At 40.1% G+C, this 818,910-nt stretch overlaps 7 protein-coding genes, 1 long non-coding RNA gene and 1 pseudogene across 23 annotated transcripts in view; 5 read left to right on the top strand and 4 right to left on the bottom strand.

Moving 5' to 3' along the window:
• Positions 1-51,342, top strand: part of LOC149311721 (voltage-dependent L-type calcium channel subunit alpha-1C-like) — a 52,593-nt gene extending 1,251 nt beyond the window's left edge. Inside the window, exon 2 of the mRNA XM_089526600.1 lies at positions 51,002-51,342. Within this exon, the coding sequence (XP_089382726.1) occupies positions 51,002-51,342 (341 nt within the window). The remainder of the gene's footprint in view (positions 1-51,001) is intronic.
• A 5,053-nt stretch (positions 51,343-56,395) lies between these two features.
• On the top strand, positions 56,396-544,228 carry LOC149311719 (voltage-dependent L-type calcium channel subunit alpha-1C-like). Of its 6 annotated transcripts, none has more exons than XM_089527751.1 (48): positions 56,396-56,501; positions 294,549-294,688; positions 301,177-301,316; positions 321,450-321,608; positions 326,939-327,135; positions 346,221-346,324; positions 348,644-348,816; positions 371,438-371,528; positions 382,443-382,469; positions 384,685-384,845; positions 386,416-386,641; positions 393,125-393,332; positions 394,673-394,793; positions 395,888-396,002; positions 397,324-397,444; positions 397,547-397,619; positions 405,566-405,698; positions 407,492-407,621; positions 414,056-414,115; positions 414,258-414,317; positions 420,152-420,258; positions 422,184-422,271; positions 423,579-423,686; positions 425,178-425,230; positions 425,319-425,465; positions 425,945-426,146; positions 427,645-427,803; positions 429,924-430,034; positions 447,513-447,596; positions 448,146-448,229; positions 473,642-473,674; positions 478,072-478,200; positions 480,624-480,689; positions 490,581-490,672; positions 491,833-492,001; positions 494,148-494,275; positions 498,652-498,748; positions 502,507-502,609; positions 507,535-507,636; positions 508,112-508,239; positions 511,039-511,173; positions 512,107-512,459; positions 515,091-515,117; positions 517,029-517,163; positions 521,397-521,506; positions 525,610-525,713; positions 527,946-528,266; positions 530,925-544,228. In XM_089527751.1, exons 4-48 carry the CDS (start codon positions 321,485-321,487, stop codon positions 531,213-531,215), a joined length of 5,790 nt encoding a protein of 1,929 aa, XP_089383877.1. In that variant the 5' UTR covers positions 56,396-56,501; positions 294,549-294,688; positions 301,177-301,316; positions 321,450-321,484; the 3' UTR covers positions 531,216-544,228. The 6 variants fall into 6 exon arrangements, with proteins under 6 accessions (XP_089383877.1, XP_089383874.1, XP_089383876.1 ...); XM_089527748.1 differs by lacking the exons at positions 346,221-346,324; positions 414,056-414,115 and adding exons at positions 345,746-345,849; positions 366,354-366,428; XM_089527750.1 differs by lacking the exons at positions 346,221-346,324; positions 414,056-414,115; positions 447,513-447,596; positions 515,091-515,117 and adding an exon at positions 345,746-345,849.
• LOC149311718 (uncharacterized) lies at positions 443,086-550,427 on the bottom strand. Of its 10 annotated transcripts, XR_016281479.1 has the most exons (9): positions 550,153-550,337; positions 549,389-549,467; positions 547,570-547,623; positions 546,767-546,811; positions 525,575-525,638; positions 473,905-473,992; positions 450,591-450,655; positions 448,641-448,752; positions 443,086-445,246 (listed from the first exon to the last, which is right to left on the bottom strand). It is a non-coding gene; the product is annotated as an uncharacterized LOC149311718 (long non-coding RNA). The 10 variants fall into 10 exon arrangements; XR_016281483.1 differs by lacking the exons at positions 443,086-445,246; positions 550,153-550,337 and adding an exon at positions 550,344-550,427 and having other exon boundaries at positions 448,081-448,752; XR_016281478.1 differs by lacking the exon at positions 443,086-445,246 and having other exon boundaries at positions 448,081-448,752.
• LOC149311720 (U6 spliceosomal RNA) lies at positions 467,280-467,378 on the top strand (annotated as a pseudogene).
• Positions 550,428-550,541: 114 nt separating the features above from the next.
• On the top strand, positions 550,542-577,866 carry IL17RA (interleukin 17 receptor A). The gene is made up of 12 exons (XM_089527745.1): positions 550,542-550,693; positions 558,083-558,107; positions 559,245-559,391; positions 561,345-561,472; positions 562,354-562,480; positions 564,570-564,617; positions 564,700-564,857; positions 565,563-565,640; positions 567,160-567,259; positions 568,797-568,898; positions 570,255-570,296; positions 571,222-577,866. The coding sequence occupies exons 1-12, from the start codon at positions 550,583-550,585 to the stop codon at positions 572,652-572,654; spliced, it is 2,499 nt and encodes an 832-aa protein (XP_089383871.1). The 5' UTR covers positions 550,542-550,582; the 3' UTR covers positions 572,655-577,866.
• Positions 577,867-584,348: 6,482 nt separating this feature from the next.
• On the bottom strand, positions 584,349-596,072 carry TMEM121B (transmembrane protein 121B). The gene is made up of 2 exons (XM_089526599.1): positions 596,031-596,072; positions 584,349-587,830 (listed from the first exon to the last, which is right to left on the bottom strand). Exons 1-2 carry the CDS (start codon positions 596,070-596,072, stop codon positions 586,298-586,300), a joined length of 1,575 nt encoding a protein of 524 aa, XP_089382725.1. The 3' UTR covers positions 584,349-586,297.
• On the bottom strand, positions 595,785-612,802 carry HDHD5 (haloacid dehalogenase like hydrolase domain containing 5). The gene is made up of 8 exons (XM_089527744.1): positions 612,638-612,802; positions 608,650-608,856; positions 606,352-606,464; positions 605,274-605,367; positions 604,774-604,807; positions 602,292-602,466; positions 599,773-599,961; positions 595,785-598,294 (listed from the first exon to the last, which is right to left on the bottom strand). The coding sequence occupies exons 1-8, from the start codon at positions 612,800-612,802 to the stop codon at positions 597,934-597,936; spliced, it is 1,338 nt and encodes a 445-aa protein (XP_089383870.1). The 3' UTR covers positions 595,785-597,933.
• Positions 612,803-625,291: 12,489 nt separating this feature from the next.
• On the bottom strand, positions 625,292-661,074 carry LOC149311714 (adenosine deaminase 2-like). Its single transcript, XM_089527753.1, has 10 exons — positions 661,058-661,074; positions 648,895-649,222; positions 647,017-647,242; positions 636,115-636,325; positions 633,580-633,707; positions 631,624-631,714; positions 629,503-629,611; positions 628,497-628,654; positions 626,958-627,160; positions 625,292-625,627 (listed from the first exon to the last, which is right to left on the bottom strand). Exons 2-10 carry the CDS (start codon positions 649,205-649,207, stop codon positions 625,483-625,485), a joined length of 1,584 nt encoding a protein of 527 aa, XP_089383879.1. The 5' UTR covers positions 649,208-649,222; positions 661,058-661,074; the 3' UTR covers positions 625,292-625,482.
• A 28,927-nt stretch (positions 661,075-690,001) lies between these two features.
• On the top strand, positions 690,002-817,031 carry CECR2 (CECR2 histone acetyl-lysine reader). Of its 2 annotated transcripts, XM_089527743.1 has the most exons (20): positions 690,002-690,121; positions 760,035-760,129; positions 774,176-774,359; positions 777,532-777,665; positions 778,264-778,368; positions 784,785-784,834; positions 785,399-785,568; positions 786,526-786,603; positions 794,956-795,112; positions 796,283-796,412; positions 796,658-796,695; positions 796,800-796,891; positions 797,061-797,187; positions 800,460-800,881; positions 802,662-802,790; positions 804,554-805,376; positions 806,152-807,556; positions 808,196-808,301; positions 809,024-809,338; positions 816,370-817,031. In XM_089527743.1, the coding sequence occupies exons 4-19, from the start codon at positions 777,616-777,618 to the stop codon at positions 809,027-809,029; spliced, it is 3,888 nt and encodes a 1,295-aa protein (XP_089383869.1). In that variant the 5' UTR covers positions 690,002-690,121; positions 760,035-760,129; positions 774,176-774,359; positions 777,532-777,615; the 3' UTR covers positions 809,030-809,338; positions 816,370-817,031. The 2 variants fall into 2 exon arrangements, with proteins under 2 accessions (XP_089383869.1, XP_089383868.1); XM_089527742.1 differs by lacking the exons at positions 690,002-690,121; positions 760,035-760,129; positions 774,176-774,359 and having other exon boundaries at positions 777,542-777,665; positions 816,405-817,031.
• Positions 817,032-818,910: the final 1,879 nt, after the last annotated feature.

Raw genomic sequence — 818,910 nt, 5'->3', positions numbered from 1 at the left:
ACTAGATTATTTCTGCAGTGAGGATGCAGTCCTTGCACTGTTAGTGCAAGTGACAAAAATAGGATGCTTCAGACAGTCGCTCCTTGTTGTTTCGACTATGGACCTACAAAGCCAGCCCCATTAAATACACATAGGGAAAAAAAGTGTGCACGCACACAGACACACACGCACCTTGTCCCTTTCATCACAAGATCTCCAAATACCTTGGTAAGGGAGAGACGGACTGAGAGAGAAGGGAGCAAGTGGCAGGCTTGTTTGGATGCTATACTAAATATCCACCTACCTTGGGAATAGACCCCACTGAAACTAAGAGGTTTACTTCTAAGGAGGCACCTATAGAATGACCCTTGTAAAGCCCCCTTATTTCCCCCCACCCTGGCTGAGTCTTGACATCCCTGTCACTTCAGGGGTAGAAGTGTGATGCTGAAGACAGACAAAATACAAAAGACAACCCTGAAGGTGAGTATAAATTTCAATCACCCAAATCTGAGAGTCCCCATGGGTGACAGATGCGGCTTAAAAGGAGAATCCACAGATCCTGGTTTCAGAGGTCTTTCCAAATCATGTATTATTGGAAGTGCATCTCTGAGCAGCCTGTGGTGTCATGGATACATAGACATACATCTACATATACACACACTGGGTTTTGGGGTTTTTTTTGCCATGAGCCCTCCAAATGCTCCTCCTCTCTGGCAATTCCCACGAATCAGGCCAACCTTTGAACCTTCTTGCTAAGATGGATGGATGTGCCTGAGAGAGACTCAACCAGGTTGGCCTTGGCTTGGAGTCACTGGAGAGAGAAAAGTCCCTAGGCCTCACCTGGTGTTTTCTCGAGGTGGCCACCATTTGATTTAGGACCCAAACTCTTCTTCATCTTCAACAGTCTTCCTTACACTGGACAGCCTTGTCATGCTTATACTTGGGGGTTAGCAGGTAACCAGTTTGTCTGTCCCTTTCCAGGTGCTTCTGAAGCCTTAACAATATGGAAGATCTGAGGTTGGGGGGTCCTGTGTGCCATAGGGCGACAAGCAACCCATTGAGTATTCAGCTTGTGCCCTCTATTGTTCAGGTTTCATCCTTAGCGTATCTGATTTCCCTTGTTGTGTTTTCCAAGAAACAGAATGGTAGGTTCTTAGATTGGGACAAGGTTACAAGGGCCATTGAGTCCAACCCCTTGCCATGCAGGAATACACAACAAAAGCACTCCTGAAAGATGCTCATCCAAAGATGGAGGGTCCACCACCTTCTAAGGCAATCTACTCTACTTTTAAACAGCTCTTACAGTTGTTTTTTTTAAAGGAAAGTTCTTCCTCATGTTTAGGTGGTCTCTCTTTTCTTGTAATTTGAAACCTTTGATTCCTGTTCTAGTATATATAAATAATACATAAGGTTATTATGTATTATTTATAAATACTATAACTATGGGGAGGATGACCTCAGCTTGACACCTTAGAGCTATGTTATTCAAAGTGGGGGCCTATGGACTGATGCCAGTCTCTGAACCAAAGGCTGTTGATCCCTGCAGAGTTTCCAGGAAGGAAACCAGTTACAGCCAATAGGAACGAACATGGTGTTGGCACACTGGGGGAAGCTAACTGCTGATCCCTGACTTCAGATAGCCTGAGAAGCACTGCCCTAGAAAACAGTTACACATCAGAGTTGATAGCAGTGGGCTGAGGGATGTGTAGTCAGAGATCTTCTCAGGATGCTTCAGAATGGAAAGAAATGCTGCTTGATTTCATGCCCTCTTTTTGCCCCTACTGGAGAAGAACATTTAATGCATGGATTATGGCTCTCATAGGTGGGATGATGATGCTCATCACCATTGCCATCACCATCAATAAGCTCACATGGCCAAAAACCTTCCTGCAAGGCACAGAAGTGAAACACAATATTAATAGCAATAGCAGTCATCCTCCCATGCAAACAGGTACCAAAGGAAGGGTGGTATATTTCCTTTATGTTGCCTTCTTAGTCGTGCACATCTGTCAGAGGGGTGTGTGTGTGTGTGTGTTTCTCCTTCACTGCTGCCAGTGCACCTGGTAAGTGGACCAAACCTTGGCCCCACAGACATATGCCCAACACTATGGCAACCCAAATCCAGCTCAGTTCTTTCACCAGATGCAGTGATTACATAATATATAAGGAGCAGGTTTGCCATCTCCTTCCCTCTCCCTGCAGATTATTTTTTTTTTATTGCTCCAAAGGAAATGGGCAATAATTCTAAAGCAGGAAATGGAGAAGGAAAGCTAGCATTATTTTCTCCTGTGCATCAAGAGGGGGCTAAATCTGAAAATGGTTACAAACAAGGGGCGTAGAACATGTCATTTTTATGAGAAGAGACACTCTTTTAAAAGTCCCTCCATTTTCACTTGCCTCACGTTGCACCATTTTAAGTAATACCCAACTTTGTCACTACTTTTCTTATTATTATTATACAGTACTTCAATCCCTGCAATTTGTAGGGACAGTCCCCTAGATTTTCTAACCAAAACTGATATTGATTTGTGGTTATGGTGGCAAAGAGCAGAACTTTAAACAAATCCTAGGATATATTGCTGTAATTAGAGCAAATGTGTAGCAAAGAAGGAATTAGAAAGATTAGAATAAAGGAAGAACACAGCTGCCTATCTTTGCACTAGGAAAGTCTAATTTGTGAGAATTAGAATATCTCAAGTTACACTTTTTAGCAGTTTTCAAGAGAGAAATTATTCCTTGTGTGGTAAATTTGTATTAGATGTAAAGTAGGCCTGTCCTTGATTTCTATTCTCAGTTTTATAAGCATTCAATTAGCTAATTAACTGATTTTATAGACTAATATTTAGGGAGCCAAGAAGTCACATGGCTAGCAACAAAAACTATAGTATAAATCAGAGCCTTTTGTTGTGAACCATCCATACTACTTCTTTTCTTACTTACCAATATATGTCCTTTCTCCATTGGATTTATCTGGCTTCCGTACAATTTGCATCCCTTTTTATATTACATAGAGTAAAGAGCTAAGAGAAGTTCCTTAAAACAATAGTACTTTTGTAGCACTTATGTTCTTTTTAGTGTTGAATCATTTCACATAAATAATTATTTCTCCAGATATGTTTTTAACGTAATTCTATTTAGTGTGTGCAGGCATGTGTACATATATGCGTATAGGGAATAACACAAAAAGCACAAGAAAAAGCTTTTAAAACCATCACAGAATATTTGAATTGTGTGTGTGTGTGTGTGTGTGAGAGAGAGAGAGAGAGAGAGAGAGGATTCAGAGGTAGGGACATCTAATGTATCTTACTGTAGTGTTGTTAACATTTTGCACAGGTAAAGTTCTTCAGATGATCATTCAGGGATAATAAATAGGGAGAGGGAGTTTAATCTGCTGTTCTTTCACTGTTATAATGGTTGTCTGCTGCTAAGTCGTCCCATTTGGATTGTGGAGTATTCATTTCAGGTGTGATTTAATGCTTGCTTTTACACAGCTCTGACTGTATATTGTGTTGGTAGAAAGAGGGGTAGTTGTCTGGCAGAACATATTTGCCAAAGTAGGGAAGCATCAAACCTTTCATTGATTGCATAGCAGATTTAAAGGACTATGAAGGGGGACATGATAATGCATGGTGGGCTCTGCCTCTGTCAGAAGGCAGTGATAAAGAGCTGTGTGGTCCAGAAGTTATCAGAATAATTGGAAAACTGATAGCCCAGCTATATTATCAGACTGAAATGAACTAATTGTCATCCCTTGTCCTCCAGGGAATTGGTTAGAATAGTTCTGTATCTTCGGGGACTCTAACAGGATTCTCAACAACATTATCAGCCTATAGTTCCAAAGAATCTTTAGGTATGGTGGCGGAGGCATGTTAATTCAAGCATGTACAATAGATATGCTCTAATTGGTAAAAGAAGGCACTGAAGATTTACAACTCTACCCTCTTCTTTCAAGCTGAGAGATCTGTGTTTCCACATATAATTAAAGATATCAAGATCCTAATCCTAAACCCATCCTAGATTAATAATTATTGACACAAAAGGACCCTTGCAGTGAGGCCATCTATTCCTCATACAGTAGCCCTGTTTCTCTAAGGGTTGCACTGATTAATAATAATATATCTAAACCACTTTCTAATCATCTTTGGGCTTTCTTTGTGTTGTATCTGGCAGGTTCTTGCCAGTTCTTCATGCGGTCAAAACTCAGTCCTCACTGGCCTCTTTTTTCTCCTTTAAATTGTTGTTTTTTCAGACTTTTTTTGTATTCCCAAGTAAACTTCTTAGCTATGTAACATGTTATGTAAGGGAATTTAACCACTGCCCTACAGGTCAGGGTGAGGGTCAGTTTACACTCCCTTCTTTTTGGAGGTTTATGGAATCAAGTGATACATTCCAGGAAATAAAAGCCAGTTATCAGTTCATATGTATATATTCCAATGCACATTTTGAAATTCGTATTGTGTGGATGACCTGTTTTAGTCTGTGTCTCAGCACAAGCTCACTAGAAATAAATTTCTTTATTAATTCCCAGCTCTGTTTTCAACTTTTAATTTGACTGATTGATGCCTGACATTTTTACAACCCAGAGTTTTACCATCATGTAAATGTAGAGCACAGTTGCAGCTGCATCATCATTATGACATCATATAAAGTGTTGTGCCAGTGTCCAAATGACAGTATGACACTCTTGCAGTCTTATGCACCGGTACAGATATCTAGTGCTCAGAAATGTCCTATTGTGTTGAGAATTTCTCATATTACCACTTTTATTTTTGCATTTCTGTAATACTAATTGTGCTTGATAATATAAATTCTTTTTGCCCTTATATCTGAACATTTAATAGTCTGAAGTCAGTGCTCATGTTCTCAAACTAGACAGTGTGCGTGCATTTAATTTGGCAAATACACAACTGAAGGGCTGTTTTGTGTTCTCGGCTACAATCCGCTACACAGGTGCCCAGAACAGAACCCAGCTTGATTTACTTCTGAGTAAATAAACATAGGATTGTACTGCACATCCAAGTACTTTGGGCATAGTTATTTAGGAAGGGTGGTCTCTCTTCCTGTGTTTCTCATATTCTTTAGCCACGCATACCCTTCAGCATTTCACAGATGAAATCTGGGGCATGTGTGAACATGCAAGAGCAGAGTGTGGTTGAGATGGCAATAATAATAATAATAATGATAATGAAGAGCACAAGCTTGGAGAGGTTGTAGCCATTTGTCTTTGCCTAATCCTTCTGGGAAGGGCACAATTCTGTCTCTTCTCCTCACCTTACTGCTGAATCAACTATTTTTTTTTACTTTGAACTCAGTTTGCAGCAATCGAAGTAAGCTGAGAAGAAAGGGGGAAAGTGAGGAGGAGAGAAAAATTGGGACATTTTAAAAACAGGTGAAAAAGTGGGCTGGCAGGGGATTAACTGGGACTGTTCTTGCTGAACTAGGACAGCTGGGGGAAATGAAAGTGGCCTATATATCCAGTTATAATGAGTTATTAGAAATAAGAACAAGTCTTTCTGGAAAGTACTTTTCCTTTGCAGTTAATCTCAAATATATCAACACACAGGCCTTTGAACCTTACTTGCTACTTATGCTCAGGGCTATTGGTATACAAGTACAAGTTATTTAGATGGTGTTCTTGTAGTATAAATGTATAATTGACAGTTATTTAGTTTAGCAGACTAAAACGGTGGCATTTGGGTGTTTAAAAACAATATAATGCTTAGGACTTCTTTGAACGTGGCCAGGGCAGGGGACAGAGATATACAACCAATGAAAAGGAAAGGACAAAAGGGGCCGGATATACCGGATATTGTATTGATCTTTGGATGATGGAGGTCATCAACAGGAATGGGTTAATACAGTACACATTCTGGTTCTCATGTAAGAGTAGTAGAATGAGTTATGTCTCTACTCTGTACATTGGCATAAGAACCACTATTGTTGTATTTTCCTCTTCTTCCTTGCAGAACTTGGGGGTGATGGGGAGTTTTAAACAATATCAATTATAGCTTTGGAGCATAAAGAAGTGACAAATCTGCGCCCACACAAAAAATACACTATATAAACAGCTTTAAAAGCCACACCAAAGTGAAAATGCAATTGTCTTCCTGTGCTTATTCTGATCCTTTCAGAATCATGGATGTTACATTAATGCAGGCATAACTTGAAGGCAGTAAACACTCCAAGGAGGTATTCAGGGATATTCTTCTGTCAACTAACCTTAAAAGGAATTTTTGAAAAGATTGCCAGCGTGGAAATAGAATCTTTATTTAGGTTAGGCAAATGTCTAAGGGATTCTTCTAATTGGTTGTAGCAGAGTTTCTCCTCTATTGACCATGCCATCTAAGTCCCTTAAGGGCCTAATGAAGAGCTCTGTGAGGCTAAAAAAATTGCATGTAGATAGATTGCTCCACAGAAGGTTATTACCTTTTGTCCTTTATCTTCAAACTGCAAAAGCCTTTATTTTATTGAAGAATGGCCACCTGAACTATCTGTTAGCACTGCAGGAGCATGAACAAAGCTTTTCTGTAAAACAGCCTGTGGTCCTGTTTTCTCCTCACTGCTTATTCCTTGTTTAAAGTTTCTGAATTCATGTAGTTTGGGGGCAGGGGGAGAACACATAATATAGTCGTCCCAGGGATACACTATTTTAGAATATCCAGAGCCAGAAAGACCATTGTGGCTCCTTTAAGGCTAAGAGAGTCATTATAGCATGATATTTTGTGGAGTATAACACATGCATCTGAGGAATTGGGCTACAGTCCATGAAAGCTTATTGTGCAATAAATCTGTCAGTTTTAAAGGTGCCACAGGAATCTCTGTTGTTTCAGCTATTTCATAATGTAAGTGAGGGATGGCATATCTATACAGATATTTTTAAAGTCCTTGTGTTTTTAAATTCTGCCAAGTTTATTTTAATATTGTTATGGTACGGACTGCTATTTTAATGTGTATCTGTTATTTTATTACTTAATTTCTTGAGGACCACCCTGTAATCTATAAAACAGATACTTTTCTACATCTGCTTCTTTCTGCATTTAGTGAGCTAGCAGCTCACTCAGGAAGTATCTATTTGAGCGTTATCCCTGAAACTCTAGCCTTTCATCTTCAGGCAAGTGACACCGCACAGAATTAAGCCAATAATTTTCCCTGTCCCTGGATTCTGAAGTAGTGCATTCCCATGACATTTCACATTTCAGCTGGCTCAGTAGAGGAACTAATTTCAGTTAAAGGTTTGCTGTTTGAACCCTGGTCTCCAAAGTTGTAGTCTAACACCCAAACCACTATCCCACACTGGCTCTTGTATACATATGTGCTTGGGGTGGGGAGTTATTTCTAACCCATTGTTAATCATTACATATATAGAATGTTATGGGCATTTCGAATTAATCCTCACACACCAAGAGGCATTGTGGAATATTTCCTGATGCCAATTCCAATGTCTTCCTCCAATCCAAGATTGGGCAAAATGTGGCCCTGGGCTTGCATGTGCCCATCATTGTTTTTGAGGCATATGATCCCTCCAAATTTACTATATCACTGCTTTTCTGGCCAAAAGAGGGGCATTTTCTTGTCTTGGGTGCTTTTAGGAATAACAAGTAACCTTTTAACTTCCACCACTTCTGGTATGGTATTTTTGTTCATTTCGGGCAGTCTATATGGCCTCACCAAAGAGTCCCAGGGGAAGAAAATAGGCCCCCAGGCCTGCTGCATGTGACCACCAAAGGATACCTCTTTTGCTTCACTGAATCCTAGGTCCAAAAAAACAGTGCAGAAATAATCCCGTTTGAGACACTACTTTAACTGCCCTGGCCTGGAAACTGCTGTTTGCTGTGGCACCACAGCTGTCTCTGACAGAGAAGGCTAAATGCCTCAAACAGCTACAGTTCACAGTATTCCCTAGCATTGAGCCAGGGCAGTTAAAGAAGTCTCAAACTGGATTAATTCTGCAATGTGTTTTGGACCATAGTTTGCAAAAAACAACAATGATGGGCTCCTCTTCCTCCCCAGTACCAGTAGGCTGGTAGAAAAAGTATTCCACTGGTAAAAATGAATAGATTTTTTGGAACATTTTTGACAATGTTTTTTTTCTTTGTAGAAAAAGAGTATGCATGTGGAAACGGCTGAAATTTGAGTGGTATTGTTTATAATTGCACATGTGGCAATGGAGGAGGATGCCTGCACTGTAGGTCTGTAAGATAATTTGACTCTGGGGAACTAAAATGTTCTGTCCAGCTCATGAGAATTAACTTGGTTATCACAATGTGATGAAATAATGTACTTTTATTCTGCACCCCTAAGAATACTTGCTAATTAATAAACCTCCTTCATTATAATGGGACAGGGGTTGCTGGTGGCTCCCATATCACTGAGATAGTGAATACACTCCAGGATTTACTCTGAACTTGCTAACCAAGTTCCTATTTTAGGGATGGGAGCCAACTGCCATCAGTGGGGACTTGTGTCTGACAACGCATTTAGTCGATTATTCGTCAGTAGGATTGATCCTGTGAATGATCTGGCAATGCTTGGTTTTGCAGAATTGTTGGAGCAAAGCAGGGATGAGTCTGATCACCATCAGTAACATAGTTGGGAAACTACCTTAGAGTCCCATGTGAGGGTGTTACATAATATGAAAGGCTTTTCCAAGGACTTGTAGTGTTTTTGTTTTCCTCTGTCCATCTGTGTGATTCACAAAAAAGGTCATTTAGAGATTACCTACATTAGTGCTGCTCTCCTCAGTCAACAGGTACAGCCCATAATGTTGATAATATTTATAACATTTCTAAAACACTGTCTAGATTCTTCTTACTTACTTTGGTATAATGTGATTTAACATTTACACTGAATCATTTATAAAGTACTATTTCAAAAATTTAAAGTAACACATATATGCATTATTTGTATACTGTGGAGTTGCAATCTCATGCCAAAGAGCAGGGTCAGGGCATAATTTTTGTTAGAAAACCAGCACAGTTGGAAGGAATTAATTTTTTTTCCTCCCTGAGTTAAAGGTGGGTAAAGTTTCCAACTAGACAAAGAGACTAAAGCAAAGAGTTACAAGGTTTGGGACCCAAATATATGGCTGGGAGCACAATATGAACTACAAAATATTTTGATTGAAGTTCAATAGTCTAAGCACTATATTTTATATAGTGTTGAAGTCCAATATTCTAAGCATTATACAGGGTATAATTTATTGGCATTAATAATTATTTCTCAAATGAGGATCAGCAAGTGAAGTGCTCCTGAATCAAATCTGGTTTCTGGATGCCTGACCACTGTTAAATAAATAGAAGTGAAAGAGGCTGTAGAAGGAGTATCTGCTGCAGCAGTAGGGGTTCATGTCACATCACTTTACAAGTGGGAACTCCGCTCATCATCATGTTCAAAAATCCTTGTTCTACTTATCAGATTGGTTGCTGATTAGGATTCTGACCATGTAGTCCTATGCGTGTTTACCCAGAAGTAATACTCACTGTGTTCAACTAAGGTTACTCTCTGATCAGTGTACTGCAGTGTAAAACATGCTGAGAAACAGATCTATAAATTGTTTTGTTCCCCATACGCAATGTCCGCCTTTGGGTGTTTTGGAAAAGAAAACCACCCAAAACACTGAACATGACACCATAATTATAAAGTAAATGGGGTTTAATAAAGTTATTAGGCCAACATGTTTTCCTGTTGGCACTGCAGGAAGCAGGCTGCCCTCATGTTGCTGATCAAATTTCAGACTGTTTATTCAAGAGAAGAAAAAGAGAGGGGGAAAGATACTTGTATTTCTCAAATGGATATAAAGGGGCATTTGCCAAGGCTATGTTTTTAACATATGATGCTTTATTGGTGCACGTATTCTGTTCTCTCCTGCAAATTCATGTCCAATTGTGTCAGACAAAATAAGCTTTTAAGAGTTAAGGTGCATGAAGTAACTACTGGAAAATTAGTCTCTGCGAGGCTAATTTTGATTTGATAAATCATATGGAGTCTGTATTCTCTCTCCTTTGTGTATTATTGACCACAGTACTAATTCTGAAATTGTAACCTGTCTTATATTATCTTGTTACAAGCACCATAGTTCTTACTTTGTAGATAAAAAGGAGACAGAAATGATTTGAATACCTGACCTCATGTGACTTTGTATGAGGTTTCATACAATACCGCAGGAGACTCTGCGATACATGCTTTAAGTACATGAAACAGTAAAGTGAGCTGCATTGTGGGACTGGCACTTCTGTGGCTATTGTTCATGCATTCAAATTCCAGGCCCATATATGGACGCAACTTGAAGCTCATAAATGATCCTCAGTGCAAGAGATTTCTGTTCCATAGACAGAAGGAGTAAGTAGAAGAGAATGTTCAAGAGTTCAGCTGGGGAGGGATGAAAAGAGGAGGTATAGCAGCTAATGTAAGTGATGGCACAGGAAATAAGAGGCTGCTATTGGAGAGGGACCAGTAAAAGTGAATATTTTCCTTGCTGTTTCTGACTACCATGCCAGCCTCTCTTCAGTCCCTCCGTATCCCACATTTCATCTGCATCTTTCTCACTTTTTTTCGCAATACCTGTCTGCTTTTGATTAACAACTTTGTCAATTCTTTCGTTTTCAATCCTGCAGTTTTTTCTCATTCTTACTGTCCCATTTTATTGTACATGTCTTTCCCCACTTTTTAACCTTTTTTCTCTGTTTCTTTCCCCACCCTTCTTTGCTTTCAGTTTTTAATCAGGTTTCATTCAAGCTATTTAAAAATAATAATAAGATCAGTAAACTAGGAACTATTAAAACATATTTTTATTCTGTTAAATGTACTGAATTTTGTACCCAGATTATGATTTAATCCAGATCAGCCTTACTCCTAACTCTTGAGTGAATGCCCATCCTGTGAATCTTGTGGAACTCTGTGAAGATGTAATAGTATGTAAATAGCTTTCTCCTTGATTTGCATTTTGGATGGACAATTGATGAGTATGAGGATACATACAAATATTTGAAATTTGAGAATGGAGCAGATGTGAAAAAAATAACATTATCAGAAAAAGTCACTATGCCATTTTAGTGTACTGTTTTGTTATCTGCACATATCAGCCTGAAAAAAGGTGATGCTATCATGAGGTTTTCTTGGCAAGATTTGTTCAGAGGAGGTTTGACATTGCCTTCCCCTGAGGCTGAGAGTGTGTCACTTGCCCTGGCTCACCAAGTGGATTTCATGGCCAAGAGGAGAACCGAATCCTACTTTCCAGAGTTGCAATCCAGCACTCAAACCACCACACTACATCTACCCTTTACAAATTTAAAGCCACTTTGTCACATTAAGAACTTAAAGGCATTATATGTAACTTGGGTTGTCATAAAATGATCATGAACCCATGGGGGATATTTATTTTCCATTTTTTCTGAACCCCCCCTCCCCCCAGACATTTTCTGAAAAAATGAGAAATACAATATTAAACCCCTATTAAAGGTTGAAAGGTGTTTTGTTACTTTAAACATTTTGTAAGATGTAGGCATTTTGTAACTTTGTTTGGTATGAAATTATCATTATGTTTGATCTTGTAAAAGTACAGTTTATTCTCATTAAAATGACAAATTGAACATACACTTAAAATATTATGTTTTGTTACAAATGGAAGGGCAAGATCCTGAAATGTAAGGAATCTTTCTAGTTTTGACCGGTGGAAGAAGAAGGAGTTAAAAAGCTTAAAAGAGAAAAAGATAGAGAGGGAGAGAGAGAAGAATGTATCAACACTAATAAAACAGAGGAAATTACTTTATCTTCACTATTCTACTATAGTGTCAAACAGAAATAATGCACTTATTCTCATAAAAATCTGAGAAAAGTAAACTCACATACTTTATTGCACTGGAAAAAAATAAGAAGTGCTCATGATACTATGGCTGCATCCACACTGCAGAAAGAGTCCTGTCTGATACCACTTTAACTGCCATGGATCAATGCTGAATGAATCCCATTTTTGGGAGAAAGTGGGATATAAATCCAGCAAACAAACCAATAAACTTCAGTGATGGTATTTACCTCTTCTCCCATCCTTGTGCAACAACATTCTCTAATGCTTCATTTAGTAATGGAGAATGTTCTCTCTGAAGGCTAAGCTTGGCCCACTGTATTACAATAAATCTTGTTATCTCTTGTGTACAGCGCCTTTAAGAGGCAAGCCCAGGCGACCTAGTACTAAGGGCCACCAGACTGTAAGGTGGACCCAGTTTGGTATAGTGGGTTGAGTCTTGGACAGCATCTCTGGAGACCAGGGTTCAAATTTCAGCTTGGCCATGGAAATTCATTAGGTAACCTTGGGAAAGTCACATACTCTCAGCTTCAGAGGAGGCAAAAGCAAACTCCCTCAGAACCAGTCTTGCCAAGAAACCTCTTAGGGTCTCCATCAGAAACAACTTGAAGGAACACAACAGCAATTACAATAATCTGGAGACTTTGGCCTAAATTCTATTTAGTCCTGACTAGTGTACACCCATTGAATCAATTACTTTAGTTCACCCAGCATCCAACCATTGATTGAATGAGTCTACTATAGCCAGAAGAATGCCAGCCGTTGTTTGTAGTGTTGTTTTCCATATTCCAGATAGTCTTACAAAATAAAAAAATAACACACAATCTGTGTGCAATATTTTGTATTACTTTCAATAAAACATGCTACGGTACTAATATTGGATGGGGACTAGCATGAGTATTGTGGTAAATGTGAGAACTGTGTCCACCAGGTACTGCATCCAAAAATGTGGGTTTATATCCATGAAAGCTCATACAAAAATAAAAGTTAAAGGTGCTGCCACTTTTCTTGCCCCACTTCTTTTTATGCTGCAAGAAATTAACACAGCTACACCTTTGAAAACATTATTAGGAAGGGTGATGATACTCTCAGTGTATTAGATTGTTCATGTGGCATTTTGAATATAATACCCTTTATGCGTTATTTTGTGAACTCATGCAACATCCCTTTAAGGTAGGCCACTATTATCTCCTCATTACAAAATGGAATTGTAGAATAGAGGTCTCAGACATAGTAGTTCAAGGGCATTCAGTGAGTTTATGCATGTAACATTGGCTTTGTCAGAACATTCTTGTTCTGTGCCATAGCACCGATAATTACTATAGCTGATAAGGATGCTAAGCATTATCTATTAAGAACCTACTCTTTGATAATATAATATTTCAGTATCCTCTATCTGAAAGAACAAGCTCAAAATCCATTTGCGTAGCTCTTGCTTCCCTATACAATAGGCATTTCAAAAGATTTTAAGTGCCACAAGTGATCCCAGCAATATGTTGGTCTCTTAAAGTTGATATTAATACTGGAGGGGATGGGAATTATTATTATTATTATTATTATTATTATTATTAAGCTTTATTTATATAGCGCTGTAAATTTACACAGCACTGTACATACAATCTTTTAATTAGACAGAAGGCAGGTTACAATGGGATTTGGTTAGCGAAAGCAGAAACATGATATATGGAACCTTGGATCTTGCCAAATAAATGTGATTTAAGGCTGTATGCGTATATTTTTAAAAGCATCAGTTTATTAAAGTAGCGGAATCTGAATAGAAAGTGATCCCTTGGTCTTTGTGTATATGCAGCAGTTATAAAACAGGAGTGCTCTTGTGTGGGATGCAGTTTTCATATGCATCTGGTTGTGTTCGATAGCTATAAATTATCGTTCCCACTACAATACTGGCGGAGACATGAGGCATGGCAATACCACTATGGGGGAGGGCAGCTGGCAGGGTGATGTGTGTGTGCGTGCTGTAATGATCAATAAATCTGCTTTTGTATAAACAGGAATTTATATTTTTAGAAAGGATCTATAAAGCCTGTCCCGTGCCTTACTGTTCACCCAGTGCAGGAAAGGTCACAGAGAAATTGCTTAAATAGTTATGTTTGCATAGCTTCCTCATGACATGTTTCAAGATTCACAGACATATTTCAAGATTAGCTCCCAAGCAGACGCAAGCCAGGCACAGGCTGTTCGACTCATAACAATGCTCCTAAAGAACCCCATCGCTTAACCATTTCCTCCTCCTTTTTCATTACCCTTGGATGTGCAAGGTAGCAATGTCACTCTGACATTTTTTCTTGTCATTTACTTTATTTTATTTCTATTTATTTATTTAAAATACTATTTTGCTTTTGAAGACGATGTCTCTTCATGTTAGTTTTAAAGGTAAGATTTTAAAACAATAAAATATAAAATGCAATTAACTAAAACGTAACTCATCAGAAATAACAGCAACAACAAGAAGTCCAATTTATAGATCAATTTTAGCATCCATTCATTTAGAAACATACTGAAAATATTGGATAGCACTGTTATGTTGTTGACTGTTAAGTTGGTGTTATTTTCCATTATCTCAGGTTTTTACCATGCTAAATAATTGGGTGTCGTTAGCAGCCATGGCCAAATTATTCTTCCCCTTCTTCCAGGTTATTTCGGAGCAAATTAAATAGGGCCAGTGTCAGTACAATGCCCTTGGAGGGAACTGAATTCTACATTTGACTGTAGGAAGTACTTGTTTGATCAATTACTAATCTCAGGACTAAGTGCATAAGCAATGAAGCAGAGAGAAGTAGTTAAAAGTTCTCACAATGGAGGGAAATAAGAAGTGGGGTCTCCTAATAGTATGCATCCTGTCAGTGCCCCCAACATCTACCGTTAATTGCACAAGCCATCAAATGTGTTATGTGTACTGATATTCAGTGTGTCTTGCATCCTAATAGAGTACCTTAAATTGACCTGATTTTCAGACAATACTGGGCTTTAAAAATAAGCCTCCCTCATGCTGATGAGCATACATAATCGTTAGTTGCCTCTGGGAAAATTTAAAATCAATCCATCACTCATTCATGATCATCTTACTTGCTAAACCTGACGGCAAGTTCTGGCTCCTTTACTGCCGGTGCTTTAATGCTAAAAGCAGAGAATTGTACATTAAGTATAAACACAAGTGGAATTAGCTAATGTAAGCTACTGTTGTCAGGGAACCATATGTTCTTGACTTAGTTTCCATGAAGATTTCCATAGCTGTTCCTGAAAACCTATCTGCATTTTGCATCTCTTTCCAAGGCTATGTGGCACTGCAGTGCTGATTTCAAGATATGATGGGGCAGAGGGCTTCAAGCAAATTTTCTTTAATGGGTGTATCAACAAATAAGTCCTTCACAGACTTCTGACCTTCTTGGGGGTTCAGAGAAAGCAAATATGGTAGTACTATTGGTGAGTTATTTAGATTAGAGATAAAGAGTCTCTTTTGGGCTGAGAGCTGAATCCCAATTTGGCCAAGATCCAGAGGGAGATACACTGTAACAGGGGCATGGGATGGGAACAAAGCAAAGTGAGTGGAACAGATGTAATTCTAACCTAGTTTAGACATTGGCTCACCATACATGCAAAACTGCTGAGTGCTTTATGTGTAAGCCCCAGAGCAGCAATTCCCAAAGATGCAATACACAGCTCCAGTCCATGCAACAATTGCCAGGCTGCAAACCAGAATTCAGCTCTACGCAACTGGTTCGATTGGATGAAGCAGGTTGCAAGGTTGCAAGGTAGAGCTTAGTGCCATGTAACAAGTTCTCAGTTTCTTATCTCAGATCACTGATCCAAGGTAACAGCAACTGAAGCTTCCAGGTTGGTTGGGGACCCCTTGGGTCAGTAAGAGGATCCTCACACCTGCTTTAGATGGTGCCAGGTCTTGGAATCCTAGCAAAATTATTGGCAACTCTTGAAATAAAAGCTGATATAGGGCAAGTCTCCATAATTACTCTCTTAGACACTCATGAAAAAACTTTGGTTTTTGGAGTATTTTGTATTTCAGAATTCCGGAGAAGGGAGCTGAACTGTAGCATCATCCTACCCTAGCACATGTTTATTTATGGCTTAAAGCTGTTGTATGTGCTGACAAGTCCCCAACACCCAAAAATACCACACATATATCATGCCAGGTCACCAGGGATCAGAAAAAAAATCCTGACTGCAGCCAATGCCACAGTTAGACAATAGGAAACTCATATGCTGAACAGATCATAAAGTTAGCAAAGCTATAGACTTTAGGTCAAGTTTTTATATTCACTGTATGGTCAAAGAATTAAGCATGGAGTGGGAAATACACAGCTTCATTGAGGAGGCATGTAGGAAACCTAAACCCATGTCTTTCAATGGGCTCACAAAGACACTGGAGAGAGGCAAGCCAGGCCCAGGCTATGCTTTAGATTTCTACACAAGCATGCATGCACTAGAAGACAAGGCTGTGATCTGGAGCATGTTTTGTTTTTTGCTGGCTTTTCTCTCCCTCCTTCTCCATGTCAGTTGTTCATCCAGCAGCACTCCTACCACTGTCACCTCTGCTTTTCTTTGACAGATGAGTAGGCAGATATTTACTCCGCTGGTGATAGCTTCACTCTACATAGGTGCAAACCTATGCTGGTGCTGGTAATTAAGATGACCATTGGAGGAAGGTGTCCTCTTTTTCCTGGCCCTATTCTCCTGTGAGACACAGCTATTGCTTGCTGGCCCTTGCTGCCTGCCACCTCTGGGGCAAATCCTGAACTGATACTGCCTCTTTTGCTGCACCATGTGATTGGCTGGTCACAGGAGGAAAGCAAGAGATGGAAAAGCCTGCCTGAGTCAACACAAGTGGAGGCAGCTGCTCTCAATATCTACCCATCCCGGCAACCATTTGCTTGCTATCTCTGATCCTTTCAGCAGTACCAAAAAGATGGCATTTTGTGGCTGTGAATTACATCTACCCTGTTTTCCTGAAAATAAGACATACCCATAAAATAAGCCATAACAGGATTCTAAGCATTTGCACAATATAAGCCATACTCCGAAAAGAAGACATAGTGATAGGCCCAGTGTGGAACAGAAAGGAGCGGGAAGGTAGCGGAAAGATTGGGTCCAATGGTTCTAAAGGAAATGGAGTCGCAAGAAATTCAGGATGGAATTCGGGTTTTGGAGACTTATGGCGATGTTCCAGAAGAAGACGGCTTAACTATATTTGAATAAATGTAGATTTTTGTACCATACTTAATAAAAATAAGACATCCCCTGAAAATAAGCCATAGTGTGTCTTCTTGAGGAAAAATAAATATAAGACAGTTTCTTATTTTTGCAGAAACATGGTATGGATTACAACTTCTGCTAAGTGACCCAGTCACCTAAGTGACACACATAAAGGAAAATAAGAGCTGAACTCCCCCTCATAGAAATCCCATGATGCTTGCTTTATATGAGTGTAAGGTCACCTTTTTATAATAAGAAAAACATACACTGTATGTTGCCTTGTTGATGGTTTTTGGAAGGAATTTTGGGACTGTTACCTTCAGTGGTTTGTGATTAGAATGTACTATTCTAGTTCATCTGAGTTGGATGTGTGAGAAATCTAATCAGATTTAGAGAAGTCTGAGAAGTCCCCCCACTCTTTTTTTTGGTCTGACTGTTACATCAACTTTGTTCACATGAATCTGACCCTTTGTTCTGGGAGAATGGGCCTCATGTACTTGACCTCTTCAACTACAAACTATATTTTGTCGTGACTGAATTTAATATTTTTTGCCAGAGTGAGCTCTGCAACATTCTTCAGGATCTCATCCATATCCATTTGACTGGAAGTAGCTATGAATGTGCTCTTAAGTGCCCTGTTAAGCTTTCCAGTGTCTCACTACATTTGTTGTTGAAATCATAGAATCTTAGAATTGGAAGAGACCACAAGGGCCATCCAGTCCAACCCCCCTGTCATGCAGGAAATACTTCATTAATTAAATCCAGTAAGTTAGATGAAGAATGTTCCCATCTCTCTCTCTCTCTCTCCCTCTCCCTCCCTCTCTCTCTCATATAGAGATAGTATACTGAAGGTCAGCAGCTTCCTTGTGAAGTCTCAGTACCAACATTCATCTCTCTGATCTGAAATACTAAAAGACAATTTATCAGTCAGTGGGCACCAAGCATCTGTTGAAAAGCACTATTAAAATGTAGTCTTATGAAGTGCTGTGGGATCTATGCTTTGCCATTTTTCTTCTCAATGACAGCCAGGTTTCTAATCAAAAGTGTCAGTTAACTAAAATCCTTAAGTTACTATACAGCTGTATCTCTCACTAAAAATGGTATTTGGCAGCATCCTTTTTATTACAGGTGTGACTGCTGGTGCTGTGAATATGTGATATGCTCCTCAACGGTATTAATCCCTTGGAAACCTCAGGATATTGGGCAGCCAGTTCTTCTTTCGTTTAGAGTGCTTCAATATGCTTTCCATTGTGCTTTACACTGTGGTATTTTTCACTTTCCATTGTGGTAGATTTCCCACTCCTTTCCTTCTTTTTATTCTACAAGATACTAACATGGATTTGAAAACTGCCACAGTTGAAAGCTCCAGATTTAGCCAAAATAGAGTGGAAGTCCATCAGTCTCTTCAAAAGACTTACCTAGACATGAATGGGCATCATCTTTCTGAATAAATGCAAAGAGCAAGACATTATTCCTAAAGGAAGCATTAGAACCTGTACTGTTGGGATATCTGGATATGTAGTTTTACTTCTTGGGCCATATGCCATCAACACTGGGAGGGAAAAGGCTACACCATGTGATGGTGGCCATAGTTTGAAATCTCTGCTAATGATTGGCACTCTGTGGAAGTGAGTACATTGCGGAGTAATGCATCCGGTGTAAATATAATTTACACAGTACAAGTAAAGCATAGCATATTGGCTATAATATTCTATATGTACATAGCATCTTAGCCATAATATTCCGAAGGGAAGGGAATTATTGTGCTAATGTATTTTGCTGGGTGAATGTATCTGTAGAAATAATTTTTACAAAAGTATCCTCCAGAGTTTTAGCTTTGCTTCTAATGCCTGCACTCTTCTGTGTTATAGCCTGCACAAACCTGTTGTCACCATGTGACCAAGCCATACGCTCAATTTGTGCTTATGTGACTTCAGAGGCACTGCAGATGTCTATTGCCTTTTGTAAACTTGGTCCCAGTTCCCTTAGCAATTGCTCCTTTAGTATTTTATCAGTCACACTGAACACAATTTTGTCCTGGAGCATGTAATCTTTAGTGTCCCCCAATTCCCAATTTCTTACATTCTCCCTCAGCAATGAATTATATTTGTGGATCGAGTTTCTGCTAAATGAGAATAAGATGAGAACTGATATCTCTCACAAACATCATTCTTCTGAGGATTATAATTCCTAAGTGCTAGTAAACATCATTCTTTCCAGGTGCCTATCTATTGGGCTGGGGTGCAGTAAATGTCTAAATCCAAGACTTCTCCCATCATGTGAACATAAAATTACAACCTTTATAGTCCCCCCCATCTCTCCTGTACAGTATAGCTTGTTATATGTAACTTTTTTTTGCTTGTTTGTTTTGGAGAAGTTACTGTGAAGGTAATGTCAAGTCTCCCCTAACCTTCCACCTCTCTGACTGTTAATAGGTATCTCAAGCTTTTGAATGAATGGTATATAAACAGTTGTCTCCCCGCTCCAAGTAATACTATGTGTGTGTGTGTGTGTTCTTACTTTCTTGTCAGCCTTACCTCTGCTAGATTAAATTGAAGCTGGTATTTTATGTTGTTTTATTTCATTTTTTTAAAATATATGCAAAATACAAATTAAAATATGCCTTGCTTTACCCAAGATTATCAGAGACGATGCTTTCTACATTTCATTATTATTCCACCCCCTTCTCCCATTTATATATTGTCATGGAAAGCTTAGATGACACACTAGTCAGGAAGCTAGATGAGAACGTCTTGTCTTTTAAATAAGACAGCAACAGGAAATTCCTGACGCCTTCCAGACTTCTTCCAGATACAGTTAAGTCCAGTGCCACCTTATTGCTATATGATGGAACTATCCATTAGCAGAACGCTTTGTGGTTCTGATGAGGTAGACTCTAGTCCATGAAAGCTTGTGCTGTAAATAAAAAAAATTGGCCTGAAGTGTCTCAGAAATTCTTCCTTTTATTCTGACAGATTAATTCATATACCCCTCTGGAAGTTATTATTCTTTACTTTGTCATACATGGAAAATTTAGTCACTGGCAGCGGTGGTAGATGGCAAATATAATGGGCCTTGGATTTTGGTTCCAGGACCCCTCGTGGATACCAAAATCCATGGATACTCAAGTCCCATTAAATACAGTGGCACAGTAAGATTGTGTCCCTTGTATAAAATGGCAAAATCAAAGTTTGCTTTTGGGAATTTATATATTTTTAATTTTTTTCATACCATGGATGCTTGAATCTATGGATAAAAAGTCAGTGGATATGGATGGCTGACTGTAAAAAGTTCCTTCATACAACAGAGCCACAAACTATATACAGTTTTATGTATGCAAGGAGTCTATGGAGATTATCCCATGAGTCCTTTTCGCAACAAGATCACATTCATGAAAAGAACTGGATACATGCTGAGTTGGGAGCAGTGCTTATCGTATGTGACTCATAGGACTGGGGCTGTTGCTGCAATCGATGGTCTTTACTCACTTTCCCAGGTTGCTCCTTAATCCTACCTCTTTGCTCTATTACTCTACCCAGCATGCCTTTTATTTTTAAATTTTTATTTCTCCTTTTAACACAATTTAGCAACTATGGCTACTATTCTGCTTCGATTAAACTTTTCAAGGCTCATGTAATAATCTCCTTCTTATGTGAACAGGAGAGTATAGGAGTGGGGAATTTGCATGAGAGAATCATTTCTCTTTCATCAATTTAGCTGTGATTTCCCTTTTTTGGAAAATGAGTCATACTCTCATTTATGCTTATGTGAGCTGATCATTTACATGATAATTATTTTGCATGTAACAACATATGCATTGCTTGCTCAAAAACCTAAATGTTCAAAAACCTAAAAGTCAGATCTGGATATGGTGACACATGCCTTGAATGTACAGTGGACCCTTGTTATATGCTGGGGTTTGGTTCCAAGATCCCCCAGGGATAACAAAATCCATGGATGCTCAAGGCCCATTAAATATAATGACATAGCAAAATGTTGTCTCTTATAAAAAATGGAAAATCAAGGTTTGATATTTGAAATTTATATATTTTTTGAACATTTTCAAACCATGGATGCTTGAATCTGTGTAAAAAAAAATCCATGTATAAGAAGGGCCGACTGTATTGAGTTTGGACTACTGTAAAACACTCAGCGTGGGGCTACCTTTGGAAACTGTTCGGAAACTTCAGTGGGTCCAAAATGCTGTAGCCAGAATGCTAACGGGGCCAGTTATAGGTATTATATAAATCCCTTATTAAAATGGTTTCACTGGCTACTGGTTGATTTTTGGGCACAATTCAAAGTGCTGGTCATGACCTATGAAGCCTTATACAGTGTAGGTCCAGAGTGCGGACTATCTGAAAGAGCTGCGCTCTAGTCCTTAGGACTGAAGCATGGCTTTGGTGTGGCTTCCGGCCTCTTAAGATGCATGCAACATTTAAACAGCATTCCTCCAAAGTGACCCGAAGCAACTTTATTTTGGCCTGCCTGTTCAGGCCCTTACATTTAGTTGCTAATCCCAGCTAAAATATAGCCACTGAATCAAAGAAACACCCATATGCATTGAGTTAGGTTGCTGCCACACTGCAGAATTAATGTAGTTTGAGACAGTTTTAACTTTCATGGCTTTCATGGCTCCACCATGGAATCCTGGGGTTTGTAGTTTGTTTTGGCACCATAACTCTCTTGACAGAGAAGGCTACAAAGCCCAGAATTCCATAGCATTGAGCCATGGCAGTTAAAGTTGCATCAAACTGCATTAATTTTGCAGTGTAAAAGCATCCTTAATGTAGTTCCTTTGGATTCAGTGAATCTATTCTATCTAGGACTAGCAATTAAATTTAAATTTAGTATTTACAATCAGTTGTTGGATACTATTTGGTTTGCCTTTTGCAATATTCCAATATTCAATACAACAGGATCAGGTTGAGGAACTCATTAGTCCTCAGGCATGTTTGCTAATCATTGCCTTCAATGTGGTTCCATACATTTGGAATGTTCAGCGGAGACATTTTTATATATGCACTTGTTGACTGCAGCGTAATTGCATGCTTTTTTCACAGTCTAGGCCAAAAAGGTAAGGAAGCACACACTCCCTGAGGCATTTGTACTGTTTTCAGTGGATGTTAGAAAGAAAGAGAAATCCAGCCAGCCCATTAGTTTTGGAGGGGAACATTGATTTTTGTCTTAGGACTGGCTGCTTTCCTAACTTTCAGTCCTCAGCTTGGAAGTGGTAAACAGATTTTAACTCAAGTCTGCAATGTTCACTGTCTAGAAAGCAAACTGACCCTGCAGAAGTTGCCCTGAGGTTTACACTGTGTGCAGAGGAAAGAACAAAACATTATTACCATATAAAATAAAATAGCATTCCTAGAATTGAATGTAGCTACATTGCCACTGGGAATTACAATTGAATCTGCGAATCACATGCAACTGTATAATGTTCCACTCGCCACTCATTCTAGAGGCAAGAATATTCAAAACAGCTCAGTGGCCTGGAATCATATTACAACTGTATCTCAACATTTCACATGCAAAAATTGGGACATATGTGGCCAACCAGCATCAGAGTGTGGCAAAATGTCTCCCCCCTCAGGGCCATTTTGAACAAAAAATGTTTTTATTTTGGGGGGGGGGGGTGATGTGGGGTTGTGAGTACAGGTCTTCAAGGCTCCCTGAGGTACCAGTATAGCATTTGTTGCTGCTGCTATTGTGTGCCTTTAAGAAGTCATTTTCCACTTATGGAAAGACATACTGTCAGTTGGACAGTATGCAGTTAATTTTTTCACCAACCTGGTGCTCTCTAAAAGAGCAGTTTTCAACCTGTGGGTTGCGACCCCTTTGGGGGTCGAACAAACCTTTCACAGTGGTCGCCTATGACCATCGGAAAACACATATTTCCGATGGTCTTAGGAACGGAGACAAAAATAATGTTATGGTTGGGGGTCACCACAATATGAGGAACTGTATTAAAGGGTCACAGCATTAAGAAGGTTGAGAACAACTGCTCTAGAATATATTTTGAGCTACCAGTCCCATAAGGTTTAGCTAGGTTTGCCAATGATTAGGCAGTAAGGGATCTGCAGCTCACAATACTTAGAAGACATCAGTCTGAGAATGTTATTCTACTCACTATTGGCTCCCATGCAACTGTGTGATTGTGTGAAAGGGAAATTAGCATTAATAAAAGAATAAATAGTTGTTGGACAGCAGGTGTTGAAGATATCATAGTTCCTTGACTTCACTCCTTATTCCTGTCACTGTGCACAGACTGCCTCTGCTGCTGCAGAAGCAATGGAATAGTATAAGATTATAAATACAATATTTAATGGCATTTTTTTTAAAAAAAAGCTGCCATCTCATTGAGTTGCTTTGGAAATGTATTTAAATGGAAAAGGATGAAATGAATATTTGAAACACACAAATAGTAGGATTGCACTTTCTAGGAGGTAGGGAAACACAGAGTTTGAAATTAAAATCTCTAGAATAATTTAATGCACTGTTGCAGTTGGCAAGTTGTATGAAAAGTTGGTATTCATTTAACTTGCTTTGGATTCTCTTTTTTGTAAAGCCAAATATGAGGTGGTTAGTAGGATCACAGGAAGCTGTCTTAAACTGAGTCAGAGCAGCTAGTTCATAGTTTCAGTTACAATTATTGGCAGCCATTCTCTAGAGTTTCATACACTATTCTTTCCTTGCTGTGTCTAGTAAAGGTGGGGATTGAAACTAGGTCCTTGTGCAAAGAATGTTCTGTTTCTCACCTGATGATGGTTCAGAGTTATCTTTTTATGGGGGAAGTATATTAGCCACATGCCTAGCAGCCTATTTCAAGTTCTTCTTTTTGTCCTCTGTGCCATCTTACAACATCTAATGTAGGCAGCAATAGCTTCCAAGGACTTCCATAAACTCTTTTCAGCACTCTTAGGAAAATACACTCCTGCTCCTGCAATAGCAAGTGCTGGCTTTATTTTTTAAAACTATTTTTTCTGAGACAGGAATTTCTCCATATAGGTTTGCTGTTACTATGTGCCTTCAAGTCATTTCTGACTTATAGTGATCCTAAGGTGGACCCATCACAGGATTTTCTTGGCAAGATTTGTTTAGAGGGGATTTGCCTTTGCCTTCCTCTGAGGCTGAGAGAGTGTGAGTTGCCTAAGGTCACACTGTAAGTTTCCATGACTGAGGGAATTCAAACCCTGTTCTCAACAATTATAGTCCAACACTCAGACCACTACACCACACTGGCTCTCTGCTTATAAGTCAAAGAACAGAAAGTTGTACAATAAATTGCATAAATATATCAAGGCAGAATAAGTAGCGTTGTGGGCTAGCAGCATCACTTTCTTGTCTTCTCTGGGGACAAGTGAGATATCTTAAATCAAAAGGTGGACAGACTTTCCTGTACTCTCAGAACCATTTATTCACCAGCCAGTGAATTGGCTAGGGGAGAGGAGAACGAGTACTTTCAAAGGTTGTCTAACTATTTCCATCTGTCTCTGCCAGGATGGGGGTGTAGTAGAGGAAGGGTGAGGGAGAGATATCAAATTATCACTTCACCTACTTTGTGTGTGTGATCCTATGGGATTAGCATAACAATTAACCTCTGAATCAGATAATTTTTCTGATGAGTCCTCCAGAGATACTCTTTTTCCTAATAAGTGCTGCAAATAAAATACTGGTCAAGTTCACAAAGTACTTTTCTCTAATGCATGGGTGGTCTCCCTTTGCATGCTACTGTCCTAGTATACCCACTTATGCTGAGATGCATCATGTGAAAAATACAAGCAGCCAGAATTTCTATGATTCACTTTGCTGAATCCACTGCTACCAAGGGCATTTCTGTCAGATGCTATTTGCTTCTATAATCTCACATGTTAACTTCCCTCCTACAGGACTGTTTGTAGGAGAAAATTATACAGTGTGAATTGGCTTACCTTTCCAATATTTTCATTATGGGGACTTGCCAGTAATGAAACATAGGCAGCCAAGCACATACTGAAGTCTTGTTAAGTTTAGGAATGATGCTGGATAGAGTACTCAGCCACATGCACAGCGGGGTGAATTGCCAGCTAATATCTGTACTGATGTTCCACCAGTCCACATGTGATTGTGATGAAGTCAGAGTAAGAATACATAGAGGAAGCAGGAAAGGCAAGCTGATAAGGACGTTTGGTTGGAACAAAATGTAGACTAGCAAAATATGACAGAGGGGTAGGGTATGGGGTGGTGTGGGATGGTCAGATCTTGGCATACTGACATATGTATGGCCTAGGCTTGGTCAAGAGTAGAGGATATGGGGTGATTCTTGCTGGAGAACAATTCTGCCCAGCTTTCTTCTCACCACAAGAGATAGCCTAGGACTGTGGGGAGAGTAGTTGTTTTCACTTACTGTGCTTGTACCTTATTTTGTTGTTTTACATAGTGATGTATATATTGTATACTGCTTATGTATTTAAGAGATTCCCAGGGAAGTGGGAAGGTCCTATTTGTGTAATCTTTGGCAGAGAGAGGTATAGTATTGTTCACTGGATGTAACAAATAAGGAAAAGACAGAATAAATATCTGAATCATGTTTGGGCTGCTGCTGCTGCTGAATACCAGGTTGGTCCACACACAACCCTTCTCCCCCTCAAAAACCCCTAATGACCAACTACATCTTGGTTGTGTATTACTGAGGTCCAGATGGTTGAGCTTGGTGGATTGGGTATGTCACAACTTTGTGCACTTGGGTATGCTGTGCAGTTCCAACCTAGATTATAGGTTGCTCTTTTTTTATATAAGAATTCCATCTCTCACAAGGAAGCCCATTAGCTCTGTTACCATTTTTGTGGGTTTGTGGATTTGTAGCTTGTTCGGAGCCAAAGAGACGGTACAGGTATATTGCTGATACACCCAACCCAATGCCAAGCAGTTTTCCTACTGAGGTAGACAAGGTGGTCTCAGAAGTGCTGCTGAAGAACTTTAGAACATTCATTGTAGGGAAATTCAATAACCAGACTAAGCCTACCTTAACAGGGCTACCATGACAATTTGCTGCTGTCTCAGTATATTGTTGTTCCAACTCATGTGGCAGGCTATACTCTTGATCTAGGCTTTGCTGCTGAGAGGATCAAGGATGATCTGATTGGACTTCAATCACCTTTTTGTCATGGTCAGATAATTTCCTTGTGAAGTTTGGTTCAGTGTGGGGCTAATTAAAATGGTCTAGTCCAAAAGACTTAGGAAATCTGAAGGATTCCTGGATCATTTGGGAAATTTTCCAGCTGGTGATTTGGTCAAGGCCTCGATTTTCCAATGGAATGTTGATAGAAAGCACCATTGATACATTTGTTCCAAAACGCTTAATCCAGTGCTGTTGAGCCCATAAATCACTATGGTTTACAGAAGATGTACAGGCACTGAAATAGAATGGATAACAGTGCAAGTGTAGGTAATGCAGGTGTCAAGGTGAACATAATTGAACATTGGTGCAGATGCTCCATTGTGCCTACAAATGACAGTGAATTTAGGGGAAAATCCTTTTTTGCATATGCCATTTTATCTCCAACTTGTTGACCAGCAGATTTACTCTAAGCAGTGTGGACTGTTGGGAATAGGCACAGAAAAAGTAGTAGTGAAACCCTTGGTCACATGTTATAGCACACATTGTTAGGTACTTCAAGGTGAAAGTCTATTGTATTTTTTTCAGGGTTGATGCCAGAGTTATTGCTGAGTCTGGGGTGGTAGTATGTCATCTACTGTTTTCTTGAATCAATTTAGTTGTTGTGGTCTGATTTTATGGACAGGAATTAGGCTCTCTCCCCACATGTAAACATGACCCTTGGCCATTTTATCTGAGGAGATCTAGCAAAGGTGAATTGATTTGATGGGTTCAGAGGGTGACAGAAAAGTCTCTCTATCAGGGCATGGTGCCTGTTGCTTTGAAGAAGGCTATGGTCCATCCTCTCCTGAAGGGGACCAGAGGTGTGAGACAAGTACCATCCTCTGCTCATATTCCTGTTTAGGCCAAGGTGCTTGAGCTTGTGGTGGCTCTGCAGTTTCAGAAATTCTTAGATAAGAAATTAAATAGATCATTTTAAGTCTGGTTTCATGTCAGAGTGTTGAAACAGCCTTAATTGCCCTAAATTGATTGATGACCTAACTCTGGATGAAAGGCAGAGGTCTTCTATCTTGGTGATCCTCTTGAATCTCTTAGTGGCTTTTGATACCATTGATCATGCTATTTTACTGGGCATATTTTTTTAAAAATCCCTCTTCCTGTCAATTAAGTAATGCTGAAACTGAAGTTACTAGTTTGGCCATGCAGCATGCAAACCCCTCATGTGTGGTGATGGTGAGGACTTAAAATATTATATTTTTTAATCTGTACTGAAATCTAGAATATATATTTGATAGTTGCTTTTATATATGTAACATTTTCTACAGCAATATTCAAGACAGTTGCAAATTAGATTAATTTTGCATTTCAGGGTGAAACCTCTGTGGCTAACAGTTTTGTAGCAAGAAGGCCTGTATACAATTGATCTTGACAGTGCTAAGCTGAAATCAATGTCACTATATCTTTTTAGTCTTTTTCTTTCAAAACACTCTTCAGATTTGAACTTAGTCTTTTAATTATTGTTTTTGAAGCCATTTTGGTTTGTATGTTGCTTTAAAAAAAGACATCAGCCTAAATTACATATTCCAAATTTATTGGAGAAAATTAAATAATTGTTCCTTTTGATAGCAACAAAATCCAAAATCCACAAGCAGCAATAACTTTTTTGGGTCAGCTCCAAAGCATAAAATACATTATGGAAGTCTTCAAAACTTCATTGGCTTCTTCATCAGGCAAAGATGTTAAAAACTATATGGGAGAAAAATGGTGATGATGTCAGAGTCACAGGCCTACCTTCTGTCTGAGATATTGTCAGTTAAGATGGTGTTGAGGGATTTCAGTGCTGGCAGAGGCTACTTCCAGGGACGTAGCCAAGGGGGGTTTCTTGGGGTCCGGACCCCCCTTCCATTAGAAAAATGAATGGTGTGTGCTGCTGCGCCGCCGCGCCCAAGCCCCATTATAATGGTGGCACTTATTCTGGACCCCCCCTTCCTAAAATCCTGGCTACATCCCTGCTACTTCTATTATTGGCCATGTGAGACAAACAGCAATTTTAAAAAAGGTAATAGAACTTCAACACCCACTAGCAACAGAAAAGTAACTTCTCTTGAGATCCAGATGTCCCTCAGTTTCTCCAGAAATCTCTGTACTTTTACATCTGGAAAAAGTCCCAGTCCTTTATTTCCTTCTTGGTTAGGATTCCTCTATTGCAGTAAAATTTGGTATCTTGAAATCGTGGGTGGGGGTGGGTAGCCATGATTTGAAATGTATCATAAATAGCTTTGTGTGCATGTATGTGCCTTCAAGTTATCTGTCAATTTATGGCGCCCCATGATTGCGCGAGACACAAGACAGAACCAGGAAAAATGTATGGGGGGCATGGAAAGGACAAAGTGTGAATGTGTGTGTGTGTGTGTGTGTGTGAGAGAGAGAGAGAGAGAGAGAGAGAGAGAGAGAGCAAGCGCTGCCGTATATCTTAGATTTAAGGAAAGAAGAAAGAAACTTGGTGATGTAGGTTAGGATGGTAATGTACATGTGCCTCTATTGCTTGCTCCGTCCCTACTCAGCAGTCTTGTGTATATAGCAATAATGAATGTACTGTATACCCAAAACTGGAGGGAGTAGGTTAGCTTTATGCAGCTCCAAACAACCCACATTAACACACAAACTCTATACACACACACATTCAATTTTGATAGTCTCTAGTAGCTTGTCCTCAGCTGGGAATTTCAGAGGATAGGATTAAGTCCATAAATGCACCAATAAAATATATCAAACCTAAAACCACCACAAAATAAAACCAAGATAAGAGCAACAATGACAGATAACAGCAATGCATGTATCTAACAATACATTTTTAAAATCAGAAGACATTTTAATAAGGCAGCTCCCCAAAGCAAGAACAGAAATGAAATCAGAGTCATGACTTTCCAAAACAGTAAACCAAAAGAAACAAAACGTGCCTTGCCAAGATGAGACAGTGGAAGCTTATAGCAGTGAGGTTTTGTTGGACAGTATACAATTACCTTTAAATAAATTAACTGACTAAACATCAAATATTTAATTAATAAACTTTCATCAAATAAAATCTGTGTAAATTTCACATTTGGAGGCAACAATGAATAAGTTTGCTGCTTTAATGCCTACTGCAAGACAGTCATCAAAATTTGCAGTACTGAGAAGTATTTACAGTTTCATAAAAATGCATGAGGGTTTTTTCCTCCACATGAAAATGGCAGAAATATTCTTTTCTGAATAGAAAACTATGTTTTCTGTTAAGGAAACCTGCTGTGTTGAAAATGATATTTTCTATGCAAAAAGTTTGATTTTGTGTGTGTGTGTGAAAAATAAGTTGTTAACTGAAGATTCTCATTCTTTCAATATTCTTGTCCGGGTTTCCAGACACTCAGGAAACTCTTTTTTCACCTGTCCCTCAAATATTTTAAAATGTTATTTCCATCATTAGTGAAAATTCAAAACATAAAGATGGTTTCCCAAGAAATACAGGGAATGGTGGTGGTGTCTAAAAGATGAGCTAGAACATTTTTAGCTCTGTTGCTTGACATTTTAATAGCTGTGCTAGGCACACGCACACCCATTGTGTCTGTAAATCTGTTGAATTCCACAGAGTTAGTCAAAAGAGTTTAAACTGTACAAGTTTATCTGAGGGGATTCTGTAGTCTAAATATTTGCAGAAAAAAACCATTTGAAGGTGGCAATAAAATATTGTGCTGAACATAACTTTTCAACAGAACTACATGTTTAACAGAAGTTGCATGCACACATACAAATTATTTGCTACTATAATTTGTAAAGATACTAAACAAATACAAGTCTTACTTCCAGTAGAATGCTCTCCCCTGTCCTGCTTGGGAAAAATTCAGAAGAGCCTATTGAGACAGAGAAGTATTTAATTTAAGGAGGAAATACACTTTACATATGAGTAGACTGTGCAGCTGCATGTAGAAGATTATGACATCAAGCATATGTGCATACATCTGTACATGTGTGTTTCATATTTTAGGAATCCATGTTTTTGTTTATATGCATTAAATGTCCTGACACAGACATAGCAAGTACGTGTAGGGGTAAAGTCAGAAAAGCTAAAGTGCAGAATAAACTCAGACTTGCTAGAGAGGTTAAGAACAACAAAAAGGGATTTTTTGGGTATGTCTGCAGCAAAAGGAAGAAGAAGGAAATGGTAGGGCCACTGCGTGCAGAAGATGGCAAAATGCTAACAGGGGACAGAGAAAAGGCAGAATTACTCAACACCTTCTTTGCCTCAGTCTTCTCAGAAAAGGAAGAGGGTGCTCAACCTGAAGATAATGGAGCAGAGGACAGAATAGGGGAATTTCAGCACAGAATAAGTAAAGAGATAGTACAGGAATACCATGTTAATCTAAATAAATTTAAGTCTCCAGGACCAGACGAACTACATCCAAGGGTATTCAAAGAATAGGCAAATGTAATATCGGAGCCATTGGCAATAATCTTTGAAAACTCCTGGAAAACAGGAGAAATCCCAGCAGACTGGAGGAGGGCAAACGTTGTCCCCATCTTCAAAAAGGGAAAAAAGAGGATCCCAACAATTATCGTCCAGTTAGTTTGACATGTATACCAGGAAAGATTCTGGAGCAGATCATTAAACAGAGAGTCTGTGAACATCTAGAAGGCAATTCCATAATCACAAAAAGTCAACATGGGTTTCAGAGAAAGAAGTCATGCCAGACAAACCTGATCTTTTTTTTATATATATATAAACTTACCAACTTGTTAGATGAAGGGAATGCTGTGGATATAGTATATCTTGATTTCAGTAAGGCCTTTGACAAAATTCCCCATGACATTCTTGCAAACAAGCTTGTAAAATGTGGGCTAGACAAGGTAACTGTTACATGGATTGGTAATTGGTTGACTGACCGAAGCCAAAGGGAGTTCAACAATGGCTCCTTTTCATCCTGGAGAGAAGTGACCAGTGGGGTCCCACAGGGCTCTGTCCTGGGCCCAGTGCTGTTCAACATCTTCATCAATGACTTGGATGACAGAATTGGGGGCATACTTATCAAATTTGCAGATGACACCAAACTAGGAGGAGTGGCTAATATTCCAGAGGACAGGATCAAAATTCAAAATGACCTGAATAGATTAGAAAGCTGGGCCAAAGCTAACAAAATGAATTTCAACACGGAGAAATGTAAGGTACTGCACTTAGAGCAGAAAAATGAAATGCACAGATATAGGATGGGAGACACCTGGCTGAATGAAACTACATGCGAACAGGATCTAGGAGTTCAAGTAGACCACAAATTAAACATGAGTCAACAGTGTGATGCAGCAGCTAAAAAGGCCAATGCAATTTAGGCTGCATCAATCAAAGTATAGTGTCTAGATTAAGGGAAGTAATAATGCCACTATATTCTGCTCTGGTCAGACCCCACCTGGAATATTGTGTCCAGTTCTGGGGACCACAATTTAAAAAGGATGTTGAGAAACTGGAGCATGTCCAAAGGAGAGCGACTAAAATGGTGAAGGGTCTGGAAAACATGTCCTATGAGGAACGACTTAGGGAGCTGGGGATGTTTAGCCTGGAGAAGAGAAGGTTAAGAGGTGATATGATAGCCGTGTTTAAATATTTGAAGGGATGTCATATTGATGAGAGAGCAAGCTTGTTTTCTGCAGCTCCAGAGACTAAGACCCGGAACAATTGGATGCAAGCTCCAGGAAAAGAGATTCCACCTCAACATTAGGAAAAACCACCAGACAGTAAGAGCTGTTCGACAGTGGAACAAAATCCCTTGGAGTGTAGTGGACTCTTCTTCCTTGGAGGTCTTTAAACAGAGGCTGGATGGCCATCTGTTGGGAATGCTTTGATTTAGATTTCCTGCATGGCAGGAAGTTGGACTGGATGGCCCTTGTGGTCTCTTCCAACTCTATTATTCTATGATTCTATGGTTATATCCTACATATGATAGTGAAGTACATGTGAGCCCAGGATGTGCTCTCATATCTGACTACATATAGATCTGATATCCTGGAAGGCTTGGGTGAAATGATCCAGAGAGAGCTCTATATGCCAGATGGTAGTAAGATATAACTGAATAGAACTGATGCATATCGAGCTTTTAATGGGCATTCCCAGATAAAGGAAGGAGTCCTGCAGCATATAAAGGAAAGAATTTCCAAAGCAACATAGAGCCTATGGTGGTTGTGTCTTTATAGACCATAACTAAGCTTGAATTGTGCATGGGAACACACTGGGTGCCTGTGTACTTAATCAAGAACAAGTCCTGGACAGTTTTGAGTGGGACAGTCACATTGTCTATTGAACCAAAAATAACAAAGAGTGATATGGCACCTTAAGTAATGACAATTTTTTATGGCATAAGTTCTCATGAACTGAAGTTCAAACCATTAGATGAAATACTATCCCGAGTTATTAATGTGATTGTATGTAAAAGACAGTAAGGTCAGGAAAAAATGGAATGCAGAAAAGTGATAACAATTTTACAACACTGGTTAGCTCATTCTATCTTTCTTTTTTGGATGTTTACAACAAAATATAGAGAATAGTAGTTCAATCTGTGTGGTAAGCTGTTACACCAAGTGGCTCATCGTATAAGCTAGTTCCCCCCCCCCCCCCACTTGCTGTGCATAACATACTGTTCATGCTTAAAACAAATAATTGTATTACAGACAATATATCTTTATTTGGATTGCCCCCGCTTGACAGTCCCCCCCCCCAAACAAGTATGTTAGCAAAATACCATTTATTTTGCAGAAGATGTACCAACTGACATGGGCATCTGGTGCTACCATTCTGCCATGCATGCCTGTTGAGCCACCAAACTTGACTTTTATGTTGGTTGTGATCAAAACGAAGGTGACACCTTTTTTATGACAGGTACATTGATTCAGCATACAGGCTGCTAAGAGAAGTCCCCTGTTTGCATTTGTTTCTTTGCTTTTTGTAGCCCTATTGTGAAAGCCCTGCTTTCCTCCCACAGATATAACTTTCTGAGACAAGGTATTTGCTATGTTTTAAATCAGACAGAACAAGCTAACAGATTAATTACAGACTGGGAAGGCCTGTATTTTTTTTTAAAAAAAATGTGATGATAACAGATGAAAGAGCTCTAGAGTAAGGGGAAATCCTGGATAGTGATTGGCCACTAATCTGCCTATCAAAGCCAGTGAGGAGGGGGATCACAGCACCTGCGATGTTGCAGCTTGAGCTGCAGAAAGCTAAATTAGCCGGTAAGTGAGAATATTATTTGCCTTTAGAACCACTACAGCATCAAAGATCGTGCTCACTGAATAATTAAATCTATATTTTTTTCCTGGTAATTGGGGGGTGGGATGTATATTTTTGCAATAGACAAGCTGTTTTCCAGAGCCATCTCATCTGACAGAGACAACAGAAAAGAAATCTCGGGTCTGTTACAGCATCTTCTTCCCACTGTGACATGCCTGACTCGTTTGCAAGAACAGATTGCCCCATATATATATATATATATATATATATATATATATATATATGAGAGAGAAGAAATGTGTTGATAACAAGAGAGGTATTAAATGCAGCACTGGATCATCATGCATTGTATAAGAAACTAGGGATGCAACATCTTGGTGATGCTAATCTTTGTGGTTATTTATTTTAATAATTAAATACTAACAGAAATCCTTGCACTATGGCTTTTAAAGATATGAAGAAAAATGATTGAAAAGGAGCACTAAAATGCTCCTTTATTACCATTACAAATTACATTATCTGTGTTGCATGTTAAGATTAGTTGCTCTTATTTGTGCTCCTTTTCCATCTATAAAAAGGTATTGTGCATGTTTTTCTTTTCTTGCAATTTATCTAACTATTCATCCACAATCCATGATAGTGTTGTGCAGCATTATGTTGTTTCAGTGGGTTTCATACAAGGGATTGTCCTAGTGGATTGGAACCATATGTAATCTACCATCCTAAAACGTTGTGCACAAGTACCAACTCTCCAAACCAATCTAAAGCACCAGGGAGGGTTCTTTCATCACCTTGATGAAGGCATGAATACTAAAAATACATAATACAAATGCATGTGATACACACATGTGATCAGATAAAATAAGGCATACTTTATGAATATTCACAATGGAGCTATGCATCTTTTGCTATTTTTTTTTAAAAATGGCTGAGGATCTAAAAGCCTCTGCTAGTCACAAGTAGTATGTTGCTGCTGTTATTGTTGTTGGTGGTGTGTGCCTTCAATCACGTCTGATGTATGGCGACCCTGTCTTGGGGTTTTCTTGAGAAGATTTGTTCAGAGGGAGTTTGTCTTTGCCTTCCTTTGTGGCTAAGGAAGTGTAAATCATCTAAGGTCACATAGTGGGTTTCTATGGCCAAACAGAGATTTGACTGTGGTCATCAGAACCGTAGTCCAACACTCAAACCACTACACCATTCTGGCTCTCCCCAAGTAGAGCAGACACACTGATTCAGTGGAATTTCATAAATGGTGTACCATATTTCTATACAGATCTACTGTCATTGCAGCTGATGATTGAAATGAAGCCCAATACCCATCTTCTGCTGATAATCATTCATCAGGAAACATATCAAACTGAATGGCTTTGGAAAGGGTTTGCATCTATTTTTAAGAGGGATAGATCTACCTACTAATGACTTTTAGCCAAAATATCTAAATTAAACGCCAGCTCCAAAGGAGGTGTATGATTGAATGAATGTCAGATACTTGGAAAAGTAAATAGATTTGGGTTATAGCTTTCATGATCTTCTTGTAAACTTTCCCAAGAGATCTGGCTAGCCTATTTTGCAAACAGGGGATGAGATAAACTAGAGTACTGGAATATGGTGAGCCCATTGTATTGGTGGGCTAGCCATCTGTGGATTGGAGCTCTCGTCACCCTGCCCCAAACTAGCAATGATGTAGGCTCGAGTCGATTAACTTGGATTCAAGTTGCTTCAATGACTCAACTTGGGCTCAACTCAACAATAAATTATGTACTGATTCAACTCGACTCATGACTTGTATATTTTTAGCAACTGACGTCATTCCCAAATGCTACAGAATGGAACACAGTTTTTCTTCCTTTGAACAATGCTTCCATCTCACTGCTTTTTGTCTACCAGTCACTTGATAGAAGCAATACTTTTTTTTTTTTTTGCCATACATGAAGCACCTGCGTCCTGTAGGCCCTTGCCTCAAAACAACTGCTGAACACATTTGCTCTTTCTTTCCAAGAAACATGTCTGCACTCTGGGCTTGATGTGGGGGTTGAGATCTACTCAGCAACCTGTCCCCAATGCACATGGGATTTTTCATGTGCCATTTAGAACTTTTGAAAAGCTTTAGAAAGATCCTTCTGCATCTAATCCATTGCCTAACACATTTGCATCCTGCACTGAGGGGACAAGTCTTGTCTACTGTTCCTACAGAAAGTTTTAGAAGGCTCCTCAGATGTGCAGTGAGGGCAGGCTGCAGAGTATACCTCACTTCATTAAAATGCAGTCTTGATAAATTGCCTATGATAATTTAACTTTGTGCACGCCTTCTTGATTATCTAGTTATTGAAACACCACCTCCCTCCTACCAGGTACGTAGCCAAGGGGGGGTCCTTGGGGTCCGGACCCCCCCTTCCATTAGAAAAATGAATGGTGTGTGCTTCTGCGCTGCCTCGCCCAAGCCCCATTATAATGGTGGCACTTAGTCTGGACTTCCCCCTTCCTAAAATCCTGGCTACATCCCTGCTCCTATCCCACCTCCTCTTTTCTGTTAAAGTTGACTCCCAGACTTGAGACTTGACTTAAAAGTGTCTTGCAAGGACTTGAAACACAGAGTAAAAGACTTGGAGACATCACTGTATATTAGCCAATGGTGCTACATGCCCGCAGGTGCACTGATGCAGGCGTGCACAAATCACCACTCATTAACTAATATGAGCTTGCGCTCCCATGTTTTTTTTTCCCCTCCATAGGGAACCAAACCCCTGTACATGGGAAGAGCCCAATGAACTATTTTGACCCAGCTTTGTTGTGCTATGTTTGAAACCTAACAAGTGACCCTATAGACAAGATTTCTACGATCAGTGTGCTCTTATTTTCCCATTCGCCTCTGTCTCAGCTTCTTTGGGGTCTGACTGGTGCCAACTAGCAAAAGTATGTGCCATGTTATAGTTAAGCCAAGTGATATCAGTGAATGGTGAAAATGCTACCCTGACACAGATTTCTCTATTCCCCAGATGTTTCTCAATGTTGAGGACATGTGTCAAACATTTTTCTGCACATCGTCCTCAATTCCCTTGCTTAATTTCTCGACAATACAATATTCTGTTTCTTTGTTTACATAGAAAAGCAATTGGTCCAGATGCAAATAGCTGTAGTGGTGGTCTTCGTCTTGATCTGAGCCTTCCTTGTTTTTATTGAACTGAGGATTAATTAATTTATTAGGTAAATTTGAAAGGGAGACAGATAACAAGTATTTCAAAATCAAGTTCCAGATAGCCACTGCTGGTTTCTGAGGTACACTTGCTGTTTTCAGCTAAGCTCATAGAATCACAGAATCATAGAATTGGAAAGGGCCATCAATCCCAACTCCCTGCTCAATGCACAATAATTTAGTCATTCCAAACACTTGTAGTAGAAGCAAGGTGAGGCATTAAAGGAAACAGCCATTACAGAATTTTATGACTATTTTTTATTAAAAATATTTTTGGACTCAGTTACCCCCCCCCCCCCCCCCCACACACACACATTTTCTTCCCTCTAATTGAAATGCCTAACTATCAAGGCTCTATTGTGTTTTTTGTGTATAAGTGGAAAATTCCTCATCTTTTTGTAGAAATCATTTCCTAAAATTATTTTCCTGAGAGACCTGACTGAGATACAAATTTATCTTGTGTCTACCAACCTACAATACATCTACTTTGTAATTTTTTTTACAATTTAACCCCCAATTTTCTGATTTGAGCATTGGACTATGACTCTAGAGACCAAGGTTTGATTCCCAGCTCGGCCATGAAACCCACTGAGTGACCCTGGGCAAATGACATACTCTCAGCCTCAGGGGAAAGCAATGGAAAACCTCCTCTGAACAAATCTTGTCAAGAAAACCCCATGATAGGTTCACCATAGAGTTGCCATAAGTTGGAAATGACTTGAAGGCACGCAACAGCAACAAAAATCTGTCGTATAATATTCTACTTCAGCTACCATTATTTTGGAGCTAAATCTCTTGATTTCGTGAAATTTTCAGATTGTATCTGACTTTGTAAGTAATGTTATTATAGGTTCAAGATTTATTTGGGAGTTGTACTTGAGATTTCAGTCTACTTCCCTCCCCCTCCCCCCGATGCAACATTTGTAAGTTGTGAACCAAACTTTCTGTAGTTAAATGTTCCTTAGACCTATTACCAGTAGTAAGTTTTTAAAAATCAAGAATGAAGGGAAAATATGTTGAAGCTTTGTATTTTCAAGACATGGTTTTGGGTGCTGGATGAGGACCCTGGAGACCAGGGTTCAAATCCCTACTCAGCCATGGAGACTTACTGGCTGATCTTAGGCAAGTCACATTCTCTCAGCCTAAGAGGAAGGCAAAGGCAAACCTTCCACTGAAGGCAAAGGCAAACCCTTCCTCTTGCCAAGAAAACCCTTAGGGTCGCCATAAGTTGAAAATGGCTTGAAGACACACAACAATAACATCAAGCAACAAATACCATAGGTTTTATGTTCTCTGTCTTTAAAAGTCAACTAAATGCAAATTGTTGGGGCACTAGAGAACATTTTATATTTTAAATTGCAAATAATGAAATAAAGTCAGGATATATTTTTAAAAATACAGTTCTCATGGTAGCATTGGTTTGCAGTGGTTGAACTTATAGTTTTAACTGCTATAATGTTGAATTTAATATAATTAATGTGTAATATGTCATATGCTACATTAATTATTTGTTTTAAAAGCTATTGTAAAGGTTTTATAGCTGGCATATACATTCTTTTGGCTGTAAAATGTATACTGTAATAAGGAGTTTCTGCTGTGTAGCTAAATTTCTTTTAGAAGCAGCTGAGCTTTTATATTTTCTGACATTTTGTTTTAACTGTGAAAATGCTTCCAGTATGTCCTGTTTCACAAAATACTGTGAGTTTTTACAACATTGTCCATAGATATAAATCTTTTTTTCCAGGGAGACTACAATTTAACATCTGGATTCATGATACAGTTAAGATGAAGGCCAACAACTGAATTTAATCCAACTGGCATCTCAGTACTGTAATCCTCCACTGGCCCACCAAGCTACAAAAATGTATTCACTTCCCTGTAGTGTACTGTGGTTTGAGACACAGTTGTAGTTGGTATGCCCCATAAGAGTTGATATTAGTACATTATCATCCTCTATTTGTACAATGTACATGGCCCTTTCCAAGTAAAAAAATAAATAAATCAAAAAGTGGGCCCTGCCAAAGGTATACTGAACAGGTGTGTAGACACACACATACACACATTTATTGATTAACATGTTTATTGTAAAAATATTTCTATTTTAGGCTGAATTGATGGCAGACTAGGGTGACTTCTGTATAGACAACTCCTCCTAGTCTCTTAATCCTAAAACATTGTGCAGCTGTTGTGTCTTTTCCTTCTTTTCAGTTTGGGGGCTTTCCTCCAGTGTAGCTCACTGCAGATGTAAGAAAGGGTTGAAGAATTTTGGCTAGGAACCAGGGTCCTAAACAAACTGCAGAAATAATCCAGTTTGAGACTGCTTTCACTGCCCTGCTTCAGTGCTAGGGAATCCTGGGAATTGTACTGTATTGTGGCACCAGAGCTCTCTGACATAGAAGGCTAAATGTCTCAATACTACAGCTCCCAGAATTTTGTAGCATTGAGCTAGAACAGTTAAAGCAGTCTCACACTGGATTTTTTATGCAGTGCATTTTGCGCCCAAGAGAAGATGATGATGATGTCTGGATCTCTCTTTTGGGGGGGGGGGGGGGATGAGATAGGGTAGTTGCACATTAAAAGAAACATCTAGGTTTATTCTAAAGGCATTATGTGTGTGTTCTTAGATTTAATCAGGAAAATGCTAGGAAACATATGTAGTAGTACAGTGGTCATAAAAATGAGTGCCAGGTTCTATGTTCCTTTTCAGTGACAATTTTGCCATCTTTAATTCTCTTATTTATGCTCTGACTTAAATCTATCCAAAAAGGTGGTGACTTTAGTTTCCTCCTTCTTTTCATTTCTTGGAATACGTATGTATACCTTACCTCAGATGCCTGCCTTCCACCACTCTTCCCTTTCAGTTCTTTCTGCTTAGTGCCTGTAGCCATAATGGAGAAAATCCTCCATTGTTAATTCATATGGAAACATACCTCCTGAGAATGATTCTTTTCATAACCAGCAGAGATTTTTAGTGAAGGGTCTTGGCTCAAACAGTTCACAGCCAGTAGCACGGAAAGGTTGCAGAGAGCTGTAGGACTTGAAATACAAATGATCCCATGAATCACATGCCAGCCTCTTCCCATACTCAGGTTTTTCTGATATTTTTAGACTTTTCTGACACATTCATGCCATACATTACAACCATCCCATGTTAATCTAATTCAGTCTAATTAATCTAATCTGAATAATCAAATCAAGCTATTTTACTGCTTTTATTAATATATGATCAGGGTCCCCCATGCCATGCATATAACAGGGAACGCTTACTTTTATACAGAATAGGAATGAACTGAGTGATTGCCTTTCCCCCCTTCTTTTTCTTGAGACTGCATCTAGTCATGCTGCTATCAGTTTGGAAGATCAATCCTCTTAAGCACCTTGTTGGGTGACCCAAAGTGCTGCAGTCGGAAGGACTCTACAGAAAAGTCTGGTGTATGTTGGCACTTTTCACATGGCCTTTTTAAACTTGGTTTGATGACATCTCAAGAATTTAAATTATTTTCTAGACTAAACTGTTATGCAACTATAAATATATTCATTAATATTTGATATAATTAAATTTTAATGGCTCTTATTTGAAATCTCATGGAGAGATCACATAGTTATGAATGCTTCAAATGCAAAATGAAAATGAAACAAACAGCAATGGCTAAAAAAAGGCTGGTGTTAGGACTGACTCCACCTGTTACTCCCAATCAGAGTTGAGTAGAACAGAGTTAAATCAATGGTCCAATCCACACTGCAGAAATAATCCAGTGTGACACTGCTTTAACTGCCCAGGCTAAGTGATAGGGAATCCTGGGAATTGTAGCTTGTTGTGGCACTAGATCTCTCCAACAGAGAAGGCTAAATAGCTCACAAAACTACAGTTCCCACAATTCCCTAGTGTTGAGCCAGGGCAGTTAAAGCATTGTCAAACTGGATTATTTCTGCAGTGCAGATTGGCACAATAAAATTTTGTTAAGTCAACACTCATGTTAAATTGCATTAGGTCTAGTCTAGTTAGGATTAACAATTAGATTTAGGACTTAGTCCAGCATCTGGTGTGGCCATCCGGATGTTGCTAGGAAATAACTCCTACCAACCCTAGCTAGCATAGCCAATGTTACAGACAGTTACAACCTTGGATAGGTTTCTGAAGATCAGTAGGGATAGGGTTTGCTCTATGGTGGCCCACACATTAAGAGCTTCCTCCCTCCACAGGGTGATACAGCTGGTCCAACACTGGTAGCTTACAAAAATCATTTTATTATATAATCATCAGCAGCTTGTGTGTATTTTCATATATGTGTTCACACACATATGTGTATACATTTAATTGTAATTACACTTGTCCCTCCCATGTGCGGCTTTGACTTTTGTGGATTTGATTATTCATGAATTTGATTAATATATTCTCTCTAGTAATCTCTAGGTTCTCCAGAGAAATTCTGCTGGACGTTGACCATAGGGTTGGAGTGGAGGAGCTAAAGATTCCAAGAGAAAACACCTTTCTAGGCATTTGTAGGTCCTGAAACATGATTTTATAGTCAAATTCAGGCAGATGTTGACCACAGAGTTCTGCTGAGGACCTAGAAATTCCTAGAGAGGTATTCTCTCAGGTTTATTTGTGGAATTTTTTCACTTTCATGGGGGTCCTGTGCCCCTAACCCCAGCAAATGGGACAAGTGTATTACATGAATGCAACACTGGGTAGGACTAGGAGGCGTGACAGGTTTTCTCTGGCTTTTGCTCTCTGGGGACACCACTTGGCTATGGTTAAATGATGTGAAATAATATGCTACATTCCAGACTCCATCATGGGTCTTCTACGATCCTTCTCTGTTATTTCATTTTGTTTATATGATAGCATTAAATATCTTCATTACCTTTTGTTTCCTGGAAACAACAATAAGCCTCTCTTGGGTAAAATTCCAAATGTGTCCATTCAAATATTCTTTAGCTATTTTACCAGTTTTGTACAAGCTGTTTCGTGTAGAATCAGCCGGTTTCCTTCCAATTTCAGAAGAGCCCTAGTGTTTCTAATTGAATCTGTTTCTATAAACTGTCTGAAGATCAAGCCATTTGTTACTGCCTATAATTATTTAGTATAGCGAATGTCTGCAGACTTAGAGTCTCATAAAAGAGACAGGTCCTTATCAGGAATCAATATTTGCAATATTTGTTCATATAAATCTGCCATTAGTGACTGATCATTTGAAATTAATTCAAGATAAAAGGCTCCATTATCGTCCATCCTATTTTAGTAGAAACAAGCCTAATACAGCTTGTGTTCTGAAGTATCAAGCAATATATAAGGAATATTGTTTTTCTCCCCAGAAAAGTGCTGCTCTTATTTGCATAGTTTTTGCTCATGAAAGTTACAGCAAAAGCATATCTCTAGTCCACGTAGCAAAAGGGAGCTTTGCCTCCTGGGAATAATCTTGCATGAAGTGACCTCCTCTTGTATCTAGAGGCATGCATTACACTTAAAGAAAGTAAACAACATGAACCCTGAACAGAAGGAACGGGCAAGCAAAACACAGTGAAGCACTGGCTTATAGTTATAGGTACATTCAGAGTCATTTAAAAGGTTGCAACAACACATTTTGCAGTGAAATTTACAGTAATGATGCCAGCACAACCACATATCAGCATTATAAGTAAAGTGGAAATTTCTATTTGGTAGCAATTAAATTTAGTGGCTTGTGCAGGAAAATAGTGATTCTGCCCATATCAGAAGTATTTGTTGAGACAATTGTGTCCAAATAAATTAGTGGTAAGTTTTCAGTTATGAAGGTGCAGTGCCCATGGGCTCCATGCCCACTCCTGCCCTTGTTCAACGTAACTAGTAAGCAATAAAAATCAAAAGAAAAATCTTCAGATTTGCAGACCATTTATGAAAAGTAGAATAACACAGCTGCTTACTGTGCAACAACCAAGTCCTAGCCCAGCATGCTAGGAACACAGTAATTACTACTGTACTGTGTGAACATCTTCATTTTGAAGAATCCTGATAACTGCATATTCAAATCAGGAATTCATCAAATTGCCTTTGTAGATTTTCTGGTTAATTTTGTAATACAGCAGAGAAGGTGTTCTTGCTCATTCATTACATGTAGTACACAAATATTTCCTTAAGGAAATGCATCTGTTCCAGAAGTACTCCATATCCTAGCTCAAACAATATATTGTAGTTGAGAGAAATGTTTCATTGCATATTTGGAAATAGGATATTTTGTATGAGGACACAGTGGTGGGTGGTTCACTATTGTCCAAAACAAACAAACATAAAATGTTTGTTAAATTCAAACTGGGTAACAGGCATGTTTGTTTGTTTATTGCATTTGGGCTATCACATATCCATTCCACCTGATCTATCAGGGTGAGTCCCAGTTAATATGAATTCAAAGTGTAGAGGTAGTTTGACTTCAATTAATTAAGCAGGATAAAATACAAGAGATGATGAAACCTTGCCATTCCTTAATGTCTGCACAGGATTTGAATGTTTTGCATTTCAAGTGCACTAAGCTGCTGAATTTCTGTTATATACTCCCCTGATCATATCTGAGAAAAATGTTGTTGTTTTTTGAGAAGCAAAAATTGGAATTGAAATAGAATTCTTCTTAATAATAATAATAATAATAATAATAATAATTTTCTAGTGATAGTCTAAGAAATATTGGTATTAAAAATACTGGTTTGAGCCTGATAAAACCTTGGTGAAAGCTAGAAGAAAGATTATCAAACAATTTTATTCAGCCCATCCTGTGATTTGTCCATTTTTATTTCCTGGCAGCCTCTATCAAAAAAGCCTGAAAGTTTCTTTTTAGTCTTATTGATCCAAGTGACTTAATGTGCTGGGTAGCATGGAAAGGCAATTACATGCGATGGAAATTAAAACCTGAGACCTTAGTTGAATCGACAACAAATTAGATTTTAAGGTTTTGAAAAGCAAGGATTTAAAAGTTAATGTGATTATATTTATGGGAATTTTTTATAAACCATTTTAGTAGCTAAATGCAAAACAGAATATAGAAACAACATAGAAAATGGATGCAAACATGCCCTCCAACTATGCTAGTGTGGCACAGATGGTTTGATTAATCCTTTGTCATCCTACTTTTTCAGCAGTTTTTAAAATGTCCTAGTTTCTCTCTCCTCTTCCTTCTTTCCTACTTTCCCTTGGCTTACTTCAGTTGCTGCAGACGTAGGGCCAGCCACCCCTTTTCACCCTGGATGGAGGCTGTGGCAACCGCATGCCATGGCCTCTGGAAGGAGCAAAAAGAAGCATTCCAGAAGGGGTGCCATAGGTGTGCTCACATGCCATGATGTGTGCAGCGCCATTTAGATGGGTGTGCCATGTAGACAGGTGTGCGCCAATATGACAGCTGATTTTGAAGGACAATTTTGAACCTTTCTTCAAAATCGGCTACAATGGAACAGCTTGGGGACTCCTGGTGGCATTGGCGGCATTCTTCTGTGCGGTAACACACGTTTCCCCCATTCTGTTCTGTTCCATTCCCGTTCCTCCAAGTGCTGTGCAATAAGCTTATGAGTTTAAACTGGATCAGGCCTAAGATGTTTGTGGCTTGCTTCTGGACAATATATGGTTCCCTATTAAAACTATTCCAAGGAAGCAAGCTGTCATATTGGATACTATGTTAACAAATTTTCTGAATTCCTTTAGACACTGAGCTCTCTGATTTACTTCTAGAAAAACAATATCAACACTCCTCTGGAAAGAAATAGGCTACATTTGTTTTCCTTCAATGCATATTAATCTCCTCTCAAGTTGCTTCCCTGGCTTTGGTCTCTTTCTCTTTGTATATTAACTCACAGTACTGCAATTAATCTGCCTGCATAAAATGACTTTACTGTGTTTGGCTGGTAATCCCTTTGAAAATCGGGGCACAATCTGTGCAAAACTGCAAGTGGGTTTTTCCATGAGGGGTGACAGATCCTCTGTCTTCTATGCAGGAGCTTCCTCCCACTTTACCTTTTCTTTTGAAAATATGAGGCACAACAACACCTTTTCTGAGGTGAAAGGAACAGCAGTCTCCCAAGGGCAGCTAGTGCTCAGACAAATGGAATACATTTCTTATGTGCAGTAAGGAATAATTACAGTTTGCTCATATCTACACAACTTCAGGCAATCTAACCTCCTAACATAATTATGACTAATACACCACAACAGGGGCCACAGGCTATTTGTCAGATAACGAAAACATCTACTAGAATTTAAGGATTCTGTATTCTGACATAGGAACTCTGAAGTTGGTTGGTTGTTTTCTCAGCTAGTGGCTGATTGGTATAACTTTAGGTAGGCCTTGTAATTTGAAAATTGTGCGTTTCAAGTACATTGTCTATCCCCCACTGTGAAAAGTGTTTGCTAACACAGCTGAGGTCATCTTGTATGGCCTCTAGAATATCTTTCACTGCTCTCTAGTCTGTGTAGTCTGAGTGTGAACTTTAAATGGCCTTTTTATTGATTACAAGGTCTCAGTGGTAGCACCAGAAAAAACACTGGAGCAATGGAAGGGCCAAGGTAAAGCCAAAGGTGGGCAAGCTGTGTCCCACATTGGTGGCAGACTGCGTGTCAATTAAAAATTAAACTACAGGCTACAAAAAGGGGGTTGGAGGACACATGCAGCTCACAGGCTCTATTGTACCCATCCCTGCCTAATCCAGAGGATAATACATGAATGCATTGTGTTTGTGAGAAATGTCTTTCCTTTAAGTAATGATAGAAATCCAGAAATAGGGGACAATGGAAGACTGAGGTTCTGTCAAGGGGTTCTTGTCCTCTCTTCCTATGTTCTGGAGCCACCCCTGCAAGGTTTGATTAGGTTTGTTAGAAAACTAACCCTGGGACAGTTTATTATTTTTTGAATGTGAAATTTGAATTGATCATGTTTTGCATACTGTATATATTCATGTATAAGTCTAGAAATTTAGGTCAAAAAATTGACCTGAAAAATCTGAGTCGACTTATCCATGGATCAATGTAAGTACTGTATTTTAACTCTCATTAAAAAGAAAGAAACGTCCCCTGGTGAAAGGGAAGAGTATAATGTGTCTTGGAAGCACTCTACTGTCTCATCCATCCAGCCTTAAGGGTGAGCACAAAGAGCTATGTCTGCTGGAATTTTGTGAGTTTTTAACATTGTTTTGCTTTGCTTCATTCTTTGCTAAATGCTCCTAAGTTTTACCCTTGATTTATCCATGAGTCATATCAAAATCCATAATTTTGGCTCCAAAATCTGCCCTTGACTTATACATGGGGTCAACTTATAGTTGAGTATATATGGTACATGCACATACATATACACTGCCCTCATAGAATTGCTAGTCAAATAAAGGACATGACTCCTGTCCTTTAATGGTTGTGTAGAAGAAGGAACTCCATCAGGTGTTGAATTCCTGCTGAAATTTACTCTATGACATAACCATTAAAGGGATAGGAGTCCTGTCGTTTATTTCACCTGGCAAATCTACTCCTCAATAACAAATATAATAAAGGAAACATAGAAAGTTATAACACATCACCAGGCATCATCCTCCACACAATCTTGAACTTTTGCAGGAAGAGAGCACATCTATGTGTTCTGAGGGAGAGGGAGATATCTGGGGTGTTTGTTTTGCTTGTGTAGGCTTCTCTTGTGATTTAGCATTCTGAACTAACTGATGTTTCCCTAACAAATGGGCGGAAGGGAATGAAAATTCTGGTATGGAGCTAGTAAATGTTAGATCAGAAAGACTGCTTACTCATATATGAAACTGTCCGGTTATTGAGATCCAGTCCAGTTAGTGCCCATACCCTCTGAGTTGGTTAGGGGTGAACGCTTTGGACTACCCACAAGAGCTTCATTGCCCTTACCAGCAGCAAAAATATACCTATATAGAGTAGTTAAAATTAAAGAGAGAAATCACCATTGCAGTAATCATTATGAACCACCTAAAGGTATTTCAGAACATTTTTTTCCATCTCAAATCACCCACAATCTCCCACTGAAATCTAAGACAAAAATATGTTGGGTTTTTTTTTCTGTTTTAACATCTTGTTGTGAGCTGATTTTAAAATATTTTATTGACAGATTATTTTAAAATGTTTTGAATAAAATGAAGAACCGATGTTTGAAGAAGAGTGTTTGGACCTGGGTTTGTCTGTAAGAAGACATAGAAGGAGAAAAAGTGGTATCTGAAAGACACTGAAAATCCACAGATGATTTTTTTGTTTTTGGAGCAAAGTTTCCACATCAGATGCCTTAGGTTTTGGAAAGTCTTTAGCTCATCAGTTTCTCAAAGTCAAATACTGATTGTTGAGTTCCTGATCGTGGAAAATAGCCTTTATTAGTGTTGTCACAGGGCTCTTTTGTTTTTTATTTATTTATTTTTTTTTATTATTATACAGACATATGACATACAAACATACAGGTAACACAAATTAATTACAGACATTATTGTGTCACAGGGCTCTTTTGGATGGTTCTCTCTCCCACCCCCAAAAAGAATTCTGTAGAAATTTCAGATGAAATGAAAATAATGTTAATGAAGAGGTATGTGGGTGGAATTTTAACACACTAAATTGCCACCAGATTTGAACCAAAGCAAAATTAGCTCTGAAATAACTGAAAGATGTGGAAGGGACAATTAAAAGAACCTAAATGAGATATAACAAAAATTTCTCAGGACAAGATTGCATGTCAGTGCAGGCTAGTTGTAAGCCATCTGAATTATGAATACTTGCAAGATAAGGGTATATAAATATTTTAAGTAACTTTTACAAGTGATGTGAACATTCTGATTCTTCCACCAGTGTTTTTCCATGTCAGAGTACAAAACCACTTAGAAAGATCTGATCTTTATAAAGCCAATTTTATGCTGAGAGTAGAAATCTAGTTTTGAAGCAGAGAAAAATATCATAAAATAAAATATCATTGTACTGGGATGTTCAGGCAACAGGTATATACCCTTTTTGTCAGCTGTTAGTCAAAACTGAATGTGTAGACTGCCTTTGTTGGCAGACAATTAATTTGGGGTTCATGAGCAATTCACTTCTTATGATATGAAAACTCTCTGTGAAGTATGAGCTGTTATATCTGATTAACATATAGGTCAGGATATCATGAGATTTAGCAGTCAACACATATATGCCATCACCTTTGAACTGTATTGTGCAAAGTTGTGTTTTTATGGGCCGATACACACCAGCGGCGGAACGCCGCCCCTCTATGTTGCACAGCATTGCGGCAACTAAACCCCTAGAGCGGCTTCTTTTTTGTGGCGTTGCAAGCAGGAAGGAGCACCGCCATGATGCCACTTCCTGCCAGTGATGTCTAGTTGCTGTACAGCAGCGGCAGCATCATGGCGGCCCCCGTATGGATGGGAGGCCATCATGATACCAGCATCTGTAGCTATTAGGGTTCGGAAACGTGTGGTTGCTGAGCACTCCCAAACCCTAAAATCGCCACCGCTACGCCACAAAGCTCCCGTGTGTACCGGGCCTTCACCATCTTTATTAAGATTATGTTATGAGAGAAGTAGCTCCAAGTTCACTAATCTGGAATTACGGGAGTGTAATGTAATGGATACATTTAAATGAACTGACCATAGTTTCAACCTCCTTACTGCTGACTAGCCTTTTATTCCATTTTTTTCCCTGGCGGGTTTCTTTTCTTTTCTTTTCTTTTCTTTTTTGATACACTTTTTGGGAAGAATGATTTCACATCAGTCTTGCCAAGGGGGCAGTACTCGAATGTATCCAAACAAGAAGTCATTTGGTTCCTTTTCACTAGATTGGATGTGGGGAATAAGAGACTGGTGACAAATTTGTTTCCAGATCCACATATCCTTAAAATCACATGTGTTGCTAGGACTGTAATAAGTCCTGTACATTCTTCTTGTACTTCTCAGTTTCAAACATGACTGATGTAAGTAATTGGTGGGTCTGTTTATCATGGGGCCTGAAACAGATGGGCCAAATCGCACAGTTTTCTGCAGCATTCAGAGCATAACATTTAGATGATGCACACCCCAAACACGGTGGGAAGCTGCACTGTACCCACATCATCTGAAAAGAATTGGGCCCAAAGGAGGGGTAAAATACAGCTCCTTTTGCTGGCCCAGTTCAAAACTCTGGTGGCAGCCCAGATCGGGGCTGGGCACATGTGGTTGCTGTGGCCTCGGTATGCCATGTTTTTTTTTTAACCCATCTGTTTTGACTCAGGTTAAATTTGTTTGAGGGCAGACTTATGTTGTTCAGGCACTGCTTCAGATCTGATGAAAATCTGAATTATTTATGTACAATCATTTTTAATAACTCTTAACAACTCTGTTATTAAGGACTCTGTTATTAACTCTTGTCATTAATAACTTTATTATTGAGATATTATTTTTTAAGCATTCTGAAATCTAATTAAAACAACGAACTTTGGCTCATTGTAGAAATTAGTAAATGGATATAGTCATATGTTTCACAAATTGAATTTGTGAAATTACGAGGACTTATTTCCAACTAGTTGATACATTTGCACTTTTCACTTTAACTTGAACATTTATGCAAGATTTGCAGTTAGTAGGTTTGAACTGGATTCATTGGCAATGTCATGTAATTTGGTTTTCATTAACTGAATTATAATATTAGTAAATGTAATTTTTCTTTGGTGTATTATCTTGTGGTATGTTGATAGGATTACAAAAGGACTGCATGCTTTTTAGGCATTATTGTGCATGATGTTTGGCTTCGTCCACGAACCCTTTTTTTTAAGTTGCAGATTTATTTAAAGTTGCAGATAGTGATGGATGATCCCATTTGAGTGGGATGGTGAATCCACTTTGGGTTTTGGTCTGAATTTTAAAGGAGTTATCTAAGATGCTAAACCATATGTGTAAAATCAGTTCAGGATTTATGTTTATGGAATAGCTCCTTCGAAGGTCAGTCTAAAATCTGAAGCAGATCCACTTCTTCACTGACATGCGAGCTACAAGCCAGCTCCACCTGATTTGTGTATTTACTTTTCCAGATTGTTTGGCTTCTTTTAATATTATTTGAAGTTTCCATTTTGCTATGGCATTGATGCTTTTAGAAATCTTAAATAGATATAAGTTTAGATGCAAATAAAATTTGATAAGTATTATTTTTTATTATTCTTTGCAAATATTGTATAACAAAGAGAGATAGAGAGAGAGTAGGAAGGCTAAGAAAGAAAGAAAGTCAACTGATGAGGATCAATATATATTAATATATATTGGTCAGACCTCCCCTGGAATATTGTGTCCAGTTGTGGTGCAACAACAGAGTACAGCTTTCTGAGATACATCATGAGGATACATCATGGGTCTCCCTCTTTGGTAAGTCCCATACAGCTTTGTCAAGGCTGCGAGCCTTTCAGGATCTGACTCCGCATTTGAGGAACAGTCTTCTTTTGCACCTTTGACTGGAAGAGCATCGTATCTGCTTTTGCAAAGGATTGAAGACATTTCTCTTTGATTAGCCGGATTTCTGAGTTGCTGAGTGTGCCTAAGGTTGTCAGCATGGGTCGTGGCTGATAATGAGTTGTTTTACTATAGTAGTATGTTTTTCTAGCATTTTAACCTTTTTTATTATCTGTGTTTTATTGTCTGTTTTTGCTTACATGTTATAAATTATTATTATTATTATTATTATTATTATTATTATTATTATTATTAGCAGAGCATGGATGGCCATCTGTCAGGAGTGCTTTGGATTGTGTCTCCCTGCATGGCCCTTGAGATCTCTTCCAAGTCTATGGTTCCATTCACACTATGAAAATAACCCAGTGTGAAACCAGATTATTTTCATGGTGTCCACATTTGCCCTGACTGCACTCAGTGCAGTTTGCAATGGGGCTACCAGAAAACCACTCAGGCCCACTTAACCCAGTATATTTGATACTGGGTTTTCCCCCGCATCTTTTTTAAGAGCCACAATGATCCACATCTTCAGTAGTGTGAGTATGCTACCGAATCGATTCAGATTTCACTGCATCGTTCCCAGAAATGGAGGCACCTCCATTTTAAATCGCTCTGATGGCAAGCATGAATGGCAACAGGATTAAAATGCCACAGAGGGATTTAGGAACAGAAAACATAGAGGGAACACCAATCTGGTATTGCATCACTGCAGAGATCCAGATGTCCTCGGGACAAAACAGTAAGTGTAAATGCCCCCAATAGAGGATTCTGTGATTCTATGGTATAAAGCAGGTTTGTTTTAGTCATGTTCCTATTTTCAGTGTTGGAGGGTGTGTTTCTCATTATGATCCCACAGCTTGACTATGTTTTGTATGTCATATTAGACTGTGTCTGAACATCAGGAACTGGCTTTAGTATAAGTATATATATATATATATATGAGCCTTCTAATTTGCCTATTAGATTTAGATTTTTTTCAAACTATTTTTGCCAAATATATTCTATTTGTAATCTCTTCCCCCTTCCTTTTTCTAGGTTCCAATTATGTGAGTCCCCGTCCAGCTCATGCCAACATGAACGCCAATGCAGCTGCAGGGCTTGCGCCTGAGCATATCCCTACTCCAGGTGCAGCCCTCTCTTGGCAGGCTGCCATCGATGCTGCCAGGCAGGCCAAATTGATGGGAGCTGCTGGCAATGCAACAATATCCACCGCTAGCTCCACGCAGAGGAAGCGGCAGCAGTATGGGAAACAGAAAAAACAGGGTACCACTACAGCTACACGTCCTCCCCGGGCATTGCTATGTTTAACACTGAAAAATCCCATTCGGAGGGCATGCATCAGTATTGTTGAATGGAAATATCCTTTTTTGATGTAGTCTCATAGACCAGCAAGTTGTCAATATGCATCAGGTTTAATTTACAAATATGAATGAACACATGTATTAGGCTAAACTGAAGCACTAGGATGAATCACTTTAAACAAGCTACATATGATTGGTCTCTATCTAGACTATTAAAGCACAAGGCAGGCTTACTTATGGTAACACAGCTCCTAAGGGCACACTTCTTGACCTTCTCATGCTGAAATATTGTGTAACAGAAATGTCAGGAAACTTAAATTTCTAGGATTGGCAGAGCAATAGGATTGGCAAGAGGACCTAGTAATTGAAAATCCATAAGTTTATTTCCAGTTGTCGACAAAGGAAAACAATGAACTCAGTGGAATTCAAGTTCCAAAAGCTGAGACCCCGAACAAGACAAAATGGCTCTTTTTATATTATTCAAGACAAAGAAGCTTCTTCAATACACCTGATTGGCTAATTACAATTTAAACATACAGAATTCTTACAATCAGAACAGAAATACATGCATACATTAAAACTGCATCATCACTCCTTACCCCCTCCTGTAGGAATTCAGTGGCTTTCCTCCTAACCTTGCTTCTGAATGTCCTTATCTCAGTAGTTTATGTTATGTCTTTTTACTGGTGCCAGCTTTCATCCAGGTCAAGATGCACTCGTTATTCCTTTGCTCTAGTTTTTCTAAACTCCAAGCCTTTATTTCAGAAACCATCTCTCTGGCTGACAAAGGTGACTCCATCTTTCTATAGTTTTTTATTTCAACAAGGAATATTTCCACCACAATTGTGTGTATTTTGATAGGAAACAAGAAACTGTCTACCTTCCAAACTTCCAAATCTTCATAACAGGGATGGTGGTTAGGCTAGGAGGAAAATATAAAAATGGGCCTGTAAATAAAAGTTTCACTGATATCCTCCAGCATCCCCTTTTTTGTGGTGCTGATTTTTAATCATTTCAATTATTTTTCTTTCTTACCTTATCTTCCTCACAAGAGCTCAGAATTTTGGCATACTGTGATGGATAGCTAACTTTTTTTTTTTTTTGGGGGGGGGGGTCCAAAATAAGTAAACCAGTATGACTTCTTTTATATTTCAACAACCATGTATCTTCAGGTAGAGCACACAAGTAAAGGCCTTATACATATATAAGACTAGTGATGGCTGAGCAGATTGATGTGTGTAAAATGGAGGGATGCACTGATGAAATCTGGAGATAACAGAACAATGCAGTCAAGTTTGTCTCTAAGGGAGGATAGTCTCAAAACCATACAACAAAAATAGCTGACATTCTTCAGTGAGTCTTTCAGATACCAGAATACTAAGCCAGAGCACATATTTATGTTTGTTATGAGTTTTCTGCTGAGAAATGATATCCCTTTGGTAGGTTCACTACCATCCTGCTACACTGGCTATCATGATAACTAAGAATGATGTCTCCTCTCCATGTTCAGAGTAGTGTCCTAGGGCTGACGCACAACATTTTTCTGCTTGAGGAACTCTTCAAGAGCGCTACTAACTAATGACATGGTAAAACTACCAATATCTGACCAGTGGTAGGATAATGTACTGCGTCCCATTTGTGGATAGCTTCAACATATCATTATATTCAGTTGTATGAAAAGGAACTTTCCTTTCTCTGTTGAGGCAAAGTACAAGAATGCTCCCCTGCCTCTGTCACTCCATTTACGAAAGCCATCCAGATTGGTAACTGAATTATTACTCCAAAACTGGTGCCAAGATGCATCCTCTACTATATCTGAGATCATCAGTGAGCTTTCCTAAAGAGAAAAGAACCATCAAGTGATATGGCTTACTGTTCTGTCTTTTAATGCTTCACCAGTCAGTATCCATATCTGCTGCTTCAGGCAGCCAGCTCCGCACTGGTAGGATCAACTCTGCAGTGCACCTTTGATTGTCAGATCATGGAAAACCATTGGGTGCATTTATCACTATTTCTGCTTGTGAACTTCTAAGAAGATGTCTGGTTGGCCCCATTTGGTGACAGAGGGGTAGCTTGTGGTCTGAGAAAAGAGATTCCTTATGATGAAATTATGAGGGTTCCCCAGCTTGGACCACAAGCTACTAGTGGACAGTTTTGAAACCCACAGTTTATGGATCTAATCCAGCCAGTCTAGTTTTATGTTCACTTAAAATTGCTTAATGTAATTAAATAATGTAAGTAAGCACTACAATTCAATTTAATTTAAGGGAGACCCTTAGCAAAAGAGAAAAAAACCTACTTTGTTACAATGGTGCTGCATAGTGAATATAATTGCTGATTTCTGCTGCATATCAAATAAAATCTGAATGTTAGAAATACCATGGTAGACTGGACCAGGAATCCATCAAGGAGATGGAGCCCTTTCTTCCCTTAGTGGACAGTGAGATATTTTTTGGCAGCACAGAGGCAGGCACTGTTGCAGCTCGGTATATGACCTGGAAGTACATTGTACTACTGAAATAAAACTTACATGTGTCTGTACTAGCAAGCTTTATAACTAGATATAAATATAGGTGTATAACATTGTAACAATTCTCAAGTTTAGTCATAATGAAACCATCTCTCTCAGCTTCACCATTCACCATCTCACCTCTTGGACTTTGTACTAAAAAAAAAAAATAAATCTAAGAATTCCTTTAAAAGTTGTTCCTGTGAGAAATTAAAACTTTATCCACTTTAGTAAGAAGGATGGTGGGTTGAGCAGAAATTTTGATTTACTTCTGCCATTGCAACAGATTGTGCAGGTCACGATAAAATTGTGAATAGGGCACTAGCTGTCTGAAACAATTGGGACAAAATGTGCATCTTTAACCAGATGCTAATTACTTCTTTATAGTTCATATTGACCTACTTTTCCATGTTTCAATCTTATAATGAACTATCCTTCAGAAACTAAAACTTGCATAGTCATAGACAAGCAGTAATATATTTTACATTTCTTATTCTCTGTAGGCAATAATTGCATCTATTAAACTTAACACCAAACTTACAGTGTTCCTAAGGCTCAGTTTATGTGAAGAAACAGGCATGGAAACAAAATATCATGGGGGCAACTCCACATGCAATATATTGTTTAATATGTTGTAACACTAATACCTTCTACAGGCTTTCATCATTTTTCATCAATTCAGCATTGTTTATTTGCTGTTTATGTTGATATGGTGAAGATGTGCAGGTATTTTAATAGAGTAGGGTAGGATAGGGAGGTGCTTTATTTTATATATTTCCAGAGATTCCCACACTCCTCCTTGCATTTCTGAATTGAGTGATACACTATGTTAAGCAATGCTATGTTATACTATGCTGTACTGTACTGTACTGTGATATATTATATTATATAATGTTGTTGTTGTTGCTGTTGTTGTTTTGTGCCTTCAAGTCATTTACAACTTTGGGCAACCCTAAGGTGAATGTATCATAGAGTTTTCTTGGTAATGTTGATTTAGAGGGGGTTTACTAATGCCTTCCTCTGAAGCTGAGAGTCTGACTTGCTTAAGGTCCCCCAAAAGAATTCCATGGCATTTGAACTCTGATCTCCTGGAGTCCTATTTCAACACTAAAACTATTACATTGCACTAGCTCTCTATGCTCTGATCTACTTTTCTCCACTCTATTATAGTGCTGAAAATTGTATTTGAATCTCTACAGTGACAATCACATCTGGCTTCATGGCAAATGGCAAAGGTGCTCTGATGTGCATTTTAGTGACTTTCTAGAATTTGGGTATGTCATAAATAGCTGACATTGTACACCTATCCTGTAAAAACCCTACTCTGTCTTATATGCTGCCATTATGTGACTCCGTCTTGCCTGATAAGCAGGGTACTCTGTGAGAAATGCCTTTGCAATCTGCAGTGAAAGAGAGAAACTCAGAAATGAGGATGCAGCCATATTGGATCTCAGAGTTGTATACCAGCTTAAATAAGGATTTTATCACATAGTTTAAAAACTGAATTGCCGTTGTCAAATTCAATTCAAATTTGGGATACATCCTGATTTTATCACATAGATATTAGGTGCCGCTGCCACCAGGCAGGTGCTTGTTGTACACCGCCCTGATTTCTAGAAGGGTGGTATACAAATAAAATTTTATTATTATTATTATTATTCTGGGTGACGTCCGGCTAGAATCTGAGTTCAGCTGGCCAATTTGCAAAGCTGGTTGCTCCTGGCTTTGCAAATCAGCTGAACTTGTATTATAGCCAAATGTTACCTGGGACGCCCAGTGGTGGTGGCAGCAAAAACACGTGATAAAATCCAGATGTATCCCAAATTTGAATTGAATTTGGCAGCATTAATTCAGTTTTTTAAACTATGCAATAAAACCCAAAGTCTGTCTATCTGTGTATAACAAGAGCTGGAGTCCATATTACAGCAAGTGTGCATTTACTTACACTTGTTTGTGTTACTATCTTTCTACCCTATCACAGTGCAAAAAAAAAATGTCTGTAGGGACTTTGATGTTCTTCTGGAAACTCTGAAAATAGCATTTTGGGAAATGCAAGGAGTGAAACAAATCTGCTCTGTGCCAACGCATATAATTTTAAATAGAACTCCTGGTAGGAATGTTTCTGGTGTTACACAAAGTAACAAAAGAAGGTTGAAAAATGGTTAACAATTGTATAGAAGGATTTGGGATATATATATATATATATATATATATATATATATATATATATTATATATAGGAATAGCAGCAGTTTGAAACTATAATGAAAATGCAATAAGAAAGCAAGGAAACTTGTTTGAGGTGCATAGTCTAATAAATAACAGCCCAACCCAAGAGATTCTAAATAAATAAATAAATTCTAAGTAAAGAAAAGAAAACTTTTAAAGAAACCTGTGTTTATTCTGGCACGCGACTAGCTTACTGTGCTTTTGACATATTAGGAAGAAACTTGGCTGGGAGGGTTGGAAAGCACTTTAAAAGGCACATGTTTCTTTTCAAAATACAAGGGATTATGAACGTCTTCTTTAAACAAAATTCTTTTAAATCTTTTCTCCTGTTTCAGTGCAGTTGTTGAATGTTATTTTTTTTTAAAAAGGCTTCCTTAACTCCATTCCTCAGACCATTTGAAATTATTATTTTACTGACTATTTTTGCCAATTGTGTGGCCTTAGCGATCTATATCCCTTTTCCAGAAGATGACTCCAATGCTACTAATTCCAATCTGGTAAGTCCTTGTTTTCACTAATTATTTTATTGTTACCTATTATATGTTTGTTGCCACTTGTATGCCTTGTTCAAACTCAGCACAGAGACTTGAGGAGCCACAGGTTTACATCATCAAAATGTTTGGATTTCAGATTAAAGGAATGTTGGATTGTGTATGATTTAAAATAGCGCCTCTTTCATTGCTTTTGCTTTGACACATGCACCTTTCTAGACTATACATTTGGAAGTACGTTGTACATTTGTATCAACTTTATTACCATGAAAGTCTTAGAAAAGTTAGCTTGCTGAATGATGCTTTTTTTTTGTTAGAAATCCCTGCAATGACAATTCTCAGACTTCCCCTATAAAATGGCAAAACTGGTTGGTCTGTAGTGTACGTATGCCTTCTTGGAGTCAAGAAGTTTTGGTTTTGTCTTGTTTTTAGTAACAAAATGTCTGAATATGTCGTGAAGGCATTTTCTGCAATTTGTTTTTAATGGCAGCTTCTCCATGCATGGCATATTTCTGTTCTGTTTCATGTAACAATATTGTTTAATTTTTTGGCTTTCCTCATAGGTTATGAGAAGTGTCAGGACCAAGTTTTAGGAAAACCTAGCATGCATTCCCATTACACATTGACTCTTCGCTGCATTTGAAAAGATAGTGGCTCTCCCCCCTTCTTGCCTAGAATGAGTTCTGTAAATGCAAAGGATAATGGTAGTATTTCAGCCAGGAAGTCAGCATAGACTTGTTTGCTGAGAGAGGGAGAAAACATAGAAATCTATTTACATTTGGTATATTATGAAGATATGGTAAATATGTGAAAGAAACTTAAAACTCAACATTGTACAATGTAATCCCTAACATCAGGATAAAATATTTCCTCTGCTCCTTCACAATAGAGGATGCACATGCTCAAAACCCCTAGTGCTATGAATGGGAAATAGCAAAATCTTGATTTTGTTCTAAATGTATAAGTGTTGTGTTTTGTTTTGTTTTTTGTGAAAGAGAGAGTGACCAGAGAAGAAAAATGCAGCAAAGGAAAGGCACAAGGGTGAATTGAATCAGGATGGGTGTGTATTAAAATTTTTCTAGAGGAATGGGACTGGAAAATAATGGTTGCATTTTCAAAACAGAGGCAGCAGAGCATGCATGCCTGTTCTTTGGGGTTTGGTTACTGTGCCAGAGTACCTTTCATGAAGCTGTTTCTAGTGAGTAGAAAGAAAAACAAAGGGTTCAGAACGTAGCTTGAAAATAAGTCTTAGGTATGAAGTTTCAAGCTTTTGTTGTTTTTCTTTGGAAAATGGGAAAAGGTGGGGAATGACTGATGCACTGTAGGTCTTTCAAAGAAGATTTATAGGATTTAACCATCACTTGAATTGTATGTAGCAAAGAACTACTGTTTTCTGATTATTTGCTTTAAAGCTGGTACTGGAGCCCAGACTGAAGCATTGTCAGTACAGATATTTGAGTCTTATCATAGCACACACATTCACATCTGGAATTCATTCATGCAAGTACTAGTAAATCAACAATAACCTGGGATGCATGATTTTTGATCTCTAAAATTAAAACATACCAGGGAAACTGGTAAAAGTAAGTAAGATTTATAAGTAGCTGGTAAAATATATCGGCACTTTGGATATATAGCATACCATGTTGTGATGCAGAGTTTGTCATGGGAAATATTTTTCTAGGACCTTGTAATTTGATTTTGCAGCTATCATGTGGAAACTGTGATGGAATGAAAGTATGAATGTAAAGGATGCTTCCCATATTTTACAGTGGCAAATTGACTGCAACCAGTTCTGCTGCCTGTTGATTGTCATCATGTAAGAAGATCCAGAGTAAATGACTTATTTCTTCCTATGCACTAACCCTGCAGTTGCTGGTTCAGCCACAGAATGACGTTGGCATATCCATGCAATAGGGTTTTTTTTTGTGTGTATTTTTGTACACTATCTCACAAGTAAACCTAAGACACACCAGGGGATGAGTAAAGTGTTGCTTTGCCTATAGAAGGTTCAATGTTCAGATATCTCTAGTAGAGCAGTGAAGGACTTCTGTGTAACAGACAAGAAAACTTTTTCTAGTTGTTTTAGACCAAGAATGAGAAACTACCAATGGTTAGTTTCCCCTGTCTCTTATATATTTTTTCTACTTAAAAAAAGCTAAAAATATCCACAGATAACTAGGGGCTTGTCTACACAAGGGGAAAAAAACCATACTCCCACAGAATCTAGTATAATAAGGCTAAATAATGTGTGGCATTATCCACACTAAACCACTTTTACCTGGTTTTAAAAAAACACTGTTGCAGGAAGGTTTTTCCCATGGCACCACTACTGGCGCGCAGTCACTTTTGCTGAGGTCACAGTGGTGCCAAGGAGGGAAAAACAGGGATAAGTTGCTTTATTTTTGGAAGTGATAAACTCCTGTGTAATCTGACAAAGATGGTTAAAGAAAAATATCTTCCCACTTTGACTACAAATAACAAAAATAAGTACACATTAACAAAGAAGCTTGTAACAATTTTGCACAGGCCAGTAACTTTTCGCTACCATAATTTGACAGGCTGATTAAATTGAACTAAATGTAGCAAGGGAACATATTAGTTATCTTTCTGGGTACATTTTCCAAACTTGAAAACTGCTGTGTGTCTGTATGTGCACAGAGGTTAAGATGAGTGTTTTAAATCTCAGTGGGCTATTTTGTTTAGTTGGTATGTTCATTGTGGTTTCATAGTATTCACCTTGTTATAAATTATATTTCTTCTGAGACTAATCCATTCATGCATTCCATATTTTTACAGGAGGGGGAAGCTACAGTTGTTTTCTGGTAAAGTCTCAAAATGGATTTCAACAGGGAGAAATGTAAGGTTCTATATTTAGGGAGGGGAAAAATGAAATATAAGATATAGGATGGGGACACCTGGCTTGACAACAGTATTGTATATGTGAAAAGGAACTAGGCATGTTAGTAGACCACAAGTTGAATATGAGTCAACAGTGTGATGCAGCAACTTAAAAAGCCAATGTGATTCTAGGCTGCATCAATAGGAATATAATATCTAGATTGAGATAAGTTAATAGTGTCATTCTATTCTGCTTTTGGTCAGGCCTTACCTGGAACACTATGTCCATTTCTGGGCACCACAATTCAAGCTTGATTGTTTCCAGAGAGGGGCAGCAAAAATGATGAAAAGTCTAGGGACTAAGTGAATGGGGATGATTTAGGGAGCTGAGTATGTTTAACTTGGAGAAGACTGAGAGGTGACATGATAGCCATGCTTAAATATTTGGAAGGATGTCATATTGAGGATGGAGCAAGCTGCTTTTCCAGAAACACATACAAAGAGCAATGGATTCAATTTAAATATTAGGAAGAATGTCCTGATGGTAAGAGCTGTTTGACGATGGAATATGCTGCTTCAGAGCATGGTGGAGTCTCCTTCTTTGGAGGATTTTAACAGGGTTTTATTTTTATACAGGGGTTGCATTGTGTATTCCTGCATAACATGGGTTGGATTGGATGACTCTTGTGGTCTCTTCCAACTTTATGATTCTATATCTATTGATGCATTTAAACAGAGGTAAGAATTGATGAATCCATTAGTTCATCTGTCTGATGAAATAGTCATTGAAACAAAGACTAAGTTGAAAACCATCCATGTACAAGCCATCAAACATGTCAGAAGATCTTTTCTCCAAATAAGTTTTGTTTTATTTGAACAGGACAAATTCTTCAGTACCTTAAAATCTTCAAAATAAAGGAACATATGAAGGTGCCTTATGCTGAATCAAACAGTGCCCTGTCTTGTAAAGTATTGCCTTCTGTGACTGACAGCAGCTTTGAAAAATCTTAGGCAATGGTCTTTCCCATCAGTTATAACCTGATTCTTTAACTGAAGATGAACATGGGATCTTCTGCTATGTAATGCATATGCTCTAATCAAAGACCGGGGGATTATCTTTTCCCATGCTATAGCTGTACTGCTTAGTTAACATGGTGCCTATATTAGAACTGTTACTTTTATATCACTAAGAAACTGAATTCGGTAATCTATTCAGTTCCAATATAGCAAGACAGCTAAAATAGTTTTGCAGTCCAGTATGAAACTTTGCTCCATGCAAACTGAAAAATTACAAGATCATGTCAATTTATTGGTTCTTGGCTTAGAACATAGGGTAAGAGCCTAGGTTAAGATTACAAGGTTAAGTAGAACTGTGATGACCCTTGGACACTCTGATTTAGTTTGAGGTCTGAGACTGTAGAAATCTGCTTAAAAGATGGCTGATGCAGTAGTGGGGGAAGAAAGTTGCTAAACTTAAACTTGGGGCCAAAAGGAGAAAGGAGATTAGTAATTGAGAGAAAGCAGAAAGCACAGTGGTGGTAAAAGACAGAAAAGTCAAGGATTAACAGATGAATCTTTGCTCTAAAAGGAAATGTGCTTCATGGAATGCTTTGTCTGCATACACACACAAGCAAAAAATAAAAACCCGCTTTCATATTTCTAAGGGCTCCCTTTGGAAAGGAGAATTTATTATGAAGCCAGGCTGTACTCTGGACAATATTTTTAGTGCAAATAGCTTGTGCTCCCTGTATAGTTATGGCAGAAGATGCAGAGAAACAAAGATACCTTACCTCTGAGTTTCAAAAAAATCCACATTTATTTTCATCAGCCAAACAGGGAATGTGGATTTCCACTTTCCTTCCAGTTATTATTTCCACACTGTTATGAAAATGTGATATGTATTGAAGTTACATTTGTTTCAGTGCCATTGATACTGAGCTACAAGCCTTTCTTATGCTGACTACACCATTAACTCTGTATCTTTAATAGTTAGAGATTGAAGTTTTATCACAGTGTCATTAAAGTGGTATGACTCATCTAACATTCCTTCTTCCTCTAAAGAAAACAGCTTACTGCTAAAATCAGTAAAATCTTATATCCCTTCAGATGCTGCAACACCCAGCAGCCTTAGCCAACATAGCCAATGATGAGGAATGCTGGGAGTTGCAGTTCAGCAACATCTGGAAGATAGCATGTTTCTCACCACTGCTGTACTTAGCCTCATTGAAGTAAACCCATTATTTTACTGGAACTTATATTATGCATTGACAGCTTGGACAGACTGGTGAGAAAGGCTGGCACGACTCCCGCCTCAACTCTGCCCCCATGCCGGTATGACGCTGCATGCCCCACCACATGGCGACTGGCATTATGGCACTCCTCTGGCACTGCATCTAGATAATGCAGCACCAAAGGAACACCAAAAAGCTGCAGCACTGGTAGCTATGGTGCCCTTTCTGCCACTTTTTGCAGCTCCTTTTTGCGCCACGGAAAGGCCAGATCGAGGCCGTGGCATGTAGTTGCTGAGGCTCCAATCTGGTGCTAAAAGGGGCAGCTGAAGGCCGTCCCTTGGGAGCAGTCTGTTGAGACCCTGAGTAACCAGGTATCCATTGTAGAGATACTCAGGCTGTGACTGAGTTTAGGTTAGCATCTCCAGCTGTACAAATAGACTAGGGTTTTGAGTTTGGTGTCTGGAGATATGATTTATATGCTCTGATGCCCTTATTTGGTGGGAGATGGAAAGACTCACTTTTTTGTTGTAGTGGAATCAATGTTTCCTCAGAATGCTGTGCTGGCATGTATTCATATACGTGGATGAACCTTTCAGCATACTGAATGGTCCCTAGTTCCTGTAGATGGACTCTGGAAGAAAGTGGACTTAGGAGGCAAAATTTCATCTTGCTTTCACTCAGTGGGCCCTTAAGAATACCCACAAGGGTTTAAGCCACTTTGTTTGTAGCCAGGTTCTCCACCCTTTGTTTCTCCCCTCCTCTGTCTTTGGTTGCTTTAGACTGCTATTGGCTGCCAGTTGATAAACCTAGGAGGGAGTTTCACCTACTCAGTAATTGAACCTGCACAGCAGAATTTTTGTCTTTCTCATGACAACTAGCAATGATATTGTACATGTTGTACATTTCATATCAGCAACCTAATATGAACAATCTAAGATATGAAGATGACACCATACTACTAGCAGACAATGTCAGAGACTTGGAATAAAACATCCAAGTTATGTTGGAAGCCATGCCATGTGCATAGGTCTGATCCAGCCATATCTGCTGCCTGAGAATTACTAAAATGGTAATGATAATGCCATTTGCTTGAGGTTGATGGAAGATATAATACAATAGATGGGGGAGAGGAGATTGATCTAGTCCTGATGCAGAACTCCAACAAACCTACCACTTTCCTCTAGAGTAACTTTTCAAAATAACACTTTGGCAGTTAAATGGAATGGAGTTTTTAACCTAACTGGATAAAATTATTTATTTATTTTTATTCTATTTTGAATCTCTTTTTGCTTTAATAGCATTTGTATTGTTTGATTTTATCATAATTAGCCACCTTGTGTGCCATTCTTTGAAAGAAAAACAGTGTATAAATCTAAAGAAACAGAATTTTCTGTCTAATTTGCTTGCAGCAGCTCTCTGTGATTTCAGACAGGAGTCTTTCCTGTTCAGAACTAGAGATGCTTGGGGCTGCATGTGGAACTCTTTGAGTGTAAAGCATGCACATTGTTACTGAGCTTCAGCTCCTGTAACTCTGATATGACAATTATAAAAGAAAATAAAAGAAAATTTTGATAGTAATGTACAGACCTATATCATATTTATCTACTGTCTTAATATGCATGTGATGGGTTTGTACCAGAATGCTGATGCTAGAGGTCAATGTTTCAGTTTCTAAGCCACTGCACTTCTTGATCACAGGCTAGGTAGCAACCATGAAAACTGCAAGCTGAATGTACATAAACTCTAAAGTCCTGTTAATTAGTTTGGTAAATAGATTCTAGAGTATCTGTAGAAACTTGAACATTTGATTTTGTAAAGTTTTATATTTTGTACCATGTACCTATTTTGTTTATTTCATTTTTTTATTTATGTACATTGTACTTTGTATGAGGCACTTCATTTACACCTATGGGAATTCCATAGGGAATGATCAGTTGTCAAGAAACTAAATCATCTCATTGTGTCATTGACTCTTCATTTTGCCCATTATGTCCAGAGTAAGATTCACTATTAATAGATCAGTCATATGAGCCTTCTTGTAGAATCCACAAGACAAAGAGTTTACACATTCAACCAGAAATCATAAAGTGTTGAGTAATCAAGTGAAGTCTCTATGTCAAAGAGAACTTTAAAAATTTCTGTTACATTTCTTAAAATCCTTAATTGGAGGACTTCTGATGACTTTGATGATGCAACTGGAATTACTCTGAAGTGACTTAAATGTGGTTTGCAGGGTTTTTTTGGTACCATGTAATAGCTGTGCAATTCTCTCTTATTTCAAAACTTGAATTTAAAATCTCTTCTGCAATCACGTTTGTACATCTTTACAGGTAGATGAAAGTTACTTGCTTAGAACCGAACTGTGGCTTCTGAAGCAGGGAGGATAGAATTGTTATATCTCTGTGAAAGCCTGCTTACTCTCTCTTGATGCCTACGAGAGAAAGAGAACACATAACTGTGCATCTGGCTTGATAACTGGTGATTACTTTTGTAGACAGCTGAGGAGATATCTGATCTGTACTGGCAATGAAGGAGTGTTGATAGGCCTTTGATATTAGACAAGTGCTGTGGATGCATATATACTAAAATTTATGAGCTGGCAAGGACATTGCATTTAATTCGGAAATTAAAGCAAAAATGATTACATTACCATGTTAAGCAGTGTTTCATTCCATCTCTCCATCTTCTTCGCCACTACTTTTATAAACTATCTTTTGTAAATTATGTTTGGAACAAATGCAGTAGATTTACAGAAGTGAATAGGGATGGGTGATTCAGAGGGACTATTATGGATGACTGGAATTTAATATAGTCTTTATGATTGCCTAACTAATTTTAGTTAGACCAACAATTATGCCACATGCATGTGTAAAAGCAGTCCACAGTTTATTGGCCAGGACTGAGGAATTGCTCAGCAGAGTAATATGTGAACAGTGTCTTTGTTCTTTCGTCCTTGGCCACTATGGATATCTTAGGATATCTTTGCTTATTTCATTGTCATATGCAAACATGAACAATTTCAAACATTCTCCCTTTTTACAGGAATGTTACATGTTTTGTGGCATTTCAGGGCTTTTTTGAGGTGGTGGTCAAAACATCATTTTCACAAAAATACTGCTTTTTTGTGTGAAAATCAAAATTTTGCATAGAAATCGGTGAGTTTTGGATAATAAATGTTGTTTCTTGCACATTTTTAAGAAATGAAAATTTCAGAAAACAAAATAAAAAACTCACTGCAGTTGATTATTTTTATTGGGGTGTCTCAATGTGTACATCCCTTTCCTCTGATAAGTAGAAATTTTGTGCATGTTCTTTATGTTCTGATTGTGCAGTTATGAATAACTGGTTTGCCTACAAATTTGTTATCAACATTATTATACCATAATAAGACCTGAGAAACACCTATGCACTGTGAGCTTCTAACAGATGATCTTCAGTGCCTTACAATATTTGGATGGTTCTCTTGATACCATGATAGACTGTATTCCATGTGGTTGATATTTCCGTTTTGTCTTTCTTTTCTGAATGTTTTTTGTTTCTACTACCTAAATGAAGAATAAGTGATAATGTAGCTGCAACTGGGCCTCGGTTTATTTTATTCCTCCTCTTTGGGAACATGAGGAAAGAATGTAAAAGGGAGAAAAAATAGTGATTATGAAATATCCTAAAAAGATAGGACAGGATTACCACTTAGTGGTCTAATTCCTGTCTTTGGGAGATGGAAATTTGATGTGCATTCCCATCACTGTATCTTTAAAAATGGCAAGTATAAGCAGAAATTACATAAATGAGCAAAAGCAAGGAGACACTAAACACAACAGCCCATTAATGGCCTCAGAGCTGTTGTTTTGTTGTTTTTGTATATTGTATATTTTGTATATTGTATATTGGTCTGTCATTTTATTCATGAAACCATCTAATAAGAGCAGTGGACAAAAGTAATAGACATCTACCTTCCATTCTGATATTGGCTTGATCTGGCAGAGATAATTAAAATTATAATCTGCATGAAATTGTAAGGGAATCACTGGCTGCCTTTCTCTGTTAGAGGTTTCACACCATTTGTGTTTGCCAATATCTCTCTGTTTCCAGATGTTTAGTTTATGTACATATACCTGCTGAGCCTGTACAGCTTTGGACCTGACCCCACTCAGCAAGTATATAACTTGAATGTTATATTTGGGCCACCTCTTGTGGTTGCTAAACTCAGTGCTTCTCATCATAGCGCTCTGTTCCCTCCAACTGTGATGTCAACACCTTTTGCCACATGGACTATATTTGGCATTAGTGAGGTCCAGATGCCAGATTCCTGCAGTATGTGCTTTTCAGCGACAACATTTCTGCAATTCCCCACTTAGCTGTGTTGGCAGTTATGCAGCTGCTTTTTGGTTTGCCTTGTTAAATTTGCATTGATGGAAAATGTTGGGATTTTGGAAGGATTCCTGCCTGTCTGCCACTAGCTCAGTGGCTTCAAAGCTTGTGTGCAGAAGGGTGGAGGGAACTGAAGAGGAGACCATCTGTGAGTGATTGTCTTTATCTAGCTTGCCAAAATTGCAAACCTGGTTTTTTTTAACTGTTAGTCTCCCTAATGAAAGCTTAATGGATAAGGGTAATTAAAGTTCTTTCGAACTGAAAATAATGAGACATGAATTTTAATTTAATTTTTGTAGTCATAATCTGTGAATCCAGGTCATTTTAAAAGAACTAGGTTTGTTAAATATTATGTGTGAAAATTTTCCACTATTATGGTAACAAGTAATAATTCATTACAATTTGTTTGAAATAAATCTCATTGTGTAAAACTACCTATGAAAGGTACAACATTTTCTTTTATATAGCAGTTCCATTTGATTATTGTCATTATGTCCTGGTGATCATCTGTATAGTCGTAGGTTTTGAAAAATCATTGGGTGAGATTCCCACAACGGTCCATTTTTCCTTAAAGAGTCTACGTTCTCAATGCTAGTTTCTCCTCCCTTCTTTTAATGCCACCTGGTACCTTGCTAGGTAGAGTTGCAGTGAGCATGCAGGCAGTGGTATATACTGCTTTTCCTTCACAACACAACCATTGTCTGGGCCAAAGCAAGGGTAAGGTGACCACAGAGGTTACAGTGATGAAAACTAAGTGCAGACCTTTGGCAAGGCCAGCCACATGAAAGTTCTGTCTAGAATTCCCTTGTTAAAATTAATCTAGATGATTAATCTCCATTTAAATTAGAGAGGGGTTTGAAATATGGATTTCTTCTGAAATTTACTGTCTCTGAGAGATAAAATTTCTAGAAGTTCTGACTCCATAGGAGGGGGAAAGCACATTCTTTCTAGACTGTACCTGTGCAGTGTACTATTTGGAAACTTCCAGAATCTCGTAGTAGTATTTTGGTTGTAGTCACATCCACCTCCAGCAACCCTATATTAGAGGATTGCTAGTGAAACCGCCACTTCCTTTTCATCCACTACTACTGCAGCATCATGAAGTGAGCTGCTGAACTACTTTTGCTTTTGATTATGGCCTTTGGCTGCTTCAAACATGGCTTCTCTGGCTTCTTTGGAGTGTCTTGCATTTGGCAGTCAAAATCATGCTCTCATCATTCTTGTCTTACGGGGTCTACATCTGACTTCCAAGCAGATCGGACCTTCTCACCCTGTATTGAGGGCAGATCAGACACCTGGACCTTGACACCCTTAGCCTTCTGGCATGAAGGATTGTTCACTAGCTTTCTTGCCTGTTGTTGTCAGGGGCATTATGGGTCATTGACCTCATTGACCTCCCATCAGATGCTTGTACATTTATGAGTGAGAAAGTTTGAAGCAGGCAGTGGTATATACTGCATCCCTTTCATATTCCTCCTTCCAAAGCCAATACCAGACATGTTCTGGGTTTCCTGCTCATGTTACCTTCCACGTGCTTGCCTCTTTTGTCTATCTTGTGTTATGTCACTGCAATTTCTGCAAACTTTCAGCTGCTCAGGAAGTCTTCCTGCTTTCTCAATCCTCTTGTTAAGACGTTCTTGAAAGTATATAAGAACCTCTACCCTCCAGTGTTGGGCCAATGTCAGGGTGAAGCTTGGAGCTCATCTTGCTGCAGCTTTGTGGGAAGCTTTTTAAACCTTCCACCCCAATCGCGCTATCTAGAGACCTGACATTACCATTTTGCTAAGGTAGTGCCTGTTTTCCATGTTTTCTATTTTATCCACCCCGATATGTGCCCTGCCTTTTATGCAGAATCCCACTTTATAATAGAATAATAATAATAATAATAATAATAATAATAATAATAATAATAAAATTTTATTTGTATCCCGCCCCTCTGAGAACAATCAGGGCGGCTAACAAAGTTAAAAATACAGCACATATAAAATCCCTCCCCTCCTTAAAAAAGTATTAAATCCAATGCAGAATTTAAAAACAAACAAATAAACAAAACATACAAGTTAAAAACTGACCAGAAGGTCAACAACATCACTCAGCAAACAGTCAATGGGAGCGGCAGTATCTTATTCCCAGATGTTTTTCTGAGGCCGGGTTCTCTACTGGGAAGGCTTGCCGGAAGAGATCCATCTTAACAGCCTTTTTAAAGCTGTCTAAGGATGTAAGTAGACAAATCTCATCCGGCAGGCCGTTCCACAGTCTGAGGGCAACATTCAAGAGGACATTTGACTTTGACATTCAAGAGGAAGTTGTGTTTTATAGACGTGCAGAGGGCTTTAGCCTGTTATGTCAAGAGGACTTCGGCCTTTTAAATATCACATGGGCGTGTTACAGACCTCCCAAAATGGGCGGTCTCGCACTGCTGCCGGTTGCTCCGCGAGGGAGCCGCAGCAGCCAAACCGCATGGCTCCCTCACAGAGCAAAAAGAAGCCCCAAAATGGCGCTTCTTCCTGCGTCCCGGAAGAGGCGCTGCAAGGCACGAGGCGCGCACTCGCGGCGCCACTTCCGGTGCACAATGTCTGGACGCTGCGCATCCACAACATCAAAATGGTGGCGCCCATCTGTATGCGGTGCTGCCATTTTGACGTAGTCGTTACGCACGAGGGGCAAGATGCGTCAGGAAGCACCGCCCCTTGCGTGTAACGACGGCGCCCCATAGGGCCTGTCCGGACTCTTTATGTGCTGCTTTTCAGTGAAGGAAGCACTGCCTCTTTTGTCACAGCACTTCTCAAAGTGGGTAATATCAGCTATCCATCTTGGCTTGAATTTTAGCCCATTCCACATAGGCTTTTGCTAAGTCTTCTGCTTTCTTGGCTGGTATACTGCTTGAGGACATTTGTCGGGCAACTACATGGTCACAGCCAATGACTTTTATAACCTATTGCAGAGTGGACTTGAGGTCTCGAGTAAATATGGACTTTGGGAGAACTGTACTTTATCTTTCCATTTCTTGACTGTATTATTGATGTTTCAGGACAATTTTCTATCTTTTGAAACTTGTGTATTGATGCTGAATTGTGTATTGATGTTTCAGATTAATTCTTTCTTCTGGAATTTGTTCCGGATTTATATTACATCATATGAGTTTAGCAAACTTTTCATTTATTCGCAATGACACTCCCATCTCCAGTTATGTAGTTGCTAATCTCCCATTTGTGTGAACCATAGTGATCACAAAGAAGGATAGGTTGCATACCTGTAACTGTGGTTCTTTGAATAGTCATCTGTGAGCTTAGTCACACAACTCCACCCATCATCCTCTCATTGTGTCCTGACTGTCATTTGGATTGCTGCACTGGCATCCATGGAACTGGTTGTTTTGGCAAGAAGGCCCCGATATAGGGGTACTGGTGGTGCGTGGGTCTACCACCAAAATGCTTATGTAATGCTCTAGAAGGTTCCAAAAGATGCACTGAGCAGACACAGGATAATCCATTTGTGTGAATTCACAGATGACCACTCAAAAAAACACAGTTACAGGTATGCAACCTGCTCACTCACATCTTCCATGTCAGAGTCAAAAACTCAGCTCATTATAGCATAATGGAGATCAATTATGTGGTTTTTAAAAACACCTGCTCTGGACTATCTCCAGTCTTATCAGTGGAGATCTTTAAAAAGAGAGAGAGAGAGAGAGAGAGAGGAAGAGAGAGAACATGAAAACTTGGAGACAAATCAAATTATTATCACAGACACAAATTTTCATAGAGAATCATATACTCCATTTGATAGAGACAACTTTATTGTCATATTTCCTGTTACTATAGTGACCTCTTATGAAGATTGCCATCATACTTGGAAAAGAAGATTAGAAATGGAAAGAGTGGACATATGCAGAAAAACCTAGAAAACAATTGTGCCAAAGAAGAATCTCAGTGGATGCATTCTGAATGAGCTTGAGACCAGAGCCAGCTGACCAAAAGTTGGTCCTAGCCACATGGCAAGTTCAATGTGCATTAGAGCCTTCTACATGATGAAACAGTCATCTGATGATCTTGTCACATTGCCAGATTGATTTTCAGCACACAATGAAATAGTCTACTCATGGTCTGAAAATCAATTTGGATGTATGGTGTGCAAAACAGGCAACTGTTTGGTTGTGTGATGAGAGACAGCTCATATTAAACTTTGAGGCATGTGAACTGATTGCTATATTCAGAAAAGACTTCTGTTTTGCCACAGTGTGGCTAGTGACCTACAATAATTCAGCTACCAAAGCCAAAGAGCTGGAAAGGGACAGTGGCAAATCAGTCCAGTATCACCCACGCTAGAACTGAGATGTCTTTGCCAAGCAACAAAATGGGGGGAGGGGGAGTAAAGGAGGAAAAACTGTATTCATTAGGTACCAGTCTTGAATCCATTCTGTATTAATTAGGTAATCGTTTTTAGCACATTTCAGTGGAGAAAATTTATTTACTGCCCATACAGGAGATTATTTAAAAGATTGGTTAATTTATAATGTCTTTTCACCACTGTTTTATGCTTTCAAAGGATGGAATTTCTGTATCTTTATATGAATGTTTAGAGGTGAAATAGCAATTAGCTGCAAGTAATTTGCCTTAGAGGTTGTAAGATCAAAAGCAGAAGGAAGTAACTTTTCTATTCAGTAGCACTGAATATAATTTTGTGAATCTGAGTATGGTATTCCTGAGTGTTTTCACCCGTATTCCAACTCTGGAGTAGCTAGACTATTTAAATAAATGTAAAGATGTAATTAGAGAACTAATAGGAATATGGTAAATTCAGTATTAGCGTTTTCTCAATTGTATTTGTATTATTGTATTATTTTATTGATGTAATCCCACCTCGATCCTTGGGAGAGGTGGAAAATATAAATAAACTTTATTATTATTATTATTATTATTATTATTATTATTATTAAAGAATGGAGCAGCTACATTCTTTACATAACTTTGGAGTAGCTACTTTCTTTACATAAGATTTCCACCTTTACTCCAACTTTGGAGTAGCTACATTCTTTTTATAAGATGTGGGATTTTTTGGAGGGGAGGGGGGTTGAAACCTCATTCTGAAAGAACTTCCCAGCCTAATAAATTCTCTAATGCAGGAGAGTATTCTAATTTTAAATTAGAATAAGATGTTTATACTGGGTCAGCTGTAAAGGTTAAAGTTCTGGTCTGGGACTTGACAGATTTTAGTCCCCCCACTGATCCATGCAAAAAGCTGGGTGACTCTCACAGTCACTTTCAGTGGTTGCTATGAGGATACAGGGTGTAGCCACATTACAGAATTAAAGCAGAGTGAAGACACTTTAACTGCCATGATGCTATCCTACAGAATCCTAGGATTTGTAGTTTGATGAGTATTCACCAAAATGATGCCTCACCAAACTACAAATTCCAAGATTCTGTAAGATAGATTCCTGGCAGTTAAAGTGGTCTCAGACTGCTTTAATTCTGCAGTGTGGCAACACCATAAAAGTGGGCAGGAGGTGAGTTATATATGCCTATTTGAGCTCATTAGGGCATGGTATTAATATAATTACATAATACATAATCATAATACATATCTTTGTTGTTGTTGCTGTGAGCCTTCAAGCTGTAACCAATTTATGGTGACCCTAAGGCAAACCTACCATAGGTTTTTCTTGGCAAGATTTATTTTGAGGAGGTTTGCCATTGCCTTCCTCTGAGGCTGATGAGTGTGACCTGCCCAAGGGCACCAAGGGGTTTCACGGCCAAGCTGGGAATTGAACCCTGGCTTCCAGAGTCGTAGTCCAACACTCAAACCACTACACCATGCTCAGTGCTATTTACTCTGACTTGCAGCCATTTTTCTGAATTTCAAGTAGGAATTTTTCCATAGTCTTACCTGCAGATTCCAGGCAATAAATCTGTGCACAAAGCTTGTGCTGAGTTTTTATAAGCCTTCTGCAACTTAAATAATAAATTTGTAAAACATCAAATACCTTATTTATGTTAAACAGTAGATAAAAAGTAAATCTTTGGAGACATGAAATCATTTATGGTAGAATAGCCCTTGATAGTTATGGTAAAAGAGCAGCAGATTTGCTGGGGTAAATTTCAGTGTTCACTGACAATTCATTTTTGAAGTGTTTACCTTTGCTTGCACATGAAAAGAGTGCCTTGAAAAGGGATACAACAGAGATATTGTACCAGCTAACATGGAAACTGAACCCGCTATTTGTATTCAGGCTGCCATGCCTCAAAAGCAAGCCATGTTCCTTTTTCTTCTTTATTCATCTGTTACTTGAACCATTTTTGAAACCAGGTGGAGATGACATTGTCAAACCTTGGTGTGAATTTGGAAGAGCATGTTTCAATCAGTGGGTGGGTTTTATTGTGGCTGATACCCTACATGTGCTCAAACCTGAGCTAAGATGGTTTTCTGACAGCGACTTATTATGTGCAGGATACAAAGAGGGGCTTTGTTGAACAAATCTTGCAATATATGAAACTGGATCTTAAATGAATACCTGGATTTTTATGGAATAGCCATCCAGGAAGGGATACAGGATTACATGATATTTCCAATAATTGGTTTTCTGCACCATAGCAGTTGAGCTAGGTAATTTTAGACCTTGGATTTAATGCAACTAGAAGAAGCTCCTTATATGGCCATGTTCATTGTTTAGTTGTGAAGTACACAACTAATATTTCTCTTCCACCGCCCCCAGCTTACTGCTATGACTTCTGTGCTTACTGCTGCTTCTATATATTATGTCAGAGCAAAAAGAAGAACCCTCGACTTATCCATGGGTCATATCAAAATCCATAATTTTGGTCCCAAAACCTGTTCTTGACTTATACATGAGGTTGCCTTATAGTCGAATATATGTGATACATCAAAAATACATACATCAAAAATTATCACTGATTGAAAGGCTGAATAATATATTTCTGTTGATGATAACACGTTGCCTCCAAGCAGTTTCTGGGATTTTTTTATTTGCTGCCAGTGGTCACAGTGTCTCTCTATGTCTCTCCATATAAAGGTCTTTTCATGCAATATAATCTCCCTTCTATAGCAGGACAACAGATTTGAAGTGGATGGATAAATTCCAGCTCAGGACAGTAACACTTGTCACAAAAGGACTCTAAAAATTGGGATGGATGCCAGGCACTCAGAGAGTTTTGCACTGAGATCCTCCTCAAGATTTATGGCTGTCATTGCTTTCATCCTAATTACTGATGAGATATAAAAACAGAAAAGAAAAACGAAATGAGATATCCTTATAGGGTCATCTGAGCAAAACGAAAATAAAATAAAAGAAATCTGTCCACTATTATACATATGTGTATGTAGGGAGGGTAGGTCCTCCCATACCACTTGCTTATAATGATTGAATGACTGGATAAATAAATAAATAAATAGAGACTTTATCCTTGTCTGATAAATCTTGTTTCTGTGTGAAAGAGGTAGTTCTGATATGAGAGATTTTAATTTTTTTTATCTTGTTCTTCTTTCAAGGAGTCCAAGAGTGACACTGTTGTTGCTGTTGTTGTTGTTGTTGTTGTTGTTGTTGTTGTTTGCCTTCAGATCATTTCCAGCTTATGATGAACCTAAGATGAATCTGTCACAAGGTTTTCCTGGCAAGATTTGTTCAGAGGGGGGTTACCTTTTTCTTCCTCTGAGGTTGAGAGAGTGTGGCTTGCCAAAGCTCATCCAATGGGTTTACATGACCATGGACGGATTCAAACCCTGGTCTCCAGTACAATGCTGAAACCACTACACCATGCTAGCTCTCACAGCAATAGTTTAGCCTGACATTGCAATAGAGGTAAAGAGAAGTCGAAGGCTTTCATGGCCGGCATCCATCGTTTTTTTGTGGGTTTTTTGGGCTCTGTGGCCATGTTCTAGAAGAGTTTCTTCCTGATGTTTCACCAGCATCTGTGGCTGGCATCTTCAGAGAATGTTTGCCTGGAAAGGAGTTGGGTATACATATTGTATGACCTGGGAAGGTAGGAATGATTTACATGTGTATGCTCTGTTGCTAATGGCAGGCCTCAGCGTGGGAGGGTCAGCAAAAGAGGATTAGTGTCTGCTTGATAGTGCTCATTGTCTGTTGGGAGATTTCTCATTTGCATTTGTTGAGTCTTTATCTTGCTATTCTTCAGGACTGGTAGCCAAACCTTGATTAATTTCCTCTTTCCTGTTGAAATTGTCCAGGTGTTTGTGGATTTCAGTGGCTTCCCTGTGCATCCTGACATGGTAGTGGTTGGCCTGGTCCAGAACTTCAGTGTTTTCAAACAGTATTTTATGCTCAGGATGGTTTGTGGCATGTTCTGCTACTGCTGATTTTTCTGGCTGACCCAGTCTGCAGTTCTTCTCGTGTTCCTTGATTCTGGTTTGTACACCGCATTTGCTGGTCCCTATGTAGACTTGTCCGCAGCTGCATGGTATGTGCTAAACTCCTGCAGCTGTGAGAGGGTCTCTCTGGTCCTTGGCTGAGCGAAGCATTTGCTGGATTTTCTTCGCCGGTTTGTAAACCATTTGAAGGTTGTGTTTCCTGACCACTTTGCCTATTCTGTCTGTGACTCTTTTGATGTACAGTATGGTAAAAATACCTTCCCTTTGAGTGGCTGCTTGTCTTCACTCCTCTGGGTTTTTTTTGGCCTGGCAGCCCTTCTGATGTCTGAGCTGGAACAACTATTAGCCTGTGGAGCCCGGCCCAGGTGCTTCAGTTCATCTTCCAAAAAGCGGGGTTCGCAGATGCGTTTTGCCCGGTCTACCAATGTTTTGATTGTGCTTCTTTTTCATCCTGGGTGATGGTTGGAGTTCTTGTGCAGGTATCTGTCTGTATGTATAGGTTTTCTGTATATTGTGTGACCCAAATGTTGGTTCAGTTTGCAAATGACTAGGACATCCAAGAATGGCAGTGTTCCTTCCTTTTCTTTTTACATAGTGAATTGGATGTTGGGGTGGATGTTGTTCAGATGGTTCAGGAACAAAACCAGATCTTCTTCTCCATGGCTCCAAATGGTGAAAGTGTCATCCATGTATCCGAACCAAGTTGTCGGCTTTTTCGGTGCTGTTTACAGGGCTTTCTTTTCCAAGTGTTCCGTGTAAAAGTTTGCTACCACAGGGCTTAGAGGGCTTCCCATTGCTACCCTATCTCTCTGTTCATAGAATCCATTGTCATGGATTCCTCATCTTGCATTGTTCAGGAGTTTCCATCTATACATTACTTTTAAGTACAACCTTCAAATTCAAGACATTACCACAATATGTGAAATGGCCACTGCTGAGCCTCCTCATATTTTTTGCTCTTTACTAGATGATAGTGATAGCTTTTCAAAATTTATAAAGCTGAAGAGTTGAGATTATTGGCAAAAAAGGTCAGGGTGGATAACCACGTCGTCTATCTGCAGTAATATTCAAGAGCCACTATTATAGGCTTGGAATGAATGTTTCCAGAAAAAAACAAACCTTTTCTGGGACAGAGAAGACGTTTGATGCTGAATTTTGGAACTGGAAAAGTGCCCTATATGTTGTATTGCATTACTTTTTGAGATACATCTAAAGTTCTTCAGAATTACAGTTCAGTGATTAGTCAAAAGATTAGAGCTGTCATGAAATGGCAGCTTCCCAACAGTTCTTGTTGCATAATGCAACACTTTGTTAAAAGTGGAGAAAGCACTACCACATGCAAGAGGTCCAAAGGAGTTCAGTGGATTTTGATCCCAGCAACATCTGTCATTTTGACTCGGTAACCTGTGCTGACCTCACTAATCACTCAGTCAATCATTTCAGATGCTTCCCCCCAAATGCGTCAGTCTGCTGGCATTCTGAGTGTTTTTACAGCTACGAATATAGCCAATATGGCTACATTTGTTTGTAAAAAGTACTCAGAATCAGACAGCTGATCACCAGCAAGAAAGACATCACAGGCACTGATACCCATTCTGATTATAAGTAACCTAGCTTTCTGGAACTAACGTATGAGAAAGAGTTACTGTTTTACTAAAAGACTGCAGCAGTAATTTCTTTAATGAAATTCCTGTTACTGTGGCTTGTTACAGACTGCCAAAATAAAGCTGCTTCGGGTCTTTTTGGAGATATGCTGTTTAAATGATGCATGGGTCCTAAGAATCCGGAAGCTGCACCAAAGCTGCACTCCAGTGCTTAGGAATGGAGTGTGGCTTTGGTGTGACCTCCCGACTCTTAGGACCCATGCATCATTTAAATAGCATATCTCCAAAGAGACCCGAAGCAGCTTTATTTTGGCAATCTGTAACAGGCCAGCATTTCTCTTTCCTATAATCTGTTGATGAATCCTATGATGTCAGATACACTCTTGAACTACTGGGGTTCACTACAACCTATGCATATTTCCACATTAGTTTTATATTGTGGGATTGCATTATGCATCATTTCTTTCCAATAATTCACAATTTTACAGGGGTTCCAGATGATCCAGTCTTCCATTTGTAACCCTGCCATGTTTTCTCACTGCTCTTTTTGTCTTTTTCCTTACCACAGAAATTCTAGTAAGGAAGGAATAACTGCACAATGATTTTGCTAAGGAGTGTAAAGAACCATCTGTCTGGAATCAGTTTGTTTTGAGCATACTGAATCAAAGGGCCTATCCAAAGTTCCCCATCTGAAGCCCTATGTAGAAGTATTTGGGACAGGAACTTCACATGTTATTATCTGTGTGTTTGCCACTAAAGCTGGATGAGAAGAAAAAGAACAAAGTAGCAGCACTTAAAAAAAATGATTGCCTGAAATTGATGCTTTATGGGAGAGCATTCCAGTGATGAAAAGCAGCCTGCGAGATTGAATGAGTGGCTTGAGATGGAGTAAAAGATCATGGCTTCGCTGGGATGGTAGGCGGAGGAAATTATATTAGAAAAACAGAAGATAGGTTCATCATTGGATGAGAATAAAGATGCTCTTAAAGGGTAGCAGAAAAAGTTGAATGGAACAGAAAGGAAGGTTCTGAAGCAATGATCAAGAGAAAATGTTGTTATGCTGTAGTGTTCTCAGTGTGTTTTTAAAAATCTTGTGCTGCCTTTTGGATGCTTATGGAAAGAAATGCATCGGAGGAAGGAGACTGAAGTCTGCAAAAGCTCATGATGCCAATTTCTTTCTTTCAGTTAGTCTCAAAGGTGCTACAAGATCTCTCTATGTGAAGAAGGGTAATGAAACAAATTTGATTAAACTAGAGAAGCAAAACCTTTGGTCTTTCAGATGTTGTTGGATCACAACTTACATTATCTCTGACCAACAGCTTCTAGAGGTATGTAGGTTCACCGCTTCAAGATTAAATAAATAAACAGGAGAAGATAGTGGAATTTCAGAGTAGAAGAATTCAGGTGGATGACTCAATTTAGAACACAGGACACAGCAGGGCTGACTCTGCACTGAAAGTCAGGCAAATTAAGTTGAGCGTGATTTCAGAATGCACAATCTGGATTTCCTTTTGTTGGTACCTGTGGACAAAAGTTGTGAAATACGGCCCCTGAAATAGCAACACAAACTAAAGTGACTCAAGATTGTAGGCAGTACTACAAACATGATTCCTAAGGCTAGTCCTAGTTTGAGAATACATTTTGTACCAAAAGCCAGTGACTAGCAGCATTCAGATTTTAAAGTAACAGCTAGTTATTTTGAGAAAAAGAGAGACACCAGTAACTACTTACTTGGGGAAGACTTAGAACTATAAGTGATACTAATTATTTCTTCAGTGCAACTTTCCAAACTTGGGCAGAAGGAACTGGTAGCCTAATTGGAGCGAAGGAATACTAGTTCACCAGTCCTGCCATTTTGTGAATTAATTCTGATTTGTACACCATATTAGCCCACAGAAGCAGCAGTTCGATAGGTTGGTGCAGTGCTTCCTGATGGGCATATAATTGGAGGGAAAGGGGAGAAAATTATATTTTCCTTAGCAATGGTCTGAATATCTCCCTGGATAGCCAGTCTCACACTTGGAAAATTGTTGGTTTATTATAATAAGACAGTAGCTAATGCTTAACCATTAATTCTCATCACATAAGCAGCTTTATTTACATAATTCTGTTACAAAATGCAGTGGTTTACACTTGATTTATTTGTTTCAGCAGTAGGCAGGACAGATCTATTGAATAACACACCAGAAACCTACAACTCCAGGGAGTCAATCAATGTTTTCATGAGTCTCTTTCAGTCCCATAAATTATGAAAGATTATTAAAACACTGTCAAGTGTCTAATTAGTACCTTTAGTGTTCTTATTAGAACTCAATAGCTTTTCTTCAAACCATTACACAGATTATTAAAATGATAGAGGCATTATTATAAACCATAAATGAATACTTTACAATTTGGTAAATATGAAAACAGAAAAGTTCCCCTTTTACAGATCTGCTTTCCCATGATTTGTCATAGGTTCATCTCTCTGATTGCAGCAGCCTCCACTTGTGCAAATCTAACTACTAAATAAGGGATGGCATGTTTAATGAGTTTAGCCCATCCCAACGACTGGAACACAGACAAACAACAGGAAAGATTTTGTGTTCATCTTACTATGATTTATGACTACACAATGATTTTTCTTGCTTTCCAATTATGTCTCAATATATATTTCCCATCCCCATGAATTGAAATTGCCTGTTCATAACTCCAAGAAATTAAAAAAAATAAAAAAGTGAATTCTTCTAGTTGGGACAGATTAATTATTCTGGTTGGGACAAGTTATTCTCTTCCCTTGTATTCTTGTCATTTACTTAAGCATCCACAAAAGCATATGAGGGTTCAGCATGAGGTACATCATGAATGGGAATGTGAACCCTTCAACCAGGCTGCTAGGAAACAAGAATCTTTTAAACTATGGGGAACACTGACATTTTCCCTTCTCAATCTGCTTTTGCTTCTGTTTCCCCTTCTCTTTCTGCTGTTTTCTTCCATTACTTATGCCTCATTACTCAGACATATTTTTAAAACAAAAGGCTTTTAAACAATGGTCTAGGATGTGCTATGTTTTAACTGAACTGTTTTTAAGCATTTTTAATCTTTTTCATTGGGGTGGAGTTGTTTTAATACTGCAGATACTTTAATTCTATTTTAATGTTAACTATCTGTATGTTTTTAATTGTATAATTCTTTTAAAATGTGAGTAAATTTGAGTCCCAATTTTGGGGTAAAAACCAGGACACAACTAAATACAAACAACAATAATTATGCCTATAGTAGACAAGGGGGTTGTGTGCACTAGCAAAATAAAGCGACTACAAACTGACTTGAAACCTACCAGTCCAGATGACGATGTGAAGCTGAGTAGGAACCAACACAAAACCCCATTTAACACAAAAAAAGTTCATAATTGCACATGCGTATAAACAGCATGTCATGAGTGTGGGAATGTGGGAAATTGAGGCAACATATAGAAGTGGTATGGAGCAAATGCCTTGGGGCTGCTGAGACGCAGCCCCCAGCGTCATTGCTTGCCATATATTTTTTTCCTTTGAGCTTATAGGTACACGAGTGGCCAGCTGGACCCTCTACCTATTGCACTATTGACTTGTCACACACCCCAGGATGTGAAAGTACAACAAACACAGCAGGTTGCCAAAAATGGAATGGATATAATTAAAATATACACAAACCATACAGTCCAGTGTGGGGAGGGGGAGAGATAACACGGGGGGCCTCCATGATTGTGCTTTACCAATGTGTCACTAGGCACACCAATGCACTGTATGGGTGGTGTATCAATGGTGTGAATATGTGGCTGATCATATGGGGCATCCAAGGGGATGGCAGCAGGGTGGGGAAAGGGAGGTAATTCCAGGTGGTGTGTTCTTGTGATGGTGCACATGCATGGAGGAGGGGAGAGGTGAATTGGGGGGAAAGCCCAAGAGGTGCAGCTTGACACTGCATGGTATGGACTGCTCATGGATGTCCAGCCAGCCTTCGGAGTGGGTCATGTGGACAGTGGGGTTTCCAACTGGTTTGGGAAACCAGGATCAGACCACTTTTCCCAGTCAGTTTGCTCAGTCCCAAAATGAAAATTTAATAGGTAGGCATTAGAAGTCCATTACCAAGTGAGACATATACATCTAGATAGGAAAACACAATGGTTATAGTGAGACAAAGCACACAAAACTTTTACAGAATCTAAGAAATTGTTAATGGGGCAAAGTAACTGGCAACAAGTATTATTCTAATTCATCTACTGCTATCTCCCAACTCCACCATTGCATAAAGAATTAGTGTTAAATGCAAATTAGGCACAAGCCATAAAGTTGCTGTCCTGAGCACACTGACTGGGGAAGAGGAACACCTTCCATTTATTTTAATGGAACGTATTTCTTAATAAACCTGTTTTCTTAATAAACCTGCACCATAAACAGTTTGTCTCTGCTCATATTTTCCTACATTGAAATCAAGAAAAAAATGAAATAGGAATGGGTGAAGCAATACATTATTGATTGATACAATATTAATTTAATTACATTGTTCAAGGCAGGCTTGTTTACATTTTCCACAGACTTGGATTGTTCACACATAAGCTAATTCTTGCAAGTGATTAATACAACCAAATAGCAAATGGGCAAATTCTGTAGTTAAATATTGATTTTAAGGCTATTGGTTCCCACTGATGTAATTAGGAGGAAATATGCCCTTAGTACTCCAAGCATTTAAGAATAGATTAAAGTAATATGCTCTTAAAGCAAGATTCAAGGAATAACAAGGAGATGTAAACAGGCTTTTGATTTCCTGTAACTTGCAAAATCATTAGTGAATTGTGAATAACTCCTTCGTCTTCATGGAAGCGATGAACAATAATAAAAAGAAAGCGAAAAGAAAAGAGCTTGATGATAAAGTAGTTTTATCTCAGTTTTTAAAAAATTTCACAGGAGGAAGAGTTTTGCAAGGCACACGCTTCTGTGTTTGCAAGGTGAAAGGCTATATGTGTTTACAACATGCCATGTGGTTTGTCTGCTTTATCTCACTGCAAAACAAAACAAAACAAAACAACTTTTCATAAGTGCTGATTACCATCCACTGCCATCAGAGAATTTTCCGGCTTTCAGTAAAGAATAGGATGTGAAGACATCATAAAATACATGTTATAATCATAGTCATTTAGAACTTCTAGATCCAAAGACAGAAGTGGCCTTTTCCTTTTCCTTAAAGATAAAATTCTGATATCTGTGGATCAGAAGGAAGAGTGTGCATAGGGTAAATTCCAATGGTAAATGTTCTTCTATGGTGCATTACTACTGCTGTGTTTGTCTCCTGATACCACGTCAGACATCCCCATGTTATACCAACAAGCAAAAATAAAGCTAACATACGTATATGTTAATTGTGTCAAATATACATAGCAAAATTCTAGATGAAAGAAAATCCATAAATATATGGCATGTGACATAACAGTGATAACTAAGGAAAATAAGTCTGCCTACAGTCTTCCAATCTAGAGAATCAAGAGGGAGAACTCAACGGCAAGAGAATACCTCTGGAAATGAATTAACTGTGATATCTTAAATGCCTTAAAGGTACCAGATCCTGTCTGATCTTGATCCCTCAGACCAAGAAATCAAGTAGAAGAGCAACTTACTGAATTTTGTGAGGTCAACAGTTTGTTTATTGCAAAGACCTTCAGTTAGCCCAAGAAGCTGATATATACATGGACATCACCAGATAGCCAATATAGAAATCACGTAGTCTATATAATTGGAAGCAGAAGATGGAGAAACCCCATTCTCCCTGCAAAAATAAGACCAGGAGCAGACCATGAACTGCTAGTATCAAAAATTAGAATAAAGATAAAGAAGTATACTAAGTTCATCATCACATCATAATTCAACCTGAAGTACATCCTTGTAGAATTTAAAGACCATGAAAAAATAGTTTTGCAATGTTAATCCTAATTGATAGTGAACTGGAAGAACTCTGGACCAAAACCAGGGATGTTGTCAAGGATGAATACAAAAAGACACTATTTGTAGGTAAAAAGAAAGAAAAGACTCATTGGATGACAAATGAAACTGTTCAAACTGTTAAGAACAGATGAGAAGCATAAGGAAAAGGTGGCAAAAACAGGGTGAAAATCGTGAACTGTTCAATACAAGAACAGAGAGCCTACATAACCAACAGGGACAACACATGATGTGATCAAAATATAGTACGTTGATGGAAGCAATACACTGAGGAACTTTGTAAAAGACATGAAATGATAAACCATTTCAACATGAACCCACAATTTTAGAAAGCTAAGTGGAACAGGTTCTCAAAGCAATTGGAAGAAATAAATCACAAGGAACAGAAGACATTCCAATAGAGCTGTTTCAAAATGGAGTCCATTAAAATTCTAAACCATTTGTGCCAATTACCATGTAATTTATTATTAACACAGTTAAATTAACATTAAATGTACATTAATTAAAAAAAATTAACAAAAATCTGCTGACAAATAGGAAAAACCAAACAATGGCTGACAGATGGGAAATATTTTATATACAGTCTGCCCTTGTCTTACCCCCCTGACATAAGACAAATTCAGTGTATGGTTGAGCCCCATTGAAACTAATGGGGCTTGGGCACAGTGGCACGGCAGCATGCATGCGCCACGGACATGTGCACCATTTCCTGATTATCATGCGTCTTTTTGATTGACTGAGTTCAGTCATCATTTCTAATAAGGACTGTGATAAGGCAGTGTACCAGTAAGCAAAGATGGGAGATGTGGAAACAACAAAATGACTGAGAAATTACCATGGATATTATTCAAGTATACCTTGAACTCAGCTCTTGCCCAATGAAGTTAGATACTATTCAACTTCCAAAGCTGAATAAATGAAACAAGCAGAGTCCTTGATTTCAGAAGAAATCCCCTGGATCTGAGCCTGAAATGTGCTAATATTTCTCTAGAAATGGGAAGGTGAAAATTACAGTACATAAAACAGAATGCTGTTGCTTAATTTGCATTACAAAATGTTGATGTAAAAGAAGGGAAGAAAAGCCAGGATGAGAAGCCTCAGATAGCCAGAAAAATGATTTTAAAAAAGATTTTTAAAACCATAAAACAATAATTCACCTCCTAACACTGTGTGAGTCACTGTCCCAAAGACTTTCTGTTCCATCAGAGTAGAGGATCAGGGCAGAGACTCCTTTATCTTTTCTTCATGTACAAGAAGTCACCTGGAAGAGCTGTGTAACTGACAAAAGGAGGGGCATGAGCACATCTTTCTCCTTGGAAGATCTGGCACACTTCCACCAACACTAGGTAAAATTAATTGGCTGGATGCAGACAGCTTGTAGTTGATGCCAACATGAGAAGGAACACCTTTTGCATGATTTAGCTGCTTGATACTCTCTGTACTGCAGTCTTTGGGATCAATAGTGGAAGCATTTAACTGTGATAAGGACAAAATAGCATTGCTGACATTATAAATGCTTATTTGTAAACCTCCAGAGTATAGCTTTACATGAAATAGAGACAAATGTTTCATTTGGTTGATAAGCCCATCAAACAGAGGACTCCCAAATTCAGAGGACTTGTAGCTGTTAATGAATGGCTCAGAACATGCAGAAACACTTTTATTGCATCTTTTTTAGCCAGGAAGACAAAACAGCTCATGGAGTATGGGTAGAAGGATGCCAGAATAGCTGTGGTGGTGGTAGTCACATGTGTTCTCAGGTCTGTACTTACCACCTAATTTATAACCTGGTGAAAAGTTCTCCAGTGGTCTGTACTCATATTTGGAGAACGTTTTTTTAATATTGTAAAAGTCTGTTTCAGGATGAGTATGTGAGCACAGGGATAGCCAAATTCTGTATTTGGTGGTAGTGGTGGTGGTTATTCTCTCTTCCCATATAGATGAAGAGACTTGATTTGTGCAGCATGTCACTCCAAAACTAGGCGAGTAGCCATTGCAATGTATCTGTTGTTGTTTCCAATTTATAGCACCTTTATGGTGACCCTAACATAAGGTTTTCTTGGTAAAATTTGTTCAGAGCGGGTTTGTCTTTGCCTTCCTTTCAAGTTGAAAGAGAATTATTTCCCTAGGGTCACACAATGGGTTTCTATGGCTGAGCAGAGATTTGAACCTTGGTCTTCAGAGTCACATAGGAGATATTTTCACATGGGCAAAAGTGACAGGAGCATCCTTCTATGCTCCTGACACTAGTGCACAGTTGCATGAATATTATCAGACGACATCATGTTGCTATAATTGAGTCATTATCCTGTGAATAAAGTGGAATTCTAGAGTCATTTTTTATTCACAGGAAAGTCCTGTGAATAAAAAGCAATGGGAGAATTCCTCTTTATTCACGGGATTATTGTGACATCAGGCGAAGTCATCTGATAATATTTGCACAATTGTGCAATAATGACAGGAGCATCCTGCTGTGCTCCTGTCACTTTTGCCTATGTGAAAATCTCCATAATCCAACACTCAAACCACTATGCCACACTGGCTCTGCAATGCATCTACTGTCCTTACTAAGAGGGTTGCCAGCTAATAACCTATAAATGCCTTGTGCCTTTTAGTGGTGATCTGCAGAATGATCAGACAATGATGTTTCCTTCCATGATGTAAAATGTTGATTTCTGCCTGTAGTTCTGGAACATACTAGGCTGGACTGGTTAATGTGTCCATGTTTCCTGTCATACAATTTGGGGATAAGAGGTACCAAAGCTTATTTTTTGGGGGAAGCACCTAGAAACTTGCCTTCAAAAGTGCCCTTTTGTGCTGCTGCTTATTGCCCTCCTAAAATTTGGTGCAAGCAGGAGAGGAATGGGAATGTGGTGGCTCAAGCGGTTAAGACAGTGACTCTGTTGATTGCAAGATTGGCAGGTTGGCAGTTTGAGGCCCAAGTACTGCATTATGGGGTGAACTCCCATCACTAGTCCCAGCTTCTGCCAACCTAGCAGTTCGAAAGCATGCAAATGCAAGGAGATAAATGGGTACCACTTAGATGGGAAGGTACACAGCATGCTGTGCATTCATGCTGGCCACATGACCCACAAAGTCGTCTTTGACAACACTGGCTCTTCGGCTTAGTTATTTAGATGAGCACCACCCCCTGCAGTCGAACACAACTTGACAACCTTGTCAAAGGGGAATACCTTTACCTGTAGAGGAGGAATATAAAATTTGCATTGCACTTCAGCATGTTTGACCAAACCATCCTAATACTTCAACATGTCTCTTGATTTGAAGGAACTTCTATGTTTATTAGGACAAATATCTGCATTTCTCTTGCAGCCTGGCTCATCACAGGCCTTTGGTGCCTAGCAACAGTGAGCAGAGTCCACTGTTTATATCCCTCTTTAGCTTCAGCCAATTGTTTAAAGCTTCTTTTCATCAGCATATGAAACAAAAAATGCTGTAAGCCAGCAAACCACTGTATAAAATAGTGGGTAGTTTTTACTTACTTCAGGAGAAGCCCAACTTAGCAGGAGGCTCTTAAAAAGTGTTTGCTATGATTCTAATATTATGATTTCAAATCCTTTAATTTAATATCCTTAGGAAACTTTACCATGTGTCTGATAGTATTTCTGTTTTATAACTCAACTTACACACACAAATCATATGCTATTTTCAAGGTAGAGTAAAATATGATAAATATTAAAAGACCCTTTAATCTCTAAATTGAATTGTATGATACCATCAAAGAATATGGCTTACTTGTCACAAAGCTTTTGAACAGAGTGTGCTTCTTCAAATGCTGGTCTTTAGAGTATTCATGCTAGTTAAATGTGTCACCAAGTTTCTAATTTCTTGGCTTGGAATTTAAATTCCCATAGCTTATAATGCTCTCCTCAAAAAGGATATGGTCCTGAAAGTTTTTGAGCCCAGAATAGAAAATTAATTTCTCTGTGTGTGCAGACAGTCATTTTAATTTTTTTGTCCAAATCCTGGATATCAATCAGTACTGACTCAGAACTATGGAACACCCTCTATTTGTTTCTTTTGTTTTTGATTTTGGGTATTTGACAATTGTGTGCATACAATCTCTATTCTGTCTATTCTGTCTCTATTTGGTCAAATCCTTTTCGCTTGATGCAAAAAAATAAGTTGGGCAAGGGTTAAGAGTACCTCTCCATGCACTTTGTTTGTGTCCTCAGACCATAAAAACAGAAAGTGACCCCATAAAAACAAACAAGTTAGTGGTTTGAATACCTCCTCTGGAAGGGTGTCAGATAATTGATTTGAACAACTTTATCATTGAAATGCCTATTAAAATTTTCATAGTAGGATTTAAAGGCTTCTATCATAGAATCATAGAATCATAGAGTTGGAAGAGACCGCAAGGGCCATCCAGTCCAACCCCCTGCCATGCAGGAAATCCAAATTAAAGCATCCCTGACAGATGGCCATCTAGCCTCTGCTTAAAGATCTCCAAGGAAGAAGACTCCACTACACTCCGAGAGAGTGTGTTCCACTGTCGAACAGCCCTTACCGTCAGGAAGTTTCTCCTGATGTTGAAATGGAATCTCTTTTCATGAAGCTTGCATCCATTGCTCCGGGTCTTAGTCTCTGGAGCAGCAGAAAACAAGCTTGCTGCCTCCTCAATATGACATCCCTTCAAATATTTAAACAGGGCTATCATATCACCTCTTAACCTTCTCTTCTCCAGGCTAAACATCCCCAGCTCCCTAAGTCGTTCCTCATAAGGCATGGTTTCCAGACCTTTCACCATTTTAGTCGCCCTCCTTTGGACACGCGCCAGTTTCTCAATGTCCTTTTTAAATTGTGGTGCCCAGAACTGGACACACTATTCCAGGTGGGGCCTGACCAGAGCACAATAGAGTGGCACTATTACTTCCCTTGATCTAGACACTATACTTCGATTGATGCAGCCTAAAATCGCATTGGCCTTGTTAGCTACCACATCGCACTGTTGACTCATGTTCAACTTGTGGTCTACTTGGACTCCAAGATCCCTTTCACATGTAGTTTCATTCAGCCAGGTGTCCCCCATCCTATATCTGTGCATTTCATTTTTCCGCCCTAAGTGCAGTGCCTTACATTTCTCCGTGTTGAATTTCATTTTGGTAGCTTTGGCCCAGTTTTCTAGTCTGTTGAAGTCATTTTGAGTATTGATCCTGTCCTCTGGGTTATTAGCTACTCCTCCTAATTTGGTGTCATCTGCAAATTTGATAAGTATACCCCCAATTTTGTCCTCCAAGTCATTGATAAAGATGTTGAATAGAACTGGGCCCAGGACAGAGCCCTGTGGGACCCCACTGGTCACTTCTCTCCAGGATGAAAAGGAGCCATTGTTGAGCACCCTTTGGTTTTGGCCGGTCAACCAATTACAAATCCATATCCTTCAAGGGGTCCAGATTCAACACACTCTTTAATACTCAAAAAACTTTGATGGACTGAGTGATCGTATCCTTAGTTCTGAGTCTTGTAGGTGTTCTTTACAATACACTCTGAATTCCTCTTTTTAAACCTAGCCTTCCATAGTTTTCCTTCGCATTTGTTTTTAATTTCCTGGGCACAATTTAAGCTGCTGTTTTTCGTGCATGTCATTCTATCAGCTCCTGTTTAGGTGCAGTAAAGACAGCTGACATAAGGAAAGACAGGTTGGACACTACATTCCCATTTGTGGGGGGGGGGGGGAAGCTGATGAAGTTTGGAAGAGCAGAGGGGGGATATATTTTTCTCCATCTCCACTGCCATCCCAACCCTTCAGAGCTTCTGTTCATTGTTGTAGGTTTTCATGTTTCCATTCTTCTGCCTTGGTTTGTGCCACTCAAAAGACTACATATTATTTCAAGCAGTGCATATCTTTGTATAAGACAGAGAAGTTACATTCTCTTCAAAAGTATAATATTCTCTATTTGTCTGCATTTTAGGTGTTTTTTAAAATCCATGGAAATTACTAAGGAGACTGTATTAAGCAGATCTCTCATCTTTCCATCTCAGCAGTTCATACACCGCTCAAAGCTGGAGCTGAGTTTGTTGTCCTTATCATGGATGCCTGCTTATTTATATATTTATTTTTTCTGCGTGCATAAGCCATAGCAGCCTGTTGTGAGACAACACATGAAAGCATTAAATGTATTATCATTACCCTAAATGGACAACTGAGATATTTTTATTTCTTTTCTTTCCTGCACTAGTTTCCCCCTTCCTGCCTGTCAAGTAGTCTTGGCACTTACTCTGTTTTTTAAATGCATATTAAAATTCAAATTATAATGCCAAGAAAACCTGCAATGTTTGTTTGGGCATCATTGATATTACTGGAATTACTGTGGTATGTCCCTTCTTTGTTTTGTTTTTTTAATGGAAAATGTTTGTGGTTTTCTTTGCTGTAAAAAAAAACAACAGCACAATTTTCCAGTGTACAAGAACTGATGGAATATTGCCTCCTGCTTTACATGTCAGCCAGCCTTTATTCTCTCTCCAGCCTTTTAACTTCAGGGGTGCGGGAGAAAAGAACACTGGATTCAGTGAACTCCACCTCTGTTTCTTATTGCAGGCCTCTGTTTTTGAAGAGGAGAATAAAGATGGGAGTGAATGTTCAGTTTGTTTAAGACAAGAGGTCAGGGGTCCCTTTATGGAATGGCAATTGTACAGTAGAAGAAACAGTCCAGTGATAAAGATGGCAGCATCCAGCTTGCACAGAGAGGGTTATCTAATTGTCCATTTGATTGTTTTTGTATTTGTCTAGACCAGCTACAAGTCTCTGTTGGCCTGTATTCATACACAGAATTAAATTTGTTTTATTAATGCATAGCCAGAAGCTGCTTCTAATATAACAAATGTTAGCATTACCTTTAGGAATGTAAATCTTCATTCATCCATTCTCTCATGTGAGAATGAATAATTTTGAAAGCCTTCTCCTGCTGGGTAACATTTTTAGTGTTGTGCACTTCTAATGATTTTTTATACCACAGGACTTACTTAGTGCAAAAAAAAAATTGAAGTTTTGTACAGAAAACTGTACTTTGCATGAAATATGTTGTATTCCACACACACTCAAAAAGTTGATCATGGCCTGAAACACAAGGACAAAATGATGCAGCTTCAGGCTGCATTGGGGATGTGGGGTTTGGATGGCACATGCTCTAAACGTGGCCTGAAGCCATACCAATACCATGCCATTGCAGAAGAACTGGACCAAGAAAGAGCAGGTAGAATCTGCTCCTTCTGGTGGTCCAGTTCAGGACCATGACAGCAGCCTGGATTGGGACCAGGCATGTACAGTTGTGAGGCTGTTTCATCTGGGCCATCTGTTTTGGGCCCATGTGGCAGTTGGACATTTCCTCAACAGCTTGTCTTGATTTATCAGGACACCTTTTCTCAATGAGGACAAGGAAGTTTCAGAATGCTCTTTACATTCCTTCTTACCATGCAGTTACATTAAGGGCATAAAATTGCAGTTAATTACTCCTAGGGTTTTCTAATATTGTCCAGATGATCTATTTCAGAAATTGTGCAAAAGAGGTGAACTGCCACAACAGTTAGTCTGCCACTGTTCTCCATTCCTGGTTTTCCATGGAAATCTTGCACCTCAGTTGAAGAATTGTAAACTTTTATATGTTTCACTTGAAATTCTAACATGTCTCTTTTCTTGGCCAATGTCCAAAGCTAGATTTCACAGCAGATGACCCAGGAAGATGAAGATGTAGATAATACTAAGCCCATGGACTTATTTTTTTAAGGCACTTCCCTCTGTTCAAAGGCTGAAACATTGCTAGGTATTTAGCCTCAGGATTCACTGTGATTTTTTGTTCTTTCTGACACTGACAATTACGGATAGAGGTGTATTAAAGTGCAGTGTGGCGAGTGTATATAATATGAGATGGCTAAGAACCCAGGATCCTAAATCTATAGCCAGGGATTCATCCCCTTCTCTCTATATATACATGGCAAGGCATGTTTTATTGAAGACAATATTCTCCAAAGAAGCTTCACATCTAATTCCACCTCTGAGTGCTACGATTGGTTCCTATAAATGGTTTGTAGCCAGCTTTGCCTTAGCAACATAGCACTGTAAGCAGAACTTGAAGCTTCTTATGTGCATATCGGGGGCTTTAATGATTGAGAAATCTAGAGAAAATACACAATTCTTTCACAGACTAAACCATTGATCCTTCTTGACCTGGCTTTCTCAGTTTGCTGCTTTGATTATAACCTGGGCTTATTTATCTGCTCTTCACATGTATGTTGCTTCCCTGAACCCTAAATCCAGGATGAATTTGACCCTAGGCAGTTAAGACAATTGTTTTGGCATGATGCTTAGCTTTCTGGTAAACTGCTTACAATTTTTGAGTAGGGAACAGACTTACTAAAATTCCACCCCACATCTCTTTCCACACTCAGTGCTATCACTCAGGTATTCCTTGCTGCTTGTCAGCCTGTCTTACATATTTATATTTATTTCAAATTGTAGTATCCACAGTAGAAATCGAATGAAGAATGTGTGACAATTAAAAATATATTGTTTTTTGAAATGCTGCCCTAAACGGGAAGAGAGTACTTATCAGATCTCTCTGGTGAGTTCATAACCTAGATGTCACAACTGAGAGGTCTCAGGTTGCTCACCAATAGGATATTTATCAGTAAAGAGCCAGAGAGGAGGGGCTTCAGTGGATTTGGACAGTTCCTTATAGAATGGCTGAAGGTGATCCTTAAGAAAGGTAGCCATCCTATATCACCCTGGTTCTTTCTGAATTGGTTTTTTGACATCCTGGATTCAGATGGCATCTAGCTTAACCCCTTCATCAGTTGATGCATACAAATGATTCTTGGAGCTTTTGCCTGTTTGTTGGTACCAACAATTTTACAAAATTCATTACTGATACATATACCACTGCCACTTCAAATAATGAAGAAGATGATACTTTAGTGTTGTTCATAGAGAAAGCATGTTGGGATATGCATAAACCACATGTTCACAAGGCATAAAAACCTGACACTATCTTACCATGATACAGCTGAAGCCCTGTGAATGTAGGTTGTCAAGGGAAACAAAAAGCTAACTTTTGAAATAGGAAGGGATGAGCAGAGGGTTAAGATGACTTTGAATTCTAATTAAGTTGCACTGCCAGTGGAAGCACTACATATAGCTGATTCCCAGTACTTGATGGATTTTGTGTAACCTCTTTTTATTTTAGCAGATGGAAGGCAAACTGAAAGAGCAGGTCACTAGGGAGGACACATCTAAGGAATGAGTCACTGCAAAAGGACTGGATGGAGTTGTGAAGATTTTCCACTCTTCTGCTATTTTATATCTGTTATTATGTTGCTGAAGGTGGGGAAATGGAGCCTTTTCTGTGTGAGGAGACTGTTACTTTGTGAACAGTGATACCACCAAGGTGACTGAACACAGTAAGATGAAGTTCTTAATGAATGAGAGGTGACAAACCTGTTATGAAGGAACCTTTGGCTTTCTTAGGAAATAATTGCTCTGTATTTCTGCATCTCACCTGTGCATTTTTTCACAGGGTAGAAGCAGAACTCCCTTCAGATTTTTCTTTCTAAAAAATGTATGAGATGGCAGTGTGTGTGTGTGTGTGTGTGTGTGTGTGTGTGTGTGTGTGTGTATACATACACACCTGCTTTCATTTCTCTTCTTTAAGATGTAGGAGCTTAGAATCACTGCAGTGCTGTCTTTTTTGTACATACAAATTGAGTCTCTCTTATCTGGAACCCCAAAATTCAAAATATTCTAAAATCCAAAATTGTCCATATGGGCGGTTAAGATAGTGACACCTGTGCTTTCTGGTGGTTCAGTGTACACAAATTTTGTGTATAAAATTATCTCCAGGATATGTGTATAAAGTGTGTACAAAACATAAACGAATTTCATGTGTAGATGTGGGTCTCATCTCCAAGATATCACATTATGTATATGCAAATATTCCAAAAAAAATATTAAAAATTGAAATCCAAAACACTTCTGGTCCCAAGCATTTTGGGTAATGAAGACTCAATCTGCACTGCATTTCTGATTGTAGAAAATATTAGAGAGAAGTAATGAAGAGCATCACAGAGGTTAGAGCCCTCAACAATTCTAGAAACCAAGATAGCTCCCCCTTTGAAAAATGTTCACACCTTCCCCAAATAGTTTACATTTCTTTTGAATTCCCCCAATCCTCAGTGTCCACTGGGTGCAAATGTCCCTATAAGTGTGTGATTTTTCAGACAGCTGTAGTTCAGAATAAGTGACCACTAACTGAACACCAAATCACTTCAAATCGGCATGGCTATTTGCAACCAGAAATGCTTGACACACAAAACATTGCAGTCTGGTTTCCTGTGCATGTAAAATCTGTTATGAATTACATCCAGGTCTGCAAGAAAGATGGACAGTATATACTGGCTGAAAAGATTTCCAGTTTGTTCTAATTGGCTGTGTTCCATTTTAGAGGCATGTTTCAATCTCTACTGTCCTCCTAGGGTCTTAATATTGTATGTCACGAAAGACAGCTAGATGTCCAGGTTCATAGCACATAGATGAAACAGCCTAAATGGAAGATTGTGTTCATTCATTAATACGATCATTATTACTACATCTGCTTTGCTTTTTGCAGTTATTTAGCATCGTTTACATACATGGCTTTTTAGAAAGATGGCAGATCCTCCTCCCAGCAGGCCTTCAATTAATATAGATACTAATAAACAATAGACAAAATGGTAAAATGGAAACATAAGCAAGTGTACCATAGTGTCTTGTAAAATAATGGGGGGGGGGGGGGGGAGGCAGGCATCTGTCTTAAGGAGATGACAGTCTAATTATATATGACAGGTAAGAAGTCAGTGATCAAACATTTTCTGTTTTCTTTTTAATATATGCTTTTTAATTGTTCTGTTCTTTTTATTTTTATTTGTTTTTGTTTACTGTTTGTTTTTATTGTTTTTTATTGATGCCAAATTAATGCCAGGCACAACATTAATTAAATTGCACAAACAATCATCTGCATTAACAATGCTAAGGTATCAAAAATGTGTTAGCCAGTCCCAACATATCTAATTTTCATGCTGTTTGATATGAGTTCAGAAAGAAAATCCCCTACCTTGCATTGTTTCACACTCTGTTTTTGCAACTATTCACAACCGTTATTCCCCATATCTGCCGCTTTAGCACCATTATTTTAAATGTGAAAGTGCTTCTTCACAAGATAATCACTGCCAGTCATGTTGTGAATGCAATGCCTTTGTGGAACCATATAGCCAGCCAGTTTTATGGAGATATTGAGGGAGTGCTCAGACAAGAAGTGCAGGTCAAAGGCATAGAAGTAAATATAAATGGCAATATGAGATAAATCAGAACAGATAAATGTGGATTTTTAAAGATATCCATACTTATAATGCATGATATACTTCATTATATGATTCATTGTGTCTGATGAAGTGGATTACAGTCTTAACATTCATGTTAGAATCACAGATGCCATCAACTTTTAAAAACTTCACGTTTTCCCCCTTCTCTCTCCTTTTTATACTGAAACAGACGAACACTGCTTTTTTTTTTTTAAACTGTCCTTTTAACTGTTTTAACTGTTTTCTTTCTGTTTTGTTTTTACTTTTCTTGATGTGAAAGTTGCTTGGCATGAAGAAATGAGATATTTATGATGTTTGATAATGTACCATATATACTCATGTATAAACTGGAAAAATTATGACAAAAAAAATTGACCAAAAGGCCTGGGTTAACTTATTCATGGGTAAACGCTGGAACCAAATCACACCAACACTGGCTGGATGAGCTCTGTACTCCTTGTCATTTTGGGCACATGAGGTGGAGTGGAGCAGCAGCACCCATTTTTAATAAGGCTTACTGTATGGGTCTTGCAAAACTTCACAGTCTCTCTGCAGGTCTTATGAGGTAAACCTTTATTAAAAAATGGCTGCCATGAATGCGAGGTGAAGCTTATACTGTAAACCCAGATTGGCTGGTGCAGTGCATGCTTCAGGCTCCATGTTACTGCTGAACACAGCTCAGGCCAAAAAAGAAGGTGTGGAAGGAGAGAAGAATGGAGGGCTGTCTTTCTTTCTCCAGTTTGGGCAAGAGAGGAATAATAGGGTGGGAGTGCTGCTTCCACATCCCTCTGCCTCTTGTCACTGCCTTTGTGCTGAGTCCCTAATAGTGGCAGGTTGCTTTCCTTGCTCTCCCCACCGTTTTTCCCCAGGCTGCATTCTCATTCCAATTCCCCGTTAATATTCCTTTCTCTGTTTGTATAGATGTAGACATTTTAAGATCAGCAATGCAATTTACAACCCTCAAACAGATCTTCTTCTTTTTAGCTCTTCCTGAGTATGTTCCCTTATGCATTTTTAAAAGGAGAGGAAAGTATTTGTTTATTACATGCCCCTAAGTTTTACCCCTGACTTCTCCACGGGTCATAGCAAAATCCGTAATTTTGGCTCCTAACCTTCCCTTGACTTATACATAAGGTTGACTTATATATGTGTATGATTTTTAAAAACTAGACAAAGAAACAAAAGTTAAGGTTAGTAATGGCTACTAATCAAGGTGACTAAATATTAACTCCACTGTCACAGGCAGTATACCTCTTGATTAGTAGGGGATACCAATGGGATAAAATCAATGCCTCCATGTTCTTCTAATGAGCTTTCAAGAAGCATCTGTTTGGCCACTGTGGGAAAAAGGATGCCAGATGAGGTAGATCTCATGCAACCCAGTTCTTCTTGTATTCCTATGCAAGAAAAAGTCTAAAGCTTTGTCTTCTTTTTGAGGGCTGGCACTGTGTGACCCCCCCCCCCCCCGAAACTAGAGATGTCCTTTCTTAAGGCGCAGGTTTCAATTGACACTCCCTTCCTGTGGGACTGTAATTTTAATTGCCTGGTTTGTAATGCTCTACTTATCTTGGCAAGATCAGTTTCACTCTGGAAACTTGTTCTTTGTACCCACAACTTTTTTATGTAACATGTTTTCAAAATTAGGCATTCCTTGGTGGAAACAGTTCTTGTCTTTATGTGAAATTTATAAACCCATTACTGATTTTACACTCAAACATGCCTTTGTAATGGTGAAAATAGCAGGAGACATGCATCTTTTGCAATTGATAGTGCACAGTATCCCAGCTTGTAGCTTTTAATAGTTTGTATCAGCCACAGGCAGTGCACAATTTAGTATACTGGATGTAGGTCTGTGTCATGAAGATATGTGGGAGATCTAGGAAATTCTGTGTTGTTCACATTGAGTAACTCTTCAAATATAAACATTTGTTCAGAGGGACTTGCCCAACGCCATGCAGTGAGGTTCCATGGCTGAATAGGGATTTGAATCCTGATCTCCAGAGTTGTAGTTCAGTGCTCAAACCACTACACCACATTGCAGCACATTACAGTAGCCAGCCAGTCACTTTACAACTTGGCAAAAGCAAAGACATTTTACTTTGAAGATTATTTTCATGTGCTATGAATGAAGGGATGCCATGCTGGACATTCAACAAAATCCAAAGTTCCTATTGGGCCAGTACTTTTATTAGGCCAACCAAAGATGCATACAAATCAGTCACACATTTTTGTTAGTTAATGTGATCCAGTCACTTGGTTTGGAAGTGGATTTGAATTTCTGCTCAGGCAAAGGCTTTGGGCAATCCTTTTCCTTTAGCTTTAGTGCTTGTCTACACTGCAGATGGAGAACTCACTTCAAAATTATTTTTTTGTCATGCGTTTGTCATACGAACATAGGAAGGGTGTAACTGGAAGGCCATCTGTTCTAACATCCTGCTGGCCATAGGATGCCTATGAGCATATACTTCATGCTATTATCTCCAAACAATCCATGTCCAGTGGCATATTTCATCTAAAACAAATCCTGGCAAAGTTACTTTTTAGACTCAGCTCTCAAAATCCCTTGGGTGCAGGTGGATTCCTGGGAGCAGTTGTCATAAAAGTAACTTATCCACACACTCTTTTCTAAACATAACACTTACTATAGCTCCAACAGCCAACAGTTTAGTTTTTCAACTATGTAGAGGTAGCATATAGGATATCCTGTTGGATATGGGTATTGTTACTGTAGTAAAAATGGCAGAGAAGGCTCATGCTACAAGCGAGGTATAAACTGCTTCTTTCAGCCATGGTTATTGTGATAAAATGCAGAAATGCTGGGACAGAAAATGTTGTTTTAATATTAACTTATCAGATATACACAATTAGAAGGACCAAATTAGAAGGACCAAAGGTCCTCCATTCATCTGAACATTCCTCTAGTTCAAAAGGTGCTCTCCATTTAGATCCAGGAATAAAATGCTGAGAGAAATGTGTGTGCTCTTCTTTCACTTATTCTCTTAACTTCTTACAGCACTCAACCTGCTTTCTGTATGCAGTCTCCATCCTGCCTCCCCCCCCCCCATGTATGTGCATCTGTTTATTTTTTTAAAAAAAAACCTTTTTTTTTAGCTCTCTTCACTTTTTTGTTTCACCATTCGGTATGCATTTTGCTGCTCATCCAAGTTTCTAACCATTTGTCTGCCCCTCTAAGCCAACCTCATGAGAGGGCATGGATGGCCAAGATTGTGGCAGTCTTGATGGAAGGGAAGATAGTGTTAGGATAAAAAAAAGTGTCAAAGAAGAAGAAAGAATAGTTAACGTTCGTGGAGTAAAGCTGTTGCTTTTTGCAATAGTATTTTTTAAAAAACAACAGCAACAAAGAGAGACATTAATAGCCTGGGCAGGTAGGTATACATGCCACCTGGTCTGGTCACAATTTTCCATGCTATGATGATTTTGGTTACATTTACCCTTAAATTATGCTAATTGTATCCAATTACACCTATATTTGCATACATTAAATTAGTGTATGCAAATGATGCCCTCCTGGTTTGGTGATGCTGCTCTTATTTTTTGGCAGTGGATCAGTGGCTACTTTAGTGAGCTGTCCTCAGGCCATTTTCTGCTGAAAAACATTGAAATTAATCGCATAGTTCCAGAAATAATTGTTTGAAAGCTGCAGGTCTTAACTGTTATTCAAAACAAAACTGCAGCCAGTGCTGGGAATGCAAGTTTGCTTTAGGCTGTGAGACTGATCACTACATTTTTTTAAAAAAGTGAAGGTTAACTGAAGCTAGGCCAATCATCTTTGTCCTGTTATGTTATCTACCATTTATTCATGAAATGGCACATAATGCTAACATAAATAAAAAAAAGATTTTAAGTGTCATCCAGTTGATCGAGGGTGACAAAACAGAAAATAATTGTGGATTCATTCATGGAGGAAAGATATATGCCTGGAATTCAGCCAGTTGTCCTCTTTGTTGTGGGATGGTGTCTGAAGGCTCCACGTACAATGAGTTTTGGTCACTTTTTATTCATGCAATCCTATGATTAATCATGATATTATAGAAAAGACATGGTTTAGACCAATGGTACATGGACATTTTATCTAGGGAGGTATGAAACTTCCTGAGAAACTTCATTAGTTTTAACTTTTTCAAAAATTCTCCCCAGCTAGAACTTTTACATCTGACTTGAAATTTGGCTTTACATTTTCATGTATTTATTTATTTTTGGCTGCTATAATCTATTAAACACCAGCCTCCTTGTGTGGAGATTCTTCAGTCTCATAAACTCCAAAGAGAAGATTTGGTGCTGGTGGGACCTCCATGCTTAGAAATGGTGTACCTCTGAACCCCAGTTGATAGAGGTGAAAAATAATGAAGGGCCCTGCAGCATATTAAAGACCCAGATGTTAACTAGATTAGATCAAATAAATTGATGGAAACTTGGGCGGGATACAGACGGGCAAAAAGGGGTGTGTTCATGATGTCATGAAGGTATAGCCTTCAGACGGCCCTTACCTGAATGCCGCCATGAACACGCCGCCCGCACGCCCCACGCAGGAAGAAGCGGCATTAAAAAGGTGCTGCTTTTCCCCGCTTCTTTTCTATATACTGCGCAGCTGCGCATCTCCGTCTGTAAGCTGCTGCACCGGTATGCCAGAATTGTTACGCCGCTAATTTAAGTTGCCCATTTAAAAGCTCCATGTCTGCTGCGTCACATAATGAGTCGGGGTCCTGGAACATGCGCAGTTTGCACCGAGGCTCTAATTAGAGTGTCAGATGCCATGCAGATGTGGAAGCTGCAGCACAGCTGCACTCTATTTTAATGCTCGTAACCCTAACCCTAACCCTAACCCTAACCCTAGAGCAACATGTACACATGCGCTGCTAGAATTGGGGAAAGTTTGGAATTTAAAGTGAACCCCTACACACATTCCTGTGCCATTTTCACCAAACAATAAAAAACCCCTAAAACTTTAAATATTTACATATGTACAAGGGAGGTGATGGGGGATGGCAGGGGGACAGCGGTGGCAGCGGCGACAGCTGTGGCTGTGCATTGCAGATTCAGCAAGAGCGTGGGGACCAAAGGAGAGGAGGCATCCATGATGCTGGTGACACTACCAACATGCAAGCGGACAAGGATGCCAACACCAGCTGATCACCAACTGGCAGGACACCACCATTGTTCTTGGGCAGGGCGAGGGAAAAAGTTTAAAGGGGCCTGGGCGCTTTAAATGTGCACATAGGCTTTCTGCCGCCGGTGCTGAGGGCCGCAGCTGCACAGCTGCGCATCCGCCAGCCGGCAAAAGAAAAAAAAAGCCCCGTTTTTGGCCGCCCGTGCAGAAGCTGCCTCTCTCTTAGCAGCGTCCTCCGAGGCGGCGGTATGGAAACTGCGGGTCAGAAACGGCCCCAGGTGAGGCGTCTTCACTGCCCCCCATGTGGAAGCCCCATAAACCTGAGCCACGCCCCCGGGGCGGGCGGTCTGGAGGCTCCGTATTCAGCAGAATACACCTCCAAGACATCTTCCCCTGCCCGTCTGTACCCCGCCTTGGTAACACCTGCAAAACTTTTATTGGTTCATTAAGTTAAATCTAGTTGGGGCTAACAAATGTAACAAATTTATTAGAACAGAATACAGTGAGCCCTTCCCTTATTTGGGGGATCCATTCTGGACCCCACCCCACCTCGCATAAGGAAAATAGACGGGCCTTTGCCTCTTCCGGTGCAGTGCTTTCAGCATAAGTTGAAAGTTGCATATGGCACATCTGTGTATGGTGTGAGCACACTGTATAGACAAACAGAATGGTTCCCAATTGGCAAAGGGATCAGGTAAAGCTGCATGCTATTGCCCTACTTATTCAGCTTGTATGTAGAAAATATCATATGAAGAACAGATTTAGACTTAGAAGAAGGAAGAGTAAAGATAGGAGGAACATCAACAATTTAAGATATGTGGATGACACCATACTACTAGCAAAAAACATCATAGACTTGGAATAGTTACTAAGGCAAGTTAAAGAAGAAAGTGCAAAGGCAGTTTTACTGCTGAACATGAAAACAAAAATAATGATCATGGGAGATTTGCATACATTCAACCTAGATAACGAGGAAATTGAAATAGTTAAAGATTTCACATACTGCAGATCCAACATTGATCAAAACAGAGCCTGCAGTCAAGAAATCAGAAGAAGACTAGGAATGGGAAGAGCAGCTTTGAAAGAACTAGACAAGATCTTAAAATATAAAGTTATACAAATGAATGCTAAAGTTAGCATCATCCAAATCATTGTATTCCCCATTACCATGTACTGATGTGAGAGCTGGGCAGTGAAAAAAGTGGATAGAAAGAAAATTAACTCCTTTGAGATGTCATGCTGGAGAAGAGTGCTGAGAATACCATGGACATCCAAAAAGATAGATCAAGCCTGAACTGTCCCTGGAAGCCAAGGCTGAAAGTGAGACTGTCATATTTTGGTCACATCATGTGAAGGCCTGACTCATTAGAAAAGACAATAATGCTAAGAAAGGAAGAGAGCAGTAGAAAGAGAGGATGGCTAGACTCAATTGGGAAGGTTACAGACTTCAGTCCGAAGGCCTGAGAAGAAAGGTTGAAAATAGGAGGTCTTGGATATGTCTCATTCACAGGGTTGCCATGAATAAAGATTGATTTGAAGGCAGATAACAACAAATTGTGGACACAAAATTTATTTTCTTTGTGCCCTTACATGGCCTTACGGGTTTCCAGGAAGCAGCTGGCTATGCTAGACTAGGTAAATTGTTGTATTGATCCAGCAGACTGTTTCTCTAAGGCACCTGTTGTTACAGCTTGATTAACAGCCTTAACGATAGCTTCTGTGGGTGACAGAGACAGATAGGCAGTTGTCATCATATGTGTGTAGGGTTGCCATAAATAATAAATAAAACTTTTATTTGTATCCCGCTTTTCTGTGACGAGATAATCAAAGCGGCTCACAACACATTCAAATCCACATTCACAACATTGTGCCCCAAATCCCCCCCCCCAAAAAAAAACAGGATTTAACGTTACAATTAAAATATCTGTTAAAACAGAATTTAAAATATATACAACGACGACAGAGCGGTGGGCTAATACATGATGTGAGGGGCAGTCATTCTGTGGCTGGGCACTTTTATTCAGAAAAGGCCTGCAGGAAGAGATCCATCTTGACAGCTTTTTTAAAGCTGTCTAAGCTGGCAATTTGACGGATCTCTTCTGGAAGACCGTTCCATAGTTTGGGAGCAATTGCAGAGAAGGCCCTCTGGGAGGTAGCAGTTAGTCTGGTTTTTAAAGGCTGCAATAGATTCCTCCCAGAGGACCTGAGGGTGCAGGGCGGATTATATGGGAACAGGCAATCCCTCAAATAGGTTGGACCCAAACCATGTAGGACTTTAAAGGTTATAACCAACACCTTGTCCTGTGCCCGGAAACTAATAGGCAGCCAGTGAAGAGATTTTAGGACGGGTGTTATTCGGTCACTCCTAGTTTTTCCGGTCACCAGCCTGGCTGCCATATTTTGCACTAGTTGAAGTTTCCAGACTAGGCACACGGGTAGCCCCATGTAGAGCGCATTACAGAAATCAAGTTGTGCCAGGGGGTATCTTCTCATTTGCTATAGAACTTCAACTTCAGAACAGGGATCCATGTTTTTATCTTGCTTCTTTCCACCTTTTCCTCACTTTACATACGGAATCCTGCTCGTTATGGTTGGCTGGGGGGAGAAGTGAAAAGAACCGTTAGGCAGTGGTATCTTGGATAAAAAATAATTGTCAGTAATGATAATATACAAACCAGCTCTGTTAATTGTGTGTCTGTACTCTATCCTTTTCTGTTTTCAGTTTGTGCCCTGTATAGATAAATCTCTGTCTGGGTAGCACAGAAGAATCTGCAACAGGAAACTCATTCAGAAGAATCATTTCCTTCTAACTAGTCATATTTTATGAAGACAAATGGATTCTCATGCATGGCACAAAGAACAGAATGTCTTTATAAAGGCATTCCATTTTACTTTTTGCACATCTTTATGGGAGTTGCTAACTGGCACCACCATATATGCAGTTATTTGGCTGGAGCTGAACAGACCCTAATTATGTTTTAGAAATAAAATTTGGAAAGTGCAGTCTAAAATAGCCCTCTTTAAACTTCAGCAAACATTGTATCTCTGGAAACCATCTACTTGATGGGTATTTCTGTTTCCCAAGAGGATTCAACAAGGGGAAAGAGAACATCAGGTATTTTTAGAGTTTGAGGCTATAGCTTCTTTTAAGGTTATCATTGTTATTTCTAAATACTCCCTCTATCTTCGTCTATCCCCAAGAAAGACAATTATTTTAAGTAGTGTTTGTTTTTTTAAAAAATGAGTGCATACAGCTGAGTTTTTTTCCAAAGTTCCTTATCTTATATTTAAAGAGGCATGCTGTGCCATAACCTCATTGACCATGGTGCACTAGAAGGTTTCATTATAAGCCCCTGCCTCCCAGGAAAACGAAACATCATGGAAAGGGGAAGACTAGCCTGGCTTAGAGAAGGACCAGTTGCAAGGAGCTTCCCTCCTTGCAAGCAGAAAGAACAGCTTTAGCCAATGACCAGTTGCCTTGGAATCAAAGGCGGGTTACAGACCACTGAAAAGCGGCGGTCTGCTGCCGCCACCGGTTACATCATCCGGGAACCGCCGCAGCCAAATGGCTGCAAAGAAGGAGCGTGAAACTCGCGCTCCTTCCTGCGCCCCGGAAGAGACGTCGCAAGTGCCGAAGCGCACACTCGTGGTGTCATTTCTGGGGTGCGACGTGCGGATGCAGTGCGTCCGCTACGTCGAGATGGTGGTGACCGTGTGGAATGGCCACCGCCATTTTGTACGGACTCAGTCTGTACTAGGGTTAGGGGCGTCTGGAAGAGAGACGCCCCTTTCTAACCCTAGTACGGACTTAGTCCGTGCTAGGGTGCCCGTTTGTAATGGGCCATAGAACAGAAGAGAAGCAAGTTCTGGCTTTATCCATCAGAGTGGCAATTGTAGTGTTATGACCAATTGCTGGCATCCCACCTGAAAAATATATAATTGAGAGGTGGCATTTGAGACTGGTAAATAAATACAGTACATCTGTGGCAGGGGAGATTATAAAAAATTCAATGATACATTCCAGAAAGTGGGGCAGGAGGAGTTTTCCATGAAAAGGTTTGTTTTTGGTTTTAAGCTGTTTCTTAAATCAAAAGGAACATTAAGCATTTTATGGTGATGATGAGTTCTAGAGCAATCTTCATTTTAATTTGATCCCCTCCTAACTAGCAAACTTTTACATGGAACATTTTGAAAAGCAAGCCCTGGAAACAGCACCGAAAAACCCCACAACTTGGTTCTGATATGTGGATGACACTTTCACCATTTGGAGCCATGGAGAAGAAGATCTGGCTGTGTTCCTGAACCATCTGAACAACATCCACCCCAACATCCAATTCACTATGGAAAAAGAAAAGGAAGGAACACTGCCATTTTTTGGATGTCCTAGTCATCCGCAAACCGAACCAATGTTTGCGTCACACAGTATAGAGAAAACCCATACACAGAGACCAATACCTGTACAAGAACTCCAACCATCACCCAGGACAAAAAAGAAGCACAATCAAAACACTGGTAGACCGAGCAAAAAGCATCTGCGAACCCCGCTTCTTGGAAGATGAACTGAAGCACCTAAACCGGGCTCTACAGGCCAATGGTTATTCCAGCTCAGACATCAGAAGGGCTGTGAAGCCCAGAAAAACCCAGAGGAGTGAAGACATGCAGCCACCCAAAGGGAAGGTATTTTTACCATACATCAAAGGAGTCACTGACAGAATAGGCAAAGTGGTGAGGAAGCACAACCTGCAAATGGTTTACAAACCAACAAAGAAAATCCAGCAAATGCTTTGCTCAGCCAAGGACCAGAGAGACCCTCTCACAGCCGCAGGAGTTTAGCACATACCATGCAGCTGCGGACAAGTCTACATAGGGACCACCAAATGCGGTGTATAAACCAGAATCAAGGAACACAAGAGACACTGCAGACTGGGTCAGCCAGAAAAATCAGCAGTAGCAGAACATGCCACAAACCATCCTGGGCATAAAATACTGTTTGAAAACACTGAAATTCTGGACCATGCCAGGATGCACAGGGAAGCCATTGAAATCCACAAACACCTGGACAATTTCAACAGGAAAGAGGAATCCCTTAAAGTAAACAAAGTTTGGCTACCAGTCCTGAAAGACAGCAAGATAAAGACAAATGCAAATGAGAAATCGCCCAGGGTCAGGGGTTTCCCAGCAGACAATGAGCACTAATCAAGCAGACATTAGTCCTCTTGTGCAGACCCTCACACCCTGAGGACTGCCATTAGCAACCAACAATACACATGCAAATCACTCCTGCCTTTCCAGATCACACAATATATATAGCCAAGTCCTTTCCAGACAAACATTCTCTGAAGATGCCAGCCACAGATGCTGGCGAAACGTCAGGAAGAAACTCTTCTAGAACATGGCCACAGAGCCCAAAAAACCCACAAAAAAACGATGGATGCCGGCCATCTTAATACAGCCTGTCTCAATCTATTTTGAAGAAATTATACCCTAAACAGAAGCCCAGTAATCTGATTGAACAGGTATTGATTTAGGGATATACATCCTTGGAAACAAGAACAGAATTTTCAATGTTTTCCACTTTATCATGGCATAAATTAAGGTTTTATCATAATGTTTGTCTTTCTAAAGTATGTTAGTTTCCATGGGTGCCCATGAAATGCCATGGAGAATGATGGACACTTTGAGACATTTTCTATATTTGCAGTGTATATGCAGGGACAAGAGAGTCAGCATAGTGTAGCGGTTTGAGCATTGGACTACAGCTCTGGAGATAAAGGTTAGATTCCCCCTTTGGCCATGGAAGCCCACTGAGTGACCTTGAGGAAGTAACACACTCTCACCCCAGAAAACCATGCAATGCGTTTGCCTTGGGGTCACCATAAGTAAGTAATGACTTGAAGGCACATAACAGCAACAACAGTACAGGGACAGAAAACAGAGCAGAAATAATCTTTTCAAAATATCAACAAGGCAAGGGCCAAGTTGAATTCAAGCACAACTGACACCTGAAAACTACATACAGAACAGAAGCCAACATCCATTGTGCCTATTGATATATATCATCACTTGGTTCATCCCATGGCATTTAAGAAGCAACAGTTAATGGAAATTCACAAGCTGCAGAGTGGGGGGAGGCAAGGAATATGAAGTCTGAGATCTGGGGCACAAGGCAAGGGGGTATTTGTCACATCCTGTTATATTTCAGAAAACAAGGTTCCCAGCAGTGCTACTCAAAGATGGCAGGAAATATTTTTTACTTTCTTCCCAATGAGTCTGGTACAAGAAAATATACTCTGAGAGAGGTCACTGAAATGAAGTAAGATATGTCCTTAGGTGTGATAGCAGATGATGGTAGCAAGCAAGGAGTTCCATATGTGGCTGTATGAATGAAACAGTTTGCAAGAGCATTAAATAAAAACCTAATGCAACAGCCATATTCAGCTAAAGTTCTTTTCTTTGTTTTAGACCTATTTTTGCATCATGTATAAAGTTTGCATAGTTTGTTTACTGTATTTAGATTTAGGCCACTTTTCAGTCACAAGAGCCCTCAAAGGTAATCACAATAAAACAGCATAAATCATAATTACTTAAGCCTTGTTCTCAGGGATCAGATTCAAAGAACACTATGGCCCTTTACGGACTGGCGCTTTGTGCCAGTCTGGGGCCGAAATAAGGGTTTTATAGGGCTGGGCATCCACACATGCCCAGCCCTACAATCAGCACGTGGGTGCCATGATTGCAGACGCCCGTCCATACAGGGCACACAGTGATGACATCCGTGTGGCACAGCACCCAAACAGCGTCATGCCACATGGACATCATAATTGTGTGTGAGGACGCCAATGGTGACCAGTGCACAACACAAAAAGAATCCACTGGGAGCAGGTTATTTTTAGACCTTGCAAAGGCCACAGTGTTTGTTTGCTGTGGCCTCCATCCAGGGCAGTAAGAGGCAGCATCTTGCCGCCCCTTTCTGCCCAACTATATCCCCCCTATCTTCTCTGAGAACCCAAGCAATTTCTCAAAAACATATTCTTTTGTACTTGATAAATGATGCTCACCATATTCCACTGACACTTTATTTTTGTCTCCTTGAAAAGCTTAAGTTATATTAAGGATATCCTGAGGGTGATAGGAAAGGGGGCTTGAAAGACTTATATGGATATAAGTTGCATTCATGCATGTTGTGGCAAGGCAAGGAGGGGAGAGCAGTTAGTGGATAGACACCCAACATTACCCCTAGGGTATATCATCAGTACTTAATTATATCACTTTTATACCTCTTTAACTGCCCTGGCTCTGTCCAGCGGAACATTGGAATTTGTGGTTTGTTGAGACACTTCAAATTCTCTGCTGTAGAGTTCTAAGGTGCATCTACACAGTAGAGATAATATTGGCTGACACCACTTTAACTGTCATGGCTACATCCTATAGAATTCTGAGATTTGTAGATTTGTGGGGCACCAGTGCTCTTTGGCAGGGAAGGCTAAAGACACTGTAAAACTACAAATCCCAATTAAATTTGTGTCAAACTGCATTATTTCTACAGTGTAGATGGACTCTTAGTGCTATAGTTAAGGGGACTGTACTAGAGGGCTCTGTTCAGACAATGGTTGTCACATTTCAGACATACTGGTCTTCATACTGCATATTTTGACATAAAAAGCAAAACTTTTTAAAAAAAATTATTTAGTCTGCATATAATTTGAGTGAAGTCCAAACCAGTAATCTGAATTTACTCCAGAAAGTTAGATTGTATCGTACACTAAGGATGTAAATCCTCAGTTGTCTTATTCCTGCATGCAAAAACAAGATGGTGAGATATTTTCTGTCAGTCTTGAGTGATATCACATTTGCAAAAATGATTTTCATGCAAATTGCTCAAATTGAGTTAATTGTGCAAATTTCATAGCTAAGTAATGACAGTTGCTGCAGTGTTGCTGGCACTTCTAAAAATTAAATGCATTAAATGAGTTTGTTTATTTATTTATTTATTTAGGTATTTATATCCCGCCCTTCAGCCCTAATGGCTCTCAGGGTGGCTTGAGAGTTTGTATCATTTGGGTCAATTAATCAAAGATCTATTGTTTTGTACAGCGATAGTTTGCACAAATTAAAGAAACTTTGTTTTTTAAAAAGTGTTTGTTGTCTCATTCTTGTGCTGGTAGAAAAAATCTTGTGGGGAACAATGAACTCTTGACCGTTCATCTCTATGGAGGGAAACAACCTGTCTCACTGAGAATGCGTAATTTAGAAAAATTTCTCTACATCCTTCATCCATATCAGACTTTATGTGATGTTCTGTTCATCAAACTACAATTCTCTGGATTCTTTGAAGAAAACCATGACATTTTCAGTGACATGAAACTGATCTAGTTCTCTAGTTGTGTAGGTCTATCCTCAACCTGCGATTTCTGGTTTTATAAAATTCATGGGAATTTCTAGATGGTGTCTATAATCTAACCACAGTATTACACAGAGAGTAAAATAGGCTGCTTGTACTTTCACCCCACTTATCATATTGTTGTTGGAACACAAACTCCTTGATTAACTCCATCTTTTATGTTTGTTCATACTCATTGCTGTTTCATTCTGGAGATAACTTGAGTGGAGTTTTCCAATTCTAGAATTGGTCTGCCTAGATTAAGATCATAGATCTTGATTATTAAGATTATTATTGATTATTATGAATACCTCTAAAGAAGAGCTTTTCATTTCTACTCAAAATGTGCCTGGATGATGATTTATAACAAACTTTGTCTAGTACAGTTTTTCTGGTTTGCTAACCTTCTCATTTCTCATGTTTGTTTGTTTTTAAATTAAGCAACCATGTTCTTTTTTCGCATCATCTATCTACTTCTATGGTGTAAATGTCATGTGTGGAGCTGCAGGCCTATATAAAGACGAGGGTGGGCACCATAGAAAATAAAAATAATAATAATAAATAATAACACTTTTATTTATACCCTGCTTTTTGTTAAAACAAAGTGGCTTACAATAGTTAAAATAGTACATCCATACATACAAACTATCCCCTCCCTTTAAAATTTTTTAAACAATATAAGATTTAAAATTACATAACTATTAAAAACCAACAACACTGGCAGAGTCATCACATATATGTGGGGGAATCACCACATGGCTGAGTAGTTTATTCTGGAAAAACCTGCTGGAAAAGAATCGTTTTGACAGCTTTCTTGAAACTAGGTTGGTAATTTGACAGATCTCATCCGCAGGTGATTCCACACACTGGGAGCGGTTGCAGAAAAGGTTCTCTGGAAGTCCCAGTCAGTCTGGCTTTTATAGGTTGCAATAAATTCTTCCCAGAGGACCTGAGTGTACAGGGCAGATTATATGGAAGTAGGCAATCCCTTAGATAAATTGGACTCAAGCCACATAGGGCTTTAAAGGTGATAACCAACACCTTGAATTGTGCCCCAAAACTAATAGGCAGCCAGTGGAGTGACTTTAGTATTGGTGTTATATGGTCACTCCTGGATGTTGCAGTAATCAACCTGGCCGTCATATTCTGTACCAGTTGAAGTTTTCGGACTAGGCACAAGGGTAGCCTCCTGTAGAGCGCATTGCAAAAATCAAGTCTTGAAGTTACCAGTGCATGTACTATAGTTTCGAGGTTCCCCGTTTCCAGGAAAAGGTGCAGCAGGCATACCAGCCAAAGCTGATAACAGGCACTCTTGACTGTCGAATTCACTTGATTTCTCATGTGACGCAATGGATCAAGAAGCACCCCCAGACTGCGAACATAGTCCTTTGAGGAAAGCGTGAACCCCTCTAGGACTGGAGGTTGCAACCCAATACCTGGTTTGAGGGCCCTGACTGTGAGTACCTCTGTTTTGTCTGGATTCAGGTTGAGCTTGTTTTCCCTCATCCAGTCCATTATTGCCTCAAGACACTGATTGAGGGGAGAAATGCCATCTGTTTTCACTGATGCCCAAGACACAGAGAAATATATTTGGGTGTCATCAGCATACTGATCACACCCTGCCCCATGAGAGGAGAGCTTGTGAGAAATACTCCTGACATTTGCCTTCAGATTGTGTGGAGTCAAAACAGCACAATCTCCTCCTCAAATTCCCACAAATGCTCTAGTCTGGGGCCCTGGTAGCAATCCAAAAATTGGTATTTCCATATCAGAAAGCTTGCTGTTTGTTTACCTTCAGCCACACAAGAGTCCCTGTGGTGTATTTGGAGTGAAGGGAGTTGAGCCTTGTCTCTATCCCTCTCTCACCACTTCCTTCTGTCTAAATTTGTCATCTTGAACTCAGGGAGAAAATGTTCTTGCTGTAGTCAGTCCCTGAGCACAGGATCAGCACAGAGGCCTCAAGTATCTATGGGCAAGATCAACAAAAAATCATAATAATAGAATCTTAGAAGGTGCCACAAGGGGCATCTAGTCCAGGAATGCACAACTACGGTACACCTGAAAGATGCTGATCCAACTACGGTAAACCTGAAAGATGCTGATCTAACTACTGTTTAAAGATCTCCAAAGAGGGATAGTCCCCGCTGCTTTCCAGAACAATCTATTCCACTGTCAAACAATTTTTATAGTAAATAAGTTCTTCCTAATGTTTATGTAGAAGTTATTTTCTTGTAATTTGACTCCATTTGGTTCATGTTCTAGTCTCCGGAGCAGCAGAAAACAAGCTCCTTTCATCTTCTACATGACATTCCTTCAACTATTTATAGATATTGCGAGGGCCAGATAGGAAAACTTGTAGAAAATCCAGCATTTTAAAGACTCAGTGGTGATTTTAAAGACCCAGGGGGATGTAGTGTTATAAAATTAAGAGTGATCTTCCTTGCTTGTTTGCAAGAACCTGACAGTCAGAGGAGTTATAAGAAGGTCAAATGCCCTGTCCTAGCACCTTTGCAATTGTAGACCTTTGCATAATTCTGTCAACTTGCAGATGAAGCAATGGTGTGTATATCAGGAACAGGGGGTTTGTTCCTACCTTTCCAACTCCTGGAAGTTCCTTATGTCTCTTCTAACATTTCTTAATTTCTAGGAGGACTATATCTTCCTTTTATGTTGGAGCAATGGTATAAAAATGAGCACGGGGAGGGGGAACAAAAGAGAGGGAAGAATTTTTGCTGTTGTTCTTACATACAGGGACATGTATATGGGTGGTGTTTTTTTTTTTTTTTAAGCTGGTGATTTTATTTTTAGGCTTTGCTAATTCTCACTCATCTCATAGTTCCTGGCTACCTGGCAACAGCTTACTGTCATGGCAACACAAATTTTAATGAGTGAAGCGCTCGGTGTGTCTGTTTTATCTGGTTCTTTGTGATATAGATACAAAGCAGCTGTGTATCTTCGCAGCCATCACAGGCCATAAGCACATTTGAGTTTCTCAGTGGAGATACATAGGTATAACTTTGAGGCTGAGGTAGGGAATGAGCTCCTAAGGAAATGTGATTAATAGTCACACTGGATGTGTGTTGTGCGATGGGGGGAACATGGAGAAAGATATTGTAAATGTTGTAATTCTGCACAGTTGTTCGTCATTGCATTTGAAAGCTGCTTTTCAGGTGCTGATCCTTTGTGCAGTTTTGTAACCCTGTTCTGTTTAATCTAAAGCAATCTTTCTCAGCCAGGCATCCTCCAGATTATGTGGTCTATAATTCCTTGTTAATTTACCATCCTGGTTGTTGGGAGCTTTACTCCCAAACAGTGCTTCTAATACTATCCAATGTGGGAACTAGCATCTTTTCCCCCCGCCTAATATGGCAGGAACCACTACCACTTTTGTCCCTATTGGCTACAACTGTATCTTTCTTTCCTGAAAACTCTCCATGGACTGGAAGCTGATAGTTTGTGGACTGGCACTGGACCATGGACCATCATTTCGAGTGCCAATGCTCTAAAACACCAACAGGGATCCCACTAAGCTTGACTACACAGTTGCTGCCGAAAATTAGAAGACAATGTGTAATTTTTTTTCACACACAAGGACATTTTTGGGGGAAGAAAATTATACAAAATTGTAGGACTTGTACAAAGATTCACAGAAAATGGTAATTTGTTTTTGCAAAAACTGCACTTTTCCATACAAAAAGAATGTTGGGGTTGCAAAAAGATATGATTTGCAAGTATTATTTGCCCCCTAATGGTGAGACATTATGAGAGTTGCAAGACAAAAGCAGAAGGAGCAGGGTGAGGCAGCTCCGATTAGCCAGTCTTTCTGTTAGATTCAAATGTATGGAGGTGGGAACCATCTTGACATTTTGATTTGCATTCCTGCATCAATTGTTTATGTTAACATACTTAGTCTGTGTTCAAAATGTATTGAGAAACCTATAACAGTTGGCCGGTTATGTTGCCTCAGTTTGGAAATCTACAAATATTCTCATTTTAAGTGAACTTTTTCAATGTATATCCATTTTTGAAATGGTTCAAGGTGTGAGATTTACTTTCAAATCCCTAAATGTCTTAGGATCCGGTTACATAGAGGTGCCTATACTTTCATATAAACTTGCCCATTCCATCAGGTCTTGTTTTGAGCCACCTGACTTGGATGACAAAATTTGGGGCATACTTATCAAATTTGCAGATGACACCAAATTAGGAGGAGTAGCTAATACCCAGAGGACAAGATTAAAATTCAAAATGACTTGAATAGACTAGAAAGCTGGGCCAAAGCTAACAAAATGAAATTCAACATGGAGAAATGTAAGGTATTGCACTTAGGGTGGAAAAATGAAATGCACAGATATAGGATGGGGGACACCTGTTTGAATGAGACTATATTTGAAAGGAATCTAGGAATCCTGGTAGACCACAAGTTGAACATGAGTCAACAGTGCGATGCAGTAGCTAATTTTAGGCTGCATCAATAAAAGTATAGTGTCTAGATCAAGGAAAGTAATAGTGCCACTCTATTCTGCTTTGGTCAGGCCCCACCTAGAATACTGTGTCCAGTTCTGGGCACCACAATTTAAAAAGGATGCTGAGAAACGAGCATGTCCAAAGAAGGGCAACTAAAATGGTGAAGGGTCTGGAAACAATGCCCTATGAGGAACGACTTAGGAAGCTGGGGATGTTTAGTCTCTGGAAAAGAGAAGGTTAAGAGGTGATATGATAGCCCTTCTTTAAATACAGTGCACCCTCCCCTTATGCGGGGATCCGTTCCAGATCCCTCAACGTAAGGGGAATTCTGTGTGTGCTGGAGCCCCATTGGAAGTAATGGGGCTCACGCCCGTGGCCCTCAATGCACAGCAGCACAGCAGCACACACATGCCATGGGCATGCACCCCATTAATTCTTCCGGGGTGCGCAACGGGCTCTTCCAGCGCAGCTTTCAGTGCACTGTATTTGAAGGGATGTCACAGTGAGGAGGGAGCAAACTTGTTTTCTGCTGCTCCAGAGAATAGGACCCAGAACAACTTTAAAGCCCTAAATGGCTTGGGTCCAAACTATCTTCGGGACCGCTTTCTCCCCTATAATCCTCCCCGCGCACTCCACTCCTCTGGGAGAGTCCTACTTCAGCCACAAAAATCTAGGCTTTCGACTACCTCCCAGAGGGCATTTTTTATCGTCGCCCCCAGACTGTGGAATGGCCTGCCGGATGAGATCCGTCTACTTACATCCTTAGACAGCTTTAAAAAGGCTGTTAAGACGGATCTCTTCCAGCAGGCCTTCCCAGAATAGAGAACCCGGCCTTAGAAGAATGTCTGGGAAAGATACTGCTGCTCCCACTGATTGTTTGCGGGTGTGATGCTGCTGATTTTTTGGTCAGTTTTTAACTTGTATGTTCGTTTGTGTATTTTTTGTTTTGTGCTTTTTTAATACTGTATTGGATTTAATACTTTTTTAAGGAGGGGAGGGTAGTAGGGATTTTATATGTTCTGTATTTTTAACTTTGTTAGCTGCCCCGATTGTTCTCAGAGGGGTGGGATACAAATAAATTATTATTATTATTATTATTATTATTATTATTATTATTATTATTATGCAAGCTACAGGAAAAGAGATTCCACCTCAACATTCAGAGGAACTTCCTTACAGTAAGGGCTGTTCAACAGTGAAACATACTCCCTTGGAGTGAAGTGGCGTATCCCTCCTTGGAGGTCTTTAAACAGAGGCTGGATGGCCATCTGTTGGGGGATGCTTTCACGGTGAGTTCCTGCATGACAGGGAGTTGGACTGGATGGCCTTTGTGGTCTCTTCCAACTCTATGATTCTATGAATCAAAGAATTCTGGGACCAAACATTTATTTTCAGTACCAAACATCTCATTCTTTTCCAACAGAAGTCCATTCTTGGTCATCTTCTCTCTCAGTTTTATACACTTCAGTAATTTAAGATATGTGGGAGGGGTGGGAGGTAGTGTTGTTCATTGTGGTCATGGCTGTGAAGGAGATGGCATGCCAAACATAGGGATGAAGAAAAATATGTATTGACAAAACCACTTTTTTCCAGGTCTAATAGCAGTTTAAATGTCACATGTTGTAATCTCTAGGTTCACAAGGCAACAGGTCTCTCTGGATATAAAAAGGCATGAAAATGATGGAAGAAATAGGAGAAACTTTGAGCCTGTAATCATGTGTTGTTTGGTCTTAAAGGGAAGAAAAGTACTAGGAAGAAGGATCTTGAAGACTGAGCAGATAATCAGATAATCAGTTGAATCCCAGCTGGCAGTTGGAGTGCTATGCAGCAGAAAGTCTGCATGTGCTGGATCTCATGATCAAACACAGAGCAGTTGGTCTCAAAACCAGTTAGACTAGTTCAGTGAAAGACCATAACAGGGAAAAGGATTTAGGGAGATGGGCAGTTCATAGAGTACACAGAGGTATCACTCTAGAGAATGAATAGGAGCATCCAGATATTTTTATTTTATTTTATTGAATAAATCAAAGCCAGGATGTGCCTCCAAGAGACAACTGGGTCGAAGGTTGTTAAACAAGATAAACCATGTCGGGTACCATGTGGTACTCTAACATGCTGACCTATCCTGAAATGAATAAAACTCAAAAGTTTTAAATGGGTCAGTTTTTAACCCTGACCAAAGTGGTAAACAGGAAACAAATTGCCTTTGTATGGACTTTTTACAGACTGCAGAAAGGAAACTTCACTCAGAGAACATAACTTTCAGTTACATACACCAGGATCCTTTTGTTGCTATGGGTCAATTGCTCAGGCAATCTTTTCCTGAATGAATGACATATTATAAATACCAAACAGGGTGTCAAGGTGATGCTAACAAAATATAAAACACAAATTACATATGTACAAACCATCATGGCTGAGTGACTCAGTAACAGTGGTGCTACATACTGGGTAAACAGCTGCCACTATTGGTATTGCTACTGACAATTAATAAGCTAATTCACTCAGGCAATTGCATTGTATTATTTCACTTGAAGGCAGTGAATATTTGGAAAAAAATATTTGGAAAATACCGTATATACTTGACCATAAGTCAACCTCATGTATAAATCGAGGACAGATTTTTGGGGCCAAAATTATGACTTTTGATATGACTCATGGATAAGTCAAGGGTAAAATTTAGGGGCATATAACAAAGGGTGTAAAGAATGGAGCAGAGGAAAATGATGCCAAACAACTTTAAACATTCAAGCAGATATCGCTGTTTGTGATCACACTAAAGGTTGAATGGATGCGAGAATAGAGGGGAATCAGTGCTTCCAAGATGGATTAAGCTCTTGCCTTTCATCAGAAGCTGGTTCCTTTCTTCTTCTTCTTCTTCTTTTTAGAGCTAGAGTATGGGACTTACATTGACCCATGGATAAATAGACTCAGGTTTTGGGGGTCAATTTTTTGACTAAAATTTCTAGACTTATACATGAGTATATAAATAAATGGAGAAAATAGATCTATATACTACTTTTTTGCCAGATGGATTTATGATGGTTATATCAAAAATGTGTTTCCTCTTTGACAATGTGCTCTGCTCCATTCAGATGTCACTGGTAAAAATAATCTAATAACGTTACTCTTTCAGTTTAGAAATTGTACAGATTTTCCTCCTTGGGCACCTAATAAAATCTATCTGTTTGGATGGGCCTTAATATTCTGTTGCATCCATCCTACTCCCTTCGGACGAACAAATTGCTAAATAAATAAATTGCATACAGTACATAAATTACATCCATAAAGGTTAGTCATCTAACTCAGTTGAAAGACCAGTGATGGGTAGATTTACAGATCAGGTGCTAAACCTGATTTCCTTGGATATAAATCTCATTAAATGTTTATAGGATTGCAATAAAATGACTCGTATCAGAAGACCTCCAATTCTGATGGAGGACCAGTCCATACAGTCCAATAATCACATGGTAAAATTGTACTACTCACGCTGCAGGAACAGAACTGCTGAGCTGAATGCTTCATTATACAGAAATTTAATTTAATTGCTAATTATCCTTGCTTTTCGAATGCTGAGGGTATTTCACTACCAAGGGGAAATGAGATAAACAAAGGTTTTGAGGGACAGGAAAAGGTGGCCAGTAGCTCTTATCTTCCTTTCAGTTCCCCTTGTGTGATTTAATATAGCCTCCCTGTATGTGCCTCCCTGCTTGCCTTGAGGGGATCTTTATGATTTTTACCATTCAGAGCTTTCTTGTGATCACTTCTAATGAGACAAATATAAGATGTAGTCACTAGCTAGCCTGAAACATCAGTATTCTGAGTTCCTGCTCATATGGATTGTGGCCTGTATTACATTTTTATACCCTGCATACTGTTAGTTTCCTCAAGGCCTTGAGTTTGGTATATAAACAGTCTTATTGGCCTCCAAAATATAACTTACTTACATTGGCCCAAAAAATATAAAAGGTGAGATGAAATATTTTATATGTGATCAAAACTAGTAGGATGCTCCGTCTTCTCTTTAATGCTGCCCCACCTGGTCTCTGTTTCTAACAGAAATATGTGCAGTCATAAAAATAATAATTGAAAAGGATAGCTGTGAGGTATGTGTGCGCTTACAGTGTTTGAACTTTCCTTGAATATTTTACCATAAATTGATGGGATATAAAAATGTCCATACAGAACTATTAAGTGTTTGTGGTTTTGTAATTTCACCCAAATATTGTATGTACTGCTAAATACAGAGTGTTACAATAACTGTCCACACACAGTACTGCAGCTAAAATTTTCCTTCAAAAGGTTATCTAATAGGACTGAAGCAAAAGCATTGACTTTGCAGGACTTTTTTTTCATTGTCCAAAAGTCCCTCACCCCACCTTTGTGGCTTTTCAGCCATTACTCTCCAACCATTTTCCTGTTTATTTACATCGTCCTCTTTTGATCTCTTTTAATTTTCTTATTTGTTGTCAGAAATATTGCTTAGCCAGACTTGATTGGGTGTGCAGTGCCATTATGTCATCACGTTCTACTATGTGATCCCTCATTAGATGGTATTTTGTAAGTAATGCAGAAAGAAAAAAAAGAATTAAAAAAAGAAGGCAAAATGAAGCAGAACCAGTGAAAGAGAACAATGTCACAACACATGCTGGAAAAAAGAAGACGATGGAGAAGAAGAAGCAGCAGCAAACATTCTAATTCTTTGGGGGATAATCTGTTTTCTCACATCACAGTTTTGGGCCCTGAATGGGAGAATATTCCACACAATGCTCCCTCCCTTCTTCTCTCTTTTGCTCTCTGTTAGCTAGTTTTCCACATCTGATGTGCTAGTGCGACAGAGAAATAAAAAATCAGAATGAGCTATGCAGATATTAGCAGATTTGACTCTCAGTACGTCAGCTCAATAAGTAGCAGCATTGCCCAGATCGTCCATTTTATGCAGAAAAGGAGGATGAGCTTTCTGTCACTCAAATAGTCAAACAGTTATCCAAAACATGGGGGAGGAGGAAGAAGTGGTGGTAATAGCAACAGCAGCAGCAGTAATCACTGCTACTAAGGTTTTTAAATACTAGAAAGCAGTGGTGGCTATGAACAAGGTGGCCAGCAGAAAGTGAAGTGAAAATCGACATCAGTTGAGTCAACTAATTCTGCTTTTGTCTTCTTCCTCATCTCTTGTAATGACACTGCAGTACAATTCTTTTACATGTAAATCCAACTGAACAGAACAGTAGTCTCTTATGTTGCTTTAGTTGGCTTCCACATGATCATACTTGAATCTCTGCTAGGGACTAAAATGTGACTTCTATAATCCGTTTAAGCTACTCTGATTGTCCTTTTAAGCAATTATTGCCCATTGAAGTAGGCAACAAAATTGAAAAGTTGACTAAGAGTATAGCTTAAAGTTAATGCCACCCCATGGATCGGCAATATGTAAGAAGACGGGAAGCGTGGGCTAGCTGGGCATAGCCTGAAACAGGCAATGAGTGCCCCATTTGTCCTAATGGTCTACTTTTCCTTGTTGGAAAAGAAGAAGAAATATACACTGCAGAAATAATCCAGTTTGATAGTCCCTGACTCAGTGCTAGGTAGAGTTGCCGTAAGTCAGGACCTTCAAACCGGGACAAATGTAGAACAACATTTTCAAATGTAGGATACTTTTTTTAAAAAAATGGAGGACATTAAAAAAAATTTGATGATTTTTTAAAAATGTAAATATAAATGCATGTTTCTTAGGCATGATCAAAATGGAGGACATTTTGGCATTATTCCTAGACAGATGGCAGAAATGTACTTCCCTTTCTGGCCAACCCCCACCACCACCATTCCTTCATCATCGCTATCATTTTTAAAACAAGGCAGACCTGTTAGCATTAAAAGCATCAAAAATACACAAAAAAGGCACTTTGGGGGGAAAAAACTTTGGAAATGGGCACCCACTTCCTCCTCCTCTTCCTCCTCTTCTTCCTCTTACTTCTTCCCCCTCCTCCTCTTCTTCCCCCTCCTCCTCCTCTTCTTCCTCCTCCTCCTCTTCCCCCTCCTTTTACTCATCCACCTCTTCTTCCTCTTACTTCTTCCCCTCCTCTTCTTCATCCTCCTCCTCCATTTCTTCTTCCTCCTCCCTTGGTGCCATGTGCCAAGAAAGGGTGCTTTTCCCTCCCCCTGGCTGCCAGCCCAGAGGCTCACTCCTCCTCCTCCTCCTCCTCCTCAGAGGCTCCACCTCCCTCTTGAGGCTGGCCAATGGAGAGCTGGGGCTGAAAACAGCCTCGCCCCTGCTCTTCTGCCATTGGCCAGCGAGCCTCAAGGGGACGAGCACTCACTATTTGGTCTTGTGTGCGCGCGTGTGCACGAGCGGAGCAAGCGCGAGCTGGCACCGGCTGCAGCCCAGGGAAGTGCTGCGAGCGGCATGGCTGCGCAGACAAGGAGGAAGAGGAGGAGGAAGGCGGGTTGAGCGCCATACGCACGCAGAGCAAAAAGGGGAGGAGGAAGAGGGTGGGCTGCACGGCCGCACAAAAAACAGGGAACTGGGGGAGAAGGAGGTGGGTGGCCACTGCGGGAGCGTGCGGAGGCGGCAGAGGAGGAGGAGGAGCGCTGCCTGGCCCGCAGTGGCCAAATCTGGGCCCCAACCCCTGAATTGGCGGAACCGCACTGGGACCAGGCCGATTCCGCCAAAACCGGGACAGTCCCGCCTGCAGGCAGGTTATGGCAACCCTAGTGCTAGGGAATTCTGGGAACTGTAGTTTTGCAAGATATTTAGCCTTCCCTGTCAGAGAGCTCTGATGCCATAACAAACTACAATTCCCAAGATCCCCTAGCATGAGCCAGGTTAGTTAAAGCAGTCTTAAACTGGATTATTTGTGCATTGTGTTTTGGAACACATAAAATGTGCTGGAGCAAATCAACAGTACTGGAAGACCAAAATGCATTATTCTAAGTAACTCCCCCTTTCCCAATAATATTCCAGATAAAGATTTCACTGTCTGCAATAATTGTCACTCCTAAATTCAGTGAACTAAGATGATTAAATGATAAAGTCATTCCAAAAGGAGGCACCAGTGCCCTTTTAATTATTTCATCTGTACAGAATGAAATGTGAGATGCCACTTTGTGGAATAAGTAAATGAGAAATCAGTTTACTGGGGATTTAAAATATTTAACTGAATAAACAATGCAGTGAATATCAGTGAAAAGGAAGCTTAGGACTTCAGTAGGAATTTCAGATTATTATGATCATTTTTAGCTACATATATATTTTATGGTTATGTATTTAGTATATTCCCTTGAAATATGAGTAAAATGGCAACCCTGTGTACATGTTCTTGAGAATAGGATTATCACCTTTTCAACTGACTTGCAGCTATACACAGCAACTTCATCTACAGCAAATAGCAGGTGATAACTTTCTCTCTGTGGTGTAAAAGGGTTCTGGGTTTTTCTTCTTCTTTCTGACTGTTAAGCCTCTATTGAAGAACCCAAATGAATAGTTGACAAGGCAACTCTATCTAGAGGTCAGTTCCAATGAAATTAGTGCCACAAGTTTCCAGGTAAACATGAATAATACTGCATATTGACTATTTGGAGTGTTTCAACAGAAAGATGTGATACTTTGAGAAAAGTAAACAGGAATAGGGTATTCATTGTCTGTGTTCTCTCAGTAAAAGTGCACCACGTTGTTCTGGTTATTTGGAATGAGCATGAGGGAACCTGGTGTTGTCCTGTTGTTGATACATGGATGTACAGGACAAGACCTTCCACCTATTGTATGCAAAGAAATTCCTGTACAGTAGTTACTTGTGAGGATATTTGATCTTCTACAAATCATTGTCCTTGCAACTGAGAGACAAGGCCTTTGAAATAAAGATACAAGGCCTATGTGGCAAGTATAAGCATTGTAGAATGTAGGCCTGTTATAAATAATAGATGATTATGGTGGATTGACCTCAATTCTGGCTGGCCTAGAGCCATGTCTCTGATATATAATTTTGAAAAACTAAGACGAGTAATGATGATTTAAACTCTATGCTATATGTATCGTAGCTATGTAAAAATTTTAAGAAGATTTTATACTTTCTAACATTTCACAGATCCAAATTGGGACACATGTGGCCAAGCATCATCAGAATGTGGCCAAGATGGCAAACGTTATTAATGAAGAAGAACATAGAGGCTAAGAGAGACTGCTGCAGTTTACTTTTGTCTAAGGAGATTATCTCATTCAATTTAAAGTGACTTATCCCTGACGGGATAAAGTTATGTTTAAATTTAAGGGGGGATGTTATCACACACAGTCATGGCTGGATGAGTGCAACCCAGCTGCAGCTCGAATCCCAGCTGTACTTATCCCACAGCATTTCAAAAATGGGAGCTTGCCTTTTTTGAAAAGCCATTGGCTGGGATCTGGACTGCAGACGGGTTTCACTCACCCAGCCACAGCTAAGTACGCTAACATGCACTTTTAAAATTAAACGTGATTTATCTCGTTGGGGATAAGTTGCTTTAAATTGAATGTGATAATCTCCTAAATCTGCAGGGAGGGGCAAGACTCTGCACTGCACTCTCCTCTTCTTTCCTCACAATGGGTTAATTGAAAGCAAACAACTTTTTTCATTTTGAAAACAGTTTGCAGCAACTGAAATAAGCTGAAGGTGGTGGGGTGGGAAAAGGAGCTGAAAAAGTATGATGGTAATGAATTAATCTGGCAGTCAAATAGGGACAGTTGGAGGATATGCTTAATAGATTGGTCCAGAGGCCTCTTTGGTCTAGGAATTTGTCCCCGTTTTGCCCCACCAGATGACTCTGGGAAACTCACAGGTAGCACTTTCCTGCCTGTATTATCAAACGTTCAGCATGTTGCAACCGATCTACATATACTGTTAGTGGCATTTAACCATAATGTCTAGTCTAGCAGCTGTTGTGAAACTGTATCTTTTTCAGAATGCAGGTTTAATATGCTCTAAGTCAGTGGAAGGCAAAGGCAAAGTGCAGTCCTCTAGGTATTGTTGGTCAGCAGCTTCCATTAAGCTTATAGCCAGTAGTGAGGAGCAACAGGAACTGCAGTCCATCAGCTTTGGGACTACCATAAACTTCTGACTGAAACCTCTGATTTCAGTTGTAGTGGGAGAGTTCTAGTGTTTAATAGTAAGAGTATTCATGCATGAGTCCCTTCTTGAACTTTGAAATGGTTTAGATGAGAAAGATAAGGAGGGAAAGTTCACATTTTCCCTCCTAGTTCTAGATTCATATTGTATCAATTTTGAAAATTATGTTGTACTAGTTGTTTTATTAGTTTGATGTAATAGTGTCTAATTCTTCATAGACATATTCTGCCTTTCATTAAACTGATATTCTCTATTGGAACTTGATTTTCACCATTAATGAGTGAAAAGAAAGATTAAACAATGAATTACAGGGCCAAATGTTTTCAAGAAACTTACCCATAGATTAACTAAGAGTTACATAATACTTGGTTGGATATACTTCCTGATGGGGTTTGTAACCTGTATGCAACCTATCAATAGCTTTCAGTAGTTTGGGAATTCTGTTACAAATCATTCAGAGATCAGTTGCTGAGTTTTAACAGATTATGTTATTACATATGAATATTAAACTACGTGTGATATATATATATGCAGAAAGAATCTCTAGCCTTGTAAAACAAACCATTTTCCTTGTACTGTACTTAGATAAGTGTTCAAAGCTGTGTACTGAAATCAGAGAGCAACCTGATCTTACATAAAGATTAGATATTCATAGTAAACTGATACCATCTGGTATTAGAAGTGCTTTTTCATTCATGGGAAACTGTAAAAGAAATGTCCTCTCATTATCAGTGAAGATGGCTGCTGTTAGTCTCTGATATATTGTCAAGCTGAACTATTACATAAATCCATGAGAAATGAACCTAGCAAAAGCTTGCATGGTGAATGCTTCCAATGGAGAAGAGGACCTATGAGAGGTTTTGTGACAGAAGTGCACAAGATGTTTTTGTTGTTAAAAAAAAAATAGGCTAAAGGACTTTGGTTCTGAACTGCAACCATATTTGATGCACAGTCAAATAAAATTGCCAAACAGATGGACAAAATATCACAAGTAATTTTAAGGCTGAAATCTGATGGCAATTGAAAATAAGTAGCATGCTAATGGGATAATATTTTCTCTAATTTTACCATGTCTTTATGTCTAACCTGATTTTACCCTCTATATTTTCAGTTTATAAAATGGAACAGGAATCTGTCATAGTGGGGATTATTATGCTGCCAGATTGCAGTGGGGAAGTAATGATTCTTCATTAGTTGCTGGGTACTAAACCTAGAATGTTGCTTTGCAGTGTTGTAGTCGAATGGACAAGACAATAAGGAAGAGAACTTGAAGGAAAACATATCTTTTTTGCCAGGGATATTAAAGGTGTAGTGTCTGGGTTACAGTTTAACAGACCCAAAAGAGTTGATACTTACACAGTATTTATAAAGGGTGTCATTGAAAATGTACTGTGAGTTGAAGAACCTCAGTTTCCATATTTGAATAAAATGGAAAGGTCATTAACATATCAAGAGGTATGCCATAATTCCTCCCTTAATGAGTTCTTTAGCTAGCTGGAATCTTCTGCTTAGTGAAAAAAAGAACACTAATCATAACTTTAAAATAACAGTAATAAATTACTTTTCAGATTGATCAGTAAATGTGTCTTATTAGTTAGGCATGGCTATAGGAGGGCTCTCATTCCACTTTTAATAATTCTAAATGAGTTTCTGCCTCAAACTGATATTCTGTATAATGATGACCTTCCACACATGCTTTCAGGAGGGAAAAATCACAATAGTGGAAAGCACTAAAGCACTGGGAACCCCCTTTTAAAGTCAGTGCTGATGTCTCTGTAATGTCAGAATTAGACTGCAGAAATGAAGCAGTTTGACACTGCTCTAACTGGTATGGTTCAATGCTATGGAATTCTGGATTTTGTAGTTTTATGAGATATTTAACTTTGTCAGAGAGCTCTGGTGCCATAGCAAACTACAAATCCCAGGATTCCATAGCATGGAGCCATGGTAATTAAAGCGTGTCAAACTACATTTTTTCCTGCAGTGCAGAAAAGCCTTAGAGACTTTTTAAACTAAGGAAAATTTCCTACAGGGTTCTTAAGTCTCTTGGGCTATATATTTGCCAGAACAGTGATATATATAAGGTTCTTATAATGGTTTATTTTCTTTGTCTTTTATGACTTTCCTCAAAGATGTCATGAAGTTTGGATTCACCACAGCTATTTGAGAGCTATAAAAGTTTAAGGCAGCTTCCTTCAGAGTAATACTCCTGTTTTCATCAGTAACTCTCAAATAAAGCTTTGCTTCTTACAACTGGGGAAAAGTATTCCTGCACCACTAGAACAGCTTGGATGTTGGACAATTGCTACAGTTAGGCTATAGAACAACAGGAATTTGAGGATTGCTTTGACACAGAAGACAGTAGAGCTGTGCAAAGCATAGCCTTTGGGGCAGATATATTGATGTGATCTTTCTGCAGCTCTGTTGGCTTATCCACATATTTAAAATGCAGGAAAAGAAAGCACATTGATTAATGAAACAGTGGTGTTGCGCATGAGCATAGTGGACTGGCATGCTGCCATTTTCAGACAATGCTGTAATTAGTCAGGGTCTGCTAAAAGAGCCGTATGTGGCATCCCTTTAAATCAATACTAAGGCCTGTTACAGACAGCCAAAATAAAGCTGCTTCGAGTCACAGTGGAGGTATGGTGTTTCAATGATGCATGCGTCCTAAGAGTCCAGAAGCCGCACCACAGCCACGCTCCAGTCCTTAGGGATGGAGCGTGGCTTTGGGTGCGACTTCTGGACTCTTAGGATGCATGCATCATTGAAACACCATACCTCCACTGTGACTCGAAGCAGCTTTATTTTGGCTGTCTGTAACAGGCCTAAATCTCTCTCTTCTGGAATGGCAGGTGGCAGCAAAGAGCATGAATGAAAAGTGTCAGTTGCCTGGTTACTGTAAGCAAATCCAGATGTGTGCATGTTCATGCTTTCCTGTCTAATCCCTCTGTGTCATGTGCATCTTCATGCAACCATGGCTTCATATTAGTCTTTATTTCCCCTCAAATGGTGTTTACCAGAGCAAATACTGATGTAGGCATTCCTGTATTTAAACTTGCATAGAACAGATAGATTTTTAAATTGATAGGTCAGTGTAATACATGTTTCTTTCTTGTTTAGCCAATTGTTATTGACATTGGTGAGTAGCAAGTAGTGGCTTCTAACCCAATGTCATATTCAGCTACTTTAAACTGTGTTTATATAAATAAAAGCAAATTCAACAAGGTGATGTCTTTTATCAAAACAACTTCCATCCCAAAAAACCTGCAAATATTTTGAACAACACAGAATCAATACCACATTAATGAGTATTGCAGCCGTTTACTTCTACCATACTTGTTTTGTGTCTTTGTTTCAAACAGGACATATACATAGTCCACTAAAATTACTGTAAAAGTCAACAGCTATTCTTGTATTATAATAGGCAGCTTTGTGGTTGGAAAACTATTTTCAAGTTTAATTGCACTGCACAAAAGTCACCAGGTGAATCTGTAAATGCTGAGAGAGATTGAGAAAGCTGCAAAAGCGAATTTCAAAATCACATAAATGATCTCTTACAGATCTTTGATGTCTTGTGGTCTAACTTACTCTACAGTTATCCACAACTAAAGTTTTTCTAGCACTGTCAAGATCATGTATTTCTGCCTCTTAATGACTTCAGGGATATACCCCTGCCTTAGCATGGTCTAGAAAATGTACTGTTCTTTGACAGTAAAAAATGGATGGAGGACCCAAAAGTCCCTATGCCTGTCTACTTAGATGTAAATACCATTGTTCAGTGGAGCTTCCTTTTAGATGTAGAAAGATGACAGCTTTATATTTGAAACATTTGGCTGATTAAGGGGAACACTTGAGAAATGTCTTCCGTGCTTGTTATTTAATAATATTTAGACAACAAGACCACCTTGGTTATAGGGACATAGTTACAGTAGACTTATGATCCAGAAGGCTGTTACTTCACAGCATATAGCCCAATATTGCCTGATGACTTTTCTCCCAGTGCCATCTGTTTCCTTTCACCTGCTTCCTTTAATCCTTATAATCAAGCACAATCTGTGTTTCTGTGATCTATGTATTTTAAAGGGAAGAAGCGGTGTTTAATTCCAGGAATAGACACGGTGTGGGCAGCAGGCTACATAGGCCCTCCCAGGCCACTTCTACAGCCAACATATCCCTTGACCTTGGGCAAGTCACATGCTCTCAGCCTCAGGGGATGGTAATGGCAAACCTCCTCTGAGTAAATCTTGTCAGGAAAACAACATGATAGGTTCGCTTTATGGTTGCTGATGACACCCAAATATACTTCTCCATGTCTTGGTCATCAGCAATCACGACAGATGGCATTTCTCCCCTCAATCAATGTCTTGCAGCAGTAATGGACTGGATGAGGGAAAACAAGCTCAAGCTGAATCCAGACAAAACGGATGTACTTACGGTAGGGGCCCCCAAATCAAGTATCGGGCCACAACCTACAGTCCTAGAGGGGTTCACACTCCCCTCAAAGGACTGTGTTCGCAGCTTAGGAGTGCTTCTCAACTCGTCGCTTCAGATGAGAAATCAGGTGAATGCAACGGTCAAGAGTGCCTGTTATCAGCTCCGGCTGATACGTCAGCTGCGCCCTTTCCTGGAGCCAGGTGACCTCGAAACTGTAATACATGCACTGGTAACCTCAAGACTTGACTTTTGCAATGTACTCTACATGGGGCTACCCTTGTGCCTAGTCCAGAAACTTCAACTGGTACAGAATATGGCAGCCAGATTGATTACAGGAACAACTAGGAGTGACCATATTACACCTATATTGAAATCACTCCACTGGCTGCCTATTCGTTTCTGGGCACAGTACAAGGTGTTGGTCATTACCTTTAAAGCCCTCCATGGCTTGGGCCCAACCTACTTAAGGGATTGTCTCCTTCCATATAATCCGCCCCGTACTCTCAGATCCTCTGGGAGGAATTTGTTGCAGTCCACAAAGACCAGATTGACAGCAACCTCACAGAGAATTTTTTTCCACGGTCGCTCCCACTTTATGGAATGGTCTACCGGACGAGATCCGTCAAATTACCAACCTAGAGGGCTTCAAGAAAGCTGTAAAGACAGATCTTGCTTCTGGCAGGCCTTCCCGGAATAGAACCCGGCCATGTAACGCTCCCCCCACAGACATATATAAGCGAAGATTCTGCCCACCGTTATTTTATTATTTTATTATTGTTTTTAGATTTTATTGATTGTAATTTTAATGGATAGAATTGTTTAATCCTTTTTTAAGGGGAAGGAATTGTATATATTGTATTTTTTAAAGGTTGTATGCCGTTTTGATTGTGGTAACAAAAAGCGGGATATAAATTAAAGTTTTATATTTATTTGCCATAAGTCGGAAATGACTTGAAGCCACACAACAACAATAGCAAAAACAAAAAATTCCCATTCCTGGAATTTCCTGGTAAAATGCTTTTAGATAAAAGTCTATATGAAATTTGACATGAAATCTCAAAAGATATACTGATACTGATCTGGCCAGTTTGGTTCTGGATGATGTTTATTAGTTTTTGAACTATAGTGAGTTTAATTTTAATTTTTTTAAAAAAACTCATATGCTCTGCCATTTGAACAGTTAGTCAAAGTGTGCTTTGGCAGAGATAATCTGTGAAATGTGGCTCCAAGATTGCCTCCCTTTTTCATTCTGAAGTGGTGCAGACATGCATTTTAGAGATAATGTGTAACATGCTAAAAGGTAAAGGTAAAGGTAGTCCCTTGACATGAATGTCTAGTCATAACCGACTGTAGGGAGCTGTGCTCATCTCTGTTACTAAGCTGAAGAACCAGTGTTTTCTGAAGATGACTCTGGTGGCTATGTGGCCAACATGATCACACTGAATGCTGTTACCTTCCTACTAAAATGGTACATGTTTATCTACTTGCATTTGCATGTTTTTGAACTGCTAGGTTGGCAGTAGCTCGGACTAGTGACGGCAGCTCATCCCATCATGCAGCACTCGGGCCTTGAACTGCCAACCTTTCAATTGTCAGAATTGGCATCCTAACCACTAAGCCACCACATCCCTGTTACATGCTATTTCTCCACATTTTAAACATTGCTTTTTACAGCTACTTAATTTTCATTGAGGATGCCCAAGTGATACTGGTTTTAATGTATTGGAAGATCAATTACTTTATGTTTATTCTTTTGAGAAACAGCCATTCTGCATAGATGCTTATGGCAACCCCACCCCCTTTTATCCATCTTAATGGCAGTAATCATACTGGTCAGGGTAGGATGGATTGGGTTGGTGGCAATGCATTCAGATCACTCTTTCCAAAAGCTTTGACAGCAAAGCTGACTAAATGTTAACGTGGATAGCAGGTAGATATGATTGCAGTGGAAGTGCAGTGCATTGCAGTGGAAGTAGATGTGTATTTTTAAAAAATGAGGCATAGTTAAGAGGGCATGGGGTACTGAATCTGATAGCAAGCCTAAGATGGATAAACATACCGCTTTCCACAAATAAAAGACTATCCAGAAATTCTTCTTAAAATAAATGATTACTCCTGAAAAGATGGTATGCTGCAAAGATAAGCAGCTCCCATTGCCGTTTGAATCCTAGATGATGCATCCTTTTACAGGTTTGGATAAAAATCTGCTAGAAAGGTGTATCAAGCCTAGACTTTTTGGAGATTTGAGACATCAATATGTCTTATATTCCTTGGTGATGTGTGCTATCCACACAGGCAGTACACAGGGAGGTAGCCAGGATTTTAGGAAGGGGGGGGGGTCCAGACTAAGTGCCATCATTATAATGGGGCTTGGGTGCGGCGGCACAGCAGCACACACCATTCATTTTTCTATTGGAAGGAGGGGGGTCCGGATCCCAAGACCCCCCCCCCCCCTTGGCTACATCTCTGCAGTACATTTGTTGAGAGATGATGAGGGAAGAAAATTGAGTTACAGTTAGCTTCATGATGGTATTGTAATATCTGTAATGTAGACATTACAGATGGGGCAAATAGCTGGACTGTACCACTCCAAATTCTAGTTATGTTCTTGCAGAATTATCATTGTTTAGTACAAAAATCTCTCTACATAGAAAATTTATAGCTAAGAAGAAGGTTTATAGTCTAGTTATCTCTCAACATATCAGGAGGCAGCAAAATGTCTTGGCCAGACAAGGCATGAGAAGAGTTTCCAAAGCACTTTATGCAATTACATGGGAGACTGCTATTCAAAGACAGAAAGGGAGGGAGAATCAGAATCTCATAGACACACCCAAAGTAGCTCTTTGGATTCCAGCCAGTATTGCTGGAACAACCTCATTATTTATACTGCAGGACTGAACTGACAGTGTCAATTATAGTGTGAAAGGGAGATCCTTACCTTATTTCCAGTTCTTAGCAGTTACATTATATATTTTTATAATTAAAAAAAATTGGCATGATTTTATATGTTTTATACTGTAGACTTGATCCAGCAAAGGAACATTTTGTGTATGTGTGTGTGTGTGAAGAGATTGTGGCCATTGTATGTACAACAGACTGCTAGGACAGTGCATTGTCCTGTATATAGGTTCAATTCCCAAGATCCTAGCATATTTATGTCTGGATATTGGTTGCTGTACTCATGAAACCTACAGTCATGAAATCAGAAGATTAGGACTTGGAATGGCAGCTATGAAAGAACTAGTCAAGATTCTGAAAGATTATTATTATTATTATTATTATTAAACTTTATTTCTAAAGCACTGTAATTATATACAGCACTGTACAAAGTCAGTAAAATTAATGAATATATAAAAGCCTGCCCGAGGCATACACTCTAAAAGTAATAACAATTGGATAGAGGAATAGATAATAGATATATAGATATATCACTGAATACTTTTTTTAAAATACTAAAATGGTATAAGCCCTCATATTTCCCATCTCTATGTATGAGTGTGAAGGCTGGACAGTGAAGAAAACCGATAGGAAGAAAATCAATTCGTTGAGAAGTTCTGTGGATATGGTGGACTGCTAAAAAGACAAATGAGTCCCAAAACAAATCAAACCTGAATTCTTCCTAGATAAGCCAGGATGACCAAACTGAGGCTGTCATACTTTGGCCAAATAATGAGAAGACAAAACACAGTAGAAAAGGTGATAATGCTTGGCAAGGTGGAGGGCAGTAGGAAGAGAGGAAGACCAGACTTTAAGTAGATAGAGAGAAAGCTAACCACACTTTACACAGAATGGAATCTCACAGCTGTACAGCAACCACAGAGAAAGTTTTTTTCCCCATGTTCCACACCATTATGCCTTCATTAACTTTGGAACATGGATGAGAGCCTCTCCTGCGGACTGTAGAAGTGGGAGGGGATGGTTCTGTAAATATCCTGGGCCAAACGTTTTGAGGTTTTAAAGGTAAACTATCTGACTTATAACACAGCTTCATGCACATATCTCAAATAGCAGCCTAGATAGCTAGCAGCAAATAGTACCATGGATTAAATCTGTTTTATACATTTAAAACTTTGTATTAAATTCTGCAAATGCTCAGTTTAGGATATCTTTTAAAATATGTGGTTATTTTTGCACGGAGACAAGTGTAACAAGATCCGAGGCCCATAATACAGCATTCTTTTTTGTTGAACAATAGCCTAGCAGTATTAACTGCACTGAATAAAAGAATGCTTCAATCCTCCAGGCCCCAATTTAGTTAATAGTAAAGCCACGTTTTTAAAGCATTCCACTTAATGGGTGGAAAAGAACACTCCTGGTAATGTTTTCAATTTATTTCTAATATTCAAGAACACAGTCTGGTGAGTCCTTAGCACCCTCAATTTCCATTGATTTAAGTGGCAATCAGCACCCTACTGGAAGGACTAGTAGAGAATAGTACAGACAGCTGGAGCAGAGATCTGTAATCATAAGGTTGACGAAAGCGATAGGTGGCTTCCTAAGAAGTATGGTTTATTTTCTTGAGTTTGGCCTCAGTCTCTGAGCTTAGCCTTGGAATGCAAAAGGGATATATTAAGACTTAAAGGGCTTGAGTGAGTTACTGTGGCTGGCATTTCAGGGTCAGGGTTAAGCCAGCAGTGTGTGCACGCACGCCCACAGGCATGAGGGATTTAAAATAATGAATTTTATACTGATGAAAGTTTATTCTCTTTTGTTCTGTTTTAAAGTAATTCTTAGGACTATTCAATACTCAAGTCTTTGTGTGAGAGAGAGAGAGAGAGAAAGAGAGAGAGAGAGAGCAAGATCTTTATTTGTATCTCTTGGAAATGTGTTTGTGCTGTAGAAGGATGTTGAATAGAATATTTAGTATTGGAACTTTCTATGAAAATGAAACTATTAATGTGGGATATAGGATATAGACTAAGAACCACTTTGTGTGGATATATGTATATTTATATACTGGTCAGGTGGCCAGTTTTACTAAAACTGTATTTACAATATAATATATTATAAAATAATATAATAAAATGTATAACAAAAAGACAATAAAGAATATAACACAAACAATAATAAAATTTATATCTGTGTTTAAATATTATGATATAAAAACAGAATTGACAATAAATCAATGAAATATTAAATCTTTGATGGAAGAGAAAGATCTTAGGCATGCATCTAAATGTGTATAATGAAGACATTGCAGTATTTCTCTAGGGAGGATATTTCACAGGCAGGCGCTAAAGTGAAGGTTCTTTCACTGGTAATTGCCAGTTGTACCATTATGCATGCTGGCATCCAAAGAAGAACCTCAGAGGATGATCCTAAGAACAGGAACGTATGAGAGAAGGCACTCCTTCAGGTTGTATGGTTCTAAATTAGTTAAGATTTAGAAGGCAAGCACAAGGACTTTGGCTTGGGCCTAGAAATTGACTGACAACACAGTTCAAATAGTTCACCCAGTAGAGGAGTGATATATTCAAAATAAGTAGTCCTAGTGAGTTCTCTTGATGCTGTGTTCTGCATTATGTGAAATTACCTGTCTTCAAAGGTAGCCTCTGTATATATTTTAGTGCAATAACCCAGGAGGAAGATTACATGGATAACAGGAGCCAGATTACCTCTGTCCAAGTAAGGTCAATATGTCAGCCAGAGCCACTGAAACCACCTAGGATTTACATAAGCCACACCTATGAGCCAACCCTCCTCTCCTCATAGATTAACAGTGCTCCTTTCAGAGGTATGCAGCTCCACATAAAACAAGTCGAACACAATATAACCAGAAAGATTATCTACTGTCTATTGGGACAGGGAGCCTTTAGCTTTCTGAGTGTTTTTTACTTCACTTTCCACAAACTTTAAACATTTGTCATGGGTGGAATGGCTGATACAAGCTGAAGTCCAAACAGGCTAAAGCAGTGGTTCTCAGACTGTGGAGTGGGACCCCCTGGGGGGTACAATAGTTGCTCAAGGTGAGTCCAATGGAAATCAGCCTGCACATGTAGCAAATGTGAAAAAGAAGAAAAAGCCTCTGTGTTGTGTGTGTGTGTGTGCATGCGTGCGTGCAAATGCAATGTTGAGGATTGACTGGTCCCTGAAAAAACAATGCTAAGTGTCTTCCCCCATAAGCTTTCCTCCACGGCTTATAGGGATGAAGGTTGTTGAAAGATCCAGGGGTATCAGTCTCATCTCTGAAACAGATCTAAAACCCAACTGAAATGCCACTGATGGGAGAAGGGCGAGATAAGCACAGACACGATAAGGATGGGGTAAGGATGGGAGCAATCCCTCCTTACCTCGTGTGATAATCTCCTTAGATATACACTGCGAATGCAACAGATGTGTTCTTGCAAGCATGAATGCTAAAGGGGAGTTAACAGGTTGATGCTGTGGCTTTCTGTTCACTTTACAAATGGGCATACTTGTGCTTGGCAAGGTATATATCTATCCTTGGGGAATGCACAGAAGATGTGTAACAGGTATCTTCTTCCACTTTCCTGCAAAGCCCCAAGTTTTCATACTGTAGTGGAAATGGGGATGAATATCAAAACACTATGTTCTTTTTCTTGCTTTTTCCTTCAACAAAACCTACTCACAACACATAAAAATAATAAAAATAATAAACTTATCATTTATATTGCACTTTTAAGTATTCATGGTGCTTCATATTTATGTATTCCAAATACCCTGGCTAGTTTTAAATATCTTGTAGATATCTTTTACCATTGACTTGTAGATATCTTCTACCAATGATATAGCACTCCATCAAAATGTTTCATGTAGTTTTCTGGAGACCTCAATCATTTGTGGGTGACTAGACGAGCAAATACACAATTTAATTCAATTTAGTTCTTTATCCATCCCTTGCGCTCTTTCTGAATCAGCTTTATCACTTCCTTTTACACCATTTCATGTATGACAGAAATACTACAGTGCTTAGGTGTTGGCAGCATCATCTGTAATTATATGATTATGTAATACCAAATTTATCAAATGGCTAGGAAAGAAAGAACATCTTAATTCTTTTTCTTTATAAATTGTTCTACCCTAGAGATCTTTTAATTAAATGACCTAGATATTTTAATAATATCAATTAACAGTAAATTGGCAAGATGTAATTCTGCATTTAAATTCCAATTAAGGGGTTCATTTCAGTTTCTATGGAGAGAAAAATCCTCTCCCTAACCCCTGCATACAACATTTTATCCCCCTCTTAGCACTTCTTTTTATACATTCCAAATCTGAGATTACAAATTGACTGGTTTTTAAATAGGGAAGTAATTCTTCATTATTTCATTCTCGATAGAAGTAACAGTTTCAGGGGATGTGGCCAAGATGGCGGATGTCTAAAGCTCAAGTGGGAAACAATCTCAACAAATACAGTAGATTTGGAGGAGATACTAACAGAAAAATTATGATCCGCTACCTTCCCTAATGCAAGGACTGAAACAGCTTGTGGATCAGTAAATTTTAGGTTTCTGTCCACCGGTGAAGGAGCTGAAAGCCTAGATGGATGAGACAAGACGAACTGATGACACAAATATGGTGTACAGTTAGAATAAAGGTGGGAAAGGGGGCCAGCAGCCAATAACAAACATATCATTATCAGAGCTACTAGAAAAATTGTGTGAGAACATAGTGAAAGAACTTCAAAAAGACTGGGCTTTAACCCTTGAGCCTGTGGACTCAAAACTCTCAGTGGTCATCAGGTGCATCCATGATACAGAAGGCACTGCAAATGTTGCCCTCCTGCAAGGGGCATAAGCCTTTAATGATGCTCTAACAGTAGGTGGAAATGAAATACTAATGGGTTTTTCCTTTAAGCTACTTATTACTTGAAGGGAGATTGTCATGAATGTTATGACCAAGTTGCATGTGCTCAACATCTGTGAAGCCCTAGACATTCAAGTTCCTCAAGGGTTGCAGGAAAAGGCAATGAAAGATAGCGCACTTTTTCCCCTGAAAGGAGATGACTAAGGGAACACTGGCTGGAAAGGAGAAGAAGGAGAAGAAATGGGAAAACTGAGATGTATGGAACACTAAAACTCTGAGACAATGCAGTATCTATAATGACAATGTACACTGATCAGGGTTGAGACACATGAACAGAAAGGTTTGATCTTGATTCATGGATTTCTGCTTTCTAGTTTGTCATCTTTTTGCCCCTAGACTGGATGAGATATGTCACCATACTGGCAATCCTCTTCTGTTTTTGCTTTCCCAGTATAACTCAAATGCTTATTGCACACCATTTTCTTACTCACTGGGCACCAGCAGAAGTTCAAATGTACATTTGACTATTACAGTATAAACCCCTCTTATTCCCCTCTCTCTAATTTTTATCATGTATCACAAACTCTAAACTTTCTTTGAAAAGCATTTGAGATTTATGCACACACAGCACTATTTTATCCCAACCTGCCAAGTACTTTGCTTCATGCTAGGGACCCATCTGTGTCCCTAGCCTCAGCTTTCTGAGTTTTGGATCTATGTAACAGAGGTATTCACATATAGAAAACTGATATTCTGAATCGGAAAATAATATTTCATTCATACCCTTTTTACCTGGGTATGGAAGTGTGCAAACACGCATACTGGAGCATTTGACTCCAGTTAATGTATTATACAGCAGACAATTGGGAATTTAAACACTATATTCTGTGGTATGATGAAATTCTAAAATATAGAGCACAGGGAAGATGGGTTGTTAAGACATATGTCCAGTTTTATAAATTCCTTCTGCACTTCTGAGCAGGACTGCCTTACTATCTGTAATTTTCAAGGATGACTAGTGATGCCAGTGATAAGAGAACATTGTTAAAAATAAATTACTGGAAGCTTTTTCTTCTTCTTTCAAAACTCTTGTATTACTCTAAGGAACTGTCTCAATCAACAGTGAGAACGAAATTACTGGATCAGTAGGAAAAATATTGTTGCAGCTAAAGAATCAATGCAAACTGGATCTTCAGATAATATTACACACAAGCACAAAAAACTAAGAATGATCACGCTTTTCTTGGCTTGAGCCAAAAAAATGGATACATCCAACAGTCACAAATTATTATTTGTCTATAAGGATCCTCACTGTACCAGTAATTGCCTCTTTTTCTCCCTGTTCCCAGGTAAATTGAAGTGCTGAGACATGAGATGCCCCCTAGCTGCTGTGTGACTTCTACTCCAGTATACTTTGCATTAAAGATGGTGGGAATTGTTGTTCACCACCATACCTTTGAAAAACTGAAAATCAAAGGATTAGAATACTACTCTACACCTTCATAAGTACAGCCCCCAGCTTGTAACCAATTAGTATGGATGTTCCACACACAGCACCACTTAAATGGAGGCTCCACACAGGACCTATGTAGGAAGCAGCAGATTTGAGTTAGAATGAGCAGAGTGACAGCAACTTGCACAAGGTCACTCAGTGAACTGCATGGTTGAAGGTGGATTTGAACCTAGATTTTCTTGATCTCAGCCTGCATCTGCACTGCAGAAATAATCTGGTTTGACACCACTTAAAAGCTCCGATGCCACAACAAACTACACTTTCCAGAAGTCCATAGCATTGAGCCATGACAGTTAAAGTGGTGTCAAACCAGATTATTTCTGCAGCACAGATGCAGCCCCAGTCTGATTTTCCAGTCAATACACCCCTCTGGGTAAACATTCACTAGTTGAAATAAGTTCTGTTTCTATGCCATTTTCACTGGGGAAACTCAGAACAGTTTAGGAACACTTAAATCAGACAATTAATCATTTTGCTCATATTTCTTTACAGTGATTGGCAGAAGCTTTTGCAGCACTACCATGTGATCCCAGGAACTGAACTTGGAGTTTTTGCCTGCAAATTCTGTACTGTATCAATGAATTACATCTTTTTTGAGACAGTTGCCAGTCAGTTCACTGTAATGCTTGCTAAGTATTAAAAAGGTAACAACAGCATCATATGGTGCTCATGCTACAAGGGAGTCATGTTTTTGCCAGTTATCCTTTTCACTTCTCATGTGGGAAATTTTCAAAGAGTTTTCCTACAGGAAAACTAAGATAGTACACACTCATGAACCTACATCACTTCTTGATGCAGAATTGAATGTGTTGTCACACAAAAGTGATAGCATTGGGAGCACCCTTATTTTTATACATATATTATTTCCAGCTATATTGCACACAAAAATAATCCTTTTCAGACAGGGAGACTCCAGACTGATAGATGTAAGACTGAGAAATCATGTATTCCCAGGCTTTCAACCTTTGCAGCAATCTTCATGTTTTAGGAAAGGCAGGAGAAAAGTGAATACTGCATCCTCAGTGTATACATAAGTACAGGATAAACCAGTTTTAGTTTCAGAATGGTGATCCAGGGCTTGTTAACAGGTATGTTTCAGTTGTTTCAGTATGTTCTCAGTTCCATTTACCATATATATAGAAATTCCTAATCACTTAACCACAACACTTAACCTCTTTCAAAGTAAATGTGCAGGAAGAAAATCTTTTATTTTGTTTTTATTTTTTTTACTATAAGAAAAAGAAGAGCAGATGAAAGTCCCTTCCTCTATCCCAACTGCCACTGCCTGGCCACAAAGAGAGAGAAGAAGAGGTAGCATCTGATGGATTTAATCCACCCCCATATTGCTATCCCCTTTTCCTTTTGAGTCATGCCTTGCATTTAATAAGCATTTGACCCCAGGTTTTACAAATCTTCATTCTCTCCCATTTTGTGAAACATTCCTTATCTGCAAATCACTGGGTACCTTCCAGATGTTCACCTTCCCCCTCCTGGATGGTTAATTGTCTGGAAAGCATCAGGCCTCAACCCATCTGATGAAGTGTGCTTTATGCAGTCAGCCCTTCTTATACACTGATTATTTTATACACGGATTCAACCATCCGTGGATTGAAAATGTTCAAAAAAATATAAATTTCAACTATCAAACCTTGATTTTCTATTTTTTTTATAAGGGACACCATTTTACTATGTCATTATATTTAATGGGACTTGAGCATCCACTGATTTTGTTATCCACGGGAGGGGGGGTGTCTTGGAACCAAACCGCAGCGGATAACAAGGGTCCAATGTGTTACAAAACCTCATGCCACATACCTGTGCTAGCTTACACTACAATCTATGTATAAGTAAGTAACTCAGCTTTTGGTAAGACTTTCTGCCAGCAAAGTGTGTATGTGAAAACAGCTGAAAAGAGTTGTTGTTATATTAATGTGTATCTTGCCTTTTCCCCAGAATGGGACTCAAAGTGACTTGGGTCCAAAACACACTGCAGAAATAATCCAGTTCGAGACCACTTTAACTGCCCTGGTTCAATGCTAGGGAATCTTGGAAATTGCAGCTTATTGTGGCACCAGAGCTCTGTAACAGAAAAGGCTAAATGTCTCACAAAATTACAATTCCCAGAATTCCCTAGCACTGAACCAGAGCAGTTAAAGCAGTCTCAAACTGGATTATTTTTGCACTGTGTTTTGGACCTTACAATGATTTTTAAAATGTTTAAAATCCATAAGAAACAAAAGTTAAAACGCTGCCCCAAAACAGACACAGTTTCCTACTTCGTTTCAGATATAGCATTTAGATAACGCACACCCTGAACGTGTCGGAAAACCGCACCGATGTCGCATCTCCAGAATAAAACTGGGCCAAAAAGGAGTGGAACAAATTAAATCTGCTCCTTTGTGGCAGCTTGGTTCAGGATCATAGCAGCATGAATTGGGGCCAAGCGTGTGCATGAACAGCGCCAGCTTGGCCCTGGTACAGGTTTTTTTGTCTCATCTATTTCGAGCCACAATTAAACAATCAGAAAAAATTGAATAAGGTTAAAACATATCATTAAAGCATACACACACACACACACACACACACACACCAGCACAATTAGCAGTACCCAGCATATTGTGTAAGATGGGCCTTATACAGGGTGATTAATCACCCTCAAATACCTTTGCTTGTCTGCCAAAATTCAGTAGGGAAGGTGCATTCTAACATCTTTGGGAAGGGAGTTTCAAAGCCTGGTGGTAGCCATTCCCATCTACTTCCAAGAGAGGTGGGACAGGGAAAAGGACCTGCCCAGCAGATCTCAGAGCATGGGCTGGCTCCTAAGGGAGAATATTGTCTTTCAAATAACCTGGATGTAATGTAAATTAAACTTCAGGGATTTCTACAAGATCAAAGTCCCCTCTGTGGATTTTTACCCCAATACTGTTTGATTCATATTGTCCATAATTAAATGAGTTAGGATTGTTTTGTAGTATGGTAGTATGGTCCATAACCTAAAGTAGAAGGTAGAGTGGACCATTAGTATCTGCTGGGGTTTGGTTCCATGGGTGGTCAAGTCCTGTTCAGTACAATGGCACTGTGAAATGTCCCTGCTTTGCAACTGTTAATATGAAACAGAGTCCTTTTGATCAGTCACTTCTGGGGAAATGTTCTTTCTCTTTCATTTTTCCTTCTTTCCCTCCACACTGGTACAACTATAAATTATAAAATATGTTTAACATATATTTTAATATATTTAAACAGCACCAGCACATGTTACACAGAGTTTTGTAATATAAGGAAAAGATAGAGCCTAATGTCAATGAGATTTTAATCTATTTTTGATGGGTGGAAAAGAATACAAAAACGAATGAAACAACTGAAATGCATATTAGACCTGCTTAGACTTAGCTGGAGTTAGAAGTAAAGATAAAGAATGGCAAGTTAAATGCAATCTTCCACAGAACAGGTGGATTTAGATAAGGAATTTGGAAAGGAGAGGGTTGTTGTCATGTGGGAGTTATAAGAGAAAATTCCTGGCATAAATAATAATTTCTGATGTCACCAAACCATAGGAGGATCCAGAGAAAACACAGTGACCTCAATAGCTACATGTTCCCTGTGTCAGAAATTATCTCATTTCTGCTGCAAGCAGTGGCATGATTACATTACAGACTGACTGTTGATCTTTTCGGTACTTATCCCACATAATAAAATATATCACCCCACTTCACAGTGCAAAGAAAAGCACTGCTGAATTGTTAGATTCACCCCAGCCCAGCCTACCCCAATTATCTATCTCCCCTTCTCTTCCCTCTCTCTTTAAAAGGAAGCTCATTGTGTATCATGACATCACCTTGCAACCAAGGTGACTCCTTTCTGCACCAGTAGAAGGTTTAAAGATGTTTGGGCAAGTGTGTGTGTGTGTGTGTGTGTGTGTGTGTGTGTGTGTGTGTGGTAATGCATATGATCAATTGTTGAGTTGCATGAAACCTAAAAAATAGGTCAGAGGAATGACAGAGCCCACTGCCTGTTTTTAATTCTAAAGTTCGTTCAGTGCATTAAGGAGATTAATGAATGAAAAGGCTAGGAGCCAACAAGGGACTGGAGAGCACCTTCTGAGGCTGAAGCATTAATGCAATTTCATGGGCAGAACAACACAGCAATATAACTACTTTCCTCTCTTCCTTTCCTTTCACTATACTATTTTGTATGCACAATGCTACCCCTTGCCACAACCTTTCTGGACTGTTTGTCTGCATGGCCAATGCATCAGCTGGGAAATTTGTAAAGTGACTTTTCTTCTTCCTGTCCTTCTTATGTTTCTGCTTCCACATCAATGCACCAAATGAGTGGTTGCCAAATACATTATGGCACTGTGGATGCTCATCAAAATGGGCTATGGAGGATGTGATGTACAGGGGAAAGAGACAGAGACATTATGCAGTGACAAGACCACGGAACAGGTCTGCAAGGCATCACTGGATTATATCCTTGAAATTCCTCATGCCTTTCCTCTCTATAATCAAGCAAATGTAAATAAAATGTCCTGGCTGGTGCTACTCTAGGGCAAAGCAAAGCAAAGCAGCTGTATAATGTGGAAACAGTTACTTGTGTTCCAGCAATAGTAATGGATAAAATACTATATAAACAAGAACTGAATTGGCCGAGACAAACATTAAGTAAGATACCACATTTGAAAACTGTTATAGCCTTGTATGACTTAGCAAGGCAGTTGTCAATATGTTGTGCTTTTAATCTCAGTAAATTTAAAAGACTAAGTGATTAACAATCAGACTCAGTCTTGTTGCAATATTAGTCTTAACTATTGGGCTTTGTGACTGCATAAAGCATTTCAAAAGTCAAAAGGACAACCAGCATAGACAATACCAAAACCATAATGTAAGTGAGAGTAAGTGAACATGCAAGCATAGCATCCAGGTTGTTGACTAAGGGCCAGAGCAGATAAGCGTGAAAGTGTGGCCCGAGTCCTCTTTGGCTGCAAGCGGACTGGGTCCATGCTCACAGCAGAACCTGAGAGGTGGGTGGGTCGAATGTAGATACTGGGGCATTATAGGTTGCAGATCTGTTAAGGGTAAACTGCCACCCTGATGTAATTGACCTGGATTTGAGGGTAGTCAGCCAAGATTTATGTAGTCATGTGAGTTACATCTGCCTTCATAGACAACTACTGACCTGTTCCGCCATGCTCTGACCACTAAGTCTTTCAACTTTCAAGTTGCCTTAAGGTTGTGTTGCCTTGCCTCCAGATAGCCTGGTTTTAATCAGACTCTAAGCATGCATCCCAGTGGCCATTTGGACCATTATTTGGCCCAGTTTCCAAATTTCATTGTTTAAAAAGTAAGCCTCTAGCTCTTGTAGAAGCAGAGATATGCAGCAAAACATGGAGGCATTCTTTAATATATTTTTTTTCTGCAGGAAATAAGTCCATCCAGCCTTGAATCCCATTTTGGGAAAATACCCAGATATAAATCCCATAAATTAATGAATTAATGGTAGTAGTAGTAAGATTTATTCGGTCGTTGACCAGTATACAAAATAACTTGATAAAATAATAATTGCAAAATACGATTATTAATAATTGTTAAAAACAATTTCAGATACAAATTCAAGGTCATGTTATACACATATCAGTTTTCACCAACCAATTGGGAGCATATTGTACATATGATGTAACAAAATTTTGCTACATTGTGAACAACATCACTTGGTTTCTGATTGTCCAGAAGATAATGTAAATAGAATAGAATTAATGGTAATGGAAGGGGAGCAGGAGGAGAGATTGGAGAATGAGTGGCAAGAGAAAAGGGCAGATAAGCTTACTAAGGTAGATGCTTGATATGAATCTTCAGAATTTTGGGGGAAAGTGTCCACAAATGACAAAGAAAATATGAAGTCTTTTTTGATGGGCTAACTCCAGATTTGTTTGGTTTGGGAGTATGCTCTGGGCATTTTAACTGTCAGACTAAGTTAAATATGCATAAGAGAGGAAACACATTTATCTCTACAAAACAGCAGCTACAGTGTTGAAGATGTGAAAAAGGATTTATGTCAAGGACAAATAACATAAATGGGGTTTGGGGCAGAGGAACACATCTGCCACAGTGGACTGCCACTTATTTGGAAAAATAATTTCGTATAGCAAAGAAAATATCTCAAAGCTTTAATGTCTTTTACACCCAAATCAATAAAATAGTATCTGCCCTTATCTGTAGAAAACTAACTATGCGTAAAGACTAAACAGGTTTTATTTGCATAGGCTTTTGTGGCTAGAAACCCATTAGAGGCATGAAGAGTTGCCTACACTGAGAGATATTTTATATATATTTGATGGAAGGATATAATTAAGTTAGAGGGGATGGAATTGTAAAATATGCAAACATTTCTGATTACCTTAATTGGCTTTAACAAACAATTGGGTGGGAGAACATACATTTAAACAACTTAGCGTGTACATTTTGATGAGAAATCTCTCTGAGGCTGAGAGAATGTGACTGGACCAAGGTCACCCAGTGAGTTTCCATGGCTGAGTGGGAGTTCAAGTGCTGGTCTCCCAGTGTCCTAGTGCAACACTCAAACCACCACACTACACTGGCTCTCTGGTATTGGATAAGCCTTGAAGTCTTTTGGTTTTTAGAGCGTTTGTGCAATGATTTGGGTAATCAGTATCTTGTCTGGAATGGTCTGATTTTCTGCTCCAGGCAGCAAATTATCTTGAGATGGGACTTATCTTAAAAAACAAAAACAAAAAACCCTTCCATCCAAATGTGTGGGAAGCTAAAGGCCTTAAACTAAGAAAATAAATTTCAGTAATTTATTTCCTGGTATTGCAACACAAGAAGCGATAGTCCATGAATGCACCAATCTCATCCCTGTAATAGTCTCATCCCTGAAAAATTTACATTTTATCATTTGGGATTATCTCTCTCTGTGTTCAGTGAGTATATTTCAACTGCACTTTGTTTATTAGCCCATATTTTTAACATCCAATCTTTAGTTTTGTTGAGTACAAACCATGTCACAACATGTGATTTCCCTAACAGAGGAACCCTTCAGTGCTCCAGAGGAAGAATGAAATATACAAGGATACTCTAGAAAAGCAAATAGTTACTTCAAATGAGAATTACTTTATAATGAGACCAATAAAACTAGTGCTAAATGGCTGAAATTAAAAACATTTACCAATGGACTCTGTGAATAGTCATTTACTATTGTCAGACTTTTGCTAGATCCCCTAGCGATCCTTTTAGTATTGTGTACACTGCCTTGCCCTAGCAGGCGAGCTGCTGTTTGTCATTGGATTTTTCTCCAAACAAGTACATTTACTAAAGCTGGGAGAGCTGTGTCAATTATAGCCATACTACTGCTATGAACCTCTGTTGGTTAGTAATTGCACAACCAAATGCAATATTCTCCCTTGATGTTATTTTAAATATTTTATTAAAAAATTAAAAATGATTTTAAAATCTTTCTACTCTGGGTATCTTGGCTTCTTTGAAGCAAATCTTGGAAAACAACAACAGTTACAACCGCTATTAGTAGAAGTTGTAGTGCTATTCTTAGAAGTCCCCTCCTCCTCTGCAGTCATCATTTCCATAATCGTCTTTTGTTTCTATGTGAATTCCCTTGAGTTAATATCTTCTTAATCTATATCTTCACACAGAAGAAAGAGAGAGAGAGAAACACCCAAGCTTTCTGATTGATTTTAATAGCCTTTTTCATCTCTCAGGGGACTTCTTTTATTATTTAGCAGGAATTTTGAATAATTTGATCAGTTGCAGTTTAGAACGATGGAAAACATTATGGAAACTGGTGTAGTCTGAGGGAAATGGACTTAATTCCATTAACAGTTTGTGACATTGCTGCAGCCAAACATATTTCTAGATAGAAAAGTCCTTGTTTTCTGGAAATGTCTAAAAGGAAATGCCTGTGCGTAGGCAAATCTTGTTGAGTAACCAGGAGACCTCTCAGTAACCTGAATGACTCAAACATTCCACTCAAGTAAACCAGAAAAAATGTTATTCTCTGGGACAGTGGTGTTGCATTCTCTCTGCTGCCAAAGTGATGTCTTTGGGAAGTAAAATCTGTGCAAAATGTGGCTTCCTATATGGATTATATGTCAATGATAGATAGTGATGCTAATGTATAGCAAAGCTTTCAAATATATAAGAAAATGTATTGTCACAGATAATCATATATCCTACCCTTCAAACTTTTTCCAGACACAGGGTCTCCAGAGGTGTGCGGCATGTAAACACTGTGCTGCTGGAGCATCATGAAGCCCGGCAGCTTGAAGGTGGCTTCTGGGCAGCTTGGGAGTATGCAGCATGTAAATGCTGCTCTCCCAAGCCACCCGGAAGACAGATCAACGTGCTAGTCTGTTCCAGCTCTAGGTTTGCTGCACTGTCTCAGTCCTACCATAAGCATAATGTTTCCTCACACTGGCTATTTTTAATGCTTTTTTTTTTTTTTGCATTATCAAGCAAAGGATCCAGCAAAGGTGCAAGAATAATGAGGTCTCTGATTATTCTGAGGCTCTTTTTATTGCTTCAGGGAGGCAGACTTTATCCCAGGAATTGTACTTTGATGACACAGAATGAAGATCTGATGGTTTCCTGGGGGAAATGGTAGAACTGGGAGATTTATATCAATTATTGGTATCATATCAGTCATTTTATATGCTCAGATAATATTAAGCTAGGAGGATCACTTACTCTGTGTGTGTGATAAGAATGTTGCTACTAAAATATGTAATACCCTACTCTACCTAACAAGCAGAATAATGTAAATGAGGCAGGAGACAATATTTGACCTGATATGGCTCTCAGTTAAAAACTGGTGGAATTTGACAAATTTTAACCTGCTTTAGATATTTATCAGTGCTTATACTGTACAATGAAGGACTGAGCAACACTAATGATTTCAGACTAAGGTCTTTATCACATGAGACAGGTAAATTGCAATAATACCAGGATAATGGCATCTTCAATTGTGGTTTACCACATTCCTCTTCTATTGTTGCCCCATGAGAGACCATTTAGAAATCCTTTCTTTCTCACTTCTGTTCCACTAGAATTTCCAGTGTGATTAGGGTTGTCATATCCCGCCGGTAGGCGGGACATGCACGGTTTTGGCAGTACCGGTACGGCCACATCTCGGTTCCCTCCAAATCCTGCCTCCGGAGCCGGCTCTGGGGCCTGGCCCGCCGATGCAGCCATTGCCCCAGCCGGCGGCCACTAATGTGGCCGGCCGGCCAGCCACCCACCTCCTCCTCCTCCGCGCTCCACCTCCTGGGTGGGCCGCGGTGGCGGCTGCACCACCCAAGGCAGCTGTGAGGGCTGCGGATGGCTGCGGCTTGTGTGCGCCATGCGTTAGCATGCACACACGCACCGTGCTAGTTTGCACAGCGCCTGCTAGCCAGCCACCCACCTCCTCCTCCTCTGCCTCCTCCATCGGCTGCAGTTGCCCGGGCCAGTTTTCCCAGGTTCTTTTTCCTCTGGAGGGAAGCTGCATGGTTTGGCGGCTGTGGCTTCGCTCTAAAGGAAATTAGGCTGCTGACAGGCCGTCCTTTTCGGGCAGTCTGTACCACGCCAAAAATTGCAGTTCTGGAAAGGACTGCAATAGGAAAGAGAGCAATCCCAATTCCACAGCATTTTTACGAACAACACTATTTTAGAACAGCCTCATGTGATAAAGCTTAAAATGAGTATGTTGAAAAGTTTAGGTAAAATGTAATATTTGTTGTGTGCATCTGTCACACTAAGGCTTTTCCCTCAAAAAGGCTCTGCTCTCAGCGTATTTCATAATAGAATGATAGGCTCTGCGTTGAGTGTCACATTCCTTGTTGCCTTTTGTTACCATATGATATTTTAATGTTAGAAAGTAGATGTAATCTTACTAACTTTTCCTACCAACCTAAGGTTTTTGAGCTGTTTGCATGGTACAGAATTTCCCCACAATATTCTCATATGGGCTTCCCTTGGTCATGGTCAGACTATTTGTCCAGCTAGCTCAGTATTGCCTTATTGAATTAGGCAGAGGTCTTTTATAAATAAATAATAAATGATTTATTTATATCCTGCCCAATCACAAGGAATCCAGGAGGGTAACAACAATAAAAAGATGCATGTCCACTACCTTTTTGTTCTAATTATGTAAGTATTAGATATGTCAAGGATTCAATTTAGGTCGTTTTGCGTGTGAAGTATGTGTTCTGCCAATCAGCTCTGGTCTCCCATTCAATCTTTCTATAACAAGAAGCTAGAAAGTGAGAATTTAACTCTTTGCACGCTTTTCTGGAAGTGAAGCTGATTCTCTGACCCCATCCCCCCTTTTCATGTTCCTGATTCTCTGCCAGCTCCATGGCATGTTTCCTTAGTAGAAATGACAAACCAAGCTTATGCCCTCACCTCCACCCATTGATCAATCCTATGCAGGAGAAAGAAAGAAAAAACAAGACTGGTTTTACTGCTGGGAGTAGAATGCCTGGAATCCTTCTGATGCATTTCCAAGAAACATTTCCTCACAATAAGTTACAAAGAATTTTCTCCCACTGCATTTCATATCTGAGGTCCACCTCAAGTCCCATGAGGCTTAGTAAACCAAACCTAAAAATAGGGCATCAATAGAATCAAATAGGCCATCAGCAGAATCAAATCCCTGAGGCTGGGATTTGTATTTGAGTTTATACTAAAATAGGATGGTGAACATAAACCCAGATCACTCAAAGTAAACATCCATGCAGCCTCCAGAATGTGATTGTCACATTTAAGTCCCTAACCCCATGACTTGAAGCTGAATACTTGCTGTCTTATCTTAATTATTTACTACCTTTATAGGCCACCCTTAAGAGTACTGATCCTTCAGGCAATTAATACACAATAAAAGAGATGAAATGTTTAAAGTATAAAGCATTTAGTATCTTAGCTTAATTAGTATTTGTAGCCTTAGCAAGAAAACGATTACTATTGTTATCAGCACTACCACTGTCACTGCCAGCAGCTTGTAATGTAATGCTTCATAAAAGTGCTTAGATTTCATCTTATAGTCTGGATGCTGATGGGATACAAGAAGAAACCTGGCAAAGAGGGGGGAAAGGAAGATTATTAGTTGTTTTGAGTTTCTTTTAAAAATCTCTCTCAGTGATGTATCTACATTTTCAGTAGATATACTACAATGGGAAGGAGATAGTATTGGATGAATACTGAGTAATATTGCTCATCATAATCTGTTCTCACCTATATAATCTTTTTATATATGCTCATTCTGATGAGAGTTACCATTTGATATCTTAACAATCAGTAAACATTGAATTCCGTGACAAAGGCTAAGAAGAAGATGTAAAGTCCCACATGTAGTAACACAAAAGAAACTTGGTAAATCAGTTTGAAGCTTCATTTTGCTCAGCATATAGTTTATAATATATTGGTGGCCCAGGTCCCATCATGAACTCCAGAAATGTAGCAAGAATGCAATAAGTCTTACTACTTGTTTATCCCCCAGAGTTATTTAGACAAGTATACTGCCTCTGAATATGGAGGTTCCATTGAGCTACTAAGGTCAATAGCTGCTTTGCAAGTTAGAATGTATTTTCCATAGACCTCAAAACTATAGCATATTACTGAACATGTTTGCCTGTCGATTTCTATTTGCACCTTCTTCAGTGCCCAGAAATTGTAGCCTTGCCTCCAGTTTGTGCCCACTTTGAGGGATCTCTTTTATTTTTATTTGCTTCATCTCTGTCAGACAGGATTAATTGGTCTCTAGCACAAATGCTACAAGACAGAGGTTTCCCTGTAAGACTCATGCTGGCCAGTAGCACACACAGGTGCACTAGAGAGTTGCTTGAGACTTTACACAGCCATTGTTTTTCTCATGGCTATAACTGTATTGTCTATATAGTTATTATGTGTAAAGGGTGTGTGTTGATAAAAATAGATACATATCCCCAATGGGATGGTGTGTTGGGGAGTCACAGCCACATTGCATGCTTAGCAACATATAGCTGCTCCTGTAGTAAACATGATTGCCATGTAGTATATGAATAAATTCTTTGAGTACTTGCAGGCCAGAGGATAGGGGAATCAGTATGTCTTTGGTACTTCCAATAAACGAAGGTTTAATTCTGAGCAGAAAATGGGCAACAAGAAGTATATGATACTTGGTCATGATGTCGAGTATTTCTTTTCTTTCTCTTAACATAAGGCAAACAACATCTTACATTAAATGCATGATCACTTTTTATAACCATTGTGTTTTTGTTGTTAAATAGCAGCAGAGGTTGGCAAGATCAAGAATGAAACTGTGATACACTCTTTTATTTACTCACCACAGTCTTAATTAAGTTGCTATTTGCTGCAGGAGAGAAGCTCCTCTTGATAGCAATGTGTGGCTTGGTCCATAATGCAATGGCAAATGTTAGCAGCAGTCAGCTAGCAGCTTCAGAACTCTATTAAGAGAGTAATGTCATAAATGTTAGCGTCTTCATGTTTTTATATGAATGAATTTTTCCTATGAGGAATAAAACAAAACCAAAGCAAAAATATAAAATTTGCATAGAACGTAATGCAACTAGGTTCAATCAAACTGAAATATAGGAATTGTAAAAGCAAACAAAAACAAATAGAGATTCTTCTGTTCTTCATGGTGGTATTAGTCAAACCTCTGCCTGCCCTCTGAGATAATTTGCAGCTAGCCTTAAACCCTGGCATGAACCATTTGCTTGGCAAAACTACAAAGGATGACTGTGACAATTCAGAAAAATTAAGAGACCACTTTGTCCCCATGTCTTTTGCTAGGTAATTCTTATTGCATTGCAATGAATGAAACTAAGCAATTTCCCCTGTCAGTTTAAGCATTGTTCTTTTTTCCAGTCAGAGTTGTATGAATTGAGTCAGCACAGCTACTGCAACTGTTATAGTTATAACTTTTGCTGTACATAATTAGCGTTTATGGCTAAAGAGTGATATTTATACTAATGCATTACTGAGTCATGAGTAATAGTTAAAACACTTGTTTTCAATGAGTAAATATCCAAGTATGAAATAAGCCTGTACCACAAATACAAGTCCTCTAATTCATTTAGACTGACAGCATCCAAGGCCAATTCACTTAAACAGAGGTTGGGTGGCCATCTATCAGAAGTGCTTTGATTGAAAATAACTACACAGCAGAGGGTTGGACTGGATGGTCCTTGGGATCTCTTCCAACTCTTTGAGTCTATGATTCTGTGACATTCTCTTTTTTAAAATGCCAGATCTAAACTATGAATTTAGCAAACTATGACTACGAAGGGATTTTTTTCTGATTAGTATATGTAATATTCAACAGATAAGACCACCTACAAGCTGCACTATATGTGTTCAGCTAACATAGGTTTAAGCCTACATGCATTATAGAAATTCCCATACTTCAGTGGTAGAAAACAGTGATTCAGATGGAGAAGACTCTGGGTTCAGGTGCAAAGGCTGCATAAAGATATTTTCCTGAGAGCTGTTGCCACAGTAGATGGCAATGAGTTAGAGGAACCATTCCCCCAATTAAGTATGGCAGCTGTACCAAGACCACATTCAAGAAACTCCTCTCAGCATTGTAGAGTTCTGACTCAAAGCCAGTGGTGTAATAGTTATCTCTCATCATGATAGTGTGTACATACTCATTATAAAACAGTAATCCCCAATTTACTAAGATCAACATTGCAGTGGTCCCAAGCATAGCCCCAGCCTGGGAGAAAGCTTAATTGAATTCATTATTTCTTATTGCATAGGTTCAAACTCTAAAACACGATGAGCTTTAACTGAGGAATTTCAGCTAGCTGAACTACAACCTTTAATTTTGAAGTATTGCAGATGCCAGAATTCTGAATAAGGGATATTCAACCTGTCATATTTGAAAGGAGGGCCTGTCAATTAGGCTGGTATTTGAACAGATAACATTTCTACTTCTGTTCTGAAAAAAGTATTCAAGCTGTCTTCCTACCATTACATTACTGCTCAAACACAAATGCTGAACAACATACTTCAGCCTTTTCTGTCATCATGACATCCCTCGATTTAAATAGCACAACCTTTGTCTGTACAGTTGTGTGTAGACACATCCAAGTGTTATTGCAGCAAATCCAGATACTCTCAGCAGAGAGTATCTGCTGGGTGGACTTCAGCATGCCATCAATGAGAACTTTACAGATGCAGCTAGGAGAGACCCACAGAAGACTTTGATTTATTTCCCCAAGGCATGAAGCATGTGAACCAAAGTGGGAATTTTCACTGGAAAGGAGCCTCTTATTGAGCAATGTGATTGTACAAATGTGGTGCCAACCATACATATGCTGCAACTATGCTAACATTATAAACAATATATTTTCGTTTTGATTAGTCAAACCTTTCCTTGTCAAACCTTTCCTTTTCTTGTTGATCTCTTACATTTTGCACCTTAGTAGGTGATTTATTATTTCATCTCTCCAACAAGCTATTTTCTTTGGTCCGAGCTAGACATAGTAAAAAAGGAAATGGAACACATAAATGAGCAAGCTAAAATGGACAGGAATCAATCATTTTGACTCAGACAACTATACAGTTTTCTACTCAGAAAATGAAAAGACATAAAGAAATGGGGGTGGCTTTTATACCTAAGGAGATATGTAGTGAAAACAGTCAAAGGATACAATGCAAAAGCAGTCCAAATCATCAGGCAAAACCTATCATTATTATCATAATCCAAATATATGCCCCAACCAAAGAGGCAGAGGAAAAAGATATCAAGAGATTTTATGGTGGAGTCCAGCAAAAAACTGACAACACATCAGCATAGGATCTCAAGCTAATCCTAGGCAACTGGAATGCTATAGCTGGTAACAAAAAAGAATTAAAAAAAGTAGGAAGATTAGGACTAGGAAGTTTTGGACTAGGTACAACAACTGAAGCAGGAAAAGAATTTGGGAGGCCAACCATCTATTCATTGAAGATATCTTCATACAAGCAGAGAGGTGACTGTAGACATGGACATCAACAGGTAGTCAATACAAAAGTCAGGCCCAAAGCAGATGGGCCAAAAGGTTCATGCTGGGACTACACCAGCCCTGATTGTGCTGGGACTGCAGCAACCACATTGGCCTACTTCTGAAGTGGACGGATGCCACAATCCTGAAGCGAGCTGCTTTCAGAAGTGGCTTTTCACTGCTCCTTTTTGTGCCAGCTTTTCCTGGTTGGAGTGCTCCCCATGTGCTCTATGCATGGCTTCTGGCCATTTTCGGGGCATGCATCATATAAATGCCCCTCCCCCAAAACTGCCAGAAGCCACTCTTTCCTGCCTGTCTGTTTCAGGTCTCAGATAGACCATATAATTGGAAGCAGAAGATGGAGAGGCTCTATTGTGGTGAAAACTAGACCAGGTGTTGACTGTGGAACAGATCCACTACAATTGTATCACCATACCTCCAAAGTGACCCAAAGCAGCTTTATTTTGGCCTGTCTGTACAGGCTCTTGGACTTGAAAAGTGTGAAAAAATAGGACTGATTGACTGGAAAGGAAGTACTGATTATACTGGGACAGAGTAAGTATCAGAGCCATTGTACTGTAGTGGTTTGAGTGTTGGTCTAGGGCTCCAAGGGGCCAGGATTCCAATCCCTGTTCAATAGTAGAAACCCAACAGTGACCCTGGGCAAGTCACACTCTCACCCTCAGGAGAAGACAGTGGCAAATCCCCACTGAACAAATCTTGGCAAGAAATAGATGTGACAGGGGCTTTCCCTAAGTCACACAATGCACTACAACAAGAGCATTGTCAGATAATGGGAAGTGATTATATTCTGTTCTTTGTTTCTCTCAGTCCACTACAATTTGCTGGGATGTGAGTAGGCGGCTAAGGTATAGTCACCAGATTCTTTCCAGTTTTCCCTTCTGGAAAAAAAAATGCAAAGAAGACCATAGATTTTGACTATATGATATTAATAGATGAGTAGTGGTAACACTGCTCCTTGCACTTTTCTTCTTATGAGAGTTAAAGGAGTTAAATTTCTGCTTAACCTAGGATTATTTTTTTGCAGAAATTGTTTTGTGTTTTTGAATATAAGAAACAGGTTGTTGTCATCCATTTTCAGCTGGGATGCTGAACCAGATGGCTTTATTTTCCTGGTGTGCTGTACAAGGTGTGCTTTTCTCAATGGATGAATGTGTTTGTGTGAAAATCTTATGAAACATTTGCTCATTCTTAAAACTCTTTGGTCTCATAACATGAGTTAAGTGGCCAAACAAAATAGGAATTTTCCCTCAGTGTCGTTTTTAAGTTGAAGAATGTCAGAAGACACTGAGGAGCCGAGAAATCATTTTAGATATTTAATGGATAACTGGAAACATTCATTTCTTATAATTGAATAGGTAGGCTGAAATTTGAACTAGTTTTGAATATCTCCTGAAAGGGAATTTTGGGAAGGTTATTTGGTTTCTTAGGCATTACATCTGCCATGTATGACTCATATAAGCATTTCTATTCTTTTATTTGCCAAGCTCCTCCAAAATGGGGTTTGGACAGACCTACAACTTTACAGGAAAAGAGATAAAAGGATGAAGGAAGCTAGGGCTTGGAGTAGGGAAAATTATAGGTTTGGGGTAATTTTTCTAAAAAATAAAACAGAGGAATCATATATTTTGACAGCAGGTGTTTTAATTGTCAATCCTGCCAAGGAGATGGTTGCCACCTGGTATTTATTACAAAAGACTGAAGAGAATAAAGTATGCAATAAAGAAAATGATAAAATTACAGATTATTTTAATAGTTTGGGAGGCAGAATAATTAAGATTAAGATTGCTGTCTTTCTATGTATGTATTGTTTAAACTGATCAGCAAGTTAAACTCCAGGGTTTCAAATGCAAGAATTAAATCTAGAACCTTTTGCATTTACAGAAGTGCTCAAACAGATAATTATATTTTTCCCAAATTAGCACACACACACACACACACACACACACACACACACACACTTTGTGCTTCAAATGCCATAAAGCTTCATAAAAACCATTTGGCTTCCCTTGGTATTTCTCAGAAACTTTGCTTGAGGAGGGATGTCGTACTTGTTTGGAGTCTGACTATGTATGAGACCCTGTTGCAAGACTCCCAATTTCATGGAATTTCATGGAGATGGAATTCTGATGGCAATTCTACCCCAAAGTAACATAGTAGTAGCTGCACTAAGGCCTGCTCTGAAAGAATTGAGTCATCTTCAATATGCACTGATTAAGTGTATACTTGGCTTTAGCACTTAACTGATACCCAAGATTTCCTGTTACTGAAAGTCTAATATAGCCTGTTCAGAAAGTGTCAGGTAGTGGCGCTCTAGCACTGGGTGTCACCTGGTGTGGGAGGGACTTCTAAGGGCAGGACCTCCGGTGCGGGACCTCTGGAGGGGCATCCAGCGCTGCAGGCTGCATGGGAGCGTGCGGGCTGCACAGAAGTGCATGCAGGGGCGGAGATGAACATGCGTGGGCCAGAGCTCCCCATGCACAGGCCAGAGCTCCCCACATGCAGGATGAGTGGATTGGCATATGTATGCACCCAAACAACGAGGGGACGGGGGGCATGCACATAGTGCTGCACATGCACACAGACATGGAGCAGTGTGCACAGATGGCCTGGGGAGAAGTGCAGGGGGGCTGACTGGGTGCCACACCCTCTTCTAGGGTGTCACCCCCCTGCTAGAATCAAGGGATTTCTTAGAGTTTTCAGTCTTAGAAACACCATCCAAGGCCAGGCATGATAATTCCTTTACTTGCAACAATATTTTTTGAAAGCATTATGAGATTGCTTAGTTTTCTGTCATGTAGAGATGCACGTTTTAGTGCCACTGACTGGTAAAGACATTTACTGCACACAGGAAAAATTGTCTCTAATCAAATGCTCATTTGCTGTCACAACAGTGACAGTTACAAAATGCTTCAGCTACTACTCATTGAAGACCAAGGAAGTAGTGAGGAAAATGACATCAACATACGTAAGAAAATTCTGATTTCTCTGAGGAAGTGCTTGGAGAGGCAGAATAATAGGATTAATTGTTGATTTATGGTGTGAGTACATGTTCTTCTTAATTGTCTCTGTACCTTACACAAATGGGTTATCCTGCACCTGTGCAAAGCACCATTTGGAACATTCTAGAATGATATGCAAGCATTTTCTTGGTAGCCCCATACACATATATGGGGCTTCCCACTGAAACCACCAGTTCCATGGATGCCAATGCAGCCATCCATAGGACCAGCAGCATGACACAATAAAGTGAGGATGTTGCGGAGTTGCATGAGTGCACAGATGAACACCCAGAGAACTACAGATACATGTATGCAACCTGTTCCTACCAACTATGCTAAACTTTTTTGTTTGACCAGATACATTTAGGAAACTGGAAAAAAACTTAGTCTGGTTTTTGTTGGGTTTCACAATTTCACACAGCCATTTAAAATATGAAATGCACATTGCCCTACAGTTCCAGTACATACATACAAACATAAATAAATAAATAAATCCTGTATTCAGTCCCATATGGTGAGAAAAGCAGAATATTAAATAAATAAATCTTATAAGTACTACCAAAGAAGGAGAATCAAATGTATTTTGCTAAATAAATTTATTTATTTAGTCAACATATTGGAGAGAAGCAACTTTCAGATACAAAATAACTCGGTGATGTTTAACGTGATATTATTAACTGAGTATAAATAGATTTCTTTCCAATAGTGTCTTCTGCTTCAGATGCTGTATTTATTCTTCTAGACTTTTACTAGAGAAAACCACATATACATAATAATCCCCAAACCAATAGCAGTTTTGGATGGGAAAATAACATATATAGATGTGTCTTCATACATACACATCTATATATATCTATAGATATATATATTCTCTCTTTCTCTCCACACACACACACACACACACACACACACATTCTTGTATATATATATATACACACATCACCACAATTTATAGATGGTGCATAACCCCCAACATTTCACAAATGGAAACCGGAACGTGTGGTCAAGCAACATTGGAGGTCAGTTAAGATAGTAGACATTGAGCCCGTACAGACAGGCCAAAATAAAGCTGCTTCAGGTCACTTTGGAGGTATGCTGTTTAAATGATGCATGCGTCCTAAGAGGCCAGAAACTATGCCAAAGCCATGCTCCAGACCTAAGGATGGAAGCGCAGCTTTGGTGCAGCTTCTGGCCTCTTAAGATGCATGTGTCATTTAAACAGCATACCTCCAAAGTGACCCGAAGCAGCTTTATTTTGGCCTGTCTGTACAGGCTCATTATTAATGAGGAAGAACATTATTAACGAGGAGAGTCTACTAGGAAGGACAAGATGCTGCCCCTCCTCTCCTCTCTATTTTGCAGTTAACTGAGTGCAAACTACTTTTGCAAGTTGAGCTCACTTTGCAGCATTTGAGGTTATTGAGAACAAAGAGGGAAAGTGTGGAGACGTGAGAGAAACCAGGACATTTTGAAAACAGTTGAAAAAGTCGGACCACAGAGGATTAATTGCAATTGTCAGTGCAGAACTGAGAGAGTTGAGGGGTGTGATGTTGACTCTGGAGACCATAATGTTTCATGTAGCAATATTTTTGCAATAACTTTCTACTCTTTCTACTCAAAACAGGATCGTCTAAATTTTGAGGATTACACTCTGTTTCTATATTTCCTAGACAATACACACAGAGAAAGTGATATGAACAGAAATATAAGCTTGCATAAGAGCTAACAAAGTCAGTGAATATTAAGTGTTTCAGCTGTGCTTGAGAACCCAGTCTACTTCTCTGTTGTGTTCACAGGCACTTGATTCTCTCATGAAAATGGGAATTGTGGAAATGCCATGTTTAGCCCTTTATGTGCATTCCAATTCCAAACTGTCTGTAGAAAATTGTCACCAACTACATGTTGTAGTAATCATGCTGGTATGACATCAATACTACCAGTCCTCTGCTGTACATTGTAGTTCTAAAACCAGGTAGGAAACAAGAAGAGAATCTGTAATTCAACTGTATTTCTGTCTTTGGCCCCATTTCCAGGACAAATATACTGTGATAAGATTGTGGGGGGAAAAGACAAAAAATCTCCATCCTGAGCCTTGTTTAGCCATCCTGTTGCATTCTGTGATTGAACTACACTGTGAACCTACAATATCTGCCAGCCAAAGAAGTATGTTACCTCAATTACCTGTAGAGATATGGGATTGTTGCCACGGATAACAATCTTTTTGTTTTCCAGTTAAAGTAATTCCAAATAGCACCTCTTTTATGTTTTGTTGTTGACAGATTCCTATCTTTCTTGAAAGATAAATTTGTCATAATTCCAAAATCTAACTTCATAATGAAAGCCAAAACAAGCGTTTTGTGTTCAGATACTCTTCCTCACAGAGTTTATTTAATTTAAACCAGTCTTTATCAAACTTTTTACTCTGGAAGAATCCATGAAATACTTTTCAAGTATCTACAGCTAAAAAGAAGGGTTTTTTCCCCCCTGAACCAGAATCTCTCATAGAACCCCTAGCAACCTCTTGCGGAACCCTACCACCAGGGAACCCTGGTTGAGAAAACCTGGTCCAAACTGAAGGGAATGGGGGACTGGTTATAGATGATCAAACATGGAGAGTCTACTATATGTCTCTGCGAGGCACTTGCCCTTCTCCTCTTCCACAAGGCTGACAAGAGCTGGGGAAGAGGTTACAGTTTCCAGGGTCCAACTGTCCAGACTGCCTTCCAATTTGAGATGAGTTGGAGAGCCTCCCGTTTTCCACCATCTGCCACACATTGCCTCCATGCTGGGGACTCGGAGTACACCCCCTAGGAGCCTCCCCAGGCAGCAAGCCTTTTCCTGGCCCTCAGGAAGGGAGTTTGTGAGCTGAATGGAAGAAGATTCCCTTCCTCAGATGCCTCTCTTTCATGCATACTTGAGAGCCCTTTTCCCACCCACTTTGGTGAAATATAATTTGAATGTTGAACTACAACTCTGGAGACCAGGGTTCAATTCCCAGCTCAGCCATGAAACTCACTGGGTGACCTTGGGCAAGTCACACACTCTCAGCTTCAGGGGAAGGCAATGGCAAACCTCCTCTGAACAAATCTTGCCAAGGAAGCCCATAAGTTGGAAATTACTTGAAGACATGCAAGAACACATTTTTTCCATGCAACAGAACAATGTGCTCTTCCCCTGGAAAACTCCTATGGCCACCTTGGCTTTCTTACACTGTCTCTCCCACCTGTGCCAGTGAAACAGGCTGGGGAAAGAATAAAGACTTGTATATGTGATAATATCTAGTATTAGTAACAATATCCAGTAGGTTGAAAAAGATGTGAAATTAGAAGTAAACTGGAAATAACATTAATCATATCATCACTCAAAGTGAACTGAACTGAGAATTCTACTTTCAGCTCCACCTACAAGGCTGGGTATAAGTATCTTCCTGGTTTTACAGCATTCTCCATCATCACCACATTAAAATTCCCCCATTATCATTGTATTCAGTGAAAGATTTTGCGTGAGATTCCCAAATGCATTTGTTTTGTTAGCTTGAGTTCTCCTCTGTGGCATATTAATGTTTTAATTACAAAAAATAACACATTACCTCAGCACTGAAACAAAGACAGAACCATGTGTATTTATGTGCACACAACTGACTGCATCTTCTACTTTTAATTTGTTGACAACATTATTACTTAAAACATTATTATAGCTCATACTATCCTTTTGCTGTGATCTATATAAAAATGAATGTACTGAAGGTGGCTAGCATGATTAGATAGGGGGGATAAAAAAAATAAGAGACAAAAACAAGCTTTATTTGGAGATCTTTCCATGATTAAGACTTGAAGCCTGATATGGTTTGTGTCCTTTTTACAAAAAGGTAATGAAAATAGACTCTAAGTTGAACTTAGCCCAAGGAAAACAATTTTGCAAGCAGAGTTTTAATCATCCAGAAAATTTCTCATGGCTCCAAAGAGCAGCTTTAAATAGGAACTGTTTGGGGGCCATTAGATGCTTCTGTACAACAATACCACTAAATAGAACAAATAGAGATGACATGGCATGCAAACCAAGACTAGGGGGAAATTCTGGATATTTAAATATGAAACAAATACTGCATTTGTTGTAGTTAACTTCTATGAACATTAATGGGCCAGGTGTTGATTATCTGAAGCAACAAAAATTTCACAATGGAAGTCAATATTATTGAGGGAGAAACCTGTATGTCTGTTGTGTTCTCATAAAGAAATACAGTATCTGAGAATCCATAGCCTTTATGGATGCAGAGGACAATGTGAATACCTTTGGGTACATTTTATTAAATATGTATGATTTTTTCATATAATGTTTGTTGTGTTTGGCAGTCAGTTTCCAGATACAAACTATACATAAACAGCATCTTTTATGAATAGTGCACATGTATATCAATTGCACCTAACAGCAAAATACTTGCAAGTTGTAGTCTGACTGCAGACTAAATCAGCCGGAAAAAACAGCAGTAGCAGAACATGTTATAAACCATCCTGGGCATAAAATGCTGTTTGATAACACATAAATTCTGGACCATGCCAACAACTATGAGGTCAGAATGCACAGGGAAGCCATTGAAATCCATAAACATCTGGATAATTTCAACCAGAAAGAAGAAACCCTTAAAGTGAACAAAGTTTGGCTACCAATCCTGAAGAATACCAAATGAGGACTCAGCAAATGCAAATGAGAAACCATCCAGAGTCAGGGGCTTTCCCAGCAGATAATGATCCCCAATTAGCAGACACTAATCCTTTTTGCATATCCTCCCACCCTGAGGCCCTGCCATCAACAACAGAACAATACACAGATTAACATGGCATTTCCCCCACACACCAAGTGTGTGTGTGTGTGTGTGTGTATACACACACACACACACACACACACACACACACACACACACTCTATGCCAACATTCTCTGAAAGTGCCAGCCACAGATGCTGGCGAAACGTCAGGAATAAACTCTTCTGGAACATGGCCACATAGCCCAAAAAACCCACAAAAACTACGATAGTCTGATCTTTCCCAAGACAGTGCTTGTGTGCTTGTAACTGACAAAGGGCTAGATATTTATGCACTTGTACACCATTGGTTTATGATGATAATCCTTTTAAAATAGTCTTCCAAACAGGTTGGATGAATGCATAGAAGAAGAACTGAAGCTTACGATTTACTCTGTACATTCACTGTCCTTGCGTACAGAGAATTTGCATGTGTATAACAAGTATATACCTAGGACCTCTCCACACAGCTAGAAACTAAAAAGCAACATTATTTGTTGTGGGGAGTGCAAGGGAAACAATGGAATTGCAGTTCATCTCCCTTTCATGTGTTTATGGACTATAAGAACTGTTTGCAGTTTACATCAGTGTGAAATGCAGATCAAACAGAAGCTCTGCAGGGGCTTGGGAAAAGCATCCAGTATACATGGACCAGATCTGCCCTTGAACCCTCCCCCACATCTTTTTTGTTTTTGCTTTTACATATTACTTGTTTGTAATGATTTATGAAATTCTCTAATAATTTGATGAGCAAATTTAGTCTTTAGTCTTCTTGCAAAATCATTTTGCAACCAAAATTGTTGTGTAGATCTGATCATTTATCTTGCCAAACATCATCTGTTCAGTTACACAGTATCATTTATATGCATTTTACTATAAAATTTTTGCCACCGTTCTTTTGATATGGAGTGATGTTTGACTAGATAAGTAATCAGATTTCTTGGATACTATGAAAAATTAATACAAGAATTTAACATGTTTATTTCTCTACCTATTGTGCTATATCCTTCAAAGTCACCAAGCTTGGTGTGTTATATAACAAGACTGTAGTAATTTTTTGGACCTGATCAATGAACTACTTTGAGTACTTTTCAAGGAAGCATGAAGTCAAGGGCTTTCATGGCTGGCATCCATAGTTTTTGTGGGTTTTTCAGGCTATGTGGCTGTGTTTTTGAAGCGTTTATTCCTGATGTTTATTCCTGATGTTTCGCTGGCATCTGTGGCTGGCATCTTCAGAGAATGCTGGCATGGAAGTGAGCAGGGTGTATATATACAGTGTGACTCTGCTCCCAACCTAAAGCCTGAAAAACCCACAAAAAAACTTATTATGAACTGATTTTGGAAAAATCTGATAAGATGGTATCTCCATATCTTTTTGAGCTTCAATGGCAACCCTAACCCTTTTATTTTCAACAGAAAATTGCTGTGTCAGGTCCATTTTGTAAGGAACCTTGCATGAAACACATTCTAAGGACTGTATGTGTGAAAAGGCCATTTTTTGTTTTGTTTTTAAATAATAAAGTAGAATAATTAACATCAAGCTAGGCAATGATGCATACATTTCTCATCTAGCATAAGTTAGGGCTAGCTTTCTTGATTGTTGCATGTCCATGCTAGAAAAGACAGCACACATATTACATATTGGTAATTTTTTGTTGATTTATATTTAATGCATGAATAGGACTGTGTGTAGAGATATTGTATTAGAGTGGTTTGAAAGTTTGGTCTATGGATCCCAGCTCGGCCATGAAAATATACTGGATGACCATGGGCAAGTCACTCTCTCTCCTCCCTAGAGAAAGGCCATCCACTCTGAATAAATCCTGCAAACACACACACACACGCACGCACGCCTCTTAGGGTTACCATAAGTCAGAAATGTCTTGAAAAACACAACAAAAGCTGTTTGCAGCCAGCCAGGGTTGCACAACAACCTGAATCAAGCACAGCTGAGAAATGATGCAGCCCAACATCTGTAGAGTCTCAAATTCCCTGATTTAATGAGTCTTCACTCCTCTTTGGTTACAGCAGTAAAACTAAGTAAAATGCATCTGGATGTCTAGCAATAATTTATACAGAAGAAACAGCACCTTTAATCAAATGCAAATAAGCTCAATTCAAGTATCCCAGTCCATCTAAGGAAATCTGCATGCTAACATATATTTCCATGTCGTATCACTTAGTGGATCAAGAACATAGATAATATGGGCGCTTATCTCTATTTGTACTGCATTCATTTCAGTTGAATATGTGTCTTCATTCCTATTCTACTATAGCTATTTCCACTAAATAACTTAAATATGCAAATAGTGATGGATCTGCTAGATCGATGGGATAGTTTTAAAGTCTGAACACCTGCAGTGATGTTGTCAATAGATTTTTGTAGATAATTTTAATGGCTAGTAACTCTTAGGAATACTCTCTTTCCACAAGTGCTTGAAGACACTATTTGTGTTATTCATTCATTAATGGTTCTGAATTATTTAATCTTCAATTGTGATTGTTTAAAGGTAGACATAAACTTCATGTCCTAAATACTGAATAAGAAAACTAACAAGAATATCTATTAAACTATTGAGTCCCAATAATGATTGTGTATTTCCCCTGCCAGAGCACATGCTACTTGCTTTATTGTATGTTTTGGAATATTTCAGCTGAGTCTAATGACAGCCTTTGGTTAATGCTTAATCTGTATTGCACACATTTCTTAACATTGTGGATGAGGTTATTTGTTACTATTTCATTAAATTGGGAAGTATATGGGATATACCTACTTTAGGGATTACTCAAGTGGAAAAGTGAAATCTATGGGCTATTTTCTAGTTCCTTTTGTTTTGAATTCAACTTTACATTTGATTAATGTAGTGAAGGCTGAATTCCATTTGGTTTAGTTAGGCAGGCTGTGGGACTCGGGTGGGGATATAAATTTTCCAACTAATTCCTGCAGTTTCCCCCCTGCTGCAGAAAAAATGAATATTTCTGTACAGTCCTTGCCTAGTATTCACACATTCTAAGGTTACTGTTGGCAAGCTTTTTGGTATTTTATGCAATAAAACAGTATCCTTGCACTAAAAGGCCATGAGGCTATATTCCTCTGCCCACACACCATTTGTGGAAGGCATTTAAAACTCAACCATAATAACAAAATAATAGCTACTTTATTGTTTTTTTATATTCAAAGTTGCTGGTATTTTATGTAACAAAAAAGCAATCATGCACAAAGAACTCTTGCACAAAAGTGGTTTTGCACAAAAAACCACAACTGTTGCAGAAAGAACCCACATGTACAGAATAATTTTCTGAAAGACTTTGGACAGGTTAATGCCACGATGAGATAGACTATGGAAATTCACATTTTGAATGAGACAATTAAAACTATCAGTGATATTGCCAGACCAAAAGTGTAGCCAAGTGCAACAGCTTGACAATTACTTGGCTGGATGACCATGGGCAAGTCATTCTCTCCCCTCCCTATCTTTACAGTCCCAGATAGGCAACACATGGCTGCTCTTTGGGTTGTGCAAAAAGTGTGTGTGAAACAATCCTGTACTTGAACCAGACTTAGCTTTAGACTTAACAAGTGGTTACCCTTATTCATTTAAATCATGGAGAAATGCCAACCCACTGACTTTGAATTTCATTTTAAAAGTAAAAAGAAGACTGGTAATCTTATAATACAACTAAATTTAAGCCTGCCACATATTCTTTAAAAGGGTCAGAGTAACACCTGATAATTGAATTGAAAGGATGGCTTCAAGCTTTCTTCAGAACAGTATTTTCTTGAAATAATTTGTCCTATCTACTTTTAGCCCTGATGGGTTCTGTAGCTTGTTTGTGTATGAAATTACTAGTTGACAAAGTCTATAATATTTAAATAAGTAAAAAGTTTCTTGAAAATTCATCTCAATAGCAAGAACAAAACATGTGATGAGGCAGATGAAATTAAGAGCTTTTAAAATGTCATTTTAACCAAACAAAATGAAAGATTGATGACAGCTATTTGTCTATTTTAAATTTGCCTGGCTGATGTTTTGTGTTGACTTTTGGTAGTATATATGTAAAGGGCAGAATATCGCAATTCCTCTAGAACAATTCAGTCATCTGACTCAATAATGGATAATGGTTCAGGGGAGACAAAATAAAGTAATTACACTTGTCCCTCCAAATTCACTGGGTTTAGGACCCCTGTGAATATGGAAAAACCTCAAATAACAAAACCACCATGTTTTTACCTGAGAGAACACATCTCTAGTAATCTCTAGGTTCTCCAGTGCAACTCTGTGGTCAACATCTGCCAGACATTGACCACAGAGTTGTGCTGAAGGAGCTACAAATGCCTAGTGGAGTGTTCTCTCTAGGAATCTCTAGGTCCTTCAGTGCGACCTTTAGTTAAAGTTGACCACAGAGTTGCACTGAAAGACCTAGCTCAACATGTCCAAGACAGAGCTTCTTGTCTTTCCCCCTAAGCCCACCCTTCAACACTCTTTTTCTGTCTCTGTGGACAACATTTCTATTCAACCAGTCCAGCAAGCCCGCAGTCTTGGTTTTATCTTTGACTCTTCTCTGTCATGTATCCCTCAGATCCAGACCACAGCCAAGGCTTGTAGATTCTTTCTGTACAATATTGCCAAAATCCGACCTTATCTCTCCGCCTCTACTGCCAAGATCCTGGTCCATGCCCTAGTGATCTCACGACTTGATTACTGTAATGTCCTCCTGGCTGGGCTTCCTCTTTCTCACCTCCGTCCTTTAATCTCTGTTCAGCATTCAGCTGCACGCATTATCACTTCCACCCACCGCTCTGACCACATCTCTCCTGTGTTGGCATCCCTTCACTGGCTCCCCCTCCCTTTCCGCATTCAGTATAAGCTCCTGCTGTCGACATTTAAAGCCCTCCATGGACTGGCCCCTCTTTACTAATCAGACCTTCTTTCTCCTCACCTTCCCACCAGGGCCCTCCGTTCTGGTAGTCAAGGTCTGCTGTCCCAGCCCAGGATTTCCTCTGCCCAATCCCGGATTCGCCCCTTTTCACTTGCTGCCCCTCACTCCTGGAACCTTCTTCCCCCACAAGCAAGAGCCATCACTTCTTTAACTAGCTTCAAAACGGAGTTGAAAACCATCCTGTTCAGAGAAGCCTTCCCAGGCATTGCATAATTGTCGCTTACCATCTGATGTTCTTTTAGTGCCTGTTTATCAAACCATTTCCTGTATTGCTATGTATTGTATTTGTATTATCCTACTTGAGAGTATATATTTTCCCTGGATGAAGATTAACCTTCCATTTTGAAGCCAAGCCCTCCCTCCAGTCCATCTGCCTTGGTCCAGGCCTCGGAGGTAGAGAGGAACTGCTGGACCTCTTACCCTTTCCCTCCACCACTCCCTTCTCCTTCTGTGTCATGTCTTTTTAGATTGTAAGCCCGAGGGCAGGGAACCATCTAACTAAAAAGATTGCATGTACAGCACTGTGTAAATTTACAGCGCTTCATAAATAAAGGTTAATAATAATAATAATAATAATAATAATATTCCTAGAGAGAACATATTAATAGAATAATCAAATCCACAATAGTCAATGCTGCAAATGTGGAGGGATGAGTGTATTTACACTATATGCAGTTTATGGTATACAGAGCCATAAGAGATGGTGATGGTCACTAACCTAGATGTCTTTCAAACAGGGATAGGAAATTGGCTCCCCAAGACATTGGTGTTTATCACACTATACTCTTATAGTGCTACTATTCCACTTTAACTGCTCTAGCTGCCTCCTGTTGCATTCTGGTATTGGCAGTTTTAAGGAGGGGTATTTAGAATTCTCAGGCAGACTCTGCCTGAGAATTCTAAATACCCCTCCTTAAAACTGCAAATCCCAGAATGCAACAGGAGGCAGCTAGAGCAGTTAAAGTGGAATAGTAGCACTATAAGAGTATAGTGTGATAAACTCCATAGATTGAAGCCTAGTTTAAAGCTAGTTGATCTCAGCTCATGGATGGCAGTCCACATTGCAGACTCTGTCCACATTTGCCTCTGGCTCTAATTCCAAACACTGCCAACACACACTCCAGTGGAAATGTAGCTCCTAACACAAAAGGGGCACACCTTCCTTTAAAAGAAGATAAACCATGGCTATCCCTGAATGAGATGGCTCCTTTGGCAGAAAATGGGGGAGGTGGAGGAAGAAAGACAGTCAAATTGTTGGTGGCCTACAGTGATATCCCCAGGGATGGGAAAAGGTGCATGTAGGATTTTCTGTTATACGTGTTAAAATAATGTGGCCTGCTTTGGGTTCTATGCCATTTTCACTTGGAGAATGGGCTACTGTTTGTTGCTTTCCCTCAGGTAGCAAGATGTCTTTGGCTATCTCTGGACAAAATCATACAGTATAGTTGACCAATAGCTGTTACTCATGACATTTTGTCAAACTTCCATGATCAGACACAGTATACAAGTTGCCTGGAAGCAAAAGTGAATGAGGTCTAGTCACTTCATGTGTGTGTGAGGATGCCAGAGACATCTGGCTGGCCTCTTTTGAAATTAAAATGCTGTGCTATGTAACAACACTCCAATAGTGGATCATTAAACTGTAATTATTTAAACAAAATATATACATCTTTTCCCATAACTATATGGAAATGAATATTGGTGAAATAGAAGAATGAACTATTGCTTGTTCTGATTCTGGAATGCTGTTTGCTGAGTATGATTGTACAACAGGAATCTAAGAAGGAAGGGTGAAAGTATTTCTTAATGAGAATTTTTCATCTTAACAATGTAATTTTCAGCTCCATGCTGTATTTGAACATAGCGCAACATGGTGCTGACCCAGTCTTACAGAAACAGATAAGGGTTGTTTTATGTTATTAAATCCTCCAGGTCTGGCAAAAATGGTGCTAACAATAATGAACTACAAATCAGGGAAAACTCAGTTTAAAAACATGGAAACCAATGGAATTAAAACACAATTGGACAGTTACAATAGTATTAGCAAATCACATATGTTTATTTCATCTAGCTGTGTTACAATACAATAAAACAAAAAATGAAAAGCCAATTTCTTCAGTCATTGAGGCCTGTTAAACTGAAATTTGGATTGCCAAATATTAATGTAATGAGTGAATTATTGTAAGATATCTTTAGGCATAAGCATAACAATCTAATCTAGTCATTGAAAAAAGTGTGACTGGACTCTTACTTTCATTCACAATAATCTGTTTTCTGCTGTTAAGGAAAACAAAGATATACACTTAGCCAGGGGAGTTCCAAAATGAATTTTAAAATTTAATTCTTTGGCGGGTTACATACCGCCGAGAAGCAGCGCTGTCCTGCCGCCACCGCCACTTGCGGTGTCCGGGAGCCACAGCTGCCACACCGCGGGGCTCCCGGACGCTCAGAGGAAGGAGCACGGAAATCGCGCTCCTTCTCGGGCCCTGGAAGAGGCGCTGCAAGTGCCAAAGGGCGCACTCGCGGCGTCATTTCCGGTGCACCACGTGCAGACGCAGAGCGTCCGTTACGTCAATATGGCAGCGGCTGTGTGGAACGGCCACCGCCATATTGTACGTATTGAATATGTATTAGGGTTAGGGGTGTGTGGAAGCACCGCCCCTTCCTAACCCTAATACGTATTCAATACGTATTTTTTGGCGGTCTATAACCCGCCCATATGTATTTGAGATTATTTGTAAGAATCCTATACAGTTACTATACAGATGTATACAGTGATTGTGAGAATTTCATGAAAGGTCCCACACTGTGAATCTCAAACATGTGTTTTTTGCATGTTTTCTTGAATGTATGTTGTCTGTTGTTAAGGAAGCTTATGTACTGTTGTGTCAAATGTGTAAAATGTCTGTACTGTTGTTGCTGTCTAGCCACAGTCATATTAAAATCCCTTTAATATGAACAAGTGCTCTCTGCAAAGTACTGTATGCAAAACCACTCATATGATGCTCATGTGGAAAATCACAAGCTCTTCTAGGATGGCTATCAGGCTAGTCTCATGTGCACTACTTGCATGAAGATATAGAAGCACAATTTTAAATGGGAGCCAAGTGGCAGCTGGGTCATCTTACCATTTGTGCAGTAGTTGTATTTCAATAATACAAGAATCTCCTGGACACATCTGTGATGAGACTGAAGATCCCAATGTCCACTTCTGCCTGTTGCTCTTCAATTTTGATTAGCATATTTAAAAGGTTAAGTGGTGTTAAGTGACAAAAGAAATCTTATTATCATGTTTTGCTGTTTTGTAGTGGAAGTGGGGATGTGATTCTCGCACCTTCTACTTCTCAATAATGATTTAATAGTGGAACACTACGGTGAATTCTAATATTACAAGGACTTCATTAAATTTCTGAAAGGTGCTTAGAAACTCTTATTAATACATTCCGAGGTGTTATGAATAACTAACATTGATATCTACTTATCAAACAAATGAACAGAGGAACACTCTCTGAGACATTGTTTTGCTTTCATTCCACATTGTTGCTTGTTCACTTATTTGTAGCTTTAGAATACACCATCATTTAAGACCAAGGGTTTGTCTACATGGGCCAAATGAAATGGTCTCACCTGATTTTCACTGTGAGCAGTCAAGATGACATACAGGAGGATTTGGGCTGAATATGGGCATTTTCAAGTGTCTCAGGGCTTTTAATCTGGAGGAAAATGATGATTTACTCAGGATTTGAGTAGAAAATATAGCTATTTTTATGTGTGTGCACTCTGCACACTGTAGCAGCATCAATATGGGACTGGGAGTGGGAGCAGGGACGTAGCCAAGAAGGGGGGTCCTTGGGGTCCAGACCTCCTTTCCATTAGATAAAATGAATGGTGCGTGCTGCCATGCCACCGCACCCAAACCCCATTATAATGGTGGCACATAGACTGGACCCCCCCCTTCCCAAAATCCTGGTTACGTCCCTGGTGGGAGGAGTGTTTGGTGGGTGGGACTCATTGGATTTGGCAAACCTGGTCTGTGTCACCATGTTTTTCTACTTCAGTGTATGTCCAGCCATGAGATCGGTGGTGAGGGGTTAGATTGAGCTACCCCCTCCCTCTTCCCCTCTGCCCAAGTGCCATCCCTTGTTATCCACTGGGGTTTGGTTCCAGGACACTCCAGGGATTATAAAATCCATGGATGCTCAAGTCCCATTATATACACTGGCATAGCAAAGTGGTGCCCCTTATATAAAGTGGCAAAATCAAGATTTGCTATTTTGAATTTATATATTTTTAAAATATATTTCAAACCATGGATGCTTGAATCTGTGGATTAAAAAATCCACACATAAGGAGGGCGGACTATACTTTTCCCCCCTCTTTGTACTCTTTCCCCCCTCTGCTCATCCCTTTCAGTGATGTGTCTTTTTTTTTTTACTCTTCTTCCACTGTTTCCCCACCCAATCAGCACTGTGTTGTCTTTGTTTTGACTTCATTGACTTGAGCACATGCATTTCCTCTTTCCTCTCCCCATCATATACTGGCTCCTGCAGAAATCTGCAATGTTTATATGGGAGTGATGAGGGGGAAGGAGTTGTGCAATCTCCACATAAGGGAATGAGTGAATGACTGTGGGAAGGGGGGGGGGAAGAAATGTGTGCACTTTCATCACTGAAGTCAAAACGAAGATGACACAATGGTGATGGGAGGAGAAGAATAGAAAGATTAAAAACAAATGCAACACTTGTGGGGTGGGAAGGGTAGTTCAATCTAATCCCTCACCACTGAACATTTTTGTAAATAAAATATAAATAAAATGCATTTTTATTTTTTCTTTCTCCATTATTTGTAATACCTTCACTCACTCACTGGGGCAGCAAATGGGGGGTTGGAATGGGGATTGGATGGAGAGGCGTACAGTCAGAGTGCATAGTGGTCATTAGATTGACAAGCAAACAATAAGGGCTATTGGCTAAGAGGCTGATGCATGCTGGGAAGGGGAAAAACAATGAACTTGCCAAGGGGAAATGTGTGGCCAGTTGTAGCGATGTCACTCTGAAGCGCTTAGAGTGTGTGGACTTAATGGGATTATTGCAGGGACCAGAAAAATGCAAAGTGGGTCTGACTTTTATTTTATTTTTGTCATTGTAGAAGCACCCTGATATTAAGGGACAAATCTTAATTTAATCCAAAGAGTAAGGATTATGAGAGATAAAGTTCTGCTGAACATAATTAGTTTTACATTATTGCCAAGAAGGCAGCTCAGCGTGAGGGCATTATTTCCTGTCCAAACTCTGAATTGTCCTTTTAATATTATTATGTACTCAAATCTGATTGGCACATAATAAGATACAGATAGGTTAAGGATGCATGTCATAGTGAGTATGTAGGAGTAACTTCAGTAATTGCAGTCAAATGCCATCCTGGTTTCTTCTGGAAGAAGCTAAATGTTTTTTTCAAAATACAGAAATAGGATCAAAATTGTAGATTGGACATTGGGAACATTAGGAAAACCATAGACTTTCCATCATTGCAGTTTTTTAAACAGAGATTGTTTGCAAGTATGTTTTAGGTGTGGACTTACAGCATGAGTGCGGGTTGGACTAGGTGACATTTGAAGTCTATTCTACCTCTCCTATTCTATGATTCTATGAAAACAGCTGTGAATAGGCAGAGAACAGGATATTGAAAAGCTAACATCTTGCAGATATTTTTGAAATTTAGGCTCCTGTAATGTCTCCTTTTGCTCTGAATATATTTGTAGTCATATGTGGGAGGAACAGCATCAAATTTTGGTAACCAACTTATTCTAACTGTCCTGCACTGCATGACAGTATTTTTAACTAATGCAATAGTATTATTCCTAATTTATCCAATTCCTAATTGTATCTTATTGTTTCATTGCTTTTTTATTGTAAAGCTAGGAAGCCACCTTACTCCTGAGTGGTTATAAAAAGATTGGTCCAAGCCACTTATGGCTTTGGTTAACATGAAGCAGGGTGGATAAAATGATGAAAGGGATGGGAAAACTGAATACGTTACATTTTATTCTGAGCTGTCAAAAACTTATGCAAAGTATGCAGTTCTCATTCTTAAATAATGTTTTACAGCGAGAATACTTTTCTCAATTGTTAAAGATGGAAGAAGAAGCAATGAATTATGTTAGAAGGTCAGGAGTACACCTTTTTAATGTAGTTAATCCAAACAGATGAATAGTAAAACAAAGACTGATTATTAATTTTAGTGCACCTAGAAGAAACTGTCATTGTATGCATGTATTCAGCTCATTGCTGAACATTTTGCTGCAAAATTGTGCTGGGACATTCAATCTGAACACTGCTAAATATTAGATATTTGGTACACTAAAGGTACAAAACATCCCTGTATATAAAGACTGCAAAAGGAAAAAGATGGTTTAGTTAAAAGAACTGATACATTCAAAACATCTGGGTTCCATTTGATTCAGCAATGGAACCAATTGCCTAGAGAGGTAGTGGGGTCTCCTTTTCTGCATGTCTTTGAAAAGGAGCTAGAGCAACCTGCTGGGGTTGCTTTAACTGGAAATCCTTCATTGAGAAGGGGGTTGGTTCTGCTGCGCCCATAGGGCATCTTGCAGCTCCATGATTCAATATTTGTATAAAATCATTTCCAAGGGCAGGTCTTTCATTCAGCAGCAACAGCTGCTCTATCTTCTAACATCACATGGTCATTCTCCCCTAAAGGACCATCTGCTTTGATTCCAGTGACCAACACCCTTTTGTTAGTATCAAATTCAGGATTGCTGACCCGCTTGTTTCTTCCTCCACCTTTTGAAAGAGGAAAAGATCTGTAAGGTTGGAGAGTCTATACTTATCAGAGAGAATTTCCCAGAAGATATTGGAATAATTTAATAATTGAAGGATAACTGCTGGTTCTTCCTTCTTGCAGATTTCTGAGATTTATTACAGAAATGCATCACACGCTACCTCATCTTTGTTTGGTGGCCTGTAGTAAACTCCTACCACAATGTTGTTTTTATTTCTCTATATATTTATGTTTATCCAAATGCACTCCACTGGTCCAGTTTGATTACTTGAGTGAGCTGTACTGTACAGAAGTGGATCCCAAACTTTGGTTCTCCAGATGTTTTGGATTTCAGCTCCCAGAACTGTTGACCAAGCTGCCTAGGACTTCTGGAAGCTGAAGTTCAAAACACCTGGAGGACCAAAGTTTGGGAATCACTACTGTACAGCAAATACTTTTTAATATCATGTGATTCATGATTATTACATTTTAGTTTTAGGTTTTTTCCAGAGGTGTAAAGTCACTAAAGATGACTATTGCCTGGAATCTGAACTTAAATTATAGGGAATGTATTATACTAAACAATTTCAATCCTTTTTCAGTACTAATATTTTAAATAATAGTAGAGTAGTGTTTTCAGGTGAAACAAGCTGAATATTCTTTCAAAAATATGGTATATAATAACAGTAAGCAAGAAGATATATACAATATAATGTGTGCCCTATGTGTCTCAAATCTTTTCTGTTTAAAGGATCTCCTTGGTAACTCTTCCTCTTGAATAGCTTTCACAGTGAGTGTTAGCTGTCCTATTTTGTGAAATGTATTTCTGCTTTTATGCATTTGGTTCTTCTGTATGGCAAAATTTAAGAAAAAACTATGTTTAAAAGAAATTTGAGCCCAGGTGTCCTATGGATAATCCATTTTACATAACATTTTATTTACTAAATAAATTAAGCACTGACGATCAGGCATTTGCCTTAACACTTTTGCAAATACGGGTAAATGAACTGTGCTCAGGTAGCCCAATCTGTGAAGTGAACCATTGATTATGAACATAATCTGTGGTGATGGATGCCAAATGAACAATTTAAACTTTAAAGTCACCTTGATGAAGTATCTATAATTTTGCACATGTCTTGAGGTAGTTTATTATATATATTTATACAGACAGTATGTATGAAGTCGTGAAAAGATTGCAAAATAATAATATATTTTTAAAAAGAGCAAGAATCTTTGGATATATGTTTCTTGAGGGCTTCTTTACAGTATTATATAGTTTTTACACATAAGGAATTCATGAAAATTTGATGTAGATGGCCAGCATGCACATGCATTTGATTATGAGTTGCAGCTTGTGAAAACCTCCCATATATAATTGTTGTTGTGTGCCTTCAAGTAATTTCCAACTTATGTTTACTCTAAGGTGAACCTATCATGGGGCTTTCTGGGGCTGAGAGAGTTTGACTCACCCAAGCTCACCCAGTGGGTTTCCATGGCCAAACACAATATAGAACTCTGATTTCCATTTGTAGTCTAACATTCAAACCACTACACCATACAAAGTGAACCATACTGCATACTAAAATTAATATGTGAACTTTCTTGATATATAGAAGGAATTGTCTTCCATGTACAAGTTTTGCAATTGGTGAAGTCTCTCCCAATGAAGTGGCTTGAATGTGAAGTCAGGTCAAATTAGGAGAGGCTACTTTTGATTTAAAAAAATGCTGCTTCTTTCACCCCTGATAATTGGTAAGCAGAAATGTTGTGGTATATTGAGTGTGGACCTAAAAAAAACTTGGCAGATCTATACTGGAGCTACAATAAGTTTTGATAAGAGACAGAATCAAATCAGAAACTCATTAGACACTGTAGAACCTGACAGTCTTTCTCAGTAGTGCCTGCGATAGGCAATGCAGTAGCAGGCATAGGGAAACATAAATTTGTATCAAAACTTAGTAATATTTGGAGAAAAACCTTTGAAATCAGCAGGTTGAAAGTTTATCTCAGTGGTTCCCAAACTTTGATCCTCCAGATATTTTGGACTTCAGGCTTCAGATCTTAGAATTCTTGGCTGTTGGCCAAGCTGCCTGGTACTTCTGGAAGTTGAAGTTCAAAACACCCGGAGGACCAGAGTTTGGGAATCACTGGTTAGCTCTAGCCACTTTGGGTCTGATATGATATGATATGATATGACAACTCTATGATAGGACTGATAACACATGATTCCATGTGCAGCTGCTCATATGTTGGTCAACCACTGGAACTGCAGTTCAAAAGCTTTTCCTCTGTAATAAACTATTATTAGGCTCTGTTATGGTTCAGCCAGAGTGGACATTCGAGAACTTGAAAAAGTTATTTTTTGTACTAGAGTTCACAAAATATTAACTGAAGATATAGTGCAAAAATAACTTGTCCAGGATCTGGGATATTGTATTCTTTGTGGGGAAGAAACATGATTAAAGGCTTCCTTTGGGGGGCTTGGACTTATTTATTTATTCAATGTTTACCCTGCCTTTCTCCTGTCAAGGCAGCTTTACCTGACTAACAGTACTGTTTCTGGGCTTTTTGTGTCTGAATATATTCTTCAGCTTAGTCCATCAGTTCTAACTTTCTAGTTAATAACGCTAGTCTAACAGGTGCTTTGCCTTGGCAATGACACTATATAGAAAGAAAAGGAGCAAGTTAAGACAGGGCTGTCATTTTCGGTGGCCACACTATGTGTCTTTTAAAGTAGTATTCTGTTCTAACACTCCAGCCATTAGTGATACATAAAATCATACTCTTTGAAAAATTCAGGGGGAGAAATGTGCCTGTTGTATGAAGCTAGCCTCATCCTCAGTTGGGATTAGCCTCTTCAAGCTGTTTGTAACTCAAAATGCAGCTCACGCTGCATGTCTTCTACTCTCCTGTCCTCCCTGCCACTTCCTCACCAAGTAAAAAAGCCCATACCTTGGGGCAGGAGTAAATGGTAACAGGTGGTGGAGTGCTCCATCTGACATTTGGGGGCCTTGTGGCAAGCCTTACGCCTCATGCTTTCCAGAAAAGAACCTCCCCTGTTTGGAATGTGCAGGAAGTCCTCTAACTCCTGTCCCTGCTTTAGCAAGGTAAGGGATCTTTTTTGGCATGAGGTAGTGGGAGGACTGGCAGGAAAGGAAGAAATAGTAATTGGGTCTCTTGAGTGTTATTACTGAACACTTGAAAACCCTCTCAAAGTTTGTGAGTGTTCAACTGGAGCACTTGAAATGCCCAATTAATGTTCAGGATGAGGAGATGTAGGTTTGTACATCCCCCCACTTTACTAATGGGATGAGCAATGTTTTGGGTTTCTCCTTCTCCATTTGGATACATGAGAGTGCATTTCATATTGATTGTGAGAAGACATTGTGCTATGTACGTTTACAGTGCCAATCTTTGTTAAATCTTATTTTTCTGTTCCTGGTAAAACAAGGTATACTTTGCACTCCAGATCTTATGGAGCATGGTCTGCATGGATTGGCACGCTTTCTCTTTCTCCCTCCATATATATATATATATATATATATATAGAGAGAGAGAGAGAGAGAGAGAGTGAGTGAGTAAAGGATGACACAGGACCACCCACAGGATTTACAGCCCTCAGGGCAAATATTAACCTAGAGGCCTTGGTATTGTCCCAAACTTCCCATGCATGGGCAAAAGATGCTGTTGAACAAGGTCAGGGCAGGGATCAATAATAAATAAGGAACTGAGGAGGAGTCCTTTGCTTTGTAGGGTTCGAGAACAAATCAGTTCAGTTCTCTTCAGCCTCTGGACAGCCCTGGAATGACACAGCTTCTCTGACAATGGAAAGTATCAGATCAGGGACAGGACAGGGTTGGGAGTGAAGCGGATTGCTCTCCTGTCCTTCTCTCAACTGCATGAAAGCATTTCAGAGACGTTGTGCTTATCCTGTCATTGAAGCAGAATTGTATTAACGCAAACTCCTGCTAATACAAAGTGCCAGGACAATTCACTTCAATGATGGGACAATGCCTGGATAAGTGCGATGTCATGTGAAAGTCCTTCCCACAATCTTGTAGGAAGGATGGGACAAGGACAGGACATCCCCTGTCAATCTCCAATGTTTTGTAGTCTTTGGACATCATTTAATTGCATAGCCAAAGGTGAGGAGAAACCTCTGTTGTACACAAAGTAAAACATCCTGAGAAAAAGTAATATGGTTTAGAAAAAGGATTTGGCATGGCCTTGTACCAGTCTCACAGTACAGCAGCATGTCTGATGCTAAAAAGAGAATGTTGCTTAATTGGTTTAAGCCTCAGTGCTATTAAGTAAGAATGTGTTGCACTCGTATTTAAGATATCTCAGGAGGTATATTAGAAGTATATAGTATTATTAGCTACATATAATGTCATTAAACCACGGTGTTTACATAACAGACCTAATTTCTCAGCCACATTTGCTGGCATTGTAACAAAACACCTTGGACTTTTCTTTCCCCATATTCCACAAGATATTTGGGGAGGCAACAGTATTGCATGAGGTGGGATGGATGCTGTGTGTGCTTATTATCTCTCCCATATGTAAGAAAGAACTGTTGGATTGCAGCCCATTGTCCTTAAAAATGTATTGTTCATTTGTCTGATGTTACTTGAGTGCTGCTTCAAAATTTCAAGGTTGTTTTTGCATTCATACTATGTATTTCTCCTGGAACTGTTGAATCTAAACATAAGAGAAAGAAAAGAAAGAGAGTAGAAGCACTTAATAAGTGTCATAAGAATGGATGGCTTGCTCCATACATCTTAAAGCAAGCATGAGAAATATAGGTAGAAATGCCTGAAGAAAAAGACATACAAAAAAGACTTGGAGAACCAAGGCTATCATCTTTGCTATCTGGTGTGACAAACTTTCACAACTTGGCTGTAAGGGGAGATGCAATTGTTAAATGGATCTATATTTTGATGGCGCTCAAAATCTGAGTGTGGTCAGAAATAAAAGAACATGAAACTTTACTAAGTTAAAAACAGTATGGGTAGTTTACTCAAGAAACATATAATAGCTTTGTTGTTCTGTTTCTTAATATATCAACTGCTTTTTTCAGAAAAGATCTCACATCTTTTCTACTTCACTGCTAAAGGGGTAGGACAGCACCAAAGGTTTGGTTACAAAATATGGCTGCTAAGGATAAGCAGCCACAGTGGAATGAGGAGCTTTTGTACTGAGAAAACTAAGGGTAGTCTGCACAGATACTTGTTTGTGAAACTGTTGCCCTGTATGCCACTTTTTTCATTTACAAAGTGATGGTATAGGGAAATTAACACATCTGTCAGCTCAACAGACTGCATTATTTACAAGAAATATTTACCAGGTTCATTTAAGGTTTCATTCAAATATGCTGGCTGTGTTTTGCAAAAATAACTGAATTTTCCAAATAAATTAGAGACTGACAAATGTGACATTCACATCAGAACACAGTGATAAAAATAAGGGCAGCCAAGATGGCATGGAACAATGCTTGCAGACCATCTATCCAGAGGTGTGTTTTTTTTTGGGGGGGGGGGGGGCAAGGGAAAGGATTGCAATTCCCAGAATGCCCTAGTCAGTTTAGCCAATGGTCAAGCAGGTTCAGCTGTTCTGGAAAGCTGTACCCCCAAAGTAAGTTTTCCATGCTCTTGTTGCTGTGTGTGCCTTCAAGTCGTTCTTGACTTATAGCAACCCTAAGTCGACTCTATCATGGGGCTTTCTTGGCAAGATTTATTCACAGGAGGTTTGCCACCACCTTTCCCTGAGGCCGAGAGCATGTGACTTGCCCAAGGACACCCAGTGGCTTCATGGCCAAGCTGAGAATTGAACCCTGCTCTCCAGAGTCGTAGTTCAACACTTGGACGACTACATCACACTGGCTCTATTTTCCAAGCTCTACAGATGCTAATATAATGCTTTTGAGAACTGGGGGCTACCATGATATTAAGTAATTTTTGTTTTTACTGATGTCATAGGGAATGTGGAGTCTTCAGTTGTCAACACTTTTTTTCCAAGAAATGAGAAATGTAATCAAGAAATCACCAACACAGTTTAGGGTGACAAGTGACTAAACTACAGCTTTGGGCAATGAAACCCACAAATAGTCAATTGGGAATCTGTGCACCAGGCTAAGAAATGTCTTCTACTGCAGCCCCAACTCCAGGCAAGGATGTCTTTTCAAGATGAGGACTGACAGAATTGGAGTGACAACATCCAGCAGAGAACCAGGAGAGGCCCACTAACCATTTTATCTATAACCAAAAAAGGGGCCAGTTCTGGAATACCTCACTGCATCTGGGCCCCAGGTCCTACAACCACTGGCCAATCTGAGGGCCCTGTTCCAGGGACAATATACTGATATCAGAGGCTGAAGTGAATGAAATAAAGTCAATAACACTCCAGGGGGACAAACTTGGTTACCTCTGTAAAGCTTAGCAAAGAAGCTGTTAGCCATGTTGGAGGTGGACTGATTCATTGTTGTTGTTGTTTTTAACTGCCCTCAAGTCGATCTCGACTCAAGGCAACCCTATGGATGAGACATGTCCAAGACCCCCGTCCTCCACTGCTCCGCCCCTCCTTCCTTTAGGTTCTTCACTTTTTTCTCGGTGGTTGGAGGAGGGCAGAGATGGCTGGTTGTCTTCTTCCTTCCCTGCCTGATCTTCCAGTGGCATTCTGTTATCTGGTTCAACTGGGGACGGAGACTAGACTCAGTTGGTGTTTAGCCCTGGTCTCTTTGCCTCTCTGATGATCCTCTTGGTGTTGCTGCTCAGCTGAGACTGATTCATGCTAGAAGTCAATTACAGTTAGCACATCCACAGCAAAGAAGAAGCCCCACTGACATTCGTATTGGATGGGATACATGTGAAAATACCAAATGTTGTACTTGATAGGACCACGATAAAAAGGAACCCTTAATACCTCTTTGTAGTATGCCATCCTATAAACTAGTCAGCATTTTGTTACATATTACAGTTATGTGATATTATGTCTGTGCCTTCAAGTTGCCTGACAATGTATGGCAATCCTATAAATTTCACACAATGTTTTCTTAGGCAAGGAATACTCAAAGGTTGTTTTTTTTTTTGGGGGGGGGGGCATTCCCTCCTGGAATATAGCCTACAACGCTTGGTATTAATTAGCAACTTCCATCCAAGTACTAACCAGAGCTGACCCTGCTTAGCTTCCAAGATCAGACAGGATCTAGTGCCATTAGGTTGTTTTTTTAAATTGGGTATTACCTGGTAGGGGCAAATTACATGTAAATTTGAAAAGAACATTATCATATTTGGATTGGCATTGTTGTTGTTGTTGTTAATTGCCATGAAATCATCTTTGACTTCTCTCAACCCTATGAATAAGAGACTTCAAGTCACTCTGCCTCTACTGCTCTGCTCAGGTCTTGCAGACTCAGGACAGGAACATGGCTTCCTTCATTAAGTCAGGAATGCAGTCTTTCTCTTTTCCTACTGCCCCCATTTTACTAAGCATTATCATCTTTTCTAGCGAGTCATGTCTTCTCATGTTATGGCCAAAGTACGACAGCCATAATTTCGTCATCTTGGCTTCTGATTTGCTCTAGGGCTCATTCATTTGTCTTTTCAGCAGTCCACAGTATCTGCAAAACTCTTTCCCAGCATCTCAGCTCAAATGACTTGATTTTTCCCCCATCAGCTTTCTTCACTGTCCAGTTTTCACAACCATACATAAAAATAGGGAATACGATGTCATGGATCAATGGCTGTGGTACCTCCATACATTCTCTACCATGCAACAAAGAGGAAAAGAGGAGGAACACAGTGGCAGTGGCAATTCTAACATTCTTTCAATGCTGCAGCCTCCCCTTTTAAAAGCAGAATTTATCTTTTTAATGAAACAGTAAGACCTCTGTTGCCATTGTAATGTTCTTCTCTTCCTCCTTGCATAGTTGGAAGGGAACAGAGGTGATACTGCTATTGGATTCCTCCTCAGACTACTGAGGAGCTTGAGTGTCTTTGGTCCAAAACAAACTGCTCAGTGCTAGGGAACCCTGTGAAATGTTGTTTATTGTGGCACCAGAGCTCTCTGACACAGGCTAAATATCTCACAAAACTACAGTTCCCAGAATTCCCTAGCATTGAGCTAGGGCAGTTAAAGCAGTCTCAAACTGGATGATTTCTGCAGTGTGTTTGGGACCTTGGTTCAATATCAATAGCAAGGTGGGGAAAGGAGTAGTACATTTACCTCCCCATTTACTCTGCTGTCTGAGATAACTGTATTACTGTGCCTCATGGTACTGCTGGTCCTGTCTGTGATTTAAAATGTGCAGCAATTGCTGCTTTCCCAAGACAATTATTCAAGGAACAATGTCAGGTATTATAACACCGACAGCAGGTTTGACCTGCCTTAAATTGTTTCAGTTCATCAGGGAACATCATAGAGATTTAGGAAGCACAAGAGGCAAGCAAAACAGGGTCTTCACTCAAGAGCAGGGGTCGGCAACCTCCGGCCCGCGGGCCGGATGCGGCCCGCGGAGGCCTGGCGGCCGGCCCCTGCCTCCCCTTGCCGCCGCCGCCGCCGCCGCGGCGGCCGCCCGTCGCGGCGTTTCGCCGCTCTGGGCGCCGCCATTTTGGGCGGCAAAATGGCAGCGAAGTCTCGCGCGACCTCCCTCGAGGTCGCGCGAGACTTCGGGGCCATTTTAGCTGAAAAAATGGCGGCGCCCAGAGCGGCCTCTGGGGCTATGGGCGCCGCCATTTTGGGCGGCAAAATGGCGGCGAAATCTCGCGCGACCTTGGGGGAGGTCGCGCGAGACTTCGCCGCCATTTTGCCGCCCAAAATGGCGGCGCCCAGAGCGGCGAAAAGCCGCGATGGGCAGCCGCGGCGGCAGCGGCGGCGGCCCTTTCAGAGGCCCGCTGCCGTCCCTGGGGCCCTCCAGCAGGGCTCCGAAGGCGGCAGTGGGACTCTGGGAGGCCCGCTGCCGTCCCTGGGGCCCTCCAGGAGGGCTCCGAGGGCGGCAGGGGGCCTCTGGGTGGCCCGCTGCCGTCCCTGGGGCCCTCCAGGAGGGCTCCGAGGGCGGCAGGGGGCCTCTGGGTGGCCCGCTGCCGTCCCTGGGGCCCTCCAGGAGGGCTCCGAGGGCGGCAGGGGGCCTCTGGGTGGCCCGCTGCCGTCCCTGGGGCCCTCCAGGAGGGCTCCGAGGGCGGCAGGGGGCCTCTGGGTGGCCCGCTGCCGTCCCTGGGGCCCTCCAGGAGGGCTCCGAGGGCGGCAGGGGGCCTCTGGGTGGCCCGCTGCCGTCCCTGGGGCCCTCCAGGAGGGCTCCGAGGGCGGCAGGGGGCCTCTGGGGGGCCCTTTGCCGTCCCTGGGGCCCTCCAGGAGGGCTCCGAGGGCGGCAGGGGGCCTCTGGGGGCCCTTTGCCGTCCCTGGGGCCCTCCAGGAGGGCTCCGAGGGTGGCAGGGGGCCTCTGGGGGCCCTTTGCCGTCCCTGGGGCCCTCCAGGAGGGCTCCGAGGGCGGCAGGGGGCCTCTGGGGGGCCCTTTGCCGTCCTTGGGGCCCTCCAGGAGGGCTCCGAGGGCGGCAGGGGGCCTCTGGGGGGCCCTTTGCCGTCCCTGGGGCCCTCCAGGAGGGCTCCGAGGGCGGCAGGGGGCCTGCTGCCGTCCCTGGGGCCCTCCAGGAGGGCTCCGAGGGCGGCAGGGGGCCTCTGGGGGGCCCTTTGCCGTCCCTGGGGCCCTCCAGGAGGGCTCCGAGGGCGGCAGGGGGCCTGCTGCCGTCCCTGGGGCCCTCCAGGAGGGCTCCGAGGGCGGCAGGGGGCCTCTGGGGGACCCTTTTCTGTCCCTGGGGCCCTCCAGGAGGGCTCCGAGGGCGGCAGGTGGCCTCTGGGGGACCCTTTGCCGTCCTTGGGGCCCTCTAGGAGGGCTCCGAGGGCGGCAGGGGGCCTGCTGCCGTCCCTGGGGCCCTCCAGGAGGGCTCCGAGGGCAGCAGGGGGTCTCTGGGGGACCCTTTGCAGTCCCTGGGGCCCTCCAGGAGGGCTCCGAGGGCGGCAGGGGGCCTGCTGCCATCCCTGGGGCCCTCCAGGAGGGCTCCGAGGGCGGCAGGGGGCCTCTGGGGGGCCCGCTGCCGTCCCTGGGGCCCTCCAGGAGGGCTCTGAGGGCGGCAGGGGGCCTCTGGGGGACCCTTTGCTGTCCCTGGGGCCCTCCAGGAGGGCTCCGAGGGCGGCAGGGGGCCTCTGGGGGACCCTTTGCCGTCCTTGGGGCCCTCCAGTAGGGCTCCGAGGGCGGCAAGTCGCCTCTGGGGGGCCCTTTGCCATCCCTGGGGCCCTCCAGGAGGGCTCTGAGGGACGGCAGGGGGCCTCTGGGAGGCCCGGTGCTGTTGCTGGGGCCCTCCAGGGGGCCCTCCAGCGCTGGTGGCGCCCACCAGCTTTTTTGCCGGTCGCTGACGGGGCCTGGGGCCCCGTCAGGGGCCAGCAAAGGTGGGGAGGCCTGGCCCCCGGAGGGTGGAAGCTCCGCCCCCGGTACGCAGCCCCGCCCCGGAGGGTGGAAGCTCCGCCCCCGGCACACGGCCCCGCCCCCGGAGGGTGGAAGCTCCACCCCCCACACGTGGCCCCGCCCCGGAGGGTTGAAGCTCCACCCCCGGCTTCGGCCCCCCAGTCGCCTGAGGGACACCAACCCGGCCCCCGGCTCAAAAAGGTTGCCTACCCCTGCTCAAGAGGTTGACCTCAAAGAAATGAGTGGGAACATGTAATTTGCAATGCATGTTATTCTTAATGTGTGTGTAATGGACATATTATTTTAAATAAGTAAATGCAAGTTTAGCAAGGGACACAAGGGGGAAAAGCATGTTGGCATTATAGAACTACACCACTACACTTAGAGATTCTCAGGAAAACAAGTGGAAACAACTGTCTAGGAAAAATTTATATTTTATTTCAAGGATTTATATCCTGCCTTTCTCACAATGGGATTCAATTGCAACCTTCCTAAAGGGCCAAGAAAACACCATGAAATTCAGGCAGTAGAAAAGGGTTTGCTTAATGTCAATATTTGGGGAGGGGTCCTAGTTCATTGTTAGTGAAGTTTTTTTTTTTCTCATTACATGAAATCTCCAGTTCTTCTAAAGGACTGGATAGCTTGAATGAGGGAAGGATGTTTCCTGAGACCTCCAGTGATAAGGACATGGCCAGAGATAGGGAAATATTTATCCTGATATAAGGCAGGGTTTTCCTATAAGGGTTTTAGGGAATGATGTATCTGTCAGAACAGCGTCCCACTCAATGCTGGAGACTTGCTTTCAAGTCTTTTCTTCCTGTACCAAATGTATTCCTGGTCAAAGAGTTCAAGTTGAAGCACTATAATCACAGCACTTAAAGCTCTTTAACAAATCAGGTAAGACCAGGCCATCAGACTCAAACCATTCGGGCTAATAAAATAGAGCAGCAAATTCAAACCCTTCCTCCCCACTCTCACCCCTGTCAAACTGCATAGTATCTAAATGCATCCATTTCATCCTGTCTGCTAGGTCTAGGTTGCCATAATTGTCCACTATTACCAGGGACAAAATGTGGAACAAATTCGAGACCAAACTGTAGGACAACTGCAGGACAAAACTCAGCCCAAAATGTAGGACATTTAAGAAAAAGGGAAGACCTTGGTAATAGTGGGCAATTATGGCAACCCTAGTTAGGTCTAACCCTATTCCAAGTGGCCTACTATCTTTCCTCCAGCTATTTGTCAGATCTTTCATCTGATTGCCTCACAGACTTTTTGTTTTTTCAGATCAGTATCACAGTAGGAAATATATACTAATGGATGTCTTTGCATAGCCATACTCAATGTGCTATGGGGAAGCATTTTTTGAAATTAGTTCTCTGAAAGCTTTAACTGTACAAGATTGTGAATCCATTTTGTGGTTCTTTCACAAGTAATTTAGAGCAACAATTTTTTGCACTGTTTCGGAAATCAAGAAGGAAAACAGTTTTAAAAATCTGTTTTAGAAGATTGTTTTGTGATCCAGAGCATTTGCAGCTGGGAACAGCCCTCCCACCTGCATTTTGGGAAATGGCAATTAAGAGCAATTAAAATAATAAAAGCAATAGAGGATTTGGCTGAGGAATTGCGGAGTGTCATATATGGAGAGCAGAGCTTCTAACCACCTTTTAACCTACTTAGAAATGCCTGAAATAAGAAGACAAAGGGAATGAGCATTAACAATTAGTATGAAATGAGGTTGAAGGTTGGCATTTTTAAAGTGTTCTCACAAAGCTAACTATTCTAATTGTTCCATTGAGCATTTCAGATACAAAAGGCCAGGATGGTTTGTCAACATTTGGGCTAGAAAATCTTCAGGAGGCAGTCTAGATTATTCTGGGTTTTATTTTCATATTGGAACGGGAAATATACTGAGGTCAGTTTCAGAAAAATGCCTGATAATGTATAAGGCTGCCAAACGTATGATTCTATCACTCAGCCTAAACTCTTAGGATGTAATATGCACCCTTCCTCTCGGCTGTACAACCCTAGACAGCTGGCTGCATCAATGAGCTCTTACCTGTTCTGCTTCCAATTCCCCTGCTGAGATTTTAAAAAACAGAGAAGGAATGGGGGGAATATAACAATGTTTCCTGCCTGTATTGTATTGGGCTCAGAGAGCATAGTGAAAGTCTATAGCAGCTATTTGCATTGTTCTGTCCTCTCACAGGCTTCTTCTTCAAGCATACAGATTCATTATAAATCTACATTTCTTCCATTCCCTATATATACACACAGAGAGAGACGCTTCTGCTTCTAGAAGCTATGCTTTGCTAAAAGGAATTAGACTGAGCAAAACTCTTTTCTTTGCCACCTAAAATTGCTCACTCTTCCTGAGTGTTGTAGTTTTATAGAGTGGCAGCTGCTTAGTCAACAGACAGCACTCAAATTAACCAGCAAAGCAGACATGCTCTCAAAATTGAAATGAGCTTAGGAATTGGATCACTGATGCTGTAGATAAGAGTACAGAAGGCAGGACAAGTCAGAGCCATGTTGGTTTGTGCGTCATCAGGGATGCAGGGAGTCAATCAATATCTGCCAAATGGAACAGAAAACACTGGGCAGGAATGAAAAGTGTCTTTTATGCATCACAGGGAGGAAGCAAGTGAAAGATTACAAATTCATATTGCTTAACACAGTAGGTAGGATAATATAAATAAATGGCTTAGTCTGTGCATGATGTTGATCTCAAAAGAATGCTTCCAGGATGCATCCCTCCGAACAACTATGGCAGTGATTGTAACATCAAATGGAAAATGAAGGAAGATATACCTTTGAAGGATAGGTACTTACCAGCTCAGAGGTTTTGAAATTATGGTCACTGCTTCCTTGCTATAATCTGCTGGTTGTTTAAACCATCTGTTGAGTTTAAGTGTTCTAGCTTAACCTGTGTGACACATGCTTGGTCCTTGGTCTGAAAGTGCTTCATAGCTTGGGAGGTATTAATGCAAAGTATTGGAGGTACTGATCTTGATTTTTGACTCTGTTGTACTGTATAGAACACTGTGCTGACACTCCCAGAACTTTATCTGTAGCAAACATAAGGTTCACATACCCATGGTGCAGAGACTACACAAAGAAGCAGCCATGCAATAGCTGACAGTGACTTTCTGGATGGGAATGATTGCTGAATGAAGAGCTGAAGTCTACCACATCCTATAGGAGAGCTGAAATCTATCACATCCTATTCTATAGCTAGGGACAGTTTTAGAAATGCCCCCAAACACTCACAGCAATGTTGGCAGTTATTGCGTAGCAACTGGGATGTAAAATTATCAACATCTGGGTTTATTTGACATTGGTTAAGGTATAATTGCATAGACTGGTATGACTATAATGACTAGGAACTTGCTTCATAAAAGAAAATAGATTTTCACAATGCTGAATTGAAAGCATTTGCCATTCTGTAACCAGCATCAGATACTGCAGGTTTGTTTGTTTGTTGCTTTTTCATGGAATGCATATGGCTCTGAATATGTGATTCACCATTCATACAATCTGTGCAAATCTACAGTGCTATATAAATAAAGCATAATAATAATAATAATAATAATAATAATAATAATACTACAATGAGTGGCATACAAAGGTAAGTCTAAGTGACATGTCTGATGCCACTCTCCGACAATTTATCCCTCATTTAGACAAGTTTTAAAAAGTGCCATTGAATCTGGGATCCTAAAAATTGCCATAATCTGGGAAATCTTCTGATCCCAGTAAGAATTCCAATGATGTGAGGGTATGAAAATGCTCAATGTCCACAGGAGTGTATATCGGTGGAGAATCAAGGATATTCAGCAAACTCATATACTCAAACAACAAGAGACAGAAATGGTAAGCAAAAACAACCCAACAACCCAAAAAACAAAATCATTTAACCTGCATGAATGAGATTGTTTGATGGGATATTTTTGTTTCAACTGTTTGTAAAAAATTAAACTCCCAACTGTACAGCAGGTTGCTGAAACTTGAGGACATAGACCAAAACAGACAGGCTGAAAAGAGTGGTGCACGGCCCCTCTAGTGCTGTTCGCACCAGGACCATGGCAAGCACACATGCCCAGTCCCAATCTGGGGTGCCCCCACAGTCCTGAACTCGCTGCCAGAAAGTCAGAAATCCACTCCTTCTTGACCCTGTTATTTAAGGATGACATGGCATCAGCCAGAAGCTGCATCATTTGGTCCATCTGTTTTGGGCCCTAGTTTACATTTCTTCAGATGGCAGCTTGATAAACTGTCTAACCTGTTGGCATAATTCCATGTGAATTTTGCAATAAAAATTTATCTGAGGAATTAAAATTTCCCATCTGCCTCTGTGAGGGTAAATTGAAGCAATCAGCATTTCCAGTATCCCCCCCCCCCCCCGGAAGAATTTATCCAGTAGTGTCAACAGCTATTTTCCTCCATACACAAATGCATGCTTCATCAATTACATGCAGTGTATATGTTCATATCGTACAACGAATTAAATAACAAGTCTCAAAACAGGCTTACCAAATGTGTTCTGTTCAGTTTTATTTTTAGAAGCTTGAACATGTTGGCTCTTACATAAGATTTGTTCACTATATATAGACTATTCAGTAAATAGTCCCACATATGAAGAAATTATATTAGTTAAATTTACTTTGCTTTTGTCTTGCACATTCAAAAATAAGCAATTGGGATAGATAGATAAATAGATAGATTAGATAGATGATAGATAGATAGATAGATAGATAGATAGATAGATAGATAGATAGATAGAATGGATGTTTGATGAGTGATAGATATGACTTATCTTGCTTCAATTTAGCTTGAAAAATCTCTGCAAAGATTGATAAACTTGCACAGTAGTTCAACTGAAGTCACAATATACAGGAGTCACAATAAACACATATGCACACTAACATACAAAAGACTTCCTTGTTATTTTGAGGCTAGTACCATAGTGGTTTGAGTGTTGGACTATGACTCTGGAAACCAGGGTTTGATTCCCGCTCAGCTATGTAAACCCACTGGATAAGCTTGAGCAAATCACACGTAGAAGATTATCACACCAGGCAGAAGCGCTGGTAAATCGTCTCTCAAACTTTGAGGAAGCACGCGTGAAAGCCTGGCACGCTTCCTCAATGTCAAGGAATCGTTGGCTCCCTCTAATGCTACTGTATTGTTTCGGGAGAGGGAATTTCCTCTGAATGCAAAGTTTCCATTCAGTGGAAATTCCCTTTCCCTGAACCCTGAAGGGATTCAGCAAAAGATGGGTATCAAAATGATTTAGGGGTGGACCACTTGAATAAAAGAAAATACTTTTGTGTGTGGGCTATTTAGTTTACGAGTCAAAGACAACTAAGGCCGTATGTACATGGGCCAAATGAAATGATCTCACGTCATTTTCACAGGGAGCAGTCCAGACAATGCCTGGGAACAAACACACAGCCCCAATCCACCCTGAACCTGGCCCAAATAGGAGTGGAAAAGGTATTTGGGCTGGGAAATGGCCACCTTTTCTGCCTTGCCACAGCCCATGATAGTTTATAGGTGCTCAGGTGGCATGCAGTGTGTAAATGCTGTGCTGCCGGAGAATCTTGAGGCCGCCCACATCTGGGAAGCCAGCTGACTTCCGGGCAGCTTTCAGGTGGCTTTGAAGCATGCAGTATGTAAACGCCACACTCCCAAGACATCCAGAAGCTAGCTTTGACAGGGCATTTGTTTAGGCCCATACTGTATATACTCATTTATAAGTCTAGAAATTTTAGTCCAAAAATTTGTCCCAAAAAATCAGAGTTGACATCCATGGTTCAATGTAAGATCTGTGCTTTAACTTTTATTTTACAAAAGGAACCATCCACTGGCAAAAGCAAGAGTGCAATCTGTCCTGGAAGCACTGGCCCCTTTGCACTCTCTCATCCATCCAGCCTTTAGCATGAACACAAACAGTTATGCAAACTGGAATGTTGTAAGTTCTTTGACATTATTTTTATTGTTTTAAACTTTAGATCCTTTGTGACATGCAGCTAGGTTTTACTTATCTACAGGTCATATCAAAATCCATAATTTTGCCCCCCAAACCTGCTTTCAACTTATACATGAGGTCAATTTATAATTGACTATATGCTGTTATCTTGACACATTTTTATTGTGCTGTTTGGCTCTCTTGGTTCATTCTGATTATGTATTTAATTTTGTTTCATGAAGAGGGCATGAAGAAGGCATTTTATTTCATGAAAAAGGCAGTCCCTTCATGACTGATGACAAACTGCTCTTGCAACTGATTCTGAAAAGCTGTTGGTATGATGGTATGGAGACATGCTAATTAAAAAGGGAGGAAGTTAAAATTTTCACTGCTGCTTTCAACATTGTTTTGACTCATAAGCTGCAAGGCTTCAGACAGTCTAAGGAAAAAGGTGCAAGAAAAAAGTGTACATGGTTACTAAGCAACCATAACACTAGACCTAGAAGGAGGTAAGCATCCAACATGAGGTTGCTCACTGGCACAATAAATCCATGTTTTTTAATTCATTTATTCATCGAAATACTTATATCCCACCCTTTATTGTTGGATTCCAAGGTGGTGTACAGCAATGCAGTAGTGTAAACAGAAAATAACACATTAAACATGAAAAGTTTACAAAGGCAATTAAAACCATGTTCATGTACAATGAAATACATTAAGCCTCTGAGGTTTTAAGAAAAATCTATATCTTGACATGGCATGCTCACATTGTTTTGACTTGCTTCCAGTAAGGAGCTCACTTCTGATATTGGAGCCTGCCATCAACACAAACAGCCCTGATGAAGACCAAGTGTGTGGTAGCGGTCTGAGTGCTGGACTAAGACTCTGGAAGTGTTGCTTGCACAACTATGGGCCTGAGCAGATGGGCAGGAAAAAGCGGCTTGATCCTCCTCTTTCCCAAAGTGGGTTGAAACTCCACTGCCTGCACAGCCTGTTCCCAAGGTGGGCCAAATGCGCATGGCCTGACCACATGATTCAGTTTCAAGCTGTGCTGCTTGGCAATTCTTATGTTGCCTCTCCACCATACATGAACATTGTCACATAAATACACTGCCAGCAACACCCAGCTATTCCACTAGGTTTTTTGTTTCTCATGTCTTTTGTTTTATTTTATGCAAAATGACTGATTAATCACACATCTAATTCAGGTTTATAATATGCATTGCATGATATTGATTCTTACCTGAAAGGGACTTGTCTGTGAGAGGATGGTAAGAAGGGGAAATCTTATGCTGGAGATAGCTGGAGAGGTGAGGTGATTCATAAATGAAATGCTGTAAAAATGTTTTGGAACACACAAAAGGAGCAAGAGGAGGAGGGATGCTTATGATAGAATGAAAGGTGGAGAGCTGAAAAAGGAAGGGAAGGTCTTTAAAAGATGTGTATGTGCACATACTATCATCCTTTTCAGTTCTGGATAAGCAGCATTCCAAGCAACTTAGAGGACACTCTGAAATGAAGGACAACTTTCTCAAATGCCATTGAATGGCTAGCCATCTTAGGTCTTGGCAAGGCAACTGAAATTACACACTAGCCAGAAAAACCTACCACCTCGAATCAAAAATCAGAGTTAGACAGTCATGTTACATTGTGCTTCTTTTTAAGGCATAGGTTGGGCTGAAGTGGAGTTAGAAATGACTATTCTAACACCAGAAAAGGAATACTGCTTAAGTATTGCATATATATGGAGTGATACATATATAAATGTAAATTATATGCTTTTTGCACATGTACTATTGCATCTTTATCTTTGCTATATATGAACTGATCCAGCAGCACTCTGGTGCATGAAATTAAATGTGTCTGTCCCTTGGAGGGGAAACCAAATTCAAGGTCAATTAAGTACACAGAACAAAGCTTTCTTTGCAAGTGGCTGATAACAAAAAAGAATGAGTGGGGCAAATTTGTATATTAACATCATGATCACTTATTAAATTTTACAGCTATTTTGAACACAGGTTAAATCAAAGCCTGCTAAACAATGCTACACTATCTTATCTTTAGTTTGATTAAAGTGATATGGCCACAATCCTTGTTATTTTGCTATTTTGAGGTAGAGCAAACAGTCATCTACACATACACAAAATTGGATTCTTTAGCTGTTTGTAACCTACTAATACAGTAAATCAGGTTATGCTGAGATGGAGGAGGCATTTATTGCCAGTCTGACTAGACATTTAAATTGTTCTGTACTGAGACAACTGTAAAATCTTCAAGCACTGTATTGAAGTTTAGCATCAAATATTTATTTAAGATTACTTTAATCTGTAAATAAGTTTACATTTCAAGGCACTAGAAGAATTTAGTTAGATGACAAGTGAGCTTTCTTTCAGTATTTTGTGTTTATAACTAAAACAAATTATGTACTTCTCTGTCAGCTCTGTAAAACTGCTACTAAGATGGCACTTTGCAATATAAAAACAGCACCATATCTTTTGCTACATGAAATATGTTTATGTCTTGATATATTAATAATGTTGCAGTTCTATCCCAGTTGAGGTCACTATGTATTATTCAAATCTCCACACACGGCCCATTTGGAAAAGCATAAGGCTTTTATATAATAACCATGAATCAGTCATGAATACACCACTTTCCTGCAGAGCTGTGCTACAAACAGATTGGTATTTCAGATATGAACCGAAGTCACACATACTCAGTTGTTCATTCACAGGCCTTTATTTCTTATAGGTTTAATTTATTACTGTGGGTTGTTTTTAAAAAAATAATTTCATGAGCTAATTTCTAAGCACTTGGGAAACCTCCAAGGTAGGAAGCATCAGCTTGGTGATTCAAACTTAACTGCAATTCTTTGGGAATCGTGAGTAGATATTCTGTAATATTTTAAATTACTCAGAAAACAATAAAATAATAGATTCTCTGACCATCATTATGATGAATGCAACAATATTCTCAGTAGAACACTATGGTGGGATACAAACCGCCATATAGTACGTCTTCTATACGTACTAGGGTTAGGAAGGGCTGGTGCTTCCGCACCCCCCTAACCCTAGTACGTATAGAATACGTACAACATGGCGGCGCCCCTTCCACATGGGGGGCGCCATGTTTACGTACTGGACACATAGCGTCCAGACGTGTCGCGGCGCCTATGACGTCGCGAATGCGCCAGCGGTGCCTCGCGACATCATAAAGGTGCTGCAAAAAGAAGCTCCGAAATGGAGCTTCTTTTTTGCTCCGCGCGGGAGCCGCGCGGTTTGGCTGCTGCAGCTCCCGCGCGGAGCAAATGGCGCCGGCAGGAGACCGCTGCAAAGCGGCGGTCTGTATCCCGCCTATGATATTGAGTACTGTTTAGGCTGCTTAATCACACTGGGCCCTCCTTTCCCAGTTTGCGATTTTTAAAATGAAAGCATCTTTGAAGGACTACTCTGAGGGCTAATCCCAAATTCTGCTTCTCAGGCCTCTGAAGAGAACCCTCGTGTTTCTGTGCAGTTTACATTCTGACACTCAGTCTTTTTCCTGGATGAGCAATCTGTTCCCCCTCCCCAATGTATTGCATTGAAGTATATATACCTTGCTTTCATGTGACACAAACATAGGAAGCTGCTTTATACATTAGTTTGTTCATGTAACCCAATATTGTTTATTCGGAAAGGGAGCAGCACTTAGGATCTCTCTGTCATCAGCTGATACTTTTTTAAACTAAAAATGTGGGAAACTGAATCTGTTATTGAGTTATAAGCCTTTCTTTAGCACATGGCACAGGTGCTTGTTGCTCATAAAACTGTCTATCCTATTCTTGTCCAAGGCCTTTCATATTCTTAAGGAAAAAGAAATAACAATGGCAATTTACATTTTTCTTTGTTAATTCAAAAATTTTCATGAATAATAATATATCCTTTTATTTATAGGATCATTTTCTGGTTTGATTGCTTTCACTATGCACATAAATATATGAATGCACATGTATAGTTAATGGATCACCAGTTCTGCTTCTATTATTCCTGATACTAGGAATGGGTTCTATTGCCTTAATTTAGGGGAGTCACTGCCAGTCATTTTCAGCAGTACTGGGCTAAATGGGCTGTTAGGCTAACTCACTATAACACACCTTCCTATGCCCTATGTTTCACTTCACTTTTCATTCATTTTGAGCATGTTATGAATTCTAGCCACATTTGGGTAGCAGTCATTTTTACTGTAACAGTAACATATATGAGAAATTAAAGGTTATGCATTAGCAGAGCCATAGTGATTTCCCATAGCAGGTTAATCTCATGGTACCTGCAGTTACCTCTTCATGATCAGAAGCTAAACCTAATGCAGCAGCAAGAATATTTTCTCTTCTTTCATCACAATCCCCCTCTTTTTTGTTTTTTAACTTTCCTCAGCCAGCTGAATAAAGACATCTGCAGCAATTTGTTTCTGAATATGTATAAACCATTTGCAGAACTCAGGTGGTCAGACCTCTCTTGGCTTCAGTGGGAAGTGGTTGTTATGTTGAGTATCACACCTTTAATTTAGAGCAATGAAGCACTGTAAATATGTGATTAGACTCTAATCATTAAGGCTGCAAAATCAGGTGTTTCCAATATCTTAAATGCCTATTTACTGGAGTCCTTTATATCTCCATTGCCTCTTTTCACATTATCAGAAATGGAAACATTTCAAAAGCGATATGCAAAAAGCTCAAGTAGCTGCTGTCTTGTTCCTGAACAACTGTGGCATTCTCTTTCTAGGACTTTTACGTAGTGAAATGGCCACAGCCTCATTTTTTCCTTTGGAAATGTTTCTCAGCACAAAAAAGGGGGCATTTTTACATCTGTAGTTCAAAGAAGTCACCTGTTAAGATGGTGTATAGTCTGTAACAGGCCCACTGTATGATTAGATACATTGGACTTTCGGGTGGAATTCATCCTACTTTGTTCTCCTCAAGTCACAAACACAACCAAAGGAACTGCAGTCCTTTTCTGTGCTCTCTAAATCTCATTCTATTTGCAAAGACATTTAATTGTACAGGCATTAAGCTGTGGGTTGCATGATTTTCAGGGCAATCGCTTGTCACCACTGTGACCAGAACACCTCCCTTAATGAGGCAGTTTTAGGATCCCTGCAGAGGCAAACAGAAACTTTAATGAGCACAACACCAGAAGGAGCACAGACTGTGAAACTTTCCCCTACACTAGACATACCCTATTATAGACAACATTGAGACTACATGGACAATGCTTTGTATATCTTTTACTTATTGAGGAATACTGATTTTATTTATCTTCTCTGGAGAGAAGAAAATTTTGTTTGAAAGGTGCCCTACTTTCTTGTAGGCAACTACAAAAGACTTTATTCAGATCTTCTTAATTAGTGAGATTGGAAGACGGACAACCTCTTAAAGAAGATCTTATAACATCTAGATGATCTCGAGGGATTTCCATGCTTAAATTGCCTTTTGGGGGGTGCAACTTCCAAGTATAGGAATAAATTGTGTGTTTTGGTGTTGTATGCCTTCAGGTTGTTTGCAAATTATAGCAACCCTATGGTGAAGCTAACACAGAGTTTTCTTGGCTAGTTTCTTTAGAGGGGATTTGCCATTGCCATCCTCTGAGGACAAGAGTCTGTGACTTGCCCATGGTCACCCTGTGGGTTTTCATGGTCGAGTGGGAATTTGAGCCCTGGTCTCCAGAATCAGTCCAGCACTCAAACCACTACACCATGCTGACTCTCCATAGGATAAATGCTTGCTTAAAAACAGATTGTGGGTTTGTTTGTTTTTGTTTTTGCATTCTAATTCAATACAAGCAAAGCCTTCAAAGATATTTGGCATTCTCTGGCAAAGAAAAATATTTAGGCATGTGAAGGAAAAGCCAGAAGCTGTGGAAACTGGTTCTGTGAGACTGGAGTCCCCAGAGACCCCATCAGGAAAGTGCCAAGGGACTTCTTATTCTCCCACAAGTGATTTTGGGATTGGTAAACCTATTAATGGTTTGATTAAAATATTCTAGTTGTCAGATTTTTGCAGAACATCATAACTGAGAACTGCATCAGGAGACATATGGCTGACACATAACTATGCCTCTGTACCTACTATGTCTCCTGATGCTACCCCTAAAACTTTTTAAGTGATGCAGCCCTCCAGTACAGCTGTTTCCATGTCACAAGAATAGGAAAATCATTAGAGACATATCTAGCTATTTTCCTGTAGTTGGATATGCTCCAACATGCATCCAGAGGGACCTCTGAAGTTCATTAAAAGGTCCCTGCAGATGATGTTCTTGCAGTGCACCCATTTATAGGAAATTCACTAAACACTCCTCCTTCTGCTCTCCAATGACATGAAAATGGCTGTGGTGGGAGGACTTAAAAAGTAGGTTAAGGTAATTCTGGTCATTGGGTGGTCAGTGAGGAATTCTGACCTCAACAACAATAACAGCAACAAAACCTAGGCAGCAGGAATATAATGTGTATTTATACCATTATAACTAACAGAATGCCAGTCTCTTTTTCTCCAAAAATTTCAGAAATGCAACCTGATTCTGTGATAATAAATCAAAACTTCATTTTTTTAGCCAAGTGCTGTGGCCATCTAAAGAATTTGCAGAATAGGCTAGGAATTAAATACACAATGGAGCCACCCTAAAAATATTTTAAAAGTCAGTCTTTACCTGTACAATCAGCAGTATTATGTTTTAACAACTCTGAATCTAATTTGAGCTGCTGCTACAATAGACATGGTTTTATGACACAACAATTTGTGCAACAGAAATGAAAGCATGTTCACAGTGTATTATTCTGCCAGCATGTTACTGTTGACTTATAATTATCTAGTATCTAGCATTATGTTGACAATAGATTTAAATAATGTAAACACATGTAATGGTAGCAAACCCAAAATGACATTTAATGTATTACTTTCCTATATTGTTCAGTTCTGAAGATGATTGGAATGTTAAAATCTTTACAAAATGGTTGAGCACAACAATCAGTTCACAGTATGAGTAAAAATGTAACTTGTTTCTCTGAAATGAAAGCACAGAGCTGGCCCCTTTTGGGGGTAATCTAGTTCACAAATCCTTAGACAGCACTGCTGAAACTGAACCCCGTCTGTGCTACTTCTAATTGTGGGTTCTCAACCTAATGCCAATAACCTGTTCCACAGATATGCATAGAGACGCTCATGTACTATTGAATGCAGCCTCCTGCTTCTGTGTTCAGTAACAAATGGGTTAAAGTGCTAGTGCACCACTAGCATTAGAAGAAGAATAGAAAGTGAGATTTCTTTGGAATAAAGTGACATTTCTTCCTCTATTTCTTTCATACCACATCAGATTGAGATCCCTGGATAATTGGGATACTTTTTCAGACAGTCAATAGAAATTGAATAAAACTTATCAACTGTCTGAAATCAATTTTTCAGATTTACACAATCTTTAGAACAGTAATTGAGGCAAGCCAGACAATTCAAATGCGAGTGCAGAAGGCAGCAACTGCTGAAAGAAAGTCTTCTCACCCAGTTTTAATCAAACAAATTCATATGATTAAATCAGCTTCCCAAATGTATTTGATTCTATCTTCATCAGTGACAATATTACAATATTCAATACTACATTTAGCTCATCTCCAGTAGTATATATTCTTAAAGCAGTATATATTTGTAGCTTCGTCACCACAAAGGAAGAAAGCTTGTTCCAAGAACCTCTAAAGGGCTAATGGTTTCAAGTTAAAGAATATTATCAAAAATAATAAATATATTTGTCCTATGTTTCTGCCAGTTGCCCAAGAAAAATCTGTATATGAAGCAAAACTAAAAAGCAAGACTAAAAAGCAAAGAAACCTTTCTAAATAGATGATTCCATTTTAAGCCACATGTCCCCCTGATCACAAGGAGTACTATTTATTCATTTTCATTAAAGGGGATACAATTGTTATTTTTAGAACCATGCAGTATTCCTAATCTGAAACTTTGTCTAGTGAGTCAGAAGGTCTGACTGCCCAGAGACTCATGAGTCAGAGAGGCAGGAATAGTCTGTTCTTCAAAGTACCAAGGGATACAAAAATTTAAGAGGCTTGATGCTCAGCAAGGTGTACAAAGGAAACCATCAATACAGATCTTTATAACATTTAAGAAGATTTTTGTCATAGCTATTGTTTTTGGAAACTCATCTTCATGTTTATGTGACAAAGACATACACATCAGCCATCCCTGATTGTTCTTATTCCCTTGCTGTTAGGTAGAGTTAGACCCATCAAACCAGACTGAATGGGTGTCCCAAACTGTCTCAAACATATCTTAAATTGCTCTGCCAAAAGCAAGGTTCTAACCCTGTGTTTCAGTAAGGGCCATAAAGTTGTGCATCTGTTACAACATGTCTTCTAATGTTTGAGAAGGCAGCATCCACAAAACAGCAAAGACCCAGTGGCAGAAAGATTCCTGGAATCAACAGAGGTTTGTATTTCTGAGCATATTTTCAAAATCAACTCTGATTCATTCAGTTCCCTCTGTATGCAGCTTAAGACTGCACAGTAGCAGCAGGAGCAGGGACAGAGAACTGTGTGTTGCATTGCTAACTACGTTGCAAACAAAAAGCACCAGTTGCCAGGTCTGTCCCTCAAACTGGGACAGTGCCAGCTATTGGTATACAGAAGCAGAAGGAAATACCATCCACAACTCCTATCACAGTATACTGATGTTAAAGAAATCCTTTAACTTTTATCATAGCTGCAAAAATGAAGGAGGGGGAGTTAAGCTATGAATGGCAATTCTGGTTTACTTGCCTAGCATAGAATGTCCTTTTGATCTGTTTCAGAATAGGCAGCGCTTTGCAGTGAAAGATCTGGAGCCCTTGACAGGTAACATCTTATTTGTTGTTTGTATTTGAACAACAGAATCTGTTTCATCTGTTCTCATTCCTTTAGCCTGAGAACACAGTGTTCCTTCTGAACATGTCCCTTACTTAGACGTTTTGCTCCTATCAGTCTCATTTCTGAATCTGATTATCATGTATTCAAAATATACTCCAGATATATGAAAATCAATAATGCCACAGAAAAAAAGAAGTGGCCAGATGACATAGGCAGAGGAAACATGTGTACACACACACATTGGTTGCACTATATCTACAATATACAATATATCTACAAGCCAACTGGCCACAATATGGCTTGTCATCAGAATGTTCAAAATCAAGCTACCAGTTCATTCAGTGTGGCACATTATACAAAATGAGTTCATCTGTCGCATTCTGACATAGACACAGTTGAGAGAATTGGGTTTAATTCATGGGTCAAGCGCATCAAGGAATTCATAGAAAGAGCAGGTGAATGATATCTTTTTCTTCACAGGCGCCTCTAGAAACTACTGGATTTTTACTTTCTAGCTTATTTGAGGAAAGAAAATAACTTAGTGACATATAAAGGAACTCAAAAACTTCAGCATTCCATCACCTCTAGTTACAGCAGATGTGCTTGAACTGTAACTCCCAGCAACCTTAGTCAATATAGGTAAGGGGGTAAAGGTACAACAGTTGTACCAACTAATAGATAAGTAATCTGCACTGAGATAAATACACTACATAACTCAGTAAACTTCCTTATCATTAAGAGATTGCTGGGAGGATATCACCTTGTGTCAGAACTGTAATTCAGTTATTGGACTGATAATCCTAAATAATAATAATAATAATAATAATACATTATTATTATTATTATTATTATTATTATATTTCTTACCCACCTCTCCCCATGGTTCAAGGTGGGATACAGCAACAACAATGAGCAGATGAACAACACTGGTTAAAATACACATCACCTTAAAATGACAAATATACACATATTAAAACGATCAACACTTAAAATTCATCATTGAAAATTCACAATTTAAAAAACATCTGGATACGCCTGCTGGAAGAGACTGGTCTTCAGTGCTGTTTTAAATTCAGACAGTGTGTTAAGCTGTCAAATCTCTTCAGGAAGGTCATTCCACAGTCTCTAGGGGCAGCTGAAGAAAAAGTTCCCTGGCTGACAATTCCCAACCTGGTCTTGGCTGACTGGAGTAAACCAGAGGACCTGAGCTTACTGGGTGGAGTGTATGGGGGAGATGATAGGTAACCTGGACCCAAACCATGTAGGGCTTTAAAGGTAATAACCAACACTTTGTACCTTGTCCAGAAACTAACTGGCAGCCAGTGGAGTGATTTTAATGCTCATAATATGATCCATGCTTTCTGTTGCCCCCAAAGCAATCCAAGGACACCATTCTTGCTCTGTCTCCCTTCCCTACTGGCCACTATTTAGAAAAATGGAGTTTCAAGAGACCATGAGATGTTCATTGGCTGGCAATGAGAGGTGGTCTACATTTCTGCTTCTTAACATATTTGATCAGCAGGGTTGTTTTTTTTTTTTAATGTCCAAGGAACCAGTACTATATTTGTGCCTCCTGACGACAGTTGTTTCTTTCTCTCCTGGTAATTCTACATGAACCAGCATCTGATGCTTTATGGATTAGCACTAGTCCAAGGATCAAGATTTTGAGCAGCACCAGTCTTAACTTGCCTCCTTTCCCTCTGAAGGTTCTCTCCAGTCCTGACTGATTGAACCTATTCCCACTCTGTTTGTGTTACCTGGCAATTGGGGACAAAAGGGAAAATTTCAGTCCATTGAATTAAGAACTACATCATTCAAGGCTATAGAGGTATGAGTAGAACAGTTCACATGACTGTGGCATATAAATGTAAGAATAAATAAATAAATCCACATTGTGCCTTAGTTATTACAAATACTTGTTCATACATATCATGCATTATTCATTAGGAGAGGTAGTAATCTGGTGGGAAGTGGATAATGCTTAAGATACAGTTCTGGTCGGTTCTTAAATCAGAAGGGCTTGCCATTTATACAATTTGTACTGAGTATGTTTGAATCTGTGCAAAGAAATTAACGACTAAAGCATGTTTGTTTGTAGCTAAAAAGTAGCTATGAATTGCTTTTCTGCCTGCAAATGTCCCCAAAGCAAAGTCCAATCAGGGATGTAGCCAGGATTTTAGGAAGGGGGGGTCCAGACTAAGTGCCACCATTATAATGCGGCTTGGATGTGGTGGCACAGCAGCACACACCATTCATTTTTCTAATGGAAGGGGGGGGGGGGTCTGGACCCCAAGATCCCCCCCCCCTTGGCTACGTCCCTGGTCCAATAAAAGTGCAATATAAAAAGAGGACAGAAAGAAAACACTCTTTCATACCAGATTAAAGCAATTTTTAGAAGCCAAAGCATTGGCAAAATAATACCATTTTGGCTGCCTGTCAGAAGCTCAATAAAGACAGAGCCATCCAGACTTCCCTTGGGAAAGCGTCCAACAGTTGAGGTGCTACTACAGAAAAAGCTCCATGGCTAGCATCAGAACTTATGCTATTGTTAGTCAAATCTTATTTCTCATCATATAGCAAAAGGTTGAATACATGGACTTTGGATATAATTTAGTGAAATATTCTCTTCTCTTCCTCCAAACATGTATGTGTACAGTGTATGCATTTTTAAAACTGTTTGCCAGTTGTCCACTGAGGGGATTTGGACTAGCCTGACCAGTATTATCACTTAAGGTATAACGGAGGAATGTAAAGACTACTTGTATTATTGGCAGATTTATTTATTTATTTATTTATTTAAAGAAGAAACTATAAATAATTGAAAATAAGAGTGAGCTTTACAGAGACCCCGAACAATTAATTTATTGAACTGAGGAAATCCATTTCTCATCTAGATAAAAAGATACTTGTTGCTCCTTATGGTGGTAGGAGCATATAACAGAATTATGAAGGAATGGGGATAGCTTGCACCTGTGGTTGAAGACAGCATCATTAATCCTCACCCATTTCGCCCCTGCTCCATTGATAATAAACAAACCAGGACATTGTACAGACACAGTTCTGGCAAAAGGATTGCAAAGTATTACCTTCCTCAATTGATCAATGTCATTGGGGTCTCCCTGGACATAAAATTCTTTGGCAAGAAATCTAATCCCATAAACAAATATCAAGTTTGGGGCAGACTATGTCTGTAAAAGTTTGTTTTGCAAGCCTCCATAATCCAAGATGCAAACTCTTATTCTGCAACACTAAGAGTTAGTGATTAGAGAAACCCATGTTTTTCTTCTCGTTAACTGAGAGCTTGAGGAGAACTTTTAAAAAAAATATTCGTTCCACAAATCCCTCTTTCAAAGGGTGATTTCTTCTCTCCCTTTCAGCAACTAGCGAAATATTTTTCACAGATTTCTCTGAATGACAATAAAAGACAAGGCGAATAATTACGCTAATTACTTTGCATTTCAAACTCAATTACCATCTCAAAAGGAAGTTTGGCAGAGGTTTAAAGAACATTCCTATGCTTAAAATACACACAAAACGGAAAAATAAACAGTCCCAACAAGAAATGCTAGAGTTGAGGGGACCCTCAAGGACTATCCAGTCCAACCCCCTTCTGCTATGAAGTAATACATAGGAATACATGGCATACTAGAGGACATGTATTATTATTATTATTATTATTATTATTATTATTATTATTATTATTAACCTTTATTTATAAAGCACTGCAAATTTACACAGTGCAGTACATACAATCTTTTTAATCGGACGGTTCCCTGCCCTCAGGCTTACAATCTAACAAGACACAACACAAAAGGAGAAGGGAGTAGTGGTGAGGAAAGGACCTCTCTAGTAGCATGTCCTAGAGGACATGTAGTCTGACCCCTGTTCAACATCAGGATGTCACTGGAAGATGGGACAAACTGAGGGTTTTCTTGGCATAAAGAGGAGTTTTGCCATGGGATGCCCCTCAAGCTGAGACAGTGTGACCCACCAGGGACGTAGCCAGGATTTTGGGAAGGGGAGGTCAAGACTAAGTGCCACCATTTTGAGAGGCTAAGAGCCCCTCCCCCAAGACACAAAAAGAGGGTCGAGTGTTTACCCTCGACACCTCAATGGCACCACTTTAACTTCCGTTATGGCTTCATGCTATGGAATCTTGGGATCTGTAGTTTTGAGGACCTGTTGAGTCATCTGTCAGGTTCCACAACAAACTACAAATCCCAGCATTTCACAACATGGAGCCAAGGGCAGTTAAAGTGGCCAGCTGGATTATTTTTTCAGTGCAGATGCAAACTGAGTCCTTCCTCTGAAGGTGTTTACATCAGATAAATTCATCTCGATCAAGCAAAGTGCAGCTGCTCGAGCAATGAGCAGCAGCCACTCTGTTCATGCTCAGAGGCACTCTGCTCATGCTTTGAGACACTGTATTCCAACTTCTGAGCTGAGTTAAGAACCCAGGCTGCATCCACACATTTCATTCCCACTTCCAAGAGGGATTTTTAATTTTAAGACACACACACACACACACACACACACACACTTTTTAATTCCAAGACCTACCTATCTATCTATCTATCTATCTATCTATCTATCTATCTATCTACCATAATTTTTAATTCCAAGCCATTATACGTTCCTTTCTTTTTATAATAAACAAACCCCTTTAAAAGAATCCTATTTTGGGAGAAAGGCAGGGTATAAAATCAATCAATAAAAAAATATAGTGCAATAGTCCATCAGTGCATGGCTTGCATTATAAGACTTTATACCTTTATACATTTAAAAACAATTAAAATCACAGTAGGCTCAGAGTGCTATAGAATCATGGAATCATAGAGTTGGAAGAGACCCCAAGAATGGCCATCCAGTCCAACCCCATTCTGCCATGCAGGAACTCCCAGTCAAAGCATCCTCAACAAATTATGTAATGGAGGTGTCCATCTACATTGTAGAAAGATATACTATAGCCTTATTAGACTGCAGTTCCCAGCAGTCTGTGGTGCTCCTCTTTTTTGTTGTTGCAAAAATCCAGAAATGACTGTTTTTGAAAACATGAGTCCATTCTCAGGAGAAATGTCCAGAGTAGAGTCTGAGTCTCCTTTCTCTGGACTTCTGAAACCTAAATTATTAGCTCAGTGTGCAGAAGCACAACATTATTTTAAAAATATTGTGCATTAAATTACCTTCAGTCTATGTCTATGAGATGCATATGAGACATACATGGATCCCATCTCCCATTATATCCCATTAGACATACTGTATAAAAATATACCAAACTCTGAAAAACTCCAAAATACATCTAGTCCTCAGCATTTTGGGTAAGGGATATTATTATTATTATTATTATTATTATTATTATTATTATTATTGCATGACCTTAGCATCACCATGAGAGAGGTGCAGAGAGAGAGAGTTGGTCATGTCTTGCCTCTGAGGCTGAGAGGATGTGACCCTCACAAAAGAGAATGTGGGAGAATGAGGATCTGCTGAACTTTTCCCCTGCCATTCGCTTCTCCTTTTGTCTCTTGTCCCTTTAGATTGCAAGCCTGAGGGCAGGGAAATATCTAGTAATTTGTAAGCTGCTCTGATAGCCTTTTGACTGAAGAGCTGGGCATAAATAATTATTATTATTATTATTATTATTATTATTATTATTATTATTAGAATCATAGAATCGTAGAGTTGGAAGAGACCACTAGGGCCATCCAGTCCAACCCCCTGCCATGCAGGAAATCCAAATCAAAGCATCCCTGACAGATGGCCATCCAGCCTCTGTTTAAAGACCTCCAAGGAAGGAGACTCCATCACCCTCCGAGGGAGTGCATTCCACTGCCGAACAGCCCTTACTGTCAGGAAGTTCCTCCTAATGTTCAGGTGGAATCTCTTTTCCTGTAGCTTGCATCCATTGTTCCGGGTCCTGTTCTCTGGAGCAGCAGAGAACAAGCTTGCTCCCTCCTCAATATGACATCCTTTCAAATATTTAAACAGGGCTATCATATCACCTCTTAACCTTCTTTTCTCCAGGCTAAACATCCTCAGCTCCCTAAGTCGTTCCTCATAGGGCATGGTCTCCAGACCCTTCACCATTTTTGTCGCCCTCCTTTGGACACGCTCCAGTTTCTCAATGTCCTTTTTGAATTGTGGCGCCCAGAACTGGACACAATATTCTAGGTATTATTATTATTATTATTATTATTATTATTATTGGCAAGGAGAGTGCAGAATTTCCAGGAATGAGAGAGTGTGACTTACCCAATGTCACCCTGTGGATTTACATGGCTGAGCTGGGATCCTCCCAGTTCACCATAGAAATTCACTGGCTGACCTTGGGCAAGTCACATCCTCTCAGCTTCAACTCCAACTCCTAGGTATTCCTTCATGGTAGGTTTTATTCATGGCAGAATTCTTGCCATCACACCCTACTCTGCTCCTAATTGAGGATTCCTGCTTGGCAGAAGAGCATTGCCACTTGGCACCCGACCCCTCCCCTTCTCATCTGTGAGGGTCACACTATCTCAGCTTCAGGGGCATCCCATGACAAAACCCCTCTTTATGCCAATAAAACCCTTGGTTTGTCCCATCTTCCAGTGTCATCCTGATGAGACAGTGTGACCCACTTGGCTGTTGATATTTGTTGCCTTCTGGTGGGCACTCTCAGTGCTTTGGGAGGACCCTGGCAAAACGGGGCAAGAAGGGGGGGGTTGTGGGTTTTGTGTGTGTTTAGAGGGCTCTTGCAATGAGGACATGCCAGTGTCTTCCTCTGAGACCCAGAGAGTGTGACTTGCCCAAGGCCTCCCAGAGGGCTCCTATGGCCATCCAAGCCCTGAGCTCCCTTTCCCCATGACCTCTTGGAAACATGGCTGTTGTCGTGTGTTGTGACTTTTAGGACTCTCCTGGCATGCAAGGCTTGTTGGGGGAGGGCAGTGCCTCCCTTTCAGGCTGAGAGTCTGTGCCAGGGATATAAGAAAACAACAACAACAACAATATCTGGATATTGTAGTTTTGTGAGACATTTAGCCTTCTTTGTCAGAGAGCTCTGGTGGCACAACATACTACAAATCCCAGGAGTTTCCATAGCATTAAAGTATTGTCGAACTGGATTATTTCTGCAGTGTGCAGCCTTATTAGACTGCAGTTCCCAGCAGTCTGTGGTGCTATCAGAGCAGCTTACAAATTGTTAGACATTTCCCTGCCCTCTCTCTCTGCACCTCTCCCATGGTGATGCTAAGAGGTCATGCAATAATAATAATAATAATAATTGGCACATTCTCTCAGCCTCAGAGGCAGGAGGACATGACAAACCTCTCTCTCCAGCTCTCTCAAGGTGATGCTAAGGCAAACCTACGTTTATTTTGCATTGTGTGTGTGTGTGTGTGTGCTTGAATTTCTTGGCCTTGGAGAACCCAAATCAATGTCTCCACTGCAAGGTAGTCTCCAGATCACAGTGATGTAACTGTATTTCATCAAAGTGATTAGTCATTTTTTTATCATCAAAATACCTGTCTTAATCCAAAAAACTGTGGCCAAGACCTTTCCTACTAAGTTTTGAGATTTCAAGTTCTTCTCTTCTGTGAGAATTTGAATGTCAGAGCATGGCATAAAGGGCAGAAGCCTCACCTTTTGTTATCTTTTGTTTTTCAAAGCAAAGCTGTGATTAAGCAAAGTTGGAGCAAATCACCCTAACAAAGGAAATAGCCTCCAGGATGAATGGTAGCTTTTCTTACACAAAATATGCAAATAGTGGCCATCGAGAGTCAGATGAAGGATTCTTCTCTCCCCCTCATTTCGAAATGACTAACCATCAAAATTCTTACTCATTGATCGAGAACTGCTCAGAATTTTTCTCTCTAAAATGTTATAGAAATTGTCGAATTAGGCATATTTCTCCTAATTTTCGAATTTTGGAGAATATTCTTTACATCCCTAGAGTTAAGAAATAATCTTATGTTTTCTAGAATTTTACATTCTCTGTGTTTCATTTTTTAAAAACAAACAAACCCTAAACTACAATCTAACAAGACGATGTTAACAGTGCTTGAAAATATGCTTATCAATTTTCCTGGAGTTCCCTGTGGCACAGGCCATTTTCATTTTATTTATTTATCTTTAGGGCATTTATCAATGGCGTCTCAGACCATCGGGGCTCCTGAAGTAATGCCCAATGGATAAAAACATTTTTAAAATTGCATAGATAATGTTTTTTTAAAAAAAAAACCTGAAAATCATCCTTAGAAATAATTTAAAACCAAACAATTAATCCTGCCAGAGCAGTTTCAAACACCATAGACCATGTGGAACAACATGGTTTAAGATGCCTGCTGGAGGTTCAGAAGTGATGAAGCCAGCCTTATTTCCCTTGGGAGGGAGTCCCACAATTGGGGTGCAGCTACAAAGAAAGCCTGTCGCACATACACACCAATCTAGCCTCATGATGTTCTGCAGCATGCAAGAAGCCCTTCTCTCTGAGAAGGCTCATATGGTCTTTCTGAAATCCTGACCATGAGCTCTTTTATGGGGTTTTGTAAGTCAAACCCAGCTGCTTGAAATGATATTGGAAGGAAATGGAAAGCCAAGTTATTGCAGTTATTATATTATATGGCCTCTAAGACACACATTCTATAACAGTCCAACTGCCACATTTTGCACTATCTGAAGCTTCCAACTCTTCAAGGAGAGTCCCAGTTGAAGTACATTACAAAATCTGGGAGGTACTTTAGTCATAAACCATTGTGGCTAGACCTGCCTTATCAGGAAGGGGCACAACTTATGCATTGGCTAAAGCTGGACAAAGGCACACCTGTGCATCACAAGTGCTAGGCCTTCCAGGAGCCATTCTAGATCCAAGAGCACCCCCAAACTATGAACTTGATCTTTCAGAGGGAGTGCAACCCCATTGAGGACAGGTTGTGATCCCAATCCAGGTTAGCTTTCCAACAACACTTCTGTCTTGTCTGGACTGTGCGTCAGTTTGTTTCTCTATCCACTCTTTCACTGCATGAGGACAATGATTGTGAAAAAGAGATAGAGCAAGGTATCATCAGCATACTGATAATGCCCAGCCCCAAACTCTGGAGGATCTTGCCCAGAGGCTTCATGTAGATGTTAAAAAGCATAGAAACAGTATTGAGCCCTAGGGGACTCACATGTTAATGGCAAAGAGGCTGAACAAGAATTTCTCAACACTACCTCCTGGGAAAGCTGAACCACAGAAAGCCCCAAAATCACTGCAGACTTGAGCATTGCCCCCAGGTCCCATATCAACCAACTCAGGAAGGAAACCATGATCATTGGGATAGAATAAGGAGAGAGGAAGGAATGAAGCATTCAGACTCCTGAATAAAAGCACTCCACACTGCAACATTATGTTGAATACACTAACAGAAAACTCAGTCACTGACTTAAGATGACTATGAAGCCAAAATGGGGCCCCTGCATAATGCCTGGGAGGGATCTAAGTTTGCAGACACTGATACAATAGTTTGAAGTGGGGACCTAAAGGGTAATACCACCTCCCAAGCTCAGTGGCCACAGAATGTATGGAACCGTGTATGGAATGGAGAAAAGATGGTAAACTGGGACAAATAGGGAATGAAATGAAATATGCCAAAAGAGTCCGACAGATTGGGCTGGGACACTGAGTAGAAACACTCAACCACTGCAACATGTTATTTCAGTCCTACAGTCAAGTTGAAAACAAATCAGGCTCCAATCATATTTTAATTCCTTAAAATGCTGGTTTCCCCTTGCAACTGCACACAAGGAATCAGCTTTACAGTCAATGTTTGGGAGAGCTAGGCATCAAATATGAGGGTCTCAGAATAGGTTCTGCCATGTTCACCATCTTTGAAATGTCAGATACATGGAATATCCCTTTGTGTTAGAAATTATGTTACATTTCTTGCCTTTAGTCCATCAAGCTGACAGTTTGCAACTTAAAGTAGTTGTTAAATCTGATTCACAGTGCTTGTCTAACCTTTCAAGTGATATCACATTTAAGCTTAACTATCTAAAATGATTGTTTAGGAGGGGTAGTGTTCCAAGTAAACTAGATTTCTAGGATTTGTTCTTGTCCTTATACTGCAAGACTGAGTAGTAGGAGACATAGGCCTGTTACAGACTGCCAAAATAAAGCTGCTTCGGGTCTCTTTGGAGGTATGCTATTTAAATGATGCATGGGTCCCAAGAGTCCGGAGGTCGCGCCAAAGCCACACTCCGTTCCTAAGCACTGGAGGGCAGCTTTGCTGCAGCTTCCGGATTCTTAGGATGCATGCATCATTTAAACAGCGTATCTCCAAAGAGACCCGAAGCAGCTTTATTTTGGCAGTCTGTAACAGGCCATAGTCATTTTGTACACAAATTATCTTAAATATGCTGTCCAGGTTTTTTTTAATAGTTTGGGTAGGCTGTCCAAATAAGGAAATGTATATCTTTTAATAGCTCTAAAGTGCCATTTTATTTTTTAAATTAGTCATCTGTTAACTTTCCATAATTTCTAGAATTGAACTACACATCAGAAAAAATCATAGAATCATAGAGTTGGAAGGTACACCAAGGGTCATCCAGTCCAACCCCCTGCCATGCAGAAACTCACAATCAAAGCAACCAGGACAGATGGCCATCCAGCCTCTGTTTAAAGACCTCCAAAGAAGGAGACTCCACCACTATCCAAGGGAGTGTGTTCCGCTTTCAAAGTGGGGCTCCCCTTGAAGAGCCCTTACTGTCAGAAAGTTCCTTAGTCACTGCTTCAGTCCGAGACATAGAGAAGTATATTTGGGTGTCATCAGCGTACTGATAACACCCTGCCCCATGTCTCCGGATGATCTCTCCCAGAGGCATCATGTAAATGTTGAATAGCATTGGGGACAGAATCGCACCTTGAGGGACCCCTGATTTGAGCTCCCTCTTGGCCGAACAGCTGTCCCCAAGCGACACCATCTGGAACCTGCCCGAGAGGTAGGATCGGAACCACTGCAATGCAGTGCCTCCAATACCCAACTCTCTCAGGCGTTCTAGAAGGATACTGTGGTCAATGGTATCGAAAGCCGCTGAGATGTCCAAGAGCACCAGCAGGGTCACACTTCCCCTGTCGATGCCCAGATGGAGATCATCGACTAAGGCGACCATGGCAGTCTCAACTCCGTATCCCATCCTGAATCCGGTTTGAAATGGATCCAGAAAATCCGTTTCATCCAAGACTGCTTGTAGTTGATTGGCGACGGCTCTCTTGATCACCTTGCTCAAAAATGGTAGTAATGAGACTGGTCTGTAGTTATTTCTATCCAGGGGGTCCAGGGAGGGCTTTTTTAAGAGTGGTCTAACTACTGCCTCCTAATGAATATACTAAAACATATTTTGGGGACAAACTCTTCTCAATCTTTATAAATGATATTCCATCATCTTTAAACATACCAATGCTTCTAGAGACAAAAGAAAACAAGCTCTCTTATTTCCTTTTCTCCATGCTGCTCTTCAAAACAAATCCCTCAATATCAGAAAATGCACCCCTTTTCCTTTCTTATAGAATCATAGAGTTGGAAGAGACCCCAAGGGCCATCCAATCCAACCCCCTACCATGCAGGAAATCTCAATCAAAGCATACCCAACAGATGGCCATCCAGCCTCTGTTTAAAGACCCTTGGCTTCTTCATGATGCTTTACTGGCAAAATATCTTAGACAAAAATGTTTAAAATAACATAAAAAACAATTTTAAAGCTAAACAATATATGAGCAACAACAACAACAATAAAAACCAAAGAGCAACCAAACTGAATGCAACCAAGAGGAAAAAAAGATCAACAAGTAGTTCTGTCAGGATTAAATTTTAAGCAATGTTGATGATCTAAAACAGAGGCAGGGCAACCTGTGTCCCCTACACAAATTTCATGCATTTTGCGTGTGGGGACAGAAATAGAGAACTGGAGGATAAAATGGGAAGAAGGAATCTGAAACAGATGGAATGATGAACAGCCATGTACAAGCTATCAGTGCAAGAACTCTCCTCCTCTCTGGCAGCCTGAAAGGGGAGAAGATGTGATGGCAGAATGAGACATGTAGGTGGACAGAAAGAGAGAGAACAACAGGGTCACTCTACTCGCTTTTTGTTCTTTCTCCCCTTACTACTGGTTTCAGACCTGCCCACCTCTGACATTATAAGAAAATAACCTTCTGACTTGCAAAGGTTGCATAGCTCTTTGGACAGAATGTGCATGCTCTAAAAGAACTGCAGTGTTATACACAAGGCTCAGTTTAGATGCAGACCTTGCTCGATGAAGTGCTGGGCACAATGGTTAATCCATATTTGGATGTTGTATGTCACCAGTAGATATTGCTATCTCTCTTGCCTCTAGAACTTATAACTATGGTTAGAATGAATTTGAATTGCTGCTTGTGGCTTTGTAATTTTTGTTTTGGTTCTTGTAGATATTTTTGCAAATGTACTCAGATAGTATATTGATAGAAATGATGATTAAAATTTATTCAACTGTGAAGTGACCTGGAGAGACCAGAGTGAAGGCTGCAGGCAATCAGGAAAGGCTTAATATTAATAAAGTCCCACTCCTAGGGAGAAAAAATGAAAGAGACTCATGTTCCTAAAAGGTGAGGCAAAGTCATAGGAAATGTGACATTTATGCAACACAAATTGATGTGACTACCTCTACTGTGTTGGAAAGCTGAAGGATGGAATTCAATCGCCTTGTCATTTCTTTAATCCCTTAGATATAAGGTAAAATAACTTGCAAATTTAATAGTAAATCTGTGGCTGTGTTGCTTCATTAAAGATCAGCATCTGCTATCTGTTTTGGTTGTTAAAGTAACATCACTTTACTCTGACTACTGAATAACTATGAAAATTGTTCGCAGGTGGGTTGAAAACCCTGCCAACATAAGTGGCAGGGTTTTTTAAATAGATAATGAAAAGAGAGAGGACACTTATTCTTCTGCCATTACAGATTGGACAAAACCCAAATGTCTAAATGGTTGCTAAGTGAACAGGTAACAGGTAGTCTGGCTGTTAGTATGGACCACTGGGCCAGTTTATCAAGATTTTCATTGAGTTCCTGAATTAGCTGAATCTTGGAGGGCAAAGAATTTTAAACAAAATCAAAGAAAGTCAAACAAAGTCAAGATTATTATGCTAGAATCTACTCTGTTATTTTCATAGCTAAGTCCAACTTCTAACAAAAGTAAATGAATGCAGTCTTCCATTTTTTAGATTAGAGGGCACATGTTTGAAACCAGCATTTGTTGCTGGTTTATGACTGCCATGTTAGAAGAGCAAAAAGCCAACTGTCCAGTTCCAAATGCACCAGGTTTGGATGTTACACTAAACAAATCAGGCTTTGTCATACTTTGCATCTCCCATGACAGGAGAAGCCAAGTGGGAATGACTGAGCAGCATGTACCAACATATTTGCTCACTCACAGTAATTAAAAATGGCAAAGAATCTCAACTGTACATTTAAGAATCAATAATTAAATTCAAAGATACCTCTATTAATATATTCCATCAGGAGACTTATCTTACTGTTTGTAAAAGCTTGTCTGAGTTCAAAAAGCAGACTGATTTTTGGCACAAGTAGTAACTATATTGAAGCTAATTCTGGAACATATCATGTAGTATAGTAGTGAACATCCTTTACTCTAAAAGCATAATCCATTTTGTAAAATCACTTGGAGGCTACATGCCAGCTGTGGGTACAGCCGTATCTAAACCCAGGTGAGGCTACCCCAGTGCTAATATGCAGACCCTGGATGAGAGAATAGAGGTGGGTCACTTTTTCCAGGACAGACAACAGTCTTGTCTTTCACCAGGGAGTGGTTCCTTTTTTATATAGGAATCAAAATACACTACTTACATTGCCCTGTGCATAAATTAACTCAGTTTTTTGGCTTCCAATTTGTTTTTACTAAAATTTCTAGACTTATACCTGAGTATATACAGTAACTCAGCAGAAGATGGGCATAAACCTGCATTTCTAAGTAGACTCTGGCAAAAGCAAACATTCATCCTTTCCTAGAATAGACCATGACTCCACACTGCAACAATCGAGTTTCTTCTCCATAGCTCTTTTGCCAAACTTTGGCGGGATACAGACGGGCAAAAAGGGGTGTGTTCATGACATCATGAAGGTATAGCCTTCAGACTGCCCTTACCTGAATGCTGCCATGAACACGCCGCCCGCACGCCCCAAGCGGGAAGAAGCGGCATTAAAAAGTTGCTGCTTTTCCCCGCTTCTTTTCTATATACTGCGCAGCTGCGCATCTCCGTCTGTAAGCAGCTGCACTGGTACGCCAGAATTGTTACGCCGCTAATTTAAGTTACCCATTTAAAAGCTCCGAGTCAGCTGCATCGCATAATGAGTCGGGGTCCTGGAACATGCGCAGTTTGCACCGAGGCTCTAATTAGAGCGTCAGATGCCATGCAGATGTGGAAGCTGCAGCACAGCTGCACTCTATTTTAATGCTCGTAACCCTAACCCTAACCCTAACCCTAACCCTAACCCTAGAGCAACATGTACACATGCACTGCTAGAATTGGGGAAAGTTTGGAATTTAAAGTGAACCCCTACACACATTACTGTGCCATTTTCACCTAACAATAAAAAACCCCTAAAACTTTACATATTTACATATGTACAAGGGAGGTGATGGGGGATGGCAGGGGGACAGCGATGGCAGCGGTGGCAGTTGTGGCTGTGCATTGCAGATTCAGCAAGAGCGTGGGGACCAAAGGAGAGGAGGCATCCATGATGCTGGTGACACTACCAACGTGCAAGCGGACAAGGATGCCAACACCAGCTGATCACCAGCTGGCAGGAGACCACCATTGTTCTTGGGCAGGGCGAGGGAAAAAGTTTAAAGGGGCCTGGGCGCTTTAAATGTGCACATAGGCTTTCTGCCGCCGGTGCTGAGTGCCGCAGCTGCGCAGCTGCGCATCCGCCAGCCGGCAAAAGAAAAAAAAAGGCCCATTTTTGGCCGCCCGTGCAGAAGCTGCCTCTCTCTTTGCAGCGTCCTCTGAGGCGGCGGTATGGAAACTGCGGGTCAGAAACGGCCCCAGGTGAGGCGTCTTCACTGCCCCCTATGTGGAAGCCCCATACACCTGAGCCACGCCCCCGGGGTGGGCAGTCTGGAGGCTTCGTATTCAGCAGAATACACCTCCAAGACGTCTTCCCCTGCCCATCTGTACCCCGCCTTTAAGATGTTTTCTCTGTCTCAATAGTGTCCTTTTCTTTCCTATCAGCACTCAAATGTCTTGTTCCAAGAGATGGATTTCTCAGTGAGCTTTCCATTTATTTCTCCCAGACTAGGAAGCTTTCAGAAATAGACATCACTTGCCTTTCAAATTCTTCATAGGGAGCAGAGATTCATAGTAGTTAAACTAAAGACTTCAGTCTCATACACAAGCTTCTTAAATCCCAGGGACTTCAATAGTATTTAATTAGCCTAAGTGAGTGCAGGATTGCTGCCAAACAAAACTAAGCAATAATAATAGGCTAATCTTTCAGTAGACAGTGGAATTATTTATATATGATTTACCTGTGGTTCTACTATATATCAATGTGATATTTATCAATGCTATTTTAGTGATATACCACAATTGTAAAACTGCTTGGGATTTCCTATTACAATAAACAGGTAGAATGTAAAGGAAAATTGGCTGCAATTCAGCTAAAGTAAATCAAAAATATATCCAGTTACAAGCATCAGGCAGTGGTCTTGTGGTAAATACTGAAGTGCTGGTCTCATCAAGACGGAGCATAGAGATGCATACCTACACTTCTTTTCCATACCAGATACTGAACATGCTGGACATGACTGTAGTCCTGTAAGTAATTTTCAAAGAGACAGTGGAATTAGCTAGCGAAAAGAGCTTGGAAGTAACAGAGCAGAGCAGTTGCACTTCAGACAGTGAATTAGGGGATTGTGCCGAACTAGATCACAAGCACTGGGCACAAACACCCTACAGTGCCAGTGGCCAAAGGTTCTCCTCTACCTCTTCCTTCCTTCCCTCTTATTGTCAGAATGGTCAAGAAGGTGAGGGAAGAGAGGGCACAAATGGTACTCACTGCTCCTACTGGTGCAGGAGACCTTGGTTCTCAAATCTCATGAACATGTCCCCAACAGATCCACTTTGACCAGACTTGCTAACTCAGGGTCATCTTCAGCACCCAGATGTGCCATGGCTCCATCTAGCCACATGGAGGTTGAACAGAAAGCTCTGAAGAAATGTCTTTGACACATCTGTCCTCTTGTACGCAATCCACAACAAGGATTTAAGAAGCCACGTGAAACATTTTTACTGGTGGTACAAAGCCAGTTCCATTCAGTATATCAGGTCATTGGCCTCACACCTCCTGGACTTCCTGCAGAGAAAATACTGAAGCCTAATAGCTTGAAGAGGTAGGCAATTTCACTGTCTTTTCCACTCATACACATGTACAAAGGTTTCATAGGGGCATGATCATCATATCTCCTCCAGTCAGGCACTGTTTCCCATCTTGGAACCTGCCCTTAGTTTTAAAGCACTTCAGGAAGCATCCACTTGAGCCTGTTAGGAAAGTTCCCCTGAGGCTTCTCTCCTTAAAGGTAGTCCTTTTGGTAGCTATAATGTCTATTCACCATGTATCAGAGCTCCCTTTTTGATTAGGGAACACCTCTGCACCTTTAATGAGGACTACATTTCTCTCCATCTTGATCTTTCCTTTGTGCCTAAAGTACTTTCTACCTTACACCTGTCCCAAGAACACATCCTGTCTACCTCACCCTTCTCATCCACAGGAGAAGTTTGGATGTGCTCAGAGTGCTACAAATTTACATTCAGAGAACCAACCCCTTTTGTTTCTGTCTAACACATAAAAGAGGCTATATTAAGTACTTGGCTATGTACTTAATGACAAGCTGCCTTCCATTATTTACAAGAGTGATTTCCATGTCGGGGGGGGGGGGGGGGGACAAATCCATTCCAAGTTTTAATTTAAACTTTTAAGGAGTGATCCAAAGTTCTGGACCTATTTGGTAGGGTTGAGTATATTAGATTGTTCCTTTAAAGTTCAGACTAAAAGCCAGAGCAGGTTCCCCAATTCATACTCATAATAATTATCCATAGGGTTATATATCCCCCAGATCCATTTAATGGCTTACTAATATTCATAGAGTGAGGGATACACTTTTTAACTGTAGCAGGATTGTGTGTGTAGTTTATAGCTTACTTGGTAGACCACAACTAGCTAATTCTAGAAATCCTAGGAAGTAGTACTAAATTCTTTTGCATTTGCTAATTCCAGAAAAAACGTTTTGAAAAATGAAATGAATAGTAAATGTCAGGTTAAGGAGAACTGAAACTTAAGGGATAAATGCACAGGTCTTTATTTTGGCTTCTCTTCTTCCCCAAAAATGCAAGCTAGCAAATGTTTACACAGGGCAATATGCTGATCACACAACTATCTGAAAACTCCCATTGCTCCATGCTGCTACATTTCCCCAGTGTTTTGTGTTATAATTCTGTAGTCTTCTTTTCAGGACTGTACAACAGAGTAAGAGAGGAAGCGGGAGAGTTTGAGAACAATGCAACACAAAGTGTATTCTGCTCTTCCATTATATTATTTATGGGGTTTCAAGCTCTTTCAATAAATTCTGTTTTTGATCTTAGGAAAAAGAGCCCTTCTGTTAGCTGCAACTATTTCTGGAGCTTACAACCATTCCTGGAGAAAGAATAATTAGGTAGTACTTAATTAATAGTAGGAAACGGTTCCAGAAGATCCAGGTTTAGAAGACCCGATGCATATGATTGATTGCGTGATGAACTTTCTTCTTGTTTGGTGGATACCACCAATTAAAAACCATCTCTACAGCAGAGTCACTACAGAAAAAAATAAAAACCTCTCAAATCTTCCCAAATCTGAAAAACCTTCCCAAATCTGAAACTACTACTTTCCAAAGGATCATAAAAACAGATGATGTTGGATGAGACAGATAGCATTTCTTTTTGAAGAAGCACAGCAATAGATGAACATAGAGCTTTTTAACTCTTGAAATTGGTTTTTCATATATGCTTTTTCTAATAGTGCCAACTATGTAGTTTTTCTACCATTCAAAGTAGTTTTTTGTGCAATTATAATAAAACAGCCCTTTCTATCATTTTTTTTCTGTCTGGTTCTCTCTACAGTAAAATTCAGGGCATTATGAATATTTAATCTTGATTTGTAGGTACTTGGTGTACTGGTACTTTGAAGGAAAAACTAGTGAACATTTTGAAATCATTATGAACTTCACTGAATGTTCAAGAAAATAGTATGATATAAGTTCTGAAAGATAGCAACTTAATTGTTTTCATTCTGCTTATAGATTCTAAAATTCAGTCTTCAAGGCTGTACCTGCACTGCAGAAATAATGTAGTTTGGCCTCACTTTAACTGCCATGGCTCAATGCTGTGAAATCCTAGGATTTCTAGTTTATTTTGCCACTAGAACTCTCTGACAGAGATCCCAGAATTCCATAGCATTGATCTGTGACAGTTAAAATGGTGCCAAATTGCATACATGGGAATTATATATGTGTGTGTGTTTGAATCACACTTCTGCTTAATAAGTATTTGAGACAAGTTACAACAACATAATTAAAAAAACTATTAATTACAATTAGGAACATTAAAACAAAAGTGTTGTAATAAATTATTGAATTATAATAAAGCAGAGAAACACTTCAACACCAAAAATGGCATTAATTACAAAAGTTTTAACTGGACATCTAAAGGCCAATAACAAAAGAGTCCGAACCTTGAATTGCCATCAAAAACACTCTCTATTGGGATGGAAAGAATATTCAATAAAAGGCTGGAAAGTGTTTTTTGAGCATCAGGAAACCCTGATGAGGAGAATGCTAAACCAACAAGAATCTTCACAGTTTGGGACTTATTCTGGACAAAAATCACACACGATTCTTTTGAGCATAAAACAGTATTTTCTGCACAGGTAACAGCATTTTCTATGCAGGAAGCATCATTTCTGCACAGAAAATGTTCTTACTAGAACAGAAAATGCTGTTATCTGTGCAAAAATATCATATGTGAATATTGTGCACCATATGCGTTGCAAATGGTCTTCGAAATTGCAATTTTCAAAGACTTTCTTGCAGCAGGAAGAAAATTGCTAAAATTACTTGCTTCCTCTGAAAATAAAATTAGCAAAGAACTATACGTCTACTTCTCTAGAAGTTGAGACACATCATAGTGTTTCAGATAGTGGATCAGATGGCAATGTATGTAGTTAGCACACAGCCTAAGAGAGGTCTATGTGTATTCTTGGGAAATAGGAATGTAGAATGTCAGGTCCTGTGTCTGTTCAATAAGTAGATTCAAACCTTCCTGCCTGCATCACCCAAACTCCTTAGTCCAGCTCAGATCCCTAGGTGCACAGGAAGGACCCTGAATTGGACTACTTTTCTTTAACCATTTAGCCATTTAAATAAAGCTTATTATTGGATATTTGTAATGCATAGGGGTTTTTTTTTAAGCCTCTTTAATCTCTTCCATCAAAGAGATTGTGGCTAACAGATCAACTTCAATAATGTTCAAGTTATTCTGAAGATTTTTCAGAAGTGCACACAGAACTCTCTAATAAGATAAAGACGAAGGAGGATTTATATTCAAGGACAGGGAAATTTCATCTGTCACTGTCTGTTACATTAATTCTACATTTTGAGAAATATTATCCCCAGCATAAAATGAGACTTGGTTTTCATAGATTCATTAGTGAAACAAAGATCCATTCTGCTGGCTGATATTTCAATCTGTATTTCTGTCTGATGCATACTTTAATCTCTTATTAGTCATTTGGCTTAACGATTTGATTAAAGGTGATTTTTTTTTAGAAGTATGGGGAAGATAACATTTTAATTAATGGTACTGGCTGGCTGTAGCCATCTGCCTCCTTTCATATCTTCTAAGTGATCATCAACAGTATATCCCCATGCTATGTTTGCATTCAGATAATTTTTAAAATCACTGCCAGATGTTTGAAGCCACCACCAAAAAGGGGCACACCAATTTCTAAAGATGGGGTGATCATTGATCAGTTTATAGGTAGCTTAGGAACCTGTTTTATGTGCACACTGAGGCATGAGTTTTCTGCCCAAGTTGGGACAATGAGCATATTTACCTGCATTACATCACATCCAGAATAATGCACAATGTTGGTGCCAAGTGCATGACATATCATAGGCACAGTACAGACCACCAAAAAATGACAGTCTGCCAGCGCCTGTTTTCCTCTGCAGGGAAGCCACAGCCGCCAAACCACATGGCTTCCCTGCGGAGGAAAAAACCCGCAAAAAGCGGGCTCTTTTAAAGCTGCAGGGGTGGCATAACCAGTGCGCCACTGATGCACTGGTTATATAAGTGCTGTGAGGCAACATGAGGATGCCATGAAGCGCTCACGTAACAATGGTGGCACCCATGTATACAGGGTGCCGCCATTGTTAGAGTGCCACGCCATAAGGCTTAGGGATCGTGCGGTTGCTGCACGGTCCCTTAACCCTAGTACAGTGCCAGCACAGCACTTTAGCACTGTGTGTACTGCGCCATACATAATATTTGTGTGGATGTCCCCTCTACCAGGTGTGATACATTTTGCAAGCACTGTTGGCTATAGGAGAGGAGGTTATTTCACTCTGAAAGGGTTTAAACTAATCATAGGTGTGGAGGCAAGAAGGAAGAAGAGAAGAAAAAATATTTCCCCCCGAACAACTTGACCTTTGTTTTGGGAACTTCAGTGCCTTTATAATCACAGGATATCTCAGAAACTTTACAATCACTTGAGTATGCATTGTGTTTATTATATATGCACCTTCAAGTTGCCTGTCAATTTATGATGACCGCCACTATAAATGTTGTGTACCAGTCTGCTGTTGATCAATAGACTTGTTGTGACTCCATGAATTTTATAGAATTTTCTTAGGCAAGGAATACTCAATGGTGGTTTTGCCAATTCCTTCCTCTGAAATCTAGCTTATAACCCCTAATATGCATTGGTGGTATCCCATCTAAGTATCAACCAGGACTGACCCTACTTAGCTACTAAGAGCAGATGAGATCTGGTGCCTTTAAGCCCAGTTTTTATTAAAATTCTTTCCTGTGATAATTCTGGAAATTTTACTATGCAAGCAAATAATGCAAAGGACACTCAACTTTTTGTAGCCATCCCACCCCAGGATCCTTTTGTCTCCTATGTGGCACATTGGTATTACCCCCCCCCCTTCTGTTCCTCAGTCCTCATGACTAACTAGCTGCCTTGCCATCTCATACTCTTGTGAGTATTTTTAGTATCTCTTGAAAAACTATGAAATGGATTCTTGCACCGGATCACCTGACACTTCATTCTCCAGTAGCTAGCATCCAAATTTCATTTCTCCCCCCTTCTCACATCTCTTCAGTTCAGATTTCTCTTGTTTTCATATGTTGCCTGAAGTATTCCAAATAAAATACCTGCTGGAGATGTAGTCAACAATAGATTTGTTTTCTTTTGCTGTTTGAAGCAAAAGTCCACAAATTCTAGATTCAGTAGCAGACCCGTTGTTACAAAAGGCTCTTGATCTGCTATTTTAAAATACATACCCAAAAACTTTCCATATGTTGCTATAGTGACAGCAGGGTGTTTAGTGTGGGCTCTGTCTTGGGTTTTCTGTAAGCTAGAGTCATCATTCTCCTTTGCCTGTCCTCCAGTGTTATTAAATTAATTCTGACAGGGAAAAAAAGATGTCTGTGTATTCAGTGCAAGGCAATACTTTTTTCAAATTCTGGGAAGCTAAACAACTACAATACATATGAGTGCATGTGAGAAAGAGAGATATTGCTTTTTGAATAAGAACAGGCTGCAGGGTGTGTTATTATTTTAGACCAGCACTTATCCTACTGGAGTAAATGCCTTATTTAGAAACCCACCTTGCTATCTTCCCTTTCCAGAATTTCTTCTCAGTTTTCAGAAGGATTCTGCTAACAGTATTATGTTTCATAGTCTCATTCCCCCACCCCAGTCTTTCTCACTTCAGTAACATTTACCAGGATAAGGATTAGGATGGGTGTCCAACTCTTAAATTTTAAGTTATTTTTCTACTACATCCTTCTGAAATTTTATCCAGGAATAAACTTTAACGGACACTATTGAAAGAGAGAAAAAGAGAAACCTCAAATGACAAAGGGCCCGAACAGATAGGCCAAAATAAAGCTGCTTCAGGTCATTTTTGGAGGTATGCTGTTTAAATGACACACTTATCTTAAGAGGCCAGAAGCTGCGCCAAAGCTGTGCTCCACTCCTTAGGACTGGAGCGTGGCTTTGGCATGGCTTCCAGCCTCTTAGGACGCATGCATCATTTAAAGCAGCATACCTCCAAAGTGACCTGAAGCAGCTTTATTTTGACCTGTCTGTTCAGGCCCTAATTTACTATTTGTCGCAGAGCCTTTTGAAGGCATTCCAACCAGGGATATGAACATATTAAGTATTAAGTATTTTCAATTTATTGTTAATTTTTGGTGTAATTAACTAAATTTTGTAAAGTTTGCATAATAAGAAAAGTGTGGTAAGGGTGCCTGTTTCAGCTACTGAGGGAAGTATGAATATTTCCTGCTTAATAAAGGCTACTATTGATTCTTAGAATGTTTGTCATGCTGAATCATGTGGATTTACCACACAGGTCCCTTGAAATATAGGCTTAAACTTAGATCCAGGAATTCAGATGTCTCCTTCTCTCTTCATTTGACCTAAAAGAAATCTTGCGGTGGGCATGAATTTAAAACCCTGCCAGAGAACTACATAAACCCATGTTAATAAACTGGTTTGGCCACATAAAAGCTATGTGGACCAACGTGGACCAGTTTCCAAAACCAAATTTCAAAAGAATTGCTATATTTGATATTTTGACTCCCTGTCATACTAATACATCAGAACCAAACTATCCTCCAAGAGTACTACATCCTGTCAGTATTTTTTGGATAAGAATAATGTTTAATAATTTTTCCTGTTTACATCTATGAAACATGGGTGAATATGTACAAAATACCCTCCATGTATGAAATGTGACCTTAATATTCCAAAACCTTTCATTAAAATTTGTTCCCATTGATTGGTCATCATTGATTAAATCACCTAACATGGTTTTAACCTGATGCTTTTAACCAATTAAAACTTGCAGCTGCCAACTTATTTTCCAATTTTCACAGTTTAGAAGAAGTTATTAAAAAAAATCCACTGAGTACCATATTATTTTGTTCAAAGTACACACTCAAGAGGGTGAAGTTATACAGTTGGATGATGTATGGCCAGGCCCTTCTTTTGCTGGCTGTTTTGAACCAAGCTCCTGATGAACTAGTCCTCACATGCACAAACTGCAGTTTTACATGCTTACTGCTCAACCAGGCTTGGAAGTCTTGCTGTGAAGCATGATTAATATTTGATATTGGGCTCATGACAAATAATTAAGACAATCTATTCATTATATGTGCAATGTAATCCCACCAGGAGGGGGAAAGTATTAACTGCCATGTGTAGACAGTTCTGTTACCTGTCTAAATTTAAAGAACTCATGTACAAGTAATGCAAAATTTAGCATTATATCCACAAATATCTGTGATACTACCTATGAAACACATGATCTTGTTTCAGTTTGAGACCATTGTATTTGAGTAGAGGGAGACTGGACATTTCTCTTCAGCCAGTAATCTTATGTCTAACAAATTTATATATAACAAATTTTATGTTCCAAAAGTAACAAAATGACTTTCAATGTGCAAATGGGGCTATTACTGCATTTTTCAATATTTTTGTTGTCAGGGAACTTTTTGACTCCATAGCTTCAAAATCTCTGGAAATTTTACATGTGGCAGCAACACCATTATCCTTTGCAGTAGTTTTGAGCCTTTTTTTTTTCAAATAAACACACCCATTTTTAAAATAGATATATTATTGGGACTCTGAAACTTTTCAGTCAGTGTGTCTGGACAAGTAGGACTGGGCTACAGAGCTGAGCTGAAATGGGAAGTATGTTTTTCTATTATATTCACCCAGTGAAACGTGCTCCAACTATTGCGGGTGATAAATAGGGCAAAATGCTTGCAGTGCAGCTTCCTCTGTGATAACAATTAATTATGAGAGCAAATTTTACTCTTAATATCTAGATCCGCAAACACACATCTCCTCAAAAAAAAAAATTTTGCAGACAGATGCTCACCACTGCTCTAGCTGTATGTCTGTTATGGCAAACAACAAGTGGAAATGGTTTTCTGAACAGAGTGTCAAAATACCAAGAGAGGACAAGAATTATGAGTGGCCTTAGGCAGCGACTACATGAAATATTTTAAATTAAAGCAGAAGTGGTGGTGATTTAGCCTATGGCTAGGGTTATACACTCAATTAGGTTATACACTGGCAAAAGCCTGGTGGACTGTAGGGCTGGATGTGAGTAGAATGCTGCTAACCTTCCATCTCATAGCAAATGCTAAGCCTGCTGCTGGCAGAAGGAAGGATGTTGCCTAGTAGTTCTAAGCACCCTTCCTTCTACATTGCCCCTAAAAGATGCAAACTTTAAAAGATTCTATGGTCTCTATCTTTACTGATTCTTCTATTTATATAAATGATGGGTTAAAACCTTTGACTTATCTTAGATATAAATGGATTGAAATTTTACCTTTAAGAGTGCCTTAATACACTCAGCCAAATGTCACTACTAGAGAACTTTAAGGTTTTTAAGCCATGGATGATATTTAGTCTCTTCTGTATTCTTCCTCCTTTCTTTGTCCTTGAGTACCATGAGTCTGGTTGTATATAGTTATGTTTGCAGCAGCTTTCAGGACAAATCTCATGTGACCACTTCAAGTGGTAATTCCTGGGTAAAAAGCTTATCAAGTCCCACTTTATTTCCCATTGATAAATACTGCATTCATTGGACAAAAATGGTTCTGTGCATGGGAGTTTATCTACAACAGCTGCTTTACACTCACTGAGTTATCACATATCACTTGCAAAGCAGCCCACAATTAGCCAACTTAAATTAGTTTGGTAGAATCATAGACTCATAGAAGGGCCATGCAAGAATTTACAGTCAATGCACTCCTCTGTTTAAAAACATCCATTGAAGGAGACTCCACTACACTCCAAGCCAGCCTGTTCCACTGTCAAACAGCTCTTATTGTCAGGAAGTTTTTCCTTAAGATTAGATGGAATCCTTTTTCCTCCACCTTGAATTCATTGCTCCATGTCCATTTCTTTCTTTAAGGAGCAGCAAACAAGCTTGCTCCATATTTAATATGCAACATTGCAAGTCAGCAATGACAAATGTTGCTTGACTGATTTACACAGTCGTTCCCCACATTCTGTTTTATTTCATTGGGATATGTTGTAAGGATAAAAACATAATTGCATGCCATTAGGATTGTGACGTAGCCAGAAAAAAAATCTGGCATGGCTGGACTTGTTTCCTCCTGTTAAACAAATTAGCAGGAAGAGTGAAGGGAGCATCAGTTCCTTTACATACACACACAAACATATACATCTCTTCATTGCTACCTTTGTAGGCTACAATTTGTGTCTTTCTTGGTTGCACTGTTGAGTTTTATAATGTTACTGTGAATCCAACTATAGCTGCTCACAATCTGTATATCTGGCTCTGATAAAAGAGAGATTATGGGTAAATCATTTTAGAACATCACATATCTCAACCACCAAAATCAGTATGTTTTCTTTTAAATAAAGTGATAGGACATGGAAGAATTCTATAACAGCTAACATGCAGACTTGTCTTTACTGCTTCCAACATACTTGTCCTGCTGGTGCAGATGGAAGGTGGAAGGTGAAGTCTGAAGAGAGGTACAGACACCAACAGAAAGAATTGTTCCCTTAGAAATAATTCCTACAATGCAGAACCTTCAGCCTCAACCATAGATGATCATGGAAAAGACCTCATAGGATGCATATGCATAAAGCATTCAGTCATACCACTGTACAGAAATGGAAATACCATATGTACTTGTGTATAAGTCAATCTCTGTACAAGTCAAGAGCAAGTTTTGGGGGCAAAATTAGAGGTTTTGATGTGTGTGAGAGACAGCCAGGCACAAGTGGGGCTAGGAAAACACACACATGTCAAAAAGCATGTAAAGGGAAAAGTTACGGTACAGTATTAACTCTTCTCAAAAAAAGGAACCACCCCCTTCTCTGAGCAGAGTGGGGAAAGGGGAGAACTTAGACCATCCCAGGTGAAACTAAAAGATGTACCTACCTCTTTTGGCTCTCCTTTGAGGAAAGCACCAAAGAGCCACCACTACTGCCATTTCCATACCTGGGCATTAAAAAGGCCCAGAAGAGGTGCTGCAGGGGAGAGAATAGATGGGATGGTGTTTCTTTTAGCTTCTCCCAGGATGAACTAAGCTTTCACGTTTCATCAGAGAAGGAGATGGTTCCCTTTTTTTTATAAGAGTTAAGATACAGTACTTACATTGACCCATAGATAAGCTGACTCAAGTGTTTTGGGTTGATTTTTTGACTAAAATGTCTACTATATACAGTAGTATAGAAATAGCATGTACATGTTAATGTTGTATTAGACTAGAATGCGGATTTCCAAATGCTTACCAGTATGCACGATGACAAAAATATTTGGTCAGGAAAGAGTATTGCTGTGTCATTGCTATGTCAGATGTCATATAAACCTAGGCTATTTTCCATGCCTTTAAAAATTTCTTCTCCCTGAATCTCATTAGAGATGCATAGTATTTTGACAACATAAGATTTTTTTAAAAAAACAACGAACTGCCCACTATTTAATCATAAAACTAGGTCTGAAGTGCCATCTGCAGGTAGATGGGTAATTTCTGCAGTTAACATTTAAGATAATTTTTAAAAAGTTCACTTCCTACTATTATTATTATTTTTTGCTTAGTTAATGTAAAAGACTGCACATTTCTGAGAAAGAAGGCACAACATGAATTATTATTATTATTATTATTATTATTAACTTTATTTATAAAGCGCTGTAAATCTACACGGCGCTGTACAAAACCAAGTAAAATCAAGAATATAAAAGCCTGCCTATGGCGTACAATCTAAATGAAGAAAGGCTGTATGCACACTGCAGACAAAACCCAGTTTGACATTACTTTTACTGTCATGGCTCAATGCTATGTAATTTTAGAAATTGTCATTTGTTGTGGCACCAGTGCTCTCTGACAAAGAAGGCTATATGTCACACAGTACTGAAGTTCCCAGAATTCCATAGCATTGAGCCATGGCAGACAAAGTGGAGTCAAATTGGATTATTTCTGCAGTGCAGATATAGCCTTAGTAACCAAACTCCCATTTGGTAAGAATCTATTTTGTCTACAAATTTAGAATTGCACCCAAAATTAATCATGCTAAGAACAGACTAGTTGAAAGCAAGAGGAGTGAGATTACTTATGATTAACTTATCTCACTGATTTCCATAGCTATTTTATAGGTACTACTCAACATATGTCAAATGGAGGGGTACTTGTTTGTTATTTATTGTCTCTTAGCATGGGGCATCCCAAGTGCATGAAGTATAAGAACGTGTCTCTTAGGAAAAGTATTTCACAAACTAAACCATAGAATTTCTCATATTAGAGTTGTCAGTCAGTGTAGTACAGTAGTTTGAGCATTGGACCATGACTCTGGAGATCAGAGTTCAGTTCCCTGTTCACCGATGGAAACCCACTGGGTCATACACTCTCAGTCCCAGGAAACCGTGTGATAGATTCACCTTAGGGTTGCCATAAGACAGAAACAACTTAAAGGCACACAACTCCAACAAATTATTATTAGCATTTATTTATATAGTGCCTTCAGGGTACATTGCACTTTACACGAACAATTTACAATTGTTAATTTGACAGTTCCTTGCCTCAGGCCCACAGGCAAGAAAAGGAGGATGACAATGCGGGAGGGAATGCATTCCAGCAGTTGTTTCCTCCTATTTTCTGAGGCCATAGAAAATAGAGCCTTATATCAGTTGTTGAGCCAAGGCATGGTAGATACCAAAGTCCATATCTGTAAAGAGTGATATTGACTCTTTAACTGTAGGATAGAAGTCTGTGGTGGAATGATCTATGAATCTCTTAATCCCCGCATTAAAACATGTATATTTCAGCCTTGATTTTTAGATTTTTCCATGCCAATTGTTTGATTATTCAAGAGGCTTTCACTAGGTTGTTTTCTATGTGTCCACCATGTTTAGTGATCAGCCATGCCCTTCCGCATACTGTACCTTTTCTGTATCTCCCAGGAGCCTTTCCCTTTCCTTGCTTTTCCATCTTAAAAAAACATTAAGTTCATAAGCTTCCTATTTAATTTCAACAGCAATTTTTCTTTTCCTCTTTTTCTGAGTAGATTGCATTGGTTGTTATTTAGGAATTGGGCCTGAGTAGCTGAAACATCTTGAGATTCTTGTGGAAGCAATGTTTTGTATAGAAATACTATACAAGAATATGAATAATTGATTATATTTTATCTCAGAAAATGCTAAGATGGAACTTCAAATGACCCCAGAATAAAAGTGTGGAGTGGGAGGAAAATATCTGTGATTCTGTCCTGATGGTGCCTCTGTTTGAACAGAAACAATTTTAAATAGATTCTGGATTAATTGGTTTAAAAAAACAAGACCGAGCAGAATACAGGAACCCTCCACTGTCGGGTGTGCAAGCGGTTTTTCATAGAACATGCTAGAGTTAGTTACCATGGCATTGCAAAAGGAAAAGGAGAAGGAGAAGAAAAAAAGACAGTCTCTATAGCAACATTGGGTTGACTTGTCACACCTTAAATCTTATGCAGACAGAAAATACCAGCTCCTTTTTATCTTGTGTTGTTATGAATACTGACAGATATGTTTACTCCTAATCACCTTAAATAAAATATTCATTTTTAATTATTAGAAATTATGTTAATAGCATGAAAGCTGGTAGTAAGGAATAAAGCACAACTGTTTAAGATACCCCTTTTGAAGTAACTGGAGAGAATGCAGTTTATAAAAGGTTGCTTCTTTGACACTTTTGTGTTTAAATTCCTTTTTGTTAGTCTATATATATCTTCTGTTGTGCAGTGTGCATTGTCATCATACTTAACAATGATTCCCGAGAGGCCTAACATTCAAGGCCAGCCTCTACCCTCCCAAAATTCAGGAACAGATTCCAACCATACATTATCGGATTAATTACTGCTGCTGTCCCTACAAAATAAGTCAGTTTTATTGTTCCATAGTCTGTCACATTAGTATTACACCTCACCTAAGAGGAACAAGTATTGCATACATAAGTCTATATCATTTTATCTTCAGAACAGTCCTGGAAAGCAGGTAGAAAACAGAGGTGGCTGGGCAACAAATGGGCAACAACCTGGCAAAGGTTGCCCATACACAAATAACAGTTGTCTGTCATCTAACCAGACTGGTATGTGCTTAGATCACAGCAGTATAACCTCTTTGGGTCACTTCAGTTTTCTTTTTACTCATTTCAATTCTAATGAGTTTGAAGTTGGCTGAAATCAAAGATTTTGACTAGACAAACACTCTAATTCAAAAGCAGCAACAATGAAATGTACTAACAATCAGGAGATGCAATCTACTAATCAAAGCCAAAGTGAAAAGGGTGCATTCTTGCTGCCACCTGAACAGTGAAGGATAGAATACTGGTCAGTTCTCCAATGTTCAGGCTGCAGATTTCAAAGAATAGGGGCCAGCACAGTAAAATCCCTGTTACCTTTTTAGAGTGCAGATGATTGTGGAAAAGCAGCATATAAATAAATAAAACCAAACCATGTTGAGGAAAAGGGACCAAGGTTCATGGTACCCAGAACCTGGCTTCACTGGACGTATTAATGCTGGAAATAGCTGTTAGTTATACTTTGTAATTACATTTTGTATTCTAAAGTGTTTCTTGTTATGTTTTTCAACAAGGATAGATTAATAAATATCTATAAACAGAAGCTTGCACTCTTAATAACCACTTTAAATCGATTAGTTCAACTTGTTATAACCCAGGTTAGCTATATTAATTTCTCTTCTGTTAATGTCTCTCTTATTCAGATCATAAAGTGCTGGCAATAGTGAATAGTAAAAGCATTTTTCTTGCTTCTGATTAACACAGATCAGTACAGTACATTAATTGAATTAAGTTTTAATGGTTATTTTGTTGCCTTTCAAGTTGTCCAGCCCTTAAGGTGACCTATGGCAAACTTAAAATAAAACTTGTAAAACTTAAAACAACAACAACTAAATGCTACAGAAAAGCAAACAAACCTTAGAAAAAAATCTGCCAAGAGTGGTAGGGCACTGTGGGCAATTATAATGTTAGCCATACTGGGCACTCATTGTAACACAAGAAAGGCAGCAAAATATTTTATCAAGTCGAGAGAATTTTTATCAGGTTCACAGATGACACAAAACTGGGAGGGGTGGATAAAACATTCAAAGATAGAAACAAACTTCAAAACTAGATAAACTAGAAAACTGGATAGAAATTAATACAGTGCGCCCGCGTCATACAGTTCAGAGAAGGCAATAATATTTATTTATAATGCCCTTTTCACCAAAGGACAGTACATTCAAACATATATAATCAGAAACAAACAAAACACAAAATTATAAAATACTAAAATAATATACGAATATAGTAAAAAAACAAAAAAAAACCTCGTCAGTCACTATTAGACAACAAGGATGATAAGAGATATGGAGAACAAAACATATATAAAGAGAGGCTGAAGGAACTGGGCATATTCAGCTAGGTGAAAGGGAGACTGAAGGTTGGCATGATTGCACTCTATAAATACTTTAAGGGCAGTTCTCTGCTGTCCCAGAGCTTAAGGTTTTTAAATTACAGGAGATTAGATTTCAGTTGAACATTAGAAAGAATTTATGGACAGTAAGTGTGGATTGGCTAGAGAAGTACTGAGATCTTCTTCTCTAGGTGTCTTCAAAAAGAGGCTGGACAGCTAATGTCAGCTCTGCTAATAGGCAAGGCCAACGGGCATTTTATGTGGATGTTTATTGAGCAATTTTTGGCCAGTCAATCAATTACAAATCCACCTAACAGTTGCATTGTCTAGCTTGTTTGCAAGAATAACATGGGGGACCTTGTTGTAGCCCTTACTGAAATCAAGATTTGCTATGTCCAAAGCATTCCCTCCATCTACCAATCTGGTAATTTTATCAAGAAGGGAGATAAGATTAGTCTGGCATGACTTGTTTTTGAGAAATCCAGCATGTGATTATGGCATTCCTTTCTAAATGCTTACAGGCTCTCTGTTTAATGAGCCGCTATAGAATCTTTTCTGGTACTGATGTCAGGCTGAGAGGGTGATAATTGTTTGGGTCCTCTTTTTTCCTCTTCTTGAAGATGGGGATAACGCTTGCCCTCCTCCAGTCCACTGGGACTTCTCCTGTTCTCCAGGAATTCTCAAACATTATTGCCAGTGGCTCTGAGATTACTTCTGCCAATTCTTTTAATATCCTTGGGTGTAGTCTGTCAGGCGCTACAGACTTCCAGTTCTATGATTCTATGACTCTGTGGCTGTATGATGAAAGATATACAGCTGGCCCTCCTTATACACGGATTTTTTATACACGGATTTAAGCATACACGGTTTGAAAATGTTCCAAAAAAGTATAAATTTACCTTGATGTTCCATTTTTTATTAGGGACACCATTTTGCTGTGTCATTATACTTAATGGGACTTGAGCATACACGGATTTTGTTATACACGGGGGATCTTGGAACCAAACCCCAGCGTATAACAAGGATCCACTGTATTACAATGAGACAAATCTAATAGGAGCATGAGAAAATTCATGATACAGAATGAACATAACAAAATGAAATTCAACACAGAGAAATGTAAGGTACTGCATTTAGGGCAGAAAAATGAAATGCACAGATATAGGATGGGAGACACATTGCTGAATGAAAGTACATGTGAAAGAGATCTAGGAGTCCAAGTAGACCATAAGTTGAACATGAGTCAACAGTGTGATGCGGCAGCTAAAAAGGCCAATGCAATTCTAGGCTGCATCAATAAAAGTATAGTGTCTAGATCAAGAGAAGTAATAGTGCCACTGTATTCTGCTCTGGTCAGGCCCCACCTGGAATATTGTGTCCAGTTCTGGGCACCACAATTAAAAAAGGGCATTGAGAAACTGGAGCATGTCCAGAGGAGGGCGACTAAAATGGTGAAAGGTCTGGAAACCTTGCCCTATGAGGAACGACTCAGGGAGCTGGGGATGTTTAGCCTGGAGAAGAGAAGGTTAAGAGGTGATATGATAGCCCTGTTTAAATATTTCAAAGGATGTCACATTGAGGAGGGAGCAAGCTTATTTTCTGCTGCTCCAGAGAACAGGACCCGGAACAACGGATGCAAGCTACAGGAAAAGAGATTCCACCTCAACATTAGGAAGAACTTCCTGACAGTAAGGGCTGTTCGACAGTGGAACAAACTCCCCCTGAGTGTAGTGGAGTCTCCTTCCTTAGAGGTCTTTAAGCAGAGGCTAGATGGTCATCTGTTGGGGATGCTTTGATTTGGATTTCCTGCATGGCAGGGGGTTGGACTGGATGGCCCTTGTGGTCTCTTCCAATTCTATGATTCTATGATTCTATGATTCTAATTTTGTGGAATGCAAAACAAAGCTTCACCAGTAGCCCTCCCTCTACTGATGCTTTCTGTTTAGCCCCACTAGATGTAAGGAACAGCCATGGCCTGGTGGAGAAGGTGCAGAGAAGCACAACAGTGGAAGTCATGATCTTCCAGTTGGTAGTATGTGATTCCTGGTTTAAATGTTCATAATGCATTAGAATGTTAGGGCATTTGTGGGCAATTGTAGTGTTGTCCACATGTGATACTCATGGTTATACTGTAAAGGAAACACTGAGCATCAGGAGTAGTTGGGTCCAAGAATTTTACCTGGTAATCTGAGCCTTAGATAAAATCTAGATAATTTTAGTAAGCAAAAGCTTCCATTTTTCACAAAAGTGTAAAACAGAGATTACCTGCTTGCCAATGACTGCCAAAGGTCAATTCATCTCCATGTATGGCATTATTTGTCCATGAAACTGATTGAAGGGAAAAGAGAATCCATCAAAGTGACAAAAATTGATACTATACCAATATGAAGCATGTTTGTTTGTTTGTGGTGTATGGTAGCATGTGAAGAGGGGGTTTCTTGGTGGAAACAGGAGGTAGCAGGTAGTTGGATTTGTATCTAGAATTGGCTGTGTAATGGCCTCCAGGGCACTGGCACATAAAAGTGCACTGATCATTGTGTCAGTGTGGTCTCTACAAACTATGGAGCTGAACTGACTTTTTAATAGCTTGAAAATTCCTCCCTCCCTCTCTGTCTCTCTCTCTCATCACAACCACACACAGAAAATCTATTGTGATACCCCAGGATTATCTGCCTCTCATGCTTACATACTATAACAAGTCTTATAAACTAACCTAAGATAAATCTAACTGTGTTTTTCTGTGCCTTTGATGAATCCTGATTCTTTAGTAAAGCTATTGAAGCAAATGCCCTATGCTCCTTCAAAAACATTTTCCTGTAAAGTGTTTTGTAGATCTGCTTGAAGATAGCTGCTTTAAAAGGCTAGCTTCCTTATTTGATTGGAGATGACAGCCTTAACTAGCAAAAAAAGGACTTCACACAGCCATACATCTTGGTACACATCATATTCAGAGATGTGTGTGCAGCAGCAGCTTCTAAGGAAAGGGAGTGAGCAAAGATGGAACATGCTTGGTTTTCTGCTTGAACTGAGATGGATGACAGTAATTACAGAGACAGTACGTTGGCCTTTTCGGCTGTGCCCACCTACTGATGATGCTGCCATGTTCTGCACTAGGTTGCCATCCCCCTTGACAGAGGAGCCTCCATTTTGGCATTGCTCAGAATAATTAGGGGTGGCATAACTTCACAGCTGTATTGGTGTTAAAGGGGTGTGTGGGTGGCTGCAGGCAGAAGGGGGAGGAAGAACTGAAACAAAGCCAAACAAAAGCAGGAATTAAATATGCTGTCATTAAAGACAACAGTTATTGTTTTCAATCCCAGCACTAGTAAAGGATATGAAACAGAAAACATGCCTGCAAAATTGGTTCATTATTAAGGGATGTAGGAAGAATAGCCATTAAATAGAGCCAAATGGTCATTGGCAGAATAATTCATACTGGATGTTAAAGTGGAGGGGTGAGATTTTAAAACTTCCATATTATTAAAAAAAAAAAAAAACCTGCCAAACAAACCAGAAAGATCCTACCACTGTGTAGTGCAGATACAGAAGGTTATACTTTTCCATTACAGGGTAAATCTTTCATAACGACTACTCAAAACAAAATTGATGGGGTGTCCAGATGTTCCATAGATCAACTGACTTAATTGAGAATTGTCATGTCAGGGTCAAATATCAAGGCTACAACCATTAAGCATGGGCCTTTGGGAAAGAGGTGATCCACCACATATCAGCAGCAAGTCATTGCATGGAAAATAAACCGAGTCCTGGCTGGCGCAGCTTGGGACCATAGGTGGCAACCCACTTTGGGAGTGGGCTGTGTGATCACCACTCTCCCAACCAGATCATGGTTGGAGTGGCCAGAGGCCATTCCTTCCCAGCCAACTGCTTTGCCCCTAGGTTCTCCAGGGAACCCTGGGAGAAGTTTCCTCCCCTCCAGAGGATCTGATCTAACATCTGTCAATAATGTTAGGAAAATATTTTTTCCAGTGTTTTTGTCACTTGCAGCCATAGTAGACATGAGAGAGGGAAAAGAAATGCTTCCCTCCATTCCTCTCACCTGCTGTCCTGCCATCATCACCAAAAGAGCAGGCCAGGTAAATGTGTGAGAGAATCAGCAGGCTAGGTGGCAGGGATAAATGTTTGTTGTTGTTGTTGTTGTTGTTAGTATTATTTCTTACCTGCCTCTCCCTATGGATCGAGGCAGGGAGCAACAACAGTTAACAGACTAACAACATCAGTTAAAAAGACATCAGTTAAAACACTCATCCATTTAAAAAGACAAACAAGATGTACACATATTAAAACAATCCACATTTAAAATTCACAATTTAAAACTCATATGGATAATCCTGCCAGAAGAGACTGGTTTTTAATGCTCTTTTAAATTCAGACAGCATATTCAGCTGTTGAATCTCTTCTGGCAGGTCATTCCACAGTCTAGAGGCAGCTGGAAAAAAGCTTGGTGAGGGACTGAATCCTTTTATACTTCTGGCAACATCTAATGTAGAAGGCACTTTCCAGAATAACATAAGCAAAGTCTCTACTTAAAGGAGCTTACACCCAGATTAAAAGTGCTGGGTGTAGGTGAGACAACAAATAGAAGGAAGGAAAGAAAAATAAGGCTTACTCAAATTGTTATTCAATTTGCATTTGCAAAGTAAAAGTTTGCCATTTCCACATTGAAAAGTAAAACATGATCTATTATGTCTAAATGCCTTACAAGAACTGTAAGAGACTAAGTATCACACCCCCTGAATCCATAATGCAGCACTTTGCATATAACAGCACTGGCAGATCTTCCAAACTCATATGTCATTGCTTATCACAATTTATTGTTCTTTGAACAGGAGTGATGTAATGTAGGAAACCCCATATGAGCATCACTGGCAGGTCTTGGCACGTACTCTGCTTTGAATCCCAGTCTATGGTATCTTCCATCTGGACAGGGCAGGATACAAACAGAAAGATTGCACAAGCTTCAGAGCAGATCTGAAGTAAAGTTGATGTGCTGACTTCAGTTTCTGAGAAATTACTTCAGCCAGCGATTATCCCTGATACATGTCAGAAAGTAACCAGAGGAGCACAATGTTGGCTGAAGTTGATGAAGATAGAGGGAGAAATGAATCCTTGTCCCCTATTGTGAATAGAGCCTTTTAGGTATATGTGCACAGATAAAATGTTTTAATTGTAAAAGTGATGAAAGAGCAAAAGTGCTTTATGTTTGCTTGTAAATGGGAGGATCCCAACAGTTATCGTCCAGTTAGTCTGACATCGATACCAGGAAAGATTCTAGAGCAGATAATTAAACAAAGAGTCTGTGAACATCTAGAAAGCAATGCCATAATCACAAAAAGGCAACATGGGTTTCAGAGAAAGAAGTCATGCCAGACAAACCTGATCTCTTTTTTTGATAAAATTACCAGCTTGTTAGATGAAGGGAATGCTGTGGATATAGTATATCTTGATTTCAGTAAGGCCTTTGACAAAGTTCCCCATGATATTCTTGCAAACATGCTTGCAAAATGTGGGCTAGACAAGGCAACTGTTACATGGATTTGTAACTGGTTAACCGGCCAAAGCCAAAGGGTGCTCAACAATGGCTCCTTTTCATCCTGGAGAGAAGTGACCAGTGGGGTCCCACAGGGCTCTGTCCTGGGCCCAGTGCTATTCAACATCTTTATCAATGACTTGGATGACAGAATTGGGGGCATACTCATCAAATTTGCAGATGACACCAAATTAGGGGGAGTAGCTAATACCCCAGAGGACAGGATCAAGATTCAAAATGACCTGAACAGACTAGAAAACTGGGCCAAAGCTAACAAAATGAAATTCAACACAGAGAAATGTAAGGTACTGCACATAGGGCAGAAAAACGAAAAGCACAGCTATAGGATGGAGGACACCTGGCTGAATGAAACTACGTGTGAAAGGGATCTAGGAGTCCAAGTAGACCACAAGTTGAACATGAGTCAACAATGAGATGCGGCAGCTAACAAGGCCAATGCAATTTTAGGCTGCATCAATAGAAGTATAGTGTCTAAGTCAAGGGAAGTCATAGTGCCACCATATTCTGCTCTGGTCAGGCCCCACCTGGAATATTGTGTCCAGTTCTGGGCACCACAATTTAAAAAGGACATTGAGAAACTGGAGCGTGTCCAAAAGAGAGTAACTAAAATGGTGAAAGGTCTGGAAACCATGCCCTACAAGGAATGACTTAGGTTGCTGGGGATGTTTAGCCTGGAGAAGAGAAGGTTAAGAGGTGATATGATAGCCCTGTTTAAATATTTGAAGGGATGTCATATTGAGGAGGGAGCAAGCTTGTTTTCTGCTGCTCCAGAGTCTAGGACCTGGAGCAATGGATGCAAACTGCAGGAAAAGAGATTCCACCTCAACATTAGGAGGAACTTCCTGATAGTAAGGGCTGTTCGACAGTGGAACAAACTCCCCCGGAGTGTAGTGGAGTCTCCTTCCTTGGAGGTCTTCAAGCAGAGGCTGGATGGCCACCTGTCGGGGATGCTTTGATTATGATTTCCTGCATGGCAGGGGGTTGGACTGGATGGCCCTTGTGGTCTCTTCCAACTCTACGATTCTATGATTCTATGATCATACAGGTGTATTTAAAAACAAATGACAGCTCTATAACAGTGGATTCTCAGTGGGAGATCAGGGTTTTCCTGCAGGATATGATTAATGAAGGTGGAATGATTAACTCTGTCATGTGCCCTAGTGCTTTTCTGTTTGATTGTGTTACAACATGATATTATTAAACTGTATTTGCTCAGAAATAGTGATGGGGCAGAACCTGAAAAAGCATTAATAATCTGTCTACGCAGGGCAATCCAATTAAGATTGGACCAAGGACCTTATCGCACTCACAATTTTCAACTTTTTGGGGACAGAAGGAGGATGTTCGTGTGTGCACGCATCCTGCAAAAAACGGAGTTTATCACACACGAAGACATCCTCCAAGAGGCCCCGTTCCACCCCCCGGCGAGCATCCGTTCGTGTCCAGTCCTGACTGGCGCCATTTTTTGCTGACAGAAGGTAATCCGTCGGGCAAAAATCACGCCCGTCAGGCCTGGACGCGAACGGGTGTGCGCCGGGGGCGGAACAGGGCCTCTTGGAGGACGTCTTTGTGTGCGATAAACTCCGTTTTTTGCAGGACGCGCGCACACACGAGCGTCCTCCTTCCTTCCCCGAAACGTTGAAAATTGTGTGTGTGATAAGGTCCCAAGGCTGCTTCAGATCCTAACTGATTCCTATTTCAGCATGCCTATATCACCTTGGAAAGTATGCTCCATCTGTGCAGTACTAAGAAATGTTGGCTCTGAGGCCACCGCTATTGCCTGTGAAAGATCCTCTGCCCGTGTCACCTTCCACTACTGCTGCTACCCATTAGTTGTGTGGCACATTTAGCCAAGGTACTCAGTAAACCATGTCTAATGTGGGAGACCTTTCTAGCAGCAGTGCTACTTTCAGCATAGATTGTCTTGCACACAATCCTACTGCCACAGAAAGTTAGTGCCTTGGTAGGTTGGAAAGCATAGCAAGGATTAATATCACCTTGGAAAGTATAGCAAGGGTTAATATCACAAAACTGTGTTAAAATTAATTTTTCAGCCCTTGAAAATCATTTGTTCTTGGTTCATAGTATTCCCAGGCAGTTGAGCAAATGAAAATTGTTATGAAGGAAAAATGAAAGTTATACCATTTGGATACCCCCCTCCCAGATGATTATCCTGTTGGTCTTATACTGGCAGGCATGCCTGCTGCTTAACAGAAGGTGAATTATGCCTTCATCAGAGACGCTACAAATCTATCAGTTCAAATATGACATTTTGGCGGCACACATTAATCCAAACTACAGACTGAGCAACTTTAAACAACAATGATAAATGTCAAAAATTATTTATGTCTGACAATTGCCTGCACACAACTATATTATCCATGCTGTTTCCTTTTGTTAATTACCTGTCATGCACCCACTGTAACAACTTGCCACTTTATAGCACATTAATGCCTACTGTAAAAGCTCAGGAGCACCTTGGGCAGAAATATGTTAGCATATCATATTATTTGTGAACATTATCAGAAGCTGGAAGATAGATAGGGGGAGGGCTTGTGTGGCAATCTCCACTGCCTCCTTTAACATATGGATCCTGGCAGACTATATAGGAAATCACATCCAGCAAGTCTAAAACAAGTTCTTTTCTCCTAGCTAGAAAAGGCACCATGTGGGGTAGCAGTTGTGAGGCAGTGGTCAGGGTAGAAGAAGCAACAGAGCCAGCCCTACTATCAGGTAGAGTGGAGTAGTCAAAGTGTGGGTCATGAGCTTCTTGTGGCTCCAGCTCCTTTTATGCTCTCTTGTATGTTCCCCATGATCCACTCTATAGAATTATAATCACTATAGAATTGCTCACATAACACGAATAAATATGTCTTTTGCCTTTACCTGCCATAACCTCACCAGTACTCATTCAGCTTCTCCAATTAGAAAGATTCATACCAAATGGACCTTCATATCTAGTGTGCCTTTAGTGTTACAAAACTGGATGGATTGTGACTTTAATATACATTACTGTTTGTGCAGATTTACCGCCAACTGATCTTTTAAATTTATTCATAATACACACACACACACACTTACAGATATATTTTACTTAATCATCCCATGACTCTTGATTTGTTAATTATCAGTGGCTACTATTCTTGATGACTGTATATTACTGCCAGTACTGGTGGTACTACTGTTACCTCTCCATACCAGCAGCTGGAAAAATATATGGGAGGGTGCTGTTGCACTCATGTTCAGATAGATGCGTCTTTGGTCTGATCCAGCGAGACGCTTTTTATGCTCACAATAAATTCCTTCATTTTTAATTGATACTTTTGCTTCAACAGACTAACACAGCTATGTCCATTGTGATTTTCCTCAATGCTTTTAAAAATAAAATCCAGGGTGACAAAAATGTTTGAGGACTTGAAGTGTGCCATGCAAACCTTCCAGCAAGAAAGCAGACTTTCAGACAGATGCAGAGTCATTCGCTGACACTTTTTAAACAATCACTTAATGGAACTCTGATTCTCCTTTGAGAGAATCTGTGCTTTATGTCTGGCCTTGAATTTAATATGCCATGAAACCACTGTAACATTTTTACTGCTTTGAAGCTTCTGCTGCAGCAGTCTTTTCCACAAGACTGCTGAAGCTAATGAGGAACAGGTCCCTTTCTTTCCAAGTAGAATATCTTCCAGCAGATTGTATTGTCACAAATGGAGCAAAAAGAAAAAGTAAATCCACTGGTAAGCGAACTTCCTTTAATGTTTGTTCTCCTGTGATAGCTAGTTCCTAAGGTGCAGCTTCTTATATTTCAGAAGAAGCTCCCATCACTTTTAATAGAGAAACTGGATATTTAGGCTGTAACTCATTTACCCATTCGGGAACCCTTGGATTATTTTGCATAGATATGCATAGGATGGCATGATTAGTTACTCTCTAGTGCTCTGTGAATCTCAAATATATGGTTTCCATTACTATGCTTTCTTGTTCTTTTTATCGTTATTTGATTTATTTGTACTGCACTGGTTAATGGAGCATACCAAGGAATTCCCAAAAAAATCAGCATGTGATTTATAGGCTATAGCAAAGCATTTGACTGCATAGACTATGAAAAGCTATGGTTGGCTCATAAAGACATGGGAGTGCCACTACATCTGACAGTCTTGATAAGAAATCAAGAGGCTACTGTCAGAACAGAATATGGAGAAACAGAATGGGTCCCATTTGGCAAAGGGGTTGGACAAGGCTTCATTCTGTCACTCTATTTGTTCAACTTGTATGCAGATAATATCATACAAAGAGCATGTTTAGACTTAGAAGAAGGAGGAGTGAAGACAGAAAAAAACATCAACAATCTAAGGACCTTATTGCACGCACTTTTGCTCCCAATCTGGGCACGGGCAGGGGACATGCAAGGCCGAGTGAAAACACATTTTATCACATGCTGCACTATCCCCAAGATGGCCCCATGCCATCGCCCAGTGCTAAGCCATCCCTGATCAGGGCTCAACCGTGTGATTTTACTCTGCCGGAAAGCTTCCGCCTTTCAAAATTCATGCACTTGAGCCCTGATTGGGGATGGCTTAGCACCAGGCAGTGGCATGGGGCCACCTTGAGGACAGTGCAGCATGTGATAAAATGTGTTTTCACTTGTTTATGCGCATCCCCTGCCCATGCCCAGATCGGGAGCAAAAGTGCATGCGATAAGGTCCTAAGATATACAGGTGACATCATACTACTAGCAGAAGACATCGCAGACTTGGAACAGTTAAATAATAAATAATAAATAAAATTTTTATTTATACCCCGCCCTTCCAAACGATCAGGGCGGCTTACAAGAGCAGCAAAGTGCAAACATCATACAAAGTTAAAAACAGCCAAGACCATAAACATAATAACAATCCTTAAAAACAATAAAAAGCCCCTTAGCCCAACCTCTCGGCCACGAGAGAGGAGGGAGGCCCGTAGGATATTTAGTCGGGGAATGCCTGATTAAATAGGAAGGTTTTAAGACCCTTCCTGAATTGGGCCAGGGTGGTAGATGAGCGGAGCTCCATGGGCAGCGTATTCCAAAGGGCTGGGGCAGCTGTGGAAAAGGATCTTCTGGCAGTAACAGCCAACCTGGCCCCAGGCACCTTCAGGAGTTGCTGCCCAGATGTTCTGAGGGTGCGAGGCGGAATGTACGGGGAGAGGCGGTCCTTCAGTTACTAAGGAAAGTTAAAGGAGAATGTGCAAAAACTGCTGAACCTAAAGAAATCAAGAATAATGACCATGAAAGATTACATAAATTCAGCCTAGACAATGAGGGAGTTGAAATAGTACTTAAAGAGTTCGTGTACCTTGGATCAAACACTGGCAGGTGAATGTTTGCTGTCAGAAAGTTGACAGCGGTCAAGAAATCAGAAGCTGACTAGGAATGGGAAAGGCAGCTATGAAAGAACTAGACAAGATTTTAAAGTGTAAAGATATACAGTTGAGCTCAATATGCTCTAGATATATTCTACACATACTCTAAAGTTGCAGTAGTCCAATTGATTGTATGCCCCATCACCATGTATGGATGCAAGAGCTGTAGTGAAGAAAGCAGATGGGAAGAAAATTAACTCATTTGCTGAAAAAGAGTGCTGAGGATACCATGGACAGCCAAAAAGAGAAACAAAGGGATCCTTGAACAAATCAAACCTAAAATCTCCCTGGAAGCCAAGATAAACTGAGTTTTGTACTTTGGCCAGATCATGAGAAGGCACAATTCATTATAAAAGAAAATAATTCTAGGAAAGATAGAGGGTAGTAGAAAGAGAGGAGGAGAACAAGGTAGATGGATAGACTCAAACAGGGAAGTCATGTGTCTGACAGGACCTAAGCAGAACAGTGGAGGACAAGGCGGTCTTGGAAATGTTTCATCCACAGTGTCTACTCAAGGGCAGTTAACAACAACTATTTGATGGATGGTTCACTGGCATTTTGTTTAGTATTTAGTTTAAAATTTATATGAAAATACATATTTTATTAAATAAAACAATCATATATGTGTGTGTGTGTATCTCATATATATATATATATATATATATATATATATATGAGAGATTCCAATGCCAATCTGAAGAATTCACTTGTCCCCTATATCTGTTTTGTCCTCTTTAGGACATGTGTGAAGGTTCTGGCCATGCTATTAGCCAGGCTTCATGGCCATAGCAGAACAAACATGGGGCCATGGCTATTTTGTGTTAAATAAACAAAACTTTAAAATTTTGTGATTTATAACTTATTTATTTAAGTATTTATATCCCACTATTCAACCACAATAGTGCACAGGGTAGCTTCCAATTAGATAGTTTGACGGTACCTAGCCCTCAGTCTTACAATCTAAATAAGACACACAAGGGAAAGGGGATGATTGGGTGGGAATTGAACTAAACAATTTCTGGCTGCTCTCTTTCCCTTTCAGAGGCCACAGCAGCGGCTATTGCAATGGCGCAAGGAGGTCTCAACAGCTGTTTGGGTCCAGGCATGATGAATTTGTGCTGGTTATACTTGTTCTCCTTTAGTGGTCACAGTAGTGGCAGTTGGAATGGACAGCTAGGCATAGATTTTTGGCCCCAGTGCAAGTAAGAGCCGCCCTTACTCGCACTGGGGCAAAAAATCTATGCCTAGCTGCTCTTCTTGTGGAACAAATTTAAAATTAAAACCACAGGGATTAAGACAAAAAAAATCAGCATCAAGATTATGATTTGTGTTATGATTTCATACAATTTAAGAACACTAAACAAAGAAAGAAAGAAATGCCCATTTTGCACAGTTATTTTCCTATTTAGTCTTATTTAGGGTGCATCTACACTGCAGAAATAATGCAGTTGGCACAACTTTATCTGCCATGGCTCCATCCTACAAAATCCTGGGATTTGTAGTTTTGTGAGGCACCTTTGGCAGAGAATGTTAAACACCTTTTAAAACTACAAATCTGAGGATTCCACAGGATGGAATTACAGCATTTAAAGTGCTGTCAGACTGCATTATTTCTACAGTATAGATGGACCCTTAGTCTGTAGCTTCTGATGAGATTAATGTCTCAGTATGCATTGTTTACACTCATGTAAATTGATATTTCTCAAATAGAAATACACTTTTTCTTTGATGAAAACAACAACATTAAAACCTACATTTTGGAGATGATACTTATATACACAACCCTGTCTTGTACTCTCATTTTGCTGTCTGGTGCAGTACAGGCAATGCCATATGCATGCATGATGTGTTTGTACGCTATATACTACAGTTTGTATTGCCTCTGGAGGCTCTAGTGTCATTCTGCCAAAACTCGACTATGCTTGCCAAGAAATTAAAATAAATATGATCATGGAAGTCTGGTACATAACAACAGAGTGGAATTTTTTTAAAAAAAAGAGAGAGAGAGAGAAGTGCAGCAATTATTTCCACAGCTTGGAGTTTGAGTTTATTCCTACTTGATTCTCATTTCATTAGACTTTGCCAAATCTTTCGCTCCCTCCCTTCTTTCTCTTGCATGCTCTCACTCTCTCACTCACTCACACACAGAGGAAATTTACATCTACTAATCTCATTAGAAATGCTGTCCACCTCCTCCAACTCTTATAACACTTTCCCTTCTTCACTCAGCTACTACATCCCCCTGAATTGCTTGAACCCCTGCATGACCTCTGTAGCCTTTTGTTCTGCTACCTGTACTAGTTTGGGGCTTTGGAAGTTATGGGAAAGCCCATTATTAGTATGATGCATAAAACTGGTTGTACTCTTCCCACTTTCTCATATCAGCCTCCAGATTCCGAAGCATTGCATTTACACAGCTCTGTGAACTTCTCAGGAGTTGATTCTGCCTTTTCACTATTGTAACTATTGCTGAAGTGGCACCCTGTGTTTCTAACTGCTGTGTGGGAAAGCTTTGCATTTAGATCTAAATCTGATACACAGCTTTAATAGCAATAGAACATTTGTGCATTTGCATGTGGTATATTGTTTCCAGAATTTAATGAACAATGTTGACTTTTGACAATGTTCTCTGATCAGTGTTTTCATCCAATTAAGTGTAAATATTTTGGTGGGCTCTGATTTCTGCCAGTATTTATTATACAAAAATGTATTTGTTCTTTGATTAATTGAAAACCAGTTTGCATGCATGTTACCTAAACATGATGCTCCTTTGGAACACAATGTAAGTGACAGATATATCAGAAAGTTATAATAATGGCTGGTTGCTAAGGGAGATGTGAAGCTCTCCTTGTCCCATCCCACTCTAATAGGTATTTTGATAAAGCTGGGAGAGGAGTTATTCAGTCACTGCTGGAGACTTTTTCTTTGAGCATGTAGTTCTGGCGAAAATCTTGCAGTATGAATGGCTTGACATCTGGGTCAGGGACAGGAATAAAAGCTATACCGTGATAGCAGTACAACCTAAAAAGTATGTACAGTTCATACATAGGTTGTACATTGGAGTGCAGATTTGAAAACAATGGATCAGCATCAGATGTCAGAACTAGCCATGATGGGTGGGGGATTCTACATAGTAGAAACATAACTAGTCTGATTTCTTATCAGGTTTGTTGTGTTATTGTGTGCCTATAACTTATTTCTGACCTATTGTGACTCAAATGTGACCTGATCATGGGCTTTTCTTGACAAGGTTTGTTCAGAGGTACAATGTCTAAGGCTGAGAAAGTGTGCTGTGCCCAAGGTCATCCAGTGGGTCTCCATGGCCAAGTGGAGATTTGAACCCTGGTCTCCAGAATCATAGTCCAACTCTCAAACACTACACCAGACTGGCTCTTATCAGGGTGTATATATGTGTATGTATATATATATATATATATATATATATATATATATATTCAAATAACAGTTTGTGTGTTCCCACCCCCATAGAAGGATGGGATGACAGCTGTAGAAATAAAATTATATGTTAGAACTCGGGAGAGGGAAAAAAACTCTTAACTTGTTAATCCATTCATGTATATCATTTGATCTGTCACTGCTTGATTACTCAACACTGAACATTCAGCAAAACACATGGACTGTTGCCACTGAAGAATACTGTGTTTGTCTATTGTGTTCCAATGCCCATTTCTAGGTACTCTGTCATGTTAACTCCAACTTCAATAGCTCAAGGGCATTTTCAATAATGGATCATTGAGACAGGAGTCTAACTCTGTTTTTGTACAGTCCATACAGCAGTCCATTAGTTTCCCTGACTCAACTGGAATGGATGAGCTGAAGGCAGTGATCACTTCCCATTGAATAGTTATCTTGAGAGACTTCGGCTTTCATGTCATCTCAGCTCAGGATTTCATGGTGTTCAGGACAACTAGGGCCTGTTTCAGTTGATAACTTATTCCGCTCATATTGTGGGGCTTTGGTCTTTGTTGGTCAGGGTGATGATGATCTTGGGGTGGGAAGTTGCCATTATCTCTGTCATATTGATAGGGCCCAGATTTATTAGAACTCCTTATATCTATAGGGACAGAAGATACACAGACAGTATTCAGATACTGAATGATCCAGGTACATTTTTGACTCTTGGTTTCCTTCTGCCACACCTTGTACACGTGGAAGCCCTGGTAGATCTTTAGAATGAAATATGACTTGAGTGGTTCACATGTGACTGGTATGGTGCACACCCTCTTCTGTGATTATGACCTCAAGCTCAGAACCAGAAAAGGATGGATGAAAAAGCACTCATCCAGTAAAGGTTTGGGTCCTTTAAAGAGTGGACCCAAACTTTTGACGGGAGGATGGAACTTAGGTAGGAGTAGAGTCAGTGGAGGGACCCAAAAGGCCTCTGTTTGCCTCCAGCATTTGTTAGATCAAGTTGAAGCCTTTGTAAGAGCTTTCCTTTCTTTTTCTTTGGTGCTGCTTTCTTTCTCCTTGTGCTACTAATTGTATGGGGGCTAAAAAGTGAAGGAGAAAGATAGGTGGAGGGGGGATAATGCAGACACAGAGTTCAGCAGGGTGATGTGTTGGAAGTGTCTCCTTACCTCAAAGTTCATAGATCTTTCCTTCATCAGTGATTAGTAAAGAACAAATAGCAGATGTCATGTTATTAGTTATTGGTAATAACTCAGGAAGCAGAGAGCAGATAACATATTTTTCATGGGCTGTTTGGCTCCAGTGAACAGTTTCTGTGTAGAAGATTTGCTGGTGATGTGGCTATATGACACATACTAGAGGAAACAAGGAGGGAAGGTAATTTATTTAACCCCATGGGAAGAAATATTTGCTTGACAGGGTTAGAGAAAGCTGTAATACTGTAGGCCCTTGGTTTGGTTCCAGCCCCCCCCCCCCCATTGATACTGAAATCAGTGGGTGCTTAAGTTCCACTAGATACAATGGTATAGTAAAATGGTGCCCCTTATATAAAATGGCAAAATCAAGGTTTGATGCCCCTGCTTTCCTCCTTGTTGCACTGGGTCCCTTGGAGAAGGAAGCCAGGGCAGTGGAAAAGCTGGCAGGGTTATGCATTCATGTGTTCATGCCTCTCTCACCCTCACCACCTTCCCTGCTGCCCTGGCTCCCTTGGTGAAGGCAGCCATGCCAGCAAGGAGGCCAGCAACAACATACATCCATTGACTCATGGCAGGAACTCCTCATACACACCTTCACAGTGGATGGAGAGCCAGTGTCACCCTTCTCTGGGGTTCACCTTGTGTGGCCTGCATCCCCCACACTCGCCTGATGACACCACTGCATCTGGCTACAGCTTGGCTTGGAATTGTGTGGCCCTCCAGATATTGTTGGACTGCAAATCCCAGTAGCCTTAGTCAGCATAGTCAAGCATAAGGAATTCTGGGAGTTACAGTGCAACATCTCCATGGTCATATGTTTCTCACTCCATGCTACAGAATCGAGTAATTGTAAGGCTTCAAATGACATATAAGATTACAATAGACTTGTCCTATAGGATTTTGCTTTGCATTTTCCATGACTAAAATATTGCTGAGTCATGAAACAATGATGTATTCTTGCTGACACAATCCTGCTCTCTCATCTCCATGAGCTGACATAGGTCGTTATCACACGGGGGAAACTGGGAGAAATCAGAAGGTCAATGCAGTGTGATCCCGGATGCAATCATGCAGATTCGCGTTATTATGCGAGAGGTTATCACATGTAATTGAAGTCAATGCTAGGTCAATTCGAACCCAATCCAGGGTCAACCGAGAGATGTGTAAATTCAGGGAAATACAGAATTTACAAATCCTGTTCCATTCCAAAGTTGCATTCAATTCGAATTTGGCAGCTTTGGAACACATATCTTGGTCATCCTTGGATTGCCTTTGAATCAGACTACAATTCCCAAGCTCCTTTGCTGGCTTCAATTTTCCCTCCTTCCCTCCCTCCCGGTGTGGGGGGCTTTTCTCTTAGCCTTTCAGAGTACTTCTGGAGCTGTTTTGGGGATGAAGCAGCCCTCCCCCCAGGGACACATACATACTGCCTCCCTCCCACCCTCCCTCAACCCTTTCTGGCTCTTTCCCTTTGCAAAACTCATCCTCTCCAACTGGAGGGAAGGGATTGGCTCTCTCTTTCTCTCTCACGACCCTGTCACAGGGTTTTCTTGGCAGATTTATTCAGATGGTGTTTGCCATTGCCATTTTCTGAGGAGGCTGAGAGAGTGTGACTTGCACTAGGTCACCCAATGGGATTCCATCCCTGCCTTCTAGAGTCATAGTCCAATGCTCAAACCAAGTACAAGGTTGCTTTGGACTGATTTTGAATTGGTGAATTGCCTGAATCACGTGAAATAAGGGGTAATGAATGCACAAATAAAGTGAATTGCATAAATAATGTGAAATAAAGGGTAATGAATGAACAAACAAGGGAAAACTATGGGAACTGGAAGCAAGCCCTGCCGGAAGTGTAAAAAGGTCACAATCCGATTCTGCCTTCACTGCACATGTGCAGGGATGCTAATTCAAATTCTAGACTATGAAGGGTACGTACTCATTTGATAATTTCTTTTGCATCCACACTAATTTGGCTTTGGGATGGGTGTTGTGTTCTTCTGTGTGTTTGATAACCATCCGCGTAATAACATTCATTTTCAAATTGGCCCCACTTTCTTTTCTCTCGAAATTGAGAGACTTTCCTCCCATGTGATAATGTCCTTTATGACCAAGTGCTGAGATGTAACAGAATTATAAAGTCTAGGACAGAGGCTCAGTTAACAACATGGCAATGACCATCCCCTGAGACTGGCTGTTTTGAGCTAGCTTGCTTGCTTGCTTGCTTGCTTATTTATTTATTTATTTATTTATTTATTTTACTCATTTATTTCTTGCAATAGACTATTTTTCCTCCCAAAGTATACTTGTGTATCCTTGTATATAGGTATATGGGAAATGGTTTTCAATGAAAAACAAATGTTGACACCTATTTTCTATTACTGCTGGCAAAACTTTCTTTTTATTCCTGAATTTTGTATACACTCTAGGAAGAGATGTCAATCTTGCATATGACTAGAATGATATTGCATGAATCACATGGGAACTGGTAATGCACAATGAAAAATGCTCTAGATATTTTTAATTTTTCACAGATGCAATGTCCTGTTTTCCAACAACTACTTTCTCATCTTAAATTTTGATAACAGTATATTATAGAATCTTATAGATAGGTGAGAAAGTGCATTAGTTTTCTAGCTTGTATAAAATATTTTATTATCTATCATCCCTGCTTCACAAGCTCTAAGGGATTATTCTTATGCATAGACTATATAACTCTCCAAAAGAAAAAACTGAAACCATTTTCTACAAATGCTTTTGGTTGTTGTTATTGTTGTTGTTGTTGATTTGTATAGCACCATACGTTTAAATATAATCAATTCAAAACATTAAATCCTGCCAGAGGTGTGCAATCTAAGGAATAATAAATTTTAAAACTATACAGTAATTATAACAAATTATGCAGGTAAAGTACATTACTATAAAAGCAACTAATACATGTAATCAAATATAAAATTATAAAACAGTATTAAAATAAATTTCCAATTGCTTTAGAAAACAAGAAAGTCTTCTATTCAGATTTAAAACTAACAAGAGAAGACAGTCCACAGATATTGAGGGAGGTAATTTCAGTAAAGTGCAGCAAGTAAAAAAAGGACAAAGCCCAGCTAAGGAAGAGAAAACCCTTGGCTGGGTCAGAAGCCCAGAACTCCTGAAACGTAGATCATGAACAGGCTGGTGTAAGGAAATAAGGGCTGAAAGTTAAAAGAAGAAGCTTATACAGAATCCTAAAAGAAATGGGTAGTCAGTGAAGAGATACCAGAAGTGGGGTAACATGATCATAACAGTGAGCCAAAAAGATAATCTTAGCAGCAGGATGTTGAATGGAAACCAGAGGACTAAGGTGAGACGGTGGGAACCCCGTCAAAGAAGATTGTGATAATCAAGATAGGAAATAACCAAAGTATGAACTAAGGTCTTAGCAGAGGAAGCAGAAATAAAAGGTCTAATTTTGGCAATGTTATAAAGAAAAAATTGACATGACTTTGCTACAGCCTGAATCTGGGGAGCAAAGGACAAATAAGAGTAAAAAATAAAGCTAAGACTAGTGCTTCCTTCACATGATGAATGGGAACATTATTTAGCATGATGCTGTATGTATATCGTGAAGGAAGTTTGGGAGTAAAGATAAGTAGGTCTGTCTTTGCCATGTTGAGCTTCAGTTGCCCATGAAGCATCCATGATGAGATAGCTGAAAGACATGCAGTGACACAATGTTCAATGTCAGAAGAGAGTTCTGGAGTTGAAAAATACAATTGAGTATCATTGGCATAAAGATGATATTGAAAACCATACAAGCTGATAAGATTACCTAACGATAATGTGCACAGGGAAAATAACAATGGGCCCAAGACAAAACCTTGCAGAACCCCCACTAAAAAGGAGAAAAGAAGAAGATACATGACCTCCGGCTACCACAGTAAATGATCGATTTGAGAGATGTGAGAGAGATATGATATAAACCAGCAGAGGATTGAATCAGTAAATCCTAGGTTATAAAGTGAATCCAACAAAAGATCGTGGTCAATTGTGTCAAAGGCTGCAGAGAGATCAAGGAGAAAAAGGACTGAGTATAGACCATTTGACTTGGCCTAAAGAAGATCATCTGCGATTTTTGTAAGAGCTGTCTCCGTAGAGTGCAAAGGATGAAGTCCAGATTGAAAGGGATTTTGTCCTCTCTACCAAGAACCAAGAGAAAGGTTCATTACACCTATAATAGAAACTAGCCCCAGTCAGAACCCACAGGATATGATATTTCACCTTCTACTGGACCTGAATAAATATGTAACCTGGAAAGTAGCTTTGTTTGCCTTAGCAGCTAAAAAAAATCAGGAACAAGTATATAACAGGGATAGCCATAAACTGTAAAGGCGATGACTATATTTGACAAAATTTTTAATGGGCATAATGACAATTGCTTGTTTGTTTAAAAATCCTGTACTAGATATAAGGTACCCACATTGTAGATATAATTTACATGTATTGTTATACTGTTATATTATTATATTGTTATATGTATTGTATTGTTGTGAGGTGCAATGACCTTTGGTCAAAAGCAATAAAATTTGATTTGATTTGATTTAAAGGGATGCATTATAAAATTATAAGAAAGAAACTAGAGGCAACTTATATAAACAGCACATTCAAAAACTTTTGAGAAGAAAGGCAACAATGAAATAAGATGGTAGTTAGAAAGAGAAAATGGATCAAGTGAGAATTTCTTAAGAACTGGAGAGAGAGTAGCATGTTTAAACTCAGAAGGAAATAAACCAGCAGAAAGATAGATATTAATAGTATGGAGAAAAGAAGGAAGTATGGCAGGGGCAATAGTAATTAAGAAGCAAGAAGAAACAGGATCAAGAGAGCAGGTTGAAGGATTTAAACGCATCAACAACTTGGATAGTTCATCTAACAAGACAGGAGGAAAAGTAGAAAATGTAGAAGGTACAGACATTTACTGTGTCAGTACTGAGAAAGGGGTCAGGAACAGTAAGATCAGAATGGATGGTTTCAATTTTAGTATTAAAGAAGGTTGCAAAATCATTGGCAGAGAATGATGGAGGAAAAGGTAGAGAAGAGGGGTTTAAAAGAGAATTAAAGGTAGAAAAGAGACTCTGGGGATATTGTGCATTAACATTATTCAATGAAGTATAGTATTTCAGTTTGGCCAAAGAAATAGCACAAGAGAAAGAAGAAAGAAAGAACTTATAATGAATGTAGTCTGCCCATTCCCTAGTCTTCCTCATTCAGCTGCACAAGAGCAGAAACAAAGGTACCAAATAAAAGGAGTAAGCCAAGGCTGAAGTTTGGTAGAAGGGATCATAGATGTTGCCGGGGGGGGGGGGGGGGGAATTATCAAGAGTTGAGGACAGAGTTGAATTGAGTAAAGAAACAGCTGAGTCCAAAGAACCAACAGAGTTTAAGGAAGACAAAGAAGAGACCAGTATTTGTGAAAACCCTCAGGTTTGACAGAATGGAGTTCTCAAAATGAGCGAGCAACAGAAGGAGTATTGTAAGATGTGAATAATGAATAAGTGCAAAAGGAAGAAGATGATGATCAGACAAAATTCAGTAACTGCAAAGCAAGAAATATCACACTTCTTAATAAGAACTAGATCAAGACCATGGGCAAAGGAGTGTGTAAGCAAATCAGAGCAGAGCTTCAGTCCAAAATAAGACAATAGGAAGCAAAATCGTAAAACGGCAGGTTCTTTGGAATCATCCACATGAATATTAAAGTCCCCCAAAATAAGAGTAGGAATATCATCCGAAAGGAAGAATGTCAATCAAGAATTAAAATCAGAAATAAAAGTTGAAAATGGGCCAGGTGGACGATAATTGACTATAATCCGTAGATGCAAGGCAAAAAAAGTCTTACAGCATGGATCTCAAAAGAAGAGAAACAATCTGTTGGTGGAAAAGACAAAAGCTGAAACTGACACAGAGTGAGATAATAAAAGACCCACCTCTACCCTCCTGGTGACTGCGTGAGTAAAGGAAAGGCCTCCAAAAGAGAGGGCAGCTGAGGTCGCAGTATCATGGGCAGGGAGCCAAGTTTCAGTAAGACCAAGAAGGTGAAGAGATTTAGAAAGAAATAGATCATGAACAGCAGCAGGAATTTCTGGTACAGGACTGGCTTCAGTGTTGATATATGGCTGTAAATGAAAGTGAAAGGGTTTTAAAATCTAGCTTTGGAGAATTGGCAGTTGTATTATGCTAGGGGTTATGGCAATGAATGAAACTTGTCCGTTGATCCAATTATCCAAGTAGTGCACTGGGCTTTTTTAAAATGTGTCATATATTTAAACAAAAAAAGGGGGTAAGGATGACAGAGTGAAGAATAACAACCCTCAGCTGTGCATACCTGAATGGAGGTTAAATTTCAACATTTTAAAAATAGAGAGGCAGCAGTATCTTTAACGAGAGAGTTTAAAGAAATGGGCATATCACTCTTTATTTTTATTTTTAAAAACCATTTGTTGCTGTTCTTTGGACTAGAATCAGCCTGCATCATTATATGACAAACTACTGTCTTCAGCCCATTGAAGATACTAAATATAATGAATACATCATCTTTTTTACAACACTTTAAATATCTGAATATCTCAGAGCCCTTTGGAATGGATTTAGGAGTTTAAAACCAGAGATAATTTTTGTAATCAGCCTCCAGCATGAAGACCATAATGTGGTCGAATGGAGCACTTGTTTAACAGTGCAGAACACTGTGACTCTAGAAGTCAAGATGACTTAATGGAGGCTGTTGTTCTTTGGTCACATCATGAGAAACAATAAATCATTAAAAAAGATAATGATGCTAAAAAAGACAATGATGCTAAAAAGATGGAAGGCAGTAGAAAGAGATGAGGGCCAGATGGTTAGACTCAATCAAGGATGACCTGGACCTGGACCTGCAGGACCTGAGCAGAGAGGATGAAGACAGAGTCAAAAGTGGCTCAAGGGCAGTTAACAACAACAACAAAGTAAGGAAAAAAGTAGAAACTTGAATCGACCTGAAAACTGGGCTGGGGGGCAGCGGGTGGTTGTTTTTTTTTTCCAATCACTATCTCTTGCAGAACCCCTTGTGACCCCTTGTGGAACCCTAGAATTACAAGGAACGCTGGTTGAGAAACCCTGCTCTAAGGTCTCCAACAAGAGTCTCAAACAACTTAGTCCCAGTTCTGTGGAGCCGCTGTGGGTTGAACATGTGACCTCCTTTAAAGAGAGCATGTGTACTCCTTTTTCTTTTGTTTCTTCTCTGATTCATTATATCCTGAAGGCTACTGCTTGGAATTCATTTTGATTAGGAGAATTTTAAAAATTAGTTGCAAAATTGGAACATGAACAATTATTCAATGGAACATTGTGCTCTTTTAGAAAATTTGCAACTGTTCAATTTATTTGCATCTGTTATGCTTCTATATTACTAATGTGCATGTAAAGATTGATAAAGCAGGCCAGAAAAGGAAATGTGATATGATTGTTTGTATGACTGCTTCATTGTTATGTATGTTGCAGTATCTTATCCATGTGTTTGGGCGCATGGGCAATGCAAGCATGGGTTGGAGATAGCATTAAAGAACCAAAAGATCTGACAAATTTGGCATGTATGGTGCCTCTGCAAAACATGCAGATTTAAAAAGACTTTTTAAAAAGCAGCAGTGGAGAATGACTATTCCTTTAATTCAGCTTCACAAATAAGATGAAGCAATTTGTAATTTAAAAATCTAGGGAATAACTGAGATAAAAAGGTATTTGGAAGCATATATTGCCAGTCTAATAGAATGTCCAATGCATTTGTAAGCACAAGGAAAGCAAGCTTGAATCTTCAGTGTACCATTATTTTGCAAATTTTGAAATTTTTATGCAGAGAGAAAATGTCTGGAGTCAAAAAGCCTTTGAATGATTCTTTTCTACTTGAAGGCAACATGAATGGAATGGCTCATACCAATCCAACAGATTCCAAACTGGTACATCTTGTTAATTATAAAAGGCAAACTACATTTTTATTTAATACACTGGATGCATTCAATTCAGATTATGGAAAAAAATACAGCAATTGTCTCTAGAAGACTTTACCCTTTTCTGTTTAATAGATGTCACCTCTGTTCTTTTTGCACCCTAATTTGCCAAGTCTGCAGACATACAACTGCACAAAATGTTTCACACAGGTAGCACCAAGAGAATTCCTGTTGAGCAACACAATTATCACTGTTTTTAAAACATAACTGCACAGTCCAGAAGAACAATAGCTTCCTTCTTGGCATTCTCATTAACACCAGCCAATTCTTGTTGGTGTGAAATGTGTCATATATATAAATAACATTGCCTTGTCTCTGATCAGTTACAGCTAAGGAACACCTTTCTTGTTAAGTGCGAGCTGCATCACACTGCTATGAGGAGTTTCTGAGAAGTTAATTTACAAATCATGTGCAACACAGGAATCACATCACTGGATGTGAACTTACCGCTTGTCTTCCCTTGCTTTTCAGTGGTAATAGAAAGAATGCAGCATTTGTGTGCATGAAGACACAGAGAAGCTATTTCTCACAGTGGAGTTCAGTACATTGCAAATTCACAGCAGAATTCATTTTCAAAGCTGTCACATTCCCTTTCAGAAGGGACTATAGTTCAGTAGTAGAGCACATGTTTTGCATGTACACGGTGCAGTGCTTTGTAACTCCACTTAAGAAAGATCTCCAGTAGCAGAGTTGGCACAGACCTCTGTCTAAGACCATGGAGACCTGTTAGACAGGGCAAGCTAGGGGTGGATGAATCTGTCAGTTTCAGTGGGGGTTTCAGTTCACTGTTGTTCCCAGTCTGTTTTCACATAAGTTTGCAAAAGTTTGAATGAAAATTAATATGGACTTTTATAAACAGTTCTCATAATATTTGCACTTTGGGTGCATTTCTGCCAAACATACACATTTTTGCCAGCAAGTTCTACTAATAAAATTTATTTATATACATTTATTACTAATACACATGTCCCCAATAAAGACATTTTTTTTTTATTTTAATGTGATAATGTTAGCAAAGGAGGAACACTGATCAATATCTGTGTTTTGGTTTGTGTATTAGTTTCAGTGAAAAATTGGAATTTACATTAGTTGCACATTTTTCCTCAATTTGTAATGCTACCTTGTCATGTGCCTTCAAGTCTTTTCCAACTTATGGAGACCCTATCATGGGAATTTGTTCAGAGGAGGTTTGCCTTTGCCCTTGTCTTCCCCTGAGGCTGAGAGAATGTGACTTGTCCAAGGTCACCCACTGTGTTTCGATGGCCAAGTAGAGAATCGAACCCTGGTCTCCAGAGTCAGAGTGCAACACTCAAACTATGCCATGCTGGCTCCCTAGTACTACCTTAGATGACCAAAATAACTGGATTTATTTAATATAATTTATCTCTTTATTCAATCTATCATAAACAAACTTTCAGTAGCACGACTTTCATGGTAGTATATAATTTAACAAGAAAGATATAATAATTAAAAGAAACAGATTCACAGGACAAGCTACAGGAAAAATCCTTTGAAATCAAGCAAAGGTATAAGGCAAGGCTAAAACCAGGATTAAAACATACTGAAATTTATGGCAATTAAAAAAAATCCTCTAGGACCAAAAGGTTATCAAAGCAGTCAAGCTAGCTTTTCTGAGGATATTATTATTATTATTATTATTATTATTATTATTATTATTATTAACCTTTATTTTTAAAGTGCTGTAAATAGAGGTCAGAATCCTGAAAGACCTGGGGAAAAGCATCAGAGATGAATGTTCACATGTTATTTTGTGTTAGATGTTACTCTCTATATTATTTTGCAGTTTCCCCATCCCATTTACATGTTATGCGTTTATAAATAAATAAATACATGTATAGTCCTTCCATTGTTCTCGCAGTCTTCAGACTCTCGTCCCTCACTTATGCACAAGAGACGAATGGAGGGGGAATGAATGGGGCATGTGGCCGCACCTATATTCAAGCCAATGGGACTTGAATATACATGAAATTCCATTTTTGTGAGGGGGTCCGGAACAGAGGGGCGACTGTATTATTTTGCTCAAAGGGGTATAACTCTAGAAATTTAGATATAAATTAAATATTTTCAAGCCGTGGAATCTTAAATGCATGGATGAAGAATCTGTGGATGCAAAGGGCCAACTGTAACTGTAACTAATTTTCTGCCTTCCCCAGTGCTTCAAATATTTGATAGCTTTAGTAATATTGAGGGATTGAAATTTTGTCTCTTTTGTAGGAAGTGTATACTTTTTGTGCATTCTCTAATTTCAAGTAACTAATACATCATATTAAGATTAACTAATACACTAGTTGCCTTATCTTTAATAAATAGTACAGGTATAGTGGTCCTGACTTCTCCATTCATAAATCCAAATCATCAAATTGTTTTGCTGATCATGAAAAGCCTGCTCCGGGAACCGGCATCGCAGGCGATTATTCCATCTGACCAGCCTATGACACAACAATTTCGGCCTGTGATTCTGTGTTCCCGCTGCGTTAATGGCTTGAGAGGATTAAGCTGAGCTCTTTGGATTGGTTTGTAAACATAACTTCTGTTTCTCTTTAGACAGCTCCCCTATTGAGTATGAGGGCTGAAGGGGCGAAACAGACATCATAGGTGGTTTAAAACAGTCCAAGGTCATAAGCAAAGAATTGCTGAGCACCAATCTGTGCTTCTGAGCAGAGTATAAACTCCACTTCAATATAGGTGAAGTTGCAGAGGAATTATGTATTTTCCTACAGTTTTGTTATCACTGTACAAGGATATCAGTATATGTTTTAATAATCTTATCATCTCATGGAATTCATGTCTGCTTTACATAATAATGTTCATGCTAGAAAGAATTGTAGGTTGCTGCCATATTTTCCCCATCCCACTGTAACCACTGGGGCATATGTATATCTAAGCAATATTGAGGCAAAACATACTTTTTAAAAAATTGAAAATGCTTTCATAGAAAGCGGATGCTTGTAAAATGTCCAGGTTTCTCTCTCCTCCTCCCACTTTTCCCTTCATCTTACTTCAATTGTTGCAAACGGAGTTCAAAGTTCAAAAAGTCAGTTAAGTAAGGCTGTAACCACACTGCAGAAATAATCCAGTTTTACACCATTTTAACTACCATAGGATTTGTAGTTTGTTGTTGAACCAGAGCTCTCTGACAGAGATGGCTAAATATAGCACAAAATTCCAATTCCCAGAACACCATAGCATTGAGCTGCGGAAGATAAAGTGGTATCAAAATGGATTATTTCTGCAGTGCAGATACAGCATAAGTGGAGGAAGAGGAAAGGGGCAGAATCTTGCCTTTCCCAGTAGAGCCACTGAAAGCAAACTTCCGCAGCCTCTCCTAGCTTGTCTGTTCTTCCTCACTTTTGCCATCTTGGCCACAATCTGATGGTGTTGCTTGACCACACGCTTTAATCTGAAAGATATGAAATGATGTATTACTCTAAACATTCCAACCACAATTTCTTTAAACTAATATTCACAGACTCCTTATGTAGCCACAGACAAGGCATAAACAGGTGCCAAATATATATCCCTTTGCTGTCTCTTCTTGGAAGCACTAAAGGAAGACGAAATGTGTTTGGAATACTAAATCAAGAAGTGTTGTGTGAACAAAACCAAAGTTTTTATGTGTATTGTTTTAAAAAATGCCTGCTCAACATGACAGAAATCATTTCCTTAAATACCTTTAAAGCACCTTTCATGTAGACCTGTACTATCATAGGTGCTACTTCACCTTACATAGTGATATGATTAATATGTATGCCATGGAGGTCTGTTGATTTGAGTGCTCCTGGACATCTTGAATTCCTGTGTATTACAGGTGGAATTACCAGTAAATATAATTGTGCTTGATAAGCAGTCCTTGCCTTTTTCTTGATACCCCCAACTTAATAAAGATCACATGTTGCTACTGTTACATGCTGTCAAGTCAGCTTTGACTTAATGACAACGTTATGAATAAGATTTCACCAAGGGACCTTGTTATTAACAGCACACTTCTCAGGTCTTGAGAACTCTGTGCTGTAGCTTCCTTGTTTGAATCAATTGACTTGTACTGAGGTCTTCTGCTGTTCGTACTGCTGCAGACATTTCACAGCATGAAAACCCATGTTGTTCTTTTCCACAATGTTTCCATGCCATGTTGTCTCATGGTATGTCCAAAGTACTATAGCCTCAGTTTAGTCATTTTTGTTTCTAATGAGGAAATATAAGCAAAAGAAATGATGATAGGCTCCATTCAAATTGCATTCCGCTTATTTTTTATCCTATTCCTCCCAGACAGTGTGTGTGTGTGTGTGTGTGTGTGTGTGTGTAGAAATCTGTTACAGTTTTATTGTGTTTCTCTAAATGCCAACTGCATTTTCTTCTCATTCTTAGTCTGTTATGATTTACACAGTTCGGGCATTTTTTTCACATGAAAATTCATGTGCATTTTGTATGAGGTTTTCCTTATGTATACCCCTTTCAATGCATTCTTCTTACTGTACTCCCATTTTGTATGCATTTCAGCATTAGCCAAAACATATTGCTAGGCATTTTTGTTTTCAAAGAGTTTTTGCATTGTGTGCATTTATTCTTGTACAATTTATAAAGAGAGGAAAAGTGAATCTGCCATTCATGGTTTCTCCTTGATGATATGAAGGGGAAAGTTTTGTCCATGTTTTCATTAAATAGTCTTGCAGACCACCAAAAGCATGACTTAAGAAAATAAAAGAAAGAAGAACAAAAGATAATACTTTTTTTTCCAATCCTAGACAGGAGCTACAACTAATTGGTCTCAACCAGATACCATACTCCTTCACAATCCCTGCTGTTGTAGACCTGGTACTACTGGAGGTGAATATAAAAGGATAGTAGGCCTTCCCCATCCCTAGTTGGATCATTCATGTGTCCTTCCCTTTTAAGTGGCATTTCCACTAGTGCTGGTGCACTAGAATTGCCAGGTAAAACACATATCAGGGCTGTGGTATTCTCCAATGGTATAGTTTGGTGAGAATGCATTACAATTCCGAGCAGTCAGGAATTTGTTTTAATTCTGCAGTTGCACGTTTTCAATTGATTTACCTCCATTTAATGCTGGCACCAATTATTTAAGTTCAATGAATAATTATAGGCATTTCTGAAAGCGAGAAGTTGCTCCCAGCCAGGTGCTAATAGGACAGTGGAAACTCCCCTCACCGCTTCCCACACTCCTGAGAAAACAATGCTGTACCCACGCCCTGAAAGGCATTTTCATACAGATAGCTGTATTTCTATCAGCAGATTAAAAGAATTTACTGATTGTAAAAATTTGTAATCATATTTTTAAAAATCATGACAGCAAATAACTGTGTGTATGCACAGTGTGCTCCTTAAAAGGAAGACAGAATGCAAATTTGGAAAATATATTAAATATTTGTGCATATTATAATTTCAACAGATATTCATTATAGTGACCCTCTTCGGTTATTAAGAAAGTGTGTTAACTGGGTCAGGAAACCTATTGGCTCTGCCTGTTGAGTAAATAAAGAAAGTGGTACTGGAAGCGGGAATAGGCTGGATAGGTTCCAGAAGCAAGGAAAGGAATAAAAAGGGGATAGAAGCAGCAGTGTAAACCTGCTGACTCCATGTTGCCTGTTTCCCAGATGCCATACTTTGAGGGAAGGCGGGGGGCCTTGGAGTCACAGCAGTCTGAGAAGGATGGCATAAACATTTGCCTCTCCTGTGACACAGATAGCTGTCTAAGCCATGCTTCCCACAGCACCTTGCCTCAAAGGAACCTTTCCGCAAAGCCCGTCTTTTCTAGATGCCATCATTACTGACTCTTTCTGCAAGCACTGAGAAAGCACAACGACATGTACAATAGATTGTAACATATGCAGTATGCACCAGCAGGATTCTGGCTGAACATGTGGGTCAAAGATCCCAGTCGTGTCCACTGTCATATCTTGTTTGTTCCTTTGTGAATACATGGATTGAGAGGGCTGGGCATGTGTGGGATACACATCTGCCATTTTCCAAAACTAAAAGTGCTGCTCCAGTTACTTGTGGTCCTTTTGGGGGTCAGTTTTTCATCTGTTTAAAGGTGATTTCACCCCTTATGACACCAAGAAAATATATATATATATATATATATATATATATATATATATATGGCTGAAAATTCCTTCCTTTATTTGTCTGATTTTTTTCCCCTAAAGAAAGTAAGAGTAGGATCTCCATGGATTCTGAGGGCTACATGGGGCCTTCCTCAGACCATCCCTCTGGAATAGAACACATTTGATAGATTGTATACAGTAAATGCACTAATGCCCCTAGTATACAGTGCAAATCCAAGATGGGGAAATGTGTGGCCCCTCTTGATATTGTTGAATTAAATCCTAGCCAGCAAGGGCATTAATTTACCTTCATGAAATACTGACAACTATTATTGAACATTTGAGCTGTGAAATTGCCACTATAATTCAGTGCAATGTTCATACGTTGCACATTTTAATCAATGGTACAAGAGGGATACCTTGGTTATGGTGCTGAGTGGGCCAGCTATCGTCTGGTCTGTTTACACCATAACTTTGGTTTGGGCCATGGGCCATCCAATTTCCCATCTGAGAGGACCAGGGGAGCAGTTTTATTTGGCCCTTACAGACAGGGCCTATGTCTGTTTTAGAAGCAGGGTTTCAAGTGGGATAATTTATGGTGCTGGAAATCCTCTGAGGCCCTTTCCCATACTTTTCCCAGAGAGTGAATCATACTTTTAACTGTCCCAGTTTGTCAAGGACAGTCATAATTAATCTTTTGTTGTCCCATTTTTTTAGCTCCTTTTAAAGTGTTTCTCTTTCTCTCTCCTTTTCCCACTTTCCCCCTTTGTCCCTGCCAAACTTCAGTTGCTGCAAAAATGGCTTGTGCTTAACACAGCAGGGTGAGAGGAGAAGAAGGGAAGAATCATTCCCTTCCCTGTAGATTCAGACAAAAGCAAGGGTGTGCTCATCTCAACCACACTCTAATGTTGCAAAACCACATGTGTCCTTGTTTTCATCTGTGAAAACTGAGATGGTAAATGTGATGCTTAAAAAACAGGGCTACCAGTGATGCCACATAAAAGGAGGCACAAAAGACTGCAGCAACTAGGGACCATAGCAACATCATGCTAAAAAAATCTGCAACATAGACTCCAGTCATACACAGAAAGAGAAATCCCAGAGGTTCAAGTGAGTTTGAAGAAAGGAAGAGACACTAGGGGCCACATTGAAAACAAACCATGGCTACTGGAGTGTACAAAGGGATTCCAGAAAAGAATCAGCATGTAGACTATAGCAAAGCTTTTGACTGCATAGATCATAAAAAGCTATGGTTGGCTCTTAAAAACTTGGTAGTGCCACTACATCTGATATTCCTGATGAGAAATCTATACACAGGACAAGAGGCTACTGTGATAACAAAATATGGAGAAACAGAATGGTTCACAGGTGGCAAAGGGACCAGGCAAGGCTGCATTCTGTCACCCTATTTGTTCAACTTGTATGCAGAAAATATATGAAAAGCAGGTTTAGCCTCAAAAGGATGTGGAAGAAAATAGGAGGAGGTAACATTTGCACTCTAATATATGCAGATAACACTATACTAGCAGAAAACATCTTAAGATGCTATCACACGGGAAACTTCTGTTATTACCCAAAGATGTGTCCATTACAGTTTATACATGGGATACGAATGGGAGAAGCATGTGGGAGTATGATAATCTTCCCCCCTGATCACACTATTACCACATTTTAATCACGTTTTCAAGTCTATGGACGCAATCCTCCATGTGATTGCATCTATAGGCATGGAAAAATTACTAAGGAAAGTCAAACAAGAAAGTGCAAAGGCAAGTTTAATACTGAATATATATAAAGAAACCCCAAAATTAATTACCGTTGAGGATCTACATAGGTTCAACCTAGACAATGAGGAAATCAAAATAGTTGGTTAGAAAGGAAACTGCAGTCAAGAAATCAGAAGACTAGGAATGGGAAGGGCAGCACTGAAAGAACTAGACAATGTCCTAAAGAGTAAAGATATACAACGGAGCACAAAAGTTTGAATTGTCCAAGCCATTGTATTCCCCATCACCTTGTACAGATGTGATTGCTGGACAATGAAGAAAGTAGATAAAAAGAAAATCAAAGAATTTCAAATGTTATGCTGGAGAAGAGCACTGAGGATACCATGGGCATCCAAAAAAACAAACAAATGGGACCTTGAGCAGATTGGGCCTGAAATCTCCCTGGAAGCCAGTATGAGATTGAGACTGTTGTACTTTGTCCACATCATGAGAAGACACAAATTATTATAAAAGACAATAATGCCAGTAAAGCTAGAGGGTAGTAGAAAGAGAGGCAAATCACACACCAGATGGATAGACGCAATCAGGGAGGCCATGGGCCTGAACCTACAGGAACTAAGCAGAGCAGTGAAGGACAAGAGTCTTGGAGAAGTCTCATCCACAGGGTCACCATGAGTTGGGGTCGACTGAACAATAACAACAAACAACAACAGGATAGAGGTAAAGAGGAGGGAATGTAAGAGGATCAGGGCAGAGAGGAAGAAGATGTAGCCTGTGAGATAGTTGACAATGGCACAGGATTGCTGGGTTGAATACAAGACAGAAGGGAAAAGTTCAACAGGTCTTTCTTGTCAGGTGCATGACAAGCAACAGCTACTGAAAATCCTTCTTCTTTCCTGTATTTCTCATGACACTCCTACTATAGAATGAACCAGAGTATTGCCGGGAAATGTTAGAAATTCAGTCTTGGTATACTGTGTCATGCCTCTAACAAAATTATGAATTCAGTTTTGCTGGGTAAAATCAGTGAACATATGAATGCAGTTCAGCCTCAATTTCTTGACATCCAAGTGATCTGGATTTAATATCAGTTCACAACCATCAGACAAGGAATGTCAAATTCACATTTGATAAATGAGCTTTTCCCCTTCCCTCAGCCCCCAAGTGGACTGGCATGCAAACAAGGTGCTGGCTTATAGAGTCTATGCTTTTGTTATATTAGTTCCCAGAATTTACTTTTGAGAGGGATCTACTGTGTGTGTACTGGATGCAATTAAAAGCTAAGACAAGGCTAAGCAGAATTGATATCACACGGCTAATGCTTTACAATGTGCAAATGAACCAAGGTGAATTTATTTTGGACCTAATTCATTTTTGAATCTCATTTGTACTTTCCATGCTCTAAGGGACATGATCTGTCCCCTCTGCCCCACTCTTGACTTACACAATCTGCGATACCATATGCTATTTTAGTAGTTCTTGTCTTCTACAAAGAACTGGACTCTGAAACAGAAATACTGAATTGGTAACTGCAGAGGTATGCTATTTGCAAGATATATGAGTATGTCTTTTTTATGCCAGTAGGATATTTTATTTTTAGGGCTATTTTTCTCTACTATTATAAATTAAATAAAAGATAAAAAAATGGCCTACCTAAAAGCTTTGTAAGCTATTCAGGAAGAAGAACCATATTATGAGTATATTTTGTCCCTTTATCTCTTGAAGTCAAATTCTGTGGGTTGTGCAGTTCAGTCCTTGGTGTATGTGTGCATCTATATGACCATACATCCAGCATTAATTCCCACTGAACCCCACAGGAGTGTATAAAGGATCATATATGCTTTATTTTGAATTATGGTCTGTAGTTTTATAAAAAGAGGACTTATACAGTGTATTAAAGGGGTGGTAAGTTAGTGTATATGTGTGTGTTTAAAGTGCTGTGTGTTGTTATTTTTTATCCTAGGCCTGAGTGCAGTACAAGATTATAATAACCATGAAACATGAGTAACTTCATATATGCCAACTGTCCCTATTTATCAAAACAACCCTCCAGTTTTCTTACATGCTTCTTATAAATAGCTGTCCCTGTTTTTTTTCCTGTGATTTCCCCAATCCCTTTGGGGAGTTCTTGATAAAATTTTGCTACGGTGTATTGCAAGAGTTGTCATTCTTTATTATTTAACTCACTTTTAAAAATCTCTAGGAATTACATTTATTAAGGATTCCCCCTTGTCTGGATTCATCTTAATGCCATACTTGTAGGGCATGTATCCATGCATTTGTACCCTGGAGGTAGGTCCACACCTAGAGTCAGAACAAAAATTTCACTGCTTATAAATCACCAGTAGAGAGGTTATTGTAAAATACAGAAATGCAGCAAAAAAAAGTGCAAAATCAGGCAACAAATCTCACTATGAAAGCAGGAGTATTGTAAACATATCATAGGTTTTCATCTGTGAAATAACAGAAAGTTTAGTGACAAAGAGGTGCAAGTTCTATATTCAATAGAATTTTTCTCTGTTGTGCAGCCCAACTTGAAAATATGTTTCCTTTAGTTCAGCAGAGCTTAGTACTGAGTAAGCAACTACATGATCATAGCCTTATTGTGAAATCCCCATATGCATATTCAGAAGTAAGCACCGCTGTTTTCAGTGGCTTCCTAGCTAGTAAACAGGCATAGGGCTACAACATCCAGAAGTAAGCAAGTTCCATTTAACAGTGAAATTTCCAAGTAAAATATGTGGGGCTGCCCTCACTCATTTTGACTCACTTGGTGGATGAATGGATCATAACATCCCAAATGTAAAGGTGGCAGCCTTAGGTTATTTGTCACAGGAGTTTACCATATACCATGCAGCTGCAGACAAGTCTACATAGGGACCACCCAATGCAGTGTTCAAACATGAATCAAGGAACACAAGAGACACTGCAGACTGGGTCAGTGAGAACAATCAGCAGTAGCAGAACACATTGTAAACCATCCTAGGCATAAAATGCTGTTGGAAAACACCTGACATTCTGGACCATACCAACAACTATCAGGTCAGAATGCACAGGGAAGCCATTGAAATCCATAAACACCAGGAGAACTTCAACAGGTAAGAAGTAAACAAAGTCTGGCCACCAGTCCTGAAAAACACAAAAATCAAGACCCAGCAAATGCAAACGAAGACCATGCAGGGTGAGAGGGATTTCTCAGCAGACAATGGATCATTAATTAAATAGACACCCTGAGGCCTTGCCATTCAACAGCAGAACAATACACAATTTAATATGTAAATCACTTCCTCTCAACCAACAGTAGAGTGGACCCTTGTTATACGCTGGGGTTTGGTTCCAAGATCCCCCATGGATAACAAAATCCGTGGATGATCAAGTCCCATTAAATATAATGACATAGCAAAATTTTGTCCCTTATAAAAAATGGAAAATCAAGGTTTGATATTTGAAATTTATACTCTTTTTTAACATTTTCAAACTGTGGATGCTTGAATCTGTGTATAAAACAATCCATGTATAAGTAGGGCCGTGTGTGTGTGTGTGTGTGTGTGTGTGTGTGTGTGTGTGTGTACATACTCACTTCCATGCCAGCATTCTCTGAAGATGCCAGCCACAGCTGCTGGCAAAACATCAGGAATAAACTCTTCTAGAACACAGCCACATAGCCCAAAAAACCCACAAAAAACTATGGATGCCGGCCGTGAAAGCCTTAGACTTCAGGTTAGGTTATTTGATTTAAATAATTCATTTAAGATACAGAAAAATGATCTGGTGAATGTTGAAGGTAGATTTGAGATGCCCTAGATGTGTTTCCTCACTATGAAGGCTGTTAGAATTGATTCTCAGGTAAAAAAATTTACAAATTCTCTAGAACTTAAAGCAAAATTTGAACAAATTGTTATTAATTACAAAGTTCCAGTCAAACAACAACAACAAAACCCTGATGCAAGCGGACAAATATACTGAAGTTGGCTTAAAACTTTTCCAAGAGGCTTTTAGAAACTGACTACAAAGGGCATTTAATAGTATGCTGTCTTGTTGATTTGTAAACATATGTATTTAATTGTATTTATTAATTGCATTTGAATATATCTTTTATATAAGTTACTGACATTTTGTATGTATTTTTATCTGTATTTTTGCTGCCTTGAGTCCCAGTACTGGGGGAAAGGTGGAATATTGGAGGGTGGGAACTGAAATAATTCCAACTTTGCAGCATGGTACTATTTCTGCTGAGTTCAATGGCAATTCCTAATATGTATGCATAACCAAAACAAGAGTATTGGATAAATTTTCTTCCTCATATACCAGCATATCTAAGAAATGTTCTTGTTTCCAATTCACTTTTGTAATACTTTCTGAAATGAAGGGTAAGACCAAAAATGCTATTTAGTGGACCTGCTGGAGCTGCTTTCGCTGCACATGCTCTTTCCTTTTTCTCCTCATGCCACCCCACCCAATTTCGCATAGCTGTCACTGTTAATACATGTGAGAGATTAAGTCTTGATAAAATCTGTAGCTCTCAAGACCCAATTCTAATGACTGATATAAACACGAGGAAGCATAAGAGGCATCTCCAGCCCATTCATTAGCTGGCACAAAAAGCTATTTTAATGAAACTGAGGCATTTTATTAATGCTTCCAAGTTTCTCTCTTTCTCTATGCACTTCACATTCCAGTTTCTGTGCTAGATGCCTGTGTTGTTCAAATGCTCCTTAAGGAGTAAAATTTCAGAAGATTTTGTTTTGTACGAATTAACACTGTGGATTTTATTTCATATATCTGATTATCCATCTAAAAAATATAAAGTTTACTAAAATCAGAATATCTTTATCACAGCAAAATACCATTGGGTTGGCTTCTCTGTAAGAACAGGAGCAATAAAGAACAGAGCACACAAACTCTTTGTCTCTGATCAGCACTTGTTTCAGCTCACCCACTTTTCCATTGAAGAGATGGCATTTGAGACACCCATTAGATCACTTAAGTTTCATAGTGTGGTGGTTAGAGCATTGGGGTGGGGTAAAAACTACACAGCAGCATATCCTGAGTCTGTCTTGAATCTGCTTCAGATTATTTTTGATCCAGGTCAACCCCTAGCATACCACACTAGTACTTTTTGTATGACTCTGAAGTAGTCTTATGAGCCACGTGAAAGGGTATAATTGGAGTGTGAGGGCATACCAGAAGTGTGCATGTGGGTCTTCCATTAGCGAGAAAACCACTATTGTCTTAGCTTAGCTAGTATTGTCTTAACAGATCAGGAGGAGGAGCAATGTCAGGGATTTTTTTTTAACTCCCAAGCATATGCACAAATGCATTTTTCCAGAATGTATACTGTATGTATGTATGTATATATATGTGTATGCATATAGACACACACTTAGATATGTGTATATGCGCAGAATCAGTCCTGTAAAATCATGCATTTGTAAAGTGTTTATTTGCATTTTAAACACCACCTTATCTCTGCCTTGGACATGAGAAATTTTGAGTCACTCACTATCTTACCCTAACCTATCTCACATAGAGCCACTGTGGTGTAGTGATTTTAGCATTGGACTATGATTCTGGGGATTCAAATGCCATCTCAGTCCTAGAAACCTACCAGATGATCTTGGGCGAGCCACATGGTTTCAGCCTCAGTAGAAGTTAAAGGCAAACCTCCGCTGAACATATCTTGCAAAAAAAAAACAAAAACATGATAGATTTGCTTTAGAGTCACCATAAGTCAGAAGTGACTTGAAGACACACAACAGCAACTAAACTCACAGGCTTCTTGTAACAATGAAAATAGGGCACAAACCTATGTATACTGCCTTGGAGGAAAGTTGGAATGTAAAATTAACAAAAATATGATTAACTGAGACCATGAATGTATGAGAAGATAGTTCCAAAGATTCTGTTTGTTGACTTTATTTGACTTGCATCTTGCTTGACAATAACAAACAACCACAGTGAACTTTCTATAGTGCTGACTAGCTATAGACCATCCTGATTGCTGTCACTTGGCCTGTATATCTCTGCTGGTGTCAACATGGAACAGTGCAATGTCATAATTTTACCTCCTCTTACACCAATATCTTTTGCAGTTCTTGACTATCTATTAGTTTTGGACAATAGGCTGATTCAAAGATGGAAGTGAGTATGCAGGGTCCTGGATGGAAGTCCAAAGAACTCTTAATTCCCACTGTAGATGATCTTGGGCTGTCATCCTCACCTACCTCTTTAAGATGCTGAAATATAAAATTGCAGCTATCAAGGATGGAAGCAGAAAGACTAGGATGCAAATATAATAAACAAATAGCTTCCTATTTTATTTTTTTGACTATCTTCAGCAGTTACAGGGGAGATCACTGGAACTGAAAAGAAGGTCAAAGGTGGAAAAGATCTGCTATCAAGAAGGCAAGATAAATTCTTTTTATAGAAATAAATAAAATTTACAGGTCAGCACTGATATACAGGGAATGGGAATCCAAATTAATTCTTACTACTATCTGAAAACTGATGCTCCTTTATTGGGAATACCCAAAATATTCACTAAAATGTTTCTCTTGATTATCACAACACAGTCAAAGTGGGGTTTTTCATTTCTTGTGTGAGTTCAAAGTGATGGTTTTCCTCCTCTCTGCCTTGTTAAGCAAAATATAGACTGTAGAGCAAGCCCAGCAGTATGATTATTGATCAGAAAGTTGCAAATGATCCTTTCAAATGCTTATTCCTTTTGAAAGTCAATTTCACAAAATTCACTTCCCAAACATTTACAGAAACACTTTACAGAAAGGTACAAAAACCTCTTGTCATCTCACCGAACAGGGAGAGATATCTTTTAGTTTCCTCATGATTCAATGAGTTACGTGAGTATTTAAATCCCTATTCTATATGTTTTAACTACTTACTCTGCCAAAAAGAAGTCTTTGTTTGACAAAATTATGCTAAGTGGACTCAAATCCAGGCATGAGGTTTGCAGTTTATATTAGCTGATGGAAACATACAGAATAGGTGCCAAAATCTGGAAATTATTCTTAAGTTTAGGAATAGACATTTGGAAACTTTCCTTAGGAAAATGCAACTAGGTGGAGGGAATAATGTGCCCCCAAGTTTCACCTACAGTGCGCCCTCCCCTTACATGGGGATCCCTAATTCCCACTGTGTGCTGTGTGTGTGTTGTGCATGTGCTGGAGCCCCATTAGAAGTAATGGGGCTTGCGCCCGTGGTGCTTACCCCATTACTTCTTCCAGGGCGTGCGAGGGGCTTTTCCGGCACGGCTTTCAGCATATGCTGAAAGCCACATATGCCGCGACCGCATAAAATGTGAGTGCACTGCAATTTTAAACAGTTTGGATCACATCAACCTGGTATCTCACCACATTTCTCCTAGTTTAAGAATGGGAACATACCAGTTTGGCATCATTTGTTATCACATTTTCCCCCAAAATAGCACTTTGGCATGATCTGTTTTCCGCACTGCCAAATGCCTCCTTCTGGAAAGAGTGGGGAATAAGCAGTTGGCAACCAACTAATTTAAGAGTGGAAGCATAGTGGTTTGGCAACATTTATGTCACCTTTCCCCACAATAACTCTTTGGCAGTCCATGGTTGCATGATCTGTTTTCCACACTGCCAAAAATCACTTTCCAGGAGGAAGAAAAGGGATAAACGATCCCAGCAACCAACACCTTGCCAAAGGTGGCTGCTTGGCTACACAATTACACAATGCTTTGGAAAGGTACTGGCAGCCACAATTGCTGTGAGGCAGAGGGCAAGAACAGAAAAGCAGCAGAATCATGTCCACTGGCACCAAATGACTGCCTGAGAAGTGGAACTGCAGTGGAAGGGACTTAGCCTACCAAGGCAGAAATGGAATAGCAGCAAGATTGAGAGCCCATTGAAGGGTTTTGCCTGTCAATGAAAAGGTGTGCAATAGTAACAAATGGAATTAAAGGCATCAGAACAATGTTGTGTGATTAGTGCCAGTCAAAAACATTTGTATGCTGTTAAAATTCCACTTTTAAGCCTAGTGTGATAAAGTCCTAAGTTTCTTCAAGACTGGGAATTGTTGTGACATAAACAGTAAGTAGCAAAGCTTCCCTTGTGAGTGATACCCTCTTCTGTATGCCCATGTCTTTCCTTTTTGATGTTGGATTACCTCACTTGGTATCTGCTCTCTAATTTTAATAGTTTATTCCCATTAAATGATATTAAGATTGGGTCATTTTATAAGAGTAATAGAGGAAGTGAAGCTTTCTCTGGCTATTTCTAAATAGTTCTGTGAGATTACTGTTCTATCCATAACAGTGCTTGGCCAGCATTGATGTAATGCGCAGAGTCTCCTTATGATGCCAGTAAAATGCCACAGATAGTTACATTTCACTGCTTCAGGACTTGTTACACTTCATTCTGAGTACTAATTTGCCAGTGCAGCAGCCCGTTAAATGCCTGACTAAAATTAAACCTTTTTTTTCTATAAAGAGTGGGGGTACTTTTTGTGTTACTGTTACAAGGCATGACAAAACACTGTGAATTAGTTTGGTATTGATTATGTATAATGCATGTCTATTTATAGAAGTATTTGATGGCAATGTTTCTTTTTCCATTCAACAATACCTTCTTATTTTGCATAAATATATATGTAGATAAGTACTTCTGGTTCTTACTATGGATAATAGCTGTATCAGTGGTTATCAGCCATAATCACAAAAATGTAATCTTTGTATTCAGATGCTGTATAATCTGAGAAGTTCATATTTCTAAACCCTGCAATGAGATCTGAACTTGGAGTGGCTCATTCTGTTAATTACTTCTCATCTTCCTTGAACCCTTTGGACACTTTGATTATCAGGTTATGAAAACTAATGCCAGGCAATGGATAACTATCATGCACCTCTTGTGCACTTCCCAAGAGCTTCTGGCCAACTCCTGACATAGGGGTAGATCAGATATGGAAGAGGAATCTGTAAGTTGGCACATGTTGCTGGACTAGAATTCCCATTTTTCTAGATGACTGACTCATCTTTCTAGATGACTGACCATGCTGGCAGGGGCTGATGGGAACTGGATTTCAACAATACATGACAGAATGTAGGTTTGGTCTGTTGCAGTAAGGAATGTCTCACATTCTCATCCAGTACATAAACAATTGATTCCACAATTCAGTACTCAGATTTCCTGAACTCGTACTTCTCCTCCGATTTACTTATGTTACCATAAAATACCTTGTTCTGAACAATCCTAAATGACCAATGTCTATAACACCTAATGACCTGAGGATGAAAAGTCTCATCTGTTGATCTATCCTTGTTGCATTGATTTAAGCTAATACTACTGTTTGAAATCTATTTCATTTTCATCATTTGCTTCAAGCACTTTCTCATGTGCTTTTAAATCAGGGGTGGACAACTACGGCAGGGTTGTGGGCCACATTCAGAGTTATGGGACTACTTGGGGGTGCACTTTTTAAAAAAAATACTTTTAAAATTATATATTATCTTTTCAGGAAGGAGAGGTGGAAAATGTTGAAGAGGGTTGAGGAAAGAGGATGAAAAGTAGGGATATGTTGATGCATTTAATGCATAGATTTGTTTAAGGGGGGGCAGAGAGCAAATAGGATTTAAAAGGAGACATCTGTTGAAGACAGTGGAGCAATGAGTATTTAAAACAGGGCATCAAGCCAGATAAGAAGGAAGGGGAGGTGGAATGTTTGGAGGGACTGGCAAAATTGCTGCTGGGAACTGACAGGAAAGAAGGAAGCTAAGCAGGAACTACAGAGAAGGGATGAAAGGAGAGAATGAAAAGGCATTGGATCATCTTGGTTGCTGCAGCAAACAGAGAAATGTGTACATCAAAGTGCGGCAAGTGATACTGGCTATTGAAAGTAGTGTCTCAGCTTTTTCAGGGCAGTCTCCAGAGGCTTGGGGGTCCTCACTTTTAGGATTCATAGAATCATAGAGTTGGAAGAGACCACAAGGGCCATCCAGTCCAATCTCCTACCATGCAGGAATACACAGTCAAAGCACTCCTGACTGATGGCCATCCAGCCTCTGCTTAAAAAACCTCCAAAGGAGACTCCACCATACTCCAAGGGACTATGTTCCACTGTCAAAGAGCTCGTATTGTCAGGAAGGTCTTGCACATGTTGCAGAACTGGTCTTCCATATACCCTGCAGGTCACACTTTGCCCGCTCTTGCTGTAAGCACAGACATATTGCTTTTTCAATGTTAGATATATTACCATCTATTTTTCTCTGTTTTAAACTACTTTATTTGTTTTGTCTTGGTGTCAGATTGTTTATTGCCATATCCATATTTATATCTTTCTTGTTAATGTCAATTATTTTCTTTCTTAGCAAGTTTTTACTTTCAGCCTGAATCACATTGTTTCATTTGAGGCTTTGATTTATGAAAATAAAACCTTTCAGGAGGAAATGTGGTTTTCTCGTTTTCTTTTTTTAATATTCACTTAGTCTGTGCTTTTAAAAAAAAGTTTATCAAGGTACTCATGGGTAACGCAAAGTCTACACAAATTTAAATGAACATTTGCCAAATTGTCATTCTCTTCTTTTCAATTATGTAAAGGGGTTTTGAAACTGCATTTTAGGGATTGTCTGCATGGCCCCACCCTGTTTTGAAACCTATTTGTTCAGATGACACATGTGAATGAAACAGGCTGATAATCCATGGTTCTTCACAACAGTGTCACCAGGTAACAGCCTAAGGTTGGGTGATGCCACTGCTCCCCAGACATGTGCCTTTTGGCAGAAACAGGCTGTGGCATTTGCCTATCTCCCTTTAAAACACTGAAGAGATTGTGTGAGTGGGGTGAGGATCAGTGGGAGAAGATAGGAAAACCATGGATTTTAAAAATAATTTAATTTTAAAAATTTAAAATAAAAAATAACTTTTTATTCTTTTTAAATTTTCTTTAAAAACATCACATCTTACCAAATTTTCACTTTAATCACATTAAACTATGTACATATAAATACACATGTGCATTTACATGTAACATGTAAATATCAGGCTGTGCGTATGATACTGTAATTTGTGGGTTTTTCAGGCTATGTGGCCATGTTCTAGAAGAGTTTCTTCCTGATGTTTCACCAGCATCTGTGGCTGGCATCTTCAGAGAATGCTTGCCTGGAAAGGAGTATATATATACTATGTGAACATGGGAAGGCAGGAGTGATTTGCATGTGTATTGTTCTGTTGCTAATGGCAGGCCTCAGGCTGGGAGGGTCTGCAAAAGAGGATTAGTGTCTGCTCAATTAGTGCTCATTGTCTGCTGGGAAACCCTTGACCCTAGGAGATTTCTCATTTGCATTTGCTGAGTCTTGATCTTGCTATTTTTCAGGACTGGTAGCCAAACCTTGTTTACTTTAAGGGTTTCCTCTTTCCTGTTGAAATTGTCCAGGTGTTTGTGGATTATTTCAGTGGCTTCCCTGTTTTGCTAGTTGTTTAGGTCACAATCATTGCCATTACATTCGGTGATATATGGGAATTACAATTTACAAGTAACATTAGTACAAAAAACTTTACTAAGTATTCTGTATGGTGCATTATGGGAGGAGGTTAGGGTGGGGCAGGGTGATACCATGAGTTACTACAACAGATGACACCAACCCTAGTGATGCTACTGGTTCTCCAAATGTTGATTAAGTCCAATTCCCAGAAGTTGTAACTAGCTTGACTAATTGTAATGTATGATGGGTTCAGAGGTTCATCAACATCTGTGGGGGTCCAATTTTATGGAGAACATAAATGTATAGGGAAAGCTGTCATATTCATAGTCATCATTCTCCATGTAAGGAGAGTGGAACTGGAAACAAAGGGTCTAGGGTTAGCATATTGATTCAACATGCTTACATCACAAGTAAGTTTTTTTTTTTAATATATTATAGTACTGTTCTTGAAGCACTTTAGCTAAACTGTAAACTAACTACAGCATTAAAGCTAAATTGGGAAATATTTGTTTCTATTGTGTGCTATAAAAGGCCAATGATTATTTCCAATATGCTACTGAGAAAAATAATATATTCGTACTTTTTTTAAAAAATGAAGCAAAACACAGCCCACTTAATTACCAGCAGATAAACATAGCAATTCTTTTACCTTGGAAAACCTGAACACATTCATAGTTAGCTAATTAAGCTACCACATCAATGATCGTTCAGAATAAAGAGATTGAGGGATGGGAGGGAAGCAAAAGAAATGAATTATTATATGCACAGACGCCACTTTCGTAGGTAATGAACCATTCCAAAAGAAACAACTTGTGGGAAATTATAAGGAAAAGAACAGTGATTAGCTCAGTAATGTCTGCTACACCAAACCCACCTCCTTTGTGTAGATATCAGGAGGCTGTTATATGTGAAGGAGAATGTTGTTTCTCAGACTACCACAGATGGTATCAGCATCTTTATTTTCTAATGGCTAGAGTAACAGTGAGGTGCTTAGGGCTTAGCACATTTAAATGTGACATGCAATTTGAAAGAGCTTCAAAACATTGCTTTTGGGGGCTGTAACTCCCAGAATCCCTTGGTCAACATTGGCAGGTTTAGACCATGAAAATATCTTTTCTAAGCTGAATACACTGTCCCCATTTTCTGACCCTATCTCGGGTAAAATACTGTTGCTGTTTTGTCCCCATTTTTACTTTTGGGAGGGACACCTTATTAAAATATTGCTGGAATGGATTGCTACACTTGTAATTCTTCTGTTCTCTAAATGTGTTACATCAGTACACCTGTGCATACAGTACACATGCTAAGACCTTATTTATGTACAATTACAGAGCCTATCACTTCATAGTTTGGTTAGTTTTAACACTGTGGTAATGTGTGTGGAATGACAATGGTTTTGTTAGTGTATCTTAAATCCACTAACCTTCAGCTTCTACATTGTTGCAGGAAATGGTATTGTATTGTAAAGAAATATGCAGGTGATTGAGCAGAATCTTCAGCAATATGCTGTGGTGAGGAGGAGAACAATAAATCTGTGCATAGGAATTAGGGATGCTAAAATTATGTCCTATTTTTTCTTTTGAAATGTTGGAGAATGTATAGCAATAGCAATATATCTTAGGCCCCATTCCCACTGGCTTATAATGCAGATCAGGACGCGAATCATGGGTGCATCGTTCCCATTTGAGCGTGCATTCAATCCGCATTGCTCCGATATCGTTTTCGTTGGAATTCGAGTCTGAATCCCATGTGATTGAATTATCCTGAAAAAATCAGTGGTTGATAAAGCGGTTTAATTTAACAGCGCATTTTAGCGAGTTTTCCTGTGCCGCCCAAGTCTGATTTGGGGCAAATGAATGGGAACGAAAGGGTTCTGATTTGGGAACTTGGGGATGGGAGGAGCAGTGCTCAAGGGATTGGCCTGGGGGTGTCACCCGATTGTTCTCTTTCCTGCATTGCCGGCGCCATTTTCTCCCATTCACATAGTCTTTCCCCCGGTGGAGTGGGAAGCAGGGTAAGAAGATCGAGCTACATTGACCTCCAAACACAGTAAATACATTACGCCCCCTGCAACCTCCCCCCTGCTCCACATTCATAGACCGACGTGTGAGGAGACCCATTGAACACCATTTTTAACTATTCTTTTTTTTCTTTTTTTTCTTTTTTGCCTCTGCCTGAGCGCCTGAAAAGCAGATTGGCTTTGCATTACATGCCTGCTTGATCGGCCCCCAAACAGCCCAAGGAGCAATGGGGAAGGCAAAGGGATTTGGGGTAAATAGAGGCTCCTTCTCTCTTCCAGAGGAACTATGGGAAGACACAGAAAAGCCTTGGATGCAAAGGGATTTGGGGTAAATAGAGGCTCCTTCTCTCTTCCAGGGATTTGGGGTAAATAGAGGCGCCTTCTCTCACACAAAGGAACTATGGGAAGACACAGAAAAGCCTCAGATGCAAAGGGATTAGGGGTAAATAGAAGCTCCTTCTCTCTTCCAGGGATTTGGGGTAAACAGAGGTGCCTTCTCTCACACAAAGGAACTATGGGAAGACACAGAAGAGCCTCGGATGCAAAGGAGTTTAGGACGAATAGAGTCTCCTTCTCTCTTCCAGAGAATAGATTTGAGGGGAATAGAGGCTCTCTCTCCTTCCCCAGAGGAGAAAAGCACCTAAGCAGCTGATTGGCTGTGACGTCATGTGCTTAAGCACTTGATTGACAACTGCTTTAAAAAAAAGAGGTCCCGGAAGAGCAATGGGAACGGGGAGCAAAATAACCCGCTTCAAATTACCACAGGGAAAATACCAATGGGAACGAAAACAGAGGTAAAAAAAAACCCAGGTCTGTTTGTACCCATTTTTAACGGGAACAATGGGTCAGATTTGATTACGACTCAGGAAAAAAAATCGCAGTCAGAAAAGTCAGAATCGCAGCAATATATGTCGCGTTATATGCCCAGTGAGAATGGCCCCTTACATTTCTCTACCACTTTATAGTGCTAAGCACTCCCTAAGTGGTTTACAATGTCTTAGTCAATTGCTTCCAACAAACAGGGTGTTCATTTTACTGATTTTGTATGGCACGTTTAGCTAAGACTAGGACTCTGAAGACCAGGGTTCAATTCCCAGCTCAGCCATGAAACTCACTGGGTGAGCTTGGTCAAGTCACACTCTCTCAGCCTCAGGGAAAGACAATGGCAAACCACCTTTGAACAAATCTTGTCAAGAAAACCCCATGATAGGGTTACCTTAGGGTCGCCATAAGTAGGAAATGACTTGAAGGCACACAACACACAACCCACACAAGCACAAGCAACTAAGCCCAATGAAAGGACACTTTAGGAAAAGGGAACTTAAAGCAGAGAAGTGTCAGAGAGGCAGGTGTTAAGCTTTCCTAATAGATGTGATAGCATCATACCTCCATTTGCAGTAAAGCTTTTAGGAAACAAAGGAGAAGGAGGACGTTATGGCTGGCATTCACTTTATTTTACAATATGTGTATGGTATGATTTATCTTTCCTGAATGATTATCCAATGTTACTAAAATATTGCTACCATGTATAGTTCTAATTTCAAGATAAAAGAGGATCCACAGAAGAACTCTCAACTTGCTTGCTCTCAACTGTTCCTTAGCTTTGAGATTTCTCAGACCAATATGCTGTTACTGAGAGGGGAAGGAATGGGGGGGGGGGGGAGACACTCAGGGAATGTGGAGGAAGAAGGACTATTTTTATACTCCCTTCTGTCATCTAGCTAGTTATAGTGTCACAACAGCATGTGCTTCTCATCAATTAAGCCATGACAGTGTTCTCCTTTTCTTTTCCAGTATACCAAAAAAACAGAACTGAGGTTTTGCTTGATTCTGATGGTTGTGCCTGATGTTGGAAAGTGTCCTTCCCCATCCTAGCAAACTTGATCTTGTTGATAACAAACTGCTGCTCAGAATCTAGTGATTACAAGGCTGAAAAGAACTTTGAGGCTTTCAGATTCAAACTACATCACATTCATTGAGGCAGAGTTGTTGATGTCCTAATATTCCTAATGGGCTGAAAACTTGTCCACATTTCTATGTGGTTCAGTATGTAGCTGGAAGCACTAGGCAAAACCATTCATCTTCTCAGTACACAGAAACCATACAGGTTTAGTTAGAGAGAGAAGATTGGGGGTGGATGCAGGTGAGATGGAGCCCTGCAAAGGCTGCCATTGAACAGCTCTTGACTAGGTTAGATAGATGTTTATAGTGAAGAAATAAAGGGCATGCAGGGCAGGCAAAAGGATCTAAACGATTGGCAACTTTTTTCAAAGCCAGTCTTTCTTGTTTATGTTTGTGATTTGACAGGCCACACATTGCACAAATTTAGCCTTTTTCATCTGTCTCCCAAAAGCTCAGGTTCAACCACAAAGTAGTGCATGCATATGATTATTATTTATTTATTTATACCCTGCCTTTTTCCCATTGTAGGGACTCCAGGTGGCTACTGATAAATTAAAAACAATATGAAAGCATTTTAAAGTACAAACACAAGTTTAAAAAACAATTAAACAATTTAAAAACTTTAAAATGTTACCTATTAAAATATTAAAATGTATTAATAACTTTATGTGAACCTTAACATCTAAATTGCACAGCATTTAAAAGCCCAGTCCTCATTAGTCTGAAAAAGCCTGACAGCATAAAAGGAGAGCAGGGATGGGTTATCCTAGCCTTTCTAGGAAGGGAGTTCCAGAGTCTGTGAGCAGCCCACTCTCTTGTTCCCACCAAATGAGCCTGAGAGGGTGGTGGGATAGAGAGCAGGGCCTCTCCAGATGTTCTTAACACTCTAACGGACTTATCAAGGGAGATACGGTCCTTCAAATAACCTGGACTCAAGCCGAACAGGACTTTATAGCTCAAAATCAGCACTTTGAATTGTGCCAGGAAACAGACTAGCAGCCAGTTGGAGCTGTTGCAACAAGGGAGTTGTGTGCTGCCTGTAGTGAACCTGGCTGCAGTTCTTTGGGCCAACTGCAGTTTCTGAGCACTTTTCAAAGGCAGCCTCACATAGAGGTACCATGGTGCCAGTATAACTGAACAGATTAACTATCTGTTGTCCTCTGAAATTCACTCAGTAATCCAGAGTCAACAATTTTTCCTCTCTTCCTTTGGAGTACAAGGAACTGTTATAGGAACCCACAGAAGAACTTTCAGCTGTTATAATAGCCATGCAAGGGAACTGTATATATAGTTTTTTGTGGGTTTTTCAGGCTATGTGGCCATGTTCTAGAAGAGTTTGTTCCTGAAGTTTCGCCAGCATCTGTGGCTGGCATCTTCAGAGAATGATGCTGGCAAAACATCAGGAATAAACTCTTCTAGAATATAGCCACATAACCTGGAAAACCCAAAAACAACTATGGATGCTGGCCATGAAAGCCTTCAACTTCGAACTACTGTATATATAACTGTTAATTAGAACGTTGTGTTAGTAATAATGTCTGTATACCCTCTAAATGAGTAGTCAAGATTTAACAGATTACAGTGGACACATATTGTGAGCATTGCCTAACAAAATTTCACTGTTAGAACACTAGAAAACCTACACTGGAAGGGGAGGGGTGTAATTGCCACAGATTCATTGCACAGATTTCATGACATGGAATTCAAAAGAAAGAGCAGCTATCAAAGTTCATGGCTGGGGATATTCAACTCTGAACAAGTTGTCCACTCCTGTAAACAGCAGGGAACCAGATTTCTTCTCCTTCTGTCTAGCAGCCTATGAGTCTTTTAATGCTACTTAAGTCAGACTGACCTATTTTTAAAAAATTGCAGTTGTGAGAAAATCTTGGAATTGCCTTTGCTTGATGGCTTAAGAATACAGGAGGATATGTGAGGGTACTGCAGAATGGCACCGAGGGCCTGACTCTCAACTAAGCTAGGATGGTTTGCAGTAAAGCATGCAGCAGCTTTTCTATATCTAGGGCGCCTTATAATAATAATAATTATTATTATTATTATTATTATTATTATTATTATTTGTATACCGCCCTATGGGAAACCAATCCGGGCGGTTGACAACAGTAAAATATAAAATACAACAATTAAAAACACTTTATCCCTCCCCCCCTTAAGACAGTATTAAACAGTATAACATATTAAAAACACAATATCAAGCATAAAAACAACAATTAAAAACTAAAACCCTTGATATCCCTCTGTTGATCCTCAACCATCACTAAGATGGGGCCACGGGAGGAATGAGGGAATCAGGGAACCTGGGCCGGGATGGTTAATCTGGAAAGGCCTGCCGGAAGAGATCCGTCTTGACAGCTTTTTTAAAGCTGTCTAATGATGTCAGTTGACGGATCTCATCTGACAGGTCATTCCAGAGTTTGGGGGCGACAGCTTACAGATGAGCCTAAGCAGCACCGTCACTGCGCCAGGAATACGCGTGAGGGGCGGCGCTTCCGGACGCACCTTGCCCCTCGCGCGTATTCCGTACGGCAAGATGGCGGCGCCCTATACAGATGGGCACGGCCATCTTGACGTAACGGACGCACAGCGTCCGGACGTCTAAACCCGGAAGAGACGTCGCGAGTGCACGCTTTGGCACTTGCGACGTCTCTTCCGGGTTGCCGGAAGGAGCACGATTTTCGTGCTCCTTTTTTACAGCGCGGGGGAGTCGCGCGGTTTGGCTGCAGCGGCTTCTCCGCGCTGCAACCGGCAGCGGCCCAAGACCGCCCCTTTTGGGCGGTCTGTAACGGGCCTAGGTCAGGATTTATAAATGCAGCATTTGTAATGTAGTGGCTATGCATCCAGTTCCTCCCCACACCTTCTTTTTCTTATACAGATAGAATGTGTATTTAGATCTGTATGTACAAAAAATTGCAGCAGTCAAATGCTTGTACCTATCCAAGCTTAGCAATCTGTAATTGAAGCCAATCATCTGCATTTAGAAAGAACAATACTGTAGTGGTCAGACCAATGATCTGTACATTTCTAGCTTAATGTAGAAACTGTTAGTGTTAGGGTGCTTCCAGATAAACAGGCCCTAGTGCTATGAGTCAAAAGAAGTTGGTACAGCTACTCCATCTTTTCTTCCTCAATGATATGTGGTAAGGAAATGGACAGAAAAAGTCAGGTGGGGGTGAGTTAAATGAAGATGACATCTGAAACTTACTGTAAAATTCTGTGAATGCGGCAGGTTGATTGCAAAATAAAAGTCTCTTCTTGAACCATTCATAGTGGTTTTGGTAGTTCTTGAAGTCCTGTAGTTTACTTGTTGCAGTGGTGCATAGACAGAGTTTATTCTAGACTGAATTATACAGTTGGCCCTCCTTATCTACGGATTTTTTATATACGGATTCAAGCATCTAAGGCTTGAAAATATTCAAAAAAAAAGTATAAATTTGAAGTATCAAACCTTGATTTTTCCATTTTATATACAGAACATCATTTTGCTATGCCATTATATTTTGTTATTCACAGGGGTTCCTGGAACTAAACCCCAGCGGATGACACAGGCCAACTGTATAACAATTAATGACAGCTGTGCCTGAAAGGCCTTCTTGAGCCTTACGTGTTTTCTTTCCACCTACCCCAGTACAACACAAGCATCTGTGCAGCCCTTTCTTGGGAATTTGCATCATGAATTGCCATATATATTGGATTGGAAGGGTAGAGAAAGAGTATCTCTGACACCCATTATTCAAAACTTAGCAAAAAGAGCACCTCAATCACTCTTTCTTAGAATACATGCAACTATGGCATTATAGGGAGTCAAATGGTTTCCTTATGGGATAGGAATTTATGAGCTGTGATTAATTTTATTATGTTGAGAACATCCAGGACAACTCAAGAGCACAAGCAACCCTAAAATTTGTTGGAGGAGTAAGTTGGGAAGTACTGAAATTGCAAGTAAACAATTGGCACAAGCCCAAATCTGAGGAGTCAGAGAGGTTGCTGCAAGAATTTTATGCTATGCCTTGCAAAATCCTGTATAAACACAAATCCATTGGAAGCTGTCCACTTTACCACCACCACCATCATCACCATCCTCATCATCTACGAAAAAGCCCTGCTTCTCATCCATTCTCTCCTAATTACAGCTACTGGAATGAATGCAGATCACAATGAAGGAACATGATAGAGGTTAGTTTTTGTGGGCCTGGTGGCATCGCCTTTTTCTCTGAGTCATTTCCTTCTTTTGCATCTTACTGTCTATGTTGTGGTTAACTGCCATCCATTGATCTCGACCACTGGCAACCCTATGGATGAGACATCTCCACCCCCACCCTCCCGTCCTCTACTGCTCTGCCCAGCTCCTACAAACTCATATTTGTGGTCCATCCATCTAGCATGGGGCCTTCCTCTCTTTCTATTTCCCTCCACCTTTCTTAACATTATTGTCTTTTCCAACTATTCATGCCTTCTCATGATGTTTGCAAAGTATGACAGTCTAAGTCTTATCAGCTTGGCTTCTAGGGATATTTCTGGCTTGATCAGCTCTAGGACCCATTTGTTTGTTTTTGTTTTTGTTTTGGCTGTCTGTGGGATCCTCAGCACTCTTTTCCAGCACCACATCTTAAACGAGTTGATTTTCCTCCTATCTTCTTGCTTGACTGTCCAGCTCTCACATCCATACATGTTAATAGGGAACACAATGGCTTGTATGATTCTGACTTTTGTGCTGAGTTGTATATCTTCGCATTTTCTAGTTCTTTCATAGCCACCCTCCCCATTCTTAATCTTCTTCTGATTTCCTGGCTGCAGTACCCATTCCAATCAATGTTTGATTCCAGATATGAGAACTCTTTTATTATTTCTATTTCATCATTGTCTAGTTTGAATGTAAGTTCTCTGTGGTCATTATTTTTGTATTATGTTCAATGGTAAGCCTGCCTTTGCACTTTCATCTTTGATCTTCCTTAGTAGCTGTTCCAGGTCTGTGAGGTTCTCTGTTAGTATTATGGTGTCAACATATCTCAGATTGTTGATATTCTTCCTCCTATTTTCACTCCTCCCGCTTCCATGTCCAAGCCTGCTTTCCTTACAATACGTTCTGCATATAAGTTGAATAGGTAGGGTGATAGGCAGCCTTGTCTGACTCCTTTGCCAATTGGGAACCATTCTGTTTCTCGGTGTTCTGTTCTGATAGTAACCTCTTGTCCTGAATACAGATTCCTCATTAGGACTATCAGATGTGTTGGCACTCCCCATATCTTTAAGGGTATTCCATAGCCTTCCATGATCTATGCAGTCAAAGGCTTTGCTATAGTCTATAAATCACATGCTGACTTCCTTTTGGAACTCTCTGCTACACTCCATTAGCCATCATTTATTTGCAGTGTGATTCCTAGTGCCTCTTCCTTTCCTGAACCCTGCTTGGACCTCTGGGATTTCTCTCCATGTTTGGTTTGAGCATGATTTTGCTTGCATGAAAGATTAGTACTACGGTTCTGAAGTTGCTGCAGTCTCTTGTGTCTCCTTTTTTGGGGGTGAGGATGTATATTGATCGCTTCCAATCTGTAGACAATCATTTTGTTTTCCATATCTGTTCACACATGTTGGTTAGCACTAGAGTTGACTCTGTCAATATGGATTGCAACAGTTTTATGGGAATATCATCTGTTCCTGGAGTCTTGTTTTTTGCCATTTCCATTATTGCAGCTTCCATCTCAGTTTTTAGAATTTGGGGTTCATCTTCATATGGCTCTCCGTTCCATGTGTTCTTCATGTTGTCATCTCTTTTATATAACTCTTCTGTGTATTGCATCCATCGTGTTTTTAATCCTTCCTGGTCTTTTATTGCTTCCTGGTGCGTGTATATACTGATTCATTAAAGGAGAAATTCAGTGTAGGAGGAAAAGGAAGTAGATTTTTTTCACCACATATTACTACTTTTTCTGAATTTAGAGACTACATTGAGATAATGCATTGTTTTATTACTCATTATTGAATACACAGGAATTATAAAAATGCAATAACAGTGTAAAGTTCATTTTCTTCAGTTTGTAGTGGTTTTTACTTTAGTATTAAAATGACACTATGTTTATCCTTGGGTTTATTCCAGCGTTTTGTGCTTTGCTGTTGGTTTTAGGAATTATGTGATTGCCTGTGAATATTAGGTTCACTTTGGTAGATGCCTCCCCCTGTTGTTTTGTTCTCTTAACTATGCAGTCTAGGGTCCTTGCAATAAACAATAGTAGTTTATTCTGAACATGAACTTATTTAAAAGGTTGTATAGGTCTGTATCCACATGCAGAAATAATTCAGTTTGATACCACTTTAACTGCCATGGCTCAGTGCTGTGGAATTTTGGTAATTGTAGTTTTGTGAGATTTAGCCTTCTCTGTCAGGAAGCTCTGGTACCACAACAAACTGCAATTCCCACAATGCTATAGCCTTGAGCCATGGCAGTTAAAGTGGTGTCAAACTGGTTTATTTCTGCAGTGCGGATGCAACTGAGATTAGCTTCTGATTTTGCATCATTTGGGCAATCCAGAAGATACTACTTAAAACAACATCAGGACAAGGGATGAGATATTCCAGATGACAACTGTATACTCATCTGCATCTGGAATAAATTTACTCTGTGTGGTCATTAATGTAAAATACCTTTGTTTTCCATTTTCCATTATAGGTCTTTTTTCTTTTTTTCCTTTTTACAAAGTTACACACTCATCTGAAAACTGTTGTCAAAAAACAACAGATATATAATAGCTAGAAAGAGTATAGGTAGCATTTTCTATGTAATAAAATATACAACTCCATCTATTTCCACTGTCTAGATCTATTTATGATCTGTTTCCCTTTCCATATGACAGCTCTGGCTAAACTGAGTGTCTAATACAACAGAGCTAATGGCATCCATTACTTGTAATTGAACTTTTTATTAAAGGAATGATTGCAGAAATAAAACTAATTAGAATTAAAGAAATTTGTCTGATTGCTCTCTTTTATGATCTTGTTGTTGAAGGCCAATTGAATGACAGTCTAAATTGTTTATCATGCGTCAGCATCTCATCACTGAACAGGAAGGCAGGAATGAGCATGGGAGAGCAGAAGAGTCCAAAACTGTGGCAAACAGGAGCAACAGAACAATATATCTTGTGCGTTAGGTAGTACCTTTAAAAAAGAGGATAACTTTTAAAAGGAGGGTTTATGACAATTAGTACTGTTGTTATTGTTGTTGTTGTTGTTGTTGTTGTGTGCTTATGGCAACCTTAAAAAGACCCTATCAAGAGGGTTTTCTTGAAAAGATTTGGTCAGAGGGAGTTTGCCTTTGCCTTCTTTTGAGGCTGAAAGAATATGACTTGCCCAAGACCACTCAATGGGTTTTTATGGCTAAGTGAGTATTGGAACCCTGATCTCCAGAGTTGTAGTCCAATACTCAAGCCACTACTTCACACTGGCTGTCACTACTACTATTATTATGTACTATTATTTTGTCCTTGTAAGAACTATAAAGTATATTAGGTTAAGTGACATTTGTGGCCCAATGTTTACCCCTCTCCATATTCAATGCATAAAAACATAACACATGCTGATGAGACTGGAAAGAAAACAGAGATCAGTGATCAAATCAGTTGAAGATATTATACAGTAAGATTCCATGCTTTTGGACAACTGACAATTTCAGGTATGCTGGGCATGCTGACTCTGACCATTCCCAGGCAACAATCCTATTATGTATTTGTAGTCTATGTAGGGAAATTTTCAGACTGAAGAAGGAAACTTTAAAAGGACAAAAAGAGATCCTTTGAAAGAGCCAATAACAAAACTTGCTTTTTGTCAACAGTGACAGCCTCCATGTTGTTCTGTAAATCTCATGGTCTGAACTGATGCTAACTGATGAATTCATGACAAATGATAAATGGCATTATTTCCATTATTGATGTTTATGCTGATGGACTTATAAATTAATATATATAAACTTAATGCGTCATACTCTATTTAGTTCATAATTTACTTACACCATAAATTTCAGGAGGGCAATGTAGTATTTTATTAATTACTGAACAACATTTGGCTTGAACATCTTGTATAAGTTTACCTTTAGTTGCTTTAATGTGCTCTTAGAAAATGCAGTAGTTTGGTTTGAATAATGAATTTCTTAATACATATGTATAATTATAATGAATGTTCATTTGAATCATGCATCGTTTCCTCTTAGTATACATGTGTGTGCGCACACATTTGTGTGCATCTGGCTATTTCTCTTCCTTTAACTGGTATGTAGCATGGAAATATCTAGCAAGTGCATCCATTTTCATTGTTCCAATGTAATAGTGACAGGAGATGTCATCCACCTTGTCACACAGTTATTAAAGGCACAGAGACAAAATGTGTAGCAAACGAAATGTCATGTTACACTTGATGTTTGGCCATTTTTATCTAGAAAAAAATGTAGTTCAGATTACTCTTCCAGAAATTTGCTCAAAATCAGTTATTCTGAGAGAATAACCTCTTCTGAACTGGGTTCAACCTCTAGTTTCTTTACTTGTTCAAGTGGTGAATGAGAGGATGGAGTGACAGAAATCACTTGAAGATCAGGGCTCTTCATTTGCTTTTCTTTTATAATTGACACAAGCAAGCAAGTGAACAGTGCTCACTTGCTTAATCTGATGTGGAGTGAGCAGCTCTTTAGCAAAATATTGTGACCTGGAAATAGATAAATAAATAAATAAATAAATAAATAAATAAATAATAAAATCTTTATTTCTATACTGCTTTTCCAATGAGATCAAAGTGGTTCACAAATTCGAGGAAAAAGTATACAACACATCATATTACGATACAGTTACAATCACAAATATATTTCCATAAAACATCGAGTAAAAACAGTTTAAAAATCACAATCGCAGGTTAAACATCTTGAGGCACAATTCAATTAGGGGATAACTTTCTCTATAACGAGTCAGGAGGGTATGCTAGATGGAAAACGCCTTCTTGAAGCATCCAGAGAGGAACTGAGTCGAATCTTATCAGGGAATTTATTCCAACACATTGGAGCTATTGCTGTGAATGCTCATTGGTGAGTTACAGCCAATCTCACCCTCGAGTACTCAAGTAAATACTTTCCTGTTGTTCTGAGAGTGCAGAGCGGATTGTGTAAGGAGAGGCGTTCCCTCAAGTAACTTGGGCCCAAGCCATATAGGGCTTTATAGGTGATAACCAACACTTTGTATTGAGCCGGGAAGCTAATTGGAAGCCAGTGAAGAGATCTTAATACAGGTGTTATATGGTCTGACCTTTGAGTTCCAGTGACCAATCTGGCTGCAGCGTTTTGAACTATTTGAAGCTTCCGAACCTGATACAGAGGTAGCCCCATGTAGGAGCCCTGGTGGCGCAGTGGTTAAATGCCTGTACTGCAGCCATTTACTCAAAACCACAAGGTTGTGAGTTCAAGACCAGCAAAAGGGCCCAAGCTCGACTCAGGCTTGCATCCTTCCGAGGTCGCTAAAATGAGTACCCAGACTGTTGGGGGCAAATTAGCTTACTTGCTAATTAGCTTACTTGCTGTTCACCGCTATGATCTTTGGAATAGCGGTATATAAATAAAACAAATTATTAATTATTATTATTAGAGCGCATTACAGAAATCCAAACGGGAGGTTACCAGTGCATGTACTACTGTTTCAAGGTCCTTTTGGTCCAGACAGGGACGCAGCTGGCGTATCAGCCGAAGCTGGTACCAAGCACTCCTGGCCATCCCATCCACTTGGAATGATAACTGTAGGGATGAGTCCAGGAGCACTCCCAAACTACAAACTTTGTCCTTTAGGGGAAGTGTGACCCCATCCAGGACTGGATGACAAATTTCTCTGTCTGGATGTTCCTTGCCCACAAGGAAATGTGAAGTATCCTGGAATCTGTCACTCCTTTGCATTAAGCACATTAAGCACATTATCTGTAACCCATGCACTAAGAGACCAACCAATATTTTGCTGTGCCAGCTGTATTCTGTCAACAATTTGGATGGTTGAACAGTAGTGACTGGTCACAAAACAGCTTCAGCACCTTGGGTATCTCATTTAAATTTTAGATTAAAACCCAGAGCAAATTTCTTGCCCCGCTGTCTTGGAACCACTAATTCAGGTGTGAGAATCATGTGGCCCCGTAAATATTATTGGACTGCAACTCCAAATACTGTTCATCATTGGCTGTGGTGGCTAGGGCTACCAGGACCTAAAGGGATCTCGATGATTGCATGATTCTTTCCCTGAATTAAAGATTACTGGTTTCTTTCCTAGCTTTAGTTCATTGCAAATGTTGCCCATATCACACCAGATTCTGTCAGTTTTGGCAGAGGAGCGTTTCTGGGTCCTGGTTGCTCTTTGCCTCACTGAGAGTAGTGAGTTCTTGGTATCCACTGGGGTTTGGTTCCAGGATCCCCTGTTGATACCAAAATCTATGGATGTTCAAGTCCTATTAAATACATAGTGAATGGCATAGTAAATGTCCCATATATAAAATGGCAACATCAAGGTTTGCATTTGAAATTTATTTAATTTTTGAATATTTTCAACCCATAGATGTTTGAATCAGTGCATAAGAAATCTACAAATACAGGGCCAACAGTACCACTTTTGACATAACTTTCTGCATGGGGCTACCCTGCTGTGGGTTGTGACTGGTTGGTCCCCCAAGCTAGGGATGAGCTTCCACACACACACACACACACACACACACCCCTGTGGTCACAAATAATGATGATATTTTGAAGATCTGACTGTTCTGGACTCAATGGATCAACAGCCTGATGGATCAGTATAATTGTATAATAGTATCAGTCCATTCTACTTTGGTCAAACCTCACCCAGAACACTACATCCAATTCTGGGCACCACATTTTCAGAGGGTAAACTACCATAGACTGTGTCCAGAATAGGTCGACAAATGTGGTAAAAGGTCTGGAAATCAGGTCCTATGAGGAATCCGTTTGGGTAACTGAATATGTTTTGCCTAGAGAAGACTGAGTGATATGCTAGCTTTCTTTAATTGTATGAAAGACTATTATAGCTTGTTTTCTGATGTTCCATAGAGTAAGCCCTGAAGCAGTAGATTCAAATGACAAGAAAAAAGAGCTTCATAATGGTACAAAATGTTCAACAGTGGAGTGGCCTATCCCAGAGAGTAGTGGACTCTCCCTCATTGGAGTTCATTAAACAGTTATTGGATGGCTGCTTTAGTAGTGGATTGCTGCATTTCCAACGGTGGGACCAGATAACTCTTGCACTCCTTTTAAACTGTCTGATTAAATCTCCTTGTCCCATTCCTTATTCATGTGAAATGAATCTGTTCTGCTTTGAGCTTTACCAGCTGTGTGACAGAGGAGGTCAGGAGTAAGCCTAATCACAGATATAGCATCCTATCTTCAACAAGTGGTTTTAAGGTACTTGAAATAACATAATTTTGCCAAAGCTTTCTCAGCCTGGAGCTCATATTTGTTTGTTATAAAGACAATCTGCCGACATTCTTATCGAAAGTGACCTTTTCACCCTCAAATGTAATTGTTGGGTGCCTGCAATTTTAAAAATTAATATAGATTATTTAGGGTCTGCAGATTACCTCTGAATCTAATTTGTAATATCTCATAGCTTACACAATAGAAAGGAAACATTACTAAGGCTATATGTGGGTGGGGAAGGAAATCAGCCAGAATGATTTAATTTGATAATTTGGAAATCATTTAAGGAAATGTTGTATGTCTGCTTACTAACCTCTTAAAGCCACGTCCTTTGGTTTCTGATTTAATTTTTCAAAGAGATAAAACTAAAACACTTGTAATATATAGTAAAAACTAAAACTTTACATTAATCTGTTATATCAAAAAGCTAATTACATTAATTAATGTTGAGTCTTGCAATTAATTTTTTTGTTTTCTTTTGTTTTCTTTTTTGTTCTATTTATATCGCCACTCTTTCACAAAATTCCCAGGAAAGTAACAAAAATGTTAAAACAAATTAACGAAATTCCCATTAAACAAAAATAAAACAAAATTCCTATTAAACCATTAAAAAATATCCATAGGCTCTTTCTGCATGGCCCAAAAGGCCTGTTTCCCCTCTTCCCTGTTCTGGTACCATCCTGTTCAGACAATGTGCATCCCAACACTCAGTTCTGGTGTGAACAGTACAGACAATGTCTGGCACATTCCATACCTAACTTGAGTATGACAGCCTAAAAAGAGATTTTAAAAATATACCTCTTGCTCCAGATCTTCCCACAAGTGTCTACATGAGCATCCCACTGAATTGCCTGGCACATTTGCCACTACTGCAGGTCACTCACTCCATGGTCAAAATTGTGTTGTGAGGATAGAATGGGGAAGAGTATGCTACCCTAATCTCTATAGTGGAAAGGTGGACTATGCACGGCAGGGGATTGGACTGGATGGCCCTTGTGGTCTCTTCCAATTCCATGATTCTATGAGTCTATATAATTGTATGAAATAAATAATCCAATTTAAAATAACTGTATTTTGAATCACGTTATTTCCTGATTGAACTATGACGCCATGTTTTTTTTTCTTATTGTTTATGGTTCTCTCTAGATTACAGTTTATATGCTCAGGAGGTTCGGTATTTAGGTGGTCCTTTTTTCCTCCTGTACCTCAGCACAGTGTTTTTCTGTTGTTTTTTCTCGTATCCTGGCAGGTGGGGTATTATAACCAGTACTAAGCAGATTATTAAGTAGAATCTATCTTGTGCGCGATAGACTGGTGCTAAGGATGTAATGGTGAATCTGTGAGAACTTATTTTTCATACTCTAGCTCTGTTTTTTCTTTTGTCTGCAAGGAACAGTGTGGACAGAATGTTAAATATGTCCTTATATTACTCATGGAATGAAAAGGTCATTGGAACGAAGGAAAAAAAGACCCACAACCCAAATACATAGTGAATGAATGAAGCTTCTTAGGGGTCTAAAATAACACAGAGATTTCAGGAAGAGGAAGATTACAAAGAAATATAAATTAAATTTCATTTTTAAATACCCCCTTCCCTCCAGTCTAGACATTTGTTCAACTGTACAGAAGCAAATGCTGGGGGAAATTCTCTACAGATTAAAAACTATATAATATAAAATGCAATAACAAGAGAAATAAAACTGCCTTGAAATGCATGGATTGAGTTGCATGTGCAATACAGTTGTGCCATTTAACAAGAAATATTCAAATCAATTTCACACATGCAACTTAAAAGCCTCTCTCCCAGCATTGTGGTGCATGTGTGAACCAGAGAGAAGGAGTTTCAGTGGTGCATGGAGCAGATTTTTCAGTTTGTTCAAGCCCATGCATTACAACCTTGCTATACTTGTGCTACCTGTTAAGAGTTGTGTTCTCTTCAAGGTACATTATAGCAAAAGTGCATTTAATTCTAGACAGACATGTCCCTTAGGTCATATATTTTGCATCATATTTTAAAAGTATGATAAATGAGGGTGTTTCATGATGTTTTAATTTATGCTTCTAATCTGTAGAAACTTGCTATTCCAAAAGTAGCTGTGTGTAGTAGAACAATGTTTTCACAGCTAGTTATTAATAAATAAAATTCTTATGCACCACTTCTTTAACAAGCAAGCTGAGATGATGATAGTTCTCCTCAAAAAGAAAAGGTATTCAGTTCAGATCTGAACCTTGAAGGAGCAGTTTATCTCAAAATCTCTAGGTCAGTGAAGGCGAACCTTTTAGAGACCAAGTGCCCAACTCAATGGCATTCCTGCACTGGGTCTCATCCAGTGCAGGGAAGGGGGACTTCTGGGGGCAGGACTTCCCCAGAGACAGAGACTTCCTCCACCCTCCTGTGCCTTCAACTCTCTCTGCAAGCCCTCAGAAATGGCTTTGTGTGCCAGAGAGGGCATGTGTGGCATAGGTTCACCACCACGACTCTAGGTTATTTTGCTGTTCTTTAGGGGGAAGACAGACATACTTTCTTCCTACAATTAGTATAGGCAGTTGTATGATGAACTGCCTATACTAGTTGTCTGAGACAACTAGTATAGGCAGACAGGCAGAAAAAGAAAAGGCACAGGAGATTACTTTGAACTGTTGTTTAAAAGTTTAATTAATAAAAATGATGAGCCACAATGTTTCATGAGTCACATCCTTATCTTATTTGGCTGCATCAGTGAACCCAAATACCTGAGCATGAGGAACAGCTAACTCATTTAGACAATGAAACATGATCTATTAGATGTAGCTGTCTTGCTAAAGCAGATTTGATTTAAATGAATTCCCCTGTTATTTTGTGCCATAAACAATGATACATCTGGCAAAAGATTTCAGAGGATCTGAAAATGGTTCTAATTTTGACAAATTCTTGCAGAGCTTTAATGACGGTTCTTAATTAGACCTTTATGAGTCGATATCTTACCTTTGATATTGGGTTGGCTTATTAAAATAAGAAATGGAAACATGGATGTATGCTTAACCATATCATAGAATCATAGAGTTGGAAGAAACCGCACGGGCCATCCAGTCCAACCCCCCACAGATATATGCTATCTGTGGCCCATTTATGAAAAACACTTGTTACTCAGAAAGCTGTCTCCTGGTGAGATGCATCAGCTAAGGGCCAAATTGTATGTTATGTCACAGCTTGGATCAGTTACATCAGAGCTTTTAAAAGTGACCATGCTCTCTCAGGAATTCTGGAGGTTGTTATCCAAACAAATAAATTTTACAAGCTCCATGTTAAATGTAGTTGTATGCCACTTTCTGCTGTCCTTTTTCCCCCAAGAAGAAAGCTGACATATCAGGTCTTTTGCTTTCTAGGGTTCTCATTCTTGTTCTGTTTATAATACGGTGTGTTTTATATACATCAGAAGCTGCCTTGTATTCCAACTCCGAGAGAAAGTGGAATGTGGATCAACAAATAAATTCTGCTAATCAGTAATATTTATGATGGCTCATGATAGCTCAAAAAATTAGTTCCTGAAGCTACATTTCCAGTCTCTGAGAGTCTAATTTTAGCTAATGCCACCAACATTTGCAAAGCACACAGATAGTATGGAACTATAACATTTTCTTAAAGAGAAACAGGTATGCCACTTCTATAATAAGCAGGCAAGGGTTTTCTATTATGGTAGAGAGCAATCATATTTATGCTTTCAGGAGCGATTCATTCCTGAGATACTTTTCTACATGTCATCTCTCCTGTAACAAATTCTGTAGGCTGATCTAAAGTGAAGAAAGGAGACAAGAGAGACATAAGCAGCCCCAGTAATGTACAGGTGCTTACTAGACAGGCATATACTGTTCTCAGAGTCCAGGAAGTTCAGGTTCAATAGGCTACAGCAATAAATCCAAGGCATCAATCCAAGGCAACATTCAGTAGCATGGTCATCTTACAAGGCCAATGTTCTTTGGAAACACAAGGCAGGTATTAAGAGACAAAGGTGTTGCTTCCTCCAGAATGTTTGGTTTTGAGCAACAACTTCCCAAGGGAGTTGCTGGAAAATTTATGGCCTGACCACCTCCTGCAGTTGTTGCCTAATTTATGAGCATTTCTTGTTTAAACACCCTGAGTGTCACAGTTGTCTGCATTTGGCTGCAGTAAGTACTACTGAGTCCATGTCTGTGTGCTGTCGCTGCTGGGGAATGTCACTGTCTGTCTCAAGCACTGACACATCCTCTTGTCCTTATGTTTCATTGCATGTGTTATAGTCTGAACCAGGATCCCAGGAAATAGGCATGACATCCTGTTTTTCTGCCTCACTGTCCATGTTACAGTCTGAATTTGGGTCATTAGAACAAGGCATTACAGACAGGTTGATGAAGGACAGCTGGAGAATGGAAATGCTAAGAAAAGTGGAGGCTGTTGTAAAAAAGAAAATAATAATTCTGGAATGCATTTTGGAAAATGCTTTCAAGTGGCCTCTAGAAGATTCATTATTTTTTTGTTTACTTATGCAAGACTTACCTGACTTGGTTCATTTCTCATGTGCATATTGGTCCAAAACGCACTACAGAAATAATCCAGTTTGAGACCACTTTAACTGCCCTGGCTCAATGCTAGGAAATTCTAGGAGCTGTAGTTTTGTGAGACATTTAGCCGCCTCTGTCAGAGAATTCTATTGCCACAATAAATTACAATTCCCTGGATTCCCTAGTAGTGAGTCAATGCAGTTAAAGAGGTCTCAAACTGGATTATTTCTGCAGTGTTTTAGACCAGTATTAGTTTTGAATAAAAGGTTTGGTGAAATTTATTGAACTTATTCCTATTGTTTCCATGTTATTTCTACCTCTGGTACCAAAGTTTCTATAAAGAATTAAACCTTAAGAATACAACTACTTTGTTAACTGAGGTATAGCTGTACACTGATTTCATGGAATCAGCTGTGAAAGCAGTTTACCTCAATGTCAATGAGAGAGAGAGAAATGACAGGTAATGAGGAATCTTTCATTATTATTATTATTATTATTATTATTTGCACTTCAAATTAGGGCATTAAAATGTCATGTTGCCTGACACAAATACGATGAAAAGAACTTATAGGACTAAATTTGCCAAATATTTGTCAGTGCTATATCAGGTAAAGCAGCTTCTAGATATTTAATGGTGATATTCCTCCTGCTCTTCCTCCTTTTAAAAAATTCTTCCATATGAAAAGTAAATGGTAAGGAGAAAGATTCTCTTGGAGCCTTTCCCCTGCGGAGAGATTTTTTTTGTGTGTGTGTGTGTGTGTGTGTGTGTGTGAAGGTGCATTCAGTGTGTGAATGCTCACCTGCGACCTAATGTTTTACATGCTAGACACGGATTTTGATATTTAGATAATGTGTATTAGGAGTTTATCACATGAAGGAGATCAGGAGTTTATCCCATAAATATCCTGGAAAAATCTCGTAATTACGTGAAACGATTTCACACGACGTCACACAAAACCCGTCATTAGAGTAGTCACAAAGAAGCATTAACATGCATCTTTTTACTTTTTGGATTTCAGCGACAATTTTTGCTTTATTTGTGGGGTGCTTTAAATGCGCTTTAAATGCGCTTTAAATACGCTTTAATCTCTCTTTAATGCCAAAATTAGCCCCAGTGTGACAAACTCCTTAGTGTGTGTTGTTTTATAGTCTGTTCTTTTAGAGTTATTGTAATGATAAATTGTATTTTGCTGCTTTTGATTTTAGATTGTATGCCGTAGGCTGGTTTTTATCTGTATTTTGTTATGACTTTGTAAAGCACCATGTAAAATTTACAGGGCAATAATAATAATAATAATCATAATCATTATTATTATTATTATTCACTCCATCACTGAAAGGTGAGCCATAGTTTTGACAAAAGACTTTCCATCTCATGAGACCATAATCAGCGTGCCTTTTATTGATTCAGGGAACTAGGATTTCCTACCTAGTACAGCAAATAACTTATCATTAAAAATTTCAATGCATCATCTCTGTATTCACCTGAGGTATGTAGCTAAGTATAATTTATGTGTTCATCATTTTGCTGCCTAATTAGCAAATACTTTGCAGGGGGGGGGGGCTTAGCCTTATTTTTCATTTCAGATCCCTAGTTCCTGGCTTTTTGTTGTTGCTGCTATTACATGTTTCTTTCTATTGCACATGCACGCACATTCACACACAGAGAGAGAAACAATGTTCTAGACTGTTCTTGGTGAAAAAAAGAAAAGTCCTCCATGTTAGTGCAGTGGCAGTGGGTTGTGTTTTTTTTTTAAATGTGCTAAATCCTTTTAAAAAAATGCCTCATGTTGCTGTATGCTGAAGTGAAAATGTCTCCTTAGCAACAAAGTGTGTTTTGGAAGCAACCCAATATCAACAAATCTGTCTCAACATCTGCTTTATAAAGTTGATCCCCTAAGTATGCATTTCTGGCTCTGTGGTGCTAAAGGTCAATGTTATTAATACTAACTGCAGCCTTGGCTTAACATATTCACACTGCAAGGATATCCATGACCAGGATCTGTTCATAACCTACAATCCAGAAACCCAGAGTCTTTCACAGTTACATTTTTCCCCCAAGTCACCTCTGTCACCTTTTCTTCCTTTTACAGATTGCTTCTTTTTGATTATTGATGCCTGTCATGTGGTTCTTAAAAAGAAATCTGGAGAACGACTGATACAATTGCTGTTGGGTTGTATAACTAAAAAAATAATTTGTAATATTTGTTCTGAGTATTTTGTAAAGTACTTGCAAAGAGCACAGATATTTTGATAAGCTAGAACTTGTGTTTTGTTTGAAGACCATAGGTTATCTTTCAGGTTACATATTATAATTAGCATTTAGCTGTTGCAGGAAACATGGAGCTGTAATTGAGAGAGGAGTGATTAGGCAATAGTGTACACTTAATTAACGAGAACACTCTTGATTAAGAGACATACGAATCTCATGTTAACCAAACATTGACCCAAAACACGAGAGAAGTACGCTCAGTTAATGATACAGACTGAGTTTCCCTTAGCTTTTTTCTTTTCTTTTAATTTTTTTTATTAAGCATAAACACAATCATATACACTTTTAAAACATACATCTAAAAACAACATGCATTTCCAACAAAAACATAAGCCCAGCTAAACTAAAGAACAAAAAGAAACAGTACTAACACTACTGACTTCCCACCTTCAAACTGGTGGCTATATTCCACTATTACTAAATTTCCTTTATATGATATTATATTTATGCCTCTACTACATATAAACAATGCTTAATTTACAAAGCCTGAAAAAAGATGTGTAGTCCCAGCAGGACTGCAAAAATGAAAGAATTCCCAATTGCTCTTAAAAATTTTCAACCAAAATAGTGAAAGGTCTGGAAACCATGTTCTGTGAGGAGTGGCTTAGGGAGCTTGGTATGCTTAGCCTTCTGAAGAGAAGGTTAAGAGGTGATATTTGACATCCCTCCAAATATTTAAACATATCACACTGAGGATGGAGCAAACTTGAGTACCCCTTACAATAAAACAAGATCCTGCTAGTTTTACCAGGGAAATAGATTATACTGAGATTTATAAAATTATTGTAATTCAGATTGATGTTACCATCTTCTTTTTGTCACGTAACTCAAGGAATTCTCCAGCAACTTCTTCCTAGATTCATTGTAGTAATACAATACAGTATCATCAGATATATTTCAGTTGTTTGGACAGTAGATAATAAAATACAACAATTGCACAGTGAACAAGCAAGAAAAAAAGCCTAATAGAAATTTAAAAATGGACAACAGCAGTAGGCAAGGGGAGCAATTTTCACCCGCATACTTTCCCAGTGGGCTACACATCCCTGAGAATCAACTATTTAATATTCAAAGCCAAACCCTCAAAAACAGAAGAAATTTCTGGTTTCTATTTTTGGTCCTTTACAGCAGGGCACATGGCATGGGGAGAGATGTTTTCACAGTATTTTCTAGTTCTGGGAGTCTCCTGGAGTGATTTTGGACATTCTTGCTTGTTCTATGGAAACTGAACAATTCTCACTCCATTTATTTGGAGGGGGTGTCAATAAAAGCAGAAAAGCCCATAAGAAATTAAAAAAACAATGTTTAGCAAATCACAAACAGCAATAAATAATGGTAGCTGCAAGCTTACTTTTCACTCAGTTCAACATCATCACAGCTAAGTGTAATCAAGTGAAATTTTGTTGCTGCCTTCAGTTTGGCATCAAATGGTTTTCAGTCATGGACAATAAAGTGATAAGCTAGTAGCCAGCTGTTTCTTCCATAAGAGTGAATGTAGCTTCTGAATTCTCTTGTTAAATATCTTCCCAATTCTAACTGAGTTGTCAGGATCCTAAATATAAAATTACTGAGATAATGCCTTTGTCTGCATGGGTGAAAACCCCCATGATCACCGTGACACTGTGATGACTGTTTGCACAGTGCACAGGGGTTGTCCACTGGGCTAAAAGAAGCAGTCCCAACCCATTTCAAAACCTGCCTGCTCAGACAATGCATGTGGCCAAAATGGGAGGAAAACAGATCCAATCCATATTCCAAGGTTTAACATTGGAGCAAAAAACATTGTTTGGTGCCAAACCAGAAACTGTGAGCTATTGCACTGGCATGTGGACTGCACACCAGTCAGGAGCAGGTGCCATGGGCCGGAAAAGCAGCCAGCACCATTGCTGGCTATATCTATAGATATAGATGTAGATGTAGATATAGATATATATTTGTCACCCATCTGCAAATTGATCGTACAGGTGCATGAGTGGGCAACTGTACCATTGACACATTGCACAACCCATGGACGCTAATGGTGACAAAAACAGCAGGTTACCGACAATACAATGGATTTAATAATAACATTAACAAATCGACTGATCCAATAGGGGGGAAAGGAAAGAAGGATATAATGTACTGTGGGGGCACCATGATTGTACTGTGCCAGTGCTTCACTGAGCACATTGATGCACTGTGTGGGCAGTACATTGATTGTGCCATTGAGCCACTGGTCTTGCAGGGCATCCAGTGGGCCAGTGGCTGGGCAGGAAGAGGATATGATTGGGAGCTGCTGATGGAGCATCTGTGTGCTCATGCACATTCATTTGTGATAGAACAGGGGGAAATGGTATGACACAGCTTGTAGACATGAATGCTCTGTTTTGACAAGTGTTTCTTCACAGTAGGAGGGGTGTTGTGGACTGCCTGTCAGTTGTCAGGGCACTGTGGGAGCCAGGGGCGTAGTCAGTGGGATCTCCCTGCAATTCATGAAAGATGGCTTTTCCTCTCCATCTGCTGCCAGCAACAGTGACCTCTGAGAAAAAAGTGCAGGTTTCCTGGGTTAACCTGACTCTACTCCAGAGTTAGCTAAGTCATGGGCAGCCTCAATGTTTCCCCCCAAAAAACCAAAATGGAGTTTTGTGACATGCAAGTAGTGTGCCCAGTTTGGTGTGTGTGGCCGCCATCTTGGCCAGTCTCCATTATACTCTGAACTGGCCCAAGACTTACTAGCCAGTGCAGACAAGGCCTAAGAGTGTATGCACAATGGCTGCTTCTTTTGTGATTGCATTATGTGCAAACAAGACGCCCATAAAAAGAACTGTTGGCAACATGTTGTAAAGGTTTTTGTTTTGTTTTTTGCCATACCTACTGTGTCAACTGTGCAGCCTACTAGTCCTGTCTGGATGAGTAAAGTCTCTTATTTGGGTTGTGAGCATTAGGTATGTTTATGGACACAGCCTTAAGCCATTATTTCTGTCTGGACTTTCTTCTTCATTCCAAATCAGTACTTCCACTGCAAATATCATTTCAGGTAATTTCAAAGGGATGCTTTGTCTCCTGCTGGATTTGCACAGGTACTAAATTGGTTAAAAACATGGGCAGCAAAAAGGGTTTGGATATGTATTAGAAATCTATTACTGTTTCAGATATTAATGAGTAATACCACAATACGTTTTTTAGTGTTCTGTTTCCTTTACATGTATTAGCTGAGTACTATTTCATCTGTATTTCTTGTCTAATCATTTCTCAACTTCATGTACAGTGCTGAATCTTAACTTTAAACCCTGATCTGGGACCAGGAGAGTTTAAAGACTAGTACCTTAAACATATCTGACTCCTCAAAGTACTGTATACCAAATGGAAGAGCAATTATACAAAAGTGTAAAACTTGATGATACATTTTTTTCTGTATAACTGACCTCAAATTGGATATATTTACAATTCAGTCACTATTTATTTTGCAACATCCATGCATGCTCAGGTCAACATGTTCCTTCATTATTGCATGTTCCTTCACAATGTGATGTTTTGAGGATTAGTAGGTGAAATGAGGTCTTTTTCATTAGGGACCTCTGCACTGTGAGTAGCTCACCTGACAGTTTAATTGGTTAGTAAGGGCTTTGGGAAGAAGGTTGATTATTAGATGGCCGTACTCCTGATTTCTCTGTGGTGGATTATTGTACTTTTGTTTTAATGCTTTGTCTTAGCACTTTAGAAAGATTTAACTTAAGTTTTGTTACTTGTTTTGAATTTCATTTAGGAAAGAAATTATAGTAAACAAACTTGGCAACAGTATTATGTGGTTGATTGTGTTACTATTGCCATAGTTTGCAGATACTCAGTGGGCACTAAATCAAAGAGTTGATACTATCACCATAGTTGACAGATGGGGGCACTAAGTCAAAGAGAGTGGATTACTTAGGGACACCAGGGAATTCATAAGTGTAGTTAAACTTGGAGATATCCTGATTCACATTTCAAGTCTTTCACCAATATGCTATGTGATTTCTATCAATGAAATAATGGAGACAGTGTCAGAAAATTGCTTCCAGAGTATTCTGGACTCAGAGCTGAACCTGTTACCTTCGCACTCCATAGCAATGCATGATGGCTGGTCTATACATGCATCCAGCTGTGCCATTTGCCACTGCTGCTGAAAGTTGCTCCCTCTGAGGTCAGAAACAAGGTGCTTAGCCTTAATCACATGATGAGGTACTTTGTTGTGACCTCAGACAGAACAATCTGTTGCACAGTGGTGGGTGGCACAGTAGGATGCATGTGTAAACTGTCACCATGCATCACTATGGATTGCTTCAGATTCTCCTGCAAAACCAGAGCAAAGGGTGAGGTTTTTTTTAAAAGGTTTAGGTAGGAATAAAATGGATTCGATGTGGAATTGGCCTTTCCTTGTATAGATGGTCCAACTTCGAATCAGGGATGTGGCCCTGTATCATGTAGTTAAGTTGTGGTGAAACTGGTTTAAATGGCCCATGTAGGCAATCCCTTAGAGAGGGCTGTTGGCTGGCAGCCTCTGGCACCAGGTTGACTGTGATGCTGTTTCACTGTCTCCTGGACCAGGAATTGTGGCTCTCTGGATGACATCAGACTACAGCTTTCATCAGCCCTAACTGTCACAACCATAGGGAATGGTGGGCATTACAGTGTAGCAACATCTGGAGTACTACATGATTCCTTTCACTGCTGTAGCTGGAAGAAGACAAACTAAGGATTTTCCAGTGCAGGAGTTATTTGGTTTGGGGTAATGAAAGACACATTAAATCATATGGCTGTCTATGAATAAGATGGTCACCATAATCCCTTCCTTTCCTAAAGTATAAAATGATGCATTACTGAAGTTTTCCCATTACATAGAATTAACAATGCTGTTTTATTTATTTCTTTTCTTTTCTCTCCTTTGCAGGAACGAGTGGAATATCTCTTTCTCATAATTTTTACAGTGGAAGCATTTTTAAAAGTAATAGCATATGGACTTCTCTTTCACCCTAACGCTTACCTCCGCAATGGCTGGAATTTACTAGATTTTATAATTGTGGTAGTAGGGTGAGTATCTGTGTCTCTGTTATGTCTGTGTTCTCTCTCCTTAAACATTTAAGGAATGAAATTTTATCAGTATGATTTCTTAAATCTCTTACTTTTTCCTGGTAGAATTTCTGCAACTTTTACATTCAGAAATATACCAGAAAAAAATTTCCCAACTCACTGCACTCAGAATCTGGATTTTAGTTCCCGGTAGTATCAAAGTCCCATATGTGTTATCCTCTTTATGAATAAATATAAACGTTTTTGGTCCAAACTATATATGATGAGGGGGGAAAACAGTGATTGGATTTCCTTGGTATCTTCTCCATTGTTTTAAAGTCGCTATGGGGGAGAATATTTGAGTAGTGTTGTTGTTCTTGGAAAATATTTCAGGTTTTCCTCAGTATACCTCCCCAAGCCGAGAAGGCACTCCTCCCAACAAAACATGTACAATACGGACACCTTTCCCCACCACCATGGCTATTGGAAGTGAGCTTAGCCCTTCCTATTCCAGCATTGTAATCATCATTCAATTTGCTTTCTCCCTAACAGCTACTTTTAGGTAAAGGAAAAGGCAATAGATCTTCACTGTCACCAGCTAGGTGGGCCGTACAGAGTGCCCTCGGCTTACATGGGGGATCCGTTCTGGACACACACACATACACCCCGCGTAAGCCTAATTCTGCGCATGCTCAAGCCCCATTGGAATGAATGGGGCTCATGTATGTGGCGGTGCGGCGACGCAGCAGCGTGCGCACACCATGGGCACGTGCCCCATTCATTCCAATAGGACGCACCACCCCTTGTGTCCCATGCACTCCCACACGGGGTGCCCACATAGGCTTAAATCCATGTATAGCACGCCTGCATATGACGCGGGCGCACTGTACTCAGTTAGCCATGATTACTATCAAGAAACATAGAGAACCCATTGATTTTAGATTGCCTTTTATACCTGGGTACCCATTTGGTTGTCTTTGTGAAATTCCCTACTTGTTTGCCTTCGTACAACAGTATCTGGGAGAATAGCAATAGCAATAGCAAGTACATTTCTATACTGCTTATCAGTGAACTAGCACTCCATAAGTGGTTTGCAGTCTGTAAGCTGGGTACTCATTTTACTGAGCTATGAAAGGATGGAAGGCAGAGTCAACCTGGGGAGCCCTTCAGGGTCTATTGTACAACGACAGTTAACCACTGCGTCACCAGGGCTCCTATCACTTCTGTACATGATTCACTTGAAGAGGACTCTCCAATTTTCTTCACCGAGGTGACATCTATTGTGGAAACCTCCCCGCACTTTGTGGACTACAGTTGAAATGCCCCAAGTTCACTGTGAATTAATTTTAGGTGAAATTCTGGTGGCAGTTGCACATAGATGTATTTGATCAAAATTACTGCTGCAAAATTACTGCTGAAACTACGGAGATTATCCCATGAGGCTTTAAATCTGCTAGAGAACAGAGCCCTTGGCAACACTTTTCACATAACATTGTCGACATATCACCACTGCTTTGCTATGAGGCATTGTTAGCATGTCCCTTTTCATTGATGAAGAAATCCTCTAAATAAGCTTCCAAATACAGTGCTATAGCATTTGTCCTCAGGTGCAATAAATTCCTTGTGTGGCAGTTCTGGTATTGGACACTCATGTGGTGTCAGTGAACTTTATCACACAGGCCCTAGAAAGGGCCTTTCGCGTTCTGAAAGGGAATGCTGTTTACCCCACAGCGAGAATGCTGCCACCACTGCCGATCATCTCCATCCCGAATGCATCCCAGAGGGGGTGATTTTCAGAGACACTTGAGCAGCGTTCCTGAAAATCGGCCCCTGGGGAACACATCTGGAACGGGATGGGGATGATTGGTGCTGGTGGCGGCAGTGTTCTCGCTGTGCAGTAAACAGCATTCTTTGCCGCCTCCTGTCCCCATCACGTTCCCTTTCAGAATGCAACAGGCCATTCCAGGGCCTGCACGATAAAGTTCAGTGTCTGCTCCTCATCCCCTCACCTCTTCCCCCTCACTATTCCAGAGCAGGATGTTGTATTTTTTACTTTCAGGATATTTGTGGAAACGTATTTCCTTATAGCTTCTGTCCAAATCTAGAGATTTTTCTAGAGTCATTCAGAAACAATCTCAAGTAAAATTCTGAACTGCTTACCTGTTCTCTAGAACTAGGACTGTTAGGACTGGATGACAGAGAGATTTATTTTCTTCCGTTGCACTATTTGTACATAATCCAAAGCAGATGACTAATAATTGGCAGACCACTCACATATGCTAAAAGTTGGGGGGGGGGGGGGTAGTTTTTCCTGACCCATGCCCTCCAACTGTCCCAGTTTGGCAGGGACAGTTCCAATTAATTCTCTTTTGTTCCACTTTTTTCCCCAGCTGCTTTAAAAATGTGCCACTTTCCCCCTTTGTCCTCAGTTTATTTCCCTTGGTGCAAACTAGGTTCAATGTACAAAAGTAGTTTGTACTCAATTAACTTAGCTAGGGTAGGGGTGGGCAGAGCCAAAAATACACCTTCTCCTGGCTTGTCTGTTCTTCCTTATTGTGCCACCTTGACCACACTCTGATGTTGCTTGACTATATGTCCCCATTTTCATCTGTGAAATGCTGGAGAATATACTAATGTTGCCACAATATTATGTACAAATAACAAACTATATATGGGAAAGGAGGAGACAGGAATGATTTGGCAAATCAACCTTCTTTTCTGCCATAGATTTCCTTTTTGTTTCTTTAGGGAGCCCTGGTGGCACATTTTTTAAATGCTGGTCCCGCAGCCGCAAGGTTGTGAGTTCAATCCCAGGGCCTCCAAGGTTGACTCAGCCATCCTTTTGTAGTTCGCTAAAATGGATACCCAGCTTGTTGGGAGCAATTAGCTTACAGATTGTAAACTGCTTAGAGAGTGCTGAGTTCACTGATAAGTGGTATAGAAATGTACAGGCTGTTTATACCTTTGCTTCTACAAAACTGGAATAGGAATGAACTAGTTAAAATAAATTATCAGTTAACTTAATTGATGAATTAAGTTATCAAGGAGCAGTGCCTGTCAGTCTGTTTACAGGCATAATTCAGCCTGTCATGAAGCAGAAAACTTTGGTTTGCCCTAATCAAAATTCTATATTACTTCCCTTTCTGTAGTTTTTCCTTATTGGAAAACATTTCTTCCATTTTAAAGCATTGGCTTTAAGGACCTCATGAGGATTTGATCTAGTTGAAGGAGAACAGCCTATTAATATTGGTTGCAAGGATATTTTTCCTAACATGGACAATATTACTGTAATACTTTTGAGAAAATGAACTTTTTACTAAATAACTACTAAATAAATTATGACTAAATAGGCACAACTTTAGTTATGAAAAAAGAAAGAAGATTCACTCCCCATCTCAAATCTTAGGACAGACTTGTCTGTCAAGACTGATATACAGTGCGCCCGCGTTATACACAGGCACATTTTACACGGCTTACAGCATACACTGGAAGCCACACCGGAAGGAAGGGACACGCGCGCTGGAAGAAAACAATGGCATGCGCTCCCATGGCATGTGCCCTGTACACCGCCACCACGCCACCCCAGGCATGAGCCCCATTCATTTGAAAGGGGCTTGAGAATCCGTGTTTTTCCCTTACGTGGGGGGGGGGGGCGTCTGGAACGAATCCCCCACGTAAGGGAAGGGACAACTGTATAAGCACACTTTAAAAATGCTATGAAGAATGTAAGTAAAAGGTCTGCCTAACTCAGCCATGTATCCCTGATAGTAGCTACCCAAAAGTCCCAGGCAAGAGAGATCAGGAGACTTTTACAGAAGAAGAGGAGCAAGGTGAAAAAGCAGTTACCTAGTTCTGCTTCTGTTGCTCATTTTCTATCGTCCAGTTGCTACTAGGTCCTCTCCTTCAGATTCCAGCTCATTGTCTGAATATGGCACAAAGAGCAAAAAAGAGAATGTTCCATTTTTGTTTTGACAGCTAGGACAGAGAAATCCAAGAGATTCAAGTGGGATTCAGGAAAGGCACTAGGGACCACATTGCAAACATATGATGGCTAATGGAGCACACCATGAAATTCTAGGGAAAATATCAGCATGTGCTTTACAGACTATGGCCAAGCATTTGTGTATGGATCACCAAAAGCTATGGAACACTCTCAAAGACATGGGTGCCACCACATTTGATGAGAAATCTGTACAAAGGACAAGAGGCTACTGTCAGCACAGAATATGAAGAAACAATGATTTCCAATAGGCAAAGGGTTCAGGAAAGACTCTATCACCCTATTTGTTCAACTTGTATGCAGAAAACACCATAAGAAACGCAGGGTTAGATTCAGAAGATGGAGGAGTGAAAAGAAGAGGAAGGAACATCAACCATCTTAAGATACATGGTTGACACCATAATACTGGTGGAAGATATCACAGACTTGGAACAGTTACTAAGGCAGGTCAAAGATGAAAGTACAAAGGCAGGCTTACTGTTGAACATGAAGAAAACAAAAATAATTACCACAGAAGAAGTACATAAATTCAAACTAGACAATGAATTAATCAAAATAGTTAAAGAATTTCATACCTAGGATCAAACATTGATAAGAATGGTGACCGCAGTCAAAAAAGAAGAAGAAGATTAGGAATAGGAGGGGCAGCTATGAAAGAGCTAGACAAGATCCTAATGTAGAATTTTGATAATATTTTTGTCTAGTGGATTCTTGTTTCGGTGTCATTTTATTAAAACTGTAAAATACTATCAGAGAAAACACTTGTAGTAAACTCAGCTTTTTAGGCTCCCAGAAGGCTGTGATATTTTTGCAGACACATCACTCATCACCTGGTGAATGGTTTATCTTCAGTAGAAAAACAGAAATCTAGGAAGAGGAAGCAGAATATGCTTCCTAAGACTGTTCACTGGACCACAAGAAACATGTGGAGCCAGATTTCGTGTCTGCTACCTTTATGAGTATCATCTAATTTCAGTGGACTATGAGAAACATGCAGCAATAATCATGTGCAACATTTCTCTAATAATTTGTTAATGTGATTTATGTTATTAGTGTTAAAGGCATTTTATATTTATATAAATATTTTATATTTTGTTTGCCTTTAATAAGAACCCTGAGAGAGATGATGATGATGATGATGATGATGATGATGATGATGATGATGATGATTGAGGTTCCATTTTGAGATTTCAGCCTAAGCCTGTGCAAACTGAGGGAGCTGGGCATGTTCAGCTGGGGAAGAGAAAAGGTCTAAGTCAGTGCTTTTCAAACTCCCCCCCCCCCCTGCAAATACAATCAGCCCTCCATATACACAGATTTTTTTATTCGTGGATTCAAGCATTCACAGTGTGAAAATAATTTTAAAATGTATAAATTCCAAAAAGCAAACCTTCATTATTCCATTTTATATAAGGGACACCATTTTACTACACCATTGTATTTAATGGGACTTGAGCATTCACGGATTCTGTTATCCCAGAGGGATCCTGGAACCAAACCCCAGCGAATATCAAGGGCCCACTGTATCTTGAAAAATGCTGGGATCTTATACTTCATACACATAAACATAACTAATATTTTAACAACATTTTTCATCCCTCTTATACAAGCAAATCTATCACAGTATTATGATAATCGTGGATCCTAAATCAAGCCACAAAGAAAAACCCTGTTAATTGATATATATTTGAGGAGGGGGTGGATTTTTGAAGATCCTGTTAGGAAAATCACTGACCCTGTGCTAGGGACTTCTTAGCTGTTTGATTATCTTATCATAGGAAAATTTACCTTGATCTCCTTTGGCAGAAGACAAAACAAGAGTAACTACAAATATTTTTGATGGTTCTGTATCCTTTAAACAGACCAGTCCATCAATCACAGTTTGAAAATTTTTGCTACACTGTCCATGCTCTTGTAGTTCTGCAGTGTCCTACATGATGCACATTTGCCTGTGTGTGTTCACAGAAGAAGACATGAAATCTCTGTGCAATCAGGGAGGTTTGGATCAACATGCTTTGCAGCTGTAGAACTTCATTCTTTAAGTTCTTCTGCTATGACCCTGCTGTCCATTTTTGCAGGACTGCCGCCAAAATTAGTTTTATTGATCTTTCTGTTTGTAAAATCAGATACTATTAGTCTTTGTGCTGATGGCTATGAAACTATGGTATTAAAAAACTCCAAAGCTTGTGAAGCAATTACAGTGTTGTCATTTTAAGATTCATTACCTAATTTGTATCTCTAGATATATGCATTCAAAGGTACATGTATAATTAGTTAAGTATTCCTCTATTTAATTTTACTTATAAATAATCTGAAATATGAAAGATGAGGATACTTTAAGATAATTAAAAACATGTGGCAGAAGTTAAAATTGGTTGTATATATCAATCGGAATGTCATAGATGGATACCAAAATTCTTCCATTTTCCTGTATAGTGGCTACAGTCTTTCATTTTGTTTCACACTGTGTACTAACAGTTCATTTCCTTTTTCCATCCTCACCACCCAGGCTTTTTAGTGCAATTTTAGAACAAGCAACCAAAGCAGATGGGGTAAATTCAATAGGAGGCAAAGGCGCAGGATTTGATGTTAAAGCACTTCGGGCTTTCCGAGTATTACGCCCCTTGCGGCTGGTATCTGGAGTACCTAGTAAGTAACCAAGTTTTTATTTCTCTCTCATTATTGCTGTTGTTTCTAATCACAGCATATATTGTGACAGAAAGATGCAGAAAGAGATGTATAGTCAGATGTTCAATCCCTGACATGATGATGGATTTCAGGTGTTCAGCAGGAATAAGAAAGATGTTGTTGTCGTTATAGTTTCTATCAAGCACTTAAAAAGAATAGAGTCCAAAGCAAGATGCATGGAGAGAAAGCAAGAGACTGAGAGATTTTTTTTAATAAAGTAGAGTTATTACACCAACTGTGTTTGATAGCACAATTTCAAAATGATGTGAGATAATAGATCAGTTTAAAACAACATGAAATGAATACGTAATCACTATAATGAATCTAACATGAATTAAATCAACGCAGCCATTGAGTTCCTGGCTCTGAAGTTGCTCTCTGTTATTACTCTCACATATGGCTAGTTTACTGACAGACCTCCTCCCTGCGTGTGTGTTCTCTTGAATGACAGCTCTTTTTCCCTCTTGTTTCTGGAAAGGTTGGGCCTCTGATAGACTGGAAAATAATTTGTAGTGAAATTCTATGATGGAGCATTTATCTAATTTTTTTTTCTGAGTATCACCCTGGGTCAAATAGATATTTCAGGATTCTGTGGTGCTACAAAAGTCCATAAAACCGTATGAAGTGAAATGATAGTGGGATGAATATGTACACCATGAGAAATAATGTCTCCATTCCTGGAGGTGGTGATTGTGGCATGTAGTGGTAGTAGTATTAGCAGTATTAGCAGTATCTTTAAACTTCCAATATTTAATAGAACCCCTCTTTTTCTACCTTGAAATTTATGAAATTTATCAGAATATCAAACTTTTAAAAATTGTTCAAGTTGAGGCCCAAAGAAAAGTTCAGAAATTCTTTAACAACAGGAGAGTATGGTTTATCAGCCCTCCCCATTGATGACTAGAATGGTCAGTCTGATAGACCCATTGCAATTTCATATATTAGAATTACTCAAGTCATAACACCTCAGGTATAAAATAAAACTTATCTTTCCTGACCTAATGTTAAATGTTTTCATTTTTTGAATGAGCATTATTTTGTCCTAGAAAATGATTTTAAAAACTCAAAGTAAAACTCATATCATGAGCATCTATAACACTGTACATGTCCAACCACCTACCTAAAATGATTTTAAAATTAAGAAGAAAGCAAAGGCACTTTGGCAAACATGACAGTCCATGGGCTGACACCAGACCTGTTTACCACTGTCTCCATTACCAACTGGTGTTTTGGTGATCATTCGTTTCCACAGCCTGTGAGAAGTCCAGCCCTGAGGTTCAGCCATAGCTGCCTTATTGGCAGGACAGTACTATCATGTGGCCTAGTGACACATTTGTCTAAGGTGGCACTGAACATATAGGCTTGTAGGGTAATTAAAGTTTCCCAAGGCTTCGGCCTTTCTTAAGGAAACAAAAAAATATATATATTAAAAATATCAAAGCCAAGCCTGTTAGGGTCTAGCTTTAAATTAGCAGAGTAGCAGAAGTGTGTTCCTGTCTAGCTCTACTTCCCCCTATGAACTGAGGCTGACTCCAAAAACAACACAAGTAACTTGTAGTTCAAACAAAAGTTTACTAAAAGCTGTATCCTAATCTAGCTAGTGAATAGTTCAGCTAAAAAGAAATATTTCTCACCATCTTTCCAAGGAAAGTTGAGAGAGGGGGAAAATAGAAAATATGCATTTCCATTGAAAATCTTTAGTGTGAATGTGTGTTAGTTCGGGGGGGGGGGGCTAAATCACATTGGTTAGTTTGAATGAGAGAGGGGGGGAGTTTGCATGCAAGAATTCCCTGTCTCTCTAAGGAGGAGCAGAGAGAATGCAAATATCTTCCAACATTACTGAATGTACTTCTCTCTCTCTCTCTCTCTCTCTCACACACACACACACACACACACACACACACACACACACACAGCCACAACTCCAGAAGGTCCTATTCTACAAAATTCTCAACAGGTTCCCTGCTGTGCCAAAGGGGAGAGTAAGCAGAGGTGTCACCTCTGTATGTTCCCCACCATGCAAGGAAAATGAGGAGAAACACTGGTGACAGAAGTGGTTCGAATATTCCCCCCATAATGCCAAAAGAAATGGAGCCAGTTCTGCTACTGCCCTGTTCCTGGTCCTTCCCTCCTCTTGCATCTGTGTCAGGAGGATGAGGATTCTGCTTCCATTGGTCCCCAGCTCCTCCTCTGGTGGGAAGGACAGTTTGGCTGGCTGTGCTATGATGGGCAATGGCATTAGCAGTTGGAGCCTGACCATGCATGCTGTGAGGAATGGTTCTTCACTTGCCACCTCAAGCAGGAGGAGAGCTTGGTTAGACTCAGTGCCTTTCTGATTAATGTCTCTTTGTCTTGACTGTGTAGGAAGAAAGCCCACTGAGGAAATACAATTTTCCCATCATTTCCTTGTCCACAGTGGTGTTTGCTTGCTACACTGTGCTTCTAGGGATATTGTTGAGCAGCATGAGGGAAATGTGTAAGTGTAATTTATGGCAGCAAATAATTTATGAGGGCCAACTTCCAAACCTACACTGCCTTAAGCACATGGAGGCTCCTGGCATGTCTCTATGCAGGAAACCTGCTGTACTGATATAAGGTGCGATACTTTCACAGATGTCACCATTTCAACTCTTCCACAGCAAATCTTGAATTCTTGCTCTACCCACACAACAGTTGATGGCTTGTGCAGGGGAGAAAACCCCAAAATAAACATAAACAACTTATATAAGTACACGATAGCAACCCAGAAGCAAAGCCTATGTATTGTAGGAATGAGTCAGCACAAAGGTTTACAAATGGAATGAGCTTTACTAGAATCTTGTCATTGTTTCCATTTAAGATTTTTGTAAGTGAATAGTGTTTCTGTGGCGGGTTACAAACCGCCACTTGGGATGTCCTCAGGACGTCCCAGTTTAAAAAAGGGGCGTCTCTTCCAGATGCCCCTATTCCTGTAACAGACTCTGTCCATAACAAATGGCGGCGGCCATTCCACACGGCCGCCGCCATCTTGACGTAACGGACGCTGTGCGTCCACACGTCGCGTGGCACTAATGACGTCACAAGTGCACCATTGGTGCCTCGTGGCGTCATTAGCACGCTGCCAGAAGAAGCTGGAGCTTCTTTTTTGCTCCGTAAGGGAGCCGCACAGTTTGGCTGTGGCGGCTCCCTCACGGAGCAAACAGCAGCGCCGGTTTGTAACGCCTCTGTGTAAACATTTTATAACTGCATGTTTATGAATGGTTCATAAAACTGACCGGGGGGGGGGTGGGTGGGGGTGGGGGTTGAATTGTGTCTGTCCGCTTCCATATATCTCTGTGTTAGGAGTAGGCAACTATGTGGGAGGCAGGGGCCAATTTCTTCTTCTCACAATCTCCGTAGGCAGCACTCACATACACACTCCACAGCAAGCCTCAATGTCTCACTTTTCCTCTGCAGTCATTCTCATTACATCACTTTCTGTTGCCATTTTGAAAAGGACTGCAGTAGAAAATTGAGGTATTAGAGGATAGTGGGGCTTGTGTGGGTGGATTGGTAGTTTTCATACATTGGCAGACTTTTTAACAAGTTTTAAGGCAAAATTCACCAGAAAACCATGCTGGCATTTTTGAAAAATGTATTTTGGAGAGTTGTCAGGGGCTATAAGACACTTCTGGGGAAGTACTTACTCCCAATTCCCAAAGCTGGAGACTCTTGTATGGCCATTGACACAAAGGCTTCCAATTTAAGTTTCAGTTAGCATTTACACATATGGAGCTGATGAAGAGGGCTTTTTCTTCCTATACCTTTATAAAAAAAATAAATACCATAAGAAGCTGAATGCTTTTCCAGATTGAAGACTTTATCTTGCATCAGTTGATCCTGATTTTTTAAAAAAAACAATGTGCCTCCAAACAAGCTCAAGAATTGTACTATGCATTTGCTGTGCATAAAATATTTGTTGTAATAAGGTTTGTTCATCTTATTATTCAATTGCTTTTTAATTCCATTACTGGTCTATTTATTTAGAGTTACAACATATACATTTGAAATAACCACTAGTATATTAATTATAAACATTTTGCTAGTATGAAGGGTATATTTTATGGAAATGGGCTGCAATGTACAATAATTTAACACAGTGTGCAAGTAAAAACAACAACTAGGGAACCACTGTGAGTGAGTTCCATTGAATACTAGGGATGGCAAGAATTGCCACTATTATTCATTTCTTGGCCAAAACAAATGAATTTTCCAACAATCAGAAATCATAATACAACTGTGGGAATTTAGTACAGTTTCCCTCAGTATCTGTACATCCTGAAGTGTATCGGTTTGTGGTAAACAACAATCTTGCGCCAGCAATCTTGTATAACAAAAATCTTGCATAAAACGGTTGAAATAAAAAGCCACACCAAAAAACAGGAATCATGCACCAAAAAAGTACACACCTTTTTTTACAAGACTGTTTTCTGTGCAAGTTTTTGCTGTGTTAAATTTTTGTTGTGCAAGATTTTTTGCATAGAAAACAGCAGTCATGCACCACCCCCCCCCCAAAAAAAAAAAAAAAAACCCTACATGGCTGCCTGGAAACAGTGGAGATATGCCCAAACCCTCACAATTCTTTCACAAAAATCCACATGTCATTTCTGTGCAAAATAATTTCCCCAAACACTTTGGGATATTTGAATATTGGGCAAGCACTGTGTTTTATCCACAACAGAGTTGGAAATGAAATTATCAGTTCTTCTTCATTTGCAAGAATGAAATTGTTGAATATAGATTTAGTGTCCCATATCAGAAATGCTTGGGTCTAGAAATGTTTTGGATTTTGGATTTTGTCAAATTTTGGAATATTTCCATATACATAATGAGAAAAGTGCACATAATGCAAATGTGCACTTTATACACATAAGATAATTTTATACACAATATTTTAAATAATTTTGCATATGAAACAAAGGCCCTATACAGACAGGCCAAAATAAAGCTGCTTCAGGTCACTTTGGAGGTATGGTGTTACAATGATGCATGTGTCCTAAGAGTCTGGAAGCTGCACCAAAGCTGCACTCCAGTCCTTAGGCTTCTGGACTCTTAGGATGCATGTATTATTTAAACAGCATACTTCCAAAGTGACTCAAAGCAGCTTTATTTTGGTCTGTCTGTATCAGGCCAAAGTTTCTATACACTGAAAATATCAGAAAGCCAAAGTGCCACTATCTCAGCCACCTGTGGACAATTTTGGATTATGGAGTATTTTGGATAATAGAATTCCACATAAGGGATATTCAACCTGTATTAAGACCAAGAAAAAAATCTGCCAAATTGCACTGCTCATCTTCTGTTGAAAAGCGTAAGATGCAAAAGTGTTTACCTTAGGCTGAATTGTTCCCCTTATTAGCTGCTTGAGGAACGATGTACAGTATTTAGTAAAGATATGATTTTATATGAGAAGAGCTAGGAATTAGGTAATTGTGGAAAAGTCTTTGAGCCAGTTTGTTCTTTCATTTATTTTAAGTTGTCTGTGTAGGTGGCATAGATATACTCATGGCAAACCGATTTTTCCTTTGTTTTCTTGAGCTTATATTCTTCCATGAATTCATGTTCTATGATTTTGAAGTGAAGTGAAGCTTGCCTATAAAATATATTTTGGAACTTAGCCAGTACTTTATTATAGCATTTTGTGTGAAGGGAAGCAAAACATGGCTGCAACTGATGTGGTGTCTTTGGTGCTAGGCCCATAGTTTATAATCTCAAGAGTCTCTTAGAAAGATCTATTTCTGTATTTTGCTAAAGCATGTCACTAATAAATCTTGCAGTCTTTTGTCAGAAAATAAAGCTTGCCATGATATACTGATCCCAAGATGCGCTTTTAAACTTGCAAGATCACTGTCTGAATTTGTCATCCTTTTATGTGTTGTAAATCTGTAAGCAACTGACAAGCTGAAGGGCTTCAAAGGGGTAGTGTTGTTCCTGAAAGAAAAAAAAGGAGATGAAGTCATTTCAACATTAGTTGCCCCAAAGTTATCTGCTCTGAGGATCCAGAACACAGTCAAGGAATCATATAACTCTTTGTCACTTGGTTGTGATCATGCTCCCCTAGTTAGCTATTGCTGTGCTTTCCTATAGGGTAAAAATCTCAAGAAGAAACTGAGAACATAAGCACTTGTACTTAAATTTGGACTTGGTGGGTATTCTCTCTGAAGTCAGAGCCCGGAGTTCCAGCAGGAAAAGATTAAATGGCGGCTAGTGGCTTCCATGTCAAAGGGACAATGACATTGCTTCAGGTTTTAGTTTGAACTTTAAAGCAAATGTCTTTTACTAGATAGGTCCCTTATTGGTCAGACTCAACTGGACCAAATTCACTCCCCCACTGATGTGGAAGCCACAAGTTGTTATTGCATGCTCTCAAATTGTTTCCTAACATTAACGTATCACAGGCTTTTTTTTTTTTTTTTTTTTTTTTTTTTGGGCAAGATTTGTTGAGAAGGGGGTTTGCCTTTTCCTTCCTCTGAGGCTGAGAGAGTGTGACTTTCACAAGATAACCCTATGCTTTGCTGAGAAGGGATTCAGACCCTCATCTTCAGAATTGTAGTCCAGTGCTCAAACCACTATACAAAACTGGCTGTCTTCACAAACTAACATTGCTAAGCTGGAAGTCAGATAGCAAATTGTAACATTTAGGCATTACTGTACTGTACTGTACTGACTAGCCAAGACTGGGAGACCAGTTTCCAGGTGTTTACATGATACCTGTCTAGTTTAGAGCTTTCCTATTGCCTTCCAGTTACCGATAAAAAATTTTGGTACATGTCTTCTATGTACTATTCCTCTCTTTCCCAGAGGAATTCTCTAAGGCCCAAGCATATACAGTCTAAAGTGTCACAATATGTGTTTGGCCCAGCTTTTTTGCTAAATGTTTGGGTAGGTAGGGGTAAGAATAAACATCCAGTTGTCAAGGGAATGAGAATACAACTTGCTAGGGTGGTGATAGTATTATAATCCTTTCCTTGAGTGGTGGAGGGTGACTGATAGCAAACTGCTTTTCTCTCCACCCAACAAGTACAACTCCCTAGGTTATGAGTGGAAGACATGTTGGATTTAAACTCCCATGAACCCTTGCCAGAATAGCCAGTTGTATTCCAGTAACCTTGGGAGGTACCATATTTTGTGGCATATAAGACAACCCCCAAATTTTCCAATGAAAATATAGAGTTTGGGATATACTTGCTGTATAAGACTACTCCTCTTCCAACGCACACCAAATAAAAATTAAAAAAACATCAGATTTGATTTCAATATGGTAATTTTAATTCAAATGCTTAAGACATGCAGGTACTTAGCAGGAAAACTTGTTGTATACAAAGCCTGTTTGGATTGGTCAGCTCTCGTTGCCTGCCCAGCACTCCCTGTCTCCAAGACTATCAGAGAGGTAGTGCAAACACGGTTCTTTTTTCCATACCCCGGGTGTCCCAGACGCCTGCAGCTTGCTCTGGCCTTCACTTACACCTTCCCGGTGAGGCGCCCCCTCGCCTCGTCATCGGGACTGCATTAAGTCACTTCTTTCCATGAATCCTGGTGAATGGATTTTCTTCTACTGTACTTGTACAGTGCCGCCCTTGCTGCTTTCATACAGTCTCCACAAACGGCAGGGATGCGGCCATGGCCGTTTTTGAGCTCCCCCCACCATATATGGTGACTGCAGTTCTCCAGTCCGGCTCAGAAGTTTCAGCACCCAGTGTATAAGACGACACCTGGCGTATAAGATGACACCCAACTTTTGAGAAGATTTTCCTGGGTTAAAAAGTAGTCTTATACACCAGAAAATACAGTACACACGTTGACCACCCCTGCTCTATATTTTATCTGGCTTATCTCCCAACACCCTATAGATCTGAGTAGTAACTTAGCACATTGAACAAGAATGCATTGGTACTGAAGGGATCTCGTAGTCCCTTTGAAACTGAGGGTGGATCTACACCAGACAAAATAATCCAGGCTGCTTCCAGAATATCCTGGTCATAAAGTTACTCTGAATTTGTCCCCTGTTGCCTCCACATTTCAGAATGACATGTATTCCACTTCGCCATCAGGCACTGCTGGTACAAGTTGCTCCCTCTGAGGTTGAAAACAAGGCATCCAGTGTTGATCCCATGGCAGGATGCTTCATTGTGAACTGAGAGGGAGCGACTCACACCAGCAGCTGTGGAGCCTGGTGACACAGCAGGACACTGTGTAAATAGTTGCCCTGCATTGCTCTGGAGTGCTTGGATTTTCCTAGAAAACCTGGAGCAAAAGGTAAGTCTTTTTAATGTGGTGAAGGCAGGGATGGCCTGGACTCAATGCAAACTAGCCTCACATTGTAAAGACAGTCGGCAGTTGAACTGAGGCTTTGCCCTGCCTTGTGAAGACAGGTCATGGTGTGGGCAGAGGGAAACATGTTCCTTTGGCCCATGTAGACATGCCCTGTAAGAAAGAAGTTGTTGGCATAAGCTTTCAGAGACTTGCATGTATGAAGGCTTATGCTAACAACTTCTTTCTTTTTTCCCCAGTTAGTCTCAAAGGTGCTACAAGATCCCTTTGCATACTGATCCAGACTGACATGGCCATAACTTTGAACTGCATCCTGAGTCTTCTTTGAAAAATACAGAGGCCAAATAAACAGCAAGTGTTTTGCAACCCCTCTCCACAAACAAAAAGTTTGAAGAAAATAAAACAAACTTAAATGAGATAAATGTGGAGAATACAATGGAGCGATCACTTGTCATGTTACAAAGGAAGAAAACAGAGATGAGCAGAGTTTGATGTACTGGGCTTAGTGACTTTTATGATGACTACTTGACTATATGCAAGTTAATTAGATCCTCTGTTGATTTCCTGTCAGAATGTCATCAGTCCTCTGCCCATAAAGTTGTTGTATGTCTTGATTTTCTCCAGTAAAGGAAGCAGTTGAACAGAACCTGTTGTCCATTTTCCTGGCATCTAAAATTCACTACCTCTAACCCAGTAGGTCCTAAGCCATGTGTTTCACAGTGCTCAACTTTCTTTTTAAAATACCACCTCCTCTAAGCCACAATAGAAGCTATTTTTGATACCTTGCCATGTGTCAAAATTGGCTTGTTGGGTAGCAGAGAAAGGCAACTCTGTTTAAAGAAGAAAGTATTGTGCTCTGAACTGTGGACAAATATTGCCTTCAGTCAACTTTGAATTGGAGTCAATATCTGTCCTCTTAGTTCTTATGAAAGTTCTGTCATAATGGCGGGTTACAAACCGCCATTAGGGACGTCCTGAGGACGTCCCAGTTTGGAAAAGGGGCGTCTCTTCTAGACGCCCCTTGCCCTATCACGGACTCAGTCCATACAAAATGGCAGCGCCCTGTTCATACGGGCGCCGCCATTTTGACGTAACAGATGCTCTGCGTCCACACGTGGCGCCCCGGAAGTGACGCCGTGAGTGTGCCCTTTGGCACTCGCGGCGCCTCTTCCAGGGCCTGAGAAGGAGCATGATTTCTGCGCTCCTTCTCTGCAGCATCCGGGAGCCGCGCCGTTTAAAGGCTGCGGCTCCCCGACGCTGCAAGCGGCAGCAGAGGAAGAGTGCTGCAACCCGGCGGTTTGTAACCCGCCAATAATAGCTACATTAATAATCTGGACTTTCCCCAAATCCATTGTTAAAAACACAACTAAATTCCTTTACTTTTTCTGCACATTCTTAGTATCTTGCATTATTAGTTATACACCAAAAGTAGAAATTTATGTAGAAATTCAATATTAATCCAGATTTTATAGCTGGCTCACATGTTATATCTTTGTTAGAGTATAATCTCAAGATCATAATACATAAAGAAGAAACAAAATATACTTTGAAATATGTGTTCATCGCTGATAAAGAATAGACCGATGAACCTATGAAATGCAGCTGGCTGAGATACGGTATTGTTGCATGCATATATCTTTGCACACATTTCTACTAGCATTTTTGCCTTATAATATTTCAGGCAGCTCTGGATATAAGGTATCTGTGGTGCTGGAAGCCAAAGAGAAGTCCCTGTGGGCCCAAGAGAATGAGCTGTTTTGGTTTCCCTTCTTTGGGTTTAAACCACATTATGCCTCTAAACCATGTAAGGAAGGGTCACAAAAATCCCAGTGCTTCCACAAAGTAAATATTTTATATGTGTTATCAATGTAAATACATACTATAGCCTGTGAACCTTGTGAAGGCAGTTAACACATTTTCCTTACTGAAACATTCATGGAGTCAGTTTCAGCCAACAGAAGGCAGCCACAGCTATTTTCTTTTTCTTTTAAGGTATAGTGATATGCTTTTTAAATAAATGGTGCAAATTGTTTAAGGCCCTAAATTATTAATAGTACAAAAGGGTAAACTGCAGGATTGTAAATAATGCTTCCTGATGGCTCCGTTTCCATCCACGTGTCCAGCTTGGATCATCTTCACATTGGCTGTATTCACATATGCAATATTCAGGAATTTCAAATCTGATTCTTCCTTCGTTTATTCATGTCAGGAATATTATTGGTTCAAATGATGACATGAAGAAGAAATAATTTTCCATTCTTCTGCTGATTTTCTGCTTTATCTGCCTGTTATTTCATGCTGTGTTGTGCTTTAATAGATGTTTCATGTAGTTGCCCATAATGACAGAGAAATTGCCCATGTTAATCTATTGTAAAACAACACCAACAAGACTTTTGGGACCTTATGGTAGCATTATATTTCATGGACTAGTATCTACTTGATCAGATGCACCAAAACATAAGAACAGGGGCCTGTTTAATCCAATATTCTTTTCACACAATAGTTAACTAGATGCCTGTGAGAAGCCAACCAGCAAGATATGAGGGCAATAGTACTGTAACACGTGTTGTTCAGAAATTGGTATTCAGAAGCATGTTGCCTTTTAAATAAAAGGTAGTGTGTAGCCACTGATAGCATTATTCCCCATAAATGTACCTCATTCTATTTTAAAGCTGCCTGGTTGGTGATATCATTACATTCTCTGAAAGCAAATTCCATAATATCTAATCTGTTACATGAAGAAACAATTCCTTTAATCTGCCTTGAATCTTCCATGATTCAGCTTCGCTGATTGACCCCAAGTTACTGTATTGTGAAAGAGGGAGAAAAATATCTTCCCACTGACTTTCTCTACACCAAACAGAATTCTATAAACATTTACAATGTTCCCTCTTCATTCTTTTTTGTTTGTTATCTTTCAAAAATTGTAGTCTTTCCTTATATGAGAGATTCTCTGGTCCCTAGGTCCTTTTTGGTTGCTTTTTTCTACATGTTTTCTACAGTAATGCCAGTATTGAACTTGCCTTTTTCACAGCTACCACACATGTGTAGACATTTTTATTTAACTGTCTGCCAAACTCCAATCTCTTTTCTAATCAGTCACCAAAAGCTCAGACCCTGTCAGCCTATAAACAAAGTTGGGACCTGCCAATCCCTTCATGTGCGTCATACTGCACTTGCTTTATAATGAACTGCAATCACCATGTTGATGTCTGTTTCCTCCACTTCAAAGAGATTCATTTTGGAGCTTGTCACCAACCCTTTTTGTACTAATCCCCCTAAAAAATGTTGTTATCAACTAGTTTGGTGCTCGGATTAGTACTCTGGTAATGAACCCTAAAAGATTTGTGAGCCAGGAATTAAGCTTTGCAGAAGCCATATTGTTTCTTCTTTATTACAAGTTCTCCTTCCATATGCTTGATAATCTTATCTTGTCAACATTTTCCACCAAATTACCTGGAACAGATATTAAGCATGAAGTGTTGTAGTAATGTAGAGAAAAGCATTGTAAACAGTGTAGTCAAATAGCAATTAAATGCAAAAAGTTCTGTCTGTGACAATTCTATTAAAATTAAAATATATTCAAAGCAGCACAGCACTTATTCACAACACCAGTAAGTGGTGATAATAGCAAATATTATTAGGAATATTAGAATAGTTATTTTTATATTTCAGCTACAATAAAAGAACAGTCTTTGCACTCACAATTGTACTCACCATTTGTAACGTTTGCAATTTCTTGCCCTTTTTGCATTTTCCTTTCAAATGGGACAGAATTATACACTTTTATGGATTGGAATTCTGCTTTGCCGGTGTACAAATATCCCCCCCCCCCCCGCCAATGTAAGGATTCAGCCTAGAAATAAAACATATATGCCTTGCAGTAGACTACCTGAAATCTAAATATAGTATTATAACAAAAATGCGACAGAAGTGGTGAATTTTTTCCTCTCTTACAAAAATGATACATATTTGCTGCACTGGAGCTCCTTATGTAGAAGTATGCACATTTTAAAATTTGGCTGAATAGGTATGTGGATAGTAATTGCTCACTGAACTCACTATATAATGTAATTATTTAGGTATGAAAACAGTCTATGCTAATGGGTCGGTAAAGCACGCATATTCATGGCACTGTACCATGCATTGGGCCTGTACAGACAGGCCAAAATATAGCTGCTTCGGGTTACTTTGAAGGTATGCTGTTTCAATGATGCATGCGTCCTAAGAGGCCAGAAGCCATGCCAAAGCCATCTCCAGTCTTAAGGATTGGAGCGCAGCTTTGGTGCAACTTCTGGCCTCTTAGGACACATGCATCATTGAAACAGCATACCTTCAAAGTGACCTGAAGCAGCTTTATTTTGGCCTGTCTGTATGGGCCCTTTACACAATTATCTGTTTTCTTAAAGGTGGCTTATTATTTTAGGGAAGGGCTTCTAATTAACCTTTCAGTAGCTTCCCCATGAATTATATGCTGCAGTTACATGCAGCTCTTTTATTGTAATGATATCTCCATTTACAATTAAAGTTTTCATAGAATCATAGATTCCTAGAGTTGGAAGAGATCACATCCAGTCCAACTCCCTGCTATGCAGGAACTCTCAATCAAAGCACTCCAGACAAATGGCCATCCAACCTCTGTTTAAATATTTTCAAAGAGGGAGACTCCCCCACTCTCCAAGGCAGCGTGTTCTGCTGTCAAACTGCTCTTTCTGTCAATTCTTCCTAATGCTGAGGTGGAATGTCTTTTCCTATAATTTAATTCCATTGCTGTACTTCAAATCTCTGAAGCAGCAGAAAACAAGCTTGCTCCAGCCTCAATATGACATCCCTTCAAATGTTTAAACATGGCTATCATGTCACTTCTTTGGATGTAAACAGCCATATATTTATATGCCCTTGGGATTAGGGATGTGAGCTTCCATTGTCTGTTTGAGTCTCTAGTACATTTGAACACTTTAATGGAGCAGCTAATAATGGACATACATGTGAGCATCTGGAGAAGCAAAGTATTTTTCCATTCCATAATACCCTCTTAAATGTTGTGAAAGAGCTGGTCGTAAATACTATTATCAATTAATCATGAATAAAAACCCTTGAAGTACTTGCTTTCTGTGATATGACTGCATTTTAAAATTGATGCATTCTCTAAAACACTCCATTGAAGGCGTTCTTGGTTCATTACTAGCATCTAACACAAAATGCCTCCTAATTGTTCCTAACAAAATACATGCTTTGGACTCCACTTTAAAGTCTTAAAACCTGTCAGATCATAGTTTTAAGTAATTTGAAGTGAGATCCTCATTGTGTAAAGCCTAGAGAGGCACCATGTTATGTGTTTCCAAGGTCCTCCTCAAGTAAATATATTGAAGAAATATTGGGTCCCTGGTGGGTAGTATTATGCCAAAAATTTCCAGTGTCAAAATATATACTATTGCACATGTTTAATTCTCATCATTTTCTTGATGGGATACACACATGTTTAACTTCAGAGATGGGTCTTACTGCATTTTCCTGTATGTAGCCCAAACGCAGCCTGTATGCAACCCAGGCTTATCCCATGGCTTTTCAAGGATGGGATTTGCTTGTCCTTGAAAAGCTGTGGGATAAACCCAGGTTGCATAAGGGCTGCATATGGACTGCTTACAGGATAATGCAGTAAAACCCATCTTTGAAGTTAAACATGTGTGTATCCTGGGAATTAAATGTATGCAACAATCTCTTATGAGTTTAATATTATTGCCTGATTAATGCCATTGTATTTTCTGCAACTCAAGCTCCAGTCACTTAACCTTCAGGGAAACATAGGGGATTATCACACAGGAGGCTTGCAGTCAGTAAAACATTTCTGAAGTGCGAAGGTGTGATAGCTGGTCATGCTTCTAAATCATCATTGAGGTATCCCCGCTCCTCTCCCTATCTCCCATCCTCAAAGCATTTCTGGAGCATCCATTTCTTCAATAACGGGAACTTCCATTATGAAGAAATGTGTCCAGGAATGCTGCCAACACACACTCACACGGCTGAGAAGAGCCTACTCATCAAAAGGAAAACACGCCGAGCTGCTAAGAAGCAGCTCCTCCAGCAACAATGCCAAACGAAGTTCAAAGAGAGTATGCCACAAGCCAGTCCAAAGTTCAAGCAATACTACCAGTCCAGTCCGAGGTCAAGAATACCAGAGGGTTGGTCAGCGAGTCCGGTCCAAGGTCAAGAATTCAAAGGCAGTCAAATGTCTAAGAGGCAAGGAGTCAGATCCAGCAGTGTTTGCTTAATGAGAACAAATAGTTTCTGACAAGAGAGCTCAGCGTCTGCCAGATGTCTTATATCTAGCTCCCTTATCACAGCTGCTGAGTGGCTAATGAACGTTTCTCAGCAAGTCTCTTGGAACGCTGAAGGCATGCCCTTTCTGATCTCCTCTGGCTAAAGGTAGGCACCTCAATGCTCTGCTGCTCTATGTCTCCCACGTCTGGCACTTCTACTGGGGCAAGGCTGGGCTGCTGAGCCCCAGGCTCCACTGGAGAAGACCCCACAGAGCTAGGGTCTAGCTGAGCCAAATCCACTGGGGCTGGGAGAGCAGAGCTGGGACCTGGTAGGGCAGAACTGAGGCCTGACACAGCCTCAGGTTCCTCCTGCACCTGAGGAGCCAAGTCCTCCTCATTGTCCTCCGAGTCTTCCTCATGGCTGGCCATGACAAAATGGCTGCTCTGCGAACATTTTGAGGATGGGAGAGGTGCAGGGACACCTCAATGATGATTTAGAAGCACTACTGGCTATCACACATTTGTGCTTCAGGAATGGTTTTCCGGTGTTTAAGCCATAGTAAGCCTCTCATGTGGTAATCCCCATAGATTGATATAGGACCACCAAGCCCCTGGAAACCCTGCAGCTACCCTGTTTAGTCCACATACTCAAAACACTTCTAAGCGATAGTCCAGCCATGAGAGCAGTGGGGAGAGATTAGCGTGGATTGCTCCTCTCTTCACACGAGTTTCTCCTTTGTTTAACTGTTTGTACTGTTTTCCCTTTTGTTCTCTCTTCACCCAATCAGCGTTGTTGTGGCAAGTCACTAGATGGAGGAAATTTCCCTAACAACCAATCCTACTTTAGGCTGGCTGTAAAGGAGGGGCTGCTGCAGGAGGAGTGACTTTATAAGAGAGTGTGTCAGTTTAAGAGTCAGTTCAGAGCTGTTCTGTTCTGCAAGTTGTCAGTGAGGATTCAGGCCAGTGTACCTGAGTACAAAGTGGATTGCTCCCATCCTTATCCCATCCTATTCGTGCTATCAGGGGAAAGATTATCACACACTATGTCAGGGATGTAGCCAGGGGGGTCTTGGGGTCCGGACTCCCCCTTCCATTAGAAAAATGAATGGTGTGTGCTTCTGCGCCGCTGCACCCAAGCCCCATTATAATGGTGGCACTTAGTCTGGACCCCCCCCCTTCCTAAAATCCTAGCTACGTCCCTGCGCATCTCCCATTCTTCTCCTATCCGTTAACCGTCATAGACCCATCATTTGGTATTAATGGGAGTTTCTGTTAATACCAAATAATGGATCCATAACAGTTCACGAACAGAAGAAAAGGATAAGTGAGTGGTGTGTGATAATCTCTCCCTCGATCACGTGAATAGGACAGGAGCAATCTATTTTGTTCCCATCTTTATCCTCCGTGTGATAATCTCCATAATTCTGTTAAAGGTTAAGCAGTTTAGAAGTATAATAGACTACTAGGTTGAAAGAAAGCAAGAAAGAGTTCAGTGAGGGAACTGAATAGGAAATAACTTGTAACTATTAAAGTACTGTAACTACTGTAACTATCCAATCTGTGAAACAATCTAGAAGAAGATAGAATCTTAACACCTGGTTGTAAATAAAGTTAATGTTTATTTGTTACCAGAGGAATATTGCTCTGAGTGAATTTATAACAATAATTTCACAGACACCATGCTACCAAAGATAAAACATTTGTCACCCTACACCTCAGATGGGCCCTTCAGAGTCAGGATTTGTGCTCAGTGTGCCAGGGTCCCAAAGAGAGAGAGAGATTCTTTTTGGCACTTTATTAAATCTTGCAAGACTGAATACACACACAGACATTGCTATGGAGCATAGTATACACACACACACACACACACACACACACACACATATCCAGATTTTCCACTCAAAACCAGAGTAAATTTTTCCCCCTCTGGATTAAATCCCTGGGTGCTGAAAAGGCCCAGATTTGACCAAATCATCATGTAGTTGTCAGGACTGCTTGCAATGAAGACAAGTTGAGACTGTTTCATTTGGCCCGTGTAGACAATGTGTAAGTCAGGCATGCACAACGTATGGCCCCGGGGCCCGCATATGCCCCTCAAAGGATGTTGGGTGGCCCATGAGGATGTGGAATGACTTGAAGGCTCCTCCGCTGCTTGGCCTTCTCTTGAGAAGGCCAGGCAGCAGAAAAGGGGGATGGGCAAATGCTTGCCAAGCAAGACTCCTTCACCATCTGGCTATCTCCTGAGGAGGAGGATGGGTGGCAGAAGAGGAAGATGGGCAAATACTTGCCCTACAAAGGTCCTCCACTGCTAGGTTTTCTCCTTAGGAGAAGGCTGGGTGGAGGATGAGGATGGGTGATGCAATGCTCCTCTGCTGTTCGGCTTTCTCTTAAGGAAAAAGCCAGGCAGAGCAGGAGGAGGACAAAATTAGTATTAATAATGTTAACTATTATTAATTAATAATTATTAATTAATATTGAATTAAAACCTATCTGTGGCCCAAAAAAGTTAACCTAGTTTAATTTTGGCCCCTTCCTACTGTCAAGTTGTGCAGGTCTGCTCTAAGTGAATGAAAGAAAGAAAGAAGTTGGTAGCATTAGCTTTCATAGACTTGAATCTACATCTGAGTTTAGCCAAGCCAATTATGTTAAATGACAAGAAACATTTCCTGACTCAAAGGGATTTTTTGTGAGAAAGGAAGGTGCTGCCTTAGAATGTAGGACGCATCCTCTTGAGTCACATCGAAGACCTTTCTAGTCCAGCATCCACAGCAGCCAACTAGATGCTACTGTGGGAAACCCACAAGCACAATATGCAGGCAGTTGCCCTCTCCCACTGCTGGTCCAGGGAACTGGTATTCAGAGGCATGTTGTTTTTCACCATGGGGGCAGTTTATGGACATTAGGATCAGTAATTCCTAATAGCCTTATCCTATGGGTCTCTTAAAAGAGCCCTGATGGCGCAGTGGTTAAATGCCTGTACTGCAGCAACTCACTCAAAACCATAAGGTTGCGAGTTCAAGTCCAGCAAAAGAGCTCAAGCTCGACTCAGGCTTGCATCCTTCCGAGGTTGCTAAAATGAGTACCCAGATTGTTGGGGCAAATTAGCTTACAGTTGTAAACTGCTTAGGCAGTATAAAGCAGTATATAAATGAAGCTTGTTTGTTTTGTTTGTTTTGTTTCTGTTCAATCGCCTAAAAGATTTATGGAGTCTAAGCACTTCCAGAAATATTCAAGGAAACACTTCTGTGTGACCATTAAATATGTTAACAACATTGATTGTGAACTATAAAAATTGTGTAGTGAACAAAGCAAAAACATGGGGAAAACATATGGCTAACTGGAGCTGTTTGATTGTATGGAAAAACCCTAGTGAATTCATTAGCCTGACATTGTTAATACTGAGTTTAGCATCTTAATGTTGGCTGAGTTTAGCATCTTAATGTTGGCTTGTATCTGTGAAATCATCTGTTAAAACATCAGTACCATACCTGGGGACAGCTTTGTCAAAACCAGCCAATTTTGTACTGAGTACAGCATGTCTCAGTTAATTGTTCACTTAACAGCAAACCAGATGACAGTAATCAGTTTGAAATGCCATATGGTAATATTTCAAGGAATCAAATAATTCAGTGGATGCATTCTGCTGTTACTGCTCATGAAACACCATCAGTGTACATAATGCTTATAGTGTGAAATCCTAATCTCAGGTGTTTATAGTCAAATAAAGCAAGATGGCAAGAACAAGGAGAGGGAAAAGAAATGTATCACACAGAAAGCAGGGAAATACATTTATTCATGAGCTATGATACAACATACTTTGTTGCTTTATAGTGCTAAGGTTACAATTGCAGGTGAAACAGATTCATTGTAATTACCGAAACATAATATATTGTTTAATTTTAAATAGTTGGTTTTTAAAATATTATACATCACATGTTCTGTGGATAGTTTAAGAACTATGAATTTCTGATTGGATTTGGTCTGCATTTGCATGACAACACAAGGCCTGCAAAAGTAACAGTTTTGTAGATTCAGGGTCCTTAACTTGTTTCTCTGCTCACCTAGCAGGTGGCTCCAGTATCCTGATGGATGCACTAAATAGATCCACCTTGGTTTCATACAAGTGGCACCACAAGAGGGAAGTGATACTGTCTGTTCTGCCAGTAAGGCCATGCATTGTTAAACCTATTTGTCAGAGAGCCAATGAACAGTACTTTGGTATTGTTTCAGAGAGAGGAGACGGGGATGTATTCCTCTACAACTGGTCCCACATCCTCCTCTATGCCTTCATGCCATTCCCATTCATTTCCTGCAGCATAGTGAAGCTGTACCTCAGCCTGGTTTGACCCTCTCCTGAATCTAGCCGAGCATAGTTATGTTCTATAAACTTCAGGTGAACAAAGGATATCAATGCCAGAAGAAGAAAAAAGATCCAGTATAGACAACCCATCAAGTTTTATATAAACAAAATGTTGGTGTGTATAGTTTTGTTTCTAAACTCACATTGCATCTTGAGTCTTCGGATTGGATGTCAGTTGACATGAGTTTCACAGAGTTTCAGCAAAAACAACTGCAAAGTTTTAAAGAAAACTAAAGGAATTTGTAATTTCTGGCCACTTCTGAAGCTTAGATCAATCCCCTTCTTAGCACTCTCTACACTAATGGCATAGTAATAGAATAACATTTATTGAAATAACACTCTCATCAGTGTATCTCTAAAACCTTTAAAAACATGAGTGCATTTACAGTAACGCTGCTGTAAAATACATTTGTAAAGTACATTTATCCTCCAAAGTGTACTTTAGAGCTAGTTTTCTGGAACCAGCTAAAGCAGTATCTTTATCTGTTGCATTCCAGAAAAGAAGGTGTTTCAAGAAACCAATGATGTAGAGCCTTGGGTACTGTCCTTATCATGTTATGCAAAAACTCACTTCACAAAACTCAAATATGTACTGTCATTAACAATCTGTCAAAGCTGTTTGCCTTAAATTGGGGGCAAAGCTAAGCAGGTATAGGCATTATGTAGCCAAGAAGAGTAGTTTTTCTTAAGATGAGCAGTCAAGCCTCACACTTACTTTTTCAGAGACCTGGAAGTATAATTTCAAATATTTTAGTCTTTTGGTTCAGGAAATCTTCTATTGGTACTGAAACTGATTGCCATACAGTTTCTACTTCTGTCCAGATGTGAATGATGGTGTGTGTGCTGAATTCCTACCTAACATCTCTCCGAGTCATCACTTCAAACCCCACTGTTGCAATTAAAGTACATAGTAAAGCAAAACAGATGCAGAAATCATGACAGGGTTGAATTTGTGTTTGAGATTCTTCTGCTGAACCCATGTGAGTGTGACACTGAATTCATTTAAGCACCATTTGTTGAAGAAGATATGCAACATGCTAGTTCCGGTCTATAATCAGATTAACAAATGTCAAGAAAATATCAACAGTTTGCATTAAATGACATAGTTATTTGCATATATACACTTGTCTTCAGTAGCTAATTCTATGTTGATTTATTGTTACCATTCTATCTTTCTCATTGCAGGCCTCCAAGTGGTTTTAAATTCCATTATCAAGGCCATGGTCCCTTTGCTGCACATTGCCCTGCTGGTGCTGTTTGTCATAATTATCTATGCTATCATCGGACTGGAGCTTTTCATGGGAAAAATGCACAAGACTTGTTATGTAACAGGGGTCATAACAGGTAAAGGATATGCTACATAAGCCAACATTTTGTCTTAACATTTAATATCAGTGCAAAGTGATTGTGATGTGTTTGACTTAACAGTACTTTGTAAGTGTCACAGTTCTATTGACATCAGTTCCACTTCCTCTGATGGCTGTTTGAGACTATTAGCCAGAAGTCCTAAAGCTAGAAGGAAACAAAACAAGCCCTATACTACATCTAAACCATAAGTGGTATAACACAGAGTGGAGTTAAATGTTATATGTACTGTTTATTTTTACTTCTAGTCAAAGAGCACATAGAGGTAAGAGGAGAATGAGAAGCCATTCATTCAGCCCTGTGCACCTAAACCATAGGGAGGTAAGGAGAGATGAGTTCTCACAAATAAGAGGAAGCCAAACCATGAAGGACTTTAAAGGTCAGGAGAATATTTTTATATCAGATTCTGAAAGGAATGGGGAGCCAATGGAGGGATAACAACAAGGGGGTAACATGATCAAAGCGACAGGTGGTGGTGATGATCCTGGCCGCTGAGCGTTGCACAGAGATTAGGGGGCTAAGGTGGGAAATAGGAAAACCCACTAGCAATGAGTTGTCAAGCTTTCCCTCCTACAAGTCCTAGCACCACCTTCTATGCTGCTCCAAGGGTTCCCAACCCTCCAGAGCAATTTTTAAAAGAGGCCACAAAAAATCCGGTTGCAATGAGTTGCAATAATCCAGGCATGATATCACCAATGCATGCTGTCAAAACAGAAAGAAATGGTCAAATTCTGATGAGATTATAAAGAAAGAATCTGCATGACTTGTCTGTAGCCTGGATTGGTGAAGTGAATGATAACAAAGAATCAAATAGGAAGCCAAGGTTACTGGCCTCATTGACAGATTGAACAGAAATGTCATTCACAGTGGTTGACAAAGAACTTTGCAAAGATGGCTTGGGTGGGAAGACAAGTAGCTCAGTTTTGACCATGTTGAGCTTCTGACACCAGTAAATTATCCACTCAGAGACAGCAGAAAGACATGATGATAATTGCTGCTCAACACCCAGAGAAATCTCAGGGGTAGAGAAATGCAGCTGGGTGTCATTGGCGTACAACGATATTGAAAGCCATAGGAGCTAAAAAGATTTCCCAGGGACAGGGTATAAAGGGAGAACAGTAAAGGACCCAAGACAGAACCCTGAGGGACTCCAACAGCTAATGAGACAGAGGCAAAAACCTGATCTCCTGTAGCCACCGCAAAAGATCTATTTGATAGGTAGGATTAAAACCAATTTAAAACTGATCCTGCAAAACCAGGTCTTGGAGTAAATCCACCAAGAGACCATGATCAGCAGTGTCAAATGCAGCACAGAGATCCAGGAGGACTCGAATAGAATAAAGACCTTTAGATTTAGCCAGTAAAAGATCATCAGTGGTCTTAGTAAGAGCAGTCTCAGTCAAATGCAGTAAGCGAAAGCCGGACTGAAAAGGATCAAGAATAGAATTAGCAGTAAGAAACTCCAGGCAGAGGAAATAAACAACATGTTCTGAAACCTTAAATAGAAGAGGAAGAAGTGAGATAGGCTGATAGCTCCAGAGAGAAAATGGATCAAGAGCAAGCTTTTTCAAGATTGGCAAAACTAGAGCATGCTTAAAGGCAGAAGGGAAGGAGCCATTAGAGACAAAGAAGAGAAGGTAAAATAGAGGAGGCAACAGAAATCAAAAGATGAGAAGGAAGCGGATCAAGAGGGCAGGTTGTCGATTTAGAAGAATTCAAGAGTTTAGATAATTCACCTAAAGAAACAGACAAAAAAGCAGAGAATGTTCCAGTTGCTGGCGTAAAAGAAGAATGCAGAGAATCAAAGTTGGAATGGATTGTTTCAATCTTAGTATTAAAATAATAGGCGAAATCAGTGGGTGAAAATGAGTGCAGAACCAACAGAAAAGAAGGTTTTAGTAGAGAATAAGATATGGAGAAAAGACACTGTGGCCACCGGTCATTACCTTCAATCACAGATGTATAATAATTCTGTTTTGCCAAGGAGAATACATTTATAATTGTGTGCTTCCCCTTCACACTGATCATGTGTCACATTCAGTCTCATTCAACATTTCAGAAATTAATTTTCACCATTTTCCTGCAGTGTGGGGATGCAATCTTTCATGCCTGAGCTACTGATCAGGACAGGGCTTTGGCACTCCAGCTAAATTGGATTTGTGATTTTATTGTTTTTAAGGACTACTAGCAGTGCTCTCTAACAGATAATTAAGCATTAGAATAATTTTGTTTTAGTGCTCTCATCCCTCTTTCCCTTGATTTATCTCACTGAATCTGTATCCTGGAAACAATAGTGTGTTTACTAATGGAAACCATCTTAGCTAGTTCCAAGAATGTAGATATACATAAGGCAAATAGAGATATATTTTATTTTGGAAAATACTGGGTTAATTTGAACTGACCTGGAGAATAGGAGTGAAAAGTTCTTGGTAATGCTGGAAGTTCCCAGGAAGTACTTTAGGATGAAACAGGGTAGCTATCTGTGGATATGAGTGTCTGCTGATCACCACACTCCATTTTATTCAGGGGCAGTGCATGCACACTGGATGCACTGGTATTACCATGTGTACATTGCAGCCATTTAATAAAATGGGGCATTACCATCTGCATTTTTCCCATCTGCAACAGGGCCCAGAACCAAATCCCTATGGATGGGAACAGATTATTGTAAGTGGATTTCCAAAATATAATTGGAAAAGCAGATGCAAAATCCAGAACGTCCTGTGTTTGTTTTTTTAAAATTCCTTTGGAGATGGACTCAGTCACTAATAGTTATTTGTTTCCTTATAAACATTTATGGCATGCCGATTCTGTATGCTATCTGATTGCTTGGACAGATCAGCACATCTCTCTTGGATTTAAAGCAGTAGGTATCTTATTTCATTCCCTAACCTAGTTCAGACAAGACTATTGGAAAAGGCTGTCATTCTTACATGCACCATTCTGCAATATAACAAGGAAAGATGGTGTTCTACAATCTTAAGAACACTGCATAAACTCATGCCAGACTCGGGGACTGGGCTCTGCATCATCCAGTCTTCCCACCAAGAGGATGGTAGGAGACCAGTTTATTTGGCCCATGCAGACAGGGCCTCATTCACCACCTTTCAACACAATTGTTTGTTTATTCATGGCCTTTTATGGCTGATATAATATTTATTATTTTATTATTATTTTATTTTCTTACATCCTGCCTTTCTCTTAACATAGGGACTCAAGGTGGCTAACTTTTTTAAAAAAAACAATACAATATCTCTTCCAAGTTCTCAGTCTTCAAATTGTCAATGAGAGGGGGGAAATGTTAAGGAAATTGTTAAGGAAAGAAAAAGCAACAAAATGGAATTAAACATTCTGAGTTGAGCTCTGCTACTGGCTATATATAGGATGCAAGCTGTAGCATTGTTTAAGTATCTTTTTGCAGCTTTGTGAGAAAATGTATGGATGAACATCAGCAGGATCATGAAGGAGAGAGCAAGCAGAATGTTCCAGTAGAAGAGAATTAAAGATGCTCTCTGGCATGAGTTAAGTGGAAAGATGTATGCAGCATACAAAATTTTTTAGAAGAGGTTATTTCAGCTAAAAAAATGTTTACATTTTTGACATAATTCTGAAATAGCAGCATTTAAAAAAAACAGTGATGAGTAGTATACCATGTTTATCTATTTATTAACATATCATTATGTACTGTCCTTCATCAAGTTGAGATTGCAATGTAAAATTAATACAATAAAAAGTAATGGTAACCAAGATGAGATCCTTAAGAGTGGGCTGAGATTTGCAGATTAAAATATTTGGGTAAAATAAAAATGCTTTTGCATGGTGATGAAAAGATTGCAGTGATGGTGTCCAATGAACTCTGCTGTGAAGGGGAATTCCACATCTGGGCTGGCATTGAAGGAAAGTCCTCTCCCTTGTAACTAAATAATGTATCTCAGACAGATGAAGCACATAGAAAAGGGCCATGCTGAAGGTGTTGCAAGCTGGTATAGGAACAGGTACTTATTCAGATATCTGGAACTGAACAGTTGGGGGCTTTCAGGGATAGGCAGCGTCTTGAAATGGACCTGGAAACAAACAGGCATCCAATGAATTAAAATTATTATATAATTGATAAACTCTTCTTGTCGTAAGGGGCTTCCTGGCTATGCCTTGAGGTTGCCTTTTATTTCAGAAATATTTGAAGACCACTTGCACCTGCCCAGCATCCATCCTTCATGCACATTCCCTAAAGGTATAAGAGCTAGAGTCCCAGTATCTTCCTCTCATAGGTTTTATATCTTTGGCCGTGTGTTTGATGTGTCTATTGGATGTGAATTCACTCAGGCAGAGGCTACTCTTCTAACAAACAAACCTTAGCTTTATTTAATAACATGTAGCAAGAAGGTAGTTTCTGTGGAATAGTTTCACAGGTGGTATGGTTACAATAATTCAGCAGTTGCAGCCAATTCCCCACTCAATTTCTCTTCCCTGAACTTCCCTGAACAGATCCCTGACAACTCATCTGCCTGATTTTTAAATTATGAGTTTCTAAATAATGAATTGACTGTTTTTAATATTTTTTTAAAAAAACTGATGTTATGCTCTTTAACTGATTGTTTATTTTAATTTGCTTTTAACTGTGTTGTGTATTTATTTGTTGCTGAATTTTAATTTGTTGTTCCCTGCCTTGCTCTATAGGGAGTGGCGAGTAAGAATTATTGTTTATTATTATTATTATTACCATTTCCCCCTGTGATTTATCAGCAACAAATTACAGAGTAGGCTGACAGAGGAACCTGTGGGTAATAATATTTCACAGACCCCTGCCTTCTCGCACAAGGTCTGTGTTTCCTGGTGAGTAACACCAAGAAAGAGGTATCTCCCTGAAGTGACTCAAACAGCTGGGTAAACTTTATACACACTCTCCATCCAGGAAGGTGAAAGCCTAGGATGGGAGGAACAGCCTCGTCTGATCAGCAGCATAATGTTAATGCAGCAGCCAGCAAAATCCCAGTCCAGTGGTAAAAACAACAGCTGTGTGGTAGTAGAAGCCAGATGCAAGGGCCTTTCTTCACTCTTGCTAGCCTGGCTGCAAACATCCATTGTGAGTAGGTTGTTCTTGGTTTGGTGTCATGAGCCACAACAGTTATCTCTAACAACTAAAACGTATCTCTAACAACTAAAATAAAATATGGTAAATTACCATTAAGACTGTCTCACCATTGAAAGAAAACAACTCTTTATCTCTTTGAACACTGGGAAATGAAAACAAGCTCAGCTGAAGTGGTTTAATAATTTTGTCTCTTTTTTTTCTATCCCTGCTCTTTAAGATGCACCTGCAGAGGAGGAACCGTCTCCTTGTGCACCTATATTTGCACATGGGCGACAATGTGAGAATGGCACTGAGTGCAGACCAGGATGGGAAGGGCCAAAACATGGCATTACCAACTTTGACAACTTTGCCTTTGCCATGTTAACTGTATTTCAGTGCATCACCATGGAGGGCTGGACAGATGTACTGTACTGGGTATGTATGCAAAATAAATCTATGGCAATAAGAGTGCTTACTATTTAATCATGCTTGGAACATGTGGCTGACATTTCTATGTTGCTATGCTCTTCACTGACTGTGCATTGCAAATGCCTGATTACTATAATATTCACTCAAATTAATATAGTGCATTAACAGGATTAAATAATAGACTTTTATTTTTGTGTGCTTTCGTTCCAGTATTAGGCTTCTTTCCATATTTCTTTATTGAATGTGATATCTGTAGGTGAACTGAATTATATTCAAGATTGTGCTATGATTTTATTTATCGGTTTATCATCAAATGGAGGTGGTGTTCTTCTTACATGTCAAGTATTCTATACAACTCCAGCATAATCTTTAATAAACACTTGCATTTTCTTTAATCAATTATTACCAGTAGCATTAGTCACTTGTTGATGAAAATATCCAAATTCGTGAGTTTCCCCCAACACAGAAAATTAAAATGTAGTACAGTGAGTCCTTGTTATTTGCTGGGGTTTGGTTCCAGGACTCCCCCTGGATACCAAAATCTATAGATGCTCAAGTTCCATTATATACAGTGGCAAAATGGTGTCCCTTATATAAAATGGCAAAATCCAGATTTACCCTTTGGATTCCCCCCAACCCCCTTTGGAATATTTAAAGCTGTGGATGGTGAAATCCATGGATGCAGAATCCATGGGTATGAATGGCCAACTGTATATCATTGTCAGACACTCTAATTACATTTTAAAATCTAAGAACATGATATTACTAATTTCACTCCTTCAAAACTAGACCATATAATCTTTCTCAAAGCAGTGACGAGCACATCAGCACAATACAAGCAACGTATTTATGTCTGAGGAATTCTTGTCCTCACAGGTTTTCCCAATCACTTCAAGGTGAACCTCTGCACATGAATCATTTTGTGGTTTTCACATTTCTTACTACATTGAAGTAAAAGAGGGATAAACTAGTTCAGAAGTATGGACTATCCTTCCTTGGGGGGGTTTAAACAAGGGTTCAATGACCATCAATCCAGAATGTTTTTGCTGTGGATTCCTGCGTGTGGAGAATTAGATAAGATAGTCCTTGTAGTCCTTTCTGGTTCTGTGATTCTATGATTCTGTGTAGGCAATGGAGCTACATGTATGATGCAGATCCCCTGTGGAAAGAAGAAATTACTGTACTGGAACACAGACTGATACCTTTTTTAAAATCCATGCTCATCTCCGTATAGCAACACTACAATGATACACAAGTTTCTGAATCAGTGCATTAAACATATATAAGGGGCAAAATGGTATTTTTATTGGATCATAATAAACATACAAAGAAAGAGCCAAAACCATAAAGCTAACATTATTTTCACCAGGGATAGTACTCGGAGCAGCAAATCAAAATAAATTTTTAAAAATTAATGATATTTTTCTAATTCCATCTCTCCTCTTTTCTGTGACTTAGCCTGAGGTACAATTTAGAAATAGCAATCATAACCAGTAAAAACTGCAGTTAAAAATGACTGGCATTGCATAAAAAACTTAATTCTAGCCACCAAAATCTGACCCGAATGAAACCGCATTCAAGCCTCCTCCTGCCTCCCTCCCACTACCAAGGCTTTGAAAAGTTTCCAGAGAAATGGAATTCTACTTTCAGATTTTACGCAGCTCCTAAGAGCATGACGTTGGGAGCATGCTCCTCATCTGGTGCCCTATCCACTGGTATTGCTGTCTAAAGCATTTCCTTGGCTTGTTAAATGATACATTTGGGCTGGCTCTGTTGTTGAGTGGGCAATAACAGCCCATGGGAATCAAGCAGCAAAGCTGCAGACCTGATGTAGCAGGTTTAAAAGTGTTGACCTGTAAAACTCCCTTCCATCTGCCAACATCTCTGAAATTACACTCTTGAGCTTCCATGAAAAAGCTTGAAACTGAAGCACACAGTTGCCCTGGAAATTCCTGTCATGAAATCGAATTGTAGGAAGAAACCAGGCAACAGATATAATATACTTTGCTGACAGCCTTGACATGTTTTGTGAGCTTCTCTATCCCTCTGGAAGCCCATTGAGGGAGATGTGATGAGAAACACAGTGATACGCCACAAAGGTGCAAAAATGTTATAAGCAAAACCATCACCCCACAATTTTCACCAGCTGTGTTTGTGCTTTCTCACCCTTTATATTTAAGAGTACACAGGCTTGAATTAGCATGGCCTTTTCCACATGAGGAATAATCTGTTTGCAAAATGAATGGCTCTGCATGCTTCCTGTACTTATTTTTTTTTCCTGACCAAGAAGTGATGGTTTGTTTAAGGTTGGTTTGCTTAAAAGAGGAAAAAGATAATGGTAATGACAGCAGATTTTGAAAGGGTTGTAAAATAACAAAGACTAAGGCCTGTTACAGACAGGCCAAAATAAAGCTGCTTCGAGTCACTTTGGAGGTATGGTATTTCAATGATGCATGCGTCCTAAGAGTCCAAAAGCCACACCAAAGCTGCACTCCAGTCCTTAGGAGTGGAGCATGGCTTTGGTGTGGCTTTTGGACTCTTAGGGCACATGCATCATTGAAATACCATACCTCCAAAGTGACTCAAAGCAGCTTTATTTTGGCCTGTCTGTAACAGGCCTAAGTCAAGGAAAAGAGAAAAAAGGCAGTAAGCTCTAATCAATTCCAGGTATCTATCTGCCAAAAAAAGATGTCACATCTTGGGTGGGCATGTTTTGTGCCAGTGAGAAGCCATAATGCCAAGACAATTGCTGTCATTTCCAGACTATATTTAAAATCTGTTGTTCATTTATATATGCTGTTTCATTTTAATTTATTCAAATTTCTACATATTAATTGAGTCTAAGTTTTCAAAATTGACCTATATTAAATCTGGACAACTTAGTATTAACCATGCTACCAAGCTTTTCATTTAGATATATATTTTATTACATGATCTATAATATAAGAGAGATATGAATTGGTTGTTGGTGGCCCCAGCAGTTAAGATCCTGTTCTTGAATGGAAAAGGCACATGCTTCTCACAGCCTTATTATGATCATGCGACCCATATTGTGTGGAAGAGTTTTGATAATGTATAGTTTGTACTTGCCCTCCACATCAGAACTATAACCAGATTTTCATCCGATTTGGAGCTCTTTGTCCAGTGTCCTGCTTGGGAAGGATGTTTTTAACATTTCTGCTTTTCTCTTTGCCTTTCAATCCCATTCTTCATTATTTTTCTCTTTTTCCATTCTTTTCTTAACTGATACTTTCCACATTACCAAGAGCTGTTCTTCAAACAGTTGTTTTAAATACAGAAAGCAAAGATTTAATAACAGTGGTAGTCTTTTGAATAAATGTTCACTGGCAAAGGAAAGAAGTCATAGCCATTTCCTTGTAGAAAAGCCCATGTTGACTTCTCATCATCTCTTGCTACAAGGATCACTTAGCAAGGGGTGGGAAATATGTAGTAAAGATTCAGAGCCTGGGACTCTGTTTAGATGCTGCTGTATGAAACTTTTCATATTTTATAGAATCATTGGATGTGATTGATGGTTATCATTTTTGCTTGGAAAGTACAAATGTTGAGGCTTATAAATGAAGAGTGACATAACAGTGTGCTATTAATCAAGATAAGTGTTTTGCATATCCCTACAATGTAATTTTCTAAGTTCAGAGCAAGCAAACTACTACTGCGCTTCTGCATGGAGCAATCTGTCTGTAGTAGAATTCGGAAAGTTAGAGGGAGAAAGAGATGAATGCATTTGGATGATCATTAATAAACCTTAAAAAATCTAATTCAGTTACATTTACATTGAAAGGAGAGAAGATAATTACTATTTTATGATAAACTGCCATGTAAATTTAAGTTAGATGCTTACTCTAAAAGTCTTTCCAAATTGAAGCTGACAAAAATCTCATCCTTTATTTTATTTTCTTGATCCTGTCCTTTTTTTTCTTTTTTGCTTTCACAAAGAACAAAACAGCTGCATGGATTTTTTTAAAAGCCATGTCTCATCTGCCCCACCAAAAATTATCTGTTGCTTTCCCCTTCTCCTTTCTTATAATGTAATCTCCCTATCGTCCACATTTCTGACATTATCCTGATTTTTAACAGACTTTTATAGAAAAAGAAATGAATAATTTTTATTGGGTAATAAAAAGAAATGTCTAGTGTCAATGAAACATTTGTTGTTGTGTGACTTACAGCAACCATAAGTGCACCAACAAGAGATCCTGACTAAAGGGTAAAGACACCAATGGCTAAAAAAACAAAAACAAAAGTAAAGGCTTTATTTTAGAAACTCCATTCTAAGTTAGAAAAGATACTGAGGGAGCTATTCTAATCTAACTGCATTCTAGGGAAATACAATAACACCCAAAATCCACAAAACAATGATACCTTTATGAAGCCAACCAAAATGCACAAATATATGTTGCAAGCTTTCAAAGCTCTACTTGCTTCTTCATCAGGCAAAGATGTTAAAAATCATACAGGAGAGAAAAAAAATTAAGACAATGTTAGTCCCAAGCCTGAATTTTAACAAGATGTGGCTGTTCTCAGTTCAGATGGTACAGGAGGGACATTCATGCAGGCAGGCCTCTCCTCCTCCTGGCCGTGTGATTAAAAAATTAAGTTCCATTAGCAAGATAAAAAGAGATGCTCCTCTTGTGATCCAAGTTGCCTCTGTCCTTTGTGAAGCTAATCCTCCCCCTCCCGATTGCGCTATTACCATGTTTTAATCACATTTTCATGATGCTTGCCTCCCGTATGATAGAGACCATGATTATGAGCAATTTGTATTTTACATGTACATTTCTTCTAATCTTTATGTTTATTAATAATGTAAATCAACACACTATATATTTTTTGTGCTGTGACACACACAACATGTCAACACTGGTGAAAAATGCTGCATTCACCCTGAAGCCAGTGCTGGCAGTCCTCACCATATATGTCTACTTGAAGAGAAATACCACAGTTTTTGGTCCTTATCCCTACTTTGCCCCAAACTAAGTGAAGTCAGGAAAAAATCAGATGTTTCCCAGAAACCCCAGAGTTATCTTGGTTTCATTGTGCATGTGGACAGCTGGACTGGGTCTGACACAGTTTGATCCAGTTTTCCACATGCCAAGAGTTGTTCCATCTCCTTTATCCACACTGAGCAGTGCAAGGAAAGGGGATGGTCTGGTGTTCAGAGCTGCTGCCACCACTTCCTCAGAAAGAGATGATTTGTGTAAAGCCTGCCCAGCCTGCCCAGCACCACTGATCAGACAGTGGGGATCCCTGTTCTGACCTTAGCAGAAGCGATGGTGACAGCCAGGTTCTTAAAAGGAGCTGCTTGGCCAGAGAAGCTACAGTGACAGTGGTAGTGGTGCACTGAGGGGATAGGGCAGCAGGGCTGATGCAGTGTCAGCCCAGCTATCCCATGTGACATGTCATTGCACTGGATTTGGCCTGATGTGTGTGATCACCATCATGAGTCCAGAGTCAGTCCAAAGCATAATGCTGTGGACTGACCCCGGATTAAGCATCCAGGTGGCCATGAAACTTACTGGCTGACTGTGGGCAAGTCACCTGCTCTCAGCCTCAGGGGAAGATAAGGGCAAACCTCTTCTGAACAATTCTTGCCAAGAAAACCCCATGATAGGGTCTCCATATGTTGGAAATGACTTGAAGGTATACAACAACAACAACAACAGATTGCACCCACAGACACAGATACACACATATACCCCCCCCCCCCAACACACACTTCTTTTAATATTGGGAAATGTAAGGGAGGAATATCAGCATATTACATCTTTCCCTTTGTATATTGCAAGTACAGCTTCCTGTTGAAAACCAACCTCTAAAATGAAGTCTAGAACTAAAAATATGAACTGTCATTTAAAAAAAAAAATTCTGTTGAGCTTTTAAGCCCAGTATGTATATCTACAGTATTAAAGAGCAATCACTCAGTCACCCCAGGAATACCTGGAATTATATTTCCATGGCAAATGAGTAAGGATTTCTGGGTATAATATAGGTATCTCTAATACAAAATCCTCAGCATCCTCATAAAAATAAAATTCTCAACTAAAGGTACAGTTGGTAATTGATATACAGCTTCTACACTACACTGTACCCATGCGCACAGCCACACACACCCTTCAGTATATATTGGATGGAATTTTATGTGCTTTAATTATTTTGGAGCCTTTCGGTTGTCTTAACTTACTGTATTTTCAGTCAACCACTGTGTAAAAACTTGAAATACGGTGCATTTTATAAGAATGCTTTGTGAGTTTTATGATCACATTCTGAGGAGAAAAATAAATAAAATGTGCATTCAAATGCCAGCAGGTCAAAAACTTCAGTGGGATATAATGGAGTGACGTTTGAATGAAATTGGATTGTAACTTAAATGCCAGCAGAGCATATATTTTTACAACATGTTAGTTTCATTCACAGTTAAGTATGACAATAAACCATATGCCTCAGGAGCAAACTGACTATATCTCTGACAAGAGTAGAAGATTACAGTAACAGCTGAAATCACCACTGTCTTCACATAACTGACATTCTCTCATTGATACGACTGTGTCTATAATGCTCTCTATCCATAGGCAAGGACTGTATGGTTGACCCAGAGGAAATGAAGTGTATGACTTTTATGTATGAGTTTTTACCACTAAGTTTCAATCAATCCATTCCCCCCATACACAATCCATCCCCCCATATCTATGGATATCAATAAGACATCTCTAGCACCTTCAGTCCTACTTCCACCAGCCAACTACCAAGCTACCCTTTAGACACAGAGGGCCCAAACAGACAGACCAAAATAAAGCTGTTTTGGGTCACTTTGGAGGTATGCTGTTTAAATGATGCATGCGTCTTAAGAGGCCGGAAGTCACACCAAAATCATGCTTTGGTGCGGCTTCTGGCTTCTCAAGATGCATGTGTCATTTAAACAGCATATCTCCAATGTGACCTGAAGCAGCTTTATTTTGGCTTGTCTGTTCGGGCTCTCGGGGTCTTCTTAGTAATTCATAGGCACAGTAGTTGCGGTTATGGGTTCCATTTGGCATTCATAGCTTAGGTACTTAGATCTCTTGACAACTATGTCCGAATAATAAGAACCTGTTATTCTTCATATTTGGTAGCCTTTTCACACGACCTTACTAGCTTGTGATTTTATATAATGGTACTGCAAACACCATTCAGTTGTGCCAACACATGTACATGAAGCTCCAAACTCAGGTCATTTTCATTATTATTTTTTTAATGTTAGCTCCCTGGCTTAGCCAACTAAGTCAATAATTTCAACATTAATTTTGTGTGACCTTGTTAAAATTCCCTAAGGGTCCTTCAAAATGTCTTTGGCCATATTGTATTTGCTTTGAGGGTCACCTTGGCCAGCATTTACAAGATTTTTTTAAAAGGCAAAAGATCGCTTCTCTCTTTAAATTGATTTTAAAAAAAATACCCACATGAATCAAAGACTGTTTGCACAGGAGGGTTGATTATTCTTTTATTGCCAGCTTTACAGCATTACCAAGTCTCTGTCTCTGGTGCCTGCAACCTAGTTATTTAAAAATCTTTTCAACCTTTGAAGACATTGGGAATTCATCCTAAAAAGGATAAAATATTGCTAGAAAACATGAAAATATCTCCAAATGTAATAAGGTGATGTTAATTCAAAATCCAGGGACCTTCTGTTTTTGTTAATTTTGCATTTACACTTACAAGGCTGATAACTGAGGCAGAGGATTACTGACTGGTTTACAGTAATTTATCAGATCTCTATACATAGAATTCCCCATTCTGTTAATACAATCATCTGAATTACTGGGATAAAGAAGCAACAAGAAGATGCTAAGAACATTATTTTGGTGAGAGGAGGCTTCAGGCTAGCTCAAGTTAGGTGCATGGGAGAAAATGTAAGCAAGGAAAGGAAGAAGGAAAAAATGATGACCTTCTCATCAAAAGACTTTATGCATTTACAAGAGAGGAGGCTCTCTAAAAGAAATCAGCCTAGACTTCTATGTGTACTGCACATATTAAAACAAAACCTTCCCTCCTAGTATTTCATGGAAGTGGTAAATTTATGTCTAGGCTGCACCACTTCAGAATTGCAAATGAGAACTTCATAGCTTAATGTCTCCATTAAATTTGAAAGAACAACCAGAAGAACAGCAAAAACAATCAGAAGAAAACTAGAATAGCAGGGAGATGTTCTAGCCTAACATTCTCCTTGACATGCTATCTTACTACACAGATGGATTTGTATCTTGCATGGAGGCGCGCTCTGTGATGTGACTTAATGCTAGACGTATAAAATGGTCCAGCCCAGACTGAGGTTTAATGTAGCTTAATGAAATGGGGATACAAGGATAGTTACAATCAGTCCTAACCAGATTAACAAATTTACCTGTTCTGCCAAATCAGATCTTTTTCATGAAGTTTATTTTTTGTAGTTGTGCATGGAGCCTTTGTATTTGTACTTAGAAATGCCCCACCACCGCCGTTGCAGGGAAAGCATTATGAGCATCTGGCTTGACTGCAGTAGATGAAAGAGCATCAACTCAAGAGCACTGACTCTTGTTTTATGGTTTGAGGTCTGGTGAATTACTCCAAACAAAAAAAGGGACTAGGCACTTTTAATACTGGAAGTTCAGTAATGTGTTCTCCTTCTGTTGAATATTACAGGCCTGCGTTGAGTTTTTTGTTTTAATATAGGGAAAGGTATATGAAATCTGCCTTTTTATTTCATGGTGAGCTCTGCTTTTCCACCCATGGTCTTGGATATAAAGCAGCTCTTAAGATCACTTGACTGGCTGCCCATTAGTTTCTGGGCCCAGTACAAGGTGTTGGTTATCACCTTTAAAGCCCTAAATGGCTTGGGTCCAACCTATCTTCGGGACCGTCTCCTTCCATATATTCCTCCCCGCACACTTAGATCCTCAGGGAGAAATTTGCTACAGCCTTATAAAACAAGGCTGTCCATGACCTCCCGAATAGTTTCTCCAGCCATCAGAAGAACTCTAAGAACTCCGACCGCACTTTAGTCACAGTCAATAGCTTGCTGTATAATTTATTTTTTTAATTTATTTTATTTTTATGTACGTTTTAATTCTTACATCATTTAATTGTATTTTAGGAGGGGGGAATGAGGGTTTTGGAATATGTTTTTTAATCTTTGTAAGCCGCCTCGATTGCATCTTGTAGAGGGGCGGGATATAAATAAATTTTATTATTTATTATTATTATATGGAAGCTCTGTAGTGTCCTGGATACTCTTGCTGTGGGAACACTGCATAAAAACCAAATCAATATCCATAGGCATACCCAGATGTGGATGCTATCCATTGCTTTTAATATGATACTCATTTGGATGAGCATCTCTTTCTTAAACCTCTTTCTTTTCTTTGCAGAACCTTACTACAAAGATATGTATCAGATCAGTAATGAATTCAGAGAAAACTAGAGTTCCTAATAAGCCAGATCTTTAATTTCTGTTCCAATTACTGTGCATTTTTAAATTATTTTTTAAAGTTAAAGAATACAGATTAAGTATTACTATCTGAAAGTTTGTTAGATATTATTATTTGAAGGCTGGTTTAAGCAAGTGGGCTAGTCAGTGATAAAGTTTGACACTGTCTTAGTCATGCCACAAATTATATAATCTCACTGTCCAAGCAACAAAAAGCAAAGAAAAAAAGCTAACTCACAAAGGGGTAAATCTACTGTCAGCTGTTTGATACAGACAGGAAATCCCAAAGAGAGAAGGGAATGTCAGAGCCGCTTATCATGGCAAGCTTTTTGCTTACCTTAACTGCAACTGAGAGCATCCCAAGCATGGTCTGCATGCTTTATGGAAGGAAAGATTTGGAAAGATTTTGCTGGAGCAAATTAATCAGTAGCAGAACTAAACTGTATAGTATATCTCAAAACAGATACAAATTTTCTTGCTATGGGTAATTAATGCAAGGATTTGGGCAACATGGACATGGAAATTTTATTATATTTGCAAAGAGCTTTCACAGCCTTGTAAATAATACAGCCTAGTGTGAGAGCTCTTCCAGAGAAAGTTGACTGGAAGCAGAGTTTTGGGGCTTCTTCATTGCCAATGGTCTGATCTGAACTAGATATTATTATTATTATTATTATTATTATTATTAAACTTTATTTCTGAAGCGCTGTAATTATACACAGCGCTGTACAAAGTCGGTAAAATTAAAAAGTATATAAAAGCCTGCCCAAGGCGTACATTCTAAGACAACAATAAAAGAGGAATAGATAAAATTACCATATAGAAAAGAAAAAACAAATTAAAAACATGAAATATAAAACTTTCCCATATTGAGAATATGTTTCTCATACAGTAAATCTTTTCATCTTTGCAAAACACTAGGTTAGCACTAATTTATCTAGCACAAAGTTAAAATAGGTAATTCTTTAAAAATGCTTGCATATCAGCTCTATAAAACATAGTAGGCTGTACTTCAAATAGAATGGTTGGGCCACACAGGCTGATCATGGATTTACTTAATTTATATCCTACACTCCTTCCATTGGCCTGCATAGGTTTCCCAGCTATCTTGACCCAAACCTGCTTAATTTCAGCATAGTAGCAGCATGACCTGGGCCTAAAACAATTGCTTGTCTAGAGTTTTGCTACAGAAGAGATGGCTCAAAATGTCAGAAGTGGTAGTGGATGGAGTGGTTGGGAAGGAGTATGCACTGATATCACATCCTCCTCCTGCCCTGCATTGCCATGGCTCTGACCTCAAGTTTTGATCATCCATCAAGGTCTGGGACCTGGATTTCCTGAAGAGGAAGGCTCTGATAATAAAAGCCAGAGATGACATGGGTGAGATTAAGAGGTGGCTGGAAGTGGTATTGGATGGGTCAATCCTGTTTTCCTGACTGGTATGGAGAGGAGAAAAAGACCCTCATTGTCTTTGTAGGTCACATAGAAAGGTTAACTGGGATATGAGAAATGCTGTGGCTGGGGGCTGGTATTTTCTTGGCACATCCTGGCATCAACTGTATAGAAGTGATAGGATTTACATGTCCAATGTGGATGAGAATATGCTCCTTAGGGACCTGTAGTACAGCCCTCAGGTCATTTTACACAGCCTAGTAGAGCCCGGGAGCATAGAAATAGCTTTAATAATAATAATAGCTTTACACCTGTGGTCATGGTTAGGGAAGACATAAAGAAAAGGAAATGGGGTTTGGTGGCATCCATTGGGTACCTTTGCTAAAAGAGGTTTCCATGACTTGTCCCTAAGGTAATATAGGATCTAGTGTGGGAAGGGAATAATCTGGGGAACCAGTCCAGGGCAGACTCTCTGCAAAATTGTGAGGCCAGGGGAGGGTTTGGCTTGGGAGGATCTTCCTGGTCAGGAACTGCTGGTTGATGCCAATCTTTTGAGATGCAGAATGGCCCTGCGGCTCACCCTTGTTGAGAGGAAAGTTCTAGATTTCACCTGGCCTCAGCTGAATTCCACACTTAGCAACTTGATCGCAGGTCAGAGGGATTTAAATAGTTAAATAAAGCTATCCTAGTGTAACCCATCACATCTGTCAAAAAATAAAAGCAGACACAACTACAGTAGCAATTTTATGGGTATGACTTCAGTAAGAAGCTGCAGGTCATTAAATATTGCTGTTTTCTTGTAAGGAGAATTTGTCTGCAAGGTTTCATCAGTTCAGTACAAGTTACTTTATCAACACAGAGAACCTTGGTTCTATGTTTGGTACAAAGCATTTTTTTTCTTGGCAGTTCATGAAAGCACAGGGAGCATGCTGCCATTGCTAACAACCCTGAATCCTCGACAAACGTGTTTGTTTCTGTCTAGTGTTTCCTAAACTTGCACAGAGTGACTATAAACATATTTAAATACTGGACCCTTAAATCTGCCAGAATGTTTTTTTCATTGTTCATTTTTAAATGCATGCAAACTCTCACTAAAACAGTCGTGACAGTTCCTAGTTTAAAAAAAAAACTATTTGTACCTAACAGCTGTGGAGGAAATTTAGCCTTATGGGATTTTTCTAATTTATGATTTGCATGAAATGCACTGGGAAATTATGTTCATCTAATAGTTCTACAGTTCCATAATGAGATCATTCACATTATGTAGACTGAAGAAGTGTATTAGGTGAAGCTGAATGTTGTCAATAATGTCAAAAGTTCAATGTACAAATTTCATAATTTCAAATGGAGGTCAGCCAAAACAAGCGTGCTAATATGGTGTAGATTCTGGGGAAGTGAAACCAGGGCTTCAGGCAGAAAAGTCTCCTTGTACCACCAGGACAGTTCTTCTGCTGGGGACATTACTGTCCCCATCTTTGGTATGCTGCGGCGTCACATACATTGTGGCCCAGCTGGAAGTGCAAAAAATGAAAAATAGATACAAAGCTCTTATTGCAAAACTTGTTCATGTTTCAATTGTTTAGTCTATTCTTTATTTCTTTCACAATGAGGTGGTTGACCTTTGCAGCATGACAATAATGAATACAAGTATAATGAGCAACCCAGTGCTATTACCCAAGCCTTTCCAGGCAAGCATTTTCTGAAGATGCCAGCCACAGATGCTGGCAAAACGTCAGGAAGAAACTTTTCTAGAACATGGCCACATAGTCTGAAAAACTCACAAAAAACTATGGATGCCGGCCATGAAAGCCTTCGACTTCACCAGTGCTATTAATTGAGACCCATTAAAGTGGAAGATTGCTGTCAATTAAACCCCCTGGTAGAATTCACATGTAAAAAATGGACATATGTATGAAAATGTTGGTACTGATATGCTAGCTATCCTTATGGAAATACTGGCCAATAAATAGTGTCATGTATGCAATCCTCTTTATTTGGATAGGAAAACCAATGTACAGACTTCTCTGTGACATCAACAATAAAACCCAAGGAGTAACCTAACCAAAGAGCCATTTTGACAAAAAGCTTTTTGCCAGGTATAGCTGTTGAGTAGGGAGGCATCTCTCTTTACAGCCAACAGAGCTACTTCCACTGCCAAATAATAATAATAATAATAATAATAATAATAATAATAAATTTTATTTGTGTTTCCCTGCCTCTCCCATTGGATCGAAGGGGGGTTACAGACTAATTAAAAACCATTACACAATCTCATAAAAACCAGATAAATAAATGCCAATATAAAATTCTACAAACTCTATAGACAACATACAGTAGGGTAAGGCAGGGAATCAATCGCATCGGACTACTATTCATTCTTCAGAGGGGAAGGCTTGGGAAAAGAGAAAGGTTTTAAGTCTCTTTTTGAATGATTCCAGGGGGTTACAAGACGGAGCTCCTTGGGAAGACTATTCCAGATCCGCGGGGCTGCTACGGAAAAAGCCCTCTGGGAAGAGGAGACATATCTGGAAGATGGTATTTCCAACAGGTTCTTCTTGGATGTTCTAAGTGTGCGGGGCGGATTATATGGGGAGATGCGGTCCCTCAAGTAACTCGGGCCCAAGCCATGTAGGGCTTTATAGGTGATAACCAACACCTTGTATTGCGCTCGGAAGCAAATGGGCAGCCAGTGGAGATCTTTCAAAATAGGTGTTATATGGTGAAACCTGGATGCACCAGTGACCAATCTGGCTGGCATGTTTTGTACTAACTGAAGCTTCCGGGCTTGGTACAAGAGTAGCCCCATGTAGAGCGCATTACAGAAATCTAAGCGAGAGGTTACCAGAGCATGTACCACAGTTTCAAGGTCCCTTTGGCCCAGGTAAGGTTGCAGCTGGCGTATCAACCGAAGCTGAGAGCAAGCACTTCTGACCGTCACATCTACTTGACATGTCAACTTCAGGGACAAGTCCAGAAGTACTCCTAAGCTGCGTACTTCATCCTTCAGGGGAAGTGTGACCCCATTCAGGACAAGTGGAAAAATTTCCTTCACTGGGCCTGGGGAACCTATCACCAGTACTTCCGTTTTCTCTGGATTCAGACTGAGTTTTTCCCCCTCATCCAGCCCATTATCGACTCTAGGCAAGCATTCAGTGCAACAGACCAAGACAGCAAAGCACTCACTCAGTTACAGATAGCCATCCCATTTATAGAACTAAATGGGAGGATATAAAACTATAAGTCTTCCACCCTGATTACTTTAGTGGTCTCTAGCTCACCCTTTACAGTATTTCTCTCCTTACTACAGGCTGTGAAGGTGTGGGATCTCCCACACATGGAGCATTTGTGTTTATATCAACAGGCCTGATTGACAGTTATCACCAGGGGTCACATTGGTGACCACTGGGCTGAACTCCTCCCCAGCCCAATCATGGACCCAAGCTAGGCTGCAAACCCACTGTTCCAACACCAACCACTGCCCCGATCTTTCAGAACAGTTGCAGTTCACCACAATGAGGCCAACCCAAGAAGCAAGCTATGAAGGCCTTGCACTGCTGCCAATGCCTCCTGCAGGGTCTTTACTTTCAGTGCAAGGCTACTCACACACCCATCTACTGTGCAGAAGCTCCACTCTCTTCTCACTCTCACTGTTGTCATTACATGTCTTTCCTCCACTGCCTCCTCTTCCTCTGTTGCCATGCCTGGCCCCCTCTCACCAAGCACTGAAAAACCAAGAAGCCAGATCCAAGGAGAGGAAGCATATAAGCCCTTCAGCTCACCCACTCTCCAGTATCTGCTGAGTTGCAATGCCCAACATTGTAAAATCCAGTGTATTTTCCTGCAGGAGGAGAGCAACCCACCCACCCCATTCACCACCACAGCCATGAAACGTGTTGCAGAAGAAAAGCACAGGTTCTGTTATATCTCATAACTGCCCCTTCCTTTCTTACAGCACACTAAAGACAATGTTTGTATTTGTAAAAATATAGATATGTAAAGTCAGTATTGTTGGCACAATATAAGCATTAAGCTTCTGCAACCAGTTATTTCTATGGAGGACTTGAAAGTATTTCCCATTTGCTACTACCACAGCAATTGCGCTGCAGCAGCTTCTGTAGCTTGTTAATTATACAGAGAAGGATGTGCCTACAGGATAAAATCCTGTTTTCTTTGTGTTGCTACCTGCAGCTGCTTTTCATAGTTTCATACACGTCCCTTAAGTAAATGGCCAAATCCTCCCATGTAATCCAACCTGTCCACTAAGAGCAAGCTCTCACCATTGTCATCGCCGTCATCATCTTTATTTACATCTCGCCTTTCCCCAAAAACTGAGACTTGAGTTGGTCGCAAATTAAAATGTGCACAATATAGCTAAAACATACAAAAGTACAACATTAAAATGGAATTACATTATTAACATTTATGAAACAATTTAAAACATACAATTACAAATAATGAAAAGCAGATAACAGTATAATTAATACAGCACATAACTCTTTCTTTTCATACCTTCAGTTCTAAAAGCCTGTTGGGATAAAAAAGGAGCCTGCTTACCAATGAAAGGGCAGCAAGGAGGAAGCCATTCTGACCTCCAGGGGAAGGGAATTCCAGAGCCTGGGGCAGCCACTGAGAAGACTTTATCTTGCATCCCCAACAGCCATGAGGGAAGGGGCTATTTATGTTAGTTCCAGGATTAACATAACTGATAGGCCCACTAAAATTTACCAACAGGTACCTCTCCTTCCCCCTTCCCATGTCCTGCCCTTCTTGCCCCTAGAGTGCCTGGTCAGGGCTTTCTGTAAATTTCACCAACTTTCTGCCAGACCTTGTGATGGAGGCCTCCAAATAGTTCCCCCTCTCTAATGAGAAAGGCTGAGGGAAAAGCATAAATGTGCCACAGCAACTTACATCCAAACGTCAATATTGGGGATGATATCTGTGGCAGCTCAAAGTGGTGATCTACAGGCGGATGTCAATCCACAAGCTATTGGCTGCTGTCTTTCACTCTGACAACATTTTCCTGCACTTTTTTCAAAATGCACACTTATTTTTAAAATTACACACTTAACTGGATACTTTCAAAATGCCTGCATTTTCAAGCTTTTTTGTCACTTAATTTTTCAGACTACATGCATTTTTCCTGATCACTTATTTTCAAATGTATGCAGTTTTAATGCTTTTCTTTTAAAAAAAATGCAAAAAGTATATCAAAGTACAGATTTTGAGGTCTAAATGTTCTCATTTAGGTCTGAGTAATGCCAATTTGATACGTCTGCTGTGAAATACAAAAAGGAATACATTTCTCACTCATTCCTAGGCTGCATCTACAGTGCAGACTTAATGCAGTTTGGCACCACTTTAACTGCCATGGCTCAGTGCAATGGAATTCTGAGATATGTAGTTTTGTGAGATATTTTGCCTTCTCTTTCAGAGAGCTCTGGTACTACAACAAACTAAAAATCCCAGGATTCCATAGGATGGACCCAGGATAGTTAAAGTGGTGTGAACCTGCATAAATTCCGTAGTGCAGCAGCAGCCCTTGTTTGCTGATTTTTTTTACAGTGGTTATTAACAAGGTACAATATAATTAAAATACCAATGACAACAACATCTTGGCTTTTTCAATGCCTACTTGCTCATCCTTCCACCTTTACTGTCAGCTTCTTTCCCAATATCTGTGCTACAGGTTTCAGTTAAACACTTTGTCAGTCCTTGGGCTACCAACAGTATACACGTAAGGATCAAACCTTATGTATTTCACTCATGTCCAGTAAGTGTCTCATTTTAATTTAGATACAGTGCATACAGATGATGAAAACCAGAAACAAATCTTCATTGGAGTAGTAAGCAGTAGTGGTAGGGGAGACTGAGGCAAGCCAAACTGAACCTGGAAGGGGCTGTTGTTGCTTAGAATTGGCAGGATACATGGAGTTTCTGAAAATGGGAAGATCTCAGGATTTTCTATAAAGCCTTTTTTATCAATTAATAATTACATACCACTTCAATATTAGGCTTGAAACCAGAATAAATACATTGAATCTATTGTTGAATGACCATTACATACATTCAGCACATATGTAAATTCAATTGATTCAGTGGGTCTATTCTAGATTGGGCTACCAACAGGATTTAGGTTTTGGAGTGCACTTCTGAACAATAATAGGAAACATGTGGTCTGCCAGATATTGTTGGAGTGCAACTCCCATGGTGAGGAATGCTGGGATGAATATTGCAGTTCAACACCATCTGGAGGGTTGCATGCTTCCCATTCACTGCTATTGAAGGGAAATTTCTTCTGTGATATTTACCAAGAATCAAGAAAATCATAAAGGGATCATTAGTGCAATACAATAGGAAATGTCTTTATGATACAAAAGTTTCAAAGATTCACTTGTATATAGTATACAGTGCACAATAATGATGTTCTTCCTTTCTCTTTCTTTCTGGTACCAATAACCTTGGATGATAGGAATTTTGTTTTTGGATCTGCTGCTTTCTGTGGTGTTATTTGAACTTGCAGGTCCAAACAGTTCCATTGTGCTTTGGTCAGTCCAAGCTCATTTGTCATGATGTTTTATTAAAAAGTGTCAAACATGGACATTTTTACACTTAGAATGAAATGGTTCAATTGTATAATTGCTTGTTTCCTTGCTCATTTCTTTTAAAGAATTGGAGACAGAGGTTTGAGACAAGTGCTCCTTTAGGAATGTGCAGCCTGAAGCCTTTGCTTCATATTTCCTGGGAATGGTAATATATGGAAATCAAGAGCATGCATTATATTTTTGCTGTCTGAGGAGTGTAAGCTTCCCAAATATAAATTTCTGGGAATAACAAATTTGATTTCTGCAATTAAACTGAAGCATGTTAGTAATACGTGCATATATAGGTTCATTACCTAATCACAAAAGATACAATGCTAAACACTTAACTTATAAATATTGAAATGTGTGCATAAAGTATATTCAATAACATATTTTAATCATTATCTCCAAGCTTTTTATTCTGTTTCCTTCTAATCAGAGAGGAATAAATGTGGGGTAATTAATATGGTAATGTAGGTCACATATCCTTAATCCATATCTTGTAGAGTAAAGCTCTGATGAACTAAAATTCAGCTGGCTTCACTAGACAGTAACGTTTTATTCAATCATTCATTTATGTCATTCAACATATAAAAAATAAGAAAGTAAGCAGAAAAGAGAGGAGGTCTTAATTCAGTTACAGAAATGTATCAGCAACATATTTTTGAACAATTAATTCAAATATATATATATATATATATATATATATATATATATACACACACACACACACACACACACACACACACACATATTAAAAATCTTCTGTTCCTCTCATTTCCTCAATGTGTAGCACTGAAGAAGCAGATGTCCCACTGAAAACAGTTTTGCTTTGGTGATGCATCATTCATCAGCAACCAGCTAGTTTTCTTTTACTAATCTAAAATATATTTTTATTACATATGGAATAAGCACCTCCATTAATTCAATAGCAAAAAAACAAGTCTGCAAATAGTCTCTGAGGCTTCTGACTTGATTAAGTTTTAGCTTTCACATATACATTTTGTTTTCACAGGGTATTTTAATTTGTTGGCCCTTTAAAACAGTAAAAATTAGGTAACTCCAAAAATGTGTCCAACAATCTAAATCAATCCACAAGCCTTATTTGCAAATCCTTCTGCCTTCTTTACCTAATCAGTTCTCCTTTCTGTCTCTGTCCTCTAACTATCCTCCATCTTTCCAGATGCAGGACGCTATGGGCTATGAGTTACCCTGGGTGTACTTTGTCAGTCTGGTCATCTTTGGATCCTTTTTCGTTCTAAATCTGGTTCTTGGTGTGTTGAGCGGGTAAGCTGTTGGTTTTGGTGTTCTTTCCCCCCCTCATGCTGCAGCATGGCAAGATTCCAATGTCAGGGTTCTTCCATATCACTAGAATTTCTTACTTATCACAAACAAAACCAAGGTATATGTCAATTCTTGGGTCAATGTTATCTGCAACAGACCTGTCACATTCGAATATAACAATATGAAGAAGAAATACATGTGTGAAGCTGATTAAGTATTTGATTACACCCAGACTGGGAAAGTTTTGCTTCATGATTGACTAAACCAAACAACTGAACCAAATTCAGCACTGGTGACCAAAGTTCCCTTCAGCTGGAGCCTTGCAATGCTCAGGAACTGAACCTTCCTCACTAATTATCCTTCCGCTCTTCTAGGTCAATGATGCCATAGGAGGGGAGTGGCCCTGGATCTATTTTGTTACTCTAATCATCATAGGGTCATTTTTTGTACTTAACTTGGTTCTCGGTGTACTTAGCGGGTAAGCAGTACCAGGAAAAATGTTTTTAAATTGTTATTTCTATGGGCTTCTGAATTGATGTTTCCGTTCATTTTCTGGGAGTGTATGTATGGGGCCTGATCCAAAATCTTCCAAGTGTTACCTGCTAATGTTAAACTCTTTAGGGATGAAGCAGTAGGCAAGATAAATTAAATTGAGTGAGGAATCACTATCAAAAGCCTGCAGTGCTAAACTCTGAAAGATATTTTCCTTGAAGTGGAAGTTGAAACTTATTCCAGGCATGCTGTCTCACCCCTAGTAGAAGGAATTAATATCGTAATTGAGCATTAGAGGTTTGCAACACTGAGTCTTTTATGAGTACTTCCTATGAGGACTGAGGGGAGGTATAGCCATTTTCATTGTTGGCTTCTCTGACATCACAGAGGTAGTGGCAACTTTGGGTCATCCAGCTGAGGGCTAGAACAAATAGGAAATATTATTATTTGTCTTCTATGATCTCTGAATAATGTTTGTTCAAATTAAACCATATGTTACCTATCGACTTTTAAAAGTCATCTTATTATTCCAATTTGGTTGAGCAGTTTGAGACCCTTTGAATGAAACACAGGTCTGAGGGAGAGAAAATACTAAAAACGAATAAGTATAATATCATGATTGAAAATAACTACAATTAAAAATAAACAGAAGAGTGTGAGCACATTGTAACCTACTGATATATTTCTTTGTCTGTTCCTTCTAATCTGAAAACTTCCCCAATAAAGCCTGATTTAACTGTGGAAGGAAAAGGTTGTGATTTTTCCTCTTGTAACTAATCTTTTATAAGAAGCTAGAGACAGGAACAAACAAACATCTTGCTAAAACAAGAAAAGATAAGACTCCCATATTTACTATTTGTCAGTTATAAGATACAGGTTGTTTATTGATTGTCTCAGAATTCCTTTGGAAACCCAATCAGCAGGTTTCAGAGCTGCTCCGAGAAAATAGTCCATGTGAATGAAAGAATGACTCAGTCAACAAGTCTATTGATCATTTGGGGTTCTTTGATGAAACAGCTAAGAAACATAAATAGTAGGTAGTGATTGTAACTTTGTGTGGAAATGAACTTGCAATCATTTCATAAAATGATACCTCATGGATATGATTTGAAGGTGATTTTTGGCTACATGTTAGTATGTAAGTACCCATTGGTGGGATTTTTCTAGATTTTCATTAGATATATCCAGAGAGTCTGCAATATGAGATGTCTGCTTAATTTAGAATCACTATTCTACCTTGTAGAATCACTATCAGGTAGGGTATATAACATTGGGTAAGATGGATTGATGTTTGATGATATTAGGAAGTTTCAAAATACTTTTAAAGCCATCTCCTAGTGTTAGGTAGAAATTCTCCTTTATGGCTTGGATATTTAGACTAAAGGACATTTCTAGGGTCCTGTAAGACCTATGATTTAGGTCCTATTTTTCCAGTTGATACTCTGAAAGCAGTAAATACCCATCAGCATTATGAAAAATGAGACTAACAAATCTAGATATGAAACATAAACGAGACACTAAATCATTATGTTGCTTGTTGGTTCTCCATTGATATAACTATATTTGGTCAAACTTCTATGCACAGTAATGTTTATACAGCATTTAGAAGAAGAAAGGCATTATTACCTTACCCAAAACCATTGAGTGGATTTCTTACTGTCCATCTTTTGTTTCTATTTCCATGTCACAAAGATGTGGTTTCAGTACAATTTTTCTCCACATATCTGTGATACATCTATATAACTTCACAACAAAGCTCTCTGCTAGAACTGATTTACTGAGCTGCTTTTGATCCTGAGGGTTAAGTGGAGCTTTTTGCAATCCTCCATTTTAAAGTCTTTATTATCAGATTCCTAAGAGAAACTGGAGCAAAAAAACCTGGCAATGTGACCGATGAGACTGATATCTTGGCACATACAGTAGGTCTAAGTATTTGCCTTCAGCAGAGAAAATAAAACACCTCACCCAGCAACTGGGTTCATTCAAGAGCTATTGGAGTCGTTATTTCCCATTAAATGCTGGCCAGCTTGAAACATTTATAAGAAATAATAATCTCTATAACACCTTGAGCTTCCAAAGTGAAATTGAAGTACAACACAGAGAACTGTCATAAGCAACTTAAAGATATATCAGTGTATCTCAAACAAAGGAATCACATTGTATCAACGATATGATTTGAATTTAATGTGGACAGGTGAGTTAGTATGGTGGGAAACTTAATATTTTCAGTACAATTTGTGTTAATTCTTTTATCTTTGTTTTTCTTTCTCCCGTTCTCATCTTTTTATCCCCTCCCTCTTGACAGGGAGTTTTCTAAAGAAAGAGAGAAGGCAAAAGCTCGGGGTGATTTTCAGAAGTTGAGAGAGAAACAGCAGTTAGAGGAGGACTTGAAAGGCTATCTGGATTGGATAACTCAAGCAGAAGATATAGACCCAGAAAACGAAGATGAAGGCATGGATGAGGAAAAGCCTCGAAACAGTAAGCAACTTTCTTTTGTTTCACTTTGGGCTTCTAACTGGGGTAAGTGTTCAAGAAGGGTTGTACTGTACATACAGCATTAATCACATATATACACAGGAACTAAGAAGGTGACCCAATATCTTGCCATTCACCCTGCGTCATCTATATTTACTATATAACAATTAGGGCAAATAGATAACACAGTTAGTACTAACTTTGAAAGATCTTGTATTCCTCTGATATTATTTGTTAGGCCTAACATAAGAAATTAAATACTGACCTGTAATTTTTGCTAGAGGGCTTCCGCACAGATGTTTTAAAACGTGCTTTTACAACAGTTTACAGGTGATCTATTGAATTACAATTTTCCATTTTAACTTTTGTTAATTATTTTGAATGTTGTGAGCCAAGTCAGACTTTAGCAACTAGTATACAGATCAATGTAGCATTGGTGCTGCTTCCTTTTGTTTGAGTGGAACATATCTATACCACCTTTCCACCAAAATGTTTTGGATAAAATATAAAAACAGTAAAATCGGTATAATGCTCAGTAAATCTACAGTTATGGCACTGACATCAGATTTATAATCTCTAGCAGCACTCTGTTATTATAGGAGATATGCCCCACTATAAACATTGCTTTGCTAGTGCTGAAAGGTGTCATGGTTTCTTTCTTTTTTGTTCTAATGAACAAAGTTATCACTGTGTGTTCTAGAACTGAATTGAACTTCAAGAGGCTTTCCCTACTTATTTTTATTTGTTCTCTGAATTCTAAACTTCACATAGAGTATAGCAGGAAAGAGGCAGATTAATTATGGGGTGAAACAGAAGGCTGGGAAGGAATGGCCTGAGGGAACTCTGGCCGTGATCAGGCCTGGACCACAGCAACTGTTACCCGCTCCCAAAGTGGGCCTCCACTGTAGGTCTCAAGCTTTGCTGCCAGGAGTCAGTTTAAACCCACTCCTTTTTGCTCTGGTCCAAAGGACTCAAGCACAGCATCAGAGTAGCTTTGGTCCACATTGGGGGCATGCATCATCTAAAAGCCATGCCCCCAAAGCAGCTGGATGCCACTTATTTTGGCCCGCATGTTTCAGGCCAATGTGAGACAGGCAGCAATTAATGAAATGCACTCGTCCCTCTACATTCATTGGGATTAGGGACAAAAGACCCCCGTGAATGTTGAAAACCCACAAGTAACAAAAACACTATGTTTTTACCTGAGATAATACCTCTCTAGGAATCTCTAGATTCTCCAGTGCAACTCTGTGGTCAACATCTGCCAAACACTGATGATAAAATTGCGCTGGAGGAGCTATAAATGCCTAGTGGAGTATTCTCTTTAGAAATCTCTAGGTCCTTCAGTGTAACTTTTGGTTAAAGTGGACCATAGAGTTGTGCTGGATGACCTAAATACTCCTAGAGAGAACATATTAATAAAATCTGTGAATAACCAAATCCGCGAGTCAAATCCACAAATTTCAAGAGATGAGTGTATGTCTAATTTCAAGTTAATATTCCTTTGATGATCTTTTAAATTTGATTTCATTACCAGAATTTCTCTGAAGTCACTGTTCTGTTGATCTGCATTGATTCCCTCTCCATCATGGTGCAGCTTATTATGGCTGAGGCCAGAAATAATAAGCTTTATCTTTCATTCCCCTTTCTTACAAAGAAAACATTGCATTTTGTATAAATTTGTATACACTGTGAAAAACAGTGGTTTTGAATTTTAAAAAGACAATGATTTTTGTGCAAAAATCATGGAAATGAAAAGGGGGAAAGTGCTTATCTTTTCACTCATGAGAGTTTACAGCTTTTCAGAGGTGTCTCAGTTTGTCAATATACTTTTCAAGGATGAAAGCATTTGTGACTATTCATTTCTTACTGACACTGATCAGTGTCAGAACATTAGTTAGAATACTACTAGGATTTTCTCCCTCTGTATGTCTTGTGAATTTAGAAGTGCCATTTTAATTTGTTTTCTATCACTCTTCTGTCTTGAAGGTTGAAATGATCACTGGTATTTGTTACCATGGATTCTTGTCATAACATACATTGTTTTATCTGCACATTAGTAATATCACACTTGGGCTGCTTAACATAGTATATGGGTATATTATTCCCTTTGTAAAAACACATTTTGAAGATTTAAGAAATAGTTCACGTCGGAGATAATTTTAGATGGGGTACTGGGGTGAATGGAAGTAAACAGAAACCAAAATGAGTACTTTCAGTAGCATTTGAGAATAAATTGCCAACTTCAAGTAGTATAAAATTTCCCACTGTTGAATAGCTAATTGCGGTATTCTCCATGGCAGACTGTTAATGCAATTGTGGACATAACTGAATGCTCAAAAAGGAACAAAAAACCTGCAATGCTTTTACATGCCCTTTCATGTACATGGCTTGACTGAAAAGAATATGTGACCCCTATGGAAGATAGAAAAGTGCAGCAGGAACAAACTGTGCATACATCAGTCCCCAAATGAGTTAGATAAAGTGTTTGTCAAAATTAAGATGTTTAGAGAACACCGCACATGAATGTATATCTATTTAATAGACTTCAACCATCTGTTTCTTTTGCAATTTTCAGAATACTCTAATCCTCATATTGTGAGACAGTAAATAGATTTTCCCATTAGCTACCCCTGGATCAATTAAATAGGTTATTATGTGCACAGAGGAAAACATCCAGCTGACAAGAGGGTAGACCATTGTACTTGGAAACACTAATACTGTCCTCACTTAAAATATTACTGTAGCATATGATCCCATGCACTATGCAGAACCACACTGGTACTGTTTTATCTTCCTTCCAAATAATGGTGGCCATTTTGGTACTTTACAGAATAAAATTGCACTCTCTGCATGTAAAATTAATTTTGCAATCAATTCCAGAATGTTACTCAAATCCTGTAAGGTTTATTATACAAAGATGTTGTATATTGGGAAATGAATACTATATTAATAGAAGAAGGTTATTGGACAGCAGACCATTTTTGTGACTGTTGGAGACAGACCATCAGATTATATACCCATTTATGTAGATCTGCCATAGCAAGTCAGGATAGATCCTCAGTTATTGAAAGCACCTCTGAAAGCAGCAAACAAAATCTGATGGGTTTGGAGGTTATTTTAAATGTTTTTCTATTAGTAATGCTGAATGGAGTTTCAGACTTCAGGTTTCATGATACATGAACCTAAATGCCAAATAGATTCCTGTTTCCCTTTCCAAATAATTGTTCAGTACAGACTCTTTGACATAATTGTTCCTAGTACTGATAACTGGGGCAGCTGCCATTAACTCATATCCCTCTGAAGAACAACAGTGTTTTGAGTATTTGTTTTCTCTCACAAGTGCTTTTAATTCCATGATCAGATTGAAACTGAAAGCCAGGAATTGATATACTTAATACTGTAAGCCAAAAAGAAGCTCTTGCTGACATAAACCATATCAGGAAGATAAAGAGAAGTGGAGTGTTGGCTGTATAATTTGCTATTGGAACCTGGCTGTGTTGATTCAGCCGGCAGAAACTGATTAAGATATTTCATAAAGGACAAAGTACGAAGGTTAACCTTATTTATGTTAGCAAACAGTGCGGCTAAGGATTTTTAAATGTGCACAAGTACTCTAAATCTCCCTTCTGTTTGTTAACAATCATATCGAAATATTTCTAAATAAATCAAAGGCAATACTGGAACCAAGACCCGAAATAATACTGATAATGCCAATTTGGCAATGCCAGTTTGGAAGCTTACCATTTGTTTCTAAGATCCAATATCAGAGTGGTTTTAGTTCTCACATTCCAGGTGTGATCTTCACATGCAGTGTTTTGGAGTACATTCCACCTATCATCCTTGAAGAATACATAAAATACTTTAGACTGAGCAAATATATTTCTGTGCACCGGATGCTTTCTCCATTTTCACCTTTGTACCTAATGCCTCCCTGTTTCCCACTCCATTAGACCATAGCTTGCATATAAAGCAGAATATAGTAGTGATTAGGTGGCCATTGTTTTCTTTATAACAATCCTGGAAGGTAAGTTGGCCTGAGAAGGAGACCAATGTCACCCAGTGTGTTTCACTTCTAAGTGAAGATTTGAATTAGGGGTCCTTCCATCCCATATCCTACACTTTTAACTAATACATTTCAATGGGTTAGGTTGCAGAGGATGAGTTCTTTTAATGTTTGGGAGAACAGGAAAATGCCCCCTTCACCTGAAGTCAGAATTCTTCCATTTAGTCCTATTCAATGTACAGCTAAAACTCATAACTGAAATGCTGCAGGCTTTGTTGAAGTAATGACTCAGTATATGAGATGACAGCAGGAGAGCATCCATGGTTGGATATAACTGCAACCTGCAAAATTCTCTCCCTCCTCTCTGAATTTTTATTTCACCCTTGAGAAGCATTTTTGGATGAGGGACATGAATATCCCTGGCTCAAAGTTGTTGTAAACTAACAGTGTATTGGGACTGAAGTCTAGAATCCGTTAGAGTCAGAGCCTCATGTAGCCGAGCTGGAAAAAATGATAGAAAGCTATGTAACTGCTATCATAACTATGCAGAAGAGGCTAAAATAGCATGTGAAGTGATGACTACTATAAGGTATTGGGCTGCATGTCAGGGTTTGTATCATGTAAAAAAGCCTACATTAAAAAAAACTGAGAGAGATTAGAAAAATAGTCAGAGCCATCTCATGTGGGAACTGGAAAGGAGTCCGTAGTTCAGGTTTTTACATTTAAAAATGTATTCACAGTTAACACTAAATAGGATGGCAGAATCTTACAGAACATTGGAGTAATCTTAACTCAAATCTAGATTTCTTTCCATTTTCATAGATTATCCATAGGTTTTTCCAGCTATGACTGGAAAACATAACTGGATTAAAATCAAGCAGTCAATATAGTTGTTATAGGTGGGTTACAGACCGCCAAAAAATATGTAGTGACTACGTATTAGGGTTAGGAAGGTGCGGTGCTTCCGCACCCCCTAACCCTAATACGTAGTCACTACATATTTTTTGGCAACGGCCGTTCCAAAATAGCGTCCAGACGTGTCACAGCGCCTATGACGTTGCGAGTTCGCCAGCGGCGCCTTGCGGCGTCATAGCTGTGCCGCGGAAAGAACCTCCATTTTGGACCTTCTTTTTTGCTCCGTAACGGAGCTGCGTGGTTTGGCTGCAGCGGCTCCCTCACGGAGCAAACAGCGGCGGTGGCAGACCACTGCAAAGTGGCGGTTTATAACCCGCCTCAGTCATGCGTTAAAACTGGTGAGACCTAGGCTCAAACCTCTGTCAGTTATTAAGTTTGCAGAGTGTTTAGTCAGTCACTTTCAGCCTAATTTACCACATAAGGTTATGGTGAACATAAAAAAGGGGGAGATGGCAATGTATGCCACCTTTTTACCTTTTTGATAAAAGGAAGGATGTGTTTTAGGCCCAAAACACACTGCAGTAATAGTCCAGTTTGAAACGCCTTTAGCTGCCCTGGCTCAGTTCTAGGGAATCCTGGGAACAGTAGTTTATTATGGCACCAGAGCTCTCTGACAGAGAAGGCTAAATGTTTTACAAAACTGTAGTTTCAAGAATTCCCTAGCATTGAGCCAGGGCAGTTAAAGCAGTCTCAAGTGGATTATTTCTGCAGTGTGTTTTGGACCTCAGAAACAGGCCTAGCTATCTGTCAGAAAGAAAGTAAAGAGTGGTGAAAGAGTTCATATTAAACTATATTTTTGGAAGCATTATTGTTTTTCATGAATTGTGCAATAGGTTCTTATTAATGTGGTAAATAATATTTACTCAAAATGGACTGGGGGGGGTGTTATAAAGCATCCACAGGCTTTTCCAGCTGTGCTATTCTTTTTTTTAACTTGTACTTAATTTTAAGGAGCCGCCTTTTAGAAATCAGAAATCTTCAGTAGGTTTAGCAAGAAGGACTATAGAAAAGAAAAGCTGTACTTTTCTTTTACACATGCCAGATGGGCAACATCACAGTTTAATTTTAAGTGTCATTTTCTTCATGTATATTTATATTTTATCATTTTTAGTCAAAAAATGGTGATGCCCAGTTCAATAGTATTGTTTTTGAATGCATAGCAGTTTTACTTTTCTGTTTGCTTTAGTGTGCTAATAGAGGCTTTGCTTTAGTGTGCCAACAGACATTCTTAAGTGTCCCTGGAAAATTTAGGCGGGATACAGACGGGCAAAAAGGGGTGTATTCATGACGTCATGAAGGCAGAGCCTTCAGACGGGCCTTACCTGAATGCCGCCATGAACACGCCCCCCGCACGCCCCAAGCGGGAAGAAGCGGCATTAAAAAGGTGCTGCTTTTCTCTGCTTCTTTTCCATTTGATGCGCAGCTGCGCAGCTCTGTCTGTAAGCTGCTGCACCGGTACGCCAGAATTGCTACGCCGCTAATTTAAGTTGCCCATTTAAAAGCTCCGTGTCTGCTGCGTCACATAATGAGTCGGGGTCCTGGAACATGCGCAGTTTGCAGTCAGGCTTTAATTGCAGCGTCAGCTGCCATGCAGGTGTGGAAGCTGCAGCACAGCTGCAGCGCATTTTAAGACTCGTAACCCTAACCCTAACCCTAACCCTAGAGCAACATGTACGCATGTGCTGCTTGGAAAGTTTGGACTTTAAAGTGAACCCCTACACACATTCCTGTGCCATTTTCACCTAACAATAAAAAATGCTAAAACTGTAAATATTTACATATATACAAGGGAGGTGATGGGGGATGGCAGGGGGACAGCGGTGGCAGCGGAGACAGCTGTAGCTGTGCATTGCAGATTCAGCAGGAGCGCGGGGACCAAAGGAGAGGAGGCATCTATGATGCTGGTGACACTGGCAAAGTGCAAGCGGACAAGGATGCCAACACCAGCTGATCACCAGCTGGCAGGAGACCACCATTGTTCTTGGGCAGAGCGGGGGAAAAAGTTTTAAAGGGGCTTGGGCACTTTAAATGTGCCCATAGGCTTTCTGCCGCCGTTGCTTAGCGCTGCAGCTGCGCAGCTGCGCATCCGCCAGCCGGCAAAAGAAAAAAAAAGCCCCGTTTTTGGCCGCCCGTGCAGAAGCTGCCTCTCTCTTAGCAGCGTCCTTCGAGGCGGCGGTATGGAAACTGCGGGTCAGAAACGGCCCCAGGTGAGGCGTCTTCACTGCCCCCCATGTGGAAGCCCCATCTCCTGAGCCACGCCCCCGGGGCAGGCAGTCTGGAGGCTCCGTATTCAGCAGAATACACCTCCAAGACGTCTTCCCCTGCCCGTCTGTATCCAGCCTTAGTTTCCTTTTAGAATAGAAGTTTATGTTTTAAATTTTGCAAACATGCTACATTTTCTCCCAGTTCTTCAGTTTCCAAACATCTAGATGGATGTAAAGTGAGTTTGATATTTTGAGAGCTGTATTACTTGTTGCATTTAATATAGAAAATTTTATAGCCAAGATACACAAACAGAAGCAATAAAATTGAATAGCACACACATAATATTCCACCAAAAGAAGAGTAAGTATAGAGAAGGCAATACCTATTGAAAGGAGTTTCAGTTTGCCAGGACACCTCTAAAGCATCTTTTATCCTCCCCAGATGGAAGATAAAGCCACTCCTGTCTGGGAGAAGATCCAGCTCTCCCCTAGCTATGGCTGGCCCTCTGCTTGTCTGGCCCTCTTGAAGCCAGTAAAAAGCATGTGTGCTTCCAAGAGAAAACTGGCGTGCAGGGAGGAAAGGATGACGTCTCCCTACCATACTGCTCCATGTCTCTGCAAACCACTGTTTTTGTGAGTCTAGGGCCACAATTTATAGATTCATTTCAGCTCACTAATTTAATACCTGGAGAATAGTACAGTACTGTAAAGACTACAGTTGGCCTTCCACATTTGTGGATTTGACTTTTGCAGATTTGATTATTTGCGTTTTTGATTAATAGGTTCTCTCTAGGAATCTCTAGGTCCTGCAGCGCAATTCTTCTGGAAGTTGACCATAGAGCTGAGCTGGAGAACCTAGACATCCCTAAAGAAAACACTTCTCTAGGCATTTGTAAGTCCTTCAGAATGATTCTATGATCAACTCCTGGCAGATGTTGACCATAGAGTTACACTGGAGGACCTGGAAATTCCTAGAGAGGTGTTCCCTTAGGTAAAAAGAATAGAGTTTTTTCCACATTCCCGGGGGTCATTCACCCCTTAACCCCAGCGAATGTGGAGGGCCCACTGTAGTTTGTTTTTGTTCCTCAAACATAATTACCACAAAATAAGACAGTGTCATGGAATGATTTGTTATCTGTCAAAAATTGATCCCAAGAGGTGAGGTTGAGGAAGGGTGCAGTAGTGTCTACTTCTGTCTTCCTCCACTGAACTGAAAAATAAAGATCTTGTAAGTAAGGAAGGTGCGAATTCTAAAAAAACTGTGTATTCCACAAGATAGCATGACTGAAGCATCTCTGAAACTACAATTACTATAATAGTAGAATTTACTCTGTGTGTGTGTGTGCGCGCGTGTGCACGCGTACTTATGTCTATGTTGGAGACGAGAAAAGATTCAATGACATGCAAACACCAAACCAAAAATCTAAAGCAGCAACATTTCTTTTTTAAAAAAGCAATATTACCTGCCATTTCATTCTCCCTCATACTTAACTGGAAAGGGAAGGTAAATTCAGCCTAGCAAAAGGTAAACTAGCGCATCTGGTATTTATCATGACAGAGAGGGCAAAAGGAGAAGGGCGAGATGCCATACTTATGGGCTTAAGAATGACCTTCAAATATGTTAAGGATGAAAGTAAAACAAAGTTACAAGAGTCTATAAAGATTCTAAAAAATAAAGGTTTATTGTAATGTGTAGCCTCAATAAAATTATAAAAGATTCTACAACATCTCAATACACACACATATACCAGTTGTCCGTGAGCAGGACATGAAGAAATACTGCTCCTATTTTTGAATTTAAGAGTGAAAATTATATGGTGGTGAGTCCTGGTTTCTTCTGGGGTTAGAGATAACAGTAGGACTCTCTTACATGCAGACTGACTTTTTAATTGGAAAAATATGCTTAGGGAGACACAGAGTTTCAAAGAGCAGGAGGGACATCCTTGGGTTCTTTGCAGTCCAGAGTCTTCACAGGTTGGATTAAACCAGTGGTTTCCTTCCTGTGAGTTAGAGGAAAATACCTTCGAAGTAGTAGGAATAGAAGAAAAGAAAATGAGCATTTGAAAAGATAGACTGGTCAAGAAAAAGGAAGGGAAAATGAACAGAGAAAAGCCTGAGAGTTGGAGAAAAAGCACGGAGAATGAACAGAAAGCAGAAGTGGATTTATCCAGGAGGAGCAGAGTTGAAAAGGGCTATAATTTATGTGTTTGGCTTGAAATATGTAGGCAGCTCTTGGGCTGCAGGATTCTAGGGCAATTCTTTTTTCCTCTGTCAACTTTTTAAATGCAAAGACATTCTTCTTCTCCTCTAAGAATCTGTCCAGATGAAATAAACAGCTATGGGGTGAAAACATTTGAAGAACTTAAATGAGAATAGCAGGGGATATTTAAGGTTAGAAATTAGTTTACTGTGACAGCTGTGTGAAGGAAGCTTGCATAACACCTGCCCACACAGGGCCTAATTCAAGGTAATGCTATCAGTTCACCACTTGTATGAATGTTTCAAAAAGTATTCACAAAGTACAAAAAGCAGCCACTGAAAATCCAGTAAACAGGGCTGTTTTTAAAAAAAAATTAAGTTTGATATGTTTTATCTCTTTTCAGTGTCTCTTGAAAGATGTGCAAGAAGTATGCACATAAAAGGCTTACTGTATCTACGGTACTGTATAAGTATAGAAATTTTAGTCAAAAACCTAACCCAAAAAACCTGGGTTAACTTATCCACAGCTCCATGTAAGTGCTGTACCTTGTTGCTGTGTGCCTTCGAGGCATTTCCAATTTGTGGCGACCCAAAGTAGTTTTCTTGGCAAGTTTCTTCAGAAGGGTTTTGCCGTTGCCATCCTCTTAATCTGAGAGAGTGTGATTTGCTCAAGGTCACCAATGAGTTTACATAGCGAAGCTGGGATTTCAATCTTGGTCTCCAGAGTCGTAGTCCAATGCTCAAACCACTACAGTACACTGGATCTTAATTCTTATAAAAAAAAACTAACCATCCCCTTCTCTGGTAAAGTGGTGAAAAGCAAGAGTTTAGTCCTCCCCAGGAAGACCTTTAAAAAGCACCAAGCCTCTCTCCACTGTGGCACCACTTCTGGTGTTTTGTTTTTCCTTATGATTTTACAATAATGTAATATAACCAATATGAGCTTTCCCATTATGTTAGCAAAACTGCCTAAAGGAACATTTCTGTGGGGAGCTGTGTCGAAAATGACAATATATTTAGAAGACAGTACAGTGTGATGGCTAGTAGTTAAGAATACTGGAAGATATTTTATACAGAACTGATTTCAGACTAGGAGCAGGGAGCTTACATAGCAGTTTAGACATGAAGACTTAATACAAAAAAAAAATGATTGAAATACTGTTGCAATTATTAAAACTCTGGGAACCTGGTTTGGGCGAGTGAATACATTCAGCACAGTATCCTGGTAATTTTTTTTTGCTATTTATTACTATTTCAGCCTGCAGGTAGGGCACTGAATGATTCAATAAACTTTATCAAAAAATAACATACAAAACATTAGCTTGCAATTTAGGTTCAGTTATAGCTTGGTTATTTTTCTTGGGCAGGGTGATTTGGCATTGCTTTGTTTTTAGAAGAAAAGAAAATTCTGAGGTTAGACTTCATACAGTCCAAGAACAGCTCTAGCTCTTTTAAGACTAACTAGTTTTTTATTTTTGCATAAACTTTTGTGGATTTTAACCCACTACTTTGGATGTGGTACTGAGTGAGATTAAGTCCTCAGGATTAAAAAAAATTGATACAGAGTACATTTCTTCCCCATCCTCCCTTTTTATTTCTTTTTTCTCTTCCTTCCTTCCTTCCTTCCTTCCTTCCTTTCTTTCTTTTTTGTGCTGCAAAAGGCCAATGCAGCTACTCTTTGAAAGCTTTAGTACTTGATTCTGCTGAATATAAGCTCTGCAGTGTTTGTAACTGGATTTTTGTAACAAATGTTTGTAACTGGATTTTTGAGGGGGAAAACCTCCACCCTCTTCATTTTTCTTAAGAAGAGGTCAGACACTGCTGGGTTCAGAAAAGGCTTGGGGACAGTGATATGCACCAACAAATATTTACTATTACACAGTGTATGAGCTTGGATCTAAGAATAAGTCATGACTCAAACTGAAGGGCAAAACAGACCAGCAGTAAGCACCAACTTGGGGACATGGCATTTAGATGAGGCATGCCCCAACAATGCCCCCAAGTCGACATCACACCACCCACCCAACCAGATAGCGGGCAGCATTGTAGCGTTCTAGCGGCATGGCATTCAGATGCTGCACACTGCAGGAGCGAAGAAGAGTGAAATGAGAATAAACACAGAGATAAAAATTGTCTGTGGGTCTGCCATTGACTTTCCCAGGGTCTGGTTCCTGTGTCTGCCTTTCCATGAAGTGGTCTTTTGCTGTTGACATGTTGCATTTTAGGATGCATGCCTGTCTGTAAGCTAGTACTGGCTTCCCAAGTGAAATCTAGAAGAATGAAGTGTTGTTATCCTGGATAGGCTATAGATTATTGATTATATTATAAAGTGGCTTCATCAGGGAACTATAAGTGACTAGTGTTGGGATACGTAAGAGATTTCCCCTCAATGTGGGGGGAAATGCCTTTGGAAACTGTTTGGAAATTCAGTGCATGCAAAATGCCACAGTGAGAATGCTGGCTGGGGCCAGTTATAGGGAGCATATAACTCCCCTGTTGAAACAGCTTCACTGGCTACCCGTTTGTTTCCAGGCACAGTTCAAAATGTTGGTTATAACCTACATGGCTTAGGTCCAGCCTATTTGAGAAACTATGGCGCAGTACAGACTACCAAAAAATGGCGGCCTGCCGGTGCCTGTTTTTCCTCTGGAGGGAAGCCACAGCCACCAAATCATGCAGCTTCCCTCCGGCGGAAAAACAACCTGTGAAAAACGGGTTCTTTTAAAGCCGCAGTGTAACGAGTGCAGCACTTACATAACAATGGTGGCTACCATGTATTATTATTATGCCGCCACCACATACTAGGTTTGCCAAGTGTGCAGTCGCTCCACCCCCGCACAACCATAGTATGTGGCCAGGCTGGTCTGAACCATGCCTTAATCTCCCCATATAAACCTACCAGAGCCCTAAGATCTTTCGGGGAAGACTTTCTCTAGGTCCCACCACCATTGCAGGCTTGCCTGGTGAGGACATGAGAGAGAGCCTTCTCAGTGACTGCTCCCACCCTCTGTAACACCCTAGGCTGGCCCCTTCCCTCTTTGCCGTTCCAAGTTCTTAAAGTCTGCCAATATTATGGAGTCATACACATATCTTAAGTTGTTACTGTTTCTTCCTCCTTAGGAACAAACCAAATATAGCCTAGAAAAGAAATCAGTAAAACGAGCAATTGGAAAAATGAGTAAAACAGGCAATTAGAAACAAGAAATCAGTAAAATGGGCAATTAAAAACCAAAAAAGTGTCAAGAGAATGAGGGCCAAAGAGCAAAGGTTGTCTTGGACATAGAGAGAAAAAGAACAATAGTCAGAGCTATAGCCTAAAGATTAATGCCACATATTCTCTGGATCTCCTCATTGATGGAAGGAGATAATACCTTTATAAAGATCTCCTTGCACCAGAAAGACAATTATACACAGGCAGCCAGTGAGTTACACACTGGTGTAGCTTGTTTGTTTTTGTTGTTTGCCTTCAAAGCATTTCCGACCTCTAGCAGCCCTAAGGTGAACATATCATGGGGGTTTGTTGGCAAGTTTCTTCAGAGGGGGTTTCCCATTGCCATCCTCTGAGACTGAGAGTGTGTGACTTGCTCAAGGTCACCCAGTCACTTTCCATGGCCCAGCCAGGATTCAAATCCTGGCCTCCAGAGTCATAGTCCAATGCTCAAACCACTACTCCATGCTGGCTTGGCTTGCTGCATACTCCTTACAAGCAACAATAGCAATAGCAAGTACATTTCTGTACCACTTATCTGTGAATGCTCCCTAAGCATTCAGTGTGTAAACTAATTGGCCCCAACAAGCTGGGTAGTCATTTTAATGACCTACATAAGGATGCAAGGCTGAGTGGACCTTGGAGCCCCTGGGATTGAACTCACAACCTTGTGGCTGAAGCACAGGCATGTAACCACTGCGCACCCAGGGCTCCCTGTGCCATCAGGGCTCCCTCAAGATAACTGATTCCCTGAAATGCACTATATCACTTGACTACTAGGTGGAGAAAAATGAAATTATTATTTCAGCTGAATTTCCTTGTGAGCTAAATGAGGACACCATCTCCCCAAAACAAAGATGAAAATTGGGAATCTTTTAAATAATGATTAAACTGATTAAAAATCACTGTAAAAAGATGAGACAATTGATATTTGGAAAATTATTCAGAAATTCATGAAATTATGAACCTGAGATGAAATAGATATTTTCTGATGATGAAGAAGATCACAAAGTGGGATTTGATTTAAGGAGGTTGCTTGGCAACTGATGATAAAAACTTGGTTCTGTGTTATTGTTGATTTGGAAAATGAGTATATTTTCTTGCTGGAAGATATCCAGATCTCCTGCTTTGTTGTATGATCATTTATATCTAAAGAGCAGCAGTGGTGGCAACACCATTATCATCTTGCTTGATCTGGAAATAGCATTCCCTGAGGCCTGTTACAGACAGCCAAAATAAAGCTGCTTCGAGTCACAGTGGAGGTATGGTGTTTCAATGATGCATGCATCCTAAGAGTTCAGAAATCGCACCAAAGCCATGCTCCAGGCTGGAGCGTGGCTTTGCTGCGACTTCTGGACTCTTAGGATGCATGCATCATTGAAACACCATACCTCCACTGTGACTCGAAGCAGCTTTATTTTGGCTGTCTGTAACAGGCCTGAGTGACATTGCAACATCTTTTGAGAATCAGGTATTGGACTAGTGCTGCTGCGTGTAAATGAGGTACCATCAGTTGTGGACAAGTTGTAAAGCAAGGCAGGTTAGATAAAATCAAAGAGAAGTCTATGTTCCAAAGAATTTGTGTGAAAGTGACAGAATTACCATTATAAGATTTTGTCTGGCATATCAAAGACTAGCTCCAGTTTACACTTTCAAGGATTTAGTAATCCTAAAAAAATGTTCTGATAGTAATGATGCAGTCATACTGCTGGATCTAAATAGATACAGGCCCGGTACAGATTGGGGCTATGCACCGGCCTGGGGCCAACATTAAGGCTCAGGAGAGCAGAGCCTCTGCACGCTCCCAAGCCCTACCGTGCTGTCCAGGTGCCATCTTGGCACATGTGCCGATGATGTGCCTCGTGCACCAGGTCCAAATGGCATGGCACATGAGGGACGTCACCATGGCATGCAAGCATGCCAATGGTGCCTGTTCTGTGGCGTAGCCTGTGTGGTTGCCACGTGGTTGCTGCAGCCTGCTTCTGGGGCATTGTTATGGTAAAATTGCCTGGCTAGCAGACCTCTTGGGAATCATGGGAACTGTTCTGAGCTCATTGCAGATGGATGGAATGGAGTGCAAGTGCAGGAAATATTTTTAAAAGGGTCTGGCTGTGTGATGGGTTATAATACAACTTATTGTGCATACATTTTAAAGATGAGATGTGAAGATCCCATTAAATTTTTATTCAGAAATTACAGAGACATGGTGTGTATTATACCTGACACAGACAAGAGATTAGGGTTGAAAACTGAATGGAATATCTTTGATAACTAACTGGCACATTATCTGGAATACAACAATATATTTAACTATGAGAGTGCAGCTTCCACCAACTTTTAAAAGGATTTCCACTCATTTGTCAGTGACTACTGGCATATGTTTAAAGACTGGATATTGTTTAATATTGGATAATGGAATGACTTTCTCAGGCTCCTGAATTTCTTGTGAGATTTCCTTCAACTGGTAAGCTACTTAAGCAAAATTTTCAAGCATGACAAGATTCTGATGATCAACTGAAACAGCTACACAGTATTCATGCCAAGAAGAAAGAAGGTACTGACGTCTCAGTACTAGTGTGTGAGATACAAACACAACAGGAAATGAAATACATTTGCAGGAAAGCAACAATATTTTAGGACTACTATGATTTTAAGTGTTGTGTCCAAGGAAGAAAATAATACCCAGCGTGCTTTCTTCCTCTCTTGAACATAATGGGCTGCTGTGAGCTTTCCCTCACTCTTTGTGAAGAGAAGAGTCAATGTATGAATGTCACAGGTACCCACTGTTTGGTCTGCTTCAAGCTCCATTCTGTACTACATCAGGTCCAGCAAATGTCATATTTTAGGAACAGTGTTTGTGCTTGCACAACTAAAAACCTTTATAATATATTTGCTAGTGATGATGTCATAGGACTGAGGTGCAAGGTGAGAGCATTCCTCAGTAATCTATTTTTTAAGGTGAAGGTTTTCTTATTTGTACTGTATTTTATTTTCTAAAAAAAGAAATATCTGGTGCCAGTTGAGCATTAAAATGGCATCTCTGATGAAATGTATGTATCAGGAGTTTGCTTATTTATATGTTTATATTCCACTGCCTGCAAATTGCTTCAGGCATCTCACAATATAAAAACATAAAGAATTAAAAAAAATCCCCAACTAAGCATGAATTTTAAAATGAAACAAAACTTGAAATTGTACAGCAGTAGCAGCAGCAACAACAACTCAACAAAATATCTAAATGAACAGTTATATTTGATTGACTTGATTTTACTCATGAATCAGAGAGGGACACATTCTGAGCTGCTGTTAGTGCCCTCAACTCTTCCAGACACACCAGACTGCCCTTTCTCTGGCCCCAAAGGAAAGTGGATTTCCTCTCCTTGAGGTTTTAGGGCTTAGCTGTTGCATTGGTTTCTATTTTCACTTTTCTGTTCTTCTACTCTTGCCATGAAGACCGCCTAGGAGTAAATCTGTAAACCTTTGCCTAGACTGGTGTGATGATTAAATGGAGGAGGGGGTATAAGCTTCACTTGCTTCATGAAAGATCACATTGACAACTACAACAATGACAACAACAGTGTAAAGATTTCATTTTAGCTCTGTACGAAAGGGAAAGGGCATGTCTACATAGGCCATGTAACCTGGTGTCCCCCTGTCCCAGAGGTACCCTGTCCACACAACACAGAGCCAAAGCCCTGATTTGAGCACGGATTGTCTTCATAATGTGAGACCAGTTCTGCACCAATTCTGGGCCATCCTTCCCTTACACTTCCTTTAAATCAGTTTAAAATAACTTACCTTTTGCTCCAGATTTTCCAACAATATCCAGAGCACTCCAGAGCAATGTAGGCTAGATGTTTCCATGCATGTCCTGCTGTGCTGGCTAGTGTTCCTGCCACTGGTGCAAGTTTGCTCCCTCTGAGGTCACAATGAAGTGTCCAGCCATGTGATCAACACTGGGGACCTTGTTTTCAACCTCAAAGGGAGTGGCACTAACAGGTGATGTAGCAGGACACATGTGTGGATAGTCACCTGGTGTCACTCGGATGTGCCCAGGTAATAGGTGGAATTGGGGTCATCTTTGGGGTCAGAATACTCCAAGTGCAGTTTGGTCAGTGTAGACCTACCCAAAGTTTTTTTTAAGAGATAATTCATGTCATCCTCCACAAAGTATACCAGAGAGAGAGAGAGGAGCCAATTTGCTGTAGAATACAAACATGTTTAATCTTTGAAAGTTAATATTTGAAAGACAACATTCTCTCATACAAGCCTGCTTAGGCTTTAGGATCTTTGAGGGAGGTCCTTCTTTTGGTCCCCCATCCTTACTGAAGGCATAAGAAAGGGTTGGTTGGTTTAATATTTCTTTCACGTTACAGATTCCATACTAAAGAACTTTCTACTTTATCCCACTGGCCTTTTGGAAAGCAGGCAATTATATTTGGTTGTTGTGGAAGAGACTTTTAAATTGCTGGATGTTTATTCTTTTACTGACCTGTTTTTACTTCTGTTTTTTATCTATTTTGTTTTTTCATTGTATTTGTTTGGTTTGATTTTAACATAATTGGCCACCTTGAATTCCATTCTTTAAGGCAAACATAAAGTATAAAACTAATAAACAGATTACTAAGTAAAAGAAAGAGTGAAATATGTAAGCTTTATTAGGGTGCCATATGCCAGCTTTATTTGGAAATCCTTCCTGAGTAAGAAGTTAGACTCTCAAGGATATGTTCTATAGGTATATTTATGGCTTTAGTTCAACAGCTTAGTGTATTGAACAGGAGAACACTGAAGGAGAACATCTGATGTGAACAGCCCCCTCTGTTGTAATGTTTTACTTTTCCATACACTTTTGTTTTCATTTTTCATTCTTAATCCCCATGATCAAAGATGGAGGTGGCTGTCCTATATGTAAGCTGAGTTCCTTGTTTCTTTTTCTTTTGACTGTCCTTGGCTGCATGTTCTCTGTTGATGTCTTGTTCCTGGTACTTGACCATCTTGTCTGTGAAAGGAAACGCTCCAGCTCGCTTGCCTGATAAGAAGAAAGGAAAGTTTGCTTGGTTTAGTCACTCCACAGAAACTCATGGTAATGTTCTAACGTTCTCTGTATCCACCTTCTGTGTGTACTTGTACGTTTCTGTGTACTGTGGTACTTGTGTAATCTGTTGGTGCATGTGTTTGTCTCTTTCTGTTGTTTCTGCAGCATCCTGTACTTGTGCATGAGATGGCAATTCCCATTTACAATTAACCTCTTGTAAAAATTTTCAGAATTGTATCTCATGCTATTCAAAAATGTCTCCAAGATGTTCCATTATGTCCCTAAATAATTATACTTAATGTCTTTTAAGCAGCCACTTGGTCAAATTCTGATCGTAGGATAATTATGGCTGTTTCCTGTACATCAAACAAGTATATCTTTGTTTCTTAGATGACTATTGTGGAGAGAGTTGTCATATAAACATATTTTGTGTTACTGAAAATGGATATAGTAGCCAAGTACAGTAACTGATGCCCAGTGGGGCTGATTGGGTGAAGGGCAAGATAGCTACTTGCAAGTAGATTGAAGAGTAGATGAAGGCAGTCTTCACAATTCATAGAGTCAGTGGCAAATAGAGCTAGGGACAAAACAATGTAACCTCAAGAGGCATGTAATTTCAAGATCATGTGTGCAAACCAAAACGTTGAGGAAGTGATGTTTAACTCATATAACAACACAAAAGCACTCAGGTTATCCCATAGTTTTCTGCTTCTTCATAGAGTAACAGAATCACAGAGTTGGAAAGAAACTTGTAGGCTATCTAAACCAACACCCTGCTCAATGCAGGATCTTCAGCTAAAGCATTCCCAGCATGTAATTGCCCACTTCTGCTTTCTTATCAGAGTTATAAATACTAAGCCTAAGCTACTACAAACTCTCCAATGCTTCATTTCTAAAGTAAACTAATTTTCAAAATCTGCAAGTGTTACCTTCTGTCCCGTTTCTTAGAAACTGTAAAAAAATGTTCTTGATCTTTTATAAAGCTGCCTGTTGATTGTTTCCCCAACAACATAGACAGTTTGTCCATTTCTGCCAACTTAAACATCTTTAATAGCCAGTCTTCAGTCTTTGGAATCTCCATATTTCTCCACATTGAAGCATATAATATATATAATAGTCTTGCTGCTGTGATCATATATATATATATATATATATATATATATATATATATATATATTTAAATCATACTGACATTTTACCTAGAAGTAGAAACAGTTCTGGTTCAAAAGAAATTTTGGCCTTAAGTCTTTTCTTAATCATCCCATACATTAGTTTCCAAAAAATTCTTGTCTTGTCACACATCTGCCAGAGATAGTAAAATGTTCCTTCCTGATACTTGCATTTCCAGCACACATTTTTAAAACCTTTATATATTTTAAGTAATTTTACTAGAGTTAAATACCATCTGTACATTGTTATATAAAAATTCTCTTTTGAGTAATAATGTAAGGTAAACTACAATAGTTTTTCCCATATTGTTCTAATTCAATGTTATAACCAAAGTTTTGAGCCAGTTTTACTGTGCAATCTTTAATTTGTTCACCTTCCATTTCTATTTTTAATAAGAATCTGTTCAGTTTACTAATCAGCTGAATATCATCTGTACATAGATGCAGTTCAAATTCTGTTGTTGTTTTGTTTTTAAAAAAACATATAATATTTTGCCCATTTTATATCTTTTCCTTAGTTGTTTGCAGTAAGGCAGTTGAAAATGATATCTCTTTGTAAATAAATCTTTGTCTTCAATATGAATTGACCATTCTCTGACAGTAACCAATCATTATATATTACCGGTTTTTCACTTCCACTTTTGTCTGTTTTTTTGTTGTTTTTGTTTTTTGAAATGTGCAATTATCTTGTCTATTGAACTGCACACAAAAAGCCAACTGCGGGACACAACTTCAACATCAGGATTACAAAGCAGAGGAGGAAAAAATATCCAGCAAATACATGAATTCCTGCAAGGAGAAACTCATAGATCATAATGGAGTTAAAACTCACAAAGGAACATACATTAAGCAATATAATTATCTTTTGCTGCATCCCTGCTATGTAGGCTCTTTGTAACATCACAGTTTGTTACTATTCAACATATATTATCTGTCCCCATCCCAAACAGCTCCGAATGAAATTCAGACTAGTTTCACAGCAACAGCACTCCGTTTTCTGACATATAGATACAGATAAACTGAACACCTGTGCACATACTGGGAACAAAGGTTTTTTATATGGATAACGTAATCCTTTTCTCTATTGGAACAAGGGCTTATAGCACATTAGTCAAATAGAACATTATTTAATTTTTATAATCAAGATAATCAAAGCATTTGTGTATCATTGTTGAATAAATCACATGACTTAATGACTTCAAGTAAAACAGTAGACAGTAATGGAAGGCCTCAAATCACTCCCATTTTCTCTTGCTTCTGAAACTCTTCTACAAAAGTAGTAGATACGTATACTTGAAAATGTTTTCAATATGGTTGGCATTTAACAAAACATAGGTGTTTAGCGAAAAATGTTTCTTCTTTATGGTCTCAGTGAATCACACAATTGGGTTTTACTGCACGCTTCTAGAATAGCTAGGCAAGATTTTTGGTGGTTGCTCTGCCTATCCTATATTTATCCAAGATCCCCAGTCATTTACCTCAGTTCCTTTTCATCCATTGCCTTAGCAGCATGATGTAACTTTCTATTATATCATACATACTTTGATGTCGACTTTGGCTCACTCCTTTGACTACTCTATAATCTGTTCCTTGGAGTCTAGTTTTTTAAAGAATTAGGTTTGTTGGGCCTTTCAAAACTTGGAAACAGAAAGAAAAGTCACTGACTCTACTTTCCTCCATGTTGTAATGGAAAGAGATTGTGTGAATCCATCCATAACAATCCATAGCAACAAGCTAGTTAAGAATGTATAGCCTTCTGGAACAGAATGACATGCTTAACCACATGCCAGCAATTAGGGTGAGGCTGGATGCGTATCAGGTAGGAATGGTTGGAATCTGAACAACTCGTGCTACAGTACAAATTAGATTTAATGACCTATATAGTCTTGAGAGCTCTGTTCTATTTCCTATCACATAAAATTGTATTGTTGACATTCCTTAATAGATCCCCAAAAGTTGATGAAGTCTTATAACAGGACTTGGAATCAGCTCTTCCTTTTTGCTTGGCTTTAGGTCCTTTTCTCCAATACATCATCTTCATGGTCCCAAAAGAAGGACAAATTAACAAACCAAGCCCTTTTGTCATGTATATTTACTTCCCTCCTGTTGTTGTGTTTGTTTAGCTCTTGCATAGCCGGATTGTAACCTGTTTGACTGCGGAGATTAATGAATAAGATTTTAGGCTTCTTCAAGCACAGTACAACATTTTGATTAAACTTCTTAACTACCAATGTCATTATCAATATACATATTTGCCAGGTGTCTGCCACAACAGTTCTGAATTGCCTAGGATTTTGAGATTAATCTGCATAATAGCAATAGTAACCAAATGTGGCATGTTTACAATCTGAGTGTCACACTGACATTTTACAGCATTTTGTCAGCATTTAATTTTTAACAGGGTCCATACTGAACTGAACTGGATGGGCAACAATATGATTTCTACCTACCAACTCATTTCAGCACAAGTTGAAACATGGGCAAAGGGCTCCTTATTCCCACCCTTCTTAATGTGAGTTACAGCAGACACTGGAAAAGTTACATCTCCCAGAATCCCCTCCAGCCAGCATGGCTATGATGGCTGAGGAATTCTGGATGTCATAGTAAAAAAATCCTTTCCAAGCTCTTGCTTTGCCTTGTGTTTCATATGGGGAAACTGGCTGAGGTGCATCATGGGATGAGATATTTCTGGAGCCTTGGAAAGCCTTAGAGCCACAAGTTGTCTATTCTAAGTACACGTTGATAGTGTTAAATGTTTGAGACTTTCAAACAGGTTAAACAAGCAACTTCAAATAAATCATGGATAAATAAGATGTGTTAAGCATCACAAACTCCTGATAAGCTCATGATTCAGTGAGATGAGCTAAAATTAATGGAGTGTAATAATGCCTTGATATGCAAGAATGTAAGCTGCTGATTAAGCACTACTTCTTTCCTTTATAATCTTTATTATATATCCTTTATGATTCAGAGAAAATCAGTAATTGATTTTACTTGGATGTCGCCAAGATTCTGCAAATACAGTTTAACCATGTTGAAGTATGTAGCCACTAGTTCAGGGCTGGGCAACTGTGAGAGGCTAGGGGCTGCATTAGCCCCCTAGGAGACTTAGGGGGCTGCACCTCCACATCAAACACCACCACCGCTACTCACCCCACTGGAAATAAAATATTTTTGCCCCAGTTGCCCCCGCATATGGACCTGGGTCCATATGCAACCTGCAGGACATATTTTTGTCCATTCCTGCTCCAGTTTTTCTTCCTTATGATGTCTTTGATAGTCTTTTTAGCAAGTAATAAGGAGTACATTGTGACTCATTTATAGATGGCCCTACTGGGACTCTATCGTGGATTCTTCATCTTACATTACTAGTCCTCTGAATTTTTCATAATATCAAAGAGAAAGGTTGCAAGGTAATGTTGACAGTTCAAATCTATGGTCTCTGGAGTCCACTGGACTGAGTATCAGATGAACATTCAAATGGAGCGAATTCCCCTTCATGCTGCTAACACCAAGAAGTCTGTATCCTAGGTACACCCACCTTATCTTGGGAGGTGGGGAGATCCAGAGGCACGCCTCTAGTAAAGATTGTGACAATAGGTAAGAGGCATTATTTGTTTAACCGTCCAGATCTCAGAGTATTTAAAGATATATAGAGGCTATTAGATGCAAATTATTGTTGTACTATCTATACAGTGAAACTGATAGTGGGAATTTATCAAAATAGTTCCCTTGAGAACCCATCCACTTGGTCATCCTCCTTCTTCTTTATAACTAACAGTAGCTGTGCCCTTTTGCTAAGCCAGTGCCTCCACCATCAGTAGCTCCTAATTTATGAATGCACATAAATTACTGACCATTTACTATTTTTCCCCTTAATCCTTGCAGTGAGCATGCCTACCAGTGAGACAGAATCTGTGAACACAGACAACGTAGCTGGAGGTGATATTGAAGGAGAAAACTGTGGTGCACGGCTGGCGTAAGTTCAACTGCATTTATGCTTGTCTCCTTCTTGTTCCATCATTGAGCTTGGTTGATCTTGGTTGATCTTAAAGTCTAAACTAGAAAGCCTTATTTCAGAGTTAGGTTTGTCAGAAACATCTAAAGAATGAGATAATTACCTAGAATAAAACATTCTTTTTTCCATAGCGTCAGAGTTTCTCATAGAACGAATAAATGAAAAAATGACCTCTGTTGCTCTCCACACAGTTCACCTTCTCACTTTCATTGCCCATATTTCTTAACTGCCATCAGAAGCCCAGACACACCACAAACTAAATTAAAAGGGCACTGATGGCCTTCACACTTTTCTTTCCCATGTACAATGGTATCATGCTGAGAACAACATGCAGTGTTGCACTAGGAAAATACCACATAGGCAAAATATAGGGGGAGAAAGCTTTGTGCCACATGTTACAAATTGAAAAGAAATAATGATATATCTTCATGAGAGCGCTCCCATCCTTTATGTATCGAAGATGCAAGCTACAGCTCTTAAATGCTTGCTCTGGCGGGATACAGACTGCCCAAAAGGGTGGTCTGCCGCCGCCCTAGTTTGCTACGCGAGGGAGCTGCAGCGGACAAACCGCACGGCTCCCTTGTGCAGCAAAAAGAACCCACAAAAAGCGGGTTCTTTTTGTGACACAGTTGTGACACCACAAGGTGCCAATGGCACACTTGCAGTGTCACAACCGCACCGAGACGTGTGGACGCTAGGCGTCCGTCACATCAAAATGATGGCGCCCATATGTACAGAGTGCCACCATTTAGACGCCCTTGTCACATGCGAGGGGCGTCTGAAAGCGCCACCCTCGCATATGACGACGGCGCCCCATAGCACCTCTGTTTCCCCTCTGGTACCTAGATGTAGTGATGCATTTAGAAGTCTGCACCACATTTTCCATTAGATCTAAAATAACAGAATCTATAGCATTTCCAATACAGGTTTCATCCTATCTGTTTACATCCTGTCTTTCTGATTCAAATGGGTCTCAAGGTGGCTTAATATTTAATTGCTGTAGTAATGCTTTATATTTAATTACTGAAATAAAACAGCACAAATACAGTGAAAATATAATGTGGGTCAAAGCATAAAAGCCACTTCTTTCCTGAGGTTTGACCTGGCCATGAAATTTCTGGTAGTGGATGCCACAGATACCAGGAAGCTTCAGATAACTCCTCTTCCACATATTAAAGACTACAACCTCATCTGCAATACAGAAATAATACAGTTTGACATCACTTTAACTATCATGGGTCCATCCTATGGAATCCTGGGATTTTCTAGTTTGTTGTGGCACCAGAGCTCTCTGATAGAAAAGGCTAAATATCTCACAAAACTACAAATCCCAGAATTCCATAACATTGAGATATGGCAATTAAAGCAGGGTCAAATTCCATTATTTCTACAGTATGGATGAAGACTATGGCCTGTTACAGACTGCCAAAATAAAGCTGCTTCGAGTCTCTTTGAAGGTATGCTGTTTAAATGATGCATGCATCCTAAGAATCCAGAAGCTGCACCAAAGCTGCACTCCAGTGCTTAGGAATGGAGTGTGGCTTTGGTGCGACCTCCGGACTCTTAGGACCCATGCATCATTTAAATAGCATACCTCCAAAGAGACCCGAAGCAGCTTTATTTTGGCAGTCTGTAACAGGCCTTAGTCAGGGAATCATATCAGCTCTAGACCTGCTCCCTTCCCGTAACAGCACAAGAATACTTCTTCTAATAGTACCCTCACTGGAAACACTCTTTTTTAACACTGATTTTCTACAATATTCTGCTTTTGTGCTTTTGATACTAATCTATAATCATAATAAAGTTGGTTGGTTGGTTGGTTGGTTGGTTGGTTGGTTGGTTGGTTGGTTGGTTGGTTGAAACATTTACCTGTTGTCTATGCATTCGTACTACAGGGGACCCTTGATATCTGCAAAGGTTTGGTTTCAAGCCCTCACCCTACATGGATACCAAAATCCATGGATGCCCAAGTCCCATTTAACACAGTGACACAGTAATAAAATGGTATCTCTTATACAAAATGGCAAAAGTAACTTTTATTTCTTGGAAGAGTGTGTGTGTGTGTGTGTTTTCAAGCTGTGGATGGTTGAATCCTTGGATTGAAAAAGTGGATACAGAGGGCCAACTATATATAGGACAGAACTTTTCATATGTGTTCACATAAATATGCAGAGTATATTCCTGATTGTATGGAAGAGCTCTGAATATATAGAGCAGTAACCAGCCCTTTTTCATGTCAGCCAAATATACAGATGGTACAGAGGTATTTCCAACATATGTTGGAATGTTATATACGCATGTGGTTTTAGCCATGGTGAAAGTCAAGAGTAGGAAGCAAGGCTAGTTCACATGGCATTATGCCCTTCTCCTTCCCCCAGTGTTATTCTGGAGGGGCAATTGTCTGAACATCTGTATTGCACTCTCCATGGAATTTCCTAGCATATGCATGTTTGCTCTGTAAATTGGCCTTCTGACATTTATCTATCTATTGATCTATGTGTCTTAATACTTTTTCTGAACTCTTAGAAAGTGAAGGCCTTTCATAATTCTTGAGGGAGCTTATTCCACTGTTATTTATCTCTGGTCAACAGAGCAACAGAACAACAGAGCCCTCAGGAGAACCATTCATGCAGGTCTCAGAAGGAGATAGTCTGTCCCTTAGAAATCCAGGAGACATCGTACCAGCAGTAGGCAGAGTAGCGTGAAGGAGAGGAAAAACCATGTTTATCTATTTTTGACACATTCCAAATGAAGACTGTAATATCCAGAAAATTCCTGCTTCCTAGAAAGGCTTACCAGCATTTGGCTTTTTCTAGCAACCTGGTCTCACTGGGCTGTCACTTGGATTGAGGGCACAAGAGAGTTGCTTTCCCCTTTGAGAGTTCCTTAGAAAGATTTTCCTCCTGGGGAAGAAAGTTCCAATCAAGTTTATGCATGGCTTGAGGCTCATATTTTAGGAGACAATTTGGTAGAATTTCTGGTTCCAAGTGGGAGAAAAATCTTTATGGAATTGCTTGCATTAAAGCCACCTAAAATTGTTTTTTTAAAAAAGTAATGTTAATATAAGTCATTCTGATTTGTCCATTGAACATTTAGTACCATTGATCAAAAGAAGAAGATGGGCCAGTTCTATTCTGAGTGCAAATTAGTGTGAAGAATAGAGGCACCAGGGACAGAACTGTCTCCATAAGACAAAAAATTAACATTTCATGAAAAATTTTATCAGGTTCCAAACTAGGAACATAGGGTCACTTCAGATTGCTGTCTGAAAAACAAAAATTTACTGTAGTTGTTGGGGTGTGCAGCAAACAACACATTGTTAATTATTAGGAAGAAATAAATATTAATGCAAAAAAAAATAAGGAAAGGTTAAGCCATGGGAAGAGGGCCAATGGCAATTATACATACAGCTACTAAAAATAACAAGGTCTGCTTTCAAGCCAAGAGCTGGCAAGCTTCTTTGCAAATGAAACTGCCTTAAATAGATAGAATCCAAAATTATGCATAATAATACCTTTTATTAGGCCAGCTGTGTTCATAGACTAGCAATAATTCTCAGTATATAGAGAAATTCTTCAGAAAAGGATTTGACATTTTTATTTAAATCTTTACAAGTTTTAGACCTGGTTCACACATTAATGTACATAATTTGATGTCTCTGCCTTACATTCATATATCCTTTGTAGCTGAATAAATGAACTGATCCACAGTATCCTAGGCAGAGGCTATGTCTCAGGCAAAATGGTAAAATTAAAATGGTGACCACCTAACACCAGTTGGAGGGATGCAAACTGGAGGAGAACTGCCATCTGCTAAACTGACTGGGAGGGTGGGAGGTGGTCCAACATTGAGGTCTCATCTAAGCTTTGAGGCAGCTCTGCACAGGTTCCTGGATTTTTTCCCCCAAAGGCTTATAATTAAGGTCAGCCTAATAGAAGTGGCCTTTGAAATGTCTATTGTCTTTTTTTAATGAATAGATGAATGCAATATATTTGCTGAACTCCCATTTAAGGAAGACACAATACAATGCTGAAGAAGTAGAGCTTCATAATATGTGACTCAGCATGGCCACCTCGAAATGGATTAGTCAGTTCTTAAGCATTTCTGCTTTGTCTGAAATCTTCCTTTGCAAAGAGGACAGTCCAATTGACTTTCATAGTGGGAGCTCAAAACAATACAATCTCAGGGTTGGGAGGAGGCTATTCAGTTGAAAATGCTACATCCTGAAAACCTTTTAAATAATGAAAATGCTCTTTCAGCAGCAGTAACATCTACCAGTCTTTCAGTCTATTTCCATGGCAGCTTATCTTGTGTTCAGCTGGTTGGTAGAACAATTTCTGCATGCCATTGAAGCACTCAGCATCCACGTTTTAAGACACAGGAAGAAGCTGATTACTGCCCTTTGTAAGATTTGCTGATACTACAATATTTGTGGGTTAATAAGCAATGGAAATCTTGAAAAGAGCACCTTATGCCAAATTTTCTTTATTTACTTGCACCGCTATATACAGTGTGAAATACATCTTGGCTCATATGGCAGACCATACCTTCTCCACTTCCCCCTACCATGAGATAATTTCAGTTATTATGCAAACTATGCAGATTTTGATCTATTCATAGTTCACATAAAAGCAGAGGACACCAACTGCAGGCATGTGGAAGAAAAGGATGTATTAAATTTAAAAAACAACTGAAAGCCCCATTAATTTAATCCCATTTCCAGCTGTTTATGAGAATGGTGACATATATTCAGTATTTGGCTTGTGATCATGAACATTCAAAATTTTCAACTGAAATAAATAAGTAAATGACAGCTTAGATGTAGCATTATCTTCTAGGTTTAAAATGATGGAATAATTTAAGTTTTATGAATTTTTCAACCTCCTGCTATTATCAGTTTCCTAAGGATTAATGCATGTTTCTGATATATGCATCTGACCTGAGAAAAGTCACTGATGGTCTCTGTTTTCACTTTTGTCTTCAAGGCAGGACTTTGGGGCAGAAGACGAGAATTCCTCTCAGAATAAACATTAGGAGGTTCCCAAATGCAGAAGAACTAATTTTCCACATTTTACTAGTTGTGGTAGGGTGATTAAGTCCAGAGTCAAAAATAGCATTTAAACCGTGAGATATCTCTCCAATATTATTCAGCACACCCTTATAAAAATAAAAGTAGATAAAACAGCGGCTTATAGTTATACCACAAAAGGAGTTAAGTTACCCTTTGTTAAATTACAACCATAATATAAGTATATCTTCGTATTTGGAAAAGGAAACTGATTCTGATTAACTACAGTATGTATTTGTAATTAGTTACTTTCAAGGTTTGCAAGAGATACTGGTAGGATAGCAACAACAGCCCCTCAGGTGTTCCCTTTATACCTTCTAGCCATTCCCCTGCTGTTGTACAAAGCCGTATGTTGGCAATACAGACTGTTCTATTCCCTTACTATGACCTGCTGCCCACTACTGTGCAAATGAATGCTATTGCATTCTCAGTATTCAGCAGGCAGCCCAGTTTGTATGTGGAGTAGGGAAAAGTGGCATAGCAAAATATCTTCATCCCTGCTATGAAAAACTGGTAATCAGAGATGTAGTACTTCTGAACTTTTAAATTGTATGTAAGCATTATGTTTTATGTATATAATGAGCAGGCATGGTGTAGTGGTTTGAGTGTTGGACTACAACTCTGGAGACCAGGGTTCAATTTCCCCCCTTGGTCATGGAAACACACACCTTGAGAGAGTCACACACTTTGAGCCCCAGAAATCCCCATGATAGGTTTGCCTTAGGGTGACCATATGTTGGAAATGACTAGAAGACACATAACAATCTCAACAAGCATTACAACTAACATGCATGGATATCTTCTATTAATTTTTCTAATCTCTGTGAAGTCTTATAGACCAGTAGCCATCACCATATGTTGTAGCAGCAAATTCACTGAATGGTGTGCTGTGTAAAGAAGTACTTTCCAAGTGGATCAGTAGGATTGTTGGCAGGAGTAGAATGTGGATCTTGCAAGGTGCAGGTTCTGAAGACCACCACCACCCCTCCAAAAAGGGACTATGCTATTGCTGCTATATCCAATAGTTTTGTCAAGTAATTTCTTCCATAAAAGATGTGAAGTAGAAAAGAGGACAGGATGTTATTAGGTAATATGTTAGAGTTTTAGAAATGTTTTGCTGCAACTTCAAAAGCACCAGAGATAAAATTATTACATGCTTGAGGAGTGGAACAACTGCCACATCTGTTAGCTTAATTAAATAAAGCATTCTTCAAAATGCCACTCAGACACTTTGGTAAAAGGCAAATAAATAATGCTTAATTTATCCACTGGCATTACAAGCCAGTGGAGAAATTTGCTGGATCAGTTTGCTGTTTCGAGGTCTTCTGAAATGCTGATGGTTTTGATGATCCTTTTAAAGTTCAGTGATCTGTTGTCTACTTTGGGCAAGAAAAAAAATGGAGCCAACTTTTTTTTTATCAGTGGTAGAATCATAGAATTATAGAGTTGGAAGAGACTGCAAGGGCCATCCAGTCCAACCCCCTGCCCTGCAGGAACTCTCAATCAAAGCATCCCCAACAGATGGCCATCCAGCCTCTGCTTAAAGACCTCCAAGGAAGGAGACTGCACTACACTCCGAGGAAGGAGTGTGCTCCACTGTCCAACAGCCCTTACTGTCAGGAAGTTCCTCCTAATGTTGAGGTGGAATCTCTTTTCCTGTAGCTTGCACCCATTGCTCCGGGTCCTTGTCTCTGGAGCAGCTGAAAACAAGCTTGTTCCCTCCTCAGTATGACATCCCTTCAAATATTTAAACAGGGCTATCATATCACCTCTTAACCTTCTCTTCTCCAGGCTAAACATCCCCAGCTCTCTAAGTTGTTCCTCATAGGACATGGCTTCCAGACTTTTCACCATTTTATTCGCCCTCCTTTGGACACATTCTAGTTTTTCAACATCCTTTTTAAATTGTGGTGCCCAGAACTGGGCACAATATTCCAGGTGGGGCCTGACCAAAGCAGAATCACTTCCCTTGATCTAGATACTATACTTTTACTGATGCAGCCTAAAATCGCATTGACCTTATTAGCTGCCACATCGCACTGTTGACTCATGTTCAACTTATGGTCTACTTGGACTCCCAGATCCCTTTCACACGTAGTTTCATTCAGCCAGGTGTCCCCCATTCTATATCTGTTCATTTCATTTTTCTGCCCTAAGTTCAGTACCTTACATTTCTCCCTGTTGAAGTTCATTTTGTTAGCTGTGGCCCAACCTTCTAGTTCATTCGAGTCATTTTGAATTTTGATCCTGTCCTCTGGGGTATTAGCTACTCCTCCTAATTTGGTGTCATCTGCAAATTTGATAAGTATGCCCCCAATTCTGTCATCCAAATCATTGATAAAGATGTTGAATAACATGGCCCCAGGACAGAATCCTGTGGGACCCCACTGATTACTTCTCTCCAGGATGAAAAAGAGCCATTGTTGAGCACCCTTTGGGTTCGGCCAGTCAACCAATTACAAATCCATGTAACAGTTGCCTTGTCTAGCCCACATTTCACTAGCTTGTTTGCAAGAATGTCATAGGGAACCATGTCAAAAGCCTTACTGAAATCAATATCTACTATATCCACAGCATTCCCTTCATCTACCAAAGTGGTAATTTTATCAAAAAAAGAGATCAGATTTGTCTGGCATGACTTCTTTCTCTGCTCCCATGACAGTGGGGTAATGAATCTGTTCTAGATGTTAGTTTGAATGCTGAAAATAGGTTCAGCATCTTGGATAGTTCCATTAAAGTCCAAATTAAAACCTATAATAAATTCACTGTCCCACTGACACTGGAACCACTAGTGGTTTTAGTTCTCTTCTGCATAGCTCAATAGTTATTGAGGCCCTTTCCCGCTTTCTCCATGGGTATGAGTATATCATTTACAAATCTGAGTAATTGTATTCAAAGACTTAAATCCTGATTAGAGTAGAGCCATTAAATCAATTGTATTTACCTGTCTGTTTAGTCCGATTCAACAGTTGATTGAATGGGTCTACTCTAACCAACACAATTCCAGTCAGTATGTGACAGAATTAACTGAACCACACTAAAATGCTGTTAAATACATTGTGTTGGGTTTTTTTTTTCATTGTCAATGTATTTCACTTACTCTGTTCTAAAACACTTTCTGATTAAAGGGTAGACAATTTTATACAGAGTTTCCTAATATTAAATGAGCAGATTAATGCAATGGTGCTCCAGATTTTTACCCTTGTGATAAAAATTTTACATCTGCATGCAGACATTACACACCCCGACTCGACATAGAATATGAATAAAAATATTTTGTTTATTTAGTATTTTCATTCACACATTCATGTATATCCATATTTTAACATTTTATAAGGAAATAACATCATTCAAATTAGAACAGTTTTATAAAAGTAAATTCAGTATTTAACTCAACACATGTATACATTTTAGGCATTAAAAAAAATTGGGAGGAGAAGGAGCAGGAGGAATTGTGACCACCAAGTCTCACACACATACCCCAAGCAACTTTTGTGCACCCTAGGTGTCCCACCCCACTGTTTGAGAACTACTGTGTTAGACCAACTATTTCTACCCCAATGTATTTTCTTTTCTTTTCTCTACATATTATTTCATTTTTTACAGATATTTATTAATGGAGAACAGATGTTCACACATTCATTAATGATGTGAATGCCTATATTGTTATTATATTGGAAGGTTTTAGACAGTTTCTTACTTTATCATGTTAGCCCCCTCAAGAGTACCAGAGGAAAAGTGAGACATAAATGTTTTAAAAATAGTAAATGACTATGTGCATCTTCATCACGGTGCTTGGCCAGATCACATGGAAGATTCATTTTGGGTCTCTGTGAATGTGGTTCTGCATCTTGAATCAGTTATTTCATGGATTACGACTGATTTGGAATCATCAGTATAATCACCTGTTGGTCCCATTCTCTTTAATTCAAGTTTTCTGTCTTAATTTAATAGTCACACTATAGGCAAGTGTTTGCCCTTGCTTATGTTTGGACCTTCTGCTTGTCGTCTCTTTCTGTCATTTGGATAGCTTCTGCATTTGCAATAGCTGAAATAATAAAGTTTGTCTGCATGAGGACAAAAACATTTACCAGTACATTTAGGGACAGTAACCCTGAAATTGCCCTCATCCTCCAATTTGGCAGAATTAAGAGGTCCCTCAGGCAAGAGATGCTAGGAACTTTCAGTAAGGTATTGTAGGAAATTGCTGAGTGTCCTGTAGTTTGCCCTATTCATCCTACCTTAGGGGGATACACGCCTGTTTTTCCCCCTCATTGGTGCCAGCCGTATGGCGCAGCACTAACACACTCCCTAAAAAGGAGCCACTCTAGGCAGCTTCTTTTTAGCAGTGTCATCATGGTGCTCACGCACCATGATGACACTGCTTCTGGTTGGGGGTGTGGCAATATGGCACACAGGCACCGAAAGTAGGGCTGGGCGCGTATGGTTGCCCAGCCCTACGGAGCCCTAATTTCAGCCCCAGGCCAATGCAAAGCGCCGGTCTGTACTGGGCCTTAGTTTGCTACCTTCAGATGCAGTGGAAAGCATGGCTGTAGTGCCAAAGTTGAAGAAAGATTCCAGCAGTAGTTGGTTTGCGTATCTAAAATGGGACAATACCATCTCGTTCTTTGCCTCAATCAATAAAATGCATTTGGGGTTGTTCTAGCTTGAGATACAGTTGGACAACTCCAGTTAGCAGCTTGACATGCCTGTGCTATGTGTATATTACTGTGTTTTAAAAGCAAATTAAATAAATTGTTGTCATGTGTTCCTCATATTTGTGAGATAGCACACTCGATCACAAGGCTAGTGACCACAAGGTACTTGTTTTGAAATTCAGTCGATACTGGTGCTTTTCCTGCTGCCAGTTAGTCACATGAAACTGTTTTCAAAGAGTTTATCCCTATGCAAACTAGCAGTTTTACATGGCTGAGCATATGTAGGAACTCTATCTATGAAGGATTATAAGCAGTTTTCAAGTGGCAGTCACTATCTTTTAAAGAAGCTAAATCTGTTCACATCAGAAATAACCTCCACTGCTCATTGTGCAGGCTTTTTGAAAACATGTGATGTTACATCCATTTGATCCCCACAATCACATATACAGAACTCTTTTTTTTTTCTTTTTTTCTTTTTTGGACAGAGGGTGAGTCCTTAGCAGTTACGTGACGCCACATTTTAGCAAATAGATATAATAATAATATTATAATATTTATTTATACCCTACGGTTTACAAATTGTTAATTAGACATTTCCCTGCCCTCAGGCTTACAATCTAAAGAGACAAGACACAAAAAGAGAAGGGGATGGCAGTGGGGAAGGGGGAAAGTCCAGCCGATCTTCTCTCCCTCTGAGGCCTGGACCATGGCAGATGGTGGTATGGTCATTATAATATGACTCCGGAGACCAGGGTTTGAATCCCAGCTTGGCCATGGAAACCCACTGGCTGACTTTGAGCAAGTCACATTCTCTCAGCCTCAGAAGAAGACCAAGGCAGACTCCCTTTAAACAAATATTACCAAGAAGACCCTGTGATAGATTCATCACTGTAAATTGGATATGACTTGAAGGCACACAACAACAACATGATCCACAAAGTAGTTACACCAAACTAATTAGATCATATGCAATTTGCTAATATATTTTGATAACAACACTGATAGCTATACTGTATATCCCTTATGAGAAAACCAGTACTTCATAGCTTTTGTCTGCGTGTGTCTAAATCTGTCTCTCCCCTGCCCTTTCACTTTGTATTGATTGTTTAAAAATTAATGGACATTGAAATAATGTATTTTCTCTTGCAGGCACCGGATATCTAAATCTAAGTTTAGGTAAGCATTATAATTTTAAAAAACCTTTTTAACTTGCTACTATTATTGGTTTAGTACAATCATGCTATCCATAGTCTTCTGGTTGTAAATGGGAAATGCTTATTTATTAGGGTGAAAAACTGGTATACTGCTGGCTAAAGGCTCAAATCTTTACTATAAACTGGAGTGGTTGACAAGATGAGGTTCCATGTGGGCTTTATCAATATATGACTACAAAAACATATAGGACAGAAAGAAAGTGATCATTATGAGTAGGAATCATCACCATAAAGAACCTGTGGGAGCCTGCCTCCTCGGGGTAATTCCAAGTCTCTATTTGAAAATGCACTCTGCACAGAACAAAGTAAATCTTTAGCTTGTGCATTTCCAAGGAATATATAAATATAAAATATGTAGCTTTATATTTTAAAATGTTATACAATTAAACTTTTATTAATATTCAATATAATTTAATAACTTCAAACACACCAAAACACCAAAGCCACCCATTGCTATATTCTGGGTTTTCTGCAATTACACTCTGCTCCTTTTGACTTTTTCACTGTAAAGTGATGGGTCTTCTTATGTGTGTGGTATATAGAGGTAACAGGTACTCCCAAGTGTACACTAATCATAAGATGTAATCACGTCAGTATAAGAAATGCAGATGACCATCAGCTGGTCAGATAAGAAGTTGCAACAAGATCATGAAAATTACATAATATTTTACTGCTTGCTGATGTTGAATGTGCTTTGTTCTTCTCAGTGGACAGAGACTGAGAGGGACAGGAATATCCAAAGCAGATCTGCATCTCACTTTGCACATGCATTGTACCAAAAAAGGAAGAAGAAAAGAAAAACAATTCCCAAGCCCATTAGACTTATTATCTAAGAGCCAAATGTTTCTTGGAAACTGGTTGCTAAGCAAGTTAAATTCTGAAGAGTGGGAGATGTGTAATTAGCTTTAAATACTCTGTTTGGTTAGTAATTACCCTCCGTAATCACTGTGACACTTGTGAGGGGCTGTATATTCCAGGAAAGCAAATCATAATGTGACATTTCCCTCACACTCTCAACAAATGCTATGTGTAGCTCTGGGTTCAAGAGAGAAAACTCCTAACATTGCTGCTGTACTTGTTGAAAATAATTTTGGACAAGGAAGTTGAACAAGGAAGTTTGGTTGGTGGAATTTGTCTGGAATCTACTGGTTCATGTCTTGTTCACTTCAGAACAGAGTAAGTCCTCTTCTGGGTCTAAAACAGCCTGGAAGTGGACAAAAATATCATAAAGTGGTGGTTTTAAAAAAAATTAAAAATAAATCAATAAAACATTTTCTTCTAAAAATGAGTTGGGGGCAGCCTTCTGGGGTCCAGTGATTTACACAAGCAGTTCTTGGGCCTCGAATATTTTCCATACCTGAGGCAGACAGAAAACTTCATCAGGAAATTCTGAATTGGGACAATTATATGTATTATAAGAACAAGAAAAGGCCAACTCATTTGACATCTGTGGACAATGGCAACATCTGTTGTTATTCAGTAATTCAGATAGTACTATTTTGGAGGAAAAGAAAGGACAAGAGGAAATTTGTGGTTACTGATAGATAGAAATATGGCTTCATACCCTCTACCAGTGACTTCCTATTTTTTAGCATAAAAGCCTATCTACAATGAATGAACAAGATAGGTTAAAAATGTGATATTTTGATCAGTACTGTAAGCTTACAGAACCACTGTTTATGTTGTAGTAGTTCTGTACAAATCCAAATTGTAAGCTTCTGCTAGTTAAAGAAAGGGACATTTGTATGTGTAGGTAGTGTGGGCATGTAGGCATAGATACACCAAACACCCTAAAAACTAATTAAAACTTCTCTTTAATATAGCTCTAAAACCAAGGGACACAATTCAGAAAACAGTCTGATCAGACACCTCTAATTTTAAGAAATTAAAAAATGAAACTGTGTTATAGAGATAGTCTTCTATAAGAGAGTCTTGTATAACTTTTCTGAACTATTGGACAACTACATTGAATTACAGTGTCTTCTTTTATCTCTTTCCTTGCACATTTAGATAAATATGGAATATGCTTGTATATGATATTGATCCAGTTTCCAGTAACTTCAAATAAATTGTTGGGGTCCTAAGTCATATCTGAGGGGTTTGGTCTATGCAGCAATAATAATAGATTGAGTCCCATTTTGCCCACTGAGGATTTCCCTTTCATTCCCTTTTTGCAGCCGTTACTGGCGCAGATGGAATCGGTTCTGCAGACGGAAATGTCGAGCTGCTGTCAAATCCAGCGTGTTCTACTGGCTTGTGATCTTCCTTGTTTTTCTCAATACCCTCACCATTGCCTCTGAACATTACAACCAACCAGACTGGCTCACTGAAGTCCAAGGTAAGATGAGACAGAAGGTTCTGTTTTTTGTTTGTTTGTTTACTTTTGTTGCCGAGTGGGTGCAGGCATTTGCAATTAATTAAAATTATTTTTATGATTGTACATAAACTATGTGTACATAAAGTAAAATCATTTGACTGTGTACATTCTAGAAATTATTAATTACAAAATGGCAAATACTTTTTCTATCATTTTACATGGAATACACATAAATCAGTGCATGTTTGTATATTGTACCATTATTGTACAATTGTACAGTTCTTTTGTTTGTTAAAGAAAGGACACTATACCATCTTAGTCTACTTTATCCTGTATGTTCTGCTAGTGTGGGAATTAAAAATATGAATAGATACTGAGACCCCAGTATTATCAGTCCAATGTTCTAACAACACAGCAACAATCCACAGTCAAAGAATCATTATTAGTTTCTTAGAATCATAGAGTTAGAAAGGGCCTCATAGGCCATTGAGTCTATGCTCTCTATGACAGGAGACTACTGGCAAAAGGCATTACATACTAAGGCTTGGTTCTTACCATCATGTAAGGTTCTCTTGCACATGTGGGTTTTAGAACAGAAATGGTCAAATATCTGAATCTGGTACATCTGATTTCACCTGACCAGATATGATGTGATTCCTTTATGTCTTCACCATGGCTAGAGAGAGTCTATTCTTGTCCCCTAACTTAACATATTGAAAAGAAAGATGCTTACAAGATAAGAAATGCATTTGGCACAATGATGCATTCTTACCTTTCATTAAAAAATTAGACATTGACATAAGGATCTAAGAGATGAAACAAAAACATCCAGGTGATCAGTCACCTGGTCTGAAAGTAGCATGGGCCTGTTTTACTTTTAGTTAAACCAACTCACATCCTTGGGTCAGGATTGAGGCTACATCTACACTGCAGAATTACACTGCAGTTTGACACCACTTTAACTGCCATGGCTCAGTGCTATGGAATTCTGGGACTCATAGTTTTGTGAGATATCTAGCCTTCTCTGACAGAAAGCTCTGGTGCCACAGCAAACTAAAAATCCCAGAATTCCATAGAGTGGAGCTATGACAGTTAAAATGGTGTCAAATTACATTAATTCTGCAGTGTGACAGCAGCCATAAAACAGCATGAAAAAAAATGGGAGAAATGGTTTCAGGTGGAAAAGCAGTGTGCCACTATACTGGTAACACTGCCCCCCATCAAACAGGAATGTGAGCGTGAAGTGTTATTCTGATTCTTATCTGAAATGTGTCTCTCACCCCAGTGATCAGAAAACAAAAGAAGTGAGTTAAAGAGCAGCTGTACATTTTTCTTAATCCAGAACAGAGTGGGTTAAATAGTGAAGAAAACCCAGAATGGAAGCCAGATGAATGCTGTGAACCCCTTTTCACAATTACTTGAGATCTAAAAAAAAAACCTAAAACCTAAAGAGAGTAGTTCCAAGGAATATAACCTAATTCAATATGTATTTATTTATTAAGATTCTTGATGTTATTCTTACAGTCTTTCTGCTGCTGTAGTCTGTCAGTGTCATAATAATGATCATTACTTGTCTCTTTATCTTTATGAGACACTGCCAATAAGGTACTGCTGGCTCTTTTCACGGCTGAGATGCTGCTGAAGATGTACAGCCTGGGTCTCCAAGCATACTTTGTGTCTCTCTTCAACCGCTTTGACTGTTTCATTGTCTGTGGTGGAATCTTGGAGACCATATTGGTGGAAACAAAGATTATGTCACCTCTGGGTATCTCAGTGCTGAGATGTGTGCGACTACTGAGAATCTTTAAAATCACAAGGTATAGTTTCCTTTTACTTTTTAATGGAGTACATTGGAGGAGAAAGATAGTTTATTTGTTCCTATACAGGATCCCCAAATAAGGGCAAATAAAGCTTTTTTGCATCCCTTTGCATAAATAATCCCTTCCTTGAATTTCATTTCTTACTACAGCGTTGGATAGATGAGAGGTATCATTGTTTGTTTATTCATATATATTTGTACAGGTCCTCTGGAGGACATTTTCTTCAGTCAGCCAAAAGTAGACTGACAACTGTTACCCAGAGGACATATTATTTGGCCACCCTTGGATTGTGGAATGTCCTGCCAGAGGAGATTTGTCAAGTGGATACATTCTCTGAATTTAAAACAGCAGTAATTCTTTTAAAACCCTAAATGGCTTGGGTCCAAGCTATCTCAGAGACCGCCTCTTCCCATACAATCCTCCCCGCGCTCTCCGGTCCTCTGGGAGGAACTTGTTGCAGCCTCAAAAATCGAGGCTTGCGGCGACCTCCCAGAGGGCTTTCTCTGTTGTCGCCCCCAGGCTCTGGAACGACCTGCCGGACGAGATCCGTCAATTAACATCTTTGGACAGCTTCAAAAAGGCTGTCAGGACGGATCTCTTCAGGCAGGCCTTCCCAGACTAAAATATCCCAGCCTCAGGATCTCAGGATCTCCCCCCTCCCCAGTAATGTCTCCAAAGCCTCCTTTTCTTTTCTTTAGAATTGAAGTTGCAGTGGTTATCGGTTGGTATTATTTTGTTTAATTTATTGTTGTTCTAACTAGTTATTGTGGTTTTAATTTAGATATGCAGTTTAATAACTTTTTAAGGGGGGAGGGAAATACATTGTTTTTATGCTGTATGTTATTTTAATGTTGTAAACCGCCCAGATTGGTTCGCCACAGGGTGTTATATAAATAAAAATTTATTATTATTATTATTATTATTATTATTTATCTATTTATTTATTTATTTCAATTCATAGGGAAAATGGTATCTGTAAGCCACCCTATAACAAAGTTCACAGGACAGCTCTCAAGCAATAAAACAATTTAAAATTCTTTGCCAGGAAAATAATTACAATATATTAAAAAAAATTATAAATGTAGAAAGAAAACATTCTTAAGAAATTAAGAGCTCATTAAAGCTGTCGTATATTCAAAGGTCTGGGGTTCTAAAAGAATCTTCATCTGGCATTGTAGTGGCACTAGTATAGCTTCCAGGAAAGCCTCAGGAAGGAGGGTTTCAACAAGCAAAGCACCACGACAGAAAAAGCCCTTTTCCTATACACCAGTCACTTCACCTTATTTGACAGGAATGATGTACAGCCTTTGAAAAAGATCTTTAGGGTATGTACATGTGGAAACAGGTTCACATCTAAGGCCCAACAACCACCTTGAACTGGAAGGTGGAATTAGGGGAAATGATGAAACACTGATGATGATGATGCACCTCTTGTCCAGTCACAATTAGTTGCCTTGTAGCTATATTTTGAACTAATTGAAGTTTACATCCAGTTTTCAATAGCAGTCCCACATACAATAATCCCATCGGGAAGTTACCATGGCATGGATAAATGAAACAAGATAGGGGTCTAGCTGACATACCAGCCTCAGGTGATCGAAGCTGCTCCAAACTATTGATATTACAGTGGGGGTCACTGTCCGGGGGCTTGCAATCTACAGATTTAAGCATCCATGTACAGCAAGCCCTGTTGTCCCCAGTGATAGTGCATGCATGTGGCCACACACATGTCACACTGCCATTAGGAACAATGGGACTTGAGGCACTGCATTTTCTCATATCCGTAGGGATAATCCCCAGTTCAGAAGGTTTGGATCCTGACCCTTTTGACAGTTGGCAAGTTGTTTAGTCAATTTCAATTGTGTGCTGAGTGAAATTGGGTTTTTATAATTTATTTAGACAATCCTTGTATGTTTTGTTTTATCTGTTAAAATAGCTACATATCTGTATGTAAGAGGGTTTTAAGCTTTGGCTAGATCTATTGGAACAGTAGCCCATTTGCTAGCAACATTATTATTATTATTATTATTATTTACCCCGCTCTTCAACCAAGGCTATCAGAGCGGGAGCCAAGTTGAAGGTTGATCTTGGCTGCTCTGCCCACCCACAAGAAATCAGTCCCATTTAGTACTAGTAGTCTTCAGTTCTGTAGCCATCGGACCTTATTAGTAGTGGTTTCACTTGTATAATCATTTGTAAATATTGCAGTCCCATAAATTCTCTGAGTAACTTACTTACCAAATACAACATTGAAATGCAATATAAAACTATTAAAAAACCACAATTAAAATTAGATTAGGAATTTAGAGGTTTGAACTATTATTTATAATATATATGTCTGAATTAATACATAAACAGAAAATGGCTACCACATTGAGTGTTACATGATCGCAAATGAGTGGGGGGGGTCAGCTGGCAAAATAGACAAATGTGTTACTAAGGACAGATATACATGGCAACAGGAATTGCTCCTCAATCATAGTGAAGAGATAGGAAAGGTGGGGGAAAGAAGCTTTCTAATGTTGAAGCCCAGATGGTAAGCCTTAACATAACCAAAGCAATAACACATGGTAGAGATGGAGCCCAGTTGTTTCTGTGTCTGTCAAGCAAAAGTCTATTAGCTCTCATTTTCATTGTGATTCACCATCTGGCTTTTTGGAATTGCTTGTGTGTATGAGCAATTGTTACAAGCACAAGGGAATAGTGCAGGTTTTCAGTCATCACTGCATTTATTGTATCCTATAGGCAACCATTGTGTGTTTGTCCATAAAGGCCTAGCATACTGTGGTTTTTTAATTTCATTTTTTAAATTTCATTTTACTTCATTGTATCCACACTGTAATCCTGCACTACACAAAACAACAGAGTCCTATAGTACCTTAAAGATTATAAATTTATTATATCATCAGAGTTGGCAAACTGAAGTTGCATGATATGCATGAATTTTTTTCTTGGAAGGAATACACACACACACACACACACACACACACACACACACACACACACACTTTGCCAGAGCAATAATGAATGCTTGCTGTACTCTACAGGATATTGTACTGAAAAGCAGGAAAGAAAAGAGTCTTTGAAGAACATCTCAGAGATCTATAGCCTAAATCCAAGTTTTAGTCCCAATTACAGTAAGGTCCATTAATCAATGGCATCTACATAAGTGTTGTCTCATCATACAGCAATTGATTGTAAGAGTATACTTTATAGGATTGTGGTCAGCAGAAAGGTGATTCAACTTATTATTTGGCACATGGACAAAGATATGCAGTTCTGTAGTGGACAAAAGTGAACCTGATCACTTCTTAGTTAAACCAGGGTGTGCAGGGTCCAGGACTGAAGCTTGTGTGTGCAGATATGTATGCCTGTGTGTATATGTATAAGTATGCATGCACACATGTATATGTTTTACTAAGTTCCCAGGTTCCACTGTGGAGCCAAGTGCTCCAAGTAGCTCAGTAAGACAAACATACTCTAAAAATAAAGGATTGTGAAGATGGTAAAGATTGGTAAATGCTCAGTTTAGGAGGGGTTGTCTCAGTCTCAGAATGGAGAGAAAGAATTGAGAGAAAGAGAGAGAATTCTGGTTGGAAATCAAACCTTTATTAAGCTACTGCATGGTACAGAGGTACCAAATTTATCCTAATCTATTTTTGGCTTATCTCTATTCTAGGTTGTTTCAAAGAGAATGATTGATTGGTTGGTTGGTTGGCTGAATGATGGATGGATTGATTGATTGATTGATTGATTACTTCATTTATTTCATTTATATGCCACCTTTCTCCCAGAAGGGACCCAAGGCAGCTCACAGATTTTAAAAAAATTTTTTTAAAAATTACAATAAAAATTAAAATCATCTAAAACAAAATAAAGTTACATAAAAATATACAAAAGTTAAAAGCTTGACTAAAACACACATACTTCAAAATCCTAAATTATTTCAAAAACCAAAAGTTTTTTCATTGTTGGCTAAGATAGTGACATCTGTGTTTTCTGATGGTTCAATGTACACAAACTTTGTTTCATGCCCAAAATTATTTAAAATATTGTATAATTTTACTGTCAGGCTATGTATATAAGGTGTAATTCATTAATGAATTTAGTATTTAGGCTTGGGTCCCATCTCCAGGGTATCTCATTGTGCAAATACAGGTATACTAATATTTTTAAAAATCCAAAACATCTCTGGTCCCAAGCAATTTGGATATGGCAGACTCAACCTGTACCACAATTTTGCAGTTCTTTGTGTGTGCTGTGAAGATTCAGGGAAGGTCTCTGAACATGGGTAAAGTTCACCTACTGTGCAGGAGTTGGAAAGAAGGGAGCATAGCCCTACACTGAAGGCTGCAAGGCAACGCCAGTCCTCTGAACAATACTTAATATAGTGCAGGAAGCATCATCCATCTATTTAGTCAACTGGCTGAAATTTCTTATCTTTGCAGCAGCTTCTGGCATAGTGCTCAAAGACAAGGAATGTTCCCTGTCCTCTTATGTAAGCCATACATGCAGCTTGAAGATAAGGGACCTGTGCATTGATTAAACAAGGTGTAACATTCCCTGTCTCCCTTAGTGGTTCATGAGCCAATAAAAAGTTATAGAGGTGTGAAGTCAAAGGCTTTCACAGCCGGCATCCATAGTTTTTTTGTGGGGCTTTTGGGCTATGTGGCCATGTTCTAGAAGAGTTTATTCCTGACATTTCACCAGCATCTGTGGGTGGCATCTTCAGAGAATGCTGACATGGAAGTGAATGGGGTGTATATACTGTGTGACCCTTGGTTGAGAAGATGTGATTTGCATGTTAATCTGTGTGTTGTTCTGTTATTGAATGACAAGGCCTCAGGGTGGAAGGATATGCAAGGAGGATTTGTGTCTATTTAATTAGTGATCCATTGTCTTCTGGGAAAACCCCTGACCCTGGGTGGTTTTCACATGCTGGGTCATTGGTGTTTTTCAGGACTGGTAGCCAAACTTTGTTTACTTTAAAGGTTTCTTCTTTCCTGTTGAAGTTGTCTGGGAGTCTACCCTTAAAGTAAACAAAGTTTACTTTACACAGCCACATAGCCTGAAAACCCCACAAAAACTATGGAACTAAGTCATAGAGGTGTTGGTTTGCTTCTGCTTTGCTTCTTCTTTCTGTGTGTAAGTAACCACAGAAGACATTAAGATTGAGATTTGAAGAGGTCCGTTTTTTATTCCACAACCATACTGCCCAATACTATCCAAAACATAGATATGGGACCACACATAAACCATTGAGAAGCTCAGTATCTTAGGTATAAAATGTGCATATCCTGGAGGAAGTAGAATCTGCTTGCTTTTCCAGTATTTTCAGAATCTCGAGTAATTTGAAGAGTTAAAAATGTTTATGCCTCTCTTAACACTGAAGACAATTTTGGTCAATTTGACAAAGGTTAATACATTTTTGTTTAACCTTGCCTTTATAATATGAACGTCTTTGTGTTGAAATCTTCTTCATTGACACAAAGAGAATGTTTGTCATCTGTACTATGAACCTAGTTGAGATTGTGGGGCAAGGCATATCATGGATGCACCAGCTTGGTCATCAGTGCTTGGGCAATAGATGATTAAAGCAGGGCCTTTTCTGGAGTCTGAAACAGGGATTCTCTGCTGGTGCTGCCCCTCTTGTGACTTAGGTACCAGAATAAAATTTTCTTTCAGAAGAATTTAAACAACCCTCAGTGATGAATATTTTGCTGCTTTCAGTTTTGGGCTGTTTGTTTTTATTGCACTATTTTATCTTAATGTAAGTAAAATTACTGTATATGTGATTGTGTTTCTCCTCTCCTCTCTTGTTATCCATCTTGCAAATTTTAATTGAATGGTAGAATAAACAGACTGCAATAGGTTTAAAAGTTTAAGAGTGTAAACATTATTAAGCAAATAAATTTGAATTAAATCTTGTGGAAATGCCTTTGAATAAAGGTAATTCTGTACCAGTTTCTCAGAAAACAAGGTGCCTGACCCTCTCCATTTAGCAATGGGCACATGCACACCAGATTTTAAACCAATCTGCTGTAGATTCCAGACTGTTCTCCCATCTGTTCTTTTTGGTTATCAATGAGCCATTCTCTGGAGAAAGGTATTCTGGCTTGCTTTGAACAGCTGTGAATGTTGTAATGGGGTTGGCTAGAATATAACTCATTGAAGCAGCATGTACTAATCACTGCATATTAAGACGTTTCTCTCAGTAATCTTCCAGGTGTGCAGGGTGCAGACATTCGGATGGAGGCAGAATATTGTGTTATATATAGGATGATCATAAAAATGCCCATTAATTTCCATAGGTCCCAGTACCATAGGGCAATATGTAGATTATTCAGGTGTAGGACAGGTGTAGGAAAAAAACATTTTTATACACATCAGGCAGTCAGCCTGTTAGTGATATCTGTTGTAGAAAAGAAGCACATGCTTTGGTCAACAGGAATGTAATTCTCTCTCTTTTTGGCTCCCCAGATACTGGAATTCCTTGAGTAACTTGGTGGCTTCCCTGCTCAACTCTGTGCGTTCCATTGCCTCCCTTCTGCTGCTCCTCTTCCTCTTCATCATCATCTTCTCCCTCCTTGGGATGCAGCTCTTTGGGGGCAAGTTTAACTTTGATGAGATGCAAACCAGGAGAAGCACATTTGATAACTTTCCCCAGTCTCTGCTTACTGTGTTTCAGGTATGACTTTATTGTATCTCATTTTATTTGAAAGAATCTAGATTCAGCAATGGCGTAACATAGTCCATAAAGCTGTTAGGTCAACTGAATGCAATACTAAGCTTAATTTTAAAAATTAACAGGCAGCTGGAGATAACTGCCCCTCCAGAAGCTTTTTCTAAAAGCAATAAGAGAGAAACACATGTGGTTCTCTTCACAGAGAGAAGGATACCAAAGGAGTCACTTTTGAGAAGACTCTATATCATAACCCACTTGCTTTTGCTTTGCCTTTACAACAATGCATTAAACAGAGTTTCCTTGTAGATCCTCATGAAAGAAAGTGTTCATAGAGGAGGGAAACCTCTTAGAATGTGCTGGTTCTAGTCACATCAGAATATATCTTCAGGTCTAAGAGACTTGAGCTTTCATTTGGGAGCCCAAATTCACTCAGTGTTTTTGCATTCAAAGTAAACATATAATTCACCAGTATTAGGGTATTTTTACAGATGATACAAAAATTGTTCTTTGAAAGACACACATGTATTTAGGAATTCCACAGACATCTACATTATAAATATTCACGCTGAAGCGTTTTCCCACTTTTCCTCACTGCCTTATTTTATACCATCCACATGAAGAAATATTTTATATTATCACCTGGTTACTCCAGTTGCAGTAATTGTGTTGCTAATGTAACTGTTCTATCACATGGGACTGAAATGTTTACCAGGCGTCAGACTTTAAATCCATTTTTCAGTTATGTCCCCATTCAAATTTAATAATCCATATTGTATGATATCTGTGTCACACAAAGTCACTAGAGGGACTACACGGTGTTACTTACTTCTCCTCAATGCATAAAGAAACCAGTGTGGTGTAGTGATTTAAGTGCTGGAGAAGAGCTCCAGGAGACCAGGGTCTGAATCCCCAGTCAGCCATCAAAACTTACTGGATGACCTTGGGCAGGTCACACACTCTCAACTTAAGACAAAAACAGTGGCAAACCTCACCTGAATACATTTTGTCAATAAAGAAAACTTTGAAACAGGATTGTCATAAGTCAAAGTTGACTTGAATGCATACAGCAACAGGGGAGGAGCATAAAGGGATGCTGTTGTACAAAACTGGTGGCCTAAAATGATACAGGAGGATGTGCTTTGCTGTCTAGTAGTCCATGACAGATGCCACCATCAACATTTTGCAGTATGAATAAAAACTGTAGCAGATGTCTTATATCTTGAATTTTTCTCCTAGACATAAAGGATGCTGTTCTTTATAGTAACAGACTTTTTTGCAGGTTTTGTGCATGCTGTCTAACACTATGTCCCCCCCCCCGACCCAATTGTTGGGAATTCGTTTAGATCCTGACTGGGGAAGACTGGAATTCGGTGATGTATGATGGGATCATGGCTTATGGAGGCCCCTCTTTTCCAGGGATGTTGGTCTGTATTTACTTCATCATCCTCTTCATCTGTGGAAACTGTATCCTTTACTCCTAGCTTTGTGTTGTTTGGTGTTTTGATTGGATTGTGTGGCTAAGAAAAAAAAATAGAGTGCTAAAGGGTATACGCAACTGAACAGAGGGACCAGTGCAAATGGAGCTATCTGGCCCACATTGCTTTTCCTTTTATGTGCCACCAGCTCCCTACTCATATATCTGTCCCTTCTTGTGGGGGTCTTGTGAGTGAGCAGGAAAGAATGGCACATACTCAGCAGCCATCTGGGTGGTAGTGGGGACTGGGTGCAACTGAACCAAGTTCATGACAGGATCCAGAAGGAAAAAGTGAGGTGAGTGTGCCCTGACAGCTCATCACAATGGGCACTTACCTGCTTTCTCAACTTGGATCATTAGTGGGTAGGCTCAGAAGTGAAAACAAAAAAGGGCCATGAGCAGTGTGTGTTTGTTTAAATAAAGCATGTCTAAATCATCCTATATTACAATTCTAAGTCATAGCCATGTTAGTCTGGAAAGTCAGTATGCAAAGGGATCTTGTAGCACCTTTGAGACTAACTGAAAATAAGAAACTGGTAGCATGAGCTTTCGTAGACTTGAGTCAGCATCTGAGGAAATAGAGTCAAGTCTACGAAAGCTTGTGCTACCAGCCTCTTTCTTTCAGTTAGTCTCAAATGTGCTACAAGATTCCTTTGCAAACTCATCCTATATTATCAGATTTTGGGACAGAGCATAATCAGTAAAATCCAACATGTAATACCCAGAAACCCTTCAGCTGGGACACTGCCAGGCTGAAAGGTAGGTTTGGGGGTGGGTTTGACATCATCAGATGTAGTTACATCTAAGACTGCAGGATCTTGACCAATCTTTCTATCAAATAAATAATGGAAGGGGATGGGGTTAGATTTAAGGATAGATCTAAGCCTTTGTCCATCTCTTTACCAAATCTTACATATGAAAATGAGAAGGCTCCAAGCAAGGTTTCCTTAGCATATGGATGGTGGGGCTGAAGAGGATTATCACAGATAAGCTTGACTCACACCACATAGTGTTGTTCCGTGTTATTCAGGGTATTGTTCCATATTATTCAGTATGTGTTTTCTTTAAAGCAATATGCAAACAGATATCTTACTGAATGTCTTTTTGGCCATTGCTGTGGACAATCTTGCTGATGCCGAGAGCTTGACATCTGCTCAGAAAGAAGAGGAAGAGGAGAAGGAAAGAAAAAAATTAGCTAGGTAAACCTTTTCTTTCCTTGAGGCTGGAGTGTGAAGATCAGAAGGACTGGAATATTCTAAATCACTTGTATTTAAGCTCTCTATGTGTGTGTTCTAAAAAGAGGTCTGGTAGCTATCTTTTTGGGGGCCAACATCTGTTGTCCTAAGAAAGTGTATACTCTCAAATTTTCCTGAACTCTCTATCAGCTAGCAAAGCATCTATTTCTATTCCTTTCTCTCAGTGTGTGTTTATACAAAGACATTCATATGCATATACAGTATATATGCATGCAGATATGGATAAAAGATGATTGAAAAGAGAAGCTTAAGAATCATCATCTTCAGCTACTATTGTATGAGGATGTAGCAACTTGAGCAGCCTTTAGTGGGGTTGGGAATACGTTATTTGGCTGAGATCTTAAGATAACTTGACAAAGAAAAGCCTTTTCTCAAAACCCCCTGAAAATCTCTCTGGAGAATCAAGGAATTTCTGAATATAATGGGAATAGTATATGGGAGGGCCAGCAGGGAGAAGATGTGATGAGAAGCTTTCCTTCCATTATCTTTCTTATGTTAACTTCATATATGTTGTTGATGTTTAATTCTCTGTTGTGTAACATAAGGCATGCCACAAGCAATATTGAGTATACAAAGGCGGGTTACAGATCGCCATAAAGTACGCGCTCCGCGCGTACTAGGGTTAGGAAGGGTCTTACCTTCCTCACGGCCCTTCTCCGTAGTACGTGCAGAGTGCGTACTTTATGGCGGTCTGTATAAATGGGCGCCGCCATTTTGATGTCTTGGATGCATAGCGTCCAGACGTGTCGCAGAGGAAGTGAAGCTGCGAGGGCGCACTTCACCCCTCGTAGTGCCACTTCCGCGTTTTGAAAAGGAGCGCCATTTTGGCGCTCCTTTTTCGCTGTGCCAGGAAGCCTCGCGGTCTGGCCGCTGGGGCTTCCCTCCGCAGCGAATGGCGGCGGCAGGAAAACGGCTGCTTGAGGGCAGTCTGTAATCCGCCTAAGGTTGTGATAGAGTTAGTATAGAGCACTGCAGAACAAAGAAAAATAATTGATTAAGGTGATGGCCTAGAAGGGGCTATAAATCCATCTTTTTATTATGTTAATAATCATCACTTCCCTTGCAAAGGCTTTTTTCTAAGTACACCCTCATGCAAATGCAATAGACATAGATTCATTGGCTTTTATGGTTTCAAGTTTGTGTGGAGAAGATAATTTTTAAAAGATGGGAGCCCTAGCCTTGTTGATATGATGGCTGTCTATAATGGAAAACATTGTTCTGTATGTCATGACACATGCATTTTCTGACTTTGCTGAACTGTTAGGACTGCTAGTCCTGAAAAGAAACCGGAGCCTGAGAAGCCAGCTGTGGAGGGGGAGACGAAGGAGGAGAAAATAGAGCTAAAATCTATCACTGCTGATGGAGAGTCTCCACCTTCTAACAAGGTTTGCTCCTTGCTACTACACACCTTGCTTTGAGGGTTTTTATGAATTCATTAATAAATGAATGAATAAAGCATGCTCTGTTTCCTCCCCTCTTTCTTCCAGAGCAATATAGATGAATATCAGCCTAATGAAAATGAAGAAAAGAATCCCTATCCTACTACTACAGAGGCACCAGGTAAATAGTTGCCCTGCTGACACAATCTTCTTTATGGCGCACAGGAAGCTTAAGCTCAAATGCATAAGGCAGTTCCAGCTGGATCACAAAGAGATACATATTACCTAATGAAAGCTCACTAACTAGCATTACTTTTGACAGACTGGAATGGTTTCTTTAGCTCTTGTGTAAATATTTCTTAGCAGTTTCTACACGAATATTGTTCTTGATACTAGAACTGTATGGATATAATATCATGCTTTACTATATTTCATACATAGTCTCAACAAATCTTACCAAGAAAGCTCCATGATAGGGTTGCTTTAGGGTCACCATAAGTCAGAAATGACTTGAAGGCACTTAACAGAACTGAACAGAAGATGTAAATATGAATCATATGAAGATTATAAATCTGTATATTAAAAGCACTACAGAAAATATGAATAGTACAAAAACATCTAAATCTGCTTCTGAATGCAAATGACTGCCTAAAGACCAAGCTAGATATTACACAGAGTTTTGTGCTTCTTACCCTTCTATGTTTTTTTTAAATTTGCTATTAACAAAAGCAGGCTGGTTGTCCAGAGAATAGCTGGGACCATGAGGTTCCTTAACCAACAGTCCCCTGGCCATTTTCAAACTGAAATTAATCCCTTAATCTGCAGATAAACCACAAGTGAAAAGGCAATGGGTAATTTAAAAATGAAAAATGACTAGCAGGGGGAAAGGTTAAACATCCAGCCTTCTACTACTTATTCTGACTTGGCTGTTTTTTGGTTAAAAAGGAATAAACAAAGGAAAGTAATATAAAATTCCATGTAATGTCAAATTTGACTCTAAAACACTTTCTTTGGTAGAGCAACATCTGAGACTTTGTCTTGCACATTTGCAACTAACCTTACCAATGACTTCTGTTTATTCCTCTTTATCAGCTTCTTAGTGATCATCAAACATGATGGGCTCCTTGTCGTTATTAGCAAACCATAGTGATCAGTGTGGATAATACATTTTTATTCAGTCCATCTGGAACAACCACTGATTTTAGACCTTTTCTGATACATACTTTCTACTTGCAGGTATTCCTGGTATACCAGCCATTTGCTAACTCAGGGTAGCTTTATTCTTCATCTTGCATCAGCTGTTCCAAAACTATTTTTGACTCAAGGCTTATTATTTTTATTGGCAAGGATTTCTGGAGGATGGGCTGACAGTATCTGGAGATGAATGTGTCAAAACCATCTTCCAGAAATCTTTCATACTGACCTCAACTCTGAAAACATTTTGCATTGTACCTGCTGTTAGAACAAAACTGATTCTCTTGTTCAGACATTTTCATCACTATGTCCAGATGAAAGAGTATTAAAATCTTACTGGAATCATGACTAGAGAAAGTTCACCTTATAAACAGCTGTCCCTACAATTGTAAGACTTACTTGGGTTTGTGTGGCCAAAGGAAATCTTTACAGATAAACACATGACCTTTTACTAGGCCTAACTTGTATTCCTTTCTATTGCATGGCTTTTCCAGGTTTCCATAATCTAATTTTAGGTTTATTATTTGATAAGATTCTTGTCTTCTAATAGTTGGATACAAGGCAGCTTCCATTGTAATTAAAGCAGCTCTCGGTAAGAATGTACTAAACTAGGCATGTTAGCATTCATGCTAAGTTAGGTATACCAATAAAACATTAATTAAAACTATTTTAAAATGTTAGATTAATAATAAATAAGCAGTAAAATATTTAAAAGTCTAGCACATCCATTTAATAATCTTCTGCCAAAGCAATCATGTGTTTGTCTGAACAGAAAGATTTTTGCCAGCTGGCAGTAGGACAACAGGGAGAGGTTAGCCTAAACTTACTTGGAAAGGAGTTTCATCATCTAGAAATCACCACAAAGAAGCCCCTGTCTTGTGCCTGCACCAAGCATACCACTGAAGGTAATGGGGGAAAGTGCCTCTCCTGTAGATATCAAAGCCTGGCCAAGTTTTGAGAGATGATAGATCTATGACTTAGCAATGGTACAGATGGGCTAAATAAAAGCAATTTCCAACAGCTTTGAAGGTGGGGCATTTAGATGATGCACGCCTCCAAAGCAGGCAGAAATCAAACTGAAGCAGTGCTCTGTGGCTAAAAACTGGAGCAAATAGAACCCGGGATAGTCCAACTCAAGGCGGAAAATGTGCCTCTTCATGGCTGCATATAAATACTCCAACATAAGTGTGAGACTGTAGCAAAGCAAAGAAATGAAATTGTGCCAACTCAAATGGATGTAATTACAATATACACAAGCCAGACAGCCCAACATAGGTGCCTGGAGTGAAGGGGGCATGTAGGGAGGCCTCCATGATTGTGTTTTGTCAGTGTATCCCTTGCATTTCCTTCTTCTGTCCCCTGCCTCTGAGGCCAAGCATCCTGAGAAGGAATCTGAAATCAGACAGTTCACAGGTTTTCCCACTTTAATACTTGGTATTCCCTTTTCTGTTATCCTGGTCCTGAAGTTAGCCCTTCCATCTACGTCTAACACTTATGATGACTTTTTTCTATAGTTTTTCCTGATCTTCGGTCAGTGTGCAACATCTGTGCGGCTTTTGGAATTACAATTAGTTTCCCACAGTACCAGAGAGCCAGTGTGGTGGTGTGGTTTGAGTATTGGACTAGGACACCGAGAGACCAGGGTCCGAATCCATATGGCCATGGAAACCTATTGGGTGACCTTGGGCAAGTAACATTCTTTCATCCTCAGAGGAAGGCAAAGGCAACCCTTCTCTGAACAAATTTTACCAAGAAATGCTTGTGATAGCTTTGCCTTAGAGCTGCCATAAGTCAGAAATGACTTGAAGGCACAAGGATGAAGCTGCTGAAAGTCCAAGCTCTGTCAGCCCGTTAACTGCTGTCTTTTGCTATGACTTTCTTTTCTACCTTAACAAACTAAGCACACTGGGAGCTGTCCATGGTGCCATTTTCTGCTACCTTCAACCTTTTAAGACTGAGTCAATAGCAGACTGACGTGCCTTAATATGTATTGACAGAGATGGAAAGAACATCAGAGCATATTTAAAGATATTTGAAAATTGGTTTATTGTTTCCAATGTAGGGAAACCCTAACAAGGAGAGTCCTAGAATAACAAGAATCTTTGCAGAATCTTTGCAGTTTGATCCATAGTGTTGGTGACATCTGGCTTCACCAATGAAGTGGATTGGACTCTCCCCCCTACCCACATTGCTTCATTTATAGAATATTCTTTCTGGAATCTGAAGTTATGTGCAACCAAAGTTGAGTTCCGCATGGTAGTTGCTACTGCACTTCCAGTATTTCATGAGGTCAAGCAGGTCCAGACTCATGTGTTCTGCTCAGTATTTTATAAACTTTCCCAAATTTCTTACTAATCCCCCTGCCACCGTCTTTGATGTTTTATCTTCAGGCTGTAGTGCAGCTTCAAGAGTCTCCCAGCGGCAGGCCCTCCAGGCACTCATTATGCAATTCTCCAACATGCCTCCTTGTCTCTTGCAACTGCAACTAGCAAGCCTTGTTCAGTGGGAGAATTGTGATGATAATGTTGTTGATACTGTATTTTTTGAGAACAGAGGGGATGCTAATTTCATAGTCTAAATTGAAAGTCAGACAAAAGAGTTAGGCTGTTTCACCAAAGCAGAAGGGGATATTACAGCATTTCTAGCTTTCAGTCTGGAAGATAATGTCAAAGCAAAATTTAGCATTTAAAACGCTCCATCAGCATTATCATCAACAACCAAATTCACTGCATTTATTTAAGTTGAAGAACATTTTATGGTTTTTACTTCATTAAGCTTTTCTAGGAAGAGCAACTGTCATCCCTATGTTATAGACAGGAATAGATTGCTGAACAAATTTAGCAGTTATGGGATTTCTAATTGTAGATGACTAACTTGTTAAAGAATACAAAGAATAGTAATAATGAGATTTCACACAATTGTGGAATGTAAACACTGGGGTTCAAGCATCTGTGTTGGGACTGGTAGTTAAGTTGTTGATGAATTATCTGTTTTAATTTGTTGTAAGTCTTTCTCATACACCCTTAAGTCTTATGTTGGGAGAAAGGTGGGATAATAAAGAAGAAGTAACACGAGTTAGCTATGGGTTCTAAGACAACCATGCTTCTTTTGAAATATGCCCCCATGGCCCTCCTAGTCTCTGTCCTGCCAGTAGACTACCAGGAAACAGCACAAAAATTGTTACTGTGGCTTTTAAGTATGTATGTATGTATGTATGTATGTCTCTCTCTCTCTCTCTCTCTCTCTATATATATATATATATATATAGTATATATATATTTTTAAAATCTCTAAATAGACAATGCTTTACATATTTAATTCCTTATAAGATATATTATCAATAAGCTAAGAGGTTGACATTAAGTGTCAGTTCCAATATTAAATTTCTTATAAAATCAATATGTTCAAATGAACCAGATTTTTAATGGTATAAGAGATGAGCAGGAATTAATTAGTGATTCTTTGCACTTCTTCACTTGGTTTTTCCTTCATTTTTGCAATTTTTTTAGTATTGTGGACTAGAAACCTACTTTTTATAATTAAAAAAGATGACATTCAGGAAAGTACAGACTCTGCACAATAGTATGTGGCCCATTTCTGCTGAGCTACTGAATTACACTGCTTCCAAACAAAGAAACTTGTTTTCAGTACTGAATGCTTGATTGCTTCAATATAACATTTTGTGCAGTTCTCATCTTTGGAAGGGCTGCAGTTCACTTTTTTGCTCCTTTTAAAGGCTTACTTTGACACACATTATGCTTTGTGCATACTTACCTGATCTTGTTCTGTCCTTGTGGCTAATGTTGTGGGTTGAGTATGGAGCTGATATGTGAAAGGACCCTGGCATAAGACAAGGAATTGGAGGAGTGACCTTCTAGTCCCTTCTGTCCATACATTTGCAGAGGTAAAGATGTAGCAGCATCATATCCATTGTATAGTAGTACTTGAAAGAATAGAGTGTTTTCAAAAGTGATGTGTTTAATCACCTTGCAAAACCCCATAAAATTAACCTGAACTAATTTTCTTGGTGAAGGGAAGTAAGAGAATAAGAATTCCAGCTCTTAGTATCAGCAGTATGCATATTAAAGGGTAGTTATCTTCTCTTGTGCATTTTCCACACAGCTAAGATTCAGGAATGTGCTGATTCATTTACGTGTATCTAATGTTCAGAAAAACATAGGCTAAAGGCAAACACTAGACATGAACACAGAATCATCATGGAATGGAATAAGAAGTCCAAGAACGTTTGCTTTGAGGGGTTTTGGCAGGACAGTAGTGTGGCTACTGCTGTGTATCATCTTGCCCCATTCCTGTAGTGCATTGTTGGAATTGCACTGGTAAATTTTCTGTGTATGGAAAGTATACTGCCATGTTGTGCCCAAGCCACATTAGACTTCAACCAGTATTTGAAATCCTCAAAGTGTTCTTTCAAACCTTCCATATATCCCCAGAGGCCACCCATGGCCACTTCTCAGCATTTTTTCCTTGGGGTTCGGCATAGATCTGCACAGTGCCTGAAGCTCTCGTTTTTAAGAACTTGGCTCAGGAGTTTTAGTCTTCAGTTCCACTTTCTGAATTTTAAACAAGCAACAATTCCATCAATTTATTTTCCTTCCTTATTAGGAAAAAGTGTCCATCTTTGGGAAAGTATTATATGCACACTTCAATGGCTTCAAGGCGTTGGTGAGGGAGAACCCTGGTCAGATGTTAGCTGCATGCAGTGTGTATAGATTCATGGAGGTGGAAGAAACCAGTGACTAACTTGGCCAAATGTTTTCCTACACAATCCATTTGAGGACATGCCATACTGAGAAAGCATATGCACTAAACCGGGGTAGGCAACCTTTTTGAGCCGGGGGCCAGGTTGCTGTCCCTCAGACAACTGGGGGGCCTTACAAAATTTTCAAATGTAGGACACATTTTTTTAAATGGAGGACATGTGGAAAAAACTGATGTTTTTTTAAAATGTTAATATAAATGCATGTTTCTTAGGCATGATCAAAATGGAGGACATTTGGCATTATTCCTAGACAGACGACAGAAATGTACTTCCCTTTCTGGCCAAACACCAGAAGAAGAGGAGAAAGAAGCAGAGGAGGAGGTAGAGGAGAAGAAGAAGAAGAGGAGGAAAAAGAGGATGGGGGAAGAGGGGAAAAGGAGGAGGAGGAAGACGAGGAAGTAGAGAGGAAGAAGAAGGGGAGGAAGAGGGGAAGAAGAGGAGGAGGAGAAGAAGAGGAGGAGGAAGAAGAAGATGAAGAAAAAGGGGAGGAAGAGGAGGAGGAGGAAGAAGAGGAAGAAGAAGAGGAAGAAGGGGAGGAAGAAGGGGAGGAAGAAGAGGAGGAGGAGGAGAGGAGGCAGAAGAAGAGGAGGAGGAGAAAGAAAAGGAAAGGCTCTTTCCCCTGCCTGGCCACCTCCATCGCCGGCGGAGGAGACCAGGCAGGGGAACGGGGCCTCGCTGAGGGGAGGCTCTTTTCCCCTGCCTGGCCGCCTCTGTCGCCGGGGGTGGCAATTGGCGGCAGGACCGGGCTGGGGCCAGTCCCAAGGCCTCACCGGGCCGGATGCGGCCCACAGGCCATAGGTTGCTGACCCCTGCACTAAACTATATACTACAGGGAAAGGCTCCAAGAATCCATAAAAAGTCTAAGAACATAAGGTTGCCTATGTTACATCATACCAAAGGTCCATCTAGTGTAGTATTTTGTCTCCAGGCATATGTTGTGGGAAGCAGAAAGATTGGTTGTGATCGAATAGCCAATGATTTGTCACTCTCCCCCCACCCCACCCCAGACATATCCAGCAATTCTGATAAAATAGACAGGGCAAACAGTGTTGGCACCAGGGACTGGCATATTTGGGCTATTGTCAAGGCCCATGCCCTAATAGAGGGCTCAATACCATTTAGTGAAGGCTTCTGGCTCTGCTGCTGTTTCTTATGCTTCTTGACTGTTCATCTGTTCTTTCTCAATGATAATTAAAGGAGTATATAGAAAGAACAGTAAACCCCATAACCTTTTCATCTCCTGGAGGCTGATCTGGGTTGGATGCAAAGGGAGAAGCATACAAGTAAACAGTGACAGCACTGGTGAGGAGAAACAGGCATAGTCATAAGGGGTTCTGCTGAGAGGATCTTGCCCATGCATCCCGCAGAACATGGTACTGGAACTTGCAGTCACATTGACTAGGAAGTAGGTGAATGGCCGCAGAAAGGGAACCTGGAACTTGGTGATTGCTGATTTACTGATAGTCCCTAGTGGTTTATAGGGCTATCCCTATCAATGATGATCATCAATGGCTTGTCAGGAAGTGCTGTCAAGTTTGAGAGGGGCAACTAAACCTTTTTCTTGCTTTTTTATTCCATGAAAAGCTCTGAGGGGAAAAGGCAGCCAGGAATCATTGCTTCCCCTCCCAATTTGTTTTCCTTTTTCCCACTACCAAAAGTCAATTGTCATACTCCCACTTTGCTGTTAAACCTCAGAACTCATTTCTTCCACACTGACAATTAATAACTTCCAATTTGCAGCCACTTCTCTTTTCCTTGCTATCATAGCATTTCTGCTTTTCCACTTTGCCCTAGGAATTGCTTTACAGTTCTCATAGATTGCTTCCTCTAGTAGCCTGCTTAGTTCCGCATTCAGTTTGCTTCATGTGAACTGCCACTGCTACCTTGCGACGAACCTTCAGTGAGAAATCATGGGAGTTGTATTGCAAGGCATTAAATTGGCAGCTAGTATTTTAAATTTATATTGTCTCCAGGGGCCTGGAGAGATGGCAAAAAAAGGGAATTGCATTATATGTGACCCATATGCTATACTTTGCCCACTCTTATTCTACAGCAGTCTTAATTCCTGATACAATTAGCCATAACTTTATGAGGCAAGTCAATAAGCAATTTCTGATTAATTATATTATTAATTTTTTTTAATTACCTTTCAGGAGAGGAAGAAGAAGAAGAGCCTGAGATGCCAGTTGGACCTCGCCCACGCCCAATGTCTGAACTGCACCTGAAGGAAAAAGCTGTACCAATGCCAGAAGCCAGTGCTTTTTTTGTATTTAGTCCCAGTAACAGGTATTTTGGAATTGTTGCTCTTTTATGACATTTAGACAGCAGGTGCAAAGTCCTGCTTCTATGGAAAAATGTATGTTGTGGCATGTCTTCCATAAAGGCCCACTTGAGAATTCCAAGCTATAGATAACATATGCTACCACTATAGGCCTCAAATACTTTTAATAAGAAACAAATTATGAAAAATTTGAGGACAAGAAAACACTACTGACGGGTTATCTGAATAAGTGGTCAGTGAGGAAAATGGACAATCATTTACATGAGTGCTTTTCTACTTGGGAGGAGGTAATGTATATTTGGCTCAGCAAAATCTCTGACCCTTCTTGGTGGAGTTGCTGAGGTTGGTGTCACCCGGTGCAGGGACAGGGGAGCGAACTACACTATATAAACAGAGTGCCATGAGGGTGAGGAGAAACTGGTTTAAATGGCCAGTATAGACAAGCCCTAGGACACAGAACAGTAGATTCAGTTCAACAGTAGAATATGCTGCATTGTGGAGTATGCTGGAGTCTCCTTTTTGGAGGTGTTTAAACAGACTGGATGGCCATATGTTGTGAGTGCTTTGTGTATTCCTGCATGGCAGAGGGTTAGACTGGATGACCCTTTTGGTCTCTTCCAACTCTATGATTCTGTTATTTCAAATTCAACACTGCCCCCCCCCCCCAAAAAAAAATAGCTGTTTACCCAAGCTTGGAGAGTTTGCAATCTAGTTTTCCATTTGTACAAATTATCAAAGCTCCAAGCAATAAAATACCAGTTGAAAACAAGAGAAAAACAACATAAATATTACAAAACTATGTCATTGAAGAGACAGAAAAAAATCAGCATGTGAAATCACCTTCTGGCAGTAATGAACCAAAATCTTGCATCTGACAAATTGCAGATTGCAGAGAATAATGGCAGTGTGATCCGAGATGCGTTGTGAGGCACTTTTGTGATTTGTTATTTATTTCTGGTGGGGTGGGAGTAGGAAATCCTTTATTGATCTGTTTGTCATGGATCAGTTACTGTCTGGTTAAGATTGGGCTTAGAACTCCATACTGGCCTGATTCCAGCCACCTGTGACTACAAACATGTTCATTTAGCTTTGGAGGTTTCTACCTAACTGAGCTCTGGAATATGGACAGTCTTAGACAGTCAGTACAATGCCTACCAATTAAAAGAAGTCAATAAAATCCAACATCACCTTTCCATCTACACAGATGCATCCCACTCAGCTTTTCTCTGTGGTTACATGTATTTTAAAATTGGGCATTTAAACAAAGTCTTCCTCATAAAGATTAGAAAAATTGAAAGCACCTTGCTATGGCCTGTTTTGTAAGGAGTTTTTATATATCAAATCACTTTCATCTTGATTCCATAATTATTTTAGAGCTGATAGCAAAGATATCCTCCTAAGAGGAACAGCTCTTAACTATTACTGTATGACTCTGTGTGCTTTATGGCTGTTAACTTTAAATATATGGACTAGTGTGGCAGCAAACCTTGGTGTGGGCTTACAAGTTCAGATTGCAAGTATAGAACCACATGATTGAATGTTTCTTTTTATTCATCCCAGATGAATGCCATGCCATGCCAATTTTAACTGTGATGAAAAGTTTCAAATTAAAGAGCATGTCATCATGTGAGGCACTCACCCTCAGTCTAAAGTGGTAGATTCCAGGCACAGATTTAAAACAAATGAGAGAACTAGAGCTATGAAATACATTCTACAGATATCAAATATTCCAGTTTTCATTTTCGTTGAAGCATGTCTGACCAATATGGTTTTGTCTCTTCCTTCTGTTTCATTGCAGATTTCGGGTCCACTGCCATCGCATCGTTAATGATAATATTTTCACCAACCTGATCCTCTTTTTCATCTTGCTCAGCAGCATCTCACTGGCGGCTGAAGACCCAGTCCGACACTACTCCGTTAGGAATCAAGTATGCTTCCCACCTTCCTTGCTTCTCTGCAACCTGTTCAAAATGAGGCTCAGTAGATAGATCCTACCCTATCCCCCACCCTGCCTATGCTAAATTCATGTATAGATAGATAGATAGATAGATAGATAGATAGATAGATAGATAGATAGATAGCACTAGTCTGCTGCTAGTCAGATTTGGTGTGAATTAATTTCATATTCTATGTTTATACTGAATTAGTTGGTGTACACAATCACATTTCGACTTTGTTTTGCTTCTGGCAAGGTTTGTATGGCCAGAAGGCACAAAGAGAATTTAATACAGAGACAAACAGCATAAAGGTAGATAGTTAGATGGACAGGTGGAGATGGAGGAAATAATACTTATGAGAGATTATAGGATACACTTCCTCAGCCTGGTGCCTTCCAGATGGTTTTGCTGGCTAAAGACAATGGAAATTGTGATGCACATATCTGGAGGGAAAGATGCTGTAGGAAGTTGTGGAAGCAACAAATATCTATATTCTGGCTGCTGAAAAACATGCTACCAGTGTTAGAGCCTTCAAAATTTGCTTGCTACCTATTTCTAAAGACATATTGAGACTAGCGTTCATAACCTGTATAACCAGTTCCTTTTTGAACCTACACACAAGGTGTTTCAGATAGAAAATGTTTTCTGCAATTTATACCTATTTCTTCTCATGTTCCCCATTGTTGCCCAGAGAAGGCAACCTGTGATCCTCCAGATATTTTTGAACTTCAGTTTTGGCTGTGCTGCCTATGAGAAGTTGTCCATCCCTGTCTTAGGCTGCATCCTGCATCCACATTGCAAAAAGAATCCAGTTTGACACCACTTTAACTGCCATGGCTCAGTGCTGTGGAATTCTGGGAACTGTAGTTTGTTGTTGCACCAGAGCTGGCTGACAGAGCAGGCTAAATGTCTCAAAGAATTACAAATCCAAAATGTCCATAGTATTGAGCCATGGCAGTTAAAGTGGTATTAACCTTGCACTGTGGGTGCAGCCTTAGATGTTTGCCAGGTGCTCCAAGTTTCTTAGACATTTGCCTAGTGCTTAAGATATGTTTCAAACGTTTTCAAGTTTCTCCTCATAGTTTTCAGTGGTGAATTTGTGTTCAAGGTACATATGTTACTAATTTGACTCAGTCACCTTGTTGATTTTCTCTATGAATTTTTCTTTTTATAAACTTTTAAAATTTGTTGTTATGGAAGCCGCCTTGGGTTCTGTCCTGGGAGAAAGGCAGCAGATAAATAAAGTATGTATGTATGTATGTATGTATGTATGTATGTATGTATAAAGAAAGAAAGAAAGAAAGAAAGAAAGAAAGAAAGGCAAATAAAGTGCAAATAAGGAATAGGAAATGCACAAAACAAGTCTTTCAATCCAGTATATTATTGTCAAGTAAATATGACAAAGGACATGGTTATAGGAAAATTGGTACATTAGAATGCAGGCACCTGCTTCAAAGGCATAATGATGTTTCCAAGAAGCTACAATAGCATCCAAAATCCACAAAACAGTGATACCTTTATTTGAACAACCAAAATGCGCAGAATACATTATATGAGCTTTTAAAGCTCCACTGGCTTCTTCATCAGACAAAGGTATTTAAAATCATACAGGAAAAAAATATATATCAAAAATGACGATGTTAGTCACAGGCTTGCATTTTGTCAAGGTATTGGTGTGTTTTTCCTGGTTGAGATAGCGTGGAGGGATATCTATGTAGGCAGGCCTCTACCTTCTGGCCCTGTGGCCCTGGGAACAAAGCTTTCCAAAGTCCAGGAGATACAATCTGAATTCCATTAGAAGGAAGAGGGCACTACCTACGTAGATATCCCTCTACACTATCTCAACACAGAACAGGACGCCAGTGACACTTTGACAAAATGCAAACTTGTGATTAACATTCTCATTCCCCCCCCCCCCTTGTATGGTTTTTAACACCTTTGCCTGATGAAAAAGCCAGTGGAGCTTTGCAAGCTTGCAACATGTATTTTGTGCATTTTGGTTGGTTGAATAAAGATATCACTGTTTTGTGGATTTTGAATGTTATTGTACTTTGCTATATGGCCAGTGCAGCTACCCCTGATATTTTTCCAAGAAATTGTTACTGTATTATGTGTTCTTTGTGTACACCGGCCTGCCTTTAAATCTCTGAACAGGAACACTTCTGCTTAGTATTCTCGTAGAAAGGTTTTCCAGTGCAAAATGACTATGACAAAAATGTACAGCTGTGAAAAATAATGAAAAAATGTGAGGCTTCTTCTTACAGTTTGGCACTATCCTTAAGCTACACAATCAGAATAAATCACATGATGTGCCTCATGGTATAAAGATTCCTGCAGATAGCAAGTAAGCATTTTGCTCGACTAGCTTGGTATTATTATTTCCTTTCTTTCTCAAGTTTTGGAACCGTCAAACATGTAACTTTTCACCATCAGTTTTAAATGAGTGGCACTGAGGTGATCTTCCAATTGTGTACTTAAGAGGCAAAATAATAGTCCATATTGCTGGTGGTGTGTGAAGTCCATTCCATATGTGGATGAAGAATTTATATGGATTCCATATATTGACCCTGCTATGTAATGACTCAGTTTGTCCATAGATAAATTTGTTCTGTAGTTCATGGATTGCCCACATTAGGGCTGCTACTAATCTCTGCAATTTAAGCAGACAGAGTGAGGTGAATCATGAAGAGAAGAATGAGTAAAGCTGCTTGTCCTAGACCTAGCTGTCACTGTGGTGGTAATTTCTAAATAGGCAGGTAAGGCTCTAGCCTGTGGGGAGATGGCTAGGCTAGAACCACTCTCCTTGATATAGTAGTTCCTTCATGGAGAAATGATTTTGTGTGGAGCATTCAGTAATGTGTCCCCCAATTCCACCAGCAGTGGCATTATCTCTTGACAAGGTTATCCTCCCAGGATGCATCTGCACTGCAGAAACAATCCAGTTTGACACACTTTAACTGCCATGGCTCAGTGCTATGGAATTCTGGGAGTTGTTGTGTTGCAAGACATTTAGCCTTCTCTACCAGAGAGCTCTGGTGCCACAACAAACTACTATTCACAGAATTCCATAGCATTGAGCCATGGCCGTTAAAGTGGTACCAGACTGCATTATTTCTGCTGTGCGGAAGCAGCCCCAGTGAGAACTCGGTCCCAGAACAGTGCTTGGACCTTTGATGTTTTTCCTGTGTCAGCACACCTGAATTACCCTCTACATATTCAATAATTTATCCAGTTTTCAAATATTCTCTTTGCTCCATCTGAACATGCCCTTTTAGTATATAGTAGGGATAGTAATTCAACTGAGTATGATTTAAATAAGAATAAGCATAGTATCTGGTTTGAACCCGCTGGTAAACAAAGTACAGTACTGGGTGCATCTGCTCTATAATCATTTCCTTTCAAAACACACTTTGGTATATACACAAGGCTTGTGCTAAGAGCTGCTTTTAACTGAAATTGCCACCCTATACAAATTGGCATTGTCTTGTCACTTTGAGGCTGGAAAACAGCTGAAAACCCAACGTGACCATCATGTTGAATTGGAGTCACTGGGATTACTGGATTTGGGTGCTACGTGTCAAATTCCTCTGTGAATGTGGCCTGCAGGTACTGCCTATGAAACAGTAAAATTCTTAACAAGCAGCCATCAAATACATTGTATGAATTAAAATGGCAATCCTGTAATAGGCAGCTGGGGAGTAAACTCTGTTAGATTCAGTGCATAGACATACATAGGTTTGCACCGTAAAGCAAAGTTATTCTAGAAGACTTCATACCATTTGAGAGCTTGATCAAATTCTCGAAATTATAAACAAGCACAAAGTTCCACTGCAGATGCCATTCCTAAACATCTTAATCTGGAGTGCCTTTGAAGCAGCACTGCCTTCATAAAAGTAATCCAGACTGCAGGATCTCTGGGTTTTAGTAATATTCTTCAACCATATTATTTTATTTAATTAACTTAAATTAAGTAAATTAGGTTGTGGTTATTTTGAGTCTGAGGGCTGCATCAAATATTGCCAGCAACATGATCACATGCACATGCATATACACATATGTGCACATTCTCCCCCCCCCCCCACATCTCACTATGCAGTTCGTTCTCACGTATGTCTAAAAATTGTTACAGAGTGATGTGAAAGTCTCTGTTACCACCTCCACTGAGATAATTGTTTTGCTAATGTTACTAATAATGTGAAAACAGCATTTGTTGAAGGATGAGTGAGAACCAGTGGTGTAATGGTTTGAATGTTGGACTATGACACTGGAAAACCAGGCTTTGAGTGCTGCTCAGCCATGGAAACCCATTGGATGTCCTTGGGCAAGTCACACAATCTCTCAGTCTCAGGGGAGAGAAGTGGCAAATCCTCTCTGTGAATTATCTTGCAGGGTAAAAAAAGATAGATTCACCTTAAGGTTGCCATAACATGGAAATGATTTGAAGGCACACACAAAAAAAGTACAATAATTGGGGTTGGGGCAGAGTGAGACATTCACCTTCTCCAGCTGTCCCCAGCACACACACACACACACACACACACACACACACACACACACAATGAATTTGCTCTGATAGTCCCCATCTTCTCTTCATTTATTTTTCCTGGCTACTAGTGTGGGGGGAAAGCAGTCGCAGTCCCTCCAACATTTCACAGATGAAAACCATGACACAAGTGAGCAAGCCACAGTAGAGTATAGTCAGGAAAGCAAAAATTATTAATGAGGGAAAACACATAACCAAGGAGAGGTTACAGCAGTTTGCTTTTGTCTGAGCCTACTGGGAATGAAAAGATTCTGCCCCCTCCTCTCACTGAGTTAATTGGATGCAAACTACTATTGTACTGTACTTTGAACTCAGTGTACACCAGTAGAAGTAAGCTGAGGACAAAGAGGGGTGGGAAGAGGGGAAAGAAACAGGATTATTTTAAAAGCAGCTGAAAAAGTTGGATGTTGGGGGATTACTTGGAACTATCCCTGCCTAATTAGGAGCTGGGATCACTATGGGGCAGGAAAGGCAAGAGCATCTCTGATTCCCCATCAGTCTCCATTATGGCTGTTTCTACACTGGTAATAGTGGCAGAAAAACACTGATCTCCATATCAGAGACTCTGGAGGTTGGGTTTGCACACCTCTGACTCCTCAGTGAGTGAAGAGATTGTTCTCCTGGCACTGCAAATAGCAGCGCAGTACAGTACAGTACAGTATTTACCCTATAAATACTAGGTTAGTGTTATGGGGAAATGGGTAGGGGCTTCTCTGGGAGTGGGCACAGAGCTCCTGCTGTGCGCTTTGGTGTAAATTATTTGCATTGACAAGCCTTTTTATCCACAGATATGCTAGCTTTTGAAACAGAGTAATTAGGAAAAACGATTCCATTGAATTCAATGAAGTAGCTTCAGAAGTGCATGAAGTTCTGCTAAACTGAATCTCAGTCCAGTCATCTTTAATTGCATTGTCATGGAATTTGGCCCATAAAGCTTAATGTTGGGAAAAATCAATTGGGTGACATAGCCTTTCTTTCTGCCTTGGTTAACGACTGGTTAACGTGATGAGGTTTATGTGCTTCCCCTAGAGACAATAACCCTGTAAGGTTTAATCAAAGTTGCTGTGGAGTTAAGCCAAGAAGAAATTGCACTTCTAACAATGTAGTTAACAACATTCAGAGGACAAAGGATTTGATCACTAACTTAAGCATATGGTTGAATACCAACCACAAAAGCTAATAGCAATAAGCTATTGCCTGTTCACTATGGTTGAAGCTAAAATGAGCTTTGTGCCCCAATGCTAATATTTCCTGCTCACAAGCAAGTTTCACTGATTTGAATGGCAACTATGCTTAAGATAAGAATATTGCTAAGTGAATGTTGCTTTCCAGCATCAGTAGCTGCTGGGCTGCTTTGTTTTTTAAAAAGTGGTTAAATATAAAGTGCATGCTGTATATGTTTTGTTCATCCTCGTAGCTACTGAAAAAAATGTCATAGCAAGTTTTGCCCAGCGGTCTGAAGGTACATTTTGTTTCCATCTGAGTATTCATTTATCAGTTACAGAATTGAAACAGAGCAAACTTGGAAAATAGTTATAGAAATAGAAATTGCTTATTTTCTCATAGAGAAGTATATTTCTGTTGGGTGGGAGGGTGTTTAATTTGGGAAATGCTGGAAATGTCTGTTTTGTCAAGAAAATGCTTTGCCATGAAAATGCCCATGACAAAATGGTGAACAAGGGAAGGTGCTGTTTAAAATTGCTGCTTTTAGCCTAACATTGCTTTCACCAATTTGTTACAAAATTATCTGTTTCATGACCCCTTTCCTACTCCCTTCGAGTTAAAACAGTTGTGCTTTTTGATTTTGTACTGTGATTTGCTTTTGCAGTGATCACTCACAGATCTTCCTTCCTCCTGCCCTCTATTCCCTTTTGTTTTACAGATCCTCTTTTATTTTGATATATTTTTTACTGTCATTTTCACCATTGAAATTGCTCTGAAGGTAAAGTCCCCATGTTCTCTTCCATTATCTTCTCAATCATGCCAACTAGTTCTCTGCTACTGCTCTTTATTGCTAACACACGCACCTGTTTGTGTCTTGGCCACGCTCAATAATCACTAACCCAACTGTGCTTATTTTTCAGATCCTAGGCAATGCAGATTATGTCTTCACTAGTATCTTTACATTAGAAATTATTCTTAAGGTAACAAATCTGAGCAATACACTTCTCTCTCTTGCTTTTGCTTTGTCTTTTGTATCGCTTTAAATCCCAAGTCTCATCTCCACGATCAGGTCATCCTTTGTAGCTTAGTAGTGACTATGTATGCTTTTAAAAATTGTTCCATCTTAATATTAAAATTCCATTGGTTTGTATAACTGTCAGTGCTTTGCCATGTATTAACCTAACGAAGTATTATATCATTGTTTAGGAAACACAGGGAAAGAAAAATGTCCTGGAACACAATGTGTTTTCAGGCAGGAGTATCTGCTCACCACATGGAATTAGACAGATTTCAATGTTTTTGTGGTGATCCTTCCCTGTTAAGAATCTGGGGAAAACAAAGTGAGGTGTGCTATGGGAGGTATACTGTGTAGACCGCAAATAGTCTCTTCTATTGCCAAAGCCTACTTGGTATGCTTACTGTTTCATATCACTTCTTCAACCACCTTATTTGGTGGCAGAGAACAGCGTTTCTACACGAGACCAGACTTGCACAATTCATGATATTCTTTGTCAGATGTTGCACAACAGCTTTGCTTGATGGTACCAGAGCTTGGAAAGTTAGGTTTGAAAAGGATTTTTTTTCCCCAGTAATTCATTATAAAAGCAGAAAGAGTGATTTGATGCTATTAATGGTGTTATTTAAAAAAAAACATAGAAGGCAAACAATTATTGCATTTCATTGCTTTAAAAACCTTTCAGCTTGTAAAGAAAATGGCATAAAATCCAAATAATCCCACTCAAGATGTCCTCTAAAAATGACTAGTAAATTCAGTTTTTCTTTGTAATTTCTACTCGATGATTTTCTATTGAAATGCAACATTTTAGGAATATTGTTACCGAAAGGATAGTGACTATGTTACTTACAAACCTTTCACTTCCAAGCTTTGGGCTTGTCAGAATGGCCAGATGTAATAAAGAAAATTATTTGTGCATATTAATTTTTTTGGCCAGTGCAAGCTCTACTTGATAAAATTCCCTCATTTGTACAGCTATTCAAGACATAGGGGCTCTGTCCTCTTTTGCATCTGGTCACAAACTGCAAATGAGGGAGAAGTGATAGTGGATATTAAGCTTCTAGCAGTGTGCAAGAAATGACTGGTGAGCACCAATTTGGCTTGAGGGGTTATATGTTGTTCAGGCCTATTAGAGAAGAACAGAGGGAAAGCCTAGAAAGAGTGACACTGAAGATCAAATTACATAGTACATGCAAATGGAGATATTAAATCTTGATTTAACCTTTCAGAGGCAGAGTGGTGAATTTCCATACAGAAGCAGCAGAAGGAGCACAGCTCTGGCAGGGGGATTTCTAAGACTGAAACACTCCTTTGTCACCAAACATTATTTTGCAGGAAACCCTTCCCTCCAAATACTGCCTTTACAGTACAGCTATCAGAGTTTAAATCTGCCCATTTCCATGTAGCCTGTAGGTTATCCCTGATTTCTGGAGCATCATAACCAACAGGAATCATAATATTTAAGAATCACTACTACAGAATATTAGGATTCACTCTAATGATTCCACGCAGATATTTCCACATAGATAGATTCACCAGAAGTAATAAAGGGAACAGTTTCCCCAAATGTGCAGGACAAAATCTTCCATTGAGGATTTCCAGTGGCCCATTTCCCATCAAGAGATTCTGAAACCTCTCTTGTTTAGAAATTCATCATTCCTGACCTAAGAGTAGAACTTTTAACACTAGAGAAAATGACATTGGGTTGCTCCTGTGTCCACTTCCTGTAGGAAACAAATCCTCTTTCAGCCTAAGCCTTGCCAGCTAGTTGAGGCCTGGAAATTTAGCTCCACATCTCACAAAAACCCAGTACTCTATGACCCCACACCCTAAATAAACTATCTGCCCCCCAAGTCTGTATTCTCTCTTTTTAGTTAACAGTTGCAATTGTGTGATTCCCTGAAGTGAATGCTATCCCCATGAGGCTATAGAATAGCACAGTGAAGCATTCAGAAATAAGGTAGATGGCAAAGAAAGTAAAAATAAGCTCTCTTCCACATTTATTTATTTTGTAAAACCAATAATATATTTTGGCTATGTGTAAGATGCTAGTATAGTTTATTTTTCTATCAAGTTTATCTTAAACTGTTATCAGGAGACAGATCCCTTTGAGGGAATATTTAAAAAACGTAATATTAGCCAGTAGTGAGGCAGTACCTAGATTGGTGCTCTTAGGTCCCTTATAGACGGCCACCCTAGGACGGACTCAGTCCGTGCTAGGGTTAGAAAGGGGCATCTCTTCCAGACGCCCCTAATCCTAGCACGGACTGAGTCCGTAACAAATGGCGATGGCCGTTCCACATGGCCGCCGCCATTTTGACGTAATGGACGCTCTGTGTCCGCACATCATGCGGCAGAAGTGACACCACGAGTGCACAACTAGCGCCTCACGGCGTGTCTTCTGGGCTGCAAGAAGGAGCGTGATTTTCGCGCTCCTTCTTTGCTGCGTCCGGGAACCGCGCCATTTGGCTGCAGCGGTTCCTGGACGCAGCAACCGGCGGCGGCAGCAGACCGCCACATTTCGGCGGTCTGTAACCTGCCTTAGTCAGTCCCAAAAATGAAGCATCTAAAGGGTGATCATAACTAAAGCATTCTGTTTTGGTATGATTCCAGCTGTCGTACTAGTCTTAGAGCTAAGACAAATGTCCATCTGGCAATGACCTATATAGCTAGTGCAAGGTTAAGGACAGAAAGGGGAAATAGGCCATGACCTGGTTGGCAAACTCTGAGCAAAACAAACTCTGTGTGGTAGTATGTCCTCCTGCTAATCAAAACTTTGATCTGCCTTGTCCATAAGAACAGTTTGTTTTCTTCTGTCCCTTTCATCTCTACAGTAACTGATAGGGAAGAAGATAATTCAGAGTTGCTATTACCTTTCAGGAGAGGTGGCAGTAGTTCAGAATGCACCCAGAACTCTCAAAATCCTTCCTCCTGACCCACTGCATTTCTACATTCCTGACATATTCTTTTCACAAATTGTGTCCTAGCACAATTGTGTCCTGGCAGATGTCAGAACTGTCATCTGCCTCAAATGTATGCTTCAAGGATAAATATCAAATGACAGGGACCCATGTGAGAAAGGAAAAGCCCAAATGTGGGACACTGGCTTTTTCCTTACAGCTTGTCTTATAAGAGTAGTAACTTGTCTAGGATGTTATTTTTGGAAGAACAGGATTAAAATTATATATGCTCACTTAACTATCATGCAGGTTTATGACATTTGCCGTCTTTAGTATATCAAATTATAATACATTGGCTGGAATCCTATTATGAAGTTATGTAATAATAAACAAACCTATGATTGTGTAAAGTTAAATTGTGCCATTGCACAATGTTTATATTCTATAGAGAGGAGTGGAGATGTAGCTATGTTACCAGGACCATTTCAGAAGTGGAGCCAGCAGTGGTTTTGCTGTGCAGCATTTCCAGTGTACAGTGTGTCCTGATGCACAACGTGTCCCTTGCTCAACAGGACATCTTGTGCAGCACCCCATTGTGCATCATCGACAAGTATATAAATGGACCTTTGAAAATCTAATCTTGTCTTAAGCCTACTAATGTCTAAACACATTTAATGCTGAATTTAGAATTACAAACATCAATAAAATAAAAAGAAAGCATATCACTGGACTTTTTCTCCATTAATTTGCGCCTAGACACTTCCAAAATATTTAATGCTTGGTTGACCCCCCATTTTCTTTTCTCACTTATCATGTACACAGACCCACTGAAGAATTTAACCATACATAAGAACACAAGAAATCTGCTAGTTACCTACCATTCCACACAATGATACATTGAGCATTAAATAATGAAGTATTATAATCTAAACATACAAATGAATTTTAAATAATTATAGTGGTATCACTGCCCTTACAGGAAAAAATGCAACCATATTATGGTAACCACTTGCTATGTCACTAAAACCCGTGGCAAGAGTGAACACGCTTTGTATGATAATGACACTTAACAGAGCTTCCTATTCTGATTTCAATGGTGTCTTCCTTCTTCCTTTAAGATTGCCATACAAAATGCAAGCCTGAAAGGCCTTTTTACTCCCTTTGTTATGGCAAGAACCCTGCCTTTCCCAACTACATCCTTTTGTATAAATTCTGCTTGAAGAGTAGAGTTTATACTTCCTTTCTGATTTCTTTCTGATAAATCAGTAGTGAGTTCTTTCTAATGTCATTTGGTTTTTGATGACTTATAAATTTAATTTATTTCCCACCCTCTTCAGCACATCTTCAATAAAGACTGGCTGGAAACTGCTAGGTTTTCTGGCCCAAGCATATCCTTGGTTGGTTGCAGAAACTCAAGAATGCAGCTGAGATGGTTGGTTCTTTGCAATCCAGAAAGTGTTGTTTGAGAATGCTATGGTCTTATGTGTATTCAAACACAGAGGTTACACTAAAGTTGCATTTTGCAGGTAATGCTTTCTTAATAGTAGTCAGGAATGACTTTTCTATCAAGAAAAAATAAACTTGCAAGACTGGCCATGCAAATTAACTGACAGGTCTTTTGAGTTTGCATTGGTAAATGCAAAACAGAACAACAACAAAAATGGGTCTGAAGTTACTTGTAATCTCCCATGTGGGTAGTATGACATGATAATTTAAGGGATATGAAAGGAATTTCAAATTGTCTACAGTAAGAGAAATGGAATTTAAAAACTCCTCAGTGGACAGAATTGTTACAAAATTCAACCCTATGCGTTTCCCTGCCTACTGAAACACGCACGAAGAATTCTATGCATTATTATCGAGATGGACTCAAAGGCAGGTAACAACAACAACAAATTATTATTATTATTAATCCACCTTTTCCCCAGACTGGGACTCAAGGTGGCTTACAGAATTGAAAAGAAACATAGGTAAAATATGCCCTACAAAAAAAGCAACCACATGTCTTTTGCTTTTTAACCCCCGTGCAGAAAGCATTGCCAGTAATAAAATGTTAGGAAAGCTCACACTGCTCTGATCTACTTAACATTTAACATTTCAAAACTTAAAAAGGTTGCAAATTTTGATTCACACCCATCTCTGTTATCACTGTTCATGATACCGAGGCTGCAGGAGCTTTATCTGGAGACAGAAGTTGTCTTATAGAACAAGTGTTAAGAGCACAAGCCTGTTTTTTTAGTGAATTGTATTGATAAAACTCTGCTGTTAAGTCAGCAGCAAGAAAATTACAATTGATTTAGTATGAATGATTAATAGTTTTCATTCATTATGAGAATCTTCCTAAAAACTGCCAGGGCCTTCATCAGGAGGGAGTCCCAAACTTACTGCACCAAAAGGGCTGTTTTTATGTTTTCATTAGTCTAAATTTCATCATAAATAGTACTGTACTTGAAAGAAGATTCAGTTATTATAGTAAATGGGAGTTTTCAAGTGGGAGAAGCCATTCTCCAAGCTAGTCTTGTCCTCATGTCCAGTTTTTTGTTTGTTTTTTTTGTTTGTTGTTGTTTTTTTGAAAAATCTATATACTGTATCTCTTTAAAAAAAATTAACACTAACTTTTCTGGAAAATTTATTTCCAAACAGAAGGAATTATTGTAGAGTACAAAATATCAGCCATTTCTTAGATGGGCCGGACATGATTTGCAATCTTTTCTTGCATATGCTTTTCTGAACAATACCTACTCCTTTCATTTTCTTTCTATAAAATCTTGGTCCAAAATGTCTGTAGCTATTCTGCAACACCATCTTGCATTATTATTCCTTCTGGTTACTCTGAGAAAAAGTTCCTGCAATGTACTAATGGCAAAGTTTCTTTGTGTCTCCATGTGATTGCCCACAGATGACTGCCTATGGGGCTTTCCTCCACAAAGGCTCCTTCTGCAGAAACTACTTCAACATCTTGGACTTGCTGGTGGTTAGCGTTTCTCTCATCTCCTTTGGGATCCAGTGAGTGAGTTTTTTTGGCTCAGAAAATCCATTGTATGTGGAGAAGGGTGGTGATGTGAAAGGAAAAGGCCATCTCTACAATACTGCTCACTTCAGTCTAGCTGCCTCCTTATTCTATTGTTAGGTTTCACTAAGAGGTTATTATGGCTAACTTTTCAGCTTCTTCCTACCTCTCTCTTTTTATTTATAAAATCTTGTGCTAGGAATCCTAGCTATGTGTTGGGTCTTTCAAGTCTTGACCTTGATCCTTTAAAATGTTATGAATTAAGACTTGCATTATTTTTATATCCAGTTTTAACAACCACTTTAAAATTGTTGGAGTAAATGCATAACTGTGTACAATGCAATTAAGAAGCCAGTTAAAGCTCACAGGCTTCATTTTTTTTAACCTAAAGGAAATGGACATTGACATAACCATCACATGCTATCAGTATAAATATAGTTAGAATGTAGAGGAACAAATTCATCCTCTGGGGAGCACAGAATCTACAATTGAAGGTAGAACAGTGAAGATTATGAAGGCAGGAACAAATAGGGGGAAATATTGATTAAGTTACTTTTTTTTTTTTTTTTTTTTTTTTTTTTGCTTAACTACAGGGACATGAAAAATATTAGCAGAGATAACATGACACAGGTAATCTGGCCAGGCAGGTAACAAAATATAAAAGTAGAGAGAAAAGCCTATGAAAGGCTTTAAAGGTAAAGCCAAGGAATTTGTGCTAGATCCAGGAAGAGACAGAAATCCACAAAGGAGAGTATCATGCATGATTTGGACAGGTGCATGATTTGGGCAGCAGAGTAGTTTTCTTTCTTTCTTTCTTTCTTTCTTTCTTTTTTTCTTCCTTCCTTCCTTTCTTTCTTGCTGAGGGGACAGAGGGTATATGGAAGTTGTGAGGGAAGAATAATAGGTAGAACCAAAGAATGTTGTGAAACATAACGTCATTATTGAGAGGGTATTATAGAACAAGTAAATAGTTTCTTCAGTGCACTGACTCAGATCTCATCAGCCTGTTGAATTCAGCTGGGACACATCTGCAGGGACTGATCAAACTCTGCATTGAGATTCTGGTTACTTGGTGCTAGGTAGATACAAACTACACATAGAGTGGTGTCTTTAAAGGCATGATTCACTGGAATTAACTGACATACTTCTTTCTTTGAATTAACTTTTTGGTGAAGTGCTTTTTTTAAAATCCTCTTGTGATTACTGCAGCTTGGCAGCATTTTTGTAATGTGTCCACCGTGCATTTGGTGGCCCATTCTGTCCAACAGAATCCTCCATTCTTTTACTCTGTCAGTACTGTATTCTGCATTTAATTCAGCTGCACGGTGACCAATAGCTCTCTTCCTTACTCATGAATGCAGTGTCACCATTAATTGACTATTCAAAGATAAAAATTAAAGTACTCTGTTAAGTGCAGAATTAAGGCATATGTTTAAAATAAAATAAATGTTAAAAAGAGAAATTGAAATATGAACAATTTTAACTCCTAAGTGCCAGTGTGGTTACAACTGCCTCACAATGAAGTAAAATTAACAATTTCTTTATCGCAAATCCTGTACCATTCATTTATAGGACATCACTCCAGATTTATGAATGATTAGATAATATAATTGTTCAAGCAAATAAATCAAAATGCTACCGGAAAATTTATATTAGCTTTTTACCAGCAGTGTCCATATGTTCTGAAAACTCTTCTCTCAAGTTGTGAGAGCTATAAAAGCAGCGGTGTAGTATGATGGTGGTGAATAGTATTTCCTTGAATGAGTTAGATCAGGGTTCAGATCCCATGAAGTAGTCCATTTCTCCACATGGCCACTTGTAATGCACAACGAATTCAGTCTTGCAGCCAAGACCAATTTCAGTCCACAAACAAGTCCAACAACAATTGTAACATCTGATTTCCTGTGCCATTCTTCTCCAGGTCTAGTGCCATCAATGTAGTGAAGATACTACGAGTCCTACGAGTGCTCAGACCACTGAGGGCCATCAACAGAGCCAAAGGCCTAAAGGTAGAAGACATTTCACAAGTATATTAGACTAGATGCAAACTTGCTCTGTGTGGTTTTACAGAGCTGGTGGGGGTGGGTAATAGATGAACCAAGTTTCCTAAACTGAGTGAGCACCGTGCATCTCTGTGTTGTCTAGTAAACCTTAAAAGAACACTTCGGCAGATCTCTGTGTTGTGCACAAAGAGACAGGGGCCAAGGGTTGATTGCCGGGAGAGAGCTGGTTGTGCCCTCCAGCGTGATATTATCTTTTCCTACATAACTGTGAATAACACCCATTTATTTTGATGTTAGAAAGTGGAGTGGCACACTCAAAGGCACTGTTAGATTAGCCATTTAAAGCTAGCTGCTGCTCCCAGTGACAAGGATTGAAATTCAGGTTTAGATTTCAACCTGTGTACTTTGTCCCAAAAAATTCAGTGGGAGCCACTTCACTCTGGTTTTATTCGTGACAATGTAATCTGATAATCAGCTTTTAATAATTTGACTAGGAAAATGCCCAGCACCTTGACATAAAGGTGTGGGGCAGATCTTTATATTTTATGCCCAAGGCATTTCTAATGTACAGTGTGGAGCCCTTCATCTTGTGATCCTGGCCATCTGGTGTGATGGGGGAGTATCACCCCCCCCCCCATCACAACACAACACTGAGCCATTCAAAATCACTTTTGAGACCCACGATAGTAAGTAAAGTACGTCTAAAGCTCCCACTACTTTAGTAGATGTGTATCAATTTGTTTAAAACCTTCTGTGCACACACAAATGTTAAATAGCCCTCCACCAGGGCTAGCCTGAAGAAGAAGAGCCCTCCCTCCAGTCCATCTGCCTTGGTCCAGGCCTCAGAGGGAGAGAAGAACCACTGGACCTCATCCCCTTCCCCACCACCATTCCCTTCTCCTTTTGTGTTGTGTCTTTTAGATTGTAAGCCTGAGAGCAGGGAACCGTATTATTAAAAATAATAATTGTAAGCCGCTCTGAGAGTCATTAGGGCTGAAGGGAGGGGTATAAATAACGTAAATAATAATAATAATAATAATAATAATAATAATAAATTTCATCAGAATTTTTGAAAAATGGAAAAGCTACCTATTGTAGCTCAGTAATATTAGTAATATTAGATAAGTTCTTATACCTAATAGTCAGTAAGAAGTCTACACACCATAGAATTTTCTTTCCCATTCCCAGACACCATGTTAATGTACAAGAAGAAAACAATATGACAAGATTACTGATTATTTCTTTACATCCAACTCTAAACCCATTTAAAATTAACTATTTAGCTTATTCTTGTTCCTGTCTTTTGTTTGCAGCATGTAGTCCAGTGCGTGTTTGTAGCCATCCGAACCATAGGGAACATTGTGATCGTCACCACATTACTACAGTTCATGTTTGCCTGCATAGGCGTTCAGTTGTTCAAGGTAAGCATCATGGACTTTGCTCTCTCTTTCTCCTCTTTGATTAGAAGGCAGAATTATTTGGAGTTTGAAAAAAGAATATGATGACATTTGTGTATGTGTCTTTTCTGGTGAGTCATGCTTTCTCATAATGTAACAAAGTATTCAGTTTTGTCATCTTGGCTTCCAGGGAGTATTCAGGTTTAATCTGATCAAGGACTCTTTTTTTTTTTTTTTTTTTTTTTGGCTTTTTGGCTTTTTGGCTTTCTGCAATATCCTCAGTGCATTTCTCCAGCACCAAATCTCAAATAGGATTACTTTTTTTTTTTCTGTCAGCTTTCTTCACTGTCCAGCTCTCACTTCTGTACATGGTAATGGGAAATTAAATAGCTTGGAAATTCTGCCCTGTTGTATATATTTACACTTTAGGATCTTATCTAGTTCTTTCATGGCTACCTTTCCCACGGCTAGTCTTCTTCTGATTTCTTGACTGCAATCTCAATTCTTATCAATCTTTGATCCCAGGTATGGGAACTCTTTAACTATTTCAGTTTCCACATGATCTAGGTTGAATTTATGTAGATCCTCCATGGCCATTATTATTTTTTCTTTATGTTCAGCAATAGGCCCGCCTTTGCACTTCCTTGGGCCTCATTCCCACTTATAAATAAACTAGTTTGTGATCTGAATCGATGGATCAATTCGACAGCAGAGCGTGGTTCACACACATTGTTCCATATTATATAAAGCTATATTATAATCAATATCAAAAAATATACCATCAAACTCAGAGCTGAAGAATTTACACTAGGAGATGTTTACTCCTAATAAGCCAGAGATGAACAAGTTAGTGCATCTCTGACCTTATAAGTCACTGCAGTAGCTTTAACAATATTCTGTTATTTTAGCCTGTAAAAAGATGTGAAGCTTCTCATATCTTCTTTCCAAAAAAAAAATTATTCATTGGAAAGCAAATTATTTAAAATTCTAACCTTTTCTCTTGATTTTATTCATAAAATAAAAATTAATTATGCAAATTTATGCTTAATTAAGAGGACACAACCTAACATACTAAACAGTCAAAAACAGGTCTTGAATTCTATAACTTAGTTTGGCATTTAATATTGAAAATAAGATCATCATAATCCACAGGCAAAAGTTTTTATGTGCATACAGTTACTAAGAATCTGCCCAGACTCTGAAAATAAATATATTACAAAATAATTATTGCTATCCACCTGAAGAATGCCCTCAGCCCCTACTGTGTTTTATTGCCCTGTTTAGGGCTTAGAGGTATGTTAGATCGATAGCAATATAAGGCAGAGTTAGGAATCATGTCCAAACAGGATGCAGTAGTATTGTGGCAGTAATTAAAATTCTTAAAAACTTTAAAATGTTGACAGAGAAATTTTTTTTTTTAAAATATAGCATTTCTTTATGAGGCACTAATTTAACCACAACTCAGTGCTCAGTAAATTAAATGATGTGTGATTTTTCTGCTTTCTCCTCCTTCAGGGCAAACTGTACAGTTGCAGTGATAGCTCCAAGCAGACTGAGTCAGATTGCAAGTGAGTTCATTATCAAGTAGATTTAAATGCTAAAAAAACTCACTATCTTCGGTGTATTTCAATACACGTCCCATTCTTTTCCTAACAGGGGAAGTTTTATCACTTACAAGGATGGAGAGGTGTCTCAACCAATAATCCAGCCTCGAAAATGGGAGAATAGTAAATTTGATTTTGACAATGTCCTCACTGCCATGATGGCCCTCTTCACCGTTTCAACCTTTGAAGGCTGGCCAGAGTGAGTATGCAGGGCAAATTCATGTAGTCTTTTGGTTTATTTTGCATGTTTAAATTTGCACCTCATCATAGTTCAACCCCATTTTTTAAATAGGAAATTACACCTTTCATAATAGTCACCTATAGAAGCATTTCTCTAGTCTGGTTCATTGTGCCAAAACATCAAAGCTTCTTAATGGCACATTCAGATGGTTGTCTTCCCATGCTTCTAGCTGACTGCTGTGGCATGCAAGTAGGAGCTCTGGACGCATCATGGAAAAAAGCAGGCAGCATTTTCTTGACCTGGGTTACTTTTCATGCTCTGTACAGCTCATAGTTCTCCCATTCTGGTTTCTGTCAGCCCTGAGAATTGGCAGAAGTCAAATGCAGACAGAACCACTCCTCCAGGCTGTCTATGCAGCCTTGTATTATAGCAACATATAGTCAGGGCCATCTGGAAATGCCCTTAGTGTCTGTCTCGGGTTCTCTCTATCCTTCTAGGCTGCTGTACCGATCCATTGATTCCCATATGGAAGATGTTGGCCCCATCTATAACCACAGGGTGGAGATCTCCATTTTCTTCATTATCTATATCATCATCATCGCTTTCTTCATGATGAACATCTTTGTTGGTTTCGTCATCGTCACTTTTCAGGAGCAAGGAGAACAAGAGTACAAGAACTGTGAACTGGACAAGAACCAGGTAATATATGAACATTGTGTGATTAATAGAGTGAAAAATATTCACTGGAACAATGGCTATCAAAAAGAAATTTTCTAATGTGTTAAATAATTTATAGTTTTGGGGATAAATGCAAAGTTCTGATGCCACATATCTATACCTAGAATAGACCTGCTATTGCCAGAATTTTCACTGAATGTTTCCCTTGAAGACTTTTTATTATTATACATTACTAGTAGTTATATACTGCCCTGTTTGCCATAAAATTATCAAGGAAATAAAACTAAGATAAGCAATAAGTCTATCACAACAAACAAACAAAAATTAGTAACTATTAAAAACAGTTTAAAGACAACACACGTAAAAGACTTGTTTAAAGAGTCAACAAACCAAGGGTGGGTGTGACCATCCCACTGTGATGATATCTCCTATCCACCACTTGCCAATCCTCCATCAAATCCCTACACTCCTCTATAATGTAATTGCTGCCACCAGAATCCAAACTGGATTAAATTGCTCTAAGTTCTGTATGAGGTGGTTCTTTGTATAATAGGTTTAATGTTACCATAATACAGGTATAATGATATGATGACAAGTACAGTTTATGTTAAACAAATAGTATAATGGTGTGTGTGTGTGTGTGTGTGTGTGTGTGTATCAAGTTGACTTATGGTGACTTCATAAAATTATTATTATTATTATTATTATTATTATTATTATTATTACTCACCATTTTCCCAAAACTGAGACTCAAATCAGCTTAATTTTTTTTTAAAAAAAAAAGTACAATTAAAAGCATACAAAAGTGCTACAATAAAATAAAATAAAATTATTCCAATATTAAAACAGATAGGGTTTTCTTAGGCAAGGAATACTCAGATGTGGCTTTGCCAGTGGTTTGGCAACCTCCCACCCAAGTACTAACCAGGACTGACTCTGCATAGCTTCCAAGATCAGATAGGACACACACACACCATTATACTATTTGTTTAACATAAACTGTGCCTTTAAGGGTATTTAGGTCTAATATTACCAAATGTTACCAAATACAAATTAATGGCTGAGATCCTTTATCAAGAGACATAACTATGACAGAATTCTCATGTAATGGCTACATTTTCCAATATGACATCTAAGAAGCCAGGCAACACCACTGACATAGAGATTTCTGAGGCACTGGGTCTTAATATCTGTATACTAAGCCATGTAGATCTGTCACCTGTTTTTTTCCTGAGATGTTCTTTATGACAGGCAGATGAAATGGTACTCTCATGCTGTGAGTACCTATGTCTGCTGAATTTGGCCAGTGCAGGTGAAGGACAATTGATCAAAATCCACAGATTTCATATTTGCAATTGAAAGAATTTGCCACTTTTAAAAAACAATTTGAAAGAAAGCTAAACTGACTGTTTTCTTCTTCCCTACCTGCAAAGTTTTTTTCACCTGCTTCAGAGGAGAGGAGCTTCTATTTTGGAATTTTCTAGTTGCATCTAAGCCTCTCTCTATTTTTTTTTAATAGCGTCAGTGTGTAGAATATGCCTTGAAAGCCCGTCCCCTTCGGAGGTACATTCCCAAAAACCAGTACCAGTATAAAGTGTGGTATGTGGTGAACTCCACCTATTTTGAATACCTGATGTTCATCCTCATCCTGCTGAACACCATCTGCCTGGCTATGCAGGTAGGTCAGAAGTCGGAAAGTACTGTGTTGTGGCTTACAGTGTTCCATTCAATTCAAAATAATGTATATGATAAGTAAGTTGCTTATGTTTCTATTAACTATTAGACATCAAGCAAATAAGAAAAAGAAAAGTAAAAATTAATCAATAGATTATAGAAGTCAGGAGGAATACTTTGCTGCAGAAGAGAACCAAAATTCTATGTCAAGACAGATCACCCCCATTCCATAAGATCAGAATAAATTGTGTCATTTTGTTCAAGTTAGAGGCAAAACAGACTGCCCCTTTGTGCTACCTTCCAAGTGGCTTGGGAGTGCAGCTTTTACACACTGCATGCCCCCAAGCTGCCCGAAAGCCACCCTCACCAACGAGACATAGCCAACTGTCCAGTACTCCAGGTGTGTGGCACTTACATGCCACAAGCCACCAGGGTGCAGGAAGCCAGCTTGAGGCTCTGGAAGAGCCGGAAGAGCCAGTTTTTGCTGGCCCAAATAGATCTTTTCTGTTCCTATTTGGGCCAGTTCTGCAGTGGATTGGCACGCAGTTGCCGCACGCAGCTCCACAGCAGCCCCAATTTGCTGTTTTTGGATGGTCCGTTTTGCTCCTTAGTTTGCACGCATTTTCATATGGTAGATATACAGTTGGCCTCTACTAGTCTCAGGACCTGGTGAAGTGAATTTTTAGCTGTAGCCTAAAATTAAAAAAAAAATGTGTGAGAGGAAATTCTGCAGGTGACATGCCACAACTGAGACAGCCATTTTATAGCACCATATTTCTACTGGAGGGATCAGAAGCAGGGTCTCCCTGGGATAATGTTAAAGCATGGGTTCATTGAACTGAGCCTAGCAGCTTACAGAGGTGCTTTAAAAGTCACTCTCATGCCATTTATTATTGCTCCACTTAACAATATGGTAGGTACAGTCTGCATCAGCTATGGCTTCCAGACAATCTACAAGGGTAGAATGGACTGTAGTAATCCAGTTGTGAGGTTATTAGAACATGCATAACAGAAGGTATACTACCATAGTCCAGGTACAGTCATAGCTAGCAGATATGTTAGAGTTCAGTATAAGCGCTCTTGGCCACTGAGATGATCTGTGCTTCTAGTGACACCTCTGAACTGAGGAGGACCCACAAACTATATACCTGGTCATTCATGGTTAGCATAGCCCTAGGCTGCCTCCCTAATTTCTTGACCTGAGAACCACCTACGAACAGTTTCATCTTGTTTGTTCTTCAGTTTGTTAGCCTTTATTTACCCCAGTGTTTCTCAAATTACCTGATGAGGTAAACTGGCAACAACAACAAAAATCCTTAGTGTACCAGTCACTAGAACCAGTTTGGTTTACAGTTGGACACCAGTCCAGAGACCACATCTAGACTGTCATTGGCTGCAGCCATTTGTCCAACAGTTGCAAAACTGCTCATTCACACAGAATGGAGAGATGGAGCCTGATGTCATAAACAACTGGCCCCTAAACCCCATATGACTGTCCCTGTTTAACAACAGGGGAGAGAGAAGTGAACCCTGTTTTGCTCTCTAGTATGAACACTGTAAGCAAGAGTGGAACCAGACCAATACAGTGTTTCCAACTCCCATCCACAGAGTTGTTCCAAGAGGACACAGTGGTCATTGATGATAAATGCTGCTGAGAGATTCAGGAGACTCAAGAGAGTGGCAATATCAAGTGCCATTTCTAACCTGGTTTTCAATCAAAGTTTTCATTTAAAGTAACCAGGGTTGTCTAGGTGTTCCAGGGCTGAAGCCATATTGAAATGAGCTGGTATATAGGACTCTTTGATGAATTAAGAACATTGTGCATTTTGTATATTTGAAACGAAGTGTGTGAATTTTGGAAGCCCCATCCAGACTGTAATAGTTAATAGTATCTCTGAATTATGATACATAGAAAACCATGTTCTCAGTATTAGTGTCATATGTATCTCACAGGTCTTTTGAATGTAATGAGACTTTTAATTTTAGAGTCAATTCATTAAACGATAAAAGAAATACAAACAAAGAAGGACGTGGGCCAAAAGAGAAAATGAGTAGAAAGGTGAATGTATATGTAATGCAAACAATTCATTTTTCAAAATGCAGAATGGTATGGCTTTTTTTCAGCACTATGGCCAGAGCTGCCTCTTCAAAGAAGCAATGAACATTCTCAACATGCTCTTCACTGGCCTCTTCACCGTTGAGATGGTTCTGAAGTTAATTGCCTTCAAACCCAAGGTAGGTATTGTTGATCAAGATTTATCTCTGGGCACCAATGGATCAAACGGAGGACAGGAGGATATAAAAATAGCTAATAAACCCAATTCTATCCCCCATTCTATTCTATCATCTATTCAGGAAGTGCACTTGAGCAGTTGTTGTCTGTAATGGAGTCTCAATCTGTGCTTGGAGGAGCCTACCACGCTTTAGTTGACCATAGAGACAGAGGCAGCGTGCCTTTGGAAATACAAAATCACAATAATTTTTCATGTTATTGATGTAAGATGTAAAGTAGTTCATTATTTTCATGCTAACGGGAAATGGACTTGAGCAGGGCTGTCCTTAAAGTGAAGAGCCACCATAAGGTGACATTTCCCATCATTAGTCACATGGCTTAATAACGGAGTAGGAAACTTATAGAGGTCTGTATCCATCCTTTTGAAGGGTCATATTACCCTCATATCCATCCTCAATTCATTAAATCTAGATGATTCATTGGACCTAGGTTTCAGATTCCCAGACAATGCAGAATGGCTAAGTGCATCCTTTAGGGGGCACAGGTAGGCATTTTATCATGTTCCTGTAGTGGCCTTTTTTCAGAACTGGAATGACGATAGTTCTGGTTTTTTTAAGCCCACCTTAGCATCTAAAACAGGTTTGTGAACTTAGAAAATATGGTAAATTGGTATGTCACAAACGGTCCAGAGGAAATTTTTGATATATACCGCCCAATTGTTGTTGTTGTTGTTGTTGTTGTTGTATGCTGAAGGAAAATGCTACCTCATGGTGATTTGTCAAATTCTGAAATATTTCTGTGAGTCAGAACCTAATTTCACTAGTATATATAACACTGGCAGTACATTGATCAGAGAGGATTATTCATTGGGCCTATAACTAAAGGCTGTCTAGAATGCTACATAGTTAGTGGAAAGGTTTTTATGTGTTGCCATTTCAGCCCAGAATTTCACAAATTTTCTTCTGTTATGCCTGCCTGGATAAATACGGGTGATTTCTCAAACTGACCTGTATTTATGCCAAGAGTAGCCTTTATTGTTTATGCTGCTCAGAAAGCTATTTTAGTACATCAATGGTATTTTATTTTATTTTATTTAGCTATGGGTCTTAGGAAAACTGGCACATACAAGCACAATGATCAAGTATTTATAGCTGGAAAATCTTTGCAGGCTCTTTGTCTACATTACTTTTACTAAATTGTAAACTGGGATTTCCCAAAGTCCTCTGATGTTCTAGGAGGCATGAGTACATACACTCCGATACACACAGTATGTCATGTAAAGTGATGCATATTGAAGCAAAGAAAGAAAGAAAGAAAGAAAGATTAACTACTTATATGTTATGATGGGGGTTCAGGAGGTGGTGAATTGTTAGAAAAGGAATGTATTGTATTGAATAGTTCAGTAAAAATACTTAGTCATCATCAGTGAAAAAAAGTGAATACCAATGTAGATGTCAGCAGATATGGTTTTATAGATAGGCTTTATACTTCTCCGGAAGCATAAGGTTTACAGTAATTCTGATGGCTGTTCCCTCCAGTTGCCTATGAATACCATTTGGTAGAAATTAATGTCTCTTATTCTTGTATTCTGTTTTGGACTATTACTGTTTCATCTGATCAAGTAGAGATTTTTGTACTGTACCTTCTGTACAGGTTTTCAAAATTATTTCCATTTCTGCCACAAAACGAGGATGCTATTTCTTAACAGAGAGGTTAAATGCAACCACATATTTAATGTAGCATGTTGCTTGGCCTTGAGCTGAAAAAAAATATACTAGTGTATCACAAGTTGATTATTTAGAATCAAATTACACATCACATTAAATCCAATGTAGCACTAATTTTTTTAAAAAAAATTTTTTTTAATAATAATAATAATAATAATAATAATATCAGAACAGTGATTGATGAACTAGAGTACTTAAATTATTACAATGGAGACACCACCAATCTCTAAGGCAGTGTATTTCACTGTTGAACAGTTCTTACCCTTAGGAAGTTTTCCCCAACATTTAGGTGGAATCTCATTTCCTGTAGCTTAAACCCATTGCTACGTGTCCTGGTTTCTGGAGCAGCAGAAAACAAGTTTGCTTCATCTTCAATATGACATCCCTTCAAATATTTAAACATGACTATCATGTCACTTCTTAACCTTCTCTTTTTCAGGCTAAACATACCCAGCTCCCTAAGCCACTCCTCACAGGGCATGATTTTCAGACATTTCACTATTTTGGTTGTCTTCTTCTGGGCATGTTCCAGCTTGTCAAGATCCCTTTTGAACTGTGGTGCCCAGAACTAGACACAATATTCTGGGTGAGGCCTGAGTAGTACTATCACTTCCTTCAAATTATTTAGAGTAACAGTTTGGAGGCACTACCTCCTTTATTCCCAGAAGATGAAATCATGATATCCCCTCCACACATTTCATTTAATAAAGATAAAATGCTTTATTAATATTTGAATACTGGACTACAATTACATCATGCTCTGTAAAACTCAAGTCCAATTTTGTGACACAGCTTCCTAGAAACTTGTTCACCCGCTGTCTATAGGTAATGGAGACAAAATTGTACACTATTCCTACAGTGCAATATTTACCATTAATGAAACAGATGCTGACTTTACCAACAAAAATTTGGGAGAAGGGGAGAAAGCAATGAGAGCTGTTATTTGCCCCAGAGGAAGAGCATATAGGTCCAAGTAGCAGCTTCCCTCCAGGGACAAAAACAGCTTTGAGAGGCCATTAAAAAAACTGTTTAGAAAGACAGAAATGCAATTATGTAAGCCTCGTCTCATCTAATTTGACCTTTATATACTACACTATAAACCAGCTGTTGCCTATTTGTCTTTGCAAACACATTTTAACTACTCAAGGTGAAGGTATCAGCAGCTGATTGCAGACAATGCAATTTCTGTTAAGAAAGGAGATGGCTATTTTGGGAAACTGTCATAGGGCCTAGGCAGAAAGAGGCAGAGAGCTGGATGACAGACTCTCTGGAAGAGCACCTAGACAGTAAAACAAGCAACTTAGTAAACTCCGTACAGAGGGAGGCATTGTTAGGTGAGACAGAGGGTGAAAGGTGATGTAATACAGAGGCAGACAGAGCTTCTGTACTTTTAATAGTTGTGTGGAAGAGAACACCAGCAGTTGTGGCTTACCAAAACATACCAAGCGGCATGGGGGGGGGGGGGGTCACTCTTTTCTTCTACTTTTGTAGAATAGGGCAAGACACAAGAGGCAAGGATTTGAGGGAAGAAAGAACTTGGAAATCTCAGGGGAAATGTACACTGAACAAGAAAGAGTGTGCAACTTTCCAGAGGATGAGCAACAGAGCTTTGAAAGATTCTGGAGCAGTGAGCTAAGGGATTAGCAGAATCCAAAGCGGTCACAAGACAATGATTGGATTGAAAATTAATCTAAATATGAGATATATTCAGCTTCAGAAGTCTGGCTTTAGTGTTATTTATACTATTTTATGTCACCCTAAGAAAATCCTATAATAGGGTCACCATAAGTCAGAGCTGATTTCAAGGAACATAACATCAACAATAATAATTTATACGTGTCAAACTGAATTCAGAATCATTAGCCCTACTTTTGTGGTTCCCAGAACACTCCCCCCGGGGGGAGAGCTCACTATGGGGCTATACAGATGGGTGGAATGCAACTGCCCTTTTTCACTCTGGATCAGTGCCATGGCAACCACACGCAGCGGCACCAATCCAGTCTCTGGAAGGAGGAAAAAGAAGCCACAAAAAGCGGCTTCCTCTTGCTCCCTGGAAGGGCAGAGCACTGTCATCTAGAAGGGTGCATGCCAAAATGGCGCCCACGCAGCATTGTTAGGGCTCGGAGTGTACGGACGCTCAGCCCTCACCGCGCCCACAGGCTGACACAAAGTGTATAGCCCCTAAGTCTCCCACCATATTGGGAGTAAATTGGGTACTTGACCCTTGTCCTTCCTGACATAAAATAAGAGCTATGGAGGCATCTAGCCAAGTGAGTAAAAATACTTTTGAACCTCACTTCGCAACAAGATGTAGTCTTACCATGTTTAGAAGTTAAAGTGGTGAGGCTCTCTTTTCCTTCTAAATCTAAGGAACCTGTGGAAGTTCTCAGCCAGTTTCTCATGTGTCTTATGGATGAGACAATGAACACAAACTGAAGCTCAATCAAGACAGGACAAGAGAGTTCCCAGTCAGCTAAAAGGCAGATCAAGGAGTAGGGATCTAACATAAAGTTGTTGTTAGCTGCCATTAGTGTCCTTTATTAGTAGAAAGGTGGAATATAAATAAATATATATTAAATAATAGTAAAAGCATTTTTGGATGGAGGATGGGTGAGTCATATATAATCATGGGTTTCTATGAATTGTTGGTTGAAGTACAACCTACACTGAGCTGGGAAGAACTTACATAAAAAGACAGGAGAAATAAACAATTAAAACAATTGCCTGAGCTGCAGATTCCAGAAAATGAGCCTAGAATTTCTCTTTATGCAATGTGCATGTGTTATATCCAATGTGCATGCAATGTGCAATGTGTTACATCCTATGATCTCTCCACAGCTGCTGGGTACGTTTTTCCTAGCACAAAGATAACATTTAAAAAATCTTTTTTGTATGTCAGATTAGTGTTAAGGGCACAGAATCAGAGCCAATGATCCAAAGCACACTGCAGAAATAATCCAGTTTGAGACCACTTTAACGGCCCTGACTCAATACTAGGGAATTCTGGGAACTGAAGTTTTGTGAGACATTTAGCCTTCTGTATCAGAGAGCTCTGGTGCCACCACAATAAACAACAGTTCCCAGGATTCCCTAGCACTGAGCCAGAGCAGTTAAAGTGGACTCAAACTGGATTGTTTCTGCAGTGTGTTTTGGATCAATATCAAAACTGTCTATCCAGTGAAATCCTGCACAGAGAAGTACAGAACAATATCTGCCTTATCCAGCCCTCCTGGAAATCCCAATCCTGTGGGTTTCCTTTGGTAGTCATACCCCTTTCCATGTGAGGTCATTGTTTTCTGTTTTCCTAGTGTTTGTATATTTAGCTTTCCTGTTCTGAAAGGTCCACACACTTCTCCTGTCACATAGGTACCAGCAGTAAGAGATGTAAACTAAAATCTGCTGGTATTTTTGTTTTCACTCTTCTGGCTTTGGCCTTACCTGCCATGGCAATGCAGCTCTAAAAAACTTGTCTAAAACTGAATTAGGGCTTTGATCTGAAAGAGGATCCCTACCCTTGGATTAGGGGGGAGATGATGATGATGATGATGATGATGATGATGATGATGATGATGATGATATTTATTTATATCCTGCCTCTCCCTACGGATCGAGGCAGGTTGCAACAACAAAATAGAAGGGACACATGTGGGAAGAGAAGAACATTTCCAAGGGGATGGAGAAATTCATATTTTAAGATCAATTCTTCTATAGTGGGAAATATCCTGTGCTAGTCATCAATAATGAGCTTTCATATGTCACATGCTGCTATTTCCAGTCGCCTTTAGGAAATGTTTGAAAATGAGCTTCCCTTTCCTGCTTTGCCTTTTTACAAATACTAATTTCTTTTAGAAAGATCGCTGTTATATGGCCAACCAGTCCATGGTAGACTGCTGAATAATCTGACAGTCAAACTACAGTACAAAATGAGAGTGGGAGCATCATGTAAGAGGGACCATTTTTCCTTGCAAAAACTATCTAAAGAATTTTTGTATTTTTACAACATTGTGACAGGTACTTCCAGACTAGTACTTGAATGTTTTAACAGTGTCATTATGAAAGATTTTTTAAATGATATGAGTGTGCACAATATAGTGATGTGGGAAGCTCTACACTAGCTATTATGCTTAATTATTTAACATAGAAAATCTGTTAAAAATTGCCCAGTGGGGCAGTGCAGTGAGGTCTCATTCTCAAGCAATAGTAACTGTCCCCAAAATGACTGTTGTTAGACAAAAGTTGGTTAACTTTTCAAAGGGGAATCCCACATATGTGTATGCCTGTCAGAAGTGTGAAAGTTCACTCAAACAGTGGTGAATAGCCATAGGTATTTCAGATTGAGGTAAATAGGTAAAGGTGAATAAACATAAAAAAAAGCATTTCACTTGTAATTATTTGTGAACATGAGCTCATTTTAACATCTTTTTAAATGGAACATCAAGGTGTGAATAAAAAAATACATAAAACGTTCATGTATAGTATTTATTGAATACAGTATTCAGCAAATATTCAGTATCTGATGGTATTTGAAATTTTATTTCAGTAATTTTCTGTGAGAAATTAAGTCACAGTTGCATTCTAACAGAATTTGATAGCTGGCATACAAAGAATTCAACATAATACAACATTTTTAAAAATATAAAATTTTATTAAAACTTAATTACTTAATTCAGGGAGGAGTGGAATTATTTTGCCTCCATTGGTTCCTCATACTGTCAAGCAGACATAGCACACCAATAAAACAGTTGAGAAAAAGAAACCAAGACCAGGAGTGCATCTACACTGTAGACATAATGCAATTTGACACCACTTTAAGTGCTGTAGCTCCATCCTATGGAATCCTGGGATTTGTAGTTTTATGTTTTAGCCTTCTTTGCCAAAAGAGTGTTGCTGCCTCACAAAACTACAAATCCCAGGATTCTATAGGATAGATAAATGGCAGATAAAGTAATGTCAAATTGCATTATTTCTACAATGTACAGTAGATGCACCCTAGGAATTGTAATGATCCAATGTTCTGTATATTCTTACATAAGTCTTCCTCTTAAATTTAGAAATAATTTTTGGGCAATCAATATATGAAAACCTTGTCTTACAAATTCATCATCCTAAAATAATATAGTTCATAATCCTATTTTTAAACTTTTTTCCTGGAAAATGTGGAGGGGGGGGGAATCTGAATTCTTCCTAAAGTTTTCATGTTCCTAGGTGAAACTAAAGTAATCATGACTGTGTAGAATTGGAGTATCTTAAATGTCAGTCCTATCTAATATTTGCTCTGTATTTGATCACCTGTTGACAATAAAATAATAAAAGGATGGTGTTAGGACAGTGGCATTCTGAGTGTTCTTCAAGAAGTCAACAGGTGATAAAATACAATTGATGAAAAACTAACATGATCAGTTCACACAGACTGGGATTCCCATCCTTCTAATATCACAGAAAATGTTGCCTAAGCTAGAGAGTCTCTTCCTATAAATATTTTGAAAACTTAAGAGGAGTGGCAGAAAATACTAATTTCCATTCCATCTTCAGTCATACTTGAATCCACTGCTGTTCTATGATCTGGGTCTTGAATAGAAGGCTCCTAATTTGTACATGTTTGGGCCTCTGCAGAGGTATAATTGTCACATTGGGAGCATAGATTCCTGATCAGTTAGGACTGGAGGTCAATCAAACTTTGCAATTTTTCCAACTGACCCACTTTTCTTGCCACAAGTAAAAGAATTAGAAGAGTTAGTCATAAAACCTATGTAATAATTCTGGGGCCTAGCATCTAAAATGTATACTGTAGTTCACTAATATAGCTCTGTATTATCTATCATCTGGTGCTAAATCAGCATGACAAAAGGAACTTGGGTTGGTCACTAAAGATGAAATATGGAAGTAGCTATGGAATAATGCTCCTGGGCGTTCTGTTGCTGCAAAGATTGAACAGCATAATATTAAATTTATATATAATTGGCATTTTACTCTAATAAAATTGACTTACATAGATAGTGGGTTGAGCACCAGGTTTTGGAGCTGTCATCTAGAACTATGGATGTGCATCATCCTGTGATGGTCTTGCCCAGTAGTTGTGGGAATATGTAATATCACCAAGCAAAATGTTGAGCTTTCTGCACGGATGGGTTTTTATCACTATGCATTGGGACCAATGAGGCACTCATTGAAGCCACAATTCATGAGACCCAGACTCATGGTTTCAATTTATTGAATATTCTAAAACTAGTAGAGCCAGCATGGTGGTGTGGTTTGAGGGTTAGACTACCACCCTGGAGACCAGGGATCAAATCCCCACTAAGCCATGAAACCCACTGAGTGACCTTGGGAAAGTTACATTCGCTCAGCCTCAGGGGATGGCAATGGCAAACCACCTCTGAAGAAATTTGCCAAGAAAACCCCATGGTAGGGGTTGCCACAGGGTCGCCATAAATCGGAAATGACTTTGAGACATGCAACAATGACAACAACAACAACAACAACAACAACAACAACAAAGTAGAACATTAGCACCAGTATTCCATAGATGTGTTGCATCCCATGCTGCAAGAAAGGTGGAATATAAATCAAATAAGTAATAAGTGAAAATAAATAAATTGTAATCTCTGGAGACATGTATTAACTCCAACAGGTCATTTTGTAGGGTGTTCTGATAGTCCTATATTGTAACATGATGTGCGTTAATCAAATTGGGGGAGAGGAGATTACAGTCATCTTTTTTCTGTTCTTGTTAATTCGGTAAAATAAATTGCTTTTTTTAAAAAGACTCAGTTACTGTTGAGAACAGCACTAAACAAGGAGTCAAGGATTGTGCAGATTGTGACTTAGTATCCTTCTGAATCACCTGACAAAGATAGGAATTGTTATCATGCCCTGGTGATTTTATTTATACCTGGTAGACCAGAAGGTGGCCCTTGGAAAGTAACATGCTACATACCGGCATGTATGTTATGGCATTTCAATGGACTCTGCTTAGTTCTCCATGCTTTTTTTTCTTTTGCTTTTTTTGGCCATTACTCTCAGTGAAACCACTGAGAGTTCCTCAAGGAATTTGGCTAAAGACCAGGCTCTCACAAAATTGCCTTTTCCCATATGAATTTGTCTGGAATTTAAGATCTTTAGCATTCCTTCCTGGGGTACATTTGCCAGATGAGGCCAGTTACTGGAGATAAGTTTGCTTGTTTGTTTTTTCATTAATGGGATTTTAGAATACCTTATGCCCATGCTTACAAGTATCAGATAGAATGGTTTTATTTGCTCATGCCCATGCCTCAGTTTTGTCTTATTTTATCAGCTCCTGTTTTTTTGAATATTTATCACTGGCTGATTACAGCTGTAATTTTCTTTAATGATAAACTGCTATTTTATCTTTTTTGGGACGTTGGCTTCTTATTTTCATTTTGTTCCAATGCTTATTGTTCTGTTGTTAGTAAATTATTATTCTGCTATTTGTAATTTGCCTTAAAATAACTGTTGGTTTAATTTTAGTGTAAGTGTTTGGAACAAACACATGAAATAAATGCAAAAGGATAGAATGATTGGGCTATTGCATGAATGACTGGATCATCACATACTTTCAGAAGCTCTCTGATTTGTGCATATGTGAAAAATTGTGTGAATCAGAAAGAGAGAGAAGATAAATCTGTTAAATATGAATGTCACTTTGAAAGGGTGGCATTGATTTCATCATAGATAAGCAAAAAGAATACTGTATTTGTTTAAGGAAAATTTGGGACAAACATCTAAGATGGGAGCTTGTCTTCTTTATCTACTAAAGATCAGATTAAATACTGGAAAGGGTGTTTCATTTCATATGGCATGAGTCATGAATATACGAAACAGTCCACCTGTAGTGACTTATTTTTTCAAAATTGCCAACCATTGAAGTAGGTAAAAAGCAGGGGGAAGTAATGTTAATATTACTGCCATGATCCCAAGACATATTGGCCCTTCGGGGTTCCTTTTGTCCTTTCTTCTGTTCAGCAATGCTGATTTCCAGGTATGTTGTTATAGCTGAGTAGTGTTGTAACATCAGTAGAAAATGTATTTTCTTCGCCTGATGTCAATTGTTTTTGATACTCAGCATAATTATGTATTTTATTTTCTAAGACTGATGAGTCAAGATTTGCTGAGACTGAAATGACAGCCTATGAGTAATTCATTTTAATTATTTTAGTTAGGAACCAAGAGTCTCTCTCTAACGTGCCACTCTGCAGTGAGGCCTTGATCACTAAAAACTCAAGAGGTTAGTCCCACACTGTAAGTAGTTTCAGAAGGCATGTCATGCTAAGATTGTGCATGTGCTGCACTAATAGGAAGCAATTCAGTCAGTACAGGTTATCCACATGGTTTGATCAGGCATCTTTTTCGTAAGCGTGAAGCCTTTCATTCTCTTAACAGCTCTTTGAAATGCTGAATGCAAGTTTACCAATTACACAGAATTATTCTTTATAAAAGGTATTCAGAGAAAAAAATAAAATACATATTACAATATTAAAAGTTATGAGGAGGTGGGCTTGGAAAGTGGTGGGGGCCTCCACTGATACAATAGGCCTAATATGATTGTTGCTTGTGACTTGGGATGTGGTGCTTATAGCTATGATTCCTAGCACAAAGTGTTTGATGTAATGAAGACTGTCAAAACATGTATTGAAAATCCCGCTTTTTATGAAGCATCAAGAAAAGGTCTTGGTAGCATAGGGATAGGGATCATGCTAATTTTTGAGCAGAAATGTATTGTTTGGTCATTTATATGTCAGTGCATTTGTAGGTTAGACCCTGATCCCCTCTAAAAAGCACCTGTTAGGACGGATAGAATATCAAGCTAGATATCTGAGCTCATAGCTTTTTTCTCTTGTGCTTTTGTGACAATGCAATTTAAAGGAAAGAAGTTGTGTATTCAAATAATATATTTAACTATTCCACTAATCACCGCTTTTTAAACATGACAGCATACCACCCATCCTGTTTTATCCTGCTAAAAGTCTCAGGTTCCAAAGTAATTATGGATGTCTTGCAGCATACTTGCAGGTGCAAACTTCAGTATGATAGTGAACCATTTTTCCCGGATCATGTTCAGAAACCTGAACTATCATGTCCTTCAGTCACACTGCAGTGCCATATTTTTTTAAAAAATAATCCTCTGCTTCACCAGCCAAAGAATAGTGAAAGGTGCTAGAATAGGTCCCCCTACATTGCACTGTTTAACCTATCCTGTCAGCGACTGATAAAAACAATAAACAAGCATTAGACAACTCACAGGAGGATTCCACTAGTAATAAGTGAGGGTCAGAATGTTTCAGAAGGCTGTAGAGGACCAGAATAATCTTTGCTGATTTTAGGATTTTCAACCTTCCCATCTGGATGTGGGTTTGAAAGACCAAGGAAAAGTGTAGATGCATGAAGGGCACACCATAAAGCATGAATAATCAAATGACATGCCAATTAAGGGACAGCCTCCTTATATTCCAATTTATTGGGTTTGTGGAGTCAGTAAGAGAGAACTTTTACTCTGGACTTAAACCAGCAGGGTTTTTTTTATAATGGAATTGGATTACCAAGACAACAGTGAGAGGTGATTCTTTTCCCCTTTTAGGAGCCTTTGTATACACATGTACATGCCTGTGTGAATATAGTCATAACAGACAGATAGGCCTGATATGCATGGAGTCTCAAAATTGTCAATAGGTGTAATGATCCATATTTCCCCTTAATCCAACATTGCTTTAATTGCCTTTTATTATTGACTTATGAAATTTTTACTAGTATTGAGCTGGTCTTGAAATTCAGGTCCTGCCCTGGTTTGAATGAATGTTTCTCCTCCATCCGTGGTCCACTGGATCTCTCTGCAGAGGGCAAATTTTAATATGCTTATTGCTACAGATCCTTAACACAATTCCCAAGTTGCTTTCCGTACAGACCTTGAAAATAGGTTCCAGTGGGTGCTTTTCCTGCTGTTAACTAAGGGGCAAAGCAGAGCGGCAGCTTGGAGGACTGCAGCAACCAGACAGCCCACTCTGAAAGCGGGCCACCACCATGGTATCAAATGACCAATGGCAGGAACGGTTTTTTACCATATCTTTTGCCGGAGGCTTCAAGTCTACTTAGACAGCATCAGAGCAGCTTCCAGCCAATCCAGGGCCATACATCATCTACATGCTATGCCTCCAAAGCAGCCAGAAGCCACTCCTTTTGGCCCCTCTGCTTTAGGCCTAGATTTGTCTGACATCATACTTGAAGTTCAGTTTCATGGGATGTGAAAGGAGTGATCTCCAGAAAATAGTGTGGCTCTATCCCTGCTTAAACAAACTCAGGTTTCTTGCTAGCTGATCTCAGCAGGCAAAGAAACCAAGAACCAACTGGCAGTTACACTGTGAACAGTTAAGAGTGGCCTGCTTTCCTTGCACAAATGAGATTCCACATCAGCCACCTACTGCATATTTATGACCAGTTCTTCCATTAACTAATTGATCATGGGGTGATTCATTCTGTCTTTTCCACTTACTGGGAAAAAGGTACTATATTGTAACAGTGGTTCAGAGATGTAATCTATAAAAAATATAATTCAGCCTCCTGTCCTCCTCTCTTAAAATATTCCAGAGTATTGTGTGCCTTAAAGAAATTCCTACTAGAATGTTGTGAATAATCTCTTGGAGATTCAGCAGAATGATGACATAATAATATCTCTAGCATGAAAATGAAGGACTGTCATTGGGTGGTGGATTTACTGTTACACATTAAATGTTTCAGTTGCAAAAATAAATATCCTTCAATTAGCTCTCAGTTCTCTCTTATTCTCCTGGGAGAATAAATTTTCTGGTGGGAAACTGCATCCTCCTTCCTCAATTAGCTTTTCCTTCCCAAGTCACAAATGTAACAACAAATGTTGCATGAGCCTAGAAAACTATTTCCAGACAGGAGTCTAGTTTCTTTTTGATCTTTGTCAGTGACTACTGATATCCATTTTCCACTTATTAATCAAAAATAAAAGAGCTCTGCAAGAAAGAATGGATTTTTAAATAAATATTTCCTTACAGGTGAGGTGCAACATTTGTAGGTATTTCTAAGATTACATGGTCACATTATTTATTTGGCCATGAACTGATAATCAAATTGTGTGTGACAGCGGCAGCGGGGTGTGTGTGTTTATTTGAAACCCTTCATTTCTCTCACCGTCAGATGAATGTGAAGTTGGAAAATATATTTAAAACCAAGAGTTCATATTAAGCTTCATTTGAAATGTTAGGTGGAAAGTTGGATAAAAATGTCAACACTGTTCAACATTTTCAGTTTACAATCAAAATATATTAAGTGGTGAAGCTTTTAATTCTTTGAGTTTATTTATGACTTATGGTTATGCACCATAGGGCAGCAGGTTATACAATGGTATTGAACCACAAAGATGAAAAATGGGGAATGCAACAAAAACAGGCCTATTTCATAACCAGTATAAACAGAGTAGCTATGAAAGTTCAGGAAGCAGTTGGAACTACCTTGGTGTAAAATACAAGAAGAACTTGATTTGAGAAGAAATCCTCCTCCTCCTCCAATGGAAACCATATTCTGCCCTGAGTTCCAAGTACAACTGAAATAAATTTCTATTTCCAGTAGTAGCCATATAATCACCATCTTCCCTTAGAGAACTATCCAGTTTTTATATCAATCATCCTTTTCAACAGAGCAGAATTTCAGATTAGTGGCTCACTGTTTTAGCTGAGACTAAAATGCAGTACATTGGTTTCGGTGTACATTTCGGTCCAAAATTAATGTCATTGGTTACATTAATCGCAAGCTTTGGTGGGTAATCTTAGTTGGCAGAGCAGGAAATCTGGCCCATGCCTTTAAGTGATCCAATCTGCTTAACTGTAAAGGTCATACAGGGCCAAAACAGACAGCAGAAATAATCCAACTTGAGACCACTTTAACTGCCATGGCTCAATGTTAGGGAATTCTGGGAACTGTAGTTTTGTGAGAAATTGAGCCTTCTCTGAGAGCGCTGGTACCATAACAAATTACAGTTCCCAAAATTCCTCGCACTGAGCCAGGACAGTTAAAGTGGTCTCAAACTGGATTATTTCTGCAGTCTGTTTTGCCCCATATTCACATTGAAAGTATGTGCCAAAGAAAGAAAGATGGGTGAAATATATCCTTGCCTACTACCAAGATGTAGAAGATACAGACTTTGGAGATTATCACACTCAGATGGGATAGGAACAGGATCATTCTTCCATCCTTATCCTGTCTGTGGTGGGAGATCGCACGAAAGCCTTTCATATTGTAGTGCTAATCCTTATCCTCTCATTGAAGCATCATTGCATTAACGCAAACTCTCATTGATGTAAAATGCCAGGGCAATGCAACTTCAGTGACAGGACAATGATAGGATCAGTACAACATTATTTGAAAGGCTTTTGCACAATCACTGTCACTTGTGCTTTCCTGATAGGACAATGTCCAGATAAGCACGGCGTCATATAAAAGTCCTTCCTGCAATTGCACAAGGAGGGACAGGACGGGACAGGAACGGGACAACGATATCCTGCCCCCCTTGCAATAATCTCCACTGTGTTGGTTGGTGAAATCCATACCTTCTACTATCACATCAGTATAAAAAATATAAAAAAAAATCTACTTTTAACAAACTGCCTTTCTGTATGTCTGAGGATGATGAATCCCAACCTTTTCCCTAAAAGTAGTTACTTCTGGTCCCTTATAAATTAATAGGCCAATGAAATTAAATAGATTGGGTTGCAAGATGTTCCTGATCCAGTAAATTTTATTACTGTTCAAGTTTTTTATTATTACTGTTGGTCTACAGTGGTGTACATGTCGCACTGCTCTTTCTCTTTCATATACATTAAATGTTAAACTGACTTTGAGGAAGTGTGGTAGCCTCTTCTACATGAGAGTCAATATTCATTAGTTGCCCTTGGCATTATATCTAACTGACTATTGTAGCAATACCAGTCATGCTTCAGGAACTTGTTATGAGTTTTATACAGCTTGGAGATATACAAAATTAGAAAATTGGTGTGGCAAGAGTCCATGGTACAACACAAGGTGAATATGTACAAACAATGACCACTCTTACAGTATCACCTCCAGGTTATAAAAAGTTAAAAGCCTGAATACAGCTTGAAAGTTACAGAAGATGTGACATCTGTCATATGGTTTGGCATTGTATGGCTAATATTTTTAAACAAATAGCCAGTGTTATTGGAAGCTTTTCGCCCATTCTGAATATAGTGTATGAGGGACAATTCCCACAGGGACTGCATCAAGTGCAAAAAAGCCCACTCTGAGCTATTCAGGTTTTTGTTGTTGCTGTAATAGTTTCCTTGCTTTAAGGCCATGCAACAAAAGCCATGCAACATCTGTTACATTTAATGTGGTCCTTAGAAGCCTTTAAAGGATGCTGGAAAGGCAAGTGGAAGACAACCATGTTGATGGTTTAGCTCCTGGTAATGTGAACAGCCACCCTGATTTTACTGAAACAGAAAACAAGTAAATTATTGAATTTCTAATTTACTCCAATGAACTTTCAAGCTGATTTGTCCAGAGATCCAGAACATATAATCGATATAGTTTTTGCATGTATCCAATATTTGTTCTATGTTATTACTCAAAATAACTGTGCCTTTTGGTTTACTTTTTCCCCTCTTTCCCTGTACTATAAATCTCTAATTGCAGTTTTATTTCAGGTCCATCTGGTTCCAAGAGATGCTGGAGATCACCATTACACTAATTTTATTTTATTCTGAAACCTTTAGGCCAGAAATTGACTGATATACAGTAGTGAAATATGTACTCTTTCATCCTCTCCCAATTAACTAGGCTCCCTATCAGTGGTATAATAAATGGAATGGTTGCCCTGTATGGTTTAAATGTCCAGTTTCCAAACAAGCCTCTGCTCCATAATGTGCATGGAAATTTCCCTTGTGTAACTCAGAAATGTATTTTATTTCCTTTCAGTTCCATACTGTGCTCCCTTCTTCCATTCTTATCAAGGCACTCTTAACAGTTCCTCCAAATTTCATGGAGCTAGAAATATTTTCAGTCCTAAGAGCTTTAGCTGGAGCACACTGCAGAGTTCGGAAGGGAACATTTGTACTGCTTGTTCAGTTGTAGGTTATAACCAATTTCTTCTAAGATTCCTAAATCTGATCTGCTTATAGCCAGTAGTAGAATCTATTGCTCTTCCATTCTGCATTTTTCTTCCATTATGTTTTCTGGGAACTCGGGATTATATTTTACCCATGACCTGCACTTCTCTGTGCTAAGAATAGCAAATACTGTGCCACTTGGGTTCAGTCTTTTCAAAACAGGCCACAGCTGAAGAAACAAGAAAGTCAAACTCGCTCAAATTCATAAAAAAGCCAAAGTCTGGATGCGTATTAGTTCTCCATATTATGAAAAGGGTGAGGAATTTTTGAGACATGCAAAAGTCATGAAAATCATTTGCAATCTTCCTACTTTTTTTTAAAAAAAAGCAATGGATGGGTTAAAATATACATTCATTATGAAACATAACAATTGCTTGTTATGTTTTCAGTGGTCCCGATTATCTTTTCAGTGGTGTTGGGCACTATAAACCTGCTAGAACTCCTGAAAGCTTGTCAGCTATTGGTGGTCCTTGTTTTGTCATTTCATCACTAGCCTCTTTACCTGGTCCACCCTGCTCTGTCTCCAGCATATCCCACAACCAAGTGAAATTAACTGAATCTGAGCACAGTCCCCAACCACTTTCAAAGCAATGTTCCCTCACACTAAGTCCCCTGGCTGATAACAAGGGATGCTAGCATTTCAGAGTTGCATGCATACACTAATGCAGAGATGGGCAAAGTATAGTCTATGGGCCACATGTGGCCCCCAGCACTTTTTGTGGGCCCCAGGAGTAAAAACTTCTCCTAAATGCCTCAAAATTTGTTCTAGAGCGTGGAAGGCATTTCCAGGGCTCTCAGGGATAAATAAAAATACATATTTTCTATTTTTTTCCAAAAAAAATCCCCAGAAACCCCTAAATGTGCTCTATGGGGCACATGGTGCATTTCCACCATAGTTTACACCACTGTCAGCCAATTGTTTCACAGGACAGGTTTAAAAAAACAGGAAATGGCTTCTGCTCACGTCTTGATGGTAAAAAAAGTCATTTCCCCAGATCTAAAATGCCCAGGAAGGCCCCAAAGCATGATGGAAATGCCATATGTCTTCTAGAAGGTGTATGGGGACAAGAATATGGGGTTGTTGCAAGAACAGGTGCAGTGGATAAGTTCAGCCCTCAAAGGTCTCCTGGGGCTAATGAGGCCTCCTATCCTTCTACAGATGCCCACCTTTGCAGTAAGGGAATGATCTATTTCCTACATTTTCTGCTCACCCTATGAAGTCCTGAGCCTACCTGTCCATGTAGAATGCATTTGCACTGCTAATGCTCATAGAATGAGCAAGTGAAGATGCAATAGGTCAAAAGAAAAGAGCTCTTTCATATCATTCAGACCCCAAGAACCATTTCATCCTACAGCTTCTACTCATGCAAGGCAGTCCTTCTATAAAAACCTGATCCCTTTGGTTTCAGTAGGGTTGCTTGTCTGAGCAATGCCAACTTGTGTGGCTATATGGAAAATCCTACTCCATGCTAGCTACTCAGAAGACCACTGAAGGGTACCAGGGCAGTAATTCTAATGCCAGTTCTGAACTGTTTTTGTCTGTCTAACATTCCTTTTTAATCCCCATCCTGCCTGCCCCTTCCTTATGTAGGGTTACTTTAGTGATCCTTGGAATGTTTTTGACTTCCTCATCGTAATTGGCAGCATTATAGACGTCATTCTCAGTGAAACTAATGTGAGTATTACTCTACCCTCCCTAGGATGCCACCAAATCCTCTTTCTCTTCTTCCTCCTTCTGTTTCTTTTCTTTCTTTCCTCTTCTGTTTTCTTCCCTCCAGTCATGCTTTTATTGAACTTGCCGTCGTCCTTCTCCCAGAGGGAAAAAAAGGAGCAGGATTGAAAGCCTCCTTCTGTTTCACTCGTCACAGCTGTGACTGGTGAAAGCGCAAAGAACTTGGGGGTGTGTGTGCTTTTTTTCCCTCCAAAAAAACCAGACATGTTTGAGTGTAACATTCTAACTAACCAGGCTTTTGTTGATACCCTCCATCATGTTACAGAGGTATGAGCAGCCAGTACTGTAGAGTGGTAAGAGACTCTTTAATATGCCCATGTAACCTCTTTCTTTTCTTATTTTTTTCTCTTCTCTCCCTCTTTCATGGTTTGTTTATTTATTTTGACTTTTCTTTATTTTTGTATATATATACTTTTTTTCTCTCTTTCTCTCCTCCTCCTCTTTGTTTGTTTCTTTCTTTCTCTTTTTCCTCGGCTTCTCTGCCACATGCAGCACTATTTCTGTGATGCATGGAATACATTTGACGCCTTGATTGTTGTGGGTAGCATTGTTGATATAGCAATCACCGAGGTGAACGTAAGTAGCTGGCGTCTGTCCATGAATGTGCCTGCTTTTAACATCCATTTGTCTCTTCCAGTTTTTTTAATCTCTTCTTTTTTATTCTCTTCCCTTCTTTCTCCCTCCCTTTTTATTTAAAGATTTTTTTAAAGGATTGCTTTTTTGTTGTTCTGAATATTTTTGGTTTTGCTTGTTTCTTTAACTTTTGAAACAACTTTGAGGACTTTCTGACTGTTGCATCATTTTCTTTCCCTCATAACCAACCTGGCATGAGTAAAAACTGTATAGTAGGAAAAACCAATGAAAACTATGTGGAGTGAATTCACAAAGAGCAGGTTTGTGTCCTAGGAAGTTGCAAAAGTAAGCCAGGTTGAGGCTTCTGGTTTCCCCAAATATGTGTTAAACTTCCCAGGGCACTGAGATACTTGCCACTTCACAGAGATCTGTAGGACAACTCTTTCGAGGTGGAACAGAGGGAACCAAGCATGGAAAGTTTTCTGTCAGGCTTCTATATCACCAAGTTTTTCCTTCAATCACAAACCTGCAAAAAACAACAACAACAACAACAACAACTTCAAAATTGTTCCCCTTTCTCCAGTATAATTTTTGTAGACTCATAAAGTCTGTCTCCCCATTATTTGTGAAAATGTTACTTTGCAGAAAAGTGTGAAGAAAATATTCTTCCTTCCAAAATGCACTGGGACCATTACATCCAGTCCATTTCTGGTTTAGGACATATTTTGGCATGACTTGTTCATTATTATATGACATTGGTTTCAGAAATGTAACCATAGGTAGAGTGAAGCCTGAATTGAAGAGGAAAAGATCACAATTACAGAAACAAGACTGATGCACTCCAGCAAAGGTGGGATGCACTCCCTGCAAATGTTATTGTACCCAAGCTTTCATAATTTCTCACCATAAATAAGGCTAGCTGTAGCTGATGAGAGCTGGAGACCAGCAACATCTGGAGGGCCACCCTGCACTACAGAAACACAGTGACACAGATGGACAATAAAGTATTATGATTGTCCTGAAAGTCATGCTCTGCATTTAGATATACGGAAAATATTTGGTACTTCAGGGGAAAAAATTCACTGAAAGACAAAGAACATGCTATAAGACACAAAGAAATTCCTATGGCAATAATCTTGTGAAATGATTATTGAGGTCACCAACTGAATACTCCAGATGAGATAACAAATTAATGCATGATGTAAAATTTCCCACCCTAAGAACCTGGTTCACACACCAAAATCCATCGATCATGTTTCTACATACATCTTCCAATCATTAGTTGGCATGGATAGTTTCCATCATATAGTTTTAGGAATAAGGATTTTCTTTCTTCTCCCAACCAACAAAGGATTAATGCACCAATAAAAAGTATAAGACAGTGCTTCAGCTTGTGTACAAGCTTAGCTTTTCATCAACTAATACAACAATGCACAAATCAGCACTATGCAAAAGTATTCCATACAGTGACATGTAAACAGATGCAAATAAATACATCGAACAAAGGAAAGTGTCTTCTAACATTGCTGTTTTGGACACACCTCCCAACTAGACTACTTTCCTAGTAAATAGGGAGAGATGAAGTGAGGAATTTGGTAAACTCATTTAGCTATTATCCAATCCAGGTGAAATACTGGTCTGGAAAGGATACCCAATAAAGATGTTTATCAGGAAAACACAGCACTGGCAGCTATATTTTAGTCTGTATTCACAAACCTAGAACACCATTATTAAGAACTAAATGAATAATGTTAAATGAGGGAGGATAGAATAGAGGTGTTACTGATGTAGGTGAAAATTTGACCAGGGCAGTCTTCCTTCCCTGTGAATAATGCTTCCAAAACTGAATAGGTGACATTGATGACGGTTCCATTAATCCCCTCTAAAGACTACCTTCCTACTATACAGACCCTACAGAATTCTGCACATGTCTTTTTATTACCTGGCATGTTTGAATTTTATATTTTGAATCCTTGCTATTATGATTCCTAACATTTGTTATTAAGAAATTATTTTGGTTTGGTTTGGTTTTCTTTTCCTTTTTGTTTTTATTTGTACAAAATCTGATGCACTGTTAATTTACATCAGTCAAGGATGGAGTCTGTTTCGAATTGTTTGAAATCCTATTGCACATACTCCTGTTGAACATGAGAATGAATTTAACTGTACTTCATTTTGTCCCATCAAAATACTCTTGATGCTTGAGGCATTTGGTATGAAACATCCCACTCAAGCCCTCCCCAGCAGACAAGCACTAGTTTGCTATGAAGCAATATAACACATTTTCCTCTATCTGGGCAACGCAAAATTATTTGCTGAGCAACTTCCTTTATACTCCACACCACAGAAGATTGCTTCACTCACCGTTCGTGAGCCTTGTCAAATCTGCCTTTCATGCCTGTATGCCATGTCATTCTGCACCATGTGACCTGGAAATAGGATGGGTGGAGGGGTATAGAAGAGGAAAATCACTTGTAACCTCTGGATGATAGTAGTTTCTGACTTGGTTCCAAATTCAAGCATCATGTGTGTAGTAGCTCTGAAGCAATAGGGTAAATTAGTTTATGGTAGACATTGAAAAGCTGCTGCATTAAAAAGGTAGCTCTCTGATTTGTTGTATATTGAAGGTGAACCTTTCTTGGCTTGAGTTAGTGTGTCATGAAAGGTGATGGATGCACTGAACAGGAACACTCTGTAAAGTCCATCTGGGACTTTGCCATGCAGATCCAATTTGACTGGGAAGCACTTAATTGCCATAGATGTAAGAGGGAAGAATAGAAAACAGAAAGATACCTTTAGGAGTGTGTGTGTGTGTGTGTGTGTGTGTGTGTGTGTGTGTGTGTATGAAAGAGAGGGAAGAAGAAGAAATGTGTGTCTGATTTCTTTTCCCATTTAACAAAAAACAGAATTAGAGAACTCAAAATCCTCCAAAAATGCAATATTTCTGCAGTTCGTCTTCATTTTCTTATGAAGCTTAGATTGTTACCCCACTGTAAGCTTAATAATATATTTCTTTACTTCTCACAAAGAAACCTTTCAGTAGCAATCTTTATTTGTGTCACTTCTGTAAGAAATTATATCAAATTCAGCTGATACAAAGCTAAGTGTAAAAACAAAAGCTAAGGAATGCAAAGGACTTTATAGTTCTCAATACTACGGTAGTTAATCCCCTCGCTGTGAGTCTCCATCAGCTTCCAATACCATTTGGAAGCTGTTTGTTTGATCAATATTTTGATGCAGATTAAAATGGAGATTGTTCTGAAATAACTAAAGCTTTTGACACTTTAGGCTAAATTTGAGAAACATAATGAGAGTTGTAATAATCCATAGGTCTGAAAACAGTTTGATGATTTTAAGAGATGTTCACCAAAGAACATTCTTTATTGATAGAAATTTAAGATGGGATGCTGTAATATAGAAAATATTCTTGGAAAACTGGATATTGATGAGTGCAAAAACAAAACAGATTAATATCCTAATTGTCCATTGCAGCAGGCATCTAGAGAATCATCTTTACTGGGTGGTCTATTTTGATCTGGAAAGGAAGTAGATCTGGCCCACATCTGGTTAAGAGACTATCTAAGATCTTCATCTACCCCTCAGATAAAGGGTTGAGCTTAAAAGTGCTCATAAAACTGACACAGTCTGTTGTAAAAGAAAATTAAATGGAAATAGCATTCCATATGAAGAACAACTCAGTTTCTCAAATAATAATACCAGCTTTTAACAAAAATTACTAGATAGCTTTGGAAGGGCCAAAGTTTTATGTGCACTTGTGACATATACTCCAAACAACATCCTCACTCTCCCATCACAGCTGACACATCCATTTTTAAACAAACAAACAAAACCCTAAATTTCCCAGCACTTTAATCTCAATTTTGAACTATTTCAAGAATGGCATTTTCTCCTTTGAGAGTGATTATTGTTCCATTATTGGATCTGCAAGGAATGTTAAAAAACGTTTCTAACACTTCATTCAGACCTGCTTCAAAATACTATGTCCCAATAACCATTATAAAGAACTTTTCTCTCTTCTATGTGTCATAGCACATGCATCCCCAAAGTACAATCTAGTGGATTAGCCGTACTCAGAGTAAAAGTCACACACTGTTCAATATGTCTTATAAATTTATTCTTTGTTAATTAGGGTATAAAATTATTCAATTTGCATTTTCCAAACTACTATGTAGCTTGGAATGCACTTTTACTTCAGGTTTCACATTTCTCTGGATTTTCTAGTCTCAAAAAGTACCAAAATACACACAAAATGCATATATAATGATACAATATGTTTACAGATGTGTACTGTGAGAAAAATAGGGTTACAAATGCATATTTAGTGAGAGAAAACATTCAAAATGTATATTTAAATGTATATTTCAATACTAATTTTCAAAAAAATTAAAATTGATTAGTGGAGAAACAATGCAGAAGTTTATAAATAGATACATATGATATTAACATTAAAAATAGACTAATCTGTCTTTTTTCTACAATCCATCTTCTATGTGGGTACAGCATATGGTACTTCTCCTCCTGGAGAAAGTACCCATAAAGCACTAGAAGATATGTGCACTTTTTAAAAGACAAAAATCTGGAAGAGCTCCAAGAACTCTTTTCCTTGAGTTTTCCTTATGAAAATAAAATATTACCAGTTACTGTAAGAACTTGGCAATTTTTATTCAGTTTAAACTCAGAAGTCTTTCAGTCCACAAACTGATGTAAAACTTTATTAGAGGATATCTAGTAATTCTGTGTATAAATGCTTTTGCAACTGGGTTTTTTTTTTAAATCATTGTTGCATATATGTTTAAAAGTAAATTTAATGTGTGCATGCAGCAAGTCAGTTTGTGTGTCACTGGTGTGTGAAAGATTTGTGTATAGTTTTAGATCATTTCTCTTCAATGTGCATTGCAGGGTATCAGAGCATACTCACCCATTTACCTGGTCACATATTCATATATGTAGGTGTGTCTCTTAGGGCTTGTGCACACTATTGCCAGAATCCAGTTGTTGCATTATGCTGGCATAACCATGCTGACACAGATGGTGGCAGCAGGAGAAAAGAAAAACAAAACAAACCATGGCTGCAGTAGCAATAAAAGAACCAAGATGTTATAGATATGGGCTTCTATGAGCCATCAGATTTTGTCTGCCTTCCTTCACCTTTTTTGCATGAGCCTGGAAAAATGCAGCACCTAGAATAGTATACCAACAGGATTCTTAACTTCGACCAAGATCCTGTATGAACTCGATGGAGCATAAAGTTCAGCCATCTACCTATGCAGCATTCCAGACTCAAGAGAGGGCTAATCTGGCAATGGTAGAAAGGAGTTTTTCTAGTTCATGTTTCATGGTCAATCAGTGGCTGTACTGGGCAAAGGAGCCATGTTGTGCCCAGGTACTGTCTGGCAGACACTGTGCTACCAATCTAATGTTTTGCATAAGGAGATACTGGATGACTCCTTATGAAACTTTGTAAAAAGTAGGTCTGCTAATGTAATCCTACAGTGTAATCCCAAAAGGATTCTGGCTATTAACTTTTACCCCTTGGTTCATGTACCAAGTGGGTAATTGTTCTGTTTACCTCTTGATAGCAGAAGGCTATCTCTAAGAAGTGCTTAGAACTAATTCACTGCAGGTAAGTGAGAACCCACTTGTGGGAACTACAGACTACATGGGCCAGGGGGCCTCCACTTTAGGTAGATAGTGTGTGCACAAGCCTTAAAATATCATTGAACTTGTGTGTAGATTGATACATCCAAGTGCCTAAATTTCTCAGCATGCATTTGCTTGCCTTGGAGTTGGGGATTCATGTGTCTGCATGCTTTCTGCATGTGCTTGTAAATTGACTTGACTGTGATTTTGTGCCTGGTAGGGTTAAGGTGTGAATACATGGGACCACTTCTAAGGCTACATTCACTTCATAGAGACCTCATAATCACAATATCTCAACAGAAAATCATGTGCTAGTTAAGATATGTCATTTTCAAGGTGTAGGTCTCTGAGTCAGATAGAAATCACTATGTCATTTTGCTTGTTTCTCTCATACTGTGATGGTACCGCCTATGCATGAATTAAACACATCTAACATCTCAGTTTAAAATCTATGACTGGATTTTGCAGAGAAAGCCATAGTATAGTTTTCACTATATTGAGTAAATCCGGCTGTTTTCAGACCTGCCTCAGTTTTTCAAGAGCTTGCATACAAGATTTACAGCCTGATTGTATCCATGTTTGCTTGGAAGTCCTGCTGAAGTCAGACTGACTTACTTTAAAATAAGGGTGCACCAGACTAAACAGATTCCTTAGCATTCTCAGAGCTGAAGCAGTTCTTGACAATTTAGCTGGTGGTCTCTTGATTTTACTTTCCTTTCCTGCATCTGATTACATCCTGCCACTTCTTCAAGTTTAAAATCAACAAGGTTTTGTACCTGCTCACTGCCTTTGAACAGTAGTATAAAAAATACAATTTTCAGGAGGGAAATGGAAAAGTTAAAATGTATATTTGAACAAAAATTTGATCCAGGAGTTATAATATTTTGCCAGAAAAATATTCACAAAAAAAGCAATGACAAAAAACCCCAACACATGTACAAACAGTATTATTTCTGAGAGACTTGTATAAGCCTGTATATACACTCATAGTTGGGAGCATTCCTGACACTAAGCATACATGAATTATAGATGTACATCTTTGGAAATTCAGTTGTAAGTTACCAGCTCCCAATTCCTTCTCAAATTTATGTGAAAACCCTTTGTCTAGTAACAGTAATAATTCCCTCTTTTTATGAGTTAACATAAAATGGCTTGGCATTATTGTGGAGAGGACTGTCATATAACTAATACTTAATAATGTACAGTGGACCCTTGTTATCCGCTGGGGTTTGGTTCTTGGGTCCCCCGTGGATAACAAAATTCGTGGATGCTCAAGTCCCATTAAATATAATGACAGAGCAAAATGGTGTCCCTTACAAAAAATGGAAAATCAAGGTTTCACATTTGAAATTTATACTTATATTTTGAATATTTTTCAAGCCGTGGATGCTTGAATCCGTGTATGAAAAATCCGTGTATAAGAAGGGCTGAGTGTACCTGACGGAAAACCATGCTAATGTGTTCCTCTTCAGTCTCCCAATTTTCATGAGAGTTTATGACAAATTAAGGAGTAAGCATTTTTACCACTAATCATTTCTAAGTAGCTGTGCTATTCAGTGAACAGTGTAGGAATGAAGTATATAGTCCTGTATAATTCCATTTCAAGATTACAAATATAACTTTTCTCTTTTAAATGCAACTATATTATAGAACTTTAAAGATGGTACTTAAGAATTTTCAAGAAAGGACCTGGTCATGTGTGTGGTGTTAACGAACAGACTAGATATCATATTGTGGTAAAACTACATCTAACATACCGATAGGGATTTAGAACAACATCCTATACTGATATGCATTTGATGGTATTTATTTCTTTAAGCCTATGATGTAACTTGATAAATTGGTACTACTTTCCCTAGGTTGAATTGTCTCATAACTCTTAAAACAAAAACGCATACAGGAGCAATTCATGGTTATGGGTACTTTCTAGCTTTATAAAACAGAAGACAGACAGCCTTCAGGAACTAACAGAATTTTTGCATGACGCAAAAAGACACTCACCAAATTCAAAGTTTAAAATCCTGTGTGGGTGTAGATGTGTGTGTAGCTGTATACATACTCTCTCACAACATACATACATGCAAGCAGGATTTTAAACTTTATATTATCTTAAGTAAACCTTTCTCCTTTTATCACTCCTCTCTCTAATGTTTGAGGGCTGTTTCTTGCATCTTAATCCTCATTCCCTGTGGATGCCAGTCTTAAAGTATGCCAATCTTTATTCATTTGATATTTGTGTAAAAACGGTGCTGTTGGTCTTAGTCTGAATACAACAGATTTTTTTTCAAGCATATAGGGTTTTTTTTAAAAAAGTCTTACAGATATTTTAGAGTTGTAGATCCTAATAAATGTGGGTATATTTTGCTGTCAAGTGGGTGCTTTTGTCCTACTGTTGCATGGCTAACAGTGTTTGCCCTTTCTATATATAACCTATCAAGTACCCTGAAAGAGGTATTTCACATGTTTGAATGTTTATGAACACATCCAAAGGCTGTTAAAATGTTGATTGTCAGGGAATTAATCTCCAGACATTGTTCATATTTTACCATGAAAGTGTTTACATGCTACAAGTGTGTTTGTGTGGTGAGCAGAATAAAGGAATGCATGCTGTCATCTACCATAAAGTTTCAGTGAAATATTTGAAATATTGTATTTCAGACCTATGCTGTAAAAAATGCCATAACATTATCAGGACATGGCCAAACTTATTTTTGCATGAATAACATATTGGAATGATTGGGGGGATAATAGAGGAGAAGGAGATATTTCCCAGATTTCCCACTGAAGCTCCTGACATGGCCATTCAGATAGGTATCACAGCCAAGGTTACTCAGGGTGTTTCCTAAGCAAAGTTTTGGTTTTTTAAAAATGTGCTGGCTTCCCTTCCTGTGCTAGGGAAAACATGGTTTTTAATGTTTTAAAAAAAAAGATGGCTTTTGAAATAATCAAGATACTTTTAAGAACCAGCAGTGGTGGTTGTGTCTCAGTGTAGTTCTCATCTCTGGAAACACATCAGTTGCAAAAGGTAATGTGTTACACTAGTCCCCCACAGCTACAGCTGCAGCTAGAGCTTCCCAACCATGATGCCTATGGTGGCAGAAGATGAAAAATTTAGCGCCAGGTGCATGGAAATAACTGCACAGAACTGTAGAATTTCATAGACTCATAGAGCCAGAAGGGGTGACAAAAGTAATTTGCGCCAACTCCCTTTCATGCAGAAGTACATAAATAAAGCACTCCTGAAATATGCTTATCTAACCTCTGTTTAAAAACCTCCAAGGATGGAAAGTCCACCACTCTCTGAGGCAATCTATTCCACTGTCAAACAACTCTTATAGTTAAAAAAAAAGTTCTTCCTAATGTTTAGGTGGAATCTCTTTTCTTGCAGTTTGAACCCAATGGTTTGTGTTCTTGTCTCTGGAGCAGCAGAAAATAAGATTTTTCTGTCTACATGATATCCCTCCAGATAGTTAAAGACAGCTGTCATGCCATCTCTTAGTCTTCTCTTCAAACTACACATACCTAGTTCTCTTAAGTTGTTCCTCAGTTGGTTTTCAGAACTTTTAATGTCTCTGCACACTTCTCTTGAATATTCCAGTTTTTCAATATCCTTCCTGAACTATGGTGCCAAGACCTGGTTGCAGTATTCCAGGAGAGGTCTGTGCAAACCATAATAGAATGGCACTACTCCTTCCCTTGATCTGGAAACCATGCTCCTAGTGATGCAGTCCAGCATTACAGTGTTTTTGACTGTTACATCACAGGAAGCTATCTGAGGTTTTCAGTATCCCAAGAAACACTTTCCCTCCAAATGTTTTGGAGGTGTCTGAACTGATTCTCAAGAGATTCTAAAGTTTAAAAAAACAGTAAGACGTAGAGGTAGGCATGTGTTTGGGGGTCTCTGTGGACAAAAGAAGGCCTGGTTAAAAATTGTTATCAACAGCAAAGAGGAAGTCTCAGTTTTTAGAAAATCTACATATTCACTCCATGCGAATAGCACATTATCTCCTATATTCTACTTTCTCTTTTACCTCAGTGTTGCACTTCCCCTTCAGCCCTATTCACTCCTTTGCTGCTTCTAACTTTGATGATCTCTCACCTTCCATCCAGGGCAAACCTTTCACAGAGACTTTTCAGCAAAGCAGAATACTGTTGTTGCCATTATACAATTCTTTGCCAAAGTGAGGCAAAGGCAGAATGTCAGTTTCAGACTGGAGGACAACCCTGTATATAGAAAAGTCAAATCTCCTTAGTGATTCTGGAGTCTGAGGATTCAGACTAAAATCCTGTTTGGAAATACCCTCTGCAATCAGTGTGTTGTACTTCCATAAAAATGCCTTTAAGTTTAAAGTGGCGGGATACAGACCTGCAGCCGCCCCTTAGCGCCACATATTGGGGCCAGGGCAGCCACAGCGGCAGCCCAAAGGCCCCAATCCGGCACTTTTCGGGACCAGGGAAAAGCAGCAAAATGCCGCTCCTCCCTGGTCCCGAAAAAAGATGTACTTGGGGCTTCATGCCCCAGGACACCCTGGGAACCGCCCGGGAACCGCTGTCAGGAGAGAAAGGGGCCACTCGGCCCCTTTCTCCCGGCTTCGTTCCCGCAGCCATTTGGTGGCTGCAGGAATGAGGCACTCCCCAAAAAGGAGCTCCCTTTTGGAGCTCCTTCCAGCGCTGCTGAAAGTGATGTCATAATGGTGGCGCCCGTGTATACATTGCACCACCATTATCACGCCGCAAGTACGTGCTAGGGTTGCGGGGCATCTGTAAAGGACGCCCCAAGGCAACCCTAGCATGTTTCGAGGCCTGCACAAAGGTCCGGTCTGGAAAGCACCAGTGTTAGATTCCTATGTTGTCTAAACTACTGCTGTAGTTGCAGTCCTTGACACACCTATCAAAGGCCCTGTCTGCATTGGCCAAATAAAACATCCTTCCCCCATCCCCACCCTCTAGGCAAGGAGTCTGGAAGATGCATGGCCCCAACCCTGGATCCAGTGTCTGGCCACTTCAGCACCAAACCTGGGGTATATCCAAATATTGTGGCCTATTAACTTGGTAGCTCATATCTAGATTTAAATATGTAATAATCAATTTTGAACTTCATTACGTTTAAATATGAGAAGATGCAAGTAAGTGATGAGAGTTTTGGGAGTTCATGTTTCTTATCTGGAAGAAATTTTATTTATTCTGAACCTCTGTTCTTCAATATGACATGACAGTTTTAGAAAGTTTATGTCCCATTAGTTATGAAAATGTGTGAACTGAAATTTCTTCATACAAAAACTCCAATTTTTTTCTTGATGTTTAACTAGATGTGATTGTTCCCTCATACAAATGACTATATCTAATATTCCACTTCATGAATCCTAGGAAACAGATTAGAATCTTCAACAGTACATCTGTATTTCCTCAATATGATATAAAATGGAGAGACAAAGGATTGTTACCGTTAAAAATCAAACATGCAAAAAACACTGGTCAGAATCATGTTGGGGATTTACAAATGCACAAGCACTGTAGTTACAGTGCTGCACAATGAATCCCATCCCAATCCCCACTTACCAGACAGTAGTCACTGGGATCAATGGGATTCTATTCCCCTGTCAATTGGAAAGTAGATAATATTACCACCACCTCCTGTGAACAATCTCCAGTGAGACAGGCCAAATCAGGGGCTCCTGTTGCAATCCCTCCTTGTAGCAGAGATTGCTCACAGGAGGAAGGTTTGTGGGAGCATAAGTGAGCTGCTTCCTGAGTGACAATGAAACTGATCCTCATCAGTATCTGAGCCATTGGCAATAATCTCTGAGAAGTCCTGGTGAACAGGAGAAGTCCCAGAAGACTGGAGGAGGGCAAACATTGTCCGCATCTTCAAAAGGTGGGGGAAAGAGGTTCCCAACAATTATCGTCCAGTTATTCCGACATCTATACCAGGAATGATTCTAGAGCAGATCATTGACAGAGAATCTATGAACATCTAGAAAGCAGTTCTATAATCACAAAAAGTCAACATGGGTTTCAGAGAAACAAGTCATGCCAGACAAATCTTATCTCTTTTTTTTTGATAAAATTACCAGCTTGGTAGATAAAGGAAATGCTGTGGATATAGTGTATCTTAATTTCAGTAAGGCCTTTGACAAGGTTCCCTGTGACATTCTTGCAAACAGGCTTGTAAAATGTGGGTTAGACAAGGTAACTGTTACATGGATTTGGTAATTGATTGACTGGCTGAACCCATTGTGGTCAACAATGGCTTCTTTTAATCTTGGAGAGAAGTGATCAGTGGGGTCCCACAGGATTCTGTCCTGGGGTCATGTTATTCAACATCTTTATCAATTATTTGGACGACAGAATTGGGGGCATACTTATCAAATTTGCAGATGACACCAAATTAGGAGGAATAGCTAATACTCCAGAGGACAGGCTCAAAATTCAAAATGACCTGAATAGACTAGAAGGCTGGGCCAAAGCTAACAAAGTGAAATTCAACACAGAGAAATGTAAGGTACTGCACTTAGGGCAGAAAAATGAAATGCACATATATAGGATGGGGGACACCTGGCTGAATGAAACTATATGTGAAAGGGATCTAGGAGTCCAGGTAGACCACAAGTTGAACATGAGTCAACAGTGTGATATGGCAGCTAAAAAGGCCAATGCAATTTTAGGCTGCATCAATAGAAGTATAGTGTCTAGATCAAGGGAAGTGATAGTCCCACTCTATTCTGCTCTGGTCAGGCCCCACCTGGAATACTGTGTCCAGTTCTGGGCACCACAATTAAAAAAGGATGTTGAGAAACTGGAGCGTGTCCAAAGGAGGGGGACTAAAATGGTGGAGGGTCTGGAAACCATGCCCTACGAGGAATGACTTAGGGAGCTGGGGATGTTTAGCCTGGAGAAGAGAAGGTTAAGAGGTGATATGATAGCCCTGTTTAAATATTTGAAGGGATGTCATATTGAGGAGGGAGCAAGCTTGTTTTCTGCTGCTCCGGAACAATGGATGCAAGCTCCAGGAAAAGAGATTCCACCTCAACAATAGGAGGAGCTTCCTGACAGTAACGGCTGTCCGACAGTGGAACACACTCCCTTGGAGTATAGTGGAGTCTTCTTCCTTGGAGGTCTTTAAGCAAAAGCTGGATGGCCATCTGTCGGGGATGCTTTGATTGTGATTTCCTGCATGGCAGGGGATTGGACTGGATGGCCCTTGTGGTCTCTTCCAACTCTATGATTCTATGATCAATTACAGTTAATGCTGCTGCCTGGTAACTGGAGACTGAGGGACTTTCATGGTCCCTGTGGTCCTGTACAAAATAAAGCTGCTTTGGGTCACTTTGGAGACATGCTGTTTAAATGATACATGCATCCTATGAGTCCAAAAGCCACACCAAAGCCATGCGCCAGTCCTAAGGAATGGAGCGTGGCTTTGATGCGGCTTCCAGACTCTTAGGATGCATTCATCATTTAAACAGCATACATCCAAAGTGACCCAAAGCAGCTTTATTTTGGCCTGTCCATACGGGCCCTATGTCTCTGAGTATTCCTTGCCTAGGAACACCCTATGATACATGGAGTCCCCATGACAGGTGATTTGAAGGCACATACACATAGACATGTAGGCCCTAAACTAGGTGCTGTGTAGGAAACATGAAGAAGTCACAAATGTGTGATTCTAGGTTGTATATCCTTAACTGCTCAACAAGATTATGGCAACTATTGAAGAATATATATTTAGTGGACTCAAACCATCCACAGGAGTTTGGTTCGGGAGGGGGGACTTTGGATAGGAAAAACAGTGAAGTCCCATATTATCCACTGTCAATAGACAGTGACATGTGTGTCTCTGCATGCATGTGCCACCATTAAATAATATGGGTGATCAAATCCACAGATCACTAGCCCACTGATATGGTGGGTTCACTGTGTGTGTGTCTGTGTCTGTGTGTCTTAGGTGGGTTTTTTGTTTGTTTGTTTTGCAGTAAAACAAGGAATATGTTGTGTCCAGTCAATTATTTAGTAATATTGCTAGAATGGTTTTAGTATTAAAGTGAACAGTTTAATGGGAGGGGGGGTGAATAATAGAAGTGAAAAGAGAAAGCTGGCAGATTTTTCATTTGTAGCAGATAGCTGAGGTTAGGCTATAACATGATGACTATAGAGCAAGGGTGGGCATGTTCCAGGGCTTGGAAGGCTGCACAAACCAGTTTTCAGCTCCCCCAAAGGGCTGCGGCACTCCATCATGTCCGACATCTGACATAACCAGAAGTGAAGTTATGTGACTCCCAGTCAACATTTGGACTATTGGAGGGAAGATTTTCTTGCTGTTTTGGGTTGCAGGACTCTCTCACTCACACACACACCACCTTTAGTGCACTCTCATTTTAGTACTCTAGCCCAAGAAATCAAGAACATAAAACAGGAACAATAAGAAATAAAATGATGATGTAGGAAAAACACAGAAGAGTTGTATAAAAGAGTTGAGGAAATGAATGACAAATGGAATGAAGAACCATATGAAGACAAATCCCAAATCCTCAAAAGCGAAGTAGAATCTGCAGTGAGAGAAATTGGGGAAAATAAATCCCCAGGAACAGATGTTATCCCAATTGAACTATTTCAGTGCACACAGACAGAAGCAACACTAGTGTTAACTAAAATATTCCAACAAATATGGAAAACAAGGAGTTGGCCAACAGACTGTAAACGATCAAAGGGATCCCTGGTGGCACAGTGGTTAAATGCCAGTACAATCCCAGGCTCCAAGGTTAACTCAGCCTTTGTCCTGGACTGCGGCCAACACACACAAACAACGCCGATAAGGATGGCTCAGCAAGGCAATTAGCAAAGCAACTGGAAACAGTCCACAAACCTTGCAAGGAGTGAGAGTTAGAGAGCAAGCTGAAAGTCAAAGCCGAAGTCAGGAAAACAGAGGTCAGAGTAGTCAGTCCAGTCCAAGGTCAGGGCAGCCAGAAGGTAGCAAGAGTCCAGTTCGTTCCAAGGTCAAGAGTCAAGGCAACAAGGAGTCAGGATACACGGAGCCAGGGCCGGCAGCAATCACAACAAAGGATCATGCAATAAACTCTGGCACTGAGTTAGCATCTCACAGGTGGTTAAGTAGGAGATTTCCTCCTCGGTGCGAGATGAGGCTTGTTTGCCAATTGTCTCTCAGCAATCCTCCTGGACCTGCGTCTGCCAGCACTCTCAGCCCTGCGTTGCCTAAAGGAGGGAACCTCCAGGACTGGTTCCTCCCCAGAGTCATCACTAGGCTGCTGTACCACCAGAGGAATCCCATCAGCACTAGGACCTGGCTGAACCTCCTCTGGGGCTGGGAGATCAGGGCTGGGCTCTGGCAGAGCAGAATTAACACCAGGTGCAGCCTCAATTGCCCCTTGCTCTGGAGTAGACCCATCCTCCTCCGAGTCCTGCTCTTGGCTGACCATGACATCCTTCCATCTTTCATAGGATGGTAAAATGAGTACCCAGCTTGCTGGGGGCAATTGGCTTACAGATTATGAACTGCTTAGAGAATGCTGAGTTCACTATTAAGCGGTATAGAAATATAAATGCTATTGTTATGAATATATATCCCAATCCATAAGAAAGGAGATACAAAAGAATGCAGTAAGTATAGGACCATAGTATTAATCTCACGTGCAAGCAAAATAGTGCTCAAAATTCAGCAGCATAGACTCCAACCATACATGGAGAGAGAAATTCCAAAGGGGCAGGTGGGATTCAGAAAAGGAACAGGCACCAGAAACCATGTCGCAAATATAAGATGACTAATTAACAGTATTATAAAACAGGCTGACCAAGAGGGAACTGTGGTCATCATGAAACAAGTCTGACTACATACAGGAGGCTGAGCAACAATAGTCCAACACCATGTTTTACAGAATCCTCTCTAAAGATCCCATAGAATTCTCCACCAATGTACAGAACCAAATTCAAATGGACATACCTAGGAGCCCAACAAGGCATCTTCTATTTAATAGCCAAAATACACAAATTTGGAAATCCAGGAAAAGTTATTGTGTCAAGCATTGGAACCCTCATGATTGGACTATCAGATATCTGGACTCAATTCTCAGACCATATGCCATCAACACTCCAAGCTAGGGTACAACTGATTTACTTAGGAAAATATAGTCCATCCACAACCTCCTGGGGAATACCATTCTGGCCACTGTGATTGTGGAATCCCTATACACTAAAATCCCAAAACAGGGTGGACTACAAGCCATCAAGTATACCATCCTGAATGAGTCTACAGAAGATCTAAATACAAAACTCTGCCACTTTGCACTCATTGACAATTACTTCACTTTTGGGAATAATATTTATCTCCACATCAGTGGCACTGCCATGGGCACCACTGTATGCAAACATCTTCATGACTGACCTGGAGCAATACATCCTCAGCACATGCACTCAAAAGCCTCTCCTTTACTTATGATGTCTTGATGACATCTTGGTAATATGGCTACGTTGAAAGCAATTACTTGAGATGTTCCACCAGGATTTTAAGCCTGGAACAATCCACACCACAAATTCACTTTCTTGACACCACTGTAAAACTGTACCATATATTTCTAAACACCACACATTATTGAAAATCCACTGATCGCTAAACATGCTTACATACCACCAGTTTCCACCCAGAACACACTACCAAATTTATTGTTTACTGCCAAGCCACCAATACAATCACATCTCCTCAGACCCACAATACAGAGACTCAAAATTCATGGATTTACAACAGGCATTTCTCAAACTACAATGCCCTCTTAAGGAGGTGAAGAAACAAATTGACATGGCAAGATTAATACCCAGAACCATCTACTACAAGACAGACCAAAACCACAAAATGATAGAGTCCCCATATTTGCTACCTACAGTCCCCAGCTGAGACCACTCAAACACATCATCAATGAGCAACAAGCAATTCTGGAAAATAACAGAGCTCTTTCACATGCTCTGGGAAGCAAGCCTTTATTCACCTACAGACAACCTGCAAACTTAAACAACTAATCACAACAAGATACCTAAAATATGGATAGTAATAGAGGGACAAAACCCTGCCAGACAAGCTGAAGATCCCAGCTCAGTCCCTACATCTATTCTGGGAGCAATATTACAGGAGGCAATAACATCACTCACAACATCAGAGGTGCATTTACCTGCTCTTCCTCCAATGTGCTATATCCCTTGTAAGCAATGCCCCTCTATGCTCTACATTGGACAAATAGGACAGTCTCTATGCAAGACAATTAATGGACACAAACTTGACATTAAAACTAGAAGTACTCAAAAACCACTTACAGAATATTTCAGCCTTCCTGGTCATAGAGTATGGGATTTAAAGGTTGTGTTCATTGAACAAGGAAATTACAAAGGAAGACTAGAAAGAGAAACTGCTTGACTGAATTATATTCACAAATTCTAATCCATTGGCTTCACAGTGAACTACATATATCAATACAAGAGTCTTTCCTACTGCACATAAAACAAAAGAAATGTTCTCAGAGAGTTTTGAAACCAAAATGGTGCCCGGACAGCACGGTAGGGCTCGGGAGGGTTTGATGCCCCACTCTCCTGAGCCCTAAAATCGGCCCCAGGCACCTCAGTTTTGCTATTTATCTGCTGTATCTCTTTCTCCTTGCCACCATAATCACCCTGATGATGTCTGTGCTAACTACCCATGTTACAAACACCATATAGTTTTGGGAATAAATGGCCTTTTTAAAAATCCTGTGAACATGCTGCTAAAAATGCCTAAATGCTCCTTCAATATAACTTTTAAAATGATTAGAATGCATTACTGATAACGCCAAAACAGGTAATGGCATTACCACATGTTATATTACTTTTGAATACTTCCATTATGCCTTCATTACTCCCCTACCCTTAATTTCTTAAAAGTAGCTGTATTTAATTTGTTACTTCCCCTCTCTGAAACTGAGTGACTAAAACAACATACAGTATTCTGAACTGGATTTAGACTAAATTTCTATAATGGTATTGTGATAATTGCTGTTTTTCTTTCTGCCCCTTTTTAAATCATTCCCAATGTTAAATTTTCTTCAAGATAGCTGCTCTGGTCAATTCTCCTCTACTGTATACTGTAATCAACTCTACTCTAGGTCTACTGTAGTTGTAACTAACATTTGGACTTAGGCCTAGCCCTTCAGATCAGTTGGAGTCACAAGCCATATAAAAGCTGTGAGCAGCAAAAACATAAGAAAAAATTTTACATAAAAAAGCTAAAACTGCAACCAACTTGCTGCAAATAGTAATATATTGGGGGGGGGGGGGGGCTGTCTGATAACATGGTTCGAACCTTTCTTTTTCCTTAAAGAGATATTAATTCAGTTATCTCACTGCATCTACTTAGCTTATTACCTCAACAAGATGAACAGAATTACAAATACATTCTGAAAATTAAGAATCATATGTATATATTTAGTTCAATTCAATTAACAGAGCTCTCAACTATACAGAATGTGAATATTTCATACTGCAGTCCATACGTAATTCTACATGGAGTCATTTGCATAAACAAATTAAAATATTTGACTTTCCATTATAATTACTTCAGCACTTGGAACTGTAAGATTATAGTCTTATTGAAATAAAGGTTGCACATATGGAAGACATTAATCAGTGCTAGAGCTTCTAGAAGTTATTAAACCTCTTTAAAATGAGGCCACAATGGCTGGCTTCATGACTCGTTGGATACATAAAACATGATGCATGGTTTATATGTTATCATTGTACTAAAAATAACATGAAATTTTAAACATGAACAGACTGTTTCTTTATGAGTATTGGATCTTTGTTCCAATCCAAGTATACATGTGAAATTCACATTGTTCTGTATGGGAAAGAACTGTGCCTGCTAGCTAGTGCTTTGATACCTATCCTATGCCATCAATGAATCCCATCACTGGTTGCTCTGTATGCATAATCCTAGTCAAAGCATCCTTGTCTATCAGAGAAATGATGTGTATAGCACTAGATTTATTTTTTCTCCTGGTTATTAGAACTACTAATATCAGGGCTTTTGCACCTATGCAGTTAGATGGGAGCCTTTCTACATAAGCAGATCTTAATGTTTATTTATTATCAGATCTGGTGCTCACTACATAGAGTGCTATAACGAAAAGTGATCCATAGTATGTTAATTAGACATTGCTGTTTCTGAAAGGAATAACATTTTGACTGCAAAAAACAAAATTCAGTTGAATCTCTTGTGCCTCAGGGTCAATTTTTTAAAATTTTTAAATTTTTATTATTAAAAAAAGAAACATACAATACATACAATACTACTTCTACAATACATATCAATTTGCATATATACATAACATACACACCAACTTCATATCTGTCTACAAATCATAACTTACAAAGCACATATACTAAAATTGGAACGATACAGAGAAGATTAGCATGGCCCCTGTGCAGGGTCAATTTAAATAACATATGTTACATATGTTTGGAAAGGTGATATATAAATAAAATTTATTGTCATTATTATTATTATTATTATTATATTGAAATACTGGTAGAGTTTGGTTTACAATACAATGGGCACATTCATTTCTTTGTGCGCTTATTCAGATGTGTTTGTGATAACTGAGATTTCTTGCCAGCTTTTCTCTCCTTTATTTCTTTGCCATATTCTACCCTTCCTCTTAACCGTCCTTCTCCCTTTCTGAAAAATAATTTACTGTATATACTCATGTATAAGTCTAGAAATTTTAGCCAAAAATTGAACCCAAAAACCTAGGTCGACTTATCCATGGGTCAATGTAAATACTATACTTTAACTCTTATTAAAAAGGGAACATCCCCTGGTGAAAGCAAGAGTACAATCTGTCCTGGAAGCACTGACCTCCCTCTACTCTCTCTTCCATCCAGCCTTTAGTGTGAGCCAAAACAGTTATGCCTGCCATAATTTTGTAGGTTCTTTGGCATTGTTTTCCTTTGCCTCATCATTTAGATCTTTTGTTGCATGTCCCTAAGTTTTACCCTTGACTTATCCAAGAGTCATAACAAAATCCATAATTTTGCCCCCAAAACCTGCCCTTGACTTATACATGAGGTCGACTTAGAGTCGAGTATATACGGTACTCCCAGTTCAGTGAGTTCGTATCTTAATAGTGCAGTGATCCAGTATTGCAAATGCATACTGTTTAGACAGTGAATGTTGATACAAGTCATTGTTCTTCTTCTATGTCTTCCTCTTGATTTTGTAGTAATGTGGTATATATGTAACTGTCAACCATGAATCCACTAGTTTTGTTTGCTTATCAAACATATAACAAGTGAATCTACAATAAAATATTGCACTGTGAATTGCTTCAGTTCAGTGCTCTGTCAGTCAAGCTTACCATGCATTCTACAGTATCCAGTTCTAGTTCTCATGCTACTTGTTCTATTTCTTTCTTCTCATAAAACCAGTCATCATTCTGTGACTTCTGTGGGTAGTACAGTCACTGTGCACACTTAACCCTAACAGGGCTGTTCTGGGTCAGCCAGTTATGGTTATTGTTTTTCAAAGAGTACAAATTTCTTTTTGTCTTTTTGCAAGTTTGAGGTTTGTCCAGTCTTGCTAATCTTTCAGTCTTATCTGTAAATGATGCAGTTGTGACTACACAAAAATCTACAATGGTCTGTTACAGACTGCCAAAATAAAGCTGCTTCAGGTCTCTTTGGAGGTATGCTGTTTAAATGATGCATGCATCCTAAGAATCCGGAAGCTGCACCAAAGCTGCCCTCCAGTGCTTAGCAATGGAGTGTGGCTTTGGCGCGACCTCCGGACTCTTAGGACCCATGCATCATTTAAATAGCATACCTCCAAAGAGACCCGAAGCAGCTTTATTTTGGCAGTCTATAACAGGCCAATGATATATGCACTTTGGAAATAACTAAGCATTAACATTTTAAATATTGTATTTGATTATCTAGAACCAGTATTTTAGGTTCTATTTATAGTGCTGACTTATATAGTACATGTAAGAAACCAATATCAGTGGCTGGGTTCAAATATAAAGTGAGACACCTGACTCCTGGCAGCATGGTTAAAAAAAAGTTAAATAGTTTTTCTAAAAGAATCAGAATTAGGCTTCATACCTGTACATATATTTAAGAGACAACAATCTGATTAAGCATTTAGATTCAAAGCATAAGGTGGTATTATTTCAGCTATTTAGCCATACAGGAAAATTATAGTGTGGGAGGAATGGACTCACTAGAGGCTCTTGTTCTGTGATTAGAGAATCACATTTTCTAGTTACTGAGTAAGAAGCAGGATCTTTTATGAGTCTCTTCCTCCCAAGCTGTTCTGCTCCGCAAAATAAAGTGTATACAAGAGTATTTGAACAGAGTGTTAGATTTATAATCAGAATTCTGGACATAGTCCTAGATTATAAAACTATGTCTCGAATTCTGATTATAAATCTAACATTCAGTCCAACGCTCTTGTACAGTATTCATTTTATTTAGGGAAGCAGCACAGGATGGGAGACCTAGTAGGCATAGATGAAACACTAGCATAAGGAAGATTAAAGAGTTTCTTACAGATTCTTGCGGAACCTATAAAAAAATCACAAAACAAGACATACTGTAGGTCTCCACAAAGACCTCTAGAGTGCAGGGGAGAAAAAATTCTGAAATCTGAACAGGAGGTAAGAGGAAGCAGAACTGAGGAACATAGTAATATTTGCTTGCAAAAGTTGATATTTTATCTCCCAACAAACCTTCTGTCTTGGAGTAATCAATAAAATAACACGATACCCTGAAATTTCCAATAGCTGAATTTTAAGTAATCACTCCTTAATTAATATAAACTAGGACATGTGCCTTAAATGGTATTTACAAGGTGGCGTGTTTTATTCTGGCCTGGAGCTGGCCTAGTATTCAGATTCACTGCCATCAGAGCAAGGTTAACAGAGCTTGCTAAAACTGCACAATTGCTATTTTAACTGAAGCCATCATTTATTTGCCACCAGTGAGACTATGGACTTTATTACATTCAGCTTTTAAACCACTATTAATGTTTCGAAATAGTGCCTTTGGCGATATCTATTACCTGAAACTGTCTCCATCTTGTCACTGCCTTGCCCTCCAAGTATGGTTAGAGTACATCTCATAACTGGCAGGAAAACCCATCAATAACCCCCCAAACATGCTGGTGTCTCATTAGTCGTCTGGTGTAATAAGTTCTTTGTGTAGCAGTTCTGGTATTGAGCAGTCAGGTAGTGTCAGTGTCTCCTCTTCCCCATTGCCCTCCCCCCACTATTCCCAAGCAGGCTTTTTTCCTTTTTAATTTTTTTATTATATTACATTTTTACTTTAAAAATCATATTAGCATTTATTTATTTATTTATTTATTATATTTTTATTATTATATGCTGTTTATTTATATCCCAACTTCCAAAATGAAGATGCAAAATAGCACTTGAAAAGATAGAAGTAGTGTAGATGGCTTTTTAAAAGGTTCAAATAAATTAACAGAATAAACCTAGCAATGGCTATCACCTGTTTCAAAAAAAAATTATGTGTTGCAGATTATGTATGATTTGGTATATTTGCCATTCCCACTACCACCTATGTCTCTGAAAATTCCAAAGATACAGCCAACAGGGACTCTTGCAATTGTCTGCCAATTTTTGTTGAAAACTGGGCCATGTAAAGTGTCTCTGGGGCATCCTGGAGGGAACTGAGCCCACCCTTGAAACAGCTGCTTGCCCCTGACTTAAATGTATGGCAGGTGTATACCTGTTTATAAGTGATATAACCAATCAGGAATGTGTTATGTCATTATATTGCTCTATTTTTAAAAGTAGAAAATACAGAATGTGGCAAGACAAGATATAAAGACTTATAAAAAATACACATGCAATCCTATACATGGCTACTCATAAGTAAGCTACGCTGAAGCTAATAAGACTGACTAGCAGGTATATATAGGATGTCAGGTAAAATTAGCTAAAACATCAGTAATTTTGAGCATCGATGTTAAAGATACATGAAATATCACATAGAGAAAAATAAAGAAAAATCATTAATATCAATGTTTTAATGATCTTGACACTAGAAAAAATCCTAACAGGCTCCTAAAAGCAGAATACAAAGATACAGGAAAGGGTTAATTGTTTGATACTTATGATAATGTAAGTACTAAACCTTGCCAAAATGCACCAATAACTTGTATGATACTTCAGTTTTGCATAGGTTGTTGTATGCTTGAGGCATCCAAAAGGACAAAGTCTATTTTAAATAACATTTAATACAAAGAAGTATAACCAGTCTGATTTTTCCACATAGCATGGCCACCTTATAAGACTAGGAAGAGGGAAATCACAAGGTCCTCCAGGTGCTGTTGAACTGGAAATGCAAGCAGTCCTAACCACTACAGCCAATAGTTAGAAATGTTATTAGTTGATTCCCACCCTTGTTCTATAAATTCAATAAGAACTTAAAAGTAGTTTAAAGCACAGTACATATGCTTGGTCTTTGTTAGAAACATATTGACTGAAAAGTTGTGATTATATGTTTTAAAACACTTGAAGTAACATCATTGCAAACAACAAGGTGCCATAGATGTCAGTCATGGTTTTCCTGTGTCCAATACTTTGTTAAAAGCAGTGAACAGATAGACTAATGATTAATAAGTAACTAAATGCAGTCATCAATTTGTTCTTTTCAACCCATTTCTGCACAGGATTAACATCCCATTCAGGATAAAACAAATGTTATATATAAATGTTTGTGCTGAATTTAGCACCGACTTAAGATAAACACAAACCTACAGACACAACAAATGAAATGTCTGTCTGCAAGTATGTGGACCAAAATAAAAGCCAATGGCATTTTAAAAAAATTTAGATTCATTTGCTATCATTTCCAGTTAAAAGATCACTGGGTACCAATATCTGAAAGAGTTGGCTAAGGCCTTCACAGGATCCTGAAAGGCAGAGTAGAGAGCTAGTGGATTAGGTCTATCTCAGGACTCCTTCAGACTGATCCTAAACAATGGGATTTGTCAGTGACCGTCAATAGTTGCACAACATTCTTCCTGTCTTGTCATTTTTTTCTCCTGAAATTCTAGCAGTACTACAACTTTTCATGCTCACTACCTTTGAGGGGTAGGGTTCATGTCTCAGGAATTTCCAATACAGCTCAGGATAAACAAACAAGTCTAACTCCATTGTCTCAGTTTCTCCAACTATATTTTTGGGCAGACTCACAGATTTGAAAGAAAGGGGGTGACTCACCACAAAGGTTTCCTGTTGACCTGCATTACTTCATTACATTACACTACCTGATCAAATCCTCCCCCATTTTATTGTTAAAATGCTAAAATGTTATAGTCTTATATCACTTTAGCACTGCAACTATGCTAAGAGTGAGTGAGTGAGTGAGTGAGTGAGTGAGTGAGTGCATTGGGAATAGAAAATAGAACTAATCTGCAAGATTCCAGATATAGATACTATGGGAAAGGTTTGTGGGGGAAGCATTGAATTCCTAATAGGGGATGGCAAGAGGAGGAAGAAGAACCACATCCATACCACAGCTTCGGGCTAGTCTATACATTTAAAATGCATTATCACACATGTGGCTGTCTGTCTGCTTCACATGGATTCAGATAGCTGTGCATTTTCAGCAGAGGGAGGGTGAATAGATGCAAATTTGCGGAGGAAAGTGAAGACAATTAATAGTCAATGCAAGTGTGCAAAAATGTACACCAATTTGCATAGTACACAATGTGCAGATTAGCCCTTAGCTACACCTCAGGAGGAGAAATGAGTATATGTGCAGATTAGGGGTAGCACTGAACTCTGCTACAACCAGCAACAAACAAGGGCGAAAAGCCAGTATACCTATGGCACAAGTTGGTGAAGAGTGGAAGCACTCTGCATTACAGTATATGAAATGTTGAAACAGAATACCCCAACATTTACTAGACCTATTGGGCAGTCTGGAGAGGCCCTTGCTTTATTACTTCACTCCTTTAATCTTTGTACACTATTCCTCCAAGTCTGCTTTCCAGTTTATACTTTTCTCTCTATATTGTGTGCTAATACACTAAGGCTGCAATCATATACACACTCGCCTGCAAAAACATTCCACTGAACTTAGTGAAGTTTACTTCTGAGTAAACATGATATGATTTCACTATTTTTGTTTTGAAAATCCCAGTCCTGAAAATGGGCCCAGAAGATTTAAAATATATATTATTGTAGCAGTGGTATACGGGAAGAGGGAAGGGGATTAGAGGAGGAGAAATCTGTTCCTGATACATTCTATATTACTCAAGAATAGTGTCATTAAATAAGACTGCTTTAAGTAAATTGTTCCAAGCGTGCAGTCTAAAAGGAGCATTTTTTAAAAAGTAGGGAAAAAACCAAACTGGCAACTGCCACATCTGTTTGCAGTAGATCATAAGCTTCTGCCTATACATCTATATGTTAATGGATAAAAAATCATCTCTGCCATAACTTTGGTTATGAATTTGCATTTTGCTGTATTCAGCAGGGGGATACCACCTTTTTGACAATTGGTAGAATTTGATCCATTACATTCTAGAGAATCAATAGGGTCTTTTTTATTGTGTAGTCTGGTTCCTGCCCCTCCCATTCCTTTCCTCCCCTGTTATAGTGTTTTGTTGTTCCTTGTGTTATCCAAAACATACCCTACTGGGCCTCTTCACTGGAGACTTATTACAGCTTATTTCTGTCTACCTTTCTTTAAAGCCAGCTGAACATACCCAATGCTCTTCCTCTATGGTAAGATCTAATAGAACCCCCTCCCAGCTTCTGTGACACAGTCCTTGATCTCCTAATACACTCCTTATTCTCTCTCAACCCTGACTACCCAGGTTTCTGTCTCCAAGCCTAGCCTAGTAATCTCTGCATGAAGCCACCATGTTGTCTATCCGTTTGTTGAGTCTGGTGTTCACATGAGCTGTTGATTATGCTGCACATGATCTGTATTTCTTGTGCATCCTTGAGCTTACCCTTAGTCAACTGTTGTCCTACCTTCTAATGAATTATTACCAAGAGAGAACTGGAATCCTTTTCAGATTTCTTGTTTCTTAATAAACTCTGAAATGAAATGAAAATAAACTTTCATTACTTAATAAACTCTGAAACTATTGGATTACCCTGCAAAATGAATTCAATCTACTAACAAGGCCCACATTCATATTTCTGTCACAAGGTCCACATTCATATGCAAACAGGTTTTAGAGACCAATCCCCACATTGCCCAGGGATGTAAAACACCCTTCAGACAGCTAATTTGTCTAAACTGATATTCTCCACAGCACCCCAGAGACTCCTATTCTAACTGAAGATTTTCCAATACCAGCTCATCCCAGGTTACAGTATCGCATCTCCTATGCACTTTGTTTGGTGCATTCTTTCAAATCTGCTACTAGAGCTGGGTGTGGCTGTGGGAATGCAGAGACACTTAGTGCAGGCCAAGTCTAAGAGAGTTGGCTCATTCTGAACCCGGCTAGAGGCTCACTCTTATTCATACTCCCATTGTGCAAGCCACCAATTCCGGACTTATGCCTGTGTGTCTGCCTACCTTCTGAGAAACATGTGCCTTCTACTTGACTATGGGCAGATGAAGCTTATTAATCATATCTGCATTTTAAGTTTCAAGAACCCTGTGCTATCATTGGCGCGTTACAGACTGCCCAAAACGGGCAGTCCTGCACCACTGCCGGTTGCTGCATCCGGGAACCGCAGCAGCCAAACCGCGCGGTTCCCGGGCGCAGCAACAAAGAAGCACCAAAATGGCGCTTCTTCCTGCGCCCTGGAAGAGGCGCCGCAAGGCATGAGGTGCGCACTCACGGTGCCACTTCCAGTGCGCGATGTGTGGACGCTGCACGTGCGCAACATCAAAATGGCGGCGCCCATCTGTATGCAGCGCCGCCATTTTGATGTAGTTGTTAAGTGCAAGGCGCGTCAGGAAGCACCACCCCTCGCGCGTAACAATGGCGCCCCATAGGGCCCATCCGGAATGCGCCATAGTTAATGGACTGGGCTGAATATTAGTAGAAAGCTTTTACATTTTCCAAAAGGAAAAGGAACTAAAGATATCCAATTAATCAAATGTGGAAAAGAGGCTATGTCATTTTCCACCTTATATTTACATTTCTCCCCACATAGCATGACCACTTTGTATGACTAGTAAGAGGGAAAGCACAAGGTCCTCCAGATGCTGTTGAACTGGGATTGTAAGCAGCCAATGGTTAGGAATACCATTTGTTGCACTCCAACAACATTCTGCTTTTGACTTCCTGCTGTATGACTGCAAATGGTAGTAATTCTCTAGACACAGCAACACAGGGACTATACAGCCTTATACATGTGGATGCGAAATAATGTTGTACTGTATGGTCTTAATCCTGAAATACTTCAGGGTTTAATAGTTTTACTATGATGTGAATATACCTGCTATTAGAGGGAGAAGTTTACTGATGCTGAAGAAAATGGAATCCACACTGCCCATTTTCTTCCCAAATTCAATGGCCTGGGCTGGGTTTTTATATTTTGCAAGTCAGGTTGAGAAAAATTAACCATCAGAATCACCTAGGGCGCTGGGCACATAACACCGGATGGATCATACAAGTCCCTTGGGATCCCAGTTTAATTATCTCCCCTTGAACAGCAAGCATTTCCTTAGCCACTGTAACACAGCAAAAGTGTATTTTGCAAAAGAACCTACAGAACATATTGAAAAGGTCAAAGCCAACCGTCAGGTTCTATAAACCTACTGTAATATAGATCTGCACTGTAATATAGATCTAACAGACCTGAAAGGGAAGCAAAAAAAAATGGATTCTAAGCATGGATGTTTGTATGAATTCTTTAAATTATATAAATAAAAATAAGGGGGAAATATATATGTTCTGTGATCTCATCTCACAAAATATGTATGAGCTGCAAATGCTAATTCTGAGCTCTTAACAGGAAATCAAAGGGTCTGTTCTCTCCTGGTATACACAGTGGTGAGTAGCTAAGATTAGTGTGTGTGTGTGCTGTGTGTCTGTCGAGTGATCTGCACTGTTTCCTGGTTGGGTACCTCTTCATTATTTAATGCCAATCTCTTAGGTTTTGCAACAATGACGAAGGAAGTGTTAATTTTCTCCCATGGCATCTAGCTATTTTTCTACAGCATATCTCATCGAACAACTGAGCAATATTTTAGGACACTAGAACTCTGGATCTTTGCTGGTCTCCCTTAGCATGATTTGACAGATTAATTTTCCTGTGGCCTGGTTCACAAGAAGTATTCTCACACAAACCAAGGCAAACTAGCTGATTCCACTCAGTTCAGGAAATGCTTGGTCTGGCATGAGTGCAGCACAAGGAATGCTCATACTAGTCACAGGTCCCATAGGGAATTTGATAGGAGACTAGGATACTAAAGGACAAAGCTGAAGTACAGCAGAAGCCAGATTGGGGGGATGGGTTCTACTTTAAACTCCAGGGAATAACTGAACAGTAGCAGGCAGGCCAAAATAACTGTTCCTTCAAGGCAATGCACAGAGTGTGGGAAGTACCCAGGGGTCATGGGAAATATAACCAAGGAGAGTTAGAATGAGTGAGCATGTAATACAAAGCTATAAAAACAGAAGAAGTGGTGAGGCTGTCAGATCCTGGATCCTTCTTGACTGGCTTTCTTCCTTTTTGTTTTATTTATTTATTTGTTTGTTTGTTTATTTGTTTATTTCAACAGTACAGGCTTTATTGAAAGTGATCCACCTTTCAAATACAAGCTCTGGAACTGCTGTCCTTCATTAGACAGTGCTGATTAATTATATCACAGATAAGCTAATGCTATTGTTACACACACGTGACTTCATGCATCTACTATCATGGGTATTAGCCATTAAGTCACCCACCTCAACTTACACTAATTGCTTATTCCTATTTTGTTATGCCATGAGCTGCCTTGGGTCCCATGTTGGAGAAAGGTGGAATACAAATTTAAAAAGTAAATAAATTGTATTCCTTACAGCTGAGGACTGATGTCTACTTTGTGGCGAGCCTTCTCTTACCACTTCTGCCATAAGTTTTCAATTACTAACAAAGTAAAATAGTTCTATATGTACTGTTTCTGCTGAACCTTAACAGCTGGGTTTCATTTAGCCGGACACTCAGCTCCAAGATCTCAAAACTTGGGACCACATAATAAAAAAAAAAAATCTTGAAATGGGGTAGTCATGAGACTCCCATTCTGGATGAGCAAGGTTTTTTTTCTCCTCACAAAGACATCTGTCTGTTGGCCAAAACTGTTTCCAAAAAAACCCCAAATAAATGGTCTTTGAATAGCCCTTATTCTTTTTCCTGGCCAAATAGTATGTTTATAAGAAGAAAAGGACATGGTTATGTATGTACCCACTGACATTAATCAGCGAGCTGAACATAGACTGTTCAGTTGATGATTTGGGACATGGATACATTCAAGTCAGTTATACATTCAAGCCAGACCATTAGGGTTGCAGATAGCTGCAATCAATCACCAGTCATTCTACTATGAGACAGTGTCTATACAGGGTCCTCCTGTGCCAGGCCATGTTTGCTATCAGAGGCTGTAACAGTGCTCTGTCCTGTCTTCCTGCTGCACAACCTGTCCAAGAGGTGACTAAGAGATGTGAGCAGCTCAGGCCAGATAAAGGGGATTTCATGTTGTAAACACTCATGCCTGTATAAAACTGACTTTACATAATTAACTTAAGTGCATTGTAGAGTAGATTTCCAAACTTAGAAATGCCAAACTAAAATAGTTTCCTTGTGCTTCACTGTCAGTTAAGACATCTCAGGTATAGGAGTAGGACAAGTAGAGTCTCACATTGCCTGCAAAATTCTCAACAAATTTCTTGATAAAGTTAGGAGCACTGAGATTTTGTGTTATGCCATTGAAGAATAAAGAACTGAGGAGAGGAATGAGGAAAGAAAAAATATCTTAACTTTGTAGTCCTAGAAGACAATCAGATAAGATCAGCATTCTTCTGTCAGAACTTCAGGGGTTAGTGGAAGAATAGATGTCTGTAAGTCACGGGAACAGTGCAGTGAGCTCTTCCTGTGAAGTAGCATTTTCTGTGGCCCAGAATCTGTGTTCTTCATCTGCTGTTGTAATTACTGCCCTCTGTGCCAATGGGTTCCAGAACGCAGAGGAAAACTCTCGCATCTCAATCACGTTTTTCCGACTCTTCCGTGTGATGCGTCTGGTGAAGCTCTTGAGCCGAGGGGAGGGCATCCGCACGCTGCTGTGGACCTTCATCAAATCTTTCCAGGTACTCCTTCATTCCTCTTTATTTGGCTTTGCCTTGGGACACTGGTGAAACTTGTGTCACCATCACTCCCTGTTTAGTATTACACATTTTTATAGGGATCAGCAGTGATCCTCAAATAGCCTCATCCTAGAGAGCTGGTTTCCATATGAGGGATAGGGTGGATGGGATGAACCCAAACTTAGATTAATGGACAGTTGGCTTTGCAAAACAGATGTTCTGATTTCTAAGATTTGTAAACTCCTCTTGATCAAGAGTTGGAAATTAGCATTGGAGATGATCTAATAAATACGTTAAAAAATAAAAATGAGTTAAAAGACATTTCATAAATAACGTTTTATATTAAAGATGATATATTTCTTTTTCTTCAGGTCAGTTTCTTGATGAACACTCTCTTATTGCACTAAGGAATTACGCACATATGGCCTAATAAAAGTTAGATTCTGTCCACAAAGGGTAAAGGTCCAACCAATCATGAATGCCTTCAGCATAAGAAGACACAGCTACTTTGCAGACACTAGCCCTAAATCCATGCAGATGGTCAAAAGACCATCTGGGATCACAGCATGACCAAAGCAGACATGCCTCATAGGTGGCAAACACACCAAAGGAAAGAGGTTCATCTGCTCTTTTTAAAGAATGCCATTTTATTTTTATTTTTTAAATAAATTTACAGCCCTCAAGGTCATGACCCCATAGTCCTGTTCTACAGCAAACTATCTTTAGCCAAATCTGACCTGTTGACCTTATCTTTTTAAAAAATATACCAAATCTAAATTTTCTCCTCTTTCCATTTTTTTTTCTTTTTGTCCTCTGGCCTCTCACTGTCATTGGCAGTTCCATCTTTCATTATTCTTTATGAAGTGTGTATATGTTTTTATGATATGTACGTACATACATACACACAGAGTCACATGCACTATCGTAAAGAAACAAAATAGCTGTAAGTGGGGAGTCAGCTGTCCAGGAGAATAGAAAATGCACCCTTAGAGGTGATTCGGACAATCATAACACAAGTCTTCATGATTTCTGTAGTCAGTAAAAATAAAACATTAGTATACCTGATTGTTTTAAAAACTGGAAATAATTTCCCATTGGCTCCATAATTCATTAGATTGCTGTAACAATACAATTCTCCTTTGTGCGATTCTGCACATATTAGTGACCCTAAATAAATAATTAACACAACATTTCTTAGTCACGTATCCTCACCAATTCATCATCACTTATTGGGTAAAGTAAGATATCCAATATAAATTCATAAGTTACATTGAAAAGAATAGGTGACCTTGTTTCAAAGTATTTTGTGTCCTTAATCCTTCACAAAATAGACTTTAAAATTGTGTATCCCTAATTTCAAAACATTTAACCCTAATATCTGCTAACAAATAAAATGTTAGGAAATATACCATGCCTCAAAGCAAATGGTAGGCAAACTTAATTTTTAAGTAGGAAAAAGCAGATAATGCTGATAAAGTTTCAATGTAACTGTTTTTGCACTCAGAAATGCTGAAATCAGAGATATAGCAAGAAGATGTATATATGTTTTCATATTAGCTAGCCAGATAAGCACATACTGGACATTTTCTAATGCTTACCTATACAGAGAAAAAGTAATTCCGTAAGATACTATCCACAGCAAGTAGCACTTCACGTATTTTCGGACAGAAATATTAGTATTAATGACAGAAAAACAAACTTGCAAAACAAGACTTAATGATGAGATAATTGGGGTAGTATGGTTTTGTGTGATAGTAGCAGGATTTATGTGGCAAAGTCAAAGATGGATAAGTAGAGGCACCTAGTGGAAAAAATAATACATTACACAAAACCTTGCTTTTTCTCATAGTGACTGCTTTGGACAAAGCATTTTTTTTAATAAAGGTGCACAAGTGCCCTCATATTTCCATTTTTGATAAGTTGTAATGTTCAAAAATAAAACTGCACACTTCTGGGGTGAAGTGAGATGTATACAGTTAATCTTCCTATGGAATTGATATGAGAAGATGGACTATTAATTACATTTTATCAATCTTCCTCTCTCCCAATTGTTCCTTAAAACAATCCTTTTAAGTATGTTATGATACAGTCAGTGGCAAACCCAAAGATACCCAATTCTCTTCATGTGTGAGTGGGGATTTGACCTTAAGTCTTCCTACGGTGAATCCAGTATTCTAAAAGCTATACCATAGTGGCTATACAAGGAAGTGCAAGATCCCTTTTTTGATATGGCAACACATGATTGAAAACTTAAGTATAAATGCATTCATGTGTTTTATTGTACAACTATATAAATAGACAAAGCTTCTCTTGCCCCCCCCCATCTCTTCCCCTCAGGTTTTTTCATTAACATAGGGACTTAGGGCAATATTCCAAATTCCTGCAAGCCAAGCTGTAATATGATCTGTCTTTCTGTTTTTCTTCAGGCTCTCCCTTATGTGGCTCTTTTGATAGTGATGCTGTTTTTTATCTACGCTGTTATTGGAATGCAGGTAGGTGTCTTCCCAAGATGAATGTTTGTTCATCCAAATGTATCTGTAACGAAACTAGTAGGAAAAATATTTTCACTTCAGGACAAGCTACACAAAAATAAAGTGTGAGTAAAGAATCCTGAGAGACTCATAAGCCAGGGAGTTGAAAAGGAGTTTCCCAGAACCACCTTTTGAATTTGCCCCTCCAGAACGGAATGGAGTCACTGCAAAACAATGCCTCCAAGGTCATCTCAGAGAGGCAGCCCAGAAGGATGCCATGGTCAATATTATCAAATGCCACTGAGAGGTCCAGCAGAACAAACAGATTTATAGCCCCCTGTCCAGTTCCTGACAAAGGTAATCCAGCAAGGTGACCAAACCTGGCTCTGTCCCGTAACTTGAAGCCAGCTTGAAATGCATCAAGATAGTTAGTCTCATCCAGAAACCTCTGGAGTTGGGAAGCCACCACATGCTCCAGTACTTTGCCCCAAAAATGGGGTATTGGAGAATAACCAATAATTATAGTTTGGAGTCCAAGGAGGACTTTTTTAACAAGGGCCTTACAACTGCCTACTTTAGACGGCATTATGGCAGGGATGCAGAAATCAGATTCGACAACCATGGATCACCAAAGCAGTGCTAAAGCATTAATGAGGAGAGCATGTGATAAAGACTGACACAAAACCAGTATGCTTCTGTTATTAAACTAGTGTGATTGTAGTGAGACAGCAAGCAAGTGTGATAAAGTCCTAATTCTCAAAGGTACTACAAGATCCATTTGCATACTAAGATGTAAAACAATGGGCCTGAACAGACAGGCCAAAATAAAGCTGCTTCAGGTCACTTTGGAGTATGCTGTTTAAATGACGCACACATCTTAAGAGGCCAGAAGCTATGCCAAAGCTGTGCTCCAGACCTTAGGACTGGAGCATGGCTTTGGCGTGGCTTCTGGCCTCTTAGGATGCATGCAGCATTTAAACAGCATACCTCCAATGTGACCCAAAGCAGCTTTATTTTGACCTGTCTGTATGGGCCCAGTAGCTATCATTAAAAATCTGAAGTATTGTCAGGTGGAAGATAAAGTGAGTTTGTTTTCTACTGCTCCAGAGGACAGAACCTGAACCAATGAATTAAAATTACAAGAAAGGAAATTTCAGCTGTAAATTAGGGTGAACCTCCAGAATGTAGGAGTGTATAACATTGCAATAGACTACCTCGAAATGTTTTAGCTATGGATTATTGCTGAGAAATACAGTTTAACTATATGGCTCTTGGGGTCACTGCCAATTCTATGAGTCAATGTTGTCTTCCCCAGACCTTAATAGGATCTATTGCTCATTTAAACCTGTTCATATTCATCAGAATGATGCTGGCATGTGAAAAAGACAGAAATTACAGAGATCCCTTTAATATATATCAGAGAGAAGTATCTGATTCATATGTAGTATACGTATAACTATCCCAGATGAGTGAACACTTTGCCTCATTCCCTACAGACAATGTTTTAACTGATTATAAAATATTAGAAAATCATGAACATTCCAAAGGTAAATACTATGTCTTTAAAAACATATTTTAATAATTTCCAAATTCTTGCCTTAATCCATATTTTCTTTTTGTCACAAACCTTATTCAAGCATTATGTTTTGTAGTTAAACATAAAGGATGTGGAGTGATTAGTCCCACACTCTTTCTTGATATTGTCCACATGTGGACCATAGTGTAAAGAAGACAATTTCTTCTGCATGTGAAGATTTTTCATATTATTGAAAATTCCTGACTTTTCAGTTTTTCCAGTCACTTGGAATCTGTCATATACATACATCATATGTTAAATTACTATATAACATAAAACCTGAGTAGGGCTATAATGAAAAAGGATTGAGGAAGTTTGGAACAACTTTGGGCCTGAACAGACAGGTCAAAATAAAGCTGCTTCAGGTCACTTTGGAGGTATGCTGTTTAAATGACACATCTGAAGAGGCCAGAAGCTGCACCAAAGCTTCACTCCAATCCTTAGGACTGGAATGTGGCTTTGGCGCAGCTTCTGTCCCCTTAGGACACATGCGTCATTTAAAAAGCATACCTTCAAAGTGACCCGAAGCAGCTTTATTTTGGCTTGTCTGTTCAGGCTCTTTGTCTCTAACAAAGTGCCATAATATTTTTATTACTATATCCGTTTTCCTCCTGCTTAGCTATATGAAGTCTCACATTCCTAGTTTCTCAAGTATGGATGGGCATGTAGGGTTTTGCCAAATTTAAGATATCCTTCACAGTGCAAGAAGTCACATGAGTTGTCTGAACTACAGGATGCAGGATGTTTTTTAAAAATATCCTTGTCAGATTTGTGTTGAGTCATTTATTTTTTATGTACTAGGACTGACAATAACATAAGAGTTTCCCATTTAAAAGAAGATGGAGAAGAATCCATCTTAACTGTCTTCTGTGATAAAAGGCATCACAGTTAAGCTTCACCAACTTATGTGACCAAGTGGAAAAAAAGAAATTGAAGATGATAGATGAAGTTGCCTGGGTAAAAGCTCAACACATGAGCTTAGAGGAGGAATCTCACATTTTCTGTATTGTAACTATTTCTATATGCTGTGATTTGCAAATCAGTAAGATACAAGTGTGGTGCAGTGGCTTGAGTGTTGAACTAGGACAACTGGGAGATCAGGGTTCAAATTCTTGCTTGGCCATGGAAACCTGCCATGTGACCTTGGGCAAGTCACACACTCTCAGAGGAAGGGAATGGCAAGCTCCCTTTGAACAGATTCTACCCCCCCCCAAAAAAAAAAAAAAGCTTAGGGTTTCTGGAAGTCAGAAATGACTTGAAGGCACGTGACAACAACAAAATGCAATGATCATTTAAACTTAACCATTGCCCATAATTTTCTCTGTTTTTTTAAAATTTAAAAGAAGTGAAATGATCTCAGGAAACAAAACTATGGTCTTCTCAAGAGTATTTAAACTGTCTTCATATAATGGTAACTCCCAGCGCATCCTTAGAGTAGATGTGACTGTTATTACTAACTAGAGGAGCATGAGTCTGGTGAATTCCAGAAAGATACTAAGGCACGTTACAGACCGCCTAAAAGCGGCGGTCTGACGGCGGTGTCGGTTGCTCCGCGAGGGAGCCGCAGTGGCCAAACCACGCGGCTCCCTCGCGGAGCAAAAAGAAGCCCCAAAATGGTGCTTTTTTGCACCCCGGATGTGACGCGCAAAGCGCTAGTCATGCACTCGCAGCATCACATCCGGGACGCGACGTGCAGATGCTATGTGTCCACTACGTCAAGATGGCGACAACCGTGTGGAACGGGCACCACCATTTTGTACGTACCCAGTACGTACTAGAGTTAAGGGCGTCAGGAAGTGATGCCCCTTCCTAACCCTAGTACATCCTGGGGACGTACTATACGCCCATCTGGAACGGGCCTTTGACAAGAAACTTTTAAGAACTTCCTTTTCAAATCCATTTTTCTGCTCTGCAGCTTTTGGTGGCCAAATGTCTAGATCTATGCTTTTTAACATGCTGGTGAGCTGCTGGTGAGGCAGGCTTATCTCCTGTCCTCTTTCCTCTCTATTTTGCTGTTCCCACTTGCTTAATTAGGGAATCTGGAGGCAGCTACTGTTCATCTTACCTCCGCATGCACAGACAGTTACAGTAGAATCAGATAGACTAGAATCCCATTCTTTCTGAACTTAAGCTTTATGACATTGTTTACTGCAGACACGCTGCTGCAACCTGACATCAAAAGTCTTTGTTTCTCCAGACTTTTTTTACATCTCTGTGCTGATGCTGCTAAAAACATTTTTTAGCTAGATAGAGGACAAGGAGGAAAAGTTGAGGGCTGGGTAGAGGTTAAAAGATTTTGTAAAATTGAGTTTCTTTGTCAGAGGCTTGGTTAACTGACATATTCCATAAAAGGGATGTAGGAGTGCCAGCTGATCTCTCATGAGAGTCTCTCCCCTCCCCCAACCCCAATACACCTGGTAACAACCAATGACTAACCTTGCACAGGAAATCAACATCTGCCTCCCCCTTTCAAATGCAATACAGGAGATTTGCACAATAAAAGGAAAGATTTGCTGCTCTCCCTAAAGAATGCAGAGGTCAGGACAGAGAAAGAATAACCAATTCCACCTGCAGCTCTATCTCAGGTAGCCAAAATTCAAAGCTTCAAATGGCTTCCTGCAGAGTTGTCCCAAGATGCGTTCCATATTCCACCTCGGCATGGGGCCCAACACCAGAGGATGGAGGATCTTGTAGCCCTTCAGGAATCTCTTCACAAGATCAAGGAAACAGGAAGGTTTTCCAAAGAGCTGGTAGTTCACAGAAATTGCAATGAGGTAATGCTGAATCAAAGACAGGGATAAGCCCTTGGTCAACAGAGGGAGCAGAAAGTCCAGCACATGGCCAATATTGGCCTCAGAAGGAGAAGACAAAGAGGCTCCAAGAAGTTTTGAAACTTCTTCCACCTATAGGAGTACAAGCACTTGTTGGAAAATTGATGAAAAGTTACAATAATATCCCTGGCATCAATGGCCAAGGAAGCTATTGAGCAATCCTGGCTAAAAACAAAATCCAGAATGCTGGCCAGAAACAAAAGGGGATACCTCCAAGTTGATACTGCAGCATTTTGAGCAATCTAGTGATTTTTTTAATGACTTGTTGCTATTGATGAAATATTGTCATATTACTAAAATCCAGAGACCAAACAACAGTCCTTGTAGGGGCAGCACTTGGGTTCTCCAAAATTGACAGGGATTTTTTGGTGAAAGTCTCGACTCAAAATGTAGAAGTAGGCACCCTTCAAGTCCAGGGTGGTGCACTAATGTTTGCCCTCTTGCATAAAAAGGAGAGTAGAGCTGAGAGTCACCATTGTGAACCATCATGGATGGATGTAGTGATTGATGTCTCTGAAGTCTAGAATGGGAAACAGATCCCAGTCCTTCTTGGTTGCAGGGACGTACAGGGAGAAGATTCCCCAATGAAACTGGGAAGGAGGAATGGGATTGATAGCATGTTTTTGCAAGAGAGTGTCCACCTCCTGTAGAAGCATGGTAGAAAGAGGTGTAGTATGAAGGATGCCTGTGGGAGGATACTTCCAGAACTCAGTGGCATAGCCTTCTTGAACAATGTTGAGAACCCAGAAGTCTGAGGTCAAGCAGGTCAAATTAGGGTGGAATTTGTCAAGTCAGTCATGAAAGAGAGGAATATGCATTGGTGACAACATCTAGGGTTCCATGAAAAGATGGCATTGGCACTGGTGGTAAAGCAGTCATTAAACTGTTGTCCTGTGGGGAGTCAAAGGCAACATTTGGAAGTATCTCCTTGATGCTTCTTGGAGTATCCAGTCTTGAACTCAGGCCCAGAAGAGGTTGATTTCTACATAGCAGAAGACAGTGAAAAGGCACATCTATGCCAAGCTCAAGATGGGGTATAGGTCCTCTTCAAGGCCTTGCCATTTCTACTCCAGGAAGATTTAGACTTCGAACTGGACTAATAATAATAATAATAATAATAATAAATAAATAAATAAATTTTATTTTTACCCCGCCTTTCCATAGTTATGATCAAGGCGGCTTACAAAATTTAAAACATTACAATACAAGATAAAAATTCAATATAAAAGTTAAAAGCATTACTACAAGGAACAGGAACAGGAAATCAATAAAATACATATGTGAAGGGCAAAGAGAAAGAGAGATTAATTTATAATGGTCCGGGGTCGAAAGGGGAGGGGGGGAAAGGCAGGAAAATAAACAATTTAACTAAGGTGGGAAGGCCAGCCGAAATAGACACGTTTTCAGATTTTTCTTGAAAATATCTAGTGAGGCGGCGGAGCGAAGCTCTACGGGGAGCTTGTTCCAAAGTGAAGGGGCAGCGATGGCAAAAGCCCTCTGTGAGGTCCGTGCAAAGTTTGACCTAGGGACCTCCAACAAATTTGTCCCGGATGTTCTGAGTGTGCGGGGCGGATTATATGGGGAGAGACGGTCCTCCAAGTACCCTGGGCCCAAGCCATTTAGGGCTTTATAGGTCAAAACCAACACCTTGTATTGAGCTCGGAAGCGAATAGGCAGCCAGTGAAGGTCTTTTAAAATAGGTGTTATATGGTCCGACCTGGAGCTACCAGCGACCAGTCTAGCTGCCATATTCTGCACCATTTGCAGCTTCCGGGTTTGGTACAAGGGTTGCCCCATGTAGAGCGCATTGCAGAAATCTAATCGAGAGGTTACCAAAGCATGTACAACAGATTCAAGGTCCCTAGACTAGACTAGATTGAATCCATACTTCTTGATGGTGGAGCACATCTTCTGCGTATGCTCCATATTCTCATCTGTTGCAGCATTGAACAGACCCCCACATAAAAGGGCAGGATTCTAATCACCAATCATGCTTGCTTTGAGAACCCTGAAGCCAGAAGCCAAGCATACTTTCAGAGGACCATGGTGCCAGCCATAGCTTTACCACCACAATCGCCTATGTGGCGAGAGGTCATTATCTGTTGTCCAGCCAATTTATGAGCTTCAGCTTGGATCAATGAAGCTACTCTTCAATCTTTGTCATCCAACCTATTGAGAAAGAGAGTTAGTTTCTTCCAAAGTAGCTGGGGGTACATAATTCAAGGTTTTGCAGGTGAGGTAATTTGAAGTGTTACAGATGAGAGCAGCAGAACTTTCTTCCCAGCAAATTCAACATATTACCCTCTTTATTGACTGGCATCAAGTACATTCTTTTAGCTGCCAAGGATTGAATTGCATCTATGATAACTGAATTCGGCTTTGGATATTGATCAAGCCAAGCTTTATCAGAGTCCTGAATCCTATACAGGGTTTCAATTTTGCTAGATGTTGAAGGTATCAAGGAATGAATTGTCCAGGATTTATGAATGACCTGGACAAGAAATGGGAGCATAGGTAATGCTGCAGATATGAGAGTCTGGATGTAATGAAAAACCAGTTTATTGATTTGCATCTATGGCTGTGCGACAAGAAGATTTAACAACTTTGCCATTCTCATCAACTGGTTGATAAAGGCTCTAACTTTATCCACAGGAGAGGAAATATCTCGTGCCCCAACAAATTGAAGGGGCACATCGTTTCCTTATTGAAATGATGACCAAATCTGAATTAGACCCAGAATCAGAAGTTATAATAACTGAGGCTAGAGGATGTAGGATCAGAGTTGTGACAGGGATGTCCATCTGAGTGGAAGCAGGAGTAGGTGAAAGTTGAGCTATTTTGACAGACTGTCTTGGAATGGCATGGCCTAGTAGGACTCGAGACAGGACAGGTTCCTGCTGTGCTCTTGATGATATTCCCTATAAGGCATGTACCGTGTGCTGAATAGCCTGCTGGGTGGAGGCATGTGGAGGAGCATTCTCAAGATTGAGAGTGTTTGTATTGCAAGAGAGCCTCATAGTGGTAAGCATAGTCCCACCAGTAATGACTATTGTAAGCTGAAGAACTGCTGTATCTGGAGTCAGAGGATTCAGCTGAAGTAGACCTTGAATGCCTTGCACTATTATGGCTGCAACACCTGTATGAACAACAGTGTCATCTGGAATGGGACCTGGAGCTTGGAGATGTGTCAGAAGCTGAACTGGATGCCAAACATTATTGAGACCTAAACCAACATGAATGGTGATGCAGCGGAGATGATACAGTGTGCAACAGCTTTGTAGCAGCCACACGTGAAGTCGATCATTGAACTGAAATGAGTGAGACTGTCATCCTCAGAATGGGGGAAGACTGTAGGATCTTGCCCTTAGAAATATTTCCTGCAGGATATTGGTGCTAGACAGTGACCATCTCCACCTCAACAGGGGGATGTTGTGAGGTGTAAAAGCCGTACAGTGAGTACAAGAGGAAGCCGCATGAGCTTCACCTAGACAACCAAGACACTTCAAGGTGTCCCAGGATTTTAGCTCCACAGGACACACATTTTTTGAAGGATGACAGTGAGGAAAGAAGCTCAGAGGGTGAGGGCAGCTTTGAGTGCCAATGCTAGACAATTTTTATCCTAAGAACACCTGGAGCTGAATCAGCCAAACAGTGCCATGACAAGCTTGAAGGTGGATTAACACAGTACCTATCGATGCTGTTGCAGTGGCAGATGAAAAGGAACCATTTAGGTGGGAAGACTCCAAAAAGGGCTGCTGGAGGTGGTAGGACTACCAACAAAACACTTATGTAACATTCTAGAACAGCGGTTCCCAACTTGTGCTCTGTGGAGACCTTAGGGCTCCACATGCACTTCCCAGGTGCTCTGCGGCTTCTCCAGGAAAATGGAGGAAATTAAAATTGAATGAAATTAAAGAATAAGAAACAAAAAATAACAATACTCCTGAATTAACTTGCAAGACATAGGGTAGGCCTCTTAGGGGCTCCACCATAGAAACTGATTCTAAAAGGGGCTCCACAAGTCAAAAACGTTGGGAACCCCTATTCTAGATGGTTCTGAAAGAACCTGTTTCTTCTGTCCATCACAGAGACCACAAAGAAAAGTTTAAAATACAGGAGTGACCAAAGAAGTAATTTACATGTTTGAAAACAGCTCCATCCCACAAACTTGCAGAACCAGTTCTAGAACAGAAAGTAGAACCTCATATCTGCTTTCAGAATGCTGGTTTCATGTATTTTGTCATAAAATTAACAGAACTAATACAGAATTATGTCTGTATGAGTTCTTAAGAAATGGTAAAATGCTTCAGAAGTTGAAATGTGGACAATTCATTTTCACTTAACAATTTTCATACATAACTCTTGAGGATCTAGACTGCCTAAGTGGTTAAAAGAAAGGATTATTTCCTAGCTTGTATAAACTCATTGAGAATGGTATATACTGAGACAGACAGAAACCCCTGCTGTTTTCTATGTGTAACATTGTCTGGTGTCCAGAAATAGTGACTATGCCTCTGTATTTTGTTATCCTCATTAAATAGTTCACTATTTTTAAAGTTAATGTTATTAACAAAGAGGGAGAACACACAGCAAACTCTGTCAATGAAGCAATACTGAATGGTCTACTACCTTTTTAGTGACCAGATAAGAAATAAGGTTAATCATGAAAAATGTTAGAGCAAACTTTAGATGTGACTTCAGCAGCTAAAGCAAATTACTATACCCTCATCTCTCCATATTTGCGGCTTTGATATTTGCAGATTTGATTAATTTGTTCTCTCTAGGAATATCTAGGTCCTCCAGTGCAACTCTATGGTCAATTTTAACTAAAAGTTACATTGAAAGACCTAGAGAGAATACTCTACTAGGCCTTGCTAGCTCCTCCAGTGCAGTTCTATGGTCAGTGTCTGTCGGACGTTGACCACACAGTTGCACCGGAGGACCTTGAGATTCCAAGAGAGGTGTCCTCTCAAGTGAAAACATGGTGTTTTTGCTATTTGCAGTTTTTCCATATTCACAGGTGTCTTGTGCCCCTAACCATAGCGAATATGCAGGGACAGGGGTGTGTGTGTGTGTGTGTATATATATACACAGAATATTTGTCAAGTGCATGCACAATACTAAGAGAAAATGTGAAACAACTGAGTTTAGGTATCTGAACTATTCATTTGTGGAAGATAGACTCTTTATTCTTTATTTATTTACTTCATTTATATGCCACCTTTCTCCTAAAATGGGACCCAAGCCAGTTTCCAAAGATAGTAAATTTAAAATGTTTCCAATAAAATAAGCTTTAAAATACTTAAAAATCCCCACATTAAACACCATAAAGTCATTTAAAAGACATACAGAAGATAAAAAAAAAACAAGTAAAGCACACAAATAAAAACCTTTCCTATTTAACCATTAAAAGCCTGCTTAAACAAAAATTACTTTGCCTGTCAGTGGAAGGAAGTCAGCATGATAGCATGAAGCATAATCTTACAAATTTCTTTTTACGGCTAGGTGTTTGGTAAAATTGCCCTGGATGATACCACAGATATCAACCGGAACAACAACTTTCAGACTTTCCCCCAGGCAGTCCTGTTGCTTTTCAGGTAGGATGCAAAGTATTCTGTCTTTCAGTTATGTTTTTTAGAATGCTGTTTACTGTTTCCTTAGTGGAAGATATATTACATCTTCCTTCTTGTGATATTTTGTCTCCAATAAGATCTGATACCTACAAAATAAACTTCTCATAGCTTCGCTATGGCTTCCTGACTCAAGAGCTGGTAACCTACATGCTTAGGTTTGCTTACAGCCCTCCACCTGAGATGCCCCTCAGCCTAACCAGGGCGCTCCATAAACAACTAGTGCAGGCCTCTGCAAGAACCATCTATTCCTTTCCTAGCAGCCTTCTAGTTTAACAGGAGGAAAGGAGGTTAAGAAGGAGACAGAGAAACAAAAAAGCTCAACTATGGCGGGTTACAGACCGCCATTTAGTACGTAATGAATACGTACTAGGGTTAGGAAGGGGTGGTGCTTCCGCACCCCCCTAACCCTAGTACGTATTCTGTACGTACAATATGGCGACGGCCGTTCTTCACGGCCGCCGCCATATTTACGTATCGGACGCTGTGCGTCCGCACGTATCGCAGCGTCTATGGCGTCGCGAGTCCGCCCCTGGCGCCTCGCGACGTCATAGAGGCGCCGCTTAAAGAAGCTCCATTTTGGAGCTTCTTTTTTGCTCCGTAACGGAGCCGCGCGGTTTGGCTGCAGCGGCTCCCTTACAGAGCAAACAGCGGCAGCGGCAGATCGCTGCAAAGCGGCGGTTTATAACCCGCCAATATTGGATTCTGTTCCTGCTTACAATTGGTTTCAGCCTTGCCCAAAGCCAGCATGTGGCCTTCAACAGATTACTCCTGGGAAAACGCTCCCACCTCTGATGAGCCAACCAAAAGGAAGGCTTGTCATCATGATCATAGAAAATTGTGCCTACTTTTAACCACAAGCTGCACTGTGCTACAGACAGCAGACAGACTCCCTGACAGACCAGGTTGAATGCCTCACCAAGCTAACAAATTCCAGCATTCTGTAGGATAAGTTATGGCAGTTAAAGTGGTGTTGATTTGCTTTAATTCTGCAGTGTGGCTCACCCTGTGATGCAACTAGCTCTTCTTAGGTGGTGAAACGGAAATTACTGAGGTTTGTTGGGAGTTTTTTAGCATTTACTGGTAATGATGAACTTACTTTCTTCCCACCAACCCCTTTTCAATAGATGTGCTACTGGTGAAGCTTGGCAGGAAATCATGTTGGCATGCCTCCCAGAGAAGAAATGTGATGATGATTCTTTTGAATCAAACAACTCTCCCGAAGGCGAACATTCCTGTGGGAGCAGTTTTGCTGTTTTTTATTTCATCAGCTTTTATATGCTTTGTGCCTTCCTAGTGAGTATCTCTTCATTTATAAGTGCTGTACTTACCTTAGAAACATAGGATGTTGCTTGATACTAGGTGATTGTATTTCTCTGTCTAGTCCAGTATTGTTAATGCTGACAGGTAGATAGTGTCAGGCCATTGCCTGCTGCCTGATCCTTTGGAAAAATAATGATGCTAGAAATTGTACTTCAGACTTTCTTCAAGCAATATAGTTGTTAATCAATAAGAATGAATAGTTGTTCATAGATACCAAAATTTATTACACACTGCCTAAAAACAATAGCCAATGATTGCCGTACTTCAAATTCAACACAGATGCTTCCTCACAAAGACTGCTGTCCTTATTGTAGCAATGATTTATGTTTGTTATTCCAAGATATTTTTTCAGTCTGTTTCCTATAGCAAATTATACCAAGGCTTTCAGCCTTGGTTGAAGCTCAGACTTTCTGGGGAATGAATAAGTGACCTCAGAAAATTCACTAGGAAAAACTGGGAACATCTGAACCTCATCTTTGTTGCTAATGTGGATATACTGGAAACTAATATACATTGCTTTTTACTAAAATGTCAAGGTGTATACCCATATGCAGTATGCTAACGTAGACATTTTGAAAGGTACTGAAGAGTTAACATTTAAAAACAGCAGTACTGGAATGCTGTTGTTTTTGTTGTTGTGTGCCTTCAAGTAATTTCCAACTTATGGCAACTCTAAGGCAAACCTATCATGGGGCTTTCTTCGACTGAAAGTGTGTGACTTGCCCAAGGTCACCCAGTGGGACTAAAGGAATATCTAATCAGTCATTCTGTTCACACAGTAGTGAACCAGTTATCTATGAAAAGTTCACAAACAAGAATTCAACAGCATCTTCCCACTCACATTCTCTGGCAACTACTCTACTGAGGAATACTGCCTCTGATACAGGAAGTAATATATGGCCATCATGACTAATAGCATCAATAGCCTTATGTTCCATTTGTTCAGCTCCCTTCATCCAACTTGGTGGCCAAAACTACACCTTATGATAACAACATCAGCAATCTAAATGTGAGCTGTGTAAAGACTTTTCCCCCTCTGTACATCCAGAATTTCCCACAATTCAATTTTAGTGATTGACCAGTTTTTAATATTATGACAGAAGAAAATTCTCCCTACCCATTCTGTCCATAACTTTCATAAATTTATACACTTCTATGAAATAAATAAATAACTCTACTTGCTTATCTTTTCCCCCCTAAGCTATAGACCCTCAAACACTATAACTTTTCCCAACAAAGGGACTGCTTCATCCCCGTAATTGTTCTGATTGCACTTTTCTGCTTTTTCTGCACCTTTTCCTGCTCTATTACATCCTTTCTGAATTGCAATGACCAGAACTATACAAAGTATTCAGATTCATACCATAAATTTTATAAAGAGCAGTATCTTATTGGCAGCTATATTTTCAGCTCATTTTATAATTACATCTCTTTCTGGATAATTACATCACCCAAGTTGTTGGGGGGCAATGAGTTTACACACTGTAAACCGCTTAAGGAGTGACAAGCAGTATAGACATGTACTTGCTATTGCTATATTGCTATTTCCTGATTAGTCACAGAGTATCACTGAAGAAGTGAAAAGGCATCACCTTTCACATGCATTCACTAAATCACACTTGGCAGAGAGACAATGTTTTTTCTTTTGGTTTGGAGATCCTTTTGGAGCTCTTCACAATCTTTCTGTTACAACCATAAATAATTCTGTACTGGCAGCAAACATGTTCATCTTACTACTAGCTCCAAATCTAGACGATTTATGAACAAGCGGTCCCTTGGGAGCCCTGCTGTTTACAGCAAGAATTATTATCATGCAGCCCTCCAGATATTGTTGCACTATAATAAAAGTGAATTGGCAGACTTTTCAAGACACAGTATTAATTTAATCTGCAATATTCATAATGCAAGGATGCAGTATAAAAACACATCCATTTGATATCGCTGATATTGTGCATATAGAGCAAAACAATCTTCTCTTCCAAGATGGTTGTGTAATATTTTTATATATAATACAGTAAAAGGAAAATGAAGCATGAATAATTCTCATATTATTAATATTAGTATACTTACACCTATGCATGCAATGCCTTCTCCCTATTTTTGTTTCTATTCTCTACAGATCATTAACCTTTTTGTAGCTGTTATCATGGATAATTTTGATTACTTGACAAGGGATTGGTCAATTCTGGGTCCTCATCATCTGGATGAATTTAAACGGATCTGGGCAGAATATGATCCTGAAGCTAAGTAAGTTGCCACCATATTTTACAGAGAAGAATTATACTAACTCTTTGTTCTCATCAAAGTTTAGCATCCTGATGCTACTGCTGTAGTATAGGTACAATTAAGAATAATACATAAATCTTTACAGTGATTTCAAGGATTCAAAACATCCCGTGGTAATTATTTAGTTGTAATATTTAGAAGAGCTCCATAAGTAAGTAAAGATTATTATTCCCCATATTACAGATGGGGCAGCTTGGTTAAAATACACTATTTTTTATGAGAATTCAAATTAAATAAATTTTGATGAATATTCTAAATCTAGGTCAAATTTATAATATAATAAATTATAGAGGTGTTTAATTTCAGCAGCATTTTAAATTAATGTCCCATTGGCCTAATAGTCCATATTTTCTTAGGTGTGTTATAGAATAACAAAATATTATATGAAAATCTTTTAGTTTACAGGGAGAACCTCTATATTCAGCACTGGAAAGCAATTATTTAAAAGTTTCATCTCATCAAAACTTTTTTTGTGGTTCATAAAAATATATTCAGATGGTTCAGTAACACAGAATTCAAGTTTCACAGGAGGTTTCATACACTTGAACAGCTGTAACCTAACGCTAGTTAATTTCTATTTTATTTAGGTTTCTTTCTTATCAGATACGTATAAAGCATGTTGTGTGAAATGTCATACTCATGCAAGTGTTCTAGACAAGATTTTACTAAACTGGAAAAAATGATCCCCAGTGTTTTTTAGAAGTAATGTTATTATCCCTTTTTCCCTAGACTAGGAAAGAACATGTTGCCTACTGGTAACCAGTGGCATCACTAGGGCTGATGTCACCATATGGTGAACTACCTAGAGCTTGTCACTAGGAAAGCAAAAATATTCACTGTCCCTATGTGCAAAGGTGATAACAAGAAGGAATGCTATCTTCCAGAAGAGCAGTTAAAACTCACAGGATGCTATCATTCAAAGGGGCATGCAAAAAGCTTAGAAAGGATCAAGGGCAGGGTCTCCATAGGCAGCAGTCCATGATTAGGTGGATGAAAGTGTATATAACCTTTCAAGAAAACTTTTAACCTTCAGGTGTGTTGACCAAGAGGGGGCATTCTGTAGCTTTGAGTGAGTGGAGATGGTTTCACCAGAAAGATCTTCAGTGCAGAGGTGTGGTCTTTAGCTCACAAAGACATAAGGAAACAAAGCTGTGAAAAGCTGTCTGATTGAAGACCCTCCATCTACAGGATGGAGACCAAGGAGCTCCACTTGGCTGCATAGGAAAGCTTTACTGACTACTTGTGAGCTGCTGACATCATGAGCTGGATGTCATCTGATAGGTCCAATATGGGCAAAGTCTCTATGTAGTTAACCTGAGAGTAGCCACATCCAGCTGGAGAATTCTTCCATGCTGCATGGAAGGGAATCCAAGCATTCCAGAAAGTAGCGAAAGTTGCCATTGGACAATCTGAGGTGTTTGGAGAATTACAGTTAGTGGGGCCACCATGGGGTGATGAAAATAACATCTGCAATATCATCCATGATCTTCATGATGACCCTCACAAGCAGCAGAAAAAGGAGAAAGTCATACAGAGAGGACCATAGCATGAGAAAAGTAGCATGCCTCCTAGAGAGCCCAAGCTTTGGTGGTCCCTGCTGCAAAAGTGAGTGCAATGGCCATTTGCCAGGGAGATGAAAAGAGCTATTTTGGGTGTCCTCCAACAAAGGAAGAGGCAACATAGTAGGGCTGGGTCCATCTTCCACTCATGGGAGAATGAGGTCATTCTTCTGAGATTGTCAGTGAGGACATAGTCAGTTCCTAGCAGATGCACCACCAGAAGAAATATGCTCCTGTATATAAACCAATCCCATTTCTAGAGGGTAAACTGAAGGAAGACGTGATAATGTATATACTCCCTTGTAAAACACTATGGTCCTGTTGTCCATAGTCTCTGGAATGTATGAAGCATTTTCTACACCACACACAGTTCAAGAACACTGATATGGCACAGCGTCTAAGTATCAGACCAGCAGCCATTAACATCAAGTCCAGGGTGTGAACACCCCAGTTTGATACAGATGCATCTATAGTAAGGACCAGAGAAGATGTAGGGTAAGCAAAATACATGCCATTCATGGAGCCGGAGAGATTGGTCCACAAGCAGAGAGTGCGAGGTACCAAGAAGAACATGCTTGGACTGTGCTGCTCAGGATTGAAGTGATCCAGAAAGCAATTCTGAAGCGGTCTCATCCAGGTGAAAGGAAGTGCCATGGTAGTTGCCATCATGAGAATGAGTAGAACCTGAATGGATATGGCCTTGGCATGATGATTTCTTAAGTGCTTTTGTACCAAGGCCTTTACTGGAAGAACTCTGTACTGCAGTAGAAATGTCTGACTCTATGGAATTGAGCACTATCCCTATAAACTGGATACAGTGTGATAAACATAGTTAAGACTTCTCCCAATTTATCAGGAAGCCCAGATACCAAAGGAAGGACACCACAAAGCAGATGATGGAAAAAAGAGAAGACTATCAGCCTGTCATCTAACTATGGGCATACAGAAACTCTTTTGACCCTTAGTCATGCCATTACCATAGCCAGACATTTCATGAAAATCCTTGGGCTGTTGCAAGGGCAAATATGCTCCAGTCTGACAGAATCAGAGGAAACATCTGCTAAAAGGGTGAATACTGATATGAAATGAAGTTTTCTGTAAGTCTATTAAGGTGAACTATTATACTTTGAGAAGGGAGGGTGAAATATTGGATAGGGTTTTAGGGAACGAAGCTACTAACTTTCCTGAGAAACAATCTCAGGTGCAAGCCCCTGTCCTGTTTGAGTATCGTGAAATAACCTGAGTAGAACCCATGAGGTGACAGAGTTGAGCAGACTCACACTATCCCACCTTTCTGTAGGAACGTAGCAATCTCTTGATCAATAGGTCCTGAAGGCTCCATGAATCAGAAGATTCTCAATGGGGGCAGTTCATGTTGAGTAATACAGAGAACTATGTATCAGTAGGAATAACTTGTCATCTTCTGAAAAAGGACACTAACTGATTGTGGAATGGAAAGTAGCATTGATAGGTGCTTAGTAAAGCGAAAAATGAGAAACAGCACGTGGAATATGAGGCAGTCACAGGAGTTTCTTTCAGAAACAACAGTCAGGTTTTGTCCTCTGAGGTCCAAAGAGGGGCAGAGGAGTCTGGCTCACTGAGCACTCCAGCTGTTTCTCCATGGCTAAAGAAAAGTGTGAGCAGATAGCCACCCAAACTGTATGAAGTGGCTTATTCTGAGTTTCAAGAGCTGCAGTTAAGAGGACCCTTCCCACTGAAAAACTTTAATATGGGAAGATCTGTTACACCTTGCTTGTCTGGCAAATTGGGTACAAGTCAACTGCATCGTTCTTGACCAAGCAGAGGAGACAATACATGTGAACATCAGAAACAGAATCTTTGCCCCACAGTTAAGACATTTCTTGGAAAAAGTAGAAGAGAAAAAGGAGACAAAGTCCCACATGCTATGTGATGATTCCAAAACTTTTATTTCTTAAAAAGCCCAATGTGTTTCAGCCTTGTCACCAATTTGCCAAAAGCATTGGGCTTTTTAAGAAATAAGTTTTTGGATCGTCACACAGCTGATGGGATTTTGTTTCCTTTTTCTCTTCTACTGTAAATACAGGTACATGCTTTCCTGGGTTTTTTTTGGGGGGGGGGTTGTTCTGTTCATTTCTTGAAAAAGGTCTTTGAGGCCATAAACCCCCAGAGAGCAAAAAGTTGAACTGGTGAACTGAAAAAACCAAACTGCTAAGACTGAGGGCTTGGATGATGCCTTCCTGGAACAGATGACCACACATTCAGAGATGTAGTATTTCAACTATCCTGATATTTGTTGGAATTCAAAACTCTTGCCAAAAATTTAAGGCCCAACAAATTCGTCACTTGCCTTGCAGATTTTAGATCTGATCCTAACCAACAGTGATGACCTGGTTAATGGGTTGAAGTGGCAGGATCCTGTTGAGGGTGCTTTGATTGTGTATTCCTGCATGGCAGGGGGTTGAACTTGATGGCCCTTGAGGTCTCTTCCAACTCTTAGGTGTCTATGATTCTAAATAAAACTATTATCAGATTTAATATTATGTTCCAAATGGAAAATATAGAGCAAGGTACATACAGGCAATACACATGTGGGACGTTGTTACAACTATCAGAAAGAAAGAAAGATTGAGAGAGAGAGAGAGAGAGAGAGAGAGACTTGGAAATTGGCATGTATTCTGAACCCTTAATAATAGAGGTATTCAGGGCTTTACTATTATGTTTTAATTCAGACAACTAAATACAATATATTAATTACTATATGTGACAGTTCTTTTTTCCTTTTCCACTTTCTTACAGGGGACGTATCAAGCATCTAGATGTGGTGACACTCTTGCGTCGGATACAACCTCCCCTGGGTTTTGGAAAACTCTGTCCTCATCGGGTAGCTTGCAAGGTATGATACTTGTTCATGTTTTATGTAATTTTTCCCAGCAGATGGTCTCCAGATCTTGTTGGATATTGACTTGCATTATTCCTGACCACTAGCCATGCTAGGTAATGCTAGGAGATGATGTCCAAAAACATCTAACATGCTTGGTTGGGAAATGCTGTGCTATGAAAAACCAGTAACTAAGATGAAATTCTCATTTAAAGACACATTTCTTGATCCAAATATGTCCTTGCTAAGTGCTCTGATTTTTTAGTTGCTTAAGACAATTGGTATTTAGAGGGTAGCATAACATTTATATTGCTGTATTCCCATTTTAATTGCAAAGTTTAGTCTGAGAGGAACTTCTGGATCATATTCCATATCTTCTACATTCTGCCCAGAAGCTACCACTTATAGAATGGGGAAGCAAACTGCAGGTACTCAGTTGGTAAAAGACACAGGCTGAAAGTTCTTCTTTACCCAAGGTGGTATTAATGGGGTTAAGTAAGTGAGCAACAAAGCCTACACTATCGATAAGGTTTCAGTCACTTAAATATTCATAATCAAGTCTGACAAAACCTCTAAAGCATGTTTACCTGGTTGCTCCTAGCATTCTGTATTTTGTCCTAGCATTCTGTATTTATTGTATTGTATTGTTTTTTGATGTGCACCGCCCTGATCTCAGGAAGGGCGGTATATAAATAAACTATTATTATTATTATTATTATTATTATTATTATTATTATTATCCATTTTTCCAGTAGGAAAAAAGTTAGCAGCTAACAAATATTCTGTTAGGAAATAACTACACAATAACAAAGTTTCCTGATATAACAGGGATAGGGAGTGTAGGACAGTAGACCTTGCCAGGTTTACCATAAAGAAGATTCAATTGTTCATAGATTTTCCCTTATATTTAATTCCTGCAGTTAATAATGGGTCAGCAGACTGAGGAAGAGCTTATAAAAAGAAATGCTCAAGTACTGTTGATTCTACAAAATAAAGCTTCAGTATCAGGTATATTATATGGCCCATCTGGCCAACATCTTTGCTGTCATCGTGAAGCAGAGTAACAAAAATAGGATTGTGCCTTCTCTTCACTGGCTAGTATAGTTCTACCTTTTATCTCTTTGGGTTGTAGTCAGATTTTTCTTATGAAACAGAAAATGGTAGCTAAGGACACAGCCAGATAACAACCTTTAGTCAATTCATTTATCATAAAGATGAAGATGTAATAGGAAAAGGCAAGTATTTCCAAAATGAACTGGAGAAGCCCTGGTAGCCCTTGACAGATGTGTGGGTCAGTATAGGACAATCACAGTCAAAAACACCTTGACCATCTGAGACAAGTGGCAATTTTACCTGGTCACATCAAAGATAGAGACATCTAATCCCACTTTGTTGTCTTGGCTAGAACAACTGCCCATTCAATCTTCTCCTCACAGAACTGTCACCCGCACTGCCACTAAGTTTTTATATTAAAATCAATACCTAGATTTATTTTCTTCCTTGTATTGTTGCTGTTGTTGCTGACTCTTGGCTCATGGTAACCCTTTGGATAAGACATCTCCAAGACTCCCTATCCTTCACTGTTATGCCCAGGTCCTGTAAATTCATACCGTGATCTCCTTCATAGAGTCCACCCATCTGGCATATGGTCTTCCTGTCTTTCTTCTGCACTCAACCTTTCCTAGCATTATTGTCTTTTCCAAGGAGTCATGCCTTCTCATGATGCAGCCAAGGTATGACAGCCTCAATTTAGTCATCTTGGCTTCCAGGGAAATTTCAGGCTTGATCTGTTCTAGGCCCCATTTGTGTATCTTTTTTGCTGTTCACAGTATCTTCAGCAACCTTCTCCAGCACCATATCTTAAAGAATTGATTTTCTCCTTATCCACTTTCTTCACTGTCCTGCTCTCGCATCCGTACATGGTAATAGGGAAATAATGGCTTGTACAATTCTGACTTTCATACTCTGTTGTATATCTTTACTCTTTAAGAGCTTTTCTAGTTATTTCATAGGACTGAAACAGACAGGCAGGAAAGAGTGACTTCCGGCTGCTTTGGAGACAGAGTATGCAGATGATGCACACCCCTGGAGGGGCTGGAAGCTGCTCCGCAGCTGCCTAAAGCAGCCTGAAGCCAGTCAAAAAAGGAACACTGAAAAGGCACTCCTTACCAGCTGCTCATTCAGGGCTGTGGTAGCAGCCAGCCCCAGGACTGTGGTGTCGAGTCACCATTATTATTATTATTAACCTTTATTTATAAAGCGCTGTAAATTTACACAGTGCTGTACATACAATCTTTTAGTTAGACGGTTCCCTGCCCTCAGGCTTACAATCTAAGAAGACATGACACAAAAGGAGAAGGGAGTGGTGATGGGGAATGGGTTCAGGTCCAGCAGTTCTCCACCTCCGAGGCCTGGACCAAGGCAGATGGACTGGAGGAAGTGCTTGGCTTCTTAATTAATGGTTAAAAGGAGGCTTCCTGGGTCAGAGAGGGGCTCACCTCTGGGAAAGCTTCTCTAAACAATATAGTCTTTAACTCAGTTTTGAAACTGGGTAGAGAAGTGATGAGGTGTGCATGTGGGGGAAGAAGGTTCCAGGAGTAAGGGGCAGCAAATGAGAAGGGACGAATACGGGAGGGAGCAGTGGTAGTCCTACACTGTGACAGGAGACCTTGACTACAAGAGCGGAGGGTGCGAGTAGGAATGTAAGGAGAAAGAAGGTCAGATAAGTAAGGAGGGGCCAATCCATGGAGGGCTTTGAAAGTCAATAATAAAAGCTTGTACCGGATGCGGAAGGGGAAGGGGAGCCAATGAAGGGAGGATAAAAGAGGTGAAACATGGTCAAAGCAGCGAGCGGATGTGACAATACGGGCAGCTGAATACTGGACAGAGATTAAAGGATGGAGGGGTGAAAGAGGAAGCCCTGTCAGAAGGAGGTTACAATAATCTAGTCGCGAAACCACTAGGGCATGGACTAGAGTCTTGGCAGTAGAGGCTGAGAGGAATGGACGGATCTTGGCAATGTTGTGGAGAAAGAATCTACAGGTGCCAGTCAGTCAGGGTTGGAGCAGCCACTAGTCTGCTTCACCCCATAGTTGCCTTCCCCATTCCTAGTCTTCTAATTTCTTGTATCAATTTATTTTCCTTGTATCCAATCCCTTTTTTCTTTTAGATAAGCCATTACTTTCATTGTAAACTGCCTTGGTTGTATTGGCAGAAAAGTAGTATATGTGTGTACGATGTGTGCAGTATGATATTAATATTCTGTTCCTACTGAAAAGCTACAAGTCATATCAATAACCATTTCTTAGTTCCTTAACTATGGTTCAGATGTATGCAATTAGGAAAATGTAGTTGCTACATTATATCATGAAGTTTAATGACAGATGAAAATGTATCAGGTTTAAAAAATGAAGAAGATCATTATTAATGGTGAATTGCCACAAAACTCGGGACACTGAATCATCAAGCCTACAAAATTTAGACTGTTGGTAGCTGGGACAATACCATTGTATCTCTAAAATACTTTAAAATTGTCACTTCTGGATACAGCATGCTAGGTTTATACAGTATTTGACTTGTCTTGGACAGTTCTGCAGTCTCCACATAAATAATAACAAAGGGAAAGAAATGAAGAATGTAGTAGTCTTTGAATTAATCCTGAAATTGACAAGCAAACCCTGTATGAAAGAACTAAGCATCATTCAGTATCAGATGATTAACTCCAGTTAATGACACATTTTCCTGCTTCTTTGTATTCTTTTCTTCTCCCATAGCGCCTTGTATCCATGAATATGCCACTCAATAGTGATGGAACAGTTATGTTTAATGCAACCTTATTTGCACTGGTCAGAACAGCACTGAGAATCAAAACAGAAGGTAAGGCATTTGGAGTCATCAGATGCAGAACCAAGTACCTCTTGTTAGTTATCCAGCCTTCTTCTCTGTAATGTCTAAGTACACTTAAGTAATGCTACACAATTAACTGAATTGAACAATAGTGTCTTACATCAGGTCAGAAAGGTTGAAAAGACCGTTATACTTGGTTCTATGGTGGAGAAATAGTAAATGGCCACCATCACAAGGATTCCCCATGATACCCCTGAAAAAAGCTAGTAAAATGTGGGCTAGGCAATGCAACTGTTAGGTGGATTTGTAATTAACTGACAAACTGAACCCAAAGGGTGTTTACCAGTGGCTCTTCTTCATCCTGGAGAGACATGACTTGCTAGATACCACAGGGTTCTGTCCTGGGCCTAGAGCTATTTAACCTCTTGATCAATGGCTTGGATGATATAAAAGAGAGCATGCTTATCAAATTTACAGATGACACCAAATTAGGAAGAGGAGTCAATACCCCAGAGGACAGGATCAAAATTCAAAATGACCTTAACAGATTAGAAAGCTGGCCCAAAACTATCAAAATGAATTTCAGCAGGGAGAAATGTAGGATACTGCACTTGGACAGTAAAAATGAAATGCAGATATAGGATGAGTGACACCTGGCTTGATGGCAGTACATGCAAAAGGGATCTAAAAGTCTTAGTGGACCATGGGCTGAACATGTGTCAGCAATGTGATGTAGCAGCTTAGAAAACCAATGCAATTCTGGGCTGCATCAATAAGAATATAGTGTAGATTGAGGGAAATAATAGTACCACTCTGTTCAGCTTTGGTCAGACCTCACCTGGAATATTGTGTCCAATTCTGGGAATCACAATTCAAGAGGAATGTGGACAGCATGTCCAGAGGAGAGCAACCAAAATGGTGAAAGGCCTGGTAACTATGCCCTATGAGGAGAGATTTAGGGTGTTGGGTAAATTTAGCCTGCAGAAGAGAAGATTAAGGGCTGACATACCGTAATAGCCATGTTAAAATATTTGAAGCAGTGTCGTATTAAGAATAGAGAAAGGTTGTTTTCCACCACTCCAGAGACCAGTGGCATCCCAACCTGTGGTGTCACCTGGTGGTGGGGAACGGCAGTTGCAAAAAGGACATGGCGTTGCAGGCCTCTACACCACAGCAAGACAGAGGGCTGGGCTCACTCTACCAGCTTTAATAATAATAATAATAATTTGTTTTATTTATATACCGCTATTCCAAAGATCATAGCGGTGAACAGCAAGTAAGCTAATTAGCAAGTAAGCTGCAGCAGTGCTGGCCTCCTCGCAAAGAAACCTCCTCGTCACGAGGCTTGTGCTGCTTAGGCAAGCTGGCATAGGGACATTCAGCCCTCCTTTGTTGCCACAGTGGTGATTTTCTTGTGAGGAGACTTGCACCACCACAGCAAGCCAGCAAAGGGTCACTCTGCCATGGTGGTGGTGGTGGTCTCCTTGAGAGACCACCTCAGCAAACTGGCAGAGGCGCACTCAGCACTCAGCTATGTTGGTGGAGGAGGCCTCCTCGTGTCACCCCTCTTCTGAGGTATCACCCACTGCGGGCCACACACCCCAAGTGACTCCACTGCCAGAGACTAGAACACTGAGCAATATATTCAAGCTACACAAAAAGAGATTCCACATAAAAATAAGAAAGACCCTCCTGATGGTAAGAGCTGTTTGACAGTAAAACATACTGCCTCAGAGAGTGATTGAGTCTCCTCCTTTGGAGGTTTTTAAACAGACGCTAGATGGGCATTTGTCAGGGGTGCTTTGATTCCTGCATGGCAGGGGGTTGGACTGGATGGCCCTTGTGGTCTCTCCCAGCTGTATAATTTGGTCACCAAAATTCAGCCTTGAAAAAAGTGATGAAATGAAAACAGAAGAAGGAAAGGGTGCTTGGAACAGCAGACATAGTTCTGTGTTGGGAGAAAGGATATCTGATTTACCTCCCCCACTGCCCACCCACAATCCATCTTCTAGTTAGACACACCATGCCTTGAACATAGAGATTTGTCTCCAAACTTTATCTTCTGAAATTAGAAAAGAAGAAAAGGAAATGTGTTAATGTATAGTAAACTCCATTGCACTGCATAGCTGTCATCATATGCTCACTTATGTGAGAGTTATCTGCAGAGAACAAAGTGAAGTTTATTTTTTGAGTGAAATGCTGAGAACTGCAGAAAAACATTTAGCAAAGAATATGATAATGCTGAGTCAACTCAGAATAGTATGTTAGGTGACCATGGTGTGTGGAAATCTAAGACTGGCATGAGACCATGGGATATGGTTTCAGTGGGAAACAATCAGAACGGAGGGATATATCCCTGGGGTACATCTTTGAGCATCAGCATCCAGCACACAATTAACCTAGCTAGACATCGAGCCCCAAATGGAATTAGTGGGGAGACAAAAATGGTTGTTGTGCTGGGGAAAAATGCAACAACCAATGTGCTGGGGAGGAAAAAGAGACAGAGAGAGAATGCAGATAACTAGAGGGGGCTTTTTGTTTTGTTCCAGGAGTATTACTTACCTGTCTGCCCTTAAAGTAAAACTACTTCTAAATGTATACAATCTAGTTGGGATACCTGGCATGGTAGGTTTGGGGAGAGGACATATAGGTAAATATATAAGACAGGAGAATACGTAGATGGAAACGAATTCAGAATGCATATTTTCCCAAATATGCAAATCCTGAACTGTAGATCCAGGTTCATTTGGAAAGTCTGGCTTTGGAAGAGTCACAATTGCATGCAAAATATAAAATCTGAACTTGATTTTTAAATAATTCAATCCACAATAAGCCACAGGTCATTTTTAATTTTAAAGGGATGAGGATTTTTGCTTATTTGATTTTCACATGAAAGAGGAAAAACATTAAAGTTTCACCCTGCTGAATGAGATGATGAGAGGTTTTGCTTTTCTTTCTTTTCTTTTCTTTTTACATCTTGGAAACTTATTTGGCAAAAAAAAATCTCCCATAGGACTTTCTGTATGCAAAAAATACTGAGTTTTGGAATAAAAAAATGTGCAAGACACAAGTGTTTTGTTATTTGCTACAGCTGCTACTGATAAAAGTATCACAGTGTGAAAAACTGTGCTGATTGACAGCTTTCTTTGAAGCAGTATTTTTGAAACTGAACAAAAATGATAAATATATTAACAAAAAAATAAATGTACTTCTCCAGAAAAGTAAGCTTTTTGTTTCTATCAAGGTGCAGCTCAGGCACTATGATGAGTCACTCATTCTCACTACGAATAAGAACATTTGTGAATATTTTTATATTCCTATTCTCAGCCAGTGGTATTTGTATTAATAATTGGACAAAAACATATCAGTTTCCATTCCTGGAAAAGGGAGCTTTTGTTTGTCACTGTAGAACCCAGGTTGACAGAGTTGTAGGACATAAGACAGGAAAACTGTAAACCGCTATCTTATACAATATATTATTTTTAAAATCCTTCTGAGATCTTTGAGGTCACCTAGTAATACATTGTAATAAACTTTTGGGAAACATGTTCAATCAGCAGGGTCATGCAAACAGGTAGACTTGGGGACCACTCCCCTATTCTTTTTATTGTGAAGATCACTGAAGCACAGACTTAAGTATTACCCAGAATACCCTATATATATCACTATCTAATGACTGGGGATAAATAAGCGTTTAATAAACTAAATAAGGCTTTAGTTACAGCCAGCATGTGGTTTGAGCACTGGAGTACAACTCTGGAGAAAGCACTGGGTGACCCTGGCAAAGTCACAGTATCTCAACCTCAGGGGAAGTTACATGATAATTGTGCCTGCTTTTACTTTTAAGGATTTTATGTTGTATCTTATCTGTTATCGTTTTAAGCCTGCATTATGAACTGATGTTTAGACATGCAGAAATAATAAAATATATTCTTCCAAAGCAAACACCATTTTTTGCAGCAGGCAGAGACTAAATCATTTTTCATTTGTCTCAATATTGACTGAAATGTTGATTCCCATACACATGTTAACATGTCAGAACGTATGGGTTGATTTTGCTTGCTTCATGCTCTTCGAATTCTCATTTTAACTTGCATTTACAAAGCTAACTAAATTCCAGGTTATGTAGTGATGTAGTATATCTGAGGCCAAAAAATGTTAAATACCTAAAAACTGTGTTTGCTATTAATTAATCATATAACTACCTCATTGTGAAGATAATGTGAATCATGATCTACACACAATATTCATGTGCTGTTACATTGTGTAACATGATAAAGCCTTCAGTTGTAGCAGTATAATAATTAGATTACACATAGAAGCTTTGCCGGGGGGGGGGGGGAGGCCACACAGACCTTCTTCCTGAGGTGTCTTGGCTGCTTTTCAAATTTCATATTGCTGATCAGATTATTTAACTCTAGACATTTTTGCACTGGGTACTCCTATATCTATCTTTATAATTGTGTTAAGGCTAGCTTCATGAACTCTGTTCTAATCACTACATTGATTCTGTGTGCCATTTAGTCATTTAGAAATACATATTTCATATTTGACTCCACCACAGCATTGTTCATTCTCAGAATCTCTAGTATCTAGATTTTTATCACACAGTGTTTTCATCTGCAGCAGAATACTCCTTAGGTATCTTTTTAAAATGCTGTTTACTCAAATGCTTATCCATACACAGAATGCATCCAAACTGCTGTTAAATGCTTTGTCTTAATCTCTCCACTATGCTTTGTCGACTGTAGGAGAGACTTATGGAGGCTTGGGATTTATTGTTCTTCCTAGACTTCCTTTTCTTTAATAGGATCAAATATATTCCTGAGGATGCTGTTTTAAAAGTCATCCTCTTTTTTTTTTTTACATGATTGCATAAAACTGGGCATATTATTGTTTTGTATTTATGGTTTACCACCCATAATTTCTTTTCTGACTACTATTTCCTCTGGTAGGTAACTTGGAGCAAGCCAATGAAGAGCTGCGTGCAATCATTAAGAAAATCTGGAAGCGTACTAGCATGAAACTGTTGGATCAGGTTGTGCCCCCAGCAGGTGGTGAGTGCAACTTTTTTTCAGCTCTGTGTTTAATATCACTGTCAATATCAAAGGAGAATATCACACGAAAGGCTTATCGTGTATAATTTGTCAGGAAAACATCAGAAATCGTGAGAAACCTGTGATCTGCATTCACACCCCCACACACCTTTCCCGTGAGTAATCATCATGGAGGTGTCAGTACTCCCTTGTCCCATCAGTAAAGCATTCTTGGAGCCGCCATTTGGCAATAATGAGATCTTTTGTTATTGCCAAATGGCAGCTCCAAGAATGCCTTACATAAACCATTGCAATCACCTTTGGACAATAGATTGGAGACTAGATTTTATGAATGTAATAGGGTCACATGCCTTACTAGGCACTATTATCAGTAAACAGCAGTTCATCAATGAATAAGAAAAGCAAAAAAATAAATCTGATCATTACTTTATTTTTACTGTTTGTTTGTTGATGTGTTTTAAAACCTTCCACCTAGATGATGAGGTAACTGTTGGGAAGTTCTATGCCACATTCCTGATTCAAGAGTATTTCCGGAAATTTAAAAAACGGAAAGAACAGGGCCTTGTTGGTAAACCTTCACAACGGAATGCTCTGTCTCTTCAGGTAAGAAATAGGCACATAGACTAAAATCTGTAGGAATTAAAACAGAAAGTAGGCTATTGGCATATTCTTTAACATTATGACACTGAAGTATCTTATCCACCAACAATTTCCATTGTCCTTCTCACCAAAATCTAAACCACACATTTTCTAACTGTAGAGGGGAAAAAACTTTCATTTAAAAAACTAATTGAGTTGCTAGTTCCCCCTTGTGCTTCCCAGTCCCAATTTAAAATACATACTGATGAGACTATGGCAGGATACAAACCGCCGCTTTGCGGTGCTTCCCCGCCGCCGCCGTTTGCTTCGCGCGGGAGCTGCAGCAGCCAAACCGCGCGGCTCCCGCGCAGAGCAAAAAAGAAGCTCCATTTCGGAGCTTCTTCTTGCGGCGCACTGATGACGTCGCGAAGCGCCGCTGGCGCATTCGCGACGTCATAGGCGCTGCGACACGTCTGGACGCTATGCATCCAGTACGTAAAGATGGCGGCGCCCATGTGGAAGGGGCGCCGCCATCTTGTACATATAGGATACGTACTAGGGTTAGGGGGGTGCGGAAGCACCGCCCCTTCCTAACCCTAGTACGTATCCTATACGTACTATATGGCGGTTTGTATCCCGCCTATGTTAGAATGCCAATTTTTCACCACAATCATAAGGGTAGGCGTTAATAACATGTATGCCATCACTTTTTTTTTTCAAGCCCCACATCATTCAAATGGCTACAGTTTTCAGGGATATGCATGAAGCTGAAGCAGGAAGAGGGAATGACCCCACCTGCTTTGGGCTGAATTCTGCAAGTAAAAGTCCAATATTGGATTTTGTCTATATTCTATTTCTATTAGAATTTCTGATTTCAAGTATCTTATTACCTTAAAGCAGTGGCATCACTGCCCAGGGTGTCACCCAGGGCGAGGGGCACAGCTTCTGACAGACAGGGCCAAAAGGGCACACTCCCTCACCTCACTGCCGCGTGCCACTCTACTCGTGAGTAAAACAGCACATGGCAGGGAGGGGCATGCACTCAGCTAGCTTTCACTCCTCTTCTGGGGTGTCACCCAGTCCAGCCTGCACCCCCTGCACTCTTCTAGTGATGCCACTGTCTTCAAGATAAAGTATTTGATTTATCTCTTTGACCATATTCTTTTTAACTTTTCTGAAGAAAATAGGCTGTGATTCAGGTTGCAATTTTATACACATACTTTGGTGGAGTAGGCACCATTTAATTTACTAGAACTTACTTCTGAATAGAACTGAATAGAACTGCATGTAAGTGTGCTGTTAGTGCACAACAGTAGCTACAGCAAGAATATTTTCATACTGTACTCAAAAAGCCTATATTCATGGCCTTAATATTTGAATACAAATAAACTGTTCCTAGATAGGGTCAGGTAATTTAACCATATGGAAGAAATGCAGAGAAAGAACAAGTTATTTGAGAGATAGAGAGGACAGTGAGGTAAAGTGAGAGTTTTTTTAAAAATATATATATTTCAATGGTTGCCAAAAATAAAGAATATAAAAGTTATGAAGAAAGAAAAAGAGTCATATATGTACTCAAAGAAAAAAATGAAGACAAAGAGTGAGGGAAACTACTCAGCAGGAGAACTGATGAAGTCAAGCTGTTCTACTGGTGGACTGAAACACAGGAAAAGTAGCTTGGTGGGCTAGGATCTGCGCAGTATGCGGGAGAGGTGTGGTATTCTTGCCAAGCTACTCAGCTCTAGAATGTTCCAAGTGGCAACTCCATATTAGGCACAGAACCCATTTGCATGAGGCACAGAGACCACAAAGAAGTTAAGTTTTGTTAAGTTCTATTGTAATCAGTGAAACTTAAGAATGTGTAAATTTTTTGGGATTCTGCTTTTGATGCTCCAGATACAGGGAAATCACTGCTTCAGAACTGCACAATGTTCAGAACTCAGAACACTATTCAGGGTAAATACTGTTTTAGGACCATATCATGGTTAAGTCAGTTTGAATTGCAAAATACTTTCAGTTCATTCCCAGTTTTAGATTTTTATGAGTGATGTGTGTTACTGGAATCCAAATAACCTGGCCCCCTGAACCAGCTCTTTTGCTATAGCATTTCATTGATGGTCAGTAACATCTAGAAACCTTCAGTGATACCTTTATTGGTCAACTGAAATGCACAATATACTTGTTGCAAGCTTTCAAAGCTCCATGGGGTTCTTTATCAGGCAAGATGTTACAAACCAAACAAGAGGGGGGGAAAACAATTGGAGATGTCAATCAGATGCCCGCATGTTATTTCAGTCCTTAGTAAAGATGTTATGATGGGGAGGATATCTTTTGCAGGCAGGCTCCTCCTCCTTCTGGCCATGCTGGCAATAGGGAGATTTTCAAAGCCCAAGAAATGTAAAGTCCATTTGCATCTCAACAGGGGCCCCTTTTTTGCAATCCAATATGTCTCCATTCCAGTGAGGTCACAGGCCTCTTTGTAGGCAGAGAACAATGGATTCCTCAAGAAGTCTCTACGTTTTCTCATGAGGAAAATATCCTCCTCATCATAACATCTTTACTAAGGACTGAAACAACATGCAGGCATCTGACTAACATTTGCAATTTTTGCTTTGTAACATCTTGCCTGATGAAGAAGCCCATGGAGCTTCAAAAGCTTGTAACAACTCTACTGTGCATTTCAATTGGACAATAAAGGTACCACTGATGGATTTTTGTTTGTATTTGTTAAATGGCCAACAAAGCTACCCCTGAATGGAATCTAGGAATCTAGTTAATTTTTTAAGAGCTACTTTTATTTCTCTTACTTATATTGTCTTTCAGGCTGGTTTGCGCACATTACATGACATTGGACCAGAGATTCGAAGGGCAATCTCTGGAGATTTAACAGCAGAGGAGGAATTAGACAAGGCCATGAAAGAAGCTGTTTCTGCTGCCTCTGAAGATGACATCTTCAGAGTAAGTGTTTTTTCTGTTGTTTCTATCAGCATGCTTGGGCACCTGTGGCCCTAGAAATGTTGCTGAACTGCATATACCCTGAGCCTGAGCCAGTACAGCAATGATGTGGGATCATGGAAGTTGTAGTCCAACAAAAGATATTTGGTTGCCAGTGCAAAAATAGTTGAACTTTCTCAGAACTTGCATAAATGTGCTCCTTAATCCAGCTAGTCATTACACAAACATGTACATGTGCCATTGGCACCTGTTAACAAGCAAGAAAGCAAGATGTTAAGCATGAGAACATGAGAATGTTTGATAGATGGGAGGCAGATTGATGTATAATGAGGAAACTATGATGATGTGAGAGATACATTGAGCTTTTAGAGACAGGTATTTGTTCTCAGAGCTTTATCCAAAAGGACTCACTGCCAAAACAAAATGACTTGGTAAATACACAGAGTTTCTTTTTGAGGATCTTGTTGCTATTGACTTCCTTTTCAAAATGATGAGGAAAGGAATGGCATACCCTTTCTTTTCTCCCTTCTGGACTTAGGTATCTTGGATGTTTCAAATTCTTTGGTAAAAATCTAAATTTCCAAGCCTCGGCTTTCTCTCTCCTTCCTTTATTAGAACTCTACTTTTATTCATCTTTTCTGGTACATAAACAGCCAGTCTGGGTTTTTTTAAAAAAAAAAAAAAAAAGAAAGAAGGAAAAAGGAAATGAAAGGAAAAAAACACTTTGGATGAGTAAATGTTTTGACAAGGTGAGGCCATGCTATACTGAACATTTGCATCAGAACCCTAGGACACCTAACATAAATAGTTGTACAAAGAGTACACACATTTTCTACAAACATTACTGTAGTCTATGCAGAAAAGAGCAACATCTGAAATAGCCCTTCAATCCACTGACTAAAATATGGATTTGTTTTATGTTTTGCTTCCTCACAGAGAGCTGGTGGCTTGTTTGGAAATCATGTTAGCTATTACCAAAGTGATGGCAGAAGTTCATTCCCTCAGACTTTCACTACTCAGCGCCCTTTGCACATCAACAAATCTGGCAACAATCAGGGGGACATAGAATCTCCATCCCATGAGAAACTTGTGGACTCTACCTTCACTCCAAGCAGCTATTCATCATCAGGTTCCAATGCTAACATCAACAATGCCAACAACACTGCCTTGAGCCGCTTTCCCAGTCCACCAGGCTACCCCAGCACTGTCAGCACTGTGGAAGGCCATAGCACCCCTTTGTCACCCACTCCACAAACTCATGAAGTTTCTTGGAAGCTTGGCTGCAGAAGGTAAAGACTACTACTAGTACTTTTGTTATTCACCATTAATATGGGACCGTAAGTGTGCATAAGTCTCTTAAGACAAGACATATAAAGTGTGCAAGAGGCAACTTGATGGTGAGGGTTTGTGGAAGCAGCAATCCAACAAGTTGCCCAACCTGATATTTTAAAGACTCGGTAACCTGGCACACGTGTCTGTATCCCAAAAGATTTTAATTTTTTTAAATTATTTATTATTCCACCTTTTTTTATCATCATCATCATCATCATCATCATCATCATCATCATCATCTATCCCATTTTTCCCCAGATCAGGACACAAAGCAGCTTACAACAATTAAAAAGACACTGTTAAAAATCTACAAGATAAAAAAGTAAAAGCAAGACTAAACAATAAAAAATTAAAACCATATTAAAATGATATGAATGGGAATAAGAATAAATTTTATTTCTTTCTCACCTTTCCTCAAGGTTTGAGGTGGGGTGCAACATGTTAAAATACAAAACACAAAGACACCTCATTAGGGATCTGGGCCAGATCTTTAAGACAAAAGTTGTTATGATATTGTTTCTATTGTTGTAACCTTTTCAATTATTTTATTCACTTTATTTTATTTACTAAGTGTACTTTAATTAAAAAGGGGGGAGGTTTAAACAATACATCATTAAAAACACACACAGCAGCACAACAATTAGCACTATTCAGTACTCACTTAAGATAGACCTTATGTAGTCACTCAAATGCCTCTCTGAACAGAAGTCTTTACTTGTTTGGTAAAAGAAAACAGGGAGGGTGCCAGTCTAACTCCTCTAGAAAGAAAGTTCCAAAACATGGGGTCAGCCACTGAGGAGGCCATCTCCTGTGTTCCCACCAGATGTACCTGTGAGGGTGGTCTTAAGGCGTGGGCTAGTTTGCAACCTGGACCTGGACCATGTAGGGATTTGAAGGTCATAACCAGTACTTTGAATTGTGCTCAGAAATGGAATGACAGGAAGTGGAGCTATGGCAAAAAGGGAGCTATATAATTCAGGTAGCCAACCCCAGTTAGCAAGCTGGCTGCAACTCTTTGAACCAGTTGAAGTTTCTAAACACTCTTCAAAGGCAGCCCCATGTAGAGCACATTACAATAATCCAACCGGGATGTAAGTAAGGCATGTGTCACTACGGCACAATAATGACTGCCCCCTCAAGTCTGATATCCCCAGTCCTCTTCAGAACACATCCTTCCTATTGCAGACTGCCTCTGTATACTTACAGATGGTAATGATGTAATGCTAAATGCTAAATAGAGAATGCACCCTCCCTCTACTTTCACGCGGTAAAAGCTCTTGTCCTTGGGTACCCCAAAGGGGCAACCCCTCCTTTGGTGTCACTCCCTTCAGCAGCAACTCCACTGGGACAGACCCATCCCCACTGGACTCTTGCTTTTATCTGCTAGCTACTTCAGCTCTATGTCTGAGGTAGGTTGAACTGGCTGGCAGAATCTGTTGAGTTATGCTGGTGGTGGGCCTGAGTCTGCAAAGAGATAAGAGAGTTAAAAGACCATTAAACAGGGACGTAGCCAAGGGGGGGGTCCAGACCCCCCCTTCCGTTAGATACAATGAATGGTGCATGCTGCTGTGCCGCCGCACCCAAGCCCCATTATAATGGTGGAACTTAGTTTGGACCCCCCCTTCCCAAAATCCTGGCTACGTCCCTGCATTAAGAGACCCTTCTGATACAATGAGTTAAAATCCATAAGCCTGCTTGAATGAAGAAGTCTTTGCCTGCTGGCAAAAAACAGAATTGGGGGACAAGGCAATTCAGTATCCTGTGGGAGCAAATTCCATGGCCCAAGAACCTGTTTTTACCAAATGTGAGTGTGGTAGGACTAAGAGAAAGACCTCCTTAGAAGATCTTAACACTTGAGCAGGCACTATGAGATAACAGTCTTCAGACAGTCTGGACCCAAGTTGTGTAGGGTATTACAGGTCATAACTAGCATTTTAAATCTCCCTGGAAACCAGCAGCCAGCATAAGGCTAGCAGCCAACATAAGAATTACTATATTTGCAGGAACGTTTACGTAACTCTACACCAATATATCTGCCAGTATGCCTGTCAGTTTTAGCAAAACATAATTATCTACTGACACTACAAAAGATAAAGTAGTTCACAGAGCGTATATTTAAACTTGGAAATACACTTTCATAAAATGTAGTAGCTACCAACTTGGACAAATTTAAAAGGATTGGATAAATACATGAAATTTGGGGTTATCAATGGTTTCTAGTTAAAAAGACTATATTACCACCACTAATATCAAAGGCAGTATGTTTTTGTCTATCATTTCTGGGGGAGGTGAAAGAGGAGCTGCAATTGCATTCCTATCTTGCTAATGGCCTTCCCATAAACAGTTGCTTGTTAGTGTGTGGACAAAATGATAGCCTTTGGTCTGATCCAGCACAGCTTTTAGATTCTTAACTTTTATTATGTTTCTGAGAACAAGTATTCAATATACTGTACAGGATCTATTTCCTTGCTTTCCACTGAAAAATCAATATATATCGTATATATAACTGAATCTATTTTCTCTCTTCCTTTCCATTTATATTCCTGATTCTGTCATCTTTTCTTTCCAATGCTTCCCTGGTGGATTAGGACACATTGTTATGAAATGGTGGGGCGGTAGGTGCTCACCTTCCTGCTTTAATATATTTGTCATAGAAGTTAATGCACAAATGGATATTGAATTTAAAACATTCATTTCAGGATTTGTTTACTGATTTATTTATTATATCATTTGTATGCTGCCTTTCTCCCAGAAGGCAACAAGACAGCTCACAGATAAAAACAAAAATTGAAAACCACTACCATGTCAGGATGCACAGGGAAGCCATTGAAATCCACAAACACCTGGACAATTTCAACCGGAAAGAAGAAACCCTTAAAGTGAACAAAATTTGGCTACCAGTCCTGAGAAATAGCAAAATAAGGACTCAGCAAATGCAAATGGGAAACCATCCAGAGTCAGGGGCTTTCCCAGCAGATAATGATCACCAATTAGCAGACATTAATCCTCGTTTGCATTAGCCTCTCAGCCTGAGGCCAGCCATCAGCACAGAACAATACACATGCAAATCACACCTGCATTCCCAGGCTCACACAATATATATACACCCAGTTTTTTCAGGCAAAACGTCAGGAAGAAACTTTTCTGGAACATGGCCACATAGCCCCAAAAAACCACAAAAAACTATGGATGCCAGCCATGAAAGCCTTCGACTTTACATTAAAAAAATTTAAAAACCATTGCAATAAAAATTTTAACAGGTCTATGAAAGATCCAGTTTTCTGAAAATGATAGCAAAATAATATAACACTGGCGCGTTACAGACCGCCCGTTTGGGGCGGCCTGTATCCAGCCCTTTCCTCACCGGATCGGGACCTCAGCTGCCACAGCAACAGCCTCTCAGGCCCCGATCTGCCGCTTTCCAGGCCGCGGGGAAGCGGCAAAAGGCCGCTTCCCCACGGCCTGCAAGGGGTGTCCTTGAGGCTTCATGCCCAAGGACACCCAATGGCAGCGGGGAGGAGGAGATCCTTCCAGGGCCACGAAAAAGGCGCCCTAGGCGCCCTCACGCAGCACGAGGACATCACGTCTGCGCTGCCCCGTTTGGAGGCGGCACATTCGTGACGTCCTAATGGCGGCGCCCATGTGTATAGGGCACCACCATTTTGTACGTACCAGGTACGTACTAGGGTTAGGGTGTCCAGAAGGGACGCCATTTCCCAACCCTAGTATGTACCTGGTACGTACTTTACACACATTTGTAACGGGCCACTATTTCATATTAATTCACAATAAAGTGTTATGAATGTATTTTCTACCAAATATTCATAACTGGTGAGTATCACCAAAACAATAAGAAAGTGTTTTAGAAATAATTGAGCTGAACTGCATTCACAAACTCATTCTCTAAACAATAGTTTCATTCACTAAATAGGAATTTTGCCCTTCAACTAAATTGTTAGCACAATAACCAAAGCAAAGCCTTACTTCCCAACACCCAGATCTCCTTTTCCTAAAAATGCTTTTAGCAGATCAGTTGCAGGCAAGCAAGATGTTTAACTTTAAAATCTTGGTGCAGCATCAACAAGGGAGAAGTAATACGTACATAATCCAGAAGCAAACCTGAGGAGATATTTTACAGATCTATTTTTGTGTCAGATCTGTTTCTCTGAGGTTCTCATGCTGAGGTCTGTTGTTAGCTTGGAGCTTTGGTTTTATGTATTTGGGAGTGTTTGAGGAAAGTGTATAAATGTGCACATTGAACAGAAGCCTAACGCACATGCTTCCTATCTCCTTTCCCCATCCCAAAATTAAGCACTGTGAGCAAGAGCTGTATTACACCTTTCTCATAATTTAAATTTTCTGTGATTTTATTCTACAGATTTGTTAGAAAATAGCACAAAGGAGTCTGTACTTCCACTGTAATGTCTGCGAACTCTTTTCACTATGTGGAAATCATTATGATTGCTTCCTTGTGTTTTGTGAACTGCTTTGGGTCCAAAATAAAATAAAGACTTCTCTGTTCATAGATCATGTTCCAGAGACAGTCAAGTTGCTATAGTGTGTGAGGAGGAAGAGGCTTCTCAGGAGGAGGGAATGTATGATAAGCAACTGAATGAAGAAGATGAGTACTGTAGCGAACCAAGTCTACTGCCTAGTGAATTGTAAGTACACTTGTCCCTATATTCGCTAGGGTTAGGTGTACAAGACCCCTGTGAATATGGAAAAACCGGAAATAACAAAAACACCATGTTTTTACCTGAGAGGACACCTCTCTAGGAATCTGTAGGTCCTCCAGGGCAACTCTGTGGTCAATGTCCAACAGACACTGACCATAGAACTGCACTGGAGGAGCTATAAATGCTTAGTAGAGTATTCTCTCTAGGTCTTTCAGTGCAACTTTTAGTTAAAGTTGAACATCAAGTTGCACTGGAGGACCTAGATATTCCTAGAGATAACGTATTAATCAAATCCGTGAATAATCAAATCCGCAAATATCAAAGCTGCAAATATGGAGGGATGAGTGTATTTCATTGTTCCAGCAAGGCAGTTTTCTGAATTTTGCTATATGACAGAGGCAGGGGGAAATGTGTTCCTCCAAATATTTTTGCATTCACATAATCCATAGCCAATGGTGAATAATGATGAGAGGTACAGTCCAGTATCTGGAATGTCACACGTTCCCCATCCTTGGTTTTGGGGGACTAGAGTTGCACAATTTCCCCACATATTGTTCCCATTTATGTCTGATATTCCTTAAATATATTCTATATACATAATATCCCATATATTCTTGGTAGATAATGAGGGTAATAGTATGTCTACACTAACTCCATATCCATTCTTCCATAGGAAGTACGATCCTAATTTCCAATCCTAATTTGAAATCATATACAAACCATTGTTTACTGGTTCAGATGTAAGAAACAGCATGCAAAAGGGAAGGATTGCTGAACAAACAAATCCAATAATTCTTGAATTTCATTCTTGTATAGCCAGGCCTTGGTTGGTTTATCATAGAATCATAGAATCGTAGTTGCAAGAGACCACAAGGGCCATCCAGTCCAACCCCCTGCCATGCAGGAAATCACAATCAAAGCATCCCCAACAGATGGCCATCCAGCCTCTGTTTAAAGACCTCTAAGGAAGGAGACTCCACTACACGCCGAGGAAGTTTGTTCCACTGTCGGACAGCTTACTATCAGGAAGTTCCTCCTAATGTTGAGGTGGAATCTCTTTTCCTGGAGCTTGCATCCATTGTTCCGTGTTCTAGTCTCTGGAACAGCAGAAAACAAACTTGCTCCCTCCTCAACATGACATCCCTTCAAATATTTAAATAGGGCTATCATATCACCTCTTAAACTTCTCTTCTCCAGGCTAAACATCCCCAACTCCCTAAGTCATTCCTCATAGGGCATGGTTTCCAGACCTTTTACTGTTTTAGTTGCCCTCCTTTGGACATGCTCCAGTTTTTCAACATCCTTTTTTAATTGTGGTGCCCAGAACTGGACACAGTATTCCAGGTGGGGCTTGACCAAAGCAGACTAGAGTGGCACTATTACTTCCCTTGATCTAGACACTATACTTCTATTGATGCAGTCTAAAATCACATTGTCCTTGTTAGCTGCCGCATCGCACTGTTGACTCATATTCAACTTATGGTCTACTTGGACTCCAAGATCCCTTTCACACATAGTTTCATTCAGCCAAGTGTCCCCCATCCTATATCTGTGCATTTCATTTTTCCGCCCTAAGTGCAGTACCTTACATTTCTCCGTGTTGAATTTTATTTTGTTAGCTTTGGGCCAGTTTTCTAGTCTGTTCAGGTCATTTTGAATCTTGATCCTGTCTCCTGGAGTATTAGCTATTCCTCCTAATTTGGTGTCATCTGCAAATTTGATAAGTATGCCCCCAATTTTGTCCTCCAAGTCATTAATAAAGATGTTGAATAGCACTGGGCCCAGGACAGAACCCTGTGGGACCCCACTGGTCACTTCTCTCCAGGATGAAAAAGAGCCATTGTTGAGCACCCTTTGGGTTCGGCCGGTCAACCAATTACAAATCCATGTAACAATTACTTTGTCAAGCCCACATTTTACAAGTTTGTTTGCAAGAATATCATGGGGAACTTTGTCAAAGGCCTTACTGAAATCAAGATATACTATATCCACAGCATTCCCTTCATGTACCAAGCTGGTAATTTTATCAAAGAAAGAGATCAGATTTGTCTGGCATGACTTCTTTCTCTGAAATCCATGTTGACTTTTTGTGATTATGGAATTGCTTTCTAGATGTTCACAGACTCTCTTTTTAATGATCTGCTCTAGAATCTTTCCTGGTATTGATGTCAGACTAACTGGACGATAATTGTTTGGATCCTCTTTTTCCCCCCTTTTTGAAGATAGGGACAACGTTTGCCCTCCTCCAGTCTGCTGGGACTTCTGTTCTCCAGGAGTTCTCAAAGATTATTGCCAATGGCTCCGATATTACATTTGCCAGTTCTTTTAATACCCTTGGATGTAGTTCATCTGGTCCTCGAGACTTATATTCGTTTAGATTAAACAAGTATTCCCATACTATTTCTTTACTTATTCTGTGCTGAAATTCCTCTTTTCTGTCCTCTGCTCCATTATCCTCAGGTTGAGCACCCTTTGCCTTTTCTGAGAACACAGAGGCAAAGAAGGTGTTGAGTAATTCTGCCTTTTCTATGTCCCCTGTTAGCATCTTCTGCACGCAGTGGCCCTACCGTTTTCTTCTTCTTCCTTTTGCTGTGGACATAGCCAAAAAAGCCTTTTTTGTTGTTCTTAACCTCTCTAGCAAGCCTGAGTTCATTCTGTGCCTTGGCTTTTCTGACTTTACCCCTACACATGCCTGCTATTTCTTTGAATTCCTCTTTGGTGATTTCCCCCTTTTTCCATTTCTTATAAACAAGACCCACCCAGTAAAGAGAAACATATTCTGAATTCTGATTAACTGTAGGCCCAAACAGACAGGCCAAAATAAAGCTGCTTCAGGTCACTTTGGAGGTATGCTGTTAAAATGATGCATGCGTCCTAAAGGCCGGAAGCCACACCAATCCACATTCCAGTCCTAAGGACTGGAGCACAGCTTTGGCACAGCTTCTGGACTCTTAAGATGCATGTGTCATTTAAACAGCATACTTCCAAAATGACCCGAAGTAGCTTTACTTTGGCCTGTCTGTTCAGGCCCTGTATCACTATGCACAACTCCTGTGCCCAAACTACATGGTACTAAAAATACATCTTAGTCCTACTTCTAACCTTTGCTTGGCACACCATATTCAGTGTCTTCTGCAGAGGCATCAGATCTTTTCATTGCTTCTTTTAACCAGAGCTTTTTAAAATAACACAGGTATTTCTTTACCTTTTTAGTGTTTTCTATCATCCAGATTGGAGTCTGGATTGATCCTCCACAGGAGATATGTCAGAGAGTAACTTTTGGGGTCATGTGGGTTTGATTACTGGCCTGGCTGTTCCCACCAGGTGGGATCAACACCTTTCCTTTTTATCCTTTTCCTCCCCAACAAATCACCACTTGCTACATTGTGGCCTGCATAAGCTACTCTGATGGCTGCCCCTCATTATTTCACCCTTTTCTGCATTCCTTCTTTGATTGTTCCCTTTTTTCCCTTCTTGCCCCTTTCTGTGTGATCTACCCCAGTCTCTTGACAGTCCAGCAGAATCTGATATCAACATACAACATGAATAGGGTGGGTGACTGAGTGCCTACATTGGGTTCCTTTCTGCTGTAGCAACAAGGCTCTGGAAATTTAAGTTTGCTTGTTCCTCCCTCCCTCTTTTCCCCTATGAAAGCCTGTTCCCTGATCAAGGGTCAGAAGAGGCTCCTGGCAATGCTGCTCTTACTAAGCATGGCAGAGCTCATAAAGTTCAAGCACTGCATTCCAGAAATTGGGATGGTAGATTTTTCTGGCCAGTATTTATTACAGCCATTTCCTTCTTTCAATTATGCCTTGATCTGCTTGTATTAATTCTGCTTATGTTAAGCCTTGAGATTTAATATTGTATATTCCATTTCCATTCACCAGAGGAAATGGATTGCACTCCATGTAACCCAAGCATAATCTACATGAAAATTAGACTACCGCACGAAGGCAGAGGGTGCACCTCTTGGAACCAAATCAGCCCAACAGAAAAGCTATATGGCTTTCAACTCCTGTACTGGAACAGAGTTTTTTAAAGGACATGTTCCCTGTAATGAGTAAAACTGGGAGTAGGGGGAAATAACTCAGGACAGTCTGAGGACAGCCTTCAGTGTAGACTGAGCGCTGATCAATTAAAGAGCCACTCTGCAAACAGTGCCTGACTCCCATCTGTAGCTTAGATATCTTGGAGAAAATTTTTCCTATTCCATTACAGGCTCTCATACCAAGACGACGAACATAGACAGCTAACTCCAACTGAAGACAACAAACGAGAAGATACTTGGCACTCTCCAAAGAGTGGGTTCCTGCATTCCTCATCACTAAGTAATAATTTTGGCATGTTTTACAATACATATGCTGTCAAATTTCATTAAATGTTGCAAGCTTTGTTTTTTCTTATTCTGCTTCTTTAGAATCACATGAAGCTAGGGCCTAAATACACTACTAGTCCCAAGTACAGTAGAATCATGTAATCAGTTACTAATGATAAGTTAACACTTATGTAAATCTCATTGATTCTATTAATCTACTTTGGTTGGGACTAGCAATTAGATTTAGATCTGTATAGAAGATTTTTAACTTCAGTGAGGTTTTTTTCAGATTTTCACTAGTGCTTTATAGTTATGTTTTGGAATATATGGGACTCTGCCAATTTGACAGCTATGTCTGAAAAATACTGTGCAGGTTGTTTAACCATGTTATTAATTTAAACCTTTCAGTCAAAGTAGGAGTCTTGATTTTCCAAAATTGCAAATTAAATTATAAACCTAGATTTTTAAAGAAATATGTCCAATATCCTGCACTGACAGATGTAGCTACAATGACTGAGCTTCCCCAAAAAACTACCTCTTAAGCCAGGCAGTATCGCAACCAAAGGGTTGCCAAGGCACTACGGATCGGGGTGCTGAAAAATGACAAATATAGTAGTCTCAAGGGCACATGGAAACAGGCAGTTGGATAGACTTCCTGCCATAGCTGCTTGTTCCAATATGCCCCACAACTGGGAGAGTACTGCAGTCATTTCCTAGTGCCCTGATCTGTAGCACTTCAGAAACACTTTAGGTGAGATGCTGCCTGGCTTAACAACCATAAATGTAAATCCTAAAAGCTTCATGGTTGTAATTCCAGTTTTGTTGTTAATTGCTATTAAGTTAGCTTTGACATTTGGCAACTCTATGAATGAGACACCTCCAAGACACTCTGTCATCAACAATCCCCGTCAGCTCCTGCAAACCCAGGGCTGTTGTTTCCTTGAATGAGTCTACACACGCATAATGCAGTCTTTTCTTTTGCTACTGCCCCACACTCTACAAAGCATTATCATATTTTCTAATGAGTCATTTCATCTTATGATATAACCAGAGCCTCAGTTTAGTCATTTTGGCTTCAGGCTTGAGGACCATATTTCAAATGAACTGATTTTCTTTCTGTCCCCTCTCTTCACTGTCCAGCTTTCACAACAAAACATAGAAATGAGAAATATGATGGCATGAACGATCCTGACTTTGGTTTTTTTGTGGGTTTTTCGGGCTATGTGGCCATGTTCTAGAAGAGTTTCTTCTTCAGAGACTTTGCACTTCAGGATTTTATCTAGTTCCTTATAGCTGCCCTTATAAACCCTACTCTTCTTCTGATTTCTTAACTACACTTTCCATTTTGATTTATGACAGAGGCAAGGTATAGCAAGTCTTTCCCAATTTCAGTGTCTTCATCACACACTTTGAAATTGTGTAAATCACTTGCGGTCATTTTTTTGTTTGTTTTTGTTTTCTTAATGTCCAACTGTATCTCTGCTTTTGTATTTTTTCCATCACTTTCCTCAATAGTTGCCCCAAGTCTTTTCTATTTTCCGCTAGTAGTATGGTATTATCGCTTAAATTGTTGTTTATTTCTCCACCTGCTCCTTTATTTCACCTGTTTCTTCTGAATGTAATCCAGCTTTCCATATGATATGTTCTGCATATAAATAAAACAGATGGGATGATAAAATGTAGCCTTCCCTGACCCCTGCCAATTGGAAACTATTGCTTTTTCTGTACAGTGGGCCCTCCCCTTACGCAGGGGATCCATTCTGGATCCCCCCATGTAAGAAGAAATCCACATATGCTTGCACCTCATTGGAAACAATGGGGCACGTGCTCACTGCTCAGGGCAGTGTGCGCGCCATGAGTGTACACGCCATTTCTTTTATCATTGTGCAGCTTCCGCATAAGCTGGAAGCTGTGTATAGTGCGCTCGTGTATGGCACAGGCACACTGTATTTTGAGCTTATAGCGGACTCTTGTTCTTAATATAGGTTACACATAACCAGTCAAATGTTGGGGCACATCCATTTCTTCTAGAGTAATCCATGCTTTCTCATGATTGACACAATCAGAAACTTTACTATAATCTATAAAGCACAGACTGATTTTCTTTTGAAATTCTTTGGTGTGTCCCATAATCCAACATAGGTTTGCAATATTATCCTTTTTCTCAAGCCAATTTAGACACCTAGTATTTCTCACTTCATATACAGTAAAAGTTTTCATTGTAGCATTTTGAGCATCACTTTGCTTGCATAGAAGATTAACATTATGGTCCAATTATTACTGCAGTCCCCTTTGGTGTCCCCTTTGGGGGGACTGGAATGTGTATTAAGTGTTTGCAGTCTGCACACCATGTTTGGTTTCCCCTATTTGTTCACAGATTTTAGTTAGGATTTGAATGGATTCTTTTTCTGTAGCATCCTTCAATTGGTATGCCATTTGTTCCCGATGACTTATTCCTCCCAAGTGCTTTAAAAGCAGCTCCCACTTACATTCTAAAACTGTGGATTCATTGACAAAAGTTTTCTCCTTAAATAAATCTGTCTTCCCCTCATCTCTTTTATAGAGTTCTTCAGTGTACGGCTTCAAAAATATTTATACTTTTTTCTTGATCAGGCATTAGTCTCCTGCCAGTCATTTAGCATCCCTACTCTTGGTTTGAATTTCCCCTTGATTTTTCAGATCTTGTGGAAGAGCTTTGTTCTACCTTTTTTTATTTTCTTCCTCTGTTTATTTGCACTGATTACTAGCTCTCTTTGTCCTTATGTACAAATTGCTGGATAGTTGTGTTCAGCAACTCTGAACCTATTTTTCTCATCCTTTACTTTTGCTTCTTGGCTCTTCATAATTGTGTGAAGATTTTCATCTGTCATCCAATGAGGCATTGTTCATTCTGCATTCTTCACTGACCAACTATCCCTGGTTTTGATCCAGAGTTCTTCTGGCTCCTGGTCTATAAGGCTTAATAGCATAAATCTATCCTTTACATGGTGATAAATATTACAGGGGTGTCCTTTCAGTTTGTATTTTGACATGATGATTTATTTAGTGTACTTCTTTAGCTTTAGTCTAATTTTATTATATTATTATATCTGCTCCTGGTCTTGTTTTACAAAGACAATGCCAAGTGAAATGGGATAGTGAGAACCCCCATATGAGGTTCTTAAGTAGAGTGTTAATTTTTTAAAATGAACATGAAGAATATACACTGAGATACCACAAAGAACATACAATATCCATGGTAAGAAATTCATCTTAAGTATATTAATCATCCCCCAAATGCTTAATTTCAGAAACATCCATCTCCCCATATCAAGAGATATTTCAACCAGCAGCACAGGCAAACTCAGCTTAATCACCTGAGTATTATCCTGAGGAACCAATATACCTAAATATCTGCTAGCTACAGGTCATCAATGAAACTGTCAACTGGCAAACTGCTGGCAAACAGTTGAAATGAACTTAAGTCTAGACTATACAACTTCAGACTATGGGTTCACATGGTAGAAGAAGAAAAAATCCTATATAAAGAGAATTTGCTATCAAGTAGACGGGGTACAGTGTTGCTGTCTCCTTGACATTTTGTATGTTTCATTTTCTATATGTAAGCATAAAAATGCAAGAGTGAAATCTTGTTTCAAGTAAGTCCTCACCACCACTATGACATTGTAGCTTCCAGAAACAAGTTTACCACATCACTGAGAACTAGGCCATATACAACATCTGACAAGTGACATAATCCCAAACCTTGTTTGTCAACATAGCTTAAATGGGCAGGGAATTACACTTGTAGAGAGAATATACTAGGTGTATTTGTCCTTTTCTTTGCCTACTAGTTCTTTCCTGCAGATGTACTCACCTCCATATTTATCCTAGTCTCTGTTGTGCAAAAATTGTGTAAAAAATGCTGGTTGTGGTAGTTTCCGGGACAGTGCATATGTAAGGAAACACTGAGCATCCCTTTCAAATCAACAGTTATCTACTACATGTGTATGGCCCCTCAGTCTAGGTGACTGCAACATTGAGAACCTGTCTGCTTGCTAGCATGTAGTTCCCTATCATCTGGATTATGAAAATGCCTTACATTATCATCGTACATCTGTCCAATTGGCTTTGCAGATCGAAAAGCATCCTTTCATGTGGAGTGTCTAAAAAAACAGAAAAATAAGAGTGCAGAAGTCCCACAGAAGACAGTATTACCTTTGCATCTGGTACATCATCAGGTGAGCTTTCTTCTCAAAACACTTAACCACAGAATCTTACTCTATCTGAACAGCAGTGTACATAATCTGAGGATAAATCTGAGCCCAATTGTGTTCATTGAAGGGAGAAGTGACACTGATGACCAAAAATGCTGTTTATCCATTACATCTGCATCTTTTCCTGGAAAGAACAGATTGCTTACCTGTAACTGTGCTTCTTTGAGTGGTGAACTCATGCATGTGAGTGGAAATCTGTGAACTCACACATGTGAGTTCTTTTGCACCTACATAGTCTTTTGGAAATTTCTAGAGCTGAGCAGAGTGATTGTTGGTGGTATTCCTGCTCTTTTCCTCAGTCCTCATACACTGTACTGTAGAGGAGAAGATAACAATATAGGTAGAGTAAAGGTACTCCCATCAAAGAAGTGTGTGTATTATGTGAGTTCATAGGTGACCATTAAAATAACCTGTTACTTTTTTTTCTTTACAAGTAGCATCTTGTTAACATCTTGTTTTTCTTCATTTTCTTATTCACCCATGTGCCATATGCATGGGTGAATACCAAGCTGACTGGCCTAGAAGTGGTGTCATCGTCAATGGGAAAAGGAAGAAAAGACTACTCCCCCAAAGCAGGTGTTCCCACAAGCTTTGAGAACAAACATCTAGCAGAGACATATTGGTTAGAAAAGCTGCCAGAGCCACCATGGCTCTGGTTTACTGTCTTCTGATTGTAGGCAGCAAAAGCTTCCTGGCGAGCTTATAACACAACTGCATCATCATTGCAACTCACTTGGAAATTCATTGGGAAGATGCCAATACACCATTCCTTGAAATCTCATAAAAATAGTCAGTCTGTTTATCAAACAAAAGCCTTTGGTTCTAGCTATATAAAGGACCAAAACCCTCCAAATAAGCTGTCTCATTTGACATGGCATGGTTTTAAAAAATACAGGAAGTGTGACATGTTGAGACAACTGAAACTTTGATACCACTTTCAATAAGAAAGTGTTGTCTGGGGAGAACATCACCTTATCTTTATGGAGTAATAGGAGAGGCAAATCGCAGTAATAAGCTATAAGGTCACTTGTCCATCTGGCAGATGCAACTGCCTCCAGAATCATGGTTTTTGAGCATCTGAACTAGTGCCCTATCACTATCACTAACCTCCCATATTTGAGCAAATTGTTTGAACATGTGGTGGCTGTGTAGCTTCCAACATCCCCGAAAACAATTTAAAAATTGTTAAATTTTGACATAAAATAGTGATGGGAGGGCCTAGAGACTCTTACTGGACTGTAAAAAAAATTACCAAGTTGCTTTGTAAAATCAATTGGTTTTCAACATTACACTTTTTCAATGTTACACCAAGCAGAAAGGAGAGTCTATACATCTTAGGTCCAGTTCATACAATAGAATCATAGAATCATAGAGTTGGAAGAGACCGCAAGGGCCATCCAGTCCAACTAGCTGCCATGCAGGAAATCCAAATCAAAGCATCCCTGGCAGATGGCCATCCAGCCTCTGTTCTGCAAAAATTGCACATGAGGATGGTCATATGATTGATTGCTTGGAGGCCTGGTTGACTCAACCTTCCATCCTTTCATAGGTTGGAAAAATGAGTACCCAGCTTGTTGGGGGCAATTGGCTTACATATTGTAAATCACTAAGAGAGTGTTGAGTTCACTATTAAGCCGGTACAAAAATGTAAATACTACTTCTATTGCTTACCAGACTGTAAAAAAAAATTACAAAGTTCATTTGTAAAACCAACATGCCTTGTTCTTCACTACTGCTGATTCTCTTCTTTTTCCTATCTTATTCATCATCATATTTTAGGTCTTTTTACCAGGGAGGATAAAAATAGAGAATTCCATTAACTGATTCTATTAATCTTCCCAAATTTCTATATTCCATACTCAAAGGAATGAAATGGTAAAAAGCACATCTGATTATTTTGAATGTAAGGTGCTGGATTTCCAGTTCTATGTGAAGAGGAGATAGTCAAAGTTGCATATTAATCAATTGCTGTATTGGTTTTTCACCAATACAGAGGATATATGCTTTAAACAAAGTTTATTAAATAAAAGGCAGCAGAATATCAAAACAGTCCCATTTAAGTCATATAGATCAGACTAACTTCCAGTTAAACCTAATATTTTTTCAAGACATCTTTTACCATTTTCCCCTCATATTCTGATTCAGTCACTTGCAGTCATACTAATTTACTCTGTTCTCTTTTTTCTTTGTTTATAGGCACTAGCAGTTGCAGGTCTGAGTCCTCTTCAAAAAAGCCATTCACCCGTACGGTATACTCGGTCATGTGGCACACCCCCTGCTACACTCTGTGCACAAGACTGGCCACAGCAACCTATTCAAACACTACAACCTGAACAAGAGGAGTCTGATGAGAAGCTCAATAATAGTTTCCCATCAATATATTGCAGCTCCTTGTATTCTGAAAGCACCAGCTCTAGCAGCACTCGAAAAACTAGGCCAGTCTCCCTCACAGTTCCCAGCCATACAAGAGAGTGTGGCAGGCAATTTCATGGCAGTGCTAACAGCCTTGTTGAAGCGGTGAGTGGATGCAGTATTAGTAACAGTTGTAATAAAGACAATAACAGTTAAATCTATCTGTTTGCATGATATTCTAATTGATCAAAATTAGAATATCAGCCCACATCAGCCCCCACAGAATTCCTAAGGGCTGCACAACCAAAAACTTCATGGGGATATTTTTTAAAGAAGACACCAAGTATGCTCATCATGAACTCTGAGCCTTTTCTCAAAACCAGAAATGAGTGGAAGGTTGCTTCCTCTTTGAAAAGGGCAACTAAAACGGACCAGGAGGAGAACACAAAATGGTTGATTATACACTTGACAAGATACTATTGGTCATTTCTAACATAAAATAGGGATGGGAGGGGGTCTAGGGACCCTTACCAGACTGTAAAAACCAGTCCTGAGGCCATATATAACCTGCAGACCACATTTGGTCCACCCCAGGTATAGACAAGGGCTAACCTTTGTTGATGAAGAATGATTCATTTTAATCAGTTTATTTCAAAATTGTGTAGGTTGCTTTTAGAGTTTGTTGCTCAACTTTATTGTTTTGTAATGTTCGTAAAAGGCAGCTTTATAATATTCAGAAAGTCAGTTAATATATGATACAGTGCGCCCTTACCTTATGCGGGGGATCCATTCCAGACCCCTCCACATAAAGCAAATAGCGCGTATGCTTGAGCCCCATTGAAAATAATAGGGCTCGTGCATGGCGTGTGTGCCATTGCAACTCCGTCAGCATGGCTTTCAGCATAAGCTGAAAGCCATGTGAAAGGCTCCCATGTATGACATGGGCACACTGTAATTAGATATATCTTACTGAACTACCAATTCCATCCAGATGTATTGTTCTTCAGACTTGTGGGAACTCTTTTCTTGTCAAACCTTAATTAACAATAAACTTATTAAAGGAAAATAATTCAATAGGGAAATGTCTAGTAACTAGAGGTTTGGGAGCTGAAGGTTGTAAATGAGCTGTATCAGTATACTAAGTTTTCTAGTTTTCCTATCATTACTGCAAGCCCTGAAAACCAGAATTTCCATGTCTTTAACAAAAACTTTCTTTAAAAGCAATAGATTTATCTGCAGGCAGAAATAACCACAATACATGATAGAGTTGTTTAATGCTGTTAGACCTATTCAGTTAATTAATGTGCTGTTTTTTTCTCTGTAGCCAGAAAGCTGCCAGGAAATATGTTAGTCCAGATTGATGGTTCTAGAAGGAAAGGCCTAATCTGCTCCATTCATTCTGCAGTGTACATTTAAAGCAGCAGGAGCCAAATAAGGTTGCTAGGTCAGCAAACCCAGACCTTGAGATTTCCGGATCAAAACTGGAGACTCTGTGATGTCACATTCTCTGAACAACTGTGTTTTAATATATGGTTGATGCTTAATGACATCACCAGGTCCAGTCCCCTGTAAGTTAAATGAAAACACAAAGTCTGACAATAGAATTAGGATTTGTTTTCATACCAGCACATCCTTTTTCAGTTGTTTTTTTCAGCACATGCTCTCACACAGAAAATCTCCCAAGCTGTCTGTTTACACATGGGATGAGTCTACAAGCCATAGGCAATTTTTCAAACTTCTGACCAAGTCCACTGAGTTTGGGGAAAAAATTAACATCAGCAAGGAAGAATGTATGCTGTTTACTAGCACTCACCCAGGAAAAGGGGAGCCCTCTGCAGCACAACCTCCTTCCATCAGAATAGCACTATTGTCAGTCCACTCATAGCATCCCAGTCACATGTTATTTCTGCCTCTGGTATTAAATTTTCTTACATTTTCTATTATAGAAGTAATGCTGAGGAATATATTAATTTCATTAACTGAGGTATACCTGTATACAGAGCCAGGCCATCTCTGAAGTGCAAGGAATGAATAATTTTACAGGTTTCCTTGCTGTAAACAGCGACTGCAGCCAGCCCAGGCAATTTTAAAAATAAATACATATTTGGTCAGCACAAGACACTTTACTTATTTATTTAGTAATAATAATAATAAAATTTATTTATATACCGCTATTCCAGTGGATATATATCCTGCCTTTCTCCCGAAATAGGATTCAGTAGCAACACTTCCTAGCAATTTAACCCTCTACTATCAACCCACAGATGATATGGTAGATTCTGAGGCTCAAAATCATGCTCAGGTGTCTAGAAACCCCAAACAAAACAAAAAAATGCTTCAAACCAACTTGAGTATTCTGTTTCTCTCTTTGCTAGCAAGTGGATGAAAGATAAAGAGCTGGCATCTCAAACTGGTCTTCCATGTAAGCAGAAATTATTTCTACCAACCCCTCCCTCAATCTGAAGCTTCCAACACAGTTTGTAGCATTCCCCCAATCCCAAAAGCAGATTTTAGAGGGTGCAGGGTATTGCAGTGTAAATGGAGATGTTTAAAATCCACCTGTACAAAGTTCCTGTTTCAAGAAAGATAAATGCATTGCAGAGTATGCTTAAACTCACTGAAATCGATAGGTTTAAGTATGCCCAGCTCTACACTAGATTTAGGACAAAGTTAGAATTCAAATCATTCCTTTCATCATAAAACATCCCCTTCAAAAGTTTACTGTCAATGAGATTTATGAATGTTGGACAGTCCTTGCTACAGTATGTGATCTAATACCAATTTCTGCTTTTTCCCTTATGTTTGATCCCTATCTGATTAAAGGTCTTGATTTCAGAAGGACTCATGCAGTTTGCTCAAGATCCAAACTTCATTGAGGTCACAACCCAAGAACTAGCTGATGCCTGTGACTTGACGATAGAAGAAATGGAGAATGCTGCAGACAACATTCTCAATGGTAACAGCAAGCCAAGCCCCAATGGCAACCTCTTGCCTTTTGTTAATTGCAGGGACCCAGGGCAGGACTGTATGGGAGAGGAAGCAGCCCAAAGCCCAGATTGTAGAAAAAGTCAAGAGGAGCCTAAGGACAGCAGGATTTATATCAGCAGCCTGTAGCTGCCAAGGCTGAAAGTGATGCTGGTGTGTTTTTTTTAATTTGTTTCAATGTTCCTAATGGGTTTGTTTCAGAAGTGCCTCACTGTTCTTGTGACCTGGAGTAACCAGAACAGCGTTCTTCATTCATTTCTGTCAGGAAGAATCACAGAGTTGGGTGGTGTAAAGAGCTTTCCAGGAGTGAATATACAACCCCAGCATGTGTCCATGAAGGAAGAATGAGGAGAAGTAAAAGGAGAAGAGTCAGCTCCCTCCTTTTTCAGTCCCTGCACAAGGAACAACAGCTGCTTCCTGAATGTGAAGGAGAACCTCAGCTTCCTATGGATGGCCCTAGCCAAAAGGACACTGCATCAAACGGGTGTCTTTCAACTTTGCTTGTACAAAAAAAAAAAGAATCATTTTGCACATATTCTGTATGAGCCTCACCGTCTCCATAAAGCCAAGGCCCTTTCGATCTGCAAGTGGAATGGAAGACTTCTGCAACAGTTCCCCACGTTTTGCTGAGGAGATGGAAGCAGAAGTTAAAGGGTATAGGAGATGGAAGTGGCAATACTGCAGATGCTTATAGATGGAAATGCAGAGACTCCCAAGGCAGTTTTCTCTGCCAACCAATCAGAGCTCAGGCAGTTTTCCCTGCCAACCAATCAAAGCTCTGACAGCTAGCTGGGTCAATTGCTCCAAGAGCAGGAAACCAGCTCTGTCAAACCGGAGTTCAGGCAACCCGCCCATTTCGAAAAGAGGTGGTGATGGGCTTATGTAGATCTCTCCTTGTTTTTGCTGTTTAATATTTTCTTGAAAGCATGTTCCGATTTTTATTTTTGAATACTTTATTTTATTGAATTTTAATTTTTGAAGGAGAGGAGTGAAGGGAGTGTTTACAAAGTTTTGTAATCACCTACCTTTTTTTCACTTTGCAAATGTTTAAAATTGTTTTGATTTATGTTGTACTATTTAATTATTATTATTATTTTTCCATTTTGTTTTCTTCCATTGAGATTTGGTAGAAGCTAATAATATTAGACGAGTTTTGCCAACCATTATGTACACCAGAATTTGTAATTTCATTTGAAGTACTGGTAAATTCCTTTTTTTGTTGTTGTTTTTATAATTTAAAGATAGTAGGCAATGCACTTGATATAGTCTTGCACATATGAGTGATCGATTTGGATTCTTTATAGTGCTAGGGTGTATGAACAAGTGAGTGGGACTGAGTGAGTGAATGAGTGAGGGAGTGAATGCACACCTGGAAGTATGTATGTTCATACAGTTCTCTGCTTCCTGGTTATAACTGCAGGAGAGCTGTATCTGGGGTCATTTGAGAGCAAAATAAACCACTGTCTCTGCTTTTGAAGGGGGAATCAGTAACTCTTTGCATTTTCTGTTCCACAAGATATGCAAAAACAATGCAATAATTAATTTTGAATACAATTTGTGAATTGTGCTGGCATTAAAATGGTATAAAAAAACCAAGGGGGTTAAAACAAAACAAAACAAAGAAAACCAAGTAAGGAAGAGTTACGTTTCTATATATTCTGTGTGATGTTTTATTGCATTGATAATGTTTCTGTTGAAGAAACCGTAATACTTGAATTCAGGTCAGTTTCAGTATTTTTCAACTATTTTTTTAAAATGAATTGCAATTGTGCCAAGCAAATATAACGAATTAAGTTTGTTTAAAGGGGGGGGGGATAACAATTCTTGTATATTTTGCTGCATGTAAAGTAAATCATTTCGTATTTGGAGTGTGCCAAGCTTTACCTTTGAACTTTTAAGTGCTTTTCTACGTGTGGTTGGGGGAAAGGGTTTGGTTTGTTTTTGTTTTTTTCATTTTTTTAGTCTGTACAATGAACAACGTGTACCTGGTGTTAAGTAACTATTCTGCAACCCACTGACAGGTTGAACGTTAACTGATTTTGCATATCTTGTGTTCACTTTCCTTTTTCTGCCCTTCCTTAAACATGCATGATAACGAATTGGGAAGTGCATCTTGCTTTTGAAGCTGGCAGGTTTTATCCAGATTTCACCTATTTGCACAGTTTCTCTCAGTGATTGTCTTTATTAAAGAGTGGCAAATTCCATATGCCAAGAGAAATCAGGTAGATCCATTCCTATAAACTGAACTGGCATCAGCAACTCTAGTAAGGAGGAATCTCTCCATTATTTTATTACACAGAGAAATGTATAGAATAACTTAGTGACATTAAACCATGATTTTCAGGATTAAGCAAAAATTTAGTAGCATCTTTCTGTCAGAAAGGATGTACAGTATTCTTAACTAAATTTGCATATTTAGAAGGTCTACAAATACTTTAGATAATAAGCTGAAACATTTTCATGTTATTAGTATGATTAGGAAAGGCAAACTGAGAACACAACAGTTTTTAACTTAAATTTTTAAAACATGCTATATATAGGAAAGAACAAACAGATGCACAAGTATAAGATGAAGAAATCACTAAAAAGTAGCATTACTGAGAAATATTAGAAGATGATTACAAAATATGAACCTGGTTACAAGTCAACAACAATATGAAAATGAGAGTCAAGGCAAATATTATTCTAGGTTGCACTTACTGAAGTAATGTGTTATGTTTTAAAATCGCTTTCAAAGTGAAAATTGGAGATGATTCATAAAATGATAAACAGAAACAAATAAAGTGAAAGAATCTGGCAAGTCTAGCTTCCAGGAAAAGATAACTATTTGTACCAGATAGGTTTACTAGTTTTAAAACTTTAAAAACAAGTGACAAAATCAGGTGGCAATTAGTTACCACAATCCCAGTTCAGAGATGTGTGTATGCAGCAGTACGGTACCCACAGACTGCAGGCACCTAAGCATCTCTGCCATCATGAATGAACAACTATACGGTCGGCATTATGACCCTTTCAGCACAAAGTATTAGTTTAGGAGGGATGACCTAGAACAAGACATGTCAGAAAATATTAGCATTGTTATAACGGACAGCATGGACGAAAAGCCTGTTAGGGACATATGTTGGTGTAACACCAGTGTATATACATTTACATTCATTGCAGAAAGAGCTATCCAGTTCTGCTTTTTGAAACAATCCTTTCCCACACTTCAGTTTTATGCCACACCTGCATGTCTAATCATTATTATTGGCCTCAGTATCACTGGTACTAGCTGGAGGTTCAGGGGGGTAACACCAATTCATCACCCCTTCTGCAGTGCCAGATACTCTGTGTGATATTACCGTCTTGGGAATCATGTAGGTCACTGGTTCTCAGACATTGCTACTCCAAATTATTTTGACTTCAACTCCCAGAACCCCTGACCTTTGGCGAAACAAGTCCAAAATACCTGAAGAATCAGAATTTAAGAATTAATTAAGTAGGTAGTGTTCTTTGAAAATACACACGCCTCAAGACAGGAAAGGTGCACATGCAGATCATGGTACATACCAGACAATGATAGGAAAACATATTTAAATTACTGGAGCAGTGGGAGGATCTAATTATACAGAAATTTAGTTATTCATCTAAGAAATCTGTTAAGGACTGCAAATTTTTTCAAATTAAGATACATAGGTATTTTCTGAGAATGGCTTAATTTTATGATACCTTACCTAAGAAAATCCTATGAAATTCTTAAGTCATAGAATCATAGAATAATAGAGTTGGAAGAGACCACAAGGGCCAAGTCAACAAATGACTTGAAGGCACATATGCACAGACCTCAAGGTAGAAACATATAGAGTTCCTCACCCAATGTTTTACATAACCACATTCTATGCATATTCAAGACACCTACTCAAAGGTCTCCCAAATAAAGTTAATTCTGCTCTGAAGCGTGTGGTTTGTGCACTGTTTTATACGGCTCACTCTTCCCAGTGGCTGACAGTACTGATGGGTGACTGATAGTGTTACTCTTCAAAATACATAATTCACCTGTTTCATTTCTCCCTCCTTAGAAGACTTTATCTGGTAAGAAAATTAGGCTAGACAGTTACAAATAGAACATCATCTGGACATCTTATAAAATTCTACAAATGAGATAGGACAATTCCACAATAAAGCCTTACCTAGAAGTACCCTAAGTGTCAGGTAATTCATTTAGAAGCCAAATTAGAACCTTGATCTAAAGCTTCTTTTATCCTTTTGGTTTTCCCCAGTATCCTACAATAAATAATTCTGAATATTTAATCAGAAGAACTGTCACCTGATCTTACATATAAGTTTTTGCCACAGCAGAACAAACTGAAGCCTGCTAAGGCTATAAAGACTGATGCTTACCAGCAAGTGAAGTCCATATCAGTTCAGAAGCAAGCATTAGCTTATTGGATGCAATCCAACATAAGAATGAAGCACAGCTAAACACACTGAAATAGTCAGTTCTGTTCAGCAATTAATTTTCATTAAGATTCTTATATTCTTCAAACAAACAAAAAGACATTAAAACCAGTTTATATTATTAAACTGGTATTAATACAATTTCAAACTATAGCAAACACAATAAACTTGAATAAAGTAAGAGACCACAGTACAATTGTATCCATGTCTATTCAACCATACGTTCCACTCTGTTAGATAAGGTTTACTCTCCAGCAAGTATATAGATAATTGCAGTCAAAAATATCTTCCAAAAGAGGAGTGTCTTTAAATTATGTCTAAAAATCATGGCAAATCACTATACATAGATAGATCCACATTCACACAACTAAAATTCCCTGAAGCATATATATGCCCTGTATATGAAAGCTGTAAACCACTACAAACTATTACGTATCTAGTAGACTTATACAGTATTCCACTTTTCTATGAAACCATATTCCAAGCAGTTAATAACATATACAGTCGGCCCTTCTTATACACAGATTTTTTATACATGGATTCAAGCATCCACGGTTTGAAAATGTTAAAAAAAAGTATAAATTTCAAATATCAAACCTTGATTTTCCATTTTTTATAAGGGACACCATTTTGCTATGTCATTATATTTAATGGGACTTGAGCATCCACAGATTTTGTTATTCATGGGAGATCTTGGAACCAAACCCCAGTGTATAACAAGGGTCCACTGTACTATACTTTGTTGTTGTTGTCAGCTACCTTTGAGTCAACTTTGACTCACAGCAACCCTGTGAGGGTGAGACCTCTCCAAGACCTCCTGTCCTCAACCTTTCTGCTGAGGATGCCTGTGCTCTCCCTGATTGAGTCTAGCCATCTAGCATGCAGTCTTCCTCTGCCTTCCACCTTTCCTAGCATCATTATTTTCTAATGATTTATTTTTCCTCATGATGTGGCCAAGATACAACAGTCTCTGTTTAGTCATCTTAGCTTGATATGTTCTAGGACCCATTTGTTTATCTTCTTGGCCATCCATAGTATCCTCAGTACTCTTCTCCAGCACCACATTTCAAATGAGTTGATGTTCTTCCTATCAGCTTTTTTTTAACTGTCCAGCTCTTTCATCTGTACATGATGATGGGGAATACAATAGTTTGGACGATCCTCACTTTAGTGTTTAGAGTTATATCTCTTCATTTCATGATCTTGACAGTTCTTTCAAACAGCCTTTCCCAATCCTAGTCTTCATCCGATTTCTCGACTTCAGTCTCGACTTCTGATCAATATTTGAACCAAGATACGGGAACTCTTTGACTATTTCAATTTTCTCATCATCCAGGATGAACTCTTACAGATCTTCTGTGGTCACTATTGGGGGGGGGGGGTTTACATTCAGCATTAATCCAACCTTGGCACTTTCCTCCTTGACTTTCTTGAGTAATTGCTTCAGGTCTTTGTTTGTTTCTGCTAGTAGTATTGTGTCATCTGCATATTTTAGTATTGTGTCATCTTCATATTTTAGGTTATTAGTTCCTTCTTTCCACCTTCACTCCTCCAGCCTCTGAATCCAAGACTGCTTTGTTTATGATATTTTCTGCATACAGATTGAATAGATAGAGTAATAGTATGCAGCCTTACCTGACCCCTTTGCTGAATGGGAATATTTCTGTTTCTTCATATTCTGTTCTGATAGCAGCCACTTGTCTTGACTACATCAGGACAATCAGTTGTTGTGGCACTCCCATTCCTCTAAGAGCAACTCATAGCCTTTTGTGCAATCAAAGCCTTGCTTCAGTCAATAAAGCACATGCAGATTTTCTTCTGGAATCCCCTGGTGCACTCCATTATCTAATGTATGGGGCTCGACAGACTGCACCCAAAAGGGTGGACTGGAGCCGCCCGTTTTTGCTCCCGAGGGAGCCCACAGCAGCCAAACCGTGTGGGCTCCCTCTGCACCCAAAAGAACCTGCTAAAAGAAGGGGATTTTGGCATGTGCAGGCGCCACCATCAGTACACCATTAGTGCACTGCACTGTGGCAAGCATGGCGCCCTGACGTACAGACGCGGTGCCGCGCTTGTGTCATCATGGTGCCCCCCCATGTGGACGGGTGGCCACCATGATGGCGGCGCTGCCGCACGCTAAGGCTCAAGAGCATGCAGTCGCTGTGTGCTCCTGAGCCCTAATTTTGGCCCGAGGATGTATTTCCTGCCCGTCTGTACCATCCCTATGTTTCTGATGTGATCCCTAGTGTCTTTAGCAGGCAGCAATTTATTGTTAATATTAAACAAAAACAAAAGCTCCCCCTTTTTTGCTTCCTTCTTATATTTTTAGAATTATAAATCACTGTCACATTCTCAGTTTTCTCCAACCATATGTTCTCCTATAGAATGCTCCAAGAATCTAATGAATACTTTAAATAAAATAGGAAAAACCATCTATGATCAATAAAATCTTGCTCAAGGATGACTATTCATAACTGGCTCTTTATGCTTTTTCTCATTTTACACAGTAGATTCCCAAAAACACAACTTGGCTTTCAATCAATAATCATGTTGCCTCTAAGATAAAGAACCACAGTTTGCCAGGAAATGACTCATGTTTTACTGTTAGGCTTGTGCTTGAAAAGTCCCCTGAATCTCTATACGGAAATACTCCTTCTATAAACACATGGCATATACACTATCTTTCAGGTTTCATCAATCCATGATCATTTATTTATTTATTTAGGTATTTATATCCCACCCTTCAGCCCTAATGGCTCTCAGGGCGGCTTACAATTATTTTTAATCAGACAGTTCCCTGCCCTCAGGCTTACAATCTAAAAGACACGAAACAAAAGGAGAAGGGAATGGTGGAGGGAAACGGGATTAGGTCCAGTGGTTCTTCTCTCCCTCTGAGGCCTGGACCAAGGCAGATGGATTGGAGGGAGGGCTCTTCCAATAATTGCCAATCTAATATTGTATACATATTCATGATGAACCATTTCATATCTGCACATCATCACTAAGCTCACGTATTTGGAAGTAAGACCATTGAACTCAATCTCATGTCCAGATTACTGATTGGACATAGGTAGAATCACACTGTTCATGACTATAACAATCAATTATGAATTACATAAGTAAATTAGCCATAGCACCTTAAATACCACAGAGCTATCTTTCATATAGCTTTGCATCATGTAAAATGATATTCAAATATTACATTGATCCCCAAAATACAGGCGCTTCAGCAATGCAGAATGTTCCGCACCATAATGTTAGAACCCCAAGAGCACATATGAGAGAGGGAGCAACAGTAGCCATTTCTTATGCCTCCATAAGCTTACCCCTGAAAGGGGAGATGCTACCATAGGAAGGTACAGTACATTATGGATTCCTTTCACATTTGCTGGTATTACTTGAGAAACATAGAAAAGAGCTGAATTAGTGCAGCTCTAACACAACTTAATAACACCAGAATGGGACCAAAGCTTTTCAGTGGAATTAAATCACACATTTCAGTTTTTAAGTATTTAATAATCAAATAAAAAGAAATTGTGATATATGCGAAGGCTTTCATGGCCGGCATCCATAGTTTTTTGTGGGTTTTTGGGCTCTGTGGCCATGGTCTAGAAGAGTTTATTCCTGATGTTTCACTAGCATCTGTGGCTGGCATCTTCAGAGAATGTGATATAAATATAAACCAGCCCAAATGTGAATTAAAATCTTTTTTCCTAGCAACAGTACCACAACAGCAAGGTTATTATCATCAGTAGCACACTGGCAATAACAATCAGAAACACTAGCTGTTAATGTTTCCATGCATGAGCGTAAGTTCACAAGTGGTAACAGTATAGTGCACTGGTGGTGTATGGTGCTATTTCCTTATTTCCTGTTTAAAATATTTATATTGAGTTCTATATCAAAGATCTCAGGATGAGTCCCCAACGATTTTTAAAAACGTTTAAAAAAATTAAATTATTCAACTCAATTTAGGATTATTTATAACATTTTTAAAAAATAAAAGTGGTACATGACCATGATCTGCCAAAGAAATTATCTTTAATCCACCTCAGTCATAATTAATACTGCAAAGCTTTATGTATAAAAATTAAATTTACTTATTTAAAAATTAAATTAAAACAAAAAATCTAGTGCCATCTCACAGACTTACATGTTCTATTTGTCATAAATTTTTGTGAACCTTAGCCATTGAATTAAATTGTGACTTTGCAAAATTACATGGCCATGAAGAACTTGAACAGTGGTAAAACAAAGAAATTTATACATTGCCAGGTCAATGAGCATGGCCTCAAAGTGGTGATGATGAAGAATAGGCTATCAGTTTCATATACAGTCTGATCAAAAAGAATGGTTTCCACATGGGAACTTTGCATATTGATCAGGTAATGCATGATCTAATTTGTTTATCCTTTCAATGTCTTCATATTTATTATCATTTGGAGACATTCAACAACAAATGTATACACTCGGCCCCCGGGTTACGAAATTAATTCGTTCCGCCGCCATTTTCGTAACCCGGAAGGCTTCGTAAGCCGAAAAAGCCATAGGCGCTAATGGGGAAAAGCCGCAATTTGGTGCAAAATAGCGCCGAAAAGCACCAAAATTTTATTCGCAACCCGGAATAACCTTCGTAACCCGGAAATATTTTTTATTATTTTTTTTTTCGTAACCCGGAAATTTTGTATCGCGGCGCATTCGTATCCCGGGGTAAGAGTGTAAAAGCATTATTCATTTAGTACACTGTTTCTTTATGCACATTCTCCATGCCTTCATCTGAATAATTGCCTATTCATGCAAAATCTTCATTCAGCTCTCATTAATGACAATATATAATCACCTGACAGGAATTAATGCTTTGTTTGTTGTTTAGCATACACTGGTGCTATAATTTCTGTCAAAATAGGCAGTCACATAATGAACAGCCTATAGTTAGATACCTCTTTTGTGCTTATTGGTACAGATAAAAGAATGCTTAAAAGCTCTGAAAAAGATAACATTTACTTAGAGTAGCTTCTTCTGCCACCATGTATTTTGGGGTATTAGTTCCATCTTTGTTTAAAGAAAGAAGTTGCAATTCCAGTTTCAAGTACCAGACAATACTATCTCCTTCTGTTGTGGACTACCATCCAACAATCATAAAAATTTCAGGTTCTTAACATCTTATTCTCCATTTATTCCTTCTCTAATATCAAACGCTGAGGAGAGTAAGGTGCCCTACAAGATTTGTAACTAAGAGGTTGGTGGACAATGGTCAGAGTTTGCTGTTGCCAGCACAGTTTTGCTGATGGATGCCATTTCTGTTAAAGTGGCTGTAACAAATTGACAGAGAGAGACTTCAGAGGGCCTGAGCAAAGAGCTACTGCCTCCTTTAAAGTGGGGCAGAGTCCAGGACATAGTTGGGGAAAGGTTTGTTTCCATAAAATGTCCTTTCTTTTTTCTTTGTATTGGGATTGCATGCTGGATACAACTGCCACATTGCAGATGGAAGCTATACAGAAGCTAAAGACTCAGTTGATATCTAGGGGGGAACCCAACCATCACTTCAGTTTGTCCACACATGCAGCTTGAACACTGTCTACACAGCAGGCTAAAGAAATTTATTGCAAATCCTTCTGTCTTCCCCTGTAATCCTTGGTCACTACACCAGACCAGTTATTTTGGATGTATTTTCTTTTTCCTTCCTTATTCTGTATGTTTTCAATGATGGGAGGAAATGTGGGATTAATGATCCAGAGATGGAGTTCCCTTAGCCCCAGAACTTTTCTGCATCGTCTGCCTCTTCAAGTGAACACATATGAGAAGATGTTGATGATTACAAAGATGCAGATGTTGCTGCTACACAAGGGATCCAATCTGTTTTATTGCCCCAATCCCCACTGTTTGAAGGGACAGCCAAAGGAGCACTATGTACAGAATTGCATCTATTTCTGCTGTTTTTTAACCCTAACCCTGCCCCCACCCTGTTGATGACTATGACAACAACAACAAAAAGGGCAAATGCATTTTTTTACATTTCTTGATAATTTTCAAAGCAATGTATCATTGCTTTATCTAGACTGATGCCAATATAACAGTTGTATGGGTCTCAGCCAGCCTCCTGTGTCTTTTTCTGACTGAGAGTTTAAAATCATTCTGCAAGACATATTTGTACTTTTACACAAATACTACTTGACAGCCAAAAAGACAACTTTTCAATCCAATATACATTTTACTACCCACTTAACAAACACAAAACTATTGCTTACAGAAGAAGGCCAGATTTGAACCACATTCTGCATGATTTTACATCTATTTATACCAAAAGCGTAATAGTACTGACATATGTTATGGAATTGAAATTATGGAATAGTGAGGCTGGACAGATGAACTTACATCTGTGCCAAATTAAATCACTGACTACTTGAGTAATCATAGTTAGGTTCTGCGTTCACACTACATAGAAGAGTTTGTTTTATATGCCAGTTTTTTATAAAGATCAGTTAATATTTTTAAGTAGTTTCATGTTTTTCAAGGCAAATCTGTTAACATTCAAAAACAGGTGAGCTTTAACAACAAATGTATATAAAAAGAATTGTGTCATGGACACAAGACAGCATGAATCATTTGTGGCCTAGCAACTATGGAAAGAAAGAAAAAACAACTGGAGCCAGTGAGATGAAGTTAGTGAAATTAGTATTATATATGAGTGAAGTTATGCGGCTAGAAGGAACCAGCACTGACATAATAGTTTGAATTAGGCATAACCAGATGCAAAGGGATTGAAAAATCTAACAAAATGGATAATAATCATGAATTAGTAGCAAATACACAAAAAGCAGTGTCTTTTAAAACATATACATAGACAACCCTGAATCAGGAGACCTAGCATAAAATTCTTCCATGAGGAACTATTTCACATCTCTCCCACACACCCCAAAACCTACTTTTTACTGGCTGCAGCCCCCACAACATAATCATTTACTGGCTGATAGTTATCTCTGTTCCTACAGCTGGACACAGCAAAAAGGCAGCCTTCAGGATCGCCTAAAAGCCCTCTGGAAGTCCTGGAGAATGACTGTGTCCACCTATAGGAACATAGCTGGACTCCCTCTGCTGGCCTCCTTCCCAGTAAATCACCATGTAGGGGGGAGGTACATGGAACAGGTAAAAAATGGATTGTTGGGATGAGTTTGGTCACTGCATGAGATCAGTAGAAAATTCTCATTTCTATGGTGACCAAAATAATTACCCAGGAGTAAGCTGGACTTACACCTGCATGAGTCACAAGATCCCAACCAGCATTAATACGGTACACACGTACTATGGTTTTCTATAACTGGGTACCGTAATCCTTTACTTGCATTGAAGACAAATATTTAACCACATCTCATGTTACAGTACACACTCTGTGCAATGTTACATGGAGACAGCATTCTGTGAAGGAAAAACAAGCACAAAAGCTGGGGGTCTACAAAGGCTTTGCTGGAAGGAAGCCTTCTGCCCCCTCAAATTGTTTGCTGTGTGGAAGAGAAATGGTGGAGGGAAGATGATGGCTTTAACACTGAGTGGTATGGTATCAGGGTGGGGATTCAGTCCCTCTTCCTTGAGTATCCAGACCACAAATATGAACATTGTAATATTGTGGGTGGGGGAGTTCAAGGCAATATGTTGGATGGGCCCTAAACTCAGCAGTTTGTTACAGAGAAGGGGACAGTACATGGAAGGTCACACTGCACTGGATCAGATAGTCCAAGACTGGATAGATATCAAACTGCACTGTCAGACCTGATTCTGAGTAAGGTACCACTACAGATCAGCTAGAATCTCCTAATTTAAGCAGTAAAGCAGCAGAGGGGTTCTGTCTTTTTTGTAACCTCTCTACCCTGGATTATCTGGATGAGCTCTACACACACACACACACACCTTCTCCACATTGTTTAAGAGCAAATTTTCCCTCTGATTTTCTCTAGAGCCAATGCAGCCCCTCGTCATTCTCTACTTTTACTGTCACTGCTTTTAATTATATCTAAGTTTATGTTCTTATGGGAGATCTTTCCACATATGCAGCTCTTAAGGAGTGGACCTTAATCGTTTTCATATAATAAACAACGTAATATTGTTTTATAAAATAATATTTTTCTGCATGTCAGGGCAGTCTTCCAATTGTACAGAAATTCTTATTTGTTTTATTCATCAGCATAAGAGATACATCTTTACAGAAACAAGTGGAACATGAAACACTGCACAGAGCTTGAAAACATTTAGTTACAACTCATTTGTGACCCCGAATTTCTTAACCTTTAACATCCATGCTAAAGTCTATCATTTATATTAAATATTTGAGAGATCGTGTAGCACCTTCAAAACTAACTGAAAGAAAGAAACAAATGACATGTGCATGAATTTACAGTAATTCTTCTGGCAATGTGTCAGTTTTTAAGCTGTCATGCTAATACATAACAAATTAATTTTACAGCTTGCAGTGTTTTAATATTAACAAACTGATTTTCTTTTCGTTAATAATTAAACATTTACGCATATGAGCCAACCCCAATGTTACCAAGCTCTGGTTGCAGTTTATTTTCCCTCTTAAAATAAGTGGTTCTGTTCAAGATTCTAACAAGGCCTTTCTCCAAACATGTTAATCTATTCCCTTGCTCTCAGTTCCATTTTTCTTTTCCAATTGTCACTCATTATTCCAGGGATATTGGGCACGGCACTTCCTTAATCATGGTGGATACCCCATTAGCCCTTTATTTTCTGGTTCTGCAGACCTCAATACCCTTTAAAGCAGTGGTTCAACCTCTGGGTCTCCAGATGTTTTGGACGTCAATTCCCAGAAGTCCCAGTCAATATGCTCATTGTTCAGGAATTCTGAGAGTTGAAGTCTCAAAAATCTAGAGGACCAAATGAAAATAAATTATTCACCAGACTAAAGATTTGAATAGATTATCAGGTTCCATTCAAAGTGGTGTGGCAGGGGATTTGTTTTAAACTATGAGAAAGAAGTTCCATTCAGACTCATAGCATATTACAATCAGTAGTCAATCTCTAAGAGGTTAAGAGGTGATATGATAGCCCTGTAAATATTTGAAAGGATGTCATATTGAGGAGGGAGCAAGCTTGTTTTCTGCTGCTTCAGAGAACAGGACCTGGAACAATGGATGCAAGCTCCAGGAAAAGAGATTCCACCTCAACATTAGGAAGAACTTCCTGACAGTAAGGGCTGTTCGACAGTGGAACACACTCCCTCGGAGTGTAGTGGAGTCTCCTTCCTTGGAGGTCTTTAAGAAGAGGCTAGATTGCCATCTGCTGGGGATGCTTTGATTTGGATTTCCTGCATGGCAGGGGGTTGGACTGGATGGCCCGTGCGGTCTCTTCCAACTCTACAATTCTATGATTCTAACAGTGGGTAGTACAAAAACATGTATAGCAATACTACAGGGCAACAGATCACTTGAAATTTATATTCAAGTGAGAACCATTTCTTTAAAGCATCCCAATTGTTCCCTCCTAGTTCTCAGGAGCACTATTTACAGTCCCCTTAGCACATCCTACCAAAGAATGATATTACAAGGAGAAAAGAGGAGGATAATATGGCAGCCTTCAGCGATCTTCCCCTGGAAAGTGTTTATCAACACAGTCTATCTCTCCCCAATATCCCTACTGGCCTGAGGACAATGAATTCAGTCCATCACACTCTCCTCTTGTGAAATCTCCAGTAACTGGGGTCATTTACAGACCAGCCTGAAAGGCTGGCCTGGGGGCAGAGTCAGGGTGCAGTGTCCTGACAACACACTCCCGACTCTGTCCCCACCCCCAGGCACCCTGATGCCAACGCGCTGCTCCAGATGGCATGTGGCATCATGGCACACCTCTGGCACTGTTATGGCACCCTTTTGAGGGCTTGTAGCTCCTTTTTGCACCCTCAAAAGGCTAGATCAGGGCCGTGGCATGAGGTTGCGACGACCCCAATCCAGTGCGAAAAGGGGCAGTCTGTAGAGCCCATAAGTTTAACAATTTCAGACAACAATAAACCAATTTCACCTTACAACATCTCATCTTCCACCAATATAAATTTCAAGTGACCTATTGCCCTGTAGTATTGCTATACATGTTTTTGTACTACCCACTGTTAGAGATTGACTACTGATTGTAATATGCTACGAGTCTGAATGGAACTTCTTTCTCATAGTTTAAAACAAATCCCCTGCCACACCACTTTGAATGGAACCTGATAATCTATTCAAATCTTTAGTCTGGTGAATAATTTGTTTTCATTTGCTTTAATAGTTTATACTTTAAGTTTAAAAAATAATTTTCAAAGGGAGTTATAAAGTAAGCCCTCATGCAAAAATAGAAACAATCCTGTATTTTCAAAGACAGTAAAATTAGCGGATTGCTGTAGACCATTATTCAAGAATTGATGCTATTAACCCATGCTATGAGTATAAAGAAGGTATTTATGTTCATACAGAAATCAAAGGCTCTTGCTGCAATCTTAGGGTTGTCACTATCACAATCATGTGGTGAATAAACCGATTACTAACAAAATTTTCCTTTGCTACAGGTTAAAAACGGTACGCCTACCACTGTCTGACTCCAAATCTAGCAACCCTTGATTTTTCTCATTCATTGACCAGTGCTCCCTTCCCTGTCTACCTCTTCCTTGCTAACAGTGTATCAATCTTCTGTTCCTAGACCACTTGCAGGGTTTTACAACACTCCTACATTCTCTTCAGTTCCTCCTTCATTCAATTCCATCCTTTTGCCACCCATGATTTCTATTTTTCAGCCAACTGACTACTTTAACCCATCCCATTTTACCAATCTATTTATTGGTCAATCCTTAGAATTCTCTTCTCCAGACAGTTGCAGAACCTTACAGCCCAAAGGGCTGGCAAATCCAGACCAGCATCTTTAATTTTTTTTAAAAAAATTACAGTCAAAATAAACTTGTGACAGTTGGATCCCATCCATGGCACTCTGGACCATGGAGCTGGCAGGCACACAGTGCACCGCATATTTTTTGAAGGAAAGATTCACCGTTGCTTGTCACCATCACTACATGGTAAAGGGAGGAAGAGACTCGTGGGGGAACCAGAAGTATTATAAACAAATCTCATTTTACAGAGGTTGTTGCCACAATGACTCCATAGCTGTCTTGTGTGCACAGTGTTTTTCTGTGGGGAGGGGACCTGTCCATCCCCTTTCTAAAAAGCACTGATTATTCGGTTGCTCACTCTCATTGCTTTGCTTACCTGGAAGCTGGAATGAAATCAACAGGGGCCTTTTCTTTCATTTTCCTATTTAAAAACAAAACAAAACAGAAATTGTTGTTGAACATGCCAGGGAATCAAGGCAAAAATGTGTAAGAAGTTTTAGAAAAAGAGCACTTGTTAAATGGGGGGGGGGGGGGAGTATGTGAATGACTAACTACTGGGAAGAAAGAAATGTGAAGCTTCAAAGAAAAAGCAAGTGGGGACCTAGAAGGCATCTTCAGGGCTCCATAGAACTGATTGCATCCCTGCTTCTCGTTTATTCTCTACTCACACAATACCGCCCCTTATGAGTTTAAGTTATTATTTATCTATTGAATTTTAATCCTGTTATTTCTCCAAAGAGTCCAAAACAGTGTACAAATTACACTTTCTTCCATACTACTCCCCCCCACCCCGAGTCCATTCTTGCCACAATTTCCTACTTCTTAACCAAGCACTCTTACATTACTGATTACTAGGATGTTCAGAAAGTTCTTGCCAGCCCAAGCATTCAGTCAGAGGCATCACTACAACAAGCACAAAATACCATGTTTTATCCTCCATTCAGCCACGCATCTGATCAATGTAAAATATTAGGTAACATTGAGCAAGCTAGATGCATAATGTGGTTACACATTAAAGACTATTTGATGTTCTTGGCCCACTTACCAGTACAACCAAATTCATCAAATAACACTTTGATTTTACTTAATTTTAATGTTATTTAATTAGTTTCAAAATAATATCTTAACAAAGAACAAAAACCAAAAATTAATAACAACGCTTATTGGTTGATTATTTACCTTTTCCATAAATGGTATACATTTAGAAACATACTAACAATCTTCTGTTAGTTCCTATGATATATAAAAATGTAGAGTTAGATGACTCATACAGCTGAACAAGAAAAGACATCCAGGTATCAAGGTTGTAAGTGTCTCACTGAACATAAATACAGGAACATTGCCTGCAATGCTACACCTATAACCTCACCTAACCAGAGCTTCCATTTTAACTTTTTCCCATGAAATAAAAATGTTACATGTTCCTACCAAGAGATATATTTATGTTTTATAATGCAATCTCTATGTCAAAAATACCTCTACTTCAGACATGTTTGATGAACTCAAAGTGTCTGGATGAATGAGGTTACATTGTGCCTTCAATGGAGGGAGGGTGGGAAGATGCATTCCTAAAAGAGTGAAACTTAGCAAGCCAGCCGAAAAAGCTTTTAAGGTAATATTTAATAGTTTCTTGCTCAAAAGCCAAGATAATTTAGGGTATGATACTGAATTATTTAGGCTATGTTCTCTCACTTATCTCAGCAGTCAAACACTAGATGAACACTCAGGCTAAGCATACCTGTAGTATGTGCTTATCCTTAATCATTAATCCATTATACGGAGAGGGTTAATCCTGACAAAAATGAAGTATCCACAGTTGCTGATTAATTTTAACATGAAGTGGACCCCTACATAATGCTCAAGATGCACCTCTTAGGCATCTCTCATTTCCAGTGACCATTGCTATATTTTTTTAAATACAGTATAGACGTATGCATGTAACTTTCTTTCTAATTGCTTGGACCTGTTAATGAAGTGAACTCTCAGAAGCATAAGTTACTCGAGATGTCAACTCTGATTCCACATTTCCTTCCTCCCCAACCTGAAAAACTATTTATTCTAAAGACATCCCCAGACATAGCTATTTAATAGGTCCCATTTTAAGGCCCACAGTTAGAACCATATTTTAGACCCATTTTAAATGAAGCTACTGAAAACGCATACAGTATGCCAAACTGCCCTTGTAAAATAAAATTGTACAGTTTGTAATCATAACATGAGGCTGTCATTAGTTAAAAAACAAAAACAAGCAACCCCTCCCTCTTCTCACACATTTTAAAGAGAGTGAATGACCCACAAGTGAGTTAGAGAATTGCCTTGGTGTGAGATAAATGTATATAATTGTAAAATTGCATTTTTATCTAAGGAATTATGTTATTTTAAAAATTGCTAATAAATTTTATAACAATGTCTAAATTGGTTTATCTTTACTGTTTTATCCATATTACGTCTTCCTGATACCTGATGCAAACAGGCAAAATTTTCTGCAAATATTTTTAGAAGTACAGTAGTCCATCCACATTCACCGGGGTTGGGAGTGAAGGACCTCCGTGAATGTGGAAAAGCTGCAAATAAAAAAAGCACTATTCTTTTTACCTAAGAAAACACCTCTCTAGGAATCTCCAGGTCCTTCAATACAACTCTATGGTCAACATCTGCCAGAAATTGATCATAGAAACATGCTGGAGGACCTACAAATGCCTAGAGAAATGCTTTCTCTAGGCCCTTCTAGGTTCTCCAGCACAACTCTATGGTCAGCTTCTGGCAGAGTTCTGCTGGATTCTACAGATTCCTAGAGAGAACATATTAATCAAAACCGCAAATAATCAAATCCGCAAAAGTCAAAGTCACAAATGTAGAGGGCCAGTTGTACTTCCCCAGTGTCCTTCCATTGCAGTTCAATCAGTAAAAGCTGTGTTTAGAAGCAAAGCCATAAACTGGGATATACATTCAATAATAATTATTTAATTAGCAAACTTATACAATAATATTAACTTACATAATATGATTAGATGTTGACAGAACTGTTTGTTGCTGTGCCTCCCTTGACTTGCTTTTTGCTCTCTTCATCCATTTGGCTGATTAAAAACACAGACATAAAAAAGAACACTTTTTTTCACTCAAAACACATTTTTGCAGAATGAATTTTAAGAGCACTCCTTGGACACTCTCAGCCACAGAGTCGCCATGAGTCAAAGTCACCTCAAAGGCAGCTGACAACAGCAAACAACAAGACTTAAGGCAAAATGTGAACGACTAGTTTATAGAATATAGTCTAAGAGAGCCTCCTCCTTCTCGGGACAAAATATAAACAGCTAGTTTATATAGTTGGAGAGAGCCTCACTTAGCGCGAAATACAAACAACTAGTTTATAAATATAGTCCAGGAAAAGCTCCACTACTCAGGGCAAAATATAAACAACTAGTTTACAAATATAGAGCCTCTTTTTTGGGGGGGGGGGTATATAAACAACTAGTTTATAAAATACCGTCAGAGAACCTCCCTTCAGCAAAATATAAACTAGTTTATAAAATATAGTCTGAGAGCCTCACTTCAGGCAAAACATAAACGGCTAGTTTATAAAATCGTCTGAGAGCCTCTCACGAAAGGGCAAAATATAAACAAACACGGAGTTTATATAGTCTTGGGGCAAAACATACACGCCTCGTTCCCCGTTTGGAGAGCGTTTTTGTTTGTTTCGAGGGCGTTTGTATTTGTTTCGAGGGCGTTTTTATTTGTCAGCCGAGGGTTTTATACACATACATATTCCAGTGAACAGCCCAAACGCACCCAACTGGGATGCCATTGTGGGGGGCAGTATGCTTTACACGTTTGCAACAAACTTTAGGTTCTTCTCTCCTGAGGGAGAGATAACGTTTAATTGAAAGACTTGCTACTTGTGACGGCTGGAAGGGGCGGTTGAGGGAGGCGCGCTGGCGTCCCGCTCTTCCGACCTTTCCCCAGCCGAGGAAAAGGTAGGAAGAGCTTGCGGCACACCAGCGCGCATGCGCGCCTCCCTCTCCGTCCCCTTCCAACCGTCCCTCCTCCTCGCGCCCACTCGCTTCCGAGAACTCTCACAGCGAGACCCCGCCCACTTCATCAAGCCCATGCCCCGCCCACCGCCTTTGCTCCTCCTCCAGGTGAGTCTTCTTGGCAGCAGCAGGTTCTGTCCCGGAAGTCAGAGGAGTCGAGGATGAAGGGGGTCTCCGCTCTGCTGCTGCTGCTTCTCAGCCTGGCGACGCCTCTTGCTCCGGGGCTGAGGCTTCTCCTCAACAGCCCTCAGCTCTTCAACTGTTCCCAGCCGGTGAGTCCAGCCAGGGAGCCTTCTTTCTGGGACAGTAATGGTAGTACGAACTATTATTAACAGCATGTAGAGAGAGCTCTTGTAGCACCTTTGAGACTCACTGAGAGCAAGACCTTGGCAGCATGAGCTTTTGTGAACTTAAATCTACTTCCTCAGATGCATTTAGCTGCGTATTCCTGCATGGCAGGGGTTAGGACTGGGTGCATCTGAGGAAGCAGACTGAAGTCTAGGAAAGCTCATGCTGCCAACGTCTTTCTCTCATTGAGTCTCAACGGTGCTACAAGAGCCCTCTGCGTACTGAAAGGAAGAAGTTGGCAGCATGAGCTGTCCAAGACTTCAATGCATCTAGCCCTAATCACTGCCATGCAGGAATACACAGCTCAATGCATCTGAGGAAGTAGATTTAAGTCTAGGAAAGCTCATGCTTTCTTTCCTTCAGTGAGTCCCAACTTCTTCCCTTCAGTGAATCTCAAAGGTGCTACAAGATCTCTCTGAAAGGAAGAAGTTGGCAGCATGAGCTTTCCTAGACTTCAGTCTGCTTCCTCAGATGCATCTAGTCCTAGCCCCTGCCATGCAGGAATACACAGCTACATGCCAACTTCTTTCCCTCAGTGAGCCTCAAAGGTGCTACAAGATCTCTCTACGTACTGATTCTACAGACTAACACGGCTATGTCTTTGAATTCTATTATTATTGTTATAAATAATAAGCATTTACATTATTATAAATAATAAATGTAATAATCATAGATAGTTATAATAATAAGTTGTTGTGTGCCTCCAGGTCAGTTTCGACTTATGGAGACCTTATCCTGAGTTTTTCTTGGCAAGGTTTGTCCGGAGCTGGTTTGCCATGGCCTTCCCCTGAGGCTGAGAGAGTGTGCCTGGCTCAAAGTGGGTTTCTATGTGGCCAAGCTTGGAATCAAACCCTGCTCTCCAGAGCTGCAATTCGCTCAGACCACTATGCCACATTGAGTAAACAAATATAATAATAATAATAATGTCTTGTTTTGTGTCTTCAAGTCGTTTATGACTTCTTGTAACCCTAAGGTGAACCTATCATGGGGTTTTCTTGGCAACATTTCCAATTCTATGATTCTAAGTCTGCCAGAGGAAACTGACCCTTAATGTTCTTTTAAATTCACACAGTATATTCAGCTGTTTCATCTCTTCTGGCAGGTCATTCCACAGTCGAGGGAAGTCCTCTGGCAGACAGTTGCCAGCCTGGTCCTGGCTGACTGAAGTAAACGTCCGCCAAAAGACATGAGTGTATGGGAGGAGGCAATCCTGTATGTAACCTGGACCCAAACCATTTAGGGCTTTAGGGGTAAAAACCAACACTTTGTACCTTGTCCAAAAACTAATTGGCAGCCAGAAAAGTGATTTTTAACGCTGGTGTAATATGATCACTCCTGGATGTCCCAGTAATCAATCTGGCTGCCGTGTAGTTAGTAAGAGTGGCTAATAGTGCAAGCTTACCAAGTGTCTACTCAAACGTAAGCCTCAAGTCCAAAACACACTGCTGAATTAATGAAGTTTGAAACTGCTTTACTATAATGGCTCCATCCTATGCAAACCTGGGAACTGTAGTTTATTTTGGCACCAGAGCTCTCTGACAAAGAAGGATAAATGTCTCGCAAAACTGCATTTCCCAAAATTCTCTAGCGTTGAGCCGGGACAATTAAAGCAATCTCAGACTGGATTATTCCTGCAATGTGTTTTGGACCTCACTGGATCCAGTTGAGTTTACACTGAGCTAAATACATTTAGTGAGGCAGAAACCGGTAAGTTTCCTGCATTGCAGGGGGTTGGACTGGATGGACCGTGCGGTCTCTTCCAACTCTATGATTCTAAGTTCTTGGTTTGGATCTTATATTGACCGTGAACTTACTGTGGCTGCATCTGCACTGCAGAAATCATTAGTTTGACACCACTTTAACTTCCATGGTTCAATACTATGCATTTCTGGGACTTGCAGTTTTGTGAGACATTTTGCCTTTTCTGCCAGAGAGCTGTAGTGTCTCATCAAACTACAGCAGAAGGATATCTAGTCCTCATCAGGACTCCAGTCTGGAAGAACCCAGGAAAAAGTCAGCAAGAAAATAGAGCAAAAAAGTTCACTGTGGGAGGTTCAGACATCATTGCTCAAAAGTGCTTGTAGTGTCTTGAAGCAGGAATACCTCAGTGGTCATGTTTCTCCTGCTTCCAGGAATGGCAAGAGTGGGATCCTTGTCCAGAACGAAGGGGGCTGACCACCACAAGTGTTGCTAGTGATTACTGGTGTTGCTTATTATTTAGCTGCATAGGTCAGCAACCTAGCTTTGGGGAACCGTCCAATTAAAAAGACTGTATGCACAGCGCTGTGTAAATTTACAGCGCTTTATAAATGAAGGTTAATAATAATAATAATATATTAACCTGTATGCCTAATTTAGCCTTATGTCTTGCTTTATCTGTCATTTCACTGAATCACAGTCTGTTGGATGCAGCTAGAGAGACATTTGGAAATGCAACAAATGTAATCTGGATGGCTGTAAACAGTCTCTAGTTAATTCCTAGAAAGATGGTTTTGCATAAGTAAATTTTCAAAGGGGGTGGTTTCTGAGATGAAAGGCACAGTAGAGCAACTGCTGTAAAGGACTGCTTAAATTGCTGAACTGAACTAAAGTTGGTTTTTAGAGTGCTCCTTATATCTTCTCTACATGGAATGACTGAGCTAGAAACATCAGTATTGCTCAGTGCTTTAATGCTGGAATGTCATGTTTCCTCTATGGTTTTCTCCTGATGAGCATGTTCTTTTCAATTCCAGACAAGAGAAAGTAAGTAGGAATGATTTAACACATGATTATCCATGACTTACCCATTTTACAGCTCACAAGAGTGGCCTACTTTTGCAAAGCTAAGTACAGCCCCGGTGATCAGTTTATATATGAAGCCTTCCATAACAGGAAGTTCCTGTTTGTAAAATTTAATCTGTGAGACTGTATAAATTCCCCACTCATACATTACACTGCTTGCATATAAGTTACAGAAACAAGAATGTTATCAATTAATCTATACCTTCAGATGCTTTTTGTCTGCATGAACACTGGTAGAGATAGCTACTAAATTCACTAGGCCACTTATTAACTTTAGATCAGGTTTAGGAATTAATTTAGTGCAGACAGAAGTGTGTTTCTCCTTCCTATTAACATATAAGGATTTCTGTTTAGCCTCAGAAAGGTTGAACATTTCTTTCATTTGGTTCAATCAAGGACACAATTGTGATATTCTGTGTTGAATATGGGAGCATTAATCCTACATATATTTTGGGAGTCTTTTTAGAAAAAATATCCTGCCTGTGCAATTCAGAACAAAGGTACATATGGCAGTTCTTCTCTGCCCTTTCGGGACCTTGCCAAGAACTGCTGTTCCTGTTAGGGACCTGTGGGAATCCAAGGGGAAACAACTCCACATCTCAAGGGCATTACACCCGCAAGAAGCACCCAACTGTCATTTTGTGATGTGGTTTCTCTTTGTGTTCTTACAACTCTCAATGAGAACTTTAATACAGAACCCAAAATAAAGATAGTATTATGTCATAATCTGTTGTTAAAACATCTGTACAAATGTGCAGGAACATCTTATTCCAAAAGTATATTCAGAATAAATAATTAAAATAAATTATACTTGCACATGTGTTCTTGCATTGCATAAATTTATTCAGTATGTGTTCATACCCAGAATGCAATATTTTGGGGAGCATTTTTAAAATCAGAAGATGAGAATTTGTGCAGCAGACTAACAGGAGTATACATTGAAACTTGAGAAATGCAGGTGAGAAAGCAAAAAATAGAATATATGGGATGACAAAGGCATTTAGACAAATCTAATTTCAAATTAGCTGCCAGCAATGAAAGTAACCATAAACTCAGTGAATGGATTTTCTTCTTCTTCCATGGTAGTAAGATTTGTGCAAGCATAACAATACCTCTCAAAAGGTGTTATTAGTTCTGCTCTGGTCAGGCCCCACCTGGAATATTGTGTCCCGTTCTGGGCACCATAATTTTTAAAGGATCTTGAGAAACTGGAGTGTATCCAAAGGAGGGCGACTAAAATGGTGAAGGGTCTGGAAACCATGCCTTATGAGGAAAGACTTAGAGAGCTGGGGATGTTTAGCCTGGAGAAGAGAAGGTTAAGAGGTGATATGATAGCCCTGTTTAAATATTTGAAGGGATGTCATATTGAGGAGGGAGCAAGCTTGTTTTCTGCTGCTTCAGAGACTAGAATGTGGAACAATGGGTGCAAACTGCAGGAAAAGAGATTCCACCTCAACATTAGGAGGAACTTCCTGACAGTAAGGGCTGTTTGACAGTGGAACACACTTCCTTGGAGTGTAGTGGAGTTTCCTTCCTTAGAGGTCTTTAAACAGAGGCTGGATGGCCGTCTGTCGGGGATGCTTTGATTGAGATTTCCTGCATGGCAGGGGTTGGACTGGATGGCCTTTGTGGTCTCTTCCAACTCTATGATTCTAGGGAAATTTGCCATTGTCTTCTGTTAAAGCTGAGAGAGAGTGACTTACCCAACTTCCCTCTGTGGGCTTCCTTGGCTGTGTGTGCATTCAGACTCTTAGAATCCAAATCCAGCATTGAAACCACTACACCACACTGGCTCACCTTTAGCTTAGATGGCTTTAAAAATGATTGCATAAATACATGCAGCTATTATCAGTGATAACTACTAGTCACTATGCCCATATGTTACATCCGGGTTCACAGATAATTTGCCTCTAAATTCCAGTTGCTCGAGGTGAAAACTGGGAAAGCTAATGCCTTCATGCACTGTTTTTGGGCTTTCTAAAGACATCTGTCCATTGACTGTAAAGAGCAGGATGTTACAGCCTGAGTCTAGCAGATCTATTCAAATGTTTTATTTTACATAGTTCTGTAAACATTAGGACTGTGTTGCCAGAATTTTTTTTTGCAAAGGTTATTTTTCAACCAAGAACATTAGTTTATGCAATCTTTCATCTTAAGAGTAGTTACAAAATAAGCTCGGTGGGCACAAATTTCCTTTTGCTTAACCTCTGCTGAAACCACAGCTAGTGATTGAGGCCAACCTATGCAAACAGCAGAACCATCTGCTAGTCATAGTTTAGAGAAGCTATGACACAGGGTATAGGAAGTATGCCAGCTGAAAAATGTAATATTTCAGTAAAAAAACAGGTTTTGCAAAAACTGCTGTTTCTTGAACAGTATCCCATGTCTACTGACTTGGAAAAGAAGAAGCAATAATGCAGAGCATTTTTTAGTATTGTGGAAAAGAGCTTTTGTGAATGTGGTGAGACAGTATGGTTGCCCAAGTGAGACTGTGGATTCTTCATAAGATCAGATGCATAGTCGCCATTTGTGTTCTTTTATCTTTCAACCAGATCAGATAGAGAGGCAAGCAACTCAAACTTTCCCTATGTGAAAGAAGATCAAAGTGGGATGTTGTTGGTGTGAGGGTATTAAAACTAATAACAAATCTTTGGTGCTACTGTCTAAAATCAGTTTGTGGTCATCTCTTAAGCTTTGGTTACATTGTAAGTCACTTTGAATCCAATTTGGGAGAAAAGTGGGATATTAATTCAATAAAGTTTGATTCTTTTCTTAAATAAAAACGCTTAGGTATTTGCACATACTCTGCTACATTAAGTATTATTTTACCGTAACGTTATACAGATTATCACCATGGCTTGATTCTCTATGGCTGCATCCACACAGCAGAAATAATCCAGTTCAACACCACTTTAACTGCCATGGCTTAGTACTATAGAATTCTGGGAATTGTAGTTTGTTGTGGCACCAAAGCTCTTTGACAGGGAAAACTAAATGCCTCACAGAACCACAGTTCCCAGAATCCCATAGCATCGAGCCATGGCAGTTAAAGTGATGTCAAACCAGACTATTTCTGCAGTATGGATGCAGCCTGTATAAGTGGGATACATCCAGCTTTAAGTTTCCAAGGACTGAAATATGTTTCTTGTTTTGATTATTTTTGGAAAGAGTATTCAGGCTGAACCTTTTCATCTGTGTACTTCTACTAAAAGGTCCCTCCAAGTTAGCATTTTTATAGTTTCCAGATAAATTTATCCGAGTATGATTGTGCTTATCACAATAATTTATCAATTTCTCATGGGGCTGAGGAACACCTTGTGGAAAATGGTATAATTTTGCCACAGATGCTGAGGCCCTGTAAGATGGCACAGCTGATGGAAATTGAGCAGTCATTTTGATATTCAAATGTGTTCCCTGATAATCATGTGAATGATCTTATTTTATGCCCATATGTGGTCTTACACATGTTGGATGCTAAAACAAATGATCTTGATACTTTGCTCTTTTGCAAGAATGCTTATTTTATTTGTTGATAAGCAGAACTGGCATTCAGATGAAAGCTGATGGTGATGTTTGTTTAAACAATTTATTGCCATTTACACAAGGAGTTTATTACGCCAGTCAATGTAAGCTGTACTGTATTTTTATATAATCGAAACGCTGAAGAAATGGCCTTAATAAACACTTTGTCTGTCTTGCATTTAAACTGGTTCTTTTTTGGGGCAAGGAGTAGGAAATATTGAATTCCAATATGTAAAGACTAGAAGACAATGCCACTCCATTAACCAAATTGAACTGTATCTCTATGGCTATTTTTAATTCAGAGATTCACACTTCTAGACTAGCCTTGCTTCCCAAGCCAAAAATTATGGTTGCAGCTCTTTACCACAACTCTAGGCATGTCCCCTCCCTCCCTCTGTTTCCAATTGTGGAAAAAGCAAGTGAGGAGGAAGATTCCCTGGATATCTGGAGGTGCAGAATCCAGTGTTCCCCTGCCTAGCTTTTCTGATCATTGCATGACTGAGATTCTCATTTAATTTATCACGGCAAAAGCCAGCATAGACTGAGATTCTCTATGTGCCATGTCAGTTGGCAAAAACCTTCTTCTTCCCCACTTTGGAACTAGGTCTGATTCCCAGCTTGGCCATTAAACTCACTGGGTGACCTTGGGCAAGTCACATGCTCTCAGTCTCAGAAGAAGGCAATGGCAAACTTCCTCTGAACAAATCTTGCCAAGCAATCCCCACGACAAGGTTGCCTTAGGGTTGCCAAGTTGAAAACAACTTGAAGGCACACCACAACAACAAGAAGAAGATGTTACAACATTTCCCTAAGAGTATTAATCCACTATGCTTCATATCTTTGTATTGGAATGTCATCCCTAATTTCAGCCTGAATTTTTCATACTCTCATGTCACTTACCCATCTTTTAGGACATCTTTCCCCATATTTTCTCTTTACTCAAAAGAACCATTAGAATATAAGAACTGGAATTGTTCCATTCAATTACATGCTTGTTTTCTGTCTTGCAGGGTCTACTCTGTCATGTGAAAAATAGTAAGTCAGTTGGGGCTTTTTGTCAATAATCTTTAACCATTTTGCCAATCTGCCAAGGAGAACTGTTTCCCCTTCCTTCCTGTCCTTCAACTTCAATAACACTGTTTGGAAGGTACTAGTGGTGAATGCTGGTTAATGTAGCAGTGTTTGAAATTAATAACCACATGAAAGACTTCCATGATTGAGATCTGGTCGAATGAAATGATATACATAAACATCTCCCAGATATGTCTACCAGGTTATACAGCACAGTCACAACTTGAGGGCTCTGGAGGGAAAATAGCATTGATCCTTATGGACAATATCTTTCTGAAAATGTACCTTGTCCTGCCCCACAATCTGAGTGCTTAAACATGATGTTTGAAACTCAAGAGAGAAGTGGGATTCCAGTGGTAAGCCATCCATTCAACAGTGTCCTTCCTCAAAATAGTAGAAGTAGTCTTAGGTGTGGTGTTGATGACCACAAGGTTGTTGATGTTGAGGGACTTCAGTATAAACATCAAGGCAACCTTGTCTTGAACAGCTTGGGATTTCATGTCTTTCAATAGGACCATGGTGGGCCTATCGCAGATAATATCAGGCCCAATAGATGCAACAGGTGACACTCTCAGTGTTCAGTTGAAGACTCAGGGAGAATGTGTGAGAGTGACAGCAATGAATTAATTGGGACAGATAGATAAGATCACATTAGGTATGCTGTTCAAACTACTTGTCATCTCTGCTAGGACAGAATACTCATTTCAGTAGTTTCTTCCAAGAGGCTGTTTCTGCAGTCCCTTGGGGATTATCCTGCATCTGTATTTATCCCAAGGATAAGACTATTGCTCTAAGCAGAATGTCACTCAGACCACATGTCATGAATATCTTTCTCTAATTGTGCCTTCTTCTAGAACCAGAATGTGTGGTACATGGAACTTTCCTCCTAAAAGGGCTAGATGTTTCTCTGGAGTTTCTGCCTGATCAGCAGTTGGTTTGCCTACAATTCAATATTTCTTAGCTTTCTTGCAAAGCCTCTGTTAATAAATCAGGTGATATCTGGTTAGATTGTTCTAAACTGCAAGTGTGGAAGGTGGCATGAGCCAAAGGAAAGTCGATTGTGAGGGAAATGTGCTTAAATTTGTTATATTTAATTGCCAGGTACCTGCATGGATCAAAGTTGGCTCCATTTTTGGGAATGGACTCCCTCAGCCCCAAGTTCCATTGATGTCCATGTTGACACTTACTTTGATGCAGTGAGGAAACTCGTCCCTGTCCTGAAAATAGAATGGAAGGTTGCTACTGATGGTAAATATACTTAGTAGGACTGGTATATCTTAAGGACAGCAATAAGTTGGTAACATGTAGTGCTATCCATTGACCCAACAGGAGTAGCCAGAGCCTGTTTGAGTAGTGGCTTCACTGTGGGTGGCTTCAATGTGTGATTTACGTTGGCATGATGGGGGAATGCTAAAATGCACACAAAAAATTTCTACTTCATGTATCTTTCAGTGCTAAGCAGCAGTATTTGACTTGCAGAAGGAAGTTTTATTGGTGTACTCTGATAAATTAACATTATTGATAAACTGAGTCCCAAGCTGAAACTGAGAACCCATACAGACAGGCAAAAATAAAGCTGGTTCGGGTCATTTTTGCTGTTTAAATGATGCCTGCATCCTAAGAGGCCAGAAGCTACGCCAAAGCCGCACTCCAGTCCTAAGGACTGGAACACAGCTTTGGCACAACTTCTGGCCTCTTAAGATGTGTGTAATTTAAACAGCATACCTCCAAAGTGACCCAAAGCAGCTTTATTTTGGCCTGTCTGTATGGGCCCTGAGAGAGCATTTTTTTTTCAGACTATAAAGTAAGACCTTTGAGCATATGAACACAAAAATCTGCCTTACACTGAATCAAACCATTAATCCCTCTAGCTCACTATTGTGTGTCCCAGGGTTTTCCTAGAATCCTGGAGTTTAGCAAGAGGTTGCTAGGGGCTCCATGAGAGATTGTGATGGGGGGAGCATTTTTTGAACTGTAAATACAATATTTTTTGTGCAGGGGTTCACTGAGACCTGGAAATTATTTCAAGGGTTCCTGCAGAATAAAAAGGCTGAGAAAGGCTGATCTATTCTGAATAGTGGAAGGTTGAGATTTTTCTCAGCCCCATAATTATAAACCTTACCTGGAGATGCCTGGTTTGAATCTGAGAGCTAAAAAGATCCATGCTAGAAATGATCCAAGCACTGTCTAGTTCAGCATCTGTTTCCCACAATTATAAATCAAATACTTGTACAACACCAAGGCACAAGGCAATACCCTTCCCCATACCTCAGTGACTGGTATTCAGGGTCATGTTCATTTGGTGAACATAGACATATGCTTCATTAATTTGTTTAACCCCTTTTTGCAACTTCCTGAGAGGCTATTACCACACCTTGAGGAAGTAAATTTTGTAGTCTCACTATATACCAGTGGTGGAGAACTTTAAAGGGGGATCATCACTCTACACTGATGCTCCAAGGCCTGTGTGATTCAGAGACATACCCATGACAATAAGGTATGCTGCACCCTCTGACTTCATCTTATCGCCATACTGCTTCCAGGCAACAGTTCTGTCAAGAAGTTGGCTTTATTTTGTGTGGATTTTCTCCTTCTTGGAAAACCCATATACATAAAGCCAGTCTTGCCAGCCTTTACTTTTGCAAGAGATCTGACTTCAGTGTACATGGGCTTTCTCCACATACAGCACAGCCACCTTGGTTGAGGTAGCAGGAGGGGGAGTGCTCCCTCAGCCGCTATCAGTTGAGACAAATTTACCCATCTTGTGCCTTCCCCATCTGAGAAATAATGCAGTGTGGGAAAGGACTTAGTACATGTTGTTCTCCCTTCCAATTGAGATGGAAAATGGTGCTCTGAGTGGAACCTCTGTTATGTCAGGTCACTGGTTAGAGATAATAGATATTTTTCTTCTCACTGGTGAGTTTGGCAAGATGAATGTATGGAGGACTCTTTGTGGGCTGGGAAGAGTACTTTGTACATGTATGAAGAAATACATTGTCTGTCTGCCCTAAATTTTTCATGCTGCCATTGAGGTCTGAATATGTAATGGAAGAAGAGGTTAAAACTAAACTATGCCATTTATGAGAGACATTCACTATGTTCCCTTCACCTTCACTATCAAGGCTCCGACTGTTAACAAATAGAAAGAGTTTATTTAACAATTCTTTTCCTCTTTTCTTCCTTCCTCCTGGCACCAATCAGCAAGCATACAATACCTCAGAGGGGTAGAATTGACTGTGCTGCAGGTGAGCAGTAACCAGCAGGTCTGTGTACAGTTCGACTTCCAGAATAATCTCTTGTTCCAAGTCTCTCCCAATGGTGGAGGCCGGGTGAGTGGTTGTGGAGTTATTACAAATGTTTTACTTGTTTCTCCTTCTCAAAATCCATACAGTTGTTGCCTACAGAAGTTATAAAGTTCTTAAAGTAAAGGAACCATCTTGAAATTAAGAAAGAACTTGTGGTTAGGAATATGCCCCATCATTTGCAGTAAATAAAAAAGATGCCAATGTGAACCTTTCTGTACGTGCACTGCAAGTATCATTATAGCAGCCAGTATTTGCTCACCTGAGGAAATACAGTGAATGCCTCTTCTCTTTTGTATAGCAGCAGCAGTAGGAGACAGTAGCAAGAAAGCTATTCAGTGCTTGTTTTTATGTTTCTGCTGCTTTATCCTACAAAAATCCCTGGATGTCTTGAATAAGACATGCAAAATGCTGAAGAATCCATGGGGAAAGGGGGTTGCATCCAGATAAAAATGCTGTTTTCCTTGGCCATAACCATTGCTATTTCTGTTTCCCTGCAACTTTCCGATTTACAGCTGTGTTGTAACAGGAGTTAAGAGAATAGAAGAAGCATGAGTTTGAAAACGACCTTTTCAAAACTTACTTCAATTGCTGTTTTTAAAATGCTAACATTTATTCAGTGCCAGCAGTGTGTTAGCCTCTCTGCACAGAAAATAGAAATAACAATCCATGCTATCAAGCCTTCTCATCAGAGAGACATTCTTCCCCCACTTCATCAGGACATAGGAAAAGAACAGAAAGAGTTATGGGAAAGATTGCAAAAAAAGTTATAGGCTTATATTCTTAGGAGGCATTTGAAAAAGGTTTGAGTATTGGATACCCTAACGGTTCAGTGCAAAGCAAGCATTTAACCTCAGTGCACTGGTCTGTGTGTATCTGTTGAAAAATCTCCTCTTATCTTGTTTCAGTGGAATTTCTCTTTCAATCAATTTGAGGTACAACCAGGACAGGTGTACCAAGTGACTGTGCAACACCTGCCCAGTCTAAGTACTCCAGGAGACCATAATTGGAAGTCCATGTCAGTCACAGTACCAGGTAAGGGATTTGTTAGTGGGCTTGTCACTATGTAAAATTATGTTGTAGAACAGTACTCAAATAAAGATATGACTAGGTGATGATGCTGATGGTTTTGGTTGTTTAATTTTGTTAGTTATATAACACCTTCAGCTAAGGGCTATGCAGTATGCAAGGGGGTCTTGTAGCACCTTTAAGACTAACTGCAAGAAAGAAGCTGGTAAGATGAGCTTTTGTAGACTTGAGTCTCCATCTGAGGAAGTAGACTCATGTCTATGAAAGTTCATGCTACCATCTTCTTTCTTTTAGTTAGTCTCAAAGGTGTTATAAGATTCCTTTGCATACTGAGTTTCCAGAGTAATACAGCTATGTCTTTGAATTAAATGCTGTGCAGAAAGTACATTAAAGCAAGTCTCCCTAGCTGAAGGCTTAAAGTCCTTATAAAGGGAAATTAAAAGGAATCTTTCCTTAAGAAAGAGATTTCAGAGTAAACATGGGCTAAGAAAAAGGCTTGATAGGATGGAAAGACCTATGCATTTTAAATACAGGAAGTGATGGGGCCATTCAGATGTCAAGTGAGAGAGAATTTCAAAGAAAAGGAACTGCAAGAGAGATGGGGCAAGGAGCAGGAAATAGATGATGCAACCATAGGTTTGGAAAACATTACAGAAGCAATATAATGAAGCTGATGGGTGGCAAGTGCTGATGATTGGGATGAGGAAGAAAGACCTCCAAAAGATGAAACATAAGTGGAACTATGAAGGCTGAAGGCTAAACACTTACAGATCAACTTGGGGAAGTTAAAATGAACATACTGAAGAAAAGCAAAACCAAAGAGAAAAGTCATGTAACAATGTATTTAAACTGGGAATCAAAACAAATAAGGGTAGCAGAAGTGAGTATAGAAAAAAATAATGAAGACAGAAAATATAACAGTCTATTTTTAAATGGCATTAATAATAGTCAAGGAATTAAAGAATAACCATCTCAACTATAATTATCAGAACAGAAAAGAGAAGGAAAAGGTAGATGAAAAGCCAGTATAGTGTAGTGGTTTGAGTGTTAGACTACAGTTCTGGCGACCAGAGTTCGAATTCCTACTCAGCCATGAAAACTCACTTAGTGACCTTGGGCAAATCACATTCTTTTAGTCTTCCAGGAAAGCAAAGGCAAACCCCCTCTGAACAAATCTTGCCAAGAAACCCCTGTGATAGGTTCGTCTTAGGGAGGCCTTCAGTCAGAAACAACTTGAAGGTGCACAACAATCAAACAGCATTAGAGTGGCTGACAAGCTCCTAATGGCAAGGATTTTCACTTTACCAAATTTAAAATAACTCAAAAGTTATAAGAGAATCTGTAACCAGATTAGCTGTTTGTGAAAATTCTGATAGATTGTAATTACAGGAAAAGTTTATAAAAATACCAAAAGTTGGAGAAGGACAAACAGTGAAATCATTTCTAGAAATATTTGGTTCGCGTAAACAAGAAAGTAAACCAGGAAAGAACAATTAGAAGATGATGGAAGAATCTCAAACAGAAAGAGAAATTCAAACTAGACTGGAAAGAGCCTAAAAGACAATCTAAAAGATCAAGAGCGATAGGAATAACCATCAAAAGAAGGCGACGGGGAGAATATGAAGTAGACATGAAATAGCAACCTGAATCATTAAGAAAACGAAGATGCAAGCACATTTCATGAAAGTCAGCATCAGAGGAGGAAGCAATAAAAATTATTTAGAATACTGAAAGCTAAGAAGAATTTTAAAAGAGCACATAAAAAACAAATAAATATGTGCTGATCCCCCCCCCCCTTTTTTTATACAGTTGCCGGACATAAGATTCTGTTAGCTGATAGGCATTAAGATTTCTGCATTTCTGATTTTGGCAATTCAAATAAATATTTAAGACCAGAGTAATATCTCAGACAATGTTTATTCAACTTTAAACTTGAGATATGGAACCAGTGTCCCTCATTTACTTGACTTTTTACATGTTTTCCCATTTTTATATATTTGGCAGATCTTAGTAACCTTTCTGGTTCAACATGACCTCTTGTTCCCCATAACATCTTTCTGAATATAAATGCAACCTTTCTGTCTTTTTGTTGCAGACTGCACAGTTCCTCTCATGAAGACAACAGTACCATGTCTGGAAATAGGTAAAGTTAGTTTGTAACTTTGGAAAAGTGTGAGAAATGCTACGGTATTTGAAATTCCTGATTACTTTTTTTTAATGTTCAGGCAGTCTGTGGGAGCCCAATATTGATGGGATAAGTCTAGCTGATGACACTCTGTTGGTGAGCTTTAACCCAGCTTTGGAGGCAGCCAATTATTATATCCATGTGATCAGTTTTCAAGATGAACAGGAATGTAAAAAGGCCACTAAACAAATCTCAAAGGTAATCAGCTCTTCCTTGCTACTTGTAACATTTACTTCAGAAATCAAGTATATAATCTGAAAACGTAAATTGTATTTCAACAGTTACTTAGTTCACAGTTATGTACAATAACATCCAAAATCCACAAAACAGCAATATCCCTGGATTTTAGTTCATAGTATTAGTCCTTCAATGCTTATTGATTCAACAGAACCACGCATTGAGTGCCTCCTGAAGATGAATCGGGAGCAAGTACAGTTTAAACAAGGCTAATATAATATTAAAAGAGTGACCTCCATAGATAATTTTGACCACATCCTTTTGCACCAGCTATAGCTTCCAAATAATTTTTAGCAGAAATCCATATAGATTGCATTATTGTATCTACTGTAATATGATTTGTGTGTGATAAAGACAGCTGAAAATGCATCTAGATCTGCTTTCTCTTGGAAAGAGCAACTACCACACCAAAATGACTAAAGGCACTCCAAGCCATTGATCATCCAGGAGCAAATTGGATTCAGAAACTATCCTTGAGTTGACAAAATTGTGCTTACTCTTTGAATTCTGCCCTGGCCTTGTTTGTGCTATAGCAAAGGCACAGTAAGTTTGAAGATGCACGTTCATATTTGTCTTCTCAATGCTGTTTCTCATTTTCCCTCTGGTTTTATTAAAGCTTTTTGCGATCTTATCTTAATGCTCTACTTTCCTTTTTGGTTTATACAGGAGGGACTGCAACAGCGACTGAATGTGACAATTATGCTAGAGAGAAACTTGAAGAGTTGTTGCAAATACCAAGTGCAGGTAGGTTATCAGCTGCATTTCATATTCAAATAAGGGAGGTCATGGTCCTGTATTCCATGCTGACAGCTATACTGTAATGATTCCTTTGCAGAAGGCTGGAAAGCCACCAATGAATCAAAAGGGCTCCTGGCAGAGCATTAGGAGATACAGAGCAAACCATTGCAAAAAAAAAAAAAAACTGTAGTTTTTCATTTATAGCTTTAGATTTCCCTCAATTCTCGCCTTTTGGGGCACCTGTGGTCATTTTTCAGGGAAAAGGTTTAATTTTAAAGTGCTAAAATTCAGCAAAATATTTTGTCAAAAAGAAAAGTCTATAAATTGATCTCAGGGAAGTTAGATGGCTAGTCCCCTGTCTCTCTGTGCTTTGTGCAATTACACTTGTGTTAACTTTTTACTCTTTTATCCTAACTTAGAAGTATTCAAAATAACTTGTGGTATAAAATTCAAAGATACAGCTGTGTTAGTCTATAAAATCAATATGGAAAGAGATCTTGTAGAACCTTTGAGACTAACTGAAAGAAAGAAGTTGATAACATAAGCTTTCATAGACTTGAACCTACTTCCCCTGATGCATTTGGTGGAGTGGAAAGCCCAGGGACAGACCTAAAGTCATTTATGCGTGAGAATGTCAATTCAAATTCAAAATCCTGTGGATATGGAAATGAAATGGCAAGACCAGTTTTAATCGGAGCTGGGGAGTAACAGTAAGGAGTAAAGGAGTAAGAAGTTTTTACAGGAGTAGGCGTAGGAATAAGTAGTAACTAAATATATTTATTACTCCTTATTCCTGTTATTATATTGTATATACAAAAACCAAAAAACCCAATTTGATTATATTTCACTGAGGGACAAAGAGAGAGACTTACACACACACACCAGCCTTGGAAAGCAACTGGGGCTTTTTCCCCAGGGCTGGGGAGCAGGAGTAGGAGTAAGGAGTAAAGGAGTAAGACATTTTTACAGGAGTAGGAGTAACATTAAGAAAAAACATCTTACTCCAAAGTAGGACAAGGAGTAACCCCTAAATCACCACCACACCCCAGCCCTGGTTTTAACAGTGGTTGTTGGTGGACAAAGGCAGCAAGGAAGCTGTTGCCTGCAAGTAAGGAGTGTAGATGAGTGTGGGAAACAGAGAAGGATATGATGAATGGGTCAAGGGCGCCCTCATGACGATGGGGGGGGGGGGGGGGGACAAAATACCATCATAGCCAATTCTTTTAACAAAGTTGATCTCTTGTAAATGGAGCTCTGCATTTTTTAAAAAACCAATATAATCAAATTGGTTCCAGACACTTGATCATTCCTGCATTTGAACAGTAGGTCCTAAGGAGAGCAAAATGGAGTGGCTTACTTATGGGCCAAGGGCTGTGAGCAAACAGTGCTGTTGTAGTAGTGGAGCAGCTTCCAAGATAGGCCAGCTGTTGTACATAATTTCTCAGTAATCCAAATGTGTGCTATTTGGCACTGAAACATTTTAAATTAGCTGTTAAAGTTGACTTGTCCTTTCTTTTCCCACCAGATCCAGCCGTTCTTTGCAGCCTGTGCCACAGATTGTAAGAGGCATTTGGTTTCCATCCCATGCCCCTCATCTCCCACAGACAGCATAATGAAGGAACCAGGTATGGTCTTTGTTTGGGTCTTTGTACCAGTAACTGGTACAAATTGTTTGTACCACTAACAGTTTTCATGAGAAAACTATTGCTAATTATTGTTACAAAAAATAAGACTGTATCTTAGAACTCAAAGGCCTGTTACAGACGGGCATAAAGTACAGACTGGGTCCGTATTAGGGTTAGAAAGGGGCATCCCTTCCGGATGCCCCTAACCCTGATACGGGCCGAGTTCGTACAAAATGGCGGCGCCCGTTCCATCTTTATGTAGTGGATGCACTGCGTCCGCACATCGCATGGCGCATATGATGCTGTGAGTGTGCCATTGGCTCCTCGTGGTGTCATATCCGCATCACAAAGAGAAGCGCCATTTTGGCACTTATTTGCAGCGTGGAGGAGCCTCGCGGTTTGGACGCTGGGGCTCCTCCGCGCTGCAAATGGTGGCAGCAGCAGACCTCCCCTTCTGGGCGGTCTGTAACACACCAAAGTATCCACTAATTTGTATATTTTAAGTATTCAAATGTTGTGGTTAACATAAGTAGCTTGCACAAAGAAAATGTGAAACTCAGAGGACTTTCAGTAGACACTTACCCTAAAACAGAAATGGACAACTTTTGGTGCATCCAGGAGCCAATTTCAGCCTTCCCCACATCATATCATAGGAAACACACCCCTCCCTGCATCACACACCACCAAATCCTGGCAGCAACCTGGATTTTTCCACTTCTGGCTTGCACTTTTCTTTCTTTTCTTTTTTTTTATTTTTTTTATTTTTTTTTTATTTTTTTTTGATACCACATATAGTTTGAACAAGGCACATGGCTCCTGCACACCTTATTTTAAATCGAAATATGGTTAATTTAACAACTGTCCTCCTAAAATTTAGTTAAGGAGGGTTCCAGTGGCCTTAGAAATTGCCGGAGGCACTTGTGTGTACAGACAGGTGTTCCTACTCCATATCTGAGAGATGTCTCTTCAGTCTAGGAACCATGCAGGGAGCACCCTCAAGGTAACAAATGAAGTGAGACAGATATAACGCATGCTTCCAAGTAAAATAGAGATATTCAGCAATTGGTTTTGTGCCATGAAGACTTTAACTGGGTACTTGGTAACTTCTGTATCAAGAGACCCAAGTTTAGAAAATGACAATGAAGCCTAACTTCTAGCCCAGTTAAAATGAACTAGGTAAAGAAGTTGATGGACTTGAGGACCAAATCTCTTTCTGTTAAAAACTAAGGAGTGTTTGTGGATACAAAAGCTAACACTATGATATACACCTACACTCATCTGACACACATGGCTTCAGCTATATTATGCTCTTATATGAGACAGTTCTTAAAAGCTCTGTTTAAAAATATGAAGGGGAAAATATGCCATTGTTTTTTAGATCTTAATTACACCCAAGTTATTCTGTTGCTTCTTAGCCCATTACTGCTAAGAATGAGGTCTTCCCTATCCACTGTGAGGTTCAGCTTCATAGTTTTGTGTGAATCCAGTTATGGAAATGTACTTTACAACGTGTGCTATTTGTTCCCTTATGTTGCAGATTATCTTTCAATGGGGCTGCCCATAGCTCTCACATTCATCTGCTTTTTATTAGTTGGGTCAGCTGTTGCCTCAGCTATTTGCCTTGCTCGAAGGCATAAAGGTATGAAGTGTACCTGAAATAGATGGGGGGAAATTGTTAACTTGTTATTATCCAGTACCTTTTTGGAGCGATCTGAAGCATGACACTCCGTCTTTCATATCAGGGATTCCATAGAACACACTGATTCAGAGTGATCCAGTTACTGGATCACTGGGCCTTATTGGGTTCATAGTTACTTAAGTTCCATTATCTGTGATCCCATGCTTATCCTGCACAGAAATCGATATTTCACCTTTATATTTTGCGGATATCTTAGGTTCCATGGTGGAGGTTATATTCCTGTGGTCCAGTCAATATACTGCCATACTGAAATATGGAACATCTCTGTTACAGTCTAGAGCAGGGGTGGGCAACCTTTTTGAGCCGGGGGCCGGGTTGCTGTCCCTTAGACAATTGGGGGGCCGAAGCCAATAAACAAACAAACAAATAAATAAATAAATAAATTCTTTTAAAAATTAAATAAATAAATAAACCGGGACAAATGTAGGACAAAAATTTCAAATGGAGGACACTTTTTAAAAAAATGGAGGACATGCTAACAAATTTGCTGATTTTTTTAAAAAAATGTTAATATAAATGCATGTTTCAGAGGCTTCTATAGACTCTTGCCCCCCATTGCCCGCCTCCTCCTGATAGGCCAAAGGCCCCACACCCTCACGCGAGAGGCCAAAGGCTCTGGCAGCAATCGGCGGCAGGACCGGGCTGGGGCCGGTCCCAAGGCCTTGCTGGGCCGCATCCGGCCCGCAGGCCGCAGGTTGCCTACCCCTGGTCTAGAGAGACAGAAGGACTGTAGTGACCTCCCTGATTACATGCCCTGTACAGAGACGTTCCACAGTTCTGTCCTTTGCATCTCTTCTCAAAAGGTGATCAAGTAACGGGATGGGAATGATTGTTCCTAGACTAAGCTAGCTAGTTAGACCTGCTCTAAGATAGCTTCCTGCATTCCTGTGTTTCATACTGTATGAAGTACTTCACATTTATTATGTTAATATTTCTTACAACAAACCTGTACAGTAGGCCACTCTTGTTATCCATGTAACACAGACAGGAATTGAAGCTGACCTAAAGCAGTTTTACAGGCCACAAACTTCTTCTCTTGCTGGCCCTAGAAAGCACTTACCTAAGTCCAGTATGCTTTTCTAATATGAAGAAGATAGTGTTGAGCCTAAGGAGGGATGTATCATAATCTGTCCATCCTTATCTTCCTACACACACCTGAACTGCAGGATGAAGGAACCTGGCTGTTGGATTCAGTAGTTCCTGCATCATCATATTTTTTAATAGCAGAGTTGATTCCAACACTAAGATTACATTGAGTCAGATCATCTAATAAATGTATGCTTCTTTCCCTCTTAGTAACAAGCTCTGGAGCAAGCAATAATTTTGAAGCAAGCCATGGTAAGAGAACCTCTCCTTCTGGCTTTTGCAATGTGGGATTTTTTGTTGTCCTGTAAGATATACACATGCATGCATATGTGTGTGTGCACACGCACACACACAGAGTAGAGAGATATCAAAAGCTCTGGAGTTTATAGGCCATGAATTCCTGAGTGTGAAATCTTTATATTAGGATTAGGAGCTGTTACTTTCTGAAACAGTATTTTACAACCACAACTGTATTTCTGCACAGAAGATTAAGATGTCTCTGGCTATATTGTTTGTCATTTGTTTCTTTGAAACAACTTTACTGATTCTCTAGAAAGAAAGGAATTGGACTTGCAGCTTTGCAAAGTGTTGATATATGTACTGTTAGACAGGACAGTGCTTAATATTTGCCAGATGCCAATGAAAATATGTTAAAACAGTATTGTATTTTTCTATTTGAAGTTTTTGAAATATTCATAACTGTTTCTGATAGTGAACTTGAAAAAAGATAGATTAAAGGGCTGGAGACAGAGTGAGTGGGAAGAGGTAGTATGAACACAAATCATACATTCTTGATTATTTAAAACTTACCCTTCCTAATCCTCCCATCTTGAGTGGGCCACTTATTCTCACAGTGAAGCATCCCTTCTCTGTCCAGTGAGCACAAACTTAAAATAGCACTGATGCATATTCTGAATCAAGGTTAAGGGTACTTAGATATCTGAAATCCAACAATTCCTAAGCATTATCCTATTATGCATTTTCTCTGATTCTTGACTGGTAGTTCAGGTTTAAAAATGAGTTAAGACACTGGAGGGAGAGGAAAATCTGTATTAAATGATCTTGAACATTTACTCCTGTATTCTCTGTAGCATATAGTATGAGCATACCTGGTTTTTGTAACTCCTGCTTTTTAAATGTTGAGTGAATTTTTAAAAAGAAAATTTTAATTTTCCAGGTCTCCTGCCTGCATCACAGACTCCTCCACCCCTGAAGCCTCGTAAGGTTTGGATTGTGTATTCTGCTGATCACAAGCTCTACGTAGATGTCGTGATGAAGTTTGCTCAGTTCATGATCACAGTCTGTGGCACTGAAGTAGTTCTAGATCTGTTGAATGAACGTCAGATATCCGAGATGGGACCTGTACCCTGGCTTACTCGTCAAAAACAGGAAATGGAAGCACTCTCTTCAAAGATAATTATCTTGTGTTCCCAGGGCACTCGAGCTAAGTGGCAGGCCATGCTTGGTCGTAGTGAGATAGCTGTGTCTCTCAGGCAAGATAACCTGCTTCCATTAGGAGATATGTTCACGCCAGCATTGAATCTGATCCTGCCAGACTTTAAGCAGCCAGCTTGCTTTGGCATGTATCTAGTCTGTTACTTTGAGGGCATAAGCGATGAGAGAGATATTCCAGAACCATTCAATGTCACCTCCAAGTACCAGCTGATGGATAAGTTTGAGGAAGTTTACTTTCTGATTCAGGATCTGGAAAAGTTTGAGCCAGGGCGAATCCATCAGATTCCAGAGATCTCACCTGACAAGTACACTGAGAGCCCTAGTGGTAGACAACTAAAGGAGGCACTGCAGACATTCCAGAAATGGCAGACTGAGCATCCTGATTGGTTTAAAAAACAAAACACCTCTTCTGAGTCTGAAGATGACCTGGAGTCCCTTAATGGGAAGCTATCTGAGGAATTAACACCACTCCAGGGAGGAATTGTGAAACATCAGCTGATCCCACAGCAACCTGTTCACAATAGCTGTTTGGTCAATCTCTTAGCCACTGAAGATGAGTTGGGAGCCCATAGGCTGCTTCCCCAGCTCCTTTCAGAGGATGATCTAGCATTCCAGACCCTGGTGGTTCCTGCTGATGACACTTCTCAGGTTCAGATGGTAGTGCCATTTGACCTTGCAGAAGAGGGGGAGATACTTAGCCATCAACTGTTGACCAGTGAAGACAGGCTGGAAAGAATGCCTATGACAGAAGCTAGCCTTCCAAGGAGGAGCAGTGCCATTCTTCAGGATAACATACCCTCAGATTCCCATCCTTTGTCAGCTGATGTGAGGCAGCAGCTTGGGGAATTAATGTACTCTCTCTATCAGCAAAGCATTACCCCTTGTGATCCACCTCTCTGCCAAGATGATGTTAATGAACAACATGGTTTGGTTTTTGACTCTTGCAAAGATCAACGGCAATCAGTGCAGTCAGACCAGGGTTACATCTCCAGGTGTTCACCTTTGCCTTCTGATGGCCCTGTGGAGGAAGAAGAAGAAGACCAAGAACAGGAAGGACAGGGATATAATGGGTCCCTTTCCCAAGATGTATTGGACAGTTTAAAAAGTCTTCAGCAACAACTGCTTTTCCAAGATATTCAGCACAACTTCAGCTAGGGTCTCATCAGAGGGAAGATGCTCTGGATCTTTATCCAGATCCTGTTCTATGTTTTGCCCAAAAGGAAATGTCTGTTATTTGAAATGTAAACGCTTCAGGCAACCATGTGTGTCCTTGTGTCACATGCTTCTGTGAAGCCTAAGTCTAATGGGTAGGAGGGCTGACTAACAACTGCCATTTTTTAGCCAGCTATCTACTAATGCACCCAGCTTATAGTGCCTGTTGGAACATCATTACTATTTTATCTTCTAAATAGACAAAGATGTCAAATTATGAATAATGCTTCATCCTGTGGATTGACTGATGCTTTAAACTACCTCTTAGAAGCATAGGAACAGCTTCATAGGAATAGACAAATTGTCAAGCTATCCTAGAGTCCTTCACAAGTGGTCAGTACCATATACACTCGTCCCTCCCCATTTGTGGACTCATTATCTGTGGTTTTGGTCCTTCGCTGACAGCAAGCAAAGAGGGACAAAATGGGGCAATTCCCTGGGGCATGCATGCAGCAGCGCATGCAGAAGCGTGCCCCAATTATAACCAATGGGGCTTGAACATCTGCAGTATTTCCAATTTTGGGGGGGGGGGGTGGTAGTAGTACAGAATGGATCCCTGTGAATCAGTAGAGACAAGTGTATTTTTATTCAAAGTGGTGGTCCATGGTTCTGTGCTGCTCTGTGAGCCATCAGTTGCTGGTCTGTGACAAGTTTCTAGGAAAGAAAGAGGGAGTTGCAACTAGTGGGTATGAATGTGACACTGGTCCCTGGCATACTAGATAAATAAATGCCAGACCCCTGCATCAGACAGCACGAGAAGCACTTTCCTGAGACACAGGGTGTTATTGGTATGATCCATTGTTCACAACAGATAAATGATAATGTTAATTCAGACAGCTGATTATTCTAACTCAGGTACAATGTTTCCATCTTGATGATTTTATAAGAATCACTTTCATTGAGATTTTTAAATCCAGTGTTCTGTTTTCCATTAGCCAACCAAATGCTTCCAGGCAAGTTTTCTCCCTCTTTTGGCCCCTGAAATGATAGTCCCTCCAGTATTTCCTATGAGTGGAGAGGTGTGGCTATTATGATGATGGCTAATAGCTCCTGGTGAATGTGCTCTTTAATCCCCTCTTTAAAATCATCTAGCTTGGAAAATTCTGTCAATTTAGTCATGCATTGTGTGAAGAATTACTTTCTGTTACCTGTCCTGAATCTGCCTCCGATCAATTTCAGTAGATCAGTAGTTTTTCTGTTATGAGAGAGGAAGAAAAAAACCTCTATGCACTTCATGTATTGTTTTTATGAGTCTTTTTCATGTTCCTTCTCAGGCGCGTTACAGACCGCCCAAAACGGGCGGTCTCGCACCGCTGCTGGTTGCTCCGCGAGGGAGCTGCAGCAGCCAAACCGCGCGGCTCCCTCACGGAGCAAAAAGAAGCCTCAAAACGGCACTTCTTCTTGCGCCCCGGATGGGACGTCATGAGGCACTACTCGCGCACTCATGGCGTCATATCCGGGGCGTGACGTGCTGACGCTATGCGTCCAGCACGTAAAAATGGCGGTGCCTATGTGTATAGGGCACCGCCATTTTTACGCCACCGTCACGTGCTAGGGGTGAGGCCGGTGTGGACGCTAGGTCCTCGGCCAACCCCTAGCACGTGACAGGGGTGCCGCAAAGGCCCATTTGTAACGGGCCCCGTCATCATTTTTTTTCCTGAACTAAAAAAAACTGGAACACTTCAGGGGTTGTTTGGTTTGGTTTGGTTTGGTTGACACCTTTTTGGCTTGAGGATAGATAGCCTTTTTGAGCTGAAGGGACTACAGCTAAGCACAGTATTACAAGTCACTCAACCATATTTTTATATAAAGGCATTACATGTAATTATGAATAATTGTGATTCACTTATTTTCAATCCCTTTGCTAATAATATCAACACAGAACATATTTTTTTATTGTCATTGTGTATTGGGGTGATGCTTATATAGATGTGTTGGTTAACTTCACACTTGCTTACATTGAACATCTTGGCCTTTTTGTTGTCTGTTCACCAGTTGCCTGCATCAAGACAAATACATTTTCCCTTCTGCAGCAAGTGCTTAGCTGTTTTAATATTGGGGCTAGTAAGTGTAAGATTGTCTTAAACTGATGTGAAGTTCTGCTTGTCCTGCTTTAAGTAATTGCTGTGCTCAGTTACAGATCATGCAATAATCACAGAGTTGGAAGAAGCCTCATGGGCCATGCATCCAACTCCTGGTCAGTGCATGATTTCCAGCTAAAGTATCCCCAGTAGATAGCTGTCTAGCCTCTTTTTGAAGAAGTCCAAAGAAGGAGACCCCCACCACCTCTCTAGGCAATTGGCGCCACTGCCAAACTGCTTTTTCTGTCAAGAAACTCATTCTAATGTTCAATCAAAATTTATGTGTATACGTGCCTTCACGTTGCCTGTTGACTTAGGGCAACCACATGAATGTCACAGTGTTTTCTTAGGCAGGGCATACTCAGAGGTGGTTTTGCCAGTTCCTTTCTCTGAAATATAGCCAAAGTTCCTGGTATTCATTGGCTGTCTCCCATCCAAGTACAAACCAGAGCTAACCCTGCTTAAGGGCCATTTTATCCCTTCCCATTTGAAATCTACTCTCTTGTAATGTCAAACCTTTAGACCTGCTCCAATTACCTTTCATACCATCAACAGCCCCAGTACAGTTGACTAGATATAGAGTTTTTTAATTAACTGTAAATGATGTTGTAGCTTCAGTACTCAAGTTATAATTAAACAGTAATTAAAAGTTACTGGAGCAGTGTTTGAAATGCACCTAGTTTAATAATGGAGACCATGTTTCTGTGCTGAACCAGTGTCTGCTGTCAGTAATGGACTGGATGAATGCAAACAAATTGAAGCTTAATCCAGACAAGACAGAGGTGCTCCTTGTCAGTCATAAGGCAGATCAGGGAATTGGGGCTGTGCCTGAGCTGGATGGGGTTACACTCCCCATGAAATCTCAGGCTCGCAGCTTGAGTGTGCTCCTGAACTCAACTCTGAACCTGGATGCTCAGGTTTCAGCATTGGCCAGGAGTGCATTTGCACCATTAAAACTTGTGCAACAGCTGCGCCCATTCCTAGAGACGTCAAATCTGGCTACAGCAACACGTGCTTTGGTTACATCCTGTTTGGACTACTGTAATGCACTCTACATGGGGCTGCCTTTGGAAACTGTTCGGAAACTTCAGCGGATCCAAAATGCTGCAGCTAGAATGCTGACCGGAGCCAGTTATAGGGAACTTACAACTCCTGTATTGAAACAGCTTCACTGGCTGCGGGTTTGTTTCCAAGCACAATTCAAAGTGTTGGTCACAACCTATAAAGCCCTACACGGCTTAGGTCCAGACTATTTGAGAGACCGTATCTCCCCATATGAACCACATAGAGCCCTGAAATCCTCAGGAGAAGGCTTTCTCTTGGTCCCACCACCATCCCAGGCCCACTTGGTGAGGACATGAGAAAGAGCCTTCTCAGTGACTGCTCCCACCCTGTGCAATGCCCTTCCATGGGAGACTGCTGGCAGGCCTCTTAAGATCTTGCAGGCTTGGTTTTATTGGGGGATGAGGGGGTTGGTTTTAGATTATTATTTTTAACTTTTTATGTTTAAAATTTTATATTTGTAATTTTTTATATTTTTTCAGTGTTAAATCTATGATTTTAATTGTTGTTTTAATGTGTTTTATATGTGTTAGCCACCTTGGGTGCCACTTTGGGAGAAAGGCGAGATAAAAATAAAATAAAATAAAATAATCATTTGCCTTTATCATATAATATCAGGGGGGAAGACATTCAGAGGATCAGAAGGGAATGTTAACAGTTCTGAAGCAGGAAAGAGTTATGTGATTAAAGACAGATATGGAAAATTGGAGTTAAGGTGCAAACATCTTGCTTTCTGCTTCCGTCCATAACAATATGCCTTTTAATTCACTCCGGGGTGATGTTTTTAGCAGCATCTCTATGATAAAAGTAATGACTCTAATGCCTGTGAAAGAGGTCATTTAACGTGTATCCTTCCACAGTTTTTCCTTTTACAGTGGGCACTTCGTATCCACTAGGGTTTAGTTCCAGGACCCACCCCCAAGCTTTGCTTTTGGGATTTTCTTTTTCTTTCTTTTCTTTTTTTGCGAGGGGGAATGTTTTCAAGCAGCTGGTAGTTGAATCCATGGGTGCAAAGTCTGTGGATCCAAAAGGATGGCTATATTCACCACAGCTGCTGACTTACAATGCTACCCGACAGATGAAGCAAAGAGTTGAAACATATAAAGATAGGGTGCATGCATTGCAGAAAAGTGTCAAAGATATTTTTGGCTACACAGATATTATTCGATGGTTAGTTGTTTCAGAGTTTGAAATATGGCTCTGTTTAATTTAGCTGTAGGCTAAATGTTCATATGCTGAATACTGGGCTTAATCTCCTCGTGTCTGGGCAACATCTGTAAAGGTAAAAAAAAGTTTTCCCTTGATAAGATTGTCTAGTCATGACCGATTGTAGGGAAAACCTTTTTTTTTTTTTTTACCTTTAAAGATGTTGCCCAAACATGATGAGGAGATTAAGCCCAGCAAATAGTAGGCTGATCTTTCAGGGCATTCAGGGCAAATACTGTAGATACTGAAGTATGAGCAGAGGAACAGCGTACAAAGCAAGCCTCACTGGTTAAGTCCATGCTTAGGGACTATACACAAGGGACATTATTGCACCAGTCTTGTGTCTTGCAGCAATCACACTATGAAAGGAAACAAAAATACAAGTAGTCCCTTAATATCCACTGGGTTTTGGTTCCAGGATTCCCTGTGGATATCAAAATCCATGAATGCTCAAGTCCTGTTAAATACAGTTACATTGTGCAATACTGTCCCTTATATAAAATGGCAAAAATATGGTTTGCTTTTGGAATTTATATTGTTTTTGAATATTTTCAAGCCTTGGATGGTTGACTCTATGGATAAGGAGGGCTGACTATACGGCTTTGAAAATGTTTCTTATGACACTTCTCTTCATGCAGCTGCATTGCTTTGAACCCCACCCTGAAAGTCTCTTTGCTGGAGTTCTGGCATTACAGCAATCCGTGCCACGAGAGGTTCTGATTCTTCCCCTGCTACTGCTCCCACTAGTTATTCCAAAACAAGCTGACTCTATGTCTGTTAATTTATTTTTGATTTTGCTGTATTTGTGTAATTATGGCAAAAAAAAATTAAAAATTTTCATTAAAATTTTTTCATTTCTATGGCTCTGTCATATGACTTGAAGAACTCCCTTCAGGGACCATGCAAAAATACCACTACACACCTACAATTGAAGTATAATTGCTCATTCTACCACCTCAACCGTTTTTTGCCTCATTCTGCCACAGGTGCATGTCAGTCCTAAATAAAGAAAAACACATTTTGTTCAGTTATCCACTTGTATACAAGATTTTCCTCCATGGGACATACTTGAGATTTGACTTGGTTTAGAAACAGTTTGATAGCTGTTAAAACCATGGTTCCCCTAAGAATTTTAGCTAAGCAATGAGCAGATCAAGCTAAGACATTCTTACTCAATGTTTGTTTCATACAATTAGCTTTCTATTATATCCTTTTTACCTTAGCTTTCTGTCGATAAACCAGAAATGAAGTTACTGAAGTCTTTACTTTGCATTACAATATTGCTTGTAAATACACTGTATGCAGTCTACATAATATAGAACATTCCTCCCCGGATACTCCAGCATCTTACAGTTTCTTAGGATCCTTTCAACTGCCCTGTAATATTGATCAGGATTATTTCTGTATTATATATGAAGGAGAGCTAAATGGTGGTATTGGTGGTGGTGGTGTTATTTTTTAAGATTACCACTGGTTTGTTAGTGGTAATGTACATGAGCAATAGTTACTGTAGCAAATTGTTTTGTTAATGTCAGGTACCAGATACAAAATATATCACCCTGAAAATGCTTGCTTTGATACATAAGTACCTTACATAGGAAATGTCCGGAAACTTGTCATGGTGAGATAAGGTCTAAAGTTTCCAGTGACATGAACTATCCATTCTCTGCATCTTTCCATCACTCTAGCATACTGTCTTTTGAACCCCTTACCCAAACAATAACCATCTCAGGGGTGGTTCCCACTGGTTGATACGCCGGGATTCAAATCGAATCCAAGGTGAGGCGTTCCTATTGGAAACCGAATTAACTCTAGATCAGTTCTAGAGTAACCCGTAATCGTTCCCACATAAAATCGATTCGTAAAGCGGTTTATTATTTAATCCGTGTTAGCGTTATTTAATACGGGTTAAAAAAATAGAAGGGTCGAACCTACATTTTTTCCTTGAATCGGGATAGGAACCGGAGCATTTAAATAGGAACGACAGCCTTTGAAATCGGGTTAGCTGGATGGGAGGAGCGGAGCGCGATGGGCTGGCTTGCGGGGGAGTCTCCTTTCTGTCCCCATCCGTCGTGGCTGTCGCCATTTTTGCTTCCCTCACCCCTTTGTCCGCTGTGGTCTTTCAATAAGAGATAAGGATTTTTTTTTATTTTTTATTTTAATGGCTTACAGGCGCTTAATCTCTTCAGCGCTTTAAGCGCCTGAAGTCCCGGCTGCTCAAGCGCCTGCATCTGCCAAAGGACTACAAGGCTTCCCCCGGTGGATTGCAGCCTCCCCTCTGTGTGGGGAGAGCCCATTTCTAACGGAGGAGAGGCAGGAAGGGAAGCCTCCTCTTGAAGAGGCATTCCCTGCCCGCTTGGGCACTGATCTCGCCCAGGCAGGGAAGGGAAGCCTCCTCGCGAGGAGGCATCTGATCTCGCCCAGGCAAGGAAGGGCTCTGATCAATTGGGGGGGGGGAATAGAGCCTTTCTCCCTCTCTTTCTCAAACGGAATCTGCCTTCTCCAACCCTGGGAAGAGAATCTTTAGGAAGAGTGCTCCCTCCCTGCTTTTCCAGCAGCCTCCTTCATTGATCTCTGGCCTCTCTGAAGGGATTCTCCATGGCTGTCTTGGGAGACATGAAGAGGGGATGCTGTCCTGCAAAACCCATCCCCATAGTTTCTCTGGAAACAGCTTGGGCTCCCCAAATTTGCTTTGCCAGAAGCCTCCCCCAGCCTGGGGTCTTTCTTCCAAGGCAGCAAAAGTGTTTTGGGCAGTTTTCTCTCCCTCAACCATCCTTCCCCACGAATAATTGCAGGACTCATAGGCACTTTAAGCGCCTCCTCATTGGTTCTTTTATAACAAACCGCGAAATTTAAAAGTGACGTTATGATGACGTTGCTTTGATTGACAGCCCCAAAATGGTGAGTGGGAACGCAATAAGGCTAAAACCGATTTATATATACACCGTTTTATTTGAATAGGAACGAAAGCGGATCACTTAAAGCAAATTGATTGGTAAATGAGAACGAAGGGAAAAAAGCGATCCGGAACGCGGGATAAGACCAGGGTTATTTTGAATCGATTTAACTGATACTGGTGTATTTTAAAGCGTTATAAATCGCAAGTAGGAACCACCCCTCAGTACATTTCTCCTTTCCCATTACAAGAGGGAGAGGGAATAAAGAACTGTGAAGACATGTGTTTGTACATTTATTCTGATTTCAAAAATTTGTTGCTGGACTTTAAACCTAGGCTATAGGTCAGCCAAAGTTACGTACATCTAAGATTTTTTTTTTTTCTCCAACGGGAAAGAGCATATGCTTAACTTGCTGATTAAAACATTGTCACTTAAAAATAAGGTAAATAAATAAATCTCAGAAGAGAATGGGATGAAAATGAGTGGGGAACGAGAAAGAAAAATCTTCAGTTTGCTGATGGAACAATTCAATTTTCAATGCCCTTCAGATGGAAAACTAGGAAGAAATGAACAGAAATGTGACTGACCACCCACAGTCTGGATTTATGCTGTCACCTTCAGCACTTCATTTTGTTGCAAGCGTAGGCCAAACCTGGCTCCTTTATTTGAAAAGTTCAGAAATTCAGTATCTTAGAGCTGCATTACAAAGAATTAAGAGACAATCAGACATCCGTGAACAATTAACTTGTGTTTTTTTTTTAATTTTAAGAACAAAATGTTTTAAAAATAGAAACTCTGTTAAACTTGTGGGGATGCTAAGTTTCCATGTCACTTCTTGCAAGTCTCTTCACTTTCCCTCAAGACAGTGGTTTTTATACTTGTGTCTGCATCTGCACACATGACTGCTGTGGCTATTTAGATGCTGAACTACAACTTTCAGCAGCTCTAGCTAACATAGCCCAGAGTGAGGAAATGTGGGAGCTGCAATCTAAGATCTGTGGGCATGTGGGAGACTTCTAAGATATTCCCCATCATTATTATTATTGATTGCCCTAAAAAAGGAAATGTCTCACCTTCCTCAAATAACAAGAGTGTTCAGTCTGAACTTGCAACCTCTCAATTTTGTTAAGCAAAAGCCATTCCAAGAAACCTGGTTTAATCAGCACAGTTTAACATAGAACAATGGACAGATGTACTATGTAGGTGTTAAGGAGAGGCTTAGCAGAACATTCTTGTGGGAGTTACTCACAATCTGATGCAGCAAACATAAAACACTGCATCCTCCCACTAGCAGATAGCAATGAGATGCAAGGAATCTTTCCAGAAGACAGCCCAATTACCCTCATTGCAACAAATGTTGTGTGTCTTAATTTTTAAAAAGTACTTCAAAGCACAGTAGGACTGCTTACAGTAATTTCCAATACTTTAAAAAAGAGCCTTGATTAAATGTTGGATGGCTGGTGCTGTAGGTTAGAAAACCTGCCCTGACGAAACTTTTTAGAAAAGCAGCCATCCCAAGCAATTGGTGCTTACGAACTGACATTATGGAGTCGGTCTCTCGCCTTGCTTCCTCCTTCCTAACCTAAAGCTGATCAGTATGGCTTCTGCTTCTTCAAGGGAAAGCGGTGGTGCCATCTGTGCACAACTTTGGCCACTACATCAGAAAGAATGCCACCACATTTCTATGCACACTTCCTTGCCCAACAAGAACTAGATACAGGCATTACAATTCCATCAAATTTTACAGAATAAAAATGCAGCCCTTGAACCAGCAGCCTTAATTTAACCAATATCAGACAGATCATTTCACCTCTTTCAGTGTCATGAAGTTCTTCTGTTGTTGAGCTATTTTGGCAACTAGTGAATATTTCTTTCCATCCACTTTACAGCAAGGATAAAATTGTGACTTGTGTCACCTACAATATATAAAATGCACCAGTTTTGCTTCTATTGGGAGTGTGCCTGTAATGCTCATAACCATAAGGGCTTGTAGTGTTTTATTTATTGCACTGCAGGCTGCTTCACAGCAAAGTGACATACTGCACTTCCACCTGTTCTTTCCCTGTTAGGAAACTAGCATCTCCACGAAAAGTGTCTCAGAGCTCAGAAGGAAATTCCACAGTACTTAAATTTTACAATCACAGTCACAGCACCAATATTGTCCAGACAAACAGAAATTACAGAAAGGGAAGCCGTCTGGCTAGAATTTCACACAGAATTATCTCTCAAAAGCTCTGCTTTGGGCCCAGAGTAACACACTGGTAAGAAAGTTGAACCTTGGTCCTCACAGGTGCAACCAGAGTTGACTGGCCTGAAGTTCATAAGAAGGCATCTCAGAGTGACTCTGGAGTTAACAAGTGAAACACCTAATGAACATCACCAATCTATAACTGAGAATAGAAAGGAAAGGTAGAATGTAAGTGTAGCATTAAAACAGCGCTTGAGGACCAGGTTGTTCGTCACCTATTCTGGTTTTTGTATCATTTCTCTATAGTGCAGTAATATGACAGCAAAGAAGAGTGTCTATAGTACCAAGAGGTGGAAAGATGCCGCAGCATATTTTAGCCCACCTTAGGTTTTCAGTAGTGGTTAAGGAGCACTTTGTACTTTTCCTACCTAGGCAATGTGCAGAAAACAGCAGAGCATTGTTCAATACCACGCCCAATAAGGGAATCCTTAACATAAATTTCAGACCTGTCTCATATATATGTAAAAAAATGTTGGGTAGAAGTGAATCCAAGACTTCCTTGTTCAGCTTCCTTGTTAAATATGGCCTTTAAAACCAGCTCATGGAATGTTAAAGCCAAGGGCAATGGCAGCCCACCAAGGCAGATACAAAATGCTGTTGGGCACAAAATGCTGTTGGATCCACATGCAAACAGAAAAGCATGCCCATGTGGGAAAAGAACCAGGCATCTTGCCAATATATCCATACTGTTCCCTGTATCCTTGAGTAATATGTTCTTTCTCTGCCAGTTTTCATTCCATGACAAATAAAATTTAGTACTACACAGTGCATACCAAGCTGCATGCATAAATAAATAAATAAATAAATAAATAAATAAATAAATAAATAAATGGGAAGGGTTTTCCTTTCTGCTTATTTTCTCATAGTGATGATTGCCTGTTACTCCATATTACCTATAAAACAAAAAGACATGGACTATTGTCAAAACAGCGAACCGATTTCTTCAAATCATGCAAGTCGATCACCAAGAAAAGAAAAAAGAAACAAGAGGCTTAGTGGAAACGGAGATTGTTGACAGACCCTGTTATCACCGGTGAGTTAAACGTCTCAGTTATAAAGGCGCTTTCACTCCTTCTCTGGATAAAATCCGATGTATCCCATTTGCGCAAAGTCGGCACATGATGCAATGAAGTTGAAGCACAGAGGTAGAATTTTTCAGCATGGAGACAGATGGTTCTTTTCTTCTTTAAAGATTGCAGGTTCCATCCTAACCCCAGAAATGCGTCTCAAGAGGGAATTATTTTATCTCTGGTGAGGGGCAAAAAAAACAGTTGCTTTCAAAAGGTTTTTAGTACGGTAAAAGTGGGTTTAAAAGAACCTCCTCTTTCAAGAGCAGGGTAGAGCGGCATACTCCAAGGCCTACCATACAGGAAGCAACATCAGCGCAGTCTCTTCTTAAACCACTGGGAACTGTCAAGTAGCAAACAAGCCAAAACATTAGTTTTCTTATAGCTCATAAGCGCTATGGGCAAAAAGGCAAAGGGAAGCCCACAGGGGACACTAGTAACCATACAAAAGAGTCTTAAGATTTGGCCCACAAAAGTAGCAATGCGGCTGAATTTTGAGATACTGTAATTAATTAAAAAAAAGAACCTGTGAAGGAAACAGTTTCCCTTTCCCAAGAGATGATGTTCTTGCTGTTTAATTTGTCCTTACATATGGTTTTGAGCATATTGTTTTGAGCATTTTACATATGGTTTTGAGCATTTTACATATTGAGATCTTCCCCGACCAGTTTACTAAAGGTTGTATAGAAAAAGAACCATATTAAGAAAAACGGTGCCCTTCATCTGCCCTTGGCTAAAGCAGCTTGGCACAACTACAGCACCCTGAGCAACAACAGGTTAAGCAGAGGCACTGGTCTTTGAATGGCCAGATGATGAACCTGTGTCTGGACTGTACTCCTTTAGTTTGCAGGTAGGAAATAACACGAATGCATGTTCCTCCACACAGCTTCCATATATACCAATGGTGTGTGGAGAAAGTTGGTTGCACATCACAATCGCTGTGGGAATTTGTAAAGCACTTGGTTGTGTGAGCCTCCACCTGCAGTTTGAAGGGCTACAGTCCATCCACAAGGTTACCAAAAGAATTAGGCCCAACTTAGCACCATCAGTAGTGCTTCCCTCTCTCTTTTTGTTCAGCATTTTATGGCTAGTTTACCCCTTGCTGAATGGACAGCAGCCCAAGGTAGATACAGAGAACCTGCTTATAGATAACAGGGCAGGCAAGTTATATGTTTGAGCTGGTGGTTGTCACTTCTCTCCCCACCACCACCACCACCAAGCTCAATAGGCAGTGCTGGTAGGAGGCACCTCAGTAAGGAGGAGAGGGCAGAGAATGAGAAAACTGGTCTTGGTTGACAAATGGGAGGCATGCAATCTTTGTTCTTCCTGTTGTGGATAAGACCAGCTCATGAAAATAAGGGAGAAAGAGACAATTTGGAAAGTGCAATCAGGCACTCAAATGATACTTGCTCTCCTGCTAGAGTTCTCTAATCCTGCACAACAGAGATGCGCACAGACACGAATCCGAACAAAAGCAGTGAGAACAGCTAATCGGGGGTGCGTGATTGGGAAGATTCACATTGATGCCTTGCAAAAGCTTAACTATGAATAACCCAAAAAAGGTAAGGGTTGTGGAGCTACTATACATTAAGTAGCCCTTTGGGAGAATCAATAAAATAGGGGTTATAGGATTATAGATATGGTGTGGAAAAAGTATGGAACAGACAGTGGGAGTTAGGGTGAAGGATTGGGGTGAAGACCATTAACATACACTAATTGCTGCCATGATAAGGGTTCAGAAAATGATTTTTAGGTACTTGATGTGTCAGCATTATTAAAATTGTGTTCGTACCTGGTTAATTCCCTGGCAGGAGACTTCTAGGTCTGCAAAAATAGGTTATAAGCATTTCATTCCTCCCCCTCCCCCCCCCTTTTTTTTTTTTAGCTGCCATGATTAAAGGGGCTCAGGAGCAGATGATGTATAGCTATGGAACGGCTAAAGACAAAAATAGGACTGAAAATAAACGAGAGAAAGCTTGAAAATCAAGCCTGAAAAACTGGAACAACTGAGCTACAGCTGCTATAGGGAATCTCCTCCCAGTTAACCAGACTGGTGAAGAGCAGAATGCATCTTTTGGACCACTTTTAACAATGCCAGAGGTGGGAATTGCACACTATGGTTGGTAAAGTATGGTTGCTGAGTGAGTTGCAGATCACAGAAAAAAAGGTAGGAGAAAAGAGGTATCGGTTAGAGTCCCTGGGCTTGCAATGGATTTCCCAGGACAAGGGTCAAAAAAATAAAATGCAGAGTTGGGAGCTACACACTACATTGGTAAGGTATGACTGCTGAGTGAGTTACACATCATGGAAACATTTCTCTGGCTATCATTGCCATGATGGCTTAGGGATTCTGAAAGCTGCAGTTCATAAAAAGCACTGCTCCCAAATGCTCTGGGGAGGTCTACAACTACTATCTACTGAAATGGCCTGGGCAGAAGGGTTTGGGCCAAAGTGAACATCAGGGGGAATTAGAGAGTACAGGGAAATAGACACAAGGCTGGCATGGAATGGCAGGAGAAGAATGTGGGCACCCCATGATCTCAGGCCAAGGGAAGGGAACTGTCCTGCCAGGGCCTTAAGTGGATTACAGGGGCATCTAAATGAGACTAGAGGGGAGAGAAGATGGGCACCCAGAGATCTCAGGACAAGGGAAGGAGCCATCCTGGGAACTCTCCTGCCAAGGCCTTGAGTGTGAGGGCATCTAAATGAGATTGGAGGGAGAAGAAGATGGGTACTCAGTGATCTCAGGCTAAGTGAAGGGGTCTGTCCTGCCAGGGCCTTGGGTTGAGTGCAGTGGCATCTATAAGAGACTAGAAGGGGAAGAAGGCGGGCACCCAGTGATCTCAGGCTAAGAGAAGGGGACTGTCCTACCAAGGCCTTGGGTTGAGTGAGGAGGCATCTAAACCAGATTGGAGGAAGAAGATGGGCACCCAGTCATCTCAGGCCAAGGGAAGGGGCCGCACAGGGGTCTGTCCTGCCAAGGCCTTGAGCTGAGTGCAAAGACGCCACTCCCAGTCCCGGATCCTCAGCTCTGGGCTGTGACGGCCAGGGTGTTGACGTAGCCATGGGGTCCCATGTCGTTCTCCGAGATGCAGTGGCTGAGCTGGCCGGGGCCGAGGCCCGTAGATGGGGTGGCCACGCTCTTGCCCTCGGCCCCATGGCCACGGGCAGCATGCAGGAGGCAGCAGGTCTCCAAGGCCTCCAGGCCCCGACAGGCCAGGAAGAAGAGGTTCTTGAGCATGAAGATGGAGAGGGGCTGCTGGTAGTGGAGGAGGAGAAGACACCGGAGGGCCAGGAGTGGGGCGTCCAGGAGCCCCGCAGGCAGGAGCCAGTGGAGGGCCAGGCGGGCGGCCCCAGGGGCCCGGGGGGCACTCAGCTCATAGAGCCACAGGACTGGTGACGCCAGGCAGAGGAAGTAGACGGCAATGAGGAGGTAGCGGAGGGCCGGCGGGAGGGCCAAGGCCGGCCGGGGCAGGAGCAGCACCTCCAGGAGGGTGAAGCTGTCCAGGAGGTCCAGGCATGTAGCCAGGAAGGCGGCGGAGGCCCGGTGGTGGGGAGGCGGGTGGGCCGGCAGGAGCAACTGTCCGCCCCCGCCGGCCTCAGAGCCCCCGATGGCCCTGAGGAGGCAGTAGAGGAGCGGGGCCGAGAGGGCCAAGGTGAGGCGGAAGCCGGTGGCCCCTAAGGGCAGGCGCAGCTCCACCAGCTCCAGGATGGAGGTGCCCAGGATGAGGGCTGCCTTGGGGGTGAAGGCAATGGCGTAGATCAGCCAGGCCAGGTGGGCATAAGCGAAGTCGCCTCCGGGGCGAGGGGTTGATGCCAATGCCACCGGTTTGCTGCTGCGTCCTCCTCCTCCTCCTCCTCCGTGGGGCGGGTGTCCCAGTAAAGGGTGCAAAGGGGGCGGCGGGGGTCCTCCTCTGCTTGCCCTCTCCCGGCACCTGGCGCGGCTGTTCCTGCAGAAGAAGATGCCCCAGCCGGCCCCCAGGACCAAGTCGGTGGCGATCCAGCTGCACCAGTAGAGGTCAGTGACGGCGATCAGGTAGAGGTCCAGCAGGGCCCCTTGGCTCAGCAGCAGCACCAGGGACAGCGCCTGGAAGGGCCACCGAGAGGAAGAGGAGGAGGAGGAAGAGCCGCCCGCCGCCCCCCACAGCATCCTTGGGGCCGAAGGGCTGCCTGAGGGAGGGCCCACTGCTGCTGCTGCTGCTGCTGCTGTGGCCAAAGGGGGCCCATAGAGCTCCCCCCCAGCAGTCATGCCTCCTCTGGCCCCCAAAGAGGAGGAGGAGGAGGAGGAGGAGGGCTGGGCAGGGGGCTCTGGGGCTGGCACCAAGGGCTTGGCCTCCTCCTCCTCTTCCTCCTCCTCCTCCTCCTCTTCTTCCTCGCTGCTCCTGGGGCTGCTGCTGCTGCTGGGGCTCCTGGTGGAGCTGGAGACGGAGCCCCGCCGCCCCCTGCGAGAGCCTCCGCTGGAGGAGCTGCTGCTGGAGGAGGAGGAGGGGGCCTTGGGCTTGGCCAGGAGGGGCCCCGGGAAGAAGGGCTGGAGGAGCTCCGCCGGAGGAGGCAGGGGCTGAGCAGCAGCAGCAGCAGGAGGAGGAGGAGGAGGCTGGAAGGAGCCCGAAGAGGAGGAGGAGGAGGAGGAGGAGGCGGCGGCGGGGGGGCGCTGGAGGGAGGGCCCCCGGGGCATGGTGCTCCCGCCAACCCCGACCCAGGGCCTCCCCTCCGGCCCCAAAAGACAGAGCGGCAGCGTAAGCAGAAGCAGCGGCAGCAGAAGCACCCCGGACCCCGCCCCACTGCACTCCTCCTCCCAGGAAGGCAGGAAGGGAAAGGCGGAGCGGAGGAGCCCCAGGAGAAGGAGGCAGGCAGGGAGGCAGGAAGGGAACTCCGGAGTGGATCCGGATGGAGAGGAAGCTCCGGAGGAAGCAGGAGAGAGAGAGAGAGAGAGAGAGAGGGGTAGATGGATGAGTGGTGAATGGAGGCACAGATAGATTAGATATAGATAGATAGGATGAGAGGATGAACGAGGGGGTAGATAGATGGATAGGTAAGTAAGTTACATGGATGGAGAGAGAGAGAGAGAGAGATGATGGAAGGAAGGGAGGAAAAATAGATGAAGGGAGGGAGGGAGGACAGAATGGATGGATGAGTGGGGTAGGGAGGGAGGTAAGTAAGTAGATTGGATAGATGAATGCATGGATAGATGGATGGATAGATAGGTGGGGTACGTAAGTTGGATGGATAGGATGAATTGGGTGGGCGGATAGATAGATAGATGATAGATAGATAAATAGATGATAGATAGATAGATAGATAGATAGATAGATAGATAGATAGAGAGATAGAGAGATAGATATATAAGATGGCTGGGCGGGAAGGTGAGTGAGTGAGTGGATGGATGGATGGATGGATGGATGGATCTTCCTTGGAGGTCTATAAGCAGAGGCTGGATGGCCATCTGTCAAGGATGCTTTGGTTGTGATTTCCTGCATGGCAGAATGGGTTGGACTGGATGGCCCTTGCAGTCTCTTCCAACTCTATGATGATTGATGATGATGAAGATAGATGATAGATAGATAGATAGATAGATAGATAGATAGATAGATAGATAGATAGATAGATAGGATGGCTCAGTGATGGCTGGGTGAGTGGATGGATGGCTGGGTAGACAGGAGCACCTGTCTTCCTTCCCAAGGAGAGATGGGGTGGCCTTCCCCAAGCCAAGCGTCTCCCTGGGAGCCTGGCTGTCTAGCTGCTCCGCACTGGGCTCCCTGGCAACCAACTGGATGGGCAGCCGAGATGAGGAAGCAGCAGCAGCAGCAGCAGCAGCAGCAAGGCCTGAGTCCCTTTGGCTGAAGAGGAAAAGGAGGTTGCCCAAGGAGGGGAGGCCATGCCTCCTGCTGGGCCTCTGCTTTGGAGGGAGAGGACCTTGTCCTGGTTGTTGTGCCTTCCTTTCCCATTTATGGCCGCTTTCTTGTTGTTGTTGTGTGCCTTCAAGTCCTTTTCAAGTGATGGCAACCCAGGCAACTCCTGCCAAGAAAACCTCATCACAGATTCACCTTGGGGCTGACTTGGAGGCACACAGCCACAACACCTCTGCCTCCCCCACTTCCAGCAGCATCCTCTCATTAAACCAGAAGGCATTTTGGAAGGCCATTTGTATATCTGAACAAGTGCCACTAGTCCTTCACTTCTTTCTCTGCAAAAGCCTTATTTTTTATCTCATCCCATTATTGTAAAAAGGTCAGAGATTCTAGGTATAAAAAGAACAGCTCACTGGAAAATGCCAAGGAACTGGCAACTGGAGGAAAAAGCATAACGTATTATTAAAAACCTAATTAAAACGCAAGGCTGTGCTGTGCATTTAAGGTTGTATGGGGCCTGACAGATATCCCTCAACAGGCAGTTTCAGTGATGGGGTACCAAAAATAATCTAATGCAAGGTACTGGGTGCAAGTCCCATATTCTATTACATGTACAGCCCAGCTTTCTTGCATGATGGACCCACCTTTCCTCTGATGATTTCAAGGCAACATGCACAGGTCTCTCTCTCTCTCTCTCTCTCTCTCTCTCTCTCATATGTTATTTTCACTTGGTTGTTAACTGCCTTCAAACCTTCAACTTACAGAGATCCTCTGAATGAGAGATGTCCAAGTCACCCTGTTCTCAACAGAGCTGCTCAGGCCTTGCAAACTCAGGGCCATGGCTTCCTTGCTTGAGTCTATCCATCTGGAATGCAGCCTTTCTCCTTTCCTATTACCATCTATCTTGCCCAGCATTATTGTCTTTTCTAGTAAGTCCTGTCTTCTCATGCTATGTCTGAAATATAACGTTGTCAGTTTAGAATTCAAAGATACAGCTGTGTTAGTCTGTAGAATCAGTACGTACAGAGACCTTGTAGCACCTTTGAGACTCACTGAAAGAAAGAAGTTGGCAGCATCAGCTTTCGTGGACCACAGTCTACTTCCTCAGATGCATATAGTGGAGTCTCAGTTTAGTCATCTTGGCTTCTAGAAAGAGTTCAGGTTTGATTTGCTCTAGGACTGGTCTTTTTGGCTGACCAGGGTATCCACAAAACTCTCCTCCAGTATCGCATTTCAAATGAACTGATTTCCTTTCTGTTGGCTTTCTTCACTATCCACCTCTGACAACCATACATGGAATTTGGATATATGACATGGGCATTCCGGGTTGGCATTCAATGGTATGCACACCACAATTTTTATTTCTTTATAATATATGTATTTATGTGGGGGTAAGCCACACTGAACATCTTTTGAGACAGTTCCCATTCAGACACTAACCAAACCCAGAGCTAAGTTATACCAAATGGAAGCATCCAGCTTTTAGCCTTCCAGGTGCTGCTGGGCTGCAACTCCTATTGCCAGAGCCAATGGTGAGAAGTGACAGACATTGCAGTCAGGCAATACCTGGAGGGCTTAAAGTTGCAAGGATAGACCGTATTTTAGCAGGAGTGCTTTTTGTGGCAAGCATTTTTGTTGTTATTGTTGTTGTTGGACTGTGTTGCAAAAAACAAAAGGCAACTGATATATTCCCTGATTATTGGCTAGTGTCTCTGAACAGATCATGGGAATAGCTAGATCACAACTTCCTAAGACTTCTCCAATGAAGTGGCATGGCTCCTTCTGGGTTTGCTAGGTGGCATTTTCCCTTCCCTGGTGACAAAAATTAACTTTAGTGCTTAAAGCTAAATTGCATAATTGGCAGTGTGTGGCACAGCTGTGCTGCAGGGGTGGCTAGGTAGGCAGAGCTAAAAGTAGGTAGGTGTAGGTGTGTGAGTGTGTTGCTCTGTAATTAAGAATTCTGACACCCCAATAAGATTTCTTGCAGTTCCCAAATTTCTAGTATATCAGACAGTGAGTTACAAAAAATTCTTCACACCTAGAACAATTATATATGCTATAGTTCTTTGTGGGTTGTTTGGGTTATGTGGGCATATTCTGGAAGAGTTTATTCCTGATATTTCACCAGCATCTTCAGCCACAGATGGCAAAACATCAGGAATAAACTCTTCCAGAACACGGCCCCAAAGCCCCACAAAAAAACATCCACAGATGATGGTGAAATGTCAGGAATAAACTCTTCCAGAACATGCCCACATAGCCTGAAAGCCCACAAAAACTATGGATGCTGTTCAGTGAAGGCCTTCAACTTCACCTATATCTGCTATGTTTGCATTCCCTTGCTAACTTTTGCCTGCTCCTTTTCCTGGCTACCTAAACTATATTTCCAAACACTCAACTTTTGAAACTTATGTTGAGTGTTTGGAAATACAGTTTAGATAGCCAAGATGCAATGCTAGAAATGTGGAGACTGAAAGAAAATTTCATTTGGGGGGGGGGGGGGGGGCAGGCAGAATTATTATTGGGGGTCAACGTCCTCACTTTTCCTGCTCCCCATAGCTTCACCTCTACCTTGTTGGACATAGATAGAACCTGCATATATATATGTGCCTTCAAAGTTGTTTGGCAACTAACAGTGACCGCATTCATTTCATAGTGTTTTCTTGGGCAGGGATACTCAAAAGGTGGTTTTGCCAGTTCCTTCCTCTGAAATAAACCCTATAGCATGTGCTATTCATTAGCAGTTTCCCATCCAAGTACTAACTAGGCAGGTACGTAGCTAGGATTTTAGGAAGGGGGGGTCCAAACTAAGTGCCACCATTATAATGGGGCTTGGGTGCGGTGGCGCAGCAGCACACACCATTCATTTTTCTAATGGAAGGGGGGGGTCCGGACCCCAAGAACCCCCCCCCCTTGGCTACGTCCCTGAACTAGGCCTGACTCTGCTTAGCTTTCAAGATCAGGTGGGATCTGGTACCTTTAAGAGCAGCAATTTCCAGACTTTAGTCCTCTAAATGTTTTGGATTCAGCTTTCATAATCCCCAACCATTGACCAGGCCGGCTGAAGTTTCTGGGAGATGAAGTCCAAAATACCTGCAGGATTAACGTTTGGGAACCCCTGCTTTAGGGGAAGGTGCAGCTCTAGACTTGCAGGCTGGAGTAGTAGAGTTACAGCACTTAAAGGAAGTGATTAAGCACCTTGACTCTTTTGAGAAGTGATATGAGTGCTTTAGGATTAGAACAAATTGACAGAACCCAAATTAAATGGAGGTGAAATGAGGGCATTGCTCCCCAACAGAAATTCTCTTCCACAAAGGAATGCTCTCATTTTGCCCTCCCTCACAAACCCACCTATCGCCATTTGTTCCAGAAGGTTGGAATTATTTTATTGTTGGCATTTGCACCTTCAGAGTAAATCTGTAATGAGGATGAAGGTTCAAGATGAAGGCAAGATGTAAAACAGCAGCTCACATTTAAAATGAGCTGGACTTAACTTCAAGCATCTTAATAATTCTTCAAGACGTAGGGCTTGCTTTGTTTGCAAAGCCAGTAAGTAAAGTCTGCCCACATTTTCATTTTTTAAAAAAACAGAAAAATGTCTGGAGAGTCTGAGGGTGTGCAGAGGGGCTTAAAATAAAACACAGAAGTGAAAAGCTTTAATTATGTCTTGCATGAGCTGTCAAGAGTCAGCAGCTGCAGAAGGGGAAGACAAAAGGAGGGTAACTCAATTTTATGCCATTTTTTTAAAAAGGGAAAATTGTTGTTGGAGTGGGGGAGGAAAGATGACATACTGGAGATGGTAAGTAGCTCAGAAAGCCTGAATTAATCTGCCAAGATGCTGAAAATGAGGGATAATTTTAATTCAGCTGATTCTGGCTCAGCTCAGTTGCTATATTACTCTGGTCTTCCACTTGCTGGTCTCCAGCCTCTTATTTCCTCTTTTACATCTCACAGTTCATTTAGTCGACTCTGCATCTCATTTCAGTCTCACCTTTTTTGGTTTCTACCACTCCTTTTCTTCAAAACCCTACAGATGCTTTGACTATGGGACAAAGTCAGATCATTAGTCAAATCAAGACCACTGTGATCTACATACATTTACAGACACTACTGAGCTTCAAAAATAAGACTTTCCCACTCCTATCCAGATACCAGGCACACAACATGGGAATTTTCTGTCACTGACTTATAGCACTTTCTCTTAAGAAAAGGGCCCGTTTAAAAGTTATCAACAGTTACAGACTCCAGTCCATGTACTGCTCTTATTCTATAGCAGCTTTCCCCATTACACACTCTACAGATGCTTTGACTATAAATCCCATCATCTTTGACTAGTGCTATCAAGGACTGGTAGGAGTTGTAGTCCAAAGGACCTAGAGGGCACCAAATTGGAGTAGGCAGCTCTGCAAAACCTTTCTTTTTTCTTTTCATACCAGGGCTGTTTCAAGTGAATACCTTTCTGTCAATCTACTTCAGCCAATAAAATCTAGGCTAACTTCAGTCACCCAGAAGGGACTTTTCCGTTGCAGCTCCGAAGCTATGGAATGACCTGCTAAAGGAGATCCGCGACATTTCTACTCTTACAGCCTTGAAGAAGGCTCTTAAGACGGATCTCTTCCAGCAAGCCTTCCCTACCTAGTTCCTCTCCCCATTTACTGTGACTTACATCACTCTGTCCACCAATTCTTCTCTTAAATTTAATGAGAATTAAATTAAAATTAATTAAAATAAAATCCTTGCCTCAAGAAGAGCCCTTCCTCCATCCCGTCATCATCAGACCTGGGAGGGTGTGAAAAAGAGAGACCAGATTTCCATCAGGCCTCCTAAATTTTATTATATTTTATTTATTTTTTATATTTTATTTTATTCTCTTTATTTTTATTGTTGTAACCCGCCCGGATTCCTTGTGATTGGGCAGGCTATAAATCAATCATTATTATTGTTATATTATATTATATTATTATTATTCTACCACATTACTAGATTCCTATCTAAAACCTAGTCCCTCTGAAAAACCAGAAGCATATTTTTAAATAGCAGCAGCCATAGGAAAACAAGCATAAGGATGAAAGAATAAAGAAGCTGCAAGATGGGATTTTAGTTTGAGAAGAGCGAAGACAACAGCTCAAGAACAGCCTAGGAACAGAGGCAGGAACTAGACTAAGGACTATGGGAGGATTGTTTCAAAAAATAGGTACCCTGCTAGTAGCTCCCTTGAAGTCTATTTCTTGCCTAATGAAGCAATGAGAAGGAGGAGAAGACCACATTAGTATGTCACCCTTCCATTGCTGCAAGTCTTCTAATACTCATTTCACAGGATATCTTTCTTTCTGCCACTGTATTCTCAATATCATCCCAATCTCTGCTCTTCTATAGTCCAAACAGCACTCATATTTTGCCCAGGATTTTTTATCTATAATTAAGAGGCAAAATTCTGAGTACTCTTTATTGCTTTCTTCTCAATAGTGGCCAGATTGAAGGAAGTACCATAATATCATTACTTTGGCTGTGGTCAAGCCTCAATTGGAATACTGTATTCTGGGCACCAGGATAATGACAAGCTGGAATGTGTCCAGGAGAGAAACCAATATGGTAAAAGTTCTAGAAACCAAGCACTATAAGAAATGATGTAGTGAGATGGATCTTTTACCTTAATTATAGATCCAACAGAATTCCCTGGCCATAAGGCACATACATTATTTGGTGGATACAACTTTTATTTAAGGCAAAGCTATAAATGGGAAACCAACTCTCCGCAGCACATAGAATCGTTTTCATAGAATCATATTTGTGAGAGACCACCAGGGCCACTCAACCTAACCCCCTGCCATGCAGGAATACACAATCAAAATATTCCCAACAGATGGCCATCCAGCCACTGTTTAAAAATCTCCTTGAGTGGCATAGTTTTCTTTGGGTCATCATTTAATGACCATGATCTTGAAATACATGTTGTATGTGCCACAGGTTTCCTTATGAGACACAAACAATGGAAGAGACTGGATCAGGAGCAGGCATGTGGTCAGCCCTACTATTAGATAGACTAATGGTGTATGCAAGGAAGAAGCAGTGAAAAGGTGCTGGAAGATGAGTGTGTCACAAAGCTGCTTTCATCCTCTAAGCAAACCTGCTGTTTTCTGGTATAGTGGAAATCATTTGTCTATTATTAGTATGATGATGGAGGGGCAATGGCAAATCCCTCTGAACAAATCTTGCCAAGAAAACCCCATGATATATGTCCATGTTAGTGTTGGCATAAGTTGGAAACGACTTGAAGGCATGTAACAGCAGTATGATGAAACGTCTAGTCTCGCCAGCTTTTGTTCGTGAAATAGGAAAGTCATCCTTTGCCTCGAGTAGCAAAATACTGTAGGGCAGCCCCATTTACATTTATTTCCTTGTTTAGCCATAAACATCACTAGCTAAGCTGGAGAAAGTTACTTTCAGCCTAGCCTAACCCACAGAATTGTCATGAAGACAAAATGGTGGAAGGGTAGTGTGCATAAAAAGAGAAAGATGAATGAAATAAAACTGTAGTTTCTATGTGAGGATCAATTTTTCCTACTTTTGTAATACTTTCTTTTTCTGAAACTTAGCATATAATAAAATATAAATTACCAGAGTTCCATACTGTAAGAGACATTGTACATGTTCTTTATTTTTCTAGATTCCTTACTGGTTTCTTTGTTATGTTTTATTTTGATGCTATTTTTGTATTTATTACAAAACATTGTTTTACTAAGCATTTTTGTTTTCTTGTAAATTGAGTTTTCAGAAAGTTATAGGTAAAAAGTGACTACCTAAGACAGTAGGACAGGCAATAGAGGTCAGAAATAATTAGAAAACAAAACAAAACACGATTTTCAATTTAGGAAGAACGGATCTTCAAGTAAACTTTGTAGAACATACCCATCCTTCTTGTAAAGTTACATCTTCAAGAAAGAAAAGCATTTTTACAGGCTGGAATCAGGAATCAACGACCAAAGCTTGAAACTATTCCTAACACAGATCCATCATTGCAACAAATTACATTTAAAATAGAGGCAAATTATATTTAATTAATTCTTTGAGGGTAAGAAAATAAGGATATTGTTCATGATATAAAGTAGTAATCTACCCTATGCAAAAGAGGCACACAATCTCCTCTTGTTTATACGTTAAGAGCAGCTTCCTGTAAGACCATGAAATTTCAGTATATTACCATATATTACCATCTGGAGTGATGCAACCCTAACATTCTCTCTGCTGTTTCACCACTGCAACTCTATGCATTTGATGGAAGTTTTCCAAAAGATATTACACAACATTAACCTGGAATAGTTTTCATTAAAGGGGACCAGAGAGCTGCTTCTAAAGTTGGCCATTCTATACAGAGAAAACTGCTGCTGCAGAAACCAAGCTATGTACATCTCTGGAACAGCGCTGAGGTAACTGCTGCATATGTACCTCTCTAGAACCAACACAATGAATACTCTCCACAAATGGGAAGACATAGGTATGCCAAGGTATTTATCAGAGCCTGGAAAAATTACTTTGGGGGATTACACCTGTCATAATTCCCAAATGTGCCAGTTGGGAGATTGTGGAAATTGTTGTCTAAAAAAGTGTATTATCCAAGCTCTGGTAGATAAGACAACCTTGGACCATAACACTCACTAATATTTTATCCGGAAATACAGCTGCTTTGCAGAGAAAGATCTCCTTTGAAGAGGGTTAATACTCCCATTTGAAGGAAAGACAAAGTTAAAAAATAACATATAATTTATATGCTTGCCCTTTACAGTCACTGAGATTAATGTCATTTATTCTTTTATTTGTTAAAAACATTATTCCTTTCCTCCACCCCCATACTTTGCCCCAAAATTTTTCATTAAAAGGGAAACTGTTAAAAATGGAAAGATTGACCAGATAGCTCATTTCTGACCATCTCTCCATAAGACCCAAGATACCAGTGCTAACATTGTTTCATATCCCTGAGCACTGCCTACATGTAAAACTCTGTATTCCAAAGACATTGCGCCTCCCAAAGAGTAGTAGAATGGACAGTATTGCTCGTGGCAAGGAGAGGTAAGTATTTCAGAATGGCATAATAAAATTACAAAACAACAACAAGGAGGGTGCAGTTTAATCATTACTACACCTACTAGCTATGCTCTTTCTATCTTAGCTATAGCGCATCCATCTGTGCCATCGAATATACCATGTGCTGTAGGGTGGATTTAGTAGCTGCACACTTCAAGCACCTGGTGTGTATCTGGGAGAGAGGCAAGATCCAAAAATGCAGCAGCCCTCATTCTGCTAGATTATAACTATTTAGACAGGATATTCAAAAAAGGAAGGAAGGAAGGAAGGAAGGAAGGAAGGAAGGAAGGAAGGAAGGTAGGTAGGTAGGTAGGTGAGTGAGGGTTCACACTGGCCTTTGAGAAAGGAGACCAACACACACCCAAAAACGGGATTACAGAATTGTTGGCTCTATTGTAGACAAAGAGAAAAACATAAAAAAACACTTCCAGATATGTACCAGGTGGGATAACCAAGTGACAACTAGCCAGCCTCTGACACTCTCTGGCCAGGCCAATGAAAACAAGAGTGTAGAATTTCCAGCTGGTAATCACTGTTAGGATTTCAGTCCAGCTCAGGCTACTAAGCACCTTGTGGACAGACTGCACACAAAAACATTCCCTACCCAAGAGAAGAAAGACCCCACCAAAATGAGAATTTCCCTTTACTCTGGCATGGCTTAAACAAGAAAGAATGCAGTTCTGTCTTTGCCCCTGCATCCTCAGATTAGAATCTGGTGAGAATGGACTGTTCATTCCTGTTTCCAGTTCTCCTTCTGAAAGACAAGTTCCACAGCATCATTCACATCATTCACAACGTGAGAGGCCTCCACCAAGCTTGGATCAAAATGGAAATCTCTGTGTCCATGGAATACAGTCTCTAGCATGCTCTCATTGCGGTCATCAGGCATGTCTCCATAGGGATTGTAGACCCCAGTGCAGACCAGGATAGACAGGCAGCTCTCAGCAGAGCCAACCAAAACACTGCAATTTCTCTGCACCTCAAGATGTTCCTCGCTCTCTGCTGCCATAGCAGTAACGTTTACTTCAGTCTGGGCTTGGAGGTAACGGTTGTAAAGGTTTGCACCATAAATGTCAGCCATTGGGTTGTCCCTGTGAACAGAGAGACATCAGACCAGAGGAGAGGAAAGAAAAACTCAACAAGGTAAAATAGTTAAATTATGATGTTCTTGTATGTTGGTAATTGCCAAACCTTAGACTAATATTCACCCATCCAATAGGAGCAACCATGCACATTGCTGCTTACAAGACAACAGATACTGCACTTCAACTCTCCCTTAGCAAAAAAAATAACTTTTTATGGTTTATGTTACATTAACCTTTTCCTCCTCCTCCTCCTCCTCCTCCTCCTCCATGCTGGTACTTAGCTGTTACAATCAAGAACTTATTTCCAGCATGAGGAATTACTTATTCATTGATCTGCTTATTTATTTCTACCATTTCTACCATTTCTACCCTCATCTCCAAGATGATTAAAGCAGCATTGTGAGACTTCAGTCTCTTTATCCCACTACTTTTCCACCATGTATGAAGCCTCCACTGCCACTGTGAAGACTACCACAAACCTCACTGCAATCACCAAGAGTTGGGGCTTTCCCTTGTCTCCACCTAAGACACCAATACTGTACAAAGACTTCCTCCTGTTCCACCTGTGTGACCACCAACTATCGGGACCTTGTAGATGTCCTCAAGACATCTGTGTGAGCTATTACACAACTTCTATTCCCACTGGATTATAGAATCATAGAGTTGGAAGAGACCAGAAGTGCTTCCAGTCCAACTCCCCTGCCATGCAGGAACTCACAATCAAAGCACCTCTGACAGATAGCCATCCAGTTTTGGTTTAAAGACCTCCAAAGAAGAAGACTCCACCGCTCTCCGAGGGAGTGCGTTCCACTGTCAAACAGCTCTTACTGTCAGGAAGTTCTTTCTAATGTTTAGGTAGAATCTCTTTTTCTGTCGATTACTTCCATTTTTCCACACCCTATTCTCTGGAGCAGCAGAAAACAAGTTTGTTCCATCCTTAATATGACACCCCTCCAAATACTTAAACAGGGCTATCATATCACACCTCTTTATTCACTGCTACCACCACAGACACTATGTTTGAACCCCATCTTTATATATTTAGTATTCCCAGAGGCCAAAAGAGTATAGTATTAAAACAATACTTTATCAATAGCAGTTTAGTATAAGAAGAAAGATTAATTATTTAATATATTCTAAACAAATAGTTCACTCTCACTCACAGTCTTCTCCTAGGTAATTTAGACTCCTAAATTAATTTCTAAACTTGGCTGACTCTCTCAACCCTAATTCTTATTCATTCACTCAACAGTCAAACCTACAATCTCCCTGCTTCACTATACGAACTGTCATTCATCAATGACATCTACCGGCCTCGTTCAAATCCCTCAGACATTCCACCTATTACCACTCACTCCCATCATTTTACTCTCACCCCCAACTTCCAGATCTCTACATTATTACCATAATATCTAATACATAAAATGACATTTTCCATAAAAAGTTCATGACATCACAAGCATAAAGGAAGAAAGGTGTCTTACCCCACAGCATACAGTTGGCGAAGAGGGGATGTCCAGCCACAACTCTCCATTTGCTGTTTGATGACATGTTCAGCATAGCGGTAGGTAACTGTGCTGGGCTTCCCTATCAGAGCTTCATACTTCAGGTCCTTGCCAGTCATTTTCTTGTAGATATTCTCTAAGCACACAAGGAAGGTGCCATGGCCAAATCTAACCAGGATAGGAGAAGTGGGGGGGGGGACACCATTACATGTGCTAAGAAGAACATAAGAAGTCATCATTTGGCAATGCTGGATGAATTACCCAGGTGCCAAGTAATAATTGTAGATGTTTGCTCAGTTCTTTTAAACTGCATCAGTACGGACAGGACTGGGTTGTAAAATAATCTATGATTGCTGTTGAATGACCCCTTGTTAACTACGTGCTCTGCTGCTTTGAAATAAAAAACTTTGTTGTTGTTGTGTGCCTTCAAGTCATTTCTGAGGCGAAGGTATCATGGGGTTTTCTTGGCATGTTTCTCAGATAGGTTTGGCATTGTCATCTTCTGAGGCTGAGAGAGTGTGGCATGCCCAAGGTCACCCAGTAGGTCTCCATGACTGAAGAGGGATCTGAATCATTGGAGATTATCACACTACACTCTTAAAGCGTTGCTATTCCACTTTCACTCCTCTGGTTGCCTCCTGTTGCATTCTGGGATTTGCAGTTTAGAGTGGGGCATTTAGAATGTTCAGCCAGAGAGGTCTTAGGCCTCACTGAACTACCAATTCCAGATCGCAGCCAGAGCAATTAAAGTGGAATAGCAACAAGTGTAGTGCTATAATCTCCTTTTGTGAGAGGTTGGTTCGCTCAATTCTGCTTTTTTGAAAAGTTAAAGGCAGGAAGGAGCTTGGTGTTTCATTCCAGTCCCTATTATAGGATTTATTTTTATCTTTCTCCTTTTGCTTTCTCCCCCAAAGACTTTGTGCCAGTATTTTATTTTTATCTTTGCTTTGTTTTTGTACTTATGGCAGAGCTATTAAAATTTTTTAAAAAATTAATCATTTTGCCATAATTATGCAAACAGAGAAAAATTAAAAATATATTTATTTTAACACCAACAGACATAGAGTTAGCCTGCTTTGGCACAGCAAGTGGGAACAGGAGAGAGGGGGAGAATCAGGTCCTCCCATGCATGACACTGACTGCTGTAATGCTGGAACTGCAGCAAAGAGATTTATCACACTGGGGAAAGGATTTCAAAGCAGTACATTCACATGAAGAGAGGCGTGGTAAGAAATGTTTTGAAAGTGATTATGTTCCTGTTTCCTTTCATAACACAATTGCCACGAGACATGAGGCTGGTGTGATAATGTCCGAATTTAACTGAAATCAATTCTTTCAAGTGCTATTTCAATTATTTCAATTGTTGATAGCTATTTCATTATTGTCAATCCTGCACATCATTAATTTTGACTGTCTCCTGTTGCTGTTCTGGAGACCTGGCAACAATGATGTTTGATTTTCCTTTTGATTGCATATTTTCACTAATATCTCTAGCAGTTTGCTGCTTCTGACATTTGGCAGCTGTTTGATATTGGATTCACAACTAGATGAACTAGGAAGGATAATCTTAACAGGAAAGAATTCAAAGACATAGCTCTGTTACTCTGGAATATCAGTACGCACAAAGTCTTGCAGCATCTTTGAGACTAACTGTGTGAAAGAAGTTGTAGCGTGAGCTTTCATAGACTTGGTCCGATCAAGTCTACGAAAGCCTTTACACAGTCTCAAACATGTTGTACGATCTCTTTGCATATTTCTGCAGGAATAGAAAGCTAGATAGCAGTTAGACTTTTGACTCAGCCAAGACAACTGGGAAAAGAATATATTCTCCAAGAGGTTTGCTATGAATGGTTCAGATTGGGGAGGGGACAGGATTTATAACAAATGGCAAGCAAGAGATCTCCAGACAACAGAAGTGAGCATCTTGTGGCTGTTCACATATTGCTGGACTACAATTCCCATGCAAAAAAGAAGGCTGGTGGCACCTTAAAGATTAAGCAGTTTATTTCTGAATATACTTTCATGGATTCCAGCTCACTTCTCTGCTACATTCAATGAAAGCTTATTGTAAAATAAACTGTTTACCATATATGCTTGTGTATAGGTCAACCTCACGCATGTCAAAGGTAGGTTTTGGGGTCAAAATTACAGACTAAGCACTCACCTTTTGCCACTCAGAGAAGGGGGGGCTCCTTTTTATGATAAGAACTAAGGTGCAATAATTATACTGACCCGTGAATAAACTGACCTAGGTTTTTTAGGTTGATTTTTTACTAAAATTTCTAGACTTATACATGAGTATATACAGTAGTCTTTAAGATGTTATGAGGCTCCTTTTTATATTGATACAAATCGGTACAGCTCTCTCTAAAATTATAACTCCCATAATCTCTCACCACCCACTGGATACACTGTGTTGGGCTGATGGGATTTGTAGTCCCAAAATTGGGAGGCCCTCTAGGTTGTCACCCTGCAACATGACATTCACATCACATCACCTTGGCATTTTTGCTTCTGCCATCCACAAGAGATCCATGTTGCAGGCCAAGATAGGTAGATGTGGATACGGCACCGTGGCAAGCTCCGCTCCCAGATTCCCACTGCTAAGGAGTATATCAATAATCAGCTGCAGACACGTCTCCCACCGGACTGGCTCCCCCAAGAGAATTATCCCTAGAGAGTGAAAAAGCAGGGAAATTTAAAACAATGTATGCCTATGTATTGTACAGCACAATGCCTTGGCCAATTGCAGTGTGGTTTACTTAGATCCCTTTCACACTACATTGTTACAGCATTAAGATTCCACTTTAGCTGCCATGACTGTACCCTGTGGCATCTGGGAGTTTGTAGTTTGGTGAGGCACTAGAGCTCTCTGAGAATTCTGAATATCCCTCCTTCAACTGCTAATCCCAGAATCCCACAGAATGGAACCTGTAGCAATTAAAGTAGAATCATAATGTGAGAGCCAATAGACAAAATGGTAGCATAACACACTCAAGTCATCTCTTCCATCCTTCCCATAATTATTTAGCACACATTCATCATGTTGTTATTTTTTCTTTATATTGGTATCCTTTCACTTCTTCGGTTTATACGAAGAACTGTCAAACTCAGTGAGGAGAGCCTTTCTTTTTAATATATGCCTGTGGACGCATCATGTAATCAGAAAATACAGGTTCTGTATTCTAAGATACTATTCAACACCTCTATCCTGATGAAAAATGTGCTTGTGTAACCTCTCGACTCGACTTCTGTAACACGCTCTAGATGGGACTACTCTCGTGCCAAGTTCCAAAACTTCAATTGGTACAAAATATGGCAGCCAGGATGGTCACAGGCACATCCAGAACTGCCCATATTATACCGGTTCTAAAATCCCTCCACTGGCTGCCTATCAGTTTCCGGGCAAGGTACAAGGTGTTGGTTCTAACCTTTAAAGCCCTACATGGTTTGGGTCCTGACTACTTGCGGGAGTGCCTACTTCCATACAATCCACCCCGCACACTTCGGTCCTCTGGGAAGAATCTGCTACAACCTAAAAAGGCCAGACTTTCAGCGGTGACCTAGAGGACCTTCTCATCAGCCGCTCCCAGGCTCTGGGACGACCTGCCGGATGAGATCCGCCATATTACCACCTTGGAAGCCTTTAAAAAGGCTATTAAGACGGATCTCTTCTGGCAGGCCTTTCCAGACTAGGTTAGATCCATTATACTTGCCTCCCCCCTCTAATTATACCTCTATTGTTCTGATATCAAAATTGATTGATACCATCCCCCCATCCCCCCCTCATTTCTTGCGCTAATCTGCCTGAAATTTTAGTGTATTCCTATTGGACAGTTTTAAATTTGGATGTTTAATCTCTTTTTATGGGTTGATCACTGTTTTTATGATTGAGGGGAGGGTTGGAGTTTTGGTGTTTTTAAATTGTAATTTTTAATTGTTTGATGTTTTAATTATACCATTGGAATCCGCTTTATTCCTTTGTGAAAAAGCGGAATACAAATAATAATAATAATAATAATAATAATAATAGTGGGGTTCTCCCTTTAGCCAGTCCTGCAGCTGCCACCAAATGTGAGGTTATCCAAGCTCGTATCCCAACAAATGTGAGGGTTTCTTCTCTAGAAATTCCCCCTTGCCACCAAATGTGGAGGTTCCTTTCAGGAAATCCTACTACTGTGGCCAAATGTGGGGTGTCTACATTTTAACCCTCCAGATGTGCAATTCTGCATGATGTTCACTAAGAGTGAGGGCCTTCCCTGATCCCCACCTCTGCCACAATGTAAGGACTTGCTCCGGTTCCCCTTGTGTGTCACCAACTGTGGGGACCATCTATATGCTCTCAGGGCTCTTATGAGAATCTATGCCACTTATATTCTGAATGGACACCATTCTTCTATATTTAATGCTGCCATCACAGATTCAACCTGTTACACAGATAGCATTCCTGGAGACCAAAGGTATATAAGAACAAAAACAATTCTTTATTTACAGATGTTGAAGTGGGATTTGCAGTTTAGGGAGGGCATTTAGAATATTCAGACATAGAGGTCTTAAGCCTCACTCCAGAATGCAACAGGAGGCAGCCACAGCAGTTAAAATGGGAGAACAACACTTTGAGAGTGTAGTGTGATAACTCCTTAAACTAAAAACACTAATTGTCAGTCATTCTCTGCCCCCTTATACACTGCAATACAATCAATAAATTAAACAACATTTCCCAATATAAGTCCGTGACACTACAGTTCTCTCTCAAAACCTCTGAGTGTATAGAAGTTTCATCAATAATCCATTATAATACAATACATTTTGAATATCCTGAAGTACCAAACACACAGTTCTGCATATTTTAATGCACCTATTGGTACATTAACTTTCTCTTTGCCCCAAACCCTTGATATTTATCAAGCACTTAGGAAAGTGTTATTTCAGGAGCATTACAATAAAACACTCTTACAGAGGGAAGGAAAGATCACTTGCCTTCTATGATGGGGAAGTCAGTGGTTGGAGGAGGCTGTCAAAATAGCAAAAAGAGAGATAGTCATTTTGCAATGTCAAAACAAACCAAAGTTTTTCCAAGAACAATTCATGATGCTTGGCATGCAAATTTAGTGGCATAAGGGCTACATGGGGCCATAGATAGTTGGTTTGTGTGGTTTTTTTAAGGACAGAGCCTTTGGAAAAGTTTTTCCCAATCTTTTTATTCTATCTATTTGACTTTTTAAATTTTAATTTCCAGGGTTGCAGAACTTTGACTCTTTAACCTGTAGGTAACCAAAGGACTACTCCATTTTGTACATGAAGACAGATACAATTATAGCAAGTTTCATGTGAGGTCCTGGGTGTGTATCATGATGAAATGTCTGCTGTACTTAACAAAAGCTAACCCTATAGTCAACTAATTACATGTGCAATTAATAGAAAGACTTAAATACATGCTTTCAATTGATCATGTTTTGTCATGTTAATACGGTACTTGCCAGCTCTTTTGGCCTCCGACTTTGATCAACCATATCCAGCAAAGGAAATGCCTTCCTCACACCTTCAATTGTAACAACGTGCTGGAATCCCAGGCTATTTTAGATGGTCAAGGAAGAAAATGGCTGTGCTTTTTAAAGAAAGTGAAGTGTTAAGAGATAACCGTGAAAAATCCTGTTGTATAGCAACAATCATATTTTTTGAACCTAAAAAATTAAAGAGTGGCATAAGGTATTTTTAAAATTAATTTCAAATGTACCCCAACCTTTCCTTTGAGGAACTCAAGGGACTACACATGGTTTTTCCTACCCCATTTTACCTCTCGCAGGCTAGGCTGAGAAATAACAACTGAACCAAAATTACTGCTACCCTGCTGTGTATATGTTTGCACTTGGCTGTCCCTATTAGACTCAACATTCAAACTTCCCCACCTTCTGGGCTCTCAAATTTAGATATCTACTACTAGAAACCCCAACCCAAGGCATATTCAAAATGTGTGCTGTGGCAATAGGATTCCCACAGCCCAACTGTGTGTGTGTATCTTTGTGTATGTTGTCAAGTTGCTTGTTGGTTTATGGTGACTACATGAGTTTCATAAGGTTTTTGTTTGTTTGTTTGTTTTTTGGCAAGGAATACTCAAGAGAAGGCCTTCCTTTGAAATATAGCCTAGACCATCTGGTATTCTATGGTAGTCTCCCATCTGAGTACTAACCAGGCCTGGTCCTACTCAGCTTTCAAGATCAGACAGGATCTGGTGCCTTCAAGGCACTTAGGCCTAACTCAAATATACACACATAGTTCTTCTTGCTCTAAGTTGTCTTTTCTTGTGAGCAGCAGTAGTAATAACAGTAACATTTGTTTCACTGTTAGAAACACTTCTATCAACCTGTGGACCACACTTCTAACAACCTGTGGACCAAATTTCAACTTATTAGCAAACAAAGAGTTATTGGGGGATCTGAGACCAAATTTCCTTATTCTGTCTATCATTCCTTTCAATACACAGCAGTATCTCTTAAAACACTGCTAGGGAAGGTGTAAAAAGGGATGGGGAGAAAATCTGAAGGCAGCAAAGGATACTTTCTGGCATTCTCCTCCACAGGTCCTTGTCCACACACAAGCATACATTTGTCATGGAATTGATGGAAAAGACGCAGAGGGCTATGGGAGAGAATCACCCATTCAGGAGACACCTGGGGGGAAAAGAGACAGTCAACAGGAGAGATGGCATACCTTTTTACATCCAATATTCCCGTGCTCAGCATTTTAATGCACAAACCACTCCTACTACTGCTATAAATGACAATAACCACAGGTTATGATGCATAACTTTACAATGCTAGAGCTCTGTTACTGACATGATAACAACCCCGTGAGGAAAATTGTAATGATGCATAACAAAGCACTGTGCTAAATCTCCTGTTGCACAAGGGAGTACCACAAAAGATGGACACATTTTTTTCAGCCAGGCACAGCTCACCCATGACTTTCCATTGCCCTCTGTTCTAGATTACCAGTGCCTTGTAGTTCTGTCAGGGACTGTTGCTCCCTGTGTTGTGTTCATTGTTTTGCAAGAGCAGCCTGTCCTGCAAACTGTCGCACTGTTGCAGGTTCCAACCATGGCCATGGTCCTTCCTCTGCTTCTGCAAGTCCAAATGGCACACCTACAACCACACTCCCCTCTTGGGAATACAACCGCTGTACAATGCTGCAATTCTAAATTGTGCAATCTTAAACTGGTTCACGATGCTGTAAATTCCTAACAGGATGTCAGCCAATATTATAATAATCTCACAGGAATTCAAGCCCTTGTCCTTTTTCTCTTAGATACCTCTATGATAGTTTGGAAATCAGATTAAGCAGAGACATGTTAATAGATATTATTTTTCCTGGTTCACAGGAAATAGACAACAGGCTGGAAATATGACTCACATGCAGAGATACATCCAGTCCATCTCACACACTGAGGTAAAGCTCTCACACAAATGACAATTATCTAATTATTAATGAATGAGTGAACTCCATCTATGACACAGCCTTCTGATGCTGCATCTGCACTGCAGAAATAAAGTAGTCTGAATCCACCTTAAATGCCATAGCTCAATGCTATAAAATTCTGTGAATTGTAGTTTGGTGAAACATTTCGTCTTTTCTGTCAGAGAGCTTCTCTGGCAACAAACAACAGTTCCCAGAATTCCATGGCATTGAGCTGTAGTAAAGTGGTGTCAAACTGCATTTTTCCTGCAGTGTGGATGAAGCCTAAGTGATGACAAATAATTAGAGAGCTCTTTATATATTGCTGATCAGTAATGGGTTGATTCATGTACCAAAAGCCATTACTTCAGTTATCAGGTGATAAAACATGTGTCAATAAACAATGCTTGAAAAAGACTTACGCATAACTCTATTTTGAACAGATGCTCAAAGAACTTAGGAGTTATTATATTACACTAGAACAAATGCTGCTCTGAGCATTTAATTTTAAGAGGCACTGTTACTCAGAACAATCATCTGTTACACAATGATCCTTTCCAGGATTCCAGTTAATTGATTGTTTTCTTCCATCCCGACTCTTAATTTGCACTAATGACAGAGGTCTGCATTATATCAAGGATTTGCAGACAAATAAGATGCCATGAGCATCTAATCATGCGTTAAAATGCAATGAAATTTAAGAAGGAACCCCCACAAATTTGGATTTTCTCCTCCCAGATGCTATTTCTAAAAAAAAAAAAAAAAAAAAAAAAAAATCTCATTAGAAATGATTACATAGAAAATCTATTAAGTGTTTCTCTTAACTGCTAAAACAACTATATGTTTCATCACAGAAAATGTCACAAATTATGACACTTATGTATCCTCATTCTATATAGAAACCATCACAAGGAATCTACTAACTAATAACAGAATTACAGTTGCCCCTCCATTTTCGCGGGGGATCCGTTCCACACACCCCTCACAAAAATGGAAAATCACTTATATTCAAGCCCAACTGGCTTGAATGGCGGTGTGCCCCTGTAGGCATGCCCCCTATTTTGTCCCCCTCCGTTTGCCACCCGGAAAGGAACGAGGGACACAGACTTCAAGTCTGCAGAACAGAGAGGAGACTGTATTTTATTTTTAAGTATACACCATCCTATGCAGGAAGTAAATAATATATCCAGCACCACAGATTGGTATACAATGAAAGGGGAGCAACTGTACTTTAACAAATAGTTTGGGAAGGCTCTACAAGCAAAGGACAAAGCATTTCTTTCTGGAAGAGCAAAACGTAAGACAATAAAAAATGACATCTGTAGAGCAGGTGTAGAATTAAAGTTTCACAGAGAAATCCACCAGCCAGTGACCCAATATAACAGAGGTCTCCTCATTCATTACCTTAAATCCGAGTGCTTCAGAGAGTTCCTCAGCCTTGTTGTCCCGAGAGCAGTTCCCAGCATTGGTTACAAAGGCAACTGGTACACGGAACTGGCCTTTGGCATCTGTCAGTTTCTCAAAGGCCTTCTTAGCAGCAGGAATGACTAGTCGTCCCCGTAAAAGGACTCCATCGATATCAAAGAGAAATCCAAAAGAGGGAGAAGTTGTCTGCAGTGGGCAAAGAATATTTAAAAATTGGACCATGCAATGCTGCTTTTTCAGAAAACACATTAATAGCTCTGAAGCAGGAGTGGGAATTGAATAGCCCTCCAGATGCTGTTGATGTGCAGGTCCCAAACAAGCATAGCCAAGGTTGGGAAATGCTGTGAGTTGCAGTTCAACAACACCTGGAGGGTTGCACAATTCTCACTCCTGAGGTAAAGGGACTATCTGCTTCTATGAAAAAATAAACAGCTACAAATTGGCTTTTTCCGATCATTGGTTTAACATTTTTTCATCCCACTTAACATATCCTCAAGACAGCATGCAAGCTTGAACCTAGACATATTAAACTAAAGCATTATGCTCAAACAATATAAAGCTATAGCAGCTTCAGAAAGTACTCTCAAACGATAATCGAATATCATGAAATAAGCTTTTTAAAGGCCAGGAATGGGGTACATATTCTCATCCCTTGAGGCAAACTGGTCCACAGCTATGGGGTAGTAAGTGACAAAGGTCTGCTCAGATATGACAATGGACCCTAGAAACATTACCTTGACAAGGCCCTGAGGCCTTGCCAGTCACCAACAGCCCAACACACAGATTAACATGTAAATCAATTCCTCTCAACCAAGGGTCACACAGTATATGGTGGCGCAGTGGTTAAATGCCTGTACCGCAGCCACTCACTTAAAACCATAACGTTGCGAGTTCAATACCAGCCCTGGGGCTCAAGCTCAACTCAAGCGTGCATCCTTCTGAGGTTGCTAAAATGAATACCCAGCTTGTTGGGAGCAATTAGTTTACAGTTGTAGACCGCTTAGTTAATTCAGTATGAAGTGGTATATAAATGAAGCTGTATATATACCCCACTCACTTCCATGATAGCATGCTCTGAAGATACCAGTCAGATACTGGCGAAACGTCAGGAATAAACTCTTCCAGAACATGGCCATGTAGCCCGAAAAACCCACAAAAAACTATTACCTTGGCATTGTATGGAGAGAGGCTGTCTGTGATATCATGTGTAACAGTAATAAGCAAACTCAGCAAATGATTTTCATAGAATAGCTGTCTGAACCCACTGAATCCTCTGCGGCCTTCCCAGTCTGGGACAACTGAACACATGCTGTGAGCATGAAGAAATTACATTCGTGGGACCAATATTTATAACTGAAATCTAGCCCCAAGTGGTGGGCTATCTTGCAAGATAACAAAGCCTGGATGTCCTTTCCCAGGAATCGACAATGGGATTCCGGACTGGTTGGTGGCTTTAATTTTAGTGTGACAAAATCAGGATATCCCTTGGATGGATGGACAGGGAAGATGGGCTGGGAACACAACAGGCAGTAAGCAAGGATGTTGACTTAGTGCTTTAAGTGCAATAAAATCCTTTGTTTCAGGTTGCTAGAGGAAATGCAGATGACTTGGAGGAATGAAAGTCCAATTCTCAGCTCTGATTGTCTGGATGTGTACACGCCTCAGGTCACACTCCCTTTCTGCTGGGAACCTGACCTACTGTCTCCAGAAATGAGATAAGAAACAGGGATACCCCAAACTACAGGGGTATGCAAGGTGTGCTAACACAAAGCAAGTTTTTGTTACTCTTCATTAGAATTTGTTAATATTTTTAAGAAATCTGTTATTTTTGCAGCAAGACTAGAATACTGCTCTAGACCACAGACCAATGCTATGTATTTTTAAACTGTATTTTAAACTGTATGCACTTTTCTACTCTTTCAAGTTTGATGCAGCTGACCATCAGCTTAACAGAGACTGTAGATCAAACCTGAAATCTCCCTGGAAGCCAAGATGATTAAACTGAGATTGTACTTTGGCAACATAATGAGAAAGCATGAATCACTGGAAAAGACAATAATACTAGCAAAGGTAGAAGGCAGCAGAAAGAGAGGAAGACCATGGATAGACTCGAACAGAGAAGTCATCGGCTTGAATTTGCAGGACCTAAGCAGAGCAGTGGAGGATAGAGGGGCTTGGAGATGTCTCATGAACAGGGTTGCCATGAGTTGAGGCTGACTTGAAAACAGTTGACAACAACAAAGCTTCATTAGAGAAAGCCAATTGGGGAAAAACCCAATTCATCTGATATGTGGAGCTGGAGAAGAATGCTGAGAATAGGGAGGACAGCCAAAAAGACAAACAAATGGGTCCTTGAACAGATCAAGCTTGAACTCTCCCTGGAAAGCCAAGATGATTAAACTGAGGCTGTTGTACTTTGGCCACATCATGAATCATTGGATAAGACAATAATGCTGGGAAAAGTAGAAGGCCGCAGAAAGAGAAGAAGATCACATGCCAGATGGATGGATTGAATCAAACAGGTCGCAGGCCTGAATGTGAAATACTGGGAGAATTTCAGCCTTGATCTGCAGTCTCTGTTAAGTGTGGCATAGTGGATTGTGCGCTGGATTTGGAGACCAGGATTCGATTCCCAGCTCAGCCATGAAACCCACTGGGTGACACTGAGCAAGTCACACCCTCTCAGCCTCAGGACAAATCCTGCCAAGAAAACCCCATGATAGGTTTGCCTTAAGGTCACCATAATTCATCGATGACTTAAAGATACACAACAACAACAACAACAACAAAACAACATGATATAATACAGTATATGTAATATAGCTATAAATAACCCATGTAAAATGCATGTGTGTGTGTGTGTGTGAATGCGTAAGAACCAGTGTAGTGATTTGAGCATTGGACTAGGACTCTGGAGACCAGGGTTCAAATTGCAGATCTGCCATGGAAACCCACTGGGTGACCCTGGGCAAGCCACGCTCTCTCAGCCTCAGAAGGCGGCCATGGCAAAAAAACCCTCTCAAGAAACCTGCCCCACGATAGAGGTTCCCTCAGGGTCGCCATAGGTCAGAAAGGATTTCAAGGCACAAAACAACAACAATACTCTTTGGCTAGCAAGCCCTTTCTCCTCGCGAATCATGCCTTTCTGATATATGGCGACCCTGATGAGTCATGATATGGCCAAAATGTAACTATTTTAGTTTAGTCATCTTGAAGGCACACAACAACAACCACAACAACCTCAACAACCAGGGCTGGAGGGTCTGTCAACAGGGTCCAAAATACACACTGCAGAAATAATCCAGTTTGAGACTGCTTTAACCACTCTGGCTCAATGCTCGGGGATTCTGGGGATCATAATTTTGGTGACCTTCAGCCTTCTCTCTCAGAGAGCTCTGGGGCCACAACAAACTACACTTCCCAGGAGCCACTGCAGTTAAAAGTGTGTCCAAACTGGATTATTCCTGCAGTGCAGATGCAGCCATGCAGCCTTCATCTATATCTGTGGTCCAAAACTCACTCACTCACTCTCTCTCTCTCTCTCTCTCTCTCTCTCTATGTATATATATATATACATATATATATATATATATATATACACACAAACATGTATTATATATATTACATATATATTACATATTTAATAATCTATATATATATATATATATATACTGTATAGACCATATTAATTATATATATATATATATATATATCTAATATACACAGAGGAAATAATGTTGTTGTTGTTGTTTTGTTTCTTTTAAGCTGGTCTTTGACCGTAATAAAGTATATTCTATTCTACACTAGAAATAATGCCGTTGGAGCGCTTTAACTGCCCTGGCTCAGTGCCAAGGGATTCTGGGAAGTGTAGTCTTGTGAGACATTGAGCCTTCTCTGCCAAAGTCCACCGCGAGGGAAGGAGCAAAGGGCGGCAGCGCTGGGGAGGCGGCCGAGGGGCGTCTCTCACCTCCGGAGCCCCGCCGCAGCCCCTCCTCCCCGGGAGCCTCCCAGGGCTGCTCTGCTGCTGGAAGAAGGAGAGGCGCCCGGCCTTCGCCTCCGCCGGCGGAAGGATCACCCGCCGCCACTCTCTCAGCGCCGCTCTGCTCGCGGGCACCAGGCAGCCCAGAGCCATCCGCCTGCCGTCCGCGGCTCAGCCAATTGGGGGCGGCGACGGCCCTCTGCCCCGCCCCTCCCGCCCGCCGCTTCAGCCAATGGGAACGCCTCGTCGACGGGTCACGTGGGACGAGGGGGCTGGGCTTAGGGTCGGAGGTGAAAGAGGCTCCGTTTCCAAACACACTGAGGAAACAAGCCACTTTGAGACTGCTTCAAGCGCCCTGGTTCAATGCCAGGGAATCATGGGAATTGTAGTTTTATTGAGGCAACGGTTTATAGGGGGGTTTTGTGACTCAGGTCCAAAACACACTGAGGAAATAATCCAGTTTCAGACTTCATTATTGTTATTGTTATTATTATTATTATAAATTATATATATACATATTTATTATTATTATTATTATTAAGCTTTATTTATAAAGCGCTGTAAATTTACACAGCGCTGTACATACAATCTTTTTAATTGGACGGTTCCCTGCCCTCAGGCTTACAATCTAAAAAGACAGGACACAAAAGGGGAAGGGGATGAGGGCCAACAGTTCTTCTCTACCTCTGAGGCCTGGATCAGGGGAGATGGCTGGAGGGAGGACAAAGCAATACAGGAAATGATTCAATAAAACAGGCAACAAAAGAACATCAAATAGCAAGTGACAATTATGCAATGCCTGAGAATGCTTCTCTGAACAGGATGGTCTTCAACACCGTTTTGAAGCTGGTTAAAGAAGTGATGGCTCTTGCTCGCAGGGGAAGAAGGTTCCAGGAGTGAGGGGCAGCGAGTGAAAAGGGGTTAATTCGAGATGGGGCAGAGGAAAAAGAAAGATAAAACCAAGACTGCGGGCTTGCTGGACTGGTTGAATAGAAATGTTGTCCACAGAGACAGAAAAGGAGTGTTGAAGGGTGGGCTTAGGAGGAAAGACAAGAAGCTCCGTCTTGGACATGTTGAGCTTCAAACGCCGATGGCGCATCCACTGCGAGACAGCTGCGAGACAAGATGAAACTTGCTGTTCAAGCCTTGGAGAAAGGTCAGGGGTGGAAAGATACAACTGGGTGTCATTGGCATACAGATGGTAGGAAAAACCAAGAGCTGATGAGTTTACCTAAGGACAGTGTGTAGAGAGAAAACAGAAGGGGACCCAGAACAGAGCCCTGGGGAACTCCAACAGATAAGGGAACAGGAGAAGAAGTCTGGCCCCCTGCAACTACTGCAAAAGATCTGCCAGACAAGTAAGATCGAAACCAGTCGAGAACAGAGTCTGAGAACCCAAGGTCAGAAAGTATGTCATATATATATATATGACACACACACACACACACACACATATATATATATATAATATGGTTTATTTATATCTCGCCTTTTCCTGAAGGAATCAAAGTGGGTTACAATAAGTGCATAAAAATCCACAAGGCAATACAAGAAATCTGAATTAAATCCCTATCCCTTACATAAATTAACACTATTAGCACTATTAAAAATATATTAAACATTACATTAACAGACAGTTATTAAAAAAAACAATGATACAAATGAAATACAAAACGAAATACACAAAAATTCACAAAGCAGCACAATAAACCTGAATCCGATTATAACATCATTATATATATCTATTTTAATTGTATGTACAGCGCTGTGTAAATGTATAGTGCTATATAAAGCTTAATCATAATAATTACATGTGTGTGTGTGTGTATATATATTATATTAAATATTATATTATGGCTATTTCTGACAGAGAAGGCTAAATGTCTCACAAAACTACAGTTCCCAGAATTCCCTAGCACTGAGCCGGGAATCAAACTGGATTATTTCTGGACCTATGAGGGTGCATTCACACTGCAGAAATAACTGTGGAATTCTGGGAATTGTAGTTGGTTTCTGAAGTGTGGAGGCAGCCAAGGGAAAAGTGGCCAGTCGCTTCTGGGCCTTTTGGCTAAGATCAAATGTAGTGAAGGGAAAAGCGACCAAACGTCTGCAGTCTTCCAGGATTTGTCCTACATTTGAGCCTTCAGCCCAGGAGGGATTTCAAAATTTCAAAATAAAAATGAAATCAAAAATTTGAGCCTGAAGCCCTTTACTGTGTGACCCTGGGCAAGTCTCAACCTCAGGGGAAGGCAATGGAAAACCCCACTCTGAAGGGACTTGCCAAGAAAAAAACCCAACTGTGCTAGGGTTGCCAGGAATAAAAAATGACTTGGAAGCACACAACAACAACAAAGCCTTGATTTTAGTCATGTTCTCTCAGCCTCAGAGGATGGCAATGTCAACCTCCCTCTGAAGGAACTTGCCAAGAAAACCCCATGATAGCTTCCCCTTTGGGTCAGTTGCCATAAGTTGGAAACAACTTGAAGGCACACACAGCAGCAACAACAAGAAGCATGTCTACATTTATATTAGTAGGTTTTTTGTGGTTTTTTTGGGCTGTGTGGCCATGTTCTAGAAGAGTTTCTTCCTGACGTTTCTCCAGCATCTGTGGCTGGCATCTTCTTCATCTTTCTCTGAAGATACCAGCCACAGATGCTTGCAAAACATCAGGAACACACTTTTCTAGAACATGGCCACATAGCCCCCAAAACCCACAAAAAACTATGGATGCCGGCCATGAAAGCCTTAGACTTCACATTCATATTAGTGTTCTTAGCTTTTATTTGGTAATGTACTACATTTTGTGGTGCCTCTTGTCCTGCTTTGTGGATAGGACATCTGGTCATCCTGGACAAGAGCCTTGTGGCACCGTGAAGACGGACACATTCTTCTTGTTGTTGCATGTCTTCAAGGGGAACCTCTCGCAAGGTTTGCTTTTCTTGCAGAGGTTTGTTCAAAACGGGTGTTGGTTTTTTGCCTTTGCCTTCCTCTGAGGCTGAGAAAGTGTGACTTGAATAGATGGAGGAAAATAATAATGCCACTCTATTCTGCTTTGGTCAGGGCTCACCTGGAATACTGCACCCAATTTTGAGCACCGAAATTCAAAAAGGATGTTGAGAAGCTGGAGTGTGTCCAAAGGACAGCAACTAAAATGGTGAAGGGTCTTGAAACCATGGCCTATGAGGAAGACTTAAGGAGCTGGGGATGTTTAGTCTGAAGAAGAGAAGGTTAAGAGATGATATGATAGCCCTGTTTAAATATTTGAAGGGATGTCCTATTGAGGGAGCAAGCTTGTTTTCTGCTTCTCCAGAGACTAGGATCCAGAGCAATGGATGGAAGCTCCAGGAAAAGAGATTCCACCGCAACATAAGGAAGAACATCCTGACGGTAAGGGCTGTTCAACAGTGGAAGTGGAGTCTCCTTCCTTGGAGGTCTTTAAGCAGAGGCTGGATGGCCATCTGTCAATGGGGATGCTTTTATTGTGAGTTCCTGCATGGCAGGGGGTTGGACTGGATGGCCCTTGTGGTCTCTTCCAACTCTATGCCCAAGGTAACCTGGTAGGTTTACATGGCCAATCTGGGATTCAAACCCTGCTCTCCAGAGTCATAGTCCAGCACTCAAACCACAACAAGCTGGGTCCCATGTATTTAAATCAGAACTCAACAAATTTTAACTGAGCCATGTAAAGCTAGAAGTGAAGGATGTGCTATAAAGAACAAGCTTAAAGAATTTGAAACATATTAAAGAGGTCTTCTTATTACAGTTTGTAGGTGAGGTAGAATCACAGAATTGTAGAATTGGAAGAGACCCCCAAGGGCCATCCAGTCCAACCCCATTCTGCCATGCAGGAAATCTAAAAGCATCCCTGACAGATGGCCATCCAGCCTCTGTTTAAAGACCTCCAAAGAAGGAGATTCCACTACACTCCGAGGGAGTATCTTCCACTGTCAAACAGCCCTTACTGTCAGGAATTTCTCCTAATGCTGAACAGGAATCTCTGTAGCTTGTATCCATTGTTCCAAGGTGACTGATGTCCTACGCCTAAAAATGGAGAGTATGAGACATGGTGAGAACCTACCTGAAAATGCTTCTATCATGCATGTGCCTGGAAGCTAGGATGGGCCGCAGCTCTTTACTGTGTGCATGTACAGGGTCGGACACATGCTTGCCACTACATAAAGTTTGATGCTGCCCTGTGTTTTATATCAAGTATCCTGATGTCTAGACAGTTCTCATCTTATCAGCTTGACTATTAGATCACTTCAGGCATTGCATGGAAGTGCTCTTCCAGCCTACCAGAAGAGGTCACTTTTGTTCTGCAAGAACCAGGTTTTGCATTACATCTCTTCAAGCAAGCACAATGGTGCTGGTGTTTAGTCTTAAAATACTAGAAAGCACATATTCCACAGCCAAAATGCATTCATTTTTAGGTAAGGGCATAATGAATACCAAATGCCTTCAATAGATGGTGTTTTAGAAAGACTATCTGTTTAGGACAAGGAGGAGAGAGAGAATTGGCAGCAAGATGTGTATTTTACAGGTAATCTTTTTTTAAAATTTAAAAGGTTGTAAAGGTATTGCATAATATTATTGTTTTAAAAAGATATACTACTTTTTTCGTAAAACAGGAACTCAAGAGTTAGTCAGTAAGCAAGATAAGCAAGAGGTAAACTGAGGATAAGTGTTGATACAAATGTTTAAAAAATCCAATTTTTAGTGACAGTGATGTAAGTGAAATCCTATGCAGGTCTAAGCAGGAAGTCTTATTGAGTTCAATGGGACCTACTCCCATCATAATATATATAATGATTAAGCCCCCAGTGAACCACAAAACCCCCATTATTTCTGAATGTAAGCCCCAATCAACCACATTATTTCTGAATGTGCCCAATGTTATGCGGTAACCTTGTCATCAGAAATAACTTCCAAGTGTATGGAACACACACTCTAAGGTTTAAAATTTTGATTTTATGGTGATCACAAAAGTTGTAGAAATTCCAAACCGAAAAGACACACAGCTGAAAGGTTCAGCATATACCGTATTACCCTAGAATCCTGATCCATTTTTGTTCTTCTTTTACACTGTAAATTTACAATGTGGTTCTTGTCTTTTCTCATTATAAATTTTGATTTATAAAATTTATATCAAGGGCCTTATCACATGTGATCCTGGGGGAGGGGTCACAATATTCAAATAGACACATGTTCAAAACAAGCATCAAAACTCACAGGCCCAGATCTTGGGTCCAGATCTTTTCAGAATATATAAGTTGCTCACAACGCTCTGTCTTTATTGTTATCTATCTATCTATCTATCTATCTATCTATCTATCTATCTATCTATCTAATCTACCTACCTATCTATCTATATCTCATTACCAATGCTATCTCAATTTCAGATCTCCAAACTAGCGAAGACCAGGAGATTTAGACGTATCACAAGAGTTTGTATAACCTTACTGTGTATTTTCCTTGTTGGTGGTGAGACTTTCAATTCTGTGTGCACCATCCTGAGCATTTACTGCCTATGGATCACAACAATAAAAAGAAATGGAACTGGCATGGGGTAATACTCCTTGGAGGCTCCTAAAATGCTGCACTGAAATGGCTTCTTTGATGTCTAAAGAATCAGCGGAGGGGGATGCTTGTACTGTATGTGTCAGGTCAGGCTGATTTCATCCCCATTACTCCACATGACTAATGTGGAGTTCAGCCTTCTCAGTAATGGAGGTCGGGGCCACTGAGAAAAGGAGCATCATTCTCTGCAGAGTGATTGCATTTGGAAGAGCTAACACAAATCAAGCGCATTCTGAACCTGGTCACAGAATAGCCTTCCCATAATGCCAGGGAAAGGAGATTGTATTTATTTATTTTCAAAAATAGGCTGACCCAGTGAGGCAAGGTATCATTTTGAAAGCGCAGTCAAGAAGATAACGCAGTCAGGCGATCACCTCTCTCTCGGTAGAGTGGCTTAACACAATATGGCTTGCAAAACCCTGCGGGTGTACTTGACAATATAACTCTTAACCCTGCTGGGATCTAAAATTAGGGACTAGCAGGGACAAAGTGCCTTGAAGAGACAGGAATATATTGCAAAGAACACAAAGCAGTCTAGAAAAATCTAAATGAAGCAACACTTCTTTGGGTTAGCGGGTCAATTGACACAAACCAGCATAGTGTAGTTTCCATCTCAGTCCAGTCAGATTCTCACACGGCAAGAGAAACCTCTGCAGCTGAGAACCAAGTGGAATTATCTGTCAAAACTTTACAGACCATCAACCCAGGAGGAGCTAATAGTTTTCCAATTCTAACTGGTATCTAGATACAGAGATTAACACTCTAGATTAACACTCTAGTATAGCAACCAAAAAAGCAAAGACCACACTAAAGCATTTTAAAAAAGCAATAACTACATCAAATTGTTCCTGAATTGGCTCTTAGTGCAGGGTCATTCTGAGTGCTCCGGATGAATAAAAAGTATTGACCCTGAGGGCTTTAACAGATCTACAGATGTCTGTTCTGTGCAACAGAAATTTTCTGAAATATAATCAGGCACTAGTTAGTTGACTCAGTTAGTCTACCTTAATCAGATTTCAGTACTTCACTGGGGTGACATAAAGATATAATATCAAAAAATCTGAATCCCAAAACAATAAAATGCATGCTTTAAAGACAGAAGGCATATCTGTAGTTTTCACCACCTCATGCCATAGCAGTACTGATTCTCAAAGAAAATGAAATGTACTTAGGAAGTCCCTTCAACTTCATTGAAACTCTATGGGATAATACAGCTACAGATGACATCGTCAGCATGAAGCAGACATGCCTCTGTATGCTTAGCTCAGTGAAAGAAACTAAAATCCCACCAACTGAGCTTTTTTGAGGGAACCCAGAGGTGGAAACTAAATCTAGCCACAGATACTGGCTTTTCATCCAGTTTGTAGATACTGGGCTTGGGAACTATGTGTGTTCACACATACAGTATGTCTCTTTGAAAGACACATCCTTTTACATCCTTACTTTTCCTTGCAGATAACCTAAATAAATCTGGATCAGCAAAACAAAAACCAACCATTTCTTATATACATTATTGGCAATTAATGAAATTGTTGCATGTAGGTGGAACAGAACTTTCTATTAATTTCTCCAACTCTTTTGTTATCCTATTTGGTTTTTGTTTTGTTTTTTAAAAAAGGAGTATCCTATACTATCTACTCAGTTCCTTTTCTATTGTCCTTCTTGCACTGTACCCATAAGTAACTGTCTCCTTGAATTACTGATAAGGATGCAGACACAAATCTGGAAGTACTCAGTACTCTCCATCCACATCACAATGTTCATCTGATGCCCACTGAACCATGTGGCTGTATCTTTTGATGCAAATAATAGGAAAACATACAGTTATCTCATTCGATCAGTTTCTCATACCTATCACTGAATTGAGGTCACTAGCTTCAGCGTAGCTTTGGAAGTAGTTTTGGATAGATCATTTATTTATCATGCTAGATTTATATCGTGCCTCCATCAACAGCTTTCAATAAACCCTGATTATCACTATTAATGAATTATCAGGGAAGGGATAATTATCAGTGGCCAGGAGACAATGACTTCATCTATATAAACATTATATTTTTGTTGGTTTGTTAGTATACCACGTGGAAACAGACAGATGGGGGGGTTTTTTGCAAAAGTTGCAGGGTGTGTTTAGGATGGTCTTACTTAAAACATAGGCTACTCTGCATACATGAAATGTACCAGGGAAGACCAGCAGGGTACCTCAATTATTTTTTTAATCCACGTACGGTAGTGTGGCACATAAATTCTGATTGCTCAAATGAAGTTTTAAGTTATTACAATATTAGAACTTTGGAGACTGAAGGAAGACTTCATGAGGGGAGCATTCTAATTTTGGAGGAGTGATGCCCTCATTTTGCCTCTTCTCCATGTCCCACCATAGTTACACCACTGCATAGGTCTTGGAGGCCTGAACACTTGGATGCCTTTTCTCACAGAAACAAGATTCTGTTTAAGAACTTGGGCCTAAATCTATGTATTATTCCCAACTAAAATAGATACATTGAATTGATTGGAAGTTTGTATGTCAGCACACATATTTGTTTAATTTAATGTGTCTGTTCTAGTTACGACTGGCAATTAGACCTTGGTAAGTCCCAGGCTTTGCTCAATGACTGGTGGTTACCTAGAAACAAAATCTCTATTGCTGAAATATAGTGGTTGGAGTAAAATATACAACTGAGGAGTAAAGTTAGAATTGTATAAACCATTGTATTCCCCATCACCATGTACAGATATGACAGCTGGACAGTGAAGAAAGCAGATAAGAAGAAAATAAATTCATCTGAGAAGTGGTGCTGATGAAAAGTGCTGAGGATACTGTGGATAGCCAAAAAGACAAAACAAATGGGTCATTGAGTCGGAAATCTCCCTGGAAGATAAGATGATCAGATTGAAGCTGTCGTACTTTGGCCCCATTATGAGAAGTCATGACTCATTAGAAAAGATAATAATGCTAGCAAAGGTGGAGAGTAGTAGAAAGAGGGAGGAAGATGCTAGATGGATAGACCCAATGAGGGAGACCATGGGCCTGAGCCTACAGAACCTGAGCAGAGAGGCAGAGGATAGGGGGCTTTGGAGAAGTCTCATTCACAGCGTCGCCATGAGTGGAGGGCAGCTTGAAGGCAGTTAACAACAACAAACTCTTCAAACCAGGTTGTCAAGTTAAAATATAATATCTGATGCAAAGAAGTTATGAGTGACAAGTGTTTCCACCCCCACCTCGCCGCCGCCACATCACTTACTTGTTTTTCCAATGGTAATATAGTAGCTGGCAACCTAGAGCATTATATGGACCTCTCCTAACCTCCCTTTGAATCTGCTTGCCCCTCAGCCAGTGGTAGAAATTAAGTAACTTATCTTATCTTATTTATATGCCACCTTTCTCCCAGGAGAGGACCCAAGGCAGCTTCCAGCACAACAAATCTAAAAAGTTTACAAAAAGTTTACAAAACCAATTTAAAATCACATTAAAACATTACAAAATTGTTAAGAAGGGCTAAAGTACAATGAAACGATCTAGGTCTAGTCACTTTTATGTAAGAGTAAATGTATATCCTATGGTGATCTTATTTGAGGTTTTAGAGATTAAGAGCTAGTATGGATTTTGTTAAGGAATATCAGGGCAGCGGATGACATAATCTAAAGGAAGTGTGTGTTTGTGTTATAGATAGAATACTGGTAAAGTTTAACAGTAATGATGAATGTATTGATGTAATAGTATATGTAACAACAACAAGTTTTTATGTACAAGTTTATTTTTTAACATGTCAATAAAGTATTTTAAAAATAATAAAAAAAATTACAGAACTGATTAAAAATCATACAAAATTTAAAAACAGATAAAACACACATTCTGCTCATATACGCAAGAAACGTTAGTTAATGGGCTTTTGAAAACAATTAAGGCAAGTTCACAGAGGATGGGCACTTATGAAGCACTAGTCGCCACAGCAACCAAATGGAGCTTCTTTTTTTCAGCCAGGGTCTGTGCTGACTGGGGAATTCTTGAAGCTGTAGTTCACATAAGTAACTTTTCTATGTTTTATGTGGCTGGTTACATTTCCTGGGCACATACAGCTAGGAACTACTGAAAAATGGATAAAATGGACTTGAGTTTCATCCAGCAGTAGCTTTGCTGTGATAAGAAAGAATGCCCTGTTTGTTTATGTTATAAAACTGGAAGCATGGATAGCTGTTTTCTTGATCTGGGGATATGTACAATAACGTTTGCTGTTCCTGGCCATAGACAGCCTGTGATTATACTGCTTAAATGCAGTGGCCCCTTGCTATCCATTGGGGTTTGGTTCCAGGACACCTTGTGGATACCAAAACTCATGGATGCTCAAATCGCATTGTATACAATGCCATAGTAAATTGGCATCCCTTATATAGCACATATGCTCAACTATATGTCAACCTCATGTATAATTAAGAGCAGGTTTGGGTAGCCAAAATTATGGAATTTAAAATTATCCATAGATAAGTCAAGGGTAAAACCTAAAATACCAAAGAACTTACACAATTTCAGCAGGCATAACTGTTTGTGCTCACACTAAAGACTGGATGGAGAGAGAGCAGAAGGGAGTCAGTGCTTCCAGGACAGATTATGGTCTTGGCTTTCATCAAGGGATGGTTCCTTTTTTATATGAGTTAAAGTTCAGTAGCCAAGGATAAGTTGACTCAGATTTTTGGGATAAATATTTGGGCTAAAATTTCTAGACTGATATGCAAGTATATACAGTGGGCCCTTGGTATCTGCTGGGGTATGATTCCAGGGCCCCGCCATGGATATCAAAATCCATGGATGTTCAAGTCCCATTAAATACACTGGTGTAGTAAAATGGTGTCCCTTGTATAAAATGACAAAATTAAGGTTTGCTTTTTGGAATTAATACTTTAAAAAATATTTTCCAACCATAGATGGTTGAATCTGTGGATATGAGGGCTGACTGTAGAGTAAAATGGTAAAATCACAGTTTGCTTTTTGGAATTTATATTTTTAAAAATATTTTCAAACCATGGGTGGTTGAATCTGTGGATAAAGAATCTGTGGATACAGAGGGCTGACTGTACATCAAGACAGTAGTTTAGGAACAGTCAGGGATTTAAAACCTGAAGGTGAAACTCTCCTCTTTGCCCCAGTCAGCATTGCCTATTATCAATCCAACATCTGGAGAGCCATAGGCTCCCGACTCCTGGAAAGTTAAAACTTTCTCATCTACTTTGTTCTCAGTCTAGCTCTCCATTTCCCTGTCAGTTCCCAGTTCCATGTCCATCTCATTCGTGGTTCATGGACTAGATAGGTTCAGGCAGCCCCCTACTTCCGTCCCCTACTAGAACTACAATTATGAGTCCTTCTTACCTTATGATCCAACTCTGTCTCCTCTTCCATGCTAGTCTAACATGTGAACCAGTCATTCCTCTTCCCGCCATCCCTGGCTAATTTGCATTCCACATTTTGATTGGATGTAAGGAACAATGGTGTGTTCAAAGAGGGATTATTGATGTAATAATCACTGAGCCTTACAATTATCATTGTAATTTACACACACTACACTCTTCTGGAGCTCCAGCACGAAAAATACAGCATGACAGTGTCAGCATTTAGATTGAAACACCTTTTGTACGTATATACTGTATATACTCATGTATAAGTCTAGAAATTTTGGTCAAAAAATTAACCCCAAAAACCTAAGTCAACTTATCCAAGGGTCAACATAAGTACTGTACTTTGACTCTGATCAAAACGGGGCCATCCCTTGGCGAAAGGCAAGAGTGTAATTTGTCATGGAACCACTGGCCCTCCCTCCTGCTCTCTCATCCATCCAGTCTTTAATGTGAACGCAAACAGTTATTACCTGCTGGAATTTTGTAAGTTCTTTGCCACTGTTTTCCATTGCTTCATCCTTAAGGTGCTTTGTTACATGCCCCTAAGTTTTAACCTCAATTTATCAAAATCTACAATTTTGGTCCCAAAACCTGCCCTCAACTTATACATGAGGTCGACTTATAGCTGAGTATATATAGTATATATCTTTAAATAAATGTGTATCAGTGGAACAGGACTTTAAGAAAATTGATTTGGGGCTTGTATTTCATTTCTGGGCTCAGATATGGTTAGGATTTTTGCCAGTCAGTGTATTTAAATTGACATCTGTTTAATTTTATCTAAAATTTTAGTTACTTGCTTGCTGCTATTGACTGATTTCTATTGTTACTCCCTAACTGTATACCAAAGGCAGATAATAATCTGATTTATATTACAATCACTATTTTTAAAAAGGAGATAAAAAATACAAGCCAACTAAACTAAAACCATTGATTATCAGAAGCAGCCCAGCAGGCTAAAGACATATATATAAAAGAAGGTCTTTGTCAACTACTAGATTCTACAGTCTTTGAGAAAGCTGTCTTCCACATTTTTGTTCCTAATGCTGCTTTAATAGCTCTGATGGCACAGAGAAGGTCTTAATATCCAGGTAGGTTATACTAAAAAACACTATCCTCATGGCAGCTGTGTTTGTTGATTCAGTATGTATATCCTTGTGAGTGTGCGTTTAAGGTTTGAAGCTAGTGTAAACCAATTTGTGTAAATCCTTTGATTGTTGTTAACAAATGGAGTTTCTCAGTTTGCAGTCAATGCTACATGAAGTTCATTTCAAACTCCAAATATTGCTATTTTAATTAGTCTATTTTAATGGCTTCTGCTAATTAATAACTGCAAATTCCCTGATATTATAGAAAGAATGAAATATTGTTCTTGAAAATTCACATGGCAAAGAATCACATAATACATATAGAATGTCCTGTAAAATGTTGTTGATAACTAGTAATGTTTACCTAAAAACTTTAGAACATAATATCATTCCAACCTGAGAGAAAGCTTTTTGTCTCTTCCAAAAGCTGCTATGGCACATTTGATAATACAGCTAAGGCAATGAATAAGCCAAGTTTGCACTAAGCATCCACAGCCAGGTGACAAGAAGAGTTTAGGAGGACTCCCCAACAGCTGATGGAGTTCAAGCACATTGAATTCCACCTTTGAGAAGTACATTTTGTACTCCTTCAGTCATTTTGATCATTGGCAGCATAATTTTAAAAAGCTCTTTACTGAGGAACAGAAATGGACAAGGGACAGGAAAATAAGTCTCTTGCTTTTAAGCAATCATCTGATCAAAGTCCCAGGTTGAAAGATTGCTGTAGCACCTCTTAATTCCAGCTTGCTACAGCCTCAAGATAAAAGGCCCTCTTGCTTCTTAATAACAGGGACTAAGACTTGGTTCCACCATGTCTCTCACTAGCTCTGGGATAATATCAGAGGCCATTACTACAAACTCTTCCCACTTTTTTTGCCAGATCTGCAGGGCTTTGTCTCTCTCCTTAGGTAGCAAGGTGCTATAACTGTGAAGAGAAAATGTATAGCTCAGATTAAGAGTAGCAAAAGGTGCTTCAAGAGCAGAATGACAACATTAAAAGCCAGAAAAGAACAGGGCATTGAAATTCAACAAACTGACTTTTTATACTGCACTGGATGTACATATTCAGGCTAGAAAAATAATCTCACTGAATTCACAAGGCTTAAATACCCTAAAGACTCCAGGTCCCATTTGATCTTGGAAGCTACACAGGGTCAATTTTATGTTAGTATTTTGATGGAAGCCCACCAATGGATACCAGGTGCGGTAGGCTATATTTCAGAGGAAGGAACTGGCAAAACCACCTTTGAATATTACCTGCCTGAGAAAACCCTATAAAATTTATGGGGTCGCCATAAATGGACAGGTGACTTGAAGGTATATTTACACACACAAATATACTTGAGATTGCAGCTGTCATGACTTCAGCTTCAAGCTCGGAGTTAGAGGATGAGCTGCTGGAGCCTGGGGCTGCCATAACACCGGCTGAGGAATTGGACCAAGTTCCTGATACCTGAATGAGAAGCTAAAGGTTTAGAGAAAGCAAAATCTAAGGTAGGGCCCCAACAGACACTCTCTGAGGGCTCAATTCCTTTTTAAAAAATTACAATGCAGGGAGCATGCCATGCAGACGGTCAGGAAAGGCCTGGATGAAAAGTATGAGTCCTTAAAGAGCCAGTTCCCTGGCCTGATGGAGAAACTAGCTGGCCTTTAAGGATTCACACTCTTCACACAGGAAGGTAGAGTTGAAGTGGAGTAGACTCAACAGAAGTATCCCAGCAAGCCTGGCCAGTGGCTGGGGATTATGCTTCTTGTAGGGTTTGATTTCCCACTCGGCCATGAAACTCACTGGTTGACCTTGGCAAGCCACATGTTCTCAGCCTCAGGAGAAGGCACAAAACAACAACAACAAAGTCCAGAGTCCAGGACTCAAGGCAGTTAACATCAGTTAAAACAAAGATAGTTAAAGGTCACAGCATACAAAAATTAAAAAGTACTGGTAATTGAATTATCAAAAAAAAAATTAAAATGAAAGCCAATTAAAATGAAAACCATTAAAATAATAAACAAAAATCCAAAACATTATACATTTCCTCTAAAAACATCAGGATACCTGCAGTACTATCCACAGCACTATCCTCTATGGCAATAGAGGAAATGTTTTGTAGAACTGTTTGCATAGGCTGCTAATCCAAAATGGACATGCAGCACAGTCATATGCCTGTGTATTCAGAAGTGAGTGCCAATATGTTCAGTTGGCCTTATTTCTGAAATATGTCCACATATATGAATGTGCAAGAGACAGTAATACTTACTTTAGAGAGTTTAATGCCAGTTGTTTCAAAGTCCTCAGATCAGCACTCATCCCTCCAATCCCCATAAACATCTCGTAGAAATCATACGACACCCCCTTTGCTCCAAAGATGGATGGATCATCAGAAGCAACCACAATGCGGTGACCCTCTGACATCAAAAAAGCAGCAGGATGGTTCCTCAGATCTGATACTAACATCAGCACCTTGAAGAGAGAAAGAGAATTATTAATACCCAGAATTAATACCCAGAGTTTTTGATTCTGCTGTTTCCTACTTCTGCATTCTAATCGCCTATGAACAAGTCCTGTTTTGGTGTGGGATCAATTTCCTTCTGGTCTCTAGCATAGAATCCTTCCATTTCTTCTTTTTCTGCCTTTTTAGCTGGAGTATAAACTAGACTTATTTCAACTTGGGAGTCAAACTGGGAATCTTCTGCCTATTGCCACAGAGCCCTGGTCTTCCCCAAGTGTTTGAATGTCCCATGCAACCAAGTATTTTAACCTCTATGAACATGTGGGATTGAGCTCACAATAAAATCTAAAAAATAAAAAATGTTACAGCATACTGTGCACATGAAAAATAGATATTACAAAAATCATGCCAATTTATGTAAAATGATACTGTTTCTTCTGAGCACAGAACTGTATGGAATAGTCAAAGCTGAGCACTTATAAGTTTTGTTAATATCACTGGGAGGTCTGTGCAAGCAGATCTTATGGCATGTTTACTGCTACTCTGTACAGTTGAGATTATTCTCAGGTAAGTGGGCAGAGCACTATGGCTTCAAGCGTGTCTGGAGGTAAATAAAACTGGTCTGGAAATTATGGAGCACTGCTAGTGTTGTCCTCATGCATGAAATGGAAGAAGCTGAACGCACTCCCAGGAGGACAGAGAAACAATATGGACATAAGAAAAACCAGTGGGAAAGACAGGCAGGCATGGCAGGTCTCAGCTGCTACCACTGCCACCATCACAATCTTCTCAGAAACTGCACAAAAAGCCGCAGTCACAACAATAACACCTACTGCAACAGAAAATGCAAGCTCTGGAGAACATCCAATAAACTCTAATGTATAAAAGAGCTATATTGCGTATCCAGGTACACATGTAAAAGGCTGCATCTGCACTGCAGAATTAATGCAGTTTGAAAACACCTTAACTGGCAAGGACTCATTGTTATGGATTCCTGGGATTTGTAGTTTGTTGTGGCACCTGAGCTCTCGACAGAAAAGGCTAAATAGCTCACAAAACAACAAGTCCTAGAATTTCATAGCATTCATGCTTGGCAGTTAAAATAGTGTCAAACTGCATTATTTCTGCAATTCAGATTAAATCATAGAACAGGCACTGAAATGACAAACCTCCCCTCTGAAAGCTTCAACTGGGGTTCCATATGTACCCTATACATATAAATACTAAGGGATTTTGTACATTTGCTTGCATTGCAGTAAAAAAAAATCCACCTTTTAGTTTTTCTGCTTCCTAAAGTCCCTCTCCTTGTTTGATATGATAAAACCAGCTTCCAGAGCTAGACAGTACCTGGTTAGAAATAGGGCAGACTTCTATAGGTATATCCATCTCCAAAGACAAATTCATAGCTGCTGGATGTTTTGGAAGGGCAAATCCATGGCCAATCCGGCTGGTGTTCAGGAGCAGTGCATCCAATACATTTTTATCCACAGAGGTGCCCTCCCAATCTGAGTGATACAGACAATGCTGATATGATTATATACTCACCAAATGGTCACTATGATAGTAGTAAATATATACTGACTAACCCTGAAATAAGTTATTTCATGCAGTAGAAAATTTTAGTGTCATCTAGAAAGGAATCATCAGAGCTTTTTTATATCCAAGGGAAAAAATAATGAAGAATTTTCACTTATTTAGGGGTTGTTTTTAAATTTTAAATTTTTTTATTGAGTTATGTTTTTCAAATTGTTATTGTGAACCATCTGAGGTCCCTTTGGGGAGAAAGGTAGGATAGAAATTAAATAAAGAAAGAAGTGTTTTTAAGGTTTTAAAAAGTTTGCAGTTACATCACAACCTGATTTTATCAACTTCATAAAGATTCCTTTAAAATCACATGTCTGAAGCTACTACATGAATTCCACAATTGTGCAGGCATGAATTCCACAACCATGATTGCTATTCTCTAACAACTTGTGTCTTTCATCACATTGGCACTTGTGAGAAAGAAACACGTTCTGTATACATCAGAACAGTGTTCAAAATGGCTCCCTACACCACTGTTCATCAAATGAAGCAAAGCTGTCTGGGGCTATGATTGAGAGACCCTAAAAACACCCTGTTATTAACAGCCCTACACAGGTGTTGCAGATTCAGGGATGTGGCTTCCTTGATTTAATCTATCCACCTGTGATGCAGCCTTCCTCTTTTCTGATTGCCTTACACTTTACCAAGCATTAATGTATTTTGTAATTAGCCATACCATCTCATGATATGTCCAGATAACTATGCATAGGACTGCAGTCCTAGTTACCTCCCTTCCATCAAATCAGCACCTTGAAGCTTTTGTGCTTACTTGTTTCACCAGCATGAAAGAAGTATGGCAAATCTTCTTCTAGAACACGTGGAATCATCAAGGCATCCTTCAATTCCCAGAGAGAGTGTCCTCCATCTTCCCAGCCAACCTGAGAAGAAAATTGAGGAGAGCAAGGACAAACCACACCTGAGTACCCATTGACTAAGGGCCCATACAGACAAGCCAAAATAAAGCTGCTTCGGGTCATTTTGGAGGTATGCTGTTTAAATGACACACACATTTTAAGAGACCAGAAGCTGCACCAGAGCGTGGCTTTGGCATGGCTTCCGGGCTTTAGGATGCATGCATCATTTAAACAGCATCCCTCCCAAAGCAGCTCTATTTTGGCCTGTCTGTATGGACCCAATGAAACCTCTATGAAATTCATGGGGCCACCATAAGTTGACAAGTAACTATAAGACACACATGTGCAAGTGTGCACATGTGCAAATACACATGCGCACACAGTCAGTGAGTACTCCCATTAATTGAAATAGATCTTAACCTTAATTACTCTTAAAAGATTGTAAAAAAAAAATTATACTGTGGCACTGCTTTTGTAGCCACCTTGGATCCCAGTTTGGGAGAAAGGGGGGAATATAAGTGTAATCAATCAATCAATGGTTATTTTGTTTTAACAAACTGTATTTTTATTTTACTGTTTCGAAGCTTTATTCTGTGAACTGCCTCCAGAAGCCTTTGCTTGTGGCATAAAAGTTGTGATATAAAAGAAGTGGCATAAAAAGTTGTGATATAAAATAACTTTGTCCAAAATAACTAAATTTGATATGAAGATGATGGAGTTGCACAATAAATACAAAAACTTCCAAAATTAGCTTCTGGAAGGGCCTGTGTTACCCTGTTGTAGCAGGTCCCCTCTCCAAAAGCCAGCAACAACTTAAAAGTTGTCATAACCTGCATGTGAAGCATGGATAGGATTGAACTACATTACTTAAAAATATATTGTGACATCAATTTTTTTTAGCCTAGAGCAGTACTTCTTAAGCTGTCTGATGCAGGTGATCAGCAGGGCCATTTTCCCAATGTGCCAAGGACTAGTACTATATTTTTCCCCATTTACAACTGTTTCTTTCTTTCCTGGAAGATTACCACATACTGGAAGCCAAACGCTCCATAGGCCAACATTTTGAGTAGTGCTGGCCTGGATACTACTTCAAAAGATGCAACATGAAACATTTTAGTCAACCTTCTATAGAATAATCCTGCCACCACATGGAATATGACTTTCATTATATGAGGCCTAAACCTAGCCATGTTTAGATGGAAGTAAGACCCATGTATACCAATGATTTCTATATTTATTTATCTATTTTAAAATATGCTTTACAGCAGTGATCCCCAAACTTTGTTCCTCCAGGTGTTTTGGAGTTCAGCTCCCAGAAGCCCTAGCCATTAGCCAACAATCAGGAATTCTGGAAGGTGAAGTTCAAAATATCTGGAGAAACAAAGGTTAGGAACCACTGCTTTACAGTCAATTTTTTAAAAAATGGGTTACTATGGTTTTTAAGGTTGTAGCTTTGTTATGATCGCATGATTGGGATAATGTATGGGTGAATTAGATTAAACTTGAGGAGATAAGCAGAAAATCCTGGATTTGATCATGGCCCTGGACAACTTTTGTATCCCTTACAGCGCTTGCAGTCTGTGATATCATGTTTCAGTTTATAATTGTTCCAAGGATTGCGATACATCCATTGTATTCCACCCTAAATACTGCAACAATTTATCAGAGGCCCAGCTGTTACCATCAAAAGTTATGTCCCATATAAGACATCCATATGCTGGTGATGCAGCCCAAGAAAACCTCTAGTTCATTAAGAATAACATTTCCTTGCTCATAGTTTTTTGTGGGTTTTTTGGGCTATGTGACCATGTTCTAGCAGAGTTTCTTTCTGACGTTTTGCCCGCATCTGAAGATGCCAGCCACAGATGCTGGTGAAACGTCAGAAAGAAACTCTGCTAGAAAATGGTCACATAGCCCAAAAAACCCACAAAAAACTATGGATGCCAGCCATGAAAGCCTTCGACTATACATTTCCTTGCTCCCTGCAATCCTTGGAATACAAAATACAAAAACAACTAAGAAAAATAGGAGCTCACCAAATCAAATCCAGCTACAGTATCTGGGAACTCAGCTCTGAGTGCAATGGCTGTATGGACAGCTTCTTCAATTTGGGAGACAGTCTGGTTTCTGAAAATTAGCAGAAAACTAAAATCACCAAAAGGAGAAAAATGAACCCAAATGGACACTGTCTCTTTTGTGCCATGAAAAAATCTTTGTAAATGTTATATCTAAAATGAATTAAGGATGCATGTAGATGGGAGACACAAAAAGGGAGACACAAAAGATTGCAGAAAGTACAGGACCATGGCATTAATTTCCCATGCAAGCAATGTTATGGACAAAATTCTGCAGCATAGACTCATACCATGTATGGGGCGAGAAATCCCAGAGGTCAAAGCAGGGCTCAGAAAAGTAAGAGGCACTAGGATTACATTGCAAACATATTATGGTTAATTGAACACACCAAAGAATCCCAGAAGAAAATCAGCATGTGCTTTATAGACTATAGCAAAGCATTTGGCTGTATAGTTCACAAAAAACAATGGAATGCTCTTAAAGAAATGACAGTCCTGATTAGGAATCTGTACTTAGGACAAGAGGTTACTGTTAAAACAGAAGATGGAGAATCAGAATGGTTCCCAATTGGCAAAGGGATCAGGCAATGACGCATTCTATCACCCTATTTGTTCAATATCATATGAAGAGCAGGTTTAGACTCGGAAGATGGGGGAGTGAAGATTGGAGGAAGGAACATCAACAATTGAAGCTATGCAGACAACACCATACTACTAGCAGAAAACAAAGGAGATCTGGAACAGTTACTAACAACTATGGATGAAAAATCTGTACTTAGGACAAGAGGTTACTATTAGAACAGAATATGGAGAAACAGAACAGTTCCCAATTGGCAAAGGGATCAGACAAGGCTGATTTTATATCCCTACTTCTTCAACTTGTATGCAGAAAATATCATATGAAAAGCAGGTGTAGATTCAGGAGGAGGAGTGAAGATAGGAGGAAGGAACCGCATACCAGATGGATAGACACAATCAAGGAGGCCATAGCTCTGAGCCTGAGGGACTTGGGAGTATATTGTACAGCTTTTAAAATTGACTTACCACTTCTGAACTGAATTCTAATTTAGGCTGCATCTGGATCCTATCGCATGGATTTTTGTCGCTGCCGCCAGGCAGGTGCAGCCTGGATAGAATCTGAATTCAGCCAGCCGGTTTGCAAAGCCGGGAATCTCCCAGCTTTGCAAATTGACCAGATGAATTCAGATTCCATCCAGACGTTACACGGGTTGCATCTGCCCGGTGGCAACAAAAGTCCATGTGATAGGATCAGGATGCAGCCAAATAAGAAGTCAATTCGGGATCAGTAAGTCGATTTTAAAAGCTGTGTGATAAGCCCACTGAGCAGAGCAATTAAGGAAAGAAAGTCTTGGAGATGTCTCATTCACACTGTCATTATGTGTTGAGGTAAACTCCAAGGTAGTTAACAAGAGGAAGAGGAGGAGGAGCAGCAGCAGCAACTTCACTACCAACCTGAGTACCAGTATGGCAAATACAATGAGCTATCATATCAGTTTTTAAAAATATAATTCTCTTAAGATGTTGTTTATTTTAAAAATTCACTGTACAGTGCGCCTGCGTTTTACACGGGCGTGCCATACGTGGCTTTTAGCATATGCCAAAAGCCGCGCCAGAAGAGCCCGTTGTGTGCCCCAGAAGAATTAATGGGACGTGCGCCCATGGCACTTGCACGCCACTGTGCACCACGGGCATGAGCCCCCTTACTTCCTATGGGGCTTCAGCATACGTTGATTTCCCCTTATGCACAGGGATCCGGAACTGATCCCCACATAAGAGGAGGCCGCACTGTATATTTTCTCTTTCTTGCATGCCCCATGATTTTAAGAATAAAATATAATTTAGTTAAGTATAGATACAGTATATGGTATTGTCGCTGATGGTAAACGCACATCTTACCTGTGTGTCGTGTATATAATTTTAGCACCCACAAAATCAGGGTGGTCTTTTACAAATTGCCTGGCCACATCTTTATAAGCTGCTACAGACCAGGACTTGTCATGTGTGCTTCCATCCAACTCATAAACCTGTGGACAAAACAACCACACACAAAGATAAATCCAAGTGGAAGGAAGTTCTGCTTGTTACGACAAAAAGGCTAACAAGCACAAGCCACAAGAAACTCCTTCTTTACAGATGCAACTAAAATAATGTCAGTAACTTGTATTGTATAAGCAGTCCCATAAGACCACAAGGAATGATATATGGATTTGGATTTCCCTTTTTAATAAACAATGGTCTATTTATATTACAACTAGTATAACTTACTTCCAAGTAAACATGCACAAATCAGGTTGCACATGCAGTTGATATTTTGTGATTAGTGTAGGTAGGAAGAAGAGGTTTATTGACAGCTGATGTACAGCTCTGCTGGAGAGCTGCAAAAAGTTGAGGGACACATCACTCCCTACTGACTGCAAGCTAGTAGTATGAGGAGTGGTTATGTATGGAAGAAGGACAGAGAGACACATATAGTTAATTTCTCTCTTACTCATACTTTACCACATCCAATAGTGATCCTAATCAGGATGTAGGGAAGGAAGGAGAATTCTGCTTCTCTAATGCTGATAGCAGTGGTGGGGACAGGGATGGAGACAGTGTGACCAGACGTCATCCTTTTCAAGGACATGTCCTACATTTCAACCTTATGTCCAGGCGGAATTTCAAAATATCCTCCATTTTGAGCATGACTAAGAAGCATAAATTTACATTTATATAAGTAATTTTTTAGCTTTTATTTTGTAATGTCTCACATATTTCTTGAATGTCCTACATTCTGGGGTGCCTTGTCCTCCTTTGTGGTTATGACATCTGGACACACTGGTTGGGGAACTGTTCCCCATTGTTCAGCTGATGCCTGACCATCTGAGTGGCAGGGTATCCAGGAATTCATAAGCCACACAGACACACAGACACCATGCAGCTTGCCCACATAACCTCTAAGAATTACCCTGATGGTGATTTTCAACCTCTGTAATCAGATATTAACACAATGAAATTTCTATACAATATCCTCACAAAATTGACACTATATTAATAGCAGCAGCTGGTGCAGGGAGTAGATCTGTTCCCTGTAGCAGTGCATCTTAAACTTTCTAATGGGGTGGACCAACAGGATTTCTTCCCCAAATATGCCAGGGATTGGCACCATACTTGTGCCCATTGGCTACAATAGTTTCTTTCCTTGATTTTTGCAACAGAGTGGCTCATGGACTGGAACTGGTCTACTGACCACTATTTTGAATGACAAACCACTTGTCCAGTTGGTCAGAGGGATCTGGTAAAAGGTATGGGCCTGGGGCTTGCTAGTACTCCAAGGAAAATAAAGCCATTGGAGCCTTGACCTACTTTCCTTCTTCTCAATGTGGACGTCCAGATATTTTCAACAGGACTCTACATTTCTGAAAGATGATCAGTCAGGTCTCATATAAGGCTTAACTATTTTCCAATACTTTAAAGTGAGTGGTGGGATGTTGCCTCTCCAGATGTTTTTGGCCTAAAACTCTCATCAGCAATAGTTTCCGAAGCACATGCTGAAAGTTCATTGGTTTTGCAGTCCAAAACATCCAGATGGCCACTGTTGCCCATTCCTGGTTTAAAAGGATATCTAAGGCCCGTTCCGGACGGGCGTATAGTACATCCCCAGGACGTACTAGGGTTAGCAAGGGGCATCACTTCCTGACACCCCTAACCCTAGTATGGACTGGGTCCGTACAAAATGGCGGCGCCCGTTCTACACGGGTGCTGCCATTTTGACATCGCGGACACGTAACGTCTAGATGCTGCGTGGCGGAAGTGACGCCGCAAGTGCGTGACTAGCACCTTGCGGTGCCACTTCTGGGGCACAAAAAGAAGCACCATTTTGGCGCTTCTTTTTTGCTGCGCCAGGGAACCGCGCAGTTTGGCCGCTGCAGTTCCCGGACACAGCAACCGCCGGCGGCGGCAGACCGCCACTTTCAGGTGGTCTGTAACACGCCTCAATAAACTTAGCAGTTTAGGAGAAAATGTTAATGCCATAGCTACAAGCCCCTGGAAAACAGACTCTGGCCCATTCATCAAAACTGTAATATTTTTAAGTGCATTCATTTTTTTCCTTCTTATAATATTGGCCAGCGTACAACCAGGATGGTATCCTGGTTTGAGCGTTTGGAAACCCGCTCAGCCATGGAAACCCACTGGGTGACCCTTGGCAAGTCACACTCTCTCAGCTCAGAGGAAGGCAAAGGCAAACTTCCTCTGAATAAATCTTGCCAAGAAAGCCCTGATCACCTTAGCATTGCTGTAAGTCAGAAATGCCTTAAGGCACAAACAACATTTTTCTTCTTCTTATAATGTTGGCCTTTGAAAAAATGTCATTCCAGATGGAATGGGGAGCCACAAAAATAAATTACTTCAAATAAGAACAGTGAAGCAAACAACAACAAAATGCATTACCGGTGGCAGAATAACTCTCAGCTCAATATACTGTACATTATCTTCATAGAACTCCAGCAGGGCCTGATAAAAATAGGCCTTAAACACAGGTGCATAGCTGATTAGACCAGAAGCAACAATGAAGATCTTTTCAAATCTTTTCCAAATGAAAGCCTGAGAAGGATAGGTCACCTCTGGAGTATCGGTTACTAGTGTCAGATTTGTCAACAAGCTGGATAGGATAAAAAAGACAATCATAATTTAATGTAAGAACAAATCATACAGAAACTTTTTACATAATCTCAATAGCACAAGTGCCAGTGTGTATAGTGCAGTGATGAGAACCTTTTACAGGCCGAGTGCCCAAACTGCAACCCGGACCCCACTTATTTATTGCAAAGTGCCATGTCCCTCTGGCTTTCTAGTAAGAAACTCTGGCAAACTGTGTGCTGGGCCGACAGCATATGTGCCCACAGAGATGGCTCTGAGTGCCACCTCTGGCACGTGTGCCATAGGTTCGCCATCACTGGTATAGTGGCTTCAGTGTTGGACCAACTTGGAGAGACCAGGATTCAAATCCCTATTTAGTCATGGAAACACACTGGGTGACTTTGGGCAAGTTACACTGTCTCAGACTCAGAGGAAGGCAATGGCACACTCTCTCTGAACAAACCTTGCCAAGAAAACCCCATGATAGGTTCACTTTAGGGCCACCTTGAATCAGAAAGAACTTAAAGGCACACAACCACCACCATCTCAATAACCCATGTACACTCCTGACTAAACGTATTTAATCAGAAGGAAATACTATGTAATTAAATTGGATTACTCCCTAGCACATGTGTTTAGAACTGCAGCATAACTGTACAATCCGATGCATGTTTAAATTCTACTGTGTTCATTGGGATTTTTCCTGGGGAAGTAAGCACAGGATTTCAGCCTAAAATGTTTTTCTTCTTTCATATAAAAGGTATATAAGGGTTGGGCTGGTCATCCACTTGAACCCTACCTTCTGGTTTTTCTTCTTCTCTCCTGTCCAAACTGTCTTCCCTTCTGTAAAGTTGAAGGCTTTCATGGCGACATCCATAGTTTTTTGTGGGAGTTTTTTGGGCTATGTTCAAGAAGAGTTTGATTCTGACGTTTTGCCAGCATCTGCAGCTGGCATCTTCAGAGAATGCTGGCATGGAAGAGAGTGGGATACACACACACACACACACACACACACACACACACACACACTGTGTGACTCTGGGTTGGCAGGAGTGATTTCCATGTTAATCTGTGCACTGTTCTGTTGTTGAATGGCAAGGGCTCAGGGTGGGAGCATATGCAAAAACTATTTGTGTCTGTTTAGTTAGGGTCAGGGGTTTCCCCAGAAAGCAATGGATCTCTAATTAAACAGACACAAATCCTCCTTGCATATCGTCCCACCCTGAGGCCTTGCCATTTGATAACAGAACAATACACAGATTAACATGGAAATCACTCCTCCCAACCGAGTGTCACACAGTATACATATACTCCACTCACTTCCATGCTAGCATTCTCTGAAGATGCCAACCACAGATGCTGGTGAAATGTCAGAAATAAAGCCTTCCCTTCTCTTGGCAATGCCATCATTGCCACCAAGGAAGAACAATACCTGATACATTTACATGTGAGAAAAGGGATGCAAAAATTTTGCTTCAACTCCATTTTGGCTAAAAGAAAGTGTTAAGGAAGATACAAAGCTCATGGAGTTGTTTCAGAAAACATTGGGAGGGAACATAATGAACAGTATTCTGAACTAAGAATTTTACTGGTCTAATTTAAATGGCTTTTCTTATCCATTTAATCTCCTGGAAGAATCTAAGGACTCCCTTTTTTCTTGGATTTTAGCCACTCTGAAAGCTGCAGACATCAGGGCAAACCTTCCCGACCATTGCTGAGTTGATCTGCTAGGACATAGGTATGATAAGATTTTAATATACTACATGATTATAGCATTTTCTCTATCATATTGTGCTCTGAAGGAGAAGGAGAGAAAATGTGGTTATATTTGCAAATTGTGGTTATCCTCTGTACTCATAGGGAATTTACATGCCGATTTATGGTGGCTGCATAAGACCAAACAGAATTATTGAGAAATGGAGGCCTGGGTATAAACATGGTTTGGTGAACTACAAAAGTTGCAGAAAGGAGATGGTTTAGAAAGAAAAACCAAAGGGAACACCCCTCTTGAAGAAGACCAAGAGGAATGAACAAAGAGCATACTGAAAAGCCACAGAATATAGAGTGTCTGTTGATGGAAAGGTGGAAAAACAGGGCATGACTGACTAGCTAGCTGGCAGGAACAGTAAATAGATGCAATCCGCCCTGCAACATTTTCCCAACTTTTAAATTTAAATTTAAGTAAATGCCTGCACTAAAAACTTACCAGAATGAAGATGCTTTTACTCCTACACCTGTCCCCACTTATCCAGTCCTTTTTGAGCTAGGGAGTTCAGATCCATTAACTTTTGGATACCTAATTTCTCAGTCAGCCCATCAAAACCTCTTATATTGCTTTTCCCCTGTTATTGTTGTTGCCTTCAAGTTGTTTCCAACCTATGGTTATCATAAGGTTTTCTTGGGAAGTTTCTTCAGAGGGAGTTTCCATTGCCATCCTCTGAGGCTGAGAGTGTGTGACCAAAATGGTGAAAGGTCTGGAAACCATGCCCTTTGAGAAGCAATTTAGAGAGCTGGGTATGTTTAACCTGGAGAAGAGAAGGTTAAGTGGTGATATGACAGCTCTGTTTAAATATTTGAAGGGATGTCATATTGAGGAGGGAGCAAGCATGTTTTCTGCTACTCCAGGGAAAAGGACCTAGAACAATGGATGCAAGCTACAGGAAAAGAGATTTCAGCTCAACATTAGGAAGACCTTCCTGACAGTAAGAGCTGTTTGACAGTGGAATATGCTTCCTTGGAGTGTGATGGAGTCTCCATGTTTGGAGGTTTTTAAACAGAGGCCGGATAGCCATCTGTCAGGGGTGCTTTGATTTTGAGTTCCCACATGGCAGGGGATCGGACTGGATGGCCCTTGAAGTCTCTTCCAACTCTATGATTCTATGGCCTGTTACAGACAGCCAAAATAAAGCTGCTTCGAGTCACAGTGGAGGTACAGTGTTTCAATGATGCATGCGTCCTAAGAGTCCAGAAGCCACACCAAAGCCACGCTCCAGTCTGGAGCATGGCTTTGGTGCGACTTCTGGACTCTTAGGACGCATGCATCATTGAAACACTGTACCTCCACTGTGACTCGAAGCAGCTTTATTTTGGCTGTCTGTAACAGGCCTATGACTTGCCCAGGGTCACCCACTGGGTTTAAGTGGCTGAGCTGGGATTTGAACCCTGGTCGCCAAAGTCCTAGTCCAATGCTCAAATCACTATAATACACTGGATCTTACTCCCTTATTATTTCATCCTATCATCATCACCACCACTCCTTTCTGTCATCATTACCACCACCTCCTTTCCTTAGCTTACTGATTCCCACTGACTGTTACAAAAGTTTCAGGGTTGAGCTTCAAAATTAAGTTCCTGGGATAGCTGAGGAACCTTTATTGTGATGTAGCACATACACCAAAGGATGCAAAGAGAACTATTAGCTTCCAAACTGCCTTTCCTACTTATTGATTTAAGACATTTTAACTTTAAAATTAAAACTATCATATTTTAAACATGAACAAGAATAGGTTCTTGGGATCCTGTGACCTAAGCACTGTAATTCTCCAACTGTAAAGAAAGTACTAACAAAAAGCAAGAAGTACTTTTGGGCAAAAATGTAAGAGAACTAGAATTTGGTTATAGGACCAACCAAGAAACATAAAATTTAATAGCTCCTTAGTGCTGTCGGTCATTTAATTAACCAATAAATTAATTTTGAAATTAAGCTAATGCTAAAATTCTAAATTAAGTTAATCACTTTAGTGAAAAGATAATTTAATTGAGCTGCCAATTTACATAAGAAAATTTCCAAGTTTACTGGTAATTAATTTTAACTAGCTAGTTCATATCTCTTTTAATAATAATAATAATAATAATAATAATAATAATTTATTTCTAGCCCGCTCAATCACGAAGAATCCGGGCAGGTTACAACAGTAAAATAAATCAAGTTACAATTGAGTTTTTTAAAAAATCAAACCCTAAGTTTAAGGCTCTATAAACTTTTTTGTGTTGTTGTTGTTGTGTGCCTTCAAGTCATTCCTTACTTATGGTAATCCTAAGGCAAACCTATTAGCCTAGCACTAATATGGGCTGAATCTCCCATATGATTGTTGTTGTTGTGTGCCTTCAGGTCATTTCTGACTTATGGCAACCCTAAGGCAAAACTATCCTGGGGTTTTCTTGGCAAGGTTTGTTCAGAGGAGGTTTGCCATTGCCTTCCCCTGAGGCTGAGAGAATGTGACTTGCCCAAGGTCACACAGTGGGTTTTGTTACCAAGTTGGAAATTTATCTCTGGTCTCTAGAGTCTTCTTTAGCATTGCTAAAACGTTCTAGTTTCTCTATCTTCCTCCCACCTCTTCCTTTGTCTCCACTTACTTCAGTTGCTGCAGGCTGAGTTCAAAGTACAAAGGGGAAAGGAAGAGGTTGGACCTTGCCTTTCCCAGTAAACTAGGCAAAAGCAAACTGCTTCCACCTCTCTTAAGCATGTGTGTTCTTCCTCACTAATAACTTTAATCAAGTTGGTCACACTCTGGTGTTGTTTGGCCACATATGTCCTGATTATCATCTCTGAAATCTTAGAGAGCATGCCTTACTCTACTACTTACCGTCCTACTTTAGCTGAAACTTAATTAAGTTTGTTTTAAATATATATTTAGAAACTCCAATATCCTACACTGTATAAATCTGACACTGCTTAAATTAGAATTATAGAATTCTCAGCCAAAGAACTTGCTGGGTATTTAAACTATGCACAGTCCTTCATCACAAAAATCCACTCCTGAATCCTACAAGTTTTATTTTATTTTAGCAGTCAATTAAGAGCATTGTCGTCTCGATCACACACACACACACACACACACACACACTCTAACCTTATAATTTCTGTTTTCCTGCTGATTCTTATTATTGATTACAGAAATTAGTTTTTTGTGGGTTTTTCGGGCTATGTGACCATGTTCTATAAGAGTTTATTTCTGATGTTTCACCAGCATCTGTGGCTATGGGCATCTTCAGAGCATGCATTCTCTAAAGATATCAGCCACAGATGCTGGTGAAACATCAGGAATAAACTCTTATAGAACATGGCCACATAGCCTGAAAAACCCACAAATAACTATGGATGCTGGCCATGAAAGCATTCGACTCCCCATTACAGAAATTAGTTTAAACGCCAAGCAGTTTACACCACACACTCAGCCATATTTTTAAAAGGCTGAAAATAATTATTGTTTTCTCACCAGTGATTACTACACGATTCTAGTTGCTTGACAAGTACTATAAAACTTGCTTGTCCTCATTTGGGGTTAATAATTTTGCAACCAGCCGGGCATCAACATGCCCATCAGCTGTGGCTTGGCATATATCACACACCCATGTGAATAATATGCAAATATGTTCATTGCATGTAATAAAATATGCAAATTGTGTCTGCAAGACTTTAGCTCATGCTGCTTCTCCATCAGGACCTGCAAGAATTAACAAGTTGCTTGCTTCTGGCCCAAGCCTCATTCCTTCACTATGACAACAGTGACCACTTCCAATGAGTAGTTTGTGTTTGGTGCCTTGCCTAAGCAATTACAAGTAGGCACCATGATGCATAAGAGATCCGGACTGAATTCATACTTATTATCTTTGCCTAAAACATCTTTATTGTTCATCAGGAAAATGATGCCCCTACAGCTTGCAAGAGACAGCACTGCCAAGTCTCATAAAATGAAGTAGCATTGGGCATGGTCAACAGATGGGGTGGGAAAGCACAAAATGGACTCTGTTTGCCACCCGTCTAATATGCCAGCTGCTGTTATCCTACCTAAGGAGTCCCTTCCTGTGCTCTGGACTGCAGTTATTTTTCACTCCATTTGCTTGTTTATTACTTTTATTAAACAGAGTGAGGGGGGCAGATTGGAGGAATGAATGAAACTAAAAATCAGTAACTCTGCCTCATCTAGGATGAGGGCTTTTTCTCCCCTTCATGCCCACCAGTCAAGGAATTTGGAGTTAAGGTTTCCACAGCAACTAACTCTGACCCCTTGTGCATGACAATGGGGGCCTTTCCTTACATTACCAGACAAAAGATCAGGCAATGCAAGAAACTACTCCGTAAACAATGCAACATAATGGAAAGGAAATGAACCATAACTAGAGAAGGACACACAGCAGCAGCATTTGCTACTACTTTATGTGTGGTAGTTGTAACTGGCATCTTAGCCCTAATCTGAGAAAAACTGCTTACAAAGCAAGAATCCCCCTAGAAACCAGGGATGAATGAAGGGCTAGAGGCATCTTTTGCAAACTTATCTAAAGTATAAAAGCTAACCAAAGAATGGGAGTTTTAAAAGATAAGATCTCCCTCAGCTCAGCAGGAGGGACTTTAGATGATCTTGTGAGAAGGAGGAAAGAGAAGGGCAGGGGGAAGTCTGTGTGCCTTGTGCAGCTTGATCCTATGTATGTGTTTACTCAAAGTCAGTCCCATTCTCATTAACTGGGCCAAATCTCTGAGTAAGTGTGCAGAGGGCTGCAGCATCGAGACTGAAGTATGTCAGTATACTCTAGCCAATAATTCTGGTGGTAACTTCTTAGGGTCTGCATGGTTCACAGCCTAATATTCTTGCAAAATGAAATAGCCCTGGTTCTTTCCTCTTCCAGCATACGTTTGTTGTTGTGTGCCACTTCCCAATTTATGGCCACCCTAAGACTAACCTATCCTGGGGTTTTCTTGGCAAGATTTGTTCAGAGGAGGTTTGCCATTGCCTTCCCCTGAGGCTGAGAGCGTGTGACCTGCCCAAGGCCACCCAGTGAATCTAATGACCAAGCAGCGATTCAAACCCTAGTCTCTAGAGTCACTGCCAACCCTCAAACCACTACCCACGCTGGCTCTACCAGTGTACATACTGATCATTTAAAAAGGGAAGGTAGCATACCTAAAATATAAAAAAGGGAAAAGTAGTGTTTGTCCTGGTCTGTCAGATTAATTAGGCATTACTGCTTCACCAAGGAGAAATATAAAACAGCTGCTATGGGCAGCAGATTCCAGAGGGAGGCACCATGTTCCTCCCTCCAACTTTCACCTCCTGTAACCCACATGTAAAACATATATGGTAAAATTGCTTTTTATCTTACATGTGTACCTGACCTCCAGTCTCTTGGATTTTAGAAGGGTATGGCAACAGCTAGTGTGGCATAGTGGTTTGAGTGTTGGATTACAACTCTGGAGACCAATGTTCAAATCTCCCCTTAGCCATGAAATCTACTGGGTATCCTTGAGTAAGTCACACTCTCTCAGTCTCAGAGGATTGCAGTGGCAAACCCTCTTTTAAGGAATTTGCCAAGAAAACCCCACAATAGGTTTGCCTTCGGGTCACCGTAAATCGGAAATGACCTGAAGGCGCACAACAGCAGCAGCATGGTATCATATGTATGGGTCATGAATACATTACGACATGCTCTCTTGATCCCTGCCCCTCATGGTTGGCAGCCCAGGGGGGAAATGCGGTGTCTACTTTCTTACACCGCATTGTTAACACAGCTCTAGGTGAGGGCCAGTTTCCATCGAAACTGAAAGTAGCAGTGGTTAAACCCCTGCTCAAAAAGCCCTCCCTAGACCCCCTGATTCATAATAACTATCGGCCCATCTCGCTGCTACCTTTTCTGGGGAAGGTGATCGAGAGAGCAGTCGCTTTCCAGCTTCAATCGATCCTGGATGACACCGATTTTCTAGACCCATTTCAAACCGGCTTCCAGGCGGGCTATGGAGTTGAGACTGCCATGGTCGCCTTAGTTGATGACCTCCGTCTGAGCATGGACAGGGGAAGCGTGTCCCTGTTGGTGCTCCTGGACATCTCAGCGGCTTTCGATACCATTGACCATGGTATCCTTCTGGAACGCCTGGAGGAGTTGGGTATCGGGGGCACTGCTTTGCAGTGGTTCCAGTCCTACCTCTCGGGTAGATTCCAGATGGTGGAGCTGGGAGACTGTCGCTCCGATAAGAGGGCCCTTACATCTGGTGTCCCTCAAGGAGCGATTTTGTCTCCTATGCTATTTAACATCTACATGAAACCGCTGGGTGAGATCATCCGGAGACACGGGGCGCGGTGTTATCAGTACGCTGATGACACCCAAATAGTCTTCTCTGTGTCTCCGACTGATGCAGTAACTAAGGCTGGTATCTCTCCTCTAGATGCCTGTCTGGCGTCGGTAATGGGCTGGATGAGGGAAAACAAACTCAGTGTGAATCCAGGGAAAACGGAGGTACTGGTGATAGGTTCCCCTGTTCCGGGTGGTGAGATTTGTCATCCGGTCCTGAATGGGGTCACGCTCCCCTTGAAGGACTCGGTGCGCAGTCTGGGAGTGCTCCTTGATTCGTCGCTCCAGCTAACATCTCAGGTGGATGCGACGGTCAGGAGTGCTTGTTATCAGCTTCGGCTGATACGCCAGCTGCGTCCCTACCTGGGCCGGGGGGACCTTGAAACTGTTGTACATGCTTTGGTAACCTCTCGATTGGACTTCTGCAATGCGCTCTACATGGGGCAACCCTTGTACCACACTCGGAAGCTACAATTGGTTCAAAACATGGCAGCCAGATTGGTCGCTGGCAGATCCAGGGCAGACCATATAACACCTATCTTAAAAGATCTTCACTGGCTGCCTATTCGCTTCCGAGCCCAATACAAGGTGTTGGTGTTGACCTATAAAGCCCTAAATGGCTTGGGTCCAGGGTACCTGGAGGACCGCCTCTCCCCATATAGTCCGCCTCGCACACTCAGAACATCTGGGGCCAACCTATTGGAGGTCCCTAAGTCTCGTTTTGTAATGACCTCACAGAGGGCCTTTACTATCTTTGCCCCCACTTTGTGGAACAAGCTCCCTGTACAGCTTCGTTCCTCTGCATTGTTACTTTCTTTTAAAAAAGATTTAAAAACACACTTATTTCGGCTGGCATTCCCACTTCAGTAATCCTGTTATCTTTTGCCCCAACTACCTTAAAGTTGTTGTCTTATCTTTGCCCTGATATTTTGATTGTTTGCTTCCCGTCCCTACTCCTCTGATGATGTTTTAATTTTTATATGTAATATTTTAACTTGTATTTTATTGTCTTCTTACCTGTAAGCCGCCTTGATCACATTGTGGAAAGGCGGGGTAGAAATAAAGATTATTATTATTATTATTATTATTATTATTATTATTATTAGTTTCTTCTGTCCATATCTTACTAATTTACTGCACAGGAATGGAAGAAGACATTAGCTGCATGAGGTGAAGGACACGATGGCACCCTTTTTCTATGCCGTGCACATTCCTATTCCATGCTGAGCAGACTGGCAGATGCATCTTACTTTGGTACAGGTAACAGGCAAGCACGTTCCATTGTACCTGAAGGCCAAACATCAGGTAGGCTACAGTGTACACATAATTGGATTTGTCACCCTCTCATCTTTCCTTCCTGTACCAGATTTGTCACCTGAGGCTGTTGCCTTAGGGCCTATCCAGACTGGTGCTTTGCGCCGGCCTGGATGCATGCTAGGGTTGCCTCAGGGCGTCCTGTACAGATGCTCCTTAATCCTAATACGTAGCTGCGGCAGCATAATGGTGTCACCCTGTATACACGAGTGCCGCCATTATGATGTCACAGCCACGCCGCGTCTGAACGGCACGGCGCAGGCGTGAAGTTTTCACACCGCGGCAGGCCGCTTGTGGTGGTGTAACAGCAGCACCGGAAGAAGCTTCGAAATGGAGCTCCTTCCTGGAGATTGCCATGAAGATGGCGCCAGGGAGAAAGGGGCTGAGCAGCCCCTTTCTCCTCTGGCTTCTGCTCCCAGGGTGTCCTGGAGCATGAAGCCCCAAGGACACCCCTTTTTGAGACCAGGGAGAAGCGGCATTTTGCCGTTTCTCCCTGGTCCCAAAAAGTGCTGGATTGGGGCCTCTGGGCTGCCACTGTGGCTGCCCTGGCCCCAATACATGGTGCAAACGGGTGGCTGCAGGCCACCCCAAATAGGTGGTCTGTATCCCGTCATCATCTTATAAGTTATGATGGTAGAGCCTGCTATTATACTGTAGTGGATCTTCTTTTCTCATAAACTCTTGTGATGTTGAACTGTCTTGCAAATGCTTAGACCTAAAAGTCCAGTAGAGAAGTTAATAGTTTGTATGGCAGGATTCTAAAATCGGTGGTTCAAATCTCTGTCTTCCACCACTAGTTCACTAAGTGGCCTTAATTAAGTTGCCAACATTATGCCTTTCCCCTACATCTGCAATATTGACTTAAATTAATAGGTTGTTGTAAGAATAATGTAAAGCACTGAGAGCAGCTAGGAAAAGCTTTACATAGATGTTAAATATCACTAATATAATATTTCAATATCTCCTGAGAACCTGTTATAAGTTCCTAATTAATGAATTGTGCTCAGAGACAGTACACTTGTGATTGTTGTTGTTGTTGTGTGGCTTCAAGTTTCCAACTTATGGCAACCCTAATGCAAACCTATCATGGAGTTTTTTTGGCAAGGTTTGTTCCCCTGAGGCTGAGAGCATGTGACTTGCCCAAGGTGACCCAGTGGGTTTCGTGGCTGAGCCAGAAATCAAACCCTGGTCTCCAGAATCACAGGCTAACACTCAAACCATTACGCCACAATGGCACTTTGAATACACATATCCTATCTTTAGTATCTACTGCCTCAAAAAGGCCATATAGCAGTAGAATTCACCTGCAACCTATGAGACAAAAATTTCACCTACCTCTTATCAAATTGAGTCACATTGTTCAGATTCTTGCGATAGGTCTGTAGTAAGACCCACTCAGAGCAATCAGGTGGCACATCCATGGGAGGATGAGGGCTGGAGAACTTGAACTGGACAGTCCAAGAAGGGCAGAAGGAAATGTAACAATCAGGCAGATAGCTGGCATGATACACCAGCCAGTCGACACTCAGGATAAAATAATCGTGAAGGTGCAAAGCACCACCTATGGAAGTGGGGAAAAACAAAATGGACAAGGCCAAAACAAATCAGGGTTTGAATTGCTTGAACAGTAAATGGGAAAAGGGAATACAAGACGGGTTTATAACTGTATTAGTGATGAAATCAGTGGCTGTAATGGCTGAGCCAGACTAAATTGGAGAAAGATAAAACAGGTTGCATCCACACTGCAGAAATAATCCAGTTTGATACTGTTTTAACTGCCCTGGGTCCATGTTATGGAATTCTGGGAATTCCACTCTGATACCACAATGAACTACTATTCCCAGAATTCCACAGCATGGAGCCATGGCAGTTAAACTGGAGTCAAACTGGATTATTTCTGCAGTCTATGATGCAGCGTAGGAGAGGAAGTGTGAGACCATGGATACAATCTGATTCACATGGCATGACTGAATGTGGAAATATATTTCCATCTGACTTCTCTTGTTCTACTAACTACTAATTGTTCCACATGACTATACATAGAGATTACCCAGAGAATCAGATCTTAGTACAAATGCAAAACCTTTCAAAACCTGGGATGAACTTGGCAGGATAGAGGTTCCAGAGCAAGAAAAACAAGCACTAATCAAGATGTCAAATTTATGGGACTCCAGTATACACTCTGCAAGCATGTGAGATTGTTACAATACAGTAAATAAAAAGATGCTGACCTGATCTGTTCCTTGGATTAGAAACCAATAGATACCCCATGCAAACAACATGAGACTACATCTATATATGTGATCTATATAGATAAAGGTACGGCATTCACGCTGCCGCTGTTATCACATAACTCACTTTCTCAAGTGATCTTCAGAATTCATTGTTCTGCATATTGCAGAGAACTAAGGAACAATTTTCAAGAAGGCAAAAATGACATAACAAAAAAAGAGAGTCCACTCAATCTCAAATTACCAAAACCGAATGATGCTGATATATCTTAATCAGAGCTCAGCACACACTGGTGCCTAAATGGAAATTAGCCACTAGCCCTTGAAAATATTTTCTTGCTACACACAGAGACTGTTCCAAATGGCCTGGCAGCCCACGGTTCTGCTAGGTCAGCTTTCCTCAACACGGTGTCCTACAGATCTTTTCGACTACAGTTCCTATCATCACAGGGAGGAAAAACTTTGACAACACTTTCTATAGATCCCGATAGATAACTTATAGAAATTTATTTATTCCAGACATAAATGGTCCACCACTAACTGTGTCATGTATGCATTTTGTTAAGCTGGTTAACTAAAACTGAAAAGGCTGGTGGGGGTGATTTTTGTCTGGCTGAATAGAAATTATGCACTTTTAGCTACATTAAAAAACAACAACCACAGAACGGCAATGTTATATTTGTTCTTTTTTTCCTGGGTTTCAACTTGACCCTGATATGCCTTAGAATCTTTTGTCAGTCTTGGGTGTTTTATAGTAAGGGCCAACCTTATAAGATCCCATCATAAAAGGAGATGAAGCAGAAACTATGGTGGGGGAATTGTCTGACTCTACTGAACTGTTTTTACGTGCAGCCAAGGGCTATACAGCTGAAAGGAAACAATATCCACAACAGGTTCATAACACGCATCTAAGAGGCTGAAGAACCATCATCTTCTTTTCTATGTAAAGACATGATAACGGAGGCCCAGCTGGAATCCTTACCTTTTGGCATCTTTTTTAAGATGCTGAACACAGCACTTTGATCAATGAGGGCTTTTGCCTTGAAGAAATGCATGCTAGGTGGAAACAGCCCCGTCTGCATAGCTTTAGCCACTTCCTTTTCTTTGAGCTGCATGAGCTTCTGGTTGGCATCCTCTTCGCTTCTTCCTAGCACAAGGTTGCCACCCGTACGGCGGGCATTCTCCTTTTCAATTAGGAAGTCCCTCTTATTTATGATTGGTAGGGGGAAACAAAGAGAAACCCAGCTGAAAATGAAGATCACCTGCCAGCCCATTCTCTGAGGAAGCTGAAGCATCACTTGAGGGATATGCTATAAAATACAGAGACAAATGAAAAAGATTTTAAAAAACAAAACTAAAATTTAATTGTTTTTAGTACAGGAGTTGGTTGATGAGATCAAAAATATACCCTCCACATGGGAAGGTGGCAGTAAATGTTAAATGCCATATGTTTATGGTTGTAAGTGTACGTGTCATATATAATATGTTTAAATCTTTGTAATTCTTTTTTATAATATCAATAAAGTTTTTTGGGAAAATATATATATAGCCTCCACATGAAGCTGAAACATTTACAGTAGGGATTGGAATTGTGTGGGCTCCTCATGTAGCTCCCCACTGTGGCCCATGTAATCTCTCTCCAAACCTCAAAGAAAAAGGCATTGACTACAAACATTCTATTTTCAGTCAAAATAAAGCATATAGAGTGTTTTAGTGCTGTTTCAGTCTCCTACCTTTAAGGGGAACAAAAACTATTTTAAAAGTGACCAGATATGATTGAAGTATCATTTCTTGTTTCAGGAAATGAGAGGCACAGAGCCCTTGTGAGACTGGGAGGGCTAAAAATGACCCTCTATGCACAACCCACCCCCGTATTAAGGTAAACCCAGGACAGAATACAGTACAATTGACCCTTCATATCCAATAATTTTTTATCCATGGATTCAACCATCCATGGTTTGAAAATATTCAAACAACATATAAATTCTAAAAAGCAAACCCTGATTTTGCCATTTCATGTAAGGGTCATCATTTCACTATGCCACTGTATTTAATGGAACTTGAACATCCATGGATTGTCATATCCACAGGGTGGTCCTAGAACCAAACCCGAGCAGATACCAATGGCCCACTGAATTTTTCTTCTTAAAGAACCTTTTCAAAAGACAGCATATCCTTTAACAGGGACAGTCCCTACCAAATTAAGACAGTTGGAAGGTTTGCTCTCCTAGCTTGTGTATTCTTCCTCATTGATAACATTTGCCATCTTGACCTCCCTCTGTTGTTGCCTAGATACATGTGTCCCAGTTTTCATCTGTAAAATGCTGAAGGGTATGAATTAGGTGGTTGTCACCCTGGAGCAATTTGGAAAATAGGGGTAAAATAATGTTTGAGCCGTCCTGTTAGAACTGTAGCTGGTGCTGTGGGGGGGGGGGGGGTGAGGTTAGAAAGCATTACCAGGCCAAGAAGAGCCCACCCTGGGATCGAAACCAGTCTCTTTCGAACCTGGGTGGAAGGTGTGGCTCTAGTTATCTCTCTTGACTGTGTCCCAATTGTGATGCCACACACATTTCTTCTCTCACACAGAAGATGGGAAGTGGGGGCAGGGTGGGTGGTATAATCTATCAACCTTTAGGGAAGACTAGAGGAGAGAGATGTACAGTTCTCTTTCTCTGAAGCATTTCCTTCTTTAAAAGCATTATATTGTAGGTTAGGGGTTTCAGGTTTTTTTGTTTTGGATTTTGGAATACCTGCAACTGCATATATGTATATAATGATGATCTACCAACCTAGCAATTTGAAAGCATGCAAATTCGGTGGGAAGGTAATAATGTTCTGTGCAGTCATGCTGGCCACATGACCATTGGAGTCATCTTCAGACAACACTGACTCTTTGGCTTAGTAATGGAGATGAGCATCACTCCTTACAGTCGGTTATGACCAGATATTCATGTCAAGGGGAAACCATTACCTTTACCTTTTTACATAATGAGATATCTTGGACATGGGACCCATATATAAAGCACAAAATTTATTTATGTTTCATGTACACCTTAAACAAAGAGTCCAAAGGTAATTTTATACAAGTTTTAAATAATTTTGTGCATGAAACAACATTTGTAAACACTGAACTGTCAGAAAGCAAAGGTGTCACTATCTCATGAATAAAGTTGTGATTTTGGGAATATTTTAGATTTCAAAATTCTGGATAAGGTCCTGCTGGTCCTGGAACCAAACCCCAGCTCAACCTGTATAAAAAGTAAGGGGAGGTATTCTAGTCCCAGCAAAAACTTGGGGGCTGTAACTACTGAGGGCCCTAGAGCATTTGCTCAAGATATATAACTGATAATACAGCCTAATTTGTTTTATTTTTTATTTATTCACATAAATTATATTCTACTTTTCTTGAAAACTAGACCCAAAACAGCTCATCATGTGAATTAAAGAAAGGAATAGGATTTAAAAATTACAGCAATAAAAAGATTTAAAAAAAAAAAAAATAAGCCTTGCCTACAGTCTATTATTACGCATGAAAGAATTAGCGCCCAGATGGTATTGTTTCCTTTTCTCTCTCAATTCCTTTGGTATTTTGACTTAGGCTGTGATTCTGAAGAAGTCTAATTTAACTCCGTGGAGCAGCAGAAAACAAGCTTGCTCCCTCCTCAGTATGACATCCCTTCAAATATTTAAACAGGGCTATCATTTCACCACTTAACCTTCTCTTCTCCAGGCTAAACATCCCCAGCTCCCTAAGTTGTTCCTCAGAGGGCATGGTTTCCAGACCCTCCACCATTTCAGTCACCCTTTTACAGACACTCTTGTGGAAATCAAATATTAAAAAGAAAAACTAAGTGGGGAAAAATACCCAAATGGTTTACTTACTTGTCCTTTCTTAAATGCAGGGCTCAAAATATTTCTAGGGCTCTTTCACAGGAAAAAGCTAGAACCCAGGTGCCAACATAGAGACAGGTTTGACTGGTGTTATTGAACTGTTCTCACAATAAAAAAGAAACTGTACTAGTTTCAGTTCCTGTCCTATATTGGAAATTTGACTGTAAACCAATGACTGCCTGGCCCTTTCTCTTTCTCTTCTTAGTGGGCTGTTGGGAAGGGACAGATGATGGCTAAAGTTGAATGTTTGCAATGGCTTTAAGAAACAGGCTCAAGGCCCCAACAGACTGGTAGACAATTGCATACAGTCCTAGGGATGCAGGTTGTTCATCCTCAGATTATGAAATTGGAAAAGTTGTGTTTTTGGACAAAAAATCTACAGTCTCCAGCCAGCCTGGCCCTTGTTCAGCCTGGCTAAGAGACCAAGGAAATTATAGGTTATTTAAGAAGAAAAACAAACAAACAAACAAGAGAGACAATGTGGTATACTGGTTTGAGTGTTGGAGCAGGACATGGGTAGGGTTGCGATAATTCTCTACTAAAAACCGGGACAAAATGTAGGACAAAATTTAGACCAAAATATAGGACAGTAGGACATTTAAGTCCTCTATTTTTCTTAAATGTCCTACATTTTGGGCTAAATTTTATCCTTCTCTGTCACCGCTCCAAAAACTTGGAATGACCTGCCGGAAGACATTCGCCAATTATCCTCACTCGAGACTTTTTAAATGGCGACAAAAACCTTTCTCTTCCAGCAGGCCTTCCCCGATTGATAATGTCCAGAAGCAATTGAATTCCTCTCCTTTTATTATTTTTCTTATTTGTGGTTTGCTTTTTAATTTTGATGTATTGTTATGTACTTTTTAACCATCTTTTACTGTTTAATTTTATAGTTGGGAGGGAGGGTTGGGTCGGGGTCTTGTGGGGCTTGTTGTTTTTATTGTTGTATATTGTATTAACTTTGCTGTTACCCACCTCAATCCTCAAAGCGGAAGAGGCAGAATATAAATAAATATTTATTATTATCATCATCATCATCATCCTGCAATTGTCCTATATTTTGGTCTAAATTTTGTCCTACATTTTGTCCCAGTTTTTAGTAGAGAATTATGGCAACCCTAGACGTGGGAAACCAGGATTCAAATCCCTGCTCAGCCACAAGAACCCGCTGCGTATTTCTGGGCAAGTCACATTCTCTCAGCCTTAGAGGGAGGCAACAGCAAACTGCATCTGAATAAATCTTGCCAAGAAAACCCTGAGAAAAAAACAAGAAGTGGCCATAATTCACAGTTGACCTAAGTCACAGGAAAACAATTACAAAGTCCAAGAAGACAACTTTTCTCTAATGATGTTTGCAGATGGGTAGCCTGTAATGTTTCCAAGCTCTGAACTACAGCTTCCATTACAAGTAAGTACAGTTCAATGAGACAAGCTGCATCTACAGTGCAGAATTAATGCAGTTTGTCATTGTTTTAACTGCCACGGCTCAATGTGATGGAATTCTGGAATCTGTAATTTTGTGAGATATTTAGCCTTCTCTGTCAGATAGCTCTGACAAACTACAACAAACTACAAATCCCACCATTCCATTAAACTGAGCCATGGCATTTAAAATGGTGTCAAACTAGGGATGCCATAACCCGATGGCCGATGGCAAAAGCACGCTTTTGGGGGCCCCTCCCGGTCACGGTCCAGTTTGGCCCCCAGCAATGCATTGGTCCCGGCCCCACACGCAGGCCTCTGAAGCAGGAGCTCATCCCCTGCTTTGTTGCCAGCCGGCCATTGGCCAACTGCCCAAAGGGGACGGGCTCCTCTGTGCGCGCCTCCTGGTCGTCAGCAGGGGCCAGGGGCAGCGATCGCGGCCGGCCCCCGCGCGCCTTCCTGGCCTTTAAGGAGGCCTGGGACTCCTTAAAGGCCAGGGAAAAGGGAGGAGGCCGGTGGCGATCGCAGCCGGCTCTCCCTCTCTTTCCTGGCTTCTAAAGAGGCTGGAGCCTCCTTAAAGGCCAGGGAAGAAGAAGGAAGCTGGCGGCGATCGCAGCCGGCTCTCCCTCTCTTTCCTGGCCTTGGTCTCCTCAGAGGCCAGGAAGGAGGGACACTTTTTTAATGTAGGACACTTTTTTATTAAATGGAGGACGCCCCGTGCCCCTTCCTGGCCTTTAAGGAGGTCTCGATCTCCTTGGAGGCTGGGAAGGGGCGTGGGGTGTCCTCCATTTAAAAAAAAAAGGGGGGGGGGAGTGTCCTACATTTGAAAACGTTGTCCTACATTTGTCCCGGTCTGGCGGTCCTGAGGTATGGCAACCCTATGTCAAACTGGATTATTTCTCCAATGTAGATGCAGCCTAAGAAGCCATTTGATGGCTGGATGGCTGAATAATGCTAACCCGCCACTGGGTATCTATCATGTGAAGCGATTCCCTCTCTAATGGCTGAGACTGGTACCCAGCCCCTTTGAGGATTTCATACTGAACAAATGAAAGTGGAGCCTATATATTCAGGGGAACATCCCTTCCACAGTGTAACCCCCACATTTACTTTTGTACACCTGAAAAGGGCTATATGACTGCAACTAAAAGACATACTGGCACAGAATTGTAGTCATTTCTGCTTTTTGCAATCTGATTCTTCCTGTATTTTTTTTTCTCCCAGCCAAAGATATGCACCAGGTGCGTTAAAAAGAAACAACTGTCACAACGGACTCTTCAGGGTGCTTTTTTATTCTCCAATCATCACTGCTTCCTATGAAAAAACAACAACCAGAATCATCCTAAAATGTCCAGTGCTGAGTAGCAAGGAGAACGCTAAGCATGCTGAACTTCCATAGCATTGAGCCATGGCAGCTAAAGCAATGTCACACTGCATTAATTCTGATAGTATGGTTAAACATGCACAGAATGGGGCTGCACTGACTTTTACTGATAACTATTTCCTTCTTCTCTCCCCCACAACGCACACATCATTGTTAATCATTGCCTCCATCCAGCACAGGAGATGAATTCTTGCTGAATTAGGATACAAATGAAATAAACAATACAGATATGAAATATTATCAGCAAGTTATTGCTTTGAAAGGAATTCCTACATTTGCAGATGTAGGCTACTATTATGATCACAGGGAGCGTTTTTATGGATGGATGGGATTCAAAGACACAGCCATCTTGGTCTGGATCAGTATGCAAAGGGATACTGTGATGCATTTGACACTATGGGTGGGTGGATGTGCTTTATTTTAACCTTTATATGCTATTTAATGATTTATACTTTATATAGTATATTGTTTTAATGTGATTTTAATCCTATTTGACAAGTTATTGTTTCAGTTTTAGCAGATTCCTTTTTGTCGGCCACTTTGGGTCCTGATGAAAGATGGAATGAAATGAATAAATAAGATTGTTTTGGAAGCTGAACTGATCAGAAAACAAAGCCAATATGAGCAAAGTAAATGGTAAAAGCAACTAGTAAACAAGTGAAAGTATTAACCTTGTCCCCAAATTAAACCAAGGAGAGAGCTTTAAAAGGGATACTGTACTGCTTTTATTGTTTTTACTGCATTGTTTTTAAAACTGTTTTTACCATTTTACTTGTCTGTGTTTTAAATTGTTTTTAACTGTTGATAATAGTTCAATTCCATTTTAAATATGATATTTTGTATGTTTTAACTGTTGTAGTTGTTGTGTGACTGCTAGTTGTTTCCAACCTAAGATGACTCTATCAAGGGGTTTTCTCACCAAGTTTCTTCAGAGAGAGGTTGCCATTGCCATCCTCTGTGGCTGAGAGGGTGTGACTTGTCCAAGGTCACCCAGTGCATTTACATGGCTGAGCTGGAATTTGAAGCCTGGTCTGTGGAGTCATAGTCCAATGCTGAAACCACTATGCCACTCTGGCTCTCAGTGTTTTAACCACTGTATTTAAATTTGTAAGTCACCTTGAATCTCATTTTGGAGAAAAGGCAGAGTATAAATATAGATTATGACAAAAATGATAAGAATAGACTCCCTCAACTGCCAGCCAAACTGCAAGTAATTGCAGAGTGGAAACACTTATCCATTCAAAGGAGGGTTGCTTAAAGGAACTTATTCCGATAATTTTCACAAGATAATTATGTATGACAGCTAATTTAAAGTGGGGGCATGTGAAGTGTGGGCAAGTGAGGGCTAATTTAAAATGGGGCCATGTAAAGTGGAGGGGCATCTCATAAAATGGCACCACCTAAGAATGCATGTGAAGGATGTTTTGTTTGTTTATTTATCACAATAATTTTAAAAAGACAGTGGCTCCCATGAACACTTGTTAGAATGAACCATCATAGATGAACTCTCCACACATAAATTTTCATCATGCACAATGATATAGGATACTATAAATTGTATTAATCTCTAACTGCATTCTCAGGTGATACATTCCTCTGAATGGGCTTTACCAATGCTCTGCCACTAGTATTCTAAGAGGTTTCCTAATTACCATTATCTCTGTCTGTTTTATGCAGATGGCTAATGCATCCTTTAGGAAGAATCCAGGCACAAGAAACTTTATAAAGGCATGATTGCAATTTGATGCTAGATAAATCAAGGTGCTAAAGTAGGATTCTACATCATTATAGCAAATACTTTAATTGTCTGGCTAATTCAGTGGTACAAATCAGACCTTGTGTACCCCAGTGAAAAACTCTGCACTCATCCCAAAACTAGAGCTGGCAGTCTTTGCAATGTACAGCTATTTCCGGGAAAGATCTATGTTTTGCCTCAAACTAAGCAACATTGGGGGGAACCCTGGGGTTCCCCAGAAACTCAGAGTGATCTTTGGTTTGTTATGCATGTGGACAGCTAGATTGGGTCCAATTCGGACCAATCCAATTATACACAAGCCAAGAACTGTGCCATCCCCCTTTCCTTATGCTGCACAAGGAAACAGGTTGGCCTGTTTTTGGAGATGCCACCACAGCTTCGTCACAGGCAGGATCTCTGTGTAAAGCCTGCCTGGAGCACCATTGCTTCTTCTGAGGTCATTGCAATGTGGATGGAGGAGAACAAATCCTTCATTGGTCACATGGCAGGCTCCTCATTTTGACCTCAGCAAAAGCAATCACGACAGCCAGGTTTTTGCAGAGAGCTGTTTGCCTGGCGAGGCTACAGTGGTGGCAGCACCAAGGGGATGGGCCACTCAGGCTGATGCAGTGTTGGCCTGGCTGACCTGTGTGTACAATGATGCAGCATCACATTGGGTTCAGCCTGTTGCACGTGCTCGCCATTGTAGTCGGTCTGGGGTAAGTCTGGGGCACAATGGCCAGGATTAAACAGCCAGTAAAGATGCACCTTCAGAAGTGAATATCCTTACGTCCCCTGCAAATTATAATAGTAATAAAGGTAATAATAATGCCATACCACTTCCTCTCCCACAGACTGTTTCAGTCTTAGTGCTTGGGAGGTGGGCATTTGCTTACCAGCTTAGTAAGGTTTGTTTGGCTGCAATTTGAAGGCTGACCTCCTATCTTCTGTCAGCCACCATATAGAATTATTTCATTGCTGAGATTAGATGGGCTGTTGACTGCCATCAGCTATAGGCCTACTCATGTGTTCAGTTATTTTCCTTATTATTTTCCTGTTACCACTGTTGTCACACACACACACACCTGATTTTCAATATTTTTTTAAATGAATGTTACTCTTTTTATTGTTCTGTTCCTTTTGTATTGCATCTGTTTTATTGTAAACTGCTTGGAAATGTTATAAAATGAAACGTATAAAATTATTTGACAAATAAATAAACAATATCTTCATATCGTCCCTTCTTTTAGATGTACAGTATATTAATTGTTCCTTACATTCTATCAGAGGCACCCAGAGGGATGCTTGATGCAACTATTTCCCACTTATGGAAAGCACTTTACCTGGAGGGTCACGAAATCTGTAAACTTCTACCTCTTTCAGCATTTCTAGGGCATTATTTGGGCCAAACAGGTTGCCAATCCTTGGTTTAGGTATAGCATCTCATGCTTAAAGATAATGGACAGGAACAATTAAGCCCTGTGTCCCTTTCTCATTTTAAGATGGGTTCTGTTCTGTTAAGCTTCTTCACTGCTGAAACAGAAATCTTACCCACCCAGAAAAAGCTAACAATGAGCAAAATATCCTTTTGAAGTTGGCAAGGCAAGGCTAGCCATGGTTGTGCATTGTTGCCAGAGACAAGACCTCTGAAGATTCCTGCTCTCTGTGACAACAGAAGCCATTTTTGCCTCTTTCCACTCTGACCCTGCTCAGTGGATCTTAACAATTGCTACCTGCTGGCATGCAATACAAGAGGGCCAAGGAAGCTGACACAAAGGCCTCTTTCAGATGATGGGCTTGCCTTAGAGCAGCCAGGCCTGGAAGGAGGCTGAGTGAATAGTCCCTCTTTCCAATCCCCATGCCTTGCATTTCAATCAAAGTCAACAATCAGTTTGGAATCCCCTCCCCACTCCTGCTGTTTTTATGTTGTGTGGCTCATCCTACCTACCATTCACTTGTTACTAGTTTAAAGGAAATGAATCTTCATATTATTACTAGTGAAAGCAAACGTTTGTGCTTTCTAGACCAATAAATTACTAGTAATACCTTCAAGAAGCTGTATGCAGTCACTTTTATTGCTGTCTAATGTTTCCACTTTAACTCCAGATTAATCAGAGATTTAACAATTTACTTTTTGAACTACAGGATCAAGAATCTGTCAGTGATTCAGCCAATGGCCTGGCTGTCTCGGGAATTCTGGGAGATGTAGTCCAAAATATAACTTTTTAGAACTCTAATTCACCTGGATAAATCAAAGAAGACAATAAGAATAAAAGTGCTTGTATAAGTTATCTTTGATTGTGGAAAGGTAGAATCATAGAATCATAGAATCGTAGAGTTGGAAGAGACCACAAGGGCCATCCAATCCAACCCCGCCATGCAGGAAATCACAATCAAAGCATCCCCGACAGATGGCCATCCAGCCTCTGTTTGAAGACCTCTAAGGAAGGAGACTCCCCTACACTCCGAGGGAGTGTGTTCCACTGTTGAGCAGCCCTTACTGTCAGGAAGTTCCTCCTAATGTTCAGGTGGTCTCTTCCAACTCTATGATTCTATGATTCATAGCCATGGCTTTTATTAAAAATTAAAGTTTGAGCTGAAAATTCCACAACTGCGGCCCCTAATTTGTTTCAAATGAGATGGCTTAATGTCTGCCAGGATGGCCTGTCCCTGTTAGTTCCCTCAATTAATCAGTGAAGAGGACAGCTGCAGACCGCACAGTACAGACCTACTTGGATCACATCTGGCTTGCAAGCACATTATAGCCACCATGTGTTTCACTGACATGAGCCCTCCATTGTTTTACTTACTGACCTTTCCTAGTAAGGTTATGGCGTAAACAAGCCAAGTAAAAATCCCTGGCAGTGGATCTGTTTCTGTATGAGTGGTGGTGAACTGCCTAGAGTTAGGAGTCTTCCAGATAACTGACACATTTACTGTGCACATCAAAAACCTGTAGCTGTTACTTAGCTGTTGCACAACATCTACATATATTCCATTAAGGTGGTGTTCCTGTGGCATGAAAACTCAATTTGCTGCAATATTTTATGTTAAGAAAAATACAAACACATGGACTCAGCTTGTCCTGCAATTTATACTTGCAAATTCTATATCAGTGCTGTACAGACTGACTCTGTGAATGTGTGGGACACCTAAGGTTGCAAGGTAAAATAGAGGACCGTCTCCTGTATCTTTAATAATTCTGCAGAAGAGGGAATTTCAGCAGGTGTTCCTTCCATCATAAGCAACATCTGCTAAAATTCCACTTCTTTGCAATTAATAAGGGCACAGAAGCTCTGTCCTTCACCTCACCTGGCAACTCTAAGGACACCACCAGGGATGAGCAACACAAGCTCTTTTCACATGTCTTGCATCATATTTTCTACCTATTTATTTCAAGGTGGAGTTGTTCCCTTGCCGTACCACTTCAAGGTAGTGCTGCTTATCATTCATTTTTAAATGAAAAGGAAGATTCCACAAAATATTCTTCTTTCCTGCAGCAAAATCTCTCTCCTCCTCCCATCTAATCTCTCATCTTTCCTTCTTTCCACTGTCAGCAGCCAGCACTTTTAAGCAGTTACCATGTACCTGTACTGGCAATCTTGCTGGTCCTACCAATATTGATACCAATCCTAGTCTCTTTGTGCCAGGTGGTTTACAAAGAACCATTATAAATTTCATACAGTTCTCTAGAGGAACATTATGAAAATTTCTCCAAGGTCTTTGGGAAATTTAAAGTGGTGACATGAAGTCATCCACTACTGAAGGCAAGTAAGACAATGGCTGGAATAGGGGGCACATTCCACAAATACACATCTAATCCTACATAACACTTTGTGAAGGTATCTCAGTCCTAGAGCCAGTCCTGCTCCATAACATACATTTCCTCTTCAATACTAAATTACTATCCTATGCTCCATGATGGACTGGGTATGAGAGGCTGCAAAAGGATGCATACCCTCCCACTGTCCTGATTTGAGAGGGACATTCCTGATTAATTTTCTGTTGCCCACCTTTCCAGATATTTTTAAAATGTCCTGGTTTCTCTCTCCTCCTCCTCCCCCCCCCCCCCGTTGTCCCCAGCTTATTTCAATTACAGTCGGCCCTCCATTTTCATGGGGGATCCATTCCGGATCCCCCAACGCAAAAACAGAGACTCGCATATATTCAAGTCCCATAGATTTGAATGGAGTGTATGCCCATGAGTGCGCATGGGGCATGCCCCATTGAGAATAACAGAGGTCGCCTCTCCATGAATAATCAAGAACGTGGATCTCAAATCCATGACAAAGGAGAGGCAACTGTATTGCACTCAACTAACTCAGAAGGGGGAAAGGATAGAAGGGGTCTGAATCTGGCTTTTCTCAGTAGAGTCAGGCAAAAGCAAACTTTTCCTAACTGTTGTCATCTTGACCACACTGGAATGTTACAGGGCCACATGAGTCCCAGTTTTCATCTGTGAAATGTTGGCGGGTATGAGCAAGATGTAGAAAATTCCCATGGATTGCTAGAGAAATTAGCTATCACTACCCTGGAATAGAGAATGCTAGTGTGGTATTGTGGGCTGAACAAACTCTGGAGACCAGGGTTTGAATCCCTGTTCAGCCATGGACATCCATTGAGCCAGTCACATCCTCTCAGCCTCAGAGGGAGGCAAATACAACACACACACCCCAAACAAATCTTACCAAGAAAACCCCATGAGAAGGTTACCTTAGGGTTGATGTGAGTTGAAAATAACTTGAAGGCCCGTAACAACCAACCCTGGAATAGCAGGGTTCACCATTTGGTGGGTGGTACCAGTGGAACAGTTGAATTGCACAGCTCCATTATTTTTAGATTAGATATCTGAAGTCTTTGGAAATCTTTTTTTTAGGTGTGTGGGCTTACAACTCTTACAATCTCCGAGGCAGCATGGCTGGTTGGGGATTCTGAAATCTGTAAACCAAACAAGAACTCTTATAAACCTTGATTGAGCCAACCTTCACATAGTCAGAGGTTACACATAACAACTTGCTGGTTCAGTTAGTGGCATCACAGGCAAGCTTTGAAATGTGGCTACTCTGTGTCTAGCAGCTGCTCGAAATGTTATTTAGTCTCTAACAATTAAGAGGGAGGGATCTGTATGCACAAATCGCTTAGGTCTATACACCTCTTCCAAATTACATCAGAATGAGAGCAAAATAAAAACTGACAGTTATTGATGAGTTTATATTAACCTTGTCTGAAGTCCTTTGAGCAAATTAAACCTCATCTTACTATCTTTCCCTTCTGTGTCAAAAGGGGTTAAAGGCACCAAACAGATCAATAAGAATAAAAAGAATGGTTACACCATCGACACCAGCTCCCAGCTGCAGGAAGCAAAAAGGTTTAGTCTTGAAAAGATAAGCTGGAGTTGGCATAGCTTTTGCAAATCAGAAAGTTCCTGCCAGCCTGGAAGTGCAGTTGGGTTGGGCTCAAGAGGGTATTGCCAAGTCACTCTAGCTTGACAGATCACAAAGCTTACTCCACAAACACTTGCGGGGGCACAGCTGTCCCACACTAGCGGATGTTACCTGCACATTAACATGTGCAGCAACGAATATTCATCCCAGAAAGCATTGCCAAAGCTCATGCTGGCACACAGCAGGGTATTTGCATGGAGATCTTGCTCTTGCACTCCCTCTCTCTCTCTCAGCAAATGCCTCACAGGCCTAATATGAAGGATCAGAAACCCTGTAGAGTAATATACTGCTCTGCAGTGGACCCAAGGGCACCGTGAGGGTCTTTCCAAAGAAAAGGTTCAGCCCTCCCCTGAAGATCTGGACAAGGAGATCTGTCTCTTGCAAGTTGGTTGCTGTTTGTGCTCTGGTTACAAACCTGAAAGGTACAGCCTGAGAGAGAGAGAGAGACCCTTGGTTTCCTTCCTCCTGGCAGCTGCTTTTGTCTGTCTCTTGTCAGGCCACACACAACAGCTGAGCAGATAAACAGCTTGCCACCTGCTCCCACCTCCAACCCCGCCTCTCCTCCAAAGCAGACCCATTTCTCCACCCATTTGCCCAAAGCTCAGCCCTCCTCCCTCCTCCTAAATGTCTGCTGCTACTGCTGCAATTTCCCAGCTCCCAAGAGGTGGAAAATGGCTTTGTGGGCCAGTTAGTGCTTCTGCTGCTGGAAATGAAGCATGGCCTTTTTGTTGTTGTTGTTGAAGGCTGGCAGCATGCCTGGTTTTAGATCTTTCATTCGACCCAGTCCCACTGAAGTTAATGGGATTTCCCCGAGGAAGCCAATTCAAGAGTTCAGGGTGTGAAACAGACAAAATATTGAACGGCAAAACCAGCAAGCATGGAGCCTCTGGTTTGTAACCCCGGAATCAAATGAGGATGGAAGGCAAACAGGAGAATCACAGTTTTCCTGTGCAGGGACATAAAACACAGGAGAATCAGCTTTCTGCGCTGGCTTTAAATGTGGAAATGCAGACACCACCGTGGTGCAGTGGTATAAGCATTGGACTCTAGGCCAGGGCTGCTGCCACACTATAGAGCAGTGATGGCGAACCTATTGCACGTGTGCCAGAGGTGGCACTCAGAGCCCTCTCTGTGGTCACATGTGCCGTTGCCCCAGCACAGAGTTTGCCAGAGTTTGTTACTAGAAAGCCAGAGGGACATGGCACTTTGCAATAAATAAGTGGGTTTTGGGTTGCAGTTTGGGCACTCGGCCTCGAAAAGGTTCACCATCACTGCTATAGAGATAAAGCACTGCTTCAGCTGACATGGTTCAATGGAATTCTGGGATTTGTAGTTTTGAGAAATATTTAGTCTTCGCTGTCAGAGAGTCCTGGTGCCACAACAGACTATAAACCCAGAATGCCAAACAAACAAACAAACAAACAAAAAACAACCCCATGCCCAGAGGTAACCATGTTGGCCATGTAGCAAAGTACAATAACATCACAAATCCACAAAAAGGTGATACCTTGATTGGCCAACATACAAAATAAAAGTTGCAAGCTTTCAAAGCTCCACTGGCTTCTTCAGGCAAATGTTAAAAATCATATAGGGGGAAAATTAAGAGGATGTTTATCCCAAGCCTGCATTTTGTCAAGATGTTGCTGTTCTCAGTTTAATTGTTGTTGTTGTTGTTGTTGTTGTTGTGGGGAGGAGGGACATTTATGCAGAATGACCTCTCCTCCTTCTGGCCATATGGGTAATGGGGGGGGGGATTCCATTAGCAAAACACAAAAGCAAGAGGGTAACTTGGGCAAGTACCACTCTCTCAGCCTCAAGGGAAACCAATGCCAATACTCCTCTGAACAAATCTTGCCAAGAAAACCCCATGATATGTTCTCCTGTGGATCACCATGAGTCAGAAACAACTTGAAGGCACACAACAACAAACAACAAAGCAAGACAAAAAGAGATGCTTCTCTTGAGATCCAAGTCACATCAGTCCTTTGTGAAGCCAAAAGCTCCTTTGTTAGGTAGAGTGCACTCAGCCATGGAAGTTAAAGTGGTGTCAAACTACTTTATTTCTTTAGTGTGACAGCAGCTCAGGGTTCAAATCCGCTGCTTAGCCATGGGCCATCTTAGGCAAATTACACTTTACTCTCAGCTCTTGGAGGCAAAAGCAAATGCCCCTCTGAACAAATCTGGCTAGGAAAACCCCATTATAGGTTTGGCTTAGGCTTAGGGTCACCATAAGTCTGAAACTACTTGAAGACACACAACTGCAACTTGGAAACACATCACATTTGAATGGACTTGTTTTCTAGTTGATGTATTTAGGACAGACCTCCTCTTGCTTGGGTGGAAATTTTCATGCTCCTTTCTCTTGCAGCACTTGCACAAAGCGCAGGTGGGAGACAAGAAAACATATTAAAAATCAGCTCTGGAGTTCCAATAGTCTCAAGGGAGTATTTTCTGCCAGAGCTCCTGTATATCTTACCTCTGCACAAGTACTATATGGGGGTGCAGGATACAATACTTTCCATACATTTTGAGTGACAGCCATTTCTGAGTACTTGGCAGGGAGCAGGATAAAAAAGCAGATGATTTTATGTGAGAAGGGTTTCATTATTAAAAATGACTGTATTTCTGCTAAGTATAGATTGGCAGTTCTGAACATAACTGCAAGCCTCGTCCTCTTGAACTGGAAGTAAATGCCCCTGTTTTCAGAGGGCATTTGGGAATTGCACCCTTCAGCCTAGCAAGGAAACCCCCTACCTACTGTTTTAAAAGGATGCAAAGTATATTATTCTGTGTTCCTGAACAGCTATAGCTAGTGTAATATCCATTTAACTTTATTGGCATGAATACGATTTCTAGAAAAGATTTCTAGATAGCTTAGCAACTGGGCCCATTGCCATTATAACAGCTTAAGCTGCAGATTTGTTGCCCTTTGCTTCAACATGTTCAAGAATCTGGAAGAAAATTAGATTATAATTTAATTAAAATAATATCTAATTGAGAATTGTTATTAAGGTTTATTTATAGAGTGCTGTAAACTTACACAGTGGGCCCTTGGCATCCTCCGGGTTTTGGTTCCAGGAACCCCCGTGGGTACCAAAATCTGTGGGTGCTCAAGTCCCATTAAATACAATGGCATAGTAAAATTGTGTCCCTTATATAACATGACAAAAGCAAGGTTTCCTTTTTGGGGTTTTTTTAAAAAATATATTTTCAAGCCATGGATGGTTGAATTAATGGATACGGAATCCATGGATTAAGAGGGACAACTTTTTAATTGTTTTGTTCTTTTAATGCTGTGAGCCGCTCTGGGTCCCAGTTCTGGGGAAAAAGTGGGATATAAAGAAATGATAATGATAATAATAGTAATAATAACTGTAGTATATGGCCATTATGGTGTAGTGGTTTGAGCATTGGACTAGGACCCTGGGAGACGAGGGTTCAAGTCCCGGGTTGGTCATGGAAACCCACTGGATGACCTTGGGCAAGTCACACTCTCTCAGCCTCAGAGGATGGCAACGGCGAACCCCCTCTGAAGAAACTTGCCAAGTATAACCCTGTGATATGTTCACCTTAGGGTTGCGATAAATCAGAAATGATGACAACACCTAAAAGTCCATGAACTCTGAGAGTTAGGATATATCTAAATTGCAAAGCTGTCTCAGTTTTGTTCCACATCAACTGTCAAAACTATCATGGAAACTGTAATTCAGTGCTGTAGTTCAGCTGAATCAGCCCAGCTTCATAGAACTACAATTCCCAAAGTTCCCTGGAAAGAGAGTCACAGTTAAAATCCCTCAAACCTGCAGCGTAGATATGCCCTCAGTTTGTATAGCACATTGTCAGGATGACATTTGGTACAGAACAGATGGCCAGCCTGGTCCTCAAAACACTCCACTAAGCATAAGCTTAGCTGGAACAAATGGCGCTTGCACCCAGCCGAGCACTCAGAGACTAATATCTTGAAAATGGCACATTCATCGTCTCATCAGCAGAAAGCAGAAAAGGCTTATCCCACATAAACTTGACACTTCCCTGTCAGTCAGCCAAATGATGACCTCGTATGCATGGAGCCTCCTGGTCTCTAAAGGGAGCAATTAATGCCACATACAAGGTCCTCCAGATGTGACAGGACTGTCTGTTCCTACAGCCAGGAACACCACAACACTGGATTGCTTTTTATGTGCAATTTAGGTGAATTAAATGCTCTAAAAATAGCTACCAAACCCAAACAAATATAGGATTACTTTTCTTTTAGTGGAAGGGCATTCCTTGCCGTCGTAGGCAGAAAAGGCTCTATAGTCATGACAACAGATACTGCCATATTAACAGTATGGGAATATCTGTCCATACTGTCTAAATCAACAGTTCCCACCCTTTTCAGTGCCCCACACACCTAGGAAATGTTTGATGAATGTTTGCACCCCCTACAAAAGTAACATCACATTTGAAGATGAAGACGTCTAAATTCTAATTTTTAGACCACAAATTGAACAACATACAATATTGCGGATGAACAAATTGAAGTTTTAAAAAAATAAGCAATTAGATTCTAGTTTATTCAGGGAAAAGTTGTATAGTAAAATTAATCCCATTTGTAAACACAAAATTCAATGACTTCTTTGCTCCTGCTTCACGTTCATGAGTTTGTCAAAACGTGCAACTTTCTTGCTGTCTGGGATCTGTGGATTCAGGTGATTCCTAGGTTTTGCTGGCAAAACGTCAGGAAGAAAATCCTCTAGAACGTGGACACATAGCCTGAAAAACCCACAAAAAACCCATGGATGCCTGCCATGAAAGCCTTCGACTTCACCTAGATTTTGTCCTGATTCACAAAACAAAAAATCTTGATTAACACAAGTGTCTTTCTTGCACCCCCTAAAATTCCATCTTGCATCCCCTGGGGGTGCAGGGACCCCAGGTTAGGAACCCTGGTCTAAACCTTCCAGGACTACGCAGATGTCTGTCCCACTAACTTTGAAAAGGCTTATTAAAAGTAACAATACTTTTGTAGATTTCTAATTGTACAACTGTGTTTTTAAAACTATAGGCCACTTTGAGTCTCAGTTTTGGGGAGGAAGTAGGATACAGATAAATATAACAGCAACAACCTCTCAAGTAAGGCTGCATAAAGTCTGTGCCCAAATGTCAGACAATTAACTAATATTTTTTAATGGCAGCACATAGATGGTGCAGCCCTCTTCTTTCTTTCCTCCCTCTAGAGAACTTGTTTGTCCACTTTGCTAATCTTTATGTAAATTGTGAAAATGTAGTTTCTCCTTCCCCACAAAAAGCAGTCACACAGACAATTAGGTTTAAGGGTGAAGTTTGTAATAAAAGTAGAGAAGTATTAAGGGATTTTTTTTATTGCTTAGTGACAGCAATGGAAATGGATATTGGAATATGTTAATTGTCACAATGGATCTAACATATTACAAACTTGGAAAAGGAAACAAAGATGTAAATACAGGCAAAGTCAGCATATACTTGGGTGTTAAAGAAAAAAGCAGATAGGCAGAAAATTAGTGTAACTTCTGAATCAATAAGTGAGAACCCTGAGAATTTTTTTTTTAATTGTATTTGGAGTATATGTACATTATGTTTGTCTAGGGAATCGGGGGTTTTACGTATTGTTGTTCTGTATTGTAATGTCTTTTTAACAGATGTTTTGTATGTAATTGTATTATGTGATAATAATAATAATTTAAAAAAAAGAAAATCTCATTATGATCTCCATACACCTTCAAACCTCATTGTTGTGCATTTTGTGGGGAAGGAGGGAAAGCTCAGTAGAATTGTGAGAGTGAAAACTGGAGAGGACTTATGTACTTGTGCAGGAGAATGAATTTCAGCAGATGTTTTTTGTCAAGCAACCAGGTAGCAACCAACACTGAAATTCCCTCATCTACACAGCCATTAAAGTTACAGGAGCTCTCCCTAGTTATGTATTGGATTTATCTGGATCTGTTTTATAGTTATATGTCCTTTCTTACATTACTATAGTATTATTATATGGTGGTTTATGTTACTCCAAGTTGCTTTGCCATGAACCAGCATGGCATAGTGGTTTGAGCATTGGACTATTACTCTGGAGACCAGGTTCAAATCCTTACTTGGCCATGGAAACTCACTGAGTGGATAAGTCACACTTTCTCAGCCTCAAAGGAAGGCAAAGGAAACTCACCCTGAACAAATCTTGCTGCTCCATTTAAAAAAAGACTGTAAAAAGATCACCTTAAGATTGACATAAGTTGGAAATGAGTTGAAGGCACACCATAACAAGCTGCTTTGGAAGCTAAAAAAAAGGTAGGGTACAAGTTTTTAAAATAAATGTATGCACAGTGTCATGTTACCATTCAAATATTAGAATGATACCAGGAACCAATGGAGTCAAATCCCCATTGTGTCACAAAGCCTACTAGGTGATGTTCCACCAACCTTGCTCCTTCCTACCTTGTAAGACTGGCGTCAGGAACACTGGAGAAATCTAAACATGACCCTGAGCTCCTTGGGAAAAGGACAAAATAATATCAACAAAAATACAGTGGTCCCTCCACTTTGCTGGGGTTAGGGGTGAAGGATCCTGTGAATGTGGAAAAACTGCAAATAATAAAAAAAAAACAACCCTATTCTTTTTACCTGACAGAATACCTCTCCAGGAATCTCCAAGTCTTCCAGTGCAGCTTTATGGTCAACATCCGCCAGAATGCTGGAAGACCTACAAATGCCTAGGGACATGTTTTGTCTAGGAATTTCTAGGTTCTCCAGCACAACCCTATGGTCAACGTCCAGCAGAATTGTGCCGGAGGACTTAAGAGATTCCTGAAGAGAACATAATAATCAAAACTGCAAATAATAAAATCTACAAAAGTCAAAGGTGCAAATGTGGAGGGCCAAGTGTAATAATAAACATATAGTAACATATATAGAAAAACCTCTTAATGTTACAGTCTTGAGCAAATCACCACTCGGTCACTTGGACAGACTGTGGGGGTTTTTAAAAAAAGAGACTAGCTTTAGCCAAACCATTCCAAAGATTGTTCCTCCCTCGAGTTAGTGGTTATTCCCTGAGCCCATGCTGATGAAAGACACAGATGTGCTTGCAGAGATGCAGCCTTTACTGTCTGCCTTGTTCCCCAGAGTCCTTCTCCGCCAGTCTGATATCTAAGTGGAAAGGAAGAAAATAGGCTGTCAAGTGAGGTTGCCACCCAAATGATTTTCTGAATTGATTAGCTCCTCTCTTTTCTCCCCCCTCCACACCCCATCACAGATCCTGAGCCTCTACAAGCAGGGATCTTTGTATATCTTACAGGCTAAGTAATGACAAAGGGTAAGGGAGCTCTGGGGAAAAGCTAGATGAGCTTCCCTCTTATAGAAAGGGAGACAAAGGAAAAAGCAGGGGCAAAAACAAGCCAAAAGGACCACTAAATAACTGCCAGAAAGAAGCACAGATTGTAACAGTCGGAGACCACCTTGGGGCTGCAGCTGGTTTTGTCTCTCTGACTTAAAGGGGAGGCAAGGCAAGCATGCTGGGAAAAGGCTGCAGACTGAAGAGTTAATTAATAAGGGATGGACAAGCAGGCGGAGAAAAGGGAGGCTTAAATCCTCAACTTTTCTGTAGACCAAAGACTCGGAATAAAAGATATGCTAAGCAGGAGCCTGCTACAGAAGCTAGTTATGATCAGCAGTTATTGTGCTACGGCTTGTGCACAGACCTGATGCAAAATGCTATTCAAAATAGCAAAGAAATAAAGAGGAGGAGGAGGGAGCCAAAGTCCACTATCAGCCTTGGAGTTAAGCCACTGAAGTGTTTCTAAATCTTTTACTTTTGGCTTCTCTGCACAGGCTTAACTGCAAGCACTGGGGGAGTTGAGCCTAAACCACAGATCGCCAGGTATGGCTCTCCAGATGTTGCAGGACTGCAGATCCTATCAGCCCTAGCCAGATCCCATCAGCTGAGGCAATACAGAGGAATGCTGGAAGCTGCACTCTGATAACATCAGGAGGGCTCTAGATCTCCTGATGTAGATGGTCTTTTATTTCATCCAGCAGGTCTTATCTGATGGTTAGCACAGAGTAGCTTGTCCAGGCAATCTATGAAATTCAAGCACACAGACAGAAAAGCATCTTCTGCTATATCCATCAGACATACTTTTTTCTCTGAAGATGCCAGCCACAGATGCTGGCAAAACGTCAGGAATAAACTCTTCTAGAAAATAAAAAACTATGGATACCAGCCATGAAAGCCTTCAGCTTCACATACTTTTTTTCTCTTTGTAGGGCAAACAATAAATTAAGGAGGCAGTAGCGTCCCTAGGGTTGGCATCACCCAGTGTGGTTACTAATGGCGTCACCCTTCTCACTGTATTCCTCCTCCCATTTCACACTAGAATCCTTAGGGGGGGAAATATTTTTTGCACTAATGTTACTCATAAATCCTAATTCCCATATACCACTGAATGTAATGCTAATAGTTGTGACATAAACAACTAGCAAAATTAAAAATTATACCTTCAACTTGCAATATCATATACATAACCTAAATGTATTTACATATACATAGCGAAGTTTTGGTTAAAATGTTTTTAAAGAACATTTTAAAACAATCATTTTTAATAAATTTTAAAAAATTAAAAAATAATTTAACATTTTGAAATTTGAATTTAAAATTTTTAAAAATGCTGGGGCCCCTCCTTTCTTCTCCCACTGAGGCTCATCTCATTCCCACTATTTCCTAAAGCATTTTAAAGAGACACAGGCAAATGCCACAATGTTTCTGCCAAAATACATGTGTTTGAGCAAATGTGGTGTCACCCCTCCTTAGAGTGTCACCTGGTATGGACTGCACCGCCCACACCTTCCTAGTGATGCCACTGTAAGGAGGGAATATAACATGTGGAGAAGAGTATGAACGGAAAGGTTAATCCCTCCTCTCTCAATTCCAAGGGTAGAAAATGTGCAGATGTAGAACTGCATATGCTCCCAACCTTTCCAGACTCCCCTAGACTGCCATTTGCCTGGCAAACAAGGATGTGCATGAAATGCATCTCCTAGAGGCCTTTGAATAGTGATTCACTGTTTAAGCAGATTGTAGGAACTCGCTACACATCTGTATATAAAAAAATCAATTTAAAAAGTGAAACCAAAACAGGACTCTCTACCAATTACTGTGGGGTTTGAAGGGGGGGGGGGTTAGTCATTTACATTCCTCTGGAGGGCCATCTGGTCAGAAAATTCCTCCCCTCAAGACCCTACTAAAGTTGCCTACCTCTGCTCTGCTCCATGGTCCAACCCAATTTGTTTCCTGACCCACATAACTGCTTCTCAACTTTAAAAGAAACATGAGAGACAGAATTACAGATCTCCTGCCATTTCGTCTAATTTTCTCACAAGTAATTGTGAGGCTTTTCCTTGTTAGTATTGATGAAATCTGAATATATTTACACACAAATAAAATAGAAAATAAAAAAATTGAAAGAGGAAATACAATTATCAAAAATGGAGTATGTGTTGCAGCAGACAAGAGTCTCAGAAGAGACCTGCATAAAGGAAGGTGAAATGCCTCTTTGGGTGTGAGATCTAGCCCACAGCCATTATCAAAAATCCTAGAGAATGAATTTTAAGTAAGCATAATAACCAAAAGGAAATAGAATTGCATTCTTTAAATATCTGAAGGGTATAGAAAGAATGGTGCAGGTTTGTTTTGTGCAGTACCAGAGAGTAGGACCAGATGTAACGGTTTTAAGTTCAGGAAGGTAGATTTCAGCTGAGCATTAGAAGGAATGTCTTGAAAGTAAGAGTGGTTAGGCAATGGAACCTAGGGAGGTGACAGAGTCTCTTTCTCTGGATGTCTTCAAAATCTGGATGGAAAGCTACCTACTGGGGATGCTTTGGAGTTCTTGCATTGATCAGGGGCTTGAATTTGACTGATATGAAGCCCCTTCCAGTTCTATGGATCTATGATTCTAGTTTCAAGAGAGAAAAGGCATATTAAAGTTGCTCTTTCAGTAGGGTGGAGGGCATGTCCTTACTTCTACTTGCAACCCAGTTTGAACGAAATCATTCTCAGGGCTTTCACAACTCAGGTGAGAGTCTAGTCACATTTTAAAAAATACATCAACCTAATGATTATTTTTCTGACAGCTTCTGCTTTACTAGCTGAGCTGTAAAGCCCTTTCCTCTTCTCAAAACTGGAGAATCTGCACCCTTGTCTCCTGCCTGAAGGTTGCTCCTGAAAACTGGAGACACATGGTCAGGCCCTGAGATCTGGCAATTCTGTTGGTAATAAAGCATATGCACACAACTCTGTCAACCAGAGTGATGCTACTAAGGGGGGAGGGGACAGTCTTCTTGATGAAGAACACAAAATCACAATGACACCATCCCAGCAGAGGGAGAAGGTCACAACTGTTTTATCTAGATAGAATTAAGTCTTTATACTGTGTATGGGTACACTACGTTACTCTCTGTGGTAAGTGTAACAGAATTTTTAGTATATGGTACAAAGTCAGCAGCATTCACTTTAGGCTGCATCTCAAAAATACTGCCATAGACAACTAGGGCTTTAATGCTAGATCTCAGAAACTGGAATACAGAACCTGCAGAAAAGACAGATATCCTACTGTTATGCTTTAGTTATGGTGGAATGTGAAAGCTGTCATCTATCGAGTCATTGCCTGCAACTATCTTGGGTTTTCCTTTGAGGCCTCCTGTCTGAGTGTTTAGACAGGAGGCCTCAATCCCATTTTATGAGACATAATAAGATCACTACAAATTGGTACCTCAGGTTGCTACATCAGGCTGTTCTGTCTCCCAGAGGGAGGGGAAAACCAATACTCATTTGCATTTATTTCTGGACTGAAGTGTATTTAGATTTAGAACTGGCCATCTAGATACCAATCTTTGATACATAGACACACACAAATATTTATCATGGTGTTTGAAATATACATCTATTTCTATAGGTGTAACTATAAATAGTAATTTACGTGATCCAGGACAAACGTCTTGTGAAAAGCTGTTTTGATACTTTAAAGTAATATATATCCAGTGTGAGCACAGTGTGGCCCATGATCTTACATGTGCCTCCCAGAGCTTTTTCCGCAGTCTACAGGCTCCTCCAGGATCCCCTGAAGTTCCTCACCACCAGGGGAAAAAAGCACCCTAAAAATGGCTGTTCCTGCTCCTGGAAGCTTCTAGGAGTGTGTTGCCATAAAACAAGGTCTTGCCCCTCCACATTTTCTCTTGTTCCCTTCTGGGTTTTCCCCCAAAATCAGTAGTGGACTTCAGAGCACATCTGTTTTTTTAAAAATTTCATTATTGTTTTTATTTATTTATTTTTGGCGGCAGCAGGGGGGGGAGCTAAGCAGCTGGTGCAATCTGTATGGAATCATGGGGCTGAAAATTGTCCCTGGACAACTAGTTCACCTGGATGTGGATCTCTAGTTAGCCCCTCTGAGTCCCCCATGCTGAAAGGGAGGTGTTTTTATCCACCCTATTATCTGCAGACCAACCTAATACAATGTCAGGCAGAAGTCCATTAGCAGTCCTGGTATTAAGGGACAACACTTAGCAGAGTCATAGCCAGCTGGAAGTCACCTTTCCTATGTTCTTAACTGTATTGTTCTTTCAAATTGTGAGCCGCTTTGAGTCCCAATTTGCAGGGAAAGCAGGATACAAATAAACATAACAACAATGTAGTACGCCTTTGGTATCTACAATGGCCCTGACAGCAGAGGAGGCAAGTGTTGCCTCTTCCTTGGAGCTGCCATGATTGCCTGGCTCTGGCTGGGCCCCTCAGAGGCAGAGAAGAAGCAGCCTTGGGGGCTCCACTTTTGAATGGCAGCATGTCAGACGGGCCAAGGAGGAGCACTGCAAATGCACTGTGCTTTGTGGGCCACTGGAGCAGAGCGTGCACCTGGGTTCACCACTTCCCGCTGCCGCCACTTCCAACCTCCTGGATGAGGTCTCCCACTTGTGATGTCTGCAGAGATGCAAAGGGGTGAAAATTCTGAAAACCTCTGGGATAGTATCATCTTCAAAGGGCCAGTTGGAGAGAAGGACGAAGAAGACAGACCTTAAAATTTATTGTTGTGTGCCTTCAAGTTATTTCTGATTTACAGCAATATAACAGGGCTTTCTTGGCAAGATTTTTTCAGAGGGGTTTTTGTTTTTGCCTCCCTCTGAGGCTGAGAGAGTGTGACTTGCCCAAGGTCACCCAGTGCGATTCCATGGCCATGCAGGGATTCAGACCCTGGACTCCAGAGTCATAGTCCAATGCTCAAACCATTATACCAAACTGGGTCTCTCCCAATAATTTAATAACCATTAATTTTAAATTAGAGTAATTATCTGGGCACTTCCAAGTTATATCCTAATTCTGTCAAACATCTCTGAAGCACAATACTAACTTAATGTAAAGTAGGAATGGTAACCAAGAGGCATAGGGATTTTATATAAAAATTAACCAGTTTCTCATTCACATTCAGAGCATCTTTTTTTGGTCACCAACACAAAGGAGAAATGACCTGTTCTTTGAGATCAGCCCAGTTGCTGTCCTTTCACAATAGTCAGGCTCCTCAGAATAGACAAGTCTTTCCTGGAAAGATGGATAAGAAATAAAGAGTGAGGTTAAAGAGCAGGCTCAAAGAAAGGCATATTTTAAAAGATACTCATAGTTCCAATCCTATGCCTGTTTACCAAGATGTACACGCTACTGATTTTAATGGGATTTTTCCCAAGTGAGTACAGACAGGATTTCCTGGTATTTCAGTTGAATTAAATGTTTACTGCATGCATATAAGAATGGCAAATGTACTCTCAAGGGCTGCAAGGTTTAAAGCATCCTGCAGATAAAGTGAAAATGGCAAGTAATTGCCTGAATGATTATCACATGCAACTGTGCAAATAAAATGATATTGGAAATGCATTGTCGCTGAAATCTCGAAAGTAAAAAGATGCATGTTAACGCTTCTTTGTGACTACTTTAATGACGGGTTTTGTGCAACATCATGTGAAATAGCTTCACCTAATTATGTGATTTTTCTGGGATAATCACCGGATAATCTCTTGATCTCCTTCGTGTGATAAACTCCATAGTATCAGTATTAATTGTACCCCAGATAAACAAGACTTATATTTCCAGCAACTCTTTCATTATAAGTAAGACTCTTCCAGGAAGAGTTTGCAGATGATTAAACAGATCAATCATTATTCTTCCCCATGGAACCAGGGTCAAATCCCTTTCCACATGAATCACGAAAGAAATAGTCAGCCTAAAATCCATGTATGCTTCTGACTTTTAATTTATATCTGTATATATATTTACTGATACTCATACAACTATTTTCCACTTGGGAACTTACACTGTAATGCTTACAATGGCAAACATTTCCTACCTGGCATTTGCTACATCGGTACAAGACCTCAGCTGTGTGTATGTCTTCAAGTTGCCTGTCAACTTATGGCCTCCCCATGAATTTCCTAGATGGTTTTGCCAGTTTCTTCCTCTGAAATATAGCCTACAGCTCCTGGTACTGTACTTTATCAAAAGGAAATATTACATATGCAGTTTAAGAGTGGATTGCAGCTCACCAGCATAATGTGGTGGCAAAATGGCACCTGCGTGATTCCATGCCTTATGTGTTTGTACTGGAGAAGTTCCCATCAGTACAAAATGGACCGTATGTACTTCCTGTCCTGCCACAGAAGCAAAATGGAAACCAGTGCAGGAATGAAAGGGGAGAAGCTCTCTGCAAATGATTAGTTCAGATCTCAAGAGTGATCTATTATTCTTGAAACAGCTGGGAGGGGAATAGGTGGATAAGACTTATAAGGTACTGTTTCACCCACCAATGGCATGAAGTCCCCAAAATATTACAGCTTAAGTGGAAGCACCAGATCTGATCTTGGAAGCTAAGCAGGGTCAGCTCTGTTTAATCATTGGATGGGAGACTGCCAATGTATACCAGGTGCTCTGGGCTGTACTTCAGAGGAAGGAAATACAGCAAACCACCTCTGAGTATTCCTTGCCTTTGAAAATCCTATGAAATACATGGGGTCGCCATAAGTCAGCAGATGACTTGAAGGCATATACTCTCTCTTGCTCTCTCTATATGCGTAGATGCAAATTGAATTACTATAGTTTTAAAATAATTACAGATTATATAATTACAATAATTACAAAACATTTTGTCATAGTGGAAAGACTGCAACTGTAGTGAATAGCACATAGTGAGTAGTGAAAAGTTCTTGAGATTCAGCTTTGTTTTTAAACTGTAGTCTTCTACAGTAAAGTGTGGAGAAGACTATAGTTTAACAACAAAGCTGAATCTCAAGACTAGGCATTGCTAGATTAATATAAGAAATCTCCAGACCTGTAGTCTTCTCCACACTTCACCAGCTATAGATGGGATTGATTTAATACAGCAATGGTTGCTGTTGTATCAAAAAAGCATCTACCCTGCCCTCAAGCAAGACTGAATATCAGTCATTTCCCCCCCAAATTGGGCATGATTATTCCAGCTGGTGTTTCACTTTAAAAGACAAATCATGTGCATAACCAGGGAGAAACAGCACATCATGTGGGTAAATCATGTGGGCAAATAATGTGAAAGTTTAAAAAAAATGCCAGCATGTCTTCAAGTGGGTAGTTTGTGTTTTTTTTTCAGGAAAAGACTCGCAAGATCTCTATTGCAGATTTAATATTTATAGGCAAACCAGATTTGAATGAGGGGCCTGTTGCTGTTTCCTCTTGCGTTATAGTACAGATCTATTTATCCACATCATTAAACCAGCCTTTGTAATTCTCATCATACTGGAACATGATGTAGAAGACCAATGGTTCATCTAATTTAGCATCCTTTTGCTGCCAGCTGCCAGGAACTAAATGATTAAAAAAGTGCTTAAAAACCCTAGAACGCACAATTACTGAAGAACCTGTACAGAAAGGGAAGTTGCTCCCTAATCCCCACCATCAGTAAGTTGTTATTGTGTGCCTTGAAGCAGGAGGATTTTTTATATCCTTTGGGGGAGAAAAGTTTTTCATCCCATCTAATGTAGCCACAGATGGTCTCAATAGCCATATAAATGTCTGTTCCTTTTTTGAAACCTACTAAACTCTTGGCCTTAGTAATATCTTAGGATAATGAATTCCATATGTTAATTATGCATTGTGTGAAGTATTTCCTTTTATCATTTTAAATTTGCTGCCTTTTAATGGCATTGGATAGCCCTTTAATCTTTCATTATGAGAAAAGGTAAATAAGAATTCTTTCCCCACTTTTACATACCATTTCTAATTTTAAAGGCTACAATGCAAAATCATATTTCTGATCTCATGCTACTTCTGAACAAGTTCTACCATACAATTGTTCTGGCACCTACAAAGCTTGATAGCAGTAAGTGACATGGATTCCTCTGTCAAACTAACTAAACCTTTCCTCTGCAGAATCCCCCGTTATAGATGCCAATATTAATCAGACATGAAGGTAGTGACAATAAATGTTGAAGGGAGGGAAGCCCATTAATGGCATGATGTGCAAGCACCTAGGATGGTCCTATCACTTCCATGGGAGTCTGTGCTGAAATCATTAATTGAAATTAGTGAAACACTGGAGGTACTGAAATGTGTGTACATCATGTCCTAAGTCAGTGCTTCTCAAATAGTAGGGCAGGACTTGGGGGGGGGGCAGGGAGGGCAAGACTTGCTCAGTAAGTTGTACTTATTGTTGTTGATTTGGGGCTAAGGAGGGAGGGGGATTGTGGGGTTTTATTCTGTTGTATTTTATGTATTTTACTTATATAAGCCACCTCAATCTTGTTGGAGATGCGGAGTAGAAATAAATGTTGTTGTTGTTGTTGTTGTTGTTATAAATGGGAGTGTGAGAGCTGGAGTCCCTGATCTTTCCTCCTGCTTTGCATCCCAAACTTGGAGCCTCTGCCTGAGGGAGGAGGAGGGGAGCTATTTCCAAGGAGCTACATTGTTCTGAGGAAAATGGCAATATCAATATACATCCTCCACAATGCAAGAAACATATAATTTGAGATTTGTTTCTTTAAAAAGTCCATTGCCTGAATCTAGATGTTTCGGGCTTCAGCCCCCAGAATTCCTGACCGTTGGCCACACTGGCTGGGATTTCGGGAACTGAAGTTTAAAACATCTAGAGGAGTCAAGTTTGGAAACCACTGAGCTAAAATTTTGCAGCGCAGAGGTTATGACTGCTGACATCCTCACCAAGCCTCTTCCAAAAGACCCCTCCCAGAGACTATGAGAAGGGATGGAAGTCATCAATTGGGGTGCAAGAGAATGAGAAGGGGAACTGTTGGGAAATGCTTCCTTAACTCCTTTCACCCATTTGCTGTTAGAGCAATGGGGCTTTGGACAGTAAGGATTTCCTTCATGCCTCTACCTTCATGCCTCTACCCTACATTTGCTGTCTCTAAAATTTCCCCCGTTTGCTCAGTCACCTATTGTGGGGAAGTATCTAAGCAACCACACTTGTGTGACCAGAGGAACGTCCAGATGTGTTTGCAAGGCCATAAAAGACTCCTCTTTCCTCAAGATGGTGTGCAAGGATGTGCTGAGCTCTTCTTGAAACCAGGGTATAGGCACTGCTGATATCTATGACAATACCAGGTGATGAAAAAAGAATGGTGCAAAAGTAAAACTAGTCTTAGAGGATGTTCCTACTTAAGATTTGAAACGATTTAAAATACTACGTTTTTAATAAAATCGATTCAAAATAACACTGTTCTTATCCCGCTATCCGAATCGCTTTGTTCATCATTCCCATCTGTTTGTTTAAATCGAAGTTTTTACCTGCAAGCGTTCCTACTTGGCATGAAATCGGTGTTTAAATAAAGCGATTCTTCTCCTCCATACCTTATTTGGAGCTGTCAATCAATAGTACGTCAGAATGACGTAACGTTAATCCGGAATATTTGGAAGCGATTTATCTTTTGGCATCGTTTCCATTTCATTGACAGCCAGGGAGAATCCCTTCAGAGAGCACAGAGATCAATGAAGGAGGCTGCTGGCAAAAAGCGAAGCTCTTTCCAGAGGAACTATGGGATAGGTTTTGGAGGGCAGCATCCTGTCTCCCAAGACAGCCAGGGAGAATCCCTTCAGAGAGCACAGAGATCAATGAAGGAGGCTGCTGGAAAAGCAGGGAGGGAGCACTCTTCCCAAAGATTCTCTTTCCAGGGTTGGAGGAGAAGGCAGATTCCATTTGAGAAATGGAGGGAGAAAGGCTCTATCCCCCCCCCCCCATTGATCAGAGCCCTTCCTTGCCTGGGCGAGATCAGATGCCTCCTCGCGAGGAGCTTTCCCTTCCCTGCCTGTGTGAGATCAGATGCCTCCTCGCGAGGAGCTTTCCCTTCCCTGCCTGTGTGAGATCAGATGCCTCCTCGCGAGGAGCCTTCCCTTCCCTGCCTGTGTGAGATCAGATGCCTCCTCGCGAGGAGCCTTCCCTTCCCTGTTTGGGCGAGATCAGTGCCCAAGCGGGCAGGGAATGTCTTCTCGCGAGGAGCCATCCCTTCCCTGCCTCTCCTCCGTTAGAAATGGGCTCTCCCCACACAGAGGGGAGGTTGCAATCCACCGGGGGAAGCCTTGAGCAGCCGGGACTTCAGGCGTTTAAAGCGCTGAAGAGATTAAGTGCCTGTAAACCATTAAAATAAAAAATAAAAATAATCCTTATCTCTTATTGAAAGACCACAGCGGACAAAGGGGTGAGGGAAGCAAAAATGGCGACAGCCAGACGGATGGGGACAGAAAGGGCAACTCCCCCAAGGACAGCCCCATCGCACTCCGCTCCTCCCATTCATCTAACGCAATTTCAAAGGCTGTCGTTCCTATTTAAATGCTCCGGTTCCTAAATCGAATCAATGGAAAAACGTAGGTCAGACCCTAGTGTTTTTTTAACATGCGTTAAATGAGGAAAACTCGAATCAAAATTTTATTCCGCTCTACAATTCGATTTGTAGTGGACACGATTGCAGGTTGCTCTAGAACCGTTCTAGGTTTAAATTGGATCCTAATAGGAACGCCACTCCTTGGATTCGATTCAGAACGCGGGGTTTCACCTAGTGAGATCAACCCCTTATTTGGTTTTGAACCGTTCTTCTTTAATCATCCTGAATATATGACATATATAAGCATACCTTTGGATGGCAATCTACATATAGCTTTTCAATATAGAGTTCTGTGGAATACAGATGTGTGGAGATTTAAGGCCATGTTCGCTCTCCCCCCCCCCCCCGTGTGGGAACAGATACAGAAGGAGAAGATAAGAGTTTATCAGACGCAAGTTTTTGGCGATTTTTCCTGCCTATCGCGCAATGTTAGCGTCATAGCGCAATAACGTGAAAGTGCGATGTTCTTCCAGACGCCATTTATTTCTATGGGAGCCCGTTGCGCAATTCTCCCGTAGTTTTAGCGTCATTCCTCCCTTTACGGGGAAAAAGGGAAGTCAGGCCTTTGTCTCCCGTTATCCTTGCGAATGTGTTGCGAAATGGTTTGGTGTGGTAGGCAGCAGCGCAATGCAACGCAAAAGTTACTGATTGCAAAGTTCCCATGATGCAGGGCTGCTTTTTCACACCATTCCCTTCTGGTGGCCTTCCCTAAGGGTCATCCATTCCAACCCCATTCCTCTGCCCTGCATGAACACCAAGGAGGCTGCAAATTTAAGGGGCCCCTAAGGATCATCCATTCCAGCCCCATTCCTCTGCCCTGCATGAACACCAAGGAGGCTGCAAATGTCAGGGGCCCCTAAGGGTCATCCATTCCAGCCCCATTCCTCTGCCCTGCATGAACACCAAGGAGGCTGCAAATTTAAGGGGCCCCTAAGGATCATCCATTCCATCCTCATTCCTCTGCCCTGCATGACCACCAAGGAGGCTGCAAATTTAAGGGGCCCCTAAGGATCATCCATTCCATCCTCATTCCTCTGCCCTGCAAGAACACCGAGGAGGCTGCAAATGTCAGGGACCCCAAAGGGTCATCCAAAGAGCGGCAGCGCTGAGAGAAAAAGGGAACCTCCAAGCTGCGAGGTTATTTATTTGAAAAAATAACTAAAAATCAAGACAGGGGTGTATATATTTAATAATAAAAATAATGGGGAAAAATAAAAAGAAAGACAGGGATGTATATATTTAATAATAAAAATAATGCATCCTGTATCCCCCACTCCTTGCCACCCCAGAATGCCTCTTGCACATGTAATAATATTAATAATAATAAATTCGTCACCGTAAATGCCAGAAAAGGATGCGATTGTCATGCATTCTTTTATGACTTTAAAAGCAATTCAGAGCTGTCCCTGAATTCCTTGCAAAAGCATGTATCGTTTTGCCAATTGCCTAATTGACAAAAGCAACAAATGTAACATTCGATTGTAACATTCGCATTTTAGCATGGATTCTCCAAGGAAAAAAGTGCCCTTTTATTGTTCCCTTTCACTTTTATTAGCTGACTTCCAGCAAAGGGATACTGTTGCAAAGGGCAAATACACACACACACACACACAGATATATATATATATATATATTCCTCAGCAAAAAACACAACAAAACATGCGCTCATTAATAAAAATAATGAATAAATAAATAAAAATAAAGACAGGGGTGTATATATTTAATAATAAAAATAAATGGGAAAAATACTGCATTTGCAGTCCAAAAGCCACCCTGATTTGCCCTTTTGCCTTCTGTCACCTGTTGCATCCAGATTCCCCTTTTTCCTTCGGCTCTTTCCTTCTCCCCCTCCCCTTCGCTAAATAGGACCCTAGAGATGGGGGGGAACCCCTTCGCTCCCCCGGAAACACAAAGGTCACGATGCCACCAAAGCCTCCAAAGGGCATGTGCAAGGATTTTGATGCGAAATGCTCGACAGAAACGGAAGGCGCTGGTGTAGTAGATAGTTCTGCTATGCATGGTTTCGCATCACGCAAAACGCAACTTTCGCACAATTGTAGCGCTAACATAACGTTACGGGGGAATGACGGAAAAGCAAGCGATGTGATAAGACATTGCGCGAAACAGTCATTTCGCAACGCTCTTTACACTTCCTTAGCGCAATTGCAGGGTCCAAAACTTGAGTCTGATAAACTCCAAAGAATAATTGTAAAGGCATTTAAGCAGCCAAGTTTCCAGAGTATGCACAGATGTGGTGAACAGGAAAAGATGTATTCCTAATTCCTATGCACACTCCCAGGAAATCTGCACTTTCACAGATGAGGTATTTTTCAAAAGTGCAAACTAACATCTTCAATAAGATTACCAATGAGAGAACTGAGATTTGAAAGATTTCCAACATGTAATTTAACCAATATAAAGCATAAGGACTCAGCAGTGGTAATTACTGTCGTTGCTTCGCTTCTATTCAGGATAACCTGGTGGAAGCAGTTACCTTGGCACCTGTCTCACATTCTGGCCCATGTCTGTTTATATTATCATGACAGCAGGAGGACTGTATCCAAGGCTGCATCCACACTGGAGAAATAATGCAGTTTGACACCACTTTAGCTGCCATGATTCAATACTTTGGAATTCTGGGGATTGTTTTGTGAGATATGTAGCCTTCTCTGTCAGAAAACTCTGGTTACACAACAAACTACAATTCTCAGTATCCCATCACACTGAGTTTAAGTAGTGTCAAGATGGATTATTTCTGCAATGCAGATGCGGCCCAAGACAGTTTTAATTGCTTAACTGCTTTACACAAGAGATTGAGCAATGTGAGCCACTCCAATTGTGCTATTGTGGGCTTTACTTTGCCAGCTGTGGCAGAGTGGTTTGAGTGTTGGACTATGAAGACCAGGGTCCAAATCCTCAGTCGGCCATGGAAAACCACTGGGTGACTTTGTGGAAATCACACTCTCTCAGACTCTGAAAAAGGCAAAGACAAACCCTTTCTAAACAAATCTTGCCCAGAAAATCCCATCATAGGTTTGCCTTGAAGTTGCTGGAAATGACTTGAAGGCACACAGCAACAAAAACAATTAAGTCTTAAACTGGATTTAAGCCATTATTTCTGAAGATTAACAGAAAACTGTCTTTAAACTCTCCTCCAACCCCGTTTTATGCAATCATGTCGCCCTGGAATTATTATTATTATTTATTTTATAAATTGATATTGTTGTATCCTAAAGGCATTAGATCTGTCTAATTTTGGAAGTTAAGCAGGGTCAGTACTGGGCTGGGAGAATGGGAGACCACCAAGGAATACCAGGTGCTGTAGGCTATATTTCAGAGGAAGGAGCTGGCAAAACCACCTCTGAGTATTCCTTGCCTAAGAAAACCCCACGAAATTCATGGGGGCCCCACTATGTTGACAGGCAAATTTAAAACACTTACACAAGCATACACTGTTATATATTTTTCTACGTGAAATATACAGTTGTTGTTGGTAATATTCTGTAATGGTCATTGAGCCTTATACAAATAAACTGTTGTTGTTGTTGTATTTATTTTTCTATTTCAGAACCTTTTGTAACGGTATAGTATTACCAGACTTGGGACTGTGGGTGTTTGGTTACAGTGGAATAAAGCAATTGTCCAGCAGTCACCCAGTCATAAAACTGAAAAGGTGGCAATGTTGTAAAGATCTTACACACAAAGGCTAGCTAGTCCAGTTCTTTTGTAACAAGTTGTTGCAAGCAGCACAAACAACTCCCAAAGAGAACCAAAGCTGGAGGGAAGGAAGGGGGCTTCCTCCCTCAGGACTGATGCTTTAGTGCTAAATTAAGTTATGCTCACACAGATTTGATTCCAAGAATTCAAGGTCATGTTCTGCTTAGTCAAATTGTTTGTAGCATTGCCATGTTTTCTTACTGTTGGATTGGAGAGGTGTTGATTGTTTAAAACTTTATATATATGTAACAAAACAAATACCTGAGATCTATATGCATGCTGATTCAAGTTTTCTGGAGGAAGAGTAAGGCACAAATTACTGCTTTTAAAACTAACAAAAAACTAATCCAACATTAAAGGAAATATAGAATTTATTTCCAAGTACAGACAATTTAGTTAGGATCCCACAAGGCAGATCCTACTCCAGTACAACTTAGTTTTGTAGGACTTTGGCCAGGATGGCAAAAGTCCTCCTTTTCCAGGACACGCCCTACATTTCAACCTTCTCTCCAACAGAAGAATTCCAAAATGTCCTCTATTCTGAGCAAGACTAAGGATGAATTTATCTTTACAGGAGTGTTGTTAGGTATTATTTTGTCATGACCTAAATCTTTACTGAATGTTCTTCATTTTGCCTTGTCCTCCTCTTAGGGTTATGACATCTGGTCAACCTGCATGGCATAGAGGTCTCCCCTTATTCTTCTACATTTCAGTAGTAATTAAAACACTGAAGAGTGAAAAGACCGAGTGAGAGAAAAAGAAAATTACTGGTCTTGAAACATTAGGAAAAAAATTAGGAGGAAAAATGACTCTCCCCTCCCCAAATGAAATTTCACAGAAACGCTTCTACAGCACTCCTTAGATCCCGTTTTTGGAGAAAGGAATATATTATCTAAGGGTAATAAAATAGTAAATACGTTATTTATTAAAGATACGATAGAAGAGGCTTGAAACTCTAGGAATTTAACCCATTCAAATGGTCAAACTTGCATCAAGTTCCAATTCTGATCCAGCGGGTTTAGAACTGATGCACATGTACTCCAACAAAGATAATATGAAAAAGCAAATTGCTTCCAAAATTGAAACTTCAACTAACCCTAAACTGAGATGGCATGAACTAGAAAGCATCAAGGCAGAAGTAAAACTGGTGGTCCAGGTTTTTTCAAAGCAAAACAGTAAAAACACTCAGTTTCATTCCCTATATCTGTTAACTGCTACCATCCAACACATCATTAAATATGTTCAAATCCATTTAAAGTTTGAACAAACAGGTGCACATGAACAATCTGTACTGATATTTAAAATCTCAGTACAGATTATTTATGTGTGCCTGTTTATTTAAACAATAAAGGGATTGGAACATATTTAATGATGTGTTGGATTGTATACTAACTTCTCTTTAGACTCCTTACACCCTAAACCTAATGCTCCATACAAACAGGCCCAAAACAGATCATAATCCAAGTGTTTGGCATTCAGAATCGCCAATACAAATTAAAATCCCCAAGTGTAGGTTGAAAAAATGGACAGAAAACTAAACCTACTTCTTCCTCCCCATGATCCCACTGCTTCCCAATGCAGCAGTTAGTGCAATTGCACTGTCCAACACCTGACATTGATCTTGAAGTGAATGGCAAGATAATTAAAGCTGCAATCCACATGCCACTTAATCTGGTGTAAAATGCCAGGAGGAACCAAAGAGATGGGGAGGGCGGCTAAAAAGAAGGGAGGGTGCTAAATAACACTCCTTTGGTTTTATTAGGGATTAATTTCCACGACATTAAATAGATTAGTTCTGAAGATAGCATACATGTAGGATCAGGCTGTGTGCAGTTTGCAGTGCCATTTTCAGGACAGGAGAAAGTCTCTGGATCAAGTCCTCTGCATTCGCTGGGGTTCGGGATGAAGGACCCCCAGGAATGTGGAAAAAACGCAAATTAAAAAACACGATTCTTTCTACCAGACAGTACACTTTTCTATAAATCTCCAGGTCCTCCAGTCTAACTCTACGGTCAACATCTGCCAGAAGCTGATCACAGAAACATGCTGGAGGACCCACAAATGCCTAGAGAAGTGTTTTCTCTAGGAACCTCTAGGTTCTCCAGAACAATTCTATGGTCAATTTCTGGCAGAGTTGCGTTGGAGGACCTAGAGATTCCTAGAGAGAATATATTAATCAAACTTGTGAGTAATCAAATCTGCAAAAGTCAAAGCCGCAAATGTGGAGGGCTGACTGAATCATAGACTCATAGAGTTGGAAGAGACCACAAGGGCCATCCAGTCCAACCCCATTCTGCCATGCAGGAACTCTCCCTCAAAGCATCCCCAACAGATGGCCATCCAGCCTCTGTTTAAAGACCTCTAAGGAAGGAGACTCCACTACACTCCGAAGGAGGAGTGTGTTCCCCTGTTGAATAGCCCTTACTGTCAGGAAGTTCCTCCTAATGTTGAGGTGGAATCTCTTTTCCTGGAGCTTGCATCCATTATTCCATATTCTAATCTCTGGAGAAGCAGAAAACAAGCTTGCTCCCTCCTCAATGTAACACCTCTTCAAATACTTAGAGGGCTATCACATCACCTTTTAACCATCTCTTTTCCAGACTATACATCCCCAGCTCCCTAAGTCGTTCCTCATAGGGCATGGTTTCCAGACTTTTCACCATTTTAGTCGCTCTCCTTTGGACACGCTCCAGTTTCTCAATGTCCTTTTTTAATTGTGGTGCCCAGAACTGGACACAATATTCCAGGTGGGGCCTGACTAGAGCAGAATAGAGTGGCACTATTACTTCCTTGATCTAGACTATACTTCTGTTGATGCACCCTAGAATCGCATTGGCCTTTTGAGCTGCCGCGTTGCACTATTGACTCATGTTCAACTTGTGGTCTATTAGGCCTCCTAGATCCCTTTCACATGTAGTTTTGTTAAACCACGTGTCCCCCGTCCTACATGTATGCATTTCATTTTTTCTCCCTGTCTTACATTTCTCCCTGTTGAAGATGACTGTAGTCCTGGGAGGGTTTTCTTACAGCTCTGCAAAAACCTGAGCGCTGCGACTGCCACCTGCATCCATGCTGAAATGCTATGAAATTTACCTGGGGATCATGGAACCCATTTGGGCAGGTCACATACTCTCAGCCTCAGGGGAAGGCAATGGCAACCCTCCTCTGAACAAACCTTGCCAAGAAAACCCCAAGATAAGAGTTGCGTAAGTTGGAAACGCCTTGAAGGCACACAACAAGGAGGCCCAAACCCAAGTGCAGCCAGCCAAATTCATTTCTGAGTACAGACAATCTATTGATTCATTTACAGGAGTATGTATTCCCTGCTCTTCTGCCACAAAGGCTCCCAGAGTGGCTTACAAATTAGTTAGAGGACGCTACAAGGCAGATGCTGCTCCAGGACAACTTAGTTCTGTAGGACTTTGCGCAGGAAGGCACAACGGGGACCATGCGTCCTCCTTTTCCAGGACACATCCCACATTTCAGCCTTCTCTCCAACCAAGGCATTTTCCAAAATGTCCTCCATTTTGAGCAGGACTAATATGAAATTATCTTTGTTTCAGTCATGTCCTACATTTTACTTGAATGTCCTACATTTTCCATTCTCCCATTATCCTTTTACATTTTGGTAGTAATTAAAACACCGAAGAGGGAAAAGAACAAGAAAATGAAAACTCCTTAGATCCCATTTTCAGAAGAAAAAGATATATTATGTCAGGGAATACAAATCCCTTAAATTAAAAATTGAAATTTCAATGAAAACTAAAACTCAATAAACAAAAACAATAATAACAACAGAAATAAGAAAAAAGAAAAACCAAAACGCTTATTACTCCGAGAGAAGGAAAGAAACCCTTGAAAAATAACAACTGGGCCAAAGGTGCCCTTTCCCTCTTGCGCAGAAAGAGCGACCCTTCCCCAACAGCTGCTGCTGCTCAACTGAGGCGCTCTAAAGCCACGCCAACCGCCCCAGTGGCCAAACCCCGCCCATCCCAGCCCTCTTTTTCCCTTCAGCCAATGAAAATGCTTGTTCACACTCCACGCCCACACAGGGAGCCCCCATTGGGCGCGAGCGAGGAGAAAAGGCGGGGCAACACTGTTGTTATGATAAACAGTGCCCCGCCCACGCCTCGTGCGCGGAGCCTTCTCTCTTTCTTCCCCCCTCCTTTTCCTCGCGCTGCCTTTTAACGGCTTTCGAACGTTCGCTCTCAAGGACACGCCCCTCCACTTCTCCGCGAGCTTTCATTGGTTGGCTTAAAAAAAGGTCCCCCGTAGGCTCTGCCCCGACAGAGTTTGAGTTTAAAAAGAAGGACACGCCCCCTGCATTCGTTGTTGTTGTTGTTGTTTGTTGTTTGTTGCCCTACAGGAGGCTCCAACTCATGGAGACCACTTAGGCAGAAAACAATGACATACATAGACATAGGATGAGGGACACCTGGCTTAACAAAACTACATGTGAAAGGGGCCTAGGAGGAGTCCTAGCTGAACATGAGTCAACAGTGTGATGCGGCAGCTAAAAAGGCCAATGTGATTCTAGTCTGCATCAATAGTAGTACTGTATCGTGTCTAATAGTGCCACTCTATTCTGCTCTGGTCAGGCCCCACCTGGAATATTGTGTCCAGTTCTGGGTACTGCAATTTAAAAAGGACATTGAGAAACGAGTGTGTCCAAAGGAGGGCGACTAAAATGGTGAAGGGTCTGGAGACCATGTCCTATGAGGAACAACTCAGGGAGCTGAGGATGTTTAGCCTGGAGAAGAGAAGGTTAAGAGGGGATATGATAGCCCTGTTTAAATATTTGAAGGGATGTCATACTGAGGAGGGAACAAGCTTGTTTTCAGCTGCTCCAGAGACAAGGACCCGGAACAATGGAAAAGAGATTCCAGCTCAACATTAGGAGGAACCACGAACATGAGCCCCATTACTTCTAATGGGGCTCAAGCATATGCAGAACTTCTTTTACAGGGGTGTCTGTGTGCAAAAAGGATCCCCTGCATAAAAGAAGGGACCGCTGGGTATATATATGTGTGTGTGTGTGTGTGTGTCCCTGGTTTTCCACTCCATCGAATACATCTGAGGAAGTAGACTGAAGTCTACAAAAGCTCATGCCACCAACTTCTTTCTGTCAGTTAGTCTCAAAGGAGTGACAAGATCCCTCTACTCTCTACATACTGATTCTACAGACTAACATAGCTCTATGGAAGATACCTCAAGAGCCATCAAGGGAACTCTTCTGGAGGCCAGGGTTCAAATCCCAGCTCAGCCATGTAAACCCACTGGGTGATCCTGGGCAAGCCATAGAATCCTAGAGTTGGAAGATACCTCAAGGGCCATCCAGTCCTCACAGGGCATGGTTTCCAAACCCTTCACCATTTTAGTCACCCTCCTCTGGATACGCTCCAGCTTCTCCACATCCTTTTTGAACTGGACACAGTATTATCCCAGTTGAGGCCTGACCATAACAGAACAGAGTGGGACTATTACTTCCCTTAATCTAGACACTATATTTCTATTGATGCAGCCTAGAATCACATTAGCCTTTTTAGCTGCTGCATCACACTCGCATCCAGCTTGCGAACTACTAGGACTCCTAGATCCCTTTCACACGCTGTCTCCTTCAGCCAGATGTCCCTCATCTTACATTTATGTTTTAATTTAAATAATTGTTTTAATCATTGCTTAATAATTTAACTGTATTTTATTATGGATGGGAGAGTTTGGGATAGATACAGTAGTAGCAAGTGATTATTGTATTTTAGGCATGTTTTAGGGTTAGCCGCTTCGATCTTCTGGCGAAGTGGGATACAAAGACACTTTATTATTTATTTATTTATTTATTTATTTATTATATGGGTTTCATTGTTTTCCGCTCTAATTGCAGGACCTGCCAAGGAGGGCCAGAGAGGAGGCAACCTTGCTGTGCCCTTTAAGACATTTTGGACTCCAGCTCCCAGAATCCCAGACTGTTGGCCAAGATGGCTGAGGCTTCTGGGAGTTGGAGTCCAAAATGTCTTAAAGGGCAGAGTTTGGGGACCACTGAACCCTCGCAGTAGCCGGGATAATAATAATATATGGCAGTTTAAGAGGCTTCTGGAGGCGCTTGAAGGGAGGCTTGGACCAAACTGTGCTCTTTAAGGGCCTTTGGACTCCAGCTCCCAGAATCCCAGACTGTTAGTCAACATGGCCGAGGCTTCTGGGAGCTGGAGTCCACAACTCTCTTTTAAAGGGCAGAGTCTGGGGACCAGTGGCTTAGCGCCTGGGGAGGCCCCGCCCCTTTCTCCCGAAGCCCCGCCCCTCCTTGTGGGCTCCTCCCCCTGCCTTCGGCTGGAGCCCATCTGTTTCGCCGGAGAAGAAGAAGAAGAAGGAGGAGGAGGAGGAGGAGGCAGCGTTAGCGTCGTGGGGGACCCCCGGAGCCCCTCATGCGGAGGAGCCCAGGCCGAGGGGGCAGCCCCGGCCGCTGAAGGCTGGAGGGATGTGCCCCGAGGAGGACGGGGGGCTCGGCAGCGGAGGAACAACGCAGGCTCCTTCCAGCGGGACCTTTATCTCGGCGGCGGCGGCGGCGGGGACAGAGACCCCGGTGGCCACCACGACGACGACGGCGCCGCCGAGCCCCTTGAGGGAGCTCCGCTCTTGGTGGGAAGTGCCGGCCATCGCCCACTTCTGCTCCCTCTTCAGGACCGCCTTCAGACTCCCGGACTTCGAGATCGAGGTGAGGCTTCAAGCAGGGGGTCAATGGGATGCAGCCACAACGGAGGGATGACCCGGTTTGGACCCGCATTAACTTGTTGTCTGGCTCTACGGCTATGGAATTCTGGGAGTTGGAGTTTGTTATGGAGCTCCGCTCTGGGCCCCACAACAGACTCTAACTCCCAGAATTCCATAGCCTTGAGCCAGCCAGTGTTACAGCGAGTCCAAAGCGGGTTAGTTTTCCAGTGTGGACGGGAGCAGTCCTCTTTGGCTTTTAATCCCGCTTCTTCGGGAGGGTTTTCCCTGCGAAAAGTGTGAGGGAGAGGCTGGCTGCTGAGCGAGAGGGCTCCCGGGGGCTCTCTCTCTCTCACAAGTGTAAATCTATATCTACAGATGGAGAGAGAGAGAGAGAGAGACGTGCGTGTGGATGGAAGTGTGGATCTCTCTCTCTCTGGGTGTGTATGTATGGAGTCCATACTACGGAGCGTCAGGCCGGCTTCCCTTGAGGTCCGCCGTGGCCCTTCTCTCTCTCTCTCCCTCGGGGAGCATGGCGAGGACGGGCGCCTTCCTGGCTTCTGTCGGCCTCCTTTGCGCGGAGGCAGCCTTGCCTTGTCTGGCGGGTCGTGTGCCTCCTTCCTTCGGGTCATTTCTGACTTGTGGCGACCCCAAGGCTGGCCCCATCCTGGGCTGCCTTCGCAGGCTTTGTCCAGGGGAGGCTTGCCCTGCCTTCTGCCGCCCAGGCAGTTTCCAGTTGGGGATGGAATCCGGGGACGGGACTTCAGCCAGAGGGACTGCAGCCTCGCTTGGGTGCCTTTGAGCCTTGCAGCTCATGGGGGCTTGAAGGTGGCGGGCCTTTTCTGGGCAAAGTGTCTTCGGTGGCCGAGAGAGAGAGGGGGCTCCAGGGCCAAGCCTCCAGAGCCTCAGTCCAGCGCTGAGCAGGAGCCCTTCTTCTCGGGGAGAGGCCGAATGGTCCTCCGTGCGGAATGGCCTCCTGGAATCCCTGCCTAGTCTGGGGCTCCTTTTGTTAGCAGCACAGCCTGGGTCCAGGGGCCCCCCATGTTTTGCTGCCAGGAGTGGGCAAAAGGGAGGAGAGAAGGCCCGGATGAGAAGGGGCAGCCCTTTCCTCCCCTCTGGGCCCCTGAGGCTTTGGAAGGGTTTGTTGCTGGCCTCTCCTGGGCTTTCCTTCCTGGCCCTGGAGGGGCCACACTCCAGCCGCCTTCCAGCTTCCTGGCCGATCCTTCTGACTTTTCGCCACCCTCCAACTTTTACTGTAGTCCCCCCCCCCCCCACTCCCTCTATTCTCTCAAGCTTGGGCTTGCCTTGTTTGTTGGTTTGTTTGTTTGAAACAGGATGCCACTGTGTTTAAGTTCATCCCAATGAAGTTGGGAAAGCTGAGTGTAAAGTTCACCAACCCAATAAACAAAACAAAACACAGCAGTGGCAGATAGATTTCTTTATTCTGCCATACTGCTGACACTGGAAAGTTTTATCTCAAGCCTTCTGGTTCTAGCAGCCTTTTCCTTGGGAATCTTGTTTCATCTCTTGGATGGATTCATCCTTTTTCCCGAAACGGATCCAGTCCTGAGAAATAAAATATTATGATTCAAAAAGTATGGTGCAAAAGCTATTAAGAGCAGCTTTACTTTTTGCACGGTTCCCTGTGCTTTGCTAGTGTGAAAACATGCAGATAAAAGTGCCTGGGCCTGAAGCAGTAGCCTCAGCCCTTTTGTGTGGCTTGCGGCTGAAGTTCAGAACAAACGGTAGTCATATCAGATGGAAGAACCCAGTGTTGTGTTTGTGTGTCTGTCTATGTGTGTTACTGTACCCGAAACAGACCTCCCAGAGCCTCTGGCTCATACTGGGAAGATCCTAAGCGGCTTAGGACAATGTGATTAAACCCGGGGTTTTACCATCTGTTTATAGCAGATGTGACAACTTTGGTGCCTCTGATGCTCCTTCAAACTTTAAAGCAGACATGAAAAGCGGTTCTTGCCAAAGACGAGAAGCTGGTTTCTTGAGAGCCCAGGAGAAAAACTATCCAAGGCTGCATCCTCACTGGAAAAATAACCCATTTTGGCACTGCTTTAAGTTGTTTGGCTCAAGCCTATGGAGTTCTGGGAGCTGGAGTTTGTTGTGGGGCCCCACAACAAACTCCAACTCCCAGAATTCCATAGCAATTGAACCAGACAACAAGTTAAAGCGGTGCCAAAATGGGTTATTTCTCCAGTGTGGATGCAACCCAAGTGAAGTATTAAGTGACTGAAATGTAATGACTAAAGGTGCTGGGATTGCTTTTCAGCCACTCTGAGAGTTTCAAAGGCAAAAGGAAATAGTGCGCATTGACATGTGAAGGTTTTTAGGAGCCCACAAGACTTGGGTCTTTATGAATAATTGCTGTTTTAACATTGTGAATGACGAGCCATAACTGTCCATCTTGGGATCGTAAAATATGTATGTCACAGACATCCGTTTGGAAAATAGAAAAATGTACCCTTCTCCCTAAAGGCTGCTTAAAATGGTGGCAGTCTAGGAGGGGTTTGGCCTGCTGTGACCCAGGCAAGTGTCATACTTGACTGAAGACGCCAGAGACGCAGTGTGGAGGCTAGCTAGGCAGAACTGAGCATGAGTTCCATTTCGGCTCAAAGGAACAATAAATAATGTCTTCATCTTTCCCCCCTTTTTAAAATGTAACTCACCTTCAGGATGTTGACTGCTGTCTCTTGTTGGACACTGGCCATTTGTGGAGGCAAGGAGTATGTTCCTGCAACGTAAAGAAGGAAGAGTGAATGCATTCATAACGCTCTATAGAAACATTGCAAAGTTTTATGTAGGATTTTAGCAAACCATTACGCAGTGTGTACTGATCCAGTTTCCACAGATCTTGTAGGCACAAACTAGAAGCCCTGAGTGAATTTTCCTTGTCACTGGTACTTCCCCCCTCCCTATATGGACATTTTGGCGATTCTTTAGACAGCCTTGCAGCCTTTATTCTGATCCGATATGGGATGGTTAGCCACAGTCCAACAATTAGGTATGCTTAACGCCTTTGATGTGAAGGAGCTTAACCGGTGTCTTGGTTTGTGACTAAAGTACCTTGTTGATAATTTTGGGTGTGATTGTTTCAAAAAGAAGGAGACATGGCAGGATTCTTTGTTTTTGTCTTTAAGTGTTTCTGTTAGCTATATATATATATATTAAGAATAGCAGTGAGATGCACAATTTTCAAAGATGGCCAGGGCCCTTTTCCTAAGGTACTGAGTTCGACAGGATGTGAAACTTCTTTAAACCCCTAGAACAGGATGTGAATTTTGGAGGAGGGGAGAATCCCTTATGCAGTGCTAAGTATCTGAAAGGTGAAAGGCTTTCCCAGCCTTGGGAGTTCCTTAGCAAAGACAGCGCCTCCCCCATCAATTGATATAGACCCTTAAAAGAAGGTTCTCCTTCCAAGCTTGTGAAGCAAAAGAAAGATCTTGAATTTACAATGATAAAGGGCAATGGCAATAACCTTTCACCTTTCAAAGCCCGAATTAGCATCTGGTTTGCTTCACAAGTGAATCAGGTTGGATTTCTGGGCCTAGAACATGCTTCTCATATAGGAACACTTCATATCATCTGGGTTTTTAAAGTTTCTTTTATTTATATCCCACCTTTTTACAAAAAAAAAAACAATTTACAGCTTAAGCTTAAAACAGAACAGCTTTAAATTTAAAACGGAAGCAGTTTTCTCTTCTTTTGGAGAATGGAAGAAAGGTCTTGTGATAATCTAGCATTGCGAATTATGTTTGCTCCTCTTCTCTTTTTTAAAAAAACACCTCTCTGTTTTGTACCTGTTTGTTTAGAGTAGATTAAAACCGGCTGGAAATAAATGACACAAACACACACATATGGCATAAGAGGGTAGCCTGGTAGGAATAGGAAAGAGAAGCTGGTTATGTTTGAAAATCAGCTGAGACAGAAGTTTGTTGTGTGTCTTCAAGTTGACAGTGATTTATAGTGACTCTGTCCTAGGGTTTTCTTACCAAGATTTATTCAGACATTCCTTTGACATTGCCTTCCTCTTAGGCTGAGAGAATGTGCCTTGCCTGAAGTTACCTAGTAGCCTTCCATGGCTGAGTAAGGATGTGAATCCTGGTCTTCTGGAGACCTAATCTAGCATTAGTGACTACACCATACTAGTTATGAGACAGGGGTACAATTGCAGAAAATGTATGTTGTTGTTGTTGTTCTTGTTGTTGTGCGCCTTTAAGTGGTTTCTGACTTATGGTGACCCTAAGGCTTCCTATCAAGAGGTTTTCTTGGCAAGTTTCTTCAGAGGGAGTTTGACTGCTGCACAATGCTGGCTCTCAGAAATTGTATGTATTGACTTCCAAAAGTGGTACTCTGGGGGGAGATGAAAGATTATTGATGATATTAGAAAAGACTATGCTTGTACCTGGAAACGCTTCCAGAAATTGCACATTTCATACTGCTGAAGGTGGATCTAGAAGGACAGGAACAAAGGACTAGTATAGGGACAGAAGTCCTCATTTTTCCCCCCCAAGAGTGTTTTAATCCAGCATAGGGACTGCAGTTGTGAACACAACTTTCCCTGTTTACAACTCTTCTACATTAATGTATTGATATATGTATCGGGGAGAAGCATTTTACATTGCACAGTTTGGAGGGGAATAAGGATCAGGAGAGCTGTTTTGTGTAGACAGTCAAGGAAGAGTGGAATGGCCAATTTCAAACTGAAAAATAAATAAAGCCACCTCATAGAAAGAATTATTACAATAAAAGGACATTTTTCCTAAATACCATTTGGACCTTTGGGAATATTATTGTTAATGATAGTAAATGTGGGCTTTAGGAGCAGCATTATTTATTCAAACTCTGACCACTTTACAACCGTTGCATGAAAACAGTACCAGCATTTTCACAGTAATTTTGCAAACTGCCTAACGGTCATTTGTAACTTGGTGTTATTGAAACTGAGGGTCTGTTGTTTACATTTTACCATTTCTCTTAACTGAGTGTCTATAACTTTTATAACTTTTTGTTGTTTTGTTGCTACAGTTATTTTAATTTGATATTTTTATAGTGTCTTTGTACCCCAGCTTGTAAATATTTGAGAGAGCCAAGTAGATTTTAAAATTTATCAATGTTTGTGTGACCTGTTCCCACCGTGGTGATAGCTTCTTGGTGGGTTTCGATTAGTCTTCAAGAATTTGTGGCCATTTAAGAGTTGAATCCTAATATCTGTCCTCTGTAGGTAATGTAGCTAACTGTCAGATATGCTGGGAGTTATAGCTCAACAACATTTGGAAGGCCACAGGCTTCCCATTCCTGCTTCAGTTGAAGAACATTTCACATGTGAAGGCCACTAAGATGGGTACGGAGTTTGTACAGACCTAATAGACTGCCACTGATTTCTTTGTCCAGCGTTGAGCACCATACTTTCTGATCTTTGCATTTTTTCCCTCTGCCCCTGACTCCCTCAAGATGTGTTTTCATTGTGTTGGAGGTGCATTTTAGTGTTTTTACCATACATACAGTGGTACCTCGGGATACGAATTACCCAGCTTACGAAATTTTCAGGATACGAAAAAAATTAATTTAAAAAAACTGTTTCGGGTTAAGAAAGTTTTTTCGGGTTACGAAAAAACTTTTGGTGCTTTTCGGCGCTATTTTACACCAAATCGCGGCTTTTCCCCATTAGCGCCTATGGGGATTCGGCTTGCGAAAGCCTTTCGGGTTACGAAATTGACAGCGGAACGAATTAATTTCGTAACCCGAGGCACCACTGTATTATGTGGAATGGCTCCCAGAGTGTGTAATTAAGGTGTTATTCTACCATAAAAGCTTTGTTCCCATTGCCAGAGCCAAGCTGGAGACATAACATGTATGTGTTCATTCTGAACCTTGGCTTGCTTGAGAAATGGGGTGCCAGGATAAGTATAAGAAAGGGGGCTGGTTTAACATGGGCAGCAAAGGAAGAGTGGAATGATCTATTTTAAATGAAAAATAAAATATTTTAAGCTATTAATTGTGGCTCTTCCCTTTCTCACAACTTGTATTTTAAACTTCTTGTAAATGATGAGAGATCTTCAGTATTGCAAAATTCAAATGAGTAATACATTTTGCAACCTGATCCTGGTCATGTTTACTCACAGGTAAGCTCCATTGTATTAAGTGAAGCTTTCTTCGGGGTATGTCTAGAACTGAAGGCTTAGCTTTCTGGATTGGCTAACTATCACTGACCCATTGACATGTCCGGAGTTTATTGGCTCAATTCTCCTTATTTCATTGTTAGATGTATGTATCTTGCAAGTTAGGCAATTGACTTGTCAATGCTTTGATCAGTTAGTGAATCTAGTAGGATTTAGTCAAATTATAAGAAGGAAAGACTTCAGACGTTCATAAAAATAATGATCATGATCCTTTTTCAGGCAGTGTACAAATGCCATGTATGCTGAGGATAGGAAGCTAATGAACAAAAGGAATGAACAGCAAGGAAGAAATTAAGATGATTTATTGCAGATCCTCCTCATGTTCTCTTTCCTTCTGATGCTCCATAATTTTGCATTGGCTCATCCAAAGTCTATGTATTTTGTATCCAAAGTCTGATTTTGTTATGAATTGTGTTGGAAACTGAGTCGCTGGGTGTGAACCATCACTGAGCGAGAGAGGGCAAGGAATGTAAAGCTCCTCACTATCAGCTGGGGACCTGCAAAACCTTCCTTACTCTGCTGCCCACTTACAGAAGGGATGTCTCAACTAATTAACTGTTTGGACTCCAAATGATGCTTGCCTGGCATAACAACCATATAGCACTGTTTTTTTCAACCCCCCCCCCAAATGTTATTTATTGTACATATGGGTAATAGCTAACATAAAACAATTCTAAATTAGGCAGTGGTCTTGCCATTTCTGAGCCAGTGTTGTGTAGTGGTTTCAGTGTTCCATTATGATTCTGAAGATCAGAGTTCAGATCCTTGCTTGTCCATGGGAACCCACTGGGTGATCTTGAGCAAGTCACACTCTCCCAGCCTCAGGCAAAGGCAAAACCCTTACTGAATACATATTGTCATGGAAACCCTTTGATAAGTTTGCCAGAACTGACATGAAGGCACATAACACATGCTTGTCACTACTCAGGTATACCCATTGGCCAAGTTTCCAGGACTGTGTATACTACAACATGGCAAAAATTGGAACTTATCATGTTCTTGTGCCTAACATCATAGTGAGCAAGGAAACTTAATTATATTTTTTTTGGCTTCTACCAGGCATTTGCTTTTTACAAATATGGCTTCTGATAATGTGTATATAACAACATGAGCTAATGTTTTCTAAGAGTTCCTCTAACTGAAATGTTATGTATGTTGTTTGATTCTGTCACTTAAGTCACATGCAGAGCTAGAGATATTAAATTATGTAATAAAATAAAAACAAACAGCAAAATTTTAAACTTATCAGTCAATTTAAACACTGCTACAGGAAAAGTAGAGACTTACTATTTGTGAAGTCCTTGAAGTTTTCTTTCTTTTGAAAATTATTATAGGAGGCACAAAAATGCAATTCAGAGGGCCTCTCTTGGATCCATGGCCTCCAAATCTGCAAATTCAACCAACCACAGATCATCATGTCCCATATTATTAAATGGTGGTGAGATGAACATGGACATGCTGAAGCATGCATGTTCACATTGCTGCCATTTAATAATATAGGGTGTGACCATCTATATGTGTGTAGGTGTGTTTTGGTATCTGCTCAGGGTCCCAGAATCTAATCCCTGTAAAGCTGAAGGGCCCACTGCACTTAGTAGCTGAGACACAGAACCTAGTGTTTTCTAGGTGCTCTAGAAAACTTCAGAAAACAACACCCCTCCTCCTGTCCACAGATGTATAATTTAATTGGTATCACCCAAAAAGAAGAAAGAGGGAGGCCACACGAAGGAGCCAGCATGGTGTAGTGGTTTGAGCATTGGCCTATGACTTTGGAGACCAGGATTCAAATTCCTGCTGGACCACAGAAACCCGCTGGGGTGACCTTGGGCAGGTCACACACACTCAGCTTCAGAAGAAGGCAAAGGCAAATCTTGTCAAGAAAACCTCACGATAGGTTCCTCTTAGGGTCACCATAATTCAGAAACAACTTGAAGGCACACAGCAGCCAGGAGGCAACATCAACTGTTAATTCAGACAGTAATTTTTAATAGTTTCAGGAATACTTCATGACCAGATGAGATTGCTGTTGAGATAGTTTTGGGTGAAGAGAAGCTAAATGGGCTTTCAGATAAGCTAATACAGTAGACTGCACTCTTTCACACTTAAAATAGATGACAGCTTAGGGAGGGAGGAGATAAATGGCAAGTTCACTGGGATGGGCAAGGTGTTTCACCTCTCCCTTGCTGGAGCCAGTTGGAATGACTGATGCTAAAGCTAGGAGGGGAGTGCAGAAGAACTAGCTAGGGACCAAATTGTATAAGAACAGTATTAGGCCTGCCAGTGCTATTTATGAATCAACACATCCAAGGATTTGTCTTACATCTTGATTTGCCTAGACCAGTAAACCGCAAAGTGGGCAGTATGTCCCCTTGGGGGGTGGTGGTGGAGGAAAGATCCATGGAGGCAATGAGGGAAAAGGGGCAGCAGGGAGACCTTCAGTAAAAATAATGGTGTGCAAGACAAACAAGGGGAACCAGCAGCCTTTAGGGCCATGGTGGGGATGAGGAGTTACGAGCATGTGGCAATGGGGTAGAAACACCTGCAAGAAGGAGCTTTCACATTTGCAACCCTGCCGAAGCTTTGTGAGCTTTGCTGGGACTTGGCTGGCAGCTTGGAGCCGCACTGCTGCTTATTTTCATTAGACAGGCTGAGAGAATAGGAAGTTTGTGTTGTGGGAGGATGACTTCAAGGTGTGTGGGAAAGGGAAGGCTCTGGGGAAGGAGTGGGAGAAGTATCTAGGATAGTTTCTTTGCCTTTCTCAGACTGAGAGTCCCTCCTTGCTGAGGAAGAAAGTGGGGAGCTTGCTGTGGCCCTCTTTTCCCTGTTGGAGAAGGACTGAACGTCTTTCCTAACCAGGGAGAAGCTACTCCTTTGGCACTCAAACACTTTGGGAGCAGTAGCCAAGCAGACGGTTAAGCAGCAACTGAGAAGCCTCTCATCTGCAGCAGCCTGTGCCACAAGGGTAGCATGAGTGAGAGGTTTCTTGGTTGCTGCTCAGCCAGCTGCTTGGTTGCTGCTCCCAGGGTGACTGGGTGTAAAGGGAGCAGTGACTGAGCAGCAGTTGAAAAGTTGTCGAGCAGCTGGTCAAGCAGCAACCAAGAAGCCTCTTGCCCATCCCAGCCAAGGCAAGCCTGGGCAAGAGACTTCTCAGTCACCTTGGGAACAGTAACAGAACAGCCAGCTGGCCTTCCTTTTGCTGTAAGGTTGATGTGGGCAAGATGGAGGAGCAGGCTTTGACCACTGCCATGGCTGTATTTGGGCAAAAGAGGATGTGATGGCAATCTGGGCACAGCTGAGGTGGATGCCGCAGGCTGGGTGGCTGTTGCACAAAACAGTAGACCTAATATCAAGAAATAGGCACGGGGGGGGGGGGCACTAGGGTTTTTGTCCAAGAGGAAAGGGGGCATTTGTCTAAAACGGTTTGGGGACCACTGGCCTAGACCATGAGTGGGCAGCTATGGCCTTCCAATTGTTTTTGGGCTGCCGCTCCCATCATTAATTTCTATAGGCTATTCTGGATAGGCTGACTATCCAAAAAGCCAGTTGGCTGACAGTTGCTGGGCAGAATGGCTAATGTCCTGATTGTTTTTCCTCCAGAAAATGGGTGTGTAGGGAAACAAATTACATCCCGTTTTTGTGTTTCACATCAGCAATTGACCTTTGTGCTCTCTCTCTCACACAACCAGAATTTGCTATGTAAATTTTCATCTTGGATTTATAAAATGATAAAAATCCATATTGGAGTTGGTAAAATATTTCAGTTCAGATCCCTAAATGTCAATGTCAAGCGTTTATGTGATGCTATACAGTAGTGAATGAACAGTTCAGTCTTTTAGGTGCTTAAAGAGTCCTCAATCAATGTAGACCTCTAAGGTCTGCCCCAGCTGGGGTGAGGGGTGATCAGTGGTGATAAAGAACAGAAGAGAACTTTGCTGTAGCCTGATCTTTTATGGCTCGCTTCACAGAAGATACTTGAAAAAGACTTTGGTTTTCATCATTGTAACCTGAGCTCTCCTCTTTTTTCACTGTCATCCCAAAACCTTGTGTTCACTAGACTGGAAGACGGTGATGCTTGCAGATGTGAGCTGCCACCAGCAGCTGTATGTCTCAAAAATCTGGGAGGCAGATGTTGCATTTTCTTTTGCCTGGACCATTGCGTAATGAGAGGCTGAGGAAGGGGGATGGATTTTCAAAGGTGTTTGACTCAGATAAAGCAGTGCATCCATCAGGCCAGGCTCTGGGCATTGTTATGGGGAGAGAGTGTTGAACAGCCAGGCCCCCATGCTGGCTCCAGCAGAGGCAGCTGCTTGGCAAGGCTCAGGGCTCCTCTTTTCAAGACTCCCGCAGCTGTGGGTTTGCAGGGGAGGAGGTTGCTCAGCATTGACCAGGTCAAAAGTTCAGTGGGACATGAGGGAGATGTGTGCATGAAAGAGGAATATTACATATTTACAAAAAATAAGTGTGGCAGAACAGATCCCTGAGGCAGTTCCAGCAGCTGTGTGCTTCAAGATACCAGAGTATTTGAAATACATTAACAGCCTATTAATCTAGCTAAGAAACTGGAAATTACACCCAGGATTGTGTCAGCAGTCAGGTTACCCATAAATGTTCTTTTAAGAGTTGGTCTCCACTACTAACAAGCTCAGTCTGGTGTTAATATCTTTTTTAAATGGAAACTTTTCTCTGCCCTCCCACAGAATTAGCCACATCACTGAAACATGTATACTATAGAAATCTCTTATGCCATATTGCTTGGCTAACTTGTTGCCTTTACCTGTTCTGTCCCCCCCCCCCCCAGCTTGAACCAGTGCAACCCTCTATTGTTTCAGTGGATTCTGTTGTAATATAAGCAACAGATAATTAGGCACCTTGATACTAACAGATGTGTTGCACTTTTCCTTGGTGGAGTAGGCTCCATTGGGAGCATAAAATGCTGTTAGTAATTGGCATGTATAAATACATATATAAAGATGAGAAAGATACAGTGTTGCATTGAAAGGCCATGGACTTAACAGTGTTTCTTACATTTCTGGGCAGCACCCGGATGTATGCAAAATAAGATAGTAGTGTCAGGCTCAGACATTCACTATAATGGAAGCTATAGCATATGTGTTTGGAAAGAAACCCAGAGTTGTGATTAGATTCAGTTGAACAGAATCAAGTTGCTAATAAAAGTAAATTTGTCTTCTCTTGAAATGGTTTTTGTTACATTATATGACTTTGAAGTCAGTCATTGCTTTTCCATTGCTTTCTGAATCCTGTACTGTTGTATGTTATGTCACACCTGTGTGCATGTAGAGTTTGTGCTGGCTATCTCATATAAACTACAGGAAAACATTGTTACCAAGTATTGTACTGGAGCATGTGTAGATGATTGTACCCTTGAAGTTATTAGTTCTTATACTGGCACGTTTCTGGTAGAGTAGAAAATAGACTCAAAATAACAATGATTGCCACCTCAAGACTATTAACAAGCTCATTTATATTTTGTCCCTTCATCACTGGGGTCTGGGAAAAAGATATTCTTTTTCATTTAATTATACACAAATTTATTATTTAATTATAAACTAAATAAATTTAATTATGCACAACTAAAATGCCTATCTATGAAAAGTGTACACAAATGTGGTTTAGTTACAAAAAATGTTTAAATGTGTACATGGAGAAAAATGCATGAAAATATTAATTACCATAGGAAAAGTCTATACCAAAATATGCATATTGTGAGTGTAGAAAGATAAAAACAAAATAAGTATTTCAACCTAAAGCCTTAATGGATGAACAAACATGGATGGACAAAATGTTGGTGGGATTTGGAGAAAGGCAGGAAATTAAGACATTGACTTCCACATCAAGTTTCCATTATAATGTTGTGGTGTTGTTGTATATCATTTGAAAAGTTGTGCTGATGCTGTCCAGCAAATTAACTAGTTGCAATAGTTAGTCTAGAATTTCATTGATACTGAGATGGAAGAATGTGAAGGTCTTCCTAACTGAATTTCTCCAGTTCCTATGTGTCTAATGTTACTGATGCATCTCAGGTAGAAGCAAATCCTTTGGAGAGAGGACTTCAAGTAACATAGTTCTGAATACCATATATACCTGTGTGTAGGTCCACCTCATGTACTGAGTTGACCCTCAGTATCCACCGATTCAATCATCCATGGCTTGAAAACATAAAAATAAAATATAAATTCCAAAAAGGAAACCTTGATTTTGCTATTTTATATAAGAGACACCATTTTACTACCACATTGTATAAATGGGACTTGACAATCCATGGATTTTGGTGTGGATGTGTGTGTCCTGGAACCAAACCCCAGCAGATATCAAGGGCCCACTATATAAATCAAAGGCAGGTTTGGGGGCCAACATTATGAAATTTGCTATGACAAGGGTAAAACTTAGATCCATGTAATAAAGAAATATTTTTCTCTCCTTTTAAAAATGGATAGAGAGAACATACTTAGGAAGAGTGAAAGAGAAGGAGAGGATCTGTTTACAGCGCGCCTGCACCATACGCGGGCGTGCCATACGCGCTCAAGCCGCAGGGTGCGCGCGCCCGTTGTGCCCCGCGTGTGCCTGCGCCGCTGCGCCGCCGCGCACGAGCCCCATTGTTTCCAATGGGGCTCGAGCATAGGCAGAATTCGCCTTACGCGGAGGGATCCGAAACGGATCCCCCGCGTAAGGCGAGGACAGACTGTATTTGGATGTGTGTGTGTACATGGTATTGCTGATCTTAAAATGCCTACATCTATACAAATACAGATAGGGAAAGGAATATAAATGAGGGGAAAGAATGTCAAATCCCATGAGGCTTATACAGTGAGTCTATGGCCAGTTCCGCACAGACCAAAAGTACGTGCACAGCACGTACTAGGGTTAGAAAAGAGTGTCCTTTCCGGATGCCCCAACCCTAGTACATGCCGAGCATGTACAAAATGGCGGTGCCCATTCTACATGGGTGCTGCCATCTTGACGTAGCGGACGCTTAGCGTCCGCACGTCGCGGTGCAGTAATGACACCGCAGGTGCGTCATTGGCGCCTTGCGGCATCATTACCGCACTGCAAAAAGAAGCCGCTTTTTGCGGCTTCTTTTTGCTGCGCGGAGGAGCCGCACAGTTTAGCCGCTGAGGCTCCTCCACGCAGCAAATGAGGGCGCTTTCCAGACCACCCTTTTGGGCGGTCTGGAAAGCACCTATATTAAAAACTCTTCCTCTGTTCCACTCCACCTTAAGCACCCCAAATGGCAGGTGTGCTGCATTTTGCTGAATGCCACTCAGATTGTAAATAAGGTGAAGAAGGCAGGGCTGCCTTTCTTTCTCTATTTTGGGCAAGGGAGGGGTAATGGGTTGGGAGCACTGCTTCAATGCTCCACCAGGCCATGTAGGGCTTCTTGCATCTGCCTCTTGATACTATCTTTGTGCTGGATCCTTATTCCAGCATTGACCCATGTATAAGTTGACCTAGTTTTTGTTTGGAGTTGATTCCCCCTCCCCCCCCCCCCCCAATTTTTTAACTTATACATGAGTACATACAGTATGCCCTTTACTATTTGGTATATCTTTCAGAAAGAGGAGTTTGCAGCCCTGGGTTGCAGTGCCTTAGCAGAGCTATTGATGATCAGAGTGCTCTCATTCATAGCGTAGTCTTAAGTCAAAATTCATTGGATGGCAAATGACATGAACGACATGATATGGAGGCTTTGGATTAGTCAACAGTTCAATGATATAGTCAAAGTAGATGTTTGTAGATGATGAAAATAAACCTCTCTGTTCTTGCAGAATTGTATCATACATGTTTCTGTTGCAACAGATTAAAGCTGATGTCCATTAGCCTATGAGTAAAGCACGTTTAACTCATTGGGATTTCTGAATAAATCTAACATGTATAGGATTACAGTATATGATATTATCAACTTGGAATTTTTTGGCTTTGGTTTTAAGACTAGATGAAATCTACTATTCTGAAGGTTCCTGTGTACAAAGGCATTTGTATTCCGACACTGCATCTACTGACTAACAAATTTATTTAATATTTTGTTGTTTTTCCTTCTGTAATGGATAAAATTTGTTAATGTTAATCCTTCTTTGACTTTAATGACATTCTGATTTTAAGGGTGTGAACACCCCACAATAGAGCAAAGTTCCATGATGAAATTGTAGTAGTATTTTCATAGCCTTAGAACTTGAGAAGATGTTTGGATGTTTTCCTTACTGATCTACTGTACTCACCCATTTTTATCCTCTTTTTGTTTATTTTTGTAAATTTAGGCTCTCAGTCTTTGAACACTAAGCCACCTGGTTGTCCCCATCCATTTTAATTTCTTCCTTTAAAAATTGATTTAAGTTCCATTTTGTTATTATGATTGGAGCACATGTTTAGAGATGTGCAAATTTGAGTGGATGGCCTGCATTATGCAGCAGCATCTGTGTTGTATATTTGCTTCATGGCCAAGTGAAGCTCAACATCTAAGCTGAACAGTGCTCTCCATGATACTGGGTCTCTGAGAATGTCAAGAAAGTGATGTCAGTAGGGAAATTAAGTGGAAGGGGAATGGTGAATATACCCAGAACAATGGATGCAAGCTCCAGGAAAAGAGATTCCACCTCAACTCTAGGAGGAACTTCCTAACAGTAAGGGCTGTTTGATAGTGGAACACACTCTCTCAGAGTGTGGTGGAGTCTCCTTCCCTGGAGGTCTTTAAACAGAGGCTGGATGGCCATCTGTCTGGGATGCTTTGATTGAGAGTTCCTGCATGGCAGAATGGGGTTGGACTGGATGGCCCTTGTGGTCTTTTCCAACTCTATGATTCTGTGAAAAATAATATGTGATTCCAGTTTAATGTAGGGGATCATTTAATGTACTTGAGGCAGGAGAGTAACTTAAAGAATTTATAGGTAGAGTTTAATGTTGATAGATGGTTTGCAGCGGTTTCCAAGACTGTTTGTGGCTGTAGTCCTGTATGCTACCTGGGCACATCACATGCTACCACTGAACAAAGTAGAACAGACTCCTGATCAGACCTTTAGAACATTGTTTATAGTGGACCAGAGTGTCTTCTTACTGCTGCTCAGTTATGAACAGTTCCGGTATGCTAGTTTGTTAATTCTTCTTGAAGGTAATGGGACTATATGTTGTAGCTAACATACAGTCAATACTCTGCAGATTTTTGCTAATTTTTAAATTATTTTATTAGGCTTATTGAAGAAGATTGTAGAAAATGTGTGTTGATCATATGAAAGATTTTTAGTACCTTTGTAGTTCGTCACTTTTTTGCTTCCTGATTAATATAGGCCTCCCCTTCTTATGTTTAAAGCAGCAAAATCCTAAACTGGAATACAATCCTTAACCAATTTTTGTTGGTGCTAATAGCACGGGGAATTGAAAAGTACCAAATCTGTTGGCCTAGACACAATGACCTGTTCTGATTGTGACATGGCACTGTGGTTGATGGTATTATGAAGGGATGGATGGACCTTTCTACTACAAGCAGAAGCGTGTATTGGCAGATTCCAGTGAACCTTTCCTTTTTGTTACATGTTCAGATATCAGAGCCATAGCGTTGTCTGAGAGTCTGTCAAAAGTTTTTGAAGCTATGAGTAAGAAGTCTTTGGTTTTGTCAATTGCTGTAAAGCACTGAACAGATTAACGGTAATGTAAATACAGCATCATATCAAGTATAAATTATTTCTAGATATATTGCTACTTCATCCTTACATTGCAGAGGTTCATTGTAATTGTCTATGTTTTCCCTAAAAATAATATATTTTTTGCTATTTTTGCAGGATAAGCCACTTACAAATTAGGATATAAACATATTAAATAAATAAAATTGTTTCTAAGCCAGATAATATAACTTTCCTTGTCTTAAAGCATTTCTGCTTCCTCAACATAGTGCAGGGATCTAGCTGTATGTGTGGCATGCTTCACTGTTGTGAGCTACAAGTATCTGCTGGGGTTTGGTTCCAGGACCCTTTGAGGATGCCAAAGTCCATGGATACTCAAGTCCCATTACATACAATGACATAGTAAAATCGTGTTCCTTATATAAAATGGTAAAATCGTGTTCCTTATATAAAATGGCAAAATCAAGGTTTGATTTTTGGAATTTATTTTTAAAATATTTTCTAGCGACAGATAATTGAATCTGTGAATAATAAATCCATGGATATGGAGGGCTGACTGTATTCATTAAACTGATCCTAGGCTTATATTTCAGAAGACGGAACTGGTAAGACCACCTCCACATATTTTTTGCCTAAGAAAATCTTATTAAATTCATGGGCTTGCCATAGGCTGACAGGCAACTTGAAGGTATATAAACAATTTAGCACTAGTAGCTGCAGTAACTGATAGAGACTCCTGGAATTCCCAGAAGTCTGCAACAGATGGAGCTTGAATGTTCCAGTTGTTCTGTGCCTTTAAGTCATTTCTGACGTATGGTGACCCTGAGACAGGGTTTTCTTGGCAAGTTTCTTCGGAAGGGGTTTGCCATTCTCTCAGACTGAGAGAGTATGATCTGCCCAGGGTCACCTAGTGGGATTCATGGCTGAACGGATATTTAACCCTGCTCTTCAGAGTCATAGGCCTGAAACAGACAGGCAGAAAGGAGCAGCTTCTGGCCACTCTGGGGTGGGGTGTAGAGATGACACATGTCCCTAGAGCAGTTGGAAGCCACGCAGAAAGTGCACCCAGCTGGGAAAAGCCAACCAGAAAAAAAGCAGGGAGAGTCCATTCTTTGCCAGCATCCCTTTTGGGGCTGGCAGTGCCCTGGATTGGGACTGGGCCGTGCGATTGCTATGATCCTGTGCCAATCGGGGATGACTGGGGCTGAAGCAGCCTCAGGCAGCTCCAAGCTACCAGTCTGCATGACCCCAAAGTCTAACTTAGTGTTCTATATCCAGCCCCCCCCCCCCCCCCAAAATCTAACAATGAAAAAAATATTAAGTCTAACATTGCCTTGAAACTAATTTTGGGAGAAAGGCAAGATAGAAATTCAATAAATAAATAAAAGTCTCAGTCGTGAAATTCAGCTGACACAATCCAAACAGCAGTACAGACTCAAAACTCACTTTTCAATAAGTCAAAATGCAAATGTAGAAATTGTCAAGTAAAATTACTGCTGGAAAGAGGCTCTTATTTATTCATCAGAGTTTCATGTGAAGTTCCGTGATAAAGCCTCATCAGTTGAGCCACGAATACAACAAGGCATCCATACGACGTCTAATGCAGTGCAAAAATAATGTCTTAGATTAAAGCAGCCCAAATTGTGTGCAGAGCAATCCTAGTTGTTAGGCTTTCCCACATGGCATTGTTTATTGGTGCCACTCCACGCCTGGCATCTGTTCAGTGGCTGCGTGGTGGGCTGTAAAGGCAGTGGGGGGGGGGGGAGCTTCTCTTCATGATGTCTTCAGATGTTTTCATTTTAAAATTTCAGAGAAAATACCTTAAGAGAAGATAGGAAAGAATGTTTGCTTTAAAAATACAGGGGAGCAACTGTATTTAAAAATATATAGATTTTAATATAAGAGACATAATTATTGGAAGGTAGATTTAAAAAAAATCCCCAGTAACAGCAACAGCACTTGCATCTGCCACAGTGTGAGAACAATGCAGCCTAGCCTTCTTCCTTACAGTAGTGAATCCAGTTAAACACACACAAGCTCTTTTGCCTCAGAGTGTATCCTTTTCAGTAGACTTGTTCCTTTTAATGGTTGCCTATTCCTGGGGTCTCCATTGTTTCAACAACAATGGCACTAGAGGCAGCTGATTTGGTTGACAGAAAATGTGTTAATTTAACAGATCTATTCACTGTTGCAAGTCTCCTCTCCATTGTGCCTGTTCCCTTTTGGTTCCTTGAAAAGCTAAGTTAGCAGATTATGCTAGGTGGGGTACCTCTGTAATTAAAAGCTTTCTAGAGTACCATGTTTGAAAAGAAAAGCACTTGCTAAGCAAATGGATCTTTATTGGTAGACCTTGTTTGTGATCCAAAGTTAGGAGAATAAAAACTTATCCCCAGAACTGTGTATGGTTTACTTTTTCAAAACCAGAGTTGATTTAAAGTTATATTGTAGGAACACCACTCCGGAACATTTCCTTTGTGGATATAAGTAGAGCTAGCATTTGACTAGGCGTTTTATTTTGATATTGTTAAAGTGACATAACCCACAAATGGTTCTTCACTGGGTAACCACTACATAAGAAAAAAGGGTGAAAATGTGTTTACTTCCCGTAAGGAATGGTTAGCTTAAAAAAAGATTTTATGTGAATGTTATAGCTTCATCCATGTCATTGCAGTCTGTGTTTTGTTTTTGAAGGGGAGACTGCCATGAAAATAGATGCATTTGCTTTTGGACAGCCCAAAGGATTGTCAATTATTGTCATAACTGAAGACTAAGGAAAATAAAGACAAGGAAAATGGCTTTATTGTCCTGTGGATTGCTTTCATATGGGAAGCATGAAGGAACATCTTGCTGTGGGAAAGACTGCATTAGGGCTGTTCAAGTTGTGACTTACCATGTATAGACCAGAGACTCACCAATGTTTTTGTTTTTGGGTATCTGCCCAGGACTGTTCAAACAAAATATAATCAAGTACTTTACAGGCCATTTAGAGGGCTGGTAATCAGTGCCTGGTTTGGCTTACAGATTGTTAGATGTATGTTTGTGTATAACTATATTAATGTAAGGGCCTAGATGCCCTAAAGGCACCAGATCCTGTCTGATTATGGAATCTAGGCAGGGTCAGCTCTGGTTAGGATTTGGATGGGAGACTGCCAATGACTAGCGTGTTCTTTAAGGCTATATTTCAGAGGAAGGAACTGGCAAAACCACCTCTGAGTATCATTGTCTAAGAAAACCCTTTGAAATGCAAAGAGTTACTCTAAGTTGAACATGATAATATGTGCAAGTGACTGGCTAGGATGGAATCTCCATACATTAAAAATATAGTATATTACACTGGTAGAAACATTGACTTGTTTCAAAACAACTACTCCAGATCTGGAAATATGGTCTAAGTTAAATTTATCCTTTTTGGGAAAAGTGGCAATAACAAAGATGAACATCTTACCTAAATTTAATTTCTTGTTTCAGAATCTACCGATACTAGCCCAAATAACACAGATAGAGAAATGGCAGAAAGAGATATCCAAATTTATTTGGAGCGATCACAAAGCAAGAATTAAACAAAAAACATTAACAGATAAAATCTGTCAAGGTGGTTGCGCTCTTCCCAATCTTAAGTTGTATTATTTGGCAGCCTGTTTAAGCTGGTTAGAACCATGGTTTAAACTAAAAGATGATAGACTATTAACACTAGAAGGCATTCAGCTAAATTACGGATATCATGCCTTTCTCTGGTATAACAAAATTAAGGTAAATAAGGCCTTCTCACACCACTATGTAAGAAACGCTTTAATGAATGCATGGACTAAAATTAAAAAAATGTTATACTATAAAATACCTTCATGCTTTCTGTCACTCTGCTGTTTCCCAGTAGATAAGACCTGTAGTTTGGGGTTATACTCTTCCCACTCACTCCAATAGGGAGGAAGTAAAAAAGAGACACCTTCTGGTGACCCCACATGGGTAGAGCTAACCTTAGAAGGCCAGTCTTGTCCTGCCTATCACTCCAGTAGGATGTGTTTGCTGTTGCTCTGCAACTTCTTCACTACAGCCACTCCAGTCCTTTTCCTTCTCTTCGTTTCTCTTACTGCATTGGAAGCAGGAAGAAAAATTTAATATGCCAAGGGCTCTCCGGATTGGAGAAAGGTCTTGACTCTCCCTCTCCTCCAAAGCTGCCCCCTTTCATGGTGGGAGCACAGGAGCACAGGAGATTTCTGCAAGCAGATTTGCAGCACATGGGAGCCGTGGGAACAGATGGTGAGGAGTATCCCCTCCATGTCTCTATTTCTCCACATCACCTCTGCCCAGCCCGTTTAGGGCCAGGGTTCAGAGAACAGGTCAGCCAAAAGCCATGGCAAAGAGTTTTCTCTGCATCACCTCTGCCCAGCCTGAAACAGGGCCAAGGTCAGAGAGGCAAGCCAGCCACAAGACACAGGAGAAGGGGTGAGTACCAGGGGCCCTCTCTCTCCAGCCACCAATGAACCTTTGGCAGATCTAATGCCCTCGTTCAGGGCAGGCATTGCTAGGAGGCCTCTGCCATTGCAGGCACTATGCTTAGCATACGGTTTGGGACTCTGCCAGGAGGTCAGATGGGGGGATAAGCTCTCGCTCTCCCCCTTCCTTCCCATCACTGGCCCCAATGGCACCCAGGACCCCAACAGGTGTGGGAGATTCTGTTGCAGCCTGAGAAACACATGGTGGTGTCGCCAGGGCTCCTGCACATTCCCTTTGAATTTTTATAATGAGATGGTGCTATTTTGTTATATATTGCTTACATATTTGTTATGTTTGTTTCCTGTTTTCCCTAATGGCGCTCAGAGTAGTGGAGCCACTGAGAAGTCCATATCTTGTGTACCCACCAAACATATCTGCAAAGTTGGTGGGACTGAAAGGAGGCCTGAGGATCTTAGTTCTGGCAAGCTCACATGGAGAAAATATGGTCTGTCAAATAGCCTGGACCTAAGCTGTATAGGGCTTGATATGTCATGTTCAGCCCTTCAAATTGAGCTCAAAAACAAACTAACAGTAAGCGAAGCTGTTGGAGCAAGGGAGTTGTACCAGCCCTAGTTAACACTCAGGAGTCAGGTCTTTGTAACAACTGGAATTCCTAACTATTCAAGTCCCATATAGAGAGCATTACAGTAATCTAATCAGGATATAACTAAGGCATGTATCACCATAGCCAGATTCAGCATCTTAAGGAATGGGTGCAATTGGCACATTAACTTTCAATATGCAAAAGCACTTCTGACCACTAAAGAATGCTAAGCGTCTAGGCTCAGGATTGTATACTGAAGTAAACCTAAACTGCAAACTTGCCTCTTCGGGGGAGAACATAACCCCACCCAACATGATTTCCTGTTAGCTGATCTACCTTCTGATTGATCAAGAGCACCTCTGTCATTTTTGGATTAAACTCCAATTTGTTTGTCTTCATCCATTCTGTTGCTGATGCTAGACACTTGTTTAGAAATGAAACCACTTACTTGATGTTTGATAGAAAAGAGAAAGCGTTGAATGTCATCAGCATACTGGTGGCACTAAACCCCAAATTTCTGGATATCCTCTCCCAGCAGTTTCATGTAGGAGATGCTTATTGTATGTGTGGAGTAGGGGCAGAATGGATCCCTAGGGGATCCCACAGACTTAATGTCCAGGTTGTTGAACAGGAATCCTCCAGCACCACCTTCTAGGATCACTCCTCCAGGAAGAAGCAGGACCACTGTAACATAGTGCTGTCAAGATACCATAGTCAATGGTACCATAAAACACAGAGAGGTCCAGCAGAACCATCAAAAACACACTCCTCATTTCTTGTTTACAGCTGGCTGTTGAATAGTCTTTGGTATTTTCTCCAGAGCCATAATGTAGTAGAACTCTGACCACTCAACAGTTCACTTAGATGCCTCTTTGCAGATGCAACAAAGAATAATTTCTTTGGTGTCCACACTGCCATGGAGGAGGCCTTCAAATAGACTGTAGCCTGTGTTTGGTCAGACTTGCCCCAAATATTTTGCCAACATTACTCTAGCCTCTGTCTCACTCTCTTCCATCACCACCAGGTCCATTGAAAACCAGGTTTGGTTTGACATCATGAGAAGGGACACTCAAGAGCAATCGTATCCACCATCTTGGCCGTTTTCTCATTCCAGAGGTTGCCTAGAGTTTGCCAAGGTGACAGGAAAATTTGTGAAGGAGTTAGGATTCCTTTCACAGCCATCAGCCTCCTGAGGTGAGCCATCCAAATTGGTCAGTCTGGTTATAGCAGAAGATCCCACACAGTCCTGTTCAGAAAGTTTTGAGCCACGTCTAAATGATTAGTATCTATGTTCTAAAAGTTTTTTATGCTGGTGTTTGTGACTAGAACCAGTTGAGGGGATTTTTGTTTGTTTTTGGCAGCTCTGACTATTTGGGTAAGTCCCTGGTTGTTGCTACTCTGAATGCACCTTACTTTTCCAACCTGCAATGTGTGTGTTGTGCAGGACTGTTCATGTAGTTAAACACTGAAGGTGCAAATCCACTGAGGACTTTATTGCACCCACTTTTTTCAACGTTACGGGTACGGGAAGAGGATGCTCGTGTGTGCGCGACTGCCCCAAAACAAATTTTACCACACACCAAGGCGTCCTCCAAAAGGCCCCGTTCTGTCACCCGGCACAAATCCTACCCCATTCAGTGCTGACAGGCACCATTTTTGCCTGACGGAACTTTTCTGTCAGGCAAAAATGGCGTCCATCAGCACTGAACGGGGACAGATTGGCGCAACGGAACGGAACGGGGCCTTTTGGGGGACGCTTTTCCCATGCGATAAAATTTGTTTTGGGGTGGTCATGCGCGCACATGAGCGTCCTCTTCCCGTACCCGTAACATTGAAAAAAGCGGGTGCGATAAAGTCCTGAGACGATCAAATGGTGTGAGCAGATTTCATTGTACATGGTGTTTGTATCACTGGTTATCTTCATCTGTACCTGCCATGTTCCCTGAAATGTGGCTCTGGAGGACTGAATGACCCTTTAGCATGGCTGCTGAGTGTTATAGCGGCTGAAGATGTGGGTAAACTGGTGATTCCCTTTCCTTGCAGTTCATGAGCAGAAAAATGTTTTCTGTCAGTGATCTCCCTATTAAATTTGGTTGGATTGGAACACTTGTCATTAGTTTGTTTGTTTGTTTGTTTGTTTGTTTTAGCCCTGAGGCCCAAATCTTTAGAACAAGGCTGGGGAACTCTAGCTGTGCATATATTTCTGGACTGCATCTCTTAGCATTTCCCACTACCTGTCATTTCTCTACTGAAATGAGAGAGATGTGGACAAGATAAAATATAGAAAACCTGTGTTTGTGTGGGTTTTCAAACTTATTACCAACATAGGCATATTAAAAAAAACAACACCCTCAACAACAAGAACCTTAAGCTGTTGATATGTTTGAACTGCCTTTAGTATTCCCATGTACAGTACATACTTAGGAAGTGGTTGGAAAGTTGCAGTCTAGATACATGCAGCCTGTGCCTCGACAGAAGATGAAGAGATTCCACTGCCACATCACAGAGCCCTCAGGCTCTGAGTAGCCTTTCTCTCTTCTGCATCTTCCCATCCCCAGCTGCCTGGTCATGTTGTGTAGAAGTGTCTCCTTTCTTGCATCTGTGTTAAATTGTAATGGGTCATTTGGACCCCAAATCCCTGGTAAAATGGAGGGGGGAGGGGTATACTAAGACCCTGCTTCAGTGTGACAGCTGCTGGTTTGTACTTTCCCTCAGGCTGGAAGTAACGCTCCATGACACGGAGGAGAGAGTGGTGTGCAAGAAGGATGGGGGAGGTTTTCTGGCTTCCTTCTGAGGGTTTTAATGGCTTTGTGTAACTCCTTTCCCACATGGGTGGCAGTCATGCCCCATATATTAAATAGGTCTCTCCACTGGCCGTGCCAAAACTGGAGAGTTATATGTAGGAATGAGTCAAGCAGTCTATTGTAGTGTATCTAGATTACTAGTTTTGTGAGGAGAATACGCTATGCAACTTGTGCATGCATTTATTTCCACTTTAAAATGTGGGAATTTCTTTTTTCCTAATGTGTTTTATTGCAGAAGACACTGGGAAGTAAATTGAGAGTTTTGGTTTGATATAAATTTGTAAGACAGTAGCATTACTTATTTGGGCCACACGCTTCCCAGGTGTTGTTTTGTAACATGAGGGCAAGGGACATTATTTTTAATTTGTTCCCATGTATAATAATATATTATTTAATAAAGGCTGTGTTCTACTGTCTGGTGTAATCTTTTGTCCTGCAGAATCTGGGACCCACTTCTGTACAGTCAGTTTGGTTTGGATTTAGTTTTGTGAGATTATGTGAAATGTTGCTTCTGGACCTCTGAGGACAAGGCATATATTTATTTGTGAGGGGGAAGAGAATGATGCTGATGATTTAGTACATTATAAATGAAACATAGAAATACACAGAATTAAAACAGGGATGTTTCCTGTTTGTTTTGTGGGATTTTTCTAAAGATAAACATTCAGTTCTATCAGGTGTGAAGGGGATCCTTTTTCTTTACTTTGATCCCTTCTTCCAAACTGAAAGCTGGAGTCTGTGAAAACCTTGCCTGCTTTTCCTTCCAGCTGAAGGGCTGTCTCATGATTGGAAAGACAGCTTTGAACTGGAAGACTTTATTTCATTATCGTGCTAATCAGATACAGAGGTTACCTGATTGGCTACTTAATAATGAAATAAAGTTGCTTGTAATTCCTTGAGCACACAGAGGGCTAATTAAATTAACCCTTCACTGGCTGGCATCCTTTCGGATCAAATGCAGAAAGCTTTGAAAGCCAAACATGAAAAATTAGGGTTGGGGGGGGATGATTTTTTAAAGTCTATAGATGATACTTGGCTTCCTAAACTGTAGAGCTCTTGCCAGTGAGAAAAGAGTAATACTACCCTAGAGAGCCTTTCACTGCTTAAAGAATGGCTTCATATTGCAGTTTCTGTATCTAAGATCTTGTGTGAAAGTTGCTTTTTGGAAATTCCATCTCAAGACATGTTTGGAAATGGGAATGCATTTTAAAAGCTGAAATTTAGCTGTCATGGATGTGAACTGATTTAATTCTTTCCTCCCATTCTTTCAGTGTTAATGGCAGGTAAAAGGATATTAAAAACAAAAACAAAGAAATAATAAAGCAGATCAAAATTAATTGTATCATAGTAACTTCAGCTTTTAAGTTCCTTCAAAAAGGAGGGTTACTTTACATAACCTCTATATGTTGAACTTTTCTATTCAGAGTTCGTTCACTAAAACGGTTGCATCTTAAGATAAAATGTTCACATAAGGTCTGCTGCTCCAGTACAAGTTCAGTACCGTGCAACCCCCTCCCCCTGTATCTATGGGAATACATTGCAAGAATGCCCATGGATACTGTTTAGTGGATAATAGGGCACCCTATTATTTTCAGTCAGATGTATGACTTTCAGCCCAAGCATAACAAAGAATCACATTGGAGGACCTAAAAATGCCTAGAGAGAATATATTTTTTCAGACCTGGATGAAACGATGGATGCTGAATGCATGAATGTGGGGGTCATACTGTATGAGATACCATGACATGAGTTGAAACAGCACAACTTTATTTGGGCTTGTAGTAGGCTGGGGTAATTGTTAGAATATATACAGTAATACTTTTATTGGACCAGATACTTCATAAAATCATTCGTCTGCAGAACAGCCTCAAGAAGATTAAAGTTTTGTTTCAGATATGAGAATTCAGGCTGAGAGGCATTGACTTGCTCAAGGTCTACATGTTTTCTAAAATGTTGCAGAACTTTGCACTGGATTATTATTATTATTATTATTATTATTATTATTATTAAGCTTTATTTATAAAGCGCTGTAAATTTACACAGCGCTGTACATACAATCTTTTTAATTGGACGGTTCCCTGCCCTCGGGCTTACAATCTAAAAAGACACGACACAAAGGGAGTGGTGGTGGGGAAGGGGCCTCTCTAGTAGGATAATACATATAAAATACATAGCAATACAGGAAATGATTCAATAAAACAGACAACAAAAGAACATCAAATAGCAAGTGACAATTATGCAATGCCTGGGAATGCTTCTCTGAACAGGATGGTCTTCAACTCCGTTTTGAAGCTGGTTAAAGGAGTGATGGCTCTTGTTTGCGGGGGAAGAAGGTTCCAGGAGTGAGGGGTAGCGAGTGAAAAGGGGCGAATCCGAGATGGGGCAGAAGAAATCCTGGGCTGGGACAGCAGGCCTTGACTACCAGAACGGAGGGCCCTGGTGGGAAGGTGAGGAGAAAGAAGGTCTGATAAGTAAGGAGGGGCCAGTCCATGGAGGGCTTTAAATGTCGACAGCAGGAAGGCTTGGAAGACTTTGAAGACTATGTACATGTCCATAGAGACTATGTACAAGAGGTAGGCTTTGCCGTAGCTTTCAATTATCTCAATCCCGAATAGTTTACTTTTAAAGGGTGGGACAAAAGGCTACAACTTCGTCTGCTTTTGACCCTCATCCTAACTGTACAGGGATACAGTGAAATAGATTGTGGTTTTCTTGTTTCAGGTAACATTTTATTGCTGATACATTGTACTTGTCCCTTGTTGTGACAGGGAATATTATATGTACCTAATAGAAAGGGCACTAGTTTGAACCAGTTCACGTGGCTGTTAAAATTACTCTTCACCCTTGTCCCTATATTTTAAAAAAATTAACGTTCATAATTGCCTGTCAGCAGCAATCTAAACTAAAAATTGAAGTAAGTATTATCAACAGTAATGGTTGTTGTTATTATTCCTCAGTGTATATTTCTGAATTAATTTGATTTATGGCATGCAGTCTACGGTACTCTTCATATAGCTATTGCATTTGGAGATGTTCTATATGTTTCTGGTGGGCTTAATAGTACTGATTTAGAACTATTAGCTGAGAGAAGAATATATTTTCCGTCCTGATAGTTGGCTGTGCCCCTGGGGATAGTTTAGAAATGTCTGGAATGGGACGCATGCTTTTTGATGTACATAAAGAATAAACATCAGAAAGAAGAGCAAGCATGGTATCTGATGCCAGCTTCTGTGCCCAGATTTGCATGATGCAATTCTTCATTCAGATTTTAAATCTATTAAGACTTTTTAATATAAACCAATTCATTTAATAGATTGAAGCTTTTGTAGGATGTAGCTAGGCTGGTGTATGGGTTCATGGAGAAAAGTCACAAACTGGTTTGGGGTTCAGAAGCCAGCTTTTTAAGAAGCTTCATTTTTATTTAAAGTTAGGAAGTTCCTAGCTCTTCTGTCTGTGAAATATTTTAGAAATGCCAATCAGATGGTGAAGGGATGGGGATTCTGCATCCAATATAGATCTTTCCGCTGCCCATGATTTGGTGTGTGTGTGTGGGGGGGGTTAATTAAACAAATTGTAAAATATTGCTTAACAGATTATGCAAAATAAAAGTAGTAATGCAAATTTGATTAGTTAATCCTAATTTCACCAAAATATGCATCTGAGGAAGTAGGCTGAAGTCAATGAAAGTTCATGCTACCGGCTTCTTTTCAGTTAGTCTCAAAGGTTCTGCCACATCCTTTTGCATACTGATTTCACCAAAAGTAACTCATATCCCATGGCAATAAAACCTAGTAAGCATGTTTTTGAATGATAGCCCCTATTGTAGTCTGTTTCTTCTAATGTTGTAAGTAGAACTGACATGTTTTGTTTATCTGTACAAGTAGCTGTGTGTGTGTGTGTGTGTGTGTGTATCCATTTTTCAAATCTGTCCCTCAGGAAACGTGCTGATGGTTCTGGCAGAGACTAATTCTTTTTCAGTATTAAGAGCATTAAATAGTAATGCTGCTGTTTTTAAAAGTAAATGTACATTACCTAATAGTTTTACTGTGTATTTCTCAAGCAGAGACACTGGAGATTTAGATGGCTATTTGAGGAAAATGGTTCAACATGCCCACCATTTCACTAAGTAGAATGATGGTCTCAATGGATACTGTTGGAGATATACTTATAGGGTAGCCGTCATGTATAAGAAGTGCTGGTATCATGCTTCTTCAGTGTCATAACTCATCCCCTGGACAATTCAGATGAGGAGGAGGAGGAGACATCTTGCCAGATATCTGCTGCTCCTGACAATGAAGTTCTTGCTGAGTCCCAGGAGGTGGGAGTAGGAGTCCCTACTTTCCAGCAGGAGGTGGCAGAGTCTGAAGACAATGATAGCACTCTCCTAGCCTTTCCTGGGTGATGAAGAGATAAACAGTGATCCCAGAGGCTGGTAAGTAGAAATCACTAATTAATTAGGCACCTGGTGTTGAAGGAACTACTCCCATTCTTATCTGGGTGACTGACTGTACTCTAGCATTCATGTTTTCCTTGACCTTGGACTGGCTTCACTTTGATGGCTTCATTTACTCCTTGCTGGCTTCTGTTGTCTGGACTGGTGATTTGTTACAATCCTGGGTTGGCTGATGACCACCATTCTGTTTTGCCCTCCATCCTACTGGATAATCTGTGATTGACCTGGACTGAATTGACTACTTGACCATCCTTGCATTATAACCCCCCACCCCCACTTCTCAGGACACTTTCTGACAAAAAGGAAATCCAAAATGCCGCTTGCTTTTCTCTCTGCAATTTCATGCCTTACAACAATTTCCACCTATGAGGTAGAAAACATGCTTTGCAATAAGAACCTGAATAGATATCATAATCAGGTTAGTGTAAGTCTTAAGATTGCCAGGTACAAAAATATCCACCAGTAATCCTTTTGCAGCACCTGTGTCTTGGCCATTGGCCCAAATCCACAGTATTTTTGTCAGGGTATACAGTTTGGGGTGTAACAAAACCAGTGGCAAAGTTCTCAGAGCTATTTTGTCCTATGCTCCAGTCAGCAAATGTTCCAGGAATCAGGTAGTTAGAATGCAAGAAGTGGTGAGTAGTCAGTCAAGCCCAGGTCAGTCACAGGGTCTCCAGCAGAATCATGGGGGAAGCAAAAGAGTGGTTGTCAGCTGGTCCAGGAGTCATCCAGCAGGTCAGTAGTTCAGATAAAGCAAGAAGTGAAACAGAGTCCTGAAAGCACAGCCATTCCAAGGTCAAGAAAATATGAATGCCCAAAGTAGTCAGTCAGTCACCCAGATAAGATGGTTGTGAGTAACAGACTCTGGGGAGCTGCTGGGAGATTTATGAGCAGCTGCCTCCAAAACACCAAGTGCTTCATTAGCCCAACATCTACTTAACAGACACTGGGAACAATGCAATCTCTCTTTGTATCTTCATTGTTCCATGAATGATGGAAATGGGTCTTCAGCATCTGCAATCTTCTGCTGAGGAGTAGGATCCCTCTCTATCTCAACTCCCCCTCCCAGCATTGTGGATTTAGAAAGACCCTCATTTTCAGGTACTTTAAGATTTTGGCAATCTGCTGCCTCCTCTCCTTCTGAATCTGCCAACTCCAGAGGGTGAGTTACGACATGTATTTATGCCCCTTAGCAAGTTAAGCAAGATATATTGGAAGGCATGCAGGTTGCAGCAGCCATTGGACTATTGCACAGGGCTTCTATGCAAGTGAAGTGATACTCAAGATTTTACAACAAAGGCCTTTACCTTATATGGATAGAGAATGCCAGATGTTCAAGCAGGGTTCAGGCAAGGAAGAAGCACTAGAAATCATATTGCAAACATATTTTAGATAATAGAGAATACCAATGAATTTCAGAAGAAAACCAACTTGTTCTTTGTAGATTATAGCAAAACTTTTGATTGTATAGATCATGAGAAATTATTTACTCTAAAGGAAATAGGTGTGCTGCAATATTTAATTGTCCTGACCTGTGTTTTGGACAGGAGGCTAATGTCAGAACACATTAAGGAGAAACAGAATGGTTTCCAGTTGGCTGAGGGGCAGACAAGTCTGTAATTTATCACCCTGACTTGAAGAAATTTTTATATGTATTAGTAGAATGTAAGCCATTGGCAGGTTTCATTTTTATCAATTTTATTGTTTGTCTGTACAGCACTGTGTAAATCTACAGCGCTATATAAATAAAGTATAATAATAATAATAAACTATACACAGAACAATATCATTCAAAAAGTGGGATTAGAGGAAGAAGGAAGGCATGGACACTGAGAGAAAGAATAATGACAATTTAAGTTACACAGATCATATTTTTTTAAAAAAACAAAACAAAAACAAAGATAATGATCACAAAAGATTTACCTAACTTTAAAGTGGTAAATGTGATGAAGGTAAATATTCAAATAGGTAAATATTTTCTCTCTTGGCTCAGTCATTAATCAAAATGGAGCCTGCAAAAGTCGGAAGAAGATGAAGAGGCAGCTCTGAAGGAACTAGATAAGATCCTCAAGCATAAGTATATATAATAAAATAAAGTCAGAATTATCCATGCTATATAGTATTCCAATTTCTACATATAGGTGTGAAAGCTGGACAGTGGAGAAAGCTGTCAGGAAAGAAATCACCTCATTCGAAATGTGCTGGAGAAGAGTTTTGCAGATACCATGGACTGTCCAAAAGTGAAATGAATGTGTCCTAAAGCAGCTGTTGTACTGTTGCACTCCCTTTGAAATCACAGGTTTGCAGCTTGGTTGTGTTGCTGGGCTCAGATCTGAACCTGTCCAGATTTCAGCTGTGGTCAAGGAGTACATTTGCACAGTTAAAACCAGTGTGCCTGCTGTGCCCATTCCTTGAGAAAACAGATCTGGCTATGCTGATACATGCCTTGATTACATCCCATCCAGACTACTGTAGCACACTGTATGTGGGGCTACCTTTGGAAACCGTTTGGAAGCTTCTCTGGGTCTAAAATGCTGCAGCCAGTGCTAGGTGCTCTGATGATGGACTAAACTCTTGCCTGTTGCCACTCTACTCAGTGGAGATGGTCCCTTTTTTATAGGAGTTAAGGTATAGTACTTATATTGACCTATAGATATGTTAAACCAGGCTTTTGGGGTTATTTTTTGACAAATTATTTTAGACTTATACATGATGTAGCCTTTTGGCAGTAGTCCCTCCTTGACATGGCCATGTGACCTTTGCCATTCCCACTCAATCTCTCAGTTGCTTTTCATCTGCTGCCACAATAACATCAATAAGAACATTTCTAAGCTAGATTTCTCAATTTACCGGATTTCTGGTTTGATATATGGGCTCTGACTTACCTACTTGTTGTCTCATGTTTTGGTGTGGTTTTTGGCTTGAATTTCAGCTTAGACTACAGATTTATCTCAGTGTTTTTGTCACGGTGATTGGCTTGGTCCACTCTACCAGAGCTGTGGGCTACATCTACAGCATTCCTGAGAGACATTCCACTACATGATATTGATAAGATGTCCACTTGTTCCCGGCCTTCAAACTTCATATCACACTGCTGCCTTGATGTAAGATCCAGAGGAGGCTGCATTTGGAAGAGCTGTCCTGTATTTATGTGTCCCATGATCACCACCTCTGGTGGTGTGTAGCTTGCTAGTCCCTTATTTGTGTGAGTTACAGAAACTCCAAAGAACAGGTTCCTTACCTGTAACCGTGGTTCTTCAAGTGGTCATCTGTGAACATGCACACACGCACGCACGCGCACACACACACGTCTTACTCTCATTCTGTTATCCTCTCCTGCTTAACCTGGGCTGCTGCTTCAGCATCTAGGGAACTGAGTGGGAATGGTGCAGGTCACATGGCCATGTGGAGGAAGAGCTACTGCCAAAACATTTGTTCTTTAGCTCTAAAAGGTTCTGAATGATGCACTGCACAGGTGCAGGGAACCCCATTTGTGTGAGTTCAGAGATGACCACTCAAAGAACCACAGTTACAGATAAGCAACCTATTCTTATGAACTATAATAGTGGTTCCAAAGCTTTGGTCTTCCATTTACTTCTGCTTCCAGAAGCCCCATTGAACTTAGACAACTGCCTTGAATTCTGGGAGCTAAAGTCCAAATCATCTGGGGGGGCCAAAGGTTGGGAACCATTGAAAGGCATATCTGAGTTGGATAAAGGGTAACTGAGGTGTTTTACAGCCGGTGCTGCTCTTTGCTCCGCGAGGGAGTCGCAGCATACAAACCGTGCGACTCCCTCGTGGAGCAAAAAAGAAGCTCCAAAATGGAGCTTCTTCCTGCAGCGCCATTATGATGTCGCGAGGCGCCCATGGCGCACTTGCGACATCATAACCGCTGCGACCTGTCTGGACGCTATGCGTCCAAGACGTAAAAATGGCGGCGGCCGTGTGGAACGGCCGCCGCCATTTGTCACGGACTGAGTCCATGATAGGGAAAGGGGCGTCTAGAAAAGACGCCCCTTTTTTAAAATGGGACGTCCTGAGGACGTCCGAAATGGTGTTCTATAACCCGCCCTAAAGACCATATTACACCATAGAAGTTTCTCTGGGTTTTGAGATGTGCAGCAAAGGCTCTTCTCTCAGTTCCATCACATTCAGAAGTATGATTGATGGAAGCACCTCACAGCGGTGGCTAGTTCCAAATTATAGAACACAAGACAGGCACTATCTTTCTTTTTGCTGTCTTTCTGTGCAGTCATATCCTTTTTCTTTTCTTTTCTTTTTTAAGTTCAAGCAGGTCTTCAGAAATGTACTGCCTGGCATTCTAAAAGGAATGTGTTGAATTTCTAAATATTTTGCTGCTCATTATTAGTCTGGTCTTTATAAACTGATTTAATTGGTGTTATAATTGTATAATTAGTTTAATTATGTTTTAATGTGTATAAATTATTGTGTTTTTATTGGAATCTCTTCAATTGTCTCACATGCCACCCTGAATTCCTGGGTGAAAAGCAGTATATATATCAAAGTGAAGCTATTTCAGTCTGATTACCTAACCACTTCACAGTTGGTTATTAGACTTATTTTTTATTTTGTTTTTCTCTTGCCCTGAAGGAAGAATAAAGGAATAAACTTTATATGTAGATGTTTGAAGCCTTTATACTCTCTCCTTACACAAGGATGTGAGAAACTCACCTGTAAAATTGGATTGATAGAAGTTAAGTTATACCAGTTTGACTGTTGGGACTAAATCCCTCATAAAATACATAAACTGGTAATTCTCTATCTAGTGGATTGTTTAATACTAGATGGTTAATACCTAAGAGGATCATCAGCTTCAGGTTGGAGAGGTTTATGGGATACTGAGAACCAGAAGATGGCGCTAAGAGATTTCTGCTCATTACATTGTCTGCTGGCATGTGGTGTTCCACAGGGATCCATTTTGCCCCTTTTGTTTCATATTTACCAGAGAGGCTTGACTAATGTGCTCATGATTCTACTTAGTGGCAGAAAACTCCATTTGAGAGACCAGATTTTTTCCTTTGTAACTAGGCTAGAGTTTTGGTGGGAGCATGCTCCTCCCTCAGTTACATGCTCAAAAGGATGTTGCTTGTCACTTTGAACAAAAGAAGTAGCTTCACAGAACTGTTACTAACTGTAAAAGGAAATATTTTTACAGCAAATGGATTTGGTTTTTTTCCTACTTTTTACCTTTGTTCTACACTGTTTGTGTTTTTATTTAATATCACTGCTTTAGTAGGTCATTTTTTCTGCCCCCCCACCCCCACCTTCCAAGTCCTAGAAATACTGTATTGGTTTTAATGGACAACCAGAAGAACCAGGGCCTTGTATCTATATGATCTTTTATATGAGAAGGCACTTCATGGGATATTTTAGTAATTCACCCATTCACCCCTAAGTGTTCTGCTTTATATTGTCAGGAACCATCATAGTGGATAAGATGGGTGTCACACCTTCAGACTTGGCTGAGCTCAGCTTCTGTGGGAATGCTCAGCAGAATTTTGAGGCTGGAAGATTTTGATGACTTCTTTAGTGACAGGACCATCTGAGTTGGTACTGATTGACACATCCATCTCCACATTCTAATTGCTATTTCAGTTCTTCATTCCAATGAAGGTGGTATCTAAATGTCACAAAGCATGATCTTCAAGTACAAAAAGAAGTAATAATCTTCAGAGTCATTTCCTGTTATGAGGCAAGCCATAACCCCTATAGATGCTATTCTTTCTGTATAGATCCTACCAGATCCTACAGATCCAACCATTGTTGCATCCAGTTTTGCCTCTTGGTTCCAAAAAGACTATGAGTAAGGTCTCTGGTAGTACAGAGGCAAAATATTGACCTTATTCTAGAAGACACATAGTATCATTCACTTGGATTGGGATCCTCTGTGGTGGTATTGCTCACCAGATCACACATTAAACTTATCCGCCCCGTGTTTGTCATGTTCAGAATGCCAACTGCTAAGATTATGAGCAATGCAAGCCCTTTAGATGATAAAGTTCTTAGCCTCTTTCATCAAGATACTCGAAATATATCATTCTCCTTTGTGATTCTGCAAGGGAGAACAGAGGCGGCCCTATGGTGTTAATTGTGATTGTCTCCAGTAACTTCTCCTCTGTTGATTAGATTCTGGACTGGTTTTTGTTGTTGTTGTTGTTTTGTTTTTTATATGTCCTAAAACATAAATCTTGTATATTATTATTTGGCATGAGCTGCAATGAATCCCGTTGTAACTATATGGTTGCTCATGTAGTGCTATGCACTCAAATAATTAAGTAAAAAGTGCCCCCTTTCCATCTGTCTCACTTTCTCCCTTTCTTTTTTCTCCTTACCTCCCATTCTCCTTTTTTATCCACTCTTATTTTTACTCACTTTTTTAATGATACAATTATGTTATAATGGGTGTAGGAAATAGTGGGCTTGTTATATATAAATTCAGCCACAAATTGAATTTGGGGTCCCTGGTTCCTGCATGCAAAAATGTGCTCTGTCAGTGATGTCTGCAGTTCATGTTTCGTGATTGGGTGTGGGGAGGCAGAAAGGATGCATGGATTCAGTTGAGCATAAAAATGTTCTGCATATGCTCAGAGACACTATATTTCTCTATACAATTATTTGAAAATATAAAATACAATGTGGCATCTTATGTAGATCATATATGGAAACCTCTGGGTGTCCCTAACGCTGAAACAGCTTGCATAGACTCAAACCATGTGGTGATGTAGCAGAGGCTCCACTTGAGAAAGAGTAGACTGCTAGTTGTAACTACTGTTTTTAAAACCTTGATTGGAGGTTTTGCAGAAGGGGAAGCTGATTGAAAAAGCTGTGCTAGAGATACTGATAGTAAACCTCAGTTCCTCCAAAACCATGCATGCAGCATAACAGTATTGTCTTTTTTTGGGGGGGTGGGTGGGATAAAATTAAAAGGAAGCAGAATCAGCAAGCAGATGAAAGGCAACCCCTTTAACTTTTGCTCCTGAAGTCCAGCAATTCTCAGCAGTTGACTGGAGACTATTTGGGATGATCCTGTGGAGTTCCAACAAAGGGACGAAGCAAACTCCCACCCCCTGGGTCCCTCTTCCTGACAATGCATGAAACAACTTGATAAATGATTGCTCTGTCAAGGGATGGTGGAGATGGAGATGTCTGGGAGCAAAAGGAGGAACGTATCTAATTTAACGATTGCTACAAGTTGAGAGACTGAGAGAAGATAGAGATGGGAGCACATGGTGGTTGTGTTTGTCACACTGTATAAACCACACAAGACATACAAATGAGATCAAGCTCCTCAGCACTACATCCGCCATCCCAGAATGAAGAGAAGGCTGGTAGACTGACAAATAAAAGTGGCGAGATATACAAAGCTTCCCAAGGCCTCTCTTCATCCTTGTGCGTCTGAGACTTCATTTCCCAGTATGGATAAGAGAACTCAGCAATATTTTCATTTCACCCGCTTGCTTTTCTCATCTGCTGGAAAACTATCAGACTTTCATAGTTCACTGTGGCCAGCAGCAGCCTTCCCCCTCTCAAACAGCAAACACATGCAGAGCTTTCAGCCCAGCCAATTCAGCTTCTGATTCAGAGTAAAAAAAAAAAAAGCTACAGAAACTGAGTCAGGCTCTATTGAATTGAACATTAATTACCCTAAAACAAAAACAAGAGGAGTTCACAGCTGGGGCCCAACACTGAATTCCCTCCTCCCTTTTCCACGGCTTCTCTAGAGAGAACACCAGCTATTTATGCAGTCTTTCCTTGTTGGCAGTGTTATTGGACCCACAGGACACTTGGTCATTCCCCACTCCCATAGGGTTTTATAGGATGGCGTTGCTCATTTTAACAGTTTCAGACATTTCAGAGTGGGCATGAAAGGTTTCCAAAACCCAAAGATTCTGCACAACAAAACCTCCAGGTCTTTGATGTACAGTGTCTCCTTTGTAGGGAACAGTGCATTAGGATGCAAACCAATCCTTCTGATTTTTTACTGGGTAGGAAGGCTCTGCATATGTGCTTTAGCAGGATAGCTGGTCTTAGTTTATATGCAGTAATAAAATAAATAAATAATAAAACTTTTATTTATATCCCGCTTTTCTGTTACAAGACAATCAAAGTGGCTCACAACATATTAAAATCCACATTTACAAAATTATGCCCCAAATTCCCCCCCTTAAAACAGGATTAAACATGTGCAATTAAAATATCTATTAAACACACACACACACACACACACAAATACGAGGACAGAGCAGTGGGCTAATACATGATGTGGGGGGGAGGCAGTCGTTCCGTGGCCGGGCTTCAGTGATGGTAGCTACTAGGGTTTGAAATTATTTCTCTTTTAACTTGCAATACTTATTTATTTATTTATTTGAGATGATGCTAAAAGTGATGTTTCAAAACTCCTGTCTCAAAAATACATTTCAGATTATTTGTCAGTTTTGTAAGTCAGTCAACAGACTTCAGTTTTTCAAACCCTATAATGAATGGAATATACTGAATACACATTAAATGGAATGCACATATTTACAGTAGCCATTTGAATCAGCTTTCTGGCAGGAGTAGCCTGTAGTTCAAATGGAAGTGGGACATCCTACTGAAATGGCAGCTGAGCCTCCCCCCATGAGGCAATGGTGACTTTTGATTTCATTAATCCAGTGATTAAAAACATGATAAAAGATTGGATTTCACATCAATCTTTCAGTGCATCTATTCTCCATCTATTATTGGTGAGATGAGTATTGGGTATGATATGTTCAGTACAGACGGGCCCTTTGCGGCATGCCCATGACGTGCTAGGGTTGCTCGGGGGTGGGACATGCACACGCCCCGCAACCCTAGCAAGTCATGGGTGCGCCGCAGCTGCGTGGCACTATTCAGATGGTGCACGCAGCGATGACGTACCAGCAGTGCAGCGCCCAAATGGGGCTGCGCTGCCAGCATGTCATCGTGCCGTTGGTGGCGCTCTTGCTAAGCAGCAGTGCCATGCAATTTGGTTGCTATGGCGCTGCTGCGGAGCAAGGAGAGGTGCCTCCCCGGCGCCTCTTTTCGGCGCTATGTACCACACCATACTTATTCTAAATTAACCTGGGCTTGTGAAGTTCTGCATCTTTGATATTTTGAAGAGGACAGTCATCTTTTATGGTATCTTTAGCTATAAGGAAATTATTTTAAGATTTCTTTCCTTCAAGGAATATTTCCCATATTGCAGTTTATTGAAGATAATGGTGTGAATCCTTGTGCTCTCAAAGAAGTATTCTAAGACATTAAAACACCATCAAACCCCTTGACATCACAACACTTAACCCAAATTCCTATAGAAATGTTTGAAAACTGACTGGAAAACCAGGAAATAAATACAGGAAGTGACTTCATATAATTTCTAAATCTCACTTTTGGCTGATTTCTGGCCAAAAGTGAATTCCTGGGTCAAAAATACCGCCTCCCTTGTCGTTGGTCATCCCTACTGTAAGCAACTCTTACTCCATATGGTATGTACCCTAGCAGGCTCCAAACAACACCCTGTGAATAAAAGGAAGGCTGATAGTGATAGAGGCATAATTTATCACATGTACAGCTAAAAAAAATATGAACTAATAAGTTTTCTAACAACTATATAAAGAACAATGCCAATTATTGTGGAGAAAGAGTAATGGATTTATTAGGATCATGGCTTGCCCACTAAATAAGTAAGCCCCTGGGCTTCAAGTCAACAGCTCATAAACAAGCCCAGGGGCACTGCAAGTCAGTTCACAAAAGGTTTTCAGTCTCAATATTGGAGACTCATGAATGGAAATAACTAGATTAAAAAAAAACCTCAGTAGTGACTCCACGGAGAATGGAACTGTATCTATAACTGAAAAGCAACAGATCTGTTTGAGTAACAAGCAAGATGGTTTGAGCAAAGGGAGTTAGGAAGAACTTTGGCCCCAGAAATATGGGCAGATATCAAAGTAGGGAGAGTTTTAGGAAGGTTCATGAGGAACTGGTTGTGAGCCAAGCAGTTTTTGAAGCTGTGTGGCACTCAGTCCATGTAGGGACTCAAAGTGCTCAAGGGGCAATGGCGTTCAATGGTCTTTAGGTAAAGTAAAATCAAAAGCCTCTGGGGAACAAAAATAAATCTTTCGGTGGTTCCGCCCTCCTTGAGTGAATTAAAACAAGTCAATCAAGCATTGTAAAAGCTATGTTTCTGAGAAGGTTAATATACAACACGTGTGTTTTAACCTGCTGGTCTATCTTGAAGTAAGCGGACTTCAGAATTAGGGCTTGTTTCTCACAAAAGTTCTACATTAACCAATGCAATGTTCTGGCTGGAGTGGTGATTTGGGTATATCTGCTGTTCCTGAATTTTGTATACGGAGGTAGGAGAATTGCTTTCATTAAGAAATTTCCAGGGTTAGCACCACATATTAGTATTGGCAGGAAGAACAAAGAGTCTTGTGGTTCCTTAGATTAACTAGTGTCTTCACATCCTAAGATACTGTATTTTCTGGCGTATAAGACTATTTTTTAACCCAGGAAAATCTTCTCAAAAGTGAGGGATCATCTTATACGCCGGGTTTCGTCTTATAGGGTGGGTGCTGAAACTTCCGAGCCAGACTGGGGAATCTCTGGGCTTTGTATACTATCCAATCCAAGCAAGCTTTGTATAAAACAAGTTGTCCTGCTAAGTACCTGCATGTCATAAGCATTTGAATTAAAATTACCATATTGAAATCAAATCTGATTTTTTAAAATTTTTATTTGGTGTGCATTGGAAGAGAGGTAGTCTTATATGACGAGTATATCCCAAACTCTATATTTTAACTGGAAAAGTTGGGAGTCGTCTTATACGCCCAGTCATCTTATATGCCGGAAAATATGGGTACTTTCAGTCATTCCTCTCTTTGTCAGGTCAGAGTGAAGACTTTCTTTTCAACAGTCTGCTGGAAAAGTCACATTTTCACCATTTGGTAGCAGATGAGCAATGATGGGGCTAGTCAAGCTGGAAAAGAGAGGATACAGTTGGTGCTCTTTATCCCTGGATTCTTCATGCACAGATTCAACCATCCATGGCTTGAAAATATTTTTTTAAAATCATAAATTTCAAAAAGCTGTTTTACATAAAAGATGCCATTTCACTATGCCATTGAATTTAATGGGCCTTGAGCATCCATAGATTTTGATATCCACATAGAGTCTTGGGATCAAATCTCAAGTGGTTAACAAGGGACCACTGTATATCACAGATAAGACCGTGATAGGAAAAGTCTTGTCTTGCATACCCTCCTGCCAAATGACGTATAGCAAGGAGACACAGAACATAGCCTCAAATATCTAACAGGTATTCAGATAAGAACATAATGAATGCCCAGATAAGTACATACAGAAGAAGGCAATCCATATGGAATCCTGATATTAAAACCTGCCAGGGCAAGAACTAAAAATCTTTGAGCTGTGTGCCACTGAACTGTGTGTTGCAGCATCTCCCTAGGCAGCTTATTATCCTCAGGTACTGGACTGATCCTTCTCATCAGGTTAGTAATTGGGCTCTCCTGAAGGATTATAAAAGGACTTTGCGTTAAACCTTGCTTGAACAACAGTGTATTTTTGTATCATTTGTTTATGCCTTTTATCCTGACTTCTGATTTGCTCCTACGTGCTGGTTTGTCCTTATGTACTCTTCAATCCTAACTACTGGTTTTATTCTGTTGATCCCTGGCTTATCTCAAACTGCTTGGTCTGGTCCCAGATTGTCTGGAACTTTGAACATCAAAATATGCTGAATTAACATCAAAATATGCTGAATTGGTCTTCATGACAAATCAGCAATCAGATGAAATGAAACAATATTGAAGTTATAGGCCTGTTACAGACTGCCAAAATAAAGCTGCTTCGGGTTTCTTTGGAGGTATGCTGTTTAAATTATGCGTGCATCCTAAGAATCCGGAAGCTGCACCACAGCTGCACTCCAGCGCTTAGGAATGGAGTGTGGCTTTGGCGCGACCTCCAGACTCTTAGGACCCATGCATCATTTAAATAGCATACCTCCAAAGAGACCTGAAGCAGCTTTATTTTGGCAGTCTGTAACAGGCCATAGCCTCCATGGAGTGAATTTGAGTTAAAATTTGGGTGCCACATTCTGATCCAAGTTAAATTTCTAAGCAATCTTCAAAGAAACTTATATGTAAAGTGTATTATAGTTGTGTAATGTGGAAGCTACGACTGTACTTTTCCATCATCTTTCGATTTTTGGTTCTTTGGATCAACTTTGAAAGTTATTTATTAGTTAGCATTTATTAGTTAATAATAGCTAACTACATGGATGGAAAAAATAAATTTGGCTTGCAACTTGTTCAGAACAGAAAAACCATTAAAATGCTTGCCTATATTGTTAAGTAATGGGCAGAATATCACCTTTTCCCTCAGTATTGTTGCCAGCTAGCTGAAGCATTTGTCTAGTGACTGCAATGGGTTAAGATCAGAGATATGAGTGTGGTGGTGGAAACAGAAAGTACTCGGCATAATTCCAGGAGGAGGGAATCAATAGACTATATTCCAAGAGTTTCTTTTCTGTTGAGACTTGGTCAAGGATTGAAGAGAGAAGAGCTGTAGTTCCAGCCCATTCCAGCTTCTCAAGATGGTGGTAGATGAAATCTCCAGCAATGTAAGTAGCCTATAATATCTAGTTAAATGCAGCTGGTGTCTATATCAGTGTCTATATCTGTATCTAAAGCAGTGGGTTCCCAAACTGTGACTTCCTCAAGGGAAGGGGGTGCAATAATGAAGGCCCTGATAATTCTCCCTTCCTCCCCTTCCCAAAACCTTTCTGCCCTGGAAGGGAAGGAAAAGGCAAGGAGGGTACTTGGGACCTCTGCCTGAGGGAGGAGTTATTTCCTTATAAAACATGAATAAAGATGAACGTGTGAACAAAAATACACACACTAAACAAAATATTTTTATTCATATGCTATGCCAAGTGTGGAGGGGTGGGTGTCTGGATGTAGATGTAAAAGGGGGGGGGGTGTCACAAGGATAAAAAGTTTGAGAACCATTGGTCTAAATGTCCTGGTAAGCAGATGCATTCTCATTTTCTGAAACCCTAAAATGATTTCCAGAGAAGCAATTTCTCATGTTTGTATAGTTTCGGGTTGTGTGCAGCGGTGCCATTAGGGATGGCGTTACCTCTAGAGACACTCCTGGTTGTGTGCAGCATTCAGCAATCTTGTACCAAATATAGTCACTTCCTTTTAAATAAAATGTTCCTGCCAGAGAGAGGAGGAGGAGAGAAGGAGCAGGGCAGCCATTCTGAGAGGTGACTGTTTGATTTTTTTAAAAAACCTTGGGAGAGTGTGCTTGTTTCTGAGGGGGTGGAGCATCTGTGAGTCACTAGGGATGGAGCTAGCAGACTAGCTCTATATAACTCCTTCCAGAGCCACGAGCTGATAGGAGTTTTTTTTTAATCCAAAGAAATCTACAGCAGAGGCAGCAGGTGAGGAGCAAACCTTTATTTAGAACCTTACCCTTAAGTGCAAGCTAACAGCCAGGACATTCCTATAAAGTTATATTCCCAGTAGATTGAGCTCGCTGCCAGAGACTGGTGAAAAGGCCAGGTCATCAGGGGCCTCAACGATGGTGTTTACCAGAGGATTTTTTGAGGAGGAAGCCGACAGTCCTGTTTCAGTGATTACTAAAGATTTCGCAATATGGACACCGAGGGAACTACTGCAGTCACATGCAACATTTGTGGGTTGTTTGTCTTATTGCCCACAGAAGTGGAGAACTTCGCATGTACCAAGTGCAAGTTGGTAGCACTCTTGGAGGAGAAAGTACAGCAGCTGGAGTCCAAAGTAGCTACACTTCAGCATATTAGGGAGCAAGAGGATTCCTGGACACAACAGAACTAACAATCCTGGATGAGTACCACGCAGAGGAAGTTGCTGGGGCGGAGGAGGTCACTTCCCATACACAGGAGGCAGACAGCTGGAGGAATGTCACACAGAGAAGTAGGCTAAGAAGGGATTGTTCTGGGAACTTGCAGCTAGAGAATCAATTCAAAGCTCTTTCCCTTATCAAGGAGGACAAGGAAGAGCAGCATGGACAGACTTCAGAGACAGAGCAGGGGAGCCTGAGAGTTCCACCCGAGGGAACAGTTGCTGCTAAGCCTTGGAGGAGGCGTGTAGTCATAGTGGGGGACTCCTTGCTGAGGGATACAGAAGCAGTGATTTGTAGGCCTGACAAAATGTCTCGAGAGGTGTGTTGTCTCCCCGGGGCAAAGATCCATGATGTGACAGAGAGGCTGACAAGACTGGTCAAGCCTACTGACCAATACCCCTTCCTTTTGGTCCATGTGGGAACCAATGATACTGCAAGACACAGCCTTCAGAACATCAGAAGGAATTATGAGGCTCTTGGTAGGAAGCTGAAAGAAATGGATGCACAAGTTGTCATCTTGTCTCTTCTGCCAGTCAAAGGGCACGGTCCAGGAAGGGAGAGGAAAATAGCAGATGTGAACAACTGGCTTCGCAGATGGTGCCACCAAGAACGATTTGGATTCTTCGATCATGGGCTGCGGTTCCATGAGGAGGGAGTTCTTGCAACGGACGGGTTGCATCTCACACCAGTTGGAAGAAATGTTTTTGCCAACAGTCTCAAGAATTTGATCAGGAGGGCTTTAAACTGAGTTCCGAGGGGAAGGGTGACAATATTAAGGAAGGCAAAAGGGCTGGAGAAAATAGTCAAACTGACATAGAGGAAACAAGACAAATAGTGCAAGGACCCAACAGTGAGAGGCAAAAAAACTTGCACAGGCAGCAAGTAAAAGGAACCCGTGGTCTGCAGTGTCTCTACACTAATGCACAGAGCATGGAAAATAAGCAAGATGAACTCGAACTCCTAGTACAACAAAGCAAATATAATATAATAGACATCACTGAAACCTGGTGGGATGAGTCTCATGATTGGAATGTGGAAATGGAGGGATATAACCTTTTCAAGAGAAACAGGCCAAACAGGAAAGGAGGAGGAATAGCACTATATGTCAGAGATATTTACACCAGTGAAGAGATCCAGGACATCAATACTGGCAGCCAGGTGGAGAGCATCTGGATAAAAATTAAAGGTGAGGGAAACAATAAGGATGTTATGGTGAGAGTCTACTACAGACCCCCAAATCAGATGGAGGAATTGGATGACACCTTTTTAGAACAGATGACTACACACTCAGAAAGGAGAAATGTAGTAGTGATGGGTGACTTCAACTATCCTGATATTTGCTGGAATTTAAACTCAGCCAAATCCTCAAGGTCTATTGAATTCCTCGCTTGCCTCAAAGACAATTTCATTGTCCAAAAGGTGGAAGAGGCAACAAAGGGATCAGCTATTTTAGATCGGATCCTAACCCACAAGGATGACTTGGTTAATGGGGTGCAAGTGGTGGGATCATTAGATGGAAGTGACCATGTTCTCCTGGAGTTTGTTATACAATGGAAAGGAAAAGCCAGACATAGTCAGACACGCATTCTAGACTTTAGGAGACCGGATTTCAGTAAACTTAGAGAAGTATTGAGGGTGATCCCGTGGTCAGAAATAGTAAAAGATAAGGGAGTTCAGGACGGATGGGAGTTTCTCAAAAGGGAGATACTGAAGGCACAATTTCAAACAGTTCCAGTGAGAAAGAAAAACAGGAGGTGTCTCACTTAACCAGGATGGATGACTAAGGAACTTTCAACTGAGCTGACTTTTAAACAGAACATGTATAAGAAATGGAAAAAGGGGGAAATCACGAAAAAGGAATTCAAAGATATAGCAGGCATGTGTAGGGGTAAAGTCAGAAAAGCTAAAGTGCAGAATGAACACAGGCTTTCTAGAGAAGTTAAAAACAATAAAAAGGGGTTTTTTTGGGATATGTCCGCAGCAAAAGGAAGAAGAAGGAAATGGTAGGGCCACTGCATGGAGAAGATGGCAAAATGCTAACTGGAGATAGAGAAAAGGCAGAATTACTCAACACCTTCTTTGCCTCAGTCTTCTCAGAAAAGTAAAGGCGTGCTCAACCTGAGGAAAATGGAGCAGAATAGGGGAATTTCAGTACAGAATAAGTAAAGAGATAGTAGAGGAATACCTTGTTAATCTAAATGAATTTGAGGTCTCAAGGACCAGATGAACTACATCCAAGGGTATTCAAAGAACTGGCAAATGTAATATCGGAGCCATTAGCAATAATCTTTGAAAACTCCTGGAGAACAGGAAAAGTCCCAGCAGACTGGAGGAGGGCAAACGTTGTCCCCATCTTCAAAAAGGGGAAAAAAGAAGATCCCAACAATTATCATCCAGCTAGTCTGACATCAATACCAGGAAAGATTCTGGAGCAGATCATTAAAAAGAGTGTCTGTGAACATCTAGAAGGCAATTCCATAATCACAAAAAGTCAACATGGGTTTCAGAGAAAGAGGTCATGCCAGACAAATCTGATCTCTTTCTTTGATAAAATTACCAGCTTGTTAGATGAAGGGAGTGCTGTGGATATAGTATATCTTGATTTCAGTAAGGCCTTTGACAAAGTTCCCCATGGCATTCTTGCAAACAAGCTTGTAGAATGTGGGCTAGACAAGGCAACTGTTACATGGATTTGTAATTGGTTGACTGACCGAAGCCAAAGGGTGCTCAACAATGGCTCCTTTTCATCCTGGAGAGAAGTGACCAGTGGGGTCCCACAGGGCTCTGTCCTGGGCCCAGTGCTATTCAACATCTTTATCAATGACCTGGATGACAAAATTGGGGGCATACTCATCAAATTTGCGGATGACACCAAATTAGGAGGAATAGCTAATACTCCAGAGGACAGGATCAAAATTCAAAATGACCTGAATAGACTAGAAAGCTGGGCCAAAGCTAACAAAATGAAATTCAACATGGAGAAATGTAAGGTACTGCACTTAGGGCAGAAAAATAAAATGCACAGATATAGCATGGGGGACACCTGGCTGAACAAGACTACATATGAAAGGGATCTAGGAGTCCAAGTAGACCATAAGTTGAATATGAGTCAACAGTGTGATGCGGCAGCTAAAAAGGCCAATGCAATTTTAGGTTGCATCAATAAAAGTATAGTGTCTAGATCAAGAGAAGTAATAGTGCCACTCTATTCTGCTTTGGTCAGGCCCCACCTGGAATATTGTGTCCAGTTCTGGGCACCACAATTCAAAAAGGACATTGAGAAACTGGAGTGTGTCCAAAGGAGGGCGACTAAAATGGTGAAGGGTCTGGAAACCACATCCTATGAGGAATGACTTAGGGAGCTGGGGATGTTTAGCCTGGAGAAAAGAAGGTTAAGAGGTGATACGAAAGCCCTGTTTAAATATTTGAAGGGATGCCATATTCAGGAGGGAGCAAGCTTGTTTTCTGCTGCTCCAGAGAACAGGACCTGGAACAATGCAAGCTCCAGGAAAAGAGATTCCACCTCAACATTAGGAGGAACTTCCTGACAGTAAGGGCTGTCCGACAGTGTAGTGGAATCTCCCTCCTTGGAGGTCTTTAAAACAGAGGCTGGATGGCCATCTGTCGGGGATGCTTTGATTTGGATTTCCTGCATGGCAGGGGGTTGGACTGGATGGCCCTTGCAGTCTCTTCCAACTCTACGATTCTATGATTCTATGAAAATATAACTTTTAAAGGCTGGAATAATTTATTGTGTTCTGAGGGAAAGGTTTTGTGCACATGCTTAAGACTACAGTCTCAACTGCTAAGGGAACCCAAGTTCTAGACTGTAGCTGAGTTGAACAACTGGGGAATCTGATCTTTCTTTTTCTGGGAAAAGGGCATACTGTTGAAGACACCTTCCAGAAGAAGGATCCCAAATGCTTCATTCTGAATCATACAGGTGGAAATCTTACATTTGGAGCGTTGACAGAGTTTGGTATAGGTATTTTGGTAGAGTTAAACCTGACTCCCAGGAGCTAAAGGATTTAGAGTAATTTTTAAGACACCACTTTTTGCACTCAAAGAACAGGGTGGTGGGGATCAGCCTGGCTAGTTCTTAATTTCTGAATACATGAAGTTTGGAAATTAGTAATTCATATTGCATGAAACAAGGTTTCCCCAAAATTTGACCTAAATATATGTATTGCAGTAGTGCAGTACTTGAGGCTACTAGTTTAGATCCATAAGATCCTCCTGATTATTTGTACACATGTGACTTGGTTCTCATAAGCCTACTTTGTGCATGGTTTTGCTTTGAACAGATTCATGTATCAGTAATACGACCTTCGGTTAACCGACACTCTGGATTATCCAACGCCCCTTGCCTCCCCCTCCCTCCTTCTTCCTCCCTTCCCTCCCTCGTTCCCTACTTACCTTCGCCCAGTCCTTTCCTGCCCTGCCTCCCTTCCCTTCCCCTCAAAGGACTCCGAAGAGCCCTTTGGAGTAAAGGGGAGGTCCGGGAAGAGGAGGACTGGCCAGGGAGCCCACTGAGGGAGAGGGCAGGCCTGGGAAAGAGAGGTCTGGGCCCATGCCAAGGTCTCTCCCTCCCGGCTTCTCTTTCCTCTTTCCTCTCCCCGAACGGACTCTCAGGAGTCCATTTGAGGGGACGAAAGACCCGGGTGCTTGGCCTGGCTTGTCCTCCGCGACCACAGAGGACAGGAAAAGGCCAAGGACACAGCCTCCTCGAAGAGGCTGCGTCCTCAGCCTAGGCTTGTCCTCCACGGCTTACCTCCCCTCCCAAGGGAGCCCGAGGACTCCCTCTGGAGGGAAGGGGCCAAGCCTCGAGCTGAGGGAAGCCAGGCCGCTGAGGTGGGGACTCTGGCCTTGGCCGGGTCCCCTCCCCGGCAGCTTGCTTTCCCTCCGCTTGAAGGGACCTCCGCGGAGGTCCCTTCAAGCGGAGGGAAACCTCATTGCATTATCAGACATTTTCGGTCATCCGACAGTCAGTCAATCACGTTTATGTCGGATAATCGAGACTTTACTATATATCATTTGTATTACATTTTAACCAGCCTTTGTATTTCTGGCATATGTACATGTGTTCATTCGCATTTATGTCATGTTAAGATGAAAATATTGTTGAGTTTCATCAGAAAGCTTGAAAAGTTGTCAATTAATATTCTAGAAATAAAAACTAAAAACATGTTTACATACACTATAAGGAAATGTTTTATTTTACTTCTAGACCTTATTATTTTGGTAACTAATTGGAAGTAATATTGGACATTCACTAGTCAGCTTATTTTTTATTTTGTAAATGCTACTTATCCTTTGGTCTCTGCAAGACATTAATTAATTGGATGACATTGTACTTTTCAGTGTTACATTATGTTTTAATTACACTAGTTGATTGCTTGTTACATTTTTAAAAAGAATGAGAGACACAATTTTCTACCATTTTCTTTGTTATTTATGATATCTCTGTTCTTCTTCTTAACAAATCTGTGACCAATTTGTGTGTTCATTATTTGGTGTATGCTGTTTCTTCCACAACTCATATTTGTGAGATCTTAATTCTGAAGATCTGTTCAGAAATGTTTTCATCTTTTGGTTGTTCAGTCTGTCTTGACGTTTTGTACAGGCAGTCCCCAAAGTATCAAACTATTCTTCCCTTGCATGTTCCCTCTAATGCTGTATGTGCTCTGCCAATGTCTTTCCATTCCCTTCTTCAGACTCTTCAGTCTCATCCTCACTCACATCTGCTCCTTTTTCCTTGCAGGTCCTATAATGGAGCAGCTTCTCCCTTTGTTTCTCTGTAAAGATTTGCTCAAAGAGGCAAGAAAATTAAAGCACCCTGATGTAACTTACCCCAGCATGCATTCAAAAGAGCATTACGCTACAGTGCACAATTGGTTGCCCCTTGTTCAGTTGAGTATTGTTCACCACACAGTACCTGGAAGGTTGCCACAGGAGGCAAGCAGAACTTTCTGCAGACACTCTGCAGTTACTATAGCAGAAAGAGAACAAGTCTCGATTCATTATGTTTCAGTGCATCAGCATCATTCTGCATATTAATAGTGCCAAGTCTGAGCCTTTTTCATTGTTGTTATTCTTTATTTTCAAATTTTTCCATTGTATAAATTTCCCCCTACAGCTTCTGCTCCCCCTCTACAGTTGAAGCCAAAACAGCATCATCTATGCACTACAGGGGAAGTGCCAGCAGGCTTGTAGAAGACTGGGCAATTCTCAGTAGTCATGGAATGCTGGTTGACTTTTGGGAGGAAGAGAAAAACGGAAAATGGATCAGAATAGATAGAATCTTTTGCCTGGCTTGAATCCTGAACTGTGCACTGCAGTATATAAATGGGGTTCATATGAATGAATATATTTTCCAAACCATTGTTTCAGGTTTTTTTGTGGTTTTTTCGGGCTATGTGGCCATGTTCTAGCAGAGTTTCTTTCTGACGTTTTGCCAGCATCTGTGGCTGGCATCTTCTCTGAAGAAACGTCAGAAAGAAACTCTGCTAGAACATGGCCACATAGCCCGAAAAACCCACAAAAAACTATGGATGCTGGCCATGAAAGCCTTCGACTTTACATTGTTTCAAGGCCTTCTCTAAATGGAGAAGCTAACTATGTTGGCCTATATGTGGAAACCAGTATCCTTGTTTGATATTTTGGCATAGGATTACAAATAATTTAAACAAACCATTATTTGCCAAGTTTCAGTGTAGAAATCAATAATTGTTCTTAACCAGGATAGAACCTTTTAAATCTTACCCTTGCATGATTCTAAAACTTGTGTCACGTCATGTGTATAACAGTAAACTGGTTTGCTATGTTTAAACTGTGTATCAAATGCTAGATTAGAAGAGACTGGTTAGATATGAACTCCTAACAGACATAAATAGGATTTATAGCAGTGTTTTTGAAATATATTCCTGCTCCTTATGTTCTTACTCCAGCATGGAGTAGGAGCCTTGTAAGTGCTGGTTGGGACTGAGGGATGGGTCAGGAATCAGGAGTGAGGAAGAGGTAATGGATTCCTGTTTCTTTTCTTAGCACCCTGTGCCCTCTCACACTCTGCTAAATATTTTACACCAATATAGTTCTACTGCAGATGCTTTCAGGAGACAGAACCATCTCATAATCTTATGCCCTTTTTGATGAGAGAATGGACAGTAGATCAGTGGTAAAGCACATGCTTTGCTTGAAGAAGATCCCAAGTCATTTCCTATGATCTCCAAGTAGGGCTATGTAAGAAACCTACCTAACAGTCTGGAGAGTGAGTTGCATCCATTCAGAGTTGACAGTGCATAGTTAAATGGACCAATGTTCTCACTCAGTACAAGGGCACAGTCTAAGTTCTTGCTGCCCAATTCCTATAACCAGCTCCCCCTCCCTCCTAATTATTAATGCAAGCTGGTAGGGCTTCAGCTTTCCCTCTGCCTTCCATGTCCTTGGCTTGTGTGTGCCTTTTTTTGGGTAGCTGACATTCTGTGATTCCCTCTCAATTGTTCTCAGCCATATTCTTAAATGGTAATCTCACATGTCTGCTTGATTTCTGGTTTCTTTAGCTCCTTGGCTTTCTTTTGTGTTCTCTTTTTCAGCAGCATCCTGTAAGTTTACAGCTCTTTGTCAGTTTTGGATTATTGCTTCTTTTTATAAAGTCATTTCCCTTTTAATTTACAAATTTTTATAAACTTTTAAGAAGCCCATACCCCAAATATGTAGAAACCATAACCCTGGTTTTTGGATGGGCTGGCTTGTTTCTGAATTGAAATACTGAGTTCACAGCTAGAAGGAATGATAAGCAGAAACTATAGTTGTGTAAGGCAGGAATAGTGACATGAAGATGGAGCTTAGTAACAATAGCTTTCTTCCAATCTCCTAATCATGACTGTGGGTTACATATGCAATTTGTGTATGTGTGTACACATACATGTTACCTACTGTTATTCAGCATCCTCCAAAAATTGGCATACAAGCTAATACTTTCTACACTTGCAGGAAATAACTGTTTAAATTTTATTTAATAAAAGCACGTGTACATATTTTTCCAAAGGAAGGCAGTCTTCTAACCTATTCTGCCATTGTAGTATCATGGCACCTGCTTCCTTACTGTCGTGAAAGCTTGAGTTTTTAATAATTCTTTACTCTTGCTTCACAGTGTAGTCAGTGATGAGTGTTACTGTTGTTGCAGATGAACATTCTTTGCCGAAAAAGTTGGACATACATTTAAAGAGATGAATACTCTGGTTCAGACTGTGCCCCAGCTCCCTTGAGAAAGGGGGGAAACTTTATGTAGTAAAATAGCTAGTTGACCTCTTTTCACCTGATAGTCACTGTGCACATTGGAAGCATGTCCCTTTCAATCTTGGAGCAGGTAGGAACAAGCTGGCATTTCATTTGTGAGCATCAGTGCTGAAACATGACTAGTAATCAGGACAGTTGTTCCATACTGATTGAAAATGGATGTAATGTGTTTTTGGATAAGGCCTCTTAACTCTGACAATACAAAGGAAGTGGGAAAACAAATGTTCTTGGTTGGCTTTTTGTTTGTTTGTTTGTTTGTTTCTTCCACATCTGAAGAAAGTTTCTGTCCAAAATGGAACAGACAAGAACCTTTATAACCCAGTTAAGAAAAACAAGGAATCGCCATCAGATGGGGGAGATCCTGTATTCAGTTCCGCTCAGAGTGGCTCCTAAATCTCAAGTGGTTGAGTAGCTACAACAGTCACCTACTGGAACCCCATCACATCATTCAAGGAGCCTTTGTCCAGTACAGTCCCCACCCTTGACACCAGAGGGTCATTCGGGAATCGTCTTCTTCATCTTCTGGATCCCGGTCACCAATCCGTCTTTGTGTGGTAGAATCCGGATGACACAGGTACCATGAGGAGAGCAGTTTGAGGGGCAAGTTTTATGCTCTCAGCTTCAGGGGATGGCAATGGCAAACCTCCTCTGAACAAATCTTGCCAAGAAAACCCCACGATAGCTTCGCTTTAAGGTTGCTGTAAGTTGGAAATGACTTGAAGGCACACAGCACATACGTTAATGTGTAGTGAATAATATTTATACTTCTAAAACATGGCTTTGAGAACAGGATTTGGAGCTGTTTCAATTTTTAAGTATAGTTTTAAAATGAGCATGTAAAAGCAGCTAGGAAGTTATGTCTCATTTTCTTGAAGTAGTGACTACTGAGTAACATTTTGGGGGGGGGGGGTGAATTACTTTCATCCAAGCTCTATAATACTCCTATTAACAAGTTCTGCTAAACAGAAAATGAAAACAGCAGGCAAAAGGCTACAGTAACTAACTCTTTCCTAATATTTTATTTTATTTTAATGTTATTTTTAAATTTAAATTTTAATTATTTTAGATGTGTTGTAGCAGTCAAGAGTGGGATGGTTCTATCTTTAACCTGAAGTATGAAACAGTCCATTTTCCAGCTTCATTCTATTGCATATCTAGACCCAATCATATTAAACCCTGAATTCCCTCCATTCAGAGGCAGTATAAGCTTTTAAAAATAGGGCTTATTTAATGCCCAGGTCTACTATAAGCATGTCTTAAGTTATTTAGTGTTAATATTTTAACTGTTGTAATCCTGCCTGACCCTCACAAGAAAGATGGACTGCAGATTAAAGCAGTACAGCTGGTTGGTTGTTCTTTCAATGTGGCTTGTTCTAGTTATTTCTTTCTCTCTCTTCATGCCCTTCCATGAGTGTGGCTGCAGTTATTTTTGTTTATAAGTGTCTAATTATTTACAGTGAAGACTGCACAGTTTGGGAATTAAGTCTACAACAAGATTTTGTTTTACCTCCCAGCTTCCAAACCCATAATCTCATGTGTGCATCTTTCTCACCAGCTGTGATTAGTAGAATGTGAATTCCTGTGAGGATCCTGGTTCTTCTCTCAGCTGCTGTGAAAGCAGCAGTCTTGGTCACTAAGCAACAGTGTTGGGTCCTATTTGGTTTTATTTTACTAGCATCCTGTGCTGGATGATGGCTCAGTGGAGCAAAGCAGTACTGTGTGGCCATCAGTAAAGCTGAGGAAATGTGGAATTCCAGTTGGAATTAAGAGGCCAGCCTGGGAATGTTAGCTATCCAAGTCAGATCTCTAAAGGATGCTTGAATCGTCCTCCAGATGTAATTTACATACTGAACAGTGCTGAATATTCTGTTTCATGTGTATGAAAAATTAACTTTACTATTGTATTTTAGTGTTCAGGTTGTGCTGTCACCATATTAAGTGATACAAATTAGCTCTGTTCTCTGGTGATGTTTTCAGGATTTTTAACACTATTCTTCTTTCTGTGTATTTCTTGTAATCCTTTCCAGCACATTGCTTTTGAATTCCTTCTTAATTCCTTAAATAAAAATGTTGGATTTTTTAACACATTATTTTATTTAGAAAAGCATTTGATGATTTTGTTCCCATGTTTTACACTCTTATATGTCGGTTTAGGGTTGCTTAAGCAGAATATGAATGGGATTATCACCACAAGTAATTGTTGTTGAATAGTGATATTTTAAATCATTAGTTTTAAAGTTCTGGTATTTTGTCTTCAGAACAGTTCTTTTGATTATACAGTATGTCTGCTCAAAATCTACTGCATGAATAGCACATAATTGCTCTATTAGAAGCAGAAACAGCCTGGCATGCTGAGTGCAATAGTTTCTTGAGTATACCTTGCCCAGTGTTTCACGACAACTTGCCACCCATGTAGCACAATATGTGCAGACAATCTGAAGCATTTTGTTGAAAAGGAAAAAGCTGTTTGCTCCCAAGCTGTTGATTTATTCTTCATGACTGACTCTGGAAATGAAAGTGTACCATGGATCTTTACTACATGTGTATTTTAAGGGATTTGTCTACAGAACAACTACACTATTTGCACAACATTTGCGGCTTTGACACTCATGGTTAGGCCACGGCGCGCACACTCCTTCTCCTCCTCCCTCCTGGATTTTTCCCCTGGGGAGGGAAAAAAGCCCAGGAGGGAGAAGCCGAGGAGGGGGCACATGCCAATTCCATCCCTTTCCAGAACGGAGAGCTACCTCTTTCCCCAAGCAGCTCTTTTGCTTTGGGAAGGTTTGGGGAAAATAACCCCCCCACCATTTTCTAGGACAGGGAGCTGCCTGGGGAATGACAGCTCTCTTGACTTGGGAAGGGGTTTAGGGAAAGTAAACATGTCCTTCTTCCTGACATTCCAAGGCTTCAGAGAGTTCTCTGGAGCTCCCTGAAGCTTTAGAAGGGAAGGAGGGAGCCACAAATGCATGTTCCCTGCCCTTCCAGTGCCTCAGCTTGCTAGAGCTGTTTGAGGCCTCGGGAGGGAGTTGGGGTTGTGCGCACATGCACTGCTCTCACCCCCACCCACTTTGTTTACAGATTTTGACTTTCACTGGGATCTTGTGCCCCTAATCCTCATGAATGTCAAGGGTCAACTGTAGTTACACATACAAGAAATTAGCAGAGGCTCACTTAAACCCCATCCTGCCAGTCTGTAGTGACAGTGGACTTTGTAATAATCACTTCAAGATCTGAGATGAATAAGTTTCCATAGATCTCCAAGTCATGGTTCTTCTTCATGGTCTCTGTAACTCAAACCACTATGTTATCATGCAGCTATCATATCATCTCTTTAGTCATCTCTTCTCCACTCTAAACATACCTAGCTCCCTATGTCTCTCCTCATAAGACATGGTTTTCAGGCCTTTCACCATTTAGGTCACCCTCCTCTGGACACGTTCCAGCTTCTGAACATCCTTTTTGAACTGTACTACACAGTATTCCAGGTGAGGCCTGTGACCAAGGCAGAATAGAGTGGCACTATTACTTCCCTTGATCTAGATACTATACTTTTATTGATGCAGCCTAGAATTGTATTGGCTTTTTTAGCTGCCGCACTTATGTTCATTGACTTATGTTCAATTTGTGGTCTACTAGGATTCCTGCGTGAGGCTACAGCCAAAGTTCTGTGTCTATTGGGTTTATAGGCCTCCTGACTTCCAAAAGTAGAACTCAAAGCAACTCATTAACGAGACTAGACAAAATATAATTAACAGAGATTCAAGTATTAAAACACAAATGGATTAATATATAATTAGTCACTCCTTTGTTTTTGTGGACTTGAAGTCCGTGTCCCTTGTCTGTTTGCAGGTGGCAAATGGAGGGAGACAGAATAGGGCGCAGGCCTGTGGTGCCTAAGGGTGAGTGCCACCATTCAAGCCAATGGGGCTTGAATACAGGCGGATTTCCGTTTTCACGGGGGGGGGGGGGAGAACGGATTCCCCCACAAAAACAGAGGGGTGACTGGAAATTAAAACATAATTTAAAACAATAAAATACAACTTAAAACGCATTAAAATAAAGTGTCTTCATTAGCAATTAGTCATTTGCCAGACACCTGGCTACACAATGCTACAAAGGCAGCTACAGAATAAAATGTCTTTGTCTAGTGGCCGAAGGGCAACAGGACATGGCCAGCCTAGCCTCCCATGGTTGAATGAGTCTGGGAGCACTAAGCATTGACAACTATGTAGCATCATGATATCCCATTCACTATTTGATCTCGAGCTGGCAGTGATTATCCATGTGACTTATCAAGGAAGGCTTCTTTTAATCACTTGTGTTGTCAGTTTGCTTTGTTAACATTCAGCGATGTCATCACATATCAGATCTAAATGGATTATACAGTATTGTGATACTATTACATTTACATGATGCCCAACTTCATACATTTTTTCCAAGGAAGAAAACTGTTACAAGAGTAGCTGCAGAAGCAGATTAGAGAAATAATGGTAGTAAATATTGCTGGAAATATCAGTGTTCTCTGAAGGAAGGAAGGGTGGTGTGTGAAATTTGAATATATTTGTTCCTAGAATTCCCAGATAAGATTTATAGGATCCCTAGTTTCAGGTGGGAATGCAGAAATGACTGTTAGCTGAATATAGGTAAATGATGGGTGTAATCTGTAAAAAAAAAAGCTAGTGGAGAATAAATTGCAGGAATTTTAGCCTGGTATTTAGATCCAGATTAGGATACTTTTAAATATCTGTCCTTTCATCCTGATGTTTATGAGATGGAAGCTACAGCCAGCCTAGACCTAAAATGGGAGAACATCCTCATCCTGTTTCCTTCTTGTTGGCCAGGGAGGGAGCATTTTAAAATAGGATTATAGTTTCAAGTCCCTGGCTTTGTAGTTGCAGCCTGTTCACTACGTTGCCAATGGGTTTAAAAGCTTAAGAGAACTCCCACTAGGTACCCAGGAAGCCTCTTAGTGTAGAAGTTGGCAGCATTGTGGGATCAGCTGTGCTGTATTTATCCTTCTGCTGTGGAGCTTGAGTGAATACTGGAGCTACTAATGTAGAGATCCTTCTGGGAATAGCACCAGGAACTAACTGGTTTGTTAGCAGCTAGTCATTCTGACGCTCTTTGTAAGTGTGTGACTGCAGTCACTTAGGGCTATGCAAACCAGAGTGATTGTGGCTGCTGAACTTTCATGCTTGCTGGCAGGGGACACATTTTTCCAGTATGTGTGTAGTGGCTTTAAAGAAAAACAGAGAAAAAATATATATATAAATAAACTGATGTCTGTGGTTTTCTCAGCTGGAATCGTGAGCATTGCTTTTAGTAGTGTGATAAAGTGAGTGTGAATACATTATTTGTGTTTTTGATTACATAAGCATGAATTTGTGAACTCATATACAAAATTCGGTTGTGTTTTGTCAGAAGTAATATGAGACAAGCTGTTTCATAGCCAGCTATTTTTTCAAAGGTTTAAAAAAGGTTTACTAAGAATTTGTCTCTCACTTTTGTTACAATTGTGGTACATACTTAAAATTACAGTCAGCCCTCTGTATCCATGGATTCCTTCTCCATGGATTCAACCATCCACTGCATGAAAATATTTTAAAAATAAATAAATTTCAACAACAACAAAAAAAACAAACTTTGATTTTGCCATTTTGTATAATGGTCATCATGTTACTATGCCCTTGTTTTTAATGGGACTTGAACATCCACAGGTTTTGGTATCCACAGGGGGTCCTAAAACTAAACCCCAGCAGGTACCAAGGGCCCACTATACTTACTTCAGGTGTGCTTTTTGTGTGCACATGCTCTTTTAAGTCACCTGTCGACTTAGGGCAACCTCATGAATTTCATGGGGTTTTCTTAGGAAATGAGGTAGTTTTGGTAGTTCCTCTGAAATTTAGCCTGCGTCCTGTGGTAGTTTCCCATCCAAGTACTAACCAGAGCTGACCGTGCTTAGCTTACAAGAGCAGACAGGATCTGATGGCTTTAGAGTATTTAGATCCAGGTAGGTTCTTCAGCTGCATTCCCCTTTTTCTCAACAGCTCTATATGCACACTATTGGAGTAGCTTCTATTACATATTCATTTGGGATATGGTGGTAACTCCAGTTAATATAAGTGATTGTTGATAAGGAGCTATGAAACTATAATTTTAGATTCCTGAAAAAATGTTGTATGCGTTTTATATGTTGAATTTTGATTATTCATATAGGTTTTACATAGACAGTGGTAATGACACCGGCTTAGTTAGTAGCTTTTTAGCCTGATTCTCTGAAGGTCTCATGACATAGGCCTACAACAGGTTTTCTTCTCTCTAAGGGAGGAAAGAGAGAGAAAGGAGAGAAACTGACCCACAAATCTGGGACAAGTGCATAAGCATTTTATAGTGTGTGTGCATGCACCTTGAAGTTGTCTCTTGACTTATGACTTTCTTGGGCAAGGACTACTCAGAGGTGGTTTTGCCAGTTCCTTCCTCTCAAATATAGTCTACAGCAGTTTCCCATCCAAGTACTAACCCAAGCTGACCCTATTTAGCTTCTAAGATCAGACATAAATACAAATCATCAAGTGCATCCTCCATAAATTTTAAATTTATTGGTCATGTATTTATGTATCATCCTCTTATTCTTTCCTGAGCAATTGTGTTTATTTTGCCTTTGGCTAGAAAGTTGTGGAATAGTGATTTTTCTTATCGTCACTTGCTGAAATGCTACAGCTACCCCTTTTAACAGAAGAGTAGGGTAAATATACTTTAAATATATTAAATGTATAAATAATGCACACAGTGGGAAGATTATGCCACACTTATCTTCTCCTGTTGACAGCATGGCTTGATACTTTATTCAACATGATACTCCTTTCAACCACCAAATGAGACATATGGATAAGCGGGATATATATTCTGCTCGAGGGAGAATGGGATTATTCAAAGGGCTGGACAGAACTATTAACTGTAGTGGGAGAGAACAGCATGGTCTCCAGATGCTTTGTCTGCTGAAAACACTACCACTAAACTGACTAGAATATAGACATTCTGAGCTCATGGATTCTCTTGAGTCTGCTACTAAATAATTGCTCTTTTATAAGGATGAGAGAGAATAATGCACATTTGAATGTACTTAAAAGCACAGAATTAATTTTTATTGATACAGTTTTATCCAAAAAGAAAATCATTCAAGTTGCTGGTTTTTAAAATATCTTTCTAAACTTGCACTGTGTTGTAGTTTGCAGCAAACTTGTTCCCTTTGAGTGCAATTTCCTGATTTCAGAAAGATGATGAAAAGCCTTTCAAGTGCAATATTTGTTGTAGCTGGTTCTGGGTTTGTGTAATAATTTTTGTGATGTGGCCTTCCTACAGAAGGATGTAACATCTGCAGGATCTGTGAAAGTACAATAGATGCAGAACTACTTGTCTTCACACAGGCAAAAAAAATGAAGCTCGTGTGTTTTTAAGTTTTACACCATTCCCTTTACAATCTAGAAACCCAAAAAAGTAACAAGTACTGCAAGGATATGTGATACTTTTGCCCCCTCAAAATGCATTCAAATACTGTTGTTATGAATTTCTGAAAACATAGCTGGGAGGCTCATTGTGAACAGGATGCTACATCTACCACGTTTGATATTCTTTTGGTATTCTCTGAGCATATACATAAGCAATCAGAGTAACATTGGTAGCTTTGGGCATTCACTGCATTACTGTATATACTCTTGTACAAGTTGACCTCATGTATAAGTTGAGGGAAGGTTTCAGGGTCAAAATCATGGATTTTGATATGACCCGTGGATAAGTCAAGGGTAAAACTTAGAGGTCTATAACTGAGGATTACTGAGGGTTTTGGGGTTTAGTTTAGGATAGTATAATTATACATTGTTATAGTCCCATTTTAATACATTTAAGTGTTTAATATTTTTAAGGGGGGGAAGGGAGTATAAATATTTATGTATATTTTATTCTGTAAATTTTTATATTGTTCACCACCCAGATTGGCTTTGCCACCGGGCGGTATAGAAATAATAATAATAATAATAATAATAATTATTATTATTATTATTATTACAAAGGATGGAAAGGTGAAAACACGCCCCCGCCCCCCTCTCCTTCTCTGGACCTCTCCTGACCACCCAACTCCACTTCAACATTGGGAGGAACTTCCTGACAGTAAGGGCTGTTGGACAGTGGAACACACTGCCTCAGAGTGTAATGGAGTCTCTTTCCTTGGTCTTTAAACAGAGGCTGGATGGCCATCTGTCAGGGATGCTTTGACTGAGAGTTTCTGCATGGCAGGGGGTTGGACTGTATGGCCCTTGTCTTCTCTTCCAACTCTATGATTCCCTGATGCTGGAGGAGAGGTTTTAACATCGGATTGGGAAGGGAGTTAAAAGGGGTGTTTCTTTGATGGGAAGAGAAGGCTTTCAAATTGGATTTGGAAACTATTACACACACACACACACACACACACACACACACACAACTTCCTGCCTCAAGGCACAAAGAGTGGAGTATCACTGCAGTACTTGTTTCAGGATCTTTTAGTGTATTGACCTGTATATAAGTTGACCAAGAATTTTAGGGTCAATTTTGGGGCATAAATGTGTTGACTTACAGTCGAATATATATGGAAATTTATGTTGCAGAGTGCAAAAGCAAAAAAATCAATTTCTGGAGCAGAAATGCTCTGATTTTAAAAAGTTTTCTGAGGATCTGCTTATCTTTAAAATCACATATCCCTGTGGTATACATCCTCCATATAGACCTGCTTGTTCTACTAAGAGCTTGATCATCCCTCATAATCACACAGTCCACATGAACTGTATTTTATTATATTTATTATTATTATTATTATTAACCTTTATTTATATAGCGCTGTAAATTTACACAGCGCTGTATTTGGGTATGTTTGTAAAACTGAGAGCCAGCATGGTGTACTGGTTTGAGCATTGAACTATGACTCTGGAGAACAGGCTTCAAATTTCCACTTGGGCATGAAAACCCATTGGGTGACTTTGGGCAAGTCACAGTCTCTCAGCCTCGGAGGTTGGCAATGGCAAAGGCAACCCCCTTCTGAATAAAGTTTCCAAGAATCCCCTGTGATAGTCTGCTGTCTGACTGTCTGCTGGCTTCCTGCTGAGTAGGACCTTCTAGATCCATATGTTATGAGGAATGACTTAGGGAGCTGGGTGTGTTTAGACAGGAGAAGAGACAGTTGATTGTATTCCGCCTCTACAATTCTTCACAATTTAATTGCTTCAAAATATAATGGGGCGTCAAATAATTTTACTTTTTTATTTCCTGTTATCTACTTTAATATTGATCTATCCCATTTCTTCATAAATTTACTGTGGGTTATTTCTGGGATAGTTTGAAATCAATATAAAAGTTTTAGCAATAACATCATTTTAAACATCCTAATTTTTGTTAGCATTTTCCAGTTTTTACTATCCCATTTGGAGATATGATTATTTCCCCCCACAACGGATTATAATTTCCTTGTACAGTGAGCTGTATCTTAAGTAATAGATTTACACCTAAATAGCTCATATTGTTATCCCCAATTTCAGTCCTAAAATAGTTTGAATTTTTTTTGTTCCCACCAATCAGTGTTCATAAAAATAGTTTCTGATTTATCCATCTGTTCACAGTTCTGATGAGTTTTGCGCTTGTCAAGTGTCTCAAGATAAATCTACATCTTCACTTGATGCATTGGTGGCTGATAATTGTCCCATTTGAGCATTAGATTATGTGTGACATCATTTTCAGCTCAAATAACTACAATAGCTATAGGGCTGGAGTTAAGAGAGAGCAAAGCCGAAAGAGGTTATGAACCTAGTTTTCAAAACAGAGTTTGCTACTCTGTTACCTGTTCTCATATTACTATATTTCTTAAGTGTGATAGAAATAGTCATGGGATCGTCATAGAAAACACTCTAATTTATATATGATCGGCACCAAGAGAAATCACTCGCCTTTATAATTACAAAAATTGTACTTTTTTCTTCTGTCACTCGCCACAAAATTTTACTATGGTATATACTATGGTAATAAAACTAAGAATAACATGCATTTTGATAAAGAAGGTAGGAAAGTTAGACTTGAGGTACAGTTTTTAATCCTGTGGAAATTTTGTCATAGAATCATAGAGTTGGAAGGAGCCTCATGGGCCACACATCCAAACCCCTGCTCAGTACAGGATCTCCAGCAAAGCATCCTCAGCTGGTTGCTGTCTAGCCTCTTTTTGAAAATGTGCAAAAAAGGAGATCCCACCACCTCTCTAGGCAATTGTTTTCATGGTGAAAATGCTCTTACCACCCTGTTTTCCTGAAAATAAGACATACCCAAAAAATAAGCCATAGCAGGATTTCTAAGCATTTGCACAATATAAGCCATACCTCGAAAATAAGACATAGTGATAGGACCAGCATGGAATGGAAAGGGGTGGGAAGGGAGCAGAAAGATTGGGGCCAATGGTTCTAAAGGAAATGGAGTCACAAGAAATTCAGGATGGAATTCCGGGTTTGGAGAATTATGACGATGTTCCAGAAGAAGAAGACTTACCTATATTTGAATAAATGTAGATTGTTGTACCATACTTAATAAAAATAAGACATCCCCTGAAAATAAGCCATAGTGTGTCTTCCTGGGGAAAAATAAATATAAGACAGTGTTTTATTTTGGGGGAAAACATGGTATCAAAACATGATGTCTAATGTTCAGTCAGAATCTCTTCTGTAATCTTCTGGCAAGATTTATTCAGAGGAGGTTTGCCATTACCTTCTTCAAAACTTGAGAAAATGTGACACACAAAGTTGAATCCAACTAAAATGCCCACTATGCTGCTGAAAGAAAGAAAGCCAAACCATTCTTTCCATCCTTGTTAATAGCAGATAAAATTCTCTCCCACCCCACAGTGTTTTTATTTAAAGAAATGTTTTCACTCTTTTGCCATACTTAGCAATTTGTTGTGGCTGTTGGATTTGCCTGACTAGAGTGAAACAAATAATACAATTGCTTTGTGACTTGTAGTTTATAACCTTCTGTGTTTAACAAAGCTTTTAGCACACACCTGTGTTATAAGCCCCCCATTGTAACAATATCCCCTTGTTCTAATGCTTTCCAAACATCCTCTCATGTGTAGTTATAAAAAGGTTGAGAGAAAGACCAAAGCCTGAAGTCTAGAAACAGCAGTGTCCTTAAAAGTGAACCCAAAGAAAAACCAATCTCCCTTTGTTTACTCAAATTTGTCTCTTGTTTGAAGAAATGAGGCATTTTGGAAGGGTGGAAAAAACAATTAAGATCTCCTCTTTTGGTGCTACTGAATAATAATGAATGTTATGAAAGTTCTTCCCTTTTTCCTATGAGAAAGTGGCAGCATTCTTGATAATACTTGACTCCTTCAGAGTTAATCATCATAGTGAATGAAATGCCAAGAACCTGTTTCCCTGAAGAGGGCCATTGATTTAGTTTCTGTTGGCTGTGTGGAGCGGGTTTGCATATTTGGATGTGTATATATTTCTTGACTCCAAACTATGGTATTGCCTTTTGTCTTTGCTGTTGAGGCAGTACAAAAACAGAATTGGGGGCAAGGGCAGTGGGGCTTACAATTCAGGAAGCCATAAAGCACTTAAGCATCTTATTGAAAGTGGGTAATATACAGCCCTTTTGCTGTGCAATTGCCTGCAGGGATGCAGGGAAGCTAAGATGCTGGGAAATCAGGGAAGGAGTCCATTAACTGCAGCTGTGACAGGGAAATGATGCACAAATGCAAGTGTTTTTGCCAAGTTGCTTACAAGAGAAATGAAGGCAGATGGAGTCAGAGACCACACTGTGCATTTTGGACTTGGTTTGTAAAGGGACTGGAATCCCTTAATCCCAGCAGTCACAAAAGGAATAGAAGGCTGATTCAATACAGGATTGGTCCATAGAGCTAACTTATCCTAAATGTTAAATTTTTGTTGGTCAGTTTGTTTTTTTACAGGAGTTTTCATTCTCAGATCAGATAGACATAAGCATAGCATTGTTTTTTATTCCTTTTATGTAAAATTCTGCATAGCCAGAAATAATTAAAAGTGTGTGTGTGTGTGTGTGTGTGTATGGTCTGTAGTTGAGATCTCACTGCTGCATGCAGAAAGAGGTGGCAAAGTGCATTCAGATGTCTAAGCATATAAGGAGAGCTGTGCTGGATCAGAGCAAACGCATGCCCAGGCTAGTGTTCTGTTCTCTCAGTAGCCAAACAGGTATCTATTGGAAATCCACACGAAGAATATTAATGCAGTAGCATCTTTCTGTTTCCGTTTGTGTTTCTTGGAAGCTGTCAGTATACTGCTTTTGACACTCAAGATAATGTGACATATACAGCCTATTATACAGCTTGGAAATTTAGGTCTGAAAATTACATAAATAATGTTAAGCATCAGAAACTGAGAGAGGTCATTTCATTGGCAGTAGTACTAATAATTGAAGTCATTTAATTGGTTCAATCATTGTTAATTTGATTTTTAAATATCAGTTTCTGTGCCACAGAGGTTATTACTTTTGGTCTCTAAGGGAACATTTTTTTTCTATTGGTTTCTTCAGAAGTGTTTTTTGCATTTTAGGTTGCCTTTTCAACATGAATTTCTTTGCAGATTGGGTACAGAAAGTATAATAAAACTGTTGTCTGAAAATAATAGGAATCTAATTCATTTGAGAAAAGCTGCCCTAAGCATTGGAACTTACTCTATAATATATTAAGTTTTGTCACTGATCAGCTTCTCTCTATCCCCTCCCATTCTTTATGCTTTGTTTGTGAAAGGTTAATAAGGAGTGACGTGAAAGGTTGGTAATGTATTAAGTGTTAATTTGCAAGTGCACCAAAAGTCATGGACTATAAAGACTAGTCTGTGAGTCAAAAGTGGAGAATTTTTAATCAGAAATGTTTTGAGTTTTGAGGGCCGTGGTGGCGAACCTATGGCACATGTGGCAGAGATGGCACACGAAGCCATATTTTTGGCACATGGAAGGCATGCACAGTGGTTAATTGCCTGTACTGCAGCCGCTCACTCAAAAGCTTACGGTTGCGAGTTCAGTACTAGCAAAAGGGCTCAAGCTCGACTCAGGCTTGCATCCTTCCGAGGAGGTCGCAAAAATGAGTACCCAGATTGTTGGGGGCAATTAGCTTACAGTTGTAAACTGCTTAGACACTGATAGTTCAGTATGAAGTGGTATATAAATGAAGCTGTCTGTTTGTTCTTTGTTCCTCCTCCTTCCTGATTGTGCCAAGTCTTCACTTGCCTCCAGAGAGGCAGCTGACGTCCTGGGGGGGGGGGAAGGAAAGGAAGTCCCCCCCTGAAGACTTGTTCCCTCCCAGAAGTCCCACCCCTGCCCCCAGGTAACACCTGGTGCCGGAAGGCCTTTTAGTTTGGGCATAATAGCCACTGATACCCCCATCCTTCGTGAATTGGCCCAATCTGATTTAGAATATCGGCACCCATCACTGAATCTTTTTTCTTTTGTAAGAAAGGCTGTAATATGTTCTTTTCTCTGTCCTCAGTCTCCCAGTGTTCAACTTCATTAGATTCTCATGGTGTGAAAAAAAGATAATATTTTCTGCCTATCCACTTTGCTCCCACCATGCATACTATTATGTTGCTCGTGTATACTTTTATGTACCTCTATCATTTCCCTTCATGGTCACATTTATTCTAAGCTAAAAGGCCCCAGTGTTGTAACTTTTACTTGTAGGGGATTTGCTGCAAACCACTTCTTTTTGACTATCCTTTTCTTCACTGTTTCTACCTTTACAATATATTTTGTGTGGCATAATGATCAGAAATGTTTACAGTGTACCAGGTATGGTTGCACCATGCTATTGTACAAAAGCATACTCATGCTGCCAGTTTCTTTATTTCTGGTCTCAAAGGTGCTACAAGATCTCTCTACATACTGATTCTACAGACTAACACAGCTATATCCTTGGATCTTACAAAAGTGTTATGCTATGGGTGATTTTATTTTTTGTACTTTTCCTGATGATTCCTAACTAGGAATCTTATTTTATTTAAATAGCAGCATCATAGTGACTCAACAAAAACCTATATTTTTGTTGTGCTGTCCACAACATCCCTTTCTTGAACTGATCTTTCATCAGCTCAGACTCACAAGCATATATATGTTTTGCGGGAAGGGGAGAGAATGGAGTAATTTTTACCAACTTAGAGCAAGGATGGGCAACTGTGGAAGATAGGGAGGCACATTAACCATTCAGGAAACCTTGTGGAGCCACTTCCCCAACTATACCTCCTGATTCAAAAAATACAGTATTTTTGCCCTAAAAAACAACAACAATAAAATTGAGATATCTTAGATAAAGTATCTAAAATATATGATGAGTTATTTAATTTTTTTATTTAGAATGCCCCTAATTTTAATTATTCTATTTAAATTATTTTTATCCCAGCTGTATTTTGTCGGTTAAAAATGGCACATAGCAAGTAAAACCTTTTTCTCTATCTATTTTAGACTTTTAGCCCTCATCCTAGCAGATAGGACATTTAGTGTCCCAGAGTCTTTGACTTCACACAGAATTAAGACCTTAAAGATAGCAAGTTTATGTCGTCATCATCATCATCATCATCATCATCATCATCATCATCATCATCATCATCCTTAAAGCTCGAAGTGGGGCACAACGTTTTAAAATTCAAAACACAATTAAGAAAACACATAAAGCCCACAGTTAAAATACAGTACTATAAAACCATTAAAATACATTCATAACAATGATGCTGTTATCCCAAGAGGTTTAATTTTTTTCAACAACTTCATAGTAGTACAAACTACTAAACCCCCTCCCTGAACTCATCTATACTGAAAATACCAGCCACTCTTCAATATTCCTGTTTTGGAGAAGGTTCTGGAGTGTGTGGCAGTCTCCCTCCTTTCATCTGGATGAAACATATTATTTAGATCCATTTCAATCTGCCTTCAGGCCTGGCTATGGAACAGAAACAACTTTGTTTACCTCGGTGGATGATCTATATAGAGAAATGAGTGAGTGTGTTCCTGTTGATTATTCTGGACCTTTCATTAGCTTTTAATACCATCAGTTATGGTATCCTTCTCTCTGGGATGGGACTTGGGGGTGTAGTTGTATAGTGGTTCCAGTGCTCCTTCAGGAGTGAACTCTCAAGGTGGTGTTGGAGGATTCCTGTTTGATTCCATGGCCTTTGGTGTTATACTCTCCCTAAAATCTCAGGTTCACAGTTTGGGCATACTCCTGGACTCAGATCTGAGCCTGAATGTCTAGGTTTCAGCAGTGGCTAATAGTGCATTTGCACAATTAAAACTGGTGTGCCTGTTTCTTGAGATGTCAGATCTAGTTATGGTGACACATGCCTTCATTACATCCCATTTGGATTACTGTAACATATTCTGTGTGGGGCTGCCTTTGGAAACTACAGTCGCCCCTCCTTTCTCATGGGGGATCCGTTCCAGACCCCCTTGCGAAAACAGAGTTTCACATATATTCAAGCCCCATTGGCTGGAATATAGGTGCGCGGCTGTGGGAGCATGGGCCTCGGGTGTGTGCCCCATTATTTCCCCCTCCGTTCATCCCTCATGCACAGGCAAGGAATGTGAGTTCCAAAATCACAGGAACGGAGAGGGAGGACTGTAGTCTAAAATGCTGTGACAGAATGCTAACTGGGGCGGCTTATAGGACATATATAACCCCCTTACTAAAACATTCAAGTGCCTGCTGACCATTTCTGGGCAGAATTCAAAATGTACTGGTTATGACAGCCCTATACAGCTTGGATCCATACAACAGTCAGCCCTCAATTTTCGCAGGGGTTGGGGGCACAGGATCCTGGCAAATGTGGAAAAATCACAATTATAACCCACCCACCCCCGGCCAAAAAAAAAAAAAAAAAAAAAAAAGACATGCATACTACAGACCCTGTTGCTGCAAACATCTCCACCTCACTCCCAGGCTGCTGCCACATCACCTCCTTCACCTCTGTTACTGGTCTCCAACCCTCCTCTCTACCTCCTAGGACAGTGGCATTGCTGTGCAAATGTCCATTGTCACCCACCTTCTCTCAAGGAGACGGAAGAGAAGGATGATGACAGGAAAGGAGACTTTAGCAGCGGCGGCTACAGCAGAGTAAGGCTAGTAGAGGTGGTAGTAGCTTATTCTCCTCGCTCTTCTCCCTGTCTCCTTCTCCACCAATAGCCCCCTCAAGCCCATGTTGCATGTGGTCCATGACCAAGGCAGCTTCTACCTGCTGCTCACATGACTGTTCCCTCAGCTGTCGAATTGTTTTGCTCTTGCTGGTTGGCTCTGTTTGCCTTGCTCTGGCAGCCCCTCCATCCCTTACTGCTCACTGGGTGCATTTGTCCTCTGCCACCTCTGCCCTCTCAGGCCCCTAATGACAATGCTAAGTTGAGGCTGGCTAAGATAAGAGGGTGGGTTTGCGCCGAGCAAGGAGTTTGCAGAAGCAACAACAAGCCATCCTTCACCTCCTTCCCCACTTTCCTGCCACCCCTCCCAGATGAATAGCTGGTTGAGTTCAGAGGTACATGCCCATTCTAGCAGTATATGCCAAGTAAACTAGGAAAACACAGCACAAAAGGAAGAGGAGGAGGAGGAGGAGGTGGTGATGGTGATGGTGATGGTATTTATTTATATCCCACCCTTTCCCCAAAACTGGGATTCATGATACTGTGATGCTAAGACATCATATCCTCTGAAAGGAGATATTTACTGGGAGAGGCAGCTTGATTTTAGTGTGGTGACAGCACTGGTTGAACTATTTCCACACTGGATTAAACATGGTAGGGGAGAGTTGCTTTCACCAGTTTAGCAGAAGGTCTGCTAATTAATGATCTAATGTACATGGACACTATTTGAGAGAAGTAAGCCATTCCTTTAATCCATATTTTTCTGCAGCAGGACAGTAGTTAAGCAAACCAGGAGATGGTGTACCAGTTTTGGGAAATGTGCTTGCAAGGACTTTTGTAAGGGCTGTTGTAACTTTCATGTGGTTCTCTGCACAATGGCTGGTTCAAAGAATGGCCCTTAATTGGGGAATATTTCCTGGAGCAGAGGCTATTACATCCATTTCCTAATTTGGGGTGTTCACAGTCATAAATAACAGTGGTAATACGTTTAGGTTGCAGGATTGTTTTCCATATTGTGTAATGCATTTAATTCTGTACTCACAAATACAGTGCGTCCGCATCATACGCGGATGCACCATGCGCGGCTTTCAGCATACACTGAAAGCTGCCAGGGAGCCCGCAGGAGTCCATGGGGCAGCGGGTCCCATTAAGAGTAATGGGCATGCACCCACCGCCACACCGCCGCACACCGTGCCATGCACGAGCCCCATTATTTTCAATGGGGCTCGAGCATACACATTTTTTTACATGGGGAGGAGGGTCCAGAATGGATCCCCGCGTAAAAAAGGGCGAACTGTACTCCTGTGGTTGTGGTGCATTCTTATCCCCTGAAAACATTGACATTTCCATGGAGTTAGGGGGTGGGGGGGAAATGGTGTAAGAATGCTGGACACTTTTCTAAATAAATAAATTAAAAAAATAAAATAAAACCAATATTGGAAAAGTTTATAATCCTTTATTGTAACATTGTGAATGTGTAACCACAACTTCCCATGGGTAGCGAATTTATGATTATGTTTACAGTGCAATTTTTATAAAGTTACCTGCTTTAAGGCTATTTTAGTGTGACTATTTTCATCATATCATTTATCATGTTTTCAAACTGTATGTCAGTATTTCTATTAATAGATGTTTTAAGTTGTCCAAATGCTGTAATAAAACAGATTATCTTATCATCACTGTTTATGGCTGCAGTGGGACAAAATCTTTGATAGGAAATGTGTATCATGGGGAGGAGCAGAATTATACCATGTGCTATTGAAACAGGTGTGACTGACCTCCTTTTTCTTATTATTGATAAACTGAAGGTTTATTGCCTTACTCTAGTCGATATGTATCTAGCTAAAGTTTCCTAGAGTTTACCATTTTGGTCACTTGAGGTTTCAAGTTTGTAAACAACAGTACTGACTAGTTGTCAAGAACTGCCCTTTCCCCTCAGTTCAGTAAATCAGCCTTCTGTATTCAAGCAGCAAGAACTTTATTTCAGCAACTGATAAATGTGAACAGGAAGACATCTGTAGACAGAACTGCCATCATCCACAAGCACTGACATAAAAGATAATAATCTTGCTGATTTTTCCTTTTTTAAAATTCATAGTTAGCCTGAGTTGATTTTCTTTTAGATTCTCTTAGTCACTGAGTGGGTCAGCTGTTTTGAAATACATATGAAATGGCTGATGTATGTGATGAGTGTTGTTCCTGAGCCAATGTTAGGGCATCAGTGAGATGCCTAAACAAGGAAGCATCTTAGTTTGATCGACAGCCAAGCTTTCCAAAGCAGAGCTGCAAATTCTTTCCCAGCTTGGTGTCCCGGGATCTTTATTTACCTTGGTGCTGTCTTCATCCTATCTGTTGTAGGCCTCAGTGAGGTAGATACCCTTGATATAAGCAGTGTGCTTTCCCAACAGCCATTGCGAGACACCAAGGGATTTAGTCATGAAGGCATAGGGAGGGAGGGAGAGACATTAAACAGGCTTTTCTCTAATGAGCTGTGACGCCAGCTGGAGAGGGGGGAGAAGAAGGCTTTTCTCTCCTGTCTAGGATTCTGTGAATATACTCAATTGTGGAAGAAGAACCGCATGTCCCCATTTTGTACAGCCTTCCACTGGCCCCTTACACATACTGTGCTTATTTGCTGCCTCCTCTCTTTCCTTTCTGCTTGATTCCAAAAGCATTTTGGCAAGGTTTAGCATTCTGTGCTCACAGCTCAGTGCTCAAGGAGAAAAGGGGGAAAGACAAAGGGTTGGGGGGATGTGGAGGGAGAATTTGCTTCTTGCCCCATATCAAAACTGAACACTGTGCAGTGGACCTAGTAAAACTCCTGCTTTTTCTACCTTTCTTTCTTTGCCAGTAAATAAAGTAACTTAACAAGTAACAGTTGGCTGTTTGTATTTTGATGATCTGTATATGCATTTATGCTAACTAGTTTGTCACATTTGCTTTCACACTGGGACATTAACTTTTAAATGTTACCTTTGTTTCTCAGAAATGCATGGCTTCTACACAAACTTGCATCAAGAGAAACAAAGGTTTGCATCCTTGGTTACATAGGGAGAGGGTCCAGATGTCCCTAAATTGCTCTGTGACACAAATACATTGGTACTCCAAGGCTAAGCAGCTTTTGAACTTAATATTTAGTATTTGAGACCCTATATTGGGAGAAAGGTGGGACATGATCATCATTATCATCTGCAATGTTTAAATGGAATATGGCACTGACATGGAGGCATGTTGTTTTCACTCATACTATGATATACTGATGTAGAGGAGGCACTGGCTCATGAACTCTAGGTTTACTATATGACATGTAGGCATTATTTAATAATTTCTGATATATTTCACTTATCTTCATCAGAAGAATTTGTTCAACATCAAGGAATTGCAAAACAATAACATTATTTCTCTCACTAGGAACTTGAAGCAGCTCTTTACAGTGATGATGTGGAGTTCATCAGTGATCTCATTGCCTGCCTTCTTCAGGGTTGCTATCAGCGCAGTGACATTACGTGAGTAGTTTCCTTCTATTGTTTCAGTGCTTTTGTTAATAAAAAGAATACCATGCGGAGGTATATCGCAGCTTCTGTGGACTACAGAAAAGGTAGGTATGAAATGTAAATTCTAAATAACCAGAATTCATAACTCATATCTGGAAAATACCAAGAGTACATGTGATCCTTTTGCAGCTTTGTTTCAATATGGGGACAACCATCTGTCCCCGTAAAAAGGTCACTGTGAGAACTTGATAAGGCTGGGAATGAAGTTCCTTTCAAACATCATTAAAACAGAAGTTGGGCAACTTCTATACTCTGTATAAAGCAGCTGAAGTTCCTCTCAGCCACCATATGCGATCACTGTTTTGTTTCTTCCTTGTTGGCTTCATTGTAGATTCAAAGGTCTTGGAAAGTGGAGCAGAAAAGTATTAAATGAGTAAAATGAAATAAAGGCTCTATGTTCTAAGGCTGCATCTACACTGCAGAAATAATCCAGTTTGACACCACTGTAACTGCCATAGCTCAGTGCTGTGGAATTCTGGGCATTGTAGTTTGTTGTGGCACCAGCGCTCTCTAACAGAAGGCTAAATGCCTCACAAAACTACAGTTCCCAAAATTCAGTAGCATTGAGCCATGGCAGTTAAAGTGCTGTCAAATTGGATTATATCTGCAGTGTGATGCAACCTAAGGTGCATTTCAGTTTGAATAACAATTTCTGACAGAAATGGGGAATATAGTAAAAGCTCAGTCAAGAAGACTTGCTTATTTAGACTTTAAGCCAAAGACGCACAAGCTCCCATCAACATGGCAGTGTCAGAAAGGTACTTAACAGTTTCTGCTTTCCCTGCCATACATACTGCCTGCCCACTAAGGATGGTTTAATTTTTTTATAATGATTTATATCTATATCATGTGCTTTATTTATTTATTTATTTATTTATTTATTTATTTATTTATTTATTTATTTGGACACCATGTAGAAATTGTTGATGGAGTGGTTAATGTTATTTGTTTGCAATGTGAATAAGTACTTCTGCTAATTATAATGTCCTCTGAAGAAATGATGGAAATGGATACCCAGCTGAGAACCATTTTGGCATACAGTTTTAATGTGCTCTGGGCTAATTTGTCTTGGACCAAAAATATTTTTCAAGACTGCCACATGACATTGGCAACTTTCAGTTTGGGGGTGAAATTTTACTCTTATTTCATTAGTGTTTGGAAAGGGAAATGAAAATTATTAAAACAGCAAAAGAGCAAGGCAGCTGTAGTGTTGTTTTTTTCCTATCTAGAGTATTATGAAATACTTGGAAAGAGTGTTACAATATTTAAAGTATTTTTGTATCACTGACCTCAGCCCACAAGGGCTCCTAAAGCAATGAACAAACAAACAAAAAACAATTAAAATAATACAAACCTTTAAAAAACCATGATAGGTCTTTCCCATTTGCATTCAATTAGCAGGATGTGGTATTTTGTCCCGTTGGCTGTTCTTCCCACATTAAACTGAGTGTTTACATAGTACTAGAGCCAGCATGGCATAGTGATTTGAGTGCTGGACGGATTACTCAGTTTCATCAAATGCTGGAAATGACTAGAAGGCAAACAACAACACCAACAATTTCATGGCGCACGCACACCTTCAAGTTGCCAGTCGACATGGTGACCCCATTAATTTCATGAGATTTTCTTAGGCAAAGAATGCAGCGCACCTGCACCATAGGTGGGTTTGCCATACGCATATTTAAGCTTCCATGCACAGCAAGCCCAGGGAGTTAAAATGGCACACAGAGCGCACTCCCATAGGAGTCAACAGGACTTGAGATCCCATGTTTTTTGCCATATGCAGTAGGGTCCAGAATGGATGCTCTGTATATACAACGGGCCCACTATACTCAGGGGCAGTTTTACCAGTTCCTTCTTTGAAATATAGCCCACAGAACTTGATATTCTATGGTGGTCTGCCATCTGAGCACTAACAAGGACTGACTCTGCCTAGTTTCCAGCATAAAACATTTAGGGTATTTATATACAGCATCCTTATTGCTCTTTATTTCTTATGCTTAACTTCACACATTAAGATGAATATTTACACAGTACTAGAGCCGGTGTGGTGAAGTGCTTTGCATGTTGGACTCAGGAGACCAGAGCTCTAATCCCCATTTGGCCAGGAAAACCCACTGGACGACACTGGGCAAGTCACATTCTCTCAGCCTCAGAGGAGGGCAAAGGCAAACCTCCTCTGTCCAAGAAAACCCCATAATTGATTTGCTTGCTAAAAGGTTGATATCTATGGGCAGCCTAAAAATAAAAGCTACTAGCTTCTTAATAGTATTTTAGATAGGAAAACGGCTTTGATTGTGGCCCACTATGGATGTGCCATGCTCCTGTATTATTTCTGCTTCCTAATAATCCTGCTGCTTAGCTTTTTGATTACTTGAAAGGAACACTGTTTAGCTACAGAAAAAGTGCATGGAGACATTTGTCCCCATGCATCTTCCTTCCTGTCAGGGCTACCAAGTCTAGGGCTCCCCTTCAACAACTCTTATGACTCCTGGAAGTTCTGCCTCACATTTTGGTAACTTCTGCAAAATCTGCCAAACCTCTGTTTGGTGGACTTCTCAAAGATCTATTTAGTACACTGAGATGGATTGGTATTTATGTGTGTGAGAGGAGTGGAGACAAAGCTGTGTGTTTATCTTGTCTGCTTATGTATCTGAGAATTTGGGGTGGATCATGTCCACCACTGTTTCATCCACATGTTCAGCCTATCTCTTCATATGGCTGGCTGCCCACCTCCGTGCTAAAGGGGATTCTGCTTGCAAAGGGGGCGGTTAGCGTTGTGTACAGTGCTCTGGTTTGTTGAACTCTGAAATTTGTCTAATTAATTTGAATTGCCAATTCTGCCCTGGTGATACAATAATACTACTGTAGTTTAGATATTTGGCTCACTTGAAATAAAAAGAATATGGGATTGATCTAGATTTGTAGGAGGAGATTCTGGCTGTCAACATCTCAGAGTGTTTACTCAGACAGAGTATGGTGCAAGATTATCATTGGGCTGGGAAGGAAAATAGTTCTGTATTGTCAGACACTAATCTGAGGGGTTAGGAAGCCAAGCTCTCTCCTGGCTCTGTGCTTTGGCAATGACCTTACTGCTCTTCTTTCTTTCCTATTTTTTTCCTGCAGTGAAACTGGCCTGCTTCTGTTGCCATCTCTAGGTTAAGTGGCTGCATTTGCTTCTGTCAAGTTCATACATGTGCCTGCAAAGTGATCTTTTATTAGATTAGACAGCCCCCATCGGCTGTCCATTCCCTCAGCTTCCCTGGGGATTTGCTCTGCTCCAGTGCTGTTCCAATTCTATCTCTGGAAGTGCTGTGCAAGTCATCACTTCAGCAGCCTCTTTGCCTGACTTTAAGCTTTTAGTTATAGAGACCTTATATGAGGGAAGATGGGAGAGGACATATGAACTATTCTTCCTTTAAAGTACTTAGCATATTTTATCCTCTGAGAGCTGCTTCTTACAAAATAGTTGTATGTACTCTCACAAAATTCATGTATCTTGTTCCCTTTATGAAAAGGGTCTTCCATATGTGTGTGAAACCTGTGAGCTGTGGCTGTGAACCTATTAGCCCCTGCTTGAATATACAAGGAAGTGGGAAAATGTGACACACGTGAAGTAATTTAAACTAGAGGGTTTTTAAAAATGCTGCTAAATCTTATAACATGCTGTGCTTGATTTGTTGGCTGTAGCATTATTCAGTTGAGCAGGCAGGTCCTAGACAAAGGCCAAATTTGATTACTGCCTTCAGATTTCCTACCATAATTTTAGAACTTCTCATCTGGAGCTGAACTAATGGGAAGTCCAGAACATGTAGCAATCACCACCACCACCACCATCATCATCATCCTGATAGAGTTGGAAAGGGGCCTGAACTATCAGGCCCAACCCCCTGTTCAGTGTTGGATGTCCAACTAGAGAAGGACATCCCAAACTTTTTTACTTTTGTAGCCTTTTTTAGAATCAATTTCCATGGCAGAGACCCTAAGAGGCCTACCCTACCCTATGTCTTACAGGTTAATGTGTTTAGCAGTAATTTTACTTTTTGTTTCTTATTCTTTGATTTCATTCAATTTTTATGTCTTTCATTTTGTTGGAGCGGCCACAGAGCAACTGGGAAGTGCTCAAGGATCCCTAAGGGCTCCCTGGAGCACAGGCTGGGAACCGCTGAGCTAGGGCATCTCCAACAGGTAGCTGTCCAGATAATTTTTGAAGACTTCCAGAGAAGGACATTCCACCACCTCTTTAAACATTTTGTTCCATTGCTGAACCACTCCCATTGTCATGAAGCTCCTTCTAATATTTAATTGAAATTTAACCCTCCTGTAAGTTAAAACCAATGCCCTCTGAGACATCAAGCATCATAACTTGCTCTCTGGAGTTGGAAAATTCAGTCACAGATTTCCAACAATTTACAGCTGCTGATGACAGCGGCCTCTCCTGAGTCTGAGGAGCTGGAGGCTGAGGCAGTTGGGAGCCCTACTGCCCAGCAGGAGGGGGCAAAAATTGAGAATGCTGCCATCTTTTCAAGATCATTGAAGAGATAAGGGGAGACTATGGCAACCCCTGTTAAATAGGAGAAGCTGAATCATTAAGCACCTGGTGTCTTGAGACAGAGGCCTATAAATCTCCCAGAAGCTCCTTGGTGTCTTTAGGGCTGAAGGGTGGGATATAAATACTGTAAGTAAATAAATAATAAATAAATGCTTACAGCTATTCTTTCTTAGTGACTGCCAGTACTTTTTGCTGATAATGTTCTTTTAACATTAGACCTGTTTTACATCTTGCAAGCTTCATTTATCTGGACTACTGGACTGACTTCCTGTAATGACTTCTGGAGTGGCTGATGATCACCCTCTTCGTTCTCCCATCAATTTGCTGGGTAACCTGTAACTGACCTGGACTAGATTAAGTACCAGGCAGCTCTCACACCTCAATCACCTGATATTGGGTGACTTGCTGACTGTAGCATTGGGCAGATTGCAAGTAACCTAATATGGGCAACATGGAAGCACTGCTACAACAGAACCAGGCTCTGGATGAGCAAGTAAATCAGCTCACCTTAGCTGTGGCCAGTCTGCAGGCAAAACTTAACCTGCATCTCCTCTGCTGCAACCTCATCGGCATAAGTGCCCTGTGTCTCCACTAGAAAAAGTTTATGGCTCCTCAGACCTGTTCTGCTTTTATATGTTAGAATGTTCCTTCCATACTCTGAGATGCTATTTATCTGGCCCTCATTTAGTTTTACTAGGTGATTCCTGACTATGTACTAATCAATCTTGATTTGTAATCTGGATTACTTGCCAATGTGTCTACTGATGCATGGATTCACACAGTCCCTTTGTGGGGAGGGGGGAATTGAAACAAAATGGATATTGGGTAGTTCTACTTTTTCACTGTGATCTGCCCACACTCTGTGTATGTTCTATGTCATCATCAGACCTCTCAGTCTGGGCCACTCCAGCCTCACAGTCTTCTCTTCAGACAGGTAAATATAACCTCATTGCAACCCCTAAAAACTCTGGTATCCCCTTTCACTTTCCCATTTCAGTTAGCTCTGTATGATGTGTGTGCTTGAATTGCTCCCTTGTGTGTGTGATTGCACTCTGCATATTTTCTAAATAAAGATTCCTTAATTCACTAAGAATCTGGAGTCCTTCCAGGTAGTACTGATATATATATATATATATATATATATATATATATATATATATACACACACACACACACACACACACACACACACACACACACACACACATATATATATATATATATACACACACACACACACACACATACATACATACATACATACATACTGGGGCTCCCCAGTCTAAAGGTTATCCAAGGCTCTTGCAAAGCTAATTTCCCTAACATTTGAAGTATTGCTGACACCCCTAGTCCCCCACACCTATTCTTTGGATATCAGACTGCTGTTCAACAAGCATTATAAAATGCTAGGTTGAGCATCCTTTTCCTTTTCTGAGAAGACTGAGGCAAAGAAGGTGTTGAGTATTTCTGCCTTTTCTCTGTCATCTGATAGCATTTTGCCATCTTCTCCACACAGTGGCCCTGCCGTTTCCTTTTTCTTCCTTTTGCTGTGGACATATCCAGAAAAGCCCTTTTTATTGTTCTTAACCTCTTTAGCAAGCCTGAGTTCATTCTGCACTTTAGCTTTTCTGACTTACACATGCTCGCTATTTCTTTGAATTCCTCTTTTGTGATTCCCCCCCCCCCTTTCCATTTCTTATACATGCTACATTTAAAATTTAGCTCAGTTTTTCCTGGCCTTTTTAGTGTTCCTGAAAGATCATAGATCTCTCAAAAACATCCTGTCTCAAAATATGAGATATCAAAATGTTTTTGTTTGGTTCGGTTTTTTAAAAATTGGTATTTGGAGTTATTCTTCTTCCGAATGTGAAGATCCTATTTCATTCTAATGGCTATTACTCTGTTTCCCTGAAAATAAGACATACCCATAAAATAAGCTGTAGCAGAATTTCTAAGCATTTGCGCAATATAAGCCATATCCCGAAAATAAAATATAGTGATAGGCCCCGCATGGAATGGAAAGGGGTGGGAAGGGAGCGGAAAGATTGGGGCCAATGGTTCTAAAGGAAATGGAGTTGCAAGAAATTCAGGATGGAATTCCGGGTTTGGAGAATTATGATGATGTTCCAGAAGAAGAAGACTTACCTATATTTGAATAAATGTAGATTGTTGTACCATACTTAATAAAAATAAGACATCCCCTGAAAATAAGCTATAGTGTGTCTTCTTGAAGAAAAATAAATATAAGCCTGTCTTATTTTCAGGGAAACACAGTAGCTGTTGATGAATGTTTCCATCATTAATTCACCTTATCAAAGTACTCATTGATCTATTAGTGTTTTGTCTGGTTAGGCACAAATGTTTAATAGAAAAGGTATAGTGCATGCCAGTATTTTCTTCTCTTGTTTCTTTTTATTTTCTCCTCTCTTGGTATGAATACCCTGCTTGGTATAGCTTCTTCACAGTCAGAATTATGCTATAAGGCTTCTTCTTTGGGCTTCCTCCCTCTCTACCAAAGATAAGCAAAGAGCTCCATTGTAGCTGTCTGGGGTCAGGCCTGCAGCTGTAACTCAGATTAAGTTGACCTTAATCAGAAACAAGCCCTTTTTTGACAACTTGTGATAGATAGATTGCTGTAGGGGAGAGAACATTAGCTATCCTTTAGGTTTTTCCTCTTCTACTTCTCCTGATAAAGCCCTTGCTTCTCTTGACCTTACTAATGATATCTGAATGAGGTCATTCAAACACATATTAGACTCCTCCATATAGTCTTCACTTTCTTTGGAACAAGTTGCATTTGTGAAGAAAATATTGCCTGTTAGTTCAGAACAAAGCATTCTTGACTTTTCCTGTCACTAGAGGGGAAAAAACACCTTTTGTTCCAAAGTCATTACATATCTTATTCTTTTGCTAGTGAATGTTTTCTCTGGCCTAAGATTGCTCTCTTACAGCCCAGGAGAAACTTCATAAATGACCATCTCTATGAAGTGAAAAGCTCTAAAACAATTAAAAAAATAATGGTAGTCAACTCTAGTAAGCTTTTGCCTTTATTTGGATAGCACAAGTACATCCCGCTGTCTAGCTCAATAGGTCCTTCCATTTGTGTTGTCCATAATGTGGGAAGGATTAAGAGGAGGAAGGAAATAAAATTAATACATGTTATCATTTGTTTTTTAGAAAATTAGGTAAAAACAGTTTTTAATGTTGTTTTATAACAGAGCATGATGATCATGAAGTCTCAGTGCTGAAAAAATTGATGTCAAATTGGTTTAATTGCAAATATAGCAGGTAGTCATCTAGACCTCTACTTAGTGGACTGGGGTTCCAGAATAGTTACAGAACAATATAGACATAATAGATATATATCTTCCTTTACAACGTTTATTAATATGGCATCCTGAGCAAAAACTCAAGATATGTCTTTCTGGCATTCCATAGTTGCATCTTGATGTCTTTCTTCTCTCTACTCATAGCTCTGCTGCTGGAATCATTCACCTTTCCCTCCACTCCAGTCATTTGAAACTCCTCTCAAGCTCCTCCTTGTCTCTACCTCCCATCTACACCTTGATCCAAGAAAACGTTTGTGCCTAGCTTCAACATTCTCCATAGCTTCCTACCTCTCTTATTTAGCTATTATCCTAATATATTACTGTTCATGATGTTTACTCCTGTAGCTTTACAAATTTCAGTTATTCAAAGGTCTCATCTCAAATATTTCTGTTCCTTTCCTCCTCTGATACCAGAAAATGTTACCTTAGGAAACCTATGTGATCATGCCTCTCTTTCTTCATGTTCATACTTATGGAAGAACCAGCCTTGTTTCTATCCAGAATTTTGGAATTCAAGTAAGGTTTTCTTGTTCTGGTTTTGCAAGCAATGTTCTTGTGGCATGTTTACATGCTATTCCACCAAATAATTCTAGTATTCCTTAGTTTTCCCAGTCAGTGAGGGTAGAACCCATTCTGTCATGGATAAAAATGGCTTGAAGCAGCATTTCATTTAGAAAATTTTAAATGCTATCAGTATGGCTGGGTATCACAGTAACTAACTTAAACTGCTACTCTACAACTTTCTGTTCTCAGTCAAACATCTTTTGAGATTCCTAATAACATAATCCTTCCTTTCACTTTATGGAATGGGGTTGGAGATTTTGTATCCATATCATATGCAGGTTCACATTCTGAAAACAATTTCCAAATGGGTTTGCCCCCCCCCCCCCCAATATTTTCCTGATAGTGATTTTCAAAAGAGAGACTCAAAAATTATTATTGCTTTAGGGTTAGGCTTGCTTGTCACAGAAGGCAGGATAAAGCTGAAGCTGAAGGTAGCTGAAATTTTAGTGAAACATCTGGTTCCCATTTCAGGTTCTCATTATAGCTTGAATGAAAGCGACAACTGTGTGGTGGTAGTCTACACAAATTGACAAGAGACCTGGTGTGCTCCACTTAGAACAGAGGCTCAGTGCAGCTTACATTGGGCAGAAGGGCGGAAGCTGGTTTTAGCCACTTAGGTAAAAATCAAAGGCAAATACCTAAGATGATTGGTTGAGTCAACACACTCATTTTCCCAGGGGAAATGGAAACTCAATGCTAAAATCCTTACCATCTTCCAGGAATAGAAAATTTCATGGATCTGTTTGTTTGTTTGCTTTTGAACCGCAAGAAAAATAGTGAAAAGTAGGAAAACCTCTTGAGATTTATGCAGGCCTGTTTTTCAACTGCACCATTGAACACACTTGATGCTGCTGGCTAGCCAATGTATATTGTTGCTGATCAGGTTTTTAAAATGAGTATAATTTGTTATAGACTACCACTTATACTAATGTCCTGATCATTGTGTTAACTAGAATTGGAAGATTTGTTAGCAAAGAACACACACACATTACATAGTGGAACAAATATTTTTGTTGTTGTCTGTATACAAATTATGGAACTATTGATTCCAAGCATGTGGTTCTGTATAATGAATGACAACGAATTACATCAAAAACGTATTAATATGTGTACTTATACTGTATGATGATCTTTAGATGTACATTCTTAACTTACCCTTAAAAATGAAGTGTGTCCAGGAGTTCTAAAATTTAGAATTTAAACAGAAATAATTCCTCAACAGATTGGTGATGTTGTTGATGATAATAATAATAATAATAATAATTTATATTTCCCACCTCTCCCCGTGGATCGAGGCGGGATTACAACCGATAAAATCAAACAACACAATTACACAATACCATAATAGATAAAATAATCTGTTAAAACACGCTGAGATGCAGTACAATCATTAACATAGCCAAATTGTTGTCTGTTTCTGTGCTGTTGAATCAGGTGTAGAAAATTCTATAAGATCCACTATAAAGGATCAGGTGGATAGACCCACTGCAAGAGATCTGTCTTAAGTGCCTTCTTAAAGGCATCTAAGGTGGTGATAAGACGGATCTCTTCCTGTAGGCTGTTCCATAGTTTGGGGGCTGCAGCTGTAAACCATCTATGGGAAGATGATATTCACCTGGGCTTATAGTGTTCCAATAAATTCTTCCCAGATGTTCTGAGATTGTGGGGTGGGTTGTGTAGAGAGAGGCATTCCCTCAAGTAACTCGGGCCCAAGCCATGTAGGGCTTTAAAGGTGATAACCAACACTTTGTATTGGGCCTGGAAGCTGATCAGCAGCCAGTGTGATGATTTTAATATTGGAGTTATATGGTCAGATCTAGATGTATCTGTGACCAATCTAGCTGCAGCATTTTGGATCAATTGAAGCTTCAAAACTTGGTACAAAGGTAGCCCCATGTAAAGCACATTGCAGAAATCTAGATGAGAGGTTACCAGTGCGTGCATCGCTGTTTCAAGGTCCCTCATGGCCACGTAGGGACGCAGTTGGCATATCAACCGAAGTTGGTACCATGTTGACAAGTGTTAGGATTCAAGATTCTTCAGCCCTTTCCTGAAATTTGTGCAGATGCCATTTGCACTTTGCCCAGGATTTGACGGATTTATCTAATGGTCCTTCAAGTTCCCCACCCCACCCCACCCCACCCCTAGCAGATGGCTGTGGGTGAATTTCTTAGTGAGAAATATTCCAGGTTACTTTTTCAATTCTGATAATATAATGTAATTAATATTCCAAAATGCTGTGAACATATGTTTAAATAAACAAACAAAGCCTTTGCTTCTAATAAATGATCATTTTATTTTAGCACTGTAAATGAATTCCCATTTTTCCTTCAAAGTGTGCCCTAGTTCTTAATAAGATTTCATTACATGTAACTTGTCTAAATTTAATCAATTAACTGCACTTTAAAAGGCAGACTTTTTAATTAGAAATAAATATTTTCATCAGTTACAGCCCCAAAAGAAACTAACAGTTTACAGCTGAAACATATTTTTGCCTGGAGTAATGTATTTTTAAATCCGGTTCTCAATTATGCAAAAATTCCAGGCTGAAGAATGGCATCTTAATTAGATTTTATTATGTCAATCTAACTGATGACAATCTTAACTGGTCAGTGGTTTCAGAGAGTGGTGTGTGCCATTAATCACTGAATGAATGGAAATCTGAGGAAATCCGGACCTGGAGTCTCTTAATTGGATCGTTGATGTCAGCAGTTTTGGGTGATGATAAATCATTGGATGTTTGGACATGAAGGAGCCATAAAAGTAATTGTTTTACTACATGTGTATGTCTATTTGATTTTGTTCTGGTTTGCTCAGTAACTGCGGTTGGGATGCTTTTTGCTAACAGGTACAAGAAACGGATAGTTGTACATAGAATGAAGCTATAAATTAATCCAGTACTCTCAGTCCATAATATTATTTGCTAAGGAAGATGTGAAGCAGTGGAATTTTCAGTCTTGGACATCTATTCTTATCTTGATGTAAAATATTCAAAAATATATCTAACAAAGTAGAGAAATGTCAAGTTCTATATTGCAAAATCATCCAAGTTTTATATTGAAATTAACCGATTTGTTCAGAAATGATGCTAAAACTTGATCTGATCTTGGTTTATTACCCTACTTAGTCAGATATGATTTGTAAAATAGCAGAATTTGCCTTATTTTGGTTAAATGGAAAACTACATGTGCTAATGGTTCTCCTTCCACATGTGAAGAGGAAAGAGAAAAATGTACAAACCTGTGGCTTGCCATACTATCTCATGATGCTGAAATAGGAGCTTGTTGTTGCTGTTGTTTGCCTGCAAGTTTTTTGTGATTTACCATGGAGTTTTCTTGGCAAAATTTGTTCAGAGGGGGTTTGAGTGGAAAGCCCTTTCCAGCCCAAGGGCTTGAATTTGCATTGCGAACTGCTACACAAAGCGAGCAGAGTCATTGCTAGCAAATACCTCTCACAACTCACACAGTGTCCCCCCCCCCCCGGGTTTTCTCCCATTTTTTTGTGTGTGTGTTGTGTGTGCTTTCACTCATACAGCATTTTCTCTCTTATTTTCTCCCCTCACATTCACATAATTTCCATCCTACACACATGGTTGTTCAACAGAAATAAAACTACTTTAAAAGTTCTTGGAAGGCAACAACTCATAACTGGTGGGATTTACTCAGCTTGGTCAGTCATCAGCTATGGATGCCTTGACCTTTATGTTTCTTTACCATCTTCTGATCTGCTGAAACCAAGAGCAGATACTTTTCATGCTTTGGAGAGTAAGTGCTGAATTTTGGCACTGGCTGTAGCCCAGACTACTGTAAAAGTTACAAAGAAACAGTAAAGTGTTTGTCAACCCAATTGGTATGTGAGGACTTATGTTTAAATGCTCATTAACTGGGAGGCCTAAATACAGTACAGTACCTTCAAGGCATGAGATCCCATCTGAACTTGGAAACTAAGCATGGTCAATCCTGGCTATTACTTAGATGGGAGATTACCAACAAATACCTGGTCCCAAACTTTGGTGTTTTGGACTTCAGCTCCCAGAAGCTCCACACAGCTTGGCAAACTGTCAGCAATTCTGGGAGCTGAAGCCCAAAAACATCTGGAGGACCAAAGTTTGGGAATCGCTGCAAGACTGTATTTCAGAGGAAGGCACTGACAAAACCACCTCTGACTATTCCTTGCCTAACAAAAACTCTATGAAATTCACAGGATCAACATAATAATAATAATAATAATAATAATAATAATAATAATAATAATAATGTTTATTTATATACCGCTTTTCCAAATTAGATCAAAGCGGTGTACAACAGGAAGTACAATACAAAGTTAAAATAAAACATAACAGGCCTCTCTCCCCCTCAAGATGGTGGTCAGAAGGAGGGCTCTTAGTCTTTCAGGCCAGGCCTCTCTCCCCCCAAGATGGTGGCTGAAGGGAGGGCTTGTCTTCTTCAGGCAGGCAGTTGGAGCTAGCCTGCCTCTCTCCCCCCAAGATGGTGGCTGAAGGGAGGGCTTGTCTTCTTCAGGCAGGCAGTTGGGGCTCGCCTGCCTCTCTCCCCATGCAGCTCAAAGGCATATACACACACAAACTGAGTAGGGAGTAGTTTTTTGTGGGTTTTTAGGGCTATGTGGCCATGTTCTAGAAGAGTTTATTCCTGATGTTTCGCTGGCATCTGTGGCTGGCATCTTCAGAGAACAAACCTGAAGATGCCGGTGAAACGTCAGGAATAAACTCTTCTAGAACATGGCCACATAGCCCGAAAAACCCACAAAAAATTATGGATGCCGGCCATGAAAGCCTTCGACTTCACATTGAGTAGGGAGTGTTATACAGTAATCATATCTGACATAGATACATAATGCTGAGAAACCCTTAATGGGAAAACAATTAATTAGTCTCCCAAAGCAATTGTTCCCAGAATTTCATCTGCAAGCATGTTGAGACTTAGAGAAACAATCATCAAAATAGAAGGAAAACAAAACTCTTTCTTAATTAATTATCTTAATTGAAGTTAAAGGTTTAAATTTTTATTTTATACACTTGGTAAACATGCTCAGTACACTTTTTGGTACTTATGATTTTTTAAATGATATCCTCCATTAAATGATATCTTCTGATGACTAACTTGAGTTTACCAATGAGTAATATAGCTATTTTAATTTTTTAAACCTAGTGTCTCTGTTTCTCTAATAGTTTTAATTCATTAACCATATTTCACTTGAAAATACATTTTCCTGTGCATGACTAAATAAAATTATATATATATATATATATATATATATATATATATAATTCTAACAATTTCAACATGCCTTCGTGGAAATCATTCTAAAAATGTTTCCTATTTAAGTTAAATTCCATTGGAGAAGCAGAGCAGTTAACCCAGTAGAAAGGACTTGGCCAGACTTGACGTGTTTTTCTACCATAGCCTAAACAGTTTTCACATTTACCATCATTCTGAAAAGTCTCATATTTCTCTATCATTGCATCAGATCTCTTTGGCCATTTTTATCAGGTTGAATAAGGTTGTAATGACGTGGGCATTTTTTTAAAATTAGATCTCAGACATTTCATGGCTACCTTGAAGATATCATCAACTATCGTTGGGAACTGGAAGAAGGCAAACCAAATCCTTTACGGGAAACTACTTTCCAAGAGCTGCCTTTGCGCACCCGTGTGGAGATACTGCATCGCCTTTGTGATTACCGGCTTGATGCTGATGATGTCTTTGACCTACTCAAGGTGTGTTGAATAATGACATATATTGGATGGGAAAGATGGGAAGTGGAATGATACACACTTCAATTTTTTTTAAAAAAACACATTTTACTCATTATGTTACCCTTTGTGGAATTAAGGCAGGATACAGACCGCTGCCTCCATTTCCACCAGTGGAAAGCCTCAGCTGCCAAATGGCAAGGCTTCCCAGTGGCAGAAATGGCGCACTCGTGATGTCGCCAGCACGATGGGACGTGCGGACACTATGTGTCCATCGCGTCAAAATGGCAGTGTGCATGTGTACAGGGCGCCGCTATTTTGACGCCCCCATCACATGCTAGGGGTGAGGCTGGTATGGACTCTGGGTCCTCGGCCAACCCCTAGCACGTGACGGGGCGGTGCAAAGGTCCGTTTAAATCAGGCCTAAATTCACTTAAAAGACAGTGTTGTTTGGTAGATTACTTTTGGTATCTATAGTTTTCCCAAACTAGAGAACAGATAAAATGGAATGCATGATATAGAATATTACTCACTGCCTTTGGTATTTCCATTTATTTGTATCTCACCTGTACTTTTTTAAAACTGAAACAAACCTATTTTCAATGTGTACTGCATTTATATTTAGAATTTTTTTTTAAATGAAGGAATTACTGTAGGTTTTGGAGATATTAAGAAACTATCCTGGTTTTAATAGATTCATCAGTCAGGTGAGATCATCTGCGACTAAGCATCAACTCTTGGGAACTTCAGCTTCCTGACATATTCAATGTCTCTAGCTGTATTTTTAGTTCCTTTTTATTAGTTATTTTCACACAGTTTTGTACAGTAACTTAATGAATTAGCTGCTGATTATCAATGTTATGGGTATAATCTAATTTGATTTAATGAGAGTTGATTATTAAAGTCAGTGTAAGGAAGCTAAGAACCAGTGTGGTGTAGTGGTTTAAGCTTTGGACTATGACTCTAGAGACTAGCATTCGATTCTCCACTTACTCATGGAAACCCACTGGGTGATTTGGGGTGAGTCACACACACTCAGCCCTAGATACTCCAATTCAGGTTTTCCTTATGGTCACCATAAATCAGAAATGACTTCAAGGCACACAACAATAGCAAAGAACACCTAACATTCTAAGGTAATACCTTTCTATGAAAACTGTTTTTAGGCCAGACCTTTTTCAATCATGTCTTGATAATTTTGAGAATGTTTTCAAATGGTCACTTGCTGTGAGAGATACCAGTTTATAAATTCACAATGACTGAGCTCAAACCATGGATAGCATTGGAGAATCATAAATAAAAGATATGCCAGAGTACACACACACACCCCATACATGGCATTAATTACTGTTTAAGAAACTAAATTGGCCTTTAATTTTCTGAATGAACAAACTTGTTTGATCATGGAGTGGGGACTTATTCAAAACCATAGTTGATCAATTAAGGTATAATAGCAAGATACAGTTTGATTAAAGCTAGAAATAATGAATTATAGTCCCCTTGAGTGTGCAATTGTCAGAATGTAGTCAATGTGGCACCTGCAGTTCAGAGTAAATTTAACAACAATGTGGGATAGCAGGGGAATTTTAATTCTTGCCTCACCATATGCCCAGATGCTACAGATAATGGTGGTGGTCTGGAAATGCTTGTGGAATAGCCCTGCTTAGAATTATCCTTTTGAAGAGTGTTACACTGGAATTGTCAGTTTTTCTATAAGTATCTTTGAACAAGAGTTGGCAGGAATCCAGTTTTCTGATCGAATTACTTTCTGTCCAGCTCATCCCCAAAAATTTTGATGATGACCTGTTCTGTGTGCCATATTCCCAATGGGTAATGTTTTTCTCAAACTGTCCTGTGTAGGTAACCATTATATTAGAAGATTCCTTTTCATAGCTGCTTGGAGAGATAAGTTAAGCAGTTGTGGCCTCTCTTGTTACTGCAGAACTATTTGTTGTTGTTGTTGTTGTTGTTGTTGTTGTTGTTTTTATTTATATACCGCTATTCCAAAGATCATAGCGGTGAACAGCAAGTAAACTAATTAGCAAGTAAGCTGTGGTTGGAGAAGATACACCTGCTTGCAGCTGAAGCCAAGCATGGCCTTATGTGGAACTTAAGGAGGGAGAGCTCACCTGCTGCTTTGTTATTAAAGCAGTCTTCTATGAAAATCTTCTAAGAATCGACTCCAGATAGTCCTCCCTCTCCTTACCCAGAGACATGTCTTCCCGACACAGCTTCTTCCCCACACAGAGCCTTACACAAGCATTATTTTTTTCTGTTACCTCTGTTCTCAGCCTGTCTGATGAAAGAAAGCAGCAGAGCAGTTCCAATCTTCCATCGAAGTCCCAGCAAAGCCCACAAAGATTAAGCAGGGTCTCAAATTTGAAAGCTTTTTGCAATGCTTCTCCCCAACTACCAGGTGCTCTAACACCTTGCTCCAGTCAATCTGTCCCAAAATGTTGCTGCTCCAAGCCATAGAAACTATGGCCCGTTATAAACGGGCACCCTAGCACGGACTGAGTCTGTAACAAATGGTGGCGGCCGTTCCACACGGCCGCCGCCATCTTGACGTAACGGACGCTCTGTGTCCGCACGTCGCGCCCCGAAAATGACGCCATGAGTGCGCGACTAGCACCTCGCGGCGTCTCTTCCAGGGGGCAAGAAGGAGCGCGATTTTCGCACTCCTTCTTGGCAGCATCCGGGAACCGCGCCGTTTGGCTGCTGCGGTTCCCAGACACTGCAACCGCCAGCGGCGCAAGACGGCCCCTTCTGGGCCATCTGTAACGCGCCTATGTCTTGTAAAATGATCAGTTAGGTTCCTGAAAAGAAGTTTCATGAAACCTGCATCTCCACCATGGTCCTAAAGGCTACTGTTTCCCTTGTCTTTCTTGCACACTAATACTTTGAATGAAGCCCCCACCACCACCCCAAAACTCACATACGATGGCCTGTTACTGTATATGAAGCTACTTGGTACTGTTTGTTTAACTTTGTCAGGAGCACCAAAGAGTGCAGCATCAAAATGGAAATATGGCTGTGAAAACCTGCATTTCATGAAAAGGGAAAGTCATGTTACTTGAGTCATAAATTATTATCTGCCTAGGACTGTGGAAATACTAATACTTGAAAGGGTATTAAGAGACAAGCGATGACTGCTGTTTTTCAACTGTTGACTTCTTGTGTGTGCTTCAAAATACAGGGTTTGGATGCAGATAGTCTCCGGGTGGAACCACTGGGTGAGGATAGCAATGGTGCCCTCTACTGGTATTTTTATGGCACTCGAATGTACAAAGAGGAACCAGTGAGATCAAATGGAGATCTGTCTTCAGACAGGTACACACTTCTCTTTGTCATCCTCTGGTACATAAAATGTGAAACAGAAACAACAGTTAGAATATTCTTACAAGGACTGTGAGATTGACAGGATAAGTAGTTGCCTGATGACTAGTACTGCAGTCACTACTATTTATCATTTACAAATGTATGTTTTAGTGTTTCTTTTTGATTGCATGCACAGCAACCCAGTGAGTTAGCCATTCTTATCCCCATGTTACATATTGGGAAATTAAACACAAGACAAAAATTATGACAGTCACACAATGAATCCACATGAGAGGTGTAACTTAAACCCACGTTTTACAAATCCAAGTCTGATTATTAGGATGATTCTTATGTAGCACAAATCAAGTCAAGCAGGACTTTTGTAGGTCCTAAGAATTTTGCCATTTGTGATGAGAAAGTCCATTTGTAATTCATTCCAGAAAACCAGACATTTTCTAATAGCAACAAGTTGTGCATACTCTTGAATTCATTGTCCACCGTGTAATTGTGTGCCCTTTCTTCTCATGTTATCCTCCTTGGAAACTTTTTAGTTATTTTAGCTATTTATCCAGTTGTTTTAGTTATTCTGTAACTTTTCAATATGTTATAGGGGATGTGAGGCACAAACCGGGACTCCAGTTGTTCCAGGAAAAATAGTGAAAAGACGAGGGCGACCTCCAAAACGGAAGAAATTGCTGGAGGAGAATCTCCTAAGGTAAAAAAAATAAAGACTGCTTGAACTATTAACTTGACATACTTTGGTACCCAATGTATATATTTGTTTTGTGTCATCAATGTATGCAAAGCTTTAGAGAGTAGAATACTATATAGTCTGAATTTTGACATTGGTGATAACTGAGGATAGTTGTGGGATATGAGCAGTAACGATAACAATGGATGAGTGAGTATGGATTGGTGGGCTGCATAGCCTTCTGAAGAGCACTTGAACTCTTAACTGAAGCTTTCTAGTTGTACTGCTCTAATACTGCTGCATCTGTTGTGGGGTGAACTGTGGCTCCCACAGGTGTGTTTAAAATGTGATCAGCTTTGTATTGTATTCTTGGATGGGACTTTGGCAGTAAACCCAGATTCTACCAAAATAGTTTGAAAGAAATGAGCCAAATATTAGTAGTAACCTCGTTTTCAGTATACCTGAAGAGTGTTCAAAATAGCACCAATTCTGTTTTCTTAGTTATATGAAAACCAGCATGGTGTAGTGGTTTGAGCATTGAACTATGACCGGAGACCAAGGTTCAGTTCCCTACTCACCTTGGGTGAGTCACACACTCTCATCCCCAGAAAACCCTGAGACAGGTTCGCCTTAAGGTCCCATAAGTCAGAAATGACTTGAAGGCATACAACAACAAAGCTCCCATGGGAGTCAATTTTGAAACTTTATAACTGTATATCATACACATTATGGGTACTATGAGTAGCATATTGCAAAGGCCGTGCTGGCAGGGTGGTATTTCCCAACTTGGCATCTTCTAAGTATGTTAGATTACAGCTGGCAGGATGTCCATCGACCATAGTGGTGTAAAATTGTAATCCAACACATTTGAAAGACACCTAGTTATTGGGGTATGGAGACTGCTCTAACAGTACATATGATCACTCCCGGTTATGCTCTTTCATCCTCCAAACCATTCTTCTTAGATTTCCAGGAAGCTAGGGCAATGTAATAGAATAGCGGAGTTTTCAAAATAATCTGACCAAATTTGGATAAGGAATCATTATTGAACCTACTGTGTGACTATGATGGTAGTAATTATACTTCTCCGTCACCACTGAATGTTTAAATGCAGTCCAGCTGAGCCTTTCTGAATGGCTTGGGGCCAATGCAGTCTAGTCTTTAGAGAAATGTCAAGGAATCCTAGAGTCATGTCAAGGAATTAGTAGGAGCCCACTGTAACATCTTCTCTAACCATCTGAAGTATACATTTAGATAGTAAGACTGCTAAATTTTTGTAGCAGAGTGGTCTGTATTGGAAGCAGCAACTGGTCTTGAATTACCAAATGAGAATATGATTACAGTGGTACCCCGGGATACGAATGCGCCGCCTTACGAAATTTCCGGGTTACGAAAAAAATCCATTGAAAAAAACATTTCCGGGTTACGAAGGTTATTTCGGGTTACGAAGAAAAATTTGGTGCTTTTCGGCGCGATTTCACACGGAATCGCGGCTTTCGCTATTAGCGCCTATGGGCTTTTCGGCTAGCGAAAGTTTCCGGGTTACGAAAGCGGCAGCGGAACGAATTAATTTCGTAACCCGGGGTACCACTGTACCTGATACTTGCCCTTCTTGGCTTATTGGGGGTCTTAGGGATTACTGCACAACTCATTTTTATCAGTAGCCACTTTTAAAGGTCTAAATGGCTATGACCGAAGATGCCTCTCTCCTTCCATATCAGTCTGCTTACTAAACAGAAATGGGGAAGCCTCTTTTCTGTTTTCTGTCCCCAGGAGTGATATGGTTGGCTGCATCTTCTTTGTTGCCGTTCCACAGGAGTAGTATGCTTGGTCAAGACAAGAGGCACAACTTCCTCAGTGACTGCATCACTACTGTGGAACACTTTGCTGCACGAGGTTCAGATGACTTCATCCCTGATTGCATTCTACCAGCCTGTAAAGATGTTTTTATTTTGGCACAATTTTTGTTTTGACAGGCTTTTAATTTACTAAGTTGAAGTGATTTTATTTAATACTGTATTTTATTTGCCGTGCCTAACTTTGTTGTTGTTTCTGCATTTTACTATTGTAGTTTTAATTAGCTTAAATTGCTTTAAGTAATCCATAGAAAGGTGGGATATAAATCTTGATAATAAATAAAAATGTTGTGAGGCAATTTCAAGTGGTACCAAATATCACAGTCTTAGGCAAGTACTTGAGAGGATGATTACTATGCAACTTCAAGTACTTTTTTGTTGTTGAGCCTTCAAGTCATTTCTGACTTATGGTGATCCTAAGGTGACCCTTTCATTGGGTTTTCTTGGCAAGATTTGGGGGGGGGGGTGGATTACCATTGCATTCTTTTCAGGCTGAGAGAATCTGACTCACCCAAGGTCACCCAGTGGGTTTTTATGGATGAACGCAGATTCAAATTCTGCTCGTCCAAAGTTCTAGTCCAACACCCAAATCACTGCACTGCTCTGGATCTTCAGTGTACTCTTAAATGAACCCATTTACCTGGATCCTTTTCAGTGAGGCTTCAGGTCTGCCTTCCACAGAAAAATTATTTAGGAATGACCTAAAGCAGGGGAAAAGAAAAGGCAGTGCAACCCTGCTGATTCTTTTGGACTTGACAACCATTTAGATATAATCTTCTACTTTGGCATTCTTCTGGATAGACTTTTTGTTTTGAGTGTGATGGACTCTTACCTGTTTCACAGTTGTAGTGATTCTGCTCTTAGGTGAAGTGCTTATTCCAGAGAGAGGTATTGGGGCACTTATCAACATTGCATGTATACTTTGTGGACCTAATAGTTCTACCATGTCCTCTATGCTTTTGGGGGGGGGGGGGGACACCTTTCCTTGAAACCTCTGAGTGAGTATACAGGAGATACGCAACTCTGTGTGTCCTTTATATTGGCTTCAGGTAAGTCAGTAGAAGTGCTGAACTGTTACCTGAAAGCAGTAATGTACTAGATGAAGTCCAACAAACTGAAGCTTAGACCTGAAAAAGTGAAGCTTGTATTGGTTGCTTCATTTGTTCAGTCAAGTAGCTTGCAATCTAGATACAGTTGCATTCCCCTAATACAAGGTTGAAGAATCTTTTTATAAAATCTAAATTGGCCCTGAATAAGCATGTTGGGAGCTGCTTGCCAGCAGTAGGCAGGCTATGGGCAGGAGTGCCCCACTGCTGGCAATTGGTCCCAAATCTGATTGCCCAGATTCCAGTCATGAGTAGTCTTATTCCATCTCTGTTTCACTCACTTTCTTTCATATACATTCCCATTTTCTTTCTCTCATATACACATTTTTCCTGCCTCTTGCATGTACCTTTTCTTTCATTCACATAAACACATATCACATAAAGAGCTGGTGGTGCACTAGTTAAAACTCTCTAATGCAGCCACTCATTCACAAACCACAAGGTTGTGAATTCATTACCAGCCAGGGGCTCAGGCTCAACTCAGGCTTGCATCCTTCCGAGGTCGGTAAAATGAGTACTCAGCTTGTTGGGGGCAATTAACTTACACTTTGTAAACCACTTAGGATGCGCTTAAGTGCACTGATAAGCAGTATAGAAATGTACTTGCTATTGCTATTACTTTCCCAGCAGTAACACACCTGCCTGTCCTCCTGCACAGAAATTAGGCTTTACACAAGCTTTTGTTGGCATAGTGAAGGTTTTTAAAATCTAAAATGCAGTACTGTGGAATGGGGAAACAGGGGAAGTCTCTTATCTCCAATCAGTTGCTAGTCAGGGAAAATATTTCCAGATCTGAGGGATGAGAATAGCTGGGAGAGAACACAAGGAGGCAAAGCTGGTGGGCTATATGCAGCTCATGAGCCAGCCATTTCCCACCCCTGTCCAAATTCATAGTTTCATTGATCTAGTTCTGTCATTAGAAGGTATCTCCACAATCTAGGGCCAGTGTGCCAAATATACATATCCATGGACAAAGATAACATGGTCATGTTCTAGTAATGTCTAGGTTAGATGCTTACAATGTGTTGTGTGTGAGGCCACTTTCCAAGATTGCTTAGAAACTCAATGTAGTTCAAAACACATTCATTGGGCTGATAGCTGGGATTGGTCATTGGAAAGAGCAAGAAAAATCTTCTAAAGGTAAAAGGTAAAGGTATTCCCCTTTGACAAGGTTGTCAAGTCATGTCTGACTGTAGGGGGCAGTGCTCCTCTCTGTTACTAAGACAAAGAGCCAGCCTTGTCAAGGACGACTCTGATTATGTGGCCGGCATGACTGCACAGAACGCTGTTTGCCTTCCCACCAAAGTGGTGCCTATTTATTTATTTGCATTTCATGCTCTCAAACAGCTAGGTTGGCAGAAGCTGGGACTAGTGATGGGAACTCAACCCATCATGTGGCACTTGGGCCTTGAACTGCCAACCTGCCGATCTTGCAGTCAACAGAGTCAGCGTCTTAACCACTTGAGCCACCATGTCCCAAGATTCTAAAAATATTCTAAGCAAATATAATTTATTTGTTAATTTAGTTGATCATTTAGTATCCCTCAATCAATCTCTCACTCTTGTGTGTGTGTAAATATAACCCTACAGCCTCAGCAGCTCAGGAAGCACATTCTCTGCTTCAGAATTCCTACCACAGTAAATTCATTGGCCTTTAATTGCATTAGGGACGAGTTTATCTGGATGTGAAGAAAAGCAAACTCTGATGATGGGGCAGAGAATCATGCTGATTTGTATAAAGGTTCTGTATTGGGATCTTTTTATTTTAAAACTTGCACTAACCCAAGAGAGTGAATTTTTTTATTAGTGATGGTGTAGTAGAAATGAGACATATGATTGTGAGGCTCATGTAAAGGAGAAACTGCAAAAGCTTCTTTGATCACTGGAAATTCCATCCACTGTTGGAATTATGAGGACAGAAGGAACTCCTGTTTTCAGAAGGCATCACTTGGTAAAAATGGAGACTGTGGGGACAGGAAAGGGCATCAGAAGATTGTAGTGAAAACTTTTCCACCTTCCCCTCTCATATTTTCAGCATTGACATTTCCTCATCACAGTATGTTTTCTGTGCAGATTTAGGTGTACTGCTCAGATGCTCAAGTTTCTCTGAAATGGTTTTCATTCTTTTAATTAATGTGTTTGAGTTATAAGGGACCAGAAATTTGTTTATAGTTTGTCTTGTGGTTGTTTTGTGCCTTCAAGTCATTTCCTCTTTATGACGACCCTAAGGCAAACCTATCATGGGGATTTCTTGGTACGTTTCTTCAGAGAGGAGTTGCCATTGCCATCCTCTGAGATTGTGTGACTTGCCCAGCGTCACCCAGTGGATTTACATGGCTAGGCCAGGATTCGAACCTTGGTCTCCAGAGTCATAGTCCAATGATCAAACTACTGCACTACACTGATACTAGAGAATAGTTTGTCTCATGATTTTAAAATTAAGTTGTGTTGCTGTTGTAACATTTGGGGCGCTGATTAGGTATACTTTGTGAAACATTAAGCACTTTAAAACTGAATGGCATATTTATAAAGTATAAACATAGTATACCATAAAGAAGGAATATTTATAATACTAAGGGCTAGTTCCAGGCATGAAGCCAACTTAACAATAAGCAGAGGATTGACTTATAATGAACAGAATTGCATCAGTATAAAAGGGTTAATAGTTAATAGTATCAGATGACCAATGCTATCTGATGGATGACAACCAAGAATCACTGGCCTTCAAGTGTTCCATCACAGATCTGTCTCCGATTAGATGACTAGAAGTTGGAAGAATATAAAACCATGGATATGGAGGGCTGACTTGACAATGATGCGCCTATGGATAGATGCTGTTATATATACAGCAGTGACTAGGCAGGTATCTCCCATGCATGCCTATGCGTTTCTTCCACAGATGTTACGTTTAAGCAGAATGTATAATATTTCAGAGGCATATGAAAGAACCTGACAATACTATAAAATGTGTGATGCATTATTTGCATTGTAAATGTAAAATTAACAAAAGGCAATATGGCTAGACACTGGAAAGTCTATGTTTCTTCATGAAGGGTGTGTGTGTATCTGTATATCTGTACTATATATAATAAAATGGCCTAAAAGAATAATAGAGAACCTGTTTGTTTTTCCTGACTAAATATTCTGAGATCTCAAGATTTAATGAGAGTTTAATTGTAATGTTGATACTAACTGCCTGTTTGGACTTTACAATGGTTCAAGAGTTGGGAAATCAAATGACTAGAGGGTGACTAGGGATCTCCAGACAGATACAGATTTAGCTGGCCAGCTGGCGGAGAACCCTCAGTCCCTCAGTCTAAACAGACAGAGGTGGGGAACCATGCCTGTTTTACTGTATACAAACTGCTGTGATGCTTTAATGGCAATACATTTATTCCAGCTGTAGGCATATTTCTTTGTTTAAATTTGGTTTATATTTTAACAATACCTGATCTTTCCCTTCTATTTATGCTTGTAGGGAGAAAGCAGAAGAAAATTTACTTATGCATGAGTCACAGCTGAGAAATGGTAAGAAGTTGTTATGAACTATAGTTAGGTTTAAGCATGGTTGCACTGGTTAAATGCAGGCTCTGCAGCCACAAGGTTGTGAATTCAGTCCCAGGGCTCCAAGGTTGACTCAGCCTTCCATTGTTCCGTAGGTCAGTAAAATGAGTACCTAGCTTGTTGGGGGCAATTGGCTTACAGATTGAACCACTTAGAGAGTGCTGAGTTCACTGATAAGCGGTATAGAAATGTAATTGCCATTGCTATTGCTATTACTATTAATAAAAAAAGTAGTTTCTCAGAAGAAGATACTGCCTCTATCTTTTGTCCATTTTATTCTGAACAGATGGGGAACAAGAGATTGGGTCTTTGAACTTTTAGCAGTTTGGTTTCATTTGTGTGTAAAGAAATGACAGCTGAGTATAACTGGGTATAAGCTAGGTGGGTGCACTACTGAAGATACTCTCCCCTAATCTCACACTGCTGATGTTCTTTCAGTTACTGGATAGAAAATGTCTGCAGGACACAAGGTACCACATGTTTTTACAGTAGAAAATTTACCTATAGTATGTCTTTATTTTATGGCAGGTTCTCGAGGACCAGGTCATGGAACATGGTGGCTTTTGTGTCAGACAGAAGAGGAGTGGAGGCAGGTCACAGAGAGCTTCCGAGAAAGAACATCTTTAAGAGAGAGACAACTCTACAAACTTCTGAGTGAAGACTTTCTTCCAGAGATCTGCAACATGATTGCACAAAAGGTATTGGGGATTTCTTTGAAGCAGCATTCTTGTCACATGGTTCTCTTCAGTGAGCAGGAAGGGAAATGGAAAAAGGGCTTGCTCTGGGATTGTGGTTGAGGTATGTCTAAATATACAGTTTCCAGGAGCATTCTTTGTAGTACAGAAAGGTAATTTTCTTCTTATTAGAGGAGAACTGGTAATCTCCGTAAGTTGTGGCTACTGGCAAAGATATACCTACATATGGAATATTGAATCAAATGCAGAAGGACCTATTAACATTTGTTTTGAGAGTTTTGAGAGTTTTGAGGCATATAGGTTTGAGAGTTTTGTGGTATATAGTATAGCATATAATTCATATTTGAGAGAGAGGGCATGCCTTCCTTTGTAGTGCTTTGAGTGGCATATTTAGGTATACCTTCTCTCTCATTTTAACACAATCTGTTCTATATAGAGGGGGAATGGATAGTTGGGTATATGATCTTGTCTTGTGTCAGAGGATTAGACTAGATGGTTTTTAAAGTGTCAACTGGATTATGTAAGATCTATAGATCCTTGCCCATCTAAGCAGCATTTTGGAGCTTAAGTCTTTTGGAACTTATGTTTTTGTTGTTTTAAAAACAGTAAAGAGGACCTGGGTAAGAAAGTTAACAGATGTTTTGCCTGACGTCTTACTGAGGTGCTGCTTGTTATGGTTTGGTTGTAAACCAGTTATGTTCTTGATTATGTCATTTTAAAACTCAACTAAGCATTACATTTAAACATTGACATAATGAGACCTTTTATTTGTGCAGTTTCTTTGTTCCTATCACAAGAAATATACTTCTTGACTCAGGGAGGATAAGTGAGAAATGAATTACAAAACCATTTGTTCAATGAAAAATATTGTAGAAATTATTATTAGTAATACTGATTACTTCTAATACAAAGGCTTCTGGAACTGTGCTGATGCACATGGCTTCTCTCCCCACTTTCAAGGAGAAGCGTCTGCAGCGAATGGAATATTCTCCCAGATGGATGTCTGATCATCAGCATATTAGACCAGTTCGACAAGAGGTAAGAAGCGGCCTGAAAATGGGAGGCCTGACATGTATTTAGTTTATGCAGTTTCTAATCCATTTCATATAAAAAGGTCCCAGTCTGTGATACTCACAAAAATAAAACATTACACACAGAAGTATATGTTGAAACAATGGATTTGAAAATACCAAAACAGAGGGTACTATAAATAGTAACAAACAATGTATATAACAAAAGTACAGCGTGCCCGCCTTCTATGCAGGCACGCCTTACATGGCTTCCAGCATACGCTGGAAGCTGTGCCGGAAAAAGCCCTTGCGCGCCCCAGAAGAAGTAATGGGGTGCATGCCCATACCACGTGCACGAGCCCCATTACCTCTAATGGGGCTCCAGCATACATGATATTTCCTTTATGTTGGGGGTGGGTGGGTGGGTAGGGCAGAACGGATCCCTCGCATAAGGGAAGGGCCTACTGTATACAAAGCCAATATATACCAAGAATACAAAATAAACCATTTTAATAATGGCAAGCACAATACCAAAATAATAAATAATACAAACTATATTGAATCAAATAACACAAATATAATACAGCAGAAAGGGAGGCTAAGAACAGAGTGAGTGAAAGAGGGAGAGAGAGAATCACAATTAAAGCTAGCCTTATGAAGGCTCAAAAGTTTATTAGAACTATACATACACAGCTGAAGATCATCTGTATTCTCAGTAGCTCACCATTAACCCTATAATGGTCATTATGACCATTAACCCTATAATGACTGAAATATAGATCTTGTTACTATTCCAACCGTGTAAGTGTTACATTACAGTAAAATAGAACTATATTCAACAGATAAACAAAAGCTGTAAATTAAGATCAACAAGCAGGGAACAGAGGAGTAAACCACAGAGCTACAACAGTATTCAAAAGTACAGCTTAATTAAAAAACCCAAGAAAGGTAAAAGGGGGTTTGCTCAGCACTCAAAAGACATTGGTTAGAAACCTGGCATAACTTCCAGTTAACCTAGCATATATAATTTGGCATTCTTTTAGAGGGAGGTATCCAGTACCTCTTTGTACAAATGCCACTTGCCTCAGGTGTGCAAGAACACCTAGATGGCTATCAGGCACAGCTCTGTCCACTGGCTGCAGTTGAGCATCCAGGAAAAAAAAGAGTAGCCTTACTTTTGGGGTGAAAAACTAAGGAGCTGGTTTGGCTCCATTCCATAACAAGGGTTGCTCTGGAGTGTTTGTTTCACTGCCCTGGCCAATTCTCATTCCAGAGGTGACAGGAAAATCCCCAAGAGCCATCAGGAATCTATCCAGATCCACCAGCCTCCTGGGGTGGACCATCCTAATCGGTCTTCTACCCCTGCAAAAGTTCTGCATCCCAGTAATTATATCTCTATGACAATGTAACTGCAGAAAGTTCCTTCACAGCAAAGTCACTAACACCCCACCCAGCACAAAAAACAAGATCCAAAGTGTGCCCAACAACATGAGCAGAACCAGATAGCACTTGGGACAGACCCATGGTTGTGATGGAGGCCATAAAGTCTTGAGCCTTTCCTGGCAGGGCAGTCTCAGCATGGAAGTTGGTTGACCACAGAGTTGTGCTGGAGGACCTAGAGATTCCTAGAGAGGTATCCTCTCAGGTAAAAACAGTGTTTTTGTTATTTGCGGTTTTCCCATATTCACGGGGGTCTTGTTCCCCTAACCCTAGCAAATATGGAGGGACAACTGTAGTTTGTGATTGTACAGTTCAGTTTGATTTTGCAGTAACAATGACTATTGAAAATATTACTTGAAGTCATTGAAGGTTTTTCAGTAGAAATAAAGTTCCCAAAATGCCTTCATTTAATCTAGATATAGGTTGAAAATATTTGGCACAATATCTACCTCCTGAATTGCTGTGTGGTAGTCATCACAACAGTGAACATCCAAACTTCAAACTAATCCAGAAAAAAAGTCTCTGTGAAAGAATTTCAGAGCATTGAATGGTAGATTATCATTTTCTTCACATCTATAAAGTAAGATGGTACACAGTAGCAGTGCCTGCAGTGTATCACTACAAGTCTGGGCCTTCCTGTATATGAATTTAATGCCAAGTCATTTGTGAAGTTATTTCTGCCTACTAAAACTGCTGTTGTATATTTAAAAAAAATAGTCAGTTGCCTTTCTTGTTCTGTCCATATGGAAAGGAATAAAAATGGTTCACTGAGACAGGATGTTTATTTATTTATTTCATACCCTTGTATCCCCATGGATCGAGGTGGGGCACAACAAGGACAAATAAAATGTACACATATTAAAAGAATCCACATCTAAATTTCATCATTTAAAATTCACAATTTAAAAATAGAGCCAGTAGGTGGTGGTAATCTAGTTCAGTTAATCACAGTAAAATAGAAAGAAGAAAAAAATGTGACCCTATGTCTGTCTTCTAAGAACCACTCTTATTTATGCAGAGAAACCTCAACATAATAGTGTATGCTGTTGTATTATTTCCATTCTTTGGTGGAAATTCAACCAAAAATATCAGTGAAATGAAGTTGCACATAATTCTATGCAGGCTAAAGAACTGCAAATTCCAATTCAGGGAGACAGATGGGTGCTAATCGGTAGCAGGCTTGCTGTAGGCCCCATGGCACTTATCATGGATTAATAGCTGCCTGTAGGCCAGCACATGTCAGGGCTCCTGTAAACTCTAGTCCCTCTTTTCAGCTTTTGACTTGATCGGCAGGAATGTGTGCAGGAGAGAAGGCAGCAGTTACTGATGGATGTACCTGAGAAGTAGAATGCCAACCACTTTTTGTCCTTGCAGTTGCACATATGCTTCTCTTTAAGTTGGAAGGATTGCTAGGACCTGATGCAGGGAAGGTGGGAAGCCTGTAATGGTAATGCAAAAACAATGTTGTTTTTGAGCATGTATCATATCTATGGAAAGGCCTCTTCCTTCCTAGTTCCAAGATACTGGTGCAGTTAAATCTTTGATGTGACTGTTCTGTAGGCTTCTAACCCTTCAGGGTATTTCTCAAACAGGTGGTTCAGATTAGCTCCTCATTAAAAACCATCTGAGCATCACCTTCATTAAGGAGAAGCTGCGGAAATCTTAGCAGGGTTAACACAGGGGAAGAGAGGAAGGAACAGGCTGTGCAGTGTCTGAGGAAAAGCCAAGGCAGATGGCTTTGCACATCTTGAAGTCTTAGAGCATGTGTTATTTTGGGGGCTGAGGGGGCTACAAGAGAAGTCAGTAAAGGCAGAGATCAAAAGTCCATACAGACTTCTGTTCTGCTGCATAGCCCCCATAGCCCTCAACTGCAAGCATGTGCATGGAGCTTCAGTAAAGCTGCAAGTGTGCAAACCCAAGAACATTTCCTCCCACATCCTGTCACACTCTTCTCATCTCACATCTATCACAAGGTTCTCCACACAGTTCTCCTCGTGGAAATGCTTCTGTTGCATTTTGTCAGCATTCAGAAGAGCAGGATTTTGTTTTCCTGGGAAAAGCATTCCTGATTTGAACCTGTTCCTGAATATTTGTTGGCTTAAACCAAGGAAACTTTAAAATGGCTGGACTTAAGTTAACACTAAAAATTTAGTAGACACCTCTGAAAACACCATGGTGTCTCTGAGATTTTGCAGAAAAATATGAGCAAAGACAGGTCCATACTCTGAAGTGTTTATAAAATGAATTTTATCAGAGGATTAGATAACAAAAGGCAAAAAGATAATGGATTAATCTTTGAAATGCAATTACATGTATGTAAGCTTTGTTGCATTTGGGACTGAGGACCTAATAGGGCAAAGGAAAAGCTACACATCTTACATTATTTCTCCTCCCTCCATAACTGTCATCCTCCAGCCTATAAGGGAGTTGACCAGGCAGGCCCAGCTCCACTAGGGCTAGCCTGGAAGAAGAGACTCCTCCCTCCATAACTGCCATCTTCCGGCCTATGAGGGAGTTGACCAGGCAGCCCCAGCTCCATCAGAGCTAGCCTGGAAGAAGAGACTCCTCCCCCCATAACTGCCATCTTCCGGCCTATGAGGCAGTTGACCAGGCAGGCCCAGCTCCACCAGGGCTAGCATGAAAAAGAAGAGCCCTCCCTCCAGTCCATCTGCCTTGGTCCAGGCCTCAGAGGGAGAGAAGAATGCTGGACCTGATCCCCTCCCTCTCTCACCATTCCCTTCTCCTTTTGTGTTGTGTCTTTTTAGATTGTAAGCCTGAGGGCAGGGAACCGTCTATTATCCCCTCTGTTGTAAGCCACCCGGATTCCCAGTGATTGTGCTGCATATAAATAAATCCTATTATTATTATTATTATTATTATTATTATTATTATTATTATTATTTTGTCCTCTGTTTCTTAACAAAGATGGACCTAAATGTTCACCAGAAAATGCGCATGAGGGAAGGAGCAATAGAGGAAGAGAGGATAGTGAGTGTCTAGGGATGACAGAAGGTTGGGGTTTGCGTGTGTGGCAATGGCTGCTTTTGGTCTACACACAGGGTGGTGGAGTGGAAGAGATAAAATAGCGCTTGAGCTTTATACTAAAGTGCATTTATATAAGGGACTTGAGCAGACACAGTTTTTGATATCCACAAAGAGTCCTCACACCAATCCCCCAACAAATAAGGAGGGTTCAGTGTACATGGAACAGCTCCAAGCAGCACTGCCCAAGAAGGCACATTCATCCCTCGTTTGGCCAGGAGAGGGGCTTGAGAAGTGAAGAGGAGCTATTATTGTATATACCTGACTGTACATTGACTTCGTGTATATGTCACAGCCAGCTTTTGGGGCCAAAATTGTGGATTTTTATATGACCCGTGGACAAGTCGAGAGTCAGACTTAAGGAGGCAGCCAGACTGGGAAGAGGCTGCAGGGGTGATCCATCAACTTCCCAGCTGGGCTGTCCACTCCAGAGACAACCCAGTTGGGAAGAGGCTGCAGAGGTGATCCATTGCCTTCGCTGTGTCTCCCAGTTGGGCTGTTGCCTCCAGAGGCAACTCAGTTTGGAAGAGGCTGTGGGGGCAATCCATTGCCTTCCCTATGTCTTCCCAGCTGGGCTGTCCTCTCCGGAGACAGCCTGGCTGGGAAGAGACTTGGGGGAGGAAGGCTTGCCCTTCTTCCTTCCTCCTCACCCATATTGATCCATGTATAAGTCGATCCAAGTTTTTTAAGGTCAATTTTTGATCTAAATGTTTTGCCTTATACACAATTATATATTGTAACTACAATTTTTAACTTGGCCAGCAAAGATATTTTCTGATCTGAGATCAATGATATCTTATGTTGTGAAGGAATTTTCATTCTAGGGTGGGAAACTGGCACCAATTCTGTGCCTGGAGAAAACTAGAAAAAGTAATACATACAAATGTATCTTTACCCTAGTATTAAAGACATAGGCCCGTTACAGACCGCCGCCGGTTGCAGCACAGAGGAGCCGCAGCAGCCAAACCGCGCAACTCCTCCGCGCTGCAAAAAAGGAGTGCAGAAATCGCACTCCTTCCGGCAACCCGGAAGAGCCGCCGCAAGTGCCAAAGTGTGCACTTGCGACGGCTCTTCCGGGTTTAGACGTCCGGACGCTGCGCATCCGTTACGTCAAGATGGCCGCGCCCGTCTGTATAGGGCGCCGCCATCTTGCCGTACGGAATACGCGCGAGGGGCAAGGCGCGTCCGGAAGCGCCGCACCTCGCGCGTATTCCTGGCATAACGATGGTACCGCTTAGGCCCGTCTGTAAGGCGCCATAGAGTACATTTTTATATAGATTGTCTTTTTTGTATATATGTCAGATAACTCTAAATCAGTGGTTCCCAAACTTTGGTCCTCCAGATGTTTTGGACTTCAGCTCCCAGAATTCCTAACTGTTGGTTAAGCTGACTGGGGTTTCTGGGACTTGAAGTCTAAAACACCTGGAGGACCAAAGTTTGGGAATCACTGCTCTAAATGATAGGTTTGCCTTAGGGTTGCCACAGGTCAGAAACAGCTTGAAGGCACACAACATATGCACACAACTCCAAACAATCCAGTTACAGATCATATTGTACATGCACTGTATAGACAAGACAAAGAATGTTCCTCTGCATCTCTTGCTGAAAGGATCAAGTGGCAGGACCTCTGCCAGTTAGACTGATAGCCAATAGTCAGGTTGGAGCCACTGATTCTCAACCCATGGGACAGGCACCACAAGTGGAATACAAGGGGAAACCCAGGTGTTCTAGTCATAGGATGCTTTAGCAAATAGTTATTACAGTTTCCCACTAGTAATTAAATTCTTACTTTTGTTTGTTTGTGTTTCCTTACACCTATCAAGATAACAGCCAGTTTTTATGTCCTTAGAATATACCATAAAGCAGAAATATAATAACAGCAGCTGTAAATGTATAGGTGCTATTCTTGGGGGGATATGGCATTTTTCTTTCTCTCAGTAGCACTAAGGTTCTTCACTAGAGTGGTGCGATTTAAGATAAGAAAGGTTGAGAAACACTTCGTTGGACAGTTCTGGGTAGATGAAACAATAGTTTGATTCATCAGAATCCAGATTCATGTTCCTAAGCATTTGCCCGCTAGATTTATTGAGTAATGTGTCTTTAACACAATTGCAGTAGGCATGGTGTGACTTCACAGGACCATGTAGTTCCTTGTCACTCTCAACTATTGGCAAGAAGAAGAAAAAGAGATAGAATAGAAGTAGTAATATATTGAATATATTTACAGGTCGCTGAATTAGACTCTTTTTCATGTGAAATTTAGATTAGGGGCTAATTAAAGAGAATGTACACTAAAAACTGAGGCTTTGGCACTATGTATTCTGTGAGAATTAATGATCAAATGGAACCTCTTTACTGCCCTTCAGCTCTCTCCCAGTCATTAATCCAGAGAAAAAAACTGCATCTTTGTCTTTATTGCCTCATTTTTTTCACCTGCCAACAAATGGGACCTGAGGGTGCATTGACAAACTGTTGACAAGGCAGGCTAGCTTCCACCACAGATACTCTAAGTGCTTCTGCATTTGTGTTGCAGAAATGCTTTTTAGTCATTTCCTTCAGTAATGCTCCCTTGGAGAATTGTCTGACATCACTTCAAACCCTTGCCACCAGCAACTGCTGTGAATCTACCCCAGACCCATTCTGCTCTTCAAAAACAGAGTACTGCATTTAGATAAGGGTTTTAAACTATCACAAGGTTGGGACTGCTTTACAACATGCCAGTTCCGGAGTGAAATGTGGGAACAGGATGGAGACCTGGATTCAAACACCTGCTCCTCACACCAGAATGCAAGATGTCCTTTGAGTGTAACCCTTCCCACTAGAGTGAACTTGTGTATTTGAACTAGTGTTGCAGCAGTATCCAAATAATCCACAGCAACACGTCCCAAGAGAATAATTTACAGAGAATCAGAACAATTAGAGAGTGATGAGAGCTTTTACATTATTTAGTTCTTCATTTGTCTGACCATGCATGGGATTGTTTCTGTGCAAATTATGTACATGCTATAGTATCTGAACAGTTACAGTTGCATAAGAAAATATAAAATTACCCAAATTATAAAACGTAAACATTAATTCCTTCCTAAGGAATTATTTCCCAAAACTACTTCTGCTTAAAGGTTCTATATTGATACCAGGTGCTATATCTATGGCTCCATACAGACAGCCCAAAATAAAGCTGCTTTGGGTCACTTCGGAGGTATGCTGTTTAAATGATGAATGCGTACTAAGAATCCATAAGTTACAACAAAGCTGCACTCCAGTCCTTAGGACTGGATCGTGGCTTTGGCGTGGCTTCCAGACTCTTAGTACGCATGCATCATTTAAACAGAATACCTCCAAAGTGACCCGAAGCAGCTTTATTTTGGCTTGTCTGTATGGGGCCTATATTTCAGGGGAAGGAACTAGTAAAATCATCTTGAGAGTATTCCTTGCCTAAGAAAACCCTAAAAAAATTCATGTAGTCACCATAAGTTGAAGGCACACACACAGTGCATAATGCATTTTACTCAACTTTAAAGAGGAACAAGGAGATCAGAACATATCGAACCAGTTGTGTAATACACACTGACTAGTTGTTAAATTTCTGACGCTTTGGAAGCTATTAACAGTCATGATCATTATGTTGTACTGAAGAGAGCTGGATCATGATTCTGGCTACAGTGGGAATGAGCTGAGTTAAAAAAAAACAATTTAAAAACAAAATATGGTACTTCACTGAGTTGTCATAGTTAAATTCCCTGGAAGCTTACTGGGTGACCTTGGACAAATCACTGTCTACCAGTTGCACTTACCCCTTAGGCTTATTGAGAATATAATAGTGGGAGAACTAGGTCCCCTGGTATAAGCATCTTGGAAGAAAAGTAGAACAAGTAAATAGATATGTTCCTTTCTACAGGTAACTCCAATTATGCTTAGCAGAACAGAGAAGCAGAGGCGGAAAGAAGAGGAAGAAGAGCGTCAAATCCTTCTGGCAGTTCAGAAGAGGGAGCAGGAACAAATGTTAAAAGAAGAGAGGAAACGAGAAATGGAAGAGAAAGTGAAAGCAGTAGAAGGCATGTAGATAACCTCTATAAACAAAAGCCATTTGTTATATAGAAAGGCATGAACGAAATTTGAAAATCATTGTTTTGGGTGAGGAGAGATGGATAGGTAACCACTAAGAGTGAGGGAAGAATTCTTCTGTTTTCTTCTGGATAGGAGAATTGCATGTGACTTATTCTGAAATTTGAAGATGAGAGAGTAAAATTAACCATTGTTCCTGATCTGCAATTTCTTTTTATACACATTGTATATTGCTTTATTCAAATATTTGTTCAAATAAGCTGTTCTTGCTTGTTTTACCTTCCACCTATCTGTAAACAATAGCTATATTTGGGCATTAGTCCTATTTTGGTGTTCTGTAATATAGTTAAAGTAAAGTAAAAGTAAATATGCAAGGACAGGCGCACGCTGGTCATATCCACCTGATTCTCAACAGTGTGAAGCATCCTCTGATTGGAGACTGTCCATTTTATTCAGAATTCTGATTTTTCAAAGTTTCCAATTACCTAGAGAATCCCCAAGAATCTCTTCCCCTCAGATTATCTCTCAACATGTGGAAGGGGGGAGGGCTGGTACCTTGCATATCTACTTAATCAAGATTATATAACACCTGAATAGGGCTTCCTACCTGATCAGGAGTGGACATAGTAACTGCTGCCCTCTATATGTGATGTGTGAAGCCTTATGATGTATTCTACTAAATAAGATTAATTACGTTATAGGCCAAGACAAGCAGTAGCTCTCATACGGGACGCCATATATTAATAAGTGAATTGTTAGTAGCGAAACTTCAGAAATGGAAGTTTCAGACCAGTCAGACCTTGGTATCCATGGAGATCCATTTCAGACCCCGTCCCCTGTGCAGATACAAAGAAACCCACAGGACCTCAAGTCCCATTGTCTCTAATGGAGTGGGCCGAGTGCACACGCCACCAATGGGGACAATGGGGCTTGCCATCTGCAGGTGCTTAAATCTGTGGATGCCAATCCTGTGGATGGTGAGGCCCCACTGTACAATAGCAACAGAAATCGAATTGGCATGACTATGCTTCTTTTGAAAAAATGATTGCACAGCCACATCCAGGAATACAAATCACTCCTGAATTTGTAGTTGAGTGACACTTTTGGCTTTCATGAGATGGAGTTCCTTAGGAGTGTAACAATTTCCACCCTATTTGCAGAACGAGCAAAAAGAAGGAAGCTCAGAGAAGAGCGGGCATGGTTGCTGGCCCAGGGAAAAGAGCTTCCCCCTGAACTTTCTCACTTGGATCCTAGCTCACCTGCTAGGGAGGAGAGGAAGACCAAAGACCTGTAAGTATAGTGCACTGAACTGTAGTGCCTATGCACACATACTGTAAAGCAATTGGTTGCACTTTTGATGGTGGAAACAGGATGGAAGGCCCCAGAAAATGAAACTATGTGGAAGATGAATTAGGAGAATGGAGGGATGCCATTATTTGGAAAGGACTGTACCTTTGTTGAATATTCAGCATTAAGAAATTTATACCAAAGTTTGAGTAAAAATATGTATTCATTTTTGTATTTTCACTTTGCAGCTTTGAATTGGATGATGAGTTCACTGCCATGTACAAAGGTCAGTCACTGTTCCAGGCCTTAACTTTCTAAGTGTGTTGGGTTTGAAAGTATTGACATCCCTTACGAATGTGTAACAGTTTGTTATATGTTTGCTACTGACAGTTCTGGATGTGGTGAAAGCCCACAAGGATTCCTGGCCATTCCTGGAGCCTGTTGATGAATCTTATGCCCCAAATTATTACCAGATCATTAAGGTAAATATCCATATAATGTGTTATCAGTGACTTTGTTATTATTTTCTGTTGACTGGGTTGAAGATAATGATATGGAATATGATTCATTGGTCAAAGGGAATGACGGGGACTGTGTAAGGATGAACATAACTGACGGCTACTTGGCTTGAAACATTGTGGTATTTTACAGGCTCCTATGGATATCTCTAGTATGGAAAAGAAGCTAAATGGTGGCCAGTACTACACTAAGGAAGAATTTATGGGTGACATGAAGACCATGTTCAGGAACTGCCTTAAATACAATGGTGAAAACAGTGGTAAGAACTTGAACATGAATTCCAGCTATTGGATTACAATCATAGAAATCTCATAGATGGCCTGGATGAGAAATATAAGAAAAGAGGCTGATGATTCTTAATTCACAACAAACAGTTAAGAATTAAGGGAAGTGTATTTGCATAGCTCAGTCTGTTTCCTAAATAATTAGGAGGGGAGAACCCTAAAAACTAATGTGTGGCATGGGTTAGAAGGCAGAAAGTGAAGAAGCTGTTGGGACTGGAAGATGTGGAGAAAAGTCTAAATCCAGTTGCTGGTCTAGTACCATGTAAGCAGTCGGACTTACTAAAGCATTAAGCAGTTGAGTCAACTTGTCTGCTCTAGTCAGGGCTACCCGTTAGATTTAGGCCTGTGTTATGTCCTGAGACCAAAACTGTTGGCCATTAGGAGCCCTATTTTTTCATAATTTTTTATAATTTTTCAACATCATGCAAAAGTTGTGATGCTATTTTGTGCTTCTGTTAGGCAAGAAATGAAACTTTCTGGCACATTCTTAGAATCATAGCTTTCCTTTGTAATACTGTGGTTCACACATTGTGAAATTGTGTGTGAAGTCTAGTTCATGAAATACAGTTCATGGTCTCCATGCCTCACACAAATGGGTTTTTGCACCTGTACAGAGACCCCTTCGGAATGTTTTAAAGCAGAGGAGCTTGTCAGGAATCCCTCTTGCCAAACTACTGTACTTCACTTTCTTTCTGTCCATTGAATGAGTCACTTCTCTCAAAGTGATCTAGTGTTCAGTAGCTTATCTTTCTCTTTTACTTTCTTATATTTATCCTTCTCTTCCTTCATCTTTGATCTTTTTCTTCATTCTACTGCTATCTAAAGAGGGAGGAACCCTTTCCCTCTGCTTCACATTTTCTTCTGTTCCCACCATCTTCCCCTATTCCCTCTTACAGTCTCTATCTCTTTGTTCAAGCTTTGTTCCTCTTGTGGGAGAAAAGTCAAACTTTGGCATCCATATGAAATGTCATTAGTGCTTAGGTGAAGGGCATATTGTCCAGTAGTGCTCTATTTGCTTTGGCTTCACTGCACAAATTTTGAAAAATTAGGCTTCTCAAATCATACTGTTGGGAAAAATCCCTTCAGCTGTTGAAGTAAGCAGCTCCCAGCAAGACACTTTTCATCACTTCAACAACCATTGCAAAACTGTGGAAAAAGTCAAAACCATCTTTAGTACTGATAGCGTCGGGATGAAGCCAACTATCTTAAGTACCAACAACTGCTTCCAGCTCTCAGCCAACCTTATTTGACTCTACCAAAGATAAGCCCCCAGTCTATCCCTGTTTCAGTAGTCGGAGATTAAGTACCTGCAGCACCATCCACTCATTGCTCCCACAAAAAAATCAGGGCAAGTTGCTGGGGAATCAGGACTGACATTCTCCTCCATACACTGCTCTGTCTCGAAATTGGAGCATAATAAACAACACACTTTGGAGGATCTTGTGTTGGCTGATCATGAGCCTAAAGGGGAGAGGAAGAAGAAGGCAAAACATATTGACAAGACAGCCCTAACATCTTCATTCTTGGTTTGTACAGTCATTGCAACTTCTATATCACCTACCCCAATGCAGTCCAACTCTGTGTCAGTACTGATTGTGAAAAATGTCCAATCCAAGACTTTTGAGGAGCAATATGTGCTTTCTCCTCCACATTATGCTATGCAACTGGCTGTTACTCCTCCATTGAGCCATTCGTCGAAGCTTCTTCCACCATCTACAAGACAGAGGTCTCCATTCTACAGGAAACAATTATACGCCTTGTCTTGTCTATCCTATTGAGAATACAGAAATAGAAAAGATTTGCCATCCACTTTGGTATCATACATGGACAGGTATCAGTGGGAACATCTCTGGAGGAAGGCGCTGAGATCATACCATTTCTATTCACCATCTTATAGAGACTGGCAGTGCCCAATATCCAGGCAATGTCCTCCCACTTCCCACCAAGAATAGCTGCCACCTTTCTAGACCTCCAACTTCTCGGCCCGCAGTAACTGCTCTGACATTAATTGCTCTCATTATTTCTACCATCTATACACAACTGATTTTGTCCATAGTACTTTGCTTACTAGTACTGCCCACAGTATCAGATCCATTGACTGAGTCTGTAGCAGCAATTACTCAAAGTTAGTGGTAACTTTGTTATTATACCAGAGCAGTGGGACAAGTGGAGACCCATAAGTTTGGTGGTAATGGTTGGGCAAGTAGAGTATTATTTGTTGAATTATCACATGTATGTCATTTTAGCATAGTGCTTCATGTCTTGTACAGTATTCTACATTGCTATTTTAACTCCAGCCCTAGATTGGAACTACAAACTGAGCATGGTCTCATCTTGGCAACTTAGGCTCTTTTTAGTTTTCTTGGAGTACTGCCTGCTTATAGGCAGAGATTAGACTGCAACCCCCCATATCCACACAGGCGATGTTCCCGAACTTACTGTGGATAGGTAAAATTGCAGATAATAGTGAACCCTATATTTCTGGCTAATGTTGGCCATAGAATTGTGCTGGAGGACCTCCAGATACCTAGAGAGAACATTTTTTTTCAGATGTGGGTAAGTGAATTCACGGATCCCGGTCCCACGGATACGGGAGTTATACTTTATATGAATAGCATTGCACACATTGTAAGTTTGAGTTATTGTACAACTATCTTCACACTATGAACATCTCTTTAAGCTACATGCTACAATTTTTTGTGGTGTTATAGTTTGAATAAGTACAGCTTGTAAAACAATACCGAGGGTGCAGGCTGCTGAATGAGTTAGTTGTGCAGATTGGTAGATCTCCCTAATCCAATGGGGTCACCTTCAGGGAAGGTAGATTTTTCTGGAGGAAATCTACATTACATCATTACCTTCATTCGATTCCATTTAAGATAGTATAGCTAGGCCCTTCGAAATTCTGGTATGGATAATTTAGTCAGGTACTTAGAATTCTCTACCAGATATCTCTTGTGTTATAGCTGAGGACTGTGGAACTACCATTTTCTGGATTATGTAGGATAGAACCATGAAACTGATGTCAAACTGCTGTAACAAACCACTGTAACTCTGTAATGTGGCACACTTCTCTTTTCCAGCTTATGCTTATATCCTTCTTTTGTTTTGTTTTTTAAACTAGTTCAAGCACAGAAAAAGTATAGTCTAGATTTCAAGGCTATTTCTATACAGAAGAGATATGTCAATATTCAAAATGATTCTGCCCATGATACCTAGTTTCTTTTATTTGCTTGTCCGAATACAGAATACACTAAAATGGCTTACAACTTAGAAAGATGTTTCCACCGTGCAGTGATGAAGCACTTCCCTGGAGAAGATGGGGACACAGATGATGAGTTCTGGATCAGAGAAGATGGAAAGCGTGAAAAAAAAAGCCGTCGGACTATACGTTCTAGTACAGGAAATGTTTGGACCCGATCAAAGGACTCTGAAGGATCTGGCAAGAAACAACTGCATATGCAAAATGGAGGAAAACTTCCACCTCACAAGGCAAAACACAGAGTATCTTCCACTTCTTCCTCTTCTCCCTTCCTCTTCTCTGCAGAGGATCCAAGTAGCAGCTCAAGTCAGCCCTCTGGAGAGGTAGCCTCTTCCAATGGCCGAGAATACTTGCACTCACACCACTATGGTGGAATGCCCAGTCGTGTATCCCATCCTGGTCAGGTGGTGAGTACCAGCCCAGTGGTATGAGAGAAAAATATGTCCTTTGGGAAAGGGTGTAAAGGAGTGGCCAGGAGATAGGAGAAAGTAACAATAAGCTAATTCACTCTTCCATTTCCTTAACTTACTTTCCCTCTTACTTAATTTTTCATGCAGTTTATATCAGACTTTAAAAAATACAGGTGATGGGATGGTGAAGGAAAGGTTATATGGAAATTACAAGAAAAGTGTAAAGATTGTTTACATCTTTAACTGCAAAGAAAAACTAAGAATATGAGCTACTGAATATCTGACCATAGAAAGGGCAAAAAAAATCTTGTGCATCTTTTTTTAGCTCATTTTGAAGGCTACAGTGTGCTTTTCAAAGGCTTCAATATGTCAGAAAAGATGTGTTGTAGAGTAAAGATCCACTTTACTCCCAAACTGAATGAGCAAATAAGATTGTATACTCCTCCCCTCATACTCCTCTCCTCATTCCTATTTGGTGCCTAGTCTCTATACAGTAAGAATGGAGAAAAAATGTTCATCCATCTTCAAATGTGATAATTATTCATACTTCAAATGTGATATTTGTGGCCAGAATTCTGCTGATAGTCTCAATTCACTAAGTGGAATTTAAATAAGTGTTGACTCACAATTCAGTAATTGATTCAATTGATTTATTCTATAGTTTTTTGTGGGGTTTTTGGGCTATATGGCCATATTTTAGAAGAGTTTGTTCCTGACGTTTCACCAGCATCTGGGGCTGGCATCTTCTTTCTTCAGATGCTGGTGAAAGATCAGGAACAAACTCTTCTAGAACATGACCATATAGCCTGAAAAACCCACAAAAAACTATGAATGCCAGCCATGAAAGCCTTCGACTTCACATTGGATTTACTCTGCTTGGTCCTGCCAGTAGGATTTAGAGTATTTATACCCTGCTCTTCAGCCAAAAGACTCTCTAGAGTGGTTTACCTGCATCCGCAAATGCTTAAATCCATTGGTGTCAAGCCTGCGGTTGGGGAGGGCGGGCTGTATTGAGCAAGTTCCTATTTGTTGACATAACTATGCTGTCAGCAGGAGTTGCAGAGGAATCAGTGGCAATGAGGTGGCAGAAGAAAAGAAGCTGTGCGCATTACAACAGTAGTAGGTGGGGAAGCAGCAAAAGCCATCCCCATTAAATCTGCCCTGCCCTACTCTCAGGTTAATCTCCTGGCAGGGACAACTTTTGCTGCCACTGCACCACAATCTAAGAGAGAGAGAGAGAGAGAAAGAGAGACTGATTTATACAAACATAAGTAGCCAAGCACTAGTATAAGTCACTTCGATTCCAGTCGAAGTTTCCTTTATCTGTTTTCTTCACAAAGGAATGATGGGTTATTAACCGTAGGCTAAGAAGCGTTGTATGATTAGCTTTTTGTGACCTAACGAGCTTCATGACTGAACAAGAACTTAACCTGGGTCTACCTGAGGAACTAGACAGTGGCCTTTGCCATGGATGGCCATGTGTGATCCTGTTTGGAGAGGCCTGTAATTAAAGCAGGTAACCCACAATTGGATCTTTGCTACGCTGCTAGATTCACTGCCTGGGTACTACAGAGCTAGAGGATATCTTTTTAAAAAGAAGGAAAACAAAATTAAGAGTATGAAAATAAGAGAAGGATCAGAAAAACAGCCAAATTCAGTCTAACAAAATAAGGTTCTTGTTTGAATTAATGATAATTCTTCTATCTGAAATAATTGAAAACTGTAATTTTGTTGGCCACTATCTAGTCTCACTGGTCTCATCTGATTCCCTGTACAGAGGCCAGCAGTGCCACGAACATTTAGCTCTCTGCATGGACCCAATCCAACAAAACCATATGGGTCACCTCGAGTACCAGAACCACATCCTGGTGAGCCAAGTCATCAGCACCAGCACTTTGCCATGCAGGTATAAAATGGACTTTCTTATGAGCTTCCACCTACACATACAATGAGTACAAGGAAGCCTGTGATAAGAAAATCTCACTGTCTAATGAATAATTGCTTGATGATGGTTTTATTACAACTTTAGCACAGAGTTTATGTGTCTCTGTGTTATGTTTCTTTATCCGTAAGATGCTAAAAGTTTTTCTGGGTGGTCATGAAGAACAAGTGAGCAAATAGCAAAGACTATGGGACAGGAAGGTGTGCAGTATATACACCAGAGCAGATAAACAATTTTAAAGACAGGTCTACAAACTACAAAAATGGATAGTGTTGAAGTTAAAGTGGATGAAGCTACCCTTCCACTTTCATGCTTTCATGGATACATGTGCATATGAACACAGAGATTCCCCTGCCTTGCCTCCTGTGCTGCAGTTAGGCTTAAATAAAGACTTCCAATGAAGTCAGTTTTTCCCAAGGCTCAATAAGAATGTATCATGATTCGGAGTTGTTAGAGAGAAATAATTTTTCCCAAAGCTTAAGGTCCCTTGCAGTATTTAAGCATAGAAAAGGCCTTCTATTCCAAACTACCTTCAAATTCAACCTTTTAAAAAATATTATGGTAGTCCTGCTGGGAGGTAATTGGTACATGAGTAACTGAGACCAGGTGATGTTCCAAAGAGGAACCACAACAGGTATTCGGGTTGAGCTGGTAACAAGCACTCATTGCCATTACTGTTACCTGAGTTTGCACAGAAAGTGACAAGTCCAAGAGAGGGTTGATTTCATCTAAATCAAATTGATTTAAACCATGATTTCAATCACTTCTCCAAAGGGCTCATTTTTAATTATATAGATCATAGTTTAAATCACTGGTGAGGAAGATTCTATTTAGTCATTTTTTACTAAAGTATTTAATTGCTTAATATAAGTTGAATGCATATTAAGAGATTTATACAGTATTAATTAGGAAGTAAGTATATACAGAGCAACTGTTTTCAGAATAATGTTCAATTAATCCATACCAGGTCCTTCAAGAAGAGTGAAATCACATTCAGAACAGATTTTTACAGAAAAACTAAGAGGGTTGCACTCCAGTCCTCAGTGCATGTAACCCATGAGGGGGACAAGGGCTAAATTTCTGTCCCAAATTCAGATCTGAACCCAGGCAGGAATGGGTCTAAACACTCTGGCCCTTTACAAACGGGCCTTTGCGGTGCCCCCGTCACGTCCTAGGGATTGGCCGAGGACCTAGCGTCCATACCGGCCTCACCCCTAGCACATGATGGGGGCGTAATAATGGCGGCGCCCTATACACACTGGCGCCGCCGTTTTGATCTGACGCATAGCGTCCGCATGTCACACCCCGGATGTGACGCCGCAAGTGTGCGAGTAGCACCTCGCTGCGTCCCATCCGGGGCACAAGAAGAAGCGCCATTTTGGCACTTCTTCTTCGCTGCATCCGGGAACTGCACGGTTTGGCTGCTGCGGTTCCCGGACGCAGCAACCAGCAGCGGCGGCAGAGCACAGCTTTTCGGCGGTCTGTAACCCGCCTCTGTTTCCTCCAAAGCTATCTATATTGAGAGGCCACCACCTTCTCCAACACAGCACTGAGTACACAGTTGTAATATACACATTTTGTTTTGGTGATTAAGTGACAAGAAGTTCTGGATTCTTCTTTAGATTTTGGGTGCTTGATTGTTTCTGTGATATACCTAATAGTCTTGTGTTTTACTACATATTGTTAAAAATTGAAGCTGCTTTTTTCCTTTCCATATCTTCCTTCAGCCTACAGTTGGATTGAATGATCCCAGAGGACATCGGCTTCCTGTTCCAGAGAAGCAAGTATGTGCTGGACCAATGCATGTCTCCAGAATAGGACCACAGCCTGGATCCCTGCAGTTTGGTCGAATGAGTGGCCCTCCCTCAGAGGCCAGTATGTATTCATCTGCCCAGTTCCAGCAAGGATTTCTTTCTCCAAGGCTCAACGGGCCCCCTATGAGACAACCAGAGACCCCAGAACTTCACTCTGGCCATATGTATAGGCCTTATAAATACCTTAATCACACACATCCTGCTGTGTGGAATGGAAGTCATGATGCAGCAAATCAGATGACCCTAGGCATAGACAAGAAGCCTCCAATGGGTCCATGCCCCCCTATGCCACCTCATGCTTTGAGCCACATGATGGAACCTCGGACATTGAGACCTCCTTTGCCATCCAGTCAATGGACTGAGCAGTCCAATTTCCTACCTCATGGAGCTCCACCCTCAGGGTATATTCGACAACCAGGAAAAGGCCCTGGTCAGCGAATGCAACAGCAACTGCCAGCCTCCTTATTTGGGCCTGCGCCTCAAATGCAGAGAGGAGTTCAGGGTGGGGATTCCATGATGGACAGTCCAGAAATGATTGCCATACAACAGCTATCCTCTCGGGTATGCCCACCTGGTGTGCCTTATCACCCACGTCAGCCTCCTCCCCCACACTTACCTGGACCATTTCCACAACTGGCCCATGTGGCAACTACAAACATTCAGGCTCCAAAACCAGTTCTAGGGAATGGGAATTCTCAGGATGCCACTCAGACAGCAGAACCAGAAAACAACAGAGGTAATTTTACATCCTTGTTTTACTAAGGCAAACCATGGCTGCTGCGTCAGCCAAACTGGATACTTTGTGCTCTCTTAAACACAATCATCTGTGCCTAGTCAGAGACAGCTGTTCCCTCTTGCACTTGTCTTTGTTTTAGTGTTTTTCCTATGGACAGGTTTGATTGAATACGTATGAGATACTAATCTGGACCATAGCATAATTCAAGGTGGAAAACCCTACATTGGGTAACAGAACAGACACTATTAAGTGTGACACTATAGGAAACAAATAAATATTTTGGATTTCAGTTCACAGCTGCTCTAGCCAGCTTTGACCAATGAACAAGAATCTTGGGAGTTACTGTCCAAAACATCTGGAAGGCATCAGGTGCATGGAAGGCTGGTACACAGTGTTGCAGTCTTTTCTGTTCTACCTCTATTTTTATTTTGATGCAAATCTGGGAAGGTTCTTTAGTATATTCTATTATATTCCTACTCTGTTTATAAATATATGTGAAGATAATTGGTGATTGAGTTTCAGTCAGCAGGTTCTGGAATCACACACATCCTGCTAAAGCTTGAATGTTCATAAATACATGCACATTACATTGTTCCTCTCTTACCATGGTTCAGCCATCTCATAAAACGTGATTGGTACTATATTTGTTTTGGGCCCATAGAAGCTGACTACTGTTGCTAGTTCATGTAATGAAAGAAATTAAAGTAATTTGTTTTTCCATGTATGATATAATTTAGAAAAGCCTTCTGATTTGTTTTTACTTCCCTTTGTACAGTGGATCCTCCACCAGGAGTGGAAAAGAAAACCCAACGTGTTGGTCTTTCTGAAGGAATATATCCCAAGCTGTTACCTCATTCCAAGCCACCTTTGCAGATGGATTGCTCTGGGCAGAACTTGACACAGGAAGGGGAGGGAGATGATTCTGAAACTAAAAATGATCCAAAAGCAACACAAAGCAAGAGCACGTGGCCATCAGAAAGTAACTATACAAGTCCAGTAGCCCAAGGGTGTGCAAGAGACATAACAGCAACAGAGAGAGGACCTGTGCCTGAAAATGGTGCTCTAGGTCAAGGATCTTCCAGTGGTACAGAAGGAAAAGCAGTAGCCACTAATATAATAGAAAAGTCCCATTGCTCTATGGGGAAAAATCTTTTGGAAACAGCTGTGCCTTGCATGGGACAGAGCACCAGTGCTTCTGCTAGCATGGATGGCAGTCCGGTGGGAGGCACCTCTGGTCAGTTTGCCCAACTCTACATGCCCAACTTAGAGTATTCAAATTCAGCCACACGCTACCACATCAATCCAGGATTGCAGGGGTTCAGTCCTATCATGGGAGGGAAGCCCACTCCAGTGTCCCACTCACAGCATTTTTCTGCTCGAGGCCTTCAGCCCAATAACAGCACTCATGGTGTTTTCCCTCGTTACCGTCCCCAGCAGGGAGTGCCATACCCTTACCAGGCACAAATTCCTCCTCCTTATCACCACTATCAACAGCCTCCTTACTATACTTGTTCCCAGGGTTATTCAGACTGGCAGAGGCCATTTCCAACCCAGTCCAGTCCCACTGGACATCCACATGCCCATTCACCTCTGGTCAGGCCTCCTTTCTCAGACAGAGGGACCATGGGCATGCAGGGTTGTGAAGTACTTAATGCAGCTTTGGCTTCCCCAAACCGAATGGATATGGCAGCCACCAAAGAAGTTCCAAGCAGTGGGCAAGAGCTGCCACCAGAGGCTGAGAAACCAGTGGAGTCTCAAGAAAGACCTGAGAGTCCCAAAGAATTCCTTGATTTGGACAACCATAATGCAGCCAACAAGAGGCAGAGATCAGCTGCAGCAGGGGAGTACTTGTATGGTTCTCCCCCACCACCTATAAGTTCTTCAGGGCTTGGATTTGGCCCATCTGCTTTCCCACGCCATGGTGTCATGCTACAGACAGGGCCACCTTATGCATCGCGACAGCCAGCCAGCCACTTCCAACCCAGGGCTTATGGATCATCAGTGAATACACGCTTGTCATCTCATGCAGCCACGAGTCAAGCCAATGGTCTTGCTCATGAAGGATCTTTGTATCGTTGCCAAGAAGATAATGTGGGCCACTTCCAGGCCTTAATGATGGAACAGGCAGGACGTGGAGGAGGCATGGGGGGATTGTCTGGAGATCTGTATAGAACACCAGGGTAAGACTATTCTCCATGGAGCAGGGAGGTGGGAATGGTGCTTTCTGTCAAAGATAAAACTCAAACAGCAATGTTTCAAAACAACAAAGAGCTTCAGGCAATATTACCATTTGTGAGAGAGCTTCACAAATAATTTTTGAAGTATAGACAGATGGATCTGATCGTATACTGCATAATAACGATTTTCCTTTTGTTTAGTGAAGTCATCAGTAGGGCTTCTTGTATTGGAAGGGATTATTTATTTACTTCATACTGACTGAGGTAATAGTTTAGTTTATGACCAGTCTTTGTTCTCCTGTCCTCTGTCTATATTTACTCTGAAATAAATATAATGATGCAGCATGTACCTACATACAGATATTGTGGTAGAGGTTAAATTTTGTTTTATTTGCAGTTTTTTACATATTCAGGAAGAGGAAAGCGGCTATCTGATTTATTTTCAACCTTTTATTGTGAACTTCTGGTAATATAAGTCAAATTGAGTGGGAACGTTACAGAACATAAAGGGGGGGGGGACATAGAAGTCAGCCCTCTATGTCAGATGTGTCTTTGGTGTGGGAGTGTATGTTTTCAGGTGAACTGTGCATATGAAAGAGCAACTGGGTGTTAAGCTGTTTTCTCCATTGTGTGTCATTCCAGAATGCATATGCACCAGCCACAAGCCCCATTCCCAAAGATGCCTGCAGCAACACCAGCCCGGGAAGAGCTTCCACCACAAAAAACACCAGCATTGCCCCTAGATCAGGTAAATGCTAATATAGAGCAGAACCATGTTTGCTTATCATCAGATATGAGCAATGTGTACTTTTTGCAGTTTATGTAGAAAGAGATGAAAGACAGCTAATTGTAAGCTAAGTGAGCTTTTCTTCCTGGTAAGTTAGTTGGAATTGCAGTCTGAGGCCTAAATGCAAATTCCAACAAGAATAAACCAATGTGTTAATGGGACTTATGTAAGTGTTGACATACCAAGTTCCTATTCCTTCAGTTGTTCTGTTGTGGATGATATTAACAATAAGATGGAGACCTGAATGTAATAATATCTTTAGCATGTCTCATTTTAGTGTGTGTGTGAGTTATTAGCTGTGGAGTAGAGGGGGAATCAAGACAGTAACAGCAGCTTCTCCTCTGGAGAATAGGAGCATTAAAGGATAGATTTTTGTAAGACTCATTGGGGAAGATTATTAAAAAGCTTCCCTACATGCCATACCTTCTTTTCCTGAATCCACAGTCCTGACAAAATCTCCCCAAATCTCCAATTCTCCTTCCCTTGCACTGGAAGGGACACTGTCATAGCTGTTCTCCTAATTCACCCCAGAAGTGGATTTAAAAAAAAAAAAACCTACTAACACATTAAACACCTTCACATATTTAACATGCTGTCTAGCGTACCTTTAGTTGACGGAGACTAGCTTTTTTGAAATTCATTCTGAAGCAAGTAATGATCTCCTTTTCTTTTCTCTTTTCTAGAGCTAGTCCAAGGCAGGAAAGACTTGATGAAGATGAGAGCTACATGTGACAGGATAAGGGCAAAGGAGAACATTCTTTCTGCCTTCATCTTTCCCAGCAGCATTTGGCTTCCAATGTCTGGTGGAATACAGTACCTCCTCAGTGGTTTTCTGTTATAATGGAATTTCCCTCGGTCTGAGCCACCTTTACAACTGTTGCAATGACACAGAAGGAGCATCTCAGTTTTAGTGACTTGTTTCTGACCAGAGACTTCATTGAACATTTAAAGGACTCTATTTGAGGGAAATGAAACTTTCATGAACTGCTAAAACTCAGGTATATTGTTCAGGGTGAAAAACAGGAGAGTATAGAAAGTACTTGTATTAATATGTGTGTTTGGAAAGGAATCCAGTTTACAGATTTTTTTAACCTATTGCCTTTAAAAAATCTTTCTGTTGGTGAATGTATTGTATGTTATTAGGATGGAAGTGGTTGGCCCAAAATGTTCTGGGCATAGCACTGGGATGATCATAAACTGTTTACAATCGTGTCACATTGAAATCTTTCAGGGGAGGGTGGATGCAGGAGATAGTGGAACTACTTCTGATTTATCCTTTTGTTGGCACCACCTATCAGTAGTTTGGGACTGAAGCACTGCCTGATAACTGGTGACAGGAATTACTCAGGAGAAATCAGTGTTCCCCTCTCCTGGCCATGGATTATATGCACTGCCAGTTCCTCTCACTATAGGAACAAGAAAATCAGGATCAAGAATTTCCAGTGAACTGGAAATTCTGTGTAAGATTGTAGCATCCTTTTCTAAATAACTTCTGATTGGGAATAATCACTGTGTCAGTAAGCATTAAAACCATAATAATAATAATATGTTTTATTATAATAATATAATCCATAAGACACTGGGATAGGAGGTGCTAGGATACAGTGAATCCTCCAGATGCTTCTTTAGCACAACTACTGTAACATTCATATAAAGCAGAGATCTATAATGAGCTGTTTAGTCTCAGTGTAATTTGGCTCATGATCCTATGAGAACAATGCAGAGATTGAAATCCTTCCCCTTCATTTCAGCTGCTTGGTGTTGAAGGATGGAGAGATGGTTTATTTTTAGAAAAGGAACAACCTTTTATCCTGTATGCAAGCACTGAAGCATGTAAGCCAAGTGAGCAGGGAATCCAAGCCCAAACCTTTACTCTATTACAAATACAGTATGTTGGAGACTTCAGAAACAAACATTGTGTCCAAATGAAAAACTTGCCAAATAGAGTGAACTATCAGATGACGTTCCTGAGCTTTCAAGAAAAGGGAATATTGCACATAATATTGATGTGTTGGCAGACTTATGTGAAAATATCAGAACTGGGGACAAGGGGATATACTGTAACAGATCTATACAAAAGTACATAATGCATTATTCTTTAGAATTTGTGACACTGCTGTCACTTGCCAGTTCTAGCATACAGGAGCTTAATAGGTATGAAAACAGTCTAAAAATGATCATGAAAAGAAGAAACAAGGTTTTCATTGCCATCTAGAGTGACATAATATGGTGCTCTGATTTGATTTGAGTAAATCCATGGTCCAGGCCTCAATGCAAATTCACAAAGAGCACGTATGTTTTCTTCATGAACTAATTCATATAGGTGATAGATATTATAGACCTGATCACTTTGGCTTATGCCTGAACTGAGATTTAAAACAAGCCTTAAAATAAGTGTTTCTTGACTTTTTCCCGCTCTTTCCTTGCCTTTCCCTTTTTCTCTTCTCCAACAGTGTATAGAATTTTGAAAATGGAAAGATCAGTTGAGATCTACCTGTGGTTACAGCAATAGGTGTTTATACAAGGGTTTGTACAATCTCAAGGCCAAGTAACAGATTCACAACCTCATTTTTAGCAGACTGTCTCTTTGAATTCAGATAATTAGGACAGGTCAGCAGCCCAATGCAGTTTGTAACTTATACATATAAATATGCATAAATGTTTTTACATATAATGTGCTTTGTTTCAAGTAGTCTTTTCTCCATTTTGGAGGGGAAAGAAAGCTGGGTGTCCTGAAGAAGTTCTGCCTCTGAGAAAGAAGGTAGGCTTCAATGTTCTTCTTGGAGAAGGCAAGGTTTCACCCTAGTAGTAGTAGTAGTAGTAGCAGCAGCTGCAGTAGTCATATTGATGATGACGACAATGATGATGTTTATTTCTTATCCGTCTCTCCTTATGTGGGGAACAACAACAACACATGACAACAGTTAAAAAAAACATAAACCAATTAAAATCACATGCCATCGGTAAACGAACACTATTAAAACAATCAATCTATACTTAAAAGTCATAATTTAAAATTTTATGATTAAAATAAGGAGTTTCCCTTCTTGCATCAGAAGACAAGACAGCTCCAAGCCTTTTCTTGGTTTGGTGGTGGGGAGGCTGGGGAGTGGAGGTTCATAGCTTCTCCTTTTTTGTGCCTGGATATATCAGTGGCCAATAAGGAATCCCACCAGTAGTTTGCAGTAGTAACAATAGCAATAGCAATTACATTTCTATACCACTTATCAGTGTACTTAAGCACTCCCTAAGCAATTTAGAATGTGTAAGCTAATTGCCCCCAACAAGCTGGGTACTCATTTTAGCGACCTCCAAAGGATGCAAGTCTGAGTTGAGCTTGAGCCCTTGGCTGGTATTGAACTCACAACCTTGCGGTTTGTGAGCGAGTGGCTGCAGTACAGGCATTTAACCACTGTGCTTCCAGAGCTCCTAGTAGCAATGTTTAAGCTTGCATGCACTATGGAACCCAAGACAGGCAGTCGTGGTACTTGGGTGCAGATAGCACCAGGGCTCAGCCTTCTCCTGCCTCAAAAGACTCTTTCTATTGTGCCATTGCCCTTTATTCCAAACAGTTTAGCAACAGCAGAGGCAGCAGGGCGTATTGACATGATGTAGCATCAAGTAAGCCCTAAAAGGGGGACAGATTCCTTCAAAAGAAGTGAAGAAATGGTTGCACTTGTGCACAGGCATGTCAGTTTCCCTTGAAGTGAATCATAAAGCTGTAATGAACTGCAAGGGTTATCTAGCCCGATCCCTGCCATGTAGGGACCTATGGCTAAAGTGTTCTTGAAATATGGAATACTGGGTCTTGCCAGCTGGGTAATGCCTGAGTTGCTGAGCTTTACTGGAAGATCCATGTGGCTTACATAGAGGTAGTTTCACTTCCTTTTAAAAGAAGTTTAGTGTCTGCTTTCCATCCCAGACGAAGTGGGACATCCGTAAGATAATCAGTCTTCACACTAGAAAGGGAATTCATAGGGAATTTCCATTTCCTCATATTCCTCTACCTTCAAATTAATTTTTATTTCAGAAATTATTCAAAACTTTAGTCCAAACAAGTTGCCTCATTCTACAAACTCAAAGGTAGTTACCTAACAGGTTTTGTGTTCCAAAGGAGAACTAAATGTTACTTGAAGTATTTACTTTTTTGACTACAGTTCCCCAAATCTTCCAGATAGCATGGCCATTGTTCATTCGTGTAGTCCAAAAAGTAACTTTTCCAAGCTCTGTTTTGGCATGCCCATTGTCTTGCTCTTCCCATTATCTTTTCTAGTCTGTTGCATGCAAAAGAAATTGCTCTTTGAGAATGAATTCCAGGTGCATAATCCTTTCGGTCTGTGAACTAAAAATGCAAAGAAGTGGTTGCAGCAGTTTTCAGACTGATTTGTTGTTGGATGCGTTTTGAAAACACCAAACTAAATTCATCAGAATGTGAAGCAAGTTGCCTGTTAAAGGTCATGGCACAGATTGTTAGGTTTAAAGTTACCTTCTTAGGATTGGAACATTGGCCTTAGTATCTTTAGTATTTGTTAACATGTGACGGCTAGTGGCTACTTGGGATGCACTGGAATAAAATCTCAGCTTCTTCTTCTTTTCTTTTCTTTCTTTTATCCAATTTGAAAATGTAATAAAATGCTATTGCTGTTTCCTAATTTTTCAGCTAGTGATTGAGTAGTAAGCATGTGAGCCTTTTTATGGAGATAGTCTGATAAGTTTTCAAAGCTTGTACATATTATAATGAGGAAGCCATTTCAAGCAGTAGCCTTCCACCTCTAACCATCTGTGTCTGTTTAACATACAGATGGGGTGCATCACATTCCAGAAGAACCCTTGGAAAAAACAAAAGCAAACCTTGTCACATAATGACCTCTGAATACTTCTCTTTCTTCTGGAGGTGGAGGGTGAAAATGCATCCTTTTATCTGAAAAATATTTACCCTAAGTAGAATTAAGTAATTCAGTGTATAAAGAAAACACATTAGTGGGCCACAGTAATCTTGTTAACACAACTTAAGCAGTTCTGAATTTGGTTTGGTTATTTGTTTTCACTCATGAATATTACAACTTCTGAGTTAAAAACAGTAATGGGGAGCTGATAGTAATTACCCTTAGATGTATAAATGGCTTTACTTCTGCTAGTAACTGCTTCTCATTCTTGGCAACATTCCTAATGTAAATGTTCCAGCAAAACATCAGTGTTACATCAGTAGGTTCGATGTCAAAAAAACAATTGTCCATCTAATGGGACTCTAAATTCTAGATCTGAAGTTACCTTGATGAAAAATAGCAGAAAGGCCCTTTCTTCTGACTGGAAAATGGGAACAGTATTTGATGAAACTGAAAATTTAGGATTTGTTATCTAACTGCTTGGTACATTTAGTAGAAGTGTGTAGAGACTTCATTCTTTGGTAGCATTCCCAGAGCTTGGAAATGTTACTTTCTCAGGGAATAATTGCCAGAAGCCCCTAGTCATCTTGCTATTGACTATGAGAACTGTAGTTGAAAATGTAAATTTTTCCAAGTTCTTTGTGTATGAGTTAGTTCTCTTTTACTATTTGCTTTTCTAATTTGAAGCAACACTGGATGTAGGTTTTTATGTGAGGAGAATAAGAACCAAAGTGTTCTTCTAGCAACGTTGGCCTTTTATCAGTAAAAGAAATGGGTTATTTCCCATATATTTCAGCATCCCTTTATCCTGTTTATATGTTAAGACAGAAACAGTTGTGCCTCTTCCAAAAAGCTTTCCCCCAGAGATTTTGCCTTCTTCTAGAATACTGCTATTTCACCCTACCTTACCCTCCCAAAAGCCAGACATGTATAGCAACACATGATGCCCTCTTGCTCAGACTACAGACTATTTCTGCAGACCTTTGTTACCCTGATACAACATTCATCAATACTATTTTAAACTAGTGAGATTATGGATATGAGGCAGATCACTGGCCTTTCTGATTGACCACTGGACAATACTTAGTTACTACAGGATATCATTCCAGTTTGGAAATCATGCTTAAATTATAGGCAGGAGAACCTTGATTGAAATCTAGAATCCTCACTGACTGGCTCTTTCGAGGTTTATCCAAATTATGTCCTCCCATATTCTCAAAACAGTAGCCTATGGGTTTGACACATAGCTAAGGAGACCAGGTCCCCTCCCCTTTTCTGTATCATTTCCAAGTGGAACATTTACTAAAATATACCTTTCTTCATTACAATATGACAAAATAAGGGCTGATTCTGTGAAAACTTTTCTAGTACTTGTCTCAGTTAACAGTGGTGAAGTGAGGAGGCAAAAATTAAAGGTGAGAATTTGTAATGTCAGATTATTCAGGTACTCTGATAAACAAGCAGCGGAGATACATAAAAGCAAATTTTAAAAAAAGAATGATTAAATTGATCATGTTAGGAATGTGAGAGTGGAAAACTTGAGATTTTGATGCAGAACCCAGAAAGTGTTAGTGTAAGGGACTCCACAAATTGACTTGCTAATGGGAAGCATGCTTTTTTTAATTGATGAATAGAAAGTTTGAGAAAAATGGGGAGACTGGGTTGGTTGGAGGCTCCTCAATTTAACAACAGCTAGGGACTTTAGTACCTTCACACCAATGGAGGTACAACACACACACACAACTTATTTGGAACCTGGAAAAGCAATTTGGAGTCAACTTGACTTTCAAAAGTGCTCTGCAGCCACTTAACTTTCTGCTTCTTTGGAGTATTTCCTAAGCCCAACATGTTAGCTAGGTATTAGAACTTTCTCCTTGCAAATTATGAGAGGGTAATTGGGGAGGTGCCAGGGCTGGACAAAATTTTGAAATCTGATTATGAATGGTTGCTTGAGAGAAAATGAAAAAAGACTGAGTGGCAGCAAAGTAACAAAAAGTGCTTCCTGTTGCTCAAATGTTTGTCAAAAGTGTGCTTTGCTGTGACATTAATGATTCTTGATATGGATTCAGGAGATGACGAAGAACATGATGGGAATGCTGGATGTCCTGAATGTAGAACTAAACATACTTGATAGGTCCTAATGTTTTGATGTTTGGTGTCTTCTGGCAAGGGGTTCTGTGTGCTGTCAAGACGTGTAACAAAGGTTCTTCTTTAGCAGTGATACCATAACAGTTGGTTCATAAGGGATTGTAAAGGCTGCCAACTTTCTGCTTGTTTTCTGTAGCAGGAGATAAGCAAAATCTATTTAGTCTTGGTAATGGAAAGCCTGTAAAGAATTCTTAACTGGATAACCAGTACTATCTCAAATGTGAACAGTGCTTTGGCAATTCTGTTAGCTGACCACAAGATGTAATTGTTAGACACAATAGTCCACCAAACAGCAAGAGCTTCCAAAGTTTTGGTCCTGACTTCTCCCTCCACTAGATATACATAAAAGTTAAATGTAATAGTTCATATAATAATCTGTGTACCTACATGTGTTAGTGCTTTGCCCTTCCATACTAGGTGAGTGCACACTACATCCTAGTAGAATTATTTAGCAATGAAAGCATGATAATGTCTCTGCTTTCTCCTGGTCCCCAGTTACATCTTGAAGGTTAAGAGGCATATTGTCTGATCTTGTGGCAGGAATTTATTACTGGTGCCTGAAAACTGGATTTGGCATAGCGCAGTTGAATTGCTATAGAGGTTGAGAATTGATTTTTCCTCCTGTCTGCCTTCTAAGTTTTGCAACAAAAACAAAATTTCCCTATGGCCAGTAAAAAGAATAAGGGTTTCTAACTGGGAACACAAAAGAAAGAGCCCTGTTGCTGGGAAATATATTGGGTTTGTTCCCTGAGAATTTCCAAGAATGCTATGATTTCCAGTTGAAGTAGTTGAGCTTTGACAATTCTTTGCCTATTTCCTTCATTCCTGAAATGCTGTTTTTCTGGGTTATTTGAGTTGTGGGTTGGGAGGGATTGTATTATTGTAATTAAGATTGTAAAGAATGTAATTTGCCTGTTTGGGGGCATAAGGGGAAAAAGGAGAGTGTTCCTTTGGATAAAAGCTGATCATTGATTTGATTTTTGTCTGTTTGGAAGCTTTGCAAGTTGGTTCCTGGTTTGTGTCAAAACAGGTGAGAAATCTTCTGGTCAACAGGACTTCGAACCACCATTGTAGGAGACATCTCATCATCAAGCTGTGAAAATATATCACTGATACACTCTGGGAGGAATTTAGCAAGCTCTTGGTTGCATGTGGCAGTATTTGGCTGGGTCAATGAACTCCTCCACTGGGTTTCAGAAGAGAGTCAACATGAGCCTTCCATGCCACAACGAACTGAACTATGGGAAGCTTCCATCACAAGAGCCCATCATTTGAGAGTTGACACCTGATATAAGAGTGACTGACTGAATTCTTCCCTATGTGCTCTTCTTCCCCCCCCCCCCCCAGCTCTGGGGCTCAGGTACCTCACTTGGCTGCCTTTTCCACTGCTCCTGAAATGCCCTGATCCCTCTGCCTGCCCATGGAGCACAGCATCAGGGATCCTTTCCTCTCCTCCTTTGCTGCTGCAAAGAGCTGGGTTTGAACTCTCCTGGTTGTTACTGGAAAGGGGAATGCTATTTATTTTTTTATTGTGTATATTTTGTCTTGGTCTACTGATTCCCTAAGAGCGACAGTTACCTCAATAGTTAGTTCAATGTTGTGTGTATGAGTAATTTTTTAAAGGATCCTTTTTTAAAAAAAAAGTTTGATCCTTGGAGATCTGTAGATTTTATTTCCATAAGAATTTGTTATTTTGTATAAAGTATGTTCTTAAAATAGCAGTCTGATCTTGGTCTGTTTTTAAATTTCATATCCTCCATTAATTTCATAAAGCTACGTTACTCTGAGACATCACTCTCTCAAGATCATTACTCTGCTTGGCAGTGGCTCTCCATGATCTCAGGCTGAGATCATTCACATCACCTCTGGACTGAGATCCTTTTTATTAGAGATGCTAGTAACTGAAGCTGAGCCTTTTTCTACATATAAAGCAAAGCGACCCACCAAAGAGGATGTTTTATTACCTGGAAAGTTCACATTTGAACAGTTAAGTGATAAAATGGTTGGAAGACTCAAATAATCTATTAATCTCAGCTAGAATTTTTTTTAAAGGTATAATATTAATTCTGGAGTAAAGTGGCTCTATTTATTGTCTCCTCTTTATTCTTGAATGCAATTGAAATGACTGAAATAGCAGCTACAGTAATTCACTTCACTTGGTTAAAAACACTTTTATAGCCTTCTCAAGTATTGCATTTTTGCACAATTACTTTTGAATAAGGTAGATGAATTAGATGAACAGATGAATTATTAGAACAGAAGAGGCCTGAATGTCATGACAAGAGGCTCCACAAAGTAGTTCTGTTTCAAAGGAGCCAGTATACTCTATATCACCATGTGTCATAACCAAAGAAAAACTGCCCACAAGTAACATACAAGCCAAATAGCTTCAACTGACTCAAGCATCTAAACAAAACCACATTGGAAGCAAAACAAGATAGTTGATCCAAGTGCATATGTCATATCCTAGTTTCCTTTTATATTGGCTCTTGCTAAGAATGTAGGATTTTGTGTCCTTGAGGCATGTTATGCTTCAAGATTTGCAATCATAATTGGGAATATGTTATAAACACACCAGTGTGGTAGGGTTATGTAATGCTGCAGCTTGGGATGCAATACAGTCATGCTACTGCTTTCCAGCTTGCTATCTGTATGGGGACATGATTATATTTCAGTTGCTCCTTCTGGGATAAAAGGGAGTGAAATGGGCTTTTTGAGGGAAAATGTATACGTTGAATTATTCAGGGGTTCACATAATAAGAGTTAACAGGAACAAGACCTTTCAATGTATGATGGACGTTTGAAAGGGGGCACTGCCTCTGAACTTGTTTTTCATTGCTAGCAACATCAGTACAGACAGGCATACATTGAAAACTATGGGGAAAGAAGCCAAAATCAAAGGAGATAAAGTTTTAAACAAGATGGAGGGACAGCACTTTTTTGTTACACTAACCACACTAGAGATGGTGATCAGAGACGTATATAGCAGTGTGTCTCTTCCTGTTGGATGGAGCAGCCTCCACTCCCTCTTCACCAGATGAGTCAGAAAGAAAGCATAGGCAGTAAAAGTTGCTCCCATAAATATCGACAGATTCCATTAAGTTTTCCTTCAGTTGTATCTCACTAGCTAGATACTGACCCCTGAGTACTGTGATCTTCTCTTTATGCAATTAATTCAGTAAGAATTGCCTTTGAACATTTTTGGTCTGAATCTGCTTTGCAGGCTGTGTAAACACTGGAGGTTACGTCTGATTTCCACCATCTCCTGCTGCTATTACATATTCTACATTGGCTTCTATAGTTAGACAGTTCAAGATGAGCCCTCTCCTGTGGCAGTCGCCTTCTCTCCAAAAAGGGTCACTCCCTTCAGATCCATTAAAGTAATGATTAAAGCAGCTGCCAGTGCATTCCCACATTGACTTTGGGTCACACTAAAGAGCATCACTGATTAATGATTCAGTATCCTTATCCCCATAACAGACCCAGGCCAGTTATTATGAATAGGCAAAAGGAAGAGCGCATCCTTAAGAGGTACA

Source organism: Sceloporus occidentalis, unplaced genomic scaffold (assembly GCF_023333645.1).
Source record: "Sceloporus occidentalis isolate IW3139 unplaced genomic scaffold, rSceOcc1.0.p SCAF_5, whole genome shotgun sequence".
NCBI lineage: Eukaryota > Metazoa > Chordata > Lepidosauria > Squamata > Phrynosomatidae > Sceloporus > Sceloporus occidentalis.
Note: the sequence above shows the minus strand (reverse complement) of the source record. Positions and strands in the feature narration are given on the sequence as shown.

Bases quoted from the DNA above. Each gene is read 5' to 3' on its own strand.
- LOC149311719 (XM_089527748.1), top strand. From the start codon at position 321,485: ATGGTCCCTTTGCTGCACATTGCCCTGCTGGTGCTGTTTGTCATAATT. The intron at 517,164-521,396 runs GTAAGTACACTT...ATTCCATTACAG, and splicing joins AGTCTACTGCCTAGTGAATT to GCTCTCATACCAAGACGACG. The intron at 521,507-525,609 runs GTAATAATTTTG...TTGGCTTTGCAG, and splicing joins CCTGCATTCCTCATCACTAA to ATCGAAAAGCATCCTTTCAT.
- LOC149311714 (XM_089527753.1), bottom strand. From the start codon at position 649,207: ATGCTTCAGCTTCCTCAGAGAATGGGCTGGCAGGTGATCTTCATTTTC. The intron at 633,708-636,114 runs GTAATGCATTTT...TTTTGTCCACAG, and splicing joins TGAGAGTTATTCTGCCACCG to GTTTATGAGTTGGATGGAAG. The intron at 631,715-633,579 runs GTAAGATGTGCG...GCTAATTTTCAG, and splicing joins ATTATATACACGACACACAG to AAACCAGACTGTCTCCCAAA.
- TMEM121B (XM_089526599.1), bottom strand. From the start codon at position 596,072: ATGCTTTTCTTTCTTGAAGATGTAACTTTACAAGAAGGATGG. The intron at 587,831-596,030 runs GTATGTTCTACA...GCTGCTGCTCAG, and splicing joins TAACTTTACAAGAAGGATGG to CCCCTGCCTCCTCCGGCGGA.
- HDHD5 (XM_089527744.1), bottom strand. From the start codon at position 612,802: ATGGCTCTGGGCTGCCTGGTGCCCGCGAGCAGAGCGGCGCTGAGAGAG. The intron at 608,857-612,637 runs GTGAGAGACGCC...TGCCCACTGCAG, and splicing joins GCTGCGGCGGGGCTCCGGAG to ACAACTTCTCCCTCTTTTGG. The intron at 605,368-606,351 runs GTATCCTTTGCT...CATCTAAAATAG, and splicing joins GTGGAGGAGAATGCCAGAAA to CCTGGGATTCCAGCACGTTG.
- IL17RA (XM_089527745.1), top strand. From the start codon at position 550,583: ATGAAGGGGGTCTCCGCTCTGCTGCTGCTGCTTCTCAGCCTGGCGACG. The intron at 559,392-561,344 runs GTAAATATACTT...GGCACCAATCAG, and splicing joins ATGGAAGGTTGCTACTGATG to CAAGCATACAATACCTCAGA. The intron at 570,297-571,221 runs GTAAGAGAACCT...TTAATTTTCCAG, and splicing joins TAATTTTGAAGCAAGCCATG to GTCTCCTGCCTGCATCACAG.
- CECR2 (XM_089527743.1), top strand. From the start codon at position 777,616: ATGTACAAAGAGGAACCAGTGAGATCAAATGGAGATCTGTCTTCAGAC. The intron at 797,188-800,459 runs GTAAGAACTTGA...GTCCGAATACAG, and splicing joins ATACAATGGTGAAAACAGTG to AATACACTAAAATGGCTTAC. The intron at 800,882-802,661 runs GTGAGTACCAGC...TTCCCTGTACAG, and splicing joins TATCCCATCCTGGTCAGGTG to AGGCCAGCAGTGCCACGAAC.